We start from the raw sequence: 1,028,875 nt of genomic DNA on the forward strand, positions 1-1,028,875 counted from the left end.
AAACACAGTCAATCCTGTTACCCGCTTTCACACCAAATAAGCTTGCCAGTCCTACCTTGCGCGCTAGAAATTGCTAATTTTATCGCCGATCTGTGCCTATACGACGCGCGTCAATGGTGATTTACGGACTATTTAATTGAACGTTTTGGCCAGGGCCGAAATTGGTCGGCGCGGCTGCGTCATTATTCGTGCCGTAAGCCTCTGTACACCGGATGCAATCTGTCGTATCTTGTAATTAATTCCGCAGAATGACGCGTGCACTGTATACGTGTGACACCTATTGCTGGGGAAAATAATACGGCACAAAAAAAATAAAGAATCCATTCCTCGAACAATACAACAAAAGTAAATTTTACTTTTTGATACCTTGTGTTACATTAGCATCTTTGATATCTTATTATGTTCCGTCTTTATGATATATCAGTTTTAGATAAATATCTATAGAGAGAAAGGGAGAGAGGGAAAGAGAAAGAGAAGGAATGAGAAAAAAGAACTAAGACCTAATTTTATATGAAGTATCATTATAAATGAAAAGATGATTTATATGAAGCAAAAGAAACATGTCTCATATTTTTTTAAAACTCTTTAGAAGAAAATAAAACACTGTCTTTCATGATATTCAGTTTTAAGCTTGTAATGGTATTACCATTTAATTTACGATCTGAAGCTGAAAGCAATCAAGTAATGAGAAATACGCGACAATAACACACACATTAATGGAAGATACGTATCTAGCAAACCAATCTTTTTTCCAACTTCTTTTTTATTCAAATTTTTGTGGTACATGTTAAACATGTATACTTAATAAAATTAATTAAACTCACTTTAACTGTTGTATACAATAAAAATTATCTAGTCTTATATAAAATGTCTATACTTATACATTGTTAGAACATTATTAAATTGTAATAAGTGATTAATAAAAACTATATTCTAATTTTGCCACTTGCATAGTTTTTTATACACGCGTGGGCATCGATTTTAACAATAATAATAAGAACTGTTAAAATTAAATGCGGGAATGAAAAAATAGCGGTTGTGATTAATGAACCCTAATTGTGTATTAATTATAAGCAATAAATTGTATACTAATGTATTATTGAGCTCTAAGTGGCATGTACTAAAAAGCTACTGGGAATAATAAATTACCTATATTGAAATGGATTTATGACGAGACAGCGTCATCCCTGCAGATATGAGTTTCTTTCTTGTTTTGTGCGACAGAACAATAAGTTATATACATATGTCTCATTAATCACGAAAATACGTTGCTCTGGAAAGTTCACGGTCACTGTTTGTGTGTTTATCATCTTGTTTTGTAAAACTATTTCTTGCTATTTATTATAGATATTTTGTCAATTTTTTTAGATTTATTTTAGGCTATTTATTCCCATTTCTTTCTTCAAAACCACTGTTGGTACATAAATATTTTTACATTAATAAGATAATCGAAGAAATATTTTTATAATCATAATTCATTTATAAGTAAAATTTGACAATTAGAAATTTACAAAAATATAAAACTTTATAATAAGATTATTATCTGTAACATATGTTAAATATACATATATAGTCATTGTTTGTTTTCTCATATAAAAAAAACATACTTTTGAGTAAGAATATCTGACGTTAAACATGTTCGAGAGAAAATTCCAAAAAATATTTTATTGTTATATCAATAACAATTATCGTTGTATGTTTGAAATGTTATTTTTTGATTTTTTTTTTAATTTAACAAAAGGTTGCTAAAAAATAAAGGAATAATAGTCAACAAAAATGTTATACCCATACATGTCAAAAATCAACAATCAACCAATGGACATGCTATCGTTGTGCATATTAATAACTAGGAAAACGAAGCGCTGCATCTCTGTAAATTGGTGTGCAATAGATATTAAAGCATATCACGAAAAATGCGTAATCAGGATCGCGAAAACGAGAGAAATTGTATATCTGCGCTACTATATGCAAATATGTAAGTTGCATAATATAATTACTACATGCAGAAATGAAAAAAATAAACAATAACATTTCTGCGTACGTATTTTTTGCACAAATATGTCGGATATAAATCAAAATTTTACTAATAATTTTAAAATAATATTAAAAAAAATAACGTGTGAATGGATGTTACATAAGATACTCGTTATTCGTTTCTGTTAACCTTTTATGTTCTAATCTAGAACATATAAAAGAGCGGCCTATATACATATATGTATTATATATATATAAATTTGAGATTATTTTAAAGAAAAATGAATACACTTATCTCTATTATTCATAAATATGACAAACTTATTTAGCGTTCTAAAAACGCTATTTTAGGAAGTAGTCATAAATTTTTTATTCAAAATTTTAATATTTAAAAAAATGACAAATTTAAGGCTATCGCGATGAGCTATTCCGCTGCGATAAACAAATGTATAGCGCGCAACAAAAATACTTAACAAAAATTCATGAAATCAGTTTAAAAAAAAACATTAAAAACGAAAGGGGAAAAAAGCTGAAACCATTTATAAAACAATAATATAAGCAATAAATGCACAAAAGATCATAAAAATGGTTGAAAGTACACATTCTATTAAAAGGTTAGGCAAAAATGGTGATTCTCGGTGTCGAAAACTCCATTTAAATCGGCAAAAGTATCAGCATAGCATGTTAGGCAAGGAAGTTGACGGAGGTATTCTAAGCGAGGGTGATGGCTCCCCACATTACCACCGCTTAGTCACGCCGCTATTGGTCAGAGCGCGGGAGCCTCTGACCCCTCTAAGCATACCCGCCAGCGCTCTGATTGGCCGTGGGAGGGGCATCCGCGCCGCGCGCCGTTCCGGCGATAGGTAATAAGTGAGGGTAGGCGTGCCGCTGTTCGAATACCTACTGCAACCTCCTTGCTCATCATGCTTCCCGCGTAACAGGAACGATTTCTGAGGAATTACAAACGACTGCAAACTCGTTTTGCCGCTGCGCGTTGTTCGAATATCTACTGCAACTTCCTCGCTTAATATGCTTTCCGCGTAACAGGAGCGATTTCTGAGGAATTACAGACGACTGCAAACTCGAAATTCTCGCTTTCCTCATAACCCAAAATTATTTTTCTCACATTTTTATGATCTTTCAAGCGTCTCGACGAATACATAATATATTTCTCGCTATAACTTAATAATAATATTGTTTATTAAATTACTAATATATTTAATAATAACAATTGCTTATATATTAAAAGACGCGGTACCTCATGCCAAGTACACAGCGATATGCATATATGTAGAATTCACGCGCACGTAAAATATAGCAACATATATTTTGCAAGATTAGCAATAGGTACATATAACAAATTGGGATCAACTGTGATGTATGAACATGTTTTCTTCAAACAACGAAGTGTTCTTTAAATATTTTAATATACAATTTGTGTTATTAATTAATTAATACAAATTAAATATTACAAATACTATTTTATAAGCAAGACAACTTTCGCCCAATTAATCAATTTTGTCGGTATATAAACAGTATGTGCATTTTAATTTATTTGAAATATGTTATACCTTGTTGGTGATTATCGACAATTAATAAAAATACAAAGAAAATATTAACATTACAATGTTAGTGCTAATAAATGAGTAAATGACACACTTATCAAAAATTTAAGAATAAAAAATTTCGAAACGTTACTGAATAAAGGTATAACTGGCCAGAAGAACGGAGTTTCCTAAATCATCAGCGTACGAAATCAAACAATTGTTAAAAAGTGCCGTTATTTTTACATTGATGTATACTCTTTAGACAAAGCATGCTTTTTCAAATAAAATTATAGACGATAAAGAATTTTAGAATGCTGTTGCATAATGCTAGCGAACGAGAAAGAGGTAACGCCGAATGCTATCGGGCGGTAGTTGGAGAAAAAGAAAAACTCCGAAATGCGACGAACTCTTTAGCGTCTAATTTTGTTCGAGATAGCATGATTCGCATCAAAGGGTACATAGCGATGTTAAAATAAACGTATTTGTCGAAATTTCTTTAATGTCATTTGTCGCCTTTTCGGCACGCCGACTTCCACGCCGAGTGAAAACAACGGTAGCTCCATTCTCTCGTTCCCTAGCATTATGCAACAATAATTCTGGGACTTTTTATCGTTTAATGTTGTTTGAGAGAGCATTCTTCGCATTAAAGGATACATAGCAATGATAAAATGGACGCATTTCTCGAGATTTCTATAGTGTCATTTGTTCGCATTTTCGGCGCGCCGAATTTTTCGCCGAGTAAAAAGAACGGTAGCGTTGTCGTGCGCACGCCGCGCGCCGGCATTTCCGGACTCGGCGATCTAGAATCTAGGTCAAGGCCAATTTAGAAAGTAGATCAATAATGTACAGCTGTTTGTCGAAAGTAGGTCAAGGCCATGTGTCGCTGGCTTGGCGCGAGAAAAAGAAGTCTTCCCTTTCGTTTATCGCAAATATCTGGGCAACCACCCGAGATATAGAGATGATTCGAAAAGGACTGTTTAGTTTATACTCTGCGCTATTGGAATATCTCGATTTTGTTACTAACAATTACGTCCTTCCGTTTATTTAACGTGATAAAGCGCGCGCGTGCCGTAAAGATCGAGCGCCAAAACTTTCATAAAACGCTTATATCTCGGCAACCGTAAATGATAGAAAGATGATTTTAAAAAAAACTTTGTATTTTATACTTTGCCCTGGTATTACTCATATTACTCGCGATTATGTACTTTCGTTTATTAAAGCAATAAAGCGCGAGCTGACCAAAAGAATCGTGCGCCTCGCCATTCATTTTCATTAAACGCTTATATCTCGGCAACCGCAAACGACAGAAAGATGATTTAACTAGCACTCGTTAGTTTGAAATCTGCCCCGTTGGAATTAGTCATTATTAATACTGGCAATTTTACAGTTTCAATTACTAAGACGAGAAAGTGCGCATGAGATCTTAACGAAACGTGCACCGAGTGATTTTTTATTTTTATTAAACATTTATGTATTGTATATATTGCGGCAATCATAAATGATATATAGAAAAATGATAGAAAAACACAATAAAATGGTTTTAGCCTTTTTTCTCGTTTATAATGTTTTTTTTAAAGCTGATTTTATGAATTTTTGTTCAGTATTTTTGTTGCGCGCCGACTCCGGAACTATATATTATACATATCAAAATCCGAGTTATTTTTAGCTAAAATTATATGGAATAAATATGTTCTCGTCAAGATATAAGGTAAATTTATATTATTCGTTCACTCTCGTCAAAATCACCAATGTACCACTTAATATTGTCAATTTATATAGTGTCGATCGTGAAACTATATGCTTTTGATCATTGCGATTAGTATAACGACAGTCGTCAAAATATATACGATTGAACGGTTGTTGTCAAACTAATCAGAAGTCGTCGAAGTAGCCAATTGACACACACACACACACACACACACATCTATATATATATATATATATATATATATATATATATATACATATATATATATATATATATATATATTATATATATTATATATTGTATTTCTTAATATATGTTTCTTATATTTTTTTTTTGAAGATTACCTGTAACTTTTCGGGACATATTATCCCATTTCTAAGATTTCGGGATTATGACATTTCGACACATTGTCGCACGTTTCTAAGATTTCGAGATTTATGCCCTTTCGGCATATTGTCATAGTTTTTAATTTTTGTGATTTTTGTTTTTCGGGACATTGCATATGTCCACCATATTTTACTGCTACTACTACTATTCTATTACTACTACTACATTCTTATAACGTCTCTGATATATGTGTACTTAGGATACGTATATACTTAGGACGCATATTTGAATTCTCCGAATTTCAGATAAATTTACTTATCAGTTTGATAAACTGTGTATTTGGTACTATCCAATCTTTTTCCTAGGTAGCAATCCCCTGTTGTCATCCCCACTTAATTTCTGTTGATTGTAAATAAAAGAAGATTGTTATGTTAGATATAGCTTTTAAAAAAGGAAATTGGGTGCTAGATGGCTCCTTTTTATCCAGTTCGCCTATTCGAATACATCTTTTCTAGTTGTCAAATAAAAAAACTAAAAAGTGTATTATTTTCTAAAATATAAAATTTAAAGTCTAACATTTAAAAAAGAAGTGTATTAAAATGTTAGAGCTTGCTTATTTACGTAGCAATACGAGTTGTGAGATGCGAAAAATGGAAGTGTTCTATACAACATTGACTCTTTGAAAAGTAAGTGAAAATTTATTTATTTTGTGTGCGTCACAGAGTTTCTAATATATTGTATATATTTTATATAAAAGTAGGATTTCTTGCATAGAAATAATAATGATTAAGAACATATTTCAAACGAGTTACAGTATACAGAAAAAGATTAGTTTGTTATTTTTAACAAATTTCGTAATTTCGGTTAGTTTTGTGAAAAACATTATAATCTTTTATTTAAATTTCTTAGTTTTCTATATATATTGTAGTCTCTAATCTTCAATTTTTATTAAGATTTCATACTCGTTTATCTGATTTGTCACTATGTACATATCTCATCATTATAAGTGAATAAAAATTTGATGCTTTAGATTTTTGACATGCTTTAGGTTATTTAAAGATTTGGGACCTACAGTGTCTTATAAAATATCCAAAAATATTTTTAAATATGTTTATATACGGATCTTAATTCCTAACGGATTAAGATTCGAATTTAAATCGGTGTTTTGAACCAAGTATACGAGAATAAGAAAGTGATATAAACACTAATAAATATTTGACACAGAGATTAAAAAAAAATAGAAAATAAAATAGTAATCTATTTATTAAACTTTAAATTATAATAAAAATATTATAAAAGCAATATTTGACCATGGCTGATTAGTCCTGGTTATGCAATTTTAATTATTTATTAGTTGCATTTTTTGGGTCGATTTTTGTAGTTCAAGTATTTATATAAAAAGAGAAAAATGAGAATAATATTTAACGGATAGAAGAATTAGAACGAGGAAAAGAGGGAAAAAACGTAGTGTTAGAGCGTTATATGTATATGTATATGTATATAAAATATAAATTGACAATGAAAATCATTATATTAGCCAATCTAACTACTACGTGTGTTTCAGGAATGTTCGGGATGCAGAAGAAAACATTTGTCGATAATAAGCTCAAGGTGGATTTTATCAAAGAATTGCCACCTGAAGTTTCCCATAAAATATTAAGAATGTTGGATACTACGTCACTTAGCTGCGCAGAACGAGTTTCCAGGAAATGGAAAATCACGTGCGAATATGAACTGAAACGGCGCAAAGAACAATATTACAATGACGCTAAAATCGAAGGAACAAACGCTTATTATGAGCAATTATGGGGGCTAATAATGCAGAGAATCCAGCAATCGTACGGCCAACGGTTTCCGTTTTAATATTCATCTTATTTCGGAATAATGGTATTCAAAGTAAAAAATATGAAACTAACTTCTCTCCAAATGCAGAGAGGTTTTTCTCGGTGAGTTCATCACCGGAGACGTGTGGCGATCGAATAAAAACCGACAGTTTTTGGTCGGATGTTTGGCTCAAGAGCAGCTCACATTTGTATACGCCATTCTCTACGCCACGATCGCCACATGATAACATTTATTGTGTATCTTATTTGAGAACAATATATGATAACTGCAGTATGTGCATGAAAAATTAATATAATTAACATTTCACCGTAATAAAATAATAAGACAAACTTTTGACCTGCAACACCATTTAATATACTTTTTAAATAATAAAGATATTTTTTTTTCTGCCATACACGTAATCGTAATTAAGGAGAAGCTTAATTTCTAAAAATAATAATTTTTGTTTTGAGAAATTCTTTACATATATATATATATATATATATATATATAATGATGATTATAATTTTAAAATATTATTAAAATATTTAGTTTTATATATAAAATCAGGAAAAACTTTAGAACCAGACAATTTGATTTTATTAATAATCATAAATATAATCAACATGTACTTGATAATGTAAACAAAATGACATTAATAAATAAATGCATAATAAGTATAACATAAATAAATATTATATCTATACATCGAGGAAATCAATAATCATCAAAGTATTGAATGTGCAATTGCTATTATTATTAATTGTTTATTATTAATTGTATTAAATGCGTTTGGTGTAAATATAGAACCGATATAAAAGTGTACCATAAATAAACACGTAATTGAAATCGTGAAAACAACATAATAAAAACGTATATTTTCGTAAATATGCTAGATGTATATAAATTATTGTCACGTGCTAAAGTAAAAAAAATACATAATTCTCCCCTACGTAAATATTTTGTACATAATTGTGCGTCAAATAATTTTTAAATTAATTATTTTAAAATAATGTTTAATTTCGAATAACGTATGTATATACAATTATTATAAAAGTATATTTGTTATTAGTTTCTGTTGGACTTTCAAATATGTCTCGACAACAAACCGCTATATTATCTTTTTTCATAATATATAAAGATATATCATAATAATACAAAGATATAATATGATCAGATTTTTATTCCTTTTAATTATAATAACAGATTTTTATTTTATCTAATCACACATTATTTCTTTTATCACGCAAAGTATATTATTCGCGTAAAAGCATGAATAGATATGGAACCATAAATACAACGTCGTTTCGAGATCCTCTGTTATAGCGGCGAACGTAAGACATATAACGCTATTCCATAGAAAACTATAAAACCCGCGTTATGTCTAACACAATATAGTTAATATAATGCGTCTACAAAGCATGTGTGCAATGGGCCCTATATACCATTATAGAACTTTAAGCTCAAAAACTTTTAGCGTTACGATAATTCCTTCAGCGAGATTCCGACCAATTAGGCAACTGTGCGCGAATAGCGTGCTTCTCAAATAACATCTTTCGAGAAGAGTACAGTGCAGATGTAACGAGAATTTGTGTAATCTTTTACGCAAAGTTTAATAACATTTTTCTTTCTTCCATGATTATATTATTTATTACTGATTATGTGTCTTTATTCAAATAAAAAATCATGCTTTTGAGACTGAATATGTTCGAACGTTCGAGCAATTTCATCAAATGATATATACAGTAAAGTTTTATAGCGGATTATTCGCAACGCGATGCACAGAACGTAGCTTTAAAGCAATCAAGAATGCGATAAGAAAAGAAGCTTTTGTTTACGGACACACACATATACACATACTCATGCATATAAGATCTCGGTAATATTAATTTGTTAGTTGCTAGCACCATTTCTGCTTAGATACGGAATATAATAATGGTATATATAGCTGCATGCCTGCGTTTCTCTCCAGAGCTCGGTGGGAAAATGAATACACCTTTGTTCTTTACTGTGCGAATAGATTCCGTAGTACGAGGTATTCTTTACATTTATGACGTTTGAATCTTGGACGATTTAGCATGTAAGGTACACGGATCACGACCAAAATCTCCCTTTCGAAGCGTATAAAAGGCCCGTTCAAAAATATACACAGACGTTCGACCACAATGCGATTCAACGACCGGGCGTGTTTTCGACGTTGATATTCAAATTTAAATTTCATCCATTAACGCATGACTTTTCAAACGAAATTTTATTTACATCGCAGTATAACGAAAGTTATTTTAAACAATAGGTAATGTAAATTTATACAAAATTTGTGCAAATAAAGATTGACATGTTAGAAGCGAGTGATGGAGATATTTAAATATCTACATTATCAAAGGTATGTAAAATATGATTAATATGTGCAAAAATTGTACGATTTATAATGGAAATGTATACATCATAAAAATAATATAAATTCTACGCTCATACATTATTCATTATTTTATCTATAATACAATTGAAAAGCCAAGAAGTAATTCCAATCGTCAAATTTTAAACATAATTACATAATTTATTATAAATTGTTATAAATTTATTATAAACTATCAAATATCTTATTGCAATTATTCTCATATCGTATACCCTATAAATTTTTCGTATAATTATAAATTATTATATTTCGTGTAATTAATAATAAACCAATTACAACAATTTGAAATTCATGGAGATAAAATATAATGTTCCAATATTTTGAATATATTATATAATATTTATCTGTTGCTTTTAACATTTAAAATTTTTACCCATATTATATTCAGAGAACAAATTAACCAGCACGTCAAATTTTAACAGGTTGTATACTTAAAATAAAAGAGAAATGTCCATTAGGGTTCCCAAGATAAATCTTACAATAATATAACTCAAGTATAAACTTATGATATTTATAAGTCGTAATTGATTCAGTAATTATGTATGTATCAAAATTATAAATTTCAATTGTCCAGCATTTTCTAAATCAGCCGCCAAGTGTTTATGGATATTGTTCTATAAATCTTATCTTGCATAAAATTCAGTTTCTTGCGTAGAACTTTTCAATATTGGTAAAAGTAAAAGTATTTAAAAAAAAATATTTTAATTGTGTATTCAAAAGATAGTAATATGATATTTGTGGATTGTGTTTGAATTGAAAGTAAATTATATCGTTCCTGTATTAAATCGTATTCAGGGAAGTCTTATTGAGACGTGGATGATAAACTGTTTGATGAAGCATGACGCACACACAATCATACAGTGTGCGATAACTCGGAATATACTAATATAAAATATGCGCCTTAAAAATACATATATTGCCATAGTAAATACTTTCACGATTTGTAATCCGGAGAGAGTACGTTGAAATAGCTCAGATAACAAACTGACGTTATTTGTCGACATTTTGACGTCAAAATAATAACAAATAACGTCTGTTTGTTACCTGAAAATTTGAAATTTTATGACATTGTTATTCATATGGGATGCCAGCGAATGCTTACAATAAGAAAATTGATCGTAACTTCCGAATCTGATGAATAAGTATAATAACGTGAATATGAAATAAAACTCGTATAGAAAAAAAAAACGATAATGATGATAAGAATGCAATAACAAGTGTGATACACAAAAATTTTAAACATAATTCCTTAGTTTTACAAAACTAAAATTAACTTTAAAACAAAATGTACGAAAAAAGTGTTAAGATGATAATTATATAAAAGATTTTTCTAAAAAGTGTTTTTAATAAAAATCTTCCAACTTGAAGGGAAAGCAACAATGGTAATAAAAGCAACAATTGTTTTATAATACTTGCTTTTTTAATATCCATATTTTTTTAATAAAAATATAATTGTTTTCTCTAATCATTCTGAATATAAAATAGTGTATTGCAATAAAATAAAAATTAAATAATTTACAAGATATATGTATCATATTCAAGATATATGATACATATTTTGACATAAAAAATAAATAAAATATCTTGTAAAATATTTGATAACTTTACTTAATACATTTATTCACAAAATTGTGAGGTAAATTAATTGGCATGAAAAATATATAATTGTATTTTTAAATAAAAGAATACAATTGCATTTTCTTAATTGTATATTCTTTCCTTTAATAATTTGTTTACTAATCATATATATATATATATATATATGTAGGTCTGGAAGTATGTTCCGGGACTTTTATTTTTGATATCGGTATATTCCGGGACATTTGGCAGTTTCCAGGACTGTCCTGAAAAAAATTGATGTCCTACGGCATTTTTCGGAACAGTTTTTTGAATCTGATTACATATATATGCGTTATATTCCAGGACTGTACATTTCAAAAAACGTAAACAGTCCCGGAACATACCTCTGGACCTACATATATATATATATATATATATATATAAACTATATATAATTTAAGAATATAATACAATATATATAATAGATTAAGATTATACTTCTAATTATATATATAAAAAACTTATAATATTTTTTATTATTTATAATTTTGAAAGTTTAGCAAATGTTCAAATATACACATCTATTTGCATAAATTGAAGACGAATTATTGAGTGCAAGCTTTATAAACTTGAACACACTATGTTACCGACCTAATGTATCTATATCAACTTTCGCAGAGAGTCTCACAGAGAGCGTGGATATGTTATTTCTCTCCATTCTCCATTCAGCAGTTTATATGAGCAATATAGATAACACCTAAATATTATCTTCTCTCGAAAGATTTTATTAAACGTCTTTTAGTTTAATATTTTGATCAAAAAAGAGATCAAAAAGAAAAATATGATATGGCATATATCAAAATGTAAATTCTAACTTCTTTTCTATTTCCTATTTGAGCTTCTTTTTGATATCAGCTATTATACATACAGAACTTATTTATGATCATTGATCATTATCTAAAAATTACATATAATTGCTATATGCTGTAATTAATTGTAACTATTACCGCAATATTGTAATACAAATTGTTAATAAATTAGAAGCAATTTCGAACTATTTCTATTATGTATAACTTCCACATTATAGAGAGAACTATTCCAATAATACATAAAATATTAGATATAATTATACAAGCTTTTATACATACATATATATAGTCTCACATAAATTATATAATAATTATGTAATAATTTCGCTCCTCATTCGGGCCTTCTTCAATGTGTATGTGTTGAGATTGTCGATTTTATTTATCATATAACAAATTATATTGTGCTACACTAACGTAATAAAAGGTTAAAAGAATTCTAGCAAATATATAATATAGTTAAAAAACTTGTCTTATTCTTGATTTATCAGTCATACATTTTGTTTCCAACTTTCTCTCTATCCGCTGATAAACGAGACAGGTGTAAAATGCAATCAACAGCACGGCGGCCAATCTTAAAGCAGATGGCAAAAATGCATAATCGCGCTTCATTTAATGATATATATTTTCGCTGAGAAAAGCTCGGTAAAAAAACATCGTGCCGCAACTACTTTCGATTTCGGGCTTTCCTGAAAATCGATTTATGTAAATCTCTGTTATATGTATAATTACCGCTGCTGTTATTTTCATTGTTAGTGCGGCTTTAAGATAGGCTTGTTTATTTACGCACGATTTGTCTGCGTGCAAAGTGAGATATTTCTATCTCACGATGACTCACGAGTTCATTCTATTGGAATCCGCGATTGAGATGTGCCCGCTGTGAAGAGCACGCACCTCCCCTTATTTTCGTCTACACTTATATCTGTCAAACCGGACACATGTCGAAATGTTGGCTTATCAGAAAGTTAATGTCAATAATTATCTATATCCGATACTCACGTTTGTTCTCTGATCACCGCGTTTTTTCTACCGATCCATCTTGTAACATCGAACTTTATTCCGTTCCGTTTCCATTATGCGCGTGTTTGCGAAGTAAATAAAAGTTTATTGCGGCTTTCACTGATTAAATCAACTGTGTGATATAAATCGGAACGCGATACGTTTTAGCAACGGCGATAGTTTTGTGAGATGCTCGTCGAAGTTTAAATTAAACATTTTTCATTTAAACTTTGCACCTCTGTAAATAATTTCCTTCGGTAATTAGAGAAAAGTAATTAATCTTTTCCTTCTACGTACTTTGGGAAGTCTGATAAATAATAATATTATTTGTAATTAATGTTGAAATTACTTATTACAAAATTAACTTTCTTCTGTTGCAGTCATAATTTATTCGGTATTTCTGGATTGAGGTAATAAATTAGAATACAAACAAAAATTATCATATTTTACCTTCGAATGTTATGATAAGCTCTAGAAGATTTTATCGACATGTTTATATAAATGAATAAACGTGGCTAATATTTGGTAACGTTGAAAAGATAAAAATTATCTGCCGAGAAATGCACTTATCTATACTGCACCCGAGAATTTATCGAATTTCCGTTTACATAATAAGAAGAAAACATCGATGTTTGCTTGGCATGCATAATAAATGCAAATATGTAAAACAATTTCCCATTTCGATTAAAAATAAAACTAAAACCGTTTAAATTTCAGAACCGTGCATTAAAAGTGTGTGTTAAGTATAAATGAGTTCGAATATAGTTCAAAAAGAAGAAATGTCTGAGATCCTTAATGAAGTTTTAATGAAGTTAATGATCGCGAAAAGTTTTCCGGATACATAAGTTTAAACATTGGAATAGTTGAGATTTTGAGAAAGTTATAATTACATGAGAGTCATATATCTATTGCAATTAGAAATAATCAACTTTTATTTATTCCCTTTTCATGCAATATTATATCTTCACATATTTATCTTCATCTAGCTATTTGAATTTCAATTTTCTATTCTTGAAATTTGTATTGTTGGCGGTATATATCTAATCTCGTACATCTAATCTGCAGCCTCCCGCCGAAGAGCCGAGAAAGTCTTCGACGCGCGCTCGAGCCCGTTCGATCGCCGGAATATTCCGAGCGCTACTTCCGCGACGAGATATATATATATATACGCGTTCCCCACGCTTGTGATGCAATAGCCTCGGAGGCAGCAGATCTCGTTCTTGCCGACGAGATGCGGTGGAAACTGAATGACGGTCACGAGCGCGCACATGCGCGCAGGGGAAAAAGACGGTATCGAGCCAGGCGGCTGGTTCGCTGGTTCACCCGTTAACAGAAACGGTGCGGCAGCGTCAGTTTCTTCCATCGCGCTTGGAGGACGTCCCGTCCGGCGCCGGAGCGCCAATTTCACGCGCGCACCCAGACGCCGTGTTCGGCCGCTAAACTCTCGGTTTTCCCGCTTTGAAATTTTCGCCGCTCGCGGTGTGCCGCCCGCGAAGCTGATGTGCGCGCGGAGCTACGCCGGAGGATGAGAACGCCGCCGCCGCCGCCGCCGCCGCCGCCGCCGCCGTCGTCGCTGCCGCTCTCGTTGTTCGACGGATAATCACGCGCGGGCGGGGAATCCGATCCAGTGCGGTAAGACTTGAGAAATTCGCATCGCGCGAAATTCTTCGTGACGGACGTAACGAGACGACCGTGCGCGCGCGTTTACAGAGCCGCGAGCCGCGACGTCGTACGTCGTGCGTTCCGCCACTCTGCGCGGTCATGAGACGTGTCACGCGTGCCGCGCTCTTGCACGCGCGCACACGTATGTATACACACGCCGCGCACCGGTTGGATATATAAACTCCGCTTCCGTATTTTTCGCCTATCAGCGAGTGACATATTCGCTTCCGGTCTCCGCGTTCACGCAGATTCACGCGCGTTTCCGGCGCGTAAAGTCTGACCACAATTGCACAATAAGATTTTACCGAATAGGCTCCCTCCAATCTTTGCTAAACGTAATCTGGCTAATGTTTTGGTTTCTAATTATTTTTACTTGAAATATATAGGTGAATATATAGGAATAAGTACCGAGGATTTTACTTTCAGCGTTAAATGTATTTATTAAGAGTATACGGGGAGTTAATATTATTTCCGTCCATTAGATCGGCGAGCGCTCTGAGTCGAGCGGTGCCTTATTTGCTCCAGCGCTCCGCGCGTGCAATTAATTTGCATATAAAGGGCGTACCATCAAGATTGAGCCGGACTGCGATGTACCAAACGCATTATCGCTTCCTACTTGCGCATTACTGTTATAACCGCTAATTACTCATACCATATATATTACGCGAAGGCGCGGAGGACGCGAGCGTTAATTATAGATGCAATCCACTTTCTCCGGTCGTGATAAATTAAAGTGTTTTACCGTGCAACTATATGATACCGCCAATTATTAAAGCGAGATTCCCGAGAGACATATTGTTAAATAAAAGAATGGGTCAATCCTCGTTCAGCAACCATTGATCAGACACGTACGCGCCGTACGTGCGTATTCGCACTCGCGCCAGCGCCACGCGGTACTCGCTCGCTCTCTCGCTGTCTCTCTGTCTTTCTTCTTTTCTCACTATACTTTTCCGCACCTTCTCTCGCTAACTCCGACGCGCGACGCGCGACGGCCGTGCGTCGCTTCGCGTGTGCGTGCCGCCCATATACGTGCTACCACGCGCGAACAACGTACACCATCCGGCCGCACGCATACACGGGCGCGCGAGGAATAAGAGAGCGGAGGAGCGACGACGACTCGCTAATTAGCAGCGCCGCGCGCTATCGCCGCGGGAGATAAGCCGCGAATAAGGCGCGAGAGAGATAGGTGCGCGGTGCGCGCGCGAGAACAAAGGCCGCGGTGAATATCGGGACACGACCCTGACTGCACGGGCTTCCCGAGGGATTTTCGAGGTCAAGGGAACCCAGAGGCGCCGCCGCCGCCGTCGTCGTGCGGTGCGCGAATGTTACGAAATTCCCGTCGCGAGGTCAGACCAGGTCGGCCGTCGCGTCGCGTCGGTCCGACACCTGATTCCTCGGATTTCTTATCCGTCATCAACCGGCCATTCGTCGGTTCGCCGTATTCGTCGAGGCGGGACGTGTCGCGAATACCATTTACACCTCGCGAAGCTTCTCGTTATCTCGGCGCGATTGCCGAGGAAATCAAATGGCACTACAGTGCATGTCGCTGTAGTGCGTGCCTCAAATAGGCGCCAATCTCTCACTGGCACGTATATATACTTGAGCAAAAACGGAGCAACCGACGCTCCAACAAGACGCTCAGCTTCTTTTAATAATACAAGTATACGTATCTATCCCGTACAAAACAATTCGCAGATATCAATTATGGAGAACGCTGTATGTATTTCCTTATTTAATCGTGGCTTTCTCAATCGTTATACATGTGTACGCAGTGTTGAGGATACACGAAGAGTCAGAGTTTCTTCTTGAAGCTTAATAACTGGAGCAATCATATCGGAAGATGTTTTCTATCTTTAAGAAAATTAATCTCAAAAGTTATTATTATCTCCTGATCCCTTTGTGCGTAGCGACAAAAACGCGCAGCACGTTTCTCGGAATGAGAACTGCCACAAAAACGCAATAACAGCTCGGAGGAAACTTTAATTACGCAATTGTTCAATTGAACGGTGATCTCACGAGAAACTCATTGCGAAGCAAGTTTTATCTTCGGATAAAATGCGGGCTTGTTGGTTCATGTATAATTGCACAAGATATCCGTGTGTAGTATATCGTACCTACGATTGCAAATATTTTTGGAAGCTCGAATTTGTGTCTTGAAATATTTGTGATCTTCCGGCAAAGTTCTGCATCGTATAAGAGAGGAGTGCGCTTGTAAATTTTAACGATATAATACGGATATATAGCGAGTCATCGGTTTCTTTTGCGTTAACCGCACAGAATGCAAACACGCGCGCGCGGAGAAGCGACTGAATTACGACCGTAAACATATTGCATAACGCATTTTTCATCGGGAGCTATATCTGTTGTATACTTGAAATTGTACGGATAACGATGAAAGACATAACACAATTTAACTTATAAAAACTGCAGCTAATAACAAAGCCACGTGAGATTGTTATGAGAAGCGCGTGAATAATTAAGTAATATATATATAACTTCTTTTTTCTCTTTCTAAATAACATACCAAATAACTTTTTCGATAAATATAAGATGCTGCTGCTTCTTAATTTTTAATTTTTATTCCTTTTTTTTTCTCCCCTACAATTTTTTTTAAATTTCTTACATATCTCGGATATTTTTTATAAAATAAAAAATTGTTCCTTTTTCTTAATATTCCCTTTCTTTAATATTTTTTAATTACCTGTTATCTAAATCTCAAAAGATTAAAACTTGAAAGTATGATAAATTTTACTTATTTTTTTTCTCTCTCTTTCCTTGAATAAATATTAGCAAATATATCTACTCTCGACTTAATATTACGTACCAATGTTTCTTATTAAGTTTGATAAGTATTAAATTTCATAGTTCACTGACAGACGTATACAAAGCTTAACATATATGCAATGTATACAGAGTTGCGTGTCTACTCAAAAAACAGAGGCAGTCAGGTCATGAGCCTCATTTGTTTCTATTCTTCTTAAAGTGGCCATTAAGTGATTGAGCGGTCAATGTCGCGACCGTATAATTCAACCTCCAAAGCTCCGGAAATTATATAATTATTAATCCGTATTAGGTAATTGAATCACCTTCGTTTAGCAATTAATTTTCCGCAAAAGACAATATTCACAATATTACCATGTTTTTTCGCTAATTATGTAAATATTATGTAATATTATGTAAATTATGTAATGTCTTGGCTTGGATGGTTTCGCTCTAATACTTTTCGCGTTTCATTATAATAATTTTGTACAAAAGCATTTTGATATTAATTCTGAAAATTATTTAAACATTTTAATTAAAATTAAACTCATTATATTAATTAAATTAAACTCGATTTTATATTTGACGATTAAACAACTTCACCCGTAATCAATAAAAATAATTATAAAATATTTCTTGTCACTAAAATAAAAGAATTAGTTGCATGAATAACTCTGTTATAATACAAAAAAATAAATTAAAAATTAATATTACAATTACCAAATAATATTGGTTATGGGTATGATTATTTTATGACAAATAATAAATTGTAGCGATAAACATTATTCACATTACGTATAATAAAAAGATTTATCTACAATGCATAAAAATTATTAATTTGCATTACGTATAATAAAAAAATGTCTCTACGTTGAAAAGGTCAAAACATACTAAATAATGATAATTACTTATGCAAGCGTGAGAGTTATTAAAATTTTTGCAAATTTGCGTTCATAATTGCATTAAATTTCTGGAAGCCAGAGCTTTTGTGTTAAATATTCTGTAATTATGGATAACGAAGCGCTATATTTTGTTGAAAAATTTCCTGTGCTTACGGATGCGGCGAAAGTTACGAACGTGTGCAAAAACATATATAGGGTATAGATCATATGTAGGGCACACGCGTCAAAATCATGTTTGATATGCAAAGAACGATTGATACACGATGATGTAAATAAATTTTGCAAGAAATTAGATGTGTATGTGTGAAGATGAAAAGGATTAGATATAAGAGATGGAGTCATCAGTATTTCCATAACTTGCCGTAAGAGATTATAAACCAACATAAATTTTTGTTTTTTATCACGAAATTATGTATGTGTACATAATTTTTTTTTATCGCAGTGCTAAATAAATCATTTCTATTTAAAACCACGCTGCTAAACTATTTATACGTAAACGAAAATAACTCTACAAATAAAATCAATATTTTTAGCCTGAAATAAAAACGCTACATTATTTTACGATTAATATTATATTTATTTATAGTTAAATTCATCGTGTTCATTTTACAGGCATTATTTTGTGAATCTTTAAATTAAATATTAAGACAACGACGTGTTTTGCAATTATTGCATCAACCGTTATCGATGATTAACTACAACAATACCGGGCTATCTTAATCAAACCGATTTCTTATCTTCAGTCTTACTTTCACCCGCCATCTTGGTGCTATTAATGCTGCGTTAACGAGATCGCGGTGCGGAGTGCGCAATGGGGATCGTGCATGATAGTCATAAATTATAACGCATCGTTAATGCGGTCAGCTCGTGGGAATACGCAGGTTGCCGGGCTCTATAAGAACGTTTCCATCGTTTGTCGAAGAGAAACAGGAGGCAACAGCGGCACGAGTCACACGTTTGTACATATACGTATTTTCGTAACGTTCGTCTGTTTATGCGCCCCGTATACACACGCTGTTCATATAGACACGCGTTGTAACGCCCGCGTATATTAACGAGATACACGTCGGTGGCCGATTACAGATGATATCAACGGCATCGGCACTCGCACTTGCATTCGGCGCACATCGAGCGTTTCCACTTCGTGCTATTTCCAATGCAAGTACCGCCTCGCCTCCTCTCCTGCGTCGCAATATTTTGCAATATTTCGTATGGTAATTCCGTTACTTCGTCCACGATCGACGCGTTACACACGAAATTGCGACGTCAGCTGATCGTTTGACGAATCGATGGCATCAGTAATCGAATTCATCTTCTGCGAAATCAACTGAATAAACAGCGTGGCCGCGGGTAGAAAACATCCGGGAGGATGTGGCTAATTCTCGAAAGTTGCGGTCGCCGTTGCAGCAAATTTGGCGAGATTCGAAATCTCTGCTTTTGAGAAATTTCTGCATGCGTTTATTCTTTTCGAAAACTTGTTTCGCAGTCCTCTCTCGTATCTCCATCTTTCTTCGACAAAAGTTATAGGTCAAGGTGTTTGAGACTACAGAATTGAGTGTTTTCCATTATCGGTATATACATATGTACGCATAACTTGTTAAAACTGATATACTAAACAGAGAGCTGATTTGTTTGCATAATAATAATTATTATTATTAGTAATTATTTTAATTTGTCAAATATCTTGTTACAGCAGTATATCATAACAAGAAATATATTTCGCAAAATACAGCGCTGTACAATTTTTTGCGCTGGTTGACCGTGATGATAAAATATGCGAGTCATCGCTACGAACTTCTTCATCTCCAAGTATATCTCATTTATTAATGTAATGTTTACTCTCTCCCTCTCTTGTAATTTTATGTTTCGCTGCCATATCTACGTTATTGCCAATATGCCGAGCTAGCATTTATAGCCTCCTTCCACACATGTTCTTGCACTTGAATCATTTTCAATTTTAAACTTCAATTGAAATTCAAAAGCCTTGAAGATCTTACTACAGTTTCAACATCATAATATTACGCTGAAACTCTCAAGGATAACTTTCATCGTTGAAGTATCTTTAGATTTGCGGATTGAAAATTATAGGTCGATATCTAATAATAGATCAAAATGCGAACATGCCTCGTTTTTGGATTCCGGAAACGTAGCGAAAATTTATAGCAACAGAAATACATATATGTTGCCAAAATTCTTCAAAGTACAGATGTATTTTCAGGTTTAATGTGTAATATAATTTAAAAATTTAGTTCTCTTATATTCAATATGTTTTTTCTCGCAAAATATATGCAAAATGCAACAAATATGATAGTTGTTATAGAAAATATGAGAACAATAAATATAAATAAACAATATAAATTGTCGTAAATTTTGTAAAAACTGTGACAAACTGATAATGTGAAATTTGAGTTACAAGAACTTTTTGAGGAAGTCGATTATTTTTTATATGTGAGCAAGAAGTTGGTTTGCCGCAAATATTTTTACGGTCGCGCTTAAAAATGTGTATTTAATCGTAAATGCACTTCTCGCATACGGTATATAGTACGTAGATACGGAATATAGCGCCTGGTAACTTCCATTTCCTTATACATTAATTAAGATAAGTCACGATGGAGATTGGGATATCCGTTAGCGATATACATATTGATACCAATATCTACAATAAAATTTTTAGTAGACATAGTGTTACACTATGATAAAATATTAAATTCTAAATTACACAGTAAAGGATATCTATCTAGCAAATTAAATAAAGTATATTAATGTAAAAGCAAAAAAATTTATTTCTGAATAAATAAAGAAAATGTTTGAAATATGTTTAATTTAATTATATAACACATTAATATATATATTCGTATATTTTTTAAAATCTAATACAAAACTACTTTGCGTTTTAATAATAATTTAGGTTTTCTTTACTTTTAAAAAATGTTTAAATAATTAATATATTTTTTTGTCATGCAATTCAATATTCCTATTCTTAGTAATTCTGACATTAAAAATGAGATTCTACAATTCGTTGATTTATTTTTAATTTATTCCGAAGATAACTTTTACGTAGATGACTGAAGCGCTGCAGTCGAGAGATGTACTGGAGTGGCCTTTACGTAAAGACAACGAAATGCCGCGTCACCTATTAATAAAAATCTTGAGAGTAATACGTCACTGGTTGTTGTTTACTACCTTTTGCAATTACTTTGATGTATTTTTAATCTAGATAATAGAAGAGAGCAGTTTCATAATCTCACGGTAAAGTAATCTCGTCGATAACCATTTTAATTAATTAAATATTTTAAGAAAATATATTTGAAGAAATTACAACGAAACACCATTTTATGACTGTATTTTTAGAAATGTTTAAATTACAATTATTTTCCGAATCTCTTTTGTCAGTAGCGTGACCCAAAAACATTTTGTAACTTTACTCCTGCACATGTAGTTTTGTGTTTACTTATTTCATTTTGTTTCTATTATTTTTTAAACATAAAAAAAACTTTTGGGATTAAAACTTTTGCACAATTAATTTACTTGATATACGTTACAGCTATACAGCTTTCTCTCGTGACTGTTATCAATATTGCTTTTCTTCTAGTTAGAGATAGTGATAAGAAACATTATCTATGTTATAATTAGGATACGCCATTAAACGAATAGACTTAATGACGCAAAGGTTATTATCTAGATTTTATATACTTTACACTTAAATGAATTATACATACGTAACCTGCTACGTAAGTCTTGTAATTATACAGAGGTATCGATTGAGTCACTTAATCGAAGAGTGAAACCTTCATTTCAGAAAAGCACGTGTCTGCCCGTAGATATAATTAACATCGCCGGTTAATAGAATGGGGTGATATAAGGGGGAGTAACTGCGAAAAATAAATGGGGTCTGCGATTTTAAATTGAATATTTTTCAAGCTCGACATCTGAGAGAAAGAAACTTAAGCATAAAGAAAATATATCTTTCGTTGCATAATAATTTTGCCGTATCGATCCTTGCAGCATCCACTTTTTAAACAAACATATTTTGCATCGTTGAGAATATTCTGTGTGTAGAGGCAGTTTTCAATTATTAACATTTACATTAGAGTTTATAAAATATTTTGTTGCAGGTGCAGCCGCGAGTTAAAATGAGCAAGTCAACTCGGAAGAGACGCTCTTAACATTGTGAGTACCTTTCACGATTTTATGATACGTAATAATGTTGTAATAATATATGACAAAACTTTCGATATGACTCTTTTCACTCGGCATTCAACATTTAAGTGTGCCTTGTCCTACATAGTGTAGGTTTGTCATAAAGGTTAATCGGTGCAACGATGCTAAAAGGCTCTCTGTAGCGTGACGAACTATCGATTATCCAAAATCCAAAAGCCAATGAATGATTCAAGTGAGAAACGTTCTGTAATACAAATACTTCTAAATAAACATATACATATATTTCATAATATGTACATCTTAAATATTGTATATACTGTACGCCAGATAAAAAAAAAATTCACTTATATCGCCAAACTTTTAAGTAACGATATTCGTGTAACATATTTTTCAGAATTTGTATGATCCAACTATATAGCGAACACTGCACGTCATATAATACACAAAAGATATTTATTTATATCATCAGAAAGAGTGTGTTTCATAACGCTACGTTGTGTGCAAAAAAAGGAACTTAAGCCATTTCCTTCGAACTATAGCTTCTGTATAACAAAGTGTACGATGACGTCTTTTCTCAATGTGTCAGCTTTTTTTCCATTTTCTATGCAAGTGCTGCACCTTTTCAGAGTTTCATTGTAACGTATTCTATTCTAATTTCAATCCTCTATTTTTCGTAGGCAAATTTAACTCTCGCAGGCTCAAAAATAAGAGTAAGAAGTATCTAAAAAAAGAGAAGAAGAAAGAGAATGTGCTCCATTCAAGCTTTTTATTATATGTCGTCGGAAAGAGAAAAAGAAGAACTAATAAAAATAAGAATAACTGAAAACTCGTGTAAAGAAAGGAAGGAATATGCGTGAAATATGTAAATGAGAGTTAAGGTATTGACGCACACATTATGTGGTCCCAAGGGATTAAATAATTATTCAACGTCATTGTACAATAAAAACTTTCACATTTATTTTCTGAGGACAGGAAAGCTGTGCGCAATCTTGTAGGGAAAAAAAAGATATTCTCAATGATCTGCTCGATTTTAAATGTTAAAATACGAAATATATTCACATTTGTCCGTGACTAAAACTATTAACGAATTAGTAAATAAGGCAGTATTGATCGCGTTAATGATAATAATTAGTATTACTGAGAGATAACAAAAGCAACAATGGGTGCACTTTTTGTTTTTTAATAATGAAATAGGATATTCCCGCATGTTCATTAAATTTTGAAGCAAGACAAATATTCTTTAAAAATAACTTTCACATAATACAGTGGAGCATTAAATGTAATTAAAATTTTGTTGGCTCCGTTATTTAGCGAATTTTTTTTTATGGAAAATTCCTAAGAATAATTTTAATAATTAATTGGAGAAAATGCTGTTTTCTCTAGGCCAGTCTCTAATTAATTGTAATGATTTTAATATTGGCGTTTGTTTGCGTGTCATAGGCCGATAGGTTAAAGTTCAAGAAACCTTGAGACTTTATTTTCTAAAGGGGTTAATGCCCGATTAAGGTCCAGAAGGCTCAGTCCGCTCTATTGAGGTATTACGTTCGTACGTGTTGCTTATCGGAGGCCATACAGATCGGGCCTAATAATTAACTATAACTAAATACCCGGTCAAACAAGAGTTTTAACAAGATAGGTTGCGTGTTAGCGACAATGTTCACCTGAATATCAGCGTTACTGCGTGTTTTGCCAATCAGCTCATTTTATACAATTAACGACAGTAATTTCTCAAGGTTCAATTACGTATTTGGCATTATATATACCATGCCTTCGCACTATAGGCATTTATCCTTTATAGAAGTTTGTACCTTCGTCATGTAAACTGATGTACTTACATTGAATAAACATCAAACTTACAGATTCATGCAAAATATAAACTCTCTGAGCTTTACATTCGCTGCATACGAATGGTAAGTATCTCGCACGGATATACCGTGCAATCTTAATTCATCGGAATAATTTACGGACGGATACGAGGAATGCGAGGCATAAAATGTCGAACTTCAAAGCCCCGGACGTAAAGCAGATACTCGATTTGACAGTGACCGGTATAGGAAAGATGGCTTTAACGCGATACTGATCTTTGTTGGCAGAATCGGAAGAGACGCCGTATCCAGGCTGACTTTGTCGGAAGTTGGTGGAACGACGCGGAGATGACGAAGAGGTTCGAGTTCAACTGGCAGATTGAGGTGCCGGAAGCACTCCGTACCGGCTGCGTCTTCGATCGTTGGACGGAGGAGAAGGATAACACTGAAATCGAGCTGAATTGCCTGTTCAAAGTCGACGAGTACGGTTTCTTCATCTATTGGCAGAGCGAGGGAAAGGTGAGAGGATTTTTTTCGTTTGCTCTTTTGTTTGTGCCTTTTCATTCGTTTCGACATCAAAAAGAACGAGGTAGGTCTCGGACTCTCTCTTCGCATCCTACGAGTTCTAAGTAGACGCAATTTATTTTTACTCTCTCTTCTCCTTGCAGGATGGAGATGTTATTGAGTTGTGTCAAGTGAGCGACATCAGAGCCGGAGGCGTTCCTAAGGTAAAATAAACAATGTTCTGTCGCTTCAAGCGATTATGATAATAGCGCTCTCAGATTTTTAAAGTTACGACAATCGCACGAATTCGCTGTAAAAGTACTTGTCGATCAAACTGATAAAAAAAAAGAAAAGAAGGAAAAAGACACGGTAACGTCTAATAGCTAATAAAAGCGACGCATTTCAAGCAGGACCCCAAGTTCTTCGACAAACTGTTCAGCAAGCATGGCGAGCAGTTGGAAGACAAAAGCCTGACCATCTGTTCTGGCGTCGATTACACCAACATCAATTATCAGCACGTCGTGTGTCCGGACCCTGCCACAGCCAAGGTAACACACGTGCCATGCCGCACACTAATCGTGATAACGTCGGAAACACCAGCATCGACATGCCATTCGATTTATCGGTCAAGTAAAGTATTATTAGAGCTGGGCTGATCTGGCTGATACGACGCCGATATAGCGTTTAGGGACACTATCGTCCCTGATGAAACTGATGTTTTCTCATAGTTTATCGCGGATATAAATAGTATAGTGTTGTTATATTAACGGTATTAGATTGGAATATGCTATCAATAATAGTTAATATACTTTTTCTTAATATCTCCTGCGATATTATACGACGATTATATGATGTGATATAAACAACCTGTAAACGTATAATCGCATAGTCGCGATTATGCTGAACTTCTCGGTTAATTTGCCTCGTACAGCTCTTTTACCTGTTTCCGTGTCATTTTTCCAGAAAATGTATCGCTAGTTTTTACTGCAAAAATAAGGAAATAGCGTGAATGTGCTATACACGGTTCTGTATATTGCATTACCATCAATTCCTTCTCACGTATTCTATATACTGGCTATGCTAAATTGTTGTTACACAAATTGACAATTATTGGAACAATTTGTAAACATATGCTTAATTACTATGTGTTTAAGATATTATCGAACAGCATCATTTACTTAATTGCTCTTTACTTGAAGCTCATTAGCTTCACGTGTCTTTTTAACATTAATGTTACTAAAAATCAGTGACATTAAAAGCAGCAAAGTTTAGTCGTTTTTATATAAAATATGCATAATAGCGTCAAAATGCTGAGGTAGCAAAATTATTTATCCCCGAGTATAAATAGAACTTGTGTGACGCTACATTCGTACGTACCTACGTAGGTATAAACGAATGTAGCGTCACATCGCGATGTAACAACTGATAAGATTACTTTAATGCCACCTTAAGATTAACATCTCTATCTCGCAACGGACTTAATAATAGTCTCCCATTTCGTAAAAAGAACAATCTGATGATAATTCTTTATTCGTATATGTCGTCATAGGTATGGTTGGACGGCGTTCGATCGATTACGCACAACGTCAAAGCGAATAACGTTTGCCCGCTTACATGTCTGAAAAAACAGTGAGTTTGCCAACGCATTTATATACGCTTGCACTAACGTGTCTGTAAACAACAGTGCTGTTTACTTTTGTGAAATAATTAGCCATAAACGTGTTCCGCGATCGACGTATGTAGCATAACTTTGCGTTTCTCTAATTTCACTCCGACGCAAAAGGGTATTAAGCAAAATCGACTTAACTCGCAGCAGAAATTACAGAGCTTCCGAAATCATTTTTCTTTCTAAATTATATATATTTTTGAATGTTTTTTTACTTTCTTTTTTTTTAAATAAGATTATATTACATTTTACGATATCAAAGACTTAATGAAATTCTTAGTACCTTCTGAAAGTTGACAAAAATATATATTATATCAAACCGTAATTCTGATATCAAATGTTCTCTTCTATCTATTCTGTTCTATTTTCGAAGAAGTAAATAAAATCGTGAATAAATAAGCAGCATTTTGTACAATTTTAGTTGGATGCGACTCAGGATGCTGGTCGACCCCAATGGAAAAGTTCCAGTGAAAGTGGTCGCGAGAACTTTTGCGTCCGGCAAAACGGAGAAGCTTGTTTACCAGTGTCTCTCTGAGTTAAGCCTACCTAGCGGAAAGGTATCTTGATGGTTGTTAAAATGTATCATTGATGATCTACGACATTTTTATTGCTAAAATATTGCAAAGATAAGAATACATTTTTTAATATTTAGAACGACGTGATAGAACCCGACGACTTTACCTTCGACGCATTCTACGCGCTTTATCACAAAATATGCCCGAGGAACGACATAGAGGAATTATTTCAGTCGATGTGAGTACTTTTCGGAGAAAATGTATCTAAACAGATATTTTCTGTGTAGAAAAAAAAATTTGCTTGACGAGTTTACTTCCCCTAATTACGAATTTTAATTACCGTTAAGAGAATTACGTTAGGTGAAAAAAATTTCTCTTAACGAGAACTCCTAATTACGAATTTTAATTACATCAACATTATTCGTTGTATATATATTTTACACCCGTATGTATGCATATACACATTTTTATACATATACATATGTTTTATGTTTTGCAAAACTTTATAATTTGGATTTATTTTAACGTAACGCAAGCAGAAGGTTTTATGTTAATTAACGTGACCGATTATTTATCTTGAAAATTCTAGAACGCAGGGCAAAGGGCGAACGGAGGGCGATACAATTAACCTGGAGCAACTGATCACTTTTCTCAACGAGAAGCAAAGAGATCCGACCCTGAATGAAATTCTCTACCCCCTCTACGACGAGAAACGTGCAATGGAGATCATCAATGATTACGAGCAGAATGAAGTTGCGCGTAATGAAAGTAAGAGCTTGATAAACAATAATCATGTATTTTCGCAACGTTTCTCTCGAACAATTCTCACGAACTTATCTAAAATTAAACCTGATCGTTCGCGTCTTTGAAACATGTGAGATATTGATTCTCTCGTAGATATTTCATTTGTCTCTTTATAAACTAGATAAATTAGGATATTAAGATGTCAAAGATATCAAAGACAGAGTAAACTTTAATGAGCCTGCAAAATTGAATCGTTCAATTGATTATGTGTCATCTGGGTTTAGTCAGGACTGAAGAATTAATGAACCGGCTTAACTTGTAGCTTCAAAACGACCTTCTTTCATACGTAATTGCGCCCTTGCAGAAACGATGACGAAGGACGGCTTCATAAGGTACCTGATGTCCGACGAAAACGCGCCAGTTTTCCTCGACAGACTAGACGTTTACATGGATATGGACCAACCTCTGGCGCATTATTACATCAATTCGAGCCACAACACATACCTGAGCGGACGTCAATTCGGCGGGAAGAGCAGCGTCGAAATGTATAGACAAGTTTTACTTGCAGGATGCAGGTAAGGGGATATTGTTACATGAAATATGGAAGTAATGATTATTCCCGATTTGCGACTGCAGCGATTTTCAATATCCGTTGCATTTATAGCTTCATCGATTGTACCAGATTATGAATGCATCTGCTTGAATATAATATTGCATTTAGATCGATATACCGATCTATCTTTATTTCAGAAAGCATAACAAAGCAGTGTAGCTTATTTCTAATAAATTAAAACATAGTTTTAGGAATTAGTTTGGCAATATATTTACTTTTTTCAATCATTACTTTTTACGTTTGTTTAAATAGTTATATATTTAATTAGGTTCTTATGATATTTCGATTAATTTTAATTTAATTAATTTATAGAGATTAACACAAGATAAAATTATTAATAAATAAAGAAACGAAGGATCACTTCGTAAGAAAATAGAAAACAATCGATAACTATCAGGATTACCGGTTTTAGTTTCTTTCTTTTTTCAATCCGAATTTAAAGGTGCGTCGAATTGGATTGTTGGGACGGCAAAGGGGAAGATGAGGAGCCAATAATCACCCACGGCAAAGCCATGTGCACCGACATTCTATTTAGAGACGTTATATACGCAGTCAGAGACACGGCCTTCGTTACATCGGAATATCCATTGATTCTCAGCTTCGAAAATCATTGTAGCAAGAAGCAGCAATACAAACTGGCCAAGTACTGTGACGAAATTCTGGGTGATCTGTTGTTAAAGGAACCCCTGAAAGAATATCCTGTAAGTTCTTATGCGTATAGATTTTTTACAGATATTGTAAAATATCTTATTGTAATATCAATTTAAATAATATGGATTATCTACTCCGATAAATGTTTTTTAACCATTATTAAGATATATAATTACAATAAATTTTTTATAATATCAACACATAATATTAAAATGTAAGTGAATTTTTTTCCTTTGTTTCTTTCTAAAAAATTTCTCGAGTCAAACTCACGCTTACGATAAATCACGCAAAGTTTGGTGGCTCTTTCATATAAGTGGTTTTAAGTGCACTCATGGCTAAAATATCATTAAAACAGTTGGAGCCAGGAGTACCGCTGCCGCCGCCCAGTATGTTGAAACGCAAGATTATCATTAAGAACAAGCGCCTAAAGCCCGAGGTCGAGAAGCAGGAGTTGGAGCTCTTCAAGCAAGGTCAATTTGTGATCGAGGACGAAATCAAGGAAGACTTCAGTGCGCCGCCGGCGATCGCCGCCGCTGTGGAACGGCAACCGGTAAAAGTAACAATCATTACGATCCTTAAATTGAGCATGGCAGTGACTCTTTATCTTAACCGAATTAAGCGATCGACGTTTCATTTGATAAAACGGTGATATTTCTCTTCGTCTACAGGAAGAAAGTTCTGAATCCATAACGTCATCGGGCATTCAACAACAGCAATCTGTCACTGGTTCAGTAGGTTTTGGAGAAAGCATAGAATTAGTAGCGGCTCAGAATTATATCCCAAGTACTACCAATGTACATCCATGGCTGTCTTCCATGGTCAACTATGCGCAACCTGTAAAGTTCGCTAGTTTCGACGAAGCCGAAGGTAGATGAAATTTTTGTTTCTTTAAAAGAAAATTATAATTTATTTATAATTTATAATTATACACACTGTGAGTGACTGATGGTGTTAATCGATAAATTGCGATTAAGAGCGAATTACTATATTTTTAGAAAGGAATATTCATCACAATATGTCTTCCTTCTCGGAAACGACTGGCTTGACCTATTTGAAAACCTCCGCCATTGAATTCGTAAATTATAACAAACGGCAGATGAGCCGGATTTATCCGAAAGGTACACGAGCCGACTCTTCCAACTATATGCCGCAGGTAAAACACAAGCTTGTAGTGCGCAATTTGCGCAACGGGGAACACGAAGAAAAGTCTCTCAATGATCGATCGTCGCGAAACAGGTCTTCTGGAACGCTGGCTGCCAAATGGTGTCGCTGAACTTTCAAACCGCGGATCTGCCTATGCAACTGAATCAAGGAAAGTTCGAGTACAACGGATCTTCGGGCTATTTATTGAAGCCGGACTTCATGAGACGTTCTGATAGGAGCTTTGATCCTTTCGCCGAGAGTCCCGTTGATGGAGTGATCGCCACACAATGCAGCGTTCAGGTACGTTTCTTTTTCCTGAATGACAATCCAGGTCACTTGCGATATCACATTCTAATTTTTTGCATTTTTTTTCTTTTTAAAAAATCGAACAATTTGCATAATATGGCGTGGCTTTTATATAATAACAGTGCTTTGTATTAGGATAATCAATAATCAGAAAATAAGATAAAATACAAAGAAAGAGAACTATAAAAAGTTTATTCAAGATTAAAAATGCTTCCACTATTTGTCTTTATTATTGATTCACTATCGTAACATTGTAATAGGTAATAGCAGGCCAGTTTTTATCCGACAAAAAAGTCGGGACGTACGTTGAGGTCGAAATGTATGGCCTACCTACCGACACGATACGCAAGGAATTTCGCACGAGAGTGGTCCCCGCCAACGGTTTGAACCCCGTTTACAATGAAGAGCCCTTTCTCTTCAGGAAAGTCGTCCTACCAGATTTGGCCGCTCTGAGATTCGCGGTATACGATGAATCGAACGGCAAGCTACTAGGACAGAGAATCGTTCCTTTAGACGGTTTGCAGGCCGGATATCGGCACATCGCGTTGCGAACCGACGCCAATTTTCCTATGTCTCTGCCTATGCTGTTTTGTAACATTGACATAAAAATCTATGTGCCAGATGGTTTTGAAGGTATGTTCGACATCAACGAAGTTTTTGCATAATAAATTTATACTACTATTTAGCCTTGCAGTTGTACAGTTGTATAATTTCAATCGATCCTATAATTTTAGTCAGCATTATTTTCTGTTAATTCTGTCAAAACTAACTATTTCATGTATATCTCGTTTCTATTCGATCTGTTTAATACGATAATTTAATTAAAAGTGTATCTTTTATTCAAAACACCATTTTTCTATCAAAAATAAATTCTAAAGAAAATGGGTATTAATGATTAATTGATTAATTAATGTTTAGAATTTATGGACGCATTAACGGCGCCGCGAGCATTCAAGAAATCGGAAAGCATGTCGCAAAATAAAATGCGAGGTCTGGGAATTGAAGAGAGTGATAGCAAAAACAATATGGACAACAAAAATAACGTGTTATCTCATCACCAAGAAGCAGCAAAACCAAGAGGTAAGTTGCAAGATATAGAAATTTGTCAATTGTGAACAACGAATCGACTTATTTTATTTCTACAGAGGAAATGAAGTTCGATCCAATTACTCTGGAGACTTTGAGACAAGAAAAGGGTTATCAAAAAGTATTACGGAAACAGCAAAAAGAACTGGAGTCTTTGAAAAAGAAGCACCACAAGGAGAAATTGACTGTCCAGAAGCAACATTGTGTTGCAATAGAGAAGATTTTTAAGGGAAAAAAGTTAGTCATTTTTGTAAAATTTTAATTTAAAATTTTTAATTTTTTTATATGTTTAATCAATTTTTTTTTTTTTGTAAAAGTATTTATTTAATTAGTAAATTGAATAACTATTACTATTAGTTAAGGAGATTTTCTCTCTTATTTAGATTGGTAAAAAGTAAGCAATTTTTAGCGGGCTTTCTTTGACAAAAGAAAATTTTTATTTAAAAGTTTTTATGACTAAAAATTTTATGTTTATTGTATTAAGTTTAAATATTTCAAAATTTCAGAGAAAGCTCGAGGAAAAGATAGAAAAGGTTTTCTTTATTTTAAAATATAGCGTAAGATAATCCTTTTAAGACAATAATAGCAAACTAAGTTTGAAGCAAACAAAAAATTAAAATATAATTTTTTTTCAAAGAAGTTAAACTTTCTTAGAAAGTGGATAAAGCAAGATCATTTGTGCACGCAGGTCTGATAGAGTTTAGAATTTGTAGAATTGAGAGCTCAATGGATAAATTGAGAAAATGATGATTAATATAATTAACATAATAATAGAATAAATTACAAGATTGATAAAAATGTTATAGCAAAGCGGAACTTTCGAGAGACCCCATCGTTCGTCGCGCCGTTTCCGAACAGACGACCCAGTGGTCGCATCTCGCCGACAGGCAACGCCGGGAGGAACGCGATCTGGTCCGCGGGCATCTGGAAGAGCGGCGGACGCAGCTGTGCAAATTGTGCATGGCCGCGCAGCTGGCGCAACAGAAACAGCTGACCGCGCGACACGACCGTGAGATGAAAGATATGACCGCGCGACAGGCGAGACTGTCGGTGGAGAGCGCGAGGGAAGTGATGAACGACAAGACTTTGAAGACGCGCGGAATCAAGGAGGGTAGACTCAGGGAGAAGCAGCAGAACAACACGAAGAAGTTTATGGAAGAGCGCAGGATTGCGCAGATGATACAGAACAGAGAGAAAGAGAAACTAAAGGTGGTCCACGAGAAGCAATTGGAGGAGCTGCAGAAGGATATGAACGCGGTAAGGCAACAGACTCTCGATAGACTAAAGGTTTACCCGATAGTATAGCTTTGCTATTTTTATTGCGCTTGCACGTAGAAACATATTCATATGTTTAATATATGGATTGTGATCATATAAGCAATTTTTTTTACTATCTGATACGTAAATGTCCATTTTAACATTCCATTAAGTTAATTGCTAGAAAATTAAGGATATTTTAGGTCTTTTATATTTATGTATTTATTTGAATAATATACGTATTGATGCGGTATATATAGATTTGATAAAATTGCTAGAACATCCAATTTATTGTACATTTCTGTTTTATAATTAAGTTGAATTCTTATTTTGTTATATAATTATTACATTTTATTTAATGTTTTTTCAATAAACTTATTTTCTTAAAATATTTTAATTTTTAATTTTATTTTTCCTACTATTTGTTAAATTTTATGTTTTATAACACAGTAACCAATGTGAAGTCTCCTTAATTCTAAATAAGCAAGATACAACAAATTTGAAATATTAAAATTTTGTGATTAACTGAAATTAGAATTTTTTATCTATGTGGTTTTACGATGTTTATCTACTTATTTTATTAAAGTCTTTAAAAACTGCATCGAATTGCTATCGAATATATGTTACCATCAGTTATACCTGTATTTAATATATATTGCTTTAATATGAATAATTTTTCTGACCAATCATTTGCTAAGATGATTATTTTTACACATCAGATTATTTTACAAAACTGAGTTTTTCAACGCTATATCGAAATCATCCCTGATCACTTACAAAGCCTTTTTCAGAATTTTAGCTTAATTTAAGAAAACTGATGAAAAAAGGTATTAATCTCTGCCAAGAATAATCGCAATGGTTTTATCGTATGTTTATTATAAATTCTATTATAAAACATGAAGAAAAAGAAAACTTTCGAAAGATATGCTATAAACTTTTATTATTGAAATCTGTACGTTTGTGATTTATACATATTTATATCTAAATAGAGATATAATTGAAATCAAATAACATAAACTGATGCATAAATAATATTTTAAAAAGATTCTAAGAAATATATATATATATATATATATGTGTGTGCTTTTTTAATATAATTTTATTAATCTGTATATAAGTTTATTGAAATTTTCTTCTCTCATAGAGCTAAATTTTCTTAAATTATAAAAAATTAAAATAAAAAAAATAGAATAATCAAATTACAAAAAGATAAAATAATTGGCATAAAAATTTAACTTATCTGAATATAAGTTTTGCTCCATTTAAGTACCATTTTAAATACCAAGTCCATTGTTCCCAAAATAATTAGTTTAGTCATACAAATAACTTTTCCAGATCATGGAAATGTACAAGAATGAAGACATGGACTACGAACCGGCTAAGATGCTGGCTGAATTCTACGTGTGATGAGTGCCAGCCAAGTTTCTCTGAAAATTTTCTCCACAGCGAGAAACACGTTACGAAGGAGGGACTGTTTTCAGACAATTTACTACTGTCGTTAATTATACTTGAAATTGGGATCAAATTTCATTAGCTGTCGTTATTGTATCCGCCGACAAATGTCGCGTATCGTGAGAAAGAAAAACGAGCAACTACATTAACGTTTCTAATTCATTCAGCCAAGTATTTTTTTATAAGCAGACATTTTATGTCTCCATAGTCTCTGAGTACCTAGACTAACGAGGGAGTCAATACAACTAAAGTGATCTAGTCAAGTATTAAATATATATACTTATACACAAAACGTATATCATGATGTCGTGGCCGATGTGAAACGGTGTAATGCACCGCGCGATTTGTCGAAGTGAATATTTTCCGATTGTTAACGCTATATATTGTCGAAGTCTATCAGAGTAAAAAAAAACGTATATGCGTATGCGTGTGTGTGTGCGTGTGCGTGTGTGTGTGTGTGCGTGCGTGTGTGCGTATGCGTGTGCGTGAAGACTGTTGTCTGTATTCGTGAATCGATGCCTAATGCCGACAGGAACTTGTTACCGTGATAATTCCTAGACCATACATACCTTAAGTTGAAAGACGCTCTCACGGTCGGACCTAAACCGATAAATTCTCGTGATTGCTGATAATGATTAGAGTATTATAGAACGTTTGAGAATCTCGAGCTGAAGGCTGTAATTTACAGATCGAAGGAAGCGTTTCTTACACGGCCCTTACATGAATGGTCACATAGGATTGTAAATAAAACTTCAAACGAGAGCCTAGTATAATGATTGCCACGTTGTTGTTTTCATTATATAACATAATGTTATTTACATAAATTATTATATCATCCTATACATATATATATATCTATATTGGATATAATAAAAAATATTGCGCAAATCACTTTCGCAATTATTTCGGTTTTTATTGCGGGTAATAATCGTTTTCGCAAATGCATAACTGTATGCCGATAAAGACTACGATGCGGTAAAAATTATGCTACAATAAGTATCAAAAGAGTATTATCTACAAAACGCATATTAATTTATTTTCTTTTAGGCAATTTAACTTGAGCTTAAAAAATTTTCAATTAATTTTGAATTAATTGTCTAAATAAAGATTGCATTTTAATTATTCAAATATAATGCTTTCTAATGTTATTTTTATATGATGAAGATATCATAATGTTTCATAATGGTCGTGATCAAAATAATGCTCGAGTATGTCAGATTTGTGTATGTCAGATTTAATGTCAGCGACAGTAAATTCTTCATATGCAGCTGAAACAAATAATTGAATAAATTCTCTATTTGTCAACATGTACAAAATGCAAATGGTATGTGTATAGATTATTTCAAAATAATATTACAAATAAAAAAATTATTAATCTCTCTGAAAAATATACTATTTCTAAATTAATAACGTTTTTAATTCAAATCACGAGTTATATACTTTCTCCCTCAAGCATTTTTAACTCGTTATATACAAAAATTACATTTGTGTAAATTATAATCACTATTTTTTATTTTTTACGAGTGTGATTGATTTATTTCAAGTTCACGTTTCGATTTACCGGAATGGGGCACGATGTGTTCTATGTCATTGTGAGACTCCACGATTGGAATGATTCGCTCGTGATGGTGCCCCAAAGTCTCGTGAAGCTCCGCAGGATCTCCGTAATTCGCGGGCACCACTATAGCATCGTGATTGTCAAGCTGCACATTTTGATAACTGGTAGCGCCATAGCCGTGATAAACCCCGTGATGCGAGTGATCCACGTTCGTTATTATACCCGCCTCGCAAACGGCGACTACCAATAGAGAGAGGAACAACTGGAACACAGTATAAATTTAAAACACACTGCGAAAAGGAAGAGATGTAAGTTGTTTTAATTTTTTATATTAACTTCGTCGATGTATACATCGATGTGTCTCAATTCGCACGATCTTTCGAGACAAGAGACGTTGAATATTAATATTAACACACAATTTTAAACAATAATTTTCAAAGAATTATCACATAAAAAATATTAGAACATTTTAAGACTTTAATCGATTTTTCCGATTATTCATCGCGATAAAATTCTCGCGCAATATAAACGAGCAAGGCAAATTGTATATAATTTTTTTTTATGCACACAATTGAACGATGAATGAAAAGACATTATAAAATTTAGTCCTTTTTTTATATATATAATTGCGCTCCCACTGTTTCTTGAATAAGTTCTTCAAGTGTCTTCAACGTTCACGCTTACATAGTTAAACATAATGAATTCACTTGTCGGACGGCTCCAGTCGACTCTACTGAAAGTATCTTCCCATGGACGGCTATTTTATACAACGGTGGCCGCGTAACGTTTTGCGCAAGTTTTATGTGAATATTACGCACCATGGGCGGATGTTCACAATTCGTGCTTCACGGCGTGGATATTCGCGTGGACGCGCGACTCGTAGCGCGCTTGTTGCGATGGATATGAGAAAAACCGGCCGGTTACGCCCGCAAACGTGCGTGTGTAGGCCATTTCAAAACGTCGAGATAGTTCGTCGTTTCATTGCCGAGTTATGTAATCGCGACCGAGCGCGGTGTTGCACGTATAAGTGGAGTGACGAAATCGCGCGATTCTTCGAAATCGTCGGGAATAGGTAGGTGGAAAGCTCACCGGTGCGAGCAGCCCGCTATTAATCCCAGCCCCAGTAGGTCTCGATTTTACGCAATCGATTTCTGGCGCGACGAAACGAGAAGAAAGGTCCTTTCCGGCCGCGGCGATCCACAGCGGAAATGCAACTGCCGTACAAGTTCGTGCAAATTTTCACAGTGATCGATTGAAATAGGATCCTTATTGGACACTGATAATTAAATGCTTCGTTAACTGAAAGTAAAAATAGGTACATACCATATAATTGTATATTTGTATTTTATAATTATGATCTAAGCTCTGGTAATTATGGTTTGTAACACTTGATGATGCGATTCAATTTCTGAGAACGAACGAAGAAGTTTCGTGATAGTGGGGATTTCGTGGCTTGATGAATTGAGATATTTCGAGAGAGACGCAATCTAGATAAGCGGAAGATGTCCGCAACTTCGTAACGTAATTGTACGGTTATGAAATTTCTATGCATAATTGCTTCTCTAGATGAAAGTTTGAAAGAGTAGCGATATTTCACGGTTGGAAAGTTTCGGCACTAAGGTCGTGTGTTCGACGTTTATAATCTTTACTTAAATCTTATCAAGAGCGTATCAGAGTATTCAGAATAATTAAAGATTATCTATGTTTTGAAACACGATATCAATCTTTTTAATAAAGATGAATTAAGATTGTTTAGTTAAGAAGAAAAACAATTATTTACGTAAATATCGGTTAAAGCAATAAAATATATGCGCTTTCTTGCTATTATTTTAAAGCATATTCTCTATAATGTTAACACTTATATTTTTAGCTTTATATTTACAGAATAATACACTGTTATTGTAAATTATACATCAGAGTATACATAACATAATACAGCATAATATAGTGTAACATAATATGCAGGTAGTATTAATTCGTTCTCTCTCACTTCAGTAAAGAACTTATTTATATGTGTCTTATTTTGCCTTATTTTCGATTTAACAAGTGCGTGTGTTTGTCTTTTAATAATATTCACAGGCAGAAGCTAATTATATAGAACCGAAGAATTTTCAGTAAGATATCAAAATGTGTGTGTGCGCGTATATTAACAAAACAAAATGCAAAAATTAATCTATATATATATAATAAGTAATTTTCTTTGCTTCTTTAATTTAATAATTTCATAGATACTTTTTTCTCTCTTATTTCTATTTTGCTGAAAATATGTTTAATTTTCTAGAAGAAACGAAAACGAAAAGTAGAAAATAATTATATCAAAGTATACTATATGATTACATTATACAATGCTTTTGTATGCGCGGATTATAGATTTCTATATAACTTTTCGTTTCCACCTTGACAAGATTGGCACACAATAATATAATAGTTTCTTTTTATTTAATCCGTTATAGTTTTTACTTAAATTACAGTGCTTTGAAATAACTTCCAAAATTAGAGTACATATTGCAATAGGCGTAGGAAGAATGGAAATAGGAGTAAAGCATAATTAAATAACGTACAATAAACTTAAAAATTAATTTAAGTCCAAATTTAATCCTAAATTTTAGCCAAATTAATTAACAAATCTCATTAAACTTATGCTCGTTTTAATCAGTAAGATCAGCCGCAAGCTGGTACAGAGCCGGATTTTCCATTTTGGCTCTTAAAAAATTCATTATAAAAAAATAAAATAGACAATATAATTAAATTATTTATTAGAAAATATTGTTTGTGTTATAAATATTTAGGAGTATTCCGGAGAGATAAGAATTTCTTACAAACTAGTTTATTTAAAAGTTTTTACATGTTCGCAATTAAAAAAGATAAAAGTACACAAAAATATCTTTATAAGTAATATTATGATGGATTTATTATTTTTAATTATAAGATCTTTTCTACGTCGTATAAGAAAGAAAAAATTATCATCGCTGGCGTCATGTGATCTTTTTACAATTTATAATAATGTATTCTCGCATTTTATATAATAAATTATACATTATAATAATATTAACTAATATTAAACACGCAATTATTTTTATTCTTTAAATTATAAATTATATATTTACGCTCAGCGTAAATTTTGTTTTTATTACAAACTAAAAGTCTCTGTCAGATTGAGGCGTCAAGAAAAACTAAAAGTAAAATTTAAGAAAGAATTAACAAAAAGAAAAGTAATTCTATCATACATTTTCCAGATTAAATTTGTGCCAGTTCTGACAATTCGCTTTCTTCTATTTTGATAGCTCGTGACATCTCATGATTCGTATACGAACAAAATGCGTTACTCCGATATAATTTTACATACAAGCTTATAATTTACAATTTTCCGTTGCATTTAATCCGCTTTATATTTTCAATTTACAAAATGCAGGTTGATACAAGCCGCCACGAAAGACATAAGAAATCGCCAGTCAATCGTTTAATCTTCAGCGCATTTTTAGAGATTCTCTCATTCTGCGGAGCTCGACATATATCATCATCGCGGGCGACCAAGCGATCTACGCACAATGAGGCTCTGCATAAGGCTTGACTATAACGGAATTGTGAACCTGCGGCGGGCCGTACACGGATGGTGGTGCGTGGACCACAGGTTTCACGTAGGATACCTGCGGCGCCTGTACGTGCACCACCTTCGGTGACGCGTATTGAACGGCGGGCGCGTGGACCAGCGGTTTCTGGTAGAGTATCTGGGCGACAGGCGCCTCGTACTTCTTGAGGAAGATCTTCGGCACCGCGTTGTGGTACAAGGGGCTCTGGTACAAGGGGCTCTGGTACATGGGCGCGTAGTGCAGCGGCTTCTGATAGATCGGCGCGTAGGACGGCATAATAGGACTCTGGTAGATGGGCATCACGGGCTTGATGTACTGCAACGACTGATGATGATGCGCCGCGTGATAGTTTATCGCGGGCGTCACCGGCTTCACGTACGTGATGGCCGGTTTCGGCACCACGGCGGGATAGGCGTGCGGCTGTTGAACGTACTGCAAATGAGCTGGTGCAAAAGGTTGCGCTATGCCCAACTCTTTCTTCAAGTAGGCCGGTTGGATCAGGGGTTTAACGTAGACCGGCGACGGGGAGTAAGCGCCGTGAACGTGCGGGTAGAGCGGCTCGCAAGGTTGGTGGACGGAATCCCTCTTTGCCTTCAGCATCGAGGCGTCTGACATCTTGTCCATCAGCGGCTCGGCCGGCATGCCCATGCCCATGTGCGTCCCAGCTTCCGAGCGCACCGTTGACAGCCATAACAGGCACGGTATCTAGGAATTAGATCGTACAAGGTGGATTATTCAGCGCGCCAGATTATTACGAATGACATAGAAAAGAATTTGCTGAAAGATTTTGATTATACAAAACCAAGGCATATAGATTGTGTAAAATATTTAATGTATTTGAAATGTACTTAAAAATCTCTTTTTTTTTTTAATCTTGTAAAGAATAAGATGCGTTTGCAAGTGTTATATTATATATTTGCTAATTATAAGTGTTCTATTTCATAATTAATAATTAATATATTATAAATGCCATCTAGGCACATTGAGTTGAGCTTCTTGAGAAGGCTTGCAATCTATATTTCTAATTTATAATCAACATTGAAACTTGAAACACATAAAATGAACAGAGCTTCAGCAATTTTAAATCCACCTAAAGCAACGCTTACCAGTAGCCTAAACATGATTTTTCTTCTGTTTCCGCTGACTCGCGACCAATGGATCAGGAGATCTGGACCAAACTAGAAGCGCGTCGCTCGCAGTCGTCGGTTTTATAAACTTTTGTTCCACTTAGAGAGGGCAAGTTTCTTGTTGAAGGCGAATGTGTTTCCCTTAAGCGGCGTAAAAAGCGGTCGCCAGATACATGATGCAATCGCGTACGCGCCCCGGTATTTCCTGAATAAATTCTGCGACGACGTGAGTGAGTGACCACCTCGCGGGCATGGCGACACATTGCGTTGTTGACATTATTCGTCGTCGTTTATCCACGCGGTGGACACGACAATCTGCCACACAACCCGGACACGAGTATAGCGAAATATCGCCCGAAGTGCCGCCCGTGGGGAAACAGTGACGTACCTATATAATTTATAATAATTACGGATGCATTTCTCGTTTCGGCAAAAAATCAGGTTAGGTTAGGTTAGGTTGCACGCCTGAAGTATTTATTGCGTGCAATGCAACCCCACGTTGCCGGGAGCGCTGAAATTTCGAAGATTATGGATCTTTTAAGAAAATTGATATACAATATTGTACAGTATTTTTCTAAATAATTTATGAAATGTATATTTTTATTATATATGTTTATGTGCTTATATATATGTGCATAATATTGTTACATTTTTAAATAATTATTTTGTTTGTTAGATATTATGAAAAAATTCAATTCACTTTATCAAAGAATATAAATAGAAGTTAATAATTGTATAAATTAAATGTCCACGGTGTAATTAATTCTTCTATGAGATTGTATATTTAAATAATATTATTTCTAATACACTATGGCTGGGTTCGTCTTGACGCTTTTAGCGCTGTAAGCATCATTCTATCTTCGTTGCACATCGAACATCAAACGAAGATAGAGCAATGCTTTCAGCGCTCTCTTTCTCTCTCTCTGAAAACGTCAAAAACGCAGCTTGGTCTAAACTGTCGGCATTTAAAGAATGACAGCCAATGCGTGTACGAGAGGAAACAGTTTATTTAAACATTACAAACATAAATGTTAGATTTATGATAACAAACTATGTACAAACATCACAACGCTTACGACCTAATATTGCTCGTGTAACGCTTGTCGCTATTTTTGGCATAAAGATACTAAAGAGAATCGTCGAAATTTATGAATCAATGCTTTTTCCAGCCGCGGTGGCCGTGTCCTGAGCTCTTATGGTGGAAAACGTGCTTGTACACCGGCACGTGAACTGGATACGGTTTAGGTATTGGCACTGGAAAGTGCTTCTCCACTGTCACTGGATACGGCTTTTCAACGACATATGGTACCTGCAACGCAATACATTTACAAAGTTTAATGATATTGTCAAAAGCATAAAGTATATTTAATGTTTAGCGATCTCTTTTAATATTTTGATATTTAAGATAAATCTAACATTTTGTATATAAATATCTTATTTTTTGAGAAGACAGTGATATATTTTATAATATCACACAAAGTAAAAATTATGTCACACTCTAATTAAGCAAACTCTGCGTCTATATTTTAACGTTTTTCTTTATTTATTTTATGTGAAATTATTATCTTTCAACAAAAATATTTTTTAGAGTACAAACCTTTTTTTCTATAACATATGGTTCCGGCTTCTCTATAGGTATTTCAACGTGTTTAATAACTTCCACAGGCACCGGATGTGGAACTGCGACTTGGACCTGATAGGGCTGAGGTATCGGAATCTTAATTTGCTGAGGGACCGGGACGGCGACCGGGTGCGGAATTGGTATCGCGTATTTTTTGTAGATCGGTATTTCCACCGGCTTGGACGTTTCGTGATAGGTACTACTTCCGTGCTCCTCCTCGTAAGAAGCCCACACCGCGGCCACCATTGTAGCAAGCACCTACAAAATGTAAGTGAGTCATTAAAGTCATCGAGTAAGTAGAATGTCACCGAGATGACTATCCGTAACTTTCTAGTCGCGATAGTAAACTCTTCTTCTGGACAGTTTCACGAGATAGCTGTATCTAGCTGAACGCGCAAATCACTCGTTTTTCTTCTTGGCGAGCCATATTCGGAATGGTGTCATGCGGAGTGTAGTAATTTCATAAGAAACAACTAATTGCAACCTTGTCTCGTTTACAGACTTAATTGCTCTTCATGAGAAAAGTGAGATTCGTTTTTCCACTTTCCCTTACAAAAAAATTAATGATCGGTCAGCACGAAAACCAAGTTAAAATTAAATATTTGACTGTTGTAATTTTCAAGAAATGATATGATATGATGTATAAAAAATATATCTATAAGAACATAGCCAGATAGAAGAAGATTTATTTAAAATATAATTTTAGTAAATCAATTAAATAATTGTTAAATTATATAATTGTCTAATATTATTAACTAATATCTCTTCTGCTAATAATTTTAAAGGTAAATTTAATTTTATATATAACAAATAATTGCTCCTCTAGAAATATAATGCAACAATACATAGGATTAAAGTTGTCAAATGCACAATATATTTGATCTGATTAACGGAAAAAGTACTCACAAAAAGCTTCATGATTTGCGAAATCGCGCGACGAAGACACTGCCGAGACAATTGGTTCTGCGATATACCCGTCCGTGGAACGCGCAACAAACTACGATGCTTTCAAAGTCACGGCCAACTCTTTATATACCGATACTACTTTCTCCCTTCTCCTCATTACGTTGACTCTAGCTATTCGCTGTATTCGGGTGCACGTTTGCACGTGCAAATGCCAACTGCATCTGTCTGCAGGATATAACACGATGAACACGATAGACGACGAGAGTGATCCCGAGCTCGATCTTCCTGACGTTTACCAACTTCGGAATGCGCAAACTAAATTACCAAAACTCTGTTTTAGGTAGATAATTTGCGGTATACTCATGGTATAACCATTAATTTCTGGGTTAGTAACAAGAACGTGTCGTGACAGTGGCATCCGCAGAACATAAAGATACGACAAAGTAATCCTTTCTAATTAACACCGTTGCTTCCAATCTTGAATACCAATAGAGCGAAATTATATTTGATGAACGGAAGTCCGAAAGCTATTGCGTTAATTAACGTATAAATGTATAGTTTTCTCTATTAATAACGAGATTGTACAGTAGAATATATACGCGTGACAAATAAAAATCAAGCTTGCATGCTTTGTAGCCATAAATCCTCTTCGACAAAGTTGCATTCAATTATTTTATGACAATGTTTAACAATATTATACAATTTTCTATAACGTACAATTACATTATTTGAAAAATAATATTTAATTTGTTGTTGCATTACATTTATAGAGGAGCAATTATTTGTTATATATAAAATTAAATTATTTACTTTTAAAATTATTAGCAAAATATATTAGGTTGTAATATTAGACAATTATATAATTTGATAATTATTGTAAGTTTGTTTTTAATTTATTGTAAATAAATATATGTGTAAGGTAATATTTTATTAGAATTTTGAGCTAAGATAAAGATTGCGCCAGAAAGTCCATTGAATTTACAAGTTATATAGATAACAGTGAGTGTAATAATACATTAGGGGAATTTACACGCATTATTTGCACGGAATTTATTACGTGATATACTTTTAACTTCTTTGATATATGAAGTATTATAAAAGTAATTATTCGTTATTGTCAAAGTCACTATTATATATTAACCTTTGTACTTAGAAAATCTTATTTAGAAAATTTCCACAGTAAAGTTCGAGAAAATATTATTTTCTTTTACTTTGGATGACTGAAGTTAAGTAAAAACTTATACAATAGAGAGAGAGAGAGAGAGAGAGAGAGTATTATCGTTATTGAAATTGACAAAAAAATTCTATGATTATTGCGTATAAAACTTTCCACCTATTCATTGGCTATATAGCAGACCGGGAATCATCATAAACTAAAGTCAGGGCTAATGACTTTAGCAGTCGAGATGTATCGGGAGTCGTTACGCTATTTTCAGTGCTTATCGCTGAGAAAATAAAAGGGGACAAGTACAAGCGCACTTCATATAATGACAATCTGCACGCTTCATCATTTTTACTATCGCTTCCACTGCTTTCAACGGGTTATTCTTCCAGTGATGAATCAGGGGATAAAGTGATTCTCAGATTTAAGGAGAGAGCTTCTCCGGTACTGTTGCACGCAATCTTCAGACGCGCCGTTCTTTCGTACTCACAGCCAAGTTGCGTGTGTATCGGCGTGAGACAAAGATCAACGTAAATGTGGTAAATGTCATGATCTAGTTTACTTGTTCAACAATCTGTAAATAAACATTGCATGATTGCAATTCGTCGAAATGCCGATGTTCACGCAACCGACAGAATGAGAGTACATCTTATTTTCCTGGATGGATTATTTAATTTTAATTAATTAATTTAGGCATATATAATTTTCTTCTTTTAACAAAATTTATTTTAATTTTGATCCAGTAAAATTGTCTGATACACAACAAGAGGAGATCTAATTAAAAAACTAAAAACATAAACTTTCTTGTTTCTTTTTAACTCTTGTTACAGTGACAAAGCGGTACATTTTTTAAAGCATTTTACTCCGTTACGAAGTCTCCGTTAGTCGTTCAATAACAAAGTACTTTTATAAACTAGAAAGAAAAAAAAACGATTGGTATTTTTGCAACGGCAACGGCCACGAGTTGCAGAATGTAACGTTGCAAGCGATCAAAATGACTAAAGGCAGCATAGTTGCGTTATATCGGCGCGGATGATCGATACCTGCAGCGGTAACGATTTATGAAAGGCATGACCAACGCCGAGGGTGTGGTAGCGCGAGTACAAGAGGGAGTGGAATACAGATCTGAAGATTTGAATCGTGCGTGATGCTATCGCCGAGCGGAACACAGTGAAAGTAACATCTTAAGTAAAAGTGGTTTTGCACACCGATGTAAGAACGCGCGCGCCATGCTCATTACGGCAAATCGAGACCGCGCGAATCGAGCCTCCCTCTTAGTGACTGTAACCGGTATTTTTTTCTAGTTGATCCTAATCGAGCAGTCGACGAGGAAACGAAACAGTATAGATAACATATTTTTCGGCCTTTTGCACAAAAAGGATTTATTGTATGTATATCGGACAAAAGAGCAATTGTATACTAATATTACTTTTTTATTAAAATAATAAATAATATTTGATAGAGCAGTACCTAATATAAAAATAATTAATAAAAACTTATTAAAAAATAAATTATGTTTCAGAAATAAAATCCAAATTTTATGCCTAAAATAAAACATTTTAAATGCACTATTGTTTTTTAATGGAAAATATGAAGCTATATGTGTAATAAATTTAATTCGCTCTGTTTAATGTTTAATCCAAAGTTAATGTTTGAATTAACGGGTGACAGAACACTTGAGATTAACAAACGTTTATTAACAATTATTTAAAAAATAATATATATTTATATTAATAAAAATTTATATATAACAACGTAAAAAAACATGTAACAAAATTGTTTATAAACGGTTTGCCAGATTAAAATCTGGCGCGTCAATAGATTCTATAACGTATGCACGTAATGTGCACATTACTGCATATGTTATATTTTGTCCACATTTCAGTCAACAATATATAAATCTTAAGAAAAGATTTATATATAATTGTAAAAGTAAATTCAAGTAAAAAAACGTTCTCAAGATACAAACATTCGCGTTAATACAATCATCAGATCGATCGAAATCGAGAGGAGCTGTTCCAATGGATTCTTCGATGCTAGAACGCGGTTATAAGACAATACTTGATATCCGCGAAGTTTAATGCCCTTTACCCTTGGACGTGTAATGGATCACGTGTTTGTAGACTGGGACATGAACGGGATATGGTTTCGCCACTGGTACGGGGAATTTCTTCTCCACGTAGACGGGATATGGCTTCTCCACGATATAAGGGACCTATATAAAAAGAAATGTGGTTACATATATAACATACGTGCTTCGCGTGGTACAGCAAATTTTGAATTTTACAATAATCGTGAAGGATAAAATAGATAAATCAAAAGAGATAGAATATATATTAAAAGCGTTTATTCTCTACTTCCGCACTAATTATAAGATAAAAAGCATAAATAATGCATAGTACTATATAAAAATATTAGAACTTGAGAATTATACTTACATGCTTCTCGACAATAAAAGGCTCTGGCTTCTCGATAGGTATTTCGACGTGTTTAACAACTTCGACCGGATATGGATGAGGGATCTCGAATGGCACCTTGTAGGGCTGAGGCACTGGTATTTGAATTTCCTTGGGCACTTCGACAGGTACAGGATGCGGGATAGGTATAGCTGAAACGGAGCAATTACGCAATTATGCAATTGTACGTATGCAATTAAGTATTTATACTTTTTAAATGTTTTACATAACGATAGAAAGTATTTATAGGAAGTAAATTATAAATATTAGATGTTACTTCCATCTTTTGCTTTAGGAATAATCAAATGCGATGTACGATAATCTGATAAGCTTGAAAAATTTTAATTAATATTTTTGAGAAAATAAGCTTACCATATTTTTTAATAATTGGAATTTCTACAGCTTTTGTTTTCTCTTCATACGATGAACCACCGTGATCCTCGGCATAATGGTTAGCTAACACCATATCGCCGAACGAAATAAGACTGAACAAAAAAACCTGCAATTTCATATTATTTTTCATACTCCGCTTTATAATGTTTTCTAAATTTTAATATTAAAACCATAATACAGTAATTTACAAAATTATAAAATTATTATTATTACAGAAATTTCTATAAAAATGTTGTAAAAGAGTTACAAATTATTTTATTTTAGTAACTACTTAATTTCTCAAAATAATTTTTAAAATCTTTATTGTATATAATATTAAGCATGTTATTATTGCACAATATATAGCAGAGTTCTTTATTTTTTTATCTAAAAAATTGTCACTTCTTTGATTATATCAATTAACACTGTTTAACACATTAAACACATATTTGTCGCACGACATGCAAGCGAATGCCTGAATCTTACAATTTTATTCATGTTGATGTGCTTTTGTGGGGCTAGTAATGATGCGAACACGAGAAATCAAGCGTTGAATGACTATGTCCCTCAAAGATCGACTTTATATACCGGACTCCACCACCTTTCACAGCCTGCAATAGAGTTTCAATTCTTCTCAGGATATATCACATTGCATTTCACATTGTGCAACAATACTCATCGTATCAGAAAGGACTATACTCTATCAAGATAAATATAAAAGGATTGCTCTACATACACATATGAAAGACTACCTTCTTTTTTTAAATGTATTGATCCATTGCACCATGTACTTTTTGCACGGAAGTCACAATATGATTACGCATGTATTATAAAACATTGAGATCAGAGAAAGTGTAGATGATAGAATTTGTGACTTGATTGCGCCATCTTACAAAAAATTCCTTTTTTGCGAAATTAAGAAACAATTGCATAGCTAACGCACTGCCCATTATATTAATTCGTATTTATTTTTTTACAATACAAATAAGACATTAACTAACTTTAAACAATCTGCAATCGCATCAGAATTTAGAATAAAATTTGATTTATAATGTTATTAAATCTTAAAGCTTGTTTAAAGTGAGCGTTATTATTAGAAATTTGACGAGATTTGGATTTAATTATATATTTATATAAAACTATATAGAAAATCAGTTTTTAAAAAATTTTAATTTATTTATTTGTAATTTTCTTGTACTTGGAGAGAGTACATTTTCCATTAAAAAAAATTATATAACTTCAATAATTTTTAATCACAAAGTTTTAAATGTCACAGTATTAATCACTTTATCAGGTTGTTTTACAACTTACAGATGTGATGTATCTTATCAGGAATATTCACGATATTCCTATTTTATTGTTACTGTGCAGTAATAAGCTATTACTTGGGACGTGATCGTTAAGTTAAGTAAGCATTTTATGATTACCATGGGTTTGATTAAATTGTTCAAAAGAGTACGGCAGGCAGGTATGATATTCAAATGGGCAAACGTTAAGATATTCCGTGGAAGGAAAATCACGAAGATTTTACGGAGAAATTACGGAGCTTTAGGCAAAGGTAAACGCATATGATAGTCCCGTTTACCGGAAGTGAAGGTATACCATGTATGTATAATACAATCTCGAAGACTTTCCGATGTTTCTGTAGGATGTTCGTACAAATTCAATTATGTTAAATGACTATGTTGGCTAACGAATGGGTCCAAATTTACGAGCAAATGGCAAAATGTCTCGGTCGTTACTCGGAATAATTACTAATTCTCTCGAGACAAGTGATCAGAATGACTCGCCTGAATTTTTTTTTACTGTGCTAATTTGGCTCGATAAACATAGGAAAGGAGTCTAACGAACATACAAATTTGATTTCCGTTCACTTATATAAATGCAAACTTTCCGGCAATCACGCAGCGAAGTAGTTCCCTCTGTATATTGTTTTTATATACTCAACTAGGAAGTGAACGCAAAGCATACTCTTGCTCGGAGAGACAGACGATACATTTTTTTTTGGATACGTCAGAATGAAAGTACGAAACATAACGCTTTCTGTGAAAGGGTTTCGGCCGGAACACTGATCAAAAGACATTCGATTGTGAAAGGTGGCGTGAAACAGCCTTAAAAATAGATTAGTAATACTCAAAAGATATTTGATATCTGATAGTAGATAAAATAATAAAAACTTATCACATATATACATTAAGCCAAGTTTGTTATATCCGTTATATTGACGACGAAAGAAAAGTTCTCGATAAATTCGGGTTGAATAAATTTACGATTTATGCATATGAATACATATTTTAGTTCCAAATAAAATAAATGTAACAACGTTACTGGGGAAAAAGGTGCAAAATTAAAAAAATGTTTTTACATTAAAAAAATATTTTAATAATTTAATTATTCTTATGCAATTATTTATCATATATTTCACAATATTTATCTACATTTATTAATAAATGCATCAGAATTGTAAATTTGCAATATTTTGCAAAGAAAACAAATTAAAAAATGACAATTACAACATCTGTTCAAAAATATTTAATAATGGAAGTATTATAGTATTTTTATACAGTTATTTTTTTTTCAGATTTATTTCCCGGTTAATTATTCACATGGCAAGTTTATCATCTGCGGAAGGAAATGCGTTGCTAATGCTTGGAGAAACTCTGAGGCGACTCTAAAGTGAAGACCACCTCAATTAATGTCCACGGTGAAGCGATACCGCTAATTCGCTGTCATGGAAAATTGGACGAACTTACGGACGCAGAAACTCACGATCTGTCACTCACAGGAGTTTAGGTCCACGGTCCAGTTCGATTTCAATTGTTCCTCGGTATGTACTAATGGCGCAACGAACGAGGTCTGACCTACAACCTCTGGCATTGGAGAAAGTATGAATTCTCGGTCGTGCTTCACATGACAGAAATTACGTCGTTTAAATCAATCAATCTGCTTTTTAAACATGACAAAAATTACGTCGTTTAAATCAATCAAGCTGCTTGTTGTATCTCCTGCTTCAAATAGTAACAATAAAACCTCGAGTCTTTTTGTTTTCATTATTACATAATAAACGTTTATGTGATATTGGTTTGAAAAATGCTATAGAGAATTAGATAAGAAACAATAGAGTATAAATTGAATATAATAGATATTTGAAATCTACTCTGCCCTAATCTGAAACTTATCTCAAGTTTTTATAAAGTTATGCGAAGGCATTTGCTAAAGCCAATATTATAAATTAATAATAAAACCAATGTACACAGAAATAACATATAACATTATATATAATATAACATAAAATTGTTTGTGAATTGTCTAATAGTGTGTAATTAATAAAAAAAAGTGAGATACGGATATATGATGGAAGTGCTAATTGAACAAGATAAAAATTTCCTGAATAGAGAGGTAATGGGTCAGAAGATTTCTCGTAATAATAGAGAGAGGGAAAGAGAGGAAGAGAGCATTACCGAGGATTCATAATTCTTCTTCGGCGTGGTACGCATTTAAATATAACGAGCGTGAGTCAACGAATCCGCTCCGGTAACGTGGAAAAAGGAAGCTAGCGTAGGAAGTTCGCGTCGGGGAAGAAAAGGCTTATGGCGAAAGTGAAGTTCAAAGTCGATTTGCTCTACCGACAATCACCGACGATCGTGCCGCCGCAAAAAGAGGAGCCGCCCGGTTGGTGATTGTATATTAAAGCGCGCCTTCCTGATTCGTATACTGCCCGAGGTTACTTACTCATACGCACGTAGCGTGTGTATCTACAAATGTACCCAATCGATCGGCTTTCCCATAATTGAAGGGAGTTGGTTTCTTCCCGCGGCACAGAGCAACCGCGTTCAATTATAATGTTACTAGCCGATCGTGGCGCACTTTAAAATAATGCACGCGCAAAGTTGTATTTATTGGATGATCGCAGCATGCCAAGAGTGGAATGAAGTAAACTGAGATCTTTTCGCTCAAACAGCTTCTTTTTGTGTGTGCTTCTCAGTTTGCATACCATTAAGATGATTTAACGGATATTACGGCTTAATACGAGATGCCGGTACTCGGAAATGGAGTGACGAAGTATGCGCAACCGCAATCATTTCAAGTATCATTCTCAAACGTCGAAGTGCTATGACGTTTTTCGTTACGTGTCGCGAGAGATCACTCTTCCTGCTTTTACAACGGTCAAGACCACCGTCACGATCGGAGAAAGAAGCAATCTACAAGACCTTCCCTTTCGCTACTACTTTAAATCACTGCCATGCGTTCATGTTCGCTCATCGACGTTTGTGTTCTTTCGTTCGTACATCAGGAAGAAGGAATTGTTGTTGCATAATTTTTTTAAATTTGAAATTTGCTTTGACTTCACGTTTGCCGTCTATCTCCGCTTTGTTGGGGTGTCTCGCAATTAAAATGTATTCTCTACCGCGGCGCCGCGCCGGTCTTTTCACTTCCACCTACCTTAAAGAAATAGAAAATTTGCATTTCTCTTTCGCCATGCTGGTTTTTCTCGCTCGAAGTGCTTCGTTATTTCCGTTCTGTTTTTGCAGAAATATAAACTATTGCGCAAAATTATTCTTTGCATAAATTTAAATAAAATTAAAGGAAATATAAGAGGAAGTGAAAAGTGAAATGCAACATTATACATGCAAGATAATATTTCTTGATCTTACTAAGCATATTAAAATCCGGTCGATTCTTAACTAACTTGGCTTAACTACTACACTGACTACTTTACACTCGGACTCATGTTTTAGAATAGAGGATTTTTAAGAAAATATTTTTTGACGGGGAATCTGGCCATTATAAGTTACTTCAGAATTGATTGAACGGAAAACGTCAATTCAACTAATTGTAAGATATACAATCCACTGCGTAAAAAAAAAAAATAAATGTCTATTCGGTCTTGCACTACTTTATTTTCACATTAGATGGAACCAATCATCAAGCAACTATTTTGACTCGTGCGCGTTTAAGCAATTATGTAGATTTAACGTTCAGAGAGAATTATTCGAACGGTGAAACTTAATGTGTCGCTTATTATTGTACTGGCCTAATCGCAACTGAATTCGTTAGCATACGGCGAACCATTTAGCAAATTAGTGTTTTTATAATATAGTTTTATAATATAGGCATCTTTCGTGGAATATCTAGAAAATGGTCGGTGCTATATATGATCGTAAAAATAACGAGCACGATATTAACGACACGGACCGTCGTTATTATTAATTTCTTACTTTAATTTACCACCAGATTTTGATTCGCTGTGGCGTTATTATTGAAATCATTACTACAGTTTTTTGCACGTTGATTTCGCTTTTCACGAAACGACTAATATGTTGATTGGAAATTCAATTAAGACACAATTTATAACAGTTCTTTAGCAAGTCATAATTTAATATCTGATGAGGTACAATATAGCTGAATAATTAAACTAATATTTCTTAATACAAATGTTTCTATACTAAATATAATTGTCAAATTTTTTGTATGTATAAACATTTTTCACACAAAAACTAAGTATATAAGAGTTAAGTCTTGGGTAAGGAAATAAAGCAAAGCTGTCTATTCTATTAATGCAAACGTTTTAATAAATAATTGTCCCACAATGCTGTAATATAGCATATAGCGCAATATTTTACCTTGCACTGTGTATATATCTTTGATAGGATATACATATTAAAAAAATTGTATTAACAAAGAGGGGTCGTATTTCCGAGGGATTAATGCTTAACTGTGTGCACGATGGTCTTGTAGACTGGAATCTTGATCGGAAACGGCTTTTCGACCGGCACGGCCACGTGTTTTACCACATGAAATGGTACCGGCTTCTCGATCTTAATCGGAATTATTTTCTCGATGGGCGTCGGTACCTTTTTCTCGACAGTCTTAAACACTTGCTTCTCCACCTGTAAAGACAAGAGGCTGTTTTCAGTGAGAGATAACGGAGAGTGATTTTATTGTAAAATTCACGGTAATTATCGCGCAATCACCTCGAATGGTACTGGTTTCGGTACTAGCACATGAACGGGATATGGTTGCGGGACCGTTTGCACCACCGGGTGCGGTACGCTGATTGGGACCTGTTGAATCGTCGGTATTCCTACGTCGCCGCGGATATCATGCAACATAAAAATAAAATAAGTCGCTTGAAAATGTTAAATACTCAATAAATAGTCTTAAAGCGTCAATGCAAAATTATTATTATTATTATTATTATACATAATAATATCCAAATGTATTGGCGTACATTAATAAAACATCACATTTCGTATTACCAATATGTTTAACAATGGGAATGACATTGACTCCGTGAAGACCGCTAATAGTCGAGTGCCAATCACTAACTTTTATTGGCAAACCTCCCAACAAATCTAAGGAATGACTTTCTAAAATTTAAAACCATTTATCAGCATTTATTCATCAGATCGATATAATGAGACATTTACATGATAAAGCTGCAGTCATACGTTATAATTATCACACTAAATCCTAGTCACGCTGTTACCTATTGCACAGCTTATATGCATTAGAAAACGCATTTCAGAAATAAATCGTATAATAGATAGGCAACAAAAAATATATATTCAAATTTGTACCTCCTAGGCTAAAAGCTCCCAAATCATGATGATCTAAGGAAATTTCTCCCAGCGTAAGCCCGTTGTCGCCATGATGCTCAAAGTCCCAATGGGAACTGTAGGAGCAGGCGACGACTCCCAAAAGCACAATCTTAAACATGAAACATCACCAAAGTTGGAAAAAAAAAACATGATTTATCTCCACTATTAACAGTCTCTAAATTAATGAGAAATTATTCACTGCACAAGTTTCACGAGAATTCATGAGTTTATTTAGTCCAAATAGTTGAAGATAAAATGATTATTGAACACGAGATCGTTTACAAGGTTTACATCTTATTACCTAATAAAGATGGGCCTTTACGTACAATTTTTTTCATTCCTTAGCTAATGTATCGTCGATGAGAATAAGCAGTCTACTCTCGGGACAGATTCTTTTGTCGTCACTTTATATACCGCCTACTGAGAAACAAGCAACCCCACTATTCTTTGAAGTAATCCCACCGTAGATGAAATAGATCGCTTGATTGAGGAACTAATCGTTCGCGGTCACCATTACGCGCAAATGTTAGATAACGTCTAATACTCCTTCCATAATTACATATCACTGCTTTACTTTCTCACTGATTGATATATGAATTTTAGGTATGAATCTAATTTTCTTGTCTTAATTTTGAACGTTGCGTGTATTTTGAATAAATCTTTTATCAAAACTTGCTCTTATTTATCTAACGTTACGTAAGATTAATCGAGAAAAGCTTTATATTTAAATAAAAAGTATATTATAAATAAAATATCTTTTTCTTGCAAAATTTTATATTATTATAAAAAAATAATTAAAAACGGAATGTACGTGTATAGCGCAGCGTTTTTGAAATGCATTGTTATATCTTAAATTTTATAATTTCTAATTATATTTGTAAGAATATACAGAGGTATTGCCAATAGTGCTTTCATATTTCTTTTGTAGAGTTTTTATTCTGCAAAAGTGAATACTTCTTTATAAATCACTTCTTGTCGTTTTCTTGGTTATTTTTTGTTATAAAATACAAGAACAAATTATCTCGTGTTAGATACAACGATGTTGCCGATGTCATGGATGATTTGTTGCATGCGACCACGATGATCCCGTCCATCGCGCGGGCAAATCAATCTTGTCTAACATCCACTTTCAGCGGAATTCCCATGCTTTTATCGAAAATCACAGTGAAAGCCTGTCACGAGCACTTTTCGCGCTCTACGACCTGTAGTGGAACGCATATACGAACTGTAAACGATGCTAGTTTGATTACCATTACCAACGCAAATTTTCCACAGGTTCTTTTATTGAAAAAATGACTAGATTTTACAGTGAAACAATTACTTCATATTACTCGCGAGTTAAAAGTGTGTACTTGAATCATGCAATAGCTTTTAATAGCTCGAAAGAAAAAAGCAATGGACACGTAATAATTTCAAAAATAAATACCAAGTTGATATATTGAAAAGTAATGTAACAATAAAACAGAATGTAATATATATATTAGAGTATAATTTCTATCAAGAGGCACGGTAGTGTTTCGTGCCAAGTGTACATGCAACGAGACACAGCTAGATCATGTCTGATCTATAGATAGCGAGCCGACGAATTGAGAGACACTTAGATTATCGAATCTCAATAATGACTATACCAATCAAGGTCTGAGTAGGCTCAATCGATAGCTTGCGTTTGAATTATATAATAAAAGTGTTTTTATTTTTTGTTTATGTGTCTTACGATAGTTTAAACGCGAGCGTGTGCTCACTAAATTAAATAAGGGAACGGCAGGTGGACATTAATCGATTAGGTACTAATTAATTAAGTAGAATATAGACATTCGTACTATTTATATATTATAATAATATGTAAATATCAATATGCTGGATTTTAAACTTGGATTATTTATTATTATCGCAAGCAATAAGAGTAATATCCCTTAATTTATATAGTATTTATATCCGGTTATTTTAATTTAGTTCAGCATTTTCTCACGCGAGATAGTAAAAATCGTCTCGGCGACAGACTTTCACCGAATAAGAACAACGAGAGTGTTTAGTTTTGTAAGCATTTTATTTAAAAACGCAACAGAATAACAAAATGTTTAAAAAAAAAGTGGCTTAACAACGCGCCGATCGCACCGACGCTTACAAATGCGCATATATACAAAAAATAAATCCATGTCAAATAATGCTCGACCAACAGAGCGAACATGGACTGTTTTTCGTGAACTTTCTCCTTATTGGCGGCGAGTAATGGTATGAGAATTAGGATGGGTAAACATGTCATGTCAGTCAGTTTGGTCAGTTCAAGTCAATCGATCCTTACACAATTTTCTCCACGAAGTTAACGTACTATCTTGTTAGTTTCGATAAAACAGACAGTATCTATTGTGGCTGAATTAACTGAGCAATTCGAGCACTTTATAAATTATGTAACGTATATTTTTATATTTTTTAAAGATAGCGTTATTTTTCCAGCAAATGTCGGGCTGCTGTAGTAGCTTCGTCGCGGATGTGAAAAAGAAGATATTTTTATACCGAGTAGGCACCCTCTCGCTCTTTCGATCATACACACACACACACACACACACACACACACACACACACACACACACACACACAAACCTATAATCTCTAACATCCGCAAATTTGTTGACGAGCTTTGATAAAATTCGTTCAGTTGAGAGATGTAGATTGCTAAGGATCCCTTCTAGGTTGCATGTACCGCGTTCTTCCCAATCCATGGAAATCTTTCGCGCCGCAGGCACGCTTTAATGATGCTTCTTCGCATGATGGTAAATGGTTTTGTAAACGGGAATTCTGATGGGATACGGCTTTATGACTGGAACGGGGATGTGTTTCTCGATTGTGATAGGAACCGGCTTCTCAATGGGTACTGGTATGTGCTTCTCCACAGGATAAGGCACCTTCTTCTCTACCGGAACCGCTATCGTTTTTATAACTTGTATGGGAATGTGCTTCGGTACGGGAACATGAACGGGATAAGGTTGTGGAACACCAACTGCTACCGGATGAGGCACAGCTATCGGCACTGATTTCGGGACCGGTATACCTGAAAGAAAATGATTCGAGAGAGGATAAAAGTGTGTCTTAAGACTAGAAATGGCAAAGAAAGTAAAAAGAGTAAGTACTTGAAGTTCTTTAATCTGTTGAAATTTATGCTGACGAAGAAAATAATATCCATGTACCAAGTTCTTTTGTATACATAGTATGAGAAAATAACTGATTAAAGACTAAAATTTTTTGGCTACATATGCATAAAAAAATAGCAGCAAGCTATGACTTCCGCTGCTGATGCATAAATAATCAATAATAGTAATAATTATGGACTCAAAATTTATTTTCCATAATTATTAATAAAGAAACGATTTTTTTATAGCACCGTAATTGCTACAGTCCCATGTCTTTCAAGTATAAGTCACAGTCCAGAAGAAGATATAATAGTACGTTACCGATGTGTTTGTAGACTGGTACGGCTACGGGTTTTGTTACTTCGACGTGTTCAGACACAGGAACACTGTGAACATAATTATGCCCGCTGTCCAGCGAGACTCCGTGGCCGCCATCGTCACCGCCGTGACCATTGTCATATCCACCGCCGTAAGAGAAATCTTGATGACCGCCGTCGAGACCACCACCGGACTCTAAATGCCCGCCGGAGGAACCAGCATCGAAACTACCACCACCCCCATGGCCACCTCCGAGATCATCACCTCCGTAGCCACCCCCGTAGTCACCCCCGTAGCTACTACTTCCGTAACCACTGCTTCCGGAAGTACCGGCGATCTCCTGATCAGATCGATCGATCGCAAAGTGGCCGCTAAATAATTGCATCATGTAGTGTCTTCCATCTTGGTCCACGATCACTGGCGTGGCCGCGGCCAAGGACACCAGAGAAAGCAACACCTACAAATAGAACATTTAAGAAATGGAAAGTGCGATAATAACTCGCAAAAGTCATATCGTGTAACAACACCTACACATATACATTTTTTTAATTTTTTTCCTCTAATTAATTTAATTCGCACAATTTACGTACATTAAATGTTGAGAATATTATCTGTGCTGTGATAAGATTATTAAAGCTTAAAAATTGCAAATTGCAGTGTTCACGTACGAGAAGATTAACGCGATTTTAATAAAGAGTATCTAAATAGATTTTTGGCCCAACTTCAATCCGACGACTTAGACTTGTCATATTTTAAATTGCGTTATCTATGATCCGGCAATTTACACTCGGTACTTACGATTCCACTCATCCTCTCACGTGTTTTTATTAGTGCGCTTCAAGTGTTGCTTGTAGCGCAAGTCTCTCGAATCGACTGATACATCTTTGGCCATTTCTCGTCTTAATATACCGCGGGGCCTTTCACTGTAGACGATGTGATTTCGTCTCGCTTCGTACTGCAGTGAATTATAACCCTCTCGGTGCAATTGTTTCACTGCAGTCTACTAGCCGTGCGCGTGAAAATAATTGACCGTGTCCTCGCGGCCTTCACATTGACAACGAATCGGACATTTCTTATTCCGTTGTACGGGTGAGCGTCTACGAACGCGGATTTCTACGTTCACTGGGTTTACTACCTACAACTTCACCGTTGCGCCAACATTTCATATGGAGAAGTCGCAGAATTTGCACGTCGTTCGTCGCGAGATCGTCTGTATTCACGGTTCATTTAATTATTCTAATTCGACGTTTTAAATTCCTTTTATTATCGCTTCTCATCGCACTATTAATACACCACGAAAAGGATGTTTTTTGTTTAGTTTTTTCCGGAACATATATTTATTCTGATTTTTTTTAGTATTTATTTAATTTTTCTATGAGTTTTTATATATATATTGATTATTATATTTGACAAACAGTAGTTACTTAATATCATAACTAAATCGTTATTACATTTAACAAAATAAATAATAAGACAAACATTTAAAAAATATTTTTCTTAAAAGCTGTTGCAATATAGATATAACATTTGTAATTATCTCATACAACAAAAGTTAATTGTGATGTAAAAGATATTGTAGTAAGATAATTAGAATAAAATAATTATTTATATTTAATATAATGAAAAGAAGTGTGTTAATGTGATTTATGCACGTTTTGTTCTTCCTTTCACCTTCTTTAGCCTCATTATCTCTAGTAAAACTGATAAACATCTTATGTGACAAATAGCGATTTAATCACGAAACGCAAGAGACTAATTTTAGTGTACGCATATAAACTTTAGCTACCTATGTGTGAAGAGAGCATAACGAATGTGTGAACAATGTATCCAGGTACTTTGTGTACTAATTTTTTGTTATTATGATAATTAGCAAGAAAACATAGCACCTAGCGAACTGATGCGTGCCGTTCCTGATTCGTGGAATTTCCCTTTAAACTTTCAAAAGTCTACCAGGATACGATCTTGGTAGTATTTTCTTCGGAAAAGAAAAATAGGATTTCATTCTTTTTTTAAGATAAAACGTAAGAATTTTAATATCATTTATCAAAATTATTATTATGTATAATCATGCATGATTTTTAATGCAAAATGACGATTAAATTATTTGTGTATTATTAAAAAGAGATGGATATGAAAAGACAAAATTAATAAAAGCATAAAATGAATACTTTCATACTTTGGCTCCCACGAGCTTGGAAGGAAAATATAATTGCTGGCTTAACTGAGCTGTGACCACTTTCGAAGAATCTAAAATGAATTACAGTTCACATACAATAATAAATCAAACAAGAGTTGCTTAAAGGCATAAGTAAAGATATATTACAAAAGTTTCCGGGAAGTGATCTGAAATCAATAGTTAATGCTTTAATTATTAATTTTTATAGTTTATTACAATCTCGTATGATCACATGTCCGTGAGAATTACATGTACGGAAATGAAAGGAAGTGAAGGTCCACTATAACTTACATTACACTACATATATATATATATCCTATAGTTTATACACATGATATATTATATATAATTTTTCTATACATAATATATATCTCTGAGTAAGTTATCATCTCTTATCATTATTACGTTTAATGCATAAAAATATATTTGCATAACGATTACAGATTAAGCTATTTGCATATATTTTTTCATCTAAAATGTCATTTACATTTATTTTTTAATCTATAGTATCTAGTTATTAAATATCTGTCTGTACATTTCTTTTAAAATTATTATGCTCATATCTATTAAAGTCTTGTGAGATAATAACTAAAGATATATAGGCCGGTATTCATAGTCGGTTCTTATATTTAAGTCCGTCTTAAGTACAATCTTAAGATGGCATTAACCAATCACAGAGCCGTATTAGCATCAAGGTATTTACTTAAGACTGTCTTGCAATAAGTCCGGCCATATAAATTTATTTATGTTATTAATAATTCTTTTTATGTAGTAGTAATTTATGTAATAGTAAACTTGAAATGTTTGATAAATAATTTTATACTAATTTTTGGAAACTACAATCTAATTAGTTACGCTTTGTTTGGATTTTAGATTCTTATTAACTCATTATTATTATTATCATCATTTTATTACATTATTATCATATTTCGCAAACAGGATAATAACAGGTAAATGGGGTATTACACATAGTACAAAAAGGTTTCTTTATTAAATAACATTATTATTTGGTGACAATGAACAACGCACGCCAACAAGTATCTATAAACACAATAACGGCGTTAACGGAAGACAGGCTATCAAGAAAAGAGTATTGTACTGTCGACATATTATCAAGAAATATAACGACGGATCTTGACGGCAAGTAAACTCAAGAAAAACGAGTTTACTGTATCGCTATTGCTATTTAATGTCATCCGGCTTCACGGGAAGATGTTTCACGAATCAACAGTTATTTGTGTCGCTGGAATCTCGTCTAATAATTATAGCTTAACTTTTTCTTAATATATAGCCTCCTGCGACCGCGTTTCCTCGGTTTTCTTCGGTGGTAAATATGCTTGTAGACCGGTATGTGAATCGGATAGAGCTTTTCCACTGGAATGGGCACATGCTTCTCGACAGTTACTGGCACCGCCTTTACCACAGGCACCGGTATAATTTTCTCCACCGCATATGGTATCTTCTTCTCGACTGGAATTGCGATGGTTTTCACGACCGGCACGGCGATCGGCTGGGCGACCGGCACGTGGACGGGATAGGGTTGCGCAACGCCTATCGCCATAGGATGCGGCACGGGTATCGTAACAGGCTGTGCTACTGGAACTCCTACAGTTTGAGGAAACGTGATATTAATTTACATTGTGTTTTCTTTTTTGTTCTGTGTGGTCTTTTGTAAAATAATAAAAAAAGTAAAACAGATAAAAAAGAATCACGTTTTCTATAAAGTAAAATTAATTAATCTTCTCAATAATCTCAATATATTTACCATTATGTATTGATACTGACTTAATACACTTTATGTGCTTGCTATCATTTACGGTTGTCGAGATTTAAGAGTTTAATAAAAATGATGAATGGCGAGCCGCACGATTCTCTTGGCCAGCTCGCGTTATATTGGTTTAATAAACAAAAGTATATAATTGCGAGTAATATAATTGAGTAATACCAATAGGGCAAAGTACCAACTACAAAGTCTTTTTTTAATCATCATTCTATCTCATTTACGATATAAGCGTTTTATGAAAGTTAGAAATCATTTGGCGCCCGATTTTTACGGCGCGCGCGCACTTTACCGCTTTAATAAACGAAAGTACATAATTGCGAGTAATATAATTGAGTAGTTCCAATAGGGCAAAGTATAAAGTACAAAGTTTTTTTTAAATCATCTTTCTATCATTTACGGTTGCCGAGATATAAGCGTTTAATGAAAATAAAAAATCGCTTGGCGCACAAATCTTTAAGATTTTGCGCGCTTTCTCGTCTTGATAAACGGAAATAAATAATTGCCGATAATAAAAGTGAGCAATTCTAATAGAGTAGAGCACGATCTAAAAAGTGCTTTTTGAATCATCAGCTGTCTTTTACGATTGCCGAGATATAACCGTTTAATGAAAATGACGAATGCGGCGAAGAGCGCGCGATTCTTTTGGCCAGCTCGCGCTTTATCGCTTTAATAAACGAAAGTACACAATTGCGAGTAAGAGTAATACCAATAGGGCAAAGTACGAAATACAAAGTCTTTTTTTAATCATCTTTCTATCATTTACGGTTGCCGAGATATAAGCGTTTTATGAAAGTCAGAAATAATTTGGCGCCCGATTTTTACGGCGCGCGCGCACTTTATTACTTTAATAAACGAAAGTACATAATTGCGAGTAATATAATTGAGTAATTCCAATAGGGCAAAGTATAAAGTACAAAGTCTTTTTTAAATCATCTTTCTATCATTTACGGTTGCCGAGATATAAGCGTTTTATGAAAGTTAGAAATCATTTGGCGCCCGATCTTTAAGGCACGCGCGCGCTTTATCATGTTAAATAAACGGAAGGACGTAATTGTTAGTAACAAAATCGAGATATTCCAATAGCGCAGAGTATAAACTAAACAATCCTTTTCGAATCGTCTCTATATCTCGGGTGGTTTCCCGGATATTTGCGATAAACGATAGGGAAGACTTTTTTTTCTCGCGCCAAGCCAGCGACACATGACCTTGACCTACTTTCGACGAACAGTTGTACATTATTGATCTACTTTCTAAATTGGCCTTGACCTAGATCGCCGAGTCCGGGAATGCCGGCGCGCGGCGTGTGTGTGTATGCACGGCAACGTGTCTATCGTAAAATTCATAAATATTTCGATGTTTTTGCTAACTGATTTTTAAAGGTTTATTTTAAGTAGCGAGAGGCCTGCTGCTTCTCCAAAGCAGCGTCGTTTACGCTGTCACAGCTTCCTCATCCCTAATGTGAGATGTATTATTAATGATATTGCAATCACATTAGCGCTAATTACAATATTTCATGTCGTTTTTGAATAATGTTTATATCTGTGGTGGTTGCAAAGATACATATAAGAATTTATTAATTGTTGGTTAGCATTATGCAACAATATTCTGAGCCTTTTTATCGTTTAATGTTGCTCGAGAGATCGTGCACTATATGTTAAAGGGCACATAACTATGTTAACGTAACGTAACGTAATTTTTAAGAATTCTTTAAAATTTGTATGCTGATTTAGGAAACTTTGAATTGCATATTGTTTATTGGCATAAAGGCATAAACAAAAAATGTACTATTAATATTTTTAATATATCTTAACCAAAAAAGATCCGACGGCAACAGTAATCACTGATAGGATATTATTACATATATACTCGTATATTAAATCAACATGACAGCAATTGTTCGTACCGATCAAACAGATTTTGCAATATACGAAGATTCTCCTGCTTATAAAATAGTACCTGCAATATTTAATTTGTTTATTAATTAATGAAACAAACTATTCCCTGAAACCACGAGGTATACTTCGTTGGATAAAACATTCATTACAGTTGATTTCAATTTGTTATCATCTTATTATTAATCTTGCAATATACACATATGTATATACGTACGCATACATGTGTATCACATAAGCAAATGTTATTAATAAGTACATAGTACATATTAATTTAATGAACAATACATATTAGTATTAAATTATTATTAAGTAATAGTGAGAAATACATTATTATGTATTCGTTGACACGCTTGAAAGATCATAAAAATTATGAAAAAAATTTTGAGTTGTGAGAAAAGCGAGAATCGCGAGTGAGTCGTTTGTAATTCCTCAGAAATCGCTCCTGTTACGCGGGAAGCACGATGAGCAAGGAAGTTGCAGAGGTATTCCGGCAGCGGCACGCCTACCCCCATTTATTACCCATCTCCGTCGGAACGGCGTGCGCGGTACGAAAGCCCAGCCGACCACGACGGCCAATCAGAGCGCTGGCGAGTATCCACAGAAGGGGCAGTAGGCTCCCGCCTTCTGACCAATAGCAGCGTGACTAAGCGGAGGCAATGTGGGGAGGCAACACCCTCGTTTAGAATACCTCCGTCAACCTCCTTGCTTAACATGCTATGCTGATACTTTTGCCGATTTAAACGCGAGTTTTCGACGCTGAGAATTGCCATTTTCGCCTAACCTCTTAATAGAATATGTACTATCAACCATTGTTATGATCTTTTGTGCATCTCTACGATACGTGATCAAATTCTTTTAATTGTTTAAATTTAACCTAATAAACACTAAAATACAAAATTTTGTTTATTATTAGTATGTTTATTAATTATATTTGTTTAAATTACAATTAATTGACGCTTATGCGGCACGTAAAACTTCAATTCATTTCCCACGGTGATCATGACGCACCGTAGTAAATTGAGAAAACCCATAATATATTATATGTATATAATATGTGCATGTGTTTTTTTTTCTCGGAAAAGCAAGATATAACTTACATTACTTTGGTAAAAAAATTTCAATTATTTAATAGAGATTAACAAGCTCATGAAATAATTAGCGTTGTGTCAACATATAATTTCTGAGACTCGATCGTTTAGTATCGGGCGACGGCATTCGTATAGCTCCTTTCTCTCGTTGCCTAGCATTATGTAAAGGCCTTTTATAACTCTTTATCGTTTAATCTTGTTCGAGAGAGCATACTTTGCATTAAAGGATACATATAGCAATGATAAGATGAATGTATTTCTCGAGATTAATTGTTTAAGTGTCGTTTGTCACATTTCGAGGCTCCGATTTTCTCACCGAGCGAACAGCCACGGTATTCGTTATAGCTCCTTTTTCTCGTTGCCTAGCATTATGCAACAACATTCTATAACCTTTTATCGTTTAATCTTGTTCGAGAGAGCATGCCTCACATTAAAGGACAGTTAACAATGATAAAACGAACGTATTTCTCGAGATTTTTTAAGTGTCATTTGTCGCATTTTCGGCGCTCCGACTTTCTCGTTGACCGAACTACAAGCTTCTTTCTCTCGTTGCCTAGCATTATGCAACAACATTCTATAACCTTTTATCGTTTAATCTTGTTTGAGAGAGCATGCCTCCCATTAAAGGATACATAAAAATGATGAGATGAATGTATTTCTCAAGATTTGTTTTGTGTTGTTTGTAACATTTCGGACCGTCTACCTTCCCACATGCACCGAGCGCGAGCGACGCGCGGCATTCGTAGCTCCTTTTCCTCGTTGGCTAACTTTATATGCAACTATATAGCATTCTAAAACTTTTTATCGTCTAATATTGTTCGAGAAAGTATGCTTCGCATTAAAGGACACATAACGATATTAAAATAAACGTATTTTTCGAGATAATAAGTCGGTATCGCGTATCGGTGTAGCGTTTAATGAAAATGATGAATGCGGCGAGTCGCATCACGATTCTTTTGGCCAGCTCGCGCTTTATTGCTTTAATAAACGAAAGTACATAATTGCGAGTAATATAATTGAGTAATTCCAATATTAGGGCAAAGTATAAAGTACAAAGTCGTTTTTTAAATCATCTTTCTATCATTTACGGTTGCCGAGATATACATATAGAAAATCAGAAATCATTTGGCGCCCGATTTTTACGGCACGCGCGCGCTTTATCGCTTTAATAAACGAAAGTACATAATTGCGAGTAATATAATTGAGTAATTCTAATAGGGCAAAGTATAGTACAAAGTCTTTTTTAAATCATCTTTCTATCATTTACGGTTGCCGAGATATTAAGCGTTTTAGGAAAATCAGAAATCATTTGGCGCCCGATTTTTACGGCACGCGCGCGCTTTATCGTTTTAATAAACGAAAGTACATAATTGCGAATAATATAATTGAGTAATACCAATAGGGCAAAGTATATAAAGTACAAAGTCTTTTTTTAATCATCTTTCTATCATTTACGGTTGCCGAGATATAAGCGTTTTATGAAAGTTAGAAATTATTTGGCGCCCGATCTTTACGGCACGCGCGCGCTTTATTATGTTAAATAAACGGAAGGACGTAATTGTAAGTAACAAAATTGAGATATTCCAATAGCGCAGAGTATAAACTAAACAGTCCTTTTCGAATCATCTTTATATCTCGGGTGGTTGCCCAGATATTTTGCGATAAACGAAAGGGAAGACTTTTTTTCTCGCGCCAAGCCAGCGACACATGGCCTTGACCTACTTTCGACGAACAGCTGTACATTATTGATCTACTGTCTAAATTGGCCTTGATCTAGATCGCCGAGTCCGGAAATGCCGGCGCGCGGCGTGCACGACAACGCTACCGTTGTTTTTACTCGGCGAAAAATTCGGCGCGCCGAAAATGCGACAAATGATACTAAACAAATCTCGATAAATACTTTATTCTTAAATTCTCGATAAGTGTGTCATTTATTAGTGCACTAATAACATTGTAAAGTTAATATTTCCATTGTAATTTTTACTAATTGTAAGTCCGATAATCACTAACAGGATATAACATATTTCAAATAAATAAAAATGCATATACTGTTCATATACTGACGAAATTGATTAATTGGGCGAAAGTTGTCTTGCTTATAAAATAGTATTTGTAATATTTAATTTGTATTTTTTAATTAATAAGACGAATTGTATATTAAAAATATTTAAAGAATACTTCGTTGTTTGAAGAAAACATGTTCATTACAGTTGATCCCAATTTGTTATATGTATTGCTAATCTTGCAAAATATGTTGCTATATTTTACGTGCGCGTGAATTCTACATATATGCATATCGCTGTGCACTTATTGGCATGAGATACTGCCGTGTCTTTTAATAAGCAAGGGTTATTATTAAATACATTAGAAATTTATTAAACAATACAATATTAATATTAAATTATTATTAAGTAATAGCGAGAAATATATTATGTATTCGTCAAGACGCTTGAAAGATCATAAAAGTGTGAGAAAAATAATTTTGGGTTATGAGGAAATAAAGCGAGAATCTCGAGTTTGGAGCCGTCCGTAATTCCTCAGAAATCGCTTCTGTTACGCGGGAAGCATGTTGAGCGAGGAGGTTGCAGTTACCCATCGCTATTGGAACGGCGCGCCGCGCGCCGCGCCGTTCCAATATCATTTGCTGATACATCAGAAGTAAGTTTCTGATATTTCGGACGGTGTAAAACCTTAATGCTAGGTCTACAATCCAAGTGGTAAAGTCGTGAGTCGTAAGAATTGACCAATCGCAATCGAATTTGAGGAGAATAATCGACTGTGATTGGTCAATTCTTACGACTCACGATTTTACGACTCGCATTGTCGATTTATAGCATTATTGTCTTCTAACGTCTCTACGGATGCATAATTAAATTCTCGCTATTGTTTAATTCTCGTCGACCACTTTTTTACAACGCATTCTAAAACTTTTTATCGTTTAATTCTTCTCGAGAAAGTATGTGTAAAGCTTTGTATTATATAGAACAACTCAACGTTTCTTATTATTTAATTCATTCCCACTCGCCACAGTTTGCAAAATCTTACCGATATTCTTTATAACTGGCACTGCCACCGGCTTCGTGACTTCCACATGCTCACTGATCGACACAGGTTGAGTAATTGTATGCTGATAATTATTGTCCTTTGATCCTGAGCTTATGTGAAAATCGCCATCATTTCCGAAGGAGGAATGTGATTCTGGAGAAAAATATTGATGAATGTTTAAGTTCTGGCCACTGGAATCGTAATTCGTTTGATCACTGGATCCGAAATTATATTGTCTATCAAAATTAAAGCAGTAATTAGAAGTTGCAACACAACGAAACGTACAACGTTAAGAAGTAATGAATATGACTATCAAATCTCTTATATTCATTTTGCTCTTACTTACTCCCATCCAGAATTACTCTCTGAGAAACTATTAGCGAACGCTGTTTTAATTATTAATAAACATAGAGTGAGTACCTGGAACAATAGAATTAATAACTTTTTATTTTAATCTTAATCTCAATTTTTAATGCGACATATTTTCTCGTGAATTTTTATTATAAAGAAATATAAAGAGAAAATTTATAAATTATAAAAAATTTTATTTATTAACAAAGCTCCTGTTTATCTATAAAGAACATGAAATAATTGCTCGTCTTCTTATAAAATTTTAATAAATATGTATAAAAGTGAAAGTCAATGAAATAAATTTTAAATATGCAGTATTTTTTTTTGTAAATTAATCTTTAAGATATTAATATAATATTTTATTAATAAAACAATTTTTGCGGGTTAGATATTAAGTAATTCTAAATTGTCTAAGATTTGAGCAATCTAAATTTAAATATATCATCTCTTTCCTACAGATTCTCAATTACAACTACCTACTCGATGACATGAATGTGTGAACGAAGCAGCGAAACGCAAGAAACATCTTATATTATTCGTGAGCGAACACTTAGAAAAACATTCGTCAACATGCCCTTTCTTCCCTCCGAGGAAAGTGCTGCTGGCGACTCGTCGGACTCGACATCATCGCTCTTGCGCCCCACAAAATATCCGGAATCTACGAGAGCATGCAGCGCTATATTGTATCGCGTACGGAAAGTATATAGAAATATCGACGATCACTTTCCATCGTCCATTGTTCGTCGTAAAACCGGAACTCCCTCGCGATCGAGCGGAGTCGGGCAAGGAACCTGGCCGCGGGCGCCACGAATCTCCGCTTCCGCGATTTCCACGCGACTCGCGTCACGGTCCGCGGAACCCCTATACATACGTTCTATTTTCTACTTACTGAGGGTAGATGGATCATTTTTCAGAACACGTTGCGAGAAGAGAATACAAGCGTGAATGAGACTACGGTACTGCGGATTGACTCCGATAGACCGTTCGTTCTTATACATGACACTTTCTCCCTCCTCTCCTGTTCATCCGATGGATAGCTGATGGTTTCCCGTGGAAACTCGTATGTATACGCACTTATATCTGATTAGCAAATTGGAAACGAGTGTAGCTCGAGCCTACTAGTTAGAATTACTTAGATCGAAACTGCGAGTCTAGTCAACCGAAGTAAGAACATGTTTTTAATCTGATCGTGACGCTGATGCGGCGATGCTGCGAGATGCTACCAGCGATTCTCAATCGAGGCGCCGCATTTATTGCAATTATATACGACATTTGCTATTGGTACACTGTTAAATTCATAGTCAAATACTTGATTTAAGTCATTCCTACAGGTCGGCGCTGCTCCTATTCAACGTCGTTAATTCAACTAAAATAATGTTAATTAAACTAAACCAATGGAGTTGAAATAATACTGTTTTGTATTAAAATAATAAATTTCGACACATATGGTAATTAAAAATAACAAAATGTTATTTAATTCAAATGATATTAAATTTCATCCCTTAACATTTAACAGTGTACAGAAGAATAATAAACACTATATTTGATAATATTACAAAGCAGTAAAAACATTAACGTTTAAATCAGGTTCATCTTTACTGAGCGATGATTAATATACTGATGATTAACATGAAGAAAATAACGAATGGGCAAACGAACGCGTTGAAAACCCGCATATATGAGCTGATCTTACACGTGCTAGCAAAAGTATTGAAAGTGATTTCCTTTTCGTTAAATGTGTTTTTCTTGTTTATCGCGCAGTGCAGTGAAATGGAAATATCTATAATGCACACTGATTTTCTGCAATAAAGTTCTGCGCACTGATATGCATTTAAATTCTCCTATTTCGCAATATACAAGCGAAGGAGAAATTATTCCTGTCCACTGGAGTGATTACGGAGTTGATATACGTTTTGTAATATATGTTATTGCAGTGTAACTATGTCAATCTTTGATTTAACTACGAGAAAGCATCGTTAACCGATATCTTGGAATGAATAATATTATAATATACGTTTGGTCCCTTCACCGAGATATCCTGCGCGCATAACAAAATTAGTTATTTTAGATCTTATTTTTACATTAGAAAGGATTTAGTATATACATCGCGCTAAATTTATCGCATTGCCTTACATACTAAAAGAAATCTGCGAGACAGGTATAATCTTAAAACTTGGAGGATAGGTTTATCAGAGTGATCTTGCCGTACGGAAGAAACCTAAAAGAAGAAAGAAATCTAACATTTTTTGACGTAAAATTATTAGTATAATATCATTACACGAGATCGAGATTGAGACTGAATTACATGTCATTTTAAATATGCAGCATATAGTGCCAACCTTGTTCGTTTACTTAGCGACATTAATAACCGTGCGCCAGGAGTATCGCCTGACCGTACGCAAATACGGGATGTTAAAAAAATCAGGTTACAGCTAGATTCCAGTGAGAGTGGCTGATGTGCGAGCGTAAGAAAGGAAAGCAAATAAAACTGGGTGAAGGAGAAGTTCATGGAAAAAAAAGCGACGGAAAAAGACGCGACCAAGAGAGAGATTATCCGGTGTGAAAGGATCTCTCGATCTCGTTGTAAAGGCGGCGCGGGCGCAGCGTCTGAGAATTGCGTTTGCCGCGGTAATGCGGCGGTATAGAACGGATGATTGACTGCGTTTAACGATAATCGAGCTGCTGTGTTCATTGATGCCTAAAAGTCGCGTGGCGCTCCAAGCTGCATCATCATCGCTCTTAACGTGTGAACACCTGCTCGAAGTAAACAAGCGAAACCTGCGACGCTTTCCACGCCATTTAAATCCAAATTTTAATTTTACGGACAATTGTGTATCCGAGACAGCCTACCGCATTTAAAATTAGATGCAATTTATATTTAAAAAATAAAAATATTTACGTATTGAACATCGATATCTCTGCATAACGGTTTCGCAAACGAGTTTACTATTTAATTTATTCAGTTATTTATTGCGTACATGCATCTAGTTATCGGCTATATATCTTGTTAATAATTATAAGTTTAATTGATAATAATTATAAATTGATATATAGGTGTGTATAATTACACATTTATTCGGACTGTTATATTGTATCTTTTCTTTGCATATTGTCAAACAAAAATTTGTACCATTGATTTATATCTTTTAATACTCAATATCTAATTAACAGAAATTTTGATAAAAATACAATCTGATATTTAATAGGTATAAAATGTATAAATAATTCTATTTTTTTAATTTTATAATTTTTAATTTTGAATATGTGTATATCATCTAGCAGTATTAATTTCTAATTTCGAATATATATGATCCGGCAGGATTAATGATGAGTTATAAATATAAATTTCTCTCTGACATGTCCATCATGTTTCCGTTCAGTACGCTGCATGTCTCTCTTTTCCGGTTTTTTGAAACCATCATTAATACTGCCAAGTCATAAGGACTTGTCCGCACGGTCCAGTCTTTTTCGGGACTTTGAAAGAAATGATCTATTGTCTTTACAAATGGACAAGGCTGAGGGCATAGCAATCCAGGGAGTGCAGAAAGAGTGACTTTGATCGAACGACTTTCTTCCGCGTCTGGTTAATAGGACTGTAGCGCAAGGGGTAACGGACGATACGCGAGGAAGAGACAGGATGACTAAGAAAGGAAGAAGCGAGTGAAAGGATCTCGGGTTCTACGTTCGCCGGGTGTGCATGCGGTCGTAGATTTAGCGCCGACGACTACGCCCAGATACTTTATGGCGGAATAGAGGACGTTGGCACTTGATCTCGGCGTCACGTCTCACGTAACTGAACATTCTGACCTCACTTCCATTGTCTGCCGATTATTTCGGAAGGGTTACCGGACTTTCACTCTCTTCTTCCTACAAGAGACAATCTCTCGGCAGTGGAAATGAATTGGAAATTTAAAAAGCAAATTTGTGGTCTGAAGCGTGAAATGCTTTAAAGAGTGAAATAAGCTATGGTTTTAAATTTGAATACTTGTTAAATACCCGAGTAGATAAATATAATCAAGCATTCTGTGCTTAGAATAACATCAAGATGCCGATTAATTACATGTTTAATTATTTTAATATAGTAGATATACATATAATTTTTCTGACTAATATGTTATGTACACAGATGCACATATATAAATACTTTGACATAAGACTTTGAGTTTAAATCCAAATTTTTGAATATTGTAATTTGTCAAATTATATCCTGTAATGTATAATAATTGTTAAATAATAATCAATCAATGAATGTGACACGAGGATTAGATAATTCATGGCAATCTGTTTTAATGAAAGAGAAAGATTCTCATCGTGATAAACGAGGGTTTCTCTCGTCGTTGTTTTTCAGGATGTACGTTTGTTAACAGGGGATTCTTCAGATTTTCAGACAAAGAAACTGCACATGCCTGGTTAATTAATGATTGTACCAGATATATTGTTTCTATCAGAAGAACGCAATACTTTCCAAGACTTAATGGTTCGATATTTTTGTCATTGTTGCTTCTTTCTTAACACTTCACAGTTACTCCTCTATCCATATTGACTTCTTTTGCAAAGTAATTATTTTTAAAAATCATAACTATAGATATAAGAATAGGCGTAATTTAATAAAGTATATCTATTTATTTAAATTATTCAATAAGTTTTTTACTTAATTATTAATGCAAGGATCATGATACATTCTCTAGAAGCATATTCTTTTTTATGGTATTAAAATTAAAGAAAAAAGTTATAATTGCAATTAACAGAACAAAAGTGAGTTATTTAAAAAATCAATTTAGCGAAAACAATAGTATAAAATTAGGTAATAAAAAATAATCTAAAATTTATTAATAGAATATAAAAACAGAAGTAAAATAAGCGATTTCTTTATTTAGTTTATACCACTTAATATAAGAAACTTTTTCACCTTCTTTGTAACTATAGTACGTACAATCTTTTGCCAGCCGATGATAAACCAAGTAAAAGATTTCGTTGAACAGTAACGATAACGTTAAGAATAATGTAATAATTCTTAGCTATACTATTATTAATAATAGTTTTAAAATGCTGATACATGCGAACTCTAAGTAAACTATATTTTACAAGCTTATTTATAAAACTTGCAAAAATAAAATTACTAATACAAGTGGCTCTACCAACCGTTGATAATATTTTATTATAAATTTATTATTTAACTTAAATAATGTCTTTATTATAAGCAATTAACAAAACAAAAACAATTTTATTTTCAATTTTAATATTGTAATTTGTGTATAAAATATTGCAAATAAAAAATATTTTGTAACAAAAATTTATAAAGTTACATTTTCTTCCATTCTAAATAACAAAAAATTATTTCAAAAGCTCTAAAAAATGATAGTAAATATATTAAAATTCTGCTTCAAATGCAAAAAAAATAGATAGATATTATTTAATATATAATTTAATATATTAGAAATTAGAGAGAGAGATACATAAGTATATTGGAGCAAGAGCATTTTTTGAATATAAGAACATACAAACTTGATAAATTGATAAATGCATATTACCATGTTACTAAATTAAATAAATAATTCGATAAATATGTAAAATGACAGAGAACAATAAAATTGACAGAAAACTCACGAAATGAACTGTATATAACTTTTATTCATGAAGTGATCTTTTTATATAACAATTACAAAATTATTTTAATAACACTATAAATGCCCTTTTATGTTGTGCCACCACCACAAGTGTATAATATGCCATTATAGATATATGTGCAAATATATATTATAATGTCACGAAACGATTTTCAACCCCAAGGATGGTGAGCAGGTTTCTGTAAGCTCGCTTGTTGAACCGCAGCTGCTATTGCGTTTTCTTTCGCAGCTAATACATCCCTTTCCTGTTTAAATTAGACACATATTGAAATTAAATTGATGTCATTAGCTTGTAACAAATGGCGCAATAATACTTAACAATTTTTCAAATAAAAACTTCACGTATATTAGCAGAGAAACAACTCTGTCTTCTTTCACAGGGAAATATAATTAAAAAGATTCATATTTTTATATAATAGTACCTTAGCTTCCTGCTCGGTCTGACTAATTTGCTTATCAACATCCAGCTTTCGCAATTCCGCGGCGGTGTTAGCCGCGTTTCTTTGGATTGCCGCAGCTGCGGCGGTTTCCCTCGCCGCTGCTACTCTTTGTGCAGCTGCCACAGCATCCTTTAGGGTTGCTAATCTCTGTTGCAGTGCCACGAGCTGTCGAGCGCTGGCTTTAGCCTCAGTGTCGGCGTACTGCGAAATCTCATGCGACCTGCACAAAGTGGAAATACTAACAAGTGCGCGGCGTAAAAGAGACAGGCGCCCAGTGGATGCCACACGTCACGGTCCGCGGTGGAACAGTTATTATAGACATGTAATAACGAGAAATCAAAGTGAATTAATTATTCGTATACCTCGCGGCAGCTTCCCTCGCCGCCGCTTCCTTTGCCAATGCAATTTTCTGCTGAATCAACGCGGATTGCTTCGCCTCTGCAACTTTGTGCTGAGCCACGGCAACATTGTGGTTCGCCTCTTTTGCCTGCTGTATCGCTCTCAGAACCTCGGGTGGGTACGCGATGCTAGGCGTACCGGGCGCCGGATCCTTCAACGCCTGGTCATGGTAATTGATAAGCAAATGTATTTCCTCAAATCATGCGTATAATGTATAACGCAAAGTATTAAATGTTGCGCACCTGAAGCGCCACATCGTGAGTGGCTTGAACTTGGACCTGTGCGAGCGCTACATCGGGAGCAATCGGTGGATTCCAGGCTGAAGCGGCAAATCCCGTAGGAGCCCATGGTGGAGCGAAGGCTGGCACGATCCCAAAGAAATCAGGCGATCCGAAGAACGCCACTCCGCGCTTATGCTTCTTCGATTCCGATTTCAGCTCCACCACGGAAGCAACAGCGAGTAGAAGCACGATCTACACAAATAAATCTCTTATTTAATTATTTTCATTTTCGATGAAAATATTGACAATAAGAATGTACGACAATAGCTAGCTTTAAGAAAGAATTGTACAGGTTTTTTTTTTTAGATTCTATGAAGTTATGAAATTTCTTCCAATGTGTGTTTGCACGATAGGTACAAGTTAATTTAAAAAATAAAAGTTTCTTATCTGTTGTGATATGAGATATAAAATGTATTATGTTCATAGAATTTGGGTCTGATGAGGATAAAAATGTGCTTGAGCTTCTAGTTACCGTTACGATGGTCTTCATCTTGAGAGAAATATTGCTGATGATACTGAATTCTCCACTGGTGGACCTCCGGTATATATACAACTTGTGATATAAGGAAGAATGCTCTAACGTCTCCGGGATAATCAGAGAATTAATTAAAACTATTACGAGGTGTCCGTAAAAGTCCACGTATCGCAAACAGAATTATAGACCTTCATTGTCTAATGACGGTTTTCTGCAGGGCGTATGCTATACAATCACTCCACACGAAGCCACTTACATCTTGGAAATCGATGGACGAAGATCATATCTCGTCCTCAAACTCAGGAAGTAGTTAGCTAGTTGTGAGTATGTACCAAGTACTTCCGCTTCAACGTAGACGTCAAATAAATTTAGTTAATAGATATTGAAAGGACGATCGATTTTCTTGGCAAATATAGATGTTGATATACGTATTGCTTCGTACTTACATAGCTGTATAAGATTGGTCACGAAATATAAAATATAAATAAGGTAGACGCAAAAATTAATTTCTTAAATAATTAATAATTAAAATATATTAAATATTAATTTTAAAATTTTATAGACATTAATATCCAAAATCTAACTATAATATATTTATAAATTTTACGGTTGGCAAAATTAACAAAAGTTGAAAGCACAATGCACTTGAATATAATGATCGAGTTATAACATAATTATAATGTAAAATAATAAAATAAAATAAATAACGTTGGTGTAGGATAATTATTTATGCAGTGATAAACTAATAAAGAAACAAAGCTAATTCTCTATGAAGTTTATTTTATTTTAAAGATTCATAAAATATCTATGTTTAATTTTATTAGATTACATTAAATTATATATTTTTGAGATTTTTTGTTGAACATACAGAATTATCATTGTATGTTTTTGAAACAAATTAGTAATATTTTTTTTAAATTAAAGTATTTGTAATAATTATAATTTCTAACTGATGGTCTATATTGTAATACTATAATTGTATAACTCCAAAAAATATTGCAAATAGAACGGAAAACTTAACGCATAAAGAAATAATACATGTGGAATCTGTTTTATTATTTTATGATATCATATAACAGATAATAAAAATAAGAACGTAACAGTAACGAATGTAAATATATAAGTAATATTCGATTTCTTTTAAGAAAGCCGCAGATAAAATTCAGATTAAAACTTAACGCATAAAGAATTTATATATATGGAATCTGTGTTACTATTCTATGATATCATGTAACAGAAAATAAAACTAAGAACGTAACAGTAACAAATGTAAGTATACGTAATACTTGATTTCTTTTATAAGAAAGCCGCAGATAAAAATCAGATAATCGCAACCACAGATTTTCTTATATTCAATAAAATTCATGTAAAATTTTATTAAGGAATTTGGTCTGAGAATATTGCATACGCAACGTTTCTTAATTTAATATTTTTGGTCATCGCGCTTAGATTCCCGTCAGGTCACGAAAAATTTCTGTGTTTGTGAGAGAACGCAACTGACCGCTCAATATACCCGACCTATAAAAAGAAGTTACGTCATCAGGATCTGACAATTGTTTCACGTTCGATTTAATAACCGTTTCCTCAGGTGAGGAATTTTTATTTAATTTCCAATTTCTCTCGGAGAAATACGGATACGAATCTTCGGAGGTAAGTTCGCTGCTGGTCTGGGGCTTCTTGAATTTGTAATATTTAGCAGCATGAGGATAATCGTCTTCCTTCGGTGTTTTCTTAGTGGGTGAAAATTTCTCGGTTTTCGCGCGCTTAGAATATTTTTTGGTCCTGGGTTTTTTGTATCCAAAGGACTCCTCGTAGATCACTTTGGGTGTCGTTTTAGCGAAGATGTCCGAACTGAAAGCTGTGCTGTCTCCGAAATCCGTATTTGGTACTTTACGATTTTTTCGGGAAATGCGTGATTCTTGACTTCTCGACTCATTGGGTTTCCCATGTTTTACGCGAGATTGATTACTATTCTTTTGCCGTTTAGAAGGACTCGGGCTAATATAACTGTCTATTTCTGGCACTTCTTTCACGTGCGGGTATTCTGCAAGTGTTAATGTTAATTTAATTATTCTTATTACAGACTAAATATATTAGTTTATTATTTCAATTAACAAACATAATTTAATTTAAAAATCTTTATAGATTTTTAAATTAAATTATGTTTGTTTTTTTATAGATAATAAGTCACGAAATTTCCCGGGATAAAGCTATGTCTTAAACAGAATTGTCTAATAATATACATGTAATACTGAAAGTTTTTAGATAAAATCATTATAAATATGTAATTCTGCCTAAATTGTTTACGTGCACACGATTTGTCAGTTCTGTGTACCTTGTTTCGGTAGCTCTTTCCTGTAAGATTCTTCAAATTCCCGCTCAAAGTCTTTCTGGTAATACTTGGATCGTTTTGGTTGTATCTCGTCAGAACTCTCATTGGCTTCCTTGCGTTTCTCCTGCTTACGGCTTTCTTCCTCCTCTTCGTCCTCATCTTCTTCTTCGTACGAGTCGTGCGATGATTTTGAGGATTCAGCACGGTACTCTGATGACGGGTCTTCTTCCTCTTCGTCGTCGTCCGATGAATAATTCTTATAGCTGGAATACGGTTTATCCTCGTCCTCATCAGATTGTGCTCTATGCTTCCCAAACACCTCGTCGTACTGTTTGAAAGGGTAAGACGTTGAAGGCTTAAAGTCACTCTCCAACGGTGACTCTTTGAAATACTTTCCTGGTTGACGCTCATCCTCGTCCACAGCTTCGGAACTGTGATCGTTTTCCTTATCCGGATTTTGGTATCCTAGAAATAATATTTTTAGTATAAATATTCATTTCAAAACTATTTTATTATTTTAAGTTAAATAGTAAAAACACTAGTTTGTTATTACATCTGCAAGCATATTGATAAATGCGATATTTTCTAATACATTTTTATTTTAAGATTTTAAATAAAGTAAAAATTTATCATTTTTTGTATTCTACTTAATTAAATTTTTTTTACGATTATATATAAACATGTAATTTGCAAGCTAATACAAACTTTCATCGTCCCTGTCTTCATCATCATTATCATCGTCATCATCAGGTTGGGGTGTATGCGGCTGTGGATTTTTCTTATTGATAATCTCTACATCGTTCAGAATGCCTTGCGTTGAAACAGAAGGATGAGCGGTATTTTGTCGCACGTTAACTGGCAGCACGTTGCCATTATGTTCCTTGTCAAAGTGCAATTGTGGTTGACTATAAAGGGATTCGTAATTGCCTTGCGCTTTAGGAACATTACTAGTAACAGGGTGAGCCTCTATGCTGGCGCCTTTGTACAGCGGAAATTGCGGGCTACCGTTGGCCGTCTGGATCGGCACAATTTGACCTTGGAAGCTCGACAGAGGCGAGGAAAACGGCGAAACGTTACTTGATTGAAGTGCCATGTTGAATTTTGGCCCGGTTCCAAACTTAAATCCCACATTCGACTCGATCGGATGGTTCGAGCTTAGTAGAAACGGCTGACTATCGAAGGCGGGCAAAACTCCTGGACTGGAGAAGTCCAGATTACTCTGAAGTTGAATGACCGGAACCGAAATTTTCTTACCGTTCACGTCTACGGTAACCTCGTCCTTTTGCTTAGGGTTCTGAGTTGTTTTGCCCGGCAACTGGGTGATGCTTGACACCGCGGGAATGCTCGGCGCGTACACTTGCGAGTAATCGGTAATTTTTGATAGAGGATAGCTCGTTTTATACATCGGTGCCTGTACGGTAGGAGAAGAAGCGCTCTGTGTCTGTGAGATAAGCTTATTGATATTGGTGAACGAGGGATACTCGAAGTCGGAAAAACTGGCTAATTCAATCGGCTTGGCCTGATAAAATGCATTGTAGCTAGGCGAGTAGATGCCTTGCAGTTTCTGGAGCGACTGCGACACGATCGATTTCGGCGCGTCTGGCGGTTTATCGACGCTCCTCGCAGCCTTGTACGCATCGTGATTATTCAATATGCCGAAATACGAAGCCAGCAGATTGCTCCGACTCTGCTCGGGCTTGATCTGGTAGACGGGGGAAGAAACGTAGGAAAGCGGCCGCTCTGGCACGCTGCCATACGCGTGGGAGCCAGGCCCGTGATTCGTATAAAGCACTCTCTGAGCATCCGTCGCCTTGGCGTTTCCATAACGAGGGGCTGATCTCAAGTTAATATCCTGGGGCGACGGGATTCTCGGCGTAGTTTGAGTGTCTCTGGATTGCTCCTGATTATTGCGGATATTGTGGCCGGGATCTACGACTACGCGTTTCGATTTGATAGACGTGACAGAAGCGCGAGTCGATGGCACGACGTTCGTGGCGTAACATATCCCTGACGTAAAGAGAATGATGTTTATGATCTGGAACGTATTCAGCGCACATGCGTTTTAGACATCGGATTAAGTTCGTTATGAAAAAATTATGTTAATTAAGAATGTAAATATTATATTGCATGATGACTTGCATGATTAATTCGCAAATCTGAACAATAAGTTTAAGACGACGTATACGTAAATTGTATGCGATTTGAATGAATAATTTAGAAAATATGGCATCAAAACTTTCTTACGCTTTTGACTAAAAAATCGTGAATATTATTAATACACGGTAATTATAAATATATAATAAAGATCTATATGATAGCACATTGCAACATATCGAAGGAATAAAACAAATCACATTTGTAGTAAATTTGGAGTAAATCACTGTTACAATATTACACATAAACATAAACGATCGACGCGCGGTAAGCGTTCATTGTTTAAAATAATTGAGAAACTGGAGAAACACGTACCAACATGGTACTCGTACAGTTCGGTACGAGCAGAGACCAAAGTTTAACGTTAACTGGCTGCGACCGACATTTTCTCATCTTTTATATTCGGCGTTTACTGATGCGAGACAACAGAATGGGTTGGACTTTCTTAAACTTTGTAAAAAGCGTATCGAGAAAAACCGAGTCAAATCACCTCGCTTCTCCCTGATCAGTGAAGCCATAATCATAACCATTGATCTATCTTTTTATTAACTTACATTTTTCTCTCCTTTGTGATCTGTTATTTATATCATCATCATGCTAGTTGTAATGCAACGTGATCGTTAAACGGTTGTCTTATTATCGTAAATGTGAAATCTGCGAATGTGATTAAATTTGATTTCTCGTTTAATTAATTAATAAAAATGAAATTAGTAAATATATATATATATATATATATATATATATATATATATATAATAATAGAAAATATTTTTAATATATTAAAATATTTAGCAAAGTTTTTAAAAAATATAAATAGGATAACGATATAAAATTATTGAATAATTATATATTTTTTCAATGTCTACTGACTATCTTGTACAGGTAACAATAACTGTACCATTTACCAGAAAAATGATTATTTCCTTTAGTGGCCGTTATTCTAAGAAAACTTGCGCGAGCATATCCAGCATAATAGTTTTGTGAATTAACGTTGATCCCAAACTAATTTCTGCCTAATTCTCAAGTTATTTTACGAGAAAGTGGCTGTTGCACAATAAAAATGCTCCAATGGATTTATGTATACAGGCTTCATTGAATAAATCTTCAAGCTAATGATTGTTACATACCGCGAGGTAAACGTCTCTTCCTTATGGGATACGGTTGAATTATTATACTAACCAACTGGAAAGAATGCAGTTATATATATTTTCGCCATACTGCTGATTTATATTTTGTTAATAATCAATTTTAATATAATTTTATATTTGTTTTAAATTGCAATTATACTAATTTACGATTTCTTAAGTTGTTTGTTATTTTTTAAATAATCAATTATTTTAAAACAATTATTCATTGAAGTTAGTAATCATTTAAGACTGATTTTAATTTCAATTGTGAGAAACATTCTTCTTGTATTATTTAATACTTTTTATGTAAAAAATAGTGTTCAAGAATTTTAATCTTAATTGGTAATAATACAAATATGTGACAAAAATTATATATTAATTTTATATATATAGATTGAATTTTTTAAATTTTTTAACGCAAAGTTCTTTTAATTAATGTTTTTAATAAATCTATCTTACAATCTTACTAATTAAAAGTATTATAACATCGGAGATCATAATGAAACTTTTTCAGTTTTTAAACAGAATGGTACCTGCTAGATAATGAAACTTTTTTATTGGTTTACGTTTATTGCTTTTATGATAAAGATTAAAATCCTGATCCGATTTTGTCACGAAGAGCTTGAAAAGAATATGGATGCTATGAATATTAACGCAGCCATGAAAACATCTCGCCTTTAGAATGTTGATGTAAAAATTTGACACATATCGCATTTTTATTAAAATCAACAATTTCCAGAGCATGATCTTGCATTTCTTTTTGCATAAATATTAAAAATAAATATATCTACTTATATATTATCATGTGCTTTATCTAATAAAAAAAAAACACATTTTATCAAAAGATATTAATATTATTTATCGCATTACGACTATAGATTAAAGATATGTTAGATAAATAATAAAAGAATAATGTATCTAAGTTAACTAGTATATATAATTACATCTATTTAGTTAAATAAAAAAACATTACTAATACTTACCTTTTACAAACTTCTCTGCATTTTTCCTCAGCACAGAAAAAGTTTGTCTAGTTTCCAGTTCTATTTATCGTGTTCTTGAACACAGATATATAGGTGAAAGAGAAAAGAGAAAATCTACGAGAAGAGAAAACAGGTACGATTTGGCAGGCGTAACAAACGCCGTACAAATTACAAGACGTGTGTATTTCTTGTTTAACTTAATATGTACATACAATACTTGTCAGCCTTTTATAATGATGACCGATGAATTTCCTTTCCCCTCGAACCGAACACTCCGTGCGAGCGCATGCCATACTAACGATTTTACAATTTTCGTATCAAACGTAAAACGTACTATAATCGTACTATAATCGTACTATAATCAAACACTTATTGTTAGTGCGAACAGCGCGGCTCGATACTCGGGTGATATTGCATTCGTTAATACGCAAAACGGACGGAAAATCGTCCATTACCGCGAAGCAAACGTACTTATCTAATTAACTCTAGTCCTTTCGCGAACGAATTTACGATTTCACGCGCAGACCCAACGAACGCGTCATGTGATCGACATCTTACTTGTACTTTTGATTACAAATTCACGCGGTGCCGTTCCCCGAAAAGACATTTCCGTTGGTAACCGAAACAGGTTGCGACGCGACGTCGGATCTCTTAAGGTCCATGTAATCTCTTAAGGAATCAGGGTAAAACTGCTGCTGCCGCTGACGCTTGTCCCTCTCGAAAAATTGTCTTAACTGATTTTTGTTGTGAAAATAATTCGGCGGGCCTCTGCTCGGCAACTGTTTGTTCTTCATTAGTAAACCCATAAGATTGTGCATCCTGGGATGGTTGATGTCGTAGGACTTGTTATTCTCGATCTCCCTTAACATCTTGCCGAAGACTTCCGGTGTCGGCGTGGTGAACGTTGGATATAAATCACGGAATGATCGGTGTCCAAAATCGTAGTCGAAGCTTTCAGAATCGAAATCTACGGGCGACTTACGGTAACGCGTTCCGTCCATATACATTTCTACGTTGCTAGCGGACGTTTCCATCCCACCGGTTCTAAACGAACTACCTGGCCTCACTAATTTCCTCGGGCCGTTCTTGAATCTCGAGCCTGGTCGTTTCTTCAACGGTTTATCGTGGAAACGACCTTTCGAGCGGAATGAATCCGGCCTGGGTGGCGTGAGAAATCCCAAATGGCTGTCGTCGTTGAATTCGTAGTTGGAACTCCCAGCATAGCTCGAATCTCCAAATTTAGGTTTGCGACCCGGTTTAACTTCGCCGTGATAGATATGTATCGGCCCCGCGGATCCTTGCGTCTTCAGCAGATTTTCCAAGGTCTCTAGTAGCAGACGTTTCTTTTTAGATCTGGGCGCGTCTGCTGTGCGTATGCTGTTCTCGCTCTGATCCGCTTCGAGAAGATCTCTATACTTCGCGTCCGTCAAAGAACTCCTTAATTTCTGCAGTTCGAGTCTCAGTTTGGCCAAGTCGCTTGCTTCATTTTGACCATCTCCCGGCCTTCTGTCGTTGTTCCACTTCTGCGAGTTGTACATTGTCTTCAAAGATTCCTTGAACATTTCCTCCGCGTATTTCTGCAAGTCCGATGCAAGCTTCGGCTTCAAGAGCAGCTCGCTTTGACCTGAAAACGGTTTGAAGAAGTTTCCGCCGGGCATAACGGGCACCAGATTCAAACCAGACTGAAGAGGCTCGTTGATTGGCAATTTACCGTTAAGAGCGTTCTGATTTTTTATAACGTCAATGTTAGGAACAAAATTAATTGGATTGAACACAGGTCGGTCTTTACCCTTGGCTCCGGACTCTGTCAGAGAATTTACGTAATTCTGCAGGCCTAGCGCAGTTTGCGGAGTAGCTGAGGCGATTGTGCTGAAAATCGGGATGGGCGTCGTCACAACTGTAGTCGGATAGTGTATCGCCTGATTCGTGTTAAAAAGACTCGATTTAAGGTTCGGATTCACAATCTCTACATTTTTCGCGCCTACGTTCGGAAGATGAGCTGCTCCAAGCGCATTGTTGATCGAATGACTAGTCACGCTTTCAGCGGCCTGCAACACAATACCGGGCTGTCTGCCGCCCTTCGCCAGCTGTTTGTTTATTTGAGCTTGCAGTTGCTGCAAATTCTGCGTATTCTGATTCTGCACGAAATACGGGTTAACATTAGCCGCTTGCTTCCGTCCATTCTGATCAACGGCTAAACTCGCGGTAGCAAGGAAGTTTGCGCCGGCAGTGGAATACGCGTTCTTCTTGCTCTGCGTTTCTAGGTTGGCCCTGTTCTCCGGCGCCTCCGGGCTGGACAACAGCGTGGGCGTTGTCGGCAGACCCTGCAAGTTACCGTGATTTATCAAATTCTGGCCCTGCAATCCGTGGGTATTCACCTGGATCTGCGTTGGCTGTAGAAAACTCGGATACGTCTGAATGGTCGACTGCGGCACTACGGTGAAGGTCGTTCGCGGCGTTACGTTGCCCTGAACACTCACGCTCTGCAGCCCGGGCGTGAAGGCGAATACAGGTGTCATAGTGCTCGGAACGTAGGTCGCTCTCAGGGTATCCGTGATCTTATTTTGATCGCTCGGATGAGAGAGCAGAACCGCGTGCACGGGATTTTGGAAGGTGTTCTGGCCGACGATGATGTCGGGCACCGGCGTGGAGACCAGGTTCTTCGCTAAATTCTGAGCGAGAACAGACTGAGGCGTGCTGAACGCGCCGATCGGCGCGACGGTGGCGAGATTCTGCAGCATCGCGTTGGACACGTCGAAACCCTGGCTGCCACCTAACGCGGTCGCGTGGTCGAAGTTCGCCACGGGCACAAGATTGACAACGTAATTCGGCTTCTCCAACTGATCCAACTGGATCCCACTGGAATGAGAGATCTCGAGATTCGGTGATATCTGATTCCACGTGTTAGTATTCTTCAACCTGGATCCACGTTGGACATTGGTGCTCTTCGTTTTCGTGCTACCGCTGTTTCTTATAGAGTCGTGTATGATGTCTTCGACGCTCTCGTCGCTATGATTCGCGCTGGGATCATCGAGCCATGGATTTGCCTTCGTTCTGTGCCGCTGTGACTTCAGTCTCGCAGAGTTGTACGTATATTTATCCTCCTCTGCGCTCTCGTTCAACGTGCCTCGATGTTCTTTAGGAAGTTTTCTGGAAGAATCAGGATACGAAGGACGTCTCCGATTTTTTTGCGCGACTCTCGGTCTCGGCCGGTCAATATAATCGGAGTATTCTGTGCTCTCGTTTGAGAGATCTCTGGAATCCTCCGTGCGGTGATAACTACGCTGCCTGTTGTTACTGTTATAAGGATCGTAGTGATTCGAGGTCTCCAAGCTAGAAGAATCCAGGTTTTTCAAGGTTTTGTCATCGTTATCCGACTCGCTGTTTCGCAGCTGGCTGCTGAACTTCACGTCTACCTTGTGGTTGCTCGGCTCGGCGACTACGACCGGCTTCATGAATCTATGGCGTGTCCTCGGCGATTCCGCCGCATCGTTATAAGTTCCGCTATGCCCGAGTTCGTTGGCCTCGTAATTCGTCCTTGATGAGGACGGGTCCGCTGCTGCATTCTGCTTGGCCGCGCTCAGCCCGTTATAATTCGCGGTGTTCTGCTGCTGATAATTACCGGCGACTTTCTCCTGCCCGTAAACAGTTTTTTTCGTATCCTGGGCGTTGTTGTATGACGCGTAGAACTGAGCATAGATATCCTCCCCGTTGTTGCCTTGTTGCTGCGACTGCCAACCGTAATTGCGAGTGTGGTTCTCGAGCCTCTTCCCTCTATCGCCGTTTGGACGCCTCGAGGATGGTTTACTGGACTCACCGTCGGTCTTGGTGTTCACCGTGCTGCGCACGTTCTCGTAAAAGTCCTGATAATTGGCTACCGCGGGGGTGTCGTTGTTCACCTTCAGCAGCTCGAACTCATTCAGCCGTTCGTCCTGGAAATCGAAAGACCTGCGATTCGTCAGTGATCTAGGCAGACTCAAGAAGATCCTCGCTTCCGAGGAGTATGCTAAGTCCTCTTCCATCTTTCTCGCCCTCGCATTGGAGCTGTCTTGAGCACTTACGGCAATCGTTGCGGTGCTGTCTTGCTGTTCGTCGTCATTGGTCTGCGACGAGTCAGATTCGTCGTACGTGACGGACTGTAAGGCGGACGGTACCATAGGCACGAAGCCATTGGAATTTTCATAGAGTACGGTTGTGTTTAACGACGATGACACGCTCGGGGGCTGTTCTTCAGGATCCTTCGAGTCTTCATTCTGCTTTACAGCGTGTACCACAGTCTCCGAGGCGGTTGCAAGTTGATCTAAGATCTCTTCACCCTTTACGTCGGCGGTCTCCGTGCATCTCGTTTGCGGCCAGCTGAGAAACAGCAATATCACCTACGAAAGTTGAGAAACGCTATTAAATTGCGCGCGGCGCTATTAAATTGAAACTTGAGAGCATTAGTAATTTGACTGAGCAAATAATTAATAATAAATTTAATAAATTTAAATAACAATGTCAACACTTGATACAAAATAAAATATCTGAAATAAAAATTGTATAAGTATGTATATATGTATTTAAAAGAATGTACTTGAGACAATATAAAAGACAAAATTTTATATAAAATTTGTATAAAACATGTATTAATTTGTTGATTAAAAATAAAGAATTTATTACAAGACGTGCATGTGCGATATAATTATAACATAATTATCATTAAACTGGCGATAAACATCGAAGAAATCAAGTTATTATAAAAGTATGAGATCTAAAAGATACATCCCATATATAGTTTTGATCGTAAGTCTCGCTATAAAGAAGAAAGTAGCATATATGCATTGCAAAGTTTGGACAGCTACATGATAGTAAGCAGTGTTAATTGCTGTTTCGTCAAGGAGATGACCTAGAAAAGAAAAGCAGACTGGAAAAGTAAAATGCGAGCATGTGTAATGGAAATAAGGACTGGATGTGCACGGAAGCAGATCATTCGTGGACTTTCTCACCGATTCATGGTCATTCGAATTGTTATTTGACAATAATGGACTCCTATACTAATGTCATTGTTAGTATATGGTAATGATTTTGAACGGCAAGTAAAAACTTTCAAAGCTTGGAATGCAATCGTATAAAAGACTTTTTTTTTATAAAATGCAGAAATCCGCGCAACTAACACATAGCCTATCCGTTTAGAGAGTGTCGGTGAAAAATAATTGCGGAGAAAACAGAGCCAATTTAAGCTATTCTTTATGCCTATCGTTAAACAAGTCGGTCGAAGTTGTCGATCAAAATATAACATCGTTAATATTCATGTCTTTATTTAAAAGCAGTCTTGTCAATCAGATTTCAAAAGCATTTAGTGTTTGCGTAGTAAATTGTCTATAATTTATAGCATTTGCATAATTTTACATTTTATTTTTTATTATTGTATTAAACAATATGTGCATTAAAGTATTAAAACACACAAGAAAAAGGTGCAATCTCTGTATAATATTGTTTTTAGTTTTATGTAGACTTTATTAAATAGCAACTTTTATGTAAATAATTTAGAAAAATATATTTATGTTGTGCATTTAGTACAAAATATTTTTAAAATCAATTTTTATAGCAGAATATGATGATTGAAGAAAGTTAAAAATTTTAAATACACAGACTAATATATAATATAATAATAAAATAAAAAAACAATTGAAATATCTTAATAATGTAAAATAAAAAAGTAAATAAAATAATGTATTTTATAATAGAGGAAAGTTCCCTATTATGAGATAGGCTCATCCTAATATGCGATAGCGAGGTTTCTGCTAAACTAATAGGTTCTATCTGTTGGTTCCATCATGGACTTATTGCCCTTGGAGTAAAATCTGTTTAGTGGAAAATTCATTATTTGATCCTGCGTGTGTGTGCACTCGCCTACTACATTTTTCAATTCTGCACATAAACTTCCAGCAATCACGTAAAATAGATGTGGTATCTCATAATAGGGGACTTTCCTCTATATGTTTTACGTACAAAGTATTTTAGTCTCATGTTATTTTAGTTTACGCGGTAAAAATAAAAAATTATGCTTTTACATATATTATAAAAAAATATAAAGCATTAAAAATATATAGCAAATATATCATAAATATACCTACATAAATGTAGCTGCAGATGGAGAAAAGAAAGTTATACAGTTGAAAAGAATTATTCATTGCAATTTGTTAATATTTATTAATTTTTTATCAATTTCATAATATATAACTTTACTGCCAAAAAAATCTATAGAGAATACGAATTAAATAAAAGAATTTACAATAAAAAGTTAGACGTTTAAAATGCTTAAAAAAAAATAAAAAAAGGAGAGATATAAGTTTGATATATTCTTTTTCTCTATATGTATATTTTGATAATGATGAGAGAGAGAGAGAAAAAGAGAAAAATAGAGAGAAATACAATATATTTATATATATTTTCTTAGAAAGAATTTCACACTATTTCACATGCATATGAAAAATTTGTCACTCAAATTCGGAGCATATAATGCAACATTGTATTTAATATTCCACATTATTAATGTATACAAAATTGTTAATATACCGAATCCTTTTCTATTAATCCACACAAGAGAATACTTAAATAGCAAATTTTGTCTCTCACCGCACAAAACTTCGCACTTTCACAAAGTACTCCAATCTAAGTACTTACATAATAAAAAATCATTTTCGTTGAAGTTTTGACTTTTTTAAGGTTCCTCCAGATCAAACATTAAACGAATAGGAGATCCGTGCGCCACACTGTACTATACGCGTACACATTGATCACGACCATTCGTTCCCGTATCCTCGCCTCGTAATCTCGAGGACCGCGCGTGGTGAGCTTCCACGCGAGAACTGAGCCACATAGTAGATACGCGATTTTCTTTATACAGTCTGGCGGCCAAGTGAAAAATATCGTTCTAAATATTATCTTATACACCACACAGCCGCAGAAGATAACTTTCATTTGCGACACGCGAGTGCGCCTGGATAAGTATTGTCCGGCGTATCATGCGACGCGGTCTCTAGTCATTACTATGGAATTCGAGCAGCGGGATCGCCATTGTACGGAAACGGAGAGATGTGTCGTACTCGCTACGTACGTTTCACAAAATGCTCTCGACTGGAAACGAAATCGCTTTATTTCAAGTTCGCCCGAGGGACACCGGTCGCGACTCTTGTAACGAACTGAAGGAGGGCAATCGCGATTTTGCGAAATGCACTCGCGAGATATTTATTTGTAACCGGCGAGATAATTGGCTTCGGTCGTAAACAAATAAATAAGAGAGATCCGAGGATTTCTCCCTTGAATAGCATTGTTTCGTCTAACATTGGGAATCGCTTCGATTCAAGCGTACACCACTTCCGGCGCTTTGCAGGTTCCGGTTCTCATCGTTTCCGATTGACTGGATCGAGCCCGAGTATTCTCTCGTCAGTACTTTTTCCGTCGTAGTTTTATGCGCTCTAGAACACACGCATTATGCCCGATGCGCCTATACTCCTCCCGACGCGCGCCGTGGAAACGAAGGTGCACGTCCGTGTGTAATGAACACGAGCCGATCTCCTCCCTGCGTGCGGAGTCGCTCGTGCCTCGTGCCCGTGCGTTCAGCGTTCAGCAGCAGTTTCATGCCTCGCGCCTAATTGCCGTGCCGCAAATTGCCGTAGATGCAACGCAGATATCGGAGCCTGTCCGTTGTGAAAACGTGGAATTAACAATAGCTGGAGCGAGCTTAAGATCTTTTTTCTTACGCGCCTGCCAGACAATTAGCGTTAATTGCGGTTCAACAGCATCGGTCGACATCGATGCGTATCTCTAGACACGCCCGCGCGTCGCGGTAGTTATATTAATCTCTTATATTAATAATTTAGGATTATTGTACTTTTCTTACGCACATCGGCATTCGCGAATGATCGCCTTATCGGTCCGTATCGAGTAGATGAGTAACAGAGCTCGTTAGCCGCTCGGTATGCGTGGATCGATAACAATTTCTGTTAAGGCAAAAACTTTTACTTTACTTGTACATATAACTGCACATATATGTGGTATGATTATTAGGAAAAAATAACAAGTAAGTTTCACAGTCTAACATGCATTTACCGGCTTTTTTCCGTAACCAGATGATACCTACCTTGTCCATGTAATATGCTATACAGGATATCCTGGAAGTGCCTTTTAAACTGCGGCTTCTCTAATCAATTCGGAAATGATCTTTCCTAGTAATAATGTTTGAGGTAATTTATCCAAGTTTTTTTTTTATTTTTAACATAGCATATTTTTAATTAAAGAGAATTTAATTTTCTTGTCATTAATTTTTCTTTGTAATTTCTTCATCTTAATGACTCAACCCCAACTGGGCGAAAATTGAACAGTACTTTAATTGAAATCAAATTAATTTAATAACACATGTACTATAAAATTTTTAATAAAGAAGGTATTGATAAGTTTTTATTCAAGTCATGTTCTAGAAATTTTATTTTAAAAAATCACGTTTCAAAATTTTGCGTGAGAAAGTTGAATCAAAGAGCATTAAAAACCAAAAATATAGTTCAAAGTAGAAAACTATGTTTTAGCGGTTAATTTTATTATGTTTTATGTATAAATATATAGTATTTATAACCACTACTATATAGCTTTCTACTTTTGAATAACTTTTACATGCATCTATATTTATTTAAAAATAAACATATTATCATACATTTAAAAGAAATGCTTGTATTAGTAAAGTATATACCACAAAATTTTACAGAGTAATCAATTTTTAGGGAAAACAATAAACAAAATACAACTGCCAAAAGTTTTCATCGATAAAAAGTAAAAAATAAAAATATTTATATTTTTGAGAAAAATAACTGATTTACATAAAAATTTGAGACACAAAATAATACAAGCCTAATTTGTATAAAAAATTTCTTATTTCATTAGCTTATATTAATGCAGCATATAAGTAGTTACATTAAATTGATTAAAAGGACTTAAGTACTATGATTTATAAGGTACCTTTCTGAAGTGTGGAGATTTGGCTGATTTTTCATAGGTACATTCGCAGAGCAACAAATGTGCTTTGCTTACTACTGCTTTTCCGAGAACGACGAAAGAATTTATTAACACTAAAAAAAACTTTCGCGTGTTCTCAGTAAATCAGTAGCGCACACAGGTACGTTTTGTATGCATTATAATATATTGCACAATTCCCACATTATAAATACTACCGTATCGCTAACGCCCGATTACTATTATTATCTCATTGATGTCGGTTCATGGCACGAAGCGCTTCATTCTTTGAAATAGTTATGTGCCAAATAATGTACATTGCAATTAATACTTAAAGATAGGGAATAATGTAAAAGAAAAAAATATCTTTCCGTACAGAAACTTTCGTATTCCGAGTTTGATATCGTCATTGGTAGCTAATGCCATATTGATCAATCGTTTCGACTTAACTTTCGTGTTCTGTTGTATTATCGGTTTCTTATCTAACAATGCGCAACATTTTATATTAACACAAATATCCATTAAACGCAAATGGAAATGTGCGTTTTATCTTACAAGGTTTCGTTTTTATCAATCAACAAGATTATTAATTCCCGAATTTTTTAATCTTTTAATAGTATATCTTGAAATATAAATATATCGATCTGAATGCATATTATAGTACATCTGAATATATTTCGATTATATTTCTCGACAGAACACAAAAGTCAAGGGATATCTCCATATCTCCGCGGCTTTCCATTGTTTACACGTGATTTCGTTCTAAGGCCTATGATTCGCGAGCCTCGGATCCTCTATGATCTGCACGCTCTTCACTTTCGGTCGGGCCGCTGTGCGCTCGCCATATTTTCCGCCCGAGAGATCTCTTTCGACATCCAGATTGCTCGCCTCGTAACTCGATTTGCCGATGTAGGATTCCGTAGGATTGCCGATCAGGTCTCGAACGCCACTGTTTGATGCCAATCGCGCCAGTTCGTGCAGGGGGCTCGTGGAGAATGAATTTTGATCCTTCGGGGCTTGATCGTCGCCGAGATCGTAATTGGTCTGTCGCGTCAACTCCTCGATACTTTTGGCGTATTGAACGAGATATTGCTGCAGCAGGGCTTTCAAGTTCACGTTCGGCGAGGCTTTGGGTTGTATGGGCGGCACTCCGTCCACTCTTAGAATGATCACCGGTATCAGGGAGCTCCCGGCTTGCACGAAGGTCGGCTGCACGTTGAGGATTGATGCGGGATTCTTGATATATTGCGAGATAGACGGATTGTAGTTTAGCAGGTCTGAATACTGCAGATTCGAGTAGCCATCCAGATTCTTGCCTCCTGCCGCGTTAATCTTTTTCGCCGAGCTGCCGCCAGCTGGAAATACAATTCTCAAGTAGCGTGTCATGCGATAACGGTATGTATTTTTATAAAGCATAAAGTGTTTAGTTTACCTGATTGAGCGTAGAGTCTGGTGAGTCTCGCATTCTTCTCAATGTTGTCAATGTATTCCGGATTTGGACTGTTCACCATGTATTTCGAGGTCGGTCGTCTCAACGTTTCGTACCGATTCTTCTGATATTTTCCGGTTGACTTGAGAGAGTCCCTTAATGGCGACGAGATTGCTGAAGAGACCGAGTACGTGGGCGAGACTCCGCTGCCGGCTTTGGCCTGCTGTGAAACTGCCTGCTTCTGACCGATGTAGTTCTGATAGCCCAGCCGAAAAGTTTGCTGCTGTTGCTGCAGGCGGGACAGGGTATTCATCGAGATGAACGGAGTTCGCGGACCGATGGGTTCTGGCGCCATTGGGAATTGCACCGGGCCCTGCGACATCACGCTGCTCTCCGTGGAGGCGGATTCGTAGATCTGCGAAGATGCGTCCTGGGTTTTGGCGGCCTGTAACGCGGCCAACGACGGGTAGTCGGAGTAAGTCTCGTACGTCATGGGCGGTACGTCGGACACTCTACCGTCTGGATACTTCCAAAATATCTTGTTCTCGTATCTGACACCGTTTTCCACCGTGTACCGAGGCAGATCGGGGAACGGTCCAGCGTTCTCCTGGTAGCCGGACACGTCGTCGGGTCTGGGAGTCGAGGATTCCGCCGCGTTCGAGCCTGGTCGAGCGTAATTGTGAGAATTCAGTTGTTCCAAGAGAGTAGCGGCTTCGAGGGGACTCGACGTCGGGGGTTTCGCTGCGCTTTGTTTCGGTCTGGGGTAACCCTGCACGTTTATCGCGCGCTGAGAACTCTGTCCCACATATCTTTGGACGTACGACGGACTTGGAGTGACGTAGGTATATCGACTTGAACTGGAAGCTGTGTAACTCTGCGGACTCGGAGTGGCGTAACCCGGCGACGTTACTGCTTCCTCGGGGCCAAAGGCCAAAGATTGCGGCGTTGTGGACGCGTACGCACCCTCTTGATAGTCCACGTTCGAGTACGCGTCGACGGAGGGTCGCGCAATCGGCGTGAATCCTTGGTAAGGCTCGGAATCAGATGTCTTTGTCAACTTTGTTCGCAGCCCGAATACCGGCGACGACTTCGTTGCGGGATTGTAAAATTGGTAGCTCGATCTTGCCGAACCGCGGGTTCTCTGATGTCCAAAATCCGCGAACGAGTCGGAAATCGATTTTTGATCGATCGGCGGTACTTTCTCTATTATGGTCCTCGGAAGAAACGGGCTGATGGATTCCTCTATGCTCACGGTGGTTCCCGTCTTACCCGCGGGAAAGTAATAATTGTACTTTCGCGGGATAGGCACGGAATTCCGGTCGAAGCCGTAACCGAGCCCGTTATTCACGGTGCGCTTCGACTTCTCGTCGGTCGTATTACTTTCGATCGTGCCGTTATCAAAATCCAGAAGTATTATCGGAGGTAGGATCGGTAGGATCTCTTCGACGTTCTCCTGCTGCTCCTTCTCCTCTTCTCTCCCCCCCTCGGCAGCATCTGGAGCATCGGCAGCATCATCGGCGATGGGACGTTCAACGCTGTCCGAGTCGTTTACCTTGATCTCTCTGCTTTCGGTAGTCGCCGCATTGCAGAGCGCGTGTATCAGCAGGAATGCGACGATCTGAAAGTCAGGGGCACGTGTAAAGAAATCGCGCCAGATGCGATGTAACAATGTGTTGGTCATCGATCTGCGGCGATGGCGATCTCACTTTCACTTCCCTTCCCTGTTCGACGAGTATGTACGATCGTCCCGAAGAAATACGCCGGTTAAGTTATACCGGATTAAGTTTCCTCTATTATAAGATATATTTCCAAAAGGATGTATTAATTAGATATAATGTTCATGTTCTATACGAAGATATCTTCGGAACGATAAGCTGTTTATATATGTAATTACGAAAATAACGAGCGTATAATTGCGATCTAGGAGGGAAGTGGAGCTGAAGATATGGAGAGACATTCTTGTAGGGTCAGAGTCAAGTGTGTCGGTCAACAGCGTTAAAACGGGTTTTATTCGTTGCGTACTTGCAATTTTCACCGCTTTCTTTAAACATCAACATCGCAATCTATAGGTAACGACGAATGAAAATATTGCTTTCCAGTTGAGTAATAAAAGTTTAAACGGTTATAAATCGTACCGATAAGAATTTACTGATAACTTTAAAAATTGGTTATACTATATATTACATTATTTAAGCATTTATATTAAAATATTCATTAAAGTTAGAACAACAAAAGAATCATGAAAATAGGCTAAAGTTATTCCTATTTTATAAAGATGCGCGAAAGTGACTTGGTATGAGAGAAATAAAAAAATTAATACAAAAATGTGAAAAGTATATAGAAATAAAGAACGGTAAAGTGAAAATTAACTAAATGTACAATTAAAATACTGCAAATAAAATATAAATAATTTATATAATATTTAACACTTTTTGTGTAATTACTAAAATCTTTTAGAAACATATATATAATTGTCTATCTTTAAAAAAATAGCGGTATATATTTATAAATCAATCAGATTTTTTTATTCCCGTTTTCCTGAAGCAACCATGCCGACTGCTCCCAAATTACAATTTTGGCATTAATGGTCCAATAAATATTCAGTATGCGACACGTGATGAAAATAGATGTGCATACAACGCGTGTCGAAGTGACCGACCGTGGCCATTCGTCAGCTCGTCAATCAACTCGAAATTGGCGGCGACGGGGATGTAAAAACGTGAGCGGCGTATCGCGCAATTGAGGATTCGAGACGTCAAATTTCACGCGGATCTCATCGGACGTCCGTGTTACGTCGCGCCCGTGCGAAACCGCGGTGTTACCCAATGTCGAAAAGTGCGTTCGGGACTCCCTTCGACGGCGAATCGCGAGATGAGATGCGTGGCTTATCCTTCTCGCGGACTTTCACTGGCTTGCTCAAGAGCATCTGCCGCGGCCACTTTATCACCGCCTCTTCACGTATGGACCGCGATTGGAAAAATACGCGGAACTTTCACCGGCAATTACGTCCGGTCGAGTCCAGGAAGCGTTCATTCGATCGAGAGAAGAAAAAAAAGATTTTTTGGAACTGTTGCGAAAAATGGCGCACGAGTGACGTGTGTTTCCGTTAAAATATTTCCCACATGGATTTTCGGCGTTAAAACTTCATCCGGAGGGATTATTAAATTTAGGTTGAACAGCTGCAGCCACGAAATTCCACGCGCGATCAATTTCTGTCAATAACATATTATTCGTACTGATGTCAACACGCGGTTGTTAACTTCGCGATTATGTGTAACTACGTCAATAACGTTTATCGCAATTACTGCAGTTTCATTATTATTATTACAATTATAAAGGAGTGTTATTTTAGGATTATTATAGAATGTTAATATCACGTAGTGCGAAAATTGTTATCTTTTTTAATTATTTTTAATTCAATAGTCTTATTATATAAAAATAAAGAAATAAACAAGAAATTATATATAAATATGACAAAAGAGTACGGAGAAAAAATGTATTATTCTCTTAATATATTTTTTACATAGCGAAATATTATTAAAATTCAAGAGAATATAGTACATTTCTTTCTGTCAAAAAATGTAACATTAATAAAAACAAAACACAAAAAATAAATTTTGATTTGACGACTTTATAAATTTTATAACAAGAATCACAGACAGTATGTGATCAATGTCTCTGTTAAATATAATTTCTGACAGTTTGTAACACAATTAGAATGTAGTACGTTATAACATAATAAATATTAATTATGTCATCGTTTAATAAAACGGAAGAGGGATTTGAGGAAAGATAAGGTTCTACAGGGCGTTAATACGCAAAGTTTGATTCAAGTACTCACGTAGATCCTAGTGAAACTCATGACGGGCCGACCTTAAACCTGCTAGCTTGGCGGACTTGCCGTGTGTGTGTTTGGTACTGATGAAGCTGAGGCCAGAACATCCCACCTTATATGCCCTCGCTCCTGGTGTGAGAAGGACACCGTCATTATAGTTTCACCACAGCGAGACGAATGCTATTCGCGTTCGATACGGGAAGACATCTGCCAGTAGCGTAACGATGTCTGACAAATCGGCGCACCGATCAAGGAAAGTTCTTTATTTATTTTGCATTACGCAAATAAACGTGCACGTATCGCGCTATAAATCGGATTAACAGGGAGAGTTTTTGTCCAGAATGAAGGGTATCGGAGAACGAAATGTTGTGGATCGTTTGCTATAACGAATCGCGAATCTGGAATTCGCAACGTGAGATTGATTTTAGCAATTCTGAAAAATTTATTTATCACGTGTCGTTCACAAGAATATATCATGATGAGTCTGAAGGCGTGATGTACGAAACGCATAGGCATGTTGCTTCCATTTTTATTACACTACCGCTCATAATTATTCGAATGATAGATATTTTATCCTTTACTCCGATTTTAAAATCTTAGTAAATGTTCCATGTGTTCTAACACAGATAATACTTTATTAGAATAATTGACGCTGTTTTTGTAATATATTAGTTGTAATTATACACATATCTACAAAATTTAAATTATTGAAACAACGTTCATCGAACTATCTCCAATTATAGTCGATATTACACATTATTATTTTATTTATTAAAATTTATGTTTCCTATAAATAAAGAGAATAATTATTCTCATATGGAAGAAATATTACAAAAAGCATTGAACAAAATATCAACGGAAACAATGATGAAATTAGTTCAACAAATGCAAACAATTTGTAAAACAGTAATTAAAGCAAAGAGTGCGCATATTGATAAACATTATTTAAATAAGAATTAATAAAACATTTTTATTAAATATTATATATTATAGTGTTTAATCTATAAACTTATCGTGTAAAATAATTTTTATCGCGATAAATACTTCTCCCGGATATGTAACTCTCTGTTTCTTTAATTCTTCAAGTTGTTCGAATAATTAAGAGTAGAGTATATCAACGGAAGATTCTGGTAAATTATACATTTACGGAAAAAGAAAGCGTGCACGATGACATTAATAACAAAATAATAGCCAGAATTAATTTCAAGCGATTAATTTTGCGCGCCTACACCGTTGGGCTCATCTCCGTATAGCATCAGCTTTCTCGTGTGAATATTCTCTCCGTTGATATATCGCGCTCACATAAATACTTGTATTCGTATGTTTCTTAAAATTAAAAGTATCTTTATTAGTGCTCTACTTTTTAATATCAACTCAGTCGATCTAAATGTACATCGTAAACTATCATAAATACTGTCATTAACTGTCAGAACTAATCTCGTGCGAGTTTATTAGATATGCTAATGACCGATAAATAATTTTGTCGTGTGCGCGTACTCGATAGGGCAATCAATAAAAATCACATCGCAAATCATACGTCTTGACTAATATAATGTCGTGTAATAGGTAACATATAATTATCCCTTTTGTAACCGTAGAAAAAAGTTAAGTGTCTGGCTTTACCATCAACTAATGGCAGGCGATAAATATCTTCTATAACGCAATTTGATTGCTCAATGAATTAATTTTCCTAATATCGAAAATATTCTAATATTCTTTGAGACGTTACGTGTCATCATTAAAAACTTTGTAAATATTTTACATTCTCACATATTTGTTTGATAGTTTTAAAATCCAAATTTGTGTTAAAATCTCAATCCAGTTTGTTACAAAATTGAAATAATATTTGGAAGAGAAATTATAATATATTATAGTTTCTTCTTCAAATTATAATATACAATAAAGAAGATATTAAATTTAAAAAATAATGCATTAAAAAAAATATTTTTATGATGTTAATGAATTTAACTGTTTGATTATTAAATATGTAACACAGTGTAAACAATAAATTAAATATATAAGTATTAGGTATAAGAATAACAAGAATACTAAATATAAGAATTAAATATAAAAAAATATTTTAATTTGGTTGTTAGAAAGAATGTTACTCACAAGTAAATATTTGACAAAAAAATATTTAAAATTTATTTTACACGAATTTTTAGTTGCCGTTATATGCATGCGTAAGAAACATTTTATAATATGTAAGAAATAGTTACTTCTAAACAAAAAAAAATACTTTTATGTAAAATTATATCATAATTATTAAAGTTAATAGAATATATGCATAATTAACAAATTCTACATTCTGTATCTTATTTTACAAGTTGGAGGAAAGATATCACCAGTTGTGTTTTTTATTTTAAATTTTATTGAAAAATCGTAAACAAAGTATTTGTCGTTTACTGAACGCGTCTTTACAAACGTAAAAGAGAACAGTATAAAAAGGCTTTTGCATGATCTTCGATGAAAGACTAGATGCGATGACGCCGCCGACCTCTGTTCAAACGACACATCTTCGATGTCCGTCCTGATACGCCTCGGTCGTCGTACGTGATCGCTAGTAATTAAGTTTTCAAACTGTACTGACCCTTGTGTATATGACATTCGTCAATCGTCATGCCACTTACGGCGATTCACTCGGACTTGCGCTTTTTAAGAGCGAAGTTCACTTTCGACGGGAGAAAGCCCCCTTCCAGCTTTATTGGTCTTTCTCTGTATCTATAACAATATAGTTATGGCAGGTAATTACAGTAATAAGAAGCACTCTGGCATTTTTATTACTCACTCTATCATACCTGGCTATGTCCTGTGCAGCAATGACTTTGCTTGGAATGTACGTGTCAAGTAACGACCTCGGCTCCGAGGGCAAGGAGTGATCTTGCACTTGCAATAAGGCCTGCTCGTCTTCGAAGGAGCCCCGAATAGGTTCCAGTTGTGTACTACCGGCTTTGAAGTCATGCGAGGGAAACTGAGGCGGTACGAAATGAGTTTTGGGCTCGTCAGGCACCTGTTCGAGAACACATTGAACAAAGTTATAGTTTCTGTGTTGCGTGAAATGAGACGATGATTAAAAGAGAGCTCTGAGCAAGTGATCCTGCAGGATATTGCAAATATACATATATTTACAATAAAGAAACAAAAAAATTCTATATTTTAAGTCAGGATGTGATTTATTATTTTTTTAATAAAAAAATATACTGCAATTAATACATTAAAATTATTTTCATAAAAAATATACTACATTATTTTATAGAAAATATCACACGTTTCTTTACTGCATTAAAGTAAAAGTGCTAATGGAAAACAAATATCGTAGACGGCATGTAGTAGCGCGGTGACAGAGGTAATTAAACTATGCTAATTAGATAGCAATGACATCCCGTTAACGATGCTAATTTAAATATCTAATTATAACTCCGGCGGGCAAAGCGACAGTTATGTAAAACTGTCATTTCCATTACAAAACACCGATTTCTGATAAATGTAACGTATAGTCACGCAAGCTATAAATCACGCTGAGTGAAATATCAGTTATGACACTGGAATCTATTACATCTACTAACCTTGATATAGTTCTGCAGCTGGTCCTGGCTGATCTGCTCCTGCAGGACTTCCTTCGGTGCCTCGTGGCCGATTGTCGGTGCAAAGTACAACTGTTGCTGCGTCTGATATTGATTCAACTGTCCGCGAAGGTAGTTATCCTGAATGTAGGCTGGTAGACGAGCGTAAAAATCGCTGTAAGCGGCAGCGGGATCGCTGTATACTATGCCAGGCTGTGTGTAAACTAATTGCTGCACATATTGCGGCTGCGAAGGCGTGATGTAAGCTTGCGTGTGCAACAGGGTCTTTCCTTGAGCCGGCGACTGCTGGGGTTGCGCGTACAAGGGTGTCGTCGGGATGGACGAGCTGAGCTTCTTTTTCGGTATACTTGGGACTGCGTGAGTCGATCCTTTCGGTGCCTAAAATATTCACGATCTGACGAGTGAAACAGAAAAGACAGCTCCGATCGTGCGACCAGTTTAAATCGATGCTAAAATATTCACTGTGAGTCTGTTTACTATGCAGGAAGAAAGTTTAGCGTTTCACTCTTAATCACGATATTGCGACATTATTGCTACAATAATCATTTGCACAAAAATGCAATTCACTTAAGAAAGTTACATTCGCGGAAATTAAACTCTCTTACCTTGGTCGTGAACGTCACCGGCCCGGCAGTAGAGTAAGGTGGTTGTAAGGGAGGGATCAATTGTTTCTGATTGTACACGGAGGCATATATGGGTATGGAAATTTGTTGAGCCGCGTTGCTGGCTAACTGTAACGGAGGTTGCGCCAATCCGGCACCTTTTAAACCCACAAAAGGATTACTATCCAAGGGATAATAAGGATAATAAGGAAGTAATTGTGTCACCGGAACGTCGATGTAAAGAGGTTCTGCAAAGTAAAAACACATAATTCATTTTTTAATTCTTTTTTCAATAATTATTGAAGCAAATATTTTATTTCTACAATATTAAGTAATTTTATCTTCCTTTCTTCTTTCTTGACTCATACAATAGACTTCTATATAAACACTTATTATATTTTTCTAAATATTTAAATATCGTTACAGCATTTTTATTTTATTGTTAATTTATAATTTTGTAATGTAATTAAAATATGCTCATATGAATATTATTATTCAAAAAAGTTCTTGAATATAAATTTAAAGAATAGAGAAATATTAGAAGCACTTTTATGTTCGTGTTCTTTACCTTTATTGACAGCTTTCGTGTATTTTTCCGTGACTGCTTTCTGTTGAACACTTTGAATGTAGTTGCCCACTGGTATTTCCGGTTGGTAGTTTAATTTTTGAGATTCGAAGGCGATAGGAGCAATGCCTTTGGCTGCTATTTCTACTTGTTGTTGATATCCGCCGTAATATTGTGCCGGCGGAATATTTTGCTGTGGCAGAATTTGGCTCGGCTGTTTATATTGTGCTTCGTGTACAGAGTATTGATTAGGTTGACTGTATTCTTCAGGTGGTACCTCCTAATGATAACAAAACGAAGAAGACAAAAGAGTTAATAAACGAAGCGTTATTTTATATAGTCGATAGAATTACATATTGGTATTTTACAGATATAACTATTAATTTTCTTTTTTTAATATTATTTTCTACAATATGTGTGTGTGTGCACACGCATATACTGTATGATAGCATATATATTATAAAATTTATCTGCTATAAAAATTTTTATATCGGTTCTAGGAACGTGACTAAAAGGAAGTAAAAGCTCTTAAAGTTCCGTACTGCAACATTTAATTAATATCTTACGCTATATTTTATATCCTGAAGTCGCTGAGGTGGGATGTACAGTTCGGAATGACTCAAAGTATTATATTGGCTTGGTATTTGATACTGCTGTTGCTGATTGGGCTTGGCGGTATATTTCGTCTCATCAGTCCGGATGCTCTCAGGCTTACCCTCCGCCCTCAGATTATCTCTCTCTATATCTTCTAAATTAATTTTCTTCTCGGCATACGCCGCTGTTACCAGCAGACCCAATATTAAATAGATTTTCTGTAATCGAAAGAGAAAGTTAAAATTATACTGTCAGTCATCTATTCTCTATATTCTATCCTTTCATTTTCTTTTTTCTTTTTAATTCGTCATCCAATTGTGCATAAACCTGCAATAATCTATAAGTTTCTAAGTATAAAATTGACTAATGACTTTCGCATGAAATACAAGTAGCTTGATTGGCATGTGTCGTGTAAGTAAAAATGTTAATTGCTTTCTTGACGCATATTAGAAGAGAAATATATCATTATATTTAAACGTGTATTTAGAAAAAACATTAATAATATTAAATTGTGTTGAAAGTTGAACTCAATAAATTTCAAGAAATATGATTCAAGAAAAATCGCAAAATTAACTGCTTAAGAAATCTTCTTGTCGAGTTCATCGTGCAACTACGATGATTTATAAAAGTTTAATGCGATCAATTCGTAGACGTACAAAGAAATGTAAGAGGAACAAATTAATAATCCCTAATAAACAATGCGTAATAATAATCGGCCTACGAAGCGATTAGCGATTAGGCGCTTTAGCGGTTAATTATTATATTGTGTGTTCACCATTATCGTTTCCGGCAAAAACGTATTTGCACCGGGCACACTTTCACTGCACGTGAAGTTCTGGGTCAAACATCCGGCATGGACCACTCTTATATAGATTGTGTTATCCCGCCACACCGGCGGGCGGGCCGCTCCCTCCCTCGTACACGTGTATCGTCACATGCATGCATGTACATTTCTCTCTCTATCTTTTTTTTATCTCTAAACGAATTTTCAGGCATATACATTACAGTGTGTCATGTACCAGGAAAAGCTACGCGCTTTTAAAAATTTATAACGGAACTTTGAAATATTACTCCAGCTATTTTTCAATTTAATAGGACGTATTACTGACGACAAAACATTTTTTTATTTTGTTGTACAAGGAATAGTTTTCGTATAAAATTTGTTTTATATATGTCTCTAGAAGAAAATTCTCCACACGATAATTTTATTTGTGATATCCTTTTATGGAAATCAATATGAAACTCTGTTACAAAACTCTCTTCTCTCCTCTTTGTTAGCGACGTTATGGATTTCTTTTCCGTGGCAGTTATATAATGTGCGGTATTATCTCACTAAAATATTGAAGTGGAAACATCTATACAACGGGGGGATACTTACCATGTTGCAAATATATATATATTATAAAAAAAAATACAGACGCGACACAAAGGACTTAGCTCTACTATAAAACCGAATCAGACGTGCGTTCTCTTATATAGCCTTTATCCCTACCAGATGTATCTCCTGTCGAGCTACACTTCACTTCTTGATTAAAGCGTGTGTGATAATCCGTGTCGGTGGTCCATATAGGTGGTGGAATATAGAATACCATCATGACACGAGTAAAAGTGAAGATATTCCTTAAATTACTTCCTCAATTTTTTTGAGAATATACGACTGGATCTCATTTCAGAGAAAGACTAACACGTGCCTCGAAAACGCTACGTTCCTAAGTTATTTACATCTCACAATAATTATTTTTAAACTTTTGTAATTATTTTCAGAAATAATTGCTTCAGAAATAATGTCAGTAATTGTTACTTTTTAATAAAATATTATGTCAAGTTCATTATAGATCTGTTGGTATCTGACAAAATTTAAAATATAATTTTATGCATAATTTTATGTGTCGCGTAATACAAAGGAATTTGAAAAATTGAATTATATAAAATACAATATGAAATAAATTAAAATAAAAAAATAATAATATAATATTAAAATACGTAAATGTGTTTGCATTAAAATATACGGTATATAAAATTAGAAATAAAACCCTATCTCGAAATCTGAAGTGAATTAAAATAGATTATTTAAAGTGGACTTTATAAAAATGGAAATGTGACTAGAGTTTTGAGCAGAATATTAATTTTTAATACTCAAATTTTATATCATATGGTATTCAAATTAGATAGAAAAATAATGATTAAAATGAAATTAAGTGACGTTAACTGCATTTACATCCTATACATATATTCAAGAATATGCCGAGATGCATGTATAATAAGAAGATCATGATTTCATGTAAGGGTGATTAATATTGATTATAAGGAAACGTTAATTTGCTTGTAACGATTCATTTTGCATCCATCAGATAAACGGCGGAAAACTAATCTTTTCGTAGAAAGAAACGCGTCGAAGATGCCGTGACGTTAGTATATACGAGATTAACAGGCGGGAAAAAGTCGATTATTAAAACGCAATCTCCTGGGAACGTGATATATCATTGAGGTGATCAAACCAGAAATAAGCTTCACGTACTTAATCATTATCGTCATTTCCACGCACGTCGTTCGTGCGATCGCGGTGGTATCCGATTGCGTTCGACGCGGAATAAAGTGCGTTAAGTGCCTGGTAGTAGCGCTATCGGCACTCATAATCTTCACGTAAATTGCTCCCCAGATTTTTTGAAGCCGTTAAATCGCGCTAATTACCATGCCCAATTATTCGGTTCATTAAACTCCTAATTGGCCGAGTCGGTGCGTTTCAATCGATCTCGCACTGACCACAATTTGCAAATAAGTGGAACAGATCAAATGATACAGCTTTACTGATTTACACACATCCCTATAGAATATGAATTAAATATGCAAATGCGAAAATTATTTTGTATAGCGTTAATATGTACAAAAAGTTTTACGTACGATTACAATCGTTCCCCAACATATCTTTTAATTACAATAACTCTTTCATTTTGTTTTTGTTTAATGATATATTATATAGATTCGATGATTGATATGTAAAAAGTTTAACGAAAATTATATGCTCGCTAAAAGTTAATATTACGAACTAAATTTTAGTATAATAAAATATTGTTTTTGAAAGAATTTTAATTAATATTTGATAGAAATTTGTTGGAGCTCGTTATTATCCAAGTAAGTAACATTCATCAACATTCTTGATACAATCTACCGTTTATTAATTCAAGTTCTGCATAATGAGAAACAAGCGCCAACGTCAGTGTCTTCTGCGAACAATAGAGAGAATGATCGATGTGATCTGATAGGAAGTGGCGGTTTCCGATTATTGAACGATATAATGGCATACGGCATACGCAGTTGTGTGGAAAAGTGGATTATTCTCACCACTGCGTGTCTAATAGTTGCATGCAACATTGAGTTGTGAGATTTGGACATATGCGATCTGATTGTTTAATTCAAAAGGCGGCGATATATCTTCGGTATTCATATAAATCTGATATGTATTTTACAATAACTCATTGAAACTTATGCTGGTAATAAGTTATTGGTTATACTAATTTTTACTTTTGTAAAATTTCATATTATTTGTAACATAATTTTAATACAATCACTGTTCCAAATTCTTTATGATTTATAAATTGCAGCCAGTATGTGTTTGCAAAATATGTACGTTCGATAAACAAATCTCTACAAAATTAATAAGTACAACGCGTAAGTAATTAATCATGCTAATCTCTCACATGTAGAATTTGCTATCTGGTACTTCATTCTGTAAGATCGATGATACGTTCAAGTTTATATTTCTCTTAATTTTCATGATTAGATCTAACAATAAATCATTCTCGTATTAAACGACGTAATTGGTGAAGGTGTTCTCGACTACAGCTCGCGAGATTGTATTAAAATGATGCAAAAAATCGCATTGAACATCAGAACACCATTCCTGCTGTTCATCCGATCGAATTTGAGCGATAACGGTTACCCGACAAGTCATCCGGGCGAACTATCGCTTATCGCGACGATCGCGTGGCGAGGTGTTCCTCAAAATTCCTAAATAGAAAAGCCATCGCTCGCTCGCTCCATTCTGTCGCAGACAATGGGGAAAAGAGCTCCGCGCGCGCGCGCGCGGATCGAAGAAGCGGAAAGAGAAGGGGGTGGAGAGCGGCTTTTCTTGCATAGATTCCTGACGGGAATGGGTGATCGATGCAGTCGGGAGTCACGGAAGGAAAGGATCGCGAGGATGGAAAGGAGGTCTCGTAATGACTCGCAATATCTTTGTTGCTCTCTCTTTCTCCCTGATGTAGAAGTGGAAACGTTCCGCTGTTCGAGTAGCACAAAGAGGCCCGGACCCTTTCCTCGGACATACACACCCAGGTGTGTTCCACCTGCTAAAGCGGAAGATAATGATGAGGCAGAGGCTGAATAAGAGAGGGAGTAGGACCGGGACTTTCTACGGTGGTCATGGGTGTGGATTACAAACCTTATACCGATCGCCCGCTATTGCGTCAAACGACGCTGCACTTGAGACGAATTACCTGCAACCTCGAGTCAGAAAACTTTCTCGGACCGCGCGAAGCCGGCGCCTCTCCGACGAAACGCGTGCGAAAGGGTGGAGAAAAACGAGGAAGTAAACTAGACTCGTTACATTGACGACGCGCCGCCCCGCACCGATTGGAACGCAGTTTCTCATATTTACGACGAAGTGACAACAAAAAATGCAAATATTCGACCTTTCCGGCCGATCGCTTTCTCGAATTTGATCATACCCGGATTCGCCTACGATTATAGCTGTCCGTTCGCGATTAGCGCGATCCGTTAAGTTTTTTATGTTTATGCTCGAATTGACCGTCGCATGTCCGCTTTCGAAATTCACTCGATCGATTATATTATCATTCGCATACGATCATTATTCGCAAGTAACGATCGTCATTTGCATGCGCATCTCTCTCTCTCATTAAGTGAGGCTGGGAAATTGGCAGATATTAAAAATTCTTAAGTAGTAAAGTATGCTTTCCTAATAAATTCTTTTTTTCTTTTATCTATCTCGAAGACGCTGCAATAAATTAATCGATCAAAACTACTTTCTTTTTTATCATTGCTTAAACTTTTCTCTGAAAGTAAAATAAAGGATAAAAAAAAATCTGCAGCTCTCTCCGATATGCAAAAAAGAATTACGAACAATTTTTTCTATTATTACTATAATATATGTATATAATTCTCTAAGTATTTATAACTCTGCGGTTGTTTTGCATGGCCAAAATTTAGTATTATAATCTTGAATTTATTTTAAGATTAGTACCCAATTTATTACGATGTTATGACGGTAATTTATTAACTTAGAAGAGAAAATGCGGAAATATAAACCGGAAATATAAACCGTTTAAAAAATGCAATAAAAATAATCATCGCACCGCGTGCAATCTAATACTCGTCGGAGTCAGGGAAACCGAGCAAGTAGTACACAATTGCAGAAGAGTGCCAAATATAGAGTAACACATTTTCTACATAAATTAATCAGAGTGCTATAAATTTTTTTTCGATACAACGTTCTCTGGATCGGAATCTTATCGGAATAATGCAGATAGCTCGGTTGTCGGCTCGCATGACGCGTGACGGCTCATAAACATAAAGAGAAAATAACGCTTACAATAACGGTTACAGTAATATGAATGTCCTTACACATGCGTGTGAATATGAGACTTTCTACCACTGTCGCCAAAAGCTGCAGCCTTGTTTATCCGTTTATACAGGCGAGGCGCTTATGCGCTTCGAACTTTCGGGTCGCCGTATATTATCGATCGAGATCGAGTCGCCGCGCGTGAAAGTAACAGGCTTGGTCCATCTGATTTTATTCCAGACACCATCAGCGTATGCACGAGCGCGCCGTGTGAAATGAACAAAATAAAGCAAAACGGCGCGCCGAGCGCAGCTCTCACTCATCTGCCACGATATCCGCATCAAGATTGGCGTCAAGACTTATTGCATTCCGCATGAAACATGCAATTCCGTCAAATTTATTAATTCTATATACATACAACCGGGTGTTACAAAAGATGAAAAAGATATTTGCATTAGTTCCCTAATTTTAGATATGTAATTAAACATGTTCGAAGAAATATTTTACAATATTAGTTGGACCTTCACTTCCAGATATATTTTCACACATTCTCATCAGGAAGAAAGATACGAGAATGAACTAAAGAAAGATATATGGATGACCGAGTACTCATATATGAGCGGCGTAGTTTCGTGAAACTTAAAAGGAAGTAGTGAACGTTTCTTATCTCATTCACACGGTCCATCGACGTGCCGGTTCAAGCAGACCGGTTACGAGACCTTACTTCCGCTTTCCATCGCGGCCGGCACGCCTCATCCGGTAGATCTTACCGGACATTCGCCGTGATCCGGATTTCTTCCGTTTTCCAGCGCCGCGGCCGTGATTCCATATGTTAAAACGATACCGCACAAAAGACGAAAAATCTTAAACGTTCAATTAGCGCCGCGCTAAATAAAGGACGTGCGGAGCAACGGCGCGCAGAAAAGCTCATAACGAAATTAATTGGCGAGCGTGGAATTAATTAGAGACGGGAGATTCATCACCGGTAGAGAAAAGGCAGCGCGCCGTCCCATATTCTCATATAGAATTTCAAGATAAAGCAGTCACATCGTCCATCGTCGCGGTGCATCTGTAATTTACATCGGCTTCTTTCGTACATTAACTTTCTACAATCATCTAAAACGGCGAGGACAATATATTGTTATGTAGTTTTAAATTTATCTCTTTACTTAGTGATAATTGATTGATTTTAGACGATCTAGGTAAGTTGTGCCAAAATCAAATAGAAATTTAATGTTAAGTATTGCGTATATAAAAAATACTTGAATAATCAGAATACACGTATATAAAAGATATATGTACTATTAAAATGTGCACATAAATAAAACTGTATAATATATATGCAGTTACATAAATAATTCTATGTCAAAATCAGACGCAAGTTATATAGATTGTTTAAAATAAATTTTAAACATTCATACTAAGTATCTAATAAATGCGCTATATTCAGAAAACAAACATAAAAATTATCATTGTTCGCAACATGCCGATACATAGAAATAGGAAATAAGAGCTTTCTATTGTACGTGTTTTAATTATATAGCGCGTAAAGCATATTATCTTAATGATATGGTAAACCTTCAAAATTGCCTCGTCCGTGTAAATTTCCGCGTCTTAATCCGCCAGATTTTCACGTACATCGCAGTTTGTGATGACGTGTATATAATTACGTTGAAAGGAACACGGTAGAAAAGAAGCAGAAAGTTGTCGCTCATCGAACGAAAGTATAAAGTACAAAAATAAACACAAAAGGGAAACCGGTTCGCAGTACTTACACCGAAGAGAAAGGAGTGCAAACGTCAAAGGCAGCATAAAGGATCGCTTATTATAATATTAGTGACTAAAACGCGTATTTAAAATATATGTATATAGGTCGTAAAGTTAAATAGAATCCTCATTGTCGGATCAGAGCGGATCAGGTCCAATGCGACAATGTGACTTTTTGCTCTAAAAAAGACTCGCTGTGCAATGCTAAAAGGTTTTTGCAAAACAGGTACAGGTTTCGCGTTCTTTTCACGCGTCTCGTAAATTTTAAAAGATTAACATCTCTCGCGTTTTCGCGGTAACATAAAAGCGACAGTTGCCGCTCACATGAGAGAAAGAAAGTACCAAGCTGGATCGAAGAGATGATATAAGTGTAATCGTATTAAGGAGCAATCTTGTGCATACCTATGAGCATGCCTTTCATTTAGCGATCGATGCTAAAATAAATCATTCGGAACGTTAGCGACTGTTAAGTTGTCAAGTTTTTATTTTTTGACTTGCAGCTATTAATAATGTTAGACGGATAATATTGATTTAAAAACAGATTTTGTTTAACTTAGTGAATTAGAGAGTAAAAATGTATATATATGAAATGTACAAGCGTGTTTTGCTTCCTCATAGAGGAAGCTTTGTTTTCGTGAATTTCGTATATTTTCTTTTTTGCAATATAAAGAAAGAAATCGTTATAATTAACTCGTAATTTTCTCATTAGATACAAAAGAACATCCCACGACACATAAATATAAAAATTTTATAATATACAGAAGAATACTTATTTATAAGGAGTTTTAATTATGGGATTTATGCTTTAAGTAAAATTGGAATAGACAAAGATGTTACGAAAAATTGCAATATTTTAAGAAAAATTTAATATTATTTCAAATTATTTACATAATTTTTATTTATACCAGATATTTTGTTTAAAAGCACTTAAATAGTCATATTTTACAACAATACTTTTATTTACAATTCAATTTTGAATTTTAAACCTTGTAATTTTAAGCAATTCAGACATTTACTCACAACTCTATAGATTAAAAATCATTAACTCCATAAGAATGTTTTATTACTCATATTATTTATTATTTATCTGTGGATACGTCTCAAATCGAAAGAATGGATTAAAAATGAAGGTAGATGAATTTCATTATATTTTAAATTATAAAGAAAATTTATTTTATATAGTCTTATATATAATAAATTAATATTTTGATTTGTAATTTTGGAATTTAACTAAGGGTAAAATAATTAACATTAAAACGTATAATATAAAAAATTGATCGCAAAATCTTAACTTAACTCTTTTTGTAAATAATTGGTACAATAATAAATATAAAAGCAGTGTTAATCCGAGATGCTCTATACAATTAATTATTTAATTTGCTAGGACTAAAAGAAGCCGCGTCAATTCAACAACAAGAAGAAAAAAAACAGTACATCTTAGGTGTAATAGCACCAGTTCTTCAGTTTGATTGCGTTTGCTGTATTTTATCCTTTATATTGTTTAGTTCCAAAAATGCCGCTGTTAGTATTGGTCTCATCTTGCTGCGGCGGCTGCACCTGATCCGACTCGTAAGCGGAGTACTGATAACTGTGCAATCGAGGTGTCTGAGGAGCGACAGCGAAACCTTCACTCTGATAAGAACCCGGCTGACTCTGATACGTCCCGTAATTCTGTTCCTGCTTGTTGTCGGACTGACTGTAAGTGCCGCCATAACTCGGCGACGCGTCATAATTGCCGTATTTGACAGATTGACCTGCCGATTGACTGCTGCTCACGCGAGCGCGATGATTGTTACTTTCGGGCGATACGTACGACGCTGCTTGAGAATGATTCCGCGACGCCGGCTTTTGAGCGTAAGCGTTCGAGTACTTTGCATTCTTACTCGGGGCTTTCTGAGACGACGCGCTCTGCTGCTTCGTTTGTTCCCCATTGACTTTGGCGATTCCGACGGAATCGATCACGTAGGTGACACCGCCGGTTTTGCTCCTCGCGTCTGAAAGAGTCATGTACGACGGCGCGTTTGGATTGTAAGCACCCTGGTTCTCGTACGATCCATCGTTGGCATAGTTCAGGGTGTCCCTGCTATTCTCATAGGAATGACCGTAGGATTGCTGTCGCGCGTTCTGCGCCAGTAGATCGGCCAACGCCTGGCTAGTCATCTGCTCAATCTGCTGAGCCCTTACGTACGCAGTGGACAGCGGATAATCCGTACTTACAGACTGCCCCTCTACGTTGATGACTCCATACGTCGTCCTCGGCAAGGAAATCGGCAGATTTTTCACTTGAACTCCCGCGAGTTGGTTGTACAAACTGGCCAATTTGTACGTGCTGGATTGCACGTCGAGATCCCGCGAGTTTCCAGCTATGTAGTTTCCGCCGTCCACGAACTGAGGCGCGTTTTGGCTCGTCCCGTCCACGTTCGCTCTCTCGCCCTTTTTATCCGCGTCCTGCTTATCGCCCTCCGCAACGGGAACTTGCGATGTCTCGCGATAGTCGATCCCTGACGACGACGGCAACGGCGGCGGCGGCGGCGGTGGCAGGAACAGGGCGTGAGTGAAGTAATGAGGGTAGTAATAGGGCGGCTGGTAGTAATAGTTTGGATACGACGGCACTGGATACGACGCCGGATTCACCGCGTACGAGGCGAGATATGAATTATAGGCGGGATACGGCACGTTAGCGTAGACATAGGCCTCGCCGCTGTTGTGGTACGAGGGATAGACGTATGAGGGTGTGCTGTTTGTGAGATACGGATTATTGTCGGGATAAGAAGAAGCCCTTTGGTAATTGCTGCTGTAGCTGGAGCTGTAGGTGTCCTTGGCGTCGACTTTCGGCGCGTACAGTTCCGATGTTAATTGAGAGTTTGCTTCTCCCTCGGTGCCTCGCTTGAATAGTTTAAGGCTGTAAGGGTAGATCGGATGTATCGGTAGAAATGGCTCGTCATTAGGATTCTGTGGCCGAGCGAAAATTGCTGGTGACAGCAAGCAAAGCAGTATCTGTAATTAAACATTTGTGTTCATATATTTAATAAAATACAATTGCCAATTTTATATATAATTATATCAATTAAAAATAAATTATATATACATATATATTTTTTTTATTGTTGCATTAGTAAAAAGATACCATTACATTTATATTTTGTAATATCTATTAATTATATAATTAATATAAGTATTTTATAATTATGTGCAAAAATAGAATTCTCAGTATTTGTTATTATAATATAATCAGTATGTAAAAAAATACATTTAAAGAATAATATCATATTTATATGCAAGTTCTATTTCTTTGTTAATAAATAATTTAAAATACTTTTTATCATATTATAATTGGTTTAATGCATATACATATGTACAATAAAAACAAAAACTCTCGGAACAAAAATAGAAATATATATCATTAAATTTAAAAGCATTTTAAAACATAAAGTTTCCTTAAAATTCCTGTCTATAATTAGACCGTGTAAAAAGAATCAGACACCATGTTTAATTAGCATTAAATACAATAGCATTAAATAAAATAGGAAATCTTTTACATTTATTTAACAAATTTATTATAATTAGTATAACAGTTTATACAAACCAGTCGTTCCATCTCCGCTGCAGTTCACCTGTTGCCGTCGGAGGTTGGCTACGAAGCTATGCTATCTTCCGTCGTTTAATCGTTATTTTATCCGGCACCTTGTCTACACTAGCAATTTTGCAGATCAGACCAACGCGACGGTTCCACCTTTAATGACACATCGGCCGACATTGAATTTCTCCTTTATACCCGGCCACCGGAAAAATTGCGGAAACTAGTTTAACATTTCTCTACTCTTACATATAGGCAACTAGAAGTGATAGTGCACGCTTCGACGGCGCAGTGAAAATGTATAAAATGCCGTTCGATCGCCGTCAAATGGCGAATGTGACAGGCTGATCCGTCATTACCTGGTAGTGCAATAGATATCGGTCTATCGTGTATCTTCTACCAGACATTTTGAGGAAACGAGCAAAATTCGATGTTCTCCCAACGAGACAAACGATTATTAAGTAATTATTAACTGAGCTACTGTGACGATATGTAACCAACATTTTTGTCGACCATTGAAACATATTTGACAACGCATGATTTTCGCGAAAGTCCGAGTTGGACTGACTAAAAGTAACCGGTCGGAAAACAAGACGATGGCCGCTCAAGATCGAACGAACCAGGAAGTGGAGCGCCCTCCGGCATCCTCGAGCAGGATCTTTCCAATCTCGCTCGAACAACGCCTTTCGCGATGACGCTCTCGTGCCTTTGAAAACGTCGATTTACTTTACTTTCACCCATGCGCCGTCTCCCATCAGCGAATATCTTTATCAGGCAGATCACATCCGTGATAACAACATTTGATATGGACGATTGCGTCCTCGCGATATCCGGGAAAATGTAATTATTGGTGTCGTGTCGATTTCTCTTAATTTAGATAAAGTGCCAAGTTTTTACTTGGTTCATATACTAAATAAATATATATATCTTTAATAAGACGCGGCTCGTTAAGTACTCAATAAATAATGTGAATGTGATGAACCTGTTTTAGAGATTCATGATAAATAATATTAATATGTATATTAGCATATATGGTTTAATTTTTCTAAATTTTTATTAAATGTTTATTAAAAATGCGAAAGATTTCTTTCCAGAAACCGATTTTAAAAAATTAGTACGAGTGAATTTAAAAAAACCTTACATTACATATCGTCGTTACTCAACTACAAACTCCATCTTCTTATAAGTTTAAAATTTTACCGCAAATATCCCTTTATTGCTAACTGCTACATTACCTCTCGCTGCACATACTCGAATCTCGTTCAATTACTTCATTGGAAAAAAGGTCTCGTGTTACAGGTCGGTACGCCACGAAAGTGAATCTCCCAGTCGCCTGACAGGCTGGACACTCGCAAGTCCGAGATCAAGTCAGAGATGCGTGACGGGGTCCACCCGGGGGAACGCCTTCGCGAAGAGTAAGAGCGAACTTTTCCCGCTCTCGCCATGTCGGGCATGAGAGTGAGAGAAGCCCGAGCGTGTCTCTCGCAAAACCAGTCAGAAAATAGTGAAACGTTTGCGTTTTCTATATTTGCGAGATACCCTGATTGGGTTGGGCAACGCGTGGGGGACGTCATACATCTCGGATTACACATCCGAGGAGCCAGGTCATACGTGCGGCTCTCTCGTGTCATGTCACGTCGTGCCGTGCGGCCCTTGCGGCGTGCGTATATACTGCACACACACACACACACACACACACACACACACGTGTTCAGTGCATACGAGCAGAAATTGGGTCAGATGCGCGAAAGAAATAACGCGCGCGACTAACTAAAGTCGCTTTCTTACGCGGTCAATCTCCTTGGCCGTGTAATCATGTAAAAAACTCGCGATTAACGAAAACAACCGATCACTTTGCCGTGCAAATTGTTGATTGATAGATCGCGATTTTTCCACGATCCATTAATCAGCCTGATATTTAATCGGGCGTAGTATTATTTATATAAGGTTAAAATTAAATTAAATTAAATTAAACTATGCTAATGTTTCACATAACGTTTAAAAACATATTTAATCTATTATAAATTGTTTTATAATTCCTTTAATTTATAAAAAATATAAGATCAATATAAGTCAAGTAAAGAGATATAAAACTGTAAAATAAAAATATTTAATTAGTAACTATTTTGCTAATTTTATAAATATTAATAATTATAATTTTGTTATTTCTTGTTTTAAATAAAACGATACATTTTGAGCTTCATGTGTAACACTTTCGGTACGTAATATAAGCTAACGGGATATATTATTTTTTTGCTTATTATTTTATTATGTTGCATAATTTCACTTTTAATGCTAGTTACTAGTGCTATCTATACATGTATGTAATATCAGAAAAAAAGAAATTAAACATTACATTATCAATTCCTACGTACATTACGTTAAAACCGTCCAATAAATCTAACCAGCCATCGTTTCTGCCGGGGGGAGCAATCACTTTCCCAAATAAATATATAAAGGTTTAGAAAGGTATATCTTACTCACCTCGACCCATCTCGGCCTTGGAGTAAAAACGATCCCGTTTCTGTCCGTTGGGCGGACTTGTGCTTTTATTATGTTTCGTGTATGGTTATACCGTTGCCGTTCGTGCGGCCAATAACTTTCACAGTAACGCCGCGGATAAAAGCAGAAGAAGCAGCACCAGTCGTTGCCAGATACATCAATTATTCCGACGGACAACAATGCCCACGACAGAATATTCATTCAAGTGTTTTTCGATACGGGTATTACCGTCCATCGCGCGTGTCGAATCAATTATCTACTATTTGCGAAAATAGACTTGTAAACACGTGCGAAAGTAAACCATGAGCGCTCTATATAATTTAATTGCAACTGATTTAATTGCAATTAATTAAGATAATTAAGATTATAATTTATATTATTCTTGTCGATCTCGTGATACACTTTCACTTTTCCGATCTCTTTGATCATCTCAATTATAGTGCGTGATTTTGATCATCATTCATCATTAAGAGGCGAAACATTGGCGCATCAACGCGCGCCGCAACGTGCAATGTGCAACATGAAGACGAAATTTATTGGCAATATTCTTCGCGACTTGAGAAACTCGAATTTGAATTTTTACTATTCGAGATTTATGAGCGGTCGATCGTAAATATCGCTAAATCAATTACCGATCGTTAATTATCGATATCGCTGTCACGATCAGTCTTGAAGATTTAAAGTGGGTTTTCTGGTGTGCGTTGGAAAATCAACTCATTTATTACAAAAGAGATATAAAACTATGTAACAAAAAATTACAATTATCAGTGATAAGGGATAACAGGAAGGAATATACTACAACATCTGTCAGAGATATAAATACAGACAACAATTTAAGTACGATTACAGTGCAGATTTCTATCGCTATATAAATCGTACAATAGAAAATTTAAATATATGTATAAAAGTAGAGAAAATAAGTGTATATTTCTCTACTTTTACTCTCAACAGCATACGTGGTCTCCTTATACCTTGAAAATACTATTGCTACTTTTCATGGCAAGATCGAGTCAGCATAAGATTTAGGTAATTATTAATTTCAAATTTACGACGCATTTGGCGTTTAATTACCCGTTCGTCACGAGACCCAAACACGGATCTTGTAATTATAATCCTAAGCCGTTATCGAATTCTGGCAATGTGACAAGACATAGAAAAATTTACAAAACGTATATTAATGTTTTCCATTTGGAACCGAGTACGAGATCGTGTCATACTTCGCGCTACCCATATTGTAAAATTTCGTTTCTGGAGCGTATCCGAGATATCTCGGACTTACGCTGGCGTAAGCTCCGTGCGAGTCCGCGGGTGTCCCGTGGGAGCTAGATGAGCTATAATACATGGGCGTGTAACCATGGCTTCCGGTGCGAATTACAATAGGGCTGGAACCGGCCCCCACGTAGTTCGAACTGACGGAGTAGGCACCGCCGCCGGGATAAGCGGAACCGGAAGAGCCTCCGTGGCTGATACTCGGTGTCGCGTAGGAGACGCTGGGGCTGGAGTAGCTGGAGCTGCTGCTAGACGAATGGGACGGCAAGTAATTCGTGTGTGAGATAGCGTTGGACGATGCCGAGCTCGAGTAAGATCCCGAGGCAATCGGTAGCTCGTAGTTGGAACCGCCGGATGATACGCTCGAAAATCCGGGGTGAGTGCTGGCGGAGCCATAAGATCCTGAAGAACCGGGATAACTGAACGATCCAGCACTAGACGACAGCGCGGAGATTCCATGAGATCCGGAACTAATTGGAAGAGCGTACGTAGATGATGCTCCGTGAATGCCCGACGTTGGGAAACTGTAACTGGGGGAACCACTGTGTGAACCACTGGCGATAATCAAACCGCCTGTTACAGCGTGCGAAGGACTCGAGGATGCGGAGTGAACAGGAAGACTGTAACTGGACGAAGAGCCTGAGGAAAGACCATGCTGCGGTGCCAGAACGATTTGAAGACCAAGGTTAGATGTCCCTCCGTTGCTGTAAGCCGAGAGTCCGTGACCGCCGGAAGCGTAGATCGGCGCGCTGCTCGACGAGCTGGAGCCGGATGTGCTCGCGCCACCGCCACCGTGGACTCCGAAGGTGACGGGACCGGTTTTCGCTGGAGTGAAGAGTCCGTTGCTACTTCCGCCGCTTCCTAGACTCGCTATGCTGGGCACGGAGTAGGTACTCTGAGCCGAGTGTCCGCCCAAAGAGACACTCTGGTGACTCAGGCCATGATGGCTCAATCCGGGCGATTGGTATCCGGATCCGAGACTGAGACCACTGGACGACGCTAAGGAATATCCGTGGCCGATGGAACCGCCCGAGTTGAGGAGGCCACCGTGCCCCAGAGATCCATAGCCACCAGACGATCCACTAATCTCGTAACTCGCGTGAACGGGAGCCGAATAAGAGGAGGAAGATTCCGACGGGAAAGTCACCGAGTGATCGTTGGTGCCGCGCTTGTCCTTCGGCTGCAATAGAAGTCGAGACGGCAGATTTTCATTGCAGTAGACCCCGCAGGCGAAAGCCACCAGAAACACCTACGCGATCAGATCAGTTATTATCGCACTTCTTCGTACATCACTTTCTAGGGTGACCCACTTTCATGGGCTTGATCGGTTTGCGTGAAAGTATAATACAAAATTGTTGGCCAATTACCAGAATTATAATTAAACTGCTTAAGCTATGAATAGTCGTATTAATTGAACAAAAAGCAGATCAATTCTAATTAGTCAGCGGAGTATATGGATATTAATTGAATGACCAATCACATAATTATGCAGTGTTAGAGTTAATAGTCGATTATTAATGTGATATGTAACCTAACAATGGTTAGATGAGCAGTTACATAATAACTACATTGTAATAATTAGTGTTATTATTACTTAGTTTAATATTCGTAGGAGAGTATTTAATTGCAGTTTGAACTAGATAGATACAAGCACTTTAAATTTAACATTGAATTTATAAAATGTTATGTAGTATAAAGATTTTAAGTAATAATAGGTAATTAATTAGTTTAACGCAGATCTCTCTCAGTTCCTCTATAACTAGAGATTATGAATAATATATACATATAATTAATAATTATTAAAAAATGCTAAAAAATCTGAGAAGCTATAAGCTATATACATAATATTATAATACTTAATAAATAAATTACAATACACAAATGGTTTTATTATAATAATAATTTTATGCAAATGATATTTTTGTGTAAACTGCTATAAATTTTAATTTTAAGAGATTAATTTCTTGTAAGCTTTCAAGCTTCAATATTAAACTTTGCATGTAATTTCTAAATATTTACTTATCTAAATAAAAAGTTTCAATGATTACATCGACTTTGTTAAACACTTTGCACGCAAAAAATAGTAATTTTACGGACATAATACGTATAAAACACACACGGAAATAGAACACTGATTGATATAGACAGAAATTAAAGCTGTAAATTGTCGCGAACACTCGTGATACTTACAATAAACCGCATGCTTGATGAAATGCGGTTGTTCTTGTAACTTTCCCGTAACTTGGTAGCAGCCAGTGGTCGAATGATATTATGGTCTCTGGTGCCATTGCTAGCAAGAAGAAAGGTTTTATACATGGATCCCCTCTCATACGGCAAAAGAAAGGTCTAGGTGAAGGTAAGGCTCCCCGCGCTGATATGTCGAGCGCGTCGCATCGTCGCCGTTTGGCACATATAGTAGTCAACTGCGACGCGGGAAATACTCGCGTGTGTTTTGCAAATCAGATCTCACCTATGGGTGAAAAGCGAGCCCATTCAATCCTCCTCCGCAATATTTTTCTCGCCAAATAGAAAAAACTACAACATCCTCTCGAAGGAATTAACAATAACCTGTCTGAAAAAAATGAAAAAAAGAAGAACCCGAAACTCATTGGCGAACAGTGTCAACCGAGTAGACACATAAAGAATTCGAAAAGATTTATCGCTTCTCTTGCGTAACACATTAAAATTTTGTCCCCTTATTTCTTGTTACCCCTACTTGCAAAGCGTTTCGAGAAAGTACCTAAAGGTCAACTACCTACTGTACTTCCTGTTCGGGATATTTTTAATTGCAGGCTCTTTTGTATTCTTCCTTGTATATTTCCATACGCGATATCGTGCAATCCTAATCAAGACAATCTCGGAAGGCCAGCGATAGTAGGATACGCTAAGTCGTTTTTAATTACCATACTCTTGCAGAACTGGCGATCTATAATTTCAATGCGATAAGAGTTACTATGGTGTCGAGTCACTCTCTTCCACTTTTTCTTCAAGATATTTTATTTCGTGTTATTCTTCAGTGAAATTAATTACTGTAGACAGGCGGAAGCACTGTCTGGTCAAGCATCGAGAGAAAACGCTATTATTTGTCCGAATCACAGGAAAATATCTAAATCATTTTGCATTCTTCACTTTCGATTTGAACTCGCAAGAGATGCATCAAATCCAAAGAAAGTAAATACAATATATGTCGCGAATTAAGCCATAATACCCATTTAACCATCGTCGAGGCGTGTGCCGTTATTACTCATAAATCCTAGCAATTATTTTTATTAATTACGCTTAGTGAAAGGCAAAATAATAATAGTTATAAATGATTATATTATGATTTTGTATTTTAGAAATCTACTTTTCCGGTATTCTTAATTCCGGTATAATTCTTGTCCAAATTTTAATTATTTATTTATTCTTCTGGATATTTGTAATGTTTCTTTCATGCATTAAACTCAGCGTGTAGCTTTCTGGAACGTTTATAACTGCCGTTTTCACGACTCACGTCAAACTGACAAAAAACGCTGTTAAACAAATTAATGCGTTTAAAAGAAAAAGTATTTTCTCGTGCGTGCATTTATTCAATTTATCTTTAGCATACTTATTTTTTTTTATTAAATTTTAAATTTCTTTATCAACTTATATTGAAATTCAGTTGTCTTGTGTCGCAAAATGCAAAAACCAGGTGTATCTATAATTGTAAGAAAGAGATACAACAAAAAATAAAATAGATCTGTTGATTCCATTATTTATTGTAAAAGTTAAAGCCAAATCTCCGCCGTGCATTTTAAGCAAAACAAAGCAAAATATTTAACAAAATTTTAAAGTTTCTTAGATTTGCTACGTATTTAGTATCTGCCTTCAGTATTAAACATTTCCTTCCGTGTTCTAGATCTAGAGAAATATAGAGAACTTTATCTTACAATTAATATCGATTGCAAGAAAGTGTAAGATAAACATCTCGCAACATCAAGTATTATGCTTGCAAGTTAGCTTCGTTCATCAGTTTTTACAAAGAACTAGGACGTGAAAGATGTTGATGACCCTCGCTGACAAATATTTTCGAACCGCGCGTATGAAAAAAGATGAGCTACCGCCATGTATTGAAAGCTGATCGATATTCGAAAGTAAAATGAACGTTTAGGGAAATTAATGAAAAAGTTACCACATTTTGTTCCTCGTTTTTGCGCCTTTGTATAATAAACATATCATCGTACATACAGAAATGAACGCAGCCATAAGAAGATAATTGTGACCATTCTCTCCAGCGAATCATAGCAACACATCTAACTTCTTCCAACATGCTAAATTATAGCATCTGAAAACATTCGATCGTTTTACTTTCACTATAGCAAGATGAAGAAAGAGACTGTTGCTTACGGCTATCATCCAATTGAAAAGGCAAGGAATTACGAGAATTCTTAAGACAATCGTCGCGGACACTACTTCCGCGAAAGAGAGATAGAAGATAAGAAGAATAAGGATAACGAGTTGATAGTACCTCAGTTTTAATTTTGATAAAATTATATTTAAAATGTATGCAATCATTTTATGTCACTTTTATAATTTTTTCTAATATGGATATCAGTTTAGTATTTTATTTATCCAAATGTTAATTTCAACTTATATGTTTGCTAAGATTTACAATGCGGCGACTGTAAATATTGTATGCAAGCTTATTAACATGTATATATGTACATTTATATATGTACATGCAAATATATCATCAATGTTAATTAATAACCGCAAATAAAACTTGTGATGTAGATAGCTGCATCGAAAACTGCTTTGCCTTATCTTTATACAGTGCATATCTATGCGTAATATAGTATCCTTAAACGTCAGATATTATCGCACCTTTCGTGTGCTGCGAATAATATACCTGTCACGCCGTTAACATCTTGATAAGAGCTAAGTATACTGCACGTGTATTATTGTGTAAGACACGCATTAAAACGAAGCATTAAAGACAATGTTCCGCACAAACAAGGAAATGCTCAGATTTTGTTAGTATAATATTAGTTCTTTCCGCTTAAATTAAAATTAAATTAAATTAAATTAAATTGGATAGATAAATTTATTAATCCCCTTGAGAATTATATACATTTCTAAATTAAATTAAAAAAATTTAATATAAATACAAAATATATAAAATATTTTATAGTCATGTTGAAATTATTTTATTTATATTAAGAGTTATCTATATATAATGTATTTCAAATTTAATTAAAAAGTTATTATTAATAATTATGATTATAAAATTTAAAATTATTAGAAAAAAATTATATATATATATATATAATTATATATATATATATATAAATTAATTAATATAAATAAATATAATAAAATATTTTTATTTAAAATTTAATTAAATATAGAAATAAAACTAAATAAAAAACTTTTTATTTGTTCAAAAATATTGCTTTTAAAATAAAATTTAAGATCTACTCTAATCAATAAAAAAAAAAATAGTCACAGTATTAAACTATAAATATTAAAATAGTACATGAAATGTAATAAATTTATACTGTATATATAATAAATTGCTAAAATAATATTAGAACATTGTTAAAGAAGTTAGTCTTAGAAGAAAATTGATTCTATCATTTATCAAGAAAACCATTTAGAATTAACGCTGTTTGGAAATGTGCCAATGTCAGTGATTCATTATTCTGTTTCATATATGATTTCGGATAAAAGTCATCTTAAAATCGCTTTCGCTTTTCGTGCGTTCTCATCATTTTATTATAATTTTCTTGCACCGTCACACACAACTCCTTTTCGCACTCAACTTAACTCTTTCATTAGAACGTATGATTCTTTAAATCCATTACCTGGCAATACTTTCGTCTTTTACTTTCTTGTCACTTAAGATTTGTCTTCCCTTTTTCATATTCATCAATTCCTTCACTTTCCCACTAACTTTTTCCCACTGCTTCCCACTTTTTTTATACGTTTATAAATCTCTTTACATGTTACTTCCTCGTTTTTCTTGTTAATTTAGTCGTGAGCATTGCCGGAACTCTTGCTTTCTCGCTATTAGACTATTTCAAACAGTTGGTATTTAACTGTCCATATAATAATTGAAAGAGTATTGAATAAAAAGAACGTAATTGCCTAGTTTGTGTGTAACAGGAGCAATTTACATATCAGACAATGAAAAATGTAAGATTTCCCAAATAAGATTCAAAAAGCATGTCTGAGAAACTCTGTGCGAATTCGTATGGAATAAAGTGACAAAAGCGCAGCGGAATAAAACGGAAACCGGGCAGTAGAATATGGGTCACTTGCGGAAAGTGATAAGTTGATAACAGGTTTAATGCGACAAGCCTGCTGGGCTCTCAGGGTCAAGCCACGCTTTCAAGACTCTCGGTGATTTCGTGATTCTCCGGGCTCGAGATGTGCATGCTTGACCCCTCAAATACCGCTCGCAACTACGTTTGGGGAAACTACGTGGAAATCTGGTTTTCGTAACGGTACGATTTAGTCATGTTTCACTTAGAAACTTCCTCGAGAATACCGACTAAATATATTAACATAAGTGAGATGCAGTAAACTATATGCATACACATATGCGTGCTATGTAAATAAAAATGATTTACAGATGCATAGATACTGCTTTACTGTCTCCTGTAATAGGTGTTTCCGAAATTTCATCTTTTTTTCCAAGTGAACTCAATAACTTCTTCAATTCTCTCTGTAATCTTGAATAAATTCAATTATCGTTTTTTCAAAAATATATGTTCCACATTTACATCGTAAATAACAATAAAACGTGATTAACAATATTCACAATAGAAAGTGATTAATTTGTATCGTATTTTGATTTTAAAAATTTTAGCAATCAGAAGAGGAATTATCGATTTCAATAAGAAAAAAAACGTAGATAATCGGAAAGGATTAGCAAGCGTCAGCAGATTGTTAAATGAATATAAAGCGCCTCTATTCGGTTATCTGAAGATCTCGATCTGTGGATTCCATTCGATGATCTAGAACTTGACAGCAGCAACACGTGTCTTTCCTCATCTCCTAATAAGAACCTGAAGGATTACGAAATCGTCCAAGAATCCTACACCTGCGAGCAAACGTCATGCATGCTTAGGATTGCTCGGATAATCCGACTGCGTTGACCGTGGTTGGAATTATCGAATGACTTTCGAGGTCAGAATCGAACGGCGTGGCGATGAGGATCGTGCCCGATGGTCACGAATGCACGGGTGAGAGTTTCCTCGCGTAGATCCATTCGAGGCCGGAAGTGGCAGTAATTCATTTCCTCGGTTCAGTTTTCCATCGCGATAATTTGAGATGCGCCACATGCATACCACGGTCTATCTGCAATTAGATTAACGTTATGCGTTTTATAATTAGACGCACGTGTTCAGCCGTTTGCAGTTCCTTAATAGTGCTGCTCATGCTCAAACTACATTCCAATATTGATTTTATTGATTGACCTAATTGAAAGTAGATTAATTATAAGCATTAAACTAAAAGCGAGACGCTATAAAAAAAAAACACTTTCCAAAGTAAAAAAATATTTATTTGACAAAATAAATAGAACATGTGTATTTACATATGCATGCTCGAAGATAAATCTGAGACGGCAGAAGAAGTACGTATGAGATTCCGCAATCATCATTTATATACTAATATCATTAAATAGATCAGCAAATTATTTATTATATGTATATATACAATATATTATATGCACACACACACATACATACATTAACTTATATAATCCAACAATAGGACAAAGTGAAAGGAACACTATACTTAAAAAATCAACGAATATCCCTATTCTATAAGTAACACTTCAAACGTTTGTATGAATGGCGAAGTTTTTTCCTACGTGTGATCGACAACTAGAAACGACGAGTGACGCTTAGAAACGCTCACTTGACATTCTTGTCACAGTACCCCAATTCCAATGAGACAATTGCGCTAATTATCACCTGCATAATGTCACTTTCTCAATGATAAATTTCGAAATCAGCGGATGCGCAATGACAGATGGTACAGCGGATGTATGAGGCGTGTATTGAACAATCATCGTAGTTATTCTTCAATAGCGAGAAACTTAAGTAGGCTAAGTATGTTAAACGTTATATAAAGAATTAGAGAAAGAGAAAAATAATCTCGTTTTCTAACATTTAAAATATTAGAAATTATAAATTTTGTCAGATTAGAGTCATGTATGTTATTCTAATTTATATAGGTACGTATCAACTTCTGTATACACGACTGTCTATAAAATTGTAAAGAAACTACAAATGTTGAAAATGTATCTGTTACAATTATACAAAACTTCTCATTTAACTCTACGTTATTGTTCATGATAAATCAAACAAGAATTAATAGTTTGCTATGAATGTATATGAAATTCTAATAGATAAATATAAGCTAAATTTAAATTAAATCGTGCATCTATATATATTTATAATTTTTTCATAACAAAATGTAATTCAGAAACAAAGAATATTCTATGTCAACAGAAACAAATAAAATTCCCTATTGTAACGGATGATTAGCAGAGCGCAATTCTTTTTGTCAGCTTAAAACTCTTACTGAAAGAAGAAAAGGAAATCTTTATGTGAAAAAATTTAGCAGACGATGTAGCGCCGCGTCATTAGCACATCAAAATCACGATTCCGATAGTGACTCTTCTTTACCGTACTTTCTTCTTCAATCTCTCCTTCTCCCTTTTCCACACGAGTAGACAGTCAGCCACAGTACCGCGGATCGACTTGCGATCCGTTTGAACCTCTCATTTCCATATTTTCGCCGGTCCCATCTGCGTCGTGTACGAAGGCGCGTAATTCCACGGATAACTCGGCGACGTAGGCTTCTGCAGCTGATAAGCGATGTCCACGGGATAGTAGTACACCGGATAGACCGCTTTAACCGGTTTATAGAGAGCGGGATTGATCAATGCGTTCTGCACGCTGAACGTATGCTGCACGCTGGATGATACGGCCGGGGCGGTTTGCGCCGGATGCACTTGCGCGGGATACGCTGGTAGCAGAGGAGCGACGATCGGACGTACCGGTGTCGCGAAAGGAGCAACAGGTCGTATCGGATGAATTGGCAGGGCCACCGGTGTCAGAGCGAACCCCGGTCGATTTGATGACGAGGCGGGCGAGAGAGAAGGTATTGTCGTCGCTGGGGTCGAGGGTGCCGATCCCGGTACCGGTTTCTGAGGCGGTTCCGTGGGAATCGGTATCCCGAAATGGGTGGGCGATGTTTCGGGGGATTGCACAGGTCTCACGGAGCCAGATGTAAAGATACTGGTGCCGTAGCTGGGAAAGTTGGTTCCCGTGATGAAAGACGGTACAAATCCACCGTAAAGAGGGATTCCCGCGGGAGATCCAGTCGTGGAAGAACCAGGCTGGTTAGAAGCGGGGTGCGATGACACTGCTTGGGCGATACCATCGCTCTTGGATGGTTGCGATGGGGATTGCGTAGTAAGTATTCCGGCCGTAGTTGTAGTCGGAGTTTGCGTAGTAGTTGGAATACCGTAGTTAACGGGAAACCTCAAGGGATTGACCGTAGTTTCTGGTAGAAAAGTAGACTGACTGAACGCGGTGTTTCCAGGACTAAAAGCTGCAGACTGCGGCGTTGTGGAAATATGTGAGTTTACTTGCTGGCTTATAGAGGCGAGAAGCTCCTGATTCTGAATGAAACCTGCTTGGTTCTGAGCATATCTTCCCGCCACGTTCGGGTTAGTCTGAGCTTGGGCAAGGGCCTGCTGCAATTGGACAATTAGCCTATCTTTTTCTAGAGATTGAATTTGTTCGAGAGTGTTTCGAGGATCGAGCGTTCCCGACGCATACGACGGTAACGTGCCGCGGAATCCCTCAGGGTTCTGCGAAGTACTCTCAAACTGACTGTTCAGATTATAAATCGGATTACCAACATCCCGAAACTGATCGTTGCTGGGCGCGAAGTCCTGATTGCTCGCGGGTGCGCCGTAAAGTTGCTGGATCGCCTGCGCGTTCTCGGCCAGGAAAAGCGCGGCGTCGGAAATTTGATTTTGAGCCTGCACGAAGTTCTGGCTCTGTAAGTTCGTATCGTGAATTTGTCCCCGATCTAGAATGCGTTGCGGATCGAAATTGTCCGTTGAAATATAAGCCGGCAGTTTCTGATTTTGTGGCGGTAAATAATTAGCGGTGTTCATGCCAAACGGCTCGTCATTCTGACTAGCGATCGGATTCACCTCCGCGAAATCATCGTTTCTGATCGGGCTTGGTACTTCCTGTTCCATCAGTCCTGTTCCACCGGAATCGATCGATTGCTGTTGACTGACGTCGTGCTGCAATTTGTCTCGATGTTGCTGCTGAGCATAATATCCGTGTGTCGTCGAACCGGACGTTGAGTGAATTGGCGGCCCATATTGCGTAAATGGTCTGCTTAACTGGCCAGGGACCTTGAATGCGATTTGACTTCTGGACGGATGCGTTTGGACGCGAAATCGAGCATTTGAAGAGATACGATTCGGTCTGTTATAGGTGTATCCGGATTCTCGTTTTCGCTGGACGTCGGATTGCTTGAAATCGGATTCAACTTCGACCTCGCCGAGATTCACTACTTCCAGCTTCGTGACTTGTGACTTTTGCACTTCGGCTTTCTGCTTAGCTTGAGTCAGCGAAAACACCAGTATGAGAACGTAGATGACCTAAGAGTAAATCAGATTTTCTTACACAAAGATAGCCAAACGTTTTAATATAAAACTAAAGATATAAGAGAAACAAAGTAAATATTTTAGCTAAAATCACAAAATGTAATTATTTTATAAGTAATTTTTATTTAAATATATTTTTTAAATTAATTGTCTAAAATAATAAAATTTTATAACTGCAAAGAAAAGGCATGAACATTGTTTGAATATTATATTATTTATTTAAAAATTAGTTTGCCTATCTCTCTTATATTTGAAAAGTTTTCTTACAATCAATATTTATACATAAAATATTAACGTAATAAAATTCTATGTTTCTTATAAAAATTGAAAGATCAAAATTTTACATTATATAGGCGAATCAATATGTGAATAGACAATACGATAATCCACATCAAAGAAAGTTTTATAACTGTATACTATTACATACCAGAAGTAGCCGCATTTTCAAATTCGTACATATAATCCTTCTTGCACACTTAACACTGCACTGAGGCAATTCAGCTATCTTCTTCAACAGAAAACTACGCTATTTCCCATGGGGTCTCAACATTGAATTAGACTGCTCTATTCAAGAAACTAATTTGTTTGAGGACAAGTCCGCGTCGACTAAGGCTACGGCCATACCAGCACATGTATAAATACAATCGGGTCGCGACCATCCACGAATTATAATAGACTTTCTTACGGGCTTTCATCGATCGAACTTAAGCAATACTGTTACGGATTCGTGATGTTATACATATCGATGCAAAGTACGTCGTACGTTCAGCGCGGTCCTGTAATCGAAATTTTGTAGCCGCGGCTTACCGAAGTCTGTTATTCTCGATAACGTGATCATCATATAAATATATGTATGTTTCTTTAAGCATAAAAAAGTTTACAATAAAGATTTTGGTTAAGAAAAAGAATACATAACTATATACTGTAATAATCTCTATTAGCATGCATGTGTGTATTATTTATTGTACATTAAAATTAGACGTACAATTTTTTAAAAACATCCAGATTGAATCAAAGGATGTGCTCTTTGGAGCTCAAATGATAGAATCAATAACATTGCGCATAATTTAGCGGAACTGAGAAAAAAACTCATTTGATATTTCTAAAAACTTTTTCCAATAACGCGGCTAAAAGTCTGTGGAAGACCAAATTGGCCTATTAATTTCTACGAGAAGGCACAGAGAAAAGGCACTTAAAATTGCAATATTTGCTTTTAATGAAAGATGTAAACGCGGGTCGCATTTCGCCCAAATACTTCATACCGCTTCATTCATTGTTGAGGCGATATGCATTTTGCTTTATATATGCACCCTATAAAGGAGCGGATAAAAAGTCGAAATTTGCGATCATCACTCTGCGCGCTTCGCATCCGTCCGTAAATTATGCTCTCAATAGGGAAATACGGTAAAGGAAACGAGCGTCGTGAACTTCCGACGAGGTCATGACGGCGCGGCGTTGTCGCGCGAAACGCAGTGGACAACTCCGTTCTGCCATTCCGGTCACGTTCGCTCGGTCTCCTCTCTCAGTCTCCTTGTCCGGGTCTCTCAGTGAAAGTCAACGGGGGAACGGGCGAAATCTCGGGGAATACGGAATAAGCGTTCCCGTTTCCGTAGGGACATGTATATTGTGTAACGCGCCGAGATTATGCGTAAATCGAACCGCCGCGCCGCGGCCGTGTCAGTTCCGACGCCTGCATGTATTACGCGGACAAGATTTAATGTCGCGCGAAACAGAAATCGAGGATTGGATAACGTCGCGCTCGTCGACCTTCTTCGGCAACGGAATCCGTAAACAGATAACTTTTGAAAGGAAAAGTGCGACTTAATTATGTACCGAACAGCGCAGATCCATGAAACACATTGCACAGTAAATATGCTATAGAGAACAGAAATGGTCTCTTACACTTTTTTTGGACGATCCTTAAGATGTTCTTAATTAGATTATCTTTGGCTTCTAAGGTTTGCCATTTATTCACAGATTCCGTCAAGAAATATTGCTTCGCGACATATCAAAGTTTATACGTAGACATTTTTATCAGTCATTTTAGAGAAGATAATCAACTTCATGTTTTACGAACTATTATATAATTTATTATCATCATTATAAATCAATCAAGCAATATCTTCTGAAAATAATATACTTGATAAAATATACGAGTATCTAAAAAAACTTTTATACTTCAGATATATTATTTCTAACATTGTATCAATTGTTAATTGTATTTTCAATATTGATTTATAAAAAGCTTTATAGCAACTAATATATAATCGAATCGATAATGAGATATAATCGAAAATATATCATTTAAAAAATAATTAATAGACGAAAAATCAATCTTTAGTATTTTATTTAAACGAAATTATTCCTGTGAGTTTCTCTCTACCAGTTACGGTAAAGAGCATGCATTGATCGACAATTGTTGAAAAAGATTATTCTATTTTTTATCTAAGATATTACGTAGAAAGATCATATTCCTAACAATATGATTTCTTGTCATCTACATAGATACGTGATATTCTGACAAAATTCATGTGCCACATTTGAAACCGTGATGTCAATATTCGCGGCTAATGATGAGACGCGACGCTAATGCAATCCCACATATACGCATTTATGAGCTTCAACTCATTTCGTTGCAGATTCGGTCTCTCAATGACGCCAATCCGTTTGACATCTTTCTACATCGCATCTGAAAATCCGCATTATCGATCATATACATTAAACACTCGTATGAAACACGAAACCGCAAATGCATGCGCGATGAACTCGCCGGATTTGACTATGAAAATGTCTTGTGCCATTAATTTATTCACAACGGCTGTGTGCGCGCGTTCGGCAGCTACACAAATTGGATCCGAATTAACGCGTTTTGGCAATCATTAAAATTCGCAATGAATTCCTGTTAATTATCCGCCGTAATTACCGCGAGCTGTTTATCTAGTAATGTATCTCATATAAAATAAGCGCAAATGACCCCTTTAATAAACTTTTTCGGCAGCTTAAGGACGCAACGTTATTCCAAACAGAGCGTAATATTCCACCGAAAATTACCAATTACAATAAATCATGAATTATTCTTTTCTCTTCCCGCTTTTCCATTTGTAATATTGCTTTTGCAAATTATAATAAAATAGCTTGCAGTTTAATAGCTTATTGCGCATACGCGCGATTATCATATATTATCTTGGAAACAAAAATTACGTTTCAAGTTTCGGGAAAATAACAAGGAGGATAAAAGGAGGGTAATTAACATCAGAGAAAACTTATCTCTTTCACATGTAGCGTAGTTTTATTACAATAAGCATAGGAAAAAGAAAAATCGACAGTCAAAAAACTCAAACGCGATCATATTTGCAAACACCAAGAGTTTCGGGATCGATTGGATTATAAAATCTGAGAGCAAAACTTCTTCCATGAGATTTCCATGAGGTAATGAGGTTTCCATGAGATTTTCGTCTTGTGCCCGTTTTAATTCTGAGTCACTGTGCATATCGACGTTTCAAACTAATAGATGTAGGGGTAGTTGTAACGGTAATAGGCGTACGGAGAGTACGCGTACGGCAAGTTGTAAGCGTACGGTGAGCTGTAAGCGTACGGTGAGTATGCGCCATATGCGTATGGTGTATAATACGCGAGACCTCTTTTGTCTCTGCCGAGATCGGCAGTTTGCGGTGCCTTTTCCTCAGCTTCGGACGTCTTCTCCACCGCGGCCGCAATGGCGACGGCGACGAGAGCCAAGAAGAGGATAGCCTGAAAGTGATTAATCCGCGTTGATTAATCCGCAGTCGACGTGGCACAAAATAAAAATTAAACGTTACCACTTGGTTTATAGATAAACAAGCCGTTTTTTTTTCAATTAACACAAGAAGGATGTATTTTCGAATAAAATTAATTTACTGTAAGATGTTGGGAAATATATCTTAAAATTAAAAATATTCTAGATTTGAATCTAAAGAGTTATTGTATTTTTTTTTATTAATAATACGATGTGACATATAAGAAAATAGAACAATTTTGTAATGCATTCTTTATTGTAATAGATGTTCAATAGAATTTTATGATACTCGCTGATATGTTCGCTACATCACACACGTTCGTATAAATGAAATAATGTATAAATATATTTAAATAATGTAAGAATATTTTTTTAATAGCTATGCTAAATAAGATGAGAAGTAAGATTGCGAAGATCCAGGTTAAACAAAGATACAATTTACAATTCTAAAGAGGAAATATTTAGCAAGTTTTTAAATACATTTTTTAAGTTTGCTATTTTACATTCGTTGAGTAACTGGAACTATCAAAATAAATCTCCGGAGAAACACTAAGAATATTACAGTATTATGCGACGATAAGCATGATCTGAAACCGGAACATACAGCCGAACTCAAGCCGTTCGATTTACAGATAATCGCGGTAATGTGGTAATTAGACTGTAATCGGAGTATCATGATCGGTGAGTGAATTAATTTGAAAATCTATCAAAATATTTCAAGCGCGATAATGAATGCGCCGAGGCTCAACTAATCGCCCCAAAATGCAGAAAATTATAAATTCTCAAGCGATTTGTCCGAACGGTGGTTTTATCCTATATTAATATGCATGCAAAGATATTGAAGAATGCTCTATCCGAATACTTACGAAGACGCACTTCATAGTTGATTAAAAGTTTTGGAAGATCAGCTGCTGATGAACAGTAACTGAATGTGATGCCTCTGCTTTTGGGCGGATGGCTTATATACCCGACAGTCCGAGTATTCTGCATGCGTCACTAGCCGATTGATCAATGCACGGGGACGCACCAGATCGTGTGTGAATGCGTGTGTGTGTGTGTGTGTGTGTGTGTGTGTGTGTGTGTGTATGCGCGCGCGCGTGGTGTGTTTGTGTGTGTGTGTCGCGTGTGCGTCGCGTGTGCCTGCGAACTGTTGCATGGGGTTGTTACATGGCGCATATTGTTTACGCCCTCTCATATGTAATTCGCGGTCGTGCGCTATCACCATCCTTGTCGGCGCGATCTGACAAGGCATCGCGTTCACGTATTCCGCGATGTACTCGCATACCTTCGATGGGTAGAACTCGGGTGAGGCAAGGGACCTTGGCAACTTGCCAAAGACGGAGGAAAGTTTTATAACGATGACATAATTATTACTGCCTGTGCCGTGCTCACTTCCTAGATACGCGCTCAGTGAACCTTAAGACGCAAATTAATTATTGCGCATCAGTCAAGCTCACTTTAATCAAATTCCAAAATAAAATTCCATTTACAATTTTATATATGCACATTTATGTGTACATTTTAATACACACATGCGTGTATTTTAATATTTATCTCGTATATACGAGTAGATATTATACACTGTAAATCCAAATGTTATTTCTACATGTATAAACGTTTAAAAATGGCACATTTGACTGAAGTTCGTTTTACATGTTTCGTGTTAAATTAACACATCTAATCATATTAAATTAAAAGTTAATACGTTTAACTGTGTTAAATGACGTGATTTAAACGCAAGAAATGTGTGAGAAGAGCTTCGGTTAAAATAACACACTTGGGGATTTGCAGTGTATCTGTGTTTTTATTCTTTAAATGTTTCACGGGTCATACGGTATTTAAAATAATATATTTAATTACAGCAAAACTTTTCATGAATTATTATTGTGAATCTAATGTAATTGATAAAATGTCAGAACTAATGTATTTAAAATATTAAAACTTTATTATATATATATATAGACACTTGTAAACTCTATTTTAAGTATTTTTATTAATAAGATTTTCTGTGTAATTTTTTTGCTTAATTATGCATACTCAGGTACTTTTTAGCGTAATTACACAAATTTTCTTTAAAACTATAAATTATCGTATTGCGCAAAAAGGAAATAATAAAATTATTGTATATGTTAACAATGTCCAGCACAAAGAAAGATTTTAACTAGTAAATTATACAAATGTGATTATTATAATACCGGTTTCGTGATTGAATCGCTTTGAATAAACCACGATCCAAAATATAACAAGAAAAATTCAAGTAAAATATTTGGCCAATTTTGGCTAAATTGTAGCCAAATGAAGTTAATTTATTATGTCTGGCTCATCCAGTTGTTTCACCTTGCGACATTCGAACATTTTTCAGCAAATATTTCTAGAATACTTTATAAAATTGTTCCAATAATTTTTTAAATACTCGATGAAATAAGGTGTGCTAGAAAGAAGATTTATAACTTTGTAAAGTTATGAATAGTATTATTTTCATCAAATTTGTTTCCAAAAATGATTTATGGAATCTTTTTGCTATTTCTAAATAATGCGGCTTTATTAGATTCACAAATTAATTCTTAAAATCCCAACGAGGCTGTTTATATGTTACATAGTTACATTTACCATAGCATTGTAAATTCTGTTATGCGATTGCTCGTATTTACATTTGCAAAAATTAATTAAATATTTAGTTGATGTACGCACGTTTAATTAATTAAAATGTACGAATTTGTTTCTGTTTGAAACCGTTCGGTTAAACTAGCCTTCTTTTGCAAATATTTATGATAATTAATTTTATATATAAGTAATAACTCGAAATAAATAAACGTAAACTGAGACGTAGTTTCGCGTAAAAGCATTTTCAAGAATATATTATTTTATATTTAAAGAAAATGTTATGAGATGTACTCATATATAGATATTACTTTCTGCTCATGAATCCCAGCTTAAGATTCCTGACACGTGCATTGTGTTGTATCGAATTTACATTTCCCGTTTATAGTAATAAATAAAAAATTTCGTGTTCATATTTCATCCATTGATTACGGAATTATTTTCAGCAGTCATACCTAATTTTGGATTCTGCTTCGACCTAGAACGGGTAGAATCTGTAAATATTTCCGTCTGATAGAAAAGATCAAGGATACTTGTCAGCCCACGAATCACTTGAAAAAGATACAATATTTTAGATATTTTTTTACGGTGGAGCCGCATTATTGCATTTCTAAATTAGAGTGGTTAGTCCCATGACCTCAATATTTAAACAAAAATATCCTTTTCGGCGTCGATTGCACTGCATTTTATTAAAATTCTAGTTCACATATATACTATATAACCGGCAAAAAATGACGCACTTGCATAAAATAACGATTAATATTAGGCTCGGCACCTTCACTGCTACGTTTTATAATCCTATAAACACGAAAGCGATCGACTCATTAACAGTCCAGATTGTTGAACATCATCTTTCTCTGATTTTTTGCCTACATTTTTTGTCTACTTCGACGCGTAGTTTTATTCGCGTCTTTATTGTGGCGTCTTGCAAAATAAAATATTTATATGAGGCAAAAGAATGTCACTAAGATAAACGACATCATATATATATACTTTTTGCACAACGTTCGTATTATTATTATGCAATGCAGGATATTACACAACTAATTTCTCCCTCTGATATTTCCTTACCTGATTCATATTTTACACAAGATGTAACCTAGTATTAATTAGGAAATAATCAATTATAAAAAAATAATTACTATTATTTAAAAATTTTCGATCGATTTCAACATTTTTGCTGCTAATTAATTTCTCAATTAAATATAAAGCAAATTTATATTAACAAATTATATCAAATCATAAATTATATTTCCCGCGTCATTGCAAGGTCTGTCGAAGTAAAATTAATTGGAATATGGTATCAATTTATTTAATTAATAAGTTCGAAGCATGGGGGGGGAGGGGAATATCTGGACAGTTTAGAAATGTCTCTCGTTGTACCTACTTACAAACACACTTTCAGTAATACGCATAGCATTATATGTTTTAGCACCAAAGTGATTAAAGCATCACCGGTTCATAATCGTGAGAAAGATATTAAATTATATATCGATAAATGATGACACAAAATGAGCTCATCCAGTTGTATCGATAATTAGCATTCATAGAATGTGCAATTTTTATTACCGATTTCGTAAAGAATTTCAATAATTTATTCTTCACACTTGTATCTCAAGGTAAATTTTTTATATTACTACTTTCGAAGAAAAAGAAGGAAATTGCTGCAACGAACTCGTTTAGAGTATGTGTTGACATATGTTAGAAATTAAAATTTCACATTTATTTGCCAAAATTTCATAAATTTATATAATTTTTTTAAATAATTTTAAAACTAAAAGAACACTAAAATTAAATAAATATAAGAAGATTTAAGAAATGCGATAAGAATAGTAAAAATACTGGGGAGCGAGTTAAAAATAAATTTTGATTTATACACGTACTCTGAAAACTATTATACAAAATATGTCTACTGTAAGTAACATATAATCCAACAAAAAATTTTAAACACTAGCTTTTAATAATATAATATAACATATAATAATACATAATAAAATATGTTTAAATATATTTAAATAATATAATCAGTGTTCAAATATTAAAATATTAAATATTAAAACTACAAATCATAATAAAATGGTGCACGCATTGTTATGTTCTAATGCGAAAAAACGTTTGTAATTCGTATATGTATATATGATATGAGATTGCTGTTATTTAGAAACTGGGTTACTATTAATATTTTTGTATATTATTTTGAATTCTCAACCCAATAAACACCGAGCATCAGTTTCATTATGTTATAATTTCTCACTCAATAATAGAATACATGCAAAATAACATATGTTTATTGGGGTGTTTACTGGGAAAAGCACCAGGTTACGATTATCGATATAATTTCGATATAATCAGCTTTCATAACATTTTATTAACGGTACTTAATAAGCAGTAATATAACCACATACAATTGTGTGTCAAATACCATTACCTGCATGCATTTAACAAATTACCTATAGTGCCGATAAGAGAGACAATTAAACAGATAATAAATATTATACAAGTGTTAAAAGTGCATTAATTCTTTGATATATATATGCAAGTTTTGGTTATAAACCGCTAACAATTAAGTAATCACTATGATTATTTCTGCAACATATAATGCAAACACATCTTCTAAATTTATACTGTTACTTTAATGTAAAATATATAATTAAAGATAAGTTTCTTAAAACAATATAAGCTAATCTTAATCTTATTTAAATTGTTCATCTCTCTCTCTCTCTCTCTCTCTCATCAAACTTTTTCAATACATTTGTTTTTATTAATTTTAAGATAATTTATGCTTATATAGTAAAGTTTTAAAGTCCTTAACTCCTTCGTCATGGTTAAGCTGGACAAAGAGTTCTATCTCTGTACGCACAGCTTTATCGCTGTACGCTCTGATGCTAGAAGCGCTTTATTTATACTGGAGCTAGTAAGTAGCGCGATCAGTGTCTACTGTTTCATACTACGTAATTCATCGTATCTACGTTAATGTAATAACAATAATATAGTCTCTCGTTTAAGTTTTATATATATATATATATATATATATATATATTTAATAAATTATATAAATAAATAGAACAGTATTTATGTCCAAAAATTAATCATTAAGTTTTTTGATTTTTCTCAGAGCATGTTCACATCCGTGTAAAAGAGAAAGTGCGCGCATCTTTTATTTAAAATTATTTTATTTTTTAATATACTTGAATCTATTTTTATATATACCATAAAATTAAAGAATATTTTATATAAATTTTTTCACAAACACATTCACGTAGCGCTTTTTACTTTGAACAAGTTATAGTTATTATAAATTTTATTTCAAAAAGATTGCTTTGCAAAAAACCGCTATAATACTATTAAGAATTAACTTGCCTGACATTTCTGTCATATTAATGAATTAAAAACATTAAGTGATAAAGTGTACTACTAAGTTCAAATTTTAGAAGCAATATTGTAATTGTTTAAACTCGAATAACAAGAATAGATATAAAGAATTAGACTGTGCTAAAGGTGTTGAGAAAGAATATAGATTTAATAATACATAATAAAAATTTATTTATAAAATTAAAACGAAAACACAATACAAATTTGTGTTTGGTATTGCCACAATATTTACGCCATATTGCACATTAACAGATCTGCAAAAATAAAATAATTCATGGTTCATCAAGTTGTAATATCTTTAAATACAATACATTGGTAGTAAAATTGTATGTCAGATAGAGCTAATATCAAATAATCACAACGATTCATGCGAAAGATGGTGAAGATGATTAAATCATCATGGCGTATATTTAAGTAAAAAAAATTTATATGCGATACAAATAATTAGTCTTACCATATACATTTGTATGGGTTAACATTATTCATATTTAGAATCGTAATTTCTTCTGCAATATGTATTAATTTATTGCTCCCAAAGAAGTTCCAGTCTTTCATTCCTTTTAACTTTTTAATCAATCTTTCATAAACCAAGACGTACATCGGATAAAGCGGAATCGAACTTGAGATCTGACTGATTGTGCGAGTCAATCGGTTGTACACAGAGCCATGTACCATCGTAATATGTCTTCTGTAATATATATAAAATACAATTATTTGCTACAGCTATTGAACTTAATATACACATTAATTTCTAGTTTTCTCTCAGCGGTAGTGACGAATTATATGTATAAATATCACGGTTAATCTTTCACATATACAAAGATATACATCACTGAAAAATACATTAAGAATATTTAATAAAATTAAAAATTTATTTAAACTTGCCATATATTTAAAAAGTACACAAGCCCTTTTTTTCGAGTTTTCGTCCAAGATATCTAAAATACAAAATAACATTGTCTTTAGATCTATTTGAAACTCGATACATTCAAAATATATAAATACACAAATAATATCAGATAGGAGCGAAAGACTATAATATTAAATTATCGTCAAAGTAATTTCAGTTGAACTATGAAATCATCATGGTAATTGTACAATGCGCACGCATTATTAACAAAAATAAATATATAAATACAATTGAATGTGCAATTTCGAAAAAAGCACATCTCGCATTTTTTGGCCTATAGGTTTTTTCACTAAGATACTCTAATTACGTTCACACATCTTTATGCGAATTCCTGAAAAATTTTACTTTTCAGAGATGTGCCCTTTTCGAAATTGCACATTCAATTATATAAAAACTCAAGTACAAACCTTGGATGTCGACTGCGTTATTATGCATTTCTTTTGTATATATATCATTAGATCATATTTAAGAATTAAAATTTTCCATACACTTTGCCATAAGTGTTACTGAACTACAGTATCTGCAAATAAAAAATTAAAATTTGTTACTAAATTAATTAAAAAATAAAAATAAAATAACTTTATTAGCAAAAGAATCAGCACTGCAGGACATTCGTCATTAAATCCGATAAGTCACAAAATCATCATTAAAATATCAATAAATAAATAAAAATCATAAATTATTAGACTTTTGAAATATAATAATCACACACATACATTCTAAAATATAAAAATTAAAAAGAATTTCTTATTCACAAATTCAAACTTTAAATGGAATGATTTACTACCATCAAAATTATTTGTGTTTTAGAACAAACACAAATACAAACATTAATTTTAATCAAAATGACTTACCACTATCATTATTACATATTCAAGATTTTTTGAATTTTGCCTGAACAAAGATTCTCGGAACATCAATGTTTTCCTTTAAATTTATCGTACGTCTCTGTATGTAGCCACAGTCCAATGTTTCGAAACCAACAGATTCAAATAGGCACGCTATTTGTTCTACAGAGAAATAATAACTCCTGAAAGATCCAAATAACATATATTGTCATTACTATGTCCTAAGCAGATAGGATATTAGGATAGAATTGCCTTATCTGGCAAAATCAAATAACAAAAAATTTATTTCATTTTAATTATAAATCAATTGAACTATGAAAACATCACATCTTTTTATTTGTTTAAATAGATTGTAGAAAGTAGAAAGAAAAATATAAAATCACCTGGTTCCATCTTGCCGCATATAGAGATTCTCGCTAATCTTGTGCCCAGGTTTAAAACGTAATTGTGCCATATCGTACAATCCGTAATCTCTAAACAATAAGATTCCTCCACTACCAAGAACGTTGTATATATTTTGGGCAACTCTATTAAATACACGAGACAATTAGCAAATTCGACAATATCAAAACCTTAAAAAAATGTTAGAACTATAGTTTTAACAATATTAAAATCAGTATAGCATTAGCATTTAACATACTTGTGAAATTTATCAGGATGAATAGCCGATAATGCAAAAATCAGAGTCGTAACATCAACCGGACAATCAATTTCAGCGAAACAATTCTCTAACGTAACGTCCGTTTGAAAAGCTCGCATTGTTACCGGATGGAATAACGTGTGACTCTACAAAGAAACCTCTATTAACGCACCGGCACGCAACGTGGGCTAATTTGCAATTATAATCCAGCGAATGTACCTTAAGTAGCTCTATCGCCCTCGTGGATAAATCGCACGCGAATATTTTCCAGAATTTCAATCCGTCCTCTATCAAAGGGAAAATGAAATTGCCGACCCCGCAGCCAACCTCGAGGAGGACATTTTGATTCTCGTTGCCGCCCAAACCCAGCAATTCATCGAATTCCCGCGTGGTCCAGTGTCTATCTTTGAAGAATCTGATATCGTTTCGCTTGTAGAATAAATCCCAATGCTTTTTCGCGTCCCTCTCGAGTTGATTCGCGCGAAATTCGGACACCAAGCGAGAATCCTGCGCCCGCATTCTATCGATTTCCTCCGGCGTGAGACGCTTCGCCACGTGTCCCACGTTCGAGTCGTTCGACATAGCATTTTCGACAGATTCGCTCATATTTCTTCTCCTGATTATATTACCGAGCCGATCAATTAATTTTGCAACGCGAAATTCATCATTTCAAAAGAAATTTACGCGATATCTTAATGCACAAAGGAAAAGAAGGGCTTACCGTAAGCGCGTGCAACCTCGCTCGTCGAGATCCCGGGAGAAAATGGACGAGAAACGGGCGGCTCCGGCGCGGCGCCCGGCGGTTATGCCACGCGGTGATTTTTAGATGAAACGGCAACGTTGCATGCAACGTTGCCATGGTACGTGGCAACATCGCATGCGTAAATACCACGTGACTAGCATTGTCATTTGCCGGTAAAGTTCGAATAGTCAGAATACATAATCCGAAGAAAACCATCTTAACAATATATAAAACATAGAATAATTGTACTTGATATTTTATTCCAAATTTAAAAATCGATATTTGTAATACTTGTAAAATTAAATAAACAAATAATTAATTAACTTAAATTAAGAAATTTAATTATAAATAGCGATTTTCTATTTTTGTAATATAAATTAGCACAATCTGCTTGTCAATTGAATGCAATATTAGAATAAAAGACACTCAGAAATTACATAAAATTATCAAATGTTTTAAAATTTTCCTTGTAATATTAGTATAAATATTTAAATATTCCTCTTTTTTAAACTTTTCTACAGATATAAATATACATATGTATCTTCTTTAACATAAAATAACAAAATAAATTTTAATTATTTATAAAACAAATCATTAATTATAATTTTATCATTAATAACATATATTTATTATTAGAAACTATACACTCTATAACACTCCCCAGGAAATTCTACCCCTATTTTATATACTTTTGGTAAAAATTCGGTCGAATAGTTTAAAAGTGTATATAAAGAACATACATACATACAAAAATACAGACATTCTATTTTATATAATACAGATATTGAACTTTGATATGGCTATTTATTTCATTTTTTTTAGTTTTAGGGGCTTCATAAGAATTTATAACTATAAATATTTAGTAAAAAAAAAAAACAATTGAAAAACAATATACGATTTTCCTTATGTCAATAACTTTCATATTAATAACGCACATCATAACATTTTTTATAAAATTTAATCTGGGATAGTTTAATAAATTCATGTGATGTATTGACATACTGATTGATAAAAAATGAAATAGGCTTCTCTCTGCGCGCGGTATGAATTCCACGTGCAAACACGTTTTTGTTTCATTAACATGCAGAACCCATAGGGGACAAATATTTTATGCCACCGTACAGCATTGGCACACAATGACACACTATTAAAGGGGGCTGAACGTGACTAAAATTCAGTCAAGTAAATTGCGTATCGCTCACCGGCGATGAGAACAAAGAGCATTTATGATAACGCAAGTATTACATATCGTTATAAATATTAATGAAACATCCAAAATCGTCCTACGCGGTTGCGTACATATAACGTTTCAATTGATCACCTCCATTTTACGCGACACGTGTATATTTTTCATATTATTCAACGCATTTTACGTTTCACGAGGAGCCCATAATGTGCAAACTGAGCGCGGTCGAAAGAAATAAATGAATCGATTGAGTAGTATGTAGGTCATTGCAGACCACAATTTTGTAGAGAGCTTCGCGAGAGATGTAACAACCATAGATTACCTGAATGGAATGAGAAACACGTTTCACAATTCGCAGTCATTAATGCCCCGTGTAGTAACGTCATTCCGCAGTTTTCAATGCGGCCATCCTTCACGCAGCCGCTTTATAATCGTATATAATTTTGCTCTGACCGTTAAAAAATGTCGCAATTAAAATTGCACTTCTATACGCTGAATGGTGTATGGCAGACCGCAATCAGATTAAACTGACCGCGTGATTTATTTTGACTTTCTCGACATAGTTTTTGCTTTCCTCGTCACCAATTATTTTATTACTCGTCGAACATACAATATCAATCTTAGATTAGTATATTAAGCCTTTAGATCAATCGTTTTGTTTTAGATATAGCAACGTGATTAAACAAATAAATTTTCTGTAGCGAATCAATAACTATCAATTTAGAATCTTTTTCGGAAATTAAAAATATATGTTGGTATTTTCGAGAATCTTGTAATATTCAAAATTTTTAATTGTGTTTATATTATATTTTATACAATAAATAGAAAAAAATAATAGAATAAATAAAAAATTTTAGTCTGGCTTTTAAAAATAACATTTGTAAAAAAGATTCAAGTTAGATTATTCATATATTATTTACAATTATTGTTTACATAAGAAAATTTTAAAATTTCCTGAAATAGCAAAATCAATGTTCAAACTTGTGAAATTGAAATGTTAAGAAAATACATATATAAATTTTCCGAAAATTAAAAAATTATGTTTTCTTAAGTTGCAGTAAGCTAATTAATTAAGTATAAAGTTGTATAATAATAATAATAATAATAACAATAATAATAATAATAATAATAATAATAGTTGTTTAAATGATTGAATCAAATACTGTTACAAGTTTTATAACGATCAATATTTCACATATTATGTGTGTGCAGCGATATATACGCAATAATTCAAGTTTTATATAACATTATTAAAGTCGAGATAAGAAAATTAAAAATTAGAGAATTGAATATTTTTATAACATTTTCAAGAATTAATATCATATATCTTTGAATGATTATGGATTAATAACGGTATTTTATATCGAACGCGTGATGGGCAGAAGATCAAAATCACATAAATAATTCGTATATTGCAGAGCCATTGAATATACATATACATATACAGTCGACAGTGTTGTAAATATCGAATTTGCATTACATTCGCTAACGTATGCTACGTGATTTTATTCTGATGTTATTACTCGAAAATTTATTTCGCTAATTAGCTGAGCGTCATAGCCCCCTAAAGCGTACTTTCGCATCACCCATCATCTCAGGAATGAGCTCAGGAATGAGTTACCATGTGCGGTTAACGAGCAACAGCGCGGGGTGCATAATCATAAAAATAATCCTCATTCTGGGAGCAGAGAAATAGAGAAAGAGAGAAAGAGAAAGAAAGCTTTCGCGAGATTGAACGAACTCTGGCTCTCACGAGAGCGATCAAGAGATTATCCAAATTTCTCCCGTTACCAATGCGCGTTACGCTTCAACGGGCTCGGTGCGCGATTTACGCAGTTTTAAATAATCCTACTAACGTTTCCATTAATGCTGCGTCGTGAATAATCTTCTTTGGAATTTTTCCGCGGAATGAATTGCAAAGATTAGCGCGCGACCGTTGTTACTCGTGAATTCTTGTCGGCTCATCGGACAAAGGGAAATGGACAGTTACCTTCATATGCCTATAGCGAAAAGAATGAAAAAATCTTTCAAAAAAAAAAAAAATATTTTGTGTTATCCTTAGGTTCAATTTTTTAACAGTAGAATCTTTGGTTAGTTTGGAATTTATTTTTCCTTGGCGAAAAAGAGTAACAAAGGAGATCAACATAGCATTATATGTATATCTTTGCAATTAAGATCCAAATTGGAATTTTATTAAAATAAACTTTCTAAATCATTTGATAAATGTAATCTTACAATTTATAATTTTGTCTCTTTGTTTAATTTGCGAGAAGATTATCTACTTCAATCGCTTATAATTCCAAATTACTAATGCTTCAATATTTTTGTTAAAAAAAAATCATCTTTTTAAATTAACTAAAGAATCTATCATTAATAATACGTGAGAAAAACATTCTCTCTCTTTCTATATATATATATATATATATATATATATATATATATATCATATAACTATAACATATATATTTTAAAGTCTTCAAAGCAGGTAATGTATATTTGGATTTGTATTATGTCATCGCTGCATGCCAGCAAACTTAATGATAGCTTCTTCATGAGAAGAATCTGTGCAATTGTTTACGTCTGTGCAATCCCGTAGGCACGTTTCCCACCATTTATGTAACTGTGTTACACATCATCTACGAAATGATAATTACTTCTCACAGTCAAGTGAAGCGCGCTATGAATAGATTAGATCGTGTTACGTGTCTATATATATATATAAGATCGTATTTCTGATCTAATAAACTTTATCGGTTCGTAGGCATCAATTTATGCAAAAATTCTTTATATTTAAAAGATTAAGAATTATATTCTTTTATAAGAATGTAATACATATTACATGTTTTAAGTATTTATTTTTATACTTTATATATTATATATTTTATATTATTATATTTTAGTGTAATAAGAGATTACATAGATATTCATCTGTTCTTTAAATTGCTTAACGCTACTTGATATAATATATTTTACTTAAATATAAGAATATCGGCTTCTGAATGTAATTAATATGACGAATATAAATTTTTTTACGGCCTTCACAGCGTGCGAATAATAAATAGTACGTAATGACTAACGTTCGAAGAATCCACTTAAAAATGCGTGGTATGGAAGAACATATTCCACACCTATTTACTCTTCGGAGCTCAATCGCTTACTTTACATAACTGTTCAATGCGAAGTTACAAAACCATCATCGAATGCCAGAGGCGATACCGCTGTATTTAATGATTTTGCAATTTTCTGTTGCAAGCTTTTAACCCTTCAATACGTAATTTTTTATAGCGCATCCTGAGTATTTGTTAAATAAATAATAACTGCTTAAGGAATCCTAAAAAAATATTTAAAAAATTCTTTACTAATTTGAACCATTTACAGATGGGAAAGAAAAGGGCCAGAGAAGACCCTTTACAGATGTGCAAAGTCGAGCGTTTTTAGTTCATAAGGGAGAGTACACGAACTGCATAAGAAAAAGTCGCTTTGCATATATGCAAAGCCGCGCACTCAAGAGTTAATTTGTGCGTTGACCATCTGTGTGTGTATTAATTCAGCGTTTTTGTATAAAACACTGAATTAATGTTTGACAAACTCATTTTTCTTAACATTTAAAAATATAAATTGCAGTAAATAAATAATTCTAATCGCCTTTTACTTTTTCCTTTCCTAAAAAAAAAGAATCGAACACCTTACATTTCTTTGCACGATCCTCTCCTCGTGCGACGCAGCGCGTGTTTATTTAAAGCGGCGTCAAACTGTAAAGTATTCACTACGACGGAAATCTATTACACCGTATAAACCACAGGTAATGTACAATAATTTTCACATACTTGTTATTTAACGTGACGCACCCAACTGTTCAAATTATATAAATTTTGACTCTGTTTAACGTTTTCTATCGATTTTATTTCGGGATAGTTCTAAAGCCTAGAATCGTCATGTGATAACCGTCCAATTTCAAGTATGTGCCCATGACAATCGATGCCCATGCCTCTCAATTATTACGGTCAATTATTACGGTGCGATACATGGAGAGGCGCGCACGTGACCGTAGGAGCGGCGGTGGAGGCACGAAGATGCCTCCTCGCCGTGCCTTTTCCATTCCGTCGAGGTAGGCACGGCCGAGTATCGCATATACCGTTCCTCCTCGTAGGCATTCCAAGCGGGAATTCTCGAAAGCCAGTTGTGTTGTAGAAACCGTGGTGCGGCTTGCCCGCCGCTCGCCGATACTTTCGACCGGTCGTAAAGCCGACGTTTCGCAGCACCGTTCCGGTCGCTTTCAGTAACACAGAATTTCGCCACGAAAACGGACACGATCGTTTTGCCTATCGTGGACTATCGTGGAGTCGCAAAGCCCCGGCCCGGAGGCCCCACCGGCGAACCGTACATAAAATTCTGGTGAGTTATGCGCGCATTTCTACCTGTCCGTCTACCTGCAAAATCGACGGTCACTTCTGTCGGAGATCCATCCTTAACCGTTGAATAGGACCTCGCTCGGCTGTTCAATATTTCAAACGTCGAGGCGTCGGTGCTCTAACTGAAATTTACAGTTTAGACATGTTATTTTTATTTTATTTTTTTTTTTGCGGAAGAGCGCTCAGTTTCGACGTTATATTTACGGCAAAACGTATTGAAAATATATATTGGTAAACATGTCAATGGCATTACAGCGAAACTTTTCGCATTTACGTGCTGTTTGCAATAACATGCTGTGACAGAAAAGACATGGTTTTTATTGTCTTAAAAAGTATTTTAATTAGATAATATGTTATTATATAAAATAAAAAAATTAAATAAAATGTAATTATCAAAATTTTTTAAGTATTCTCTATTTCCATTATTATTTGGCATGGATTAAATTATTTATGTGTGTGCAGGTAAAAAAACAAATTGACGTCTACGAATATTTAAATAATAATAATTTTTAATATAATAATATTTAACATTAATTAAATTAATTCAATTTCATCATGATAATCTTATATGCGACATTAATTTCAACAATTAAAAATATCTAATAATATATTCTATCGCAATATCCTTATTGATTTAATATTATTGTAATAGAATTATTAATAAATTTTAAGAAATCAATTCACGAACATTATTGTCTATAATCTATTCAAACTTCAATTATTTAAATTGCCTTCACATTCATATTAAATTTAGAATCGAGATCACTCGTTTCTGCGCGATGCCAGCCCCTCGTCATCGTAGAAAATAGCCATTAAACGGATTACGAATGCTCTAATTTCGTGATTTATGTGCCAAGAAGTAGTCACAGAGAAATTGCTTAAATGACCATCAACATTCGAAAAATTGGAACAAATTGCAGTTTAAACGATTTAGAAGAAATTGTTTTTAAAAAACATTAAAATTTAGTAAGAAGCGGAAGATTATTTTAGTATTATTGCGCTGAAATATATGTATAATATATGTCATTTCGAATTTTATTTTCAAACTGTTTTTTGATAAATCTAAAATTATCGGAATTGCTATATTTAGCTATTTTTAGCAATTTACTGTCAGATATAGAATTTATATAATTATCGAGTTTCAATCACTGAGAATAAATTACGTTAACAGCCAGTGAGACACGTAGAAGTTTATTTTAGAGCCATCGCCAATAACCGACATCCATCGTTTAAAGTTTACCCTTCAAATTGATTTTTGACAGTCCTGAAATCGACAAAGTCATTTGGTCTCGCTATGTTTAAAAATTCACCGCGAGTTTTTATTTGCGAAATGCGTTTCGCGAGTTTCTCAGATCTCGAGAAGCGAGGAAAACCTCACGAACGAAATGTCAGGACTGAAGCCATTTGCATGAGCGATTCCTTTGTCTGGATTCTTCGGGCAGGGCGAGGCTCGCTGTTTCCGCTTTAGAAGCTTCGATTATCGCCACTAGCGGACCGTGTCATCGCGAACGACACCATTTCCGGGATCTTCGATCGATTATCCGCGTCACGAATAATGCTTCTGCGTCGTGTTGCGTTTGTAGGAACGAAGGCCGCGCTCGCGGAGAGTACCGACGTGAAATCGTCGAGCAATAAATTCTAATCGTCGCTTATAGACGGCGCAATCAAGTCTTAATTAAGTCGAAAGGATCGCGGGGGCGAATGGCGGATCTCGCGGCGCAACATCCACGCCTAATTCCGGGATTGCGCCGTGCAATTTTGCCAAGCATTCGGCTTCGCTCCGTGCTCTACTTAACTAGCGATTTAATTTTCACTCGCGCCACTATTACGATCGTTAACGCCGCGGCCGAGTAATTAAACTGCTCTCTCTGATCATCTTCACCGTCCGCGAACGTGCGACGCGCCGTGCGCCGTCGTCGTCACTATCGTCGTCATATTGTGGGCGGCCTATAATCTCTCCGATCTCCCGGACACTCGTTTTGCTAGAAGCGGCCGATAACGACGAGATTTCTAAATGCTGCGAAACGAGACAGGATCGGTTTCTCTCCTCGTCTCGAGAGATCGTGGGAGTGGCATTTACGCCAGTCGGACAGCGCTTTTCATTGAAGATATCTTAATCGACCTAAAAATAATTAAATAGGATATTTTCATGTCTCTGCAGAATAATTGTATGCGAGTATCAATTTCTAAATATCATTGAGAATTGTCACTTTACATTCAACTCACAAATATTTTATTCAAGCTCAAAGAAGAACCTAATACATAGTCTATGAAAATAAAATATAATTTTTCTCGAGGCGAACCAGATCGTTTTGATTAAAACTACTCGTAATTTGATTCGCATTGCGTTAAAGTGAAATCCCTTTGTGGCAATGATAAGAATTGCTTATGAGCGAAAAGCGGCCTTTAACTTTTTTTTAGGCAGATGCCACTTCGTCATATTTTATTTACGACGCGACGTGGCGTGGGCAGGTCGCTCATATTCATATTACAAGGTGCTGCGCATCGATGCGTGGATCAGATTTCAGAATTGTGTGTAATTAACTGGCATATTCATGTAACAGTGAAAACAAAAACAAAATCGTAACGTTGTAGTGGGACACATGGATGTAAAGCTCCGCTTTGCACGGAAATTATATCTTATTACAGTGAAATTGATAGCTATCTAGCACCCACTACAAACTTCGAAATCAGGTCGACAGAAATAATTGCCATGTCGACCAAATATCTTGCCGGTAAACCGGTGTAACTTAAGAAAGTCAGCCATTAGAAAGAGAGAGAGAGAGAGCGCATTTAGTTCTCTCGAACTATAAATTAACTACTAGTAGTATTGTGATTTCAATTAAGTGATTTATCGCGCTACATTAGTCTGCATAATGTTTCACGTTCAACAGCATCCCTAATTGAACCTTCGCGGTAGACGAACTAATTCCGAAAGGACAACGCCCTTTTTCATTCGGATTTTCGCCGACACACAACGTCGTTTCCCATTCAAATTTTCCCTGTCGGCATCGTTTTTCATTCAAATTTTCCGTATTTTCGCTAAGTAAAGATGATGAAAAGCATCGTCAAAGAGATTCAATTCAAAATTTGTTCTTACTTCATAAAGCCTGATCAACTTCATCCAGTACTCATTGCGAACAAATAGTTCCTTTTTCTTCGTCTTATAATTCAGCGAGTGAGTCGCCGTCTAATTTCGAGAAGCTACTTCTTCTGCGGATCAAAGAGGAAGACTCTGATTTCCTCGCGGTCCGCAAGCGCGCCGATATTATCCGGATGAGCGCACTTCCTCGTCAACAGTCGCGAAAGTAAACGCGCGGAATATCGAGTCCGGCGAATCGCAATGTCGGCGACCGCGCGAACAACGGCCGCAACGGCGCGCGGTAGGCCTCGTCGATACGCATTCCTGGACGAGCGCAACGTTTTCAGCCTTTCAGCTCACGCGGCGGGAAAAGTGCTTAGCTTAAACTTTCTAAGCGTTTCACGTCGTGCCACGTCGCGGCTCATATTCGGCACAAAAAAACAGAGACATATTTATGTGGTTCCTACAACGCAATAAGGAAAACCATAAAACCAAGTCTGTCATCGCGCAATCCCGATATAAAACCGCACCCGAGACTTATTTATGCGATCGCAGTCGGCTGCTCTAACGAATGCAATTACTACTCCACGCACGCCCGCTCTCTGCCCACCCGAGTCGTTTAATTACGTCCGTGGAAATTTTTGCACCCGCAGAAGCCGAAGTCGCTCGCACATAGTTTTCCCTTTCCGCTCATTAGGTTTTATTTGTGTCTAAAATCCTACGCAATTATATTATCTGATATTCGTCGCGTTCCATTTCGATAAAAATACTTAATGCACGATTTCAAATTAAAATAAGAAAATTATTCAGAACTCCAGACAAGACAATTTGTAAAATTTACCATATTTTTGTTCAATATTTCTAAATTTCATAGTCTTATCGACATCATACATCTATAATATTAATACAAAACTTAAGTTTCTACACAGTAAAAAATAAAATGTTAATCGTAACATTTTTCAAATGTCCCAGAAAGTCCACTCTAAATTTTGACTTAAAATAACTCATTCATCGTGTGTTACTTGTTGACAAATTAGAAATGTTAATTTATTGACACTATATTTTACATTTTTATATTTGTTCTTTTAACTTTAAGTATAATGTAAAAATAACTTGTAAAAAATGTCGATATAACATATTTGAATAAACGATAGTTGTTTCAATTTAAGAGAAATGTTGTTTTAAACATTTGATTGTAGTAAATTTGATTATTTTGTATGTCAAAATTTACGATTATTTGAGAGAAAATTTACTTTAACTTTTGTTTATGTTAAAATAACTTTAAGGCGTGTTGATTTTTTGAAATAATTATGTTAAAAGAACTCAAAATAATATTCAATTTCTAAATGACATACATAAAGTGTTAAGTTATCACGTTGACATTAATATAACACACGAAAATGTTACGAAAATAATAACATAGCTGTTGTATGTTAATTTTACATTGAAATAATAGTCAAATCTTGGTAACACAAGAAAATTTTAACATTTGGACGCACGATGTTTTACTGTGTAAAGTTATCAAGTACTCTCGAATTAAACAATTTTGTTTATTTTTAATGTTATTTACGGATCCACCTTTTTTATAGAAAGTACGAGCCTTATTACTTGCACCATTACAATTGTGAGGATCATCATCGGATACGTCAGTCATATTCTATATTATACGTTAGATCGCTAGCGTGCTATAATTTCTTGGGATGTAAAATGAGATATGCGAGACCGATGGTGCTATTATGCGGATTGCCGTTTGTGCTGCAGGAAGTCATGAATGCGGTAGAGTGTAATAAGAATGCAGCAAAACGAACGCGCCGATACTTTCACAAGTAAATCGCTCAGGTAGCTTCGCGCAGCTCAGGTAGCTTCACGCAACTCAGATACCTTAAGCATCAGATACCTCAGTCAGCTTATACGGAATCGTTATATTATACTTCCGTATGTAATATTTACCATCATTACACATGGATATATTTTATTGCGATACATTTGTCAGAAGTAAACAATGGTAAAAATATTCACATTGTAAAAATTATGTGAGATTTTTTAATCGACATATTAATTACTCACAAGTATAAATACTTATTAATTAGCAATTTGAGTAACGATTACACTTTACATTCTTTTCCTTCATATCTCAAGAATTAGTTTGGCACATTGCGCACATTGAAACGAGGAAGCGATGATTTGCAAGTAACATTTTACGCCGATGCGATGGCATTTATACCATTTTTTTAATTAGCACTGAACCATAAATACCATAAATACCATAATGGGATCCCTGCTTGCTTATTTTAAAATTATATTATTTCAATTCTACGCTATCGCTACGATATGTGATGTGTATTACGGATTTTCTAGCAGCTGCGAAATGTAAAAGTCCGGTAAAATCGGACACGCACGCGCTTTCGAAACGCATAATAGAATTATATCGTATTCATTAATGTGATTGTCGGCGTACGAATAGAAATGAAATTCTCTACGCAACAAGACAAACCAATGTCAAAAATATGATTTAAAAAATACGGAATATGAAAACGCGTTATTGCGAACACGCGTCAGGATACGAGTTCGTGATGTCCTCAATAAAATACTAATTGTTTTTTCGCCATGGATTAATTTTGATAGATTGAAGATTAAGAACGCGCGATGAGATTAATTCATTGTAGTGCCCATGTGACTCGTCTTATTCTATCAGAAGTAGGTGTGTAAGATGAGCGTCGCGCGTTACGTCCAAATTGTCATGCAAATATTGGACCGCGCACACATGGGCCAACACTATATTTGCCTTTTACACACATCAGTCGTGTTGGCCGCCCGCGGTCAACTGCAAGTACCGTTGCTTCGTTATCCAGGAATGATATACGCACACAGCCGTGCATAACACGTACACAGGCGCACAGCCAGCACGTAAACCACGGATTACACGCTGTACGCCCGCGCACCTGTGCGAACAGAAGCCTCGAGGAAATCATTCTGACGATTACGGAGAAAGGAGAAGAGCGGTCAAGCGCCCGGAGCCGTTAACCGAAGCGTCCTCAACGCGGAAAACCACGTAGATATTCGCATACGAACGGTTCGCTCCCGACGAATTTTCATGAATAAGACAGCAGATAACTCTCTCAATAATTTAATTAAAGGTACAAGAACTTTAAATAGTGACTTATTTTTCTGTGAAAAGTAAAAAAGTCAAACAATGATAAAAAATTCTCATCCGATCTGATGATATTACAAAACGTTTGTTCGCGCGCAACATTACGGTCAGTCGCTCATGTCCCGTTAAGTTTCGGTCTCGTTTTTTGCATGTTCGATGCCAGTGCACATTAACGGCGTAGACCATTAATGATGTATTGTACAAATAATAAAGTTCTGCATAATGTAGTCTTAATCTCACTAATTCGATAAATATAATTATTCAGCTTTTTATGCAGTTGTGGAATTAGCAACATGCATAGATACAATATGAAACTTTGTTATATGTACAATTTATCGGGAAATCACAGAACTATTGTTGTAACCACAATCCTTTTTTTTTTTTTTTTAATCAATTTAGAGACTAAATTTTCGAAAAATATCGGAAAATAAGAAAATAATCAATCGACATTTAAATTTTTAATAATATATATTATATTTCCGTATAATACATGCGCTTTAAATTATAATTCTGCAAATCTATTTAGACTTGATTAAAGAATTTGATTTCAGTAATTACTTTCTCTCTTTATTCTAAAGCTAAATTCCTTTATATTTTCCATTTTATTTGTGAACTACCAAATGTCACATTTGCGGGGAAGAGATTTTTTCGAAATATAGGCTACACAGTGAAAAAATATTCATTTTTTAAACTCTTTTTTGCTTCGTCTTGTAGCTTTTTCAAAACGGGATCTATAATCTAGGCGCGTTTCAGGATGGTGTTTTCCTGCCGTTATTTCAACACGCGGAATTCGAAGAAAAAGTCTGTTAACTCCGTGGCAGGACGAACACGCCGGCGTGGATAATTATTTGGCATACATTAGTCACAGAGAGCTTGGCCGAAGATTGCACTTCCTAAAATGCTTCGTTACCCACAGGCAAAATCGCGATTCAACTCCTCCTACCGATCGTTAACTGCACCGCGCAGAGATGCACAGCCGAGCGAGTCGATGATTGACGATGCGATCGAGAGTAATTAGGTATCAAGTCGCATTAATTATACCGAACGGTAATCACTGATGCAACAGTACAGAACGTACTCGAACGTAATATCGCTTTGATTTCCCGATACGTGCCCCGGTACGAGTGTCTTGGAGTAATGTGTGACTTTCTAGAGAAATTGAAGTACCAAACACACACGTACAAATAAAGATTTCTAGAGTTATCAACTCGCAGCCTGGAAAAAATCTGTAAATGCAAACGTAGTACCGTTTGACATTTCGTTAAACTACCGGTACATGCTATTTAAAATAAATTCGCTAGAGTTTGTTTACCGCGAAATTGATTGCCGTATATTCTTTAGTCCATTTAAAACGATCGAATTCGTGTAGAAATTCACAATTTGTCATGTCTGTGAAGTTGGCCCCCCTTTTTCAAAATTCGGAAAATTTTATTAGAGTTCTGGATTCCCCAGAAAGAGTTCTAGAGTTCTTTGTAGTTTTTAAAAAGAGTTCCGTCATTTAAAGTAGTGAAATTTGTCTCTATGGCCTTACTCGAGTTTACCCTACAGAATTTTATTTATAATTTTATAATACAAGACACATTTAAAGAATGCATAAATATATAAAATATATATTAATATAACACATATGCATGGCATATAAAATGATAAAATAAATTCTATTCTAAAATTTGACTAAAATCTTATAAGTCATTCAAAATGAGATTTTAGATAGGCTATTTTCCAATTTAAGCTTATCGCTTGTTCTCCTAGCTTAGCTCAATCTGTTGATTAATTTAACTCGAACAAATCTTCAGGAGGAAATTCCGGCGTTTAGAAGGGTTGCATAATTAACGTGCGTTAATTGCGCGTTCAAAGCTGTTCCGAAGCGTTGAACGCGCGCTTCGAGAAGTTTTAATTTGGTCCAACAAAATCGAGAACTCGCACCTTTGCATGTCGCGCAACGTTCGTCTGTATGCGAGAAGAAAGTCGGCACTGCCGAAGGAATGCGGTGATTATCTCCGCGTAATAGTCCGCTTGACGAATGCGCGCGGCTACTTATTTTTATCGAGCAAACGTGCCGCGGCAGCTGTGCGATAAACGTGCGGCATCGTGTCCTAGCTCGGCCGTTCTAATATAGTTCGTGTGTAACACACGCGTGTTAGCGATATACGAAGAGACCTCGATCGTTCTAACTGCGGGTTTCTAACTGCAGGTTTCCAACTGCGGGTAGTTGCGCATATACTGTCCCCGTGGGAAGCCTTGTATCCTCCTATCCGCTCCCAGACCCATCCCATCTCGCGTATATACCCGTTGTAACTTCCAACATTCCAACCGGCACACGTCTCCACGGCGGGCAAGGCGTTGGGCGATTAATTGAGATGACATAGCCGCTTATTAGCATGGCGTTGCAATATGCAGTTGCCTCTATCCGCGTGGCACAAGTCAATATCCTCTTTTCGTGTCTATAGTTGCAAATCCAAATTTCGAGATAAATAGCAATAAAATAACAATAAGTCAATATCGTGTTTTGACGTCAATTTACTATCTATTACTATCAAAATATTATTTCCTTGTCTGCATTTTCGAGAGAATAGAGGCCAATTAATTTCGCAAAAAGTATTCCATTGTTAAATTCAAACAATTATCGATTATTTTATATAATTAAACGTAGGTACAGTTGTTTCATTCGGCGCAGGCAATGCCTCGAGATGAATGTAAATTCTGCGAATGCGAAAACTAAATAAGTAATACAAAAGTTTTATAATACTTTTTTTTATTTAAACATTTAAACATTATTCATTAATTTCTTTTCCAAGTGAATAACGATATATTTTTTTTCTCTTCTTTCTGATACATTCTTATGACGAGTCAGAAAAGTATTGCAATTAAGACACGATAAAAAATTGCTGTTTCTGGATGAAGAAGTTTGAATTATATAAGTTAAAACGATAGAAAAGTTCTTCACATTTAATACGGCAAAATACTGATTCCTGTAAAATTTATTCTAGAAGAAATATCACGCACATATTGCGCTACTAAATTAAAAATGCGAATATCTATGTAATTTTGTATTATGTTAATATTCAAAGGTCAATATACGCAAAATGTAATTATTCGTTAATACTGTTAGACAAAATGCGCTTATCTTCTTATGTATATTCGAGAAATGTATGTGTTCTCCTTAATATAAAGTTTAATTTGATGACCATTATGCCATAACGGCTCCTTATTGAATTACTCCTGTACCTTGCAATTAGAATAATCAACGGTAATTCCCGTCTAGGGAATAGAGGGACAAATGTCACACCTATATATTCAGACATGCCATATATTCAGTTCCAAGACGAGAAATGATTAACGAAATAATTAAGTGAGAATGTCTCACGCGAATGGATACAAGGCTATTACTTAACACTTATATCTATAATACTCTTTTCTAATTCAACTAACCCGCAAACATATATTCATAACAGACTTGTGTTCTTTTTTTCGAAGTAATAAATTCTTGACGATTGTGATAATTATTATCAATAAATAACGCATCTCGCGTGCGAGTCATAAATGCAAGAACTAGAGTCATGAAACAGCAAAGTTGAGTCAGTTAGTCATACACATATTTTCGATAAAAGATAATAAGCCCGATTTACCGTCGCAAGTGCGACGTTCTTTATCGTCGCTTATCTGTCGCTTGAATACAGAGAAAGTTGACCGTGATAACCAAGACCCAAGAGGGAGAGAGAAATGTGCCGTGCAACACATAGGTATACTTATTGCAGACGTATACACATTGATTAAACGCGTGCACGTGGTCGCAGACGCACGTGTGTTCGTGCGATCGTAAATGTCACAGATTCCGCGTGTCCGCTGCTAAAACGTATTAATTTTAGCGTTGCCGCTCTCCGTTCGTCGCCCACCGTGTGACAAGCGCTGATTCATCACGCGCAGTCCTTCGCCAGGTGATTCGTTATGACCGATGAAAATCTCGCCCCGCGATCGAGATCCGTTATCGAGAGACAGCGGAGCGGCACTGATTCACGTGGCCGCGCGCCGGCGAGTGCTGTCACTTCCGACTATTTTTCACCGAGTTACGAATCGCGTCGGGGCTCTCGACGCGTGACGGATATACAGAGAAAATTGCGCGCGTCGGTCGACTCGCGCGATCGGAAGAAAGTATCGCAAGAAACCGGATGGTTCTTGCGCGCGCGGGCGCGCACATCTCCCAAGTGCCAAGCTGACGTTCTTGTAATGTAAAGTTACGGCGCTTTCTATTGTGCGCATTCGTTCTTCGCGTATCTCCGTTATCCTGATGTTTGTATGCGGATGACATTTGAGAATGACAGCATAAAGACACCTGCGTTATACGTAATGTTCAATTCCTGCGAGGGGCACGAGTTTCCCCCAGTCATCATAAAAGATATTCTTTTACAAACGATGCATACGTTAATTCAAAGCACAGCTCGGTTATCAATGAAAATGTTGTCTCGCGAGCAAAGGACTTGTATAGGAACATCATAAAATATCCTCTGCTTTCCTCGCGTTACCTTTCGTCAAACAACGTTAAAACGCGAACAAATGAAACATAAATAACAACGTTTCTTTTCATTTCGCCGGAGGGAACTTTGGAAATATCAGAAATGCGGAAACGCGCTTGCAAGAAAGCTCCTTGAGGATGCTACCGTGCAATATGCGAGACAAACATCGGTTTCACGTCCCGGCGCGGCGTATCTCTTTTAGCGTATACATATATTTATGTCTGATATGCATCGGACAATGCTCTTCGAGGAATTGCACCTACCATTCCGCGTGTACGAGCTGGCATTTACATACCGCGAGAGAGGGAGAGGAAAAGAAGAAAAGAAAGAGAAAGGAAATATCTCGCTCTTCGAGAGAGAAATTCGTACACGGACTACGCATCGCAGGCGTCTCTCATCGAGTTACACGATCGATGCGCACACGTTTCACCGACGTTATATTATTCGCCCGCATTAATCCTTCGATTCACGGTGCGAGTCACCGCGATGCTCGATGTGCCATTGCGCCGCGCCGTATAGATATCGACCGGCGAGAAAGCGTACACGCCTCGCGAAGAAACATTTCGCACCGTCGGAGAAATGTCCCTCCGTACGACTGGTGAAATACGAGTCTTGGTGGGTTTAATCGATTCGGCACATTAGCGGTACACGGTTCCGCCGCTATCGAGTCAGCCGAGCGAGGAGAACGAAACGCGCTCTCGCGCGATTTTCAGCGATCGTCGAAATTCTGTCGCGCTTACGTCTATCGCGGCTGCGAAGGAGTTCTCCCCGTCACCCGATCCCTGTGGTATGCGATTCCGCGACGATCGCGGAAAATCGGCAGTCGACTTGTGCGTACGGTCGAGGCTAGATAGTCTAGATACGGTTTAGAAAGGCAAGTGATTCTCCCCAGCAAAAGCAAACCCCGCCCCGCCGTTCACTTTTCACCGAAGGAACCAATTCCTTCGGCCGCACTTCTCGGACTCTCCTCGACTCTTCTGTCTGCCGAGAGAGCCTTTACTTGTTAAAAAAAAACTCAAATTTTTCACTAGTTGTTTTTTGAGCGTTTCTATATTTAAACTCTTGCGGAATTTCTCTCTCTCTAACGGATTTTAGATGCAACAATTCTGAAATTCGATCAGACCGTCATTTTTAGCAAAAAATAACTGGAAGTACTAATTTTTAATTTAATTTTAATTCAGTTTGATGTTTAAAATTATATATAATAATATTTTCCTATCTTTTTTATTTTATAAACGTAAATGAAGAATTTTTAACTTAATAGAGAATTATTATTTCTCTATTCTTCTTTCATTTATTAATTCTCTGGTTAACCATAATCGTATCCTGATAATTCAAATTGTTAAAATATCATATTTTGATAATTTAAGTTATTAAATTTCGATGAAATTGAATTTATGAAATCTATATAATACCATTAAAAATACATACATTAATTTGTCTTCGCGATTTTTATACTTATTAAAGAAAAATGTTAAGTGCAATAGTCTGCTCACTAAACATTTCTTGTTGATGTGCTGAGACTAGATAAAAAATAAATTCGTTATTCTACGATATTAACGACTATCTCTTTCATTTTTGCAGAGTTTCGTCATCGCGCCAATCTGTCACAATGGATGTCGAAACCGGGGCCATTCTGGCCCTGCAGATATTGGCTCTGTGTTCGATAGTCGCAGCCCTACTGGCTTACTTGATGCGACAGTCCAGGAATGCCGCCGACGAATACGAGTCGCGTAACAGACGTCATGTACTCGTTACCAGCTGTGATACATGCGTAGGCTTGCAGATTGCCCTTGCACTCTACGAAGCCGGTTACAAGGTAATAACGGCCGTGTGTACCGCCATAAATTAACGGCGGCATAAACTTCACCGTACATTCGCCTCCGTTACGCTGCCAGTCGCCGATATTCCCTCCGCGGCTCGGTGAATATTCAAAATTGAGAACCGCGCTTATGCAGCGAATGCCGAAGGCTGCGCCGGCTGCGCGAAGTAACGGCTCGCCGGATTTATTACGTGGGAACCGTGCTGAACTTTTTGCAAACCGATGATTATATATCGGAAACGCGCATAAACAAACGCCGACAAAGTCTTGCGTTACCGCACGGCCGCGGCGTATCAAGTATGACTCGTTTCTCCCTTTCTTGCGATCCGTGATTACGCGCCGGAACTGGGTCAAAGCGATTATTCGGACTGTCTCCTAGTCAGATCTGTAATTGCATAAATCTCGAATTTGTAGCGGGAAAAGCCGTGCTGTATTCCGAGAAAAACATTCATATTTGTCATCTTTACTTTTTCTTTTATTATACACGCGAGATGGAGTAGCTTCGCAAGAGTGGCTGTCAGCTAGTTTCGGGCACGCCGGCTTAAACCGGATAGACGTCGGATCCTTTGCACGTCCACTCTTTCCGCGGTTTCGCGAATCTAAACGACTAAAGTTGAGCCGGTGCCGTGCAACGCGACGACAACCGTTGAAACGCAATATCCCCGCGGCCTTACGTCAGAATCCCCCGTTATCCCTTCGAGCGTGCAACATATTTCAGATTGTCGGAGCCCCCGGGCTCCAAATTAGTTTCCTCATGTCAAGGGAGCGGAACATCGGTGAGCCCTTAAATCAGTTCTGCCGACAGTTCCTCGACAGGTATTCACGTATCCGCCGGTCTCGTTGAGTATATCGTGTCACCACTCAAGAGTCGCCCCCGCCAAAAGATTACCACCGAAAAAGATAGATACTCGGCAAAGTCAGATTTTATCTGGGTAATAACTTGCAGGTTGCAGGAGAAGCGTCCTTCGGACGCTAATCTTACGAGAACATCTTCGCCAAAGGGATTCGAATCGAATAGCAATATTATATTTATTACTTCTCAGAAGATCCTCTTAACCAACAGGGCATTAATTTCATCCCCCTCGTGATCCGTGCGTAATATATACTCGAAAAAGTCGTTTAATAATTTAACGTAATCGGTTCTCTAAAATTCAGTGAAGTTAGTTTTGTCGCTTAATGGCTGCGCCTTTCAATTTTTAACGTTTAGGTTGGTATTTAACGTCGAAATCTCGTTCGGTTTCGTTAATTAGCGATTCGCAGTCAATCAGTTTACGTCACTCGCATGTCCCTACTTTAATTGAACTAAACGGAATTTTCATGTGGTACAAAGGCAAAATTGATATAGGTCATTTGCGTACTTTGGATTCCAATTGCGGTTCGATTGTACCGTGCGTTCTGATATTCAAGCTTTGGATTACCTATTACCTTTCGTACATCAAGAGCTGCATGCATCAAAGGACCGCAATCGATTTACATGAATATCTTCAACCGCTTTAATTGACCTTATAGCATTTAATAATTCAAAGCAAAATTATACTGATTATATGGAAAGGTATTTTAAAATTTAGAACTTTAAACACAAGATTATTTAAAAGCCGAAGTTTTTTGGAGATATAAAAAATAAGAAAATTAATTAAAAATAATATTTACGTTCATATAATAGAATACGATTGAATTTAATCGATTAAAATGATATTTAGCAATTGAAATTTTAACCAATCCTTATAAAATCTCTTCTGTAATTAGAGGTAGCGTCTGAAGGAAAAATTTCAAGTTTTTTGTCTCTTATATTTGAGGTTCATTAGTCACAATTGAGCCTATGTGTCATTTAACATGACCTATCAACGTCAAAGCGTATCGCGCGGTATTAAGCGGTGCCAATATGGTGTGTAACGGCGTGACACGTGGAATGTGGGGTTGCGGCAGCGGTGGTCTTTCAAAACGTAATGTATAACGTGTCATGTTCCCTCCGCGACAGGTGTTCGCGGGTTTGCTGGACCCAACGGATGGCGCGCCGTCGGTCAAAATCTTGAAGGCGATCGAGCTGGAGCGGCAGAAAGAGGACGAGCCCGATGGTACGAGCGATGGTGGTCCGCAGCAACCGGAAGCCGCACGTGCCCGCGGTCAAATTGTGCCATTGGAATTGGACCCGACGAGGGAGGACAGTTTGCGTGCTTGTTTGGACGCTGTCCGGGCTAAACTTCCGGCCGGCGAGGATGGCAAGATGTTTTATTCATTTAGCCCGGTTTCTTTGGTTAACCGTTGAATCGAGCCGGCCGAGAGATGACCGCAATATCGAACGTAAAGTAAATAGAAAGTTAGAAGTAACTAACCCGAGAGAAGATTTAACTGAAAATTAAATGGACGTCGGTGCGCAAGATTGAGATATTAATAAAAATAATTAGCTTTCTCAAATTAGTAACTATTTACAAAAATACAATTTAATATATATAGAAAGTAAGAAAAAGAGAAAGAGACAGAAATAACCTTTTGCATGGATTTCATACTTTCGTTTTAATAGCATTATAATGTATGATCAGAAGAAATAGAATAAGCTGTCGTATAATATTCAAGTCTTTCAAGATCAGTATGCGAATTTTTAATTTGCGTTTCATTTCTCGGAATGAATTATTATCGGTACTGAAGAAACTGGGCAATATATTCGTGTTCACAGTACATTAAATGCGGTAGATAAGAAGAGAATTTTTGAATGGGCAAAAGTCTCTTCAGTATTACTAATTCAAAAAAGCTTTAATTACATCTTCGTGCAAAAAAATAGTTAGTCAATGTTGTACCACGTATATATTACGTAAATGATATCTTCACACGTAACTTATGTAGAAAGTATGTATGTACATAAAGTGTGTACATAAAGCGTGCACGTAAATAACGCTTTTAACGGCTACACTTTCCCTGTTTCTTTGTATTTTGATTTAATTTATAATTACTTCCTTGAGACGTTACGGCACTAACCTGCTAAAGCCATTCTGGCATCAGTATTAAAGTCATTGTTCAATATTAACTTCTACTCTTTCATCTAAAACGCTTAGTTGCAAATTTCAATAGAGTTTCGCTCGATATAGATGAACAATGCATTGAAACAAGGAATAACTTATTCGTTTTTATAAGGTTTTTCGCCCTTTTCGTAATTTGCTGATTGCGCAAGAGGAAATGTATTTACATACGAATGCGGGAAATTCCATCAATTTAATAACGCACATTACTAATTTATATTATTTTACTAATATCCTAATATATATGTAGTTATTTAAAAAAACAGTCACTTTTTTGGCTTTATAATTTATCGCAAATTATAATGCGAAAAATAACCAACCAGAAAATCCAATTATTTCCATATATAAATTGAATTTTTATTTTATCAGTCACATAATATTACGCTAAAAAACATTGAATCTGTATTTCTTTTAATTTAAAAACATTTAAAAACTTCTCATAATTACTATTTCACTTCGGGTGTTGCATGACGCACATTTAATTTTAATTAACTGCACTAATTGTGATAACTGAGCAAACACAAGAAAAATAAAATAATTTTTCATACAAATTGTAACGAGCGTCAGTTATTGCATGTTCTCGAATATTTATTCAGCTACAGATAAGTTGAAAGTTTCTACTTATTCAATTTCACTTTTATATACGGTTTCGTTAGTTATATTATTAGTTATCACCGCGAGAAGCACCAGTGAACTCAGCGTAATAATTTAATAAAATTTGATATTGAACGAATAATGTTTTAGATATAGAATCCGTGCCCGCGTTTTCTATAATAATTCAACCAGCTTATTAGGTTCAATAAAGTGCTTTATCGGGGCTTTATCGGTGATGGATACCTAGATGTTGGTATAATAGAACTATTACGTGTGTGTGCGTGCGTGCGTGCGTGCGTGCGTGCGTGCGTGCGTGTGTGTGTGTGTGTGCAAGATCGGGGAAGATACACGAATTAAATACCAGGATTTTTGCGGAAAGTACTTAAAAAGACAGAAAAGTAAAATACTCGAATACATCATTCAAAACTTTAATGCACTTTCAACTTTCTTTTCATGATTCCAATAAGATTTTTACGAGACGCGTATTTGTATTCGCATATATTCGTCGTGCAATATATCTTGCGCACATAATCGAAGTTTGCATAATGGGAAAACACGAGGAAATAACATACTTTCATCGCGTAGAATAAATAAGCGCATACGTCATATTCGCAGATTTTTGCTATTCGTTATACTCCGCGAACTGTCAGACAAATATTTTTCGTCGCGAAAAATGAGATGGAAGCGCCGAATATATATTTGTTTAGTTAGCGCGGCTAGCAAACGGAAAGGCGCACTTTCATTTTATAAGTCGTACTTCCGATTGGAAATGCAATTTCAAATGCTCGATATCACCGGCGACCGCAATTGCAGCCATCTTGGACGGTATTTTCTCGCGATTGCCTTCCGCTCGTTATATATAATATAACGACGTTCTCATCAACGTGCGAGCGAAGTTCGACGAAATAAATTTCCATCTGTCTCGTTTCCGCGCAACGACCCGCGAAGACGGTCGCTTCGAGTACGTTAAAGCGTTGAACTTTATTTATTTGCAGGTCTGTGGGCAGTCGTGCACACGGGCGGCTTGGTTTTACCAGGTGTTATAGAAAAACAAACCAGCTCAATGTGGGAGTCCATGTTGCGTCATAACTTGGTTGCTCCACTGAGAACAGCCAGAGTATTCATTCCACTTTTGCGCATCAAGAGAGGTTTGTATAGAATACTTGTCGAAATCTTAAGATTAGGGTAAATATTGTCTGCCGCTATATAAAAGACTAACATTCATTTTTATCTCGTTTTAAAGAGAATAATTGCTTTTTGGGCGACGAAAAATTACAGCTTTAATCAATATAAAAATGAAAATTCTTTCACTACAAAAATAATCGAGTCGAAATTTCTCCGTCAGTCTAATTGTAAGTTAATGAGAAATTTGATCGCTTCTCGAGGAAAAGTGAATTGCTCCTTTGAAAGCTGCGGCAATGCACAATAGCCTCGAAGTAGAGCACTCGACGTAGCAACGAGACTATTCACCGATAGCAAAACCATCTTCATTCTTTAAGCGGCTTATTGAAAATGTTTCTATTCCTAAGGCCGCATCGTTCTTTTGGGCGACTCCGAGACGAGCTACGGTGGCAAGGCGGGCTCCGGGCTGGTGGCGTTCAGCGCGTCCCGAAGAGCCGTGGAAGGTGCCGCGGAGGCGTTAAAAAGCGAATTACATTCATCGGGCGTCGACGTCGTACTTCTCAAACCGCCGCCCGTAAATCCCTTCGTTCTTTATGCATCGCCCGTTCTCAAGACGTAAGACGCTACCCAACTATCAGTTTACGATGTCTTGTTTCCGCGGGCTAACAAAGATGTTAAGTCGGCTGCAGGCATCGCGCCCGAAAGTTTTGCAAGCTGCTTCACAGTTTCGCTCTCTTTCGCCGAGAATATGCTCTCCCCTCTCTTCTTTCTCTCTCACGTACACAATTCTCTCGTTAACGATATTAAATATCCAATTTTAGAAATTGGGCCATTATTCCGTATTTCAGAATCATTGCTTTTCGATCCCTTACTTTTGGAAGCGTGATGATGAGAAAAATGACAAAGGATATCGTTTTCTGTTACTAATCTAATTTTGATGAGCAAAGAAAAAAGTAATTTTGTCCATGGAATTAAATTTAATTAGTTAAATGATTTAGTTAGGTCACTGCATTAGGGAGAAACAAACAGAGAGAGAGAGAGAGAGAGAGAGAGAAAGAGTGTCAATATTTTAGAGTCTTTAAAATTTATCCGTAATTTTCCTCTGTGCCAATGCATGGCGGCTTATGATGGACTTAATTGAACAGTGCTTAATTATTTGCAGGGTCGACGTGGAGTCTGGTGTAACAGCCTCGGAAGGGACGTGGACCGCTCCGCTATCGATTCATTCCATACAGAACGCTCTGATTCCTGCGATTACGACGTCGTGTCCTCTAAGCGTTTACGATATGTCCGTCAAGTCGAGGCTCTTCTGTCGATAATTCCGTCCACGTTGCGTAAACGGACCGAAAGATCGCGAGACGTAATAATATCGTGAGACTCTTCGAGTTGATGCGATACGCGCGCGGTAGGTAGGTATACGGGAACAATGGGACGTGGAATATAATGGTACACGCGGTGTCATTTGCGTTGACGTGTCATTCCCGCGTGCCCTAAAGCATCGCATGCAGGATTTCTTTCTCGATTTCGCGGTAGGCGACACTTCCTGCGTGTGAATGATGTCATTTTTTCATGCGCTTGTCTCGAGCGGCATCAATAATGAGAGTTCTCACCTTTATTGTCCATTCATTTTTGTACCTATCGTGTTTGCTGTCAAATTCCAGTATCAATTCGAGGAGATATTTAATAAAACGGCCGATAATTTTCATCGCCGCTAGATTAAATTCGTGATAACTCTTACTCTTAATAAGTGTATTTTCCATCTCTTTTTCATCCTTCGAAAATAAAATTATTCTAATGTAGTTTTACATTGTAAAAATAATTGTCTCCAAAATAACTATTACAGGGATTAATATATTTTAAAATTGGACATTGGAATCCGGTAGATTTATCTTCGATTGCGATATTTAAATATTTGGTTGTGTTGTGACTTCATGAAATGTATATTTCAAGAGATTGAAACAAAAAATATGTTTCACTTGAAAGGTTCCGATGGACGTGTATGCGAAGTTAAAAGAATTTTCTACATTTGCGTATGTGTAAATATCAGATCTATAATACATGAAATGCCTGAATAACTTTCGTACATTTGAAAATAATACAACAAGAATTTTAAATATGTAATTTGCATAGTTTTAAAAAGCGAGTACATACATGATGAATAATCCTTTTTCCTTTATACGATTATTATTTTTGGAGTTCTTTTCAAACGGAGTTTTCAATGAGTTTGCTTTTAAATAAAGTTTTAATAATAAAGATTAATGTATTTTCTCTTACATGTCTCTACATCACAATTAAAATTATAAAAATAGTGTTTAATTTTTCTTCAAATTCACAAATGTTATTCTGTTGTCTTGTTCTCGATAGAATATTCTATAATATAATTTGTATATAGGTCAACCTTTCATGAAAGCTATTTGACATTTATAAAGCATGATTAAAATGTGGAGTTTTTGCCAATAAATCTATTTTAGATGATCTATATATTTTAAATAAAAATGATAGATTTTTCTTTAAAACGATTTTAACATATACAAATGTAATTGTATTAACCCTCAATTAGCACACATGTGCTAATTTGCACCACTTTTTTTTTGTTCAGCACTTTATATATTTCAATTTTTCATATAAAAATCATTTCTTTTTCCTAAAATAAAGTGTACTACTCGATTGCCAGGGAAATTTTACATAAATTTTTATTAAAAATGACTGAGATACGACAATTAAAAGTTGTCAAAATCTCAAATCGCACTAATGTGGCATTTGAGGTGGCCCAACCGAGGTGTGCTAATTGAGGGTTAAGTTAAAATAAAAAGTAATTTGCAATATATCCTATACGATTACGTGTAACATCGATACCAGTGTTGTATGTATTGTTCGTTAAAGTAATGTATAAAATAGTATCAAAATAAAATAGGCTATTGTGTGTGTGGCGGTATTTCAATTTTCAACTTGTTGTTTCATTAATAGTCATCAAAACATTCAAAATGTGTAAATCACGTTTGTCTTACTTTTAATATACAACTAACTAGTTTAGCATAAGAGCGTATGTTTTTAGCGTAAAATCCACCGCTTTCAACAAGAAAATTGTGTAGCCGGTAAACGTGAGAGCTGTTGCTTAACTTAATTGTAATTAGGTTCACTTCGTTAAATGGCAATTGACTGTAACTTCCAAATAAAGTACCAACAAAATCCGAGCGTAACGATACGTATAGTTTTCGCGGAAAGTACCTGAACATTTATATATGTATATTCAAAAACTTTTTCCAAATAATTAATTTTTTTTTGATTACGCACAAAAGTATATGCCTTATGTGAAAACATTTCGAAACTAATTGAGCATTATAACACGGAAAATGTCAATCCATTAAATTTAAATATCTTCTCTCTCATTAAACACTATACACAATACATCCCACATAATATATTTTGTAGGTTTAATTCTGCCATCCAATTCTATAATCTGCTCCACGGTTGTGATTATTCCGTTCGCGATACATATCTGGTAGTATAATGTAAATTGCATATTATCTTTCGCGCGAGTGACGGTAGTTCCCATCACGAGCTTCCTGGGTAACGGGCTTCATCGTGAATAATTAATTTGTACGTTGCTTAGTGCGCAATGCGAATAATAAAATCTCGAAGTAAGATTAACGCGCGGTGCGTAATGCATATGCATCGGATGTAAGTAATATTGCTTGTTATTCCTGCTGTCGCGACTATCGCGCTGGGAGTTAACTGATTTGACTACTGGCCTCTCTCAGATTTGCCACGAGGTAGCGCGTAATGATGCCGCAGGAAAATTGCACGGCGGAAGAACGAGCCGGGTAATCGAAAAATCCGCGCGCGCTTTCTCCGTGTTCCTAGAGAGCGAGCACAAAAATCTCCGGTCCGCTGCGGCCGCGATTGCATTATCTTTACGGCAACGCGGATGAAAAATGTTGATTGACTATTTCGGCAATTGGCACGTGACGAATAATTTCATAAGATATTGAGGCCAGTACAGGCCGCATATTTCGAAAAATACCAAAAAATGTACGTGAACATTATTACGATTAAAACTTATATCCAAAATAAAATAAATACGTATATTTTTAAAGCAAATGTAACTGGCATGTACACAGTTATGCACGATGGAGATATCAATATCTTCTTCTCTAATATTTAATTAAAAATTGGATGCATATATATGCTTTAATAGTATAGACATAATTAAAAGTGCGATTGTAATATAAGTTTAATACAATTTTTTTAAAATTCTAGAATTTTTTCTTAAATTTTAATTAATATTAATGTGCACATATTTTATGGTTACATTAATTAAATATACATTTCTATTTTAATTAATTTGCATTTAGCAGTGAGATACTTAAAAAAATTGCTGTCCAAATATCATGTTTTTCATATATTATTACTTTCATTTCAAAACCCTTTGTCATGGATGATGTTATTCCTCAAATTCGCAAGAGAGAAACATAATTAGTCACTTCAATCAGAAATTATCAACAAGCTCGTGAATAATCATGCTTGAAATGCATCGCTTTGACAAAAGATATTGTTATTAATTATTACGTTAAAAAGAAGGTATTTGACATACAATCTCATATTGTTTACAATTCCATCACATGAGTGCACACCAGACGCAAAGGGAAAGAGAAAGAAGAAGAGAGATAGAAAATAAATTCTCATTATGTACTGATGTTCTATTCAAACGACATTATAACAATTGTTCAATCATTGAAGATCATGTAACTTTAATAGAACCGGCTTCTTTTGAATAAACATCTGCTTTTTTCATGTTTCATGAATGAAGATTCTAAAAAGTGCGTGGCATTAAATTTATATCTAAATCTCCTATTTATTTTTGAGTGTTCATAGAAAGGTGATGGACCAAGCAGAAACAGAACGTAAAAATTACTACATATTACATTTGTACATTTATTATTTCCGAGCCATTGCTTTCCCGGTCGTAAAATCGCGACGCCAATTCGTGTCTGCAATGGCGGTGACGAAAAGCAGGGTCGTACGGTGGTCGTTGTTTCAAAGAATTATTATTATTTCTACGACCCGGCTGGTCACACTTCTTACTGTGCGGTATCGGGGACTAACCGCGGGGGTATGACAAACGAATTAATGGTTAAAAGGGACCCCGTTTTTGCTTGCTCCGAGGGTGGCCGTTGCTATAAAACGATCTCGTTGCTTTCGTCTTGGAGGTAGTCCATTGGCGATTTTTGTAAAGGAAGAAACATGGCCTTTGTAAAGGTAAACTAAAGTCGATAGCGTGGTATTCGATATCGTAAAAGTTGATACGCCGCGGGCCGTAGATAGTGTAGCGCAGAACATTACTGGGGCGCTTTGGCGGAACGGAAATTCGCGTTGTAATAAGTCGGACGAAGGCATGCACACGTCGGTTATAATTACGTATTCTTGCGAACAAAATTGTGGAAGGTGTTGCATCTTTTGTGAGCGCGTTATGCCGCTGACGTCGGAATAATTGCGCATCCCGGAAAGTATTAGCGTGGAAAGCGTTGCAATGCTAGCGAGTTGCCGGGCGCTGAGTAATTTTTAGTTCACACATACGTACCTGTAATTCGCAACGTTATAACGATTATATAACGATTATATAATGATTAAAACGGAAATACAATATTTTGCCGTTATAGTGTATTAAAATCATGATTACATTATAAATTCAAACTTTTAAATGGTAATTACATTAAAATTTTGCAAGTGGTAATTATTAGCATTAATTGAAATTGTATGCAGTATAATAACGTTAATGTTAATCGAGCAATTATCAACTCTGAATAATTAAGTAGCTCTTTTTCACGTTTTTTAAAAGTGTCTTAAAGCTACATCAAGCTACAAAATACTTTGCCGTAATTAGAGAAACAGGATATTCTTAATTAAAGTTTCCAGTGTCCTTGTCTTTGCATGGCACGTAACAATTTCTTTTGAGGTCAAAATATACCGTCTAACAGGATCTTAAAAAAGTATCGTTGCACAATAGTTGTTTTAGTGAGAAAAGGCTGCATAATACTATCCATCTTTATAAAACGCTGTAAAGTCTTGTAACAAAGACCTATTGATCTTTCGCTCTAGCTTACGCATAGCATATAATGTTTCTTTTCCTTTTATTTTACGAGTTGAGTATTGGAAAAAAAGTATTAATCGTATCAGGTTAAAAGTGAGAGATACGGTCAATTGGAAACAAATATATCACAATTTAAAGCAATATTATAAAGGTAAAAAAAACTCGAAAAAGAAGATATTCCGCTCCAAAAGATTTTAATAAAACTATTTACTTCAAATGCAGCTAGAAATTTCCTGAACGGCGCATTTTATCGCGAAAAAGTCCAAAGCCTCCCCCTCCCCCCTCAACCCTTCGCTTTTCTCTCTCTTTGATATCCAATTTGTGGGAAGTGGACGGATATTAACCTTTCATGATCCGTCCGGGCAAAGAACTACAACGTGTAACGTGAAGAATAACACGGAGGGGCTCAGCACTTTTACCTGGCCGCGGGCGAAGACGCGCGCGGTCCCGACCTCAAACTCGGGACGATCGATCCAATTTCAAGTTTCGCCGATCTCATCGACCCGTAGGGCGGATTGCCGTAGCTTCCATAAAACAAATCGCCGTAGCCCAGGCCGCGCTGAACAAAGTATCACGCAGTCGTGACCGTAAAGTAGCGAGCGCGGAGTGTTTCGGAGGTCTTTATGTGGGCGGTAAAAGCGTCTCGGCGAGTCCGTTCTGGCGCACATATTCGGAACGGAAGAATAATGGCGAGACTTTTTTCGGTAATTTTCTACTACACGCCACCACTGCACACAGCGTCGCGTCGGTGCGATGAAAATGAATTTTGCTTCCTGCGCGCTGTTCCTTCCTCTCTCTCTTTCGCTCTCTCGCTTCCTCTGTCCTTCTCTTTCTTTCTCTCTTCCTCGATTAGATTTAAGAGATTAACTTTTCCAATTATTCGCGGCCACCAATTTACCTTTAACAGCGAACAGTACTTCACGGGCGGCGTTGTCGGCCGCTTACATGACGCTCGAATGTCTCTCCTCGCTTTGCAGGAATTGATTGTCTGCGTCGTCTTCGTCGCTGTCGTTGTTAAGAGCTTCCCCGGGATGTACGAGGAAAATGCGGTGGGTGAGTGTCTCTCGTTTAATTCAGGGAATCGGTCACTCGAGGAGGTAATTACGCGTACCTATCGGTAAAAGGTGTCGATTCGCACGAATTCATCTTAGTACTCTCACTTGTTAAAAACTTTACATTATAGACTTAAATTTTGTTAAAATTGCAATGAGATATTTGCATTGATTATTTAAGAAAATCGAGAATATAATAGTTTCATATAAAATCAATTGTAGAGGAAGACAAGGACGACGAGGAACGGACCGCAGACATAGATCGCAACGAACACGGCAGTCATGATCACGACGAAAAACGGACCGCAGATATAGATCGCAACGGACATGGCGGTCATGATCACGCGTACTCGTATCATCATTTTCTCGGACCAGTGATAGGCCTTCACGAAGAGATATCTTGGAAAGATAAGCATGGGCACCATCATCACGACTACAAGGCTCATCCTAAAGTACAAATATGCCTATGGTGTGGACAATCATCATACTAAAAACCATCGCGGACAGAAGGAACACCGTGACGGTAAGTAAGAGTACTCTCGATATTCTCAATCTAAGGCTTTAAAATCTGTAATTTTTATATTACGTTAATATCGTTATCGCGCGTCATCCCGATACGTTGCATAAGAGAATAACTCAGCTCCTTTTTAAATAAAAACTGAAAAATAATAGTTTTTTTACTATTGCTGTTAATAATTATGAATAATTATTGACCACGTAAAGCTGATACCTTCATACACCCTTCTGATAATTCTAATATTGATATTGAAGGTGTTTCCTGAATATTTCTGTATTTAAACTTACCAAAGATTGCTATATTAAGAATGTTAATTTGAAAATCGATATTCTATTTAATATCACGTCCGTGCAGCATCAATTTCTCTTATTGTCAAAGTATCGATATAGCAACCCTAGATGTATCGCACAATACTGATCCGGACTCTGCAGAGAGGTAGTGAAATGCAATTCGATCTCGCGCTCTTAATTAGAATCTCGAAGTAATTGGATATCTAGCCCTGCTCTTAATTAGAACCTAGGAAAGACCGAGTTCGTTTCTTACCACGGTGTATTGCGCGGCCCGTTGTGCTGGATACATTCGTTACTCTTCTGGCGCGCTTTTCGTAAAAATGCGAGAACCTCTTCGCGCTTCATATTCGGCGTGCGCCTGTTAAATTTAATTGTGACTGATACGAGAAAGAGAGAGAGAGAGAGAGAGAGAGAGAGAGAGAGAGAGAGGGAGAGAGAAAGAGAGCATAGGAGTTTATTACGCACTCGTTGGCAAGAGCTCTCTCGCAAAGCCGGCGAATGAAATGCACGGAGCTTACGGCGAAGCTGTTCCGATACGGCGTATCTCGGAAACGTGTAACAGCCTGCGTAAACGCGAATTTAATTGGAACGTATGGAGAGATACACGCGTTTCTATTATATCTTCATTCAGTCTAAATACTATTCTTACTTCCACTCCGTATAAATAACACTATATTGCTCCGATAAACATCACAAAAAGCATAATAAATTATGGAGGATAAATTTTCGTTTTTTTTGCTACCGCGAACAAATTATTTAAACATCTCTAATTTAAAAGAATTTTGTTAATTTTACTTCCTATGTGATTTCATACACCTTAAAATATTCAAATATGTCTACAATATTTTGCTTTTGTAATTCTCTATAAAAACAAGCAATCATAAATAGATGATAAGACCTGGTCTCGTTAGACATCATTAATTCTAATCAAATATGTAATTATTAATTATCTTGTTTATGATGTAAACCATAGGCAAACATGTGGAGGGCGAATATCACATCCATGAGCCTGGTGGTAATGTCAGGAGTGTAAAATATTATGCTGATCCTCACGGCGGGTTTTATGCCGAAGTTCATAACTACGGCGGGAATGATCATTCAGGTAGCACATATGGTGGTCATAAACATCGATAGTTGCAAAATATCATAATGAATAATTATCGATAAAATGATTTATGAAAAAGCTAAGGTTGACTAACGAGGATAACGCTGTAAGCAAGCCTGCATTCTGTACAAACTCGATCGTAGCCAATATATATTATTGTTAAATACTTGTTTTTACGTTTTGTGAATTATATGTGTTGTTAAAATATAATCGTTAAATATCTTACCTCTTATAGTAAATAGAAACATATTGTATGTGTGTATCAATAAAAGATGTTATCACATTATTAATGACCTGTATATTAATTATTACACGTAAATATTCTTTTAAACTTAATTTCAATTCTTTATACTTTTTAATAATAAACGCTGTATTTATAAATTATCAAAATTTTTCAGTAAAAAAGAAAACAAAGTTCAAATTTATTAGAAAAATATGAGACTATCAGGATACTATGACGTAATTTCTACATCAAGATGTATCAATATAAAAATGTCAGGACCCCCCACTTGTTAATTTCGAAGTGGACCTTCCTTTGGAATTCATTCCTGGTTTTCTCGCAATGATCTCGTGATCTCGTTTCATCAAAACGAGCCGAGGGCCGCTTGCTCAGTTTCTGCTGACCGAATGCAACGAGTTGGCCGATCTCTCTCATCAGCACGCCGCAACATGTTTTTATCCAATCACGTTCCCGCGCGCCCTTGACCTCTCGAGTCAGCAACGCGCGACGGACCGACGGGCGGTGGCGATCCGGGGCCGTCGAAAAGCGTTATAGGAAGTGCAAAATTCACCGCGGTAGGGAAATCGATGTGGCGTGACGAGGGTGAAAGGAGCGAGCCGAAATTTCGTCGAACAATCGCGGCGAACGGGATTGGTCGTTCTATAAGAAGATCGGTCGACCATTGTATTACTGACCCAGGCCCTGCCAATTTTGTTACCAATTTCGTCGCCAATTTCGTTGCCAATCTCGCTGGTTTCTAACGCGGATAATCGTATTGCGCAAACGCTTCGACAATTTCTATTAAGTTCTCTTAGCGGAGACTACAGCTGTGTATAGACGTGGACCGGCGCTGAGATAGAAACGTTAAATTTCCCGGAGCGAGCAGCCCATCAGGGTTTCACATTTCGCAACATTTCCGAGCTTATAATCCTTGCCCTCGGTTTCGACTAACAACCGGTTGGATTGTTATTACTATCATCAATGTAATAATATAAATAAGATTTGAGTATTACGAACACAGTTATAAACATTTCTCTTTTTCGTTCTTTCCAGTTGTATGAAAATTTTATAAATACAGAAACTTCGTAGCATGTTTTATCAGTCAGAAATAATGATGAGTATTCTCACGTTTGTCAGCTACATGAACAATATTTCATGCAAGACTGTTCTTAAAAGGAATAGAGATTTCAATGTAGATTTTATACGCGAGATTATGTAATTTTACACATATAACCTGTGTGCATGCTCACTACTCGTCATCCAATTTTACACGCTATGGTATCTTTCGAGCCAGACTCGCTCGAAATTGCCGCATCGAAGATCGCGACAATCAGGAAGACTTATTAGCATAATTGACGTTCCTCTAGTGTGCTCGCTGCACCGTCCAAGGAATATGATTTTAACTCGAATGTCGCGGTTGCTCATCAAGCATAGCAGTTTGAGTGAAAACCGTGAGTGCCATACGGGTCTTTACATGCCTCCGTATTCTCTTTGAACCTTCGCTAGGATGGAGTATGTTAATGACATGGTTCACGCTCCCGTCACATATATCCTCGTCCACATGTTACCCGAATAGCGGTTGCTACGTTATGCTTATAAATTCTTAACTCTTAAAACGCACAAAGCAAGAAAACAAAATTAATTAATTAATTAATTTACTAATTAAATAATCTACCCATATAAAATTAACAAATTTTTGGGAAATGCGTGAAAAATATAATTTTTATAATTTTGTTTATTCAAGATAAATAAGATATATATTAATTAAGAATGTATTTTAGAGTATTATAAACACGTCATTTCATCCGGTATTAAATACCACAGGGAACGGAACTGGACCACCATGAAGAGACCGCGCAGATAAGGGAAAATGACAGTACATTTCAACAGATTGATAAGGTCACGCAAGCAAGATCAGATACGTCGTAATCTCTTGGAGATGTTAATCTGCGTACGAGACTGATAGTTAGCTCAGATTAATGCCGCGTATCTAATATACATGTCGATTACGCTGGTTGTGCATAGTAAGGAGACGCGTCGACGGAAGATGCTGTTCGTGATTGCGGAGATTGTCACGCGTGTATAAGCGTAATGTCAAGTGCGCGTGACTTTGCAATGTAGGAAAATGTGAGAGTTGTATCTATATTTAATTCAGAACTCTATCCGTGTGTCTCGCGCGCTCACTTGAGTGAGTGCACCGTCATTTCTCGCCCGTACCTTGACGCCTTGACAGCGAATAGATATCTCCGTATCCGATAACTCACTGTCTCGTACAAAGCCATTGTAATGCCAAACATATTGCTTGTAGCCTCTTACTGTCATGTAATCACTAATTTGTTGCAAGATCCTTGTTAGTATACGCTAATTGGAACGGTAAGTTAATCGGCTCTTGATCACTTGCCGTTCGATCGAAGAAAACAGAGGACTAATTATTATTATTTTTTTTTAATATAATGCAGAAAAAAATTAAAAACGTAAAATTAATGCAAAATTAATTTATCGAGCAACCGAGTGTGCCTATACCTGTTATTTCACTTTTTCGCTTTATTAAACATAATTGTCGATAACTGATGTCACTCTCCGAGAGATCGATCAAGATCAGCACAAATATCAGCGGGGGAAAGCAACAAATTGGATTAAGTTATGTGCAAAGGGAGCGCAAGCTAGATATCATTAATGCGACGCTATATATGCTCCTTCAATACGAATGCGCGTAGCGGCGTCCAGCGCGGATCGATACGATTATACTAAAGCAAATGGACGGATTACGAGTTGACTGCGAGATTGTTCTTTTTCAGGCATGAGGCGGCGAGATAGTTATTTCTGAGTCTAAATCTAGTCTCTCGGTGCAAATACAGCCCCATTGGGATCTTCGGTGAGAAAAGCTGCGCTTCAGCCTTTGGGTTTCGCAGCTGCTTCTGCAATTAGCGAAATTGCGAATCATTTCGCAAATATGTATAAAGTAATCAAAATACGTACAAAGTGATGTTGATTTTTATGCAAAATGGAGATTATTGAAACGGTTTCTCTTTACCTCGCACAATCCAAACCGCTGACATCGGAGAGTTTGACTTTATTTGAATCATCGGATATGCCCATGACGCGCGTTCACTTTGCCTTTCCGACGCGGAGGCAACGGAGTTACGGATGAGAAGGTTAAATCTCTGATATCAAGCGTATCACGTGCTTGAATTTCATCACGGTGCATGCGTTACACGTGTAACGCATTTGTAGCGTAAATAGGTTATTGTTACGCGCGACGCGAGTGAAATTTTCCGATAATGAAGCTAGTCGTTGCGATCTGGAAGGTGACAGCGGCTATTAAACTAATGGCAATCGGTCTTAATGATTTAATTATCAATTACTGCCATTTTTGTCGCAGCGCAGTAATTGCTATGCATTCAATTCGTCTCTAAAATCACTGATTTATCTAAAAATCGTAACCAATGATTTCTTTTCTGACATGAAGATTATATTATTAAAACTATTAAAAGAAATCTGCAAAAAGCAAACCGTTAAAATAACACGCTTTTTCTGAATAAAAGTTTATTATATAAAGGATCAATATTTATTTAAAATGTATTAATTATACACACTGCAAATCTGTTATGCAAAGTGTGTTATTTTAGCTGAAGCTCTTTTACATCACATTTCTTACCGTTTTAAATCACGTCATTTATAATTCATTAAACGTATTACTAATTTAATATGATTAAACGCGTTTTTTAAATGACGTAATTTAACACATAAAAAACTATGTAAAAAGAGCTTCAGTCTGATGTGTTGTTTTAGATGTTTATGCGTGTAAAAATAACATACTTAGATTTGCAGTGTAATCATCTCTAATATTGTAAATATTTTACCTTTATTTAATCTCCCTGTGTTTTCCAATTTAAAAATTATAAAATCTATAATACTTTTATTAAAACAATAAATAAATTAATCCATCTGCTTTCAATATTTTCAATTATGAATGTTTATTTTTCAAGAACTGATTCAAACTATCTATATGTATATAGAAATATATAATACACCATCATGTGTAAAAATAAATAAAAAAATCAGATTTTTTGAAAAAATAAGGAAATTCAATATGTACAATAAAAGAGTTAATTTTTTTTAGGTCTCAAATGATCCATTATCTTATTCGAACATTGCCATCGAGTTTCGATGCTCCGCCACGATCGCCAATAAAAGCCAACCGTTTCGAGACTTTTGGAAAAAAAAACCTCTTTCGTATAACGCAATCGATTGTTGTTTCAACGAGACAGGCATCCTGCATCCACATGCGTGGCGTTCGCTATAGCGGCGTTTCACCGCAGGAGTGCCCAATCTTATGCATAGGAAAGCGATTGGTTCATTGCACGTCGTGTTTTTGTCATTCGCAGGAACCGTTCTATACGTCCCACTAAATAACCTAACGGTGGCGAAATTCTTCCAGCAAAAATGAACGCTGGTGAGCACTATATAAAACTTTCATCGGTATCGACAAAAATATCATTCGCATTTTATAGGAATCAATGCGAACATCAAAAGCATGGCTATGAAGGTTTGTGAAGTTTGTTGTTGAAGTTTGATATGTTCATAACTAATCATTATTGCAGTCTAAACATAATATGATATATTTCAAGCTTCATTTAATTTTACTGCACATTTGATAAATAATAGAATAAAATCTTTTGCATAAATTCCTATCAACGCTAAAAATACAAAAAATTATTTTCTTGTTAACTGTTTAAAATAAAGTATCGTCGACTTTTTTACACATTTTGTATGCTTTTAATGTATAATACTAATGTTTTATGTATTTTATTTTGCTGCAACTTTTTTTATCGAGTTCTAAACTGATATGAGCTTTTTTATTGGATCATAACAACTTGTTTATCACAGCTTCCTCATAATCCATAAAGTAGAAAGTTCTCACTTACAGTGGAGAAATGTTTTTAAGTGCAAAATCCCAAACTTTGTTCCATTTTTTTATACGGAAGTACATGTAAATGGCAACAATTTGTCGGCAGCTTGCCCTGTTATTGGCTGTATTGGCCCTTGCAACTATTCAAAGCGGATTGGCAGGGCCGCTCACAGTTTCGCGCACTTTCATCGACCGGTGATAGGACCCGGGCACGAAGTGATTGTCTACGATAAGCACGGTCATCATCATGTAGACTATGTCGCTCATCCCAACTATGAGTTCGCGTATGGAGTTGAGGATCGTCACACTGGCGATTACCATGGACAGAAAGAACACAGAGACGGTAAGTCGGATTTCCTCTTTAATTTATATAAAATTACCGTTGGCATACGTTTGCAAACATGGCATTAAAAAGAAAAATTATAATTATAAATGCAGTATTGTTTGTAAGCTAAAGGAGATTGCAGTTAATTAATTGCTTAAATTGTGATAAAATTATTACTTTATGTTACGCAGAATTTGTAATTTTTTCGTATTATATTTGTCCTTTTATCAAGAGTAATGTAAACGTTATTGTTTAATGTATATGACCAACTATATTTACAATTTAGTCGTTTTTAACGATATATTGAACTACGTAAATTATTCAGCATCAAACTTATTAAAATTTATGTAATCATGCAAAGAGTTGTTGAATTTTTTACGATACTCGCGCAACAGCGTGGAAAATGCCGCGGTCTAAATGTTACCAAAAGTTTATGAAAAATTTCGATAAAAGTTTGTCTGGCGGATCTTCGTCGGGACGGGGAGATATTCGAAAGTGCAACACTGAATCGCAATAAGCCGGGCATAGAGCCGCGCATTTAAACTTATCGACACAGTTATTTTTTCTCGTCAATCACGTTTTTTTAATTTTTGTATAAAACTATGTCGGTGGTTACAGATTATACATTACGGGGTCAGATTACACGGCAGTATGCTTCGGTGCGCTTCATTTTAATTAAACATCGCGGTAGTCATATTGACGTAAAATATATATGATATAATATGCGGCATGCGCATTACGGTAATATCGACGACACATCCATGGGTTTAATTCTTTGCAATTAATGCACGTTTACAAGCGGTCACTACATCCATCGTATATTGCAAAAGTAGTTTTTCGTTCGCAGGAAAAAAGGTCGTCGGTGAATACACCGTCAAGGAACCGGGTGGTAATATCAGGACCGTGACCTACCACACTGATCCGCACGGAGGATTTTTTGCTCACGTCCACAACTCCGGAGGTAATAACCATCATGGTGGTACATATGGTGGGCACCACTGAAGGCATCAAGAAACCCAAGTGTGATATACGACGGTAAAACGCTTAACCCAAGTCACTTCTGGCCTTGCGTTATAATTGTTAAATAAATATTTGCTATTCTCAAATTTTCTGTTTTCATTTTCATCGTCTACCTTGACATAAAAAAATTGTAGAAATACGAAGCACATAGAAAACTGCTTGTCGCGCAAAATTCTTTAATTATAAACCGTAATTAAAACTTTCTTTAATTTTTTTACTCTGTGACTTTAATTAAAACAATTCTGTTATGTTTTAACTCTTGAAATATTAAATGAATGTAATGAAAAGCTTTTTTTTTTCAAGAAAAAATTTATATTTGTATTTTTGTTGCATAAATTTAGAGAGATATGCGCTCCTATATTAAGATACATTGCATATAAAGTTACAAATAGAATCTATCTGAAATAATACGAATACATCGTCCAAAGTAGGCTTTATTGTTTATATATCATATTTTAGATATATATCAGATTTCCACCGTCATTGCGGCTTCGCTTATGTAATCGAAAGCGTTATTACTTACGAAATAGCAACGGCGATTCAAAAGTGTAGGCAGAACAAATAAATGGACAGATTGCGTGTATATAGGTCTAGCTCAATGAGCGAGTGAGGTGTTCTAAGCTTCGGCGAACATATTGGGTCACGTATTGAGACTAGCGCGATCGCTATCACGCGAATAGACTAGCAGAAATTGAATTGCACTTGCGGAGGTTATACGTGCTATTGAATAGTGTGTATCACCATTATCGCATTAGAAGGTATATGTTAAAAGAACAATTTAAGTAATTCAGAAGCTCTGTAACTGTTAACTGCAATGTGATTTCATGTCTGAGGAGACGTCTCATTGTTTTAAGTTAATGAGTATTTAAGGAGAGAACTTTGTGAGTAGGAACAATTAAAATTACATTTTAATCTATACGTTTGATAAATCTTTGATACAAGATTATTTGCGCCTTGGTTAGCGAATTCCTTTGTCAACTGCAGTAATTATCTTTAACATTTTTTGCTCAGCTAATTAATAGTTAGTTGATGGGTTCAGTGCATTATTATTTAATATTCTTAGGAAGAAGAAAAACTAATTGTAAATATTGACGTAATTTTTCAAAAATAATTTGAAGATCGGTCTTATAATGAGTCCTTAAGTATAATGGAATAAATATTTATGCGCACGCGGTGTAGGCATATCTGATGAGATGAAATTTTAATCACTAGAGGTTCGCTTAAAAGGATGAAATTAAGATGCTGCTCTTTGAGTCAGAAGAGATACTGCGCCGAGAAAGAGAGCGCCGTTTCTCGAAGAAACGAGCGAAACTTAAATGTCGAGAAAGAGCTAACTCAGGAGGGGGGGGAGCGTAGCTGTTTGGCGTCAGACAACGTATTAATTTTTCAGGGCGCATCAAAGATGCGAGTGAAAATTAACCTGCCGCATGCACCATCGACTTTCAAAGGCAAGTATATTTTGTATCGAGCGCATAAATGCGTAAGATGACTTTGAAACACGGGGCTGAGTTAACGCCTGTTTACAAATTCTTTTGAAAACGCGGTTAGACTGATTATTCTGCGCGAAGCAGAGCTCGAAAGAATAAATCACGGACGCGAATGCACGGCGTGCTCGGGCCCCGTATATTACGCGAATAATCACGATTGATCATCGCGGGGCGGAAGAAAACTGCGGAAGATGATATATGAACGGCGAAACGTACAGCGCGCACGTGGTTTCAATGATTCCATTTACGTGAACGATAATACGCCCAGTCTTTCCCCGTATCGAAACTCTCTTGCTTTTCCTTCTTTCTCTTTTATTTCTTCCTTCCTCCCCTTCCCTTCTTTTTTTACACAATTCACTGCCATGCTCTTAGGACCGCATGCAGTTACGAAAAGGCTGCGTGTTTTCTGATTTTCCCTTGCTCCTGGAAGTGACAAATGAAATTTTGCGCGTCTCCATTTTCGTCGCAGAAAAAAAAGACAATCCCAAAAATACTTCTCCAACTCCAATGAGAAGGATAATTTCATCGACGTGTGTTATTTCGGTCACTGCCGTTCTTCCTTCCCTTCTGATTTGCTCGACGACTTGACGCCGTCTTGCGAACACTAGGCAATCTACAGAGCTGGATTGTATTATCTAGATAGAGTTCTACAAATTCGACAGGAATGGGGTATTAGCGAAACGTAGGTATTATTCGGGACGAAGAACTGTTTAAATCAAACGATTTTAGAAACACAGCACTTAAAATCTCTTTTGACTATATACATATATTGTTTTGTGGTTTATATTTTTAAATTATCTATCTCTTTTATATATACATATATATATATATATATTTTATAGTAAGTAAACTGTTGTTGTAAAAATAAAAAAAATAGATCGGAAAAGGTGGAAGAAGTTCTTTGAATGAGATCTGGAAGAAGATCTTTGAAGAAGATAAATAATCTGAATTAAAACGCGCGGAAAAAATAATTTACATTTCTCCGCGCGTAAGAAATCTTAAGATAGCGATCTAACATTTTTAATCACCATTTCTCGTTAAATTTTATTTGAAATACTGCTATATAAATATAATATCGTTCAGTTTGAAGCAATTAAATTAATTCATTCATAACATAATAATACACGAAAAACAAAGACAATAATGCAAAGCTTAATGTGGAAAGTATAAAGTATTATATTAATTACTTAAAATTATCGCATTACACGTAAAATACGTTTAGAAAATCCCAGAATTTTGGAGTCTAATGCGTTAAAAAAGTGGTTTTTGGTTATAAAATCTTTAATTCGGCCCTGAGCACAAGACCATAGCACCCCCCGTCCAAGCGTAGCCACATTCAGACGTCGTCACGTAAGGGGGATGGAGGCGGGTTGTCGGAAACAGCCGGTGGCAATAATGCGAGATGGACGTGATAGGGTGCGATCGATTTTCTCGATCTCGAGGGAACGGACTCCTTATTATTCCGACTGAGGCCGAGGCACTCTCAAGAAAGCGTTGTTATTCGATTCCGGCCGGCGTCGCTCATTCCCTCGAATCCGCAGCCGCCGCAGCCATCCCCCTTTCGCTCCTTATTTCCTTAGCCTACTTCGTGGCCGTAAAAATCCAATTCATCCCGAGACGCTGGACAGGAATAAGAGTATTCCGAGAACGTCGTCGACGTTGTCATCACGTTCGTACAGGCAAAGGGCATAACAAACCGCCGCGCCGCACGTCGAATCGAATTACCCCCCGAAGAAATTCAGCGATCGAAAATCGTTGGCGTTAAAAGGTATCCGGCGAGTTCACCACATGGCTATAAATCTATACAGGGTGTACGGTAAATCGTGGCACAATCGGCGAGGAAGCGCTTTCTCGTGAAAGCTTAAAATCACAAGATAAATTTTCTTTATTGACCAGAATAGAGAAAATTTGTAGAGAATATTTTGGAGAAAAATGATAATCGTGAACGTGAAAATTATGACGTCTATTAAATATTTTTGTTTGTGAAAGAATTTTGTGCAATAGAAGAATAGTAGATAGTATTTTTAAAAATTGTATATCACAAAGTTATAAAGAATTGCATATTATTCGTTTGTATACATAGATTTCCCCTTTATCTGGGTCTGAACTTATTATTTATGTAGGAAATAGGCGTTATCGCGTTTCAAAATCATCGTCATTCAGAAACGATCCCTATAGGTCTGCCGCTCGGGAGGAGAGTTTCACGGGTTCGTCGGCTTAAAGTGCCTTCACAAAAAGACCATTATAAATTCCATTAATACTTGCCGGGCATTCGAGCCGAGCCGGGAGTTTAATTATCTCGTGGGCAGCCTCCTCTGTCCGCGCGGCGCTAAGTAAAGAGGGACGATACGCTGAATTAAGTAAGACTCGATAAAACGATCGTCAAGAATTAACAGGTCAACTCGCATTCTCTCGGTATAGAGGTTACTTTTCAATTTACGACATATATTACCGCGGCTTTTTCGACACCGCCATACGTTAACTTAACTGTGGGTTATAAATCAGACACAGTTCTCTTTAGCTTTTACGGTGAAGATTTACGATTGTCAGCATTTAATCTTGGTAGTGTTAGAACCGACGCTTAATGGTACCGATCAATTAAATTAACAGTTGACTGTCAATTAATATTTAGCATACCATGCACGTTTCAATGAACCAATTTTTTCTTTTTTTCACGTTTTTCAACTTTTATATCTTTTCGTGATTATTCGTTAATATGTTCGTTAATAGGCAAATGATACTTTTTAGATTTAAAATAACATAATTTAAAATATTACATGTCACATATTTATTGCAATAATAATTATCAAGTATGCTAGTAGATGAACGAACCAACAACGTGATATAAATAATAATCAATTGTGAGAGGAAATCCTCGACTCTCGTTGGAAATTCTTAAAAGCACTTCCTATTTATTAATCTAAAGAGTCTACTTTTCAAACGGTACACAAAGTCTGAAAGAGAGAAAGAGAGAGAGAGAGAGAGAGAGAGCTTCGCAAATATGTTTATAAAGTGAGGACTCTTTTTGCTTTACGGCATGTAGTAGCGGCTGGCGAGGTAACGATTTTCTTCCGTCGTGGATATACTTTGTTTTCTTAGGATGCAGCCTGATCAGAACAGAAGTTACGAACTACTTCATTGTAAAGTTCCCGACAAGGATAACGATCAGTTAGTAACGCCAGGACTCTCTTTTATTATAGGATTTATAAAGTAAGATGCTGTGTCAGCGAAAATGCAAAGACAAGAAAATCACTTCGTGATGCATTTTCTATCGAACTATATTTTGCGCATTTTTGTTTAAACGTAATCTTATTTTAATAAAATAGATATTTTTCGAAAAAATTTATCGCAGAATATATAAATCCAGCGCTCTCTCAAAAATAGAACGAAAAATTTAATTATTTTAATTAAAGATTGGAGTTCATTTTTCTTTTATGCAATTTGCGTTAAGAATATGAGAGATTACTTCAAACCAATAAATAATCTTGTCATAAATAATCAAAATTAAGAGATTTTTCATTTTTTTATTTAAGAAAGATCTTAAATAAATAAAAAAAATTTATTTAATGTAAAATAAGTATCGCTTAGGAACTGAAACTTAAGAATTTGTTACATAATGCAACGATACATGACCAAGATGAACGTGCAAAACACTTGACTTTTAGTGTGTTCATCAGAACAAGAAAGCACGAAGTTCTCTTGAAAGAACATTTTATGAGACTAGTTCTTTGGGAGGTTCGATCACAATGGCATGCCATTATCAACATGCTTCAAAGGCCAATTGAGACTTTGGCTTATCGGCTATTATCAGCTTAATTCGTTTCCATTTAACTTTTGTAACATTAGTCGTCCAGTTTTCCAAGCGATCTACACGATTCATAAATTCTAATCCAATTATAAACGTGAAAAAATTTCAAAAGTTTTATTCTTTAATTAACATCCAATTAACTGATTCTTTTGAAAGATAATGTCATTATATATCATTATATTACAATTTTTATAATAACTTGTAATCTACTGATTTTTATGCGTAAATTGCCTAAATAAATGTGCAACATTACAAATGTGTATTTGTTATTAATAATAGTTGAATATCGATATGCTAATTAAATTAATGTCACAAGTAATTAGGAAACTAGCAATGTTGAGCTTATCTTTATATATTTTTAATTTTTTTGTTCTTTGCAATTCGCAGATTGTATGATACGTTATATGCTCTTCTGATTTCAGCCGAAGATTCGATTCTTATCATAATTACTTGTTCTCATTTACGTCAGTTCTTTGTTTAACTGGAACTACTTCTGGATTCGAATGACGTTCCAATTATCGCAGTCGCGGATCTGTCGACGTTTTCAATGGAATGAAAAGTAAAATCGCGGGAACGGAAGCAGGTTTATAAATCCCGGCGATGCCATCTCATTGCGAGGCGTACATTCACTCTCGCGAGTACATTTCCACCGTTCTCGCAACTTTCAGCGCGAAAGGAGCAGATTAAATCCGCCGAATGTTTGGCAACGCAACCCGTCGTCCCCGCTTATCTCATAAAACACTTTTATCCAATACGTATGCAAGATTTCCATAAATTTGTGCAGTTCTCCGACGCGTCCGTGATAAAGCATCGTACCCGGGGCGGAAATGCGCCATGAAAATATTCCGCGGTAACATCTCGGGGCTGCATCACGCATGGCCGACTCGCGGAGTTTCTGACGGATTTTGTTTTTTGCGACAAAGAAGCTGCTGCTTCCTTTGCCTTTCGATGCGACACGGTTCGTTTATCCGAAAGCGGAGGATCGCTCACGTTACTTTATGAACCCCTTTCTCTCCTCCTGAGAAAAGAATGGCCGGTCCTCTCGATTACTTGCGGTCGGCCGTATTATATAGTGAAACTTTTGGAGACTCGATACAAAAAACCAGTGGAAAAATTGTAACGGACAAAGAATCGAGGATGAATTATTGCGGAAACGTTAAACGTAAAACAGCCAGTTACCTAGTTTGAGCAAAAATGATATTTGTTCCTCGCAAACATGAGATACGTCGTGAGATACGTTTAATAAGCTTTCTGTTAATGATTCATATTAATCTCAAAAAAAGAATTTATTAGCTCTCCGAAATACCTCTAAGCAATTAATATAATAACGTAAAAATAGCTTCTGTCTGTAGGAACGTTTTAATCTCTTTATATCTTTTGAAAGGCACGCTTTTGCGTTTATTCTTAAAAATCCGAAAGCAATATATTAAGTGTCTCGCTCTTATATATTGCATTATCTTACTAAACTATTGTATTATAAGAATGAGATTATAAATAGGATTAAGAACAATTAAGAATTAAGATTCTTACATAAATAAATAAGAACGGTCAGAATATATCAAAGGCATTGTTACCCTTTATGTCGACATGAATTGATTAGGCTGACTCTGAGGGAGCAAAGCTTTTTCTTTCCAAATTAAAGATGACCTTTCGACTTGACAAGTTGCAAGCTGTCTTTGAAACTGCATTGAGACTCTACTAGATATATTTGCGGAAGCAAGTCTCTGGAAAGAAGCAATTTTATTTCTTGGATTTTCGCGTGCGGCAGTCGCGATTCGAGGCAAAGCGAAGTACGCAATGGAAACGGAAAAACGGGCTACCGTATAAAAGGATGGGGGGAGACAACGCTAAAGGAACAAGCGAAAAGAAGTAAAGTGAGGAAGAGTTCTCTCTCGCGCGATATCACCGAGGTGTTTGGCGCTTTCGTAGCAAACAGTAAATTCTTGAGTGACGATAATTTTGCGATGCCTTATATCCACCGCTTCTCGTTGTTGCCGGATAACATTAGAGCCTTGGTTCTTTGCCAAAATACATCTGCCAGCACTCACCATTTCATAGATATGTTCATACATCTACAGGATAATCCAGAAAACGTGAAAGTGTACAATAGTAATAAAATCTATAATAAATTTTAATCAATTTTGTCTCGACGCACGCTTAATAATTAATAATTACTTTTTATTAAAAACTTTTATAAATTATTTTTAAAAATGTAGATGGCTTTTTATATAGATAAAGATTACAAGATAATAAAAATAGTTATCGGACACGTATATATTTTAAAAAATAACTATATAGAGAAAACTTTCATAATTTTTTTTCTCTCTCTCTCTTTCTCTCATTCTCTCACTTTCTTTCCTTCTTTTCTTCCTTCCCTATTCCTTTGTTACTCTTTTTCTTTCTTTCACTCACTCTTCGTCTTCATTGTTTTTTTACCTTTCTTTTTTACTTGTTTTCTCAACGTCTTCTTTTTTTCACTTCTCTCACTTTCTTTCTCTCGCTTAGTCTCTTGCATTTATTATTTCTATCTCCTTTTGTCTCTCTTCTTCCTTCAATCACTCTTTCCCTCTCCCTCTCGTTGTTATTCTATTACCCCCTCCCCTCTCTCTCTCTCTCTCTCTTCTCCTCGTACACTGTTTCTTTCTTCCATGCCCGTTTCTTTTCTTTCTCTTTGTATGCAATGTGCGACTTTGCACGGCAGAGAATCGATTGTCGGTCTATTCGGGTTCCGTTTCCGCCGTGTTGCGCGCTTCTCCTTTACGGTCATGCACGTATATCGCGACAGACGACGCGATTTTATTCACGGGGACCACCGTTGCGCTCGTTTTGCGGGTACACATCGTCGAAATTAAATTTCCCCTCCTCCTTCCTTTATGCTGACGTTTTGCGGCCCTTGGATGCATTCGGGGAGCACGCTATTAGCACAATTATCGTCCAAAACTGTTCGAGGAGACGCTTTGTGGCGCTGTGATATACGATGATAACGTCACTGTAAAGGCAGCGTGACGTCATCACTCGCGCTATTTTTGCTATTATTTTCGAGGTGAAGCACGAAATACTATTGGCGCTTAAGCTGCGTTCGGAGAACTTGCTATCGCTGTCGCGCTATTGGCTCCTCGAACGAAGTTCATAGCGTTTGCGTTTATAGCATTAATAGCGTCTCCCCGAATGCACCCCTTGTGATACCGATTCCCTCGGATTTTTCAAAGGATGGCTTAGGTATCTACCTAGGCGTCGTTTCTTGATCGCGATGTGGAGAACAAGTATGAACACGCAACGAGTCATCCGTTTAATTTCCGTTCTTTTTCCTTTCGTCTTTCTTCCACTTTGTTTCCCTCTTTTCCTCTTTTCCTTATACTTTATTCCTCTCGGTACAAAAAGCAATTACCCAATGAGACCATAATACTTGTTAAATTCTCATAATACCCTTTTGTTCTACCACTGTAGAACACGATGAACGATTATACCCAATTTTCAGAGAAAAGTTTAACTTCTTAATAAAAAAGATATTGTCTCGCGCAAAATTATTATTATTATTATTATTATTCGTATGTTACATTGCATACTGTATATTTGTTACGTGTTTATCGTATTTCCGTAACGCTGAATTTTTATTAAGAAAATAACTTTTCAACATATTGAAAGCATCTGGAAATTCTTTAAGAACAATTCATTCAATTCCGATATGGTTGGTGTAATCGATATTGTTATCCGTATATCAGATGGATTTTCTTGTACCGAAGGCGAAAGCACGTAGATTTATAGTACGTTTTTATCGTATTTCAACTTAACTGCTACACATACATTTCGACGTCAACGCAAGTACGTTAAAGTCACGAATACGAGATTCTTCTTACCACCATTTTGCCTTGGTAGCTATTCCACAGTTTCCCGTTATTGTGCGCAGTAGTCACTTATTTTCCCGAACGCGAAAGAACGGCCGTTGGGCAACTCGTGATTTCGTAGATTCACATTTATCACACGTCCTACAAGATGGTAAATCTACATCCTACGGAATTGTTTTCCGATATTACTGTTCAATGATCTCCGAAGATGATAGGGAATCACCAGCTGTTGTCATAAACGTGAAAAGACTACGGACCATAAACGGGTTTGTACATCCTTGCCTTTTGGAAAAATAGATTATCGATTACGTTGTACTGGTTCGGCTGGCGTTGACAGCAGCGTCGCTTGAAGCGAGAGGGAGCCTAGCGATTTTAATGAAAAGTTTCTTTATTGGTATTTGGATCGAAAACCGTCGTGACGGTGCAATCAAAACGCACCGCGGGCATTTTTATTTCGTATCGAGGAAAAAACACAAGATCAGAATGCCAAGCAGCCTGCCGTTTGCGGTATGGGAAAAGCGAGAGCGGAGAGAGAAAAATAGAATTTCATTATTGTGTAAAGCTGCACTCGGGTAAAGTCGTGCTTCCATAAAATTTCATCTCTGTTTATGCCGGCACGCTGCATTCTATTAAATTGAACCGTCATTCACGCAGCGAGTATGCGGTATACTTACATATGTGAATAGAAATTTTATCCGCCTTTGAATTTGTCTTTCTTTTGCACATCAAAAAATATGTACCCTCGGTTACTGGCCAAGTGATATTCCTTCTTGGACATTATATTATTTTAATCGGCTCACATCTTACACGTAGATTTTGATATATCTTTTTAAAAATTCATTCTTTATTTTCAATTCACAATTGATGATAATACGCATATAATACGCGTATAATCTAAAATTATCCATAATTTTTGTAAAAACAACATTTTAATAATTGTTTGAACATTTGCTTTAATAAACTGCTAAATAATTTTAATTGTTAACTGCTTTTTGCCATGTATGTATGTGTGCTCAATGTTTCAATATGTTACATCTTTTGTTATTAATTTTATGCAATATAATTTGTACTACCTTTAATATATAAATGATATATAATATCGCATTACAGAGTTTCAAAATGTAACGGCGTTAATGAAATTTTAATGTTCTAAAAGGATTCACCGCAATATTCGAAATTTATCATTAAATGTGAAATTGTTCTATCACTCCTTTAATACGTATTCACGATGCATAAATGCATTTAATATTTGTTTTGATAAATAGCACTTTTAGTCCATAATTAACGCGTGCCGAAATCGTCGTCATAAAAAGCGTAGCGGAAAGTTCTTCCGTTTGCAGATGTTGCGTCGGATTTCACCTCTTCTCTATCTACTTCACGTCCACCCTTTTCGTCACCTCGGTTGCGGCAGGAGAAAAGAGTCATACAGAGAAGCGAAGAGTGAATATCGGAATATGTGATTCGATGAAGCTCAAGCGTGGCGGCGGCAGCGGTGGCTGCTGGCGCGAGGGTTGCATTACCATTTTGGCCGTTGGCCAAACCCAGTCTCCGAACTCCGGGAATCTCCGATAAAAGATAAGCCCTCACCTCCTGCTCGCGGTTAAATTCAAACGGCACACCCGGTAGATAAACATACCCGGGGGAAGCCAGTCCCACACCAATCCCCTACCTCCCGTCGACTTCTCCCCGGCTCGCGCCTGCTAGGGCCGCATCGGGGATTTCCGTAGATTTACAAGCCCAAATTTCCTTATCGCAATCAACCGGCTATATGTTTCTTCTGGCGGTCCTAAGAAACGAAATCGAAAGGAAGGGAGTTATTAATCTTGCAGTAATATCGCCCGTAGAACTCCGCCGAGAGCATTTTCTCTCTTCCTCGAACGTACATCAGTATAATTCGTGCGCGATGAAAGTACTGTTCAGTGAAATCAGAACCCCGTGAAGAAACTTAAATTAAAACTTTCTCGTGAAATAATATATTGAGGTACTTCCGAAACGTATAATATATATTAAGATTCATATAATAAGTTTAATTCACTTTAAAATGGTATATAAAACAATTATTTCATCCATTTGCAAAAATCTTTAAATATATCACCTTTTGTACCTTCAATTTTATTCAGCGATTATGCACTTGTGTAAGTTTTATCATTAATATTCCTCCAATAATTATTTTTCTTTAAATACTTAAATTATTAACATTTACTAACGTATCCTGTAAATGTTTTATCTAGTTCTTATATCACATAAAACAAATAATTAAGTTGTCACATTGAAGCAAATCTTTTTTTCATGGACAGAATTTGTATTGCTTCTTCTATTAATGAGACGATGACGTGAGCAGAGTTTTTCGTACATTCAATCAATATCTGTCGAATATATACACCGATTGTCCATAAGACTATGATTAACGATGATGATGAAATACGCACACAAAGAAACGTAAATAAGGACGACGTGAATTGCGGGGTGTGTAAACGAACGATTGACTTTGCTGATATAAAAAATGATGACAAGTACCCTTGAAATGTTGTAATATGATCATTCAGTAGATAATCGCAAATTGTATAAAGATATAAAAAATTAAATTTATATAGATCTATATAGATTGATAGTCTATATTTACGCGTCTCGAAAATATCGAATATCTCTTCTAATAGCGTTTTTCACTGGCAGAACTGGTGCGCACTCAGTGCACATTAAAGCCGTTGTACACTGATTTAGTCTCTAATATTTAAAGTAAAATGCAAATATTTCGACTGATAAAATACTCAGTACATATTTTACCAAATAGTGCAATAAAAAATATTGAGGATTTCATGATTTAACCCAATTATATTAAACATACACTTTACGTTGGTTTGTGTACGACGGCTTTAATGTGCACTGAGTGCGCACCGGCTCTGCCAGTGAAAAACGCTATTAGCTTGTGTGTGTGTGTGTGTTTGGTTAATTTATATTAAGTAAATAAAGTTTTAATTTAAGACAATTAAAAATTGGAAAACTTCATAGATAACAATATGTTAAAAATTTTAATAAAAACACGTTTTTAGAAATGTTATTATATTTGTATATATAAATATTAGCCTAGTAAAATGACTCGAAATTTATCGATTTGGAGAAAATAATACTGACTGGGCTGAAACTTTGTAAACAAGCTTGTTTTAAGGTACTATTCAACATATTAAAAGTCCCCACGTATAGACGCTACTTTGCGGGCAGAGGAGGGTCCAAAAGATCCAAAAAACCAGTTTTTCGCAAATAACTTGGAAAATATCAACTTTACGGAAATTTATGTAGATATAAAAATTGTAGCTTACAAAATTCTGCATAATTTCGTTTTTTATTCAAGTCTGTACGACCAAATGGAGCAAAGATAGAATTTTTTTTAAACACCGGTAGTTTTGCGACGCAACAAAAACGCGTACGCGTGTCGCGCATTTTTCGCTAAAATCTCGAAAATGGACTCTTGAAACAAGAAATTTTTAAATAGAAGTTGTAGAGAATCTAATTACAAACAATTTTGTTTTTTTTTTCGTTTTTGTTGCGTCGCAAAACTAGCGGTGTTTAAAAAAATTCTATCTCCGCTCCATTTGGTAGTACAGACTTGAATAAAAAACGATATTGTACGGAATTTTGTAAGCTACAATTTTTATATCTACATAAATTTCCGTAAAATTGATATTTTACGAGTTATTTGTGAAAAACTGGTTTTTTGGACCTTTTGGACTCTCCCCTGCCCGCAACGTAGCGTCTACACATGGGGACTTTTAATATGTTAAATAGTACCCTAAAACAAGCCTGTTTACAAAGTTTTAGCCCAGTCAGTATTATTTTCTCCAAATTTTGTCATTTTACTGGGCAATATATACATAATACACTTTTTATGTACTCTGACATAAAAGTAAAATATCTAAAAAGTATTTACTTTATTTCTTATTTTATATAGAAGAGAGAGAGATAGATAGATATATAGAATCGGTGGACAATACTATTCTTTACATTATCACTCATTACTATGCCTGTAATATACAACTACGGTTCCTTTGAATTGTATATGTATTCTCTATATATGTCAATGCAAAATTAAACACAAAGTAGTTAAATGCAGATAAATGCAGGTAATGGAGAGCAAAGGTCTGACAGAGTGAAGGTAACATAGAAGACTAACTATTCATGAATACTATAACTGCGTTGAACGGTAACTGACACAGGCAACAACTAAACTAAACTTGAACTACTGATAAATGTTATGATCTAAGTGAAATATTTAGACAATTTCTGGGAAATAATTGTCCGAATATATTGCAAATAATTGTGCAGTTGTGCAAAGACTATTATCCCAAATTTTGAATACTTTTGAACAATTATTTTAATATTTCTTATGTGAGTTTTTGGAAAGTTTTCCAAAAAATGTTATGTATCTGAAATAATGTCAGAGAAGAATTTAGTTATTAAAAGATATACTTGATTACATATCAAGCATCAAAAAAAAAATACAATAAAATAAATCATCTCTCAAAGCAGTTAGAAATTTCATACAATTAAACGACTTAAGTTAATTGAGTAACTCAATTAAATCATTCATATAAATTTACATAATTGCTATTTCAGTTACGAACTATTATCTATATATTGCATTTGAAAATGTTAACAATTTTTCTTGAATCTCCAGTTAATGTTTTTTTCCTGTTTTAAATTCCTTTTATACTTCTTAAACGTGAGCTTTTATAATATCTTATATTATTGTATGAGCACGTAAATACATATATTGCATCGTGTTGTATTGTGAATCACTTCAGTGAGTTGTAACAGATAGATAGTATTGCTTTTTCGAGAAGACACAAAAAGGCGAATGTTGTTACATCATCAGTTACATAGATCTGTAATCTGATATCAAACGGTAAATCCGAATAGTATTGCAATAGACACAAAATAAATGTCACGTGATCCTTTTATCAGCATTCCAATTGTTATGAGTTTTGCTCGTTGGACTTAAAAATAGTAATAGAATTCTTATTACATCTCTGATGGTTGATACATCTTTCCTTCTTCTTGAATTTCTTTTAAACGTTATTTTTGCAAACTTTTATATTATAAAAGGCTATACATATTACTATACAAGAATGCTAAACATTTTAAAATATTTAAAAAGTAATTGTATATTATATGTTAAAACGTGCTATGTAAAAGATCCTTAAAATCTTAAAATATGACAGAAAATATATAAAGCAGAAATTAATAAAAATTATATTAATAGAGCATACAAGTTAAGCATTAAATTATATATTTATTCATTATACTATAGTGAAGGGGAGATATTGCGTACAATTATTTGGAGCGCACATAGTCATTTGTTAAAAATCCTAACATAAATATTGAATAATTTAAAACTAATAAATAAAATTCGGATTTAATTCCTACCATGCAATAGATCCCTCTCCGCCTTCTCAATTTTCAATGAGACATTATCATAAACGCATTCCATGAGAACCAACAAGAAATAACTTTTCATAATAAGGATTATTACTTGTTTCTTTCCCATTTTATTTTTATTTTTTCTTATTTCTATACCCATATCTTATTTTTTCTTGTAACTTCTTATATTAATTTTATTTTTTTAATAATATTTAAATATTATATATATATATATATATATATATATATATATATTAATAATATTTAAAATTTTAATGATAATTTTTCTACGGACTTTTGATGGTATTTCTACCTACCCGCGCAAGTTTTTTAATAATATTTCTGCCAATATACTCATGTTTTGATTTCTAGATCAACTGTGCTTGCAATCGCTCGAGTACAATTGACCTATGATATATAGACTCTATATTATAGGAATCTTAAACCGCATATAGATTGGAATTTAATCAGCTTTAATTTATAGAGGCACTGACAATGTTTTTCTATTTCAGTTTGTAATTATGTGCAATCGTATGTATATGAAAAAATATTTTATACCCATGTATTATCTTATTTATATACCTTTTGTCAAGCTTGGTCAACATTATTGACCTACCTTACATAATACCGTTAACTTTTCAGATCAAATTGGACCTACCTTTCGTCGATCTTGACCGTTTATATTCTAGCCGTATTCAGGCCAGTAGATTGTTAGAAAGAAAAAAAAAACTTTAATTGCCGGCTAATTATCAATATCCGATTGTTATACATGCGCGTAGATTATACCACAAAATATGACTAAAAAAAATTAAACAAAATATTAATTCAAAAAAATTAATTTAATTGTACGAAATTAAATTAATCAAACAATTATTCCATATTTGTTTGCGATATGTTCGAATTATATCTAAACTTGAGAAAAAACTTTACCTATATACCAAAAGTTTCAAGCGAAAATAAACTCGACTATTTCTCTCGAATATCAGATGTATTTTCGATATAAACGTGCAAATAAAACTACAAACGTATAGAACTCAATAAAAATTGCGACACGCCAACCGAGAAAAAATCTATAACCCGTCTTTGACATGATTACTCGAATATGAGTTCGTACACAACGTCCGTATATTGTTATCACGGTCGGTCTCGCTCCGCGTGTACTTGGCGCGAGACACTACCGTGTCTCTTGATTACACGAATTTTTTTTTCAAAAACATATCATATGACAAATTCAGAATAGATGATGTGAGATCCACAAAGAATGATAATAAATTTCTCTCACAGTAAATTATTATCAACCATATATGTTACTATCAATATAATTTTTTTGTACGATGTCTTTAAAAATTTTAACATGTTGGCATTATAATATTGTGAACATATACATATGTTTCTTTACTTCATCAATTTTTGTACTGTTAAAAATTTATTTTATATAACAGAAAAAAGTCTTTTTATCTGTTTTTTTTTAATGTATATTATTTTAAGTACGTTGTCTGAGATGTAAAAATTAGTGAGACCTAAGAGCATCTAAAAAAATCAACTTTTCCGCAAAAAAGCATTTATGGGATCTCACACCATGACCATATTTATTAAGCTGTTACATATTCACAAAAGTAATATAAAAATAATTGTACGCAATATCTCCTTCACTATAGTATAATGAAAAAATATATAATTTAATGCTTAACTTGTATGCTCTACTAATCTAATTTTTATTAATTTCTGCTCTATATATTTTCTGTCATATTTTAAGATTTTAAGGATCTTTTACATCGCACGTTTTAACATAATGTACAATTACTTTTTAAATATTTTAAAATGTTTAGCATTCTTGTAGTAATATGTATAGCCCTTTATAATATAAGAGTTTGCAAAAATAACGTTTAAAAGAAATTTGAGAAAAAAAAAAGATATGTCAACCAGAGATGTAATAAGAATTCTATTACTATTTTTAAGTCCAACGAGCAAAACTCATAACAATTGGAATGCTGATAAAAGGATCACGCAACATTCATTTCGTGTCTATTGCAATACTATTCGGATTCACCGTTTGATATCAGCTTACAGATCTATTAACTGACGATGTAACAACATTTGCCTTTTTGTGTTTTCTCGAAAAAGCAATGCTATATCTATCTGTTACAACTCACTAAAGTGATAAAATTAATTTGTCATACAAGATATGGATGAATAAGCAAAAAAATACTTAAATAAAAATTGGCGTTTTATTGAAATAAGTTTTGTCACTCACCAACTGATGCGCAACAGCGGAGTTGTCAGCCACGTAGCTACGTCGATTCTGTAACATATAAGATTTAAAATAAAGTTAAAAAGCGTTAAAAATGATTAATTTTTCAAAAAATAATTCTTATAAAAAGTGAATTTTTTATTCATCTTTTAATTAAATATTTTTGAAATAATGATATCTATACATTCCGAAAGAGATCTTCACAAGAATAAAGTTTTATAAAATTTTAAATTATTTCTTTATCTCTAATTATTATTTTTGAATGAATAAAATCAAACTATCCAAATAAACACAAAAAAAATGATTAATTTTACACAAGAGTAAAAAATATTTACCGCAAGGTTGGTCCGCTGGCGCCCGATGCCTCTACCCAAGGTCTCCTCTTCCTTTCAGGCCATCTAGATATAGTCTGCTGCGTAGGATTCCCTCGATGCGACCCTCTCCAAGTCGTTATTTTCTGAAACACTTGAATAAATGATTAAATTAAATAAGAAAAATACTTTCATATATGATATAATATAAAAAAGTCAATCACAAGTCAATTACAGATCAACGTTCTATAACCCTACGCATCGTCACGCGGGTACAACCTGAAGAGACGACTGATGTGCGAGACGATGCATAGGTTTGTAGAAAACGTTGATCTGTAACATATACAATTTTATCCAAATAACACCGTTTGAAATAACTATGTCAGACAGTAATTATTGCACACAAAAGAAATATTCTGTTTATAATTTAATAGAAAGAATTATGATATATAGATTATGTCTCTCTGAAGATAATTCCTATATGTATGAAATTTCTCAATCATATATTTATTAAAATAATTATACATTTTCCAAAATATTTTATCTTGGACAAATAATTGGGGCAGAAATTAAGAAAAATATGTATCTTATTTAATAACTTTTTCCCTATCAAAAGATAATCCTTTTATTCTATTTCTCATATATACAATATTTGAATTTATTGTACTAACTTTTTTTTAATAATAAATCTGCAAAAATGCTTCATATTTTTAAAATGGCAGTATTATATTTACAAAACAACTTTATTTGTTTCTTATTTTTTTATTTATTTTAGTGAATTTTAATCTAACAAAAATCTGCTTCAATAATCTTTACTAATATGTATAAAACTATTTATTTTTATCACGATCTAACTTCAGATATAAATATGTTCTTTCAATTTCTATTGCGTAAATAAAAAAAAAATTATTATATAAAATATATACTTTTATATTTTTAGTTTCTTTTATTTTTTATTTAAAGATTAAACCATTTTTAATATGTTTGATACAAATAATAGTTTTATATTACCAAAACGTATTCATGTCATTTAAATTTTATTAGTATTTTTAAAGTTAAATGACCATTGAGCTTTGTTTTCTCTTTATGTATATGTATCTGTGCTATAGTGTAGCCTCAAGCACATTAGCACACTAAGCTAACAAATAAAGAAAGATGAGTCCAAGATTAAATATACAATTGTTTATAGGTCATCTATTTTAAGGCAAAGAATTTATAAAAAAAGATTTATATTCATTTTTAAGACAATTACGCAATAATATCAATACATGAGTATATATTTTATATAATTTTCATAGATTTGTTACGTTATTAATAAAATTTTTTGTTACTCACCAACTGATGCACAACAGTGGAGTCACCATTGCAACCACGTAGCTATGATGATTCTATAACATATAAAAACATAATATCCTAATTAAATTAGCGTTCAAAACAATTAATGATACAAAAGATAATGTTTACATATATAAAATTCGTTAATCTTCTTTCAATTAAATATATTATTTATTAAAATAATTATGTTTGTTTATAAAATTCTTTATAACAATAACTTTTATAAAATTTTGTAATAGTTTAATGTTTTAAATTATTATTTTTAAATCAAAATAAAATGATCCAAATAAAAGTGAAGAAAGAATTAATTTTACAAATTAGCAATAACGCTTACAGCAAAGTTGCTTCACCGACGCCCGATGCCTCTCCTAGGCTTCCTCCTTCGAGGATTGTCAAACCTCCTCCTTCATCTCCTCACAAGATTTGTTACAATTCTTCAGGTTGCGTTATAATGCACAGCAGTGCAATTGTAACGGAGTATGAAGTTCATACAACACTGATCTGTAACACATACAAATATATCCAAATAAAAATAATATCTGAAATAAATACATTAAAGAATAATTTTTGCATACAAGTATCATCTTATTTGTAAACTCGACAAATATTTAATAAAAAGAATAATGTTTTATTAATATTACTTTCTCAAATGTTAAATTGTATAAAATGTAATATAAAAAAAATCTAATTCTGATATGATTTAAACTACAATATTACAAATCTTAATCATATTGCGACAGCAGAAACATTGCGAGCGTACGAAATTATGACAAATTTCATATATATATATATATATATATACGCGATATATTACAAATAAATTAAGAAATGCAATGAAATGCATCTAATTGCAAGATAGTGAAATGACTTTTCGCGCGAGATCTTCCGGCCGAACAAATATTCTGAAATACTTTGAATGAATTATATCTGTGTACACGCACCGGCAGGAATGGTATCCCGCGGCACATATATGTATGTCGACACACGCACACGCACGAAGCGCGTATCGTACGTGTGACTTGAAGCGCGGAGTCGAGGGAGCAACGACACGAAAAGTAAGTACTTAATAAAGAACACTCCGATTTTTTGCATCTTTAGCGCAAATAGGACGATTATGTATGTGTGTGTCGACATACACACGTATATGCCGCGGGACACTATCCCTGATGCCGGAGCGTGTACGAGTGCCGAATCTATATTACGCGATAATTAAATATTGTAGCAACTGATATACGCAAGCTTAACATAGGTTTTGCTTACCGAATAAAGGAATCGACACTCGTTCAAAAACTGACCCGTTCCGTGTCCGCTACCGTGCGTTCTGCAATTGAACGCGAACGTAATTAAGATGATGGCGATGACGGAAGAGGCTTTGTCTCCCGCGCTATCAACTATCAACTTCGGCAGTCTTCGCCGATCGCCGAAAGCCGACGAAAGCGATGCGGCGGCGGCGGCGGTGCTGCTGCGGCGCTGCGCGCTGCGCGCCTTGTCCCTAGTTTCGCGTTCATGCATTTTCTGCCTGCCTTTTGAACGATAAACAATATAGGTTTGCCTTTCATGACGATCTTTATTTTTTATTACAGTACAAATTAAATATGCTCAACGAAATTGTAAACGAATATCCGAAATCGTTCAGACGATTATTCGCGCGATAGATTTTCGGCCGAATAAGACTTGTGAAATACGCGTTCAAATAGATTTTCAATGCTCGAATGTCGGATCTATACTGCACGATAGTTAAATACTGCGACAAATGATAACATACAGGTGTAATATAGGTTTCGATTACCATATACGATGGAATCGCGACGCCACTCGTTCGGCGGAGCCGATGATCCGTCATCTGTCCCATAACTCCCATATGATATGTCCGTCGCGTTCTAGAAATGGAAGGGCCAGGAGAATGATAATTAAGATGGCGATGCGGCTTCGTCTCCAGTGCGATCAACTTTTTTACCCGCCGAGAGCGACGCGGCGCGGCGGGGCGGCGGCGGGGCGGCGGCGGGGCGGCGGCGGTGCTGCGGCGTTGCACGTCTTGCGCCTTAGATTCGCGTTCATGCATCTATGGGCCTGTTTCTTTTAGCTGCGCATTGATTGGCTGAACTTGGTGCACACTAGTGCAGTAAGGTCCGTATTCATAGGCCTAGTTTACCGCGATCTCTTGATACGCGTATCGAATAATAGTATATTAGTATATTTGAGCTGATCAGCCAATAATCAAACTAATCCTACTAGTTATTTACTATTTAATACGCGTATCAAGTGATCGGTGTAAACTAGGTCACTTGTCGGATCTTATTTCAAGACTGTCTTAAGTATAAATGTCATAAGATGCTAATACGGCTCTGTGATTGGTTCATAACATCTTAAGATCGTACTTAAGATGGTCTTAAATATATAAGATTTAACTATGAATATACCGGCCTAAGTTAGAGTAAAACATAATATACGTGTCTAACTCTAACTTATTGTAATATTGAGTTATTTAAGAAAAACAAATGATTTATTTGTAGAGAAATATTATTTTTTATCAATTTATCATTATATAAACTGCAAGTATTCTTTGAAAATTGTAGAAACTATCAACATTTTGAAAGCGTTTAAAGCCATTATTGCACGCAACAAAGTTTTAGTCATAATTACGTAAGGTCGTAAGAAAATAGACCAATCACAGTCGATTAGTCTCCTTGAGCTTGAAGAATAATCGAATGTGATTGGTCTATTTTCTAACGGCCTTACTGTTACGTCTAAAACTTTGTTACGTGCAATAAGGACCTTAAGAAACAAAAAAATTGAATTATTTTGTACTATATGTTATTTAAAGTTCTATAAGAAAGAAAAGCAAATTACGAATAAAATAAAAATTCGGGAACTGATCTTATTGAAAATATAAATCTATTATATCTCTTTCTTCTAAACTCTACTATTGTCATTTGCCATTTTTATCTATTAGAGGCGATTCGACTTCACATCGCACTCGCGAAATCGTCGAGAAGAGGAGAGAAGAATAAATTGAAAGTAATAATACGGTGTGGGCCACCTTTAATGCGCTGAAACGCCTTCCATATAGCTTTGATAAAGAGACTTTTCCCGTACGATTTCGCCTTTGCATTGTGATCGCGGCAATTCTGCTGCCAAGGCTCGTTACGAGCCTCAAATGGTGCCAGTTCTCTCTAAAGAACACGAAAAGTTTCCGTACGTTTAAGCGGGATTTCCATTATTGAAGCATAATACTTATTTAAATTCGAGAATATAATGCTTTATCCTTTTTCTTGTAATAGAAAGTCCTTCTTCAGGGCATGAGCGAGCCAAGAAGTAATAATCAAGGAGTATACCCCGCGAATCTGCTGATTTCTTCCATCGATAAATTATTAATTTATAGCAAATTGTATAATTTAAGAAAATATTTAAGTTGAAAATTTTCTTAATTTTTGATATTTCAACATTTTTAATGTAATATGATAAAATAAATAACGTTAATACGCGAAATTGACAAGCTCAATCCATCTTTTAGGCCGGTTCTACAATCAGTCGTATGTTGTAGTCGGATGTCGGAACGCAACCAATGAGAGAATTTCTTTTTTGAAAACGAATTTTCCTCATTGGACCATTGGCTGCGTTCCGACATCCGACTGATTGTATAGAACCGGCTCTAGAACACGTATTTCGCAAGATTCAATCGGTTAAAATATCGCGCGAACAATCGAGATAAAACAACAACTATATTTTCGGATATTAAAAGTATATTACGAATATCTGTTTACAATTTCTACTTGTATATTTAGTTTGCATTATTAAAGTATTGCGAAACGACAACGGCTATGTGAAGCAAGTGTATAGCATTTATTGTAAAAATGGAAGAAATATATGTATAATCGTGCGGAATTAATTAAGGGTCGCGTTTCACATATATTTTACGCGTAACGCGTAACCGCGTAATTAATTAGAAGCGTTGCGCATTTTTGGTTACGCATAATCGCGCTTCTGATTGGTTACGCGGTACGCGAAAAATACGTGTCATGAAACGCCACCCTAAAGGTGCCTTAAGTAGTACCTATAGCGATGCTCGTGACGCGCGAAGGCCGCGAAGTTTGCCGCGCAGGAACGCGTTCACGTTCATTTGCTGAACGTGACGGACACGGGACAGATCGACTCCAGAGCGAGTGGCGTCGCGATTCGATCAAATGGTAACCGAAAACCTATAATGAACCTATATTTATCGCTTATTTTGTAACATTTAACCATCGCGTAAAATAGATTTGACGTTCGCATACTGACGATCTGTTGAAACGCGCATTTCGCAATACTTTTCGACCGAAGATCTATCGCGCAAATAATCGATCATTATATTTTCGGATATTTATTTCATCTCAAAAGGCGATCGTATATTATATATATGTTTCTCGGGATGAGGTAAATCTAACAATAAGTGCGTGAACGCGATAACGCGAACCGGCGAAACCAAGAACGGCCGGGGTGCGCACACTGCGCACTGCCGCTAGTTCGGGACCATGAAGTAAGAAAGATAACTCGTACTCTTACTTCATGTTCGGGACGCATGTATAAGTGGAGGGGGTAACCGCCGTAGTCCCGCGCACAGGTACGCGTTCGAATCTGGCGACGCGACGCCGCGACGAGGCGAGTGGCGACACTCGCCGCGGTACTCTTGGCGCGTGAAGTTGCCCGCGCGAGAGACGAAGTCCCATCGCCATCTTGATTACCATTCCCCTTCTATTTCTAGAACGCGAACGCGGCGGACGTCGGACATCGCCGACATCGGCTCCGGATCGAGTGGCGTCGCGATTCCATTACATGGTAATCGAAACCTATATTACACCTATACTTTATCACTTGTCGCAGTATTTAACTATCGTGCAGTATAGATTCGACATTCGAGCATGAAAAATCTATTCGACGTCTTATTCGCAAGTCGTATTCGGCCGAAAATCTATAGCGCGAATAATCAGAGCGATTTCGGATATTCAATCGTTTATAATTTCGTCTAGCATATTTAATTTGTACTGCAATGCAAAATAAAGATTGTTATGAAAGGCAAACCTATACTATTTATTGTTCGAAAGGTAGAAAATGCATGAACGCGAAACTATAAGGGGCAAGACGCGCAGTGCCGCAGCACCGCCGCCGCCGTCACATCGCTTTCGACTTTCGGTGATCGGCGAAGATTGCCGAAGTTGATCGCGCGGGAGACGAAGCCCTTTCCGCCATCTTAAATTACGTTCGCGTTCAATTGCAGAACGCACGGCAGCGGACACGGAACGGGTCAGTTTTTGAACGAGTGTCGATTCCTTTATTCGGTAAGCAAAACCTATATTAAGCTTGCGTATATCAGTTGCTACAATATTTAATTATCGCGTAATATAGATTCGGCACTCGTACACGCTCCGGCAGGGATAGTGTCCCGCGGCATATATACGTGTGTATGTCGACACACGCATACATAATCGTCCAATTTGCGCTAAAGATGCAAAATCGGAGTGTTCCCTATTACTTTTCGTCTCGTTGCTCCCTCGACTCCGCGCTTCAAGTCACACGTACGATACGCGCTTCGTGCGTGTGCGTGTGTCGACATACATATGTGCCGCGGCCGCGGGATATCATTCCTGCCGGTTCGTGTACACAGATAATTCATTCAAACGTATTTCAGAAGATTTGTTCGGCCGGAAGATCTACCGCGCGAATGATCGAAAAGTCATTTCACCATCTTGCAATTAGATGCATTTCATTGCATTTCTTGATTTATATATCGCGTATATGAAATGTGTCATAATTTCGTACGCTCGCAGTATTTCTGCTGTCGCAATATGATTAAGATTTATAATATTGTAGTTAAAATCATATCTCAGAATTAGATTCTTTTATATTACATTTTATACAATTTAATATTTGAGAAAGTAATATTATTAAAACATTATTCTTTTATTAATCATCTGTCGAGTTTACACAAATAAGATGATACTTGTATGCAAAAATTATTCTTTAATGTATTTATTTCAGATATTATTTTTATATTTGGATATATTTGTATGTGTTACAGATCAGTGTTGTATGAACTTCATACTCCGTTACAATTGCACTGCTGTGCATTATAACGCAACCTGAATAATTGTAACAAAACTTGTGAGGAGATGAAGGAGGAGGTTTGACAATCCTCGAAGGAGGAAGCCTAGGAGAGGCATCGGGCGTCGGTGAAGCAACTTTGCTGTAAGCGTTATTGCTAATTTGTAAAATTAATTATTTCTTCACGTTTATTTGGATCATTTTATTTTGATTTAAAAATAATAATTTAAAACATTAAACTATTACAAAATTTTATAAAAGTTATTGTTATAAAGAATTTTAAACAAACATAATTATTTTAATAAATAATATATTTAACTGAAAGAAGATTAACGAATTCCATATATGTAAACATTATCTTTTGTATCATTGATTATTTTGAACGCTAATTTAATTAGGATATTATGTTTTTATATGTTATAGAATCATCATAGCTACGTGGTTGGTGACTCCACTGTTGTGCATCAGTTGGTGAGTAACAAAAAATTTTATTAATAACGTAACAAATCTATGAAAATTATATAAAATATATACTCATGTATTGATATTATTGCGTAATTGTCTTAAAAATGAATATAAATCTCTTTTTATATATAAATTCCTTGCCTTAAAATAGATGACCTATAAACAATTGTAATAGATATTTAATCTTAGATTCATCTTTCATTATTTGTTAGCTTAGTGTGCTAATGTGCTTGAGGCTACACTATAGCACAGACACATATACAGAAAGAGAAAACAAAGCTCAATGGTCATTTAACTTTAAAAATACTAATAACATTAAAATGACTTGAATACGTTTTGGTAATATAAAACTATTATTTGTATCAAACATATTAAAAATGGTTTAATCTTTAAATAAAGAATAAAAGAATATAAAAATATAAAAGTATATATAAGAGTATATATTTTATATAATTTTTTTTCTTTTTATTCACGAAAAGTCATTTTACCATCTTGCAATTAGATGCATTTCATTGCATTTCTTGATTTATTTGTAATATATCGTATATATGAAATGTGTCATAATTTTGTACGCTCGCAAAGTTTCTGCGATCGCAATATGATTAAGATTTATAATATCGTAGTTTAAATCATATCAGGATTAGATTTTTGTATATTAAATTTTATACAATTTAATATTTGAGAAAGTACTATTATTAAATATATTGAACTATTATTGAATATATCGCAAAAAATAATTTAATTTTGAACAATTAAATTAATTTGTTCAAGTTAACATTTTCGTTTAACTTCTTACAATTAATCATGCGTATTTCGTGGTATATAATTTGCACGCGTATACATATAACAATCGGGCATTGACAATCAGCCGGCAATTGAATTTTTTTTTCTTACAATCTGCTGAATATGGTCAGAATATAAATGGCCAAGATTGACGAAAGATGGGTCCAATTTGGCCTGAAACGTCAATGGTTATGTAAGGTAAGTCAATAATGTTGACCAAGATTGATAAAAGATATGTAAGATAGTATATGGATATCAAATATTCTTTCATATACATACGATCGCACATGATTGCAAACTAAAATAGAAAGACAATACCTCTATAAATAAATCCGTTTCAATCTACGCGGTTCAAGATTCCCATTAGTATAAAGTTTATAATATGTGGATTGTACTCGTACGATCTAAGGATAATCGATTTAAAGATAAAAATATGGGTAGGCAGAATTCTATTAAAACTTGTGCGCGTAAGATAATACTATCGGAAGCACTGGGTAGAGAAATTATAGCTCAAATATTAAAAAGATAAAATCTCAATATGTTAGACGCTTTTCTTCTTCACATTTTTTTTCAACGGATATATATTTTTGTGTATTTCATCTCATGTCGAGAGATTATTTCCATTATTCAAGGAAAATTCACTATATCTGTGGGATTTAAATGCGATTTGGACCTCAATGTTGAACTGTTTCCCTTCGAGTAGACTTGATCCGCAAATACAGACGCCTGACAGGCTCGCAAGCCTTCAAATTACAGTGGGAGGAATATTCTCCAATTCGATGGGATGCTCGCACCTGGTTGATGATTGATCCCTACCAAGCCATTCATTTAATAAATTAAATTACGTAGAGCTGACAGCAAAATCAATCATAAGCTTTTGGTTAGTAATCAATTTTATAACGACGTGAAAATTAAAATATATTAGGCCGTCAGAATGCCGGTTATATACATTAAATAATAAAAATGAAGTCTGCATTATAAATATAAACGCGTATTGATACAAAATTAACTGCATAATTAATATTTCAAGATAACTAACGCGTAAAAATTTGTTAATCTATAATCTTATAAAATATGCATTCCATTTATTTAAAACGCCTCACAATACCAGGAAAACACAAAAAAACTCGGCCATTGCGTATAACGTTCGTTTGCATGTATATTATTACGCTATTGACAAGCAAGGTAAAAGTGTTTTCGCGTACTCGGTAAATTGAAGAATGACCAAGTCCGGCAAAATTCCATCGAAATCGCGGCGGCAACGTAAAATAGCAAAGCGAAATGACGTGACAGACATTTAGAGTACAAAGGTTTACATGCACCCGGCGTAAAGTGGCTGCTTCACTTTATTATACACACGCCTACGTACGTCGTAATATATGGGTCGTGCGTTTCTCTCCTCTTTCGCGGTGAAAAGTCTTTCATTCCCCTCACGACATCGGGATGCCTGCACGGCTTTGTTACCCCGTCGTAAGATTAACGAGGTCTCACGCAAGGGAAGTCTGTGTTCGCTGTACACGGAGCTGATGGCAGTGTAACGAGACCGTGCACATAAGATTGAGTCTTCCGAGGCGAGACGGGAAAGTAGTCGCGTGGTAAGCGCGGATGAGGCACGTGTCCGATCAGTCCGTGCGAGAGTTAAAGAAGTCGCGGTAGCTTAGCGTCTCTTCATTCATTTTTAACATCGCGAGTGCACGACGACACTTACTTTTGGATGTGTTTCTATGCACGCTATGAATAATCACTCCTCGTTTCGCAATTGTCTCCACATTAAAAATCGAGCCAGATTAATCTTACACGCAAAATGTAAGACACAGCGACATGTGGAAAAGAATGTTACAAGACTGATACAAGTAGTATCCAATATAACCAAGTGTGACTCGAAGCATGGTTACATGCTTTACGTTATGTCGTACATTTAGTACATTTCGGAAATATCCAAATTGTCGCTGTGTATTATGAAATACTGTGCGTGCTAAACTTTCCACTTTACAATGCGGCAGTGTGCTATTTCTCTCAACCGTGATATTTGTTCTTTCTAACTAACACGGATATTATGTTAATGTAACATCGACACTCTAGATCAATAGAATATGTAACGTCAATTACGATGTTGCGAAAAAGCAGATATTTGTTGTATAAAATCATAAATGTAGGACGTACATTATAGATGTTTTGTGCACAACAACATATTTTGCAATCTACTTCAAAAAAATATTTTGTGAAAACAAATAGAATCATAATTAAATCATTAACAAACATTTTAAATTTGTGACAAAAGTTTTGTTATGAATTAAATTGAATTTAATAATAAATAAATTTACTTTAAAATTTTCTGTATCGCGTTTTCAATAAATTATGTTACTATATTGCCAAGTTAATATATGTATAAGTAATCGACAAGATTGTTGTTCAATAAATGTGATATTTTTTAAAGAATTAGAAAAAATAAACGAATCTTATATATTCCATCTTTCTTATCATTAATAACTTTTAAAATGCCAATATCTGAAAAATAAAATATGACCAGATATGAAATCAATACAAATTATTTTGTACTAAACTAATATCTTCAAAACAATTAAGAACAATTGGTGGTTTAATTAAAATTGTTTACATTACAATTATATTTCTTATCGAATTGATAAATCTAATATTAAACTATATTACACTGTATCTCATTAATATAGTGAATATAACCGTTCGAAATTCGCGTATAAATAACAGTTATTACATACGAAATTCGCAATAACATCGCGAGAGAAACCAATATATGAGCGATATAAACGCAATTGCCAACATTCATACATTATTTCTTGCTTCCTTTTACAAGTAGAATTTCAGATTGACGATTGCATGTTAACGTGTCAAAAGCATGTGATACAAATCGCAGCGTACTTTTCCTTCATCTGAATTTCGCCTCGTGCGGGATTATTCGCGGCTCGCACACGAAGATCTATCTCTCGATCTAAAATTCGTCGCGTCTAGATGCGCCTCCGGGGTCCAGGGTGATACACTACCGCGTATGTGCCATACGTTGCATGGACCGGGCAAAAGAGAGAGAAAGAGAGGGGGGAGAGAGAGAGAGAGAGAGAGAGAGAGAGAGAGAGAGAGAGAGAGAGAGAGAGAGAGAGAGAGAGAGAGAGAGAGAGAGAGAGAGAGAGAGAGAAGGGAGAGAGGAGTCATGTGGACGCTCGTGTGACACTGCTGTCTCGTATCGAGAAAAATTACCATATCATGCAAATCCGGGCACGAGCCCAAAACACCTCCGGTTCGGCGCAACGGTCCCCACGGCTACGGGTACGGGCGGTGGCGGGTGGCACGTCGGATAAAAGTTGATAGAGCGTAACGCATTTGTGCTGCCAACACGCAATTCCGGCCGACCGAAACAACAGTGACGAGACGACCCTCTCTGCTTTGTGCTCTCGCGCAGTAAATCGCTCGAAAAACGGCATGCCTGACGGGATACGAGCGGACGATCGGCTCTAATGGAAGCCGTCCCGCGTGCTACATCAACGATTTTTGCGCCAATATTGATATGTACGCTAAACGCACAGTTTATAGTCTGTATAGAGGCGGACTCGCGCACGGATTGTGTAATACGAGCCGCTGTAAACGATATGCACATTTTCCTATAAAGGCGCGATATTTTCAACAATATGTCACGTTTGTATTGTTCACATAATTTTCGTTTTTTATCTTTTTCTTAACTTTAAAAGCTAATAATATAATTAGATCTTATAGACGTAGTACGAAAACGAGCATGATACTGATAAATGTCTTCTTTAGAGATCACATTTCGCATTTAACGTTTTGATTTTTACAAATTATTATTAGTCTGTATAAATTAAATAAATAATTATATTACAAAATAAAAAATTATATTACATATTAAGAATTATATTACAAATATAGAACAATTTTGTGTTTCTTCATGCAAAAATTGTTATTTTTTAAATATTTTATAACCAAGCGCGCAACATGCCGCATTTTCTATAAAACTTTATAGTATTTTCTAACGGTTTAATGCTTGATCGATTGTACGTCATATTGATCCGCAAAAATAAAACGAGAAATAGTTTATGCACATTTGTAAAATCTAAAGATATGGGACATATAAGATACAGGCAAGATATGCGATATGGCGGGGAATAAAAATGTGTTCGGAATGCGTGTCGATTTATATAGCGTGCATCCTGCAGCGTAAACATTATCTCTACGTGGTCTCACGTGTGCCATTCCGCGACACGTATACATCGATAGCATTTTCCTCGGAGCCATTATTGTGGATCTTCGCCTCATGTCGAAGTGGCTCGTCCATTATTGAAAGAACAATAGCCTGCAGCTGCGAGAGAAGTCGGGGAAAGCGTAGACGCATCGCAGAAAGACGAGCCACTCCCGAGTTTGGAGCACCCTTGGTGATCGTTTCCTCGATCGCTCGTTACTTGTTCTCGACAAACGCAGCACTTATATACGTAAGATATACACCGGTTCCATAACTGATCCTATGCCATTTACCAAGGAGTAAACATCATCTTATTGTTAGGCAATTATAAACCTGCAATCATAACACAGATCAGTGTACAATGACAATATAATGATGTGATAATTAGTAGAAAAAACATATATATGGATATATAAACCCATTTATATATAAAAAATGAAAGTAACTTAAAACGATACGTTTTATTAGAAACAAGTATAACTTTTTACGTGATAACTATGTCCTAAATAAGAAGTTATTGGAAAATTATTAACTATCCAGTAATATAAAAAGAATTATTTTTATTTGTATAAAAAAATACAATTAGAAGAATTATAATCTCTGTCACTTAGTAACGCGAATAGTATTTATATTTTAATAATTTTCTTAAATGAATACGTGTTCTCGCAATCTAATGCGCATGATAATGGTAACTAATTACCTAGTCAATTGCACAGTCGTGTTCGCATTTACTTGGCACTTCCTCCACTCAGAGATGCTCAATGCTGTGACAGTTAATACCGCTATCGATCCCTCTGCAGCCGCGTTCGTAATCGGCCATTATCAACGTTAGTACTTCGTCCGTGAGCTTTCGGTTTCTAGTAAACTCTAGTGGATTTACAGGACGGTGGATTGCACCGACGTGTTTCCCCTGAAAATAAAAATCCAGTTTAAACCACAAGTTGTCGTGAGTGGCCACAACCGGGAAAGTGAAGATCAAGTAACGATGCATTCCACCTCGTTGACGGAAATTACACCGGTCAATACACGTCGGTCCAATTACAGGGACTGGGGTACGGTAATTGGGGGAGGGATGTGGGTTGGAGACTGAGTCGTAATCGGATTACACTTTGAGAGTACCGTAATCCACAGTTTCTCTCTCTCTCTCTCGCAAACAATTAAATTTCGCGGTATTGGCTAGATCTCTGGCAATTCTCCAGGACACGAGCCACCTCCTTTACGCGGCCATTTGACTTTTATGACGCAGTACTCGGGAGGTAGAATCGTGGGGTTGAATTCAACGAGGTAGGATAAGCAAACCAATATTTCGCGCGACTCTATGCAGGGTACAGAAGGTCCCGAGATTACAAAGCACTGACCCAGCAATCTTTCGCTTCTACCTGTTTCTGGCGCATCGGAGTATCCAGATTACTGAGTAACAGAGAACACCTTTGAGAATAAAAGATGCAAGTAAAACTAAAATAAGCAGGGAAAAAAAGAGAAAAAAGAAAGAAAGGAAGTAAGTTACACGGTAAAGGGTCTGAGATAACGATTGCAAAAACAATTGGATATTGTAATATTATATATCAAATGAAGATTGAAATTACTTGCCTTTGTGAACTTTCAGTCAAATTATAAAAATCCCAGTAAATTAAAGCGATATTACTTTTCTACCATCATCTTTAAAAAAGTTACGAGTCTGCTATAAAAATACGCGTATGGAAAAGAATTTAACTATTCCTATATAATGCATCTTTTATATGAAACATAACGTGTGTGTATATATATATATATATATATATATATATATATATATATAATGAAGCAATATATTTTAAATATAGATTCATTATACCCATATATACTTGCAGTTGTACATAATGTTCTACAATTGATTGTATTACGAATAAATGCGTGATACCTCGAATAAATATAGAAGTAAATGCAATCTGAATTACAAATATCGTAGAAAGAAAATTCGTTCGAGCGAGATGCTTCGTCGAATACAAAAGAACGAACACGACGAGCGCGGAATAAAATCTAAGCGTCCCTCTCTCACGAGGAATTCTGTTGAGTCCTTCGGGAGCGAAAAAGAGTTGGATGTCGCTTGGCTATGACACACTAGTAAAGCGTTACTGTCGAAAAGACTAGCATGAAACCCGGGCATGTCGGGCGTATATTTCCGCATCAAAACCGGGACAGCGTTGTATCGAAAGATCGAGAGCATCGCGAAGAGAAAGAACTCTGTGTTATGTACATAGGTATACGAACATCTGGTACGACTCGCGAGAGTTAACAACGGTCGAATAAATTCCCGGTGATATTTTCAATCCCGCACCAGAAGCTCGTCCGGGGGATCCCAAACGGAATTCTCGCAACGTGAAAAGTCACACAAATGCAACAGAAACGCTTGACGTTACATACAATGGCGGAAGGATTTACATAAGAACAGGAGCTTAAAGTATAAAACGATCTCGATCCCGATGCACGCGAGATGCAATGCTGTAACATGTGTATTATGTCTTTATTTATGTCATTGCAGCATTGGCAGGAAAAAAAAAGAAAAATACATAAGTATTTTTAAAAACTTTGACATGTTCAGTAAAAAATTATTATTTAAAATTTTAAAGATATAATCATCAAAAATACAGTTATTTTAATATAACTTCGAAAGTTAATATTCAAAAATAGTTTTACAATTATTAATAATACCTTCAAAACTGATACCATCATAATTTTATTCCTCTTTAATATTTTTCATAAACAGAGTATATAATATTTCACTTCTCGTGTGCCTTTCTAGATCTCATATTTAAAAAACTATTGCATATATAGATTTACTTGAATTTAATATGGATCGAATTCAACGATTAATGAATGAAGCATTCTGTGTAATTCTATTGCTTATGCACGGTGCTCGTGCTACGCACTATCGATATCAAAACTCTATTATGCTCTAATTGTAAGCTTATGTTTTTATGTAAATCTTCGCGTGTGATTTCTGTTACATTAAGACCATCTTCGATCGATAAGTCGACAGCTGCCGGCTCAAAGCTAGTTCTAGTAACCCGATTCATGCAGATTGCCCGAATTGAATATCGGGATTAAATCCGGCTCGACTATCTCCGTATAACGGAAGTTCCCAAGCGGTAACTTATTGGCTCAGAGATCTCGGCGATTCCCTCCGCGAGATAGTCCCTCGCTCGCGGATCGAATCCCGACGATCTTATCCGCGACCGACGTAGCTACGCACACTTCTCGAACCATCTCCGTAATGAGCGTTAAATCCAATTTGCTAGCGCAAGTAAACTGATAATAAACTAATGGAAATGAAATAAATCTCGAGACTTAGGTCGGCGACCGTAAACCTAATATTTGCGTAGTTCTTTTATTTCACGGCGCGGCTTTGATATCCTGAAAACGACTACACTGATGCAAATCCATGCACTGCACTGCCCCAAAGTCTGATTGCGATTTCAATTGTCATTTCGCGCACACACGAATCTCTCGTTTGAAAATCGATCTCGCATTTTATCTCACGTGATTTGATATATCTGAAACGAAAACTTAAGTTCTTCCACTTCTGCTACCAAACGAATTTTCAGAATGTTATTACGTTAAAAAATGTAATATTTTATTTAAACACTTTTATTACTCTCTCTCTCTCTCTCTCTCTCTCTCTCTCTCTCTCTTACTTTTATTTAAATATTTTATTCACTACCTAAAATAAAAATATGTTCACTTGAAGGTATTTACCGATCAGAAGCATTTCAAATTATACCTGTAGCAGAATCATTTTATTCTGCAGCAGAGGGATGTACTGTTGACGCTGGTTCAATGATTTCGAAAGCCGACGTCATAATGGTAAAAAGCAACGCTTTCCTTACGTATATATCCAATGTCGCTCGACCCACTTTCCTTCGCATAACAGGCGATGCAAATTTTTGTCGCGCCGCGCGATCGCGAATGTTATTGCTTCGCGGTCTACTTCCGAAGCAAATACCGCGACATTCTTCACAAACAGGAACGAGTGCGAAAACTTCGCAAATAAGATATAAATACCGGCCATGCATAGATACCGCAACAGTATTACGGGATTTCACGGCCCTCCATCGCAATTTAGTCCCCCGTCAATTTTTTACGGCTGAACAGACGTGTTGAAAGCTCAAACGGCGTTTTCATTATTATTGAACCTTTTGTCTGCTACGGCACAATGTGCAATATAGATTAGAAACGGGCGATTTCTCGTTCTATATATAGAATCCAAATAAGAATCTTATTCATCTATTATTTTATTCATTTAAAATATATATTTTATGGATTCTCTCAATTACATTAGACTCAGAAGAGAACCAAATAAAATGCTTGATAAATTCTTATTAATTTAAGATATTTAAAATTGGAAAAATGTTGTAAATATACATGCAAATAATTACAATTTTTTTATTACTAATTTAATAATTAAATGCTTAGATATAAAGCTTATCCATTAGGGGTTTCAAAACAGAATCTATTTTCTTTTTAGAAAATTCATTTTCTCACGCGCGACAGAGAAATCACGGATCTGTAAAAAGATAGGGTAAAAGAAAAGAGTACGCTTTATATACTCAATAAAAAATTTTTTCGCGAGCATATCGTCGTTGTTTAAATGTCCGATTATTTCGCGAAGATGGATTATTTACTTTTATCCGAGGATGAAAGAAGGAGGATTAATCACATCCTCTTGTCCCACCTCGTCATACTTCCTCTGACGTAGTGAAGTTGCGAGACGTAGTGAAGTTGGAGAAAAAGGAGGACAGATTTTAGCAGATTAGAAACTCTGCTTGCTCTTTTTCGTAATGACGTAGGGGGTTCTTCCTCGACGAGAAAACGCGATCGCGCGAGTTGGCGAACACGATGCGGGACGCGTCACCGAGTCAAGCCGAAGAGAGGATGGAGGGTTAGCGATGCATACCTCCCTTCCCCCTCCCCACATGTAACGGATGCATACCAACTCCGCGAGGTACTCGGATACGTCCCAAGTATACATGCGCAATTCGCGAAACTTTAAAGTTTGGAAACTTACCAACGGGTAAATGGTGATGGTAGCTGCGACGACGTACCTTATACGAAGGGGAGGACAACGCGTCTCCTAGCCCGGCGTTATATTTTAAAACTTGGCAACTATGACTTTTAAGGATTTTCAGGAGTGCCCAGTGCACTTCCGCGCAGGACTGCCAAAAGTCTCTTGGGGGGTGCAAGTGCATGACGTCCTCATCTATAAACGAACACGTGGAACGTATCAGGAATTGAAATTAATCGCCCCGAGAACGGGAATGAGGATAATATGTGTAATAAGAGAAAAAGTAAATCTAAATTGAGTATTAAAAAAGATAAAATTCTCTGCGAAGATACGTTAGAAGTCGTATATATTGTTTTGTTATAAAAAAGGGCGATATTCTCCTAAGCCAGATTGGCAAAACACAGATCTCATAAATAATTTCTATTATAGAAGAAGTAACGTAACATTTTATAATCAGAGAATAAATTATGGCGTAATAATGGAAAGTTCAAGTTCCTCAAAAAATAAACCATTGTTTGTCAAAATTTCGTTATTAATTATAAAAATAACGGAACATCTTGACGGCAATATATCTTGATTATTTGTATATCTTGAAAACTGTACTTCGCATGTTTCATAATATGTATTCTTTACAGAGTTTACTAGCTAAAAGAATAACATTTCTTCTTCGATCAATACTTTAGAGATAAGCAAAGAAGTAGTCAAAAGTATAATATCTATGAAAGTTTAAAGTATGTGCGAGATACATATGTAAGTGATAATCCTGAGTTCGTTCATGTTAAACTTCAAATTTTTTATCGACGTCCTCGCGATAGACACTGAAATCGATAGAACTATCTGGCGAGCACCAGGATGCAATAAATATATGGGCTCGCACTCAGGGGAACAAAGTTGAAAACGAAGACAATTGCATAATAAATTATTCATGCGCCTATTGTCACGAGAGCCAATCTGGCTGCGTTGACGGCCGACGCTTCACTAATGCATGGTCCATCGCGATCAACGCGCATTCAACGACTTTCAAAATCGTGTACGTTTCCGGTGGCCGTTTTGGAAGTACAAGCTTTCACGAAGCGCGACAATTTGCATAAATTATGCAACCATTAACTTCGTACGTGGCCGCTCATTCAGTCTCGTTTCGTCATACTCGTCGTAAAATTTGAGAACTGGCGCAAGCTCTAACTTTATTCATTTATACACTTACGGTTGTCATCATGTCATCAGCATTTTACGCTTCAAATTTCATTATCCTGCTTACGGATATTGTATTCTGAAGAACTACGAATTTTAACAAACGCTAGAAACAAGCCCGAATCTAAAAAATTTATATCCTGTAAATGTATCAAATAATAAAAAAGAAAATAAAACTTCTCCAGCAAATTACAAAGAAATATTTAAAAAACGTTGTGTATTAAAACTTTTTAAAGAAATGATATACATGTTCGATTGTTCGATATACGGTGAAATATAGTATCGACGGCATTTAGTAGAGAGGCCCTATAAATAACTCGCAATGCCAAGCCATAATTTTCCAGCGCGAGGCGAACCATAGCCGTTAATATCGACCGATAAAGCTCCCAATATGTATGCAATCAAGAGGAAGTCGATCGTTTCCAAACTATCGAAGAAGAATGTGACGGGGTGTGACAAGAAAATTGCTTTTAAACCACAGTCGCATCCGCAGCTACCTGTTGGAACTAACTGCACTTTTCTCGCCCTTGTCCCTCGGTTTCTTCGTTCATTTCTTACGGGATGTATACTTGGACAAGATCGATTCCATATATACTTCATGAAGGAATTCCTTCCGATTACTGTCTATGTTTTCTCATTGTGTTCTCATAACTCTTTCCGTTAAAGCGGGATTTACTACTCTACTCTGAGATAAAACGTTCGATTTAAAAGAGGAAAATAGTATCAAAGATCAAGGAATTTAAAATTATTAAACTGTATATTATACAAACGTATGACCTAAAAATCTAAAGTATTTAATAATTTAATTTAATTTTTTTTAGTTTTGTGGACTTGTTGACTTTTAATCGTTTAACGTTCATTGGTAAACCAGTTCGTAAACTATAGTATGATATAAAATTTTAATCGCGTAATTATAGTATCAAAAATAAATCTGTTAAATGAAGCGCACTTGTATAAAAGATTCTTAGCTTAATATTCACCATTACACGAATACATTTCTCATCGAATATAGAACTGGGACAAAGGTGATTTATCGAACTTTGGAACTAATAATTTTTCGGAACTTACGCGCGGCAAGACATACATTCATGCTAGAAAACGTGTTACCCTTTCTTTCACATGTAACTATAAAAGATTATCAAAATGTCGCGAACAAAATCACATTTTTCGAAGTCGATTAAAATTTAATTATGTAATGCAAAGTTTCTCAGTTTCCGTCTGCGTAATGCAACTCCGTAATGCAGCGCGCATTAGGAGGGACATGAATTTCTTGGCTAAAGTGCAACCACATAGAGATGCAGCTAGTTTACGTTCGACGTAGCATTGCGGCCTCATTTGCCTCTAATGTGGCAAGATATTAGAGAAATGAAGCGCTTGCGGATCGTAATTCGGCCGAGCTAACCGCTGGATTGAAACGCGTATCCGTTTTCATGTCAATACTCCATGAAATGGACCTTCCACCTTCCCTTTCCTCTGCATCGTTATATCAACTTTTTAGCAACGAGTTGCCGTCTCTTTTCGTGTTCCTTTTACATATACTCTACTTAATTTCCACTCACGAATAGAGAAATACAGATCTCTCGTCGACGAGTTTCCCGTCTTGATGATGTTATATCAGTCAAAGCGGAAACGCGAAAGGGAAAAATAGAAAAAGAAAAAGAAAAAAAAAGAAGGGAAGGATGATATGAACTAAAGAAAGGCGCCGCGAGAAATCGCGAATTCAGTGAGACGACACGCCCTTCCTTGATCCTCCGCGAAAAGTCGTCGACTTCGAAGCAGTTAAGAGCGTCGTACTTTCCAATAAGCACTTCGACACTCTCTCTCTCTTTCTCTTTTTCAAAAGTCTCTCCAGAAGCTGGATATTACGATCTTCGTGCGAGAACTCTAAGAGCTTCGACTTTTGCTCGCGTCGGCGCCTTGAAAAATCGACATCGTCGAAGTGCGAGCTCCATTGTCATTATTGGTATATCGAACATACGTATATACATTGAGAGGAAAATGCCTTTGTACCGAACCGTATTTGCAAATCTCCAATAAGTTCCGATCCGACGATCTATATTATATTCTTCAAGAGTCATTTCCATTTTATGTCAAGCTCGACGATCTTTCTCTTCTTCCAAATGAAACTTTCAGAACCGCAAGAACAACAAATTAAAGAAACAAGTTATTTTATTACTCATTTTCTTAAACAGAGTCGCGAAACGATCACGAAGAGATTTAAGAACACTCGATTTCACTCGAATTGATGAAAAAATAAAGAATGAAAATGAAGGAGCACAGTGCGAAATTCTAAAAAATAATTGAAAATTCAGAAGATGGATAGGATATGAGAGATGGAGGAAAATTTAAGTAATTACGATTCGATAAAGCTGAGTCTCACAAGATGAAATAACGATGGTAAAAAATCCGTGCTATAAGAACGTCTTCTTTTATTTTGAATCAATTCTAAATTCTTATAATGCAAAGAGCTTCTTCACAATTAATGTGACTGTTCTGAAAAGTTTCAAAATTAATTGTTGCTTTTTCGAGTCGTATATCATCCCAGGAGATTACGTGTACTTCGCATAAACTTCGCGTCACAAATCCGACATGGCACGCTACGCTAAGCAACAGAAACAAACGCCGTCGTATAAAGCGAGTACAAAAGGCATGAATAAATCACCGGGGCAGGAAGTTTGCGGGTCGAAAGGAAACTTTTCATAGGACGGTCGTCGATTCTAACGTGGAGCTGTAACTCACCGGGACAAATTCAAGGTACGCCGCGCTGGCGTTACACAATTTTTATACAAACGCGACCGTAATTCCTATCCGATCGCGCGCTTGTTCGTTCCAGTAAATATATAGTGGCATTCGTGGAGGTGACTTCGTTCGCGAGTTCCTTCTGATTCCACTCGTGCTGAAGGTAATTGAAAAACGTTTCATCACACGAGGAGCCGGCAGCCGCACGAAAATCGTGGGAACCGGAACCTATCGAGCCCCCGTATCGGCGTCGTATTCGGTTAACTTATGGTTTTCTTTAAAACAGTTACCGATGGTTTCTTGACTCTGAACTAGATAAACACTAAATCGGATATAGCGTTTGCGACAATTTTTGATTCCGCGATGCAATTGGGCGAGAAGAAATTAACTACCAATGCATTATAAAACGTTATATATTTAATTAAGGTAAATTTGACAATTGACAACTAAATTAAATTATAAGTTAATTAAGTTATAAGTATATTATAGTATTGTCTATTTTTCATGTTTTTATCATAGATAGTTACAAGCGATCAGAAACAGAAAACCGAATTTCAAGTTCCAAAGATAACCCATGTAGAGGAAAAGCCTGATTTACGTTTCAATATAACTAATAGAGAAGAAAATCCTGTCACAAACGACTATAGCATAATGCACATAGCCCAATTTCGTGAACAAATAGACAAATCAAATCTTGATCTAACCGCATCCACTGTTATTTTGCAAATAAAATAGACAACAAGCAAAGAGGAGAAAAGTTTTGAATACACGGCAGTTCTGCGTACCAGTTTTGCCACGGGTCGGGCTTCGAGCGAGAAGAACCACCATTTTTCACGCGTAAACTGGTAGGTACTATGAGTGAGAGAAATGTAGATACTCTGCAGATAGTACAGCTTTTGTCCGAAAAAAAATGGTGTTTCTTCGCGAGAAGCTGACCCAAAAAAAGTTATATTTAAAACTGCCCCCCCCAAAAAAATGGTGTTTCGAAACTATCCTCCTCGCTTCTACCCATATATTTCGCTCTGTCGGAGACAGCGTCTCTTTTAGTATGCTTGCATACAGGATCCTTATTCGATTTCCACGGGTACGGCTAATTCTTTCCCCGAAGTTTGCGGCAAATTACGCAAATGGACAGCCACAATCGAGCACGAGACGACTAACTCGAACGCGGAGATATCCAATCGCGTCGTAGGCGGATTGCTGAAGGCTTAGACCGTTCCCGGAAATGAATGCGGAGACCCTTCGGTTCGCTATTATAAATCATACGCTCGGTTACCCATCATAGGCGGTAGCTCCACTTTGATAAGGATTTCTCTATGATGCGCGCCAACGGAAAAGCCGTTCGAGTTTGCGTTCGTCAGGAAACTAGGCCTAGCTCGCTCTGCATTTTCCACGACAGAACCATCGTCGCCGCTGCGGTGCGCTTGCTATTCTGATCGCGGGTTGGAAATGATACTCGAAGCCCGGTGCTCCCACTAAACGAATCTTTAGGCATAATTACCGCTGGACAAAAAATCCTAGAGAAATGCCGAGCACGTTGTCCGGCGGACCGACTGACGGACGGCAAACGTGATTTTCATTCCGGAACACGCTGACGAAAAGCGCCTTTTTTCGCGCCACCCACCGTCGAGAAACTTTTCATGCATGAGGCGTGCCGGGTCATTAATGTGTCATATGCAATCACGACGTCTGTAAAAAATAAACTATCCAGTCGCTGTATCCATAAGCTTATTCGACGCGGTTCAAGAACGGGAAGATGCAAATTATTAATGAGAAAATTATATCCACAAATAATCCATTAGTATATGTAATATTTTCTGTCACTATCAAAAGATAGCTCAAATAAGAAATTTTTAGATAATCATGATCTATCTCCTATTTTTAGTAATCGTTTAATTAGATAAAACGCATTATCTTCGGAACTTGAACTTTTTGCCCTAAACGTATCTGTTCGGCAAGCACGTATATCCTACCGTAATGCAATTGTAAGAAGCGATCGCTGTCAATGGCAAATAGTTTTTATGGACAATATATACTGCGCGCGCGTATACATGCGAGCAAAAGCACGGTGGAAGCTCATTCTTTTCCAGAAAGAAATAGAATGGATCAATTCTACTCTGTTTATTTTTGAGCATGATGGGAATTTATGGCGGGGAGTATGCCCGACGCCAGTCCTCTCGCGCAGCAGATGGTTACAGCACGACGCCGAGATAAGACCAAGACAAATTCTCCGCGGTGCGGTGGTGGCAAGAAAAAGAAAAAAAAGAAGGATGGAGAGACGAGGTGAAACGACACGAAAATTCGTCACGAGAAAGATCGATGTGGCGTAAATGCTACCGCGCAGCGACGCTCTTGTTAGGAATCCACTTTCTTCATCCTCAGCGAAGAAAGTCTCGATTTTATCCGGTTAAGAAAATGTACTCCGTAATAACAGCCTGATGACGGCATTTAATAACATTGGACAAGCATAACGGTCTCAATCTTTCGACGAAAATAGATTACTAAACTGAAACAAACGATCTTTAAGAAAATCGAACGCGATCCGCGAGAACTTGTCCTTCTACATTTTTATTATTTGTATGCGTTTATTTGTTTGCGTTAAATAATCTCGATTAAATTTTTTATAATCGATTATATTTATACTGATAATTCTTAAAATCACAATAAGTAACACTTTGTTTTGCAGAAAATTTTTACATATTTGTATTGCTATCATAGTATAAGAGATTATTGCATGCTTCTTCAAATAAAAAAATTTTAATAACATATTTATAAATTGGTTGCAATATTTCTGTTTAAATAATTTTACTATTTAGAATATTATTAACAGCATAATTTTACAAACGTTACATGATATTTTTAAAAACACACTATTTTCCAAAACCTTCTGTGCAGTTTCTGTTATCATTTTTCTTTCATGCATAAGAAAATGTAGTGGTATACAAGTGTTTCCTTTTACAGCGTCGTTTGCGCAACTACACTTGAATAAATGAGCAAGCTTCCCGGCAATTTTTTCAACAAACAAAAGAACACATAGATATATTTATGTTTATATTAGGATTTACGTGAACATTCGACGCACATCCATCTTTCCGATTATATATGCATGCCTAGTCGCCCATACGTAACCACGGGTAAAATTTTCCGAATTCGCGAGATTCCGCTCGCGACTGCACAGCGAAAGGCGCGCGTAAAGTACCGCAAGCGCAACATTCTTGTGCCCTTATCGTTGCCCTAACTAATTATTCCAGCCTTCAAGCGCCCACTCTGAGCTATACGGTGACAGTATTAAATCTAGCGATCGAAAGTCGTGGCGAGGATCGCGCGTCGGAAAAAAGAGATAATTTTTCGGAGGTGATTTCTCCCCGCGTCGGCATCGACGAGATAACTCGGTGGCGCACGTTTCCATTAGCATCGGTTAAAAGTGCTTTTCCATTAGCAGCGCCGTCGGGCCACGTCGAACAAAAGAGTTTGAGTACGAAAGGCGGGCGTGCGCGATAGCGGGCCACTGAAACGAGGACGATGTCGAGAGAGGGAAGGGGGATGTTGGTGGCGGCCGTCGAGGTCGAAGGTCGAAGGGCGAAAGGACCGACAGATAATGGGTCTTGCTGCGGGCACCCAGTCTATAGGCCAGGCGCGCACCTACTCAAAATAATATCGCAGGACGATGGACCGTCATCAATCACGCTGCGTAATGAAAAGCCCAGTCGGCGTTAAGGGTGTGTACACGCGCGCGGACGCGGACGCGTGTACACGGTTCGGGATTGTAAATGACGCGAAGGGCGGGGGAGGTGTTCGAGCAATGCGCGACCACGACGTTTGTACGTAAGAGCGGACGTAGCTATTAGTCCGCATCGGATTATTCTGCTATTGTCCGAAGCAATCTTGTCCCAACGTTCGCGCTGCTCCTTTCTCGCTTTCGTCCTATGCGGAAATCTAGTTTCCCTTTTCTTAAAAAAGTGTACCAACTCTTAGCTTATTAACGTGCTATTTCATGAGTTATTATTGTTATTACCGGCGCACCTGCTGCGAATCCAATACTAATTTCAAATATCTATTGTAGCTTCTCAGTCACGACTAACGCGATCACTTTGCATATATAGCAATATGTAGCCTGCTCGTAGTTAATTGGAGCGATTGCGCAATAATTCATAATCCATATACTCCATTATTGTTCGTATAAAGAGTCATCTTTTAAAGAAGGAAACGTTGCTGAGGATTAATCCTTTGTCCTTCCTGGTTGAAACGGTTTAATTAGAAGGAGAACAGTGAACTGTTCGCCACCTGAAATATATATAGACAAAAAAGATACAGAGAGATAGAGAGATAGAGATAGAGAAAGAGAGAGAGGAGGAGAAAGGTCGATGAAACAGGAGCTGGATGAACGTTTCCGGTTTTCCACTTCCCAGACAGGTTGCGTACTATATGTGACCCTACCCTGCATAGCGAACAGCTTAATCTGCAGTGACCCGTAAAATGATCCGCCAGAATCTTAGCTCCGTGTTACGAGAGATAGTTCCTGCTGACGGTGTAGATCTCGCCGCAATAGAACTTGTGATTAGCTAGTTGCACAGAGAAGCTCGTCTGATAGGCATTTTACTGCGTTGCGAAGGCCTGCTTACCAGGAATGCACTTGTGATCTGTCGATCAATCGCTTCTGAAGCTTCCTTGTGAACCTGACAGGATGAACAGCTGAAGGGCCCGGATCTTATCAAACTTTGTAACATAAACACTATTCCGATACCGAAACTAACGTCTTTTTGGAATGAATCCAAAGGCAATTCTCGATAGTTGACATTGATACATAGCATATCTAATTATTATCATAGACTGTTATTCATGTTTTACACGTTTTTGTTATTTTATATATTATTTCGTTATTAATTTGTATTTATCATTATAAATTAACGTACATTACTTGTTCATATTTGAACTCCTTTACTCGTATAGATATTTATATTCTTGACGCTCTTATTCGAAAAAATTCAACGCGCTATCAGCTACCGCATTTTACAGATTTGGGGAATAACTCTCCCAAATTGCGCGTAGTTTGAACATTCAAACGGGGACAAAGTTTCAACAGCCAGCAGAGATATGTTGTTTCTCAGTCACAAACGCGTTTCTGCGTGCACGTAATCGCCGATTTATATCAGAGAAATGGCCAAGAGGGACGAGTTTCACGCAACGCGCGTTTTAAACGTCACCTCGTAAAATGAAACTTTCGTACTTTTTTACATGACAGTAAAGATACGCGAACGAAGTTATTAAAGTCAACCGAGCTTACCTCTTCCTCCTAAAACGCGGCGGATCCTCAAGCTCCAAATGCGTCCATTTAATATTATATAAGAAAATATGTGATAGTAACTCCGGCGGTTTTAAGACGATTCATCATGGACGTATTTCGTGTCGGATTTTTATTTATTTCGGTATTGCAACTGCACCAAGTTTAATCGACTCTATGATTATATAATATTTAATGAATATTAAAATTAAGGCAGTAAAAGCCTAGATCGCGAACTTGCGTTTAACTAGGTAATCTGGCAACTTGTCCAACTACTTGACAGCTCTTCATTATGGCGACGTAAAACACGCCGAAAACAATCCAGATTTATGCCACTACTTTTCCAATTATACGATCTCAAATGTCGTGAAAAATAATTAAAAATGCTAAAAAAATTGTCAAAGTATGTTACTCGCACGAAATAATATTCTAATCAAAGTCAGAGTTGTTGAATGTTGAATATATATATATATATATATATATATAGCTGTGTTAATATATTAAAGATTATAGAAGACTTTTTCGGATTGACGTATACCCACTCAAAATTATAGAATTAATAAAATAATCTTGATATCAATTTTTCCATGAAATATCTAATTTAGGGCGACTCTTACAGTGCTGTCAGGAAATCTGACGAATAATTTAATTACAATTCAAATCTACGAACAATCGGTTTTGCTAATACGTCGCTATTAAGGTGAATAAACACGCGCACGCATCGTAGTTAGATAGATAGAAATGATCTCGTGAAATCGGAGCTGCAACACAGATCCATACATTTTAGCATTAGTAGATACAACACCATAGTGGTAGTATGTGTAAAGCGACTGCGCATTCGCATGATTAGAGTGCTTTTGTTTCAATCTCATAGTTCTCGCGAGGTAATAGCAACATGAATTCGGATCTACATAGGACGCGTTTGCGTATACCTTTAATTAGCGGTCGCGCTCGTGCAGCAGTGCGCGAGAACGAAGAATAGGCGCTGTTAGAGCTGCTTCGAAATTAGAGACGACCAGAAACGACAATTGCAGCGATAACGTGGCCGTGTCGATTTGTTCAAAGGCGACGAGAGAACGCCTCTTACGTTCGATGACTGTGCTCGGCAGACAATGGCTAATTGGAAACAAGTAGCACTCGAAACGTGTCGATTCGTCGGCGTGAACGCCGCGCGAATCGATGAAACGGTACCTCGCCGTTAGCATGCCGAAAACGCAGTGTTTACGCGAGCTTGCATTGTTCGTAAACGGAACGATCGCGCGAAAAATAATGGCGGTAATCCAGCCACCGCCGATTACGTGCCCCGGTAATTAGCGGTGATTCCCGGGATAACAAAGCTTTATTTTTATCGTTGTTTATTCAGCGAGTTAAAAAGCTTCTCGAAGAGTGGGTGATACTTGGAAAAACAAACGCGTTTTCATTGCAAATATTTGTACAAGCGAAAAGATGATATCAATATCAGAAAATTAATAAAATGCTCACAGCTTAATTGTGATTACGTTTCGCTGGGATTTTTGATTTCTTGGGTAGTTGGTTCCATTTTAAGTATCGCTAGGAAAAAAGATGATAAGTTTTTTGCACGTTTAATCAAATATGGAAGATAAATAAAACACAAAACAAAATCTCTGCAGAAAGTAAAATGATATCTGAAGAACGCACCGTGTTTAAGAGATTAATCACAGTTTAGAAGAAATTGAAACACTTTTGCAAGTTATATACGTTACTTTACATAATATCAAATAGTTTCGGGTGCTTTCTTCTGCTTTTCACTGCGACGCAAAGTTTTTCTCACTCGTGCAACATCACTTCATTCCGCGAGTATCTAAACTAAACGATAACTGGGAAGTTCAACAAATTTTGAACAAATACGCACAGTCTATATGCAATCAGGCAATGATGTCGCTTGGAACTCAATTACCGGAGTGCTGTGTTGCCACAGATTGCTAAACAAATCGGCAACGAGCGACTATGGTTTTCGAAAAAGTCGTCAAATGGCGAGCGCACGGTAGAAACGGCATGAGTCGCAAAATTTGATTAAACTAACACGACTCCGCTAATGAGTTTAAGTTCCGCGCACGAACTCGACGATCGCGATATTTTCTCGTGGGTCGTCGAATGTCGTAATTAGTGATAATTACCATCGGAGTGGACACAGCAGTTCAATATTTCATTATCGATAATAGTCGTCCCGTTTTACGACGTCGAAACGCTGCTGCCTGGCGCGAGGCTGAAAATGGGGTCGGCGAGCGAGCCGGTCAGCGCGCACGAGGGCGAAAAGTCAATCAGAAATCGGGTGTTGAGGGCCAACTCGGGATGGGAGTCGGAGGGAGAAGTTGGTCGGTGGAAATGGCGGATTAACCCGAATAATCTGTGGAATAGGCGAGAAGAGGAAAACTGGGAGAGTGCATGTCGTGCGCGTGTATACGTGCGAACGTGTGCGCTCGAGAGAGTGGGAAAGAAAGGACGGGGAATGTGTGAAACGGGAGAGAAATGACGGAAAAAGGGATGGCGGGAATACATGGAGCGATAGCCTTGGACCAGGCAGCCTGAGAGCGAGTTCGGAACGCCTTGCACGTGACGCCTGTACAATCCGCTAATTGAAGGAAAGCAATTAAAAATGTTTAATCGAACGTTCGTTTATGGCGCAGGGTACGGGAGGGATGGAGATATCCAATCGCGCTGCCGTCAATTTCTATCAGCGCCGCGTGTTGTCCGACTTATGGATTATAGTCTTCTCGTTTTACTTTTAATAGCATGAAGCTTATCGATCAAATATATTGATATCGATGCACCGATGTGTATTGTTGTGCTATATTGCATAGCGTTGTTGCGTGAGATTATTATCCCCTTTTTCCCCTTTTCACACACACGCATCAGTTATGTATACATTCCATAATTCCGTGTAATTCCACGTGGTATGGACAAATTGAAAGAGATTTTACGGAGAAATGTGTACTCATGATTTCTATTAACAAAATAAAAGCGGAAACCCAGCAAGATATCCCTGCCGCATGCAGTACTATTCGACTGCCTCCAGTTGGAATAATCGAATGATTCGAATGAATTCATCGCGCCGCGGCCGGTCCTGATTACCCAAACATTAATTATGTAGAATTTAATCAGTTCTCTTTGATCAAGATATAATAGACCTGTTTAGCTTTCGTCTGTATATTATACATATAAAAATATAAACAAAAGAATAAAAGGTTTTTTTTTATTAGGCAAGAGCCAAGACTCTACTGACAATATATAAACCCTTTTTTTCATACTACATTTAAATTTAATACAATTTAACATTCGTTATGAAACTAAGTATCTTTTCTGATAAATATGAATAATTAATAAACTATATTGTTACATTTACTCCGGCAATTTTAAACTTTTGTAAATAAATACTAGTAAAAGAAAACACTGTTGTACATTATGTCCAGTATTTCATTATACTTCTTTGAACTGTGTGAAGCTCAGGTTGTAAACATCCATTAACATAAAAGTTCTCTTTATACAAACTGTGTAACGATACTGATCTTTTGTCATAGTTAAACATGACGATGCGTTTAATATGAACCTCTTGTTTACCGCTTATTTTTACTTTTCATATTAGGGACATTTTTTAAGATGTGTGCTCTCTTTTTATATTTATCCTAATTATCCAAATAAATTAAACTTATTTCACATATAATAGAGAATAAAAATATTTTTTTAAAATAATTGACAAAAATGTGTCCCCTTTAGTTTCGATAAATTAGCGGGTATCATAATCTGTATATATTTTCTACGAAAAAATTGTAACTATTTATATGCACTAATATTTAAATTTTTACATATACACATTAGTTGTCATTTCTAAAAAATATGTACCATAATTTCATGTAGGATATCACATTGCCAGTAAATTATTTTTATTGCAGATTTTATTTTTGAAATTATCGCAAAGATTTCTCTTGAAACGAAATTTTCACGAAACCTCTCGTTTTTATCTATATTCTCACTATACTACGTTATAACCAATTAAATTTATAACGCAGAATTAACGTATCGTTATGTGTATTAAAAGCGTGATGTAAGAAGCTCATAGGATATTAAAAACGAAATGAGATCTTAGAATATCATTCTCTCTCTCTCTCTCTCTCTCTCTCTCCTGTCTTGTCAACACGTGCGTGGGGCGATGCATTTTCCATTTCCTACGAGTTTGCGTGCTCTCGTGCCATTTCCGCGAGTTTCATCTTTTTCTTGAAGGAAAACATCATGACTTCATAACGAGCTGGCAAGATGCCGCTCTTTACGCAGTCGGAGCACACCGGCAACGTAACTTAATTATGTGCCATATTGCGAGACTTCTGATGGAATAGCTAGGCAAAGTTCTTCTTCTGGAAAATTATAAATATTTTCATTAGACCATTTCCCGGTTTATCGTGAAAGAAACCGGAGTCAAGATCGCGATTCGTCGTCATTAACGACGAGGGTGGAAAATGTGGGACTGATTATGATAGAGCGATTACATTGGGATAAGAAGCTCCTCTTCGTGTATTCGCAAAGCGTTACGCCGCATTTTATGTCCCCCGTTTTAATGACCATCGTGCTACGCTGCATAATGCAAACATCTTTTTTTTAAGCAAGCACGTGCGTCGTACATGATATTAAAATATAAATACCGCCATAAAAATTTAAACATTAGCCGTTTTAAGCAGCTCAAAACGGTAATAGATGCAATAAGTTATATTAATGCATCTCTTAATGTTCTCGGTTTTAAAATTAAATTTTTATGCAATTTTTATACAATAAACATGTCTTATGAATTGTTATGTTATGTATTAATATATAATATGTATTAATATATATAAAATTTATATTATATAAATATATATTATTTATATAACTATATATATATACTATATATATATATATATGTATATATATAATAAAACAGTGCAATATAAATTAATAAATACATCTTGCTATTAATAATATAATTAGGATTTTGTAGATTATGCCCGAGATTATGTTATATTACGTTTATTTTTCAGAGTTACGTAAGTGTAACTTACCCGCAACGTAATTCAATTTTTTTATACTATACCGTTAATTATGTAATAAATTAGTATATATAAATAGGGATTCTTTTTCATTTTCGGAAGCAGTTCATCGCGCTTTTATATAACTCAGCTTAACTGAGAGAGAGAAAGAGAGAGAGAGAGAGAGAGAGAGAGAGAGAGAGAGAGAGAGAGAGAGAGAGAGAGAGAGAGAGAGAGAGAGAGAACTGAGACTGTTTCCCAGAAACGAGGACGAATCTTCTCTTGTCGTACCGTCGTTAATAACCTTTGACCCGGTGCGTAATTAACAGCGTGTTATACCTTAACATTAAGGAGAATTTGAGCTGCGCTGCGAGAGAACGCTTGTCGTACGAACCTCAGGCAGTTGTTCGCATTGTCCGTATTGTTCGGGAAAACAATGCTGGTAGAGACGAATGGACCACGGGCGTTGTATGACGACCTGTGTGTAGAAAGTGTAGAAACTGTCGGTACGATGTGGAATCCAGTGACCACTCTTGTTTCCCGAGTTTTGGATCTTGCTCCATGCTCCAGCTCAGCGCGCCTGCAAAGAAAAGCTCAATAACACGACAAATTCTATATAATCTAATTCATCAGAGTGTGAGTGTCAAGTAAACTCCGAAACGGAGTAATGCATTCAGTTTTTATTCAAGAAAACGTAGATGCAACTTTTACAGGCAAACAAAAATATCTCGTTGTTTAGAAAAACGTGTTGTGAAAGATTATTCATCAGAATGTTTTTAAGAAACAAAAGATATTTTCCAAAAAATATCCTATCTTTCACAATGTTAATTTATATCACAGCATAGAAAAAAAAAATATTGATCATAAAATTATCAATTGTGACTGCGTTTACATCGGAATATAATTTTAGAACATGTTGTGTAAAGAAATACATACAGAAAAGTGTTAAAAAATCTCAAAACTTTTAGATTTCTATATACGATAAACAAAATTAATTTTACACTTTAAATCCATATAAATATAACTCCAGATATTTACATATTACTTCAATACATATCTTACATTGCCCTATATTTGCGCTATGCAAAAATGCAAATTAATTATGCGTATCATTCTTTATTAAAGTTACCTATATTGTTCTTTGTATATATGATTACGGTAGAGAAACGTCCGTTTCTTTATTTTTATAAATATTATTAATTTATAGTGATTTGCTTTTAATGTATGACTTTTTATTATGTTAAAATAATCTCGGACTGCAAATGGGAAAAGTATAATTTGAAATATTTCAGTGAGTGCAGTATTATTCCCTCGTTTACTGCGTTAGAATCAACATAATATAACACAAGGGCCGTGTGTAATCTTTTTCATGAACGTTAGCCGGAGTACACAAGAGGCGGATTATACATCATGGCATTACATCAGAATAAGCTAACAGCGTTCTGATCTAAATGAGAGTCGAAAACATTAATCTACTTCGTGATAAACCGTGTTTTTGCGACTACCGGCGTACGTACAGCCGGTCGCGGAACCTTTTTAAAAGCGAACCGTGAATTGAAAGGCGACGAAGCGTATTATTATAATGGAATACCTGAACATCAGATATACCGTCTGCGACAAGAGCACTTTACTGACGCAAAAAGATGGCAAAGCGGAGAGAACTTAAGGAGGTTCGATGGCTGCAACAAAATGCAGAGTTTCATGAAATTTTAATATGTTGTTCTGGAATGCAAAATAGAATTATGTGAATTTTTTAGGAATTTTTCACCGTCCCGTTTTGAAAAAAATCTACTCCAAAAACTTAAAAAGTACAATTTTTGGATTAGATTTTTTTCAAAACGGGACGGTAAAAAATTCCCAAAAAATTCACATAATTCTATTTTGCATTACAAAACAACATATTAAAATTTCATGAAACTGGCTGCATTTTTAACATAGGTTTTTATGGGAAATGATATATTGCATATACCTTCAGAATGAAATAAGTGCAAGAAAAAATGCAAATGATAAGAAAAGAAAAATATGCACATGTAACTTAATAATTTACAAATAAATGAGCGAAAGAAAGGGGAAGGTTACCGCATATTTCGTAGAAAAATTAATTATTAAAGCATAAATTGCTTGATTTTTCGTCTGCTATAGACTGCCACGGTCGTGAACGACGTGAACAGCAACACGCATTATGTACGCACGCGGCGACCAATCAGAGCAATCCCCTTCATTCCCACTATTTCAAACGCTAGTGCGCTGTTTCCAGAACCCCCCCGTCCCACTACTCCCTCCGATGAAGCCATCGAACCTCCTTAAAGAGCCATTTAATTCGAGATGTTTCAACGTGAACTGCATATCGAATGCATCTTCAAGTATATGTCAACGAACGTCAAATGATATTTGTTGCAAAATGTAAAAAGTTTGATAGATTACTTTAAAACGTTTAATTTAAAATTAATTAATATTTTGCTGAGAAAGGCACGATATCTAGTGCGAAATACTATTAATTTATATTCGTTTAAATAACTTTATCAATTTTGATGTAATCGTAAATTTCTGCTATATATAGATCGCAAAATGTATTAGATTGAAGCGATATTATGAAACAATTAAAATGAAATTATACGCATTCATTATGTTACACACTTGATACAAATTTTATGAGAAAATTTATGCACGTTTTGATTAGTTAGCTTAATGTTCCACGACTAACTTTTTCAACTCGTTTCTTCTATCAATTGTTCTAACAAAACTTCTTCATGTGTTAATAATAGCCATGCATACATAAATTGCAAGTTTCCGATATATAAATCGTTTATCCCGATAATTTGTCAGAATCCTTTTTGTTCATTCTTCATTCATTTCACGAATTTTACCATTGTGCATCAATTAAATTAAAATTATTTGTTATTACTCTTATAGCATTTCACTTTTGCGCTATCGAATTTCTACTTAAAAAATCTATAAATTTCGCAAACTGTTTCTGCGTAATTAATCACAAAGAGTTCTTACGAACGGATTCATTAATTGTTGAGGAAAACAGACTTTTACGATAACGTACCTTCATGATATAAACTATGATATCTGACAAAGAGCACTCGGGACTCTTGCAATATGCAATTCTCTTGATTTTTTTATCTAACTCGCGTATAGCGCGTACCCAAAACTCGCGGGTTACATCATCGGCGATTTATTCGCGAAAAATAAAGCGGCGCTAAAATAAACAATAAAATAAACTGAGTTTTCCTCTTTCCGCCTCGTGCGTTATCGCGTTTGCCAGAGTTTGAACGTACTCTTTACAAATATACTCCAGGCACTCCGGTCACGTGTGCGTCCTATAAAAAGATTTTTTTCTCCATATTTTTTACGTCATATACGCAACGTATGCACTTCTCTCTCTCTTCTCTCTCTCTCTCTCTCTCTCTCTCTCTCTCTCTTTCTCTCTCTCTGGCACTAAAATCTCCAACATTCACGTATTATTAGTCGAACGTGTCACGTATCTACTTTGCCTTATATACGATACTCGATACTGCTAGAATGCTGCAGTTTCAGACGATGCAAATTGAGAGTCAACATCGCTCCAAGTTTCTGAAGCTTAAATTAAGAATTCAATCCGATAAAATAGTTATTTTTCAATCGGAATATTTGTCTAAACAACAATTTCATTTACAAAAGCAAAAATACCATGGAAAAATATTTCAAACGGTCTGCGAGAATATTGTAAAATCGAAGGTGGGAAGCACCGCGGAATATTGCGTATAATTATATTGTATTTTTATCAATTTTTAATTCCTCGCGTAATCACCTTTTCTCGCAATTCATCTTTTATTTTAAATATCTGAGTACCATGTGTGTAAATTAAAACTCCGTTCAGGTAACATTCTTTTGGAATTCAAAGAACAAGTTGCTGTTTTCAATTTGCATCGTTAAAGTTTGTAGAGAAACGCTTCATTTTAACAGACGGCATTCTTCTACGTTTGGCCTTTAGCATCAATCACTATACAGAAAGCGTTCAATGTCCGCGATGACATTCTATATAACCGACGTAAAATGAGGAACAAGGAGAACAGAGGCGAAGAGGCAAATCCATCGTGGGTACTTTAATTCGAAATTGATTTCTCCTGCAAGGACCTCCCCCTCCTTCCCAGAACCACTCTCCCTTCGACCTAGGTTCTTTCTGCCGTGTCTCGTCATCTCTAATCTTTCCGATCGATTTAAACTCAATCGTTCTCTTGCCCTTTCTCTCGCCGTAAGTTTCCTTCCTTTCGGCGTTCTTCTTTGGAGAACACCTCTCTCCGTTGACCCGATTGCTCAGGTTTTTCCTTCCACCTTACTGTTTCGCAACTGCCTTTCGTGCGACTTCGATGCATCTCCCCGACCCCGACGTCCGTGCCATTTCACTCTTAAGTAATTCGCCGAACCAAAACGATATTATTCTCGTCCATTTCCTTCAATTTCATTTCCGCTCGACAAGCGGCGACTGCGGCACAGCGATATATGACGATATCGAGTCAACGACAGAAAAGGTAAATGTAGCAACGAATAAATTCACGAGAGATGTTGTTGAATAAAATGCAACTTTCTTTCTAAATATTATTTTTATTGTATTTATTTATCGTTTCGATTTTAAACTTCTAAATGATGACAGCATAAAGAACGTGTTATCCAAAAATAGCAAAACAAAATTATATTAAGGTAATAAATGTACCATGTACGTGCCTGGACACATATAATACCTATGCCTGGATATTTTTATCATTTTAGTCCTTAAATAAGTTATAACGCGAATTAAAATCAAAGAATCAAAAATAAAAAAATTTTTTTTTGTATTATATTTTTATCTTTGATTTTTTAATTCACGTTATTCTTAAAAACTAAAGTGATAAAGGTGTCTAGACATAATAGGACTTAAGTGTCCCGGCATTGGTACATTTGTCTTATAAATGTATATTCTATACTTAAAGTGGCAACTTGAAAATACATTGCAGTAAGATATTTTAAAGCTGTATTAAATTATTTGCAACACGCGACACGACTACAATCCTTTTCATCTGTACTTTATTCGTATTATAAATTATATTCCATTTGGACAATAATAGAAACGATAACAGACAGATGAAGCATATACATTTATATATGTAAATCTCAAACATTAGAAAACTTGTTATATTGAGAACAAAACGGAAAATATCGTAACGAGATGAAAATACCGAACACGACAAATGGGATCCACTTCACTTTCAATTATACAAATGTTCCTGCTCATTAGTGTCGCAATGGACCTAATTAAACGTGTAAATTGGACACTGAATTGGTCGTTTTCAATTGCTTCGATGCTGCATCCCATGTGTCATTATCCACGGCAAATATAGTTCGTGAATTAGAAACGAGTAGGGGGTTAAAGGGCCTTTACTATTATAGAATTCAACGCAAAATAGTTTAAACGTTACTATTTAAACTCATTATGGACAACGAATTTACTAATCGCAGAGCTAGTCCAATTGATCCCAAATTAATGTGTTTGTTAAAATCTAATATTGAAACGTCTGATACCATATGAATTATATGCTGATTGTGTGCGGAATAACGTAACGCGCTATTCGCGAAGAACCATTTTTCGACAGCAAAATCGACAGCTTGTCTTCAAGACAAGAAAATTGAAGAACCGACGTTTTTCTTTCTCCTTCGACAAAATTATTGTAATAATTTATTATGCGTAAATACAAAACCAAACTTTCATTGTCATTCTGCATACATATTAATTACGCCGAATACGCGATACAAATTGAAATTTTGCACACGCTCGATAGTTCGCACCAACATTGAATATTTCGTTCATATACACGTATATATGTATACGTATTATTGTTCATTGCGACAATCACACAATTATAAGCTTAATGGATGTGAAGCTTTAAACTCATGCGGGAAACGGTCATTTGATTAAACGTTTGTTGAAAGAGAAAACAGTCTGAGTATAATAAATTGAGTATACAGATATCTGTACCATTTATATTCATACGCTAATAGAGAAAGTTAAATGTTTAAATTAATAACCCTCAGAATTATGTCGCGTATATACTTTCATTATTTCAAAACACCATTATTATTGAAAGATCGTTAATTAATATCCACAACCAACCATTAACATTAAATTAATAAATAACATTAAATAAGAATACTGTATGTGCGTCTATATATAAATGCGTGTTTCTTGAAATTATCATTATTCATTCAAACGTTCTGTATTAGCTTTGAAAAAGTTGGATTAATCTAAACTTAATCAGCAAATAAATCTGCCGCAAAAGGACGCAGCTTTCCTGGCGGAAATCCCGGCTCATCGCTGTCTGCTCTCATTAGAGAAATTTAACGCGACGACACGTAAAAGTCATAAATACATAGGCAAATACCGTCCGACGTGCTTTGAGATGCACGCGGTGTCGCATGAGCCGGTGCAACGGGATCGAGAAGCAATTTCCCAACCCATCATCAAGGCCTTCAGCGTGAGCGAATCCTCCGAGATAGTATAGCGACGCAAACATAAAGACGGCCAATTTTCACACGGACAGCGGGAACCTTTGGCGCGAACCGAACGGTGTAATTATCAATTAGCCGCGTGAGCGCCTATAAAATACCGCGAACGCGTTCGCGGAATGTGAAATAATTGCTCATAAACTCGCAACACGATCGACGGGCTAAATTTAACAGTGGAGTCAGGAAGATATGAAAGAAAAACGGGGGATCTTTAGAAGGAGGCGTAATTTCTATCGCAAAAAAAGAGAGTAGTCCTTTTTCTCGCAGCTGAGAAGAAAGTTCAATATTCGTTTGATTTTATTATTGCCAATGAGAGATCCTAATTCGCTAATTGATAAAAGGTGGAATTAAAGCAAAAAATATATGTATGAAAGAATCAGCAGTGAAAGCGGATAAATATAAATACTTCTTTAGCGATACTGATATATTGTTATCGAGTCTTAAATTTGCTTTCACAATAAATGGGTATTACACACAGTTAACTGTATTATCATTAATATTGTATAATTTAAATATTTTGTAAATTAGTGCAATCAAGCTACACGTATATCTATAAATATATTTTATATACATATAGATATACATGTAGCTTGATTGCACTAATGCATGTATAAAATATCTAATCTCGAACGAATATTTGGAGAAAGGATTAAAGGAAACACATGCCTATAACTCATTTAATATAACTTATTCCCTATCTAAGACAATTCTTTATTTGTATTTTGCATATATGTATAAATATCCTGTATCAGTTTTTTCTTTGTGAAAAAGAAATCTGTAGAAAAACTTTATATTTTTCAAGTGCCAATATTTTGTTTTCAATACGATTTTAATTTTTCTTATACCTTCTTCATCATTTCAGCAATGTAACCAAGAATTAACTGTTTCCATAATTTTTTCTGATATCTATGAAACTATTTATCTTTACTTATCTATATTTCCAGCCCACTAGAATATGTTGGGCTGAAAGTATAAATAAGAAAACATACGCTTACACATACATATTGATAAAATGGTTCGACGGTAGTAAATTATTTAAAGGATAATTTTCTAACCTGCGCTAACTTTCTCTGCGTCTATGTTATTAGATATTTGTTAAATTATGTTGTGCAATATTTAATAAATACCATGTTATTTCCGTTTTTGGAAGCAATAGCTGGGCGATGAATCGTAACGATCTTTGTACGTACATGGATCATTCTTACCGCCTCTTTAAAAATTAATGGTCCCTATTGCACAACCAGAATTAATGTATTAAACTCGGATTTCCAAAAGCAATAATTTCGGCATAAGTTGGCGACAACGCCCATGCTATTTCTTCGATTCAAAAATCGAGTTATAAAATTAATCAGTAGTGTGATATGACAGAATTTTTAGACATTAGCTTAGGTATCTCGAAAAAATTAACTCCCGTACTCACTAATATGAGCTCCTGAAAAAAATAGTTCCTTCAGAAATAGTTTTGAACAAATTTTAAAATTTGTTAATAATCACTTAAAATTATGTAAACAAAACATGTAATATTTTACCCTAATTTGTTTTTTCAATTTGTTTTTTAAAAATAATTTTACGGCACACATACTAAAAAAAATTATTTCCATATATATTTCTATATACATTTTTTTAAATTATATATATGTATATTATTCTCGCATATTTCTATTCTCGCGTACTTGTATACCTATATATCTCAATCAAGTGTACCGACCTAAACGTGTACGTAATCTTATCTTTTACAGGCTATTCCGCTCTTACCGAACAACGGAGAAACTAAATCCAATCGTCGCCGATTGTATAAACGGTTTGTTGCGTTTCATTTTTGCGAGTGTCGTTTGAAGTCGTCGGATTATTCGGAATTCCGTCGTTTCTCTGCCGTCTGAGTCCGCCGGAAATAATCGAACGTTAATTCGCGTTTCGGGATCGTCGCGTAAAATATCGTTCTTTTTTAATAATTAGCATATAACTGCGTTAATTTCCACGTTCTCAGACGTGACGGCTGTCTCGTGCGTGGTCCTTGGCGGAAAGGTGTCGGGATCGCATAACAAGAACTGCCCAGATAACTTGACTTAACTGTGCGTGGAAGGGTGCTACCATGACGTGTCGGTGGCGAGGGGAGATGATCCTCATTGTAGAAAGCTCGCTTTCTACTTTTCGAGGATCTCTCTTCTCTCTGTCGAACACTTCAACTGGCCACGCGAGGCTAAGTCCTTAATCGGGCAAATCGAGTCAGTTGTCCGGCTCTGAACGCGTCGAGATAACGCGGTTATCGCGAAAATAATCGGGCGTTAATTCGCGTTTCGGGATCGTCGCGTAAAATATCGTTCTTTTTTAATAATTAGCATATAACTGCGTTAATTTCCACGTTCTCAGACGTGACGGCTGTCTCGTGCGTGGTCCTTGGCGGAAAGGTGTCGGGATCGCATAACAAGAACTGCCCAGATAATTTGACTTAACTGTGCGTGGAAGGGTGCTACCATGACGTGTCGGTGGCGAGGGGAGATGATCCTCATTGTAGAGAGCTCGCTTTCTACTTTTCGAGGATCTCTCTTCTCTCTGTCGAACACTATTCAACTGGCCACGCGGGGTTAAGTCCTTAATCGGGCAAATCGAGTCAGTTGTCCGGCTCTGAACGCGTCGAGATAACGCGATTATCGCGGAAATAATCGGGCGTTAATTCGCGTTTCGGGATCGTCGCGTAAAATATCGTTCTTTTTTAATAATTAGCATATAACTGCGTTAATTTCCACGTTCTCAGACGTGACGGCTGTCTCGTGCGTGGTCCTTGGCGGAAAGGTGTCGGGATCGCATAACAAGAACTGCCCAGATAATTTGACTTAACTGTGCGTGGAAGGGTGCTACCATGACGTGTCGGTGGCGAGGGGAGATGATCCTCATTGTAGAAAGCTCGCTTTCTACTTTTCGAGGATCTCTCTTCTCTCTGTCGAACACTATTCAACTGGCCACGCGGGGCTAAGTCCTTAATCGGGCAAATCGAGTCAGTTGTCCGGCTCTGAACGCGTCGAGATACCGCGGTTATCGCGGAAATAATCGGGCGTTAATTCGCGTTTCGGGATCGTCGCGTAAAATATCGTTCTTTTTTAATAATTAGCATATAACTGCGTTAATTTCCACGTTCTCAGACGTGACGGCTGTCTCGTGCGTGGTCCTTGGCGGAAAGGTGTCGGGATCGCATAACAAGAACTGCCCAGATAATTTGACTTAACTGTGCGTGGAAGGGTGCTACCATGACGTGTCGGTGGCGAGGGGAGATGATCTTCATTGTAGAGAGCTCGCTTTCTACTTTTCGAGGATCTCTCTTCTCTCTGTCGAACACTATTCAACTGGCCACGCGAAGTTAAGTCTTTAATCGGGCAAATCGAGTCAGTTGTCCGGCTCTGAACGCGTCGAGATAACGCGTTTATCGCGGGCGATTTTTCCACAAACAAACTCGGTCGTTACGTAACGTTTTCGGGAGTGACGTATTAAATATCGCGCGATTATAGTTATCCGCGTATACGTGTGATGCCGGTGGAGTTGTGTTCGAGCATCGAGGGAGCTAACAACCCGAGAGGACAGCCTGAGAGGAGGAGAAGGCCTGGGAGAGGCATCGGGCGCCAGCGGAACAACTTTGCGGTAAATATTAATTTTTATTTTGTGCAAAAGTAATTTTTTTTGTTTATTCTTGAGCCTTTTTATTTCATCATGATTTAGAAATAATAGTTGGAAGAAAAGGAGTAATTTAGTATTTTATAAAAATTGATTCTTGTCAATATTATTTTCGAAAAATGTGCAATCATTTAAATAAATATCCAATTTTAAATAATGAATAAAACGTTTGATGCTATATGAATTATCTATGTTTTAAAACATTGAGTTTTTTTAACACTGTTTTAATATGAATTCTATATTTATTTGTTACAGAATCAACGTAGCTACGTGGCAGATATAATTCCGCTGTTGCGCATTGGGATTGGTGAGTGATTAATTAACATATCAATTGAGATAACTGATAACTGGATTTTATCCAGTTAAAGTAGTAATATGACGTAAGATCTAATACATCCATATATTTATTGTTATAAAATAGAAGATTTTTTTTAGTTATAGTAACCTAGATAATTATTTTACATCCAATTAGTTTTATATCACTTAAAAATAATTTTGAATTAATATATTATATTAAAAATAGTTTTAATAATTTTCAAAATATAAAAAGATGATATCAATTCTAATTGTGTGGGAAATTTCGGATCTTACGTCATTCGTCTGAATGAGAATCTCTGCATGCTTTTGAGATGAGATTCAGCAACGAACCGTTCGAATCGTTGAAAATACGGATATGGGCCTTAGATTCTATCGAATAGCGCGTCTAGCAATTTTCATTCATTTATTTTCAAATTAAAGTTTTATTGTATTATTTTATAAAGTTTATATATATATATTTGAAAGTCAATTTAATATAAATTTCATAATCGTGATCAAATGTCTCCAAATCAAAACGCTGTCGAAATAGAAATCTTTTGCAAATTCAGATTTGTTTTCTATTCCAATATGTATTTTAATTCTTGGATATTTTAATATACGAATAAACGCGTGTATTTAAAGAATAAATGCGAAATTAATTCATATGTTAACAAAATTGTTATTATTATTATTAATTGTTAACTTCGTACTTAATTGATTTAGTTAATGTGATGGCCTCTTCGCGACGCGTTCGTGTCTCGCGCATCTTAAAAAAGCGTAAAATCTTACGCTTATTGCCGGCAGCAGCAGGAGTATTTCTCCTTGCTGCCGATCTGGCTACATGAAGCCAGGATACGGCCAGGTGTTACAAAAGGTGAGTGTACTCTGGCCAGAAGAATGAAGACGAAGAGGATCAAGGTAAGTTAGTGTACCACAATCAGAGAGACGGAAATATTCACACAGAAAAATAATAATACTGCAGCCAAGAAAAGCACTTACTTATATTATTTTACTTTTTTTAAGCAAGTTTTCTTTTAACCAAGAATATTTTCTTAGTAATAATTTTCAAATTCTCGACACAAGTTAAGAATATTGTTTTGAGTAAATGTAATATTTACAATGACTTTATTTGTGGTAGATTTGCGGATATATAAGTTTACCATTTACTTAATCTGCAAATCTACCATAAAGTCATTGTAAGAATTACATTTACTCAAAACAATATTCTTGAGACTTGTGTCAAGATATTTAAAAACTATTAGCAAGAAAATATTCTTAGTTGAAAGAAAACTTACTTAAAAGAAATAAAATAAAATAAGTAAAGTGCTTTACTTGGCTGTAGAATGATTATTTTTCTGTGTGTCGTCTTGTATTAAATTTCTATTCCGCATAAATAAAACTCTCAATAATACTTTTAAATGGTTTTTTAAAGTGTTTTAAAACCGATTAAAAACCAGATTTAAAATTTGCTAGCGCTTATCTGATTACGAGTAATCGCGTTGTAATTATAGGTGTACTATAATACGTAGAGATATGGGGTAGGTAGGAATACGGGTAAAAATTAGATGCAAATCGGATAGGTAGGAAAACGAAATAAGCAAGGGTACGGGTAGATAGAGATATGGGGATGTAATTTTCGACAATAAAAAAAAACTTCATTAATATTATAATTATAAGAAACTTAAGTAATAAGTAAGCATACGAATAGGTAAGAGTAAAGCGGGAGGGTATAATATGATTCAATAAATGAACAAAAAATAATTTTTTTTATAATTTTAATTTAAGTAATTTAAATTGATTTGTGTAAAACTGTAATAACATAACGTTCAGAATTATGTACAAAACGATTCTGTCGCGAAAATTGTCAATTGTACAAAATTGTATATGTGTAATATAATTAAATTGTATATAAGTATCTAATTTTTATCTAGCAATTTTTATTTATTTATTTTTAAATTAAAGTTTTTTCTTGAATAAACTATGTATATAAAACTTTATTTAATTATATAAATGACTTTATTCAAGCAAGTTTTCTTCATTTAATGGATTAAAATAAAGATTCGCGAGTTATGGGACGTTCTGTATATCTGTCATCCCTCATCTCTCCGTCGCTTACTTGAAACGAACAACAACATTTGCCATGTAATAACAAAAGAGTTAGGTAAAAGAGCTCTTGACGTAAGCGGAATGAGAAAAGAGGAGAAACCACGCAGCAGGAGTTCCTGAGTCTTTAGTTATATAGTCTAGACTAATTGATATTATAATAGTGTATTCGCGAATATACAAGAAAATTTATTATTTTCTCATGTATTAAATTGTTAACGTACATATATAACAGTTTTAATTAAAAAGCTTATAAATTATAATTATTATAATATTAATATTATTCAAAAACTATTTCCTTGTTATAAATGGTATATTTTTTCGTGTTAATATATAATTATTGACTTTGATTTATAAATCAAAAATATTTCAGGTTTAAACTTATTATCCATTTAATTGATCGATAATGCTGCAAATCTAAATCAGGAAATGTATCTTATTTTATTATTTTCTTCGATGACTAAATATGACATTCGCGTTTGTAGAAAATACAAAAAAAATCTTTCGTTTTTAATATTCTCTAATGGTTAAATAACTGATAAAAGATTTTTTTGACCCTCGCGGCATCGAGGAGAATCCCGGGATCTCCGTTCATGGTGAAGCTTTCGCTTACGCGGCGGAATTTCCGAGAGAATCGAGCGAAAGAGTATTCGCAAGAGCGCCGGAATGAAAAATTCTGATACGTTGCTCGCGATTTCCAGCGTACCAGTTTGATAACAATGCATAAAATGGAGATTGTGCTAGTATATGATATAAGAGGTTTATATAAGACAGATTGTTCTGATTATGTCTAAGAATGTCAAAAAAAATGTATTTTCACAAGATAAATAAGAAATGAATTATCTGCATAAAGCTCTTTCTGATAGTTATAATCTCAAGTTAATTTAAAACGTTATATGTTAAAAAATTAACATACAATTTCTCATTCAATTCATGCAATTAATATTAATGCTATAAAAGTAAAAAGTAATATAAATTAAATTATATAGAGAAATAATTATAACAAATTATAATATAATTTTTAAACATTTTAGATTAAAAGAAACCTATTGCCGTTTTCTTTCTTTTTTTTAAATAATATTTTTTATTTACTGTAGCACGTACATTCTGAATTACTTATTATTGAGAGATAATTCTCGATATTATCCACATCTTGATAAAGAGTATTCCTATCTAGAATTTTACTAGGAACGTATTTATGGATCGATCTGTAAAACAGGCCATTTAATATTCTAATCTCTTTATTATTAAAGCAACTAAGTTTCCAGTTTATGAGTAGACGGCCCCCATTTCTTCGGACTTTAATTACACCATTATCGGATAAATAATTGCTATTTCCGTCAGGGTATCGCGGCAAAATGAGTGATTGCGGTCAACCATGCGAAATTCGGCTTGAATAAAGAATTCCGGGGAAATTATATGTATATGCCTGGCTGGAATAATTAATCCCACAATCCTGTTTCTTTAAAGATCACCGATAATAAAAAAGATGGATAAAAAAACTCTAACAGAGTTGAAAATTTATGCCTGCGACGACATAAAGTATGAGTAGTTTTTAATAACAGCTCGTCCTAAATTCTCTAACTTTGAACAATGTCATAAATAAACTAAACTTAAAATTTATTCTGTAAAGAATGCAACTTCATGTTTTCCAAAAAGTCTACGGCTGCAAAGAGATTCGACGGATACGTCGGTAATTGACGTTATTTCTGTCTTATTACGAATATTACGCGCGCCACCGTTCTATGACGGCATTCCTGGCATTACGGTCGTATCTTAACGCCGTCTGATATAGAAAATCAATCACCGCGGAAATAAAAGCTGTCATACGACTGTATGAATAAGAAAGATCTTTCGATTTGACCTTACCGCTCTTCCTAAATTACAAGAAAACCGAAATAATCACTTATGCATACATCATGACTCGTCTTTTCCAACAAGTGACATTCTAGGTTTGTATTCGCAAGAGATGATTCCGGGATTACATATAAGATTATTTATAAATTTCGAAAAGATCAAGAATGCGAGGAAGAAAGACAGAAAGCATTGTGAAAGCTTAAACGTCACATAATTTTGACAGGCTCTCAACATACACTTTATATATTATAAAAAAAAAATAAAAAATGACATGTTGAATTTTCTAACAAACAAGAGAAAAAATAAGAAAATCGTAAAGATCAAGCAATTAAAAAATTAAAACTTTAAATGTACATGTTTTTTAATACAAAAGAATATAAATAGAGTTAAAAATCATTGCCGCACACGCTAATACATTGTAACATCATCTACATAATAAATGACCTAATTATAAATTAAAGTGGAAGAGAGGCAGAGAGAAAGAGAGATTAGCTGCGGTGAACGAGGTGAGAGCGTGGTGTTAACTGCAGCTAATGCATCAAGTTAAACTCGGTAGAAGAGCACTAGCGAAACTTTCATCCATAAATACCGTGATTTTTTTTCAGAACCACCGGACCTCGTATTACATTATCGTTAACGTCGAACGCAGTACAATGCCGCCGCCAATGCACAACGCCCGCCGCACCACCCCTGCGGTGTATCTATATGCGGCTGTTCGATCGGCGTTGCTTCCATTATTACAGCTCCCGTCTCCCAAGTCACGGGGAAAATAAAAAAACAGGCTGCGAAAGAAAAAAAGAGCGAATGCTTGCAAGCCCCTCACAATAACTGTCGTCGCGTTAGCAATCGCGTTTGCTCAAACGAACTTTAAAGCGCGTGGTGTGTCAAAAGATTCTCTTTCGATTTAATTCCTTCTTTATTGGTGCTTTGCGGTAGTAAAGTTTTTGCCCCGTTATTTAAACAGATACAATCAATATGGCCTGAATGTATTTTTAATCTCTTTGTTAAAAGGTTGCAGCAATCGACATTATTATATGTTCTTTGCTCTTCTGATGTTGCTACATTTTCAATATTTATACGTCCTCGTTAAGAAATGTTTAAGTTTTAATCATTTAAATAAAAAGAACCGAAATACATACATACATACAGATACATCGTCAAAGAATAACTCTTATGGTCAGTTAAACCTCGTTCCATTTATTCGAACTTTTTCTTGATATATAGTTCAAGATAATTTCTCTCAATATATAATAATATATCTTTCTCAGTCTATTTTACGGCAATCTCATCTTTTTATTGCATAAGCGTAGAATGAGAAAGATATGTGGAGAGAAACTATATCTTTCAATCTTAAACTGCCAATTATCAGGTTCACCCTGCAGATAGAATGCTCGGTGCCATGTACAAGTATATGTTGTCGGATTCACGAAGTATGTCATGTACCATGCAGGGAGTTGTTAGCTCGTCGCATCACCATCGTCAATGTTGAAGTTGCCAGTCGCTGTAAATGGGCTTTGAACTTACACTGAAACGGATACATTAGGAACGCATTATGATAATCGAATTTCGCGGTCTCGGGATGGTTAACGAGGTCGCGGTGATACGTGTTCCGTAGGATTATGCGATAATATATGGAATTTGCGAGTTTCTAACTCTTTACCGTAACAAGTTGCGCGAAACAATCCATTTCCCGTAGAATGCGCGCGCGTGCGCGTACTTCGTGTTATCACATTACATATTAATTAAATAAAATCGCTAATCCCTCCACCAAGACATGGAAATAATTTTTCATCGCTGCCTTATCGCCGGTTCATTTTAATCGGTCGTTGATCTTGATGGACCATCGGCTTAATCGAATTTCCTCGATGCAAACATTTGGGTTGGCATAGTAGCGGCACGGCGCGGCGTTATTTACCGAGAGTATACCCGATAACATAACCGAGTCATCCGCTACAACAGACTACAAAACTGGAAGATGCTCCGATAATAATTTCATTCCGCTTTGCGCGCGTCGTACGGCCGCACGTGCGCCAAGATAATGCATGATAATCGGGCATTAAGGAGCGAATTATACGGCGCTTAACGCCCCGTTCCCGCGCCTCGGGGTTTCGCAAACAGCGGGTTTTTACTCGCTCGCGTTGTGTACGCTCGCCAATTAAGAACACGGTCGCGGAGTGAACGGAGCAACCCCCTTTAAGGCTTCGGGCTTTAAGATGCGCTCCCTTGAAATGAAATTTGCACAGCTCCGCTCGGAAATGTCGAGCTTTCTTAGCTTGCTGCCTCTCTTCTCGATACTTTCCCTCGCCGGGGGGTTTACCGCGACGAAAACGGAGACTCGACCGTCCAAGTTTGGCCATTTATTTCCGGGACGGTCGCTACAAAGAATTAATGAAGATTAGGGATAAGAGCGTAGGAGCTGTGAAAAATTACAAAAAGATTACGACTATTGTGGATTATTCTGTCGAAAGTTCTTAGTTTATTTCACTACTTTGCGTTATTTTTAGTATGCAGTACTATATCAATCGCAATCAGATGATTAAAATTGTATATGTAGGTCAAACAGATATGCACGATTCTATGTTAAGAAATTTTATTCCAAACATTGATTGGAAATCTAAATTCTTTCTAGTTATATATATAATTTTCTTAATCACATAATTTTAAATTTTAATAATTATGAGGAATGATATCGGATAGTAAGTTTTAAAAGATCGAATTTCAATTATCCATGTGCCACGTTATTAAAATATTGAAATCTTATCAATTCTTAATGTAATCAAACATTCTTTCATTGTCTATAACATTAATATCATGTGGACTGCTAAAGATTAATTTTTACAATTTTTCTTCCAAAAAATAATTAACAGATTAAAGTTTTAATTTTAAATATCTAATAAATAAAGACACGGAAAATTTTCAAGAAGTATGTAAAATCTATTATGTATTAAAATAATTTAAATGTAAAATACAGATATTTTTAATTGACCAATACTTACCGGAATAAAAAAGTAAAGATCTGTTTTTCTAAATTTTTAAAATATTATATTTCATCATCTTGAAAAAGCTGAACACATGTTTTATGGAAGTAATCGAGACATATAAAACAAAACATGATATTCCGTCAAATAATATAGAAATTTTCGGGTTATGTACAAGGAATCAGTTATGGGCGGCACGATATTGATGAGAATAGCATCAAGATGCACATCCGAACCATGCATGTATAGGGTAACCAGGCACGCATATGGTACATCACGTGATAATCTTCGACTTAAGCCATGGCTCAGCTAGATTGGCAATTGCGTCAGGTGGTAAAACAAGAGAGGTTGTTCCCACCCCCTAAGTCCGTAATCCGAGCGGTCGGATCGGTCGGAATTCGATGGTGGATGAAATATTATTAAAGAGCATGAGATATGGCTCCTCTTAAGAGAAAAAGAGATAATGTAAACGACCGCGGGATAAGCTAACAACGACTCGGAGAGAAGAATTGAGCTTTTAATACCGTATAAATCTGCATGATAGGGGAAAGCGAAAGCGCGCCCGGTGCGGGCGATCGTATTACTCGCAACAATTTCGAAGAGATACGTCAATTACCTGTCGATAGAGGAACGCTTAGATCGCGAGAGGTCGATCACTCCCGCCATTCGTCCACGAGCTGCAAAGCTTAAAGCACGGTCGACAGCTTAATTGATGTTGACCGACAACAAACAACTCGATATTACTCTCAACGTCCCCGCGCGCCATTGATCGATCTCGACGTCTTTGAGTTCACAGAGTTGACGTGAATATAAGCTTCTTGTTTGCGCGGGGATGACTTATCAAACGGCGGTATAATCGATTGGCCCGCGCTCGTCACGTATCGTGTCAGATTTAACTGATACAACGTTGCCGGCGGGATACTCGGGCGATTCGGCCACCAGTTTCGCATATATTAACAGAGAAACGAAAAACGGTAATTAATCAAGAGAGATGCGTCTTTCGCCAAGTATATTTTTTGTAAAATGTATCTTTTCACGAACGAGACGCTAGAGTATTTCCTTTACCGGAAGGAAAACACTTCCCTTCCAAGAGTAAAAAGACCACTCTTTTTATCGAAATGACTGTTCGTTAATCGACAATTAATTCCGATCGCGCGAATCAGCTTTTTTCCGACCAATATTGGTGGAAGCGGATTTTCATTCCTGGTTTCATGTTTTTCGACAGCAGCTCGGAGTTAGTACGCGCGCGTGTAAGTCCTATACCGGTCCACAGATTGAACGAAATTCGCAAAAAAACTTTCATTCGCAAACGATTTCTAGGCGCGCCGGTCATAGCACTCGTAAAACCGCGCGACAACGACACGAACACTGTAGCCCGCGCTTCCTCCTGTTATCCCCTTTATCTCCCCCCGTCCCCCCCGTTCCCCGCTGCGTCCACCGCGCCGCAAGCTCTCGATGCTGGAAACAGTTGTAAAACCTGCCGTTTGCCACGCGGGGATGCAAAACATTCTACCGGATCCACTTTAAAATACTCCACGAGCGCGTCACGAAAAATCTCCCCGTCCGGCCTTTCGAATAAAATCGGCGAGATGACCCGTCGTGAAAGTGCGCGAGCGTGAAAACGTCATATTGGAAAATCGAGAACCTTTTTTTCCTCCCCGCCGTCGCCGCCATTCTGGCACTTGTACGCGTTATCAGCTAATCGCGTTGACAGGACGGACCGTAAAAAAGTTTGTCGCGAATTGTCTGGCGATGACGCGACGGGCGGTACAGTCTCGCATTTTGACGCATCGATCCTAGGAAAGGCAGCGGGCAGCGTAATTTAAGTGTTTATAACCATGTAAAGCGACGTCAGTTCCATGCCGTTCAATTTTTTCCCCAGAAATAAGTTCCTCGTGTCGAAGCTAAAAGTAATATAACACCAAGGGTAAATAAGTGGCAAATTTCGATTGAAAAACGCGTCTTTTCTGACAAGCATCTGGTTTTTGACGGAAAAGAATTAACTGAAATATAATAACATAATCGATTGATTATTCGGATTCCTAAAGACAAACGACGAATATATATATCTCTCGCTGTGAGTTAAAATACTTTAAACGTTTGCATCTTTCACAAGTAAAGGTGGTATTTTTAATATTTTCTTTCTGCGTTCCCATTCTCTCTTGATACACGCTTTTCTCGGTTTAAAAAGAAATATTATGCTGTGAAAAGTTTAAGCGTACTTACAGGTCGCTGAGGAACTTTCAGACGCTTGAACTTTCGAATACGCCTCTCGAATTACTTCGCAGAATATATAGGGAAATTGTGTATATATATACGGATTTAATCTATTTCTGCGACTCACCCCACCGCGCAAGCGGAAACTGGAAAATATTCCTTATACGCGTCTGCGATCCGAATCCGATTCCCTAAACATCTCGAGTTACTTCAGGAGATACTTTTATTCGCCGCTGTCGGATTCCGCGAGTTTATACGAAATGACTCAGGCACATCTTGTCAAACATTTTGTGTGCACACATATATATTTCACATATTTATAGAATATCTATATATACTTCTCTCTCATTCTATACCAAAACTTTTCTGACGTAATAATATGGGAAAAGTCGGTTTAACAGATTCAGATTTTTAACAGATAAATATGAAACTAGAAAAGCGATAAGAATAAATGCAGCTAATAGTTATAAAAAACCAATTACAGAAATTATAATTTAAAAAGGCGGATTATTCCCCGTTTAATATTGCTCCCCATAAAACTGCATAAAAAAAAAAGCAGGTAGAATTTTCTATATACAATTATATTCAGTCGGCAGTTTTGGAATAAAAAAAAAGTATGGAAAAAGAATTACAGTATCTGCAGAGAGTTTCTCATCGTATTCTTGGTACAGCTAGGCATGGAAACTGTAATTTTTAAATTCGTACATACAATTTGCTGCATGCGTATTGTATATCTAATTTTGGAGCTATGTGCTTTATATCGTGAAAATAAAATATCGCGTTAGTTTGCAACAGTCGATCCGTTATGCTAGACTTTTATTTTATTTCGTACCCGGCAAATCGAATAAATTGTTGAATGAAAAATTGGTAAACTGTATCCGACATTGCGTTTAATCTCAACTTGTTCTACACGTAACCCATATGTAGTAATCCGCAGAACGAATTTTTTAGACAATTGAAAACATGTGCGCGTTTACTTCTAACAATGCGGTAAAACAATGTTATATATATTTTCCAGTTATAATATAAATGTATCTTGCGCGCGCGCGCAAGGCGTTTTTTATCTCTCGCTTTTCCGTGCATACAAATAATAAAAAATTCTGTACGTTCGTTAAATGAGTTTGCAGAAAAAAGATCTGTGACGTTTGTAAAAAGAATATCATCGAGCTCTGACAATTAATATAACAACTCGTTTTTCTCGCGGGCTATAACGTTTTGATTCTATTAAAGTATAATCCTTTGTAGAGAGAAGAACAGTCTTCTTATATGATGAAAGCGGAATATGCAAATAAATTGATCCATTCCATTTATCTGGACCGAATAGGATTTGACACCAGACTGATGAAAGTTATATACAATTCTCTTTCCGTGTAACACGGACAAAACCAACGTTACAATCGTCTACCAGCTCGGCGAGATCAAAGTTCTAAATCAGGGTACGTTTGAAACGTTTGCCTCTCGGGGTTACGTCTGTGTCCTATCGCTATATCCTTCATACAAACGGGCCGCCACCGCCGTGTCATACCTTCGCAGGATGTAGTACTGGCTTTTGCCATTTTGCATGCTTTCTTTATGCGCTTAAACACACGTACACATATAAGGTACGCGCGGTCGCAGTTGTGTGTAACAAAAGCGGGACGGGGCCAATGTTATCGGAATGGTGTGAAAGAAACGCAAAGCTGAAACTAACGAGCTTAACTTTGCCCTGTAACCGCGGCAAAGCCGGCGGGATCAGACGGAAAGTCTGTTTTCCCGTCTCCTGTCACGAGCACGGTGCAGATACGCGCTGCCGAATCTCGTTTCGTCAACTTGGCTGCACGTTGACCCGATGCATTAGACGTCCTTTCAGATTTGACAGCACGGTACGGCGATTAAATCAGCGCCGATTAATGAACGACGCGACGATCAAGCTATTTTAAACGTGCGCGCCTCAAATAAGTTATTGGATCGAAGTTATGATGATATTGTTATGTCTGTATATTTTTACAATTTAAACCTAATAAGAGACAAAATTTAACTAATAAGAGACAAAAGGTTTTAAACTTTAGACAGCATAATTAATATTATTAATTTTATTATAAAATTTATAAAATTTTATCTTTATGTTTTCGACACTCGATAATATAATCTGGAATACGAATGGATATATATTGGTTATACATATATTATATTTCTTCTCAACAACAAAGCTCAATTTGATATCGATTAATATTATTAATTTATTTATTAAATTTCGCAAATATATATAAGAATCTTATCCTTTCGCCCTATTATTCTTTTTAAATAGTAATAATTTAAAAATCGATTAAAATTTTTTGTAGCCATTACATACATAAACAATAATAAATGAAATTAAACCGACATAAATTTTACAATTTATTATATACAGAAGATGCTATTTTTGGTCGGGCTAGATCTTGGTTATATATAAGCTAATAATATTTGTCTAATAAATACTTTACAGTGATATTAATAAAAATGCTTATTATATAGAATCGAAAAGTTAAATCGATTTAAGTATGTGGATTTACTGTTCCAATAAAGAGCTTTAAAGATTAACAAAAAATCGGCGCGCAATTTATTAAATGGGAAAAGTATGCAAAATTCACACAATACATTATTAAACTACCAAAATCAAGCTCGACAGAATTACACACACACACACACACACACACACACACACACACACATACGTAAATTGATATCAAATAAATAATCAGCTTTTTCCGGTAAAATTCGGTTAATCTCAAGAAACAACAAAAATTTAAATTTTGAAATGAGATAAAAATGGCACACTGATAGCGTTCTACTGCTCTGTTAGCAGTATATCAGCAAATTAATTTTAAATTGCTAAAAAGAGAAAAAATTGTAAGTTAAAATATTATACCGTTTTTCATAATCTTTCTGCTACATTAATAATAAATGACAAGTATCTACGCAAAAAAATAAAAAAGACTAATAAATAATTTTAGGACATAAATAATATTTCATACATATTATATTAAATTTTCACACATTAATCTTTTACTAACGAATTTAACAAAATAAGATTTTAATAATTTCGATAATATGGTAGGATTATATAAAATTATTAAATACGCAAAATGTCATATTTTAATTATAGTATGATCAATATCATATCTGGAATCGAATTCGTTGCTGAATGCACGTTTTATTTTCTCGGAATTAATAATAATTATAACGTAGAAAAAATACGTTAATCATCTGCCGCTTTAGCATATGCATTATTCTGTAGTTTGTTATTAATATCCCTATACGTACAAGGCTCACTCTCTAAATATTTCGATAAAGGATTTAATTAATTTATTAGTTAATATTAATAATATTAGTCAAATTAAAACAATTATGTAAATAAATACGATAAATACAATTACGAAAATAAAATTGGCTGATGAATGAAAGAACATTGTATATATAAAAACCGTACATAGAATACTATATAACTTCTGTATTCTTCTTTTTTATGTTAACAATAAGAAATCGCAACTTATCAGATAATATTTTTTTCCGTACCTCCGTATATCGCTACCCGATTGAATGCTAAAAGTTAGGTTAATTTCGTTTCTCGGGCAAGTCCCCGCCCCGAATTCAGGCACGCAACACAAAAGCGTGATAAATGATTTATTCACCACGGTAATTATTCTCGCGGAATAATTCACTGATTCACTCGAGCCCGTCGTTCCTCTTTCGTTCTCGGCCCATTATTTGCGATTCGGCTTATGCGAGCCTGCGAGGTCCACGCGCGGTTTCTCATTGGTACGGTTATTAAGCGCGGGACCGTTACCGGAAACGCGTCCAGTATTACGGTGGTTGAATTTCCACGTGAAAATGCATACAAGTGTACGTAAGACGTATATGTAAACGAGACTTGCATCAACAATTTACCGTTGCGCCCGTGCGTCAGCGCCATTCGTACCTGTCGCGTAATAACGTACGTACACGGAACACTCCTCTCTTCGCATCGCGTCGTTCATTCAAGAAAATTGTTTGTGACGCAGACCAAAAAAAAGGAGGAAAGAGGAACGGAGAGAAATGTCCACTCGGGAGAGAGAAAGCTCTGCGCGTGTATTCAGAGTGTCCCGGGCATCGCGCATTTTCTCTCCAACTACGAATAATGAAAAACAAACTAATAGGATGCTGCTTGTTTTAATTTCAAAAAGGTTGATTCTTGCGTCTAAAATTGAAGGAAATCAAAAATAGCAAAGAATAAAGTTTTAAATATAATAGTTTTAAATCAAAGAAATTTTGGGAATTTTTGGAAAATTGTATAGCTTAAAAATTTGTGTATTCAAATTTAACTTAATATAATTACTTTTTAAATGCTTATCAAAAATAAATATGCATTATTTATACGCCAGCTTCATTTATTAAAAGTTTAATAGTTGGCAATTAATTGATAGTTATTATTACATTCATCATATCTAATTTTAATTAACAACAAATCATCAAACTTATATATATATATATATTATCGTGAATTATATTTATTGAATAGAATGTACGTTAATATTCTTCTTCCTAAAGAATTTTAAAAATATATTTTTCAGTTTTATCATAAGTGTGACTTTTTTTGTACATACTCTATTGGATTAAATTTCAGAAGGTTTCGGGAGGAAAATGTTACTTCGTGTTCGATTTCATTGGAATATGTTGCTCTCATAGATTTTTATCTTGTGATTTTAAATAAAAGTTTTTTGATAAAATGCCGGAGATATATCCCGTACATGTACGAATAGACAGGTTGTGTGTCATTGTCGACCGCATTCAAAAACATGTCGCGTTGGTATACACGCCTAAAATATTTACGTATACCTACAAGTATATGCATGAAAGAATATGAATATCTCCCTGGTTGTCTGATCCTTTGTATCCATTGAATTTAAAATAATGGCCATATTTTTAATGCGTCACCGGGAAGTATAGCGCGTCACGATGATCTATACTATATCCAACAAGGATCTTTGTATTATAATACCACGGACGAATAGAATTCCCTCCACGGATTGAGATAAATAACGGCCATTTGTCAAAGTATTCTGCTCATAGAACTTAATCGATTTTTTAGCTAAGAAGGATGTATCACCGTAAATGGAATATATTACAAAATTTGTCTTCGCGTCAAGCCCGTGAGTCTTAATGAAACTATCATTCCTTAAGGAGTAAAGATTTATAGAACAAATTATTTGTGATGCAATATAACGATATTTTTCTTTTTATGGCGCGTATAATCAATAAAACTGAATGTAATCAGGTAGTGCGGAATGATTGAACAACTTCGATTTTGTAAGAAAATAAAGGACACGAAAAAGTCAGGTAGACATTTTTCTACCGTATAAAAATCAATATTTGCCCTCAAAAAATGACACATGGTAATTTGCTTTGCCATTTTATCTTGCCAACAATTCAACATTCAGTAAAGACAAATAAAAGTCGTGCATTTACATTGAATACCAGGTCGAGCATCCGGCAACAGATTCGCGGAACAAGCGAATGTAGCCGAATACTGATATTCTCGTAACTATGAAATATGGAAAACAAACGTGCCTGGCTGGAGGTGGACAATGGATACAGTTTGTTTCAGTCGCTACGAATATTTCGTTACTTGTCTGGGCGCGATAAATCGATGTACTGACAACGCTTTATTTCTTTATTTCTTCACTTTCAGGATAACTTGATTAGTTGTTAATTTCACACAGATTATAGTAAACATTTTATTTATTTTTATTTGATTTGAGAATAAGAATTTTTATTATTAGAGATAATTTTAAAACTCAACAAAAATCACAAACCATTATTTATAACACTTTATAATTTAATTTCAACATAAAATTACAATTATCAATATCATCAAATAAATTACACTAATTTTCTCGCAAATTACAAAGATATCAAATTGTATTAGACATACTAAAACTTGAAATAATTTTTTTTCTGTACTGGATCTGATATTCTTTTATCTTTTTTCTTCTTTTTTTCTAAAAAATACATGTGTGATATTAACGACAAGCTAAGCATTAACATTTTCGCCAATAGGACAGAGCGTTTCTCTTCTTTCTTGAAATTGCAAGAAATTGCCAATGCAGCCGATTACGTCACATACCGCATTCCGAACAGCAGAGTCATGCTCGTTCACCCATCGCTCGATCGCCCGATCGAATTGCTATATAGTCTCCTTCGTGAATGCCCTCTAATTGAGAACTATGCGAGTTGTGGGATCTTCCAAGATTAAATGCACGCGCGAGCGGAAGTCGAATAGTCATGGTCGCTTCCGTCGTTAGTGGGGCTCGTGTGCCCACCACCTAATTGCGAGGCGCGATTCAATGGCGGGAAAATCGAGAGGCCGAACTTGTTTGCGGTCATCAGAAACGAGTGACGAATTAACAGCGGCCGCAAACGACATGCCGATGGCCGACTGCTGCGGTTTAGCGCGACTGCGGCGTTTGGAACGACGCGTATAGGGGCCGACGTTCGCCCCGTGGGTTTTCATTGAAATTCATCGGGGAGAACGGAACAACTGTGTAACTACAACGCGCCGGTATATTTTGTACAAAGCGCGCGAATACGCGCGCGAAAACGGGATACAGCACGAGAACAGCGCGACGGATAGTTGAATATTGGCCGACATGACGAATGTAACCCTGCCTTTCCCGTGTCCGCGTAACGTTGTTATTACGTATCGAAAAGCTTTTAACTCTTATAAGTACTCGCGCAAGGTCAATTTGGCCCGAGCGAGTTTTCTATCGTTTCAATTTTTTATTACAAAAATGAATGAAAGAAAGAGACAACACTGTCTCGCTTAAAATCTGCTATTGTTAAACTCCGCCTGAAAGTGGAACAGCAATTTTATCTTACTAAATAAATTGTACCTGTGTTTCTTTCTTTCGTTTCATTAACAGAATGTTTGAGAAATATTCAGATTTTATAATAAACAGTTTTTAGCAGAGATAAAAAAATTTAGTTCAAGTAAAAGCAATAAAAAATATCGTTTACGATCATCGCGATATGCAGAATTAATTTTCATATAATTTATTACAGATTGTATAACAAAGAAATACTTATTTAAATTTTGAAAAAGACTTGTCTATTTGCAGAAACCTTTATTACGCGAGTAATGGTTAAAGCTTCTAAAAAAAAAAAGAAAAAAAAATCTTAAATAAGTATGGAAACGTGAGACAGGAATTTTATAAAGCTTTTGTGACGAAACTAATTCATAATGGTTGAGAATGGTTCAAGAATGAAATTAGATGTTACTGGAATTTTTCAAGTACCGTTCGCGAGAGGTAATGAATTGAAGCAGTGACTGGAAGATAAACGTTACGGGCTTCCTTTAAAGACTTTTAAAAGGGCTTTTCTAAAGGACGTAATGCATGACGAACACGAAGTATCTCATAGTTAAATAAGCGGTACAATTGATTTTACGTAATTCTTTGTAAAACCTCGCGATAAAAAATGTCGAGTGCAAATTTAACCCCGTAAAATACCTTAGTTGGAAAATTCGCTATTGCAAGTGCTGCGAATATCTCCGTTCCTTTCGACTACGAACGCAAGATAAAGTATCTCGTACTTTTACTTATTCTTCTCGCTTTTTATTACGGAATTGTAGACTCGGAGAAACGAAGGAGGAAAATTAATAGTAAAGAAATTAAAAAATCAAGAGTAAATACTGTCTTCTTCCATATACATGTACATCCTTCCACGTACATGTACATCATGATTCTGTTTTTTCTGTATAATAATGTAAAAAAATAATTTAATTAATTAGATTTAATTATTCATCGATATAATTTGTTGCGTCATAATAAATTTAATGTCATTATAACACATTTGTAAGATATGCAGAGATAATTTGAATTTCAACACTCTGTATGCGACGAGTGTAAAAAAATTAAAACATCAGTTTTTAAATCATTCTTTAATCTTCTTTGTTTGCTAAATTTTAAAGTTTACAAAGGTTAACAACGTTAAGCATTTTGGACGATGTATGTGCATAAGCTTTATGTACACGTTATTACCTAATTACAGATTTTAATTATTTTCCTGCATTATTCAATTTATTTTCGTAACTTCGCTTTCTTTATTATAATTTCTATTTTAATAAAATTATTTATGATTACACATTTAAAAGTAAATTAATATTATAAGTGATTAAAAAATGCTTCATATTTATATGCGGCATTTAATTTTTTATTTAAAATCTATGATTTAAAAATGCATTTACTAATTAATTTTTTAATTCACAATACCTGTTGTTGTACAATCTGGGGTTTTACTAATTTTAACGTCGTGTATGTAAGATATCAATAAAATTACACGTAATAAAATTACCAATTTAATTATAAATTTACTCTTTTAGTTCAAAAATTTACAAAATTTTAAAGATTACTTATACATTAGATGCAGCAATTATAATTATAGCCAAACAACAAAATAATATATTTGTCATTGCGTGTCCTGTTGATTATGCAGATGAAGTTAATATGTCATTTATTTGTTTATTGATAAAATCGTGCGTTGCGGTCCGCTTTTATAATGATATAATCGGACGTTTTATACAAACTACACAGGCAGCCATTTAATTCCTTAATGTACCGTGCATGTAAAGTGTAACATTTAATATGCCGGCTTTTTACCCTGCTATCGTTAAGGCCGTATGTGTGCGCGTTTATGCGGTGCGAGATTAGATATATTATGGTAAACCATTAAAGAGAGCTAACCCCTTGAAAGTAGTACGCATCGCAGTTATCCAACCTCGCGAGCATGTCAGGCTCGCTTTAACGCTAATTAATTTAACGAAGAGCACTCGTGCATCGGGGATCTTGACAACGTGGAAACCGCAGCTTAGGAACAAATGCGCGTGTATGTACAAAAAACGTCGTTGAAGATGCTTTTTCCGTAATAATAATCTATCGTATAATTAAAAAATAAAAATTAAACGCCGCTCTACATTGTTTGACATTCTATTTATTATACCGCCGGACCGGTATATTTAATGAAATTCTCTATATGTAGAGCGCAGTATAGACAAATCTATTACTGCTAGAGAAAAGAGGGGAGCAAATTTTAATAATTATTCATCAAAGAATAAACTTGACTTCAAATTTCTCTTTGTACACCTTACAATTCACCAGCAACGTCAAAAAGAAGCTTCATATAACAGTATCATATAATAACGGATTAATTTGCGCAAATCCTCTGTGGTGTTTTGATCGCGAGAGGATGAATATGTGTATCGCTTTATCAATGCACCATTGCCACCATTAACGCACATCGCGACACATGTCGACGGAAAGAAAGAGCTTCATCCAGTTACTGTATTTCGTTCACTTCGCCCCTGCACGTATGTCGGTGAAATTAATCGATTGACTGTGTGTGAGATGCTTCGCCGAAGTGCTTAAAGAATTTCTAAAGGTTTCCACGGAAAAATCGAGTTTTCAGCTCTATCCACTCCGTCGCTCTCTTCCCCCATCGTCGTTATTCCGCAAGCGGGTAATCCACGCGGGTGTGGAACCGATAGAGCCAGCCATTTTCCTATCAGACATTGGAAAAACGTGTCTATCGAATTGGAATATATAACGGCAGCCGGAGGTAGAGAAGATCCGGGCAGGATACGCTCGGTACGTGGTGGTTTCCACGTATCATCTTCCTCATACACATAGCCGCGCGTGGCGCCGTGCCGGCATCCCGGATTTCACGACCGCCCCCCGCGCCAGAGAGGGCTGAGGGAGAGCGCCATTCTTCTCACTTGTTCGTGCACGAGCCGCGCGCACGGCTCTCGTGCGAGAGAATATTTCTTCTTATCGACAAGTCGCAATAGCGGCGCGCGGCGTCTGGGAAGATACTCGCTCGCTCGGCACGATGGGCTCTTTATATGAGCGAGGCAGATTTACAGGCGTGGAAAAGCTCCGGCCCGCGCGCGCCCGGTAGAAAGAGCTCCTTCGCTCCCGTTCTCCCGTAGACAAGAACGTGTGCCTTTATCGCGCGCGCGATACGAGAACAGCTTGTATTAAGGGGGTTATCGTCTCGTGCGGCGTTTTTATCTAGCAAACAGTGCAGTCGTGAAGAATGATCAAAGGGAGACGCGATAAATTGATGTTCGCTGAGGTTAAACAGATAAAATTGGAGACGCCACCATGTGCAACTCTCAAAATTTACAATATATATATGTATATAACAATGAAGATTTTAAGTAACTTATTATAAGTGTGGAAAGCAATTAATATATATTTCATAGATAGCTAAACGTTTTATTTTATTCTTTAAAATTTTTTACAAAAATTTTATTAACTTTTTGAAGTTACTTTTACTAGAAAGTGATCTTATAACACAATCTTTTAAGTTTACGTTTGCCTAAATTGAACGTCTTTAATTTTCCAAGGTGTTTAAAAATATATTTCTAATTTTAAAGATTATAATATTGAATTCTTTTCTTCTGATTGTACAGCTTTTTTTGTACGAACTGCAAATATAGCCCATATTAATTGCCTCAATGAACAGGGCGCAATCAATACTCCATGATTTCCGGGTCACTTGGCGTCGCTTGACGGGATCAGTACGTTTGCGGATGCAAAGAAATCCTCGTACGACGTACTCTCGATGGTCGCAAACAAGAGCGGACATTCTCTACACCGACTGATATAACGAGGTGCATTAATTAGACCGATCGATAGCCTGTGATTAACAGGTCAGCCATCGCTACCTCGTGTCCCATCATTTATTTGTGTTCGCTCCGACTACACACACACGCACACACACACACACACACACGCGCGCGCGCGCGCGCACACACACACACACACATTTTCTCTCTCTCTCTCTCTCTCTCTCTCTCTCTCTCTCTCTCTCTCTTTCATTTTATTTTTATTATACCAATAAAGCTCACCGCTCCGGGAGACCTCAAATACAAGGACTTTGATATACTGTCGGTGAATGTATGCAAATGTAAGGGTGCAGCTGTGCGGTTGATGAATGCATCAGAATATGCTAATTAACGTGGATAAGAAAAGATAGCGTCGCGGCTAGCCTGCGAGTAATGCCATGCTCATCAATTTCTTCATGTCAATTGTGAGCACGCTTATACCTTATTATTTTTATTGGATATTTGGATATCTAATTTATTAATTCGTAAAATTGTTTCACATTTCTTTAAGATTAAGAAAGAGGAAGAACTATACACATTGCTTTGTGTATAGTATAACAGAAAACTATAACAGAAAAGCATTGACAGCTGACATAAAAATCTTTATCGAACTCGGCATGTATTCGGATATCTCGCTATAACAAGAACGACGCAAGACTTATCCGCATTCACCGTGAGATAATTGAATAAGATTTTGCTTTCCTCAATAAAGCGTTTTAGCGAAGCAAACAGGGTAAACAGAGGGTGTATTGATTATATGTATAAAGGTTTATCTGCAGAAGACAGCTTATTCTTTTGATGCACGCACCCTCACTCTTTGCTCAATAGCTCGTTATTGCGCATATATGCTGGAAAAGAAACGTAATTGATGCATAATTATCTGGTATCGGCGGTTATGGAAAATTAATATCGTTTTTACAGTTATAAAATATAATCAGAGAAGAATCCGTTCTTATCTACAAATTATTAGTTATTAACAACATCAACTAAAGAATAAGATAATTATTTAGTGCAATAATTGATTTTTCCTTTCCGATTTTATCATGATTATTAAAGTTAGAATTATTTAACAAACATTGGTTTTAGAAGCACCAATTATCAAGCAATAAATTCCTTTCTCTTTTTATTTTTAAACTAAATAAGCCACTTGCAAAATTTTTCGTGAATTAAAGATTTTATTGAGTTGCCACCAGATATTACGTTCTCACAGATACGCACACGTCGAGCCGAGATTCTCACAGGGGAATATTCTCTTCTTATCGTGACAGAGAAATAACATATTCTACAACGATGAGATACGCTGAGCCTTTCGAGAAAATAGAATCTCCGTGCTACGAAGAGATTGATATATGTTCAGAACAGGTTTATGGTTTATCTATCAGACCGACGATGTGCTGCCTGCAGGCAGTTGAATCGGATGACTGTACTGTTAGAGTTTTGCTTTCCTATTGTTAGCGGTTTTATTGCAGTATATCACATCTAAAATTGTATTTATGTGCATGAATTCCAATTCTATAAAATATAATAATAAGATATTTCGTCATTTTAGATTATATAAACATTTTCAGATTAACTCCATATTTGACACAATTTGCGAGAACATATGCGCAAAGTGAGAAATACAAAATTCGAAATTTACGCGCTATCTGCAGTAATGTTTAATATCACTGTTTAAGTCTCTTTATAACTATCATCGTTTCGTCTGGAATAATTTTTTTTGCAAACGTGACAATTTTATTCGTAGTGAGAGAATCAAGTTTGGCTTCTCATCGTGACAATTTATCGTATGTAGAAATTAAACGGAACGTGTCCAGATTTCCGCAAGGAATGCAAGTCTCATTGTTTGGAACGAATACGACGCGGAATAACGTCGCGTCCAGTTATCTTAACGTTGAATTAAACGGAATAATGTAATCCCTTGTGACTAACAGATCGCCCGACAATTTAATTCCTCCTGTGTCAATTCAAATCGGTTACTGAGGACATATCAGTCGGTATCTCAGGCATCGCGGACAACGTCGAAGTGCCGCCACGAGCGCCTCGTTGTCACCATGATTGGCCGCCGTTCAGTTGAAACGTAAAGCGACGCAGTCGCGCGCGTCGACAGATGTTTGACTTTGGATTAAACGATCCGTCAGACCTAAACGATCGCCGTTAATCGCTGGAAAGCGGCGGAATCGCGTTACACGATTATTCACGCGCACGCTCGTAATGCGCGCAATTCAAAGGGAATTACGCGAGAGGTGAAAGCCGATTTACTTCGACGTATTCGACGGATCGGCGTGGCGGACGTATAACATCGCGGAAGCAAAACGCGGTTATTACCGTCGACGTCGAGCGTTTCGATCGGCATCGCGAGCGTGGACATTGCTCGATTTCGAATTTTTCGCCCCTGGCCCCTGATGGAAGCACGGTGTGAAAGCGCTATGTGGAAAAGTTTCACATTGCATTTTTTCTAAAAATATTATCTAGAAAGAGATAAGCTTTTTCAAAAATAACTCTTTGACTTCTGAATTAAAATTCGTAAAAAATTATTCTCTAAATTTCGTAATACCCAAATATAAAGCTGGAACTGATGAAACTAATCTCTATATAAACGGACTGGTATACCGGCTATTCTCATCATGTGTGGTTTTAAAAGGTAAACAACAGTAGTGCGTAATCGTACTTCCTCTTTCCCGCTGCAAACGCGGCGGGTCATAATTCTTCTTCTTTTTATAAGTATAAACGGGGCGGCGAAACGGCGCATTTGCAGACGTTAAGAAGTTTCTTAAGCTTTTAGAAGCACGAAACGTTGCGAGCACTTGGAAGCTAAACTCGCCGACAAGAAGGAAAGCGGAAAAATGGCGTGGAAAAAGAAGAAAAATGTAAAACGTTATTTCGCGACGATGAACCAGGTCAAATAACCGTTTGCATCACGGGCAGTGTCGAACAATTAATCGGTGACGATAATTTATCGACCATTTACGTAAATAATGAATGGAATGGCGAGCATTTGCCATACATGAGAATCGTGATTATTATGCATCTAATTAAAAATAATGTGTAATCTAAATCAACCGTCCTATATTTTATAAAGTTTTAAAGATCTTTCTAGGCGTAATTAAAAAAGACATGGCTCTTTGACAGGCAGATGTCAACCTCATCGCGCGCTTTTTCACCAAGTCCTCGCCGAAGTGTCAGCGTTTTATTTACATTTAACCCATATACATACCGCACTGTAACGCGGGAAATTGCCCTCGCACCTTCAACCGGAAATAAATGTCAATACGATAGCGCGCAAGCTGCCGGTGCCCGGAGCGCAAAATGAACGCAAGGGATCGCCTATGCTAATTTATGGACGAGGCTTTCCGTGGCCGCAAAATGAAAATGATAAGCGTTATTTAAATCGCGTACGTACACGCGGCTGGATGCGGCGGCGTCGCCATGAAAACGCGGCCAATGTCAAGCGGTGTTTGTAAAATACACAAGTATATTATATGGCGAGGCGCGGTAGAGAAAGAGAGAGAAAAAGAGAAAGAGAGAGAGAAAGAGAAAGAAAGAGAGAGAGAAAGAGAGAGAGAGAGAGAGAGAGAGAGAGAGAGAGAGAGAGAGAGAGAGAGCGCACACCGCGCACTTTTGTTCGCGCTGCTGCATTATTCATGAGTGTACTTGTATAAGCCACTATTGCATCGCGTTGCACCGCGCCGCGTTCTCCTCTCGTTCTCCTCTCTCGCTCGCGCGCCGCCTCCGGCGCGCCCCGCGACGCCGGAAGAGCCGTTCTCCGCGCGGCGAAAAATCGACTACGGGCTCTCGAATAACGTATACGCGTGCCCGGGCGATGTATCTCGTAACGAAAACTTTATCGGAATCGCGAGGCTGCGCGCTTTAAGCCGGGGATCCGGCTTTCGACAGGACGATGTGGCGCCGACGCGACACAGCAGGCTTTCAGGATCGCCGAAGCCGCCTGTGGCGGTTGCTTGCCCCACATAACGTGGGGCTTACGATACTTCGATAGTATCGGTGTATTAATGTTATTCTCTTTCTATTTTTTCTCCCCGAGACTTCTACCACCGTGATACCAGTGGCGCGATCAATATATCAAAGGCTAAAAAGCCAAAGTTTGGTTCACAACGGCCAAACTAATCAATTCCACTCTTTAAAAGTAATATTCTAAATTTCATACACATGATTAATTTATACCTTCATCAATTTTCTCTACTTATTATATTATACAAAGTTAATTATCTGTTTGTATTATTAATTTATCACAGGAAATTTTTTATTACGTTCCAAAACCGATACCGCAAGATACTGACCGTTTTGGGAAAGCTAAAACACACAATATCTAAAGTGTATAATCTGTGTAATAAATAATAATTACATATATGTATCGGGTCGCTTTGACGTAAATTAAATTTTAATTTTAATAAAGTAATTTGTATTAATCACCTGCTATTCGTACAAAAACTGTTCAAGAATAAACCGCAGGGTACATTATGGAGCATGAACTAATAAAAACATTGAAGAGATTAACTCACGTTTCATTTCAATCTGAAATTAAATTTTAATGGAAGGAAAATAAATCAGTTTAATCATCTACGCGATTACGTACCCCGACGAATATTACGTTTAGATGTACTACTGACTAGGTATAGTAAACTTTGAAAATTATACAGTTGCTCGTTCAAGAGGCGGGAACTTCGGCGCGTTTTTTATAAGGCTGAGACTGAGGAGAGGCACATGAGTTAAAAAAAAAACTCGTTAATAATGTAAGATCAACTTTCTTTCGCGTCGGTGGTAATCCATAGCTATTTTCTGGCTAAAATTTTTCGCGAGCCTCCCTTCCTTACTAAATTAATTAGCGGTTCGGTCCACGATAACGTTGCTCGCAATCAACGTTCTTATTAATAAACTCGATATTTAATACACATCACGTGCCGTTCTCGCATTGAAAGCAACGGTGAGTACGGTGAGAGTAAGTTTTCTTTCCTGGTAAACATCACGAAAGAGTGAGTTTACGACGGAAGAAGCACATACAAGCTACATCGGACGGCGCAAATGTCTCGTTAAAAACTCTCGGAAGATCATTCTTCGGTAAACGTCGCACTAGAATGTGAAAACGTGTACTTAACCACACGTAACTTGTCGAAAGTATTTATCGGAGAAGATGACATGCTGGGCGTTCCTAAGAAGCTTTTTCCCATTTCGCGCAAAGAAGCTTTATTCCTTAAGCTTCTTTCAAATGAAATATTGATCATTCATCGAAAGTTAATGTATCAAAGACATGATATACCATGACATTATGATACGAAAAGTATCTCATTAATTTCCTCGAGGTGATTATCGTTCTAGGCGCGCGGACGTGATTATGCGTGACAAATGAAGATTTCTTACATATTTTGTTGAACGTCTTAAATTTTTTAATGCACGTACATTCCTCGAAATTCCTGAAAATTTACGCTAAAACCCATATAGGATTTTACAATCGGCCCAATACTGGGCCAGTATAACTAATACTAATTATTTAGTATTAGTTTACTAGTATTAATACTAATACTATTATAACAGTATTAGTTATACTGGCCCAGTATTGGGCCGATTGTAAAATCCTATATGGGAAATCATACATTTCACATATCACGTATGATGCTTCTGTGCTTCTTTCACATCGGTAATGCCTCTCACCTAAGATGTCTGCAATATTTACGAGATACACCGAAATGTCGCAAAATCAAGTTTTTCTAGTATTCGTTATTCGCTTTGATGTTCGTGTCTTATTTAGTTTCGACGATTTACTTCCGTCGCATATATGCCAGCTGACACCGTTTTTGTCAGCTGGAAGTATATATCACTGCAGGAATATTTCTAGCTCTATAATATTATATCAAAACTTGTATGATCCCCTCCTTCTCCTTCGTAGATATATTCTATTTTTCGATCCTCATTTTTCTATTTATGTGTAAACGTGTAAAATATTAAAATATTATTGTAATTTTGTGATATTAATGTCGTTTGTAAAAATTTAAATATATTTAGCTATTCTCTTTTTCCATCTTTTTTATAAATTTTTCCCTGTTTTCTCCTTTTTAAAACTATCATATGATATTATTTAGCAAAATAATGCGTATTTTATCAATCAAGCTAATTATGTTACTTTTTTTTGCACTTGTTAGATAATTTCGTGCACATATAGCTGCTTTTAATAGGAATTTAGAATAGCGCAGGTAATCGAATTTGCTACAAGCATTTTACGTAAACTTTCGATTGTATGTCAATCATGATCGGTGCTTTCAACATCTCTCACGCGATACAATTTTCCATTCTATATCTTACAAAGGATTCATGATTAAGATGGCACTTGTCAATGACTATAGGACATCCCCTTCACATGCACTGATCGATCATCGGCACGCGAGGCAAACACTTCCTGTGAAGCATAGGCGTGAAGCGCACACGTTGTTATACAGCCGATACGTACACAGACGCACGAAATTTCGTCTTGATTCGGCGAGAGTCGACGCTCGTTTTGCAGGGTATACAATATGTGTCCCGTGAGAGCGCCCGCCGCTGGAAATCAGCAGTTTTCACCGTGAATGCCGACGGCGGGGACCGCAAAAAGCGGTAGAAAGTTACGGTTGATATGCGTCGCGGGCACGTAACACCCGACGAACACGAGAACCAACTTCTTGCTGGTTGGTGCGCGATACCGTCCATCGCGATCGTTCACCGCACACGAGAGAGGCAGAGAAAGAGAGAAAAAGAGAAGGAGAAAGAGAAAGAGGGAGGGAGGGAGAGGGAGAGAGATGCAAAACACAGCATGCAACCTTTGTGCAGAGCGTCTGCGTGTATATGCGCTCTCGTTTACGCGTGACACGTCGCGAGAGAGCGTGGTTCGCAACACTCCGCACTCGGCAAAATTTCTCCAACGCGAGCTGCGACGCGGTGAAACGGCCTGCCAAGGGCTGAATTGGCCATACGACGGACAATGCCCGTGCTTTCGATGCTGAAACTCGAGCTGGGGGGCTCGCTGTCAAAAGGGTTGAATAGGTGTAATGCCACTCGCAACAAAAACTGAGGGTTTCGATTGTGATGTCCGTTTATTAGGCCGGTAACAAGAGCTTGCCACGTATTTCTATCAAATAAACTTGAAAGCAAAAATGTATTTCAAAGTAATATTTATTAATCGAGATTGCTATTGATTCACTTCAATAGATTCTCTGGAAAAGAGTATAGAATAGCAGTTCTCTTTTTAAAAAATTTAAAGCAATTCTAATTAAAACTGAGCTTAATAAAGAAACAATGAACTCGCAGTACCATTATCTTTTTATAATAATTGATTAAAATAATATTTAGAGATTAGTTTTACATCAGAGATATTGAAACGATATAAACAAATACATTTATCTAAAACTTTTTTTCGGCTAATAAATATCATCCGTGGACATATTAGAATTAAGTTTCTTACGATGTCTTACTACTAATTAAGAAAAACATTTTATCTGCCAGATACGTCAACCTCTTTTCTTCGGAATTCGCATTCTCCCTTGTTTTTACTAAGGCTACTTAAAGTTTGCTGAAAGCATTCTTCGTAAATTCTTGTGTTTTTCAACGTCCCCGACGCTCCGGCAGGACGCCCCGAGCGGCGTCAACAAAGTAACTCCGAAGGGTTAACGATTCTTCAAAGTAAGGAACGGCAACTATTCTCCCATCTATCCAAGCTTCCATTTTCAGGCCGACGGCAGTTTGCTAAACTATCTTACGTTAGTCGCGAAAGGCAAAAGTGTCAGCATCGTTTCCGTCCAGCCGATATGCGATTTTGTTCCATTTGGAATTACATTCTCACGTAGGAAAACTGATAAATTAAAAAATTTTACTTTAAAATAAATATGAAGACCAAATTATAATTTTGACTACAGTTGCAAAATAAAATAAAAGAAACAGGAGACAAAAAATTACCGGGGATATACATATTTTGCTAACTGAAAGAAAAAACTTCATGCTTTATGAACTTCAATTAATATTTATTTTTTCTCTTTCTGAAACAACGTTCTATTTTTAATAGATTGTTAAGTTTATGTCATGTTTTTTATATTCTGAAATATTTTTTGCATATTTTTTAATTCTCATATTTTTTACATTATTATACATATAATTTTTAATATGGTAAACAATAACAAAAAGGTATTCAGAATACAGTAAGCGTCGCTTAAGAGGGAATCGTCACAAAATTGACGAGTGCAATGAGAATTGCATTGAACGACCGATTCGCTATTTTGATGATGGTGAAACATCGGAACCCGATAAGCGACCGCGATTATTTGATTATCACCGGGGACGCGTCACAGAGCCATCTCGTAGGACATTTCCGCGCGAAAAAAAACGATAACTATTTACACACATTCGCATCTCTAGCCGCGGCTAACAGAGGAAGAGAATTATTCCGTTTGAATCGAACTTCGATGAGAATGAGCCACTCAACGAACCGGGACACACGCGAGATATTTACACTGTCAGGAGGACTGGTGAGAGTGGATTAGTGCGCGGTCGAATACGTGGGTGCGTTACACGGGACTCAACGCGATTTTCCAATTTACCCCGATCGATTCGCTACGCCTGATGGCCCCGAGGCGAAAACGCATATCGCGCATAAAGTAGCCAGTTTTCATTATTGAGGCAAATTCGACGTGGCGTACTGCTGAATATTTGCAATTCGAATTAAGAGAAGCGTTAATTCAATGAAATGGCAAAAATAAATGCGCGATTGCGAGCATCTTCAATTGAAGGAAAAATTCGCTCGGACACACTCGGTTATGACTGAGCTTAAGTCCGTAGAATATTTTTGGAAAGCAACTGATTTTTTATTCAAGGATAGAAAAAGAGAAGCAGAAAGAAAGGAAGAGAGAAAGAAAGAAAATAAACGTTAATTTGAGTTCGCTAAGCACGACGCTTCTACTCTTAGTTATCAAAACCATATCTCGGGCAATATCATTTAATTTTCTACCTGCTATTTTCTTTATTTTATTCTCTTGCCTACTGTATTTAAAATTATAATCTTACTCTTATTTTTTCTTATAGAATGAATTTTAATTTACCAATTTTTTTTACGCGGAAATATAATCTATAGAGAAATATCGGATTGTACAAATTTTTGTAGTATTATCCCAATTATTCATGACGTACAAATTAACGCCACGTAATAACCGATAAGAGTTTACTTGAATCTAATAATACACGAACAAATTTATTTTACGTAAAATATGTATCGCGTGTGTTGCACGATCAATAATTATGCAGTTTTGTAAATATTGAATTTAGAGCGCAATAACGAAATCGGGCAATCTGTCACCAAGGCGTTAGCTTTGCAATTGTCTTCTGTGAAATTCTCCGCAAACGGAAAAGCGATTTACGCATATTCGCGTGTATGAACGGACCGTGTTCCAACCTAGCGGCGATCACATCACATCAGTTCTATCACATCGTTCGCGTTTGTACGGCGTTTGTGTCGCACGAACTGTCATTTCCACACTGCACAATGCACCAGTTAGCGATTAATTTACCCGTCGCTCTCGGCTGGGTTTTAAGGCCCGTGCAAACAAACGATGATGTTTGATGGGATACCGGCGGCGAAATGTCTCCCGTGCTCATTCCGGGATACACCAGCTTAAAGAAAAATTATTTCCTCCGCAACGAACACCACCGCCGCGGCGCCGCGCCGATTCGTAGACGGGTGAGAAAATTCGAGCTCGCTCCGCGGCATTTTAAAGCCTGTAATCCGCAGAAGAGGATATAATGGGATTTACGGCTCGAATTGAATTTTCGTGCATAGGGATCAGCACCGTGCGCCGGCTGAATTCGAGCATAATAAACGGATATACGCGATTTTTTAACTCCGTTATTTATTTACGTGAGTATTTACGGGTAAGTTTTGATTTTTCAAGCAGTTAAAGAATCGCGATTATGCACAAATAAAATGGAAATGGTTTGTACGTAAATTAAATTTTTTGCGGAAATTAGCGCAATATACTGTAGCAATTACAGAGCTTTCGATATGATATGATATATGAAAATATGTATAAAGATATATCTCCATAAAAAATATAAATTAGTAAGAAAATGTTTTACACGCAATTAAAATAATCTAGCTTCGCGCGAATAGATTCTCAATTTCACAATTTTCTTTTTTAATATCATGACAAAGAGAATTATAGAATTTCCTCTCAGATTCTGTCACGAGTAACAAATGGTCCGAAGCAGGCTTTATCGGTCTCCTTTACAAAGGCCATATTCCTTTCGCGCATTGTATCACGAAAGGCGAGAACACGCGGGAAATCCAAGAAAGTAACGATAATGACCCCGCAACCAGTTTGTCGGGAAACTAATGGTTTCGCTGCAAGTTTGGATGGCACCTCGCTTGGCGCGACACAACATCTCCGTGTTGTGTCTTGTGCGGAAAATAGAAGCTCCCTGCGGTCTGGATTGAGCTCCATGAGAATGCACGGTGTTTCGAAGCTCGCCGCTATGGCTCGCGGTCCGACCACGATGGCCGTTGATAACGTCGGTACGTTGGGGAGGCGAGCTTTACTTTGAAAACCCCGTAGCATCATCGTCGAAACTTGGCAATTTTTATGTGGCCCGCGCGGCGGTCGCGCTTTGGAGGATTTATTATTCCGGCGAGCGACTGAATTTTACGACGCCTTTGCGTCAATATAGAGTGAGCAAGGAATGCACGGTAGTAATGTAGGAGCGAGAAACGCGAGTGGGAAATGAAAATATGAAGTAGAGCAGAGAGATAAGGGAGTACAAAGAGATATAGATAGGAATACAAAGAGACGAGGCGGGCGGAGAGTTAAAGAAACGCATCTTCAAGCGCGTGGGAATAAAAGCGTTAAGAATTGTCCACGAGTTGCGGAACAGAAGAGAAAGAAAGACCAAGTTTTGTTATAGAATGCAAACATAGCGATAAAATGGCATGCATTAAGGGAAGTAATATCGGCCTTAAGATGCGACAGATTTTATTTCTGTACAAGTTTATTTTTAGGTACCGACAATATTCTTTTGTATTGTGCACAAATCGCAATGTTCTAGAAGCACATTTACGTCCATTATCAAAGTTACAGTACATATTCATTTTTTATAATAAATAAATATTAATTTGTAATAATTTAATCGATATATACGATACTAAATTTTCTAGATAAAAAGTTTTGTGTAAGATATATAAAGCGGTTGAACATATTTCTGCAATTTCCAGAATAAGAAAAGCTAAATTTAACGTTATCTCTGAGAAAAAGATTTAAATAATATACAAATTTCTACTTTCTTTTGAACTCCGTGACACCAGACAGACTAGACGTCGAAGTGCTATGCGCCGCCAAAGTATTAATAATGGACGGGACGTCTGTGACGGGCATATATTGCAATCTTTTCGCATGACAAGAGCGCATGCCGGTAATTGACTGGCGAAACGACGTGGCGCGTTTACGACACTGCGACACTTTGATTCGTCCATAATGGCCCATCAAGCCTTTACGATCGATGATACCCGCCATTGAGTTTCTCAAGGTCCGTCGAGCAAGTGGCTACGGAGAAACGTGACTTATTCACGAGTCCGAAACCACATTTATTTCCGGCAGCTCGAGTTTTCCGCGCGTTTTACGTGATACTAATCATTAGTATTAACCGACGTGAAAATTAAATCAATTAAAACTATACACGGCTGCACAGCAGCGAGCTAATGTGATTCATATTTATTTTTAACAGTCGGTGGATATTGCGTCAACTTATTTCGTTACTACATCTAGCATCGATATCTCCTCGCATGCGAGGAGACGATAATAGCAAGTTGATCCCTCTTTTAATAGGTTCATCTCTTTTTTAAGACACCTACAAATATCGCACCGCTACCGGGGGGATGAAAAGAGCGCCTCGTGTATTCACCATCGCGCACTCTCGTACACCCTATAAATCACGATTGTATCGCGCTGGTCCTCTGCAACACGAAGAGAGCTTGCTCGGTGTCAACGCTCGGGTACCGCGTAATCATATTCGTCACGAACAGGCGGCTTCGCCGCGTGAATTTACGAGCGCGGGTTTACGATTTCGTCGCAGCGAACGGCGACGAACGGCACGGCGCGAGTCGACGAGGTGTCCGTCTTGATCTACAGCTCGGACGACCGCGTTAGAGATCAGGAAATTATCGTGGAAACCCGACGCTAATTATAATCTCATCCCCATCGTTGTACCCGACGAAATCATGACGCGAGAACTTCAATCGATTGGTCGCTTCGGCGGAAGTCATCACACACCGGCTGTCAGAACGCCGCCGCCCTTTCATTATCTCGCATTTAATCGCCCTGATGCTCGTCGATACTCTCTCCTCCCTCTTCTCTCTCTCTCTCTCTCTCTCTCTCTCTCTCTTTCTCTGTGTGTGTGTCTCTCTCTTTCTTCCTCGATTGTGATATTGTGAGACTTTAATAGTTGACTGCTTGATTTCACGTAGATAAGCCTCTATTATACTCGTAACTTTTGAGATCTTTATGTTCACGTTTATATATATATTGTATATTACGTGACTTCTGTAATTTGCGCGTCATAAAAAAATGTACGTAAAATTACATGCATAACAAATACAAAATTTATGCTATTTTTAAGAAAATACATGAAATACTGCAGGTACATTTTTCACACTTTATTCATTTTTTAACATACATATTTTTTAAATGTGTAAACAAATAATTAAAAATTGAAATACATTGTCTTTTATTGTTACATGTTTTTCAACTGTTACATTACTTTTTCTTTCTGACATTCTGTTCGTATAATTCGTGAATATTATAAAAGAAAGTGATATTAAAGTTGTGAATAAAAATGTAGAGAATTTTCATAAAAAATTGCTTTATCCTCGATAACTGTGTCAGAGGAAAATATGTAACAATTTGCAATTAATAACAATAATTGTCAGTTCGTAGGATGCGCGCTGTCGAACCTCCAATCGTCACGTCGCAATACGTGTCGCTTCATATATCGAAAGCATTATTTCAGCAATTTTTGCAACGAGAAAGCTTGTCGCGATACTCGTTTGATTTACGACTACGTGCACCGGAATGCGCCAGAAAATGACTGAATCATCGAGTTTTGAATTCGCTTGCGATAGTATCGCCATTGTAGGCAAATCCCCAGCATGCTGCAGCTCGTTTGCCTTCAATGACTCGGCAGTTCTACGAGAACAACAGGACAACCGTACGAAATCTTATCGTAACTGCAAGTGGAGGACCGTAACGGCAGCCGTGAGTCAGCGCGTCGTCGACGATCGCTTGATCTCTTTTTTAGTCCACGGTTATGGCAAACGCGTATTCGAGCGAAAAATCATTCCGAATTACGAAAATGCCTGAGGGCATTAAACCGCTATGCAGTAAATTAATGCACGTTCTTACAGTGTAAACATATTAAAAGCGGTAAAATTTACTAAACTTCATATAATGAACATCACTTACATTTCAATTACACATATCTCGATAAAATATTATTGTTTACTTCTAAGTTACAACATATTGAAAGATATTATTTTATAGTAAAGAAAATCTCAAATAATTATATCATTTTCTCACATATATATAAATTTTTATATAACAGTAAAATTAATATTGTTAAAATTAATTACTTATAAAAAATAGTTTTGGAGTCACGTTCTAAAATATTTCTTCTCAAAAATCAGTATTGTCAAATATAATCATGTGACTTTGTCGAGATAATGTATCTGTATGCATCTGTCATAACAATATATTAACTTCATATTGATGTTCGAAAAGTGCAGTTCATGATATTTCTTCGAGCTTGCAAGATTCGATCTTCGTTTTAGTTTCAATCGTTTCGTCAGTTTCGGGTCTACGTGATGCGAGTACTGAATAGGAGCACCGAGGAACGGAGTAGTAGTTACGTATAGTAAAGCGCATTAATTCGATGGCTCAAAGTAGCCTGACTTATTGGCCGCTGGTCTTATTGGGTCTTTATTAATCAATATGTGCGCGGTTCATTGAAATATTAAAATAACGAGAAGAATAAGAAGTTACTAGTTCTCTCTTTTTATTTCACCTTGCATTCTTTTGCGTAGATAAGTCAAAAGCTACTATGAGAGAGAGACCCAGCGAATTAATACAACTCACTGTACTTCAATGCGGTCATACAGCCGCGCACGTGACGCTCTTTTTCTACTTCCGCCGTTTTACAGTCATTCAGACGATGATTCGTTGAATAAACGTTGTTACGCGTATATAGTTGCCGAGTCGATTATCTTTCCTGTATAACTGTTGTGGAAGAGAAATAATAAAAAAACGCTTGTCTTTTTCCACATTTGAGATTCGATCGCGCATTTGATATGACACACAGAAAGTAAAAATATTTATTCAATAAATTTTAAGATTATTGATTGAAGCCTTATTACCTTATGCTAATTACTTTAGATTTGTAATGTATACTGATTAACTTTTTAATTTTAATATCTCAAATATTAATCGCAAAATAGTGTTCTTTTATACTTTATCTTCAAATATATTATACTCAGGAAATAAACTTATAACATAAAATACATATAAGAGAAATAATATACAATAGAATTATATCGACGATGAGATATAATTCCTCAAAAAAATAAGCAAAAAATATCTGAGTTTAAAAAAAGTATAAAAATATTATTAATTTTCGAGTCTATTCTGTCGAAGACAAAGTCTCATGTGAAAAGCTTTATTCTATATTTCCAAACTATTCTGTCGAAAATTTCGTATAAAAAATTTTATTCTGTATTTTCAATTTACTTTTGCACGAAGAATTGCATTTGCCTCGGTTGCAGTATCAATTTTAACTGTCCATAAAAATTTAGTGCTTTACATATTAGCATGTAAATATCTATTCGATCGAATACTTCAGTCATCATTAAAAATTTTTGTAGATTAATATCAATTAACCTCTACGAGAAATATCTCGCTATTTCTTTTGTAATGTATCTACTTTTGTTTAAAAAATCGATACTACATCTCGTCTAACAGTTCCCACGGAATCTTCTGTGTGCACCAGATGTACGTATCTCATACATTTCCACAATCCCAAGAATAATCCGCTACGCTGCGTATCGTATCGCGTATGCGCCGGTAAATATTGTTTACCGATGGAAAAGTGTCCGAATCGCGTAAACGCTTCGGTGATGGCGAAACGAAAAGAGTAGAGATGTCGAGGAGCCGGCTTATTTCTGAGCCAGGATAGTATCAGAAATCGATGGTGGCTTAACCTACCGTGTATCTGCGCAATAACACGTTGAGGCTACACCAAGGATAAAGTGCAGGATAAAATGAAGTCGATTGATGATACGATTTCGTGAGTTATTTTTATATTAGGCCCAACTGGGATGATAATGCATGCGCATATCGACGCATTTTCACAAAATCGAATCGATCGATCCCTCAATCTTTTTGCAAAACGTTATTTTCTTTTCTTGACTGAATTGAGGACATTACAAAAATTTAAAAGAGATTTTCTATATGAATTTCCCGGACGAATAAACACAACGATCAGCGCGTGAGTATTACTTTTTATGGACGCGAATCGAATTCGTACAGCGAGAGATCGTAAAACGAGGTTGAGTAGATCGCAATCGAATCGCTTGGACCCGAAATAAGATGGTCTATAGAGAAGGAATATAAAGATTCTGCTTGATTTTATTTCTTCTACGCTCTAGTAGTGTTTTAGTAGAGTTTTACAACAGGTTGAATTCTGTGATTTTAATTTTGTATAGTCGTATACATAATTTTCTGTATGCTACTTGTGTTGTTTCATTATGATATGAATAATTTCTTTGTATATAAATTGTTTCTCACACAATATATATGTATATAATATAATAAAATACATTTCAAATAAAAGTATTACTATGAAAAATCCAATTGGAAATAAATTGAAAGATAAAATGCAACTATCCACTAAGAGCTTGAAAGATAATCAGGTGGTTATCAGAGAATAAAAATAACAGAAAGTATAATTTGTACAGAATCTATGCTGGTGTGAAAATTTTCCATCAGAAATACACAAACAAACTTTACTTACGACAATGAACGTTAACGACTTAATCAGTTAAAACGCGTAATATTATACATTGCTGTGTGTGATGGATTAGTTCCAATGATTAATAACGAGCTCACGCCGATGTGTACGTATTATAATACCGACACGTTACAGCTCATTAAGATTTTCTCCGCGTCATTTACTAGATCGGTATTGCGGTATTGATTTTCTAGCGGGGAATGGGCTACAGCCATATATTTTTCAGTGAATTTCTACAATTCCCGGATGTCATCCCGATGTCCATCTCATAGCTCCTTTCTTTCTTGTGTGGCATCTTGAAACATTTATATTCATCCGATCTAGCTCCTATAATAAATCGGCTCAATACGCTTCACAACCAACTTCGCTGAGCGAAACATCGATCATCGATCTATGCGAACGGATATTCTAATATTTACCGTGATATATCGCTCGGCGCATCCCTTTCAATTAAATCCGTTTAAAGGATAAATTAACTTCTTTTCGTCTGAATATTTTTACATAGCAGAATAAATCGTTAACAAATCAATTTTATATAATTTATAATAACAGATTCTTCAATCAAATGTCGCAAATTTTACAATAAACAGTACTTTTGGATCCTAAAATTAAAATATTTTTCGTCGAAAATCATAATTTTGTACCACAGAAAAATTAAAATATTGTGATTCAATGTTACTTCCCAAGAGAATAATTAATTGTTGGTTGATGAGAATAATTTGCTTTGCATTACATTTTTTTTTTTACAAACCTCATACCGCGTGTTGTTCACATTTAATCAAACATTTATTTGATATTTAATATTTTACCTCGCGTATATATATATATAACCGAATAATTCCCAAACCCTTTTTCCGCTCTAGTGCACAATTATGCAGTTTAACTCCCTCTTGCGCGATATATCACTTTTTGCTATTTTCAACGCGGCCTTCAAATAGGGATCACGGCAGTAAACGAGTGAACGATCGCGGCATTCGCGCGGGCGAATGCAGCGGGCCAAAAATAAAGCTCGCTACCCACCTATTTATCTCTTCCGGACGGCACCATTGAAATGCGCACGTGCGACTCCTGGGTGTTTCCAACAATAACGGTGCGCGATGCATCCCGCAGAGGTATCGTCGCGCTGCTGAATGCACCGGCAATCGATTATCCCCGGGCAGGCGACGACGTCACGAAGAGCGTCGGGGGCTCGTGAGCCTTCTACGCGAAATACGACAGCGCTATCAGAAACGAGCCGCGTGCTCGCGCTCCTCTGTTATTCATTCCGTCGTTAGGTCGTGCCGTCGCACGGATTCGCCCGCCGCGCGGCAAATCGTACGGCTTATCCGGATTTCGCGTGCATCGAGTTCCGGCGAATACATATAGCGGAGGTAACCGGTACCCCGGCACTAATGGTGACGCGCATCAAGGACGCGCGTCCCGTCGTCTCGGTACCGTCGACTACTCTCCCTTTTCTCTCCCTACCCTACGCTCGTGAATTCGCCCCATAAGCCGGGAACGTTGCCAAAATTCCTCGATAAAGTTACAAGGCCGCGCATGATATTAACCGAGATTAACGATACATTACTTTTGTATACGACGTCGTTTCGCAAGATTTCCGTAATTAATGACAGAATACGCTTAATAAATTTCAGGAGACTTGATTTGATCCCCTCTCTCGCAGCTTTTGAATCGTCAATATTGCGCGGAAATCTAATCCCGAATTGGATTTCTCTGAACTACCTTAGTAACAAATTTTCTGATATTAATCCTCAAGAGAGAAAGGGAGATGGAGTAATTCATGAGAGATTGCCAAAAAATATATGTTCTTTACCCCTCCTTTACTTTAATAAATAATTTTCTTGTATATTGGAACCCTTCCCCGGTTTCCCGTTTTGTAAGTTGAACTTCTCGGATATATTGCTCAACGCTTGCGAGCATCACGCGTATTTGGAAAAGGGAACCCTCTCTTCGTTCAGGATACCCACACATTCTGGTAAGACCATTCCAGAGTTCGTTTCCGCGAATGTCTCGTTCGCCGCGATGTTGCGGATTAAAATGGTGAAACGGTTCGGTTGACGGAGATTGGTTTCGGGCGGTAGACGGTGGCAAATTCCCTATGCAAGAGATGGTTTACCACAAGATCGAGTGAAGCTACCTCATTGCGCGGGAGCGCTCATCGAACCGAATCGATTCTCATCGTATTGTCCGTACGTATTACACCGACGTTCGTAATGATATCGAAGTAACTCATTTACGTCGCGCTACTCAGTAGCCAGTCACACATTGGATAATCCAAGCTGTCGATAACGCGCGGATTACCCCGCAGAATAATGTTTTATTTTGCGTTCGGGTTTTTAAATTAAAATATGTTGCCAGGGAAGCTCGATCGCAAATGAGCAACGCGAGCAATCCCAAAGTGTAAAACGGAGCAAAATCGTCGGAATAAATTCCTATTAATCTAACTTATTTTTGTAACGTTTACTAATTATGTGTAGTTGAAGTTTGGAGCGTTCTTGGAGCGCAAATTAAAATGCTTTTTGTTCCAAAAAAATACAAGCACGAGGACAATATTTAAGATCACTGAAAGTAAAAAAAAAGTTTATTGAGATTCGAGGTCCGGTTGTGCCTCGTTCAGCCGGAAATAGCAGCGCGTACTTGTATAATAAGATTAAAAATTCTTAGTGGTCCTTCCTGTGGTTCAACAAACTGTTTCCTTTTTTGCTTTCAGAGATCTTAAATTCTGTCCCTTCACTTGTACCTATTGGCACAAAACGCAGAAAGGACCACTAAGAATTTTTCACATATACAAGTACGCGTTGCTACTTCCAGCTGAACGAGGCACTTATTCCGGACCTTGAATCTAAATAAACTATTTTTCTTTATTTTCAGGGATCTTAAATATTGTCCTCGTACTTGTATTTTTTGCCACAAAACGCATTTTAATTTTCGCTCCAAAAACGCTCCAAATTTTAATCACTAATTGCACGATTAATTACACGTTATTTATTACAAATTATATACATACTTTAGAATATTAAAAGAATATTAGAAACTAACCCGAATATCTTTAATCCTAACATTTCACACATACAATTTAATTGTGTTACAAAAATGTAAAAATATAAAATCAGATACAATACAAAATTAAAATACTATTCAAAATACATTACTAATTGCTATAAATGATGAAGGATAAATTGTGAGCTATGAAAGGTATTAAATGTATTGTCATTAGACAATATTGTAAAGCAATTAGGCAGAAAACAACGCTAGCAAGATGGCATAAAAAAACATCTGTAGTGCCCTAACGTTTAATCGCGGTTTTGTCGTCTCTTATTTCCTAATATTGAAATCCCTGGGGAAAACCACATCTTACCGCATCGCGCGATTGCCCGGCGACCACGACAAAATAAACTGTACTTAGCACGTAATCCTGTGGGAGTACCGATGGAGACTCTCCTTTCACCTATCGCGCGAGATTAATTTACAGCGGCAAACGGCCGGAGAATCCTGTCCGCAATGAAAATCATAAACTTCGTTAATTTGTTAGCCCTCTAAGTGGCTTCGGATATGTTCAGTTGTATATGTAGAATATCTTAGGATCTAAAGAACAATGTTATTGTTCCGTTAAATCCATACAAGTCACGTAAGAACCGTTCAATACGCGTTCAAGATTTAGAGATAGAAGGGAATATAAAAGATACAGAGGGGTTTTGATTGAATGGCATTGGCAATCATCCTAAAACGTACGTATATTTATCGACAAAAATATCACGCAATATAAATTTGCAAGTTTGTATGCGCGAAAAAAATATATATATATATATATATATATAACGGGAATTATTATCTATAATATAATCGTAATCGACCACGTGCACATGCGTATGTAAATATTATGATTTAAAACAGCAAATGGATGAAGCCATCGAAGCTATAGTCTAATAGTCTTCATTGTGATTCCACTGTTGCAGCATTTATAAATAATTCGAAGCAACAATATTATCAATTTTTCACTTTTTATTGTATAACTGAATTCAATTTCGGCCTTGCATATAAATACATAAATTAATAAGAGAAACAAGTTATAAATCTCTTAAACTCTTTATGCAATTATTATTATACTTTTAACTTTTCCATCTCTATTTCTCTTAGCGTAACGTCTGAATTATTTGAAGATAGACGCTAAATTTATTTATTAAACATATACTCAAACTTACTTTGCAAAGTAATATATTATTATTTCCTAAGGGTACATGTTTCAAAAATGTCTCTGGTTTCTTCGCTGCGTGCACACGACGCTCGCTCGCGTGCAATCTTTTTAAGTAAAAGCCATGACTGAAACGGCACAACTTAATTCTGAATAAAATTGCTGGGTTCACGCCAATTGCTTGTAACGACGACTGACGTCGCAGCGTCACGGAATAACTTCCCGAGAGATTTACCTGTGTTGCTCCTCACGCGGGTAAGCCAATCCAGAAGGAGGTATATTAAGGAGGCTTATGTATAGCAAATAATTAACAAATTAATTCCATATAAAAATTTTTGTGTTTTGATAATTTGGCTTAGATAGCTTAATTACCTTATTCCAGAAAGGTCTATGCATTCGTTTGATTTTAAAATAAAGTAGTTAAAGCAAAAATAATATTAAAAAAGATAATATTATTATTAAAATATAATTATTAAGAGAATATAGTAGAACTGAATGAGTGTGGCATAAGCAAAATTCAATTTTGTCGCATTTAATATAAAACTCCACCTTATTTTTTTACATTCTTGGTAAGTGCGGTCTCTTGCGGCTAAGATATCGTCTCTTATATCTCTCAGGTGTAACTATATGGCATTAAAAATAAATACCGACTTTTTGTAAGAGGGTTAATAAGAAGAATTCAGTAGTCGCAGCTCTGCTAGCAATTGAGATTACTTCCAGTAAATCCTTAATCTGAAACGTAGTGTAAAATCGAGCGACATTTGAAAAGATTGTAATAAAATTCTAACGGAAATATTTTAAGTATCAATAAGCAAATCTTTTACGTATTATACAAATTATATTACCTGGATAATATTCATAATTTGCTTGGAATATTCGTCAAAGAAGAAACAGAGAATAATTGTCCTATATGTAATCTTTTATGAACGAGGGTGACGAAAGCATCAGACCTGTGTTAGAAAAGTTTGCCGCTTTATATATTTAGAATAAAAAAGCAAATCTCTATGTTATTAAAAAATTCTGATTCTTAGTTTATCGTAAAATGTGATAGATTTCGTTAAATATATCCTCTGTTTCCTCAAAGTGCCTTTAATAGCTGTTGCTTTAGTATGGGGGGTTCAAGATGGACTTCCGGTTGGGTAAGGAAGGAAGACGGGTGCTCCGTAAAGGAAAGAAGGAATAAGGGAAAGGACGGGCGGAGTAGGAGTCAAGGAACGAAGAGAGAATAAAGGGAACCCCGAAGGAAGGAAAGAGGAAGGCGTACAACTGAAGAAAGGCCGGAGGGCAAGAAAAATCGGAAGTAAATCAAGAAAATACGGCGAGGAAGAAAAGAGGTTAGGACGGAGCAAGACAAGGGAAGGAGAGAAGAAGAGAGAAGAGGGAGGAACGCAATTGAGGTAGGCGACCGGAGAAGGGAAGAGGAAGCGGGGAGCACGGGCATGCGCGAGCCACGGAAGCGGAGACACGTGCGTGGAACAGAGGCTGTTCGGTGCTGAGGCGGCGCGGGGTGCCGGCCCCTCCAAAAGAGTGGGTTGGCACTACTGCGGATCGCCGAGGCGGCGCGGAGTGCCGGCCCCTCCTAAAGAGCGGGTTGGCACTACTGCGGGGCGACAAGGCGTGACAGGAAAGCAAGTGACATCGGCACGAGAGTGAGCGAAGTGGCGCAGGTCGCTGCGGTGGAAACGCGGTGAGTGAGAGGGCCGATCGAGATAGGGTGGCACGACTGAAAGTCGACAGAGCGGCGGTGCATGCCTGGCAAGAGAAAGAATACGAGAAAGTGGACTGTAAGCACAACGCAGAGCAGGTGAAGAGCATATCGCGGAAAGAATAAGAGAGTAGGTTCGAAATGCGAAGGAGAAAGGAATCGAATAGAATGGAGGAAAATCGTAAGTAAGAAAAAATAGAAGAAGCGGGGGAGAGGGGGTAAGAATAGAAGTAAGAAGAGATGAATCATGGGGCAAGAAGGCGGATAGGTTAGGGCTTACAAAGAGAGGAAAGAAGGAGGACAGCGCAATAAGTAACATAATTCATTATGTACACAGTGGCAGACAAAGAAGAGGTACAGACAGCGGCGCGAAAGAGGGAAGAGACAGGATGGATCAAGGAAATTACGAGGGAGCTAAGGGAAATCGGGCATGAAATTAAAGAGGAAATAATACGAACGGGAATGGAAGTCAAAGAGGAACTGAGAAAGCTAAAAACCCAACTGGAAGTGGAGGAGAAGAGGATGGTGGAAGAAAAGGAAGAACGAGGGGAAGAAGGGTGGAGAGAGGAGTGGGGAAGGGATTGGAGCGAGGGTTCGACAGACTCAGGGGGAAGGATCACGGAAGGGACGGATAATGGTCGTGAAGGCAAGAAGAATCGGGAAGCTAAACAAGATAGCCAAGGAAGGAAGAGGGCGACAGAGAAAAAAGGAGACGGAGGAAGAGAGAAGAGCGAGAAGGAATGGAGAAGACCGCCGGAAAGCGACAGAAGGAAGGAACAGGAAGAGGAGAGGAACAGGACGAGGCGAATGATAGAGGAGAGAGAAGAGGAGATAAGAAGAAGAAGAGAGAAAAGAGAGAGGGAGGAGGAAGGAAAAAAAGAGAGAGAGAGAAAAGAAAAAATTGAGAAGAGGAAAAAGAATCTGATCTGGAGGAGAGTGGCAGGAGAAGGACCAAAAGAAAGAAGGGAGATGCTGGAAGCGATAATGGAAAAGGTAACAGGAAGAGAGATACCGATAAGAAAAGCATGGGAGGTGACTGGTGTGGATGGTAAGATTGTAATTTTCACGGAACTAGAAGAAGAAGAGGACAAGGAAGAGGTGATAGAAAGATGTGATGAGATATGGAGAAGGTGGGAGATTGGCGTCGACGAGGAACTAACACTTGAAGAGAGAGCATATAGACATAAGATGGTGGAGAGAGCAAGAGAGGAAAGAACGAGGGGCAACGCAGTGGTGTTAACAAATAGAAGAATGTGGATAAACGGAAGGGAGGTGAAGTGGGAGGAGGAAAGAGGCGGTTGGAGGAGAATATGACCGGACAATATTCATGACAAAGACAATTAGGGTTTGGGACGGTGGATTAGTTTTCTGATTCAAAAGATTTAAAAGGTTGATTGATTGAAAATTTATGATTTTGAGTTTGATTTTGATTTTGATTTTGATTTTGATTTTGGTTTTTTGATTTTGGTTTGTATGGCATTGTATTGTATAGAATCAGAGGAGGATGGTAGAGTTTGTGCAGGGTTGGGTACGTCCCTTTAAAAACGCCGGATGTAATGGTTTGGGAACGTTCCACAAAAACGCCCTTTAAGGCCCCTTTGGGGCAAATAAAGTATCCTTAACTAACTAGTATGGGGTTCAAAATTTAATTTTAAAATATTACAGAATAAACCTCTACCGCCAGCACACGCGATACCAATACACCTGATGTACTATGAAAAATACGAAATTAATTACGTTCATACTGCTTCACGTGTCCGTTAAATGCATCGCGAATTGCATGGCCATTGGATTTGCGGCCGGGTATAAAATATCGCGGGAACGTTAGAGGGCCTGGAATTAATCGCGAAGCGCGTTCGAAAATTGCGCGAGCCACTCGGAAATGGAAATTAATCGATTTAATTATACCGGGCATCGGGTTAATTCCGCGGATATTAATGTCGATTCGCGTCCGACATTACGCGCTCAATTTAACATCCGGTTGCAACCTCCCGTGGAGGAAGGATCAAGGCATGACAAAACGACCCTTCTAATTTCAATTATAATTTTCGGTCGTCGCACAAGACGATGGAAAAGAGGTCATTCTTTTTGATAATTTATTTTCCTTTAATCCTATTTCTGATGAGTCGTTCATATATATATATCTCTTTAAAAACTTCTTGCAGAGATACTTCTTTATAATTCTTAGAAAAATTAAACGACAAGACAAATTGAAATATTATTAATAACAAATAGATAAAATTTATGACCAAAATATAAAAAAATATCTAGAGAGAATGTATACCTATTGCAATTGAAATACAGGAGACCGGAGTTTATAAACTTATGAGAATAACGAATAAAAACTGTTTAGAAACTGCATATTTGCCATTTTAGCATTAGAACTTACATACTTATTTTAGATTACCGTTTTCTTCGTCTGTCTGTCTGTCAGTCAAAAGCTTTGCACGTCCCCATATATTATGCGTGAATTGCACGACAAAAGCTTTTGTATTTAAGTATATAACATTTTATCATCTTTCTTAATATATATCTTATTTTTTTCTAATCAATACCGAAGAAAAAAGTGCAGAATAAAAAAACTGGTAAATATTGCTAAAAACTGAAACCTATGTCAAAAGTATTATTTGTCACTGTCACAAAGGAGATTTCTTCACTAAGTCTAAAGTGAGGACTTTGTCAATTTGTAATTAAGAAAAATCTTAAATTAAAGCCTGGCGATGTCAGGCGTTCTCCTCGCGTCGGAAGATTAACGCCGGCGTGAGAGTCCGTAATCTCGACGCATCGCAGCGAGATTTATCGTTCGTGGGCCGTGCGGCGAAGGTGACGATAAATTACAAAAACATCACACATAAATCGCACCTCCGGCTAGCGTTTATATAGCGTAACGAATAAAGAGCGCAACTATTCGCAGTAACGACAATGCATTAACGTCGCAGGACACTATTGTTCCCGACTGCGAAAACGCAACGTGAAATTAAGCCGAATACAATTATACACCGTAATAAATGGCCGTAATAGCCCAATTGTGTCACATTCTCAGGAATGCGCAAGAGTGTTGTGGATTGCGCGGTAAGCCAAGAATTGCTGCAGGCCGTTGTAACTCATGGGGCGACAACTCCTAATTACGCCATCATAATACATCATCGTGACAAATTAGTAACCCGGTGAGACTTATCTGATGACGAGCTGGCATGCGTTAGGAGTTCTATTTTGCCATTTATTTACAACGCATTACCGATTCTCTCACACCATTTCTTTGATGGTTTTAATACGATGAATAAGAGTACAATTGCTTGATAGAGTAACATACAAATTTAGGCACTAGTTCTTAATTCTATAAGGTTCTTGCATTATTTTTCTAAATACAAGAGGCTTAAACAATTAAGAAATATTTAAATTTTTTGATTATATTCAAGGTTGTCTTTCTTTACATAGAACGTGTGAAAAACACTCGTGGGTACAATCACGCGCGGACTAATAAAAGCACGACACTATGGCACTCCATTTGATAAAGCCCATGATAAGAATAGGCCTTAAGTAAAGTCCTTTGATCCGATTACTTGAATGACACTCCCGGAACAAATAACGCGCGACGCGACAAGTCGGTTGCGGTTTGTTTATTCAAATTAATCGATGATGGATAAGTTAACTTTCCCGTTTTATCACACCCTTGGGGTACTTCCATCTCGTCAAAGTCATACCTATGAGAGGATGCAATCAAATTCTTTTATTATTTGTCACAATCGCGTTGAAGGATATTACGACGATACACGAAGCAGCATCTTACCTGCTCGAATGTCAGTACGTGAACATGGTATAGCGCAACGATTTGTGACATCGCGCAACGGCGCGCTGTACGCAAAAACATCGTGTGTCAACCAATCTATTGTTAATATAAGTGAAACGTAACGTGTCATCTCTGACTCGATAGACAATTCGAAAGTATATATCTATAATTAAAATTATAAATTTTGCAAATTATATTTATTATACCTATTATTAAAATAAACATATCAAATTTACTTTCTTTTGATCAAGAAAGTATTTAAATAAAGCCCGTAAGTATTTATAATCAGAATTTCGCTAAGTGCTAATGTTAGAGATTGCAAAGCCTGTAAATTCAACTTTTCTATTTTTATTCGCCGCATGTTAGCCAATCTTTTGTTTCGCGAGTACGTGCTTCAACGACAACGTTGCTATTTACGGCGCTGCTACAATCTACGCACACGTAGTTACGAACTTTAGCTGTAACAGAGGATCGCGGAAACATCAAGGAAGTCGTCCGGCGAGTTTTGTCTAAGTTAACAAACCCGGGGAGCCTGGTATCGGTTGAAGTTTGTTAATCGATCGTCGGAAATTCTTCTCTCTAAATTTCTTGGAGTGGGAATACTGCCACTCCAGTGAGATTTCACTCTTTTGGAGTAAGATTTTACTCTTTTTGGAGTGAGCTAAATTTCTTGGAGTGGGAATACTGCTACTCCAGTGAGATTTCACTCTTTTGGAGTAAGATTTTACTCTTTTTGGAGTGAGATCTCACTGGAGTGAGAATCTTACTCCAAAAGAGTAAAATCTCACTGAAGTGGCAGTATTCCCACTCCAAGAAATTTAGAGAGTTAGAGATACCTTACGTGGTTAGTTGTCAGCGGTAATTTGGAATATGTGACAAATTTTCGATACATTTAGAATCAACTAAAATTTCAAAGCTGCCGCCTTCCTTGTATGTGAATCTGTTATACCGAAGAAAAATGTCCCGTTACAAAACAGATATGTATATACATAAAGGGATAAAAAGACTACTATACACATCTTTAATATAATAGTAATAAAGAATAAAATTTTGTTTATAATTGAGAATAATTATTATAATTTTGTTTATAATTGAGAATAATAATTATAATTGGGAATAATTAAAATGTGTAAATTTTTAATCATCAATAATTGGCAACAAAATTACTTTTCTCCAGCAGAATTGTTATTCGTAACAGTGTTGTGAAAACAAAATTTTACTCCTAAATTTGATTTATGAAATCACGCTTTGAATGAGAAACATTGGCGCGTATTATCTTTTTAGCATTATAGGGTGCGTTCCACGTAACGCTCGCAACGCTCGTGGAATCATTTCATCCTTGTTGCTTGTCAAATGTTAAACAAGGACGAAATGATGCTCGCGAGCGTTGTGAGCGTTAAGTGGAACGCACCTTTAATTTAATTATCAACGTTATTTTGTTTTGATGTTTTGAAATTGACGCAACGTAGAGACTGAAATCAGTAATCGAGATTTTAAAAGCGTGGGGATTCTGGATTGTAATCTGATTATATGAAAACTGCGAAAATAGTAGCAGTATTCCGCTACTGTATTCTCTTCAACGATTTAATCGTGCTTCAAACTTGTCTGCAGTTCAATAAAACCGTTTGAAAAATACTCTGAATTAAACAGTAACTTAGTGTTGACTTAACAACATCGAGGATTGGCCTATATCATAACGTTACACGAATATTTCATAAAGTATACTAGCGTGCCCTCAATCCAATAAGTACATAAGTACGTACAAAGTACAGGCAGACAGGTATTCCATCAATGGTTAACTTTTTATTTAATTTCTATCGCGCGGAAATCTTCGCCGTCTCCTTACGTTGGCCGGAATAAAGCGCGGAAGATAGGAAGAATTCGCCGATATTACAAGAACGAGCGATAAATTCACGTCGGCGGGGAGAAGAAGCGGGAAGAACTTTTTGGTACGCTTCCTCCATTCGCAGATGAGAACAGCATAATGTGGCGTATTTTGATGGGCATCGTGAGTTTGACGCGCCATGTAAAATTTTGCCGGTGAGGAAGCGGATCACCGTGAAAGCGGCTTTATCGCGATGTGCGCGGCGCGGCGTCTGACGTTAGGGAAAAGGCCTCGCTAAAATTTCATGCATGTCACGACGAAGTGGAAGCAATTTGACACGCGTCCCGCTACCTCGGTGTATATCAAATTCAAAAAAGCAACGCTCGGGTTCCACTGAAATACGATAACGCGCAGCTTTTTTTTCCATATATACAAGCTCGAGTTTCTTTATGCATCAGTGTGAGTGAATAATGTTACGCGGCTCTTCAAATGATACTTGTATAATAACAATAGTTGTACATTAAAGTTTTTATTTGCGCGACATATGAGCCGTAGCCACTGATACTATTGGGATGATAGGGATTTCATCCGAAAGGGTGAAATAGTAATTAAAATATTTGTGAGAAATAAATATATAATGTAAATTTTGCAACAAAACATATAGCGTAAAAACACATAATATTCATTATAATTGTATTGTGTATTGTTATATATGTACGATATATATATATATATATATATATATATATATATATATATATAGAAAAGAAAAAATATATAAAAAATAAAATGTTTACACACAGATATAATTAAATTTTGCAAAGCCAAAAATATCGATAGAATTTACACACTGATTATTTATTTAACGACAATACACTTAACAGTTTGAAAATTTATATTATTTTTAAACATAAACAAGCCAGATTCTAATAATCCAATTAATTTTTTTAATTTAAATGCAATGTAGTTTAACAAACACGCTTTAGACTTGTTAGGAATACCTTTAAAAAAATTGTTCTATAGAAATAGAATTATCATCAGAAACGTTTATAGCGATCGCAAATTACTGGAAAATAACGGTTGTTACAAAAGAAAATATCGCTTGATTTGCACATACAGATTACTCACCATTTAATTTTTAATTACAGAGTTCAACACATTTTATGCTTACAATTAATTATTACAATTATTTAATTTTACTTAAATTTACCATATATATTATTGATTGTAACATCTATTAAAATAACTTTGCTTTCGAGTATCAAAAATAGATATAAAGACGGTAGACGGCAGTTATAAAACACAAGTTTGTTTATATTCTTACTGTAATTAAAAAAAAAAAAAGGAATTATGTAAAATATAATTCCAAAAATATATAATGGCCGCATTATTCATTTTGCAATCGTTATTTCACTGGAAAATATATGAAATTAGTATCGAAGGTATATATACTTTAACTCTCATTATGCAAATTCGTCAGAGTCAGGAATAAGTGTCGCTTTCGTACATAAGCAGGCATGACACGTTTCATTTAATATCGCGATGTAATATGTAAATCGTTGTTCCCGTTATCTTAATGTCACAGCTTATATGAAATATTTTCGAGTTCAAGCGTGACTCAGGCAACTGCATTAATGTTTGCTGCAGCCGATAAGGCTCTTCTGTTCCAACATCACCATGGATATACGAAGCAGTGGAACCTATTTGGAAGGATAAGGATGATAACGAAAACGAGGATTACCATCAGGTTAATTCCAAATATGTATTCGCTTATAATAACAAAGTCGTCATAAAGACGTTTAACCCGTAAAGATTGCAATAAAGATCGCATGCTAATGATTTTTTTTTATATCCAAAATATGTCACATTGTTTTAGCCTTATTTCTGCTAGATGAAACGTCGCCGTAGTATTGTGCTTTGTTCATCAAAAATCTCTCGTCATAATGCTTATTAGAAGACATAGATTCGACATTCTAGTAATTATGTTCTTTGTTGTACATATTTACAATTACTACAACGATAATTAAAATTGAGGTAACATAATAAGTCTAGCCATTGCATTTATAGAAAATGTAATTGTTTAAAGTTTGCAATTTGCAAAATAAAACTTCTATAAAGTTATAAAAAATATGCATATTAAGCTGATGTTCTTGCATTTTTTATGTATAATATATCTGTCTGATCACAGTCGTTTGTGGCTCTAAACGCGATGTCGTAAAGTTCCTGAAAGCTTACTTGAAAGAATTCTATTATATATATTGAGACTCAAATGCCTTACGAGAGGTAAATATAGGGTGTTTTTCAGTTAGCGACTCAAGTCAACACAAGCATCATTCTGTCTTTTTTCAATATCTAGTGAACAACAAAGATAGAGTGACGTTTGTGACGACTTGTATCGTTAACTGGAAAGCACCTATAATATAATAGCAAATCCATAAATCGTCCTCGCCTCGCGGTTGCGCCTAAAAACAACGGAGAGATCGAGCGAGAGATCGAGTGAGAGATCGAGCGAGAGGCGTTGTAGGATGGATAATCAAAGATTGATGCTGGTGCCTGCCGCGGTTCGTCCAATATCAGTCGGATGAGGTGATTGATCGAGACATCAAAACCTTTTATGGCTACGCCGTCTAAAAATCCGCTAGGATATTACCGAGAACAGAGGCTCCGCCGCGAATACTTTCGTCCGCCACTACCTCGTTCGTCTATCGTGTTCAACTTTAAATCGAATTTCGTACTTTGCGCAGAGTCACGCTCTATAAAAACCGCGAAAAGAGACGATTAGCATATGATGAGATTCGGAGAACCGCAATTAAACTTCCACGCGCTTCCGGAAGCTAAAAAAATGATCGTCGGAACGGGAAGAGTGAGTACAAACGAATAATGAATAAACTATTCTTCTTTAATCTTAACTTGTTCTAAACCTCATAGAGATAATGAAAAACAGATAAAATATTCTGTTTATTATGGATATTAATGCATAATATATAAAAGATTGTCGCGTAGTTTTCTCTCATACTTTTCACCAAATTATTTATAATTTTGATCTTGTTTATTTTGTAATCATTAATTTGCCAAGATGCGTCGAATTAACAAAATGTTGTATTTTTTTAACAGAACAGTATAAAGCCGAAACAAATAAAAAATATAAATAAAACTGATTGACAGTGCGACAACAAGTCATATGCGAATGAAATAGCAATACATTAATGGTTGTTTACCAACACATCTATCTTCCACTTTGCATCGTATCAGGTTCGGTAAATCTTATCTCAAATTTAATTAAATACACCAGATCGCGTATCGGGGGTTGGATTACGTTTACGTTCTGTGCTACGATCGCAAATTAAGTGAATTTTCGCTCCCGTGTTACGATAATACTTCAACGACCGGCACAATTAAATACATAACGATACAATTGCATAATCCGTTTTTCATTTCGCGAAATATTACGCGTTTCTGATATCGGACCAACGGGTCGCCCTCGCCTGCCGCCGACCAGTAATTAAGCAATTAACAATGTTGATTGTGTAACTCGATATTTATTTTTTAAACTGTAGTGTGCAAAATTCAATTTCGCAAATATGAATTGACATAGATTGTATTAAAAACGCTTATTAAGAAACGGTGGAAAAAATGTTATAAATAAGGCCTACACAGATTATGAGACAGACGAAAGATATTCCGATCAGAAGAGAAAAAAAAACGGAAATATAGATATGAGATAAAATGTTGACAATATTAGAATATAATTTTTATTATTTTCAATAAAATTATAAAAGTTTTAAACATATATGTTGGCTCCCCGTGTCAATTAAAAAGAGACACGTGAAATTATAAATATTAGACAAGTAATAAAGGCATGTAATTTGTAAGTTAAACGCGTGCGTTTAATTAAATTTTACATATATTAAATCACACAATGGGTTTCTATCACACATTTCTATTTTCACCATTGTAATATAAGCATACACAGAGTATGGTATGCGGATTTCATGCGACATGCTGACGATTTTAGTGTGGCTACGCTGTCAATATTGATTTATTTTAGGAGAACTTGCGCCCGCGGATATGTTGGACATATTGGCTTTTCGACTTTTTGATACGTACCTATTATGCATGTATTATTTTTATTGAATATAATACAATACATATATATATACAATTGTGTATAACTTTTATATTTAAAGTTAATTATTCGCACTAAAAGCGTTTAACTAATTAAATTATATGCTATTGTATTTATCAGAAATCAAATGTTTTATCCAAAACTTTGTATATAGAGAAACTGCGCACTATAGCCTGATTGCTTTTTATTTAATCTGGGTCACTTAAATATTTGAGTTGCTGTCGAATGAATCTGTTTGAAATATAGTTTGCAATACTGTATTACATCAAATTCAAACGTTATATATCTGTTATGTGCAGCGTAATAGTACAGTGTTATTTAAGTTGTAAATTTGCAAAAATATTTTTCAAATGGTTTCGTATACGTATAATTTTTTTCATTAAAATTTGCACCTTACCAAATACCATATTTTATAATGTCTTATATGTAACTACGCAAAGTTACAAACGTGTAAATATCGTAAAATTTTGTGAGCGTCCAATTTTGATATTTATTAAAATATAAACATTTTTATTTATTACGTATATATCTTGCTATCATATTTCATCTTTATATATTTCGACTTTAAGCACCGCGCCGAGGCGTAACATAATTTTGCACGTGCATTTTGTTTATGCATCAACAAATGCATTTTGTGTGCCGTTTTGCACGGCGTACTGCCGGTACTGCTGTATTTCGGAGTTTAGTGCCTGTTTACCTTAAAAGCCATAACGCGGCTTGACGCGTAATTTTCCGCAATGCGCGATCACGTAACTCAGTTTGCCAGACGGGATGCGAGATTCGCCGCGGGTTCGGATTCTAGGATTCGGGTGCGCAGATTTTGTTCCCTTCGAGGGCTTGGCACGTGTCGAGAAAGCCGCTCTCATCGGCCTGAAAGCGGGGTCCTTACCCGCTGTGAATTTAATCAAGACGCCTCGAATAGGCCGGATAGCGAAAGTTTAATCAGGCACCTAGCCGGCCGCCATTCGATGGGCGCGCTTCGCCTGCCGTCGGCGTTACTTTCACAAATTACTTAACTCCTCCTCTACTTGGGACTGATTATCCGCTCGTCATTACGTAGCTTTAACCGGATCGCCAGCAATCGCGGAGATTTAATCAAAAGGGAAAACCACCAGTGGACCCCCACACAATATATCATGACTAAGCGTAAGAGAATAGAGATCTCCATTTGCTTTAGATAGTGCTTACATTTGTTCACATTAAACGCCGAGTTGCATTATGACACAATAGCGAGAATCTTATAACTGCGTGCGATAACATTTAGTGCACATCGTCGCAGACATAACTCACCCGCTCCAATTTACGACTTGACTACGTTTTGATAACGAGCAAACATTCTGTTAATTGTTGCAGAATTGTTAATATTTTTTTTTTCATTACGTGTTTAATTTAGCTCTATATTTATATCTTTATTGTGTAGATTTAAGCTTGAATATTATCTTATTTTAAATAAGATAATTATATATACTATGATAATAAATTAATCTCTAATCACATTTCATCTTCTTAAAAAATAAAACTCACCCGCTCCAATTTACGACTTGACTACGTTTTGATAACGAGCAAACATTCTGTTAATTGTTGCAGAATTGTTAATATTTTTTTTTTCATTACGTGTTTAATTTAGCTCTATATTTATATCTTTATTGTGTAGATTTAAGCTTGAATATTATCTTATTTTAAATAAGATAATTATATATACTATGATAATAAATTAATCTCTAATCACATTTCATCTTCTTAAAAAATAAAGACATATATAAATTACCCATATAATAGATAAGAAGTTGTAGAGTAAGAAGAGAGAAAAAAATATCAGTAGAATAAGGAAGATTATCTAAAGGAAAATGTAAGAATAATAGACTGAAGAAAATGTGAGAGAAAGAGCAATCTGAGAATCAGTGGAATGGGTAACAAGCACTGAAATTTACAAACTACAAATTGGATGAAAATACATGTGAGTTTATCAAAGGAAATAATATTCGTAAAGAAGAGCTAAAGAGAGTAGCAATTGAATGAGTGTTCGTTCGTAAAGAACAAATAGATAATCCTGAGAGGTATAAAGTGTAATATAATATTCTATTATTTAAATCAAATATTTAAAATCTATATGGTCAATTTTCTCAATGTTGTATTGTTAACGTTTTTATAAGCAAGACCATTCCTTTACCGTAAAAATATTTGTGATTAAAATTTTTGTAAAATTAAAAATGAGAGTAAATCGAGCGTAGTGATCACACCAGTTATGAAAATACTGTTTGAATATTTCTACTATCTTTTGTTAAGCATGCACTATATAAACGCATCAGAATTAAGCGGATTCATGTATAGGCAACCATAGTAGCACCAGCATATCACAGAGCGATGCTGCGAATGCAATTCCATATTATCTTACCTAATATACGTGTTCATGGATTTTGCAAAGCCGCGCTCATCCTTGGATCCATTATGATAATGTAAATTACGTGTAATTAACTACACGAACAAAGGGAATACCCTTTTCAATTAATGCGGCTTCTTCTGCTGGACAAAGGAACGCATAATTTTTCGAAGGCGCGACGTTGAGAGGAACGAACCGGTGCATGACAATTATAGTTTTATCGGAGCTCACTTAAGTCACGTCGGGGAATAATGCACCATATAGAATATATAATAATATTGCTGTTGCAATCTATTACGATAATTACAATATTAACTTGTGAGACAGCCAGAAATCGTATGCTTGCATGCACATGAGAAAATTCTGTCGCGTACAATAAAAGGGAAAATACAATTTGCATAAGGCACAAGTTAAATATGCGCGTCGTTACATTTAATTGCGGCGACTACTTCCCATAATTTTTACGAGATCCCTACTTGCTTCTTCGCGACGCGATACCACCTCACACGACGAAGGAAATGCAACGACGTAACGTGATAAAGAATTCCCAACGGTGGCAGAAACAGCTTTAATTAAAGGCGAATGAGATGTAAGCGCGAGATGTATAGGTCCGTTCGTTCAAATGTTTTGTCGTCTTCCATTTTCTCAGCGAAATTCGCACATTATTTGCTTTAATGACTACGTCTTATCTTCAACATTGAGAATTAAATGCAAAGTGAATTGGACCGCGATTTCCGCACTTCGATTTATGATGTATCGCTGTTATCTTCCGCCTTTTTATTACCGAGTCAGTTGCAATGGACGTGGAAGTTGCGTTCATTAAGTGACAAAATTTTTTTTAAAATATATATCATGAAAATTGATTAATTTCGCACTATATATGCTTCCCGATAAAACTTAGATTATTAATTCATTTATTTTGGCATATAAAGCTTTAAAAATATACTGGAAAATAAAAATAAATCGCGTGTAACCCCCCTTATCTAATTAAGATTTAATAAATAATCTATTAAAGTCTAATGTAAGTTATTTACAATAATTTTACTATTCCCAATATACAGCTCACTCATTTCTTTTTTCTCTCTTTTCATGACGCTCAACAAGAAAACGTATAATAAATTTGCAAAATGTTTTATTATTGATTTCGAATTGCACCATAGTATTATGTATATTGTACGATATTTTACATTATACTCTTTGAGCTATTATAATATACGTATGCGAAGATGTTATCGTTCACACTGTTCACGAAATCATCGCTACTAAAGCTCGACAATTTACTAACTCCGATATGAATCCATCTATGCGGGCGGTTAATCACAAATTCCTTTTGCATTATATTAATACATGCTAGAGATAGACGAATTCTCGACATGGGGTTTTCGAATTGACCGCTTGCGGGTATTACGTGGCACACGCGGGGTCTCTCAAGGAATCGCTCGAGCGAGGCCGCTTTCATGTAGCGTCGCGGCGTCGTATAGAATTACAAAGGCTTTGATCCCTTACTTCGACAAAGTGCTGCGGGGTGAGGAGCGCTACCATTGCCTTAAGTGCCAAAGTCAGAGATATGCACGGTTATCTCATTGAGAAAAACTGGTCGCTCTAAATGAACGACGTTGGGCGGCCCGAATTATATGCTAATGTCACGTATCGTCATATAATGTCGATCAATTTTAAAACAAACTTACATTATACATAAATAATAACAGAAAGTATTCTAATAAATCGCAATCTAGTATATTAAAAAAATATAATAAAGAGATTAAAACAATTTTTTATTATTCTTATTTTAAATTTAAAATATCATTATTGGGTATCAGTAACTTATATATATCTCATTCTAAGGATAATTTCATCAAATTATTTAATGAGAATCACATGCTACATTGTCGATAAAATAATTTTGTCAATTCTGTGAAATTAAATTTACATATTTAAAAAATATATACGGCTCGTTATTCCTGATTGCTAACTCATAAAATATTTTAATTTTAATTTGTGACATTTTTAACTCTACTTCGACAATGGTACCAAACGGTGATTATGCAAATTTGTATTAATCGATATAATTTATATGTATAATACCCACATGCAATATTTGTGTCTCATAATATGTAATATAATTATTAATATTACTTTTGCATACTGCATGAATATTTAAGCTCGACGGATGCCCGTGTTAATGTAACGAGTGACTTAGCCGTTTATTACGAGTAACGCGATTAAAAGTGTAATTGATCACACGCTCATTGACCGAATAAATTTCCGTTGATAATCTCACGAGACAACGTTGCGCGAAATAAATCACGGTGTGACAGTTCGCACCACCCGCAATACAATTTTTCGCCGTGCTGCGCGAAGCGATAAGGACGATAAATGCGCTGATATATTAGAAACATGCGTATTACCGCGTTGGAACGCGTGAAAGAGAAACTACGCGTGATGCATCAAGTCATATAAAATTCTAATCTCGATCATTAATAATCACCGGTGGAGCATTGCGAGCACCGGCTGTCGCGACGTGTTTACGAAGCTATTTATCTTTCTCGCGCAGCACTAATCATGGCTGGAGTAATTGGTGGCTGGATTTTGCCATTAATGAGAAACTGGTTATTGACGCAAGTATACTGGTCATTCCGATAGTTTCGCGCTATTTCGCACAAAATAGTAATTTATTGACAAATTCACAGATTCCTTTAAGATACATCTTTATACGGATAATTAAACACGACAGCATTTATATATTAATAACTTACAAAACCAGCAATGCGCTTTTTAATAAAAATATTATTTAAGACTGAAGGCTTGTAAGAAAAGGGCAATATAATAAATAACCAAATAAGTACTATATATTTCTATTAATGATGCTTTTCATAATTAAATACCTTTTTTTTCCTTTTTTTTTTCACTTTTTTACATTTTCTTTTTGTACAAAAGATCTTTTTGCACAAAAATATCAAAATCATTAGATAATCGACATACATATATCGACCAATACGCGCATGTATATGTACGAAGAGAGAGAATCATCGAAGGAAGAAAGAATAAACGTTTTCGAGTTTTAAGTCATTGTCCGTAATCGAAATAATCGACAAGTCACTATAATTAGTATAACGACAATTATTCATTAAATGATTTTATTAAAATAGCAATACGGACATCATACAATTACGACGGCTAGTATTTATTCAGTCACAACAAATATTTATATGTAAAGCTTGTTACGCACGTACGCAATTAGTTATTTTCGAGCATGTAGAATGTATATATACTACTTTGTTGTAATCGATAAGTAACTGTGAAACTGAACAACGATTAATCGTATGAAATGGGTAAAACGTGGTCAATTGTATTTCTATTGTTAATCAATATAACGTTGCATGAATGCAACGTTCAGCACGTTTGGAAGCATTAATGACTTGTTGCACGTACAACAAGTCATTAATTCTGTGATTCTGTACAAAATATAATACAGAAGTAATAAATAAGATACTTTTCGGATACTTTCATCAATGCAAAGCATTAACAGATGCAAGTTAAACAATCAAAATTAGAAATAAAACAATTAGAAATAAAAAAATTAAAAATAAAACAATAAGAAATTGCCGTAACACTCGTATTCTTATAGAAACGGTTAATCAAGGGCTATCGAGGGACCAGTGTTTCAGAGAGGCTAGTTGCACGGCCAAGATCATTGAAGTTTGTTTGCGTATTGTCTAAGCACCATGTAAGACATTGTTCGGTAACAAGGAACTTGATTCCGCTCGATCAACAGGTCTTAAGATCGCGACATGTGCCGCTCTACACACAGAGCAAAGGTGTTGCGCTTGAGCAAGCAAGCGTGACAAGTGTAAGTGTATTGGAATCTCGAACTTTGATTTACGTAGCAGCACTACCGACCCATGAAGGATCGTTGACAGTATGTCTACGTGTTAATTCGCGGGAACAAGTGGCTAACCATTTTATCGCACGCATTTTGTCGTTAATAAAGTTACACATAAAATCTATATATCATCCTATTATTTATTTAGAGGGAATTTATCGTATTTGCACATTTGCGTTCTTTAATACAAAAAATAAGTTATTCGAACGTGTGAAATTATACGTGCGTTTAATATTTCCGAATAAAAAAATCTTCCTCGTTGAGATTATCGTGCTTTAATAAAAAGAAATATTTGCTTCAAATTGATGAAAAATCCATGAACGCAACGGGAAAAAGTGCGATAAATGTAGGACAGACTGTAGATATTAAAGATTTATACAAAGCAATTGGTTAATATATTAAAAAGAAAATTTATATCACAATAATGAATAATAAATTATTAAAAATAAAATATATTCTTTTTTATATGGGTTTTATCACTTGCTCGTTTTTACAAGCGCGCAATAAAAACCGATAAAAAGCCATAAATCAAAGAGATGGCTGATGTTCCGCTTAAATTGCGTATTTATCAACGAGTGGGAAGATCGTCAGTGTCGATACGAGTGTTATCTTAATTGTCGTTTATTTGCCGGCTTTGTTCCCGTAATGGGAAACAACACTCGATACGCCTTTTCACGCGCCGTGTGAGTAAGTTTGTGAGTAATTAAGTACCGGAATGAAGATTGATTAACTACGCGGGGATGCTCGTTAAGATCTCATCGCTTTTGTATCGCAAACTTGTCGAAAGCTCTTCTCACCGTCCCGTGTGTTTTTACGGTCATTTAGGATTTAAGGAAGATGTTAACATTTGATCGAGAGAAGCATAAAAATGACCAGCAAATTTAATTGCGAAAAAATTAACCACATGTACCAATAGTTACACTTTCTTTAGATGTAATAAAATAAAATCAGATCTGTGTTACTTTATAAAAAATATGAAGAAAATCTCTTTACATTTGTCTAAATATTTTTGTGTAATTTTCATTTTTATTAGAGCAATTACCAATTTATTTAAGCAAGTATCCTATTTGACAAATTCGCAGAAAAAAATAACAGTACCGTCAAATGTTGCGTATATATATATATCTTTATTTCTGCAGCAATAAGATAAAAGAAGAATTGTTCAGGGAAGTGATTGTGTACATCTTGTGTCAGTAGTTTGTAACACAGTACTCGCAATCGGAAAATTAATTCAGGCGCGCTCTCAACGGGCGGTACGTGACAAAACGTAAAAATTAAAAGCTTCATAATCGCCGGTTACGTCGCCGGGCATTCTGTACCCGAGATTAATCGCCGAACACTCGACACGGGGCTTCTAGAGGAGGCATGGCTCTAAACTGCCCCGGCTGCGACCGCGATATCTCGCGCGAAGGGCGGACAGAATTACGTTAGCCTTATCGTTATAGCCGTTAACCCACGTGCCCGTTTCCAAGTGATAGTACGCCGCCGTTGAAATTGCACCGGGAGAAAAATAGCCCGGGGAAATTCCGCGACGTTAACATGTCGTACAACGCCGGGCTACGGTCGCCCGTCGGGATAAGTATCCCGAGCGAATAAGAAATTTCCGTGGGAATTTTAATTGAGCTTCTGACGACTGAGGCGCAATAAGCGCGGGAGAGTGCTGAAAAGCGAGCTGCTTCCGGCTCGTGATCTCGTCCGGTGCTACCCCGCCGTCTGTGCTTTCGCTGAGTAAAAACTCCGTTTCTTGGTTGGAATTCGCGTAATCCACGTAAATACGTTTTTACGAGCTCGTCACCGACGTTTACTATTGCTTTTTATTCGCGAGCTTTCGCTCGCCTCGCCTTGTGCTTGCTTGATTTCGAAAAATCTAAAAGAACATTCTAAATTTTTATTTTCTATCGATCATTACTGTTACTATAAATTTGGTATAATTATTCAACCTATATATCCTTCGACTGTTAACTTTTCTCTTTCTTCGAAATAAATCTCTGTTAAAATAACTCGAGTCCTTCAATTATATCAAAATTAAAATTTTACGCACTTCTTAGTGAATTATAAGATTAGTTTTATCTCTGTTCTGCAACTATATAGTTTTGCAATTTGTTATATCTTTTCGCTAATGGTGTGCTATTGTAACGTAACATATATCGTATCATATTTACTTATTATATTCACTAACTTATTTTTTTTTATATATGTGGCAGTGTAAATCTCTAATTTACATATCTCGGCGCATCTGTGTGCATCGTGTTGCAAAGCAGGCGCTCCTCGATACAAGATATTTATACGTCGTTGTTCGTATTTGAGAAATAAATCCGCGAAAACCGGCAGGGCGTGATAGCACGCCGACGAAAGAGTCGTCGACTGACCACTTTCCTCCCCGTTGTCGGCAAACGCGTCAAGTGCAAATTGCAGTAGATTTAGACGATCTGGGTCAGACCCTCCGCCGTGCATAGGTCATCGGAATTGCGACCGAGCGCTCCGCGATTAAAACGAATCCGCGAATGTGAAAGACTCAGGTTTCTCTGAACGGGTTTCCCTGTACGACACACAGGAGGGTCTTCCTTCTCTCAGCCCTGGAAGCCTCTTATCGCCCCTGGAATCGTACCTGCGTCGGGATCGAGCTTCTTGATTTACGATCTGAGATACGAGACTGCGCGTATCTCGGCTTTTATAGCTCGGACCACATATACACGACTGATCTTTTCATATAATTTCATATATGCGCGAGACCGCTCGTGAAACTGTTTCAATTCGCGTAATTTTTACGAGGTGGTTTCGTGCGGTACATCGCCAATTTAATGGGTGGGCTGAAGCAACACGCGAAATTCAAAGAAAGTTATCACGAGTAAATTGCATGGCTGCAATTAAATTATAATTAATCTTTAACTGATAAGGAGAGAGAGAAAGAAAGAGAGAGAGACAGACAGAGAAAGTCACGCACATGCTATGAGAACGAGATTATTGATACTTCTAGATTTGAAAGTGAGAAGTAGCAATAAAAACATTTTAAACATACATCAGATATCATCCGCATTTTGCTCCCAACGAATTTTTTTATTCATTTGAAGCGCTAGAAATATTGACCGGGAAATGTTTATTTGATAAATGTAATTATCATCACAAATACCTCAGTACAGTCGGAGTTAAGGGTTGCATTACAATAATTAGATACCCCATTAAATTGATTGCTCATAAATAGCGAAGTACATCTCTCAATATGCACGATGGAAACACCAATTAGTTTAATCGAGTCTCATTCATTTTCTGACACATATCACGTGCGGAACGAAAGCATAATACAGCCGCGGCGACGCGACGTTTACAAATGTTATACCTAAAATCGCGCATTGTAGTACGCGCCAAATTATTTATGCTGACTTGTCGACTAGCTTCAACGCATGCAAACCGTCAATCGCTTAATTCGCACATTAATAAATTTGGACTTGAATTTATTTATTACTTTTATCGCGTCATTTTCGTTTATGGAAAACCTGGTTGCACAAAGACATAACGAATGGCGCGCGGTCAGTTTATTATTTGCGGGTAATAAATTTTACGAGGTGACATTTAATATACTGGCGCGATATAATCTTCTCCAATTCTCAAGATGAAAATAAAAAACAATTTAACGCTTCCCGGTACGTGCTCCACGGCGACTACTATATCATATATCATTATTGTTTCGCGATTCTGGACTCGGTTGATTATCGGTATCACGGTTATGCATATATGTATAACATCGCGTTCGACTTGCCATGCCTCGGAGTGCCTTCGCTTCCGCGTGAGCAACAATGGTATGAAGAAACATGCAGAGAGCTAGCGCAAATGCGATACATTTAATCGTTTGATGTGGAGGATACGAGGCTATTTGCCTATTATACGCGCGCTCGTAATTGAACACATTTATATTCACCGAAGAAACGGCGACTCGCGACACACTCGTCGTCATTCACGTCATCAAAACGTTTGCGTCGTTTCAAAGGATTGTCAGGCCGGCTAATAGCGGGGCTTTTTAATACGTATATATCCGCAGAATTTCTTCACAAAGAAAATCCAATTAGCGGTGCGTATGGCGAGTGCCAGCGGCTGTATTTCCCTTCACGTTCATTATCATAGCCGTAGTCCATTAATCGGGTTATCAAATGTGGCGAGGTCGATCGTTAATGTGCCTTATTGAACACCGCCATAAATCCCGTCGATCAAATTATATGTCGTGGGTAATGTGAGCATTTACGATAATAATATATTATAATAATACTTATATTATTAATCCGCGCGTTATAATGTATAAACGGTAGCTTGTTAATCGCATGATCGCATTTATGTGCAGTTATGCTGCGCCAGATTTACTATATATATTATATATAGGTACATAGCGCCGCTTGTTATTCCCAAATAGACAAATCGCACGGATATTTTCCATGTATATATAGGTACGTGATACCGTATAATCCACTGCACTCTAGCGAATATGCTAATCATCGGCGCTAATCGGCAAGCTCCGCTACAGAATTAAAGCAAAAACCAGTTACGCATGAATTTGATTTAATGCCGCCGCGCGTTTCGTGCATCGCGCGCAACGTTGAGAAAAGATAAAGAGAATTTTCGCGAATATATCAACTCGACATTTCTTATTGTCACGACAAAGAAGACGGAGAAGACATTTCCATCGAGCGCCAGCCAACTTCCGGTTGGCTCTCTTTTGCGAAAGCCGTACTTTCCGAGCGCGTTTTAAACTGCAGTAAAAAAAAAATTCTGTGTCAGTTGCTCGAGAGAGATTAGCGTCGCTTTTTAAATATAAAATGCGAGAATTGTTACAAAACACGCAACTTTTTGTCTTTGATCTTTTCCCTTGATTCATGGACTATAATACAGAAAAATTAATTAGAAGACTCATTGTTGAAAATTATTACATTATTATTACAGTATATAAAAAATTAACATTTTTCGACAAATTATTATTGTGAAGATGTTATTTCTTTCACTATTATTCTATTTCAGAAGCAATAGAATCTTATGTGAATTGAAAGCTGCGGTTAAGAATTGCTTTCTATTTGAACGAACGCGTCTTTTAGAGCTACTGTTTTCAATCGAGTCGGATATAATCTCGAAAAGAAACGCGTTATTTCGCCAGTATTGATTTAAGAATCGTTCAAGACGAAAGAAAAAGACGGTCTTCGTTTATAAGTAATTAATTAATAAGTTAACATAAGAATTAAAAAATATTGCACGGAAAGTATGGCAATGCAACTGCAATAGATCTTTGAAAATTACTCGAAAAATATTCGAGGCAGAAAACTAACGTAATATGCTCTTATGCGCAATCAATATTTACTTTTTCAAAAAATATTGCAGCACCAAGAGCGGCACGCAAATACAATTAATGTACCGTATTTAGCTAACGAAATAAATTTAAATTAATATCAGTAACATACAACTTTCTCGCAAATTATTAGCAAAATTATTAGTATTGGATAATATTTATACAATTACAGCACTCATGATCATTTGCAGGTAGGCATACTCAGTTACGTATAATTTATTAATTACATAATTTATATCACAATTTCTATTATATAGACTTTCTATACACATATATATATGTATATTATTATCGCGTTTTGTGTCTTCTGAATAATTATTTGCAATACTTTGACAATTAAGAAATTTAAAATATTTTGATTTAAAAAATAATTATAGTTAAAATATTCCCAAAAATCGACCCTCTCAAATAACAATTAAGTTAAACATCTTGTCTCGACATTGAGAAAAAGCTCGCGGTTGTAATACCTATTTCACAGGAAGAAGGAAGTCATTCGCGATGCCAGCTGAGAGGAAGGAAGCGATTTAATGCGATCTCCTGGATCATTTTTCAATGCACGCTACGTGAAGATGCGATGTCTATTAATATACGTAATCGGTTTTATGACATCGCGAGTCATCGTGAAACGCCATTTGGAACTCGCGCCGATTCTTGCGAAGTGGCATACATGCACAGAACTATCAGTATAATTTTACATCCTACAAACAACATACACAAGATACGCAAAAAATTCAAATAAATTCTTTTAAAAAAATTTTAAAAATTTTATTTAAATAATTTCGTTTTATTGTATTATACATATTTAAAAACTTTATTGTTTATAATATTAATACATACGATATTAATTTTCGTTCTGTAATATTTTTATTACAGAATTTTTATACCATAATATTAATGTTTAAGGATTCTGAGATGACTTTTGTAAAATTCTAATCCTACAAGTGTGTTATGCTTAAAAATTTGTCTTTTATATAAATAATCTATTTTTATTTCGTTTCTGTACCTACATTGATTTGCAAACCACTATATGTTCGAATTAACGAGATACTTCTTGTCTTTCTTTTTGAGTGCATTATTTCTGTTTACTTCTGTGTAAGTAAGTATCCTATGCTTTAACGTCTTAAATGAAGTAAGTGAAATTCTAGTGTGTTTACTTTTATTAACAGTTTCTCTAGTTCATTGTCAGTTACTTCCTCGTTTATTAACAATTGCATGTTTTGATGTCTGTCTCCATGCGACGTTTATCTGAATGTCTCGGAAGTGCATCTTCACACATGGACATCTGCATAAGCAATCGGAACCGGAACCGGGCGCGGATGTACGCGCGTGTATGCGCAACGGCGTGTATGCAGAGTGTGCCGGTATAAAAGCCTAGAAAATACGTTGGTAAGTTGCAGTTCTCACCTAGCCGCCTGAAATATCGTAACGGTGAAGATGACTTTCAAGGTAGAGTGTCAAAACTCGTCGCGAAGAAAAGAAAAGTTACGCGGATCGGAGAAAGTGTTCATTAAATAATAGCTCCGCGACATATAAAAAGATGGAGAAAGAAATAGAAAAGGAAAGAGAAAGAAGCGAAGGGAAAGAGTGAAATATGTAGGGCTAAGAAAGGAAAATAAGGGTGAAGAGAGACTCTAAATTGCCAGTAATTACGCACGCATAATTGGTCCGGCCTGGTGGTATAATACGCGCGAAAGAGTCGACGAAATAAATAATTCGGGATAGGGCGGGAAGGTAGTTCAACGCGATTTTGTCGGAGACCTGAGTCTACTCGATGTAATTAGTTCGTTCAGCCGGATTGTCGCAAACGTAAGTTTTTGCTAATAAAGATAGTGTCCATTTCACAGCACAGCAGGATGTGCTCGAGAGGTGGGTAAAGATTCTGGGGTTCAACTTCATGAAAATTAAAAAGTGCCTACTGACTTGTAACGCTTCTCTTTAATTGTATTAAACGCTCGCGTTCTTTTATACTTGATGGCTAATCTTGAGATCTTCTCAACCTCAGAAGTCTTAGTTGTTTTATTATAGCTATAATAGTTCTATTATTTTCTCATGTTTTAGCGAAAACTCGCGTTTTGTCTCTATTGTAGGGGAATATAGAGCCACCAAAGCTTTTAAATTAGCCATAAAAGAGCTTTTAAATTAAGTTATTATTCTGATGATAATTGCCTTTAAAATTACTTGTTTATTACATGCTTCAAATTTTGCCCAGATTATAATGTAATATCTATATGACTCTTGATAATGATACATTAAATATACATGATATCTCAAAGTTTCATAACTCGACGAGTGCATGTAAAATCTTACATAGTACATGTTAACATGCACATATTCTATCTCTTTTTACATATATTCTACTATATTCCAAACTTAAGCGTGTACTTATGTATATGCAATAATGCAAACTGTACTTTCATGTGCATTTTACATGTACAATTACTAATAAAACAGTGTCTGCATGCGGCATTAGTTTTGACAAAATTTGCATAACATAAAATTATAATTTGTATTTTTATATATATCTTATTGTGTAGAGTAACGATTTGCTTATTACATCAATTTATAGTTACATATAATTGAAAGGTATGAAATATCGAGTTAAAAACTTTTATTTCAAGACGCGGAGACTGATGAAGCGTACAAGCAAAGACAAACATTCCTCGATAAATCGCGCGTCTATTTTTTTCTTCAAACGAGTTACTTCCGTCGGACTGATTCATGTTAGTTTGAACATTGACGACCGGACTTTGGGATCTCCGTAATTAAAAACGAGAGGTCAACGATCCGCTGCTCGATGCCGATAAATATCGCAAATTTCTAGAGTTTCATCATATGGCATCGAGTTTGTATACACAAGTGGCATCGATCATACAGATCACATTTCCGTACAATTTCGATTCGTCGGACTACTAGTTTGAAATATTCCAATTTGTTTGACTGTTTATACGCGTGCGCACGGGAAAAGTATGACACTAAAACACGTAAAAATATTTAAATTACGTCTCCCTCCGCTCGGCAATTCCTTTCCGTCAATCAATATTATTTTACAATAGAATTTTTTTCTAAAAGAAGTATTTTCCCCATAAATAAGAAAAATTATAATAGAGATCGGGAGATTACACGAAGACTTGAGTCTCGGTAAAAATATGTCCAGCGCTTATGTAAACGAACTCTTCGGTTCATAACGCATGCTATTTACAACCATGATCGATACCCATCAGAGCATCGAAAGCCCCTTCTGCCGTGCCGGAGGTTGAATCCCCGGACAACACGACACCGTCGACATAAACTTCTTGTGTCGCAGGTCACCGTCGCACTAACCATCGGCCTCGCCCTGGTCGATCGATCGATCGGTGGCGTGATACCGCTGGACACTCATGATCATCATGTCTCGGTGGCAAGCTCGTACATGCATTTCCAAGGGCCGGTACAGGGACCTGAATACGAAGTGAAAGTGCCGCACGTACCTGTGGACCATCTCGGCGAGCACAACTATCTGACCCACCACGAGCACCGCCATCACGACGGCTATACGGTCGACTACGTAGGGAAGCCGAAGTACGAGTTCTCGTACGGCGTCGAGGACCATCATACCGGCGACTTTCACGGTCAGAAGGAGTCCAGCGACGGTGAGTGAAAAGGACGAGTCACTTTTATGCCTTCGTGACTTTCACGCGGGATGACAACGACAAGCCGAGTCTTTGAATGACCGGCTACCTGTGGCTACTGCATGCCGTTTATCCGATTTCCAACGTGGCGATGACGCACGCCGACGACGGCTCGGCGTTCTGACGCTGACGTCGGCAAAAATTGCCACGGGTGAAAAGAAAATTGCATTTCTACGGAGACTGCCCGCGAGCACGCCCTTCCGACACGTCGAGAATACCGCGAGCCGGTATCTGCGAATGCTTCAGTTGGAACTACGTTTTCTTACTTGAGTCGTGAAGTTGACTCGAGAAATTGTAAACTGGCTTCAACGCGGCGCATCGTAGTTGTACAAGCGTCTTATATAGAGATATAAACTTACCCCAAAAGTGAGCAAACTTCGCAGATGCATTCCTTGACCAAGTTAGAATCAATTCTTCCTTAGCGAAAGTATCGAAGTATTTGGTTTACAAGCGATTTGAGCTACAAACGATTGAAAGTGAAAGACACCTCGGAAATTACGATTCAGAAGTTCAAATAAAGAAAGCTTCGTCTGCATTTCGTTTTGAGTACCTAGGCTTTGCTTGAACGAAATTTGGATTCAAGTTTTAAACATGTCACAATATTTAATATTGAAGATATAAAAAAATTATGAGAGACGAGAATTTCCGATCAAACTCCTCCAAAAAATTAGTTTTAATTTATTCAAGGAATATGTCTGCGAGAGAAGTTAATTCAATATTTTTATTTACATTCTGTATAACTGTAGGTCTGAATTTATTTATAGCGAATTCGGGCGCTTGCATTAGTGCACACTGAGTGCGCACTAAGGCTCGTTCTTAATCAATTATAAAACATTTTTCTAAATAAATTTAAATTTTCATTATCGCGAACAACAATTAAAAAGAGAGGAAAATATTAAAAATCAAAAGGTAATATTTAGACATTGTTCTAATTCTGGAATTAAAGCAATCTATAATTTTGGAATATTTTAGTCATCAAAAAAATTCTTCGCAAGATAGGCTTTTTCTACGAAATAATTATTGATAGCGAACACATTTAGACTGATGACGTTTCATTATTTCCAGTTACGACTATCTACAATCTCGAACTGCGTCAAGAAGAATCCTTTTTGCCTTTTATCAAATATTCTTTTCCGCAGGGCACAGCGTGTCCGGGGAATATACCGTGAAGGATCCAGGTGGCAGCCTTCGGATCGTTAGCTACCACGCGGACAAGGAGGGATTTCACGCGATGGTTCACACTTCCGGGAAGAATGATCACTCGGGTGGGGTCTACGGCGGTCAAGGGCACGACGATATCCAAGGCCACCTTCACGAGTACGCCGCGTTATCCGCACACGCGGCAACGTACTGAAAGAAAACTCGCGGTCACCATGACAACCGTGACTGATCGCTTTTGTATGTACCTGGCACGATTATAGACTTTTCCTTTCCCGAATCGTCAACGTTGATGTTTCCGTTTTGTAGGTATACCAAAGGCAACAACGGTGCTATCCGTTCGACATTACATTACGCAGCGATATAACGTATCGTATATATTGTAAATATAGTTCATCCCTTTATACGCACGATAAACGAAATAAACATGACGGAAGAATGCATGTTTATTCCTCTTTATATTATACGAGCAGCAGTATTGCCAAGCTTTCCCGATAGAATATGAATATGAAAGAGAATATGAAAGTTTTTTGACAAACCGTGATAGACACGAAAACTATATGAATAAGGATTTACAAAATTAATAAAGGTTTCCGATAAATAATTGACGTTCGCTTATATAATAGAAGTAACCCGATCGAAAATATATTTTAATATGTATTCTTTTATGCATATAATTCTTTTTACGTTTATCGAAAACCTTTTAATTGATTAACATTTTAATCGAGTGTCCGCGTTTATTCAAAAATTCCCATTGAAATGGATAAAAAGTTAAATATACAATATGAGCTACCCGCAAGTTATAATTAATCAATTTGCGAGAATTTCTGCGCTTTGCTAAAATTCCTCGATGGCCCGAATTTTGTCCGGATTCGTTAAAAAAAGCAATATAAAATATTTGATAAATATAACATTTCTGACAAATATAATAAAATGATCATTTTGTAATCCCGACTACAATATTCTTTACTCGAAGCGATATTAACAACATTACTATTTATATAAATTTTCATGCTCTCATGAATTTGGCGGATATTTACAGATGATACATTTCATTACAAAATTATAGTAGTTTACGGCAAAAACACAGTGACGCACGCTCAAGCCGATTAACTGATATACGGCTGAGCTGATTATGGAAGGTATATACGAGAACTATGTCGTAACATATTACATCGCAACTCAGAAAGATAAATAAGTGACAATAATAATACACATGTGGTGCAATTATTTTAAAGTTGTGCCGTAAATTATCTGCCCGCGCATTTCAACCGGGACGCGACGTAATATACACATACCGTAATAGCATGAAAGTCACATTGTTACGACGTGGAACACCTTATTACGCGGCTATCGATCATTAATACCGGGAAGCTGCGTGGCAGAAGATTCGCTCGCGATCCTCGCGATACACGTAAACGACAGGAACGCGGCGTTGCGGCGGATATCGCGCTCTAATGAAAATAAACTGCTCGTAACAGGGGCACACGAGTAATAACTTCTGATGCTCTAAAGTGCGAAGAGATTCCAATTGCCACTAATCATCGGGGATTATCGAGTAACGAGTGGCGCAGGGTCGATTCGCCGGCAAAATGAAAATCCGGGTCACGCGGAATTGAATTATCCATTGAATATTATGGGCGTGCAGGCTACAAGTTAAAACTCATCGTCAGCGGTGCCGTTATAAAATGAGCATGAGAAAAATGTGCTTCTTTTTATATGTTTTAACGCGGCGTTAAAAAGCTCATTTAGAACTTCCCATCTCTCTCTCTCTCTCTCTCTCTCTCTCTCTCTCTCTCTCTCTCTCTCTCTCTCTCTCTCTCTCTCTCTCTCTCTCTCTCTTTTGTAGCGCACGGTTAATTTTTGCGTGGTTAATATACTCTAACGCAATTTCTTGTAATTACTATTTCAAAAAGAGTACTGTTTTCAAAGTATGCAAAAAGAGTGCGCGCGTTTTATTTATGAAAAAACCATTTATCGAACAGTCGCAAAACAAACGTCACAGGCAGATATGGACATTAAAAAATTATGTTTTATGAATGTATAAATGCAACAAATTCCAGGAAAATAGGTCAATGAAAGGCGAGTCAAGAATACTGTGAAATGAACTGAAAAGCAGAAAGACATATGTTTTGTGCAGATTGTAGAACAGAAGTGATATTTTATACATGCATGATAACTGTCGAAAGTTTTGAGGTGATTCTTCCGCGATGTATCGACGAACAAAAATAAACATTTAATTCGATCTTATCATGTTGGAACAAGCAAAGACGCGGGCACGTCGTTAAACTACATCTCGTGCAATCTCTCCGGTAATGACGAAACGTCGTTATCGAGAGTGTTTCGAGGAAAAACCCGTAATCCCGTCGAGGGATATATCCAAAGCAATATACTGTACGCGATTCAGGAGAGATAAAAGAAACACATTCTCGAGCTAACAATGGCGCGAATACATGAAGAGATGTCCGAGGAAAGGCAGATTGTAAAAAATCAATGCCAATACTCTAACGTATATTATGTCATTAAATCGATAACGATGTTTCCGATAAATATTCTCGACACACATGTTGGAGCAATGAATCAGCAATGTGCATATTTTAATAAATGACGAATCTCATATCGATAAGACTAAATGCCGGGAAAGGAAAGTGTCTAATAATTTTATCACGCGTCGCTTTAAAACTTGCGCTCGCGTGACATATCGAAATCGCGCTCGCTGCGACTTACCTAACGTACCGCGTCGTCGTCGTTTCGAACGGTTGCGATAACGACTGTACATGTAGATATTTCGGGGTGTTTCCAACCCCGGGAGTCGACCGCCTGCGGCAATTTCCGCAGCGTCGCGCGAGCTACTAATTACTGCTGGCATCGCGCTGATTATTCCTCCCGCTGCTCGCACCCTCAACAAATCGCTCGTGATCGAGCGCCCCGCCGCCGCGCCGCGACGTAAATGTCGCATGCTGTCTGACAAAGGAGAGTTTATATAGTTTACCTCCGACGTGATTCTCAGCTGTGTTTGAGAGAATTCTCTGGAGAATGCTTTAGAGCGAATTTCATCACACCAGCATTACCGAGAGTTTTGTATATTCGAAAATATATGAGTTTCGTCGTAGGAAATTTAGAAAAATTTGAAAAATTTTACATTATCGTTAACGAGCTAATTTTCTATAGTTAATAATGAACGATTAATTATGGCAAAATTACGAAAGAGGTATTAAATCAATGCAATTACAATTTTAATTACGGTATAATATATCGTGTAACCATGTTCGAGTATGAATTTTGCCTAAAATATCCTCACATCTTTTTATCAACCGGTTGATAACCGTCGCTTACGCCTGCAAAATGAACAAATTAATAATTCATATTGCTGATTGGAACGTATTGTCGCAATCAAGGTTGTCTCGTCAACATAACGAAGACGTCGTGTATCGCAGTTTTATTTGCGTACTCGAAGCATTATAATAATTATATAGAATGCGGAAATGCATTATACCGCATCATATCAACGCATATGTACATAGTTACGCATATTGTAATTTCCCTGAAAGCGCGCACCTATTACAAAAGCGCTTTGAAAATAAAAAATTTCTGGAAAATATCTGAAAAATTTGTAATCAGTTAATAAATTTTTAAAAAAAATTCGTTTATCTTCTAATAATATTTTTGTTGATGGTTTTTTATTTAATATTTTATTAAATAAAAATTGTTCAAAAAATAACAAATAAATTTTTAAATATCAATTTAATACATTAGTGTCTATAATTTCAAAGTATATGACTCAATGTGCGCGCATGTCTAAAAATTGTTAACTTTAAATTAAACGTAATAAGCTCTATATGCAGCACAATTATAGTATAACTAGAATCAAGTTAATTATTTATTTATAATTACAATTTCTAATAAAACATGCTGAAATTGTAAATCTAGATTAGCAACAATCTTGTCCAAGTTTGAAATTATGCCCGTCAACTCATTGAGACGATTAATTGTCATGAAATTATAATTATAATTTTATGTCCGATATTCCAGCTTTTTCCACAGATTCGCAGAAAAACGTATATGTAGTGTCTTGAATATTTCAAAAAAAGGAAAAACTACATGCACACTTGCCATGCAAGACTCGACTCGACCATAAATCCACGCACGACTAGCGAGCTTGGTATAAAAAAGCACAAGGTCTATAATTCGATTCGCGAAACAGCAGAGAAAAATAGATACCCGATTGGCGAATCGTAACTTTTGTGAGCAATTTTCTGCGCGCGTTCGCAGCAATAAATCATTTTGCGTAACATTTTCGGATCTTGCAATGCGCGTTCAAGAAAGAGGGTCGCTAAATATTATAATAATCGCACGTAAATAAAATGGTTACAACTGCCTACCGCTAATATAAAATTTTTTGTAAATATATTGGATATTTTAGAACATACTCTTTTTTTCACAATATCTATGTAATATGAGCAATGAATTATACATTTTAAAATAATTCAACCTGTTTCTGACACGTTTTATCTTTAAATATTTAAGGAAGTTTGTTTATAATTCCCCGTATGGGACCGGAGTAGAATAGACCCATGATATGTTCTGTCTGTCGTAAGAGGCGACTAAAAGAACAAGTGACATAGGGCAGCAGCTAAGTCACTGTCAGGTCGAGGCTAGAGAGGTCTGATACTGAACACTTGATTATAATGGGATTAATAACGTTTCGATAATTTAGTTTCGACAAATAAATATTTAAAAATGCATAAAAAATTATTATAAGTAAAAGTTAGTCAAAAAATTAGTTTTAACCACTTATTTATATACAGTGACTACGTGATATAATATAAAAAATGCAGATATAACAATTAGATTTATAGAATGAACGATAATGTTTACGAACTCGTGATTATCCAAATATTTAGTTTTACAAATTAAGTTTTGCAGGAGAACAAATCTTCACGCTTTTATTTTTGATTTAAAACCGGACTATTAAGAACAATTTGCTCTTAATTGGAATGACCGGCTTTTATTTTGCGACATTTATTGCGATTGGAAAATAATAAAAAGGAATTGCTAAAACGACAAATTTGCCGATAGTCATGCGAGCAAATATTTTCGGCTCGTACATGCCGCGCGGTAGTAATTGAAGCTAATAGTCTTGCTAATAGTGCCGAATTGCTGCATAACCGCATGAAATGATTGCAAGAATCATAAAAATTCAGTCATTTTAGAGATTTTTATTAATTATGAGAAATTTATTACAGATTTTTCGTTCAAGCTCAATTTTTGAATAACCTTTAAAACAAAAATTAGAGACATTTAAATATAAAAATGTGCAATATAATATTAATTAAAGTTTTGAACACAAGTACATACAAATATATACACACACTGATGGTTTTTATTTTTAAAACTTTACTTAATATAATATACAAAGTATAGGTACATTATTATATTATATACATTAGTGTAATTATAGCCACTCCCAGTAATTTATATATTTAAGAATTTAATATTTAATATATTACTTAATAATTTTATTTCGTATTATTTAGTGATGACTTACAAATAAAAATTTTCTCAAGAAAGAGGTAGTGAAGCTTTTAAGTCTCAGATCAGAGCGCTGTCATCAATCAATAATGAAATCGTCAATTAAATAGTCGATTGACAGTCAAGATATTATCTTTAAGTAATTTTTCCGTAGCAAACTCATAGTAACGAAGTATCTACCATCGCAACAGTTTGTTCAGATTACAATTAATAAATGTACAGGCGCACACACGCGTGCGCCAGCGTGTAGTGCGGAATTGGCAATCGGTACGCAGCCTATAGGCCACACCGGTATTTCCCGACCGATTGAAATACGGGCTCCCGGTTTCGACATGTATAGCAGTGTCGGCCATTCGGCCGCTTCCAACGGCAAACCTATCGATTATCCGGTCGCGCGTTTCTATCACACTCCGTCCATTTGCAAACTGATTCATTATAATTGTAGCGTCAAAGTGGCCCACGTCCGCTGATGTTATATACGCGGCGATTTCACGCGCGGCGTGCCGCGCGGGGGCTTGTCGTCGGGCTTGTCATCGCGCGGTACGTTTACGAGTTTATTTTACGAAATAATCCGGCCAAACCATCGCGTGATAAATCGTTCCTCGAGTTTTATCTCGTAATTGAATTCCCCGGCGTAACGGGAGTTAACGTTAACGCTCGCGCGTTACGCGGAACGACAGGTTGCGAAAGGCCGATGCTGTAACGGTGCTGTAACCGAGCCCTCGCTGACACCCGCGCGGAAATTAACCGTGCCCGTTATCTATACACGTTGTCCAAAGGCCGCATCACTTTGATATTCTTTATCATATTTGACGGGCAGTTTATAGTGTAAACAGCACATTATACATTCATAAATGTACTTCATCGACGGATCTTGTTTAATAATCGTTTATTTTAGATCTCATTATTGATCACATTATTCTAACATATAAACATCACCTTTATTATTGCTATCTACGATTGAAGTACTTAGCGTTTACAATGTATTATTCAGGAATGCTTCGTGCAAACAAGCACAAATGTACTAAATAAATGTAGGATTTAAATCGCTATTTACCTTGGTACTGTTGCGAGAGAACTTCCCTTTAAATCTACTTATAACTTTTATGAACGACTACACTGATGGATGCCCCGCAACCAGACAGTTCTGATCGCACATTCTGGAGATTGGAGTCAAAAATCCTGAAACAAAAATGTCGAGTCCCGCGTTATAAACGATCGAAGTTTCCCTAAAGTTTGCAGTAATATTATTAAACGCGTAATCTAGAAGTAATTTTAAGGATGGGTCGAAAAAACTTCGCGTTGTCGACTGTTTTTCTAACCGCTCCCGGAGGTAGCGAAGAACTAAATCTCGCGCGTTAATAAACTTTATTTTTACAGAGCGGCTCGGGGCCGCGAGTTGAACTTTCCGCAAGGTTTTTCTCTATTTAATTTGGAACGCGTCAGGTGGTTAGCAGTACAACGTTCGCAAAGTAGCTAAGTGGTTCAATTGCGGAGCGGCACGAAGCGCGCGGGTCCGGCCACGGTCTACTGCCGAGCTCGTGGAAAGACTTTCGCGTGGACCGAGTGTGCCAAAGTGCCAAGCGGAAGTGACAAATTTTCGGTGTAGAGAGAATTACAAGAGAGAGAGAGGGGGGGGGGAAGAGAGAGAAAGAAAAAACTACCTCTATTACATTTCCCCGTCGTTGGCGAGTAATGTCACCGAAATGAATAACGTGAAAATCGAACGCTCGCGCAAGAATATCGCGCGAACCTTCATCGGATCGAACGGATTCGGCTGAGCATACTGCTTTAATCTTCCGATTCGCCTGGAGTAGTGTCTGCTTGGAAGGAAAAGCCGGAGATTGACGAACGTGACTTTTTACCTCTTACCATGCTCATGTGAATCGGGTTTCGCGAGCGCGTGCGTGCACACGCATATACATAAGATGGGGATGGAGTTATACATGAAGTTATTATACATTTTCTCGTGATAACAGAATTCTTCGACATATTTCCATCAGTATAATAAAATACACATATACTGCGAAAGATGTTTAATGAATATTTCAACCTTCGTAAAAATATCAGATACCGCGGCGCTGTATCGATTTGTTCTATCAACTGAGACACTTCGTGCTTTTAAAAAAAGTTGAACTATTTTTAGCGAGCATTTTCTATAAGGTTTTGCATGACGTTATTAATTAGCACGGTAAAGTACATGCTACGAAAAAGTTAATCAAACAAAGTTAAAATTCTAAGAATAACAAGTAGATATTTTACTTTTCAAACATTGTTTTTCTGTAAATATGTCTCGTCGACATTTATTTGTTTTAGCCCTTATTGTTGCCGTCATAGATATATGGAAAACATAAAGAATGTTGCGGAATAAACAATTTTCAGTTGTAAAGTCTGCATTAAAAGAATTCGTCGATACGTCACAAACGGAACATATGACTGTCCACCATAATTCGAATGGACAGACTTTGTGAATAATCCGTGAATATCACCGAGGCGACCGCGATTATCGAGGCTCGAGAGGGAAAAAGGGGAAGGTGAAACGCGAAATGAAACGGAGGCTGTGTTTAAGAGCGAACTAAATCAATAGCCCAGTCTACTGTGGCTCGTAGAGGACCAAATGTGGGTCATACCGTTATCCAGTTCTCATACTCTTTCGTCCTGCCGTCCCGACCGCGCGTTTGACTGTCACCCTCCTTCTTTCTCTCTTCACACTATTTACTCCCTTCGCGCTTCTTATTTCCGCTCTCGTTCATGCACCTCTCGCTCTGACACAATACGCACATGTGTACACGCGCATCTTATTCTCGCTTTATCTTTCGCGCTCGCCTCGCACATTCCGCGTAGGTATGTCACTGCAATCTCACTCTCGTGCGCGCTGACACACACGGTTTATACATTCCTCATAAATAAATTTCGAGAACATTTTGCAGCAAGCCTTATCGTTCGCGGCTGATACATAGTACATGCTTGCAGAATTACGTATTTGGCTTTTTGACAGCACATTACGGTACGGCCTCGTCGATATATTATTTCTTTTTTTTCTCCGGGATTATAATATTAACCCAAGAAGATATTTAAATCGAAGAATGTATGGTCAATTTCAAGCAGGTCAACTTTTGTATGAAAATTTTCCTTGTAAAACGTATACATGCTGCGGAAAACTCCTTTGTGTAATGGCCTTCCGAGGAGATGACTTCCCAGTCGCGTCTCGCGTGTAAACGCTTTGTTACACAACGTGCATTCCTTGGAGAACGTACGTTGTATGCGCGCGCTCGTCGTTATGACATTTTGGATGCTTTAAAATTATAAATGGCTTCTCTTTATAGATTATGGAATAAAATTCAAGAGAACAGGAATAATTTGTAAACAAAACTAACTTATAAATATTCTAAAGATGAAATTAACTCCCGCCAAAAAAAAAAGAACGTAAGCACTGGCGCTATGTGACTATCGTCATAAAATAATAAAAGTGTATCTTTAACAAGATCGTTACTATAGATAGATAGCAAAGTAAATGCCCATCGTTAACATTAATGAATGTTTTTTTTCTTAACGTTCCTCAATTTTTATCCTAATATCAGCGGCGATGGAAAAGCGGCATTTTCCACGTCGTCGTGACGATCATGACGCTACCTCCGAAAAAGAGATAAAGCGACGTGCCCGAAGATAAATCGCCTCTTCGTAATCTTTCTGAGAAGATAAAAAGCGCATGGTAAAAATTTATGAGAAAAATTATCATAGACAATGAAAGAAATACCAGGGAAATGACGCACACCAACATCCACCGTTTCAAACGTAATGATCTATACGTATAGATGTTACGTTATCCGGCTTTAGTGATATGAGGATATGTTTTTTAAATATTTCTCTTTCCATCCAATCATATCAATTGCAATTACAAATCTGTACAAAAGCCCGTATAAAAGACACAATCGCTCTCATTATAACTGCGACAAGATAATCTCGGATAACTCGATTAGTCTCAAATTTGCATCGCACGATGGAATTTCAATATGAACCCGCGGGCTGATTACAAATAATATTATCTGCATTATAAAGTTATGCAATAGAACTATGATTATCAATGGTGCTTGTGTGTTAAATTACACTCTGTAAAAATAGGGACTATAATTATATAATATTTCTACAATTTTTCTTTCGGAGTCACAGAAAAAATAACTGAAGACAAAAGAGAATAAAAATAAGGAAACGAGTAATATATAAATTTAACTTTTCAGTGGAACTGGAGAGAGAGAATATAAATTACCTTCCAATATTGTAATTATTTAATGTCAGCATATATTACACTTAAGCGTTTTTCGCTATTTTTGAAGTTCACAATAATCGCGAATATGACAAGACGTTTATTATCAGCTTATATAATAAACAATAAATTATTATGTACGTACATCCAAATTTAACAGATCACATATTAATTCAACGTTTAATTACGAGCGAGCGAGGAAATACGCGGTTATACATCTGTTTTTCTATATTTTCCGGACGCTATCCTACAAGCGAAGAAAAAGTGTTCCGTGTATTCAAACGTGCATTAGATTGCGCAACATTCGGGCAATTTTTGTCAATAAAAAAACTTTTGCGCGCTATTATGCATATCGCAGCGTAGAAATCGGCACTTGACGATCTACTCGATACTCTTCGATGATGCTCCACGATGTTGCATGATACTCGACGTGACTATACTTCGTAGGATTATGTACTGTATAGGACTTCGTGATGAGTATGTAGACTCATTTATGCTCATGACAATGAAACATCGCAATAACGTTTACGATCCTTAAGAATTAAGGCAAGAATTATGTAAAGTAAAAGATAAAAATTACAAATATAATTTTCTCTACAAGACATATTAATATATAATCGTTTGTTTATTCTCAACTCTCTCAACTATCTTTTCTTTATTTCTTTACTATATAATGATCAATATTTAGACATCTCAAAGCTTCTTTTTGGGAATATCATTCATTTACTGTTTTGCTATTAAAAGCGAAATATCTGAAATGTAAAAATATAAAAGTGTTACTTTGCATCTAGTTTTAAAAAACTTCCCCAGGTATTTTATATTTTTAGAAATAGATTTGCGGCATATGATTTGATTATCGCCGATATACTTTACATTATAAATGTCTTGTATTGTGTTCGTCATTCGTTTTAGATAGAACAACGACGTGATACAATTTAATAGTAAATTATTTTGCTATTACACTGCAGTCTTCTATTTACTTAAAATCTACGCGCGCGTTTTTTTGAACTCTTGTATCTGTTTATAAAGTACTCCCCTCCTTTAGATAGTATCTTCAAATTTTCAATTACAAACGATTTCTCTGGGTAATTTCATATTCAATCATGCACCTCTAAGCTGGAATAAACAAACTTTCCGATTTTAAGACTTCTTTCTCCCCTCATGGATATACTACGCACACGGAGGTAAGGGATCAGTCCTATGTGAGCTGAACGAACCACATCAACCTGAACCACTTCGATGATACACGAGGGTCTCATCGAGCTCCACCATACTTCGTCGCGCAAATCCGATAGATAGGCGCGTAAGCGGCCCTCGATAAAAGAGAAAGGGAGAAGAAGGGCCAGAAAGACACCTCGAGGATAACAAAAGAGGTCTACGTAGACAGAGGACAATCCGAGGATGTGAAAAGGACGTGATACTGCACGGTGCTGAATATGCGACGTCACGTTTTGTGTTTGGAGTGACGCGCACGGCGCCAAATCCTCCAAGGAGGGGCCGTCAGACGCTCATCGTGCCTGACTGCCGAAACATTCGTTGGCTGCTTGGTATCATCCTGGCCCTGGCACCTATTATACTTAACTCTCAGCCGGCTCCCGCGGGATTGTACGTTGCACGTTGCATCGTGTACATAAAACGAGAGTAAACGAGTTCGAGCGCGACGCGTATGTGCGTGATGGACAAACTCGGGACATATTCTTCGTATAATGCACTTTATTTATCAAACATAAACATTCATCTACTTTGTTGAAGTACAGTTTAAAATTAATAAAACAAAGTAAATAACTGCCGGATATGGCACGGATAACATCTTGTTAGTTCCGGGATATGAAGCTGCGCATGTATGACACACATAGAACCAGAAATATTTCTGTTAAAGAGGAACGAAACAAATATTATATTAATAATATTTTTGAATAATATTTTGATATTATTTGTCAATAATACTGGTTGTGATACTATTGTTTGTTCTGTTTCCTTTCAGAGATAAATCGTTATTAAAAATAAAATAAATTAAAAAATTTGGAAATATGTATTTTTACATATTTTCTTCAATTTTTCAAAAAATTTTAATTAAACGTTTTAATTAAAAGATTAATGAAATTAATTATTCAATTATTTATTCAATCTACATCAATTCTACATCTACATCATCATCTACATCAATTACATATATCTACTTCTACTTCGTCAAATATTCTGCATTACACTGTGTTCTGTTTAATTGGAAAATATTATATCAGATTGTGTTTTTTATAATCATGCAATTATTGTTTTATAGAATTATTGATCGTCTTTAGAGAATAATTGAACCACGTTTTTCCACGCTTTCCATATTCGTTATTTACGTGCTCATTAATTGCACACAAATTATGCATACAATTATTGGATTGTTAAAAAGAAAAGTTGTTACAAATATTAATTTTATTTGACTGGCAATACGTTGTGGAAAACGCTGTTCAACTTGCTCTTCGCCCATCGTACGTATTTCTTTTGGGATATCCTTGCATGTGGGAGCACAGTCGGCCACAGCAGTAATCCTTTTGAGATTTTTAGGATTTGTTGGAGTATTGCCAGACTAGAGGTGAAAATGTGGAAAAGTATGGTTCGAGACCGTGTTACAAAATATTACGCCATTGTATAGTAGCTCCTTGTATAGCACTAAATCATTTATTATTAAAAATAGATAGCAATAAATATGGATATATAGAACCCTACAATTATTTGAAAATTTCTAGGAACCGTTATTCTGATTTACTTTCAGGGATAATAATCATATATTTTCAATACAATTCAAATTTTTCGTATTTATATGAGATATATAACATCCGGTTTCTTTTATAACAATCCGTAAAATATCAATCATTTGTCCGTTTATCTGCATGTATTACATTATCGAGACAGCTCATCCAAATAATTTACGTTAAACGCAGTAGTGACTAGTGACCGAATGTAAGCTCATAACGTTATTAGTCGTTAGACCATTTGCAATAAAGGTAAATACAGTCGGTCACTCCTAGAAGACCATGTTCTCGAATATATACGCCAGCCAGTATTTCCTCTCTTCTATCGAACTAAGTTCGACTTTGAGCATCATCCAATTGCTTGTGTGTGCGGAACGCGTTTGTGACATGATGAAGTCTCTGTCGTACTTTGCGCTTAAACTGTTTTGATCACCGCCAAGAAGCCACGGGATTGCAATTAGAAACTTGTTGAAATTAAAGTATCATCGATGAAAGCGTCTCGGAGGATGTCGAGGCACTCGCAAAATGCGTCTTGAGCTAATTACCTGATTTTCTGATCTTGAATCGAGCACAAGCATTTGATAAGTTGCACATATGTACACTTTTAAAACAACGTGTCACCATATATTGCTTCAAATGTTGGTTTAAAATAATATATCGTATAATTAGTAAAGAAAAGCTTTCTCTTGATTTCTTTCTCTAAAAATATTTGTTTTAGTTTATGGATCTTATAAGTAACAGTCTTTGAGTTTCTTTGTGGATTTACAATACCTTATTTTAATTCTAAAAGCAATCAATTTATAAAAAAAAATTTGTTTTATTGTTAATTCTATTTTTACAATGTTATATATTTTTAGATGATGGAATTATTGAGTCTCTCAGCGCAGCACAACCAATCAATTTTATGAAATAAAAAGTAGAGAACATTGATCAAGTTATAAACTAATTATTTAATTTGGTATTAAAATTAAGAAATGTATAACAAAGGAATTGATTAGGATTAGGATTAGAGTTTAGCTTCTACTAAAGACATTCAATTGCAAAATTGTTTAACTATTAATTCACTAATTGCTTATTTCTATTGTATAAAAATAAAATATTTTGTAATAGGAAAATTTTACTAAAACCAAAGCATGCATTAATAATAAAAATAAACGTGCAGTAAAGGATAGATAAAGAAATCTCTTCTTAGTCGCGAAAATATTTTATTTCGCGATTCGTGCTCTTTGTCCAATAAATAATTCAATTTTTAAAACCAATTTTTACGAAAAAGCAGAAGAGAGTAAAAGAGAGAGAAGAACAGTGGAAGAGAGAGAAAAAAGAGGGGAAAGCTGTTTTGAAAAGATGCGCAGCCAGTGCAACTGATAATTGACTACCCGCCAATATTCCTGCAGAACGTCGCGTTTCACGCTATACGTTCGCGCGACATATCGAACGGGCGCGCGTCGGCGTTTTTATAAAAATTCGTTACACATACGTCGACTACCGATACGTCGATATACGCAAACATGCCGCGAAAATCGCTCTGTTGCATCTCGATGCACCTCCGCTCGCGAATTACGCGCGCGCGAGCAAAAAAAGTCAAAAGGCAGACGGGCGAAATGCGAAAAAGGGACCGGGACCGAGACCGAGAGATATTCGTTCCGCCGATGCTTGGAAATTGGCCAACTTGCAGCGCAGACTAGATAGCGGAGCCACTCCTCACCTGAGTGGCAATTGAATTTTTATATCTGTCGAACGAGAAGCGAACGGCGCGGTGAAGGAAGAAAAAATGTCGAACGGCAAGTCAAGTTTACGCGGGGCGGAAGACGCCGCGCCAGCGAGGAACATCATTCGTCTGGTGCGTCTGTATCTACTGTCAGCAATCTTCGTTCGTCATGACGTTGCACATTCCCGCGCATATCATCGCACGTTTTACCTACTTTTGCGCACGCTTTATATTGTATATTATTATCCAATTTTAATAACGTAATATTACTGTGGTTTGTGTATAAAATCAAAATTTATTCAAGTTTCTAAATTTTGTCGGAAATTTTGTTGCTATAAATCGTCCTAGAGTCAGGTATTTGGTTAGAAGTGCAAATTAATTTCAACGAGGGCAATAACGCAGATATTAATCATACGTTACATATTTCTATTACCCGCAAATTATCTGTTTTCATCGTGAATTACACACCATTTTAATACGTTCCTTCTGTGGGCAGTACACTCTCTCTCTCTCTCTCTCTCTCTCTCTCTCTCTCTCTCTCTCTCTCTCTCTCTCTCTCTCTCTCTCTCTCTCTCTCTCTCTCTTATATATATATATATATATATATATATATATATATATCTCATACACACACATGAAAATTGGTTACAAAATTTTCGTAATATCCAGCGCACTGTAGAAACTATTGAATTCCGGGTGAAGGCCTATTGAATGCCGACGGAATTTTTCGGTAGCGGTCCTGCCAGCCCGATCCTCACACAACTCATCGATATCCGTCCTCTATCTTGCTTATAGAATATTTTTCTTTGGCGTTTGCATCCCAGTCGCACGTTATTGCTTCCACGGTATTCATTGTTGTAGAAATATTTGATGTGATGAAAAATATCGAGCAGATTCTTGCGGTATGCAAAATTCAAAATCCATCCATCGATTTGGTATTAAATTCGGAAAGTGTAAATGTTCGAGAAACGTGCTATCGATTTTAAGTCATGACCTTGTTAATCCGCTTAGATCATTAATCATTGAATTTTAATAGCACTTACACAAATTTAATGTTAAATGTTAACGTTCAATTTTAAAAATTAAATACAGATAAATTAAATATGATACAATATTAAAAACGTATATGTTCAAAAAATGTTCGGAACCTGAAAACGACACATCAATAATTAAAATAGGTCATAGAATAAAAGTCCTTGTTAGAATCATTATATATGTATATGATATTTTCGTTTATGGTTTATATGAAAAGTCGTTTCGTAATGTTTGATTATTGTATGATGTATACACTTGCTTTCATTTCAAATCTCCTCGTTAGCACGAATGACATATCTTTCGCGATTTCTCCTCGATTTCAAGTTTCTTGCGCGCAAAGCTTACGCTACGTTTTACGTACGCGTATGTTTACGGAGGGCCTTGCCGAGACGACTATAGGGGAGGTGTGACGGCGTATATAACTCTTGTGTGTTTAGCGCGCAAACTAAATAAATTAGAAACTCTCTCTCTCTCTCTCTCTCTCTCTCTCTCTCTCTCTCTCTCTCTCTCTCTCTCTCTCTCTCTCTCTCTCTCTCTCTCTCTCTCTCTCTCTCTCTCTCTCTCTCTCTCTCTCTCTCTCTCTCTCTCTCTGTCGCGCGCGCCCGTTTGCCAGATGCCGCGGGACGCGAACACGTCCTGCGACGATCCGCGCGTACTATGTGACTGCTCATCCTAGCGTAGCCGATGGCACCGCCAGCACTCTCTGGCACCGTCGATTTCATCTGCTCGTAAATGAACCTTGTCGTGTATCTTAATACTAGAAACCGCCGACTGGTTAAGAGGCATGCCTGATGGCGTGTTTATCGCCACCGTATGCGTATCCGTCATTTTCATCAAGAATACGTCGCGAATTTAGCACTTGCTGTATTATAGATTTATAGCACGTTTAACACACATTAGTCTGAAACATAATTTTCTTTTGTCACGTCATTCATAAACAACTTTAAATAATTTTCTCCTAAAGTAAAGAAAATATAAAATATTAAGTAATATAATACATAATATTAATCTTTTCATATAAAGTATCGTCTTATAAAGAATTTTATTTATTCTACTTTTTATTTGTTTTTATTCTAGTTTTAATCTTCCAGAGAATAATGGTGTGTTTATTGCACATTTAGAATTTTAATTAGTGAAACATTCTCTGTGAAGACGTCTGTAAGAAATTATTATTACGACTTCCTCGATCTTATTAACAGAATAACTTTATCATGAAATAAAAAAAGAGTGTATAAGTCCATCCGTTAAGTCTACAGAGGTAACGCGTATCCATTAACTTGTAGATAATGAAAAAAGTCAACACGCGCGCTGATGCATTTTCTAAAATGTCGTTGCGTAATGACTTTCCATCACGCATCTATTCATAATCTTTCAGACTTTCGTTATAAGCTTATCGATGGGATTCGATTTCTTTCGGCTTCCATATTGAAAGAAGAATACGTTCCATGGCACGCGAAGGAGAATCGATAATATCACACAAATTTTCAGCCGAACGTGCAATTGGGGGTCCATGCTTTCAGACATTCTTACGACTCGCTCTCGCCGCGCGCGGCGCGGCCTCAAGAAGGAAACAATTCGGACACGTGTCTCGTGTCTCGGTATCCAAAACTCACAATTTCATTTGCGCTCGCGGCCATAACGCTGGCTGTAAGACCGGTTTCTCAATCCCTGTAAGTGAAACGAAAATCCATGGGAGTCGTAAAACTGCGGGCTAGGTAGGTCGACGCGCACGACGATATCTCGTCGACAAGCTTGATCGGATATCGCGAATCCCTTTGCGAATATCGACCCGGTCGCTGTACATGGAGCGCATCGGCGCGCCGATGCAACAAGGAAATACACCGAGTTGAGCGCTACACCGCACTCATCTGCATCTCGCAACTTCGAAGAGAAAACTCCGATAAAAAAAAAAGCGTTGTTATAGGCATCCACCCTATTTTTCATAAGAAGACCGCTTATGCAAATGCAATAATCGATATCGGAGTGTAAAACGTGAAAAGTTTACGGGCATCGGAAAATGTAAAGGGGGGTGATTCCAATGCAAAAATCTGGAATTACAATTTTTCAAGAAATATGCAGTAAGGTGAGTTAAAAAGATTGTCATGATAATGATGAAGAGTAGAATTGCAAATGGATTTTCTGGGATGTGTAGTGGATTCCCTGTAATTTCTTTGAAATTTCTAGAAATTTTTGAAGAAATCTAAAACTTTCGAAGATTATATATAATGTATGTATATATACATAATAACTTTAGAAAGCTAATCTAATTAATGTCAAAAAGAGAAAAATTCAAGATTATATAATTTATTTACGAACTGTTCTATTTCATATAAAAATAATATAATTATTACTACAGTAGTACAGTGTACCTAATATATGTTCTCGCGACTATTTAATAATTAAAAACAAATTTAATTTAATTTCCGAATCAGTTCCTCTCATCCTCCAGATATCGCTTTAAATTACTTTCGCGTGCGCAAAAAAAAAAAAATACTTGAAAATATAAAATATAGAAAACAGCGCAGGGTGACGGAGCATGACGGTGTATACATATATCGCGTGTTAAATGAAGTAATTTAAATTTTCATTTATCGCACGGTGCAATGGCTGCTCGCAGAGAGGCTCCAGCTAATACAACGGGTTCCTTTGCGAATATAAATCGATACAATCGACGGGTCGGCGATGCATGGCAAGGAATCCTATCGGAACGGCCCTCGCGTATGAAGTCGGCGCCTCGAAGTACGTGCTCGAATGCATCTACGTGTGTTTGTATGCGTAGGGAGGATGCGTCGAAGTTTATAATCCGTCAGCGCACCCCGTATCTGATACATAGGATTCGATCATTAGACGACATCCACATCGTCAGTGTGGCCTATGGTAGACGCGGCAGGTCACCGGAGGATACAAATTGGCTCGTATCACATTGGGAATTGAGGTCCCGTCGACATAACGAAGCCAATTCAACGAACCGGAAACGCGTGTACGTGGTGGAGGGGTCTGATAGACGAAGAGAGGCGCATTGTTAGGGCGAATGGTATAAGACTAATGACATAAACGACGAACAAAACAAGGCATATCTGTAGCTAACAAGCAAGTGTGATTCGTGATTTACTACGTAACTGAAATTGCGCGATAATTTGCAATTTATATACTATGACGATGGAAAAAGTTTTGACCGCGTAAAAAAAACTGGTCCTATTAATAAATAGCTCGTTGTAGCTTCAATTTCCTCGTCCTTATTTATTAATCCGGGAAAAAATGCCATTTGTCATCGACAAGACAATCTTAATTATCCTCGTAATGAATATCTGTCTCTAATACTTTGCGAATTTATGTATAATTATACGATATATACGCTTCTAGCTTTCGATTGCAGGATTAATAATATATCGGTAAATTTTAAATCGTGGAACATATATATTGCATTAATTTCTGTTGTAACGTAATATATGAAAAGCTTTTGCAATTTAATCTCTTGTGGGTCAACGGATAACGTTCGACATCGAGTTTCATGGTATTGGAAGAGTATAATATCGAAACAAATTTTACTCACGCACACAAAATTGAATGCCACGTGTAGCAAGCAATAGTATTGTACATTTGTAAAATAGTACAAGTGTGACTATGACGTTATTGTGCGAGCAACTCTCGCCTGGATCGTATAACCGACATTGTTATATTAGAGAAGAAATTTGGGGATTGAAAATTACAGGTAAAATTAATCTATACGTTGTAATATCAATAACGAATTCTAAAAATGTTCAAGTCTAATTAAAACAAAATAAAAGTTTATTTGTGTATAATCGTTATTCTAATATGCGCATGATGTTATTCCCCCGTATGAAACCGGGGTAGAATAGTCCCATGGTATGTTCTGCCTGTCGTAAAAGGCGACTAAAAGGATAAGGCAGCATGCTATGACATAAGGCAGCAGCTTTCAGGTTGATGTTATTATTGCAAGAAAAATTACAATAAAATTATTGCAACAAAAATAATGTTAAACTTCACATACTTATACATTTATAATAATTACTATTGTCACGTAACGTGAAGAACAATTAAATTATTAGTATAAACCAACTCGGATTTAATTACAAATTTAAGTTATCAAAGTTCTTAGTTGACATATCTGCAGATAGAAAAAGATACGTGATAAAATAAAGATCAAATTAAATCCTTTATTTGATAATGTAAAAATAAATTCTGTCTAAAATACGTCGAGAGCTTAAAACGGTTTTAAGCCGTTCGACCCAATTTGTTTAAATTGCCACACACGATCCCAAGTAGGTAGGTATGTAATTAATATTACAAACGAACGTGGAAAATCTCCGTAGTTTTTTCTCCTGAATCTGGGGAGGTAATCGTAGAATCTAAGCCGCTCTGTGCAATCGCGCTAGCAGATTGCGAATAAAAGCGTCAGGAAAAGAGGGACGACGAAGCTTGCATCGCTGTCCGCTTTCCATCTCAGCGAGCAGCGTGCAGTCGTAACAGTTTCGCAAAATTTCGCCTCGCGGACCACCCGTGCATGGAACTGGGCTAATCTCATTCACGATTCGTCCGGCATTTATGGAGCCTCCCCCGCTTTTCGTAAACTGCGCTAGCCGCGACCGTTTATTAGCATCGCTCTATGCCCGGTGCTCGGCGACGAATTTACCTTTAGTCCGGGGACGCTCGCATTGGAAAACGTATCTGCGCTTTGTCGCGCAGTTCCTCGGAACTGCTGATTAATTGTCAATGGGAACTTTCGAAAGTGGAACAAACCGGAGATACGATGGAAGACGCCGCAGACCTGGAAATCTCTCGGGCGAGGTAATTAGTATCGTCGGATTAGTGAATTTAAATTGCAGGTCGCGCTGATGTACCGGATTTGGAGCATGTATATACAACACGAGTCCGGGATATATACATACGTATAATACGGAATATACAGGGTTTACACATATATAGGATAGTTCACAACTGCCGCCGTATGATACTTTAATAACGTATTTTAGATATTAATTTGAATCAAAAATTATATTATATAAACACGTAATCACAGTAATTTTCAAATTACATGCGAGTGATTGTTCAGTTGACCGCGAGGTTGTTGAGCAAGTTTCAAATTATTCGGCGTACGTTTATTTCATGAACAAAATATTGGCATTTATTTTAAAATACAATATTTCGTAGCGACAATGAATTGTCTGGCGCTCGTTCTTCGGCGCTTGTATACACAAAGTCATCGGCTAGTCAGTTTTTCGTCGAGACTTGCGTATATTGAGATGACAGCTATCTGCGTCGAAACGATATTTCACACGATTTATTCATCTGAGGCAGAGATCGAAATATCGCGAGAAGAGAGTTATAAATTATTGCCTCGTGTTATTTAAAAGCCATAATTATTCCTTTAATGAAACGTGCATTTAGATATAACCCTTATCGCTCTTTGAATTCTTTGCCGATATAAATGTAATTGGCTCACTATTCTCGAATTGATGTCGCAAAATAATGTATAACTTATTGCTAAAACGAGTGATTTAAGCACTGGAAAATTATGATATCAATCAATCGTTCTATTAATAATACCTCGTGTACTTGGCGGAATTTATTCATTTGAAAGTTGAAACGTGCAATATTGAATACTGATTCCACATTTTTGGACACTTTAATTAATCTTAAGCTTGATTTTATTAATCACCTCGGCACGAGGCGGATAGATTTTATATCAAGTGGCATCGCCGCTCGTGTTTAATCAGTATAGCAGCGACTAATTTAGATATTTTAATATTTCAATCGCGGCGTAACGTAAATTCGGTAATTGCATATCGATGATTTAAAACTCTTCGCCGTTCACTCTTAAATTTTTTTCATTTTTTAAGAGAGATTGAAAAAAATTTTAATAAATTTTTCTTATATACTGAGAAAAAAAAGCTGTTGCTTCAATTAAAGTGCTATCACGGGGTGCCAAAAACATAAGTAGTTTATTCAATCGTATTATTATTGGACCCAATATCTGGATTATTAAACGAATAATTAAATTATTAGTTTTTTTCTCGATGTATTAAAATGTATAGACAATTATTAGTTATTATTTATTTTTGTTGTAATATTTATTTATATTTTCATATATGTTTTGCATATATACCTTTTAATATCCTCTTTTTATTTCTTAACTGTGAGAAGCCATTTATATTTCTTTTTACTCAACAATCTTTCTGTGAGATTAAACGGAATATAGATTGAGTTTATTATATGTGTACGCACGGACATTTCAACACGCAATAAAATCGCGATCAAAAATGTAATTTGACGTCCTCACGAAAAATTACGCAAGAAAGACGACCCGATTCGAGCTCTCAGAAACGAAGTGATAATTTAATCCGATCCTTTTTATGTCGAAAGCTTCACTAACTTCTGGCGCAGACGACTGAACGAAAACCAAGTTACACTCACCGGTCGCGGCCCGCGTCGCCGATCGGGCACAATGTAGCGCAGTGGATCATAATCTGGCGTTCTACCAAACTTCGGGATTCTGTTAGCCGGCTCGCACCACTGTCGTGGTGCAAAAAAAAATACTGTCCTCGAACATACAAGAGAGAATCCCTCTGTTCGTCGTGTCTGCTGCTATTCAGCGAAACTTCGTGGACGCGCTAAAGCTCGACACTTTTTTTTTCTCGCCCTCGATTTCTTTCCCTATGCGAATCTGTGGAATCCTTTCGAACAAACAAGCAGCGAGCAAGTTTGAGTTTCCGATAGATAGACTAAAGTGAGATTGACTTCCGCAATAGACATTTATTTTCTGTAATACAATTTACGACGTTTTTCACTCGACTTTAGAATTTCCGCAGGGAGGATTGATCCGTACAATCCTTTGGGCCTAACGAACCCACGGACTCGAGTTCAACACTGCGGACACATGCACACACAGTGACACACACTCATTAACATACATTACCTGATGTTGTTGGTTATATGGAGTTTGCTTTCTACTCGATGTCAGATAAATTTAAAGAAGAAAAAGAAAACTTTAGAACTCCGGAACGACATGTAATGCAAAATTTTGATGATACTCTACTATTGCAGAATCTAATCTGGAGCTATTATTAATTTGTAAAATGGATACTTTTGTTCTATTGATAGTTCGGTAAAGGATCTAATATATTATCGGTAATCTATAGAGATTCTTAAGACGTCCGCAATCTCGGGAGAGCAAACTCCATGCCAAAGTACGGATTCGAATTCGTGGCGAGATGAGGCATATGCGCTCCACGATATGTTCAGAATTATACGGAACAGCTAGTGGGCCGCTGACTACCACAGGGCCTAAACTCTCCATGCAGTCTCATATCCATATTCAAGGATTCACACTGCCAAGAATCCTGGGATTCATGCGCTCAAGAATCCTGATGGCTGGAGCTCCTCGTATACGTCACGTAAAGTTGCTATACGTGCGCTCACGCTTAGTCATCTATACGCAATATTTTTAGGAACTTCGTCGTTATTCAGAATAAACGCGTGGGTCGCTCGCACATTAACTAAAATATTTAAGAAATTATTACAGCAAGAAATCTTAGTATAGTCGCGCATACTCTGCGTATTTCCCTGGAGCTTCCAAGAAGCACTGCCGTTCAAGAGTCACGATAGTTTTTCATTCTGAAATATCTGTCGTTACCTATAATACGCGGCGTATCTGTATCTTACGAGAACTCGCAAATTCCGCCCGTTATTGTGATTGCACTCGAACGCGTAAATTTGATATCACTTGAATCCAGGTATAAGTCAGGACGAAGGCGAATTTAATTCTCTGTACGAATAACTCGACCGTCTATACGTATTGTATATATATATATACATATATATATTATATGTATGTCTAGTACGGGGACAGTTTCTTCGCAAGGAGAACACGGTAAAATCCGCGTAATCCCAGTAAGGGCTGAAATAGATTACGTACCTACTCCCAAAGGGTCTGGGGGGAACATTGGTTTACGGAAACGGGTTTCCGTTATCGGCATAACGCTGGAGGGTTCGAGCCACAGGGTTATCTTTCTCACGAGCTTACTGGTCCCTCGGCCCATGCTCCACGGCCTCATATTGTACCAAATATATTATATATAACGCGCGCATAAGAAAAGTCATGTAGTCCACGTCAACAAGAATCACGGAGATAAAAAGATTCGGGACCTTCCGATCGATTTTCTCTGACCGCTTTCGATCACCCTTCTCGAGAAAGTCGTCGTGAAGCAATGCGAATATTATTCATTGTTGTAATACGTTGAATTCGAAAAGACAAGAAATGGGAGATATTTTTGCGTTGGAATTACCTTTTACATTGGACATTTGAATCTCAATTTTTTTGCAAAATCGAATAATCAACGTTTATCTTCTATTATAACTCAGTGCAAAAGAAAATTATCACTTCACGATGATAATAAAAGAATTAGTACCCCTTTGTCAAATATATAAGTTAAAATCAATATACATGTTTTTAAATTAAAAATTATAAATAAATTAGTTTATTTTAATATAATTTTAATTATAGCAATTGAATGATATAAAGCGCTGACGTTTAACAATTGTTGCATAAGTCGCAAAAAAAGAACAAATAAAGATGTGGAATTATATGTGTTTGTAGAATTATATTTTCGAATTCTTAATAAGAAAATTATATTAAATTTATTTTTCTTCAAAATATGTAATACATACGCTTTGATGCTTTCATATATCAACATTTGAAGAATATTTTGCGAAGCAATATATTATATACATCAAACAGTATAGAAATTTGTACAATTACGAATATATTAGGTAACACGCAAGACCTAAAAGACCTTCCCTTCACGTGAAGCCCTATAATCTGCAGCCTCATACGTCGCAAAGGGCAAAGCTTCATGCAGATATGAGCGCAAGTATGTGATAATTAAATTTTGTGCATGGAGACCACGCCGGGCGTTTTTTACAACTACGTCGCTTTGCGGTCTTATTATTCGTTAATAAAAAATAAAGTTAAAATAACAGCGAAAAGCTCTCGTCTTCACTCGCGCGGCAAAATGTGATATATTAAATACGCTGCTTTTTCAGTATCTGGATCTAAAATTGCACTTGCGTATCAATAATTTTTCTCTTTTAGTTGCGAAAAAAAGATATAATAAGCATGTTAGCAAAAAAAAAGTTTAACACATGAACGTGAATTTCTGAATTTTTTTCTCTCCTGGATTTTAAAATAATACTAGTCCGTTACATCGTGACAAATAAAAAAAAACCGCGAGACGAGCACGCGCGACGCGATCAATACGCGAAAAATCATCTGAATAATTCGAAACATTTTCGATAAACCGAAAATTGTCACGCTGATCGATGGCTAGTATTTAACGACCGCATATGTCCTACCAAATGCAAAACTTGAAAATATGAGGGCTGCCCAAAGCGCTTCGGTTCGTCAGAATTTCCGGATGGGCCGATAATATTCTAGCAGCGTGCGCAACCAGTATATCGCTGCACAAAATTGATAACGTTGGAAGCAGCTCGATACAATTTATGGAATATAGAAATTATGCAGCGATTTAACGCGATATAGCACGCAGGGAATAAGCTCGTGACTGATAGGATCGAAATAAAAGCATTCTGAAGTTATATGATTATTAGATTCTTCTACTTGTCGCACGTTGTACATCTATCGCGTACACTTGCTTATATAAAAACAAAATTATCTTTTAATCTCGTGCAAATCCGATTACCATAGGACTCAGAGACATCCTCCAATTTCAATCGAGCCCTAGCTGCTTTTATCAAATCCAAAGTTGCAAGTTCCTTCAAAGAAAATCGAACAATATATATATGTAGATGAGTACTACTCTCGCGCACGCGAGAGAGAGAGAGAGAGAGAGAGAGAGAGAGAGAGAGAGAGAGAGAGAGAGAAAAAGCGATTCCGTAAAGACGTATCAGAACATACGAAATAAGCGTTTCGGCATTCGAGATATTCCACGCCACAGCGAAACTCATTTCCCGCGGCGCGATGCGTTTAATTCCGGACGTGGGTATACGTTCTTGCCGTCGGCGACGTTCCGCAGCGAGACCGGTAACGTGCGGGCACCCGCGGGGGCTTGATTTAAAGTCTTGAGTAATATCGGACGGCCTGCTCCAAGGCGGAATTGGACTCCCCGGGTATGCCGGAGTAGATTCCTACGAACCGTCGCGGCACGACGGCACGCCGGCAATGTCTAATCAGTGCCAACTCAATTTCCCGACGCGTCTATTGTCACCCGATTCCAGGCGCGTCTCAACGCCTGGATGTGTATTATAGGTGCATGGGCGTGTAGTGGCCCGCACGTATGGTGAGTGGATGGCCCTTTAGGGCACACTTGCTAACTCGCGTAAGGGATGTGCCGAATATATAGATTCGGCGTAACTACTTGTCCCTGTGGAGAAGTAGTTCTCGCGTCTCGTATTAGCATTCTATTAGAAACTCGCTTCAAGATAGTCAAATTCGAAGAAGTTATCGGAAATTATCGTCAAATTGCAGGCTATATGAGATATTGGGGAACATGTAGAAGGTATATAGTTAAATAAAGTATCATGATACGTAAAACGATATAACGAATACATATGTATATGTAATCGATGTCAGAATGATTAAGAGAGATACTTTTTGTTTCGTATTAGGTAAGGAAATTAATGTTTTTAAAATCTTTTTACAATTTTTTGGATGGAAACAGAAATAAATCTATATAAAAATTACTAATAATAAAAGAATAATAATAATAAAAGATCTCAATTATTTCTACGCTAATTATACAACAAAAAGTCAATATTCCATTCTAAAAGAAATACAAATGTCTTCGAAGCGATACAAGTTTTTAATGGACCTGCTAATCCTTAAAAGTCTAGAGATTATCTGAGTTTTTCAAATATTACTCTCAAATATATTACATAGACTAATAAGGTAAAGATAAATACGTTTATTGACTCCCCTCAGGGTTGCAAGGCGTTTTTTTTTGTAGGGACGTTCCCAACCCTTTATTCAATTCTCATCCAATACTACCCTTTTTCCTCTCACTTAACCCACATAGACTAATATACTTTTTATATAAATCTATTGTAGGACTCGAAGTGCAAAGCGTAAGCGTAAGAGTAAAAGTGAAGAAGAAGTAAAGAAAGAAGGCAATATTAGGGCGTAAAGCGTAATTGGCATAAATTTTAATAAATTTGGAAGCACAGAACTAATCCAGTTTATTTCGTTAGCCTTACGTAGGATAACGTTAAGAAGGAAATGTTTGACACAGTTCACAAAGATAATTAAGATCCAATATACCTCATAGGGATATGTCGCCAAGAGGATAATTCTTCTCTCGGATTAGATATAGGAATTATTTACGAGTTCGAATAAGAACAATTCGGGTTAAAAGTCATTCCACTGCAAAATTCATGAAAAAAGATGTAAAGAAATCGAAGATCGTGATTATATTATTAGCTTAAACCTCTGACAGTTTCACTTAGAAAATGAGAGTAACGATTTGTGATACGTATAAGTAAAAGCAAATATGGGATGAATAAAGAAGTAAGAAAATTTTTGCATGCTCCGACTCGTGAATGTGTTTACTGGAGTTGAAAATGTAAAAACTGTCGCCTGACATCAAAGGCAAAGTACCTGATGGCAACGAATAATAACATAAATGTATATAACGAACGTAAAACATGTACATGCATGGCAAAATACACTGGTAGGACAACAATCATCCAAATGTAGAAAACAATGCAGCGTGTTCTCGTATTTATACGATTTCTGATGCAACAACGACAAAAGAGCACGTATTATAAAAAAATATTTTAAATAAAACAACCTTGATTTAACAACGCAAGTTTGTTCCAAGAGTATATACATTCAGAATGTTTTGCTCACGATTTGTTCCGTAAATAATGAAATGGATACTGTTTCAACGTAACTCGATGCTAATATCGAGTAACGATAATTAAATAGAGTTTCTGGCCATTTCCGGACAAGTCGTGACTCGAAAGCGAAAGACGACGGTTTTATCGAGCAAAGTCACGGCACCGCAGCAGCACTCAGCGCGAGTGCATACATCGCGTGCTTTATGAATCAGAAATAACTTCCGGACGTGGAACCTCCGGCCGATCCGGCGCAAAAACTGTAAATCCGGACTCGATAATCCGATTTACGCGAGTTGTGGGTGAACCGCAACTATAGACGCATTTTGACATTACTGATGTGATTTTAACTCATCGCGGCGAATGGCGAGACGCCATTTTCTACAATTTTGACGTACGATGGAGACAAAGGAAGGAAGGAAGGGGCAGAGCACGTGCGGTATCGACAGCGACATATGATAAAAATTCAATGGGATCGCGCCGAAACGATTTTCGTTATCTCGCATCTAAAGCGGGATGGATTATCGATCGCTCGCATTCGCTCGCCGGCTGTTATTACATGGAGGTGCTAGTCTCGTATGCGGTGCCCTATCTCATGTACGGGGCGTACGTAATAACGGTAGTAGTATCACGAAGTGAGATATAAAGGTGGCGGCGCGGCGTTACGACATACGCGGAGCATATGGTGAACGTGCCGATGCAGTTTCTCTTTTTGTCGCGCATCTCTCTCCTCCCGCCCCTCTGTCCGCTCTGCCGCCCGAAGGCAATATCTATGCGGTTAGTGACTGTGGCAATGCTATTTCTTGTTGTGGTCAATTTATACGAGAGAGAGAATAACGAAGGAACTTTCGAAAAACTCCCCCTTCAATCTGCGCCGTATATCTCTTTTGAAAACGTTGCTTTTTGAAAACGCATTTCCGTTATCGTCAACGTGTCAAAAAGCGCTCGTAAACCCGTTCCGCCAACAATTTTTACTGACAATATAACATATTAATGCGTGTTCTATAATGAGAGGATTGCAGGATATAGGATCTCAGCGCGCGAATTACGTAAATTCGTATAAATCGTAATGATAAATTAATAAGTACGATGTAATTATAAATAGATACGATTCAGCAAACCGCGCAATTAATTAATACATAATTATTTGCTGTAATACGCTGTAAGCTGTTCGAAATTTATCCTACCTTGCTCGATATATTTAACAATAAATTTATTATTTCGCGTTGCCGTAATTATTTACGATTTTAGATTTGAATATGTCAATTTACTAATTTTTTATCCTTATTCGTATAATTTATCACAATATATTGCTCCAAGGAAAATCAGTTATCGGTTTTTCTTTTAAAAATAATTATAATTTGATTGAAAACGCTTTTTCTGTTTAATATTTAAATTTCAAACAAATTAAAAGAAAGATCAATTCTCAACTGTTACAAGGGATGCCCACAAAATTATATATCAAAACAATATTATATTTTTATTCTCATTTTTAAATATTTTATTCATATTAGACTGTATGACTTTAGCATAATTAATAATTAATACAGAATTATGTAAGTAAATAAAAAAGTCAAGTAAATTCAATAGTCGTAGTACGGTTATTATTATTCCGAAGACGGTAGATTTTTATCGAATATTCCATTCTTCAGCTTGAAACGACCATAGTCCTTCCGGTAGAAGCGACACAAGAAATTCGCAGTCGCACAGATCGATATCCCGTCGCTGAAAGGCAAATAGCTCGAAGGGTTATAAAAGACGGGATGAAATATGTATAGAAATTTCTCCATTCACTTGGCTGGTCCGTAGATGATTACTCGTGAGAAGATGGAAATTTCTGCTGACACCGCGCCGCGGCTCAAAATAAACCGGCGAAATCGAAATCAGTGACGGCTTGTAGGCGGATAGAGAATTAGCTCGATAAATCTATACTGCTGTCTCGTCAAATCTCATTATATCTTGTAATGAGCAGCGCTATTCCATAATGACGTTTATTCAATTTAGCACAATGCGCCTGTAAATTGCATCACGCATTAGCGAAATCAATCGAGTCGCACTGTATTATCACAAATAATCCGCAACAGGTAAATGAGACAATGCGATTCTTTTCTGAAAATCGTATCACATATCTAGGCACGAAGAAAAATTCATCAAATAATTTAAAATGATCATAAATTATTAGTAGCAATTATAATAAATTTTTCTCCATCTTTCTACAAAATTTTTATTATAAATTCTGCAAGTAATAATTTATTTATTTTTGATGGTTTGTTAAAAGAATAAATGCAAAATACAAAATTATTCCTTAATGGTATATATATTCTCTTTAAAAAAAATGCGAGAAAATTTATAATCTCATATCTCTTAACGGATATTTATAAGCAAGAATATATAGCTGTAGCTTTTCTCCCTTTTTAAACTTTTTTTGATGCGGCTTTGTATATTTTTGTACATATTTTCGCGAGAAGATAAGAAATCATAGAGTGAATTTTAGCATTAACGCGGTAGTTCTCTAATTAACTCGAGCCATTTACCGACAACCAGTTTCATAATTCGTGGTGAAGGTACCGCGAGCTTACTGCAGATTTGAACGTTTTCTTAAAGACCCCGGCGGTGCGCTCTTCCGTTTCCACCGCAAATCGGATTATGAGAGGATTAAATCTACACCGCAGGGCCACCTTCGCACCTCAACCGTCTCGCAGTCACGTTCTGCAAGGGGGAGGAGGAGAACGAGCCAGAGGTCGAATTTGGCAATAAAACGACGAGCTCAAAAATTCTGCGCGGATCACATTACGTACTCTATTTCCGGTATTGCGAACGATAGCTCCTATAACGTACTTTATCTCAGTTTATATTCGTGTTAAACGGATATCGCACTATGCCATTCATACCGAGCTGCTTTATTGATGAGGTACGAGCAGAAATCGATTACACAGCAGTTTGCACATCTAACTGCAATTGAACATTATCCTTCGCGTTTTCGATGCCGCTATTTAATTGAAGAAAAAGGAATATTCAAGTGTAAAATTTCAAATAGCATAATATGTAACGCGTGCTGCGTCAGTAGTTGCAAGAAAAATATTTTTTACTTTAAATGATATAATTGCATTATAGCTAAATATAATACTACGATAATACAACGGAAATTGGGGTAAAATATTAAACTTTACAGAGAATTAATTTGCTATTAATTACATAATTTGACGATACAGAGATAACGTGAGAACAATTAAAATACAATTATAGAGGTATCATACGGAGGACAAATATATAGAAATGTTAATAGTACATCTGATAATGGCACGGTTACACCGGGGCATTTAGGCCGCGGTCTATACCTCAAATTCAACCTAAATTTTGACCTGAAGCCAGGGCCAGTCGCCTATCAAATGTTTGCAGCAGGCGGCCTAAATAATTTAGATCGATTTTGAGGTATAAGCCGCGGCCTAAATTCAGAGTGTAAACGGGTGTAAAAATAACAGAATACGAGAAATAATTTAGAAAAAAAACAATGATAATATAAGAATTATCGTTAATATCAAAAGATGCATTATATATTTCATCCAATTCGGTAGCAAGTGTCAGTCGTTAATATACGAAAATTGTCGTAGATTAAATTAAGGCTAGCTAGAGCGATCGAGCTGATACGTAATATTATTGATTGAAAGTAAACTGATGTATGTGTGACAGGCGCGGATCAAAGGCAAAATACTCCAATGTAAAGCTGGAAGCGCGAAAGTACATGAATTTGCCGAATATTACCTGGGAACACGCCAAAGACCGGGAGCCGGGGACTATATACCCAAGTGCACCTGGCAGGTGTGCCTAACATCGAAGTGTTTTCCTGCATGGTCGGAAGCACGCGGCCTTAAATCAGCTCGATTATCGCGTATAGGATATTGTACCTGGTGCGAGAGCCCCTGCTCTGCATTACGTCCAGCCATTAGAGAACCAGGAAGCCAGCCATTACGCTATCGTGCCGTGCATCCGAGAAGAATGAACGAGAGCAAGAAGACAGAGAAGCTATCCGACGGTTTTTCGAGCTACGTCAACGAGAATAAAACCGCCGATGTTCCTTTCAAGGTGCAACTCGCGTACATGGCCAATCATTCTTTATATTACGTAACTGGAATTTGATTTTATAATAAACTTTATAATAAACGGTTCTTAGGCGTTTGACAAGAGCTAGGTCTTTCATATAAAAAAAAAAAACGGTAATGGAAATTTTTTCACATTTCCGTGATGGTATTCAGCAAAGTATACATTTACGTATCTCTGATTGAACACTTAAACTGCAGCAGAAACGTTAATAATTCTCAACGAAGATTTCTTTAAATTTACCATCTTTTACAAATAGCTGGGCCGTTGTAACATTTGGACCGAGTTCACCATTCGAGCCGATACAGATAACTAAGAAATTTTCGCTGACGCGACAAACAAAATAAAGACGGTCGTTAATATATCACATCAAGAAGAAATTATTTTTCACTGCGTGAGAGAAAAGTAGTAAGTGGAAAAGAAGATTATAATAAACACAAAGAAAATACTGATAGAGATATATCCGCATTTAATTGCTTTTCTTTTTGTTTGATCAATAAGGGATTTCGATATACTCACAATCCAGGAAAGATGAAAGGTCCCCTGCGGAAGTGTCCTTGACATGTGAACGGCTATCTCCTGCAAATATAATATAATATGTCAGGATTATACTTATATTATTCGGGGTAGTATATTTATTTCTTGATTTTTCACAAACATCTTTTTACATAGGATGTCTATTAAACGCATCCAAAGGGATTAAAGGCAGGTTAATAGCTCAGTTGTATATTTTAATAATTTGCAATTAAAACATGCACTTTGTATATATATATATGTATATACATATATTTATATATTACATATATATAATATGTAAAGTTTGTGTGTATAATTTATCAAAACTTTATAAAAATTTTATTTTGATTTTATCGTTTCTTCTTAATTGTAAACCAAATGTAAATAATATCTTTATTCTCTCTCTCGATTAAATAATATCACATATATAATTCTTTTTAATGCAATTAGAATATACGTTATTGTATTTAGAAAAAGATTACATAAAATAACAGAAGATGGGTTATTAATTTCACTTGAATAACATTACTTTTGTATTAACTATGATGAAAATTGATTATAAACACAGCGCCTTTAGCCTGAAAAAGAACGACGCATTCTTTCCATTATACCGAACGACAAACCTCATCACGCCACTGGCGGATAAGCCTATCTTCGGCAAGATATGCACGGTGGACAAAAGAGAAATTAAAATGGACGAAGAATTATCGCGATGGACTTAAATCCCCGCTAGCCGCTGGTTTCGTGCCACTGCCCTATATGTCCGGTACCGCGATAATCTCTGTCACGTGTCGCCGCATCTTTTGTCGGATCATCTTTTCGCTGCCACGAACTAGCGAGGAAACGAGGTAAAGCCTGTGATTTGGTGCCATCCCCACCACTTAATTTTAACGGTAAAATTTACGTTACTTTTGCGTGCGCGCTTCTATATATGCGCTATATATAACTCTAATCGCAGCTCTCGATATTATGAGTGAAAATACGTTTAATCTCGCCTTTACCTCATTTACCTGTTATTTTCTGCTCGAAGGGTAATCGAGACTCCGCTAAATGGCCAAGTTAAACACAATGTGCTATTACAATCGCAAAATATAATTTTAAAAACGTTAAGAGAGTTTTTGCAGAATTAATTGCAGACATCCTTGATGAAAATTATAAAGCGTTTTAAATAACTCGTACGGCTTAAACTAATTAGCATTCACGTGAATTTACAAGCAGTACATTTTTAATTAATTTTTTAAATTCCTGATTTTATCAACTATATTTTAGTATTTATAATAGCTTATTAAGTTATATCAACACCTACCCTGAATTATTTTTCAAGCTGTTTTGAAACTTTCGCTAAAAGTAACGTTTCATATTTTATAATTCATTATTTATATTTTATATCATATAATTTTTTTAATTTGTTCATATTTTTGCTCATATGTGTGTGTGTCTAACAATGTATTTAATAGATAGCCTAATACATGTTCCCGCGTTTTTAGTATACCTTATTTAATCTAACAAATGATACTGGGCCACCGTTTTAACAACTTAATTTCTCTAAATTTTTGAAACATTATTATGCAAATTTCGTTGTAGCATTCGCTGCAACAAATCCCGCGTACTCGTTACTTCCGCGTGCGCGTGACAGTAACTCGTTCATGATTACAAAGTTACGGGCGAAAAATAGCAGACTTTGAAAATGCAAAACTTCGAGTAATTTTTTAATTACAACTTGCGATATCTCTGCGGCGTGATATGCGCATATCCCCGCGGAATCACGACGATGCTGTCTAGCTGAGCTTTTTTGTTAAAACTAAAAACAGAAAAAATTCCGAAGAACTTTTCGCTCTTTAGCCATAATTACATGAATCCGTACAGTTGCACGTTATCCAAGCAACTCCCCGGCGGAAAAAAGAAGTGAAAGCCGAGACTTAATCCCAAAAGGGATTCGTGTACTTATGTAATCCCTCAAGCAACATCAGTTGCAGCTTCAACTCTTGTACGCGACAGATTAGTCGAAGGTCTCAAAGTTTAAATGAAAGCCTTCGTCTAATGTATAATTTATTTCCTACTGCAATCTGCTTAAGAGAAAAGACGAAGCTTATTGCATTTTACAAGGCTCCCTTTGTGCACGACATCGACAAATGTTTTGCTACTTGTTTAGCTAGTGCTTAGCGATAAAGTCACGTTACGTAATGGGCAGTACGGTAATAGAGGGATATTAAAAGAATTTAAAAAATTAATGTAATTACCTTGACACTATTTTTAAACCAATGTATTAAAGGTAGAATGTATTAAAACTCACGTTATTTCAATGTTATTAATCTGTCTGATCATCAATGGATTTTACTGCTGTGTATCGTTTTCAGTTCAATAGTAGATAAAAGATAAAACTGCATTGCAATTTTATCTCATTCAAAAGCTTGATTAAAACTTTATCTGTGAGCACGCATATTGGTAAATTAAACGCGAGTAATTTCAATTATATCTCACATTAAAAAGAGATTATCGATGTCTGTATGATGTATCAAAATAAGGATGAATTTTGGATGGGTAATAAAGTATTTTTCTACAAAAATGTTAAAAAATATTGTCATTTATCACACAATTCCTCAATTTTTTATGTTAGATATTTTTCTATAAGTAGCTGTAAAGTAAATTTGTATTAAAGTCTATTTAAAACAAATTAAAGAATACAGTTCTGAATATATCTGTTTTTTTTCTTTAGTTTTACTAGAAGATATTTATAAATCGTTAATTACTTGCTCTTCTAGATTTATTATAATAGTAAACCGTCGAATTCTAGTAGTACCTACTATATAATTTAATCTAGATTTATTATAATATTAAAAGACAAGTAGGGCGAACTTACGAATAGCGAATCTTCAACGTAAATCTTCGAGTAAAATGTTACAATTTATGCATTATGTGTCTATTGAGCTTTAGAATTTGTTACAAGATTCTGAAATTTTACGAAAAAATATGAACAATAGTATCTCACTCAGTATAAATTTTATTTTGCTTCTATTTCTCTCTCGTGTCTGTCAGAAATGAACGAAGTTTACGCACAAGCGTTTCCTCGTATCATACGGCTTGTCGGTCATATTTGCCTGCACGCGAAGCTAATTGCCAGTTTTGCGTTGCATATTTCAGGATTGGAAAATGCCCTGCAACCATGTCGAGAGCAAAGAGCGCGCGTAGACCAAAACGGAGCTCTCCGGTCTGTCCGAAGGTTCGGGGAGCATAAAACCGCGAGTGTTTATGAGGCGAGGTCATTTTACGAGCAATACGTAGCCCAAAGCAGCTCGTGTATTAGCAGACGACACGAAGTAAAATTCTTTCTGCTTTTGTCGTCCGCGTCGGTTGGTGCGAGCAGTATGAAACGCCGCACGTACGCAAAAACAAAATAGCGCGCGCTTTATACCAGCCAGCGGATAGGTATAAACTTTTAGTGCCGAAGAAGACCATAATTTCGGCGTCTTTTTGAGAAAGTCGTTCTGGCATAACACGACCGACTGACAGGGTTATATCTCCGTAAATTAATTCTTTACAATCCAAGATAATTCCGTGAGACGAGCGCATACGAAATCTCCTGTTTCTTCTTTAGATCAACAAATGACGTAAAGAATCTGATCTTTGCTGTTTTATGATGCAAAACAATTATGAATGTACATATGTAGCTTACAAGTTCCAATTTGTGGCTGCTTAATTGTTAACGAGATATACATGCGCGAGAATGCTACGCGCATATCATTATTGCAAACTTGCGACGCCAAAATATTGAACGCTTAAAGACGATATGACTTTTGCTGACATCATGCAATTACACCGGTAATTGTAAATTGTAATCTGCCAGTCAAAACAGTTTTTACCAATTGTGTAATAGACATCGGCTGGAAGAGAACGGTAGATCCACAAATATATATGGTAACTGAACGTTGCTTACGGTGATTCAATCAGCGCGGCGCAGGATCGAGATTTCGAAGTTCTCCCCAAAATTTCAATATATAGGTTCGCATGAGAGGCATAATTATTCGTGGTTGTGCGCGCGTAACTTGCTAAATTCCACCTATTAATATATATTGATAAATCAACGCGGTACGTAAACTGGATTTTGTCATTGCTTATTAAATGAGCCGGGATGTAGTAAATTATAATTACAGTTCCTGAATAGCAGGAGAGAGAGAAAGAAAATGTTATCTATAAACGGAATTATAGGTAATATCGCTGCACAAAATATCGAACGTATTATTCTCTGCATTAAACAACCACGGCTGAAATAACACTGTCCGTCAGAATAACATGGTCAAACAAATGTGCTTAAAATGCTCACGCCGGTGAAGCTTTAATTTATCACATATTTTCTGGCGTATTCTTTCAGCATATGATTTTCAATACCCGTTCTTTGTTTAGCCAGAATACGCGCTATTTTTACAAAGAATTAACATGTTTGCCTACATATTCCATTGCGGTGAATGCACCGTGTGTATTTAATGTATGCAGCGGGTGTACGATCAAACTATATCGGTTGCCAATCGAGTAAATAAAAGTACTATTAAATTCGATATACCATCATAGCTTGAATTAAAATATTAAAACAATATATGGATATAACTTTTTCATATCGCTTTATTTCAACTTTATTTGCATTCATCTCAAAATAACACCACACGTGCATAAAGACAAAAAATTATAAAAAATATAATTTACTTTAAAGAAATACAAATAAAAATACGAAATTGATTCGTTATATTTAATATGATAAATGAACAATCCTTTTTTTTAATAATCTATCCATGTATCGAATACGGAATCTCGAGACATCTCGCTGTTAAGAAATCTACCATCATGTCATTCTTATCCGCGATCGCATCATAGTACAGATGCATTCCGAGGTGCATTCACCTCTCGACTTAACGGAAGCCTAGCACCAGCGCCGACGCACACGCGTGCACAGCCGATTGCGGCAGACAGTTGCGGACGCGAAGGGCTCTCATCGTCCATGATTAATCAGCGCGGACATTTCGTAACGACGTAGCGACACAACATCTGCCGTATGTCGTACCACTAGACGTCAGTCCAGGGCCCCGCAAACAAAAGCGCCGTTCGCGTTATGCACAAGAGATGCTCGGATACCATCGGTCGTCCTTGTCGATGATGGTGCCGGTTGAATAGGGAAAAGGCAACGTGGGACAACGAGACGATCGGGAAAAAGAACTTCGAAGAACAATCTCGCGGGATATCCGTTCGCGCGTTTCCGCTGTACTTTTACATTGACCGCAACCATGTTTTTACATTGTTCCCTTTAAAACATATACGTTCAATGAAATTTAATTTGAGAATCTCCTTTCTGGATTATAATAATAAAAAGAGCATTCTTATTTGCGGACACGAATGAGCGAGTCAAAAATACTCACGACATCGAGTATATCCGTGTAATTTTCTACCGCCGTGAGTGCTTACCGCATTAACTTGGGAAGTGTAGAAACAACGTTGAAACGACCGAGGTAGCGTACTCCAGAGTAGCCGAGAAATGCAAGCAGCGCTCGTGAGAGAGCGAAGCCGCGACCACTCTGCGCCAAGTATTCCGTAGTCTGCAGCAGCATGGAGGTTGCCAAGTGCCCCGAATTACATTAGCATAACGGCAATTAACTATAATTATTCAATTTAAAATCGTCATGTGAAGTCGATGTTTGCGGAACGTTTGCAGGGGAACGACACTATTCGCGCGACATCCGAGCGCTGGGAGGGAAAAAAAGAGAAATCCAAGGATAAATACTTTCTGCAGTTCAGCGGACGGTTCTCCCATATCCGTCCAAATCGAAAAGAGAGAGAGAGAGAGAGAGAGAGAGAGAGAGAGAGAGAGAGAGAGAGAGAGAGAGAGAGAGAGAGAGAGAGAGAGAGCTAATGGCGCGCAACAGCGCATTGCGTATTCCGCGATCGTGCAAGAAAAACTCGCCGAAATTCGCGCGCGGAGAAGGCTGCGCGCGAAAATATGGAGATCCGACCGCTACTCGGAATTCCGAAATTAAAATATCAATGTGTTACGTGTCCCGACAAGAGTCCATACACACGGTTCGTATGCAAATTTAATCCAAACGTGTTCGCCAAGGTAGAACATTATCGTTCAGCGTAACGTACGTACACGAGCGTGTAAACGAAGTAATGCGCCGAGTACGAGAGAAATGAGATAACAATAAGTCTTATTCTGACTATATGATTAGGTCGGATTAAGCGACGTATTGAAGTCTACTAACTGCGCCAGTTTTTTCAAGTTAAAACTCGCATTTAAAAATCATATTTATTTTTTAAATAAACGATTCTCTCTTTCGTTTTTATCTATAAGCTGAAACGGGTTTTGAAAGCTGTGGATGTTTCCATACGTATACGCGTCTCGACAAGACGCAAGTATAAACGTGGATCGATTTTTTGATTCTTTTTTCTATAGACTAGTCTCGGTATTTATGTATATAGGCTATTAAACATCTAATATTTTTCTTAAATTCACTGTAAATCTAAGGGTGTTATTTTTACTGCACGCCTAACTGTCTAAAAACGACACTTACTCTTAATTTAATAACGACATTTACTCTTTTCACATGTATCTTCATGTGTTAAATTACGTCATTTAACACGTTTAATCTTATTAAATTACAAAATACAATCGTGTTTAATGACGTGATTTAACACGGCAAGAAATGTGTATAAGAAGAGCTTCAGCTAAAATAACACCCTTGGATTTGCAGTATTCCGTTGCTTTTAGGCATTACTTTTCCGGAATAAGAATATAGCGGTCGAAGAAAAACGTGTTTGGTTGGGGCAGCGCGACAGTAGTCAACGTGACATTTCCGTCGTGTTTAACGGCGATATTTAGTAGACTTTAAAAATGCAACGTTGCATCGGGTGGCGATGTCGCTCGCCAACATTTTTATTCATTATTAAACATTTGGCGCACCACTGGGGACCGCTTTGTCGGCGCGCTGGAAGCGTGGAAGCGTAAATCATTACCTGTAATCGCTCATTTCCCCCGGCTGCTCGTATCGCAAGAACGATTTAGACGGAGAGGGGGTGAGAGAACGAAAGAAAGGGCAGAGGGAGAGAGAGACAGAAAAATAGCGTTGAAAACACATTATCGTGGGTCTTTCACCAAAGTGGTCGGCGGCCTTATCGCCCGACAGTAAAGTTGATATATAAACGGATTTAAGCGCATGGCCGACTGAAGTGGCCGAGAGTCTGCACCCTCTCCTTCGTTTTACTCCCTCTCGTTCGAGGCACCTCGTTAGTACATCAGAAGCGATCGCGAGTAGAGGCATGCAGAAGTGCTACGGTTAAAGCGCTACGTAAACACAGTCCAATCAAACGTTATGGGTCATTAGGCAACGGAGAAAATTGCGCTGCGTATGCAGGCGCACGCGCTCGTCCCTAATCGGGCGTCGCGCGCCCGGCCGAGCGCGTAATCTTTTCGCGTCATTGGGTGCTGCAGAACGCGTATAAATCACCGACTCTCCGGCCACGTCGACAGGGTGCGTATACCCCTCGCCTCTTCACCGGTCGTTCGTCCATCCCTTTCCCTCAGTAAGTTGCTCGCGAAATTACACGGATCGTTTTACGCGGTATATCGGCGACCGCGAGCAGCGCGAGCACGAAAAAACGACGAAAAACGCGCGAAGAGCGTGATCTCGTAACTGATGAATTGTGACGCAACGTGCATGAAATTCGAGTTTTGCTCCAGAAAGCGGACGAAAGCGTCTTGAGAGAGAGAGAAGGGTCTCTCAAAGCGTCAATCAGCTTTGTTTGGTAACGGAAATATTAAATTCGGAAACAGGAGCGCTGAACAAACGCGTTCCAACGCAACGTTAAGTCGTACGCTGCATTGCTTTGCCAAAAGCTTATATAAAAAGGAAGAGAAAGAGATATATAGAGAACATTTTTAAAAATATATAATGCATTAAAAATATACATACTTTAATGATCGAATAATTGTGCGAGATAATTATCTTTTACTGCATCAGTTAAAGTAGCACGCTTATTAAGAATTCTGATGAGATAATATAAGCGTAAATTCTGAATATTTATTATTCCTATATGCAAATCAAATATGCATTTAAATAATAAGGCAAATATAATTACCTATATGAATGTTGTATTTTGAAGCACCTCGATTGTTCTTTTTAGTTAAAAGAATCGAAATCCATCTTTACAATCTCTTCTCTCGAAACAGTTTCGAATGAATGTAAGCAGTTATACTCCATCGCAAGCAAGACACACGTTTTATTGCTTATATACGTAGTATATTCGAGATACGCATTTTTTAAAAACTTTCAGGGATTGAATTTGTTAAAGTTTACAAAATTGCCCGGAGTGTACCGAAATGGATCCTGGAAGCGTTACACCGGGTACTCAAACTATAAGCGGAAGTGAGCGTCACAAGATCTACGGACTCGTTATACATACCCGTCCCACAGTTCGCCGCGAGTATATCCACCGCGCGATAAAATCTTGGAAGAGCCTCAGCAGAGATTTTTCGACGACTAGTTTTGAGAGCTTTTCTTTCCGGGACTTCGTCCCGCGCTCCTCTTCGGACTATCCCCGGCTATCCCGATCTGCTTGTTCTGGCGGCCGGCCGCTTTCGCCTCCGACACGAAGGAGATTGGAAGCCGGTGATAATGAAGGCTCATAAATAAAAATTACGGTGAAGCCCCATCTCGGAGAGAGAGAAAGAGAAGGAGAGCGACCGGGCGTCGGCGTTCTCGGGGATGCAAAAAAGGCCCCTCGGAAAAAATGGTCTCTCCATCGCGCAAACTTTATCACTTTAGCCTATGCACTTCCTCGTCCCGCGCGTCCGTTCATTCTTCGTGCTTTGCGTTTCGCCTTTCCTCGTCCCTTTAACCCGACTCTTCCACTCCCGTTCTCGGACGACTTTTTAGATTAATTCGCGTTGCCAATGCCGCGCTCAGTCGTTCACCGTTCTCGCTCGTCTCCAACTTTGCTTCTTTTCTCCTCACCCTGTCATTCTACCTCCGCCCTGTCTTTTCTGCTCTTGTTTTTTTCTCTTATCCACTTTCGCGCTCTACCTCACCTCCTACCTGCTCCTGTCCCTTCCGTTTTACTTTTATGCTTTCTATACTTTCTTTCTCTTCAGCTCTCTCTGACTTTTTTCCTCCTTCTTTCTGTTCTTTTCTCTTTTTTTTCGCTTCACTAACTGGCTACTTTCCATCAGCGCGATCTTCACCAAATCTTATTTTTAGTATCCAAGTTTGCACTTTCCAACGATTCACAATGTATAGATATAAAATATTCCAGATACGGTCTATCTTGATTAAAGACTAAAAATTAAAAAAATTTTAAAATATTCTCTATTTTACTTTCAACGAATAAATAATTTTTAAATTATTAAAGGTTAAAATTAGTTTTCTCAAATCTATATACTTTAGATACCAAAATGAGTAACAAATTTTTTTGCCAATTTTAGGTAAAATTTTAATTAATGTTGCAAAAATTAAAATTGAAAGTTTATTTTAAGATCTAATTTTATAAGAAAAGATAAAGAAATAATAAAATACTTTATACAACTGAATATAAACATTTTCTGTTAAAATATTTTTTCATATTTTTTATGTAAAAAAAATCTCAATTTTATATATTTATTTATGCATAAAACGTTGATTTTACAGTTAAGTTCTTATGTTGAGAAATTATAACAAGAAAGTATAAATTTTGATAAAATATTTATTTAAGAAGCCTCAATTTTTAAGGGCAAACTTGCCTTTGTATTAGAAATAAAATATTCCGTCCCCGAAATAGAGTACAGCGGTTTTCCCGACGAATCGATAAACCTAACGAGAGGTTGATGCACATTGAAATTCCTGAAGATCAAGCCTCAATGATAATGCATCGAAGGGTCATACTGATAATTGGGTGACCCGAAACGGAGCAATCGATCCATCCGGGCGTCCGGTCCTCCGTTAGCAGGCGCTCTGCTTGGCCAAAGTCATGAACGTTTAGGTCGATACCGATATTGCGATATTGGCTAGCTAGCGAGACGTGTTAGCACGTAGATGTTCCGAAAAGGAGAAAAAAAAGGCACGCCTCCGCTGCATGCATGATTGATATATATCCATTAGTCAAATGCATTATAGGATTTTCGATAATGTTGCTTATGGAAATGCAGCGTCTGCAATATACGATCGTGATGTTTATATATCGTTATATTGCAGTATGTGCCGACGAATTTATCAAACACGGCACATGCTTTCCGTAAAGTTAATTGGATCAAGTGAGAGGAGGAAAGAATATTAATGCTTTTTCAAAAGTATTTTTAAAAATTTGTCTATTACATCTATAATTTTGAATTTTTTATAATTTTAGAAAATTTAAAGAAATTTTATATTTTTTTTATTGTATCCGGCTGTTTATTTATTATTATATATGTATATGTACTTATACGTCAGTGCATTAAAAATGCTATAAAGTCATAAATATTTTATTTATTTCTCATAATACAACAAAATAGCATAACATCGTGAAGTAAAACAAATAAAACTAAATAAGCATAAAAAATATTTAAGTAAACTACATTCGGTATATTGCTGGGATATCTAAGTAGCATGCAAATCACGAAGTTCTAATTAAGATAATAAATAGAATTCGTAGTTATATATATATTAAACAGGTAGACATGCGCAGTCTGTTACCGAAACAGCGCGATTTGTGTATTTATGGAATTTCCAATATATATAGTCAATTTCTCATTACATCGATTGACCTTAACTTTCCGCTTATGAGCCATAAATTGCACACGCACGCGTACCAATATTACGTGCCGACATTTACTTCGACGATCTTTGGAATTATGTTAGTTGAGTAACGCATGAAAGATTAAAAAACCTTTTGCTAGCATGTCTTTCATTCGATTATAAAATAGTACTGAATTGCATTGCTCACTCAATATATATGTATATATATACATATATACTAATATAAAAATATAAATATTGTATAATATAATTAAATTGTAAGCAGAGATAAACGTAAATTTCAGAAATTATATAAATCAAGTATAAACTTAGCAAATTACGAGTATTAAAAAACTTACGGTTTTATAAATGTTAAAAGCAAAACTTGTGATTTCTTTCACAATTAATTGATATTGATTCTAACTATACATATATGTATAACTATAATACGAGTTTCTTCCAGTCATTCGTTCGTTATCATTTTTGTTTCTTATGAACTAACGTTATGAATGTCTTGCTATAGTTTATTTTTAGTAGCGTTTAGCAGCGATCTTTTAGGTTTACGCCATAGCGGGCCGAAGAAACCACAGCGCAAAAATCGCTTGTAAGTATAAAAGTTACAGTGACATGCTGATATCAAGGCGCATTATATCACAAGTAGTTGCAAATTATACTGCTGCGCACTGTGTTTGATAGACGACCGTAATTCAGCTTAGTAATGGCCGCGGGAACGCCTTCCAAACAGCTGGATCACTGTAACTTCTAAAAATAAATAATGGGCTTTTATCCTTGCGTGCCCTGTTCCGCAAAACCCTTTTTACTGATAGGATTAAGCTTGTTTCTAAGTCCTTGACAGAAGCATTAAAAATTACATTTTCAACTCATCGGGTAATACTTGCAACTTTATGACGTTCATCATTTTTACTCGCCGCTTCCCGCAAAATATTCTTGGAAGATACCGGGTTTGTGCAATCTATGTATATACATATACGTATCTATTATCAATTTATCGCTCGGATATTTTTCATATAGAGAATATTTATTCCGACGCCCCTACTCCGCCCTTTCACGCCCGATTAAATTCTCTTCGCCTTTTACCTCTTCAAAACAAAAAATTTAAAGAATCGGTAGTAATTAAAGTATGATGCAAGTTGAAAGTTATTTATTGTACGCGTAGGTAATACACGTCGTACGATAATGTATAATTTTATAAAACTAAACTTACTTTTTTGTAAAAAAAAATAATAAAAATTAATTTACAGGTTTACATTCCATTATTATTTAAAAACATTACATGCTTTTTGTAAAAATCATTTTTAACAATTGCAATTTTCTATTTGCTTCTTGATGAAGTAACGATACAATGATAGTTTTTCCTAAACTACCCGCAATTAACTGAAGCCGCGCAAGAGTATTATGAGCGATGCACCGATCGACGATCCTTCACAGCAACAAGCCGATACGACCACATCTCATTTATAGCTATCTCTAAAATCGCTTAATTGTTACGCCATACGCGTCCCTAGAGTTGCCGTTAAGCTCGAAATTTCGCTCACGAGGTTATAATCGTAAACAGTTGCTCCGGATGCAACTGGAAGGAATAGGTTGTGGCAATATCGTCTCACACTGAATTTCCTTGGGCGCGTATTATGTCACACGAACGTGGAGCCCGCGTATGTTTGGAGGTAAGGCCAATGCAAATTGACTCAAAACCGAACTCGGTATACGAATTAAGCACCGAATTATAGATACACGAAGCAATATTAACAAGCCGGACGTCGAAATACGATATACGAGACAAGTGATCGATTTACTTCCATTTATATTGCGTTTATTTGTTCGTTTTATTTCTTACGATTGGATCGAAAGCGAGTAATTGTGCCTACAGCTAAAAGTACATCAGATGAGATATCGGTGGAAATATTAAAGATATTATTTTGCGGATATTTGCGCTGCATTTCTACCTGAAATAACAGTGAAACATCAATTTTTACCTTAAATTTAAATTCACTATATTAATTCGTTTTATTTATTAAATTTATTTAATACTACACATCAGTATGTGTGTATATATCCTTTATTACTTAAATCAAAACAAATTACACATATGCAGAGAACGAACAAAAAAGCAAAATTAATAATTCGCCCGAAATATTTATAGTGTAAAATCATGTAACTCGGGGATCATGTCTTTTTTACAATAAAAAAGATAATTTAAGTAATGTCTGATTTCTGACACGCAACGTGCAATTTTACTCTTTATAAATGTAATTTAAATGTATTCTTTTATTTACATTAATTACATGACGAGTCTATAATGTAAAAATAATTATCATGGCGAGAGAAATTACTCGACACGATTTCGCGCAACTTAAGACAAAGGCTAAATAGTAGCCATTGAATTATATTTCGATGGATGGAGCGAGGAACGCCGACGAACTATCCTTCCGTGCACAAAAGGGAATTATTTCTGATATATGAGTCTGCCCGACTTGCTCTCCACCATTCATTTCTCACGGACGTAACTTCGGATGAAGGGTATAAACGAACTCGTACTTGTGTATAACGTATATTATGAGATCTTCGACAACGGTGAATAAATGTAAATTGATTATGTATACAATGTACAATTTTTGCGTGCGCTGCTGTCACATTAAAAAATATAAAAGCAAACCTTCTGCAACACATATATAATTCTCTATATGATGAATTAAGCAGTTGGCAAATCAAACAAATAAGATGAATCGTACGATAAAGATATAGAAAACAATCTTCAAAGAAATGAAAGGATTTAATTGAATCAATTTCTGTATAGATTTTTATTTTTTTTGTACGATCCAAGTACAAAAATATTCTTATACCTACATCGCACAATCGTGCAAGAAAGACATGTTCTCTGTCATACGATAAATGATAATTATAATAATCATTTGATAAATGATTATTATAAAAACACGATACCGTGTGTTGTGTTATCACATAATTTATATACAAGAGTGAGAAATTTATCGCGATATAACAGCGAAATGACGGCTTAATATCGATCTGCGTTTATTTATACGAGCCTCGACAAAAACGCGCGCTACTGTTACAGAAAATCGTGCAGGAATATATATTGTATATACATCATATAATAACGTCTGTGCGTGTGCATTCCAATTATGCAATATCACATCATAAAATAGTGAAAAGCGCAGGAATTTTGGCATCTGCCACTCTAAAGCTAATTGAGTTTCCATGTTAACGAACTGTCCAACGATACCCAAATTCAAGTCAATTTTTGTTATCAAACATTTATATGACGTTTTATACGGAAGTTGGGTGAATAGATGAAATTTGATATTTTCCGATTAACTCGTGCGCTTTTGAAGTCAGGATAATCCTGCACGCGGCGCGTAACGTTGTTCTCGTCATTCATTGTTAGAAAAACCGACATGCTGAGATAATTTTGCCACTCTTCTCGTATTATGTACATACTTATATTATTATTTTATTATTAGGTACGTAATAAACGAATTTTCGAGATTTCTGAGCTCAATTTTTTAAAAGGAATGAAATATATATTATATATATATATATATATATATATATATATATATATATAAAAGAGAGAAAATATTAATTAAAAAAAAATAAAACAATAATGTCAAAAATAATCATCTTGTATACAGTTACAAATTACGCTTTAACTTATATTAAAGGCTAATATTGTTATAGAGTGCATTATATATTGTATATTTATAATAGTCTTATTTTTTTGCGATGTTTCTGTTTTCCACTCCAAAATAACCAGATCGTTTGCTATAAATATACATTGGTTGCATTATGGTGGATTGAGAGGTTGCGTGGATACTTTTATATAACTATGCGGAAAAGTTAGTCGCTATCCTTTTATCCACAGCTTTGTGTTCGCGGCTTTAAACTCGCGCGCCAAGTCATCTCCGACACGTGCGATTCAAACACGTACGCGCCGAATAAAAACGTTTCGAGTGAGATGAAAGATGTTTTTATATTCCGCGAACGTGAACGTGGTTGCATTTTACGAGGGTAAATAAAGCAAGGAAATATTCGCCCGAGCGTGTAAACTTCTCACCGGTCTCCCCTTTAGTTTCCAGCCACTCGACCGATTTTAATGCAATTCCCGACGATCGTTTTGAAGTTTATTGCGTTTCAACATGTAATACAATGTTAACCTTTGCAAATTATATAGGATCCTTCAGCAAGCAAAAGCTGCTTACACTGAAACAAGGGAAAACATTATTTAAATACATGATCACATGCTTATACAATTATTTTAAAAATATTGTGAAAAAAAATAATATTTTGCATTGTAATATATTTAGATTTTAAGTAATGTGAATGGTTTGTAAAGAATCAGATTTTATTAGATGATGTTTAGACATCGATCAAGGCAATAATTATTCTTTTATCGTTGCAAGACATTTATTGGTTTCTATAGATGTGTTAATCTTAATTAACGTTTTGTTTGAATTTTGACTCGAGTAACATATATCTATCTATTGTTGACGTGTGAACTTCGGCATTTGTGTCTTTCGTTTAAGCGGGGCATGTGCATGTGATTGTTAATTGAGAATATGAATAGCGCGATACGCGTGAATTCGACAACATAGCGACGCTCCATAGATAATATGCCGAGGTAATCAGAGCCTATCGCTAATAAATTAATTGGATTTATCAACGAAGATGAGAGAAAGAGAAGAAGGAGGAGGAGAGAAATCCGAAAAGAGACAGAAAATTAATTCGCTCGTCGATGCAATAGAAATCTAAAAAATCTTATTTAGTTGTTAAATTAAACGGTGATTTTGAAAAATTTGTTACTCTTGTTCCGCGTTTCAAAATTATTGAGCATTTTTATTTGCTTTCAAGTAGACAAATACCATAGAGATTGCATGCATTAATCTCTATTCTAAAACACTCTTTATTACAAATTTCTATTGTACAATTATTCCTAAGCTAATTATTTTGTCATATTTTATGACGCCGGCGATTTTAATACTCAGATCTCGAATATTACATCGCGCAAACGCGATATTATCTAATTTTCTCGCTTATAATCGAACATTTATCGTCGCAATACAACGAATAATAAAACAATAAAGTTATAGAAACGTTTTTGTGATACGAATTCTAACGTAACACATCTACCAATTTTCAACTAGCATGATTGCACGTTATCTCCTCGGTTTGCAACCGTTTCGTGATAATCAGCACGTAATACATTGTCGTGCCAAATGTCGCTACTTTGCTACCTTGCGTTACCACCCGCGTTTAACACAACTTCCTACATTGCGCTCTGATCCCTCATTTGCCTTGGTCGTATCGCCGCAATATAAATCAACGGCGATCTTAGAAACGGTGAGCGAGACTGAAGGTGCGATAGGGACCACGTGAGCACATTTGTGACCCTAGTATCACCCAGTATTACGCTTTTATTTTCACTTATTACTATTACTAAAGATTTTATTATCCTGCAATAGAAATAAACTTACATAAAAGAATAAGACATTTCAAGAAAAAACAGAGTTATTATCCTGCTAAAAAAAAACACAATTTAGAGAAAAAAGGTTTCTTTGCCAAAAAATAATTAATTTGGTTTTGTATTAATAAGAAGATTGGAAATATTTAATAAGGCGCTTTCGTCTTTATAAACGGTACTTGTAAATCAAATATTGCAAGTCAATACCATTGCATTAGCTTGACAGATTTCACACAAGAAAGAAGAATTATTAAATAAATATTAGCATTGACTGATTAAATGAATATTATTAATATTGACAAGACTTTTTAATAAAAGTGTTTAAGAAATTGAATATAGTTGATATAACATAAAAATCATTCCTTTCAATTTTTAAATTTTAGATTGTTTTACTACGTTTACGTACGTGTAAAGAGTATAATTCTTCTCATCATTAATAACGATGATTTATAGTGTTCATATCTTGGCAAGCTCATAAGTAGAGGAAATACATGTGCCACCAAGTACGATTGCACGCAATAGATGTAAAGCGCAATATTTTTATTTCCGTCTTATCTGCGTCTATAAAAAAAGTACTTTGATATTATTAAAATTAAGCTCAGGCTTGCCGACTATAATACATTTTTCCCGGAGCGCTGCACGTTGCAGGCGCAATTAAAAGCCGGTTTTTCTTTACTTCTCGCCATTATATATGCCGCCATACATCACCCCCTGTTTGATACACGCGACGCGAGGCCGCGATCTTCGCCACGCGCTCTATTAATAATCATTATTAGCATGTTGAGACGAGTGATATTTATAATTATATACCGCCCGTTAAGAGCACTCGTGACATAACACGGTGTCTCGCGCGAAAGTCGATGCATACGTACCGTATATGCGGCGTCCTATCGATTTGCCGCTCTCTCCCAACGAGTTGCGAATATGTCGCGAACGTCACGCACGTCATATGCTGCACGAGCGCATGACTTAAACGGGGACACAATAAGGAATTCTTGAACCGGTGAAAATTGGCTTAAAATCAATCATCTAGACACATGTATCTCGTGGAAGAAGGAAAAGTTACGAGCACGATATCGCTTTTTCAATAGTTGTTCTACTATATTTTATTGAAAACGTTTCGATTTACGTTCGAACTGGATTACATCACTTGAATAAACGGATTAAGTTATTTTGTACTTAATCCATTGATTCAGGCTTCAAATAAAAATATCATATCAGTTGGAATATATATAAACGGTTTTGTAATATCATAACATATTGTATACTTTATTCATTAGTGGAAGAAACATGCAAGTGTGATCCTTGCACACATTTCTTCTGTTTTATTTATACATTAACACAGCCATATTTTTAAGTTTAATAATTTATATAATAGTATTTAATACTAAACGTTGAAAAGGGGTATCGTGTCCAATCGGAATCGCCGCGCAAGATAAAAATGCAGGCGAAAGCGTATTTTTATGAGTATATCAGCAATTCCAATCAGATCTCAGCGAGTCATGCGCGTTATTTTTACTTGGCCTACGCTCGACATTTCGCCAGTTGGTAAAGAATCAAGTTTACGGAAATACGTAGGAAGGTCCCGTTGCGTTAAAATGGCAAGGTCGGAATTATCATGAGCGGAACACGTACGTGATTCGCCAAATGCATTCCTGCTCGTGCACGTCGCGGGGGATGTTCGTGAGGCGTTGCTACAAGTACGCCGCGCAAGGAGTGCATTAATTGAAAGTTTCAAACAGATGCTGCTTGCTTTGGGATATACACATTCGACACGGGCAGCGTATCTATCTATATGAGAACATGTTCGAACACACACGTGTGCGATATCAGACATTCAGCGACACATGTTGAAAAAGGATGTGTCGTATAACGCAGCGAAAATATTGCGAAAGTAGCAGACGCAACACATGAGAACCGAATCAAAATGTCATTAAAAAAAAAAGCACGCTTATTCTTCGCGTGTGGATAGATGTCCAACTGGTTCGTGACGATCGAGCTGATATTTATTCGTCGTTCTAAACCAAGTGCGAATTTATATTGCATTCATATTGTCGCAAGGCGGTCTACGCTCTGTGTGGCGCGTGCGTCACTATATTGTGACGTCGCATTACAGCGGGTTACGCTCAGTAATACATCCCCTATGCAACGCTACGCGCGCCCTTCGCTCTCTCATCCCTCCTCGCTCCCTCCCCTCCCTCCGTTCCCCTCGCGATGCAGCAGCGGCCTGAGCTGGCTGGCAAAGCCGGAATTAGCCGGTTAAACGCGATAATTACAAGAACCTATTATTTGTAGCGAGGCTCTTGCTTTAGCCTGTCCCAAAGCGAACGTTTAGCAACAGCCCATGTCTCGCTGGCACGCAAGGTGATTGTTATTTTCCACGTGCGCCTGTGTGCACGCCACCATGCACCAGGAAAGGTCGCGCGCGAGCGCTCGTTCTGTGCGCACATCCTAACAGAATTTTTCGAATAAACAAGATGCATTTATCTTTCAGCGAAATCAGATCCGCATCCGAGAAACGCCGCGTTGAAGCAAAATTTTGTCGCACTAGCCATTTCAAAAGCGGGTTTTACGACGAAATGAGATTTCCGCTTTTAGCAATTTGTAACGCGCATCCCCCGCGTGCCAATGAGTGCACGACAGTGGAAAGCATTAACGGATAACATGCAACGTTGGGATTTCCATTAATTATACCCCAAGAATCTAATTTTTTAAATGTCACAAATTAAGATCGCATTACAGCAATAAAAGGTAACAAATTAATATCAAAGTGAATAAGAGCAAAATTAGCTTGATTTCCAAACTTGAAAAAATAAACTAGTAAATAATATATATTCAGAATATATTTCTATTTATAACTTGAATAAACTACTTCTTTTATTAACGGTATAAAAAGATATATTATTAACTTAATATACCTTACTAAAAAAGAACTCACTTACACTATATACTATATTAAATAAAAAAGCAAGTAAAAAGAGCAGTTTCTAGGCTGAAGGATAAAAAAGACCGCGACAAATCAATTAAAAGTTAAGTAACACAGTTATTTTTATTAATTATGACGCACAATAAAATTACTTATACATTTCAATTTATTACCTATGTATTCAAACGTCTTACAGTACTCGAGTAAGTTCCGTATTTTGCACGAGAAGCAAAAACAAAGACGCTACAAGACACAAAACAAATAGGGGATAATAGGCTTTTTTAAAACTCGGGGGAACTACTGGCAGCTAGGCCAAGAAATTTGCGTAATACGCGGGAAAAAAGAAAAGTAGTTGCAGTTAAGGTGGCGCGTTGACGAACAGACGAACGGACGAGCAGACGAACGAACGGTCGGGCGGTACCGAGATGCTGCACCCAGGAGAAAAGCGAGAAAAGCCGCGAGAGCGAAGATTTGCAATGCTAACCAGGGACTGCATTAAACGGGAATTAATTTCTTGCTAACCGTCTGGAGTAGCTGCGCGCCCCGTAGTAACCCCTTCTTTTTCTTCTTCTACTTCTTCCACTTCTTCCTCTATTTTTTCTTTGCCGCATCAAGAGAAGGCCAAGTCTCCGCGCATCGTCGTGCAACTCATCGTCGCACCCGAGCATTACTACGGATAATCCAGTCCCGTTTACTGCACTCCCATGAGGACGCGGGCGACGGGAAACGGTGCGACCATCGAGCAGAATAGAGAATGGTTTCACCGACTTTTCTTCCTGGCCATTCTGGCACGCTTCGAAACCGGCTTAAGACCCCCGGTACACTTTGCACGCGACGAATAACGAGCCACGCCTTAGCCCCCTGTTTGCCCGCGCCGCCATATGGAAAGCTCCATAAATATCCATATTTCAACTTCATGAATCTCTATGTACACGCCTTGCCCGCGACGGAGTCTCCCTTTGTCCACGGCAAATTTTATTTTAATAATTTCAAGGCAATGTTGATTTTCCTTGAACACAAGAGCGGACAACTTATTGTTTGCGATCGACCGCATATGATATATGTAAGAATTTCTCCTATTTATAAAATTTCACTCAAAATATTCAATTTTTTATAAAGACCTATTGATTATGCCTCAACTATATGTAAAGGGGCTCTATAAAAATGTCTGTATAGCAACAACCAATTTTTAACAACCATTACGTCTGTCAAACTTCTCATCGTAAGACGCAAAGCATGCGCACGAATAGCATACAAATTGAGACTATAGTACTATATAAAAGAGTTTATCTCATGAAAATCTACGTGCAGTTATTTACATTTGTATTGGGTTGTCCGGAAAGTAACCGTGGATTTTACATTCAAGCGGCACCCACTCGCCCAGAATTTTTATCTTTTCCATTGTCTCTTCAACGGTCAAGAACAATTGCTTCAAATGTATTTAAAACGTTTTTATAATATTATTGTTAGAGATTTACAACCACGATCTTGTCGAGCATTCAATGTAAAGTTATCCGATCGAAACATTTTGGATCAAATTTGAGTTGCAGTTAGTTCATCAATTATAGCCTCTCGCTTTATTTTAGTTTCGTATAATAACAAAAGCGTTATTGTTGAGCTCGTACAACATGCACGCATAAAAAATTATTTCTCAAAAATTATTTTAAAACCAATTATTGTGTAAAAATAACTAACAACATTCAATAGATTACGCACAAATATCGCTATTGTATATATATATAATAATAATAATGTTACATGCTTCTTCCATAAATACAAAATTGTAAAATACCAATTAATTTCTGGACAATCTAATAATATCGATGCGTATACCGTGTCGATTTTGTTTGTATCAAACATGCGTTAAAAAAGCTCATAGGTGAATTGAATTATGCAATAATCCTTTCAATGTTCGTTATTGTTTAAAAGGTTTTAACTTCGTTTCAGCGAGTGATAATTTGAGAGAAATTTGTCACATTAAATTTTGGGATATGGCAGATACGAGAATAAGTAATTTCGATGTACCAATAAGCGCAGGGTTAATTAATAATTAATGTAATCAATAATAACTCGTGTAGCTTCAAATGGAATTAGCCACACAGAATTAGCGTTATGGAGATATGACGAGACGCAATACAGGTAATAGTTTTCGTGTTTGTTTTTCACGCGAATAATTATTTTCTTTTATCACGAGAAACGAGTATAATAACCGTTTCGTGAGTAATAACTCACTCTCGATATGTCGATATATTATTCGTCATAACTAACCGAACACTTTTTGCAGATAAAAAGCACGTTTGTTTTTAATCGCCACATAAACTTCGAGCATTATGTCAATCCTGTATCGTTTTTCATTACTAAAACTTAAAACGCGCAAATGTAATATCTAAGAAAGATCCAAGTGCTTTGCATGTAGATGTGCATAGTTTCAATATAAATCATATTTTTAATACAAATTTATATTATTAGAAATGCATTGTCACACAAATACAAACGATCTCAAATTTTGTTACGCGGTTGTTGTAGTTTTGCTTTTGGAATAATTCAACAATTAAATTTTATTATCTTTTCGTACTTTAAGAAAATATATATATTAAAGCGTGTAATTATTTCTTACGCAGCACCAAATTATCGAATAAAAATAAGAAATGTGTATTCTTTACGATCCTAATATTTCATCACGTCTAAATTGAAGTAAAAAAGGGTAAAGTAAAGAAGCCATGATAAAGATACGTTACGTGTTCAACTTGAAGCAAGAAGCGTGACCCAACAAATGGAAGAAAATAATCTCTTCTTTCTATTCTTCGACATTTCCCTCTTGTATTCACGTTCTCATTTTTAGGTTTCTTCTCATCAATGAATCAATTCTTGCTCGGTGTTCCTCTTAGTTAGTCACATAATACTGAACCGTTGGTTAATTATACCCCTCTTAACCTTGTTCTCAATTTCATCATGTCTTCCACATAATATTGCACCCACGTATTCCTGCTATAAAGAGATCTCATACAAAGGCAAGGAGCTAAGGGGGATTGCCGTATATAAATAAACAACGATAATATCTCTCGAAATTACAGGGAGCAAAGCACCTTGGGAAGCAAATGCCCTTTGAACAATCATATTTATGAGCTTTGACCTTTAATACACATATAATTTAGATTAGATAAATATATATGAGACAAAATCGAGAGGCTTTCCTGTCGGTTAATTATCCCTAATAATTTAACAATGACTGAGCCCTTGATAAATAAAATATAAGTGAAATCTTAATCTACAACGGAATTAACAAATTAACATTATATTCTAGAATACATAGTTTATTTAGTTTTTACGTCAGAAAGCTATTAGATTATATTAAATACTCATCAAGAAAAGCAGAGCAACTTTATGAAAAGTTTATGAAGACGTTCATGCATATATATTCATCAGATATAATTAGATTTTCCGAGTTTAAAATGTTGCATATTGTATCTCTGCGGAATTTTCAATTAAAAATTGTAGCTACCCTTCCTACATTAAATCTCCGTCAAGATGTTCAATCACGAAAAGGTTACGTGAAACATTCATGCTCGCGTTACGTATATATACACGAGTAACTTTTACGTGGCAGCGGCCGCGCAGCGTATAGTCGCGTGAATCCTAACGATGTAATCATTTAATGGAGTTTCTGCTGTATCCTAGTATGTTTGTAAATGGAAGGAGGAAAATACGCAGTAACATTCTTTCCTTGTTATTATACGCTGTGATTCGCTCGGCAAGATAGAAGCCGGATAAACTAAGATATCAGCCCGGTTAAACGACTTATAATTAGTGATTCGAGACACTCCGACGAATCGGCAGCGCCCGAAAATACTGCGCTCTGCATGAGAGAACAGCTATTTTATCCCACAAATACTCATTTTCTTTCCCCGTTTATAGCAAATTTTCAAAAAATCTTAAGGCACTTGTAAGAATCGTGAAATCAAAGAGCTGAAAAATCGTGTTTTTTTTTCTTTCTTTATTCTTTTTCAGAACTCGGCTATGGAGCAAAATTTTATTGATTGCAGAAATAATATGTGTTCAATTAATTAAATTTTGAGTTCCGTGGCTTCTAAATTTTAAACGAAATTTGAAGTAATGGGCTAACTCACAAGTTCAGCGTAAAAGACAATAGAGAAATGCAGTATTATTTTATACATTAATATAATATTATGGTAAAAATTGATGTGCACTAAGCTATTTTCCAATTGTGGGATTATAATGTCCGATAAAATTACATCTGGCTTATAACTTTAAAATCATTTCTACAAAGCTAAATAAATAATATACAACATGTAGATTAAGTTTCTTTAAAATCTCTTGAAATCTTAGTCTTAAATCAGCATAGAAATTTTTTGCTTGCAGAGAAATTGAAGAAATTGTACGTAATATAAATTATATTACAAGCATTCATATAACTTGAGTTGTCTTGCATTACTATTGTATTTTTTCCAGTAAATTTGAAACCAACTTTTTCTTTATGCAAATTTAAAGCAAGGCACAATTATGAAGCTATTTAAGATCGAATTAAAGGCTTTTGACGAAGCAGCAAAAATGCAAATTGATAAGAAAAAACTTTAGTTAATTTTTACTAAGCTTTAGCTTAAGACGAATTTAATTCGATGCTTCGTTACCAAGATAATTAACATGGAAAATTTAAATGCTGCGAACAAGGAATCTCATAAAATTTTCGCTAAAAAATAATTATCTCCAAGTTCCAGAATCCTTGAAACATGTTGTAATTTTTGCAAAATATTAATTATGAATTTATTAAAGATCACCTATTAATTTCTCCTCATCCTCAGTTTATAATACGTAGTACAGTTTATATAAGTCTCTTTTTTATAAAATACCGATACATCAGCACGACGATATATCATCGCAATAAGTTAAGACGGCGGACAACCTCAAACAAATTTGCAATCCGTGTTCGCTCGATTGTCGTGACTGAACTCCACGTCGCGGGGGTGATAAGAAAACACAGTAAAGACAGCCCGCGAGACGAACAGAGCGCGAGCAAAGAAACGGACGCGCGCGCGCGCGGAGCAAACGAGCGGCTAAGACAAATGGAGTTGTAGTTTACGTCGATGTAGACAGATACGCGGTATCCCCGTCGAAAGAAGGACGACGTAAACAGACGTGGGGGACAAGCGAGGACGAAGGAATATCGGTGTCGAAGTAGCTCCGACGCAGGTCGGAGGGTGCGCACGGGACTGTATCTTCTGCCAGAACCCCTATCCGTTTCCCGCAAAGAGGTCCGGGGGTATATGGCCAAACCTGGTGGTCGATACGCGGGTCAGCAGCATGCTTCACCGACAGCGCCAATGGGGCGGTTTGCGAAATCCTCCTCCAAGCTAGTACAACCCAGCTACGAAGTATTCCCCGTTTCCGACACTGCGGGCTCGTCCGATTGCGGTGGTTAAGTGCTCAGTAATGACCGTTGTTAATGTCCCGCCCGGGAGAGAGAAAGGCGAGTTTTCCGAATTACACGAACGATATGATCGACGCTGGGAAACACGCAAGCTTACCCCGAAATTCGCTAAATACGAACTGCACGGATTCATCCAGAATTCCCATCAGGATCAATATTTTTATTTCATACGAATCCAAGCAGCGCGCAGATATGCATTTTTCATATTTTCCACAATCAATATTTTTATACGTCCCCACCGGCTGTGGAAAAATCAGAGAAGTATTAAGATTAGCAGCAAAAATAAAAATTGATAAGGAAAAACTAGCTAATTTCTATTAAGCTCTATGTATATCTTATATTTATAATTTTGTGTGCATATACAAATAAATATTTTATAAAATATAGATTATATACAATGTGCATTTTGATTTGTATAATCTCTTTAGGAAATTCTTCTTATTTCTATGTCAAAATATTATATTTATTTAACATAGAATGTATTGTTTTTATTACTTGATTGACGGCAATTATTTACTTAATATTCTTAATGCGTTCTCTCTCTCTCTCTCTCTCTCTCTCTCTCTCTCTCTCTCTTTGCGATTATTTCTATTTTAGTGAATCTAACAGCTTTTCGACTAGATTTTCAGAGCAGAATGCGGATGTCGTGACATTTTCGCAAAGAAGGTTCTCGCCGTGGGAAGGAAAAGCTATTTGACGGATTGAAGAAACGGCTGATACTTTGAGAAACTGCTTAGAGACGACATGTTCTGGTTTCACCCTGCATCCGTGCAATCGTTATAAGACGCGCCGCCACTTTGAGAGATCCCAAGATTGTTGGTATATGTGACGCATTGTGAAAATGGTTGATAGGTCTACACACAGTATTAGCAGTCACATCGAAGTCATATAAAACATCATAATACGTCACAGAGAAAAATCGCTATACGTATATTTCTCTTTCAAAAGCGCTTTATTCGGAGAGATATCAACGCGTGCCAAACATCAGTAACGTTAATCCTTCGCAATCCGACAGAAATTTCGTATGTCGCTGTTTAAAATTTAAAATATATTAACTGTTAAGATATTTATAGTATTTCAACTCAATTTATAACTTTTCAATTAATTTCGCATTATTAAAGATTAAAACGTGTAGATAAACAGTCGGGATTCAATTACGTTTATAAAAATATGTATACATATATTTCTCGCTTATTGTCTGATATTAAGTTAATCCGGTATTTAATTTATGTTAAAAAATTATCCTGTTTGTCTGATAGAAACTTGATTTTTGCCTCGAAATATTTCGGCATAATTATCATTTCTTGCAGAGTCGTAGACATTAAACTCGTATATCATATTTTAGTTGCAAAGCATAAAGTATATACATATAAAAGTTGATGGATCGATAGCCCCATTTAAAAAAGATGTAAATTATCTTGACACTAACATTTTTTATGTGGCAAATTATTAAAGAAGAGAGAGAAACGTTTAATATAATTAAACGTTTTAAAATAATTTATTTATCCAAATATGTAATATTCTACTGTTTATTATTTTGTTAATAGCAGTATAGTTTTCTGTTTTCCTCTAATTTTGCTCTGACTCCCATTTTATATAGTTCCTTGCGAATTTTTCTACTCTTCATGTCAAATATCACGATCATTAAACAATGTCAACATCATGACATTTTGTTTCGAAATTTTCCGTATCTCGACTGTCGCCGTTGGTCAACAATATTTCGATTTCCCCTAATCTTGACATCCGGACCTGAGGGAGTTGGACAATAACAGAAAGAGAAACATGTGCAATAGAGTATCTACCAGCTACACCAATAGCCTGCAACGATAAAGTACAACATTTGCCAAAAGTAAGAATCAATGCAAATTTTAGAGAATACACTTAAAATTTGTATATGACACGAGTAATTAAATTTATAGAAAATACTGCACACTTCGATCAATTACGATTTTTTCAAATTTTTGCCTGCACAAAGAATGAAATTCCTCTGTTATCCTCAGCAAGTGTATATATAAATAAAATATAGCTCGATACGAGCCGAAAAAAATTTTAAATGTTTATTTTTCATCACATCTCGACATCGCGCTATAAAACACTTGAACTATTTTGCTCATACGGAAAAGGTTTCATCCTTGAATGCGCAATCTGATCAATACCCGCCTACGCTGTAAATTTCAAAAGAAGACGGTACGTACATAAATTTATAACAGAAGTGAATATATACTTATATGTATGCGGAACTATATGTACAAACAGATTCGCAAATAGCGAGGCAGTCCGCGGTATAACGTGGGATGGGAACAGGGGGGCAGGGGGCAAAGGGCGGGGGCGGGAGAGAAGCGGAATTCTCTCCCGTCCGCGTTTCGTTCGCCACGCAAGAAAAGTAGTCGCCGACAATTTATTCCGAAGTTCTCGCAAATATCGAGCTCGCCCGCAACTTTCTGTCGCCGCTGTACGCGGGTATACGAGAGATCGGTTTGTCTCGTGCCGCGGCGTAAGCGTATATACGCGTGCTCGTCGTGCTTGTACCCGGGGACGTGTACATTTGTTCGCCGGCGCAACCACCGGTATACCAATTTCCAAAGGATATTCCCGACCGGCACGACGTGGCCGTCCTTATAGCAACAGGATAATCGAGACAAATGGCCGGTCATTCGTCGATCATTGAAACGAGGACATTCTTACGAATTACCCGGGAACAAACAGCGCCGAAGATCGATTTCCAATCGTGCGCGGCTTCGGGGATCCGTTTCGCCTATTTCACCCATCTACTTCAGTCTCCGGGTACAGAGGACTCAACGCGAGCCGAGATAAGACGACGGCGCTCGCAGAGATAAAAAGAAAGACGCGGGAAGCGAAAGAGATAGGGGAGTTCCAGCGACTCGCAAAAGTGGAAAATGGACGAAGCGAGTTTGGGGTTAAAGAAACCGAGGAGAGAGTAAATTTCCCGACCGTCCGCGGACAAAATCTATGTTCAATGCTTCTAATAGATTAAAGAGACGTGCAGGTAGTCCATTTCACGCAGCCACAGCTCTTTATTTCGTCTATATTCGTCGTATATTAAGACGTACCTCTAGTTGGACAGGCAGTTAAATAAATAAAGTCGTTCTTCCAAAGAGGAGTCTGGAGAACTGTAATCGCCTTCGCCGACAAGCTAAATTGTATTTACGAACGTATCAAGATAAAAGAAATGCGTTATCGTTAAATAGCGACGGAATCGATTGCGTACTTGGAAACTGTATATGTCCGAAAAAGTAATACATGATATTATTATACGTGCGTGAAACAAAATTCAAATAGTAGCGATAAAAGAAATTATGCGCAACTTTATCGGCATGTTTTAAAAGAATAAATAATATTACGTTTTTCTATTTTTATATATAATTCATCACATCTAATGCAGAACAAAATTGGAGAACTTTCCAATCACAGCATTATTATCTTATCAGGAAATTGCCACATTCGTGTGCTGTCGTAGCAATGTTCAAATAGAGGAAACAAATCCAAGATGCAACATTGAAAATGGATTTCCGATACTATATACGGCTGCTATCTTCTTCCGCCTACTTGACAGACCAAGAAAATAATGTCGATTTTCCAACATACTCGAAAAATTCTATATCCGACTTGACGTGGCATTTGCGCTTATAGAACTTTCCGACATTCCCGCTTCGGATTTTGTGTAAACGAAACAGCTTTGTGTAAAATTGTAAACGAAACACGTGATATTTCGCAAAATGCAATTTGCGTTTACGTTATATGTTTCATTGATCTTTAAATTAGCCCGCGAGAGAATAACTCGCGTAATTGATAAAAAAGAAAGAATCAATTGTCGCTAATAGCGGTCGTACATCTTATGCGGTTGACATTGAACGGCGACGTCAATCAAGAGCCCAAATGAATTATTTGCCGCTGTCTCAGAGATTGATTTTGAGTGCCGTATCGAAAATCGATTTTCAATCACGCTGATTCGATTTACTTCTCCTTCAAAGTCCACTAGAATGTAGATTCAACGCGCTCGGCGAATATAGCCGAGGCCGAGGGCGTGCGAAGTCAAGAAGCGAAAAACAGACGAGGCGAAGGAGGTCGTTCCGGTTCGTCCATTCCTTTAATGGCCACGACATTTGCATAGACAATCGTTTTAGGCTCCGATAAAATCGTGTACACTGAGGTTCATTAATTCCTGAGCACTCCTGAAATTTACGATTTCCACGCATTTTTGTTCCGATCAAACGCATCATTATTAATAACTCACTATCTATTAGTATTTGATCTGCATAAAAGATATAAAAGATATTACATAAACTAATAGTTTATGTAATATAATAAAACATAAGTCGATCGACAAAAGTATAGTAACGTATTTTAATCAACAATCACGATCCACATCGCGTGCATCATTGTTGATTAAACAAAACATCTAATAATTCTAAGTTTTAAAAATGCTAAGACATTAATGAATCCTGGTGTACGTTCATTTGTCCGTAGTCTTTTTATTCGCCTGCTCGCGGACCGTACTGGCAATTCTTATTAAGCCTTTCTGCTAATTGAATAAGCGTGGCAAATGGGTGACTATTCTGTCGTCACGTCGAAAATCGATTTTCAATCTCGTGGTTTCAGTCCACTCCGTCTCAGATCCACTTCTGTTCCGCGACAAGCAACCCTGCGATTCAACAATGACCAGATAAAGCGAAGATGGAAGGAAAGAAGAGAGAGAAAAAGATAAAAATAGTGAGAAAGAAATGGGGTTTTAGTGAGACCAACTATTGTATACAACGAAGGGTAGGTAGCTTTGTGTCCACCCGCAAGGTATAAAATAAACGAGATAATTTCGATATGTGTTGAGAAAACCGCGACGATGATAATTGTCAGGCTACCGGATCAATCAGCTAACTGAAACCGTCAATTATAAAAAGGAATAAATATTATTCAATTTAATAGCAATCGGTGGAAGTAGATTATTCAATAATTGGAATTAATTTGAAACAAGAAAGAGGCATTCGATATTTTTTTGTCCGTCAATTTGCTCGAATCGCTTTTATCGTCTATTTTTTTTTTTTTTTTCAATCTTTGTTTTTGTTGCAACACACATTCCACGCCCGTCCAAAAGAAACGCTATCGCGTTTCAAAAGCGGTGCCTGAAAATAGAATTATATTGGCGTGTGCTGTAAGCTCGGCCGATAAGCGAATGACCGCATATTTAAAGTTTAAAGGCGATTTACAAGCTATTGTTAAATTGGAACCGGGCAAGGTAACGTAAGAGGCGTTATTGCTCTCGACGGAGGCGGAATAAATTCGATGCATACCAATGCAAACCTATAGAACCGGGACGACGATCGGGGACACATGATACCGTCGGCGACGATTTATTTTAACGAATACAACGAGAATTGCGTCGAGTCCCTTCGTCGCTATATCGTTATCTCACTCTATCGTCTTCACGAAAGAACCCTTTTTTTATACATATATATGTATTGCTAAAACCTATATATATATACTATATACCTACAGTCTGTATATAATTTCGCAAAGCAAATCGTACTCTGACTGCAAACTTAATAGTAGATTGCACAAATTACCATTGTAAACTTCCATTTATACGAGTTCGGTTATCGTAAGAAATTATTAACTTGATTTGGTCGTCGAGTCGAAGCAGCGACGCGCAAAGCGCAAAACAACGAAATAGTCGCAGTAGATTGCCTTGTTAGACTCCGGAACAAGTCTGCAAAGATTAACAATCGTCGGAGAAAATGTATAGAATGAGAAAAAGACAAGAATACGAAGGCAGCATAATGGAAAATGTATGATGGAGACGGCGAGAAAAGTACGAAACATGATTATATTCTTATTTGAGAAATTTGAATTGCGGATGAATATCAATGTTCAAACTTGCTACTTCAAAATAGATTTGAAAAACTAGATATGAATTTAATTAACAAGTATATATTCAATCATAGATATAAAATCAACCGCGCGCGTATAGAATATTGCGTGCGTGAATAGAATATTTAAATTATGCAATTTAATATTCACACAGTCAAAATAACATCTAAATAAATTATTTCTGTTCAACAATAAAGATAGTTCAGTTTTAATTAAATTAATTACTCGCTTTATGATAAAAGAACAAAGTCTCTGTGCATCTTTAAAAAAAAAATAAACTCTATTGTATAGAGATAAAAATCAAACTTATATATATACTGTATTGCCATTGAAATACCCGAAAGAAATTCATTGCATACTTTAGTAGAACGTATTTTTGCAGTGAAGACTTAGGTGACGCAGATCTTATTCGCTGAATGATTTTATTAGACGCATAATTTTCGCGGCTAGAAAGAAACTGCAGTCTCATGCAATTCCCGTCCGCTCTCTCATGGTTGGGCGACTGACAAGTAATCTGCAGTTTTCACTGACTCGCTAATGCCGGCACGATCTACGGTCGAATTTTCTTTCCCCGGGTTCGACCTGCACACTCTTATGCACACCGGCGTGAACGTGTATACGCGCAAATCTCAATCTCGCGGTGGAGCTATAGTAATTTCAACACGTACCGTCTGTAACCTTCTACTCGCTCTGGACGTACAGGAGGTTGCTATTGACAATAAGTAACAGAAGTAATTCCAGATTGTGAAGCCCGGATTGCGAAGAACCCCGTAAATCGAATTTTTACAGGATACACAATATCGTCGCAATCACTGTTAATCTTGTAGTAAGCGCATGGGGGGAAACAAAATATAATAATTTTTATTTTATAAAAAGGTAACGCGACCAACGATAATAACCATTGGAGGCAATCAATTTTTAGTCCGCGAAAAAAAGTCTATCGAAAGCAACTTTGCGATTGTAAAAATTAGGTTCTTTTGTATAACTGCTTTTGACGAGAATAATAACGTATCCGTTGAATGCTTTCTATTGAAGCTATGTGCAGGAATATTTATCGCTCACCTCGTACATTGCACACCCCGTATCTGCATGCAGAAATGCGGCGTGTGTTTACAAATTTCTTTGAAAAAAAGACGTAGCTTTAAAATGCTAGAACGCAACGTCTCTCTTCAACGAATTGTAGCGAATATAAAAGAATTTTTCTTCTCGTATGTGTATGTATATATATATGTAGGTCCGGAGGTATGTTCCGGGACTGTTTACGTTTTTTGAAATATACAGTCCTGGAATATAACGCATATATATGTAATCAGATTCAAAAAACTGTCCCGAAAAATGCCGTAGGACATCAATTTTTTCCAGGACAGTCCTGGAAACTGCCAAATGTCCCGGAATATACCGATATCAAAAATAAAAGTCCCGGAACATACTTCCAGACCTACATATATATATATATATATATATATGCAACAAAATAAAATGTGTGTATGTATTTTGATACCTATACTAGATGTAATTTAACGTGTATACAACTGCAGCGGTGTATATATATATATATATACACCGCTGCAGTTGTATACACGTTAAATTACATCTAGTATAGGTATCAAAATACATACACACATTTTATTTTGTTGCAACAACTCCTGAGAGAACGCCAACTTCGCAGAAATTTCTTTTTAATTCAAGAAAATTAAAAAAATTTTTACCCGAAGACCAAAAAGTCGACAGAACCTTATCTTTTTTTTTACCATTTTGAGTAATTGCCAGAACCTTTTGCAACTGAAGAATTTTTACTTATTTATTAAATAATATGACGTGAACACAAATACGGTGACGTTATTCAAAAGAATATATATGTTGTATTTAATCAATCAATGTGTTGTAGTCGCCTTTTACGTATATACCAGCACGAAATAGTGCCGGGCAATCAAATTCTCTATTAAAGTGGAGGCCATTGCATAATTTGCAACGCGGTCGGTCGCCATGAACCTTCTTGCCGTTGTATTTCAACGTCAACGGATACAAATTCCGTTCAAAGTGTCGGGGAATCGCATCGCGATGATATTTTACAAGCGGTAACGTAATGGACAGCCGCACTCGCTGCTTCATTGCGCGAGAAAGAAGAAAAATCTCCGAAGCGCGCCGGTGCGGCGAGATCTGGGGATCGCGGGTGTCGAGTAAATTACAGTTCGCACTGCCGTCGCGGATATATATTTCCTGGTTTAACGGGCAGTCCGCTTCAACCACTCCTTTTCAACGTACTCCTCTCAAACCTTTTAGCCCTCCCCCTCACCCCTGTTTGCCAAGCTTTCCATCCAAGCCGTGACAACTTCCAAAAATGGCTCCCGGGTACGTAGTTTACCGCGTCGAGTCCGCAAATAAATACATAACCGTGGCTTTACATCCGCCGAGCTTGTAACAGCATCGTCCATACATAAACACATCCGCATGTTACAGCAATTTGCCAGCGCTACGACTGGCAACTTGTTCATCTTGTTTAGGTTGTTCTTTTCCGTTAACTGAGCTAACCGAGAGCGTGAATTTATAGCTATCGTCTAACAGATTAAAGGTACTTTCTTCTCTCAAATAACGAAATTCATTTTTTACAAACTTTGATATTCTGTCTTAATTTAAAATCTTATTAAAGTAAAGCAAAAATATGCTTTTATGACACCATATTTATCTGAATAAAAAAAAATTTTTTTTAATGAGAGGTTTTGCATTGTAGATAATTACCGTTTAGTATCACGTTCGCTCGCGCAATTTTTCGCCATTCACAATTGAGCAAATAAACGTAAACGATATAAGCGAACGGTTTCGCCACTGTTAAAACAGCGCCGTACACCGAATCCCGGGATGATATACGGATTACGAAGTCACGCAAGACGTGATCGCAAGAAAGCCAATTTGCAGGCCACGATCGCTCGAGGCATCGGGATCGTAATTTGAGTAAGTGGCCCGTGCAGGCGCAATAATGGATTCGTCGGTCCGGGCTTCAGAGGTGGAACCGACAACAGCCTTACGGTGGAAAGACGTCGTCACCAGTGTGACGTTAGGCTGGGCCCTCATTAATAATGGTCGCGGTCGTGCTACAGTGTCTGGGAGCGCGTAAATTACGATCCTGACGAACGTTAACGAGGACGTGTGACAGGATAACTCCGGCGACGAGTTGAAGCAGCTATTACGCGCCGTTGGATTACGACAACACGACGTCGATCGAAGGTTCTTGCGAATAACGAAGAGCGAAGACAGCTTCTTGGCATATTCTCTGTTAATGCGTGCGGATGCAACTCCTCGATCACGCAAAGTGTACGGATTTCTCATTATACGCATTCAGTGTCTCAGAATATAGCTGTTTGCTCCACAAAACGTCGCTTTATAGCCTCCTTCAATATATAGACGTATTCACTACAAAGTATCCCACAACACTTGCAACCATGATATAAATAAAAGATCCTTTGGTTGAGTTGAAGATCGTTCTTTTTGTAACAAAAATATAGAAATAATAAAAGCTTCCGTACTATAACTCATTAAAAGAACTTTTCCGGATTATAATAAATAATGTCACATTCTTCAGTTATTTTCAAAGATTTCATATTTTTATACTTTATAGAAATTTTATTTAAAATTATGAATTTAAATAACGTCGAAAATTGGAAAATAATGATAAGCAATTCATACTTTAGCTAAAAAAAATTAAATCTGTTAGAAAATTTGCTATTAAAATTAATGCCAATAATATATAGATAGTAATATGCTCTTTACACTATTCACCGTAGCATTAAATTTTATTTCAATACACAACATATAAAATTTTACATATTCTCTCCATAGAAAAAAGTACTGAAATAATACCTATAATAATAATCTTTTAGATGCATCACGCAACTAAGGTAAAGTCTATAAGCGCGACCTCGATACCGTTCAGATTCTATTCTCTATATAGGCATCTTTATAGTTTTAATGAGAAGTAAAAGCCCAAACTCTGACCTCAAACGCGTCGGTGTATATTCTCGAAGAAATAATGCAGCGGAGTGCTAACCAGGTATACGCATGCCCAAAGGTACCTAATTTTCCAAGAGAAACGTCGGGAAATTGTTGCCGTTGTGCATTATACCCGTTATACTGTGTAACGCACGGAAGTACGTGAGTGCAGCGGAGGATGGTTCCGACTCGCCGCTCGTATTTCATCAAGGAAAATTTTCTTAGCGAAACTGCCGATACACGCACCCGCGATCAGGTATTAACGAGACGCCTCTTGCGCGATCTGCCAATAAATTTGCATTTCCCGCGGGAGTATATCGACATACCCGCAATATGCGATATTCAGCACGATCATCCGCGCGCCGACGAATGGATGTACTTACGAAAATACGACAGAAGACGATGCTAAAGGCATTAAATGACGATAAAGATTTTATGACCGCGGCGTCCGATCGGTGTAGCAAGATACACCGCAAATACACTGCGAAGTTTTTAGTTTCAAAAAACTATAAATGTTATGTGACCTCAAATACGTTTCACGATCAGACATGGATGACGAATTTAAAGCGGATTAAGTAGTATAGATCAATGTTTAATCAACATTGATCTGTACTACTTAATCCTACTGAAATTTGAATAATATTTCTTACCATACGTGGTAAAAGAAATAGAAGATATATCTATTAATTTATTGTTCTACTCATTATTGCTTGTAATCTAGCGAAATAGTTTCTCAGCACATTTTACTGATGGAAAATTCAATATACTGGAAGTCGATCCTATTCTATTTTCATGCATCCAACTTAATCGAGCGTTATGCTTACGACGGATACATTTCCCGACCGATTCGATACAAGATTCCAATATCGGAACAAGCTATCAACATTGCTTCACGTTTATATTTTATACTTTTAACAATATATTTTCGTAAAAAATATTTTTCAATTAAGCTGTCTTTTTTTTTTAACAAGAGAGAAATCCAAGTTAACGAAGGGATTAATCTATCAGCAATATTCGCGACGGACAAACAGATTGTAGAGATTCCGCAATTTATCAGTAAATTTGACGAAAGTTGTCAGAGTAGTACCCGTTTACCGTTTGCTATCGGTTCGCTGAATACCGGCGTCCGTTTCTGGCAACCTAACTTTCCGGATGACCCACATACGGATCGCGAGCTACGGTTTCAAAAATTCCATAAGTTTATCCCCTTTTTTTACCGTCAATCTGCTGAGAACGCCATATAATCCTGCCAAAGGGCAAGGCATTTACTGCGTATAATGACGAGGGACAGGCCTTCGCGTTTTCCCACAATTTCTCGCACAAAATGTGATATTTCGCCGAATAACTGGGCAGCTCCTTAAATCTTGCAACTTATCGAGACTGGAAAATTTTCAAAAAATTATCTAATTTTTCGAGCGTTTATTTTACTTTAACTATTGAAACTACACGTTTTTTGTCGCTCCTAAATTAAAGCGGTGTACAAAATAATTTGCATAAAGGCGAGCCTGAACTCATCATCTATAGTTTCATCTGTTGCATCTAGTCTATTATTTTTCTTTCTAATAGCAACGCACAGCTTTGTCACCTCGTTTCTCGTACGCGTAACATATACGTTGAGAAAAGAAGGGGTCGTCGCCGACATCAGAGAAAAGAAAGAATATCATCGAGCGGTTTATCGCTCGTCTACGGGCGGCGGTACAATTACGCGTCTAAGCGGGACAATAAACGTGGCAATTCAAAAGACTGCGTAAATGCATCGAGCTGCGACGAAGGGTTATCGATGTTTTACAAGCGTAATGTTATGGTCGCGTGTGAAGCGAACGTGTGCCTTTAACTTCGAGCAGTAAAACCGTTTATGCGAATCTATATACAGTTTCGCGTTCTGTGGTTTCGCCCTCAAAAGGAAGTCCGACGACCAGAGAGAGGAAAGAAAGAACGAGGGGCGGAAGAGAAATATGGATGCGTATTTCATAGAGCAGCTTTAAACGGTTCGCGTAAATAATACACGTCTATAGGTGAGCAATTTCTAGTAAAATAGCGACGGTTGGACATTTATGCGCGTTCTTCTTCGTCTTTTACAAAAGAGAATTCGCCGTGACGTAAAAGGATCTGTGCATTATCTCGGCGCGATTCCACCGTGATTCCTCGCGATCGAAAATCCATCGATGAGGTCAATGAAAACTGACTTTTGATTCGCGCAATCAGTGAACAATGACGAAACGCATTACCGCATGCGTCAATATAATAAAAGGGATTTTCTGGTATCGCGCGAACAGCGCGAATGGCAATGTCAGTTACGCCGCGGTATCCGTTCATCGAAATACGTCCACATTTAAAAGATCAAGCAACATAAAAAAAAATTATATAAGTTCTATATATTTATTATTGGCCCGTGCGATTAATCTTGCAGAGAAACGGCTCTTCCTTCGAAAGGTGTTAAAATCGGCGCGTGGATAACAGCGGGTTTCCCGTCGCATGCGTATATATAAACAACAATCTTCGCCAGAAGGAAACTCGTCAATCGGGAAAGCGCTTCTCCGTGCCTCCGGTACAGGATTCACGAGTTCCTTTAATCTCTTATTTGCATCTCCTGGCGCGCGTCGCGAGCGATTTCGGCTTTCTCGCCTACATCCTGTACTTTACAAGCAACGCGGTAGAGTTCTTTCCGAATGCACGTATCCATAGCGGTTGTTAAGCGCACTTCCGATGAAGAAAGACGACCGAGTAGTCGCGTATTGACTGGAAATGACGGAAATCAACGGCAAAATGGATCCAACGACAATACTTAAGGCTCCTGGGTAGTCACCGCGGCCATATTGGATTCTTATCGAGGCGAGGAAAACACCCAATTTTGTTGCGCATGCCATTTTCAAATAAAAAGACATTTCAATAAAAACATCACTATAGAACGTTTCAGAACACTTCCAAAATTGGCCAAAAACTATACCCTATTCCCTCGACAATAAACAAACAGCCATAAAACGAAGCCTAAACATACGGGAAAAACAGCCGTTTAACGACTATCGAAAGGAGGTGAAAACGTTCCTTCCGCATGCAAATTTTTCGGCCAATTTTACGAGTTTCACGAATACGTTAAACGTTAGAGCACAAGCGCAGAGCAAATAATAAAGAAATAGCACGCACAACAAAATAGGTTGTCAACATGTCACAAGACAGAATTCTCCATTGGAGAGAGTGAGAGGAGAGAGTGTGGCGTCGCCCACCGTCAACGCAGAGTTCTCGGCTCAGGGACCAGGAGCCTTAATCGGAATGCCTCAATATCCAGGCCGGAATTACGCAGACAAATAGATATTATTCTTCTTTAACCTAGTTTCTTTTCTTTATCTTCAGCGGAAAACGAGTTATCGAGAAAAACGTTACAAACGCATCGTTGCGTAATTATAGAGTAATTTAACTGATGGAGAAAAGTAAGAATACAAGATGTATCTATTATGAGCTTTAAAAACGTTTTAACGTCACTAGTGGGAGAATAAATTGAAAAAGTCCACGTATACGTACAGATTATCCGACTATTCCCAGGATTCTCTATATAATGGTCATGTTTAAAAGATATGGTCAATTACTTTCGAAAATACCATCTCTCTCTCTCTCTCTCTCTCTCTCTCTCTCTCTCTCTCTCTCTCTCTCTCTCTCTCTCTCTCTCTCTCTCTCTCTCTCTCTCTCTTTCTCTTTCTCTCTCTCTCTCTGAGGAAAATCCCTGTATCATTTTTCCACAGAAACTTTCATCGTTTATTATATTGTCTTCTTACAACATATACTCTGCACTACTATAGCAATTCTTGACAAACATTAAACATTTATAGGTCAAAAATTTTATATGCGTATCAATGATAGAACAGTAAAATATATAATACAAATTTGTTATCGTACTACAATAATATACATCATAAATTCTATATTTACGTTTTTCAAAAAATTCGAAATTTAAAACTTCGACGGTTTCTACTTTTCTACATTTTCTACTTTGTCTCATATTCCTACGAGGATTATCTTATTTGAAATATTAGCGAAATCCGAGATCTCTACGCGAAGGAGTATACGTGCGCTGATCTACATACGTAAAATCAATAAATTTACGCAAAAGCGGAATAGAGATTCGTTCGACGACGACGGCACTTTGTTTACACGACTTGTTTACAGCTCGTTCGAGCGCTCCCGCGGCGCGGACATTCGTAACTTGCGTTACAGAATGCCTGCGAGGAAGATGAAGAAACATGCGAAGAGGCGGCACGCGCGCGCGATCGGGGAACGAGGGTGGGAAAAAGTTAAAGGGAGGTCGGGGCGGTGTGGATGAGACGGAGAGTGAAGGAGCGGCGTTAACTTTTAACTACAGCTAACCTGCTGGCCGCTCCGGCTCGGTCAACGAGATTTATATGTTTACGCGCTCCCGTGGCAACTTTCTATTTTCTCCGGGAGTCGCGACTCCCTCATTTTATTTTGTCAGCCTCGGGTCTCGTCGGCGGTAAGGGGTGCGCGCGTGGCCCGTTTTCGCCACCCGCACCCTCTCGCTAGCGCGCTCGCCGCCGGTGAGGGGCAAACGAGCCTGGCGGCCTGCCAGAACTGACTCGCCGATTCGAAACTGTTTTCGACAAAGGGACTTAAACGATGCTTTTCTCTTCCTACTAACGTGGCCGGCGCAGTCGAGACGTTCGCGAATGTTCCCTTAAGCCCGGCTCAGATCTACAGACGCCGTCGATGAACGTTGTTCGAGAGTAAGTAGGTGCTTTACTTTGCTTTTGATTGCGAATAGTCGATATGTACGTTGGATACGATTTGTTGAATGTTCGCAGATGAGTTTTCAATGGCAAAAATCCGCTAATATTTCTTTCTGAAAAAAATTACGAATCTATAATGTAAAATTAATCTTGATCGACATAAGTATTATTTAATAGAGCGATTAATATAAAAAAGACAATTTAAGAAGCAATACGAAATTATATTAAAAAACTGACATTACGATGTGTAATTGTTTTCTTAACTTATAGTCCATGATAATTTTAATATTCGGCTTGTGTGCACTCTCGTGTTACGCAAGCCTATTAAAGAGACTTCTAACTAAACAGGTTTTCTGCTTTATATTGGCTGATACATAATTGATAACAATTCCCTAGATAGAGGGTTTTGTTGTAAATATAATCTAGGGACCGTAAATAAATTCAATCAGTCCTGCTCCCGAACGTGGAAGCGAAGCCAAGGACCTCGGAGAACGACTGGGCTTTATAGTGGCGTACCTCAAGGACGCGTATATATTTCGTTCGCGTATCTCCCGCGAGAAATCCACTAAGCGTATCGCCTTGAGAGCGCGCAGCATCCAGAATTTCAAGGTGGAGGCGAGGTCGGGCGTCTCGGTAAATCGGACGACTGTCCGCCGCAACGGCTGCCCATCGTTTAACTAGTCTACACTTGCGGCCAATTTCACCGAGCATTCGCGAGCCCCGACTCGAAGCTCGCCAATACGGCGAATTAAACCTTAGTCACTCGAATTCAATGCAAACCGCGCCGGATACTCGCTCCGCAGACCCTCTAACATCGCAGCCAATCGCGATACGCTGTCCGTAACCGATTGTGATCTCGATTGAAATGTTGCCAGGAATATAGTTATATTTACTGTGCTATTTTCCACTACAATCCCATTAACCATGAATAGACATAATTGGAATAATGATTTAATTAATCAAGTAGTTCCAAATTAATCAAATTTATAAGAGAAAACTGGAGTATCTATTTTCCTGAAAACTTCTTCTTTTTCCTTTTACTCTTTTACTGCATTTTATTATACATAGATTATATTATACACCTTACAGATTAATGTTAAAAAATGTTTTTAATGCTTAAAGCTTCTAAGGTATATAAAAAGCAACATTTTTTAATACTATCTTTTTTTTTTAGTTTGATCATGATATAATTTCATTTTGTGTACAATACTCGCATAGAAGCGCATTTTGGTTCGGCTATCAAATTCTTTTACAAAAGTAAGGACATAAATCCAATGTACATCGGAGGGACGTTTGTTCGTGAATTTCCTGTTGTTTCCCTTTCAATAGTAGACAAACCGCAGAATAAAAACACGACGTAGAAAATACGCGGCTCGGTATTTGTTCTACGTAATTACAGAACGCACGAGTTACAAAGGCTCTTTCGCGTTTCATTTACGTTTTTCCCGTAATACACGATGTTCCGTTTTACGTTCATATGCATGTCTATAAATACGTTCTCCTTCATGCGCGCAAGTCACGATTAGCTTGTATCGACTGATTATTATAGCATCTAATAATAAACTTGAGTAATGGAAGAAGTGCTATGCAATGATAATCATAATTGTCTTAACTCTTTAGAAAAAAATCTAGATATATACCTACATCTAATAAAAAAAAAAAAGAATTTTATATGAAGAAGGAAGTCTTTATCATATTGATCTTTTTTTCAGTAACAAGTAAAAGAATTATGAGTTCAATTTTTATGACATTAATAAATTGTAATTTATCATGTACAAATTTGTCAGAGGATATAAATCCTCATTTTTTTAAAACGTAACAGAATTTTCTGCTCAATTTTTACTTAAAATACATAACAATGTAAGGGAGATATACTGATCTTTCTTTTTAACATTATTTCTCAAATAAAAGCCTCTAAAGAAATCTTAAAGAAACAATAAATTATTTATGGCTTTAAAAATTCACAAATATGAATTTATCAATAAATAATGTTTCTCTTCTCGCATAAAACTGTTTTTTTTTTTTATTGCTGAATCATGCCGGTTGTGTACGCGACTTGAGAAAATAATGTCAAGAATAATAATGAGCGTGTATGCCAGCTATGCGATACGGAGAACACAAAGTGGGACTGTATAACGTGATGAGTAGCGAGTTCGTGCACGAAGAGCAGAGAGAAAAGAGGACGACAATAGGTATGGAAGAAAGTGAAGTGGTGCTATTGGAAGATATATCGAGCAACACTATCGTAATATTCCGTGAAAGATATGACAACGGAGGAAAGGCGCTCTTTAAAATGAGAACAATAAGAAATACGACGCGCGCACCGTGAAACAAGTTTTAACAAACTCTCCGCCCCCGCATATTACGAAAATTCTTTCGTGCACGTTTCCATAGTTAATGTCGCAGACGTCGAGATTAGCTTACAAGCAAACATGAAGAACAAAACCTTTCCTCCTTTATTTGTTACATAATTTTTCCCGAGATTGGTTGATCTAATTATTATAACGTATGAAAAAAATTGTAATTTAATCACATTTTATTGCTTTTGATATTAAAAGTTTGATTTAAGAGTGTGGTGTAAGTCAAATATCGTAACATGTCGAGATATTCAGAGAAATGTATTTATCCGATAATATATCATATAAAATAGTGATAACAACAAAAAAATTATGCAAAGTAAGTTTCCTTCTATTTTTTGATAAAATTGGGATCACGTTAAAAAATGTAACGTATAGGCATGTAGTGCAAGCAAAAGTGGGACGCGATAAAGAATAGCTTTTATGACATAAAAGCTATAAAGTTATACAAATAACTGTTAATTGTCCTGCTCTCGATTCTCCATACATAATTAATTCTTTGTAAAAAAAAGTGAGCAAAAGAATTGCTCGCGTTTCAACAGACGGCAGATACATTCGCAACATTTTACTTGGAGCTTTTCCGGGCGAAAAAAAAAAACTATCGCGATGTGGCCGCGCCATCGCTCGCTAAAAAGCCAATTATTGCCTTCTACCGGTTACACGCACGTGAGGCGCGTTATCACGATGTAATATTTTGTAATCGCGATTACGGCGACAGATCGCCATGTCAAAGTTATCCCTCGATCTCGCCGGCGCGTAATTAACACCTTAGCAGTTCAATGCAATTGACCTGCATAACACGTTCGTTTGAAGTATATCCAGCAGATCACGCCTCCGGTTAATTGGCGGCACTCCGTAACCCGCATGAGTATTAGCGTTGACGTGTGTGATGTAATAGCGCGGTAATACGCAGTTACTTGGGCGCAATTGCTCCTGAGCGCCATGATTGTGCTCATGGCAGAATCCTGATGTCTTGGAACGCAAGGTTTACTGTATCCGGGAGAAGGAAGATGCTTTATCTGGCTTGCTTTATCTGCCTGCACGTAAAAACAAATATGATATTAACCTCGTATATTTTATAAGGAAATTCAATCAATTGTGGCCCTGAAAATTTTATCTGTTTATTTAATACAATCTGTATTTATCTTTGAGCAAAAACATCGAGCGAGATTAAAACTCATTTTCTTTCCAATTTTACTGAACTTTTACATATCAATCTATAAAAAAAATTACGGAAATAAAATTACAGAACCTCGCTAACAGAGACAACGATAAAGAAAGATATGCGGAATGCAAACGGAATGATAACAGATGCTGAATGGAATTCCAATAACTTTCGTAAGTCTGTGAACGGCAAGAAAAAGCCAGGAGGGTTCTTTTTTTTTATCACAGGAGAAACCCATTTATTTCACCCTGTTCGTTTCTATTTCTGTTACCATTTTCCGCGTCACTTCTAATTTCGGCGTTAAGAGGTTTCGCTCGAGATTGCTACTCACGACGCCGGTATAATCGGGTTTATGGCGACCTAAAGGATTCCGGCCGGGCTGACAATGAGTATGCGGATCGCCCGCGTAAACCGCGAAAGTCTCCTCGTCAAAAAGTATCCGCCGCCGTAGTCTGAGAAGTGGACCCGCACACATTCGCGTTCGCGAGCGCCCTGCAATTGCCGAGCAATTTCATCCCCCCATCGCGCTCTCATTCCGCTCTGGGCGGCGCGCCGCTATGGATCTCTCCGCGTCTCGTAATACTAGTATTAAGTAATGGCGTTGAGTGCCATCTCCGGACCAGACGGCATATTAATTCAATTTTGCTTACGTAAGGTAGGTAGCCGGGACCAGACGAAGACACTAATTGCGATTTTTAATTATGGCACTGATTCAATTACGTCCCTTTATCCGCTCTAATTATTAATGCCGGCAGAGGGTGGCTGAAGAAGCAGAAGCGAGAGGGAAGAGGGGCGAGAGGCGGATTACAGTTTTCTCGGATGGCACCTGACGAATGGCCCGCAATTCTGAGCCGGCCTTGCCGAACGCGACGCCGAGTAAAACACAGCCGTTTGCCAGGAAAGCTACGACATCTCGCGCAAACGACGTATCTCGCTGATGCGGATTTAACTGATTGCGCCCTGCCTCATTTAAATTCAAGACCGTCGTCCAATACGCTCTACGATGTCTTCAGCTACTGATGACGTTTGACGCTATGCTGGAAAGAATGCAGGATGCGCCAAAGCGTATAGTAGCGGAATTAAATGCAAATTTTCCTTTCACGCTTTCGTCAATAAGACGCTTGATCTGCAATTTTTTCTCATAGGCTAAGGTAAAAACGGGAAGTATTGCATTTTTGCTATCAGAGTTTGATGAGTTCGCGAAATACGATCGTCACAAAAAATCTGAAAAAGTTTACGGAGTTTGATCAAAGAATCTAAAAAGCGAGACGATACTAGCAAAAAATTAACATGAAGATGATTTGAAGAAGAAAATATATTTATTATATATATTTGATTTTTGCGCTTTAAGAAGTTATAAAGTTTAAAGAAGTCACGTTATTGCTTATATTAAATTGCGTATCTATTATAATTATATATCTCTATTCTAATATTTTATTTCATTTCATATTACTTCCTAATAGACATTGATTTGTTTTCGTTGTTCAAACCATCTTGATGAAACGTTTCGACAGCATAAGCAGATAAATAACGTAAAACATTCTCGGGTGCCGGCGTCATTTCCAATTGCATCTCGAAACAGAGCCATGCAGAAAATACTTTTCTCATGATCGTATTTTGTGCCGTCGCGGAATTCCATTCGCCGTGCGCTAGAAACGCAAGCAAACGATTTCATCGTATCCTCTCCTCTCCCTCCCTGGATTCAGAAGAATCTTTTCACGTGATCGAGAACGTTGTTTTCTTAAACTTGAACGTACATATATGGATGCGTTTCACTCGTTTCTCAAATATGCAACATTGCAGGGAAATGTCTGCCGAGCAGAACGAGAGAGAGAGAGAGAGAGAGAGAGAGAAAGAGAGCACGTCGAGATCAAGAAGCGGATCTGCATGCAACTGATATTTTTATCGAAGAAAACTCAAATCCAAAAAGTCGAGTAATTTATACGTGAAAGTTATTAGTTATATCAGATCCTTTAACGACATCTTTTTGCTTGATTGCGCTCTCCCTCTCCTTTACTCTCCTGCAGGAGATTTCCTGAGATTATAAGCTTCGGACATAGTCATTATTCATTCCTATTGCAAAATTGAAAAATGGTGAGCATCGTATTATAGGAGCACAACAGATAAACGAGAGCAGAAAAACTTTACGAAAAACGGGTGAAAAATGACGAATTCACGCTTTATTCAGCATAGCCATATGTTCAACAAATGTCGAATCGGAAAACAATTTAGACGTGTGCGCTCGCCGGCGTTGTCGAATGCGACCGGGACACCGAGGAAGGGACGAGGACGACCAGGAGAAACCGGAAAAGGCCCCGAGGTGGAAGACGAACAACCGGATAAACTGTTTCCTCAAGGTATATAGATACACAACGGGGGAGTGAGGGGCTCTATCTCGGCATGGAATCGCAATAAATAGCTCTCCTGAAAACGTAGCCGGACAAGTGGTTGAAAGAGTAGTCAGAGAACAGACAGGAGAAAGAATGAGGTGGCTGATTTGAAAGAAGAGAGAAAAAGCGAGACGTGTGTCGATGCGGATAAATTCGTTGCGACATATGTCGAGATATCGGCACGTTGGTATCGATTAACGTCGTTAGAATTTATTGTCGTGCGTCGTCAATAGTATTTATATCCCGCGATCCTGTCCAGCGCGACATATTTCTCCGAATGTATCAAATATGAATTTTATCTTTCGTTTTAGCTAAAAACTTTTATTGTATACATTTCAAAGTCTTTTATTTACCAATCTATTACTAGTAAAATATTTTATGATAACATTAGGTGAATTAAAAAAAATTTATTTATTAATGCTCCATACTGATTATTATGCTTAAAAAAGTGTCCTTTTAAAAAAAAAGTAGAAGAGAAAACACGTGAAGACATGTATTATAATTTGAGTTGTAAAATTTAAGAGACAGAAAAGAGAATAACAAATTTATGACGCAATGAAGAAAGCATGACATTGGCGATAGAGAGAAAAATTCACAAGAGAAAACCAGGGCATGGGACCGGAAAATACATCATAAATAAATGAATCGTTCTCGACCGCAAAACTAGCGGAAAATTGACTTAATAATGTAACATGTGGCCGTTACTCACGTGACTTACTCCCTGCGGCGAGAAAGTCTGCAGTATATCCCCTATAACGTATTAAAATAAATGAAGTATTTTAATCGCAAGTTCTATGGACCATTTAGAACAACGTTAAGGTTGTAAGCACATTGTAATTTAAATCAGTGATTTAAATTGAATACCTTCAAATAAATATTTGCTTCTCTAACGAGATTAAATTACAGAAATAATAATCTGACACACATATTGCAAGAATAGAAAGAAAGTAAAAATTTTAATGCATCAGATTTTCCGAATTTTATGTAATTAGATTCCTTAATGTTGAATCTCTGTTGAGTGATATCTGCAGTCTTGTGTTATTTTTATTTTTTTATATTTTATTACATTCACGTATTTAAGCAAGAATATTTGACTTTTCTTTAGATCCTCAGATATTATTATATATTCTGCACCAATACGTGGACAGAATTGTCTCGAGAGATGATGCAGGTATTTTTCGCTATCCTCTCTCTACCGTACGCTATATACAATATCGCGGCACAAATACATTATATCCAAGACATTGCAGTACATTCAATGTTAGTCGCCAGATGGAAATAGCAAGCAAATAAACAGAGATGTTAATGCTCTTGCTCGAGGAATTCTTGACAAAACAAAGGCATCTATTCGCAAAGGAGCTCTAACCAGTTCATCCTCGAGACGGAAAAGGAGAAGCATAAGAATAAACCCGCACAATCTCCCGAGGCAAATACAGTTAAATATTAATCGTAAAAACGGATATAAAAAACAGACGAGAAAGAAATATATAGAGATGATGCTATATCGGCCACATTCTATTTTATTTGGAGATGAATGACGAAACCTATATAATGTATATGATTGCGAAAAATAAGATTATACGCGAGATATATACAGAAGAAGCACGTTTACATTTTGCACTCAAAGGCAGCACGATATTTGTAAAATAGAAATTTCTGACCATATAAATATTTTAAACTTGTTGGACTCCGCCGTCCAACAAGATATTTATAGTCCGACATTGAAACGTAATTGGAGAAGTAACGCAGATATAACGCGCCAATTTACAAAATTTATTGCGAAATAAGATCGTACTTTACGTGAAATAGGGGATACTCAGCCGGGACGTGGTTACAGTACTCTATTGATCGCGAGGGAGAAATAAGCGACACAATGGACTTTTTAATTTGAGGAATCTGCCGCGAGAAGAAAACGATCATTTGCGACAGCTTGATATCCCGCAATAGCCGACGTAAGACGGAACGCCTACAACGCCTTCGATATTAATAGCGAGATACTACGCGGAGAGGGGGATGAAGAAGGGACTAAGGAATATAGTTATTAATGCAAACGGGACTCGAGAAATTTCTCTCGTGAAACAAAGCCGATCGAGCTTGTGCCGTCTTCGACGTCGCCCGGAGCTACTTGGACTCCAATAAACACCCAAGGGAGACAGCGAAGGAGAGACAAATGAAGAGAATTACGATGACAGGAGAAAATAGAACGACGGGAGGGTGAGCCGCTCTTCGGGCATTAGCACGTCGTTAACGCGTACACGGACATTTCCAATTTTCATTTATGACCCTCGTGCGCGCCTCTGCGGGAAGTTAGACAGGAAAAGTTTCGCCACCCTCATCCGAAGGAGCCGAATACGAAATGCGAGCGAGTGTGGGTACGTTCTCGCAGATAGGCTCGCGATGAGCAACGTAAACGGGATCGAAGCTTTGTGGGAGATCACATTACGTAAAGCGGGATGGGGCGCGCGGTTAAACCGTCGAAGGTCGAAGCAAACTTAGCCGGAATTTCGATCTCGAAAATCAGGCGTCGTCTGTGGACACCCTGTATCGGAAGCTAATTCAAGAAATGTGAATTTCTACCGTAAAGAAAAACAAATAAAGTAAATAAAAAGAAAGAACAAGCGATCAAGGGAAATTGCAATTAATTATTATTTCATAAAGTAATTGAATTATATCATCCTGCAGTAGCAAATTCGCAATTATAACATAATTTCAGCTGATGATTTCTTAGTGATGATTACTATAATGATTTCAGCAATTTGATAATCGAGAATGGGATAATATTACGATATTTCGTTCTGTTTTGTTGATATAGTGGAATCCATCTAAGTGCGTAATCAATGAGGTAATTTAATGACAATCATTCTTATAAGATAAATATTTTACGTTATTTCGTAAACCTTTTTTTTTTCTTAAAATTTTGCTTGTTAGAATGACATTACGTAAACATAAATAAACGAAAAAGTTCAATAAGAATCTAAATATGCATTTGTATTTCCAATTATTTCAAAGTTGCACAGAATTTTTTTTATATCGTTGATTAATAAACTTTATTTTTCGCATAATAAAACTTCACTGCAGAATTAATGCAGTTTTTAAACAGAAAAAATATAAAAGAACGAGATACAATAATATAACAGCTCGGGATGGTCTGTATGTTACCGTGTTATTTAGTTACCTATAATACTATTACACGTTCGATTTATCTGATGAACAAACGTTCCTATATGTTATTGTAATTCCATATTCGATATAATAATGCTGAATAATAATACTTCCCAAGCATTGTTAAATTTATCTGTATTCGCGAATCGATTGCATAAGCTATACGTGCGGCTAAACATTATACTTAACGGAAAATACATCGAATCTGGAACAACTAATATAATTCGTCGGTGCCGAAGATACCGTGAAAATTTCTGGATATTCTGGCCAGAGAAGGAGATACCGTTCGCGGAGATTAGGAAACGGCGGCCGAGCACTTACACACGCAAGTTCGCAAAGTTGGCCGTCATCCCATGCAGCGCAAGAATGTTTGCCCTGCTGTGCCTTGGGCCAGCCCATTAAGTACTCGCCTCATCGCCGCAAGCCGCAAGCCGCAGGCTAACTGAAAATTACCGTGCCACTGAAACCCTTAAAACCGTCCAGGATTTACGTTGGCACACGACGCTGAGATGTGTACGTCATCCCGTCGCTCTACCGTACCGTTTTCCTCCTCATACGAGTAATTACGTGGCAGAATTAAAACGGGGACGTTACGACCACGCGTGCAACCTTGACGAGGAGGACGAGGGCGGGGCAGGAAGGAGAAAGTTGACCATCATCGCGTAACAATTTTCTCCTCGTTTTATTTATGCGGTGCTTTCCGCTCGCATTTTTTTCTTTCTTCGCCACTAATTAAGTGTTTTGTTGCGCGCTCTTTTTCTGCGAAGCGCACAAAATGCGACAAAAAGGCACATGAGGCGAAAGACGAAAGAACAGGCTGAATGTGCAAAGTGCTAAAAATATTTATGTTACCTCCTTTCAAAGAAAACATATTTAGCATTTTTTTTTTTTTTTTTTTTAATTTCATTATTCTGAAATTGTGTGAAAAAATTCATCGAATAAAATTTTAATAGAAGAAAAAACAGATAGAGAAGGAAAAAGAAGTTTACTGTGCGAGCACGTTCCTTTTTCGGAACTTGTCGTTCGTATCTCTTTGCATTCAGGTCGCTAAGTAATTAGTGATCAATATATGTTAAATATAGTTCCTCATAAATCACTTCTCACATTAATCATTCAAGAAGCGACTTCCTGGGCAAAATTCGTGCATGAGTCTGATAAAATGACAAAGTTCGGATAGTGATCTATCGGCAGAAGACAAGATAGTTGCCGTAAAAAAAAGGCACGTTGCGTTCTTTGCGAGTATATAGCGGTCATAATGTGACCGTGGTCTAAAGTCAGAGAAGCCATAAAAATTATACAGCAATTTCAGACTAAAAGTGGGTAATAACGTGCTTTTGGCACCGAGATTGCTTACTTTATAACTCTTGTTATAAAGTAATATTCCAATCTACAACTCAAACCGCTGCAGTCGATAACCAGGGTTATCGTTTTTCCATTCTTTGTACCACATTTTTTTATTCGTCGAGATAATAGGCATTAATCACAACCATTATATAATATATAATCAACAAAATTTTTAGTATAAAGGATTACGTCATAATTAAACAAAAGTTGCTATCTTATCACAAAAATTATTATGAATATTTAGTAGAAACATAAATAAAACTTCGTAATTTAAATGAAAAGTTTTAAAAATGTTTTCCGATACTTCACAGAATAGAAACATTTCCTTATTTCCGTCTGTAATCAGCAGAGCTGCTTTTTTAATTTACTTTATACTACAAGGCTGCTGCGTTACGGCTTTCTCTCAACATTCTGGTAAAGAAAATGATCTGGCAAAAGTAACAGAATAGGTTTCACGTCTCAATGGGTTCCAAAGCTACCTGCTGCATCACTAAAAACACAGATAGTTATTATATCGTATACTTGTGCAATACAAAACGTGGCATATTTGCGTGAAAGAGTTTAATAAAGAATCGAAGGAGGTTCCACCTCGCCCGCCACAATGTACACCCGCACTATGAACGAGTACAATACAGTCGTGTACAAAGGGACAGAAATCAATTCCCAGTTTAAAGAGCCGAATTCAACGCAGAAAGCGGAGCAAACTATACGTCGGCGTCGTTGGGTTCCCTGATTGGTTAACAAACTGAATACTCGCGTAACATTTCGGATCTCTGCGATCCGGTCAAGCGTGGCCCCGCGGAGCAACCGTGAGTCTCGTAGCAGTGGAACTCGCAAACCGGCGAAGCAACTTCTCTTAAATAAGCAACCCTTTGGAGTAATCGCGCGCATCTGAGAGCTACGTTTTCCCGTGAGCTTGTGCGGATCGGCGTTCACATACGTAGTACAAATCTATCGTGACGTAACTTTCGCTAACAAACGGGTTGTGTTACGCATGAGAATTCTATCAGGCGGTCTCGCTTGTTATTCCGCTACAAAAAGAAATGTCAATTCCAAAGACTATTATCTCAAGTGTATAGAAAACTGTTAACATCAATGGTTAACCATATGATCTAAGTTTCAGCAGCATACCTCAAATATTAATTTCATTCGAGTAATCAAGATTTGATGTATTCGTATTAATTTCTGACATTCTCCCTAATTTAAATCTTGGATTTAAAATTAGAAGTCACATTTATTTCTGAATTTGTTCTGAAGGATATAACTCTCAAGTATTCTTGTATTTTATAAAAGTCTGACAAAGGAAATGTATATATTAATGCAAATGTGCAAGATAGTTTTCTAATTGAAAACACATGGCAATTGCCAAATCTCGAAGTTAAATATAAATATATCATTCGTTCCCCACCATTAAATTATATTAATTGCATATAATAATTATAATAAAGTATTTTAAACAGATATCAATAATATATATTTATAATAAATATAGAGGCAGATGTGTTATATTATAGAATAACACTTATATAATACAACGATATAAAAATGTTTGGGAGATATTTGCAATATTACGCCAAATAAATTTAAAAAAACTGCAAGATTTTGGAACTTTTAAATACATATAATTAATTTCTAAGCATCTTTAGTGTTTAAGTTGTCCCTATATTAAATATTCTTTTATAAATATTAAATATTATGTTTCAATTATCTAAAATGATTTAGATGTCCGATTCTATTTATAATATGACAGTTCGTAAGATTCTCTGTATGTAATACTAAATTGTATTCCCTCACTTTTATGTGAATTCGAGAACTCGAGCTTACATTCGATCTCCGACGTAATATCGAACTATGTTCGGCATTAACCGCAAGTGCAAGCAGCGAAATACGTAACTATCTCGTTTTGGCGGACTGTCAAAATTTTCGATTCAACCAAGATCTCTACCTAAATCCGCACTCAGGGGTAACCTGAGGGACGCGTGTTTCGACCATAATCTTGCGAACTTAGCTGTTTAGTTTATGGATAACTTAGTTCAAAGTACGCGATCGAGGAACTTAGTCAAAACACCTTACAAGTACGATGCAGCTAGCGAAACGTTTCAATTTTGCCATAATACGAGCATTAATTTCGAATCTAATAACACTGCAATGACAAGTGGATAGGATTGAAGGGTGAATGGAATTTTAATTAAACTGACAATTTTTTTAATATACGTTGACAAATTGTTCGGATGACGATAGAAATCTTTGTGTGAATCGTGTATCTGTTGATATTTTTCGTGTGTAAAATTACGTCTTATATTGTATACTAAATATTTTATTTTTAAATATTAAGCACATAGTCACGTTGGTTATTATTTAAATTTCAAAGCATACTGACTTATATTATTATTAAAACGTTCAATTCAATTAAAATATCTTCTTCATTAACTATTTTTCTCTTTATTACTCTTTTAAACATTGATATTTATTTTCGCTGGACATAAATTTTCAACTTGCATGTTCAATTCACCTTCCAATCCGATTTAGTCATTATTGCCGTGCTATATTTTTTTATAATTTGCACTGGCTGTTCTGAGGCCTTTTTGCCTTTTTCAACAATTCTTTCGATTGAGAAGAAATATCACGCGGCACAAGAAGGAAATTTTGTCGAGGAGAAGTGTATATCCAGACCGATAACAGTTATCCGAGCAAGTATAATGTTCGGGTGCTTATCAACACACAACGGCGGTATATATATCCATGATTCCACTTCAACTTTTTAAAGCGTTGATGGCTCAAAAGACACACACAAATGCGATTTATATAAACGCCCGGTTTCATCTCGCGGAATCGACAATGGCACGAAAGCCTGCGAGAAACATGGCGCACAAACATTTCCAGAGTGCGGAATCGTTTATCGCAGGCGCGTGACGTATTTTTCTGCATTCCCGATCGGTCGGAGGAGGGCGTTTTCAATTTCGCGCAAGGCTATTATTGGCGTAGCCGCGCCGATAAGACAGGACGTGAACGAGCACGTGGCGCGGCTCGCGAACAAGTAAGTACGCGCTATGTTTGAGCTAGCCGCGTATATATATACGTTATATCGACGCCAGTTTCGAAATATCGGAAATCTTAGCGTGTCGCGGTCGTGTTCCGCGAAAGAAGGAGGTCGCCAACTTGCCGAGCTAGAGACAAGCGTTTACATCGCCTCCCCGTCGACTACGTACCGCCGTTAACCGATGCCGTGAGCATACCAAGTTTACCCTTAACTTCGCTCGAGGGTGGCCGCGTGCATTCACGTATACAATAAACATACGCATACATGCACGCGCACACAAACACAAACTGCTTACACACACACGTATGTTGACGCAGCAACTATCGCTCGGGTCTACGAGGTATATACGGAGTTCCGTGGCAAAATTTTATACTCTCTTTCCCTCCAGTTAACATCGCTCTAGAGGGGTGTGTAATCGTCGTGCCCCGCGTTGCAGCGCGGCGCAAAATTAGCGCGGGTGCTCTCGCGGCGAATGAATCAGCCGAACGATCAGCCGGGTGGCGAGGCGGCGGCGTTTCGGGAGTAACGACTTCGTTACTACGTCCGATTATTCACGCCCGACAGGGCGATTTTCGAAAGCGTTAAAGGATGAGAAAGAGCGTGTTACCGCCGTTATATGAGGCGCTCATGAAAGTCGATATGAATATTTCAGGGAACGAATCTAGATGCCGTTACAAAGAAGAGATTTTACATAAGTGCAGGTTGCTCCCCAGACCTAACGAGCCATTTTGACTGAATTCCTTGATCAATTGAAATCGACCTTTCCTTAGCGAAAACGTGAAGGGATTCATCATTCGCTATATAACTTGTAATTTTCTATATTAAATACTCTCGCAATAAATATCCTCGAATATTATATACAAATCTGGTTAAATAAATTTCAAAGATTATTATTTATTAATAAAATTGTACAAAATAAAATTTGATTATTTATCTTTGTTTTCGGAAAACCATAGATTTTTCAGTTATTTGTTCCTTAAATAGATATCTGTTTAATATTTTACTTACTTGAACACATTTGTAACTGTAATAATAAATATTTGATAAGGTGTTGGCGAAAAATATCGCTGATACTACTAGAAGTCAGTTTTAAATCGATCAATAAATTTATATAAATAAATGATGGCATGGCATATATGGTAGACATTTTTGGTATAATTCATTTATCACAATTTTTAATTGTATAGATTAAATTAAATTCTTTTTTAAGCAGATATCTTTCTTTTTTCCTTATTCTGTAATTTCAATTCAAATAAAAAAACGGGAATGACTTTTTGTATTTTTAATAAATGTATTAAATTAGCTTCTCACACACACACGATGCAAGATATCAAATCAGATCTGTGATTGAGAGCAGACATAGAACGCGATCTTAATTATCTGAGATTAGCTAAAGTAAGTTGAGCACATGTTACGTTTCTCTGTATATCGCGTATCGTATTGTATACGATCCGATGGGACTGATCAAAGTCGTAGTCTATGCAGCCTAAGAGCCCTGATTATCTTCAAACGTGAAATCGAGTTACGTCGCTACATTGCGACAGTAATGCTATCAGGAGCAGTGTCTTCTATAGTGGTTAGAACATCTAACATCTAACACCTTGCCGAGATCTAATTCCTTTACGTAAGAGGACTATAGAGAAAGTCCTGTATGCGACATGTCTATATGTCTATTGCCTATCGACGAGAGGACGGTCTCAATTTCTCGTGCGAGATTTCTTAGCGTTTGTTGTTTATATTGTTTAAAGTATCGTACACAATCTTCTTTAAACGCATCAGTTTCATGATATAATCTAACTCCTTTCGGAATTCCGCACGATCCGTAACGCGCACTACGAATCCATCGAAATTAAATCCAATGAAAAAAATTGAAATATCCCCAAAAACTTTTGGAATATGTATACATATTGAACGAACGTGAAATAAAAGGTAGATATTTGAGAGATATTGGAACTTTGGATCTATTATCGTACATTCTAATATGCCGAAAGACGATTTCCGAGTAAGAAACCGAAACTATTCAGTCGTTTCTAATTAATAGCTGTTTGCGAGATCGAGATTTCAGGGACCTGCGAGAGAGGCAGAAAAGATAAACCACTACACTGAAGTTCTAAAGAGAGCGCGCGATCCTCGCGGCGCAAAGTCAGGTCGTGATCGAAGAGGAGGATCACGGCGACCGAGAACTGCAGTCGAGAGCAAAATCTTTGAGAGCGATCGTCATCATTCATCCCGGGTATGCAACGGGAACGCATCTACATCGCTACGCGGTGCGGTGGCGGCGCTATCTTAACGGTGGCGGCCAACCTAGCTTGCGTCCTCCCCCCGCTATCGACGGTGCTGCGCCAAATGACCTGGCATTGAAAAATCGCGCGAAATCACATCGCGCGACGGCAGACGGACGGATTCGTCGATCGGCGTGTCTTTCGGGTAAACGATCGACTCTCTCGCGCCGCGCTGTGCCGCGCCGCTCGGTGTCGAGTCGTTATCGGAACGTTCACGTGCGAGGCGTATAGCTGATGAATGGTCCCGCTCGCCAAGGTACGGGTCCGTCACGCGAGACGTTATTTATAACCCACCGAGGTGGAACGGAAGGCCTGTACGTCATCAAGCGGGACATTCCTTGTTTTTTTTTCTTTTTCTCTTCTTCTTCTTCCTTTTCATTCATTTTCGCGCAAACGACCGCCCACGCGGGCACGCTTTCGCGCGATCAGCGCCCGAAACGAACCTGCGACGCGTATCACATCGCGACCGTCTTCGCGATAACGCGGAGATTAAATTCGCGGGATGATCGCACGACCCGAAAAAGATTATTAATGCTCTTGCCACCCTTTCTCGATGACCGGCGTAAACGAGCCTCAGCTTTCCGAACTAGCTAGCCGAACGAAAGTTACGCGGAGGACACTTCACGTGCCGAACGTTTAATTATTTACCGATAATGACAGATGACAGCGCACGCAAGGCCATCGATGTGCTCATCAAATGCCTCGCGATATAAAGTAGCTCCGATTACTTGTGTGCTTTCTTCATTATAACGCTCGCCAAAAGCTAAATACGCCGTTTTGTAACCTAGCTTTCCAGAAGAAATTTGGAGAATAATCGTTAACATCGCACTTGACGTTTTCTTATTAAGAGCTTAGCATTAGTTTGCACCTGTAATACATTTTTGAGGTGACGGTAGATAAATCGCGCGCTTGTTAAAGTGTGCGTGTTTAGTGTGGATTAAGAAGAATGTTTATATAAGGCAGGAAGAGAATAATGAGACTCTAAATTAAATTTAAAATATTCGACATAAACACAACTGGTCAGGAAGAAAATATCTAAAATTGTAGATCATATCATAATCATTAATTGAGATCACAATAATTTTTTTTGTGTGTATAGATCTTTACCAATACCTATAACGTACTGACAAATCGTATTCAATCTTTGATGATAAAAAGTTAGGTGAAATTCTAACAGAGAAGTGTCAACTGTTATCTTTCTATCTAACAAAATGAAATTTTGTCTGAAAATATTCCTCTATCTGATTTTTTCCATCTACAAAATTAAAATTAATTTTCTTTAAACCAAGATTTTTAATAAAAATTTTTATTCTAAATCTAACATTCAGAAGTATATATAAAGAATTAAATATTCTTTCTCTCTCTCTCTCACTATTAACAGAAAATGTTATCCTATATATCAATTTTTCATATTCCTTCCAGTTTCATTGTCTTCTTGCTATTTATATACGCAATTTTCATATATAGAATTAAGTTTTTTTCTAGTGTCTAATTTCAGCGGTCCAACTTCATAAAACAGGATTTCCATCCACGCCGAATATAAATGTTTTAAAAGTATTATCACATCTGCAGGAAAGATTCTATCTTAACTATGTAACGACGTTAAACAAGCATAAAACATTAGCCTGTACGTATTTACCCTAGATCTCGGTGCATTTGTCTTACAAAATTAATAACGTACCGTCTCCAGCGCGATAGAGCGAGCGTCACTTGTGTTTCATCCAGCCAAGTAATGGTACGTATTTCACGTAAACACATGGCGTACTTTCGTGCGGATACACATCAGTGCTCCAACCACTGACATACTGCAATATCGCATGATCGTTTAGGCTTTGCCGGAAGTCTGGGTATCCATGATCGCGTCGACATGCAAAATGGAGACATGAGTTAATATTCAAAGCCTCCGTGCTGACCTTATCATGGACGTCCGAATATTTACTGTGGCTCTTAGAAATGTTGCCGATCTATAAGCATTGATTATATGCATTGTGTACCATTTCGATTTACCACGATTGGCATCAGAAAACTGAATTATAAACAGGACAATGAGCAAAGAGTGATTTAGAATGCAGAAATAAATTTTTTATTTTCAAGTCTTTATTCATTATTTAAAAAAACCCGCTAGTAAACAAATAATATATGTATAATACGTAAACTAATAGTAACTTGATTGTGTATGTAACTTTGCACACTCTCCTCTGGACATTTAAAGATTTTCTAGCCAAAGTAATTATAAGGTTTAAGTTGTTGTTTAAATTATGACTAGAATGACGAAAATTTATTTCAATATTTACATTAAAATACATCAATATAAAAAAAATAGCGAGGAAAAGAAAAATAGGGCGTTGTTTATTAAGTGTTCCGCAATAAATCCTCTCGTGCACAAATTTAACAAAACGTTACATGATAATCCTGCTCATGCATATATCGTGCATCAATGCAACATAAATGTACTTTCATAACATCATAATATTATAATATTAAACAATATAATATTACGCAATAAAATATAACAAAATTTATAATAAATATAGTAAAGATGTAATAGAGAAAAAGAGAAAAACTTATTAGTAAATCTCTTTTTCTAAACATCTATAGCTATATCATATGTTGCTTATTATTCTAATAAAAAAATCAGAGCTAACGATGCTAAAGCTCTGAAATTACAAGTCGAAGTATGTACATGAATCAGACCAACAATATTGAGCGACATTAAAGTTGCATGTTTGTATCTTAAAAACACGCGACGAAAAAAATATGTTCGCGATTGGGAGCGTTAATGGTTGTTACACACGGGATTCGGTATGACAGAATTTCCATCCGCGCTGAAACGGAAGTAAAAGTTTCACCGCGTTTTCACTGTGAAAAAGCGCTATCGAGGGAAATGGTGGCCGGCCGCGTTCGGCTGATTACTACTGGCAGCTTAAAAGCGATGATACATGCAAACGTAAATCAAATGGTGAAGTATTTTCAATGCACGGGTCTTCCAATTTGGTCGCGTTAAGTCGCGTCGAATAACGGTAGGAAAATCTCTCACGATATTTACTTTCATTTTGTCGCGACGCGGTAAATCAGTTAAAAGTTTTGAATCGCGGCAAATTTTCGCGCAAATCGGGTGCGCGTTCCACATAAACAAATGTTGGATTTGCACTTTAGCGTTTAGAGAATAAATCTGTATGTTAACTCAACGAGTGGGTTGAAACGTAAAATTTGCCCGCTATATAATATGTTACAGAGATTTTTTTTTTATTGTGATTTTATTCTAATGGAAATGAGAAACACAACAAAACCACAGTTTCTCTCTCTCTCTCTCTCTCTCTCTCTCTCTCTCACCCCTCCCCCCTCTCTCCCTCTCTCCCTCTCCCTCTCTCTCTCTCTCTCTCTTTCTTTCTCTGATGTAAATGTTTAATTGTAAGTATCACTTTTAGAAGTGCGTTTAAAAATATTTTTAAATATTACGAAAATTAAAGTTTTGACATTATTGTTGACAATTATATATTTTTAGATAATAATAAACTGGAAAATTCTCGCCGTTAATTCAGCTTGCTGTATTCGTACTATATACAGACACATGAATATTCGTATACCAAAGTAAATTTTTTGTTAAATACAATAAATATTTTTAAAAAACATGTTTTACAAATTTTTTAAATAAAAATATTTGGATTAAAATGATATTTATAAGTTAATATACCATTAAACAATTGTTAACTCTAATAAATACTCACACAAATCAATCAGTATATAAATAAATAGACTGCTTCCGAGAGTAATCTTTTCCTGCAATATATTTATATCCATTATCTTTCTTTGGTAAAAGAATTCACGGTATTTTCCAACATTGCTTCAACGCGTAAAAATAACGCCCGTCATGACCGCGCGGATCGATATAGCTAGCGAAATAAAAATACGAGCAATTTGCAAAATTACCAATAACACTTTCGTGCAAAAAGTTCATGCGCCGTTGACATACTTTGAAAAATGCGTATCCTGTATCAATTGGATCGCAGATAGTATGATTATAGTTCCACCAATATATGCAATACTGCACTTTTCGCGGAATATGACTTCCACCAGTGCATGACATTTCATTGTCTGTATAACCTGTATACATTTGTAAGTGGCATGGATGACGTAAAAGTGATCGAGTCATCTGTATTATCGAAATAAAAAACCACTCTTAACTTTAAAAAAAATATATATATATATATATATATATATATATATATATAAATTTTCAAACCTATTTAATAAATAAGCATCTTTTATTTAGAAAGTACACTCGAGAACTACGTTCTCTAAGCCTTTTTTATTTAACACCTTATCCAATCTATACCATACATAAAAATAAATGCCCTGACTGATTGACTCATCAACGCCCAACCCAAACCCCTAAACCTAGAAACATGAAATTCGAGTGAGCACCCACTAATAAGAAGGGATTTTTAGAAATTCAACTTCTAAGAGGGTGAAATAGGGTAAAACGTGTTATCGTAGCGAAACACAGGCATCAAGCTATAGTAGTATACAATTTTCGGTTATAGTCATATAATTATCGTATAAAAACAATATTCTCTCTTGGTCCTTGTATTAATTTTGTATATTGCATGCTTGCGTAACATGAAACTAACGATTGCCCTGGATGTATTACAAGAACAGTGACGAAATGTGTGCGTACCACGATCAATAATATACAATGCAATAAAAAATAATAAGAACAAATACGTTTCTTGGATATTGACGAGCATTTATTGCGTCTTCAAGCTGAACTGACAAGAACGTGTATATAGTGCCACACACACACGGCGCTTTTTAAGTATACTTTCGAAAGTTTTATGCGTATTCTCTGTATTCGTCGAGCGACTCACCTCGCATTACTTATTCCCTTATAATTTGTATTCCTGTTGCCTTTAGTCGAACTAAGCGCGTGGCTCGAGTTCTTGTGTTACTTGCATTCTCGGACTATTGTATTCTCGAGATAGTTCCGATTCTTGGTGTTGGAGTATCGGAGTACAAATGAACGAGAAAAGATACACAAGAATATATTTATGTGCATAGAGAACGGGAGTTGAATAATAGATATAGAAATAAAATTTTTATACGGATAAAAAATTAAATATTTATTGATATATCGAAATGGATGTTATTTAAAGTTACAGTTACATCACGATTTTGAACTAGTATTTTATTTCAGGTTTAATTAAATTTATGTTCCAACGATTCTTCGAAATTCTATCTGTGCAACGATATGATATCAAAAAGTATCAAAAAATAATAATTATTAATTTACAAAAAGTTAATAACGTAAAAAAATATGGTTTGAATTTTATTATATCTAATTTTTTAAATCAAATTGGTGAGATCTTAAATATTTGCAGAGACAAAATTATTTTTATTTATATTCTTACAAACGCATACGAATTTTATCAAAATCGATTTGAGAATCTGATATGCTATCTATCATTCTGTTACTAAGTAATGACAAATGCAATGATACAAATATGATAATCTATAGTTTAGAAATTCAGATTTTGGAATATTAACCGGAGATTCTTTTCATTTAAGATTTTATCGTCATGTCGTTGGGAGTTTTCCGTATATCGTCGACAAGAAATCTCGAGGAGATCGGCAGTCTGCAGTCAGGGGTCCGCCGTATTCGTGATTGGATTGACAAGTACGTGGAGACGCGAGTAAATCTTTAAGCCCATCGCAACATTTCTAAGAGCACTGTAGATTTCGTGCCTTGATTCTGCACTCGTTGCACGCCCTGCCACAGTTTCTGTCCGTGACACACAGTGCCGTACGTCCTAGAGGATAAGAAGACAGAGGGACGAGAGAGAAAGGGAGAAGGAGAAAGAGAAAGGAGCGAAGGGGTAGCAACAGAGAGAGAGGAGAAAGAGGGAGGAGAAAGAGAGAGAGAGAAAGGTTTCCCTTATCACACACACATATATATACGTTTACGTGCGTGTGCGTACGCGCTTCTGAACGTGTGTCGACGTCCTCTCCTGTGGGGTGAGAGTGCGCGCGCGTTAGTGTGCGTCTCTGTGTGTGTCCGCGTCCGTGGACCCTCTGCGCGCTTCCATCGTCACAGGGGGTGGATCGGAAGCGCGCATGCTCCTACGGCCGAGAATCTCCCCAGTCAGGGTAAATCTGCCACCGAAACAAGACGTGGTGCGTGCCGTCATGCTATATACAATGTCGCGTACGCAAACGGTCATCGTGACGATTTCTTAAAATAGCGCGGAGTGCAAGCTCGCGGGTCGGAAAATCGGTATGGAGATTCGCGGAGGGTGGAGTTTCGTGTCGATCGTCGAAACGTAGCCGACGGTAGCGGAGGTAGAGGACGAGCAAGAAAGACGGGAGAAGAAAAAAAAAAGAAAGAAAGCGGAACGAGACGGAGGAAAGCAGTTTCGAGCGATGCGTTGTTGATCATAATCGTAAAAAAGGGAGTCGCGACAAACGTGGAATTGAACGACGCCAGCAGTTATGCGGTGAACAAAGAACATTTTTACGACGACCGGACCGCTGGCTGCGCGAGATCTCGAGCGATTTCGGAGTAGAGCGACGGAACGAAGACGAGCGGCTCGGATATTTCGCGTTTCTTGGTGAATCGCGCGCGATCGATCGATCGCTTCTCAAACGACCTGGCGGGATGCAGTGTCGATCGCCGGTGCTTTATCATTGTGTCTGAAAGATTGTTGAAAAATTCTTGAACAAAGTGAAAGAAAAGAGAGAAACAGATGTGTTATCGAGACAATCGCGTCTCGCTATGTGTTCTGTATAACTCTATACGACAATCTTCCATTCCTAGGACACTGCCGACGCGGACCGCGCGCGTACGCGCGACGAAAGTTGGGACCGCCCTATGAGGCGATTCCCCGACTCGCAGCCCTGAAAAATCCCCGAAATCGTCGCGCGAGACGTGCAGTTCCTCCTCACCTCAAGGCGCTTGACACACGACTCTTTTAACCGAAAGATTTAAACCGTCGAGTGAAGGAGCGCGAAGATTTTAACGAAGACTCCGCGGGAGAGCGGAGCAGACGAGGAGGATATAGGTGGAAAGTTTCGCAGCACGCGGCACGTTGCCCGTCGAAAGTTTCGCCATAATCATTTCCGTGCGCGTTATCGCCTACGTGGCAACTACAGGAAATAGACGACACACCAAAGTGCGGAGAATTGTGCGGTTCGAATATATACGCGTCGTTTCTCACGGGAAATCTGATGCGGACCATCGCTCGCCACGATAATTTCTTTCTTTCAAGTGGATTGAAACCTTCCGGACTAAATCGCGACTGAATCGCGACTAGACCGCCGGTTGTCTCGTTCCAACCGCGGATACGGCTACTGTGCGAGATCGTATGCTAATAATCGGGCGTAAGAGCCAAAGCAAGTCGGCGGTGATAAGACCTGGTGTCGCCTGGTGGGGTATATCAGTGAGTGGTGATAGTTAGCGATCTCGCCAAGGAGGATGTGAATCGTTTCAGTATCAGAGTGTAAGCGTCTCCCGAAACAATCGCGGAAATGGCTCTGAGATGGCAAGCGAGGCTCTCAATTGCTGCCATACTCTTCATGTGCACGGAAGGTAATTCCTTTGCCGCTCTCTAATCATCTTGCATGAACTGTGTCTGCGACGGGGAAATGGTATGGCGTGCCTTCGCGGCGTTAGGCGGCCGTTAGGGAAAAACATGAAAAAGTACTTTTAATCGTGAAGAAGAAACGAGAGACAAATATCGTGAAATTGTTATTAATGTGCTCCTGTGTGACGGTTCGAATTTTTCAGCGTCTTCTCGCTGCTTCCAACGTGCAATCTTGCAATCTCGTGAACGTAATTTAGCAACAAAAACATTATATAGCTAACAAAAATATTTTTGCTAGTTTTTTGAAAATCACAAAAATGGTAAAGCAGCACATTAATACATTTAGGTATATGTGTTTCAAACTATTATTCAGACACATTCGTATTTTTTACTGTTGACTTTCTTGTAAAAAGAAACATTTATTATTGTTTTGCAAACGATTACTTGGAGATACTTAGTTAGTCAATAATTAGTTACTATAGTTATAGTCACTTGTAAAATCCATCTACAATATCAATACTGTCGTAGGGGAGAATAGGAACGATGATAATAAGAGATAAGAAAAAGGCTTTTATATATAGAGAGAGTACAACAGGCATACACGCATTACAAAGCAGCGAAACGGTACCTCATGACACAGATAAAATCTCATCCACTACCGCCCGCGATAATTAAGATTCAGTTTAATTACGTTAATTGCAACGCGACATTTGCTGCTCGAAGAGGGAGAAATTTACGACTGCTGTTCTAGTCAAAGAGTAAGCGAGGTATACGGGAAAGAAACGTAGAGATTTATGGCTCATGTTTGCGCTTCGTAAACGCGGAGGAAGTCGATTGTTTGCTGTGTGCCTGCGATATCCATACAATTCCTTCACCGCGTATGGTCGACGTAAACTGAAAGAGGAAGATGATTTATAATTTTAGCTCTCAATTACAGATGGGCATCTGGAAGTGAGGGAATTCGCGAGAAAAACGTGTCACGTAACTTCCCCCGACATTATAGATCTATTTTGTAAATTTGTTACATTTAAATGTATGTGTATATATATATATATATTTAAATGAAATTTAACGCAAAAAAATATTTTCAATATATATATATATATATATATGTAAAAGCAAAGTTTTCGGTTTGCGCGCACTATGTATAAATTCTAATTTTCCCTAAAATAACAAATTTCTTTTGAGAATCAATTATAATTGTATATTTAACTGGGACTCAATAAAAAATGTTCTACGCGCAGAAACAGAATCTTCAGTTTGCGATGTATAAAGATTTCATGTAAAAGCGAAGTTACTTTGTATTTTTGCATTGTCGGTAATTAAACGAAATAGAAACTTACGATAAAAACAGGAATAATGTATAATAATGTGATGAATAAGAGCTGGTTAAACGCAAAATTGAAGTAACAAGTTTGTTAAAATACAGAATCTCTTGTAAAATAAAGTAAAGAATGAAGAGAATATAATATGCTGCTTATAAATTTACGAGAATATCCGAAGAAATATACATCTATAAATGTACATTATGCATTACATAATCGCATAATGAAAATAAGATTACTAATAAACTCAACGCTTTAATGAGATGTTTTAATAGCGTTTAAATTAAAGAAAGCAAAAGATAAAATTTGTGCGCATCGGATATATTGGATAAAGAATATACAATTATGTATTACTTATTGAGTTATGTATATATAACCACGTGTCTATATAATAAAAAAGTAGAACTAGTTCATTTCATATATTATAACATTTATAATTGACACACGTAATACATATACTATTTGCAATAAATCGATGAAAATGAATAAATAAAAACAATATATATTCATAAGCATTGCAAAGAACGCGTTTTTAAATGGAAGCTTTGATGTAAGACATGGACATTTTTACAATTATTTTGTTATAATATTATTTAGTTATTATACTGACATTGAGAGAATATACTTATTACTTAATGCAGAAAAGATAATTAGTGCTTGCTAGATGAAGCGGCAGAAGTAATAAAACTATATATAGTCCTCGACGTTTCCTCGATTAATTAAAATGATTAATGAATCGTTTTGTATAAGGATAGGAAGAGATGGTTGATTTGTAACATAATGAAGATAATAAGATAGCACCATGTATTACAAGAGACATGAATTATTGTCAACTGTATGAAGCTCTAAAAGTACAAAAACTTAAGACTTTCGTTTTCGACGAAAATGCCAGACTTAAAAAAGCTTTTTATTCAGGAAACTGAAAATTTGCATCTGAGAATAAAAAAATACTAGTTTATTTTTAATTTCATCTTTTCGATAATTATAATTGAATATCACAGAAGCTTTCTTTAAAACGTATTATAATCTTCAAAACTTTTAAAAAAAAAATTCAAACAGATCTTTATTAGTTATGCTGTAGAATCATAAAAACTTTACAAAAATCTATTCAAAATTACTTCCTAAGGTAGGTATGTGGTTAAACAAACGAACCAAATGGTTGCCGCAGGAATTCAACGTAGACGTTAATAAACTAGTTAACATGCCGCGCGACGTTTATCGTGCGCGAGAAATATCGGAATCACGCGTATACTATATCCCTCGCCCGCGCGACTTGTCGTGGCGCAAGGGGTGGTCGTAGGAAATAATAACGGAATGGTACTTGGCGGCGTGAAAGGAGTTACTCAATTGAATCCACGGTATCGGGCGATAAAATGGTACAGCTAATGGAATTACCGGGGCGCGCTTGCATGCGTGCGACGCAAATTTATCGCATGCATTATTCATAACTCGGCCCAAGTCGGCCAGTGCCGCGCGCCGATGGTGTTCGCGCGCGCAAGTAAAACGTTTCTCCTTCCGAATATATATCGATTCGGTAGATGAGAGATGACACGCAATATCGATCATTGGCCGATGTTACATGGCTGCGTGGTAAAGTAAAAAGCCAGCCAGAGAGAGGCCTTCGCCGAGCCTGGATTCGTCGTCGTCGTCGTCGTCATCGTCGTCGTCGTTGTCGTACCGTTATATTTCATAGCCTTGCTTCACACCTCGTTTGCGCCATTGTCGTTCTAGACGAACAACTTTCGCAATTTCATTCGGCGCCACGGACTGCGACAAGGACTTCGCGCGCGAACTTGGTCCAGGTAAATTAAACGCTTGTCTCCGCTCGTGCGATGCCTAACTCGGCGCGATCTTCAGCTGTTCAAAGGCCTCGGAAATTCAAGTAATTACCGTCGCGCTCCGGGTGTGAGATGATAAAAAGCGCCGGTCGTCAAGAGAAAAGTAGCGTGGTTGAAATAGGCCGAGGCGCGGAGAGTGGACGTCGACGAATAGAATGTCGGAAATTTAACGTGGCACGGATTAAAAGTGATATAAATTTTCGACGTGGCCCGATTTTCGACATGGCAGATCTGGCAGATGAGCGTTTTTACAGAAACCATTTTCATATGTTTACCAGTCTGTTAGATAGTGTGTTCAAAACCAACAATGCTGGTACACTATTTTTAAAATATAATACTTGGTTTAGGACAACAGTTTGTAAACTATATATATGTATGCGTCTGCATGGCGTATTTTTGCAACTGGGTTTCAAATATTCATTTATCGCGCGTTCGCAAATATTAACGTCAGCCATGACAAAAATAACATTCTAGATACGCATCGTGTTTCATATCCTCCATTATACCTACGAATTTATTCGAATCGATTTTCTCGGAAAAATATCTCGCACGCACAGCGCTAATGATTCATCAGTTATAAACGATGAAACATTTTTTCATCACACAAGTTTTCATAAATTTTTATTAATTAAATTGCACGAGCAGTTATATAAAAAAAATCACAAAATCTTATCCTTATTAATTCCTTCCTATTTCTATAGTAAGCAGTGTCCTATAAATTTTATAATTAAAGTTTTAATTTGAAGTTACAAAAATATCTAATAAATATCAAAAAATTATATAGATTTTAATTGAGGAAAAAATTGAATTAAGAGAAATATATCAAGCACAAAAATTCAAAAAATATTAAAATTTGTTTCTTTACCTTCTGCACGTGTATCTTGCGATAAAGGCATGTCAAATCCGCCTTGCTTTAAAGCTGAATAGCTTTTCTTCTATATAAAGCATTAAATCCGCACTTTCATTACAATCTTGGAATCTGTCTTCACGGATCTAAATGGGTACAAACATGCTAATTGGTTAAAACGCTACGAGATAGTCATCGTCGGCAAAGGTGCTTCGCGTTGAATCTCACGTTTATTATAGGATCAAGTCAAGTTAATCTTCTGAAAACGCACCCGTGGTTTAACAGATCTACGCCCAGCAGACATTTCAGGAGATTTCCAGATTTTCACGAAAAGACTGCTAAAAGGAACCAAGAAAGTTTTATCGAGAGACTCGAAAAATAGCCGTAGAAAAATATGTAAAAGCTTCTCTAAAATCTTACGTGCGTCTTAATCTTTAGAACCATAACATTTTATTTAGTTAAAAACGTTTCAAAAAGAAAAATAACGGAATTCTGCCAAAATTAAGTACTTTGATTTTTCCAAAGATATATGTTGATGCATTATAATGAATACACATGTAAATTTTTGTTTTTATTTAGATCCTTAGAAAGTTTTGCACATTGCAATGTTCTATTTGTTTCTCTTGAGAGGCATTTGATTTAAAGAAACAATACCTAATAGAAATAAATCTTATAGCTTTTTACGCTCGGATATTCAGAATGATATACCATTTTCTACTGCATTCCTTGCAAAATTCTTTACAAAACTCCTTTCTGAACTTTCATCGTTGTTAACTAAATGCGTACCAAGAGTCTCCACAAAAATGTTTGCATTATCATTTTAACAGAGCTTTACGAAGCTTACAAAAACTTTCCGACATTTTTAGAGTCAGCAGAGATAGCTTAGCTAAACTTTTGAATTTCTTGCAGTTTTCTTTCTCTATTTTTCTCTCTTTTCCTATTTCAATGCGCTACTATTCCAAAGTGGAACGCGCTTTATTATAAGCTTTCTTGGAATATCTGCTTACCCGCTCTGACAATTTATGTGTATCTCATATAAGTTAAAAACAAATTAGGACACATACTCTCGCCAAAATATAATTACATTTCGTCGAGTATAAAATATAACAGAAATATCGGCGATTGTATAATAACTGCATGACGTTTCGCATCACGGTTTATCTCCGCAAAGATGTTATTGCGTCAACAGCGATATGCTGATTCGACTGCAGAGTTATTGTCGGGGTTACACAACAAGTTCGCACGGTTATCATATGGAAAGACGTGAGATAATGTGTCGACGCGGCGCGACAATGTCAAGATTAAATTTACAAAATAAGTTTACAGAATGAACCGCGATGATATTAATCGTTAATAATACGTGGTATAATAATGTAGCGATATTTATTTCCCCCCCGCGAGACGTATCGTGACGTGTCTCGCGATAGAGAGCGATTGCTCTCGCACGCACAGCACTGCTGATGCATGAGCGCGCTAATTAGCGTATAACAATATTCTACAAACAAAACGACTTTACCTAATCGTCATCTCAATACGACGCGGATACAACGACGGGGTAGCTGTACGGGTGAGCTATAGACCGATCGCATTCGCCTCGAACGATAATATGGCTCGACCGTTGTATGCCAGCGCGAACACGAGTCGTTGACCCGCAGTACTTGAACCTGCAATAGAAGCAGCGTGCGTGCGGCTTATCGGTGGATATGAGAGCGCGTGAGCAAAAGGAAGGAAAAGTTCTTTTTCACCGTGAAATGCGGGGTGAGTACCAATTCGTGATTTCAAACGGTCTAAGTGCGTCGGGGCGTTAAAAAAATGAGCATCGTAATTCTTTCATGTGACGCGTACGATATCTTAAATTTGTTGCTTAATTTAAAACTGAAAAGCTTAATCCTACCATAGACCTTCGAGAATTTCTTCGCAAATATTTTAAAATTAATTTTGAGACTGCTCTTGCTCTCAAATGTTTGAGGAATCGTATAAATCTTTAAATCAATTTTATTATCTGACTTATTTACGATGATAATTGTATATACATGCAATTCGTGATGGACTTTAAAACACTAATAGACTAATAAACATTTAATAAACTAATTGTCTATGTTACGTTTTATGTTTCATCGTTTTTCCTCTATCTCGAGCCCCAACTACTTTGTAACTATTACATAATTTTTGCATAATTATTTTTTAAAAGAATTGTTTCTCCATGGAGAAAGATATTCTGTCTCTACATTTTGTTCCATTTTATATGTAAATAGATAAAAACTTCATTTTAATTAACAAATTACAACAAATAGTATTGTCTAATATAAAAAATAAAGTCATAACTATATATTACATCACCACAAAAATAAATTTCAAAAATTAATTAAAATTTAATTAAAAGTAAATATTATTAAACATAACATGCTTTTATCTATTTTCTCGTGGAGATAAACATTCGATAAATTACTATTTCAATTTTAATAAAAATTAAACTTTTTCGAAAATTTAAAGTTATGTTTTGATTGATTTATATGTTTTTCTCTAATAAATATCCGAATGTGTCAATAGTTTATGAATTATAAACAATAAAAAAAAAAGTTTTTCGTAAAGTAAATTTACCACGAATAGAAAATGTGAAAATTGGAAATTTACAGTGATTAACGTTTTGCTAAAAAGAACTGGACAAAATGAATAGAGAAAATGCCATTAAAATTAAGCTCGCAAGTCGTGAGATACCTTGTACATTTATAGGGATTAGTTTTACCAGAGGAGCACATATGTATCGGATTTCTCACGTAAGCTGAGTCGTCGGAAAAATTCTCCTATCATAAATTATTCCTTTAACACTCTCACAAGTTCTGATCTCACCAATATTACTATAATCAAAGTTGCGACCGACATTAGTTATCGATGAGTGTTGGCATATTATAGTTCCTTAGATCGATATAACTACAAATATAGAAATACCTATATACCTACATCTTATTTAATATTATAACGTAGAGTATTTTATTCAGCATTTCCAAGCATTTCAACAATCATTATAGTGATATCGAATATGAAATCTAGAGACAACAAAATTACAGTATCGTTTATATAGCGACATATAAATACATATTTAAAAAAAGCAAAAATACTATTTTATCGTAATGGCAGAATTTCATAAGATTAAATATCAAATTATATATGTATAACATTTATCTTGATGCGTATACATTATATAACCCTCGATTCTCTCTCACAAACCGTATTTTGTAAGGCGTTATTTATATTTTCAGAAAAATATCACGCGAGAAATTACCATCCTAAAATCATGCTTCAAAGTGATTATCCATTGCTGCGGGTGTGACGCGTCGCGTCCCGTCGCGTCGCAGCCTAGATATTATCGCGAGATGGATCGCGGACAGTGAAACACCGCAGAAAATTACGCGAAATATCCTGCGGGCACACCGGCCTTCCTCGGCGAATCTACGGCACCCCATCAGTGCTGTCACGTTATATCACGTGTCTCTGTCCCAGTGGAGAATGATTATTACCACGGTGTCCCTTGGCAGGATGCTTTTGCAAGCGTAATACGTTTCGGACTGTCTCGCAAAAGTGTGCAACTTTTGGACTACGTAACTCATCTTATTATATATTACTTAGTGTCGTGTACACGTTGTATACTATAAATTATGACCTGCCATCGTTTGAAGGAGAGATCGCGCCTTTATTTCGGCAATAAATTGAAATTTCCTGCTTCCCCGCTGTTCGAAGTATCGGACTCGGATCTCGCTAGGGTTTTCTCGTTGTAACAACGCGTGACGATCGCCACGTATTACCTTCACGATATTAAATCTTAATGAGTGAGAAGGGGTGAGGGAAAGACAGACGGAGGGAGGGGAGGAAGGGCGAGAAAGCCCTTTAACAATTTACAATTAATTTTTTTTACGAAAATGTAATAACAGTTTATTATTTTCAATATCAAAACACTCACAATCCAATCTCTTCAATGAAATTGATATTAAAATAAAATTGGATAAAATTAATTGCAAACGAGACTTTATGCATTTGCACTTTTGTAACTTAATTAACGAAATGTTTTCAACTTGACAATTTTCGATACGCGAATTACAAATGTTACATATTTTCATACTGAAGAATCCTCCTCTCCTACCATCGAATTTTCTATAAGAAATCTGCACAATTATGAAAGAATCTATCGGTGTTAGAGAGATAATTATGATGAAAATAACTTGTTGGCACCTCAATTATTAGCGCAGGTCATTGGCGGCCTCCTTTCAGAAATATAATTTGTTGTAAATACAGTAAGTTTAACATGGTAATTATTATATTACTATATATAATTTATTATACCAGCATGCTTATTATTAACTATTTTTTGAATTCCAATTTCGTTTTCGACGAAGGCACTAGTATTTTCATAGTTTATTATCGTCGAAAAAATAGGATACGTAAAGTTGATTAGTACACTGTTAATTTTACATAAGGTAATATACAGGCACTGCGCAAACAAACGGAAATTTATTTAAAGTAATGCAGATTCAAAAACTAATTTAATGGCAATTTCAAGAATACCTATCGTGCACAAGTGTTCGCTCAATTGACATTTCCCATGTACTTCGCGTCGATAAAACATTATTTGGAAATTAATGTCACTTAATGCGTTTATTTGTGCTTATCCGGGAAGCGCAAGTACGTCTGTATAAAATATGTCTCTTACGAATAAGAAAATCTATGGATGATTATTGCAAATAGCTATATATCGGACTCAATTAAACAATATATATAAGTTCGGTTACGAAAATAGATATAATGAGAATAATTAAGCAGCTTCTCTCAGTTTAGATAAAGGCGCATTTCTATCACTTCACCTCGACGCTTTGAAGAAGTCTGCTATTCTGTCGTTAGAAGTTTGCGCAAATGAGAAAGGTTATTCCTCGCGCGATCGAGGCAAAACTTTATTAATTAAGTACTACTAGTGAAGCTGATGAAGAGGTTATTTCTGAACTTTAAAGTGATATCCTATTTATACAAATTCATAGGACCGTGGACAGGCGAGAGATAACAATTTATTCATCCAAAGTCTCATCCGGCATTATTAAAAATAGATAATACGAAAAGTGGGGCGTTCCGCTTTCTTTGTTTTATTAAAAGTATTATAAAATATAAATTAAAAGATCTTAACTTTAATTTCAAATATTCAAAAGATGTAATAAAAATTATTGTCATAATATTTTATCATTATGTCCAATTTTTACAAACTAAAATACTTTTAGAAATGAATTGAAAAATGACTTAATTTAATATACAACAGTACAATTTTTAAATACTTAATATTTATTCAGTTTTTCTCTTTTAAGGTAGTCGTCTCGTCAGGGCATGTATTAGATAAAGTTTTCGATTTCGGATTTTATATCAAATTATATGATCAGCTTTGCAGTCGATTTTTTCTGTGGCTCCTTATCGACTATTTACTCTAGAAAATCGATCTCAAAAATCACAAATTTTGCATTACTTCATACAGACGGCCAGAAAAAGAAGGCTTTATCACGGTTTCAATCACATATTTTCGCATTTTTCGATTAGATGAAGTGAGAAAAAACATTGCTTTTTGTACATTAGATTTCGAAGAATCCGAAGCAACCGTAAAATATATAGTTTACCGGAGATTTCGCTGCTAATTTTCTAGTTCATTTTAGTGAAAATGCGGTAATCGAGCAGACATTTTTTGGTCGAGGTGAGGTTGGGAAGACTTGGCAACGCCGCTGGCTAATCACTGTATAGTTGCAGGTTATGGGGCTCGTCTTTCTTAGCCGAATTGGATAGTGATTGACACCCCTGTCATGCGTTTTAAAACCCTTTCTCAGTAATTGTCAAAATTCAATCGAAAAGTATTTTTCTCACTTGTAACCTTTCTCGACGACTCGCATGATCAGCTGATCAAAACGGAGTCAAATGAAAAAAATCACACAATTTGGAAAAAATAACATACTTTGTCACTACTTTCATACTTTGTCACGTATGAAATTTTACATACGTCATAAAATTATTTTTCCCTTAGCAAAAATTGCCTGAAATATATTTCTGAACGTAAAAACCTATATACAAACAGTCACATAACTAGCACGTAGCGAGACGCCTACCTTAAATATTAAAATGCTATCTGTCTTTTATAATTAAAAAATTAATCAAAATGTGAATTAACTCATAACACTCTAAAATCGTGCAATATTTGAACTTTAAACAAAAACCGAAGTTTTCCACGGATTGTACGGAATCTCATTTTATTCACAATTATTTATATAGCGAAAGATCTTCTTGATAAGCTTCGTAACGCGTCTCCGCACTCGAAGGGGCGCAATCAATCGGTCGACTTTTCGCAGCTGTTTCCGGCAAAGATGCAAAATACTCCGGACCGATTTGATCGATAAATTTAAATTTCGCGCGACGTTACCATTGTACATAAGTGAAATATAAATCTCGATGTGCGCGATGAGTTTGGATTAAGTGGAGCGAAAATCATTTCGCGACGCGAAATGCTGCTGAATTCGGCGTAATCTCTGGAAAAAAATCGTCTTTTTTTCTTTGCCGCGCGCGGCACTGTCGGATCTTAATAGAAACTCGGAAGTTTCGCACGGGGTGAAAATAATTACCGGGCACTTTATTCTTATTCAAGCTCTACCCTGGCCCGATCCGTATACGCGCTACGGGCTCTCTAAAAGGAGATCCGGCCGTAGTAACGAAGACAACCGCCGCGCCCGAGGGCATTCCGCCGAAGCGAGGAACTCCGCGAATTTAGCCAAGCTCACATTCGTTTTATTATTGCGAAAAGTTATTTCAAGGTTCGTCATACTTTTCAGAGGCGGCGGGCGCGCGGGCGCAGCGGCGAGATAAAATGATTCCGGGATGAAGTCTGGCAGGTGAACTCTCGAGATTGACGGCGCACCTGCCAGCTACTCTACCAAGTTCGCTTGGAAAGTAACACCGTTAGTTTGCTCGAGCGCGGCTCGAGTTGCGCTCAATTGACTCGATATCACAGTGAAAAGATTACGGCTGGCACAACGTTACGCCGCGAGAAAATAAACGAAGCTTACGACGCTCGCGAAATAAGCTCTCTCGCGTGAGACAGAACCATCCGGGGATCGGCTTTTAATCCTCTTAAATCTTGAAAGACCGACTGACATACCCCCAGGAACGCCATTAGGGATTGTTTTCTTATTATAGTCGCGTTTACTTTGCGTGCTTCAAAATTTTTCGCCGAGAGTATCCTGCGTCGCTTATAGAGCGCAGGAGGTTTTGTTAAAAAGCATCAGGGTTTGTTACGCGCCGCAAGTAATTATATTTCCATTTCGCACAACATCGGGAAAAACAAAAGAATATTCCATTTAATAATACAATCTTGCGATAAATATGAGCCTATATAATCTATTACAGTGATACACAAATTTAGTAAAAAAAAATAGGCATTTTTCGTAAGACTAAAGTGGGATCATTGAAACATACGTAGCGCAAATCATCTATTATTTCGTTCTCGTGCGTAATCTCATCGAAAATGCCCTCCGTGGCAAATTCGTTTAGGCGAGTATATGTAGGTATACGAAAGCTGCAAATATTTTCCCAGCATGGCACGGAGAGTGCAGGAGAGAAAATTCAATGCTATCCGAATATCGGTATATACATAATCAACTTAAATTCAGGCTTAGAAATTGTTGTAACGAAATTCGTTATTATACTGTTGTGTTATGCAAATAAAGCATTTCATTGCTATTCCAATCTCTCCGCCCTACGAAGTTCGCCCACCTCTCTCTCGCGTGCGAATCGCGAAACGCCGTCGCACGATACAAACGCGATTTAAACTAGACTGCGCGACGATCCGGAGAGCTTTTGTGTTGTTCGCGAGTTCTCAAAAGGAAGGAAACATTAAGTTTCCTCCCGTCCCCTCGTCCTCCGCCGTGTTTTAATTACGAGACCAAAGTGAAAACGCCCTGCTCGGCCGCTTTAAACGCAGTTCCTGCAGTCGCGCTGCATTTCCGTGTCACGTGACGTCGAACGATACCCCCCCCCCCCGAGATCGTCGGCCGTATAATTATTCCGCGACGCCGCCCGCTCGTCCTATATTTGATGTGACATTTCAACGGGAGGCACAAACCCGATATATTTACGCGGGAAGAACGCTTTTAATTAACTGGTTTTACTATCCCGCTGTCCCGCGAGGCCGCAACGTCCTTTTTTCTGCGTAACGAGCGAGAAAAGTTAAGAAGATCTCCCAAAGAGAGTGTAGGGAAAGAAGAACGTTGAGATCTGATTAAAAGCCGTTAGTGGCTGTAATGAGGGACGTTACTTGATGCATGTCGATAAATTGATACTTCTCTTGCGCGCAAGATCTTTCGAGGTCTTGCGATAACGCTGACGGCGATACAGAACAGCTCTTTATCTCTCTCTCTCTCTCCCTCTCCCTCTCCCTCTCCCTCTCCCTCTCCCTCTCTCTCTCTCAGCGTTATTAAGTATTAAACATATATACTTGAGTACCAAAAACCTTATTTTACTCAACGTACACAGTCGAATAATTAACATTTCTTGGCATTTGCGTCAGTTAATGAAAACCGAAACTCCAAGCTCTAAGCGGCAAATAAGCGATCGTACTTTTAAATGTTTTAATTTATGTAATATTAAATTATTTCAATAAACGGAAATTTAAGTAACAGGCGTAAATAATTATAATTTACTGCGATACGGATTTATTGCAATTCACCCAGATTAGTACATTGTGCATATAAAATACATTCATATGTGCTGTCGAATAAATTTGCACGATGTCTCCCAATATTCGCGAGATATCACCCTCTACTCTTTTATTCTAGAGTTCCAGTGTAATAAAAATTATAATCGCTTAAATTTACGAGCAAAATTTACGTGAAAATATCGTGATGAGACTCCGCGCGGCTCAAAATACAACCGGCCTTAGAGCCTTTGTATTTAAATATGCGTAATGCCTAATAGATCCGTACAGTTATTAGCGAGGGAAAAATCCTATGTGATTATCGCGCGCGAGAAAATCGATGCGAGAAACGAAGGCGAGTAATCTCGAAAAAAAAAATACAAAACCGACGCGTACTTCAAATTCGGCAAACGCGAAATACAACTCGCGCTCGTTGCATTGCATGCTGGAGATATTCGGGGAAAACGCCGGCCGCCGCGAAGGGCCGTCGAACAAACTAGGAACATAATAATAACGTAATAATAATGATAAACGTAATAACAACTACATTTTGCATTTTCGATGCGATCTCCATTCGGCTGCTGCAACTTCCGTAATATCATTTGATTAGAGAATTCTAAACGCGCGCTCTTCCTCCCCGTTCGCCGGCGCGGCGGACAGCGACCGGTGTGACGCAACTTTAAATTAAATACATTACATTTACATGTTACGCTGGAATAACTCGGAGATACGACATTGCGGAGTTGCGTTCATTGCCGAAATAGCGCCGAGAACAAAACTGGCAAAATTTAATATAATGCGCAAATGTATATATAAAATACAATATGGTATAGGACATGATAAAATCGAAAATTACATCCCCGATATATACGATAATTCATAAAGAAACGCTACATTAAATTTTAAATTAATCTGATGATTAAACAATAAAATTGTATGAGATAAAATTATATTTTATCCATATAACATACAAAAATATATTTTAACTGATTTGATATAAGAAACAATGATGATTATGTTTGTTTAATTTTTAATAAAATTTCTAATAAAATATAGAAAAATATATATATACAAAAAATGCTTCGCTACATTTTTATACGTTACACTACATCAATATGTTATTTCAAATCCGAACAAATTTTCACTTGAACGAAGTAGAATTTTTTGTACAAAATATGTGGAGATATATTTATTTACTGTAGGCAGAAGGTATACTTCACTTTATTAGATAAATTCTCATACGCTATCTGGTACAGCGGTATAATACGAATACCCCGGCTTTCTGAATCCAGAAAAATATTCGTCTAATTCCATTATTAAAAAAAATATCCGCGCGTTTCGCACGCCGTACTATCAGCGGCGCCCGTTTTATTCCGCTTTCGTGCCCACCCACAAATCATTTACGTCGCTCGTTACTACGCGCAAAAGTTATGCTCGCGGCGCGCGTACGAACGGCCACGATTTATTTCGCGCAATCTCGGGCAACGAGAAAAAATAACGCGTCTCGCATATAACGCGGGCGTAAAACATCGGTACCGACGCGGTGGCGGCGGCGGCGGCGGCGGCAACACCGAGAAGACAAATCCGCGATGCGGAGTCACGCGACTACGCCGCGCCGGGCGCCGGTGTGATTAAATTACATTGCCTGTTTAAAAGATAAGAGGACCGCGGGACTTTATCTAACTTACTTATCGAGGGTACGAGCCGTTCAAGCGACTGTTAAAGAGCGACCGAGCTTCGAGCTTCGACCGTTTGAGCCTCCCCGCCGCGAGCCTCGACACGAGCTCTCGATTTCTCGATTTACTCTAAATTTACATACGCGCCGTGCGCGTCTGCATAATAGAGATGCATAATTTAGGAAATAACGACACGCAGCCACCTCTCGGGTGGAATTACGTTTCGGCTTTTCCGTTATTGCTCGAAACGGCACGCAGAATACGCGTTCCGCCGGTCGTAAATCCTGCCGACGTATCGAGCTTTCGCGGGGGTTTTATTAAATTCTGCAAAAATAATTCCAATGCCTCTCTTTCTCTCTCTCTGAACAGGTTTTCGCCAGAAAAAATCACAGCAGACTATCGCGAAATACGCGTGCGTTACATGGAAAAATTTTCTCATGAAGAACTGTTGTATATTAATTTCGCGTCTTGATTAAATTCAATTCGATAAAAACGAGAACTTTGTCGCGACGCATGTGTGATATTATAATTCACTGCAAACTCTGTGTGACGCTTATGCTAATTCACGCGACACGTCAGCTTCTCGCGCATCAGTAATTCACCGGATAGGGCGAAAAGAACGTTTCAATCCTGCTTACCGCATAACCATCCGAACAGAGGTAGTTTGTACGAGTCAGATGAATAAGGTGATATCATCAAGTCAGTCTCTGATTGAGCTGTGACCTGAATAGGATAAAAATGTAACGTCAAATAACGGGATTTAAGATAAAGTCGGGTTTTATTGCTCGCAACGAATAATTACTCAATAAAAAACGTGGAAAAAAGTGCGACTATACGGGAAAATGTGAAGTGGGGTAATTAGGTTTGCGCGACCTCATTTTGCTTGGAGCCCTGACTGCACGAGATATAAATATAAATGGGAAGAATAAATCGGGACGAGAGTATCAGTACCTTTAAAATATGTATCGGAAATTAAAATCAAAATACAAATCTCCACGCTTCTAAATATATATACGATATTAATAAAAAGATTCAAATTGGATTTATGGATAAATATATCCGCACTATCTAATCTCCCCGTCTCCTCAAACTTCTGTGAACCTGTTTAAAACTTCCGGACGTATGTGAACATTTCTTTATTAATTTAATATATGTATATATATTTTTATTGCATTTTTTAAATTTTTAACATTGTATATTTTTATAATTAAATTTAATATTAAAATGCTTTTAAAATATAGTATGCTTAAAATTGATTAAAAATTTGATTCTTTAGCGTCATTCATTTTTTTTCTTAGAGTTCTGTTTGCCAAATATCCCTTGTTTTTAATTATAAATCTCTTGTGAAAGCCAATTATTCTTCGACAATTTACTGAAGAAAAAATCGATTTAAAATTGTTAAACAACCTGTGATGAAAAGTATATATCTAGAGATTTTATGAAAAATTTCCTATATAGGTATATGAAAAGACAGATAGAAAACATTTATTATGGAAAGTAAAATGCATATATATTTGAATTGCACTTATTGCTTTTCTCAACTCTTCTTAGGCTTGGATACAACATTGCAAAGATGTAAAAATTAAATCGGATTTAATCTTGACATAAGCGTGATCAATGGAAAAAAAAACGCAATTAAAATATTCCATGCTCGTGAGAAAAAATTCCGATCGATCTTTTCGTTCGATTCGTCGGGTTTGGAGCTATACGGAACCGAACCGTAGAAACGAAGGCGTCAGGCAAATTGCGATGAGCTCGAAATAAGATCGTAACTTTTACCGTCCACTTCCTCGGAGGCGGAAAACGATCCTCCCTCGCTATTGCAAAGGTCATTCGCCCGGTGCCCCAGAGCGATCTAAATATTCAGATCGCTGCGCTACGATGGCGCAGCGGCGGTCTGGAATCCCCTCTCCCATCCCCCCTCTCTCTCTCTTTCTCTCTTTTCTTTTATGTCGGGAAATTGCAACCAAACGCGGGCGAAAAGACGGCAGCAATCCGTACTCATTTAAATACCTTAATCCAAAAGCACCGATGCGATTCGCACTCAAATCCTTCGGGGTCACGTGCGACAACGTCAGTCGGCATCGAACATCTTATAGACACGAAAATAGATTTTTCGTTCGACTCAGATTTCCTCGGAAAAAGGCGCGGCCGCGAAGATGATTTTGTGACGATCGATACGTTAGTAACGCGAGAAATATGTGCCCGCTGGAGATATCGTTATTCCTCCTCCATCATCGGCGTTTTATGATACGGCTGCGGTTGCTGCAGCTGTTACAATATATCTATCGGTACTTTCGTATCAATAACTCTATGCCATTCTTTTTCGCGGCCGCTTCGCGAACCATTTTCCAGCGTAATGAATTCCGGCATCCGCTGCCGTTGGACGTGAATGGGGGGCTCGTTACAATAACACGCTAAAGTACACACTATATATCTAAATTAGCAGTGGAGCGACTGAAAAGATATAATAAACAAAAATGGTTATATGAAACTTTTAAGCTCATTTCTCGATATGGCATACCGTCTATTAAAAAAATCACGAGAAGTTTTGCGCCGAGATAAAATCGCATTTGTTAATCTCTCGCGAGTGCAAGTTTTGTAATAAAAAAAAAAACTAGTTTTTTTATACCTACCATCTCAGAGTGAGAATTCTCGCTGGGAATCTACCTATATATATTTATAGTTTTTGGTCAAAATATCTCTCTATGATTGATCTATCCCCATGATTGATTTACCTCTACACCATAGTTTTTTTTCTTGAGATTAAATTTATACTTCAAGTTATATATAAAACAAAGATATGGAATCAATAAATGTCTATTGTTTTTGAAATTTCAATCTTTGAGAAAAAGCACAAAGGATTAATAAATGTTAACAACTCTTTTCTGATGTTCAATCTATGAATCATTATCGTGAGATCTTTTTTTCCTTCGTGACGCAAATTGGAGCCAAAATAATATAGTACGACTAAATAATTAATAGTGACATATTTGAAAAATTTGAAGCTAACTTTGAAGACGTTATGCCTTTTTCTGCTCTTCTCTTTCTTATAAGGCTGCAACCGAGGTGCAAAGAGTTATTCTATTGCACCTGTCGTAAATCTATGACCTCGGGCGCGGCCGTAATAACAAGAGTATAATAACCACCCATGTGTCAAATGACGCCAAGTGACAGAAGGTGCAATTACTGTGGGAGTCGCTCTGAAAAAAAGAAAAGACGCGCCGACATGAACCCGCCGACAAATCCAGCTTTTTTCTCAACGCCCTGAAAACGAATGGTCCGTAATTTGCTGAACCGCTAGTCGTCTATAAATCGATGAAAATTATCTGAGTTATACTTCAAATCCATTCGCCAACATCTCGTTTCACGGAATGTGTTTCCTCTGTCGAACGTAATCTCTGTTATTTTTCGTTTCTTCCTAGCTCGCAGGGGGAACATCGCACTATTGTCAAGCAATTAAGCCACAACGGTTGCTATAACAAAACCGTTACCATTGAAAATTCTTTGTTTATAATTATGATAAAATAAACAAATAAACGACTGGTAAATCCTAAAAATTTTATTTCTACAAATTTTAATATTCTTAATATTCTATTATCATGTCAAGAAACTAACTAATCTGAATATCCGTTTGAAATGATTCCCGAAAGACCGGGATTCAAAATTGCCGAGAACGATGACGCCGAGGCACACGATCGACCGCGTCTTTTCAATGCGCGAGTGAAACGGGGTAGTTCCAACAGCCAAGTGCATACAAAGTATCTATAGTTGAGTAATCAGAGAACTGTAATAGCTGCGGGATGTATCTATAGCTGGAGGAAGATTGGATGGAATTAGATTAGATCAGAGCTCATTACGCTCCAGCTTAAGAGTGAATTAGGTAGAGAATGGGTTGTATAAGTAAAGAACTCCGCGCTTCCGGTTAAGATAAATCTTTTTTCATTGTTTTTCTTATAATACATCACGTTGACGATAATGGAGACTGCCATCTTGAAGACAATGGCGAAGACGAGCCGTGGTATAGTAGTATCTTGTCTCTCGGGACATTGAGTACTGAACTTTATAAGACATCGATATAACTCGTCAGCTTTGGCATCTTCACAAGATCTGATACGTATATGGACCGTATTAAAAGGCGTTTCTTCACAGTTATAACCATCTCTCGAGTAAATTGTAGTACACTCTTCCTTATTATAAATTAAAATAAACGATTATTCTTCACTTTCAACTCTTTCGTGTATTCTAATAAATATTCTAAATTGCTTATTTGCAACAGATTGTACAAAAACATTTTTTTTTTTTTTAACATATTTAGAAATACATTATATACTGTTTTATTTATTTCATTATTATTTTATTTATTACTTATTTTGCATTTTTAAAGCTTTATCGCAAAAGTCTATTATATCTGAATTATTTGTAAGTCAAAAAAGAAACTATCTAAATCATAACCGTCCGTTTCTGATGTCTATGACCGTGATAGAGTGCACTCGCAATGCGCTTCATCAACGAAATAGATCACTGCGCTCTTCATTTTAACGATGAAATCGTCGAAGCTTTGTTTCTCGCAAGACAGCAGAAAGGAGAGTCAAGTTGTAAGTTTGATGTCAACGCATCCGAATGGAAACGGTAGATTGTAACCCCTCTAATTAACGAGGACATATCGCAGCGAGCGAGCAAAAGCTGATAGTCTACGTGGAAAACTTTGCACTTCATTAGCTTTCCATTGAGATACGCCTCAGGTGCGGTAGTCTCATGCTCCAACAATGTGATATCCGTGCAGCGGAGTGTGCGTGTGAGTACGTGTGTGTGTGTATGTGTGTGTGTGTGTGGTGTGGGGATGCTCTCTCGAATCTCGATATACGAAGACAGCCGTGATGATATATATTAAGGGGCGAGTTCTGGGAAAGCCAAAGAGAAGGACTCCCTGGAGTGCATGGGAAAGCTCGTTATAAGCTCTTCGGTCTTAGTTGCCGCTACGAAATTAATTAAAGCAAGTGCTCGCTCAGGCGAGCGCGAGATATCAAGAAATGTCCTTTTGTTGGTTGTATAGCGAATTCGTGTGCAGCATCATTCGCGAGAGATAATGAGCGACGGGCGGATGTATTCTTACGAATGCCGAAGTGCACTTAAGACCGGGCTAGAAAGGAAACAGAGAGAGAGAGAGAGAGAGAGAGAGAGAGAGAGAGAGAGAGAGAGAGAGAGAGAGAGAGAGAGAGAGAGAGAGAGAGAGAGAAAGACGAAAAGATTATTAAGATAAATATTAAGTTTCCTCCTACGCCCATAACTTGGCTAAGACGCTGTTCGGTGTTTGCTTATATCTTGTTCGTCGTTATTGTACCGTGGTCCGTGGCGTATATAGTACAGCGATATATAGCGCACAACGATATAATACACGCAGCTTGCGTGTTTCTCGTGAAATATCCTATGTTGGACATTGTGTAGAAGTGTTGTTCAGATTATATAAATTTATGTACTTCGCGTTATATTTACGCGTGATAATTATAATTATACACCTGATAAAATAATATTCCCCCAGTAATATATTTTTTTCTAAAAATAATAAATAAGTTTCATAATTATATATAAAATAATATATAATATCAGCATTAAATTAAGAGATACCTCTGATTAATACCGTTATAACAAAACGGAGGTAAAAAAAGAATGAATTGAATATTCTATGTAATGTAATTCGTATGATAGCAATGTATGTACACCATTCGCCATTAAATCCGGAATATGCAGTAGAGTTAGTTTCAAACACTAAGCAAACACTTCTGCTACTTCGAGACATATATCGACCGCTCCTGAGTGCATTTCTAACTCAACAACTTGCAGTGCACAAAGTGCAAGAGTGCTATACGGACCATTTTGCAGCATCTGAGCACAGCTATACTGACGTCACAGATCTCGAATAATCTCATTGAATTTTCTCAGCAATTAATTACATTTCATCGATTTAATTGTAATTAAATAAAAATCATAACATTTACACACATAAATTCTGCAGAAGTTTTGAGTATAATTCTTTTGCTCTGATTTTTTGTTTAACTTTTTGAATCTTGTTCTTATAACTTACTAAAATATATAAAACTTACTCTCTCCGTGAACTCTCTTCATATATTATTTAAAACATTTTAAATATGTATATAAACATGTGTGTTAATGTTGTAATTCTTATTAATATTAAAAAGTAATATATAATATTTAAATAAATCAATGTTATTTATATACATTTACTATTATTAATAGCTTAGTCATTTGCAATTTCAAACATCCGCAATATTTACGTTCCATGTTTTACAATTTAAGAATTATAAGTTTGAATATCTTCGTTTTTATATAGAAGTGACAACTGTGACGAATAATAACAAATATACGGAATTAAAAGTCTCGATTTGTCAAGTGAAATACCAATCGCTTTTCTATTCTGAGGAATGCGCTTCGATCGTTGCTCGCATATTAAACCGTCTCCTTTTATATTTAGCTTCTGCGAATATTGAAATAGCCAAAATCGATAAAAAAAATTACAAGAAGGTTGAATAGTTTTTATTAGAATTTTTAGCAATTCGAGAAAAATACGCTATCCACATTGATGCATATATTTTAAAAAGTTACTAACGTTTCGTTGGACGTCGGAATGCTTTGTTACTCTTGTTCATACATTTAATGGCTGCCATTAAAAATTTCAATTAACCGGAAATTTCAGTAATCCTTTGTTTGGCTACGGAATGTGATTAAAGGCTAATTTGTCAACAGAAAATTAACTGGTGTAAAAATCAACATAATTCACGCTCCAATACAAACTGAAGTTTTTCAAAGTAATCAGAAATAATAACCCTCGAATAAATTTCTTGCCATTCAAGAAGAAATAAAATAAGATAAAATAAAATCAAATAAAGTCTCGATGTAACTCTAGACTTCATCAAACGTACGGTACATAAACGTATGGCGAAAAAAGGTAAAATTTATATTGTCGTCTTGGCGCGAATTGTGGGGTGCAACATTAATCGTTTGGCGTACGCTACGACTTCTGAATACTCAATCAGCAAATTTCTCTCTTGTTACAGATACGCTGAGTCTAGGAGATCGGCCGATAGATAACATGGACAGACACGCGATTCAGACCAGACCTCGGCAACAAATGCTGGATCATTCTTCCGGCCCAAAGTCGAAACCGGAACCCACCTTCGACTTCACGCAGAACACCAACGTGACGGCCCTGATTGGAAAAACTGCATACCTCACGTGCCGAGTTCGCAATCTAGGCGACAAGACTGTAAGGGCCTTCATTATATTACCTTATGAATTATAAATTACAAAGATATTATCTGTAACAGTAGAGTGTGTTCACCCTGCTTGAGAATATTTCTTAGGATATTTCTTACAATTATTATGCAGACTAAACAAGAATATTTATTTTAATTAAGAAAATGCTGATTAAAAGTTATTAAACAAATATCAATTACTCCACGTTCTTGAAGCACAGCGTTATTTTTTTTATATATATATTATATTTATATTTAAATTTTCATAAGCTTATATATGAAGACATTTAAACTACAGTTAAACACACACATACACACACATTCTCTCTCTCTTCCTCTCCTCTCCCTCTCTCGCGGACAAAAGAAGAAACCGATCTAAGAGAATTTTAGAAGAAACGATTTGCAGGCAATAATCGAGGTGCACGGGATCGATTGAACGTTAATTGACCTTAGAGAAGTACCTGGAAACTCAATTTTATCATAGACGCAGTACTACTATTACGATTTCTATTAAAAGAAATGATCCGAGTTACGAAATGCTCGAATTGATCGATCTCGTGCGGATTATTATCAATGTAATCTGTTAAGAACGTACAGACGATGCTTCTGAAATATATTCAGTTTTACTTATTTTAAATAAATGCGTCGGATATTACATATCGACGATCCGTATTCACTTCAAAATGTAGTATTTTCTTTCGTGCAAACCAGAGATTCAGTTACTCTGTTCAGTAACGATGACAATAGAGATCCTTGCAACAGCAACAGTAATTTAACACCGATTCCACGCTTTATAAAAAGAGATCCAAAAAGAAAAAAAAATATTTAATAGAAATAAAACATTACACACAAATTTTTGCAGATGTTTTTTCTTCTCGAGAAATTATGATTTTATACTAAATTGGCATCAACCATTGGGATCTCTTTTTTATAAAATGAGTCGTTAATGATTCTCGAACTCTAAATAATTGAAAATATAAAAGCTCTCTTTCAACTTAATTAAATTAAATTACTCATACTTCAGTGAAAGGTACAAGTGACACAACTTTAATTTATATTTACTTTTAAATGAGCTTTACTTCAGTAATATTTTCTGAAAGTTTCTGATGTAACCATTGAGATTATATAAAGATTAAAACTGTGACAAAAAGAGATAGCATTTCATTAAACTTTTATCGAGAAAAAATCAATTAAGCATAAGATATAAATTAATAATTTAATGAATAGAATATCTTTTTAGAAACTATTTCATTTGAAAAAATATTTTATTGCGTCAGAATAATTAAAACCAGATGCGAAAAAAAGAGAAAAAGAAAGAGAGGGAGAGAGATAAAAAAGACTTAATTGAAACGCTATTGTATCATTTGCAAAAGCGTCGGACGAAATAATATATATAGAAGGAAAAAATTGACTTTACATTCCTTTATAGTTGTTTTGTTGCGTTACGTCGTAATTGTGTTTAATAATAAAATAATCGGGGTTTCGCTCGAAAATTTTTCCGCATTTCTGCTTTCTCACAAAACAATTTAATTATTTGCGCACTAGTGCGGTTAAGCTATCGCAACGCGAAAGTCAATTTACGAGTTAGTTTAGTTTTCCCCGAGGCTGCTTATTGTTGCAAAGCCAATAAGTAAGTATATTGCTGAAGTAAGTATAAGCAAGTGTTTCTAATTCACTCAAACGTCTTAAAGATATATGTCAATTCTCTCGTATTCTCCAAATTTTATATGAATTATTCTTATTCCTATTCGTTCATGAATTAATTTCGCGGAAAGGTTAAAACAGATAAATTATATCAATATCATACTAAACATCATCAGAATGAGAATTTCGTTGCTCATATTAAATGATGAATATACAAGATATTACGCTGTACGTAGATTTTTTCGACTGTTTAAAATAGCAATAAAAATACTTTCTCTTCTAAATATTGCTGATGGCATTTCTTTTCCACGAGATTTACATAATATTTGAATACACAATAATAAAATTGCAAACAGATAGTCAGAACATGATTGACCGGTTTTGTGAATGTTTATGTAGGTCACCAAACATATAATACCGCCAGATTTTGTTTTGTATAAAAGTTATACAAAATATCAAATTGTGTCACAACGAAAGAAAACAAGAATTTATATCACTTGTCAATCAAGGACTGTCACTTCATGTCAAAAATAATGTCTGTCAAAAAATTGTTAAAAGATTTACAAAATCCTCTAAATATTTAGTGACATAACTGTTTTAAGTTAAAATACGATATATTAGTTTTCATTAAAGTTTATTAAAAAATATACTATTCCTAATATAAATATAGAAAATATTTTAAATAAGTGTCATTATAAAAAAACAATATTTGAAGATATGTAATTTTGTCATTCTATTTTTAAAAATTAGAATATATAGTTTCCTTTTTATTAATAAGATTATTAGAAGATTTTAACGATCCTGGAGAGATTAAAAACGATTGAACAACTTATAACATTTTATTGGATCTGTTTCATATAATAACGTATAATATATTGTTTTTTTCCACACACACACACACACACACATGAAAAAAAATATATTCAATAAATATAAATAAATCTAATAAATATATATACACATATTGCACATACATTGCATTTCACGTTTTCGATACTTAACTGAAGGCAAGCATACAATCGAACGTTTCAGGAAACGCACAATAGCGAAATTATCTTCATTCAATATGTTGATGGATTAAATTCCAATATACACTCTTGATGCAACGCGATATCAAAAGGGGAGAGCTTTTAATCGTATTTCGTGATACAAACGCCTGTCTGATTAGTGCGCTAGCGCTATCGGATTATCAGGAGAAAAACAGCGAAATTCCACGCAATACAGCTCATACGGATATTAAAAAAGTCAATGAGATGAAATTACAGAAACGAATACGCAATATTCTGCAAAATAATAAAGCAATAAAAGCGTTATTAAAAAACCAGTCAAATTATTCACATTTTCTCATCATTAATACAAGAATTCATATTGCGTCTCTCTGCCAACAATTTCGCGAGTTATAATTTCGAATTTCAAAGAAAATATCTTTTTCATTTATTTATTTAGATGTTTCAGATCTGCGCGAACATTGGTGTATATATTTGTATTCTCCCAAAGATAATATTTTGCATATTAAGTTTCAATATAACTTGATGATTAACTCGATGATTATTTTAAATATCACTCGACTTTAAATAAAAATCTCGCATAAGACTTCAAGCAATCAAATAAAATTGTAAATTTTGAATAAGATTCGCGAAGCCAATAAACGTTTTTAGTACGTATATCGAGGTTGGAAATGCATTCTGACGGCGAAACGGCGGTTGGCATACACGTGACAAAAAAAAAGGAGGAAAGATATTTTACGAATAAAGCTATAAATAAACGATCGAATTCCGCCGGACAAATATCAGCAGAAACATCGACTAATAAGACCGACGACGATGCACTCAGCAATCAGCACAAAAGTGCCCACGCAAAAGAAGCGACTGCGAAAACAGAATAGTAAAAGTATGGAGTTTACATGTATAACAAGATAATTCAGATAAAGCGATAACTATTCGCCCTCCTTTCTTTCGTTGTTATCCAAAATGCGAAAGGTACATATAGTACTTTAATTTCCGCGCTAAATTTGCATAATAATTACTGATCTCGCTGATAATGCTTGTTCGACTGTGGAAGTATTAATCGATAAAGATTACTGTATTTTAGCATACAAAAAAACATACTAAGATTATTCCTAATAGTTTAGCGATTATTTTATATAAATTATTTTATTGTTAAAATAATGATTTTTAAATTCTTTTAATTTATATATATGTATATATATATATATATATATATATATATATATATATATATATTCGCGTGTTAGTATCTTTTTTGATAAAAATATTAAAATTTATATCCAACTCTGTTTACATTATTTAATATTTAAATTTAAAGTAGAGCAATTGTTTAAACAGCCGGATTGAATACGAAGAAGACGAAAAATATGATTTTTAATTAATTTCTTAAATACGTAATACAATTAAGAATCATCAGATCGGTAATTTAAGATTAATTGTAAAATATTTTTAAAATTATTCAGAGTATATCATAAATATATATAATCAATAGAACTCAAAAATTTTTAATTACAAGTTAAGTATTTAAGTTAGAAAATCATCCTTTGTAGCTGTGTTTTCATTTATCCAAAACAGTTTTTCAATTGTCTTTCAAGTAATAACGAATTTACTAGATATATATACAAGTGATAAGATCGATGTATACGAAACTTTATTTTCGCGGCTCTCACGGATTTTATGCATCACCTTTAAAGTCTTTCCGGCAAGAGCGAGAGGCAAAAACGTAGCTTTTGGAGAAAATAAGTTCATCGGAATGGAAGCTCATTTCGATAACTCTGATAACCATCCGTGTCGGAGTTTTTGCATCAAGAAGTCCTTCGTACAGTGCGCCTGACCAACTTTATACTGCGATCCCGAAACGGAAGGACCGAACGAGAGGATCCGTCTATTTTCCGTATGGAACGCCCGCCGCGGAAAAACCACGGACCCGTGTCGAAACGTAAGAAAAGTTGCGGGGGAATACAGAAAGTTTCCCGGGCGAGCTTCCTCCGCTGCCAGCGCGCACGCAAAGCAGATTTTCACGCGCGCGTTCACGCGGGTGCTGGTGTCAGAGTGTGAGACTTCGACGGTCTTCGGCGATTTTCCGGGGAAGACTTCGAACGGGAAATAAAAGGATTCTACGGAACGCGGAGCGCGATCCGGGCGTCTTCTTACATTTGAAACTCTCTCAGAGTTCTTCAGAAATAATATTATCTTACAGGCGCCTCTCCACCATTTCAGCTCTCCGTATTTTTTCTCGCGCGACTAACTTTCTTATCTTAAAAGTGGATTAAAGAGGATTAACGAGTCGTCGCGTGCGATATTATTAATCTTTGGATTGAATTAATCCCGAGCGTATTACATTATGGATTGCAGATGTTATAATAAATATAAAATTACGGAATGTGATTAAAGATCGATTTGTACAAATTTAAAATTTTACTTTTTATATAATATGGATTAATCACGTGTTACATTGCTGAATTATTAAAAAAACTGCTCCATCTGTCTGTGTACAATTATAATTATCATTTTAAATAAGAGGAACAGTAAAAGGGCCGGCTTAATCACATCCTCCATTCTTTTATGGAATACATCCGCGATGATAAGTGAATAGAGACGAGAAATTAAATTTTACTCGTGAAGAAAGTTCGGTCACTTAAAAGTTAAACTATAAGAAAAGGCACTTCTGTGTAGCGCTCTCTCGTCGAAGCTCGCCGTCTGCTTTAATATTCCCGAGGACTACTACAGTAGAGAGACTCGTCGACTTTTCAATGAAGTGTACGCATTTCTGTTCCAACAAAGCGAATACTTTTATTTCCCTGCAGTTTTCAGATATGAAACATGGCGAGAGAATCGGAAGAATTTGCATGCGAAAGAGAGACTGTGATACTAATAATAAAGATCATATATGCAGTATAATAAAATGAAACGTTCGTGTCTCGTTCTCTGAAAAGTTTAAGTAATATTTTCCGCTTAACGATTTTTTTTTCATATTATTACGTTTGTTTCAGCTAAAATATTATATATTTTATGTTACTATATTATAAATACATTTAATATAGTACATCAAAGCAGAGTTTAATTCGAAAAATATACATAAACACACATGTACAAATTTTTTGCGCACCTTGAATTTGTTGTGTATTTTATACATTTCCAATCGTACACATGCATCATATAATGCTGCTAAATCATAATGCTTGAAAAAAAATCACACACACGCAAAATACCCGCGTCGAAATAATTTATCGTTACCGTCTGTCAACCATCCATCCTAAAAGTAATCGCGAGGCAATGGGAGCAAAACCGTAACATTGGAATTCGCGGTAACGGTAAGTTCGACGCATATTAACGTCGGGTTCTCGCGCCAGGGCGCGCGTCCCCAATGCGGGAAATTTCAACCCTTCCCCTCCCGGAGGGGCTGAGTTGGTCTTTAGGAGTGTGGGCGGCTTGGCTGCGTTTGTCGATATTTTCACAGAGCTCTGACCTCGTATATAAACCGGGCAAGGCCGGGAGTGTGTCGGTACGGCACACCGTTTTCCCGGTCTTGTGCATGTACACGCGCGCCGTGCGAACGCCGTTTACATATATGTGCCCGCCGTTGGCACCACTTAGCGTATTTACTCGACGAAGTTTACGTCTCTCGCGGTGTCTGGCGGTAGCTATTGCACGGGAACAAAAGCCAGTTTAGCGCTTCCCAACTTATCCATCGGGACGAATGGGGCGACTCGCGGACGCGCCGGCGCGAGGGACGGAGAGGGAAACGCTGCATCCGCGCGAAACTGCAAGAAGACATCGGCAATGATGAATGTCGAACGTTAAGTGGAACCAACGCGAGCATAACGAGAAACTCTGGCAAATGATCTCTCATATTGCCTGCAAGGTGCGCCGCGCGAATTAGTCGCGCGCATGTCATTTTCTTGGATGCAGGAAAGCGCAAGGCAATCGCGAGAATCTTCCACCGCTTTCTCTAACAATAAATGTAATGCGGTTGATGAAAGACAGTTTGAATATTCCAGTTACATTGATTATTGGTTTATCATTTATCACCATTATTGCCAATTTTGTTTGCGAAGGTATCCTGGGTCAGGCATAGAGACATCCACATTCTGACTGCGGGAGCGTACACGTACACGAGTGACCAGCGATTTCAAGCGTTACACAGACAAAACACGGGCCACAGCAACGAATGGTCCGAATGGACCCTCTGCATAAAGTGGGCGCAGGAGCGAGACCAGGGAATCTATGAATGTCAGATTTCCACCATACCTATCAAGTCGTATCAATTTCGCTTGAATGTCGTTGGTAAGTTTTATGTTTCATTCAATGTAATCTCACCCGTCGTGTTGTCCCCGTTCTATACCATTCGATGAAATTTCCAAAACGCTCTGGTAAGCGTTTCAGTCTCAATCTGTAAAATATCGGTCCGCTAGGGCGGCATGATTCTCTTCCGGCTTTTAAAAAAAAATTCCATTTCTGTGTTCACAGCAAGATTAAATTAGTAAATACATGATTAATGAAAGGACAGAGAAAAAGGATAAATCTACAGAATAAACGTAAAAACGTGAATATTATTCGTCCGGACGATATACCAAAATGCGTAATATATATGTTATATAGCCTCAATTCAGTTTCCGTTTGTGCATCGAACTATTCAGAGATCATGAATCAAAGTAAACAGTAAATTTGACGAAAAAATGGTACGCTTGATGACTTAAAAGCAATTTAACGATGATCCCGGGGTTGAATTCGACGTCGGAAGGGGCGACGTCGACGGCGCGTCGCAATTATCCTCATTTATCTGCGTTTGTTAAGAAGCTTTTCCTCATTACTTCTCACGGATCACGGGGCGGCTTTGAAGATTCCTCGTTCCCCTCGTTTGCTAAGTACCATTCCCAAAAGACTTTCATACAGAGAGCTTTCGCACGACGCGATGCACGGATCTTTGGGGTTATCCGAGCCGAGGCGGATGACCCCGAGAGGGAGTGGAATCGGGGAAAATTGGAGGGCATGAGAAGAACGAGGAGAACGAGGAAGAGGAGGGAAATAGAAAACGAGAGAAAATTCTTCTTTATCGCAGTACCTACGGCGACGATACTGGGCGGCCCCGAGTTGTACGTCGGTGCGGGCAGCACGATAAACCTGACGTGTGCCATACGCTTCAGTTCGGAGCCACCAGCCTTCATCTTCTGGTACTACAATGAGAAAGTCCTGAGTTACGACAGTCCCAGGGGCGGCGTCTCCGTGATAACCGAGAAGGGTGGCGACGTTACCACCTCCTGGCTTCTCATTCAGACGGCGCAGCCCTCGGACTCCGGGGAGTACAGCTGCAAGCCCAGCAACGCCAATACGGCGTCTATCAGGGTTCATGTCCTAAATGGTGAGTCTTTGCTCCTGCGAGGTACGCCAGAGCCCAGAGCTCCGTTCTTGTCGACGCGATTTTACGAGCGACGCGAGACAACGGCCGCGAAATGTCATGTATTTTCGGTACAACTCGCTATTTCTTCATCAGCCGAGGTAGCTAGGTAGCTTAATTAAAATTTTTACGTTTCGTATATTTATTTGCCTCTCTCTAAAGGTTCTCTCTAAAGCGGAACGTTTTTGGCATTTATTTGAACAACGAACTGAGTGACCACTGCAATTAATTAGTTACGTATCGCATATATTAAATCTTGCATCGATTCGTTAATAAACGTGAGTCTTTTAATTGCTTTACTGTGGAAAGCAATTCGCAACGATGGAAAGATTTCGTATTTCCATGTCTTTTCGTAACGAGAAAACTGCTCCAAATTAGCAAAAAATTTTAGATAATTATAATTATCGAGTAATAAAAATGCGCTTGCTAGCCTAAATTCTCATACCTGGTTACAATTTCGTGGAATTAATATAGATCCGTTGTGCTACGACGATTAACTATCGTGTCGCTTCGAGGCGCCAGAATTCCGAATCAACCTGGCCAATCTGCCAAGTTGCAATTTCCGCCCCTCGAAATGAATTCCCAAAGCGTACTGGCTGTCATCGGGTTTTGCTTTATAGCGTGCAAAATTATTTTATTGACCGTCGCTCTGCAGTTCACATCCCGCATAGAGGAGCTGTAGATGTTAACTATTCACACAGCCAGCTCGTAAACTCGAACCGTTCCGCGTCCGCGATCGTTAAAACTACTCAGGACCGATAGTGGATCGGAAAAGTTTCGCGGCACCGAAATGCGCGTATAGATCCGCTGTTCGCCGGACTAGAAATCGATAAACGGATGATAACGAAAAAGAGGTGAAAAACACGGTGAACAGCGCGCCTCGACGCGCAAAAAGTCTCTATTCTTTTATACTTTCTTATCACGTGTTCCTTATTCTTATCCCTCATTCTTATCACGCCTAATGGCTCTTAAATTCTTATCTTTCTAATGGGTTTCACGTACCGCGGTCTCGTGATGTATTCTTGATAGTCGGAGAATATCGGCCGAGAATGTACGCCCGCAGCTGTCCCTTCCCAGCTTTCGGCCGCGCTCGAAACTTGCCGCTCTATCAAACTCTTGGCAATTATGCAGTCGCGAAGTTGGCGCGCGCGTGCACATATATGTATATACAGAAACGCTCGCGTGAACTCGACGCGAATACGAGGCACCCCGATTTCGCATAATAAGGCCCTTCGTCATTCGCGACGAACGAAGAAGCCGGCGGAGTTGGCGAATGCTTCAATAACCTAGCTTGAATAATTTATTAACGAAGCGCATGCGGGAGACACTATTGAATTATGTTCGTTATCGCGGCTTGTTTTTCGCGACGCGCGACAACATCGCGCGAGGAAACAAATTTCGCTCGGTGATTCGCGGATATTCCAATATATCGTTCAGTGAAACATGCGGATTGCGAAATGATTCGCGAAATAATCCGGATATATATTTGTAATCATATATTGCCGTGCATAGGTAACAAAGCGACTATTTGCAAAATGTTATAAAAGAATAATAATATCTTTTTATTTTAATTATAATCTCAACGTTTCGAATATCTATAAAATATCTATATTTCAACACATAAAGAAAAACCATTTATTCAATTATTTCTCGCTAATGGAATTAAACAAAATCTATTATTAAAAATTTATAAACTTCTGTTGCTCTCTTTTAAGTTTAAAAATTATGATTAATATAGTTATATAAATTATGTAGAGAATTTACATGTAATAGTAAAAAAAATAGTTATTTTATATATTACTTTAAATAAAATTTTTATCTTAGATAACTATTTTTTTTACAACATCTGTATATAACTTTAACGGATAACTTATTTTGCCTTTTTATGACCCAAAATTAATTTATTAAATTTTACTTTAATATATCATTTTCATATTTTCAACAAATTTACATTAAATGTATCAAGTGTGTTAGATATAAAAATTACAAAAAATATTTGTGTTAAATTCGGTCATATTTTATATTTATAATTTAAATATAAAACAGTTAATAAATTACATTAAATAAAATAATACATGGTTTAATTTCCGCGTCGTCTTCTATCTTTCTCAATAATTCAATTACTGCTTTCGAAATGTCGGCCTGGAATCAATTGCAGCAATATCGATCAACGCGCTCACTGTCAAAGAAAATACGAATCGCGACGACCAAAAAAACTCGTAAGTGCGCGCTCTTAAAATTTTACCATCGAAATCCCGATTCCTCCGTAGAATACGACACCTTAAAAGCTCGCAAAAATTTACAGCTGCTCGCTTGATACCGCCTGAACGGGGCGGAAATTACTCTTCGATTCGCACACGCGTGGAGCGCGGCGCGCTTGCCTTGGCTGGCGCGACCGATATTCCACATCGAAAGAAATATATAGGTCCCCCGACTTAATGAAAACTTTGCCATTAGCCGCGCACGTCGGAATAATCTCTCGGAGTCCCAGTTACAATGCGTTAAAAACAATTCTGGAAAGTTTTGCCTCTATATTCCCACCGTTCCGAGAGGACCGTCGAAAAATCCTCCCAAAATTCCCTGCATCGTTATAAGAAACGCGAATAGCGGGCAAACAAACGAACGAACGAACGTACGGACGGGCGCGAAAGTTTCGCGTGGACGCAAAACTTGGTAAATTTATACGAAAGCCGAGTCGGAAAATTCCGCGGGCATTACGGGTGGGGCGAGGGCGAACGCACGTCCGGAAATTGTAATTCGATTCGTTTTACGAAGTGGCCGAAATCCGATAAAAGGTCGGATAGAAAGGACGCGCCTAATACGCCGCTTCAGTCCGCTCGAAACTTTTTACAATGGGCGAGAAATCGTCGCGATCAACATTCCCAGCGTGGGCGATCGCACGGCCCGGCGGTCCGGCAAATTGCGCGCCAGAAAACAGGATCATTTTATCCGAATGTATCGCTCGCAGTTGACATTCATTAAAAAGTTTCACGATGCGTTCCGCGACGCGGAACAAAAAGCGCGCTCACGAGCGAGCGAGCGATTCAATTAATTTCAACAGTCACACCGACGCGAGAAACTTTCCTCGCGCGGTACACGTCACTAGTATTTCAATAACTTTCCATGCGAAAATATCCGCGGTGGCACCAGCACGCGCTGCACGGTATAAGCTCTCATTATCCAGATCACGCCCGGGGAACGCCGGGTCGCTTCAACCCTCTCGACCCACCTCCCCCGTTTTTGCCTTTCCAGTTCGCGCGAAGTAGATTATATATTCGCTGAATGAGACTTGATAGATTGATGGATGGTTTATTTATTCCCGCGGCATAAATCCCAAAGAACCTTTCGTATAATAATGGTTTTACCACGTTTTAACAGAAACAAGAGTGACGTAATAAAAATGTATTAGCCGGTTAGCCGAGTTCCGGTCAAAAAGATAATGCAACACACTTGTCACGACGAAAGACGAGACCTCGCGAGAGAAAAAAACATTCGAGAGAGATGTTGCCTTTATGATCTTTATCTCTTTCTTCTTTTCATCGGTGCGCGCATATTTTAACGTAGAAATGAGATTAAATGGTTAAAATGAGATTTCATCGCTGACAGACCGCTTGCCTTAACCCGGGATGTCTTTGTATTACAGGCGAGCGACCGGAAGCTATGCAGACCGGGACCGCGGGGCCGATACTGTCCTCAAGTTGTCTATTGGTGTCCCTCATCATTTTGTACATATCCTCGGTGTAAACGAAAACGAAATAAAAAAGCGTCAACGACCGAAGATCACATCCGTCGTGGTACGTTCCTCTTACGTCTACGCGAGCGCGCTTCCACGCGTGCGTGTTCCATTCGACAAACGTGATCGCGGGACGACCGCAGTTTGTACGGGACATAAAAGGATTCCGTGAATGACTGAAGTAGAGCGTGTTCAGTTGGCACGTCGCAACATAATTCACGATGCTTTTATGAGAGGAGGGAAAACTGCCAATCAAGGAAAAATAGCGATTTCTCTTGTAATTAGCAGCTGTCGGTTAATTGATTATTGCTCCTTACAAAAAGCATGGTGAATTATAGTCTATTAGCGACACGCCGGATTACATGGTACGTTATACCGTGTAACAAAAGAATGCGAGGCACAAACGTTCACGAATACACGTTCCCGTGTGAAACTGATCCTTCTCTTCTCTGACATTAGACGGAACGATGGGTATTGAGTTGTTGCTCAGCGATCCTGTTAAGAAAATGAAGAACACTTACTTCGTGCGCCACCGATTATCAACGCCTCGCGCCGATGTGCGTCGAAAATCAAGACGAAGAACTCGATAGTGCGCGGTACTTTCGTCGCGTGCATTTCGGCCGCGATGGAATCGCGGCGGCGCGTTTCCTCGCGCTCGGAGAGGGGAGTTACATCTTTCGGTAAGAAATAAGGGGCACTTAATTAAGCGAACGTCGATGCTAATGCCGGAAGTGCGGGTGCTTCGCGGTAGATCTGGCGCGCGAAATCCTTGCCCTCCTTCCCCACAAAACGAGGGAAAGACCGACGAAAGGTCGGGGGGAGGGGGGGGCCACCAGATAATCCGGGTAATCCCTATCGCGAGAAACCGATTTACGAGAAGCGTTAAGGCGTGGAGAGATTGCTTTACGGTTTACGGTTTACGAGCAGTCGAATCTTGGGAAATGCAAGCTACGTGGATGGGATTCAATGGAAAATAAAACGTGACTGAAATGCTCGATCTCGGCAATTTTCCGTATATTTCATAAAATTGCCGTGCGATAATCGGCTGCGCGTTCACATTATACTCACTGCGATGCTATCTTCAGTCCTGGCGACGTTTCTCGGGATAAATTTCATCGCGACTCGCCGACTTGGCAACTCGGACATCGTTCTCTCTCCGCGATTAGTTTTATATTGCGTTTGGAAATATCTCGGATTTTGACACTTTTCCAAACTCGCGCATTTTAGTGTTGTAAATTTTGTAGCCACTCTGTAGGATTTTGCATTAGTAGGTGATTTAAGAATCGATTGGTTTTATATAGATATATATGTTCTCTCTAGTAACAACTTTTTGACGTTTGTAAAAAGGTTTTCATATTCTGACATTTAATTTTTTTTCTACTCTCTAATAGCACTTGCAGAGATTTATATTATATCAAATAATAAATAAATACTTCTTTTTTTAACAAAAACGTACATTAACATTTATTCAGAAAATATACATTCATCGTCGCTAAATTAAAAAATTTAAATTTCAAATTAAACAGCGTCGTAAGTATTATTTATTTTTTACCATAGCTTTTTTTATAACGAAAATTGCTGTTAACGACTTTATATTAATTCTAACGCATTCCGTAAGCAAGACTGAACAGCAAAATATCGACTTTATGTGTTGTTTGTATTGTAAATACGTAGCTTCTCTCAAATCAATTGTATTAATTACAATTATCGATCAAACGCGCCTTATATGTAGCACTAAGCAAAATAATTAAAAAAAAAAACCGTAAATATTACATTAAATATATTTCAATGTCCAGAAATTTCGGAAACTACTCAATCTAAATTAATATAATCAAATAAGGTACATTTTAATATGAGTTTTAAAACAGAGTGCACTTTTGTAATGTGAAAAGCGCATCTAAATTATCCTCGTTCGAATCACAATTGGATTAACGGCATCAAAACTCAATAATTGAATGCAATCAGGATAAACTAAGCTTAAGCAGTCTATTGTTACGCACTTTGATTATGGCCTAATTTTCTATCGTCCTCGATTAGCCGTTAATTAACACAGCGTTGAACAGAGATAACAGGAAAATGATATAGAGGTAAATTGTCAAAATACATTGTTGGTACACAGTTAATGTCGGAATTTCATGTTGGAGTATATAAGATTAATTGATATTAATGATCAAAAGGTAAATTTTAACTTAAATTAAATTTAAATTAAGAATATGAAACACATAAAGGACATACACAATTTCCTCCAGTTTCTGTAGAAAAAAACGCAGCAAACAAAATTAAAATATTGAGCAAAAAGTTTTATTAAGAAGATAAGTTGCCCTATTATTTCCCTTATAATTTACTGAACTTTATATATTTTTATTAATAGCTTAATTAACTAGAGAAGAAAGAAAACTTATTTGATAAATGAATGTATATATGTATATCTTGTGCATAAACGAATCAAATAAATCAAATCTAAAAGTGTCAAAAGAAGCATTTATTTACGGGAACTAACACGAGTTGAATTTTGATATTACAGTAATAACAGTACAGCGTCAGTAAAGCGACAACAATTGTAATCCTTCCATTGCAACATGCTAATATATAAAAAACAGTTAGACCAGGTGGTCATGCATCAGTGTGGGCAGTAATAATGAAAAATAAATAACAAAAACGTGGCAAACACGCGTGGTAAAAGTTAATTTTACAATTGCAAATAAGTGCGAATGAAACGGTTGAATAATCGAAACAAAGCTCACTCTGTGCGCGGCAATTTAATACAATAATTGCCAGCGATTATTGCGAACCGCGCATAAATAATCATTCTGTCAATGGAAACGATGGCGAGGCGCGCTTTAAATTTCGACCATTGATTAGCCCCAGAAGAATCACGTCGCACAATTTTCTCTCGATATATTTTTACCTCCATTTTGCAATCAGTCCTGCCCATTTAGCTTCATATATTCAATAATTGCCACGTTATGTTTCATTGTACTAAAAACAAAAGCAATATGGTATGTACGCACACGCGCGCGCACACACACAATACACTCTAAATAGTTTGTTAGAAATTATACAATTCGACTATAACCATTATTGTAATTATATTCTTTTTAACTTTTTGCTACTGGATGCAATAATTAAATGCCGTTTGCATAATGGTATTTCATTAAACGTTGTTATTTTTGCAATAACTGTCTTATTACTCAACATTCTCAGTGATTCGGCTGCGGATTATCAAAGAGATGAGAATGTAAAGCGATATCTTTTTATACTCCATCTTTATAATTATAAGCTTAAGTTACGCTGCGTAAATTGTTGCCTTAATTAAATTCCCAGAGAGAAAATTATACAGAGATTCCGAGATCAGCGCGCGGAAACGGAGCAATGATATCGGCGTAGTTTTCGCGCATTGTTTCGTTGCAAGAGAATATAGCTGATCAAACGTCGAGCACTCCTGTCATCGTTTGTCCCATCATTAGTGTCTGACGATTATATCGCGAGACTGACAGGTGAACTGAGATAGTGGTACGGATAGACGAGCGCAGTAAGAAGATATAGACAGAAAGACGAGCGCACGGAGAGGTTATTTCACCGAGCGCAGAACACACACGTACACAGACAAAATCAACGTGACGCGCGTGTTTACGCGCTCGTCGGATACATGTTAAATTCACCGATTCGTGAGTACAAACGCACCGACGTCTCAGGCACAGGCTTCCTATGCAGCTACGTGCGGATTACCCCTAATGGCGACCTTAATCAACGACGAATGCGTCGGTTTGGCCTGTTTCGCCGTTCAACAGTAAACGACCGCGATCGCGTCGCAGTCGGCGTTAGCATCGGCACATACCAACGCGAATTTGTACATAATGTCTGTATCATAACTTGTGCGACATCACATTCACACGCCTTGCGCGCCTTTCCGCATGGAGAAACTTCGAGACGTGAGCCGATCTCTCCTCTCCTCGCTCTTTTCGGATGTATCTGACAATGAGACGAATGTAAACGCGAGAGAGAGAAAATTTCACTTTCTATTTGTGTGTGTTTCGATGTGATATTCTGCCAGACAACACTGGCCAGTGACGATTGACTTACTAATCGGAAAAAGCATTGTTTCCCGCGGAAAAAAACATTTTCCATCAATTCATTTTAAGTTTTGTCTGGATTGTTTTTATTTTTTTTTATTTTTGTTATAAAACTGTTCTGTACAAACGCACATGCTTATTTAATATAAGTTTGAAATATAACTTTTAGATAAAAATGTTTGCAAAATGTGATTTGGTATTGACAAGGACACACATGTCGCAGTTGTCACAAAACGATTCAATTCCTTTTAAAATAGATTATTGTTTAAAACATAAAAGGCACGTGTCTTTTTATAACGTGCTACTTTTGAGATTTAAAACAACTTCTTAAAATTAACACTTTTGTATTTTAAGCAAATATATTATCAAAAACCATAAAATATATTTAAATAATGTTTCAGATATTTTTTAAGCATTTTTAATGCACGCACTCTATAACCATGTACTTACATTTTCCAATAACATAATGTTTCTTAAAATGTTTTCAATCTTATTGCTATTTTAAATTTTTCGTAAGAACTATGTTTTGATTATATATGCTTCATTCAAAATGTCCAAGCATGTTCAGTAATATTTGATTTATTCTCGACTACAGCATCGATCAATATCATAAATTTGGAAAGGCACAGCATGCGATCGAGCGATGGAGCACGTGGATAAAATATGTCGTTCATTTATTTGTCGATGCATTTACTTTGCTAACATCGGCAGAAACGTCGAAGTCGCTCGAGGATCGCTCGGAAAAACCGATATAAGAGAAATCGTCAGTTGGCCAGTGCTATCGGACAGTATCGAAAGTATCGCTCGGGTCATTCGCGCTCGACGAAACGAAGTCGCTTGCATCTTCGCGCTCCTACGTGACTCCGATATGTTGGTGAGGTGGATGCCCCCGCCTGGCCCAATAGAACTTCCCAGGGCGACACGGATAGTCGCTTGTCAGAAGCGATTTAAGTAACGCGATGAGTCGAGAGAGAAAGCAATGAAAAGAAAGGCAAAGATGTGTACGCATTGCCATGGCCGTCCAGAAAAAGTATAGGATCTTAAAAGACGCACATGTACCTACTCTCCTTGTTATAATTTTGTAACAAACAGATTTTCTTACAACTGCATGCCAAAGTTTTTTTTTTAATTTTTGTATGATTGCGAGAAGTTTTCGAAAGATTTTACAGTGAGCTTTTTTAGAACGACTAAAACGCGTATCCGAGATCAGTTTTCTTCAATACACACGTATAAATTTTTGTATTTGTTGCCGGCATTTAATATGAGAGCAAAACCTTTCTTCCATTTTATTCAAAATAGTCAGCTTACCGAAATATCCTAATAGAAAAACTTTCCACGAAATCTCACGAACTTTCGCAATGGATGTGTTTACGACGACAATCATGATTAATAATTATGACGTAAATTTTCAAAATGTGTCCGCAGAGCAATTTTCTAAGTTACTCGTATATTTTCTTGAACATCATTCCCCTTGAATACGTCGTGCTTTAAAACAAGAGGGTCAGATAAAGTGAGGGAAGAGAAGGACCCGTAAAGAAATCTCGAGCCACCCGTCGGCACCTTGCCATGTGACTACAGAAGAAACACATAATTCCGAGGCAAGTGCGCGCGAGTGAAAAGGATAATATTTCGGAAGTTCTCTCGAGGGGCGAACTTGCTAGAGTCACGCTTACACGTGTGTGGTTCGGCGGTAAAATATACGGCCCCCGCAGACAATGAGAAGTTAGGGGAAAAATATAATTGCGCGGGCGGACGGGCGGGCGGGTACGAGCGTCGAGGCCGAAACAAAAGTTTGCGGAGTGTGTGAAGTTGGCCCCCCCAAATGATCCAAATATAGTTCTGTTTAGAGTTCTGAATTCTTTCGGACAAAAGGAAGAGTTCCTGATAAGTTTTAAAAAGAGTTCTGGCGATTAAAATAACGAAAACACCTTTTGAAAAAAGGGGGGCCAACTTCACGATTTTTTAAATCAAATTTTGAGATCGAATAGTTCTGAATGGTGTAAACGCTTCATTTTGCGATTATCTAGAGTTCCTGATACACAAAAAATTTATTTGGTTATTTAAAAAACAAAAAAAAATTTTGAAAATTTGATTTTAAAATCGAGTAGTTCTGAATGCCTTAAACGTTTTATTTTGCAATTACGTAGAGTTCCTGATACATGAAAAAAATTTTAGTTTAATTAATAACAATTTTTTGGCAAAAGAAAATTTTCAATCATCTCTTGTTCAAATATCGATTATCTTGCAAATCGTTAGCCTAATCGCTTTGAACCATAAGACTTTTCGTCACAACTCGTCGAAAAATGTCCAAAAGTTCTATCAGAACTATTCGGTACTCCAAAAAAATTTTCAACCCCGGGACTTAGAAAACTTTCAATCATCTCTCGATCAAATTTCGGTTATCTTGCAAACCGTTGGCCTAATCGCTCTGAGCCATAAGACTTTTCGTCACAACTCGTCGAGAAATGTCCAAAAGTCCCATCAGAACTATTCGGAACTCTAAAAAAATTTTCGACCTCGGGACTTGAAAAACTTTCAATGTCTGTAAAGTTGGTCCGCTTTTTTCAAAATTCGGAAAAATTTGTTAAAGTTCTGGATTCTCCAGCAAGAGTTCTAGAGTTCTCTATAAATTTTAGAAAAAGTTCCGTTATTTAAATTGACGAAAACACCTTTTAAAAAATAAGGGGTTAACTTCACGGCGCCCTCATTTTTGAAAAAATAAATTTTTTATAGTAGTTCCGGATAGATTTCGATGAGTTCTAAAGTTCCCAATACATTTTATAGCGCTACGACCAATAATTCAAAAGTTACAGCCCTTTAAAGTGCCCCATTTCGAAAAATTTCTAAGTCCCTAAGGGTAAATTTTTTTTTCGGAAATTGGCAGTTCCCGCGGGAGTTCTGGTCGCCCCCCGAAGAGTTCTATCAAAAACTATCAGGATCCGAAGCGCTGCGACCAATATTTCAAAAGTTACAGCCCCTCAAAGTACCGCAACTCGAAAATATTCTAAGTCCCGAGGGGTAATTTTTTGGGGGGGAAATTCGCAGTTCTTGCTAGAGTTCTGGTGGCCCCCCGAAAAGTTCTATCGAAAACTATAAGGGTCCGAAACGCTCCGACCAATATTTCAAAAGTTACAGCCCCTCAAAGTACCGCAACTGGAAAATATTGTAATTTTTTGGGGGGGAAATTCGCAGTTCTCGCTGGAGTTCTGGTGGCCCCCCGAGAAGTTCTATCTAAAACTATTAGGTTTCAAAGCGATTCGACCAATATTTCAAAAGTTACAGCCATTCAAAGTACCGCAACTAGAATTAAAAAATTATTTTACCGGAGTTCTCGCTGGAGTTCTGGTGGCCCCCCGAGGAGTTCTATCGAAAACTATAAGAGTCTGAAACGCTCCGACCAATATTTCAAAAGTTACAGCCCCTCAAAGTACCGCAACTCGAAAATATTCTAAGTCCCGAGGGGTAATTTTTTGGGGGGGAAATTCGCAGTTCTTGCTAGAGTTCTGGTGGCCCCCCGAAAAGTTCTATCGAAAACTATAAGGGTCCGAAACGCTCCGACCAATATTTCAAAAGTTACAGCCCCTCAAAGTACCGCAACTGGAAAATATTGTAATTTTTTGGGGGGGAAATTCGCAGTTCTCGCTGGAGTTCTGGTGGCCCCCCGAGAAGTTCTATCTAAAACTATTAGGTTTCAAAGCGATTCGACCAATATTTCAAGTTACAGCCATTCAAAGTACCGCAACTAGAATTAAAAAATTATTTTACCGGAGTTCTCGCTGGAGTTTTGGTGGCCCCCCGAGAAGTTCTATCGAAAACTATAAGGGTCTGAAACGATCCGACCAATATTTCAAAAGTTACAACCCCTCAAAGTACCGCAACTCGAAAATATTCTAAGTCCCGAGGGGTAATTTTTTGGGGGGGAAATTCGCAGTTCTTGCTAGAGTTCTGGTGGCCCCCCGAAAAGTTCTATCGAAAACTATAAGGGTCCGAAACGCTCCGACCAATATTTCAAAAGTTACAGCCCCTCAAAGTACCGCAACTGGAAAATATTGTAATTTTTTGGGGGGGAAATTCGCAGTTCTCGCTGGAGTTCTGGTGGCCCCCCGAGAAGTTCTATCTAAAACTATTAGGTTTCAAAGCGATTCGACCAATATTTCAAAAGTTACAGCCATTCAAAGTACCGCAACTAGAATTAAAAAATTATTTTACCGGAGTTCTCGCTGGAGTTTTGGTGGCCCCCCGAGAAGTTCTATCGAAAACTATAAGGGTCTGAAACGCTCCGACCAATATTTCAAAAGTTACAGCCTCTCAAAGTACCGCAACTCGAAAATATTCTAAGTCCCGAGGGGTAATTTTTTGGGGGGGAAATTCGCAGTTCTTGCTAGAGTTCTGGTGGCCCCCCGAAAAGTTCTATCGAAAACTATAAGGGTCCGAAACGCTCCGACCAATATTTCAAAAGTTACAGCCCCTCAAAGTACCGCAACTGGAAAATATTGTAATTTTTTGGGGGGGAAATTCGCAGTTCTCGCTGGAGTTCTGGTGGCCCCCCGAGACGTTCTATCGAAAACTATTAGGTTTTAAAACGATTCGACCAATATTTCAAAAGTTACAGCCCTTCAAAGTACCGCAACTAAAATTAAAAAATTATTTTATCGGAGTTCTCGCTGGAGTTCTGGTGGCCCCCCGAGAAGTTCTATCGAAAACTATAAGGGTCTGAAACGCTCTGACCAATATTTCAAAAGTTACAGCCCCTCAAAGTACCGCAACTCGAAAATACTCTAAATCCCGAGGGGTAATTTTTTTTTCGGAAATCGGCAATTCTCGCTGGAGTTCTGGTGGCCCCCCAAGAAGTTCTATCGAAAACTATTAGGTTTCGAAACGATTCGACCAATATTTCAAAAGTTACAGCCCTTCAAAGTACCGCAACTAAATAAAAAATTATTTTACCGGAGTTCTCGCTCGAAGTTCTGGTGGGCCCCCCCGAAGAGTTCTATCGAAAACTATAAGGGTCCGAAACGCTCCGACCAATTTTCAAAGTTACAGCCCCTCAAGTACCGCAACTCGAAAATATTCTAAGTCCGGAGGGGTAATTTTTTTGTTGGAAATTCGCAGTTCTTGCTGAAGTTCTGGTGGCCCCCCGAAGAGTTCTATCGAAAACTGTTACGGCCCGAAGCGCTCCGACCAATATTTCAAAAGTTACAGTCCTTCAAAAAGTGCAACCACCAAAATTAAAAACTTTCAATCATTATTCAAAAGAAATCGCCATATACGGGTCGAGCAATAGATTTAAGACAGCTCAATATTATATTATCTATATGTATATTAAATACGCGTATTTTTCAACATGTTATTTAGAATATTGATTTTATATCTTATCGGTTTAACATACAAGTATTAACTTTCAATTATCTCTCGATCAAATATCAGTTATCTTGCAAAGACTTTTCTTATATTATGGCTTCTGCACACAGGACGCGGAAACGCTTGCCGCGCGACAAGATGCGCCGCGGTAGCCAATAAACTTTTAGTTCTTATGGAAAAGCAACACGTTGATTGACTACCGCGTCGCTTCTTGCCGCGCGGCAAGCGTTTCCGCGTCCTGTGTGCAGAAACCATAATATAAGAAAAGTCTTTGCAAGATAACTGATATTTGATCGAGAGATAATTGAAAGTTAATACTTGTATGTTAAAACCAATAAGATATAAAATCAATATTCTAAAAAACTTGTTGAAAAATAGGCGTATTTAATATACATATAGATAAAATAATATTGAGCTGTTTTAGATCTATTGCTCGACCCGTATATGGCGATTTCTTTTGAATAATGATTGAAAGTTTTTAATTTTGGTGGTTGCACTTTTTGAAGGACTGTAACTTTTGAAATATTGGTCGGAGCGCTTCGGGCCGTAACAATTTTCGATAGAACTCTTCGGGGGGTGACCAGAACTCCCGCGAGAACTGCCGATTTCCGAAAAAAAAATATTTACTCTTAAAAACTTAAAAAAATTTTTTAGGTGTGGCACTTTTGGTGGCTGTAACTTTTGAAATATTATTCGTAGCGCTTCCGGCCATAATAGTTTCGATAGAATTCTTCGGGGGGCGACCAGAACTCCCGTCAGAACTACCGAAAAAATTTTTTTAATTTTAGAGGTGACACTTTAAAGGGCTGTAACTTTTGAAATATTGGTCGCAGCGCTTCGGACCCTGATGGTTTTCGATAGAACTCTTCGGGGAACGACCAGAACTCACGCGGAAACTGCCAATTTCCGAAAAAAAATTTACCCTTAGGGACTTAAAAAATTTTTCGAAATGGGGCACATTAAAGAGCTGTAACTTTTGAAATATTGGTCGGAGCGCTTCGGGTCATAATAGTTTTCGATAGAACTTTTCGGGGGGGGGGCCACCAGAACTCCCGCGAGAACTGCCGATTTCCAAAAAAAAAATATACCCCTCGGGACTTAGAATATTTTCGAGTTGCGGTACTTTGAGGGGCTGTAACTTTGAAATATTGGTCGGAGCGTTTCGGACCCTTATAGTTTTCGATAGAACTTTTCGGGGGGCCACCAGAACTCGAGCGAGAACTCCGGTAAAATAATTTTTTATTAGTTGCGGTACTTTGAAGGGCTGTAACTTTTGAAATATTGGTCGAATTGTTTCGAACCTAATAGTTTTCGATAGAACTTCTTGGGGGGGCCACCAGAACTCCAGCGAGAATTGCCGATTTCCGAAAAAAAAATTACTTCTCGGGACTTAGAATATTTTCGAGTTGCGGTACTTTGAGGGGCTGTAACTTTTGAAATATTGGTCAGAGCGTTTCAGACCCTTATAGTTTTCGATAGAACTCCTCAGGGGCCACCAGAACTCCAGCAAGAACTCCGGTAAAATAATTTTTTAATTTTAGTTGCGGGTACTTTGAAGGGCTGTAACTTTTGAAATATTGGTCGAATCGTTTTGAAACCTAATAGTTTTCGATTAGAACGTCTCGGGGGCACCAGAACTCCAGCGAGAACTGCGAATTTTCCCACCCCCCAAAATTACAATATTTTCCAGTTGCGGTACTTTGAGGGCGGCTGTAACTTTTGAAACATTGGTCGGAGCGTTTCGGACCCTTATAGTTTTCGAAGAACTCTTCGGGGGGCCACCAGAACTCCAGCGAGAACTCCGGTAAAATGATTTTTTTAATTTTAGTTGCGGTACTTTGAAGGGCTGTAACTTTTGAAATATTGGTCGAATCGTTTCAAACCTAATAGTTTTCGATAGAACTTCTCGGGGGGCCACCCAGAACTCCAGCGAGAACTGCGAATTTCCCCCCCCCCAAAAAATTACAATATTTTTCAGTTGCGGTACTTGAGGGGCTGTAACTTTTGAAATATTGGTCGAAGCGTTTTCGGACCTTTATAGTTTTCGATAGAACTCTTCGGGGAGCCACCAGAACTCAGCGAGAACTCCGGTAAAATAATTTTTTTAATTTTAGTTGCGGTACATTGAAGGGCTGTAACGTTTGAATGATATGTCGTCGAATCGTTCGAGCACCCTATAGTGTTCGAATAGAACTTCTCGGGGGCCGCCACCAGAACTCCAGCGAGGAGAACTGCGAATATTCCCCCCCAAAACAATTTACAATATTTTTCGAGTTGCGGGGTACTTTGAGGGCTGTAATTTTTTGAAAATTGGTGGGAGCGCTTCGGATCCTGATAGTTTTGATTGATGAACTTTTTCGGGGGCGCCCCAGAACTCCCGCGGGAACTGCCAATTTCCGAAAAAAAAATTTACCCTTAAGGGACTTAGAAATTTTTCGAAATGGGGCACTTTAAAGGGGGGCTGTAACTTTGAATTATTGGCCTTTAGCCTAAAAATCTTTTGGGGAACTTTTAGAACTCATCGAAATCTATCCGAACTCATAAAAAAATTTTTTTTTTAAAAATGGGGGGCCCGCCGGGTGAAGTTAACCCCAAATTTTTTTAAAAAGTGTTTTCGGTCATTTTAATTAAGGAAATCTCTCTTTCTACATCATAGGAAAATCTAGGAAATCTTGCTGGAGAATCCAGAACTCCAACAATTTTTCCGAATTTTTTGAAAAAAGCGGACCCAACTTTACAGACATTGAAAGGGTTTTTTTTAAATCCGAGGTCCCCAAAATTTTTTTAGAGTTCGAATAGTTCTGCTGGGACTTTTGGACCATTTCTCGACGAGTTGTTGGACGAAAAAGTCTTATGGTCAGAAACATTAGGCCACGGTTTGCAAAGATAACCGAAATTTGATCGGGGGAGATAATTTGAAAGTTTTCTAAGTCCCGGGTTTTTTGAAAATTTTTTTAGAGAGTACCGAATGTTTTTGATAGGCTTTTGGACATTTTTCGACGAGTTTGACGGGAAAGCCGTATGGTTCAAAGCGATTAAGGGTAACGATTTGCATAATAGATATTTTAAACGAGAGATGATTGAAAATTTTTTTTTGCCAAAAATTTTTTTATTAAACTAAAAATTTTTTTTTATTATATTCAGGAACTATGGTAATGCCAAAATAAACGTTTAAGGATCAGATACTCGGTTTTAAAATTTAAATTTTCAAAATTTTTTTTGTTTTTTAATAACCCAAAAAAATTTTTGTTGTTCAGGAAAATTAGATAATCGCAAAATAAAGCGTTTAGACCCATTCAGAACTATTCGATCTCAAATTTGAATTTTTTTAAAAAACGTGAAAATTGGCCCCTTTTTTCAAAAGGTTGTTTTCAGTTATTATCGCCAGAACTCTTTTTAAAATTTTAGGAAAAATCTTCTATTGGGCCGAAAGAATTCAGGGAAACTCTAAACCAGAACTATATTTGGATCATTTGGGGGGGGGCCAACTTCACACACACCAGTTTGCGGGCATTTTTCTTTCTTTTCGGCGGAAACTGGGTGTAAGAGATAGGAAGCGCGCCGTTGAGTCGCGGAACCAAGTCCGCAATGCGTGCCGCATCGATTTTCCCGTTACCGAGCGGAGCCCGTCGGGGGGCATATCGATGACTCTGGCTGTTCCGGCTAAATGTTCGCAAACGCACATAACGAGAATCCTTCAGTCAATCTGCAACTTCACACAGATGCAAAAAAATGCATGACAAAAATACAAGATACAAATAATCTAGATTATAAATGGTTAACGCGACGGATGGCAAATAAATGATTTAACTGCGCGTTTGGGTATTTTACGGGTATTGGCATTTCCATTATTACCAATCCGATACATCCCGCGAGTGATCCGAAAATAAAATAAACACATTATGCTCTTTTAATTTCAAATCGCATTTACACGAACCCAATTAAATATAGCCTGCAAAATTCAGTGTTATATTAAACGTTGATATCCTCTATTGCAACTCATTTCGTTCGATACCAATAGCGCTCTATTTAAACCAACGTCGTTGGCTTTTCTGGCCGTCTTCTATCAACAAGCGGCGTGTATACGAAAATACAAGCGAGTAAGTGCGAACTCGGATGTGCTACAGAATTCACGTTTTCAGTTACTTGAGAAAAAGGTAAAGATTGTACCCATCAACGCCAAGAGAAAAGATAGTTTGGAAGTGAAAACGCAGGATAGAAAACGACCGCGTTGACTATACGCGCGAAGTTTCCCGCTCGAGTTCGGAGATCAGAGGATGAGGATGTACGTGGGAGAGAGGATTCGCGGACAACCACGGACTTCGAATTGGATTCCAATCGCGCCTGGAATTCAATTCTCGACTTCGGCCGGCCACGTGGAATGAACAAAATTCGAATTCGTTTCATCTTTCTGAATTCGGGCGTCGAGCGGGCTACGTGGTCGCGTTTACCTCATTTCGCGGAGTCGGGAATTCGGAACGTGTCCGCTTTTATTTTATGCGTTACACAAGCTGTCCCGCCGAATGTTCTATTCACTACAATTTCTCTAGTCAGCATGGAATCGATCTTTCGTCAATGAAATCTCGAGGCACCTACAGATGAACATATTTTTAATTTTATTAATTTAATCAGAAATTTTTAGTGTAGAAAGAGTTGAAAGAAGTAATTTTCTATGCATGTTCTTTTGATAAAAAAACATGATTTTCAAATTGATTCTAGAGGTTGCAATCATAATTATAAATAAGCACTTTGTATAATTCAAAAAAAGAAATAAATTGTTTTTAAAAATTATTTTGTTGTGCTAATTGATAATGGGCGACTGTAGCTTAAGTTCCTTTCAATTTCATTTGTGGATCAACTTTTGTGCGAAGCCACGCGATGCCTGGTACGATATTCATCAGTCACGACACTCGGTCGCGGTCGACGGGATTTCGCTCGCGTGTATACACGCCGCGTAATATAAAACGGGTATTTTATCCAATAATTCACATTATTAGGAAGTAATGTTAGGAAGGAAGAGAGAGAGACGTAGACGATCCAAGCTTGGCGCCATTATAGTTGCCAGTGGTTTCGCCCGAATCGGATAATAATTACACTCGAATTGCATTTGGAAAATGATGAATGCCGCGTAATGGTTTGCGTGAAATCGCGTTTGATTTTGGATCTGCCCTGAATGTTTAGCCCGGCTAATCGTTGTCCTAAAGGAATCGAAGTTATATTATTATAAAGAAATTGACAGAATATTATCACAAATCATATCGAAGCTATCAAGAAGAATACCAATTAATCGTTAATCCTAAAAATAAGTGATTTCTTTATACAACAAAATTGACATTTTTAAACATCACAAATATTTTAGAAAAGGATTTGTGTTAATTTATAATTTATTGTAAATTGTAATAAAGAAAATAGAGTCAATATAAATGAAAATTGTAAACTATATTTAATCCAACCAGATTGTATATTTTTAATTTCAATATTAATATTTTTTTAATTTATAATTGTATGAAAATTAAATATGTACATATGTAACGTTGATGAGTAATAAGGAATAACTTTATGTACAAACTGTTAATTATTGTCTTTCAATCAATCCTTATTAGCTTTTCTGATCAAATACGATTTCAGGTCAGCATCTATTAGAAAAGGAAAGGCCAAAAAAAGAAAAATTTTATCGCGCGCGGAACTCTGCAGAGTTGCACAAAATGCGATTTTCATTTTTTATGAAAGAAGACCATATAGAGAAAAATGGAGAATTTTTTACGGAGCGTCACTTGCCTCTCTCGACTCATCCGCATCGCGACGCTACGCTCAATTTGCGCGTCGCACATTTTACTGCGGACACAAGCGCGCGCGAAATTCCGCGATAGCGACAGGTGATAGGCGCCGAGAGAAACTAATCATTAACTAGATCGTGAATTAAATGTCGACGAGAATGCGCTCCGACGATAGTGCGACGGACTGGAATTCCGACGAGCCGTAGATCCTAATCGACGATTTTGCTAAGCGCAAGCGTAAAAAGATTAAGATGAAAAAAAAGTGAACGCAGAAAGAAGAAATCCGTAATCGCAGTGATATCGTTAGAATAGATAGGTATATTATTGTACATACTATATGATATTACGATGTTTACTAAATAAAAATGTTGAAAGGAAGTGGAGTGGTGGCCTGCTCTTTTGGGCGGAGCTTGTAGAGCCGCATGTACATAACGTATCCTAAAAAATAAATGCTCCCTCTGATAAGTCTTCATCAATCTCTTCATTGACAAAATGATATTAATTCTCTTTTATACGATAGACCACGTCAACTTCATCGTTTTTTATACTCTACAATATAACAATTTGCTTCATTAGAGTTAAAAAACTTTGCGATACATCTTTTTTATGAACATGTCAAGCTAAAAAAAACAAATATTTATATATAATCTTTTAACGAAAGAAATTAGAAACTTTTTTTCATTATCTTTTTATTACTTTAATATATATGTATGTATATATATATGTGTGTGTGCATAATGATATTTAATATATGTATATGGTTATTATAAAGAGCAATGTACTAGTGATATTCTTTCTCTATTATAATTCGATAATTCGAGATTTATTCTTTTATTACATATATATATATATATATATATATATATATATATTTTTTTTACGTAAATGCCGCGATAAAGAAACGGGAAAAGTTTATTACAAAGGTGACGTCGTAACACCTTTAGAAACGATCGGTTTGAGAGGTTTCCTTTGTTCCAATCTCTACCTTTGAGGACATCTTGACACAGTCGTGGAAACGACCGGATTCCCCAAGAAATCCCTTTGCTTCTTCAGATCCACGTCTTCTTTATCCTGACAGCTGGGAATCTTTTATCAAGAATGCTCCTTTTTCGTCGACGATAAGTAACTAAGGTGCTTCAAGGAACTCCGTCGAGCGGTATCTCCGACACCATTTCGCCAGGGCAACCGTATTCGAAAAACACAGGATAGCGAATTAAGGCCGGGGAAAAGCAAACGCGGACATCACACGTTCGCTCATCACACGCGGTAAGCTTCCAACGCATTATTCGCGTATTCACGTCGTAGTTGGCGCCACAACGTTCATTTTCCTTTAACCGTTTGCGCTCATACGCTATGTAACAATCGAATGCATGGAAAGTCGGTTCTTTGCACAATTGGAAGCATTAACATCGTTCAGAATGCTCGCATTCACCAAAGGACTTCACAACGTTGCGATCCAACGGTCAATTCTCTTCGTTCTTCCGCCAAATAAAACAACCGAGTTATATGTACTATTAATTGCGCGAGTCATTTTTCATTCAAAAGATGTAATAAAACGATATAAAATGTAAAAAGATCTCTTAAATAAAAAATCCCTTATAGAGAAATTTTTGACTCTGCTAAACGTGCACGCTTTGAAAGTATTTTGTAATGGACTCGTTAAGCATTTTGATAAGGAAGGATATTGTCGTAAAGAAACGTGTGCCGCGCAGAGAGAATTTAATTTAATAATTTCCAAGATGTTAATTAATATTATTAAAGGCGCATTGAAACGCGGTATATAATATTCACAAAGCTTTGTACGAACAAGGAGATTTATTATTTTTTGGAATATTATTTCTCCGCTAATTCATTAGTATACACAATGGAACAAACGGAAAAGCAAGGTATAAAGTTTCTTGGAAATGCTGGTGCAATTAAATCGCAAAGATTCTCATGGAATAAGAGATATAAACGGTATCACACAGGAATATACATATAATAAAACTCCGAGTAAAGCATCTTCTTTTGATGCGAGAAAAATTTAGATGATACGAAATACCCGTCATACTGAGATCGCTAATTGCTAATTGAGATCGTTCCGAGAGAAGTGTTCACAAACCGCGCATATTGAATACAAAGTACGTTTAGCAATTCCTTTACAGTTTATTTTTGCCGTTAAAAGGCAGCTTATTACTTGCTTTAAAGTAACTTTTGTTCAAAAGGTTTGGCATTATTGATTTTTCAAAAGTGGTTGAGATAAATCAACATTACCGATAAATAAGAAAGAGAAACGCGGCATAAATGAATGGTAAATAAATGCATTGCAACAACTTTTAATACTTTGCGACAAAAAATACGCATGAATTTTTCTCTTTTTAACCCTTAGCCGTTTGTCAGGAAATTTTATCCGACTAATCTAGTTCTTTTTCTTTCATATTACTACGTTGAGAACAAAGCGCATTTTATATACGACTGACTATAATCGTTGCTATTTTCCAACTGTTTCCACCAGTGAAATCGGTATTGGACTGTAAGATTATGGAAATTGAATATTTAATTGCCACAGTATAGTCCACCAACTTTTAATAACCGCGCACTGGCGTTGCTCCAAATTAAGGGTAACTGGCCACTGGTGGCACATCTTCCTAAAAAGTTCCCGTTGCGCTGAAAATTTCAGCGCTTAATTGTTGCACTGCTCTTTATCAAAAAGAGAGAAAAGAACGTAAGCATCGAATGCTGCAATTGTATATTTAAAATGTTATGAGCACTATATATATATATTGTAAAAAGCGACTATGTACCAACTACGAGTACTAAATTTCGAAATGTGTAAATGCATGTAAAATTAATTTATTGTTTTTTATTCCACACACACATAACGTACCTACGTAATATTTATTTATATAACTTTTATAAAAATGATTACTTTTTGCATTCTTGTGGATTAAAATGTAAGATATTAAATTGATGTATACATTATATCGTTATATCAACTATTATTGATATTGAAAGTTTATAGAATATTATAAAAAAGCACAAAATACTATTTTATAATATCAATTTTTCTCTATTTTGTTACATAATCTAATTTCTCCCGTCGTTCTACATCTTCTCAGTATTCATTATTACTCCAGTTTACCTACCCCGGCCAGTCTCGTTGCTTTACATTTCGCAAGCACCCTCAATTTCTCTCCCAATTTGTGAGAGACATCCAAATCGGCTGCGATCAATCACTCCGCACTCATCCACTTGTAGACGCTCGATTCAACAAAACGTAACGCGGTATCCCTTTATACAGTTAACGAGCGTCCGCTTCTGGAGCTCCCGGTATGTCGTGTTTCAACGTTTCAAAGTAAACTAAAGTGATAAACATTTCTTCACATCAGAGAAACATCTAAGAAACGAGGTCGCGAGACGCCACGTTGCGAATTTCGCGGTAAAATGCTACATTTCAGGCACACAGGCGAGAACCCGGCGATCCGCCGAATGCGCCACAAAGACGGCAATAAGCTGCGAATGCATGTGTGCATGGATGTAACACGAAATACAACCGCGAAAATTGTTACACAACCAGCTAACTATGACAAGCAACACAAAGCAAACATGGAGTGGCACGTGCCTTTAGGCAATCGCTACACGGCGCACGACAAGACAGGAAACTAAGGTATTAAACGTGACGTGATATTAATTGAGTTAAAGTAGCCCTTACGTTAACTGTTTTACGACACTTGTATACGATATACAGAAAAAATTTATTGCTACTTGTCAGAAGAAAAATTATGTCGCTATAATAGTAACGATTATGAGAATAAAATTTAACGAACATGAAATTACACACACACACGCATACACTTATTAATTTTTTTAAATATGATCACATTTTTTAATTGTTTACCAAACATAAAGAATATATATCATTATAAATGTATTTTATTAGAAAGTTACGGGTGATTGTGTTTAACGAGTAATTAATTCTTCAATGTTCCAATCTGCACTTGATATAATTATTTACCGTAATAATATTATAATATTATTTTATTGTAATTAGTTTGATCACGATACCACTGCTCGATTACTCGACTTATCGGCTCATTAACACGTAATACCAATAATCTTATCCTCAGGCAGCTCTTCGAAATTCCACATAATTTATACAAGGAAAAATTAATGAAATTAACTTCATGAAAATTAAGATTAGCTACAAGATGATAAATCTTTCTCGTCGACAAGAAGATAAATAAATCTATTTAGCCAACAAGCAAACGCAACTTGCCTTTTAATATAATGTGTAATGAAATAATTGATTATGAAATATCTTATAACGACAACATACTAATAATAATATATATTAATAATAGATATTTATTATAATAAAATTAAATAATAATGAAAACATGTTTATTTACTATTTATTGAACATGAATCTTCTAAAAATGCTATTAAATTATAAATATATTCTACTGGCGTAAATCTGATATAATTTCTTTTATGCTAGTCATTTTTCTAATAAAAAATGTTCTGAGCTTTCCCGGTTTTTTCCACTTTCTCTGACAAAGCGGATTCTAACACAATGAGTCGATTTTCGCGCAAGTGCAGAGACACCGTCGACAATTTGCGTTCCACCGCGTGATTTTCCCATTTCATCGTCCGCTTCCTCCTCTCGGACTGGCGTAAAAAAAAACTTCAACTGTGGAGATAGCAATGTCGGAAATGCTCGATCAGAACGATAATACGCATACGCTCGCGATCGTTATCTTTTTTATTCAAACGATTTTATCGCTTTGCAGCGCAGCCGGTGAAGAATGAGAAACGCCCGTCCCAGTTTCGCGGTTAACTACGAATATCAGTCCAGCGGAGAAAGCACGCCACCAGAAGAAGCCCCCCCATTTCGCGTACATGCTTCGAATATCTCGCTATTTGCGCTTCGGACTTTACGGCTCCCGTGTGAAACAGTCGAGGCTAAAGACACCGAGGGAAGGAAAGAGATGAAAGGTGTTGGTGCGCGGATGGTGCGCGAAGAGTTAAACAGAGAGGAGCGGGTACTAACGTCACTGTAAAACGGCACGTTTGTACTAGAGATGTACGGCCGAGGGAGAAAGCGGTGAAGGGAAGAGTGGAGTGAGATAGAGAGAACGTGGGACGTGCACGAGAATCGGTTGGAAAAGAGCGAAAGGGGTCGGAAAGGGAAGAGGCGAGAGGTAGGATGGGACGGGCAGCGTTTTATAGCTCGGTTTAGATGGTCCGGAACGTGGGGAGGAAAATAAAAAGGATAGGGAAACTATGTCGGGACTGCTCGTCGTAGACGCCTGTTGTGCAGATACGCTTTTTCCATTAAAACCCGTTCCTAACACCCGCCGGGCAAATGTACGCGGGACGAAGGGGACACACACGACCCGAGGTGTGTGACAGTAGTGCGGGTGCATACTCACGCACCTGCGAGCCCGTGATATAGTTAACCGTTCGAGTTAACGTTTCGTTTCCATCGCCGGAGAGTCGCGCGATTTATCGTAACGAAGATACAGTTTGTAGACGAGTGGCGCATCTCAATTCGGCGATATGGGCAAGAGCGGGATATTGTACGACGGGAAAATTCATCGCGATATGATCGCGAGCTGATTAGGCCGTTAGCGAAGAAACTTTAGCTCCCAAGACTTCCACTTCATTAACCCGAATGGAGAACGGCGCACAGCGTCGCGTTTGCATAAGTTCCCTTATGAGACTGTTGAAATCATTTCACTTCTCTTTCGGTATCCTAATATAAAATGTAATCTATCCGTCCCTGATCTTCAACGTCGCTTAATTGTCTTAAATGTAATTTGACCTTTTAAAGCCGTGATATACACAATGCATTTTTCTCTCGCATCAGCAGCTTAAGCGTGTGAGTTGTAAAAAAATTGATACAACCAGTATCACGCGTGTATAGGTATTTGTATAATGTGATTAATTTACATATTTTAACAATAGTATTATAATATTACTTGGAAAGTCTAGTGGTTTAGTTAAATATCAAGATACAGATATAAATGTAAAGCCTTTGAACGTTATAACGGTGCTCAAATATTCTTGCAAATTAATATTTTTGCAAGAACTCTTGTTGTTACCCTCTTAATGGTAGAATGCTATTAACATTTTAATTCTTATATTGCAGTACATTATACCCACGCGAATTTTGTTTTAATATTCATCTCTCTCGCAGTTACGGTAATACCATATTTAGCATAACACGGTACATAATTGCGCTATTGGATTAAAGTGAACAAAACTTAAAACCAGACGCAAGTATAGAAACAACGATTTATAACGAGTAGGTGAACCTAAACAGGGCATAGAGAAGCAATATCACGGAGAATAGTTTATAACCTGGCCGCACTAAACCGATATAGCTTCCTCGTATATACCGCACCAGTATACCCGTTTCATAGACGAACGTTTACGTGTCCCTATATCTCATTCTCTACGCTTGCGAAATTACTGATATAGGCTATAAATAAATAAATACATAAGTGATATGATGGAGATAAATGGACAAGGATGAAATCGACTCACGAAAGTAGCGATGAAAGTAGATCGATTCAAGTCGTAAAACGGGGCGTATATCTGATTCAAATTGAACGTTTTTATAGATCGAACCTTGACAGCTATCTATCACTGCAAACGCCGATTACCTAAATGTATAACGCGGATACAGATACAACCGTAACTTATTTTATAAGTAGCTTATACATCAATCTATTTAACGAATTATTAAACAGGAAATTACATGAATGTAAGATCTTTATTATCTTTAAAGCAATGATTCCCAATTATTTCTTAGCCTCTGAGAATTGGATACTGCAGGCTACTGCTGAAATAAGCATGCTGAAATCAGCGATATAAATTTATGTTACATTGTACATTCATATTTAATTATTTTAAATTAAATAATTATTATAAATGTGTATAATTTTATACATTTTGATCAATTTTTTTCAAGTCTTAACAAAAATACAAGTATTCCGAAAAAAAAGAAATAAAAATTAAAAATTAAGTCATAGATGAGTCAAATATTTCAATATTTGTATTTCATTTACATAAAATCGATACAGATCACTTGTATCTTTTATATTGCAGCTGCCTAATCAATTAGATAGTCATATACCAATACATCAATGGATCAACAATACATTTCCAATGAATCGATTCAGATATGAGATATATAGGGCTGTTAAATCTATGCTTAGGCCCGTTTAAGCTCGCGTTTGACCTCGATTGTATTATAAACAGATACTGTTAATTTATTATGACCAATTCATCTAAAATGAAATAATTTTAGTATAAAATAACGTTCCCCCTGCTATTGAACATTACAAATATATATTATAATTATTTATCAAATATCCGCGCTATAAGTACCAAACTACTGAAAAACTCATACCTTGATGACATTAATCAAGATTTAAGTAAGAGTTATATAGAAGGTAACTAGTGCTGATAATAAATGGTTTTTGCGATTACATTACACATAATGTGCAGACAGAGACATAAGATTAATTTACTGGAACATCGTTCACGCCACGCCAGGAGGCAAAAAAAGAACGTACACATGTATGATTATAACGGAACCATTAGCGTTGCTGCGTAGGATTAAAATCTGAGATGGAAAATAAAGGGGTATATATACGATATATCAAAATTAATATCGACACGGACAATAACAGGCGTAACGGACGACTGTCAAAACAGTATCATTTCTCACGCCGTTATACCCAGCCCATTTAAGAGCCCGTACTCCTACACACGGCTCGATCCGCGGCTCCAGTCCGCCTCGTCGTCCTGTTTCGCACCACTTCTCCACAGCCTCGTATCGTTTCGCTTCCGTGAGCCTTTATCGCTTTAAATCGTAACAGTACATCGTGAACAAGTAAATAAAATAGTTCGTATTTCCTCTTCCTGTACTGCCTTCCAGTAGCTTAACCCAGCGAGTTAACACATTCGAAGAAGCGAAGACTCGTGTGAGATTGAACGTGAACTATTTAACAAATATACGCAATTCGTTACATTTCATTAAAATTATTTAGGAAAACGTTGTACAAAAATTCTTAGCGAGCCTCATCCTCGTAATTGACTTTGTAATTTCAAATGCAAGCTAAACCGAATGAAAATTCGCGCCACGGAGTGTCGCACTCGCTCGCAAGACTAATATTTTCGACAATCTATTTCCCATTAAATTTTCATCACGCTTTCAATAACACTATACTTGTATAACAATCAATCTGCGGAGTGGGGGCGTCCAATCAAGAGCGCTGCCATGGATTATCCGGAAGTGATTCCGTTGGCTACGGGAGGCCGCGCTTCTATCCATCACTCTCCGTATCCTTCCTGCTCGAGCGCAAAACTATCATGTAAAGCTACATTGGTGACACGAGCTCGCTTACGTATTCCGTAGAGTCGGTAATCCAATGCGAGAGAGTACTATAACTGGGAGATTGAGATTGCGCGCAATGCGCTTATGACGATTTAGTGGCCGGATCGAAATGTTTGCCTCTCCACAAATGGTGCTTTGCGGCGAAGTCAAGCCATGAAGTTGTCGAGAGAAGATATCTCTACACTCTATAGAAACCTTAAAAGATTCTGTGCAAAATATCCCAAAACAATAAAGAGAACTAAATTTTTATAATTAATTTAGCATTAACATTACTTGATTTATATTCTACAATTTTAGTAAATTTAATTTATTTTACAAAAAAAGATCCGTGTAAGTCATCCAATAGTGAAAAAAATAAAATAAACTATTATAAACTTTATAAAAAATATATACATATAGTTTTTAAAATAAAATTGAGCGGTTAATTTACTTAATAAAACAATTAATGTTGTTTTATGTTTGAGAAAATATAACAAAGTGTAACGAAGGTATAACAAAAAAAGCGTAAGTAAAATATACATATCTATCAAAATCTATACTTCAATGTCGAAGTAGCCAGTTACATTAACATTTCGACGGAATCGATCGTTCACACAGACATGTACGCACCACGATCTATTTCCATTAAACGTCATGTTTCACATAACGTATCCATCGTATGTGTCAACGAAAGATCTAAGCGCAATTTCGGGATTGTCGGATTGAAACGTCGACTTCGCGAAATTATTATCTGGAGGACGTGGCGCGATTGGAAAACAAAGCCTCGAAACCATTCAAATGATGCATCGGCGTCAATAAATTCGCAAGCAATTTCCCATTTATTTCCTACGATTTTCTTATCTCGAAGAAGGATGAGAATATTACAAAATGAAGCTTATATATCTTACATAACTTACTTGAGTTATATATATAAAGAAAACGTAAAATATGGGGCGAGAGTTCAACAAAATAATATAAAAAAATCATCGTAACTGAATATTTTCAGTAGTTCAGTTTATCGTGACGTAAGAATGTTATTGAAGTTGTGTTAGATTGTTTTTAATCTTTCTTCCACGAGTCGATCTACAATTTTCAAGTATCCTAGCAGATCATCTCGTGCTAATCTCTTTATATCCCGCAACCCGCAACGCGCCGTTAGAACTCGGCGAGTAAATTTCAGTCCCGGGCCAATTGTTCATGGTTGATTTGAATCGTTAATTGGGTATGCTTATCGTCTCACGTGCACATTGCCCGCCCAACGTTCTTGCGCGCTGGTGCATGCCACGTATACACGAATAACTTAATCGCGCGAATTTGATCTCTTCGCCTCTGTCCTTCTTTCATAAAACGCTTCTTTCTTGTGTGTGCATAGACAAGTTGAATAAATATATTAGCATATATATATGCATAATTTAAAATATTATAATAGATTAAAGACTACATAATTATAAAAATATTTAATTTGTTTTATATAATAAATATATTTAAAATTAATAATAAGAAAGAACATACAATTAAATTAATTATTAATAATATTTATATGAATTCATTTATTTAATAAGCGGCATAAAAGAGATGCAACTTAATTCTTTGATAACTAGAAAATTATTTTATAATTTGAAGAAAATATCGTTTTACTCGACAAAGATCTCCATAGTTACTTTCGAGTAACATCTGCTGCTAATTACTACCTATCTAATAATCACCTTCCTTCAGAGTAATTAGTCGATCTTTTCGTTCTCTTTTAAACAATTTAGAAAAGAGAAAAAACTTTTTTAAAAAATTAATAATATTTTCAGAATTAACAAAGTTATAAATATTTTTCTTAAACGTTAAATAATCCGAATAGACTATTCGATATGATTAAGAAAGCCGGAATCTATGTTCCATATCTACTATTGTCGGCGATGTCCATGTTCTGTGAGAGAAACAAACGAGACGCTATCGCCGCTCGATCGCGAGTAGAGAAGCGGGTAAGAATGGAAAAGTTCACTTCGCAAAGAGGTCAAATATATCAATCGTTAGGTTGTCTTCGAATTTGAAAGGTAACCACCGGTTACCCCGGCGACGTTTCAAAGAAAGTATCCGACCTGCTTTCGCCGGTTGGATCGATGGCACCGAACTTGTCGTCGATTATACGTATATAGTCGGACTACAGACTCGTTTATCCCTGCCAAGGACATTCAGACGTTCATTTACATGGTAACACGGCACGACGTCGACGTCGTGTAACTGCGCGAGTTTCCATCCGGCCACCCGACAAAAGGTTATTAGATCCTGACGACCCCCCGCCCTCCCGTGGCTCGCTTACACGCGACGTTATGGCTCCTCCTCGGTCGACCCGTCGACCGTCGAAACAAAGTTCTGGCGTGTACTTCGAGACTTGTGAATTAAGACGCAACCATCGTCAGGCGCGCGTCATCGGGAGAAATCCCGCAGCACGTCGTCGCCAGCCAGCGCAGCGACATGCCGGAAGTTATCGAGAAACTCAGAGTATAAATAGAGCATATACAATACATAGAGCAAGATTTACATCTTGCAACCACGTTAGGACAAAAGAATTCTCGACAGCTTCAAAGATACTCCACGGTCCACGCGGAAGCAAAGAACAATCGCACCTGATACATGTAATTTCTTTTTACGCAACAAAATATTATGAAAAACGTACAAAAAAGGTGCTCTCTATATCTGAATCAGTGAATAGTCACTGATTCAACAATACTATTCACTGATTCAGATTCAGAGAGTGATAAATAGTGCAATAAAATTTTATATTAAAACGCAGCTAATAAAAATGCTGACTATTTTGTATTTAGCAATATTTATGATATATTTAAGTCAATTATTATTTACATAAAAATAATAATTTTAAAATATGCTAGATTTTTCAAATTAAGGTAGGCGTCTCGCTACGTGCTAGTCATGTGACTGTTTGTAGGTTTTCACGTTCAGAAATATATTTCAGGCAATTTTTGCTAAGAGAAAAATAATTTTATGACGTATGGTGTAAAATTTCATACGTAACAAAGTATGTTACTTTTTCCAAATTATGTAATTTTTCTCATTTGACTCCGTTTTGATCAGCTGATCATGCAAGTCGTCGAGAAAGGTTACAAGTGAGGTTACATCCTTTTCGATTGAATTTTGACAATTACTGAGAAAAGGTTTCAAAACGCATGACAGATGTGTCAATCACTATCCACGTCGGCTAAGAAAGACGAGCCTCATAACCTGCAACTACAGTGATTAGCCAGCGGCGTTGCCAAGTCTTCCTAACTTCACCTCGACCAAAAAATGTCTTGGTTTTCTTATTAATATAATACCTTGGTTTCCTGTTTTCATTAAAAAATAAAATGATTTTTTTAAACAAATTTTTGTAAAAATATAATGTACAACACATTATTTTCTTTCAGAATTGATACATCATTAATAATTAAATGTTTATATAAAATAACATTCTTATTTAAACACAGCTTAGCCTGCACTATCTTCTTTCTTTTAAACTGTGAAACTGTAAAACAAACTGTAAAACTGTAAAAGACAGTGAAAATTAAAGATAAATTGCACAAGGAATATATGTATTTTCCATTCCCAGAAGTCCCATTGATAAGATAACATTCTGCGCATCTGTAACAAGTGCAGTCTTTATCAGTTCAAGACCACTATTGTTTATCGCTGGTGTAATGAGAGGTTTCCTGAAAAGTGTTTTTATAGTTAAAAACTTTTCGTAGATATATTGGCTAACATAGTGTGAGCTATCATTAATAGATTCGTACTTGCAAAATACATGTTTATTATATTTATTCCCAGAGTTCAGTTACATTATTTTATTATGTAAAATAGTTATGCTGAAAATGAAATATTCTTTACTTGTCGTATTAATTCTGACGATCGCAATTATAAGCTTTGGCGTTAAACTGAAAGAATCTAAATGTCTTTTATGAAGAATTCTCTCCAAATCTTTAAAAATATAGTAATGAAATCATATGATATTTGCCTTTTTACTGTTTAATGAAACATATAAACAAAGAATCGCAAAAAAAAACAAAAAATTTTTCTTTAAAATAAAGCTGTTAAATGTACATACACAAGATCGTACTTAACGCGTATATTGCAGCATGTTGTAACATTTTGGCTATTTTGACCGACGCGCATATAAACGTTCATAATATTCTGGTCATACGGTATGCACTAAATCGTCCAAAAGAGGACATTAATGTCCACCTCTATACGAGACACGCATAACGGCGGCCAAAGTGCACAACGCTTATTTGCGTCTATACTATTTAATTACTTAAGAACCCAATTAAATAAAAAAGAATTAAAAAAACAGCTTTTTTTCAAACAGAAGTTCAAAAAATATGACTAAAGACATCTAGGTTAATTAAACAATTAGGTTAAGTGCAATGTAAAATTTCACAATAAAATTTTTTCTGTTTATAATAATCGTAACGTTATACAGCTGGGTGTTAAACGATTAAATTTTATATGCTTTATTAAGAACACGCGCGCTCATGTCCGAGTGTTTTTGACGTGATCGAGCTGATAATAATCGGGCGCATATGAAGAATCACGCATCTTTAATTAACCATGAATTTCCGCATCATGCGTCTCAACAGAAACCCGGTTTAATCAAATCAGCCGTACAATGAAAAATTGCGAGACGCTATAGTCATATTGCACTTTATAACTTCTTCAACAATAAAGTGTTCACCCGTTGTTCCAAGGAACAAACGAAAACCAAGCAGCTTATCAACTCGGGCGCATGAAGGCTCTTCTTCTTTTTTATTTTACTACAAAATATACGAGACTCTAAACTATTTATCCCTTGGGCATCATAATATTCTGCCAACATGCGCTACCAGAATTCGGTCATACTTGATCCAACATATTTTACTTTAAAAAAGATATTAATTTATAGTATGATATATTATATTATAAGTAAAATATATAATATTCTTTTTCATAGTATTTTCTAGTGGATTCAACTAAAAACCTTGATTCAGCATACCTTGATTAATTTTGAATTATTCACTGGCGACTCAAGAAACACTACACATAACAATCTCGCTGACAATAATATAATTTTTTATTTAAAAAACTGCATTCCGTTACCTTATATCAAAAAGTTGAGTGATATCATTTTTTCATACGTTAAAAAGGCTCCACATCTCTACCTTGTTTACAGTTCCTAAAAAACTTGACTGCTTAATTAAACGATGTAAAGATAGAATTGATGATCTGAAACAAACCGAATAAGTAGTAGGTATACAAGATTAGTTGCAAAGATTGCAATGCTACATATATTGGGCAGATTAAAAGACATCTCTGCACGCGTCTCAGGGAACTGAGGGAACACCAGAGCGATATCAGAAAACACACTAGCAAGCATTCTGTTATAGTAAGTGAGCACCGAATATCCTATGGGCACGATTTTGATTGGAGAAAACCAAAAGTAATACATAAAAAGAGACAGATCAGAAAGAGGGAATTAGCGGAGATGTTTTTTATTAAAAAATTTGACGACACCATATTAATTTACAAAAGGACACGGAGAACCTTAACGTTCTTTATGAACATATTATAAAACAAACATAGTTGAATTATAAAGAAGGCAACTAATATAATGGATATCCATTTCGATAAGTGAATTCTAATTGCTACTTACTCTGTTTATAGTATTAATCAATAATATAAAATGCGACGGATACTTTATTATTCAATTATACTTCGTCACTCTATCAAGAGACATATTCTTGATAGATAGTAGTCATGTCGCTCATCAAATTAACTGAAGTAAACTGAAATTATATTTTCTAATTTATGTGAATAATTCCGTCGCACGGAAGTTTTAAGTCCACGCGTATCTTGCCTCAAAATTGTCTTGCAAACAAAAATTTAATTCGCGTTTATAGCTGCGTGGTGGAAAATTGAGAATTAAATGGAAGAAGAGAAGCTGATATCCGGGAAATTAAAGCACCGCAAACAACGAGAAATGTCTCACATGTGCATACATTTATCATTATTGACGTGAGTGTACGAGCGGTAAAAATCGAAATAGGAGGACCGACACCGAGGCATGTCACTAGATGCGAGTCAAATAACAGCTATTTTTTATTTTATTTCGTTCTCACAGCGGACCGTTGGCGTTTGTTTGTTATTTCTCCGTAGAACGCAACAACGGAAACGTTTTAATTTAGTTTGTCGTCGAGTGCGGAAGCATCTGAAGAGTATGGAAAGCAATTAACGCGCACACAAAAGGAACATATTTCACAGAACCGCGTTTCATTACTTAACTCCATATATTTCCATATTCTAACGTTCATTCATTTCGTTAGCATATGAAAGATTCCGTTTCGACTTTCGAAGCTGGAATTTTACGGACGCGGGGATGCATGTTAAAAATGCACTATTGAACTTTTGGAACTTTTGATAATAACGTTCTCTATCGATTCGCTTACATTGTAACGTTAATTGACGGGTATCTCGCGGAATTGCACGCATTTTCTGGCAAAGCGGTGAAAAGTTCCCGGCTCGAATCCGTTCTCGGGTGGTTTATCGGTTCGAAGGGTTTTTTAAAACAATGGCACCCTGGAGAATGGGTTGGCAATGGCAGCGATGGTATCCCTCGTCCCTCTTGTTATCGCTAGGCTTGTCTGGCGAGGCAAAAGATGCGAGTGTACCCTCGAGACACCAGGTAAGTTCCCAATGAGCCGAAGTCAGCATGTCACGGAAGATTAAGCTTCCTAAAGTAACGAAATTCTGTCGCGCGGAGAACGGTAATCGACTGGAATGGACGAAAGCTGGCCAGCAATCATTTTCAAAAAAGTGAGCAAGAGGCTGGTCCGTTTAATCAAAAGCTTTTGTTATGTGAGGTGCTTCGAGAGTACAATCGTAAAAGTTTGCCCATCCGTAATGTTTTAATACTGAAAAGATCTATTTATTTTGTTAATTAATGAGCTCTTTTTAGTCAGTCACATAAAACTTTTGGAACTTTTAGAGATTCATAGAATTTCTAAAATATTTCATTTCTCAAATTTAAAGACGGAACATAGGACATGTCGGTTGGAACTGTTACACTTGGCAACAGAAATCAGTGAAAAAAAGAAGCGCGAATATTAAATTCATAAATTATATCGTGTACGACGTGTGCGACGACCGAATAGAGCGCAAATAAGAGTATAAGGAAGTGGATAACTTTCCGCGAATTTTTCGACCTCGTATGTTATCCGTCGGTTTGTGCTGTCCGATTGCCACCAGCCACCAGCCACAGTAACTCAGCTTGCAATTCTGCAGACTTTCTTTCGATAACTTCGATACTTTTCAAAATATAGTTTGTGGTTTACTTACTATACACGCATTATGAAATTAATTAAGTAATGGGAAAGTTTCCATGTTATAATTTTTATTTACACTGCACAAGAAATTTATTATATTATACATAATTTATTATACACACAGAAAATACAAATATTACAAAAAACATAATACAAAATTAATTTTAAGAAAGAACAAAAACTGATACCATTAAAAAATTAAATATTCTTGTACAAGTAATGTTTGAATTTAATAAAATAAGCGGTAATTAATCAAATATTAGATCTTGTTTTTTTTTTTATTTATATTGGATTGCAGTACATGGTGTTTAAAACGTATTACTACACTTTTACTTCAAGCATAAGAATAAAACGTAATATTAGGAAAAACGCTTTGATTACGGATAAAGTAAGGCACTGAGAGAACTTACGAGAATGAGAGTGAAACGTTTATAACACATTGGCGGAATTTTGAAAGTTTCGCGTTACGACCCGCTTTCTTAGTAAGGACCTTTTAAAGTCGGAGCACCGCGGAGTGCGACGTGCAAGGTTTAAGAGTGCAAGAATATTTCTCTTCCATGATTTCTGCGGAAATTATTACCGCGACTCTCGCGGGAGTGGAGGCAATTCTATATATTGATCCTCACGCATCAATATAAACTGAAAAATAATTCACGGGAGCGAAACAATATAGCTCCATAAAATATATATTGCGTATCGTAATCTATATCGTAAAACTCGAATAGATCGCTGAACCGCTAACTTACGCTCCGGAAAATAATTTGTATAGGGCCGCACTTAGTCTTTTTTATTTCTTTCGAAATGTGCAGTCGATCGCGCGATGGTATAGCTCGAGAGGTGTGCGCGCGTATCACGATGATAAAAGAAAAACAGAGGACCGTTTAGAACGGAGTCTGTGAAAACCGCGCGCAATCAATAATGGTTATCAATCCGACCGCCATCATTTTAACTGGCAACGGTCTTCTTTTTCTCTACATATGTTGGACTGCATTGGACGTTTTGCGTGTGTCACACATTTGTACAATGGCACGATAGATAACATGCTGTATCACTTTTACGTTCCTTTTTTTTTTTTCGCGAATGGGATGCTAACTGAAAGTTGGCTTAACAACGAATCTTTACACTTGTTTAATACATTTTTACAATACACATTAGAGAAGAAATGACAATAGTTTTCAACATGAAAATTGACAAAAATTTTCCAAATTTATTATACAAAATCAAATAGACCACATCGCTATCTCGAGATCCTGGGCGAAGATCACTTCTCGATGTGCGAAACCGCCGTGGGGCGATCACCTCCTATTGTGCGGTGATATAAGAATCAAAATATGCAAATGCGCACTCTCAAAAACCACAAAACGTAAGAGATTCAACCTTGAGAAGCTGAAACCGCAAGGATCGCTCAATGATTACAACCGCGATATCGAAAGAAAACTCGACAACGATGGTTGGTCGTAGATTGGCGAGATCATTATAAAAACTGCGGAAGAACAACTAGGCACCAAGCAACCCTGCCACAAGAAATGGATCTCCAAGGATACGTGGAATCTAATAGAAAAGCGTATAATAGACTAGCGAAGGCTAGATTGATAATGTTGCCAGAATTTGTGAGAAAAAACAAAGTAGCTCAGAAGAACATCAAACTCTGAATAGACAAGTTAAACGTAGCGTCAGGACAAAAGAAACTGGACAAATTCACTCGCCCAAGCTGCAGAAAAAACGACACTCTAAAACCAGTCCTGCTCTTATATGCGTGCGAAACCTGGAAAACTTCAGACGACGCAGAAAAAAAGCTGCAGGTCTTTGTGAACAAGTGTCTCAGGAGAATCCTGAACATCAAATCGTCAGACTACGTAACAAAGAACTCCTCACAAGAGCCGGGTAGGAAAAAATAGCCAAGAAAGTCAAGCGTAGAAAGTGGAGATGAATAGGACATGTGCTCAGAAGAGATTCTGAGAACATAGCCAGACAGGCTCAGGAATGGAACCCGCAGAGCAGTAGGCGCAGGGGTAGACCAGCGAACACCTGGTCTACCGTGTTAGGTGAGGTAGAGTCGTGGAATCAAATAAAACATCTTGCCAAAAACAGGGACAATTGGCAAAATTTCCTAAAAGCCCTGTGCTCCAACTAAGAGTAACAGGAGAGAGAGAGAGAGAGAATATATATATAATATTAAATAAAACTATTATATATATATATATATATATATATATATATATATTTTGTACTTATCATGATCATGCTTCTGGAGATAATACGAGACGATACATGATGCGACATGCATCGAGAGTTGATGGAAAAATGATTAGCTAAGAGACAGAAAGAGACAGAGAAAGACAAAGAAACAAAAGGACAAAGAGAGAGAGAGAGAGAGAGAGAGAGAGAGAGAGAGAGAGAGAGAGAATTAGCTGATATATATTCTATGGTGCATGAATGTTATATCACGCTAAGAACGTATTTATTCGACATAGGCATTTACGGAATAAAAGACGAAGAAGATTGGTCTTTTTCCCATATCACTATACATCCATTTTTTGTAAAGTATAGCATTTTGAAAATCTGGCACGTACGCACCATACATGAAAGAACGCCGCATGGCAGTTTTTGCTTGTAAGTTCACACCTCAGGTGACAAGTGACCAAAAAAGGTGTAAAAACATGTGTAGTACAAGGGCTTTGAAATACGATATGCCGTCGCGGCCGCCAAGGGAAAACGCACGCCTCGCGCACGGTCGATCAATGTACTTAATTCGGATCATGGATCGATATAATCGTCAACCTCTTTTGAATAATTTATAAGATATCGTCAATTAATGACAAAAATTGATTTCCGAAATTTCCGTTTTTCATCGCGATTATTATCGTGGATTATTCTTTATTTCAATTACTCGACTGAATGAGTCGTGTATCACTTGGCGTTCTCAATCGATATGCAATAATATAAGCCAAATTATCTCTTAATCGACGAAGCGCGATGCGAGATATAATCGAATGTCAAGCATAGTTAAAGAAATAACTATTTGCTCGTGAATATTATTCAAAATAATAATTTTTTTTTTAGTTCTTATAATTCCGATTCCTGTTTCAAACGGATAATCGAAGCGCGAAATATCTACTTTGATACACAGTCCGTCACCTATCCTTAATAATTATCAATTGTAGGAATTAATTAGTCATGGTAGCTGATTATCGTTAATGGAAAATACCACGACGACATACAGAACTCCTGCCTATCTGTTTATGCTGACTAGACATGTTACCTGATTATCGTTAATTGTCCAATGGAAAATAACACGACGACAAACGGGCGCCTCCTGGCCTGTCGGTTGAAGTCTTGCGAATGACAGTTATAGTTACTTTGTGTATATAATATTATGCTGTACATATATATATATTGCCACGTGCTAACCAATTCGTCGCTGCCATGCCACGAAATATTCGACAAAATATATTACAGAATAAATTATCGAATATTTTGTTCTTTGTATTTTAAATTAATTTCGTCAGATATATCATTATCGCACAATAAATCTGACATGTCTATTTAAAGAATAAAATTGATCTCATTCTGATCGAAAAGATATTTATGCAAGATAATCTGTTATTATCGCTTTTTGCCGACCGGATGTCATGCAGAATTTCGTTGATTGTACGAGAAGAGAAATTTAATTATGTTGTCGGATTATATTGAAAAGAAAATCTGTGCTTATTGTTTTAGTACTTGTTTAATTAAACGAACGTCGATTCTTTTGATGATGGTGATATAACGATACGTAATTTGAAATTCTCCACTATATATAGAACTTACGTAAAAAAATTTGAAAAATTTTACGTGTTTTATAGTTTATAGAGCTATAAATATTATATATTTGAAAGTACAGGGTGCTTCCATAACGGATATATTAAACAATTTTGATATTTAATGTTTAATAAATTTAGAAATTTAATAAATGATATATGTTTATTATTGTTTATATTATATAATAGATATATCTCTACTATATATTATAAACATTTAATGGTACTACGCCTGAAAGAGCTGGAACTCAAAATATTAATATTTTTAGTAAAAATGTTAACTTATTGCTGAAAACATTACAACTTTTTATTCGAAATATTTTGAACTTAATGCTTCCACGAATGCTCCAATTTTTTCAGACGTTCTGTTTTTGAAATTGTTTTTAGTTGAAAACAGAACTTGAAAACTTCTTTATAATTACTTAATTATAGTAATATTACTTATCAATTAATCGATGTCCATCGCATTTCTATGTTTAATTTTTAATATGTTCCGTTAAAAATAAATTCGCAGCAGAGTCGAAAAAAAAAATTGCTTGTTTCTAAAAAATTGTAGTTAAATTATAATTATATTATATATATTTTATATATAAAAGTTATAACAAATACTCTCTAAATCTGAATCAGTGACTATTCATTGATTCAGAGATTTAAAGAGTAAATATATAATTAAGTAACAATAATACTGTTGTAACAGTACTGCAGAAACAGATTTTATTTTTTTATAAACTTCTCATAACGTGAAGAGAAGAGAATCGACACGTCGCATTTATAGATCTCCATCAGACGTACACGCTAGAATCGTTTTTCCACTTTCGTTCGATTAGACGAAAACAATCTCATCAGAGTTGGATCGAAAAAGCCATTCCAAGCTCGATCCATGTGGCATTGCTCGCGGTGTTTCAGAGGAGTGAGTCGTGAAAAAAAGAGGTGTATCCCGACAATCATGTGTGCAAAGTATCTACGAAAAAAAACGACTATTCTGACAGAAAAGACGCGATACAAAAGTGAAGAGAGAAAGAGGAAACGTCGAAACAATGCACGAACGAAAGAAGCTTGGTTCGTGAACCAAGGCGACCACAATCGCCAGGGAACAATAGCGGTAAATTGATTTAGTCAACCTAGAGCCATTAAATATTGAGCTGAGCACAATTAAAATGAGTGAAAAGCTTTAGCTTCTCGAAAAATGCTATACGTTTAATTTACGGAGATAGATTGCTTAGCAATTCATTATAATTGTAATACGTGTTTTAATGTATTAAACGTCATGCGTCAACTGTTTCAATCCTATTAATTCAACAGTTCTGTTGCAAAAAAACACTTATGTATGGATTAATATAATAAATGCTTTAAACGTTACAAAGTAAAAAAATTCGTAATTAATACTATTATTATCCGTTTGCAGTATTGCCTCGTTTTACAACATTTTTCTGAATTGTTCTCCGTTTAATATTGGTCTTCAGGTTTTTAATTATTGTAGATAACATTGGAGCGCGAACCAAGCAAAGGACTCAATGATTTTATAGGGGCTGTAGTCCATCTTGATTCAATCTTAATGCCATTTCGCCGGGGAGAAACAAGAAATCCAATTTCATCCTTAACCCCGTTAGTCCAAGGCAGAGCTTGCATCGGCCTTAATAGAAGCGGGGGCTATCGCGAACGCGGTTTGCATTGCGCCTTTTCGCGAAGGCATAGCTCGAGGATAAACCGAGCGCGAATGTAAACCTGGACTGGATTCGTTTGAAGTCCGCGAGTACTGGCGTGGAGAATTAACGTTAACGTCCAATCCGCGCCCAAGAGACCCATCGGCGTTTTCGCCGTATAGCATTTACGTGCGCGTCCATAGCCGACTGACAAGAAACTACACAAAATGAAATGACGAGTATAACGAGATTAAACTTTATCGCAATGTCGATGGCGATAGCTCTACATTGCCAGGACAATGTGAATATCAGCAGTAACAGGACGTAATAGACGTGTAAAATAAACAGCGCTCTTTTTCCAAGACGACGGCTCGAAACCTTATCTTCTCCTATACATTTAACTCGTATAATTTTATCACTATTTGTTCTATAATACGCTGATGCTGTACGTTATTCTCTATCTCCCTCTTCCTCTCTTTTTCTTTCATAATCAAAATTATTTTTAAGAAATATTCTAAAAAATAGGGCAAGGTTTAATATAAACCACAATCAAATAAATATTTAAATGTAATTTTACAAAATTATATAAGCTTAATACAACATTCAGATGCACGACGTCGAGGCACACTGCCGTCGTTGACATAAATCCGGATTCGTATGTTTGCCACACTGTAAATCCTTCAAGTGTGTATGCACTCTGCGCAGATCATGTAACGCGTGACTGCCATTCATTAAATTATATACTTGAAAACGTTAGTCTTCATAATTTCCAGTATTATAAATAATATTTGTATACTATTTTTAATGTGTCATATTAAAATATTTATGCACATAAAAGTATGATTGAAACATAAATAAAAATATTGAAAAAATTTCATTTTTTAATTTTATAAGTACACAGAATATACAATATTATTATAGTAAAAAATATGTGTTTTATTTATTTATATTTCGTAAGATATTAGTTTATCTTGATACTTGATTAGTTTCTTGATACTTGGAAAAAAAATCGACTCCACATTTACCAAAAATCTTATATAGCAAAAGAAAAGGTTCTAGATAGACTGTGTGTATGTATATATCAGTATCAAATTGTCCGTTTACCGAAGAGAGGAAGAAAGAAAGAAAGAGAGAGAGAGAGAGAGAGAGAGAGAGAGAGAGAGAGAGAGCTAAATCCTATTTTCGGAAGTTAAGCTCGCAACACTCTGCGGCCTCACCCGATAAACTCATCCTGCGTCCCAGAATTTGGAATTCTTCTCCCGAAATACGTTTTGAGAAGGAAAGAAAAAGCGAGCGAGACTACGAGAGAGGTAACGAGCGAGTTTCTGGCAACTTAGTGAAACAATGGCGCAGTTTCCACAGCAGAAACGGAAATCGTTTGCACTTTCCCGCTCCGACCGCTATAGTTCACGTCGTTTGCGAGTGGTTCGTCAGAGAGAGGGGAATAATTTAGATAACAGACCACGTTTCCCACGCGATCGTCTTGGATAATTAATCAAAAAATGTTCAGCCGGAAAACACGCACGCTCGCAAAAACAGATGACGAATTCGGAACTGTCCGAGAATAAGCCAAAATACAATTTAATTTAAAGAATCGCGGTTGTATCGGTTTTTCATCTCGCGAGGCTTTAATTAATTAAAAGGCTATTTTAATTTTTCTCAAATATATTTCATTTTTCAATATATGTTTGTTGCAAGACTATCTGGCTATTAATGGCGCAATAAAAGTTATTTTAATGAAATATATAAAACGTCGTAAAATTTGATACAGGCAAGCATTCCGAAAATTTATGAAAGGAAAGTTGGAAAATTCGTCGAGCGGTATATTAATTGTATTATAGCAACAACAGGATTTCGCTTGTCTACAGATATTGGCTTTTATACCTGATTTTTTTTAGAATTTCATTTTTATAGAAGTTAATCACATAGACAATACAAATATCAAAATTCTGCTAATAATTAAAATAATAGAAAATATTAAGATTGTGAAAAACTTAGGTTTAATTAATATTGAATTATGTGTTTATTCTCAAATAGCCATATAACGATATTATATAACTTTTGTCAATATGTATAGATAAGGAAACACCAGCTGTCTTAAATAAATCAAATAAATGGTCCTTTCTAATAATGATTCCTACAACCATGACAACAAATTGGCTAATAAAAAATTTAAAGAACGAGAGAGAGAGAGAGAGAGAGAGAGAGAGAGAGAGAGAGAGAGAGCTGCCCGTGAAGGCATAGCTCGAAGTGCAGTGACGCGAAAGCATTTTATCAATGCGGCAAAATGAAATCGAAAGCAAAGCAAGTATTTTGTTACCGTTGAAACGAAATAACGAAACCAATCGAAGTGCATGGAGGAATCATTAGTCCTGGAGACGTTCAACCGAGCAAGTTTCGCAGTCCTCGCAGGTCTGCACTGTTTCTTTCTGAGTTTCAATCCGACGACGCGAATTCAGGTCGATGAAAGACGAAGGAAAGCAGTTCGGGCACTCGATTTTCCGGACTGTCGGAGAACTTCGTTAGTCTTGGCTGGAAAACCCCGAAAGAGCATCAGAGTCGTTACCTTATCGCGACGTATAAAATATTTTCGTCTGTGGTAGTCGCGACGTAACTCACTCCGGAAGCGAGCGCTGTCTTCTGATGTTTTATGTCGCGTTATGTACGCGAGGGTGGCAAATCATAGGTATAATGTTCCACGTTACCCCAATGTTAAAATCTCGTCTAATATATATATGGTCGTTTGGTTATCACATATATTGATTTCATCATAAATTATAATAAAATATAAAATCATATTAAATTTTAAAAAAATTTTTCTCATTATTAGTCACTCTAATTTGGTAACTTTAAAGCGTATAAAGAAATACAAAAACGCAAAAAAATCAAATAACAGTATATAGTTTTACAACGCCTAAGATTCTCTCCTTTTGACGTTGTGCAGGACAAAAATACCGGCAGCGAGAATAAAAAGTATTATATAGTTCAATTGGAAAACAAATATCGCGTTTCAATTGCAACCAATTGATCGTTCTGGAAAACGAACGTACGAGCAAACGCAACGCTATATCCGGCCTGCGTATAGGATGCAACAAACAAGTATTGCATCCCGTGTCCGACATGTTTCGCTAGTGAATTTATGCTCCATTCTCCTATTTCTCTTGGCCGTTTAATACGCCACTCTTAGTTTCCATTGTGACAAACAGCATGATACCTCACCACTGCATCCGCTCAGAAATGAAATTACTTGAAAATAAATATCGTAATTAATAACTGTACAAAATTATCAACATTAATATAAGAAAAGTATATACTTCCGGAATGCTGTTCATTATATTTGCATAGAATGCATAGAAATAATTTTTTTATATCTTAAGAACTGCAGTCTGTATATGATTTAATCTCATTTAATTTAATATTTTCTATTTGTTAATATAAAAGAATTCAATAAAAAAGCAGTGTCTAAAAACATATTGTTCTTGTTCCAAATTTTACTAATGTAGTAGAAAAATTGGTAAAATATGTTTTTAATAAAAAGACAAAATAACGTTTAATATTTTTATGTAAGTAATTCAAACAGTAAAATTTTATATCTTAAAAAATATGTTATCATAATGAATAGAGAAGAAAGACATAAACAAAAAAATTAAACAAAGAAAATAAAGAACACAAGTTGTTTCTCTCTCTTTATTCCAATAAAATGTTGCTGTTAGAATCCGGTATAAAAGTTAACATAATTAAAGTTTGTGCGTGTGCGCGTAGGTATAAATTTTTAACGTAAATTATAAACAACGTTGAGCATGGCAAATTAGATCGTGGATAAAAAAGCTCGCGCTAATTTCGAGACCCAGAATATTACGATAACTTTTCCGTGGCAGAAAGAACAGTAGTAAAAAAGCTCATTAAGATTGTCTCGTTGATGTGCAAAATAAAATTGATACTTTTTACCTTAATTATGCGTCTCGCAAGAAATATCGTAAAACGACTAATAAACTCTAATTGAGACCGGAGCAAGCACAAGAGAGAACCCTTCTGTCTTCTAAAACTTCATTTCGTCCATGATAGCTGACAAAAAGTATTTCGCGCGCGCGCGCGCAGCTAAAAAATGAGGGTATATGATGCGTTAAATAAAATCTAGTACAATTTAAAATTTAATAAGTATGAGTCAAGTTTCTAGAATGAAATTTTAGGGAGTAATATCGCGAAGACTGTTGATTGAAGTGGCGCGCCTTTATGCGACGTCGCCGGTAAAAGGTCCAATGTGACTTCCATATCTTGAGCAAGAAAGAGTGTGATGGAAAAAAAATTCGAAGTGCTCACGGCATCTTCGAAAGCAAGGCGAGAGTTTCACATGAAGTATCTCTTTGCCATGTCATTTCTTTGTCGAGGACTGAGTAGGGAAAAGAGTAAGGTGTAGAAAAAACGTCTCGCACGACGTAGTTCTGGCGTTTGCGCACGTGCACGCATATGTGTACTTGTGCACGTGTCCTTTCACCAAATGCACTTAAATCTCAAAACTAAAAAAATCATCATACGCATCAACGATATTATCTTTTTTATTTCGTGCACTTTGTTTAATGTCGAACGAGGCTGTTGAAAGGTCGATACGAGTCGAATATCACGTAAAGACTTGGAGACTAACAAATAACGTTTATAATGCTCTCTGAAATTTGAATATTCAACGTAGCGTGAGAAAGAAATCCCATGCACCGATGCCGCGACGGAGCAATCTATCAAATTTCCCCAGAGTCGGAATCAATCGCGTGACAGCGACGCTCTCGGAGATATACCTCCCAAGATATTTTCAAAAGAGGGCCGAAGACTTTTCGCGTCGAGGATACCGAATCATTATTGTTTTGCCCGTCTGGTCGATCACAACATCAAGAGTGCAGCCCCAAAGAGAGGCCCTTTTGTTTTCTACTTTCTTTGCCGGGATCGCTTCCTTTTGCGGTCGCTCCTCACTCTGCTCCGCAATCCATTCCTCGGAAACCTTTCCACCTTACGATTCCGCCCCATCATCATCAGAGCTCCGCCCGCGGTACCGTCCGTGACTTTCTCTGTGCTAGGGTGAATACATTTTACGGCAAGCAAAAAACTCTTAATTACCGCGCCGCATATTACGCAGAGTCGTTAGGATCGAATGCGAGAAGATTCGCTCGAAGGTGCTTTGCATCACAATGGGAATATATATAGTTCAGCGAGTACCGTATACGCGTCTCCTGCACGTTATAGTTTATATAACAGTGGACGTGTAATTTCAATATTTACTTTATTCCCCACACGCGCGCGCAAGTGACAGTATTGCGTCGCAAATAGGCCAGAACAGGCTCGAAAAGCGAGTTTTGAACGCATTTTAAACATTTTAACGGCGCGTTATATCATCTCCCGTTAGGAATAGAAACGTTTTTCACGCCGTTTTTACGGTGGCAAAGGTTGCTTGAATGAAAGCTCGATTCAACACATCAAATTGATGCTATGTGTAAATCTTTCCAAATTCGTTTCGTGGACTTTTATTCATTAATAAAGAATTCACTCGGTAGTAGCGTTCGAGGTAGCGTTTAAATAAACTGAAACGCGACAACATTACTTCTTCGAAAATAAATGAAATTTGAAAAAGAATTCATATTCACACACGCACACGCACACGCACACGCACACACACACGCACACACGTAATTTACACAAAATTGAACACCGGCAAACAATAAAGGACGAAGTGCAAAATAACTAATTTCAGCATAATAGAACCTTGGAAATGAACTATCCGTTAATTTATTGGTGCATGCAACATTTAGCATTCAAGGTATTGAGATGACTCCGTCAAAGATTCAGTCTCCAATCAGTGGGAAAATCACACGGAATATGGTCATGCGGGAATGAAAATTTGACGGCAATGTGAAATTACTACGCAAATGTAATGCAAGGTGGGTCGGGATAACTCGTGAAAATTGTCGCGCAGTCAAATTTCTATATGTCACAAGAACATTTATGCACAAGCTCACTGCATTATAGATTAAATATCTCTCTTAATATCCTCTTTACTGATTTAATTACTTTAATTTCTAATTGCAGTAAAAATGTAGAAGTATATGTATGTAATCAAACTTTAAATTGTACGCACCATACATACACATAATATATCTTCCATCTATGTAACAGAAAGAAGCAAAGAAATAAGAGGACAAATCTTATCGAACAAAAATATAACCGTTAAAAATTATTTTCTCCTCGTTACAACGAAAAATATGATAACGGAAAATGTTATAAAACGCGCACAAAAGGTATTATGTTAACGACACGACTCGGGTGAATATCGATTGAATCTTCGGGCTGTTTCCCACCCCCCTTCATCGCGCGCAAAAAAGATAGCTCGCGACATTATTATCTGTTATTATGAGCCCTTTGCATCCTTGTGGACATGTGGACGTGGTCGCAGTTTGAACAACGGCTCGGACATTCGTCCGACAGCTGTCGCAAAAATTCAATGAACCAGAATTCAGCTAATGGATTCGCTTTTGGTTGACCCGAGGATTCGAATGCATCCGAAGAGATACGCGCGAATCCGCGCGTCAAAGGATCACGGATGTGATTACACGAAGGTCGTGGGAAAGAGAGAAGCGGGCGAGTGGTAAACGGGGAGAAAAGGGGTGGGGGAACGGTAGCAAAACTAGCAGGTTTCCGGTCGCCTATATAGCTGCTGGAAAGGTCGACCCGGCAGAGTTTGCGCTTAGGAAGGGTTGGCCGGTCAGGACGGGTGCATGCGCCGACTTTATGATGTTTTTTGATGCGACAGCACGGCCGGCGCGTTACGGGGAAGAGATGGAGCGCGGAAATAAACTCGAGAATGCGAGCTTCCTATCCGCTTTTCAGACCACGGTTATGGAACGGACACAGAAGCGTCTCGCGCGCGTGTTTCTGTAACATCGCCCGGAAGGTACGCATAAACATTTTCGTAGAATATATACCGCTCCGTTATGAATCGGCCGAGTTCATCTAGTCCCGCTGATCGTCGCTGGCAGTCGCACTTACGCGTCCCGTTTCCTCTGTATAAGCAAATAAGGCAGAATTATGTCCCTGAATGCAAAAGTTTTAATAAAAAATTTTTTGTTTATTATTAAAAAATGTTTTATTAAAAAATTTAACGACACCATCAATTTGCAAAAGGACACGGAGAATCTTAATGTTCTCTACGAACATATCCATAAAAGAAATATAATTGTTTTCTCCTTCTCCGTTACTTCCCTCTCTATACGCTCTTGCTTATTGTTTACGGCACCAGTCCGTTTATAATGTCAAGTTTATCAGTCTAAAGTTTACCACCGCACGGCTATGTCACGATATAAACATCTTACAAGTATGCCGTTCAACAAATATATTATTACTTTGATTCCGACGCACAAATATGTAAGTTTCTATTTTTTGTACAATATGGATATAATGTCACTTAATTGCGGAGTACGTAATTTGTCGTTTAGTTTTTAGATTCGGCGTAGTTAGGGCATTATGCCTGACTAATCGATATTTGTGAGTCTTGTATACACGCTTGAAAAGGACCGGATTCTCGGTCGAAACGTAGCGTTTTTCAATCAATAAATTTGGCCAGTTGGGTCGATTACAGCACCTTTAGTAATTTTTAATAACTTTATAAGCACATAACAGAAAACCAAAACCGAAACCTTATTAAATATTTTAATGGACCGAAACCGGAACCGAACCGATATTTTCATCCGGTCCGGATCCCTGGTTTTAACCTGCACTCTGTTATGGATTTTATATGAAATTTTGCATTGAAGAATACTTTAGAACAATTATTAAAAATATGCTATGTAAAAATAATATATTTGAATAACTTTATCTCGTAACCTTTGATATATATTCGAAATAATGGTCGAAATGGTTGAAATATATGATAAACCATAAAAGCAATATTGAAAAAAGTCTTTATGAACAAAAATTTCAAATTAACATGGTCTTTCACAATTATGCAGAATATTAACTTTTTATTTTAATAAACGTAGAATCTTAACCTTTTTATTTTAATCAGCGTAAAAACATAAGATCACGGTGATTGAATGCACAACGGAATATTAATATTCCGTTCAACCTGATGCGCTAATTTAAAATAAAATTCCAAAAACCACCCACCACCCTATTTATATATTCTCCTGTGAAAAATGTTTTAAAAATACCTCAAAATAAATACCCATAAATAAATTTTTACCAAAAAAATAAACTGTAATATCTGGAAAATGTTTTAATCAAAATTCTAAACTAATTAGTAATATTTAGCATATATAAATTATTAATATATTTATGTGCTTCGATATTTGTATAAATATATATTAGTATACGCGCACGCGCGCGCGCGGACAAATAGAGAACGCGACAAAATTATTAATGCGCAAACCGACTTAGTTAATAAGAGGTTGCCACTAAAAGAATTCTTGCTGATGTTTACTACAAATATTAATATAGTAATTTTCAAAGCCCCGCGAAAATCGTGTAAAAATATGCAAAAAAGGGTATTTTCTCTTCGCTCGTCGCTCTTTTGCTGTTTCATATAACAACGTTGGGTAAACATGCAGATTATAATTGAGCCGAATAATTTTATTATACTCGTCATTTGTTTCGTGATCAGAAAACATTTGGCAATTAAGCATGACCCTTATTTCACGCATAAATTTCATTATAAGAAATGGTTCAGGCCTGTAATGTTCGATCAGGTCGTGAAAGGTATTTCGAGAGTCGCACGTATTCAATTACGTGCTTAACAGGTTGAAAACGAAATTAGCCTCATGAGAGCGACCGCGCCCAACGGAATTCGGCCCGTTGAAATGCATTCAAAACTCGTCCGCATCGCGCCATGCATTTTGGCCTGCACTTTGATATCATTATCCACAGGCGCGTTAAACATTTCAGGAATGTTAGCGGTACGTATCTATACCCGTGACATATGTTTCTGGTGATTTTCGTACGCGCGCGCGTATTCAGGCTCAGGCACGCGTATTTGTGAACCGCGTATATAAATTTCTGCCGCTCAGAACATCGATTATTCACACAGTCATATATCTATACTAGTTCTACAATACCTATCCTAATTCCTAATACATTCAAGCGAGATCAAAATAATTTTGGTTATAAATATAATTCGAACTTTATTTTACTAATAATGTCGTATACAATACATATTCGCATCATGTACCGGTTTATACGCGCGATCGGGTCAAAATTTAACCCTCCAAATACCCTGCGTTTACTCGAAATCCTTTGAAAGAGCATATGCCGCCGTACTGTGCACCCTGCTTATAACCTATTTGGACTCTACCTTCAAGTTTTGTCATGAAAAAATCACTTCTGGGACCCTCCTCAAACTTCCTCTAACTATGATCGAACCTCCATTTAATCTCGTTACAATTCATGGCTTGTGCGATGACTTCACGTACCCTCCGTAGGCGTCCTAATGTTCCGCGCTCACTCAGCAGACTCTCCGTACGCGTTTCATGTGTGCTCTCCGTTCACCCTCCCTACAATTCGACGTAGGATCTATTACCGTAAGCCTCCGTGTACCCTCTGTAGAACCTTCGAAATACTTTTTTCTAAAACTTCGATAGAGACTCCGTACACTCTATTCCCGTAAGCTTCCGTGTATCCTCTGTAGAACCTATAATTGTCTATATGTTGCCGACGTTGCCGACCCATCCGTTGAGTCGCTCTGCGCGCGTGGCGCAAGAAAGTGCGTTTGACAAACGATAACCGCCGCGCGCGGCACTATATAACCCAGCGATGTGCTAATTCGCGCAAGCTTTGCTATTGCTGTTGCTATACGTGCCCTTGCCAAAACTTCCAGTGATACGTATATTCGATCCTGGTCGCCGGTGATGAGCTCCATCGCGCGACACAGTCGCACGCCGTCACATAAATCGTGTCGTATATTCACCACCGCGTAATCGCGGCGTACTCCTCGATGTAAATTTGCCGATAAGTGCTCAGCAAGATCTCGTGGCTCTCCTTATATTGGGCGCGTTTGTGAAACAGATACGGATCGTGGCCGATCAGTTTATGTTGATCAGCATAGTCCAGAAAAAATACGAGAAACAGGAATTTTCTCGGAATAAATTGATTCAGCTGCATGACGAACTTTTGGCTCGAATCATCAGTTTTATTGTAGCTGACCGGGCATTTTCACGCAGACTCGCAATATATGTATGTCCTAAGAAAGGACATCGCAAGAATCTTCGTCACATCTCTAAGGTAAGTGAAAGTTATATTAAGAATTGGATCGAGTGTCCCTCGGATACAATAGTGACAGCAAAATATTATACGCCACAATATTGTACAGATCGAGAAGTGCGTTTTAAAGGCCTATCTACAAAAGACGCAGAACGCGAGTCGCAAGACACACGCATAGTCTACATGTCAATCTAACCTCTATACACGTTCGTTTATTCTTTATAATACACGTAACGTGTATAGATTTTATTTTCCCAATAGTTTTCAATGTGAATAAACAAACGCAGGCTATAAGTACTTCTCGAATACTGAATTTCAACAACAATGAATCATTATTATATTAGTACGTGATTATTCGAGCCTTTTATATCTATATCGTAGCCACGAGGTGAGGATACCCAAGTAGCAGAGTAATGTCAAATGACGACGCGACGTCTTTAAACGTCATCTTGCTACCTGGGAGATTAATATCTACAAAATGTTAGGGTCTAAGAAGGATTCTCGGTAACCTTCAAGAATAGGTTCTACAGAGAGTACACGGAGGCTTACGGGAATAAAGTGTATACGGAGGCTCTATCGAGGTTTTAGTAAAAATGTGCTGAGAAGTCTAGGGAGGATATACGTCGAATCTGCGAATTGTAGGGAGGGTGAACGGAGAGTCGCCAGACTTCGCGTAACCTCCGTAGACGTTAAATGGGTAAAAACTGCCATTTGAGAAGTGAACGGAGGCTCGGCGACATAATATGCTTATTAATTGTTACGTGACCCTCCGTTCATTCCGTTCAAGGAGAGTGTGCGATCGCGATCTCTGGCGTTACGGAGATGAGTTTATTTTTTGACTCGAAGCACATAACCGAAAGCTGCAAATCAAGACGTTCGAGCGCCGTACATTACGGATGAATATATCCCGCGTCCGCAACGCTCTAATTTGAGAGACCGGGTGCAATGTCTCATAATCGATGACAAAGTACGTATTCGTGGCTGTTACCGGTGACGAATCGCTTATTGCTGAAACAATATCGCGCCGTTACCTCTCGGTAAATCATCGCCCCCAAAGCGATCGCTCTGACCCCAGAAACTCTAATTACCTCCGACGTTCCCGAGGCTCTCGCGATGTGACGTACAAGAAATGATTATCTGCTTTCCTCGAAGTTCATGGCAAAACTTTGTTTTCGCCGGATCGCCTAAGGACTCGTAAGCTTTCTCGTAACCGGCCCCGCGAGCGAAAGCGTCAGGATCTAATAATCTTTTGTTCGGAGGCCGCTAGCGGCTGTACATGAGGCTCTGCTCTTACACCGCAAATAGTCATTTTATTGTGATTCACCCTGCAGAGACTTAGGTGAACCGAACTCTACGCAACCAAGTAAAATTATCGAACTTCTCGTGTAAATGAATTACATCAGTGATTTGAGTTTGTCGGCTTATTTTAAATGGAATGTAAGCAGAGTAAAACTGTGTTTCCTTGTATAGCGCGATATTTACATTAACAACAAAAGACGCTGATAAGCAAATTCATATTTGTTAAGTTTTTTAAGGTCTTAATCTTTCTCTCTGAATAGAATTATGTCGTTGGCTGAAATCTAAGATATACGTCATTTATTAAGAAATTAAAATAAATAAACCGTAATTGTCGGTTAAATCAATTAAAAATGTTTTTAATACTAATCGATAAAGAAACGTTGCATTTAAATAATGATACTATCGCCGATATAGGTATTTCAAGAGATATCTCAAATGTTTTTATCACATTCTTTACAATCAAAACTAAAAAATCGTTATTTTAACTGTTAAATAACAACTTCGCGCGCTTTAACTGAAAAATATACTTTGCGAGATGCATGCAGATTGTGCACTTTTGAAAAAAGAAAAGCAAAACACACAAAGTATTACGATTGATACCTTTAATCTGGCCAAACCAAATGATAAATTTGCAGTATAATCGCGCGTAGATTTCTCTGACTGTATCCGGGACAAAAATATTTTTGCGAGTACAATTATTGAAATATAATAGCATCACGATGAAACGCAACGGCCATCATTTGCGTTTGCTGACTAGTCTAAGTGCAACCACCATTACACACGTCAGGACTAAATGCTTTATGCATTAACGACGAGATCGAACATGCACGTGAGGCAACATCCCCGAGTACACGGTACGAACGGATTCGATCTTGCAATTACATTTACAAATTAGCATTCGTGCACCATACACATCACCAATATTCTGCATAAAATTTACTAAATAAATTTGCAATGAGAAGGAAACTATCTCGTCCTTATAACTGTTATATAATAAAGTAATTACAATGGTCAATGGTCTCCGTGATTTCGATTTATAGATCAATAACGATTTCAATCTTTTTTCCCCCCCAAAAAGGAGCCTTATTTATACTGATACAATAACCACAAATATGAATAATTACGATGTTTTTATATAATTATAAATGCAGAAAGAGCATAATTAATCTTGCGCCGCGGCTTTTGCTCGAGTATCAAAAATGGAACGGTGTCTTTGGCGAATCATGGCCTCGAATGATGGCCTAACGCAAAGACCTTTACACATGCAGCGATTAAGTTAGCGAAAAAGTTCGCTTGCTCGTTCGAATGCAACGATATACCAAAGCGCGCAATGTTCACGGGGTATATACGCGCTTGTTATAAATGCCGCTTTACGAGGCACTCAAAGCAATTACAGTCTCCGCTGTGTCAGCGAGTTTTATCGTACTGGCTCCAAATTTATGGGTCTCTGCCTCATCCGCCGTCGGAATATTTTTAGCTTCATCGGTTTACGAACGACTTAACAGCCCTACACGCACGCACACACATACGCACGCGCACACACATACACTCAGCTCTGCCTAACTCTTTTCTTTCTGCAGCTTTACGCATAGGTTACACATGTATAAAAAGTGTGAAAAAAGCTCTCTCTTAGCTTCTAATTATATATATAATGCGAACGGACGTGTGGTAAATGTATATAAATCTTCTGCAGCTTTATATAAATATATAAAGCTGTAGAAGCTTTTCATTAACGACAAAACAAGTTCTCCTCGAAAATTCTCGGAAATGTGTAAAAAATGGTCTCTTTTACCTTCAGATTGTATTATGTAGATTTGTAGAAGTTTCGTTCCCATGCATATACCTTCATTAACATCATTTTGTTAGATACATTATGTTAAAACTATAAGAATTTAAATTATATTTTTAATCCGCTAACAAATTATTCATGTATTTTTCTAATTTTCTCTCTTTTTTATTTAGTTTTTAACAGTAAAATGTATTTGGTTTCACCAAAGTAATTTTGTTGGTGCATTCCCTTTAGTTTTAAAGATTTTAAAAAAGAAGATTGGTCCCGAAGTCCTGAAAGACAACCTATCTAGAGGAAGAACCCCTCAAACAAAAATTACCCATGTAAGAATTGCCCGTAGTGGCAATATAGCCAAAGCTTGGCCAGAGCTAGAGCATTCAACCATTGGCCAAAAATCTGTCAGCCAATACTGATCCATCATTGGCAATTTACTGGTTGTTGAATAGTCAGGCGTTATAACGAAGGCCGACGCTTGGCCAACGTAGGACAGCCAACTGAACCATCACTAGCAAATGACTATGCAAATGTCCGAATCATCTGATAGAAGGCATTTGATAGGATCCGTTTCTCTTGTTAAAAATTCGACCAACGATGCTATAAGAACGATGTATAAATGACGGAACTGCACAACTTATATCAGTTGTATCGTAAAGTCCATACTTTTAAAATAAAATGTGACACTTTTGGACTGATGTCAACGTTAAAGTAAAATTATTTTTGAAGACTGATAATAATTAAATAAACAAAACATATATACATACATATATATAATATAAAACTCGTTTCTTACTTAATTATCAACCAGTCTAAAATCTGGCAACCAGTACTGGCGCAGTACTGAGCCGATAGTAAATCCTATACTGGGGCAGTACAAGTAGACAACGGCTGGGCCAGTACTGTCTGCCAGTATTGGACCGGAGTTATCATCCATAGTTGCACCAGTATTGTTTCGGTACGGTTACCAGTACTGTGCCAGTCTACCAACTCTGGGAAACAGTAATGACTTAGTACTGGGCCGGCCATAAAATCCTATATGGGTACCCAGCCTTCCAGGTTGGGGGTTAAAACGTCAGGCTGGTGCCCTGTCTCTTATAAAAACTTGTGTTACCAAAAAGCCTAACAAATCTCTCGGAAAATCGGATGAATCACACGGTAAACGACAAAGGTTGAGAAAAAGGACTATGAACATTGGTTCTTGGAACGTACAAAGAACAAGAGGAAAGTAGAAGGAACTTATAACTTAAAGATGTGTATATATATATATACATATATATATATATATATATATATATATATATATATATATATACACATATATGAGAGGTGTAGCATAAGTGGGAGATGGCAACATCGCCGGTGAAATACCACTACTTTCATCGTTTCCTTACTTACTCGGTTAGGCGGAGCGCGTGCCCCGAGGGTTTCGTGCCCCGGCGGTCACGGTGTTCTAGAGCCAAGCGTGTCAGAGTGGCGTGAGGCCTCGCGGCCGATCGCCGTTAATACTCCCGCGTGATCCGATTCGAGGACACTGCCAGGCGGGGAGTTTGACTGGGGCGGTACATCTGTCAAAGAATAACGCAGGTGTCCTAAGGCCAGCTCAGCGAGGACAGAAACCTCGCGTAGAGCAAAAGGGCAAAAGCTGGCTTGATCTCGATGTTCAGTACGCATAGAGACTGCGAAAGCACGGCCTATCGATCCTTTTGGCTTGAAGAGTTTTCAGCAAGAGGTAACTTTTATACACACATATATATATATATATACATATATATATTAGTATTATGACCTAGAATAACATTAAAAAGAAATAATTTAACATATTAATTTCCACATAGCTCCTTTTATTAATCGGATGAGAAAGATCTTCGTATATATATTTAAGTAAATGTTTGGGCGGGGAGGGGCTCCACCGAAAAATATGTAAATAGAACATAGGTGGTTTTTTCGAAAGTTCAGCCCTAATTTGAAATTAATTTTTCATTAGCGAAATTTGTTTACGAGAAGCTACGCTTGTTATTACAACGGCCGGTCAGAGTAACAAAACAATAATAAAGAAATAATTCGTAAGATCGTACGCTCTTTATTCTCATTGGCAGGCCCTGGTCCCAATCGCGATCGGATTTCAATCTATGCATATTAGACCCTAATTGCGATTGTAATTTCCGTGAAAAAGTCTCAATTCAGAGGCGAATCCTCATCGTCGCCGGGAGAGAAACGCGGCTCTGAATAAAAAGTACGCATAAATCTTCGGCCCTCGGCGAAGCGATTCGACAGCCAATTACGTTACCAATGTTGAGGTTTTTTTGCGACTTGTACTTTGCCGATGGAAACGTTCCAGCGGCGATCCCCGAAGGAAATTTACGGGTCACCTAATATCGCACTCGAAAAAGATTCCGGCGCGCGCGCGTCGCTGTGTCGTCGATCATAACGGCAAACAGAGTCGCCAGCGATAAATTAATTGATTAATTAAATGAGGCGCCGAAATCGCGAACCATATATTTGCATGGAGGAATATTTAATCAAGATCAGATTTATATATTTTCGGCATAAAGAGCTAATTACGTAGCTCATCTCGTATCATATTTATTCACATCTAACAAACTTGCCGTATTAAGCAGAATATTAAAATTAAATTGAATGAACAATTACATCATCTACGGTGCCTCGCGCGTGTGATATTTGCTCCCATATAGTATGGAGATCATGATAAAGAAAATCGATCTCGATGAAACCAAATGCATAATATTATAATAAATTAATAAAATAATGTATATCAAAATAATACCACGTTAGGGCTCATTCACATATTTTGATATTACTGTTACAAAGAATTAAAAGAAGAAATTTAACGTCATGCAATAGGTTTTTCTACATTGTTGCAAATAACGCAATAATTAACATTTGTTCGATGTAAAAAACATCCTAGATATATCCTTTTACGTGACAATATTTAAAAATGTTAAAGTTTGTTTGTGTGTTTACTTCAACGTGAATCATATTATACATATAATTTTAGAGTTACAAAATAAAAATTCACTTTCTTACGTTTGAAGATAAAAGCATATATATTTATTTGGTTTTATTTATTTATATGTATCAATGATTTTTTTTAAATTACCGAAAAGTTAACAAAGAATTAAGAGAAGAAATTTAACGTCAAGTTCAATATTGAAATTTAAAAAAATTTGCGTCATGACAAATTTTAAATTACATTGTTATAAGGCCAAGCCCGGATTATATAAAGAATTCATGATTAAAGAACCGCATGGTAGATCTGGGACATATTCTCTACAAAAAGCAAAGCAAATTAATCAATGTGGAGAAAATATGAAATTGCTAAGCCAATTAAGAATAGTATCGCATCCAGTATTTACGATATCGTTGGTGTAACGAACAATGGCGGTAATAGATAGCTGCACTTTTCTGTGAAAAGCCCGGAGACGATTTAATCGGGAAGAAATTCTCTTGGCGAGGACTATATTTAATATACGTTATCCGAGTAACGTAAGATTAATTTTACGCTCCCGACCCCTTGCGCGACGTCCTTTAGAAAAGCTCCTTTTCAAAGCCGAGGCAAACCTATTTCAAAAACTCCTTCATTTCTGCCTTAACAAACCCATTTTCCAAAGCAACTTCTTAATTAATAAAAGACTAGCGTAGAACATTTGTGCATTTATTCGTATACGAACGTTACGCATTCCAGCGCAAATTCTATTCCGACAATTCGGACTGCATAAATCGCAAGCGCGGCACTATTTTTTGAAAACCCGCATAATCCGCAATGATTAAAAAACGCTTTGCAGACACTTTAAAAGTAAAGACTGTGAAGTGATACGCGTATACTAATACACGTTTTTAAAGATATGTCTGTGTTAGTAGATATACATGTGTTCAAAGTGCAAATTAATATATGTATTTTAGTAAAACTCATAGAATTAATACATTAAATATCTGCATATACCCACATAAGGGTTTTACAATCGGCCCAATACTGAGCCAGTATAACTATAATACTGGTCCAGTATTATTGGGCCGATTGTAAAACCCTATATGGGTAATTGTTCTATATTCAATATCTCGAGTTACAGTGTATCAAAACATAATTAAAAAGTAATATTAACTGCTAATTAGCATGAGCTCATATTATTTATTAAAATTAATCTCTTTTACTTTTTAAGTCTTAATTTGAATTCAGATAAATCAAATTTTTCTTAATTAACAATCTTTTTAAAAGAAAAACCTAGACAATAAGTCAAAACTCCTAAATTTGCGAGAGATTATTACTCAAGTCACCAACTTTGAGTAATTAAATTTCTGCTTTAAGTTAAATGTCAACAGTCGTCAGTACTTTTACCTTTAACAGCTTATTAAAATAAAATAAATTCAATGTTGCCAAGGAAGTTTTATGGCCAAAATTTGGATGAAAATAAATGTGCTTTTTGATAAATTAAAAGCTATTTAGAGTCGACGAAAGAACGTAAATCCGGCAGAAAGTAATTACTTGCGTTTTATTGGAGCAATTTTCTCATTCGGCCAAGTTATTTCTAATTTAATTAAACTTGGAATGTACACATCATATTCTGTACATAAAACATTGGACGCATAAAATATAATATGCTAAGATTTCAAGATATTAATTTTCAACTTCTAATATAATAAAGTATTCTGCCCTGCAAATGGAGTTTTTCCCGGTAATACCATATAAAAACACGCTTAAAATAACATATTATTAATGATGCTATTAATTAAGAAAATCTCACGATAATTTAATTATTTTCGCGTTTCTTACGATTCGTTACCGCAAAAAAAGCAAACAATACACAATTCATGTAATATAAATTACCTATGTAATATTACCTATGTAATACCTATACAGACAGCAGAGTAATTAATAAAACATACTACATTATAACGGCGTTTATACTGACCGACTTTAATATTTCTAAATGCTTCCTGGGCGCGGCAATTAATTTATATCTTGAGCTTTAGTACACTTCCTAATTAAGCTCTATTCACATTATTCCCTATTCTGGGTAACCTGATTTTCACGTGACCATTCAACCGTAATTTTTTTCGATTAATTCTCAAACCTTTATTCATTTTTATATAACTAGTTCCAAATATAATAAAATGGAACTTTCTTTTTTATATAGGTATATATATCCTTTGTCCGGTTTTCATATGTTTTGCAACGATATCTGTGTTAAATTATTGTCCAAATTTAAATCTAAAAACTGTTATCAATATTTGACATAATTTAATATAGACTCGATGCGCCCGGATTAAAATTAAGATTAAAATTAAAAGAGACTGGACTTTAACGTGATGTATATAATACGGATAATTATCTAATATCATTTTTAGTTACATTTTGGAATTGCAGCTTAAAATTTGAAATACCATATAACAAGACTGGTCTATTATTATATCAATTAATAATATACATTCATGCATAATTTTTGGTCAAGGGTATAAACAAATAATGCTAGCTAACTAATGCTAGCAACTAATAACAAGCAGATCGCCAGTTATTAGTCTTTACATAACGGATTTTTCTTTACGTTCGATCGTTCTTGAAACGGTATTAATATTAATATAAGTTTACCGTGCAGGTTATTTACATTACGAACGAAATATCGGAATTACACGATGTGTATAATCCAGATTTAATATCACTTGGCGCATTCAATGCAGCCGACGGAAATTATGATCAATATTGGCCCGTGTATACGATAAAAGTTACTGTGTACCCCTGACTATATTTATGTTAATACGTATACAAGGCATCGATATACGTTACGCCCCATACAATGGTCGCGTTATAACAAACCATGCACCAAATATCCGCGAATGCGGCCGGAATCAGCTTCCGACCGCGAATCGGAGCAAATCGTAATGCGATCGTTTGTTATTGAACGTGAAAGCTGACAAAAATAATATTTTTAGCGTTTTGGACATCGAAATAAATATTACACGCATTAATATTCATATATTTACGAAACAGCGATTAAAAAAGCTTCATTAGAATTTCAAATTGCGAATTATGTAATACGTTCTCTGCGAATGTCGCAACGCCCGCAAAACAAAATGTATTAAACATTAAATGTTGTATATGTAACAATGTATTTCCCAATGTCCTCTTTTGATATTACTATCGTACATCGTAATTATTGGGGAAAAAGTCATAGGTTTTGAAGCAGATTGTGCAAATGAAAGACGATCCCCGCAAGTAAGATTAAAAAATAAAGTTAAAGAAAAAATATAATGCAAAATGCTACTCATAGAAAATTTAAAGTAATATGCGCCTCTTTGCAGCTTTGCCCAGAGTTAAAGTAAAATAGATGAGAAATATTCGAGTTACGTTTCACACTTCAATTTATCATTACTTTTAAAATAAACGACTCGAAAATCGAGATATCTGAGAATGCGAACGCGGAAAGCTTCTAACACGGATTTGGCGCAAAGTTACGTCAAAACTGGAGCACGACCCGAATGGTAGCGACCCGACCCGACGATTGGTGATCCACAATGCAACGGGTGGTTCGGTAATCGCGACACGATAGAACGACGCAATGGGACCGATTGGCTTCGCACTATACAGAAGGTCGATGTTCAATTATTCGATATACCTGTATCTCATCGTACTCTCTCGTACTCTCTCCGCCTCTATGGCATCAGGTAATTTTCTTTCAAGTGGATCTCGTGTGGCGATGGTACCGCGACGATGAGGGGTAGAGGAGAGAAAACGGAAAATACGAGTACGCGGCGACGCTTCTCGAATAGCAAAATTTCAGCCGCGAGAGCATTCGTATTCGATCCTATTTGCTCGTAGAAGAGAGAGAGAAATAGAGGGAGAATACATGACATTTTCCCCAAAAGAGTATTGTCGATCAAAACCGGACTGTACGGAGATCGCGTGCAAAATCATTTTCCTGATGTCGCATAGAAATTCATATATCTCAATATTTTATAAACGTCTGTGCGAGCATCGTAAGCAGAATCGTTCGGAAATATAAGACAGCCCGGAAGTCAGAGAACCTCTCGTAAAAAGCCACGAATGACCGGCGATACTTCCTTGTCATTGAACATTTCATATTTTTATCTCGAAAAAAAAAATGTAAATTCTAATACCTATATATCTCCAATTTAAGGTCGATTCAGACAACCGTGCCTTACCCGTACCCGTACGGGCCTACGCACAAGGATTGTCCTAATCGTTAGACGACGACTGTCGTAAGTCATAAGCCGATAAATTGACGTTAGCGTATGTCGTATCCGTCACGTATGCGACGCATTTTTGAACAGTCCCTCGTCCGGCGTCCCGTCTCAGCCCTCAGCGAATTATGTTATCTCCGTGGAAAACGTCACGGCTAATAATACCGGGGGTTGCAACAAATGCGCCGAGAACCAAGAGGATTACTGGGGTTACGATAAATCTGGTCACGGTAACGCCGTAAGATTTACAATCTGCCTCGGACTCCGCGCCGGATGATTTAGAACCGAGCCAAATTCGTGCGCAACGGGCATTATTCAATGGCAACGTTACGACTTATCTTTCGCCGCCTGTTGCGCGGTAAACTCGCTGTTTTTCATACGACAGTAAAAGTTGCGTCGATGCCTCTGCAGTTAAAATTTACGACGCCTAGCGCGTCGGCTGCGAGCGCAACGCGCCGGACTTTTCTAATGACATCGACGCACCGGTCGATACCGTTGTTAAAGGAATGTCCATTTTTGGAATTTTTTACGCGTTCAATCTTAACTATTGTCGCATTATTTTAGCTCAACGGCCCGGCATCAAGATCTCCAATCGGAAAGTCTCGAATCTTTAAATGTTCCTCACTTCATAGAAGACTGAAAAGTACATTTTATTAAAAAATGGAATGAATGTAATTTATTTTGTAAGAACTTTATAGAAATATTTCTTTTCTTACTCGATTGTTATTTTTGTAATCGTTTATTTATATTTGTATATTTGTTTATGTTTTATTAATCTCTCTTAAAAACTATTTTATTTTGAGATAAAATCAAAACTTCCGACTTCCGGAATGAAATACTTATCGTAAATAATCCCATGACCAAAGTCGAGGAAACTGCGTTCTCCCCGGTATGCCCCCCACGGAATTCAACTCTTGTCCCTATAACAATTGGAAACGTTTATTGCTTCGTTTCGTATATGGACGATGCCCCGGGGGCTCGTTAGTAGCGTGCTGCGGCATTTCTATATTAAAGTGGCTTGTTAGTCCGTTAAGCCCAGTGTGACTTGGTGGCTCGATCCGATCCAGCCATCCCCTCATATCTCACCCTAGCGAGGTAATTCATTCCCGCGAAAACACCGAAAGGATTATTATCGCTCTCGCGTACTTGGAGGGAAAGGTAGGATGAGTGCAAATAATGAAACTACTTCGCCTGATCAATATCGGAAACTTTGTGACGCTTCAAAGTAATCGCCACATGATTGGATCTCTCCTTTCCTTTACAGGCAAGTATATAGGTATATAATTATAATGACGTTTTTACGAACGACGTCTCTACTTCCGCGATCGAAGCTCCATGTAATATTTATCGACCATTATGCAAAAGTAAAATTCAAATAGTGTCATTATTTCAACGAGAAAAACTGCGTTTGACATTTATTATTCATTATGCAAACTAAAAATCCAAGTTTAACTTCAAACAAACGGAAAATAAATGAAATATTTATCTTTATGCTGTTTTTTTTAGATTCAATAGAGCAAAATCGTTCGTATGTTTTATTAAAATCATAAAATGATGACTTTATTTTGTTGCTACTTTCTCGTTAAAAAATGATTAACAAAATTTTAGAATCTTTAAAAGTTTTCTAAATTTGATTGAAAAATTTACCTCGCCCGTGGTACACGTGCTTAAAGGTATTACCGCGCGGAGAAAATTTCGTAGGATGATGCCGGTCTTGTAAACTTCTCATCGTGTTCTACCGCGTATTTACCTCGCGCTTAAATCTCGAGTGCAATTTATCGCGATGCTAAAATCGCAGATACCGAGGTCAGACCGCTTTTCCGCGGTAAATGCGCGGGGATCGCAGCGTGTGTCCTCGTAATGATAAGGCAGAGACATCGCTTATGCATCTGCGGCAGACGCCCTCCCGATTCTATATGAATGGTTCGCTCATTATTGCTAACAAAAGCAAGGGTGAGCGGTGTTACGAATGGGCGGGTAAATCTCGCCCTCTGCGGTCCTCTCGCGATCTCACCGTTTCCCATTCCGGCATGTAACGAGAGAAAAATGAGGCCTCCCGCAGAGCGAAGAAAGAGAAAAAGTGGTGGACGGGGGTGGAAATAAAGTAAGGGGAAAATAGTGGCTATTGTGGTATCTCTAAGAGTAAATGTTAATGCGAACGAATTCTTTCCTTGTTTTTCTTTAAGTTGAGGTCGGGTGCCAAAGATTTATGCACCGGCACCGGCAATGCGATCTTGTAAACAATATGAAAAAGGATTACCATCGTAATAAAGTGCGGTATGCGAGTTGGGAATTTGAATTCTCGACTTAATACGTGAGCAGGGAGTAACGACGCTCGCACGTAACGGATAGTTAGCATAATGTTTGCAACATGCAAATGCGGTTGCGTCAAATTCAGATTGTTTATAGCGTATAGCATGCAGAGTCGTAACGTTTGAATAGCACGATTAACAAATAATGTGATTCGCATAGAAATTCACATGGTATCACGGGTTATTGGATGTTCGCTAATATAACCGTGCCTTTTAGACACGGAATTAGCAGCGATTCTCAATAGAATGTGAACATGCGTGGATTTGATGCGTAATTGATATAAGTCAATAGCAATACATACAATATAGATTGAAAAGATATTACTAATTATAAAGTAACATTCACACAAAACTATCGCATTAAATGATACATCGCCTAATGCTGTTTATAATTTTTGAGAAATAATTAGAGCGAAAAAGATTTTAATAAAATATGCGGAATTATTCAAGACAGAATATCAAATATACAATACGGAAAACATTTTCATAAAATAATAAATCCATTCTTCCCCTTTCTGTAATGTAAAATCCGACCACTTAAGCAGCTTCCTGCTTTATAATACGCTCGAGATGGGACATAATATTTCTATTGAAATGGATTGAGGCAAAATTTTTGATACAATAGAAATTCTTTTTCATTATTCGTAGGTATCGTAAGTATAAACAATAAAGATAAATCTTGTATTTATAAAAGTAGTTGTAAAATATATCTTTATTTCACAAAAAAAATAAATTTTGCGATAATCGCGATAAAATTTCGATATCATGAGATATCAAAATTAAAGTTAAAAACAAAATTATAATAAAATAAAAATTGAGTCTTAAACTTCTAACATCTCCGTAGGAACTAATAAATATTTCATTAGTTTGCTAAAACCAAAAAAATAATATTTCTTAGTTGATGTATATATATATATATATATATATATATAATTCTTGAATAATTTAAATAAATTTTAAATAGAAACTGTTAATTTTGAACATTTGTTGCACTATTATGAATTCGGAAAATATAAAATCCAGATAATTCGCTTTTCTTACAAATTAACACTATTTGCCTTTATGACATTCAAAAGAAAGGAAAAAAAAGTTTTTATTTGTCTCTATGTCTCGATTTTCTCTGCAATTAGCTTTTTTTACTTTACTTCAAAGTTATGTTCTATGTGTAATAATAACAAACATCCATTATTTTCTATACGCTTACGCACGCGTTCCATCCATTTTCATTATATATAGTGATTAAACAAAAATACGTTGATCGGTCGCTTACATTTGCAAGTGAAGTATCGAACACGTCACGATTTATTTCGTTCAAATTAACAAGTTAAATGAATTTGATGCGTAGCAATAATTTGTGAGCCCGATACGTCTCTTAATGCTAAGTTCGCGCAGCGTTTATCGAGTCGGCTGTTTGTCACCGTGTCAAAATTCGAATATTAGCTGATCAATCCAATAATTTCGTCGAAATGGAACGTTGCGTGCGTTTGTACACTCTGTGGAAGATTTGTTGTTAGTCAATAAAAGCGACATACGAAAAACAAACGACGGAACAAACAAGAAGCGCCGGCGGTCTAATTTTTTATATAGCACATCTAGAACCAAAAAATAAAAATAAAAAATTCGCGCAATTATATCGTAATGTTTTTCGCGGTGCAAAAAACTGACCGCGGACGTCCTTTCTCCGTGAACGAGTCGTCGTGCGATAAATATTTTACATCGCGCTTTCATTATACGCGAGCAGTTACGTAAAATAACAGAAATATCTTGCTTATGATTCACAGTAGCGATTCATAACCGCGAGTGCATTCGGTCAGCCGGTCGGCCCTTATTATCACGATACGTCATTTACGAAACGGAATTATTGTTTATTACCTAGCCATAGTGCGCGCGCGGGGCGTAAATTCACGACACTTCGCCGAGCCGCTTTGCCGTCTATCTCGGCTATACGCGAGCACTTGCTGCTACGCGTTCTATTTTGACATCATTGTCAGAAACGTCGATTACACGTTATCGCGTTGTTAACAGCGACCATTATATCAAGGCCGAGCGCGTATTCTCAACGTTAGACCGTCTTTATGAGACATCCCCCTGGAACAATCCGCGAGTTGCGCAACACAATGCGGAATTTATAATTCTTGTGCTAAGGAAAACATCACTTTTAAAAAGTGAATTAATTAACTTTTTATTTCTATAGGCTTTTTATCTAGTCTATGCCAAAACTAGTGCTAAAACTATTTATTCTAGAACTAATTCCTCCTTTCTCTAGAAGCACTTCAACTTCAAGGAACTTTCGACTGTATCAACTTCATTACGAACCATATTAAGTGAACGTTTGCTCATGTAAACGTCATGTCTTCAACGATTATGCGAAGGGTCTTGGATGAACACACAGAACGTCTTGCGTCTACGCTCTTATCAATAAGCTGCAACTAATCGGATAAAGTCCGTTACAAAGCTGGCATTTTGAACTTGCTAGATTCAGCCCAGGATCCAGCTAGGCCTCCTCTCTCTCTCTCTCTTTCTCTCTCTCTTAGGATTCTGAATACGAGTCGTAACACGGTTCGTTAGCTTATATAAATATGGAGCATGTAATTTGGAAGACGATTTCCGCGATAAATTTATGCGCGCGGTCAGTTATGCTTGGTTTAGTCCTTTGCGCACTGCAGGAATGAGTACGAGCCCTGTTTAGCATTAAATACGTACTGTCCAGCTTGGCCAAGTGCAGACATGGCGATAATATAATTTAATGCGAGATAAAATCGCGCGTAAATTGAAACGGTAAAATTGCGCCAATCTTCCCGCTCTTGTAAATGCGTTGGCAATCTGCGCGGGCATTTCCGAGCTAGCGCTAATCGAAACGAGAAAGAGAAAAAAAGTAATTTTGTCATGAAAATTAGATTATTTCCCGCGCATAATATCAGAATTTTCGTATGATTACGACTGAACGGCAGAAAATTGCGACCATTTTAAATTTCGATACCCTGGCTATTATTATTAATGTACGACGGTAAGGTTTATGATATAAAGTCGGCGAGCGATACTAAAATGTAAAATTTAAGTGCAAATTTCGGAGTGGAGGAATGATCCGTCGGCTAGTTGAGTTTCCTTCCGCTTCTAACGTTAGGCAAGCGTGTCGAGACCGAGAAATGTGAACGAAGGTACGACGTAATTCCATAGGAATCTGTCCAATTGTTAAAGGATTCTTAGTTTCGCACCATCCAAAGCGAGTTCGACACTTAGCACGACACAGAGTATGTGTGCAATTTGCTTGCGATTCCAGAAATTCCACGCGTGCCGAAGGACTCCGAGGTCATGACAAAGGACCATTTGTGCGAGGATGATCTGGGTCCGGCGAGCATCCTGTCCTTTTCATTCTCCGTTTTCGCATTACGCTCGCCCTGAGGATTCCAAAATAGTTAATTCGAGTTCTCAGATCTTGTTGAGTAATAGACTAGACACAAGGGTGAAACAATAAATTGAAATAAAAGAGAAGGAAAAGTGAAGAAGCGGAAGTTTGCCCTTATGAAAATGTGCCATTAAGTACTCAATGGCGGTCAATGAGAATGTATGGTTACCATACAGTTGCAATGCGAATTGTGTAGAAAAGTCAATGGAAAACATTGAGTGGCAATAAGATAAATGGAAACGCAATGGCAAGATCCGACTGATAACTTTTCCCATAGGGGCGTAATGGAAACTGCCAATGACTCATGAAGGATAAAATTTGTATGGAATTTTTCTACCTTCAACCAATGTTGTTCAGTGTAAATTGTAATGGAAATTCGTCAATGGTATAATATACACACGGGCTGCGTTCGGAAAGCGTCACTCGGGTGTGTTCCCTTCTCCTTCTAACTTGCTGAGATAAAAAAAGAAAGGAGTGTGCTCGTGTGCGCTCGGGTAACGTTTCCGAACGCAGCCATATATCATGACGACGAGTAAAAACAAAGGACGAGCGAGACTAAAACCCAGTTTCACAAGTGTCGGTTAACTTTTAATCGTATAGATTAACTCACTTTTCGTCTCCTTCTAACGTCCCCCTTAGAAAAAAACGAAGAGTGAGTTAATCTAAGATTAAAAGTTAACCGACACTTGTGAAACTGGCCCTAAGAAGCGATCGCAAGACGCCGCAGCTCGGGAGAGAACGTGAACGCGAGTGCTGCAGAGTAAATAGCGAGAACGACGATAGGATTCGACGACTGATAAAAGTGATGTTGACTTCAAACAAGAGATTGCGAAGTTGCAGAAGCACAACAAATTTCTGCAGAAGCAAAATAGGCAGCTGCTCGAGATGAATGCTACTTGCTTGTATATCGACTCATCTCTTTTCTTTACGCAATTTCCGTTTTTCTGGTTAAACGCTCATTCTGGCAATCTCGAAGCCAAGTGTCTACATCGTATCTTGAAATAGTTTACCAAAAATGAATTATAGTTGTCGAAATTTCCTCGTATCTTAACAGTAATAAGCAGATAATCTTCAAAAAATTAAATTGCGTAAAATCGAAATACGACCTTGCAAAAGAGATCAGTCGATATACTACATTCATAAATATCACAAACATGCGGATGTAGTTGCATTATGTTAACCACATAACTGGATTTGTTTCAGATATTATTGGAATGTCGAAGAAGGCACGTAATATATTAATTATGATATACGAACTGCCAAGAAAGAACTCGCAAAGCATCTTGACACTGTAACCTATAAATGTTTAGTATAGCAAAGTGTCGAGTATAAAACAGGGCAGGACGAGCATCAACATCGAAATAAGAGCGAGAAGCAAAAAATTAGAAAAGGATATACTGCGATGAAAGAAAACGGCGAAATAAGGTAAAACGTGAAAGGGAGAAACGGATATGTAATATAGTTAATGAAAAGCTAGGAAAACGTAAGAGAAGAAAAGTAGGTAAATGAGAAAGGCAAAATGAGAGGCAAGAGGCAAGGGGAGTGGTAGAAATGCGAGGTCGAGCGGATACTCTTGCGTCGAAGGCGAAGCGACAAGAACGACAACACGATAGGGATGGGAAACGTAACGGGGCGTGTGTTGGCGGAGTACCGGGCGCGAAATCACAAGTTGCCAAGAGGCATGTAATGTCGACGGATTTGCAATTCCATTACCGGCTGCCGTCGTATGGGTAAAGGGTGAAAAGGACGGCGAGAATGCTCTCGTCTCGGTTCTCGCTACCGCTACCCACTCCCTGGTCGCTCCCGAGCGGCGACTCCATTCCAACCCCCTTACCGCCGATCTGCCGTCGTACATTAGACGCACTGTATATTGACCAAATCGTGAGGCCGTAAGTTCTTTTTTCGTCAGCGATTACTGTGGCATCCTGAACAATGAAAAAAATCACGTCCAAGAATGCATCTGAACGCGCGAGAACGACGTCGCAAACGACGTTATTGGATTACTATAGGCTTTAATAACCGTCCGAGCGCAAAGAAAATACGCGATCTAAATTCTTGCGCCACCGCTGACCGCCCTGACCTATTCCTGACCGTTAAAACAATTGACGAAGTTGCTCAAAGAAGTATCGGAATTCGTTAATGAATACAACTTGATTAAAGTGAATGTCATGATTGCGACTAAAAAGAGGCAATTGTTTGTATAAAAATAAATCAAAAAAGCAGAAAATTGTTTTTTTTTCCCGTTTAAAACTTCAGATATTAAAACGTAATATATTTTACCTTATTTAACATTAAATAACTGATAAAGATATTATCATATTCAAGCAAAATCGTATGTCATATTTTACATTATCGAAATTATCTCTCCTCGTGTATCACGAATTACATTTCACCCTGCATTTTAACGTACTCTGCCACACAATCCACAGCAGCTGCACCGCGTCTTTCTCGCACGCGGATCTCTTCAAACACATTTCTCTCGCAATCTCGTCGCCATTTCCGGGCTTTACGTGCCCTAGCGCTTATATGTGTGCGACAATGAATCTGTATTAAAGCGCAGCGAGAATTAGCGATTCGAATTAGTGATTCTCTGACAAGAGGCGAGATAGGTTCGTGAGGTAGGTATATATCAACGCGCGCAAACAAAAGCAAGGTTCCTGCGCATCCTCAATTTAAATTACTTCATAAGAATTAAATTTTAGTGACACTTTGGACGCGCGCTTTCATTGATGCTTTGGAATATAAAAGAATATGTGAATTGAAAAAGCAAACGCGTGAGATATGAAATTCGTTTATTCGTCGATGTGCCGACTCTCTAAGAGCTCGAGTTAGACTGACTAACGGTGTATCCAGGCCGAAACGTGACATTGTTGTCTTTCACGTGCCAAAAAAGAACACTTTATAGTCGATTATTGCCATCTCCGTTTGTAGAACGCGGAGCATAGTGACGACAGTAATGTCGTAAAGCTGTCGTCACTTCAATAACATTCCTAAATTGGACTAGCATATCGTCATCTGAAAATAAATGGGCACATGCGGCCGTGTTAAATTTCAATGGGAGTGAGAGAGACAAAGGGTTAATTTAACCCCCTTGAGAAAGGGGGAGGTGACCGGTGAAATGCGAACATGTGCGGAGGTGTGCGAAGTCAGGGGTGAACATCGGTGTAACGGATGTATGCTAATGGAGAGATCTCGGGAGATTTCTAACATCCACCGGCCTGAATTGCCTATATGTAAACGACTACGTTTCCATGTTTATGGATCTTAACCAAATATATGTTTAATAAACGGTGAAACTTAGTCGGGTATCGAATCACTGGAACTCGAAATTTATTACCGTCACATGCATAAGCCGGTATTAACCCGGCGATAAGTTTGAGATATGCATATCGAGGCGAGACAATAGCTCGGTTATCGAGAGAGTGTATTATTTTGAATCGCGCAATGCAGCGGAAGAGATTATCTCCGAATTTGTCAAAAGAAGTACACGATTCTGAAGATTAATCCAACTTTTGCAAAGTGCTCGTATTTAAGATTTTTTTAGAAAAGCGAAGATCAATTCTAAACTTATCAAAGACACGATTGAAAGTAAAAAAGGTCAACGATTCTGAAAGAATATTTTTATACAAGAATCGTGAAACGTACGGCAGAAAAATATGACGGTACTCGTAAATGTTTATATAGATGCACATACGTGCATTGGCGTGTAGCGGAGGTGTAGAAAGCCGAGTATAGAGCTCGCTAAAAATCGCTGATCCATGTAACTACTGTGATACTACGTGCTGAAAATGTCGCAGTCCCTAAAGATCCGAGTGTATGTGCATCGAAATTTTGAAAACCCCGAATGATTGCAATAATTCGGGATATTGTGCAGTCATGTTCGTGCAAGTTCGAAAATAGGAGCAAAATAGCAATACAGTAAGACCGATTACAATAGAAATTAATAAGACTATCGAAATTAGTAATTTCAATAGGTATTTATATACTTTATTCCCCACACGCGCGCGCGAGTGACAGTATTAAATATATTGAACTTTAATCATTTTTCACGGAAATTCGTGTTATGGTAATATACTTGCCTCTCCCCCCCCCACACACACACACACACACACACACACAAAACGCGTATTGTAGTTTCTAACAACCAACTCTCATGTGTCAAATTTTAAAAAGCGATATTGTTACATAACATTTCTAACAAATTAAAAGTCATTGGCAGGTAGATGCTTTCTGAAATAACATTAACCTCTTATTATTTTAAGCGCAAGAGTTAAAGAGAGAGGTGATCAGAAATAGATACTTCATATTAACAGTCGTTCTAAGAGTATATCCTTGTACATCCATGAAATGTAGTTATAACTTTGTAAGTCAGTACGTAATCGTGATTCTTGCCGCGGCACGGATAAAATGCAAATGCGATGCAAATGCGGTGGGGTATGCTAATACGCGCAAACGTTTAAAAATAGCGAGAGTACCTTATTAAAAGCGCGATTACATTCGAGGGCTCGGTTTAAGATTTTATGAACGTCCCGTCCGGTGGCTCTAGCGGCAACTACCCGTGTTAAATTGTTAATAATCTAGTACTCTCATCTCGGCCCTTGTTCCGAATGTAATTATTTTATCGCGGTAACGGAATATAATATCGATTCTCGAACAATGTTCGCGGCTGTAAATGACGAAGGTCTCGATTTGCGATTTAAATTGATAATTTGCAATATTTAGTTTGAGCAGCGCAACGACAATATATATTTAAATATAGAAAAAGTAATTTGTAATGTAATTTCTGTGTTAAGTTCGTTAGTTATACATATATATGTGTCTATATATAATGTATAATCAAGCGATTGAGATTGAACTTAAAATTAATATGAGCCAGATTAATACCAAATTTTTGAAAAGAGTGAATTTACGTTTAATATTTTGATTTGCAAAATAATAATAATTTGATAATAATTGATACAACGGGTATGTTTTATGCGGCGTTGAGAAGCTGTAGGAGACAATCGATTTTATATAAGAAGCTGTCCCAGTTGCATTCTAAGTTACAACATTGCGTTTATGTGCCATATATTTGATTTTAACAAGCCTCCTGGAAGCCCTCGTTTACGAACGATAGATTGATGATCTATTAATTATCAACGGTTTATCATAAATAAAGCGATTCAATAATTGTCGGCGGATATCGGCGGGAAAGAGGTGAGGTTGATTTACACTATACGGCACGGACCGTTCCGACGACACATACGTTAGACAAGGATACCTATTGTCTCCATCCTTGTCTAAAGAAAGCTCGTTGGAATTGGCTGTGTGCCAAAGAAATGAGACCGCCAAAGAAAAATCTTCCACAAATCTTCTTTAATGAATATTAAATCGACATTTTTTTTATTAATTTTCAATATAAATAACTTAACAACCGTCGTTAATAAACATTGATAAATGGAAAAAAAAATTATGTTTACAACAATTACATAAATATTATTTATCTTGAGAATTTTTGATAAGTTTTTAAAAGAGATATAGTAATGCTCCTTATTTTTAATCGAAATTGTTTGATCGTGTTACATGAAAATAATTGCACGTCCACTGTCCGGCGCTCTAGCGATCGTAGACTCGGTTGAATTATTCTTTTGAGCGTGCGCATTTGACAAATCCGAAAATCCGATTTTCCTCGACGAGCGGCCTAGTGAACAGGCGCATCGAAAATTCGATTTTGTAAAGCTTTCATGTAATATATCGCGCCCAGGCTCCGCGACTCGAGTCACAGCGGAATATGACGCTTAATGTAACTCTATATACCCCGGCGAAACGACCAAACTTTCCGAGGGACATAAATTCGCAGCGCGACTTCAAGACGTTCATAAACGCCTCGCTACGTTTCGTACGATTTACGAATGTCCTAATGAATTTATTAACGTAAAGTTTAAGCGTCTGCGGAAGGATGTACGGAATTCGTTCGCGCGAGAGGCGAGCTGGAACATTTTCCTTACCTTTTTATGCGACTCAACTTCAAGCGATTTAGATTTCGCATTTTTTATAGCAATAGTTCATTGACCTGTTTCAAAATAATAACTCCAAACTTTAATGATTAGAAACAATGTTATACCTACATTAGAAATAAAATTTAGTAAGTAAAAAAAGTAAAAAAGTATATTTCTTGCCAAATAAATAGATATGTATAATAAGAAAAAACCTTTAATGATCAAAATCAGTGCTCTCTCCGAGACAACTCAGAGAAATGCTTTGACATCAGAACGTTGAAGAAGATTTATTCAGAAAAGAAAAGCCTTTTCCTTTAGGTTGACTACAAAAAGTGATCACGTTTCGTTGCTATGTTGCTACTGCATCAGAAAAAATAAAAAAAGTTTGAAATATCTAATACGTAAACTTAATAAATTTTTCCCCTTTATTTAATAAAGTCACTCTTAGAAACTTCTTTTATCTCTTTAATTACATAATATTTAATTATATAAGGTTTCTTTGAGAAGCAGAATTTCGAAACGATGAAAACAACGAGTCTATTGTCACTGAGTTCACAAAAACACTCATTTGCAACGCGACTCACCTCGCATAGAAAGTCGAGCTAAAGTCGACTGCAAGATGTAGATTGTATATAATGAAATGCAACAAATGGAATGCGAGTGGCAAAAGATTAAAGCTTGTTCCGGTATTCAAAACGTTGCGAGAAAACGAGCTGGATAATACCGGGTGATTGAAAGGACGGCGTCGGCGTAAGACGAACAAAAGGTGCGATTTCATTGACGCTAGAAACCAGCGGCAGCGTCAAGAAAATGTAGTGGGGAAAAAAGTTTCGTTGAATTTTGCGGTACGTTAAAAAGTTGAGACGGTCTGAACTTCTTCCCCCACTAATTGACGCTAGAAACCAGCGGCAGCGTCAAGAAAATGTAATGGGGGAAGGTTTCGTTGAATTTTGCGGTGCGTTAAAAAGTTGAGACGGTCTGAACTTCTTCCCCCACTACATTCTCTTGACGCTGCCGCTGGTTTCTAGCGTCAATAAAATCGCACCTTAAGTCAGGCTTAGCGACGCGACCGTGCCGGGCGCGGTATCCGATTTCAAAGCGGGTGATAACTGAAAAAGTATATTATTCGATGGACGCGCCATGCGTAGCGCCCGGTCGTTAGGCAGGAAGTATATCACGCGGCTTCCGTCCCGCGGATTACGAGGCCAAGTCGCGAAAAATAAATGACGCCGAGTAGCGAGCAAGCACGTTCCTATCTCATCTCTCTCTCTCTCTCTCTCTCTCTCACTTTCTCTTCCCCTTTGCTGGGGCATAATTGCGATAAATCCGCGCTCAAGCCGTGCGCCCGCGGATGCGGGTCATGCTGATAATAAATTGCGTCGCACATTCGAGGCGACGAGAAAAGCGCGGGCGGACGACGGAAAAATTGCTCGCGGTCGCCGCGCGTGAGGGATGGAGCGAACGAGTCGGGAGGAATAAGAAACGCCTCGGTTTCTGATATTATATACGGAAACGAACGCTCGGCGGTAACGACACTACTAACGACTAGACAACACGAAAAAAGCGACCGTTAGCCAGATAACTGGCGGCACGGTCTCTCCCAGCCCACGTGATGTTCGAGCTTTTCTCGAGGACATGGTTTTTCGAGAATAGATTATGGAGAGATTCACCACGGCGCCGGATATCTGTCATCTGTAACGTATCGTGAAAACGGACGGTGGACCACTTCGTGTGGAGCATTTCTTAAGCCAGGGACCCGGACCAGACTGGAACCGAAACCGAAAGCCATACCGTAACCGGTACTTTTGTCGTACCGAAACCGTAAACCGTATGAAAATTTTATAAAGCCTACAAGACCGGAATCAAAACCGGTAAGTGCCGTATCTTCAAAAAAATTAAGATCAGAAGATGAATTAAAATTATACGTTGTTCTCGTTCTTAAGGCCATTGCACGTAATAAAAGTTTTAGTCGTAATCGTAAGGCCATAAGAAAATAGACCAATCACACTCAATTTATTCTTCGAGCGCGAGGAGAATAATCAACTGTGATTGGTTTATTTTCTTACGTCTTTACGATTATGGCTAAATCTTTGTTACGTGCAATGGCCTTTACACAAAAAAAATCATTCATCTACAGCCAAGAAAAGCACTTACTTATTTTATTTCCTTTAAGTAAGTTTTTTTTACAACAAAGAATATTTTCTTACTAATAGTTTTCAAATATCTTAACACAAGTCTTTGGAAAGCCAGAATATTATTTTGAGTAAAAGTAATACTTACAATGTCTTTATGGTAGATTTGCGGATACCTAATTTATCAAATACTTAATCCCGCAAATCTACCATAAAGTCGTTATAAGCATACATTTACTCAAAACAATATTCTGGCTTTCCAAAGACTTGTGTCGAAATATTTGAAAACTATTAGTAAAAAAATATTCTTTGTTGTAAGAAAACTTACTCTTAAAAGAAATAAAATAGAATAAGTAAGTACTTTCCTGGGTTGTAGAATGATTATTTTTATGTGTGTATAAAGTTTTACTTTTCATAGATTTCGCTTTTTTTATTATTATCTATTTAATTGATTTGGCAACTAAAAGTGAGGTTGCACAAACAGGTGCGAAAGATCAGTGCGAGAGTTTACTTTAGAGTGGTTCAATAATAATTGAATCCAGTAATAATCCGAATAATTAACAAAGTTATTTAAAATTTCTGATTGTGACTTCCAACAAATGCAAATTTAATCCCTGTCTAATAAAAACCGTTACATCTTTACATTTCTTCTAATGATTCGCTGATTTTGCCCGAATACAACGTTCGTGATTTTTGCCAGGTTGGTTGCTAGGAGTAATGAGACTCGAGATGAAAAACGGAAACCGTAACAACGTACGATTAGAGACATGGCGATGTTCCCTTGCACAGGAAGCATAGTAAACGCACGTATGAGGGTGAGTGAAAGAAAGGGGAAAAAAGAAGTAGCGCGCACCGTGATTGGCGAACGAGCTCCGGGCTACGAACAGACTACGTAGAACGTTTGCCAAGTGCAGTTGGTGGAAGATATTTGGATTTCGTGGCGCAGCCCAACGAATCGACTGCCCATACCGCCAGCCTCAGGCCTGATGGCTTATGTTTTCCGTAAACAAATTCTGCGGCATTGAATAAATCTAACGAAAACGTTTTAATCGCTGTAAACTTTCGAAGTTTGAAGAATTAATTTCCTGGGCATATAAACTTCGTCCAGATTCGAACAAAGATGTTTATCCAATAGATTTTTTTTATTGATGTTTCGACTACTGATGCAGATAAAATTTTTAAACAAAAATTCAAGCTTTCTAAAAGAAATATATCGGTTTGATAAGGAAAGCACTTGCACATAGAAAGCTTGAATTTGAATAACTAATAATTCCATCGTTTTAACGCGTTTCGGAATTACTGAAGACATTCGTTAGATAAATCGGTATAAATTATATATCAGTTATTTAACACAATACCCTTTTAACCCAATGTTGTAACTCCGTTGATAAATGTCAAATGTGTGCAGAACTGCAAAGCTGATTAAAGTTAGCTTACCTAATTTGCCAATAGGCAAATTTTATTTTAGCAACGTTTCTCGACAATATTTAAACCAATTCACAAATCGAAAGCTAAAACTATTCCCATTGGTTTAATAGGTGCTTGCAAAATTTAATTTATTTTTCTGATTGATCAATGAGAGATCAATCAACGAACTAGCAGAGACGCGGTTATCACCTATCATTACATGGCGCAGTCGGTAGTGGAAGACAATACTTGGCGAAAAACCGAATAAAAGCAAAAAAGGTGAAAACAACTCGCGCAAAAGCAAGGTCTCACATCATACCCAAGGATTCATCCCCGAGATCGACAAAAGCACGGCAAGAAGATGGCGAACGAATACAAAGGAGTCCCACCGATGTCGATGACTGACAACGTGGTAGAGAATTGGCGAACATGGCGAGCCAGATTCGAAAATTACCTAGTCGCCTCCAAAGCAACTAAAAAATCAGAGGCCACGCAGTGTGCGCAGCTACTCCATTACAATTTTAAAAAGTTACATTAACAAATAAAAGTCTTTATGTTTAAACAACAGAACAGATAAGTCACTTTGTGGCGCTAAAGAAACGCCTCTAGAAGCTTCTCCGAAGCTTTTCGACCAGCCACACCCAGTTCCCGCCAGTTTGTGGCAGTTTCTCTCTAACGAATGGCTTATCCTATAGATGTATAGGATGGACAACTTTTCCACACACAAACCAATGGAATCGTATAATAGTAAAAAAATTGATAAAAGAAAAGTAATTATATAGGTAATGTAATATATAAGATGCCAGGTTTGGCGGTTTGTTGTTGCGCGTGCGACATTGATCACGCATGCATGCAGGATCGGCGTGACACGCGAGTCGCGAGCGTGCGAGTGTCCTCTGCGCGAAGCGAGAGAGTCGAGAGACAGAAGCGAGCGGGCGTTTGACGAGGAACGTAGCGAGAGACACAATCCGCGAATTACCGAGAATTATATTATATCCGAGAACTATTATATTGTATATCACTTCTGACTATCGATCAAACGATCGCATGTTAAGAAAAACATGCAGCTTCCGCTCTATTTACCCGCATATCATATAATATCCTACAGTAATTTGAGTAATATTTATTAATTGAGTCTATTAATAATAATATATTATTAATCAAATTAGATTATTATTAATAGATCAATTATATAACTAGACTCATGAATAAAAAAGTGTGCAAATTAGAAACTTGCACATTGCTTCCTCCTCATCATTACAGTTCGCGACCATTGCTCCTCCTCAAGAGCCAGATTGTTTTTAAATTAGAGCAACATAATTATTAAAAAATAGTATGGCTTCCTCATAGAGGAAGCTTTATGTGAGGAACAAAAATGATGAAGAAGCATTGCGCATGTTTCGGATGCAATAGATCTATTTCTTTCGGTTTCTGGAAAATTTGCAAATTAGAAGATTAATGTTTTTTACATTTCAGCATCGCAAAAATTTCAAATAGAAGGCACAGTATTAGTTTTGGAAAGTGATGGGACAGTTGTGGATGAAGATGAAACTGTTATTTTTTATGAAAAAGAGATATTTATTCTTCTATCAGAGAATGAAAAATGGATTCCATCATCTACACCTACACCATCTGAATCTAGTACTGTGGGAAGTTATATTGTAAACGAACATGGTGAGTTATCGAAGGAAAAAGATTTTACCGACGCTCCTACCTACGAGCCATTAAATAATTTACAGACAACAAATTATGAAATTATTTGGAAAGATTTCCAAATACCGTTTGAAAAATTTACCAATGATGTAAAAGAAAAAATTGATAAAACCAGTACCTCTCTTTAAAGATTTTAGAAACTGACGGCGAAGCTGCTAATACATGGCTTGAACGACGTATGCGTATCCAAACACAAGGTGTACATACTATTGTAGATGAAATGCGCAATATTAAGACCAAAATTCCAATAAGTGCTTTTAAAATCATAGCTAATAAGTTACGTGAGCGATAATTTCAATATCCAATATTCAAAGACATCGATTCTGACAACGTCGTTATAGGAGATGGGTGCTTTACCTCAACAATAAAACTCATTGAACGTAACAATTATTTAAATAGGCCGTTCAAACGAAAATCCACCACAACTGGTAAAATTCCAGGAAAACAATTAAAAAAGATGGCGAACATTACAAGCGGCTGTTGTAATTGAGACCCACAACCTAACGAAGCAATTTTGGATAAGAAAAATTTAAAAAAACTTCCTTGAATATAGAATAAATGAAACAGATGAGAGTTTCTATAAACATTTGGAAGATTCCTACTCAACCATAAGAATGGCAATACTTCAAAGATATAAATGGTTAAGCGGGGAGCACACACTTCTGCACAACGCATAATGCGTAAGCATAAGAAAATTGATTGGTCTATTTCCTTATGCACATGTGAATGGACCAATCAATTTTCTTATGCTTACGCATTATGCGTTGTGCAGAAGTGTGTGTCCGGGCCCTTAAGGATGGCGTATGGGTTATGCTCAGTCCCGGAAATATTTCAGGAAATAATAAAAAAAAAATAACTTACCGGCCGATGCGCAACAGCGGAGTTGTAAGTTGTAACACTGCGTTGATCTGTAACATAAAAATATATTTACATTAAACCAGGATCCAATCGATACTTGAAGTAAATAATTATACGAAGCAAAACATTATTCCAACAGATATCTGATTTTCAAATGCAAGGGAGAGAGAGAGCAATAAGCGAGAGAGAAAGAGAGAGAGAGAGACGCGACGTAATCTCTTCTCGCGTATGCCAGAGATCGAATACCGAAATTGCGGAATTACGCCGGTGTTAAACCTCGAACGATATTGTACGACCAATGAGTATCACACGTAATGGGCGAATCAAGTCGAGCTTGAAAAGGTGACGGAATCCGCGACAGGACTGACGGGACAGCAAAATAAATAAATAATTAAATAATTACTTACCCCAGGGTTGCCCCGCTGTCGCCCGATGCCTCCCAGGCCTCCTCCTCTCCTCGAGCCTCCTCCGTTGATCCGTTGTCGCGTCATCTCTGTCGGCGGCGCACTCACTCGCGACGCGACTCATTCGCTCGCGAAAATCGACGATATCGTCGCTTATGATCGCGCGACACTTTCGACACTCATCGCACGGCACTCCCGGTATTAATTTTGCGACGCGGCGCGTATACTTGGTTACACGGCAACGGAAAAATCACGGCAGAGAAGCAACGAACGACGCGCGATAATACGACCCGCTTGATGCCCGTGACGCTCGATCCGCTCGACGTCCCAAAAGTCCCCGCAGGTAGACATGGCGGACTTTCGTCAATCTCATCGCCATCGGCGCGTTCACTCGCGACGCGGCAATGGCGCCGCGCCATTCGCTCGCGAAAATCGACGATATCGTGGCTTATGATCGCGCGACACTTTCGACACTCATCGCACGGCACTCCCGGCATTAATTTCGCAACGCGGCGCGTACTTGGTTACACGGCAACTGAAAAATTACGGCGAAGAAACGACGAAGAGCGACGAACGACGCAGTCGGCGCACAAACAAGTAGCAAGTGGTAGGGAAAAAGTGGGGGTAGGTGACTCGGCTCGCCGAACGCGCGCTCGGCGCGCGTCGTGCCCAGTCACCTATCCCCACTCTACCCCTCCTTGCACGAGCCGCGGCGCCCGCGGCTTTGTCAATTCAGTCAATTGTTCCATTGTTCGGACGTCACCGCTCTCGGAATGCCGCGCCGATACGCTCTGGTATTTCGTTTATCATGCGACAAATTTTTCAAGCACGTCACTCGGTTGTAACGTAGAAAAGTTCTCGAGCCTCTAGAAATCCTCTATCTCGTAGCGAATCAGTACGCTTGACGACACATGAAATATCAGCCTTAAGTAATACACGAATAGCCGAGTCTGGCGCGGGCAGCTGAGAGAGTGAGAGATTACGGAAAACTGTCATCTGTGTCGAATAATTAGTTAATACATATGTGCCTCGCGGGATTTATACGGATACCGAGGTACATCGCATTCGATAACGCCGACTTACCGATTTACTTACGATCACGTTCTTTCGGATAATCGGCCGTCTCGCGGCTCGCGGCTCATCGTCGTGTGTCCGCGCGGGGCTTAAAGTCTGTTCTACAATGAAAACGCAAAACTCTAGCCGCAACGTTGTCGCGACAGCCAATCAGAAGCGTCAATGGCAGAATGAAATTGCCGTCGTTTTCGGAGCGCGGATGAAAAAACGAGCGGACTCTTAAATCGAGTAACGCCGCGCCGTGTTTAATTAGAGATCGCAATCTCTATTAACGTCGTACGTTTAATCGCGTAATTAATCGTGTTTTGATATGTAGCGATTGTGGCGCCGGGATAGACACAGAGTGTTCATAAATCGATGATTTAATTGCAGTTATCCGAAACCGTTTCGCGAGCAGCAAGTGTGGCGTCCTCGCGACGGTTCAGACGGTTGCTCCGGGCGAGGGGCGAGTGAAGTTGGCCGCGCGATTTACCAAATTCTCTCCGCCATGTTAACGTCTACCTGCGGAACGTCGAGCGTCACGGGCGTCGAGCGGATCGTATTATCGTACAGGTAGGACCGTTCGTAGCTTCTCCGCCGTAATTCTTCCGTTGCCGTGTAACAAAGTACGCGAGATTTATACCGGGAGTGCCGTGCGAATTGTCGAAAGTGTCGCGCGATCATTTAGCGACGATATCGTCGATTTTCGCGAGTGAATATATCACGCGTCGCCGCGTCGTGAGTGAATGCGCCGATGGTGGAGAATCGAGGAGAGGAGGAGGAGGCCTGGGAGGCATCGGGCGACAGCGGAGCAACCGTGGGGTGAGTATAATTATTATTCGTTCATTAGTTTACTGCCTCGCCAGTTCGGATTCCGTCACTTTCTCAAGCGCGACTTGATTCGCCCATTATACGCGCGCGGTATATACTCATTATTCATACATTACCGTTCGAGCTTTAACGCCAGCGCAATTCCGCTATTTCGGTATTCGATCTTCGGCATACGCGAGAAAAGAGATATTTGATACGTCGCGTCTCTCTCTCTTATTCGCACGGTCGTAATATTAATTTCACGATTTTTCACGCATTAATGCGAACGAGTTAATACGGAAATATGCAGTCGCGATTGTTTCGAGTATTAGCACTTTAAAATAATATATCTTAAAATAATGTTAGAAAAATTTAACGGGCGCGATATATAATTATTTACTTCGAGTATTGATTCTTGGACACTGCATTAATGTAAAAATATATTTCTATGTTACAGATCAACGCAGGGTTCAACTTACAACTCCGCTGTTGCGCATCGGCCGGTGAGTTATTTTTTTTTAATTTTTTTTTTATTTTTTACTCTCGAGATTCGTAAACTTATTAAATTAGAGAGTTATTGCTAAGAGAAAGCTTAGTTCAAATTATTCAAGGATGGAAAATGGTTTGTTGAATATGAGATACTTCCATATATGTATATTACATATTGATATGAATATTATACGCTAAATATATGCGACATCATGCGACTAAATAAATGAACATTTTGCCGGTTATTATGAATTATCATCACGATTGTACTATAATTCAATGTTTATGTTACCTAATATTATCTAAACAATACCGAGAGAGGAAGAGGGAGAGAGAGAAACAGAGAGAGAAAGATATATGTATGTATATACGCACGCAACTCATAAATTTAAAGTTGCAAAAATACGTTAAGTAATGGCTGGTTATCGAACGTGTCGCATTAATATCACGCAATAACGCACAAATATTTGCGGTAACCGGAAACTCGTGCAATTTATGCTGCGGGCAAAGGAACACCGTTAAATATGAAATGTAAAAGACTGCGTAAAATTTTCAGAGACGTAATTATAGCCACTGTTTACACACTTCTTACTACTTACACTTTAATGAGAGAGAGAGAGAGGGAGAGGAAGAGAGAGAAGAAAAGAGAGTCTGACATTAATCTATCGTAGGCTGACTTAAATGGATCGTTGCGCTGTACATCGAGCGCAAGCAAACACGAAATTCAAATACAGATTCCGCAAACGTAACGGTAACTTCCGCCCGACGGCGGATGTTAATTTATTGATTTCTCTTCTTTTACACTCAAAATCGAGGACAGAGAAGGGAAAGGAGGAAGACAGGAGTTTATATAAAAAACGCACTAATGCCTTTTAACTATCACTAACGTGAAAGAGTAGATACCATAATTTTGCAGCATTTAAACAGCTTCATTGACTTTACGTTTTATAAAAAATATTTTTTTGCACTTTTTTAAGTAATATAATAAAATAATAGATTTTATAAGTTTAATACTTATAGTAAGTATAATTAGCGCGTAAGTTATCTCCTTTTTTAATTACTAAGCCTTTCATATATATATAAACTTCTTTTTATTTCTGCTTTTAAAATTATGTAAAACAGTTTGTCTATACTTACAAAAATAGAAGAACTTCTGATGTATTAAAAGATGTAGCGTGTGCATGAGATAAAACAGAAGGACACAATTAAATTAGTTTAATTAAGCGACATCGAAGACGTATATTGACTTATTTTACTCTCGAGGCAATGGATTCGTAAAATTATACGTAGGTAAAATTAAACGTAGGTAAATAAAATGTATGTATGAGAAATGAGCTGATAAAGAAAAGTACCGGCTTCTAACTGGTTTATTCCGCGGGATAAAATAATCGTTCAAACTCAACTTTTCGTTGAAATATTCACTCTAATTTGGAATCGAAGTACATCGCTGCTAAAATGATAGAATAATATTAGCGGACAGCTTTTCATCCTCCGTTGTGCTTTGATGTAACTGTTATGTTTCCTATCTCCTTCCGCTTTTGCTCGTATGTCCCTTCTATATATCTAACGCGCAGACAGCTGCCGTCTTTATAAACGCCAACGCCAGACTGACCGTCGCCAAAGCGCTCGTCGAAGGAGCCGTTTGTACTCTTGCATTTTTCTACTCTTTACTTTTAAATATATTCTGTACAGTGACAAAGGATGATGCAAAGAAATGGATCGATTATAGAACAGAGTAGGTGAAGAGAAAAATGAATAGCTCTGGATGACGATAAATGGCAAACTTAAAATTACATAAGATATTATGAAAAGTCCGATGTTTCCCATTTTGAATATTTCTGCGAATTAATTCTTGTTCTTTTTTTTCCGAATAAAATACATTATTAACATATTTTCTCTCTCGGACAATATTTTTTGGAACTTATTGATTATAAATGTATTTGATTATAAAATTAATATGTTACGCAATATTATCTTAAACATTAGTTGTTATTTTGTATATAACAGTTACGTGATTAATATAATATTACATTATATTATTGTCAGCCAGCGGGTCAATTACAAATGAATTCATTTTGCAAGTAAACGTTATCTTTAACACGGATAAGACATATATAATATGCAGTCTGGAATTTCCAATCTCTTTTATAATTATTAATAAATAACAGAAAGATATTACTTCAAGAGTGACAAATAAGTGACAAGCAGATTTGAAGCATAATATTTCACATCCCGTGTAATAATTCATTCTGTTTTCTTTTTATATCTGACTTTATCGAGCTCTCTCTGATATATATATATATATATATATATATATATATATATATATATTAAGATCTACTATTAATTTCTGGCTTACACGTTGGCGTGTTAAATAATATGTGCTATATGTCATAGCGCGCAAAGTGTTGAGCTCTTTACACACGATTGTCCCCTGATCGACGTTGTCGTTGTCGTAAGTTCCATTATTTTCAGTCGCGAACGCAGGGCGCCCTTGAACGGGCGTCATGATAACGCGTCTCTCGTGAACACATATGTACGTGCGTGTACGCGCCTGTGTACAACGTGCATACCTAGGATCGTGTAAACGACGGCGACAAACGTTGCATGCGGCATTGACAAATTGTTCTGTTTGGTGTCATTGAACACGCGGGCCTGCGTCGCGAGTGCGGGCGGTCTTGACTCGCGTCGAAATGACGGAGTCGCGTGGAAAACGGCTTGATTGGGGGTGAAGGGCGGGGGGTGGTGGAAGAGAAGAGGAAAGGGGTAGATTGCCCGGGCCGACTATACGGATCTGTTGGAACCGTATAATCTCGCTCGCCGGCTTTCACGCGGTTTATACCGTGGCGTATGAGAGTACGTAGGCACGCGAGAAAATTGCAAACGGACTAAGATGGATTGAGTCCGAAACGACTTTATCGGGTGTAGTCCATTGCGCGCGAAACGAGCAAAACGATCTGCCACTTTCAGCTGGTAGATTTCAAGCGATTAGTACGCACTTAATCCATCGTAAATCAGTTACACCTTCATGACCATAAAATAAGTCAATATACGTCTTCGATGTCGCTTAATTAAACTTATTTAATTGTGTCCTTCTGTTTTATCTCACGCTACATCTTTTAATATGTCAGAAGTTCTTCTATTTTTGTAAGTACAGACAAACTGTTTTACATAATTTTAAAAGTAGAAATAAAAAGAAGTTTATATATATATATGAAAGGCTTAGTAATTAAAAAAGGAGATAACTTACGCGCTAATTATACTTACTATAAGTATTAAACTTATAAAATCTATTATTTTATTATATTACTTAAAGAAGTGCAAAAAAATATTCTTTATGAAACGTAAAGGCAATGAAGCTGTTTAAATGCTGCAAAATTATGGTATCTACTCTTTCAGTGATAGTTAAGGAGGCATTAATACTGCGTTTTTCATAAACTTCTGTCTTCCTCCTTTCCCTTCTCTGTTCTCGATTTTGAGTAAAAAAGGAGAAATCAATAAATTAACATCCGCCGTCGGCGTCGGGCGGAAGTTACTGTTACGTTTGCGGAATCTATATTTGAATTTCGTGTTTGCTTGCGCTCGATGTACATCGCAGCGATCCATTTAAGTCAGCCTACGATAGATTAATGTCAGACTCTCTTTTCTTCTCTTCCTCTCTCTCTCTCTCTCTCTCTCTCTCTCTCTCTCTCTCTCTCTCTCACATAAAAGTGTAAGTAGTAAATAGTGTGTAAACAGTGGCTAATTATCTCTGAAAATCTCTGAAAATTTTACGCAGTCTTTTACATTTCATATCGGTGTTCCTTTGCCCGCAGCATAAATTGCACGAGTTTTCGGTTACCGCAAATATTTGTGCATATTCGTAACATTATATTCGTAACATTTGCGTGATATTAATGCGGTACGTTCGATAACCAGCCATTACTTAACGTATTTTTGCAACTTTAAATTTATGAGTTGCGTGTGTATATATACATACATATATCTTTCTCTCTCTGTTTCTCTCTCTCCCTCTTCCTCTCTCGGTATTGTTTAGATAATATTAGGTAACATAAACATTGAATTATAGTACAATCGTGATGATAATTCATAATAACCGGCAAAATGTTCATTTATTTAGTCGCATGATGTCGCATATATTTAGCGTATAATATTCATATCAATATGTAATATATATAGAAGTATCTCATACTCAAGAAACTATTTTTCATCTTTGGATAATTTGAACTAAGCTCTTAGCAATAACTCTCTAATTTAATCGCGAAAGAGATTATTATTAGTCGCAAGCTTCTACATTTCTAGTTATGAATATAAACGATAATCGGATAATATTTCTGACCAATATTATGGAATACTTGTTAAAAGAGAATCTAATCAAAATTAAATAGAGAATAAGATTAAAATTTTTGTTTTCTCGTTTATCTACCAACTAACTCGTTACTTGCAATCGTCATGATTCAGAACCATTGGTCACTGTACATTAAGAAAAACTGATTCCAAATTAATAAAAGAAGTATGGTGCATTACGTAAATCTGGGTCAACTTACACACATATAAACATATCACGGCTACTTTACAATATATAATTAGGGTACGGAAATTCGTAAGGTTACGCGGCCGCGAATCTTCCCATAAGCGGGTGGTACTTACGTACTAAGACGGTCCAGAGAGACCTATCGTAAAGCCATTTGCGCGCGCGATCGGAAATGGGAATTTCCGACTATCATATTTTCTAGTAAAGAAGAAGATATTATGGAATCCACCACTGGTGATATGGAATCTTAAGGTATCGCCTCTGCATTTTATACTGTGATTTAGTGACAATTTTAGCAGAATTATTAAAAGAAACAGTTTATTAAGAATAGTTTTATTAAACGGTACTATAATTTTAACATTTTTGTTTTTTCTCTGCTGTTTCTTCTCTGCAAAATGAACGTGTCGTTTTCAAAACCTTTGTAATACCGATAATTAAAAGTCAAATAATGAACATATCCGTTTCCATGTATTCACATATATGTAACCGCAGTTATTAACTTCCCTGTCGATAAAGACATCCGTGCTGGGGGTGTTTACGAAGTACGTATCGCTCCCTCGAGTGGGTACTTCGTCAGAGCACTTCCTGTCTCGCATAGCCCACGAAGGAGATCGTTATTCTTCTCGCAGACGTGAGGGGTCTTTTAAGGATCATCTCTCTGTTCATGGGGATGCTGCTCTTTTCTGCCCTTCGCGATTCACGTACGCTCGAACGGGGCCAACGAACGTGCCGGGCGCCACTTAAGCATCCGTCTCACGTATCTTAGCGGTCGCCGATCGTCATTGGACACTAAGCCGGACGCGACAATTGTTCGGGGAACAATAGCGGGGGTCACGAACAAAGACCAAAAACGAGCCAACGGGGCGCAGGGTCACGGGCCTCTGAATCAGTACCTGTAAAGGAAGAAAAAAGAGGATGATTGTGAGATAGTACAGGAGGAAAAACAGAGAGAAAGAGAGCGAGAAGAAAGTGGTAAAGAGAAAGAAAAGAGAAAAAACAAAAAGAACAAACCGAGGAAAAGGATGAAGGCCGAAGAAAGACTGAAAAGCTGAAAGAGAGAGAGAGAGAGAGAGAGAGAGAGAGAGAGAGAGAGAGAGAGAGAGAGAGAGAGGAAGGAAAAGGGAGCGGCTATGTCACGCTGGCTCGATGCCAACCAATTACGAATGTAAAGTTATGGTAATGTTGATATCGAACGCGGAGCGCGACAAAAAATAGCCGTAATAAAACCGGGGAAAAACGTATCTCTCTCGTCGGCCGTTCGCGCGTCCGTCTTCGGACTGTCACTTTCTTTCTGTCGTTCCCGCAACATGACATTATTCACCACATTTTCCCACCCGTACTCTCTAAGCGCGTCTATCGCGCGTAAGATAATTGAAATCCAATACGTTTGTCGGCTAGGCGTAGCCAGGAGCCGTTAATTTCGATGCGTTTCTCCGCCCAGCGGGGTTTCATTCGCGGCCAGTTGAGTAGATGAGACGACGATAGAGCCAGGCCATTTCCTGGGATATGCATTAATACGATTATATCTCGACTTTCGATTGTGAATAATTGAATTAACAATAAAATTTTTATGCAGTCGATGAATCTGTCCTGACAAAGCCATATATTCTTACGAGGACAAAATAATGTTTATAACGAAATAATTTCGTAATAAATTTTAACAATAAAATAATTCCGTTTATTTCACAAATAGTATCTATAATAAAATGCTGTAGTGTGTGCTTGCGTGACATTACAAGCATCGCGTTTTAGACGATACAAATGTTTAACAATCGTTTAAACAATACACGGACAAATATTCGTTCAACGCGTCAGAACCGGTGCGGTAACTATTATTGTCAGCCCGGACGTTACTATCGGCTGAGAACAACATGTGCAAATCTCGCCTGTCATTTCAATGGGCTCGCTCGCCGTTAAAACCACGATCGGATTTACCGTTCAATCCGACTTACGATTAAAGTTGAAAAAGATCCGAGCATTTTTCAAGAGTGCATTACATATATTCTTTCAAGAATAATCGCATTACACTACTTGTATCGATAAAACATAACGCATTTAAGAACATCTGGTTTTTTAAATACATTATTTATTATAAAAATCTCTTTGGCGTTTTTGAAAATAAAGCCTTGTTTCTCCGGATTTCTCTAATTTAAATTGTATCTTTATTAATTTCATCAAGAATTTAATTAAAAATTATAATAACCATAAAATGCTGCCAAAAATATATTTACGTTGACTTGTTTGATCATAAAAGAAGAGGGAAAAAAACATTGGTCATTTATTGTTGCATCGGTATACTATCCGCGATAAGCGCAAACAAGCGGCGGCGATGCCTCGTAACGACGCGTCGTTTGCAATTTTTACGTTTGCATTGCAAATTTGTAGTTGCAGTAAGCATAGCACGCCGTGGCTTTTGTACTGTACCGGTGACGCGCGCGATGTGACGCGATTAACGAGCGCCGAGTCGTCGCGTATTGCCGGATGGACTCGTACGTGCTTGCACACCGCCAGCGGAGCATTATAATTTGTTAATAATTAACGAACTGCTATAATGAAATGGAACGTCCGTCGCTGCCATTGACTATTGACTATTTCGACGGTTCGATATCGAGCGATCGTTATAATTTCCATTACGCGGTTATCGAATGCAAATTGCAATGCCTATTGTAATACCACAATGAAAGCACGCAAAGTAGTGCTTGAAAAGTAAAAAATAGTGTTCCATCCAATATTATCGCTTTGGTTTGCATAAAAAACGCCTTTTTTGAAAAATTCGTCTATGAATAAAAGACTATCAATATCTCTTCTCTCTTAATGATTTTAAAAAGGTCTAAATGGGCAAATAGTTTTTCATCGTACATAATAATAACGTGGATCTTACTGGAATACATAACACAGTGACCAGTCAGGTGTAGCTAATAAAAACAAAAATCACATCGCCAGCAAATAAAATTAAGTCAAACGACGCGTTGAATAGATTTCCAAAAGGAATAGTTTTTCGATCGTCGCGTACGCGTATTTTTGCGGCGAAAATTCACCTTTTTTTTATTTGCCTCTCGTCACCGCGCACCGGTCGGATTGCATCTGGCGTGCTACAGCGGATATCTCGCCGAGGTGCTCTTGAAAATAAAGTTTACTCGCAACGGCCGGTCGCACGCGACGACAAACGAATAATCGAGTCAGCTCGACGAAGCGCCGACGAAGTTTTACGCAAGTCGGAATTGCCCGAAGGCAATCCCGCTGCCTGCCGCGCATCTAATTAAGCGAGATTAGCGAAGCGACGGGCGCGCGACGTATTTCGTGCGCGGCGTCCAGGCCTGTCACTCGAAATTCTAATTAAATTATTCTCCAGCTAGACAAAAATAAATCAAACTCATGTGCGCGCACTCGCACGCGCCCGCGATACCGCGGATGTAATTCGCGTTACACTGCGTGTAAAGTTAATTCATATTATTACGACGTTACCGCGTGGAGTGCCACGTCAACCGCAAAATAGCGGTATCTACCAGGACATTAATATTACGCGTGATGCGACTCGACCTTTACGCGTAACATTCGGAGATGTCGTGTTTTCTATTAATTATCCCTGCACACGTCTTCGTGTACATTCGCGAGTTAACATCACGGAAAATTCGGAAATCGCAATATTATTATTGTTTTAATTCTTACAACTGCGAAACTTTAGATCGCTTTAGATGTTATATTGACATTTTACAGTTGAAATCACTTAAATAAGTAATTACAAAATGATACTATTGCAAATTGTTTATTAATACAAAGTTGATATTTCCGAATAAAAATTGTTGTTCAAAAAAATATCTTACATGTGAGCGTGATGTAAAAAGCGATCGCGTTGTGCGAAAAACCGCTACGCTGATACTTTGAAACCGCGTTGTAATTTAATTGAATATGATCGATTAAACATTTTGGCAGATGCTGGTCTGGGTATTAGGTATACCTTGCGCGCCGCGGCGCCGTCCGTCGGTCGGAAGAGAATTTAATGACGGATGGCGTCAGACGACGGCAGGGAAATTAGATGTGATGGGAGTGAAGAGAAAGGAAAAAAGAGACCTCAACGTGCCCTCAATCAATCGGAATTTTTATCGACTTTAACGACCGGTTCTCTTAACCATCGCGATGGGTGCATCGTGGAAAAAGGTCTTGATGCTGCCGCTTCTAATGTCGAGCTCGCTCAGAGATACTTCCACTCGTTGCGCAATATACACAATGCCGACTGGCTCTTATACAAAAAGAATCGAATGTTTTTACAAGAGAACTGAAAAATAGTCTTTTGCAAAATATAGGAAGAAAGAAACATACCTCGAGTATATAAAAATCTCTGAAAATAATGAGTAATTTTATTGAAAACCAAACAATTTAAACACACACACACACACACACGCAAACTCTTAAAAATATAACTAAAAACCTTCGAGATGTTTTAAAAAACAAGAAAGTTTTAGCGAGATTAAATGCAATAAAGAGTAAAAAATTAAATAAACTCGTTTTGTGTAAGAGATAACTAATCTGCGAAGGTCAAATGAAATACTGTATTCTATTGCAAGAAATGTTTTGCAATTACTGATGTTTTATTACTAATTATAATCTCTAATTCAGTCTTATTATTAATTCCAATTTAATTGAATGGACATAATTCTAATTCTATTGACACACACACACACGATATAAAATTATGAGAAAGGTAATAATTATTTATTACAATTGCGTTACAAGTATTACTACAGATTTATATAATTTAGAAGATTTTGATACAATGTACTTATTCACGATGTATACAGTTTGTTCAATTTGTAGCAATAAATTTAGAAGATTTTGAAAAAGTCTATGGAAGATTATTATGCGCGGATTATGCAAAATATTATGCAAAAGTATTATTATTTATTCAAATTGTATATTAACATATATACACATTCACGCACATGCACCACATATGCACACACACCCTTTCTCTCATTTTCTCTTGCTATCTCTGTCATATCTTTTTTGAAATTACATACATATATATCAGGAGAACGATTTACATTATACCTATCTAATGGAAATCTTTTAAATCTACTTATAATAATTACACGATAATTATACACGTTGCACATACTTATACACGTTTATGTCTATTATTTATACTATTTGTAATTATGCAATTATGTAAATAAATTTCTAATTATTTACGCAACATACTAATCCAATACATTATCAGATAAACTGACCGATTAATTACGAAAACGAATTTCTCATTATCCAAATCTTGATAATATTACGCACGTATGCGCGCGTGCGTATTTTTGCAATTAAATTATTATCACGGCAAACGTACATACGTAAGCCCGCTTATTAAAAATAGCATTAGACAGAAAAAAGAATGATATAATCAAAAATTGCATTCCAAAAGTATAATGGAGCATATAGAATGTATAATGATTTGGCTTTAAAAATCCTGAGACTCTAGTATATAATTGTTTTTTTCCTTTCTAATCTTATTTTTTCGTTTTTTCTTTCTTTCTCTGCATAAAAGTTTATATTATATTATATATAAAAACGTATAGTATACATATATTAATGCAATATTAACAAAATAAAAGGAAAAAGAATTTAATAGTAGAAGAATGTAATATATATATATTACATTCTAAATAAATAAATTCTACATTGCGTTTTCAAGCATTAGTATTCTATTTATTTCTATTCTCTATATAGATTTATAAGAACATTTTTATTTCATATTGCTCATAAAACTAACAATAGCTAAAGATAGCTTTATATCAAAATCAAACTATAATTGGCTAATTAAATCGTGTAGTCAGCTAACTATTAAAAACAAAAGACGTTCTTTTAGCATATAGGCGTTTAATAAAATGAAAAAATTATATAAGTTCTAATAAATGTTTCTACGTCATTTCTTCTCACTGATGTCTTTAAGTAGAGATGTATGCGTGATGATACGTATTTTTCCGTGAGGGCGTATTCTCCTTACGACGATCACAGATATCAACTTTGCGAGCGAAGTCGAAGGGTCAGAGAATCTTTTTCGTGTCGCCGGGGCTCATCCTCGCGGGTTATGGAGTCGCGAACGATTTACCGTCGTTATTCCATACCCGTTATACAGGGTGTCGTTGAATCACCGTCAAACCAAACGACATGACCGACCTGCGTATATACATGGCAGTTTTATGCGCAATGGTTTCTACCGAGTCCTATACCAGTAGGCGGTACGTTAAGTCAGCTTTAACGGCTTTGCTGAAACAGCCTTTTCACTTTTATAAATTCCGCACAACGCTCTACAGTTTTAATGGTTTCCTTGATGCGGACGAACACTACGAAGAAATCCTGACACAGCGCGCCGACAAACATAAAAAAAGTAAATGTCGCGCATGTATAATGACGCGTTTTATCGCGAATTGTTCTCTTTCCCTCTTTCCCTCTCTCATCATTTAATAGATCAAATTAGCTTCAATCATCAGGTCTGGTTAGATATATCTATGCAAAAATTTATTCTTACTAATGGCTATAACACATCCATATTGATTGCAGAGGTTTTCTGTAGAGAAAATGATGTTTACGGTTGATCATTGTACGGTTACTATAATATTTTTAGACGTTATTATTGTAATATTCATAAAAATATAAAATCTATATTTATACAGTTTACTTATAATGCGCAGGTCATATAAAAAAAATTTCTTTTAAAAGAAGCTGTTGTTTAAAAATATCATCTTCTATCTCAATATCTTTGCAAGATTCAATTTTTATTCTAATTTAATAACAAACGTACTGAATTTATTAAAAATTCGTTGTTGATGACAGAATATAAAAGCATGGAACAAAATTTCAACGGAAAAGGAAAAAAGGTTGTAATACACAATTATTAAAAACGAGTTATTGGCTTTTGTGAAAGCCGTGGATTCTGGAAATGTGGGATGACGGCAATAAGAAAAGAGAGTGTATGCCTTGTGATTATTTTTGAGGGAAAAAGCTTTAGACCAAACGAGTTTCCGGAAGACGATTCTTATGCTAAGTACTTATCCTGGAACTTTCTGCACACTCACGTTGTAACACAAGGGTTGGCCTTTCCGTAGTTGAGAAAGTTGCTAAAGGAAAAGAAAGAGAAAAATGAAATTTATGGGGAGCTGGGAAGCAAAAGGGGCGGGTTAGCAAAATCTTATCGTATATTAATGGCGCTAAAGTTGCTCTAGCCGAAATTCAATATGACTGACATTGATTTTTTTTAGCAGAAATCAGTATGTTTAACATTGGTTGTTTCTTAGACACAATCTATAGCTGTGTATAAAATTAAACGCCCTTACAAATCAAAAATATTAATGACAGCAAAATATTTTTATTTTAATTTAGCAGTACATTTTTATTTTAATGAATATATTAGGACATCTAATATCAAAAAATTATTTAAATTATAATTTTATGCTAAAATAATTTTGACATTTTAGTTCTTATTTTAAATATATTCTTTGATTTGGCACTTACGGGAATAAATACGTTTTTTATCCGTCAATTAGAAAGAACAAAACATTTTAATACTTTAATATATGCATGGGAAATATGAGTAATATCCGTTATTTTTTGTCATTTTCTACACTGTATGATATTTAAGAAAACTATTACGAATTATATGCAGTACATTATTTTATACAATGTATATATTACAAGTTGAAAATAATGATTATTTAAAACTACAAATATAAGACATAACAATAGTTTTCCCCTTCGATTAATACCAAGTCGACCTTGGGCTCTAATGGTGCTTTAATTTCAACTTTAATGGTCGAGATGTTTAATGTCGAAAATTACGATGTCATAATAACCCGCGCTGGTCTCCAGCCGAGTTCCCGCTAAGGAAAGCACGACCATACGCATTCGTCAAACAGTCATGACTAAGGGGGTGCTCATGATTGTTAGCACACCCTATGTACTACAGGCGCGAATCTCGTACTTCCTCGCTATGACCGTGCCTGCAAGCCATGCATTCCTTCCATTCAGGAATTCATTAAGCCTGATTCTACACAGCCGCGCAAATATAGCTCGCAGACATCAGCCAAACGTCCGACGAGAATTTGGACGCCGGCTTAATCCGCAATTTACGTGGAATTCGAATAATCATCCCATCGAGGGGGAGAACGGTTGCCTTCTTTTTCAACGTAATGCAAAATTTGATCTTCCGCGCGTGTACTCATTAATGGAAATTAACGTCTTCATTGTATATATGTATACATACATATACACATATATGCAACGTGTTACTTCATACATGCAGTAATATATATATTATACAATGTATATATTGTATTATGCAATAGATATCTAATAGATATGCAATCTATTAGAGTTTGACTCTATTCTATTTCTATTTAAGTAGCAACGAAAGAATTTCTACATGCAAAAAAGAGGAAGAGTGCAAGACCCTCATCAATAGTCGATCAATAAGAGACCCTTATCTCTGCCCGTTCTTTATCTATCCGTATTCTCTTCAGCGTGCATTCGAGCTCGTTTCCAACGAGCTCAAAATACACTCGGTAGCACTCCGAGACGTGGTCCCATATCCGGCGGCAAATCTTATGCGAACGTAGAATCGACCGTAATGAATTCCTGAATAGGCGGGCTATATACACGCGGAACCGCGGAAGTAAGTCCAATTTGCTCATATCTGCACATGCGTGATGCATGAGTTTCGTATCGGATACGAGGACAGAATACATCCTGTCAACGTGTGCTGAGTAAACAGTGTCTTCGCGATCAACGGCGCTACGGCGGGATCAATTTTCAACCGTGAATGATGGCCGCGGAAGCGTAGAAATCGGTGTATAGTATCGAGACCGATCGTTCAAGAAATAGAATAATGGTTCCTATTTATAACACGCACAATAAATCTTTGAAATAGAAGCCTGGCATAATAACGAGAAAAACAAGTAAAATAAAAAAAGAATTTTCTTTTGCTCACCTGTTATTATTATAATTCTTATTATTATCAATATTATTTATTTTGCCTTTGATTCGAATTGTTGCGACACCATATACATCACGATTGACGCAGATTTTGTACATAAATATTCATTGGCTATTCATAAACACTCATTAGCTAGAATGGAAATCACGACCAGCATAAAAAGGATAAAAAGGAAGAGATAGAAAGAGTAAAGTGTGCCACGCCAACTTAAAGGTATCGCAATTCTATCGCTTCACCAAAAATTATTCTTTTATAACCGCATAACTGTGCCCAACAACATTTGCATAATTTTCATAATGCATTAACGAGATTTCCATCGGAGACGCGATGCGCCGAGCGCAAAACTGTATAATCAACGGGCGGACGGGCGTGCGGTCGGCGGACGTGCAAACACGGATATACTTCCGGTTCACCGCGACGATCGTTTCCTATCGGCTGCGCGTGTCGGTCCATCTAGTACGAATCTCGAAAAGCACGAATCTCACGTTTCCTCATGCGAACGACAGGGAGATCCGTATAAGCCTACAACTCACAATCAGTCGTACTTTGAGGTACAGCTTTGTAATAATACGCAATACTTTTGTTGCAATTTTTAATAATAATGATATTAAATTCAAATAATTTCGTAACTATCTGCATTTCGTGTTTGCTTAAACTTAGCTATCGAGACACAAGTCAAATCTATATAATCGAAAGTTCACTCAAGAATGTTTCAACTTGAAATATTCTTGATTTCGAGGGAACGCAGTTAAACTTCGAACATCTTGTCGGGCGACACTCGGTATAATATTGTTCTATGGTGTTATACGCAGACGATGATGTATTACAGAAACTCTATCATCTCGCGAGGCAACGTTTTGAATAAAACATCTCGATATCTTTCGAATCGAGTTATACGTCGCGAAGAATAGGAAAACATAAATAACACCTCGCGATAAAAATTCAATGATCATTTCTCATTTTTCATGCGAGGATGGAGGAGGAATCAGTGTCGGATCGACCTTCCACTTTTGAGGCGGGGAAAGTCATGCTTCAGTTTCGATAAGGAAAGCGTCGCGACGTTTAAATCGCACTCTAATGGAACGCTCGACGTCTGTGTATTTGTTGCGGTATTGCGGTTATTCCATTATAAAGGGCCCCCCTAGATCGATAACGCACACCACGAAATTTAGCCTTATCAGGACCGATAATGCGTTAATGCGAACACAAGCAGCGTTCCGACAAATAGAAATTAGTCCGACAAAATCGACTGTTTAAGAAATAACACTCATTTGCAAAATTCCCGGTGAGCCGAGATAACGAAAGTACGGAACGTCTTACGAACATTCTAAGTTTCAACGTAATGAACGTCAAATTGGGCTCGATCGTTACGGATTCGATTATCATGCCTCGCCCTATCTCATCGCGAGTAATAACCGTAGCAATTCTGACTAATTACGACTGGCAATGTTTGCTAAAATGTGTACTTTAACCACAAGTGGTGCCATTGATAATGTAACGCGGGATAATTACACTCCTTGAAATAATCGCGCTGATTTCCAATCGATATTTTATATCACGCTCTACTTTTGCGAAAAGAAGGCACGGCGAAATGTTACCGATCGCCGCGAGTAAAATATCGCACCGAGGGGGTCGTAATAACGATACGACAATGCGGCGGGTTAACAAATACGTAAATCCTATTCTCGTAACACCTCGTAAATCTGGCGTTAATTTCTCCCACGAAATTGGCGCGCCGCCAAAAGTGTAAAAAGTTCGGTCGCTTGAATAAAGTCAACGTCGTGCTCGGAGGCTCGTGGGAGAGAAAAGTATAGGAGGCGTGAAACCATTTTACCCCAGCCGTGTGAACACGGCTTTCCGATCCGCGAATTCTCTACAAGTAACAACGTTTTTCGATAAGAGGTCGCCCATAAATCAAACTCGCGTCAAAGAGGCTCGCGATTCGCGGGATTCGTCTCGCTCGATCGCACCGGGCCGTGCGCCGGAACGGCTGTTATTCCAACGTTCGCGTAATGACGCGCGTCCCCTCCGAACACGCTTGTTGTCGCGATTCGTTAAAATGCACACCGTCGCCCCGATCCCTCGTATCGCTGACGATCGTTAGCGACACGTACCTACGCGTCACATTTCGTTAAACGCCTTTTAATTGCGCGCAAATTCCCGCCCGCATGAAAATCCAGAGGCCGTACAATAAATATCGCTCTTCTCCCCGTACACGCGCTTTTAATCAGCCTGTTATACGTTATAATCGCATTAAATGTGTTTTATTGCCGTCGGACACAGTGCGTTGCAATGCGGTAAGCGACGAGAGTAAGTTTTCTGATCTCACGCTTGTTTGGCTCGCATAGATAATTGGCTCGTTATTTTGAAATTTAATATCGTTAGTATAAAATATAATTTTGCAGTGAGCTGTACTGAAATTGAGCATACTGTTCGCATATTTAATATTTATCAGAACTTATATATATATATCAGTTTGATATGATGAAAACATATAGATTCTAAAATATATGGAGAGTAATATGACGTATTCAGTCATACAAGGGTACAATATTATATTTTTCAGATACACGATTTCGTTCATTGTATAATATACGAAGGTTTCAGAATGGATGCTTCTTAACATGTTTCGAGAATTATTGACAGGTACGTCCAAAAGAAGAACGTTTTATCCTCTGCATTACAAAAGCCTCTTCAACAAAGAGCGTGTAGCGACCTGAAAAAGTCCAGGATATTTAGAAGATCGTAACTTTATCCCTTGTCCTATCGTTTAAGCCGGCTGTGACTGCGACGGCACGAGCTCCTCGGCACAATACGTCATTTTGATCGAGTTTCGAAGCGATATTGTCTCCGACCGCCGTGCCGCGCCGAAGTTATTCGTTCCTTCAACAGTTCCTTAAGTTTTAATGGCGATCGTAGCAACTACTTCAATTTCGTAACACGTAAGTATGGAAGTAAAAATCGCGATTGGTCGCCGATATCTTTATTAAATATCGTAGTACTTTCTCTCAGAATTACGATAAATATAATTTCGTGACTTTTTGGAAGCAAATCGATAGATGCAATTTGTCGCGTTGGAAGTCATGTTTTCAATCCTGACTGCGGGCGGTAAGTGGCAAATAAATAAGAAGTTGACATGTGATTAAAAAGATTTGGTACTTTAGAACCTTTTGATGACAAAATTCTTCTTAACAAAAGCTGTACATTTTGTTAATTTATATACATATAATACCTATAAGTCGGAGTTAGATACAATTATTTATCAGTAATTAATTTAACATTTAATACCAATTTTTGTAATATTTTTGTAACATATTGTGATGCGTAATATTAACATACATTCCAATAACTTTCAACTTTAAAATCGGATATTTTGTTTTATATTTTTTGATGAATTATTTATCGTAAACGTACATTTTAATTTTAAGATAAATAGTTTATACGCTTCAAAATTACAATATTTTCCAAACGCCAAAGTTATGCTCTTTACTGGATAATAATAACAAATATTAAAAAAAAAGACGGTTTTTCGCTTGATAGCATTTAGGAAATTTTTTTATTATTATGTTGTAAAATTTAATGATACTTATATATGCATTATATTATAATATAATATTGCATACGGTAATTCAGTTGTAAAAAGCAAAGCAGATATTGGGCAAATGGCTGGGAACGCGCAAGAATTCGATGAGGCTGAATATAATAAGGGATGCAGAATTGGATTTCTTCGAAACCGAGAATTCGTCGTTTTACCCGGGCTCGCATTCTCCCCAAAAGTTCTAGATGTACATACCTATCTACTTTAGCTAGTCGACTAAGGCTCGAAGTTCCGAAGAAGTTCGAGCTTCAACAGAGGACAGTCGGGCGTCTTAAGACGGGGGAGGGGTCGTTGGGGATTCAAAGTTATTATCTGTTGGTAGCAGAAGGTCGAGGGCTGCCCCTTTTTGACCCCTTCTCGCCTGACAAAGTATTTATTCTGCTTCTCGCAATGGCAAGTGCTATATTGAAGTCTCGCGCTAACTTATAATCGTTTTTAGCTTTCTCACCGCAGGATAGGTGGATGGGATAGTGCAACATCGCGCAATGTGATATTTCAACAATCTAGGGGAATTTAGCTGGAAAAAATAAATATTATGTATATTTCTAAAATCATCTTATTAATTTGAAAGAATAACAAGCACGCACACGATCAAAAAATATTTGTAAACGTTGACAAACTTGAGCAATCAAGAAAACTTCACCGTAATGATATGTATGTTTTTTTATGTATGTTAGAAAAACAATGGAAACGATATTAATTACTAATTATAAATGCATGGCCATTATTGTTACAAAGACACAAAGACAAAGTTAGACGATTATCACGTTTCACCAAGGTTTCGGTGAAATTTTACTTTATCTGCTGTTTAATAATTGCAGCAGCACATGACAACGGCCATAGGTGTCGTTTTGCACTCAGCATCTAATTGCATCGCACCTCATCGGTATCAGTTTACAGAGGTATAGACGGCCGTATACGGGGCCTTTGACCTTATGAACAATGTCTTCTCTGATTTCTCCTTTAAAATATGATGAAGAAAGAATTCATGTTATTTTTGCAATGTGCTCTCCGACACAGACACTGAATACTAAAATTAATAACACAAAGCGTGTCACTGCAAGTTGATTCTGTGAAATTAAGCGGTGACGTAATATAAACATTGGAAATATAGAATGAAATACGCCTCACACAATAAGTGCGTAGGACTAGAAGTTAGATTGTCGACAGACGGGGGTAAAGAGAGAGAGAGAGAGAGAGAGAGAGAGAGAGAGAGAGAGAGAGAGAGAGAGAGCTCGTGCCTGCAGATAAATAAATTAATAATGGAATGCCAGTTTCAGCGCCCAGATTTCCCAAGTGACGTTTCACGTATGCGCGGCGGTTATAAATACACCTACGATAATTATTATTGCAACGGTTCTGTGCAATATATGTTGCTCAACGGAAATTGACAATCGGTTACTATAATACACTTGAGATGTTATTTATATAGGCGAGAAACAAGTAAATTTTTTTATTTATTTATAATATACATTCATAATAAACAAAACATGAAAGTTCTCCGAAAATTTAAATTGGCAATAAATCTTTTCGACGATATGTAATTGCTTCTGTTTGCGTTGACTCCTAATATAAATATAATTTTTGTTTTATTTAAGAATCTGATTAATTAGGCAAAATATCAGAATTATTATTTTTAGGAAGCCAAACAAAATTACAAATGTTAACGTTATTGTCGGCTTACGTGTAGACATTACTACTTGCGTCGAATAAATGTACAAGGATATCACGACATGGTAGGATCCACTCGAAAATGTCCTTAATTCGCCTTAATGACTTAACACAAGATCTGTCTCTTTCCCAACCGACCGAATTTGCTAATTCTTCTTCTTCCCTTTTGCCTCCTTTTCCATTCGCGCTTCTTTACAGGCCATTTAACTGGGCTGTTATCAAATGTCTGATACATGGCTACAATAACCTCCCGCATCCAGTAATATCTCTGATGGCTACAGAGAACTGTTTTCCGCTGTAATGGCACTCCATCGCCTTCTTCAATCTCTGTCCCAATAAAAGTACCGAGAGCTCGAAAGAATGAGGCGCAAACAATTTATTATCTTCAACACTCTTTCCTTTGCATAGTTGATTAGAAAACGTAACGCAAATAGCATTTATTGGATTCCTGTCGACTTATATTTTAAACTCATTTTAGATAATTCTCCATGTTTCAGGATAAAATCCTATTTATAATTTTATGTGACTTGCAATACGGAAAGCAATTAAAAATTTGGAATGCACGACATATATAAAATATATATTAAAATATATGTACCAAAACATGTCATATAAATCTAAAAGCAGAATTCTATTCTAAAATTTGACGAATTATAAATTGTTTAAATCTAAACTGAATTTTAAACTTTTACTTGATTTAAAATAATGAATTATCTCATTTTTTGTATTAACTATATTTATATGTATATAAAAAAATCAGAAAAATATGTTATTAATACATTTTTATAAATAGTATTAACTAAAATATAATAATGAATTTTTATGATTTTTTTTACTTTTAGAGAATTTGTTGAAGCATCAAACTATCACAAAGTGTGCATGTATATGAAATACTTCTAAAGTCTTCTAGTTTTATACACAATACATTTTCGATAGTAACTAGCATGCTTGTTTAAAAGCATGATGCTGGAAAACTTGTTGCAGTTTACAAAGTTGGAATATCTTAACTTTTGATTAACGCGCTAGCTAACGACGAAAAAGCTGGTTTACTAGCATTTTAAAATACATGGTGTCTTTTTGTTAACGATTAGCATTTTAATGTTTAGGTCGCTAGTTAAAAAGCATCTTATAAATCTACGTTTAAGTAATATTGCTTATGTAATTTTCAAAGCAGTTAAGCCGGAAAAAGCTTGCGATTATCTCCTTTGCACTGGAAATTTTGATAATATTACTATTGCGAGTTCTTTGCTTTTCTTCTCAAACAACAAGACGACATAGTACGCTTACTCTGTGTTTTTTCTTTCTACTTTGATCAATCGTAATAAGAATTTATCGCCTTCTTTACGAATGTCCACCTCGTACATAAACTACCAGAGCGAGAAGGAACGATAGATTATAAAATGCGCAATTTTACTGAGTGCTTCTTTCGCTGGTCTATACTGCATGTCTTATCGTAACAGACGTTAAAACCTTCCAGTGTCGTTTGAGCTATCGTTTATTAAACATCGATTTTATACAGTTACACTTTGGTTTGATCCGTGAAATTATTCGGCGAGATGCAAATATAACGCATATTTATGTGTGTCAGTGTCAGTAGTATATGAGTTTTCTATTTATAAATATCTTGCTGTGTGTAAGCAAGAACTATTTTTTTAATGAAACAAAATTTTAATTTTGTATAGGAGAATATAAACCAATTATAACAATATTTATATTGTACATATTTATGTTACATATATTTATACTTTGTATATTTATATTGCATATATTTATATTTCTCCTATTTATATTGCATATATTTATATTTATATTGCATAGTTTAATTAAATATCGCAGAGATATTTTTTTCCAACAATTGTCAATTGGATTATTTTCTTTTTAAAGTTCATCAAGTTTATTATAGTTTTATTACAATGTATTATTTTAAAAAACAATTTTTTATAATTATTTATAGAGTGACACGCAAGACAAGCGATATATATATATATATATATATCAATATATACATATAAAATAAAAACGTTTATTTGTCTAATAAATTCAATTTACACGCAATTCTAATAAATCCAATGTGCATGATCTCTATTCCCAGGATAAATTTCTTGAATATTCAAAACAGTTTTGTATCGCGTTGTTTCAACGATAATATAACATGCAAATTATATGTACGACGAATTATATATAACTCATCGCAATTTCGCTTATAACGTTATACGAATTGGTGAAATATCCTGCGGATTGCACTTCAAGTTTTTTTTAATATTGGACACATTTTAGCCACGTTTATTTATTAAATAACCTGTAGTTTTTTACATATTATGATCGATTGCATTGCAATATAGTAAAAAACATTTCAAATCCATTTTCGTTATCCATTTGCGTTATACGGATCATATCCCCCGACGTATGCGCATTCAGAAATTAATCTTAGAATTCTTTTTGTTAGTAACATTTTATTCCCTCTGTGTGGCATTTTGCACATATGAGTTCGCTAGTGATGAATCTGTCTCGCAAACACTCCGCGCGCGCACTGCACCGAACTATGTAATTAAATCTTGTCAATCTACGCGTCTCGTCAAATATTTAATTCAAATATTACGCGTATAGCTTTGACGGTATACTTGTTGGTACTAAATATGTATATTCCACTAATACTAAAAATGTAATGTGATAAGCAATTTGCAAAATTCGATGTCACATATCTATTTGTTTGTAAAAAGAAAACAGAAACGCAAGGGATAAAATGTCTATCGGAGTAACAAATAGTATAAAAACTGTAATATAAAAATGTCTTTTGGTCTTTTTCATTTAATTTGCATCGAGCTCTGTTACGGAGGAAAATTTTTGTTTTTGCTGCATCTGTTCGTTCAAGCATATCATATATTAAAGATTAAAATAGAAAGATATAATATAAACAAGAAAATAATTAAAAAGATGCGGACATCAATTTATTTTAATAATCAATATCTGAACATATAAATATAAATTGTTAGTATACGTGTTTCTAAAAAATTATCATTGTATTTATATTATTTGTGTTATACTTTATTTAAATGTTTTTGTTAATTCTAAAATTTTTGCATAATCGAGACAACAAGTATATGTTACTGTCCTCATTGTTTATTTAATCAGCTTGTTCAACTAATCGGTGTTTTACTGTACAACAATACATAATTTACATCAGTGCACACAAATATTAGCATTATACACTAGTAAAGAGGCTAAATTTTATTGCTTTTGTACAGCGTCGGTATAGTCCCACTTATATTCGCAAACAATTTAATCTAAAGAGAGCAATTCCCGCGTGCATTGTGTAAATGCACCAGTAGAATCCCGTTCTGGTTAGCAAACTTTTTAAATGCTATATTGTTAGAGTATCGTTATATATGTAAGCGGCTTTTAATCTCCACGGAGATTCACAGACGAGTCCAACTGCCGAACTAAAGCAGATCACTCTCGGTAAATGACCCGATGTGTAGCCGTTCTTGACACATTCTCGAGTACATGCGAGCGTGCGTTTACGACTGCATTTTCCTTAACCCCCGGGTCGGACATTTCGTCTCCGCGAATAACCGGTGGCGTAGCGTCACGTTCGTTGTGGATTTGCCCGGGCAGCGAATAGCAAGTAAGAGATGATCTCTGGGTCGTTGACGATCGGTCTGCATTTCGCCGTTGCAAGCTGAATCCTCTACAAGACGGCATCTTGACCTAGGTATTTTCCGGTATAGCGGCAGCGGTGAAGACTCAATTTCGAGTACTTCTCCCGGAGGCCCTTCGGCCTTTCAGCCGATCCCCTTACGCTCTCGTCTTTACGCGCCTCCCTGAGCATCGTCGAAATGCTATCCGAAGGAAAACGCCATATCGAACGGCCGAACGAGTTGTACCGATCTTCAGCGTGCTCCAGTTGAGCCGGCGCAATGGAACTCGCTTTTGTTACCGTTAGACTCGGGGTCCCTTCGTTCGTCGATTTTTTTTTTAAATTAGTCGTGAAGCATATTTAATTTTTAATTTATTTCAGGAATGCAAATTGTAAGAAAAAAATCCGAGTTTTTTATAAATTGAAAAGTAATACTTATGTTATTGCGTACATAAGACAAGAAATTATTCTTCTAAGTTCATATAGCTATTAAAGCTTTTTAAAAAAGTATAAATTAGGTAAAATTAAACATATATCATGATTTATTATGTTTGCCGTTTAATAGAACTATATTCTAAAGTGTAAGAAATTTAAAGAGTAATTAAAGGAGGTTTAAATTTTATTCTAAAGTGTAAGAAATTTAAATAGTAATAAAAGACGGTTTGAATTAAGATTAAGAAGAGATAATTAAGTTGATAGTCTAAGAACGTGAATTGCTTTTAACAAGCAGGAATGTGTAACGATTATTTGCAAATTATCGCTTCTAATTTAGTCTTCGGGATACCGGAGCAATGAGCAGTCTCTGATCCGCGCTAGGTAAGTAACGAAGTAATCTGCACGTACATAGGAGGCGTAATTACCAGCGGCATTAACTGCGGCCACCTTTGCGGTATGTTTATGATAGCGGTATGTATAGGATTAGTTCTTCGGCATTTACATCTCGCAGCTCGTATGGATAAACACAAAGTTATCGTGAGCTAAAGTGTATATAGTAACGATCGCTTGTAATCAGCGAATTTGCGGCCGAGCCTTATCTACCTGTACATTGTCCATACAATGCAGCTTGCTTACCGCGGTATCAACCTAAATACGTCTATATACCATTCAGGAAATCTCTCATTATATCACGGGAATTGCGACAACGACGTGATCATAATTGTTGCTTACGCTCAGTCACGTACGTGGAGCTTTCACCACCTAACAGCGCACCTACTAAATTATAGTAAGTCAAAACACACACACACACACACACACACACACACACACACAATAAACGGTTGCAGATTAACAAGCGCGGACTAATAATATAATTGCGAGAATTGAGGAATGACAGAAATTGCGCGAATAATTTTATTTCAAAATTTAATTGGCTAAAATTTTATCCTTCTAAGTATCAAATGTAAAAATTATGCGAGAATATCTAATTAAAGCTGGATGATGTGAGTATCCAGTACAATTTAAATGTCTAATTACATGTCGACGTGATCGAAAAATAATTGCCGCAAAACTGCTCCCCTATTGAAAATATCCCCGCAGATCATTATCATGTGATGCATTATTCCGCGTTATAACACGCTAAAATTTACGATGAAGCGAGATTTTGAGAAATGGAAGTTAAAAGCAATCCGCCTACATATTAGATGCGGAATACCATCTTGACTTTTGAATCGGCAAACGAGCCGGCCGTGGATAAGACCTCTCGAGAATAAAACGAAAGGAGCCTCGACGACAATCGAGCGAGAGGATATGAACCGTTGGAAACTTATTCAGAAATCACGGAACGGAGTAGCAAAAGTTTTACGGTCGAGTTCTATGGATAGCTGAAAATTAAATCCCACTGAAGGTGGGGAATGTTCGATCTTATAATGCGCTCCAGTGGCAATCGGCATATGATCATTCATCATAGCCATTTCTCATCTCTTTGCACAAGTTGAGGAACGCCGATAATAATTCAATAACCAACGCTTTGACTAATTTCGCTTAAGACCACTCGATATATGAAAAATTGTTATGAACGAATAGTCTTCAGATCTGATATCAGGTGATATTTAGTTTAACGATATCTTTTATACCTTAATGATTACACGAATACGACAATTTGCGATTTATTCTTGGAAAAGTAAATACTATGGCAGCTATAAATGTTGGTTAAATTTCTTAAATGTATATCACCATTTATCGTCATATATCATTGAATATATAATATTTGCTTTACGCTTTATTTACTCTTCAATTATTTTATATCATATTAAAAGTCAATGTAGCAGTTATATGCATATTGCAAATTTCTACTTTAAAGTTTTTTTATATAGAATATCCATTAATAATTGGTACGCTTGCCGAGAAAAACGCCCAAAAACAAAGCGATATCATAAATACATATTAATGACTTAAATTTTATTTATCTATCCGTGAATGTATAATTAATTTCAGAAATATACAAAAGATATACGTAATACAAGAAGCATGAAATATACAACTCCATTTTCTTTAACATTTATTTAACATAACTATTCGTGTCTCTCCACAACTTTGCGATGTAAAAACATTCTCATGAAAGGTCGGACACGAATTACCCGTACGTGCGGTCGACGATGCAAATGAAACAATTGACGTAAATATTTGACGCTGCGTTTTATACATTTACTTTTTGCTGCGTCTGTGAGTTTAAATAGAGCTGCATAAAACACGGCTAAGACAAGCGCAAGACGGGCTTTTCGCCTGCCCGCTAAATAAAACCAAGCGTGTCAAGTGCGGTATAAGAAGCGACATGAGATGACATGCAGAGCAACACAGTGGAAATAGCAGCCTTTGCAGGGCTGCTTTTATATTTGTAATGCGCATTGTTGAGCACGATTCTGTCTTATCAAATATACATTTACATGAAAAAAACTACACGTAAGCAGAAAGGCAACTTTTAGGCGAGGATTTGATGAAAATATTAATATTACAAATTATAGTCAGTAATGGAAAAATATCACAGTTTGCCACGAAATAAGATTGATCTTTTTTAAATAATTGATAAAGAAAAGAGCTCTCTCTATAGACTTACTATCACTATATTACATTCTGTTTAAAGTTGTAAAATGTATATTTTTTATTAAAACATCTGCTCGGATATTAAAATAGTAAAAAAAATATATCTATTAAATTTGATAAATTCAGAAAATTAATTTTGTTAAATGAAGGATAATAGCAACGTATATATAGTAGAGAGAAAATTATTTTAATATATTTATACAAAAGAAAACCTATATATATATAATTAAATTATTTCCAAATTATATCAATTATTCACAAAATAGAGAAAATGCTAAAAAAAAAGATTGTAACAAAAAAATTATAACTTGTACATATATTCTTGATCAAAATATTTTAATTTTTGAATTCTGAGATCTCTATTTCGCGAGATATATAAGCGAAGAAGCTAAATAGCGTGTTTTCGCGTGCGACAATCAGATATGCGCAATAATGATTTTAAAATATTGCACGTCGGCGGCGCATAATTTACTCGGGGGCTAGCCCGATCATTAACAAATATCGCGAGGAGATAAAAACTAGTCGAAAGAGGAAATGAATCGGACCGGAGGAAGCGTGATTGCGCGGTGCAATGCGACGGCGGCGGCGCGGCGGTGCGGCGACGGCGGCGACGGCGGCGACGGCAATAAACCACAAATCATTGTTTTATGAATATTCAGAACCGGCCGCGAAAATAACGTCGGTTGCGGAAGATCGATCGGCATTTCCTTCCTTCCTCTATCCTTATGCCGTCATTTTAAGCTCGCCTTATGCAAATGCGACCGCGTTCGACACCCCTCGTCCCCTCCGCATTCGCGCGCTCATCCCTCCACGTGGACGTGCACGCGTGCGATTCCCAACGGTTCTCGCGGTGACGAACGGATGAACAATGATGCCGAGCCGTCTTTCTCCCTTTTATTCCGCCTTCTTTGGGAAATCCCGCGGTTAAGAGATCGGAAGAAAAATGGTTGGTAACAATCCGCTCTCGCGACCTGCCGAACGAAGCGGGAAACCGAATAAAGTGCCGGGACGAAAGAGAACGGGAATTACTTGCATCTTCTTTCTTTGCTTTTTTTTTTAATTTAGTAGCTACGCCCGAGAATGAAATTACCGAAGTCTATCGTGAACTTTCCGTACCGTCCGCGATAAATTCGTGTTGCCTTCCGCAAACGTTCCGTTGGGAACATTAGAAAACCCGTCGTCTGTGACTAATTCGCGCTTGATTTCCTCGCAAGCGCATCCAAAAAAGAGATTCACAACGGCGCATTTATGTTATTGCGAGAGAAAGAGAGAGAGAGAGAGAGAGAGAGAGAGAGAGAGAGAGAGAGAGAGAAGCAGAGAAAAAGGTAGAGAAAAAGTCAAAAATGAAAATCTAAGTGAGCCAAACGTTTCACCTAATTTAGGTAATTAGATTCCACGAATCTTTAATAATTGAAGTGCCATTCGGACGCTTTCAAAGTACGGAAATTACATTCATTATTTCCATTAAGCTCGTGCTTTCGAAATATCCGAATGGCAGCCTCGCTCATGAAATAAGCTGAAAAACCAGATGCAATTCTTATCCAGCATGTTCGCGCAACGAGCACCCGTACGTTTTTTATTTCGCCCTGAAAATATATGAAATCTCTCCGGTATATTTTCGCGCCGGTGAACGTAATTTAATTACCGCCACGAATGTTACCTGATATTTGTGAATGTGGATGATTAAAAATGGTATCTGCCATTATTTTAATAACTTCCATAAAAGCCAGCCTCGGGGCGCCCTCGGGGTTCGAGAAGGTTGCAAAGCGCGCGGTATTACATAACGCGGTATATTTTTCAATTTTCCCGTCTCCGGAATATCGCCCGGACAAATTTCAAAGCTCAAGAACTGATTCTGATATATTCTTGGTTTACCGAAGACGACACACACTCGCCGAGACGGACACGATGTCTCTTTCACACCGGTGCGGTGTAATTTCCGCGGTTGAGGAGCAATGAATTTAAGTTACGGCTTTTGATGGCCGCTGGCTGACCGTCACGGTCTATTTCATTTTCTCTTTATCTGCTCTTTCGCACGCGCGGTGAATAACAGCGAAAGCGATCGATAAGGATGATTTGCGGATAATACACAACTCTATGTATCATTTGCATATAAATTTGCGTGTACATAATAAACGTGCTCGAGTTTATATGTCTGGATGTTAATAATATCCTTGACAAATATGTGATATTAATTTTCAGTCATGAGAAATTTAGTGGAAAATAGTGAAATTCTCTGAAACATCTTAATCATATTGAAGATTAAGTTTCAAACAATATTTCTGCTGGAATTTATACATCTGGAAACGATTGTTAAACAAGATTTTTTTAATTTGTATTTTTGGAATTTATTTCTTTAAAGCCCTACAGAATTGATCAACGTTGAGTTTGCATAATTGCATCAGTCTGTCTAGTATAATCTACGCACAATTAAACACGCTATTAAAGTTTCCTTCACAAAAATGACGAAATTTTCCAGTTAATCTGGCATAACGGTTGACGCACGGTATAAAGAACTAAATATCCAGTGTATTCAGATCTACGAGCGTTTTAAACTTCCGCGACGAGGAACTCTGGCCGAACACTTGGACGACTGGATTTTCAGATCTGTAACTGTTCGCAAGACAAATACACGAAGATCTTCGATAAAGTAATAGTTCTGCAAGAGTCGAGGGGCGAAAATAAGGGGGATGCTCGCGGGGGATATTCTACGAGAGTTTGTAGCCGCTTTGATCGAGCGGAGACCTCACCGGGTCTGCGGCGGGAAAGAAAACGCGAGTATCCGATCCCTTAAGTGTCCCCCGAGGCGGCGAACAAACTTATGATATTTTCCTGTCGGCGGGAATCATAGGTTTAGGCAAATAACGCTTGATATTTTGAGCGGACGGACACGAGCGGGTTTGAACGTCGCGACTTTCTTATCCGCATATCATTCAGCTTTCCGCTGAAGCAGCGTCCAAACTTACTCGCGCAAACTTTACCGCACCGCGGCATGAACATCCTCGGAACGGGAGGAAGTTGCCGTAACATGCATCTAACACGGATTTCAATGAAACACATCGTATATATAAAATTTCAACGCCGTAAACATCCGAAAACTAGTTAAAACTGCCAAAAAGCGAGACGGTATGACAAATTTTATCTGCGTTGCGATGTTACTTCTTAAGAAGGTTCTTCTCTCACTTACAGTTAGAGAAGTAAAAAGATAACTAATTTGTGTGAATAACAAAAACGATTTTTTATAATTAAAATTACACTCTCTTTGCCTTATGTTCAAAGAGATTATTTATATTTTTACTTCTTAGTTCTTCTACCAATTGTATTTTTTTTTAACGCACCTGGTCTTTTCCTGATTTTCTTAGTATTTTAATTTTCTAGAGATATTATCAAAATATTTTAAAAATATATTTTCAAGATTTTAAACTTGGGAATAAATGGGAAAAGTTTTAAGAATTTTTAAATTTTATATTTAAAAGTTTCTTAAATTAAATTAAATTTGATTTTTGTAATATGACATAAATAAATTGTAGATAAAAACTACGATAAAAAAAGTAACGTCGAAAATGTTACTTTTAACACCGCGGCCGCGTTTGACAGAAAGCTGTGAAAGTAATTAATTCGCCACGTGGTTGGTCATAAATCTTGGATGCGCTTCTCATGTGTCCGTGATAATACGCTACTGTAAAATTAATGGAGTTTATAGCCGAACGTCGAGTTCGCGGTAAATTGTACGAGAGTGAAGCAGGTGAAATGTTTCCGACGAAAGCCACGCAGCATATATTCGCAGCATAGAATACGCTCTAATTATACACCGTCGCAACGCAATTATCCCGGGTATGATGAAGCTATTACTGGCACCGTGAACCGGCAAAAATAATTTTCACCGCTGATAAAACTTTCCCGTTGTCGCACGTTTAATCCAAAATCAATTCGAATCGGATGAATTTGTTCGAAATTGTCTCGCCGTTGAAACTCTTCATGAATATTTTTCATTGAAACTTCTGCTAAAATATTCTTCATAATTCTGTCAAACGTATATCTTTCTGTGTGACACTACGAAAAGTTTAAATAGACAAAATAATTGTTTTTTATTGTAATTGTAATTTTGATTAATAATTTTGTAATTTTGTTTCAAAATATAATTAAATGTATGCGTTGTTCTTTAAGTTTTATACTTCTCACTAATTACCTATATTGTAATCAAAAGGAAAATCAAATGTTAATTCTTTCATAAATTTCCTAAAATATATAGCATATAGTTTTTCATTATTAATCTTAATTAATTAAAAATATAAAGAATTGATCTACCATTTCTTGCTATATTAAAAAACTATATATATATATATATATATATATATATTTAATAATTTAATTGTATTTTTAATAATACATTTAATAATAAATTGAAATTACTCTTTTCATTATAAATGTAATGTAAAGCTGTCTTATATATAGCGATAAATCGTTTTCACAAAGAAATTGTTTTCTTATATTACGAAATTGTTAACAATTGTACTGTAAATTATTTAATATTTACAGCTTACAGCTATATGTCCATCGCATTTAATCCCGATAAATAAAATACATTTGCTCTGTTTAATCAACAATTATATTATCGTGAACCGGCAGCTTGTAATCGAGATCGGTCAGACAAAATTACGTTCCTGTGAGCGTATGAAATCAAAGTGAAATAAAACACGGACAATTAATGTAACTGAATCTCTTCCGTTAACGAAAAGGCAACAAGATATATTAGACTGCACCACCTGTATTGGGTATTTTGCGAAATTATTGTACATCAACAATTTGTATCATACGCTAAAATCGATTATATAAATACAATTAAAGACAAAAGTTAAATAACATTTTTCAGTTAAATATTACCTGTACGTTAACAAAAAAATTGAACTTGTATTTTAATTTGATTTGTATTAGTGTTAAAAGACACACATTATGCATAACTAAATTCCTCCGTGCTGGGCTAATGCAAATTCTACTCAGCCTAATTTACGCTGCGTCTCCATAAATTAGCATAATAAGTATGCCATGCCGTGTAACAATGAAATTAGCTTGTTGAGTCGGAACTATTATTAAAGTATAATTAGAATGGTTAAAAATAAATAAATTTGAATAATAAGATCCCAATAATACAATACACATAGATAAAAAAATACAAATATCTTAAAGGTATAACAATTATATCTTTCTTACATTTAAATTTATGTCTTTCGTTACACAGAAAAAAGATATTACATAATATATTCATGAAAAATGATTTACTATTAAAATGCATTGCAAAGAATATTAATCATATTCTTTTTTAAAGATACGTTTGTTATAGAAATTATTGCTAGAATAATATTTCCTTTAATTATACCTTCTTTTTCAATTATGCAAATTTGGTGATGGTTTTTAAAACGAAGGAGATACGACGTGCAAACGATATTATGATCCTTTAATTCGATGAGCGAAGCACAATATTCTAAAATCGCGTCGAGAAATATCGCTTTTTATTCCATTTCTTTGTACAATCTGCTAACCAGGTGCAAGTGTGCACACGCATATCGCGTTTCGAATCTGCAGAACGAAACAAAGCGTCGTTAGACTTGAGGTCTGCATTAAGCTCAGGTGACTGAATGATCGCAACGTAATCCCAATTACATCAGTTTCGCGGATTGCGTAAAAAGCTTTTCTACGACGTGCGAGTGCGCGAGTTAGCTTGGGCCGCTCTGAAAGCATAGAACGCGTCACATCGCATATTTCGCGAAGTGGTTTTGTTCGCATCCCTCGTTTTTATTATCATTTATACTGACGTGTACGTATATGCGTCAATTCGCACCCGGCAAGACATATTATAGCGCAGGCAGAAATGTGGGAAATGAGAAATAAGCTTGGCAGTATGTAATTAGAAATATCATTGCACGCTATTAAGATTGAAAACGAGTCAGCTTTGTGCTTGTACGTAAATTTTAACAGAATAATTTAATAAAGTGAAGAACGTATGACATTTTTATTAAATTAAACGTTGACAGTAATGCTTAAATTATATAATAAATAATTATTTACTAGAAAGAAAAGACATATTAACTGACACAAGATTAATCATAAATATTTATTTGCTATATATAGAAATGCTTAATTATTTTTTAATTTACATAAATAAATATAAGTACATAATAACAAATAAGGACATAATAACATGACATATATAAATGATGTACATGCATAAAGAAGAAAAACAGGGAGAAGCGTAATATATCGTGGTTTATCGATTATTTATTATTCATTATTTCTGTGGGTAAAAGTTGACATAAGATAAATAAGAATGATAGAAAAGTAAAACAAAATAATAAATAAAAAATAAGTGAAGCTAAATAAAGATTGTAATCTTGTATTAGTGAGTGGGTTACATTGATATAACACAGTAAAGAAGTCTCTAATGCTGAAAATTTAAGCGTACCAGGCTTTACTGCACAACGTATTAAAAGGCTTAAACCTTATAAGTGTACGGAGACGGTAAGATCTCAGAGAGCTAATCTGGTAAAGCCAATGCTAAGAAACTTTAAGATCTCTACTTTATTCATTTCTAAAGAAGATAATTCATAACTTCTCTTCTCTATGTATTATAAATTTTCCTTTATCAATATTGCACTATATTTTCTTTCTTTGTATAATCGCTAACGCAACTATAGGTACTTAATTAAAATGCACAAGAAAGCTTTTATTACACAGAAGGGATAGAAAATTGTGCTATAATTTTACATATTTTTGATTTTATTAAACAGTACCAAACCAATTCTTAACACATAATAACTGTCCTTGCCCTTAAACATGCAAAATTCTCAAAAGTATCTTGCAAGTATACTACTTGCACGCCGACAAAATAAAATATGCTTGCTAAAAGCTGCTGTTGAAATTCGCGGAGTAATTTCATCAGAGTTCATAAGCGTCATTAAAGTTTACGCTTTAACTTTAAAGTGCAGTAAACATCGTGTACCGGCATCCTCGCGAAAAGCGCCGACCTTAATCGATACACGCCGGCGCGGCGTCGTCGTTCCGGATCGACAAACCACCGTCCCCTTGGGCGCTTTTTCCGTCCTTTCCGCTGCATCCGATCGTCGCAGAGCGACGACCAAGCTAGCTCAAAGGAACTCGGAGAACCATTAAACGATGCAAAGGGGCGACAATGGCCGTGCCAAGGCGACAAAGGCGATCGCACGCGTTCTTCCTTTATCATTCTCTCTCTTCACTAGTTCACTTTTTCTCAGTTTTTTTTTCCGAAGCGATAGTAATGAGAACATGCGAGATGCGAGAACTTACTTTTCAATAGAGAAAGAGGATCTTTACAATTTTTTCAGAAAGATTAATTACCGAATTTATATTATACAATATACAATTCTTGCAGCCAATATAAAATTGTTAGATGTAACGAGTAGTAATTTAAAATAATTTTAATATATACAGTATTTTTATATACAGAGTGTTTCATATAAAGCATTATAATTCATTTTTTATAAATAAATCTAAATAATTTTGAAGTAAATAAAATGTTAAATAAAGAAAACATTTCTTGCATTTCTTTAATTGATAAGATAAACGAAAATTTGGTGAAAATAAGTTCTAAAACATTTATTAAAAAAGCTTTACCTCTGTTATTAATAGTTTTATAATAAATAACTGCAAATGAAAATGGCAGTATGTTATATGAGACACTCCTTAAATTGGCTGATATTAAATATTAAATACTAAATTTTTTGACTGATGGTTCAGTATTCTACCTAATATTTTTTATTTGATTAGATTAAATTTAAAAAAACTGTGCAAAAATTTGATTATATTTTGTTATATTTATATTATTTTAAAAATGTCAAAGTTTCTGATAATTATAAAGATATCAATAAAATTAAAAACATCACGCACTCTCCGGCGACCTCTTTCCTTTTTTTCTGCTTTTTCTCCTCTTTCTCATTTTTTTTTCTTTCTTTCACTTTTCTTCAAATCTTCTTGTCATAGTTAAGTCAAAGCAGAAAAAGAAGTAGGAGGGTGGAACTCCAGGAGAGGAACTCACTGACCGGCTCGCCGGCAGCGAGAGGGTGAGTATTAATTACACGGGTACCTCCCGTTAGAGTTTTCCGGAAATTCGCGTAGTAAGTCAAGCCCGGGGACACTGGCACTCCGGTGGGCGAACAATGCCGGCAGGCCGCGGGAGCTTTCGCATTTGCATATGAATTGGTGGAGCCTGCAGATCAGCGACGCCGGTTCTGGGCCTCCAGGCACCTCTGACCACCTCCGTCGTCACCACCGCTGGCTAACGAAGGTGGACGCATACGGCCAGGTGGTTAACTGGCTGGATAGTTCGAATTATACCCTGAGAACGTTGGTTTGATAGCTGGACACTCGCTCGATTCTCAATAACGTCTGTTCGAACGCGATAGTACACTTCAACGGTCGTAGCAGCTTAAAAGAATCGAGCGTAGAATCGCGAATTCCCTTCGCAAAAATTGATAAACTTAATTATTTCGAAAATTCTACCCAATGTCTTGGAATTAAATCTCTTTGCATTGCTTTTAATTAATCTATCTTTTTACATACAAACAGCATTTCTGCAAAAAAAGAAACGGAATCAAAGGTATTTTTTCTGGGGGATTGACATTAGCTAGCTGTTATCAAACCAAATATGAAACTGCTTTGCCAGTAAATAACTATAATGATTTTTTATTCGATCAAACTGGCTATCTTTATTCAATGTGGTTGTCATGACGTTTTGACCATTGATACATTAAATAAAGACAGTCAGTTTGGTTACATAAAAAATCATTATTATTAGCTATTCTATTGTAAGACGTACGACAAAACAATGATTCACTCTCGCGTGCTGTAATTAGCGAAAGAGACTGTATATAGTGTATATATTCCGTCTCTGCTTGCTACGCGCAACGTCTTTAAATTACACGCGGTTAATTAAAGCGCAATTACGATTCGGTCCGCAGAGAGAGCCGTCATGAAATTACATCTTGCGCGACCTCTCCCTCTTTCGGCTGGACGAATTCCTCTCAGGGTGAAAGGCCCTGGAGGTTTACCTAATAGGCCGCGCGCGGCGCGCACCGGGTACCGAGATGTTTGCGATTTTGCGAGCGTAAACCAATTACACGTTGCGGAGACGTGGACCTCAGGAGTAACCCCGACGGTAACTCGCTCAGACACGCCGGTTCCAATCGATTCGTCGTACAGTCGTGTGTACGTACGCCAGACGAGATTGATATTGCCTCGCGACATATCCGCGACGGCAATTATAGAGCAAGGCGAAATTCGATAAACGTTTCTTTATTTGAAATGGGAACAATGCGTTCCTCTCATCGGTATGATTGCGTTTGCCAACACGAAACGTGATGGCATTGGACGATTGGAGAGTGAAAGCGATCGATCATTTGTAAGTACATTATATTTCTCGTTGGCAAATTGGCATATTAACACGAGTATGTAATGGGATTTCCATGTGAGATTAGAGACAAGTTATTCTGGACGAATATAGATATTCATGTTGGAAGAATAGTTTTTATTAAAAATTTAAATTTTTGTTCCTTACATGATCTTCACTAATTATAATGAAAGTTAAATATAAACCCAATTATTTTTGTTAATAATTTCTCAACAGATTTGATCCGCAAAATCTCGCTTTTTTGCGAGAGTTCATCGTTTTTTGCAACTGTTAAAGTTTCAAATTTATTTTCTTATCTATCGGTTACATATGAGCTTTTGTACATTTGTATACATGTATAATCGAATAAAAAAGCGCGAAAATAAAATGCACATTTTTCATTAAATAGTAAATATAGATACGTCCAAAATATTGTAAAATTACAAGAGACTTCTTTTATTCAGCAACATTTATTTTATATGTATATATACGTTTTTATTTATATACATATGCATACATGCACATATTATATATTATATACATATGCATGTATATACATATTGAACTCAATAAAGCATCGAGTAATAAAGAATCAAAAATTATTTTTTTTTCTAGTTAATAAATATATTTATCAACGAATTAGCCAAAACTTCCTCTTGTTTTAATCACTCGCTGCTAACACTAAATTTGCTCATCTCGCGTAATGTAGGTACCAAACGGAGAGATCGGCGAACAATGGAATAATGGAAATCCTGGAATGTACCGCGTATATGGAAGTCGGAGGGAAATTAGTTTCATTCTTGCAGCTACTTGTTTAAAAGGAATCCTAATTGTTCCCTCGTGTATTCGATCTCTAAACTCACGAAACTTACTGGAATCATGAATGTGGACGCGCATATATATCGGTGGTAGTCTTGTTGCTGCCGTCGAGGGTGTATAAATTTTCATGGATAAGTATAATATTATCTCGTGCTGCATATTTGAGTCCGTTCGTGCATATGTATTTTTTTGCGAGGGAGGAGGGGGGGCTCATCGAGATCTTCGCGATGTACTTTACAAGCGATACGTAACTATGCCGAGGGACATTGCATCGCGGACGATCCAATGGGAACTTCATCGTTTATTATTCCGGCACGGTTGTATAATGCCTGAGAAATCCTGACAGTTATTACAGCGGCGTCGCAGGGATTTCTCCCTCGTCCCACCGGATTTCGAGATTCAGCGAATTAATACGCCAGCGGAATGGATTTACAATGTTTAATTTACTACTTGGGTTGGGCGGGATTAAAGGCGCCGCCGGAAAATTATTGACGCATAAAACGGACGAGATGATGGCATTGGTACCCGCGGTTTTGTTATATTCGTTAAAATGGAATTGAAGAGTCGGATAGTCAATCAATAAGAATATAGAAAATTTTCCATGAATAGAAAAATTAAATTTGCAAATCTCCCGGTTGCTACTTGAACCAGAATCATGAGACAGTGGTAGAAAAGAAATTTGTTAAGCTGTATGTTTACCCACACACACACACACACACATATACATACAGTATTATGTATACAGAATTGTAGATATTTTATATTTTATGTCAAAATAAAATATAAAATATCTCGTAAATCATTCAATTTTTTGGCTATTCTAATTGTATTTTTTCTACACGGAATATTTCCAGAAATCGATTTACATAAAAAATAAGGTATATGTGTATATATATATATATATATATATATATATATATACATATATATACGTACAATATTTTTTTATGTAAATGTACTTATATGTGTTTTTGATATATCTTAAAAGGGATTATAGACTACGAAGCATAATAAATTTTTCTACTTGTCTTCCGAGTATGCTGCGTTTGCATGACTTGATTCTTATTCTACTCCTTACTGATGTATTCAAGCTCACGAGATCATAGCGTTAAAAGCACAAGTAATAAATAAAGTCGCGAGGTGTAAATTAAAACAATTACGACGATCTTATCTACTGCACGTAAGCAAATCATAAATTCAATCCGCGCTGGCTGACAAAAGAAAATGCAAATTTCGTTCTGGGAATGCTTGCAGTGGCACCTTGCAGTTTGTCGATCAATCATGCACTTGCCACCATGCCCCTCCCTATGCGCGTTACTCTTCTGAAAGTAATTAATATAAGAAACAGGCGGAGAGATAACGCGAGCGGCAAGCGAGCCGCAATTAGGGCGGGACGATGTGATTCAGATAACGACCTTGTTTAGATGGGGGTGCGTTCGAGAAGGTGCCAAGATATCAATGCCGATCGTCGCCATCAGATATTAACCCTTCACCCGTCGAAATCGCACCGCGAGAATACTGTTTACAACGGACGGTAATCCGCGGGTATCCCTAAACCTAAACCTACATTAACTTTAGCGCCGCTCTGAAAACCATGATTAAACCCGACGGGCACGGTGCGATTCCAGCCGTGCCATCAGGCTGTAATCGAGACACTTGGAAAATTAGCAATGTCCCGGAAAATGCTCTTGGTCATTAAGGAAGGCGTCTCGCTGCCAGACATTGCGTGACTATTTCGCGGTGTACGCTCCGCGTGGTAAACTTTCCGGGAACGCGGCACTGAGACGTGCTTACACGAAAATCTTCGGGCGTCAATTCAGATTCTACTCTCACGCAAAATTAATTTTTTTTCTCTCTTTATTCAAATTCAAACGTAGAATTTAAAATTCTCGGTCGAAACTATATCGACATCATCCGACTGATTGATGTCGAGAGTGCAACGACTTCTTCAAATCTTTAAATGTTTTAATTGAACAAGACCGATTTTATCGAACTCTTTCTTTACAGACAATTAAATAATTCATTGTGATTTGCAGTTTGCCATGGACAATTTATGAAGGCTTGTATTAAAAGAGAAAAAGAGAATTTCGCCGATCTTTCTTATGGTAATATTTTGACCGTCGTGCCGGTTTGTGCCGGGGCAACTTTCGTTAACACAGAGAGCGAGGCAAATAGAGACGTTGCAAAATATGCAAACATCTAGTTACGAAATAACGCGGACAATATTGCGCGAAGCTTTTGATTCGCGCGCGAAGGGGTATATATTCGCCGGCAACTCTGACGAGTCGCGGCGTCTTTCCATGATATTTCCATCGAATTTCGCGTTTTCAAGCATCCACCCGCATCTGTGTGGACGGTTCTCCATGCAATTACGCGAAAATTTTCGAAGCAAATATCTACCGGCAGCTCTGCGGCGCAAGAGGATGCTTGAGTTGTTTTGGGATTCCGGGCTACAAATAAGGGTCAAGGGGCTGTCCTGGGCCACGCCGAACTGCGACGCGACGCAATCCGACGCGATGCCGCATCGCGTTACGTCTTACGCGCGCGCGCGGCCGATGTTGAAGCGAGATTCTGACCCACAAACGGGCGAGAGAAACGGACACGCGGGGTGAGGAGAACGGCTCGAAATTCGTGGACAAACAGAACTATTCGTCTTTCTCTAGGCGGAACAATTTCCTTTGGAATTTATCTCGGAGACACTCGACCGTAGTTACAACGTGCGGAATAGTTACGATGCCTTGGCGCGTGCGCGACCGCGGATAAAAGGAGCAGGCATCTCGGTGTCGCGTTATGAGAACGACGAGCGTAACGCTGATCTTTCCCCTGATTTATCCCGGGAGCAGTTTTTTTACAGCTTCGCGACGCCCACTCAACATCGCCGCTAATTCATCAGAACGCATAAAAATTCAATTTATAAAAATTAGTAACTGGATAAAATGTATTAGTATTTTTTCTGAACAAGGTCTTTTCTAAAACATTTAATATCATAGTGATTAATTAATTTAAAATTACTGTACTTTCTATACCAGTATTTTAAGAGGTACTAATAATGCAACTCATTCAGAAACATTCTACTAAATGTGCAATTTATTAATTTATAATTGATTTTAATGCAGTTATTGAAACCCTATTAAATTGAATACCAATGTCTAGTTAGATTTCGCGTACAAGTGAACAAACATGTCACTAGTAATTAATAACGTTGTCAATAACAATCGACGATTTATTCAAAGATATTATAAAATCGATTATCTCGTAAACAGGTGAAGGGATAGATCGTTAAGCAAATCGTCGTGGGTCATTGTGTAATATGCATACAGACTTGTTGTTAGCGAAGCAAACGAGAAGGCGAGGCGACAGCCGGAAATGCGGGCACACGGTTCACAGATTTTCCCGGTGGGAAAGAGGATAAAAATAAAATGAAATATGGTGATTTATCGTCTAATATACGCGCCAGCCAATTTGTCCTGTTTCCACGCGTGAACTGTCTCGTGTCGTGAGAGCCTGTCCCGCAGGATGCAGACGGAAACACGGATTGCATTTCATAGAGTGGTCTCGATGGCCCGTGTGCATGATGCGCGCGCGCGCGCGCGCGATGAAATTACAAAATTTGTCTGGGGATTGCACACGTGAGTGCGGCTGACGTGTCGGCACTCGGCACCGAAGATACGCCAATAATTGTCCGCGAAATGAAATGACAATTATCGCAACCGATGGTGGACGAGACTTTACTAATCGTGTGGTTGTCATGCCATGGAATTGCCGAATTACACTGTTTATACACCTTGCACAGAACATATAACATCCATTGTCATTAGCGCTCAATCCCGTTTTGCGTGAAAATAAATTAGTAGCCAATGCATTATACCGTAAATTAAAATTATTGTGTTCTAAGTAATTAAATATTTCATTGTTTTAGCAAAAATGTTTCTTCGTTTTTTCTTTCGGTTTTCACTAATTGGCTATATTAATTTTTAAATCCGATACGATATACCTTAGAATATTTTTTTATTATCATTTTACATAACTCTAAAAAAAAAGAATTTTCTAAAGTAACATTAAATATTGGCAATCGATAAAGAAAAAAGATAGTTATTTAGAAATTATTAATACTTAAATTATTTTTAGAATTCTAATTCTCTTCCGCGACGTTGCTTTTAGGGCAAACAAAAATTTATGAATACATAAATAATTAATGCGCATTATCATGGAAAAAGCACATACGTCGACATAAATTCAGACGTAAACTACTGGAATTTTCCTTTCGTGTTTCCCCTATTTTACGTCAGCAACAAATCATATTTTCTACAATTTAATCTTGAGCCTGATTTATTGCCGTCACTTTCACAATGCAACTTCATAATTCCAAGAGACTATAAAACTCGAGAAAGCACTATATACATGATTCGCAATTGCAGAGCTACGGTCGTTTTCGTTCTGCAGCATTTATTCGGATATTCTCGTAATATGATAACTCCCCCGTTTTATGCGCCAGATAGAATCGTGAATTTCTTCGCTAGACGAACATTAATTACTTCGAAATGAACTCTTAATTAATTTACTGTAACACATTCTAATTACGAGTAGATTGAAAAGAAATAATGGAGACACAGAACGTCGTTTTTGTACCATGTCATTTTTTGAAAATCCTTTTGCTAATCTGAAATTAATTTTTCCTACAAAGTTTCTTAAGAAAAAGATCTATATTATTATGGTAAAATGATTATAGCTATATTAAGAATAAGAGATTTCTCATGAACTAAATCTAATGAAAGAAAATTATATTTTTTAAACATAAATTTGCTTTAAAATAATTTTCCTTGACATTTTTCCCAATAAAAATTGTCAACACAAAATAAATGTAATAGAAAGTGGAACATTGTATATCGCATATTGGAAATATACATATGATATAATATCCGATTTTAATTATAAGATTAATAGGATAGGATTTATTTTATGGCGCAATACGTAACAATAATAATAATAAACTAACAATAATTGGCACCTCATGTATAAAGTATTCGAACACAGAGGTAATCAAAATATAAAGTTACGATTTATCAATGTTAATAAGATATTTATTAAATATCTGTGCTAATAATATGTTGAAAAAGAACGATCATTATTAGAAAAAATTTACGATATTTACAATATGGATATTATTAAATTATATTAAAAACATACATGAACTACCAATAAAATTTCGAGAATTACAACAAATTAGATTATTCAAAATATAGGTATAATATTTGTTACAGTTGCACTTTATTACCATCATGATATAATGCTCCTGGTAGGTATTGCTTGCGCATTATCACTCACTTATTTGTATAATTTATTCGACGGAGGCAGGCGAATAAACTTTGAGTGCAAAAGGCTCGCAAAAAACGGCGCACTTCGTCATTTCCTTTATACGGCAAGAGTCATCACAGTAGACGAGAAATTGAGGGTAAAGAAACTGCTGTTGCCGTTGCCATGCCGTTGCTGTAGCGCGCTCGCAATTAGGATGAAGACGAAGACTCCAGACTACTCATTAACTTCGGTATGAACCGGCGAGCGTAGCGCATTAACGGGCTAAAAGTCGAAGAAGTAACAAGCTGGCATCCTGATGCAGTCTCCGCGCTGCCTGCCTGCCTGCCTGCCTGCCTGCCTCTGTTCCTTTTATTTCGCCGGAGTGTCGCCGGCAAATCTTATTTAAGGCAGATTTATCGCCACCCGGCTCTGAGATCGAGGTAGGATATTACGCCGGACCCGGATGCGCCATTCACAATGCGACTCCTCGACTCAAAAAGTGTCATAACTCAAAACCTGAGCGCCTCTTCGAGCACTTCCGCCGCTCCAGCACATTGTGTGCCAGAATCTGTCCTCTCGTCCCTGCACCCGTACCAACTCTCCCCTCTCTCTCCACCCCGCCTTTCTCCCACGTCCCGTTTTACTCACCCTCTCGTTTCCTCTCTGTACATGAGAGAGCAAATAGATTCTTCCGTTTTTTATTAATATGTGTGGGGACATACAGTCAGTAGCATCAAGTGTTCTGCAAATTTTTTCAACGTGTCATTATTTTATCTGAATGTAAAGTGTCGCGTTGGAATTTTCCGACGTTGGGTGTAAGAAAGATTTATATTCGTCCGATCTATATTCAATATATTGAATAGAATTTATGAAATTCTAGACTAATTAAATCACTTTAGATGTCTTTTATATTAAACTAGCATGCCCCGCCGGGCTTCGCCCCGGAGAACATGTGTATTAAGACACGCATCAAATAGTCTCTTTTTCTCTCTTTCTTTCTCTCTCTCTCTCTCTCACCCCCACCCCTCCCTCTCCCCCTCTCTCCTTCTCTCCCTCTCTCTATGTATTTTTTCTATGTATTTAGATATCTTTCTAGAATTAATTTTTTTTTTACGTGAAAACGTTTTTTTTTTTTTTTTAATAGTTATTCTGCTATTCCGGAAAATTCTACCCCTATGTCATATACTTGTGATAAAAATTTAGTCCAGCCGTTCTTGAGTTATAAGTGGTGTAACTAACCCGACTTTGTTTAAACCAAATAATGGGTTCGGCGTGTATGTACATACATAAATTGATTTTATTTCTATTTAAAATATAATCTATTTAAACATTAATTACATCATTTACTCTCTGAAGTATTATCAAATATGTTTGTAATACAATCAGTTGAAGTGTATAATTTATTAATTATTCTGTATACGGCTGCCGCATAAACAGCTCGTATTGTTAAAGTACGACGAGCGCTTTCAATTATTCGGTGATGCAAAAGCGATATCTGCACGATTTCTTTATCCTGACCGTCTCTAACTGTTTCATCATCTATGTCGATTCGGCCCCTGGGTATATCAAACGGGAACTTGCGTAAGGAAGGACGCGCATTAAGAGAAATGGACCGTGGGGAGCAGTTTTTCGGTCGCGCCGGTACAAAATCCAGCATCGTGACGTGAGCGTTGTCGCGCGTGACGGGCGTTCGATGTCATCGATCGCGGGCATCCTGATCGATACGCGCGTGTCGCGGGGCGAAAGAAACGATCCGAACGAGTCCGGCGATCCATTTTTTCGCTCTCCTTCCGCAACGAGCTGGCTCCATTAGTCCAGGGATTGGCCGATGCGCGCTTGAGCGAGCACCGCGGCGCTTTTTGCGCCGGCCGGACCGGTTGAATAATTGTGTTTTGCAACGTCCGCGGGAGCGCTTAGCCGAACTCTCGGGCATGGATCCAAAGAAGAATTAAGCAAAGAGGGAACTTGAAATGCGGATCTATAAAAGGCACAATGGCACCGGGCAAATCGCGCAGTTTTTGGGACGATCGCGAATCGCACGGATCAATCAGCCGTTAGCGCGCGAAAGGGGACACGATCTGGGACACAGTAATTGGCATCATGATTTCCGAAGTGAGTGCATATCGCGCGATTATCTCACGTGTCACCCTCAGACCGCTCGCCAACTTTAGCACTTCTTCATAGAAAGTCATTAAAAGCCGCATGTGTCAGCGCATATTATACGATCGTTGTACAATAGAAAGCGGAAATGTTCGCAATTTGATTGATTCTTGCAATCAAGATCGGAACCGGTAAATCTATTGTTCCATTCTCATTATATGATTTTTTCACACTTTTCTTAATTTGAAAGTTTTTTGGCAAATACTATCAGATTAATTTCTCTTAAGCAAAAATTTGAGAAGCAAGTTTTAAGCAAGGAACTATATAATGTAGTTAAATAAACAATTAAAGAAAGAATGTTATTTATTTTAAAAAATATAGAAAAATACCATCACGCAAAAACTGTCACGTAAACTTTATTCATCTTTTTAAATTGTTTCTAAAAAATGTGTTCTTAAACGTGAAGAATAAAACGTGCATTCTCAAAATATAAAATAGTAGACAAATGTAAGTATTTTAATAATAGTTTCTGCTTTTAATATAAACAGTACGTTTTAATTAAATTTTTGTTTCTGCCTTAATCATCACTAAATCTTTTGAATATTTATCCATAAATATTTAAAAAATACGTTTTATTATTTTTCATTTTTTTAATAAAAAACAATTTATTCTTTTTGTGTTTATGAATTTTCTCTCTTATTTTTACTTATTTTCTTCCAACAGTTTACCTAACTTTTATTCTCTTATTTTTTTTAAGTTGTAGATTCTTTACTTAGCTGTTTTCTCTTATTCGTCCAACATAATCGACTGACTTTCTTATCTTTCGTCAGCCAATACCGCAACCTATCATATTTCCACAACTAAATCTTTCTGTAGTTTTATCTCTTTTTCTAAGAGTTCTGTCTAAGTTGTTGTGTTCTTTTTCTAGCTATATACATTTTTTTTGTTTTTTTATTCCCAACTTGTCCCTATGCTTCAACATTTTCTATTCTAAATTTTATTATATACCTCGTAGCGTACAATTCACCAGATTATAATTTGATTAACGAGATTAATGTTTCTTGACAGGTCGTTCTATTGGTGCTCTCGACCTTGCTTCTGATCGACGCAAAGCCGGAAGGACATGCACACTCTTTCGCAAATTTCCACGGTCCTGTGACGGGACACGTACACGAAGTCACTTGGGATGATGATGACGGTCACTATCATGAAGACTACGTCGCTCATCCCCATTATGCCTTTTCGTACGGGGTCAAAGATCCCCATACGGGCGACTATCACGGTCAAAAGGAGCACAGGGACGGTAGGTTTGCGTAGTTTGAATGGAGATTAATCTCCTCTGCTTTAGGGGGATCCTTCTTGTCATCTCGTACATACCGCGAACTGGGGAGAATAAGAATAACCTACTTACGTACGCGGAATCGCGATGCCAAGCTCCGAGGGAGAAAAAGCTGACAAATGTACCGAGGTGAACGTAGAACAGACTGATTGTGCGAATAAAAGTGGCAACGTGACCTTTACTTGAGCAATTTTATAATGTTGCTCTTGGAATACGCAATGGAAAGCCACAGCATGGTAATTCCTTTGATTTAACTTATCTACACTTCATCGTTCATCGGACGAACGATCGACAGTGTTAAGAATATTTTATCAATGCCGTTTGCAATGTTAAAAATGATTTTGAAAGAATAAAGGAATTTCAGTGCGCTCGTTGCCATTTCTTCCTAGTTTCAATATCACATGTGCTCTACGTAGAAAAAAATTATATTACTTTCTCCAATATTTACTCAAAATAAAATCTATATGCTTATGTACACACAGAAAGAGTTATTTTCTTATTTTCAAATTTATTTATAAAAATGTTGTGTATATAATATATATGAGTTTCGTTTTATAATCAGTCTGCCTCGTTATATGCAATAATCACAATTCAAACACGTTGCTTTAGATAAGCGAATCTCGTCAAGAAACAAAATTTTCCATAATACTAAAGCAAATATTGTTCTTAATAATTTGGTTTTTCATAATTTTGTAATGGTATTTTCACAAAGCACGACTTTCTCTATATAAAACGAGATCATCGAGCGTCGTCAAGTTTTAACTGGAGCGAGAGATTTCGTAGCAACGCGCCGAGAGAAAAGTTAGGAACGATAAAAGTACTGCTAAAAAACCACGCTTCATTATTCCCGCCTTCAAAGGCAGACGGCTAAAAAGTTTATAACCATATAAAGCTTAGATAGCAGCTATTGATAGAAGAGTCTCGGAGCAACTGCAAACGCGGTATTCGCCAGCGCGAAACTAATTAGAGTAACTAGGACCAATTACAAATCTCGTTTATGATATATTTTAAAGCGGGAATATGATCTAAATTTAACAACGTGTTAAAATATGTTACAGCTATCATCTGACAGATTATAAGAAATTTATATTTTGATGGAGCATTAGCAGAAATCCACAATTGTGGAGATTAAACGTGAGCATACGTAAAAACATTAAATTAAATTGCAGTTAATCAATTATTCAAATTAATCCCATTTAAATAATTTTCTTTATTTAATGTTTGATGAGAGGCATGTTTCTACATTTAAATGTCGGTTGTATTACACAAAATCCACGTTTCACATTTAATAGAATCTGGATTTGATAAATATATTATAAGTTATAAATCACATAAACGGAATTACTTATACAATCCGTTTTTAATTTCTGTATTTATTAATTTCAAATTTACCTGGCTATAATGCCAATGAATTTAACGAGCAAAACGTACAAACATGAGATATGAATCTCTCTATAATTTTTTAATAAAGTAATAAATAAAAAATCCCTACATATAGTAAAATATTTTCCAAATATATATGTATTCTCATGAATTTATGCATTTTTTAATAACTTTAGCAGAGATCGTTTTTGTACTTTATTTCTTCTTTAGTTATAATAATTTAAACTTTCTTATTATTACGCGGAAAACATATCAACAAAATACAAGCAGTTACGGAATTTTAAAAAGAGCGAAAACTGGCGTGGTTTTATATTTCATCGCATTCACCCGAAACTCAATTCGTCTCCATAAAAAGAAGCGATAATGTATGTCCCAAATGTGCCAGCTTTGCGCGGAGCGACGCAAGACAAATAACTCGTACGTCGATGTTTTGCAGGCACAGACGTGTTCGGAGAGTATACCGTGAAGGAACCAGACGGCAATATTAGAACGGTGAAGTACCGCGCGGGCAAGGACGGATTTCACGCCAAAGTGCATAACAGCCACCGAAACGATCGTCAACAAGACGTTTATCACCATAACGATCATTATTAGTCCCGCGAGGTTGTACACTATCTCCTACCAAACTCGGTCGTTTTGCACCGTGCGATACTTTGCTATTTTTATATCCATTAACCTTGTTGAGTAGTCGTCGACATTTCGTTTATGTTGCATGCACTCATTAAAAGATCGATTAAGTACCTTAAAATTTTCGTTTCTCTCAGTTTTTCTCAGTGAGTCACTTGTCTAGTTTTATGGCTAGTTTCATAACGGAGTTATTATCATGAAAGTCTTTCAATATTACGAAGTGGCCTTAAAACTGTTGTAAAAACTCGACAAGTTGATCAATCGCACAATTAGCGGACTGAATTTCCTTAGGGGAAATGATTATTTCTTCCGAGGAGAAATGGAGTTGATTATAATCAACGAATTGGATTGTTAATAGTTCAATTTTTGAACAAAACTGTTTGGCCAAAGAAACAGTCTTGCGAAAATTCACCGTATAATTCACTTTCTGCATATTTATAGTCTTCTATATCAAATTCTGCTCTCTTATAAGTTAAGATATATTATTGTTAGAAAATGTTTGATTAAATAAACAAATAAATTGTATGTGTGTGTTAACGATCTATAAATTATAAAAATCTTTATTTTTAGATAGTAAGCAACAGAAATTTTAAACACACATGATGGGAAAGTATAATATACGCTATTAATATATCTCATACCCTATAATACGTGTTGCATCATAAAGAAACATTTATTATTAATAACGGATATATAAATACAAATTAGCAATATAAATTGAAAATAAATGAATATTTATTTTTTGTCAGAGTCAACAGATGTCTCTACATTTTTGCATCGCAACGACTGGATCACGTTATTGCTCCCATGAAATCACGAATATTTCGGGATTTCGAAATGCTCATTCGCTTTCTGCTCACCTATCTCAGCTCTCATACAATCCTCATCGAACGCTAAATGATTACCGCGTATCGCAGTGAAAGCTTATTGCGATATAGGCATTCGGCGAATAGACGTAATATTCGAAATTCAATTTGTTATACGGCCTATGCAGGCCGGAGGTATTGTTTGCTCCAAATTACTTTCCGTTCTCCTGCGAAGAGCACAAACTCATAGTGCTTGTGCGATCGAAAACCGATATGCAGAAACAGCCGAACGCCGATGAAATTTCGAAGGACGCAATATTTTTTAGCAAAATTGACATTCGCCGATTAACAATCTGATGGTTGAAGTGCTGTTATACTAGCCTCTAGAGTAGAGCAATTAAATAACTATTTTTAATTTGAGTCGAACATGGAATATTATATTCTTTAAATAAAAATTTATTTTATTGTGCGATAATATCTCATTCATGAAAATTAATTTAAAATGCAAGGAACGAAATATTCTGCGTTTATTTATATTCTGTAAAGCGTTTTAAATATTTCGTGATAACAATGGAAGAATTGGCTAGCAAACAGCGCTTAATCATTGTTTGACGAACAGTTATTATGCACACTTATAAAATTAATGTCTTAGCATTAATGTTTCAGTATTTTTGGAGCTTAGAGGTATTAAGCATTTCCGACGTATCATATCTAGACATTCATAATTTAGACAGTTCAGCATTTGTATGTTTAACATCTGCAATTTTCAAGCAACGTTACGTAAATATAATTCTCCTACTAGTAGTAAAAATGCTCGACGTTTTCAAGTAAAAATAATGTAATTGTAAACACAGATTTCTCATGTACGATTAATTAAAGAATTAATTTCAAGCGATTGTTGGGTAATTTATCCACGAATTAAGTCATGAGTTGAATAGCACTTGAGGAAATCTCTAGCTGGGATACGGTATTATACGGTAGTTTTTTACGTTGCAGTTTTCGTCTAAATTATATTATTAAGGAAAGCAATAATGATAGTACGAAGTTGTCATTGTTGAAGAGTGACAGGTAATTCAACTATTAATTGTCACATTTTATTTCTCCTCACGCAGTAAGAAATAATTAATTTTTGAAAATTGTTTATATAATATGCAAAAAATGCTTATAATATGCAGAAACAAATTAAAACATCTTTAAAAGATAACATCTATGATATAAAACTTATTCGCGAACAAATATACGTACATCCCGTTGGGAAATACATTTTATGCACATATACTATATGTTTCACATAATTTCTTCTCGTACATATAAATCACAAAGATCACGAGACGTGTCTTGCCAAAATACAATAAAGGTCCGCAAAATGTCGATATTCCATTCTGGATGTGTCCACGTGTAATTTACATTCGGCACACGGTCGAGTGATAAATCATGAAACAGGGTTGGGAAGAGTCGCGTGCATGGTAAACACCTGATAACGCACTTTCCATAACATGCAATATCATAGAAAATAGTAAACTTGCTGAGTTTGTACATATAGTACGTTAATTGACGATATCCCGCGTTAAACTCTCGCATTTCAGGCTAGTGAATAAATGGGCTTAATTGCATTTCTATACAATAGCCTGTATACGCGACAGACGCCACCGTTGTCAGCGGCCGTGTACGTAATCTCGTTCCTGGAAAAACGCATCATGTGTTATCTGCATTTTATACGTGGCTGGTTATTATTAAATATAGCATGTTTTATCTTGGTAACAATAAAATTATTACGAACGCTTTAGAAATATTCCAATTATTTGGAAGTGTAAAATAACAGAATTTAATTTTTTAACACACAAATAGCAATTATTGATACCGCGTTTATCTTAAGTATTTTAAGTGATCAGACGAAATAATTCGAACATAATGTCACGTGTTATTTAAAAATGTGTCTACATTTAAGAAAACCTAGATAATATAGATATTAATTTTCTTTTTAATCAAGAAATAAATGTTTTCTTATTAAGTACTTATTACAGACATAATTTTTGTTTTATAATTTAATGTAATACGAAAAACATTTAAAGGATCAGAAATATACAATATAGGAATGTATAACATAAAAAAATTATAACTTGAATTTTATCTTGAAATTTAACGAAAATTATAAATTGTCTAAAGTATAGGTTCTGTCGCTGTAATATTAGAATAAAAAATCGAGAGATAAAGAAACTGTGATTAAGCGTTTCGCAATTCTGACGCAATGGGTGCCTTCGTATTAATTCTTCGATAAAATATCTTCGATAAAAAGATAGACGATAAACAATTGCACTCAATATTTTACGGAGCATTGAAATCTATTGGTACAACTCAAACAACGTTTATTTTATCGATCTTCGTCGCACACACACACAGATACGATTTCCTTTATAAATTTCGAAATGCAACGGAGGTATATAGAAAGCGAGGGAAGTTATCAAAGAATCTTTGGTAGCGTTCTTTGGAGCGAGGTAGAAATCCAATGGGACAGAAAGACCGCGATAAAAGAAAAGAAGAAAGGGAGAAAGAACCGCGAAAAGTTAAGAAAACCGAAGAAAAATTTATTGAGGGATTTTATAAGCTATTGAAATTATAAGTTCAGAAGAAATAATTTCTCGTGTATATTGTTTTTCATTATCATTCTACACACACATGCACACGCACACTCAGAGAAAAAATCATTGTCATGGCAACTATAAGGTGACAACTATGCAAGTTGTATTCATAGAATTATTTCATATAGTTAAATGAACTATTTTATAGTTATTGCAACTAACTCAATGGTTAAGAGAACTAATTTAATGGTTAAAAGAACTAATATATAATTGTTGCACAAACTTTATTGGAGGAATAACATGGACTATATAATTATAATTCCACGAACTATTTAATAATTAGTGCAACTAAAGTAAGTGGTTAAGAGAACTAATAAATAATTGTTACATAAATTTGTTGCATAATTGTTGCTGTAACTATATAAATGTGAACAAATAGCACGTCAACTTTTTTTATAGCTTATAGAAATCGAAATACTATAGTCATTTGAAATATGTAAGTATTGTTAGACTTATTTACGATCGGCGTAGCCCAACAACGTTTACGATAACGCCACTAGGTAGCGTATGGCGAGAAGAGCTTTCTCGCGTTTAAAATACATCCAGCCGTGTATATAAGCAGATCTCCCTGCGAAGTAAAAGCTGCAAAAGGCATCAAGGCATGGTTTCGAAACCTCGTTATAAAATTTACATGTATATATATATATATATAACTGTCTTTATATAGACAGTTAAGGAATGCCCGAAAATTAATTTTGAGATGTAAATTTTAACTGTTCGTAATACCTTAACATTATATTTCAAGCAACTAAATGTCTTCATAATAATGACTATAAAAATATAGTGTGATAATAATGCATAATAATGTCATAGAACAACAACTATAACGTTATAAATATAATTGCATTAATCATGTTATTTAATAAGTTTGACAATATTTATATATTTCAATTCACTATATAGTATTTTAGTTTCTATAACCCATAAAAAAAAGTTGAGGTGCTATTTGTTCACATTTTTATAGTTGTAGTACTCATTTTTTTCTTTGAGTGCACATACATATATATATATATATATATATATATATATACACACACAGATCTCCAGGAATACAATCTACAAAAGAGCCGTGATATTTGCTTAGTATACTAGTAGCTGGTGGATGGGATCAATATTAATATAACACATTGATATTTTCATATTACGTTCACGTTCATATTAATTAATCCTAAAATATATATTAATAAATATGCCTTAACAATACGCACATATTAATTTTAATGAATAAATATCTCCATATTAAATTTATACATATATAAGTCTTAATTAATTTCTTACGAACATATTTTTAAGTCTAGATGGCTGATAATACATATAATACAAAAATAAATGTATACGTATAGTTTCTTATTTTTAGAACTTGAGTCAATCAATAGAAGTTATATAACTAGTTATATAACTAGTTAATACACTCGTGCAATATTGTGAATTTCGCCATTTATAAATTTCCACGTGATGAGTATTTAAATCTGTGAAAATTTGATTGCTGTAAAAAAACTGTATAATTTCCTGTCTCTTGGGAAAAGTGGGCCAATACACGCGCACGTTTTATATTCATAAATGCATTTCCGCCCGATAACTAAATCGCGAAAGTTAAATAGTATTATTCAACACAGAGCATCGTGACGATTACGGAGTGGATAATTTCTATCTTTATAACGTTTCCGACGTTGAGTTACAGTAAGGTTACAAGATCCCCACAGTTATATAAAAAATTAAAATAATAATGCTGCTGCGTGTTATAGGGAAAAAGAGGGTGATTTGTTAAAAGTAACATTTTGCTGAAGAAGTTTAAGGACCGATGAGTTTGGCACGAGATAAAATATTCAAAGCTATCCTTCTCAAAAAAGAAATATCACCCTCCAAATATTTCACGTGAAACTTTTTCATTCGTACGATATCATAATGTGATATCAAAATGTATATGTTATTTTCATTGTTATAAAAAATTTATATATACAGTTTTTAGGTCAGAAAAGAATTATATATGTATATATATATATATATATATATATATATGTGTGTGTGTGAATATATATAAATTTTATAAAATTTTTTAACAATAATAAGTAACAGCTTAGTACATCAAAGCATCTTGTCTATCAGTAAATCTCAGTATAAGATATATAACATTATGATTGCATACATTGAAAAGAAATGTATTATTTGCAAGAAAGATTTCTTTGAACTAGAGAAAATATTTTAAACTCAGAAAAATGTTTTCTTAAATCTATCCAATCCTTTTTTGAATTAAGGAAACTAAATGCAAAGAAATCTATTTTCTTGCAAATAATGAATTTCTTTCAGTGTATTAATTAAAAATGCAACTTTTTAAATTATCTAAATGTATCTTCATAACAAAGTTAAGAAAGTTTTCAAGTTATACCGGTTTTACTATTTGCGCCGCTTTATAGATGCGCTCAACACAATTTTTTATTTTCTTGCGCGTATCACGTGGCGTATTACGAACAATGAAACAAGAAGAATACATACGAGAAAGTGTCATAGCTTCTTTGTAAAGAACAACTACATTGTAAAAGAAATTAATTATTTATAGCAATTAATAATTTACGAGAATAAGCGATTGGTTACAATATCTATTATTAAAACCAGTAAACTATTTACTCGTTGGTTTTTCCTAATGTGAAACAAAGCGAGACTAAGTATTTGATGTGTTACAAACCGACGCTAATTGTCGCCTTTGTGAAATATTCCAATGATCACAAAGAAGTTCTTCTTGCGAAGCTTCTTTGTAGCCTTGACGTATTATGCCAAGCATGGTTGAGGACCTACGTGAACGCCGCTTTACATAAACTATCGGACGGCTTCCAGAGTCATGATCTACCGTGAAACTACCGGTCGCGCTAAGATGCATTCCCGGTATGTATCCAACTGTTCCCCCTTCTCATTGCGAACAGCACGGATCGTGATCGCACTACATAAGCGCGAACGAGAGTCACGGGCCTCTTCACCGGTAACCGCAAATTACGTTAGAAACGAAATTCCCGCGCGGACGGGAAGTCTCTCACTCGCGCGCGCCGGAACTTCTACGCGGAACTGCGTTCTTCAAGTCCTTTTTCGCTTCGAGCTTGGCCGACTGCGGAAGATAAATCTTTATTTAAAGTTTTCGGTGCGCCGCTCAGGGAAAACGTTGCGCAGATATTTTAAATATTATTCTATCTGGCTTTACATCGCCGAGAAAAAACTCTATCTCAGTTTACTTTCTCCTCTTCGGTTTTCTTTCATGCTGATATTCTTGCTCAGGAAGAAGCGGCGAAATTTCTTATAAAAGCAGGCATGTAGTAAATCTTCCGATTAGATACGTTAACGTTAAAATTAAAATTCTATTCCTATAAATAGTATTTTAAAAAATGTCTATTCTGACAATTATAATCTAATCATCTAAACGCATGCAAATTTGTAATCGTCTTTGCTGGATACTCCATTGTATTCGTGTGAAAATTTTTCAATAATCTTTTATCAAAAGCAATTTAAAATGCAAAGTTAAAATCTAATACCATTATGCAATAGCAACATTTTTGTTAGTACTTAGCGCTCTATAAACTAACATTAACTAAAATGCAATGGAACGAATAGTTTGCTTTTCCGTACTCGATACGTTATTCCGAAACGGAAAATCAGGCAGTGACGAAATTTCGCACTTGATAGAAATATCATCGAAAATCTTTCCACTCCACTGTGATTAATCTAAATAAAGCATTTTATTGCGACACGTAATAATGTTTCTACATTATGTAGGCATCTATTAAAATAACTTTAAAATGGAAATCAATTATAATTTCGATAATTCTGAATTCGCGTATTATGCAGGGACAAAGGGGAGACGATATTCGACGTGTCATTTCATTTTCCAACGCGCAATATTACTATTTGTCACTCGAGTTTTATCCTTGTTTTCATTCCATTCTCTCATATACCTTTTAACCATTATAAATTAATTATATAATTTATTTCAACCAAATTAGAGTAATATGTACGCTCGCACGGGGTCGAGAAGTTCAATAAATTTAATTCGATAACTTATTGGTTTGTTTTTAAAATGTTGCAACGCTAACAAGAGAGTTTTTAAATTAACTTGGAAAGAGAGAGAAGCTTCTCGGGACTCGATTCGACCTTACAGGCCAATCGACTGTAGGTCACGACATTAAGACGGAATTTACTCATCGTCGGGTTTGCACGGCAAGTTGTACTCCGGCGACGTTTGCACAAAGGAAATACCTCGGGAAATACAACGCGAGAACGGGAAGGAACTCCACTTTCGAAAATTACTCGTGGCTCGCAAGAATTGTTTACTCGAATTGTTTACGCGCCGGATTGGTACGTCTGCACATGTGTGTGTGCGTATACACAGGCGCTCCGCTCCTTTTTTGCAATCAATCACGTTGAATCGCGTAAATATACACGCGCAAACATCGTGCAAAACTCGTCGAGGTGCTTATAAATCTGGCATATTCGCGGTTGTAGTTCCGGAAATAATCGTGCCTTACAAATTTATGATTCCAATCCAAACCCAACTCGCTCGTCAATTCCAAGATAACAATGATGTCAATTATGAAAATGACAATTGTATTATTTAATTTACTATATAATCTATGTATATATAAGTAGAATTGTTTGTACTGTAAAATTTGATTAGTTGCACGCCCAACCGCGCCCCAGATTCGTACTGGCTATCAATTTCTGTAACTACAGCATAATTATTAATGGACATACAATGTATTTGTTTTCATTTTGATTTAGCTTAGCCATTCACAGTTATCGCTGCTCAACGAGAACAATAAGTACAGCTTGGGTGTTACACAAAATAGTTCCACCACCCTTTAGAAACTTCGCCGGTCGTTTATCCCTTCGGCCTCTCGAAACTTGGTATCGGGTCACCAGCGAAACGCGGATCCGAAAGAAAAGTACATGGACTACGCGAACTAATGGTAGGATCCGACTTGACTCGAGAAGATTAAACGGAGACCGAAAGAGAGTCGGAAGTAGAACGAGAATGGAAGCCCGCCCGCAAAGTGAAACAAATCGCCGCGAAGAAGGCCAGACGTGCCAACATAGCCGCGCGCTCGCGCGCGTTGATTTTTCCTCTAATGCCGCCATAAAAGGGACAGAGTCCTCGCTAACTTTTTTTAACTTGACCTCGCCGCTCTCTCTCTCCATCTCTCTATCTCTCTCTCTCTCTCTCTCTCTCTCTCTCTCTCTCTCTCTCTCTCTCTCTCTCTCTCTCTCTCTCTCTCTCTCTCTCTCTCTCCCCCTCTCTCTCTCTCTCTCCGTCCGACTTGTTATTTTAAAAGGAACTTTTACTGCAAGAAAAGTCGCAGGTAAATATTTTCAAAGTCATTTATTATTATGTATTTTCTCGCCGATACCACATGTTCGATTAAATCGTTATTTAATCACGGCCACGTTGAAGCATATTTCATTGAAAGTGTGTCAAGTACTTTTGTAAAATTTGCATTTAATCTTGTATCAAAATAGTAGAAACCGCAAAATGTTGTACAGTTAGAAAAGTTCGAGTATTCAAGACTTGGTTGGAGAGTTTGAATTTATACACACAAACTCGACTTCCTTTTCTAGAAGTTTTTGAGTGTGTTGGCGATTCCATAATTACTCCGGTGCTATTAATTTACTCTCTTTTATTTGCGTACACACTTACTTATTGTCGTAAAAATACTTCATTAACTACCAGCATATTTTTCTTGGGAGTATAATAAAATATTTATCGCATCACAAATTAGCTAGAATCAGGCAACCTATTATACATTCTTTATCTTTGCTTAGTAAGCGCCAGCGATTTGCTAGTCTCGTAAAACTCCTAATTACAGAATACTTTATCTTATGTTTACTGGCAGCTGGCATGGTCGGAACCTTTTCCTTCTCGGAAAGCAATTAAAAGTTTTCGGCGTGTTTTAATGTTTGCCGGAACGAATGAAAACTGTACACATTAAATTAAAGTTTGTAAAACTGGTTAGTAGAAAGGCTTATATACGTATTTCAAATTATATCGTATGCTTCTTAAATCACGAGAAAATAATAAACAGCTGCATGCCGTTTAATAATTATTATTTAATATTAATATTAAGTTATACACGTGCGAGATGAGATCAATTTAGTTTACCTATAAGCATCATATTAACATTGCTAAATTAGAATTACATGTGCGTGTAATGCGTTATTAATAATACGCACATCAGGCAGATTGCTGTTATAACGGGCTAGAAATCTAGAAATATTATCCAGTGTAGCGAGCGTGTGAATCGAAAACGATCAGCAAGCTATGCAAATCTGCTTGTGCAACTTCGCGCGGATTGCGGGCTTATTAACTGTCAAAAATATTTATATTTCCGCGAGATTTAATTTGGCACTATATGCAAAGCGCGTGTACGCCAAATGCGCACTAAAACGCACCGACATATAAAAACGGCGATTAAAATTATTTATGTTCGGCGACGTCGGCGTCCTGCGTCCTCGCGAAATTTGCATTTTATCGTTCGTCGCTTTTGTTTGTAGTATTATCGCATGCTGAAAGCGTCGCGTTGATGTACTTCATTACGATTTACCGTAAATTCCACCACAGCTCTCTCTCCTACCCCTATCCATACGACGAGTGAAATTGGAGGTTTAATATCGAAATTTTGATATTGAAATTAATCAAAATAAGTCTCTGAAATTAAACTTTTACTGTTACAAAGAGATTAATTATTATAATATTTTTGAAAGCGATTCTTCCACAGAATCACGTTATTTTTTTTTTCAAATAATATAAGCTGTTTCTTAATAAAATATGAATAATGCGTAAATTGGAGTGAGATCTGGAATTTAATAAAAGAAAAAATTGTTGTAATATTATAGTTATACTTTTCAAAATTTTAAATCAAATAAATGTTGGTCGTTAATTTTAGTATAAACAATAAAAATAAATTTATTTTTAATTTACTGTTGTTTTACAATTATAATTTTATAATACAAATTGTTATTATATGTGCTAAAATAGGCATTTTTACTAGATTAAACTGGCTATAGGTTGTGTGTTCAATAAATTTGCTTCAAAAATATGGAAAAAATATTGTTAAAATTATTTTTAAAAAATAAATAATAAACTAACGATTTTTTTTTTTAATGATAGTAGCTGTCCATAAAATAGAGACTTTATATATGAACCCAACTCTGCCAGCATTAATAAGCTTCACGAAATTGGACATAAACGCCTGAACGTGTTACATCCATCTTGCAGCATGACAGCTTCCGTTCAAAGCAGATGTTCCGATGCATTAAAAGATCTGGCTGTACGACAGCGACGATTATTCGATGGATGGCGGAACCGGAAGTCGAAGATCTTAATCTGCCTTTTAATATCCTGCGTCTGAGAGGACTGCCGAGCTACGATCGCCATTCGATTCGCAGATCAAAGGGAAAACTGGGCGCTTTTAACCGCATAACTCTCGAATGGACATCGCTCATTTTCTCACGGAGATAGCTGGATGAGAAAAAAGTAGCAGGGAAGATCCCGGGGAGGAGGATCTCGCCGAACGGAAACGAAATGTCGGCGGAGTAAAATGCGCGAGGAATTAACGAGTTTTCATAAGTTCTGGTCGCGTCGCATCAAGAAGAATTGATCGCTCTTTCGACTCCACGACGATCCGTTTTCACCAAGTATGAAATTTTTACTTAATCCCTTCAACGCTCGGAACCAGGGACTGGGAAAGCGACATAATTTTGATTAGTTCAAATTTTGGTACTGCAGATCTATAAAAGTAATCTTTACATTCATATATTTGAGCTAGATAGTAGAACTCTTTTCCTTTTTTAAAGATAATAAATGAGAGGGAGAGAAATGATGCAATTTATGGAAAAAATTACTCCGATGAGTCAGAAAAGCAAAACAATTCAAAAACCTTGTATAAGTCATTAAAATGTACGCCATTTTACTTGATAATTGCTTAGTTAGTAAATATATATATATATATATGCATATAAAATAACGGTTTGACATTTTGAAAAGATTAACCGGACATATTTCTCCACAGTTGGGATAAAATAACGTATTGTGAAAAACATATGAAAACTTTATGTAATAGCGATAGAAAATGATATCACTGTGAGTATACTATAGTTTTCTTTTGAACAAAACTATCATGGAACTTGACATTTCGCCTTTTTTGGCGTTAAGATCTGCACTGTTACATAGAAGCAGACTTTACGATTTGTCCCCGTCGCAAGCTTGCTCCGAAAGCGCGGCTGAAATTCGTCTTGTCTCTTGCCTGTCTCATTTGAACCATGGGAGACCATCTAGACGAAGAAAAGACAGAATGATGATGAGAAATCGATCCAAGTGCGATGAAAAGTGCGATGAAAAATCGCTGTCATTTTAATTGCCTGAGATCCTTTACCATCATTATTTTGAAGAAACTTTAAAGTCGATTATTAATATATTTATTATACATTCACTAGCACTCAAAAATACGATTATAATTCAAATAGGTATACGCGTGTGGTCGACAATTTGATTGTGCAAAAGTATTTCAGTCATACAAACATTGAACACAAAATATTTATAATAGCTGAACGAAATTTGTTTATCCTTTACATGCGGTGCGGTTAAAAGAATTTATTTTACAAAATTACAAACGCAAATAAATGCATCGAAGTGAATTATCGCGCGTGAATTTATGCGGGATATCGTAATGCATAATACAAAAGCGTAGTTGTTTGGACAACATAAAATGCGTTACATTAAGTGAGATCTGAACAGCTTCGAAAATACGGACTTAGAATTTTAAAGCCACTTTACGGACAGATTTTAATCCCTAAAGCGCTTTAAACTGTCCTGGAGGCTATTTAAACTTGCAAATCCGTTCATTTGAGTTAGATCCCGATAGTGCTTGTTTCCCTTTAAAAATGCTCTTCCACTCGGAATACGAGCAACGACGGGAGTATTGCATTCCGTTCGCTGCCGCGATTAAAGCAATTATTGATTTCGCATTCGCGTCGGCCGACACGAATTATTCGAAATATTGGTGAATTATTCGAGAAATTTGCCGCATTGATTACACGCGGTTGCAGTTGAAATGTGACTGATATACAATAGAATTGTAATATTACCAACCATGTTTAAGACGGACTAATCAGTTTGTTAACTCGTTCTCGCATTATTAGAGTTGAGAAAAGTTACTTCACAAGTATTATTTTACTTATTAACAGATATAAGTTACATAAATACCAATTAAGATTTACTTATTAATATTATTATTATTATATACAATTATTTTGCTATGTAAAACTGCCCGCGCTCAAAAATATTCGTTCTAAATAATTATCATGCTCTAAATTATTATTTTTTTCAATCATATTGTAACATGACAATACATATACGACTTTCTTTTTGCAAAATGTTTTAAATCGTGTTTCCGCGCGATCCGTGTTTAACTCTATCACAATGGTCGGTTTGGTCACCGCGCGATATCGACTAATATCGAGCACAATAAAAATCTCATAGGCATATCGCGTCCATATCCGGGACACGCTACGTTTTTTAACGATTGAGAAGCTATAACGCTGCGTCGTCAAACGATCCGGCACCGTGGAAAAATGACAAAAAAGGGGTAAAAAGAAAAACGAAAAGAACGATTGTTCAAAAAGTATCTCGAGACAAACAAGGACTTATAGATGTGCACCTACATACCTATATACCTATCATATCTATTTCTGTCACTTTTTATCCATTCTAATGTCATTCAAAAGGCAACATAGGAATTCGATATATGCGCGCAATAAATGTCGACACTCCGACATTGGGGAATTCGCCTTCTAATTATTTCGCACGCTGCCAATTTACATTGTTTACAAGCCGTTGCGTTGCCTCGTTGTCGCATTGATCTTGTTTTTTAATGAAATAATTAACAATTTTTTTTACTCATGTATCTTTCTTTGACTTTGATTTTATATTTTTAGCAAAAATTTCAGAGAACTTACAATCGGACAGTGTAAAAGCAAGGATTGGTAGAATAATTTCTATATTTGTACATTTAATTTTTTCTAGCAAAACGCCATTTTTTGAAATTTTCTAAATAAAATAAGAACAGGATATGTATATATGTTTAAAAAAGCAGGTTTAATTCGAAAGATGATACCATACGTAGGATCTTCTTCTTTTTCTCTTCAAATTTATCTGGCACCGGATAGAAAGCAAAGTCTACCCATATGGCCAACAGGTAATGTGAGTTAATGAGTGTGTACAATGTGTCACTGCTCATACAACACACTTGTCCAAAAGCGGGATATAAGATGTCTAAAAGATGTCTCTTATTGTTAAACGTCTTTTAAACGTCTTACTAAAAATATGGCTAAAAAATGTCGAAAAGACGTCTTATGTCCCAATCCGGGTGTGCCCGCAGTGTTGAACTTGAGTCCGTGGATTTGTTGGGCCCAAAAATTGTGCGGATCAATCCTCTGCGGGACTGCACGGAGGATAAAAGTATATATTTGCTTGCAACAGAACTAAAAAAGTAGGTAAGTACTTGAGGAAAACGCTACATTAGCTGTTTTCAATGCGTTCACATTCTTCTTTCAAATATATTGATTGTATACAGAATGCTATATAGAAATCAAACATGTACAAAGTCTCATTAACCGAAGGATAGTCAATGATATATATATATATAATATATATATATATATATATATATATATATATATATATATATACGTATATGTTTAGTACTTTTCTTTGAGAATACTTCAAGTTTTATTCGTTTTACTGCTGCAAACGAGTGTGCGAACAGGTACTTTGTACGATTCCACTACAATATTTTTCACAGGTTTGGCTCGATCCATTTCACGGAATAACTATTTTCTGACGTTATCGCGAGAGGAGAGAAAAAGGGAAGAGAGAAAGAGGGAACAAACGAGAAAGAATTTCAGCACCCGGATCTCCGTGCGTCTTAATTTAATTTTCACCTGTGCAAATGCCTTTCGGGTATGCGATCTATAGGGAAATAGTTCCTCGTATTATCTTCTTTTTCCCTTTTTCCCTCAGGCCAATCACTTACTTACGAACATATACGATTTCTCGATCTTGTTTGCACTTTATCCCCTATTACATTTTTTGTATAGTCATGTAATACTACATCCTGTAAAACAATTTGCTATATAAGAATTGTTATCAAAATGTGGATGTGCAGCTAGAAAATACTAAGAAAATATAGGAGATGTTTATACAGATGTTGATATAATGGTGATTTATAAATGTATAACGATGAGATAAATCTGGAACATAAAATAACAAAAAAATTTATAAGAATAATAGATGGATTAGATTTTACCTTTACATTAACAAATTAGCAAAAATACTTGAAGCGTTTACTTTTCGCTATAATATACTTGTGTTATATCTTTATATAATAACTATCTTTTAAAATTCGCACAAATATATACTGCCGCTTGATATTTACGCTTGCAAAATATAACTGCAAAACAGGAGTTATATATCGCGAAAGATGAACTATTAAAAGTAAAATTGAATTTTCCCCATAAAATCCCTGTTATGTGCTCAACTGCTTTCTCCAACAGAGCAATAGTATACAGAGCCATTTTGCGTTAAAACCCCTTCATGAACCGTAAGTGGACGCTATGCTCCACATAACATCCCTTAATACGATCAACTGCACATCATAATACCTTAAAAGACACTGTTAGGCGCGGTTACGCCGACAGTATGGGTTATCTAACTCTGAGTTAGCGACTCGTTGTCCCTTTCTGGGTTATAGTGCTTTCTATAACATCGAACGGGGAAAGAAAATTTAGTTGAACTGGGTTAGTGCTAAACCGCGTCAGTACCATCGGCCCTTAACAGTACATCGAGGATGCGGGACATGCAGTATAACGCCGCATATTGATTACAAAAGCTAAAGGGAGGCTTGCGCTACATCGATTTAATCGATATTCAGCGGATAATCGTGGCTTGAACGAGTATCAATTAAAGCTGTTTCGATAAATTAAATTAAGGACTTACGCGAAATGGTCTATGATATCGATATATGCATTCAAGGTATATAAATAAAATTATTTTAGGAAAGAGAGATAGAAATAAAAGAAACAAAAGTTTAGGAAGCACATGTGCACGCGTGCATGAAATAATTTATGTCATTGAATACACATACGGTATCAGCCGTCAATATTTTTATAAAAAGAAAATTGATCAAAGTTATTTATCAAAATAATTATAAACACAAATTTAAACAGACACGATAAATTTAAACTTTTCTAATAAGTATAAAACAAAAAACATATGAAAAAGTCTCGAGTAAAATTTACTGCAACGAATATAATTGCTGTTTTTAAAATAAATATTTTTGTAACAAAGAGATTGCCGTTTTCTTCCTACTTCTACGTATATACTTAAACATATTGATGACTCTGGAGAATTTAGATGTATTAGGTACATGCTTAAGATTTTACATTAATTTTGATATTTATTACAGATACATATATACATATATCTGCATCTTTCTGCACAATAAGAGTGTACAAGCAAATAATCCTGCAAAAAACTACTATCTATTTTTTACAGGATCAACGCGGATTGCGAGAAAATCTTTTTTTTTCTTCCGAGAATCAGAGCACATCACCCTTATTATCGTCTGATGCAAGAGCCGTGTACGTAATTTTTCTTCCACTGAATCCGCAACTTCCACGCCTGCAATATTCCGGAAATTCGGAACGCCAGTTCAAGGATTTCGGCGTAGTTTTCCTGGCTTCTTATCTCTAACGGTAATCGAAGATCTCAGCATTGTCGCTGAAAATGTTGATTTCTTAAAGAAAAAAGAAAGTTGGTAGCCCCATGTACGTACAGTCAATGTAGTAAAGGACATAAACGCGGGAAATAATAATATATACTTTTGTTATATCAATGCAGATTTTATCCTAGCTTATTTACATAAATTCAATACCACAATAGAAAATAATTGCTCTTTATTTTACTAATGAAATAAAGTAATAAATACTTATTAGATAATCGTAAATTAAAGTTTTTTAAGGAAAAGTTAGATGTATTAACTTCGAATCTCTGTGTAAAAATGTAATGTCTTGCTCGCATCTACACTTAAAGCGCATGTAATAGTTATACGTTTAACGCGGCAGATAAGATAAGCTTACGGAACGGTAGTACAAGCGATAAAGGCCGATGAACAATGACAATCCGTCAATCGCACGCGTTATCGTCGCTACTCGCTACGATTCGGTTAGAGTAGATAATGCCACGACGCAGGTAAAAACACGTCATACCCGTCCGTCATTTGCAGCACTGACAACGAAAATGTTTCCGCGGGATCTGCGGCTGATGCTGCTACTTACCTTCCTTTACTGCCACTGCTATGCGCAAAACACCAAGGTATGTATTCGTCGAGCTTAAACATTTTCTATCTTGTAAAATTTCGCAATTGTTTAACGTAATCGCGTTCTTTCCATTAAATTTCACGAATTATATATAAATATCCGTGATGTGTAACTACTGCTTAATAAATTATATTTTTAAAAATATTCATCAAATTTTGCGTCTAATCAATTTTATGTTGGAAAGTGTAAGATATCCATTTTAATCAATTCTTTTAGCTTTAAATTATATAAAATAATTTGGATATAGATATACTTTATTTGAGTCGTAATAATATACACATTACGTTATATTATATATATAATGAGTTATTTACAAAATAATATTAAAGTATTGTTCTTAAGTTATTATTTTACAGGAAAATTAAATTTTATATACCTATATATATAATATATTTCGCATACTCTCTCTCTCTCTATATATATATTGCCCAATCAAACGCGCTTTTATTAATTATAAAGAGCAGATTGCGCCGCTGGAAATCTTAATTTGCAAAATTTGAAACTCTACTGGATGCTTAATTGAATTCATTTAGGAATAGTTAGCTAAATAAGCATTGGACGGTATTAAGAGATTAGCAATTCCAACGGGGTCGAAATTAGAGCTCCCAGCAGTTATTTCGCCTAGGCATCAAGCCGTGATTAAAATGAAAGTTCACACATTTTCATCGGCTGCATAAGTATTCTCTCTTACGACCCGACGCGAGTCGTGAAGTTTAGCGGCAGACATGGCGCGCTAAGTCGGCGCGGTAAGTGCGCGCGTTTGTCGCGCAATTAACCCGTTCACCCGTGGCCGATACTGCATTTTCAGGTCAAATAATGATAACGAGCCAAGTTAAACAATAAGCCGTTCCGCGGAAAAGCGACGCTCTCGGCAAAAGTTTTAATGAGGATCGAAAGACGAGTCGCCCTATATAGCCGCTCGATTTCCCGTCTGACGCGGACAGTCTCGATCTACTGCCTTGGTCAACCAGATACGCTGTGAATTTAAATGCCGGCAATTACGTATACTAAATAGATACGTATAAATTAGACGGGAATGAATACAACAATCGTGATACAATTACAGGAATTTAGATTTGGCTTTTCGCGCACTATGTATAATGTATCATACGTTAATATTAATTTTCCTTCGCCATGGCGAATGTATATCCTTCTCTCTCGCAGAATTTTGATAAAATCATCTTGTGGCCAGACTCTAATTCGAGGGTCTCTAAATTTTACTTAAGAATTTTACATGTGTATGAGGGCAGAGTGTTAATTTTAGTATGTGTATTCAAGATGTCAGTTCATTATAATATGATAAAAGTGCACCCATGTACATATACAATAGACAAAGAGATATTTTTTTGCACACTTTAATTATTCTTTATGTATAGTTATCTTTTTTTAATATATACCGTATTTTATATATATATGAAATATGCAACTTTGCCAATTATGTTAACAAAACAAAACTATTCCACGATATATCTTTTATACATTTGATACTTATACGTTTACATGTGTAATATACAAAAATTAATAATAAAATGTTCTTATTTATACTAATATTCGCGAGATTCAATTATAGTCAGCAACCATTTCAACTTACGTTTATGCTTATCGATTTCTTGCTGCAGTGATTATCTGTCACGATAATAAAATTTTATAAAAATAAACATTGATAATTTAATCGAGCACTTTCTGAAAAAGAGAGAGAAAGAACCAGGTTATATTCCGATAACGCTCTGCATGTAATCCGAAATATACCAATGTTTATCGTGGTTGCGGTTACATCCCAAGAGTCAAGTAACCGACGTAATGCGTACTTTGTACTCTCATCTTTCATCTCGTTTGTAATACTCACGAGGTAGCTTCTCACCTTCTCCATCCACAGTCCTTTTCTCTGTAACTTAAAGGGCTTGCGGGACAAGCGACCGTTTAATCACTTGGTAGAAAGATTTAACTTTCTTCCCTTTAATTAAATCGCCGTTGATTTTTCGGGATACCAAACAATTAGGAAAATGGATGTTTACAATAAACTTTCTAACAATAATGCTACAGTACATTCTAACGTCACGTTTAATTGCATACATTCCCTACGTTTATCATATATAACAAAGATTCTCCTGTTTTATATGTCTTGCCTATTTTCCTATACCTTCAGACAGAACAAAACAATGCATAAGCTTTATAATGTAACCGCATTTTCATGACGAAGACGTGAAAAGAAAACAAAGGTAGGAGAAATCGCGCTTGAGAGAATCCGCGTCCAAAACTGGATTATAAAGTTTCGTTGTGTTATCACTACTTAAGAGATTAACGCCTTATTGCGGAACGCGCGTTGGGAATTCTAATCAATCGCGTTGGTTTGCGCAGAATCGATACGGCACTAAGTAAAGTGACAAGCTAATTAGCTGCGCAGAATATATGCGGGTAATTTTTATTTATAACTCTTAATCTAGAAATTTTTCTTGCTCTGAAATCTCTTTTCTTACAGGGGAAAAATTAATTGCACTTTATTCACATTTATTGTTATACTTGTTTTAATATCAAACATTTTTCCAAAAACATTTTATATTACATATACCTATAATGTTTTACACGACTCGCAACTTTTACTTTAATAAGTGATTATTAAATAAGCTTCATTGGAGACCATTTTTATAGCAAAATAATACATTCGCAGATTAATTAATTTTGTTATTTCTAATATTTTTCTTTTTATATTTATTTGTTTTATATATATATATATATATATATATATGTAGGTCTGGAAGTATGTTCCGGGACTTTTATTTTTGATATCGGTATATTCCGGGACATTTGGCAGTTTCCAGGACTGTCCTGGAAAAAATTGATGCCCTACGGCATTTTTTGGGACAGTTTTTTGAATCTGATTACATATATATGCGTTATATTCCAGGACTGTACATTTCAAAAAACGTAAACAGTCCCGGAACATACCTCTGGACCTACATATATATATATATATATATATATATATATACATATTATACAATTACATTTCTTAATTATAGGAGAAAAGTGAAATAAGCGATGGAATAATCTTATCAACTGCTATGGCATGCGCTATGTTCTCTGTTCTAATTATCCTAGTTCCCACGGTGTTGTATTAGTAAATATCAATTTTATATATCATAAAATATATATCCCGCAACATTATTATAACAAAAATCTATAAAATCAATTTTGCATTAAATCCGTCCTATATGCACAATTCTGCATCATTTAAATTACATTCCAGCTTTATACTAATTTTATTTAGAAATACACACACGTTCTATGTGATACAACGTGTACATACAAGATACTTATAGCTTAATTTGTTGAATTTAATAGTTTAATTTATGATAATGTTGCGGGATAATTAATCGTATGCTGATAAGTAGATAATTCATAAACTCAATTTAAATTTACAGATTAACATTACACGGTTTCTTAAATATATATAATACAGAAATAATATTATATACAAAATACTAATTTTATCGTATTTTATAATGTTATTAAAATGTTATATAAGAGTTTAAAAATCAAGAACTGTTTTTTCAACATATCCATAAAATATAAGATACATTTTTTGTCCAAATTAATCAATATAAATTACTTGTTTTATAAAATGCATATGATATATTTATAATTAGATTTTTTCTTTATTTGCAATTAGACGTAAATATAATTTGAGAGGAAAGATTTCTTCATTTATTTGATTAATATTATGCACGTAGTTTATATAGTACGCCTTGTGACCAATTAATATACGTGCACGTGTTGCGACCGCAAAGTAAAGAGTTTTGCTATGCACTTAGCACCCTCTTTTGCCATGAAACGATACTTATGCACCGAGAAACTCGAGCACGCTAAAAAACTACTTATTTATATGAGCATTAATAACGGATAATTAGATCATTTAAATCTCAACTCGGGAAAGTATTTTTTCTTACATAACAAATAGAAGTTATCATTGCAAAACCGCTGTTTTCGATAACTTTGATCTTCTAAAAATGAATTATTCTATAATACTTATTGGTTTTGCAACTTTTATAAAAATTTTAATTCTAGATGTAGGATATATAGACGTGCATTAATATAAATCTTGCAGAATTAATAGATGTATTGTTATTTTTTAAATCTCCTCATTTTGGTCAGCTTATGATGACATATATAATATCACTCTAGTAAATTAATATTTATAATGTTATAATTTTAATTAAAATGTATTTATAACATGTTAGTCTATCGCTGCAATAAATATTTTTAATTTTACAGCAGATACTGTTCTAAGCAAGAGATTGATGGATAATGGCCAACCATTACCAATTGAAGTATCCATGGATCGTATGGCAGACTAAAATTACGATCTGAACTGCGTTGTTAAATAAATACAAATATTCGATCAAATCAAAAATTAAAATTTCTGTATAGCCGATTTTTGATTACAAAATTGCTATACGCTGCCTTTAATATATGCACTCGATAATCCACGTAAATCAACAGCAAATGCGTTGATGTGGGCTAATATGTATTCGATAATTAATTCGTCAATCTCTCCTGTTTTGTTTGTAACCCTTTGTTAGCGAAACTTTGCCAACAGGCCGCCGTGCGTTAAACCCTGATTCTATCAAATATGAAATATGACTGTGTCTTTTTTATAAATGTAACTCACGTTCATTGCATTGTATTATTTTCAGCACATACACGACATGTGTTGCCAGCCCGTCAGCTGTAATATATCTATAATATATATTTAATGTAGATATATAGTTACCATAAATATATATTTAAATATACATATATTTTATCAAGAACAAATTATTGTAATTATAAGAGGCTGGTAAATACAATCATTTTTGTGAACACTTTATACAAATAATGTTAACATTTTATTTAAGTAATTTTTTAGCAAGCAAATTATCATTTAAATTAATAACAATGTGTGAAATTTATTCAGAAACATAAAAAAATATGAAAATTTCAACAATCTTTCTTTTTTTATTTACATATCTGACAATTAATTTTAAGAGTATGTACTTCTCTTTCTGACTTCTGATGACTTAAATTATTATAAAAATGAATCTAAAATTCTTTACGCAAAATAATGATGAATCTTGCCTGTAATTATTCCCCTTCCATATGAATCATAACTACAATATTTAATATTTAGTACGTGCCTGATTTGGTAATTAATAACTAAAAAATTCATTACATTTACCTCATGTTGTTAAATTTATTTAATAATTTAGTTCTTATATACACACTATAATTCTATTATAATCCAAGCTTCGCGATTATGCACTCTAAATATTCTTTTTCCAATGTAAGAGTTGCACATAATAAAGAAAATTTAAATCATTTACATAAGTTGTTTTACAAATTTTGTTCTACAAATACATTCAAACTGTAATGGAAGTTTCATGTTATCACGCCGGTCGTGCGCGCAAAAGCAATCGAAACAAACAAACCATCGCGTCGTGTATCAACCAAAATACAATCGGTGATAAAGTTTCTCAACGGAGGTATCAGAGAACGCCGAAATAGGCGCGTTTCAAATATTCGCTAAAATTGATTTTGAGTCAGAGGCCAAATAAAAGTTTTAATTACAACTGCATTCAGGAACATAGTCCGTTTCAAATAACCTCTAGATAGTTTTGAATATTAGAAATTTTTAGTTAAAATTCCATTTCTTTTTTTAATTAAAAAGTGATTAAAATTTCGGCAATTCTAAATTTTTAGGCTTTTCTAATATATTGATGATTACAGATTTTAATTATTGAATATAAATTCTTCTGTACCTGATTTTTTCCAGATTTAGTATAAATATTCAGAATTTTTAATATCTATAATGTAATAACAAAAAGTTAAATTGATTTTATTTGATGATATGTGTTAAAACGAAACACCGTAGGCAATGATAAAACGAGATTCGTCGACCTGAAAAAAAAAAAGATTTAGCGCGCACTGAATATAACGACGCCCTGAGTATATAACGTGCACTCGTAAATTTGTGCTACATCGTGGACGCAAGACAATATAAAGCCATACATAAAGCTCTTCCCTCGGTGGATATAGCGATATAAAGTTTAATACGGTCTCAAACTTTCGCGGGTTATGATCAGAAATGCTCAGTGCGCGAAGCGCGAGAGGCACGTTCTCAGAAATGGATTACAAATTCGAAACGCTTCTTTAAGCAGCCGCGGGTTTTACGTTCTGCGAAAGAGTTTATTCGGGGCATTTCGAAGGCACTCTTTACGCTCTGGAGAATCCATTACGTGTCATAACTTCGGGCGACGACGACAGTGCCCGAAATAAAATTATAACGGAATAATACTCGGCGCGACATATAAGTCGAAGTTGCGGAAGCTGGGAGTACTTTGTTGCCGAGAAGATGGTGAGTCGCGTTATATAAGATTTGTGCTTACATTAGTGCGAACCGCTGAGTGGCTAAACGCCATACCGAGTTGCAAACTCGGGAAGATATTTTCGAAACTTTTGTCGACATGGGTTGTGTGTGAATTAGCCAGAGTGCCAGGGAATCTGAAGTTAAGGAGTTAATTATTACAGTAAATTATTACAGTAATAAAAGTTAAATTAATCTGAAATAAACTAGTAAATGGCACGGATTGTTGCTACTCCAACGTTTATTGATTTATTAAGTCTCTAATCATCTGACGGCACAAGTCAATAGCGAAAGAGTACGTTATCGACGAATGTAATGTTACCCACTGTTGTTAGTAAAACAGCATAACATTTCGTATATTGCTAAAAGAATATATATTAGATTTTTTATGATAGAAATTATTACGTCGTTACTGTTATGTCATTTATAACATTTAAAAAATCATAAATTATTTTACCTAGTTTATTATACTCAATCAAACTAATATTAGCTGATGATAATCTTGGTAACTTTGTTATGTACAAAAGTATTACCAGAGAGAAGCCTGAGAGAAGCCCGGCCTTTTTCGTAAGACTATCGAAAGCCCCTGTACACTACTGGCGGTACATCCATTTTCGAAATTAGTACTAACGTAGCCACGTTCATTTTCCGACATTGCCGATAAAACATTTTGGTGCGCGTCCGTGCTACGCTGCAAATGTATATATATACATAATATAAATTTATTGTATTTTATATAAATATATATGATATAAATGTAATATCTCATATACATGTAACTTTATAATAAATGTGCAGAATATCTCATAAAATAAATATATTTATGTAAATATATTATATATTAATTCAAATTTTTTGTATTTTATAATCCTGTACCTATACTTTCTATATTTTTTACGTCAAATAAATTGAAAAATTATAAATTTTAATATTATACATTGTTATATATTGTACATTATACGACGAGAAAAAGAAATAAATAAAAAAGCACATATCCAAAGAAAAGAGGACCGCCAATAAAAGTTTGCGGGGGTGGTGGAGGGCCTCTATATTATTGTACAAATTGATTTGTTTTTTAACAATTACTGTGTTTTAAGTCCGACAAATAATCGGCGCGCAGTTTGTTGGAAAAATTATATGTATATATATAGACATATATGTATACAGAAACTAATATAAGGCTGTCAAAGACCTAAGCTTGGATCGCATGGCTTTTGATTCTAATTGTTGATTTGTTTTTATTGGAAAAAATTTTATTTAAATCTCGAAATATAACAACTAATTTAATATAATATATATAACAAAATAAATACGATATTCAATAAAAGTAGAACAGCATTGTAAAAAGATAACATTGCTTTTTCATTTTCCTCGTAATTATTGTTAGATAATTGTTTGTTAAAGTTAAATCGTACATTATCAGACGAACGAAACCACGCTATTCTATTCCTCGCGTAGTATAAAAAGAAAAAGGTTCCATTTAATATTTCTAAAAAGATAATTTATAATTTTCTATTTCAATGTTGACAATAATATACGCGACGGAAATCCATGAACGTACCGAATTTACTTTGAAATACACGATATACGTATTAAACGCACACACCGTACATTATTATTTGTTTTGTAAGTTTAAATATTTTGTTGCGTGTGACGTAGTAACAGTTCACGCGGCAGCTCGAGCGCTTAATTGCTTTGTTTACTCGCGGCGCGGCAGGTAGGCTACATTCTTACGGCGACACTCGAGCGAAGGGGTAGCGTTACAAGTCACAAGCCACGCGCGATCAGTGTTCTGCCATAATTAATTAATATCTCTCTCTCAAGTCCTATTACTCGTGTCCGAGCGTGGTGACTTCTCTTCATATACATGTGTTGCGCATGTGCATGGATTATATATACACATTGTATATGGAACCTACAGTTTAACGCCGATTTCGAACGGCAATTTTTTAGAGAAGTTCTCGTGGCAAGACATACTTACTCTCGGTGGTTTGCCATTGCCTTCCGAGAGGAGAACGAGCGAATAAAATTTTCTAGCTCTACCGGGAATCGGACCCGGGACCTTCGGCTCAATAGACCAGTGCGGTGTCTACTAGGCCACGCTCGTCGTCCTTAATTAGTATATTAGATTAAAATATTCGATACATGTTTTACGATATTAAATATTTCGTACTAGTGACGAACGTGTTGGTATACGAAATTCGATATTCATTTTCGGAGTATAAAGTTATCGCCGGAGTAGTTTCTCGCCAGTGATAAATTTCCAAACCACTTTAAAATACGCCGGGATGGTCCAGTAGAAAGGAAAAGCCGAAAGACGGGGAAAGCAACTGTATACGTATTTATCGTTGTTAACACAGTGCCACGTGTCGTTCAAAGTTTCCAATGCGTGACTTTAAATCGCGCTCGCTGATCGTATACGTCGCGTCGCATTTTCGGAAACGCAAAATATCGTGCAATCGTAATTATTAGAGTTTTCCTAATTTTAACTTCGGGAGGCCCACAAAGTGTCGCGCGAAACTGATGTCTTTCCATCGCGATGTATTTACGCGATAATTATCTTATAAAAGCAGCGCCTTACTTATGTGTAGATTCGGTACTTATTTTTTGATTACCGAAAAATACACGACTTTTTCGGGAATAAAACGCGCTTCTGCGGTTCCATCCCGATGTTTCTTACAGGAGGACATCGTAAATCGGCTGTCATTTTAGCGGGATTAAAGTAAATCTCGGCAGTCGAACTTTTTATTTATTTTTTATAAAGAAAGCGAGGCCGTCTTTTCGCGTCGTAAGCGAAAGGAGGGCGATTTTGCGGATCCGAATGCAAAGAGACGGCAGGCACTCGATCCTCGCTTTGTCGCCTTTCCAAAGAGATTAAGACACCAGTCGACACAAATGTATAATAGTTTTGTCTTTGTTACTCATTGATAGAACGATGCTTGTGTCGACTTGTGTCGCTTGATGGAATAAGTTCCCTTTATATCCGAATCAAGGACCGACACCGCGGGGGCTCTAGACGTATAAGCTTTCTATCGCGTCGAGATAACGCGGTTATCTAAAGTTAAGCGTGTAAAAAATCTTCCCTCCTAGAGAATAATTTTTAATTCCTTTCAGCAATTACATTTCTATTAAGCGAGAAAGGTCAAGAAACATTTCGATTACATTGCAACAACGTCGTAAAATTAATGCAATATAGCTGAAATGGTTTCTTGATTTATTTTGCTTTTAATGGCAATGAAATCACACTGCATTGCCACGTGTCTCAATGTGGCTCGAGACTCTTAGCTGACCCGGAGATGGAAGTGGATTTTGCGGCCGGAACAGCTTAAAAGAAAGTGGCGGTGAGTGTAATTCATTTTCACGTACTATGTCACTTATGTCCAAAAATTTTCTATATCTCTTCTGTCTTTACTTAATCGAATCGTTCATTTGAATGTTTCAGAAAATAACGACGCTGAACGTGACATCGGAGCAGCGAGGGAATCCTGCGTAGCTGACATTCCGAGCAGCCTGAGAGGAGGAAGAGGCCTAGAATAGGCATCCGGGCATCGGCGTACCAACACTTCTGGTAAGTGTTACTTTTTATTTTTTCTAAAGATATTATAGAATCCCTCTTTTCGTTTATCCTTATTTAGTTGCTACATTAAACCGTGTTTCGAAATATAAATTAGTAAAAAAAAATAATGTGAAAAATTTGATTCAAGTTGATTCTAACGTAGAGACTTTTTTCGAAAAAATAATTTAGGAAAACATTAATCGGAATAACGAATAAGATGTTCGATGCGCGTGACACGTATTTAATCGATTCGATTATTTTTATGTTACAGAAAATATCCACGCGGAAAGGAGTATCTTCGCATCGAGGAAACAGTAACTGACATCCCGAGCAGCCTGAGAGGAGGTGGAGGCCTGGAAAAGGCATCAGGCGCCGGCGGAACAACATGCGGTAAATATAATTGGTTTATACATATTGTGTCTTTCGCGGAAAGTTTAACCAATCGGTTTTTCAATCGAATAGTAAAGATAGTCAGAGAGTAGAAATTAAAAAAGAATTTAATTTTTAAAATTCTATTTCAAATTCTTGTCTTCAATAAATGGAGTATACTTTCAAGAAATTAAACAATATATTTTTATTAAATTGATTTAACGAAATAAAATATAGAATTCCGTGTTTTACGTTTAGTAATTATTTTTCGAAGTACAGACTGTCTCTTTTCTTCCCTGCTCTAATCTGGAATATATGTTTGATTGTTACAGAATCATCGTAGCGACGTTGCAGATACAGCTCCGCTGCTGCGCATCGATGCCGGTGAGTTTTAGCGTAGGGAAGCGTAGGGAAATAAGCGTAGGTAGGGCCTTAGCTAAAACGTAGGTAGGGAATAATTTGTAATTCTTTTCATCAATTACATTTCCATTAAGCGAGAAAAGTCAAGAAACATTTCGACTATATTGCAACAACGTCGTAAAATTAATGCAATATAGCTGAAATAGTTTCTTGATTTATCTTGCTTAATGGCAATGAAATCACACTGCATTGCCACGAGTCTCAATGTGGCTCGAGACTCCTATTTGACCCGAAGGTGGAGGTGGATTTTGCGGCCAGAGCAGCCTGAAAGAAAGTGGTGAGTGTAATTGATTTTTACGTACTATGTCACTTATATCCAAAAATTTTCTATCTATTCTGTCTTTATTTAATTAAATCGTTAATTTGAAAATGTTTCAGAAAATAACGACGCTGAGAGAGTGAACGTGGTATCGAAGCAACGAGGGAATCTTGCGTAGCTGACATCCCGAGCAGCCTGAGAGGAGGAGGAGGCCTAGGAGAGGCATCGGGCATCGATGTACCAACACTTCTGGTAAGTGTTACTTTTTGTTTTTTTTAATTGATAGAATCTCTTTTCGTTTATCCTTCAGTTGCTATATTAAACCATGATTCGGGATATAAATTAGTAACGAGATATAAATTAAACAGTAAGAAATAATTTGAAAAATTTGATTCAAGTTGATTCTAATGTAAAGATTTTTTTCGAAGTAGTAATTGAAAAAAATATTAATCTGAATAACGAATAAGATGTTTATATAAAATTTTTTAAAATTTGATTAATCAGTTCTTGAGTTACAGACGTTTGAAATTTCAGAGATTCCGTACATACATGGAAGCCTTATAAAGTTTGGTCTAATACGCTGATGCTGTATGTTATTCTCTGTCTCCCTCTCCCTCTCCCTCTCTTTCTCTTTCATAATAGAAATTATTTTTAAGAATTATTCTTAAAAATAGAGCAAGGTTTAATATAAACCACAATCAAATAAATATTTAAGTGTGATTTTACAAAATTATATAAACTTAATACAACATTTAATTATTAAAGAATATACGCAAAATAGATCGCACAATTTGCAAAATTTTGTTGTAATTAATAATAAAAAGTGATAGACCAAACTTGAACAGATTAATGATACTTTTTAATGACGTAATTCTTTTATATATGCGCCGTGTTCTTCTTCTATAAAAAATATGCATACACCGTTTTTTCAAAACTCACTGATAAGATAACACATTGCGCATCTGGCACACATAATCATTATCAATAATGCTAGAGCAAATAACTATAAACGACGTAGTTTTTAACTAAGGTAAAGGCGTAAAGGTACCAATACCCGGACATGTACCTATATCCGGACACCTTTGTTATTTATAAGTATAACGCGAATTAAAATCAAAGATAAAAGTATTTTTTCTTGTAGTTTGAAACTTCAGTTATAATATCCAAACGTTTATTTTCATAAATTTATATTTTTTTAAAGGTATCCAGACACAGATACGTGTCCAGGTATTGGTACATTTCCTATCCTTAAGAGTGTCCGGGTATTGGTACCTTTACCTTATATCAGTATAATGAAGATTAAGTTCTTATCTATATATAAATTGGAGTGAATATTGTACTGGCTGTTATCGCATTTACTCTTGTGATATCTATATTAATGAAATTTATTAATTTTATTGTGCATTTACTGGAGACCACGCGTTTGTTACACTAAAAATGACGCATTTACTATTTATTGTATTAAAATTCTAACAGTTGCAAACATAAGCTTCAATGTTGAATTGAAGGAGTACAGATGGAAATACCTCAATTATCTGTGGAAAGATTCGACGTACAAGCAGAATGCAATAAAATATAATTGGCAATTATAATCCTAGCCACACAAACGTTTTATTCAATATGGCACCAGATAGGTTAACACTATTCAAAGAAATAACAATAATTTTATATAAAATATAAATATCAGTTTTGTTTGGTTAATTACATATATGTATCATTTAATTAAAGTTTCCATATGTCGTTTCCACATGTCAGCACAGACCCTGAGGAAGTTGAAAATAATCCATTTTCTCAATACATATAACAATTTTTGTCACATGGGTGGTCTAAATAGAAGCACTTTTTACAAGGTAGATGCATACAAAGTAAACATTTTAGACCTTCTATTTTCGTATATGTAGAAAATAGAATAATTTTTTAAAAAAAGACTTTTGTTTAAAAAACATACTTATAAAAGAATAAAGAGTATAACGTATAACGCGTTAGTTTATTTCCAAATCAATTTATCATTAATAACTAAATATTTATATAAAATAACATTCTTATTTAAACACTGCTTATAGGCACCGTACACTTGTTTTAAAACAAAAACACTGAAAATAAAAGAGAAATTACATAACAAATATTTATATATCTTCTTACACCTCTACCCTACATACTACATAACGCATATTCTTAGAAGTCCCATTGATAGGATAACATTCCGCGCACCTGTAACGAGTGCCTTTATCATTAACAAGAATCGAACGACTTTAAACGAGACCGCTATTGTTCATCGCTGATATAATGAAAATTTTTCTGAAAAGTGTTTTCATATATGTATGAGTTGGAAACTTCTCATAGATATCGGCTAAGTGCGAGCTATCATTAATAGATTCGTCCTCGCAAAATACGTGTCCATCGGTAGAGTTTAGTTACGTTATTTTATTGTGTGCAATAGCAGCTATCCGTTACGCTGAAAATGAAATATTCTCTATTTGTCACATTAATTTTGACGATCATAACTGTAAGCTTTGGTGTTAATCTGGAAGATGTATACAGTTGGAAATATATTGATTATCGCTGGGCATATGAAGGTCAGAAAGAGGAAATGCTAAATTCTAGCCAATATAACCCAAATTCTTGCGTCTTATACGATGTAGACAGGTCAGAAGGTAAGTAGACACTATTTGAACAATTAACTAATTAAATTTTAGTGTAAAATTACAATATAAAATTATATTAACTTTTCGACACCCAAGAGGGACGAGCCGTTTGCTCTGTAAATAATTTTTAAAATAATTCTGCTAAAATTTTTTTATAATTTTTGCGGATTTTTCTAATTTTATTTTTAAATTATAAGTCTCTTATTTTTTTTAGACAAATAAATGCATAATATACCTATACAATTTTCAAGAAGATATAACTTATTTACTCGAGGTGAGCCATTTGCTCCACTTTTAAACTTATGTCTAGGAAATCAGCATGAGAGTCGAAAAAGTTAAAATATAAATATAATTAGATACATTAATTTTATGCAACACACAATTTATTAGTATTTAATATCGTTATTGTCAATGTTCCATTAAAAATATTTTGATGTTAATAAAGAGATCAATATATAATATTTCCATTGCAACAGAATTATAATGTATTTGCCATAAAACATATTTCAACAACGTGCAATTTTTCATAAACAAAATTTTTGTAGATGGTAGAATATTTGTTACTGTGGTAACTGAAGAGGGAGTACCAGCTAGTTTGATGACAGTGTCCACTGAAATAGGGCCAGGCGGTCCACTTTTGGATCCATATCCAAATTGGTCATGGTATAGTGTAAATGATGATTGTGATGGCATTATAAGTGTATACAGGATATCTGTTAGTATTTTTTTAGAGCAATATACAGCTATCGCAAAAAATTATGTAAATAATTAATATTATTATGTATATATTTATTTTTGCATTAGATCAAATGCAATTATCTTTTTGTTCTGGATTGTGGCCAAATCGGGGAAGAAGCAGTTTGTCCTCCGAAACTATTGATCTTTGATTTAGGAATCAATTATCTTATTAAACGTATTACTATCCCCGATGACATTGCTAGTAACAAAAATGGCACTGGATTGCTCGTAACACCACTTGCTTATGTTCGAGATTGCAATAAGATAAACGATGCGACCGTTAGTATTTTTCTCAAACTTTACGCGTTTAGTCACAACAGTAGGTACATGCACTTTGTTCTATTCTCATGAAAATATGTTACATCTTGTTATTTAAATTAATATATATATATATATGCAACTATTATATTAATTAAATAATAAATTAACATGCAACGTATATACATATACAGGTGTTTATGTCTGACATTGAAGGTTACGGTTTGGCGATATACAATGAGAATTCAGGCTTTTGCAGAATTGAATCTGATTTCATGAAACCGACTAATCCTAATTTCACCATAGAAGGTCAGAGTTTTTATTTGGAGGACGGTATTCTCGGCTTAGCAATTATCGATGAAAGCAAGTACTTTTTTTTTTAACATAAAAAAAAGATTAGTATGAGCTTTAAGGTAAATGTACCAATACCTGGACACGTATGTCTGGACATTTTTATCATTTTAATCCTTAAATAAGTTATAACGCAAATTGAAATCGAAGAATCAAAGATAAAAATATTTTACTTGTATTACATTTTTATCTTTGATTTTAATTTGCGTTATACTTTAAAAACTAAAATAATAAAGGTCTTAAATGCCCCGGCATTGGTACATTTACCTTATATAAACTCATTGTGAAAACATCATACATAGCGTGTTAAAACTTTTAAGTTCTATCTATTCATAGTATTTATACTGATACTTGAGTTGTACCATTTCCATTTGTTTTTCTTTTCTTATCTGTAGTTATACATATTTACGCCTAATTAACAGTAAAAACAGTAAAAACAAAAAAGTAATGCCATACTATTCGTCTTTACAATTGTTAATATCTCTATTGCAAATTTTGTAGACTTGTTCTATTCTCCCTTGGCGGGAAACCAAATATATAAGATGAACATGTGTAATAAACAAAAATGTTCAGAACTGAACAAAAGCAAAGCTGATAATCTAACTCAATTGGCGGGTACATTATCTGGACAAACAGCAGCGATAGCATCCGAGCAATGCGCAATATTTTTTAGTAATATCCCAGACACATCTATTTTATGCCAAGATGCTACTAAGAAATTTATTTCTGCCAATACGGTGAGATATCTAAACGCACTTTTCATCGTATATTATTCGATAACAAATTATTTTGAATATTTATACCCTACATTATCTTGTTTCTTTGAGAATTGTCAACACAATTTTAATTTTTATAAAATACAATATATTTTTCAAAAATTTTTAGGAGCTTATCGTGAACGATTCCACAAAATTACAATTTGCAAGTGGGATGAAAGTTGTAAATCAGGGAAAGACGCTGATGACTTTAACAAATAGATTTCAACGTGTCATTACTAATACATTAAATCTAAACGAGACAAACTTCCGCATTCTCACCATGGATATAGAGGAAATACGGAACGAAACAAGTTGTTTTGCTTCTTGTAACAATGATTATGGGAAACCAGGACAACCTGGGCAGCCTGGACATCTTGAATATCCCAGGCAACCTTGGTATCCTGGGTATCCTGAAAAACCTAGGTATCCTGAGCATCCTAAATATCCTGGGCAACCTTGGTATCCTGGGCATCCTAAGTATCCAGGGCATCCTGGGTATCCTGAGCATCCTGGGTATCCAGGGTATCCTGGGTATCCTGGGTATCCTGAGCATCCTGGGGATCCAGGGTATCCTGGGTATCCTGGGTATCCTGAGCATCCTGGGGATCCTGGACATCGGCATGATAGACCTTGGTATTATGATAAATATGATGAAGATAACAAATACCATTTGTAACAGCACGTAGAACCGTGATGTTAGTCCTAAGTTGATACCGAATATTTCATAAGTGCAACATTTCTGCTGTACTTAATGGAATCGGGTAAGCCGCACGAGCGGATTTTGCTGTTTACATGCATAGATGCACGACGTCGAGGCACACTGCCGTCGTTTACATAAATCCAGATTCGTATGTTGCCACGCTGTAAATCTTTCAAGTGTGTATGCACTCTGCGCAGATCATGTAACGTGACTGCCATTCATTTATTTTATTAAATTATATTTATAAATCAATATGTAATATTTTATATCTACAAAAATAGCGTGAATATTGGCTGAATAAGAGATAGATAAGCCTATTGTATTGAATTAAATTTATTAATGTCTAGATCTAAATATTTTAATAACAGACGTATGTGTAATTATTTCGCATATCTTCTAATAATACGTTTTTAAAGAAGCTATTTGTACATAAGTACGATGAAATGTTTTTACCAAGAATTAAGTTTCTCCTTAATTAAAAGTTAAAATATTCATTTGATGATATCCTGTTGATGATATCCTATAATGTTGTTTTCGTGGCGTTTGTAATCAATGCGATTAATTTTCACCTGAATAAATAACTCAGAATTGTTTCTTTAGATAGAATAACTTATTAGTCAACTGTTTAACGTTAAATATCCTCGTTACCATCGCTTTTTTGATAAACGGACTATCGATTTACACCATTTTAACTACTCCGGTTTCCAACTTTGTTAAAAGTATTCTGTTCGTCAGAAAGCTCGTGTGTCTTGATCTTTACAAACGATTTGAATTGCTCGGATAATGAAACTATTACGTCCGAAATTTTATCAAGTACTTCGTTTCTTACAAATATGTAATAACGTGACATGTACGTGGCCGCGTGATCCTGATGTCGGCAAACTTGTATTAGTTTTACGAAACATCTACTACAGTTTTACCATTTTGAACACGATTGTCATACAGATGACATTAATGTACGCTATTTATGAACATTGGCACGATGTAACGACAATAATGAAGACTTTAACGGAATTTGCCTGTGCAATAGATCTGTTAGCCAAGCTCTTCATATGCAAATACAAAAGCGCACGCATACAGGTGTAGTATACGAATTTCGTGCATTAAATAGTATTCTCGTAAATATATAATCAAAATAATAATAATAATTGAAGTAACAAGGAATTATCCATTTATTTTAATAATTATTTACTTAATAGAAGTATATTATTATATGAAGATCAGTGATGTTTTTGAAGATCTTATTTATTACTCGATACGTGTAAGGTAAATCTATCAATGCCGGGACACTTAATGTCCTATGTCACCTGAACACCTTTATTATTGTAGTTTTTAAATAAGTATAACGTGAATTAAAATCAAAGATAAATAAGTATAATGCAAAGAAAATATTTTTATATTTGATTCTTTAATTTTAATTTGCGTTATTTAAGAACTATAAAACGATAAAAATGTCCAAACATAGGTACGTGTCCAGGTACATACATTTACTTTAACATATTTGAACACGGTTACAATTTTTTACGATAGACGCTTAAGGCGATGCTGGAGTCATCTGTTTTACCGAAAAAATGTCATTTTCGCATACGTGTTTTTTATTGGTTCTATAGAATTATAAATCCTTTTTCAGGATTAAAGTATATACCCAAACGGAGAAGAGACAAGTCAACTTTACGTTGAGAAAGAACCAAATTATATACTTCTATAATTTTTTTTTCTCAATGTAAAGTTGACTCGTGCCTTCTCTGTTTGCGTGTATACTTTAATCCTGGTAAAGGATTTATAATTCTACATATAGAACCAATAAAAAATGACATGTACGCAAAAATTATTAGGTTCTGTTGGTAATTCCAACATCGTCTTAATTATATTTTGAAAATATTATTTGATGTAATTGTATAACTTTTTTCGTAACGTTGAATATATATCTCTCAGCTTATTACTAAAAATATTAATTAAATTTATAGCGCACCCTAACGGAGATGAAGAATTTTCTTCTTGTTTCCAACGACCATGAAAAGATCATCCTGCAAAAATACATAGATCGTTATGCTGTCTTTTTCATATTTGTTATAATATGCTATTTCTTAACAATAATAACCTTTTGTTGCATCCCGGTGTTTGCTTCGAAGAAATTTCCTTCCGAGGGATTGTATCCATTTCCCATTGAATCGCCACTTATGAAGTTTATCATCTATGCCACGCAAGTCCACACTGTTGTGCAATGTGGACTTTGCGTCGGTATTGATTTCACATTTGCCGTATTCTTCTTGTATCCAGCTGCCAGATTAGAGATGTTATGTTTCGAAATACAAGCTGCAAAGAATGAAAAACGCATAAACTCGTGTATCAAGAAACATCAGGAAATAATCAAGTAAGATAGTCAGAAATTTAGAAGTCTGAGAGATATTGAATTTTTGAATGTTTTTGGACATTTTTTTAACCCTCAGTTACCTCACCTGGGTCTGAGAGACCCGGCACATTGTTAAAACGTGCAGGGTTTTTAAAACGTTCATAAAACCCTTGTATCTTTTTTTAGTCAGTGCTACATCAATTTGAAAAAAAGCAAAGTTTTTCGCTTTTTCAGAAAAACACGTCTTCCTTTTTTTTTAAATAACATTAACATTTTTTAACTTAAAATAATCTAACTTGCACAATCTTGTAGATCTTTAAAAGACGCATCGATTAAAAAAAAGACTTTAAATTGATGCATTTGTCTTATAAAGATACAAGCTGGAGAAAACGGCAGGGGTCTCTCAGACCTTGGTGAGGTAATATCGGGGTGTAAAAACGTAAGGTAACACTGAGAGTTAATATATTAAACATAATAAATTCATTATATAATAAAATAATATGACAATAATTGCGAATAATAAAATTATTATCTTATGTAAAAACTAGGTTTGTTGATGAAACGAAAAATATTGTACAATATTGCCTTTTTATGACAAACATTGTAATGGCAGTAGCTGCTGTTTGCGGTACTTTCCCAATTATTTATGTATGTTATATTCTACTAGTTACCATTTTTGTTCATCAATAATATTCATTTAATTCAAATTCATCTAACCTAACGATTCTATTATGTAATATAGAGACAATCGTTGGGGACGTCTCAATTTATTTTTGTTGTAATATCTGGATGTCTGCGAATATACATTACTGCTTGGCCAGCTGACGATTTAATGGAAAATGTAATTAATGATATAAACAGTCTTAATTTCCATATATCTTACCAAATCCGTATTAAATTATAGATAAACATAACATCGCGTATTTTATAAGAAACACAAGAGATGGTGTGTTAGTACATACATTTTAGCAAATTAATTAATACATTATTTAAGAAATGAAATTAAAATACTGCTACGATTTCAGAGTGAACGAGTGTCAATGGCGATATATAATATGCCGTGGGTTGGAAGATCACAATGCATTATTAAAAACATATGTTTCATAATGCAAAGAAGTCAAAGACCACTTGTAATCAATATGGGACACTTGCTACCAATCTTATCTCTTAAATATTACGCTAAGGTAAATTTTGCTTAGATATTATGCTAGTATATTTTGCCATGAAACATTATATACAAGCAATAAAATTTGTATAATAAAATTTAATATATTTTATAGTAGCTTTAAGCTATTATACAGAGTGAAATAATATAACAAAAACTAGATTTTACATCTTTACAGTATCTCGTGACTCTTTTAACGTATTTCACAACAATGAGAGCAATAATCGGCGATTTGAATCATTGAAGTAAGAAAGTATGGATTATCCTGTGCACTTACTTAACTATTAGATACAATGATGTACGAATTATATAAATGCAACCTTCGCGATGAAAAAGAATCGACTGCTGCAAAAATTCTTCATTGAGTATGTCATTACTTGTTATATGTGTATATATATTACAAGCTTCTCTGAGAGAGAGAGAGAAAAAATGTGACAAAAATGGTAAATAAATTAAAACTTTTTAAAATTTTGTAGTTGCAGTAACATTATTCGTAAAAAATTATTATAATTATCATCAATCTTTTTCTATTGTTTAATCTTGCAGTTTAGAAATTTTTCTACGATTTTATTTTAATTTATTTTTAATTTTAGTTACCTCTCTCATTCGTGTGACATATCTCCACACACAGCTTTCAAAATCACAAATAATATCACAAATAAAATAAAAAATAATATCACAAAATAATAAATACATATATTATAAATTACGAAGTCCCGTTACTCATGATACCTTTTAAAATTAAGCTAATTGTTTTGATGTTCACTTAGATTGATTCCATTGTTCATTGACATCATTCAAACTTTTATGTGTATATGATTATATCACAGTCAGCACAAATATTTTTAAGAGAATTTCAAATTTATTACCGCTTAAAAGAGATTTATAAATACACACAAACACAATTTAAACGATACATAATATTAAGAACACTGCATTTATGTATAATGATAAAAATATTCAGTTTAGAAAAAATACCATGTCTGACAACTAGTAATTTAACTTGAGAAAATTTAGATTCTTAGCTAAGAGTAGAATAAATTACCTTGGAGAGAAATTTGTATCGTATAAGTTTAGAGAATAGACTGTGCGCGAATAAAAGAGAATTTCTTTTTTACTTTTCACTTAGGTACTTCTACGATCTTTATTTTACTTATACCTTAGTTCGAGTTAGAAGATTCATCAATGTTTTAATAATGCCGGAAACAGCTGTTATATAATACCACATTTCCCATTCCAGAGGCATTTCCAATAAATTATTAATGTTTTCTGCCACTTAGTGTTAGTCGGCAGAAGAATACCTAATATCGCACAGCTATTTCGTATTTCTCCGACATTTTACATCTCACTCAGTAAAACCGCAAGAAATTATACAGCAACTTAATTTGCTCTAATGCATGCGTACTTTTTTTACACTAAAGGTAACCGATGCAAAATGTACCATCTTTCCGCGCTTCTACCTAGCGCATATTTTATAAGAGAATATTCAAGACGTACATGGCTTTTTAAGATAGACTCTACAGTATTCCAATTCCGATATTTTACTGCAAGTTTCTTGAATTGTATCAATTGTTCGACAACACGAGAAATGATTCCGAATAAGAAATAGTATTTGCAATATACTTTTACGTACTCTTGTACGTAATTCAACGAAATCATGAAGGAGAAAGTAACCCTGAAAAAGACGATTGCCGTCGTAAAGTTGAGTTTGTTTGTTATATGGTTTTGGCCGCTATCGTTAAACACCAGTAAACGCAAAGTGCTGTGCATGAAGCTGTATCAGTATGTCTGTATATTACTGACTATAGCCGTATTAGCGTCAATGACATATGCTTTTGTGAAGAATCTCGACGATCTCGATCTCCTCATAAAATCATCATTAGGCTTGTTTCCGACTAGCCATGTTATTGGCAACATTCTGTGTCACCTAGCTATTTATCAACGATTACAAGTAATTAATGCAGATGCTCCTTCTGAGAAATAAAACAGGTGTTCTTCTCATGTATCATCAGTTTTATATTCTATTCTCAATTGTAGTGCGTTACTCTCAAAATGGAGAATTTTTGCGCGCTAATAAAGCCGTACGAGGAAACGATCGTTCAGCGGGAGTATATTGATAAATATTCCACCTTCTATGGTTTCTGTATAAGTTTATTCTACATGAGTCTCTTCGGCCTCTTCGTGGGGCCTATTGTGCTAGACGAGCCGCTTCCAGCACCCGCTGATTTTCCATTTGACGCGTCCCATCAACCGCTAAGGGCTATTACGTACATGCACCAAATCGTGGTTGGTCTGTTCATAGCCGCGCATTTGTGTGTAAACGCTTTCATGGCGCTTTTACTCTGGCTGGCGTCAGCGAGATTTAAATTGTTGACCGAGGAGTTACGTACAATCACGAATATCTATGATCTCGCGAAATGCATCAAAAAGCATCAACAATTACTTGAGTATGACATCTTTCTAAAACGCGTAACCGATAAATATTTCAGTTATATTGCATGTATTTAGAACTATTTAAAATAGATATTACTTTATGTATCGTATCCCGAGAAAAATACTTTTCACACCTCAAAAAATTTCGATTTTGAGTTAAGCCCGTAAAAAATATAATGCCTAAAATGTTATGTGCTACAACAGTGTCACAAGTTTATATGCGAAATTCGCGCTGCACGGGCTGAAGTATCGTTATTTTTTTAAACCGATTATATTGCGATTTCTTAAATGAATAGTGCCATAAGCAATTTGACAAGTGAATCACAACAAATTTCTTCCAAACAGTATAAGTTTCATTATAACAAAATCATAATATCATAATTGTAATTGCGTTAATTATCTCACAATCCATGAAACTGAATTAAATTTGTTTTTCCTCTCTCCTATAAAACGTGAATTTTTGAGTTGTGACAGTATTCTTCTTAGGGTGCGATATGAGACAAAATATTTTAAACGCGATCTTAGGTATGCAGAAGAAGTAGCCCTTACAGTTCGTCCTTTTGCATTGGTAACTGTATTTTTCAGTACTGTATCATTAATAATATTTGGCCTTATTTTTATTACAGTAAGTATAATTTCATGCAGTTATTTTGGCATGCTGTGCAACTAAGAATGTTATTACATTACATACAGTATTATTATTAAACTTATTATAATCTGTAAATTTGGAAATACACATATCGTCCTTTATGTATAAATGATTTTTATGATAAATATGAGACTCAAAATGTAATAATATTACCATAAAAATGAATTTATTCATATATGTATAAATATACAATAAAGCTATCCATGTAATACACGTTTATATTATATAAACGTATTATTTATATTGTATAAATGTACATTTGACAAGCACTGGTATTTTTAGATTAGATAATTCGTATTATCAAAATTTTTCCTAGTAATAACGTTCGGCATATCTGATTAAATAGGGGGTATCGTTCTCTTTGAAGATCCAATGTGTCTTTTTAGCAACCAGTGCATTATTAGAAGTATTCATGTATGCGTGGCCAGCGGAACATTTGATTCATATAGTAAGTTAATTATTTATAGGAAATAACGTTACCATATTTGCACGTAATTTATACTTTATTATTTATGCGGATGTATTGTTTAGAGTACCAATATAGCACAAGCAGTTTTTGAAATGGATTGGTATGAAAAATCAGAATATTTTCGGAAGAACTTACAGATGGTTATACTGAGAAGCCAGAAGCCAATACTTGTTGTATTGCCATGCGGTTTGCCCTCGTTGTCTTTACGTTATTACGCATCGGTGAGATAGTGATTTTGACTATTATTAAAATTCCTCAGTAATGCACATTAGTCATCCGGTTAACTGTATTTATTTGAAATTATAATTCGAGAAGACTTTTTTTTATATTTTCTTCTTTTTTTCTTTATTTCTTAAAGAAAAGACAAATATAAAAAAATACAAGAAAATTTATTATACGAAGTCCCTAATTTAATAAATTGTATATAGCAAAGTTGAATCTACTTTATGTCTAAGTCTAAGTATCATAATTATTATATTTGAAAAATTATGGTTATTAATATACTTCTACTTTCTAAAGTACTTATTTTTGCGTTAGTCACACGTTCAATAAGAAATCGATACTAATGTTTCAAAAATAACTTGCAAATACATCCATTATAATTAAAATACATTTACACATATATATAGTAAATTGTTACAAAAAATGTACCTGCTCATAATATAATTAATGTTCCAGTATCTCTCAACAATATTCTCCTACTTTACTACAATGCGAATAATGTTCGAAGATTCTGGAATATAAGTAAAGCAGCGTATGTATTTTTAATGAAGCATTGACGAAGAAAAAAGTTCTATGCACTGTTATAAAATATCAAATTAGATTATATTAAATATTCTTGTTTGAACAAATTTTTTTATCTACATCAGATTTTATTTTAAAAATTTTATTTTCTTCATAATGTGATAAAATAGGATAATGTACACATGTATAGGACATCGAAGAACTCGCCTAAGAAGATCATAAAAAATTATATAATAAATTTTTTGATTTCTCTTCTTTAAAGCGTATTTTTTTCAAATATAAAGGCTTAAATTTCGACAAATTATGAATTATAGTTATAACAATAATATCGATTATTTAAAAATAAATTGTCGATTAAGTATGTTATATTTTGATAATATTTGACATCAATTATAAAATATAAAATATAAAATACATATATGTTTATTTTTTATTGCATAATATTAAATTAAAATAAAGTACAAAGTATAAAATATATCCAATTTTCTAGTTCTCTTTTTTTGGAAGGAAGAGAGATAGAAGCAACACTTTAATCTAAAATACTTTTTAATAGTTATTAATTTTAGAAGTATATATAATATAATTACATAAAAAATTAAGCCAGAAGATACAATCTAAATATTAATATATATATATTATACATAAAAATTTTAAATAATATATTAAAAAAGTATCATAGTATTTATGCTGGTATACGTATACATACAACAATACATGTAAATTATTTAAAAATAGCAATATAAACATTTTACTATAAAATATGTCCGTTTTATTTGCCAGAATTAAAAAATAAAAATTTGCTTACCTTATATCTCCAATATATATATATCTGATTCTTATAGTTTTTCAACAGAATCTTTTCTGTTTAAATATGTTCCGTCGTATATGATAAATATTCTTGTTGATATATACATAACTATTGCTACAACACTGCATTTATCTGTATATTGTAGAATATTAAATCCTTTGTTTCTTAAAATTATGACACATAAAAATTGAATAGATATTCTTAAACCTACCATATATTATTTCGATATACCTAACATGTTATACTTCCTTATACGTATTTTTTTTTTACACATAAATGTTTTAATTTTAGTTATGTATCTCATGTGTATGATATCTTCACATAGCTCACAATGTTATAAAATTATATATATATATATATATATATATATAATATAATAAATATTTAATATATAATAAATTCAAAAACAATTCAAAAAGATCAAAATTAAGCTTTTTATTTAGATCCTTAATTTCTAGAAATAAAAATAAAAACGAGTACATATTAATAGGTAAAGATAATATTATCCAATACTCACTAGCATGCTCAATTGCAATACTCGCAGTATAACAAAAAATCTCCATTTTCAAGAAAATTTTCAATGAAACCAAGGTTGCGTCAGAAAATTCATCGTACGTGTGTTGAATAAGTTATAAAGTAATTGCTGCAAAATGATTCCTCAATTACAGCGCACTTTCATAATATGCGTATTCACCACGCGTATTCACCACACGTATTCACGCTTATTATAGATAGAAAATGTTCTTCTAAAAGCTTTGGGTTTTTATGGTTTCAAGGGAAATACAAAGAAAGAAAATTTCAAATTATGTAGTAAATTAATAACATCTCTTATGCCACTTCCGCAATTTATGTTAAAAATAGATATTGGTGGAATATAAGTCTTACTTTTTACGTTATACATACACATTTTTATTGTTCATTTTATGAGAATTTTATTGCGGAAGTATAGTCGATGTAAAACAGAAGTGATGAGAACGCATAACCATTTATGTTAAAATTTTCCTTATATATCCATTTCTCCCCGTTGTAACTTTTAAAGTCGTCTTTTAGTATATATAGCAATACGTGTGCGCATATGTATGTGCATTTATTATTTTAATAATGTGGTCAAAGTTGACATTAAAAAAAGTCATCGCCATTGTAAAATTAAGTTTGTTCATAACTTGGTGTTGGCCTCTCCCAAAAGACACAATTAAATTGAAAGTTATTTGTGCAGGAATATATCAGTGCTTTTGCCTAATTCTGACCGTTAGCGTAGCTGCAGGTTTAATGAATGCGGTGCGAAACCATTTTGATGATCCTGTCGTTATGGCAAAATCGATAAGCGTTCTGTGCCCAGCTGTACAAGTTATTTGCAATATTGTGTGCTGTAAAGTTAATTCTTATCGTTTACAAGTAATTAATATCAATACATTTAATGGTTACGTAAAGAGTAAAAGAGCAAGCAAAATTTACCGTTCTATGCGTTTTATCTTTGTAAATTTATATTAAGATACATATAATCGATTCCAGTTGGTTACTTTCGAAATGGAAAGTTTCTGCGAATTACTTAAGTCTCGCGAAGAAGCAGTCGTTCAACGATATATCGATAAATGCGTTTATTTCTATGGCGGATCTATATTTTGGATTTATCTGAGTTGCCTTTTCATCATATTTGGACCTATTACGCTAGATCAACCGTTTCCGACAAACGCCGAATATCCATTCAATATATTTATCGTCAACCTATAAAATCTATTATCTTTATACAACAGACTATAGCTTGTTTGCAAGGTGCTGCTCAATTGTGTATGCATATTTTTATGGCGCTCTTATTATGGTTTTCGTCGGCAAGATTTGAAATACTAGTCGAGAAGCTGCAAGAAATTACAAACAACTCTGAATTAAAGAAATGCATTCGAGAACATCAGAATCTATTAAAGTAAGATATACTATTATCTTTAAAGTTAGAATTTTGTTCCATTTCCCGCACAACATTTCTATAGGTAATTTTAATCTTTGTTGATGTACTATGCATTCATGCATAGTTGCAATATCGTAAATATTTAATCGTAATTACAAACATATATGTGTCTTACAGTTTTTGTGCTGCTACAAAAAAATTCATTACTCATATATTAACATTTTAATAGATGTTAGAATTAAGTTTTGTATTAATGACGTACATTTCATAAGATTATTTTATTATTATTTATTGTATTATAATTATAATTATAAAGATCATAATAGTCATACAATTTTTTTAAAACAATTGTTTAAAATTATTTTACATAATTTTTTCTATAATAGATTAGATTAGATTAGAAATTTTTGTTATATATGTTAATTTATACAAAAAGAATATTAACGATTAGTAACATCATCATTTACACAACATAATCATTATATCAGGTATACGGAAGAAGTGGACGTCTTAGTTCGCCCCTTTGCATTAACATCTGTATGGTTTAGTACTATCGCATTAATAATAGTGGGCCTTATTATGTTAGCTGTGAGTACCAAGTGGCTGCTTTAGTTCAGTAGTATGTTCGCAGATTCGATTAATATCTGAAAATATACATGCCCCATCTTTTTAATCAAAACATTTAAAGCAAGAAACAATAAAGAAAAATAATGTTTGTAAAATTTTTAAATACGATACATAGAACGTGATACTTATGTCAATATGTGTGCATGCCCGTGCACGTGAGTGTATTCCGATATGTGTATAATATTATGAGAACATTTATATACAATGTATATTTGATTTAATCTTCTATATAAATATAAACATTTTCTTTAAAATTTATTGATCATAAATTTTGAATAATAATAATAATTTGTACTTATTATAACACTAAAATTAAATTTCACATGAATGTGACGAACATGACATACAAGCATAACAAAGCGATCTGAAAAAAGTAACATCTCTTTCATATTTTTAACATTCTTATATATGCATTAAATAATTCATATTGTATCTTAAATAGGATCAGCCGTTATTAATGAAAATCCAATGTGTTGGTATAATTTTTAGTGGATTGTCAGTGGTATTTATGTATACGTGGCCAGTAGAACATTTGATTCATACAGTAGGTCAGCTGTTATCACAGATACAGTTGCTTTATTTTGATTGATCAATTACAATAAATTAACACCATTATCCAATATCGTTTCTAGAGTGATGAGATCGAACAGGCAGTTTTTTATACGGAATGGTACCAACAACCTTTACGAAAGGCTCTACACATAGTCATGTTAAGAGCTCAAAAACCAGTAACTGTCTCAGTACCGTGTGTTATGCCCGCATTATCTTTAAAATACTATGCATCGGTAAGAAATTAAGCCTAATTGTGTTGCGATATTAAACATGCACCAGCAATTGCAATACATATTAGAAACACATCATTATATACAATCAAATATGCGAAGAAAGGACATAGTTTAGTCACAGTATATACAGTAGCGACAGTGAGCGTCGGCACCTTTGATGTAGTACTTGCCAGGTCACATGACTCGCCACCATCTTCCTGATTGTATGAATGCTTAAGAGAGAAAGAGAGAGAAGTATCTTTCTCTTTGTCATACATACAGGCCGCCGTATTCCTGGTTGTACGGAATTGGAACCCGCATATGCACTAAAAACGTTCACTCTGTCGTTACTCTGTGTGTATATATATATATATATATATATATATATATATACCGTGGTTTAGTTAATTTCTTAGAGATATAAGTTGTCTCGATACATTATATCATACAATCAAATGCACGACAAGCATTATTTTACCAATTTCAATTTTTATATAAGCACTTTACCATACACATTTCAGAATAAGCTAATACATTAGTTGAAATATTTCAGTACATACAAATATTACAAATGTTACAGTATTAGTCAACTATATTTTCCTATTTCACGACACTACGAGTAGCCATGCAAAATGTCTAAAATGGATGGAGCGAGCAAGGACATGTGCTGCCGATATAAATTTGGAAAATATGCGAGCAATTATATGTATTAAATAATTAATAATCAATATTTGTTTCATTATTGCGTTATGTCACATCACATGTCATAGATGTCACAATAAATTCACAAGTTGCTACAATTATATATAACAATATTATAATTAGTAAAAAATTTTGTAAGTATGTTGCATTAATTTTCTTACCTTTTAGTTTTTTTATATCCAAGGTTGCTGTAGTTCGTCCCTTTGCATTGGTAACCATAAGTCTCAGTACTTTAGCATTAATAATAGGTCATCTAATTTTTATTACAGTGAGTATTACATATAGAGCACATTGTTAATAGTAATGTGCATTGTATAAATATGATGGTAATAATTTTTTTTCCATTGTATAAATAACTCTGAATAAATTAATTCTCTCAATCTTCACATGCTAGTAACATTATGTATTATTTTTTGCCTATAGAAGTACTTCTATAGTCGAAGAAATGACCTAATGACAAAAAATGACAAAAGCACTTTTAGCGACTAATTAAATTAATATTAAAGACTATTAAGATAAGAACACAATTAATGTGAATATCATTTAAAGGGAACTAAATAACTGTACAAATTAGTAAAGTTATTATGCGGGATAACAGCTGTCCTGAATACGCATTTTTCCTCTGACACTCATTAGAATAATTGTTTCATTAATATGAGGAACAATCTTTATCATTACATATCAAATATTTAATACGGTCTACAGATGGTATTAATACGTCGGCAATAAGTAACGTTCACATAGTTCCTTATCAATACGCTACGTGAACGTTACATATGTTACGTGTATTACGTTGCTTGTGCAACTTTTTCGGCAAAAATTTGGCAAAATTGAATCTCAGTGAATTTTGTTAAATTAAAATCATATTTTTTACAATTATATATTATGTTATATTGCATAATTTAGCACAAAACTTTACCTCAATTCAGAAGTTGGAAAAGGACGAAGAGTGCAACTGCAAATGAATATCTTTGTAGTATACAGGAAAAACTAATCCCTTGAATATCAGTTTATTTAAGCGAAACGAAGAGAGTGGGAAATTTTCACATTATAGAGATAATGTTACGTTTTCGTAACAGATTTGCTATATCTATAGCCTATTGCATCGTTTTACCTATTTCTATAATGCAGAACATTACAACTTTCGTTTTCTCAAAATTACGACATACAAAGGTTGCGTGAGTTTGAAATCTATGTTCTTAAAACCGTTATATATTCTTTCAGTGAACCATATGTTACTTCTCGGCCTCGCATACTTCCCTCTCCTATCGCAGGAGGGATATGCATCGATAAAATTATTGTAGCGTAAATGAAGAGAAAATGCTACTAAAAGAGTTAAACTCCCTGCAAAAAAACTTTTTTATATTCAATTTTGTATATAATTTTTATATGTGATTATACATAAAAAATTTATTCCCTGATCTATAAATCAAAATATCTTACTGCAATTTATATAGCAATACAAAATTATGTTATACAAAATAATCGAATAACCAAAATAATGTATGTATCGTTTATCTGCAATATCTAGAAAGTAAATAGATAATATGCATAGCGTATCTCCAGGTTGTTATATAGAAATCTCTTTCTTTAATTCATTTTTTACTTTTGTTACGACATCTATTAGAATATGCACCATTGATACATAATATATTCTGAAAATTAGAGAATAGATAAATCTTACTCTGTATACATGCATATTTTTTATCTCTTTACAGACAAAAAGCGCTTATTAAATTCAAATATATACCTACACATGATTATCCATTTCTTACATATGTCATGAGTATATGCTTCATAATAATTTTGATTATGTAAACCCCCATACAAAAAAAAAACAGAAAAATGCAAAAATATATATTCTCTTATATAGTATAATTCCCTTTTGCTATACTCTTTCATCGTAGCACTCGTCAACATATAGTACTGGACGGAGCATGCGGCAAAATTTCTTTGATCTTTCGTCTTGAGGGACCTAGAAAGAGAGAAGTAGATGTGTAAGCACGGATCCTTCTACTCTGTTTTTATTGGTTGAATTTTATCTAAAGAGAAAGGGAACAGTATGTAAGTTGGAAACATCTTTAATGTAGGTATACAATTTTTAAGTGCGGCGGGTGCCTCCCCAGGTAGCAAGATGACGTCTAAAGACTTCTTAACTGATATATTATTGACATTAGAAACGTCATTAAGACGTTATTAATACATTATTTGATGTATTAATAACGTCTTAATGAGACGTCGAATAACGTCATTAAGACGTTATTAATACGTTATTTGACATCACTCTGCTTCTGCTACCTAAGTTATGGCTCAGTCAGCAACTCCATGAGCCTAGCGGCAATAGTAGCTATCCACACATCGTCTTGTCTCGTTCTACGTCTCTCAAGACGGTATCGGTTCCATGCTCCGTCCAGTACTTACTATATGTCGATGGTAATACTGTAGCAAATATGTAAAGCATCCATTTTATAATGACTCGCGTAAATATTTTTATTTCTCATACATCCATAACTCATTGCTGTGCGAAAAAAGGTGACGCTGAAGGAAGTAATCTCGGTGGTGAAGTTAAGTTTGTTCCCAATTTGGTGTTGGCCTCAGCCACAAAATGCGACACAGTTTAAGATGCTCTGTGTGAAACTGTATCACTGTTTGTGCATAATTATAACGATATGCCTAGCGGCAGCGATGATATGTGCTATCACAAATCATTTTGACGAACCTGAAATCTTTGTAAATCTAATTCCTATAACAATCGGCCTTATTCACAGCAGTTTTAACTTTTTTTTCTATATGATTAATTACCATCACATACAGGTAATTAATAATTATCTATAACATTGAAAAATCAATTTTTCCGTCGAAAGACTCATGTTTTATTACTATATATATTATATTCTCTATATCAATAATTATTTCAAATAATTATTTATTACAGAATGTTACTCTCGAAATGGTAAATTTTAGCGACTTAATGAAACCACACGAAGAAGTTTTGATTCAACGATACATTGACAAATGTGTGGTATTCTATGGTGCATCTATATTTACTTTCTACGTCGCTACGTTCTTTACGATTGCACTTCCATTAATAACGGAACAGACATTTCCAACATTAGCCGAATATCCATTTGATGTGTCTTATCAACCGCTGAAAACAGTAATCTATATACAACAATCTTCGGGCGGAATACTGCTAACAGGACAACTATGTACAAATGTTTTTATGGCTCTATTGCTCTGGTTTGCAACGGCAAGGATTGAAATACTGAGTGTGGAGCTGGGGAAAGCCACAAATATTAATCAACTGTACAAGTGTATTAAAAAACATCAAGAATTACTCGAGTAAATATTGCAATTCTTATTCTACATGGGAATGATCTAGTTCTAGTTAAAAGAATTCTAATTACATAAATTTCGACGCGTAATGGATTTAGGTATTCAAAGGAAGTTGCTCTTGTTGTACGTCCTTTTGCATTTACATCCGTATGTTGTAGCACGATTAGTGTAATAATAATTTTTCTCTTGTTCGTTTCGGTAAGTAAATACGTAACACATATTATACAGTTCTAGTATTCGTATATTTTTTTCTACTAAATTTATGCATAAATATATAAATATCACAATCATCAAATACACATAAAAAATCAAGGATAATCATATGGATATTACGTATACGTAATATATATCATTGTATCGTTATATCCTTCATGTACTATATGCAGAAAAAAAATAATTTTGATTACATCGAAAAATTTTAGTATAAGAATGTCAATTTGGAAATTATATATATATATATATTTTTTTAAATAGAAACAGCCTGTAGCAATAACATTCCTGTGTTTTGGATTATTTTTAACATGTATATTGGAAGTATTTATGTATAATTGGCCAGCAGAACATTTGATGTTTATGGTAAATTATTTATCATTTAAATATATTCTGCCATAATTAATGTTATTTTTTTAAATAATAGTTATTTTTTCCACAGTGCCACAACGTCGCACAAGCAGCGTTCAGTATACTCGAAAACAGTCATTTAATTAATCTAGTTGAGATACGGAAATGTCTGCAAATTATTATAATGAGAAGTCAAAAACCAGTAAAGATTTCAATACCTTGTTTACTGCCCACATTATCTCTTAATTACTTTAGATCGGTAAGATCAAGTTATAAATTAGTTAAAAAAAGTTGATTGATTGTCAACAATCATTTATATTAATTATTTGGCATCATCACGTAATTCTATTTGTACATATATCTTTACTATCAATGTATACGTTTTTTATGTACTTTTTATACATATATGTAATTTTGCAAAAATTAATTGTCAGTATTATAATCACGGAGAAAATTTTATATTAACTTTTACTATGCTGCTACACCAACTAGCACTATTATAGCATTGAATGCTATGATCGTAGCATTAAATGCTATGGACATAGTAATTTTATTATAAGACTATAGCATTTAAACTTGGGCGTCTTGATGGTCCGCAGTTGGTGCGACAGCATAGTAAAATTTAATATAAAATTTTCTCCGTGATGTTTTATTGGTATAATTATTTTTATTATTATTAATGGTTTAAATTCTAAAGTTATAAGAAATATATTACTATACATGTATTACATCCCATATATCTTATATATAGATATATTTTATATATTTATATTATTTACTACATTTTTTATTTTATAAAATTTCTGTTTACCTTATATTATATTTGCGTGATTATTTAATTATACATGGAATAAAAAAGTATAATAAAGTGATAATACAAATAGAAATAATGAGATGTGTGTGTGTGTGTGCGCAAAAAAAGGAATGGCAACAAAAAAAATAAAGAATAAGGAAGATTGACAGCAATTTTATCTAAATTTTTTAAAAATAAAAAAGTGGTATGTGTAATTATATATAATATAATACAATATTAATTTTTAAAAAATTTAGATAAAATTGCTGTCAATCTTCCTTATTCTTTAGTCTTTATTTTTTTTATTGCTATTCCTCTTTTTACACACACACACACACACACACACATCTCATTATTTCCATTTGTATTATCACTTTATTATACTTTTTTATTCCATGTATAATTAAATAATTACGCAAATATAATATAAAGTAAACAAAAATTTTATAAAATAAAATGTGGTAAATAATATAAAAGCAATGAATAAAAAATATTTGAAGTTGTAACTCCTAACAAAACTATATTTCGAAATATTTTTTCGTTCTTTCCATATATATAAGACCGGTATGTTAATAATAATAATAATAATAGAACAAAATATATACAAAATGGAATTTAGAGAGAAAATTTTAATTATCACAAATTGACTTTTTTATTATATATATATATATATATACTTTTGTATTAATATATATAAAGTAATATAAAGAAGAACGTAACTATATATTTATTTTTGTATGTTACAGTACCTTACGACTTCATACTCCTATTTCACAACACTGCGAGTAATATATAATAGATGATAATAATAATTAAATATAAGCAACGATGTTACATACAGTCGGAATACACAATTTTGAATATATGTAATAATATAATAAAGTAAACTACAAAAAGCAATAAAATAACTCAAATTCTAATGGTAATTAGTATTAAAAAAAATTATCATGCATTTATATGTACATTTTATTACCTTCTTAATTATCTTTTTTAAGTAGTCATGCGATGTAGTCTATGAAGAATATTTGCCTTTTTTTATATATTGTATGCTGAATTTCCTGAAGAAAATGACACAATTGAACAAACAATGCAAAACAGTTTTTAAAATTCTTGTAAGAAAATTATTTGTAAAAATTTATTTATCAACACTAATAATGTCTACGAATACTATAAACATCTTCATAAAACGATGATATGTACAATACTGAAGGTATTCTTCGTGCTATTGATAATTTTTATTATTTGGCTTTCTAGGTAAAATTGCATATTGAAAATTTAGTAGTTTATTATCATCATATGTAACAATTTACCATAAATATGAGAATCTTGCTATAGGCTTCCCTGAAGTATTAATACATTAGGTTTACGAAATTTCTTCCATAGAACTATTATAAACTGCTATATTCACAGCACCCGTGATAACATTCAAGTAACGTTCTACATGTAAATTAGTCTATATATTATAGTCTATATATCAATCTTCTACAGTATTGCTCATGCATACAGTATAAGATGTATATTTGATTACGCTATCATGCATCAAATATTTACGCGTGATGGACCGGAGAAAAAAGTGTATAATAACACTTTATTTGAAACAATGTAGCGCGAGAGAATCGTCATAAACGAATATAGACCTTGCAATTATTGTTGTACATTATATTATATTATATCGATGCATTCTCGCGTCGATCTAATTATGGCGAGCAAGGTAACCCCGAAAACTGCTATCGCGTTTACAAAAGTGATAATCGCCTTGTCCTTTACGTGGCCACTTTCAAAGAGCGCCAGTAAATTTCAAATAATACGCTTTAAAATTTTACGCTCTTTACTCTGCGTGAATGCGGTGATATTGATTGTGCCTGTATCGTACACCCTTTATCACAATGACTACGATCTACCAAAGATAACGAAGATATGGTGCTTACTGGGTGCCTTTATACAAATCCCTCTAGAGATAACACAATGCGCACTGCAATATGATCGACTGCAAGTAAGAAATTCATGTCTATGTCTATAACGATATAAAACCGACCTTTGATAAAACATTTTCAATCTCTTTCGTTTCATTTCTATCCAGATATTAACATTAATAACTCAAATATTTATTTATAATATTTTATACGCTGTATAAATATTCTACAAACAACTTTTATATCAGCTTCGTTTATCAGTAATTCCGGAACAAGATTATATATCTTCGCGAAAATTATTATCTACTTGGAATACGACATATCTAATTTAACTATAGATTTTATTTTATTTTTATTTGTGGCTCAAGAATATAAACTACCTAGAATATTACCAGCTAAAAGATTGAATTAAATTTCAGTATTTGATTTCGGAAATGGAGCATAATTTTGAATGCGCGAAACCGTACGAGGAAATGCTCTACCAACGGTATGTCGATAGATGCACGATGTTTTACGCGAGCCCCACAGTCTTTCTCGGCGCGTGTATAGCAGTAATCACACCGCTGATAGCGGCCAATCAGATCTTTCCGACAGATGCAAAGTATCCTTTCGACGTGGAACGTGAACCGGTGAAGACTATTATCTTTCTGCATCAGTTCGTCGCTGTTTGGCAGTGTTTCTCCATCGTTTGCCATTGCAGCTTTGTCGGTCTTCTCATATGGTTTGCCGCGGCGCGTTTCGAAATCTTGTCGCAACAGTTTTGTACAGTCACCGACATCTACGGCATCACCGTGTGTGTACGGCAGCACGTGAAATTGTTGAGGTAATAAAACAATGCATTTTTATCATTTATAAAAATTAATAATCATTATTCTCTAATAAAAATATAATCATTGTTATTTAGTGCGTATTTTCTTGATAGAGATACAGCACTTATTATAATTAGCACATCATGTTTCTCGCACGAAGCTATCTACACCACTTACCGCCCTGTGCAAAATTCTGCATGTTTTTCGCAATTAAGCAAATTGACGAATTTCATGTTTCTCATGCGATATCGAATCTAGCGGACTAATTTCTACCAACATCATTACTTTGCAAAATGTCGCAAAACTATGCACTTTTAAAAAATACATTCACCAAATTTTATCTCAACCAGATCGAAAACTGGAATTATATCTAAACATACATGGCGTGTCCGGAAAGTAATGAGAATGATTTTTTTTACGCTCCCTAGGAGGGCTGCGTGAGAAAAGTGGAGGTCGAAGGTAGTTGAGGAGGAATCTCAAATGTATACGGTCGGACCCTCCTCAGTTGAGCTCGAGCCCTTTATTTACATCATAGGTCCGACCATATACCTGAGGTTCCCCCTCAACTACCTCGATTCCCACTTTCCTCATGTAGACACAAACGACGCATACTGCGATGTTTTCAACTTATTTAGATAACAAGTCGTTTCAGATATGCTCAAGAAGTAATAATTGCTTTTCGTTCAGTGATATTATCAATAATAATTATTTGTACGTGGGTGATTGTGGCTAGTGGCCTAACAATTGTAAGCGTAAGTATTTATTTTACATGATTTATTATATCGTTTTGTGATAAAACGACAATTCTACTGAAAAAAAAATTGCATATATGAATGTGTTTGCATGTGCATTTTATTTATGTTAGTATTATTATATATTTAGCAAAGTACGTTAACGGACAAGGTACAATTCATGTTTCTATGCATAGCTGGACTTATGGAAGTTTATGCATGTGCTTGGCCAGCCGATCATTTAATAGTTGCGGTAAGTTGTATTCCAATAACATTTGCGAATCGGCATAATTTAAATGTGTATTATATACTAGTATTATTAAGTTCCGGATATCATTTATCATATACAACTGTTAATTTTTTCCTCTCACAATCAATTGCGCATAAGTAAATTCCTTATTTTTATTTTAATTATTAATAATTATTAATCGTTTCTCTTCACCAAATATAAACATAATTTAAGAAACGTTTTATTTTATATAGAGTTAAAATTGAATGCAAAAAAGGAATTTTAAATGCTTACAATAGTAAAACTATGAGTATGCATTCATTAATTAAGTAGTTAGATTAGTATATTGTATAAGGTATAGTAGAAATATTTATATATTATAAAGTATATTATAAGATATATTCACTGTATTATACATATAAAATGTAAAAATATATTTAAATATTTTTTTTTTCAAACTTTTAATAAAAATATTTTGACATTAATGTCATTTTTTGTTAATTTCGTAATTCTTTATTTTTAATTATAAGGCACCTATTCAGTATAAATGTTAACAACATAATTTCGTGCTTTGCACAGATATACATATAACACTGTAGCAAAGCACGTAACGATATTGTTAAGCGGGGAGCACACATTTCTGCATAACGCATAATGCGTAAGTATAAGAAAATTGATTGGTCCATTCACATGTGCATAAAAAAATAGACCAATCAATTTTCTTATGCTTACGCATTATGCGTTATGCAGAAGTGTGTGCTCCCCGCTTTAGTGTGTACTGCCATGTATTATGGAACTCTTCGGAATGGATTCTGATCGAAATTATGCTGTTTTCCCTGAAAACATGATAGAAATGTAGGAAATAACAATTCCGATCAGAATCCATTTCGGAAAGTTCCATAATACGCGCCTTGAGAGGGCCTCCATTTATCGCTCGTGATTGGTTCCGCCATGGTGTTGCACGTCCAATGAAAATAAGGACCAGTCTGTCCAGACTCTTATAAAGGGACTCTAATGTTGGTCATGTGGTGGCCAGGCTGCCGTTCGATAGAGGCGCACGCAGCCGCCACACACGTATGTATAACTGGCTAATTCGTAGTTATTTTTCTCGAAAATAAAACTTTTAATAAAAACAATTTAATCTAGATTTTTAAAATTTTTTATGTACCTATGGTCACTTTCTTTTGGCATGTATGCACTATGCATTTCTTATTTTATTAGAACTTTATTAGAACACTATGTAAGTAAAGATAGTTAAGAAACAGTGATATATGTTATATATTAGCAATTTTATTTTATTATATAAAGCTTAGAGTATATAATAATAATAATTATTCAATATATGTGTATAACATTAATATTTTAATTTAATATAATACATCCTAACAAAAAACATAAAATTTTCCTATTTCTTTGTCATTGATTTTCCTGTTAAAAAATTATTAAACAATAAATACACAGAGATTTAACATACTTTCAATTAAGGACTATTGTGATACAAATAGAATTTACGCAATATCGCAAAGTAAACTTGATGGCTTTATCCATTAATAAAGTAATAAAGCGAAACAGATGTCGTAAATACACGCCTTCGTTCTCATCAAAATGATTATTTTATTAGATGACATGACTAATGATTTTACGTGTCTAATATAACCTACATGATATGGGATGTGAGGCTAGTTTTTTCTCAATGCTCCGTGAAAGTCATACTGTGTTTATTTAGTTGTGCAATTATTTTTGTCTTAGCAGTAATTTGCGAATATGTTATCGGTATAAATTAATATCGTCATATTTTTATATTGAAATATAATATGTAATGATAATTGTGTGAACATATCGATAGACTTATTAATTTACAGTTCATTTACAAGTTAAAGGAAGAAACAGTGCAAACTTAATACTTCACAAATGAATATTTTCATGAATTACGACAGGGTGTTACACGCGATACGTGTATGGGGGACATTTACTGCCATTTGGCCATTAGATTTTAAAGCTGGGAAACTTAAAACTTTCATTTATACAATTTTTTGGTGTATTTGCATAGTGAATATGACAAATCAATGTTTCTTATATATTAAGAGCATGTTTCCCTTCGATCGAAAAGATTTCTTTAATACGATGAAAACAGTGGTGGAGTTGGTATTCAGTGCAGAAACAGTTTTTAATCTTTTCTACTGTAGAATACGAAAACAACAATTACAGGTTAATACTGCAGTATTATTGCGTGCAGTATAATTATTAATTTATTTATTAAAACTAATTTATAGTAAATTGAAACTCAGACAAAATTAGTGATAATATGTTTTATTAAATTGTTGAGAGAAAACACAAAACAAAATTATTATTTTTAATTTTAATAATATATTTTGTATATTGTATCAAGGGGAGAGAGCTGCGTTTTTTTCAGACGAGTGTGAAGTTTACCGCCCGAGCCAAAGCTCGAAGGCGAGGGCGACAATTACACGAGTCTGAAAAAAGCTTTCGACACGATATTTTTCACAACACCTTCACGGAAATGTTCGTTTTTTAAATACTTGTATAGAGCCAGGTGAAAGTGATCAATTTTCAGGCCGGGCCTACTTTCCTCCCTAGGGAAGAAAATTGATACTTTCTGCCTGCTATAGGGGGCTAACGGGGCAGAAAGTATCAATTTTCTTCCCTATTAGAGAGGAAAGTAAGCGCTGGCGTGAAATTGGCCACTTTCGCCCTTCTCTACGGGCATGGAAAGTCGAACTTTCCGTCGAGGTGTTGTAAAAATTGTATTTTTAAGTATAGCTTTCTCTCTCACCTTTAAATTAAGAAATTGCATTTTTTTAATACAATTATTCATGTTATTGTATTCAAACAATAACATATAAATTGCATGTTTTACACATATATAGCAATATAATCCTTCGTTCCAATACTCATTTCTTACTTATTGATTTATACAAATTACCTTACATAAATTTGTTTGCCGAATTTATTGTATCTTATTGTTATAACATAATGTAAAAGCAATTCAAATGGTCTTGCAGAAATTATTATTTGACATCGAGCAATGTGTTCGAATATGGACGCCTTATGAAAAAGCTATGAGGGAGAAATTCATGCGTAATACGTGTGCGGTATACACTTCTTTAGCGATGATATATATTAGTGGCGCATTGATATTTGTTCTTACGCCAGTAATAACAGGTAGATCTTTGCCACTAAACGTCGTGTATCCTTTCCCAATATCCGAGTTTTGGATTTACTGTGTGGCTTACGGAATGAACTTGTTTTCCGTTTCACAATGTTCGATTACTATAGTTGTCGACATGGTGGTAATCGCTGTATTGTGGCAAGCTGTCTTCAAATTTAAATTGTTAGGCATACATATGCGTTCTGTGGTTACTGCCGACAAACTCCGAGCCTGCATCATAACATATCAAAATATTTTCAAGTACGTTTTGATAACATTTTACAATATCTTTCTGAATGTTTTGTTGGAGTAATTACAATTATAAAATCTCACCTTATTTAACCACTTGAAATAACTATTCTCTTAACAATTGCTCTTGACAACAAGAAAATGGAAACTGATTTATATCGACTTTCTTGAGATTTCAAACTTTTTCAATGTTTCTTTTAAATTGATTAATAGCATTTTTTAGCTTTTATACACGTATGTATCTATTAGATATCTGTTATTACAAATATTTCAAGTGATTAAATTAGATAGAATTACGCAGTTAAATTAAAGTATGAATATAATTATTTCATAATCAAAGCATATTTTTCACAATTCTTTAATTTAGCTACGTACGGGAAATTGATTATACTATTAGTTATATACTCCTTAAATTGACGATTGCTACTTCGGCTTACGTAATCAGTAGTGGTCTGCTAATTTTAAACGTGAGTATTCGGTATGTCGGATTAATACTTTCAGAGCTTATCATAAATAATACGAAAAACTACATAAAATGGTTTCTATTATTCTTTAACACTATAATTATTTTGATTTATTTGTTCTGTATCAAAGCAATTGTTGCATCAAAATTTTTATTAATCCCAGATTTTCAATTTTTTTAAAGTTAAATTGCGTTGATTAGTTAATATAGAGTAACCGCTAGCTGCAACTTAAGAAATGTTTGCAATTAAAATTTGCATTAAATGTATATTTTAATTATAAAACATATATAATATATCGTAAGTTCATATTGTTATAATGTCGCATAAATTACAGAACGCACCTTTGGTGGAAATTAGTGTATTTCTTATGATCACTTCTATTTCGATTTGGAGGCTCTTTGTCTGTTGCTGGTCGGTACAGGCAGTGACTGACATGGTTAGTCTTTTGATTATATGTGACAGCAATTATACTAATTAAAGAAACATTTTTATATTTTTTTATACAAAAAGTGTATTTGTACGAAAAAATTGTAATGATAAATTGTTATACATCACGTTTAATTAAATGTAATATTTTCACATCAAGCAAATAATACTTAAAAAAATGCTTTAATGAAGTTTACATTCGATGCTAGAATATATATTTTATGATATTTTATCTGTTTACAGTCTTACAACATATCTTGGCAAATTTATGATTCTCCATGGACAAATGCATCGCCGAACGTACGCCAAACAATTTTAATGATTGTTCAAAGATGTCAGAAACCAATTGCAGTTAGCGGGTCCAAATTCATACCTGAAATTTCCATAAAATTTTGCGGGAAAGTAAGCATGAATATTGTTTATGATATCTATTAATGCATGTTTGTCGCTTCTTTTGTTATCGAAATATAAAATGTTAATTATATTTATAGGTTCTTTCCACTACGTTTTCATATTTTATGGCATTGCGAACGATATTACGATAAATTTGGTTATTTCATGTACATGATTTATTAATAGTGTATAATGGTCTTCAACATTTATAATACATAAAATTAAAAGAAAAAAACCTTCTCGTAATGTTATAATAATTAAAAAACTTTTAATTAATAATAAAACTGGATACACATCATGTCCAATTCAAAATTAAACATTTAAAACGTATTTAAAAAGTCGATGTATAAGTATTGTTAAATGTACTTAATAAACATACATAACAAAAAATTAATTCTCCTATTAATTTATAACTTTTTACCACTATAGTCTGGCACAGGTTAAAAAAATTTTAATTTAAAGAAAGAAATTTTGAAGATACCAACGTTACATTTTTGTACTACAAAATTTGCGATTATTTTTTTTATTTTACATTTAAAAACTATTAGATAAATTTAATAAAAGCGAAACTCTTTGCGAAACTTTAATAAAATTTGTTATCTCGTTCGTATCTACGGATTTCTTTAAAGCAAAAAAGCTACTATAGAAAAACAAATCGTTGTTTATAATTAGTGAATTGCATATATGTATGTATAATAAATTAACGCTAAATAACTTTTCTCAAAATACATTTCCAATCTCGAAATTTCAATTCTTGCAGCAAACTTTCGATCTTCAAATTTTATTTCAAATGTATCATATTCAAAACACGACGCTAAAACCACTGGATTGACTGCAGAATCGTCCCAATTGTTTGCTCACACTCAAATCAAATTGCGTTAATTTGTGCAATAAGACAAGATTCAGATTCCACTTAAAAAAAAACACCAATTATAATGCACCGTATATTTGCGGAGCCAATCGCCAGACATGCGTACAAAGCAACGGCTCAGACGAAACTATTCTTACAATCTTATGGCACAATGTCCGACCTTTCTTCGTCGATATTGATCTTCTCAGAAATTTTTTCCGAATAGCTGACTCATAGCATAGCTTTAAATTCGAAACTCCAACGTGGCTTAAGAAAACACAGCATTATCCCCAGTTTTGCTACATCTATAGCCTGTTACACCGTCCCATCTATTTCTATAATGCAGAACTTGAAATCTTCCGCTTTTTCAAAATTACGGCATACAAAGGTTGCGTGAGCGGAGCGTGGTGGTGAAATCCAATATTCCTAGACTGTTGTATATCATTTCAGTCAACCATATGTTAGGTACTTCCTGCATACTTACCTCCTATCACGGATGTGCATGGATAAAATTATCATGTAGCGTACACAAGAATGCTACTGCGCGTTGAAACTCTATAAGCTAAAACACCTTACTGCAGTTTGCAAAAAAAAAAACTACGTTACATAGGATAATAGGCAAATTAAAATAATGCATAGTTCCTTTGCAATACCCAGAAAGTAGAAAGATAGTACGTATAACGTATCCGGGAAATCGTAGAGAAATATTTTTCAATTCATTTCAAACTTTCTTACGATATCCAGTAGTACCCTCTAGATACATAATACATTCTGAAAATTATACAGAAATCTCTTACTCCACATAGATATACTCTTCTAATACTTTTGCAGACAGAAAGCGTTACTGCTTATTGAATTCAAACACGCAAAGTTTTCCGTCTCTCGCATACATCATGAGTATATGCTTCATGATAATTTTAGTTACGTATACCCCATGCGAAACGAAAAAATTCAGAAATATACGTTCTCTTACGGTAACACCCCTTTGCTACACCCTTTCATCGTGAAATTGAAGCAAATACGTGGATCATTTATTATGTAGCGACTCGCGAAAGAGCTGCTACATTTTATTTTCCATGTTATCGACCTGCAATACGTCAACATACGTAGCACAAAGCAGTCATGCGAAGAAAGGTGATGCTAGAGGAAGTGATTTTGGTCGTAAAGTTAAGTTTGTTCCCAGTATGGTCTTGGCCTCAGCCACAAGATGCGACGCAGTTTAAGTTGTTCTGTGTGAAACTGCATCATTGTTTATGCATAATTATAAAGTTGGCCTTAACATTATCGTTGATATACACTATCACAAATCATTTTGACGATCCTGAAATCTTAGTAAACCTTGCTGTTCTAACAAGCGCTCTTATTCACGGCAGTTTTAACTTCTTTTTCCACATGGTTAATCACCATCACATACAGGTAATCAATATTTATCTATAACATTGAAAAATAATGTTTTAAATAATTTAAAAAATAACATTTATATAGAATATTTATAGAAAAATAATATTTTTATACAACATTGGAAAATCAACATACAAATTAATTAAAGAGACTCATGTTTTATTACTATACATATATATATGTATATTCTCTATGTCAATAATTATTATTTTTGATAAATATTTATTATAGAATGTTACTTTCGAAATGGTACATTTTAGCGGTTTAATGAAACCACACGAAGAAGTTTTGATTCAACGATACATTGATAAATGTATGGTGTACCATGGTGGATCTATATTTACTTTTTACTTCGTTACGTTCGTACAGATCGCATTGCCTTTTCTAACGCAACAGTCATTTCCAATATTAACAGAATATCCATTTGATGTGTCTTGTCAACCGCTATTTACAATAATCTATATACATCAATCTGCGGCCGGAATACTGATAGCAGGACAACTATGTACGAATGTTTTTATGGCTCTATTGCTCTGGTTTGCATCGGCAAGATTTGAGATATTCATTGAAGACTTGGGGAAAATTACAAATATCCGTCAATTGTACAAATGTATTAAAATACATCAAGAATTACTCGAGTAAATATTGCAACTCTTACTGTACATGAGAATGATCTAGTTAAAAAAGTGATAATTTACATAAATTTTGACGCGTTATGGATTTAGGTATGCAACGGAAGTTGCTCTTGTTGCTCGTCCTTTTGCATTTACATCTATATGTTGTAGCATGACTAGCATAATATCAACTTTTCTCGTGCTCGTTACGGTAAGTGCATGGTGTAACACGTATTATACAACTTTAGTATTCGTCTATTTTCTACTAGTTTTATGCACAAATATATAAATATCACAATCATCAAATACACATAAAAAATCAAGGATAGTCTGGATATTACGTATACAATATACATTATCATCGTATCGTCATATCCTTCATGTACTTATAAGAATGAAAATAATATTGATTGCATCAGAAAATTGTAATGTAAGAATGTCAATATGGAAATAATATTGTATGTATATTAATTTATTTAAATAGAAACAACCTATATTAATGATACTTCAGTTTATGGCAATGTCTCTAGCATGTATAACAGAAGTATTTATGTATACTTGGGCAGCAGACTATTTGATTTTTATGGTATGATGTTTATCATTTAAATTTGTTTTATTATAATTAATTTCATTTTTTTTACGTTTGTTACTTTTTCCAGTGCCAAAACGTTGCACAAGCAGCATTCAATATTCTCGAAAACAATCATTTAATAAATTTAACTGAGATACGGAAATGTCTGCAAATTATTATAATGAGAAGTCAAAAGCCAATAAAGATTTCAATACCTTGCTTTCTGCCCACGTTATCTCTCGATTACTTTACATCGGTAAGATCAAGTTTCAAATTGGTTAAAAAAAATTGATTAATGACTATCAACATATTATATTAATTACTTGGCGTCATATTACACATTATTCTATTTATAACAAAATTTATCAATATACAGGATGTCCAGTAATTACCGTGTCACCTTTCCTTAGCTTAGCAGATAAATAAGGTTAAACTGTGTGAATAGAAAAGTTTTTCATTGTTCTGTGAGTTTCGCAATAATTAATGAGAAAGTAATTAATAAAAATTCGCGAATTATTGTGCGTTTGTGGGATTCGACGAGAATAGGCAGTCCAGCGATGACGGTTGCTTGGCACGTGGCGAGGCATTGTATTGGTAGGAGCGCTCTACAAACAACAATGGTTATGTGCGTAATGCTAGACTCCTATAACCATTGTTGATTATAGAGCGCTCCTACCAATGCAACGCCTCGCCGCACACCAAGCAACTACGCTGGGCTGCCTCTTCTCGTCGAATCGCACAAACGCAAACTGATTCGCAAATTTTTATTAATTAATTTCTCATCGATTATTGAAAAACTTATAAAACAGTAAAAAACTTTTCTATTTAGTTCAACCTGTTCTACATGTATGTATAATTACATATCTCATTCTTTATATTTATTATTTTTAAAAACATACGGATAAAATTCAAATTCAGTTAAACCCACTTATTCTATATAAATTCTGGGGAATTTCAATTATATCGAGATGTAGTCCATCCGTATTTGATAATTTACCATCTCCGAGTTGCATTAGCCAATTTGCAAATTCTTTTTCTTCCCCAGTTCTCATATTTTGCTTTAGTTTAACCTGAGTTACATTCCTCCATATAGAACTGTATTTTACAGTCGACTCAATTATAGCTGCTTTCTGTGCATGTGGCACTACGGGAAGATTTTGTCTAAAATCTGCAAATAAAATTATTTTTCCTCCAAATAGTCGAGGATTCTTCATTAAATCTCTTAAAAGTTATCAACCGCTGTTAAAGCATGTCCAACAGTCATGCTCACCTCATCCCATATGATTAGTTTGGCAATGATCAGTTCTCGTGCAGCTTGAGAATTTCCTCTGATATTAGATTTAGCACTATCATCAATTGGAATTGAAAGCTTGAACAGGGAGTAATAAGTTCTTCCTCCTTTTAGAAGTGTTGCTGTAATTCCAGTCGAGGCACATGGAAGAACTATCTCGTTTCTTCCTCGAATAACACTTAGAAATGTGTTAAGTAAGTAGGTTTTACCACTTCCCGCAAACCTGTTTTATCTTCACTTATGCCCGTTTTCACCAACGTCGTTTAACTTGAACCTTAGTTCAATTCACTCTTTGTCTGTTTCTAAGGAAGACTGTTAGAAAGAAACAAAGAGTGAATTGAACTAAGGTTCAAGTTAAACGACGTTGGTGAAAAAGGGCATTAAACCCAAAATTTTCGTAGCTGGATCGGAGTTTCTCCTTCGCAGCACGAGAGTCGTGATCGCGTTAGATTTCATGCGTTTACCGGGCTGCTGCATGCACCTTGTATATAGCTTCATTCTTGTTCATGGGCCAATCCGTAACGGACCGAGAAGCAGTTTTGTGTGGATAATCTTTTCGAGACCATACGTTCGTCGTTTTATTCAAGTCGCTTTCCTTAATCGTACCAAGAAGCAGATTTCGCGTTTCCGTGTTAGCTTCGACTACGCTCTCGCCCATAGATCGACACTGAACCTTTCTCGAAGGTCTATTTTGTCTTGCGTTTCTCACCGACACGTCCGGCTCGTATTTCTCCTTCGAACGTGAGTTCGACTCGAGGCCGCCCGGTGACGTGCCGGGCCCTTCTTCCATTCGCCCTCCTCCTAATATTTACCATTACTAAATTCTTTGCTTTCTCTTCTAGCTATTTCATTACCATTTTGTATTTCATATCCATTTGTTTCATTCACATTTTCCGTTTTATTCAGTTTCATTTCATCCATGCTGATATCTATAATTATAAATAGATCTTTATATATCTATACATATATCTATCTATATATATAAGTATAAGTATATTTACTAAAATAGGGAGAAAGAAAGAAGTATATATTTACTAAAATCGGGAGAAAAAAAGAATAAAGAGATATATAAACTGAAAAAAGAAAAAAATATTATTTAGTATTTACCATTTCTAGATTCTTCGATTTCTCTTCTACTTATTTAACCACTGATAACACTTTGTATTTTATGTCCATTTGTTTCACTTATAATCACATTTTCCATATCCATGATGACATCTATTTCATTCGGTTTTATTTCATCTGATGACATTTAACATGTAAAACCAGCTACTTATGTATATAGTCAATTATTATAAAATAACTCACGTAAAATTATAAAATGACTCACGTAAAAAAATATAAACTATATCACCTTTAAGGAGTGATTTTAGCAAAATTTAGGCTTAATGAATAAATTATATGTATGCGCGCGTGTATGTGTGTGTCAGCATATACAATTCTTTGAGATTCGGTCAATTATTTCCAGAAAAATTGGAAAAATTTTGGAACCGGTTTCCAAAAAAATTGGTAACGAAACATTATACCCTTAATGCAATCCTCGGGAAATTCTACCTCTACTTCATGTACAATTCTTTGCGATTCGGTCAATTAATTCCCGAAAAATTGGAAAAATTAGAAAAACTGGTTTTCAAAAAATTGGTAACGAAAAATTATACACTTTATAACACTCCCCGGAAAATTCTACCCCTGTTTCATATACAATTCTTGGAAATTCGGTCAATTATTTCCGGAAAAATTGGAAAAATTAAAAAAACCGGTTTCCAGAAAATTGGTAGCAAAAAACTATACACATTATAGCACTCCCCAGGAAATTCTACCCCTACTTCACATACTTTTGGTAAAAATTCGGTCCACGAATGAGTAAATGCGCGTAGGTGCGTATGTTGCGTACGTAGGTGGGTGGAAAGATCGGTAACGAAAAAGTATACACTTTATGGCAATCCCCGGGAAATTCTATCCCTACTTCATATAATTCTTTAAGATTCGGTCAATTAATTTCCGAAAAATTGGAAAAATTTTGTAACCGCGTTCCAAAAAAATTGGTAACGAAAAATTATACACTTTATAGTACTCCCCAGAAAATTCTACCCCTGTTTCATATATAAGTCTTTTAAATTCGGTCAATTATTTCCCGAAAAATTAAAAGAATTAGAAAAATCGGTTTCCAGAAAATCGGTAGCAAAAAATTGGCCGCGACATTTTCATCCCCGGGAAATTCTACCCCTATTTCATATACTTTTGGTAAAAATTTGGTCCACTAACGAATGAGTAGTTCATACAGCGTACATACAGACAGACAGACAGACAGACGACGCGACTTATATAACCCCAAACCTAAAACTCCTTCACATACTCTAAAAATCATATAATAAATTAAATAAAACTCTATATAGATAGATAAAGTGGCATCCAAAAAGAAAGAAAAGTTAATTTTAAATTATTATTTTAAAATGCATAAACAATAATCACATAATTATAATCGTTTATGTATTATTAAAAATTTACATTTTTATTGATATAAAAAAAAAACTTTATTGTTACAGTATCTTTCGACTATACTCTCCTACTTCACCACACTGCGAGTGATGATGAACAATGATAATAATTAAATATAAATTGCGTATTGCATATTATAATCTGAATATTTGCTTTATACAATTAATGTGTGCACAAAAGAAAGCTCTTGAGGTGCGTTGCATACTTGCTGTTGGGGCGGGACGCGCCGATCTCGGGCAGGTGGCGCGACGCGCGCGCAGCAGGCAGTGTGCATGTGTGCACCGGCCAATCCGGCCATCTCGGGCAGCACGTCGTACGCGAGCTCTTGCGAACTCGGACCAGACTCGGACATACATATATACTCCCCGTCTCTGTAGTGAAGAGTAGAGAAAAATAAACGTATCGTAAAGGTTACTTCGGTTCCTTGCTACACCCTCTCCCTTGGGACCTAACACTTGCTAATTATGAAAAATATTATTTTTTATTAGTATAAACTATATTTATTGTTATATGTTACAGTATCTCATTGCTATATTCTTTTATTTCACAACACTGCGAGTAATAACAGACAATGATAAAAGTTAAAAGTAAATTCAATAATTAAAAATTACTCTTTTACGTTGCCTGAAGTATGCTTCTGAGAGAGATTCTTTGAAAATAAAATAAAATAAATAATATTAAATATATAGTGAATAGAATGAATGAGTTCTTTCTACACATGCCAAAATCGAGATAGCTGTCAGGAAGTTTCAGAGTTTGCTATTTGGTTTGGATAAATCAAATGCATATAGCAACACGAATGCGAATGCTTATTTCACGATTAGTTCAAGTTTACAGTTGAACAACAACTGTAGCATCGTGTTTCGAAGCAATCTGTTACGCCCATACTCTATCATCAAGTGAATATGCGTGTCTTTTAAGTAATCTAAATATCTACTATTACGGCGTTAGCCCGTCAATTCGAAAACTTTAGCATAATACAAAAAATTATCTTGCCTCGTAATAATTACACAATTTTTTAAAGAGTCCATACTTCTTATATATGTGTATATATTGAGATAGTAAAGAAAAATAAAGTTATGTGGTCGTTACAAAATGACAAAAAATCGAGATCCTCAGTCTAATTTAATTTTTATTGAAGTACTGACGCTATTCGAAGAACTTCAGTAAGTATATGACACTTATTCTTTTCATTTTGTCTCTACTATGAATAGTAAAATTAGCCCAATGTGAAGGGATAAATAGCTGCATCATTATAATAATCACAAACGAAATTTCGAAATTAACAATGTATATATTTGTCACTCATCAGATATATAAGTGAAGTATATTCAAGAAATAACTGTTTATTCCGCCAATATGTATTAAACGTCGCAGCGTTTTGTAATCATTGCCAATCATTAGTTGATAACAATAAATGTTTCGAGTTTAATACATATTGGCGGAATAAACAGTTATTTCTTTATTACACATCATCGACTCACAATGATGTCTGACCATGAAGGATATTTCCATACTATCAACAAACAATTTGGAAGGAACACCGTTGTCCTTATGAAATCGTGGATAAACATTAGGAAGAAGATTTGCAAAGCAAGACAACAACTAATCTTATTACTTCGGTGCAGACGACAAGATGTTCTCCCACCACACATCATGCACATGCGTTCGAATATAATCTTTAGGAGCACCAACACAAACCGTAGGTTTAATTGCGTCAATCAGCGGTATAGAAAATCAATGATAAGTTCGAAACCTTTACCGCACAATATTTATGATGGCGTACACAACAAAAGACTACGTATACGATAATGGACAAATGATAACTGTTATTTTTCTCATGATACCTGTTAAAATATGTATAAATACGCTGGAAACATATCTTCAGGAAATCATACTGAGATCTTACCATGCGTGCATTTCTAATTCTTTTGCAGGGAGAGAACGTTACCGCTTATTAAATTCAAACACGCAAACCGATCCCATGCGGAAAAACGCAGGAATATACGTTCTCTTACAAACGGTAACGCCCCTTTGCTACACTCTGTCATCGTGAAATTGAAGCAAATACGTGGATCATTTAGTATGTAACGGCTCGCGAAAGAGCTGCTACATTTCATTTTCCATATTATCGACTTGCAATAAACCAACGTCGTACGTAGCACATTGCAGTAATGCAAAGAAAGGTGATGCTAAAGGAAGTGATCGCTGTCGTAAAGTTAAGTTTGTTCCCTATTTGGTGTTGGCCTCAGCCACAAGATGCGACACAGTTTAAGATGTTCTGTGTGAAACTGCATCACTGGTTGAGCATAATTATAGAGATAACCGTAGCAATACCGTTGATATACACTATAATTCATCATCTTGACGACCCTGAAATGCTTGTAAATCTAATTCCTTTAACAAGCGGCATTATTCATACCAGTCTTAACTTCATTTATTATATGGTTAATCACCATCATATACAGGTAATTAATATTTGTTTGTTTAAAATTTTTAAATCCACATGCAAATTAATTTAAAATTAATTTAAGACTTGGAATTTTATTGCTAGATATATTCTGTATAACAATGACAAATATGTCATAATTATTTGCAGAATGTTACTTATAAAATGATAAATTTTAACGGCTTGATGAAACCACATGAAGAAATTGTGATTCAACGATACGTTGACAAATGTATCGTGTTGCATGGTAGAACTATGTTTATGTTTTACTTCTTTACGTTCATAACGGTCACACTGTCTTTTCTAACGCAGTAGCAATTTCCAACATTAGCCGAATATCCATTTGATGTGTATCATGAACCACTAAAAACAATAATCTATATGCATCAAGCTGTAACCGGAGTACTGATAGCAGGACAACTATGTACGAATGTTTTTATAGCTCTACTGCTCTGGTTTGCAACAGCAAGATTTGAGATATTCACTGAAGAGCTGGAGAAAGTTGCAAATTCTTATCAATTGTTCGAATGTATTAGAAAACATCAAGAATTAATCAAGTACGTAACACAATTCTTCTTTTATACGAGAATAATCTAGTTTAGGGGACCACACAACCTCTATGACCCGCAGGCCGGATTCGACCTCCGTGAAGTTTTATCCAGTCCACCAAAGAATTTCGACGTTATAATACATATACAGGGTGAGTTTTATTTCATGTGCTAATGATCTCAGAAAGTATTGGTTTATTGGAAAAGTGTTTCAGATAAAAGTTGGGGAGTGTTTAGAGGGGATCAATAAACGATTTTATTAGATTTTGGATCCGAATTCCGTGTTGGGCCTAATCTAGGATCCAACTTAATTTTTTATTGTATCATGTTTTTCTACTAATTAATTTAACTAACTTTTGTCTAGAACATTTTTTATTTGCCTCACATTTTCTGAGATATTTAAGGAAAATTTAGTAAATTTTTTAATATTTAGCTTACAATATCTTGATAATTGTTTGTCGAAGGGAAGAGCGGTACAGGATTTTTTTACTTGATTCGGTCTCAATATGCTGTTGCAATAGTACTTTAACTCCAACTTTATCTGAAACATTTTCTTAACAAACCAATACTTTCTGAGATAATTAGCGGAAATAATTGGCATACAAAATAAAACTCACCCTGTATATATACAATAAAAAAAAATATTTCTGCATTTTAATAAATATTAGTTTGCATACAACTGTGACTCCATTTACTAGAATGCAGAAAATTTCTTTTATATATGTAGAGTATATATATGTAGAGGAAAGTCCTCTATTATAAGATACCACATCTATTTTGTGTGATTATCGGAAGTCTACAGGCAGAATTGAAAAAAGGAAGTAGGTACTTTCATAATGGGCCTTCGGCCTAGTATCAATGATAAAAAATCCAACATCCATCTTTTGTATTAGAAAATACAAGTCGTCACTATCCCTACACAGGCTACACATACTACGTTTACGCGAGCGTTACTTCTGTAGTAACTTATGATAATTCACCCGTTTACGTGGAGTAAATTATCGTAAGTTACTACAAAATCCCGTTTACGCGAAGGAATTATCGTAAGTTACTACAGAAATAACGCTCGCGTAAACGTAGTAACAGACTTATATATAAGAGAACTTCCGACGGTGTTTCTGGCATTTCAACGTCGCTATTCAGCGCGGATTGGATATGCCTGGATAACGCTGATTTAGAGTACACCGCGGACAAATCTAGATATTCAAGTGTCTCCTTTAAGTAAAGTCACCTGCATTTATTCAGATACGCAGAAAAAGTTGCAATTCCTGCTCGTCCTTTCGCATTAACAGCTATATATTGTAGCACGATTAGCATAATATGCTTCTTTCTTATGGTTATCACAGTAAGTATATATAACATATGTTATGTAAATCTAGTATTTATATATTTCCCTCCGAATTTATGACTATACAATATCATATATAGTACATAATTATCATATCATTATATTCTTCATTTACTTATTATATATCAATAATTTTGATTTTAAATCCAAGAATTTTAGTATCATAGCGTAAGTAATAAAAATATCATGTATTAAATATTTTTATAGAATCAATCTACAACTATATAATATTCCAATGTCTCGGATTGGGTATAGCAAGTTTATTGGAAGTCTTTATGTACAGTTGGCCAGCAGAATATTTGATGTATATGGTAAATTACTTATCATTTAAATTTGTCATATTACAGTTAATTTTATTTTATAGAAAATTTTATATAAAATATATATTACTCTTTCCCAGAGCAACAACGTCGCAGAAGCAGCGTTCCATTTGCTCGAAAACAATCATTTCATTGAACTATGGCAGTGTCTGCAAATTATTATTTTCTTGTCTTATGCCCGCACTAAATCTTAATTACTTTACAGCAAGATCGAGTTTCAAATTGATTGAAAAAATTGATTAAAGATTGCTCTCTAACATATCATTTATAATAATTACTTGGCATCACCACACACACCAATTCCACATTATTACAAGTCTTCTATTAATTATATTATTTTTTTATTAAATTTATTATTTATAAACTATAAAATAATAATAAAACTCTTTGTACATTAGAAACATATGGATAAAATTGCGATTGAACTTATTTATAGAATTAAACCTCTTTAAAATAAGTCGTTTTATTTTCGACCTAACTGGCCAATTGAAAACAAATTGCACAACGTTTCGACCGAATTCCGGTCCTTATCAAGTGCTTTATAAATAGAAATAATCAAAATAAATCAATAATAAAAAATAAATGAGAAGATATTTAGTGTAAACTACATAGTAATCTTTTTCAAAAATATAGACAAGTAGAAACTTGCACATTGTTTCCTCGTAGTTTTTAATTGTGCAAGTAGAAACTTGCACATTGCTTCCTCATAGTTCCTAAGTGTGCAAGTTTTTATTTTATTCGAGGTATAATTATCGGTATTTATTTGTTTTGGCTTCCTCATAGAGGAAGCTGTGTTAGCAAAGGTTCTGATTTCACACTTAACTCTTTTGGGGACTGCGTAAATAATTATGTACATTCACTAAAAAATACTAAAAATACTTGTCCACTTAAAAACTAAAACAATATGCAGATTTCGCCAAATTCAATACCAACCTTCCTTAAATGATACTTTATCGATAAAAAAAATCAACCCGATATTATAAATATTTGAGATAGCGATTTATTTTTAATTTTATTATATTTTCCAGTCTTTTTTTTCTACCCCTATTTCATATATAATTGGTTAAAATTTGGTTGATCAGATCAAGTTTTATAAAGCTTCTATGTATGTACGAATTCTTCGAAATTTCAAATGTGTGTAATACGAGATCTGATCAATCAAATTTTAATGAATTATTTATGAAATAGGGGTAGAAAAAACTGGAAAATATAATAAAATTAAAAATAAATCGCTATCTCAAATATTGAGAAAGCGGCAGCGTAAAACACATTTTTCAAAAAAAGGAAAATCTGCATAAAATCTATACCGGTAGACCGATTTCAATAAAATTTGAGGAGGACATACTTTCTATGATACTCTATTTGTGTGCAAAAATTCAAACTGGTATCTAAAAAATTGTAGAAGTAGATGCGTGTACAAAAATCCGTACACACACACACACACATACATACATACTTCCGGACATTTTTTACTAATATGATTTTTCGACATTTTAGAACATTCTAAACCTATTTCCATCAAAATTTCGAAAAAAAATTTTTTCACCATTACAAAGCTTCCTCTATGAGGAAGCAAAACAAAAAAACTGTATATCAAAATAGGTAAAAAATCCTGTTAAACTTATAGTAGTGTAGTACTGATTTGAGCGTGAAATTCCAAGTGCAATAAAATACCGTTACACCTTTATTTCCGAAGCATTTGCATGAAAAGTCACCCGTGCTATATTTAGGTAGGTGTCCCATCCCCATTGACGCCACTATTCATGACTCACAACACAGCAACTGATCTTACAGTAAGAACTCACTACATTTCAATTTGCTTACATTATGAGTTATGTGTTATATACCTGAATTCATGTAGTCTCTTAGCAAAGTTTTATTGATTTTCAAACATTTCCTTCCATAATATTATCCCCATAGGGGGTTCCTGTGTTTATTATAGGTTGTTGCACCGTTCCACCTATTTCCGTATTGTAGAACCTTTATATATATATATATTATTAAATCCTTCCTCTCTCTTCTCTCAAAATTACAACGTACGAATGTTGCGTGAGCGTGAAATTCATTTCTAAAACTGTTATACATCATTTCAGTGAAACATGCGTGTTACTTCCTACATGAATACTTATTTCTTTTTGCCGGAATATTCCCCGATAAAATTACTACATAGCGTACAATGAAAAATGCTACTACGCGTTGAAAGTCTATAAGTCAAAACACTTTATTACACAATATTTATAATGGCAATAAAAAACTACGTATACTATAATAGACAAATGATAATGTTAGCAGGTACTTTTCTTATGATACCTACTAAAATATGTATAAAAACCTTGGATATCTTCGAAAAATCATGATAAAAACTTATATTTCCATATTATATAGAATCCTTTCCTATTCTTAAGTCCTTTCTTTTCTTTAAATTACAACATACATTGCGTGAGCGAGAAATTTATCTCTAAAACTGTTGCATATCATTTTAGTGAAACATGTGTTACTCCCTTACATGAATATACTTATTACTTTTCCCCGGTAATATTTTTCGGTGAAATTATACTATAATATATATATATATATAGCGTATAATGAAAAAACGCTACTATACGCGTTGAAAATCGATAAGTTCGAACGCTTTACTGCACAATATTTATAATGGCAATAAAAGACTACGCATACTATGATAGACAAATGATAATGTTAACAGATACTTTTCTTATGATACCTACTAAAATATGCATAAATACTCTGGAAACATATCTACGGAAAATCATACTGAAATTTTACTGTGCATGGACATTGTAAATTCTTTTGCAGGTAGAGAACGTTACCGCTTATTAAATTCAAATACGCAAAGTGATCCGTCTCTCACATGCATACTTCATGATATATATACCCTATGCCATACAGAAAAACGCAATACATATTCTCTTACGGTAACACCCCTTTGCTACACCCTTTCGTGAAATACGTGGATTATTTATTATGTAGAGACTGACAAGACTGACAACTTGCAACACGCTAACACACATAGCGCATTTCAGTCATGCGAAGAAAGGTGATGCTAGATGAAGTGATCTCGGTCGTAAAGTTAAGTTTGTTCCCAATTTGGTGTTGGCCCCTGCCACAAGATGCGACACCGTTTAAGATGCTCTGTATGAAACTATATCACTGCTTGAGCATAATTCTAGAGATAGCTTTCGTATCATCGGTAATATACACTATCACAATTCATCTTGACGAACCTGAAATCTTTGTACAACTAATTCCTTTGACGAGCGGTCTTATTCACACCAGTCTTAACTTCATTTTTTATATAGTTAATCACCATCATATACAGGTAATTAACATATATTTGTTTAAAATTTAAAAATCCGCATACAAATTAATTGAAGATTAATTCAAGATTTAGAATTTTATTACTAGATATATCCTGTATATCAATAACAAATATGTCAAGTAATTATTTGCAGAATGTTACTTTCGAAATGGTACATTTTAGCGGCTTGATGAAACTACATGAAGAAATTGTAGTTCAACGACACATTGACAAATGTGTGGTGTACTATGGTGGATCTATATTTACTTTCTACGTCGCTACGTTCTTTACGATTGCACTTCCATTAATAACGGAACAGACATTTCCAACATTAGCCGAATATCCATTTGATGTGTCTCATGAACCACTAAAAACAATAATTTATATACACCAATCTGCAGCCGGAATAATAATAGCAGGACAACTATGTATTAATTCTTTCATGGCTCTCCTGCTCTGGTTTGCAACGGCAAGATTTGAGATATTAACTGAAGAACTGGGAAAAATTACAAATGCTTATCAGTTGTTCAAGTGCATTAAAGAACATCAGGAATTACTCAAGTACGTATCACAATCCTTGTCTTGTACAAAAATAATCTAGTTTAGGGGACTCAATTTCTACGGGTCGCAGGCCTGATTCGACCCCCGTGAAGTTTTATCCGGCCCGCCAAAGAATGTCGGCATTATACGTATACATTATATATATATACATATATGTATATATATATATATAATGTATATACATAAGCGTATATGTAGTTAGTAATATACATATGTACAGGCGTCAGAAATGCCTTTATACCTATATTCACTGTCAGTACTTAAAATCTATAGTGTACGTAACGTTCACTGGGGGGGTGGGGGGCAATAAATATAGATGAAAAAGGCATTACTGACACCGTGTGTACAGTTGTGTCTTTGGTTCTATAGTTTGGTCATCGTCGAAATAAAGATATTTTGTTTTTATATAATTTTCCGATAAACCTTATCTGGCTCTCGATCCTTACAAAGACTTCAATGTGTGTCTTATTAACAAAAAAAATCGGAGATTCCTGTAACTTAATTTTAAAAATTCAAGTAGTTCTGATGCATTTATTCTTATTCAGATACGCTGAAGAAGTTGCAATTGCTGCTCGTCCTTTTGCATTAACCACTGTATATTGTAGCACGTTTAGCTCAATATGTGTCTTTCTTGAGTTTATCACAGTAAGTATATGTAACATATATTATAAAAATCTACACTGAGAAAAAATATTTAGATAAAAATAATATATAATTTATTTAGATTGTTGCCCAGAGCGCTTATTTACTTAATATAATACACATATTTATCTAGAATTAGATATTTTTACTTAATTTAAATAAAAATATTTAATTGTAAATAAATATGTGTATAATTATATTAAGTAAATCTTCGATATTATGTATACGCAATTATCATATCACTTGTATTTTTTATTTACTTATTACATATAAATAATTTTGATTAAATCCAAGAATTTTAGTATCAAAGCGCAAGAAATAAATACATATCATGTATATTATATTTCTTTTAAATAGAATCAACCTATAGCTATAATACTCCAAGGTCTCGTAATGGTTGCAGCAGGTTTATCGGAAGTCTTTATGTATTGTTGGCCAGCAGAATATTTGATACATATGGTAAATTACTCATTATTTAAATTTATTATATTACAGTTAATTTTATTTTAGAAAATATATATTACTTTTTCCCAGAACAACAATGTCGCAGAAGCAGCGTTCGATATGCTTGAAAACAATCATTTCATTGAACTATGGAAGTGTCTACAAATTATTATAATGCGGAGTCAAAAACCAATAAAGATTGCAATTCCTTGTCTCATGCCCGCACTATCTCTTAATTACTTTACAGCGGTGAGATCAAGTTTCAGATTGATTGAAAAAATTGATTAAAGATTGCTGACATATTATTCATATTAATTATTTGGCATTATCACACACAATTCCACATTTTTACAAGTTTTCTATTAATCATATTTTTATTATTATTATTTTTTAACTATAAAATAATACGCAAGATCTTTGTACATTAGAAACATATGAATAAATAGGCGAATGAACCTACTTACTCTTCATTTCTTTTTCTTTGCCGTTTGTTTACCTCTAGAGATCCTTTATAGAGACAAACTGGCCAAAGATGAACTGTTTCTGTCTCCATTTGCATGCAAACTGGAAATAGGATTGCAGAGATCTAAGATCTTTTTCTCTACACTTCCATATTAATACCTCCGTCTTTCTTATTTCCGGTTTGAATGCAAATGGAGACAGAAACAGTTCATCTTTGACCAGTCTCTCCCTAGAGGGTCTCTAGTCTATCTCTATTTCCATTTGTGCATGCGTGTCCATCTATCTAACCAGGAAACCTCGCGAATCTGAAAATTCTGATTTTCGTGAAACTTTACACACGCATGTAGCAGAGGTTAATAATAGATGAATTTAAGAATTCAGTTGCGGTTCAAAAACGATTCTAAGGGGTGGAACCACCCTACATATGAGAATATATAATGCAGACCGATTTGTTGTTTTCCTCGATATATCTCGAACATTTTTCGAGATGTACGTATATTTATAATAAGTGATGTTCTCTAAATATTCTCACCCTAAGGTTTTTTTTAAATACATTTTTATTAAAAAGTACACGGAGAGAATTTTTTGTTATATTTTACCCTTAAATTCACTACAAACTTGGGACAACTAGGGAATTTTTAAAATATACAAAAGACATTTTACAAACAACGTGATAAAAATTACCAACCAGATTGGTAAATTTTGAAAAATTATTGAAATTTCCTAGATATATCTTATTGTTAGTAAAATTAATTAAACATTTTATATTTTAATGTAATAGATATTAATATTTTTTATTATAGTAGATATATTTTAATCAGAATAGCTCGCATAAAATTCTTCGTGTTACATGTTGTCCCATGGCACAACTACCACGATTTCAGGGTAAATTTCAAGAGAAAATTCTCTCCGTGTATATAACTATCAGCTTCGTTTATTTTAAACAGTCTTATAACTGTTAAATAACACAAAAACATTAAATTTTTTTTACAAAAAAAACAAAAAAACGAACAAAAACGTATTTTTTCTCAAATATCGAATAAAGTTCAAAATTTAAGAACAGGTATTGTAATATGGATCACCTGATTTTAATATAGACCAGAGTCCAATTAACAAACAATAATCTTAATTATAACAATTTTTAATGTAAACTAATACCGAAATCATATTATGTAACCTTATTGCAGTCATATAAAACAATGCTAACATGAAATAATATTTGTTTGTATTGAAAGCTAATAGCGATTTCGGTTGGACGCACCAGTCAGTGCGCACTCAGTGCACATTAAAGCCGTCGTGCACAAATCAAAACGTAAAGTGTATATTTAATATAAACGGATTAAGTGTTAAGAAATCCTTAATATTCTTCATTGTACTATTTGGTAAAATATGTATTGGACATTTCATCAGTCAAAATATTTGCATTTTACTTTAATTATTAGAGATTAAATTAGTGTACAATCTGCACTGAATGCCCACTGGTGCGTCCAACCGAATTCGCTAGAAATTTACATCGAGTGTGAACAAAATCACAAAATGTTCGCGCACTGACACGTGCGCGTGAGCAACTTTGCTGCCATCGACAGACGGGATGGCGGCGGTACGAAGTATTATCTGCAGTTAGTTTGTTAGCTACAGTATGTTTTCAAAAGAAACGGTAGTCTATGGCTGCGATCCACTTGACGCTACAAATGCTTTAAAGCGTTCTTCTGCTCCTTCTTTCTTCATTGAAAGAAAGGAGAAAAGGATTGCTTTGAAGCATTTGTAGCGTCAAGTGGACCGCCGCCTATATTATCCGACCGGTCCATATATTTGGAGAAAATTTCCTCTATAACATAATATATATTAAAGATTATAATAAAATTAAGTGGTAGATTTAATATAAATATTTTTTGATAAAATTCTAAGACCAACTTATCATTTCGTAATAAAATTTTATTATTTTTAAATTAACACATTATCTTGTCATCGCTATAAAAGAGTCAGAATACTGTGGTCATTATTAATTTGGCTTACTAATTATTTCGTCAATTATTTATCCACCTAATTATTTCCTGTATACCTAATAATTCACCTAATCATTTATTGAAGATATATTAATAGATGGTTAATGTAATAAATATATGAATATGTATATGTATTTTATATTACTATTACTTTAAAATGCGTAAAGAATATAATAGCACATACATTTTTATATATTATCTGTTGTATGTTACAGTATCTTTCGACTATACTCTCCTATTTTACAACACTGCGAGTAGTGATGGACGATGATAAAAGTTAACAGTAATCTCAGTATGTTAAAATAGTTACAATAGTATTGATTAGTTAATACAATATAAAGGTTGTCTCGGCAAACTACTGGTTTGATTTAAAGATAATATTAAATTTAGTTAAAATTATTGTCGCAGAGTATTATATTTATTAATTCCCATTAGGTGTGCTAATTTTTCATAAGACTCTCATGCAGTATTTAATATTCATTTACTGTCTCAGTATTGAAAATCTATATTTTTCTATATTTTATGTCACGTATGCTATAGATTTTCAGTAATGACAGTAAATATCGGAATGCAGCTTTTGTCGTATATAATATGATGTTATCCATGTTATAATCGTGCACGCAATATGCATTTTAAATTAATACAACACATTAATTCCAGTAATATATTGATATTAATCGATAATATTAATATCATTGTCGTGTCCCTCTAGGGTCCACCGGCCACGAAGATGATATCATACGTTTTACGATTCTGCGAGGGATACATTACTCCGGTCGCAATGAATTTGACATGTGTGCATTTATCGCCAGTGCAGTGATATGCATAAAACGTGTAATGCGTGATATAGCGATAAGTAACACATAAAGCGATATTATATGTAATGCATTCCCGATAGGTAACCATATTTCTCCCGTTGCCATCTATCAGTAAAAAATTACCTTTTAAAGATCGTTTTAATTGTGTCATTCACATTACTGCCAAAACTGAATGTCACAAAATTAAAACAGAAATAATCAAAATAAATCAATAATAAAAAATAATTGAGAAGATATTTAGTGTAAACTACATAGTAATCTTTTCAAAAATATAGAAACAAAAAAACTGTATATCAAAATAGGTAAAAAATCCTGTTAAACTTATAGTAGTGTAGTACTGATTTGAGCGTGAAATTCCAAGTGCAATAAAATACCGTTACACCTTTATTTCCGAAGCATTTGCATGAAAAGTCACCGTGCTATATTTAGGTAGGTGTCCCATCCCCATTGATGCCACTATTCATGACTCACAACACAGCAACTGATCTTACAGTAAGAACCCACTACATTTCAATTTGCTTACATTATGAGTTATGTGTTATATACCTGAATTCATGTAGTCTCTTAGCGAAGTTTTATTGATTTTCAAACATTTCCTTCCATAATATTATCCCCATAGGGGGTTCTTGTGTTTATTATAAGTCGTTGCACCGTTCCACCTATTTCCGTATTGTAGAACCTTTATAGATATATATTATTAAATCCTTCCTCTCTTCTTTTAAAATTACAACGTACGAATGTTGCGTGAGCGTGAAATTCATTTCTAAAACTGTTATACATCATTTCAGTGAAACATGCGTGTTACTTCCTACATGAATATTTATTTCTTTTCGCCGGAATATTCCCCGATAAAATTACTACATAGCGTACAATGAAAAATGCTACTACGCGTTGAAAGTCTACTATAATAGACAAATGATCATGTTAGCAGGTACTTTTCTTATGATACCTACTAAAATATGTATAAATACCTTGGATATCTTCGAAAAATCATACTAAAAACTTATATTTTCATATTATATAGAATCCTTTTTCTTATTCTTAAGTCCTTTCTTTCTTTAAATTACAACATACATTGCGTGAGCGAGAAATTTACCTCTAAAACTGTTGCACATCATTTTAGTGAAACATATGTGTTACTCCTTACGTGAGTACTTGATTCTTTTCGCCGGTAATATTCTTCGGTGAAATTATACTATGTAGCGTATAATAAAAAAATGCTAATACGCGTCGAAAATCGATAAGTTCGAACGTTTTACTGCACAATATTTATAATGGCAATAAAAGACTACGCACATACTATGATAGACAAATGATAATGTTAACAGATACTTTTCTTATGATACCTACTAAAATATGCATAAATACTCTGGAAACATATCTACGGAAAATCATACTGAAATTTTACTGTGCATGGACATTGTAAATTCTTTTGCAGGTAGAGAACGTTACCGCTTATTGAATTCAAATACGCAAAGTGATCCGTCTCTCACATGCATACTTCATGATATATATACCCTATGCCATACAGAAAAACGCAATATATATTCTCTTACGGTAACACCCCTTTGCTACACCCTTTCGTGAAATACGTGGATTATTTATTATGTAGAGACTGACAAGACTGACAACTTGCAACACGCTAACACACATAGCGCATTTCAGTCATGCGAAGAAAGGTGATGCTAGATGAAGTGATCTCGGTCGTAAAGTTAAGTTTGTTCCCAATTTGGTGTTGGCCCCTGCCACAAGATGCGTCACCGTTTAAGATGCTCTGTATGAAACTATATCACTGCTTGAGCATAATTCTATTGATAGCTTTCGTATCATCGGTAATATACACTATCACAATTCATATTGACGAACCTGAATTCTTTGTACAACTAATTCCTTTGACAAGCGGTCTTATTCACACCAGTCTTAACTTCATTTTTTATATAGTTAATCACCATCATATACAGGTAATTAACATATATTTATTTAAAATTTAAAAATCCGCATACAAATTAATTGACGATTAATTCAAGATTTAGAATTTTATTACTAGATATATCCTGTATATCAATAACAAATATGTCAAATAATTATTTGCAGAATGTTACTTTCGAAATGGTAAATTTTAGCGGCTTGATGAAAACTACATGAAGAAATTGTAGTTCAACGACACATTGACAAATGTGTGGTGTACCATGGTGGATCTATATTTATTTACTACATGCTTACGTTCTTAACGATCACATTGCCTTTTCTAACGCAACAGTCATTTCCAACATTAGCCGAATACCCATTTGATGTGTCTCATGAACCACTAAAAACAATAATTTATATACACCAATCTGCAGCCGGAATAATAATAGCAGGACAACTATGTATTAATTCTTTCATGGCTCTCCTGCTCTGGTTTGCAACGGCAAGATTTGAGATATTAACTGAAGAACTGGGAAAAAATTACAAATGCTTATCAGTTGTTCAAGTGCATTAAAGAACATCAGGAATTACTCAAGTACGTATCACAATCCTTGTCTTGTACAAAAATAATCTAGTTTAGGGGACTCAATTTCTACGGGTCGCAGGCCTGATTCGACCCCCGTGAAGTTTTATCCGGCCCGCCAAAGAATGTCGGCATTATACGTATACATATGTACAGGCGTCAGAAATGCCTTTATACCTATATTCACTGTCAGTACTTAAAATCTATAGTGTACGTAACGTTCACTGGGGGGGTGGGGGGCAGTAAATATAGATGAAAAAGGCATTACTGACACCGTGTGTACAGTTGTGTCTTTGGTTCTATAGTTTGGTCATCGTCGAAATAAAGATATTTTGTTTTTATATAATTTTCCGATAAACCTTATCTGGCTCTCGATCCTTACAAAGACTTCAATGTGTGTCTTATTAACAAAAAAAATCGGAGATTCCTGTAACTTAATTTTAAAAATTCAAGTAGTTCTGATGCATTTATTCTTATTCAGATACGCTGAAGAAGTTGCAATTGCTGCTCGTCCTTTTGCATTAACCACTGTATATTGTAGCACGTTTAGCTCAATATGTGTCTTTCTTGAGTTTATCACAGTAAGTATATGTAACATATATTATAAAAATCTACACTGAGAAAAAATATTTAGATAAAAATAATATATAATTTATTTAGATTGTTGCCCAGAGCGCTTATTTACTTAATATAATACACATATTTATCTAGAATTAGATATTTTTACTTAATTTAAATAAAAATATTTAATTGTAAATAAATATGTGTATAATTATATTAAGTAAATCTTCGATATTATGTATACGCAGTACATAATTATCATATCACTGTATTTTTTATTTACTTATTACATATAAATAATTTTGATTAAATCCAAGAATTTTAGTATCAAAACGCAAGAAATAAATACATATCATGTATATTATATTTCTTTTAAATAGAATCAACCTATAGCTATAATACTCCAAGGTCTCGTAATGGTTGCAGCAGGTTTATCGGAAGTCTTTATGTATTGTTGGCCAGCAGAATATTTGATACATATGGTAAATTACTCATTATTTAAATTTATTATATTACAGTTAATTTTATTTTAGAAAATATATATTACTTTTTCCCAGAACAACAATGTCGCAGAAGCAGCGTTCGATATGCTTGAAAACAATCATTTCATTGAACTATGGAAGTGTCTACAAATTATTATAATGCGGAGTCAAAAACCAATAAAGATTGCAATTCCTTGTCTCATGCCCGCACTATCTCTTAATTACTTTACAGCGGTGAGATCAAGTTTCAGATTGATTGAAAAAATTGATTAAAGATTGCTGACATATTATTCATATTAATTATTTGGCATTATCACACACAATTCCACATTTTTACAAGTTTTCTATTAATCATATAATTTTTTTATTATTATTTATTATTAAAACTGTAAAATAATAAAAAAAAGTCTTTAATTGTACATTAGAAACATATGGATAAAATTGCGATTGAATCTACTTATTCTTCATTTCCCTTTCTTTGCTGTTTGTCTACCTCTATTTCTATTTATATGCATGTGTGACCATCTAACTACCCAGGTAGCAAGCACTCGTCATTTTGACGTCAATATTTGGTCATAATTGGTCAGTAACGTCATTCGTCGATTAAGTGACGTATATTTAACGTCATGTTTTAATACGTCAAAAAGACTTTGTAAAATGACATTATATAGACGTTCAATTGACTACCCAGGTAGCAGACAGTCGTCATAATGACGTGATTCTTACGTCATTTTATGACGCATGTTACGTCATTTATTCCTAAAGTTTAACGTAAAAATGACATATTTTTCACAATATTTTTCACAAGTATATTCCTACATTTATAAAGTGTTTCGTAACTTTATGATTGACGTGGTGAATTTATGGTATAAGTGGATCTAGTGTAATTATAGTTTTATGATAACTACTTCATGCAGTGTTAGAACTATCAAGAAGATATCATTACAAGATTTTTGAACATTTTAAAGATGTACCTGTTATACACAAGTACAGTTAATAAGGAAGCATCAGGGTGAGAAGATCGTCACTGTCCACTGGATCATCGAAGTCAAGCAGTACTAGGATGGGTGACCGCCTTGAGAGGAGCGGCTATATGCACATGACATGTAACGAAACAGTTAAAAAAGCTTTTTTTTTCTTAAATAAAGAAAAAGAACATATTTTTATAAACGTTTATCAAGTAGACATTTTAAAATTTTAATTTCATAAAAAACATTTCTAGAAACCGGTATGTCGTACATTGGACCTATTTTTGCCGTCAATAAAACGTCAGAAAATGACGTCTTTGGGATGTGACTTAGGACCGTGTAAAATACGTCATTTTTACGTTAAACTCTAGGAATAAATGACGTAACAAACGTCATAAAATGACGTAAAAATCACGTCATTATGACGACTGTCTGCTACCTGGGTAACAAGAGAACCTCATCGCGAATCCAAAAATTCTAATTTTCATGAAACTGTACACACATGTAGCAGAGGTAAATGGATGAATTTAGAAATTTTCAGTGCTCAAAAACGATTCTAAGAAGTGAAACTACCCCACATTTGAGGATATTTATTGTAGAGCAGCATTTTGCTTTCCTCGATATATCTCGAATATTTTTACATATATCGAGAAAAGCAAAAAGCCTCTTTACACATAAAGGATGATTTCACCCCTTAGAATCCTTTTTAAGCCGCAACAAAAATTTCTAAATTCGCCTATTTACTCCCCTACCTATATATAATATATATTGTATATATATGTATAATATATATACAATATATATAGGCTATATATATATATATTATATATATATGTGTATATATATATATATATAAAGTTTCATAAAAATCAGAATTTTTGAGTTTACGAGGTTTCCTTGTAAGTCATTCATTCTTTTCATTTTATGTATGATTAATCAGGCAGATATAACTGGAGGAAACATAAAACAAAAAATCACAGATAATAAGAAGTCGCGGAATAAAAAATATTTAGATTTGATTATAGAATTCCTAATAAAAGTATCTTTTAAATAATTGTAAATATTATTTATATGTAAACTGAAGAAAAAAATACATATAATAAAGGAACTTCGCCAAATATGAATCATCCTAAAGTTTCTTTGAAATAAATTTGTATTAAAAATTATATAATCATCTTCGTTTATTTTAATAAGTTTTATAACTGTTAAGTAACACAAAGACATTAAATGTCTTTTACAAAAGAACACAAAACCAAACAAAATATATATATATATATATATATATATATATATTAACGATTATAATAATTAAGTGATAGATTTAATATAAATATTTTTTGATAAAATTCCAAGAACATCTTATTATCATTTTGTAATTAAATATTAATTTTTAAATTAACATGTTATCTGGTCATTGATATAAAAAAGTCAGAATACTGTGGTTTTAATCTGTCGTACTAATTTATACACTTCGTTAATTTTTTATCCACTTAATCATTTCCTGTATACCTTATACTTCATCTAATCATTCATTGAAGATATATTAATAGATAGTTAATGTAATAATTGTAATAAATATCTGTATTTTATATTATTATTACTTTAAAATGCGTAAAGAATAATCGTACACACATTTTTATGTATATTATTATCAAAAATTATTATTTGTTACAGTATCTTTCGACTATACTCTCCTATTTCACAACACTACGAGTAATTATGGACGATGATAAAAATTAACAGTAAACTTAGTACGTTAAAATAGTTAATGCATTGATTAGTTAGTAAAATAGTAGATATATAACAATTGTTCCAACAATTGTCACAGTAATATATTTATTAATTTCCATTATATGAAATATTTAATATTCACTAATTATAACATTAATCAATAAAATATAGCAATCGAGTGACTTTGTCGTGTAATATAATGCTCTCCATGTTCACGCGATGCGCATGTTAAATTAATACAACACATTAATTCCTATAATATTATCGATATTAATCGATAATATTAATATCATTGTCGTATTTCTCTAGCCACGAAAATGATATCATATGTTTTACGATTCTACAATAAGGGATACTTTATTCCGATCGCAATAAGTTTGATGTGTGTATATTTATCGCCAGTCCAGTGATATGCATAGAATGTGCTATGTGCTCTACACTTAATGAGCGATAAAGATAGAATGATGCAATTAATAGCGCTAATAGCGCGCTCGCCGAACGCAGCCTATATATACTTCAAAATTTAACAAAAATAATAAAATAAAAGATCGGCGCAATGTCAACTTGATGTTGGTTTTGAGAATTCAGATGTTTCCATTCATTTTAAAAAATTTAGCTTCATATTTCAAACTTTACGGAAGTTAGAACTTATGTGGTCTGTTTAAAAAGTAATAAAACTGAATTTTTTTCTTAACAACTAGTAACACTGTAAAAACGAGACTGTGTTCAGTAGATCAAGAGCTACATTCATACTCTACCTTCAGTTAAAATTTCAATTTGATAACATTAATACATGTGATTTTACAATCATTTGTATAACTGTACGTTTTGGCGACGCGTCACGAAAATGGAACATGAATTTTTTCTAATACAAATGATTGCAGAATCACATGTATTAATCAAATTGAAATTTTAATTGAACGTAGAGTATGAATGTAGCTCTCGATTTACTGCAGTCTCGTTTTTAGTGTTACTAGCTGTTGAGAAAAAAATTCAGTCTCATTACTTTTTAAACAGACTATGATAGACATTTTATGATGAAAGGTCCATGTTTGAAGTTCATATATATAGCCATATACCATTTAGCCTTTAAGGGTTAAAATCTAAAACACGTACTCTTTAAATTTTTATAAAAAGTGTTGTACTACCTACTTTACTTGTGTGCCAAAATACAGCGCTGTAGCTCAAGCAGTTCTTGAGTTATAGACGTTTGAAATTTCGGGGCGCTACTATTCACGACACAGCAATCCAAATTTATGTTTCATTTGGACGACCCTTATAGTAAGAACACATTTCATTTCAATCTGCTTACGTTATGAGTTTTGTGTTGAATTTTCGTACTTGATTTCATCTCTCAGTGAAGTTTCATTTATTTTCAAATATTTCCTCTCATGATATTATCACCATAGGGGGTTGCTGTCTTTATTATAGGTTATAGTATATTGCACCGTATATTTCACCTATTTCCATATTATAAAACACTTTCCTATTCTTAAGTCCTTTTTTTTCTTTAAATTACAACATACATTGCGTGAGCGAAAAATTTATCTCTAAAACTGTTGCACATCATTTTAGTGAAACATATGTGTTACTCCTTACGTGAGTACTTGATTCTTTTCGCCGGTAATATTCTTCGGTGAAATTATACTACGTAACGTATAATAAAAAAATGCTAATACGCGTCGAAAATCGATAAGTTCGGACCCTTTACTGCATAATATTTATAATGGCGATAAAAGACTACGTATACTATAATATACAAATGATAATGTTAGCAGGTACTTTTCTTATGATACCTACTAAAATATGTATAAATACCCTGGAAACACATCTTCGAAAAATCATACTAAAAACTTATATTTCCATATTATATAAAACCCTTTTTCCTATTCTTAAGTCTTTTCTTTTCTTTAAATTACAACATACATTGCGTGAGCGAGAAATTTATCTCTAAAACTGCTGAATATCATTTTAGTGAAACATATGTGTTACTCCTTACATGAATACTTATTTCTTTTCGCCGGTAATATTCTTCGGTAAAATTATACTACGTAGCGTACAATAAAAAAATGCTATTACGCGTTGAAAATCGATAAGTGCGAACCCTTTACTGCACAATATTTATAATGGCGATAAAAGACTACGTACCGTATAATATATATTAGACAATTGATAATGTTAGCAAGTAATTTTCTTATGATACCTACTAAAATATGCATAAATACTCTGGAAACATACCTCAGAAAATCATGCTGAAATTTTACTATGCGTGCATTTTCTAACTCTTTCGTAGACAGAGAACGTTACCACTTATTGAATTTGAACACGCAAAGCGATCCGTTTCTCACATACATGCTTCATGATATGTATACCCCATGTCATACGCAAAAACGCCAGGAATATATTACTTTACAGTTATGCCCCTTTATTACACTTTTTCCTCATGAAATTGAAGCTGTGGATCATTTATTATGTATAGCGACTCGCGAAAGAACTGCTACACTTCATTTTCCATATTATCGACTTGCAATACGCCAACATACGTAGCACATTGCAGTCATGGGAAGAAAGGTGACACTAAAGGAAGTGATCGCCTTCGTAAAGTTAAGTTTGTTCCCAACTTGGTGTTGGCCTCAACCACAAGATGCGACACAATTTAAGATGCTCTGTGTGAAACTGTATCACTGTTTAAGCATAATTATGGACATGTCCGTAGCAGTACCGTTGATGTACACTATCCCACATTATCTTGACGAACCTGAAATGCTAGTGTCCGTAGTTATTATGACAAGCAGCTTTATTCACGGCAGTTTTAACTTTCTTTTCCATATAATTAATCACCATCACATACGGGTAATTACTGTTTATTTGTTTAATATTAAAAAATTCGCATGCATCCGCATTAATTGAAAATTAATTTAAGACTTAGAATTTTATTACTAGGTACATCCTGTATATCAATAACAAATATGTCAATTAATTATTTGCAGAATGTTACTTTCGAACTGTTACATTTTAGCTGTTTGATGAAACCACATGAAGAAATTGTAGTTCAACGACACATTGACAAATGTGTGATGTACCATGGTGTATCTATATTTATTTACTACAGCGTTACGTTCTTTGCTAGCGCAGTGCCTCTTTTAGCGCAACAACAATCATTTCCAATGTTCGCCGAATATCCATTTAATACGTCTTATCAACCGCTATTTACAATAATCTATATACAACAATTTGCGGCCGGAATATTGGTATCAGCACAACTATGTACAAATGTTCTTATGGCTCTACTGCTCTGGTTTGCAACGGCAAGATTTGAGATATTCATTGAAGACCTGGGGAAAGTTACAAATGCCTATCAGTTGTTCGAATGTATTAAAAGTCATCAAGAATTACTCAAGTACGTATCACAATGTTTGTTTTATACGAAAGTAATCTAGTTTAGGGGACCCCAATCTTTATGGCCCGCAGGCCGGTTTCGACTCTTGTAAAGTTTTATCCGGCCCATCAAAGAATTTCAACGTTATACAGAGTATACTTTACCAATTAATAAAGTTATTATCCGCCATAGGACCTGTTCTGAATAGGGGTATGCATTTTTCTTGTACAATAAATAACGTACAGATACTTCTTTATCAATACGCTACATGAACGTTACATATGTTACGTGTATTTACTGTAACTTTCTTGACAAAAATTTGTAAAATTCTTGGCAAACAAAATTAATCTTAATGGATTTTGTTAAATTAAATCATATTCTTACAATTATCGTTACATATTATGTCATATATAATTTAGCACAGAACTTTACCTCAATGCAAAAGTTAAAAAAAGACAAAGAGTGCAAATAGAAATTTCTTCGTAGAATACGAGCAAAACTAACCCTCTGCATATCAGTTTTTCGAAACAAAACAAAAAAAGGCACGATTTTCATATATTATGGGGATAATGTTGCGTTTCTTTAACAGAAATTTACTATGTCTTTAACTAATTGCTTCGTTTCATCTATTTCTGTAATGCAGAATATTAAATCTTTCGTTTTCTCGAAATTACGACATACAAAAGTTTCGTGAACGTGAAATCTATATGTATTTCTAAAAAACTGTCGTATATTATTTGAAAATATTACTTTCTGCATACTTACTTCCTATCGTGGGAAGGATATGCATCGATAAACTTATTATATATAACATACAAAGAAAGAGAGGAAGAGGGAGAGAGAGAGAGAGAGAGAGAGAGAGAGAGAGAGAGAGAGAGTCCTACTGCAATAGTTAAAATTCCCCGGAAAGAAACTTTTTATATAATTATCTGTAAAAAATATGTCCATATATGTTTTCTTTTCCTTGTATAATTTCTATTCATATGTATAAGAAAAGTAATAAAAAAAATAATAAGAAAATAATTTGGCCTTCTATATGCTACTCGTGCTACAAAAATTTTTGTAAAAAATATTGAAATTGTTAATATAACCCGGGCACGCTAAGTGTTTTTTGCGTAAATCTTAATAATTTTTTTTTTCTAAATTTCTTGCTTGTATGTTCGAATACATAGTTGGGAAGTAACGCATTAAGCGGGGAGCACACACTTCTGCACAACGCATAATGCGTAAGCATAAGAAAATTGATTGGTCCATACACATGTGCATAAGGAAATAGACCAATCAGTTTTCTTATGCTTACGTATTATGCGTTATGCAAAAGTCTGTGTTCCCCGCTTTACTTGTAACGTTTTGATTATAAAATAAAAATAATAACGGTAACGAGTTACTGTTAACAATGGCTAATGAAAAATGGTAACAAAAACTACTTTTAATACCAACATACGCAACAAACACAGCATGTAAAGTAAAAAAAGAACATATACATAAACAAGTATAATAAAGATATATAATTAAGAAAATCAGATGTTACTAATTTATCGTATTCACTTGAAGCAAACTTCCTTTAATATCATTATTTTTGTATACAAATACAATACAACAAAAATACAAATGGAATACAGTTAATATGCAGCGCGCATATTTGACGCTTATTTCTAACTCTTTTTTAAAAAGGTAAATTTTGTATAGTCTATATTTGTCGCATTTAACAATCAAACCATAGAACATAAGGCTCAACTATATTATATATACTTATATACATATAGTTGTACCTTTTGTTCTACGGTTTGGTCATATTGCATCGGATTTTATAATATAATAGAATATTAAAACAAAAAGAAATTTTTGTTTTTATATAATTTTCAAAAATAAAACTTTTATTTAGTCATTACAAAGGTGTTAACGTGCTCTCTTGACAAAATAGATTGGAGATTCCCAATTTAATTTTAAAAAATTTAAGTGGTGTTGATGCATTTATTCAGGTACGCTGAAGAAGTTGCAATTTCTGCTCGTCCGTTCGCATTATCAACTCTGTATTGTAGCACGGTTTGCTTAATATGCACCTGCCTTTTCTTTCTGACAGTAAGTACATGTAACACATATCTGTTATAAAAATCTAATCCCTACCTACCCGATTTTTATCTAGTTTTAACCAGTATTTCTACCTATCTACATGAATAATATTCCTACCTACTCGTGTCTTTATCTAGTATTCCTATAGTCACGATCGCGATTATCGAAAATTTAGAAAAGTGCGCGCGATATCGTTTTAAATCGGAACCGTTTAGGAGTTTTTATGGGGAGTTTAATTTTTAATTTACGCAAAATTAATTCGGATTTAATTCAAATTTAGTTCGAGACGGCATTTTTCCGTCTCTGATTACGCGCAATCGCACGTATATAAGAAAACCTTACCATTACTATGTATACCTTTTACAAATTGATTGATGTTATACACCAACCTACCTTGATCCTCTTCGTCTTCTTTCTCCTGGCCAGAGTACTTACCTTTTGCAGCACTTGGCCGTATTCTGACTTTATATATACAGTCAAATATCGCAAGGGGGAATACTCCTTCTGCTGCAGGCTAATCATTGCCGACACTAAGCGTAAGGTTTTACGCTTTTGTACGATGCGCGAAACACGAACGCGTCGCGAAGAGGCCATCACAATAATTAAATCAATTAAATACGAAATTAACAATTAACAACAACAATAATAATTTTATTAGCACATAAATTAATTTCGCATTTATAAATATATATCCGGTAATTAAAATAAATATCCGATTGGAAACAAATTTAAATTTGAAAAAATTTTTTACGTCCACAATGTTTTAATTCGATCGCGATTATAAAATATATATATATATATATATATATGTATATTAAACTTTTAAATATATAAACTGTATAATATGAACAATAAAATTTTAATTTAAAAATAAATGAATAAAAATTGCTAGCGCGCCATTCAACAAAATCTAAGGCCTATATGAGTATTTTCATCGATTCGAACGATTCGTTGCTGAATTTCATCTCAAAAGCATGCAGAGATGAGATTCAGATAAATGACATAAGATCCGGAAAAAATAATAAATTTCCCCACACAATTAGAATTGATAAAAATATCATTATAATTTGTAAATTATTAAAATTATTTTTTGTATAATATATTATCTTACAATTATTTTAAGTGATGTAAATTGATTGACTCAAAAATTATTACTAAAAAAAAATCTTCGATTTTATAACAAAATATATATTGGATCTTACGCCAATTACATTACTATAAAATCCAGTTATCAATCACTATATATGAATAAGCTACAACAGTTTAGGCTAAAGTCAATGCGTTAAAATAAGTAATAATAATTATTGTAAGCATGTACCTTTATGAAAAAGCTAGATCAATAAATTTAATAAAATATATATATACAATATATATCGCTCTTTTGCACTAACTTATACAAAGTTTAACTTTGGATAAATATTTAGGAAAGGAATAGATAAAAAAAGAAATAATAGGAGTAATACAGTATTTGTTACACATACTGCCAAATTATTAAAAATATTCGTTACATTTTTTAAATAAACATTTTTCAATATTATAATTACAATATTGTTTACTTCAATTACTTTTTATCATTTACTATATTCTTTTATTTTCCATTTTGCACATATAAAAGTATACAAATATTTTATACTTTTTATTTGTTGATCTCACGAGACATAAATACCATGTAAACTTAAATAAAAACAGTAAATTAAAAAGATTATTGTATAATATATTAATTGTATAATCTTTTACAAATATAAAATATAAAAAAAATAAAAGGGAGAAAACACACACACAAATAAAGGTTTAACAATTAAAATGTTAAACTTTTTTAATTTACTGTTCTTATTTAAGTTTACCAATCGTATTTATATCTCGTGATTAACAAATATAAAATATAAAATATTTATATAATTTTTTATATATGTATAAAATTATATAAATATTTTATACTTTTTTTTGGTTGATCACGATACATACATACCATTAGTAAATTAGAGCAGTTAATTAAAAAAATTTAACATTTTAATTGTTAAACCTTTATTTGTGTTTTCTATCTTTTATTTTCTTTATATTGTATATTTGTAAAAAATTATTTTATACAATTTTTATACGAGTACATTTTCGTAAGCAAAGTAAATTAATTAATAAATGCACAATAAATATAATAATAAAAAAGCATCAAGAATTAAACTTATCCTAATCTGTTGTAACTGACCCATTTTAAGGCAACGAATGTATAGAATGCTATATACTTATGTGCAAGATCTTTATATTGTTAACAAATTTCATACCTTTATCCAGATATATAGTATGTATATTTAATAAGTTACCATACATCCGTTACCTCAATAAATATATTAATTCATCACTCACCGACACCGATGCGCAATAGCGGAATTATATCTGCCACGTAGCTACGTTGATTCTGTAACATATAAATATAAAATTTATATTAAAATGGTGTTTAAAAGACTCAATGTTTTAAAACATAATTCCTATGGCATCAAACCTTTTATTTATCATTCACAATTAGATATGTACTTAAATAATTATTTTCCTAAAATAATCTCTACAATAATGAGTTTTTATAAAACTTCAAATTAACACTTTCTTTCTAATTATTATTTCTAAATTATTGTGAAATAAAGCGATTCAAGAATAAACAGGAAAAAAGTTGCTTTTACACAAATAAATAATATTTACCGCAAAGTTGTTCCGCTGGTGCCCGATGCCTCTCCGAGGCCTCCTCCTCCTCTCAGGCTGTTCTCTCGGGTTGTTAGCTCCCTCGATGCTCGCCACAACTCCACCGGCATCACACGTATACGCGGGTAACTATAATCGCGCAATATTTAATACGTCACTCCCAAAAACGTTACGTAAAAATCGTGTTCGTGGAAAAATCGCCCGCGATAACCGCGTTATCTCGACGCGTTCAGAGCCGGACAACTGACTCGATTTGCCCGATTAAGGACTTAGCCCCGCGTGGCCAGTTGAATAGTGTTCGACAGAGAGAAGAGAGATCCTCGAAAAGTAGAAAGCGAGCTCTCTACAATGAGGATCATCTCCCCTCGCCACCGACACGTCATGGTAGCACCCTTCCACGCACAGTTAAGTCAAATTATCTGGGCAGTTCTTGTTATGCGATCCCGACACCTTTCCGCCAAGGACCACGCACGAGACAGCCGTCACGTGTGAGAACGTGGAAATTAACGCAGTTATATGCTAATTATTAAAAAAGAACGATATTTTACGCGACGATCCCGAAACGCGAATTAACGCCCGATTATTTCCGCGATAATCGCGTTATCTCGACGCGTTCAGAGCCGGACAACTGACTCGATTTGCCCGATTAAGGACTTAGCCCCGCGTGGCCAGTTGAATAGTGTTCGACAGAGAGAAGAGAGATCCTCGAAAAGTAGAAAGCGAGCTCTCTACAATGAGGATCATCTCCCCTCGCCACCGACACGTCATGGTAGCACCCTTCCACGCACAGTTAAGTCAAATTATCTGGGCAGTTCTTGTTATGCGATCCCGACACCTTTCCGCCAAGGACCACGCACGAGACAGCCGTCACGTCTGAGAACGTGGAAATTAACGCAGTTATATGCTAATTATTAAAAAAGAACGATATTTTACGCGACGATCCCGAAACGCAAATTAACGTTCGACTATATATTTCCGCGATAACCGCGTTATCTCGACGCGTTCAGAGCCGGACAACTGACTCGATTTGCCCGATTAAGGACTTAACCCCGCGTGGCCAGTTGAATAGTGTTCGACAGAGAAAAGAGAGATCCTCGAAAAGTAGAAAGCGAGCTCTCTACAATGAGGATCATCTCCCCTCGCCATCGACACGTCATGGTAGCACCCTTCCACGCACAGTTAAGTCAAATTATCTGAGCAGTTCTTGTTATGCGATCCCGACACCTTTCCGCCAAGGACCACGCACGAGACAGCCGTCACGTCTGAGAACGCGGAAATTAACGCAGTTATATGCTAATTATTAAAAAAGAACGATATTTTACGCGACGATCCCGAAACGCGAATTAACGTTCAATTATTTCCGGCGGACTTAAACGGCAGAGAAACGACGGAAATCCGAATAATCCGACGACTTCGAACGACACTCGCGAAAATGAAACGCAACGAACCGTTTATACAATCGGAGACGATTGGATTTAGTTTCCCCGTTGTTCGGTAAAAGCCTGTAAAATATAAGATTACGCGCACGTTTAGGTCGGTACACTTGGTTGAGATGTATAGGAATACAAGTACGCGAGAATAGAAATATACGAGAATTTAAAAGGAATGTATATAGAAATATATATATATATATATATATATATATATGGGAATAATTTTTTTAGTATGTGTGCCGTAAAATTATTTTTTAAAAACAAATTGAAAAAACAAATTAGAGTAGAATATTACATGTTTTGTTACATAATTTTATGTGATTATTAACAAATTTTAAAATTTGTTCAAAACTATTCCTACGGAAGTATTATAATACTTCTATTTTATATACACATATTTAAAAATATATTTATATATACACGTGTAGCTTGATTGAACTAATTTACAAAATATTTAATCTCGGACAAATATGTTTGAGGAAGGGATTAAAGGAAACACACATGCCGAACATATTTAATAACTTATTCCCTGTCTAAAGACGATTCTTTATTTTTATTTTACATGTATAAATATCCTGTATTAGTTTTTTATTTTTTTTTACAATAAGAAATCTGTAAAAAAGCTTTATATTTTTAAAATGCTATTATTTTGTTCTCAATACGATTTTAATTTTTCTTATATCTTCTTTACCATTTTAGCAATGTAACCAAGAATTAACTGTTTCTATAATTTTTTTTGATGCCTATGGAACTATTTATCTTTAGTAAGATACAACTCTACATATAAATATAAATATTTCATTTTTGTTGTCTGAATTCTATTGTCTAGGAAAAAAAATTTACATTTTTTTAAGTTAAAAAACATTTAATATATTATTTTTAATAATATTTAAAATAAGTATAGTTTAATAACTTTAAAACGGGTCTTTATTTTAATTCTATTAATAAAAATATTAATAGAATTAGATTATCAGAAAAAATTATAGAAACAGTTAATTCTTGATTACATTGCTGAAATGATGAAAAAAGTAGAAGAAAAATTAAAATCGTATTGAGAACAAAATATTAATCAAATGTGTCATTAGACTCGTAAAAATGTCAACAAATTAATAAACGACAATACGAGTCAGGCGCGGTACGTGGTGCGTAAGTAAAGAAATTAATAGTTACAGAAGTAACGAATTACAATGTATATAATATAATACATGTATATTCCAACTTAATAAACTGCGCGCCGATTATTATTTGTCGGACTTGAAACACAGCTATTGTAACATTAGGCTACTGTTAGGTAAATCGCGCAGTTTATTAAGCTGGAATATATATGTATATTATGTACATTGTAATTCGTTACTTCTGTAACTATTTCTTTACTTGCGCACCACGTACCGCGCCTGACTCGTATCGTCGTTTATTAATTTGTTGACAAAATATTAATATGTTTATTAATAGAATTAAAATAATAGAACCCGTTTTAAAGTAAAAAGTTTTAACGTTTTAAAGTTATTGAGAACTATACTTATGTATTTTAAATATATTAAAAATAATATATTGAATGTTTTTTAACTTAAAAGAATGTAAAGTTTTTTTTCCTAGGTCCTAGACAATAGAATTCAGACAATTAAATTAAGGAAATTAAGGACGTTCTATTTATCATATTCTTTCTTCGTATACTTGTGCGAGTTAGCCTCAAGCACATTAGCACACTACAATGGATTGTAACGCACACCATCTCATACAAATTTACCAAACTTATCAAACGACCATCGTATATGCAATACATAATTATCATATCATTATATTCTTCATTTACTTATTTTGATTAAAGCCAAGAATTTTAGTATCAAATCGTAAGTTATAAAAATATCATGTATATTAAATTTTTGTAAAATAGGATCAACCTATAGCTAAACTGCTCCACTTTTTCATATTGGCTCTAGCAGCTTTATCGGAAGTATATATGTACAGCTTGCCAGCAGAATACTTGATGCATACGGTAAATTACTTATCATTTAGAGAACCCTACACAGGTTTTATAGGTGTAAAAGTAGTTCCGATCAAATTGGCTAAAATTGAAATATATTCTAGTTTATAGGTAAATGAAAAGAGTGTGCCCACGGGCAAGGTCTAAAAATCAAAACTATAGAAAATACGAAGGCTTTTAAAGTGAGTGCCATTGGAGTTTCAGAAATACTTGTTTTTTAATACATATAGTATTAAGTTAATATATAAATGTTTGAAACTATATATATAATGTCTGCATGTGTGCACGTGTGCATGTGTGTGTGTATGCGTATGTGTGCGTGCGTGCCTGCGTGTATGTGTGTGTGCGCGCGCGCGTGTAAAAAACTATTGTATGTGTATTTAGATTATTGGTAGCATAATAAAGAAGTCGAGATCTGTAACGTATAAAGCAGGAAAATTTTTGTTCATCTCTTTATGCTACCACTTTTACATCTATAAAATGTGCGAGGTTCTTTGTTATATTAATTGCAATTAATTTTATTTAAAAAAGAATTTATTACTTTTATTACTTTTTCCCAGAGCAAAAGCGTTGCAGAAACAGCGTTCCATATGCTCGAAAATAATCATTTCATTGAACTATGGAAATGTCTGCAAATTGTTATAATGCGGAGCCAAAAACCAATAGAGGTTACAATTCCTTGTCTCATGCCAGCACTATCTCTCAGTTCCTTTACAACGGTAAGAACAATTTTCAAATTGATTAAAAAGTTGATTAAAAACTATATTTTTCCTAATCTTCTTGTTGTTTTCTTGAATACATGAACAAACTGTAAATTCTAACCTAAAAATGTGGTGTATTGCATTTTGTTAAGTGTCAAAAAACCTAAACACAGAGTTGACGTCACGTTAAACACTAAATAAAAAAAATGTATTTTGTTACAGAGATTGATAAATTTGTATTCCATTATTATTACATCTTAGGACTCAACATGGATGATGAGGAAGCGTCCCTACTTACAGAAGATAAAGATCGTGTATAAGTTTCTCTTCATTTTTACTATTTATTTTTACTACATATTATTAAATGTTTTTATTTAGGTTAATTTTAATTAACACAGCACTATTATTACAAGAAAAGTTTATATATTCGTGGGTGGTAACATGCTCTGAATTGTTTATGTTTTAGGAACAAGTACGAGAAGAATTAAAACATATGAGTTTTGAGGATTTACAGAAATTAAAGGAGAAATTAGGTACCAAGGTATACAATGAGACGATATTTGGAAAGAAAAGTAAGAAAAAAACTGAGAAAATAGAGTTTAAACGGGAAAATAAGAATAGGCCACGAGAGATTTCTGCTAAAAAGCCAGTTCCCAGATATAAAGAGTTAACTCGAGTCAAAAAAGTTATATCTCGGGATCCTAGATTTGATAGTTTATGTGGTACGTTTGATGAGAAGGCCTTCAGACATTCTTATGCATTTATTAACAAGTTACGGGAAAACGACCTCAAAACTTTACAAAAAGAATTGAAAGAAACGACAGATCTAAAAGCTATAAAGAAAATAAAATATCTCATTCAGAGGCTTGAAAATCAGTTAAGGGAGGAAAAGAAAAAGAAAGAGAAAGCAGAAAAGAAACGGCAAGAAAAGGAAGAGCTACTAGAATCTGTTAAACGAGGAGAGAAGCCTGTCTTCAAGAAAAAATGTAAGTTTAGCTTATCGTTAACATAATACTGATTGATATTATGTTGTTTTATTTTATCTTATTTGTCTTTTGCAGCTGAGAAAAAAGTCTTGGATTTGGTCTCACAGTATGAAGAATTGAAAAATACGGGTAAACTGAAGAAGCATATTCAAAGACTGCGAAAAAAGAATAAACATAAAGACAGGACAAAATTGAAAGCAGACAGAACAGAGTGAAACACATATATATACATACATATATGTACATTTACACAAAAAAAAATGTTCCCATAATTTTTTCTAATATCTATGGAACTATTTGTCTTTATTAAGATATATACAACTCTAGATATAGATATATAGATATATAGATATCTATAGATATAAATATTTTATTTTTGTTGTCTGAATTCTATTGTGTAGGAAAAAAAAACTTTACATTCTCTTTTAAGTTAAAACATTCAATATATATTTATATATTATTTTTAATATATTAAAATAAGTAATATAGTTATTATATTAATATTAAAATAAAAAATAGTTCACAATAACTGTAAAACGTTAAAACTTTTGCACTTTAAAACGGCTCCTTATTTTAATAGAATTAAAATAAAGACCCATTTTAAATATATTAAAAATAATAAATATATTGAATGTTTTTTTTAACTTAAAAGAATATAAAGTTTTTTTTCCTAAACAATAGAATTCAGACAAATAAAATAAGGATCCGTTAATTTCTATTTATTGTATTCTTTCTCTGTTTACCTGTGTGAGTGTAGCCTCAAGCACATTAGCACACCAAATTAAATAACGCAAAACGAGTCCGAGATGAAATATTTGTCATAATTCTTTATAGCTTATCCATTTTAAGATAACTAGATAACGGATCTATGAGATTCTATATTTATTTGTAATACAATTATGATACATAAATATATATCTCATAAAATTTTCACAGATCCGTTATCTCATTAATAATGCTTTTTGTCACTCACCAATCGACAGTGGAGTTGTCACAGCCACGAATGATCTGCGCCACGATGATTCTGTAATATACAAACATAAAATTCAAATTAAAACGTTCAAAATATAATCGGTAATTCAAAAAATAATTCTTACATGCATAAAATTTCTTAATGGTTAATATAATTATACATTTTTCAAAAAGGATCTGCACAAGAATAAATTTTTATAAAATTTCAGATTAATTTTTTTCTTTAATTATTATTTTTAATTCATCACAAAACAAAACGACTAATTTTAGTACAAATAAGTAATAATGCTTTTCCGAATGCTAAATCTATACTTCGCGATAGCTATTGATTGCTATGAATGTGAAATGCAAAGTTATAATGCATGTTACATACTTATACCAATTAAATAAGTGCCACTCGTTCGGAGCCGATTCATCTCCGTCTCGTATTCGTCGCATTCTGGAAAAGCAGAACGTATAAATTAATATGGCTTTTAGGCGCTTCGTCTCTCGCGCGCGGTCAACTCGCGCCGAAAGCGCCGCGGCGCGCGGCGTCACCAGGCGTCATCACTAATACGCGTCCCACTTCAACTTTGCGATCACGAACTTTCCGAACTTCGAAAATTAAATATAAACTCGCCTCTGTGTTATCACGGTTGTTATTCTGCATTCTGGCGAATAGCGTATTAATATTTTTGGCAAATATCCGCGACATTCGCGACACTCGAAAGTACAGTCGCCACTTTCGCGATTGCTCGCGCGACGCGCCTTCGGTCGAACGAGTATCCCGGAATACGTATATTATAAGAAATCATCAATACTCGAGCGGATCGAATCCATACTACGCGATAGATACTGCAGTAAATATAACGCGTGCAAGTAATATGTAGTATGCTTACCAATTAAATGAGTCGCGACGCCACTCGCTCCGGAGCCGATAGCCGATCCGTCTTGTGTCCGCCGCGTTCTGGAAATGAAAGGAGGACGTCATCAATATGGCGGTCATCTCTCACGCGGCTAACTTCACGCGCCAAATACGCCGCCGCGTCGCTACGCGTCTCGCTTTTAATTTCACGCTTTAGAATTTTCCGAACTTCGAGTTCGGATTGTTCGAAAATATTATATGCTTATTACATGCTTTTATCACGATTGTTTTTCAGCCTAACGAATAGGCGTATTAATATACAATATACTCTTGGGTGATATCCGCGATATTCGAAAATACGATCATTGCTCTCGCGCTTGCCCGCGCGACACGTCTCGGCCGTGCAAGTACGCGAAATACGTGTTATTACGAACTATTAATACCCGAGCGCTGAATCTGTGCTACGCGATAGATACTGCGTTAAGTGATAAATAATAATGGAGGATTAAAATATACGTTACTCCGTTAACTCTTACCAATTAAACGAGTCGCGACGCCACTCATTACGGAGCCGATCCGTCTTGCGTCGTTGTGTCCAGTTGTGTCTGTCGCCGCCGACGGCGCCGACGCCGCCGTTCTGGAAATGGAAGAGGAAGGGGGACGTAACCAAGATGGCGGAGGCGCTTCTCTAGCGCGCCGCGGCCGCCGAGAGAACTTCGATTTTTTTTGGTTATAATCTAAAGTTCTAAATAATTTTTTATACACGAAATTGAAGGTGGTTCAGGCCGTCAGGTTTCTCTCTGAATCCAGGAGGGGAGTTTGTTTAGGCTGTGTTTGGGGGGATCTCAGTGGGAAATTCTCGTTACTCGCCTAACCTATTTTGCCTGTGTTGGCGAGGTTGATTGTACAATCAGTTAAAATTAATTATGTGCTTCGAGATTTAAATATATACGTGTACAAACTTAAAGTACACATAATTTAATTACTGCTAATTGAGTCAAATTACTATTTTAACGTGTCAATTATGTGACAGTTATATGAAGCTATATATATAATAAACGAAGGAGATTTTTGAAATAACGATGACTGAATCGACGCGAGTAATTATTACTTAATATATCAAATATATGATATTCGCTCCTTGTTACAATTTTATGTATTTATCTATATTGATTCACAGTTTACCGAGCCTCCACCCATCTGGCCTGATATTAAATCAGAACTGCGGGAATACATTGAATGCCCTGAACGATTACCTATACATCAGCTCGACAGTACCCAACGTTATTGGCCACGCAGAGCAGATGTTCTTTCGTTGTTGGAATTTGATTTGGCTCCGGTCAGTACCACGCTGAGATTTGACCGTGATCCAGTAACGGGCAAAATTGGCGAGATACAAGAAATCTGCTTACAAGGTGCAGGGGAAACGGCAAGGAATTCTATGTCTATGACTCGTGCACCTGGATCACTGGCAGACGGAGTTCGAGGTACTCTAATTTTATCTCGACGTGTATTTCTCTTCGTTAAAATTGTAGTACATCGATCAAGGCATAATTGCAAAATAATGCATATATTAGATGAATGCTATCTCTCCCGCAGGTAATCCCAGTAATATTCCATTTTGGCCTGGTGGTTTTGAAGAGCCTGAAGTACCTGAAAATGAAATCGTTATTAACGATACTGACTTCGAGAAGAATTTAAGGACATTAGCCAAAGGATTTAGCTCGGGTTTAGAATTTGAAAGTGACAATTGCACACCAATCAATTGCACGAGGAACGAAACAGAAATTTCATTGTCTGAAGAAACTGAAAAATTAATAATCAATAATGATAATATAAATTTAATGTCTGTTGTACACGAGGAGGGAAATTTGCTTGGCTCATCGTCTTCAGTTGAGGAGCCGAGAAAAGAGAACGTTCAAATTTCGGACAGCAACATTCCCTTTAAAGAAAATTCCACTTTATCCAAAGATATAAGTATACCTGTCTTGAAAATATCCGAGAAACAAACAGAACTTTCAAAGACAGAATGGGCGGAGCAGCTTGATGTATCCGCACCAGTAACTGACTTTGACAAGAGAATACCTGACCCAGCAATCACATTCAATTATGAACTGGACACCTTTCAGAAACAAGCTATTCTTAAATTGGAAGAGAATAGCAACGTCTTCGTTGCTGCGCATACATCAGCGGGAAAGACTACTGTTGCTGAATATGCCATTGCATTGAGCCAAAAGCATATGACGAGGTAAAGTTATAAGGTTTATATAGTAAGGTTAAAAATTAACTTTGCAATACTATTGTTATAGAAACCTTTTATGTCATTCCAGAGTGATTTATACGTCTCCCATAAAAGCACTATCAAATCAAAAATATCGTGATTTTAAGAGAAAGTTTGAAAGCGTTGGGTTACTAACAGGTGATTTGCAAATAAATCAAACTGCTTCATGTCTAATTATGACAACGGAGATCCTACAATCAATGTTGTATTGTGCATCCGATGTTCTACGGGATCTAGAATTTGTTATATTTGACGAAGTGCATTATATAAATAATGAAGATGTGCGTAATGCTGATTTGATAAAAAATGGCGCGTATATACCTGCAAAAAATCCGACAATCTATAAAAATTATTTTGTACTTTTAGAGAGGTCACGTATGGGAAGAAATAGTCATTCTTTTACCACAGAATATTAATATAGTAATGTTATCTGCGACTGTACCAAATCCAATAATATTTGCGGATTGGGTCGGTCGTATCAAAAAGCGAAAGATGTACGTGATTAGCACTTTGAAAAGACCCATACCTCTTTTACATTACTTGTACACTGGCACTGACGGTAAGACTAAGGATGACAAATTCTTGGTCCTTGATAGCAACGGCCAGTTTTTATTGGATGGGTAAGTCATTTCTCTTTCTACCTTTATATATTTTTGAGTGAAAGGAAGAGAGAGGCATGATAATGATACAGTGATATTTTAATACTTGATCCAGATGGTACAAAGCGACAAATACATCCGATAAAAAGAAAGACAAAACCCCAAAGGACTGTAGAAGAAGAATTCAAATGACGCCGAAACAAGAAGAGGTATTATGGAGAGCATTTGTAAGCCATCTTCAGAGCAATGTACGTTATTATAACTGCATACTTTTTATTCTACAGAGAAATTATGTGATAATTATTTTTATATGAATAATGCAATTTTATAGGATATGTTACCCGTTGTCGTATTTACTCTGTCGAGGAAACGCTGTGATATGAATGCTGCTACGTTAAGAAATCTTGATTTAACGACTGCGAGGGAAAAGCATCAAGTACATGTATTTTTCCAATCTAACATAAAACACCTGAAGGGTAGCGACAGAGAATTACCACAAGTACTTATGATGCAAGAGCTCTTAGGAAAAGGAGTGGGTATACATCATAGTGGGATACTGCCAATTTTGAGAGAGATCGTAGAAATGTTATTTCAGAGTGGAGTTGTGAAGGTAATTTTGCGAGGAAACATTGAAAAAAAAAACAGAAAGAAAAAATTTAAAGCACATTTTTAACAAGTCTTCAAGTCTTGGAAATATGCAAAAATTAAGAAGGTGTAACGGAATTGCATTTTATCGCATTTTTAGTTACTATTCGCGACAGAAACTTTTGCTATGGGAGTCAACATGCCAGCACGCACGGTGGTGTTCGATTCTATACGAAAGTACGACGGAAGCAACTTTCGTACCCTGTATCCGACTGAATACATACAAATGGCTGGTCGTGCCGGACGGCGAGGTCATGACAGCACGGGAACTGTTATAGTGATGTGCAGAAACGACGTGCCACACTTTAACGACTTGAAACCTATGATGTGCGGTGAGCCGCAAACATTAGAATCGAAATTTAAAGTCACGTATTCCATGCTTCTAAATTTGAGAAGGGTAAACGAATCCGTCACCGTTGAGGCGATGATGCGCAAATCTTTCAAGGAATCGCCATTAGCCTCGCAGGAAGCGACATATAACAACGAGTTACGAAAAATCGAGCGCGAATTGTCGAACTTGCCGCCTTTGACCGATATGCAAAAAATACTCTCTGCATTCTATCACAAGGCGGTTGATTATCTGGAAGATGTTAAATTCTTGAACCCTTATTTATTCGATTCGAAAAAAACAGCGAAAAGTTTAACTGAGGGTAGAGTCTTGTTAATATCCTACGTGAATCATTACAACAAACTAGCCCTATTATTGAAAGTTCACTATCACAAAAGCTCTATTCAATACAAAGTCTTGATACTTAAGGACGCGAATGCACCCACTTCCGGAGATGTTGAATTCAAAAGTCCTCAGATATTCGAGAAATGGTGCGAGATTATGAGCCTGACAAAAAAAGAGATATTTGTCCCAAGCACTAATCCGTCACACGAGGTTCTGACTATATTTCCTTGGCACATATTGAAAATAACTAATTGTCAGATAAAAGTTGACTGTTCTTTGGTATTAAATGATTGGGAAAAGAGACAAATCTCACGATTCAAGTAAGAAATAACATAGCATAGTAAAAATTTTTAGAGCATTTTATATACTTATCGAATATTTCTTCTTTTTTATAGAAACGATCCACCGGGACAGACATGTCAGACAGCGGTTCAAGAATTGACTTCTCTGTCATATAACGCTTCTATCAAGCCTCAAATCCTACAACCGTATATCAAGCCCTCGTCGAAAAATGATTTTCAATTGAGAATACAACATAGGGACAAATTAAAAGCTAATCTGGGCGATATGAAGTGCAAGGAAATACCAAACTTTGAAGAACAATTCAGACCTGTATTCGAACGGAATCAACTTGAAGATAAAATGCGTCAGCTTCAACTTAAACTCAGCGATGAAGGAATGGCATTGTACCCGGATTACCTGAATATGGTAGCACTCCTTAAACATTTTAAATACATAGATAATGATGAAAGAGGTTTGTATTAATCAAAATCGTATAATAATTATAGATTTAATATTTATTTATTAAAGCGCAATTAACAATGTATCATTATTTATTAGTCGCCCTAAAAGGAAGAGTCGCGCTGCAAATGGGTAGTAACGAACTGCTGATAACAGAATTGATTCTCAAAAATGTGTTGACTGTTTTACAACCGGCAGAAATAGCAGCGTTGTTATCAGCACTGATCTTCCAGCAACGCACAGAATTCGAACCTAAACTCCCACCAAACCTTGCTAACGTATGTATTACTGATTCATCTCTTTCTGGCTCAATCAAGTATTCAAAAAATTGTACATTGCGATAAGAAATTAAAACAATCCTCGTCCTCTTCAGGCTTGCAAGATAATGAGCGAGGTGCACGCGGAACTGGAGCATCTGGAGCAATACTATCAACTATCGACATTACAACCGTTGAATTTCGGCTTGGTGGAGGTTGTCTACGAATGGGCGCAGGCTAAATCATTCGCCGAGATCATGAAGATGACGGATGTCCAGGAAGGAATTATAGTTCGTTGCATACAGCAACTCGGCGAAACATTGCAAGATGTTAAAAATGCGGCTGTGACGATAGGCGACCCAGTTTTGAAAGAGAAGATGGAGGAAGCCTCGACCGCGATCAAACGTGACATAGTTTTCGCCGCGTCCTTATACACCCAAGACTGATTACGAATGAGCAATTTAACTCTCAATACTACCGGTAAAATCAATGTATTTTTTTATAAAAAAAAAAATTGCGCAGATATTGCTGCAAATACATACTGTTTGTAAAAAAACATCCATAAGAACGTATGATATTTGCCAACAATTTTTTCAGTTATCGCAATAAGAATAAACATTATATTTCGAATAAATGTTTATGGATAATCAAATATTAACGGTAAATAACTCGAACTAACTCTGAAATTTGCTAAAAGATCCTCGATATCAAACAAATCCGTATTAATTATTAATTACAACGCTTATTTTATATTATTTTACATGGTTCTCCGTTAAATCAATATTACAATGCGCGTTGATCTGGATTGTTAAGATTTCCTTGATCTTTGTTCAATTCCGAGATGCATGCCCACTGTCCTTCGGAATTTTCGCGCCAGAGCGAAACCTTGTTGTCGCCACCGCTGACCGCTAAGATGCCGCCTGTCAACGACCAGCTGACATTCCAGATAACGTCATCGAAGACATTAAGAACGTTCGGTGTCCAACTAGTGTAATCGTTGGAAGTCCATACGACAACGCGGCGATCTTGCGAGCAAGACGCCAAAGCGGCTCGAGATGGGCCAACTGCCGGTGCCCAGGCTACATCGCGAACCTACGAGTATGATAAAAAAAAGATATATAAATATGTAAGTCTTTGATGTTTAAATATTTCCATTGTTATTAAATTGTACCCAATCGCTATGTGCTTCCAGTTTATTCTCTTCTATCCATCTGTCGCCGTCCTCCTTCCATATCTTCACCAAATTGTCACAACCACCGGTGGCTAACCGCTTAACAGGATCGTTTCTCTGTTGAGTCACACTGGGATCAGCACCCGAATCGACCGCTGGACACCAACTGACCGCATTACACCCAATCGTGTGAGCGTTTGTTATTTTCTGCATGTGCCACGTATCTCCGGTGTTTGCAAGAATGGAAACTGATCCGTCTGAACTTCCGCAGGCCAGGATCAGACCAAACTCGTGCGGCGCCCACGCGACCGAATTGACAGATGAATCATGGCCGGTATGCTCGTAGATCTTGGTCCATTCTCCCAGTTCCTTCCAGATAATTACCTTTCTGTAAAAGTGCACAAACGTTGACTGCGTATTATCAGGGACTTTAGCTGCTATTAAGTTATTAGGTATACTTAATTATTAAGCTTGATACTTTGGTAAATGTACGTGACACAAGTAGCATTGTAAGACCGTGTGTACCTGTCATAGCTACAAGATGCCAAGAGATTGCCGAATTTCGGATGGGCCCACGCGACCTGCCACACCGGGCCGATGTGTCCCTTGAGAACGGCGACCAGGCTCTGAGTGCCGTTTTTCAAATCGAATATCTTCACCGAATTGTCGCTCGAGCAAGTTGCTAACCTCAAACCGTAGTAATCCATCTCCGCGTCGTGGATCATGTCCTCGTGGCCGGTGTCGACGGTATTTAAAACGGACACCATTTTGAAAGGACTAACTATCGCCAGCGAGACTTTAATTATACGAAGAGACTGACTGAAGGATAAAGGTAATCGCGAATATGGTACAGGTTATGTTGACGTAATGCCTGTCACTACGTGGAGGCATATGCGCGACTCAACGACAATCGACTGCGCTGCGCATGTTCTGCGCGCGCAAGCAATTCGTATTCTCCGAATGCGTTCCGAGATGTGCTGACAGTATTGAAAATCTGTTGTTCCTGGTTGATATACATCTTGGAGGGAATTCACCCTTTCTTTCTCTTAAAATGCGCGCGTGAGTTCTAGCTTTATAATCGTTAATTGTTTGTTATCTATTTTAGATGAAGAGCGTATACAACACTGAATTGAGCCATCAATTATATATATACGTATATGGTTGCGATCCACTTTGGTGCTCCAAACGCTCTTGGAAACATTTCATTTTTGTTGTTTATCAAATGTTGTACAAGGATAAAATGATACTTTGAAGCGTTTGAAGGATCTAGTGCACCTTATGTCGATTAAATGTTTCGAAGCATTTGTATTGTTAAGTGGACCGCAGCCTGTATATAGGGCCGGTATCACAGTCTCCGATTAACGTGATTCTCCCTAGATTCTCCGATTAAACTCACTCTTCGTCTCTTTCCAGGGGGATAGTTAGAAAGAGATGCAGAGTGAGTTTAATCGGAGAATCACGTTAATCGGAGACTGTGATACCGGCCTTTTAGCGCTCTAAATGTAATCTGATAGAAAATTCGGGCGCTTGCACTAGTGCACACTGAGTGCGCACTAAAGCTTGTTCTTAATCCATTGTTATATTTACAGATCATCTTAAATACTTCTTAGTCTATAAAATGATTTGTACAGCATCCGTATAGATATTATACAGATTGTTTTATTGGCTAAAAAGTTTTTAAATGTGTATTTAAGCGACTTTAAATATAAGGATAGATTATAAACAAGCCTTGGTGCGCACTCAGTGTGCACTAAGTGCAAGCGCCCGAATTCTCTCAATAAATATCTGCTTTATTAAACATTACAGAAAAAAAGGGTTCAGGACTTTTTGATTCAATGTTTTTTAAAGAATTGCGCTTTGCGCAAATTAGTGGACGCTCTTTAAAAAATATCCTGAAAGATATTTTGTTTTTATATGATTTTCAAAAATGAAACTTATATCCGGCTCCCCGTTTATTACAAAGACCTTGACAAAGAACGGAAACCCCTGCTCTAAACGCTCGTTTTTATTTCCATCGAACTGGGTTTATTTACTTTACCAACGACTTTGCCAATGCTAAGTGGATCTAAAGCGTTTGAAAGCGTAAATGATATTAATGACGGCGTGTAGATGACGTAGATAAAGAGATTTAGAACTGTGCGAGAGCACTCGATTTCAAAAACGATATGTAAAATGGATTTTAGTAATTATTAGGTTCAAATCAATTGACTTCCAAATTGTAAATCTTCAAAGAGATCTTTGAAATAATATCTACATCGAAATAACTGACTCTGGAGTTAATGCAGTCGTTACCGATGCGTAAAGTTTTGAAAAATCAATATTATATTTCAAAATGAGCGCATACATTCGAGTCTGCATATTGAGAGAAAAAGTCTTAATATGTCATACTAAATTTAAGAAGTTTTATTTGATTCGATACGCAATTTATGATTATAATTTGCAGATCGGAAAATAAGTTTTTAAAGTTGTTTTCGTCTTTCAAAGTTTTCGATATGTTTTTGATCGTATTTTTATTCCTTTACATAGCACTCATTTGCTACAACAAATGACATAGCTCAAAAAGCAAAGTTTTCAAAAAAATAAATTTGAATATTTTGAATCATTACATTTTGGTAATATTTTCTAAAAATATGAATTTGGTGTAATAACTGATTGTATATAGAGGAATAAAGGTATCTAGCTATATATATTAGCTCTTTATTCAATGTGAATTTGAATTCTCACCATTCTTTATTTCGTAAACAACTGAAAAATGACAATCGTTTGCTGTATAGGAAATAATAAGCGATATGTATATCGGGTACATTTTTACATGCGCGACTCGAACGATTGTATTAAACGGAAATTCAGGACGATGAGCCCGTGGGTTCCGGCTGCTCGCGATATGCTCGGGTCGCCGTGAGATCCGGGCGGAGAATCGGTGGAAGGATCAGGAGTGAGGGGAATCTCGGTCACTGGGCCTCACCTCTCTCGACGACGAGCATTCGGTGCCACGCTCGTGCTCCGGCTCGAGCCCGGAGCCCGAGCCGGTTCGTGCTCGAACCACCTAGGAAGTGCGCGCTCGTTGCGGACGATTCCCCACTCTTCTCTCAATTGTGTTTCTCTTTCCCGCTTGTGTGGCACTCGTTCTCTAAGCATTCCTATCTGGCGTTTACCACCGCCTGTATGAATTCAACGTCCAGACTAACGCGCGCCGGCCGTTCCGACATTGTTGAAGAATTCTTCCTCTTCGCCGCTAGCTAGTGTGACGTTCTCTCCTCGTGTATGTACCTCCGACTGGATTCTCGCGCACGCAACAAAACGAAACGTGAATACAATGCCTCACGTTCAACTTTTCCGCCCACCGATGTTCATTTTTAACAAAGGCTCTTTCGATCAACCTAGATTCCATTTTAAAATCCTTGGAAATGTCGCGGCGACGACGGATTCCGCGTCACGAACGATTTAAAATTCGTCCTTAATTTTTATAATGATCTGTCCATTCCATAAATTAACTATCCGCGTTCTATGAAATTATCTATCCATTTATTCGTACGTGTAGATTAGCGCTGGAACAAAGTTACTGAAATGCGTCGTTGTATTTAGACGCTCGAGTTTTATAAATCCTTTAAAAATAAATGTTTTTTTTTTATGTTTGATCCATATAACGCAGGTTCTATCTTTTGTTTTCTTTTGTACGCGAATAGAAATCTTGTATATAAATCAGAAATCAAGTTTTTTTTACGAATTTGCATTTTGCCTTAATTAAATAACATGAATGAGCATTTATTATACAATAGCCGCGCGATTCAATCGCGCTCAATTATTGATAGGAATCGCTATTAAGTATGGAGAACGTCGTGTAAAAATCACGATTAGTTTATCCGTGACATTTCAACGCGTCCGAAAGCACAGACAGAGAAAAAAGCGCGAAAGCGCGCGTTTGCGTTCCACCTTCCACCGCGCGAGTTTCCACGCCGACGCGGCGCGATTCAGCCGAAAGTATCGCGAGTACCGTAAAGATGAATAAGCGGGTCGTGCGCGAGCATCGAATTCCTCGCCTACCAAAGCCCGAGATCGCGTTAATTTTCGATACGCACCCGAATTACACCTACGATTCGTTCGGCGAAGAAAAAGATAGCTGAAAGCTGGCGGAACGCGCGTAATGATCTGACAATCTTGTGACTATGAGATGGATATTTGCATCTTTTACCGTTAAATATTAAAGGTTGAAATTTTTTAACCAATATCTTGAGTTAAATGACATTTTGTTTATTATTTTTAACTGCCACCATAAGTTTTGTCAAAACTTTTTATTTTAACACAATATCATTCTAACTCGATTGGTTCAGTTAAATTAACATATTGAATAAGAGCGGTGACGACCTATAAGAATAATTAAAAATGACACTTTGAGTATAATTTGACACTACGAATTTAATAGTATTTGCGTAAAATACATAACGTCGATAAGCTATCGATATCTAGCTAACACATTATAATTATCACATATACAACATTGACATTATTAAATTAATATGAATTCAAGAAATATCTTTTCCTAAATCACAACGTCAAAACACACACCCAGTAAGGAATATTAAAAATTGTTATTAAATTAGAAAAGTATCTTCTCCACCTGAACATGAATTTATTATTTAAGGTGCGCAAGTTAAGTCTAAAACAGTTAAGTCTTTAAAATTACATCGAAGCGAAATTTACTTCTCAAATGTTCATTAAATTTTCACGTCTTTTTATGGAGACGACACAACCTCTGACCGAGTTCTATATTACAACAATATTTCTACTAAATTCGGATATTAGAATTCGCAAAATCGCAGTTAGAATTTCCGGGAATATCTCCCTCTTTCGCGTACCTTATTTCTTTTTCGTTTCTTCTGCGATCGCGGTGACGAATTTCTCGAAGAAATTGAACCGAATAATGTTGGAGCAGCATCTTTTTCGACGTATGGGAGTGAAATCTCACCGCGGGGCACACAGTTGCTCCCGGACAATCCGTTCGCATCGATTAATCCCTCTCGTTTATTATTGATGTGACCGCGTCGCGGTCGTGACACCGCACATTTCGGGGCTTGTACAATAGCAATCTAACTGACTAACAAGCGTCTCGTTATACGAAATTCGCAACCGTTAAATACCGTCATTGAAGCGCGAATTTATTCTCGATAACAGTCTCGAATGAAATTTTAATGTAAAATCAGGTTGCAAATGAGATTTTAATGTAAAGCAAAACAAACAAAACATACACGGCGAACATCCCTTAACGATTGTACTTATATGAGAATTAAAGAAATAATAAACTACAATCAGGCTCGTATTTGCAAAGCAAAGTGAAAGAATCATGAGACGAGCAAAATAGATCGTTATCACGTAAAATATATTTATTATCATCTAAACAAAAATGTTCAAGCAATACAATATAATATAAAAAGAATTAAGTTATAAATAATATAAAAGTAAAAATTACTATGAATAACGTTCAAGCTGAGCTAAGCCGTTAAAAGAATAAACATACAAAATAAAAATGAAAAATTATAATATGAAGAACTAAAACTAAATCGAACTACAGAAAGTCTTTCAAGAAACTAAGAAGAGAGAGATCCGCGATTTTCGCCGAAGCGGAAGTTAATCGCAAAGTCTAGGATCCGCCCTCGAGGATCGCGCGGCGCGGATAATAATCACTCTTCTCTCCCATCCGCCGAAATCTTCTTTTCGGAGCCGTGATCGATTTCGATCCCGACGTCGCGCGACGCGCCGTTGGCGAACGTGTCGTACGCCGTCAGTAGGGCCGTAGAATTCTAGAAGGGGGTCATCATACGAGGCCGCCGAGCGGCGGGCCTGCCATGCCGGGAACCAGTATACGGGTGTCGTTCTGCGCGGACTGAACGGAAGGAGCGAGAGGCGCGCGTCGGAGGACCCACACGAGAGAGCGGCGTCGCCGTGCCGTCGTTGTAAATAAAAACGAAACGCAGTCGTGACGCGGTCGTCGTTACACGTGGTGCTAGGGGTGCTACGCAAAAGGGTTTACACACCCGAGAGGATTTCGCGCAGGATTTCCGGTTCGCCGGCGTCGTCCTCGGGAACGGACACGACTTACGATCGCGAGGTGAGTTCCGGCTTGCGGTGACACTTCGCGAAGAGCAAACGAGGACGAACCGCGAACGATTCGGAGGAGCTTCTCGATTTTCAAATATGTTGTCGCGTATATATAAATTTTATTGCAACATTTTTGTCGCGCGTGCAATGCGAATCTTTTAATATTTAATAATGTTTTAATGACGTTTTGTTTTTATTTTATGACTTTGTGTTTATCGCGTTCACTGCTTCAAGTTGATGCTGTCTAATTCTTTCATACATTTGTGTTGTCGCATACGAGCTGTTATTTATTTTTCATGTGAATTGATAAACAAATAAACAATAATCACGTTTACTGCTATATATAAAATTTACCGAACGGCATGCAGGAATAAGCTATTGAAATAATTGTTTTGTAGAATTAATCGAAATGCCAGGGGAGCAATTTGTGAGAGCTGCCAATCTAAATTGATTAATTGTTTACCAACGTTATCAAACCGCAGTTCTATTTTTAAACGAAAATTCATATTGTTGCGCCAAGCCAATCGATGGTTGGATACGTTTTGTTGACGAACGAGCCGATTTTTCACAAAAAAAAATAATTATTAAGCACCGGTAACTTTCTAGCAGAGATTTATTCTCAACACGCGAAAAATCCTTCTTTCTCATCATGAGACGCTCGCTGATTTATTTATGAGCGCGGAGAAATTCTTTTCTCTCCCAGAGAATACTTTCCAGGCCGCGATTAGAATGAGGCTTGAATGGATCCATATATATTCCCCGAAGAAGATAGTACCGTGGAAATGCCAAAGGAACTTTATCCTTTTATTTAAATGTCTCACGTTAAATCGCTCCTCCAGAGCGAAACGTCGATGTTCAGCTTATAGCCGCGCTTTCGTAAAAGTTTGCGCTACGAGTGTTCATATTTCACGGAACACGCGGGAATACAAAATTATACAAGAGTTATCTGATGTTGTTCGAATGAACTTCTACGTTGTTTAATATTTACTGAGATAGCGGGATTGAACGTGTATTACAACGATTTCTGTCTTTGTACTCCCAACTCTTCCAACGCTTAAATAGAAAGTGACGCCAGTGACGGTACCGAAACTTTTTACAGCCATTATCCGTTACCAGTACATCGCGATCGAACATTGTTTCCTGGATTTTTGCGGTAAAACTCTCCACCTAAAGTATATATACATATTTAACTTTTTAGGTAGCAACGTGCATTGCTGTCTAAAAAGTTGAGTTATTTATAATCGAGTAAATTCCTTCGTCACAGTTTCCTCATTTTTCCACACAATATTACATGGATTATATTTACTTATTTTCTTTATTATATTTTTAATTCAATTGTGCTTCATCTCTCTCTCTCTCTCTCTCTCTCTCTCTCTCTCTCTCTCTCTCTCTCTCTCTCTCTCTCTCTCTCTCTTTCTCTCTCTCTAACTCGTGGAAGCTTAAGAGTATAAAAGGACATTCCTATACACTTCTGGACTCTGAAAAAAAGGATATAGGTTTTACTTTTATGTACTATAATTAGATTTTGCAGTTATGCAATAAGGAACCAAGCGCCATTTTCACGACTTTTAGTTCTGTATTGATTTTTGTTCTGTACAGTGGACAGGAGATTTTCTGTAAACGCATGTAGCATATGGAATTGTATCTGAGGAAAATTATATATAATTCGGCCATTGTATTTGAGATAACGTTGGCGCAGAATTTTGCTTCCAATATTCTCGCGATATTTGCTCTAGCGAAAAAGTAAGGTTTTGGAGTTTGGGTCGTTCCGCATTGCAGAACTGCATCCAATTTATCCTATACTTTGCTGGATGTCACGAATGCTTTTGGTAAATTCTTGCTCAAGTCGGTACTGTGCCCGAGTTAATTAATTCCCCGCGTAACCCGTTCGCGCGTATATACTTTCTAAAGCAGCGGTGATGGAATGCGATATCCGTGTAAACGCACGTTTTCGCGTACCGGTGCCCTGCCCCGCGCGCGTGCATCTCGCGCGCGTGTGCGTTTGCACAGAAATGCACCGCTAAGAATTTTCAAATAGCATCGTCGCATAGCGGAATCTTCGCCTCGAATCGCGATGGAGTCGCCGTTTGTTACCGCGTTGTATAACATTTTCTATTTTCGCGATATCCTCGTACGCGTCGCGCGACGCGGACGTGAAAGCAGTTTCTTTTTTCTTTTTTTTTTTTCTCCCTTCACGCGTGCCCGTTCGACCGTCGTTCCCGAGGAACTTTCGACCGAGTAAAACACAGGTACACTGAAACTTATGCGCATTTAATATGTTTTGTAACTATACATTAAATTTCATCGCACCATACCCGAATGTGTCGTAACACGTTTCGCGACCACATTGGGCAAAGTGAAAGGTTTTATTTCAACAATTCAATTCTACACATTGCAGAAAAAAATATATTCTTGATTTAAAAATATATTTAGTTTTAACGTGTGGAAAGATCTTGAAATAAAATTATATTGCGTTAAACAAAAAAAACTTGCTTATCAACCAAGAAAAGAAATCGAAATAAAAAGTTGAAATTCTTATAAAAAGATTATAGATTGTTTTACATGTATACGAGCATATAAGTTTTGATTTGACACTTCTTTTTCTGTCTGTATAGCGGTCTGCGATTTTTTATTCCAGTTCCATTAATTGTATCGAAAATCCCACGCAATCTTTGTGAATTCGCATCTTTCGTTTCTTAACAATCTATAGAGCTTCGTCTGTAGGACTGCTCAAAGAAAATAAGATATGACATTTCGATCGACGAGATGAAGTATCGAAATTTCGACGAAGGAGAATTTTTCAATGCCTCTCTGTGCTCCTCTGTGGCAATCTGCAGTACTTTGTAGTCGCCTGGCTGATAACACCCGTCGCGTTACTTTCAAAAGCACACAAAGAATTTCCAATAGTGTTGCGCGAGGAAAATAGCGGCGCGCTCGTAACTTCCGACATGAGAGGACAGTCTATACCTTTTATACCTCTCTCCTCTTTTTTTTTCTTTTATTCACAAGCCGGCAACGAATATAGAAAATTTTAAATACGATTTGTTACCTACGGCCAGCTTTGACAGTGACTAAATAGAAATCGAAATTGAAAGTGCCTTTTTCTATTTCACTCCAACAGCTTCGCTTTACTTCGAAGCAAGACTTCATGTAATATTAAAGAGAAGAGATATATGTGTGCGTAATATTTTACGATAAATCGATACGAGCGAAATGTTATTTTAATTTCTTCCAGCTAAACGTCATATCGGAGTTCAATATGTTTGTATGTTTTCGTCTCGAAATTGATATTTTTCTGCAAAAAGAGCCAAACAAATTTCTTAGTAGGTACTTCGATGGCTAAAATTTAATAACTTTTTAAATTTTCTGACGTGTTATTTTTGCAGACTTTAAAAGATTTTGTTGACTTCAGACACACTGTATCTAGTATGAAAAGTCCAATGCACAAAAATCTGGTCCTGTGCATGCGTATACAGAATTTTAAACAGCAGGGAGATCGTCGATTTTTCAAACTGCTGGCAGTGATGCGATGTTACGGAACATCGTGATGTTTTTTTTTGGGGGGGGGGGAAGGACTCTGGGCGAATGAGAATTTCCGTAGCATTTTGTCCCGCGGGAGAAAGAATCCGTAGGTGGAAATCCATGGATCGTCGGTTTCGGAGCAACGCCGACCGAGGCCAGTAGCCGGTGGTGATTTTTATCTCGTGGATGGAAAACGTTTTCTTTTTCTCGCATCAACTCGCGCGCTCGTCCTGATTTCGTATGCACTTTGGTTTTCCGTCATGGGGATTACGTGACGATAAAACAAGTTAGTTCACACGCTTTGCGAAAAAAGAAAAAACTAATCACCGCGTGACAATATCATAATTTTTTTCTTTTTCTTCCTTTTGCATTTCTTTAAAGGACGCGATACCTCCTTCACGATTTCCTATATTTTCTTATTATTCTTGCAATAATGTTACCTTGGAATTTATTTTTGCTTTCGGTTCTAGTTCGATTACAATGGAATAATATAATACTTCCACTCAAAATTCCTTATATCATATTCAGTAGCAGGAGTAGCAGAACCGTGAATCGAACCGGAGTCTCTGATAACGGTTGACTGCTCCATTATTATTGATAGCCCATAAGCTATCCGGCATTCCAAATATCTCGAAATATGCAAGATATACCAGATATACATTCGAAATATAACTTTAACTGTTTTAAATAATCAAAATCAAAATTAAATGTACGTATGTATATTGCATTATTTATATACATATATTGCAGATATATATTGCATTAATTTTCTGCTTTTTAAAAAAAATTTCTTTTCTGTACCTTTTTAAAGATTTTTTTGTCTATATCCTTTTCATTAATTCTTTTTTATTTCGGATCCACGCTTGTATAGTACTTCAAATCCGGTTCTGGCAGTCGAACATCCGTTAGAATTTTCATTACAGTTTAGCTTTGTGAAGAGATGACACACTTCCGTGCGGTTCCATCCGAATAAAAATTTGCAACGGCGTGCAAAAAACAACCCGTCCATCGAACCGTTCTATCGCGCGTTTACTCTTCCGGCCGTTTGCATTCAGGAAACGCGATCTGGAACGCACATCATCCAAAGGTATCCGTATATCAGTAACCTGCTGTGGGAAATTGAATGTTATATCAGCGTGCTAATCAGATCGGAACGACCGGCGGGTTGCGCGGCCTACAACGTTTCTTGCTCACGTCGATTTATATATAGATGCACCTGCCTTTACAAGATATAGCCTAAAATTAGTGGTTATTAATTTCAATCACAATTTTTTTCGGCCCAATTTGAATACGATTTGTTCTCATCAAGAATATCGAGGAAAGTAAATCATTTAATGCGTTTTTCAGCTTTTAATCGTATATCTGTACATATTTTATAACTAAGCTTTGAATTAAAATTCTGTTATTGTTATAACGAAGTTTTACATTTTCGAACTCTGTTAAAGTAATATCCGTTTGAGAAACGTACGTGATTTCAGCATTAATGTTCCTTTCTGAAGCTTGGCTACAAATCTCTCTTTAGTTGTCAGTTATTCGAGAGTTATAGACAGTTATAGACGTTTTAACATTTTCCTTGAGGAAAAATCAATTCCAAATCGGACAAAGAATTTATGAGAGGCACATTTTGAACATTCCCAACCATAATTATTCCGACCAAACAGTATGTGACTCATATCGATTAGAGCTTCATGTGAGCAGGGGAATCAATTACAATTTTATCGATTCAGCAGGTAACAGAATGGAGCGAATTTTGCTTTATAATATGTTCTTTTTAGCAGCTAATCCATCATTATTGGCATAAATAATTTTTTTTTAATTTAAGTAGGTTTTTTAAATAGAAATTTATGTCTTATCCTGATTATCTAGAAAGGGAGAATAGAAATCTAAACAGAATAAAGAATAATAAATAAATATATAAAATATATTACAAAGAGTAATTTAATTTCACACCAAAAATTGTATAAAATAATATTCATAATAAAAAATTTATCTTCACATTTTTAGTCTCAACCCGCTAACGATAATTATATTTTACGCAAGTACATTGTTTAATGCGTTAAAAAATCGTGTTTACGATACCATATAAAATACAAGAATTTCTTGTGACAAAAAGTGACGACGCGAGTTTAACACTCGCATATATAACACAAAGTTGGTAATATGCGTTACGATAAAACGAATTTTATATAGGATACGAAACGCGCGTTAAAATAAGAAAGTTATAGACTGCCATTTTGGCTGCTGCAAGATCCAACGCATGCGGTTCTCCGATACGAATACCTTACTGTACGATTAAAAAAGATGAATCATGCACGCGATCCCAAAGCGCGCTGTCGGGCGAGTCTCTCCTTATTAAGTATGCGATGCACGTTCTTCCACATATTTATTTTGCCCAAGATTTGGCGTGCCTCCACCGGATCCTGAAAATTACCGACGAGAGGCCCGTCTCCGACTTTGTGGTATGCGCCATAAATATTCGAATTTTAGGGGAACGCAGAAAGGAAAAGCAAAAAGTATCGTTCAAATACCCTCGGTATTTGCACGCCAATTAAATATTTTATCTAAATGTTATTATAAACTTGGTTGCGAAGTGCTTTTGTGAGCAAGTTTTATTTCCAGGAGTGCTGCTTGGAATTTTGTGACCTAAGTCGCAAGGTTTTAGAGGCCACAGGCTTCGTGTCTTATTCCCATTTGTAGACGTGAATATTGCAAAAGCTTACGAGACACGTTTCTCGGATGAACCCGACCAACGAATGTATATTTTCGGAGATATAGAGTTTAGTGTGAAGAAAAGAAAGACAGTGTAAATATGAAAATTTGTGTTATTCAACTTGAGGTAGGCTTCCTTTAAAGCGTATAGTAGTTGATAAATCATATTCATATTTATTAAAAATAAATAGGAAATAATATAAAAATATATATAACGTAATTCTGAAGAAATATATATATATTCAGAAACGCAAAGGAGAATAATAACGATAAAGAGAAAAGCATATATTGATTATGATAAAATTAACAAATTGTTTAATATCTTAAATATAACGCGACAATAATTTGGATAAAGTAGCATTTATTGCGAATATACAATAATTTCTATGAATTGCGTAATATATATACGACCATTCTTTAGAATCTAAGGAGGGTCCACATTATCGAGCCAAACCGCGAACCGAGCCCCGAACCGAATCTCGAGCAGAACTTGCAGACGAACCTCAAATCGAACTCCATCGCGAACCGCGAACATGAGTTAAAATTTTTTGGAGTTAAATCTCGTATTGAAATTTATAATAAAATTTATATAAATTCTTAATACATGTATGCAAAATGCATATTTATATTTACAATCGTATTTTTTAACATTGCAATATATATATTATAAATTTATTGCGTATTTATCACAGGTTTAGAGTATGTTTATGCAATATTAATTCTAAATTTTGTTTTATGGTTTGAAAAGGAATTAAGTTTTGAATACAGAAAAATAATAAAAGCACATATACATATATTCACTCACCTCTTTTCCTGTTTCCATACTTTTTTTATTTTTGCTTTTTCTTTTTGCAGAGATGCCAATATAATGTCGTCATCTTTTTGTCACTATCACATGTCACTATCACATTCGAGTTCTTTACTTATTTCTTCTTATAAAAAAAGTATGAAAACAGGAAAAGACGACTAAATATGTGTATACATATGCGTGCTTTTATTATTTTCTTGTATTCAAAGCTTAATTCCTTTTCAAACCATAAAACTATATATTTAGAGTGGTTAAAACTATATTTAATATTGCATAAACACATACTCTAAATCTATGATAAATACGCAATAAATTTATAATATATATTGCAACGTTAAAAATACGATTGTAAATATAAATATGCATTTTTTTAATTGTTATAATGTTCGGGATTTTTAGCGTCCCGTATATAATAATCTTTTCTGCTCATAATCACTAATTAATTTTAAACATTTTTTATCAGACCATTCCATTTTGTCTATCAGTAGACGTGTAGACTGCACATACGTGGATAGAATCAAATACAGCGACTGGGCAATTACTCACGTTTTCTTTCATCGTTCATTTTTTGTTTTTTGTCATTATTTGTCTAGCTCGAAGCTTAACTACCAGTCTACCACCCGACAAAGCGTGTAATCTGATCATAAATAGCATCTTTTGATGTTTCGTCGAAATACCGACTTTTGGTGGGACACTGCGAGCCAAACCGCGTATCATCAAAATCCTTGTAAATTCGTGGGGTGAGTACGCGATGGTTCGCACTGATGTTCGATTCGAGGTTCGCGAGCCTCGCGCGAGCCCGTTGGCTCGACAATGTGGACGCATGATCGGCTCGCAACGAAGTTCGGCTCGCGGTTCGGCTCGATAATGTGGACGCATGATCGGTTCGCGGCGAAGTTCGGCTCGCGGTTCTGCTCGATAATGTGGACCCTGCTTTTTAAGGAAAGCACTGATGTGTCATTAAACAAAGGAAGCTCGAGATAACTTTCGCGCGTAACTGTTTCTGTGCCACTATGCAGCAGCCATTAGCCAAGTGCACTTTGCGTTTGAGTGCGCAATTTCCAGTGTGAAACGTCAAAACCATTATTATTCGAGTAAAATCGCAGCTATAATGAAGATATTAATCGAAGAACAAATCGTTGAAAAACTAGACGCTTCAAAAATTAAAGTCTTCTCTTAAGTTTTGTGTATTAATGTAAAATGTAGAATTAAACTCTCATATTTTCCCGTATTTTAATTTGTAAATGTACAAATACCATATTCAATAGTTGTTAATGTCGGTACCGATTCGATCAAATTGACGCTGAATTAGAATACATCAAATGAATTGTGCGCAGAATCTGTTTTAATTTTTAATTCAACAGTCTTTTGAATTTGGCATATTTAAGGAAGATTCATCCGGCACTCTTTAATAAGCTCGAATAAGTCCCTCCGGGGTTCCGGTATACGTCTCCAATAATGAAACATTCGCGTTTAATAACAATGCCGTCTTGCGAGTGACAGTTATTCGTTAACTCTGTCGTCTCTAAAACCGCATCGTGGCGTTTATTACATGGCCGTGCCACTTATTGTTCCCGAAGAACGTAAAGGGATACGACGCGCGACGTCCTGTCCCTTTTCTTTTCGGTCGGTCGGTCGGTCGGCGCGGCCCACACTCCTTGATTCCGGTATATATACGCCCGACAACGTGACTTCGACTTTTTTTCTCATTCACGCGATCGCGACGGCGAGATTCTTTCCCTGGAAGAGATGCCTATCTTCCACCTGCCTTCGATCTCTCATATAAGCGACTTCCTTTTTCTCCTCTCCTCTTTTTCTCACGAAAGTGTACCGACGATGACGCATTCGGGAATCCATACGACCGACGCACCGCGCGACAATAGAAAGTTTGAAGGCTAAGATCCGGAAGAGGAAGACTCCGATGACGACGAGTGACCCACATCCGGTGAATCAACCGTGAGAGAGTATAAGACGCACGTAGCCGCTTATATGAACCGTTGAAGAAAATATCACGATCGAGTAGAAACTCGGTATTGGAGAGATGAGAGTCGAATCACTCGATAACTGATGCCGATATAAAAGCGTGAAGGACGGTCTCTTTAGAGGGTAGTGAAGCCCGTGCTCGTTTATTATATAGCCCTTTGGTTCAATCGCTTGATTCAACAATGACTATTCCATTCGATGTATTACATTCCACGCGGATGATATTCTAGATTTATTGTATCATATTCTATGCATAATATTGTTATATTATATCATATTGTGATATAATAGGTTTACTCGAATACACAAGTACAGCAAAATGATTTTATGTTGCGGAGAGACTAACGATTAGCTACCTGACTATGGACCGACTTCTTCTACTCACTCTTTTGTTGTCAGAAAGTACAACAGCTCTGATGAAAGATGCAATACGAGAGCGATCTAATGCGCTTTTTCAAAGAGCTCGCTAAAACTAATTTTAAGATTGAGAAAGTTAATCTTTATTCTTTTCTATTAACTTAAAAAAAATGCCGAGCTACTGTTGCATTTAACTTTGTAATTATTTTAGAATTGTCGTATTTTCTGAACACAAAGTATGTTTATTTCAATCGAGTCCACCTTTCGGTCCCATTTACCCGTCGTCTCTATTTTTACTGTCACGAATAATTAACGGGCCATGCCTTAAATAAAGCGCGAAAACTTTCTTGCGCGAGTTCGTTCTCTTATTCAGGTCGATTCGGACGAATGTGAACGACATATTTTCATAAAAGACAAAGGTAACATCTTTCATTTTTAACCAGGATATATCCCTCTACATAGCTCCTGGAAAAAGTATTGAAATGGGGCTACATCGAATAGAAATAAAGCTCGGGGCCGTAGCTCCTCCTTATCGATTCACGTCGTAAAATGAAAGTTGAAGAATCCCGAGAACGTCGTTTCGGAACGGAGAAGCCTCCCGCGTTCGTCAATCACGTATAGATATATGTCGCAATAGATACGCGGAAATCACCGTCTCCCGCGTCGACGGTCAACAGACTATAATGACTAATCTGGTATAATCTCGACGCGATTGCTCCATGTAATCGCTATCATGCACCAAGAAGTGGCATGGCATTACGGCCATATCCCACTAACGTTGCATTATTCATGTTCCCTGGCTACACCCTAAATTCGAGGACTTCCCAGAGGATGTAACCGCCGCAACGCGCCGGTAATTTCACCGTCGAGCAGCCTTGCCAGCTATCGCCATATAAATCACGAAGTACGGTGCATTAAAGACGTACGGTCCCGTGAGGGGAGAGATAGGCTTCTTTGCATTATAGAGCTTAGAATCGGAAATATCGCTTAAAATATTTACCGCGTATTCACGTGTATATATTATTTTTATTTTTATCAGTATTGATTATGCGAAGCGTCTCTATTCCATTGTTCATCGAGATTTTATTTTTTGCATTAAATCATATTTTCTAAAACAATTAATTGTTGACCTAAACATCATTAGTTTATGCAAACTAATGTTAACGATGTAACAATGACACATTATTAATGACAATAATGTGTTTTCATTTCTACAGTAGTAGCAGCGATATTACGACCAATATATCGTAATCAGTCAATACATTGACATTAGAATTTGTAATTGCATTAATATTAATGGTAGACGAGAGACGGTCGTTATGATTCTCTCTTACTTTTATTTTTAATTACGAACCGTCTGAGAGGAACATCTCGGGACGGTCACAACGGGCGCGGCCGGATAATCGCCGCGATGAAAAGAAACGATATATACGTCGTAAGCCGGGCTTGTAACGATGCGCAAAAGGAAGAGTAGTAAGAAGAAAACGAAAAAAACGGTCCGACAATTCGTAGATCTTAAAGTCGACTTCGGCTCATGAATAACGTAGGAGAGAGCGCATTAGAATATCCCCCGCGGCATAACGAATAAGGAGACATAACTTCCATTGTTATTCCGCCGGCTTTAAAGGGGAGGGCCCTGACTGACGGTGACTACGAAAAAGACGAGAGAGAGAGAGAGAGAGAACTCGCAACCACATAACGGATAACGATATTTCCGCGGGGATGGCGTACCTGAAAGAGAAAAGTCAACGAACCTCGCCGTTGATTTATAAAGAATGCATCGCGTTGAAACGAAGGCCGTTTCCACTCCCATTTCGAGTGAAGGTAAACGATTGTGCGACGAGTACGGGGCACCCCCATGGCACAATTAGCATTTCTATCCGATTATCGCGACGGCTGGGGATCGTATTTTAATCAAGACCGCGATTGTGTGACTGTTCCAGATAATAGCGGACGGCTCCAAAAATTACTTGATGCGCTGAGGATGCGCCGTGATTTCTGCAACGGTGGGCTTGCCTGCGCCGTTGTGTGGGTGTCATCAACTTTGCTGCTCGTCCTCTCGCTATCGACATCGACTGCCGCCGGTACGTCCTCGTTCTATTTTCTTTTCTGATCTTTCATTATTTACTCCTCGTTAATTTGTCTCGTGTCTCGGTGTCTGTGCGCGCAAACCCAAAGCGTACTATTATTAAAAAAAAAAAAAGAGATAAAACAATGTTTTTCGAAAATACATTTTTATTTGTACATTTTAGTTCGCACAACATCAAGTGTCACTTTAAGGATCTATCATCGGTACAGTCTTAGATGTATATAGGACATAATTTTCAAAGCGCTACCAAGTGGATCAAAATTTGTAAGAATATTTTTTTAGTCTTCCTGATGTGCTACAAAAAAGTAGAAACGAATCCACTAAACGGTTGCTGAGATATAACGATTTTAATTCACTGATTTTGCGCGCTTTGAAAATTATGTCCTATATATACACATATAAGACTGTACCGATGATACATCCTTAATTAATTTCTTTTTTAATTTAACTCTTCGCAGTTTTCATAGCTGTTTCTATTTTTGTTTAATTTAGCGAATCAATCAGTTTTTACAGCAATATTTCCAGGACTGAAAATCGAAAAAGAAAAACGAGCGCTTCTCTTCTTTCTTTTTTTTTCCAGATTTTACCAAGTTAATAATATTCTACATATATCTTAAAAGGATTATTGATTAATAGCCATCTATCTATTTGCAGTAACAATTAAATATTGAAAATTTGCAAACGAGTTTAATTTTCCACGTCATAACAAGATACGTGGCGATTTTGCTGTCACGAATTGAGATATAGAGATTATTTTCGCGCGTAGCCTCGAAATCTAAACTGGACAGAATTAAATTGGTTGCAATCCTCGATAATCATTGAACCCATTACGAGTTTCATGTCATACGCACAGTCAGTCGAGTGATCGCATGCGTGAATCACACGCGTTTTCCGGTCATCAATGTACATGACGTAGACGATCGGCAATGCGATGTATCCATACACGATAATAATGTGATATTGCTGGTTAGAAACTTCCCGATTGCGATTTCGTATTCCGGCAATCCATTCCCATTCCAATGTGTTACAGCAGGATGCAATCGTCCCAATAAATATCGAGAGCGATCCGATTTGCATGCCAATAACAAATTGAATTTCTCCTACATCATTAAAACACATCCCTTCGTTTGTTTTTCTCGAGTCTCTCCCTCCTTTCACTATTTTTTTTCTTTCTCTCTTTTAAAGGAGATTTGTATATATCGAAGGTACATGCGTGACATGTTCACTCGGGGCAATGTGTTACATATTAAATATATTTGTAAGCTTATATATATATATATATATATATATATATATATATATATTGGGAAATAGAATAAAAAACAACGAATTTTTTGGTCTACACACGTATACACAAAAGATTATATATAATATACAATTATATAATTATACAATAGAATTTTATTCTGTATAGTGTAGTATTCTATCACGAATATCATGACTCGTTTGAATAGAGACATGAGAGACGAGGAAATCGGCGAGCGATGGATCGGCAATTTGGGTAATTGGACGCGCGGCGAAAGTTATCCGAATTTCACCTGGATTTTTACAAAACTTTGTTTCAACAGACGGACGCGAGAATGCACGTTCAAAAATGCGCACGCCACAAACGGTCGATTGATAGGCAACGCGCCATGCTGTACGTGCATCGTACTCGGGGACTTTCGCTGGAGGACACCTAAACGGAATGTCGGGTGGATTTTCTTTTCGCGTATACCCGTCCGAGCCGGGCACTTTCTTCATTTGTCACGGGAACGTGCATCACCGTTCTGCGTATTAATATGTGTCATGTAACGGAACGCGCACGGCGAACTGCCATCGCGTCATGCATAAATTTGCACAGGAACTTAATTCTTCAAGTTGAAAAGATTTATTCGTACATTTTTTTTAATTCTTATTGCTTATCAATACCGTGTGTATTTTTAGTCGAAGACTCCAATTCAAATTAAAAGCAATGATCGATTGTCATTTGAGTCTCATCGCGCTTTTAGAAATTTTATCGGTTTTTTACTTACCTTGGTGGAAAAATATCTCAGATTTTTTTCCGTCAACACATCTTTGTAGAAATCTGAATGAATATGAGAAAATCAATCCACTCATTTATCAGAAATTTTCATACGTACAGATACTGAAATATTCCGAAAATTCTCATCCAATTATTACTGATGTGAGAAATTTGCCTTTTTTTCTCGCTTTTTTCAGAATTTTTCATAAATCTACTATAAGAAAACTTAGAAAATTTCTGAGAAAATATAAGAATTTTTTTTACCAGGGTATATAGGTTTCTGTACATTCGTTTCCGTATTTTTTTTTGTAATGATAAACATTTCGTTCGTTCATCCCATCCCATATTTTTTCTCTTCTTGAATGCTCGAAGGCATTCGCTATTACGGTGCCGCCTTGAAACGCTCTCATAGCATGTTAGGTAAGTATAGTAAGTGTGGCAGTAGGATGCCGAGGAACCGTTAGCCGTCGGCTTCAGCTATTTTTATTATTATTATCATCGTTGTGCTACACTTTAGTCCGAGCGTGCTCAAAAACCCCGCCTCGGCTTCTCATCTGAGAAGCCGCACCTTATTTCTCGGTGAATTTTTAAAGCTCCCCTTAATGTAACTCATTAATACAACTTAAATCTGGACTCACAGTGTGTGCTTGGTACACGCTTTGTGTCGCTCTGTTTTCAACCGAAACATTATCTTTAACATTCATTTTCCCGGAGAAAGAATTAAATAATTTTGATTTTCTCTAAACAAAGTCTCTATATGAATCTTGATTGCTCGCGAAATGTTACTTTTTGAACCTGATCTCCTTGGATATTAATTTAAAAACTCCTTTTTATACACCGCAAAAAAAGAACACAAAGCTATACCGAATCCTTTTCGGATTTCAACTAAACTATACATTGTACTGCGATAGCATGAGAAAATTGAAAATTATAAAGAAAGAAAGAAAAATTCAACTTTTTTAATGAAACGTCATCACATGATCAAATGCGTTAGAAATCTTTGCTACCCTCGTTATTCATGAGTCATTCGAAGACATCAGCGCGAAAGTGAAATAAATCTACAATTACCTACATAATACCAATAATTTAAAATCATTAATCCATTACTATTAAATCTAACTAAATTTTAGTTAGATTTAATGACTAAAATAATAACTAATATTAAAAAAAGATTCATTTTGAACGGAAAATCATGTTCAAAATGGATTTTATAAACTGTACAATTGTTCTAATTTTTTCGTGCTAAACTATCCAAAAACTGAGAGACTTACATCCGGATTTGCGAATCGTGTAATTTGCAGAGCCGTTGCTGAGAGCCGCCGGTCGATGTCCAGCCCTCGTCGAACAGAACGTGTGTCCATCGAGGGCACCGGCCTGTAAGAATGACTACCAATGCCAAGGCACACCGGAGGAACGCTGCTGCCAGACCGCGTGCGGCTTCCGCTGCGTCGCGGGCGAGCTAACCGGATGCGAACAGCTGGCTTTGGCGGCTGTGAGGAGGTCGCGAGCTCTCGGCGCCCGGGGCCCCTCGCAGTTCGTGCCACAATGCAACAACGTGACCGGCGAGTTCGAGAGGATACAATGCGAGCCACAAGGCCGCAGCTGTTGGTGCGTCGACGAGATCGGCGCCGAGATACCCGGCACCAGGGCGCCCAGCAAGGATGTCATCGACTGCGACAAGCCCCGGAACTGCCCGGCTCACAGCTGTCGGATGCTCTGCCCCTTGGGATTCGAAGTATATCCGAGATATAAATTTGCTTTATATTTCATATATTTAACGTAAATTAAAAATTATCAGTATTGAAAAAGGTCAGGAAAAAAATACTTCCTTTTTATGCCAAAGTTCATCTTTGTTATTTCTCTTATCACCTACATTTCGAAAATAAGTTCTTAAATATTTTTCTCGTATTTTTCGAAACAATTGATCCATTTCGCACAAATCACTGTGTAATTCCAATTTGTGGTATTTAATTTTAAAAGATAAAAAGGAGAATTTATGTATATATATATATATATATATATATATATATATATATATATAGAATTAAAAATTTTTAAGTATAAGAATTTTAAACTAGATAGAGATACTTCACGTAAAATAATCTTGATTTACGATGCTTTTTGCACGGAAAAGCTTTTCAAAAATGTCTGTTATTAAAAGACCCAACGTTCTCCATAGATCAATGAGGTCACCGGCTGTCCCAAATGCGAGTGCAGGGATCCCTGTCGCGGCGTTACCTGTCCGGGTGCCGGACAGACGTGCGAGCTAATCGCCGTGAGTTGTTTTCGGGAGCCGTGTCCCCCGGTACCCAGCTGTCGGAAGACCAGATCCTTATCGACAATCTGTCCGGCAGGCGAGCCCTTGCAGATCACCGATTCGCCGCGGCCGTTCCTCTGCGGCGACACGCCAGGTAAACCAACTTGTCCGCCGATGTACAGCTGCCTGGTGGAGCCCAAACAGGAATACGGGGTCTGCTGTCCGTCCAGCGTGAAGCTACAACGACCCGGCACGTGCCCCGCGGAAGAGTCGACGACGGGCTCGTGCGGGCCCACTTGCCGCTACGACCTCGAGTGCCCCGGGCCCCAAAAGTGCTGCAGCAACAAGAATTGCGGCGGTAACGTGTGCACGATACCCCGAGACCTCAGCGCGTGCCATCGCGACCGCATGCTTGCCGAGATACTCAGCGTCTCCGAGCGCCAGGGTCGCGGCTACATTCCGCAGTGTATGGAAGGTGAGGAATAAACTATCAAGTATCCGCATCAATCAGACGACTCGTCGCGGCCATTTCTTTGCGATGAAAACGTCGAGCTTCTACGTTGTTAAATTCGTAGCGTCAAATTATACTCAATTTGAATCATTTTTAATTATTCCTATAGATCATCACTGCTCCTACTCAATATGTCGTTGATTTAACTAAACCGATGAAGTTAAAATAATACTGTTTTAATTGTGTTAAAATAATAAATTTCGATACACATGGTAGTTAAAAATAACAATGTTATTTAACTCAAGATATCCCTGGGAAAAAAAATTTCTTATATTTTAGACTTATACAAAATTCTGAAAAAATATGTCATGTTTCTTTAGATGCTTTCAGTAATATAATTGAATGAGGATTTTCGGAATATTTCAGTATCTGTATGAAAATTTCTGATAAATTGTGTGGATTTTCTCATATTTATTCAGATCTCTACAACGATGTGTTGATGGGAGAGAAAAATCTGAAATATTTCATTATTATTTTGTGAGTTTTTCTAAAAAATGTTTTAATTTGTATAAAAATCTGAGAAAATCTTAAAATTCTGAGAAAGTCTTGAAATTTTCATAAAAATTCCGATTAATAATATGAAAAATTGTGAAACATTTTTCCATCAAGGATTAATATTTAAATTTCATACTTTAACATTTAACAGTGTAAAGTGCAAAATAATTGTGCAGATGGAGGTTACGAGACGAGGCAGTGCTCGAGAAACGGCCTCGTCTGCTGGTGCGTGGACGATGAGGGTAGAAAGATATCCGGCTCCATGGGTCCCGCCGAGAAGATTGATTGTAGATCGATAAGCAAGGCCCGTTCGCTCCCGACATCTTGCACGTCTCAGCAGTGCGCTCAGGTTTGCCAGTACGGCTTCAAAACAGACGCTTCCGGTTGTCCGACATGCGAATGCGATGATCCGTGCGAGGGGTAAGCATCGCCACGCAATTTATTTTAAAAGTGATTATAAATTATTAAAATTACAAGAATGATATAATAGATTTAAAAAAACTCGTGTTGATATATTGAGATTAATGATAAAGGATTAATCGGATATGTATCTTAACTAAGCTATTATTTTTACAGATTTCCATGCCCTGAGGGACAAGAATGTGTCCTGAAGCGGGAGAGTAACTGTCCCGATTTTCTTTGTCTGACAAAACCGGAATGCAAACCTAAAAAGACCTATAAGAGCCCCTGCATCCTCGGGACACCGCTGATCGATCAAGACGGAAACGCCGCGACATGTTCCGCTAACGAAACTTGCCCTGACGGCTACAAGTGCACGATGGTACTGGAAGCCGGTCGATCGGTGTGCTGTGTGGAAACGACAAGCCCCGCAAAGGCACCTACAAGTAATTTCGCCATAATAAACAATAATGATAAAGTTATTTCAATTATTATCATAAATGATATCTATTCATCAATAACGATAAATGTAGAATTATATTAGATATACGTAGACAAAAGTTTAAAAATTAAAATTATAAAAATCAAACTTCTTGAGATTTTTACAAGAAAATTTCTTTTTGCGAAAATATTTAGTGTGCGAGTATCTTCGGGATTTTAACGATCGCATGGAAGGTACGAGGGAGGGAATGTCCTTGGCAATCCCGGCGCCTCAGTGCGAACAGGACGGCGGCTACAAGTCTCTGCAGTGTCACAACGGTACGAGCTGCAAATGTGTGAATCACCGCGGGGTGATCTTGAAGACCGGACTGGATCCGACCGCCTCGGCTGACTGCGAAGCCATCAAGGAACTCACGCGGATCTGCAAACGTCTGTACTGCAATCTGATTTGCCCGTACGGCTACGAGGTAGACGAAGCCGGTTGCGAGCAGTGTCGTTGTCAGGAGCCATGCCGTGATGTCACCTGCGACCCTCACGAGACCTGCACAATGATCGATGTAAACTGCGGTCCGAACGAGTATTGTCCAGCAGTACCAGCGTGTCTCACGACCAAGCCGGGTCAGTGTCCGTATCTCGTGCCGAGTTCATCAAGCTGCGAGCTGCAGTGCAGCAACGATCAGGAGTGCCCGTCCGGCGACAAATGTTGCTCGACCGGCTGCGGCACGCAATGCGTGGCGCCGGTCATGGCCACGGCCTGTCAGCATGCTCGCGCGGTCGCCGAGCACGCCGCCAGGGAATCGGGCGAACCCGCGAGGAGGATCTACATACCCAGGTGCGATGCCGATGGCGCGTTCGAGCCAGTGCAATGTCACAACGGTATGTGCTGGTGCGTGGACGAGGAAGGCAAAGAAGCGGCGGGTACTCGGGTCCTCGAAGGGATCGTGCCGCGCTGCAACACGCCCTTGAGATGCCCGGAAATCGACTGCAAGCTCGACTGTCCGGATGGCTTCGAGCTGAACGCAGACACCGGCTGTCCGACGTGCTCGTGCCGCGACCCGTGTCGCAGCGTGACGTGCCGCGGCGAGAACGAGGCGTGTCGCATGGTGGAGGTCGCGTGTAGCGCGCCGCCCTGTCCTCCGGTACCGGTCTGCCTGCCGAAGAAGGACAATCCCTGTCCGAACAGCTCGCCGTTGCTCGATCAAAACGGCTCGATCGCAATCTGCGGCCCGCACGGCCGTCACTGCCCGTCGACGCACAAGTGCGAGCTGTCGCCTTTGGACGAGTACGCGGTGTGCTGCCCGAAGCCGCGCGAGATCTGCTTCGAGCCGCCCCGAAGAGTGCCCTGCAATCCGAGCGCGGGCTTCAACGAGACCGAGAGATGGTTCTTCGATCCGGAGCGCAACGAGTGCCGGCGTAAGCACGAGTGCACCCTCGGCCACAACGACTTCTCCAGCCGGCTGGTGTGCGACACCGTGTGCCCCGTGCTGTCGCAGTGCGAGAGGCTGCGCGAGAAGAACCTGAAGCGGTCGCAGCGGCTCAAGCAGCCCACGTTCCTGCCCAAGTGCAATCTCGACAGCGGCACGTGGGAACCGGTGCAATGTCTGGAGCACGTCGGCGTCTGCTGGTGCGTGAATCGTAAAGGCCAACCGATCAAGGGCTCGCTCACCCGGACCGCCGAGCCCAAGTGCAACTTTCGGCAAGCGAGACGAGGCGGCAGAAGACCGGAGTCGCAGGAGATAGATCGTGAGATTCAAGCGATCATGGAGGACGCTCTACTGAACTTGGAAACGGACGAACGGCAAGTGGGAAAGATCCTCGGGACCAGGTGCCAGGCGATGAAGGACAAAGGTCACGTGCCGGCGATATGCGACCCGCAGGGTAGATTCGAGCCCACACAATGCGCCGGCGACACGTGCTGGTGTGTAGACGAAGCCGGCAATCAACTGATTGGATCTGAGCCATTTTTGAAGGGAACGAGCATTTGCCGTAAGTGAAAGGTTTCTTCAAATAGAAAACCTAATTGCAATAACTCGACAAATGTGCGATTGGGACTGCAATTAAATATTATATGCACATGCAGAAAAAAAGAAGACAAACTTATATACTCGTATATACGCAACAATCTATAATCTTCTTATAAGAATCTCAACTTTTTATTTTAACTTTTTTTTTGGTTGAACTGTATAAAACTTTGTTTAACTATGTAAATGACTTTATTCAAGCAAGTTTTCAAGTTATCTTTCAACGCAGTATAATCTCATAAAATTGTTGCGTAATATATGTATAAGTGATTTGACACTTCTTTTTTTTCTATGCACACGAGCGTGTTTTTGTGTTATTAAATTAAATTTTTCAATTATAAATTTTAATAAAATAATTTTCAAACAATGTTATATTACAGCACAGCAAACGCAACATAATTATAATATCTGTTACATTAATATATTAAAGTGCCGACTCCAGTCGAGGCTGTCGACGTGACGTTACGCTTCCCCGGTCGATTCCTCGCCAGCGACGAGACGCGATTCGTCCGAGAGGCCGAGAATTTTCTGCGCGAGCTCGGTGCGAGACTCCGGAAAGACGTGCGAGTGGAAATCAATCAGGATTCGGCGATCTTGAGCTTCGAGATCGTTGGCGCGAACAAGGTGGACGTGGCGTTCCACCTGGAAGAACTCACGCGAATCCAGAAGTTATCCATGCTGGGCTCGTCCGCGGACGCGACGACTTCGCGTTTCACGCATCGCTCCACACCCGTGGCAACACAGAGCCGGATGGTCGCGTTGGAACAACGTGAGATCCTCACGCAAATGGAAACGCCGTTTTATCAAACGGCCACAATCGTCCTCGCCGCGAGTAGCGCCTTCGTCATTAGCAGCCTCGTCATTCTGCTGATGCTGTACCGCAAGAAAGTAGGGATCCATAAAATTTATATATAAGATAATAGATATTAAACCTGTATTTATATATATAGGTATTCTATATCTAGCAACAGCTATGTGATTATCTGCTAAATTTTATTTTATTACTAAATCTAATTTTTGTTTTATTATATTTGTAGTGTCAAATTATACTCAATTTGAGTTATTTTTTTTTAACCGTTTCTATAGGTTCGCCATTAAGGCCATTGAAGCTCCTATTCAATATGTCGTTAATTTAATTAAAACAATGTTGATTTAACTAAAATGGAGTTAAAATAATACTGTTTTATGTTAAAATAATAAATTTCGACACACATGATAGTTAAAAATAACAAAATGCTATTTACTCAAGATATTGGTGTAAATTTCATCTTTTAATATTTAACAGTGTACTGGCTACATTTTTGACGTTCGTTAGAATTATTTACAATGCCGACTATCGATCGTTAAACTATCTAAATAAATCTGTTGTAGATGAAGCTAAAGGATCCCGCGAAGACGTTTTCCATGGACCAACACTTTCTCGCTTATAGCCAACAGCCGGTTTACGTGATATCAAGAGCAGAGCAGAATGAAAAAGAAAAGGAAACAGCGGCGCAGCAGATGCTGGAGAACATTCATACGTCGGACACCATCGTCGGAGCATAAAACGATTCAACGCTTTTTATATAGGTAATTCCCACCTTGTACGACAGTGATTCTTAAATTTTTTTTTCCAGGAGTACTCAAAGTAGCGATTTATGGAGAGTATAATATAAGGGTATGAAGCGTCGGATCCTTCGAAGTACATGTCTTTGCCATTTCCAAGGATAATAAACTCTCTCGCACGGCAATTCTTCAATTCTTGCGCCTTTCTTTATTTCTAAATTCTTTTTATCTTTACGGGACGGATAATATAATCGGTAAGGGAATAATTTCTCGTAAAAGGATATGTCAAAAATGTAGAAAAAGATTTCTCAACATATGATGAGTCTTCGTTTTCGAAAAATGTTTGTTTAAAAAAAAATTTGAATAATTAGGAATATATATAATTATGCTTTCGCAACATTGAATATCTTTAAACATCTTATGTCAAGTAGCCGAATTTGTTCTCAACTGTCAGTCTCGCGACAGCGGCTATTAATAAACAGAGGCTCAAGAATTAGAAGTACAACTGGAAACGCGAATTAATGTCGTACACGGTATAGTATACATCGTAGTCAGAACAATGTCATGTATATCTCACTGTCAGTCTCGCATTAATTTATTGTCCACACGAGATTCATCGTTACGGACCATAGACTTGACGATCAAACAAATGCGATACTTTTGGATCCGGTGTTTATTAATCAACTTTATAGATTATACATAAGACCGTAAATTCTATATAAACAGCTATTAAGACATATCTGATATTCATCATTCTGATACTGTAAATGTATGAATCGTTTGTGAATTTACTTAAGCGATTCTGATACAGGGGATCGAAAGATATAATCCACGCTTCTCTAAAATAAGATGTAAGATAGTGATTTTTTTGCGAAATCGGAAACATTTACTCGCGAATGACGAGTTTATCGATGGACATTAGTTTGATCGTCGAGGAACTAGGTATGGGAATTGATTTTATTATTTTCATTGGTATTTGTCTTCATTACCTCTTTGATGTGGGAGTCATTAACGCAAGGTTGCCCCTCGGGGTCTGAAAATCTCGAGGTGCAGAATGTCATTACGTTAATACGTCGCACGATTGTAAATAGATTATTATATTTATAGATTTATACTGTGTTCGATTATTTATATAGATGAATAAAGATCGGAATTCTCCTGTTTTCCAATACAAGATTGTTCCCATAAATTCCATTCCTCCCCTACCATATTAAGATAAGTCAAATTGAAAAACAGTCAAAAAAATTTTTTAGAAACATATGATTTCTCTCAAATTTTTCAGTCTTCTATTCTTTCATGCAGTAAATATTTATTTATTAATAAATACAAAATAAAAACTTTATTGTCCGCAATTAAATTTTCAATAAAAAAATAAATAGACAATGATCATATGTGTGTAACTGTATTGTATTGCAACCATATCGATAGCTTGATATTAACTGTTTATCGACGAATGTTTCCAATCGTGAAAACCTGGATGTAATAATTAATATACATAATAATATATATTGTAACATATAAATATAATAATATATCTATTATCTATATTATATATATTAATAATATTTTATCTAAACTTGTTGAAATTTTGAAAAAATTAATTCAAATTTCCTGCGATAATTAAAAAAGCAGTATATATCTTATTTCTTGTACATCAGGAACATAGAAAAAAGAAGATATTTAAAAATCAATTATTTTGCCTCAAAACTTTTGTTACATTCAAGCCTCAAACAAAGAAAAAAATGAAAAGTAGATGAGCGAAGGAAGGGAATAATGCAGATGAAAATCAATGCAAGTGTGTTATAACACCTTCTATCAGTCGTACGCTTGTCGATCGTAAATAATAAAATTTTTAGTGACTTTATTCATCTAATTATTCTATTGGTATAATTAATCTATTGAATTTTTGTTACACGCACGGACACAAAACGAAAACAGTATACCAGCTACATCGGAAAGTAGATTACGTCTACTTTTTTATTTCATGAAAAGGTAATTTTCTTTTTAATTATATCAGTTAATCAATACCAATATATATAATACTTATTTCCCAATTAATTAATTTGTAGCTAAGGTCATTGACAAAGTTTTTAGATGTAAGATTTTTATCGACAGGTTTTTATCAATAAAGTTATTACCGACAAAGTCAAGACCGACCTGTGGAAATTATTTATTAGAGCGACCTGTGTTCTCCATGCTATTCTGCATTTTAACATAAAGTTTATTCTCTTAACGTGATATCATTTTCGGTATTCCGCTATATTTCATTATACTATTTATAGGACCCCGCACAAAACCACAGGAAAAAGCCGTTCTGTCGAATTGGCTAAAACTTTGGGAATCGGTAGTTTGCGACGTTGATCAAAAGTTTCAATAAGCGCGAAGTCCGAAAATGGCCAGTTTTCAAGATACGAGAGGTCAAAAGTTGGGAATATGGCCAACAGATCTAGCTTACATGGGTTGTCTACGCACGCATCGACGGCACACATTGAGACAGAACTTGTTCCGCATTGAGACAGGACTTGTTCGGAGGATGTGTGTGAAGACCGTCAAGATAAGCAATAGCCACGCAACATTCGTGCAGCTAATACGGCCAAGTTACTGATGCGGCCAGATCGAGTATATGGCTCTTGGCTCGCGCTACCCGTTCTTAGACGTCCACGCCGTTGATCCTGGATAGCGCTAAGAACGGGTAGCGCAAGCCAAGAGCCATATACTCGATCTGGCCGCACATCAGTAACTTGGCCATATTAGCTGCACGAATGTTGCGTAGCTATTGCTTATCCTGACAGTCTTCACACATCCTCTGAACAAGGGATCTCAATGAATGCCGTCGATGCGTGCGTAGACAACCCCCCATGTAAGCTAGATCTGTTGGCCATATTCCCAACTTTTGACCTCTCGTATCTTGAAAACTGGCCATTTTCGGACTTCGCACCCGTTGAAACTTTTGATCAGCATCACATGAACTACTTACCGATTCCCAAAGTTTTAGCCAATTCGACAGAACGGCTTTTTCCTGTGGTTTTGTGCGGGGTCCTTTAACGTCTTCGTTAGACGGCTAACGCTTTAAGAATCCAAAGCCCCGGTGACGATGAGACCCAAGGCGCCGGAGACGTTGGCTTCACGCATTTAATGCCCCCAAATGCCCCGATGCCCCGATGACGACGGGATCCAGCTCTAATCAGTTCTGCCAACCTCGTTCTTCTTCCTTCCCTCCTAGCCTCTCGCGAGAGGAGGAAAACATAGGGGAGGGGAGACAAAGATACCGCTCCCTAGACGAAAACCGAACGAGCTCCACCGTGAACGGAGCACGGGGAGTCTAGGCACCCGGAGCCGTCCGTGGTAGGCCTGGAATGCGGTCGCGGGTCGATGTTCGTTAGTGTGGAACGTAAATGAGCAATCGAGCGGTCCTCGATTCCGTTCGGGTCGGTGCGAGGCAGCCTAGGACAGGCCGAGTGTCGCGCGTTTCACGGCCCATGGATAGGTCGTCCAGGTCGTCCCGCGTTCGCCGTTGAAAAAGCGGGGGTGACGGCCCCCCCCGCGCGCGCGCGCGCGCGCGATTCGCCGATTTACGCGTCGCCGATTTCTCAAACAGGGACAGGGGTAGACGAGAGTCTAAAAAGTGGGAAAGAGGGGCACACCCGGGGGGGAAGACGAGAGGAAAGCCCCGATGGGTGTCAGGGGGACAGGAAGGAAACGAGGGCAGGCCCCGTACTCGTCGTGTACTCCCGCGGTACTCGTCGTCCTCGTCGCGTCGTCGTCATCGTCGTCGTCGCACCGTCGTCGTCCCGTCGTGCTGCCGCGATCAGCAACGGAAGCGGCGAACAGGCCGCGCTGCTGGTCCCTGTTATGCACGCAAGGCAAGCGCCCAGCGGAGTGTTCATAATTGCACCGCGTTCGTCAGTGCCCGTACTGCCCGTGGCGGAGAAGGAAAGGGAAAGGGCGACGACGAGGAGGAGGTGGCGGTGGCATAGGCATAGAAGAACACTTGACACAGCGGCAGTGGCTGGTGGCAGCGGCGGCGAGGCGACGGCGACGGTGGTGACGGTGGCGGCGACGAACGGCGGGAGAGAGGTAGAAAGAGATGAAAAAGCGAGACAGAGGGATGGATTGAGACGCGCGAAGAGGTAGGGTAACAAGCGTGGGCGCGATTTTCTACATAAGCGCGTTCACCACGAGAGGTGGTACCTGTCCGTCCGCGACGGTCGAGCAGAGGACAGGACAGAGCGCGTCGGATTTTCCTCCGCGCCGCGCCGCGCGCGCGCGCGCCTCCCGCCTCTCGCCTGTCCGCCTGTCCGCGCGGGTGTCCACTCGTCTCTCCGGTCTCCGTCGTCGTCGTCGTCGTCGTCGTCGTCGTCGTCGTCGTCGACGACGGGGCGCTCCGGCTCGTCGTGAGGATGTTCACCATGTTCTCCGGCAAGATGAAGATCGAGATCTGCGAGGCGAGGAAGCTCAGGGCGACCGACAAGCAGCGGAAGTTCTGGAAGGAGAAGGAGGAGCCCACGCTCGATCCGTACGTGCAGCTGGACGTCGACGAGCTTCACCTGGCGCGCACGACCACCAAGCTGAAGACCTCGGACCCGGTGTGGAACGAGTCGTTCATCCACGAGGTGCAGCAGGCGGTCTTCCTCGGTCTCACCATCTTCCACGACGCGGTCCTGCCGCCGGATTACTTCATTGCCAATTGCAACATACCGTTCACGGAACTCGTGAAAAATCTATACGAGGGGATCAACGATTTCTGGGTGAGTTCGGCACTCCGCGCCGTTTCGGTGCTCCCGATCTTCCGCTGGGCTTTAAATCCCGCGTGCGCGCGAGCGCGAGCGCATGTGTGCATCCCCGCGCGTGCTACAGTCGTGCTACACGCGTGTGTTGTGTGCTAGCAGGTTGTATTAATACATACACCTGAGCTGGTTCTCGTCTCCTTCTTCGTTTGAATTGTTGTAGGTAGAGTGCCTATGTGATCCGAATGTGATCTGGATGAAAACAGGATCGCAATGCTATATATCGCTGGTGCAGCCAAATAAACGAACGACATTTAAAGTGACGTAAATCAAATAATACATACATAGGGTTTGATACGACTTGAATTAATTCTTTTTTCTTCTTTCGTCTGCATTGTAGGCAGGATGTATAATCTGGCCGAAAACAGGATTGTGTAATATCACATCGTTACATTGCTGGTGTAACTGAGTGTACGAACGACACCTAAGTTGATATATAGAAATCACATATTATAATACAGGGAACGAAAAGGATATCTGCGAATTTTCTTTTGGAGCTAATTTTGCATAAAGAAGAAATATATTGCTACGTGTAATTAATTGTTTTATATACTGGTATAAATGAAAACGATGCATTTCGCGATATCTTCTTTCTTCGTATAAAATTATTCCCACCAAGATGGAGTGGATAAATGCTATTTTCATTTTTGCATAGGGAAAAATATTAAATCGGTCTTCAACAGAAACCTTCAATTTCGTTCTGTACATGCGTCTCGCATGTTTTATTTCTCTGTACTTATTTTAATGACGCTGCTACATGATATCTCTTTGATACAAGAGGAACGGTTTATTGAAAAATACAATGTTTTTAATGTAGTCTGATGTAGTCTCTATTTATAAACTGAGATTTTAATGAAGTGATTTAATGAATTCTTTCTTTGAGATTTAAAAAATATCGTTATTTTTCTTAAAATGGAGTTGTACGATTTTTTCTTGTATAATTCGATACTCATTCTGCTTTACGGTATTCAAATAAAGTTAACAGAAAGTTAATGGTTTAGGAGATATCTTATTCCGACACATTTTTTGACATTAAATGTGAAATGTATTATATCTCTCAAAGTATTTATTTTTCAATTACTTTTCTTAAATACTTTTTTACATAGAATAATGAGATGAATTGTGTCGAGAGAACTCATAGTCGCTTTTAAAAATGAAATATGTAACAGCGTATTGCAAATTATGCGCTCTTTTTCAAAAACAACTGCATGTTTTCTTAACGTCAAAACGTCAAATCGTACGAGGTCCCAGAATAATCGTTTGAAAAGCGTACCACGATGTTCCTGGAGCAGGTTTATTCTCTTGCAAAAAAATCGAGGTGATGCATTTTTTAGTTATATAAACAACCGTTTGGTAAATGAGATTCTCGATCAAAGAGGTATATTGAGATGTAAATTTTCTCTTGTATAAATACGTGTTTTATATCAATCTACATCTCAATCTTTCATCTCATTATCATTTCGTGAAAATATTGAGACAATAGCATCGGAAAATCAGAATGTTTGCAAAACATTAAAAATTTATGTATATAATTACATTAACTATTAACTTATTGACATTATCTTTATATATTTATGTCAGAATATTGATATATGCAGAATCGATTTGTGAGAGAATTTATATTTCGACGTTTCTCTTGTCGATCGAACCTCGTTTGCTCAAAAATTGAACTATTAAGAAACGGTGTATTATCTAAATTTTTGCAACGAGAAGAAAGTTGTTCCATTTTGATTCAGAATATCATAAGCCTTTTGGGGACACGCATAATTGAGAATATTTATATATATCAATAATTTAATATAAATAATATAATCTCAATAATATAATAATATCAACAATCTAATATCAAATATAATATATCCAATATTAAAATATATAATATGATTTAATTAGTAAATGAATAATTTTAAAACATTGACGAAGCTATATGGTTTATTATTAGAAAATCAAGGCAACTATAGGATATTTTCTTATAATGGACGTCCGACGTTTCTCGACAAAATAAATAAAGTATGAAAGAGCTTTATATCGCAGGAAACTGCATAATATTTTATTGATAAAAATTTGACTTTTACAATAGACTTATTATCATACAAGCAGCTAATTTATCGACGAAAGCGATCTTTGTGTGTGTGTGTGTGTGCGTGTGTGTGTGTGATGCAGATTTCTATAATTAAAAATTAGTAATTTAAAAATTTTTTTCTCGTTACGAAGTATGAATAAAAGCACTCAAGTTTTATTCACATATGATTTATTATTGGAATTAATAAAATTATGCAGTTTTATTTATAACATTAAAATGTAGCTTTCTTTCTCATTCCATATAAGAACAAAGTTTTAATTCCGTTTAAAATAGTATGAAACTAAGAAGTTAGGATGTAACCGAGGTGAACGGATAACAGGGGGTTTAGTTGTCTCGGTAAATTGATAAAAGCTCCTCCTGATAGGCATATACGTAATATAATTATAACACACAATATCAATTCATGTATCTTGAAATTCCGTAAAATAATAGCGCAGTTGACATAAGATCAGAATAGCAACGATACATCTGACGAATAAAATTAGATTAAGTACACAAGGAAAATATTAGCAGTAAATACGAAAGTATTTTTATGCCGCGTACGAATAGTTGAGTGACTTGAGAATTATTGTAAATACCGTAACGCACGTGTAATAATCTAACATAATTTGCAGTGATGCAATTGGAATGAGTCTGTGAGACACAACGCGCGGAAACTAAAACTAATCAGTTGAATAATGTGTACAGCAATGCATACGTTAATAAATCGAATAATTCGCAGAGATAAGCTCAATATGATAATGCAAAGCATGTGTAATGTGTAATGCCTCACCCCCGGTTGGTCATTCTTATAAAACGCGTGTAACACGGTTGTGGTTGTGTAAGCCGACACTCGGCCTCCTAATCTGACGAGCTGTAATATTAAAAGCGTCTGTCGTACGACACGAGTTATCCGACGACGAATGTCGGATGGGCTTGAACGAGCCTGCGGTGCACGCTTGGTACACGCTAGTATACACGCTTATCCGAACGTTCGGACTGAAAATAGAACGGAGTACTTAGCGTTGAGATGAACGCAGCTCGATCGTCGATGTGGCGACGACAGCGGGGAATGTAGAGGAATCCTCGCGATGGTCCACGTATTATACTTAAATACGTCCTTCGCAGGAAGCGCGCGTGTAATGCGTCTCTATTGGGAAGGCAGGGATGTTTTTTTCACTCTCTCCGTTTGTTACGCACTGCTATCACACGCGCACGCACCATTCAATCCGGTCGTGATCCGGTCGCGGGCATGAGGCGGGTGCCTCGTAAGCAATAGCACCAAATAGCACAATGCCACCGTTCGTTTACAATTATACGTTCCGAGTAGATTATCATTCATTAGATTCGGATTCACCACTCGCGCAAATATCCGCTTTACAAAACTGATCTCGCTAGGCCGCACTTTATCGCGATTCGTCACTGTAACATCGCTGTAGTATTAAAATCTCACAAGTCACAAGTGAACAATGAATTCGGGGAACTAACGAAACGTGCTTTCAGTACCGCGGACCTTGACCAACCTTGACCGAATGAAGCAGATTAGCAGATCGCTCAGCTGCTCGTCTCGCATCGTCGCGTTGCAAGCGCGGACCGGTATTAACAATCGATTTGTTAATACAAATTCTAATTTTTGACTTTTTATAATTATATTCCACGAACTATTTCCGGAAGAAAAATTTGGTGTATTTGTACACCAGAATTTGTAGAAAAATGTGAAATTTTTATTATACATAATAATGTTCAATTAAAGTCACTATATCTTAGTCACTATATAGTGTATAGACTATATAATGTATAGTGTATAGCCCGCGTATGAAAATGTAGTGTGTATAGTTTTAAGACTAATTGACAATAAAAAAACTGTTGCAGGTCGAACTAGAACCTGCGGGAAGGTTACGACTGAAAGTAGCCATGTGGAATGCACCAAGTAAGAAAAATCTCAATATTCGATACGCATACATAATTCAACAACATGATTTAATATTTTTAGTTCGGCAACCAAGTTTCTATGGAGAATATAGCGGCGGAGAACATAGCCGTGCTAAAGGCAAGAAGGACCGGCATGAGTTTAAGGAGAAAAAACAGCCCTTGAACCGTCGGAGAGCGATGCGACGAAGGATTCACCAAATCAACGGACACAAATTTATGGCTACCTTTCTGAGACAACCGACGTTTTGTTCGCACTGTCGTGACTTTATTTGGTACGTATGCCAGTGCAAAAACATATCGCTTCTCATCGCTTATAAGATATCCTACGTACAAATACTTCTTGACGCTATCTTTGATAGCCCGAGTGCGTGCTATCTCGAGATTATACTTGGAAAAAACGGGAGCATGCCTGAACTGATGTATATTTTACCCGCGATTACATTTACAAATACGTCTGTCAAAATTTAGTTATAAAATGCACATCGAATTATCGATTGAAAATTTGCAAAATGCAGGATTTGCATGCATTGGGTATTTGGTTGGTACTTTCCTCGTTATCTACGTTAGTAATGCCAAGAGGAGATAATTCATTGGCTATAGTGTGTAATTAACAATGGTTTGCGTTGAAGACTGAATTATTACATATATGGTTATTTTAACTCGGAAACTCGGGTGCAGAGTTAGAAAAAGCAGGCTTTTGGTATTGCTATATACAACCAGGGTATATTCCAAACGCTATTTGAGATAAATTTCCCTGTTTTAAACGGGTTGCATGCTTGGACTTTACAAGAGCACATGCTTTTAAAACTGCTGAATCTTCATTTCAAGATATTCAGGTGTTGGAGCATTTGCACCACATATACCGTTCCAATTGGCAATATTTTTGAATAAACACAATATCCAATTTGTAAAATATTTAGGAGGTTAAATATCGACTAGGATCTATGAAGTGATTTGATCAATCTTTCTCATCGCGCGCAAGTTCTTAATCATCTAAAAATCAAGGAGTCTAACATAGATGATGACTAAGCATGATTGAAGAAGGCAAACGTATGTGTCTTAGGAGAGATTATGAGGATACGATGTGACGTGTTTTGTCTGTTATATTTCAGGGGCTTTGGCAAGCAGGGCTATCAGTGTCAAGGTGAGAAGACACATACACCGTTATTAACAGATTATAGTTATGTATCCGCTTGCCGCACCCTTATACGTATGAATGTGTGTGCAGTTACGAGTGTGTACGTGCGATTAGCTTTAGCGACGAGAAAAAAAAATCACAATTAAGACTCTTAATCAATCGATTTAACAGCTTACTTTTTTGACGCTTTGTTAACTACCATAGCGCCTTACAAATTTGTATCGCATCAGTTCATGCACTTTCTGTTCCACCGCAACCAGTACACATATGACCGCCTTGGGATTAATCTGCTTCGCGATAAAATATTTCAGTACTTATGGCTGTATTAGTCATATATAAGGATCTTTGTTCTTAATACGATGGTTAGGTCTCCCGATTTCATTTCATTTGCTTCGATACAATTTAGATCTGTGGCCATCAAGTAGTCGGTTTATTGCATGTTGCCCTTCGATAAAAATTCCAAACACGCCATCTTAGTGCTTGGTAATATTTTTGGTATCAAAACTCCTGCCGATTTTGTGTCGAAGATAATATTAAGTGAATCACAATTTTATTTCTGCTTATGGTATGGTACTGTAAATAATTTCCGGATGCGTCTTATCACGCATGCAGCTATAGCTTTGGACGTGCTGTACTTGGCGTTACGTCTTGGAAATGAGCATTTTTATAAGGGGATACTTTACGTATTGCTGTTTCAGTATGCACTTGCGTAGTCCACAAGAGATGTCACATGTTGGTGATAACCAAATGTCCAGGAATGAAAGATGAGGTATGTTTATCACTTGTTTCTACAATGACGTGACATAATAGAAGTATTATGAGCCATTTACATATTGATATTATTCAGATTATTGAATTTTTGAACATGTTACGCATTTTCTAATCTTCAATTAATTAACTATCTACGAATAATTTTTAATTGGTAAATTATACACACACATATATATATATATATATATATATATATATATTTGTTTGTTTATATCACCAATTTTAATTTTATTCTACTAGGTCTCATTGTTTTGTTGTACTTGTTCTCTAAGTTTGTGGTTTTTCAAATGATTCACTTAGGGTGCAACCGCAGTTGCTGGAATACCTGCAACGAACCAAGGCACAGAAATAGCGCGCTTCAATATAGACGTTCCCCATCGCTTTGCTCTTCATAATTATAAAAGATTTACATTTTGTGACCACTGCGGATCCTTACTATACGGTTTGTTCAAGCAGGGCTTACAATGCGAAGGTAACGCAACCATTCATATTTCTAACGAAAATTCTCTCATTAAGTAAACTTATTAAATTGCATTGTATTTCTTTTCATGCAGCTTGTAACATGAATGTTCATAAACGATGTCAAAAGAATGTTCCAAATAGTTGTGGTATCAATACCAAAGCTATGAGCGAAATTCTGAAGACGATCAATTTCTCTGCAAACAAGCAATCAAGAGCTCCGAAAATTAGAGTATCTTCACGTCCGCAAACACCTACAATTGCAGAAAAGGAAGAAGATCAAGATGACAAAAACTTTAAAAAAGATAAAAAGGGAATGAAGAAGGGACAGAAAAAAGGACAGAAAGAAAAAACGATAAAAGAACATAAAGATGAGTCGAGAAAACAGTCAAAAAGACACTCAGATGATCAGTCAGATGAACTGACGGACGAACTGGCAGAAGAACAATCGGACGAAATGGGTATGGACGGTTCCCAGACGAGTCATAGGGACTCTTATGCCAAAGATGATGGAACTAACAGCAGCGATGTAAGAAAATTTGGTTTAGATGACTTTAATTTTATTAAGGTTCTCGGTAAAGGTAGTTTCGGTAAAGTAATGTTAGTCGAACGAAAAGCTAATCCCGATGAGATTTACGCCGTGAAAATCTTGAAGAAAAGTGTCATTATTCAAGACGACGACGTGGACTGCACGATGACGGAAAAGAGGATTTTAACCCTCGCAGCTAGACATCCTTTCCTGACAGCCATTCACAGTTGTTTCCAAACGTTTGACCGACTCTTCTTCGTTATGGAATATGTGAAAGGAGGTACAAATCGCCATTTTAGAATACATAATGAAAGGTATTCTCTATTTATCTGAATGTCTTATTATCATCTCTTGATTTGTTCTAGGTGATCTGATGTTCCATATCCAGAAGGCTCGAAAGTTCGACGAATCGAGAGCACGTTTCTATGCAGCGGAAGTGATACTCGCGCTTCAGTTCCTGCATAGAAATTACATTATATACCGTGATCTGAAACTGGACAACATACTGCTGGATGCAGAAGGACATTGTAAACTGGCGGATTTCGGAATGTGTAAGGAGAATATAATCGAGGGTGAAACGACAACATCGACATTCTGTGGCACGCCGGACTATATAGCTCCCGAAATACTCCAAGAATTACCGTATGGTGCTAGTGTTGATTGGTGGGCTCTCGGTGTTTTGTTATACGAAATGGTGGCTGGACAACCACCCTTCGAGGCCGAGAACGAGGACGATCTGTTCGAATCGATATTACGGGATGACTTAGTGTTTCCAGGGTGGGTTTCTCCGGAAGCGGAGTCTGTTTTAAAAGCCTTTATGACCAAGAATCCTGCCAAGCGATTAGGTTGTGTTGCAGCCGACGGTGGCGAAAGTGCCATAAGGGTCCACCCATTTTTCAAATATCTAGATTGGGAAGCTCTCGAAGCGCGTAAAATAAAACCTCCAATCAGACCTAAAATTGTGAGTTTCGCGATTTGTTATTTTGATTAATGAATGATAAATGACCGATTGTGTGACGCAGTTGTTCCTGGCAATTTTCAGAAAAATGAAAAAGATGCCTTGAACTTTGATACGGAATTCACGAAGGAGGATCCTGTGTTAACGCCGGAGAGTGCAGACAAAATGAGCGACATCAATCAAGAAGAGTTTCGTGGTTTCTCCATAGTAAATAAAGACTTCAATCCATTCAGGTATACTACGCAATAAGAGGTGATGAGTTTCGATTTAAAAAAATTCGGTTTTATTGTAATATCATCCTTCTCGTTTAATTGCTTTGTTCAACGTTTGTTATCCTTGTTGAACGTGCAATAGGCGTTTTGAAACTGCTCAAGATCTCCTTTAGCAATTACGTCCGACGGAAGTGATTCCATTTACCGCAAAAGAAAGTTTTTTGGCCAATCGAGACATATTGGTGGTAATCCAAAGTACTACGAATTCGAAATTAGTGAGAAAAACTCAATTTAGAGATCAAATATGATACGATGTATCGGGCGACCGTTATTTCATATTTAAAGAGAACTGAACTTTTTTTCTTCATCGATAATGATCGCTTGAGTAGAATTTAATAGTCTCCAATCAAAGTATATGAAGACATATAATTTTTATCTTTTCTCTCTTTCTCTCTCCTCTTTATATAACGTTTGTGTCTATATAGTTTTATTACATACATGCCATTGGATGTTATATATAATAGACGATATACATATATAAATGAAAAATGAATACATACAACAGACAAGGCGTTAGCAATATTGCTGCTATAAAAGCCAAAATGAAATAAGATATTGAAACATTGATTTACGAAAATTGTAGGACGAGCTGTGGAATGAAATACGACAATGATTATTTCGAATCAAAGTATATAGATATATAGATACATAGATATATAATTTATATCATGTCTGTCTATATATTCATATAATAATAATAGCTATATTGCATGCATGCAATTAGATATTATATATAATAGACGATAATATATAAATTAACAATGAGTACATGTAAAAAGCAAGGCGCAAGCAATAGTGCTGCTGTGAAACCTAATCATAATAAGAGATTGAAACAATGATTTATATTTATGAAAATCGTAGGGTGAGTTGTTTGTGATGAAATATGATACGCCTGTTTCCAATCAAAGTATATGAGGATAATCTATATCTTGTCTATCTATATATTTATAAAATAGTAATGCTAATAAAATAGTAAACTGTATTATATACATATAAATTGGATATTATATATAATAGATGATAATATATAAATGAAAGATGAATATATGTATAAAGCGGAGCAGCAATAATACTGCTGCTATAAAGCCTAAATTAAATGAAATAAGTGATTAAAACAATTATTTACAAAAAAAAAAACGTAGGATGAGTGCGATGACACCATAATATGCCTGGTTCCAATCAAAATATGTAAAGATATGTAATCTATATCATGTCTGTCTCAATGTATATCCATATAATAGTAATTGTAATGATAATAATAATAACTATGGATACCTACAATATATTGGATATTATATATAATATTTATATATTATATGTAATAGACGAGATAATATATAAATAAAGGATAAATACATGAGAAGGACTAGGCACTAGCAATATTACTGCTACGAAGCCTAATCAAAATGAAACAAGAGATGGACCGAAACATAGAAATAGAAACATGGAAAATCATAAGATAAATTGTATGCGATAAAATATGATATACTGAAGAGAGAGAAGAGTAAATACACTGCAATATTTTAACTCTGCCACCTGCCATTTATAAGAGAAAGCGGCACGAAATTCTGCGAATCGGTGCAGAAGAGAATAGATTCTGATTAGATTCATTGCAATAAAACTGCACACGTCTTTTTCTAATTATTTTTAATAATTCCTTTTAATGATTACGTTTTACTTATTTCCATAGTCAATATATGTATTATATTTGTATATATCTTAATGTATTTTAACAAGGCATGAAACAAGCGAGAAGGATGATTATAATTTAAATTTAATTTAATCTACTTTAAAATAGGAAAGCTCGCAGCGGTCACATTACTAATAATTTGCATTTGTGATTCTCACGGCTATTACCAGACGTATACAATCTTGCTCGCGAGATATCGCGTTGATATCTTTATAAAAACAAGTGCATCTAAGCGATTTCGATGCTTAGGCTTTGGACTTGCTGTTTTTGCTCGATCTAGGACTTCGTCTAAGAACTTTCCGGTGCTTCGTTCTGAAACAAATTGTAACGCATTGCGACTACTCGTTTCAAAACGATGTATTGTAAGGTCCATAAACGTTGAATCTGTTTAAGGACACTTACTTAAAGACGTGTTTGGGCTGGAGCAGGTGAATAAAAAGAGAAGCGAGGGACATAATATCCAAATATATCGAAACTTCAATGTCACAGACAATAGATTAGAGAAACGTAATGAGTGTTAAAAAAATTTTTTTTAGTACTTAACTACAATAATTACGAAACGAGAGCAAAAAACCGATAGCAATATTGAGATCAGGCGTTATATCGAACGCTTTTTGTCGCGCGTACCCTTTCTCTCGACGACAAACGAAAAAAAAACCGACCGTGGACGCAGCGAGCCCCCGGTGTCTTTTGTCGTCATCGGCGACGGCAAGTGCGACTTGACATCATGATATTGTCATTATATAAACGTACATTTTTATGTCCTTCGCAGATCTTAGGCCTGCAAAATAAGAGAACGCAAGCAGGACTGTAAGGAGCACTTACCCTTGTTTCCCGGACACCCGGATCCTCACGCTACCGACGATACGCGCCTTTCGAGCTTGTACGAGAATGGGATTTCTTTGCGCCTTCGAAGTAGGAGGGTGATGTGAGGGAAGGGAGCCCGTGACACATTCGTTGATCGTGCGTCTCGCTGTCGTTGCTATAGAGCGATCGAGCGTTGACCAGCAAATTGTAACGTTCTGAGCGCCCAGGGGTATTAACTTCCGATGGAGACTGTATCGATACTTTTCTTCTCCGTGTACTTCCATGTGTATATTTCCTTACACCGTAGCGTTCCTACGAATCAGATACATCGTGGAAGACACCGTGTATATTGATTCGCGCTACGGTGTCCTCGTCACCGCGACGGTCGTAATCCGATTACGGCCGCTAATTGCACGTCTCCTTATATTTATCGGCATTTTTTTTCCTGTCCCCCCTGTGACTCATCTATTTTCTTCGGCCCGGCGATAGAGAACTAACTCGATGTAAAAGTACCTGACGAAGACATAAGACGATCGATAGCTCGCATCTCTTCGTATTCTTGACATCGTCGAACATAATTTTTGAGTCTATATTCGCTAAAAAGAAAAAAAAGCTATTTATGAAGTTTCGTCGACGTACGTGCATCCTTCTTCGGCCCGTCGACGCGATATAAAATCTATCTCGATGTAAAAAGTACCTGATGAAGGCGCAAGACGACCGTTAGCTCGCGTCTCTTCGTATTCTCAGTGTCATCAAACATGATTACCATGCTCATATTTTTTCACTTAAGTCTATGAAGCTTCATCGACATGCGCGCATTCTTCTTCGACCCGAATACTGTCTCGTTGTAAAAAGTACCTGACGAAGGCGCAAGACGACCGTTCGTTCACGTCTCTTCGTATTCGTAACACCTCTAGACGTGATTACCGAACTCATATATTCTTTTAGCATGTCCATGAAGCTTCGTCGGCGTACGTGTATTTATTATGAATCTAGTCAGAACGGAGATTTACGGGACGGATCTGGTCTGAGGATTCGTGTTACGGCGGTTGAGTCTATATAAGTTTAGAGAGAAGAGAGCGAGAGAAACGGGTTAGTCCTATGGCCTAACGCTTTAAGAAGAAGAAGAAACAAAAATAAAGCATTAAAGACGGTCTCGCGCGTTATTTCCTGTTAGATTTATATCGAGTGTTATCGGATGTCTATTTCGGCGTATCGGTCCTCTCGTTTTCCGTAACGATACATACATATGTATGTACCTATATGTAGTACATACATATTTATTATCGCGATCATATATACGCTCGTGTCGCGTTACCTCGACGATCGCCGAACGGATCTACGAAAGAACACAACAATTGCCGTCCTTAGCACATCGATTCGACAAAATCGACACCGACGTAACGTCAAAATTCCTTTCGGATCTCAGTACATCTTGTGATAAGCTCTCTCTCGAGAATTACCCGAAACCGAATTGTTGTCCGTTCGAGCGACGCAGTGATTCTGAAAGCCAAGTGAGGTGGTATTCTAACTTCTCGTCTTCGACGGTCATCGAGGACCGCGAGAACGGGTGCGTTAGTTTATTTGCCTGCTTCCTTTTGTTAAGTTGATTGCTCGCGACGGCATCGCACTCTTCCATTAATTTTCTTTCTCGCGAGTGTAAGATACGCGGAGTGTTTTAGTTTAGAAAGTATTTCCAAAGTCGCGTGAGTTTTTATTCAGAGATTTTTATCGAAATGTTACTTGTACGATTAAATCGACGTCCCTCCAATTCCATATTTATAACTTTCCTGTTATGATAGGTCAGATTACTTACCGATTTGTACTCCTTTTGTATAGAGCCGGCTTCGTTTAATTAACGGTTGCGTTAACACATCGTGTCGTTGGCAACCGTTGATTAAACGTCAAATTCGTCGTTAAGATTTTTACATTAAAGACGGAATTTATCGTCTAGGTGATGCTTAATTTTTTGTAGTTTCTTTTTTTTTACAATTAACGCAATTTGTACTTGTGAGGGAGAACTATCGTCGTCGGCGGAAGCACGCTATTTGGCTTAACCGACAGGATAATCTCGACGATAGTGCTCTGCAAACTCGATTTCCCGATCTGCGAGTATTCGCCGTGAGATTTTTGTAATGACTAGTCACTCGTTTAATGCACAAAAAAAATGACCTGCTGTTACGCAGGTCGTCGCTATGCGCAGTGTGTAGATTTGATGCCATTGCAATGCAATGGATTTGATTTTAATGTCAGTTGATATAATATTGTTGTATGTATATATAAATGTATGATTGTATCATATATATACATATATAACAATGTTAATTCTTTCTCGTTCAGCATTTTTCTCGCACTACATCATTACATCACAATATTACATATATATGTATATTGTTGTACAATATTGTTTCATGTAATATTGTTGTATGTGATATTGTTGTACGTATATCCAAATAGCGCATTAACAAAGGAATATAAATCGTAATGCAAGAAACATACTAAACGAGAAAGAATTAAAACATTGTTGCAATATAGAGATTAGGTGAAGCGCTGAAAATACAAATAGACCAAGTCCAGTTTCGAAAAGACTTATAGGTCAGATATTCGGCGAGCCACTTTGACATCTTGGACTCTGTTTTTCATAATTAAGATAGACCGTGTAAATTTTCTGGTGATCACTTTTGTTACTTCATATTGGTGTCATGCGCGTTTCTTTTTTCATCATAACACAAGTGACTTTAAACTCGAAATTGGCATCGTATAACTTGGTTTACTTACATTTCCAGCACTTCAAGTGAATAGGATCTCGTATATCGTCTTATGCCTGTGTGTGATGCACGGTGTCAGATAAAATTAATCTAAAGAGGAAAAAGAAAACATTTCGAGAGAATTTGTAAATAATCAGCGTTAATAATCAGCATAAGCTTCGCTTTGGTAAACGTCAGGCGATCACCTTGTTGCCGTTGATGGCGTGTACTTTGTAATAACAGAAGTTGTTAAAAAGACTCGCCGATTTGCACACGGGAATGAGAGTGATCGTTTACGAGTGTGACTGGCAAACGGCGTTCGAAAGTTTCGAGACGCGCGGACTGCGACTTTGCCTGTGAACAAAAATGAATGGACGCCTCTCTGTGGCATTTATTTTACCCATTCTTTATATTTGTTACTCGATGTAAAGGAAATTGAATTATTATGTTGTCATACGCATACACACGCACACGCATACACGATATCGTCGAACGTTTGTATACCGAAAATGTAAATCACGATGTATATAAATGCCAATTTTTTTTCTTCTCCCAACTTTATACTTTTCATATTCTTTGTAAAAAAAAGAGATTAGATTTTGCTATATTTATTGTATATTGTATTTTGTTATATTTATTGTTTCCAAAAATTTCTTTTGTCTTAATTTTTATATAACTATAATTATAACAATTTTATAATTATTTTATTTAATGGCTTCTCATAATATTATGTGGAATTTTGCTTTAAATCTTTTCAACTCAAGAAATTAATTTTTTTTTGCACTTACATAATTTTGCGTTTTCGATCTACAATTAAAACTAGATTTATTGTAGTTAAAAAAAAAAAGATCTGACTATTTTTGTGTCTATGTATTACTCAACATAGCTTAAGCACATGAATGTACCTTGCGATAATTGACTTTCTTGATATATTCTATGAGCAAATTTCTTCTGATAACAGACGGAAGGACAAGGAGAAAAAAAAGAGAAGGAATGGAGTGAGAGAAACAAAGGAAATAACCGTCCGTAATAATCGAAAATATAGAGACGTGATCGGTTGAATTCGAGAGAAATACTGAAAGAAATGATACGTATAAAAATATAATGATTGTTGTTAACTATATATAAACCACGTTTACCATCATGTTTTTCTCTTCTGTCAGTATCTCACTCAATTCAACCGGCTCACACTTCCACGTACCATCGCTAAACTTTATCGTTAACTTTATATAGCGAAATGTAAGATATATGTTACGTTGTTTGTCGTTACACCGTTAAACGGCTTTACACATTGTGAAAATTCTTGCGTAAGATATATAGATATCGCGAATCGCTTCGTTTTAGGATTACGTAACGCCCTGCCCCGCCTCCCTATCACTCCGAACTTATCTTGGGGTAGATATATGGATATATAAATCGCGTCGTGTGAATCGTTATTAAATTCATTGTCTTTCATAGACTTAATCGGCACTATTTGCGCCAAACTTCGTCGAAAAAGAAACGCGATACACATCGGGCGACCGTATATGGAACGTAAACGTTTATTTTTTTATACTTTATTGGACACTCAGATATAAAACCATCGGGTGTGTTTTAACACGATGGTTATTTAACTAAGAATCTAGTAAAGCATGATAATGAAGCACCATCGCCGCAACGCCAAATAACCACGATCTCGCGCAAGAATTTAACGTACGCTCGTTAGCGCACACCGAGCATATTATTTCGCACGGATACCCGCGTGATCTAGTTTGCGTAATTTTAAATAGCGTTTGTTAGTTTTGTATACACAGCGTTGTTATATTTGGGAGTGCATCGCTCGATAGTGCAGGGCCTCTAAATCGACGAATCGTGCATACAGACAGACGCATAATTAATTTAAAGAGGAAACAGAGAGAGAGAGAGAGAGAGAGAATCAAAAAGAAGCAAAGTAGAGCGAATTTATCTATTTGCCTCTTCGCGCGAATTGTGGAATCGTCGGGGGGCTTTTCAGGACGAGGAGATCCTTGCGTTTGTCTGTATATATTCGTATATATTTCCGACGTTTACTGCGTTTCAAATTGTGCTGATTCCGCTTGACGCGAATTACTTAAGCCTATCTCGTCGCAATAGACACTGGTACGTGGATCTAAGTGCGCGCGTGTGCGAGTGTGCGTGTTAGAGATGATGATGCGATATACGAGGAGCGGTTCCCTTCCACGACTTCTCTTTGCAATTGTGATAGAGAAAGAGTGCGCGCGTGCAAAATCGGCCGTCCGTTCTCGGAGAGACCCTGCTAAAAGAGACCCCCCCTTTAATTAAATCGCTAAATTATTTTCGAGCGAGTTGAAAAGGGAAATTTGCTTTGCGAAAAACACGTCACGTGTGCGTGCGTGTGTCCGTGGGCGTGTGTGTGTGTGTGATAATTTCGATGATTTCTTTTCGCGACGGGGGAAGAAGAAGTCACCACTCGCCAGTCGTGTCCTATTTAACGTAAAGTCCGTTGCCAAAAAAAAAACAAGGCCCGTTCTGCACCTGCGCCATTTAGATAAATGTTATTAGCGAGCGTTACGAACGAGCAATTATTTATTTCTTGTATTTATATATCTCGTCAACTGTAGAAAATATTAACGTTAGTTTATGAACTTTCATTAATCTGGTGCTGAAAGGCCGATGCATTTCCTCCGATGCGAATCAAACGCGAGCATTCCTATCGACGAGGTTCCCGCGTGACGCCGTAACGCTTTCGCTACGGTCTCACCGGGAATTTTAGCAACATTCTTATATAGCATACTTTCACAAACACAGATACAAATCGGAGAGATGCGGCCACCCACACGTACACACCTCACATATATATATATATATACACACACATACAAGACACACGTACACGAGGATAAGTTTGCATATTCGATTTACGTAACGTCGCGGACCGGCGATCGAAGGATCAACGGGCCCGCGGGTGGTAAAATTATTTTTGTAATATGTTTTATTATTTCGCGAATCTCAGTAAAGTGGCTGTAAAGTAGTTCACGGCGCGGTTTCGTGGCAAACGGCCGTTTTCTCGCTTCAAGAGGAAGACCAAAAAAAAGTTAAGAAAGGGAGAAACCTGAGATACATGAGGACTGAGTCGCGTGTATTTGATGCTTTTGATGTTTTCCGATATAGAGAGAAAGAGAGAGAGGGGCAAAATGAGGCTAATGTTAGAGAGAGACCCGGTGCACGAGATATACCTGTTTTTTCCCTGTGGCACACGCGTTTTTCCTGCTCCATTCATCGTCCCGTAGACGCAAAACTCCAAAATCTGTCGAAAATGATGAATTGCTTGCTTCTAGCGTACGCCGTCCTTCTCTCTACGTAAAGAATCTCAGCAATTTAATTGCAAGTGCCAAAAAAAAACGAGAAACAAAAAGGGGGAAAAAAGGAACGCCGGCGAGCACGAAACGTGTCGTCGCATGCGCGATACGCACGCATATACACACACTTCTGTACAAATTTTATTAGAGAGACCAGAAATTGTTAATTGAACTTAGCAGAGATGCGAGGGTAATAAAATTATATATTAACATATCAATATAATTAATATAGTATATAGTGTATGTCCGCGCGCGCTGTGTGTGTGTATGTGTGTGTATTGTATGTTACACATACACGTGTGTGTGTGTCTGTGTGTGTGCATATGTATATATTAATTATATAATATATATATATTTATTGTATATATAAATATATTCATACACAGACATACACTATGTATTTTATATAATTGAGATATAAGAATTATGCCATGATCGATTACCGCGCCCCACGTAGAAAATCCATATTTTATTCCGACGTGATTCAATATAAAACGAGCATACGCATTCAACAAATAAAGACAAGGTATGTGAAAATTGAAAGACGAATGGACAAGGGTGGAATGGGGGGGGGGGATCTCAATGAACGATGCAAACGGGAAGGAGCATGTTTCAAAATGTTGAGATTTTGCATACTGCATTTGTTTGTCACCGTTTTTCGGCTCTTAATACTTAAGGAAGAGACGTTCCGGAACTATCCACCTCTTAATGGTTGTCGGCATCCAAGGTAGATGATTATTTGTTCGCCATTAATCGATCATCATCATTGTTACTATTTCATTACGCCGCCGACTAGTGTTATCGTTATTGTCATTTTTATTATCACAATTTTATTATTGTGGCGATTATTTAATGTAAAAGGAAAAAGAATGTACGCGGGTGCACAAAAATGATTGCCTCTGTCTTTGCTGTCTCGATTTGGTTTCCTCGGTGCCGTGGTCACGAAGCTGGTCACAAAGTAGGATTAGATGAAAACAAAGATGCATATATATTCACATAATATATATATATATATATATATATATATTATAATAAAGAGAAATATATGAAATATATACTGATGGCATCCGAGTTAAACTGTCGCTCGTGTCGCACAAATAATTACACGGGCAATTGCCTGGAAGAATATTTGTCTGATTGTTATTTGTCTGATTGTTATTTGTCTGATTGTTGTCTAAAGTGTCTCAAATATAAAGCAAAGGCAAGAATAACCGTGTCCTCGTTCAATTCTCTGTATCGCCTACGCGATATCCTCCATTAATTTCATGTATTAATTTGCGAATAAATTAATTTGCATGAAGAGATAATTTGCGTTTGGAGCAATTTCTATGACTAAACACCTTTCCGGTATATTCTTGCACTTATAGAAAAAAAATGTGAGACCATAGGAAAATAGACCTTGTTGAACATTCAGTTTTTTCATATGCTGTTATTTTTCTATCTTCAATTAAACGAGAACTACAGCCCGTTCCAATTATGTGATTCACACAGGGTGTACTTCTTGTTCAATATAAATTAATTTAATATAATATATTAATATGTATAGTATATTATATATTATAAATTAATTTATATATACATATAATACGTATATATATTTTCTATATAATTAAGTATTATAAAAAATAGGAAATATATATACTTTTCTATTATATATATATATATATATATATATATTTATTTAGTTGTTATATTTATTAGTCGACATAATAGAATAATAATAGAATATATATATATTTATTTATTTATTCATTGATATATATATAATACGTATGTATATTTTTTATACATATAATACGTAGGCGCAAATGTCCCTTGCACTTACAGCAACGGCGTTACGCGCTGGTACTCCACTCACTGTGTTGTGCGACCATTTTAAAACGCGCAACGTTCGCGATCTCATACCTGTCTATATATAGTAATATATTTATATACACACAGCGTCATTGTTTCCATATACAATACATACATATATACGTGTATATATATATATATATATATATATATATATATATATATATGCATATGTATATGTATACATATATATATCAATATAACATCGTCAACCAATAACTTATACTTCGCTTGAAGCTACATGTGTGATGGCGGGCGCCATCACTTAAATAACATGCATGCACGCGCGCATCGTTCCTTATAATTAATCACGCTTCCGCCTACACACACACAACACACACATACAAACGCAACGCAAAACATTCAAAACATCTAAAGGATGTCTGAAATGTTAAGATGTCTTGCGAGATTTAACTTCTTAGACATTCAGGCAAGGATCCGAAGGAGAACGTCCAAGAGATGCCTGAAAAATTTAAGAGCTTTTCTTCTTCTTTCGGAACTTAAATTTTCAGACGTTCTTTAGGTACACCTGTTAAGACTTTTACTGCCTGAGTGTCCAAAAAATAATAAATTGTTTACAGACGTCCCTCAGATGTCTCTCGAGCTGTCACGCGTTCTCAGAGCACTCCCACGCATACGCAAGCGTCATGTATACCGTATTATAACATGAAACGTAGTCTCACTCGGTTTAAACGGCTCTCGAAGACTAAAGACTTCCAAAGTGGATCACAGTTTGTCTCTGCACACGTCGAGGTTCCGCCAAACATTCAAGTGGAAACGATTAACAAAACAACCATCTCCGTCGCGTTCTCCGTCGCGACAAAACAGTGCTTCTCTACGACGTTCCTGAGAATATTCAAGAATATCTGCGTTCTTATAAAACCCAACGAGAGAGTTCCTCAAATTCTTTAATTATACACGAGTTCATATATTTCACAATTAATTCTATTGAAATCATAACTCAAGTATAAGTATATCAATAAATTAAACCAACTTGTCCAACGCGAAATATTAAACTAGAGATCGTCGTTCGTTCTTATCTTTCTCGGTTGATTCTTATTCATGAAACGTATAAGTAATATTAAAACTTATACATATATAAGTACGTATTTTCTTGCAAATATTGCATGTGAAATCAATAAGATTGCCCTTTTATATTAATGAGGATTGCATTCTGACAAGAAACCACTGAACGCAGAAGATACTTGCGCAGAACTTATTACGATGGAACGTTTCTCATATATTTACATACGAGCGAATTTCGTCTCTCGGATAAAAAAAAAACTAACTAAAGTCGACTGGACGCAATTTCGTATTTTTTTAACAAATTCGGGCGCATCAATCGCGCGGATATACAATGGATACGTTTTCTCGCTCATACTGTTTTTACTTCTAATTTAGTGATTATATAACTTTATACGAAGAAAAGTGACGATATCAATAGGATTGTCTGGAGAATGAAGATCAGTCGTTTCGTTTACATTTGTCGCACAACCAATTTGTCATTCGAGATCTATACGTTAGGGTTGTACGAAAAAGAATGTGATTCCGCAAATTAAACACATATAAAGTTAGTTAAAATAGTCGTTACATCGAAACAACTAATTCTCTAAAGTCAGTATCGTTCCTCGGTTCGTAATATTAAAAAAATCAATATTAAAAAAAAAGTATTAGAGAAATTAATATTCGGTACCGTATATCAAAAGAATAAATCTTGATCATTGGCTTCGTGTTGGTTTTCGTGGCTGTTCTGAATTGTTTAACGTCATATAGTATAACCGTTTGTTGTATAATTTATGCAAGACACATTATATTAAATACGTTATTATAAACATTAATAAATCGGTTTAGAAAACGATCTTCGGGCGGTTATATCTTACGATTTCGAGTTTCAGGAAATACAGCAGTGGTCAAAAAGTTTTAGGATATATCGTTCAATTTCTCAAAATGCAAATATTTCAACAAAGCACCTCTTCTCGTACATAAATTATTATTTTCATTAAATAATCTATAATAGATTCTTTTATTGTGAATCTACAATGTCAATAATTATGAAGTATTGGCTGCCACGTCTGCATTGGCTGTATCGTCGTGTTTCAAATCTGACTGTGTTCACAGGAATTAATATAAATATTAACAGGTAAATGCTCAGTCAAACGTTAACTCACGCTCGGAAGATTGCATTTGTTTTTTTTTGTCGCTTCATAGATAATTGCGGCTTCTTAATCACTCTCTTCAGTTGATATTAACTGATATGCCGGAGGGATAAAACACTGTCGATCGGAATTAACGATGTATACGGAATAATTGCTTGAACGTTAAATATCGCCGTATATAGCTCTCGCGTTTATATTTCGTGCTGCAAAAATCCATTATATCAAAAAACGGTGACGGCGGTCGCTCGTAAAAAAGGCAACAATGATAACGGTCACAATAGAAATGGAAAGGTCTTCAGAAACCTTTCCCTGCGGTCAATAACTCTTCTAAATGGCAGTTATTTATCACTCATCTCCCTAAGTCGGCTAGAATTTGCGGAGACTAAATCTAGTCTTTGACGTTTTCTCTCGAGATCTATAAGCTAATCCAATAAATAGTGGAAGAAATAAGTATCCCTAAGCTCTAGTGCCATCTTTGCTCGACGATTCATCATCGCCCCGATAGGCCCGGCCGAAAAAAAGCATAATTAATTTATAACTTCGTCCCCTAATTCGTATTCCTATCTAACATCGCGTTTACTGCTGAATGCGGCTTCTCCGAATGAGACAAGAGTCTGAACGACGTTAAAAGACGACGAAGATTGGATTGTCTTCTGGATATCTCTATGACGCCTTTTAGAAGTTACGTTGTCTGGATCTAACACGCGAGGATTATTATTGAGGATCAAATAGCCGTATTTAGCATTAAACGCGTGACGCGTTTAATATATATAAATTGTCCTTATCGCCACAACCTGATACTAAACGTCGTTCTACGTGTTTTAATCTCGGAGTAAATTACTAAGATAGTTACATAGAGGGAACGCTTCATCGCACGAGGACATGATGAAGCGCGGTTTGGAAATTAAAATTAGTGTGTATATATGCATATTTCTTATAAAATAGACACTGCCGCTACATGGCGTCGTGTTGCGTAATCTCGAATTTATGGCACTTGGTAATAGAACGTGCGGTGGCCAACAACGAAAACTCGATAAGTAGCAGGTTGAAAGGAAACTTCGTCTTTAACATCGGCGAGGGTATCACCTAGCCATTCTAACTAGCTTGCGATTGTATTACCGGAGCACCTCTATGCAACATCGAAGCGGGCCGAGATTTTCGTCCGCCGGCCGCAGACGTCGGTAGACTCGCAGGCGCTTGCTGATATTGTTGCTGTTGCTGCTGCTGTTGGGCAGCCAACTGTTGAGCCATCGTCGAATCCCGCCTCGGTATTTCCGGCGGTGACTGAAGCACCTCCATGTACTCACGGATCAGATTCGCTATCTGATGAGCCTGAAAAGTAAAACAATAATGTTTACCATATAAAAATCTAGAATTCTCGGAAAATCCTTTTTTTGCCTGGAGAAAGAAAGTCTCGATTTTCAAGAATCGAAGAAATTTTCGCCAAAAATTTTGTCCCTGTGGAAACACTGCTTTCATTTTATGAGTATTAAACACTTATATTCTTATTTGTAAATGGTATTTCGAAGTTTTCTTATTTGAATGTCGATACTTCATGTTTATGGCAATTTTTTCTATTTTATATTGTTGTTTCACCTAATAGTTTAATTTTGCCTGAATGCGTGGAAAGATGGGGAATTTTCAATGAATTTCTTTCCAAAGTAGACATTCTGAATGGAGACATTTGGATCACATTACCTGCGACGTGGTGAGGATGACCTTGCTCTGCTTCTTATCCGTACCGGTAATGATCATCAAGCAATTAACGGCGGGCGTATAACTTAAAATACTGCTATATTCGTAAGTACATAGGGCGTTCCTGGAACGGTGTTCCAGAAGATGTAGACCCTGCTGATCGACGGCCAGCCAGAGGACACGAGGCCAATTCGAAGTGAACGATTGCATCACGTCGAAGATCGTCGCGCGATGCAACGGCCACGACTGGATCAGATTTAGGAAAGCCTTCTTCGCCTCCGGCGGCGTCATTCCGCGCAGGGATTGATGGTGCTGGCGCACACCATCCACGCACAGGCACGGCACCAGTCTCGCTGATAGGCAGTGACTCGATATCGTTCGATAATCCGGTTCTAATATCGTTTCCAGACAGTCGCCCAATTCCAACTGCGCTTGCAAAGCCGTCAGCATCATCTGCAAATGACATTAGTCTCGTGAAATTCTTACAATAGAATACAGTAATTATATATGCGATAAATATATACTAAATTCTACGTGAAATCAAGTAAAATAAAAGAGAAGTTAAATGCAATTTTATATAAAAAGAAAGCATAAAAGATTAGAATCTTATAAATAACTAATTTTTTAGTCATTTTATCTTAATACACTTTGTATGTAAAATAAATTAGCCAATTGAATTATATGTGTAAAGAAATCATATAGTTACATTTAAAATAATTCTATTTAAAATCAAAAAATTTTTTTAATCTTTTCGTTCCTCATATAATTCCATTAAACAAGAGGTTTCAAACTGACGTTGATATCTTATATAAAAAAACACACTAAAAAGCATATTTGCATGCTTCTCTCTCATGCATATTTGGTTTCCCCTTTTCACATTCTTTTATTTAAAATACTTTTCAAAATGCTTTATTTTTGGTAAACAATGTTTAAAGATGCTATTTCTTTTTCTCACTGTAAATTATGAAAATTAAACGTAGAAATCCGTTGTTGCAACGGATACTCACAGCTTCTTTCTCGGTGATCGGGAACCGATCGGCCCGCAAGTCGTGCAGCACTTGATGATACAATAACTCCTTTTCCACGGGGTCATCCAAGTTCATATATTGATCCAAGAACAAATGTTTCTTGAATAGGAAGAGGTGATGCGCATGCTTGCGTGCCTGCTGACCCTGTTGCGACGCCCTGTACCGTTCCCACTTGGACATAACGTCGGCTATCTTCTCTTCAGGAATCAGCGATCGCTCGGTCGGCCCCAACACCTCGTAAATCGCATAGCCTGATAAAGGATAAAAGAACAGCGATAAAAATTAATCAAACAAATTTAGGACAAGTTGAAATAAATTTAAATGTAGATCTGCAATATTTTCACAATTGAAGATGTCAATATTTAATTAGAGCACGTGATATTGTAACTTTGACGGTCAGAAATCTATCAAAGAAGATTTAGAGCAATAATACGGGAAAATAAAAACACCAAGCATACCCATAGCAGTCTCCTCAAGCCCCATCTTCGCCTTTATGATCTCCATGACGTCTCTGGCAGTCGCAGATGGATGAAACTCGACGGCGTGGTATTGACCGTCCATAAAGTGGAATCTCGCGTAAATCGGCCGGCGATTAATCGTGCACATGATCTCCTCGCGACTCGGCGGCCACTGCCGCCTGCGAGTGCCCTGAGTCTTGTAAAGACACTTTTCCGCGAACCTCGCGTACTTGCCCTCCTCGGTGACGTAATCGCTGGCGCATCGTTTCAGGTGTGCGATCAAGTACTTGCGTATGGTCTTCTGAGGCGGCAGGATCACGGAACACGCGAGCGAGAGTAATGCCCAGTGTCGCAGATTGACGCGATTATTAGGATCCGGGTGATCGGTGGTTTGCTTGATCAGCTGGAGGTACAACTCGCCTAGCAGGTTCTCCTTTCGTATGCAACGCTCCATCACGGTTTGTATGAGATTCACGTGCTCGTCCTCGATCCTACGCACCGTGTCCCCGTTCTGGCCGAGTCCAGCGTAAGTTAGAATCAACTGGAAGATATTTAGAGCCACCTGCTCGTCGGGATCGGGCAGCTTCGACAGACTCTGCGGTATCTGTTGCCTGCTGAACGCCCAGTAAGCATACGGGAAACCCTTGTAAGTCTCACCGTGATCGGCACTTCCGTGTTCCTGCCTGAGCTTTTCTATCCGGTGCTTCGACAATCTCCTGAGTGTATTCCGGAGGAAACCACCGCCGGAATCCTGTGGTTTCCTGAGGATCTCCGAGTCGACTAGAGTTCGCCGGCAATTGACTAGATTATGGTAGAGTCGGATGCGATCCTCGTTGGTGATACATTTGAGCTTCTTCGTGGGTATCTCGTTCTCCGTGATCCAACCCGCCAGCGCCGAGCAGTAACTGACGATCAGACTACCTATCTCGTTCTTCTGCAGGGTCTCGAAAACGAAGCACTTGTGCGAACTGTCGGGATTGTGTCGTAGCAGCGAGAGCGTGATGAACGAGTCACTCGGGTCCAGCATGATGCTCTCGACGTCCTGATAACGATACTCGGACAGAACAAATTTGTCATCCGGCTTAATTAGCATCAGACCGTCGCAATTGATGCCGAGAATCAATTGATTGCCATAAGACCAATATCCGCGATAAGTCACGTTGAACATCGTTGTGCCGTAAAGCGGGTATTGCATAACGCAGGACAGATACAAGACTTTAGCAGCGAGCTCTTTGCGTCCGGCACCGTATTGTCGGTGTGCTTGCGCTATAATCGGCACCCAAACGTCGTCCCCGCGAGCCCGACTGATTCTGTACGGCAGAAAGCTGTCCACTTCGCTGTAATAATCCAGTCTGTCGTTATCCTTAGGATCGCCGAGGGACACCTGCGCTTGCAATCCTGCCAATTGTAATGCCACTTTCTCGGATACCGGAAAATCGTCGCACTAAAATAGATAGATGACCATAAAAATAAAAACTTATACAATTAATTTGTTATAATAAAACATTGTATGTCTTTGTACCTTTACGACATTGTAGACCGCCTGCGCGTATAACATATTAACTTCCACAGGGTCCTGCGAGATCTCCCTTGGATTACGGAATAATCTTCGTTTGAAGACAAAACGATTGTCGCCGCTACCCAAAGTAGTGTTGTTACCGCGTCGCAGCGTTGAGAATGTCGACTGTGCCGTATTCAATTTGCATTGTTTCCTGCAATTAAAGATGCATTATTATTTTACATAATAATTCTATGTGTAAATAATACACTTTACGTAAATAATTTACACTTACATTTCCCACGCGGCGATCACGTCGTACAGGTAATCGTGGGCCCGCACATGCTCCTCTCCATCCGGTCTGCTTTGATAAATGGCCCAACCCTCCAGCGATCGAAGACCCAACTTCTCGCCTAGTTTGGCGACGGCGTCAGCAGCCGTATCGGTCGGATGTACATCGATCGCTTTCGTTCTTCCATCCAGGAAGAAGAACCTGCATACTATGGTACCCAGTCTTCTCATAGCAGCGATCTCCACCGTGGACGGTGGATGTTGCCGGCAAGATACCTTGGTGTTCTTGCAGTTGTCTACGCACCACTGCACATACTGCCTCAGTTTACCCTCGAGGGCAAGATTCTTCCTCAGGAAAGAGACAAAGTACTTGTAAAGTAGCTTGCTCGGTTGGAAGGCGACGATCGCCAGGCACAGCAATAGCCATACGCGTTCTGCCCACTCGGCATTGGGATTGTTCGTCGCTTGACGCATGCATTGCACGTAGATTTCATCTCTTAGCTCCTCCCGCTCGATCCCGTAGGCGATGATACTCTGAATCGTGGCTATCTCCTGGTCCAGCTTCATCTCACCGCGAATGTACTTACACAAATCCTGCAAAAGGAATATAATATGATTATACATAACTCTAATACAAATCAACAAAAAAAACTTCTTTAAAGAAAAAACTTTTCTATATTTTTTACAATGTTAACTACAATTCTAGCGTCAAAGATGATTCTATCAAATAATTTTGCGAAATTTAAGATCAAAGGTGTAAAATAAAGTTAATTCAATTAAAAATTAGAAGACATTTCAATTATAAATTGTGAACAATAATTTTTCTTCTTTTTTAGTTTTCTGTAAATGTCTAATTAATGCGGACGTACCCTGAATACGGAACACGCAACATTCACGTTATCGGGATCGTACATATGAATATGCGAGTTCGGGATGCTGGACCCTTTGTAATACGTGACCATCTCATACTTCGGAATGAACTCGATGCTCTTGCCGCGCGACTTCCTCGTCAGCGTGGCCATTATAGTGCCCTCCGGCGAACGTTCGTGGCTGTTGAAGTAGTTCTGCGCGAACTCTACGATATCGTGATAGGTCGCCTCGTTCTCCTGCTCCTTCTTGTCCTCGAGCTCCTGCAGTTTGCGCTCCACGCGGCACTTGCGCCGTTGCTCACGCTCCACCGGCAGCTGCTGCGCCGCCTGCGACTGCGGCTGTGGCTGATCGTGGCCGTTCTGCTGTGCCTGAGGTATCGTCTGATGATGGTGATGGTGATGGTGAGCGTGATGGTGACCGGAGCTTCTGGATTCCGGCCTGGATGGCGGACTACTGGCGATTTCTTTGGTCATTTTGCCGCCTGGCGGAGGCGGTGGCGGTGATCCGCAGGTCTCACCGTTCAGCATCTGGCCCGGACTACTGCCGTTATGGACGACCGGACTACCGGGATCGTTCGCCTCCCGCGGCAACACCGACTCGTAGATCGGCTCGCCGTTTTCGTCTGACGAATCGCCATTCATAGCTAAGGGCGGCGCCGGGAGTGGCGGCGGTGGTGGCGGTTCCGTGGGTTCCGGAAGACTCGGTTGACCAAGTTTGCTGCTGCTCAAGCTATTCGTGCATGGCATTCGCTGCTGCTGTTGCGCTTCCTGCCCGTTAATGGGAGAAGCGACCTTTGACTCAGCTTTGGCATTCATTTCCATCTCTTGTTGAATAACGGTCTCTAATTCTACGTCAAGGTCCTCCACCAATTCGTCCATCTGTTCCCCGATTTCATCGATAATCTGATTGCTCTTAGTTGATTGTACATCGGATAGAAAGGAGAATAGATTGTCAAGGTCCACCGATTGCAAATCCGTAGTAGCCATCTTCGAGTTCATCTGCTCGGCCATCTGCGACAGCGCGTCGATTTCTTCTTGCACTCTCCTGCAAAATTGAAAAAAAAAAATTTGAAATGCATTACCATTGCCGATCAAAGTTTTCTCCAGGAGTGCAGATGCTGGTATTACGAGCAAAGTGAATTTCATGTAATGCTGGCGTGTAACGATATTACAGGCATTCGATGCAATAAGCCGAAAAAAATGCCTTAGAAAATAGAGAGATACAAGTCAAGAATAAATTTTAGCTACTCTCTGTAATCTCTAGAATAATTTAATATTTGTGTTATTTATATATGTGCTAACTACGGTAGTTTTATGCTTTTCTTGATATATAAATATTCAAAGATTATATAATATTTTGTATCATGTACAATAATATTTATATCTTATAAAGTTTCGTGCTTCACGCCGTTCTTCCATTCAACTTCGCAATTGTAAACATGTGATTTTCTATGTAGCGTTTAATATCACAATGGTGTTTAGTATAAAACCATGCCCGAGTGTATCAAACGAGGAAGCGATAACGCTCGCACACGTTTGAACCACACGCGATGATAGTTAGCATGCAACGAGTGCATGCCGTCATATACACGTCACACGATCCTTTCCGTCGTTGGACTTACCCAGATTCCATCTCAGCAATACCATCGTACTGCGCGCTACAAAAGGAACACAAACGGAAACGATTAACGCATACAATCGATCGGCACGCATAACTAATCGGTTCCATCGGTTATCTTACACGAGGATTGCCACACAAGCAAGGTTCATGGAAATTAAGAAATTCGAACGGGATTGATCTAGCATACCTCTGGCACTCCTCCAACGCCTTCTTGTCCTCCATCATCCTTCGTTCTTCCTCCAATCGCTCCCTCTTTCTCATTTCCTCGTCGACTCGTCGCATTTCTCGCAGAGCCGCGGCTACTTCCCTCGCAAAGACACCTCGCAAATGACTCTGGATTACTACAGCTGCCCTGCGTTTCCTAATGAACATTATTCGCAGCTTCCAACCGCGGTAAGCATGCTGCACCTTCAGTGACGCCTCCCTTATACGCTTGTACTCTATTGGAACAAGAAATGTTTTTTAATTATAATATAATTTCCGAGCAAATAAAAATTTGTTATTATTCCGAATAAACTAAAAGAATATAACACAATTCAACAAAAGATAATTTTATCTTTACAAATTTAGAATATATATTTCTATTCTACGAAAGAAGAGAAAGAGGCCGTACCTCGCCGTTTGACGTATCCTCGCCAAATCTTCTGTATCACTATGGCGTTACGCGTTATTATCTGGTTCCTGGAATCTTCCAGAGGCTCGTGCACGTAACTCCGTAGGAACACCTTCGTCCGGCCAATCTGCCATTCAGTTTGCAGTATACCTTGCCTACCAATCAGACTTCTGACCGCTTCCTTCTCGTTGGAGGACAGCGAGGATCGGCTCTTGTCCAGGCAACGGTATCTCGCAACGAAATCGTGGAACGACATGTGTATCGGGAAGCCCTCTTTGCGTATGCGTATGATATCGAGCATACCGAGATACTTGAGTTGGTCCATAACGAGCTTCTCGTCGTAGTTATTGGCCATCTTCTCCATGTTCGGCTTGATACAACGCGCGTACCACGGCGTCGTCGCCTGCAGCACGTCTACCAGGGCCTGCAACTGGTGCCGGAACGAGTCGCAGAGGGTCGGCTTGCCCTTGGACGTTCCTCGGGACATCGTGGTGGTTGTGCCGCCGGTCGCACGAGCGACGGTACATCCCAATAGGTCCTGATAGACGCTGATCTCCTGTACAAACTCATTCGTGCTCCTCGACATGAAGTCAAAGAACACGTCCTGCTGCACGTCCCGATTCTTGTCGACGAAACCTTCGACGGTATACGTCACGCAGCCGGCGTAGTGCTTGACCCCGAATTCCGTCTCCCATTTCCGTCGGTCGTCTCCCTTCACGTAGCATGGATGGTTCTCAAATTCAGCGTGTAGATTCGTCAGGTAGGCTAGATCCGAGCCCTTCGGCATATGGCACTGCTCGGTGAGTAACTTAAGAACACATCGCGGGGGCTTTTCGATCAGCTCCAGGCACATGGTGTTGTCCGTGAACGTGATGTGGGAGTAATGGATCTCCTCTTGGTGATACTGAACATTCATTCGATATTCATTTATTCATTTATTCATTTACAGTAAGCCTGCATTCGTTTATTCCCATTGGGAGCCATTGGGGAAAATAAAATATATAATACATGTAACGTGTATCATAGATTTTATTTTCCCAATGTAAGTAAGCGAACGCAGACTAAATAAACCGTGATAAAACACAAAAAGGAAACGAAGGAGGATAGATTAAGGTTCTAAGGTTCAAACAAAAGATTCGAACAAACTGAATAAACAGTTTGAAACAAAAATGTTCCTTAATTTTAATTCAAACAATTCAAGTTAGGACATTACGGAAAATTTAAAAAAATAGCTATTGCAAGAAAACAGAGATAAACCGCTTTTGCTTGTTTCATTTTAGATCTTTAGATCTAGAAGTTAAATTAAACACTTAGACTCTAACAAACCGAACAATTTAAGATTCTAAAACACTCGCAGTGTTCAATTTGATCACATAAAAATTCTGAGCACTGAAATAAGCTTACGAGTTCCTGCTCCAACGCAAAGACGTAGTGATTGAAGAACTTGTGCAGCTTCTCGTTCGTGTAGTTGATGCAAAGCTGCTCGAAGCTGTTCAGCGTGAAGTTCTCGAATCCAAAGATATCGAGAACCCCGAGGAACCGCGAGATATCCTGGCCCGGGTTCGTGCAGTTGTTGATATGGTTGATAAGCCAAACGAAAGTGCGGGAGTAGAGTGCTTTTGCCATCGCGTGCCTATTCTCCCGGGCCTCCTGCACCTTCAGCGGGATCTCCGTGATATTACCGCGAACGTTTATCTGTCGTATCAGCACCACTTTGGTGAGATCCTCCACCTGGAGACCCAGTAGCGGCGCGACCGTGTCGACTATGTCACCGTCCTCCTTCGACAACTCGCATCTCTCGCCGTCGACGTCCTCGAAGCTTAAATTCCCGAGCCACAAGATGGCCGATAGAACCCGGAAGATGCCTTCGCACATTTCCGGCGCGATCTACACGGAAGACAGGTAATAATTACTTGACAATAATAGGAGTAATACCGCGCGAAATGTATATATATTCTCCTTCTCGGGCAGGAAAATACCTGAAGCACATTGAAGGCGAGCCTGAGAGAGTCGAGCCTTTTAGAGTCGGAAATTCCATCGATCTTCACGCAGCCGGACTGATTGAGATATTTGTAGTGGCTGGCCGGCCTCAGCTTATATTGCTCCGCGAATTCCTTGTCCCTCGTGCCGGCCTCGACCAGCTGGTAGAACACGTGATAATTGCGTTCCCCGGGGCTCTGAAAGGTGATACGACTCTGCTCCAGCAGGTAGTCCTGGATGATGCAGCCCTTGATCATCCACTTGCTGTCGAAGCACACCTGCATGAACTTGCCGAAGCGCGAGCTGTTGTCGTTTCGCACGGTTTTCGCGTTGCCTGTTTTAACGCGAATGAAAAATTAAACTCTGTCGCACTCTCCGAACGTCGGGAGAGAAATTTCAAAATCTCGCAAATCAAATATTCTTTAAAAATGTAAAAAGTCTCACGAGTATCGTTGCGTCAAGAGCATTTTTCTTTAATTTCGTTTATAAATTATGTATGCTTTATAATGCATTTTTAAGAGGGAGGTGTATTTTATTGGAACTACCTCAATTTGAATATGCAGGACAGGAGAAAGAGGAATTTTTCCAGGTTCATTTAAATGCGAGACACGGGCTAAACACGACTGTGACGAAGACAAACAATTCCGAGAATAAGATAGATTTTAAAAAGACATTATATTTCATGCAGGTGAATGAGCGACGCCAGTCTGATCTGTTTTATTCATAAAACCTCTTTGCCTCGTGACCTACTTCGTTTCCCCCTCGTCGTCGCTGCATTTAACACCTGAGTTGCTGCTGCCGCGCTCGTATATACCTAGACTTCGATTAATGAATCGCGGTCGTTTACTTCTGAACGCACGATTAGGATCTACTCTATCGTCTCCGTTTATCTTTGCTCTGGTCGGAACGCCAATTATTCTTGTTTAACTGTCTGTTACCGTAACGCGGTGTAAATGGTATAATTCAATGCCGACAGAGATAAGTTTTGTTCCTGTGGAGATACTCAATTTATTTTTAGCCCTTAGTTCTTTTTCTGACATTTGCCATTCGAGTCGTTCCTAAGTGAGTTTACATATCAGATATCTGATCCAAGTCTAAGATTATAAACGCACTTAATAATGACTTCGTAGATCTGGTATTAAACAAGTCTAGTAGTAAAAAGTATATTTTATATCTCTCTATTTATTACGAAAATCAATAACATTATAACGTTATCCTTCTTCGTTATAATTGTGTTGTCTAAATTTATTACATTAATCATGTCATTCAATCACAGCGATTAAGAAATTATTTCATCATGGTAATTCATAGGGAATCGCTACTGGATTAATTTGATCTATAATTAAAAGAGAAGATTCATCCAATGTGGACCGAAGCAGAGGGTTTTAAATATTTTAATTTTATCAGACAATTTTTTAACAAAATTAATAATAGATGCAGCAAAGATGTGTAATCTGGAAATTACAAGCGCGAGCGTGCTAATTTGAGACCGGGATGTTATTAACGGATAATTACCAAACGCCTCGAGGATGGTGTTGGCCTCCAGGATCTGCTGTTCCACCCACGTGTCGACGTTGCTGGTGACCGAGCACAGGTACTGCAGGATGAACTTGGTGGTCTCGGTCTTGCCGGCACCGCTCTCGCCCGATATCACGCAGGACTGATTGCTCGCGGTGTCCTGCAGGGACTTGTACGCCGCCTCCGCCAGGGCGAACACGTGCGGCTCCAAGGCGCCCATCTTCTGGCCGTGGTATCGATTCACGTACTCCTGCGAAAAGACGTGGAAGACGCCCTTTTTCGGTGAAAACGGGTTCCGGCCGTTAACGAGGTGCCGCGCCGCGCCGCGCCGCTCCTCTTATAGCCGCCCGATTCGCGCGAGGCAGCATTCTTGCCGCACGAAAGACGAAAAGTAAACTCGGTCTATTAAGATTACAATGAAGAGATCTTCACGGACGTTCGCGGACGCGAATAAAAGACTAGCGGAACCTCCAAAGAGTCGCGTTAATTCTCACGTTAAAAAATCTTATGTATAGTACAAGATGATTTTAAAGAAAGATATTACGTGTTACATGAAGAGAGTGTTCACCCTCTCCAAGAAATATAAGATACGATCTTCCGTGAGCGTGAAATGTCAACATTTAAATATTCTTTACCCAAGAAATTCATTAGAAATTCTTTTATACATATTTTATCTCGAGAGAAATCTCTCCCTCTAAAACACAGAACTTATCTAAAAGTCTCAAACAGGACTTGTGTTTGGTAACCATAAAATAAAAACGAAATCTTCCAAAAGATAACATATAAATACTCTTTAACTTTCCAATCTTAGTAGAATTTTCTGAACATTCCCTCTGATTCTCCAGGCAGAAGAAGAATTCTCTAAGAGTGCCAGAGTTTTCAAATTTCTTTTCGTAGGAGGTACCGTTAAGACAACATTGCGCATACGTCTTTTGTAAAATTATATACATAATATACACGATTAATTACATTGATTACATTTGACGTATAAAGTAAAATGTATATGCTCCTGTTAAGAATTTTTTAATTATATCCTGTCTTTTAGCTCTTAGTAAGAAGGGTGTACGTCAGGACCTTCGTGCGTGATAGCGATAATCCGACCGTGGGTGTACCGCGTCAACCCCGGTAACCCGATTAATCGGCGACTACATCCGATAGGCGCGTGCAGAGGCGACGATGACCGAGTTCCGCCGTGGCCCTCTTCGTTCATCCTTCTCCCCCGGGACGCGAATATACATATACATAGGCATAGGCCCTGCAAAACGCCGCCGCTCTCTGCCTGCATGGGGCTGTCGCTCTCGGCCGTTAGTCTCACAGCCGAAGTAGTGCAACCCAGTTTCGCGTCGGGCCGCCTCCGACCGTCAGCCAGCGGGAATGTGCCGCGACGCCCGTAACAAGCGGATGAAATGCACTCGCCTGGAATTGCCGTGCGATAACAAGAAGATACATTGCGCCGGGACAGAACGAGCCCACCGAACCGCACGATGACGGGAAGATTATATTTCCAACAGAAAACCTCGGAAAAATCGAGAAGGGACCTGAGGAATTATTTCTAGCCGTGGAAATAATATCGCAATTTTCATTCGTTACGACGCGATTTCCCCAGCGCTCCAACTTCATTTCTTCACGAGAAGTCAATCTTAAAAAGCTGATAACATTATAAAGACCTTCATTAACTGGGTTAAGCTCATCACCCTCGCCACAAAAAAAAACAAACATACAGTATACATACAAGAATAAAGTAGACTATAAATTCTTAATTAACTGATACTGTTAATTACTTCTGAAAACAACATCGTAAATCAAGTCCACTTCTTGGCGATATAAGCTGAAGTTAATAAAGAATATGTCGAGCTAAAATCGGAACTGGAACACTGAATCACACACACACACACAACAACTAAATAACATTTAATAAGAATAATAAATAATATTTAATGGATAACGTTAAACAAGAAATATTTATTTAAATAAAATTCAATTCCGATGCGTATCTCATCTCGATCTTTTGTAATTAAATTGCTCTAATTTAATAAATATATAGATACTATAAACAAATATTCAAATCCAATCTAAATATATCTTTGATTGGTGTAATAAATTAAAAAATTTTTTCTTGCCTAATGCTTTGTGTAAAAAAATTAATTAAATCGATGAAATATATTACATTAAAATTAAAAGCCAAGTTTAATTTGTGCCGCCTTTAATTATTTATATAGGTCAACAACTTTATTTAACAAATTCGCATTCTGCATGTTTGTATTGTTACAGAACGATTTGAGACATCCCAATACAGCCTCAGCAAGTTATTTTGGAAAGAAATTATCTCAAGGTACATTTTTAGAGAATGCCTTGTCCGAGATAAGCCGCGGCGCGGTCGGAAAGCCTTAAGAAAACAAGCTGGGATATAAAAATAAGTGTGAAAGGACGCGTTTCAGGCGACGCCTCCGGAAGTCTCGATACCTCTCGTTGCTTCTTTTTCAAAGAAGTCGACTGCATCCATATAGAATAATATATACTTGCCACATTGCGTAATGCTGTTCAATATCGTATCTTCACGTTCCTCTGAACTGCTTAATGTTGGAAGTTTTGAACTTTACAATTTGCTTCTAAGAAAATATTCCAGAAAATGTTTAAATATGAAAAAAATGAGTAAGTTAATATCACGCGAATATTTAGATACTATTTTGTATACATTTATCTAGATTGTCTCTTACAAATATTAAGTGTGTCTCCGTCAAAATGTCTGGTTTTACTTTTTGTTTTGCTTTGCTAATTGTCATTACTCATTCATAAGTGTAATTCGAATGTACTAAAATAATATCAAGTACATATACGTGATCCGCAATTAAAACTGAATATAAATTACGAATTAAAACTTTGTCATTTACACATTGTGATAAATTAATTTTGCCAACTAATTTTGTCATTCTATTTCTGTAGCAGCATGCACCAATGCCATTAATAAATGACAAAGCAATTTTTTAACATTAAGTAATTAATATCTGAAAAATTCTACATCTAAAGTTGTGGGTCATTTACATTATTTTATTTAAATAAAATTAAAAAGCCTAAAGTAATCAAATAAAAAGTCATCGTCTTATTCATGATTAATTGCAAATGTTAAATATTTTATCCTCGACGTCCTCGACATTCTCTTGGACGAAAATATTTATTCCGCTAGTGATCAAGAGCTAATTCCCATTGCTAAAACTAGCGTCGTTTTTTTTAATTAATTTAAGCCTGCCGCCGCGTCGTTAACACCGACACCCCGATGGTGGTGCAAAGGGATGTCGATTCCTCGTTCCATTTCGTTAGTGGGTCACGTCCATCGATCAGTATCGTCTGCGAGGGAATTGAACGCGTGTCATCGTGCTTCGATATAGAAAACTTGCGTTGATGATTTTTCACGCCCCGCTTTCGTTTACGAAAAATCGAACAACGAACAACGGTGGGCGTTAAACCCGAAATACTATAGCTTGGGCGATTGATTAACAGAGCGATTTCCGTTTACCTCGGTAGGGTCGAAGGGACTGTTTGCGGTCTCCTTTTACAAAAGAAATGTTTGCTGTATTAGATTTGTGATAGGTACCTTTGAGACCCGCGTCTGCGGATGAAACGCGTCGACCCATTTTTGGCGTGTTAGCTTCCTCGATTACCGCAAGTGCTGATTGCTCATTAAATCGATTACCGTGAGGTTTGGAACGTTCGATCTGATTGGAACGTTCGGTCCAAATCCAATTACACGGTTATCCGATATCAAGTAATAGTCGTAAAAAATTGTCAATTATTCTTTCGCGTTTATTATATTATTTTCTGTACGTTGAGAGAATTAAACCATCGCAGATAATTTTCAATTTCGATACGAAAGAAAAACAAATATCTCTGTGTAGTCTAGCACGGAATGATTGTCTACTGAGTGAATAATAAATTCGCGTAATCATATTCCAATCGTGAAATAATTGATCCGATAACCGATGAAAGCTTTCACACAGGTCTTTCGTACTTCCAAGCCATTAATATCGGTAAATATTTGAACAACTTGATTGTGAGTTTACTGCGTGGAAGTAGCAATCATTTACCTCGACAACAATCCGAGTGTATTTGCTTGCTCATCGATCAGATAGAGCGATATTATACGTCGCTAATGTACCTGAGATATACAAATATAAGGATGCGATGTCGAAACTGAATTATTCTTAGCTTGGAAGTGCACAGAAATTGAGCGCAGCGATCTAATTAGCAAGCAAAAGAATTGGATCGGGATGCTATTCCTTTTGTTACTCTTTTAATAAAGAGAATGGCTCAGTTTTTTCTCTTTCTGGCATTTTATTCAATATTGTAAAATAAAATTAAAGTTAATCAAAACAATCTAACACTAATCAATATTTTAAAAAGCTTTACATGTATGTAAATTTATACATCGTTGTTTCGTAATAATTAACTTGGTAATTAATAATTGCAGCACCCTTCTATGCCTTCGTCCGTCGATAATTTCAAAAAAGGCTTTCCACGTGGTTACCTTTAAAGATCTGTTTTCTCAAAACGGGGGGGGCGGGGCAGGTTTATTCCCTCGAAGGATGTATCACGAATTTTGTTTAACGCAAATGTATATGTTTGTAATTTTTCGTAATCGTCGTCACACTTTGGAAATTCGATCGCGATTCTCACGCGTTAGATCGTCGCGATCACTCTGGCGAGGATCCAGCGAGAGCCACCCGGCAGAAATGTGCGGAATTGGCGGCCCCGAGGCGACCACGCCGAGTCCCGAATCCGATCCGCATGCTTCGGAGCGATCAATAACGCGGGGCGTGCACCACCACGGCGTGCCACCCTCTTCCTTGTATAATCCCGGCAGGAGTCCTCGGTCGGCGGTACCCCAGCTGACCTTCGCAAATCACGCATGATGCCGTATAGCACGCAAATTTCCACGAGTGCACGGGGATAATGCACCGCGCGGTCATGCACGTGAGTCTACCCCACAACTGTCAGTTCCTTTCTTCCTTTCGGCACGAATCTGTCCGCGCGCGATTGCTGCACGTAGTGCACGTTAATTGATCCACTGTTTCGAAAAAATTTTGGACACTAAAATAAATTGCGAAAAACGGGCTAATGAAAAAGAATACACCATCGATCTTTTCCTCTGGAAATTTTAGCGCAACTCAGTTTCGAGGAAAACTTTTCTGAACATCGAAAAGGGTATACCTCCACGGTGAAAAAAGCCTCCCGTTCGAAGGATATGTATACTATAATATATGAAGGAGGAAATGTGGGGAAAGTGCAAAAAAACGTATAAAGCTTTTGGAAAGCCAGCTCGGTTCCCAAACACGAGACAAAGTAAATTTTATCGCTGCACTCGGAACTCCGGCGGTTCTCACCGTCCAATTCAATTTACGGTCGCAATGCACCGCCGCTCGACGCTTTCCGGGCCGTAAACGCGCCGCTGCACAGAATAATATTTGAAGAATTTCTTTCGAAACTTCGAAGAGGCCTGCCATTTGTTAGCTTAATACTTAGCGAACCTCCTATTTCGTCAAGAAGTATCAAAACTATCACTTGCGGAAAATGAGCTCTTTGCCCAAGTACCGCATTATTCAGAAATAATAATATCAAACACATTTTTTCAGACTTTTAGCAGTTTTCTTATTCAGAATAATCACAGTCTCATCGTGTTTCAACTCTACAGAAATATATAAAAATATGGTTTTTAATTTCAATACAACAAAAGACGGAACCCATCATAAACATGAGAAGAACACATCAATATTTTCAAATATCAACGCAAAAACTTTTCAAAACGAAACAAAACTTATCTGAAAGTCTAAAAGTCAAATGAAACTTATAGTATTTCGGCAAACTAAAAACAACGGATAATTTTGATTAAAATAAACTAAAAATCCAAGGATTTCAGATATTTTCAAACAGATTCTTTTTATTTCTTATAGGTTTTCAATTCAACATAGAAGTTTTGAGAAACATATCTCGCGACGGGTTCTTTTCCTCCCTCCGATTGTGCTCGGAGCTGCTGCCGCTACTCGGTAACCCAAAAATAATTCGCCCCTGATTCGAGACATAACTATTGACGATGAGTCTGCGACGTGCGAGCAGAGAGCGAAGCCGCCGCGCGCACCACGTGCGCCCGAAAATAGCTGCCGAGATAGCTGCATCCCGGTGGTGGCGGGAAAGGGAAAACTGCACCGCTCGATTATCGGGAGTGTGTGCACTTAGCGTTTCGCCAGATAAACGGTGAACGAGGAGAAATTTATCTGTTTCACCCCCCCCCCTCGATCGCAAACGTCGAGCAACAGCTCGTCGCGATAAAGGGGCCTCGCGATCCATTTCCGCGCGAACGAATCAATCCCCGCGTGTATACATGAGCATCCTAATTGAACTAAAATTGATAACATTATCGTCCTGTCACGTGAAGAAATAAGTCGAGCGTGCTATCGCTCGAGTTTCGTTTCATCAGCGTGACCCAGAAAAACCGCTGTCGAAGAGCAGCAGTCGCGTTCGTCGGTTTCGCCGAGTTATCTCGAGGCATAAGCACGTTGCGGCGGCTTCCGTTTCCTGTTTTCACACCGAGGGCTAATACGATAAAATATACGTATCCTGCCGCGGCGCGTTTTGCGGATTTGTGCGAAGCCGTTCGCGGCAAAACTCGTCCGCCACAAGCACGATAATTTTGCGCGAATAATCGTATGCAAATTGCACGTGCACATGCGGAAGTGCACCGCCGGGTAGGGTCTGCGCGATGAGAAAAAAAAAACTCGCAACTTAGCCAACAATCTAAATGCATACTTCAACATTAGAGCGTGTCTTCTCATGCATTATTTTTTAACGATAATCTCTCAATTTAAAGGCAATTTTCCCGCAATAAAAGTATCAAAGTTATATTTTGCGAGTTGTGAGCGATTCGAAGAAAGAATCTGTCAAAAATTCGAGGAGCTGAATTGATCGTTACGTTCTTAATTTTAGGTGGAGTCCGATTTTAATACGATTCTAAGAGACATTTCCAAGAGGAGAAACCTAAAAACCTGAATTGAAAAAATATATGCTACTAAATAATGACATTTCTCTATATTTCAAATTGATTGATCGCATAATTGACAATCCACAGTTACAAAAATAATGCACGAAAAGCAAGATATTTTATACATTGCAGTTACGTATTTTCTAATTATCTTATTCGCAGATCTTTATAGAATATTGTCTTTTATAAAAGTGAAGTAAAATGTAAAGATTGAAAAATCCTTGCATTGTGCAATAATAATTCCGTTGAAATAGAAGTTTTATTCTCGCGAATAATTCTTATCATCTTAATAATTTTTTCAGGAATTTCTTCCGAGTTCATACGACGTAAAAGATCACAATCACGTTCTGCTCTTTCTAATCTTTAAATTAAATCTAACGCCATATGCACACATATCGCGCCTGCTTTTTTCTTCGTTGAATATTTGTCGATACGAACAGTTGAATGACCTGAACGCAATTAGTGGTTTTATCGTAAAGTCCCGACGGAGTAACGAGGTGAAAATTTCATTGGACGCTGCGAAGTTTCGTTGCGGTGCTAACGTCGCATTATCATACATTTGATACCGCTAAACGGACTGCATCAGCTCGTTTTCGTAATGCGGGTTGCGGCAAGAGCAGCCGAGCCGGAGCCGCGCGTGAGAAGTGCGTTCGACGAGATGTCGAAAGATCCGCGACAGCAGTTTTAATCTTTCAGCGTGGCATGGCGGTGGGTGACGACGAGAGCGGTTTATCACCGCCCAGAAGATCGACGCGCGTAGCATGCTCGCGACTATTTTTTTCACCTTGCACCACGGAGCGGCGGCATCACGCATTGTGCCTGGATATTTATTATTCCTGGCTGGGCGTTTCCGGTTTTTGTCAGCCGCGCAGGAAGCACGGCGTTATTCTGATGTACACACGAGCGATCTATCGAGCCCACCCTATCGATCACGTCGTGTGCCAATATAATGCTCATTGTATCGGATTTGTATACCTCACTCGAATGGAAACGTTCTTTCTCCGTTCTCGTATTCCGAACCAGCGTGGTGTACGTATCTCAAGTAAACAATCTCTTAAAAACTGCAGAAAGTGTCGCGCATGCATCACGTCGTCCATTTAACTTCTCCTTAGCTTCTCCTCCCAGAGCTTATGCGCGCACACACGTAATAATATTCTATTCTAATTCTTGTATATATAATATTTAACTTATTAGAACTTTTTGACAATATTTTAATTATAAATATTTAATATTGCAGGTAAGTAACAATAATAATTAATTATAATTAATATGATATTACAGATAACAATAATAATTAATTGTAAACATATTCTAGTTTGAATAAAATTTAATATATTTTAGATTGCTTTCAATAGCTAATGATATGAGACGGTTATTAGGAATAACACACGCAAAAATAATATAATTAAAACGCCAATAATGATACAGGAGCGTTAAAAAAAAGACAATTACTTTTGTTTTTCTCGCCCTTTTCTTCGCGCTCTCAGCTATATATAATTTCGCAAATAAATTACTCACATTCGTGTAGAAGTCCACTTCCTTGTAAGGATTCACAGCCACCAGTATGGATCCCGTGTACGTCTGTGGTAACGTCTGCGTTAAGGAATATAATATAACTCGAATAGCACTTAATAAATATAAATATTCATATTGCCGATCTGCGTTGAATATTAATAACGTTATATCACTTGTTCAGCGGGGAAAGTATTGACATTTTTCTACCGCTGATATTTTTCCGCGTTCAAGGGCCACGATGCGCCCTTCGCATCACAATGCACCGATACAAGTGCATATAAGTGGGCGATAAATGAAGAGACAGAGGCGCGAATCGGGCTAAAAACGCGTGACCTTTTTAACGTTCGCTCCAGTCGCGATATCACGCTCGCGATTCCGAGCAAACTCTATTTTATGGAGCGCGAACGGGAAGTTGCGCCAATCCGTTTTTACTGCTCGCCCTATAAAAGAGAGAAAACTCTCTCGAAGGCGAATGAAGCGTGTAACGCCGTATCTATTTACCGAGTTATTCATGGCATGCACTTTCTCTCTATATAATATTCCTTGAATAATTTGAGAATGATATTCTTTCAGCGGTTATTTCAATGCAGTCTGATTTGTCTCACAATTTTCATATTTCCACATCTCAAATAGCTCGGAATTTTCCTTGAAAATCCGCTTGAAATTCCACGGTTCTATATATGATTTCATCCAATTTCACTTTTACTTTTGATCTCTTATTATTATAGTTCGGGTCAATGTCTCGACGCTTTCGTTAAAGAAACATGAAGTTTGAGTTGATTAAACTGTCAAAATTCAACGATCTATTTTACAACCATTCATATGTGATTATAAATTGCGATAAAACCGTTCTTAGAAAAATATAATAACGGACTATAAGATAGGTTTGGAATTGAGTCGCGCGGCTTCAGGATCGAGAATATCAGCAAAGAAATCTCCAGAGAGATATAGAGCGCAGAGCTCTGCCGTAAGCTCTATCCCTTGCATAATAACTCGAGGATGACATGCTTTCGCCGAGGGAGAGAGCTCAGTAATGACGTCACGCTCGGGGGCGACCTATAGGGGGTATGACTCATGGCTGAATGCCACACCGTTAGCGAAAAGGAAGCCAGTACACCTATATAACCGTACCACCCTTCGGCAACATTTGAGACGAGTTAGGGTGCTGATCTACGCCCGAAAGTTCGAAACTCGTTCTGGCTCGATGGTATAGGGTGCATGATTATTGTACTCTCTGTCCTGCGGGTTACCATTTAAAAAATGTCCAGCATTTATAAATCAAACAAATAAATAAATCCATATTTCCGAAACTATCTGAATATATCTCTTTATCTTTTTCTGTATATAATGAAGAATTATTTTTAAAGTTGCAATGAAGAATTGGAGACAGAAAAAGAATTACATAAGAATAAAAAATCCGGCGTGTGATTTGAAAAAGTTATACACTGAATATTATAATTTTATTGATAACACTAATTATTATTATTGTTGAGATCAGTTATCCCTCTCTATGTATAGAGTTAAAATAGTGAAGATATATCCCTCCTTTCTCATGCTGCTCTCTTTTCTTCTTCGTATATATAACTTAAGTGTTTCGTATATATAAGAAGTTTGCTCGCTCACTTTTTTATACTTTGTGTTTATACTTCATTTATATTACGTGTACCTTGTTCTTTATTTTAGAACAAGCCTGAACACGTATATTATCAACGCGCGTTCGCGTATAGAGGCTATCAACCCTTGTGGTGATTATAGTTTCCATAGCTAGAGCCTCCGGTCCAAAAGCTCTATCGAAACCCAATCATTAACGACAAGGGCTTAACAATTTAATCAACCCCTTGAGTAACCGCGTCTCGCGTCGCCCATAGGTAGCTTCTTGTTTTACGCTCTCGCCGCGCACCGTAATAAAATCAAGCTTAATTACAAACGGCCTGTCCATCTGCCGAGTTTATCCGTGGCGGATAAAGAGTGGGACGATAGCTCCGTTTTTTCGCGTTGCAACAATCTCTAACTCTCCAATTAATTTCAACAAGGAAATTTTGATCAGAACTCTTAATTCTTTCCCGCGATATTGCTGTCGTATCCCGAAACTATGCAGCATTGTAATTAACTTCTGCCATACTTCAATACGCGTTATCTGCGGATCACGGAATATTCCGCGTTTTCCGGAATACTCCGTGCTCTCGGAACTCCGGTTATTAATATGCCGGCGCGTGCAGATAATCATCCAAATCGAAATATTCAACCCGGAATATTCCGTAAACCGTGAATCGTCGGAGCTAAAAATCTAGAACATTTTGTGACCCGTAAATAACGTGTGTCTAACGAGATTCGCGATCGAAATCTGCAAACCGACAAGTATCATCGCAGAGAAAGAGAGAATAACGCTCTATTAAACATAGAGAAGGATCTTTTATGACAGATTTTTTCGATATGTAACATGCACCAAAATATATGTGATTATCATATAATTTCGGCTAGATATATTTTAGTTGTAATATTATTGAACGGATATATTAATGCACATCATATTTGTTATAAATAAAGTTTTTAATAAAATTATATCAAAGTCGAAGTATAATAAAATCATCGCCACTATAGCTTCAATATCCCTTTTCCACTTAAAAAATAATTTTTTCACTACCTTTTTCAAAAAATTCCGGACATTTTAATTTAAATCAACGTAGGTAATTGTTAATAGCAAACGTGACAAACTTTTTGTCATAAAAATGGCTTTTATAAAAATCAAAATATTAAGAAAGCTATTATACTTTCATATCTAAATTTACATATTATTTTTACGAAAACACCTCGACTGAACATAAAGCCACAAAAAGAACAACATAACATAAGCTTGAATGGCAAATTCCTTCAATCGAATCATTCGAATGAGAAGGTTTATTCGAACGATTTCTCTCTTCTATCTGAATGGTCCTTTCAATTTGGGGGCAAAACGAACGATTAAGCGATTTTAGCCAATAATAGCTGCGGGGTGACGGGCCTGGCTGGAGGGTGGAATGTCGGTTGCATTTTAATTTAGCCGAGCGTGCAAGATCAGAGAGTGGGGCTCGAGAGTGCATCAGCTTCGTCGATGAACCGGATGTCGTACGTTCCTTTGCGCGTGTTTTTTTCCACGTGCGCCTCGGCCCTCTCCATCCCGCGTTCGCGCGCAGACACAGATGCCCGCATGTGTGAAGGGGGTAGCTCGCTCTCATTAACCTCTCGCGCTGGCGGAGCGCCCTTAGTCGACTTGAATTGCACTCGTCGCGGGGGACGGAAACGGGACGGAGAAAAACGGACGGGACGATCTCTCGTGTGCGCCTCTCTCTCTCTCTCTCTCTCTCTTTCTCTCTCTCTCGAGGCGCCTCTATTACCGGGAATACGGGAGAGAGTAGAGAAAGAGAGAAAAAAAACAAGAGACACACGGCGACGAGAGCGGGAGGGTGAATGTCTAGGGGATCGCGAGAAAGTTCATCGATGCGAGAAAATTAGGCCACTCGCTCTGGAAAGGGTTAAGTTGCCTGGAAGTTGCCGCCGCGGGAAAGCTGAGCGGTAAGAAAAGCGTTTAATTATCACACACGGTGGATGACTGAATGATTTCGGTCGTTGGTTTCTTGACTCCTTATCCGAGCGACCTACTTTTGCGACGAGAAAACGGAATTTACATATCCGTTGCTATATACTGTGACATTTTTAAATATATTAACAGGCTCTTATAATTTATTACTTTTCTGCCTCTGTAAATTAATTAATATACCGTATCGATAATAAGTAATGAGTCACGCTGGGTCAGTTTTTTTTTTTTTTAGAAATTCGATCGTATAATATTTATAAATTGTCGTATAATATATATTTATAAATTGTAAATAACACATTTTTATCAATTTTTATTAAATTTCGAAACTTATTACAAGTTTTTTAACTGATATCTAATATTTTGCATATTTTTTATGAATTCGAGTGGCGAAATTTCATGATACAATTTTAGTGAACTAAATTTCTATTTTAAAACAAATAAACAATAATATTAAAATAAACGACATTAGCAAATATCAATAAAAAAAACTGTGTAGATTCGCGTGATTTTTGTTCACGACTCAGGCTGCGTCCCGATATTCACTACCATCAGTATACTGAAAATCTATAGTTTACGTTACGTGCGCTATAGATCTTCAGATACTGGCAATGAATATCGGAACGCAGAGCCTCAACGTGTAGTTTCGAACGCGCTTGATGCCTACAGCAAGAGCTGTCTTTATACCAGCTGCGAATCTCGTTTGCGCCCGCGACGGCGCGGCGATAAGAAGTGCTCGGTGACGAAGATTCGAAAAGGGCGAGGGATCCCGAACGACCGCTTTACGAGACGTTTAATTTTTCGATTACGTCAGGCGGCAAAAAGTGAGCGTCGACATGTGTATACATGTGTGTAGTGATAACCAGGCAGAGCTTGGCTTTTCTATAGGAAACAAGTTCCATTACTTGCGCAATCCCTTCGGAGATTGGATACTTTCCAATTAAGAATTTCACGCGAAGATCGCAACGAAATTAAAAATTACTTTAAACGTCTCGACACTTTCATTATTAAATAGCGCAGTTCACTCTCTCTAACACAATTACAATTTCGCCGATTAATTTAGAAAACATAATTTTTGGAGTATTTCTAGAGGTAAGAATAATCGAACAATTAATTAAAAACGTGTTATTTTATTAAGAATTGTGTACTGCGTTCCCTCCGATTTTACGGACATTTATTTGGTCTTATATCGTTTCCATTTAACGGAAGATTATAGTCTAGTCTAAGTATATCGTCGCACACGCTATTCGCATTGCATGTAGGAAGTGTCCACTAACGAGTGGATTGCCGACGACCTAAATCGCGTGTTTGAATTCCGGTGACTAATTGGTCAATTGAAGCGAATAGTTGTAGATTTTCGCGGCCCTTCAACACATCGAGCGTCGCGAGATTTCGCAATTACTGAGGCTGATGGTAATATTCGCGAATCTCATTCATATATACGTGTTAAACGCGAGCAAGTGTCTTAAAAAATTTGCATTCAATAGAAAGTCGATTGAATGAGATAACAATATTAATTGATGAAGATTATATGTATTTATCATCACATTAGACATATGCAAAACGAAACGTAGCATCCGATGTTGATTTTCTGTTACGTCAGTATCACGCTCCGTGTTAATTTCACTAAATACACTATCCATCTCGAAGTTAATTCCAGACATTGACTCTAGATATAACTCCTAATGTAACATCGTTGCGTTTAATATGCAAGATTTTAATTTGACTTTTTCCATTTTGTGTGTGTGTTCCACAATTTCCATACTAGCTTTTATTTTATTATCAGATCCTCGATTGGATAATACACGTTATCTCGATCAAACGATCTCCATTTAAAATAACAGTGATCGATTGTTTCATCGATGAAGCTAAAAAAACGCGCCTCGATTTATCACAGTTACCGATCCACGAATCGTTTCTGGTAGTCGGTTAAGGTAGGAGGAAAGGGTTGACAGTGGGTCGCATATCGTTGGGTCGTTGGGTCGTTGGCGAACCCAAGCCAATGAGAGATGAATGGGTCTGACCCTGGGGTGATTCGCCAGCTGACTGAGATCGTCATAGCAACGCGACAACCTAGGAGCGACCCTGCCCACCCCTGCAATATTCATACGCGTCCCTCTCGTGCCATCTCCCTCGGCCGATTCATTTTTTTTCTCTCCCTCTACCATTCGCCGCGATCTCTCCTTTTCCAGACGAAATCGGTTAATCTCTCGTCACCCATCTACCCATTCCTCTATTCGCTTGTCTAATTCGAACGAAGATACAACTGAACGGAACCGCAGAAATATTACTTTCGAGCTCATAATTCGCATACTCAGAACGAAAGTACTCAATCTTTGAATTTTATGGACAGTCAAGTAACTGAAATAAACAAAATCATCATATTTTTCCGATTTTGTTTGATTTTGTTCAATTGCTTTTAAATACTTTTGTTCGTATCTGCTACATAAGTTTGTTCCCAAATTTTTAGATTATAAAGTTTGTCAAAGATAAATATTACGTCATAATTATCGCGCAAGATTACTTTTATTTGCTTCACGTAAATAAAGCATTTACAGGAAGGAAAAGAATGTGGAACTATTTAGAAAAGAATTCCATTTTAGAAATCATTTTGTAACATCTCGAGTCATTGCGACTTTAGTATACCTAACTTTAAGTATCAAAGTAATATAAAAATAATTTTTGCACCGAACGCAAAGTGCGAATGCGAACTTACGTGTATAGCTAGATCGTGAGAAATTAAAGGATACGTATATCTGGTCCCTACTGTAACGAACTTGAAGATTCCGATTGATACCGATCTCGTCGATATCGCTGATGACTGTCATGTCCGGCACGCCGCATTCAGGGCTTGAGCCTGAAAAATAGAAAGAGAAAGATACTGTAAGAAACAATTGTGAGAGAAAAGATTTTAAAGCATTAAAACCCTTATTCAACCATACCCGTATATACTTTTCAAAGTTTTATTTTTACGATATATACATCGTGTGATTGTTTAACATTGATTATTGGCCTTGAAAAAGTTAAACATTGAAACTTGACACGCTAACAGTCAGTAAATAAAAAAATAATTAAGAAAATAATGAAATTAAAACTGTTAATGCGCGGTTATTCAAAGATATCTTTGCTGATTGCTCGGCACTTCTGGCTAATATCGAATTTCATTTCGATTACATTCCTGGGGTGAAGTCACACATCAAAGGGAAACCGTGCTTGACCACCTGTTGTCCGACAATAAGTGACAATTATACTGCTCCGAAGGTGAACAACTTTTCATTAATTCTTTAACGTCAGGGTTTATAAAAGTTTTGGAGCTTATTTATAAAACATTCTCTCTTTTTAATTTTCTTGTTATTCATACCTCAAGATAATCGACAGATCAATCTTAGAATACGAAAGAAATTTAAATTCCTCCTAATTTTAATTACATCCTGAAAAAAGGCAAATCTCTTGCGTTTTTATTAAATATCCATGAAATTAAGTATCGTGAATTACAAGGCCAATTTGTGGCAAATATTTGACACAGTTGATCATTATCCTGTCAGATTTTGCTCCTCCGTATCCCGAAGTTAATTCGCGACGATAATGTGCAACGCACGAAACGAGTCAGAAACACACACACACACACACCCACACACAAGAGAATCAATCATCACGATGCGCTTCGTCTTGACGCCGGTAGCCCACGCGCCGGCGGCGAAGAATCGAGTTTGGCGATTCGCAGGTGCGACCCGGCGCACTTATGCCTCCGCGACTATACACTCGATCACACCTGCGCTGTCCAGCTGCCGCATCGTAAATTCAAGGTCGCGATTAACGGGAATCTGCACGTGGACCGACCCGCGGCTGACTATCAGCGAATTTCGCGATTGGATCGGCAAGGAGTCGATATGCAAATCAATTGTGCAGCTGCTTTCTTCAAGGCATTAATTAAGGAATTAATCTCATTTAGAAAAGCAAATTAAACGATAAGAGTGATAAAATCGATATTACAAATTATGACTAATTAATATGACATATAGTTTGATAATGACGTCGTCAAGCTAAACAGTAGCGATAGCGATTCAGAAATTTATTAGCTGGGTTTAACGTAGGTATGTCGGTTTAACAGTATATTAATTATTAATTTAATACGATTAATGTATAATCGCGTTAAATTTATAATAAAGTGATATTAATTGTATAAATAAGAGCTATATCTGGATGCTGATATTTAGATAATATAATTAGTTAGGGATATCAATGATATTAAAACAAAAACTCGTGTTTATCAAGCGTAAAATTCTCTCAAAGTTTATCGAAATTCGTGCGTTAATATTCCAATTTACAAGAATTTGCAAGTTTCCTGTAGAGTGTAACCTCCACTCTCTCTTTATGTTCCTGTGCGCTCGTTTCTATTCAACGATAAAACGATGCATCATTTTTTCCCCAACGGCGAATCTCCATCCGTTTCCTGAACACCATCAGGAAACCGAAAGACATCCGGTTAAAGGTTCACATAAAAATAAACTTCTTCTATCTCACGTGTGATGTGTTCTAATTTTAATAAAATTCTATGATTATATCGTAATAAGATATTAAATTAAATTATGATCAGTAATAAAGTTACATTTAAAAAATGCCAATAAAATCTACCTATACAATGTTGATACCAGATGTGTGCATTTAGAGCTGAATATACATAACGAAAATATCGACGATTGCATTTAAAAATCCGATATACATCATTCCCTGTTAACTAAATATCCAATAAAGTCACACGAATAATTTCTCCAACCAATATCCTATACGTCGTTAAAAAACTATATCCTTTCTATTGTGAGATAAATCTCTCTCTATCGTCATTATTTATTCCAATTTCGTAACCGCTTCGTGGAATCACGGTCGATCGATTCTCGGGACATGAAAAAACATAAATTGCGCGTGTGAGATTGGAGTAAGCTGAGAAAATGTTGTGCAGAACAAAGAGCAGTCACGAACGACTGGCAACCGGGAGAGAAAATTAAAATGCACAACTGGCACGGGTGCCCACATGGCGCAACGTAGTTATACCGTCGTGTGCGCACGTATATAATGTGTGTGTGTGTGTGTGTGTGTGTGTGTGTGTGTGTGTGTGTGTGTGTGTGTGTGTGTGTGTGTGTGTGTGTGTGTGTGTGTGTGTGTGTGTGTGTGTGTGTGTGGCGGTGTTATATAGAAAGGAGCATAATTCACGCACGGGCTTAGGGCCGGCAGGACATAACACGCGCCTTGAATCCGCGTGACGGAATAAGGGAGGATACGCGTAAAGTTCTGCGTGCCGTTTGTCGTATCCCAGAGGCGATAAAACGTTCAGTTTACACAGAGTATATCAGAATTCACTCGGGCGTATCAGTTTCCTCTGTTAAGAATTCCTCGATAAATCCGATTATATCTATACTGATATTTTCGTAGTGGAAATTCGCCGTCCCAAAAGCCGGATGTAATTTTTTTATTTATGTATAAACGTTATCTTGTGGACGTGATCAAATTAAGCCAAATTGCGAGAGATACCTATACATACAGATACATATCTAAGAATCTTATATCTATACTACATCAGTATAACTCAATTTAATCTAACTTGTCATTGCTCGCAACTTAATTTAATCTAATTTTAATAGAGCCTCTTAATTACAAAGCTTCGCATTAAGATTTCAGTATAATAAAGCCCGCTTTTGGAAGTGACGAAGTGGAAAGGAGAAGATATACCCATATTTTCTCAAAACTCTTAATTCGCAAAATGTATAAGAATATTAATTTGCTGACCAACAACTGAATAATTCCGTTATTAGGTCACCATAACGATCACGTTCTTCAAACTCCAGCCAAGATTCCAGAAATTAATCAGTTAATTTATATGTTGAGCGAAAACGCGTGCGTGCGTAATCAATGCCGGATGACGAAGAAACTAGTTCTATACGTAGTCATTTTTACGATGTAGGTATACACGAAACACGCGATGATTCATTTTAAATGCATACAGGAATACCGAGGAAACCTGCTCCTTCGAAATGTCATACCGATGACTCATTGGCCCGAGATCTCGACGATTACGCGGATATATCTCTTCGGGGGAAAGTTTCTCGCGTCGCCGCGATCGTATACCGAATCCAATTTCCTGGAGTTCTGGCGAGAGAACCATGAGAAATAACATCGACGATCGCAATCAGTGCGGGATTCCCCGCGAATGTCTCAACTATTGTCATCCACAAAAACTAGATTCCGTCACAAACGAGGTATACATTAATTACAATTGATTATGTTTATTATTGTTATTTTTTATTAGCGTTTATTATGTTAATTAGTATACTTATCATCTCTCCGAGTACGTATGTATATCTGTCGTGAATATCGTCATTTATATCAGACATAATTTCTGTTCCGTTTCACGCGCCTTTTCTCTCTTTTGTGAGCATATACAAAATTGAGATACGTTAAAAAATAAAATTAAATCAAATCGAAACTGACGAAGAGAGATAAAGCAAAATTATTATTTCCACAAAGCTTAATTCGCAATGCCTCCCCCTCTGTAATTTGCCAATTCGTTAATAATACGTTTCATTGACGTGTTCTAATTTCTTTTTTACGACATTAATACACCGGAATGTTTATCCTTCCAAATGCACTTCCAACGGAACTCGTTTCAACATTAAACAAAATAAATTATCGTTCTTTATAAATACTTTGAATGTTTATTAAATTATATAATATAATTTCTCGCGTTTTTTCTCAAATTTTGGATAAATATCTTATTTTATTTTAATCTTTTGAGATCTACATATAACAACGACATAACTATGCTATTTATTGTACGAAGGGGGAATTTCCAGCGAACCAAAATGTCATCTCAATCTAATCGTAAAATAATGAATATTCGAATACTTTCCTCCGTGTAATCTATATTGTCTTCTATTGTAAATGTCTTATCCGTAGCAAACATTGAGAAAAACCTAAATCGAGCGAAATAAATAGCATCGCCCATCGAAAAAAGAAAGACGTGTGTTAATTCATAAATTACAATTGGCAATACACGTGTATAAACATAGACGCAAACATATATACGTACAAAACATATTACACGCAGACTTTTTACGTTGCGCTGTCGTATCGCGCAATTCACATTGCGGCGCCTTTTTGGAGCGTGACTGGCTGCTTTGTGTTCGGGACGAAAGGCCAGTACCGCGAATGTACATATATGTGTATCATAAAGTATAATATATATACTATAAGTGACTTTATCAGCTGCGCTGATATCTTCGATATAGACGCGTTACGGATCCCGATCGATCGTACACTCGAATTAACGCTTCGTCAAGAAACCTCTTCGCGATCTTGCATCGCCTATCAATTGACAATCGAGCTTTGCACGCAGATTTCATCGTAAAAACACTGAAATATTTGTACATTTGATTCGACATAAACATAAAGTCAAACAGATTGTAATTGCGACGTCTTCCAACGTTAACGATTGCAATTAATAATGGCGATAATTTTTTTAAACTTTTTCTCGCGTGCAAAGATGCAATTAATCTATACAATATATAAAATGCATCTATATGCACACGAAAAAGTATTTTTAAAAATTTGACTCACACCACTGTGCGGTTTTTACCCCTCCATTTGATGTTTTAAAATTGCAGTAACAAAAATATCGAGCAGGACTTCAATCCCGTGTGTATAATCGAATGTCGTTAAATCGTTGCGACTGTTGTACACATCACGCGGCTTTTTTCTTCCACACACATCGCGGTGATCCACAGCGACTACATCGCGGCGACGCGGTGTGGAGCAACCACGCGCTGGTCGTTGCTCTCGTGAACTCGTGAACTACGGTGGGATTTTTTCTTCCAACCGTCGTGTTCCCTTGACTTCTTCGTTCGAGCGTGCACGCCGCGGGTACGCGTACCGAGCGCGGAGCGTTTAGACCGCGAGCGGGACACGCGAGGGCGCGAATCGATCGAGCGTCGAACCGGCGAAAGTCGCCGCGAACTTGACATCGCACCAGTCAGAGGTCTGCTGCCGGGTTTATACGCTCACATGTCGCTGTCACGCTGCCCGCGATGACAATCGATATGGGAAACGACCCTCGAGATCGCGCTGACCAGATGTTCGGTCGAAGGTGACTTTTAAATTTTTAAAGCGGAAAGGCAAGGCGCAGGTTCAATCGCGGCTTAAGCTTTATTTCTCTACAAACGTCTGCCGCGCTTCGATTTGAACGACCGATTCTCTGATTTCAGACTCGACGTTTACTTATACAATTAGTGAAAAAGTTTAGAAAAATAATCCTTGATTGCATTTTTTTTTCCCATCAGTTTTCAATATCACGTATAATATCTCGGTAAATATACGTATATATCGCGCTTTAAATTAAAATTTTACTACACACTGTGCGGCGTCAACAAATTCGTGGTGTCAAGTTATACTCAATTTGAGCAATTTTAACTGTTCCTATAGATCGCCACTTTTCCTACTCAATATGTCGTTATAATTTAACTAAACAATGTTAATTCAACTAAACCAATGGAATTGAAATAATACCGTTTAATCTGAAAATAATAAATTTCGACATACATCAAGATGAAAAATAACAAAATGTCGCTTAACTCAAGGTATATCAATTTAAATTTTATCTATTAATATTTAACAGCGCGCGGTTTGCTCAAAACTGACTAGAAGACTCTCATTCCATTGTTTATCTGTTCGTCTGAAACTTAGAGTTCGCGAAGACTTTAGTTCCTTTCCGCTTATAAACTCGGGAAAACTACGGATTTCCCGAATTCAGTGGCGAGAGTATAAACATCGGAGGAAACGTCGTGGTGAGCGACGAGACGAACGGCCACGATGAGAAACGCCCGCCTGTTCGATCAGCATAGGTATGCCGAAAGCGAACGAGAGGGAGGAGCGGAACTCTGAGAAGTGCGGTCGTCGCGCGAGTGTTTTCGCGGTCGACAGGCGAATCGAGTCGTTATTAGCTCCTTTTAGTCCTTCTAACGCTTCGCCGTAACAACATAAATACCGCAATACTTCCCACACTATTCAATAAAAAAGTAATTATCGCGCGCTACCTAACAATCTATAGGAATCAATCGGCGACCATAATTTTGTCGACAATCGTAGCAGAACGTTATCGAATCGCGAAAGCGAATTGTAGAGGCTGAAATAAATTTCTTATCGCGTACACAGAGAGCGAATAATTAATTACCGCCGCAGCAGCTGCAATTGAATAACTGCAAATTGATAATAATAAGTATAATTTGTCGACATTTCCAAGCCTTTGTATATAGGACATCACGTGAGAAAATTCCTTCGTTGGAATTGGTTCGCGCTCCGAAGGACGACGCGTGTGGATATTACGTCTCTTATCAAGACTATTACATCGGGAACTTTCCGGCAAGCGACACAAGTCGACACAAGTGTCATTCTATCTTTCTTTTTTGGCAATGAGTAACAAAACGACACTTGTGTCGATTTGTGTCGCTTGCGTGCTGGAAAAAAAGCTCCCATTATCTATTATTTTCAAAAAGAATAAGAGGAATGAAAGGATAAGGGTAGGCAGAAACGGGCGTGTGGAAAGTACGCGCTACGCCGCGGACTACATTGTTATGATCGAGCTGCACCACCCAGTGTGGCACCCACCCCTCTTCTCTCTCTCTCTCTCTCTCCGGAGGTCGACGACGTACGCCTACGAAGGAGGCGTCGCGACGGCGACGAGAAATTACGCGCGTTATCACCTCCGGACACGTTCGGGGCGAGGGCGACGACGGATATGCATATACACACCACCGAGAAAGCAACGGCGGGGGGTTGAACGGCAGAGGGAAGGACGAAAGCGAGGAAGGAGCGCGGTGACCGGGCGGCCAGACGAGGGAGAGGGGGGGGGAAAGGAAAAAAAGGGAAAGGGGGCGAAAACTCACCCTGCGATGCGAAGTGCTCGGTGACCATGTTGACGCGCGCGTGGCTCTTCTCGCTGCACTCCGAAATTCAGAACGTCATATCCACCTCCGCGGCGCGCGGCGACGACCCCTCGACGCGCACGACTGTAGGGGGCGAGACGGGGGAGGGAGGGGGTCCAGCGGCGTATCCCGGCGGGCGAGAGCGCGAGTATATATACGGGGGTAACTGCACGCTACTATACCCCCGCCGCGGACGGCTAGACGCGAAACGGGGCAGACAGCCGGGGGGGGAAGAAACGGGGGGTAGCGCCGAGACGAGGGGGGCCTGTCTCGCCCTGTCAGAGAATCACATGTTCGCGTTTTTACAAATTCACCGCATCCCCGGTGTGCCTCCTCCTCGAGGGCTCGCGGGAAAGAAGAAGGCGAGCGACGAGCGCGAGACGGGGGGTCGAGGAGTAAGGGGTATCACCTTTCGCGCACCACCACCGCCACCACCGCCACCAACCACCACTGCCCACCGTCGAGTCGCACGCACGCACGGAGAGGAGCCCACCCGCCACCCGCGCGCACGCGTTTACCCCTGGCACCGAGAACGAGCGACGCCGACACACGTGCCCGACAGTTGCTACCCAACTGACGCGGCCCACCGGCTCACGACTACGACGACCGTCCGCGCTCACCTCCCCTTCTCTTCTCGGTTCCGTTCCGCTCCGGGTCCCCGGACCCGGACTCCCCGGCTGGCGCCTCCGACGGTTCGTTTCGTGGACGCCGGTGACGCGCCGCGCGCCGCCTGGAGTCGGCCCTTTTCGGAGCGTTCTCCGCGATCGCTCGCGAGCGAGTGCCGCCATCTGTGTGAACCTCGACGAGCGACCGACTCAAGTGGCAAAAACGGAGATTATATGATAAAACGCACGCTTTTCGCTTTTGATATATATTTTATTTTGAATGTGTTATAGAATTAAAATAAAAAACATATATTTTTTAAATAAGTGTTCTTAGATAAGAAACCGTTTAAACTTTTTCAAAGAAACCGACTTTTTTATTTTTATAATTGTAAGTACGTCGTGAAAAGATATATTTATGTTTTAAAAACGAGTCTTGATTTTTTAAAAGTACTTAATTATTCAGATTTTTTAAAAATATTGTATTTTTAAAAATTGGAAAAAGTATACAAAATTCTCACACCATTATTATTATTATTATAGGCTAGACCAAGATCCAGTTCGGACCACAAATGGCTTGCCTCTTTAAATTGTATATCATTTCACTTATTATTTTTCAAAATATCTCCTGCATATTTCCTTGTAAGAAAAAGTGTTCAGAAATTCGCGAGTGATGGTCTACCTTCCTAGAAACGTGCCGTTGAAGAAGCGAACGACGTTAAATTTGTCTTATTGTTAGACACGTACCTATATATATAAATGAGCCACCGGAAGAACATCCGGTGTGTCTAAAGTCTAAAGTATTCGCTGTACCTGTACATGTACATTATTGTCGATGGATTTCTTAATTAATTTTATTTTCAACCAGATTAATTACGCGGTTTATATAAAAAAGCATAATTGTAAAAAAAAGCGAAAAAAAGCAAAATCTTGCAGTACGTGATATTTTTAGCCAGCGTTTTTCTCGAAAACAGAATTTTGCTAACAGATTCGAGCGTCGTAAACAATTTTCATTCTACAATTTACGTTTTTTTTTTTTTTCGAGATAGCGTTTACGATTAGAGATACATAAGCGCAGAAACATGAATTAAGGCTGCGGTCCACTTGACGCTAGAAATGTTTTGGAGCGTTCTTCTTCTCCTTCTTTCTTCATTGAAAGAAAAGAGAAGAGGAATGCTTCGAAGCATATATTTGTAGCGTCAAATGGACCGCAGCCTAAGTTATCGAATGATTTGGAAGATGGCGGTCGCGTGTATCCTCCGGCGTTTCCCTTTCTGCGACAGGTAAACAGGTTCTTCATCGGGAATTACATCCGTTATTCACCGGACTTTCAGGCGTCTTTGTTAGACGTCGTTGAGATTCGTTTCTGACTCGTTTCTGCGCGCGTGCCTGCATTAGCATGCATAAACGATGCAACATTATACATATGCGGTCAATGGCAGGACCGGGACATCATCCCGCGACCGTATTTAGTCTTCCGGAAGTGCGCCGCGCGCCTAAACGCAATCCGCGCGACGCGATTACGTCAACCTGATCGGTTGCGAATCACTATGCGCGAACATGTTACGCGGATAACCGCGCAGTTCTTCGAGGCTCTCACGATTTATCGTTCGTGTCTTCTCGCTAAAGCCCATTCTACAATAGCCGTAAAAGTATGTTTTAAGACGTAAGCAGTAAAAATTGACCAACTACAGCTGATCATTCTTGGATTGTAAAAATCCCATTAGTCAATAGCTTACTGCTTACGTCTTAATGCATACTTTACGGCTATTGTAGAATGGGCTTAAGACGATGAAACAGCGATTCTTCGATATCCTAAATTTTCCAAATAAATGTTTCAATTTCTCATAACGGAATTAACCGTGGTATTGCAAATTTTCTGGAAATAAATTCGATCAGCTTGAACGCACTTAGGTTTTTTTTTTTTTTTATCGCTGCACTTTAGTGCGCTGGTCCACAACCTTGCTTTAAAGGATATTTAAGCTCTAAGCCCCGCAAGAAATTGACCAATCACCAATGGAATGTGAAAAGAATGCTCGATTGTGACTGGTCAATCCCTTACGCGGCTTAGAGCTTAAATACCTTTAAAAGCTAGGTTGCGGACCAGCGCGTGTACGGACTATGGCACTAAAACATTATTTCCTTTTCGTTTTCGCTAAATTCCAAACATATATATTTCCCCGGTCAGCTCGCGTGTCTAAAAAAACACCGTATAAGAACGCGTCTTTATAGTACAGTCATTTGGTAGTTTTGCCTGGAAAGTTTTCCGGGAGTTTTGAAAATTGGTAGATTTATATATTTCGATGTGCTCTTTCCGAATTTCAACTTTGCCACCTCGTATCTTTGCCGCTCGCGCCGCCATATTGGAAAAATGGCGCCTAAAAGCAGTTTTTTGACAATATCTCCTTCCCGACTCATTCCACGATAAAAACGTTTATATACAAAATAAAACTAGAGAAAATTTCCTACAATTTATGTAATAACCATTTTTTTCGTAAAATTAATAGTTTTGGCGTACGAGCGCCGCAAAATGTAGTTCAACACGCGTTTTGGCCTAAAAAACCTCATTTCCACACCACCTTGAGGTAGAGTAAGCGGCGCGTTTTTTTTACCGTGGTATCCCCAATAAGCTTAGTCCACATGCAATTCACTATTCTAAAATTTAGCGCATTCTTCTTCGCTTCGCTGTTTTTGTATGTTTTCAATGTTAAATAGACGAATAAGCTCGGATTTGTTGTAACGAAAGTGGAGCTAAAGTATATTTTCAGATTTTCAAAGTATTGTCTATTTTCTATTCAGAAACGTAGAACTGCCCGATTTTATAATATAAATAGACCAAAAAATATTTGTACGCAATTGAATTTGCCAACTACTCGGTATATATTTCACTATTATTTTACAAAAAAAATAACCGCATATTTTTGTAGAATGTTAGAAATTATTGCGAGGAGTCCTCAGAAACTGCCATTTTGAAGAAGCAAAAGAAATTTTTTTAGATTTATTTTAGAACGTCCCGAATATATTATTGCAAAGAAAAACATGTAATTAAGTATAAGTATTTGACTTAGAATTCTGCAGACATCCTAGCGACTGCCGATTTTTAAAATAAAAATTATTTTATCTGGATAAACTTTATAAAAAACATAATTGTAAAAAAGCGAAAAAAAAAATCTTCGTTACGTGACATTTTTGCCAGATTTCTCGCGAAAAATTGCACGATTTGAAAAAAAAAAATTTTTTTACTTTAGCATTTTTTGCAGTATTCCGGATAGCGACGATTTATGAAAAAAAAAAAATACTTGGAATTAAAGCTGGTCATGACCTCCGAGAAACTGCGACTTCTTCTATAAAACTCTAAAATAAAGAAAAAATTTGAGGAGATGATTCGAAGATATTTTACGCGCAAATGCGATTACAACAAAAAAAAAGTTGTCATTGGATTTGAAATTTGTGCAGAACTCCGGCGAGTCCGCTTCTTTGAACAAGATAAAAAACAGTCTTCATCGGAATTACATGTTATTATCGAATTTTCAGCCGGTCTTGTAGACGCGTTGATTCGTTTAAAAAAAAAGTTTTGCGCGTTGGGATCATAAACGTTTGCAAACTCGAGATATGGTCCAATGGCATGAACGAGAAAAAAAATCTCTGGGACTTTAAGTTTCTGGAAGCTCCGCGCGGTAAACGCCAATTTTCGAGAACAGACGAATGACTTTTTGGGCACTATGGATTTGCGAACTCATCGGCGAAGACTGCCAATTAAAAAAAAAATCTTTTGAATTTATGAATTTTCGCGAGAATCTATCGTTTAAATCGAGCAGTATAATGACAACTCGCACCTGGTCCTCAACGGGAAAGAGAAAATCCTAATCTTTAAATAGTAATCATGTGGACTAGGCTATTGGGGATACAGGAAAAAAAAGCCGATCTATCGATATCAGGTATTTTCCAAAATGTTTTTCTCAAAGGAATTAACCGGTGGTATTGCTACATTTTCGGGCAATAGAATCGCCAAACTTGAACTTAGAAATTGTTTTTTATCTCATTAATTGGTGGAAACTTTTCTCTTTTAATTGTATATAACTTAATCGAGGATGACCGAATCACAATGGAATGTCAAAAAACTCGTTTGATGGCACCTTTCCTTATGAGGCTTAAGACCTAAAAGTAGTTGGGACGCGGTGTCGGAAATGGCACATAAAAATTATTTACATTCTATCGCAATTTCCAAAATATCGAAACGGTCAGCCGCTGTCTAAATTCACCAAAACGCGTCTTTAAGGCTGCGGTCCATTTGACGCTACAAATAATATGCTTCGAAGCATTCCTCTTCCCTTTTCTTTCAATGAAGAAAGAAGGAGAAGAAGAACGCTCCAAAGTATTTGTATAGCGTCAAGTGGACCGCAACCTAAGGTGTCTTTCAGATACGTATGTTTAAGACGTCTTAAAAATGTCTTAAAGGTGTCTTTACGACGTTTTTTGAGCACACTTTATAATAAGTACAAAAGAATATATACTAATTTAGCTGTAAAAAAAAAAACAGATCTACCATATCGAGCTATACAAAGCAGACTCTTCTTTCGTCCCGAGAGTAACTTTTACGCTTTAAAAATTCGATTGCTCTATATATTCCGTTCTGACATTCTCGCGCTGTCATGTAATTTTTTTTTTTTCCCCCGTCAAGCCGGCAGGTGGACGTTGCGGCTTGTCTCTCGCCGACCTTCCTGGGCTTGGCAACAAGACGACGACGCGAATTCTCGCCGCGACCGCCGTTACACACGGTCGAAAAACCGCAGAGCGATTCGATTCGGTGATCTTTGCTGGCGTGGGTGGCGCGACTCGGCCTTCTCCGCTTCTGCTCGCGCTGACGGCCGCCGATGACGTCATTATGCGCCGTGCAACGCAAAGACGTCTCAGGGAAAGCGCAAATCGCTTTCTACAAGGACCCGATCCACGACGCGTACACGCTTCTCCATTCCGCAAGTGCCCTCTGCCCTCCCTTTTGGGGCGTCGAATCGCTGGATCCAATCGTCGAATTCGAAATAATATATATTGATTGACGAATGTTTACTGGCAATATTTAATTTGACTCAACGTTTTATTGAAGAATGTATATCTAGGGCGACCGTATTACTTTGCGCGCAATTACAGATAATTATAATAGAGAATTGTGAGTAATAATAGAAGTTATAGATATTTATAAGTTTCCAGAAAGAAACTCCCCCCCCCTCCCGCCTTTTCCTTTTATTTTCTATTTTTAACGCAGTTTCAACGTCTCAAATATTGATTATTTAAAGTATACGTGTATATTTTCCTTGACACACTGACGCTCCCCCCCCTGTTCCTTTGATGTTTTTCTCTTTCCAGGGTGTCCGATATTAATTTGAATATCTTTTGCGGCTCGCCTTCGACGGTTATTCGGTCCTCGAGCAAATAGGCTGCCGCGATCGAGTTGCGCGGGAATCACGCATGCGCGTTCGTCCGCATTCGTTCGACTCGCTCCGCTTGGTACGGCGCAGCGGCAGCGCACAGTACGCTACGCTATACGCTAGTCGCTCGCGGTCATCCGTGAGTCACGAGCGTGTGGGGAAAGAGGGTCGACGATGACCCGACGACGACGCCAGCGTCTTCCGTAGGCCACGCTAGCCCGCGTACACGCCGCACGCCGCACGCCGCCCGTCGTCGCGACGCGCGACGCCGCGCACTCCTCCCCGGAGGCGTCCCGCGCCCGCTGTTCGCGCGTAGACGCTTTCGCGCTTCCTCTCCGCGTCTCTCGTCGCCGCGAGGAAACCAGAAACGCGGCGGTGCAGCCTGGGTGGCGTTGATCGCGTTTCCTCGTCCCGAGAGCCCGATGCGCTCCTCCCCGCGAGACCATGGCATCGGTGAAGGTGGCCGTGAGGGTTCGACCCTTCAACAAGAGGTGCGTGTGTGTCGTGCAAGACGTGCAACTGGTGACCGGAAGAGAGTCTGTGGCAGACTCTGTGCTCCGTCTTGCCTCGCCTCATCTCGCGTCGGACGAATGAGTCTATACCCATACGGCACGCTTGTCCAAAAGCGGGACGTAGGACGTCTGAAAGACCTGTGCTGTCTGGGATATGCATTCAGTTGTGACGTCGTCGTGCCCTCGCCGTCGCTCTTCTACAATTACGGCGCTAGAATATGTCCGTCGCGCGGCGCGACAAGATCGTTCTCTCTCTCTCTCTCTCTTTCCGGACGACGCCAGTCCAATTGCTCGCGAGTATAGTTCAGCTGGAGGGCAGGACAACGTGTGTCTCTCGATGCAGGATGCACCGCGCGCAAGTTTACTACAGATTTACGCGAGCGTGAGGAGCACGCTGATCGATTGATCAAAGCCCCGAATACGAATATCCCAAGCGATGTAGCTATAATGACGTTATATATGTATATATTTATAGATTTTATACGTCGACGCAGAGGGATAACGACGATTAGGACGCGTCCGACGCGCACCGTTGCACCCAAATTCGCCGTGACGTTTCGTCGAAAGGACGTGCTCGAGGAACGTTCCAGTATCCCGAACCCGAACGTCTCCTTTGGCATCCCAGATTCTCTCTCGCTGTCCGTGCGTTGCTGCCAGTCGATACTATTACGCAATTATTTTGCGGTCAATAACATCTCGTGCGGATGATGTTTCTTCGCGTTGCGGCGTATCATCGATATTAATCGACGCTGGAATCGCCGACGCAGTGTTATTGAATACAAAGGCTGATGCATAAGCGCGACGAATACGCCGATTGAAATCCATGTTGAACGTGGATTCGTCGTCGTTGGAACGATTCAATCTCTCCTCGCACGTTCCACATATGGTATTGTAAAGAGTCGAAGGCGGATAAGTAAAAATCAATATACGATTTATTTCCGCGCGTTTTGAATAAAAGTTTTCGCTCGATTCATCTCGATCTCGTCTGTCTTCGTCTCTTAAATTTATGTAAATTCGCGAAAAAGTTTTTTCCCATCAATTTTGTCTCAACTTTGACTTCTATATCGAGTCTCCGTTGGCAGTTCAATTCAGTCATTTGAGTCAAGATTGGATAAGAGCAAATCTCGAATCGTCCTACGCTTCGAATTACACTTTTAAATATTAGAAAGGATTTTATTTCAACATGGTCTGAGTTAAGAGAATATAAGTCATCGTTAAATTGCGTTGAATTACGAAAAAGCTGCAGCGTTTTTTTTCCCCGGGAATTTCATTACGTTTCTTATATGCTCAGCGAGAAAAACTACAGCCGAATACGAAGATGCGTTTATAGTTTCAACTCCATTTCCTCTATAAATCCTCTAATAAATGGCGCAATAATAACGTACATTTAACAATTGATGGTGACACAGTTGTACTAACGATATCGGACGTTCGATTTTTTATTTTTTATTTTTTATTTTTTTTTTTTTGAGGGGACGAGAGGGGATCCCTCGGAGCAGTATATCCTCTTTGAAACGGCGGATTCAATTATTTCGTCGCCTGTGGAAAGTAAAATAAAAAGGTTTGATAAGTGACAGGCCGCTCCCGATTCAGAGCCGTCGGTTATTGACGACACGTGACACAATTGTGCCACCGGTGGTGGTATTGACTGGCGTGCGTGTGCATTATGGACCAGCGAACGACCGCGCGCGCGCGTCTCGTCGATTTTCGAAATCGGTCGCCGTGACAATGTTCGTCGTATATATAACGTCGCGCGTCGGGACGACAGGTCGATGCGACAATGACAACGTGCTTGTTGCTTTGCAGAGAGGTAGCGATGAACGAGAAGCTGATTGTGCAGATGAGCGGCAAGAGGACGCGGATCTTCAGCACCAAGGTGAGCCATTTCGCCAGCGCGCGTCACTTCCATCCGCCCTTGTCGAAATGTACGGGGGTGGCACCTGCTTTCCTTCTTATCGTTCGGCACCGCGCAACATTCTTAAGTAATCGGATTATCGTAATATTGCTACAGGGGAAAGTTACCGTCGTCGCGTCTCCATCCAAAGCAAAAAAAAAAATCGCAAAACGATCGGGCTTATATTATTGATTGTCCGACGATTTTCTTATTGTTAGCCGCAATGGTGAATTTGTGATATTATTATGCAATTGTTACCTATTTTTCATAGCTTTCTTTTATAGCCTCGTGACGGAGTTCGCAGAATGGTAGATCAGTGGCGTTTTGTAACGCAATTTTTTACATTCGCTATACGATTTTGCAGCCTCAGAAATGTTTTATTACATCACAATTTTAAGAAACTTGTGATCAAGTGATCGATTTTGAATCTCTTAAAAAAACTGCGATGATGCGAGTAGGTATTTTTCAGCCTGAAACCATATCCAGAAAATAAAGAATAATAATTCTTTTCTTTGGATTCTTTTGCTGGACCGTATAGTAATATAATATTTAATTTCCGTTGAGAATCATTATGATTGTTGTTATTGTTACCCATTGCAGCAGCTGATCCGAGCAGCTGCACAAACGCGACGGTAAAATTCCGAGTATGATTATTATCAATCGAGGTCAGCGGCTCTCGCACGGACGATTTTCGCGCGCAGATTGCCTGGTCTCGGAGCCGGTTCCGATCTTGTTTCACCAGGAACGCGAAATCAATCCCTACGTAGCGGATGTTCCAGAGGAGACGGAAAACGGAGGGTACATGGAGGGGTGGGCAAATTACTGAGCCGCGGCGGAAAAAAAGTCTAAAATTTTACTGTGTTCGTTTTCTTATCTTTCTTGGCAATGTAAAATGTTTGTTTTTTTATACTCTAAAACTCACGAAAATTTCACGGAACTTTAGACCAGCGTTTCAATTTTGATAATAAACGTTTCTTCTTTCCCTATTCGATACACTAATAAACATCTTTTTGCAAAATATGAGCCTTCTGATGATTGCGACCTTCTAGAGATTTAATCTCGTTGATCTGAATCAGAGAAAACATCGAGGCAATCCTTGAACAACGGCCCACTGAAAATGAACGACTTTTCACGCTTTATGTTCCAAGATTAAGTAACGAGAGAATTATATTTTTCATTGTTCAGTTTAAAGTGATTTTATTTCCACGAAACGCTTTATTCGAGGCTTTAAATACCGAGATATGTTTACAACAACATTGTTGATGTTTATTGAACATGTAGTACTAATGGTTATTACGAGCTCGAGTTATAGATAGTCGCTAGGATGCGTAGGCGTAATATCATCAACCTGTTATACGGAGCGACGCACCTTATGCGCCAAAAATGGCCGTTGTCGCATATATTTGCGTTTTGGCTCTTATGTTTATAGACTGAATGGTCTTGTTCGTGATGTAAGCCGCGATTACATCACTCGAATCCACTGTTCATATAGTTTCTCTAAAGCGCCATAAAGCCCGAGCTATAATAGCAGCGGATCGCAAGTTCGACGTCTCGCCACGCGATCACATTTCCCTCGATATTGTGACAGATTCGATGCCACATTTTCAATATGTAATTGTACGATCTGTCAATTAATCTTCATCTAAAGATGTCCTGCGAATAGTGTCAATTTGTTCAGTAAAATTTCCAGTCAGTGTTAGAAGCTTGTTTAAGGTATAGAAACCTTGTATGTACAAAATTGATTAGTTGTATCAACAGCAATATCCCTGGCTGTAGCTTGAGCGTGTAAAAATTCACTTCGCGGTACCGCAAAGCATCAAGAAATATAATGGCCTTAAATAAACTTTCTAAAGAATTTCAAAGCGGAAATCGTGACGTGTGGACGATCTCTCTCTCTCTCTCTCTCTCTCTCTCTCTCTCTCTCTCTCTCTCTCTCTCTCTCTGTTCCTTTTCGCTATATAATCGTCCAATGTTTAGCGAATCTAGTGTCATAATTTCTGCTCGAATAATTTTTATGGATTTCCAAGTCATAATTGCTAATTGAACCTTTGACCAATAAATTCAGCCAAAGATAGTATCGTGTTTATATACTTTTTTTCCCCGAGCCAGTAATTTTGATAAAATTTCAAGAATTAAGAAATATCGCAGATAATTTTTAAAAAGCGTGAAGAGAGCGTGATTTTTTATAAAAATAAATTTAGAAGATTGCTCGACTTTCTGAGATAAATAATCTAAATTTGCATAAGCTTCATAAAATAGACGTGATATGATAGCATAATCTTGCAAGAAAGATCGTTGCAAGAATAAACCATTAACGATTTAACGAAACAAAAAGTATCTCGACCGTATACGTCACTCAGTCTCTAATTACGTGCGTGAATCTCCGCGCTGAAAGATAACAAGGTATGGGTTGAGGAGAAAGTGCGAAAATCGCGGCTGGACCGCAGCAAGCAAAACCAACAGCAGCAAACTCGTTGCTCGACGATTGCGGCTATACGCAATCGAGCGCAATTGCCGCGTGGCCGCGCCGCGTTGTATAATCCAATTTTATCCGCATTCAATTAAACCTTATCTGGACGATCTCTCTTTCTAATCAAAAGAGAAGGCCAATCCCGGCGGAGAACGATCGCTCGGCAGGAAGGATCTCCGACGAGCGCGAATTAAGGGCAGCCTTGGCCGAAGACGTAAAGCGCGCTTTTAAAAATCGATCGAATTGCTCAAACTATCAAGCTGCTCGTAAATTAATGATTACAATCGAGTACGGTAATTATTTTCAAATGAAATAATTCTTAAAATATTTTATGTACATTTTTAATCCACTTGTACTTTGTGAATTTGTGGAAATAAGCAGTTGGAATTAATTTGGACTAGCAATAAGCAGTTAGGCTGATTGTGAGATTTATCGAGGGTCGATTGATGGGCGATTCTGGAACTTCGTTTCAAACTACGTGTCGCCGAGCGGGGAGTTCAAAAACTCCGCATGCGAATATGTAAATTAAATGCATTGTCTTCTCCGACCAGCGCACTGGCGTGTTTGTGCACGTGATACGAAGTGCGCATGCAAAATCGTATATAAAAGCGAGATTGACCTGAAAACCGTTCTAAGTCTTATTTTTTTAATTATCCATTCACTTCCATTCGCTTTCTTGCATAAGGCGGCACACGATGTTCCCAGCGATGCTTTATCGGTTACGTAGACGCCAACGTTAAGAATGCACAGTCTGTGTGATTACCGTATATAGCAACGTCACGTGAATATATACGCGAGTCGGATGATTTAAATGCCAGTCAGTAGCGACGAAAAACAAAAAGGATTTTTTGTTAGAAAGAAATTTCAATTTACGGAAGATCCCGGATTATATATGTATATCGGAATTTCTGTTATCTGGAAAAACCTGGAAAATCTGAAATCCTGAGGAAACTTTATTGCCTCAGGAAATCAGAGGCTTATCAGAAAATGTTTCGGGTATCAGAAAATTTTTATTAAAATGGCCTCTTTGAAGATTTTGTTTTTATTTTGAGAACATCACCAAAATATAAATTTTGCCTGAAATTTTTCAAAGTTCTATTTTTAGCCTTTTAGATAGACTTTGTTTTGAGGGTTTCGTACGAATAAAAAAGAAAAATCGAGAGAAACAGATGATAATAACGTGCTCTAACTTTGCAAATAATAACTTTGCCGTTTTATCTTAATTAGCCTTAATAAAGCAAAATTGAGCAAAATTGCCTGGGAAATCGTGAAAACTTTTTTTAGAGTTTGAATAGTATATGGATATAATATGATTTATATAAACGTAGTAGACTTAATTATATAAATACAGTTTACATTCCCCTTTCACCTTCATAATTAGTTTCTTCTTCTATTGCTCATTATTCATCCGTATAACTTGTAGAATTGTCTAATTGAACTTTAGCACTAACGATGACGATAACGAACACTTGTAAAACATTAAAATAACGATTACCACTTATTGTTTACAGACACCGGATAGCTGCAGAGATATCGACCGGGGGAAGTACAAAGACTTCACGTTCGATCACTCCTACTGGTCCTTCGATTCGAACGACGAAAACTATGCGTCCCAGGAAGAGGTTCATATCAGTCAATATTTTCTATCAAACGAAAACCAGGATAAAAATTATTCTCGCTCGCGAGATCGATGACGAAACTGTCGACCTTAAAAACGGGTTCGCAATAACGTTACCATATACGGAAAGATGAAATCGGTCGTTTTACGCTCGCGCATCGTTATAATTAGCTTGATTGCGCCGATAGCGAATTACAAACGAAAAGAGATATACGAGAGGAAGGAGGAAAGCGTGTCGAGCGCGGCAATAATTATAGCAATAATTGATATTCCTAAGCGCGCGGCAACAATTGTAGCAACAATTGATCTTCCTGAGGATATAATCGGCAGCTCTGTCCATTGTAATGTTATAACAGGAGCTTTAGGGCTGATTAGTATTTCCAACAAACGTTTGTAGCGAATGAAAGAGGGTTGTCAAAGCACGATCAAACAGAATAATCTTGTTATTATGTGGAACACAATACGGGACCATCGCAGTAATCGCTTCGGGCTACGGTGTAATCGTTAAAGTCGGTGTTACTATGACCTAATTAAATGCCATTATGTAAAATGCATAGCACGTTTCATTGAAGGCTAACGCCAGACTGATGAAATTCGTTTCCGCGCGTTATTAAAGCGAAGCCGCCGCCTCTCGTATTATCGAATGATGGGGAAAGATCCTAATCTAATCGTTCTCCCTCCAGGTTTTCTACGATCTTGGTACGGACGTAATAGAAAGTGCCTTCGAGGGCTACAATGCCTGCGTTTTTGCCTACGGCCAGACAGGATCCGGGAAGACTTTTACAATGATGGGCACGCCGGTAATGCGATAATCTAATTCCTCAAAAAGACGTTATCTCCTTTTCATTCAGTCTCATTTCTTATCGGTGGACTTTTGCGCCGATATTCCCTCGGAGTGTTAGTTGAAAAGATGAAAGAACGGAAAATGAATGAACGAGAAGAATTAAATTCTCAATCACTGCGAAGCATGGAATATTTGCATCATCGAGTCGATATAATTAAACGATATAGAATAAGCCTTTTGAGGGACATAATAAATAAAATCTTATTCTGATATTATTAAAAATAATTACTGCGATCATCACTTTTTCTCAACTTTGGCCAAATTGTTATAAATTTTGCAAAATGAAAAATCCGCAACTAATCAAACTTTTTCTACCTTTGTTTAGAAGACGTAACATATTGATTTTATCTCAATCTGGCAATCTCTTTTCTTCGTTCTTATAACTTATTATGTACGAATTGTAGGAATCTCAGGGATTGATACCACGGATTTGCAAGACGCTTTTCGCTAGAATGGCAGCTGGAAAGGAAAGCGGGGCGTCGTACAGAACGGAAGTATCTTTCCTGGAAATCTATAACGAAAGAGTGAGAGATCTGCTTAGACTGGACCAAAGCCAATCCCATTCGCTGAGGGTACGGGAACACCCCACGGGAGGGCCTTATGTCCAAGATCTATCATGTCATCTCGTTTATGATTACTCGGACATTCAGGTGAGACGAGAAAGCAACGCGTCTCTTAACAGCAAGCCCTACTCGCTTATCTGCTCATTACACTATCGTTTATTGAAATGGCAACAGCACAAAGAATTACATACTTGTAAATTCATCTCTCTTATTGCATCGTAATTTAAAATATAAATTTCTTGGCGTTGTTATTTTAATATAAATAAAGATATATTCTTATAAAATAATACACATAAGACAAATAATATTTATAATAATAAATAATATGTAATAGTACGTATCTCCTCGCACAATCGATAATCAAAGTATTAATAAATTATTATTTTTGTTCCAGGAATGCATGGTGAGAGGTAATACGCATAGGACTACAGCCAGCACAAAGATGAACGACGTGAGTAGCAGGAGTCACGCGATTTTTACGATAACCTTCGTACAGGCCGGCCTCTCGGAAGGCATGCCGTCGGAGACTGTTTCCAAGGTGCACCTAGTCGACTTGGCCGGAAGGTAGTCCCGAAAAAAAAGCATCCGCAAGTCGAGTTATTTTCGAGTCCGTTTATTCGCGAAAATGAAAGAATAGAAAAAGAAAAAAAACAAAGCAAAAACGCCGTGACGCGCGATTTTTTAAAATCCGATCTTTCTCTGCCTCTTCAGTGAACGGGCGAACGCGACCGGAGCGACGGGTCAACGACTGAAAGAAGGCGCGCATATCAACAAGTCATTGGTGACTTTAGGCACTGTGATATCCACGCTCTCTGAGCTCAGTTCTGCCAGCGGTGACGCGTCCGCCTCGAAACGCAACACGTTTATCCCTTATCGCGACAGCGTGCTCACGTGGCTGCTGAAAGATTCCCTAGGCGGCAACTCCAAAACTATCATGATAGCGACTATCAGTCCGGCGGAATGCAATTACAACGACACTCTCAGTACTCTTAGATATGCCAATCGTGCGAAAAACATTATCAACAAGCCGACTATCAACGAAGACGCGAATGTGAAACTCATCAGAGAGCTCAGGGCGGAGATAGAAAAGTTAAAGTCTCTCATCGACAAAAATATGGCAAGTATTTGTGAATGAGTCACGTTTCTTTTTCCAAATTCTTCCTCATTACTATTTTAGAGAATATATATTTACTTGTTACTTGTAGAGCGTGGAGAAACCACCGCAAGTGCTATTGGCTCAAATCCAAGAGAAGCAAGAGCAAGAAAAGGTACTGACCGAGGAATGGACCGAAAAGTGGCGAGAGACGCAACAGATTCTGCAAGAGCAAAAAGCGCTGGGATTACGAAAGAGCGGGGTCGGTGTTGTCCTCGACTCGGAAATGCCGCATCTAGTCGGCATCGACGACGATTTACTCAGTACCGGCGTTACATTGTATCATCTGAAAGAAGGAAAAACGCTAGTTGGCACAGAGGAAGCTTCCGTTGTTCAGGTAATAATACAAATATAATAAAATTCTTAGGTCTACAAATAATAAAGCAGAAATTACATGTACCCAATGTGTAATTTATTAAGAGACTACTAAGAGACAACATTATTAATGGCGACATATATAAAAGAATATATGTATAACACACAATATTAATTAATAAAAGAACGATTAAAAACATTCATTATATCACGAACAGGATATTGTGTTGACCGGTGCGGATGTGGAACCGGAACACTGCATAGTCGAACTGGATAGTGGCGTGGCGACGCTACACCCGCTCTCGTCCCACTGTTGGATCAATACTGCTCAGGTGGACAAACCAACAAGACTATCGCAAGGCTGTATCATTCTTTTAGGTAGGAACAACATGTTCCGATACAACGATCCAGCCGAGGCAGCAAAACTCCGAAAAGAGGGCGGCTCGGGTAACGGCAATCTGCAATCAACGGTCGTCAATCTATCGAGACTGTCGCTCTTGAGTTGGAGCGTCTCCGATCTACACGCGTCCTGTTCCAGCGATAATCTCCTGAACTCGAGCGAGGATCTCAGGGCGGTCGAGGAGTTGGAACAGCAGAAGGCTGCGCTTCTAAAGGAAAAGGAGGATTTCAAGGTGGGTGAAATATTCTAGATCGGGACGCTTCTCTCGTTGAGCCAGATCTTGACTAATTACATATTTCTCGCAGAGGGAACAAGAGGAACGCGAAGAGAGATGGGCCGCTAGAAGGGAAGCGCTGGAAGGAGCCCAACGTGAGTTGGAGCGCGAATGGGGCGCACAGTGGAAAGAATGGGCGGACGCGATCGCGATCCTGGAGTCGCGTCAACGCGAGCTGCGCGCCCGCCGGCATATCCTCGAGCAAGAACGGCGGGACGAAATGACGCAAGTAAGTGACACGGACGCGCCTCCGTATCCGGAATTGAATGTAATCTCGATCAAGTACCAATTCTACCTCGTCCTTGTCGCTATCGGTGTCCTTATTTGCTTGTCTGGCAACATCATCATCTACTCGCACGTTTGTCCGTTAAATATGTGATCAAAGTTTCGTTCGTCACGCGCGTCGCTGCGAGATGCCACGAATTCGTGGATGAACATCTGCGAGTGTCCCGACTACGTGAACGGAACGTTTGCGAAACGACATTTTGATACAGACCAAAATTCTTGTGATTAAGATACACAGTACTGTCTATCGATGTCTAGATCCAGGCCTATCGGTATTCCTCTAGAGCAAGCTTTCGTTGTCGTTTGCGACGAAACTTCGCTATCCATGAGATTGTCTACATGAAATTGTCTTTGATTCCTCTACCGGCCTCAAGAATCCTCAGATATATTGCGTATACTTACAATTAACATATTAATATTTACAAATGGTTTATGTTAACAAATTGCGTTGATATATATGAGTAAGCTGCTGAACACGAAAAGGTGCTAGTGCTGAAGAGATATTGCCGGACAGATGGCATTCCTTGGAATGTTATATATTTAAGTATCTAGTAAGAATGTTAAGAGTGAAGTATGTACATATCTTGGGCTTGTTTGTATAGAGATACGTCTATGGGTTTGTTATGCGAGATGTAAAGTACAGAGGCACTAATTATTGTTATACTGATACATATATATATATTGTTGTTTAATAAATTTTTCATACAAAAATTGGCGTTTAATCCTCCACAAAGTATTTGCACGCACTTTCACTGTTTTTTCTCTCTCTGTTTCTCACATAATTTTTAAGAGTAGCATTCGATCGATTTAACACTCCCGATTAACAAACCCAATTTCTCATTAACTCGTTGCCGTCACACCTCGGAATCCGTCCGCATGATACACTATTCCGAGTATTAATTAATAGAATGGCGAGAACTTATTATAATATTTTCTCGAGGCAACGCACCGCGAGAATACATTAGCTCTTTATTTAATCTATTTATTTTGTTATATTTTTGTTTATTCGTATTTACATTTATTTATTAAAGACACGCACAAGGATAAAATTTAGCGAATATATATGCGTTAATATTTATACTATTGAGAGTATTCTATTCGACAATTGTCATAGCGTATAAAAAACATTTTTGTACATGGTAAAGGAAAAAGCACAAACTTTTATTTTCTTCATCTTTCGCCACCTCGTCACTGACATTTCACAATTATAAATATTTCTTTATTTTTTCGTTTATATGCTACAACATAATTATTAATATTTGATTTTGAATCATCTTTTGTTGATTATCTCTTTTGTTAACGCATCGGTGTGTATGTGTATGATACCAGGTAGAAAGTATATGTAGGGAAGTCGCCTATCTGCGCACATTATTGCAGTCCAAGCATCGACAATTGCAAGAGCTCGTCAACAATCAGGAACGTACGCAGCAAACCAATCAGCATCGGTGGGAAAAGGTAAGGATTATAATAAGGCGAGGAATCTTCGAGTTCGTATCTGTAATATGCACATATATTGCAAACGACGCGATGCATACGTCGCACTATATTCATATAACTTTCCTTTATGATAATCCATGCAGATATAACAGCTCTCTCTCGGCAGTATTTCTTTATTATTTAAATAAAACGACGGAATGTAAAAGATTCCGATTGCTAGATTGTATGTGAATGTAGAAGGTCGGACGTCTTGTTTTACAGTAATTTCCGTGTAATTTTGTAGAGAGTGAGTGAAGCGGAATATGTGCATTTCAGACGGATAATGGTGCCGGTAGTGACGACAGTTTGCCCGAATCTTGGTCCAGTCTCAACGACGAAAAGTGCATCGACAGTGTCAGGGAATTGGTGAATCATCACGTAAGTAGGTTTAAACGTCTCTCCTCAATCTCGTTTGATTGTTTTCTTCTTAAAAAAATGTGTAATCTTAAATAGAAGAAAGAACTAGCCGCTTTGGAGAACGAGCTACAGAGCAAGGTCAAATCTCTGAACGAACATCAGAGTAAGGTGGATAAGATGGAGGAGGAACTGATGGAGATCGCGAAGAGACAGAAGCAGATATTCAGGGCGGAAGTATGTACGCATAAAATACTAACGTTCTGCGAAACGATTCTTTACATTAATGCTTTCTAGCTGGGAGGTGAAGGAGTAACGGAGAAGAAGATGTTGTTGGCAAAACGGACTCAGGAACAGCTTGAGGAGATCAAACGGCGTAAACACAGTCTATCGTTGGACTTGAAGCGCGCTACGCCTGCGTTTCTGAACGACAGTTGTTCGTCGAACAGCTGCGACGAGACGGCCTTCAGCTGTAACTCCAGATCCTTCCAGGAGCCGAACAATAGGAAGCATCAGATCGCCTTGGACTTGAATTTGTTGCCGCTGAGTATACCGAGCTCCGATACCGTGGAAACATTCCACACGGCAGCGGCCGACTCTCCGGAGCTTCGTATAGCCTTCGAGGATGTCGACACGACGTGTATAAGCGATCTGATGATGAAGAATGAATTCGCAAACGAAGAACGAGGTGGCCACGATGATAGAAGCTTATCCGAGGTGGAAACTAAAAATGCGACGGATGCGAATAGAGGCGCTTCCATGGGGCCGTTAAGTGACGTACAACCGCCTATGATAGCCACCATCCCGGAAAACATGCTCCAGGATACGCTAGAATCGCCAATACAGCAGAATCCAGCGATGAAGAGACTGAACCAAAGAATCGCACGTCAGCGCATGATGGTGATGAGGTGCTTGGACGCCGGTACCCCGTCGAAAGACGATCTCAATCGGCAGATAATGATACTGCAGGATCTACAAAAGCAGCAGATCGAATTGGAAGTGTCTTTATTGGAGGATGAACGGAAAAGTTATTCTACGAAGCGTCTCCAGTGCGGCGGCGATGGCGACGGCGACGGCGACGGCGACGGCGACGGCGACGGCGACGGCGACAGTGACAGACTCGTCAACCACGAGACCGAGAATCATGTACAGAACGAACCAAATGCTTACTGTAGTGTTGTAGAACCTACGAATAATAGCTCGGCCATTCTATTAACGGTAGCGCAAACTAGATCTCAACTTTTCAGGAATAACAGGCCTAATACTAACGATCAAGAGACTTTGTCGGAATCGTTAGCGTCTAAAAGATCCTCCAGTCGGGGTTATTCAACAGTTTACTTGACGGTAAGTCATCTCGACGTCTCTTTTCTATCTCCTTAAATGGTCAGTGAAGACTTTAACATAGATACATTTTCTTTGCGCAGAGTCAGAATCGCGGCGACCGGTTGAGTAGTCCGTATTCCTTAACAATCACGAGGTCCCTACCGTCGTTAATAGCAAATGACGGCGACTGCGTGATTAATATGATCGTCAGTGTGCCGTCGTACGTGATACGCGGAGCCGGGGCGTCCAGCCACTACGAGTACGAGGTGCGAGTCGTGGCGCAGGACGACAGCTGGACGCTGCTACGTAGATACAGGAGATTCCGGGAGTTGTATACATCGATGCGACAAAAGTATGGTAGCAAGGTACGTGATAGCTTAATTACACTGAACAATAATTGTAAAAGTGGCACAAATATGGGAATTTGAATCAATCGCATAAAGTGTCAGGCTTGAATGATAGCCAGCTTAAACATAAGCTTTGGAGAAAGAAATTTTAATTCAAAATAAAAAATGTCATCATTATAAAGAAAGAGCAGTCTATATTTGTTACAAAATTTTTTGATAATTTCATGTGTCGTGTAAAATATGGAAAAGCATTGAAAAATCAAGCTATACACATATAAAATACAAGAATGCACACATATATACCTACATAAATAATATACAATTTTATTCGGAATTCTGACATGAAATTATATATAGATGCTTTAAAGTGGACTTTAAATAGCAAAAAATCTAATTTTTTAAAAACAGAATATACACGCGTCTCAGACCACTTTCATAAACATAAACACGCGTACTTATCTGCAGTACAATTGATTTTACGGAAACTCTTTGATCGTACGCAGGTCGCGGCGATACGCTTTCCTCCACGCCAAGTCTTTCCAAAGTACGAAGTCGTAGCGAAGCAACGCCGGAAACGTCTCGAGGAATATCTTCGCCGGTTAATTCAAGTTTGCTCGGAACTGCCGCACTGCGAGCCTCTATACAAATACAACGGCAATCTTAGCAACATAAACAAACAATCCCTACTGGAGTTCAGCCCGTTTTTTAGGCGCGGTATGTTCGAGAGTGGCAAATACGGAACTAGCTAAGGTACACTATCGTGCAGCCCTCACCCTTCCGTATACCGAAGAATGAGTGAGGGAATTGAATAAGCAACAGATGTTTATAATTCATCGTATTTTTTCAGTTTTTTTTTTTTTTTTTTTTTTTTAATTTATAAAATGTAGCCATAGCAAAAGAGATGTTGAGTGAAGTAGCAACGGCGTTCACACAGAATGAGTCCCGTAACATTTGTCGCGTATAATACATTCCTTGAATCACATATCAATTCTATGAAAAATTACATAAAGATAAAATTAAGATGTTTCGTAACTTATTGCTACAATTCAATAAGAGTATTGCGAATCACTTATCAGTAACTGGGTTGCAAATGTTGAGCGACTCGTCCTGTTTTGTAGTCATTACAAATATATATATGCTTCCAGAAGCTTAACGATTGTAAGACTGGTTTGTAGAAAAAATGAGCGTTCTTCACTGATACTGTCTCGTGCACGCGGGTTTTGCACAGAGACATTAATGGGAATGCAACGTGATATATATTCTTTACGAGAGAGTAAAAAGACCGCGGGTGTTGGCGAGGCAAAACATATCGCATCATAGCGACTTATTTTTTCCTTTACAGGTATAGAATATTTTCCTAATGTCTTTCCAATAGAATCGCCCGGTAGAATTCACGAAGTGTACCTTCCTTCGATAATAGTCAAATCATGTAGCTGATATTATAATTTTGGTTACGTTTTACTAGCACAAGCGAACGTTATTGTAAATTACGGCGAAAAGAGCGAATTCTCGTCAGCAAAACGGTGACCATAACTTCGCATAGTTCACCCGATAGCCGAAGAGTATTTATTTTGCGTCGAATAGCGTTTTGTATGTGCAATCTGAAGTAGCGAATCGACTAGCGAATTGAAAGAACTATCCATTAGCGTAATAATTGTAAACGTAGCAATGTGTTACAAGCGAGAAAGATATCATATCTTTGTTAAAGTTTTTCCGTTTCCGCGATCTATCTCTGGCTGTTAATAAAATCGTTACCGCTACTTGAGGCACGTGTTCGGGAGATCCAAATAAGAAAAAAAATTCATACAAACGTGTGTTCAGGAACCCAGTTACAGGCCCTTAGATACATTTTAAAAAATTAATGCTGTCTCATATTTTCTGAACTTGAAGTACGAAGAAAGTAAAAATTTGCAAAAATGTATTTTTTTAGCTTTTCACTCGAAAAAATCTACTAATTTTTTCGAGCCACTCAGACTGTTTTTTTGATTTTTTGGGAAAATTCAAAATTTTAAATAGTCAAAATTGTTTTTATGTGATGCACCGGTTTCCGAGACAACATTTTTTATCGGTATCTTTAAAAGACTGTAACTTTGTGAGAGGGCATTTCCATACGTATTTCTGTGCACTTTTTTTCGTACTGTGGCCTTTAAGTATCTGAAGTAGCGGTAAAATGTTTATAAATACCCTCTGTCTGTTGCGTCTATCTGTGTGTGTGCGTACGCGTGCATGTGTGCATAAATGTGTATAGTGCAAGGAATTAACAGACCACTGTTAAAGTTGGAGTTGTTATGCAGATATTAGCATTTATTTGAATATCAATACTAAACCAAAGTTGATCAACGATAACTATCGATTTTGGGAAATACCGCATTGCTATGGCTAACAATTGATCAGATCGATCAGACTGTACGATTGAAGTATTGAAATTTAAAAAAAAAAAAAGCTTATTGGCATGCAAAATATCTTGGGATAATATAAAACTGCTTGTTCGTTACATAGCCAGGACATCTCGCTTTGTATTCTTATCGGATGTTCGGAGAAGCGAAAGAGAAAGATAACACTTCCGGCTTCGAGAAAACGCTGTTATATTTAGTACGTTAAAATAAAATCTATATAAAAAAAAAGAACACTAAGCGCCACAAGTACGATAAATATGCTTTTCAGTAGTACGAGAGAAAGAAAAAGGTATTTATTCCATGGCTGTGTGTAACCTGGATTCGAGAAACCCCCCACAGATTCATCCTGGCTAATAATTAATTAGTGATAGCGAAAACTCGAGCAACGACACCGTTCAGAGGTGCGTACACTACGAACACTAATTGAGTTTCGTATAACGAGGCAGTTATTACTTATTCGAACGGACATTACCTCGCGTTTCCTACGATTCACCGCAATCATTCCGTCGTTATCCGCTTTTTTTTATACGTGAATCTACGAGACCTATATGTTCCATAAGTGTAACAATGGAGTGGAGTACAATAAATTGTTATATTAATGCAGCGCATTTTCCCGCTTGTGTATCACATATCGCCGCGATGAAATGTACCGCCTGGGTTTCGCAACGTAAACGCGTTTTTGTGAATTTGCTTCGTATAGAAAAATACTAAATAAATTACATCTTCTATCGTTCTCTATTCTACCCTGCTATATTAGAAATTTAAACTTTTTCCCCTTTTCTGAGCATTTTGCGACGCACATACATACACCTAACACACACTTGATGCACGAGTCTCCGATTAACATCTAAAAGTGTAGGTACTTTTCGTCTTGATTTGTTTAGTCCAGAAAAATTCACAGAAACAAATGATATTTAAAAGAGTAACTCGAGAAATAGGAAAATTATAAAGATAAATTCGATAAATACCAAACGGGTAAATAAATGAGCATTGTCCCCTCGATATGCGATTTTTATAATAAATTATATTAAATAATAGAATGTCATACCTCGCTTTAAATAAACACTTGTTCGCTCGCTAAACTATCGGCAAATGGCGCGACAATCACTCGCGTGGCAAAATAAAACGTCAAACCGAACGTGATAGAAATCGGCAATGCGGGTAGCGCTTTCTTGAATATGGCCAGTAACAGCAGTGTCAGACAGAGGCCCTGCATAAGAAACAATCGATTAGGCAAATTCTGTCGGTGCTCAACGCACCGAACGTTTATAAATACGTACAATAAGAATAGCAACGAAACAAGCCAGCGTGGTGTTCCAGTCTCCATAGCTGGACGCCTTTCCGACGAGCACGCTATAAAATATGAAATCCCCGAGGCCTAGCTTAACTCCGCGTTCCTCCTCGACAACCGCGGCTTGTCCTTGCGACTCTCGCGGGCGATTTTCCTCCTGCCTCGTGTTCTCGCTCAACGCGGACGAGTTCTCGAGCACTTCTTGAGCGCGTCTCGTGCTACGTTCATCTGTATAATCAGAATTAATTCAGCGCTTTATCTGAAAGGCCTGTGTTAAAATTTAATTTTAAATTTTGGAGTCTCTTGAACAAATTATATACTATATTGTAATAATAAATACGTATACTTTAGTATATAATCCATATATAGAGCTTATGTCATTTTAGTTTTATTAACACTAGAACTACTGGAGATTAATCTATTAGCGTATTAGTGCATCCACACAATCGAATTCGCTATATATTTATTTCTATCAAAGAAATCTTAGAAAAGAGAAAACAAATTAATAAAATTAATCATTTATGTAATTTCAATGAAAGTCAGGGAAGATTTCAGAAATTAAGCCGTTTCAAAAATAAGTAACAAATATTTAAAAATGTCAAACGAGTTATTCGAACTCCTTCGGTAGTTCTAGTGTTAATTAGTTGTGTAATGTAATTTCTTTTATTGGAAATGTTATTAATGCTCGATTCGTACTGTGCGTCTCTACCCATTCAGGAGTGAAACCTCCTGCATCTTCTGCATCGCCTGATGCTCGATTTTGATTGTCCGCCTGGTCACGCGTAGGAGACACCGCGGTGTCTCCGGATGCCATTGTGGCTGCTTGCACGTATCCAGCATAAGTCACGGTAAACGAGTACAAGATGGTGGAAGAATATATTAGAGCAGGGAAAATAGATTCGTTTCGTTCTTGCGCCGTTTCGACGAGTATCCTTAGTGGGCCTTTCGGTGTTAAAACCGCAATCAAATCTAAAATGCAGAAAAGCATAAAAAGGAGATGAGATCGTCGATGTACTCACGGTATAAAGCTTCCGTCTCGAAAACACCTTACCCCAGATACTTATAACCCCGAGCACAACCCATGCCGTCCATTCAGGTAAATACTTAATGAAAACGAGCGCCATCAGGGCAGAAATAAAGATTAGATACGCCTGTTGAAGTTGCAACGGCCCTTGCCAGTGAATGCAAATCATTCCGACTACGCCAAAATTCCATAAGCCTATACCTAGCGTGAATAAATCCATTGGAATGTTATAAGCTTTCAACACTTGCCTGCAAGTATAAATACACAGATGAATCTTCCTTCGAACGTTAAATGGACAAAATACATTAAATTTAGATCAGTATCTTTACACTCACTCGCAATATAGGACAGAGAACATTGAAAGCAACAGTAGAGAGCTTATGATCAGCCAACCGTGTATGACTTTGTAAAATCTGTATTTATAAAGGATGATAAGTATCACAGTCATAAATACAATGACGCTCATGAGAATCAGGGAGTTGGCAAAGGCCTGCCAGACTTTGGTACTCATATCGGGACTTTCCTCGTGAAATGGAGTGTATACTCTAAAAAAAATCATTGTTTCAGTAAATATCGCGCGTACTGGTTGTGCGTTCAGGAATTATGCCTAGGCAACTCAGGCACACCTAGGTAAACTCTAATGCTACAGTACCTGACATAAACTATAGCTTAGAGTTACCCAGGTTGAATTTCTAAACGCAGCCCTGTGTACGGTATGCATAGACCACTATCGCTAGAGCAACACTCACAAGTACATTCCCTTGGTCGTGTAGAAATTGACTGAGCTAATAGTGGCCACCACAACCAGCATACACAGCGAAACAGGGACGAAGAGTTTGATCACGTGCGCAGCGCCGTATTTAAGTTCTTCCTCCTCCTCGTCTCTGTAGCGCCTCAGTCTATTTTGATTATTGTTACGGGACGTGCCACATCTGTTTGATCGCCTTGATCGGGCGACAGCTGTGCCAGCCGCTTCAATATGCACCTCGGGCACCCCATTCTCCACCTGTGAAAAAAGATGGTTTTTTAATGAACGCTTTTAACGACATCCTAAAATTCCACTGCGTAAAAAATAAACGAAGAGTTATTAGGATTCTTCGATTAAATGAGAGTCGGAGAGTTTTACTGAAACAGCTACCTCTTCGTTGGCACTTCTGGAGCGGCCCTTCCGACGTTCATTGCCCAGGATCAGGTCGTCCGTGCGAGACTCCGCGACGTGACCGTCCATCAGGCTTGTATACTCGTTCGCTGAATCGTAGTCACTCTCAGACATTCATCAAAGTCTGTATTTCCGGACGAGCGGATAGAGAGGAATCGTTTCTCGACGTCACCTGGCTTCCGTGCTACTCCCAACACTCACGGCGGTTTATTCCCCTCGACGTGTCGCGCTTACATAACAAAAAAAGGAGGAGGAATGCAGCTCACGTCCGATTCAATTATCTCGTTTCCTCTGACCATCCTAAATCTACCTAAATCGTCCTTTCTGCGGAATCTTTACTTGTTGACAATCGTTTACAACCTTCCTCCCTCGTTTTCTCACTCTTTTTCCCCACTGATTCATCCTGCTACCGCCATCTTTAAAAGAAGTACAAGTATAGTACAGTACGTATAGTATGTGGGTATGGGTTTATCGCGACTTGCGAGTCTTGCGACTGCGACTGCTTGCGACTCGCATTGTAGACCCCGCATTAATACGACGGCTCTGTGATTGGCCGCTATATCAGCAGACACAACTGTTGAGTTCGTCTTATCAACATTCTACGTTGATTAGTTGGTTCTAAAAGTAAGAGCCAATAACATTCGACTGCTACTCAGCGGCTTGGTCTGCTGAACGCGCTCAATCTCAAAAGTGACATCCATTGCTTTTCACGATAAGATGGGAACGTGATACAGCATGTCGATTAGGACAATTAGACCTTCTAAATCGTTTGAAAAAGATGTTATGGCTATATATATGAACATACTAAAAATGTAAACTAAACGTATACTAAACGTATACTCAGAATTCGGAAGAATACTAACAGGACAATGATCTTTGTTGGAAAAAAAAATATATATATATACAATATATATATATATATATATATATATATATATATATATATTTGAGATCTAAATGTCGTTTATATTCCTTATATTTTAAATAAAGTGCTTTAAATAATAAAATAAATGTATTTATATGTCTGCAATTTCGCGTCATTTGAAACGTATGTTATGCAATCATATATATAATTATTATATTCGTGTTTATATATATCTTTAAATATATATTTACTGTGCAGGACATACATATGTATAGGTAAATACAGTTTATTTGTTATATAAATTTGTCAAAGTATAATATTAATATATTATATAAAATAATACGTACACGGAGATATAATAATTACTAGGCCGAGCCCGCGCTTTTGAAAGTTACATGACATGCAGCATCGTTTCTCATTTAATTCCTACCCCGGCCGTTCACGTAAACACAAGTGACTTGTATGTAAGCCGCGACCGATTTGCCCGCAATTTGAATTCTTGGTTATTTAGTTACACGTTACACTCGTTGAAAGGTCGAGAAAAGTAGAGAAGGTTTTCTGGATTATAGTTCCACATTTACTACGTTTACGCGAGTTGTTTTCCAATGTTCTACGAAAGTCAACTTTCTGATATAGAAATTATTACAATTGATTACAATTTACATGCAGATACAACACTTGAAATTGCATTGTTATTATTAAACTGTGCGTTTATTTCATTTTTTCTCTTTTTCTTCTAATGTGAAGAGAAAAAGAGGAAAGATGAACTGTGCAAGACGTTCAGCTAAAACGAACAGGCCTATATTGTCTCATGCATATAATTATTTAGTAATAATTTCATCTTCTATGCTTTTTGCGTTTAAGATAATACATATATAAATAAAAGACACGATATGAAATGTCAGAGTCTTTCTATGTTAAAACATGTAATGTAACATCATATAATTTGGGTTTGTACAGTTATTCCACCATGGCGAAGTCAGTTGTGAGTGCAAAGGAATGGAACGAGAAGGGTAATGAAGAGTTTGAAAAAGGCAATTGGTCTAAAGCATTAAATCACTACACAAACGCACTGAATGTAGAAGAGAACAATCATGACAAAAGAATGTACTACAGAAATCGAATTGCTACTTATTTAAAGCTGGGCAATTACGAGAAAGTGGTTGAAGACTGCGACAATGCGTTAATGATATGTTGTAACAAAATACTGTATCACAGATATCAAGCACTAATAGCGTTAGAAAGATTCGAGGAGGCATTTCGGGACGCGGAGATCATTATTTCATCTGATCCCAATAACAAAGTTATTCAGCCCGTAGCGACACGCTTACGTGAAATTGTACAAGAACGTCGTAATAAAGATATAAAAATTAGTGCCAAGGTAAATATACGTAACTGTTACAAAAGTTCGTCAACTTGCAAGACATGGTAATTTAATCTAGATAAGAGAATAAAAATGAAATACATATTTCATACTGGATGTGAGTATTAGTAAGAGTTTTTGTTTCAATTCTTGTTAAATAATAGTCTGCACACTACGGGTAAAAATTACATATCATACAAATATAATGCCACAGCATAGTTATTTAAATTTTTATTGCAGATCATTATATTTAAGTATACGCTTAATTTTGGATTGTATTAGGTATCAAAAATGCTGAATCTAGCATTTTACGTGTACGCAAGTGAAAAGGAACATGAAATCGCTATGAATGATCTGCTTGTGCTCGCATGTGACGAAGTTGGTGCCGAAGAGATCTTCAAGAAGGAAGGTGTATCGAAAATCGCACAACTTGTGAAAGTGGAAAAGAACGAGGAAATACTCTGTAGCGCGATTCGTATTGTAGGCGAGTTATGCAAAAACAATATTAGTCGAACCGAGTCCGTTATGAAATCCGTCGGTTTGCCTTGGTTCCTGGAAATAATGAACAGCCCATCTATAGAGAGAGTTAACGCGTCTCAATATAGTTTACAGGTAAATATCGAGTAAAATAAATGTATTTATTTTATATATATTTTAGTAATTAAAAATTTATTGCATATTTTTCGATTTCAGAATATATTGAACACTTACAGCGATTCAAAACCCGACGAGGCTTTGTGCGCGGCGCATAAGAAGGAAATAGACACGATTCTTTTGTGCTTGTCGTATAATATAACGAGTATAACGTTAACAGGCCTTGCTAGAGACGCAATAATAGAATTTATTATGCGTAACATTCATTGCGTAACTAAGTTAGACTGGGCCAAACGATTTGTCGAACTTCGCGGTGTGCAAAAATTAATGGAGGTGGCCGGTGAAATGGAGGAATACAATTCTGAATCTTTGCTAAGGATCACGTCTACCACGCAAACTATAACTAGTGCGTGCTTAGCAAAAATATATGAAAACGTGTACTATGATGATAAGACAACATTTATCAACGCCATTGATGAATTTATTGAAGATAAATTGCATTCGCCTGGCATAGAATCTAAAGTATGAATTTTTCAACTTCCGATCTTTTCTTGTCATTTAAATTGTTTGAAAATAAAAGGTCGAGTCTTTTTAACTACAGCCGATTTGAGCAATTTAAACTCTCTATTTTTTAAACAAAAATGTCAAAAAAGATTTCTTTCACAGTTGTCGATATTGTATATATTTTGTAAGTTTTAAATTAAAATATGGTTATAACGGAGTAATCGAAATTTATTGAAGAATATGACTTTGTCATCTAGTATTTTCTGAAGCGTAATTTATCAAAAATGTCTATTTCCTATCAAAATTAAATAACACTGTAGCTTCCTTGATTTTAAATCAATATTGTTTGTCGGAACGTAAAAATTAATAAATTGTTAATCTATTGTTTTACAGGTACGTGTACGTATAGTAGTTGCGATAACAACCTTATTATCGGGCCCGTTAGATGTTGGAAACGCAGTTGTGGCTAAAGAAAGAATTTTAGACATGATTTTCGTTATGGCGGAAACGGATGATGTATTGCAGCAGACAGTAGCTCTCCAATGTATTGTTGCCGCTGTGACCAGAAAAGACAAGGTCGACGCGATCATAAATCAAGGTGTTAATACATTGAAAAAGCTGTGTCAGTCTAAGGATGATTCAATTCGGGTTCGAGCGTTAGTGGCTTTTTGCAAGTTGGGTAATTCCGGAGACTCAGACGCGACTATCGGACCGTTCGCGGAAGGAGTGATCATGGAATTAACCAATGCTTGCTTACGATTGTGGGATGATCCAAAAATAGGAAATATGGCCGTAAAAGGTACGTCGTATCTGACTTTCAATACGAAAGTCAAACAGGAGTTCATCGAGAATGTAAATTACATTGATTACTTACTCGACATGACCGAGACCGAGACTGGTGATCAATTTCTCTTCGACGTGCTTACGACGTTGGTGAACTTATGCAACGCTTATGACGAGCAAGAACCCGAGATATCAAAGTTTGTCAAATATCATTTTCCCGAGAAATCTGATAAATTGGACGACTACTTTGAAAGAAGTTTGGGCGACTTAATAAATAAGGGTGTGATCAGTTATCTGGTTGACTTCGCCAAAAGGGACAATCAGAACTGCAAGGAATTGATAGCGCGCGTTTTCAACGCGATATGCAGTGAACAGAAATTGAGAGAAATATTTGTTGATGAAGGCGGCACAAAGGCATTGTTGTCATTAGCGCTGGATGGCACAGTCAAGGGAAAGAAACAAGCTTCGCTAGCTTTGGTCCGTTTGGCACTCACAAAACCTGAGGTTCTATTGCCCGGTCAACTATTGACGGAGGTTATTGTTAAACCGATCGTAAATCTTATGAACCTGGAGTGTTCCGTTAAGGAGAATTGCCAGACTCTAACAGCTTTGTGCAATCTAGCTGAAGTCAACGACAGCATGCGAGAACATATATTTAAAGAAGGAGTATTTCAAAAAATTGAAGCTTTTGTGTACGAGGAGGACTGTCTTTTGAAATTGGCGTCTGCAAATCTTATAAACATTTTGTTATTAAGCCGTGAAGTCGCCATCCAGTGTTTCGAACAGGATAATTCTCGAGTTGAGTATCATCTTATGTTATTGTACAAGAATGAGAATAAAGATATTAAGTTCGCAGCAGCTGCAGCTCTAGTGAAGCTGATGGTGGCTAACAAAGAGGCTTGCAAGAAAGTTTTCGACTCGAATTTCTGGCTGGAATTCCTACGCTCTTTACTCACCAATCCAAGCAATAACATACAAGAAATGGGTGTTATATTTGTGCTAAGTATGATAAGAAGCATGGAAGACTTTGCTGCAAAACTCATCGAAACAGACATAATAGAACTGCTGAAGTCATTGAGCAAGAACGATAACAAGAAAATCAAGGAATTGACATCCATTGCTTTAGAGGCTGTTGCGGAACGATTTAGTAGTGAAGCACTCATTGCCATGATAAAATGGGAACGTGATGCAGCATGTCGATTAGGACAATTAGACCTTCTAAATCGTTTGGAAATAAAGTTATGGATATATGATACTAAAAACCTTGTACCCTTAAACATATACTCAGAATTCGGAAGGATACTAACAGGACGATGATATCTTTGTTGAAAAAGAACAAAATATACGAAACCTGCATGCCCTATATATTTCTTATATTTCAAATAAAGTGCTTTAAATAATAAAATATATATTATATTTATACTTCTGCAATTTTATCGTTTTAAACGTAGTCATGCGATCATATAATTATATTTGTGTTTATATATCTTTAAATATATGTTTATTTGTGCAAGACATATATACACGCAGTTAATTTATTTGTTACATAAATTTGCTAAAGTAGAATATTAATATATATAGTACGAAATAATACCACGTTTGCCAATTGATTTAAAATAAAAATATTTGATTGGTTGGTTCAGGGGAAAACTCCAGGCATCGGGGGCTGTGAGTGGCTGTGGTCAATCGCTGTGGTCAAACGGGACGCTCTCTTCTGCTTACCAGCGCAAGTCTAAATCTAAAACTAAAATCTAAAACTCTTTATTGTCAAATCTCGTTTGAGAGAGCATGATTCGCATTAAAAGACACATAACAATGTTAAAATAAACGTTTGTATTTCTCGAGATTCTTGTCGTTCATCACATTTCAGAGCTTATCTATCCTTCTGCTGAACGGCGTCCGACGCCGACGTCGTTTCTGTCTTCTCGTTTGATTAGCAGCGTAATATACATAATTATACATTGAGATCATACTTTAGTCTTTTGTGTAAAAGCGATATGTATGTACGTTAATTAATTTAACTTACTACTTAATTTTTTAAATTAGTTAAAGGGAATATAATATATGTATACACATACATATTTGAACTTGAGATCTCGAATCTCGAATTTATAATTTATGTGTCAATATTAATTAATATCTTAAGCTATCTAGCGTTCGTAACTTTTTAATAGTTGGAGCAAAAAAAATTATTTAAAAAAAAAATAGTAAAAAATATAGCAAATAATTTTGATATTAATTAATCTTTCGCTTTGACTTATGCATGGAATTGTTTAGTTATTTCCTAGATTTCTATTGTGTTTTCTAAGGAAAACGGAATAAATACAATCGGAATTTCGGAATCAATTCCGAAAAGTTTCACAATACGCGCAGCAATAGAAAACTTTCCATGCATGGAATTTGTAAACGATTCGATATTCATAACTCCAGCCAATCAAAGTCCATTAACGATCACGTGACGATTTCGGAGTTGGTGTCGTCGTTGGTGAGTCTTTATAGAGAATTTCTAGTTCCAGTTCCAGCTTCCAGCCGGTAACCAGTAAAACACTATCGTCCGTCCATTTTCTCCCCTTGCTCCCTGATCCCCTGCGCACGCAAAACGGGGTTTGGGTTTGGTTTGGTGGTTTGGGTTTGGTTTCGACGCGGCTCACGCGGCAAAACAGTGGCGAACGGGCAAGCGAGAAAAGTTGTGTCTTTGACGCAAGGAGAGAAGGAGGCTCGGCTCGGCGCGTGGTCGCGTGGTGCAGCGTGGTGTCGGCAATCGGCATTGCACGGCATTGTACGCCATTGCACGTTGCGCGCGGAGTCGCGGGTCGCGGGCCAGACAGGGCCAGGCGCGATCGACTCAAGGCGTCTGAAGGAGCGGCCCTCTCGACGCGATCCCCATCGTAAATATGCTGTGCTAGTACCGTGAATGTCAGACACGATGAGCTTTTCCAGCGATGAGGTCAATTTCTTGGTCTACCGATACCTGCAGGAATCCGGTACGATTCTCCGTACATAACCTCCATATCCGGACGGACGCTGCGTTTCCGCGTCTGTTGCGCGTGTTTACGTTCGCGCGACGAGAAACCCGGCCGCTGATTCCAACGCGCTTTACGCGATCGAGTGGCCGACACGCCGGCGATTTGAGACCGCTCACGATTCGGAGTGTAGCTAAGTCAAGCCGCCGAGTCGAGTGACTCGTGGTTTGTCAACACGGTCTATTATACTTAAAATCTTAGGATGGAGTCAGCTCGCATAGGTTCAACGTCGTCCGAGCGTAACGTTTCGCCCTGTTTCAGTCTAATCTTGTCATTCCCGGACTTTTGTCTCCCGCAGGTTTCCAACATTCTGCGTACACATTTGGAATAGAGTCCCATATATCGCAGAGTAATATCAATGGAGCTCTCGTGCCACCCGCAGCCCTCCTGTCCATTATTCAGAAGGGATTGCAATACACGGAGGCTGAGATTATGATAGGCGAAGATGGCACCGAACACAGAATGGTGGAATCCTTGTCCCTTATTGACGCAGTTATGCCAGACATTGTTGCGACACGACAGAATCAGATCAATCAGCAGAAACAGCAGGTGAAGGCTGATGGCCAAGATACCAATGGTGAAGAAGGTAATCTACTCGCTATATATATTTATATATATTTGCATGACAATCGAAGTACAATATTGTAATTTTATACATATAAGCATATGATAGCAGAGTCAAAGATAGGGAGATTAAACTAGTGATTAGGATTACATAATGCGTGATGTAATTACCGAGAGCCTGATACACCCTGGTCTGGAGAAGCTAAATATTTTTCAGACCTCCATAGAACTCAGGCAGATTAAAGCGGGACGGCCATAGATTGCGGTCATTTTGTGAGTCATAACTTGTCGCTTCTGTCAAACGTAACGATAAAGATATGGTTTCCTTTGTGACGAAGCATATTTTTATCACTGGATGTAGTCAGAAGAGACAGCGTATAACTCATCATCGATCTGTCCGTCAACTAGTGGCAAACAGTTCTTTAAATAAACTAATTAAATAATAAGTAGAGAGATATATATGTATATAGATCATTACTGTCAATCAGAGTAACGTGATGTGAATAAGTATAAAATTGATAATGTGATTCACGCGACTCAACAGCAATTACCTTTCTATTATTATTATTTCTATTATTAAAGTAATTATTGGAATTGACTGCTGTTTTTTTTTTTTTTTACATATAATAAGCAATTAGGTATTCTAAAATGGTTGTAATAAGTTCCTTTGAATTAATCGAGATGTTTATTTCTTTTCTTAGTTGTTACATCCAACGAAGGCGTAAATAATAATGACCGAGGTGGGGACCGGGGAGCGGAGATGGAGGTAGACGAGCCAGCAACAGGTCCAAATGCAGGTTCTAATACCAGTACCGTGGAGATTCCTGCGAGTAAAGCCACGAAACTGCGTGGTCATGAGTCGGAGGTCTTTATCTGTGCGTGGAATCCGACGACCGATCTGTTAGCTTCTGGCTCGGGCGACAGCACTGCTCGCATTTGGGATATGTCGGATAACTCTCAGGCACCAAATCAGCTCGTCCTACGTCACTGTATTCAGAAAGGCGGCACTGAAGTGCCCAGCAATAAAGACGTTACATCGTTAGATTGGAAGGTACTGACTGGACGCGCTTTTAGTTATGGTCGAACGCGTTGATGCAAACACGCATTTCGAACTTTTGCAGTGTGACGGTACGTTACTTGCGACGGGAAGTTACGACGGATACGCACGAATCTGGACAACGGATGGGCGATTAGCATCCACATTGGGTCAGCACAAAGGTCCGATCTTCGCATTAAAATGGAACAAACGCGGCAATTACATTCTGAGTGCTGGCGTCGACAAGACCACAATTATTTGGGACGCTGAAAGCGGGCAATGTACGCAACAATTCAGTTTTCATTGCGCGCCTGCTTTGGACGTCGACTGGCAGACGAACACGTCATTCGCTAGCTGTTCTACAGATCAGTGTATACATGTGTGCAAACTCAATGTGGATAAGCCTATCAAAAGCTTTCAGGGACACACTGTACGTATATGCGATCGAGAAATGTATCGTGGTTCAATCAAACATTTTCCTTCATTTTCTTCTTTTTTTTGGTGTGTTTTGCAGAACGAAGTCAATGCAATTAAATGGGACCCGCAAGGAAATCTATTGGCCAGTTGTTCAGACGATATGAGTCTGAAAATTTGGTCGATGAAGCAGGACACGTGGGTGCACGATCTGCAAGCACACAGTAAAGAAATTTATACGATCAAATGGTCACCGACTGGCCCAGGAACACACAATCCGAATATGAATTTAACATTGGCCAGCGCATCGTTCGATTCTACCGTTAGACTATGGGATGTCGAGAGAGGTGTGTGCATACACACGCTAACCAAACACACCGAGCCAGTCTATAGTGTAGCATTTAGTCCAGATGGGAAATTCCTTGCTAGCGGTAGCTTTGATAAATGCGTTCATATATGGTCTACGCAAGTAAGTATCATAAGTTTTTTTTTTTTTTAATACTATTAAATCGAATTAAATTGATTGCTTTTTCTCTTAATTCGAACAGAGCGGCCAGTTGGTACACAGTTACAAAGGTACAGGCGGTATCTTCGAAGTGTGCTGGAATAGTCGTGGTGACAAGGTCGGTGCGTCAGCATCGGATGGCAGTGTATTCGTTCTCGATCTTCGTAAACTGTAATTTATAATTATGTCCTAGGGCGTATTTCTGAGAGAAAGTTTGTTGCGTGCGTGTAACTCCGTTTTTTCTTTCTTTTTTTTTTTTTTTAGTGTTTGGGGTAAGATTAATCTTATCACCGTCTGTCTGTTTTTTTTTGTTCCGAAGAACTTCTTGAACTGGTGCACATTTGTGCAATAAGTTAGAGTGAAACAATATATACTTGTCTCAGTCTAACTTATTGCACTAGTGTGCACCAGTTCAGGAAATTTTTCGAAAAAGAACAAGACTGATTGCTTCAGTTATATTTGATACAAATCTTTTAGCACCTTTTCCTTATAATTGCTCTTAAGATCGCCTTTTTGTTACGACTCTGCGTCAGTCGACATTTACTAGACGTTCAACTTTTTATTATATTTGTTCATTTTCTTATTATACGAGGTGATTCTAAGCGCAATTTGAAACGGAGAATTTTTCTCACAGACAAAAATAAATAACGAAATTTTATTTGCAAAATAAATCTTGTTATTCTCTGAAAAACGTATGTATTCTTTATAATCTTTATTTATGTACTTCAAATTTTTATCATAGTACGGATAAATTCGAATTTAATTACTAATATTCAAATAAATATTCTATAAGGTTTCTTAAAATATTCGATAATTTTTAGTCACCCTTCATAATCATTTAAGTTAAGCGCAGCTTGTTCGATATGAAGAGCGCGACATCCTCCGCGATAAAACGCAATGTTGACGTATTAGTCTGCGCCGTAATGTTGCTCGACACGCAGATGCAGCTCAGTCAGAACACCCGGCGATGTATAACCGGCGACAGGATGATCCGCTACATCCAGGCAATCCATCAATTCTGTGAACCACGAAGTAGCGGCGGAACACATTCGGTGCCTTTAATGTGCATTCTCTTCGTCGACGATTGCCATTTAATCTAAACATAATAAATGATAAAGATTTGATAATTAAACAAAAATTTTACAAATAATTAAACAAAATTTTATACCCTCTCGATAGGTGGCATCTGCTGACTCGCCTGTGTAGTTTTCAATACGTTGCATCAACAGTTCTCTGATGTCTACTTTCAGATTCTCAACTACCTCGCTTAGTTCCTTAACTTTCTGTATGAATCTCGTATTCTCCGTCACTCGCTCTTCTAAGGAATCTGCCATGCGTACAAGCTCCGTCATCGCCCGGTTTGATGAAAACGAGGACTTCTTCAGTTTTTGTCGCACAACTACTTGCACACAATTTAAGTAGGCCTTAATCCGACGTATTCTACCAGCTTCAACCAGCTTGTCTGTCAGCCGTAAGATTTCGTCGAGTTGTAACTTGATTTTGCGCGTTTGAAGTTGAAGATGAGTCTCCAAGGCGATATTTTCATCCAATAAGCTTTTCATCTCCTTTAATTTTTCACTCAGCTGCAACTCCATTTCCGAGTGACCGAAAGTGAATTCCGGCACGTATCAGGGCGTCTTGAAGCTGGCCTTTTGGCCGATGGCGTGCTGGTCTTCCAATAGATTTCCGGCGGCGTGCAAAATCTGCTGCCGTTGCATATGGAACACGATTTTAGCTTCTTCTCTAGGTAGTCGTAGCAGGTCGGCGACGTCGGACAATGCCAGCGTTCAAACCACTTGCACGCAGCTGAAGATTCAATTAAAAATGTGGAATTAACATTCTTGCCATAAAAAAATACCCGACGTTGAAGATAAAAGATCTATATTTATAGACTTGAAATTTATGCGTTATGCATAATTTTAGAGAATATTTTAATGGAGAAGTTTGCATTTATTATTTGTATAAGAATTGCATTTTAGCTTATGTATTTTATATCCTTAAATTTTATTTTAATTTCGATTTGATTGTATATTATAATATTCTACATATGCTTTCCAAGTAACAAAACTTTTATATATTTGACGGTCATTTCCTTCTAGCGGACTGTGTGTGTTTGTTTTGTAATCTTCATATTATTTTAAAATTCAAGCGAATGAAACATGAGTTTGTAAATATATAAACAATAATCGTCTGTAATGAAACAAAACTTGTCGAAAATTTGGTTCTAAAATTCTCGTGGACGATGATGCTTTTCGATTTTCACGAGTAATTGCGGACTGTCGGATCTTATTTCTTAACTTGCTTCGCGAATTATATTACCGATGGACTTGAAGTCTTTTCTGGATACAAATAAATCACCGCACAGCCGGCAACATGCTTGTCTATTATATGTGGCTCAACAATTTTTCCTCCTCCAAGTTCAGTAACGCGGACTCGCTCTGTCTTCTCGCAAAACCGACAGACTCTGTTCGCTGCCTGCTTTCCGAAGTGAAAAATCTTCGAAAACGGATATACGGCGCTTTTAGTAAATACCTTGTCTTTTATTAATATATCCAGACGTGATTGCCGAAACGATCGGGTGCTTACTGATCGAACTGTTCAACGACAAACCAGTTTGTCCTTGGGGGAATACGTCTGTGCGGGGGAATAACAATATAAACAGACAAGTACGTACAAAATAGAAATGTATACGAAAGTTAGAGATTACAATTTATGAACGTCCGCATTAGAATACATTTTCTAATTTGTATATAATTTGACAAATAAAAAAAGAACTTTGGATGGAGCAAACCTTATTTACACCTAAATAAAAATTAAGAAATCTTCATCTCGTTTTCTTATTTAAACTTAGCGAGTTACATGTTTTATATTGTTTTTAAAACAAATTAAAAATGAAGCTTTATTTAATAGAGGAGTTTACGTTTTCAATATTTGATTCGATTTTTGGAAATTAAATCAGTGCATCAGGGCTAAATGTACGACGAGGACAGCCACGTAATGTTCTCTCTCTCTTTCATAGACATTATAGATAGAAATATTTTAGACTATGAGAAAGTCGGCGCGCCGAAAATACGACAAATGACACTAAAGAAATCTCGAGAAATGCGTTCATTTTAACAATGCTTATGTATCCTTTAATGCGAAGTATGCTTTCTCAAACAACATTAAACGATAAAACGTTTCAGAATATTGTTGCATAATGCTAGAAGCAACGAGAGAAAGGTAGCGGAGAGTGCCGTCGGGCGACGTTCGGGAAGATAAAAACTCTGTGATGCGAACGACAAAGGAGGAATCTCGAGAAATATATACGTTAATTTTATCATTATCATCTATCCTTTAATGTGAGGCATACTCTCTCGAACAAGATTAAACGCTAAAAGGTTATAGAATGTTGTTGCATAATGCTAGGCAACGAGAGAAAGGAGCTATATACGAATGCCGTCGCCCGATACTAAACGAGTCTCAGAAATTATATAATATACGTTGACACAACGCTAATTGTTTCATGAGCTTGTAAATCTGTATTAAATAATTAAAAATTTTTTATCAAAGTAATGTAAGTTATATCTTGCTGTTCCGAGAAAAACACATGTATTACGGGTTTTCTTAATACTACGGTGTCATGATCACCGTGGGAAATGAGTTGAAGCGTTTTACGTGCCGCATAAGCGTCAATTAATTGTAATTTAAACAAATATAATTAATAAATATGCTAATAATAAACGAAATTTCGTATTTTAGTGTTTATAAATTAAATTTAAACAATTAAAAGAATTTGATCGCGTATCGTAGAAATGCACAAAAGATCATAACAATGGTTGAAAGTACATTTTCGATTAAGAGGGTTAGGCGAAAATGGCGATTCTCAGCGTCGAAAATTCGCGTTTAAATCGGCAAAAGTATCAGCATAGCATGTTAAGCAAGGAGGTTGACGGAGGTATTCTAAACGAGGGTGTTGGCCTCCCCACATTGCCCCACGTTGCCTCCGCTTAGTCACGCTGATATTGGTCAGAGCGCGAGAGCCTACTGCCCCTTCTGTGCATACCAGCCAGCGCTCGGATTGGCCCGCCGTCGTGGTTGGCTGGGCATCCGCACCGCACCGCGCGCCGTTCTGACGGAAATGGTTAATAAGTGGGGGTAGGGGCGTGCCGCTGCCGGAATACCTCCTCGCTCATCATGCTTCCCGCGTAACAGGAGCGATTTCCGAGGAAATTTTACAGATAGACGGGGCGCGCGCCGGCGTTCGCGGACTCGGCGATCTAGGTCAAGGCCAATTTAGAAAGTAGATCAATAATGTACAGCTGTTCGTCGAAAGTAGGTCAAGGCCATGTGTCGCTGGCTTGGCGCGAGAAAAAAAAGTCTTCCCTTTCGTTTATCGCAAATATCTGGGCAACTACCCAAGATATAGAGACGATTCGAAAAGGACTGTTTAGTTTATACTCTGCGCTATTGGAATATCCCGATTTTGTTACTAACAATTACGTCATTCCGTTTATTTAACACGATAAAGCGCTGCCGTAAAGATCGGGCGCCAAATGATTTCTGATTTTCCTAAAACGCTTTATATCTCGGCAATCGTAAATGATAGAAAGATGATGAAGAAAAGACTTTATACTTTATATACTTTGCCCTATTGGTATTACTCAATTATATTACTCGCAGTTATGTACTTTCGTTTATTAAAGCGATAAAGCGATAAAGCGCGCGCGTGCCGTAAAGATCGGGCGCCAAATGATTTCTGATTTTCATAAAACGCTTTATATCTCGACAACCGTAAATGATATAGAAAGATGATAAAAAAAAAAGACTTTGTAGTTGGTACTTTGTCCTATTGGTATTACTCAATTATATTATTCGCAATTATATACTTTTGTTTATTAAAGCAATATAGCGCGAGCTGGCCAAAAGAATCGTGCGCCTCGCCACTCATCATTTTCATTAAACGCTTTTATATCTCGGCAACCGTAAATGATAGCAAGTACATAAAATGTATATTAAGTCAGTATCATACATAATGGTAAATATATTGAGATTATTGAGAAGATTAATTAATTTTACTTTATAGAAAATAACGTGATCTTTTTCTATCTGATGTTTTACTTTTTTATTATTTTACATCGTTACAATGATTAAGATTAATAAACATTTCACGTCTTTTTAGTTACTCGAATCTAGGTTTTAAAGTTTCGATTGAGTAAAAAAATTCTTATTATGGCTTATCCGAAAATACCAAATAAAAAAAGATTGATTTTTCTTTTGAGCAACTACGACGCTCAAAAGACCACACAGGACAGAAAAGAAAACACAAAGTAAATTATCACGTTTCCTCAAACTATAGGAGTGCCAAGTAGCACAGCCTGTTACGATACCCGTGCCGCATCCTATATGGGCGATAGGACATAGGTAAAGATGTCTATTGTTGGCTCATTTTAAATGAGATCTGTTATTATATTATCATTAGTTACGTATCACGCAACCGAATGTTTTATCAATTATCACCGACTGAGCATCGTGATAAACGAAATAATAACAGCCGATCTGTACGCTGGAAAATTATATATTCTATTTCATATATTTTTTTTTAATTGTATTTATATTTGTTTTGATTATACATTTTCAGATAAATAATTATCTCTACAAAATCTATGCAACTTACACATATATATGTATTTTAATATATTCACTCATCGTTTTTTCAACGATGGATTGTATCGTGTGAAACTTTAGCGACAAAAAGAATTCTAAGAATTTTACGCATACATATATACATACTTTTCTCAGAATACTTTGTATCATTAACGACTCTTAAGTTTCACATAACGTAATCTATCATTAAAACTGACGAATTAATATATCAACATACCTATATATGTAATAGAAATTATTAAAAGATTTAATAACTACATTTCCCGATTTCCTAGATTATCTGAAATCGCATTCGATAAAACGCTTCGACGCAATTATAAGTGGAAACAATCTGGTGGTATACGGTCACGTGGTTATTAAATAATTATTTTACTAATGCATACACATTTTATTTATCGCACGCTCCGCGAAACTTTCAATCTCATACGTCGCGTTAGACATTTTTTTATTTTTGCACAATTGATAAATCGCTGTTTTTGTACTTCCGCAATGGCACAGGAATAAATACGTAACTGCGAGATGACGCGAAACAATCATATCAATAATCAACATTAATATTAAGAGGGAAGCAAAAACAAGTTTATACATAATGTAAAACTATTTCTAAATTATAACATTTGGGATACAATCTTGTACTTTTATCAATGAAAATCTTATCGTGTATTATTATATAGTCTTTCTTAAGATTTAACAGTATATATCTGATCTCCGGATCCTTTTACAAGTTTTCGATTTTCTTATACATCTGTGAATCTGTGGGTAGTCTCTTTAGCGCATGCTATACGCTGAAAATAGATTTTCATTCAGAATTGTAGACCGCAGGTACATACATATGAGTGTGCCTCTCGTCCGACGATCGACGCCGGGGTATCGCGAGAGGCGATAACTATCGATGCAACGTAGTATTTGTACATTTATAGTTTGGCGAAAGTGAAATTGTGGAAGTTCAATCGACTCGCGTTACATCGTCATGCATCTACGAATGCGAATATTGGTAAAGCGCGGCGGAGAGATGCGAGAAATTAAATCTACCGCTAAAGGATCGGGCGTCAGGTATATTCTCTGCGAAACAGAAAAGACGTAGCTTAAACGAGATCACAATATATAATACTGCTTCGTTACGCCTTTCTCCGTGTCCATGAAGGGGAGCATTGAACGCGGAAGAAGACGGAAGTAAAGCTTTACGTAAAGCTCAGATCTTTGTACGTTTTAATTCTTTCTTCTCGGAACGTTATGCGCGCGCCGATCGAATCTGTCGTGCATCTCCGAACGATGCACAATCGCGATTCCCATACCTGCCATCGGCTTCCGCGACACGGGGCTGTTACGTGAATTATTACAACCTAACTCAATAAATAAATGCTAAAATTAATGAAGAATCGGGAGAGGGGAAGGAATACTGGTTGCGAAACGTTTCCGGTTTCCTCGATCGAATTCGTTAGAGAAGGAGATGCTGGGGGGCCCGTATTTGTTATCGATTGTGAAAATTCAGCAATTTTTTAACATTCATATTCGCCAGCCACGACTGGCAGAACTCGGACTATCTGCTAAACGAGAATAGGCAAGCGGAAAGGAGACGGACGACAAAAATAACTTAATGGATGACGGTTGATCTCTCTCAACGGTCGTATATAGTAAAGATAAAATATATCGGATCTGGAGTTCTTCTTCGCGTGCCGAGGCGCGAATTCATTTCAGCAGGCGGAGCTCGTTAGTCTGTACCTGAAAATCAGAATCATCATTATTGGGCGTGCATATAATATTTTAATGAAAAATAAAATTCTAATTAAATAAATCTTTCTCTATAAACTTCGAAATTACAATCACGACAAGGAGGGAATTGTCTGATCGAAATTATTTAAGGCCATTGTCTTAAAACAAGTCCGAGATAAGAAAGAAATCTGAGAATGCATGTACTCTCACCGTTCGATCGTCATCTTGCGATCCACGGAACAAGGGATTGTTCTCTTCGATCCATTCGTTCCTGTTGGACGCTGCAGGCCGTTCGCGGCTGTTCTTCATGCCGGATCTCACGTTTCTGCCGGCGTCCGACACCGATCTCTTGCCAATGCTCTCGAGGAAGCGACGATTCTCGTCGACCTGCCGCTGATCCTGCAGTGCCTTTCTGCGTGCCAGCTCCAGCATGACTCTCTGCCTCAGCACGTCAAAATTGTTGACGATCGACAGGGACCCGATCCTCTTGGTGCGCGTCACGTCTGAGCCGAGATCGTTCTCCGAATTCAGCATTTCATCCTATTCAGCGTAATGAATATTGGTCACGATTGATTCTTTAAATACCGAGGGAAGGAAGATTATTATGAACGCTCTGCTGATAGAAAACGGCAAACTGATTGTTCGCAAACAGATCATCGATCTTTCGTTATCGAAATAAGTTATAATTATCGCAAGATAAAAAACGTTTTCGTATTTTATAAATGTGCATTTTGTAAACGCAATCTCGCCATAGATTTTTAGCGCTTTGACCGCGTATTGGTATGATAAAAAATATATTTTAGTTCTCGATACAAATACATATTTTAACGATAAAAACCAAGGGCTTTATTAACCATGTATAAGTTACTCCCGAGAACTCGCTTTGTCCCGCTTTAAATAATAATGCGATTAGATTACAGCGGTAAAATTTTCATGAACATCCCATTCTGTTGTTGCGTGAACAATAACTATTCGCGATAAAACACTGTCAGCTGTTCCATTACGTTATTATACCTAGTTAGCTAACAGCGCTGACAAGCTTGATGTGCATTCTAATCTTATCAACCATATTATGTTACTTAAAGCTTTACTAATAAAATTCAACTTCTTTTCTGTTGAATTTTATATAAAATTTTTTTATATGTATAACAAACATATTTTTTCGAAAAAATGTAATTTTAATTTATGTGCGGTAACATTTATGATAAAAAAACCAAAATTTCTATACATATATTATATGCATTCTATATGCATTTTATATACATAATTAAAATTAAATTTTAAAATCATTTTTTAAAAATATGTACGGTGTGCATATTCTTTGAAAAATGTGCATTCGTTATGTCTGAAAGCATCGCGGCACTTAATGTTGTTAACATCTGGCATTTAGTACCTTGATAATTAATCTAACAATTAAAGTTCCGCAATGATAAGGTCATTTTGAATTCAAACAAAGAATGGACTTAAGCGAGATAACTCCTTTATGAATAACGTTAGGTATTAAGGGCAATTTGAAATTTATATGCTCCTCCGTAGCTACAATTTACTGTATGACGTCTTCCCGGGTACGATGTTGCTTTACGTTGCGCTTTATGTTCCCTCGGCTCATAAATAGCAATTTCACGGTCGTATATTCCATATTGCATATTCTCGCGAAACAATATTTTCGAAACGCTGTTTTTTTTCCTCCTCCTTTCTATATCGCGCGAAACTTATACAGATCGATTTGCGCAATTGTCGCGGCAATTGCGTATTCGCGCGCGGCGTAAAAGACAGTCGAAGGTGCGCGACCCCTCGAGCGAATAAAGCTCGCGAGAGAGCTTTCAACTTATAACCGAGCGATGCACCGAACCGGAAAATACGTATTTACAGAGCTAGGCGAAGAACGAATAATGAATGCACATGAATAATGAAGGCACCTGCCACCGCCAGGTCGTCGTGTAATATTGTTGCTTTCACGCGCGGCGTGCCTCGGAGCGAATAAAAAATTCCGGAGAGCACGCTGCACATTTCTCGTTACATCTATCTGCCGCGCTTGCAATAATTGCATTAAAAGTAGCAAATGAACGGAGCATTTTGCCAAAGAATGCTAGTACGAGTCATACGTTTGTTCACAAAGGCGTTCCTAGAAATTTCTCTCGATTAGGTCAGACTTGCAGATAAATTGGGAAAAAATCTATGTGTTATAAATAATAACGAAAACAGCTCGCTGTTATTAGAAGCAGTAATAACGAAAATAGCTCGCTGAGTAATATACAAAGATTTATTTGTGCGAATAATGGAAACGATAATTTTTCTGTTATCGCAAGATTGCATTATCGTGTACGCATAATTTTCTTCACATCGCACATAGCTTTCTCGAAGATGATACATTTATCTTTGCAGATACGACAAATATAACGACATAATATTTCCTGACAAGGCAGATATATTTTAGCGTTGTACATTTCTATATTGACCGATACTATAACAATAATATGTCCGGCCTTTGAATTTTTATCGGAGCGAAAAGTACGCGTGGGAGAAAAAATCACGGATAAATAAGGTACGCTTTAGATCATCGAGCGTCGAAATCTATCCGCCTCGCAAGACGGCGGAACAGCAGCCGCACGGGAAATAAGGAGAAATGCAAATCCTCTGTAACACATGACGTGCGGGATCTCCCGTGTGCAATAGAAACCAGGGGAGAGACATCCTCCGTTCACGATTCACGCGTTCCTGATTCACTACGTATGTAACGTATACGTTTACGCGTCATTTTCCGTCATTTTCCGATACCGAGCCGCGAAGGTGCGACGCGTAAGTGTGCGCGTCCATCTGCGCGAAGCGCTCGTAAACTAAGCGGATCCAACGAGACACGTGTCGACGCTGTGTTATCTGACAACAATGGCATTCGTATATTTGGAATACGTTGTTCTATTTCACGACGAACGCGATTTCCGCGCGGCTTAGAATTTATCGACGGATTATTGATGAGAGGAAGATGCGTTCCGATAAAAGAGAGCATCCTCAATAATCTGTGATTCTTAGGTTTCAAAAAATATTTTTAGCTTCAAAATTTAATGTATCTATATAATAAAATTAAAATTAATGAATATATATATATGATGTGGCCATAAAGCACCTTTGATTGTTTTATAAATCAGGCCCTGGACAAAAGGGTTGCGACGATAATAATTCAACAAATTTATTGTCATTATTAATTACAAAATTTCTGGCATTTAACTTAGATAGAAAAAATAATAAAAAAGCTTTTCCTATTCGTGTATATATTTTATCAATATAAGAGAGAGATTTTCGTGTTTCTATACCGTAGTTTTTATATACAGTGCGGTTTCTATACTTTTCAATTTTCTAAGTACAAGATAAAAAAAATTAGAAGGAAAAAGAATGGAAGAGATGTAATCCTTATCATAAGAGATTAAAGTTGTCTTTAGATTGCGTTATCTTTTCGATTTCACAACATTTCTATTTGCCGTATTTATTTTACTCGAGAAAACATACCTCCAATTCTGGTATTCTTTGATCGATCAACAGGAAAATTTTGGGACGGTCGTCCGACACGTCCCTTCTTTCGTACGGCGACAGAGAAGCGGAACTTGTGAGGCCGATTATCGTCGTCGACGCCAAGATACCGAGCAGTATCATCGTGCAGGAAGAATGTAAATTAATAACGTTCATCTGAAACACATCATCGAAAACGCTTGCAGGTGATAACAAGTCGGCAAAATATTTATTACGAACAGTGAACTAGATTTTTGTCAAAAAAAAAAATATAGATATACACAGAAAGAAAAGAAGTGTCAAATTGACCCTTGTATACTTGTATATTCGCAAGAATATATAATCTTGAAATGAGATTATATTGCATTAAACTGAGAAAACTTGCTTGAATGAAGTCATTTATATAGTTAAATGAAGTTTTAAGATGGTTCGATAAAAAAAAAGTTGAAATTCTTATACAAAGATATATATTCTTGCGTATATACAAGTATATCAGTGATTGATTTGACACTTCCTTTTTTCGGTGTAAATTTCTTTATTTTCATAACAATATTCCACAGCATTCTTTCTTTGAATTAAATTGCATAACGACTTACGCATAATTTTTTTTCGCGTCGAGATACACTTTTATCTCACGCTTTCGCCGCGTTTACGTCAAGATAGGGCTTCGAAGAAAAAGTTTGTTTGGTGCGAATGGACAGCAATATATGACGAGACCAAAAGGAAAAGCAGAAAATTGTGCGAATACGCGCGTGTCGAGTAATTTTCTTTTTCTCACTTCTTTCTTGTTATTCTCCGGAGCCTAATATTTGATTTGAGAGCAAACATTCTTTTATCGGATTTCGTCTTCTGCCATCCGTCACGGGGTGAGTTACGAGAAGTTAAGTTTCGGCGGCAGCGACGGCGAGCAGGTGCATGAGAAGAGGTACTTTTATTTGTGCACGAATTGTGCTTGCCGTGCCAAACATCCGGTCGTTCGGCCTGAGGCTCCCTATCCCTCGATTCGCGTTTAAAGCACGCACCCCGAGGGAGCTATCGCTCTGTTAATTACTTTTACAATTTAACGTTCGAGTCGTAACTTTCGCACGCAATAATATATTTCTCACGAAACATTAAAACGTTCGCAAGTCATATTAAACGCATCTAAACCTTAAATCTTTACAATTTCTACCTTTCCGTTATACCCCAGTAAGATTTACTTGACATTAAAAAAATTGAAAAAAAGGACAAGAGTGAAGAGAAAATTTGTTTCCTTGTGATGTGTTGTGAGGTAAGATTTGGATGATATATACTTAGAATTCTGTATTAACATTTTTATATTTTTTCTTGATATTACGTGTAATAAATATATAAAATATGCTTTTAATTAAATAAATTCAAAATATTATTTTGCTTTTCTTTTTTACTTAATTTTTTTAATATGCACTTTACATATTTTTTTTTTTATAAATTTTTGAAACAATAATTTTTTAAATTTGTTGTTAGCACAATTATATTTTGAAATTTTTCTATTATTAATTATTTTTATCGCATAAACAAATTCGAAGACATTAGCACGTACAAAATGATAAACATTTCTGCGAGACGTAGATCATGGTCGTAGTCGCCGTCGTTGCCCTACGTTGCCCTATCCGTTACCGCCATCTTCGTTGTCGTCATCGTCCGGGTCCATTAACACCAAGGGGCTTAATTTACCGCCGTCGTAATTTAGGGCTGCCGTCCCGCTTTTCAATTACACGCTGCGAGTCGACTGGCGATTCGATTCCATGTCTTGATTCCAGTCCCGTTCCCTCTATTACTATCTATTCTTTCTAGTTGTGCTAGTGTCATAAGGTTCGTCACGTGGATATTTAATGTCTAGACAGAGACTGGTACACCGGTCAAAGGGGATTAGGTGTCTCGTTATCAAAGTATTGCGCGACAAGCTATGTGACTGTTCGTTAGGCAACTTGGACAATTAGTAGACAACGTGGACGTTAAAAGAGACCTGCAAACTGAATCAACAACGGAGCACAGTTTATTCAATCATCCTCGTCTTTTATTTTTTGCGGTTAATTAAAGATTATTCCCTTCTGAAAGAAGAAAATATCACATTTCCTCAATATTTTTTTATTGAAGAAATATTGATTTCAAAGTGAAGAAAAAGATAAGTTAAAATACAGGCAGAATAATCACTTCTTGGAAAAATTGCGAAACCGGAAAATAATGCAATTGAGACTTTAAATCTTAAGTACACAATCAAAATTTTCTCATATTTTTTTTTAGTACGAATATATATCTCGAGATTCTGTAATACAATTAAAAAAAAACGAATAAATTGCAATTAAATAATAAACACCGGCTCCTATTGTTCAATTTAATCTATTTTTTATTACGTCTTATATCTAGAAAACAAAAATTCTTACAGCACAGAAATATAGATAGATTTATTTAATTTCAGCTATACAAAGCCATGAAATGGACTTGGTTTACAATATACCTTAAACACACTCATACCAACTTTTTTAACTTAACGCGTACAGCACAGAAATATAAAAATTCAACGATTAAGAAATGCGTGCAATTCTTCAGTCTTAATGATGATAATGCGATTCAATTACCCAATCTGAAAAGGAGATATATTCTTGTTACAATTTATGTTGAATTTTAAGCACTAAATTATGCAGAATACCAAACAATATCCTTTTATCTGTTGTGTAACAATTATAATCGGTTATTTTAAGGATTGATAATGAAAATGTGTATAATGCAAATGTGACGCATATAGTTAGACGGTAATTTGATCAATGTATAACTAGCGATGACTGATTAGATAATACGATAATACAAAATATCATATTAATAAATATTAATTCCAACGTTCTCCACTCAGGCTTTTAACAAAGTTATTAATCATATTACTAAATACTTATTATAAACTATAATACTGGAACGTTTTCCATGATAAATACCTACACTTAATAATTTCGCGCGGGTGTAATTATATTACACAGATACTACTTTCCACTCCTTAATTAATAAGAACTGTAAATTTGTTTGAGAATTGAGAATTGAAAATTGAGAAAAAAATAATAACAGTCATCACTTTTCTTTTACCACAATTATTTTGGTTAGCTCAAAAAACGTGTGCAATTGATTCGATATATTTCAGTAGAAGAAGCCTTATCAAATCAAACTACGTAGCAACGAAGCAAATCTGATTTCATTCGCGCAACGTAAGATCTTTAACTTCGAATCGAGACGATAATCGTCAAAATCTGATTTTGCAAAGCGCTACAACAAGCAGCGATATTTCTTGGTTTGTTTTCCGATATGCAAATGATGCTGCAAATTCGAGATGAGATTGTTGTTCAAGCCTGCGACAACGTGTCATTTAGAAAATATACAATTTAAAAAATTGACGCACGACATTTCGACAATTCTTACGTATACGCTTTTCCCCGAATATCCCAACTCTTTCAGTCTCTGTTAGCTCTGGATTTATCTTAACTTCGTACTCAGAGCTATCAAATATTTAGAATTCATGGTGAACAGAATATCGATAGCTTTGAACGAAATCTCCTTATATTTTCAAATGAAATTGAGCGACAATTTTATAAGCTGTAGACATATTTTATGCGAAATCTTTATAAGAGGATGGCATTTCGTATGCTGGCGCGTGAATGAAGCTTTCCTTCGCGGATTACACAAGGTGTCTCAGGAGGAAAGGTCACTGCTCCGAGAGGTGGGTATATATAGTATCGGTCATTTTAAGCAAAAATGTTCATATATGAACGAGTGTCCTATTCCAAACGGTTTTTGAGATGGAGCTATTTGAATGTACAGTTGCAAAATTAGTGATGAGAAAGATACATGCTTCACGCAGTGGCGAATATGCAGATATCTACGCTGTATGTTTACGACTTCTGCGATGGCAATACAGATGCTGCTGCATCTGTGCGACATTTGTGAAGATGTGCGGCAATTTTAACAACACTTCTACAATGTCACTATCAACAGTCACAACAGTCCACTGGGTGAAGCATGTATCCTTCTCATCACTAATTTTGCAACTGTACTTCAAATAGCTGTATCTCGGAAGTAGGCCACTCGCTTATATAAACATTTTTGCTTAAAATAACCGGTACTATCACCTCGGAAAGTAGTCTTTCCTCCTGGGACACTCTGTACATTTCTTATTTATTCATCAATACTATCAGTTATTAGACGAGATTTTATGCCAATGATAATTAGCGACTTATATACATTTGCCTTTTATCCGCCAATTGCTATTCCGTTTTGAAATCTTATGCCAAAATTGGAAATGTAATCTCCCATTATATATATGTACAATTTGATATCAGTGATGCTGATGACCAACATATAAAATTACTAAAAATATCAGTATCCGTTTACTCTGTGTCGTAAACATACATCGGTCGCTGTTTATTACACTTATTATATTAAAGATGCATATTTATTCGCTTTGAAAAATCGACGAGAGCGAAACAATATTTTTGCGCGTAAAGCCTCTCATTTATCATAGCATGTTTTCCCAGTTCTTCCAACTTCCTTCAACTTGGCTGCTGAACAATACTTCCGATCGTAAACTTACTTCCTTACGTGTGTAAAGTTCGCGAAACCTTTCTTCTTGCTTTATTAACTCTTACTCAGTACCAGCGAGATATTGGATGTGTGGTTTCGTTTTTTTTTTTTTTTGTATATCGCCTTTCTCACAAGCACAGCTGTGAGATATGAATAAAGATCTTTTCACGAATAACTCAGTTATTGTACTTTTATTTGTTATCGATGAATTGTTAATAAATACCGTTTCGAGTCACAAGCAAACGGAATGCAGATTTTCAAATACTTTCAAACGCGCAGCAAATAGCATGTATGAATGCTAGGAATCTACGCAAACAAGTCGCCCTGCATCCTCCATTTGTTGGTCAAAGAACAAATAAAGCACGAGAAGTCTGTCCACGATACAGGAAAACAATAATGGGAAATCTGTTTTGTATGAAAATTTGTTTGCGACGAGACAGTTTTTCGGCAACACCAACCACCCATTATAAAAAAAAAACGATATATTGTACATATTTTCAATTATCCTATAAAATTAATTAAAGTACATATACTACATACTCCGTTTCTACAGTTGCCCGATCGTTTTAAGCTGTAATGAAATTCGCTCAAGCGAGTTTTATGCAATTTGCGACGAAATGTCGTATACGCTTCCCAACATACGTAGTTAACAAAACCACGTTTTTAACACAGAATATATATACAGATTGCGGGCTTAGACTGAAGCATAATTTGTATAAATTATCTTTCCCTCAGCTTTTCATACATGTTTTTGCAGGAGTGCGAATTTTTGTAATTTAGGATTAATAACAGACACTTTGTAACAGCTTCCGGTATTATTATTATTATTTTTTTAATTAAACGGCTGACTTTCCTTTTCCCTTTTATTTCGTCTCTTTCATTTCCAAATTTTTCATAAAGACTATCCATTTTCATTACTGGCAAAACTTCCAGCGTGACATATAGCGATATCGTTCTTTGATTTCGATGAAATCTCGCGTGTCAGTTATTATAGTACTGTATTATTATCTTTTGCCTTTCACAGAAATATCGCATATCATAATGTATTTTGGATCTAAGTATCGAATTTTCCATTGCGCATTCGTTAAAACGAGTATTATGAATCGTGATAAGAAGTAGAACGAGTAATTTTATAGTCCGACATGGAGCGCATCGTTTCACGTTACCGTTTCTATCCGCCATTATTCTTATTCGTACATTTTTTTAAAACAAATTTAAATATAAGAGGAAAGAATCATATACGAAAATAATTCAAGTGTTAAACTAAAAGTCTATTTAAATTTGGCTAGAATTTTTTATCAAAAGCCAAAATTATAAAATAAATCTCTATAACAGAATTATTATAACAGAGTTATAAAAGTTTATATATACATATACATATATAAATTTCATGATAAGCAATAAATAAAGTAATGAATTATTTAACGCAATTTTATATCGAGCTGCAATATGTTCCATTATATTTGCTTTGAATTACCTGATCACCACTCTCAACCAATCTCGGTATAAGCTGCAATGTCAGCTAGCGTCATCAATCTCGAATCTGCATGTTATCCTCTTCGGCTCGTTTATCAAACGTGAAAGAGATAAAGAGAATATCGCCTTTTCTTTTCGGCAATCCTCGATCTTCCCCGACGAAATGTAATAATACCGTTAAACATCGGCGAGACGGAAATAATTAGTTTACATTGATGCCTATATGATTTATGATTCAATCGCGTTTGATACACACACACACACACACATATATATATATATATATCTCTCGGGAGAATATAATCTCTGGCGGAACATCGTTTCGCCTTGAGACAACACAAGGCGACGTTGTCCTGATGAAAAAACACGATTCATCGAGCGATCCATGCACTTTCGCTCGATGAATCACCGATGGATATTCTTCTCTCGTAAACAGTAATCCGAAACATGGAAACTCTTAACTTTAAAATTCGATGATCGCATTTCCAATTTTGCATGTCATGTTTAAAACTGCAACACGGATATTTTCAAATATTTGCAATTTACGGGATCCGATATTGGATATTGGCTATTTATGGAACGGAATACTGTTTATTTTCGAAACACGAGAGCAATTTTTCAGTTCGATCCATGGAGGAGTGAGCGACATTTTAACTTGTCGATTTGCGACATAAGCGCGGCGTTAACGTCAGACGGCTAATCGGTCACATCGATGGCTGAAATACAAGAGAAAAATTGTCGTAATCATTTCGGTCCGTATTTAGAAATTCGTTAACTAAATGTCACGCGTCGAAAATTCCACGCGCGAACGTACCTGAAAGAAAGTCTCAAAAAGTATAAGAAAACTTTAAGGAATTTTTTGACAATTTAGAAAAAATAACAAATTATTAAAACTAATATTGATTTAAACGTAAGGAAAATATTATAGAAGCAGGAAAGGATTGAGGAACATTATCCTGTAATATTTTGAGAATTTCACCATCGCGAAATGAGATAATCTTGAATTTCTCGTACTGTTACGTCTGTTATATGTCACCTCGTTTATTTGAGAAATGTATATTTTCGTGAGATTAAAATGGACATTTATATAATTGTCATCCTGTTACTATTATATGCGTTACTGTAAAACTCCACGAGCATTTATATTGCAATATATTTGAGTTTAATATGTCCATTTCAAAAACGATAAATTATTTTTGAGAAAAGACGAGAAAAAAGATCATTCTTATGAAAATATATTTAGAAGATACAAACAAGATGTTACTTCGTATAATTAAAGACGCTTGTATATTTTTTCCTCTAATTAAAATAAAAGTAGATAATGCGAGCGTCAGCCGAGGGGGCGAATTAAAATGTAAATCAAGGGAAAAGAGACAGCGTAGTCGTTCAATGTAGCGTAACGTTCTAAAAAATGGCAGTCTTATTCAAATGTCGCCGGTTTGTTGAAGTGTCGACGGAGCATTATATTAAGTAATAGCACGGCGACGTGTCATTTGCTACCTAATGTTCTCGCCTATGTTCTTACACGTGGACGACGTAGAATATTTAGAAGTAAGTAACTGGCTTCTTTCATGAAATGTTGATAATGAAAGAAGGAGCTTGGCATCGTATCACGGTACGTATTACTATCTTATATCAATATTTCATATTCTGTTCTGGGATCTTTTTAATAATTTAGTTTCATCACATTTTTGTTTAAAAAACTTTTTTTAATGTTTTTTTTTTAATAAGCAATTATATTGAAATAAAAGATACTATTTTTTAACATATACATGAATATATAAATTATATTGAAACATTATTAAAAATTTCTTAAAGCTTATTAAAAAGATATTTACTGAAGTGTATAATATCTCTGTTTTAGTTAATATTGAAGCACGAAATTTTTAATATTGCAATCATTATTATTATGACTTTTGTAAAATAGTTGCGAGCTCACCTGGGCTCACCAACACAGCTGCGAGGTGGTTTTTCATTCGCGTATTAAAGATCCATTCAGTAAAGTACTTAGTCGGTGAGCTCTTTCACAAAGGGGACCGGTTCGTTCATTCATTCATCACTTTACCGGCGACACGCGGTGCCGCCGCGCTTTAATTCCAGAGCATCGCTTTAATGAGCGGCGATGTGCTCGCCGACGTGATGCGGCGATTGCACGTATAACCAAATTTAATTTAACTGCCACCTTCGAGAGAGAGGCTCGAATAATTTCTCACTCGTTCTATTCTCTCACCTTCGGTCATTCTGTCGTACAACAACGCGTACTCTTGTAGAGTGTTATGAGCACAATTTTTCATTAAGAATTTCATGAAAACTCTTCTAATTCTTTCCTAAAATTCCGAAAAAATTATCTCTTTAGTTCTTAAATGTTTAGGGTATCGTAAATAAACTTCCGAGAACAAACCGTGTTGTGCATAATCTCTATTGTGTTAAATGTAAACGTCTGCGAAGGAGCTTTTGAAAACTTAGTGCGCGAGGAAGGAGTAGGTTTCCACATCGACTCTTTTCATCGCGGAAAGGTCCTTAAATCGGCCTGACAGATTTCAACAAAAACTTTCCTTATAGCGTTTGAAATATCAGCCAATCTGAATTAACGAGTTTCGTTCCTTCGATCTACCGATCGACCGCGATGAAGCCATCGTCATTATCCATCGCATCACTATGAATAAACGTCAGAATGCGAAGTCCCTAATTAATTAAGAGATAATACTCGGTTTCGAAACGCTTTGTGACAGCTGTATCTCGACATTTTGCTGGAAAAGAGCGGTGCTGCAAATGTTAACGGAGTTTGCATGAAGCGTGGTCTACATACTCTAACATTGTCATTATTTGAAGACGGATGAACATGAATTAAGGATCAAAGGTTGTTAACAATGAGCCTGCATACTACATCCGTGGTCCATACGTGATACTGAGACGCAGAAGCACATCCCACCCGGTACTTTCGCGACACAAAATACCGTACACGCTTTTGGTGAGAATAAACGTTGCTCTAGCTAGTCGCGAAGGTATTCGGAGTTAGAAGTTGAAGGGAATTAACGCGACGGCTGATATAGTCACCCCCATGTTTAGCGAAAGACAAAGGAAACGGCGCTTTACTTTTAATTGTTGTAATAATGAATAAAACATTCTTCTATAAGAGGAATACTTTTGAGGAATACTTTTTGATACAAGGTCTTATTTCAAAATTCACATTTTTTTATGACGACAAAAGTTAGATTGCACAAGCCGATGCAAATTTATATACAGGCGCGCGAAAGAAGGAAAGACTTCTTCAAAAGCTGATTCGTGTATTTTTTTTCCCAGATTTATTTTACTATTTTTATATTTTTTATAAATACGTACTAAAAACATTCTATAACAAATTAATAAATTAAATTAATTGTAAAGTTACTAAATTTTTCCTCCAGAAACTTTTTAATGAAAGATTTAAGATAAAATTGAAATAATATTTATTCCATAAGTTAATTCTGTAGAGCATGAATGAAAAATGACGAGAAAATAATACATTTAACATAAAAAAATATTTTTTAATATAAAAAGTAATATCAAACCGAGTTACGTGACATGGAACATTTGTCCGGCCGTAACCGGGAAAATTGTTGTTTAAAATGAGTTCGCGCGAAGCCGCGCATTACGTATACATGCGGCTTTGTGTTTAAGCGTTTTATGACTTCGCGTATAATAAATTTTTCTCCCATTTTTTCACAAGTTTATGAATCGATCGCCAGCGATATATATTCCATCGCGGACAGCCTTTCATTTATCGTTCGTTGCATTCGCCTGAGCGAAAGAAACCGTAAAAGGCTTCGGCGGGTAACCCGATGCGTTTTCCTTATAAAAGACGCATTGAGTTACCTCATACTCGTTTGTGAAATATTACGAGAACGAAATTGGGAGGAAAGAATAGAACAGAGTGCCGATCGAGCGAGGGAAAACGTAGGGCGATCGGAGCGCAACTTTGTGCAGGGTCAACGATCTCGAGTCTAACCGAAGAGGCTCTGAGAGATAAGCCGACTCCGTTTCAGATTATTTTGATACGCAGACCGCGTCACAGATTGCTCCCGTTCTACCCGCATCGAAACAATTAGTATATAAAATAGAATAAAAACAACTAAAGTACACGCACATCTTCGTATGTGTGCGTATATTAGAGTTACATATATTAAATAGTAAGAGAACGGGCAACGAGAGAGACATTTAATCTCTCTCGGGTAAATTTTACCTCAATAAAATTTTTAAGCGAACTTAGAGATGCAAAAAAATGTCGTTATATATATCTCAGAAATTACAAGGATGGCGTCCAATTAAACTTCCGCTTGGGACTCTAAATTGACGAGAGACTCGCAGAATGAAATGGAGAATTTGAAATATATTTAACATTTCTGTCTTCGCTTCCTCTAATTGTGCGATCAAGAAAATAGAGAACAAAGAGAAACTATTGCGCACGCGAGAAGACACGAGATTAATTCATCAGCTTCGATATTTTGTAGGAATCGAGAAAAACGTATAGCAAAGTGATTTAAATTCTTTGGTTTCTTATTGTTTTTCTAAGAGAATAATTAAGTACAGAATACGCGGAATACAGAGGATATCAATATCGAGAGAAACTTATATATATCTTGCGAATCTTATTTCTAAATCTTACGATACGCTTTACGTGACGGGCACTGAAATTAATGCATCCTAATCGCAATTAAAAGTCGTTGCAAAGTCCATTTTCTCGCTCTGCCTCCAATTTCGAAATACTCTCGTGATCGTTTCGGTATCGATTATCTGTTAACAACGGCATTGCGCGCAAACACTACACGCATGTGCGTATACACTTCATCCCCCGTGATGCCGAACAGAATGATTCTCCTCCGTAAAATGATAAGCGAAGACATAGAGCCACGACGATCGTGGCGTGTATAAACCGCCGCGGTTTGATTAGCGATTATACGACGACGATTTTTTACGCATTTTTCCTGTGCAACGAGCGATAAACCTTTATCATCCGCCTTAATATGAGTGAAGTAGCGGCGCGGAAGAGAGAATTTACAACTTGTGAAAGATGCGAGGCGTAGGCGACGGAAAGATAAATTTAAAGTTTGCGCTTGATGACGTTGGCGTTGGTATGTCTATAAGTATTCTGTAAATATATATGTATATATTCTACGAGCAAAAACAAAAAATACATTTTGCTAAATTATTTGAGATAAACGAAGCTACCTGAAACTGAGAAAGATTGACTTTCACATCTTGTATTTCTGAAGATTGCGAGGAGTATTTACCAGTTTTCTCAAAATTAATTTTTTAAATCTGAAATAAATATCTGAGATAGAAATTATTAATTCAAATCAAACACAGAAAGAAATAATTGTCATATCATTTAATTTACATCAGATAAAACTTTTAAATTTATTAATTGCAATTTTGTTGATTCTCAAGATTTCTTTACCGGTACCTAAATTAATAATTTCGTAGGAAAAATTTATGAAACAAATATAAATAAATGAATAAAATCCAGAAAAGTTTGCAGCCGGAGAGATCGGAGTTTACATATATTTAAATGTCAAATTAATTACGGTTGAGAGAGAATGTTACGATTTGTTCAGGCCAGACCTTAACCCAAAATATAAAACCCAAAATGGTCAGAATTTTTCAACGAGTCGGAATGGGAAGTGAAATTCTGGTTAATGTCGATACTAACTCAAAGGCATCTTGGGCACGTGTGTTCCACTATTATTAGAGTGGTCATTAACTAGCGTTCAGTGGACGATACGATGCTCTCAGATCATTATCTAATTGACGTAACTAACTCAATCATTTTGGAATAATGACGATTCAACGACGGCGCCAGCGAAAAGATAAGCTAGCGCTTAAATGAGTAAATCTAATTAAAACTGTCGTCACGTCGCTTATCCATCTCGCTGATTAGTATAAACACTACGCAAGCTTTGCAAGAAACAAAAGCATTTCGAAAGTCGGATTGATGTGTTTTTAAACAAAAAGTGCGTTAAATCACTCACATATGTATATAATATTTATATATATTAAAAAAAAAATTAATTTAATAAAAATAAAAAAGGACTGCAATAGCAATTTGTCGTATGCCAATATATTGGCAATCTTCATTTTATTAAATTTTAATTTTAATAAAATAAAAATAAATATAATATATTTGAGAAAAACACCATTGCCACTTTTTCTTGCCCAGTATTATCCAATTGCTGTGCAATTTGCTATGCAATTGCCATCAACAAATGTCTTTCGATCGGGATGTAAGTATCTCGTTTTCTTTCAAAGAAATGCATATACTATTCGCTACTAAGGCGCAAACGAGTCAATCTAATGCTACACGATCGTACCTTTACACACTTTCGCCAATGGTGTTTCCAGTGCGAGCCGGTATTGAACTTGTCATTACCGTCGATGACTGCGACTGCGAAAAGTTTACAAGCAGAGAGGAGTGACCATCGCGCGACAGTCGTGGCGCGGCATAAAACGTTAAAGATAGCGCGATTTCAGCTCTTCGGCGCCGGTTATGCAGATAAAGCCTGCGGCGAAGCGCCGGCTTCACCCGCGGCGACAGCCTTCGGGTGTAATTGCTTCTAATTTTACACACTTTTATCGTTTATCGTCGCCGCCGATTCTTTTTCTGTCCTCCGCTGACGCTATACGCGTCCGCCGTATCGGTCCCCCCGGAACGCCGGGCCGCGCTACGATTCGTATTCGCGATAAATGGCACGTGGTACTCATTGTACGCCGTTCTAATTACATATCGGCGAGACAGATGAGATCGGGGCCTCTCCGCGGGCGGGCCGTGCAAAAATCGTCCTCTCGGCGAACGCGACATTTTTGCCGAGATAACAAACCGCCAATTGCGAACAGCCAGCGTCGAAAGCCCCGGCTCTCTGCGAGAGAAATGGAACGTGGCGCCCTTTTACCCTTATTTACACAAGGCGCACGCATTGAAAAATCTCGATACAGATATTAGAGCGGATATTGCGTATACGGCGGTTGATATTAAAACAAAGCTGCTAAACAAATTTGATTGTGCAAATAAGAGATTTTGAAGAGTGTTGCGCAAAAATATACGAATGTTCTGAAATGCAAAGCGAATGTATCACGATAAAAGCAAAAGATTGCGATATAGCGCGTGCTTCGTTCTTTCGGGTAAATAAAAATAGTTTCGCTTCTATCTTCAGCTAACAGTATCAGTTATTTCCGCTCTTCCTGTTCCGTTATCAATTTATGTAACACACGACACGCGCGTAACACGAAAATCTATATCAACACGATAGATTTTCAGGGGGAAAAGAAATCCGATAATAGGATTTCTTCATATCGATACCTATTATATGAAGTTTTACAAATCGCCTTTCCGCGAAAAAAGTACTTCGGTGGCTTTTTGTCTCGAAAAGGAAAGAGAAATGCCTTCCCATTTTTCGGAGCTTGACAGCGACGATAGCATAGAACTGAGACTATTGCAAATCTGCAGTTTTGTTTACGGACGATTAGACATGCGTGGATTCATCGGCGAGAATTAGGTCAACGTTTTTCTAACGATATCGTGGGACGGACTTTAACATTACGCGATTAAGCCTATAGATAAATAGGTAGAAAAGGTAAATGAAACGTTCGATCGATCGCGCGCCTTTCGTATCTCGCGAAAGATTTTCTTTGTCTTATCGAAAAACCGCCAGCATTTCACACGTCACGTTATGCACGACATTGATAATTCCGATTACATTCATCCTTCCCTGCACGCAGAACGCGCGTATACGCCGATTACGTGAACCGTATTTGCTGCAGGTTCATCGGATCGTAATGCACCTAGAGAAAATCAGTTTAGCCGATTGCATCGCGGATAATCTGTGCGGTTATTAGCCATAATAAGCCGCGGCGATTCGATTATATTCTCCCCCCCCATTACACTCACGCATGCATATTCGGTATGGATTTATAGGTTTATATTATAAAGCGGTTAATCGTTCCGTGTTAATTAATCCTAATGCGATTCTCCGAGTCTCTTGTATATTTCCATCTGATGGATGGAACGATGTTCAAACTTCAGATGCCTTCCTCACATGATTGTTATCTTTCTTTTGAAAAAAATGTTGAGGTGCTTCTTTCAATTTAGATAAGATAATAAAACAATAAAAAATATTTCTTTGCAAGATACGTTACAGATAACAACTATTTATTTATGAAATTATGATTATATTTCGTTCAACCTTCCAATTGAATAATAAAACTTTAGATTTGAAGTTAAAATCAGCCGTTTTTGTATCCGCTGCGACCTAATAAATCTTTTCACATTTATTCAATTAAAGTTTTGTTTTAATTTTACGTTTTTATCAATTTTCTCGTGTAAAATAACGGCTATCCTTTGTTGAGGCAAAAGTACATATCTTTTTTACTTTACATATTATATTGTAGGAATATTTAATTTTAGCGACACTTTACCGCCAATTGCGAATATACTGCAAATTGCAGCAGATTCAATGTAACGTTCTGTGAAGGATCAGCGAAAACGCGCGGGCGGTAACGGGAAGAAAAAAAATTATGTGAAAGGAAACGTTGGAATTACAAATAGAATCGTCGTATAGACGTACGTCACGATAGAGGATAGCAAACTAATCTTCGCATTCATGAGATACTCTCGCGGATGTAGGGCGACGAGAGCGTCATACCTCGAACAGAAACTCTGAGTTTGTTTTGAGTTTTGCTGCGTGATCAGTTTGATGTAATATCATTAACGGGAATTCATATGAAAGCTTCATTCCCTAATCAGAATTATTAGATCATCTGGGTTTCACCTACAAAAAGCAAAATTAGATTCTAAGTGCGTAGAAAATCGGGCCATTGCATACATAAAATGTTTCACATCAATTTTCTAAGATATTTTCTATAAGAACAAAAAATCTATAAATAAGCGAAAGATTAATTACAAATTTCACGTTTTAAATTAAAAAGCCATCTTTTTATGTAAGAAATAAAAACATTTTTACATAAGGTTGACATTCTGTAAATTAAAATTTGTTTTTTATCGGTACGATTTCTTTTAAGGTTTTAAGTATAAAACTTTTATATACACACGGATATTATTATTCTCTTTCGTTAAAAAAAAAACAGACTTAAATACAGTTTAACAAAAGTTTTATAAAATAATATCAAATGACTTTAATGTGATATGTAATAGTAATAACCAATTATTTTACGACAGCGTTCTACAGAAAAATTAAACTTTTAACATTTTACGCGCGACTTAAAATAGTATTTCGGAGAAATAAAAGACGCCAATAATAGCTGACTCCATATAACGGATTTTGCAAAAAATCGGTGAAAAATATCTGGTGAACGGGTCAAGACGGGGGCGAGAACGATATACCGAGACCTGTCAAAGCCGAGCACGTTGTTGACGCGGAACAATCGCGGTGTTCCGCACGTATGATTGCTCGAGAGGCTCGCGCGAGGCTGCCTATCTCATTCGTATGTATGTCGAATAGAAGATCGATCGTTTAACGCGCTCGAAACTTTCAACGAGAGCGTCCCACCAGATTGTCCTCCATAGGTACCTCCATAGGTACTGATTAGGATCCAACAGAAATTCGATTAAAGTGAATTATTTGGATATAGAGAATTATTTGGAAACAATCATCCGAAAAATCGGTGATATTTGATCACCGCAAGTTGCGTGGGAAGTACCAATGAAACGTGATAATTATAATAATCACTTGTATCGAGTGTTTAATGAGTTTCAATAACTAAAACAAGTTGTTCTAGATTCTCAAAAAATTCTAATAAAATTGCAATATATTATATATATCTCATAATCATATTAATTACGTATATCTATGTTTAATATAATAAAAGAGACGGATTAATATATGATCAGTAAGATCATGATACTCCGCTTCTATTTTTGGAGAAAAAAAATATTATATCATTACATATAGTAAAAAAACAAATATAGAATTAAAAAATAAATTATAAATAACTAGAAATTTCAAGAAGTAATAATAACTGATTAATGCATAGAAATAAATTGAGTATATTGTGCCCAAAGGGCTATTTGCAAACTGTATTAAGTTAATTGTTATTAATTATAAGCAAGAAGTTTCGTACGGTAATTCTTTAATAATAAGCCCAAGTTTGTCTTCATTTAACTTACAGACTAAACATCGTCCGCTAATCCTGTAATTTTGCCACATTGAGAAAGGTTACACAAAGCCCGCAATACCCAGAGTCGCAAATTTTACGTGGAGTGAGAACTTTCTCAGTTTACCGATATCGTTAAACTGTTAAAAAGTTCGGACAATAAAGAAAGCATAAGCGCGATTCTTGTAAATCTCAAATTTTCCTTCGGCTTCTTGTTATCCAATAATGCATGGAAAAGAAACTTTATATATATTTGTAGCGAGCAAACTTCTGCCTCCGCAAAATAACTTTCGCTCTTTTTGCGTGCAATTAAAAATCAATTATTGTTATAAATAATTGTATTTCTCGCTTCAATTTGTAACGCGCATATTTGTAATAACTTGAATCTGATTGTTGCAAAACGCGACTTGTTCGCGACAGATATTTTATCAACTTCGCATTTAAAAGTATCGGCCAAGTTCAAAAGATTGCTCAATTCTGTGCAATAAACGGGATCGCTTATAGTGCAAAACAAATAAAGATAAATCTTCTTTTGCACGTTCAGTGAGCGATTTATCGCGCACTGTATACGTCGAATGAACGGACGCGAATTTTGGATACATCAATTCGCGGAGCCTTCTAGGCAGATTGAAATTTGTATGAAAGCCGACTGAATCCCGGATCGAAAAGCACAAATGAGAGATAGCTAATAACGAGGCGGCAGCCGTGAAGCGATGGCGAAACGAACCGAGACACATAAAACCCCGGAAACCGGGATAAATCGCGGAGCAATATCGAAGGAACCAATATACTCGATGTATCCCGTAGGACATTGTATCCGCCGGCTTGCACCCCCTTTGGATATATGTCCAATCATGAAAAAAAAAAAAACTATATAGTAGTAAACGACTGTTTCATCATCGCGTTTACCTCACAGCATTGCAGAGACCTGTTTAATCTCGCTTATCAAAAAATTACGGTTCAACCTGTGAGAGCGTGATAATGATTCATCGACCTCGAGCCAGCTGTTGAATTTAGCCTGCGAATATAATCCCCTAATTGCAATTTTAGCACCGCATAAGATTCGAACGAATAAATAATATTACTACTGATACACTAGTATAGATAGAATAATATATTTGTTCATAATTTATTATTATGTGTAATTATTATATTCCATATCTCCCTTCTATCTACATATATATATCTATTATCTATAAAAATAAGACTTTGATATTTAATGATGCCACTCATCTTTAAGTGGTTATTACTTGAAAATGTGTTAATTGGCATGAGAAAATATTGAAAGAACACTTCTCTTGCTCGGGTACGCAAGAAACAACAGTTTTCTCCGAAAGAGATATTAAGAGCTTTGGGGGAAATATATCAGGGGACTTGTATAAACTATTCAGAGGGTTGATCTTTGATAAGTAACTGACACTATTAATTTTGCAACTATAAGCAGCAAACAACATCAATGAAAAGAGGAAAGAAATGCGGAATTATACATATCGAAATAAATAAACAAAATTAATTGTTTCAAGAAAGGGGAAAGGTTAGCAGAGATGAAAACGGATTTATCTGCTCCATTTCCCCGAGATTCGATGTTTAATCCGATAGGCACTGAATCGCCCTTTGCGTTCACGGATCTACGTGCAAAAGCGTTCTTATAGCGCAATTAAATGTCGCATTAATTGGTAATATCATTTACCGCGCCGTTATTAATTAGTTATGAACGCTCTCTTTGCCCTTCGCGAGAAATCGTGTATTTTAAGTATTAATAATCGTGCGTTTGTACAATACTCGCACGTGTGTGCTCGCGTTAAACTGTGTGCCGCTTTCCGCTAAAACTATGTGGAAAGTGTAATTAAAATGAATCAGCCTGTGACAGCGCGATGGCGAGCGACGACGGTGAATATAACAACGGCGCGCGAGGACTGTTCTATTACATTCGTTTCCGTTTTCCCGAATTATGTTTTCTCGATTTTCGCATAAGCCACAGAGGATTAAAGCGCGCGTGCGGGAGTGACGCGTGAATTGTCGTCTAAATACTTCTGACTCGCGGCATTAACATATCGGTAAAGTGTAAAGGTTGAATTTGCACAATAAGCGGTGACGCGATTTATCGGATTATCGCTATCGATCGGCACAAATAAATTTTATTATTTATGCCGCTCGGTAACAGGACTGGCCGATCGATCGTGACGCGCGCCAAGCGATATACAAGTGTATAATGCATATATATTTTGTTACTGGCGAAGATTGATCGTGTCCTTTAAATAAAGCATAAAACAATATCACGGCGAAATTGTTGCCCCCTTTTAAATTGGAAAACGTATTTTTTTAATCACTCCAAATATTCTATGTTTTGTTCGGCACAGAATTTAATAGAAAGATAACGATGAAGCTCTATGTTACATCAATTTACATCAATTCAACAGCACTTCCGTTTAAATCGTAAATCACCAGCGAGATAACGGACGTGTCTCTGACTAACGAGATGACTGACTGTTAAAACAGTTTCCGAACGCGTCAATTTGCAATAAACTTCTTCAATATCATCACGAGTTGCTTATCTGCGAAGATAAGAACGTCAAACGTCTCGCGTAATTTCCGCTATCGCTCGTCACGCGAGATCGCTCCCCGCGGCCGTGAATCGGCAGAATGCCGATTGTCGTAATACCGGAGACGGATGTCGCAACACACGCGCCGAAAGTGAAGAAGCGTATGTCAAAGCTGAATATAGGTAAACGGGGAAAAAGTTCGGCCGGATACCGGATTTCCTGAAAGCGCGCAATCTCGGATCTTCGATATATCAAAAGACGGGAAATTCCGCGTGTCTCGAGACCGCACTTACTTGTTGAATTCACAGAGCTTCCGTGGGAGATCCCGGTCCCCGGTGAAATTCCTCGAGAAAGCGGAGCTGATACCCTTCCCGCGACTATCTGCCGAGAGAAGAACGAAAGGCGCGCGCGAGGAGCGCCAAGTTTCCCCTCCTCTTGGGAGAGACGCGGAGGGCGCGAAGAGGGCGATCTCCCGCCGACGAGACTTCCGGCTCCGTGCGAGTCGTCGATGTGTGGGGTGGACCGTTCGAGTCGAACTGACCGGGAGGGAGTTAAAGTCCGAGGTAGCGGTGGCCGGCGTGTGGATGACGAGTATATACCTGGACGGGGGCGGCTTTTAACAAGTGGCACGCGCGCGAACGGGAGTTCCTCACGGTCCAGAGTGCTAACGACGTGTGACGTCGACGCCACGGTGCGAGAGGGCTTTTATAGCCGGTCGGTGCCGGCCGACCCGACTCGAACCGTCTCCACTCGACTCGGCGCGACCTTCCTGCCTCCTGCCTGCCCATCAGAGACTCTTGGCCCTATCAACTGATTTGCCGTTAAGTACATCTTCCACACACCCGTATGGTGGAACTGCCGTCCCCATTCGCGCCTCCCTTGTTCTCCATGCATATGGGGAAAAAAGCCCGTAAAGCGGATGTCGTTTATCGATGCATCGTTCGTTTCCAGCAAGCACCCTACGCCCCTGTCACTCGATTATCCCGCAAAATTACTAGGGACTGAAAGAAATGTCCTTTAAATAGCACAGAACCTTTTATCCTTGTTATATATCGTAATTGCTTTGCTCTGAGAAAGATGTTTTTTTTTATATTTATGTTATTAGTCTCGAAAATGTTATTATACGTGTTTTATTGGAAGGAAATTGTTATTTATTGTGCACAAAGTATTAATTTACATGTTATTAATATGTAAAAAAATTACGTATTAATAAAAATAATGATTAAACACATATACAAATATTTTAACATACATAGCAGTTTTTTATTTCTCTCTCTTATAGGAAAAGCATTAGTTAAATAGCACCAATATATCAGGGAATAATTTAAAAAACTAATCAAGTCTACTCGAGTTAAAATAAACAGCGCAAGTCGTGTGCCGTTTTAACTATTCAAACTTTTAATTATTCAAATAATCTATAGGGAAATCATAGAAGATAATTATTATACGATAATTTATTAATGCACCTATTTATTGCACATCTATCCCAAATCTGTATTATTTAACAAAGGAGAGCTCTCACATATAATTTATTTCAATATTACGTTATATTAATTAATCGCACTTATTTAGTTTTCCTACGCTTGTTCATTATTTATTTATTACCTCATTTACTTGGGCATTTAAGCAAGCTAGATTATACGTAAGCTGCTTGTTCCTTTTCAGAAATATTTAGATACCGCTTGAAATGGAAATGGAATATCAGATTAAGCTTGATAATTTTGTTGCTATACCCGCACAAGTATGGAAGACGTATATTGGAAGCTTTCCAGCAAGCGACACAAGTATCGTTTTATCTTTGTTATACTCATTGCCAAAAAAAAGAAATAGAGCTACATTTGTGTCGACTTGTGTCGCTTGCTGATGGAAAGCTCCCATCAATAATGTGGAAAGAAATTGCCAAAACGAGATGAAGAATGTGATAAGGTACATCTTTTTCTTCTCCGGTTACTTTCATTTGCCATTCACCAACAATATCCGAAAAATAGCCGCGGCGTATAATAACTTATTGTAAAAAAAAAGTTTTTTACTTCAGAGTAAGCGGAGACGTTAATTATTGACAAGAATGTAAAGATTGTAAAGTATACACACATTGCGAATTACTTAAATTCACGAGAAGTACTTTTTATCGTCTTTGCCGCAAAAAAAAAACACACGATTCGCTGAATGGTACTCTTTCAATCGCCACAAATCCACAGATAACATAAAAAATATTGATTAATATTTATATCACGATATGCATTGTGATATTATCTATATAAACGGCTGCTAGTGGTTATAATTATGAAAATGTAACATCTGCACAAGCGCGAAACTTTCGATAATGAAGTTAACCGGAATTATGCGAGGATTCGTTCTAGTCATAATTATATTCTGAATATGGTAATGGAACATCCTACTTGTTGTCGTAGATTTTATTACCTATAACATTTTCCATCACACGTAAATATATTCGAGAAGCGTGCGTGTGTCTTGTGCGCAATAACGCACAAATCTCTGGCACAATTTATATAAAATATTTAATATACTTTTTAACGGTATATTTAAAGATATGTTTATATAAAAATATTACGTGTTTGGGGAGTCGTATTCCCTTTTGGATAAATGAAAAATACATCTAAGAGGTAAATATTTCCTTTGTAGATAAATAAAAAGAAAAATAGAAGTTTATGACAATGTTATACATGATAACGATAAATTCTGAACGAGATACCGTGTACATTTTTGAAATATACGATCAAAGTTGAAATTCGTATTTCAATTCGCGAAAACACAGCACAGTTTGTTACGATAAATGATTAATTAAAATATGCAAAAATTTTAGATCCCTACATGATAAATTATGGAAAAGTTAAATCACGCGCACGTATATAGCTTTTACAGCTTTTTATTTATAAATATAAATAAATGCGATAAAATCTTAAACAAACATTTTAAATGATAAAACGTAAAAGGATTTATTGCTACATAAAAATGAAATATGAGAGTTAAAGAGAAAACATTATCAGACTGATCTCTCTCAACAAGAATTAGATTTTGAATATATTATGTGCGCATAGGATAAACAAAGAGACGAGAGAAGAATCTTAATTCAGCGTGCAACTTGTAAACGTTAACTGACCGTTAATTCAATGAATGCCGACGATAATCCAATGGTTCACTTACCGCCATGCCATACCGAATATATCGTCGAAACCGCTACTCGTGAAATTCCATCCTAAAGTAATTAAAACAGCCGCGTCATTGAAGCGCAACTTTATCGTTGTGCTCGTCGTCCTGCCCAACATCACTTCTGCCATTAGCACTTCCATCGTCTGGACCTCCTCTTAGAGCTCTCGATCCTTTGACACCGACACCAAGGATGGAGATCTTGAAGGACACAAAACAATTCGCGAATTTTACATAAAAATTTTCAATATTTGAGTCGCTTCGGGTACCCGAGTATTAATTTACAGACGGTTATTTGATATAACGGATCTTTACATGCCGAACAGAATAGACCATCATCGATAACTACATATGAACGGGTGTCATGTTTTCGAACAGCGTAAAGCCATGAAAATAATCCGCTTACCTATTCTTACAATACACGATGAGCAAAACTTCGCATGACCGGGAGTGTAATAGAAGTATATATATATGTATATATATATATATATATATATATATATATATAATTATTAAAACAAAATTAATGTAACTTTAAATATTATTATACTTCTCTTTATTTTATGTAAAAAAAATGAATAACTTGTATGAACTTAGGAGCTTATAAAATAGCCAGATATACATATATGGCGAAGAAGTGGGTGAATTGTCATCTCGTTGTGAACGTCTCATCTGCGAAAGTTACCTAATTCTCGCAGTGGAGTAACCAGTCGACTAAACCGACATCTCACCGTGCCTCGTGAAACTCGCCGGAATTATAAGAATGATTTAAATACCAGTACTCGTATCGAGATGTAAAACGACACCGCAATTTTTTATAATGTAATAACTATTTTTGATTAATTTTAAAATTCAGAATCTTAATGTATCTCTTGTTTATTACATTATCTTTAAAATATTTTTTAAAATTATCCATATTAATACACAATAAACGAGACGTAGGCGTACAACGGTATTTTTCAAAAATCAGCATATAAATTTACTTTTTAAAATTGCAATATTTGTTCTAAAAATACAAAACAAATGTCTATGTGCTTATGTATTTAGATTTAGAAAAATGATAATGAGCTAAAAAAAGCAAAGAATCTAAGAAAAAAAAATGAAAAAAATTACTTAATTTAATTATGAAAATCCACAGAACATGAAAACTGTGTCTATATAGATTACGTTACAAAAGATACCATCCGAGAAGTTTAAAGCACATGATCAAGATAAAGGAATTCACTCTCACTTAGACGAATAACGAAGAGATAAAAAAAACTGCTATATTGTAATAGAAAATTTTTCTTTTAACAGCATGTTATTTTAATGTTAATTGATAATATATACTATAACAATGCAATTGGCAAAACTATCTCAGTACGAAGGGAAAGATGTAAGAAAATATAAAACAAAATAAATTCATCAAAGAACTTATTGAAAGTCTCATGATCGCCATTCCGACCGTCGTTTTGTCAAGACAACTCGAAAACAGGTAGCGCATTCCAATCGAACGTGCGTGACATGCTACCGCGCACGTGCGTGTCCGGCGCGTTTGTATGCGAGACAAAAAGAACGTAAAAAAACTGCGCTCGACGTTTAGCGACCTGCTATGCACAAGGCGAGCGTCGGATTAAAAGCGGAATTAATTAACTCACGTGCATGTGTGATCCATTCAAGGTGTGCGTATCATACGGCGACTGTGTGCGCGCTTGTCGACCCTTTATACGCATCCTTGCTGTTTGCATTGGTGCAACGGACAAAGGAGATTGATCATCCGTTTCATTCGATTTCGCGGTGAGACTGCGCGCGAGTTTCCTTTTATCGGATTACAAATGAAAAAAAGTGCTGCCGCGTATACGCGAACGAGAAGTGTGGCCTACACACGATGTGCCTGTAGTTGTAATATGCTTTATTGTAACGTAACGTATCCCGGATAAAATTTAACTGGCAACGAGATATTTTTTGTGCCTTAAATTTAAAATTATGAACATCAGAGCAGAATTTTCGAACTATCGTTGAACTTGAAAGAATAAATAGATAGCAAAATCGTGTTTGCTGATCTTATTAATTTGTTAATTTATTTCGATAATAATATGTTTAAAACAATTTTAGGTAATTGTGCACATGGAGGAGGTCACCTTAGTACTGACACAAACTGCTGTTATATTTTTCAGTTATATTTGTTAATAACTTTATAATAAATAACGAGCGACGGCTTTACCTTCGATATGGACATCTCTCCGTATGGAGTTGCTTAGAATCGTGTGAATTTTCAACTGTGTTTTTCGTTATAGACATTACTTATATGCCTGTCTAAATTACCCTTCGTCGTGAATGTCTTGTTAAACTGTTAAAAATATCAGTAAATTTTGTTATTAAAAAATGTAAATTTCGTTTTTATGTCTCGATTTTTTCACGAATATAAATTTTGCGCCGGAATATATCTAATGATTGACGATGCGTTAATATAACTTTGCAAATATTGCAGCAACATTTATGCACGAAAGGACTTCGGGGCAGCATTTCGACACGTTTAAAGAGCCATGCACTCGGATATTCATGGTATTCGATTTGAAGCAGAAACGAATTCGGTAAATGCATAACGAAAACGAAGCACGGAGGGATCAATCCGATCGATAGGCTCAAATCGTCGACGAGAACTACTCGTCCACGTTTGAACTAATTATCTCAACCTCGTCGGGTTTTGAATCGAGTTTATTAAGTCACACCGCTGTAAGTGTTCAATATATTCTGAAATCGAGTAATCTGGAGGATGCGAACTCGGTAAGCTGAAAGTAGACAGAGAACTGTTGATGCAACGTGACCAACGTGTGAAAGCAGAAGGAGAGGGTATATAAGATTTTGTTTAATTATTTGTTTCACCAGTTTATAAATGAAGAAACCTTGGTAAACACTCCAGGTAAGTTGCTAGGACAATATGCGTCTCCGTAACTCACAATACCGAATAACTAATTATCTCAACCAACATTTTTATGCCATACCGACTGGCCTTCCGCCGAATTTCTCGCTGAAAGCGTCGTCACTTTAAAATATCGCGATGTTTCGAGCTCTTTCCAAGTCAGCATGAAGTGTCTTTATCAAATTTAAGAGTTCAAATAGAGTGGAAATATAAATTGCAGTGAAATATTGCATTTCCTCGACGGAATGTCTCCTATACAATTCAAATTTCAATCTAATCTGCACATACAGATACACGCAATGTCGAAGATTTTTCTCGTGTAAAGAGACATCTTTGATCAATGCAAATAATTTAATAATTTGATAATTTATATTGTAATATTTTATTTTAATCATACAAAAGTATAATTTAAATTTAACATTTGAATGTAATAAAAGTATAAAATATTTCACACTTTTATATAATTTAAATATTAGACATTTGATTGTTAAAAATAATTTATCTTTTTTTTTAATGCAAGGACAATGAGAGGCATAAAAGTAATAAAAAATAGCATATATATTTTTTTTATATTAAATATACATTTTATATAACAATTTCAATTATTTCTAATTTATTATGTTTCAGAACTTCGTGTAATTTATTTATAATTAATTACTTTAATTAATTATTTTATTATTTCTATACATTGTGCGTCAAACATAAAATTATTTCAGACATTAAAATATCATATAAATCATTTTGTTGTATATACCATATTTTGTATGCTATTTTTTATTCTAATCGTGATCGAATTAATGATGAGTACTTTTTTGTGATTTATACAACATATATATATATTAATTCACATTTAATTAAAATCTTCTGTTGTAAAATATTAAATTTATTTTAGAATTATTTAGTTATAGTGTCTGATCGACTATACATGCACCAAAATGGTTATCCAATGCCAGCTATCTTTAATATATCGCAAATAACGTCTATTGTCCGAAAGAGAGAGATGAAACAAAAGGATATATAGGTGTCATAAAAATATGTGTAAGAGATTGTGTACTTCAAATTCGCATCGGGACGCTGACGACAACGTAGAAAGTTAAATCACGTCTGCGATTAAACAACGACATTAGATTCTGTTTTTTCAAGCGTGAAAACTAAATGTTTACACGACGCCGTCGGCTACGCTGCCGAGATAGAGAATAGCGCGCGGCCGCCTTTCACAATGTATATATACGTGTAATATATTCGGCAGAAATTGCAATTGCCCGGTCGGCGCCCTTCGAAAGCGTGTAAACGCGTGCACGAATGCGAAATACACACGCACGCTCGCAGATACAACGCGTGAGCGTGTTCTCCGTTTGTATAATTACAAGTTACGAGCGTCTGCTAATGTTGAATCTCGCAAGAATCGTGGGAGGAAATCGTGTATTTCTCGCAGCGACGCGCGTACTTCGTAATAGGGTCGTCCGGAAGAATGACATAAAAAACGGCTCTTTTATCTCTTCAGCACCGAGTTCGACTAATGCGAACGTCAAGTACAGATAGCGATATCGTTGTATGTGTACATATACATATATGTATATTAAATGATAATTATTTCATCAAAATAAAAAGAAACATTTAAAAAAAGGCAAATACAAATATTTCTTTTATTTATACCTTTGAAAATTATACGTACGTGGAGTATATATACTTGCTGGAACACTATTGTGGCTCCCACGATAATTCTCCGTTTCGTATCAATTAAGTAGTTCATATGAAAGAAAAAATAGAAAGATCAGGATGAGGAAGATAGACGATTTTCCATGCTCGTCTTGCAGGTTCTATTTTGTAACCGGCTTTTTCCGTTGTGTTTTATTTAGACGTTTTGAATGGTAGTTTAATGAAAAATGTATTTTTGTTGTACGAATACTGGTAAGGTTTTTGGCAGTTTTCCTTGCCCATGCAACAAATGTTGGTATTCTTTGACTATTTCTGCCAAATAAAGTTTTTTCGTTATATTAACAATATAAAAATTGTATTTTTAAGTAATCTTAACACCTTTTTTCCCTGTATTACTTTATTCTTAATATTAAATTTTAATGTCATATAATAACTTATATTTAATATGTATTAGTATACACACACACACACATACACACACACACACACACACACACACACACACACACACACACACACACACACACACACACACACACACACACACACACACACACACACACACACACATACACACACATACACACACACACACACTACACCATTTATAAGTTTGAGAACTAACGCTTTTTTTGCATTTCATGAAAAAGTTAAATTTCTCGATGAAAAACTTCAAATTTAACTTCAAATTTTTTGAATCATGGCGTATTTTGAAGGCCGGGATATTGAGCACAAAAGGAATGATTACCTTCTTGCGTCTGAAAAGGATGAGTTATTTTTTGTTGAACTGTATAATTCAATAAATCTGAAAGTTCTATACATATACGTAGCCTTATAATTTACACAGTTGAGAAACTCTAAGTTATTGTCAAATATAAAAGGATAAAAAAAAAGGGTTTGATTCCGTACTATTATTACGCGGCACGGCAAACAGTAAAGTTAATTGCTCACAGCAAAGGAGCTTTCAGTCGGAATTATCAAACGTCTACTTCCTCAAATACTGCAGTTATTCATCAGAAGAGAGAAAAGGAAACGTGCGATTTCTTCGCCCCGAAAGAAAAGCGTCAAATTGAAAGGATCTTAGAAAAAGTGTATACCAGTATGCAATCATGCACAACTGGTTGATTCGGACCAATCAATTCTTATTCGCGATGTTGAATCGCGCGATTGAACCGATGGTACTACACAGAGAAAAAATTCCCCCTTCCCTCTCCAATGCCGGATAATTACGTAAGAAACTAAATTTAACGGACATTAATAGACTAAACTCGATGAAATTCTATATATTAAAGGAGTGACAAAATATATGATTTGCGGACGTGCAATATCAGGTTGCAATATTAATTAAAACATACATAAGATATTCTTAGTTGAGATAACCGAATTGCATTATCTAATTAAAGTTATAGCGAGTTGTAACTTTCTCAATTAGCGCGACTATCGACTTATCGCGTTATTGAAATCGCTTTTTTTTATTTGTTCACGATTTCGTATTATTCAATGTCTATAAATAGCCTAATAATTTTTAATATATGGACTTTAATAGTGCAACGCGTAATGTGATTTTAATATCGACGAAATAATACGACGATGCTTCAAAATACCACTTAAAGCTGGGTATTGTTTATATTTGTTTGATCGTACAGATTAACAAATGGCAGTAATAAGGTAACTTATTATTTACTATTTATATTTATTTAATCGTACAGATTAACAAATGGCAGTAATAAGGTATCTTATTATCTACTGTTTATAACAATTAATTAGCTCGGCATATATTAAACCAGATAAGAGTCTCTAACAATTTTTCGTACATAATATGGATATAAATCTATTCGTTCTTATCTCATATTTAGATCAAAATGTGATCTATTCCGAGTTTTGTCTTTCTAGTAATAAAGATCGTTTGTGTTTCTCATAATGAAAACAAAATATCTGAATCTAGCATTAGAAAAACATATTTTCCAAAGATTGATTTCATCACGTTTAAAGATTAGTAGCACAGCTTCAGCTCTATATAGTATACATAAATACTTAAAAATAAATTTGGCTGGTTAATTCCAGTTATTTTATACGTAAAGATATAGGCAGTGTTAAATTTGCCGTCAGTTCTATATCCATCACCTAACGTAAAAGTTTCAGACGGCAGTTTCGTTTATGATTTAATAGAATATATCTTTTCATATTCTCGATCAGACTTTAGATCGTATTCGTATTGTCGTACCATGGCGGCATCCATCTGGATGGCGTTTTAGGTCTTCTTTGAGAGACCGGTACCGGAACATCGAGGCTTCTGTCGGTACGTTTTCTGCGCTCGCTACTTCTACCTGACACGCTCTTCGAGGCGTTATCTAAAATTACGAATGGTTGATCGTTAACGCGACGGTCCTGCCTAGCTCTGCCAAAGCTCGGCGAATATGGTCTCGCGACGTCGTCCTGAATCACACGGTCAGTCGAAGGGCTGCGTACTCTTCCGGAAGACTGTCCGAGTCGACCGAATCCTCGCCGTTCATTGTCGACATCGCAGACGTGCAGACGATACGTTGGACTGGGAGATCGCGTTCTGGTGACAATCGCACAATCCGTCAGTTCCAATTGCGTCGGTCTCAGCGCCGCTGCGGCTTGAGACAACTTGGAGCTTCTGAAAATCGCAATTGCAAAAAGTTTTTAAAAAATTTGTAAATAGCAAAGTGGAAAGTTTTCGAATTCAACAAGATATTAGATCCTTGAGATCTTTTTACGTCTCTAAATTTCCGAAATGTTTAAACATTAATCTCGTAATTTACATTCGTTCTCCTCGTTCTCAGATACCGATAAAAGTACCTTCTACTAGCGAGCGGCGGTTTCCCAATGACATTATCCTCATGGATCCGCGTGTCTAATACGCAAAAAGCGTCCTGTCCCTGCGCGAGGTTCGTTTTGTCGCACCGGCCGCCACTGCTCGACCAGTAATGCTCTTTCCTTGTACTTGGACTGCGATCGCTCTTGCCGTAAGTAGTTCTAAGTTCATCGGAACCTTGATGATCGTATCTTGCGCAATAAACGTTCTTGTATTCCGGCTGAAGCTCAAGATTACCCTCCAACCGTAGATTAGCCGGCATCTTCAGCGTCTCGACCCTCGGTACGTAGCCATAGGGAACATACTGAAATCTCACCTCGCTTGTAGGCTCATACTCAAACGCACGACATTCCTGATGAGTCGGTTTGCCGAAGCACACGCTACTACGACCGGAAGAAGACACTCCCGTCGGTCGCAGCAGCGCCGGTGGTTTACGGTAGATTGGACGATCTCGGGGATACTCGAGATACTTGGACTGATACTCTGGATCCTGGTCGATCTTTATGGAAAACTTGGAGCGCGATGGCGAGGTCACCTTTGAGCCATCAGCGCGACCTATCTCGACATTCGGCTTCGCGATCTTCGGTCGTTCACGTGGATAATCCTAAAAATTGTACTCTAATGTAATTCTATATCACAGTTCTATGTATTCTATGCATATCTTATATTAACACACACACACACACACAATTGAATATAGATTTTAATTAAATTAATTTTTAAATCTAGCAAGTACCTTGTATGCGTCACGATACTCGGGAATTTCCAACGGCCGACCATTTAGATCTTCTAACTTTGACACTAACATTTTCATCTCCTCATCCTTCCTTCGCTCCTCCTCCTCCTCCTCTTGACCTCTCATCCATCTGGCTTCTTCATTATTGTCTTTAGCCCGTTCAGCCATTTCTTGTTCCTGTTTAACGCAAGGATGAACGAAATTTTCGGTGCTCTCTGTGTTTTGGTAAAAGTCTCCCCCAGCTTTTAAATGTATCTGAGGTTTTTGTGGCTGCAGTTTATCTGTAACATGCACTCCGAAGAAAAGAGAATGACGACAGGGAAAAAGAATAACTCTAAGCAGAGCAACTATATATATATATTTCACTAAATATATTTTAAATAGAAACTTTAATATATCATTCTTGTAACTCATAGCCGTGTGAAAAGAATCTTTTTTTAAATTTAAGTATCTTTTTGATGACATTCTTATTTAATGCCATTTGATACATTACTTTTATTGTTTTTAAATCTAATGCTATTACCTTTCACGCTGTGGTCTTTAAACACATCGGTATATTCTGGCACGAAGTAGGTATCTCCCTCGAGCCTTAAGTTCGTGCTTCGCCTCAACAATTCCGGCCTTCGTACCCCCACGAACGGGACGTAGTTGTCCTGATTTTCCGTCGCCGTTTCCAGCTCACCCTCCATCTTCAGGTGAGTGGGTACACGCATGAGTTCCGGTCGGCTAACGTTGAGCCACTCGATAAATTTCTCGCATTTCTCCGTCATAGTGTCCAAATCGCCTTCCATTTTCAAGGACGTAGGTCGACGTATAAGCTCAGTACGATGCTGGCCCTCATAAGGCCTATACGCAGAATATGTTTCCGTATTGGTATAAAAATCACCCTCGCACTTCAAGCTGGTACCCCTTTGCGCAATTCAATAACAATGGATTGTTAAGTTAATAGATGATTAAACTATTATATAAGCAAGTAGACGATTAAAATGCGTCGATTATAACAATTTGAAATAATTTCCATCTTTTTAAATTGCTTCAACTTGTTTGATAATATTAATATTCGATTCTCGCGATTAATTACTTCAAAACTTCAGATTGCTCAATGTAAAATTATATTTTGATATGTTATTTTAAGTAGGATTATTTTTGTATTATGCATTATTATAGAAAATTTAATTATTTGCTTGGATTGACATCTCAACAAAAGGTAACTTATTATTACGTAGCCATTTATTATAAATTGCGACACTTTGAATTGTATGTCCGTGTATTTTATTAAATGTCACGGAGATCCGACAAAGAGTATAAAAAGGCGAAAAGCCGATTCCGTTAACAATTTAGTTGCATGACAGTCAGTTTTATGCTTCTTCGATTTGCGTAAACTCGCGTGTTTCGGGATAGTTCGATACGATAAGTTTGCCGATTTATGACGGGTAAGAAGTTTTCGTGAAATAAGCTGAACTCTGCTAAACGATCTCGACTGGCTAAGTTGTAATTAGATATCAATCTACGATGTAATGTAAGGGTATTTTATAGCATTGGCTCTTTAATTTTACAATCTATGTTTTACTAAAAATTATATTATCATTTACTATTATTAATATACCAATATATTATTTATTAGCAATATATCATTATATTTCCTACTTACTATTTGCAAAAATATTCTATTTTTATTGTACGCGATTTCACAATTATGCTATAATTTATATCAAGCAATAAGTAAAGGCTTACCTTCTGAACGATGGACGTCTGAATGAACTTTCGAATTGCGGAACTTTCGTCTGCATTATTTCGTTTTCATGAACCACTTGGGCGGAATCACTCTCCTTTTTTCCAGATGGATCCTCGACCTCAGCTTCGTGTTCTTTAAGATCATACGAAAATTGCGCATTTTCAGTAGTTCCATCTACGCGGATATAATCCTCAGGCCAGAAATTTTCCTACCATAAAAGTACATATTTAAATATAAATTATTACATAATCTTCTAATACATATAGAGTAATAAAGAAAGTAAATTCACAAAACTCTCTCTTATTAGGACTGCTTTTCTTGTTGCTCATAAAGAGCAAAAAAATTTTGAATTACAATTACATAAACTCGAAAGCCAATATTTCTGGTATAAAATATAATTCTTATAATTCTTATAAAATATAATTTTTAGTTCCAATAACGCAAGCAATTCTCTTTTGTGTGTGTATACTTATCTTTTATCTAATACAAAGTAATGTAATACCGTGTACATTATTTTGCTAAAAACTTTGTCTTTTAATTAATATTATAATATAATTTAAAAATTATCTATGTTTTATTTCATTGATTGAAGAAATCGAGAAATGACGAAAAAATTCCTTGAACGAAAGAGAGAGTAAAGTATTACATTTTATATGGATACCTTAGAGAGCTCTTTAACATTCGCACCGAACGCGCGTTGATATTCAGAACCGGAACACTGGTCTCCCGATTCCGGATGAGACTGCAGATTGTCTTTTGGTCGATCCTGCACGCGTTTCCTCCGATAACGGGCCAACTCGTCGACCGTCAGTTCTTCGAGGAACGGCCATCTCTCCTTGGTCTTGCTCTTACGCCCTTTGCCCTTGCCCTTACCGTGCGCTACCTCGGAATCCGAGGACGCCTTGCCGACGCGGCGAGTGGAGGGTCTTTGCCTAATTGTAGTCGGTAGGAAAATGACACCGTTTAACAGTAAATTTTATTTACAAATTTTTAGATAATATTCTATATCTTTTCGTTTTGCTTTTAAAGAAAATAATTTGTCAAGTGTCTTTTTTTTAGTTTTCATATAAAACTTCGCTAATTTAGACCACCAGCTTGACAGATATTCCGAGCGGACAGAACAATTCGCGACATGACGCGGAGGGACAACCTGAGCTTACTGAAGATGACGAAGAGCCGAAGTCGCGAATTAAGGATATAGGAGGGCGGGCCGCTTGCAACGGCGAGGAGGACAGGGAGGACAGGGAGGACGAGGAACAGGAAGAGAGTGGTACGATGGTACCGTGCATGCCGTTACAACGGCTCTCCCAGACGCGACGAATCGATCTGCAAAATGCGCGGAGCTAGAAAAATAAATCTCATCCCTGGCCTAATGGCTCGCGCGCACGTCAATCCTCGCGAAATTATGGTCGAAGATAAACATGATATGCGCAAAATGTCGCCGAAATGTCGCAATTTGAATTACGATCAAAATCGTACAATAAAATTCTAAAACCCGCTTCTTTATAGATAATAGTAGTGCTCTGAAAAAGAGAAGACACGATAAAGATGATCGAGAATTGAGATGATTAATATGATCTTTATAATTATTAATATAAACTTGAACAAATAAACTATTTATCAATCCAATTTTAATCATAAATAATATATTTGTATTTTATCGAAACCAATTTGCTCCAGAAAATCATATAAGATATATGAACTCTGCAATTGTAAATATTCATCCTCAATTCGTCTTAATTGCAATACTTATTGATAATGTTTTGCATGTGAGGGATAGAGTGACACCTCTTGATCAAATATGGTCTTAGGCCTAGGATGACTTCCCCGCATTTGCCGCAACAGAATTTAATCGACGGGGGGAGCTCGTATCGCGGCGAGCTGAGGGCGTGGTACCCCCATTTCACCACGTATCCATCGTTAAAGAACATTGTATTCGTGGAATTCGAACCTTAAGGCCTAAAAGAATTGAAGATTTTATTAGAGAAATAAATAGAATTGTTTAAGAGATTAAATAATAAATATTCACTTATGAATTTGGATTTAACTCATGATTATATAAGTGTAGTCCAACATCTAATATTCTGTTGTGAGCGCACAACGTAGTTAAGAATAAAGAATGCACTTGGCAACACCAAGTGCCTCCGATACGAAATCCGACCCTAGCGACGAAGACCGCTGACGCGAAGATCTGCACCAGTCTCGGGAATGACCAAATACAGTCATCCCGGACATCGAGGTATCAAAAACGCTGACAACTAAGTCAGCCATACCGAGCGGATAAAGCGCCCGCCTTTCCGACGAGCGGCGGGCAGTCGTCATAGTCAACCATAAAACAATAACGTGCGTCGCGTATATCAAAGGTCGAAACTTCGCGAGTATCATAATTAAAATTGTATATTGAAGATTAAAAGAGAAATATATTGGGTTGTAATTTTATACATCGTGACGAGTGTTTCTTCTCCGACCCGAGATTCCCGAATCCTGTGCCGATCCTGAGAGCAACTCCCGGGTACCGGCACAACAATTCTACGAAAAGCTGACCAGGCCTGATAGCCTTGATCCACTTCGAGCTAACAACAAAAGGAAAGCCGCTGATAAAAACAGAGGAGAGAAAGTTCAAAAGAGGCAGTACGCACAGTAGGAACGGATCTCGCAGTCTCGCGTTTAGAATAAATAGAGCCATTGTAAAACTCGATTAAAAGTGACTTTTATTAAAGTGTTGTATCAAGGAAAAAATGTTCTAATTGTCCCTGTCACTCCCCCGTGGATATCCGGACCCCAGAGTGCCGAAGCGGCACAAGACGCCCAACATGTCGTCGCGAGAGGCATGTTACATTCAACGTGGTAACGTGGCCGAGCGGTCTAAGGCGCTGGTTTAAGGCACCAGTCTCTTCGGAGGCGTGGGTTCGAATCGGCCACCGTTGCCAGATATTTTTTGCTTCGCGGCTGAAAAAAAAACTTTTGCAATTATATCGCACGCTATACGTAGAGATTTTTCCCTCCCCTGCTCCGCTTTACACCCTTCCGCATAGGAAATTAGATAACGCGAATCGACAATCTGGATCTGACAAGCTTGTTTCGGCGCCGTTTTGCTCGGCGAATTGTATCGTTTTTGTTTTCTCTCTTTCTTTTCTTTCCTCTCTTTCTCTCCCTCGCAGCTCGCTCGTTTACCGTGCTCCCTGGTCGATTCGTAATACTGAGGTTTCGTTTTGCTCGACCCAATGACCCCGATTTTAACGGATCCTACCCTACCACCACGACGACTTTCTCCGCACGACAAATCTGTATGCGCGGCTAAATTAATGTCCGCGCCACGTGGTCGCACGCACTTGGCCGACATGCGATTCGACGTGCCGCCGGACCCGCCGGCCGGTCAGTTATTCTACGGTCTTCGTGCGTGATTCAATCTGAACGCATTTTACAGAGAGGCACCCTACGGTGGCTTGCACGCGAGCTTTCCTGGGAGGAATCCAGGCCGTGGCCATCAAAAGTCTCACCTATCTCGTCTTTCACGCTTCACAGATCAGTAGGCGCTAATTAGATGCGCGAACGGATCGAATTAAATATTTTATTTGGCGATACTTTAACCATATTATCTGTATACTTTATTTATCCCCTAATCCCAAAATACTGCATCGCCACGTGATGGAACACCTTTTTACCGCATTACTTTGTAAAATTAATGCAGTAAACGACATTCGTATCGTTTAAGCTATTAAATTGTCTAGGCGTGATCTAACGATCGGGGTAAATGGGATTAAACACTTATCAAATTGAAAAAGATTCTCGACAGTGTATCGCGCGAAAATGGTTAAATTAAGTTAATATGATATCGATGACCCCATAAATCTTCAATGTCGATTAATAGATTGTTACATATAACCATCTAATTGTGGTTATTCTATGTATTACACAGAGCTCGTACAATGCCTTTCATATTGTAAAATGTGCTATACATTGACGCAACACGTTTACTATTTATAAAATGTATTTTATTCTTGTCTATCTGGATGTTACTGTAACTGCAGTATTAATTTACTTACTTACTTATAGAAGAAAATTCTTCAAAAACAAGAGAAAAATAAAATAAACTAATAAAAATAATAATAATAAGTAAGAATTTAAGGAAAAGTAAGGTTTAAGAAAGAATGTTGAAAGTAACCAGCACACAGTCATTTCTATCAAGAGCTTAATGTATTATCTCAATACAGAAAAATGCGGAAAGGGAAAGTCGTGAAAACATTATTTTTACGAAAAGTTTATTTTAATCGGCGGTTGTTTCTTATAGATAAACCATTTGTTTAAATAAAAAAAAAATTGTGAATAAAATTGCGTACAATATTATTATTTTTGATATAATAAAACTGACGTTTTAATCGGACTAATGTCTTTACGTCGCGAATTCGGTGATTTAATTCTTTGCAGGAATAAGCACAGCAATACGAGTGAGTAAATAATTATTTTACACGTCCGAGCTGAGGGATTAATTAAACGGCGTAACGCGTACACTTCGATCGAGTGGCAAGAAGCAGCGCGAATTGTTACCTTTTGCCGGGACGGTCGCTTTTGCCCTCGCCCATCGCATCGTCCTACCCAACGATTGCCCTTTCGAAGGATGCGAGGTGGTGATGATCGAAAAGAGCGGGTGGGGTGATGTATCGTCTCCGAACCGATATTCGCGGAAAATAAAGAAGAGGAAAAAGGTGCGAAGGAAGATGCAAGGCGAGCCAGACCTTCCTTCTGGCGTGACTGGCTTTTCGGAGATGTTGATAAGAAGGTGAGCCGGTGCGATACACCTGCGCAGTTGCGAGGGTTGATCCACCCCGCGGTAGGGTGGTGAGGCGGTTTTGAGACGCCGAGTTAGGTAAACCTGTAGAATAATATAGATTGATAAAAGAAAACAATAAGACACAATTTTTCGGTCGTGAAAACGCTGAAAATCAAGTTAAAATTGGCTCATCATAATTCGGGAAGTTTATAACGAAAGAGTTCAATCATACTTGAAAACATCTCAATAATACTGTTGAACTATAATGACATTATAGTATTTATCAGAGATTTTTTACAATTTTTTAAACGTGCTGAATTATTACGTGACAAGTCTTATTTTTATTATTCGATGTTGTACTATCGGTGTTTCACAGACCAAAAATTAGCTTCCTAGATAACACGTGCGTCCTTCAAAACAAGACGTTTTTAAGACTTTACCAAAAGACATCTTAAAAAGCCTTCAAGACGTCTGAAAGTTATCTTTTATAAGACTTGTTTGAAGCTTGTACGCTATTTACATTACCGACTGTAACATTTATCGATTAAAATTCGTTAGTACACAGTGAAGACTTTCGCCAGAGTGAGGACGCAGATAGGCGCTGTTAGCAGTCAAAGAGTTAAAATGTAAAACTTCAAAAATAATTTCGTAGGATTTACGATGATCGAATTAATCTACGGACACCAAGCGACATTACCTACGACTGTAACTTTTTTTTTGTTTCCGTAGGAAGAGGGAAAATCCCTCGCGCGCATTCAACCGGGGGCCGGCCACCCGGGATATGTGGGGCTAGCATCCACTAAAACCCCTCTCCCTTAAACACAGCACGCTGGACATACAGTCGCGATACGCGGAACCGCACGTGGCATTACATCACGAATCGCGACAGCTACGACTGTAACTACTGTCACAACCCCCGAAGCCTACCTACACGTACAACAACTACGCGCAAGAATTGAAGAAAAAATTACACGCCACACAACAAATCGCGAAGGACCACCTGAAAAACGAGAAAATCAAAGCCAGAGATAATTACGACAAAAAGACGAAAAGTACCGCATTTAAAGTAGGAGAAAAGGTTCTCTTATACATGATAAAACTGTTCGCAGATGACGATCGAAGAAATTATACTCCCTACGGATAGGACTCTATACGATCACCGAGAAAAATTTGGACGTAAACTACACTAGCAAAAAGGGAAGAAAACACTTCGCGTAAACGTCAATAAGTTAAAAGCTTTTTAGAGAATTATTAAAGAAACGTGAAAAGGAGGAAAACAAAATGAAGAGAGAAACGTAGAAGAAAATAAAATATATAAAAATAAAAATTTAAAAAGTCCTATCTTGTAGCTTTTTCTCTTCTGTTTCATCGGCTCTGTATTCATTCTCGTTAAAGTTCACACGTTTCCAGAAGCGTTGACAACAAGGTGACAAAACTAACTCGAAAACTATCCGAGTTAGCAACAGGGCATCGGTCCCGCTGAAATAAAATAAAAGTCACCAATAAGAAGATTGGGCGAGCAGTCCTATGTCAGTACACGTATATCAGTCATCCGTGCTCTCAATTTGTAACGCGAGTATGATATAATTCGAGTATAATTTGGGCATGTCTGTAATACGCACCTCAATGATGGGTATGTCAACCTAACGTAACATCTGAAAAAAATTAAATGCTGGTTAATTTTTACAAATTTACACAATTATATTTATAGTCGCAAATCGCAAGGCTGAACAAGAGCTCAATTTATACGAGCTGAAAAAATGTAGAGTAAGAATGTACGCAATTGCGACAAAAGCCCCGCACGAGAACTCGCGCTTGCACCAGATATACTGTCGTCGCACCCACACTCGCACGCGCCGCCGACGTAAAGTGAAACGATTAGACTTTGGATCTTGGAAGATGTGCTCGTCAACGTTCATCAGTAAGACATGTCTGGCATTTTTATTCCTGGAATGTTGCACTTCGTCAGAATAAATTTGCTACTCTATTTCCGAGTGCAGGACTACAATGTGCATCCGTCCACGAACGACTCGCGAGGTTCGCCGTATCACTCGCCAATTTTGTGCGACCTGAATTCGACTTGCACGACGACGATGGAGGCCATGACGTTGGATTACCCTAATCGCTACATCCTGAGTCCCCTGGCATCCCTAGTCGTTATAATAAGAGATCTAGTAAGATGCAGACGCAATTACAATGCAGTTAAGAAATTCGCGTCCAGACTTGGAAATTTTAGATATATCGGGAGGTATGCGATTGTAACCCGCAAGTCAGGGTATATATATATATATAGTAACTAAATAATTGTGAATAAATAATAATTGTGAATAAGTAACAAGTGAATAAAGAAATCAATCCGTTTATTAAACGTGACTGCAACTACATTCCCGCAAGTGTCCTTCACTCTCCTATTTGGCGGATCATCATCAGAACCCAGTGCCGACCCTGAGCCCAAATCAAGGCACCGGCACAACAAATTTAATTATTGAATACTAAGAACCCCACTGCAGGAAGGAACGAATTCCGGATCTTCCGGATTGTCTCCCGACAACGATAATTTCGGCAGTGAAACGACAACGACAATCACCGTTCTTCATAAATGCAAATTATGCAATTTTTCAATATAATTCGCGGGTAAAAAAATATTCTTCCATTATTAGGAGAGATACATCTTTTTCTCCCGTAATGAAGATAATACATATCCGTTATCAAAATATATCTGTCTTACTAAAAAAATTAATAAAAATATAGAATAATTCTCAAGAAAAAGTGGCTACAAAAGAATATATTTAATAACTGATTTTCCGGCCAGATTTACAATGCCGAAGATGATTTTTATAAACAGAAAATAAAAGTTAAAAATTAAAGTATAGGGTTTGTAATCGTATTCTTTGACGAAGACAAAATATAATTTTTCATTTTTTTAAATATATTTTTTTTTCTTTTAAACCTTTTTCTTTTTTCTTTTTTTCTACTTTCCATCTTTCTTTATTTTAAAAAGAATTATTATATCCATGTTTACTTTATTACTGCCTTTTCGTCAGTCAGATGGAATTATCATTGGTAGCGTCAAAATGGGAGAATATTTATTGAAAAAGATAAGATCTTTCTTATAACATATTAAATCTCGCGACTCGATTGTTATAGCTGTCATCGCCAAGTCATGCCGAAACCACTGCTTTCGGAAATCCGAGTCAAATTGATTAAATAAAATCTGAGATTAATTCTGGTTCTGCAACGGGGACCTCTAATTTCCAACGGAAATATTACCAAATCGACGAGAAACAATTTCCCTTGATAAGGATAAAATCGTATATACATATATATCATTACCCATTGAATACTAAGAACCCCACTGCAGAAAGGAACGAATCCCGGATCTTTCGGATTGTATCTCGACAGCGGTCATTTCGGCAGTGAAACAACGACAATCACCATTCTTCATGAATGCAAATTATGCAATTTTTCTATATATATTCACGAGAAAAAATATTCTTCCATTATTAGGAGAAATACATCTTTTTCTCCCGTAATAAAGATATATATCCATTATCAAGATATATATCTATCTTGCTAAAAAATAAATACAAACACGGATAGAATAATTCTTAAGAAAAAGTAGCTACAAAAAATATATTTAATAAAACGATTTAAAATAATTGAGTTTCCATACAAGAGGAATGTAAATCGACTTACATCTCTATTTTTTTTGTTGCAAAAAAGAAGATCAGTAAACCTTAAAGTTAATACCTTATAAATTTGATTGGCAGTGAAAAGTGCGTGAAAAAAGCTCGCCAAAAGCGTTTTTCAATTTTTGTAGCTTGACTCTCAGTTTCTTTGAATAGTGCCTTTGAGCAGACCCTCAGTGCCTTTAAGCAGTGAACATCAGCCAGATAGCGGCTGCCATGGATAGCGCCGACATTTATGATTCTCCATATGATTATGAAACAGTACATAATCAAGATTAAGATCTCACGGAACATGCTATTTATAATAGCAAATGGTGCTGAGATCATTATGGATTTGGAGAAACTTCTACTTAAAGTAGTTCGGCGCGACAAGCGCACGAAGATCTCCAAGGCTGTGCAGTTGAAATATTCCTCCAACAACATTCAAGTATGGGAGGTTACAATGGTCTACCGCTTAAAGCATATCCTCTGAATGCTAAAAAGTTATTTCAGAGTTGGGGCATTGTAAACTGAAGCCAAATGCAATATCAAAAAAGAAACATAAAAATGTAAGAAATGTCTTACATTCTTGCGATACGTTTCCAAAAAAAAGAAAAACGCTTTTTTACATGGGCTTGACGGAAGAAACCCATAAAAATGTTGATACAAGCGCCAATGACGACTCTGATCTTGATATTTAAATAATATTTATATAGTAATTGCTTTTTGTAATAAATTTATATTTTAAAGTGACATAAATAATGATTCGTTTCTATTTTTTTCTCCAAAACTACTGTTGCTGTAGGATGTAAGTATCATTACTAAAAATTTTTTTTTTTTTACACTTTTTGCAATATATTAAAATAGTTTTATTTATTGCAAAAATTTATAAGTTTCAGAAAAAAAACGAAACTATAGCATGTGCTTTTATTTTAGTAATTTGACAGTTAATATTAAGAAGTTATTTTATTATCCTCAAAACGGAGTTTTCTTGATTTATATCCCTCTTGTATGAAAGCTTTCAATTAATTTTAAACTAACAGGATTTACAAAACTTAAAATGGATGTTTTTTTTATCAAAAACTAATAGTTGAAAAATAAAATATACCCATTTGTAACCACATTCTTTATTAGAGATAAACGTATTTTTTAATTTTTTAAATATCTTTATTTTTTCTTTTTTTTAAACTTTCTTTCTATTTTCCGTCTTTCTTTATTTTAAAAAGAATTATTATTTATTATATCCATGTTTACTTTACTATTACGGTCTTTTCATCAATGAGATAAAACTACTATTGATAGCATCAATGGGAGAATATTTATCGAAAAGAATATGATCTATTCTTATAAAAGAAAAGTACATATGAAATCTCGTGACTCGACTTTTATAGCTGTCGTCGCCGAATCATGCCAAAACCACTGCTTTCAAGAATCCGGGTATAAATTCAATAAAACCTGGGATTAATTCTGGCTCTGCAATGGGGACCTCTAATTTTCAACGGAAATATATATATTATACCAGTTTTGTTGTGCCGCACGAGGATCAGGTCGGTCGTAACGGCACTGGGGTCCGTCAATCCGCGAGAAAAGAACAACATTCCAGATTTCTTTTTAATACTTTTTAATAAAGACACTTTAATAGATATATTTGTCTCACAAGGTTACTTCGAATACCCTGATTTGCGGATAGGTTGCGAGTAATACACGCACGGAATTGCCAGCCCGAGCCGCCCGAGCAGCCGAGCAACCAAGTAGCTAAGCTGCTGCGAAGTGCTGCGTTAATTGTAAATCCAATCCAATTTGAAATTGCGAGCGCCGAAAATAAAATTCGCGAGCGACGGAAAAGATTGCCAGGGACATTCGCGAGTGCCGAAAATAAAATCGCGAGCGCCGATAAATGTCGGACGACGAGCTGTACCAATATCGGATATACGCCCGCGGACATGGACCAACAAATGAAAATAAAAGATGAGCAAAAGTTCGCAAAGTACAAGCTCCTCTCTAAGCCTGAGACAACCCGCATCTGAAGAGATGATCGCAAAACCGGGTGCAAGCTATGAACCCCCTGACCCCATAGATGCGTAGAACCTTCCATTGCAATCAAGAGGAGACATAGGGCTCTACCAGAAGATAAACGCCGATAAGGATCCAGACAGACCAAAGGCAAGGAAAAGACCCCGTCACACATGCCTCAACCTACTTAAAAGATAATGGAACAACCAAAAAGAATCACACGACAGGATGACATACGACATACTAACTCTCCTCTGTAAAATAAAAGACATAATGACTGATCTATCCATAAGAGTAACAAGACTAGAAAAAGAACAGGAGCAGACCAAAACACAAGCCGTGCAAGACGTGTCAATTGCGAAAACTTGTGAGAAGAAAAACCAGACAACCGATGGTAATCACGGACACCCAGGGAAAAGCTTTCGACAAGGTCGCTCTAGACATTGTAGGCCTGCTCAAAACCACCTTCCATGATAACACATATATACTGACCTTACAAGACCTCCTGACCAAATACTCCCTATACGTCCCATTACCCGACACACGAGCAGAAACTACCGCCACAGCCTTTGTCAATCAATTTATGTGTCGTTTCGGTTGTCCTAGAAGCATCTTGACGGATCAAGGTACCAATTTTCTAAGCCTACTCATGAGGAACCTCACAAAGAGACTTAAAATTCAGCATCTCCGAACCACAGCCTTTCACCCTCAGACTAATGGGTCACTCGAACGCTCGCACCTGGTACTAATAGAGTACCTGAAATGTTTCGTTGAAAGAGAAGAGAACTGGGACATCCTGATAGAACGAGCTAGTTTCTCGTACAATACTTCTGTGCATGAAGGGACGGGCTACACTCTACATGAATTAGTCTTTGGCACTCCCGCAAGAATACCCTCCAGCTTCAATCAAGAAAACAACCCCGAAACTTATGAATCTTGCTTAACCGATTTGTTCAACAGAATCTTCGATCTGCAAAAATTGGCTAAATCAAATCTAAAAAAAGCAAAAGAGCGATCCAAAACATATTATGACAAGCGCGTTAATCCTGTATTTTTCAAGACCGAAGACAATGTATTCTTGAAAAATGAAAAGAAACTCGATAAATTCTCGCCTCATTACTTAGGGCCATACAAAATAATAGAAGTATTGGATCACGAAAACATAAAGATAAAGATAGGACGTACTACATGGGTGGTACACGTGAATCGACTCCGGAAGGCGTATTGCAGCGAGCCAGGATGAACTCATTTCTGTTGCAGATGATGATAAAAATTTTTTTGGTGATCCTCCTGACCCGCTCCGGACTCGCTCTTGTGGGGTACGATTGTAAAATATTTCATGCGAACAGCACCATCATATCCTTGGTCGGATATGAATAATAAATAATAAGAAGAACACGTCACAGAAGACAGCGGTTTCACCGTTATGCGTTGTTGTTACGTGCGAACAAAATTAAACTCAGAACCTTTGACGTAATATGCGTTTGATTGACACTTCGTTTTATGTATTTTACCAGATTAATAATAGAAAGATATCAATTATATAGAGAGATATCGATTATTTATCCGATTTCCGATCAAGGGAGGGACGGTTCCCAGGCCGTAGACCGGACGAGCATAAAATTACACCAGGAGATAAGACCTTCCTCTTCCACTAGAATACGAAAAAAGTGGTGAGAAACTCGCGCGAGAGGAGAAGGGGAGTTCTGACCACTTATGTATAAACAGGCGCGAAAATCGTCGTAAAGTAATTTTTTCTTGAGCGCATCAGTTTATTTGCCGACAGCTCATTTGCTTAAACAAAATTATACTCAAACTATTTTCGATCGAAACTCTGGCTTTTGCTTATTCCAAGCCTACTAACCTTGTTAAATTCTTGTATTAATTGAGATTTAATTCACCTTCATTAAATCAAAACGACAATTGTAAATCGACCGCAATTATCGACGTGGAACCACAGATAATGACCCACCCGGATCACATTATTAGCGGTGTGAGCGCAAGAAGCGGTTGATAATGTTATACATATAAGAGATAGAGTAAAACCATTAAATCAAATCTAAACCTATTACCTTGCTGCATACCAATCTAATTTTAGATAGAGCCAGGATAGAGCAATGTGATATTCTAAATGTTACTAGAAAGTAAATTTGTGGAGCCATTTGTGGAGACCGACTACAAGGGACAATATGTACTTATATTGACACCAAAACTAAGACAACCAGAAGGATCACCTTCGGCTCGTTACACTAATGCTCATGTAAGAGCTCGGTTATGTATAGAACGAGCTATTGGGATGTTAAAGAGACGATGGAGGTGTCTAAGAAAAGAGAGAGCATTGCATTATTCACCAGAATTTTCAGGTAAAATTCATAGCAGACCTTAATAGCCGAATGGACGAATCAATTACGCCGCAGCAATTTCGCATGAATTTCGTAGTCAAGGGTGCCACTGCTTACGAAGAAGATAAATGGAATTGGGTAAAGATTGGGGATGTGATTATGAGAAACGTTAGACCCCGTACAAGATGTATCTTAACTACGATAGATCCAGAAACCGGCACGAAACATGCTAATATGGAGCCTGTGAAAACTTTGAAAAGTTACAGACAGATAACCGATCCGCAGATTCGACCCGAAGTTGGCGACAGTCCAGTTATGGGAATTCATCTTCGACTGCGAGGAAATTCATATACCAATTGCATCTTGTAAATACTAATGTAATACCAATAGTAATATTAATTTTATGATGTTATAAACAATTTCAGCTCTCATTGTTAATGCTTGCTGCATTGTTCAAAACATAGCCAAATTTTATAACATACCGCAGCCTGAGATATATTACGACGAATTGGACATAGAGGAAAGAAATATGGGATTGAACGACATAAGAAATGTAAACGGTAACGAAATACGAGAACGTGTCATTCAACAGTATTTCAATTAACCCTTAAATCGTATAATGGCTTCAAGGTATTCAAGGCTTCCGCTGTTGGCTGTTTTGTAAGTATTTGTAAATAATATCACAAAATTGTAAGATTTATAAACGTACACAAAACGCTTTAATTATAATTTCCAAATTTAGACCGAATGTTTCGGTTTATATAGAATTTGTTCACTTTGATTACGTATGAAATACACAAAACACGTAAATTATAGTTTGTACAAATATAACGAATCGTATAAATTTTGTTGAAAGTGAGAAATGGAAAATTATGAGAAATACTTGGTATTGGTATGATTATGATGGTATGAATTCATATCTGTCAATATGGTGTTGTGAGGCGGAAGTCGCCGTGCCCGAATTGCGACACATAGCTGTCAGCGCACATCCCGAATATTGCCAAACTCACCTGAGGTGGCATTCCGGGTGTCGCAAGCGGCTTCCAGGTCGCTCACCCGGAAGCAAAAGCGCTGACAGCTAAGTCAGCATCGCGAAAGTAATACGCGAAGAGATAAAAAGCCCGCCCTTCCGAGAAGCGGCGGGCAGTCTAGAACGTAAGGCTAATCGCGCGCGACCGAACGTAATCTATTATATTGTGAACGCCCGCAAGTCAGGGCAGTGAAGTAAGAAGATATCTGTATCATTTCAAAGAATAACTTTATTAAACATTGTTCACTCAATAAACTGGCCAAGTGTTACTCCTTTCTCCCGGCGGATCCAAAAGAATTCAGTGCCGACCCTGCGATCCAAGAAGAACGGCACAACAATGGATTCATACATCAAGAAGATGTAAGAATAGTCCTACCATCCAATATATTCTCCCTGAATAAAAGTAATTTAAATTTGAATTCACCAATCCAATTAAATTCAAATATCCTTTAATTTCCAGAACTCCTATATTTAAAGCTGTCGCTGGCAACAGCGAACTACCAAGTATTCTTGTCGCTGCTGTTGTAAGCCGCACGCGATTAGGGAATCATTTAAAAAATTCGGAAATCAGCTTGACTCCAATTTAATAATCGGCCTGATTTCCTAACAGTCCGATGAGGTTGCCCGATGCAATCAATATCTTGACAAATAATTGATCTCGATTTAGAAATCGACCTGATTGTCAAAAAACCTGAGGTTGCATTGACGCTGCAACCCGATCGAGCAAAGTGCAATTGCCGAAGTGGAAAATAAACCATGAAGAAACAGGCAATCAGACAGTCGGGAAATCGATCAGTCAAATGCCCACCCAAATCACGTGAGATACACACTCACGATATAATATATTCACCTAAGCAAAGTCAAATCCGAAGAGTGCTCCGCGCTGTAACGCGATAATGTAGATCTAAATTAATTTGTAAACCCGAGACGAGTATTATAAGATTTGCATTATGGAATGAATATTTTAAAATAAATATAACGGAAAATATATGGACATAGAAACACAAAACTATATGTCTCCTGATATTTATAAATTCTTTGAATAAAAATAGTTAAAAAAAGTTACTTTTGTAAACAATATTAATTCCCTACCATTTAAATTTATATATAACACATACGAGTAATATATATAATAAATTCTCTGATGATTGAGATGATATACACATATAACATATACTTGTATAATCATCTATTATAATATGTATATAAATATAATAGTTTATTGATAATTATCATAAATATCATAATTACCATAATAAACTGCCCAACACAGTTTAGAATGAATGGAGGAACATCAAGTTCCTTGGAAAACAGTTGAAATGCACTGAGAGAGAGACATAACTCATGATAACTCATAATGGCGAATCTCACCGCTGCCACCAGATTGTTGTGCCGAACCGGTACAGAGGATTTATCTTTCACGAGAAGTCGGTCGAGAAATCACGTCGCAATAACATGCAGCAATATAGAGATAAAATCATAAACACCTTTTTAGAAAAGTAGCATATTTTAAAGCACCCATTAGGACACAAACATATTCTTATTACTATATTATTGTCTTGCTTTGATATTTAAAAAGTCTGACAGAGCAATCATTAAATATAGAAAGGTGGATAGAATTTATTACAGACGTTATAGAATATATATTAATCAATTAAAAAAATGATTGCGACTATATAATTAACGTATATTAACGTATATTAACGTATATTAACGTACCAAATTTTATAACATACCGCAGCCTGAGATATATTACGACGAATTGGACATAGAGGAAAGAAATATAAGATTGAACGACATAAGAAATGTAAACGGTAACGAAATACGAGAACGCGCGTGTCATTTAATAGTATTTTAATTACTAATGTAATACCAATAATAATATTAATTTTATGATGTTATAAACAATTTCAGCTCTCATTGTTAATGCTTGCTGCGTTGTTCAAAACATAGCCAAATTTTATAAATGTGGAAAATAATGCATACGTAAGTAAATTGTAAAGCAATAAAAAAAGAATTTACTATAAAAATTGTAATTTTACTTTCAGGATTTATCGATCTTACTTCAATCGTCAACTTCTGGAAAAATGGTATTGGGACATTTTCGTACAAATAAATGTCTTAATAATAACATGCGTAAAATGCTTGCGGACGAAATAATTAACAATGAACTGAGTAGCGATATTAATGCTCGGTAAGTTTAGATATTTATGCTCGGTTTGTTGGTATTTGAAAGCTTTGCAAACAGATTTTTCTGTTAATTATAATTGTTATGGTAATTAATAGTTTATTTTGTTCTGTTTCAACAGTATGCCAACTGAACGGGTGGAATTTCTCACCAAAAAAATTATTAAACTTTTTCCATCTGAGATAAAAGTAAGTAATTGTCAATTATGTGTATACCGTTATTCTTTATAATTACAACTCAAATCAGTACAGGAAAAATTTATTTTATTTTGGGCTTTATGGAAGGGAGCACATGTGGAGGTAAACATCGTCGAGAAACCTCTGCTGGAAGAAGTATGTTAGTGCAAAGATACTACAGTATACGCAAGAAATTACGGAAATGTGGCATTTTGTCAAAAAAGTCGTCACAGTACATGCACATGTAGAAGAACTTGTTACTTCAGGTAATATAAATATTGATTTAAAAAATAATATTTCTTTTATATATCTATCCATTTTTATTTCTTTACTAGTATAATTTCACTGTTCTTTTTCCTTTTTTTAAGTATCATTTTTATATTAAGTTCTTGTACAGTGTAGTAGTAAATTTTTGTTTTAACATTCTATTTGCAGATGTAGAATTAGACGACGATGTTACTGCAGATGATATACAATGGTTAAAAAATAACAGTAAACCCTGGGTCAAAGTTTTGGAACTGTGGGAGCTAACTTGTAAAAATAGACTACAATTACTTTTAAAAAAATGGAATAGCTGTACATGTTTATATGGATTCGTTTCCTGCTCTAAAAACTCTAAATGGTTATTTACTGGTATGTTTATTTAACAAAATATGTAAAATGTTTTTTAAAAATTGAATTATAAGATATAAAATCTTTTCTTTTGTTTTACAGTTTTTTTTTATATGAAAACAATAAAAAATTAATGTAGCTTGAGAGAAACGCTGTGAAATAAAGAATATAAACAAACATGCTTTATAAAAGATAATATAATTTTATACTACCTGGTACTTTCGCCATAGAAAGTTGCTGATACTAATTAGCTGTTATTTTCGAATGCAGTTATTAAAAAAACAAAAATTGTGTTGAAAAGAAGAAAGTCTACAGTTTTTAATGAGTATAAATAAAACTTAACTCTTTTCAATGTTTGTTTTTTCAATAACTGCATTCGAAAATGATATCTGATTAGTTTCAACAACTTCCCTTCGGACATCCTGTAATATACAGCACAGCTCTAACTATGAGATCCCGGAGCTAGTATAGCATTGCTTCACTAGTAAAATTAATAGCTCGTTAACAGAATCTTTAAAGTTTAACTTAATTTTGCTTTTAATTTCACAATAATACGCGTAATTAATTTATTCGTCCAAAAATTATACAGCAGCAATAGAAAGTAAAACAGACATCAAGAAATGAAAGAATTTTATGTTTTAATCGCGTTCTAATAAAAATCGTCGTGATTATATCTCACAACCCCAGTCACGAATATCTAGATTTCATTAATATAATGTAGAAACACGAGAAATTAAAAAATTAATCGATAACTCGATCAATCAATTATTTATCAATGAATGGACAAACAATGTTTAGTATAAACCGAACCGAACCGCGAATCACGAATCCTTAATACTTAATCTCACTTTAGATATCAAATAAGATATTCAGACTAAATGACGTGAGATCCAAAGGGACTAATAATTTCTCCACATAATTAATATCGCAATCAATATAATGAATTTATCAAGTTCTTACGTTGTAACAATTGTCTTTACAAATTCTTATATACATATCTATATAAATATTTCGTTATAACCCAAATTGTTATCAAATTTATATTTAATTGACATCAAAAATATATATACATATCTACGATTATATTGTGTATTTTAATGTAATAAATTGATATAAAAACTATCAACTTTGAGATAATTCTACATAAAAAATGATTTTGTCCCGCAACAAAATATTCACTAGATCTCACGTTATTTTATTTTGCTTTGTTTATACAAAGCCAAGCTATACAATGGATAGACTATAAAAGATTAGAATAAAATCGGTGCATTATGTATACAACAAAAATAAATACGATTAACAGTTCTTAGTGTGATCTATATATGTATGTACAATAATTAAGATTTATGTGGAATATGCAATGTGAATCAAAATACCTTTTGGTCTTTTTTATTTGTAATGCATGCACATGGAATTTATTAATACTAATTAATAATTTTAAAAATAAACTTGATAAATATAATTAATGTAATAAATCTAAATAATTGATTTTAATATTGTATAAGAAAGATCATAACTCTAATATCTTTATATACTTGATAATAAAATATATATTTGCCGAATTTAAATAATTTGCCTGTAAATTTCAGGCGACTGGCATATTCTGCGATACAAAGAACATTAGATGTATTAATAAATAATGCACCGACATAACGTATGTGCTTACAGGTGCATTCTCCCGTAAGCACAATAAATCGATAAATAATGATGCTCCAGGATTAAGTATTCAGCCTAGTCTGATCTAGTCTATCCATTTTAGGGCAACGGATCTGTGAGAAGTCGCATTTATCTATAGTACTATATTATATGGAAACAATACATAAATATACCTAATATTAATCTCGCAAATCCGTTACTCCATACTATTATAAAAAAATTCGTCACTCACCGCTCCGATGCGCAACGGGCGGAGTAATTTGGCCACGTAGCTACGATGATACTGTAACACAAAAACGAAAGATATAAATTAAAGAGGCGCTGAAAATGATTAATGTTTCAAAAGATACACATAATTTTACGCGCATCTAATTCGCCTTTCAATTAGATTCACTGATATAATTATCTATTTTCCGGAAAAAAAATTTACAAAAATAAATTTTTATAAAGTTTTCAATAATTTCTTTTTTTCTAATTATTTTTATCAAAATAAAACAGTCCGAATAAATGGGTAAAACCTATTAATTTCATGCAGATAAGAGATGATGGTTACCTCAAGGTTGCTCCGCCGGTGCCCGATGTCTCTCTCGGACCTCCTCCTCCTTTCAGGACGTCAGGTCTCTCCTCCTCCTCCTCCTAGCCTCACCGTACAGGACACTCGCGAGAAACACTCACGGATAATAATATAACAATCGCACGCGGACTAATTTCAATAAAAGTCTTTCTCGCGCGATACTGTACGGCACTCCCGTTTAAAAAAGTCCTTTAGTCCGATTACTTGAACGGCACTCCCGAAATAAACGCGACAAGCCGTCTGCGGTTTGTTTATTAAATTAAATCGGCGGACGAGGGCAGAACAAGAGTTTTGCTTGGGTAAAATCCTCGTACTGGGTACTGGGCCTTCCCACCTCGCCAAGATCGTACCCATGAGAAAAAATAAAGTACTTTAATGCGCGATATAAAAGCTGGTATAATATAAAATCAAGTTTATAATTGTAAATTGTATAAAGAAAAAGATAACGTAGGCCTCTATTTTCTTTTCTTATAAACTTTATAACGTTAAAACTTTAAAATGGGTCTTTATTTTAATTCTATTAATAATAATATTAATAGAATTAAAATAAGGACCCGTTTTTAACGTGTAAAAGTTTTAACGTTTTAAAGAGTTATTGTAAACTATACTTATTTTAATATAATATTAAATAATATATAGATATATATTGTGTGTGAATGTTTTAACTTAAAAGAATATATAATATCAATCAGTATTATGTTAACGATAAGCTAAACTCACATTTCTTCTTGAAGACAGGCTTCTCTCCTCGTTTAACAGATTCTAGTAGCTCTTCCTTTTCTTGCCGCTTCTTTTCTGTGTGCTTTCTCTTTCCTTTTCTTTTCCGCCCTTAACTGATTTTCAAGCCTCTGAATAAAATATTTTATTTTCTTTATAGCTTTTAGATCTGTCGTTTCTTTCAATTCTTTTTGTAAAGTTTTGTTTTTCCCGTAACTTGTTAATAAATGCATAAGAATGTCTGAAGGCCTTTTCATCAAACGTACCACATAAACTATCAAATCTAGGATCCCGAGATACAACTTTTTTGACTCGAGTTAACTCTTTATATCTGGGAACTGGCTTTTTAGCAGAAATCTCTCGTGGCCTATTCTTATTTTCCCGTTTAAACTCTATTTTCTCAGTTTTTTTGTAATTTTCTTTCCAAATATCGTCTCATTGTATACCTTGGTACCTAATTTCTCCTTTAATTTCTGTAAATCCTTAAAACTCATATGTTTTAATTCTTCTCGTACTTGTTCTTAAAACATAAACAATTCAAAGCATGTTACCATCCACGAATATATAAACTTTTCTTGTAATAATAGTACTGTGTACTGTGTTAATTAAAATTAACCTAAATAATATTTAATAATATGTAGTAAAAATAAGTAGTAAAAATGAAGAAAAACTTACACGATCTTTATCTTCTGTAAGTAGGAACCGAGGTAGGAACTCTTCCTCATCATTCATATTGAGTCCTAAGATGTAATAATGGAATACAAATTTATCAATCTCTGTAACAAAATACATTTTTATTTATTTAGTGTTTAACGTGACGTCAACTCTGTGTTTAGGTTTCTTGACACTTAACCAAATACAATACCACATTTTTAAGCTAGGATTTACAGTTTGTTCATGTACTCAAGAAAACAACAAAAAGATTAGGAAAAATAGATTTGTATAAATACTATAAATAATACTTACATCTCCACTAGTACTCTATTGATCGTATGAGTGCCTAAAAAGTTAAATCACACATTATAAATTTTATTTGTACGCAAAATTACACAAATCACAGGACAGAGCAGTGTAAGATGGGCAATGTTTCTCGATTAATCGAAATAACGACAATCGATAATTTGCCTTTTGAATAATCAATAATTGATTTTTCTCTCAACATCGACACAACTAATTCTTTTTTTAATAAATAAGTGTTAAAGAAAGTGATAGAACAAAAATAAGGAACATATGTGGTTACCTGTCGGAAATACATTATACATATTAGGTGCTTTCCATTTACATCAAAATTGAAATAATTCTCACTTGTGACGTCGTTCTATTCTTTTTGGCAATTAATGAATAATAAAGACAGAATGAATACATTGTATAATTTACTACTCTCTCGCGAACTATTAGTGAGAAGAAATCGATGGGAAGTAACGTACGTGACGGTATATGCGGAGCGTCTCGTAACACTATACCTACTCGTTCGAATGTTGCTGCGTCAGTGATAGCGCGGCGTTTTCTTCGATAACGGCGGGCGTTTGTGAAGTTTTATCGCGTAAATTTTATTGTAAATTTAATTGTAATAGTAAATTATACAATATAAATTATACATTATAAATTTTTATTCGTTATTCAAAATGGAGAAAAGAATAACGAATAAAAATTTATTCGTTATTCAATGAATAAAAAAATAACGAATAAATTTTTATTTATCATTCAATGGATAAGAGAATAACGAATAAAAATTTATTCTTTAATTTTTTGTTATTTAAATAAAAAATTAGTGAATAATGCCCATCTCTGCCTTAAATAAAAAAATGTCTGACTCACCGACCCGATGCGCAACAGGCGGAATCATTTAGCTACGATGCTACGATGATACTGTAACATACAAACAGAAGATTCAAATTAAAAAGGCGCTCAACATAATCAACATTACAAAAGATAATTCTTACATTCATTTAATTCATCTCTCAATGAGATATTTACTGATACTAATATTATCTACTTTTCGAATTCCTAAATTATCGAAATAAAATGATTAGAATAAATGAGAAAAAACTATATTAATTTTATTTAAGAAATGATACCCCAAGGTTGCTCCGCCGGGGCTGGATGCCTCTCCTGGGAGGTCTGATCCTGAACCCTCTTCTCAATCTCTCCTCTGATCCTCCTCCTACAAAAAAGCAAATGATATAGTAATTTATAATTCTTCATCGTTACATTGCGGTTCTCACTTAATTCTAATAAAAATTCGCGTGAAGTATCTACTTTGACAAACTACTGTTGTCTCGATACATGTGCAAAACGTTAATCGTAAAAGTTTAATCATCGAAGGAACCGACGCTCTCTCGCAAACTATCAGTGAGAAGAAATCGATAAGAAGTAACGTACGTGACGGTATGCGGAGCGTCTCGATAACACTATACCTGCTTGTTCAAATGTTGCTGCGCAAGTGATATAGCGCGGCGGTTTCTTCGATAACGGCGCGCGTTTGTGAAGTTTTTTCGCGCGTAATTATCTGTGTATTTTATATAGCGAAGCATTTGAAGTAATCATATTTGAACAGTGACATTAAGAAATATATTTATTAAGTTTTCCCTGTTCTATTTACGTAAATTTCGATTAAGTACACGTTTTGATATCGATTTATTACGATTCTATCGTAATGTTTTAATATTGCAAGAAAATTATGTGTTCATGTTTTTCAGACGTTCAAAAGTATTTGTAGTATTAGATATAGGTATATTTAAATATAAATTTATTCAAGTCCTTTTTAATTGTCATTTTTGTTGATACACAATCATAAGCTTTCCATTTTAAAGTCGATGAAAAAATCTTGTTATAAATATTCTCAAAAATTAACTGGTAAAAAATGTCAAAAGATTACTGACATTATTTATAAAAAAGCTCATGTTTTAAAAATTATGCAATTCTTAATATGATAATATTATAACTCGATGAACATTCAATTTGTTTGACATACATAATAGCAAATTTAATTGTAGTAGTAAATGATACAATATATAGTAATAATAAATTTTCTACGCTAATTATTTTTATTAATCGTTACCTTCAATAAAATTTTGAGCGGTTAATTAAGTGTATATTACATACAATAAACCGAGCAAATCGTCCAAATATATATATTACGTGCATGCATGTACGTATATGTATGTATGTGTGTATGTATTCTTCTTCGTCTTATTTATGGCTCACATATTTCCTTCTCGGATAGAGAATTTACCGCAAGATGCAAATGCAATTAAAATGGTCGACGCATCGTGCACTAAACTCCGTTTGTGCACGGAACCTCTAATTGGGTTCTCAAGTAAAATTTTGTTATTAAGCGGTATCCATAATTAATGTAGAGAATCTAAGCCGATTTTTAGTACTTTTTGAATTAAAAAAAAAAACCCAAATTTGAGAAAGTTATAGCTTTCTAAAGTTTCTTTGATGACGGCAACTTCAAAAGATTTCGCAACAACATTATGACGTCACGCACATTTTCGTGTACTATATTTTCTTCAATTTTGAAGATATTGCAAAAATTCAAAAAGTTTACAAAGAAAGTATGCCATGATCTATCAAAATATACTGTTAGGTAAAAGTCGGTTAAAGACCGAATTCACGCGTACCGCGTACCGCGTTCGAGTTCGGATATTATTCTTTGAAAAAGATGATCACCGCGACCATTAAAAAAATCGTGATGAGACGTTAATCTAGGTTGGATTCGAGGAGCGCTATTTGCTTATTCTATCCTTGTTTTACACCGGATGAGCGATAAAGATAGAATGATGCGATAGCGATAATAGCGCGTTCCCCGAACGCAGCCATAGTATCTCCTCGCACCGACCTGATATCTCAGATAAACCACGCGAAGCGTCTATCGCACTATCGCGCGCGACGAACAACCGAAGCATCTCGGCGCGGCGCATTCACGAATCGTGCAAATATGGCGCGGGAATCAATCCGTCGCGTAGACAAATAGTCCGATGGTTAACACAGAGCTATGTATGTCCTTTCGATATGTGTGACACCGTCGTATATAATAATCAGTGCGAAATATATCTCGCGACGTAAAACAGTATCACGCACAGCAGAACGGCACGCTTGGTTGGCTGCTCCGATCGCTCCGATCCGACTATCGAGACGAAATTGAATAACGCGACGCGACGATCTTTTTTTTTCGCGCGGCGCGCTCTATTACATATCATTAATATACAAAATTAACGTACGTACCGAATACTTACATTTTGATGAACGCGCGACTACCGCGTATACTTGGAGCTTGGAGCGCTTCTTGAGCTCGCGTCAGCGTCCTTTCTCGCCTGAAATGAAACAATTTGAACTTGAAGAGCGTCTTCAAATGAAAATATTATAACAATTGTATTATAAAATGTAAGGGCCGGTATCACAGTCTTCGATTGACGGTGATTCTCCGATTAAACTCACTCTGCATCTCTTTCTAATAGCGTTTTTTCTTGGCTGCACTATTATCGCCCTGCACTGCCCTGCACTACCCAATAGCGTTGCATTAATGTTGCACTAGTGTTGCACTAGTGGGCAATAGTGCAGCCAAGAAAAACGCTATAACTATCCCCCTAGAAAGAGACGAAGAGTGAGTTTAATCGGTGAATCACGTTTAATGGCCTTTAATCGGAGACTGTGTGATACCGGCCCTAATTCTCGCGATGAATATGCAGTTTGATCGATACATATGTGTTACGAATGGGGGAGCACAATGAATTAGGGACTTACTTGTATTACAGAGATCCGAAATGTGTGAGATGTGATCGCCTTGCCGGTTCAAACGGGAGAGACGGTGAATGACGTAAACGTGAGAACGTGAAGGCGGAAGCCGGCCGGTGGTCGGACTGGTCGGTGGCGCTCGAGACTCGAGAGTCGAGACTCATCGCCTCGATAGTATCGATACTCGCGCGCATCCGCTAAGTAAATTGCTGTATTGATAAAAGCGCGAAATTTAAACGAGAGTGTCTAATAATAGGCCTATTTTTTTTCAGCGAACCTCTTGCGCGGTTCATCTTTCCTCTTTTCTTTTTCCCGTTGGAGAAAAAAAGAGGAAGGATGGGCCGTGCAAGAAGTTTACGTAAAAACTAGGCCTTTTATATTTTTTTCACTTCACTGCGCTGGTGTAGCATGCTCAACTGTAGCCAATTCAACAATAGAAAAAAAAAACAGATCCCTAGAATCAAAACAAATAACACGGGAGAGAAGTTTCTCTCTCGTTGAAAGTTTTAATTTTATTAAAATTTGTTTTCCAATTAATAACAGTTATACAATGGTGAAATGCTGCTGCATTTGCAAGGACAAATGGACAACGGAAAAGGACATATCATTTTTTAGGTAATCAAATTTTCCGAAATGTGCAAACGTAACCTCCGATAGTTTCTGTCAGATTTATTAATTCTGTATTTTATATACTTAATTATAGCTTTCCAAGATCGGAAGATATGTTGAAGGAATGGCTGCGTGTTATACCAACAGTGAAGGAATATCGTCGGATCAGTAACAATAAGCTTATATTAAACAAAAATGCAATTCCAAGCATTTCTCCACAATCTGTGGATATCACCAGTCCAGATAACTCGACAGTAGAAAATACAGACAGTACATCTGTCTTTAGGAATGAAAGTACTTCGTCGTCTTTGTCTCCAGAGATTATAGATACAGAGGACTTGTCACGCACGTACACCGCTGGAAAAGGAAAGAAAGAAGGAAGAAGGAGTACAAGCATCTCCCGATGTCAAGGTAAATTTATTCGTTGACGTTTACTTTATCTTAATTTTTTTTATCCGTTCAATAACTTTTATATCGTATTTAAATTAGAATGTAGATGCAGATATCTCCGCGACGACTTCAACCGAGTATTCGGGAACGAGAATTAATACACGAAAATCAAAGTCTGAAGAAGAAATTACGCCGAAGGGATATAAAACTTTTAAACCTAACATCTGTGTTGAAGCGTTTAAAAAGTAAAGAGAAAAGAAAGAAGGAAGAGAAGAGGTACAAGCATCTCTTGATGTTAAGATAAATTTATTTGTCAACTTTTACTTTATCTATATATATATGTATATTTTTTTTATCTATTTAATTAATCTTTGGATCATATTTAAATTATAGAATGTGGCAACGCAGATATCTTTTACGACCACTCCAACTAAGTATTTGGGGATGAACATTATTGCGTGTGAATCAAATTCTGAAGAAGAGATTGTGTACCGAAGAGATATAAAATTTACTCAAACATGACAGATGTGTTAAAGCATTTAAAAAATACGGAAGCCTAAAATATATCAAAACCAATAATATTTGCTGCTACACGCCACCGTTATGCCTCAATATTTATTGATAATAAATTTTACCAAGGTATTTTTAATTTGTTTTTTAATAAAATTTAATAAGATATTCATAAATTTAATCATTATTTTTTCAATAAGATTAATTAAGTACTTTTTAGGCTTACAGGATCCTTTGTCTAATCGTCTAATATATAACTGAAGAATAAAAAATTTATATTGCATGATAAAAACTGTATTTGTACAAATTAATCCTTTATTATTTAACTGTTTCTCTAATAGTTTTGTCTGAGAGGAGGAGAATTACATAATCTTAACAATTCAAGAATTGACTTTAATGAATTAAAACAATTTTGCAATTTAATAAGTTTACTTCGTTTTCTTTATATTTATTAAAATTATACAATTCCAATGATCTCATAATATTAAAAATTGGAACGAAATAAAATTTAAAGTTAATTTCCATAAATTCTTTTCCGATCAAAACGAAGATAAATTTTATTTCTCAAATATCCTTATCACCGACATACCATGCTCATATGGAGTTTGAGAAAAATTATTGTAGTAAAAAAAAAATTCAATCGTATTATTTTGAAAACGTCTCGACATTTAATATTAATCAGAGATATGATTTTTTGAACGTGTTGGATGGCGTCGCATATTTTTATTATGTTTGTCGTATTGCCAGCGCAACTGGGACTCAGGAAGTCATCACCCAAAGCACATTACCCATTGGGAACATTCGTCAACGGATTCCCTTCCCGAGTGTCGGTGCCAGTGGTCGCTACGATCGCGATCATCTGATCGGTTGTCATCGCTGTCAGAACTCCCTGCTGTCCCGGTGGTCCCGGATCCCGGCTGTTTCCGTGCGTCGCATCTGTTCGGCAGGATCGGGATCGGGGATAGTGCCCGATAGCATGCCGATGGTGGAACGGTAATGATCGGGAGAGACGTGCGCTCTTGATTGTCGTGGCTTCGCTTGGCTCCAAGATGCGCGCGAAGAGATAGTATCAGTGAGAATGAACAGGAACATGAATTCACCGTCGAAGCTCACGGAGTTCGCTCCGTTGAGCCCCGAGGAGAGCCAACCTGTCGTAGCGTCGCTCTTCTCCAAGTTCTTCAGCTTCACCAGGAGTTAGTATCCATACGTTATGTATCCTACGTATACGTGCATAGTTTATTGGCGCGTTATTACCATATTAAACAGATATTAATGTACGTTATTGTAATAAAATATTGCAATTTTATTGCGGTGATTTCTTAAGGCTTGATAAGCCGATGTCATAATGACAAAATAATAGTCATCTCCTATACCCAGTAAATAATTTCTGATTGTTGCGATCAATGTTCAGATAGCGCTAACGATTCCACGGTGTCTTCCAACAACGACGAGCGCAGCTCTTCAGACTCAGAGTCCTGGAAGCAGTCTGAGAGCACGGAACAAACCCCGGACGACGATAGTAGCAGTATAATAAATTTCCCATTAGATACTAACGAGGGCCGTAGCTTGCCAAACGTTCTAAAGCGCATCAGCAATATTGTAGCGTTAAAAAGTAATGTAAGTTTCAAAGATACCCTCACATTGCACGAGTGCTTTGCACGAGATTTTTTACAATGAAAATTATTCGTACTGTCGCAGAATCTACGTTCGTATAAGGATTCTCACTTAAGAAGCTTCTGGATGCCGGATAGCGTGAGCAAACAGTGTTACGAGTGCGGCGAAAGATTTACGACGTTTCGACGAAAGCATCACTGTCGCGTGTGCGGGCAAATTTTCTGCGCCAAGTGCTGCTCCGATCAAATACCGGGGAAAATCATGGGATGCACCGGTATTATAAATATATATTTATCGGAATGCACGCGCGTGTGTATGTATGTGTGTAATTCTTTACATTATTTGTTTTTTTTCACGTGTTTTTCAGGAAATCTTAGAGTTTGTACATATTGCTGTAAAGTAGTTCTTTCCTACTTGCAATCGTCGGACATGAGGAGCGACTTATCGGCGGATTTGAAAGCCCTGCAGGAGGATCTTCAAGTGAAGTACGGAAATGATTCACCGCTATTAGCACGGAAACACGCTAACGAAACCATGGGCGACGAAACGTCGATATGTCGGAAGCCGAGCGTAGGATACATGGAAGAAAATTACGCGACTGGACCGTACGAGAATTAATCTACATACATATGCCTATCTATCTATATATATTTTTTTATGACTTACATGTGTGTGTTTTACAGATCGAGCGGCAGCTATTTAACATCGCAGGAACGCTCACTTGTGTTACAAAATTCGGCTTCTTTAAGGATGATCTGGGAAGAATTGTTCCGCTCTAGTCAGGCTATTCAATTGCAGACGCACAGAATTCGATTGAAGAGCTATTACAATTGTTTTTTGGCAAACGAATTAGTGAATTGGATGATAGTTCAGAATAAAGCGGCCACTCGGTACATGCCTCAATCCGGCAAAATTAGATTGCTATTTCTAATCACGTTAATTGGAGTTAAGATTGTGACTTACGTTTTTTTTTTGTTTTAGTGTGCAGGCGACTGCGATAGGCCAAGCATTACTAGAAGCGGGTTTCATTGAATCAGTTGTCCCTGATTACATATTCAGCGATTCGGCGACCGTATTTAGACCGGTACCGTTATCCTCTTTGCAAAACATAGATCTATTAACGGAAAAGCGGACGACATGCGATGCGCAAGAGCCAGCCTGGGTAAAAACTATTCCTCAACATGACTCGGCTACGGGTAATACGACAAATTGAGATTTTCGACGACGAGACAAGCAAATGCTCAACAATGTTCGATTTGCTTACAGATTCTGAAAGCGAAACTAGACCGATGAGCTCGCACTCGCAAACCTTTGGTCGTTTGCCGTCGTCTAGTTCGAGCTTTTATTTAGATTTAAATCTGGAGGCATCCACTGTCACGTTAAAGAGACCTACCTCGGAGGATTTAACCGCGATTTCCGTCGATAGTAGCGACGGAATAATCGAGCAGAAGGAAATTAATCTTAAATCGCATGACTGCAATTTCAAGATATGCGACGACCTTTTAAGCGACACGCTTCAAGTGCACGAATTCAAGGAGAAAAACGGTTGGCACAGAGCGACTAATCTGAGAACAGCCTTTGGCGAATTAAGCGCGTACGAGTGTTTAACGTAAGTTTTTTTTCGATATTTCGCAGTTAATTATAATAGTAGTAGGATAGGAAAGTGTAAATGACATTTGCTTATACTTTACAGATCTGCGTACAAAGCGCATGAAGATTCTCTCATTAAACAACTTCTTAGCAAAGAAGGCTTGTCGCAAACATGGTCGAATACGATTCTGTCTATCGCGCATCAGATAATCGATCAAGTTAGGCCGGATCTGAATCATGACGCAGATAATTTAGATATTCGACAGTACGTACAATTCAAGAAATGTCCCGGTGATAGCAGAGATGACTGCGAGATCGTATCTGGCATAATTTGTAGCAAGAATATCGCTCATCGCGGTATGAACGCCATGATCGCTCATCCGAAAATCTTATTGTTGCAATGCGGACTGATGTATCAGCGTGTAGAGGGCAAACTGATAAGCCTAGAGCCTGTAATGATGCAGGTACATTATAAACTTTTACTATCTTTACTTATTTAATCTTTATATTATTTTTTTTTAAAGATAACGCTGTAATATTTTAATTTTTCAATAAATTTCTAGGAGAGTGAGTATCTGGGGCACACAGTGGCGAGAATCACCGCTCTGGGTCCGGATGTAGTATTGGTACATCGATCCGTAGCCAGATTAGCTCAGGATAGACTAAGGGAATGCGGTGTGACATTGGTGCTAAATGTGAAACTTAGTGTACTGAAGAGAGTCGCGCGATGCACAGGCGCTAGTATTGTTAACACTATAGACGCGCACATAAGCGCAAGATATATGCTTGGCACGTGCAAGAAATTTTATTTAAGAAATTTTCCAGATGAGCGAAGTAAGTATAATCATATATATGTGTATAAAATATATGTAGGTATATTATTATACACATTTCATAACTTTAATTCTATTTTCTTTTGTCTCTGTCTTTCAGGAGGTGTCAAGACACTGATGTATTTCGAAGGCTGTGCAAATCCGCATTTAGGCGCGACGATTGTATTGCGAGGCGGATCACAATTCGAATTAAAGAAGGTGAAAAACGTCTCATCGATGATGATATTCGCGGCTTACTCGTGGCGTCTTGAAAAGTCATTCCTCATGGATGAATTCGCTAAACCGCCGTCACCTAAGGACAATTCATTTCTGGATGAAACGTCTCAAAAGGATTCTTCGAATGGCGAGGAGACCGAGAAACTCGAAAGCTGCGTTATCGATGAAGAAACACACGCGAATGAAAATGACTCTGAGAATATTTTAAATGCAAATTCTCTAAAAGAAGTATCGTCGATGTTATCAGAAGACCCCTATGACACCTTAAAGTTATTTAAAGCAAAATTAAAACCATCTCTGCACGATTCGAAGAATACCGCGCAAATATCTGGCGAAAACGACACAGTTCCACATAACGATGATAAATCTAAGGACTTGGTAGTAAATACCTCGGGCCTTGATTCCGATGTTACGGAAGTATGTGATAACTCCATGGAATTATTCGCTAACAAAGAGACGTACGTCGAGCGAAAGACCGACGAACTTGTCGACAAGGCGAAATTGAAAGACAGAATATCCTCCGAAGAGAAGCGTATCTACGGGGAGTCCATAAGCGATCGGAGTGATCCGTTGCACCAATATCTAAACGAGGATGACGAGGATGTGTTCAATCGTACGAGTCCGAGTGGTCAACGTCTGAGCGTGTGCGTCGCTGATTTTCCACTGTTCAACAAGTTTAAGAAGGCGCTCGAGGACACGGTGCTGAGCGTGTCGCCGTATTTAAAATTTTCAATACCTTATCTGGAGACCGAAATCGGGAGGAATTGCGTGCTGAGAAGCTTCTTCCCGCGCGATATCTATTACTCGGCGCAATTTCTCGACAAGGTCAAGGAGACTCGGACGAACAGCGTGACTGTGAGCGAGCAGTTTGATAATCGCGACTGGATGAACATCAAGCTGAAGCCGCAGCATCCGTTCGTCCAGGCTCGTCTGACCACAGACGTCGACGGTCGCGAGGTGCAGAGCCTTCTGGCGAATTTCCGCGCGTGTGGCAACAGAATTCATCCGACGCATAACGTATTGCTGGACAGAATGCAGCAATCACCGGCGTCATTTGAGAGCGGCGAGCAGCAGATGCCTTCCTGGCCGGATTGTTTGGATCCCAGCAGCCACCAACGCCTGTCCGTTCTGTTCTGCAGCTTCTCGCACACCGGCAACGACACCCCGGCGTTCTGCGTGAATCCCTGGGTTGTAAACATGACGATGTACGGCCAGAACGACATCGCACTCGGCCGCTTTCTGGAACGTTATTGCTTGACGATGGAATACAGGTGTCCGGCGCAAGATTGCCGCGCGCAAATCGCTCAGCACGTTAGGCGCTTCGCGCACGACGGCGGCTGTGTGCACATCACCCTGAGCGAGATGAGCTGCGAGCCGTTCGTGCAGGAGGACACCGATCAGATCCTGATGTGGAGCAAATGCGTCAAGTGTAAGAGCGTGTCGCCGGTGGTGCCGATGTCAGGCGACACGTGGTGCCTGTCGTTCGCCAAGTATCTCGAGCTACGTTTCTACGGTGGTGTCTACACGAAACGCGGTATGGACGCGTGTCAGCATTCCCTGCACCACGATCACTATCAATATTTCACGCGCAAGAACATGCTGGCTGTGTTTAAGTTCACCAAGATCTCGCAGTGGGAGATCTCCCTGCCGCCGCCGTTAATCAACATCATCTACGATCCGAAGCAGCACGCGAACGTGATCGAGGAGATGAAGAGCGTGACGTTGAAGGGCGACGAGGTATTCACGGCGATACGAGAAAAGCTGACGAGTCTGCAGACGGACTTGGAAGTCCTGAACCTCGCCAAGCAGCAACTGGCTAAGGATCAGCAGTACTTCAAGAACAAGATTGAAGAAATCCAACTAAAGCTAACGTCACCAACACTGGAAAACAAGAAGCTGGAAGGTAAGACGTCTGAGAGACAAGTGCAAGGGCTGATGTTCAGAATCGAGGATGGCATTGTGATACTCAAACGGCTCATCGCGGAGGCTGTATTCGCGTGGAATAACAAATTGTCGGAGATGTCGGTCAAGAAGAAGGACGAACGGCCGCGTCGATTCACCGAACGATCCATGACGGTCGGCAGCAACAGCATAGTCGAGACCGACGGATACATAACTGAGGACACCGCGTCGGAGTCGCAGGTCGAGGACCTGAGTCCCATGTCGGCTGATTACAACGCTATCGACGCGATCGCGGTGGCGCAGAGTGACGTCCAAGCGTCCGAGCTGATCGAGAATTCTGACAATGAGCCTCTGGAACCGGCCGGTAATCCCGACGATGTTGTCACCGTTCCAGGCTCGCCGAAGATGCATCAGAAATCGCATTCCGACGTTCTCCCGCTATCCTCCGACGACGCTCAGGATAAGAAGAAGAAGAAGAAGACGATCCTGTCGCAATTGCTACCGTCCGTTTCCGTCAACCATACAATATCGAATCCCTTGGGGCCTTTAGAGCACTACCTGCTGCCTCTCGGGTATGTCGCATGATCTCAATCTTGTGATATTCCGCTGTACGGTGGTGGACACTGTGAAATAAATGTATATAAAATTCACACTTCTTTTGCAGATCCGTGGTACCCATAGTGGTCTACGAATCCGAGCTCTCGTCCATAATTGCGTACGCCCTGGACTCGCACGACTACAAACACGCGTTGCAGGAGCTCTTACGTACAGCGAAAGGACCAGAATTAAATCCCAGTCCGTTAAGCAAACGTAAGTTTCCCGAAGGTAGGGACAGTTCCCTCGACAGTTCCCTGGCGCAATCGGGCGAGTTCAAGCGGCCGTCCGTGCTGTCGTTCTTCCGAGGCAACAGTCCCAATCCAGCCAGCAGTCCCATTGAATCCGACAAGAATGTGTCAAGCGCGGAAACGAGCGGTGGTGGTGGCGCCGTTGCTCCTGACGTCGACGACGATAAGAAAGCGACCAAGCAGCAGAATTATATCGAGGTGCAGTTCAACGATGCCACGACCAATTTCTTCTGCAGGATATACTTTGCCGCGCAGTTCGCCACGCTGAGGGAGAATGTTCTACCCTGCGGCGAGGACGGTTTCACGAGGAGCCTAAGTCGGACCGTGCAGTGGACGGCGAGAGGCGGAAAGAGCGGCAGTGCTTTCTGCAAGAGCAGAGGTACGATGTCGTATGCTTCATTTAACTATCTATCCTACAAACCGCATTAAACTTACATTCACTATAATTAATCTGCACAATAAGATAAAAGAGAAATATGCATTCTACAAAAAAAGTCTTTGATCTTTAATCGCACATTCGCACATCGCACATCGATTACAGCACATTATCGAGATAATTTTTTTTGCAGATGATAGATTCATCATAAAAGAGATGTCTCGACTTGACATGCAGATCTTCCTCGATTTTGCGCCCAACTATTTCGCCTACATGGAAAGGTGTCAGCAAACTAAGCAACCGACATTGCTAGGCAAGATAGTCGGTGTGTACAGAGTGTCGTTCAAAAACAATACGACCAACGCAGCGCTTCGTACCAGCGTGTTAGTGATGGAGAATCTCTTTTATAATCGAATCATTACTGACAAATTCGACCTGAAGGGATCCGTGCGGAATCGGCTGGTGAATCCGGACGACACGTGCCACGAGGGTGAACTGGTCTTGCTGGATGAGAATTTGTTAAACAGTATGTATTCTCTAAGTATCTGTGAATAAGTATTATTCGTAAAATTAACGATAGCATTCGCATTTCAGTGAGCTGTGACTCTCCTCTGTATATACGATCCCATTCCAAGGCAGTATTAAATCGAGCCATCGAACAAGACACCAAGTTCTTAGCCGATAACTCGGTAATGGACTATTCGTTGTTAGTAGGCTTGGAACCGAGCTCCGACGAACTCGTACTCGGTATAATAGGTAAGAATGACTACGTATATTATTGTCTTTTCGTCGACTGACATCGATCTCACTCGTTATCTCTCGCAATTCACGTAGATTACATAAGGACGTTCACGTGGGACAAAAAGCTGGAAACAATGGTGAAGAAATCCGGTATACTGGGTGGCCAAGGTAAATTGCCGACCATAATATCGCCGGAGGAATACCGCGCTAGGTTTATAGCTGCGATGCATCGCTACTTCCTGCCGGTGCCAGACAGATGGTCGAGTCTAGGAAAGAGCGTTGAGATATCACCGCAGTAAATACAACTTACAAAAGGCTAAAAATACGAGCGCGATTTTACATACGGCAATTTTAATATATAATCGATGTAGATTTTTTTACGCGCACTGGCAAAAATACGAGCGCGTCGTGTACGTTCGTCGTGTATTTGTATATTTTATACCGTGATAACATACTCGAAAAATATCATTGGAAAGTGATATTAATAGTTACCAGTTTTTTAAGTAACTTATTAATTGCTACATTACGTATTTTAAACTTCTCGTACGGAAGTAACTTCTACGGCTGCTTAAGAAATTACGTGTACATGTACATATCTTACATCGTATGCATTAAGCAAATGTACATAGTAGTCATTTTATAGTATACTTTAAAAGCAACTGCTCGTTCTCAAACTTTCTCAAAGTACAAAGTACCAATAAAACTAGACCGCCAAGACTAAGAAAGAAGAGGAGGAAAAGTACCGTTATCAATATTTTATTTAATTTTTCAAAATTATGTACACGACCATTATCTGTCTTTGTAATAGTCAAATAAACAATAATCATAATTTCAACATAGTAAAACATTCTCGTTCTTCGTCGATAAATTTATATCATCTTTGAATACAGCCTAGACAGTACACAAACGTAAGGAAGATATTAAAGCGTGTACCTTATTGGAAAAAATATCTCGTACGTTCACAAAGCACTTTTTTTTTCTTACGACTAAATATCTACTATTATTTACATAAACCCATTAACAAAGTTATACGACGCCTGGATGCTATTGCATGAAAGTTAAATTATCGAATTAAGCTTGAACCTAAAAATTTTTTATTATGATCGAGACTATTATATAACTACAAATAAAAGGATCGAATACACCGTATTGCGTGTCTGTAAAGACATTTTGCTGTCTGATATATATCGAGAGATTATAAAGAATAAAGAATAAAGAATTCTCTGTTAGTTGTTTTACGTTAAGGATCCTATCACCGCACTACCACGTATTGAATTGTAACATTAACAGCAAGAAATCATACAAATACTTTTTCTATATTGTAGAAATAGATTAGTCCTTTTACATGCACATTTGACATTATATGATTGATAAAATAGATTAAAGACGGTCTTTTCTAGGTAAATTACCTACACATCTTCATAAAGTTATATGTTCATTTTCGTTGAAAAAGACATTATCATGTTGCATGCATACTAATGCATGCAAAATAATAACAAAGCTTCTTCTATGAAGAAGCAAAAAAGAAAAAGAAGCATTTTTTCGGTATATTTTTATCAATCTACAATATTTAACGCGAATATTGGCATACAAAAGAACTAATTTATTTCGATATATAGTGTAAGAAAAAAAATTTACACGATTTTTCACTTCCTACGTCATAATTCAATAAAGTTGCAGCAAAGGAATGGGAACCTCAAACGGGCTTCTAAAAAGCTGTGAAGAACTAAATTCGCTGCTACATCGAATAAATAGAGTCTTAATGGAAACAAATATGTATCTATAGTATGAATAATCGACAATGTATGTTACGAGAAATATAATGAAAGATACAAGTTCCATATATTCGGATATTGATATACTATATCAGAATCAGTATTGCCAGCTGCCATACAAGAGCATTCTTTTGTGAACATCGTGAAGTCTAGTGCTGCGTAAAACCAGGCAGTAATCTCTAGTTATATTCGCGAGTAGCCGAAATAATCAAATTCAAGAATTCCTCACTGCTCGTATTCACCGGGCATACTCTGTTCACCTAAATCAATCCTTCAGACTATTATACTCTTATCACTCGCGAGATCTTCCTTGATTTTATTTTACTTACTTTTTACATAGTTATTTATTATGTAAAACAAACGTGTTACATAACTCGGGATACTCTTTTTACAAATTTTTACAAGAGTTTCGTTTATTATACTTAGCCTCGTTATATTTATATCATCGAAATATCGTTTATGGAAACGGCACGCGTCGCACAAGTAACGCGTGTGCCGTAAGAATCACTATTTTAAGACAACAGCGAAAGGATCGTAATAAAACACTCGAGTTCCGTGATTAAACTAATGTCTGCGAATCATTGTGCAGTAGCGATTTCGTCTTTCAACCTACATTGAAGATACGTACATTTTCCTGTCATTTTCCGCGAAAAGGTGCGATAAAGTAAAAATTTTCAAGTAACCGACGAAGCTGTACCTCGCAATTCTTTTGTACTGTGGTGTGGAAGTGATTAGCGGAAATTCACCCTCTCTAGTCTAACGGTGATGTACGGTGAATCTGAGAAACAGTCACGTGTCTATAGCATCTAAGGAGATAAGGAAGTCAGATTGGAGTGAAGGAGCCGTTCTCACAGTGCGATCATTCCAGGATTGTCGATGTCCTCGACCGTTTTGGACCTACGAGATGGTCCCGACATGTCAGAGAAAAAATACGAAGGAGGCTCTTCGATATGGATTTTCATCTCTTCTTCCTCTCTCGCGTTTCGTACCGGCCATACATATATACATATACATATAGCGGACTACTCGACCCTATTCTATGTCTCGAGGAAGCCGAGAAGGAAATCGAAATACGTGTTACAACTCTCTCTCTCAGGCATCATCGGGGAAATCAATACTCGGAACTTATTCGCGCGTACGCACGTAACACAATATGTACGTCGCTTATTATGCGTGAATAACGTAACGATTCAATAGCAATCCAGTTCCAATCTGTAGAAGGTATCTCGTGTAGTTGCTGCGATCTTGTTCGCGAATTTCGCGAATCTTTCCTCATTCTTTTCCCGGGAAGAACACGCTCTTTCTCAGAAGACAGGGGGAGTTCTCTTCTTTTCCGTACATACGTTTTTTCACTTCCCGTTCCCTCTCTTTCTCACTCTTCCCTTGCTTAGAGCGCACTATTTTGTTCTCCGGAAACGTTATCGCGCGCATCTACGTGACGTCTCGTGCTCGCGCATCGCCAATTAGCACAGTCATTTTTATCTCTGCGGCTCGCCCAGGCCGAATTGTGTCTGTTGGGATTGCGTCTGTTGCTGTGTCGTGTTGCCGGATGCGCTACACCGGCCGCCGGCGGCGTGATGCTGCACGATGCTCGCCATCGGTGTCGAATTCACCTGAAATCCATTCTGGCTCGGCGACATTCCTGCAACACGTTCAGCAAAACGATCTCTGAATGTCATAAATCGCTTTACGACGGGTCTGTGATGATTGAGCACTTTTCTGTTAATTACATAACGTATAAATATAATATTAGTTTATCTTAATATTTTAGCGATATTTTACCGCTGACATTTTCGGAAGAAATATTGTCAAAATCCGTAAATAAAAAATGCTACGTAATCGAAAACAAGCCAGTGCAAAGCCCCCCTTTAAACCAAATTGTATCATAATATTTTAATCTATAATTTGATACGCCGTGTAAAACGAAAAACATTTGAAAAATTGAGCAGTAGTACTAATGGAAAACACATATGGAAAATAACGCTCAAATATGCAGCGAGTATAAAATTATAAATAGAATTCTGGTCTGAAACTTCACGCGAATAACAGCCCGTTTAAAATGGACTCACAAGATAGTTTATATGACATTGTTTTTAATTACTGACATATTAGAGTTACAGTTGCCATAATTAGTAACTTACCCGATGGAGTTTTTTCACCTGCAGACATTTTGGAAAACGCCAGCAACGTGTCCGGGAAATTCGGCGGAGTGGCTGGCGTGTTGCACGGTGTTATCTGCAAATAAAAAAATAGCTGTCTCTTTACAAATGTTTAAAATTATCGATGAAAATTCAATTATGTGGAATAAATTTCTTTCGTTGAAAATGTATTTTATATTTATTTTATAGAAAATAAGAAAACTAAATTTTATAATTATATATAATTATAGATAATTTTAAATTATCTAAACAAAACTTACATAAAAATCTAAAAATCTTAAATCTAAAAAAGATCTGTGCTTTAAAATGTAAGTCTAAAATGTAAGTCTTTTTACATACATTTAATATTCGTAAAATAAAAATAAAATCTTGGAAGAAATAATTTCGCGAAAAAAAGTTCCCTAATTTCCGATTTAAGTTTCTTCAAATAGCAAGTTCTATAGTTAAGACTATCTCAAGTAGAATAGTGCAAAACATTTATTCTATAAATTGGAAAAATAGATAGAAACTGACGCAAGCGCGTGTGTGTGTATTTTCGACTGGAAAGGCTAGACCAAACAAGAAATCTATCTATCGACATAAAAGACCATTAGCTAACAGGGTTGTTGAACCTTCCGCTCTTGCATGTGACGACGGTTAGGTACACGGATACCGATGGCCAAACAATACGGGGACATGTGTATTAGCATGGCAACGACCGGCTGTGATAATTCGCCGCCGATAAGCGGCTATTAAATAACCGCCATTGACGATGTTCTCTCGCAAAGTGAACCTTGTTGCTTTTGCGTTTTCAATATGTTTCGTGAATAAACTATATAAGTACACAACTGTTCCAGATAAGATTATCTCGGTTAAATGATTTCGATGACCTCAATTATATTCAAAAATTTGAGCGACAAAATATTACAAAAGATTATTCACGAAATGCGAGATACTCTTTTCATGCTCTTATCTTCCGCTACAAAAATGCCCACACTTTTTTGTATAATTCACTGTTATTTTACGAGAAGCTTGAAAGGCTGCGATATATCTAGTATTTTTATTAATATAAATCGCTCGTTCGATTTATGCATAAGAAATATCGCGAAAATTAGGATAATTTATTTATTTATATATATATATATATATATATATATATATATATATATATATATGTTGCTCTTTATCAATTTTATAGATATCTTTTATCACGTTATAGCAAACAAAAATTTCCAGTTTTTACATTTAAAATTTTCTATATGTAAATATATATCTACATATTTTATATCTATATACTCTTAAATTTCAATTTTAGTTTGATGTATTTAAACTAAATAATTTTAAAGCAAATACATAAACGATTATTTAAATGCAATATCTATAGATATTATTTATTTCTTTTGCATTAGTTGATTCATCTTATTATTCTGTGCATAAAAACATTTACATAAAGTCATCGAAAAATGAATATTTTATATATTTTATATTCAAATATGTCAAAATAAAACATACATTATCTCGTAAACTAGTCACTTTAATCTGAATACCTACTTACGCAATACGAGAATCAAATTATGTATAAAAATATTATAATTTCATGTAAAAATATACGGCATTTCAACGTGTACCGTATATAAAACAACTTATACATTTTATTTTTTTCCCCCAAAATAGTGATACTTTTATTTGAAATATTTGCTCTTGAGATAAGAAATATTCGCGAGCAATTACTCAGTGTTTATAGTACGTTAAAATATCGCATAAAATAACACACCTTACTTTACGTAACTAGGCATAATATTCTTGTCCTTGGGTAGATGAAACAACATGCAAATTACAGCGAAGGAAGATAATGTGACCGGTTATGGAACAGATGCGTGAAATAAGAAGGAACCGGAAAGTGTGCGTCATGATTCACGTTTCATCCCGGCCTGCGGATGAGATTTGGCACACGACTGATCGGAATGTGCCGTCGCCGCCGACCGAGAATAGTAAACGCTCCTACCACTAGCCGGCCGTCGTCAGCCGGTTTTCCTTGGTCTTTTGTCTCGAGAGCATCACCTTCGCTTTCATTAGATATCAGAGTTAATCGAAAAGGCTGGTCTTGACATTTACTGGTGAAGCCTTCGCAACCGGTTTTTCTCGACGTGACTGCTCATTCGACTGAATTTATTGACCCGCCAATCACGGTTGTTCGAGCAATTTCCAAATAAAACGTCGTTGCACCCATTATCTTCATCGTTATTACGTTATTGAGTCAACCCCGGAACTACAAATTGGATCTCTCAGATCTAGCCAGATATTTACTTTGAAATGCAATCGTCTAAATTTCCTTTCTGCTCGATCATGGTTCAAGAACTATTTAAATCTTGATTTCTGTAAAACAAACGTTATTTAATAAAAGGTAATTTTTAACAAGGATTTTTATTACGTGGGCTATTAATGAAAGTTGTACAGAGAACTGGATTTTATAGAAAAATAAAAAGTAAATGACACAGTTTACGCAAATCTGGTAGAGTTACCAGAATAAACGTTTGGATCAAATAAACGTTTGTCAATTAGCATATCGAAAATCTGCGTGAAAAGCCACGTCAGAATAAGACACGTTTTGTTTTGGTTGCAAAGAAAGGCTGGAAATAGAAATATAATCAAACTACATTCGAGTTCGCTGCACGGTCATCTTGCACAATTGTGAAATTGCGCGGGATAAAGAAGCTCGCGAGAACGGGCGGTTAATCAAAGAGCAGTGTAAATTATCGCGGAAGGGATGATAGTCAACCTGAGTGAAGGTCAGACACGCGCTAGAATCGATTTTCCTGTCTTATGTGTCTGCACATTAACGCGACGCGACGAGGAGGACGACGACGAAGATTCGTGAATTGGCTTGCCCGGCCGTGTTAGTCCGCGCTGTTCCTTGGCTCTCTGTGATCTTTCGCGCTCGCTGAACCTACTTTTGAATAATCAATAAGACGGGAACACACACCAGTCGCCGGTCTACGCGACTCACTGACTGAATCCGATACTTCAACGCGACTCTGTTGTCACATTACGCCAGGCCGAGAAGGAGACCCGACCGCTCGGATTGTGAATCGCTGTAATCGAATCCCATCAGGAAATTAAAGAGCGAAAAGGCAAACTGAATTAATTTTCGTCAAAGACGAGTATTTTTTTTTGTAATATATAACATATATGTTAGAATAATTTTTAAATAACGACCTGACCTTCGAAGAACTTTATAGAGCTTAGAATGGATTTTAGACATTGTTGCGAGTAACCAGTTTAATTTAATTTAATAATATTAATGTAAAGTATATTAATAAAATTACATACATGGGTCTACAAAACACGGTAAATTGTAAATCCATAGCTTTTTAGAAATTTGCAGTTTCGAGATCGACAATGCTATGTAAAAAAACTTTACAACGTCAGCTATAACGCGTTCATTAAATGTTGAGGAATTGTACAAAATACAATCAATAATTTCTCTGAGTTTCCCAGATTCAATTGCGTAATGAAACGTACGTCAGTAAATTTATTAATTATTCTTGTTTTGCATTGATTGCGCGATGTGAGTCATGAAAATATAATATATAATTATAACAATGTTATTAATACATATAAAAACTCGGAAAACGCATGATACTGAAATCAATGGCAGTTATTGCGTAAGAAATAATTGACATTCGTGATCAATTAATATAGCTATAGGCTGCATTCCTTTAGATTTCATATTATAAATATAACTTTCACGCAACGAGTCCAAACTTCATCTTGCTTGTCTCCGGTGTTCGAGACCGACGACACACAACTCGCCGATGCGGAAATACTCATTTTATTGCACGGAGTGCACCGATGTAAGTACGTGGTTCGCCTTTGTATGCTTTTCTCGTCAGTCACGTTAGGAGTGAACGATGCCGAAGACTTACTTGGCCGAAGTGGGTGCCGGCTCCTTGCGCGCATGAAGGTATCGCCGCCTCTTGAAAGAAAATACTGAGAGCGGTCTGTAACAAAAAAAAGCACGATCGTTAGAATACGCTTGATTAAATAATGCATAAAAATAATGCATAAGAAAGCTATTACATAGTATTATTTTTGCTAATATATAGCAGAGAATGTTTACTCAAACTTAAATTCTCTGAGACTTTTGATCTTTCAGATATTTTTAGACGCAATTTTAAAATAAATTTGATTATTTGAGCTTTTCAATTGTACTTTCATATATGCATATGCTCGTAAAATACAGTTAAGAACTCGTTTTAAATAACAGATATCGAGTACCAAAAAGAAATAGAAAATTGAATTTTTTCAAGTACATAATAAATATCTCTCTTTTATTTCCAAGTTTAAAATAAAATGGAGCAAATGGAACTCGATACTCATTATTGGAGTGAAATGAAACGAACAGTTTGATTAACCATATACAATCCTGAAGCTTAATTGTTAAAGAAGTTCTTTTCTTTTACCGATTTCGAAATCACTCTTAAGACAGTAAGACATATTGAGATGAAGTTTATTATACTGTTGCGTCACTGTCTCTAGGCGCATTAATCTTGATCGAGTACAAGGGATCGTATAGTCGTCTCTATGATTAGGAACAGCGAGCGGACGACGTAATCGGACCGAATAAGAACTCTGCCAGATGTCATTAAAATGCCCGTCGGAACGTTTCGATTCGTTTTGCAAGCCGCTTCGTCAGTATCGTCCGATGCTTTATGGCATCGATATCCGATCCCCGCGTATCGGATATAACATACGTTTGCACTTGCCAGGAGCTACCGATAAAGATATTCGATAATTACTGATATCACGTTGTAACAAGGTCCGTCAGTTATCAGCAGTTATTAAAATTTATTAATAATTATCTATAAGCAGCTCGCTCCGCTTCTCGACAGCCGGCAACTATTTATACCTTGCGATAACAATTTAATAATTATACAAATGTAAGTTTATTAGAGAGCAATCGTTCGAATCGAGGCTGCACGGGTTTAAACGCTCGTTATTACAAGGCAAACGCGTTACACAATATACCATGACATTCAACCACCGGCGTTTAATTAAAGCGCCGGTGATACTCGATACTCTCGGATACATTGAGGGCATTAGCATAAGAATGTAATAGGCCAGCGCGGCAAGGAACACGTTTCATATTTCGGTCAGAGCGCAGCGAAAGGAATAAACGCGCAAATTGTAGATCCAATGTACGTGTGTGCGCGTGTGCGGTCTGTTCTCTTCAATATTTATTGACGTCGCAAATACAAAACAAAAATATCTAGAGGGAAGAACAGCGAGAGAGAAACATCAAGGCGCGAGAGTATATATATAAAGCGCCGGTTAAATAAATTATTTATTTTTGCAAAATTTATCGAGAAAGGGATTTGGTATACCGCAAATTGAAGAACAAATCTGATTGAATAAGTAAAATTAGCGGTTAGCTTCGTTTCGGAGAATATCGCGTTAGCCGAACGAGTTACATGATCAACGCGATAAATGTTTAATTAATGACTACGATTATGGTTGTAATTACATCGCGATTACGTAAAATTATTTATCCGAATGACGCGTAATACGTGCATGCTTGATATTTATTTGACGGACGTTTGACATTTGCTCGAATATTTAAGTCAATTTTTTGTTTGTTACGTATAAGCAGTTTCTTTTTAATATTACATAATTATAATTCACAGATATCCAGATGTTTTCCCTTGTGTCTAGTTGATTTATTTAAATGAGAAGGGTCGGGGGACAACGGGGGGAGGATAAAATACACACGACGGGCTTTAATGAGAAGTAAATACAAAGTTCGACGACGGCTTCGGATAGCACGATTCCGCTTTAACGCTCCGCACTCCAGTCGAATGGAGAAAGTTCTCAGGGAGAATTCACCGCAACATTCGCATTATTATCTATATCTACCTTGCGGCCGTTTCACCACACGGATTGAAATCGATATAACTGCTAACAAGTTTAGACATTGTAAGAAAGTAATCCCCAGCGTATCAAACAAACATTCAGGACCAATAAAGCTAACGATGAAACTTGGTTGCGAAGACATTTCGCGATATTTTACAGAAACGGAAAACGGCATACTTTCCCGTAGATTGATCTTTCCTCTCCTCTCAATGATTGAGATATAACGCGGTACAATAATGGGACACTGTGTATATTGCGCTGCACCGAGCTAACACGTACATACCGTGCCAAGACGAGACGAGACGAAGCGTGCATATAAATACACATTGCCGCATTGTTTACGTTGTGGTCAAAGACACAGAAAGATTCCTCGATCTAACTCTAATCAAGATGCACGATAGCGTGCTGCAATATTATCTATCTGCCTCCCTCTCTCCTATTCTTCCGTTCTTTGCTCTATCGACGAGTGTTTAAAAGTGAATTATGTACTGCCGAACGAGCGAATATGGAAATTTATTGCATAATTTATCTTGATACTCTGGCGAGTAGATGATGTAAATAATGCAAGAGATTATATTGCCATGTTTGTTCTTCTCAAAATTTTCCATTTCATTCTTCTTCTCCTTCTCTCTTTTTCCATCTCCTTTTTTCTCAGTAATATATAGATATCTGTAAACAATATTATGATGTATGATTAATTTTGCGATAAAAAGCTCTTTTAAATTTCGTCTAAATAAAATTGTTGAATCGCGTGAAAATGGAGAAGGTGCGACAAAATATGACATTTTCGAAAAATTACAAAGTATACATGAAATGCCACGAAACGCTTTTGTCTAAAACATTTTTTTTATATCCTGCACGGTTTCGATAGCATTCTATTGAAATCAAATATAGGTACTGAATAAGTTTCAAAAAGGTTGTTTCAAACCCTGAATCTGTACGAAAGCATATAAGTACATATATAAAACAATATGTATCTATTTTTAGCTGTCCCTAGTCAGGAGTTTCGTGTTGTTTAACGATAAAAGATTAATCTCACTCTGCAGGCTTTAGCGCAAAAAAAAAGTATTTACATATAGTTACAACTTTGTTTTTCTCATTTTTCTTCATTTTCAGAACAAACGATAAATCGCCGTAATCTAACGCAATTAATTACAAGCTATGAAAATTGTTCCGGAAGAAAGATCGACGGCGTTTTTCATCCTCATCCGGCTTTAAAAAGCGGCATAAATTCGCCCGCCCAATTTAATTTTCTCTACCACATGCAACGGGGAAAGTGGGATTCTATGTCAACAACGAGAGGAGACTCCATTGTTCGCGGGGAAAATTACGTACAGGTGAGTCACGCTCGCGTGTCCGCCGGGGCATCCGTGTGGGCCCGCCGGAGAATTCGCCGAATTCACACACACAAGTCGGTTCCCAGTTCCTGCTTTTAACGCGCGGCGAGATGTCGAGATTGTGTAACGTCGGCCTAACAGGATCGCAGAAGACGCGTGTAAACACGGTATACCACGTGACTCGCCGCAAATAGCAATTATCGATCTCCTCCCGTCCGTCGTCCTACGTCCGTCAATTGGGATAAGATTTCGCACGCGCCGGTGCGCGAGAGAGTGGGACGACGACGACGACGACAGAGCCCGAAGAAGAAGAGGAATACCATAAAATCGCTCTCTCGGGATCCTATAGACCTAGAACAATAATATTGCGCAATACTATGCCGGCGAGACCTACGACACGATACAAAACTGGCGCAATCGATACCGACACCTTGCACCGCGAACGAATTATTGATGAATCAAAATTCATTTCTCTGAATTTCTCTCGCTCGGTTTATCTGTCTCTCCTCTTTCTTTTCACGTTGGCGAGAACAGGAAGGACTCAACTAAAAAAAGAATAGGCGACGAAATCCCGTCGCGTAACGATGACGATCGCCCCGCGAACGAAAACAAACAATCCGGACGCGAGATACGAAGATTACGAAGCGAAAGGCGACCGACGCAACGTGTCGACATCGGAGAGGACGGGTTCTCGCGCGCGTCCGCCGGAAGATCGAGAGGCGCGATCTTTCATCCCATTATTTACGGCTTTACGGTCGCTGTTCCACGATGTAAGAACAAGATGTTGCTTACGGCGACCGCGGGGGCGGAAGGAGAGAAACCGTCCGATAAAGACGAGACGTGGCGCGCGGGTTTACGACCGCTATTTAAGTCGCGTTGCCGCATCAGCAACCGGCAACAACAACGTCGCCCCGATTTTTATGAATGAAGCGAGCGGGCCTCGGTCTCGGCCGTCGGCCCCCGCGGATCGGCGCGTTCTCGCGCGAGCGAAGGCGAACTCGTCGGCGGAGTCACGCGGCGTTGAAGCGGCCGAGCGAGCGGCCATTTTCGTCGCTCGAGTCGCTTTGTTTACGTAGCAGTGTCCGAGCGAGGATGCACCGCGCATAATGCGATACACGCGTTCGAAGAGACGGCGGGGGAGGCGGGAGGGCAACGCGAGACGCGCACATTCTCGGGTCCTCTTTCCTCGGTCTCGTTATCGTTGATCTCTCTCTTTCTCTCTCTCTCTCTCTCTCACCTCGAATTGCCAATGCGCCGCTTGCAGCAACTGCTTCGCCTGTTCCCTGGCACAGCCCGCGGCCAACACAAACTGATTGATCATCACCTGCTCCCGTAGTGCGTCCATTTTTTTCGTGTGTCGATCACGTTTCCGACGACGCGACCCGAAGGGAGAGTTGTCCCGGTCACTCCGGGGGACGGACGGTCGGGAGAGCGTAGGAGAGACGGGGGGGGGAAAAAAGAGACAAGCGGGATTAATAATCTTTATACAGACAGAAAGGAAGAGAGAGAACGAAGGAAACGAATGGACGTACGTACGAGTAAACAGGTGAACGAATGAAGGACGGAAAGAGCCGTGAGAACGTACACAACGACACACGACCTCGCGTCCCGGGTTTTAATCCTCTCCGGTCTGCCGTCTGCGCCGTGCGCTTGCGGACGAAGCGCGAAGCGCCTCCGTTTGCTCGGTTTCCTTTACGCGCGAGCCGCGTGACGACGACGCACCACGGTAAACGGCGGCCGGCCCTTTGTTTTCAAAACTAAACTCATCGCAGGCGACCGCGACTGCCGCGAGAGCGCTACGGCCGCGCGGCGGCGGCGGCGACGATGACGACGAGGATGAGGGATAGGGGCGCGAGGGACGCGGACACGGCAGCGCAAACTAGCGAAGTGAAGTGTGCGGCTGTGCGTGATGACGTCACGCCGCGGCGTACGGAGCGTCATTCACGGCACATTCACGCCCTCCCACTTGAAGTTGATTTCGAATGCGTCTAGCATGTTTTGGAGAAAAAAATTTCTCTTCTTTTTACGAGCTTGCTTTCTCTCCGTCTCTTTCCTAAATTTTATATTAGAGAGAGAAGGCAGATAGGTTTTTTTTTTTTTTTAATTTCTATGCGGTTTTCGATATGGAGCACGTTCGAGTGCCAACTTCACGCGCTGACGCAATTATGCCACGTGTACCCTGCGACGTGAAGTTTGTCCTTACCCAGTTGAATTTTTTTTGTACTTTCTTTATACTTTTCTTTCATCTTTTCTTTCTTTCTCTTCAATTTTTTTCGCGATTACATGCCTGTCTCATTTTAAATGCAGAAAAATGTGGCGCAGATGCGAAAAACAGATCTACCGGATGTGCAAATGAGTGTTATTACGTAATAAGTAAATGTCCCTTTTAAAAATTTCCAAGTTTGTCCATTTGCTGGTAAATATATATAAGTAATAAAGAAGATTTAAAAATATATCAATTTAACTCGCCGATTTTTCCGCAAATTTTGCGAAACGCGTACAAACGGTGCCGCAAACTCCGTGATGTAAATATATTTTCCAAAATATTTATAAGATACCGACCCGTTTACTTCTTTATCGACAGCTATCGCTACGAAGTACGAACTACGAACTACGAACAGTACGAACGAGACGTCGAGAACCACTGGAGAAAAATGGCGGCTTTGTTTCGGTCCGTGAGACAATTTGGAAAAAGTTTAATTTTCTCGGAATCTAATAGAAACATATCGCTATCCGCAACCACACGTTTAAGAGAGAGTGAGTCTGCTGTTAAATAAACGCCACTTAACGGCGAGGATCCGTTAAATTTTACTCCGATCCTAACCTATAACGACGAGTTTATTAGCATTCTAACTTCTTCTTGTCGCAGTAATTGAGAAGAAAGAAGATAATGTCTTAACCATTGAAGCTGTAAAAGTGCCGCAGAAAAAGGAGAATTTATTGGTGAAGATAGACTCGCACGCGTGTCCCCTCTGCGCCACGGAACTTGACGTCAAACATACAGTAAGTTCCATTGTTAAAGTAATTTATGTTATGCGAGTAACTTACATCAATTGTTAAATCTGAGATGCTTTGTACGTTTTGCAGGATGTTCTTATTCTAAGTCAGTTCTTGCGGTCAAACGGAACTATGTTGCCACGTAGGATTACCAGGTTGTGTAACGTGCAGCAGAAAAGAGTTTCCGTTTTGGTGACTATGGCTCAAAGAGCAGGTTTGTACATAAGTCGATAAGCGTTAAACAAAAGGATAAATCACCGCTTGATAAAAGCTAACTGTGAAAAAAAAAACAGCCAATTCCCGAGCAACTATAAAAGATGTTGGTTTAAATGTAAAATAATTTATTATACAATGAAGATAACAATAGTTTACGTTTTGACTCGCTTATAAATCTTCCTCAAAACTTGTGTGATCAACCCAATAAAATTACATTTCAAAAAATATATAATTAAACGGTAATCTCATAAACAAAAAAACTTATAGCGATCAGCAAACAAGCACATTAGGTACATAAAAACAAATACTTTTTACATTTAAATCAAGCTTTTATGGTTCTATAGTTCAACAAACCTTTTATAGTTGCTCGGGAATTTGCCGGTTGATCTTTGTAATGTTAATCTAATTACATCGTAAAAGTATGCATTACGCGTTGTTAAAGATATATATTTCTGGAGTAACCTCGCTTTGTTTTTTTAGGCTTGTTACCAGACAGATTTACAAACCGGAATAAAAAGGGTTCAATGAGCCAAGAAAATTCAAGAAGCAGAAGATTTAATACATATTACGATGAGGATACCATAAAATATAAATATTCGCGCTAGGAAATGTTAAATGTATAGCATAGAATCGAATAACATATTTTACTTACCCAGTTGAGCATCGCTGTTTAATCAAACATATAATCTGCTTAGTTATCTCCTTTACAAGATTCCCAATTTAAAGAGACTGAGGGTGCCATTACATGGAGCGCGGAAACGCGGAACAGAATAGTAACTAGATTCCGCGTTTCCGCGAGTTGAGTCCCGCACGTTTGAACGGAAAAGCGGAATCCGCTATTATCGTGTATGTATGTATGTATGGCTGCGTTTCGATATTCACTGTCAGTACTTAACGCAGCCTATATATGTACCCTGGCTTGCATAAGATATACTATTATACTTCATAATAACCATCAACATGATGGTTGGATCTATAATATTATACTGCCACTTTTATTAAATAATTAAGTACGCGAAGTATGTAAAAGCTTTCTTTTTCAATGTGATTAGACAGCTCCGAAATTTGATGGAGTATAATCCGCGTTGACAACCGATTTTGACGCGTTCGTGTTCCGCGAGTTTGTTTCTCCTTATATTACATGGAGCACACGTTGCGCGGAAAAGCGGAACGGTATAGTGACAAATAGACATTTGTATTCATTTCTTAAAATTGTGTTCACTTAATTCATTGCAATTTTTATTAATATGCTTATCTTTTCAGCTTATCTATTGAATACAAGCATTTTAATCAATAAATACCGTTAAAAATTAATATTTTATAATTCTCCGTTCCGCTTGCCCGTGACGGCAAGCCTCTGATGGAAACTTTAAGCATTTTCTTCACAATCGAGATGCTCCAAATTGTGGAGTATTTACATAAATGTCAAATAATACATGGGGACATAAAACCAGATAATATTTTGTTAATGCGACTGTTAGTATTATCTCTTTTTCTAATAACTTTTTCTATTAGATAAACAATACAGTCATTAATCATTTAATATATAACGTGCATGATGTTTTCAATGTTAATTTTATACAATTAAGTCACGATCATTGAAAGCATTTAAATTAACAATTATTTCCGAGAATCTTATAATAATTTTACTTTTCTTGAAGAAAAAAGGTCTTTCCTATTTAGTGATATAAAGCATCATAAGAACAAAGAGATTAGCTGAATGAAAATTTATAAATAATCGATAACATTGTCACATATTAAATTATTATAATATCTCTATATAATTGTTTCGTAATCCTCAATAAACCTACGCAAGATGTTAGGCCAACTATACAGCTAGTAGATTTTTGAGGTAGTATAGACATGAAACTGTTGCCAGAAAATACAACGTTTACGCAAGTTATCTATAATTTTACATACGTATTTCCAATATATGTATAAATTTTAATATATATTTCATATACGTGCATATTCGCGCGGGAATCGAGGAATGGAACGTACAATTCTAACCATCATTTTTTGCCGCAATATATATATTTCGTACAAAATCTTTCATTAAAGTTGCTTAAATTTTAGTACAGATATGTATAGAATTTCGTGGCGGAATTTGGGATAGAGTTCTGTTTGTAATTTTTTGTACCGTATATTGCGAGAGAAATTTATATAAACTTCAAATATATATATCTATATTAAAATACACACGCACATTGGAGTACGCATGAAAATTCCTCTTTCTTGATTAAAGAGGCAATTTTTGTAAATTAATATTAATTGATACTAATATAAATTTTAATTTATATATTAGCATCAATTAATATATTATTTAATTTAATATTTTTATATATTATATTTAAATAAAAAATAAACTTATAGGTATTATTTTTTTAAGTTATTATATATTTTATTATAAAAATATAATTTATAAATTATTTATAAATTAATTTTATAGAATTATTCCTTGGTAGATTTTTTCCAAGTGAAACAAGCTGGGCAACTGTCGCGCGTAGCCGACCAATCAAAAGCGCTTCTGTTTCGCGGAAGTGGGCGAGGTTTTATCGCTCAGCGTGGTGGCGTGGTGGTTTCTCTAGCATCTCGTAAGTCCGGGTTCTTTCTGCATCGCGGCAAGATGGGTGAGTGGCATGGTTTTGCCGAAATTAATTTTCATCGTCGCGAATCCGAGATCTCTCGCCACGATATCGCGACGAAATACGATCGGCGCGTGAATCGGACGCCGTCTTTTCGTTGATGGAGAATATTATTTCCGTATTCTCGCCTTAGATTCGCAAAAAACCATCTCGACGCTCGTCGAAACCGAGCAGCAATGTCGAACGCGTGATGCTTTCGCGGTGTTTTGTATTTTTCTTATTTATTAAATAATAACGAAAACCACGCTGCAGACGAACGTAGATAGTGCAGATTATTCGCGGTGTTTAGAATCTTCTATACTTCTTGTAGAAAAGAAAAGTTGTAACGTCGACATGACGTGGTACTTGATTAGGTTAACTTTTCTAACGAGTCTTCTGACGAGCCTACGCTTACTAAGTTTAAGTATACCAAATTGCTCATCAAAATTGCACTGTAGGTATCTCCCGGGATCATTGGCATAAGCGGAGAGCTACTGGAGGAAAGAGGAAACCTCTCCGCAAGAAGAGGAAATTCGAATTGGGACGCCCAGCTGCGAACACCAAGCTTGGACCACAGCGAATTCATACTGTAAGCTCAAACTTAATTTTCATCGCGATTGAATTGTAAATATAAATAGGCATTATATAGTTAAATTAAGTATTAAAATCACATAAAAAAAATAAGATATAGTTCAACTAGATACAGTTCGCTGTTATATATGTGATTATATTGATGTTTTTGAAATGTTATTTCTATTGTTACAATTATTTGTGAGAAAGTATTTTGACAATTCACTCTATTGCGAAACTATAATGATGATATCCTTACCTACTCTGAGTGCCATGATTATTCATAATCTCACAGCGATCTGAGCTATATTTTATAAAATATATATTTTTCACGTGTTGAAATTAGTTATAAACGTATCTATTTTACGTGTGTATACCAGGTCCGTACACGTGGGGGCAATAAGAAGTACAGAGCACTTAGGTTGGATACGGGAAACTTTTCCTGGGGCTCTGAGTGCAGTACCAGGAAGACTCGTATTATCGACGTTGTATACAATGCGTCCAATAACGAGCTGGTACGAACCAAAACTCTGGTGAAGAACGCCATTGTCACCATCGATGCCACGCCGTTCAGGCAATGGTACGAGGGTCATTACGTATTACCCCTGGGCCGCAAAAGAGGTGCTAAATTGGTGAGCGTTTAAACATAACTTGATTTAAATTTGTGGAGTATTACGTGTATATGATATAAAAGTGGAATATAATTGTTTTCTCAGACGGAAGCTGAGGAGGAAGTGCTGAATAAGAAGCGTTCTAAAAAGGCGGAATCCAAATACAAGGCCAGACAGCGATTTGCCAAGGTTGAGCCAGCCTTGGAAGAACAGTTTGCAACGGGACGTGTTCTTGGTATGGAAAATCTTAATTCTTTTCAATCTTTATAGACTTAATTCGTTGACATGTTTTTGAGTGAATTAAATGAATTTCTTTTTAAACGAAACGATGTAAAAGAGAATGCTTTAATTTGAATCAATCGTCGAAGACTCTCTTGTGTTGTATATATTTCGAGCTTAAAACACGACTTGAATAATTTTAATAAGTAATAAGTAATACTTTTACTTTCAGCTTGTATCGCAAGCAGACCTGGTCAGTGCGGTAGATCCGACGGTTACATCCTCGAGGGCAAGGAACTCGAGTTTTATATGAGGAAGATCAAGAGCAAGAAAGCTAAATAATTATAATTATGGTACCTTAATAAAAAACATCTTGAAATATGAAACATCTTATTTTACGTCTTTTATTTATTATTCGTTTGAATGGAAGGAAATGAACTCTAAATATTTCTGAGGTACAAGTGTAGAATGATTCGAATTATAAGTAGGGGTAACAAGCGATGTTAATACGAATTTAAAATAAAAATTAGAATTAGAGGGATTATAGAAAGCCAAGATAATATAATGGCTGGATTCGGGGAGCGCGCTATTAGCGCTATTTGCTTTTTCTATCCTTATTTTACACCTGATGAGCGATAAAGACGGAATGATGCAATAGCGCGCCCCTCGAATGCAGCCTGTAGTACATTTAGACCCGGTTGTTAACCTGTTGGTAAATTTATTACTTAAATCATATGTCTTTGTTTTTCCTTCAAATTAAAATGCGAGTCGCTATCTATGGAACAACTATAGTTCGTGGCATCGTCACGTTTCTTCTGCTTGATAAAACATGGCGGCAGCGGCTAATGGTACGTCTCTTGTGTTATTCTTTTTGATATAATTAATAATATACGGAAAAATAATTGATCAAATGCTTTCTCGTTTGTTGCTTAACGATTAAGAAGAACTCTCCGTAGCGGTTGCTTTTCCTCGTTAAGAGTGGTCATTGTACATAACCACAAATCATATTTTTACTCGGTACAACAATTAACACGGTGTTATTTCTTCTGAAGGTGGTTCTGTTTTACAGGCTGGCTGTTGAACAATCTTTCTGCAAGTTATAGGCACGTGACCTGTCTTAATTTTTGTCCCGTCGGTTTCCTACAAGCGCGAAACTATGCTGCCAGGAAAGGTACAAGAGAAAAGGCGAGGAAGAAGAAAGTCAAACAGGTCATTGAAAAAGTGGGCTTTATCCCACACGTTCAGAGAGCGGCGAAAATGTAAGCGCGTTTTCGTATCGTATGTATGAAAATATTAATAATAACATTAATATCAATATTATTCTCTTGCGGTATCAGTCAAGCTAAAAAGAAGAAACTGGATGTAAACGATATTATATTGGACGATAGTAAAAAGTCCGAGGCAATAGATAATGTATGGATTTCTAAATTTCATAAATGGAAAATTCATTCGTTTGAAGAAGCAGTGCAGAATCATCGTGAAATGCATCATCCCACTATATATAATTTGCCAAATGCATCTATAAATGCGCTTATAGAATTGGATATGCAGGTGAAAAGAAATGAAAAAGAAGTGTATGTGCGAGAGATATATAATATGTTTATATACGATTGTACTAAATATGTAACCCATGTTATCAGGGTGTAAAAAAGACAAAGTTTGTCGAGGCTTTCACACGATTAGTATGTCTACCACATGGATTCGATCATGGTCAAAACAGAAAAGTATTGGCATTCTGTAAGACTCCCGAAATGGAGGATATTGCGAGAGAAGCTGGAGCTCATGTCGCTGGTGGTAAACAAATAATAAAGCAGATTCAGGTGAGGTAATATATTACTGTTTTTGAAACAATCGTTCATGCGTTTTTTCGTATGTACCATCAATCGTCTAACAAATTTGCAAAGATTACGTCTTTTAGTACATTATCATTATCACTGATGGGATTTCTACTATTTTTTTTTTTAGAATGGACAATTTTCATTGAAAGAATATGACATTGTTGTATCAGAGCCAAGTATGTTACCAGATTTGTTGCTGATTAGGGGACTTATGAGGAAGAAGTTCCCCAGTGTTAAAGGAGGTTAGTAGAAATATGTATATATACTTTGAAATTTTCATCTTTATGACACACTGAGTGCACTTCATTGCATAAATACATTATTAATGTAGAAAGTAATACACATGTAATGTACACAGTAATGGTAGAACGTATATACTTAGCAATATCTGGAATTCAAGCGTTCATATAAATGATTGAATCATATAAAAACTTATCACTTTGTTAATAATACGTGATTAGCAGCACATGAACTATCTAATTTAAAAATGTTATTAGGTTTTGAAGTATAAAGTTTTTGCGCAAGATCTCTGAAACCACACCATGCCAATCTTAACTCTCGAAAGCTACACCGAGATCTCAGGGACCCCAACGAATTTTTTGAACTACGTTTGAAACTATTATTTATATCTTTGATGCGTGTTTTTGGTAATAATTTTTCTTTTACAAATTCTGAGATTACCATCATAATTCTCAGAAAATTTATGATTAAATTGGGGAAAAAAACATTACAAAATACGTTGATTTTTTCGAAAGTTATGAGCGAAAAATGGCTGGGATCCTCGAAACCTCAGTGTAGCTTACACATATGCAAAAAATAAGTGTGGCCTGCGAGAGTTAAAACAAACGTTTTACGTTCTTTATTATATGATTTTTGTTCCATTAGGTACTCTGAGTGCCGACATAAAAATGCTCGTAACGAAATTCCTAAACGGCATAAAATATACGGCAAAGCCGCATGAAATGCTAAAGTATTACGGAACTATCGATATTGCATTCGGAACGGTAAGTTTTGATGTTGTTTATATAAATTTTTTGTATTGTTATATAAGTAGATATTGATACCAATTATACACTTTATAGACGGTTTGATAAAAAATTACCGATTAATTTATTATATTATAGATCGATATGGACACGAAACAATTAGAGGAGAATTTTGCTGCCATTATTCAAAACGTTGAAGCTGCAAAGCCACGTCGACCGGGACCTTTTATCACAAGGTAACATTCAAAATCACATGAAAATGATCATGTTCTTATATACGCAAATAAATAATTATGATTATACTTTAACAGAACTCGTGTTACATGTTTGCCATCGCCAGAAATGCTTAAAGTTGATTTTGAACAGTATCTGCCTAAAGATAGCACGGATAGCACACTCGAAGCGGAAGAAGAAGAAGACGAAAAGCCAGATGCCGTTATTGCGTCTCATTAATTTTATCCATGGGGTTATCAATAAAATGATACCTATAGTTAAATATGTACATTGTAATAATGCCTATTGATAGCAAGAACCTGTGTTTTCCTCCCATTGCAGCTAACGAGGTTTAACAGTTCACATATATATCCTGCTTCTAAAAAAATAAGCTTGTAAATCTTTTCAGAAGTTAAGCTTTAGTTAACTAACTAAAAAAATGCTTTAAATATTGATAAAATTATTGATAAAATTGTTGAATTACATATCGCAGCAGTGAACGGATGAGCGACTGTATTTTGCATCTTAAAATTTATAATTATTACGGTTTTACACAAGGTATTGGAATGTAATTGTAGCTGCATATAGTTTGACCGTATAATAATCCTTCGTCGAAAAGCGTATAATTATGCTGGACGTAATCTCGTTAACGCAGATAGAACATGATGACTATGGTCTACCGCTTGTGCGTTAATAAGCCACGGTACAAGCATACGGAGGGAGACAGAGGCGGCTTTAGAGTTAACGGTGCCCTAGGCAACGTATTTACTACTAATGAATACCGCGAGGTTCTACTTCATTGAGCGAGCCATTGTACGCACAAAGGCTTCGGTGATAAAGCGCTTACGGATAATATTTGACTTCTATATGCCAGGCCTGATGAAATCTTACAGCCTTCTCATGGTCCAATACGAAGCCCTTGCGCACGCAGAAGCCTCTGCAAACACGAGGCCTTTGTAAATTGTTAATTGCAGCTCAAGGTAGAGGCCGCGTTTTTTTATCGATGTCCCGGATGCGTTTCGCAGCGAAAGTTCCTAAAGTTTCTATGTTAGATATGAACTTTCTAATTGTAAGCAAAATTTTAATGCAGAGTGCATTAAAATGCATTTTCAACGAAGATATTTTAATTTAAGTTTTTGCGCTTACATTTTTTTTTACGATTTAGGGATGAGATTTTCGCAGGCATGGTGATCTTACAGACGTAAAAACTATCTATCACGATCGCAAATAATTGAGCAAGATATTTTACGGAAATGTTGTCTTTGACGATTCAACGAACGATTTATTTATAATTTATATAACTGTCTTATTGACTCTTTCGCGCGTTAGCATTTGCGAGAACCTGAACGTGGGAGGTCCTCGCAGCGAGGATCTCGACGAAAGCGTTTACGAAGATACACACGATTGCGATCGTTAAGTACAGTCGTACGCGATGATGCACTTTCACACTCGCGGTCATCCAGTTCGCCCGACGGCACAGCCGTCTCTGCGGGAAACGCGCGTACGTGCGGCGTGCGAGGAGCGAAGGAGGACGAAGAAGGAGAGAAGTAGAAGGAGCGGCGAAGGCAAGTGAAGCAAAGGAAATGAGAATGGAGAACACGGTGAGCGGCGACCGGTGGTGGTGCGGCAGCGAGCGAATCGGTGGAGGGGCAACGGCTCACCTACCTGCCGGTCGCGGGCTCAGTCGGTGTCCGCCAGGTTGAAAATCCGTTCGTCGCTTCTCTTGCCCTTCTTCGACTGGCGTGAATCGTACGCGCGAGCCGGCCACGCGTTCCCGTGCCGTTCTTTCCTCCGAAGAAGAACCAAACGCGTCGCCGGAAACGCGGCTTCTTTCTGCCCGGCGGGGGTGGCGTTTCCTCCCCCTATTGACCCACTGATCGATCTCGGGATCGATGCTGACGATCGCGCGGGAATCCCTCGGATAATATCCCACGGATTGTACCGGAGATTCGGAAAGCCAGAAAATTTCACGGGCCAGAACCAGAAGGCCCGTGTCTTGTGTGTGGAAAAGTGGAGGAGCAGGCGGATGCACGCGCGCGTTTGCGGCACGCATCTCTCTGTGTGTATGTGTTTACGTATATGTGATTCGTGTTGACTGTGTAGGGTGCAACGACGCGACGAGAGAAAGATAGAGAGATAGAAAGAGAGAACGAGAGAGAGAGAGAGAGAGAGAGAGAAAGAAAAAAAGAAAAGAGAAAGAGAGACAACGATTTCGAGTTTCGTTCTCGACGCCAGCCGCTCCGATTGTCACCTTCGTAGACATGCCCCTGCTGAACGTCCAACAACTGCGACATTAGATGACATATAGGCGCACACGTGCACCAGTCATGGTAAGTTTGCACAGACCGCCTCCGGTTCGGAGCACGCGCCTTGCAAAATCGAATCCGACGACTCTCGGAGAAGTTGTTCCCCCGACGAGTCTCGCAGGGAGTGGATGCAACACCAGTCTAAAGTCGGCCAACGTCTATTTAATACCACATACCACTACTATCGTTCTGATTTTTGCTAACATTTAAATTATTCAATCGTACTTGAACTCTACTCTTATACTCTCCAGCTTATACTCTTTACATTATATCTGCTTATATTTTTGTTATAATTATTTTTGAAATTTTGAATTAATTCCAAGATATTTCTTCTCGAAGTTACGTCGTTGTTGCAGCCAACTCCTCGACTATATCATTTAAGATTATCTCTTTTTGCTAAATCTAATCGGAGTAATTGAAGCAGCGAGGCGAGACGTCGCGATATTTCTCGGCGATACAAATAATACGCGCTGCATTTAACAGTTTTTATCAAATAAATCCACTTCTATCTTACGTTTATTTTTCGAGCAATGGAAAGTATGCGAGGAAGTGAATCCTTACGCATTAAAATTATATGCGCGCGGCCGCTCTCACGTGCACGGAGTTTAAAGGGCATCTTAATAAAGGTCGACGCGCGTGTGAGGAGGTATACGGGGCTTGGGTAGGGCCTAAGCGGGCTTTGATATCTTCATTTCGCGTATGCGAGTCTGCAAGAGAGGAAGCTCGCAAGGTGAATACGGACGTCGGATTGGTATGCGGTGCCCGTAATTTGCAGCCACGAGAGTGTCGTTATTATGGCATGCACGCGAACGCGCGTTTCGCGCGTGGCACCTCCGGCATTTTCCAAGACCCCCTCGCCGTCTCTTCTGCCGAAATTTCGTGCAACATAATCGCGGACTACCCTTCTCTTTAATTCGCATAATATGTAATCCTGAAATATAAGATTACATAAACGAAGAAAACATGTTTGAATAATTTTATATAGTTCAACCGAGAAAAAAAGTTGAAATAAAAAGTTGAAATTTTTATAAAAATATTTTAGATTGTTGTATATATACGAGTATATAAGTCTTGATTTGACACTTTTTTTTTTCGTAGTAATATATGTATAATAAAAGTAAACGACATTTGCGACGGTTTCGATGATGAGAAAGCACTTATATAAGCGTCGCCGTTGATAAGTCATCCAGAAAGCATCTGTCTTTGCCACAATGTGGCGATTACTAATCGTGACCGACAAATATGACCGTACAAATTGAGAGTACAATTTGTCCATTCAGGCATAGTGGTACGCGTTAGCAATAAGCATTTCGAGAACGGTTTACTTTAGCCGGCTGTTTTACGCGAGAGAGATCGTTGCAGCTGAGACATCGAACCGGTACACTTTTATAGCGCACTTGCGACCATTATGTTTCTCGCATCTTTTATTTATAGGATGACTTTTTTCTGCATCGTTTCTCCGCGCAAAAAATTTCTTCGCGCCGCGAAGGATTAATTCAGCTCTTGCGCGCGGATAGATCGCGGACTAACGCGTCCGCATTATGCAAACGGCGCGCGTGAGTTGCGTGCGTCTGGATTTATATTTTACCACGACGCGCGATCCACGGTGGATCGTTGCGTGTTGCTTATCGCCCGAGTCACGATCCAAATTCATAAGCAGTCGTCTGTAATTTACTCTCAATAAGTACACGTCGTACGTCGCGCGGATCCTCACTTCCACCTCGATGATATCTTGACCTTGTTAATTTATATGTATGAAGATTCAATTTGCAACAAACGCATTCGGATCTTCTCTGGCTCTTCTCTAGTCAGGTAGATTATTTCTCACTTCCGGAAGACCGCTCGAAAGACGATCGTCTAGCAAACTGCAGAAATTCTCGAGGCTATTAATATTGCTATTAATATTGCAAATACCTTCAAAAATTTGTCAGCCGGAGATATCGTCGAATATACAATACCGAGCACGATATTTGAGAGTATTTATTTTATTTTTCTCGATACCTTTCGTACTTCTTTTAACGCGGGAACGGACGCGCTTGGATGTTTTCTTACACTCCATACTTTTTTTTTTTCAGAAAATGTTGAGTAAACTTATATACATATTGTTCTCAACTACAAATAAATTATATAGAAGAATTAAAAATATACAATATGTAATAATAACGATGACTTTTAATTGGGGTGTAAAAATCACCCAGGTTACCATTTATTTAAAAAAAGCGCCCGTTCCCGGGGTTAATTATAAAAACTATCGAAACCTTGACTGTCACTCGCCAAGATTTTTGACGCACTACCATCTCACGAAGCGGCACGTCGCGAAGTCACGCGAGGCAAGAGATCTCGCTGTACATTGCAAGGTCTAAGTACCAATAATTTCTTAACTACGTCACGATACGATGTCCTTTCGCGAAGTAAACCCGAGGTCGAAAAATCGGATAATATCCGCTGACAGTGAAAGGTAGCTCGAACGGTGGAAGCGTGTCTGGCGAAGACGCGATTTTGCTAATTAGCCGAGCTTTATTCATGAAATGTTAACTCAATGCGTGTATACGGCTCACGAGATATCACCATGTTTTCTGAATCAAACATTGAGGCCGAGTCACGAGATTTCTCGTACTTGCATTTTGTTATAATTCCATACTAGTCATATCTGATTGTTGCGTTGTCGGGGTAGGAAATACCTTGCAACAGGAATTCTGAGATAAGTTGTGAATAGAATGTGAATAGAAAGTTTCTTGCATGCGCCTGAGTTTCTCAGAGCTCCGAAAAATGTGCACGCTTTGGCACAATGCGTTAAGATGTACGCGAAGAACACAATTTAGAAGAGAACGCGAAAGAAATAGCTTCGACTTGCTATTGCAGTATTATACATAGAAAAAAAAGAAGTATCAAATCAAAATTTATATACTCGTATATACCTACGCAACAATCTATAATTTTGAAATAAGTTTATATTGCATTGAATGAAAAACACTTGCTTGAATGAAATCATTCATATATTTAAATCAAGTTTTTATATAGTTCAACCAAGAAAAAAAGATTGAAATTCTTATAAGAAAATTATAGATTGTTGCGTATACGAGTATATAAGTTTTGATTTGACACTTTTTTCTGTATATGATGAGCAATTGGTCATACTATTTGGAAAAAAAAAAAAAAACATTCCAAGAAAGCATATTCTGTTAGCTTTATCGCACTAATTCAATATCAGCAACTCCCTTCAAGCAAATATATAATAAATGTAACGAATTAATTGTTAGTTTTCAATCAGGATCAGCCAGAATCCATCAGAAAGCGTTTCTTTATTTCGGATATCTTTCACTTACTTCAAAATATAATAATTGTCATTTTTATTTAATTATTTTGGAGACAAGTTTTACTCGATATATCGTCTTATTGCATTCATAATTTCTCAAACGAAATACTCGGTCCTGAAATAAGCGCGCAGCCGCGTCTATAAGAGAGAAATATACCGGTTATAAGTTATGATTTAAGTCTACATCGTTCTCTCGGCGCTTCGTATCTCGCTCGAGACGCTTTATCCGCGGTATGAATCTCTCTCGGAAATGCTGTTCGCGGCGTTGTCACGCATTTCTTAGCGGCGATCTTAACAGATCGCGGGGTATATCGACGGGCGAACAGATCGATTCCGGATCATTATCCTGTCGGGACGACGGGGCCGTTTTATTGACACACGCAGCGAAATTACGGTTTCGCGTTATACGCGCGCGTGTCTATGCCGCGGACCAGTCATGCATGCCAGATTGCCGCAAAACCTGGCTGCAGAAGCGAATGTTAATCATAGCCCCGCGGGAGGGGGGGCAGGGGGGGAGGGAGCTGATACGTGTCTCCGTAACGCCGTCATTCCCCCCCCCTCTCTCTCTCTTTCTCTCTCTCTCCATTTCTCGTTCGTCCCCTTGTTGTCGATCGACACACTCGCGGTTCGTATACCCTAATTGCATCTTACGGCGTGCTCGCGACGCTGACACACGATCCGCGACGGGGCACGGAACCGTATCTCTCGTTGTTTCGTTTCCACGCTTGTTCGCCGGAAAATTGCAAATCGGCGCATTTTCGTGGGAGAGCGCGCGGACGACGGGCTTTTCCCTTCCGCGTGAACTTATCGCGACCTTTTCGCGATAAGGTCGTGGGATCGGGTACAACCCAGCGACCACGCTAATGTACGCCGTTTCTAATGCATTCTGATATGTGCGCACCAGGAAACTCCGGGCGGGACAGATACGCCTCGATGTAATCCGATCGCGCAATCGTGGCCCCGCTTGTCAGCCGCAAGTCCGTCTGTCTCCCTGGCGGTCTTTTTTCTCTCCTTTCCCCGAGATCGAACGCCGCAATCCGCAATCCTTCGGCCGCGCGTTCGCTCGAGGAGTTACGCGATCGGTCCAGTTTCACGACGGCACCGAAAACCTTTTCCCCCCCCCCCCCCCTGGTAAATCGTTTCGCACGGTTTGTTAAATGGGTACTCCGATAAAGTATCGTATATCCGCGTTTTTCAATCGCGCGTCGATACCAAGCAGCACAGATCAGTTTGCCGCTGCAAGAACGTTTTAACGATAGAACGCCGAACCACGAAGAACGATGATTATACGATGCTGAGACGGTCATAATTCTAGATCGGTAAACGAGATTTATACGCACAGGCGTACATCTGGAATTATAATTTTCCAATTAATTTGATAAAATTTGAAATTTAATCGTCAAGATATAGAAATTGTTGAAAGTGGGGAAATGGAAACAGATTAATTTTAAGATCTTCCAAGAATTTAATCTCGAAAAGAAAAGGGTTTATTTACATATCGGAAAATATTTCCGAAATCCCTTCATTGGATTAACGACGCCTTTTGGCACCGCGGTTGAGACGTCGAGGCGCAAGAATATCTTTATTGTCACAAAACAGAGGAACAACTCAAGCGGTGGTAGCGATAATTATTAGCGATTCGTTGCAAAATGCCAACGTGACATTCACGCGAAGGAAAGTCTGAATGTATATACGAGCGGAGACGCGAGACAGCGGGAGGGGGCAGGGGAGAAGCAGGTATATCAGCTAAGGAAAAATGACGGATACGAAGCGGTTATGTGCCAGGTCGCGACCGGTTCTTCTCGTTACTCACTTCCTTCGCGAGACATATACTGGGTGACGATGACAACGCGCTCGCCCGCTGCACTAAGCGCACTGAACTGCATCTTTGCTGCAGGAGAAGCGATGCTCGTTAAGGACGTTCTCTCGTCTTTATACCAGAGAAAATCGATTTTCTTAGGATTTTCGTGAAACTGTGAATATACGTCAATTTAGGTGTGCTTTATGCGCGGTATAAATTTTAGTACCTCTTCCGGGATAAAAAATCAAAATACTGAGCCCCTCGAAGTTTTAACTTTTACTACGGAAAAGGTTTTCCAGGCCAAACGGTAAGAGATACGAGGTTGGCCCAAGAGGACCAAAGTTGCTCCTCTCGTCGAGTTCTATAAGGAAAAAATGCCAAAACTAAAACAAAATTCAATTTTAAAATTTTTTTTGAAACTTTTTGAGGCTCAGTATCTTTATTTTTTATCCCGGAAGAGGTACTGAAATTTATACCGCGCATAAATCACACCTAAATTAACGTATATTCACAGTTTCAAGAAAATCCTAAGAAAATCAATTTTCTCTAGTATAAGGACGAGAGAACGCCCTTAATGCGAAGCTATACGTCGATCATATCAGAAGTCGTAGTCAAGTATCAGCGGAATTAAGAGAGATTTCTCTCGATTAGATAACAAGAAAGAAAAAAAAAACACAGTAATCGACAACCTAGCTTTTACGTAATTAATATTAATAACCATGCAATTAATTAACAAACGAGAAAAAGTCAAGCTCTCTCTCCGCATAATTTGTCACGGTATCTATAGTTTGTTGATTCGGTACAATTGACAACGTTGAATTAAATTAAAATCTGAAATCTTAAATGTTGATACGTATATTGCCGTATAATTATAGATGCATTTCAAATACGAGTAGCTAAGAAGATTCCTTAGGAACTAGTTTTTCGAGTCAGTTAACCGCTCGTTCAAATTCAGACGGGATCGAGTGTATTAATCTTGACATATTTGATCAATTATTATTGGTAGATATCACTATTCGCCTGCAAATCAGCGATGCCACACCGATCACACCGTGCCTAGTCAGCTTATCCCCATTTTTAATTACAAAACATAAATTATAAAAATATTTTCTAGAGTCTATAATATAATAACTATTGCCAAGTCTATCCATTTCGAGGCAATAGATTATAATATTTTAGTTCATTCGTAACATACTTTTATACTCTCAAACTCTCGATCTTTAACGTTTAAATTTTTTCTGTACAAACTGTAGGAAATAATATATTTAATTAAAATATTTCGGATTAAGAGTCTAATACAGAATACTTTACCGCTACATTAATTATCGTTTTAAATAAAAATTTTGATGCAATGTCTAATAATTGTTAGAGAAAAAGACTCTTCGTAATTTTTTTATAATAACTCATTTCTCGCACATACATTTTATTTACGTATGTAATATAATTTTTACAAATCCATTGCCTCGACATTGAAATAAAAAAAATCGCTCACCGGCCGATGCGCAACGGCGGAGTTGTAAGTCGTAACCCTGCGTTGATCTGTAACGTAGAAATATTTTTGCGTCAAAGCAGCGCCCAAGAGAATCGATACTCGAAGTAAATAATTATCGCGCCCGTTAAATTTTCAAAACGTTACTTCAACAGATATCAGATTTTAAGATACTAACGCGAGAAACGATCGCGGCTGCATACTTTCGCGTTAATTCGTTCGCGTAATTAATCCGCGAAAAATCGTGCGAGCAATATTACGATCGTGCGAATAAGAGAGACGTAACGTTCGCGCAGCGTAATATCGTTTCTCACATATGTCGGAGATCGAAATTGCGAAACTGCGTTGGAGTTAAACCTCGAAAGCGGCGGAACTCGCCACGGAACGGTAACGCAATAAACAATTCAAAGTTACCAACCTCGCGGTTGCTCCGCCGTTGCCCGATGCCTCCCAGGCCTCCTCCTCCTCTTTTCGGTCCTCCTTCGATGTCGCATCTTCGTCGGCGCGATCACTCGCGACGCGGACATTCACGAGCGAAAAATCGACGATATCGTTCGCTTACGATCGCGCGACACTTTCGACGCTTTGCGCAGCACACAGCACTCCCGGTATTAATCTCCCGACGCGGACGCCCGCTCGTCTCGCGCGGGTAAGTAGACGCCAACGTGGCGGAGAGGAGAGAATTTGGCGAATCGCGCGGCCAACTTCACTCGACGGGAGCAACCGTCGCGAGAACGCTATATACGCGCTTGCTGTGCGTGACGAGGCGATTTTGGATAACTGCAAGCCGATTAAGAGACTGCGATCGCCAATCGAACACGGCGCGGCGTTACTCGATATCCTTCCGCTCGTGTCTTTCATCCGAAAACGACGGCAACTTCATTCGAAAGCCACGCGACGCGACGCGACGCGACGCGAGCCGAGTTGACGGTTGATCGAGAGACCGATCATTCGAAAGAATGTAATGTGTAATCGAACGCGATATACCTCGGTACTTAATAACCGTGTAAATTCCGCGAAGCACGTGTGTTAAATGAACATTCGTAATTCGATACGTCACAGTTTTTCGTATTCTCAACCGCCGCGCCCGGCCGCGCCGGAGTCGCGGCGACACGAGTAGTGGGGATGGAGTGGGGGTAGGATGGCTGGCTCACTAGCGCGGCGCGCGCGGTCGGTGTGCGCTCAGTCGGTCTACCCCCACGACGCCGTCCCAACGTCCGTTGCTCTCGGACGCGCTCTTACCGACCGTGCACCGTGCTCTCGGGCTCTCGGCTCCGACCGTTCAGGTTCAGATTTACGAAAAACTGTGATATCTCTGGAATGTTCGTTTCCGAGTGCTTCGCGGTTCGCGGAATTTATACGGACACGCCGAGGTACATACGTCGCGTTCGATCACATTCTTTCGGGCGATCGGTCTCGCTGTTCTCAACCGTCAACTTTTCACTCGCGTCGCGTCGGGCGGCTTTGGAATGAAGTTGGCAACGTTGGCGAGTTGCGTTTTCGGAGCGGAAAGATATCCTGAATGTCGAGTGGATCGCAGTCTCCGCTAACGTCGTACGTTTAACCTCGCGTATCGCGTTCAATCGTGTTTCGATATTGACGATCGTGAGGGATGGAGGGACAAGCGTTCGTACATACAATCGCGGTGATTTAATTGCACGGTTAACCAAAATCGCCTCGTCACGCACAGCACAAGCGCGTATAGCGTTCTCGCGACGCGACGGTTGCTCCTGGCGAGTGAAGTTGGCCGCGCGATTCGCCAAATTCTCTCCTCTCCGCCATGTTGGCGTCTACCCGCGAGACGAGCGGGCGTCGAGCGATCCGTATTAGTTTCGTTCGCAGCTTCTCCGACGCTAATTCTTTCGTCGCCGTGTAATTAAGTACGCGCCGCGTCGCGTCGCGAGATTAATGCCGGGAGTGCCGCGCAAATCGTCTAATGTGTCGAAAGCGATCGTAAGCGACGATATCGCGTCGCGCCGTGAGTGAGTGACGTCGACAGAGATGCCGACCGAAACGCGACATCGATGGAGGACCGAAAAGAGGAGGAGGAGGCCTGGGGGGCATCGGGCGACGGCGGAGCGACCGTGAGGTAATTGTTATTTTGTTATTATTCCGCTGTCCTGTGGCGGATTCCGGCCCACTTTCGATGTTTAATTCCGGCGCAATTTCGCAATTTCGGAGTTCGATCTCCGACATATGTGAGAAAAGATATTACGTCGCGCGCGCGCGAACGTTACGTCTCTCTTATTCGCACGGTAGTATAATATTGCTTGCGTGATTTTTCGCGGATCAATTATGCGGACGAATCAACGAGAAAATATGGAGTCGCGAGATCGTTACTTAAGTATTTTAAGTCAGATATCTGTTGAAGTGATATATTTATTTTTTCGAATTTAACGGGCGCGATATATAATTATTTTTTACATCGAGTATGCCGATCTTGGATCGCTGCCTTAATGTCAAAATATTTCTACGTTACAGATCAACGCAGGATTGCGACTCACGACTCCGCTGTTGTGCATCGGCCGGTGAGTGATTTTTTTTTATATCCAATGTTTTCAAATTCAGATATTTCATGGAAGTAAGGCTGCGGTTCGATAAAACTATTTTCTGGGCTTTCTTGATTTGTAAAAATTAAATTACAAACTTAAACTAAAATGTATATGTATGAGAGAGAAAGGAGACGTTATCAGAAAAACACACGAGAGCGTTATTAGCTTTTAAATGAGCTCGCGTGAACTTATCACTTTCATGATTGCCCGCGATTAACGCTAACGAGAAAATGATACGTGCATACGTAATGTTTACGGACAATATCGGCGCGAGAAGTAAATGAGACCATCCAGCCTCTCGCTCTCGCGCGGGCTGGTTCTATCGCTGCCTACTTAGAGACCGCTTTTAGATACCCGCCGATCGGCCGTGCCGTCAAAGAGAAATCTTTAAAGCCGATACACGAATCGCGTATGCCGGTTTCTAGCCGTCTCGTATAGGAATTTCGAGGAGCGTGGTAATCGAGCGAGTGCGAGGAGCGTGCAATTACGATTCTTTGAAAGCGGGACCAGCATCTCGCGCTCGAGTATTGCACAACGGTGACAACGCGTATACGAAGGAGAATCCCCGCCTGTTTTTGCATCCGTCCTCTGACGCACACCTTGGAGGAATCTGACCACAATGACTCCGAACCTGATTCAGGAGAACTCGAGCATCGCGAGATCTTTACGCTTTCGACATACCCGATTACCCCAGGAAAGTAATAGATTTCATTTCGCGAAGGATTAATTCATTAATTTATTGCAAATAAAAAGCGTAACATATATAATATATACATGTATACTGTGCTTTTTATTATATATGTATATATATATAATAAAATTCTTTCCCTTCTAAAATATATAAATGCAATGATTTTGAATCTGATTTTATAGATGTTGTCAATTTCTCTTCTTTTGATACAACATCTATAAAATTGGATACAAAATCATTGCATTCATTAGAAACCCCACCGTTCAAACATATCAATTAAATTAGTAAATATATATCATAATTCGTTTAATCATTAAGAGACTCTCAAATAATATTTCATGGAACGGAATGATATTTTATTCTGTGCATCTTTCAGCGATTTAGACAGCTCAAAGTCTAAATCTGTTCTTGCTATTTCTTGCTATATACTGCTGTCACACATCGATGAATATTCGTGAATATTAAAGTCACCAGGAAGCAAAAAAAAAATGCACTCGTCACAACGCTGCGTCTGCGTTTTGCTGGCAGCGTTTTCTTACGCGCGAAGACGCGTCGTTTGACACATGGGAAAAAAAAGACCTTGTGCTCTAAGCACTCGTGCCGTAACCGCCATGAGAATTCGCCCTTTGTTATACGCATGTTACGCACATCCTATACGCGCCGAGGGAAGGATAGTATCGTTAGAGCGGATCTCTATCTCGTTAGGCGCGTTAATTCTTCACGTGGCGCGTTGAAGCTCATTAATTAATTTTTCGAAACTACGGCGCGGCGTCGCGGGAAGAAAAAGATACGACGTGCTCGCGTTCGCAAGTATACGCGAGTACACAGATCCGCGGAATATCGATATAAGCTGATGCTCGATGTGTGCTTATTATCCCGTCGGAGTCGGCGAAGTTTCGATTGCTCGGTTTCGATGGCTTCTGTGCAATTAACGAATCGCAGTTTCATCGTCGCATTGTCGTTTTAGCGAGACGAGTGGATTATTTGCGCCTGTCAAAGTTCAGTCATTCGATACGGATAGCGAATTTCTCAACCGAGACCGAGTACCGTTGATAATGAAGGATCCGCGCACGGAGACCCGACGACGAAGATTATTTAACGCTTATCTAACGCTACTTACGTAACCCGTTTGCGCTACAATATAGCTGGCGCATTTACAGCAGTGATATCGGAATGGGGCTTCTCGGCATTCGTGGTAAAGAGTGTGTTCTGATGTATTATTATTATTAGACATAAATCAAAGACGTTGTATCAAAATTTTTGTTTAAAATGATAATTAATGTATAGCGGTAAAGAGAGTGTTCTGTATTACTGCAATGGGGCTGCGGTCCATTTGACGCTACAAATGCTTTGGAGCTTCTTCTCCTTCTTTTTTCATTGAAATATAAGAGAAGAGGAATGCTTCGAAGCATTTGTAGCGTCAAGTGGACCGCAGCCCCTGTAATACGGAACACTCTCTTTTACCGCTATACATTAATTATCATTTTAAACAAAAATTTTGATATAACGTCTTTGATCGATGTCTATTATTCGTAACTCTTTTATAATCGTGCCCTTCCACGTGAACGGTGATCTCCATCTGGCGCTTAACTCCAGCGGATAGGAAGTGAAAGGAGCGAGCCTTAAGTCCCTTCTAAACCCGCGATTTTGGATTTATGCATATATAATATATTGTACACCGGGTATTCGTACGGGCCTTTCGTACGCCTTTCTCAGGTCAATGACGGTTAGGGAGGGGGGGGGGTGGGCTAACGTGAACGAATGTACAGTTACGCGAATCGCCGAAGTCGACGGTGGAACGCCGAACGAGCGAACGGACGGTCGCGCAAAAAGGAGGCCACGGGCGACCTGACCGTCACCGTTATATCGGCGCCCACGGCGGTGAAGGCACTTCGGAGCTCACCTCGATTTACGACTAGTTTCTCGTAACTTAGCACCGCCACGCGTGTACCCTCCCAGTCCATTGCGCGCCGTTGCGCTCGTCGACGACGGCGTTTTGACGCTAAGTTTGACCTCTGCACCTATTATACCTGCTGTTCAGGTTTACGCAGCTGGCCGCGACGTACGACGTCTCCCCGTGCGACAGGTACACGGGCAAATGAGGTATAAATTAGGACGCCGTCTGCTCGGGGAGAGAAGCGACGCGTCGCTGAATATTTGATAATCCGTCGGGAATGAATATCGCGCACCTGTTGTCGTCGACGATTCATGCAAATCTCTATATCTGCGCGATATATCTTTACAAATTAATTGCTCGATATATATATGTACTTGGACTTTGCGCGTTATGTCTATATTCCGTTTGATTGGAAGATATTCCGAAGTACACACAGAAATGTCTTGGATAAGTCTCTCTATGTTTGTACAATTGCAGGAAATTAGTTTCGATTACGACAAAAAGTTTTGTAAAAAGGGGGATCTCGTCACGCAATAGCTATTGAAACGCCTATCATGGGTGTTTTGTAGAAAGATCGAGGTTGTTCCGGAAATCTTTGTGGTATCGGTAGAGGAAATGATTTCTTGCGCGGAAAACCGCGCCGGCGTGACATGGCACATTGGCACATCGATCGAGTGGCACGCGAGTAGCTATATCACGATCCTGTCATCGAAACGATTTTCACCATACGCGAAGATGCGAATAATAGGAAAGGGGAAGCACGGTCAACTTTCTTGTGCCCCCTGGTAGCTCACGCGTTTACCTGTTTGCTTTCTAAACTGTTGTATTGCACTTTCTTTCCAGACGCGAAATTATCGCGCACGTGCACGTCGAAGAGAAGCGTTTCCCTATACTTTTTATCAAGTAAAGTAATGTTTCGTAATTTAATAACGAAAGAAAGAATAGAAAAAATATTATTATGTTTTGTAAATCCCGTTAAAATAAAAATTTATATTATTTTTTAATAATATTTTTCAATATTCTTAACCAAAGTTCTTTTTATTACGTCCAATGACAAGAATTTAACTGGCGCTTTCGTTGGTTTCTTCTTATCTTTTTCACGCGCGAGTAATATCATCCTGTAAGTCTAAAGACCGTTCTTGCCACTTTCTTACCTCATCTACCGAGTTCGTGCGCGTGTATAGTTTCTATGTAGGTACGCGATTAATATGCATAGGTGCATGTAGGAAGAAGGAAGTCGGTAGTGTCGGTACACGGTAACGCTAATGCATTCCACGATTGCTAAATATCTTTGGAATTAAATTTGCGCGAGTTATTTTCGTCTATTATATCACCATCGAATCTAATAGTCACTTTAACTGCGCGATACCGCGATTCCCACTGAGAAAAGCACCGGAATATCACGCGTAATTGAAAAGAATGATCAATAATCTTTCGTGAAATTTAGAAATGTCTAAATTTGTGTCAATATATTTCGAATACTTTACTCTCAATTTTAAATCTCATTTTTAAAAGAAATGATATCTCTTTCGTGTGATTTTTTACACATTTTAACATTAGACTCTTTATTTTGTATTTATATTAAATTTACGTGAGCTTAATGAGCTATGTAAATTAAATTAAACGCCATATTTACGCAACCTTAAAAAAAAATCTTTTAAATTACGCAATTTCTCGTTCTTAATTTTTCGATTTCCATGGCACATGCGTTTTATTCTAAATTTCATAAACATTTATGTAATATTTTAAAATAATCGACTGGCTTACCATACTATATATATAAGTCTACTATATGTTTGCTTGTGAAAATTAGGAAGGTAAAAAATGAAGACGTGCAGTCGCATTTAAAAGATCGATTATAGCACTTTGCCTCTTATACGTATAACGTCCATCTCTCAATTTTACTTTAATTTTTTGATTTCATATATAGGTATTTGTGAATGATTCGATTGTCCTTCTCATGTTGCTCGCACCCTTGGAACGCAGCTTCTTCGCGTAGCGAGAAAAACGTGCGCTCGCCGCTCAAAAGTCACGGCGTTACCGTGACCGCGAAAGTCGCGAGGACCACCTATACACGCCGCGGGGATCCGGCTCTAGGAAGTTCTTCGGGTATTAACACGGAAAACGTGACGACATCCCGCGGGTCCGACTTACTTCGGACGCGGCGTAAGGGAGCGGCGACACACGTTGGATCCGCATCCCGGGATCGATGCGCCCCGTGGTGAGGCGGAATTTGTTGGCGCGGAATTTCCGTCCGTTTCCGTGTCGTCCGATCGTGTAACACGCGGCTCACAGTTAGAAAGCGGATTTCGTGAATAGACGTTCCCTCACGTTCGCACGTGACTCTTCCCGGATTGCGTCCTTTATTCGTTTAATATATGAAGTAAAAAAATAATTAAGGTAAAATTGTGAGATGCACGTTACATGAGGGACCAAGTAGGTACCGTAAACAAATTTTCTAAATGAGATCTGCGGTTTTTCGTTTTTTTATCTCCCGCTTTTCACGCACATAGATATTTGTTACTTTTATTATAATGCAAAGTGCGACAAAATCACTCTGTTTATTATTACATATTATATTATAATATGACATTAATTAATGTTGACATGAAACAGTACGACAGAAAGATTCAAATTACAATAATATTAGTAATCGTAATTAATGTTAATAGTGGTTATTATGACAGGGAAATATGAGATTAATGTAATTGAGCGTTTTTGCCTGAGAAAGTCTTTCTGCTTCACGCTTGATTTCTTTCACTAGTATTTTTAAATAGTATTTTTCCTCGGTAATAGAGTTTTTATTGTCCTTTATATAAAGGACGAAATATGAACAGCCGCGTATTTCTTTACGAGGTTTCGTTCGGCGAAACTGCCACCGAACCGCATGTTCCGCGACGTCCTTTAATTTTTGCGCGGCGCGTAAATTATTATCGAATTATTTTCCGCTCCCCGAGAGATAGAGAAAGAGAGGGAAAGAGAAACATCAATCTGTGCTTTCTACTTGCATTAATGCGTGCTAATGTCGGTGATTAGGAACTCGCGCCTGCTCGTCGCGGTCATAAATCAACGTTACAAATCCATAGTTGAGGAACGACCGCCACGCTGATTGCCATGCGTGCACATCGTCCGCGTCGCCGCGTATTATCTATCATTCGCCCGCGTTTGTTACTTTAATTTTCGTTTTGGAATTGCATAGTTACCAACGCAGAATGAGACGCGCACACTTCCCGAATGCGTTTTGCCTGACGCGCGTCGATATCGCCCGATATGCGTTCTCGCACCTAAGCTTAACGTGGTCTGTATCGATAATAAATGAAAACCTCTCTCTCTCTCTCTCTCTCTCTCTCTCTCTCTCTCTCTCTCTCTCTCTCTCTCTCTCTCTCTCTCTCTCTCTCTGTGACTTAACAAATTTACATAAACATGAGTTTACGACAAAGTTAATAAATGAATAAATAACTCATTGCAATTTCGTAGTTTTTACTCATAGTAAACTCGAAAGGAGTAACATTGTCCATAACATTGTCCTGCCTATATTCTAATTTCTGTTGTTATTTTATTTTTATAATTGTATTTTTATCTCATTACTATTATCTCTCTTAAATTATTTATTTATTACTATGCTTATATATAATTATTTCTATTTGTTTCGAGCAATTTTTCTTTCTGAAGATTAAAGTCGCGGAGAACAATTTTTGGGTTTTCGTGTTTTCGAAGCGGATTCTTAAATATCGAATGTCTGAAATTCCACTGCGATAATAGAATTGTCTGCATTTGTATCTCTGGAATGTCAATCCCGGGCGACGTCGGACGGCAGCAGGCATGGTTGAGGGACACTGCGTCAATGGTAGAAGAAGACGTATTCTCTCGACGCGGAGGCGCGTCTCTAAGCGCGCGAGGAGCGTTTTCCAGAGCGAGTTACCAGTTTAATCTTCTATAATAAAGGGCGCGCGCGCGCGCGTGTGTGTGTGTGCGCCGCTTTTAACCGCACACTGCCGGTTACCAGCCGCGAGCACCGGCGAACGAGCAGGTCGTAGAGCAGGTAGCCAGGTGCACGATACGACGCAGGATAAGAAGGAAGAGACTACAAGGAGTCGCTCGATATGGGGGACGAGAGAGAAAGAAAGGGAGAGAGAGCGAGAGAGATAGAGAAAGAGAAAGAGAAAGAGTGCCATGGGAACGCGTGAAACGAAGTCGTGGACACGAAATTTTCACATAGAATTCACATAGGAATGTGAATCTTGCGGTAGAAGGATATGGGTTGACAATTGGACTTCGTCATCGTGCAGTCATCTATGTCGACCAGATAGACTTTAACGATCTGATCCCCCCGAGATTTTTTCTCGCGTCTATTTACGACCGTGAACGAAACGAATGTGTAAAAACGCCAAGAATTCGACCGCGCTCGAATGCAACGGAAACCGCAAGCGGGTCCTCGGCTTTCTCCAAAGTCGCAATCGATTGTGCCTGTCTTGCATCTGTCGGCTCATATCCGAGGATGAGGCCAAAACTTTCTCCGATCGCGCGTTTACGGCAGAATAACGCCTCTCCTTTTTGCCGCCGCGGTCGTAAATTCTCGCATTTAACTTTAATTCGCAAATCTCTTCAGCATTTAACTTTGATTCGTAAATCTTCCGAAGATTCACGAACACGTTTTTGAGAAGCGTATTTTTGCGAATTACTTATTTTTTCTTTTATGACGGCATTCTACACGTTGCTGCAATTATTACGACGTGAGTTTTTCAGGTGGTATTCCGATTAACGACGCGAAAATCAATATAAAGCGAGTTAAGGGTCTACTCGAGACCCAACAAGTGCAGACTCGAATAATGCGCGTTCGGTCGACGTTTCTTGACCCACTTGTTTTTAGAATCGTTCTATTGATCATGCGAGGTCTCGCAATAATTAAGAACAAGAAAACAAAAAATTAAATTTATTAATAAACTATTATTAAAAATTGTTATTGAATTTGAGACTTTGCTATGTTATTAAAAGTAGGTCCAGAGTTTCTAGGATATCTTGTATCTGCAAGAAAATTTTTCCTCTATTTTTGCCCCTCTATTTTGCTGCCAGAATTGAAAGCACTTTGAGCCGATCGGCGCGTTCGATTTGACGTATACGCGATCGCGATGCTCTCTTTGCTATTTCTTGCAAACGCAGCAATGTTCTCGAGGGAAGAAGGGTACGTACACGCACATATGATGTGTAGTTTTGATTATTCTCGGAGCGGCTTGCGAAAGCACTCGCGCGATGGACCACGCCGCGTATCTCGTAATTGCAAAGTTGCAACGCTTCGAAACGAAGATGGAAACGTTGCGGCTGCACCGAGCGCCGACCTAACGATCCGATGCCCGCGAGCGTGCCTGTAATTAGCGTCTCGATTAGTCGGCTATGTGTACCGGGATCGGCGCCTCGCGACGAGCAACGGTGAAAAAGAGTGAGTGAGAGAGAGAGAGAGAGAGAGAGAGAGAGAGAGAGAGAGAGAGAGAGAGAGAGAGAGAAAGAGAGAGAAAGATCTTGCGTCGGGAAGTCGAAAAATAAATCAAATTCGTTCTGAATGCTAGGTGAGTCAGACGTCTATGCGGTAACGATTCCGAACGGGTCTTTAACTGCTTATCGCAAAACAAAGCAAAGCAGAAAGCTTTTTATTTCAATTTAAATTACTTAAAAATTATTGACGGTTCTCATCAGAAAAACTCCGAATTGAGATAAAAGAGTTTTGAAAGTTGAATTAAATTATTTTGAGAAGTTCAGGGATCGCAGGAAGGACTGCTGGAGAGCTCGTAGATTATAAGTAGATTATACAATCGTCTCTTGTTAGAGTTGACTTCAAGACTTTTATGTAAAGGAATTTCATTCCGTTATTCCAATCCTCCCGTATTTTCCAATCTTCGACAGTCTTATCTTTGACATCCGTGATTAAGGTATTTGACGAGCAGTAAAATGTCTTTCCTGTCGCTCTATAAACGAGATTCTATAAATGAGATTTCGCAAACACACACACACACACACACACACACACACTACAATTGATCCGTTCGTTAGATAATTTTTGGACGCCGCGATGCAGCTTGTTCCGTCATGTCGCGTTGATCTCGTCGCGCGATATTTATTCGATTATTATCCGCGCCTACGTTTGGACGCAGATTTTTTCGTATACGACAAATCTCACGGTCTTTAGAAAAAAATGTTAAGCAGAAAGATGTAATTGAAGATGTGTTACACTATCGTCGAGATGTTTGTCGGTGGCCTTTTGTTTTATGCAATATCGAAGACAAAATTAACTTAAAAATTAATTAAAATAAGATGAAACCTTAAGTAGATAATCTCAGCTCATATATCGCGCGCGGAAGTGGCACGCAGATTTTTCTCTTCGATATTCGTTGAAGTATATACCAGACGAGCGACAAATGTCTCCATTATGGGTCGTCTCGCGAGAAGAAACCTTCATTAAGAAGCCTCGACGCGGAATAAGTCATCGTCGGGGCTGCTTATGGTTGCGTGGCGCATCATAAACAACGATGCCGAGCGAGAGACCGTGCTCTCGTCGTCTATCGTTGCGATCTCGTTGCCAACCGTTTTATTCCACGACGGTACAATGGTACCGAGATACATCCGCGTGCCTCTCGTAGGGTGGGAATAATGGCATTGTTCTTTGCAGCTGAGAAGTGTAATAGCGTGCGCATAACGCTATGCAGATACCCGCATCCCACATAATCGACGTATTTGACACCCACGTTCGCGAACGGATGAAGAAGAACCGGAAGGGATCGCGTGGATGCAGAACGATGTTCAGAGACGCGCGCGGAATTTACGGCACGCCGCCGTGACAATGATCGTCAATCATTGTACGGCACACGATTGTATACGCCACGACAATGATTGTAAATCAGCTTCGTCGCTCGATTTGCCGATTCGCGATACAATCTTTTTTCGAGATCGGGATACAGAGGGACGGATTCAGAGTCGTTTTTTTTTTCGAAATTCGTGTATCCTTTAATGTATTCACATAACTGCGCGTACATCATCATTGTGTTGTAATCGTGAGATGCATCAACACGAGAACCGTTTTAAAAACATGATATAACGTGTCTTGGCGAAAAAAGAAAAATAAAGAAATCTGGCTGTTAGCGTTCGGGCGCCCAAGCGTCGGCGTCGCTTCGATTCTCTTCATCATGCTCGTAATTAACTCTTAACCGGGCGGTCGGAGTCTTATGTAAACCCATCCGTGTAATTAGTTACCGAATTGATAATTGCTTGTCAAAACGACCGGTATATATTATCGCCGACGCAAACATGCTCCCGCGATTTTTCTCCCAATTATTATTTTTCTCGTAACGAAATCTAGACATTCGAAAACTGCGTGGTTTTCCATTTTCTTGACTCTTTGTGTCAGTATAATGGTTTATGACAAAGTGAAATCTGTTTCATTGTAAATATTTTATGAAGTATGACAAAAAGTATAATAGACAGCTTACTTTTTCAATGCCTTTCTTCAATGTCTTTTATAATTTTACACGCAACGTTTTCTCGATTGTAAATTTAATTGCAGTTAGAGTCAATTTTATATCGTACATGTACTTGTATAACCGTATCAGCGCTGCGTTACTTTCTTTTGAGAATTGAAACTCCATTTTTTTCGAGCGACAACAGTACGTTTCATGCGTGTCGATCTCTCGTTAAAGGTATAGCAGTGCAAACCTCTTGCGCAAACCCGACTTGTTCGACTCGACCGTGAGACCGTGCGGCACCTCGGGGGAAGATTAAGAACGGCGGACCGGAGATAATTAAAAGTTGGCTCGTAAACGCGGTAGGTGCAGCAGTTTTTGCGAAACCGCCGTCGTTAAATTTCGTCGAACTTTGGGGCATATACGCACGCCGCGGTGCGTAATGCGAGACGCGCCGTCCCGACGCTCCTCCTTCGCTTAATTACTTACCGGCGCGGGGTCTTTCGTAATGTCTCTCCCTTTTCGTAACGAGCAACAACGATTAATTATATCGACGTAATTTTAGCGGCGAAGACCGCGAGCGGCGGACGTTCCCTCGGTTCTCGTCGCTTCGCCAATTGGCGAAGCGACGAGAAGACCCGCGCGATCGTCGCGCGCCACCCCGGCGATATACTGTCGTCCCGTAGCGTCGCTCAAACTTAAATTCGACTTACTTAATTAAGTCGATCTCCTCGAGGAAGCCGGGGAGACACGCCAAGCGGGAGATCCGATTATCCCGTTTCGCGTTTCTTCTCTGACACATTACTCACATGCATGCAAGCATCCTTGCATACGCACGTGTACGTGGTCTGCCTCTGATCGTGCTGCAAATGCAGAGTTAATGTGCAAGTTTCCTGTTTATAATTATTTTTTACTATTATGTATCGAAATATGAAGAATGATTATAAATCTTATACAATCCGCGCATCTTGAGAAGAGAAGTATCGCAAACGTGAATTATGTGTAACAAGCCGAAAAAATGGGAATTTCTATTTAGTTTGAAGTCTGATTAAACTTTGCAATTTTGTTTCTCAAATATTTTGGCTTTTTTTAATCGCAATATTTTCCAAAACGTGAGTGATAAGTTCGCGTTAATTATTACTTTATTCATTGCTTTATAGTAACTGCTTTTTTATACCAAAAAAGAGAACAGCAGAAAAAGCATAAAAAGCGGTGGTGCTCGACAATGCGTATATCATTCGCAGCTCGTGGAGATATTTAAAGGTCGTTTCGATCGAAGATATTTAATACAATTGAGTAGGCAGCAAAGCGCGAGAGACATTTGCGTGGGGAGGGTTCATGCAGTTACCGTCCCGGGGCTAAGGTTCCGTTCGAGAAAAGCGGAAGTATCCCGAGGTTCTCACACGGGCAAAACGGTCAACGACGATTGCAAAGGTTCCCTCGCATTTCTCATGAGTGCATCGTGCGTTCGCAGGTTGAGGGAAGATTCGAGATTACGTTATTGCGCCCGTGCCAAACGTGACGGAAACGCAGCGATGCATCGAGGTATAAATTCGAGGCTCGGCGGACGCTTCCACCATCGACGATAGAGATATAGCCATCGAAACGTCCCCCGTATAATTATCGCCCATCGTGCTAACGTAATTATCAGTTAACGCACCGAGGGGGAAGAGGAACGAGCCGATATACAGAGGGACGAGATGTTCGCGCGCGCGGAAGGATCGGGGAGGCGCGTCGGGAGGAGAATGTTCGCGCGGTTCCGTCCCGCGCGGGAATCTAATGGAAACGATGGAAATAATGGCCGACCTAGGCCTTACCTTTATATACGAACGATTCAATTTTCCAGCGCGTCCGATTTCCGGCAGTGGTATATAAAGCATCGCGCCGCGCCGCGCGTTCGCGCTTGCTTTTCGCGCGGCCGCGCCGGGCGGCGCGGGACGTCCGATTTTAACGCGCGCGTTCATTACGCGCGGAGCCTCCATTATCCTCGAGGCAACGAGGCAAAACCGATACCGCGGCGATTTATGGCCGACGCTATAGCCGATCGTCGTTATGAAATCCCATCGCGTGTGCATCCCTCGCGAGAGCGCGAATAAAGATAATTGATTTTCTCGCGTCCGGATTCGCGCCGCGACCGTCGCTTCACGGCGGATTTCGCACGGGCCCGTCAAAGATGCTTATCTGCAAAGCGCAAACGGCGTGTACAGGGCGTGTATTTTGCTTAACGTTTCAACATTGATATCAGGGAAAACATCGAGATCACGATTTAGGAAGCTGGCGCAATTCTATCTCGGGGCGAAGCGTTCCGCGGATTAAACGCGCGCGTTGGATGGTCGATTATCTTCTCGGATCGATAAGCACGCGGGTGAAAAATGCCGCCGCTTCGGCTATACGGCGTCGACCGTAAGTGACCACCTTGCCGGCAATCAATGTGGCGCAACGTAACGCGACATTTAATAATCGCGCTGATAGATCAGCGTGCGACGCTATTCGCGCTGCACCGTTCGCGTAACTGTGCGGATCGAGCGAACAAAATGTATCGTTTATCGATACCCGTTATCGGCGCGCACGATCGCGGCTCGCGGCTCGCGGCGGGGACGAGGATAGAAAGGCGCGGGAGGACGAAAGCGGGAACGATTCTATTTCGCGCTTGATTTGTAGACGCGCATAAATTAATGCGAATTCAGTAGTCGGTCGTAACGAGCTCGGTGAATCAGACGGGGCGGCTGCCGGGCTCTATATCGGCGTTGACCATCGCGGCAGGAATCAGGATGAAGCTGGCGATCGAGAGAACCGAACCGACGTGGCTCCTAATTCCGGCCGTGACTCACGAGCTCCTCGAGGATGCGCGATTATTCGCGAGTGCCCGGAGCCGGAAGGTTTCATCCTCCCTCCCTCTCTCTCTCTCTTTCTCTCTTTCTCTTTATGGTAAAATTAACTTGCCTTCGATGCTCGGGCTCGATCCGACCGAGATAAGGGTCGGTAAACCGTGGACGGTCCGTTCATCGACAAACCGTCGATCGTATCCGCTCGTAATGTGCATTTTCGTGAATGTATGCGTGTACGCGCGCGCGTATGCCCATGTACATGCACTGATAAATAAATCGACAAGCGTATTCGCGATTCAGTCGATATCCTCAATTCACCGTTGTGACGTGCAGCGGGGTGCGATAATGATACCCGGTAGATACGCTTTCAACGTGCTTTCGAATTTATTTATTTTTCCTCTTCTGCATATCTCTACCTTTCATCCGTTCTCCGAGAGCGAGACGAAAGAGCTTTGGAAAGAATTTCCAATCGGGCACATTTACGAATGAGAGAGAATTAAGAGTTCTACTTTATTTAAGAATAAATTTTCCTCAATAAATGTATTGCAAAAAGATCTAAATTTATTGGATATTATTAATAAATATACTTTTGAGTCACACGGCTGAGTTACTAAGCGAATATCATATTATGATGCATTACTAAATGCTGAAGCATTTTTATGACATTAGAATCTGTCGTATTCTTTTCTTTAGAGAAAGTTGAAAGGCTATTTCTCTCTCAGTTTTGGCACAATATGCTGCTCTCGTTCTCTTTTATAAAAATAAGCCATGCCCTTAAATGTTAAATGCGCGATCAGAAAGCCTTCCCCGGATACCATTATTGCTTCCATCTGGACTTCACCGGATGGATGTGACCGCATTGATGTTATCTCTTCTGTTCCGGAGCGTTATTATTTTGCACGATGCGCGTTGCTCCATTTAGCTTTTCTTCCTGTATCGGAAAGTAGGTTCGAGCGAAAATGCGAGCACGACAAATGCAACGTCACGCGTGGCGTAGCTCTGCTCGAATCGAAAACAAAAGTGCGATGACATTGCACATTGCACATCTCGGTGCGAGGTATATTCGCTGAGCAAATACGCAACGCCGTGTATACTTTCGGGTCACGGGGGCAAGGATGATGGTCGGCGAGGTGAATTCATTTCGATATTGATTACTCAAGTATAACGTTAACTTGTTTAATGTACAGAAGTAATATTTGTACACGGTTTTGATATACTAATTTGCTTTTGCGAAACTTAAATGACTCGGATTTTCGCAATCCAAGAAAGTCGAATAAGTATATATAAAAATTGCTTTGCAAGGGATTTCTCTAACAAGCGACAGAGAGACTGCACTCAATTCGTATAATGTCATGAAAATTTGACTTGCTACTCAATTACTGTTATTACTTGTCAAAAACCTAAGCTACCTAAAATCGGGCACTAATTTGAGCGGTTTTAAAATGTTGAACTGTTTTCTATTCATGATATAATACACGTGACGGCTTCCGCGAATTTTTATCTCGCGAATTTTATGCGTCGGCGATCGAAACCTATTGAAGTGTTTAATATCACTGTGGGTTTTTGGTTACGAGTAGGTACCTATCTTTGGAATAGCGCCACGGTCATCGGGACATACAAATATAGCGCGCTCGTGAATCTCGCGCGAAATTAATTACGCGTGATTACAGATATGCCGAGAGCTTTGAGAGCTCGTCTCGTGATGGCTTTGGACGGTGGAATTGTATAACACTTGCTTTGTGTGCTTTGATATTAAACCTAGCTGTATGAAAAGCATAAATTTTTGCAAAAGAGTTGACAGCGAAAAAACTGGTTGTAAAAAATTTCTGCACAAGAATATTTTAAATTATTTTGTTATGTGACCTGTATTATCCTTTTTTCTGGATGTAAACAATTTAAATAACCGCGCGTGTTGTAATATATGTGCGCATATGTTATAACAATATTTAAAAATGCAATTATTTTTTTAACGAGAAAAATAAAAAAAATTAAGATTTTTTTAACGGGCGTTTTCTACATAGAATATAGATATTAAATTAAATTAAATAATATACAGACATCTAACAGTTAAAATTCAAGGCACATATTTTATAAGCATTTTTAATATTATAATATTATAATTATATAAAATCCAATATTTGCGATGCTGCTCCAGATCAGAAAGGACAACGCACTTCGGGTGTGCAGGAAACGAGTCCGCGGGAAATAATACGTTGCATATCAGGGCCCCTTCGTTCCTGTCAATTATCCTGCCTTTTATCGTTATGCGACGTTATTTAGCGCGACTGCATCGGCGTGGCGAGGCGTTTGGCTAAGCTTATCGTTATCGCCATCATCCTATTCCGCGAAAACGAGAAACCGTCGTTCTTTTTGAGCGACTCTTACGACGCCGGTTCGGCCTGCCGTCCTGGACAGAAACGCGCGCTCCTTACACGCGCCGCGAGATGATACTATTAATATGTGCAGTTGCACATTCTCAATATGTAAACTCGATCTAATCAGCATAACTAGCCTTCCAACGTTCCTAACGAGCTTCGTAAAATTCCCACCTCCCTCCTCTCTCTCTCCCGCTCTCTCCCCTTCGTCTTCCATTCCTTCTCAGTTATCCTCCTACCCGAGAAGATCACCCGGATCGAGGAACTTGAGAATGCGCCCAACCAATCTGGCGCTATAAAACTTTAAACTGTCCTGGAAAATTTTGTTATTTATTAGATACCTATTAGAACTCTCTACGCTTAATTGCGCGCTGAACATTCGAGTAATTCCGCGAATTGAATCGACTGATAAGCGTTATGCCCGAATGCATTGCTTCGTGGGACTCGATCGGTGAGATAAAGGTTAAACAGGTACAGGAGACTTTTAGAACTGATTTATCGCAGGAAAGTGCGAATTAAAATTGTGCCGTTCAATTTTTTTTTGTCATTTTCCGAACAGGCGCTATCATAAAGATTGCGAATATGCGTGCCGCAAAATACAGAACTTTTGTCGTTATCAATGGAATCCAGGTAATCCAACCGATCCTTTGTTAATCCTAGCAGGATCTTAGGTAGTTTACTAGAGATACTTGAAAATATCGTTATACAAATAAGAATTTTGTACGTGTGCGTGCATTTAGATACTTCATATCTCGAAACATATTTCACGCTTCTTAATTGGTTTTACGAGATAAAGCCATTTTTATACTTGGAAGAAAAATAATACGGTATACTCGATACTCGATCGCTACGTTTTTTTGTCTTCTTGCGATACCGCTTGGATTACGCCTCGTTAATGGAAGACGAGGATTATTGTGCGTGTCTTAAAGAGGCAACAGAGGAAGATCGAAGGCGTCTATGACGAAACGCCAAGAGTATACGGATCGGTGAAAGTCCGTTAAAATGTCAATGTGAAAGCCAACAGCTAATTAATACTCTTTTAATCCGGCTTTTATTTATTTTATTTGTTCATCGACGTAATCATCGAGTGATAAATGACCACTCGGGAAGTGCGTGCGTTGTGTCACCGACGACGGTAGCGTCATTTGCATTCGAAACGGCGGAAACTTTCGAGCGTAATTACAAATGCCGCGGAAAAGATTCGAAATGTCATTGCGTAACTTCACGGTTCGCTAATGAAATTTTACTTGTCGCCAGGTTCTTGAAATTCAAATATCACTGCACCTGCTGATAACGCTTTTAACCTGATCTGCTCTGAAAAAATTGCAGGCCATTGCTGGTTTTCTGCATTTACTTTCACCGTTCGTTCGGTCGTTTCCAGATTCGATATACGGTTGCAGAAACTGCCGCGATAACGCCGATAACTTATTATTAATATTCGGACGATAGTCAAGTATTAATAGCTGGCAAATCGTTACATATATACATATAGTTGCAGCTTGCAGCTATTGTGCATAATTTTCCTGTTTTTGCAGTTTAAAAGTATTTTAATCTCATGCTTGAAAAAATTAAGATAAAATTGATTAAACGTAAAATTGTGTAACGATAGATATAAAAGAAGTCTGATCAAATTTACGGATATAAAATTTAAAGTTTTTTTAAATCTCTTTTCTCTTTCTCTTTATAATATTTATAAAATAGAAAACACTTGCATGACGTTAGATTAGAAAAGAAAGACATGCAGAGAGAGAGGGAGAGAGAGAGAGAGATATGTAATATAAATAATAATAAGAGGTGTAGATGCATGTGATAAAATAATAAATATATAATTAAGAAATTTAGAATGTAGAAATTTTAGAAATATATTTTATGTTTATAAAGAAATAATTGTAAGTCTAAGAGAAATGCAAATCATGAATGTACCTTATAGGGTATTTTATCAATTTTGAACATTGTCGCACGTTGCCAAAGCTTGTGGACAGTCTGCGACTTATCGCATATGTATGTCAGAATGCATCATCGAAAGTGATCTATGTTAAAACGATGTGCTATTTGGTATCTATCAATTCAAGTTAGGATTCGTACCTGCGCATCGTAATGCATCGCATCTATCGTAACAAATACAAATTATCATGTACCGCGTTAGGCACGTGCGCTCGTAAACCCTGAGTTTAAACGCCAATGGTCGACAACGAGAGAGAACTATCGTCGGCGACGTTACGTACGTACGCGTCTTCCGCGGTAGCAGGTTCAGGGCGGAGAACTGCTTGGCCGAGTCGACGTTAATGCATCATCGGACCGCGGAGAAAACACGGGTAGTAGTTGATTAGAAAACCGCTTTAATTATGCGTGTTCGCACCTTGTTCTGCGCGCGGATTGCCGGCGGCCGTCCTCATTAACGAGGCCTCGCGTTATCGGCGCGTCGTCGAAGCTTCTTAAAGAGCTTCTCGTGTTTAGATCCCCCAAAGCCTGACACGAGACTATCGCGATTGCCTGTGGATTCATATATACGACGTATACGCGATCATCACTGAATGAAAGCCTTCGCGATTTTTTTTTTAATTGACTGATAGACCGAGGACTAGCATGCCATATCTATAGAGTCGAAGATAACTAAACTTCTAATTAAGATTGCATTTAGCCGAGGTTCACGATATAGCGTTTTAAAATCTTCCACATATACATTCCGTTGTCCATAAAGCGACTGCCATGAAAGCAAAGAGAAGGAAATGTCAAGGTTTAGCTGTTTCAAGGTTTAGTAATTAACATCTTACTCCCTAACTTTTTGTGTCGTATTGGACTATTAGATAAATCTCTGCTATATCCTTTCGCACGGAAAGACGATACTATTCCGTATCGCCATTTCCAATTTCTTCATTTTCTCAATTAACAAAATTAATGGTCGCGGATCTGTCGCGCATAAACAGAATGTTCACAGCAGCAGAGATTCTCGCGCCGCTCGTTTCCTTTTTAGCTTCGCACTTGAGAACTCGCCGGAATAACGAGTAACGAGGAGGGGGGCGTTGAGAAAAAGAACAACGATCATCATCCGGTATGGTTCTGTATTTCGTTGCCGTTAACGTCATCTCCGAGGAAGGCCAGACGCGAGACTCGACACAGATTAGCGTCGTAGGGCGCAGGCCTCAGTGTGGCGAGCCTTTGTCCTCCGGTAGCAAGAAGTAGATTGTTACGTCACCCTGAGGCGTCTTCACGATCTCGCGGTGTCGGATAAGCTGCGTCGCGGCCAGTCCGTACATCAGGGTGGGGATACCTGGGTGCATCGTACAAACGTATAAGGAGGCGGCAAGAAGTTATAGAAAGGGGGATTATCGAGTCGTCGCATTGCCGAACCCGTTCGCCGTGGCTAATTCCAGATCGGTAGAGCACTCAATGAGACGAGAGACATTGGCCGTGGAAGGACGAACATCGTCGTGATCGTCGTCCCACGTTTCTTCTCTCGGACGTTGGAAATTAAGCCAAATATAAGACCGCCTGCAGATACACGCGGTTTCTGTCGCGACGCCTTGTTTCGATCCTCGCTTTAGATACGGACTGAATTCAATTAATCAGGCGGCGGTGCTGGTTGTGAATTTACAGGGTGTCTCGGAACTCTCGATCTTATACAATTAGTCTTGACGACGAAAGAATTCCTTGGCGAATTTTTTTAAGGACATTTGTAATGCTATCGTAATTTGTGATTTTAAAAACTGATATTGTTTCTCCTTGAATTGAGAACTCTGGGAAAATAAAAATTTCCTGTATAGAGTTTAATTAAACTAAATTCTCCGAAACTTCTTTGTTTCTTTCATTTTTAATCGCCACGCAACAAATACAAAAATATCGATACGCCTCTACATATATCAGTTAAAGTAATAGCCTTTAGAGATTCTAAAGCGCTCGAGGAATCTCGTTAAAAATTAATATCGAGGATCCCGTGACATCTCGCGTTCGCGATAATTATAGGATTTACGAGCTCGCCGGTTTATCGCATCCGACCGGCGCGTAAACAAGGCCGCCTTGCCGAACGTGCAGGCTGCTCCCTTTCTTCACGAGCGTCCGGCTATTCGCCGTAACCTACCAAGGTTCAATATCTTGATCGCCTTGAAGAATCTGTCCTCGCCGCTGAGATCCTGCGCCGGCCGTTTGCTGCAGTGATACTTGATGTACGGGAAGCAGCCGGTCCTAAGTACGTGGTAATTGCTGTTGCCTGCCGGCCAATTGAAGTGTGACATTCCCCGCTGATCGTTCACCACGTCAGCATATCGGACGAAGTACGAGGTCCAGGGGGGCTCGCCGGTTTGCAATAGGTAGCTCGTTAGGACCTGCGTTGCGGAGGTACCGCAATCATGTCGGGCCACTTTGTACACGCTGACTGATCGAGGAAATATCCCCGGGGATCATCGCGAGCACGCAGGACAAAGTCGCGACCGTTACCATCCCGTTACGACGTCTTTTCCTCGACGCGTCAACTCGTTAATACCGCCGTCAAGCGGCTGGCCCTTCCGGCTTTCCGTGTGTATAGAAGAAATTAACCCGTCGCAATGAAAGTATCAAGCGGGGAGGATTTTAAAAAGCTAAGCCTGCCACTCGGAAACGGCCAAGCCAGTCGCTATAATGTCGTTTCTCAACACGATCATATTACTTGTATATATGTGCCGTTTCACGTTACCGCAGGACGGGATTAAATTGCACCAGCAGGAGTAACTTTGCACCGTAGTAAAGTATAAGATTTTAAAATTGTCCGATGTTTCAGAAAAGAAAGAAAGAAAGAATTGCAACCGATACTCTGTGAAGATTTGGAGTTTACGAAATCCATAATAATTATATATAAAAATATTCCAACAAAGAGAGAGTTGTGTTTTAAAGAATAGCGATAAATTGGCGCACAATTTGCTGAATTTGGAAAAAAAGTTAATACAAAATTCACATAGAAATATAATTATTAGGCTACCTACATCCAGCCCGGACCGTAAATGACTTTTTTAAATAAAAATTTTTATTGGGGCGCAGATTAAGACAATTTTTAAGTATAGTAAATATAATAACAACGAACAAAAAGTTTGTATCCGACGACGGGAGAATACTGACTCGAAACCGAGAGAATTTATAAATTTTTTACATTTAGAGAAACAAAAATAGAAATATAAGTTGAGTTGCTTCTCCGGAATCATCGATCTTACAGCAAATCTGATCCAAGACGGTAAGAACGCTCGGCAAGTAATTCGCAATTTATGCAATCACACTCGGTGAATACATACTGAATATACAATATGTTCGAAACGATGGATTTCTGAGATTTGTTCGACTGGGAAGATTCGCGGGTTTATCGCGGCCGTATACAATCGCGTGGTGCCGCGGGAATGGAAACACGCGAAGTGTAACACGAGCGTGCATTGTTACGTAAGAAAGTGTCCGGGGAAAGTATGCGCGGTCCTCTGAGAAAAGATCTCTTTCGAACCGATAAAAAAACACAACGCGTGAGATAATTAGGGGAGCGGTCGGATTAATTCGTGAGAAACCGAGAGGCACACTAACCTCCGATGCCGATGGCTTCTTCTTCTGCTGGAATATCTTCGTCCAGAGATAAGCACATCTCGTGGCGAACGGTTTCCTTCGTTCGATGCGCAGGTTGACGATGATCCGTGATTGCATTTCACTGATCAATTCCGTGATCACATCTGCGCGATTTCCGTTGAGCTTAAATTTTATAAACAAATATTTACAATCAATTAGGAAAGAAAACACCATTTACGGACCGGGGACTGGATCTTTTTGGTAATCTAATAATAATATTGTATGAATTTTGTATGCTTTTTCCAAACTCGGTAAACTGCGCGCCGATTTTTTTATCGGTCTTTAAACAGTAAATTTACATATTTAAATCGATAATCGATTTAATAGGTTGGCCAATAAGTCCGTGCGGTTTTTTACTTATAAATGTTACTTATAAATAACCGCACGGACTTATTGGCCAACTCAATACATTTTGATTATATTAAGCGTCCTTTTTAAATCACCATAAAGAATTTATTGCGAAAAATATCCCAACTAAGGTTCGAACCTTTTATTATATAACGGTCCTGTTTTACTTATTAATATTGTTTAAATATTTATTTTTAATAATTTCATTAAGGCGATTATTGTTTTTAATTTAAGACTGCAAAAAGATAAAAGTAAAGCGGATTAATACGGAAGCATATATCTATCAAGTGTAATTACAGGACTTGTTATAAGATGTTTGGTCATCACATGAAATACCCTCCCTTCTTTTGAAAATAATTGATGTTGTAGAGAAAAATTTGGTAATAGATTTTCGCCAAAAACATTGACATACAAGGACTGTGACAATTAAAAATCACATCAGAAGGCTAAAAGAAAGAAAAAAATGTTTACGAGATATTTTTCCATAATATAGTTGTGGAGGTCTGAATGATTTTCAAGTTATTAAACATAAAGAGATTTTAGTTAACTAAACTTTATAGAAACTGAATTAAAAAATTAAAAGTCTTATTCTCTTGAGCTAATTTTACTTTAATATAAGTATTGGAAAATTTAACGCGAAAAATGAAGAAGTTGTGAGGAAGAATGAATAAAATTTTAATCATCGAAAGAAAAACGTACACTCACGTCAGCCTAAGGACATGTAGTTGAAAAGCGCGGCGACGCGACGCTTCTAGAAGTGTCTGCACATAAATAGATGATGATAGAAGTAATCGCATCGTACTCAATAGTATCGCTTAATCGACCCGCGGGGTAGGAATTCGTCATGGTACGTGTCGTTCTGCCTTTCTAAAATAAACGCGCGGCAAGAGAGTCGTTCAAAATGTCAAGGTTAACGAGGTTCAGTACGATCGCACGGTGGAAGCGATCGTGGTCCCGCGGTGTAACGTTAGCGTTTCTGTCTTTTACGCCTGTTCCGCGTCAGAGCGGAATGAGTATAACAACGTAATTGATGGCGCGCGCGCGTCAACTTTTGCACATCAGCGCGCGCGATGAATTCGCCGCTATGCGGTTCTGATTGCTTCATCGAGGTAGTCGCGAAGTTCCAGGAATACTTTGAGCGATGGGTGTCGTAATTGTGCGAAGTCGAATTACCAGTTGCTTCTCGACACGCCGTTATTCACGCGACGTGTTTTCGCATTTGTCGTTTGGAAGCGTTCGGTTTTGCCAACAATTTTTACTAACAATTATCTTCGTGGAAAAATAATGATCGCATCGCACGAAACATTGTTCGACAAACGCGAAATTCATTCGAGATCTCTGATGCGTATTTCTACTTGTCTCTACTTATTTTTATAAGCGGCGATGGAAGAAAGTGGATATGGCCGATAATAGTCGGACAATCGGAATCGTACAGATTGAATCTCGTTCTTGTTCGTAATTCACGGTGCGAATTACGATGATGCGCGATAACCTTCCGATCTAATTCTTCTTTATTGTTGCAATAGCATTTGAGGAATCGCATTGCTAATTTAAACCGACTCCGCGCGCGTTTGCGGGATTAACTGATACTTCCGCTGTAGATATCAATCAAATACGAGGTAGTATACGTTTGTAATTAGTCCTTATCTATCTTATCTTCGTCGATAAATAATTATGCGAGGTTATTCCGTTAATAAACACTTGAGTAAGCAAAAATTAGAAGCGTCTAGCTAAGATTTCTAAGATTCTGGTACGTTTAAAATCTGTTGTATCTATAACCACTGGTGCTCACTCTTTCACGCGTGCGCGAGGCTTTCGTGCTGGCGAACAGATGGCTGCAGTCATTGGACCAGTCGATGCTGCTTGCTTGAGGACTTCAAGCTGTACTTTACTTGGTACAAACGTCACAAATATACCAGCACTCGCGATTTAGCGCGCGTGTGTTCTTGCGCGAATACAACGCATATAATTATTTTCTTTCGCGACTGGATGAAAATAGGAACGACGATAAAGTATTACGCAGCATGTGCTCGCTAGTGGTTACATAATCGACGTGGCACGAAACTCACGAGCGCCACTCGTCGCTCGTCGCCGCGTAATATCGATCGTATGGCGGTCTCTTTGAAAGGTTTTTTTTGTGTCTGATATACTTTGAATCTTTTGTGTACGATTCGTATGAAAGATTAAAACCGGAATGAGAGTAAAGCGCTAACGTTTAATTTGCTTAATTGAAAAATTATGTATCAATAATTCTATATTTTTGCTATCGTAACGCGTATTGTGTTCTCTTTAAGAAATAAACGTACAAGTCAGAATAAAGCATCATGATATTATAATTAGAAATTTTTAAATGAAATTTTTCTTAATATTATTCTGTGTTGTAAAATGGAGATGGAAATTGATTGCGGTCCTCGAACCATCCTGGTTCCGTTATTTGCGCGTTTAAAGGATTCTTTACATTTTAATTACACTGTATAATTTGTATTGAGGAGATTATAATGCAAGTCAAAGTTACGATGACCCAGGCTAATTTGTTGCCGTGCCATTGCACGTTTTATGTACCATTGTTACGCTATACCATAATTTTCGCGCGACAGGCGTGGCGGTCCTCCTCTAAAGCATTCCCTTCAATAGACCGTCCAATAATAGACCATTAAGAAACGCGGATGAGAGAAGCCCTTTCTATAAGCACTTCCAGGTGGTAAATATACCGCCGTGGCCTCGTGGCATGAGGTCAAACATCAAGCAGCAACCTTGACGGGCTATCATTCTCGGCAAACTTGCGGTACATCTTGTTCTCTCATCTCCATCTACGCGGACTTTTCTCGTTTGATCGTGTTTACATCGGCTATGGAGGCGCGTCTTCTTTTTTCTAAGGGTAGCGAAACTATTTCGATGCGATATTTCGATAAGTATACGGTTGTGAATCATAGATAGTGGCGATGGGAAAAATCGATAGCCGCTCCTCCACCGAGAGAATAATGACTTGGACATTTTTTAGCCCTTGGAGGTGATTTTATATTATAGTTTAGTAGAAAATTATAGATAGTAATAAGAAAACAATTTGTAGACTTTAATTTTGACTGTAAGATTCGCGAAAATTATCCCTAAAAAAAGGTTTAATTTCTTACTTTTCTTACAATAATACTTAAACTTATGCTAAAATAACTACTGACGTTTGACTGCTTGACCGTGTCATGTGCTTAGCGCATTGAAAAAGAACTGCTGCTGCAATCCGAGAGTTTCTCCTTTTTATTTTATGGCGTTACAAAAATACTTCATATTTCTGGAAAAGTTTTAGGAAAAAATTATTTATCTAGGTAACTTAGTTCTAAGTACTTTTAGAGTACACATCTTATCCTAGTTATTTTAGGAATCTATATTTCTGAAATAGAATACGTGGGCGATGCTCACATGACATTCTCTATTTATATGCTCTGTAGTCGCAAATACTTCTTTCGAAACTTATTTCTGTAATTTATTGGCTATACATTAGAAATAGGTGATGATTACTCTTGACGTATTTAAAGGCTATAACATGTTCTGCGTAATAATTTCATCATTTACGTAACCCTTTTCTTTCCTCTTTCGCCGCCGCGGCCGGGAGATATCGATTCGGAGTGAACCAGTTGCACGATTGCAATTGCACATATGTATCTGAAGGCCGGAGTGTCTGGGCGACAATGTCGGCGTTGCACTTCCGCTCGCATGATTTATCGTGTTTATCACCATCCGATTTGCGCGTGACACGTTTAGCTACCTAATTTGGAATGACGTGTTCTCGTGTCGCGGTTAACAACGACCCAGTTAACAACGACGTTTCTAGACTATCAACGTGACATAAATAAATGATAAATTTCGTTCATTTAGTTGCTGTTCAGAACGACAGAACGACTGCGACCTGGAGAACGGACGTCTCGCATACACTTATAATCTTCGCGATCTCTCTCCCTCGACGCATTATGCCTGTTATGATTCCGACGGTATTGTGAATCGTTATCTTTGATGTACCTCTTTATGCATCGTGCTTTTGTAGGTGCATACATATCACTTTCATCGGGATTTTTGATGTAGTTCACGAAACCATGCGCCAGGAGAATAATTATTCATAAAAGTCGCATCACATTTCTGGAATTATTTTCACCATTTCCTTTGATAAACCATTTTATTCGCTTTTGGTTCGAGTAAGACGACTACTTCTACATAACGCGGTATAAATATTTAAAAATTCAAACAGCAAAACGTTAAATCCTCTTTCGCATATCATATAGAAACCCCGAGTGCTCGTAATTCGAATCGGAATGCGCGTTATCGTTATGTAGAACTGATGATAGAGCCACTTTGAGGCTCTTGGGCTCTTTCCCGACGTCTCATGAGACGTGACGTCAGAAGCGAGAAATGTTGAGATTTGACACGTTGAGAATTCTTGCGTAGTATTTCCAAATCAAAAGATATTTGCTTAAATTAACACTACAGATCACTTCAGCACACTTCGAATACACTCCGAGTTGAAGTTAAGTCTATATCCTTTTCCTTTGACAGTTAATAAACAGCCGTAAAACGAATGTGATACGATGCAGGCTTGTATGCGCATGACTAGATTTCGTCAAGAGAAAGGGGTAGCTTAATCTCAACTCGTATTTTTGAAGTGTGCTGAAGTGATCTGTAGTGTTATTTTAAGCAAATATCTTTTTATTTGGAAATACTATATACGCAAGAATTCTCAACGTGTCAAATCTCAACATTTCTTGCTTCTGACGTCACATTCCAACATTGCCGCGACGAGTACTCAGGAGCCTTAAGTGAAACTATCCTCGTGGAAAACGTCCTCGTGGGACGATAGCATCAATGAGACGTCGCTTTCATTCCGTTTCAAATGAGTGACCATCCCGGTGACCATAACGCAGCGAGTTATATACGCGCGAATCTGGACTATTCGCGGGAGAGTCTTATCATTCCGCGCTCAGGATCCCCGTTCACGAACGATCACTCCGAGTCTCCGCGCGCCTCCGGTTGCCACGCCTATAGCATCGTTTTCGCATACCGTCGCGACTTATACAGCGCTCTGTAAATTACGGCCGTATCTCATTAACATCCACGTGTTTGTTATAGCTGCGCTATACGCGCCATTAACGTGCGCGAGCGACGACCGGGGGATGCTTAAATTTAACAGATGCTTTCCGATAATATCCTTTTCGATAATTGAACAGCAAAAACTATAACGTTGCGTTATAATTTTTCCAAAAATTTCTTTTTATGGAAAAAGATTTTATATTGATGCTGAATCTAATTGAGTTTCCGTGCTATATCATTCGTGTCACATAAATATTCAGAGGCAGAAATATCGATAGCTCGAGTAGTAATGTCGGCGATGACACAACGGCGTATTGGAAAAGGGCGACTCCGGGCAGACGGGATCGCGTGGAATGCGCCGTCACCATCAAATTGGATTACGTCGCCGTTGCCAATCTGACTATCCGACGTGAGAGAGAGAGAGAGAGAGGAGACGCAGGAAACGCGCGTCTGCCGGCGGGCAGCTGCGATTATATCGCGTTTAATCGACTAGAACGTCATAAAGGCAGCGGCTTTTCTCCGCCGAGATTCATTATCAGGCGACGCGTTCGCGAAGACAGGCGAAACGTAATATATTCACGTTCACGTATCGGACGTTTCAAAGGTGCAAAAACACCGCTAACTAACTTCTGAGGGTACAATCGTAAGGGTTCTAGAGAAGATTCTTGATTGCAATCTGAAGAATCTCGCCATCTGCTATATAAAGAAATCCAAAGTTTCAGAATTTTATTAGCTTTTATTTTAATTGTCGTTTGTTTTCCTCAGTTTTTGGAGAAAGGCTTTTATATTTAAAACAGCCTGTATAATCATGCATTTGACACCTTTGACTGATATTCAATCAGCGTGCTTACAACGGTGACGAAGAAGCGCGAGCAAGATTTCTTACCGCAATAACCGTACGTCAAAGCGTGATTTTTTTATCCCGTCTCACGGTCGACGATGTCCAAACTTTCATCGTTATATGGTGTATTGTATTTTGAATAAATGATCCCATGCACGATAATACCCAACGGTAATACAATTTCTCCGTCGCTTCCTCGTCAATTTCCTGAGACCGCCGATATGATATCCATATTTTTGCTTGCACGCACGTCTTACGCACGCGACTCGCACCTAACGTGTGTCCCACACACGCGGATCGCAGGCATGAGATATGCGACGTCGCACGGGACATGGTGTACGTGCACGTACGGGACGTGTAGTGTGTTGGCCATTTCGACGCGAGTCCTGCGATTTCCGCGAGATAAATGATGTAACGGCCGTTCGTGCGTCCTGTCGCGTCCGCGTCGCGTTGCGTCGCGTCGCGTCTCAGAGACGATGCCCGCTCCTTCATTATGCGGGACGCGCGTTGCCGCGTGCGCGCACGTGTAATCACGTGGATTTTTTTATAGTCGCGGATGAACGCATACGACGGGATATGCTAACGGGATCCCCAGCATTGGGCGTCTACGCGTAAACACCGTAGAATATCTGATCTCTGTTCCTTCACACGCCGTTTATGTGCGCAAGTAAACTAATAATTTTTTTAACGCTAATCCATAATATGACTTGGAGTGTTTAACACTAAAAAGGTTTTATGATAAAAAAATCGAGAGATAGGAAAGTACGGGCTAGTACACACGCGCTAACCTAACACACCTTAGCATTTATCGAACTTGCGTTTGTGCACACTTTATAATGGATTCCATTAAGTATAAAGTATTTGCCAGAATAATACCCTAGTGCGTTGCGGAAGATAATTTTCTCCCAATTGAGTTTTAACCAAGGTTTCAACTGAACATTTCTCACGATTTAGAGGACGATGTTGTTTGCACTTTCTCCCAAGGGTTCTTCATTTCCGTGGAAGAGAGCTCGCTATTTGCTCTAAACTCATTTATTATTATCTAACGACTATAAATTAGGATTTCGTTTCCTCCCGGTGATTTAACAGTTGTCGGATTCGAAATTGAGAGAGCCGCATTACCATAATCTAAAACATGCCTTCCGGCTGCACGAAATAATTTGTCAAGAGGTCGGCCACGCGATTCCGATCGTTTTGACTATACGATACGAGAGGATAACGCTCTGTCTCTTCTAATGCAGGATTCTCCAGGATTAACAATTTACGATAAATCTATAGTCACGTATGTTAATTCTATACACGCATTTAATTCGGCGCGAGCACTTTGAAATGACCGAATTACAATTTTATAATCAATTATTCAAAAATCTAATCATGAAAAATAAAAAAGACCACAATTCTAATTCAGGCACATATTTGTCATTATTATGGCGTAGGTACTATATAGCACCGAGATATTATTTTTTTCTAAATTCTCGGTACATAAAAAAGTGGTCCATATTTGGCATCATTTAATTTTGCAGCAGGTATATATATATCAAACAGCTCCGTCTTAGCTTGTCTCTCGCATAGGGCAGACTAAAAAAGTTAGAATCAAACATTTTTTTCCAGCAGTAAAGTTTTTTTGTACACGCGTCGTTATGTGATATCATAGTTAAGGGAGTAGGCCCTTCTTTTCGGATAAGTGGAGAGAACAGAGTCGGAGGATAGAAACTGCGCGTTTGCATAATGAAGTTTCTCGCCGAGAACTTAATGGCGATTCGCCGGTTTGCGCGCCCGCGGACGCGCAAGTCCTTTTTTGCTGGCGTTTGCGGTGCCGATGCGGTTCGCGGTCGGAGCAGGATCCAATAAGAGAACAGTAGACAGATTCAGTTTCTGCGGCCTCTTGCCCGATCCTTATTCCCTCCCGGCTTCTCTTTTTCGCGGCAGTGGGAGCGAGCGTTACCCTTCGGCTATATGTACCGTTTCTCAAGTGTTACCCCTCTCGAAAAGAACCGTGGCGAAGTCGTGAGCTCTTTCTCTCACGGTGCCTCGCCAACCGGCGCGCCGCACCGTAGCCTTCCGGTCGACGAACGGCGGAATTATCATTTTATCGATATCGAGAGTCCGTCGTCGTTATGCCGGGACTCGTCGGACTCGAGCGAGCGATCCGCTCGTCTTGGTCTTGCATTCGCGTGGGAGAGTCCGCCGTGATATATTCGCGCCGTAAATGGAAATAACCGCCTGGCTATCACAGAAGCGTAAATAATCCTTGCACTTTTTATCTCGAGCTTTCTCACAATTTTATAAAAACGTTGAACCTGTTCGGAGAAAATTTAAAATTGAACATATCGGAGTACAATTCTGCGCGTGATACAAACGAAAGCACGTGTCACGTTCCAAAACGTGTGCAGGAATATATAGTTTAGTCGACGTACTATGATATCCTATTCATGACCCAATATATGATTGCGTTCGGTACATCGAATATCGATAACAATTACATTGTTGTTTAGACAATACATCTCATGCCACTTTTTAAGGGACGAGTTATTGATTTACCTGTTGTGCGTTTGGCTCAAAAACGATTTTATTGCAAAATTGACTAAAATGGTAACACGATTGACATTGTAAGCGTGTACGAATACGATTTATCAAATTAAAGTATCTTGTTGGAGCAATTGCAAAACAAAATACGCTTACTCGCAATAATTTAGCGACGTTGACACCATTTCGCATAATCCGCGAAATATTCGTCGTGCAGCGTTCTCTACCCGTAAATGCGCGCTTGTGTAATTAAATTAGAATCCCATTTCTGGCGAAATGCACTCTCCATTATTGTATTCGACCGTTTGAGCTCTTGTAACATAAATTGACGATATAGAATTCCAACGAACTGGATGCGTGTCCCGTATATGCATATATAGATAATCGCTATACAGATAATTCCCGGGCGCATAAACAATCCATTTTCTATACGTGTCGACGCGATAAATAATGAAAACCTAAAGCTTAGCGCAGGAAAGAGCAACTTGAGAATAACAAAAGATAAGTAGAGTTATTTATGCATTTTTCTGGATTCTACGCTGTTGCTTGGAAGCTGTAGAATTGCCGCGGGACTTCTATCTGCTTTGTCCGGTCGGTCGGTTGGTCGAAAAAAGGAAACTCGCAAAATGTCGGTTATTCCGCGGCTAATAAAGACTGCAATCTTCCACGATAGCCTCGAGTTCTGACTGTCTTCCGTTGGCAGGGCGTATTACCGTGGAGAGCACTCTTGGGCACCCACCGGCGAAACGCATACATCACGAGGGGATGTATGACGCTCTAAAGAATGGGATGCATCTCTTATCTTGTCGAGAGATCATCGCGTGTAATGCGTGGCTTTCATCTTTGGGCTTCAAATCAAGGATGAACAACGTATATATGCCTCGCAAAAAAGAGTCGCGAGGAGGCCAGCGTCAGCGTTATCTTCGACGGACGCGCGATGTAGGTGGTACAAACGAGTGACTCACGCCTGCCAAGAATTCTCCCAACTTTTACGAGGATCGCACTTATGAGTAGTATTGTAATGCATATTGTGCGTTAACAATGACGATTTCTAGTTGAGCAAAGTAGAAGTTAACTTTATATTTATAACGGACGAGGCAAAGAAGAAATACGAATCATTGAGTTGCTTTTAGAGATTCATTATATTGGGTCTGTAAACCAAATTTACTATAAATTAATAGAATCCTGTCCTAATTCATTTTACAGTTAGGATGAGATTTAACCCTCAATTAGCACACATGTGCTAATTCGCACCATTTTTTTTTCATTCAGCACTTTATATATTTCAATTTTTCATATAAAAATTATTTCTTTTTCGTAAAATAAAGTGCACTACTCGATTGCCAGGAAAGTTTTGCATAAATTTTTATTAAAAATGACTGAGATACGACAGTTAAAAGTTGTCAAAATCTCAAATCGCACTAGTGTGGCATTTGAGGTGGCCCAATCGAGGTGTGCTAATTGAGGGTTAAATTGTACGAAGAATTGATATTCTTCGAGGACGTCTATCGGTGAAGTTTGTGTCACGCAGCTGTGCAACGATGGGATGTGTCGTTGATCCTGGCTCTTTTCATAGTGAAAGACTCGTCGAAGCGCGGTCGCGAAATCCGTCCACGCGATCTGCAAACCACGGCGAATCGGTAACCGCTCGCACGCTCGCACACGACGCGTTGGAATTTTACGACCGCGAAAGACCGTCGCGGCGCCGCGCCCGGAGAGTGGCGCTCATCCGTGGTTTTTTAGGTCGATCTGCGAGAAAATTTGCGGTTCTCACTTTTGCGGGCAAAATTGCCGGGCGTGACGCTCGTTTTGGTATAGGAAGGACTTTCGCCATTGTGTCGATATGATTCAAAGCAACTGCACCATGACACGAGTCTTTAAAAAGAATTTTTGAGATGTCTAAAAGACTTTCGTCATTTTCTAAGGTTGAATGTGAACGGTATATAAAATTTAAAATAGATCCCACGATATTTTCACCATTAAAGACAATATTGCTAATTCGATGCTCTGCACTTTGATGCTCCGCATTTAAAAATTCGACTGCGCAACATCGTTCCGTAACGCTCTATCGAATGCAGTGGACCTTATCGCGGAACTCGATTTGTTGATTTATACTATTTTCTCTAGTTCGACTTTACACGCATTTTAAAGTAGCATTTCTTACGCTCCATTCGTTTTCTTACGTCTCTGGACTGTAATGGGAGGTGCGAAAGAGCATATTTACGTGACGGCTGAGTCTTTCGCGCAGAACGGTCTTAGAACGGTCTTTGCATTCTTCACAAAGTTCTAATGACTATCGATCGTCATCGGTTAAGTGAAAAATGTCCTGCGGTAGTTGTATAAGAAAAAGGGATAGCCCTCGCAGGCTATTGTCGTTTCGCGCGTTCAAGCGCGACCAATTCGGATTGAGACTCGGGGAAGGAGCAGGTATGTCCCCGCTTTTGTCTCGCCGTCAAGCGTTTCCCGTTATCGGCAAAACAGCTGTGGGCTTGTGGAGATTCATCCGGTATGGATTATCGCACGGATATCGTTGGTTTCCGCGTGAGATTTTGTTCGCAGGGAGCTGAGACCTCTCGCGATTCTTTTCTCCTCTCGTGCGACGCCCACCGAACGGATGCTTCCGTCCGCCGCCAGCTCCCTCCGTTTCTCGCCCGTCGAGAAAGCGGGGGATAAATAAACGAGAAAAAACGAAGAGATCCATCGCGCGCATCCACCGCGCGCGATTCTCGCTTTATGCCGGATTCTGCCGCGCCGAGCCGAAGCCGAGCCGGCGGATTCGCACCGGACGAACGAGGCCATAAACTCGCGGTTACTCCGTGCCGTATCCTCGCCGACGACGAAAACGCTGCCCGGCCGGCAGATAGCCGGAGGAAGCGTAATAATTGCGCTAATCGCCGAGCTCGTGGTACCCCACGGGGCTTGCCGCAAAGCAAATTTGCCTGCAGCGAATCTTCATAACTTCGAAACTCCCGCTTCTCAAGGACAATTTTTCCAAAGACGCATTCCGAAATTGTGAGAAGGTTTTAGGAACATCTTTTGTAATCGAAATAAATATATCAGGTGTGTTCTGCAGTGATTTTGTTATCTCGTCTCCCTGCGTAACAATTATACATGTATTTTTTAATATATTTTTATAAATTTAAATAATTTAAATTAAATATATTGAATGTGAAATATTATACTTGTAGTTTGCAGCAGTGGGATTGCGGTAATGAATACAGTTTCCTTTCTGGATACGCTCATTATAACTTCTCAATAATAATTTGTTTAGTTTATAAATTTCTTCTTGTGAAACGTTCTGCGTTGTGACGTTGCGGGCAATCCGCTATATCTCGGTACCGTGTTATGGTGGCGGTTCATTGCATCGCGGTCTCATTACCACAAGTTTCATCACGATTTAAACGCAAGCCGCGAATTCAGGTCAAACGCGTAATCCTGCGAGGAACAATAGGACTCGTGGGGTCCCAACAGCTGTCCGATTGGCAGATGCAGGAGCTTAAACCCGAATACAAAAAAAAATGATTGTAAAAGAAACTATACCGAGAGAATACGTGAAACTGCATGGATTAACGTAATCTTGACTCCATCAAGAAAGTAATCGAGCAATCGCTTTTGTCGTATTATGCGTTACACTATTTGTTTAAATTAATGCTTTTATATTAACACATTTTATTCGGATATTGCTATTTAATTTATGTAAATTAAAGAAAGCAAAAATTTTTTCTTTTTCTCGAGTCTTTTCAATAATATTTTTTAAATTAAAACCGGTCTAACCTCACAATGGAATGTTCGCAATAATCGTTTCCACATTCACGCAAGATGGCGAAGTGCATATTGGGAGACGCGTATCATAGGAACTGGTGCATATTGCGTTTAAAACTGGTTTGCCGTCCATGCCGGCGTTCAACGGTGACTTTAAAGAAAATGGAAAGGTGGGTCGTGTGTGATTTCCCGCTTCCCTTCACGTGTACTTACATACGCCCGAGGAAACTGCGTGTCACGCGACGTGACGTGACGATGGCTTTATCGCGGGACATTGTATCATCACCAGATCAATCGTTCACTCGGCAATTGTTACTAAATTTTTTTAGATATATTTAGAACCATCGAGTAACATGCATATTTAAGTGATACATTACGGTACACATATACAGGATTTATAGAGAACTAAACATACAATTAAATATTAATTGGAACAGAGAAAATACCGTGAATCGCAACTGGATATAATCGGCGGTTGCAATGTGAAATTATTTAAAGCGCATTAAGTAAATGTTGTTATAAATTTATAATAAAATATCTTAAAGTATATGTAGATTCATATTAAACATATGAGGCATAAACTATAAAATATAATATGTATATAAATTGAGAGAAGAGTATACGACTTTTGCGACCAGAAAAAGTCAATTTGTAAAAATGATTCATTGATTTCTAGAATATTATTCGTCGTTTTATTTAAGACGGTTGCGAGACGAATAAAATCTCATTATTCTGTGAGAAACATTTAATTTTGAGTGAAACAGGGACATTAAAAAATTCTCACGTCTGAGAATATGTATATAACAATGCTTTTCTAATAACCTACTTTATACTCGTGTTCGAAATGTATTAGAGCGATTCGCAGGATGTTCCGAGGCCGCAGCTAATAAGCGGCGATCTTCTTTTCGTGAATTATGTTCTTGGTAGGAGCCGGCGCGGATTCTCGGAGCAGCTTGCACGGAGAAGACATCTTGTAAAAGGGGGTTTCTCATTAGCCGAGCTCGCTCAAGTATCGGATCCGAATCCGGTTTTCGCGGGGTAAGATGCGCGCGCTACGAATCGCTAGGCACCCAATGCCTATCAATAGACGGGCGCGCGTATATACATATGTACCCCCCCGGTGAACCAGATTATCGCTCTCATTTACCTAGCGCACGCATATATAAGCATCGCGAATCTGTAGCACGCTTATGCGCTCTTGTTCACAATGATCGCGGAACGCGAGTCGCGAAATGCGAGCGACCGCGTAAAACGAAGTCGTATATGCAAACCACGTTGGCGTTCTAGCAACTCGGTTAAATTTAACTTCCTGCGGCCGCGATGGCTGATCGGGAAATTGGGCGATATGATTACGCAATTTATACATCTAAATAATTAATTCCAGCATTATGTAACTTAAGTATCAATTAGTTGTCGTGACTCGGTGCGTTTTGATATGTTTTAGAATATTTATCTTTAAATGATCGCGAATAATATACTGAGCAAGAATAATTAGCTATGTTGCTCATGCAGATAAATCTTGGAATTAATTATTATATGGATTTGCAATATACCTTCGCACGTGGCTGTTCTTCGTTGAACTATGACCCCCAACATCGGCATCAGGTATAACTTTTAAACCTGACTTACGCACGCTACGTGGTCAGGCCGGGTTTCGAGCAAAATAATAAAACGAACAATGTTAAGGATAATTCGAATTCATGATCCGGATAAATTCTTCAGCCGAAAGTACGTTTTAGAATATATAATACCTTATAGCAGGTGCAAACCGGTCTTTGGACTTTACGGCACGCAACGGCTGCGAGATAGCACGTATAATAGGTACGCGAATTGTTCGCTCTCGCGGAAGGCAAGGCAATCGGTGGTGGCTCACAATAGACACGTTCACGCGTACTCGCGTGTCCGCGTGCACATGCTCGGACGTGATGCAGCGCGGTGGTAGTCGTTAATAAACGCGCAGCTGGTGCCCGTTCTATACGGGCAATGCGTATCGCATGAGTACGTACCTAAGCGGCGTAAGAGGATATCTAGCACGTATATGTACTCTCCTTCGCGGGCGTGCATAGCTAGGCGTAAGCGCGCGACGATTCCAATACCTTTCGTACCTACGTCATTAGCGTGCCGCGGGTCCGGACAGATATCCGGCGTGTAACGATTGGCGGGAACCATAAATCGATCATTTAATTGCGCTCCCGCCGGGAAGAGAGCAGTTCACTAGCCCGCGGTCGCCTTCGTTCGCGGCCGCCGACCGTTATACGCGCCTTCGCCCGCGGTCGAGCGCGCGGCGCACGGAGATCGATGGCAGCGAGACGATTGACTTGAATGGACCGCGCGAGAGCCCGTTAAATCGGCGAAGGAGATCGCCGGGAGATCCGATCGCCGGTTGCCGCGAAGACGCGGAAGTTAGGGATGTGATGAGCGCGCGGCATGATTATCGCCTCGAATCTGCCCCGTGACTTGGCGCAACTCGGAGCGGGTCAAGCTGGACGGAAGCGATAGGCTGCCAATCATCCGTGTTCAACGTCGATTTTATATATATATATATATATATATATATATATATATATAATTCAAACGACTTATAGGAACGCGGAGAATTCAGAAGTTTCAGCAGTCTCGAGCGCAGCGAATAGAACAGACAGAATTGATCTGCGGGAATAATTATTCTCGATAAAATGCGTTTGCGGAGGTGATATACGCGTAATACAGTGGTCTCATTCTCGTATGACTCGTCAAAGTAAGACGCGCCGACACCGAACGAATTGATTTCCGCCCACGTGGCAGCCGCAGGGTCTTCAAACGCGTTATGAGATCGTTGCCACCGTGATATTCTCTCTCTCGCAGAAATTACTTTGCAAACGTGGAAGTTATTCAAAGGCAAACAATATACAATCAATGAGTATCAATCTAAATTACACAGGTGTTGTTGATGAATTCTTTCCGCTTTCTTTTGCAAACTCCATAGATGTAATTTAAAGCGGACTTGATTAAAACTCGAGAGGTTGAATTGCGAGTCTTCAAAGATATCAAGCGTTGCAAAAAACGCCGTGATAATCGACCCTTATTATTTCCAAGTTTTAAACAGTCGCGAGAGATCTGTCGCGATAAAATGGTCCGTAACCATCGGCTCGGAGAGAGCATTCAATTTGTCCGCGATACCACGGTACCACGCGGCGGCTATAACCGCGGAACGCGAAGAGGGCATCGAGATGCGCCGCGCGGGATATTCTCTCTCTCTCCCTACGCGGGAATAATTACACGGCTCGCGTCCGAATAAAATATTCCCCGTACGCGGCCGAGTTCGCGATGCATCTTACCGGGCGATCTCATCTCGGAATGATTATCGACGCGATCGCCGCGCGCGTACTGTAATTGCGCGCGATTTTATTCTCTCTTCCTCCGCGTCTTCCTCATCTTAAGACCCTATATCCGGAGCTATTGCGCGGCGGATCATTCGGCCGAAGGAGGCGCCGAGGGAACGCGATCCATCCGGAAACTCGCGTCCGAGACATTGTATCGAGTCACACGCGAATTAAACTGATTTATAGGCCGGTGCGTATATCGAATGGCGAGCGTGCGAATCTACGATTTTGGCCGATCACCTGCGCGGTGGTCTCATCTCGTTTCATCGTGCAATTGATGTACAAAACAATTACACTTTCTCTAGTTTCTGTTATTGACGAAATCAAAATCTTTTATTAACAAGAATTGAATTTAATGTTCTTAATTAGTTTTTTTCCACATTTTTTGTTTGGTCTCACATGCTCTTGCGTGACTCGTGTGCACGAAATACTATCACTTTTCTGTGTCAAAAAGAAAAAAAATAATTATTTCATATTTATTAATTTGACGGGAATTAATTTGGTGATTAAATCGCTAGCTACAATACTTGATGCAACGATTATAATGTTAATATTTTAATATCAAATTCCACGTGTATGTTGAAAATATTTTGGCTAACAAAGTCCAATACAAATTAGTTTTCTGTTAAAGTCTAAAGCCAAGATTCGATTATTTATTGAAAGAAGAAAAAATTCAGGAGCATTCGCCGCGCATTATGCATGATCGCCGACGTTCACACGCATGTTCGCGCGTTCCGTCGAACCGGTCGGCATGCACGAACGCGTATAAGCGCACGCTATCCGCCGATTTAGAAACGTCGGCTTTTGCCGCCGAACGCATTCAGACGTTCACACGAGTGGAAGAAAGATGCGGGATCGTGCACGACGGCCGTTGTATATAACTTTATTCTTCGAAATGATAAAAGAACACCGTAGAGATTCCAGTTCGGTCTACGAATAATTTTGACATATAGCCAGAGAACGGGATCGGAGAATAAATCGGAATTTAAATTTTGTGTTTTTTTTTTACTCATACTTCGGTTCGTTTCACCATGAATTTACTGATCGTTGGAAAGTAATCGTCGCCGCCAGTCGCTAAGCTTTCTTCGGACTCGAATTTGCCACTTTAATCCGATTCACCGTCCAATCCGGTTCTCCCGTCGCTACCGATTGCGTGAATCCTCGCTATGCACGTCGGCGTTCCGGCAACGCAAACATAACAGCCCGCGAAAAAAATCCGCAAACTAGTTCTCCGCGAGCGACTTCGTAGCCGGCAAATCTTTATGGGAAAATTATCTATGGTCCCACATGGTTTTGCGTGACTCGCGCGCACGAAATACTATCACATTTCAGCGTCGAAAAGGAAATAAACGAACATTTAATATTTATTAATTTGACGAGAATTATAATTTAGAGATCAAATCGTCAGCTGAAATATTTGATGCACCGATTATAATGTTAATGTTCTAATATCAAATTCATTGTTATTATATAGACGTATGTAAAAAATTTCAATTAAATTAAGATAATACTGTCAACAAGAGAGTATCTTATCGCAAACATTATGCTGAATAAAATTTTGTACCTGTAATGTTTTTTTTATCGCCCACATCACTCACTTTTGATTGTACGCCACAGTTTCGCGAGATTCTTATGTACGTGGATCGCCAAGTTCCGTTCGCTCGGTTTAACCTTACGGTAGAACGACGTCCGTTCTCTCCGACGCGGTTATATCGCCCGATTGGAACACGTTCGAGTGAATTTCCGAAGGAGTAATCTCGATCTTCCTAAGGCGAGGGTACAGGTATAGTCGTTCTCGTTGTTCTTGCGCCACGCACCAAATTGTTAGTTAGACGATAGGCAACTGGACCGATCAACGTGTATTTATTCCGATCATTGGAGCCGCGATCGACGGGAAAAAGGAACTCACGATCGTCCCGATCCTGTTCTCGCATATTGGCTATTTCAGACGCCAGAAGGAGAGGGAGACGGGCTGCCGGGTTTATCGTACAGAAGAATCACGCGTATAGACGTCGCCGTCATCGACGTTTCGTGGCGCTTTATGGATCGTAATGTTCCATTCTCGCGAGCGCGGCGGAACGAACGGACTCGGATATCGTTCGCGCAACTCTCGACCCGTCTCGCGCTTAGAGCGCCTCATTTTTTCTTTTATTCCCGCGGAGGCAAAGATACGATGGCAAAGCAATTCTTTAAGCCTATAGATGGTCTAGAAGGGAAGCAGGTTTTCCCATAAGACTCGCGTAAACTACTAAGGAATTTACTCGCAACAAAATTGTTGGATATATCCCACCCACGATATTATACTGAGCAAATTATAATGCTTATTGAATATTTTTACAAAGATATATATATATATATATATATATATATATACAATAAGAACACATCTAGTTTTGCGATGCCGCGTTCCCTTTTGCTCATTTTAAAAAATACAATGCGTTTTTATCCATTATGTATTTAGGTATCTTCATCATTTCGCATTCGAATAAAATGGCACGTAAATTCAATATTCCGTAATAATATTGAAATAAAGCAGTTGAATGGGACACAATGAAGAAAACTGGAGTTGTATTTTCGGTGAATTAATGAAACGAAGGCAAAATATACGTGGAATTACAGAATGTGCTTTGTAAAATCTTCAATCTCGCAATATCTCTTGTATCTCCAACCGCCGATCCGAGATATCAAACGGCATCGTTCGCGATGCCCGCGTGTCCTCCCCTTCGTTCTCTGGCCCGTCTGCATCGGCATCGGTTATTATTTACAATTGCGTATTGCCTGCGCGCCTTGTGCTCATTACGTCGCACGGTTACGGCCTGTATACGTACGTTAATTACCAATTATCTTACGTGTATAGCGAGCCGACGATGCCGACGACGTGGCGTCATCGGATCGCCTGTGAAATCATCGGATTCGACGCACACGCGAACGTGGATAGATGTATGTACGCGGCTGTACGCTAACGCGAACGTTACTCCTCGTGCGCGGAAAAAAGGAATTTAAAAGGAAGGGAAAAAAACCAGAATTATTAACATGCGATGCTCAACCTTGCGAGGCCTAGGAATTGCGCGATTCCGCTCTTTATTCCGCCTAATTCGGCCGTTTGTCAAAGAAGCCGCGCCTGTATCGCGTGCGGCTACAATTAGACGCAGAGTTCTCTCTTTTTCTCTCTCCCTTCATTTCTCCTGGAGGGGGGGGGCATTTTTCTCGCGGTATTTGCACAACCCCGATAGCTCGATAAACGCTCGCGTGTGCTCGCAAGCGCACATGAGCATAAGGTAATTGCGAGTTCCAGACGGGGCACGCACGTCGGTTCACGGAGCAACGATGCGCACGTCTCTCCAGAGAGCTTGGGCCGCTCCCGCGACCTACCCACGGTCGGTCGACCGGCTATGATCTCGACTTTTCACCAGCCGAGCACTTTGCTCGCTAACATGCACCGGTACTTTGTTAGCGGCCCCGTTAAAACGTTCGCTATTAATTGCGACTTTATTGCAAACGCTGGCAGGTCGCAGCCGGCGCGCGGCGTAAGATTTAAAGCACACAGCGCGGAATAGAGATTTAGTTAACATTTTGACACAGTGTAGTTAAGTTTACGATTATTTTTAATTTGATTTTACTAGGTTAAATAAATCAAATCTAATTTGCCGCGAAAAAAGTAGCAACTTATTTTATTTGAAATAAATTGCTATTTTTTTCGCGGCAAATTGGATTTTATTTATTTAACCTAATTAAAAAAATTTTTTTTAAAGAGAGAGAAATACGATGATAATAAATTATACAATTTTTGTCTGTTAGTATCATGGGTTTCGTGACTCGAGTTAATCTTTAGAATATATACTATTAAAATATCGTATACGGCGATTGTGGGGCAATCCGTATAACGTTGTGCGCGGCGAATTAATGAGAAAAAGCATCGCGTGCAGGATGTAGATTTGCGTTTATCGAGCATATTGAATGACAACTCCGACTCGAAACGCGATTTTCTTCGGAGGCTGCACTTCCCCCGTGGTTTCTGTGTGTTCCCGAGCCGTAATTTATCGCGCAACCATGGCATGGAAACGGCGTACGAAGGTAGCACAGCTCGTATAGCTTCCCCGTTATTAATCAAGATGCATCGAACGGCTTTGCCGTACCGTGTTTCCGAGCTTTGATAAGTTATTGCATTCAATGCTAATCCCGTGCCTACCTGCCGATCGCGCGATCGGTACCGCGCGAGAATTTCAGGAAAGCTCGCCCTCGCTCGCCGTTCTCGTTCGGTATCGTCGACTCCGCGCTGCCGCAAGCCACACAAAAAAAAACTGCACGCGATTGATCGGTTCTGCGTGAATCGACGACAAGTACACGAATGAGAATTGTAAATGCATTGTCAAAGGATCGCGCTTTCACCGCGCGTTCAGTGTTACGTACAGTTGTTCAGTTTCATGTTAGCATCGAGCAGTGATCTTTGCAGCAAAATAAAAATTGTGATAACCGCATTTAAAATTTAGTTCTCCACTTTTATAGAATTTGGACAATTTTCGGCTTCAAGTATTTACCTAACTTTGTACAACACGGCTGTTTAAATGTAAAATAGTGAAACAACAGAGAAAGAGAAAGAATATTATTCTATTATTCTAATTTATAAAAATTATTCAAAAATTATGTTGTTATACAGCATATTATAAATTACGAACATACACTTTATGTAATTTTATACCGGCTATAAGTGTGTCTTGCTTAATTTATGCCGTAATAATATCGAGAATGCGATACCAGAGCGAGCGAAAAGTGTTACAGTTTCAACTCCTCGATGTGCAATTTTACGGCGATAAGCGTATCGATGGGAGATTGTTGAGCCGTGCATTCGCGAACTCCGCGTTTAATAACACGTAACCGAGCGTAGTAATATTTACAACGTGTTATAAAATATCTTACAAGAGGCGATCATACGCACGTGCTCGGATTCGCCCGCACGTGCGTGGCGCATCGGCGCGGCGCGCGGCGCGCGGCGCAGCGGCCGTTGCACTTGCAATTTCGCACGGTTTCGCGTCCAGCGTGGCCCCCGTGTATTTTCTCGGTTTTATATCGTATAAATCAGCGCGTACATCCGCATCCTGCCGCCGGGTTCATTTCGGGGCCTCCCGAGTCCCGAGTATACTGACGTAGGGCACCGTCGGGCGTGCGCTTTGCACCTCCCTGCGCAAAGCGCGAGGTGTGACGTTAGAGAGCCGGCTGTAAACGTACCTCTCTTCTCGCGCGCGATACATTAGCCTTTTATTACGGCTATATTTCCGCCTAGCCGCTGGCCTCGGGCATCCGTGCGCCCCGAGGAAATGTTGAATTACATGCCTCTTCTTTCATGCTCATTGCGTTTGCGGTTTTCAACGATAAATCTTTATCTGCAATAATTATGAAAAGATATCCTGGTTAGTATTGCTTTTTTATATTTTTATAGAACAAATTAAAGGCATATAAATAAAGTTTATCAAAATTTTATATATTTTGAATTAAATTTTTTCTAATGAAAGATTGGTTTCTAATTGCTCGAATAATTCTTCTTTAAGCTTATACTTACAATCTGTTTAATAGAGACCCTTTGACTATAGCAATTGTTGCATATATTTTATTTTCTTTATAAAATTATTTGTTTAAGTTAAAAATATCTGTTAAATAAACAGGTTTCTTTACATTCCTTTTAACGATGTGCCCGTTAACGTTTAATGTTTAAAGCCTGATGAGCTATCTAAGCTTCGCGAATGCAAGGCAATGAACGATGATCCAGCGGTAAAATATTAACGTCGTGATGAGCAATTTTCCATGTAACGTTTGTCTGGACCGCGAGCGCGAGCTGCCGCGTCCCAGATGGCAAAAGCGAGATGATTATTACGCGCATCACGATTTTCCGTCCTGTCCGCGGTACCGTAAGCGAGATGAGTCCAATGTAACGTAAACTCGTGCTTCAGCAAAATGTTCGAGCGTAATCGCGCGCGTCGCATCGGCGCTAATTAGTAATATAGCTTCTAATTTATCATTAAGTTAGTTTCGCCCGGGTTTTATCTGATTACAGAGAGATAAGGGAAGAGTAATAGACACATGTTAAAAATAGTGTCACATATATATAACGTGAATAATTTTTACATATGGACAAAAAGTTGTTGAAAAAAAAAAAAAAATATATATATATATATACATATATAATGGCTACGGTGTATAACGTAATGATTATCATACTAAATAAATCATGCTTTTTATTAATTTTTAGTTAGATAAGTAAAAAGTGTTAGTTAATTTTTCAGAGAGAGAGAGAGAGAGAGAGAGAGAGAGAGGAAGAGAGAGAAATATTACAAATTGTATTTCTTAGCTCCAGATTTCAAGGCTAGCTAACTTTCGTATTTGCATTGTGTTTTGGAAGGCACGCTTTCAAGTGTAATCATCATACGGCCACTTGCATCTCTCTTCCAATGGAACAGAATATCTCACAACTTCTGTATACATACTCACGTTGCATAAATGCGTCGTGTTTCCTAGACGAGACCTGTTTGCGTTGCGTCTCTGATGGTTTCTTGCTGATAGAGCGACCGCTCGCTTTCATTAACGTTCGCTTTGAAGAGTCCTCGTCAATGTTCCTTATTACTAAATCAACAGACGCGACACTCTCGAGAGTTCGCAGCAAACGAATGACGTTTAAATGGCTGTTTGCCAAATCGTATCGCGTTTGTACATTTATGTATTTTTGATTAATTTAGTTTCCGAGCACTTTCCTCGTCAATAATAAAACTGTCCGTTTCGCTGAAAGACAAATGGGGCCTCTTTCGCTTACTTTCCCTACTTAATCTACTCCATTGAGGAACACACGAAACGAAATGAAGAATCGCCCATGGCCGGAGGTGAACGCCGACCTTTCGTTCAAGCGACGTGTTTCTATAGCTTTCTAGCGACGTATGAAGCAACGTTGAAACCGCGAATAATATACTATACTAATCAAATTGTTTTAACCCTTGAAAGCTATCATGCAATGTATGCATATTCCCATACAATAATAATAATAATTTACATATTCAACTGTTCTCTTAACCATGCAGTGCAGCGAATGGTCAATTAACAGTCTTGCGGTAAGATCCGCTATATTCACTAAAGAGAATATCTATAAACTGACAGATTTCAATTCTGCAATTTCAACAACTTTGAAAGAGAGAGAGAGCAGGGACAGAAAGAGAAAGAGAGAGAGGGAGGGAGAGAAAAAGAGATATCTTTTCACTCGCTGCTTATTCGTTTAAGAAAGAAATTCCGAGTTTTCACCGGAACCTCTTTGTATTATATACGCATCAAATAGAATAGTTCTACGATCGGGATTTGAAGGAGCCAGTCGAGATCGACGGAAGAATGGACTTACCGCTTTCGCACTTGCGCTCACGGCACTTAAACCGAACGTTTACGACTGACCGCGTAGTCCTTTCGTTGTTTGAACAGGGCGAGAAGAGAATCCTTTTGCACGCGCCTTTGAACCGGTATTACGCGTCGAACAAAGAACCTCGCCGAACGGGGAGTCACGAAGAGCCACCGCGAAATTCCTTTTGCTCCACCGACTGAAACCGCTAGCCTTGTTCGATGGAAACAAAGGGTGCAACAAGGGATACGTCCTTTGGCTTTTAAAAACTCTTTGCTCGCGATCAAAAATTTATCCTTCGAATTTTATTTCATTGTTAGCATTGAATCTGATCGTTTAAAATCATCTTACTAAATTACTTTACTTATCTGAAATTTTTTGTAACCGTATATACATTTCTAATTAAATTCATATATTTGTGATAAAATTTTTAAAACAAACTCAGAATAAATAAAATAGGTGTTTAATTTCTTATTGTAATATCAATGTTATCACAATAAGAAATATTGAGCATCTATTTGATTTATCTTGAGTTAAATGCTCAGATTAACAATCGTAAAGTATATAGCGACATTTCGCGTTATCTAGCACTCGCAATTGAGTTTCAAAAGAAAATGAAGATGTGTGAAACGATACACACTGCTATGTACCCGGTCGAGTGTCGTAGGATGAATATTAGCGCGCGCCGACCGCGAAATTCGCGTAATGCCGGGTACTTGGTGCAACTAGTGAGTACGTCTTATTCCGGAACAAATCTATTGTGAAAAAATTGTAGCAACCGTTACGTTGCATGTTGCACAGTTCTATAGTGAGTACCCGGCATAATATACAAAATATTAGATATTAATAAAATATTTTTTTTGTTATTTGAATCGTTTACTCCGGTCATTCATGTCTTATTCTTAATCCGGGAAAAATAAAATAATACAGATAAATTATATTCACTGCAACGCGATGCGAGATTTGTTGATAGTCAAAGAAATGATACTGATCATAAAACAGTGATTTATAATTCTTGTGTTCTGTCGCTGTGACTTCTATTTTAGATGACATAACGCGAGATGTTCGCTTTAATACATCGTTGTTAATTGTCGTTTCGATATGCTTACATAACGTTATAATCTCAAAAGTTAATTATACGCGCAGGTTAGTGGATATTAATTATTGGAAGCAAAAGTATTTCGAAAGATAATAACGTGAAGCAATGCTACATTCGTGCTCCAGCGTTATATTATGCGGGAATGGTAGCACAGTGACTTCGTGGACGCGGCACAGGTCGGCGACCTTACGTAAACAATAGCGCGTTGTACGTCGCAAACACACACATGTATTATACCAAGGCTATATGTTAACCGAAATATTTAATTTTTTATAACGTAAATTTATGCTGAATATTCTGCTCCTTATGTTTCAAATTAATTTTATTTATTATCGGATAAATTTAATTTACGTGAAAAAACAATCAATCTTATATATATATACTTAATCGAAAAGTGTTGAGTAAATTATTTTATCACTATATTATTTTGTGCTAAGTTTTTGAGTCTCGAGAAGAATAAAATTATGTCATTTTATCGCGCGGCGCGCGCGGTCACGCGCAATATCAGAACTACAATCGCGCGGATTTTACGCGACGTTCGATATTTTAATCGAACTTTTTACTATTTTATTATATTTTATTAACTTTGTGATTCGAAATATATAAACCTGACTTTCGAAAATAAAGAACCGAGAAGAAATGTATACAATTTCCTTCTTTCGCGCGAGTCTGTTTGCAGAAAAAAGAAAAGGATCAGTAGGATCCCGCGGTCTATTAACATGTCTCGACATTTGCAATCGCATTTAACACGTTCTATTCTATTCTATTAGACGATAAATTAACGACGGCATTTGCTTATTCGTGTAAGCTCCATGGAGAACTCACGAAAGCGCGAAAAGAAAGAGAGAGATTGGAAGGGAGATAATAGTTGCACCCAATGAAAGGATGGCTATGTTGTGTCTAAGCGAAATGTATTACGCTTCGTTACACTTATTTATGTCGTTAAATCTACGTAAATAATGCGAATATATAGGTGTACTTACTTTTATGCTCAGGTATATAGTGCATATATCCTCGATATTTCAGGATATATCCCGAAGTCGGATAGAAGGAAATAGGAATCGGTTTCATGGTTGAAAAAGAATTTATACGTTTATATGGCTTTCTGCTAGAAATCATATACCTATGCCAGTAACGGGATTTTATTTTTATGTGTGTATCTAGAATTTCAATTTCGTTCACAAAAAGATCAAAGCTGTGGAGAATATCAGGTGTCAGGAATTTTCTACAAATTTAATTTTTTAGTGAGAATTATTTTAACATTTTATTTTAATTAAGCTGTATTACAATAAATAGTACTATGGAAAGATCAATAATTATTGTATAAAAATTTAAAAAGTCTTGAGAAATCTAAAAAGTAATTCAGATAATTTCGAAAATAGAGTCCTGTTACGATCTAAGAATGCCGTAGAAATATGTACATCTATCTGTATTCTTATGTAATTTTCATGATCTTTTACGAACTTTGGAATGATATTAATAGACATGCATCTAAATGCTAGACTTATAGCAGTAATTTATGCAGGAGAATTTTTCTGTTCGAATTTTTCTTAGCGCGAGATAGATTTATATTCATGCGCTTCTTTGAGGGAAGGTTTTCCAAGAGATTCTCTAGTGAGAATTAGAGAAACGTACGGAAAGAAACATGTTATTCGCATGCCGCAGCGATGAACTTGAAATGCTAATGAGGCTCGTAGGCGACAATTGTTGCTTAATCTATGCAGGTGCAATATGATACGTGATATTATCCGACAGACTCTCAAGTCTACAGTGTGATAATCGGTTAATGCATCTTGCACTTTTTCTGTAATGTTCTTGTGACAACAATAAAGTAAATAATATATTTTAATAAAATATTTTATTAATAAAATAAATAATACTTTAATAAATAAGGTTTTTTTTCAATTTGCGTGTATCTTAATTGTACGTTTTCTCTACAGACAGAGTGATTATTCTTTTTCCGGAAAATAATTATTTTCACACAGAAGATTATATCTTTTGTAGGCAATCTCTTTCATAAGAATTATATTTTTTTCATTATATTATTTTAGTTTTTTGAAAATATAAATTAGATATTACAAGACGAAAGACAATGTTTAGAGTTTTTAATTTGCTCCTCACGATGTCTGACTCTTAGATTCTTTTATCTACTCGAGTGTATGAGTAATATGAAAACGTACTATCGTGTAAAGCATACGCATTTCTGCGCATAATAATGTACGACAGTATCCTTCGAACTTCACGACTCGATGGGAATACTGATTTATATCGATAGCTACACTCGGTACATGTCAACGCGTGTCGTAGATCACAGGTAGCAGCGTGTCAATCGAGCTTCACGACCGTCAAGTCCCTATCTCTCGTGGGCGATAGGACTTGCTCAACTTCGCGAACAGGTGCGTTCTAGCCCGAAGGAGCGTGACTGCGTGATCGGAACGAGTCGAGCGAGAAACCTACACGCGATTGCGCCAGTGATGTCGAAGAATGCTCTTCTTTTTAATAGGGCATGCAGTTCGATTCAACGTTATACAGGAAGGACTCTCTCGTATCTTTGTCATATTATTTTATTAATCTATCTCGAAAACGTGTCCTAAATATGTTTCTGTATAGAGAGAACAATTTTGTCAATTATATTAGCTTTCTAAGTTTTTCTTTCACTGATTATTTTTTCTTTACTTATTTAAATTGAGATGAAACTCTTTCGTAATAGAATATACATTTTGATATACAAAGAGAATTAGATAAAAAGATATTTATAAAATTGAATTAAAAATTGTGAATGTAAAATGTATGAATTAGAGAATCACATTTATCAAGAGTTTTGTTAAGAGAAGATATTACTTATAAGTGATTAAAGCATTAGTACGAAAGAAACCTGAAATATTACGCGTGTACGTATCCGGAACAGACCAGATGTGATGAAAGTCGCCTTATTTGGGCGAAAATGCATTGCGCGCGTTATTTCTTAGCTCGATTAAGGTCAGAAGCACTCTCATGCGGCTTGAGAATTCGTTGCGTGTCAGCGTGACGTCGCTACCGAGAAGACGATTATGACGGTGTCGAGAGGCATATGGCGGCATGCCGATTTCGCCATTTCGTATTATACGTGAATTCCGTTGTCCGCGAAAAGCTGCCCAAGTCGTGGAATCCCGGCGAAACCGCGGCGCATACGCGGTTGAATGAAAATCCCGATGTGGGTTAATGACAGCTATCGGTTGTTATAGACTAACGCTAATTACGCGTAACGTAATACCGCGATACGGCCAACTACGAGCGTGGAATGTCTACAGCCGCCGGGGGGGGGGGAGAAGAACGGAGTCTGAGCGCAAAGGTCAAAGGGTCCAGCCCCGTTCTCCGACTCGCCGACAATTGCTTCGCGTTTGAGAAGCGAAAGGTTACAGGCTTTGACAATTGATAGCGGAAATAAATGGTAGTTTTAGATCAAGGGTTTTGATCAACAGCGAGCATTATTTTTACATGTATAGGTGCAATTTTTCGACGAAGGAAATTAAACAAACGAAAGCGAGAGTTGCTGTTTCGATCGATTCTTCCGATAGTTCTTGATCAGAACTGCGCGCTTCGATTTCATCTCAACCGCATCTCGGCGGAAGTCCCATTTCTGACGGTTTCTTTACGTTTCGATGCGCGTCGCGATAAACAACTCGTTTTCTCTGCATGCCGATCGTTGCGTCGGTATGCGAGGGAAAGCCGCCGATCCCTGTGGGTTCCGTGATAGCCAAGAGTGGCATAAAATCACGATAGGTTTCTCGGAATCGGTCCTGACGGGTATATATCGCCGTAGTCCGGGCGCACAAACGCGTCTGAATGAAATTGCGAGACCTATCCGGGGAAACCTGTTGGTCGGGATCACGAAGAAAGGAAACAACGGTGTTCGCGACTTGGCGCGGATATATTTTACGGGCCTGTGCAACGGGCAATATATGGACGAACGATAAAAACGCGGGGTGGACCCTCGAATTCCGATACCGGCGACCGACTCTCGTGAGAGCCCCCAGCCCCCCCTTAAATATTTTCTTTAATTTTGCTATTCAACAGCTATATCTTCATTTTTTAATTTCCTCACAGTAACTCGACGAAGTTCCATTACGCTTTCTGCTTTTTCGCAGATTAAACGATCATAATTTTGTATGATTATCCAATTAAAGTTTCACGTGCTCGTTTCTAAATATGCAAAATGTACCGCAGCAATCTTCCCCACACTTTCTCTCAAAATTTTTAAATCTAGAATCAATTTGGAGTGCATTTCCAGAAAATCGCGCGCGATATGTAAAATTACACAAAAAATCAAAGTCGATATAGAAAATAAATTGATGAGCAAGCATTCAAATGCAGCATTTTTATTTAAAAGATTTTCTTTAAAAGCACGTGGGAAAATAATTGCCGGTGCAGTAAATTTGCATGTGGATATCGCGTTAAACGACGTTACCACTTGTCATCGTGACGAATGATTATCATCGTCGCCGTTTTCAGACTGAAAAACTCGCCGGTCTGCGGAAGCACGCGCTAGTTAACCCGATCATACCGGCGGCGATGCTAAGAAGCGCGTATAGGTATGTAAAACGGTGTTAATATTACAAAAGGCTCGTTCTTACCAATATATACATATGGTACATACATAGTGTCTCATACGTAGTCTCGCGCATGATATGTGTATAAATTCCGAATGAACGAAGTGAGGAATATTCACGGTAAGAGCGCGCGCCAGCACGTTTACGAACCGCGAATATTTTTATTCGTGCGAAATAGGTCGCGTAAAACCAGAACACGCTTATTTTTCCTCTATTCACGAGGCTATGTACGATAAATGATGTTACTGGAGCCTCGCACGCTTCTGTGCCGGCGAACAACATTGCGTTTTTGTGATCGATACGGCCGTTATGTGTGGCGTAAAATAATCACTCGGACAACATCGCAAACGAGAGATTTAGCTCGTCAGAGTATGTGCTTCGATAATAATCGAACGGTCCGTAGCTTGCATATAAATTTGTTATCGTATATAATTATACAGATAACATTTTCAATAAATTTCATAATTACGTGCTAACTTCTTCTATACAGGGTGCCCCACAATTGTTGGTACTTTTTTCATATTTAGATAGAGCGAGCCAAACTGAGTCGAAAAGTCATGTACCATTTTACAATTTTCGCAATAGTTGACGAGTTATTAATAATTAAAAATCGACGTATTAGCCCGCCCACCGCCAAATCCAAGCGCGCGGCGAGATGCGGCCGCCCCGCGGTCGACGCGCGGCAGTTGTTTACTACAAGCGGCGATGATTACGCACGAACGGCGCGTAACGCCGGGCCCCTGTCCTAAGCGATGATATAGTTTCTCACCTTTTTTAAATAGAAATAAAATTTTCTAACAACATAGAAAATTTTTTTGTGCGTACGTATGTACATATGTGTGCACATGCATACACCAGGAAAATATCAATTCTACTGCTTAAAAAAGCGATTACTCAATTTACCTTTTTTTTTTAGTAAGTAACGGTTGTCTTTAAGCAAGAATATTTTCTTGATATTAGCCTTAAAATGTACAAATTTTAGAAAGAGTCTTTATTATGTACTCGAAAGAAGAATTTATACTTCTTCAAAGAACATAATAAAATTTTATCAAAGAAAAGTCAAAATAATAAATAAAATAATATGAGGACCCTCGAGATTAAAATAGGAGAAGGCTATGAGGGTCAGACGCAGATCACAGTGCGTAATATCAGAAATAAGTGATTTATTCGTCGTTTTGATACATTACATCGATCCGTACGTTTCGGCTCAGTTTTGAGCCATCTAGGCTTCAGCGGTATAATAGTTACAGAAATTAAGTTACACGTTCTCCGTACCGTATGGTGAGTTTACTGATTCAAAGTATCAGAAACATAGACCAATTGATCCATATCTGTAAATTTGTTCAATTAATGTTGAGATATTAAAAAGATCCCTTAGGAAACTCACCATTCGGTCTGAAAAACGTGGAATACAGAGCCATGTATACATAATGAATACTCTCTGCGAGAAAATTTGACGATCTTTATCGACACGACACATGCACAGCAATGATATGAAAGGTCTTGCAAGAAGAGGCATGTCGTAGGTCAACACACCGGCGAGGATTATAACAAAGCACGATTTGACACCGTCTCAAAATGACACGGATTTTTTGCATCATGCATATGTCACGGTTTTGAGCAAATTGTAATCCATGCTCATGAACTTTGGTCGTTGGCAAATCGGGGTTTTACTATTGGTACATGCAATATTGTGACGGTGTCAAATCGTGCTTTGTTATAATCCTCGCCGGTGTGTTGACCTACGACATGCCTCTTCTTGCAAGACCTTTCATATTATTGTGTGTCGTCGACAAGATCGTCAAGTCTTCTCGCAGAGAGTAGATATTCATTATGTACGCATGGCTCTGTATTCCACGTTTTTCAGACCGAATGGTGAGTTTCCTAAGGGATCTTTTTTTAATATCTCAACATTAATTTTAAACAAATTTACAGATATGGATCAATTGGTCTATGTTTCTGATACTTTGAAGTAAACTCACCATACGGTACGGAGAACGTGTAATTAAACTTCTGTAACTACTGCTGAAGATGGCTCAAAGCTGAGCCGAAACGTACGGATCGATGTAATGTATCAAAACGACGAATAAATCAGTTATTTCTGATATTACGCACTGTGATCTGCGTCTTTCATAGCCTTGACTTCTCCTATCAAAATAATTAGCAAATTGAATTTTTGTTTTAATTTTGTATTCTTAACTGAAGAATTGAATAATTAGAATGTAGAATATTATTTATTTTAAGTAATATTATCAAGAAAACATTTTTTGTAAAGATCATCGTTACTTAAAAGAAGAGAAAACTGAGTAATTGGTTTTCTTAGCACTAGAATGATATTTTTTTACGTGTGCGTATACGGCACGCCATTTTACTATTTAATATCATCATAAAAATTCTATCAAATTAAATCGATACTTAAAGAAAAGAAATTATTATTATGTCTAGACATACTTATAATTTATCGAATTATTATTAAGCTATAATTGAAAATGCAGAATTACAATTATGTCTAGAAAAAATATTAATTCTGAATTTATTTTACGTTATGACATAAACAATTTTCGGGAATTAAAAGTATGTACATAATTGTAATTCCCGAATTTTACTTATGTACGCAATTTTAATACTTGAATTTCTATTATGTACACACAATCGTAATTCTGGAATTACTTTTTTTCTTTTGGTAAGTAACGGGGTTCTTTAAGAAAGAATATTTTCTTGATAATAATCTTAAAATGTATTCATCACAAATTTTAGAGAAAGTCTTTATCATGTACTGGAAAAAAGAATTTATACTCCTTCAAAAAACATTATACCATTTTATCAAAGAAAAGTCAAAATAATAAGCAAATCAAATTTTTGTTTTAATTTTATATTTTTAATTGAATAGTTAAACAATTAGAATTTAGAATATTATTTGTTTTAAGTAAAGAGAGTGATGAGTGTATTTTAAGATTATTATAAAAATAAAATATTCTTTGCGAAGATGACCGTTAAAAGAAGGGAAACGGAGTAATTGGTTTTCTTAGTACTGGAATGATATTTTTTGCGCGTGAATTGTGCATGAATAGCAATCGCGATATAAGATCGCGAGCCAAAAAATAATTTTTTTTTCTGTGGCAAGAAAATGATAGAGCGCTATCATTTCCACACCACCTTGCGGTAGATAGCATGGCGCATTTTTTTTTAAGTAGTGTCCCCAGTAGGTTTAATCCACTTTATAAAAATATTTTAATGCAAGAACTGTTCGAAGTGCTCAAAAAATATCATTCCAGTGCTAAGAAAACCAATTACTCCATTTCCCTTCTTTTAACGGTCGCATCTTCGCAAAGAATATTTCATTTTTATAATAATCTTAAAATACACTCATCACTCTCTTTACTTAAAACAAATAATATTCTAAATTCTAATTGTTTAACTATTCAATTAAAAATATAAAATTAAAACAAAAATTTGATTTGCTTATTATTTTGACTTTTCTTTGATAAAATGGTATAATGTTTTTTGAAGGAGTATAAATTCTTTTTTCCAGTACATAATAAAGACTTTTTCTAAAATTTGTAATGAATACATTTTAAGATTATTATCAAGAAAATATTCTTTCTTAAAGAACCCCGTTACTTACTAAAAGAAAAAAAGTAATTCCAGAATTACGATTGTGTTGTACATAATAGAAATTCAAGTATTAAAATTGCGTACATAAGTAAAATTCGGGAATTACAATTATGTACATAATTTTAATTCCCAAAAATTTTTTATGTCATAACGTAAAATAAATTCAGAATTAATATTTTGTCTAGACATAATTGTAATTCTGCATTTTCAATTATAGCTTAATAATAATTCGATAAATTATAAGTATGTCTAGACATAATAATAATTTCTTTTCTTTAAGTATCGATTTAATTTGATAGAATTTTTATAATGATATTAAATAGTAAAATGGCGTGCCGTATACGCACACGTAAAAAAATATCATTTTAGTGCTAAGAAAACCAATTACTCAGTTTTCTCTTCTTTTAAGTAACGATGATCTTTACAAAAAATGTTTTCTTGATAATATTACTTAAAATAAATAATATTCTACATTCTAATTATTCAGTTCTTCAGTTAAGAATACAAAATTAAAACAAAAATTCAATTTGCTAATTATTTTGATAGGAGAAGTCAAGGCTATGAGGATCAGACGCAGATCACAGTGCGTAATATCAGAAATAACTGATTTATTCGTCGTTTTGATACATTACATCGATCCGTACGTTTCGGCTCAGCTTTGAGCCATCTTCAGCAGTAGTTACAGAAGTTAAGTTACACGTTCTCCGTACCGTATGGTGAGTTTACTGATTCAAAGTATCAGAAACATAGACCACGTGATCCATATCTGTAAATTTGTTCAATTAATGTTGAGATATTAAAAAGATTTTTTAGGAAACTCACCATTCGGTCTGAAAAACATGGAATACAGAGCCATGCGTACATAATGAATATCTACTCTCTGCGAGAAGACTTGACGATCTTGTCGACACGACACACAATAATATGGAAGGTCTTGCAAGAAGAGGCATGTCGTAGGTCAACACACCGGCGAGGATTATAACAAAGCACGATTTGACACTGTCACAATATTGCATGTACCAATAGTAAAACGCCGATTTGCCAACGACCAAAGTTCATGAGCATGGATTACAATTTGCTCAAAACCGTGACATATGCATGATGCAAGAAAACCGTGTCATTTTGAGACGGTGTCAAATCGTGCTTTGTTATAATCCTCGCCGGTGTGTTGACCTACGACATGCCTCTTCTTGCAAGACCTTTCATATCATTGCTGTGCATGTGTCGTGTCGATAAAGATCGTCAAGTCTTCTCAGCCAGAGAGTATTCATTATGTATACATGGCTCTGTATTCCACGTTTTTTAGACCAAATGGTGAGTTTCCTAAGGGATCTTTTTAATATCTCAACATTAATTGAACAAATTTACAGATATGGGTCAATTGGTCTATGTTTCTAATACTTTGAATCAGTAAACTCACCATACGGTACGGAGAACGTGTAACTTAATTTCTGTAACTATTATACCGCTGAAGCCTAGATGGCTCAAAACTGAGCCGAAACGTACGGATCGATGTAATGTATCAAAACGACGAATAAATCACTGATTTCTGATATTACGCACTGTGATCTGCGTCTGACCCTCATAGCCTTCTCCTATTTTAATTTCGAGGGTCCTCATATTATTTTATTTAATATTTTTACTTTTTTTTTTGATAAAATTTTATTATGTTCTTTGAAGGAGTATAAATTCTTCTTTCGAGTACATAATAAAGACTTTTTCTAAAATTTGTACATTTTAAGACTATTATCAAGAAAATATTCTTGCTTAAAGACAACCGTTACTTACTAAAAAAAAGGTAAATTGAGTAATCGCTTTTTTAAGCAGTAGAATTGATATTTTCCTGGTGTATGCATGTGCACACATATGTACATACGTACGCACAAAAAAATTTTCTATGTTGTTAGAAAATTTTATTTCTATTTAAAAAAGGCGAGAAACTATCATCGCTTATAGGACAGGGGCCCGGCGTTACGCGCCGCTTGTAGTAAACAACTGCCCGCGCGCCGACCGCGGGGCGGCCGCATCTCGCCGCGCGCTTGGATTTGGCGGAGGGCGGGCTAATACGTCGATTTTTAATCATTAATAACTCGTCAACTATTGCGAAAATTGCAAAATAATACATGACTTTTCGACTCAGTTTGGCTCGCTCTATCTAAATATGAAAAAAGTACCAACAATTGTGGGGCACCCTGTATATATAGTTATTAATTTGTTATTAGAATATTCTCCTGATTTTTGATGACACAGCGGGTTGTAACAAAGATAAATTTTTTTAAATATTGTAATGTATAAGAAAAACATGTTACGTCGGTATTACGTTATATTATATAAACGTTCTAAGTAAAAATGGAAACTTGATTTTATTACGGTACTCTCTCACTCTGTCAATTTACCAATTTAATTGCCGAGGATCTCGGAATATCGTGGAACTGCAAACGTGCTAATATAGAATGGTACTTGGTACGGTACGAGCGATTTGCTCAAACGTCGCAACGCGGTAAGCTCAACGGGGCACGGCGGAGAACGCGATATGGGCCGTTGAACAAGAGGGTGAATAGGGACTACACGCTGAGGGAGGGCCGAGCAAAGCAGAGCGCTCAGAGGTAAATCGAAGGGACATTGAGATCACGATTGCATAGAAGAGAGATGGGACCACCTAGTTGTAGATCACGCGGCATGTAATCGCGCACTGATTACCATCGCCCCATTGTGTGCACACGTATATGTAGATGCTCCACTGACTCTGTAACCTGGAGCGACGTATCCGCGCGTATGTGTGTGTAGGTGTCATGCATGTGTACGTATGTGTGTGTGTGTGTGTGTGTGTGTAATTTGCGAATGAGTTCTGTATACACGACAGCTGCCTCATAGAAATCAACGAGCAAAGAAAGCGAGAGCGAGATCTTTTAGACATGATATTAATGTATGTTAACTATAAGGCACAGATTAACGTGTTAATTATCGAAGGAAGAAATTCTCTCCTTTTCCAACATTTTAACGAATTTCTTCTTTTTACATTCTTGCTATATAGACTGTGCAATTTTAATTTTATAAAACATGCAGTTTACCTTCGCTTCTGACGGTACTTTCGCTTATCTAGCAAAAAAACAAGTAGAATTAATCTCGAGTCTGATTAAATGCAACACACTAGGCAGTTAAAACTTTGGATAGTACATATTATTAGTGGAATAGTTCATATTATAATTTATATGAAAACAAGAATTAATTTATCAAATTTCTATGATTACCAAATTTTAATGATCACAGTTTGGCCAAGCTGATTGCATGTTACATTATATTTATATACTCATCTTAAATTATTCTCTTTTCTATTATTCCAAACTGATCTTTGATGCCTTAAATTGTTTCTTATGCATCTATCTTGGACAAATATCGAGTGATAGCGCGTTGCGGAAAACTTTATTCTCGATCGAGAATTAAATTCGCGAACGATAAGTAATGCTGTCGATATATACGTCTCTGGGAGAATATTGAGTCCGTGCACGAATCAATATTCTCGATTTTTTTGCTTCAGTTCGCGTACGAATGCGAAAGCAGAGTTATCGAGATTCGGCAAAGGAGACGAGGCTGGAAAAGAAATTATTTTACCGTGTGATCCACTTTCGATGGCCCACCTCTTGGTGGTCGCTGCACACTTTACACGCTCGATATGGCCATATCTTAAGATATAATTCGCTTAAATAAGAGTACCGATTCTTGATTTTAAGTGCGTATTCTTTTCACGACAAGTCACTATATTTTATTTTAAATATGTATAAACATCTATATAAGCATTAATTAATATACTTCGATTCGTTGTTATTACCGTAATCTTACGACCTTACGTCATAAATAAGACTTGTTGACTTATCTCACAATCAGTGTTATTACATTAACTGCAAATAAAAATGAGATAAATGCGCTGAATTATTAATAAGTTAACGGAATCGTCGCGAGGCGAATGAAAGAGCATTAGAGATCGCGTTCAGGTGCTTGAGTTCTGCGTTTACGTCCCTCTGGATATAACGGACACTGTCCGCTGCGTTCCACGATACACGGTAGCCACACCTTTTGCCCTCTATCTCTTTCCCACTTTGCGTGCAATAATCGTCAAGATAATCCGTTCTCATTTCTCGCGCATCGTCTTGCGTCTTGCGAATCTTCAAAGTCTGCCGGAGGAATTCTCGAGCGAGGGAATTAAAACGATCGGCAAAGGCCAGCCGTTCACGACCGCATTTCTCGACAACGAATTTGCGCCCGTTAATATATTTATATCTCATCGATTAAACGGTATGATCGGCAGAACGTTAAATTCGTTGTCGGGAAACCGCGCGCATATCGGCGGCACATCGGTTTTCCGGTATGTCGATCGCGCGGTATCCTGGCCGCTTCGTGTTCGCGATTACGATCGGTCAGAGCAGTTTCTTGTTCGGCGATGTTGCGCGCGGCAACACGGAAATGAAGGAGCCGCAAGTAGATTGGAAAATAATTCGATTCTAGGTGTTCGACGGGACTACGAGATCGCCTTTTCTTTTTCGCGCGAATTCGCTTCGCCTCGTCCGGTGTTGTATTCGCGGGACTCTTGAGACTTGACGACGCCGCCCGACACGTTCAATTCTGTCCTTCCCGATCGATCGTCCCTGCGTGTCGTCGCCACGCGTCGTGTATCGGCGTAAATTGGACAACCGTCAGGAGTTACTGGACGAGTTAAGGCAGGTAATTGCGCATCCGTCGGATGTTCTCCACAGACGAACGATCGCGCCTCGTCGTAAACAGTATACTCGCGCGTATAATGGCCACGGTTCTTTATATTCTTTACACTTATCACGCTCGCCATCGAACGTCGCGATGTCTACTCCGCCATTATACCGCTCGTATTTCCTTGTCCGTCTCGAAATTATTAACCCTGCAGAACCTGCGGATACGTACGAACGACTGAATAGATTTTCGAGTCTCAAGCAATGTCCCTTTGTTTTATGTCTCGTAAATACGGTTTAGATATTGTATCCCGAATAATTGGACAATCAATTCCAATAGCACAAGGGAACTTGGATTTTATATCGCGAATACCAAACCGGAAGACATGAATCGTTCTTTTAGAATAGACTCTGAATAGATTATTCAAATATGTAAAATTAAAACTTGAAGAAATTGCATTAGCTTGGAAATAAGTTTAATTGCCAAGATTTACGAAACTATCTTGATTCTTTAATTATTATACATTTTGTTAAGCAGTAATTATGAGATAGCGTAACAATATTTGTAAATAATAGAAGATTGCGATATTAGTAAGACCAGCGCGAGACCCTATATTCCGATTACTAGAGAGTTCATCTGAATAACAAGCTCATCCAAATAAGAGAATGCAGGACGCGCGCGGCGTACTTGTTGCTTTCGCGAGGAAAAATGGTGCACGCAGATCACGACGGGAATCAGATCAAGTTGTGCATATCGCTAATCCGCATCTGTATATATGCATGAGCCGGCCGCAACGATTGAGAACGGAGCATTGTTCTCCGGAACAAGAGTGATCCCGCCGAGATCGGTATCCCCTGCGCTCGCTCCCCGGTCCCACGGCGGGTTCTGTTGCACACGAGAAGGCAAACGAGGCTGAACGTGGAGAAGGGGGGGGGAGAGTACGATGGGATTTACGCTTCGGCTAATTTCATATAACGTGGCATGGCCTAATTAACAGCATACGCCTCGCCGATGGCAGTAACCAGCCGCCGGACTAACGAGCTTGTATTTCTCCCTGGCCTGCCCGCAGACGCGTAACTAGAAGCGACCATGTCATAGCGACTGTCGCGGCTTGCCGCGTATGCAAGCCTAGCGTCTCGGGCTCGCAAGTGCTTTGGCGTATGGCGTTTTAATACCAGCGAACGTGGCGCGTGTGTTCAAGGGCGTCGCATAATGCCTCGCGTACGTGAAAGTCTCTGCGTGAATCGCATCCGCGGGGCGGTTGGTTGCCCGGGAACATCTCCACACGCGAGAATCTCCGATGCGAGCGTTTCGTATACCGCGCACGTATACGGCGTAATATCAAGGCGACGTCAATTTTTAACTTTAAGCGAATACTTTAGGCGAATTTTTTTCAGAAACTTGTAGGTTTTTCCTCGAGGAGAAAAGCTTGATATTCAAGTATTCGATATATAATGTTATTGCTGAATGAAGTTTTAACAAAATACATATTTAAGAAAATAACGTGCAAATGCTAGAATTTCACGATCAATATAATCAACGTCTCTCGGATATGCAAAATATGATTTTTGCTTTGAGTTTCGCTGACTTGGTTATCGATGAATAACTAACGATGGATTTCTTAGCGAGTAAAGGAGATCCGTAACTCTTCTTCTCGTTATTTCGCCATGATTGCAAATTTACATATTGCTACAAATCTCTCATAAGTGTGCAAATTTCAGATGCTATCGTTATTAAATTGCCACGAGAAGATGGAGCTCAGCTCAACTCTCCTGGCGAACAACGAAAGCTTGGCGCGAGGCCTCAAACTTTGAACTTTGTTAATATTGTATCATAAATGTAATAGGTACTCCGCGAAGCGTAAGATCCTGTTTCGTCGGCGTTTCTTCTTAATAATGTGAAATGCACATTTTGATTAGTAAACGGGCTCTTCCGATGACTTCGCTTATTTAATCTATCAGCAACGCGCTGAGAAAGGAATATAATGCGGAATAACGCAACGTAATGTTAGAGTGCGGATCAAATACTTCTTGGCACTCCATTTTCTTTTCTCTCTTACGGTGGTTACCGGAGCTATCAGATAATAATACAGCGTTGCACATTGTCTGACCCGAGTAGCAAGAAAGTAATACTTTGCTGACCGAGAAATTACACGTTTCTGGATTGCCGGGTAAAACAAATCAAGTATGTGATATCTTTCGAGATTTGTACAGTTTCTAGATATAATTAATGAATTTAGAAAATATTTTTGTTTGCGGCATAATATATATATATATACGTTTCAGATAAATAATTCTTATAAAAAATTATGTTAAATATTTTTTACGTATCACGTTATATCGTTAATGTCGTCAATTTCGGATGAAAAAAAAATAAGTCTGATATATCTCTACAATCTCTTCGCTTTTCACATTTGAATTCCTCGATCATTAATCACCGCTTAAAGCGATATTACATTTATGCTAATCTTTATACAAATTTGCTCTGAATTCAATGAGATTCATAGCCTTGAGCCTTTTCATTTTCGAAAGGTTTACCTACCAGACGCCTGAAACCCTAATTACGCCGGGCATGCCACATCGTTTATACATGCCCCTTATGCGAATATTTGATGATTCTAAAGTTACAATTAGTCGCTATCGCTATCCGCGGCCCGCTACTTATTAATCACGCTCGAGCCATTCTCCTGAGGAAACGGTTTCACCGTGCTTCAATCGCGTGGGCGCGCGAGCGGGATCGCGATGAACGGAGTTACGCGGAAGAAGAAGTGGCGAACGCGGTAGTGTGCATCGCGCGACTAGAAAGCCACGCTAAGTCCCCGCGTTATTGCGATCAGCCATGCAACGCGACTCGCGCAGCAGCGAGCGAGCCACGCCGGATGCGATCCTCACTTGGGATTCCAACGCGATGCAACACGTACGAAACTTCGGCGCCCGGTAAATCATACTTAGATTCAGCTGTTAAACTCATGAAGCAAACGGCGATCTCTTTCTCTCTCCTCCTCTTTCTTGGCGCGATGCGCGCCTTGTCCATTGCCACCGGCAATTCTTTCACGGTCTATACACGGTAGGCTGGTCAAGCCGGCTGTTAAGACTTCCGCTCCTCGCCTCGGTCACTCGGTCACGCCGCCAAGTTGACATGACGCATGCATTGCAACCGAAAGTATCTTCTCTAATGCAAGTGCGCTGTACTTGGAACGAAAACACGGGAAAGTTCGCCGATGTTGCGATTCCTTGAATGAATTTAAGGTAGATTTTTCTTCGGTGAAGATATCGAGTTATTTATAAATATTTTCGATATTTGTAATACTAATAGATAACAATCAAAAGGGATTGACAATTTAGTAAAATTAAGACACAGAATGGATATTTTGAGTTAATTGTTATATATTGTATTATATTACTGATAGAGTATTATAGAGTTACGCGATTGAGAAAGTCATTCGTTATACTTAAAGCTATTTTGTGTAACAGCAAATCCCAGCAATCCCAACTTGATAAATAAGCGTATAAAAATTGTGATTTCCTCACGTATAATTTGTACGTTACGCATACGTCTGGTATCATAATCAGGACGAATCTATCACACGGTCGATATTAATCGCCTGCATCTATCTTTACCGCTGCTATTATAGAATTTTTTCGTTGGACGAAATGCAGATGAACTTTCCCCCCTAGAAGTATTATTAATAACACCCTTCTGATCTTCCGGATGGATGATGAGTACCGACAGAACGCAAAATTGCTTTCTCCTCGTTTCATTGATAGATGATGTCGACAGACACTAATTGAGAGTGATCCGCATCTTTTGCTCTCTTCGCCGGTGGGAATCCCCATAAATCACTGGCGCTGATTTAATTACGATCCACGAAGACACGCTATAATTACAGAAAAGCTTTACAATGATCGTAGATCATCGATCGATATCTGCACCTGTGTCATCTTTGCTTGTAACGCTTCCCTGTTATATCCCCGTTGTTCATTGTATTAATTGTCTATATCACGCGTAAAACATTTTATAGGTCCTCAGTACCAATGATCAAGAGACACGGTAGTGTCTCGCGCCAAGTACACGCGGAGCGAGACCGACCGTGACTCTTTTACGCGACGCGACGGGTTGCGAGTACCCGAGATGTTGAGATCTCGATAACGAGTGAACGGATCAAGTTCTAAGTAGGCTTGATCGATAGCTTGGGGTCCAATTAGGGGGGGGTTTCTCTCATAATATTCCGCTACGTGCCTTACGAGCGGAGATATTGCGACGCAAAGTCCAAATGTGAAAATTTATTTTTAAGATACTCCTCCTAACGCTGCGATCTATCAGAGAAACGTCACTTTCACTTTTTCGACGCTGGCGGCGCAGGTATCGCCAGTTTCGATATCGCGCGCGTATTTCAAAATTAGGTCGATAAACTTATCGGTCAGGAGGAAGATTTCTATTTAAGTAAAAATTAGGTATATATATAAAATAAATATTGAGTCAACGGAAAAGTAGGTTTTCTATGCTTAGCAGAATGTTCCTCTAGGGAATTTTTAAGTCGATTCTTATGAATCAAGCTTGAATTTGATGTCTATGTATCCCAGGTTGCCGATGACAAGGTCCAGATAGTGCGCTTTATAGTTTTCGGTGTCCAGGTGTAATAATACGTTGAATTCGATGTCTACGTGTCCCAGGTTGCCGATGACGAGGTCCACATAGTGCGCTCCGTAGTTTTTGGTGTCTACGTGTATTAATATCTTGAATTCGATGTCCACGTGTCCCAGGTTGCCGATGACGGGATCCAGATAATGCGCTTCATAGATTTCGGTGTCCAGGTGTAATAATACGTTGAATTCGATGTCTACGTGTCCCAGGTTGCCGATGACGAGGTCCACATAGTGCGCTCCGTAGTTTTTGATGTCCACGTGTATTAATATCTTGAATTCGATGTCCACGTGTTCCAGGTTGCCGATGACGGGATCCAGATAATGCGCTTCATAGTTTTCGGTGTCCAGGTGTAATCGTACGTTGAATTCGATGTCTAGGTGTCCCAGGTTGCCGATGACGAGGTCCACATAGTGCGCTCCGTAGTTTTCGGTGTCTACGTGTATTAATACCTTGAATTCGATGTCCACGTGTCCCAGGTTGCCGATGACGAGGTCCACACAGTGCGCTTCATAGTTTTCGGTGTCCAGGTGTAATAATACGTTGAATTCGATGTCTACGTGTCCCAGGTTGCCGATGACGAGGTCCACACAGTGCGCTCCGTAGTTTTTGGTGTCTACGTGTATTAATATCTTGAATTCGATGTCCACGTGTCTCAGGTTGCCGATGACGGGATCCAGATAATGCGCTTCATAGATTTCGGTGTCCAGGTGTAATAATACGTTGAATTCGATGTCTACGTGTCCCAGGTTGCCGATGACGAGGTCCACATAGTGCGCTCCGTAGTTTTTGGTGTCCACGTGTATTAATATCTTGAATTCGATGTCCACGTGTTCCAGGTTGCCGATGACGGGATCCAGATAATGCGCTTCATAGTTTTCGGTGTCCAGGTGTAATAATACGTTGAATTCGATGTCTACGTGTCCCAGGTTGCCGATGACGAGGTCCACACAGTGCGCTCCGTAGTTTTTGGTGTCCTAGTGTATTAATATCTTGAATTCGATGTCCACGTGTCTCAGGTTGCCGATGACGGGATCCAGATAATGCGCTTCATAGATTTCGGTGTCCAGGTGTAATAATACGTTGAATTCGATGTCTACGTGTCCCAGGTTGCCGATGACGAGGTCCACATAGTGCGCTCCGTAGTTTTTGGTGTCCACGTGTATTAATATCTTGAATTCGATGTCCACGTGTTCCAGGTTGCCGATGACGGGATCCAGATAATGCGCTTCATAGTTTTCGGTGTCCAGGTGTAATAATACGTTGAATTCGATGTCTACGTGTCCCAGGTTGCCGATGACGAGGTCCACACAGTGCGCTCCGTAGTTTTTGGTGTCTACGTGTATTAATATCTTGAATTCGATGTCCACGTGTCTCAGGTTGCCGATGACGGGATCCAGATAATGCGCTTCATAGATTTCGGTGTCCAGGTGTAATAATACGTTGAATTCGATGTCTACGTGTCCCAGGTTGCCGATGACGAGGTCCACATAGTGCGCTCCGTAGTTTTTGGTGTCTACGTGTATTAATATCTTGAATTCGATGTCCACGAGTTCCAGGTTGCCGATGACGGGATCCAGATAATGCGCTTCATAGTTTTCGGTGTCCAGATGTAATCGTACGTTGAATTCGATGTCTAGGTGTCCCAGGTTGCCGATGACGAGGTCCACATAGTGCGCTCCGTAGTTTTCGGTGTCTACGTGTCCCAGGTTGCCGATGACGAGGTCCAGGTATCGCGCTCCGTAGTTTTCGGTGTCTAGGTGTAATAATACCTCGAATTTGATGTTCAGGTGTCTCTGGTTGCCGATGACAAGATCCACATAGTGCGCTCCGTAGTTTTCGGTGTCTACGTGTATTAATATTTTGAATTCGATGTCCACGTATTCCAGGTTGCCGATGACGGGATCCAGATAGTGCGCTTCATAGTTTCCGGTGTCCAGGTGTAATCGTACGTTGAATTTGATGTCTACGTGTCCCAGGTTGCCGATGACAAGGTCCACATATTGCGCTTCGTAGTTTTCGGTGTCTACGTGTATTAATACCTTGAAATTGATGTCTAGGTGTTTTAGGTTGCTGATGACGAGGTCCACATAATGCGCTTCATAGTTTTTGGTGTCTAGGTGTATTAATAACTTTAAATCTGAATGGGTGCGTTCAGCCGATACTCCGCTAGCCTAGCAATCGTGAGCAGTTGCTCGTTTTTGCTCGTTTCTTCTCTTTTTAATCCAGTAAGTCAAAAAAGAGGAAACGAGCGAAAACGAGCGACTGCTCACGATTGCTAGGCTAGCAAAGTATCGGCTTAACGCACCCAATGTAGGACACGTAGATATCGAATTCGAGGTATTAATACATGTAGACACCGAAAACTACGAAGCGCACTATGTGGACCTCGTCATTGGCAACTTGGAACACGTGGCCATCAAATTCAAGGTATTAATACACCTGGACACCGAAAACTATAGAGCGCGCTATGTGGACCTCGTCATCGGCAACCTGGGACACCTAAACATTGAATTCAAGCTTGATTCATAAAAATCGACTTAAAATTTCCCTAGCGGCAGAATTAAAATTATGTCATGACATAATAAAAATCGCTGAATTAAAATTATGTCTAGACATAATAAAAATTGGACAAAAATTATGTTTAGACATAATAAAAATTGGATGAATTAAAATTATGTCTGACGTAAAAATAATTATCAAAAATATCGATACCTGAAGATATCGGTACATATACAGTGGCGAACAACATTCAGTAAGACACGCAAATAAAAATAAATAAAGAATTTTACAGTTAACGACTTATTAACATTAATCATGCTTTATTGCGATTATGTTTTATGTTGAAATTGAAAAATATATACAAGGTGTACAACTAAAAGGGTTACAGATTATTATTTTTAAAAAACTGAGCAAAATATTAAATTGTTGTTTTCTTTAGAAATAATAGTCTGTAACATTTTTAGCTTGTATTATATACGGTTTATGAGATTATAAGATATATTGTTTATAAGATTAAGATGCGTAACACTACAAAAAGGCGTGATATCCGTACAAAATTACCTTTTTTAAAAAAAAGTAAAATGAGCGCCAAGTACACGCATAATAGTGTATATGTATTATGTTGTTACCCTGTTATGTTGTTACCTCGAAAAAAACAAAGTGGTAGTATTATACCTCCAAATAGCTTTATCCTGTACATACTGTTTATACAATGCGTAATATACTACAAAAAGGCGTGATATCCGCACAAAATTACCTTTTTTAAAAAAAGGTAAAAAAAGGCGCCAAGTACACGTATAGTAGTGTATATGTTGTTACCTAAAAAAAAAAAGAAAGTGGTAGTATTATACCTCGAAAAAACCTAAGTAACAAGTGTTAGATCTTTATATCTCGAAAAATCTCGAAAAAATCTAAGCAGTAGTATCTTTATTTCCGAAAAATTATAACCCAAGTGATACACGTCACAAAATTATGTTACCTTATCAAAAAGAAGAGTCGCGCTTCAAGTGATCTATTACAATTACAAAAAAGAAATGATATCTCTTTAAGTTAGAGCGCCAATTACAGAGAGAACATGTATATTGCCTCAAAAAATAATTGTTGCACTACATTGAAAAATCTTTACATTGTGTCAATTAGAAAAGAATGTATAATAACAATTTTATAAGATTAAAAAATTTTATTTAAATTTAACAAGGGAATACAAGATATTTAAATACAAAGTTATTTACATGTGTATTTTTTAATGGCCACAAAGAATTACAGAAGTAACAGTACAAAATAAAAATATTTTATTAAAATACATAAATTTTTCTTGTAAAAAAACTTGGCGCTGCTAGACCTTGAAATTTTAAATAAATAAATAAACTTATTCTATACTTAATTATAAGCCGCATTATCCGCCGTCCGCGTAGTCACGCACACCCATATCACTCACTCCCACATCCACGCTGATAATCATTTAATATTACTCCCATTGTATTCTTCTCTGAATTATTTTTATTTATTGTTGTTTTTATTTATTTAAAAGGTCTAGCAGCGCCAAGTTTTTTTACAAGAAAAATTTATGTATTTTAATAAAATATTTTTATTTTGTACTGTTACTTCTGTAATTCTTTGTGGCCATTAAAAAATACACATGTAAATAACTTTGTATTTAAATATCTTGTATTCCCTTGTTAAATTTAAATAAAATTTTTTAATCTTATAAAATTGTTATTATACATTCTTTTCTAATTGACACAATGTAAAGATTTTTCAATGTAGTGCAACAATTATTTTTTGAGGCAATATACATGTTCTCTCTGTAATTGGCGCTCTAACTTAAAGAGATATCATTTCTTTTTTGTAATTGTAATAGATCACTTGAAGCGCGACTCTTCTTTTTGATAAGGTAACATAATTTTGTGACGTGTATCACTTGGGTTATAATTTTTCGGAAATAAAGATACTACTGCTTAGATTTTTTCGAGATTTTTCGAGATATAAAGATCTAACACTTGTTACTTAGGTTTTTTCGAGGTATAATACTACCACTTTCTTTTTTTTTTTTAGTTGATCTATACCTTGGCCAATATATTAAATTACAAAATTATTTGTCATGGTTGGCTAATAATTTGATTTTCAGTTTTTTGTATTTCAGATCGGAATTTGGTTTTGTTGAGGTTAATGATATTTATAGGAGATCTATATTTCAGATTTAAAATACCTAAATTAATTACTATCTATCCGAGCTTCTGTTCAAGCGTACACATTTCTATTCGCGATCCCGGGATGGGATATCGGTATGATTTTAGCTTTAAGCGTTGCGAGTGAAAGGTGGATTTTTTTCGCGCGCGGGCTCGATTTTTTGAAGCGATCGAGTATCCCGCGAAGGAATGAGCGAGGCAAAATACGCGGTGGCGGCTCTGTATCGTAATATCTATTTAGAGTTAGATCGATCAATTAGAATTTGCGGAAATGCTCGCGGTGGAGCGAGGTCGAGAGGGAGATCGGTAGCGCGCACGAGATTTCGCTTTCAAATTCGCGCGAGTATCCCGCGGCTATCCCCCTCTTTTCTTCTTTTTTCCTCTTTTTTTGCGCAAGCCTGTTTTTCGTATACAGCACACGAGCGTTACCCCGAGGGTTAGACTTGAGAGAAGCGGGATATCTCTCGAGCGAGCGAACTTAATAAATTGTAGGCGGTGGCTGCGCGATCTTATCCGCATCTCGATCGCGGCTGCCGATTCCCCGGTGGCGGCCGAGACAGCTCTTAAACCCTGCACAGCCGCATTATAAAATGAGAGATAAAAGAATATTCGCTGCTGTCTGTTCCACCGCCGGCCGCTCATCTCCGCGATCGGTCTTGCATCGAGGAATCAATAGAGCAATCAACGGGACGTCTCGGAAGAAGCGAGATATATTTATCTATGGTCGAAAGATGTGAAAATGTCTCACGATGACTTGTTCGGATTAAAAATATCTTTAACATACCTACTCGATACTAATTAGAGATCAATTAGAGATGGAAAAATTTGTACACGAGGATATAATTCTCTCTTCTCTCTCACTATATATTCCCGAATAACGTGTATGATGAATCACGAGTATCCCAAGAGCGGCGTGGCATCTTTCTTAATTAATTGCATTACGGCACGCGTAAGTCGGCTATTATCTCACTGCGAACGTAGGAGCGGAGAGCTCGGAAACGTATAAGGATGGGAAATAAAGGGGGGAATCCTCGCGCGCAAAACGCGACGGCGGCGCGCCTTCAACGAGCGTAGTTTATTAACTTGGCCACTTTTAATAGCGGCACAAAGCGATGCATCTCGGCGAGCGGGCACGCACGCTTTAGAGAGGTACGACATTCGTGCGCAATAATCCACGTCGGACGATGCGAGGTGCACGCTCCTCTATCTCTCCCTGCAGGCCGTGTGTCGTTGGGAGAGACATCGCTTTAATTCAGAAATACCGCACCCCCCGGAACCGGCTTATACACTGCATTCCTGACGATCGTTTTTTATAACCGGGGATTAACAATGAAAAATGTTTCGTTATTCGTATATCCGTATGAGAGCAAAAACAACGCGTTTCATTTTCGTTTCTTTCGTTTCCATGAATTGCCATGAGAAACCGGTTAAAATATATTTTTACACGTATGAACATCGTTGCGAGGGAAATTGTAAGGATATAAGACAAGTTAACTCTAATTAGTTATTTTTATCTACATCCCATATAAACATGTATGAGCTGATGTTCATAAGCAGCGGATGTCAATGATCAAGTATATTTCTAAGCATAATGCAAATCAAAATATAAATAAATGTAATAAGAATTAAAAATAATAATCACAGATGGATACAAACCATTGAATAATTCTTTTCTAATACTTCAATGGAATTGCTGTAGTTGTACATCAAGAGAATGATTATTATCTTATTTTACAAAACTACTGGAAACTGTTTCAGTGACAAAAAATTAGATTACAATTAAGATAATTTAAAAACGAGAGTCAGGAGAATTGTATATAGATATTCTAATTAGCGAAAAATCTTAATTTATTTATTCATTCTGTTAGCTTTTTTTCTATTATTTTTTGGCTTGGTTTCTAATAATCCTTGCTCGGAACATATGTATTCGAAAAGGAAGAAGGATAGCGCAAATAGCAACTTGGAGGCTTAGTCGACTATTCGACGTCGAACAGGTGTATCTTTGCTACGGTATAAGAGACTTATGTATGCATTCTGCATACCCCTGATTAGAGGGATACGTTAAACATTACGGCCAATATCTTATTATAAAGTCGAAATATGGCAATGGAGCCATTTGCGTTACCGAGCTTTGTGCGGTCAACGCGCCGGCCGTACAATGAGGCAGTATACACTGCCTCATAAAATGAACAATGCATTGCACTCGTATTATCTCGACATCGCATAATTTCGCCATTGAATAATTTGACACCGGTTCACACTGACTATCGAGTCGCTTCGTGAATCTGTTAAAAGATTATGTCGGGACAATCTTGATAAGATTCACTGATTTCTATAAAAATATAATCTGAGATAATAAATAGGAGAACGTTTATCGTGTTAACTAATTAATTCTTAACTGTAAATATGGAGTTTTTGGGATTGTTTTTGTTATTTATTTTGTAATTTTTAGAAATTATATGTTTTTTTTTTCAAGGAAAATAAATAACATTTGATTTTATATGCACAATTAATGCTGAAAAATATAAGAAAACACAGCAGCAAGCACGTGTACAGAATGCAATCAGCTTCTTTTCTCTCTCTTTCATATCTATAAAAGGAGTTGCTATAAGGACTTGATATTTTACATCCATTAGTGTGCATAAATATAATACAGATAAGAGTTATAAAATACACGTTCTTTTCAATCTAATCTCAAACGCAACTCAAATCAATCGAATTTGTCGATAATGATTTGACATTTACTTAGATTATTCCATTTTAGTTTTAATTACGTTAAATCGTTAAAAAATCGTTATATCGATTAACGTCAAAAGTCGGAGTTCTTGTTGTGCTTCGTTTGTGCATACGTATAATGTCAAGATACTTCAGAACCGACCACTGGTGTTTCACAATGTCCTACCGTGAGTACTGATTTACTTCCGACTTAGATAGTATACGGGACTGAGACACGACTGTACTTTCGCGATTAATAAGGCAGATAGCGGAAAGTGAAGTAATTCAGCCGTTGTGGAAATACGTGACGGGTAAGCGTCAGCATGTAGTTCCTGAATACTACTGACTTGGATAACATATTTCCGGGAACATTATTATCTAAGATCAATGTTATTTATTTGACTGCTGCTTTTTACGCTACTTACCGGCGGATCTAAGGTCGCGAGGGCACGGAATTAATTGCTTAGGAATTGATATGATCTTTAAGTACATGTAATAATTAGCAATAGTGTGCGATAAAAATTCAAGTTATGATATTGTTGGGTAGTTTAAAATGCATCATAAATATATGTTGTACAACGAATACAGAATTAAATATAGATATTATCTAATCCATATATAAATTTATGATCCATATATAAGTATAATTCTTGTTAATTATCATGTAAAAAGAAAATAAATAATAGTGCGATAAGTTGTATACTTAATTAGACACTTATGCAATATTATGACTGCATTATTGTATTTAAATGAAAACTCTGTCTTTTTTTTAGCGATTATATCAGAGAAATCGGGACGGAACTTTATAGAGCGGAAATCGTAATTAATGCTGCATAATCGAAATTAATGTCGTGTCAGATATGCTAACAACACAACCCGATCTTGATACGATCGAATCCGATACGACCAAGTATCTTAGATGGAAAAGTAAATGTTAACACATATACGGTTCAAATACAAGTAAAACTCTAAGACTGCACAGAAACTTTCCTCTGGGTTCTCGCGTGACCCGGCTTACTTCGAAGAGCTCACGCTCGCCTTAGACCTTAAGCGGCACGTAAGAACAAAGTTCTATCGACACGTTCCACTTCTGATCCCTCGATAGTAAAAACAACTTGACCCTCGTATCTTTTTCGAGAGTCTACTGGCGAAACTACATATTATACCTAATGCGCTGGTATTATTTTTACAAATAATTTCTGAGTGATTCTCTATTCGTAACTGGAATCAACAGTAATTACGGGCGGTTTATTCATAGATTTAACGCGTTCAGCAAATTAATCACGCTCTAGAAATTCACCTCCCCTATGACATAATATGTAAATTGTTCTGACAGATATAATTCCAATCAGATACGGATCTAGTTAGCGATAAATGCGGAAACCTGCAGCTGATAATTGGCACGTTGCTGCACTTCAGTCGCTTTGTAAAATGTATGCATCGACAAATCATAGGAAAGTGAATCGCGGCCGGTCACTTTGTCTCGTTCATCAATGCGTTACGGTTTCCGCCGCGACGTTAATTATGTAATTCGCGAGAATTACGGTAGGCCAGTAGGAGTTTCCGTTTTTTAACACGGTCTACCGTTCTCACAGACCATCGTGACGATCCTGTTAAAAGACCGCGCGTCGTAAGAAGAAGCGCATCCTCCCTCTCCTCCCCCCACCCCGTAAACGAAGATCGAAGCGCGAAATTATCGGAAGAAAATTTTCATCGTAAACCTCCGCTGTAAACCGCAAACTCGGATGGAATGCACTTGCGCGATCCCACTTATCCTGGTATGGTGAATGGAGTTGCCGCTCGTTACATCAATTACGGCATCTTCTTTTACTCTCGAGAATATTGCGCGCGCGCGAGCGCGCCCTCGAAAAGCCGCTCCGTTGTTCGTAACGCGTTTCGAAAGGAAAGTAACCGCGAGCGAAAAAAAATTCAAGAATGGTTTGCCGCCATGTAAGTGTATATCTACGTATGGTATCGGATAGGGCTTTCTTTCGGCCGCGGGAATTCGCGAGATGGCCTTTTCTTGCTCCGCTCTATACGTTCTAGCGTTTACACCGAACGATGCCGAAAACTCGTTTGCCTCGATTTAGAGATTCCACGACGATTTTAAGCCATATATACTTTTACAAGCGAGAAATCTATTAAATTTTAATTGCAATTCTCGCCGGTCAAGTCTCCTTGCAATCTTGTTTGCTAGCTTTTTCTATAACGGGAAAATCGTAACCTCCAGAGGGCCACCCGAGATAACAGACTACAAGAGTCTGGCGTGAGATTAAAATATGCGAATGCATAAACTGTTGCATGTGCGGGAGATTTTTGCACACGCTAGACAGTTGCACGAACGACGCTCCGGGCGATAGTCTAATTTGAGTGCGAGGTGACTACACGATCTAAGCGAGGCTCGCGAACACGCGAGATCTTTTGCCACGCGGAACCGCGGCAGCTTGTTCGACTCTTTTCATCTCGATTTTCGACTTTTGTCCACTTACATTCGCTCGAAATCATGGACACGTACGTTATCCGCCGCGCGAACGTGAGCGCAATATCTTTCTCATGTCACGTTGGGAAACGTGTAACAATTGCCTTAGCACGAAAGAATTAGAAGAGCCCGTGAAACGGAGACTGTTAGCATTACTCAGCTCGTGATATCCCGTAAATACACGTGGAATAATTCATAATTGAATAAAGAAGAAGATACAGTTATTACACGGCCGCGATTGTTTTTACAATTCCCGTAACGTACGGGATCTTTTTTAAACGTACGTCCCCTTTTTCACAAGTTATTGTATAGGATTATGAAAGAAGGAGGCATTGTGCTTCGCGCGTACGTTGATGAGAACAGTCGCGCGTGTTCTTAATTTTCCTTTTAATTAGATTATTATAGAAGATATATAAATAAATAAAAAATGAGCATGTGAGTTCTCGCTATCCTCTTACGTTTTATCTATATAGACGTATGTGAGTTTCATGTTCTTACTCTTATATTTTTATTATTCTTGAATTAATATCTTGTTTCCACTTTTCCTCAAACGCTTATCGCACTATCGCTTGTGTGCCTGTACGAAAATACGTATGATATCTGAATGCACCGCGATGTGTAGATGCGCGTGAGTATGTCCATCGCGGTGTGCCGAGCCCGGGCTCGTAGGTCACCAAGCCCAAATGACTGCGTGGGATCAGTCATCCCTGCGGGAGCACTCATCAGGTTTGGGTGAGAGGCGACGGCAGAGAGTCCTATCCCGAATGCGGGATGAGACTCAAGAGCGCGACTACGACGTACGCGAGATCATGCGAAGCCGATAACATTGTTTCCTTTCGTTCGGCATTTTATTCACGCTGGCACACGGCCTTATTACACGCGCGGCGCATTTGCGTAAGACCTCACAGAGCCGCCCGCGCGCTATCGATCCCGCTGGTCCTCGCGAGACTCTTTCGGCGTCTCCGCACGTGAGAGAGGATACGCCCCCATTAAGCTTCTGTCCGTATCTTGTGTACCGTTCCGCTAAATTTCCAACCCGTATTCCCTTCCGCATCGATAATCGCTCTCCGAAATATCGGAGATTAGCATGTCAATTGTAAAAGTATATAGGTATATATATATATATATATATATATATATATATATATAAATTATTACGTAATTTGAAAAAGTTTCAAGGAAGAATCAAGGTTTTATCCCATCTTGATCTTTCTCGAGTTACTTCCAACATTCAGAAGTAACTTAACGATGGAAAAAAGTTTAATTAAGGGAAGTTTTATTTTATCTGCAGCAATTCTTCAGAGTTAACAGATTATACAACGCGCGTTTAAAGACGTCACTTATTGTTATCATTTCTGCGCTAAAACGGGTGGCATAATTCGCGACCGCGAGTTTATGGCAAAAAGTGTTTCGTGCTTCACGATGTTTCAGTAAAGAGACTGCTACTTAAAGCTTAAAGATCCAAAGATGGCAGTTAAAAGCATGGCTTATGAATATAATCTCTCTAGAGATTGCTCTCATGACGTGCTGATTACGCGCTAGTCTCTTCACGATCTAGCAATTTACGATTTGCCCAATTACGTGCGCATTGTAATTGAAATATTAATAATGTTGCAGTTAATTTTTATATAGTGATATTGTCTTTTCTTTTTAGACAACAACAATGACGCGCTGGTTTTGGTGTTTGCTGTGCGTGATTTTACATCTTCGGGGCGTCCATTCTAAAGTCGGTAAGTAATCACTGCAATTAATTGCTTATTTTTTTTATTATTGCTGAAAATATTCTTTAACTTCTCGCACGTCAAAACTATTTTTCGCAAATGAACGAAAATCAAGTATTTCGTTCTCAATTTCATCTAATCGACTGGTCTAACATGAATCTCAAAGACTTTTTATTATCTAAAGAATTTTTGGAAGAATTTATGGAAATGTCAAAAATATAGTTTACCAATTATAATCAGATTTAAATATTTGAACAATTATCCGATAAGTTGCCACAAAATATTATGTCGCATCGAATATAGAATAGCAAAGGTTTAATGACGTAACTGAAAATTGTTTCTTAAAATTCTACAAAGATGTCGGCTCGAAGAAACGTTCCCTCGCGGCTGGCGAGAAAGAGCAAGCGGAAATAAAATGAAGTAACGACTCGCGTGTAAAAGTCAATCACGGTCGGACCGTGTGGCTTCCCACACGCGTAAATCTATCTCAGCTGATTGTCAATTACTTATGTCACGGTTGATGGTGCCAGCTCTGTTTTATCGTTGTCGTTGGGCATAAACGCGCGTGCGGATCGACGGCACGTGCGGAGGTGTGAGCTCTCTACCCCGATGGCTTTTAACTTTCGTACCCGCGCGAGAGCGATCTCTACATCCTGTATTATATCAATACGTCGAATCGCGAGCCCGCATTATTCATGCTTCTCAACCACATCTGATTTACCGCTTACCGCCGTTACGTAATTAAGCTTTAATCATCCGCGCGTCTCGCGAGTACGTCGACGCAACTCTCGTTTCTTACGCTCCGACTTCCCTTATTTTTTTCACTTTACGATTGTAAAGCGAAAGAAGAATATTTACGGATAATCCACGGAGGAATCGATAAACTTGGCGTAAGCCGTGGCGAGCGCAACGAACGGCTATATACATATGTAGATAGAGAGAAGGTGTGCGCGCGCGATAGAGAATGGCGTGTAGACGGCTTAGCGGGATAAAATGTACATTCCGACGCCGATAATTCGCGTTGTCCGTAGACGAGAGATATAGGCGCGGTTCTCTCGCGGCGTTCTAAAGCGACGGTTTAACGCGAAATGAAGAAACGTGATTCATCGCGGACCGAAGGTGATACTTTATGCGCGTTTGGCAACGTGAAAAGCCTATACCTACTAATTAGCGAACGATCGCTTCCTGCATTGTCCTATACGTCTGTTCGTTTCGGGATAATAGGTCCATTTTCTCTGGAAAATGGTAAGCTACGCTTTCTACATCACTCGTGTAAAATGTATAATGGTCACGTATCCACGCACTTTAAATATTATTTTATTCCAGATGTTACATTTTACCGTTCTATATTAAGCGAGTCAGCTGTTAACTTCCATTTTAGTTTACACTTTACAGATTGTTCCCCTTTTACGTAAGGCGATACCCACATACGGCCTCGCGGAAATCCAGATGGTGCGAAACTTTTTCCAATAAGTGCGCACACACCAGAGTAGAATTTTCTCAGTAATGGATTTAGCATTAAATTGAGAAGAAGAAAATAAAAGTTTCCGACCGACGGGGGCACCGCCTGTGACTTTCAGTATCGATTCCCACATATCAATTTTTATTTCAATGCGTATTACGTTGTACGTTCGTGATTTAAGCGACTGCTTGCAGAAGTTTTGACTAAACAATGCGCTGAATCCAGCTTGAGAGCCAATAATCTGCGTATAAGGAAACGTCGCTGGCAAATTACACGAGATCGTGAACTGCGGCAAAGGTGTGTTTTAGATGCGATTGCCTGTTGGTCAATGGGCCACTTAGAACCTTTGTAGAACAGCTATAGGATACGTTGTTCGCGCGCGGATGGGAAATATAGGTCGCAATCGACATGATGTCTTTCGTTTTCTTGCAGTATGCACTTTCTAATGCCGCGATCACTTTCTATGCGGGAAGAAATGATCGGGGTTCTCTGGTAGTGGCCCGCTGGCGCTGTCACGAAAGATTTACGCGAGGGAAGGGGGGACTTTACGAGGGCTCGGCAGGGAATGTTGCGCGTGACTAGCCAGACGATGACGAATGTTCGTGTGTAAATGGCTTGATTTCGCAATGTGACGAACGACGATATGCGAAAACATGTGATATTGAGCAAAGAGATCGTGTGAACTATTAGGTGTTATCTATCCAAATTTTGGATTTTAGTTGATTAAATACGTTGATTAATTGTAACTGTTATAAATGCTATCTTCTATATGTAAATAATGATATAAAGGTCAAAAGCTGACATGAATACCAAGTATTTTAGTGTAATTGATATATAAAACTGATATAAATTCTGAGACGATCTATATTAAAATTTGGCGCACTTCTATGATAAAATATAATATTACATAGTTTCATTTCATTTTAAATAATATGTGTAAAATTAAACTATAATATGAAAAAATTCGGCAATAAATATACTTAAATTAAAAAATTAACTTATTTTAGAAATAAATTAAATTTATAATATTGCTCGTGTTATTTTAAATAAATTAATTTAAATATATTATACATATCTATAATTGTGAAATATTATTTTCTTTCTTTCTATTCTCTATATTGAAAAAATTGGAGTAAAACCATTTCGATTAAAAACTTTTTTTTAATTAAATTGAAGAAGATTGTTGTTGTTTAATTTCGTCGCATAGCGATTCCAAAATTCGCTAGTCAAGAACTTTTGCAATCTTTGCCAACTCAGGCTAGATTGGACTTATCTTTTGCCGCTCTATGGCCATCTTGGCTTCCAGCCAGAGTACGTACGAAAGGAGAAAGACTCTTTCTACTGTTGATTTTATCACCGGCAGATGAGCGTAAAATTTGCAGGAATAAAATTATAAACAGTTCATGTTCCTAGCTATTATTATTCTGTTGCGTAATAACATTTGGATGTGCAAGTAAATGACCAAATCGATCAATAATACGTCGATAATAACAAGCTCCATTCTCTTAGCTCTGTTTGTGTGCATTCTCGCATGCACAATGGATCGATAGATGGTTACACGTGTCCCAGGATTAAACATTTATATTACTTTGTCCTATAGCTCATCCATTTCGAGGCAATGGATCTGTGGAATTTTATATCTAAATGTATTATAATATTCACAGATCCATTATCTTTATACCTTAAGCTAAAAGAGAAATGCACTCACCGATACGACACTCCTGATGTTTGACGAACTTAACGTTATACGTTTTTCAAGCCTCTCATGTTTCCTTGCACACTCACGAGGCAATATCGCGATCGACCGCAAAACTAATTATCCACGTATTCCGTTATGTAAGTCACACGAAACAACATTAGTACGCAAAACAACATTCGCGTGTACTACACTGTGCTCTGCGCAAAGCGATAGAGACAAATTACTTTCAAATCGAATAATCCGTGACGCTGGGTCGCATTTGAACTTAAGCATTCTTTAAGAAATAGTCATCGTCCGATAAGCAAGTCATTGAGCAAGACGCAAGACGAAACGTAATTGATTTAAAATTCAGACCGTCCCCTCCTTTCGATCCTTACGGTTAAATCGTGCGGGGGAGGGGGGACACTTCGATCAGTTTATACAAGTCAGATGCATTTGCTTTGAAATATTAAAGATTGATACAATTGTGAAATTATATTTAGAAAATAGGTCAAATTGAAATATAATCTGATGAAAACTAAATAAATATCTGAGCCGATTATACAGCCAGATCACGCCGAATTACTTTTTAATTGCAAATAATTTAATAATAAGTAATTATTTTCTCCAGTAATGAGTAAAAATAGATTATAAAATATTCACCTAAGGGTTATTTTGCCGTTGCTCTGTGACCTTCTTGTATACTCTCTTTTTATTCTTCATTGCTGCTTCTCGTGGCATTCATATATATCTGAGAATATCACGAAAGCACGTTACAATTAAGCTCGCGTTAATATAACGATCACTAGAATATAACGATCGCGTGGCGCTTTATACGACATTTTCTATGTCGCACGTGACGCTTGTGTGACGTGTGATTATGTTGTGACAGCAGAAAAATAGACCCGCACTACATTACAACACATTCGATATCCGTGACGTTTTGCAAATGAAACGTGAATGCAACGGGAATATACATCTCAGATCGCGGAGAATTCGCGTGGTCAGCTTCGCGCGTTAAAAGTGACGCGGCGATTTGTTGCTCCTTCGCGCATACGCAATTTCCGCATATCGGACACCATATAATAATTCACACTCGCTTTTTATGGTTACTATTTTGCATTATAACACAAGTTTTTACCGTTTGTTTAAATCGAAGATTTCTAATAAGATAAGACAAGACAGTAATGACATGAGAAATAATTTTATTTTTAATTTTTGTATAATTTAATTTGTAAAGAATCTGTTGTAATGTCGTAATATATCGTTCCTTCGCTTAACTTAACTGCCGTGACAAGGATATTAAGTCAGGAAAGAGCGGGAGGTGCGTTTAAAACGTATAGGACTATCATGTTACGGTGCAAATCATTTTGCAACATAACGAACCCACATATGCATCGGTAATGGCATCGTGTCAGTAATTAGGCCCTCGTGTTCGTTAACGTGCAATCCGATTAATTCATCCGGTTTGCAAGACCCCGCGACAAAAATCGGTCGTCGACCGGTCCCTTTCGTAACAGCTGGCGTATACTTATACTCGTCGAGGAATCTTCCCTCCTGTTGCGAGCGTTTTGCGCGTCACGTTTCCGGCCATACGGATTTCTCGCACCTGTCTGAGAGAGCGCGGGCGTGCTGATGAGCTCGGAGAATTAATGACACGCGGAAATTGCGCATCAGTTACGCATATACTGATCTCGATAGGATGTTATAACTGCAATGCGAGCATACGGACGAGAAGAAGTAGCTTTATCTGCGAGTGAAATCCACGAAATTTTCAAGAAGTCGCACACGGGATCTTTTCTTAACTATAGATGCCGGTTTTATATATTTTTTATATTTTTTAACATTTTAAATATATATTTTGCTAAATAAAATGACACGTTAAAATGTATAACTCAGACTCACTGGAATATTAAATGAAGAACGCAAGTATATCTATTTTTTCCATTTGCACCTGCGAGCAAATTCCTTGGGCGGTTGCTCGTTGTATACGAGCTACAATCAATTGCTTCACGCCTTTTTATTGCTCGGTTTTACTAGCACGTGAACAAAATTAGAGCACTTTATTCGTACACGTCACAAAAAACGATATATTATTGTTATCGTAGAAATATATAGCCGTAACGGTTCGCTCTATTGCTCGGCTGATTTGCCCTTGCTACTTGAATGAACTATAAATGTTTCAAAGTCCGCGACACCGTGAACAACAGTTCATATATTTACTGTACAGATGATCACGCAAATACATAATTAAAAGTAATAGATGTCATTAGAGTTATTATTATCTTTGAACAGCTATTAGAGCATTATGTTGTCAGTCTTCATACACTCACACACATATATATATTTCGAGATTTATATATAATATTTTATATTATAAGATACAATATAAATCTCTTTTTGGGGGAGATCTTTTATTAAAGTAAAATTATTTTACACATTATAATACGAAAATATTATCTTAAAAAATAATAGCATACAATTACGATATTAAAATACTACTTTTCTCTGCCAATATTAATCAAATTAATATAATTAATTAATTACCATTTTGCTATAATAAGTATAAAGCAAATAAAGGCTGCTGTTTAGCTCAGAATTTAATTAACCTACATTTCTTGTGTGGGATAGAAATATATAGAAAGTACCACCTCAGCTTTTGAAATCTGAGTTCACAGAACAAAACTTTTTTTTATTAATTAATTTGCTGCGCAAATTCTTTTATAATTAAAGAAGAACTTTTGTACTATATCTTTATCTAAAAGATATATAGAATATTATCAATTTTTATTTAACTGTAAGTCATCAAAAAATGTTGACATGCAAAATACACCCCACGTAAGTAATTATACGTTACAAAATATCACGCAAATAATGTAGGGTTAAAGATAGAGTTGTGCATAGTATAAATAATCTAAAACCTCGTTAATTTCTTTATAATCTTTGTATGTTTTTTATATTTCAGGTTTATGCGAGGTGGAAGCAGGACAATCGAATATCATCCTCGATATAGAAGAAAGCAGAGGAAATGGTAAGTGTGCGATGTGTAAATTATTTAAATTTATCGTACATTAAACATTTTCATTAATTAAATCCATACGTATCCTTATTTGAAAGTATTAATTTTTAGAAATACAATTGAATATAATAGATTACAACTGAGAAACAAAAGCCATTCTGTCATATAAGTAGTATACGTCTCTATTTCTCGGTATTTTCTCCATCTTTCCATGATTATTTTATTATTTGTTTGACATAATATTATTCAGTAATTCTTTTTATGTCAGCTTGTTCCGTAACGCAATGAGATATACGTGTATTTTTTTATCGTGGGAAAAGTTTTGTACTGATTTCTAATACGAGTAGCATCTATTATTCTCCTATATTCGAGTCATTATATTTTTCCACGTCGTAAATTGTGCCTCACTTGCCAGCTGATATATAGCTGATTCGATCTCAGCTTCGGTTTATATCGCGCATTGGTCGTGTTGAACGCGGTCTCGAAGGTTTCGCATTTACATTCGCAAATAGATCGTTTTCCGAGTCAGCGGATTTAGTTTTGAGATCGTGTACCGAATGTCACAATTCTGGCATCTCATTATGCGGAAATTACGTTGGGCGGATCGGTCGAGCTGACTGATAACTCTCGAGCAGAATCCACACGTCAACTCCTTAGTATTCTCAAGGAAATGTTTCGATCCGTTGCGAGGATCGGAGTGACTCGCTTTCTCCGCCGTATGTATAACGCACGACGATATTGTCGGCGGCTCTATTTTGACGGAGAAATGACGGCTTCGTTTATTGTATCTTGAACGAATGAATAATAAATGCATTCCATTATAATGCATTAAGTTTTGAAATGATTGTCATTCTGTGCAAAAAGAAACTAGAGGGAATAAAAGTGGAATAAAATTTAATCTTCATCCGTCACTCGGATTTATTATATTCATATCAGTTAATTTAAACTGTTCTTTAAAAGCAGTTAATGCAATTAGCGTTTCTATTATATACCATCGACATTTATATATATTTTCGTTTTTACGGAAACAACCATACGATGTTGTCGCACACGCTACAAAGTAATCTGCATTTTATTAAACAATGTAGACTTTTACACAGAGAATCTTAGGAAGTAGATTGAGAATATGTATATAAAGATGCTAAAACTTTCTGAATCCATTGAAATGAAAATTTGCGAAAAGCAAATTTAATTTAATCAGAAAATCTCCGAGACTCAAAGTTATATAAAAAGCGACGCTGTGCTAAATTTATTTCAAGAGCAAGAGATGACGTCTGACAGTATAGCAATAGAAAGCTTAATTAGTTCTCGGTAAAAAAAAACCAGTAATTACAACGATGAAGAATGACGACGAAAATTAGAGAAAAGGAATAGTCGAAAAGTAAAATAGTCAATACGTTGCAATTAAATTGTATTGGCTTTCATTAATGAGATATTGCCCGATCAACATATCAGCCCACCAAGATAGCATTCATTATAGAGAATGAAGACGGGTTGATCTTCGCTCGAGAGAGGAAGTGGTATTATACAAGTAATAAAACGATTTTCTCGAAATGGCTATTCATATCATCGTTATCGTATTTCATGATTGGCTTATTCATAATTTCTTTTGCACAGGATACATTAATTAAAAATTTTAATTTTCGCTCTTGTCGATAATTTTCAATCTCATTGGCAATTTATAAATTGCAATTCTCCATAACCATAAAATGTATTATTGTTCACTTGATATCGCAAACAAACGATCGAGAATATATATTGTCGCGCGGAGTTTGGTATATTTCCAGTTTATTGAAAATTCCATTCATTCGATGCCCCAGATATAAGATAAATTGTTGTGCCCGACGGTAATCGCTTTCGCCGACTATCCTTTTTCAGCGATCGATCAGAAAACCGTGCCGGAAGAGCTTCCGGTGTCCGGCGATCCCTATAACGAGACTATGCTGGAGCTTATCTTCCCTGGAAGGAAAATTCCTCTTTTCAAGCTGAACGGCAAGAAACTGCAGCTTCTCGAGCCGTTGGACAGAGACGACGAAAATCTCTCGCACGTGGTCTTTCAGGTAAAAACAATCTTAATCTTGCAAGATTACGAGAATTTGCTTGACATATTTAATTTGTAATAGAATTCGCCGTAATAGGCTATAACCCCGTTGCGGTTTCGTATAAGGCTTAAAAGTGGAACAAACATTAAAAGATTGTTACGCGGATTATTATAACGGTAGCGCTACATTCTCTCTATATGCATATCTTCTTAGATTCCAATCCTCGAAGAACGAGATCACTTGTAGTTCAAATTTAATATGTGTGTGCTTTCTCATACTTGTATTTATGCACAGTAATTTATACACGAAACGGCGTTTATTACGACGATAATCCTGACATTAATCCACTATTTTGCACGCGAGATTGCTTTTGAATCTACATCTAAGAAATTGGACGAATTACATTGTGCGATCAAGTAAATGGAATGCTCCCATTATTGTGACTTTCAAACGAACGTACATATATAACGAAAGATAATACGTATTATAATAACGAGGATGAAAATACTGCAGAGAGATAGAAGCAACTTAGAGAAAGATGTATCATCATCATTCCTCTCAACTACAAATATTAGAAGGCGAATAATAATAGCTTTCACTACCAAGGTGTCAATATTTCTTGAGTTATAGTCTTCACAGCTGCAAAAAATCATATTGTTCGGTTCCTTTCAAGTGAATTTTTCCTTTTTATATACTGACCATTAAACGTCTAAACGTCTAATTCACCTCACGAGTATCTAGCACTTTTAAGAACGATGCCGTTCCTTTTGCACGCAAAAACTTCCTCCGGTTCTCGGAAGAGGATCTCTTGTCCGCCAGTAAAATGTTTTATTATTTTCTTCGCCGCCAACGAGCTGCAAACTCACTGCGAAAGCGGAAGCTGGCAGCTTGTCGAGAACATTCAAAGGAAGTTACAAAATCCATAACAATTTTCTGCATTTGTTGTTAAATCGCGCAGCAGTTAATATAGTTTTATTTTTACAAAATTCAAATATAAGAAGTATGACTTTGTTCTTTAGAAACTAAATTGATTTTTACGAAACATTTTTTTTTATAAATAACAATAATTCGCTTATATACAAGAATATATTTTTGCTTTTTTTTTTAGAAGTAAAGAAACAGTTTATTTCTTTTTGAAATAGAAATGCCTCTTGTATTAAATAAATATTCTTTTAAATATTTATTAGTTTATTCATTAATAGTTTATTGTTTATTAGTTTATTAGTTTACGTATTCATTACATAAATTATATGAAAATAATTTGCTCGCTGATTACTACGCTCGCGATTCGAAGACGCCGTTCTCTCCGCCGACTCGTTCGGCATCCGCGAAACTGTATAGGTACATGCACATTGTGCCTTATGACACTATCGCGGGCGAGGAATGTGAAAGGTCTAGAGTACCGCATCGAACACTTCAAGAACCCGTACTGATCAAACGGGTGGATAAGATCTAATGAGACCGAGAAATGTGCAGATAGATACAGATAAGTTCGATCGAAGCATAAATGCGGAGTGCATTTCGATTAATTTATAGAAATCTACTACGAATAGAGTAATTAAATTGATAAAAATAGACTAATCTGAGTGAGACTAATTAATTATTATTTCACTCGGTCGAAGGAACGTCGGTCGTTTCAGAAATAGTTTTTCACACTTTACCGCTCTTAAATATTAAATACAGGTGTTTAATAATAAGGATTACTTAATTTCTAATCCGTAAAAGTTTAGTGTTGTTATACCATAATAATTATCTTATCTTATCGTAGCAATACTTTTTAGTTTATTAACTTTCTTTATATGTATATATAAATCCTCTAATATTCTTTATTAAAATTTTTTTTATCAAATTTTCCTTTAGTAACAGTTTAGTGGCATCTATATATAGCGTTATATGGACGGCGAGAACGTAGTCAAATTTTTATGTTTACTCTCCGACATGAATATTCATTCGTTTTCCAGTTGAGTTGCACGGTGAAGTTGACCAACAAGAAGCGGACGATTCCGGTGATTGTGAGAGTGTCCGACATTAACGACAATGCACCGAAATTCATTAACACGCCGTATGAGACTACTGTGCCGGAGGTAAGAACTTAGACGAACCTTTTTTCCCCGTAAAGGAACCTAGTTTTTCATCATCTTCATTTTTATCTCGTAATGGAATATACCTGTGCTAATCATAAAACACCGCTCAATTATCTTCCGAGTCGCGTAATTAATTTCAATCAATAGTTCTTCTGTCGACACTGTGTTTTTCACGCTTGTAATAAAACGGGCGATGCCGCGAGATTGGGCGCTGCCGGTGACTGGAAAATGCATTTTGTATTAAGGAAGTAATAGAACACCAAGCGTGAAAATTCGGGCATAACGCGGCAATTTACGGCATGCGTTGCGCTGGAGTAAATTTATACTTATAATGAGTCGCGCTACACGTTGTATACGGGCATGCACGCGCAGTTGGAAATTTATACTTATAATGGGATGCGTGTTGTATATAATTATGCGTCTAAATATGATGGACGGATAAAAGACTACAGTTAACGCGCCGCTGTGCGAAAGTTCGATAATTATATTCCGGCAAGATGAACGTTAATTGAGTGGAATTGTGTAGGACGAACATTGCTATTGAAATTACTGTAGGACTGCGTCGAAAAATAATAGCGGTTGCGATGAGAAGTTAGAATTGCGCTGTCGACAAGTCATTTTCTCCATGCATCGCGAACGCGGTCGTCGATTTCTCGATCGTGCTTTGCGTCGCGTCGCGACTTTCGTCGAGGCGCCGGACGTTTTCCACGTGTGACGGAATTTTTATAGAAATTAAAAGTGTGTCGAATGCTAGTCATCGACGCGCGAGTGTGGGCGCTCTATTATCCCGCACCATCGTCGAGTCAGCGTGCGTCTTCGAAGAAAGTAGATGATTCGTCACGTCGCTAAGTGGACGAGAACTATTCGTAACGTAGCGCGGCGGGAAATCGACGGCCCTCGATGGTCGGTCAGACCCCGCGATAATCTTTTTCTCTTTTGCATCCGTGATCCGTTATGCTGAGAATGACGCGCGCCTTTTGGTGCCGGACGTTTCACATGGCATATTGAACAGATCTAAAAGGATAATTGAATGCAAGAAGAATATAAATCGTGCTATAAGCTTTTCCAAAAATTAAATCTTCGTATAGTCTTCCGATTCCCCATCCCGATCTTTTTTTCATTTAGTTAAATAAAATATAAATTGTTATTGGAATACAGGATTGCATTGGGACGATTTCGCGAAGAGAATCTTAACTTGCTCCGGATTATCGTCTAATTAACGAAGCTTTTGTCTTGTTTCTTACCGTGGAAACTGGCGAAATATGTGCTCGGCGAGAGCGCAACCTTTGCTCCACCTGCCGTGCATAATTGCGGAATCGCGGGAGTTCCTCGCGCGGGGAGATCGAGATCGAGATCGTCGGCTCGCGCTTGAGCTAATTAATCCGCAGTGAGAGCGGGTAAAACCGGTACTGTCGCGAGGACACACGCGAGAACAAGCGGTGATAATCGCTCTTGGGATAGCAAAAATGATTGCGAGCGCCGGAAACGGTCCACCTTCGCTTTCTTACCTCCGCTCGTTTAGCAACCAGTCAAAAAGCTCGTGGAAATTAGCCACGTTGCTAGGTAAACGAGGGGCGACGACTTCCTCGCTACTTCGTAGCCGTAGCTAACGACCAGGATTATTATATGTTTGAACTGTTTCCGTGGGAACGTCATTATGGTTGGCTTATTTTTAATCTTGAGGACATGCTAATTAACTTTTCTCTCTAGCTTTCAAGTACCATATGAATATATTTCGTTCACTGCCGTTAGTCTTACATTACATTTACTGCAATTGAAATTAAAGATGTTGGATCATTTTTTAAATAAGAGAAACTCGGTTTTATCGTTCCGTTTACTATATAATGTACGGAATTTGTAGCCATTTTACGTAGCCGTGACGATTTCTATCGTAAAAGAACTATTTTTGAGATAGATACGCGGATTGTTAAGTGCAGTATTTCGAAGGAGGTTTCTGGTCCCGTTAGATAAGCGAAGATGTAACCAATATCGGCGTTAAGCAAGCAGGAAGAGCTGATCGCGCGTTATAAACGAGAATACCTTATACTTTCCGGTCGCGTCGCACGGTAGTCGCCGACTTATCCCTCTGGATTAATCGGAAACGCGCGTGGCTTTCGCTGCGTGCAAAAAGCAGTTGAATTATTTTCGCGTAATTCCCAGCGAGGTCTCGCCCTGTATATCCTGTATAGATCCTCTCGCGCGCGTACCTACGTTACGCCAACAACCTGCTCGGCCTGTTCCAACTCGGCGTGTTTTCCCGGTCGAATTATTTAACCCGACGACCGGGGGCTTGTGTCTGACCCCGCCGGCCTTCAATTAACCGGAATCTCCATGAAACTGCGTAAAGCGCGCCGCATAAATTTAATCCCGCTCGATTCCGCGCGGCGGAATATACATATATCGCCCGGGCGATTTCTCATCGCAGCTGGAGGCGCGGAAGGAAAGCTGATGCGGTTTTCATCTCGCCTCGGTGCATTTCCTCCTTGGCGCGAAAGACATGGATAAATTATTATATTGAAAATAATCTCCACGCGTTTGTTTGTTCGTTTTGTTTCCGCAGCTCACTCCGGTCGGCTCGACGATCTTCAAGAACATCGACGCGATGGACGCCGACGCCGGTGTCAATGGCATTGTCGAGTACTCGATCGCACCTGGTGACGGCAGTAGAATCGGCAGCAACGAGGGTGTCGGCCGCAACCGGATCACCACTGTCGACGGATACGGCTACTTCAGCATCAACCTGCCGCACCAAGGACAGGTCACGGTTAATCGAACGCTCGACTACGAAAGGACTCAGCGTTATCTCGTCACCATCTTGGCATCGGTGAGTTTCGACCTTGTGCTAATCACGTTAATTGATCGCAGCTATCGGAATTAGATCGGAATTAGAAGCGAGTTTCAGTGAATCGATGATGTTGACGTAAGCGTTGATATAGAGATGTAGATCTGGTGATCTAATGCAACGGTTCTAAGGGCTTGAACTCGAAGGAGAAATACGACCGGTAGCTTCTTAAATAAGAACATTGTCTGATACGAAATAGAAAAGCAGAAAATTGAAAGTTTGTCTCGGAACAAAAGTTTACGTAGAAATAGTGTTATAATTTGTTTGAGATAATTATAATTTATTTTTATCGAATAAATATCTTTTTTCTACAAAAACAAAAAATTTTTTGTTTTATCTAGAATTTTCTAATCTGTCAGTCCAGTTCTTTTTACGTATCTTCTAAGCATGTATCTTATAAATTGTTGGCCGTGTTGTCGTACGTATACCGTTGCGTACATATCTGTCGAGTATGATAATCGAGCATGATGAGCTCGACCAATGATATGTTGCGATTACGCTACGCGACATCGAGCTGAAAACCCGTACGACAACAAGAAGATTCTTGCACAAATAACGAGGAAATAACGGTAATCATTTACGATGTCTAGTAAATTACTGTGTCGTCTTTTAAGATAGATGATCAGGTTCAGTTCGAGAAATATTAGTATAACACAGACGGAATAATAATTTTGCGCGAAGAATGATAAAAGAATGCGATAAAAGTAAATCTTAGTATATTTTATTACAGTCTATTTTGGTAGTAAAATTGCATTTCTATTGATACAAAAATTTTTGTATCAATAGAACGGAACGAAAGCTTTTGCACGTACAATGAAATCTTACAATTCGACAATTTTTCCTCTATTCTTTCTCAAAGATAAATCTTTCTATTGCAAATTGATCGGTAGACAAGACAGAATTTTTTGTGCTGTCCACTTCGGTGTATATATATCGTATGTGTCATCCATGTGGTATATTTACGTTATGCGTAACTCATACTTCATACACCTGTTGCGACCGATTCTCGGTTGTGCTGCTTTTATTCGGTCGTTGCTGGCGTGCACAACTAACATGTGCGTGTGTACAAGCACTCTACAACGACGTTCTGGAGCATTTTTAGCGCCGTCGTTAAATCTCGGAATTCGGGAGAGCATCGATTTTTTCATCAACCGCCTTATTCTTGCAGTTGCGGCTGCAATCGACGAACACGCGCGCGTGCTGGTGTAAGTTAATCGTTTGTAAATGCACGTGTTTCCTTAATTTAATACGCCATGGATGGGTACGAGGCAAATCGATGGGAGGATGTGGGATGGTCAATGGTCAGGTCGTGTGGGTCGAGGGATGGGGACAGAACGAGGGACTGACCGATGAGTCACAACGCTGACTGTCTGTCGGAAAACCATATTTGTATTAGCATATCGCGCTTCTCCTTCACACGACTGCTTGTTCGCTTGAGTGTTATTAGTTCGGGCTTTCGAAGGCCCTCTCAATTCAAAACGTAATCTTACCTTTTACGATATCGTCATTCTTCACGCGAGCTTCTTTTTTTATTTTTCTGATGGTTCGAGTTTGTCTCAAGATACAGGATGTTTTTTAAAAAGATACCAAACAATTTAGAGATATACTATCTTGTCAAACCGTAATTCCTTTCCCGGAAAAAAATGTACTTAAAATGTTTAAAAGTGCACATTTTTATACTTTCTTGTATATACAAATTTTGAATTAATTCCGTTAATGTAAAGTCTGTCTGGAGAATTGATCGAAGAGAATAAAGAAATATGTGAAAATTATATAACGATCATCGCAGTGCCGTATGTATACGCAGTACAATTTCAACTATCTTGATTGCCCATTTATGAGAAATATTAAGGTCGATGAATGCAATATATGAGAAGCGACATACATTAAGGCAATATTCCTGAATTCTTTCATTTGTATTATCCATAAGGAGGTATCTCAGCGGTAATTCACACGCGAACGTGCCGCAATAATTCCGAGAGGACTCCAACGTTCGCGCGCGCGCGTGCATAATTATATGCGTGGCGCGATGAACGCGCGTGCAACGTGCACGCTTCGTTACCGTGCACACACGATCCTCGTGTACGAAACACGTCTCGTGTGCTCTGTCGCAGATTAGAAACCGATATACGTACAGGCCTGCATGCAGGCGTGCATTTCGCTAAACGGTATTACAACCCGACCGGCAACGGCACCACGCTGGCCAGGTAGATGCGTGTTCGACCTTTTTCACGTCTAATGATTTTAATGGTACTAATCGATTCTGCGGTCTCGCACAAGTGCGCAAACAGCGCGCGACGGACAAGTCGTTAATTACAGTTACGCGCCCGGCTTAGATAATCCATGCGTCTAAGTAATTAATTACTCCTATCAATCGCGTATTTAGAAGCATGCTGCGTCGAGGTACTTCAAACGTGTACAAGTTTGTATAAAGCTGAGCGAATATTGCAGATAAACAAGGAAAATGTGAGGCTTATGAAGTTCTACGAGACGTTTCAGGTTTTGTTATACCTTTTTATATCTTTACGAGCTTCTTTATCGATTTAAAATTAATTCTTCCTCAATAGAGATGCAGAGACAGAAATCACTAAATTATAGACGTGTACCTACTCTTAAATTAAATGATTTTTTTATTTGATAAAATGTTTGTAAATGAAAAGATCTGATTGTGAGTTGATCGAAAAATTCGCAGATAAAAATAAATGCAGGAGAAATGGTATACCTTCTATATGTTCCACGATATCTGCAGTTCGATACTGTATACTGGTGGATTCGAGCCAACCAGAGTAAAGATAGTTTGCAGATAACAACTCGACTATGCGAGTTGCGATATTTCCGATGCGAAGTTTTCGCGCAATCTCGCGGTCAAATTCACCAGCGAAATAGCGAAAGGATCGCATGTAACGGTGCACACCGGTGCAGAATAACACAATCTTTCCGTTTGATACGTATACGCGTGCGGTATCGTTCGCGGTACCGTAAGGCATTAACCGTTCGGCCCTCCCCCCTCCAGATTAGCTAGACTATGGATCGCCGTTGCTTGTAGCTTGTAGCTATTTGCATATCGTCTCTGCCAAACCCGACATTGTTCGGTTTGCACAGGTATACACGCGGGCCGCGCTACCGTCGGATTATAGAACTCGCAAATTGCGCTTCTCGTATCCGGATCACGGAGCGATCGATACCGCGACACTTATCGGCCGTGTACGCACCGTAATCCGGACTTTCTACTGACGAGAATTACAGGTTGCAGCGTCCTCATAGACGTATCGCGAAACATGGCCTGGTTCACATTTAAACACTCATATTTATTCATTCATATGTCAGGTCCGATTGCGCGTGCGCGCGCGCGCGCGCGCAGTGTTCTCTAATATATAATAAATAAAACCAGCGATTTTTTTTTGTCTGCCATCACACCAGAGAGAATATCGAATGAATTAATAAATATAATTAGCTAAAAACTTATATTTTATTTAAAAAAAGAAGAGAATAGTACTGGGTCAGTGCTTCCGTGTAGCGAATTTGTAGTTAAAAGTATGAATCTAGGACAGCAGATGCAAACTTTTGTACAAAAGGCTTAGAATAAATATTAGCTTTGCGGGCCAAGAGGATATTATGTAGGTACTGTATAACCGGAGAGAAAACAAATTTCCACAAGCTTTTTATTAATAAAGTTTAGATAATAATAATTTTAGTTATTCAATTTAATTTCTAGCAACACAATAATATCGCGCGAGCTATACAAAAATAGGACTCGGCTCGTAGTTTGCCGATCACCAATCTGGAACGAGAAGCAAATTCCAAGCAGGCGATGCAAGAGTCATTTCGATCGGTATGATCTAGCAGCCGCGAATGCGACCGTTAACGCAATCGCTAATGGACCGCGCGTAATCTCGTCTCGCGTGAGTGAAAGTATAAGATGCTCATTAGTGAATATCGCGTATTCACTTATAGACACCCACGCAATCGCGGCGCGAGATTGTTCGATCGCCGTGACGAATCGTCATAAGTGCCATGCGAGCGCAACGAGTATCGCGCAATGTAACGTAACGTAACATGCTACCTACGTGCGGCGCGCACACATACTATGGGAGAGGAGGGGGGGTTATGATAATATAATCAGGAAGTGATATAAAATGTCAAATCCACCGCGACCCGTACGCGCGTATGGCGGAACAATACTTTGTAACTGTACAACGAACACCGTCTGCTTATATTACGACGGTGCTTGTCGCGCCGCGATTATATTGCCACACTCTCGCGGTGGTCGTGCTCCTCGCTCGCATTAAGAATTGTTCTGTACACGATCTATTCACGTGCGAGTGGTTTTATGAAGCGAGGCAGTCGATAAGTCACTTCTGACGTATACGACGCAAAAGTCTGCCGTCAGATAAAAACCGCGAGTTCGCATCGGCTGCGAACGTGGCATTTATGTTTTCATTTGCATCGGGCAGCCATGCATTTTGTTATTTATGTTAACACACGGAGCGGTTTGGACGGCCACAGGAGTTCTGGTCGGTAACTATCGTATATTTTGATTGGAATATTGCCGGCGCACCACTATATAATTGTGGCTCTTCAAACGCACTCCATGCATAAACGACGATCTTTTTTGCAAAAAATTATTACATTGGCTCAGCGTAATGAATATTTTTAGCAATAAATTTTATCTCTGATGTTTATAATAATATGTAAAATGCTTAAATCAAATATACGGCAATGATTATTGACCATAGCGCAATTAACAAGGTTTTACCATAAAAATTATGGTAAATACAGTAAAGATATTATTTGATATTAATTGTGATTATTAGCACCTAATATTCTAATTACATTAACATTGAACATTACATCTGTAAAAAGAAGCAACAAATTCTTATAAATAAGTCAAGAAAAAAATAGAAGTTTGAAGCTTAACAAGCGTCGTCGACAAGTCTCGGTTTTTTCTTCGCGTCAACCGACGTGCTAATGTCTCTTTCCCGACTGTTCCCTAAATTATCTTTAATCTTATCTACGTGGCACAGTTTCGCGCAAACGTGGTCACCGTCGCGCCGGCCGTGGGTCCGAACAAAGAAAATTGCGCGCCGCCAAGGTAGGTAACCGCGAGGAAAACGCAAGGTGGGCAGTAGATATATGGACGGGACTTATATGCAGCGGTGCGTGTTGCACGCGGGTCTAGGTATTATACGTGAGGTATAGGAGAGCCGCGGACTCGCCGGCATTAGTCACCATTCGGCTTCGGGACGTGTAACGTAAGCACGGAATTTTCGATTTCCCCGTCGTCGCGCCGTAGTGTGCCGACGCGACGTGGCCGATCTCGCGTGTAACGCGCCGCGGCGAATCCTTTCGTCGCGGGTGATCGCGCGATACCGGGAAATAGCATGATCGCGCTGACCGATCGGACGTATGATGTATGGAGATACCGGAACGTCAATAGTGTATCCGTTTCGCGCCGTGCATGCGTGTGCATCGCGGCATGGATTTCAAATCGCCGTCTTGCCGTGTCAGCGCGAAAGTTCAATAGAACCATCCAATCGTGAGGAGCGAGATCTGAGCCCCCCTCTCTCTCTCTCGAATATATTGTATGATAAATCACGAATATCGTTCCGCGAGAGAAAAGTACGAGTGAGAATCGACACGTTTGTTACAAAATTTCCAATGTCAAGAGTGCCACGTTGCTTCGCGCGAAGAAAGTTCTTCCTCGTTCACGGAACGCGAACCGTGTAATCGTAATTAAAATCAAAATGGAACGCGATGAAAAGAATATACGCTTAATTAATACAGCCGAAGCAACAGCATTGTGCGGATAGTTATTACACCATCGAGAAGTTTTTTTTTAATGGCGCTTCGAGCTCCGTGAATAAAACGCGTTGCATCGAAGAATAAAATGTTAGAATAATACCTGACGGGACGCATACTTACGCGCGATAACGGTCCGCTCGTGCATGAATTCTTTCCTCGTTAAGTCTACGTGAGACTAACGACGAACCTTGGGGAAAAAGAACAAACGGACGTTTGTCAAACGAACGGTATTAAAATGCGGTTAGAAGGCGTTTCCACCGGAGTGCGTTGGCATTGACGTGGGTGGAGAAGTCCCTCGAGTTGCCTCGAGTTGTCGAAACGAGACAAGCGGTGGACCGTGAAGAACGAACGAACGAACGCGAGGATATAGAGAAAAATTGATATTTCAATTTCATCACTCTTCACTTTCTTTCGCGTTGTCGGAATTTATATTTTATCGGGACAAACTCGTCTTAGGAGATAACAGGTTGCACGTTCGAGAATCTGAGATTGTTAAGAAAATATACAAATTTGGTGAACTGACGATTAACGAAATAAAAATAGAATCGCGGCATTAAATAAAAGAAAAATCACCCGTTACGTATGCCGAACCGCGATGAACGGCTGTTTGCGCGAGAGGAAGCGGGCAACTTCCGGAACGCTTGATGTACGTAATCCTTCGCGACGGAGAACGCGTGTCGCGAAACGTTGATTACAGATCGGTCGGCGCTTCCGCCTACAACGCGCAACAATATCGGACGGATATCGGCGTGACTCGGTCGCGATGAGATACCAAGGCCGAAGAATACAGAATTCCCTCCCGACTTATTCTTGTGAAAACTTTGCACGTTAATCTCGCATAATCCGCGGCGATTTTATCAGTGGAAAAAAAAGAAAAAAAAAAAACGCGGTTGCAGAGTACAGCCGGGGTTTCCGGAAAGCCCGAGGGCGACGATTTCGCAGCCCGATTCGCACGCATTATCGATCGCGGGTGCGAACATAGCCCAGATAAGGCGAAAATAGACGAGTTTGCCGATGCGCACGAAGATCCCGCAATATCCCGCGCCGTTGGTTTCCGATACCGATGTAAATGATCTGGCGTTACGTAAAGCACCCCACCAACCGACGTTACCGCGTTGAAATATAGCGAGATAACTCGAGCGCGCCGATAGCTCGGTAACGAAATATTGGATTTGCTCTCTGCCCGTTTCATCGCTCGTTTATGATATTTTAAACCGACTCCGCGCCGCTCGATATTCAAACTGTTTATAGAGCTCTCAATAATGAAAGACGCTTTGAAATAACACGGAGAATAACGATGAAGATGTGAAAATGTCGATGGCATACTTATTAATAATAACCGGAGACACCGTCGCGCATATAAAATTTATGGAAAGGAGTTCTCGGTGTTTTAAATATATCACATCTTGTTTACGTAAAATTTATATTCCTCGGCGAAATGTTCACAATTTAATTTCGCCAACAGTCGCCAGCAGACGCAAGAGTATTAAGAATATATAATTTCTCAATTATTCCTGGCGAACGTCTAACGTCTAATATAACACTCGAACGGTTTAAGGCGCACGAGCGGAGTTGAGAGGAGGTATGTCGTCCGGTCGATTAAAAGACGCGTGATTTATACGGCCCCGCGAGGAATGCTGTAACGTAACGAGCGCAGTTAACAGCACGCGGGTTAAGGATTCAGGCCCGGAACGACGAGATCGGCAACGGGAATTGCCAATTGCATGGTGGGACGATAGCGAGGAATACACCTTACGGTCACCGCACTTCGTTATGTACTAATTCTCGAGATTTCTAGGACGTGGACTATCCTTCTTGCGATTGTCGCCGAAAAGATCTTTCACGTCTCCTGAACGTTTCGGATTTCTCGGCGACGCGCCTCTCTAAACGAGGATGCGAGAGAGACGTGTATGGGATCGGATTCGAGACGCGCTGTCGACAGAACGTGACTCATCGCAAATCCGACAATGAAGCTTCTCAATCCGATAGAAGCGTTTCTGGCTGTCGCGTTGATTCGCGTTAGTCCGAGTATCGGCGATGGCAATGGCGATTTGTCAACGGTGAGTGGATCGTTCGAAGCGCTCGAAAAATAGAAACAGACTCGGCTCCAGTCTCGCGATTGTAAGCTGGATCACGTTTCTGTCACCGATACGGTGTTACTTAATTTAATTGTACCTTACTCGGAATTTTTTATTCGGTATATACGCTGATCGTAGCTGCGAGCAAGCTCTGCCGTGAGGCTACAACTAAGCGAACTCAACTTTACTGGTGCATAGACCTCGGTGGATCGCGATAAATGGTCTCCTTAGGCTAAATTGAAACAAGCGATTTTTTTGCGAGAGGTCCATTGCGAGGGCCTTACATGCGTAGGGGGGGGGTCTCACGCTGGGGCACAATAGGCACTTTTCATCCTGGAACCTCGTTAGTTTTAGAGCCGCCTCTGGTCATGGCTTCTTGTAAGCGATCAGTTAACCGTCACTTTAAGCGACTCCTTCTCAGAATCGATTCTATTAAGTTATTACACTGTTACTATTGCCGTGTGCTGCGTTGCATTATAATTTTATGTAGGCTCACGATGCTAATTTGATTACTTTGCCAAAAATAAAAATGAACTAATAAAAATAGATAATATTAAATCACGATATATGATCGATTTTTAATTTGATAATTTGATATTATATCAGAAAGTTAATAATTTTATATAACTATGATACCGTTGTTACCGCGCTAACGATGCAATTCTGTTAGCTGACTGCATATTCATTACTTTATTCTCGAAAATAAGATTCCCTCAACTGTTATAATCGTCGAGGTTTTTGTTAAAATCTTATTCGAGGCAATACCTGATGCCTTTAATACGGAATGTTATATGGGGTCGCGCCAGACCGTGGCTTTATTCCACCTGTAATAGAATCCGAGACGCGGACTAAGTACAACACCCGACTTACGAGCGCATCCGAGACGTGTAATGCGCACAGACGTCGCCGCCGCCACCACCGCATCGCCGCCGTCATTGTCGCTTGCCGGTTGCAATTTCGTGGATGTTCGAAATTGCGCGATCGTACGGCGCGAGTAGAGTAGGGGAGACCGGGGCTCGTTGGCACCGTTTTTACAATTTCGGCATTTGAGTTTTTATACAACTAATTATCATGATTAAACAGTACCAACATGAGAGAGAGAACCTTTCTTTACATTTTCATGCTAGGAACGCTCCTGTATACCGTATAGTTTCTTTGTAATAAATGAAATATGAACATGCTGCATTGTGGCCAACTTTCCCCGATAGTAGGGTAAGTTGGCTATGCGACAAAAATCCACGTTAAATTAATGAATACGTAATAGAAACACAAAATGGGTAACACATACGCACTTTTTGATAAAGATTGTATCTTTTAAAGTTATTTTGTAATGATCGAATATCAAAACGTTGTTGCAGAAAAATAATTGTGAACTATTTTAGATGTAGCTTTCTTCGTCATAAAAATATTAATATAAATATATATTTAGCTTCTATATATCAGCATTGTAGATAGTAAATCACGTGCTCAAACAGGTCTCACGCGCACGGCAACAACAAGTCAAGCTAAGCGGGTCTTGATATGAGCCAACATACCCCATCCCTACATACGTTTTATTTCAGTCGTTTTATTACAATAAATTAGACCTATTGTTAGTCAAAATAACATGTCGTATATAGTAACAGAAACTTTTCTTTTAAATAATGATACGTCACTTTGATTTACTTCTCAAGCTGAAGAACATTAATACGATATTTTGAAACGCTCGAAAATTTACTTGTCACCTCTTGAATCAGACTTTTCTCTTTTTTTATTGTAATACTTGTCTGATTAAAATAAAACTTTGTGAAAAGTACCTATGTCATATAAGAAATATTTTGTGATAACCTTTCCATTGTTTTTTTCGCTATAAATACATAAACGGAACGCATTGCCAACTTGCCTCTTGTGCCAACGAGCCCCGGTCTCCCTACGGGGAAAAATACGATTGAATTCTGGGATGCTGCGGTCTCGCCGCGCGCTGCACCGCGCCGTATCGCGCCGCGCCGGCAACATGATGTCATTAAACGATCCCTGGCGGGCGGCCGTTCCCGTAAGCGAGACGAAATGAAAAAGGCAAATGGATACACCGTGCGCCCATTATTACTATTGGCATACGGGATATAGCCTCGGTGCTGCGCACCATGGTCAAGGGTAATAGTTATTTCCCGCGCCACGCTCATGGCTCTCTCGTTCTCCGGCGAGCCATGATATAAATCGGCCACGGTCTCGCATAATCGCGGCGAATCTCCCCGAGCCGAGGACGCGATCGATCTCCCTCTCTCTCTCCTTCTTGGATTCGGATTAAGCCGCCCGATGGGCTGCGGCAGGTGCGGCTCATTTGAATATTATGTGGAACAAATGACCGACTTCTGATCCGTGAACGCTGCTCCTCTTAGCGAACCTCCGCGCGCTTCGCCACGAGGAGTAACGTTCCGCGTCGATGCTCTGAATATATAGACTGCAAAATGATTCATATGTGAAGTTAATGTTCGTACTTGCAGGCGTTTCGTAGAAACTTTATATCAAGTCAAGATTATTTTACGTTAAGATTAACTTAATCACAACTTGCAAAAAGTGTTAAAGAAATATTGTATATAAACGCGTGATGATACACTGCGGTTAATAGAAATATTTTGTAGCTCATTTTGTTCTTTACTTCTTTATATACGAAACATTTTTAACGAAATTTTGAAATACGACGATTCTGTTCCACGTCTCTCAACGAGCTTCAAAGGAGAATAGTGAATAATGCGGGATTTTATTAAAAATTTATGAGATGTTCTGCATGCCGCGGAAGGCAATGCATGCATTTTTGCAGTTAACCGTGTCGGAATTTGTAGTATGTTGCAATAATATATGTATATATATATATTTTATGTGGTACTTTCAGAAGCTCTCTTACGCAGCAAGCTTCCTGGCATAATGAAAATTACAATAACGGGTTATCTTTATTTAGAGCGCTTCGTAAGTGGTCCAGGCCCGTTATTGTATAAATAGGGTCACTGAAGAGAACGGAAGACGAAAAGAAAGAGACGAAACTTTTCCCGGGGCGACGGTAGAACCGGTAGAACCGTATCGTGATGTGTGTGAAGACAAGAAATAAAAAACGGCTGTTTGTTCTTTTCATGCACGTAGCGACTATTGAAAATGTCAATATATGATCGTGACGCGTCAAAATCGCAAGATTAATAGCGCGTCAGTTTTCGTTCGTCATTCAACTTTTTATTTTATGAGCAAAAATGGATGAAAGAATTTTTTAATATCTATATTTTCTCATGCTTTTTTTTCATCGATAGAATTGGGAGAGAGAGTGAGAATACGATATACAGTAATAATAATATAACGAGTTGAAGAGAAAATATGCATGAGAGAATTGAGAGATTTGTTAAAGATAATTTAAATATAGTATAGTGAGGAGGTGTTAATTATTTAAGGGGAATGAAAGAAATTCTTTTACTGTAGACATAATGAAAGAAAATAAATAACTTGCGAATGCAATTATAATAAGAACATTTATAATATAAAATAATTAAATATAATACTTCGAATGTGCTGCGCATAGCCAGTACGATAAATATTTCTTATAAAGTACGAAAATTATAAAATGCAAAATCCTTACTTTGTAAGTTGAAATCTTCGACGTTGTTCAGAAAGTCAATTTGCATTTTCCTTGTCGCGCTTTACGTTGCAAATTGTTTGGTTACAGGATCGAGCGAGAAACGTCTCCGAGAGATTCACATCCACGACCACGTTGACGGTGAACATACGGGATGACGACGATCAGGATCCGTCCTTTATTTATCAAGGCTGTATGCTTTCGGACGGCGCCTGCATCAATCCGGAATACTCGGCATCGGTACTTATTTTTTTATATTATTTTATTATCATGTTGTATTATAAAACAACTGCTGCTCGAATTCGAGCGCGTGTTAACGGTGAGAAGATTATTTTAACAGGGCGTTTCCCTGCCCTTAAAATTTATAGTGCTGAAAAATTTAAGTGTAATCGAATACGCGCGCCTAATCGGCCGTTGATATCTCACTGCTGAAATTCACGTAGCCAATAAATCGGTTGCAACCGGTTCTGCAAGAGCGATTCTCTTTTTCTCTCCGTCAGGTATCGAGCGGAGTACTATCCGGCATACTCAATATCTCGCCCGAGAAAATACAGGCGGTCGACATGGACAGTATAAACGCACCGATTCACTATTCCTTCCTCAGCGGAAATCCGCCGAATTACCGGGATTTCTTCGAGATCAATCCTAACACCGGGGCGGTGAAGCAAATTAAAGCCGTCGACACGACGGTAACGAAGAAGTTCGATATTATTATTAAGGTAAGTATTAACGTTAGATTTTTATGTCACGTTGAAAGAAATGTTTAAATAAAATTTTGAATAATTTAGAATTATTCCATATAAAAATTATTGTGTCCATATTATTATAAATATTTTTTGCCTTTTAATAATATTACTAATTGATTCTTTCACGTTTAAGAAAATAATTACATTTGAGAAAATAACGCAAAATTTTTCGTTACAACGCGTATAACTTAAACTATTTTCCCCAAATTTGTGAAAAACGCGTAATAATTGGGCGTTTTTTTCTTCTTTTTTTTTCTTAAGGCGGTTGAAGTGTCGGAAGCGAAGCGATCAGCTACTGCCAAATTAACAATCACCGTCAAGCCGGTCGACAGCAATCCACCCGTTATAATAGCGTCAAACTTCGAAGGTTTCGTCGACGAGAACGCTCCGATCGGCACAAAAGTCATCGATAAAAGCGGGAATCCCATTGTGCTCACCGTGTCGGATGCTGATCTGGTGAGTTTGATCCCGTAGATTCTATCGGTTTCTATTTAACGAAACGCGACTGAGGTGCGAATCAACCATTTAATTTTCTCCATTGTTAGCGGATAAGACCTGCGACACGCTGATGAAACTCGTGTATTTTTGAAGCATTGGCTTCTTAAAAAAAAAAAAAAAAAAAAAAAAAAATGTTTCTAGGGACCAGACGATCCGAAACCGACATATACTTTCGAGCTGACGACGAATTTCTTTGCGATCGATCCGTCCGGCGTCCTTGTCGTGAACGAGGAGAATTTGGACCGGGATCCTCCGAGTCCCGGCCGCTTCCGATTTCAAGTAGTCGCCCGGGAGAAAACGGGTGTGGCCGCGTCGTCGCCTCTGTCATTTGTCGTGATGTTGAACGATGTCAACGACAATGCGCCTCTGCTTCCAATGATGGCACCCATCACCGTTCAAGCGGGAGAAACGAAGCGACAAATAGCAAAGGTGGTTTTCTTATGTTTTAATTGATTAACAATTTCACATGTTCCAGTATGATAATAATTGTGAGTGATTTGAAGTTTTCTACATTTGATACCTTTTTGGTACTTCTCACGATTGTCATTGATTATTGCTTGTCGATACTCCACAATTCTTTCACACGCTTATGAGACTTTAGGAAACAAATTTAATTTTGGTTAATTTCACACAGGTGGAGGCGACGGACAATGACGAGGGCGAAAACGCCGAGATAACGTACAGTATCTATCACGTGTCGAACAACGGCTTGCAAAAGTTCAAAATAGATCCGAAGACTGGAGTTATCGAATCCGTGAGGAAACTGAACGCCGGCGAACAGTTCAGTATCACGGTGCAGGCCACTGACAAGGGTGGCAAGTACTCGCAGACAATCGTCGAGGTGAACGTCATTCCTGGGCCCAACACCAGAAGTCCCGTGTTCCAGCAACCGGTGTACGAGGTGCAAGTCAGCGAGGGGGCCTCCATCAATTCCACAGTTGCGACTATCACTGTGAGTATCCTCGATGTGATGTCCATCTCGTCGATGTTTTGTTTTAAACTCCAACTGCTCTAACAGAAGCACAGTATCTGCTCGATATGTACTTTATTGTTTTTTTCCTTCGTCCTTTTATCGCGTTGATGAAGCATCCGATCTACGCTTTTCTATTTACACTAATTTCTTGAATTTACATTTTTTTTCGAACTACTTATACACAAGAAACATTTTCTACGATTAATTATTATTTATTAGAATGCGTATTTTTCTTTTTCGAATTTGATCCGAATTGTATCTCTCTTTTTAAAACAACGGATTTTTTAAACGATCGTAATCGTAATATAGCGTTACTAATTAATATTACAGGCCATCGACCCAGAAAACGATCCGGTGTCATACTCGATAGTATCAGGGAATGACTTGCGTCAGTTTTCGATTGGCGACAAATCAGGCGTTATTACCGTTATAAGGAAGTTGGATAGGGAGGACCTGACCCGGTATCAATTGGTAAGCCGATATCGTCAAACACCGTAGCACGAACTTCCTACACTCTCTACTACAAGCCAATGCACTTCTCGCTTTACGCCTCTTTCATCCGACAGCTTTTATCTAATCTAAGGAAACATCGGTGTGCCTCTTCCTCCGCTTGTAAACGAGTAACTGTGCGAAATCGAAACACAACGAGTTCTTAACTTTCAGTGCACTCCCGATCCGGTTATACATATATACTTTGAATAAAAATGTAGAAATTTATATTTAAAATATTCAACTTCTTTTTTATATATCCAATTTCTTCGAGTTCTTGTAAAAGAACATTATACTAAAATCTTATTGATTGAGTCATCCAAATATTTTTATTATTTAAACGACTCGCCACTGTACATGTCGTGTTCTACTAAAATTAGAGTAAATTAAAAGCGGAATGTAATGCAATGACATTATTGGTTTATGTAGTTAATAAAGGCCGAGGATACCGGCGGCCTGTACAGCACTTCGACGGTCAATATTATGGTCACCGATATCAATGACAAGAACCCCGAATTCGTGGGTCTTCCTTACAAATTTACCGTTAAGGAGGGCGAAGCGCGTAAACTAATCGGCCGCGTGCATGCTGAAGACGCCGATGAAGGTATAAATGCCGAGATCACTTATTTCGCACCCGATGATATTCCTTTCACCGTGGATCCTGAGACCGGAGATGTTCTGACGAAAATAGTGTTGGACTACGAGCAGAATGACGTGAGTAATCATTCTATTGTTCTTTTAGCTTTTAATATAAAAATATTGAGAATAATAAACTTATATTATTTTTAACAACGTTAACTTGAAAAGTACTCTATATAAGTACTTTTATACTTTTCATCCTACGACTTTTTTACGTGAGAAAATAATTTCGGGATATTTGAATATTACAGAGTTATTAGAGATAATTGAAGAAGTTTCAACAGTTAATGAGTTTTTACGTTTTGTTTGAATTTGTGAAAAGCTGTATAATAATGCGTAAAAACTAACACCATTCGTTATGGGTATAATTCTGTAGCTTAATTTTGGACTTTCCGGGAATGGTCTTTTGTCTCACGAGAGTTATAAAGTGTGATTACAACTCGAGAATGCTTACAATGAAACGGTATAGTTTATACTCGGATTGCGAACAGTTAAATTACAATTGTACTATTGTGTGCGCCTGTGTGCATGAGACAAAGAGAATGGGCAAACTGTATGTCTGAGTTAAAATTCGCGCGATTTTTATTTGCGAAAACGCAATGTGTAAAACAAGTCCAATGATAATTTTGTGTAACAATGTATGCAATGTGATCAAAACTTTTAATTTAATTAATCACATTAGTAGTCATTAAAATCGTCTTATACTGTTAAATATTAAGGGATAAAATTTAAACCAATAAGTTAAATAAACCTTGAGTTTTAACTCTATTGGTTAGTAGTTTAGTAGTTTAATTAAATTAACATTATTTCAATTTAATATTGGAGTAGTGGCGATCTATAGGAATGGTAAAAAATGACTCAAATTGAGTATAATTTGTCACAACGAACTTAACGGTGCAAGAATGCGTGATTTGTACAGTCAAAAATTTTTATTTTTATTTTGATATTCTCTTGAACTTCAGAATTAAATTATAAAATAAAAATCAGTAAATTGGACGTAATAGTAAATAAGGAACGTAATAAAACATGGTATTTGCATAAATTGCGTAGGAATACAAATTCGTAGTAACTGCAAGGGATGGAGCCCCCGATTATCGTTTGGCAACCGCGACAGTCACAGTTAAAGTCATAGACGTCGAGGACGAGGTCCCAGTTTTTCACCAAAGCAGTTACGAGGCACGTGTCAAGGAAAACGTGCCTGACTATAATGTAATTCAAGTCACGGTGAGTCGCATGTCAAACCATACTAATATTATTCATAATATCGCCTTTCTACGATTGGAAAACGTGTAAAGCGATAGAAATACGATAAAAAGCAATTTGTTTGTCGGATTAATTTGTTTATTCGTATCAGTTCCTGCGGTTTAATTTAACGAGGATCGAGAATCTCGTGCAGCAACGCTGATATATTTAACGTGAATCCCATGCGAGACATTCGCGTTAAGATAAAGCGTCCTTGCTTCCTCGCGTAACACGCCGAGTGTGAAATTATTTCTGAAGTGGATCATAATAAGGTGAGATGTAATTTCATCGAGAACGAATGACGAGACTTCGCTCGAGGAGTTTCGAAAGTTCATCAGATAATCGAGACGTACACTCGTTCCGACTCGAACGAGATATTCGCGTTACTCGCGTCGTCGACGATTCCCATCCCCCGCCGACAAAGTGGAAAGGACGTAGTGCGTCCTAGCTCGTCTTACTTGGGTTTTGAAGCTAACGCGATCATTTCTAGGCCGACGATCCGGACACAAAGAAGCAAATTACGTACATGATCAAGCAAGGGGATACCGAACTCTTCAGCATAGACCCGAAGACTGGAGTAATAAAAACTATCCGTGGTCTCGATTACGAAAGCCAGAGCCAGCATGTGCTTATCGTGGGCACCGAGGAGAACACCAGCGATTTACCTGGCTCCACCACTCGCGTTGTTATTAATGTTCAGGTATTTTTTATAAGTGACACTTTCTTTGTGGTAGTTGTCAACATCTATCATCGATTTAATATTATCGTTCATTGGCACATCATGTAACATACATGAATGCCATTTTTAGAATATCACATTATACAGACAGCTTTTATGTAAACTGCTGTCGATTTTTATTTATCATATTTCGCGTGAGAAGTAATTAATTTTGATAAAGTACGTTTTGTTTTATTTTAATAAAATAAATTTTCTAATTAATGATCTAGAAGATCTTATCTAATTAAATAAAATATATATATTATACACACACACACACATGACACAGCTATAGTTGTTCAAGATTGCTAATGTATTCGTGTATTGGAATCTTTAAGATATTAAAACGGGAATTAATTATCTGTCACAGTCTCAGAAATTAATCCATGGAATCAATTTAACGGAACCGGTTCATGTTGAGCGCATTAATATCATAATCAACGATTACCCTATCATTTATCGTGCTTCGACTACTTTTAATTTAACTGTATCTTATTACTCGGCGCATTAATAACGTTCTAAATGCAACGTGGCAGGATGTGAACGACATTCCACCGGTATTTACGTCGGTGCCGCGTCCGATTACGCTGGACGACGATGTCCCTATAGGAACGACCGTAATCGATCTCGTTGCTGCAGATTCCGACGGCACCGCGCCGGGAAATCAGGTAGGTACATTCTTTCCCGCACATCTTGACTTCTTCTTTGCTTCTAACTCGCAAAGGGGAAGATTTTTCACCGAGCTCGATGCCCGTAGGTTCGATACGAGATCATCGGCCGCGGTATCGCCAGCAAGTACTTCGTAATCGATCCCGACAACGGCGTACTCCAAATACGAGACGACTTACGCAAGGAGACCGACTCCGAGTATCAGGTATTTGATCCTCCGTATATAATTCGACGCCGCGTCTAGCTCGCGATCTGCGTCATCTACGCAGATAATTCCTTTTTCCCAGGTCGATGTGCGTGCATACGATATGGGAGAGCCACAATTGTCGTCCGTGACGACTGTGCCAGTCTACGTACGTCACGTGGCAACGGTACCGCCGGAGATCGGTTTGGGTTTCGCGGAGAACTCGTACAACGTGGAGGTGCCTGAGGACGCGGGTGACAACACGCTAATAAAGATAATCACCATCATCAACAGTCACGCACACGACACCACGCCGCTCAGGTGCGAGATTTACAGCGGCAATGAGGAGGGCCTGTTCGAAGCAAACGTCACGGAAGAGCGAAATTGCGCCCTGAGACTGAAGAAAGGAGCGCTGGATTATGAGACCACGGAATCTTATCAGATTAAGATCAAGCTGGAATCGCTCTCGGGCCTTTTAAATTCAGGCAGAAATACGACGATGGTAAGACTCGATGGATTTCTGAACTTGCCGGCGCTTGAAGCACGAATTCTTATAATCGGGATAAAATCGTAGCTGCTAACACAAACTAATATATCGGAGATAAAAAAATTCAAACATATATAAAAAATATAGAAAAGTTTAAGTTACTTCTCCTGCAGATGTAACTTAAGCATTATTGCTTCAATTAGAAATCTTTATGTAAGAGTTTCTATTCAGAGATATTTTTACGCAGAATTTTTAGATACAAAACTATCTGTTTTTTTATCTGTCATGATTTAAGCAGAAATTATTTTCACACATTAAACTTATATAGAGAAGAGAAACAAATTTAAAAAAAATCTAATTTGTGTAAAAAAAAATCAACTCGCTACATTTCGCTGCAAATTAAGTATCAATTTTCATTTGTCTCTAATTGTAAGAATGAAAACACGTTTGGTCGCAGGTGAAGATTCAGGTGCTGGACGTAAATGACAATAAGCCCGAGTTTATCTTCCCGGAAACGAGTCAGAAGCTTACGCGGGGACGTTACTTTGCGGCAACTCCGCGCACTGCGCAATTCGCGTCCACCGTCCTACAGGTGAAAGCTCACGATAAAGACAATGGCAAATACGGCAAGCTGGAGTACAAGATTCTTGAAGGGCGAGGCTCCGGTTACTTCGGCATCGACGGCTCCAACGGCATAATCAGGACAACGGCGACGTTTGATCACGTGGATGCATCTGAGCTTCCTTTCAAGTTTGACGTTTGCGTGCGCGACAACCCCAATTCGACCGACAACTATAATTCGATTGTCGCGCCGGTGATCATCAATCTTATCGGGGAAGAGAACCTAATGATTTTGGTGGTGCAGGACGCGACACCGGACGTTCTACAAAAGGAGGCTGGCAAAATAGCGGATGTAATCGAGCAGAAGAGCGATCTGCTAATTGGCATCGATAAAGTCGCAGTAAGGAAGATCCTCACGAAGAACGGCACCATCGAGATGTTTCCGCAGGACTCCGACGTGTGGTTCTACGCGGTTGACCCGGACACCGAAGCTATTTTGAATAGAAACAGCACTAAAGTGCAAAGGTACGTTTTAATGTGCGCATGTTAAAAAAATAAAAAAAAAGGATATTTCATAGTTTTTTTGAAAATTAATCTCTAAAACTCCGTTTGGATTTGTATGTAAGAGGAAGATTACGTTGGAAATTTGAGTTGTTATTGTCACTTTTTAACTCTTTCGTTTTGGTATTATATACGCTCAAGCCACGTGATTGTCTCACATTTATTTATGGAACCGTATTACGTAATTACTGCTATCCGCAATGCTCACGTTGCAATGTGTTTTTACATGCTTCCGTAAATGGAATATTACTGTTTTATTATTTTAAAACCTCAGAATTGATAGTCACATAATAAGAAATTGCTGAACAAAAATCTTATATATAATATTACTATAGTTAAATAAATTAAATATTTTAATAAAACTCTTTTTAATTCGATTGTTTTAACACGGTCTACTTAAATAAATTGTTTGTTTTCTTGATTGCGATATTTTTAAATTATTTGTAAATACAATGTGTATATATGTATATTTATCAAATTATAACTCTCTCGCTAAGTTTTATTGTTTTTAAATAGAATGTAAGCTTTATCGTAACTTAAATCAATATGAAACTAGATCAAGTCTGAAAACCTATCCGTATTTAATAATGAAAGACACGTCTTTTTTTCCGCGCGTGTACCGAAAGGTCAATTACGACGTTTAATTGCATAACGTTAGCAAATATTAAAAGCGCCGAATTTTCGACAGATCCATCATGGATAAATCGGCCATGTCAAACATTACCTTTGACGTATCCACGTTAGTGCGGGCAAATGCCATCGACATTCATGCACCCGTGATGCCGTCTGAGCCAGTGCGAACTCAAACGGCAGTTGCATTCAGCGGCGAAGTATTCCCGTACGCGCTGATCATCATCGCCTGCGTGATCCTGATCCTCGGCATTGCCGGTATCATATACATATGTGTTTCCTGGTCCAAGTAAGTATTTACATTTGTGTATGATTTTAATGCTGAGATAAAACTAAAATACGCCATAAAACGATTTATTATAAAATTCATTGAAATGATTAATTAATTAAAATAAAAAAAAATTATATTCAGTTTCTATACTCAATACTCATTACGGATGAAAATATACTCGTGCCTATAATAATTAAATGTAATAAAGATAACGTTTTACGAAGATTTTTTTAAAAACTTGTCTTGCTTTTTGCATGTTATTTCAATAAAAATTTTTGTATTTATACACGCGAATTAAAATGGAGACCATCACAGTTATTATTACGGTCTGCATTATTACGATCGCATAGGAGTGTTGTTTCATGAGTGTGAATATTCATTTGACTCATTAAGTACGAGCCGTGCAAATTCATACTGCTCTTCATTACTTTCATTAGCTTTTATTGCGTTTTCCGCTTTGGATACCTTTGCAAACACTTATTGCATCGACGTTGCGTGATGAAATAGTCTTTTCGGGAGTGCTTACTTTTGCAATGGAAAATTTAAAGCTCTCCGAGAGATTCTCATCGTAAAAATGCACTTTTTACATAGGTATAAAGCATACAAGGAACGTATGCAGCGCATGTACGTGGTGCCGCGGTACGATCCCGTCTACGTAGAACCCAATTTAAAGGAGTACGAGACGCAGGTGCTCCAGATGAGCGTGCCGGTCGATGACAATGACAGCTGCAACGATTTACAATTGGACTTCAGCAACAAGAATCACGCGTTTAGCTTGGACAACGTCAGTTACATCACCAAAGATCACGGAGACAGTACTGGTAATTCAAAACAAACATAATACGACTGTATAATGCAAGCTAAGTTTATCAAAAAAATTCGTAGATGAAAATGACAGAATTTGAGATATTCTGCATTTGTATCTTCTTCTGCATTATTACTTGCAATTAATTAAAAAATATTAAAAGAAGTAAATGCAACTAAAGACATATTTATATTTTCTATAATTTGTTAGCCGCATTAATCTTCCTTAAATCAAAATTATTTTATTTAGAAGATTATAGCGCAACGTGAATTCTTCTTGAATAGTATGTATCGTTTATATTGGATATACCGAAGTATATAGCGAATTATGTGCTCTGTTTTAAGGTCAACAAAGTCCCGTTAGCTCCGAAGCGGCGACCACGGCGCGAGCGTCCAGCATCGTCGGTAATCACGGCGATACTAACATCCATTCCCTGCGACGGTCCACGCTGGGTCGAAAGAATCATAACGCGAGCAATACAAACACCCTGAACAATCGCGACGCGACACCGGTACTTAATCCCCTGTACAATCACGGCGATGATCTGCTGAGCCCTAGTCCGTCCAACGACAATGTCACCTTCAGGGAGAGGAAGGATTACTCGCATCTCGGGTTTACGTATCTGGGCGAGCAAAGCCCCGTGGAGACCACGACGGAATTGTAAGTTTTATGATCCGAGGGACGACGTGCGAATGTCCGGTCACTTTAAAGACTGTCACCGAATTATACATATCCGTGAAAAATGAAGGTTGAAATCCTATAAATCCTATAAATTATAACTTACAGCATCCCGTAACTTTTATTTTGATATCGTATACACGAATAACTGTGATGGACATTATTTCACATCAAAGTTCAATCGATAGTAATTTAAATGTTGAAAAATTTTAAGTCCCATACGTAAAAATACTGTCGACGAATAATATTGTCTCGCATTCGCGACATATATACATAAAATCAATGTTCACCTGCCCTTCGTCCGCGACAAGCGGTTAATCGTTTTGCATTTAATTTTGACAAATGCGTGAAACGTGACGGCGAATGGATTCGAGATATTCGACACCACGTAGCTCGCATTTTTCTCTGTTGTGTTAAGCAACCCTAAAGCGCCATACGAGGAGCATATGAAAGCTTATAAATAATTGAATGACTTCGTACCTATATGCTCTTCCTTTCATATGTCATCTTCTGAATGTGCACCGATGCCGATGCCTGCGTGCTGATTCAGCACGCGCAACGTAGCCGCAGAATTCCCGGCGGGGACACATTCTAAACGAGTTGCTCCGCATGTGATATTCATAAAAGAGCGGTGTCGCAGCGTTCAGACACAACGGCGGAACGAGGCCGTGAAAATATCGCGCGTAAAAGGAGACTGAAAAAAAAGAGCGCGGATATCCTTTTAGAGCTAGCCGATATTCCGTGTGATTTACTTTCAATCGAACATCGCATTTTCGCGTTGAAGCCGATAGAGCATCGCCGACAAATTGCAAGATTACGAATAATCGCAACGCCTTGAGAGTTAAACTACTGATTACTGTGACTGCATAGAGATACGAAAACATTGCCGTGCAATAATCGAGTCTTGATTAATAATTTTGGAGATGTTTTTCGTATTTCGCGGAGACTCTCGTCCGTGATGCGTTAATATACATTTTAATTATAGAGAGAGAGAAAGAGAGAGAAGGATGAAGCAAAAATACCACTGCGGCTCGAATCGTAGACTTAAGATTCGAACACGAAGCTGTATTATTTGTTATATTGTACGAACGGCGCGTATTTGTGAATGTATGTCTCTACGCGAGTCTCGGCTCGCGCGACCTTGTAAATGATCGATTCCGATCACGTTGTGTACTATAATATTTTTTTTATTTATACAATCGCAAGTTTGCTCATGTCATTACAATTGTAATCACAATTACTCGAAACGATGACGATGGTGCATACTATTTGTACGTGATCGTAGGGATATCGTGAAGTTTTATGGCAGCCAGCTGCGCTTCCACCGCGACTCGCTCGCCTTTTTGTTCACACGACCGTGCCGGCGGTAATTAAACGACTGCCATGCGGAGAACGCGTCATCGACACCCGTTACGATATAAGTGGCGGAGTGCGTACTTAATTAGGCATGTGTAATTGTCCATTTCCTCTACGTAATTTCGACCACGCTGCTCGACTTTGTGGATCGAGAGGTCGACAGATCCGCGGGAAGACGTTGAGGGGAGTTAAGTATGATACGACTTGATTGAATGTATATCTCTAGTCGTATAATAGCGGGCGTCCACTGCCGTGCAATTTGTAAGCTGCGTTTCATACTGACAATGAGAGAGAGAGAGAGAGAGAGAGAGAGAGAAAGAGAGCGAGAGAGAAAGAGAGAGAAAGAGAGAGAGAGAGAGAGAGAGAGAGAGAAAATCACGTGTACGTGTTACAAGTGTTCTCTGATTATAGCGTTGATACTTTTACTTGTAGTTGTATAATATTTAAGCGCGAATTCTGTAAAAAATTGTTAATACTTAATAATAAATTTATTATATTTACATAATAACGGGGGTTTTTTTATACAACGCTTCGCAAGATGTTTCTTTTCACACAAAGCAAACGAACTGCGCACCGCTGATTTATTATGTAAACGTTTCAATTCAAATTTATTCTCAACTTTCCATCAGCTAAAATAGATATGTATTAACACGCGTGAATTGTATCTTTAGGAGAGGGAACGTGTGCGAAATAGATTACGTTTTATCCTCGTAAAATTACGTAGCTCATTATATTGTGCTGATAATATCTCTTAACATTTTACACGTGTCGCTGACACGTGATACGCTCTTCGACGAAAGTCCATTTTAAAATCACGTAACCCGCTCGAAAGGAAGCACAGGAGAGATTACCGCTCTCTAATTAGAATAGGTATACCATTTTAATTAGAGCGTGGGAAATTATATTTTGGGCTACGTACGATAAATTGCTCACTCACACTCGGTTTGGGGAGGTGAGAAACGTAAGTGTGTCGGTGAAGCCCGTCAACGGGATCGTTCTGGGAAGCGGGTGGGTCGGCGGGTCTCTCCACCATGCCCGGCGATAGAGCGTCGGCGCCGCGACGGCAGGAACCACGCAGACGCATCTGGACCGGCGTCGGTGACGTAGAAACGAGAAACGAGAGGAAAGAGCGAGATCCGGGGGCAGGCTCTCCGCCGTTTTGACAAGTAACGCGCTCGCGGACTGTCCGCGACAGTGAGAACGCGCTCGATCGCGATCGCAACGCGCGAGAGATCGCTCATTATTACGAGCGAGAGATAGGCAGTCACCTCGTCCACGCGCGTGTACGCGAGTAATTACCGGAGATATCTCATCGATCCTCCGACGTATTAACGAGTAACAGGCGGGTGCGTCGGGTCCTCCCGTTCCGCGCGACGGCGAACACAGCCACACAGCGCGAACACAAAGCAGCTCGAGAGCAGTGTAAATCTCGGAGCGTCCGAACGATCGAAGGAACGATGACGTATCGTCAAGGGATCGCAAACCACCTGTGAAGTGTGAACCGACTCGGAAACGTCAAGACCCAGGTATATAGTCTTTGAGGATTACGAAATGTGCATCTGGGTTACGTGATCCCTCGTGCAACTGTGTGCGACGCTGCTTGCAAAATGCACGACGAATTCTAATTGTGTAATCGTGTTACAGTTACGTTGGTGAGAGAGATCGGAATATCAAAAGCGAAGTGATAGACATTGTAATCGAGAAGAGTGAGCTAACTCGTTCGTGACAGGTAAATGTTTGTATACAATGTTACACGCTACGTTAGAATTTTTCGTAACGCTATTTCAACATTTTGATAGTTCGTTGTGAATATTTTATTATATTTAATGAATAAATGAAAACAATGAAATTATTAAAATAGCAGATACAAAATTCTAAATTGTGTTTAATACGGAAAAAATTAAATAGTTAATAAATGGTGCTTATAAATTTTCTCTTTGAAAAAAATAGGAGAAAAAATATTAACGTTATTTTATATTTTTTTGCTTCTGCTAATATTTAAATTTAAGAACCATAAAACCATTTTTTGAAATTTTATCCATCGTGTTATTTTGAAAGCCATCAAAAATAATTGCAAAAAACACTTTCTCTGTAGAGAGCTTTTAAACATATAATGAAATTGTAAAATGAGAACAAAATAATCTACGAGATTTTTTTCGTCACGTTCACCAAGATTGAAAGAGAAAAATGCTTTTGAATATGTTAAACGTTTTTAATAATGTCAAGGAAAATTATATTCGACGCTAACTGGCAAAAATCATTTATTTGTGTAACTCACACAATTTGGTTTTTTCACACAATTTTTTGCACAAAGTTACACAAATAAATTGATTTTTGCTAGTTAGCACCGAATATAATTTTCCTTGTTATTTACTCACTGGCGAAGAAAAGTTCCCTTTTTGGTTTTTAAATGTTTTTTATTAGGAAAGATATGTAGCTTGCCTAAATTAGAGTTAATATTTAAACGCAATTATTATCAATTTTTTAACGATCTATTTTGCATTGGCTAATCACTATATCAACGTTTGAAACGACAACAGTTGCAGAATAGACATGATTGTAACATTGCACGTTATTAAAAATATTTAATTAAAGAAAAGTTTTAATGCGGGTTTATTTCTATGACAAGTTCTATCACGTTCTGTTACATATTTGAGCTTACAACAGGTTGTTCTGTTATTTTGCAGATTGATGACTAATTGGAAGATCAGGGATAACAAACATGAAGTACTTGAAAGTCGCGTTGTTCTTGTTCAATCTACTAATATGGGTAAATAACACGCATGCATATTGTAACATTATAAATTAAGTTTAGAAATAGCGACACGTGCCACAAACACCTAGACGCAGATGCTCAAACTATAAATAATTCTCGCGTAATTCTGTAGAGAGAGAGAGAGAGAAAGAGAGATTCTTGAGAGCGCGAAACAAACGTTTTTCGTTTACTGTTGCATTGTCTCCTCTCGCCTGAGTTAGATTCTATCTGCGGAAGGTGGCGGAGAATTATTTCAAGCGTCGCTGAAATTTACGCGACGCGACGTTCAGGAAAGGAGTCCCCTGGGGGGATTACAGAATTACTATCTCGCCTGTAGCGATAAGGGAAAGAATAAGGGACGTAAAAATCACCCCCGGCTTTTCTTTTCGGCAGTTGGCTGGCTGCGCGGTGTTCGTTCTAGGCACATGGGTGCTCCTGGAGCCCACCAAAGGACACATCCTCAATCTTTTCGTGTCTGACGTCAAGCCGCACGAGACTATTAATCTTATAGCTTACAGCCTCTTCGGGCTCGGCACCATCGTGCTCACGGTCGGCTTCTTCGGTTGCCGCGCCGCGCTACGCGGAAATCAATGCATCCTCGCCACCGTGAGTGAAACGACATTTTTATTACCTCCGCCCCGCGGGGCGCGCGTATATATACCATTATAGATTACGGGCCGGGTCAGGGTCAGGGAATGTTTTTATCGGTGGTTGTTTTTCCGCAGTACATGAGCATGCTGGTCGCGCTCATCGTCACGGAACTGGTGACCGCCGCGATCGGCGGGTTGATGACTTTCCAGATCCTGTCGGAGCTGGAGGAGAGGCTCACCAATAAACTGGCGGCGCAGTACGGCCACGATATTCACGATCCGACCAGCGATATCCCTTTCAGCAACAGTCTGGACTTCGCGCAGTACAAGGTGTCGTATCAACCGAGCCGACCGTCCACGCTCGTCGATCTTTTACGGCACGTTTTGTCATTCGAGAACCGCTTCTTTTTTAATTACGAATCCTTCTGCGATATATTCTTGATTTTTCTATATTGTAACTTTTGGTCAATCCATTTTGCGTATACAATTTTTATTAATTTTTATGAGTTTTGTGACAGTGATGTCAAGCTCTGGATATATTTTACACGTCGTAATCGCATCTATGCACGACGCTATACCATGATGACAATACACTTTCTCTTTATTTAAAAATATTATGTTGAAAAATGTTTCGTCTCATTTTTTTCCCCGCAGCATGTATTATATACGCGGAAGCGCGCATGTAAATTACTTATGTTTCATGCACGATGGGTTCGCATGCGAGAGAATAGAGATGATATGCTTTGTCAGAAATCGTCTGCCCGATGAGACATTTTCGCGATGGTTCGAAGAGCCACATAGATGATTCCATTGCAGTTTAATTGCTGCGGAGTATACGGCGATCACGATTACAATGGCACGGCTTGGTGGAGGGACGGTCAAATCTCGGGGAGCAAGAGGCAGGTTCCCCTTACCTGTTGTGTTCTCAAAAATAGCGAGGTACTCTATACGTTTGAATTAATTGGTCCTAAAACAACGTGGATATATATCGAAGTTTCGAGAGTTGAAAGAGCTCACAAAATATATTTTGAAAGCACAATAATAAAAAAAGACACATTAATAACCCAGATAGCAGAGTGGCGTCAAATGACGTTATAATGTCGTCAAAGTGACGTCTCTAGCGACAACAATCCGTCACTTTGACTCTGCACTATTACGCCACTTGACGCCACTCTGCTATCTGCATGGGAAAAAAATATAAGTCCACGTACATTATTATTATTGTCTAGATGTCTTTTTTGAAAATAATATAAATTGTGAATTATATATGTACATATATCTCGATATCTTTATCATTTCCTAAATAATTTCATTTTTATTCATTTATCTTATTTTAAACTGTGTCCATTATCTTAAACGTCTAGTCAATAAACTACGACTCACGATTCATTAGTAAAAGCGAGAGCTTCTGTCTTGCAGAATAAAAATACAGGCAGCCCGATGAGCGTTGTTTCGAGGGTGTTTCACAAAAATGTGAGTAAAATGTCAGCGACGTAGCGAAATGTATGAACCTTATGTGAGTAATCTTTTATCGCTATGGCAGAACGAGAAGCCGTGGCTGCATCCGCTGCCAAAGGATGGGGCCGCGTGTCAAGTAGAAGATGAAGAAGGTCACGAGGGATATAGGCACAAAGAGGTACGCATTGTGTACCGCGAGGTATTGTGTATATCGCTGCGTGTTATACATTGCTACATATTTCAAATGAACAACACATTTTCTCAGGGGTGCCTTGGAAAAGTCACGAACTGGCTGCAGTGCGAGAGCTTCATGTTAGTATTTGGCGGAATGGCAATGGCAGGAATACAGGTAAATTTTTTTATTACACAGAATAAAAAGAAGTGTTAAATCAAGACTTATATTTTTGTGTATAAGCAAGAATCTATAATCTTCTTATAAGAATTTCAACTTTTTTTCTTGATTAAACTATATAAATACCTTCATTCAAACAAGTTTTCTTCGTTTAACGCAATTTATTTCTCATTTTAAGATTATAGATTTATAGATTAAGATTATACATTTATATACAAGAATGTAAATCTTGATTTAACACTTCTTTTTTTTCTGTGTATTTTTCGCAAACTTTTGAAAGAAACTTTTAGAAGAAACATATTTATATATATATTGAGTCAAAGATTCATGATTTTATTTAAGAAAGTGCTTTTTTGTATCTTTAAATTTCACAAAATGTCTGCAAGGATTGTATTGCGTAGCTCAAAGAACAATTCTTACTTAAATTTTCTATCTTTTGAATTTTCTATCTTTCTTCGAAGAATAGATTTATTAAATTATTTTCTTAAATGGCTTTTTTCTTTACGTCTTGTGTATTTTGTAAAAAAGAAATAATTAATACAAATGCATTTTTCAGACGTTCGGGATAATAACGTCTGCTTTCCTCTGCCGGACAATAAGAGATATGCAGGAAGAATGATCCAGGATTCGTAGTCTCAATGAAGTAAAGAGAATGTCGTGGCACGTTCAATCTTTACATTGACAACTTTGGCAGAAGAACCATATTCATTTTGTATCTTCGTGTATCGCTACGTGAGAAGATTTCCGAAATTTGTTTCGATCATCTGTGAGTCGGGACAATGATCGGGATTTTCAGCTAAGGGAATACCGCGGGGAAGAAAGCAATCTAAATATTTGTTCTATTCTACAAGGTGTCTGTTCATTGAGAACTTCGAGAATAACTGAACTTCGAAATAACAATAAGTGCTACGCTTAAGTTTAAATCGATTTCCACCTCTGTGCGCGTTTTGCTGCCAATCAGCAATAATGTGACCAATACACCCTGCTGTACATATACAATAACATACACGTCTGTGTCGTGTTCAATCTAACAGTCTAACTAATACTAAGAAATAGCGATGTTACAATAATATCGCTGATGTCTCACGACGATCATCGCCGGAGCTTGGATAGCAACGTGGAATTGTTATCCGTGGCGTGTCCTGTTGTCTTCTAAATACAAGAAGGATGGATATATGCGTTGCGTGCGTGAGAACTTTCGAATTATTTTTTTCTTTGTGGACAATTTACCTGATTTGAGAAACAAAATAATTTTTCGCACAAAGTACATGTGTTTGTACATGAATTTTTCAAGAAATATCATAATTTTTAATGAATAAGAGGTTTATGTGAGTATACTTAGGGGAGACTGAGGCTGATTGATATATTCTATTATATGTATATGTATAAAAAAACAGACTGCTAAACAAAGTTAGTAGTCTAGTAAAGAAATACGTTAAAATTATATAACGTTGATCCACTTTGACTGACATGAGTTTTCAAAGTATGTTTAACTAGCTTAGATTCTTAGCTATAAACCGTATTAAACGGATTAAAAAGTTTCATTTACTCAGTAACGTATTATTAAATTTTTACTTATATATTTCTACTTTATAGCCTAATAATATATGTTCAAGATAGTAAAATAATCTCTGTGTTTCGAAAACTTAAGAATATATTACAGGTTTTAATCAATCCCAGCTTCACCTAATAATTGTGTACATTAGATCTTTATAGACATTTATCATCCATTTTGAAATGGATGATGCATATATTCAATATTCTCTCTCTCTCTCTCTCTCTCTATATATATATATATATATATATATATATATATATATAGAGTGTATAAAAATGTGTTATATATATTTTTTAAGGGGGAACGCTTTCCTCTCTCTGATAATAATTTTCGAAGAATGTATTATTATAACTTGTGCCAAAAGAATTTCGTACAATGACACAATCAGTAACACAAATTTTAATATATTTTTATTTTCTCAAAACACTTGGCAAAACGAATGTCCTGCGTTTATAGAACGCACCCTAATGATAATAAAGATGTTGTTCTCTGTGTAAAAAATTGTTACTTATTTTATGTTTTACATAAATTTACATTTTGCACACTAAAGTTCTTCATGTTTAAAATTACCCATTTACAGAATAAATAGCTGCATTGTTATGAGCAGTTATAATTCTTAATTTCAATTCTTAACTTTAATTTGATAAATTTTGTATTTGCTTAAATAGAACAATATTACCATATTGAATATGGCATTAATTTGACATACATGGCATAAATATATACTGAAATTAACATATGAATAAGAAGATCAGTTTTCTATATATGTTTGATTACTTAAACATTTTGATAAAGTAATTACATATCAATTATGCAACAAGCTTTCTTCATAAAAGTAAACATCACGGTCGTTCAACGGTTGAACTGGTCGACAATTCAAGAGTAACGGGCCTTCTACTGAACAGATTTTTCGAAATTTCTCCATCTGTAGCAGAAAATTATATTAATAACGATAAAGCCGAAAAATATTTTAGTGACTGAGTATGATTTTACCTGAGATGAGGATATAGCAATTGGTTCTTGCTGCACGATCCACGTAACAATTTCACTGCAAGGTGGCTGACTAAGAGAACCGCTGTACGTATAATAATCTCTGTCAAAAGGCGCGAAAATCCACTCCAACGGAAAAGGAGGTATGTAAACTTTAGATCCCGGACAGGTAATGCGCCATAAATTGCTCACGATGTGATCCAAATACGGATTATCCGCGTCATTTATCTGCATCGTTGAACATATCGTAATAAGCGAGGATGATTATGACGATTCAAGTTTAACAAGGGTTACATTTTGCCGATGCATTAATTTAATTCTATAATACTCGTGATAAAACATTTATATTATCCGCTAACGAAATAATTATACTTGAAGGAAAAACGAAGCGATCACTATTCCATCTTTTGCTCCAAGCGCAATTGCGTCCGTTGGCGATTTAATTCCACGTTTAATGTGAATGATCTGTAGTTCCATAGGAAAACGAACGTAGTCCAAGGTGTGTTCACTGCCCTCTTCATTTGACGGACCCCAATGGAATAGAACGTTAAAGAAATCGTATGTGTCGGTCAATGGCCCTCCTTGAAGCTGTGGCCATGTGGTGCTGGTCCAGAATCCTCGGAGTATCACTGCATATTAACGTAAAACATTATGTAGTACAGTACATAACTTTAATTAGTTTAATTAGTCTATTTTATTTTATGCCATTATTATTCTAGTAATATTAAAATATATTATTAATATATTTTTCAATTTGTTTGCTTATAGAAAATTGATGTTTACCAGTATGGCCATCATTTGCGATAGTCATCGACAGAGGTCCGCTATTGTAATTGCTCCATCGAAGTGGTTCAGATGGTTGCACAACTACGGCGAGCCTAGTGGTGATATTAATAGGCGATTGGTTGCTACCAGTGCTCTCAGGATATAAATCTTTCCAAGTATGAGGACCATTCTGATGAGCATAGCCGAATGAAAAAGCTGGTGGGCGGTAGTCGTTTTCCATCCACGAAAATAATTGCGTCCAATCCAAAATTTCAGTTAATAATAGCACTGGAATGAAAGAAATTTTATTGTGAAAAATGACATTAATAAATATAAAGCTGTATATAGGCTATTATTATTTTATAATTAAATTGGCGCTTTTTGTCTCTCTATAAGATACGCACCCATGAGCAGAACGCTGCTACACGCGACCATACATTCCGCTAACGAGAAATCTAACATTTTTATAATGAAGCTTTACTCGACATTTGTAGTTAAAAAAAAAAGTTCAGGTTTGTTAAGACCTGCGTGCAATATTTCCGACGTAATAAATTTTTAGGCGAGCAGTATATATTTGACAATTTGCCCAGTGTTTCATACCGCATAATAATTTCTATCAAAAATATTTATGAAACTAAGAAATAAAATGTGGAACGTCAAATGATAAGTTTTACTAAAAATTGATATGAAGTTTACTTCAATTTATAAAAATAACGTGAAGGTAATCCTATATATAATGCGTAAGCAACTTCTTAACTTTCAAATTGACAATTACTTACAACTTGTTTTCAGTAATGTCATCAAGATGACTGCAATATCAATACGTGGAAAGTAATACATTTTAAAAGTGATGGAAACTTAATTTTAGATTTACCTTCCGTTCGATAACTCTATCGTGATGTACAAATGACATCCAAATCTAAAAGCTTACAATCACGTAAATAAAAATTTGAACTTTAATCATACTTTATAGATAAAAAATTTGTTACAGATAATTGTTTGATCTATTTAAAAGTACTTTTACATTTATTTCATACTTTTAATATGTTAAATGTATTCTACACAAGAACAAAAATTATGCACGACATCGTCTTCGGGTCTGCCGAAATGGCGGCAATCTCCAATCGACATCAGTCGTGTCGCCGTGTGGAATAAGAAATTTCCCCCCTTACTTTTGACAAATTATTGGTCAAACGATGGCACAGCAATACTTGCGAACACCGGCAAAACAGGTTCTTTTCACGTCCAGTATATAAATTCGGAATAACGGATTATATATTTAATAATTTCTAGTTAACATCGAGTTGGCTAACAGAAAAATGCCAATATTGCGCGGCGGTCCTTTGAAAAACGATGAATTTCAATTTATGAACGTACAATTTCGATGGGGTTCGTCCAACTGTCGGGGCGCAGAACATTCCATTGATAATATTTGGTTAGAGAGAATATAATATTTGCTTAGACGAATTTGATATTGAAAATTACCATGCGTGACAAATGTATCAATCATGATATTTTCTACTTAATTTCAATTTTCATTACATTTATATTAAATTTTAATTTAAATACGAGTTTCATTTGACATAATTAATATTGACCAATGCAACTTCTAAATGACAGTACTTAATAAGGTATTCGATGGAGGCACAAGTTATGCATTGGAATATGCGTTACGGATCGATAGACAAATGTCACGACAAATCTGACGGAATTGCAATAATATCCTATCTCATGCAGGTTTAACGGCCAAAATTAATTAAAATTTGCTATATCGGAATCTTTATTTTCACACGATAGACAGTATCATTTTTGAAGATAATTATTTCGCATTGGATCACTGTTGCAGTTTAATTATATAATGTATAATTGTGATAAAAAGGTTGTTGGCTGTCCTGGGATTCCAGATAATCCCGCGCTTGCTCCAATAACTGATAAACTCTCGGAAATAAAGCAGATGGATAGCGCAGTAAATATTACGCCGGGTAATGTGAGATGCGGTCTTTAATAATATTTATCGAATTAATTATTTACAGAATAAGTCGATCATAATTGTCAGTGCAATGTCTCCTTTTTTCTTTTATTGCAATTATTTGCAGTTAACAGTAAAAGCAATTTTACAAAAATTATATATCTTTATTTATAGAATATTTTCGCTTATAAGAGAGAGAGAGAGAGAGAGAGAGAGAGAGAGAGAGAGAGAGAGAGAGAGAGAGAGAGAGAGAGAGAGAGAGTAAATTTTTCGTTTTTCATGAAAGCTCTTATTATATAAAATATTATTTGCAATATATTAATATTTTTTGTATTAACCATGTGGTCATTTTACGTTTAGATTGCTTACGTTGGATGATGCACGCATGCACGTCACCTGGATATTATACTTATTTAGGTTCTCTCACTTTTCCCCCGTATAATGAATGCGTTACTTGGATAATCGTGCCGAACGCGATAAAAATATCTTCCTGTCAGGTATATTAAAAGCATATATGTAAATATTAATTTTTTTTTTAAATTATACACCCGTAAATATTGACGTATGATAATTTACATTACATATCATTATAGATCGAAGCATTCAGAAGCCTTTACAATAATAAATGGGAACGTATAGTGAGGAATTATAGATCGCAACATCTTCTTCGTGGAAGAAGGATTTTCTTTGCCACAAATGATACAGTAGCTTGATTGATCGGAAAAGGATATATTATATTTCCGATTCTGAAATTATATTTACCGAAGAAAGTATTGCGACATTACCGGATCTAGAGAGCAAACAAACATGAACAATACGAACAAATACTTTCGATGGAGCATGTTATTTGCGCTCGCTTGGTTGCTCTGGATCAGGCTTTATACATGTTAAATAGAATTTTCTTGTTGTATATTCTTATTTTACTATAAAATGTCAATTAAAATATGGATAAAAATTTAACTTTTTTACTAACATTTTTATAATACAATATATATATATATTCTGTAATATGTGATATGTATTTATTTTACATATTAAAATTGTGGCGATATAAAATGTGGCTACATAAATCATCTAACTTCAAAGATTATTAACTTATTGAGTTTAGTTAAATTAAAATGTAATATGACATATGATTTTAAAATACACTTACAATTTGTACAAAATTTTTGAATTACTTATTATTCTGATGTTTTCTGATTCATCTGCGATAAATAATTCTTATTTAGCGCAATAATGGCAAATTATATAAAACTTGCAGGTGAATAAAATAAAATATTGAAGATAGTGGCAACAATATCAGGTTATGTGTGTTTGATGTTATAATTTTTACATTACATATTTATGTGTGAATATATATTTTTAAGATACACAAAAAAGTGGTCAAGCACCGATCGATTTAAATGACAAAATGGTACGTCCTACGAGATTTCCACCGTTAATCTTAAATGGCCATTGGTTAAAGGATGGAAACGCAACTTTGTTTAACGATGGCAAAAAAGGTAATTTGATTTATTGTAAATTTTACTGAAATAATTATTTGGTTAATATTGTTGGGACGCGATTGTACATTAAATTTTTTTGTGTCAGCAATTATTTTTTTGAATGGCGATAGGATCCCATCAACAGTATCTGGAGGTCCGCTCGTAAATGACGAATACGAATTTTACAATGCGCATTTTCACTGGGGTGAGAATGATTGTAGAGGTGCTGAACATACGATCAATGGTACTTGGTAAGAACGTATTCTCAATAGCTATTAATTTAAAATAAAAAAATTGCATATCTAAATTTTATCCTATTCGAGTTGTTTCAGTAGCTTTTACAAAATTTTAATAAACATTACATTTAAATTAATGTAGGTTTTCGATGGAGTGTCACTTAGTGCACTGGAACCAAAAATATCTCACCTTCGAAGAATGTTTAAAACATCAAGATGGTCTTTGCGTATTAGCTTATTTATTCTTGGTATATTTATTTATATATGATTCTATATCTTTATTTTTCATCTATTATTAACAATTTTGTTTCGTAGGTTCAATCGGGATCTTGTGACTGGAGCAATGTTCAATTTGAAAAAATATCTGAAAATGTAAAACATATTCAGAATGCTGGATCGGAGATAAAAATTCCAGCAAGTTAATATCCGAAGAACAGAATGTAGTCTGTATTATATGATGTTTCAAATTTGATAATATTTTTGTGACGTTTAGATTCTTTATCTTGGATGCGAGTAGCAACAGATTGTTCAAGTTATTATACATATCACGGATCCTACAACGCAGAGAGTAATTCAGCATGCGTTACGTGGATCGTGTTCCCAGCCATTATTCCTATACAATCTTGCCAAGTTAGTTATTTATAATTTAATTTAAGTTATTTATACCAAATATATATGAGAGAGAGAGAACAGCAACACAAAGATTTCTTTAAAATATTTATAGCAATTATTTTCTCGTATATTTATCACTATTAAATATTTGTTATTTATAGAATTATTAGAAAAAGTGTAGGAATAACACGCATACATACGCAATTAATAAAACTTTTAGCTTAATGAGTTCCGAAAACTAAAGGATAAAAATGGCGAATTAATAAAATCGAATTGGAGAGACGTGCAACCTTTACGAGGACGACAAATATTTTTAGCTGTCTCTTAAGAAAAATTCACATATTTCTAACTTAATAAACTACTACAGATTTAAAAAATTTCTAATTTTTGACACTTCAACAGAAATTATGTAATATAAGCTTCAAATTTTCGTAACACATGTAAAGTAGAATATTTTCTTATATATACATATAATTAATTATATGTTAAATATATACAATACATTTTATATGAATTATTCATTAAAAATTTGAAAATTTATTATCTGTTACTGCTTAAGAATAAATGTAATTACTGTTGCATTTTAAGCTTTAATTCATTAAGTTTATGAAAAGAATCGATACTGGAGCATACTCGTCCTATTGCTTCCTCTAGAGCTTTATATATACGAATAAAAAATATTTCTCTATAAGGTTGCAAATTCAAGTTAAAATTTTCTTTTTTTTCCTGCGTCAATTTCTGCTCTACTTCCATTGGCGTTGTGGGCTCTTCTCGTATCAGACTGTTCCTCTTCACGAGTTCACTTTCATTTTCAAACAGATTCGCGAAAGCACATAAAATATTATACACAGCGTCATACTTATCGTAATGTGCGACATCAAATTCGATCGATCTTGGCCTGAGACTCTGTTTGCAAAGTTTGTTAAACCGGGCGAGCATATCGCGTTTGTAATTTGTATTTTCTATCTGCAAAAGGATGTCTCGCAGAGTATCCAGCGACAAGTTCCAAGCTGGCGCGCTTTCATCGGTAACGTCAGAATATATTGTTTGTAATTGCATTACGATACTCGGATGATAATGATAATAAGGATTTAGGGAAACAAACAGGTCGCTTTGCGAAAGCGATATTTCACAAGTCGGCTCCGGTGGCTTATCGTGCTCCACCCCAGCCATGATTTCCTCAATGATCGAGTGTATCGTCGAGTCTCGAATGCGGCGATTCAGGTATTCGTCGATCATTTGGCAATCGGTCAATTTTTCACTTTGAACATCGGTTGTGCATCCCCAGAATCGAAATGCGAACGTGGAGGAACTTAATTTCGGCTCCGTGACGAATCGCCAAAACTCGGTGAAGACTCCGCGTATCCTGGATCGATACCACACCTTGATTTTCACGATCTGCCCCGGAAGTACGAGTCCCTTTGTCTTGTTGAAGAAGAACGGACTGCCGCGTTTCACGAAAGATATGCCGTACGTCCGGAAGGGCGAGTATCGCCAATGATACGCGATAACGTGAGTTCCTTTATTTTCGAGCACGATCTCTCTTTCCATTTGTTCATCGATCTTACCTACGAAAGTTAAAGACCACGTGATAGGTTCAGTGTCTACCGGCTCCGTTCTTCCGAAGGAAGATTTCTGCCAGACGAATTCTCGATCTTGGATCTTCAGAACTGCTACTTGATCGGCATTCTCGCGCGGCTCGTCCTCGTCAGGTTCCGTGATGGTTATCGGTGGAATTCGTAATAGCGGTAATTTCTTTTTCTTATAGGCACGTCCTTGAATGGCCAACGCTGCCGTTTCCGGCTCCTTAGGCAGCAGCGATGCAATTTCCTCGGTAAGTTCGAATTTGCGCGTTTTTAGATATCCGCTGCGCTTCCAGAATTCTTCCTTGGTTTTTTGGACGACGAGATCTCGCTCCTTCGCTATTAGATCTGGCACTCCAACGTGCATTAAATCCGGACGAAGATTCAGGTCTTTCCTGCTAGGAGTCAAGGATATTTCCGGCAGACAAGCATCACCGCGATTCGGCAGGAATTCGGGCGTTCGCCAAAATGCCGGTCCGTCGTGAGGCTTATCGGTGATCACGGATGCCGGTATGGCAGCGTGCTCCATTAGGTTTTTCATCTCTACGAAGCTACGAAACCTTTCTGAGGAATTATGTAGCTGATCGGCCTGCGAACGACCAGTAACAGATTCGATGCGATGAGTTTGCTTCTTCCGATCGGCAAGCCATTTCTTCCAATTTATGAAGCGACGATCTTCCGAAAAAGATACATCTCCGGAAAGAAGGTTGTCCCTGGTCGTTACAAGTGGATGGCGAGTCTTTTCCCAGATTTGAGGCTTTTCAGATTTACCGATTTTGCGCGCAAAGTCCATTTTCGAGAGGAACTAATAAATTATTTCACATATCTTGTTTAGAAATATCCAATAATGTTTTATCTTCTTGAATGAGAATCTGTGATAAATTTAATTTAGCTTTAGATCTGCGTTTACGTCATTTTCAACTACAGTCGTCATGCTTCCACTTTTTCTACTCTTAAAGAAGATTTGTAAATATACAACACTTACATCTAAATATTTTCTTTTCTCGCTAACGCTTAATTAAAGTAATACTTAATTATCTAGATGTAGTATGTCATACGTTATTTCGCATCATGAGTAGTTATACTATTGTATATTTTGACAGTTTATGTTTAATGGGTTAATAGTGTAAAGCACGGTTTAAGACCGTGGTGTAAAGTTTCTCTTAACAGTTGTTTATCCAAAATTTCAAGTTTTAAATTAAATTTTTTTAAATATTTGAATTTTTTAATTTAATTAATTTAATTTCATTTGAATTAAAAAGTTTAATGTAAAAAGGTTTGTTTTAAATTTTAATTTAAAAAAATTTTGTAATAGGTGAGTAGGGAGGTGCGTGTGATGTGTCATGTGCGCGCGCATATCCGCAAAATATTTCAATTGAAGTTGGAGCGAAGCAAAATCGATCAAACGTTATGTTTGACGCATTTACACACGGAGATTAGAGAACTAAATCTCTAATCTCTAATTAGAGACCTAATCTCTAATCTCCGTGGATTTACATTTAAATTTATCAGTAATGTATACTATGGAATATAACATATCAGCATGATGTCTTCGACAGGTGCGGTATATACATATACAATTTAAACTTATCTATATTTTTATGTGATTATATATATAAAATACTGTTATTACTTATTAAATACTTTTTTCTCGTGATTATATATAATATATATAGATTCTCACGAGCACGATGAAGAAACAGTTAGATTTATACAACAATTAGCTCATACCGATGGCAAATTAAGATCACCAATCGATTTGAACATCAGCTATATGAAAGTCGTGAATCTAAATCCTATACAGTGGTTCAATTATAATGTCACGCCAAAAAAATTAAAACTCACCAACACTGGGTACACTGGTAAAAAATGGAAGCAACGTGCAATCTAAATGTTTGCTTTTTAGTAGATTGTGTTTTTTGATAGTGTGTAATTGAGTTTATTATTTATAGTTATGCTTAGTGCAACATGGCGTGAAGAAGAGCCGTATTTGTATGGCGGCCCTTTCGTCGACAGTTATATCTTTTCGCAGCTTCATTTCCATTGGGGTGAGACTGATATGGACGGTAGCGACCATTATGTCGACGGTGGAAGGTTTTATTTTTATTGTCTATATCTATATAAATTCAATTTGCATGACTTTTTAATTTAAATGCATTTGCCTACAAAGCATGCCAATGGAACTGCACGCGGTACATTATAAGAGTGATTATGGAACTCAATTCACGGCTCTTCGACATCACGACGGTATCACTATATTGGTATACTTATTCCAGGTATTAAAAATATGTACCTCTTTTATTTCAAATAAATTCTATTACATAACGTGGTTCTTGTTAGATTATTTTTCACACAATATATGTATTTTAATACGTTTTCAAATATGTGATTTCAAAATTTGAATAGAAAAAATTTATCTTTAGATGTTAAATAAATAATAGATATATATTTTTAAAAATAATATTTCTATATTGCTCAGCTGCAGGCAGCTCCTAATCCGGTTCTGGATGATATCATAAATACGTTACCTTTTATCCAAGCAGCTCATTCTTCCATTCGTTTAATACCTTTTTCTATAACAAATATTGTGCGATGCTTTCAACGTGATTACTTCGTTTATTGGGGCTCTTTAACTATGACAAATATCAGAAATAGTGTACTTTGGTTAATAAGCAGAGAACCGTTAGGAATATCCATTGATCAAGTAAGTTATGCCTTATTGGTAAAGATATCAATAAGCGCGGCCTAAACAAAGATTAAATAAAAAAATTAAGATTATCATATAATTAAATTATTTTATAGTAAATTTGATTATATTTTTTAAGATTGCGGAGTTTCGCACGCTATGCGATAAACGTAAAATGCCGATTTTGACAAATCGTCAACCATTGCAGGATAGAGGTAATAGAAACGTTTTCCACGTATGTCCTAGCGGATCCAGATATGCTACGCTTCTGCCAATTTCACGTAATATCAATGATAAATATATTCGTAAAGATAATGTCGCATAGCAGTGATAAACAATAATGCGCTGATTACATTACACATAAAAATGTACTATTTATAAATTAACTATTGCAATTATATTATTTATGCGGATACGAATTGCGTCTAAAATTTCTCCAAGTACCGTTGTTTAATTCATCTTACTCTAAACTTTTTTAAAGCCTTGTAAAGAGTATTTCCGTTTATTTCCTTTTTCTGCCGCGCCTCTTAATCTTTTCCCTCTCGAGATCGCACTTCGGATAGAAAGAGGCGCAGTCGACTCCACCCAAGCCCAGAATAGATGCCTTCACAGAATCCAACATTGCCGACCATGGAGTCCTGTATAGCATTCTGCCCGACAACCAACTCATGCCCAAGCTGAAAAAGAGGGTGGTGATGTTATCGGTTGTTTCGGGATATAACTTCAAATATCGTCAACCAATGATATTGCGTCGACCGATTCACAAGATGTGATAATAAGTTTTTACATCTTATTTTTTATGTGTATGTAAGATTCATATAATTATTGTCACGGAATCTATTACCTCCAAACGGGAATCAAAATTCTGCGATCGTCTTTAGTCTCCTTGGAATATTGATTATCCTCACATAGTATCCTGCGCAGACAATCGCCGGAGTCCGCTTCGGCGACCATAGCTGCTTCGATGGACCGCAAAACGCGATAGGACAGCTCGTTCAAGTCCTTGTTGCTAATGACAGACGAGGAGAGCGAAATCGTATGCCTCTTCATTCTCCTACTGCCATTGGTATTGTCCTAAAATGTAAAACATTTTCAAATTTTTCCATCGAAGTACATAATGGAAAGTTACATGTGTGACTCCTCTTTCGGTGAATTAAATATCCTTATTAAAAAGATACTTATATATATATATATATATATATATATATATATATATATATACAATAATTCTAATTAATATTATACATTATGTTAAAAAGATACCAAAAAATGATAGGACTTTATCTTGTAAACAAGTTTCTTTTTAATACCGTGGCATTCATACAAAGTTGAATAACGAACAGTCCGAATGCTAAAAATGCAAGTGCGGTGAGTGCGATCTCGAAGAAATCCTTAATCGACAGTTCATGGCCCTTTCCCTTGGAATAGGAGGGTTTATGGTCTTCCTCTTCGTGATGCTCGTGATGCTCATGATGATGCTGCGGATAATAGTACTCCTCGTGGATGGATGGAAAGAAGTCACCGTGATGTCCAATGTGACCGCTGTGGTGATGGCTAAACAAAGGTCCGTAATGGTAGGCATGATGCCCTGTCGACGATAACATCATGTCATCTATTCAATGGATTATGTAAATATCATGTCTCGCCAAGTCTTTCATATGCAGCGCGCTATGTTCTGCAATAGCTTCCGATGCAATTCTACCTTCATGGGACGGTTCATAGACGCCCACTTTTCCATTCGATGGCAGAGGAGCTTGCATCGCGAATCCCGTCACCTCACCATCGAACTCCTCGATGTCGTCGTCGTGCTGCTGGACATCTTGTTTCTTTTTCATTTTTTTGCGGGGGGCATAGTGGCGATACACATCGTTCAGTGTCGTTGTTCTATTGTAGATATGTTAGAAATTAAAGAACTTTGTTATTGATATTTTGTGGAATACTGTAGAACATCGCAGTAAAATTAGAAAGATTTCCAAATTAGAACGTACGTATCTGTTACAGGCATGCGCACCTCTCAAATATTTTTATTTAAACTTCAATAAAAATTTAATTAAACTTGATTTTTAAAAATATTTTATGTTTAACATTAAAAATATCTAATAATTTGTTGAATAAAAATAAATGTTGTGTTAATAAAAAATTTTATAGTAGAAGAATTAGTTTTTTTATCTCAAATGTATATAGTATAAATTTGTCATTTGCAGTATGTATAAGAGTTATCAAAGTTACAAGTAAATATCATTAATTATACAAATATTTGAATTATAAAATTTAGAAACTCATGTTTCTTTATATAACTTTAATTCTATATGCTTACCGATGCAGCCAGTTTTTATATTTAGAGCTTCCTTCATCAGCCAAAAGTTTATCGTGTATTGTAACATTGTCGTCGCTTAAGGAGTTGTGATTCAAATTGTCGGTTGACAAAGATTCCGGATTTCGCTTCAGTCTAGGCGTGCTCACTTCCTTAAAGATTTCTTCCGCCATGTAGCCATGACAAAGATACTCATTCATTCTTTGCCTGATTTCATATATAAATTAATTTAACATTAATGTTGTAAACACCTAGATTTTCAGTTTGTTGACTCTCAAATCGGATCGTACGTTAACATTTACCTATGAAATTCCATCTCGTTTAACGCGCTGACAAAAGATCCATCCACAGTTTCAATTGCCACTGTCTTAGGAACACTATTTTCATATTGATCGTCAAATAAAAACGATCCAGGTAAAAGATCCGCGGAAAGTATGTCGTTTTGATTGATGCAAAACTCGTTGCCATCGTCGAAGCATTCTTGCGCCGATATTGTACAAATTACGAAAAAGATTTCAAAGAGATACATTATTTCGTAAGTTCGTAATGAGGATTTTTCACCATATTCCGACAAATTTTCTAGTGCCATTCCAATTGTGCCACGGGAGTTGTCACTGAAGACGCGGAGATGACTGTGACTGAAGACAAGGCGACACGCTCTTGTAATAATTCGCTTGTCTGCTAGAGATAATTGCTTTAACCGTAACATTTCCTGGACTGCGTCACAACAGTTTTATTTTGTAGTTTAAAGTACAAGAAAAAAAATTTTGGATTTATACAATTATCTAATTGTAAGTACATTTATTAATATTTTTTTTAAGTAACGATGTTTGACAGTTAACGAGAATAAAGAGAGGAAAAAAGAATATAATAATAATAAAAAACTAAATTAATATATATATAAGTAACTAAATTATAAATGTGGAAAGATTTAATACAATAATAATACATTTGAATCTGTTACAAGATTATGCATCAGATAATGTTATACAAGTAGACATTATCTTTAAATTATATAATTTACGTGAAAAGGAGTATTCACTGAATTTTACAATCAGAAAAACTGTATTATCTAATTTATTATGTAAGTTAATTTTTTTTTTTTAATTTGAATTGTCGTCAGAATAAATGGCCAAGAAGCTGTAAAATATGTTGTCATGCCGATATCAAAATCGAGAGAGACAAAATACCCGCATACCTGCCAAAAGCGGGTTGTACATCTGTTTAGATTCATGACTAATCCTCCCGATTGGTGACAGCGCCCTCCCGATTTAATCCGTAATCCGACACTCATGATTAAATACGTTTATTAAAAACCACTTACAACGCTCTTATGAATGTTTCAAGAGCGGAGGGTCTGTCGGGAACGTCCGCCCGGGTCGAGGTGGTAAGACAGGGTAATGGGGCTTTTGTTCCCCTGGGAACGCGCTCACCTGTCTAATATCTCGCGAGAGCGGCTATATCTGTACACACACCAAAAGCGGCCAGTTATACGCCGAGCTTACTGAAAATTAATCGCGCAGTTTCGAAAGAATCCTCGCGTCTCTCGCGTCCCGTCCTACCGACTGAAATAAACGTTTCTCACGCGATTATTAATGGTGTCGTAGTCGCAGAACTACCGGTATATCAGACAAAAATATACGAAAAATTATATCCAGCTTATTTTTTGATTATTTGTGTTGTTTTGTGTTAAAATTAAAATATATAATAATCAAAACGTTTTCCCCTCAATATTATAATCAACAGTATGTAGAAGGAGAGAGAAACGCGAGAAAGAGTTTAAAGAATAGATTGAGATATCGAGATATTTATAATATCCTTTCTTTCAAGTTTAATATTTTTGAGGTACACGATGCATGTTACGATATATTTTCAGCGGGACACGGAGGATGCGGCTCTTAATTGCTTACAGTCGAGGTGTTCGCACTTCCCCTTTATGCGTGAACGCGACCTGCGGTGCGGTTTGTGCACGCGTGAGCTCACCCTCCTTTTCTCAGGTGTTTGATTGATCGTTTCAATTACGTGGCGCAGCGTGCATCAAAGGTGAGAGTAAACTTCGCAGCGAGCAAATGGATCGTTTATTCGAAACATTTACGGGTGGACGCCGTCATGCATGGATGGCATATAAAGCAAATAAATCGCAAATAATCGTACATTATCCAAATGCATGCTGACGCTTCAAACGTGCTTCGGACGAGAGCACTGTCCGCGTTAATCGGATCGTGATTAAATAAAATGCCTTTAATTTTGCATTCTGTGCTGTATCACGTAAATTTTAATAAAATTTTAATCGTAATGCTTAAATACTTTTTAGGAAAGCACGTTTAGCTATTATGACAGGTTTGGGAGGTACGTTTATATATATACGCGCGTCCACGCTAGTTTCCAGGAAGTAATGTCCGCAGTCGTAAATTAACGTGCGCGTTGACCATGTCGTTACTTCCTCTCTTCGCACCTAAGACGCGCCTTAAGCGCATTTCACTTCATGTATTTAAGATTCAATATTTGTCGCGGTCGCAAGTACGTGTAAAATGTTCAACCCCGTGTATAATCAGCATGCAAAAAGCGTGTGCAACGCGAGACAAATGAACGTAAATTCACGTTTAATTGTAAGCATTGTAAGGTAAAAATAACCAGCTCGCCAGCCGTAACAAGATAGGAATCTCGTCTTTGATGATAATATCCAGGAGATAATTGAAAACAAAATTTTGGACTAATTACGTATCTTTTTTCTTTATGTTATCTTATTATAAATATATCTTACTTTGCATAATTTTAAAGATGCATATCGCTTTTTATTTAAATCAAATTTTCTGCTTTACATAAAATGGGAAATTATTCTTCCGAGCATAGTTAATTTGCAGCCATAGTTTAGCATTAATATAAACTATTATATCATTTATATATTGTGGAATCAAAAAGTTATTTTTTTTTTTTCAATGTAATAGTTACGTTATCCAAATCTAAGCGGGAAATATTGAAAGATTAATAATGACTGCGTTTTCAGAACACGACACTGCGTGCTGCGAGGTGTCTATAATGTATATGAAAAGAATGATATACGCTCTTCCACAAAGACGAAATAACTCAGACGTGGATCGGGGAGAGGATCGATGACGAGGAGCCGCGCGGTAGAAAGGGCTCACAATCGCCATTGGTCCTTTTAGCCGCGGAAGCGTGGAGCCGAGTGGATTTACGGCGCGCAAGGATGAACATTGAGATTGGCACGGGTAGTCCGGAGACTAATGGACGCGCCATTCGCGAAAATGGCCGCCGCACCATGCTCGTAAACAGAAATAGCACGATATGGTTCGATAAGGGCTATCATCAGCGACGGAAGTTGAAAGCCTCGGATCGTGCGAAACAAAATGCGATGTGGAAACTATCGTTTTTTATTTCTATTTGATTATACTTCAAAAATACTTCATATTCATCTCTCAATTGTTATCAAAAAATTTATCTTTTTTTATAGATTAATTTATAAATCTTTTACATATAAATATATTGTTGTCAAATCAATTCAGATTTTTGCACGCACGCAAATTTGCATTGTAATCAGTGATTTGTTGATGCATATCGCCACTGATAAAGTGCGAAATTATATTCATAAGACAACAATTGTCCCGGATATAACGAAGAAATGTGACATTTCTGACGACTATAGTGAGAACCACTGCGCGTAGTTCGCTAAACGCGTGAAGAAGTGTTTTGCGGTACTTTTTCACGATGTTCTTCACGTGGCAGAAGCGTTTATCCATTGCTAAAGCGCGAACGGGAAAGAGAGAAGCGACCATCGTTTTACC

The 1,028,875-nt window shown here is 37.0% G+C and overlaps 55 protein-coding genes, 10 long non-coding RNA genes, 2 other non-coding genes and 2 pseudogenes across 131 annotated transcripts; 34 read left to right on the forward strand and 35 right to left on the reverse strand.

Moving 5' to 3' along the window:
• The first annotated feature begins 14,558 nt into the window (after positions 1-14,558).
• LOC143902239 (1-phosphatidylinositol 4,5-bisphosphate phosphodiesterase) lies at positions 14,559-35,836 on the forward strand. 3 transcript variants are annotated; one of them, XM_077414966.1, is made up of 20 exons: positions 14,559-14,853; positions 22,661-22,715; positions 24,800-25,030; positions 25,180-25,239; positions 25,423-25,563; positions 26,565-26,644; positions 27,103-27,238; positions 27,334-27,434; positions 27,786-27,964; positions 28,305-28,515; positions 28,996-29,254; positions 29,560-29,760; positions 29,873-30,071; positions 30,200-30,357; positions 30,441-30,647; positions 30,914-31,286; positions 31,572-31,733; positions 31,799-31,976; positions 32,546-32,996; positions 34,332-35,836. In XM_077414966.1, the coding sequence occupies exons 3-20, from the start codon at positions 24,860-24,862 to the stop codon at positions 34,401-34,403; spliced, it is 3,339 nt and encodes a 1,112-aa protein (XP_077271092.1). In that variant the 5' UTR covers positions 14,559-14,853; positions 22,661-22,715; positions 24,800-24,859; the 3' UTR covers positions 34,404-35,836. The 3 variants fall into 3 exon arrangements, with proteins under 3 accessions (XP_077271092.1, XP_077271094.1, XP_077271093.1); XM_077414968.1 differs by having other exon boundaries at positions 29,560-29,754; XM_077414967.1 differs by having other exon boundaries at positions 25,426-25,563.
• Positions 35,499-37,609, reverse strand: LOC143902246 (uncharacterized). 2 transcript variants are annotated; one of them, XM_077414979.1, is made up of 3 exons: positions 36,825-37,609; positions 36,010-36,268; positions 35,499-35,716 (listed from the first exon to the last, which is right to left on the reverse strand). In XM_077414979.1, exons 1-3 carry the CDS (start codon positions 36,825-36,827, stop codon positions 35,616-35,618), a joined length of 363 nt encoding a protein of 120 aa, XP_077271105.1. In that variant the 5' UTR covers positions 36,828-37,609; the 3' UTR covers positions 35,499-35,615. The 2 variants fall into 2 exon arrangements, with proteins under 2 accessions (XP_077271105.1, XP_077271104.1); XM_077414978.1 differs by having other exon boundaries at positions 36,691-37,609.
• Positions 37,610-37,615: 6 nt separating this feature from the next.
• LOC143902242 (uncharacterized) lies at positions 37,616-41,282 on the reverse strand. Its single transcript, XM_077414975.1, has 2 exons — positions 40,703-41,282; positions 37,616-40,301 (listed from the first exon to the last, which is right to left on the reverse strand). The coding sequence occupies exons 1-2, from the start codon at positions 40,715-40,717 to the stop codon at positions 39,546-39,548; spliced, it is 771 nt and encodes a 256-aa protein (XP_077271101.1). The 5' UTR covers positions 40,718-41,282; the 3' UTR covers positions 37,616-39,545.
• Positions 41,283-41,302: 20 nt separating this feature from the next.
• Positions 41,303-48,076, reverse strand: LOC143902184 (uncharacterized). Its single transcript, XM_077414874.1, has 8 exons — positions 47,727-48,076; positions 47,241-47,367; positions 46,851-47,020; positions 46,504-46,627; positions 46,382-46,448; positions 43,251-43,341; positions 42,321-42,602; positions 41,303-42,032 (listed from the first exon to the last, which is right to left on the reverse strand). Exons 1-8 carry the CDS (start codon positions 47,736-47,738, stop codon positions 41,877-41,879), a joined length of 1,029 nt encoding a protein of 342 aa, XP_077271000.1. The 5' UTR covers positions 47,739-48,076; the 3' UTR covers positions 41,303-41,876.
• On the forward strand, positions 44,523-46,419 carry LOC143902248 (uncharacterized). The gene is made up of 3 exons (XR_013258314.1): positions 44,523-45,624; positions 45,717-45,799; positions 46,405-46,419. It is a non-coding gene; the product is annotated as an uncharacterized LOC143902248 (long non-coding RNA).
• A 2,323-nt stretch (positions 48,077-50,399) lies between the features above and the next one.
• Positions 50,400-54,495, reverse strand: LOC143902245 (uncharacterized). Its single transcript, XM_077414977.1, has 5 exons — positions 54,169-54,495; positions 53,822-53,951; positions 53,501-53,611; positions 53,216-53,325; positions 50,400-53,131 (listed from the first exon to the last, which is right to left on the reverse strand). Exons 1-5 carry the CDS (start codon positions 54,178-54,180, stop codon positions 52,946-52,948), a joined length of 549 nt encoding a protein of 182 aa, XP_077271103.1. The 5' UTR covers positions 54,181-54,495; the 3' UTR covers positions 50,400-52,945.
• A 280-nt stretch (positions 54,496-54,775) lies between these two features.
• On the reverse strand, positions 54,776-58,254 carry LOC143902244 (uncharacterized). Its single transcript, XM_077414976.1, has 2 exons — positions 57,292-58,254; positions 54,776-56,891 (listed from the first exon to the last, which is right to left on the reverse strand). The coding sequence occupies exons 1-2, from the start codon at positions 57,674-57,676 to the stop codon at positions 56,590-56,592; spliced, it is 687 nt and encodes a 228-aa protein (XP_077271102.1). The 5' UTR covers positions 57,677-58,254; the 3' UTR covers positions 54,776-56,589.
• A 2,344-nt stretch (positions 58,255-60,598) lies between these two features.
• On the reverse strand, positions 60,599-68,533 carry LOC143902249 (uncharacterized). The gene is made up of 4 exons (XM_077414980.1): positions 68,516-68,533; positions 67,622-67,695; positions 67,276-67,511; positions 60,599-61,069 (listed from the first exon to the last, which is right to left on the reverse strand). Exons 1-4 carry the CDS (start codon positions 68,531-68,533, stop codon positions 60,720-60,722), a joined length of 678 nt encoding a protein of 225 aa, XP_077271106.1. The 3' UTR covers positions 60,599-60,719.
• Positions 68,534-73,255: 4,722 nt separating this feature from the next.
• Positions 73,256-75,132, reverse strand: LOC143902185 (uncharacterized). The gene is given in 5 exon segments (XM_077414875.1): positions 73,256-73,498; positions 73,676-73,913; positions 74,056-74,252; positions 74,335-74,579; positions 75,105-75,132. Coding segments are annotated over 5 exon segments (801 nt in total). The 3' UTR covers positions 73,256-73,405.
• Positions 75,133-76,268: 1,136 nt separating this feature from the next.
• On the reverse strand, positions 76,269-79,655 carry LOC143902186 (uncharacterized). Its single transcript, XM_077414876.1, has 4 exons — positions 79,650-79,655; positions 77,886-79,215; positions 77,184-77,645; positions 76,269-76,892 (listed from the first exon to the last, which is right to left on the reverse strand). The coding sequence occupies exons 1-4, from the start codon at positions 79,653-79,655 to the stop codon at positions 76,294-76,296; spliced, it is 2,397 nt and encodes a 798-aa protein (XP_077271002.1). The 3' UTR covers positions 76,269-76,293.
• A 2,039-nt stretch (positions 79,656-81,694) lies between these two features.
• On the reverse strand, positions 81,695-88,306 carry LOC143902187 (uncharacterized). Its single transcript, XM_077414877.1, has 2 exons — positions 88,217-88,306; positions 81,695-85,820 (listed from the first exon to the last, which is right to left on the reverse strand). Exons 1-2 carry the CDS (start codon positions 88,304-88,306, stop codon positions 82,023-82,025), a joined length of 3,888 nt encoding a protein of 1,295 aa, XP_077271003.1. The 3' UTR covers positions 81,695-82,022.
• Positions 88,307-90,291: 1,985 nt separating this feature from the next.
• LOC143902183 (uncharacterized) lies at positions 90,292-95,849 on the reverse strand. The gene is given in 5 exon segments (XM_077414873.1): positions 90,292-91,787; positions 91,865-93,479; positions 95,703-95,726; positions 95,728-95,769; positions 95,772-95,849. Coding segments are annotated over 5 exon segments (2,352 nt in total). The 3' UTR covers positions 90,292-91,194.
• A 2,209-nt stretch (positions 95,850-98,058) lies between these two features.
• On the reverse strand, positions 98,059-102,468 carry LOC143902191 (uncharacterized). Of its 2 annotated transcripts, none has more exons than XM_077414881.1 (7): positions 101,817-101,922; positions 101,014-101,259; positions 100,451-100,727; positions 99,886-100,130; positions 99,263-99,658; positions 98,495-98,706; positions 98,059-98,417 (listed from the first exon to the last, which is right to left on the reverse strand). In XM_077414881.1, the coding sequence occupies exons 1-7, from the start codon at positions 101,817-101,819 to the stop codon at positions 98,333-98,335; spliced, it is 1,464 nt and encodes a 487-aa protein (XP_077271007.1). In that variant the 5' UTR covers positions 101,820-101,922; the 3' UTR covers positions 98,059-98,332. The 2 variants fall into 2 exon arrangements, with proteins under 2 accessions (XP_077271007.1, XP_077271006.1); XM_077414880.1 differs by lacking the exon at positions 101,817-101,922 and adding an exon at positions 102,420-102,468 and having other exon boundaries at positions 98,060-98,417.
• A 7,228-nt stretch (positions 102,469-109,696) lies between these two features.
• LOC143902188 (uncharacterized) lies at positions 109,697-112,367 on the reverse strand. The gene is made up of 2 exons (XM_077414878.1): positions 112,320-112,367; positions 109,697-111,380 (listed from the first exon to the last, which is right to left on the reverse strand). The coding sequence occupies exons 1-2, from the start codon at positions 112,365-112,367 to the stop codon at positions 109,869-109,871; spliced, it is 1,560 nt and encodes a 519-aa protein (XP_077271004.1). The 3' UTR covers positions 109,697-109,868.
• A 2,803-nt stretch (positions 112,368-115,170) lies between these two features.
• Positions 115,171-118,116, reverse strand: LOC143902213 (uncharacterized). The gene is made up of 2 exons (XM_077414921.1): positions 117,922-118,116; positions 115,171-116,980 (listed from the first exon to the last, which is right to left on the reverse strand). The coding sequence occupies exons 1-2, from the start codon at positions 118,045-118,047 to the stop codon at positions 115,637-115,639; spliced, it is 1,470 nt and encodes a 489-aa protein (XP_077271047.1). The 5' UTR covers positions 118,048-118,116; the 3' UTR covers positions 115,171-115,636.
• A 4,428-nt stretch (positions 118,117-122,544) lies between these two features.
• LOC143902238 (uncharacterized) lies at positions 122,545-128,515 on the reverse strand. 2 transcript variants are annotated; one of them, XR_013258309.1, is made up of 3 exons: positions 126,828-128,515; positions 124,392-126,394; positions 122,545-123,054 (listed from the first exon to the last, which is right to left on the reverse strand). XR_013258309.1 is itself a non-coding variant. In XM_077414965.1 (2 exons), exons 1-2 carry the CDS (start codon positions 126,840-126,842, stop codon positions 124,487-124,489), a joined length of 1,923 nt encoding a protein of 640 aa, XP_077271091.1. In that variant the 5' UTR covers positions 126,843-128,515; the 3' UTR covers positions 123,286-124,486. The 2 variants fall into 2 exon arrangements, 1 of the variants encoding a protein (XP_077271091.1); XM_077414965.1 differs by lacking the exon at positions 122,545-123,054 and having other exon boundaries at positions 123,286-126,394.
• A 1,148-nt stretch (positions 128,516-129,663) lies between these two features.
• Positions 129,664-131,200, reverse strand: LOC143902233 (uncharacterized). The gene is made up of 2 exons (XR_013258304.1): positions 131,042-131,200; positions 129,664-130,150 (listed from the first exon to the last, which is right to left on the reverse strand). It is a non-coding gene; the product is annotated as an uncharacterized LOC143902233 (long non-coding RNA).
• Positions 131,201-136,294: 5,094 nt separating this feature from the next.
• LOC143902192 (tRNA N(3)-cytidine methyltransferase METTL6) lies at positions 136,295-139,390 on the reverse strand. Of its 2 annotated transcripts, XM_077414882.1 has the most exons (9): positions 139,268-139,390; positions 138,766-139,162; positions 138,547-138,692; positions 138,290-138,433; positions 137,913-138,088; positions 137,466-137,578; positions 137,034-137,086; positions 136,603-136,836; positions 136,295-136,402 (listed from the first exon to the last, which is right to left on the reverse strand). In XM_077414882.1, exons 2-5 carry the CDS (start codon positions 139,150-139,152, stop codon positions 137,932-137,934), a joined length of 834 nt encoding a protein of 277 aa, XP_077271008.1. In that variant the 5' UTR covers positions 139,153-139,162; positions 139,268-139,390; the 3' UTR covers positions 136,295-136,402; positions 136,603-136,836; positions 137,034-137,086; positions 137,466-137,578; positions 137,913-137,931. The 2 variants fall into 2 exon arrangements, with proteins under 2 accessions (XP_077271008.1, XP_077271010.1); XM_077414884.1 differs by lacking the exon at positions 137,034-137,086.
• LOC143902262 (small nucleolar RNA snR60/Z15/Z230/Z193/J17) lies at positions 137,156-137,246 on the reverse strand. The gene has a single exon (XR_013258317.1). It is a non-coding gene; the product is annotated as a small nucleolar RNA snR60/Z15/Z230/Z193/J17 (small nucleolar RNA).
• A 2,651-nt stretch (positions 139,391-142,041) lies between the features above and the next one.
• LOC143902178 (uncharacterized) lies at positions 142,042-144,587 on the reverse strand. Its single transcript, XR_013258289.1, has 2 exons — positions 144,160-144,587; positions 142,042-144,119 (listed from the first exon to the last, which is right to left on the reverse strand). It is a non-coding gene; the product is annotated as an uncharacterized LOC143902178 (long non-coding RNA).
• A 41-nt stretch (positions 144,588-144,628) lies between these two features.
• Positions 144,629-165,133, forward strand: LOC143902176 (D-beta-hydroxybutyrate dehydrogenase, mitochondrial). The gene is made up of 6 exons (XM_077414868.1): positions 144,629-144,869; positions 157,218-157,452; positions 159,434-159,674; positions 162,059-162,211; positions 162,593-162,800; positions 163,348-165,133. The coding sequence occupies exons 2-6, from the start codon at positions 157,246-157,248 to the stop codon at positions 163,502-163,504; spliced, it is 966 nt and encodes a 321-aa protein (XP_077270994.1). The 5' UTR covers positions 144,629-144,869; positions 157,218-157,245; the 3' UTR covers positions 163,505-165,133.
• Positions 165,134-165,267: 134 nt separating this feature from the next.
• Positions 165,268-171,491, forward strand: Cpr11 (cuticular protein 11). Its single transcript, XM_077414869.1, is given in 5 exon segments — positions 165,268-167,444; positions 169,254-169,329; positions 169,551-169,777; positions 169,779-169,851; positions 171,109-171,491. Coding segments are annotated over 5 exon segments (552 nt in total). The 5' UTR covers positions 165,268-167,429; the 3' UTR covers positions 171,270-171,491.
• Positions 171,492-175,591: 4,100 nt separating this feature from the next.
• Positions 175,592-177,756, forward strand: LOC143902234 (uncharacterized). The gene is made up of 3 exons (XM_077414964.1): positions 175,592-176,009; positions 176,479-176,715; positions 177,545-177,756. The coding sequence occupies exons 1-3, from the start codon at positions 175,907-175,909 to the stop codon at positions 177,697-177,699; spliced, it is 495 nt and encodes a 164-aa protein (XP_077271090.1). The 5' UTR covers positions 175,592-175,906; the 3' UTR covers positions 177,700-177,756.
• A 10,053-nt stretch (positions 177,757-187,809) lies between these two features.
• On the reverse strand, positions 187,810-198,033 carry LOC143902235 (uncharacterized). Of its 2 annotated transcripts, XR_013258306.1 has the most exons (7): positions 197,959-198,033; positions 197,430-197,490; positions 196,504-196,670; positions 196,170-196,222; positions 194,859-194,980; positions 194,527-194,574; positions 187,810-188,643 (listed from the first exon to the last, which is right to left on the reverse strand). It is a non-coding gene; the product is annotated as an uncharacterized LOC143902235 (long non-coding RNA). The 2 variants fall into 2 exon arrangements; XR_013258305.1 differs by lacking the exon at positions 197,959-198,033 and having other exon boundaries at positions 197,430-197,550.
• Positions 198,034-206,098: 8,065 nt separating this feature from the next.
• On the reverse strand, positions 206,099-658,086 carry LOC143902209 (uncharacterized). 7 transcript variants are annotated; one of them, XR_013258295.1, is made up of 9 exons: positions 657,995-658,086; positions 657,493-657,560; positions 656,988-657,053; positions 656,616-656,666; positions 651,987-652,040; positions 650,539-650,667; positions 650,209-650,260; positions 337,180-337,239; positions 310,896-312,125 (listed from the first exon to the last, which is right to left on the reverse strand). XR_013258295.1 is itself a non-coding variant. In XM_077414917.1 (8 exons), the coding sequence occupies exons 3-7, from the start codon at positions 657,050-657,052 to the stop codon at positions 650,233-650,235; spliced, it is 327 nt and encodes a 108-aa protein (XP_077271043.1). In that variant the 5' UTR covers position 657,053; positions 657,493-657,560; positions 657,995-658,086; the 3' UTR covers positions 514,351-516,013; positions 650,209-650,232. The 7 variants fall into 7 exon arrangements, 4 of the variants coding, with proteins under 4 accessions (XP_077271045.1, XP_077271043.1, XP_077271044.1 ...); XR_013258296.1 differs by lacking the exon at positions 310,896-312,125 and adding an exon at positions 507,834-507,880 and having other exon boundaries at positions 337,183-337,239; XM_077414917.1 differs by lacking the exons at positions 310,896-312,125; positions 337,180-337,239 and adding an exon at positions 514,351-516,013.
• On the forward strand, positions 236,889-237,549 carry LOC143902175 (uncharacterized). The gene is made up of 2 exons (XR_013258287.1): positions 236,889-237,145; positions 237,434-237,549. It is a non-coding gene; the product is annotated as an uncharacterized LOC143902175 (long non-coding RNA).
• Positions 278,675-280,888, forward strand: LOC143902182 (uncharacterized). Of its 2 annotated transcripts, none has more exons than XM_077414872.1 (2): positions 278,675-279,523; positions 279,593-280,888. In XM_077414872.1, exons 1-2 carry the CDS (start codon positions 279,496-279,498, stop codon positions 280,567-280,569), a joined length of 1,005 nt encoding a protein of 334 aa, XP_077270998.1. In that variant the 5' UTR covers positions 278,675-279,495; the 3' UTR covers positions 280,570-280,888. The 2 variants fall into 2 exon arrangements, with proteins under 2 accessions (XP_077270998.1, XP_077270997.1); XM_077414871.1 differs by having other exon boundaries at positions 278,675-279,436.
• LOC143902179 (uncharacterized) lies at positions 301,612-307,250 on the forward strand. The gene is made up of 4 exons (XM_077414870.1): positions 301,612-302,031; positions 303,890-304,214; positions 305,393-305,651; positions 305,721-307,250. Exons 1-3 carry the CDS (start codon positions 302,020-302,022, stop codon positions 305,605-305,607), a joined length of 552 nt encoding a protein of 183 aa, XP_077270996.1. The 5' UTR covers positions 301,612-302,019; the 3' UTR covers positions 305,608-305,651; positions 305,721-307,250.
• Positions 398,247-438,318, forward strand: LOC143902204 (zwei Ig domain protein zig-8). Of its 3 annotated transcripts, none has more exons than XM_077414909.1 (5): positions 398,247-399,697; positions 421,159-421,367; positions 428,066-428,294; positions 429,070-429,369; positions 433,598-438,318. In XM_077414909.1, the coding sequence occupies exons 1-5, from the start codon at positions 399,637-399,639 to the stop codon at positions 433,726-433,728; spliced, it is 930 nt and encodes a 309-aa protein (XP_077271035.1). In that variant the 5' UTR covers positions 398,247-399,636; the 3' UTR covers positions 433,729-438,318. The 3 variants fall into 3 exon arrangements, with proteins under 3 accessions (XP_077271035.1, XP_077271037.1, XP_077271036.1); XM_077414911.1 differs by having other exon boundaries at positions 398,249-399,697; positions 433,049-438,318; XM_077414910.1 differs by lacking the exon at positions 398,247-399,697 and adding an exon at positions 405,268-405,460.
• Positions 508,926-559,655, forward strand: LOC143902207 (uncharacterized). The gene is made up of 4 exons (XM_077414915.1): positions 508,926-510,109; positions 510,555-510,600; positions 554,743-554,977; positions 556,833-559,655. Exons 1-4 carry the CDS (start codon positions 510,042-510,044, stop codon positions 556,988-556,990), a joined length of 507 nt encoding a protein of 168 aa, XP_077271041.1. The 5' UTR covers positions 508,926-510,041; the 3' UTR covers positions 556,991-559,655.
• On the forward strand, positions 573,696-579,177 carry LOC143902208 (uncharacterized). Its single transcript, XR_013258294.1, has 3 exons — positions 573,696-573,873; positions 576,899-576,996; positions 578,151-579,177. It is a non-coding gene; the product is annotated as an uncharacterized LOC143902208 (long non-coding RNA).
• LOC143902198 (major royal jelly protein 9-like) lies at positions 587,238-590,931 on the forward strand. Of its 3 annotated transcripts, XM_077414895.1 has the most exons (7): positions 587,397-587,536; positions 587,742-587,801; positions 588,073-588,242; positions 588,332-588,584; positions 588,740-588,886; positions 589,376-589,611; positions 589,760-590,931. In XM_077414895.1, exons 2-7 carry the CDS (start codon positions 587,750-587,752, stop codon positions 590,306-590,308), a joined length of 1,407 nt encoding a protein of 468 aa, XP_077271021.1. In that variant the 5' UTR covers positions 587,397-587,536; positions 587,742-587,749; the 3' UTR covers positions 590,309-590,931. The 3 variants fall into 3 exon arrangements, with proteins under 3 accessions (XP_077271019.1, XP_077271020.1, XP_077271021.1); XM_077414893.1 differs by lacking the exon at positions 587,742-587,801 and having other exon boundaries at positions 587,238-587,536; XM_077414894.1 differs by lacking the exon at positions 587,742-587,801 and having other exon boundaries at positions 587,243-587,536; positions 588,332-588,544; positions 588,718-588,886.
• Positions 591,417-594,318, forward strand: LOC143902205 (odorant receptor 10-like). 2 transcript variants are annotated; one of them, XM_077414912.1, is made up of 5 exons: positions 591,417-592,706; positions 593,234-593,333; positions 593,428-593,526; positions 593,711-593,869; positions 594,029-594,318. In XM_077414912.1, the coding sequence occupies exons 1-5, from the start codon at positions 592,315-592,317 to the stop codon at positions 594,092-594,094; spliced, it is 816 nt and encodes a 271-aa protein (XP_077271038.1). In that variant the 5' UTR covers positions 591,417-592,314; the 3' UTR covers positions 594,095-594,318. The 2 variants fall into 2 exon arrangements, with proteins under 2 accessions (XP_077271038.1, XP_077271039.1); XM_077414913.1 differs by lacking the exon at positions 594,029-594,318 and having other exon boundaries at positions 593,428-593,631; positions 593,711-593,829.
• LOC143902200 (odorant receptor 13a-like) lies at positions 594,969-598,437 on the forward strand. Of its 2 annotated transcripts, none has more exons than XM_077414904.1 (6): positions 594,969-595,801; positions 595,888-596,297; positions 596,869-596,908; positions 597,279-597,380; positions 597,464-597,622; positions 598,080-598,437. In XM_077414904.1, exons 1-6 carry the CDS (start codon positions 595,508-595,510, stop codon positions 598,143-598,145), a joined length of 1,071 nt encoding a protein of 356 aa, XP_077271030.1. In that variant the 5' UTR covers positions 594,969-595,507; the 3' UTR covers positions 598,146-598,437. The 2 variants fall into 2 exon arrangements, with proteins under 2 accessions (XP_077271030.1, XP_077271029.1); XM_077414903.1 differs by having other exon boundaries at positions 594,977-595,801; positions 596,809-596,908; positions 598,080-598,435.
• Positions 599,394-603,117, forward strand: LOC143902236 (odorant receptor Or2-like; annotated as a pseudogene). Its single transcript, XR_013258307.1, has 6 exons — positions 599,394-600,348; positions 600,466-600,874; positions 601,345-601,444; positions 601,926-602,027; positions 602,116-602,268; positions 602,828-603,117. The product of XR_013258307.1 is annotated as an odorant receptor Or2-like (transcript).
• Positions 600,916-604,514, reverse strand: LOC143902237 (uncharacterized). Its single transcript, XR_013258308.1, has 4 exons — positions 604,393-604,514; positions 603,111-604,293; positions 602,421-602,573; positions 600,916-601,500 (listed from the first exon to the last, which is right to left on the reverse strand). It is a non-coding gene; the product is annotated as an uncharacterized LOC143902237 (long non-coding RNA).
• Positions 608,937-625,398, forward strand: LOC143902199 (putative odorant receptor 85d). Of its 5 annotated transcripts, none has more exons than XM_077414901.1 (7): positions 608,937-609,632; positions 609,972-610,375; positions 611,014-611,113; positions 611,244-611,345; positions 615,873-616,031; positions 623,296-623,440; positions 623,768-625,398. In XM_077414901.1, exons 1-6 carry the CDS (start codon positions 609,315-609,317, stop codon positions 623,359-623,361), a joined length of 1,149 nt encoding a protein of 382 aa, XP_077271027.1. In that variant the 5' UTR covers positions 608,937-609,314; the 3' UTR covers positions 623,362-623,440; positions 623,768-625,398. The 5 variants fall into 5 exon arrangements, with proteins under 5 accessions (XP_077271027.1, XP_077271026.1, XP_077271024.1 ...); XM_077414898.1 differs by lacking the exons at positions 608,937-609,632; positions 609,972-610,375; positions 611,014-611,113; positions 611,244-611,345; positions 615,873-616,031 and adding exons at positions 617,995-618,288; positions 618,505-618,911; positions 618,999-619,098; positions 619,372-619,473; positions 619,547-619,714 and having other exon boundaries at positions 623,768-623,892; XM_077414899.1 differs by lacking the exons at positions 608,937-609,632; positions 609,972-610,375; positions 611,014-611,113; ... (1 more) ...; positions 615,873-616,031; positions 623,768-625,398 and adding exons at positions 617,995-618,288; positions 618,505-618,601; positions 618,689-618,911; ... (1 more) ...; positions 619,372-619,473; positions 619,547-619,714 and having other exon boundaries at positions 623,296-623,454.
• Positions 614,603-617,483, reverse strand: LOC143902210 (uncharacterized). 3 transcript variants are annotated; one of them, XR_013258300.1, is made up of 5 exons: positions 617,357-617,483; positions 617,054-617,303; positions 615,879-616,002; positions 615,545-615,673; positions 615,295-615,430 (listed from the first exon to the last, which is right to left on the reverse strand). It is a non-coding gene; the product is annotated as an uncharacterized LOC143902210 (long non-coding RNA). The 3 variants fall into 3 exon arrangements; XR_013258298.1 differs by lacking the exons at positions 615,295-615,430; positions 617,357-617,483 and adding an exon at positions 614,603-614,721 and having other exon boundaries at positions 617,054-617,189; XR_013258299.1 differs by lacking the exon at positions 617,357-617,483 and having other exon boundaries at positions 615,305-615,424; positions 617,054-617,189.
• LOC143902211 (uncharacterized) lies at positions 619,726-623,568 on the reverse strand. 2 transcript variants are annotated; one of them, XR_013258302.1, is made up of 3 exons: positions 621,857-623,140; positions 620,729-621,678; positions 619,726-620,626 (listed from the first exon to the last, which is right to left on the reverse strand). It is a non-coding gene; the product is annotated as an uncharacterized LOC143902211 (long non-coding RNA). The 2 variants fall into 2 exon arrangements; XR_013258301.1 differs by lacking the exon at positions 621,857-623,140 and adding an exon at positions 623,454-623,568 and having other exon boundaries at positions 619,731-620,626.
• LOC143902201 (odorant receptor 4-like) lies at positions 630,839-635,716 on the forward strand. 3 transcript variants are annotated; one of them, XM_077414906.1, is made up of 6 exons: positions 630,839-631,121; positions 631,384-631,790; positions 632,336-632,435; positions 632,790-632,891; positions 632,967-633,125; positions 635,560-635,716. In XM_077414906.1, the coding sequence occupies exons 1-6, from the start codon at positions 630,957-630,959 to the stop codon at positions 635,623-635,625; spliced, it is 999 nt and encodes a 332-aa protein (XP_077271032.1). In that variant the 5' UTR covers positions 630,839-630,956; the 3' UTR covers positions 635,626-635,716. The 3 variants fall into 3 exon arrangements, with proteins under 3 accessions (XP_077271032.1, XP_077271031.1, XP_077271033.1); XM_077414905.1 differs by having other exon boundaries at positions 630,891-631,250; positions 635,560-635,711; XM_077414907.1 differs by lacking the exon at positions 635,560-635,716 and having other exon boundaries at positions 630,893-631,250; positions 632,836-632,891; positions 632,967-633,105.
• On the forward strand, positions 638,072-643,089 carry LOC143902181 (odorant receptor 4-like; annotated as a pseudogene). The gene is made up of 6 exons (XR_013258290.1): positions 638,072-638,123; positions 638,257-638,665; positions 639,135-639,234; positions 639,595-639,696; positions 639,772-639,930; positions 642,339-643,089. The product of XR_013258290.1 is annotated as an odorant receptor 4-like (transcript).
• LOC143902206 (ribosomal RNA processing protein 36 homolog) lies at positions 654,857-656,454 on the forward strand. The gene is made up of 3 exons (XM_077414914.1): positions 654,857-654,970; positions 655,123-655,642; positions 655,718-656,454. The coding sequence occupies exons 1-3, from the start codon at positions 654,863-654,865 to the stop codon at positions 655,855-655,857; spliced, it is 768 nt and encodes a 255-aa protein (XP_077271040.1). The 5' UTR covers positions 654,857-654,862; the 3' UTR covers positions 655,858-656,454.
• Positions 658,087-658,203: 117 nt separating the features above from the next.
• Positions 658,204-663,835, forward strand: Tst (superkiller complex helicase subunit twister). Its single transcript, XM_077414889.1, has 11 exons — positions 658,204-658,558; positions 658,639-658,945; positions 659,058-659,706; positions 659,789-660,020; positions 660,106-660,359; positions 660,454-660,586; positions 660,670-660,948; positions 661,084-661,976; positions 662,052-662,410; positions 662,497-662,675; positions 662,771-663,835. The coding sequence occupies exons 1-11, from the start codon at positions 658,541-658,543 to the stop codon at positions 663,098-663,100; spliced, it is 3,633 nt and encodes a 1,210-aa protein (XP_077271015.1). The 5' UTR covers positions 658,204-658,540; the 3' UTR covers positions 663,101-663,835.
• Positions 662,435-664,728, reverse strand: Sec13 (nuclear pore and COPII coat complex component secretory 13). The gene is made up of 3 exons (XM_077414908.1): positions 664,351-664,728; positions 663,826-664,213; positions 662,435-663,746 (listed from the first exon to the last, which is right to left on the reverse strand). The coding sequence occupies exons 1-3, from the start codon at positions 664,590-664,592 to the stop codon at positions 663,438-663,440; spliced, it is 939 nt and encodes a 312-aa protein (XP_077271034.1). The 5' UTR covers positions 664,593-664,728; the 3' UTR covers positions 662,435-663,437.
• Positions 664,729-669,365: 4,637 nt separating this feature from the next.
• On the forward strand, positions 669,366-693,121 carry LOC143902194 (thyroglobulin). 2 transcript variants are annotated; one of them, XM_077414888.1, is made up of 10 exons: positions 669,366-669,931; positions 681,244-681,384; positions 684,696-685,129; positions 685,574-686,126; positions 686,834-687,077; positions 687,234-687,502; positions 687,693-689,483; positions 689,949-690,406; positions 690,890-691,087; positions 693,002-693,121. In XM_077414888.1, exons 2-9 carry the CDS (start codon positions 681,285-681,287, stop codon positions 691,061-691,063), a joined length of 4,023 nt encoding a protein of 1,340 aa, XP_077271014.1. In that variant the 5' UTR covers positions 669,366-669,931; positions 681,244-681,284; the 3' UTR covers positions 691,064-691,087; positions 693,002-693,121. The 2 variants fall into 2 exon arrangements, with proteins under 2 accessions (XP_077271014.1, XP_077271013.1); XM_077414887.1 differs by lacking the exon at positions 693,002-693,121 and having other exon boundaries at positions 669,367-669,931; positions 690,890-692,449.
• Positions 693,122-694,536: 1,415 nt separating this feature from the next.
• Positions 694,537-713,860, forward strand: Pkc98e (Protein kinase C). Of its 3 annotated transcripts, XM_077414891.1 has the most exons (11): positions 694,537-695,140; positions 695,488-695,811; positions 699,785-699,842; positions 699,906-700,116; positions 700,957-700,988; positions 701,681-701,751; positions 702,054-702,225; positions 702,308-703,021; positions 703,107-703,702; positions 703,784-703,932; positions 706,434-713,860. In XM_077414891.1, exons 1-11 carry the CDS (start codon positions 694,916-694,918, stop codon positions 706,438-706,440), a joined length of 2,559 nt encoding a protein of 852 aa, XP_077271017.1. In that variant the 5' UTR covers positions 694,537-694,915; the 3' UTR covers positions 706,441-713,860. The 3 variants fall into 3 exon arrangements, with proteins under 3 accessions (XP_077271017.1, XP_077271016.1, XP_077271018.1); XM_077414890.1 differs by lacking the exon at positions 706,434-713,860 and having other exon boundaries at positions 703,784-705,109; XM_077414892.1 differs by lacking the exon at positions 706,434-713,860 and having other exon boundaries at positions 694,999-695,811; positions 703,784-705,109.
• A 2,730-nt stretch (positions 713,861-716,590) lies between these two features.
• Myo81f (unconventional myosin 81F) lies at positions 716,591-750,860 on the reverse strand. 2 transcript variants are annotated; one of them, XM_077414885.1, is made up of 16 exons: positions 750,186-750,859; positions 743,004-743,110; positions 736,683-736,745; positions 728,132-728,384; positions 726,616-726,950; positions 726,041-726,523; positions 724,637-725,540; positions 724,211-724,463; positions 724,025-724,060; positions 722,403-723,447; positions 721,538-722,127; positions 721,267-721,456; positions 719,745-721,188; positions 719,266-719,537; positions 718,262-718,711; positions 716,591-717,895 (listed from the first exon to the last, which is right to left on the reverse strand). In XM_077414885.1, the coding sequence occupies exons 1-16, from the start codon at positions 750,211-750,213 to the stop codon at positions 717,659-717,661; spliced, it is 6,690 nt and encodes a 2,229-aa protein (XP_077271011.1). In that variant the 5' UTR covers positions 750,214-750,859; the 3' UTR covers positions 716,591-717,658. The 2 variants fall into 2 exon arrangements, with proteins under 2 accessions (XP_077271011.1, XP_077271012.1); XM_077414886.1 differs by lacking the exon at positions 724,025-724,060 and having other exon boundaries at positions 750,186-750,860.
• A 5,496-nt stretch (positions 750,861-756,356) lies between these two features.
• Positions 756,357-770,942, forward strand: Klp98a (kinesin-like protein 98A). Of its 4 annotated transcripts, none has more exons than XM_077414982.1 (16): positions 756,357-756,743; positions 758,571-758,640; positions 762,640-762,750; positions 763,430-763,546; positions 763,995-764,240; positions 764,548-764,717; positions 764,865-765,270; positions 765,359-765,643; positions 765,840-766,253; positions 766,327-766,524; positions 767,910-768,035; positions 768,333-768,434; positions 768,510-768,647; positions 768,708-769,754; positions 769,835-770,098; positions 770,584-770,942. In XM_077414982.1, exons 1-16 carry the CDS (start codon positions 756,697-756,699, stop codon positions 770,827-770,829), a joined length of 3,987 nt encoding a protein of 1,328 aa, XP_077271108.1. In that variant the 5' UTR covers positions 756,357-756,696; the 3' UTR covers positions 770,830-770,942. The 4 variants fall into 4 exon arrangements, with proteins under 4 accessions (XP_077271108.1, XP_077271109.1, XP_077271110.1 ...); XM_077414983.1 differs by having other exon boundaries at positions 767,958-768,035; XM_077414984.1 differs by lacking the exon at positions 767,910-768,035.
• Positions 770,255-776,398, reverse strand: Psn (presenilin). Its single transcript, XM_077414991.1, has 9 exons — positions 776,261-776,398; positions 775,930-776,179; positions 775,541-775,797; positions 775,127-775,336; positions 774,819-775,039; positions 774,464-774,736; positions 773,757-773,995; positions 773,525-773,686; positions 770,255-770,718 (listed from the first exon to the last, which is right to left on the reverse strand). The coding sequence occupies exons 2-8, from the start codon at positions 776,062-776,064 to the stop codon at positions 773,531-773,533; spliced, it is 1,491 nt and encodes a 496-aa protein (XP_077271117.1). The 5' UTR covers positions 776,065-776,179; positions 776,261-776,398; the 3' UTR covers positions 770,255-770,718; positions 773,525-773,530.
• On the forward strand, positions 776,373-781,879 carry LOC143902253 (protein unc-45 homolog B-like). Of its 4 annotated transcripts, none has more exons than XM_077414986.1 (5): positions 776,373-776,393; positions 777,776-778,196; positions 778,461-778,790; positions 778,872-779,294; positions 779,670-781,879. In XM_077414986.1, the coding sequence occupies exons 2-5, from the start codon at positions 777,786-777,788 to the stop codon at positions 781,374-781,376; spliced, it is 2,871 nt and encodes a 956-aa protein (XP_077271112.1). In that variant the 5' UTR covers positions 776,373-776,393; positions 777,776-777,785; the 3' UTR covers positions 781,377-781,879. The 4 variants fall into 4 exon arrangements, with proteins under 4 accessions (XP_077271112.1, XP_077271115.1, XP_077271114.1 ...); XM_077414989.1 differs by lacking the exon at positions 776,373-776,393 and adding an exon at positions 777,264-777,368; XM_077414988.1 differs by lacking the exon at positions 776,373-776,393 and adding an exon at positions 777,387-777,520.
• Positions 781,880-782,626: 747 nt separating this feature from the next.
• On the forward strand, positions 782,627-786,292 carry LOC143902254 (F-box-like/WD repeat-containing protein TBL1XR1). Its single transcript, XM_077414990.1, has 6 exons — positions 782,627-783,043; positions 783,381-783,668; positions 784,348-784,697; positions 784,768-785,112; positions 785,197-785,565; positions 785,645-786,292. Exons 1-6 carry the CDS (start codon positions 782,974-782,976, stop codon positions 785,774-785,776), a joined length of 1,554 nt encoding a protein of 517 aa, XP_077271116.1. The 5' UTR covers positions 782,627-782,973; the 3' UTR covers positions 785,777-786,292.
• On the reverse strand, positions 786,037-788,221 carry LOC143902256 (uncharacterized). Of its 3 annotated transcripts, none has more exons than XM_077414993.1 (3): positions 788,134-788,221; positions 786,770-787,407; positions 786,037-786,697 (listed from the first exon to the last, which is right to left on the reverse strand). In XM_077414993.1, exons 2-3 carry the CDS (start codon positions 787,194-787,196, stop codon positions 786,693-786,695), a joined length of 432 nt encoding a protein of 143 aa, XP_077271119.1. In that variant the 5' UTR covers positions 787,197-787,407; positions 788,134-788,221; the 3' UTR covers positions 786,037-786,692. The 3 variants fall into 3 exon arrangements, with proteins under 3 accessions (XP_077271119.1, XP_077271120.1, XP_077271118.1); XM_077414994.1 differs by having other exon boundaries at positions 786,800-787,407; positions 787,921-788,203; XM_077414992.1 differs by having other exon boundaries at positions 787,921-788,193.
• Positions 788,222-791,306: 3,085 nt separating this feature from the next.
• On the reverse strand, positions 791,307-816,013 carry Dh44 (corticotropin-releasing diuretic hormone 44). Of its 4 annotated transcripts, none has more exons than XM_077414945.1 (4): positions 815,810-816,013; positions 796,465-796,641; positions 793,171-793,500; positions 791,307-792,969 (listed from the first exon to the last, which is right to left on the reverse strand). In XM_077414945.1, exons 1-4 carry the CDS (start codon positions 815,996-815,998, stop codon positions 792,937-792,939), a joined length of 729 nt encoding a protein of 242 aa, XP_077271071.1. In that variant the 5' UTR covers positions 815,999-816,013; the 3' UTR covers positions 791,307-792,936. The 4 variants fall into 4 exon arrangements, with proteins under 4 accessions (XP_077271071.1, XP_077271072.1, XP_077271074.1 ...); XM_077414946.1 differs by having other exon boundaries at positions 815,504-815,899; XM_077414948.1 differs by lacking the exon at positions 815,810-816,013 and adding an exon at positions 808,872-808,979.
• Positions 816,014-824,603: 8,590 nt separating this feature from the next.
• Positions 824,604-848,398, reverse strand: LOC143902217 (uncharacterized). Of its 3 annotated transcripts, XM_077414931.1 has the most exons (11): positions 848,263-848,398; positions 848,000-848,127; positions 847,259-847,670; positions 846,938-846,988; positions 832,798-833,122; positions 828,911-829,181; positions 828,249-828,457; positions 827,038-827,423; positions 826,515-826,795; positions 825,763-826,382; positions 824,604-825,580 (listed from the first exon to the last, which is right to left on the reverse strand). In XM_077414931.1, the coding sequence occupies exons 5-11, from the start codon at positions 832,830-832,832 to the stop codon at positions 825,139-825,141; spliced, it is 2,244 nt and encodes a 747-aa protein (XP_077271057.1). In that variant the 5' UTR covers positions 832,833-833,122; positions 846,938-846,988; positions 847,259-847,670; positions 848,000-848,127; positions 848,263-848,398; the 3' UTR covers positions 824,604-825,138. The 3 variants fall into 3 exon arrangements, with proteins under 3 accessions (XP_077271057.1, XP_077271055.1, XP_077271058.1); XM_077414929.1 differs by lacking the exons at positions 848,000-848,127; positions 848,263-848,398 and having other exon boundaries at positions 847,259-847,739; XM_077414932.1 differs by lacking the exons at positions 848,000-848,127; positions 848,263-848,398 and having other exon boundaries at positions 827,038-827,360; positions 847,259-847,735.
• Positions 831,096-831,179, forward strand: Trnal-aag (transfer RNA leucine (anticodon AAG)). The gene has a single exon. It is a non-coding gene; the product is annotated as a tRNA-Leu (tRNA).
• Positions 848,377-852,843, reverse strand: LOC143902228 (uncharacterized). The gene is made up of 6 exons (XR_013258303.1): positions 852,746-852,843; positions 852,238-852,315; positions 850,075-850,160; positions 849,815-849,865; positions 848,671-848,772; positions 848,377-848,516 (listed from the first exon to the last, which is right to left on the reverse strand). It is a non-coding gene; the product is annotated as an uncharacterized LOC143902228 (long non-coding RNA).
• A 328-nt stretch (positions 852,844-853,171) lies between these two features.
• Positions 853,172-863,586, forward strand: Fab1 (1-phosphatidylinositol 3-phosphate 5-kinase fab1). Of its 2 annotated transcripts, XM_077414922.1 has the most exons (18): positions 853,172-853,351; positions 853,440-853,756; positions 853,835-854,011; positions 854,129-854,374; positions 854,993-855,438; positions 855,657-855,862; positions 855,944-856,133; positions 856,227-856,464; positions 856,543-856,749; positions 856,841-857,055; positions 857,126-857,468; positions 857,553-857,913; positions 858,013-858,283; positions 858,383-860,972; positions 861,065-861,624; positions 861,815-862,147; positions 862,216-862,377; positions 862,456-863,586. In XM_077414922.1, exons 5-18 carry the CDS (start codon positions 855,324-855,326, stop codon positions 862,659-862,661), a joined length of 5,997 nt encoding a protein of 1,998 aa, XP_077271048.1. In that variant the 5' UTR covers positions 853,172-853,351; positions 853,440-853,756; positions 853,835-854,011; positions 854,129-854,374; positions 854,993-855,323; the 3' UTR covers positions 862,662-863,586. The 2 variants fall into 2 exon arrangements, with proteins under 2 accessions (XP_077271048.1, XP_077271049.1); XM_077414923.1 differs by lacking the exons at positions 853,172-853,351; positions 853,440-853,756; positions 853,835-854,011; ... (4 more) ...; positions 856,227-856,464; positions 856,543-856,749 and having other exon boundaries at positions 856,849-857,021.
• On the reverse strand, positions 863,103-893,250 carry LOC143902221 (UBA-like domain-containing protein 2). Of its 7 annotated transcripts, none has more exons than XM_077414941.1 (5): positions 893,127-893,250; positions 892,712-892,758; positions 870,202-870,276; positions 866,279-866,372; positions 863,103-865,779 (listed from the first exon to the last, which is right to left on the reverse strand). In XM_077414941.1, the coding sequence occupies exons 1-5, from the start codon at positions 893,233-893,235 to the stop codon at positions 865,616-865,618; spliced, it is 489 nt and encodes a 162-aa protein (XP_077271067.1). In that variant the 5' UTR covers positions 893,236-893,250; the 3' UTR covers positions 863,103-865,615. The 7 variants fall into 7 exon arrangements, with proteins under 7 accessions (XP_077271067.1, XP_077271063.1, XP_077271070.1 ...); XM_077414937.1 differs by lacking the exons at positions 892,712-892,758; positions 893,127-893,250 and adding exons at positions 873,532-873,873; positions 874,760-875,360; XM_077414944.1 differs by lacking the exons at positions 892,712-892,758; positions 893,127-893,250 and adding exons at positions 872,766-872,854; positions 874,760-875,353.
• On the forward strand, positions 876,125-877,390 carry Mrps18a (mitochondrial ribosomal protein S18A). The gene is made up of 4 exons (XM_077414957.1): positions 876,125-876,279; positions 876,392-876,525; positions 876,610-876,733; positions 877,216-877,390. Exons 1-4 carry the CDS (start codon positions 876,177-876,179, stop codon positions 877,338-877,340), a joined length of 486 nt encoding a protein of 161 aa, XP_077271083.1. The 5' UTR covers positions 876,125-876,176; the 3' UTR covers positions 877,341-877,390.
• Positions 879,219-881,145, forward strand: Rps8 (ribosomal protein S8). Its single transcript, XM_077414956.1, has 5 exons — positions 879,219-879,365; positions 879,818-879,948; positions 880,310-880,561; positions 880,646-880,775; positions 880,992-881,145. The coding sequence occupies exons 1-5, from the start codon at positions 879,362-879,364 to the stop codon at positions 881,099-881,101; spliced, it is 627 nt and encodes a 208-aa protein (XP_077271082.1). The 5' UTR covers positions 879,219-879,361; the 3' UTR covers positions 881,102-881,145.
• Positions 881,499-884,085, forward strand: Mrpl1 (mitochondrial ribosomal protein L1). Its single transcript, XM_077414934.1, has 8 exons — positions 881,499-881,607; positions 881,829-882,018; positions 882,097-882,310; positions 882,400-882,579; positions 882,725-882,839; positions 883,483-883,601; positions 883,722-883,819; positions 883,895-884,085. Exons 1-8 carry the CDS (start codon positions 881,589-881,591, stop codon positions 884,034-884,036), a joined length of 1,077 nt encoding a protein of 358 aa, XP_077271060.1. The 5' UTR covers positions 881,499-881,588; the 3' UTR covers positions 884,037-884,085.
• Cad99c (cadherin 99C) lies at positions 884,792-1,006,231 on the forward strand. Of its 5 annotated transcripts, none has more exons than XM_077414925.1 (23): positions 884,792-886,126; positions 895,190-895,236; positions 969,542-969,617; positions 975,714-975,779; positions 977,646-977,827; positions 979,771-979,893; positions 982,454-982,717; positions 994,304-994,453; positions 994,714-994,932; positions 995,221-995,415; positions 995,599-995,886; positions 996,092-996,409; positions 996,761-996,901; positions 997,349-997,633; positions 998,609-998,782; positions 999,291-999,500; positions 1,000,055-1,000,186; positions 1,000,276-1,000,392; positions 1,000,475-1,000,873; positions 1,001,316-1,001,944; positions 1,002,669-1,002,899; positions 1,003,473-1,003,702; positions 1,004,031-1,006,231. In XM_077414925.1, exons 3-23 carry the CDS (start codon positions 969,551-969,553, stop codon positions 1,004,348-1,004,350), a joined length of 4,740 nt encoding a protein of 1,579 aa, XP_077271051.1. In that variant the 5' UTR covers positions 884,792-886,126; positions 895,190-895,236; positions 969,542-969,550; the 3' UTR covers positions 1,004,351-1,006,231. The 5 variants fall into 5 exon arrangements, with proteins under 5 accessions (XP_077271051.1, XP_077271050.1, XP_077271052.1 ...); XM_077414926.1 differs by lacking the exon at positions 884,792-886,126 and adding an exon at positions 894,637-894,797; XM_077414924.1 differs by lacking the exon at positions 895,190-895,236.
• LOC143902224 (uncharacterized protein C15orf61) lies at positions 913,545-1,006,804 on the reverse strand. Of its 5 annotated transcripts, none has more exons than XM_077414951.1 (5): positions 918,214-918,499; positions 917,127-917,182; positions 916,035-916,196; positions 914,578-914,821; positions 913,545-913,770 (listed from the first exon to the last, which is right to left on the reverse strand). In XM_077414951.1, the coding sequence occupies exons 3-5, from the start codon at positions 916,149-916,151 to the stop codon at positions 913,643-913,645; spliced, it is 489 nt and encodes a 162-aa protein (XP_077271077.1). In that variant the 5' UTR covers positions 916,152-916,196; positions 917,127-917,182; positions 918,214-918,499; the 3' UTR covers positions 913,545-913,642. The 5 variants fall into 5 exon arrangements, with proteins under 5 accessions (XP_077271077.1, XP_077271076.1, XP_077271075.1 ...); XM_077414950.1 differs by having other exon boundaries at positions 917,121-917,182; XM_077414949.1 differs by lacking the exons at positions 917,127-917,182; positions 918,214-918,499 and adding an exon at positions 1,006,640-1,006,804.
• Positions 1,006,805-1,007,058: 254 nt separating this feature from the next.
• LOC143902220 (CD151 antigen) lies at positions 1,007,059-1,011,756 on the forward strand. Of its 2 annotated transcripts, XM_077414935.1 has the most exons (10): positions 1,007,059-1,007,246; positions 1,007,365-1,007,449; positions 1,008,408-1,008,490; positions 1,008,869-1,009,081; positions 1,009,201-1,009,395; positions 1,009,882-1,010,004; positions 1,010,485-1,010,538; positions 1,010,609-1,010,701; positions 1,010,789-1,010,872; positions 1,011,432-1,011,756. In XM_077414935.1, the coding sequence occupies exons 3-10, from the start codon at positions 1,008,443-1,008,445 to the stop codon at positions 1,011,492-1,011,494; spliced, it is 873 nt and encodes a 290-aa protein (XP_077271061.1). In that variant the 5' UTR covers positions 1,007,059-1,007,246; positions 1,007,365-1,007,449; positions 1,008,408-1,008,442; the 3' UTR covers positions 1,011,495-1,011,756. The 2 variants fall into 2 exon arrangements, with proteins under 2 accessions (XP_077271061.1, XP_077271062.1); XM_077414936.1 differs by lacking the exon at positions 1,009,882-1,010,004.
• Positions 1,011,757-1,012,931: 1,175 nt separating this feature from the next.
• On the reverse strand, positions 1,012,932-1,014,658 carry LOC143902230 (carbonic anhydrase 1). Its single transcript, XM_077414959.1, has 5 exons — positions 1,014,593-1,014,658; positions 1,014,207-1,014,476; positions 1,013,796-1,014,052; positions 1,013,427-1,013,651; positions 1,012,932-1,013,358 (listed from the first exon to the last, which is right to left on the reverse strand). The coding sequence occupies exons 1-5, from the start codon at positions 1,014,648-1,014,650 to the stop codon at positions 1,013,239-1,013,241; spliced, it is 930 nt and encodes a 309-aa protein (XP_077271085.1). The 5' UTR covers positions 1,014,651-1,014,658; the 3' UTR covers positions 1,012,932-1,013,238.
• Positions 1,014,659-1,015,239: 581 nt separating this feature from the next.
• On the forward strand, positions 1,015,240-1,016,890 carry LOC143902231 (carbonic anhydrase 1-like). Its single transcript, XM_077414960.1, is given in 6 exon segments — positions 1,015,240-1,015,420; positions 1,015,482-1,015,678; positions 1,015,809-1,015,925; positions 1,016,068-1,016,170; positions 1,016,518-1,016,654; positions 1,016,751-1,016,890. Coding segments are annotated over 6 exon segments (855 nt in total). The 3' UTR covers positions 1,016,871-1,016,890.
• A 646-nt stretch (positions 1,016,891-1,017,536) lies between these two features.
• LOC143902225 (carbonic anhydrase 3-like) lies at positions 1,017,537-1,018,849 on the forward strand. The gene is made up of 6 exons (XM_077414955.1): positions 1,017,537-1,017,659; positions 1,017,748-1,017,892; positions 1,018,020-1,018,125; positions 1,018,193-1,018,295; positions 1,018,371-1,018,507; positions 1,018,710-1,018,849. The coding sequence occupies exons 1-6, from the start codon at positions 1,017,569-1,017,571 to the stop codon at positions 1,018,815-1,018,817; spliced, it is 690 nt and encodes a 229-aa protein (XP_077271081.1). The 5' UTR covers positions 1,017,537-1,017,568; the 3' UTR covers positions 1,018,818-1,018,849.
• A 210-nt stretch (positions 1,018,850-1,019,059) lies between these two features.
• On the reverse strand, positions 1,019,060-1,021,838 carry LOC143902218 (MYCBP-associated protein). The gene has a single exon (XM_077414933.1). It carries the CDS (start codon positions 1,020,863-1,020,865, stop codon positions 1,019,060-1,019,062), a length of 1,806 nt encoding a protein of 601 aa, XP_077271059.1. The 5' UTR covers positions 1,020,866-1,021,838.
• Positions 1,021,839-1,021,977: 139 nt separating this feature from the next.
• Positions 1,021,978-1,025,788, reverse strand: LOC143902229 (uncharacterized). The gene is made up of 6 exons (XM_077414958.1): positions 1,025,375-1,025,788; positions 1,025,076-1,025,279; positions 1,024,461-1,024,642; positions 1,024,069-1,024,370; positions 1,023,603-1,023,832; positions 1,021,978-1,023,435 (listed from the first exon to the last, which is right to left on the reverse strand). The coding sequence occupies exons 1-6, from the start codon at positions 1,025,779-1,025,781 to the stop codon at positions 1,023,261-1,023,263; spliced, it is 1,500 nt and encodes a 499-aa protein (XP_077271084.1). The 5' UTR covers positions 1,025,782-1,025,788; the 3' UTR covers positions 1,021,978-1,023,260.
• Positions 1,025,789-1,028,875: the final 3,087 nt, after the last annotated feature.

This window comes from Temnothorax americanus, unplaced genomic scaffold (genome assembly GCF_048541705.1).
Source record: "Temnothorax americanus isolate GAGA-0224 unplaced genomic scaffold, ASM4854170v1 Scaffold39, whole genome shotgun sequence".
In the NCBI taxonomy this organism is placed as follows: domain Eukaryota; kingdom Metazoa; phylum Arthropoda; class Insecta; order Hymenoptera; family Formicidae; genus Temnothorax; species Temnothorax americanus.

Excerpts from the sequence above, each read along its gene's own strand:
- LOC143902229 (XM_077414958.1), bottom strand. The coding sequence starts at position 1,025,781 with ATGTTACGGTTAAAGCAATTATCTCTAGCAGACAAGCGAATTATTACA. Across the intron at positions 1,024,371-1,024,460 it reads CTATGAACCGTCCCATGAAG|ATGACATGATGTTATCGTCG; the intron begins GTAGAATTGCAT and ends TCCATTGAATAG. Across the intron at positions 1,023,833-1,024,068 it reads AACTTTGTATGAATGCCACG|GACAATACCAATGGCAGTAG; the intron begins GTATTAAAAAGA and ends TTTACATTTTAG.
- LOC143902256 (XM_077414993.1), bottom strand. The coding sequence starts at position 787,196 with ATGGAGTTGCAGCTGAGTGAAAAATTAAAGGAGATGAAAAGCTTATTG.
- Cad99c (XM_077414924.1), top strand. The coding sequence starts at position 886,094 with ATGACATATAGGCGCACACGTGCACCAGTCATG. Across the intron at positions 1,000,187-1,000,275 it reads GCACCGCGCCGGGAAATCAG|GTTCGATACGAGATCATCGG; the intron begins GTAGGTACATTC and ends CGATGCCCGTAG. Across the intron at positions 1,003,703-1,004,030 it reads AGATCACGGAGACAGTACTG|GTCAACAAAGTCCCGTTAGC; the intron begins GTAATTCAAAAC and ends CTCTGTTTTAAG.
- LOC143902188 (XM_077414878.1), bottom strand. The coding sequence starts at position 112,367 with ATGTCTGGTAGAAGATACACGATAGACCGATATCTATTGCACTACCAG. Across the intron at positions 111,381-112,319 it reads GATATCTATTGCACTACCAG|ATACTGCTTTGCTTGCTGTC; the intron begins GTAATGACGGAT and ends GTTTAATTACAG.
- LOC143902221 (XM_077414937.1), bottom strand. The coding sequence starts at position 874,867 with ATGGACGCACTACGGGAGCAGGTGATGATCAATCAGTTTGTGTTGGCC. Across the intron at positions 873,874-874,759 it reads CGGCGCATTGGCAATTCGAG|GTCTATAGGATCCCGAGAGA; the intron begins GTGAGAGAGAGA and ends TTATTGTTCTAG. Across the intron at positions 865,780-866,278 it reads AGGTGAAAAAACTCCATCGG|GAATGTCGCCGAGCCAGAAT; the intron begins GTAAGTTACTAA and ends AACGTGTTGCAG.
- LOC143902207 (XM_077414915.1), top strand. The coding sequence starts at position 510,042 with ATGGTGGAGAATCGAGGAGAGGAGGAGGAGGCCTGGGAGGCATCGGGC. Across the intron at positions 510,110-510,554 it reads GACAGCGGAGCAACCGTGGG|ATCAACGCAGGGTTCAACTT; the intron begins GTGAGTATAATT and ends TCTATGTTACAG. Across the intron at positions 510,601-554,742 it reads CCGCTGTTGCGCATCGGCCG|GTCGTTCTATTGGTGCTCTC; the intron begins GTGAGTTATTTT and ends GTTTCTTGACAG.
- LOC143902187 (XM_077414877.1), bottom strand. The coding sequence starts at position 88,306 with ATGTGGCTCAGTTCTCGCGTGGAAGCTCACCACGCGCGGTCCTCGAGA. Across the intron at positions 85,821-88,216 it reads CGAATGGTCGTGATCAATGT|GTGATATTGCTGTTTCTCAG; the intron begins GTACGCGTATAG and ends CAACTTTCGTAG.
- LOC143902194 (XM_077414888.1), top strand. The coding sequence starts at position 681,285 with ATGCGCCGTGATTTCTGCAACGGTGGGCTTGCCTGCGCCGTTGTGTGG. Across the intron at positions 685,130-685,573 it reads TCTGCCCCTTGGGATTCGAA|ATCAATGAGGTCACCGGCTG; the intron begins GTATATCCGAGA and ends CGTTCTCCATAG. Across the intron at positions 690,407-690,889 it reads TGATGCTGTACCGCAAGAAA|ATGAAGCTAAAGGATCCCGC; the intron begins GTAGGGATCCAT and ends AATCTGTTGTAG.
- Psn (XM_077414991.1), bottom strand. The coding sequence starts at position 776,064 with ATGTCTGAGAGTGACTACGATTCAGCGAACGAGTATACAAGCCTGATG. Across the intron at positions 775,337-775,540 it reads ACGACCAAGGGAATGTACTT|AGTATACACTCCATTTCACG; the intron begins GTGAGTGTTGCT and ends GATTTTTTTTAG. Across the intron at positions 773,687-773,756 it reads GTTTCGTTGCTATTCTTATT|GGCCTCTGTCTGACACTGCT; the intron begins GTACGTATTTAT and ends TTTCTTATGCAG.
- LOC143902204 (XM_077414909.1), top strand. The coding sequence starts at position 399,637 with ATGGCTCTGAGATGGCAAGCGAGGCTCTCAATTGCTGCCATACTCTTC. Across the intron at positions 399,698-421,158 it reads ACTCTTCATGTGCACGGAAG|ATACGCTGAGTCTAGGAGAT; the intron begins GTAATTCCTTTG and ends CTCTTGTTACAG. Across the intron at positions 421,368-428,065 it reads GCAATCTAGGCGACAAGACT|GTATCCTGGGTCAGGCATAG; the intron begins GTAAGGGCCTTC and ends TTGTTTGCGAAG.
- Tst (XM_077414889.1), top strand. Across the intron at positions 660,587-660,669 it reads TAAGCCATCTTCAGAGCAAT|GATATGTTACCCGTTGTCGT; the intron begins GTACGTTATTAT and ends GCAATTTTATAG. Across the intron at positions 661,977-662,051 it reads AGACAAATCTCACGATTCAA|AAACGATCCACCGGGACAGA; the intron begins GTAAGAAATAAC and ends TCTTTTTTATAG.
- LOC143902182 (XM_077414871.1), top strand. The coding sequence starts at position 279,397 with ATGCGAAGGAGAAAGGAATCGAATAGAATGGAGGAAAATC. Across the intron at positions 279,437-279,592 it reads GAATAGAATGGAGGAAAATC|TGGCAGACAAAGAAGAGGTA; the intron begins GTAAGTAAGAAA and ends TTATGTACACAG.
- LOC143902246 (XM_077414978.1), bottom strand. Across the intron at positions 35,717-36,009 it reads ACACATCGTGCCCCATTCCG|CTGCATATGAAGAATTTACT; the intron begins GTAAATCGAAAC and ends TATTTGTTTCAG.
- LOC143902206 (XM_077414914.1), top strand. The coding sequence starts at position 654,863 with ATGTATTTTGTTACAGAGATTGATAAATTTGTATTCCATTATTATTAC. Across the intron at positions 654,971-655,122 it reads TTACAGAAGATAAAGATCGT|GAACAAGTACGAGAAGAATT; the intron begins GTATAAGTTTCT and ends TTTATGTTTTAG. Across the intron at positions 655,643-655,717 it reads GCCTGTCTTCAAGAAAAAAT|CTGAGAAAAAAGTCTTGGAT; the intron begins GTAAGTTTAGCT and ends TGTCTTTTGCAG.
- Mrps18a (XM_077414957.1), top strand. The coding sequence starts at position 876,177 with ATGGCGGCTTTGTTTCGGTCCGTGAGACAATTTGGAAAAAGTTTAATT. Across the intron at positions 876,526-876,609 it reads AACTTGACGTCAAACATACA|GATGTTCTTATTCTAAGTCA; the intron begins GTAAGTTCCATT and ends TACGTTTTGCAG. Across the intron at positions 876,734-877,215 it reads GACTATGGCTCAAAGAGCAG|GCTTGTTACCAGACAGATTT; the intron begins GTTTGTACATAA and ends TTGTTTTTTTAG.
- LOC143902245 (XM_077414977.1), bottom strand. Across the intron at positions 53,612-53,821 it reads GGGAGCTTTTAGCCTAGGAG|AAAGTCATTCCTTAGATTTG; the intron begins GTACAAATTTGA and ends TTTAAATTTTAG. Across the intron at positions 53,132-53,215 it reads CGAAACCAGTACCATTCGAG|GTGGAGAAGCAAGTGTTTAA; the intron begins GTGATTGCGCGA and ends TTGTCTTTACAG.
- LOC143902230 (XM_077414959.1), bottom strand. The coding sequence starts at position 1,014,650 with ATGTTAGATTTCTCGTTAGCGGAATGTATGGTCGCGTGTAGCAGCGTT. Across the intron at positions 1,014,053-1,014,206 it reads CGCAAATGATGGCCATACTG|TGATACTCCGAGGATTCTGG; the intron begins GTAAACATCAAT and ends GTTAATATGCAG. Across the intron at positions 1,013,652-1,013,795 it reads TCGCTTCGTTTTTCCTTCAA|ATAAATGACGCGGATAATCC; the intron begins GTATAATTATTT and ends TCAACGATGCAG.
- LOC143902254 (XM_077414990.1), top strand. The coding sequence starts at position 782,974 with ATGTCAGACACGATGAGCTTTTCCAGCGATGAGGTCAATTTCTTGGTC. Across the intron at positions 783,669-784,347 it reads AGATACCAATGGTGAAGAAG|TTGTTACATCCAACGAAGGC; the intron begins GTAATCTACTCG and ends TTCTTTTCTTAG. Across the intron at positions 784,698-784,767 it reads TTACATCGTTAGATTGGAAG|TGTGACGGTACGTTACTTGC; the intron begins GTACTGACTGGA and ends GAACTTTTGCAG.
- LOC143902192 (XM_077414884.1), bottom strand. The coding sequence starts at position 139,152 with ATGAGCGAATCTGTCGAAAATGCTATGTCGAACGACTCGAACGTGGGA. Across the intron at positions 138,434-138,546 it reads CATCCTGATAAATTTCACAA|AGTTGCCCAAAATATATACA; the intron begins GTATGTTAAATG and ends TGTATTTAATAG. Across the intron at positions 138,089-138,289 it reads ATGCGGCAAGATGGAACCAG|GAGTTATTATTTCTCTGTAG; the intron begins GTGATTTTATAT and ends TGGATCTTTCAG.
- LOC143902184 (XM_077414874.1), bottom strand. Across the intron at positions 47,021-47,240 it reads TCCAATTATTAAAAAATATG|CTATACCTATCCCGCATCCT; the intron begins GTAAGCTTATTT and ends GCTCCGTTTCAG. Across the intron at positions 43,342-46,381 it reads ATGATTGTATTAACGCGAAT|TTTGTTGCGCGTTCCACGGA; the intron begins GTTTGTATCTTG and ends AAAGCATCGTAG.
- Klp98a (XM_077414982.1), top strand. The coding sequence starts at position 756,697 with ATGGCATCGGTGAAGGTGGCCGTGAGGGTTCGACCCTTCAACAAGAG. Across the intron at positions 763,547-763,994 it reads TTACAATGATGGGCACGCCG|GAATCTCAGGGATTGATACC; the intron begins GTAATGCGATAA and ends TACGAATTGTAG. Across the intron at positions 768,435-768,509 it reads GGGAATTGGTGAATCATCAC|AAGAAAGAACTAGCCGCTTT; the intron begins GTAAGTAGGTTT and ends AATCTTAAATAG.
- LOC143902186 (XM_077414876.1), bottom strand. Across the intron at positions 77,646-77,885 it reads TGAAGACAGGGACGATGAAA|GATACCAAAATCCGGATAAG; the intron begins GTTTGTATTAGC and ends TATTATTTCTAG. Across the intron at positions 76,893-77,183 it reads GAAAGAGCTACCGAAACAAG|AATACCCGCACGTGAAAGAA; the intron begins GTACACAGAACT and ends TAACACTTGCAG.
- LOC143902244 (XM_077414976.1), bottom strand. The coding sequence starts at position 57,676 with ATGATGCAATTATTTAGCGGCCACTTTGCGATCGATCGATCTGATCAG. Across the intron at positions 56,892-57,291 it reads ACCAGTCTACAAACACATCG|GTATACCGGTCCCGAAATCA; the intron begins GTAACGTACTAT and ends ATTTTCTTTCAG.
- LOC143902198 (XM_077414893.1), top strand. The coding sequence starts at position 587,344 with ATGAAATATTCTCTATTTGTCACATTAATTTTGACGATCATAACTGTA. Across the intron at positions 588,887-589,375 it reads CTTAGCAATTATCGATGAAA|ACTTGTTCTATTCTCCCTTG; the intron begins GCAAGTACTTTT and ends CAAATTTTGTAG. Across the intron at positions 589,612-589,759 it reads AATTTATTTCTGCCAATACG|GAGCTTATCGTGAACGATTC; the intron begins GTGAGATATCTA and ends AAAAATTTTTAG.
- LOC143902217 (XM_077414931.1), bottom strand. The coding sequence starts at position 832,832 with ATGGGCGAGGGCAAAAGCGACCGTCCCGGCAAAAG. Across the intron at positions 828,458-828,910 it reads ATGTTAAAGAGCTCTCTAAG|GAAAATTTCTGGCCTGAGGA; the intron begins GTATCCATATAA and ends CTTTTATGGTAG. Across the intron at positions 825,581-825,762 it reads CCGCCGCTCGCTAGTAGAAG|AAGCTCCAAGTTGTCTCAAG; the intron begins GTACTTTTATCG and ends TGCGATTTTCAG.
- Mrpl1 (XM_077414934.1), top strand. Across the intron at positions 882,580-882,724 it reads AAATAATAAAGCAGATTCAG|AATGGACAATTTTCATTGAA; the intron begins GTGAGGTAATAT and ends TTTTTTTTTTAG. Across the intron at positions 882,840-883,482 it reads GTTCCCCAGTGTTAAAGGAG|GTACTCTGAGTGCCGACATA; the intron begins GTTAGTAGAAAT and ends TTGTTCCATTAG.
- LOC143902234 (XM_077414964.1), top strand. The coding sequence starts at position 175,907 with ATGAACGCTGGTGAGCACTATATAAAACTTTCATCGGTATCGACAAAA. Across the intron at positions 176,010-176,478 it reads TCAAAAGCATGGCTATGAAG|CTTGCCCTGTTATTGGCTGT; the intron begins GTTTGTGAAGTT and ends ATTTGTCGGCAG. Across the intron at positions 176,716-177,544 it reads ACAGAAAGAACACAGAGACG|GAAAAAAGGTCGTCGGTGAA; the intron begins GTAAGTCGGATT and ends TTTCGTTCGCAG.
- Rps8 (XM_077414956.1), top strand. Across the intron at positions 879,949-880,309 it reads GACCACAGCGAATTCATACT|GTCCGTACACGTGGGGGCAA; the intron begins GTAAGCTCAAAC and ends TGTGTATACCAG. Across the intron at positions 880,776-880,991 it reads TGCAACGGGACGTGTTCTTG|CTTGTATCGCAAGCAGACCT; the intron begins GTATGGAAAATC and ends TTTTACTTTCAG.
- LOC143902176 (XM_077414868.1), top strand. The coding sequence starts at position 157,246 with ATGGATGTCGAAACCGGGGCCATTCTGGCCCTGCAGATATTGGCTCTG. Across the intron at positions 157,453-159,433 it reads TCTACGAAGCCGGTTACAAG|GTGTTCGCGGGTTTGCTGGA; the intron begins GTAATAACGGCC and ends CCTCCGCGACAG. Across the intron at positions 159,675-162,058 it reads ACTTCCGGCCGGCGAGGATG|GTCTGTGGGCAGTCGTGCAC; the intron begins GCAAGATGTTTT and ends ATTTATTTGCAG.
- Dh44 (XM_077414945.1), bottom strand. The coding sequence starts at position 815,998 with ATGGGCAGGCAGGAGGCAGGAAGGTCGCGCCGAGTCGAGTGGAGACGG. Across the intron at positions 793,501-796,464 it reads AAAGAATACCAGAATTGGAG|GATGAAATGCTGAATTCGGA; the intron begins GTATGTTTTCTC and ends TACGCTGAATAG. Across the intron at positions 792,970-793,170 it reads CGCAAGATGACGATCGAACG|GTACAGACTAACGAGCTCCG; the intron begins GTGAGAGTACAT and ends TCTGATTTTCAG.
- LOC143902209 (XM_077414917.1), bottom strand. The coding sequence starts at position 657,052 with ATGCGACGAATACGAGACGGAGATGAATCGGCTCCGAACGAGTGGCAC. Across the intron at positions 652,041-656,615 it reads GACAACTCCACTGTCGATTG|GCTTTTACCGAACAACGGGG; the intron begins GTGAGTGACAAA and ends TATATTTTACAG. Across the intron at positions 650,668-651,986 it reads CGTCTCCGATTGTATAAACG|TTACCCGCGTATACGTGTGA; the intron begins GTTCGTTGCGTT and ends GCGCGATTATAG.
- LOC143902199 (XM_077414901.1), top strand. The coding sequence starts at position 609,315 with ATGCATTCTCGCGTCGATCTAATTATGGCGAGCAAGGTAACCCCGAAA. Across the intron at positions 611,114-611,243 it reads GTGGCCTAACAATTGTAAGC|CAAAGTACGTTAACGGACAA; the intron begins GTAAGTATTTAT and ends TTATATATTTAG. Across the intron at positions 616,032-623,295 it reads CCATAAAATTTTGCGGGAAA|TATCTTTCGACTATACTCTC; the intron begins GTAAGCATGAAT and ends TTATTGTTACAG.
- LOC143902225 (XM_077414955.1), top strand. The coding sequence starts at position 1,017,569 with ATGGTACGTCCTACGAGATTTCCACCGTTAATCTTAAATGGCCATTGG. Across the intron at positions 1,017,660-1,017,747 it reads GTTTAACGATGGCAAAAAAG|CAATTATTTTTTTGAATGGC; the intron begins GTAATTTGATTT and ends TTTTTGTGTCAG. Across the intron at positions 1,018,508-1,018,709 it reads TTCCTATACAATCTTGCCAA|CTTAATGAGTTCCGAAAACT; the intron begins GTTAGTTATTTA and ends TAAAACTTTTAG.
- Myo81f (XM_077414885.1), bottom strand. The coding sequence starts at position 750,213 with ATGGTCACCGAGCACTTCGCATCGCAGG. Across the intron at positions 726,951-728,131 it reads CACCATCCTCGAGGCGTTTG|GCAACGCGAAAACCGTGCGA; the intron begins GTAATTATCCGT and ends GCGTTAAAACAG. Across the intron at positions 721,189-721,266 it reads CGGTCTACAATGTCGTAAAG|TGCGACGATTTTCCGGTATC; the intron begins GTACAAAGACAT and ends TATCTATTTTAG.
- Sec13 (XM_077414908.1), bottom strand. The coding sequence starts at position 664,592 with ATGGTGTCCGTTTTAAATACCGTCGACACCGGCCACGAGGACATGATC. Across the intron at positions 664,214-664,350 it reads GCATCTTGTAGCTATGACAG|AAAGGTAATTATCTGGAAGG; the intron begins GTACACACGGTC and ends GCACTTTTACAG. Across the intron at positions 663,747-663,825 it reads TGGAAGCACATAGCGATTGG|GTTCGCGATGTAGCCTGGGC; the intron begins GTACAATTTAAT and ends TCATACTCGTAG.
- LOC143902201 (XM_077414905.1), top strand. The coding sequence starts at position 630,957 with ATGCGAAGAAAGGTGATGCTAGATGAAGTGATCTCGGTCGTAAAGTTA. Across the intron at positions 631,251-631,383 it reads TTAATCACCATCATATACAG|AATGTTACTTTCGAAATGGT; the intron begins GTAATTAACATA and ends AATTATTTGCAG. Across the intron at positions 633,126-635,559 it reads CTCTTAATTACTTTACAGCG|TATCTTTCGACTATACTCTC; the intron begins GTGAGATCAAGT and ends TGTATGTTACAG.
- LOC143902218 (XM_077414933.1), bottom strand. The coding sequence starts at position 1,020,865 with ATGGACTTTGCGCGCAAAATCGGTAAATCTGAAAAGCCTCAAATCTGG.
- LOC143902191 (XM_077414881.1), bottom strand. Across the intron at positions 99,659-99,885 it reads CGGTGACGTTCACGACCAAG|GCACCGAAAGGATCGACTCA; the intron begins GTAAGAGAGTTT and ends TGAATATTTTAG. Across the intron at positions 98,707-99,262 it reads AGCTGCAGAACTATATCAAG|GTGCCTGACGAGCCCAAAAC; the intron begins GTTAGTAGATGT and ends GTTCTCGAACAG.
- LOC143902200 (XM_077414903.1), top strand. The coding sequence starts at position 595,508 with ATGAAGGAGAAAGTAACCCTGAAAAAGACGATTGCCGTCGTAAAGTTG. Across the intron at positions 596,298-596,808 it reads AAGCATCAACAATTACTTGA|GTATGCAGAAGAAGTAGCCC; the intron begins GTATGACATCTT and ends ACGCGATCTTAG. Across the intron at positions 597,381-597,463 it reads CGGAACATTTGATTCATATA|AGTACCAATATAGCACAAGC; the intron begins GTAAGTTAATTA and ends TGTATTGTTTAG.
- LOC143902179 (XM_077414870.1), top strand. Across the intron at positions 304,215-305,392 it reads TCAGAAGGAGTCCAGCGACG|GGCACAGCGTGTCCGGGGAA; the intron begins GTGAGTGAAAAG and ends TCTTTTCCGCAG.
- LOC143902249 (XM_077414980.1), bottom strand. Across the intron at positions 67,512-67,621 it reads GAGAGTAATTCTGGATGGGA|ACAATATAATTTCGGATCCA; the intron begins GTAAGTAAGAGC and ends TAATTTTGATAG. Across the intron at positions 61,070-67,275 it reads GCCAGTTATAAAGAATATCG|GAGTTCCAGTAGCACAGCCT; the intron begins GTAAGATTTTGC and ends CTCAAACTGTAG.
- Pkc98e (XM_077414890.1), top strand. The coding sequence starts at position 694,916 with ATGCACGCAAGGCAAGCGCCCAGCGGAGTGTTCATAATTGCACCGCGT. Across the intron at positions 700,989-701,680 it reads GCAGGGCTATCAGTGTCAAG|TATGCACTTGCGTAGTCCAC; the intron begins GTGAGAAGACAC and ends TTGCTGTTTCAG. Across the intron at positions 703,703-703,783 it reads CTCCAATCAGACCTAAAATT|AAAAATGAAAAAGATGCCTT; the intron begins GTGAGTTTCGCG and ends GGCAATTTTCAG.
- LOC143902224 (XM_077414949.1), bottom strand. The coding sequence starts at position 1,006,804 with ATGCGTCTGCGTGGTTCCTGCCGTCGCGGCGCCGACGCTCTATCGCCG. Across the intron at positions 914,822-916,034 it reads AGAAGCCATCGGCATCGGAG|GTCCTAACGAGCTACCTATT; the intron begins GTTAGTGTGCCT and ends TCCGCAACGCAG. Across the intron at positions 913,771-914,577 it reads GATCAAGATATTGAACCTTG|GTATCCCCACCCTGATGTAC; the intron begins GTAGGTTACGGC and ends CGATGCACCCAG.
- LOC143902220 (XM_077414935.1), top strand. The coding sequence starts at position 1,008,443 with ATGAAGTACTTGAAAGTCGCGTTGTTCTTGTTCAATCTACTAATATGG. Across the intron at positions 1,010,005-1,010,484 it reads GTGTTCTCAAAAATAGCGAG|AATAAAAATACAGGCAGCCC; the intron begins GTACTCTATACG and ends TCTGTCTTGCAG. Across the intron at positions 1,010,539-1,010,608 it reads CGAGGGTGTTTCACAAAAAT|AACGAGAAGCCGTGGCTGCA; the intron begins GTGAGTAAAATG and ends TCGCTATGGCAG.
- LOC143902239 (XM_077414966.1), top strand. The coding sequence starts at position 24,860 with ATGACGAAGAGGTTCGAGTTCAACTGGCAGATTGAGGTGCCGGAAGCA. Across the intron at positions 25,240-25,422 it reads GAGCCGGAGGCGTTCCTAAG|CAGGACCCCAAGTTCTTCGA; the intron begins GTAAAATAAACA and ends ACGCATTTCAAG. Across the intron at positions 27,435-27,785 it reads GAGGAATTATTTCAGTCGAT|AACGCAGGGCAAAGGGCGAA; the intron begins GTGAGTACTTTT and ends TGAAAATTCTAG.
- LOC143902205 (XM_077414912.1), top strand. The coding sequence starts at position 592,315 with ATGAAGAATTTTCTTCTTGTTTCCAACGACCATGAAAAGATCATCCTG. Across the intron at positions 592,707-593,233 it reads AAACATCAGGAAATAATCAA|GTTTGTTGATGAAACGAAAA; the intron begins GTAAGATAGTCA and ends TGTAAAAACTAG. Across the intron at positions 593,527-593,710 it reads CTGACGATTTAATGGAAAAT|AGTGAACGAGTGTCAATGGC; the intron begins GTAATTAATGAT and ends CTACGATTTCAG.
- Fab1 (XM_077414922.1), top strand. The coding sequence starts at position 855,324 with ATGAACAGGAACATGAATTCACCGTCGAAGCTCACGGAGTTCGCTCCG. Across the intron at positions 856,465-856,542 it reads GAAAATTACGCGACTGGACC|ATCGAGCGGCAGCTATTTAA; the intron begins GTACGAGAATTA and ends TGTGTTTTACAG. Across the intron at positions 856,750-856,840 it reads CAGAATAAAGCGGCCACTCG|TGTGCAGGCGACTGCGATAG; the intron begins GTACATGCCTCA and ends TTTTTGTTTTAG.
- LOC143902253 (XM_077414987.1), top strand. Across the intron at positions 778,197-778,460 it reads ATATAAAAATTAGTGCCAAG|GTATCAAAAATGCTGAATCT; the intron begins GTAAATATACGT and ends GGATTGTATTAG. Across the intron at positions 778,791-778,871 it reads CGTCTCAATATAGTTTACAG|AATATATTGAACACTTACAG; the intron begins GTAAATATCGAG and ends TTTCGATTTCAG.
- LOC143902213 (XM_077414921.1), bottom strand. The coding sequence starts at position 118,047 with ATGTATAAAACCTTTCTTCTTGCTAGCAATGGCACCAGAGACCATAAT. Across the intron at positions 116,981-117,921 it reads CATCAAGCATGCGGTTTATT|GTGTTTCTGGTGGCTTTCGC; the intron begins GTAAGTATCACG and ends CTGATCGCGTAG.